The following is a 1,153,433-nucleotide window of genomic DNA, read 5'->3' as shown; positions in this document are numbered from 1 at the left end:
CCTGCAATGCTCTGGGCTCTTAATTTATTTAATTAATTTGTCAAATGCCCAATGGAAGTCCAAACAAACCACATCTACTGGCTCCCCTTCATCAAACCTCCCTATCATACCCTCAAAGAACTCTATCATATTTGCCAAGCAGGATTTTCCTTTTGTGAAACCTTATTGACTTGGTTCAATTACATACATGACGAACGACATATTCTTTTATCATTGACTCTAGCATTTTGCCAACAATAGATGTTAAATTAACCAGCTGATAGTGGCCCACCTTTCACCTTGCTCCGTCTGTTCAGAGATCCCACTATACCTGCAAGCATTTTTGAACCAGGCCATTTATTCCCTTATATCTGTGCTCATTGTCTGCCAAACTGTATCACATCATATTTCTCTGTATTAAACTGTGTCCTGCCCTTCTCTCTCCAATTCACCTGCTGAATTGTGCCGTCTGCCAATCTCTTACTATCCTCTGCACTGTTTACCCCATTTTGGAGCTTTGCTGTATTAAACTGTGCCTAACGCTTCTCTGCCCACTTCCTACATCCCTTTTGCAGTCTGTCACTATCCCCCCTCGCCGCTTATCACATTTACAAATTCATTAATTAAACTGCATCAGTTCTGACAAAGGGTTTCCAATCTGAAACATGAACTCTGTTTCTCTCTCCACAGATGCTGCCTGACCAGTGAGTATCTCCAGCGCCTTACAGCAGGGAAACAGGTCCTTCGGCCCAACTTGTCCATGCCGACCAAGGTGCCTTGCTGAGCTGGTCTCATTTGGCCCATATCCCTCTCAATCTTTCCTAGTCATGTACCCGTCCAACTGTTATTTAAAGGTTGTAATGGTACTCTCCTCTACCACTTCTTCTGGCAGCTTGTTCCATATACCCACTACCCTCTTTGTGGAAAATCTGCCCCTCTGGTCCCCTTTAAATCTTTCCCCTTTCATCTTAAACCTTTGCCCTCCACCACCCTGGGACTGTGGGCTCTGTGCTATGAAGTGCTGTCAAATGAAAGTTTGAGCCAGTTCACCCATGCCAGCATTTAGAAAACAAAATGACGGTGTTTATTGGTCATTTGTCAACAAGGAGCTGAAAGAATTCAATCAAAGCAATTAAATCATGCAGAATACAGCCACAGGTAGTGACAATGCAATGGCTGTGGGAACCGCATGGCAAAGACTGAAAGTAAGTCATTGCCAGCCATGACAACTGGCAATGACTTATTATTATACTCAGCTCTGGAGCATCTGGACGGTAAAGACACTTATGTTAGACTATTGCTTATTGACTACAGCTCTGCCTTCAATACAATAATCCCAAGCAAACTTGTCACCAAACTCCGAGACCTAGGCCTCAACACCTTCCTCTGCAACTGGATCATTGACTTTCTAACCAACAGACCACAATCAGTGAGGATAGGCAGCAATACCTCCGGCACGATTATTCGCAACACTGGTGCACCACAAGGCTGCGTACTCAGCCCTCTACTCTACTCCCTATACACTCATGACTGTATGGCCAGATTCTGCTCTAACTCCATCTACAAGTTTGCAGATGATACCACCGTTGTAGGCCGTATCTCAAAGAGCACTGAGTCAGAGTACAGGAGAGAGATAGAAAGCTTAGTGGAATGGTGTCACGATAACAACCTTGCCCTCAACGTCAACAACAGAGCTAGTCATTGACTTCAGGAAAGGGGGCGCTGTACATGCACCTGTCTACATCAATGGTGCTGAGGTCAAGAGGGTTGAGAGCTTCAAGTTCCTGGGAGTGAACATCACCAACAGCCTGTCCTGGTCATATCACGTAGATGCCTCGGCCAAGAAAGCTCACCAGTGCCTCTACTTCCTCAGGAGGCTAAAGAAATTCAGTTTGTCCTCTTTGACTCTCACCAACTTTTATCGATGCACCATAGAAAGCATCCTATCTGGATGCATCATGGCTTGGTACAGCAACTGCTCTGCCCAGGACTGCAAGAAACTGCAAAGAGTTGTGGACACAGCCCAGCGCATCATGGACACCAGTCTCCCCTCCATAGACTCTGTCTTTACCTCTCGCTGTCTTGGTGAAGCAGCCAGCATAATCAAAGACCCCACCCATCTGGGTCATTCTCTCTTCTCTCCTCTTCCATCAGGCAGAAGATACAGGAGCCTGAGGGCACATACCATCAGACTGAAGGACAGCTTCCACCCCACTGTGATAAGACTATTGAACGGTTCCCTTATACGATGAGATGGACTATGACCTCACGATCTACCTTGTTGTGACCTTGCACCTTATTGCACTGCACTTTCTCTGTAGCTGTGACACTTTATTCTGTACTGTTATTGTTTTTACCTATACTACCTCAATGCACTCTGTACTAACCCAATGTAACTGCACTGTGTAATGAATTGACCTGTACGATTGGTATGCAAGACAAGTTTTTCACTGCACCTCGGTACAAAACCATACCAGCAGAGAAGGCTGGCGAGCAAATTAATTCACGATCGCTGTCAGATAACTCAGTTCAATGCAGAAGAGGAGAAAAGAAATAGTGGATTGGAAGAATATACAAAGATCATTATCGTGTCCTCTGCAATGCAAATCTTTTACATCTTGTTGAATTCATTAGCTATGGATTTAGTAGAGAGATGGGTGAGGAATTCCTATTTTGCATGTCATAGTTGAGCCTGTATTTGGAGTTTTGAACAATTTCATGTTAATAATGTTAATTGGTCAAAATATGTCAGAATTAGCACAGATGGATTTTGCTAGGGCAAGTCAACACAATGGAGTTGGGATACGTATTAAAGCTGTGGCACCTTCCACCACTACAGCATCCACAAGGAGGTGCTAGCTACCTAAAAATGCCTGCTAACATGAAGATATTTTTTATACAGGAATCCATGGAAACAGTCAACCTCATCAAGACTTGTCCTTTGAATTCAAAAATATTTGCTTCTCTCTGAGAAGGTGGGTTGTGACCTCCCAGAACTATTCCTGCACAACAAGGTCAACCAGCTTTCTCAATGGCAAGCACTGACCCACTTGCATGAGTTAGGCAATGATGTAACAGCTTTTCTGTTTATTACGTTCTGATTGCTTCAGTGATATCCCTTGATTACCTCAATTAACAGACTTGGCAGATGGTTAGAATCCCTGAAATAGAGTCACCTGAAACCTGCCAGGAAAGTCTGTGACTTTCTTCCACTTCAGGGCAAAGTCGAAGCTATGATCAAGAAACTAAAGTAATGTTCCTGTCATCTTGATCAATTAGACTATGAATCATTTTCAGGTTTTATTGCCACACTTAAAATGCAGTTCCCAATTTATTAAAGTTGATATTGGGGAACATCTGCAAAGTCTCGCAGTAAAGGTGAGTGATTACTTACCTATCCCTGAGTCTAAAAACAAGTTGATAAGAAATCCATCAGCAAACATTGTTAGTGAAGTAACGCAAACGATAAAGAAGAAGATAGGCTAATGGAGCTATTGCACCACAATGCCTTAAAATTCATCTTCATACAATGTCACCTGACTAACTTCTGGCCATGTACTTGAGCTCTCTGGCAAGGCAGTAATGTACTTGTTGCCTTTTCCGATAACATACTTAGGGTAAAAGTGGATTGACTGCGCTTGTTGAAATCTAAGTACTAAGGCAGGCTGGATTTGTAAGCAGATTTAAGACTGAAACTAGTTGTGCCCCGACCAAATATCCTGGCTTTGAAGTCACTGAAAACAACACTCCCATCTCATTGGTTTAGTTATTCAATATACCATGGTTTGTCAGTATCTATCAGTATTTGCCATTGAGCAAGTTTTGTACAAGTGCTACTGGGGTGCATATAACTGTTCCCTTATTGTTGCATTAAGCAGTTGTCCACACTCCCACATAACAACCTCTAGGTATTAATCAGCAGCATGCTGTGTAAGATACCAGCATAGAAGGGCCACTGGAGATGTGTTGTGCACTAATGTCAAATTACATATAATATTCAGCAAAAATTCTGAAAGCCTAAATGGGTATATACATCCAAAAAGGTTCAAGGCCCATGGGCTCGACTTTATACAGAATTCTTCTGCTGGACAGTGAAAGGTTTATTAACTTAACTGTGTGAATGAAAGGCCTGCATGACCCCAGACATCCTACAGTTTTACAGCAATTAAGTATTATTTTTACGTATACTCGGATGTTGGAGATGTGGCAAGTGATTTGCATACAGTAAGGACCCATGGTAATGAGATAAATACCTGATCATTTGACAGTGAGGAGGGATGTGGGGGTGACAACTAATGTTGGAGAATTAAAGAAGGCAGCTACCTGCAGGGAGGCAGGTATCTCACACTCAGAGGGAGTGGCCCAGGTGAAAGTGAAGCCCTGTAATTAATGTTGCAGAAGGCCACAACCATCCTATTAGGATTTGCTTCAGATTCTCCTCGGCTTTGTAAGTGTTGAAGAATTTTGCACAAGTGATATCAATTAAACATTGAATGCAGCTTGACATCAGTGCACAACACAGCCCCAGTGGCCTGTCTGTGCCTCACACAGCAAAGTGCTGATGACAACTCTGGCCCAAAATCTTTCACTCCCACCTGAAATTGGCCCTCCAGGCATGATGTTTTGGTAGCCTGGGAGTACACACTGACACTCAGCACCACCTGTTCTTCCTTCTGATTTGTATGGGGCAATCATGGAATGGTTTATTTATAATGTATCCCGTGAGCATGGAGATTGTGATCTAGCAGAGGAGTTCACAGTGATAAAATGTATTGATCAGGGAGACAGAGAGGAACCATCTCCTACCATGGGGGTACTGAATTAGAGAGCATGAAGCTGGAGCAGGTCCACTCAGGATGATTTCACGAACTGCCTCTTCACAACAAAGGCCAGTAGAGATATACAAAAGCCTCCCTCTGGGTCAACAGAAAATTCCATATCGAAGGGGACAGATGCTTACTAAGGACCAAGAATTGCAGAACCAAGATGGATCAAACCAACTGAGCAACAGATCAGCACCACGTGTGTTTTCCTCCCCCCACCTCAGTTCTTGTATGGGCAGCTAGCCTGGCGGTGACATCAGCTCTCCCCATTGTTACCGGGGAGGTGATGTCGTGTGATCTCACGGTGAAAACCGTGGCAACCCAGAGGCGAGAGTCCATCACCAGTGATGAGGTGCAGATGATGAAAATCAGTCAAGGAGGAAAGTGCAGCTTTGTTTCAAACTCAGCCAACACTTGGTATAGCATGGGCAACACATTCTTTGCTGATATAAGTCAGTTCCCAATAAGTCAGGAACTGTAGGGCCCATCATCGCCAGCCTCCAGAATTCAATGCACAATCTGATCAATGTCTCCAAGGATCAAACTCAATTTGTTTATTACATTCTGATCTTGAATCAGTCAGAAGAGGAAAACTGTTACATCAGGAAGAGAGTTTAAATCAGCATAAGAATGAGAAAGAGGCCTGTTAATTTAAATCAGCGAGGGACTGAAAGAATGGTAGAGCCAGATGAGAGAATTAAGCAGCAGGAAAGTATGAGAGCAGGGAGAGAGTTTAACGCAGTAAAAGAGAAGGCCAAGAGGTTGGTGACCGGCTGGTGAGTGTTGCTGTTACTTTTCTTCTAAGAAGTGTGGAAAGAAAATTAATAACATTAAATATCATAAAACTCTGTAAAATTCAGTTTGGAACCCCTTCATCAGAACTGAGCCAGTTCCATGCAAGGGTCTTCAATCTGGATTGTTAACTCTGCTTCTCTTTCTACACTTGCTACCTGACCTGCTGAGTGTTTCCAGAATTTTGTGGTTTTCATTTCAAACTTCCAGCATCTGCAGTTTTCTTGATTTTCAAGAAAGCAAAGAAGCTGCATGTACTTGAATTTACATTGAAAGGTTTCCATCCAATGTCTATATGGTAAAAGCAGTGACAAAGTTGTCCACAACCTATTCCCATCATAAGGTATCTCTCATGAAGATCATTCCAGGGAGAATGATTCCTGCACGGATGACAAAGAAATCACACTGCAATCAAACGAACTCTGCCACAGTGCTGGGTGATTTTAGCAAGTACATTCTGCTCAATTTGGGCAACAGAGAGAAACGCTCACAGCTAAGAGCAATAGAAAAATCCTTCATCAGCGAGTAAATGCTGGCGACGATTTTTTTCTTCAATAATTTGTTGGAGAACCAGAATAATGCAACATGTGTCATGATAGTTAAAGCTCTGGGCTTGGTCACTTCCTTACTGTTGTAACATTACTAAGATTAATTCCTAATTTCCTGGTTCTCCAATACAAGTGGCAATCACCCATAGTCTGTGCAATACTGCAGCCATTGCTGAGAAATGGACTGTCAAAATCTGAGAAGGCAGATGATGAGGGTAATCTACTTCGAATTTGCATTAACAGCGAAATGTTAAAGTGGATTATGATAATGTGCTTGCTTCAGAGAATTGCATCAGATTCTTGGCAGTTTTTACATTCTGACACAAAATCATCCCAGCTCGCTTCTGGAAGGTCAGTGTTCATACACAAGACTGGGAGCACTAGGTGTCCTCAACATCATATCAGAGATGTTCCATCATATCCTGGGGTTTGGGTGGGGTGGATGGTGTAGCTTTTGTCTGCTTTGAATCCAGTGTTTCCAAATAACACCAGTGTCAAGAAGCCGAATGGGGAAGCAATAGATGCCATAGCCCATGAAGAATGCCTGAATTGAGGGAGAAACCAGCATCAGTTGAGTCAGTTATCTTCACAGACTTAGGAAACCTAATCACATGGGATAATCATGTCAATCAAGGTGACCCAAGTTCATTAAATGAAGCTATATTGGCTTCTCTGCCTTCTCCAGAGTATAGAGCATATACTCTGGCCATTCCTACTGAACTTCCTTACAATGACTCAATATAGCAATGCCCAAAAAATTCCTCTGTCGTTTTTAAATTGCAAAGAGGAAGTTGGTTATCTGAGGAATTTCCTTCAGTATTTCTTTCAGCACGCAGTCCTGCACCTTGGAAAGGCCCAGCCTGTAGCATTTGGTTGCGGACAGTTCCTTGCACTGGAATACCAGTGAGTTTCAAGAAGACTGCAGAGTATCTTTCACCAAGTTAATGAATTTCCAGCAGCAGTCGATGTTCACCTCAGTTGGCATACCTGGAAGCACATAAAAGACTGAGAACAGCCTGTTAATTGAAAGCTGCCTGTACAGCATTTTCAGCTGAATTCCTAAAGGCTCATGCTGAGCCATGGCATCACACCTGACAGCTCGGAGAAAGGAGAGAGACTTTATACTGAAAGTGTGGCTAATTTGCAAAGTCTCCTGCAAGAACTTTTCAGGGACTTCCAGGCCACATACGGGCAGGAGGTGGAGGACAGCATTACCAAGAAATTATGAGTGCAGGTGGGCAGTTGCTTCTGGCACCCATTCATCTGTGTAAATTGGCTGCTGTCACAGTGCTCCGACTCCTTGCCTTCCATTTGTCAGAAGGCCAGGGACTGTTTGTCCATTCTCTTAAAGACTGTTTGCATCCAGATCAGCAAACTAAGCAGGATGGGATTCTGACAGGTATCAGCCAAGAACTGTCAAGCACAGCAAGCTCATTCCTCCTTCAAGCATGCCTCGGGTTCACTCATTCTACCCTCCAAAGGGCTGGATGACCACCTGTACTGCCGGTCTTATCCTGACAGCTGTGGTTTAGGAAAGTGCCCAAGCTAGACGATCACCTCTCTGACATCCTAGAGCTTTACACAATCAAATGCAGGGAATCAGAGAAAGAAACTATACCACCAGTAGTGGAAGCCATCACTCTGCTCACCTCCCAGCAGTTACCATCCAGTGTACGTCGTCTCCTCAGGTTCTCTGCACTGTTGGACAATTGTACCAGTGTCACCTGAAGATCAGTAGGAAACAAAACTGAACAAATTGTTTTTATGATGAAACTACATTAAGGAATTAAGTGCTCTTCAAAAGGAGGAAATCTTAGACTGAGGCTGAAAGGAACCAATCAGTGACAGATGAAAGTTTTGATCCTCTGGCTATTACTCTGTAAGAGATTGTCTGGGAGCTAGAGTCTGCCCATGCATTCTGACTTACTCACGAACTCACCACTTCAACAGAGTTCCTCTAACCCTCTTAATTTGGCTTGTGACTGGATGCAGGGAGAATCTATCTTGGGCCCAACACATTGATGCAATCACGATGAAGGCACACCAGCAGCTCTACTTTAGGAGTTTGAGATTTGGTCACCAAAGACTCTTGCAAATTTCTACAAACGTACAGCAGAGAGCATTCTGACTGGTTGCATCACCGCCTGGTATGGAGACTCCAATGTGCAGGATCGAAAGAGGCTGCTGAGGGTTGTAGACTCAGCCAGTTCCATCATGAGCACAACCCTCCCCGCCACTGAGGACATCTTCAAAAGGCGGTCCCTCAAGAAGGCAGCATCATTAAGGACCTTCACCATTCGGGAGATGCCCTCTTCATGTTACTAACATCAGGGAGGAGGTACAGGAGCCTGAAGACCCACACTCAACATTTCAGGAACAGCTTCTTCCCTTCCGCCATCAGATTTCTGAACAGTCCATGAACACTACCTCATTATTCCTCTTTTGCACTATTCATTTATTTTTGTAACTTATACTAATTTTTATGTCTTTATGTCTTGCACTGTACTGCTGCCACAAAACAAATTTCACGACATATGTCAGTGATAATAAACCTGATTCTGAAACCAGAATGATGAAAGCAAAACTTCTGTACATTCTCAAGTGCAAATCCTCAAGGCCATGTTGAATTGAGCGAATAATGAAAAGATAGAGAGTACAGCTACTAAAACAGAGGCTAGGAGCAGATGTTGAACTCACAGGCCTACCATGATGGAAGTGTTGTGCTCACTGGCTTAGTCAGTGAGAGGCAGCTAAATGACACAATGGTGTACCCAGCACCTGCCCTTTCAGTCAGAGAAGTCACAGTGGTTACCTTCTTTTCAAATCTTTTAAGAAGTATACTTAACCTCTTTGTGGTACTTGCTGAGATACTGGTGAAAATGTTCCTCACCTCCCATTCCATTCAGCATTGATTGTCAATGAACTGAGTGCTAGGGGTCTAGGCAATATTCTAGCTGGAATATCCTGTCTCTGGACCTTTTGGCTGCAGCATCTGAAAAGTTACACAGCAAGACAGCTTTATGACTGAAGTGCTATCAACCCTCTAATGGTTTTTGGACCTGATGATAGCGGTGTTATTCAACCCTTCAGAACTAAAATGAATTTCTTTTGCTGAGGCACAATTTACTCAGGTTCATGCTGCAGCATTTACAAGATTTGGCATATTGATTAAATATGGCCACAAATATTTACAAGCTCCCTTTAGGAGATGTAGCTGAACCTTCTCGGCTCTTTGCTTCACCTGGACAAGCAGAGTGAGGAAATCCATACAGCCTGTCCTTTAGCCCCCCTTATAAAGTATCACTGAATGTTTGTTCTATAATTCAGAAGCATCTGTGAAAAGGCTGAGCGAAGTATAAGGAGGTTTTGCACATTTTATTCTTCTGGTTCATCGAAAATTTTCCCAGTAGTGTTAATTCATATACAACAAACTACTTGTCCTCCCAACACCTCAACGCCAAGGTCACAACAGTGTTTACCTTTACTTCATATTAAGTCCACTTAAGTTAAACATATTTATTGCACATTGAAAATGATTCAGGGCTATTGGCAGACATAATAAATGAGATCAAAGTAACAAATATATTTACAATGCTAAAGGATTCCTCTTTGTAACTATATGCACCTTGGGCAGGATTGACGAGTCTGTGAAGCTGAGGTGGAGCACAGCAATATATTTTTGTATTCCTCATATTGTAGCAGCCCAGACCCGCAGAACTCAAACTGCCATCAGAGGCTGCGGGCACATGCGCGGGAGCGCGATATAGACCAACCACGGGGCAGGCCTTCCGGCAGGGGCCTCACGTCACGTCCGCTGGAGAGGCTCTCGGGTCCTTGTGCGAGCGCACACGCTTTGTTTCAGTCAGTAAAGTGTGCTCCGGTCCAGCCTCCACGTCTCTGCGTTTTCTTCTCTGCCACACACCGCATACGGCTACATTTGGTGACCCCGACGCTCCCAGACGGCATCTGGCACCTGCGACATGAATCCCAACGACTCGCACAACGCAGTCTCGCTCAAGCTCCTGACTTTCTGGGCCGCTCAGCCCCACATTTGGTTCGAGTAGGCTGAGGCCCAGTTCAGTATCCGAGGCATTACAGCTGACGCCACACAGTACTACTACGTGGTCAGCGCGCTCGACCAGGTCATGGCAGTCCAGATCATCGACTTCCTGCACCATCCACCTACGGAGGACAGGTACACTAAGATCAAGGCACTCCTCCTCCGCACTTTCGGACTCTCCTGCCGCGAACAAGCCGCGCGGCTTCTGCGCATGAATGGCCTGGGCGACCGCAAGCCATCCGAGCTGATGGACGACATGCTGGCGCTCATGGATGGCCATAAGCCCTGCCTCCTATTCGAGCAGTTGTTCCTCAAGCAACTGCCAGAGGACATTCGCCTCCTCCTCGTGGGTGAAGATTTCAGCGACCCATGCAGCCTCGCGGCCAGGGCAGACATTTTGTGGCAGAGTAAGCAGCAGGGAGCGGCTTTCACAACCGCACAGCCTAAGGCCAAGATCCCACAACCGAAACCGCCGAGACCCACGGGGGACAAAGATGAGGGTTCAGACCAATGGTGCTTTTACCATCAGAGGTGGGGGTCAAACGCGCGCCGCTGCCGTCCACTGTGTGCCTTTCCGGGAAACGCCGGGGCCAGCCGTCACTAGTGGCTTCGACGGCTGGCCATCGCAACAGCCTCCTGTTCCTCTGGGACCGACACTCCGGGCGATGTTTCCTGGTGGACACCGGCGCCGAGATCAGCGTCCTCCCCCCCTCAAACATGGACACCCGTACAGTGGCCCCAGGCCCTGACCTCACCACCACGAATGGCACCACCATCCGGACATACGGCTCGCGTACCATCCTGCTGCGTTTCGGCCCCAGCTGTTTTACCTGGACCTTCACGGTAGTAGTGGTGTCGCGGCCATTACTAGGGGCAGATTTCCTACAGGCCAACCGTCTTCTGGTCGACCTGAAAGGCCGGCATTTGGTCCATGCCGAGACTTTCCAAACCTTCCAGCTCGGGGAAGCCCAGTTCCCAGCCCTCCACCTGGACTCCATCACACTCTCGGGTGATGAGTTCGCCAGGGTGCTGGTGGATTTCCCCTCCATCATCACCCCGCAGTTCTCCACTACCCGTCCCAAGCGTGGCGTGCAGCACCACATTCCCACATTCCCATGCAAGGACCACCACTGCACGCCCGGGCCCGTAGGCTTCCACCAAACAAGCTCTGCCTCGCCAAGGAGTTGTTCCGGAAAATGGAGGAGATGGGGATCATCCGCTGCTCGGACAGCCCTTGGGCATCGCCGCTGCACATGGTGCCCAAGTCCGCAGGAGGTTGGAGGCCCTGCGGGGACTACAGGAGACTCAACGACGCCGCAACCGCCGACAGATACCCGGTGCCTCACATCCAGAATTTCACAGCCAACCTTCACGGGGCGACCATCTTTTCAAAAATCGACCTGGTCCGGGGTTACCATCAGATCCCCGTGCACCCCGACGGTGTACCCAAGACAGCCCTCATCACCCCTTTCAGGCTATATGAATTCCTAAGGATGCCCTTCGGCCTCAAGAACGCCGCTCAGACTTTCCAGAGGCTAATGGACACGGTTGGGTGAGGCCTGGATTTCGTCTTCATCTACCTAGACGACATCCTGGTGGCCAGCAAGTCACGCAAAGGGCAAGTGGCACATTTGCGCCAGCTCTGCCGGCGCCTGAGTGACCACGGACTGGCAATCGACCCAGCGAAGTGCCAGTTCGGGCTGATGGAAATCGACTTCTTGGGCCACAGGGTCAACCAGCACGGAGCCGCCCCTCTGCCGGACAAGGTCCAGGCCATCTGCCAGCTTCCCAAACCCAGCACGGTCAAGGGCCTGCAAGAGATCGTGGGGATGGTGAATTTCTACCATCGGTTTGTGCTGGCGGTGGTGCACATCATGAGATCCTTGTTCAGTCTGATGGCCAGCAAGGCCAAGGAGGTGGAATGGGACGCGGAGTCCACGGAAGTCTTCGAGCAGACCAAAGAGGTGTTGGCGAAGGCGGCCCTCCTAGTACACCCGAGAGTCAATGTACCCACGGCACTCACAGTCGACGCGTCCGACATGGCAGTTGGCGGAGTCCTGGAGCAGCTCGTCGAGGGCCAGTGGCGACCGCTCGCCTTTTTCAGCCGACACCTGCGACCACCGGAGGTGAAGTACAGCACTTTCGACAGGGAGTTACTAGCGCTCTACCTAGCTATCTGGCACTTCCGGTATTTCCTCGAAGGAAGGGATTTCACCACGCATACGGACCACAAGCCCCTCACTTTCGCCCTTGCAAAGGTATCGGACCCATGGTCGGCTCGGCAGCAGAGGCACATCTCGTTCATCTCGGAGTTCACCACTGACATCCGCCACATCGCGGGGAAGAACAACGTGCTGTCTCGTCCCCACATCCGCTCAGTGACCACCTCAGCCCCAGGACTCGACTACACGGCGCTGGCGCAGGCACAACAAACGGACACCGGGATCCCGGCCTATCACACCGCCGTTTCGGGACTCCGGCTGGAGGACATCCCCGTTGGCCCAACAGCAGTTCGGCTCCTGTGCGACACGTCGACTGGCTGACCTCGGCCCGTGGTACCGGCAGCATGGAGGCGGTGGGGGTTCGACACGCTACACGGCCTGGCCCACCCATCCATCCGGGCGTCCATCAAGTTGGTATCAGACAAATTCGTTTGGCACGGTCTGCGCAAGCAGGTCGGACACTGGGCCAGGACCTTCATACACTGCCAGACCACCAAAGTCCAGCAGCATGTGAAGGCTCCCCTCCAGTAATTCCAACCGACGCTCGGCAGGCTTCAGCACATCCACGTGGATATCGTCGGCCCCCTGCCCGTCTCCCGGGGCACCAGGTATATCTTCACCATGGTTGATAGGTTCACCAGATGGCCAGAGGCCATGCCGCTAGCGGACACGTCCACTGAGTCCTGCGCCAGGATGCTCATCGCAAACTGGATCGCCAGGTTCGGACTTCCAGCGGACATCACCTCGACAGAGGGGCACATTTCACGTCAGGGTTGTGGACAGCACTGGCGCAGCTCCTGGGCACCCGGTTACACCACTGCCTACCACCCACAGGCCAACGGCTTGGTCGAGCGGTTCCACAGGCACCTCAAGTCAGTCCTGATGGCGCACCTCAGAGGGCCCAACAGGACAGATGAGCTTCCCTGGGTTCTACTGGGATCTGCAGAGCCCCCAAGGAGGACCTGGGCACCTCCTCAGCGGAGTTGGTTTATGGCACCCCCCTGAGGGTCCCGGGCGGGTTCGTGCCGGAGGCCCAAGGTCCAGCAGGGACGCCGGCGGAAGTGCTGACAAAGCTGCGGGACGAGGTGGGGAGCCTGGCACCGGTTCCAACCTCCAGACGTGGCACTACACCATCCTTTATCCCTAGGGATCTCCGGGACTGTGAGTACGTTTTCATTCGCAGGGGCATGCACAAGTCACCTCTGCAGAGGGCGTACAAAGGACCCTTCAAGGTGATCTGGCACAACGGATCTACGTGTGTCATGGAGGTGGGTGGACGCGAGGAGACCTTCACAGTAGACCACCTCAAACTGGCGCATTTGGACATCGGGCAGCCTGTGAAGGTGCCCTCACTGTGCCGGCAGAGCAGGCGACCCAAGAAGGACACACAGACGGGGTCCCATGCCCCAATGGGCGATTCTGGGGGGGGGGGGTGGTGTAGCAGCCCGGACCCGCAGAACTTGAACCACCATCGGCGGCCGCAGGCGCATGCACGGGAGCACAACGTAGACCAACTGCGTGGCGGGCCTTCCGGCAGGGACCGCACATCATGACTGCCGGAGAGGCTCACGGGTCCTTGTGTGAGAGCGCGCGCTTTGTTTCAGTCAGTAAAGTGTGCTCCGGTCCAGCCTCCATGTCTCTGTGTTTTCTTCTCTGCCATGCACCGTGTTCAGCTACAATACCTTCAATTTAATCTTCTTATGATCAGTTCCTTCTCCAAAATATTCCCAGATGTCTTGGATAAAATAATTCTGCTGTTTGAGTATTTATTGGGGTAGCACGATGGTGAACCAAGTAATACTGTTGCCTCACAGTTCCAATGACCCACATTCGACCCTGACCTCCAGTGTTGTCTGTGGAGTTTGGCACATTCACTGTGTTTGCATGGGTTTCCTCCTGGTGCTCTGGTTTCCTCTGACATCCCAAAAATGCGCTAGTTGGCAGGTTAATTGGCTGCTGTGAATTACCCTGAATGTAAATGGGTGGCAAGAGAATGGGGGGGAGGGGGTAGGTTTGTTAATTTGCATGTGAGAGAGAATAATTGCAGGTAAATAAGTGGGGGAATGGGTTTGCTCTGAGAGCTGGCATCGACTCTCACAAGGAAATATGAGGAATAGAAAAATATATTGCTGTGCTCCACCTCAGCTTCACAGACTCGTTAATCCTGCCCAAGGTGCATATAGTCACAAAGAGGAATTCTTTAGCATCATAAATATATTTGTTACTTTGATCTCATTTATTATGTCTACCAATAGCTCTGAATCATTTTCAATGTGCAGTAAAAAAGTTTAACTTAAGCAGATTTAATACGAAGTAAAGGTAAACGCTGTTGTGACCTTTGGATTTTTCAGTTGACAGACTCAATGCTACAAACATGATTGGGCAGGACCTCCTGAATTCACTTCCAATGTCTCTCATTTCCTTATTGTGGTCTGACTCCTTTAAGAGTTCAATGTGAAAGCATTGGGAACATCTAACCTGTGGGTCATAATAGAGAGTGTACTTGTTGGCGACTGCATGTCCTAATAGAAGAGAATAAGGCTTCTCACAAGCAATTGAAGTACTGCGAGTGAAACAGTAATGTCTGAGGTCTGTCAAACCAGTCAGACCTTTTTCAGTAATTTCCAACATCACCTTCCATCATTACCTTCTAAGACTAGACGTGCTTCAAGTTTCCTGTGGTTTGCATTGTAATACTCCCTCTTAAAGGCTTGCTCACTATTAGCTACATGTTATGGCAACTAGATAACCACCAAACTGGTTCACTTCATTCTTACTGTTGTGCAGCGGAGAAATTTATCAGTTTATGAATGGAAGTTCATGGAAGAATAAATTGCAGAGATTTCCTTTTACGAAGCAATCTTCCACGGGAAGCATAAGGATTAAACATGCGCAGGATTTAAACACAAACATCATAGGTCATGGCAAAGGACACTATGTCTGCCTGTATGGTCCCCCAGTGAAATAGTATGGGGCAGGTAAGTCAAATGAGGTACTGCATTAATGCTGAGCTGAATTCATGATTACTTCAGAAACTGAAAGTCAATGGCTTCTGGCAAAGAAGCAGGATGAAGTAATCCCTGGAAATATTTTGAGAAAACAGACAAAACAACAATGCTGTGTAAATTATGCAACATTGTCTTATGCAATACAAGTAGTTTGATGTCTCACTATTTGAAACAGATGTAAATGGACAGTTCTCTGAATCTTCAGCCCTTTGCCTCTTCCACCTATCACCTCTCAGCTTGTTACATCTTCTCCCCCTCCCCGACCCACCTACCATCCCCCTCTCACCTGGACTCACCTATCACCTGAACTGACCTATCCCCTGCCTGCAATGTGCTCTTCCCTCTCCCCCCACCTTCTTATTCTGGCTTCTGCCCTTTTCCCTTCCAGTCCTGATGAAGGGTCTCGGCCCAAAACGTCACCTGTTTATTTCTCTCCATGGATGCTGCCTGACCTGCTGAGTTCCTCCAGCACTTTTTGTGTATTGCTCCAGATTCCAGCATCTGCAGAATTTCTTGTGTCTCAGCAGTCACAATGTGATGCTTTTCATTGTGAATAAATGATATGCTTTCCCTTAATTTTGTGGAAAGTGGGGGATTTTGAGAAACCACAAAAATTATTAAGCCTAAATACAAAATACCTTGGCATTAAGTACTAACTGCATGACCAGTAAAGCTTAAAGAAAAATGTTCTTCGAAAGTCCATCCAACACAGAAAAAGTTACCATTACAACAGAGTTGTATATAATCATTATCTGCCGTTACATCATGGGGTGGAGTATGCAAAGGGCACTTGGAGTCTTGAAGAGACACATTCTGCTTATAATACAGCAGTTGTGTGCAGCTGACAAATCTTGAAATTGAAAGGTTGAATTATGATATGCATACAACACAGTCTTAGCTAGCTGGCTATTAGTGATGGTTTTAAAACTGCTGGTATGAATTGCGTGGTTGTTGCATGCTGTAGATACTTCCACATTTTCAACACAAATGCTTTGAAACAGAAACATGTACCAAAACATCAACTTATCCAATATTGCCACACACATTGCAGTTCCATGTGTGCAATGTTTGAGTGGTTGCAAGAAGAGGTATATTATAACAGCTGCATTATCTGACAAAAATATTGCAAAACTGATATGCCACACTATGATAAAGATGGCAGCAGTTGAAGAATTATTGCTGACAGTGGAGTAGTTGAAGTGTCCCAGAAAGGAATTGGACAATCAATCTATTTTCATGGTGACCATGTTATCACTGTTCTACTTTCTAAACACCTTAAAGTGACTGGAGATGTCCAATAAAGGGACAGAATTCAAGACTTTGTTGCAGAGTTAGATGGCTCCTGACAGCACAGAGACAGCAGTAAGTGTTGACAGCTTCAGCCTTGGACCCCAGACACAAACATCTGAACTTTCTGGATCTCGCCATAAATATAGCTGTGAGAAAGGGACTTAATGATCTGCATGAAAATCCACCAAACAACACTTCAGTTTAATGTTAAGATGGTCACCACCACAACGGCATTGAAAGATCAGAGCACAAAGAGAGTTGGCCACAAGCACACTTTTTGAAGAGGCTTTTTTGCTCTGGAAAGATCAACACAACTTTCTGAAGCCATGTTTCTCTTCTGATCAGGATCAACTTGTCTGGTGGAAAATAAACAAAATCTATTGCAAGGAAGTCAATCAACTAGCAAAATGTATCTGAAGTTGTGGGAACATAGTTTCAGCATAATTTCTCCCCTGTAGAACTTAAAATCAATAGATCTCACAGTTGACTATTACCAGATCATGTGGGTATACTTAATTTTTAAAGAACACATAAAATTTCTTCATCAAAAAAAAGAAAGAGAATTGAATTTGTGATTTTTCTTCCTTTTCTTTTAAATGAACGGAAAGTTGGTCAGTATCTGAAATATTTATTCTGTGCTTTGTCAAGGCTAAGTTAAGCAGTAAAGGAGTGAAACGTAATAGCAGGTGACTGGGTGCACAAATCCATCTGAGAATTTCCAGATGTTACATTTTAAATTATCAATTTTCTTTCTTATCAACCGTTCAATGCATTTATTTCTTATTATCCCACACTACAATGCATCACATGAAGGAAGAGATCCCAATTATATTCAAGCAATATGTGGGTATCTCACTTACTGTAGTTATTAAGCATGCTATCAATCATGTTTTTTTTTAAAGAGGTAGTGGCAGAGCAAAAGACAGTTACTGAAAATAACTAAACTGCTAGACTGTCAGAAGGACAACGTATCAGAACCAAATGAAAAACTCTTTCAACAAGTCTTCCCATCATTATCTTAGTGTTTCAATTATTACACAATCATTTTTAAGTATATCCTATGGTTTTCTTTGAGCAGCCTATCAGTGCAATTCATTATCATTGAAGTGAAGCATACAGTGGCATAAAAATTGTGATGCTTTGTACTTGGCTTGCAAGTTCCTGAAATCATGGGATTCATAAATATCTTTAGCCTCAGTGTAACGGATCAGGTTGATATTTGGTGAATGTCCCTTTAAGACATGGACAGTAGAGTAGTAGTGTGTGTGTGTGTGGTGTCATCACGACAGGAAGATGACAACATGCTGGCTGTTTTTGCTTAGCGTATCAAAGTGAGTCGAGGAGGGAGAGAGAGAGAGAGACACGTACTGCTGGTCTCCGTAACAATGGATGAAGAACAATAGCTGTGTCTGTCACATACAATCCATGTATGGATTTTTGGAGCAAACAAGTGGAGTCCACTTTGTCATTAACCTGTAGTGGGAAACAGGTGTTTCTGTGGGCGGCCACGTATCGAATGCCTTTGGGGTGGCAGATACTTTGGAACAAAGCAATGGAGATCATTGGAGATTGAGGTGTCGTATGGGTTCCATTGTGGAACATGTGGATTTTGTAATTTCTCTCTATTTCCTCTCTACATTTTGTCTTCAGTCAATGGTGGTTTTGCAAAAGCCTTTGCTCACGTTTCACCTGATGACTTGCTGAACTGAACTTTGAGAACTATTCCTGGACTTGGAGTTTGGGAATTTGCCACACACACTTTGAGTATTAGTTTTGGGGATTAGGTTTAATATCTAACATTTTTACTTTTATTAATAACTACTTGTAGTAATAAGTAAATAGTTTTTAACACTTGTACATGACTCGGTGTGTTTCTATTGTTGCTGGTACATAACATCGGGGACATAGGTGGAAACTTTAAATTTATATAGGCAGCTCCCATGTTACAGCTGTTTGAGTTATGTAAATTTGCCATTACAGAATTCACAAATCACTAACCAAAAATTTGAGATACAGAATAATAGTCACTTTCATGAAATTTATGTGAAGAAAAAGTAAACAAATAAACACAAAATTTACTTTTTTCAACTCATGTTTCTTGAAGTATGCACCAATGACATGATTTTACATAACAGAAAATCACAATATGAACCATTTTCTAGGAAGGCAACCCCCTGTAATGTGGGTGTCACCTGAAGATACTTTGAAAGTAGCAATCCAACCCCAACCACCATAAACTTCCATTGGTCTGAGGTTATGCATGTCCAAAAATATTTCAATCCTAATGTTAAAGTGATGCATTCTGATTTACATTTAACACTTTCATCTATCGAAATGATTTTCTTTTAAACTAAGATTAGAACAAAAATATGATTGTGCTCACTGAAATTCTAGTTTTCACCAATATTCAAAATGCCTCCAAAAATGTCTGAATAACCCATTATTTATCAGCCTAAATAAGCTTCGTGTCAGGCTAATGAATAGTGATGACAATCTTTTGAGAAAGTCCAGGTAACCCATTTTGATCGTCACCAAATACTCCATCACCAACATCTTGTTTGGTTGGGGGTGTAAGTTGGAGAAGTCACCACTAACCAACCACATCAGCATCACAGCAGGACTGAGGCTGGCTGCAAGTATTAGCTCACCTTCCACCTCCTCAAACATTCTGTAGCATCTATAAAGCTGCTTCTTCTTAGGCAGTCCTTTGAAGTCAAAGATGGCTTGCTTCAACTCAAGTTCTATGGGTTCTGAGATGGCTTAAGAGTCCTAAGTAGGATGCACAAAGTCTGCCACAGGTGAGGCAGATTTTGCTTAATGGATACGTTTGGGATGTTGTGTTCTCCTTCCGCTATTTACTTGTTCCCATCGTAGAGACTTGAGGTGCTTGATGCCTTCCCGAATACTCGTCCTTGGACCAGGGGTTTCCATTTGTCAGTGAAGATAGTACTTTCATTTTTAAGGACACTGAGAGATGTCCCAGAAGTAATTTTTCTGTCCTCCTGAAAATTTTGTGCTGTGATGTGCTTGGGGTACATCTTTGCCCCCCACCGCCCTTCCTTCATTTCAACTTCCTTGCCCCACTAAAACACACCACATTTGTTGATATGACAGGGGGTGGGATATAATGAAGGGATATAACGCCATTAAAATGTTGAGGCGGAAATTAGTCATGTCCCAACATGTATTGGGAAAAGGGGCTGAATGAATTTGGGGACTTGAGTATCTTTTTTACCCGAGGGTGGCGAGTACCTGGAATACACTGCAGAGTCAGTGACAACTTCTAAGAAGTGTCTAGATGAGCACTTGAATTGGCTAAGCATAGAAGGCAATGAACCAAATGCTGGAAGATGGGACAAATGCGGATGGGTGTCCACCGGTCGGGGTGGAACGTGGTGGGCCGAATGGCCTGTTTCCCTGCTGCATGACTCTATGATAAATCACAAATCAGTGATTTATCGTAGAGTCAGTGTAAATTTCCCCAACTATTGAACAAGCAGCTACACAAAAGCAACAAGTCCCTTACCTACCACAGTGCCTGATGCTCTAAGGTAACATAAAGGGAACGAATATCATTCGAGTGAGCGGAACATGGGCTGGGGGTTTTTAATCGGTTCTTTTTTGTGATTCTGTAACGTTTGCTCAACAGGAAAGACACCACAAGGCTGCTGATGGCCCGCAGGGCGGCGGGGCCGCTCTCCCGCGGAGGTCCCAGCGCGGCCGCACGCCGCTCTTCCGGGCAACGGGCCCCCTCCCTCCGGGCTGTTCTCGGCTCCCTCCCTCCCCTGCCCAAAATTCACTTCCGTCACATCATGGCGACACGGATCGTACAGGAGGCGGGCAGGCTGGATCTAAGAGCCAAGGACGGAGAGGTGAGGCGAGGGGAGCGCAGCGCGCTGGGGTTTGGAGGGAGGCGAGGGGTGGGGGTACGGGAGGACCGGGCTGCACATGGACCTTCCCTCGCAAGGCCGGGAAACGTGGGGTGGAGGGTAAAAGTCACAGCGGGGCAATAACACCGGCCGGAGAAGCCCGGCTTAAAGCCCCCCCCTCCTCCTCCTCCTCCTCCTCCTCCCCCCCCCCGCTCCCCCACCACCGCCCCCCCCCCCCTCCCGGGGCAAAGGGAACTTTGTTGCGGGGGGTGAAGGTTTTGTTTAGTTATACACATAAAAAAAATATAAGGGAAAAGGCGAGAAGCTAAGTGAGGCCCGACCTGTGAGGAAGGCGAAGGGCTTTAAATGGAGGAGAGGGGATGGGGGGGTGAGAGAGCAGGTGTCCAGCGGGGAAACATCGAGGATCGTCCGTCTGTTTACGGTGCAGTTCACTCACCCTTCTTACGCTCGATTACCGCCCTCCCCCTGCCGTGCTGCGCAGAAGGATGCAATGATCTCAGTAACTGGGGCCTAAAGGACCTCCTTCCCTACTCTGGTGGATGCAGCGAGGCCAGGGTTTGCCTCACCGCCGAACTCGCAAGGGCAACGCAGGTTGTTGGGTTAGCATTCTCCGTGCTGAAGGGGGAAGAGCGGGGTGGGATTGAGATGGAAAGGTGTTTTGTTGTTAGAGGACGTTCAAATGCAGCGTCGTCTCTTGCTGCTGACTGTTTCAGACGGCGCTTTCGCTAATCCCCGCGTGCAGCTGTACATGGAACGTTACCCGGATCCGGGACCGACACCGTCCTGTAGGGCGCCTGCCGCTGCAGTGCTAGTGCACGTGGGGACAGCACTGCAAGTCACGGGGGGGGGGGGGGGAGCCTGAAGTAGGCAAACAGCGACGTAGAACACGTTGGGGGGGGGGGGGGGGAGGAGGAGAAATAGATGCTTGTGTGGAAAATAACGCATGCGAATTAAAATCTGATAACAGTATAAATTGTGACTCCAGACTTGTGGAGGTGCGTGTGCAAGTCAGGGGTTTTTGGGTTGTGTTAGCGTTCTTGCTGGTTCATGTGCATGCCCTGTCGAATTAACCTTTTTACAGGTTTTCGATTTTTCTTCGATGCCGCTTTAATTCTTTGCTGAGTAGAGTTTGGGTGTTACAGGTAATAACGCACCAATTAAACTTGGCACATGGAGTTACAAATTAGTGACAGTTGCAGCAGGTGTAATGCACACGGGAGACGTGACTGCGATTCAAAAATGGATGGTGTGAGTCTGTTTTTTAGGCATAAGGTCTGTATATCCCGTGATAATACTGGCGCAATGATGCGAAGCTCGGACTCGTATATAGTATCTGATGATTTCCTACTTGTTTCAGATACACTTTTGCTGTTTTTTTTTGTATTTAAAACTAAAATATGATGCATTTGAGCTGCTGTAATTCCAGAAAGCTGCACACCTGAGTTGCTTGTGCAGAACAGGAGTGGGGTTGTAATGAAACATATTTAAGAGCCACAACAGGTGTTGAAGTCATGTGGAAAACATACCTAGAGTTGATGGTATCAATTGACATCAAAATAACAATAAGCTAAAAGTCTTATCTTGCAACCTGATTGTCATTATTTACCAGAAAATGGTCATTAATGGAGAGTAAAGGACTTCTTTTGTTTTGCAAAAGGTGTACAGTATGTAAGAATGTGGTTGGGTGCAGAAACATATTACAGAGGGAACATCCATTTACCTCTGAGTGTTGCCATGAAAGAATCCACAATGAGCACTGGATCTGAAGTTGCCTGTTAGATTAAATTTAGACAAGTGCTAGCAAGTTATGAAACTGAAGGGGGTGGGGGAAGCACTTACAGTTGGCTGATAGTTGCAGGTTTCTCATTGAAATTGGAAGCAAAACGTGCTGGAGACATCACAGGGTGTTTAAGTATCTGTGGAGAGAGCAGGTAAACTTAAGTTTTGGGTTGTAGCTTTTTTTGGAGCAAAGGTTTGCAATTTAGTTGTGGTTGCCTTTTGATTTCTATACATGTACATTTCCAGCATGGGTCAGTGGCTGGGGATTCTATGTGGAAGATTTCTTGTTGCGAAGTGAGTTAGGCCACCAATATCAGCCATGTTTTAAACGAACTGGGGATCCAATTTGAGGGACCAAATGGTGTACTCCTGTTCCTAACTATTTTTTTGTTAGAGTTTAGTTCTTTAAGGGTGAGTGGTATAAATGTATTGGGGATGATAAGATGCATGAGGGAGGAAGGTTATAGTTAGAGGCATGAACGTATTGGGCTGTCTCTTGTTTCTGACCTGTATGACCTTTGTTTAGATTGAGCACAGTCAAGGCTGCTGTACATGCCATAAAATCTACTGATGCTTTTGGCCATTCTTTATGTCCTGGTTTAAATAAGGCCAAAATTTAACAAAACATTTCAGAAGCATACCATATAAATCCATTTGTTTGTTTGCTAAGTTAATAATTGCTTGCTGTTTTTAGTAGGGTGGGTCAGTCTATGCTGCGTGAGCTCACCATCTACTTGGTCTTGGCAAGTTTCGTAACTGCTGAGACTTGCTCCTACATGGAAGGAGGAAGAGAAACAGAAAAATGAGGCAGTCATATGGCTAGAAACTCTGCCTTGAGTGTTAAGGTGTGTTGTGAAGTTATGGCAACAGAAGCAAGATTGACCGTGTCCTTTCAGTTGAGCCACGCTCTCTAATCGGAATTATTTCAGAATCCAAAGCTGTAGCTCTTGAACAGACGTCGGAAGATTTTGCGCCTCTTAATTACTGTTCCTCTGACTGGTGTGTTTTACTAAATAGAGGGAATTGCCTATCAAGGTAGACATATTTTTGCTTGAATATTACCTTTCTTGAGCATAGGTACTGATCTACCTATCAACGAGAGGTACAGTTTTAATTGTTAAACTATCTGCTATAGTAAATAGCTGGTTCATGACAGTTTGTTTAAATACTTTCTCTGTGCTTTGGTGTCGTTGGCAGGGGCAGGTTTTATGCCAATTAAGTGCATAAATTGAACTTGTGTTATGTTGCATTCTTGAGCCACTGGAATTTGTGGTTCATTACTCCCACAGTACATAGGGGGCTCAATATAACTGAATGGGTTGCAAAGCCTTTTAATAGTCGACCACATTGCTGATGGTTTTAAAAGAAATTGACTTGCAGCAATAGTCATTGAGATATTTTTGAAGAGGAGTTACTATTATAATGAAGCAGGTGCAGCTGATTTGCACACTGCAGACTGCCTCAGAGCACTGAGATCCTTTCAGTAATGATGAGTGAGGGATAACTATTTGGAGATAACTGCCCTGCTTTACTTGAAGGATGCCAGGGAACTACTTTTATGTCTACCTGAGAGAACAGGCAGGGCTTTGGTTTAACCTTGTATCAGAAAGATGAGCTGCATGTCTAACTGTACAATGTTCCCTCAGACCTGCAGTGAGGGTCAGCCTAGTATTTTGAGCTTAAATTTTTAAAGTGGAAATTGAACCCGCAACATTCTACTGAAAATCTGGCTATGTGTGGAGTTGTGTATTGGTCAGACTGGGTAAGGACAGCAGATTTCTATTTATAGAGGAATTTGTGAACCAAGGGTGTTTTTATAACAATCCATGGGCTTTGTGTTCTTCAGTACTGATGCCATCTTTTTATTCCAGATTTAGTTAAATTTAATAAATTCATATGAATGCATGGACTTTCAAATCATTAATCTTAATATCTAATCACATAATTAGATGGGATTAATAACATAAAATGTGGCTCTATGATGAGTGTAACGAGGTCATTTTGGATCACTTTCTTGTCCTGCTGTTCAGCCTGACCTCCTTGACTCCGTTTCCTTCTATGTCTGCACTTATGAAAGCTCTCTCCCAATTCGTTTACATTGGTGTTTTCAAAATATTATTTGTCTGGTCTCGGACCCTGTGTTTGGCACAACATTCTATGCAATGATTGGTCTGCATCTTGCCTCCAATCTTGATGTCCCAGTTAAAATCCAGTACTTTTTGTACCTACTTTACTTCCCTGGTACAGCTCTCATCTCTGCGCTCTCAATTCCAGAAATGGTGGGTAGCCTGTTTAGCTATTTATCACTTTTGGATCCTATAAAGCACTATCAGGTGCTGCTCTCATCTGCACAACACACCTGGATTGCCCTACAATGCAAGGAAGACTTCTGTTTCTTCACTGCAAAGGTCTTAAACCTCTCAATAGGGTGTTGGGAACTTGTTCACCAAGGCTAAAACCATCTGGTCACTGCCGCTTTCTCTTCCTTCACCGTGATCTCTCACTTTTCTGTTTTCTCCAGTCTCTCACGTTCTTGTGTACACGAGTCCCACACCCTGTTCCCTCAATCATATTTGCACTGTCCACCATTGTAAGCTAAGTAATACCACACCCTTGCTGCCACATCCTTTGGAATTTTACACTTATTATCTCAACATTTTTCAAGTTCTGATGAAAGTTCATCAATTTGAAATGTTGTCTCTCTTCACAGATGTTCTCTGACCAGTTGAATATATACAGCATTCTATTTTGTTTCAGATTTCCAGTAACTGATTTTGGATTTGGCTAATTAGTTCATGGTTTTTGCTCTTAAGTCTGCTGTGGGATACCTGCTCTCTATCTTCAACCTCCTTTTCTCCCTCATCCTTGAATGTGTTTTAGTCTCCCAAATTCATTTCATCATTCAGACAAGGAATTCTTGGTTTCTGTACTGCTGAGGTACTAAACAGCTCTGAGTAAAATCATGAGTAACGTTCTTTGTCATCGGCAATGAGGGAAATCTGCTTCCATTTGTCTTCCTAACCCTGTCTACTGCCTTTGACACATTTGACCAAAACATCTTCCTCCAATGCTTCACCTTGTTCCATTTCTTCCACCCACAGCCATGCAGGTATCCTCAATGGCTTCCATTACCATGCTCACACAGTTAATTGTGGCGTGCACAAAGCATCTGTCCCTAGTCACCTTCTGTTTTGCAGATGCGTGCTGTTTAAGGTATCTTTATTAGTCACATATACATCAGAACACACAGTGAAATGCATCTTTGGCGTAGAGTGTTCTGGGGGCAGCCCGCAAGTGTCACCATGAATCGGGTGAAATTATTACAGGAAACAGGGAGATGGCAGTCGAATTTAATAAGTACTTTGGATCTGTCTTCACCGGGGAAGACGTAAGAAATCTCCCAGAAGTAAGGATGGACAAAAGGCAGAGGGTGACAGAGGAACTGAAGTGGATTGACATTAGGAAAGAAATGGTAATGGGTAGACTAATGGGGCTGAAGACTGACAAATCCCCAGGTCCAGATGGTCTGCATCCCAGGGTACTAAAGGAGGTGGCTCTAGAAATTGTGGATGCATTGGTGATCATTTTCTGATGTTCCTTAGATTCGGGGACAGTTCCTGAGGATTGGAGAATGGCTAATGTTATCCCACTTTTTAAGAAAGAAAGGGAGGGAGAAAACGGGGAATTATCGTCCAGTTAGCCTAACATCTGTGGTGGGGAAGATGCTAGAGTCCATTATTAAGGATGAAATAGTGGCATATTTGGATAGTAATGATAGGATTGGGTCGAGTCAACATGGATTTACCAAGGGCAAATCATGCTTGACTAATCTACTGGAGTTTTTTGAGGACGTAACCAGGAAAATAGACAAGGGAGATTCAGTGGATGTTGTATACCTCGACTTTCAGAAGGCATTTGATAAAGTGCCGCACAGGAGATTGGTGGGTAAAATTAGGGCTTATGGAATTGGGGGGCGGGTATTGACATGGATAGAAAACTGGTTGGCAGATAGGAAACAAAGGGTAGGGGTGAATGGATGTTTCTCAGAGTGGCAGGCCGTGACTAGTGGGGTGCCACAGGGCTCGGTGCTGGGACCGCAGCTGTTAACGATCTATGTTGATGACTTAGATGAAGGCATTGTGAATAACATTAGCAAGTTTGCTGATGATACAAAGTTGGGTGGCAGTGCGACGTGTAGAGGAAGTTAGGAGTATTCAAGGTGATTTGGATAGGTTGAGTAAGTGGGCAGATACTTGGCAGATGAAGTTTAATGTGGATAAGTGTGAGGTTATCCACTTTGGGAGCAGGAACAGGAAGGCGGATTATTATCTGAATGGTGTGGAGTTAGGTAAGGGGGAAATACAAGGGGATCTAGGAGTCCTTGTTCATCAGTCACCGAAAGTGAATGAGCAAGTGCAGCAGACAGTGATGAAGGCTAATGGAATGTTGGCCTGTATTACAAGGGGAATTGAGTACAAAAGCAAAGAGATTCTTTTGCATTTGTACAGGGCCCTGGTGAGACCACTCCTGGAGTATTGTGTACAGTTTTGGTCTCCAGGGTTAAGGAAGGATACCCTGGCTATAGAGGGCGTGCAGTGTAGGTTTACGAGGTTAATTTCGGGGATGTCGGGACTGTCTTATGCTGAGAGGTTGGAGAGACTGGGATTGTACACGCTGGAATTGAGAAGATTGAGAGGGGATCTGATTGAAACATACAGGATTATTAAGGGATTGGACAAGATAGAGACAGGAAATATGTTCCAGATGTTGGGGAAGTCCAGGACCGGGGGCATGATTTAAGAATAAGGTCTAGGCCATTTAGGACAGAGGTGAGGAAAAACTTCTTCTTCCAGAGGGTTGTGAATTTGTGGAATGCACTGCCTCAGAGGGCAGTGGAGGCCAATTCTCTGGGCACTTTCAAGAAGGAGCTAGATAGGTTTCTTATAGATAGGGGAATCAAGGGATATGGGGACAAGGCAGGAACAGGATATTGATTGTTGAGGATCAGCCATGATCTCAAAATGGCGGTGCAGACTCGAAGGGTTGAATGGTCTACTTCTGCTCCTATTGTCTATTGTCATGTTTCTAGCAACAACATAGCAGGCCCACAACTTCCTAACCCATATGTCTTTGGAATGTGGGAGAAAACCGGAGCACCCAGAGGAAACCCACGCAGTCACGGGGAGAACGTACAAACTCCTTACAGACAGTGGACGGAATTGAACCGGATCATTTGGTCTGAAAGCACAGCAGCAGTTCTCACTTGCAGTAACAACACTGTGCTCTACTGCTGCCACTGCTGACTCCTCTGTAGTCTCTAAGTTGTTTGTCCCAGCTGGATGAACAGAAATTTCCTCCAACCAAAAGTCAGAAATTGGGTCATTAGAGTTTTAAGCAGGAACTAAAGATATTCTTCAACTTCCGATTTCATTATTTTCCGTGGCATCTACCTGAAGCTAAACCAGACTCTTTGCAACCTCTGTCATGCCTGATCATATATTTGTGCCGTCAGTCAGGCCATCTGTTTCCTTCACAGTGACATTGCTCTGCCTCTGTATTTGACTTGGTATGACTGTTGCTGGAAACTCTCAACCACACCTTTTGTAACCTTGTCTTCACTATTCTGACTAGCTTTCTTCATTCTGCCCTCCATAAACCTGAGACCATCCGAAGCTCTGTTGGAACCAATTCCTATTCACCCTTCACCCTTTTGCTTATTGATACTGTTGGCTTCCACGTAAGCAACAATTTAAAAATCCTCACCTTTACATTCAAATCCATCACTGCCTTGCTTGGGGGCTTCAAGCCTTAAGGTCAGGAATTCCTTCTACCTTTTTTTTCCTGTTAAGCTGCACGTTATAGCCAACTGGATGCACTTAAGTTTTTGGTCATCTGCCCTTATTTCTTCATTGGTGTCAAACTTTGATAGGGAGCTGTCAAATACATTAGGATGCCTTGTTATATTAATGATGCTATATTTAAGGTAGGTTGTGGTGTACGAAACAGCTTTTAGTATGACCTAGAGCTAGCATTAATACAAATGAATCATTCTAGTGTGTGAATCATACAATGGAAAAAGTAAGTAGGCATGTAATAGTGTTGATTGTGTCATTTGAAGCTCCAATTCTTGTAACTGAACAGCATTTATGAAAAATAACACATGGCCTGAAAGGACTTTCTTTACAATTATTTGATTCTATGAGAGTTTCAAAAGTTTTTGTTTGCCACATTTGTAGTTATGTATGCATATCGTTAAAACAAATGACTGGAATGGCGATTAATTTGCTCATTGCCTCCTAGAACTACAATAATACCTGAAGCTCTACTTTTGTTACAGAATCTTTTGACTTTCAATGATGTAAGTTTGAAAATGCTAATGGTAATTTGTTCTCTGAGCACGTTCTGTTTGAATTAGTGGAAGTTTAATAGTATTTGTAAGCAAATACTTATTTTACATGACTGGAATATGGATCAAATTATTTTTCCATGAGTTGCTGTGTAAATGATGATTTCAAATAACCTTTGTTGTCAACTTGATTGAGTTGATAGTACACTCTTGATTTAGAATTTTGTTGGTTTAAATCCCGCTCCAGGTCTTGAGTTCTTGAGCTTTGTTGATGTACCATTTTTGTACTGGAGGTGTACAGTGGACAGTTCCTTTGAATCATGTTTACGTTTTCCATTTGGTTATTTAAAGATGCCAGTAAGTGTACAGCAAGTCCAGTTAAAGCAATGAAGCTTGGCTTTATCCACACTGTTGTCTCTGGAGTTTTCTAAGGATCTATCCTTGGCCCTCTCTCCAATTCCTGACAATGCAGTGCATCTTGGCAAAACAATTAATGATGTCAGATTCCACATGTGTGCTGACAACATCCAGCTTTACCTCATTACCGTCTCTCTTCTGTTGTCAACCTTGTCTGTTGTCCAGTTCTGGATGAACCACTATTTCTTCCAATTAAACACTGGGTTTGACCAAAATCATGGTCTTCAAACTGCCCACCAGCAAACCCCCTTTTTGTTACTGTTCGCATTCTTTCCTTGGGTGCTATATCTGACTGAACCATTCTGTGCAATCTGTCTTATTGAACTTTGACTACAGCATGTTGGGAGTGGATGGAATATAAGCGTAGGGAAATCTTGCTACACGTGTGCAGAGCATTGACGAAACCTGGTGCACTGCAGTTTTGGTCTTAGGTTGGAATTTGCATGTGTTGGAAGCAGTTGAGCAAAGGTTCACCAGGTTGATTTCAAAGACACAGATTCTTAAGAGGAAGGGTTGTAAAGGTTTGACCTGTATTCTTTGGAGCTTAGAATAATGAGAGGTGATCTCATTGAAACCGACATGATTCTGAGCGGCTTGACGGTTGTTTACCCTCATGGGGAAATCTGGAACTGAGGACATTGTTTCAAAATAAGGTGTCACCCATTTAAGGGCAGGGGTTGAGCATGAATTTCTTCTGTGTGGCTTGTATCCTCTGACTTCCTGTTTCTTGCTTTTTCTTGTGTTCCTATTTTTGACTGAATTACTGAACACGTAACCTCTATGGCAAGAACTGACTAATTCCAGTGCTGTAAAACATCTCCACTGTTGCCTCAGCGCATCTGCTGCTCAAACTTTTATCCATGCTGTCTTCACTGTTGACTACGCCAAAGCTCTTCTGACAACCTCTGTACATTGTGTTCAGGCAGATTCTGAGCTGCTTGGCTCATAAACCTTGTCACAGCTCACTCGGGTGTTGCCTTGTTCTCACTGACCTGGCTTTGCTCCTGACGCTCAGCTTTCTTTTTAAGCTGTTCAACTTGTGTTCACATCATTCCATGGCCCTGTCCCTCCCCATTTCTCTAGCTCACTCCAGCCTACAACTCTTGAGAACAGAGTGTTCCTTTAACTTCAGCCCACTGCGGTTGCTGTGTTTGAGCTGTCAGTGCCCAAAGGTTTGGAATTCGCAGCTCTTTTCTATGCTAATTTTTTTTTTAACACTGAACCAAGTCCAAACCAGGCTCTTTTAGTCACTAGTCTTGATGTTCATTTTTTTTCCTGATTGCATTTGAGTGCCTTTAGATGTTATTATTTATTAAATGTTCTATAAAAGTGGAAGTTAATGTAGATTCCTGATGTATGGAATAATCTTTGGTCTGTGCTCTCTTATTGCCTAATCATAGACAAAATAGGGCTGTGAGCACCACACACAGTTCTCCAGATGTGCATCTGGCCAACAGCTTCTGAAACAACAATGCAGCTTCAGCTTTAACTTTATTTTTCCATCTGCTTATTTAATTTTGCTAGTTTTATCTACACCTTCTGTAGATTCAACCATGGGTATCTTTTCTATAAAATATGCTACACTTCCATCAAAATATACTTTGAGTAGCCAAAGATAGTTGGAAACCAGTTGGGAGTGGGTGACTAAAGAAACGGACTGAATAAGTTCAATTGTAGGTATTACTACCTTAATTTCTTTGTCTGTGTTCTGCCTTTAACATGTAGATTTGTACATTGCGTTTGGTTCAGTATTACTTCCTGTTTCCTGATCAGCAGCTCATCAAGTTGTGCGATAGTTTGCTGCCTTCTGTCACAAATGTCTCCCGGTTGTGATCTGCCTCAACCATCACCATCAATAAAGGGGTGTTGTACCCAGTATGTATACATTTTGCTTGAAAGTTCATTTTTAAGGAACTACCTCTAAATGGTCAATTTATAAATATTTTGTAAGCTGAAAGAACATTTATATAGCATTGTTTTAAGGTACACATTTAAATCACAGATCCCACAACATTCATACTGTACAATATGACTCAAAACTATGAGAAATTGGAGTAGGATTGGGCCATGTAGTCCCTTTTTTTTTGCCTGTTCTGTCGTGACTGATAGCTTGCCTCAGCACCAGTTTCCTACATTAACCCCATATCACTTAGTTCTAGATCTCTTTTTAGAAAAAAATCTATTGATTTCTGGGATCTACAAAAGTTCTTGTACTTGAACACTCTGTTTGTTCATTTAGAGGTCAACACCAAAATGTGTGCTGAGAATGTTACCAATTTGAATGGGATGTTGTACAGACTGGAGTGTACAGATTTCAATTGGTGTTGGCCTACCAGATCAGGATTTGGACACTGTAAGAAACACATCTAATCCAACAGAATGGTGAAAACATTTGTCACAGTACATGCTTTTTGGATTGTACTCTCAAACAGGAAGTTTCTTTTGCATATAAGTATCTAATGTACAGGGTTCAGTGAATGCCTCCCTAGTTGGTGGGGTAGTTACTGGTGTTGACCGGTGATTGTAATTCTGCTGCCTTGATTCTCTGCCTGCAGCTTTTTCCCTCTGCAATGAGCATGTTCAAATCTAAGAAAAATTGCAGTAATCTCTTTCTGATAAGCCTCTGTGCTCTCGATTCTGGGAGAAGAGCTCATCATTGATTATATACGCTGTTAGGTTAGAATGATTTTTTTTTAATGTGTATTGAAACAGGTGCTGGTTCCCCAAACAGCTTAGTTTATGCTCCTAAACACAGAAAAGTTATACTTGAAATTATTACATGGGGTTTGTTTAAATTTCTACCTCTGTAGTCTTTGACATTAAATGATTTTTAAGATTACCAGTTTGGGAGGGAAATGGGTTGATATTGCTGTGAACTTGAAGTTGAAACCTGTTGCTCCTCAGTTCTCACTGTCTAGACGTCTTACTTTAATTGCTTATTTCCAATTATAATCCTCAGCAAAGGGGTTTCCCGCGCAGTGGCCAAACATTTCACATGCAGAAATGAAAGCTACTTCATGGAGGTACTTGAAATGGTCCAGACTTAAATCCAATTGCTCAAGTAACAATGACATTGTTCAGTAACTTATGCTTGCTCTAGGGTTCCTTCTCTGAATCTTTCCATTTCTCTCTTGCTCTTACTTTGACCAAACTTTTAGTCATCTGTTCTAATGTCTCCTTTGGTCGCATGTCATTGTGACTTTCCTGCAGTGTCTTGAGATATTTCATCATATTAAAGGCAATGTGCATATGTGAGTTATTGAATGGGTAGGTAACAGAAATTCATTGAGTTCACACACAATGCATTGGTACTGTACTCATATCCATGGCACTTGTGTATGTTCTGTAGAAGTACAGAACAGTGAGACTAACAGAGCTTGCTATTGATAAAATGAAAGCTTATTAGCAATACACTAAGTCTGTGCACTTGAAGGTGAACATGGTAGTCAGAAATTTGATGTTTGAGGTGCCCTGCTCTTTCAGAAGCTGTATGATGATGGCATCCTCCGGAAACATCGAAATGTGTGTTGGCTTTTATTTTTGCATATTGCATACTTGTGAACTATGGCAGAACATGTTAGGGCTTGTTAATTCAAGCATGGTAAACTTCTACAAGCATGGACTCTAATTCATTTTGGGTTTAAGTATTGCTGGAGATTTTGCGATGGACACTCTGGTTTGAACGTAATTTTGCATTGAATTGACTATTTTAACTGGTTCAGGCCAGCAAGGATTCTTCAAGGGCAGCAGGCATGTCTGAGCCCCTTACAAGTTGTATGTCATCATGAGTTGGACTTGGAAATGTTTTGCCTTCCTTTCATCATTAGCACTACATCCTTGATTTCCCTTCACATGGCACTGTAAGATGGTAATGTGAGGTGCTGATGCCAATGCATCAGGTGGAGGTTTCTGACTCTCTTTGGTCGATAATTGATAAGTCATGACTATCGCATTGAATCAACATGACTTAAACTGCGTGCCACTCCTTTTATGCTTTGATTTGAATTCTGCTTCAGAAGACATCAAACAGCAGTACTGGAAGATGTCTTTCTTTTTCCTCTCATCTTGGAGATGTAAATGTTATGGGTGAGGGAAGACAAGACTTTTGAGAAGAGGGGAGAGCACAGCTCTGGAGCAACTTACTGCTGGGGAGCTGTTTATGTACTACCAGCAGATCTCTCAAACGCTGCTTTTGGTGAGGTAGAGGGGAGTGAGGTATTTGGAATGTTCAGGATTGGTTAGGTGGATAGATTTTTGTACGTAAAAGTGGCAAAAGATATGGAGTGGAGGTGCAGATCAACAATGATTTAATTTAGTGGTGGAGCAGGCTGAAGGACCCCTATGACCAGTGCTCCTTCCTTCAAGTCCTGTTAGAGATGGTTGTAACGCTGTGAAGTCGAGGGACTTTCTGTGCTCCTCGAGCTTGCCTAGGGGCCCTGATTTTGAGAGAGCTTGACTCCTCTTTTCATATTTTTCTTCACCAGAGTAAAGCAGTTCTACAGTTTTGTTGAGGTGAGCCTATGCCAAGGGGCGTTCTGATCATGTGTTCCAATTCCTGGGAATCTGTAAGTCTTGTTGAAGTTGATAACCATTGTTGTGTAACTTAGAAAACTATGACTACTTGGCACCAGCCCATTTAATAGGAATATTAACTGAACTGCACTTATGTAGGAATTACTCAAGTTTCAAAAGGTGCAAGAAATCCTCGAATCGAAAACTTATTTACTTAGTTACAGAGGCCATTTAGCCCACTGTAACCACACCAGATGTAACAACTATTCAGCCTAGCTCTCCCTGTAGACTTACAGCACTTTAAGTGTATATTTATAAGTTTAGTTTCTAAAATGTGATGGAGGTTTTCCCATGCTGTCTTTTTAGTCACAAATTCCCAATGTGATTCAGGTGAAAAACTTATGCTACAACCCCTCTCAAATCCTTCTGCCAATCACTGTAAATCCTTTAAGCTCTCTTTTAAGGGAAGTAAGTCCTCCTTCTCTTGGCTGGGCCTTTCATAATTTTATACAACTTAATTACATCACTTCTCACACTCCACTGTTCCAAGGAAAACAACCAGAGCCTGGCCAATCTTTCAGCATATCTAAAATTCTGGAGAACTGGCAAAATCATTTGATTATCCCTTCTGGATCCCCTCCTAGCACTTCTGCATGCTTGCTGGTAAAGTGGTGACCAGATCTATACACTGTTCTCTGGCCTAAGAACATTTTTTTTAACTAGTGTTGGCATTACATGATCTAAAGTAAATACTGTGCCCAATATCATTGCTGCTTGCTATCTTCTGGCACACAGTGAAGATTCACAGCTTCCAATAACATGTTCTTGTATCAAATGTTCATCTCATTCTTGAAAAGTTCTAAGTAAAGGAAGGATTTTACTCCACCTTTTACCACTTCCAAATGCCTGCCAGGTAATCCCAGTCCAGTAATTCATGTCAGATAGATCTCTGCAGTGAAATTTTGTTATGTACGTCGGATGTCAACAGCACATTAATACTAAGCACTCTGTCTTGGATTAGGACTGCAAGTAGTGCTTTAATTCTAAGTTTAAATTGTGAGACTCGTTCTCAGCTGGAGGTCATTTGTCCGAAGCATGTAGCAGGGGAGGCGCAGGGGAGACCCAGGTAGACAGGCCAGACTGCATCCACTGGATTGAATCCCAAATCTCAAGATTAGTATAGAAGGTAACTTGCTGAAAAAGACCACTCATCTTTGCCTATAGAGTTCTGATTGGTTCATGCCAAGCACTGATGGATGCCAGAGTGTGCACCCTTCAGGTCATTAAGGCTCAGTCACAAGGGTTAACCTTCAGTTTTCTTTTTGACAAGTTATACTATCCTACTTGCAGGCAGAGTTTGAGTGTCAATTGTCATTCCTTTATCATCACTGGCTCTAAGCCCTGGAACTCCCTAATAGTGGCATTTTGGGGGATCTTCATCACAAGGGCAGCAGTGATTCAAGGAGGTGGATCACCACTAGCCTCCCAAAAACAATTGGGGACGGTTCAAGTTTATTGTCATGGGCAAACGTACCCAGGGCATAAAAGTACCATGAAAATGAGCTTTTTGCTAATTTGCTTTATTCTGGCAACAGCACAGTACGTTATAAACATGACAACCATGTTACATAAACTTAAATTAACAAATTATTCATAACTTGCAGGACAGAATAAACAAAAAATAAACATAATGTAGCGACCCACCATCCAAGCAAACGAACCGGCTCGGCGGTTGGGTCGCGCGTCATCGAAGCGGCGAGGCCCAAGATGGCGGTGGGCCTTCGTCTTCCCCGAGCAACAGGGAGAACCCACGCGTGGGAAAGGTTTGATGACGTGGCGTATACGTCGTTGCCATTTTGAGTGGGTGGGAACAGGCTCTCTTAAAAGGCCCGCGCAAGGCAGGAAAATAAACCAGTTCTGTTCTGAAACTCTACGACTAGTGTCTTGTGTTCATTCTGCAGTAGCAACCGCTACAGTAACAATATTAGTGCAAGTTGAGGGAAATGTAGTCCGAGATAGAATTAGGGTTTCTCGGGTCAGTTCAGAAACCTGATGATAGTGGAGAAGAAGCTGTTGTTGAACCTTGTGATGTGGGGCTTCAGGCTCCTGGACCTCTGGCCTGATGGCAGCAATGAGAAGAGGGCATGGTTCGGATGGTGGAGGTCTTTAATGACGGATGTCACCTTCCTAAGACATCGCATCTTGTAGATGTCTCAATGGTGGGGAGGTGATGGGCAATAAATGTTGGCCTTGCCAATGACACCCAGATCACAAAGAAATGAATGAATTAAACAAGAAAAAGGCCTTGCCTGTCTCCATCCTGTCATTAATTCTTGGAATTTGTCTTATTAGTCATGAAGTTTCATGTCAATTAGATCTAAAATTACAGCCATGTTCAATATTCATCTTATAGAAGTGATATTCTGTGACAAAACTAGTTTTGGTAGTTCAGCTATCTTACTGACTGCAAAAATTAGTATCTGTTGGCTGTTTAAGCAGTTTAATGCTGTTACCTTGCTTTTCTTAAATCTAATCCAGTAAGATATTCAAATGAAAACTTTTGATCCATTTCAGGGTGATGATTCATGTTGCTTGCTTTGTATGAGTGAGTGATGTCTTATAGGTCACAGCAGTTAGCCTGCTTTAATAGTGAATACTGGACACCATTCAGAGCAAAAACAGTCTGCTTGATTGGCACCCCATTGATCACCCTAAACATTCATTCCATCCAGCACGCACATCATGGCTGCAGTGTGTACCATCTATAAAATGTAGCAGTGTTACTCATCCCAGCTACACCGACAGCACTTCCGCTAACGTGCCACCTCTACCAACAAGAGGGGCAAGGGCAGCAGATGCATGGAACACCAACCATCTGCAGGTTCCCTTCCAAGTTGGTCACTTTGGAAATTGTTCCTGGGTCCTTCATTGTTGCTGGGTCTAAATCCTGGATCCATGCCCAAAAGCATAGTGGGAGTACCTTCACTAGAAGGACTACAACGGTTCTCGAAGGCAGCTTAGCACTGCCTTCTTAAGGGCAACCTCGGATAGGTAATGAATGCTGATCTTTCCAGCAACACCTGGATCCTGAAAATGAATATTAAAATAAACTTTAGTGAGTCAGAGCATGTGCTTACCCTGAATCTTTGGGAGCTGCAAGTGAACTGTGAAAGAGCTACAGTACATCCAACTCTTGAGCTGGTCTATAAGTAAGAAAAACAGGGTATTGTCGAGGATGCTGTGAGGGTGAAAGCGTACAATATACTGTATGTGATCCAAAGCTCAACTCAGGGTTGCAAATGTTCTGGTTTGGTTTCAGTTTCACACAGATGCTACGGAGAAGGATGAGTTTGCTGGTGGTACTGGTAACCAAAAGGGGGACAGATTTGGGCTTTCAAGGACATCATAGAGGAGAGAGGCTCAGGGAGTGAATTCTCTGTTGTCTTGTGTTTATATTAACTGTTGGTATGCAGAAACTTGTGTTTCACTTAGCATTCATAATAAAATAAGACTGGAGTAAAGTGCTTAGAATATTTTCATACTGAGGTTATTGTTCACGTGTTGTTCTTTGTGCCAGATGTTGTTTTTGTCCCTTTACCCCCATGGTAAAGAACTGGCTTTGTTGTGCTGGGACTGCTAGCCCAAAAAAGTGTCCAAAACAGCTGGCAGCAACTTCAACACAAACCCATCCGTTCACCTAAATCACTGTTCATGGGAGCTAAAAGCAAGAAGTCCGCCAGGCCTTGGCATGTCTGGGAAATATACTCCAGTTTTTTTGTGCTGCACAAGCTGGCAAAATTAATGCAATGCAGTTCTCCATTCACTTGAGATTTCTGATTGGTTTGTTGCGATTGATGCTGCAGGCTGTGAGCACTTGATCGCTCCTGACTCTGAGCCAGCTGAGGGGGAGTGCATATAATGGGTCTGTGACTCCTTCATGCAATAATATCAGGAAGACTTCAAGGCATTTTAACAGGTGGATGATCAGCTAGTGCTTGAGAAAGAAGCTCCAAGCAACCCAGCCTGGCGCATTTATGAAGGCGGCATAATTTGCTTTTAATCTTGTCTTTTTAATTGAGGCATTAAGCATGCCTGCTCCTCATCTACATTACAATATAACATTTCAGTGTCACTGTCAATAATACCTGTGTTTCTACAGCATGGGTAAATGTTTCAGATTTTGTTGATGTTTCAGTGTATAAATCCAGATGGTGTTAGTGGTGGGTCAGTTAGAACTCTCATCTCTGGAACAGAAGGTTGTGGTTCCACTCCAGAGCCTTGACTACATAACCTAGTCCACCATTACAAAGCAGAACTAGCGGGGAGGGAGGGGACTGAATGACGCACCATTAAATTGAGGCTGTAACTCCACTGGTAATCCCATAGCACATTTTTGAAGAGGAAGAGAGTGCTGCTGGATATCTGAGCCAAAGTTTGTCAAAAATGGTTAACAGAATGTCTGACTTGTTATTTCTGGTGAAAATGCCACTGATAACTGCAAGTTCCATCTTTGCAGCCTTTGCCAAGGAGATGCCTTGTTTTTTTTAAACTAGGCTATCCCTGAAAGGTGGGTGTTGGAGAGCTTGCTAGCACCTAATCAGCTGGAGTGGAAAGATTAGGAAAGGGCCAGGCATATGGTTGTAAAGAATACTTTATAAAGGCTCAGAGTGCATGTTCCAGAAAATAGTGAGATGGTTGCACTGGGAGATCAGAGTAACAGCGTTGCAGCTCAATGTTATGCATTACCAGATCAAGCCTGGATGAGCAACTAGCCTGCAGGAAGTGTAGCTGGGAGCCACATGGAAAATAATGTTAGTTCGGTTTATTTATCGCTCAGTATGGAGGTTGCCTGTCCATTAATTCGTATGTAACAGCAGTCCTGGAATCAAGGGATTGTGGGGGAATCCCAGGTTTAAATTGTCAGATTGAGAAAATAAGCCCATGCTAATGGAAAAATTTCCACATAAATGAAGGAAAGGCAGAGGTCAAGGCTGGTGCTTTAAAGAATTCTAGAAATGGTGTGAGAGGAGACCATTACAGGAAACTTAGTGGAAACTGTGTGATGGGTGGGAGTGGAGCCAATTTTTTGAAGGGTGATGGACCCCAATAGGTTGAGTATGCAGTAATTTACATCTTTGGTGAGTTTGCCCGATGTGCTTTTCATACTGTGGCAGGGTAGAAATTGGACCAGGGTATTCGGAGAAGGAACTGTGGAAGAGGTGAGCAACCATCTTCTGTTGCTGCTTCAGTGACTTTCCATTCATCGTAAGGTCAGAAGTAGGATTGTTCTCTGATTACACTATGTTCAGTTCCATTTGCTGCAACTCAGAAAATGAAGCAGTCCATGACTACGCACAACAGGACCCAGGTATGAGGTAATAAGTGGTAAATAACATATGTGCCAAGCAGTAACCATCTCCAAAACCACCTACCCTCAGCATTCAATGATATCCTCCAGGGAGCTATTAGTGAATGGAAAATTTAAATGAACCAGCCACACACATGCCTTGGGCACAATTGCAAATCATTGGCTGGGTATCCTTTTGGTAAGCTATATACCTCCTGACATCTGGAGGCCTGTTCACCATCTATAAGGCACAAGTTGGGAGCAATATATAGCACAATATAGATTAACAATATTTGAAACTTGATACTATTCAGGATAAAGCAATCCACCCAATCAGCACCCCATCCATCAATCTAAACATTCATTCTCCACCAGCGAGGGCTGCGGTGCGTACCAGTTACAAAATATACCGTGTTTACTTGTCTAGGCCTCTTGGACAGCACCTCCCAAACCCATGACCTCTACCACCAAGAACAAAAACACAATGCTATCACTTCGAGATTCCACTCCAAGATGCACACCTTCCTGCTTTGGAGCTATATCACTGCTTCATCATCAATGAGTCCAAATCCTGACACTCCCTTCCCAGTCACACTCTGGGACTACCTTCAGAAGACTGCATTTCAAGCAGACATTCTGCTAAATTGAATTTAGGGATAGATAATAAATACTGACGTTGCCAACTCTTCCCACATTCCCCAGAAAAACTTGTCAAGATCAGGAGTGCACATTTTTCAGCTCTGGTAACCAGTTGCATTGCTGCTGCTTTTGAAGTTTCCAATTCTGTGATTATATTAAAAATGGTTCAAGGTGCACAACAATGGCTAGTTATTCTAATATAGTTTAGAAATATAATGTTGGGACCCAGCAGGCCTATGCAATTTAATATAAAGCATTTGCACTCTGTAAATACTTCATATTTTTTTAAAAATTGAGATCCTGTTTTACGTTCCCACATCTTAGAACACAGAACAGCACAGGAACAGGCCCTTCAGCCCACAATGTTGTGCCAAACCAATTACATTAGTAATAAAATGCCCAACTAAACTAATCCCTTCTGCCTATACAACGTCCATATCCTACCATTTGCCTGCACCACACCCCAGGCAGCGCATTCCAGGCACACACCACTCTCTGTATATTTAAAAAAAACTTGCCTTGCACATTTCCTGTGAACTTGCCCCCCTAGCGCCTTAAATGCCTGCCCTCTGGTATTAGATGCTTCAACTCTGGGGGGGGGGGGGAAAAGATCCTGGCTGTCTACTCTATCTATGCTTCATAATCTTATAAACCTTTATCAGATCTCCCCTCAGCCTCCCCCACTCCAGAGAGAACAACCCATTTGCTGCTATTTGATAAAACAAAATATTTAAAATCTCCTGTATGAATGTGGGTTGGGAATTTGTTCACACAAACTGCTTCAATTCCTTGCTCTGAGGATTTATAGTTTTTCTCCCCCCCAATATTTGTTACTGTGAGTTTCATTGCCATGGTGTGACATAGTACAAGATTATATGTTAACAATTAGTGATTTTTAATCTTTTGTCTGTTAAGAAATATACATAAGATGATATTCAATAATCAGATAATTCATAATCCATTAACTATTCTCATCTACTTGAGTTCATTTTAGTTTAGGCTCACTATGTGATGGGGGTCACTTTACATTTAATTTGCAGTGTTCCGTGTTGCTAAGAGTTGGGAAAAGTTTTACTTAAGGTTATTTGCTTACAAGGAAATACAAGATGCTAGTTAATAATAGATGTTCATTGTATCAAACTCCAAGACCTAGGGCTCAACACCTCCCTCTGTAACTGGATCCTTGACTTTCTAACCAACAGACCACAATCAGTGAGGATAGGCAGCAATACCTCCAGCGCGATTATTCTCAACACTGGTGCCCCACAAGGCTGCATCTTCAGCCCTCTACCCTACTTATACACTCATGACTGTATGGCCAGATGCTGCACTAAACTCCATCTACAAGTTCGCAGATGATACTACCGTTGTAGGCCGTATCTCAAACAGCAATGAGTCGGAGTACAGGAAGGAGATAGAGAGCTTAGTGACATGGTGTCATGACAACAACCTTTCCCTCAATGTCAACAAAACAAAAGAGCTGATCATTGACTTCAGGAAAGGTGCTACATCAATGGTGCTGAGGTTGAGAGGGTTGAGAGCTTCAAGTTCCTGGGAGTGAACATCGCCAATAGTCTATCCTGGCCAAATCACATAGATGCCACTGCCAAAAAAGCTCACCAGCACCTCTACTTCCTCAGAAATTTGGTTTGTCCCCTTTGACTCTCGCCAACTTTTATCAATACACCATAGAAAGCATCCTATCTGGATGTATCACAGCTTGGTACAGCAACTGCTCTGCCCAGGACCGCAAGAAACTGCAGAGTTGTGGACACAGCCCAGCGCATCGTGGACAAAGCCTCCCCTCCTTGGATTCTGTCTTTAATTCTCGTTGCCTTGGTGAAGAAGCCAGCATAATCAAAGACCCCACCCACCCGGGTCTTTATCTCTTCTCTCGTCTTCCATCGGGTAGAAGATACAGGAGCCTGAGGGCACATACCACCAGACTTGGGGACAGCTTCTACCCCACTGTGATAAGACTATTGAACGGTTCCCTTATATGATGAGATGGACTATGACCTCACGATCTACCTTGTTGTGACCTTGAACCTTATTGCACTGCACTTTCTCTGTAGCTGTGACACTTTACTCTGTACTGTTATTGTTTTTACCTATACTACATCAATGCACTCTGTACTGACTCAATGTAACTGCACTGTGTAATGAATTGACCCGTACGATCGGTTTGTAAGACAAGCTTTTCACTGTACCTCAGTACAAGTGACAATAATAAACCAATATCAATATCTTGTCTGCATGTTTTTATAATGGCCTCTGGGATCAGGCTGTCTCTAATTGTTGTTTCATTGCTCAAGGAAAGCCTTTTGTTAAATCTCCAAAATGCAGTCAAAAACTCTAATGTTTTCACTCTGCAACAAGGAATATTTTCTGTGCTGGGGCACAGCTGGTAGAGCTACTGCCTCTCAACTTCAGTGACTCGGATCAGTGCCTGATCTCGAGTGCTGGCTGCATGGAGTTTGTACGTTCTCCCTGTGACAATGTGGATTTTCTCAGGTGTTCTGGTTTCACTGTCACACAACTCAGCAACAGGCCCTTCGGCCCAGTGTGTCCATGCCGACCATCTATACAAGTCCCTTTTACCAGCACTTGTCCATAGTCTTCCATGGCCTGGCGATTCAAGTACTCGTTCAGTTACTTACTAAACTTCTGTGAGAGTACCTCCATTTACCACCACCTCCAACTGTGGGCTCCAGATTCCAGTCACCCTTGGGGTGAAAAACAATTTCTCAGATCCCCTCTAATCCACTTAGTCCTCACTTTAAAATCTATTCCTCTGGTTTTTGACACCTCTGTTATGAGAGAGAATTTCTCATTGTCCACCCTTTCTGTGCCCCTCAAGTTTGTACACCACTTCCTTCAATCTTGTACACTGCCACATTCCAGAGACGTTCATGTTGGTAGGTTGATGGGTGAATGTAACTCGGTTGTAGCATGTAGGTGGGTGGAAGTGGGTTCCTAATGGTCAGCATAGACTCGGTGGGCTGAGGGGCCTGATTCTGTGCTTTTTGACTATGTATCTCCCTGTCAGTCAAATGGTTGCCAAACTACTCTCAAAGCCAATGCCTACCCCTTTTTGGTTTCAATTCCTCCCTCTCCCCACTGCCACCCCTTCAAAGAAGCCAATTAGGTATGCCTAACCTACATGGCTTTTAAATAATCCATAGCCCACTAGATTTTAAAGTTGGCTCATTGGTTGGTCTGAAAGTAGGGAAACGACCCCTGAACACATACCTATAACTGACTGTAAGCCCTTATTTGTTTTAGAACCTGATGACTTGATGGACATTGTTGGACCAATTCCATGCTTTTCCTGGTAATAGAGTAGTTCACATAAGGGAACCAGAGCCAGAAACGTGCTGTTGGGTGTATCTCATTCCCAACAATACTCGCAGAAGATTATTTGCACTTGAAGTCTTGATTTAATTTACAAGTAACTTTGACTGAGAAAACTTTAAAAAGCACAGATTTGACCCAGGAATTAGAATCTGATTTGTTATCACTGACATATGATGTGAAATTTGTTGTTTTGTTGCAGCAGTACAGTGCAAGACACAAATCTATAAATTACAAAAAAGTGCAAAAAATAAGGAATAATGAGGTAATGTTCATGGACTGTTCAGAAATCTGGCAGAGGGGAAGAAGCTGTTCCTGAATCATTGAGTTTGGGTCTTCAGGATCCTGTACCACCATCTCTATGGTAGTAATGAGAAGAGGGCATGTCCCAGATGGTGAGGGTCCTTAATAGTAGATGCTGCCTTCTTGAGGCACCGCCTCTTGAAGATGCACTCAATGGTGGGGAGGGTTGTGTCCGTGATAGAATTGGCTGAATGTATTACCCTCTGCAGCCTCTTGCAATCCTCTGCATTGGAGGCTCCATACGAGGCTCTGATGTAACCAGTCAGGATGCTCTCCACTGTACATCTATACAAATTTATAAGAGCCTTTGGTGACGTACCTAATCTCCTCAAACTCCTAACGAATTAGAGCTGCTGGCATGTCTTCTTCATGATTGCAGTAATGTTTTGGGCCCAGGATAGATCCTCTGAGATGTTGACGCCCATGAACTTGAAGCTGCTCACCCTTTCCGCTGCTGATGCCTCAATGAGGACTGGTGTGTGTTCTCCTGACTTCCCCTTCCTGAAGTCCACAATCAGTTCCTTAGTGTTGCTGATGCTGAGCGTGAGGTTGTTGTTGCGAATTTATCTCACTCCTGTAAGCTTCCTCATCGCCATCTGAGATGGAATCACAAATAGACCTGTTCCGGTTAACTCTTCAAAAATGTCAGTTTCTTTTTGCCAAGGTAGGGGATTTAAAACTACAGGACCGAGATTTAAGGTGAGAGGGGAAAGATTTAAAGGGGATCTGATGGGTAGGTTTTTCATACGGTGGTGGGTATGTGGAACGAGCTGCCAGAGGAACTGGTTGAAGCAGGTACAGTTACTACATTTAGAAGACATTTGGACAGGTATATCGATAGGAAAGGCTTGGAGGGATATGGCCAAAAGCAGGCAAATGGGATTAGTATAGGTAGGCATCTTGGTTGGCATGGATGAGTTGAGCTGAAGGGTCTGTTTCTATGCTGTATAACTATGAATTTATATGCTGGAAAAGCATAATCTGGGTATGGCTTGGTCTAAGGGACACCATTTATTTGTGGGTAGCAGGTATTCTACCAGTTGGATGCTTCCATTCTGATGTGGTGATAGTGGTAGCAGCGGATGTGGGATGTTTAGATGTTCAGCCAGGTTTGTCACACCTTGGACACAATTGTTCAGTTGAACTAATGGCAAGCCACTGAAATGAATTAGAAGTTCATAAGCCAGAGCTATTAGGAAAGAGCAAGGAGAAAAGAATTCATTCAATAGCTTAATTTTTTAAAAAAAACAGCATAATAGACTAACCAGCTGTCATCTGTGCTCTATTATTTTATTCAGCTATGTAAGAATTGAAGTTGAAGTAGAAGTAGGCCATTCAGCTCAAACAATCAATGAGATAATTTACCTCCAGGCCACTTTGCTGCAGTAATCCCATTTCTCCGGAGTTACTTAATATCGAGCAACATTTAATGGCTTGACATTTTGTATCTCAGTTCAAGTATTAAGTTTAAAAGTAGTATTTCCCTTGTGGTGTTCCTGATATGTTTTGTCATCCATTCCTTTTTTATGCTTTTTCTCTGTATTGACTGCAAGTGGGTGTTGTTTATAGGGATTATTGGAAAGAATTCAATCTACTTTTTCATCATTTTCTTCCCCCCACCCTCCAGATTCACCCATACCCCTACATTCTAGGGGGCAACTTAGAGTTAACCTACCAACCTTAGCTTGTTAGGGATGTGAGAGGAAATAGAGCACCAGGAAGAAACTTACGACCACAGAATTTGCAAAGTCCACACAGATAAGGGAATTGAGGGCTATGGGGATCTAACACAGGAGGAGTTGAGGCCTGGGGGAGATCAGCCACAATCATATTTAGGAATCCTACGGCAAGCAGCTCTCCTCCTAACTCCCCAAAGTCTATCGACTATCTACAAGGCCTGAGTCAGGAGTGTGGTGGGATACTCTCCACTTGCCTGGACGAGTGCAGCTTCAACAGCACAAGAAGCTCGACACCATACAGGACATAACAGTTCACTTTAGGCACCCCATCCACAACCATTAATTCACTCCACCACTGACACACAGTAGCAACAGTTTGTACCATCTGTAGGATGTACTGCAGTGACTCAGCAAGACTCCTTAGACAGTACCTTCCAAGCCCACAACCTCTACCAGCTAAAAGGACAAGGGCAGCAAAACCACCACCTGGAAGTTGCCCTCCAAGCCACACACCATCCTGACCTGGAAACATATCACTGCTCCTTCACCGTCACTGGGTCAGAATCCTGGAACCCAGCATTGTGGGTATACTCGCATCTCGGGGACTGCAGCAGTTCAAGAAAGCAGTGCACTGCCATCTTCTCAAGGGCAACTAGGGATGGGTAATTAAATGCTGGCTTAGCCCGTGAAGCACCACATCCCTTGAACACAAAAAAAAATGAAAATAATATTGAATGCTGGGGCAAGCTTGAGGGACCCCTGTGGCTTACTCCTGATCCTATTTTCTTGTGCTTGTATACTTTTTTTTATATATAGGTTCCTGCTAATGCTCTTGCATACACATGGAAAATTGCTTATTTGTCATGATCTGAATGTTAGAAAGTCTGACGAAATACTGAATATCCTTAAGGCAAAGGAGAGTTTTTTTGATAAACAAGGGAGTGGAAAGATTACCAGGGACAGAGAGGATTTGAGGTTGCAGTCAGATCACCTACAATCTTGTAGAATGGAAGAGCAGTTTCTGCTCTAACTCCATCTACAAGTTTGCAGATGATACCACCGTTGTAGGCCATATCTCAAACAGCAATGAGTCAGAGTACGGGAAGAAGATAGAGAGCTTAGTGACATGGTGTCATGACAACAACCTTTCCCTCAATGTCAACAAAACAAAAGAGCTGGTCATTGACTTCAGGAAAGGGGGAGCTATACATGCACCTGTCTACATCAATGGTGCTGAGATTGAGAGGGTTGAGAGTTTCAAGTTCCTGGGAGTGAACATCACCAACAGCCTGTCCTGGTCAAATCACGTAGAAGCCACAGCCAAGAGAGCTCACCAGCCCCTCTACTTCCTCAGGAGGCTAAAGAAATTCGGTTTGTCCCCTTTGACACTCACCAACTTTTACAGATGCACCATTAAAAAGCATCCTATCTGGATGCATCACAGCTTGGTACAGCAACTGCTCTGCCCAGGACCGCAAGAAACTGCAGAGAGTTGTGGACATAGCCCAGTGCATTACGGACACCAGCCTCCCCTCCTTGGACTCTGTCTTTACCTCTCGCTGTCTTGGTGAAGCAGCCAGCGTAATCAAAGGCCCCACCCTCCTGGGATATTCTCTCTTCTCTTCTCTCCTCTTCCATCGGGTAGAAGATACAGGTGCCTGAGGGCACGTTCCAACAGACTTAAGGGACAGCTTCTACCCCACTGTGGTAAGACTATTGAACGGTTCCCTTATACGATGAGGTGGACTATGACCTCACGATCTACCTTGTTGTGACCTTGCACCTTATTGCACTGCACTTTCTCTGTAACTGTGACACTTTACTCTGTACTGTTATTGTTTTTACCTATACTACATCAATGCACTCTGTACTGACTCAATGTAACTGCACTGTGTAATGAATTGACCTGTACGATCGGTTTGTAAGACAAGCTTTTCACTGTACCTCAGTACAAGTGACAATAATAAACCAAAACCAATACCAATACCAGTTTCAAGGGGCTGAGTGGCCTAATTCGTAAATATGTTTGTCTTTCTCGATTCTTCACCAGAGTCTCAGAAGAATATGGAGGAGAAATAATCCTCCCTTCTGCACCCCACTTAAAAAAAACATCTGGTTCCTAATCATTTTATAATTTCAGCCTCCGTGTGCCTTGCTCATCTCCTTAATTTGACAAGTTAACTGTCACACTTTTCCCCTCCTTCCCCAAGATGATGCACAGTAATTCCCTGTTGTGAGGGGCTGGGAGGTCACCTGTGCTCAGGCATTTACCTGAGGCATTGCACAGTTGACAGATTTAACAAGTGGCCTGACTGACTCACACAAAATGACTCGTTTTGAAATTGAAACGATCAGCTTGAGCTGCGAGCTTGATTCATCCTGTGGGTGTATTATGGGTGTGAGCTTATGCCTTCACACTCTCTTACAAGACAGAATTAGCACATCAGTGTGTACATGTTAACTTCCCCACTGCTGTTAGTGTCAAATCAACAGCGGCTGCTCCCACCCCTGCCTTGGAGCTGTCCTTCATTGAATTAAAGCTGTGGATTTTAGCAGTAACGAGAAACAGGGTTTCTTTCTGCATTGCATACTGAGGTGAGCTCTAAACCAATTGTTTCTACCATATGCTGAATTCTTGCTAAGAAAGGAGTTACTACAAGACGAGGAGATCTCCAGCAGGACTAGCAGCAGAGGATTCGGTGAATTCTGCCGAGGCAAGCAGAGCTTTGGGTCAGTCTGTGACTCTTAACTATATGATTGTTGGAGGCCTTTGGCTAGTGCACCTTCTGGGCAAAAAAAAACACTTGCTTGGATTTTGCCAGGAATTCTTGTGTGTAAACTATTACTTTGGAAAGTGCAGTCAGAAGGATGCGAGTTTTGTCTTGATGTTAGTCCCCTCCAGACCTAATTACTCTGAAGAATTCCTGGCCACCCTCCTATGTTCTGCCCTCCAACAGCCTGAGGTAGCCCAAAATTCTGCTGCCTATTTTGGCCATCACCCTTGTGGTTGCTGACCTATATTGGCAATGTCTTTATCTAATCCTTGTCCTTAATTTCGAACTTTCCATGGCCTAGTATGTCCCTATTTCTGTAGCACCCTGCAGGTCCACAACCCTGTGCTCCCATTTGAGAGATCCTAATTTTAATCTCTCCCACTGTTGCCAGCCATAACTTTGGTTGCCAAGGCTTGGGCTATGGAATTCCCTCCCTAAACCTCTCCTTCCCTCTAGTTTTCCGTTCTCTAAGGTGCTGTTTAAAGCCCAACTCTTTGACGAAGCTTTGCTCATCCGGGCTGCTATCTTTTCTGTGGTTTGTTGTCAAATTTTGTTGGTAATCCTCATCCGAATCACCTTGGGACATTTTACATTGCTTAACAAAGGTTCTATATGAATGCAGGTTGTTGTTGAGCTGACATTTCAGTGATCCAGTGAGAGGCCATTTTGGACCAAATGTATGAAAGCCAGGTTCCATTTTCCAGTCCCATTGAAATAAATACATTGTCTGGAATCACCCAGCAGGTCAAGCAACATCAGTAGAGAAAGGAACAAAGTTCATGTTTTGGGTTAATGACCCTGGTCTGATGAAGGGTCATTGATTCGCAACATTAACTCTGTTTCTCCCTTCATAGATGCTGCCTGACCTGCTGAATATTCCCAGCACTTTGTTTTTTATTTCTGATTTCCATTATCTGCACGTCCTTACTAGTCCCTGTAGTTCTACTGGCCATTTCGATTTTCCTAGGCACAGTTTGAGGAAGAGTACTGAGTGTCCTTATGTTCTGATCAGCATTATGACGTGAGCCATGTGGAGTTTGATGCTTGATGTTGAGTTAGCGCCGTTGCTATTAAATGGAGCAGGCTATTCTGTTATCAGTATTTCCTATCTGTAGTCTTTGATTTAGTGGAATCGGCCTCGATATGGTTTGCCCTGTTTGGTGCCCATTAATGCACCTGCCATTTCAGTTTCATTCTTCTGTCTGCCAGGGACTTGCACTAATAGCCTGAAATCTGTTGACAATATGGTCAAGAATGAATCCAGGCTTTTCCAGGTATGCAGCTGTTTGACTATGGAAGGTTAACTGAGCTGGGTCTGCATCGAATTTGCTGGAAATCTGAGATTCAAGTGCAGTTTTAAAACTGAATAATTCTGGGAAAGTATTTTGATGTGACTTGCACTAAAGCAAAATTTTTGTCTGTGTTGTCATGCGGTTATGTTCTCTTGCCAAATATGTCAAGCAGTTTGGTGGTCATGATCCACTGTGATCACCATTGGACTGTTCATGAACTGGTGCCAGTGACCTTTTTGATGTGAGCGTTGATTTTTTTTTTCCAAATCCCATTACACTCACTCTACTATGTTTTACCCTTTAATTTGCATATCAGTTTCCCAGAATAAGCAAAATCACATGTTTTCTTTTCCCCCATTTTAAAATAGCACTTTGTTTACTGATTACCATTTTTAAAAGCAATACAAATCATAAATACGGCAAAGCTGCAGAATGTGCGCAAATTATTTGTTCCTGGAGATAAAGTGCATCAACCAGTCCTTACACCCAGAACCAGCTTTTTCATGTTTTTAACAGTTAAATCTGCTACATTTTAACATATTGGTTTATTATTGTCACTTGTACCAAGGTACAGTGAAAAACTTGTCTTGCATACTGATCATACAGGTCAATTCATTACACAGTGCAGTTACATTTGGTTAGTACAGAGTGCATTGATGTAGTACAGCTAAAAACAATGACACTACAGAGTAAAGGGTTGTGGGAGATTAGGGGATAGGATAAATTTAATGTATTCAAAGGGGGTGTGGGTGATTTTTTTTCAGCAGTAGGAACAGAGGAAAATTTTCTGGTTTAAGACTGCAAAGTTTGTAACTGAGGTAGCAGGTAAGAACTAAATGGCAAGAGGGTGGTTTGAGCCCAAGGACAAGGAAAATATCAAAGATTTTGCTGCCTTATCTTCAGCATTTTATTGGCAGTTATAGACTGTTCTGAAACCAAAGCAAAATCCTGCTTTCCCTTTAAAAATTTGCTGTAAAGATGAAAATAGGTCGTATTTGTCTGTGTGGTCTTTTTGCCAGCTCAGATTAGTCAACATACATTTTACATTCATTTGCTGCTTGATGTAAATAAAACCAATATTTTTGCTTAGTTTCTACAGGAATAAACAAGGTGTAATTTTTAACTGTGAATGTTGAGAAAGTGGAGAGTCGGGACAGGGGTGTGGGTGTTGTAAATTCAGTCAGGCTTCTATAACTTTTATAGCATAATGTCCCTCGCTAATGTCATATGAAATACTGTTCTTCATTGTCATCAGTTCGTGTAACTTTGGTGCTGAGAATAGGAATTGGAACCATCCAATGCACCATAGCTTTGCTTTACCTACAGTGTTGCCGATAGTTTTCTTCTTGCACCTAATTCATTCAAGATTTTTTTTTGAAATGTGCTATATTACTCTCTTAAATGACTAGGTCATTAGAAACTGAAATTCTAGTCTCCACAACCCTCTGGGATAGAGATTATTGAGAGCTATTTAAAGAGGAAGTGGATAAATGAAAGTTCAGGGAATTGAGGACTGTGTGGAACTGACATAGAAGAGGAGATGAAGTCTGGGGCAAACCAGCCATGATCATATTGAAAGGCAGGGCAGGTAAGGGATCCAAATTACCTACTCCAGCTTTCTTATGGTCTTAAGGCTCACTTGATGCAGCGCATGCACAAGCTGGAATTCTTCAGAAATGCCACCGCCACTTCCCCACCAGCATCAGAATTTGTTTTTTTTTTGCTTGCAGTTTGGAAGTGAAACCATGGAAACCCAGGAGATTTGCAGGCTGGAGGTGGCTTCCAGAAGTTTGTTGGTGAGTGGGTCCTGCACCGACTCTGAGCCCGTCCTGCAGCCAATGGACAGTACCACTGACCTAATTGGGAATGGGTGCACCTTGCATCAGGCCCATTACACTGGAAAGAATAGGCTGCTGTCAGCTGAGCACACCTGTGTCACGCTGGAAGCAAGAGGGGAGATACCTGGCAGCGAGGATATGCGAATGGACCCAGCTGGAGGAGAGCAAGATCTGGTTCTGGATAAAAACAAGGAAAAGGCGCTAGGTGAGTATTTTTGCAGCCTTATTTGATGCCAGTATTTTATCAAACCATACTTTTGTTTAAGTAACGATGTTCTTGGTGTTCGTGGTGCGATAAAGGCAAGTGAATTAAATCATGAATCTTATTTGGTTATGAGGGATAATGTATATTACAATGGTACAGAAAGACTTGCGTTAGAAGTCCAACAAGAAACGGGAAGCAAACAGCAGTGTCAATAATAGCTTGTCTTCCACGTAGAGGAATCCCCAAGATGTTTCCATAAATAGATGGAAGGAAACTTGATGCCAAATTAGAAACCAGAAGTGTTGTCAGGAGAGGGAAAAGCTGAGAGCTTCATCAGGCAGATTGGTCTTGAGGTTTTAAATTGAGAAAATGGCAAATGAATTAAGGGTTTGTTAGTTTTGGAGTCGCACTGAGGCAGGAGGAAGCTTTGCCATAAATGTGGTGAACTAAGGTGCCTGGGCTTGCAGAGAAGGCACAGAATAGCAAGAAAAGAACATTTTGGAGAGGATGTAGCATGGGGGAAGAGTTTGGGATGGGATGGAAGGATTTAATGATGAGAGTAGTCTTGAATCCAAAGCAGGGTGACTCAGAGGCTCAATGGTATGAGAGATATTGGCTCTGGATGATAAGAAAAACATGGCAGTTTAAATTGAAAGTTCATGGGGAGTGGGGATGAGCAAATGGGTGTAAGAAGAGAGGAAACTCAAAAACTAGAAGTTACGGCACTGAGCGTAAACTCGCAGATCAATAGGTCAAATATAGATACTGATCTGATGGTTGTTTGTGGAATATAAAGGCATGCAGAGGTGAATTATTTACAGGTCAAAGGGCAGGAGGAAATGGATGTCAAAGAACAGATGATCTGGGGCATAAGCAAGGTGGAAAATTACCTTGTACCGGAAGAAATTATTTTGTCTAGGAAGAAAGGAATAGTGATACATTTCTGGTTCGTCGTCATGGACAGGGGAGAGTGCTTGCGAGTCAGGCAGCTAAGGGGATCCCAGGAGTAGTACTGGAGTTGTCACTGGTGTTACCAACATTTGTGAGATTCTTGCTGCCTGTGTGAAAGAGGCCAAACTCTGCAGGCCAGATGAGCAAACTGACTATGGCATCAAGACTACAGATGGTCATTCTCATAGAGGATGTACAGGGGAGGTGTGTCATTGAAGAGGATTGTGATGTCGCTGGAGGCTGATCATAATAGGAGAAAGACACTTAGCTTCAATTGGAGCAAGGAGTTCTCTCCACCTAGTAAAAGGATTAAGCTCATCTTGCAGTGTCCTTGCAAACCGAATCATTCGGGTGGTAATGGAGATGATAGCATACAAGAAACTGATGTATATTACTTTACTCAGATAAAGGGTTAAGCCTTGTGAAAGAGGTTCATTACATCACAGCTGGGTATTTCTCAGTTCTAGTTCTGTGGATAACAATATGAGACATAAGAAAAGGTTGACTCATCTTGATGAGCCTAAGTACGAAGCATGTGAAAATGTGAAACACTGGAGTCATTGAACAATCCTAGAGGTAACTGATAATGAAAGAATAATAAATATATTATAAGAAAACTCTGCTTTTCTGCATAGGGGTGAGGGTGTGGGGGTAACAGGTGGTAGTGGAAGAGGTGACATTCTAAGTCACGATATAAGATGCTCATTGACAAGTTGAGCAGAAAATGCCATTTCCAGATAGACCCCCTGTATTGAAATCTTTAATTTTCCTTAATATATGGTTAGGGACATTCATTGATCACATCTTTGCTGATACCTTAAGCAATTAGTGAGCAGTTGGAATGAAGCCTGGGATAAGAAGATCCTTCTGAAAGTGTCACGGGGATCACAGGGGAAACTGTCAGCCAGTGGGTGATAGCTTTGGTACATGTGCAGCAAAAGGACAACAGGATATTGCCCAAGTTCTGATGAAAGGTCATTGAACTGTTTGTCTCCCAAGAGAATGCAGCTTAATCAGCTGAGTATTTCCAACACTATTTTTATATATAAAAAGATACCTGGCAGAAGGCACAGCTGGTAGAGCTGCTGCCTCACAGCTCCAGTGACCTGGGTTTGATCCTGACTTTGCATGCTGTCTTTGTGGAGTTTGTATGCTCTCCTTGTAACCATGGGTTTCCTCTGGGTTCTCCTCCCACATCGTGAAAGCGTGTGGTTTGTTAGGTTGATTTGCTGCTGTAAATTGTCCTTTGTCCATGTGTGAAAGGTAGAATCTGCGGGATGGGGGTTGCAGGGGTTGAATGGAATCTGGGGAGAATAAAATGTGTAAAGTAAGGGTGCCTGGTGGTCAACACAGACCTAGTGGTCCAAAGGACCCGTTTCAGTGCTGTATCTCTCCTTGACTCTGAGAATGGGGGCGGGGGGGTGGGGGGGGCTAGAGGAAGTGCTATCAAATCCAGAGGTGCTATTGTACCAATTAATGTCAATTGGTGGAAATAATATAGCTGTGGGCTGTTTAGATTCTTGCAAAGGTTTTCATACCATGTATCCAAATGTAAGGAAGAATAAAAATTTGTCTTGACTGAGACTTTTGGGAAAGAGGCAGAATGGAATCAGTTGGGTTGCTCATTCGAAGTGCCAACACAGTTGCAATGGGCTGAATGACCAGCTTCTAGGCTGTATGACCAGAGAAAGCAAAAACAAAAGCTGGTGTGTGGGGCTGCATCAGGGTTAGGAGTTCGTTGGCTGGTAGTGCTGAGCATTGTTACTATTCACAATGCATACAGGTGTCCTTGGGTGGTTGCTCAGGTTCGAGGATGGCGTGCTTCCACACCAGTTCTAATGATGCTGATGTAAGACCTGCAGACATACAATAGAGGTCCACAACTTGACCCTGGAAAATGTAGATCAACTTTCCAAATCCCGCGAGCTGCCCCTCAGTGAAGAGAGCCGTCTATGATGAAGTTCACCATCATCATATTGCGCCGGCACAGCCTTTGTCAGAACGAGGGGTATTTGAAGATCAAGACCTCAAACCTGGCATCAAATTCATTGTGTAGAGGCAGCATTAATTCCCACATTCTGTACACCTCTGAAAAATGGATGGCTTACAGCAGGCATCACAAAGCACTGGAGAAATACCACCAATGCTGTCTCTGTAAAATCCTCCAAATCCACTGGCAGGATAAATGAATCAGTGTTCATGTCCTCTCCCAGACAAATGTCCCCAGAATTGTGGCCTCAATTACACTCTTGGCAATGATGGGCAGGCCATATTTTTCACACGTCTGACGCCAGACTGCCAAAATAGAAACTTGGCCCGTGCATTTAGATTTGTTGGAGTATGGAAATGTGCAGTTCTAACTTTGTAACAGGCAAGACTAGAAATAAGGAACACAGCGAATTCGAAGGCTGAGATTTTCATTGTTGTTGCTCCTTTATATCCCATTATTCACAGTCTTGTGGTGTTCCTAAGTGGACAGACACAGAAGTAAGAGTTGTGGTAGACAAGCTGGAAAGTAATGAGCAGCACAAAGTGTCGTCGTGATATGAATCAACACTAGACAGGACAGAGGAGAATAACTCTCCTGCTCCTCTTCAGACTTCTCCCTCCACTTGAAAGAACAATTGAGACCTTGTTAAGCATCTCATGTGAAAGAGTGACGGACAGACCACTTGGTTCAGGGCCAATTCGCAATGGGCAGTAGGTGCTAGACTTGCACACGTGCCCATGTCCCAGGAATGAATTTTGTTTTAAAGAAAAATGGTCCAGTCTTCTGTGACTTCGTATTTTCAAATTTCGCATTTCCTCACTATCTAGGAAGCAAATTTGGCCCATAGAGTCTCTGCCAACTCTGAGAGATCCCATTCCTCTACTGATTTAGTTGTTTCCCCTGTAGCCTATTCTCCCACATTCCCACCAACTCCTTCCAGATTCTACCATTCACCATTGCACTAGCGGAGGAAAGGGGAGCACCCAGAGGAATCCTACGCAGTCCCAGAGAGAAGGTGCAAACTCCACACAGATAGCACTGGAGCTTCAGATTGAACCCAGGTCACTGGAGCTGTGGGGCAGTGGCTCTACTAGCTGCGTGATGGTGTCTCCCCGATGTGAAGGCTTTGCGGGTGGAGGTTCTACTCACATCAAAGACACTGAAAAGTGTAGTTTCCCTTTTAGTTTTAAAGCAAAAATATCCTCTAGCTGCACATGGAAAGTCTGTGTTCTCATTTCTTTTGGTCACAGGCCTTCAACGGAAAGTGTTTACAATTTTAACATCTTTATTCTGAAATATGGATTATAGGTGCCTCAAGTGGGATGGAATATTCACTGCAGTAGTACACTGAAGGGCACTGATGTAGGGATGTCCTATTCTGCAGGAAGCCAGTGCTGAACCTCACCTGGGCTCCTTGATGGTAGTGCCCAAAATGGTGTGTTCCAGAACTGATATGTACCACCTTGACTTGGGGCAGAATCATTGAGCGGTAAAGTGTAGCTATTTCTTCATATTTAGAACTTTAAATATTCAGGCAAGATTAACGTTGTGGAAGGTTTTTCAAAAAGTAATAGGACACATAGTTGAGGTCTTGATTAATTAACACTTGTATTTTAATTTAGTTGGTCTTGTGGGTAACTGTTAAGTCTTGGTTATGAATAACATCATACCTTCAGAATGCTGGTCACTGTGGCTTTATTGTCTAGAAATTGGTAGGGGGAGGGAAATGTGTCACTGGGTTCAGAAACTTGGAAATCAAAAAAAAGGAAACTGCAGATGCTGGAAATCTGAAATAAAAACAGAAAATGCTGCAAACACTCGTCAAGCAGCTTTGTGGAAGGAGAAACATGTAATGCTTTGGTCAAAAACCCTTTTTGAAAAATATTGATTTGTAAAGTTTTTATTTTGTAACTGGAGTTCGGATGCTGGGAGCTTGACTATCAGTGAGTTGGATTAGGTCATCGGAATTGGTCATTTCAATGGATTTGCATTCGTGTTCTTTGATTGACACTGCTCACTGCATGTTGTCAGTGTTTATTAATAAAACAGTGCCCAATTTTAGTTATTTTTAAAATAATGTGGCTTAATTTTGAGTTGGCATTTAATATTTACTCTCCACTTCAGCTTTGAATTTCAACATCCCTAATCTGGCAGCGGAGGTGGTCTGTGTTTTTGTTGCAGTTAAATGAATGACTTTAATCGCTCATTAAAGCTGCAGTGATTATGTGTAACATCGAGAGGCTGGTTCATTAACTGGTTCATTAAATGGAAATGTAGGTGTAAGTTTTATACCTAATAAAAATTGTCATTGATTCTCTTCTCTTGTGGCACTGCAGGGAAGGAGGTGATGCTGCTGATGCAAGCACTGAACACACTCAGCACTCCAGAGGAGAAACTAGCAGCTTTGTGCAAGAAATATGCAGACTTGGTATGTTGTATCACTGGGGCAAAATAGACTGACTTCTCTTCTAATGCTGCACTTTTCAGACTTTGGGGGCGGGGGGGAAGGGAAGAAAGAATAGGCTAGCTGCCTGATTTTTTTTCCCCATCAATATTTGTTAATGCCCATTTCTTGAATCCCTTTGTCTGGAACTTATCAAAACGTAGATGAATAGATCAGGTCGAGTCTTTGTTGTTACAAGTAAATACAGCTAGAGTGTTCCAAATCCAGCCATCTGGCATCAATGTAATGTCTTGCGGGGAGGCATCAATGTAAGGCTCAGTTTTACCCACCAAGAATCCTGTGGAAATTTCTCCCCAGTCCTAAAAGCAGTCAACTATAAGAGGACACAGTAGTGACCATACCCCAGCCAAGGAACGTCTCTCCACACTTCTTGCCTAAACTTTTGTGCAGAGTGATATTGGCTGCCTTGGGACCATCTGCCATTTTTTTTTGCAGTGAATTCACATCTAGGAGATGGCAACTACTTCAGGAAGTCTTTGACCTTCTGGGAAAAGAAACTTAAACGAGTTCTGTGCTTGTGTAACCCTTTGTTCTCTCTGACTCTAATGTAACTAATCCATGACAATCACTGTAATAGCTGTCCTCTGAACCCTTTTCAAGGGATCTGTATCTCTTGTAAAAGTTCCAAGGGTCTTGGAAAATGATTTTTTAATCCAATTTATTGAGCATGTGGCTCTCATCAAAAAGAAATTAGTTGGAGAGGTGGATAAAATGATAAGCCCAGTTTGGAAAACCTTGTGTCATCAGTTTCCTCTTCCTGGGAGAGCAAGGAAGACTTATGCCCCAGTTATCCAAGAAGCACTATTAACATGGGTCATTATAATTTGAGCACCAAAGCATTCAGGTCTTGTTCTGCCATTCACACATCAACAGTTTAAAGCGACTGGAGGAGCCTAGGGCTCTTAATGTTTTTCTCTTCTAACCCTGGAACAGTGAGCCCAGCTGTAGAACTTTGCCGTTACCCAGACTTGGTGAAGCCTGGGCAACCTGAAATCAACTGGTACCTCATCCAAGTGACCATTCTCTATCTGCGAAATAAAGGCAATGAGTCTCATAAAGCCATCTGACCCTACCACATTGCAGACAAACCCAATCTTGCCCTCGCTCCCTTCATTGGATACTCTCCAGTGGGATCTGTGACATCACCTCAAGATATAAAACTGACTTCCTACATTACCATCAGAGCTGAGCGCAGTTAATGCTGAACAACATGGTGATTTCATCTGGGGTGTTTTCATAGATCAACTGTTCACTTGAATCATTACTCAGAAGTCATTCCTTTGGATTGAACTAAAATCCCCTATGATCTGGCGTATGTCCAGCATTTAGGTAAACATTATTAAAAGTGACAATTTTTCCAGAGAACTGTTTGTTATATTCCAGTTTACTGAACTGTGCCAGGAGAGGTCACGTGGTTCTCTTTGAGATCCAAGGCTCATTGTATATATTGAATCAGCCCACACCTTGCTGGTTGATGCCAATTTGATGCAAAGAGTAACCCCACTTAGACTTGTTCTGGTCATGTAGGGCCCTGCTGAGACTGCAGCTGGAATATTGTGTTCCAGTTTGATTCCCCTACCCACGGGAAAGATGTACTTGTGACAGGAGTGAAACAAAAGTGTACCAGTTGATTCCTGGGAAGGTGAGCAGAGATTACGTAGACTGAGCTTATACTGTCTTGTTGAGAAGAGGCAATTTCATTGAAATACACAAACTTTTCAAGGGCCGGATGGGATAGATTCAGAGATGTTATTTTCCCCTGGCCGGGGTATCTAGAACTAGGGATCACAAATTCAGGGGTCAGCCTTTCAGAACAGACTAGAAGAATTCTTTTTCCCAGAGGGTAATGAATTTTTGGAATTCTGTACCCAAGAGTGACGTAAAGGCTCCATTGAAAGACTTGTAGATATCAAGGGATTATGGAGTTGGTGTAGGAATGTGGCACTGAGCTAAAAGATTAACCATGAACTTATTAAATGGCAGTCAGACATGAGAGGCTGAATAGCCTATGCCTGTCAGTCCTTAAGTTCTAACTAATCCAGTTTTTAGCATTACATGAAACATTTTTTTAGCTGTAAATGGCAAATGCAGTATAAAGTGTAGATGTGCTTTGGGTTCAGAATAGGCACAAGTAGGTTCAAGGTACGACCTTCGCTCACAAACAGACCAGACTGGTTGTGCGTTCCTCCTACTTCATTGCTCTCTTGCTCATTCCAAGTCCCTCCCTTTCTCAGCCTTCCTTGTTGCTAAATAGGGTACTTCCTCCAGGTGGTACATCATGTTGCGTGTGATCTGGCCTTGCTCAAAAAAAGCAAATAACACCACTGGATTGCCAGGTTCACCAAAAGATGTTTCCCTTGGCTGAGGAGTTTAGAACCAGGCTGGACACGGGTGTTTTGCCTGACTGAGGAGTGTAGAACCAGAGGTCACAGTCTCAGAGTAACTAGCAGGCTTTTAGGTGAGGAAAAATTTCTTCATACAGGTGGTAGTGAGTCTTTGGAATTCTCTACCCTGGAGGCCTATGGAGCATCAGTCATTTGCGTTCATTCAAAAGGGTTGATGGGTTTCTGGGAATCAAGGGATATGGGAATAGTGCAGGCAAATGGTGCTGAGGTAGTCTTTTTACTGGGTTCTTCTAATCAAATCACTCGGACTTCCAAGTAGGGAGATTATTATAGGTTCCATGTTTGTCATGAGAGTTGAGAAATCTTTATTGACTTTACCGTGTCCTTTATAATTGGTACAGTATCGAAACACTGGGCTTGTTTCCTTGATGTAGGTGTCACTTGGCACATGTAAGGTGATGACTCCAGTTTGCATAAGTAGAAATACCACTTAAGTTCATACACTTCCGTGTTGTGTTGCATGCATTTAGGATATTTGACTCAAATTGCTCTTCACACTGCCTGTGCAGTAATTAAAGCGAGTACTGCACGTCAGTGTTGATAGCTCTGTACCTGGATTTGGAATAGACAATTTCTCTATTATTGAGTGCTATTATTTTGTGCATGGTACAAAAGCCAGGTATCTGATTTATTGCTGTAGTAACATGAAAGCATATTGGTAGAAGGCATCAAAATTATTACTGTTCTATTTTACTTAGTTTACTAATTTCCTCAAATTGCTTCTTTCTAGTTGGAAGAGAACAGAAGTGTCCAGAAGCAAATAAAACTTCTTCAGAAGAAGCAGGCGCAGGTAGTGAAGGAGAAGGTTCACCTGCAGAGTGAACACAGCAAAGCCATTTTGGCTCGAAGTAAACTGGAGAGTCTTTGTCGCGAACTTCAGCGCCATAACAAAACGTTAAAGGTAAGGGAGCCTGGTGCTTGATGGTGTGTGGATAAAGTCCAGTAGAGCCAGACCATACTTTGTTCTTCAGTGCAACTCCAGAAGTTCATTGTGTGACTGGCTTTCTGATGCCTTACAGTTTTCAAGTTTCAAAGAGAACTGCTGTTATGGATTTGTGATAGAATTCACACAGTTCGTACCTTTAGATTAAATGCTTTTAAAGTTATGCAGTAAAACTAAAGATTGGAATTCAATCATAACTGCCAATGTGGCTAATGTCAATTTTTCCAAACTTCATTGGTATTTATAAAGGAGGTAATTTTCCTCCGTTTTTGTTTCTGCCCCCCCCCCCCCCCCTTTATTTCTCACACAGCTTTGGCCCCCAGACTGTTGCCGCTTTATGTTGGGCCTTGCATTGTAGCATCCAAGCAGAGAGATTTAACTGTTGTTAAAGGGTACATCTGTCATATTTTTCAAGATGGGAAAGGGAATCACTGGTTTCTCTCATTTGCCCAATTTCCACTGGTTAGGAAGTCTCGAGCAAAGCTGTACACTAACTCCCCACTACAAACAGCAACTTATGTTAGCTGAATTGGTCATTTTAAACCTCGGGTTCTTATAGGTGCGGGAGAATCAAAGGGAACTGAATGGGCATGTGTGAGAGGGAATAAGTCGCAGAGTTAGAGGGAAATATGAGGAGGGATAATGGGGCTAATGGGATTGCTCCCTTGGCAACTGGTGTGGACTCACTGGCTTCCTGTGTCATTATAAGGTAGATTTGTGATAACCAAAGACATGACGGAATATATGTAGGTGTATATATGGATTTGAATAATAGATCAGCCACGATCTCCCTTATTGGAAGTTGGCTTCAATGGGATGACTTGTTTTCACCTGTTCTGAAGTTCCTCCGTTGAACCAGAATTTGTGCCCCTTCAAGTTATTCCCCCTCGCACTTGCCCATCAACTTTATTTATAAAATAAACTAACGTAGAGGGCAACGTTGCTCTCTTATCAGGTATAAATGACACACAGATTTCGGCAGATCCACAGCTAAACATGAACTGATGTTGAGCTTTGAGACAGAAACCGCTTGTCTCTCTCTCTCTCATTCACTGCATCAAATAGTAAAAATTTGCTGTATTTGCACAGCACAGAAGTGAATTCTTGTTGTTTTTAATGTCTGTCTACCCTTCTTAAAAATATTAATCACTTGCAAAGAAAATATGTGTTGCATCTTTCCTCCAAGTTTTAATTATTGGAGATTCTAAAAATGTGATTTTTACTTTTACTTTCAGTTCTACTTTCTTTATTTCCCTATCTGTGCCTGTCTTAATGCTAAAGCTGAGAGGCAGCTTCATTCAAAATCTCTGCTCGAGTGTAACATTAAAGCACCATCGCAGACAATTTGAAACCAACCAGTTTAGTTATAATTAATATAATTTTTCTTGGATACCCGGTCCAACCATAAATATAACCAACTTAAAAATTCTGCTGGTACATTTGAAATGCCAAATAAATGCACCAGCAAGTGTCAACTTTTGGAAAGTAGCTTTCTGACTAATCCACTCACCCAGGCCTAAATAAAGCTCTGAGCTGGGCTAGCACAGCACAGCTTGGTCCAATCCAACTTGATCCAAGTGCAACACTTGCAGTCGGGTGGATCCCTTTGGGCTGGGGGAGCCAGGCTCCACTTCTTTCTTCCTTGCACTCTTGTACAGTTTTTCAGTCAGATGGATTAGGCAGACACATTGCCTGCATGTTTTGCTCGAGTCCTAAATGCCCTGTCTCCCTCTGTACGTCTGTCAACTCGCAGAAGTCATTCAGTTCATTCCTACTGCAAAATCTAGACCATTGTATTGGTGGCTAACTGCATAATGCGTACTTGACAATTCACTTTAAAACTTAAAGCCCTTCTTCCCATCTGATAAGTAGTTGCTCTGATCCATTTTTTCACTTTCGCCGCATGAATTCCCTCGTGCTAACCTCGGACGTGCTTATAACTTGTGCAGGAGGAGAACCTGCAGCGAGCTCGGGAGGAGGAAGAGCGGCGCAAGGAAGTGACAGCACATTTTCAGATGACCCTCAATGAGATTCAGGCCCAGATGGACCAGCATAACCTGCACAACACAAAGCTACGACAAGAGAACATTGAACTTGCCGAGCAACTGAAGAAGCTCATCGAACAGTACGAGCTGCGGGAAGAGGTGATTTGAGATTGTGATATGCTTGTAGTGGAGGTGCTAAAGTAACTCCTATAAAATAATATTCATTTTAACCTTTTGAACAGCACATATTGTTGTCAGACTAAGGTTATTGCATTTGATAACTGCTGGATTTTCTGATGCTAGCAAATAGTTCAGACTGGTTGCTTTTCAGATTGAAGACCTGTGACCAGTGGTGTGCCACAGGGATCAGTGTTGGGTCCACTGTTATCAGTCTTCTATATTAATGATTTGGATGACAACATTGTTAACTTGGTTAGTAAGTTTGTGGATGACACCAAAAGTGGTGGTGTAGTGGACAGTGAAGAAGGTAACCCAAGATTACAACAGGATCTAGATGAACTGGGGAAGTGGGCCAAGGAATGGCAGATGGAATTTAACTGGGACAAATGCAAAGTGTTGCATTTTGGTAAGTTAAACTAGGGCAAAACTTAACACAGTAAAGGGTAGGGCCCTGGAAAGTGTTGTAGAATAGAGAAACCTAGGGGTCCAAGTAAATAGTTCTCTGACACAGATAGACAGGGTGGTGAAGAAGGAGTTTGGCATATTTGCCTTCATCTGTCAGGCCACTGAGTACAGGAGTTGGGATGTCATGTTACAGCTGTACAAGGCGTTGGTGAGACCACACTTGGAGTATTGTGTGGAGTTCTAGTCGCCCAGCTATAGGAAGAATGTCGTTTAAGCTGGAAAGGGTGCAGAGAAGATTGACAAGGATGTGACCGAGACTGAAGGGTTTGAATTATAAGGAGAGACTGGGTAGGCTGGGGCTTTTTTTTCCCTGAAGCGTAAGAAACTGAGGGGTGACCTTATAGAGGTATATAAAATCATGAGGGGCATGGATAACATGAATGGTCAGTCTTTTTCCCAGGGTAAGGGAGTCTAAAATTAGAGCATAGTTTTAAGGTGAGAGGGGAAAGATTTAAAGGTGACCTAAGGGGCAACTTTTTCCACACAGATGGTAGTGGGTATGTGGAACGAGCTGCCAGACGAAGCTGTAGAGGTGGGTATAATTACAACATTTAAAAGACATTCAGGCAGGTACATGAATAGAAAAGGTTGAGGGATATGGTCCAAATGCAGGGAAATGGGACTAACTCGGGTAGGCAATTTGGTCAGCATAGACAGGTTAGGCTGAAGGGCCTGTTTCTGTGCTGTATGGCTCTATTACTAATCATTGTACTGTAACAAACTGTAAAAAAGGTAAGCCAGCATTATTATTCATCACCTTTTACACAACATCTAAAGTGAACCAGATGGAGCTAGCCCTGACTCTTGGGTTTCAGTATAGCGGTTTACACAAATGTTCCTCAACTTTTTCATAAGCTTGGCCGTTGACAAATTGGCATCTTGAAATAATACGACGAACATTAGAGCCATAAGACCTGAGGGCAATTTAACTCTGTCTAAATTTTGGTTGTTGCTCAATTGTTAATGAAGGTTTAACTGGTAAGCTGTCTGTGTGTGGCTGTCCACATAAAATAATTATTACAGGGAGTTAAATCTGTACACTGGTGTATGATGTAAAAAAAAAGCTGACATTTCTTTGCATTAAAATTACAGATGTAGTTCCAGACCGGCTTAATGCAAAGGCCTGTCTTTTAAATGAAGCTAATAGAAAATGCTGGGAAAACTCAACAGATCGGGCAGCATACATGGAAAGAAAAATAGAGTTAACGGTTCAGGTCAAAGATCCTTCTTCAGAACTGATATTGATGTTGCCTGACCTGCTAATTGTTTGCAGGATTCTGTTTTTATTCAGATTTCCAGCATCTGGAGTTTTTATTTTATTTTAAATGAGGTTATTTGTTTTGCGTGCATGTGTTCAGTACGTTGCGTGCAGCAGCAAAGGCATTTATAGCAGTTTCTAATGTCAGGTATGCTCTGAGTAACAGTCAGAAAATCTATTTTAATTGGATTATTTACTTTGTCTGAGCATTTGAGCCTAATTGCCCTTGCTGTTGCTGTTGGGGTGAAATCACATTCTGCCAGTGAGCAAAGGTGGTTTTTAAATGGATCAGTGCCTGTGATCACTTTTTTGTAGGAAGTACCAGCTTCTGTTACCTAGTGATTTGTGAAACCTTAGTTTACGTTCCGTTCTTTTGCCCCCACCCCCCACTCTACAGCACATTGACAAGGTGTTCAAGCACAAGGAGTTGCAACAGCAGCTGGTCGATGCCAAACTTCAGCGAACTACAGAGATTATGAAAGAGGTGGATGAGGAGCATCACAGGGAGAGGGAGTTTGTAAGTAAAGGCAGTTTGTTAACGTCATTTTCCATGTTTACTAACGCTGTACAGTTTTGTAAATGCAACATTTTCCCATCTGTAGGTTGTACATGTGAAGCTGTGGGATGTTTCCTCTTATCCTTGCCCTCCGCATCTCTGCTCCCAGCCAAACACTGATTATTAAGGGATGTTGGTGTCCTTTTAACTTTTTAATGCCCATTCACAAACACCACCAGTGTAAGTGGAGTGGTTTTAAAAATGATACTGTTTCTGCTGCATTGTGCTGCTTTACCATTTCCCTCTAACCTGTCTCAATTGTGTGATATTAATCATTTACAATCAGTATATCGAAGTCTACCTTTTCACCACTTGCAGCTGGTTGCAGACCATCTGGGCAGTGATCTGGGAGTCATTTGCCCATTTCATTTTTGGAAAGGGTGCCTGGCAGGAGGAAAATGAAGCTCAAAGGGAAGGAACTAAAATTATTTTCAAGTTTACAATGATTTGTAATACCCAAATACTTTATGCTGGATATTTTCGCTTTGAGAGTGTGACACAGACCTGAAGGCCTCAATTGGTTAGATTGAAATATCTTTACTCTTTATTGTTTAAGCTCTCAATAAATTTGAAGACCTAATTTCAGTTGCCTTGAATCCACATGCTAAAAATGTCATCAGGTATGCCTTATAAACTAAGGCTGCCTTCTTCTCAATTTTTTTTATTTTTCTGGAGGCATCCAGTATATAATGTTTCCAACAACACCTCAAGGCTGTGAATGCTGCCTGCCTGGTGTATCATATCACAAGAGCAGTATGAAGGGCCACTGCCCCCAGCACTTATTTCAATTGAATATGTAAATTGCACTGTTCTGAGAATTTCAACCACTTTTTTTTGCAAATGACATTGACATTGTTTGAATGGAAAGGAGGAGTGCCACCAAAGTATGAAGGTGATGTGTTGCAGTTTCAGAAATGACCTATTTTGTTTTTGACCTGTTTTGATAGCTGCTAAAAGAAGCCACTGAATTAAGGCACAAATGTGAATTCATGAAGCAACAAGAGGCGCAGCTGAAGCAACAGGTATGTACCTGCAGTTAGCTGTCTTCAATTGTTCTCCACCCTGCCAGCTCAATCAACAGTTTGACTTAAAATATACTGCTGGCTGAACTCAATGGGTCAGGCAGCATCTGTGGAGGCATAGGGATGGTCGACATTTTGAGTTGAGACCCTACATCAGGACTGGGAGTGTAGAGGGAAGATTGCCAGTATAAAGAGGTGAGAGGGAGGGGTGAGGCAGGAGCTGGCAGGTGATTGGTGGAGCCAGATGAGGGGGAAATGATGGGCACCTGGAGCTGGGTGGGGAGGGAAGCGGGAAAGGTAGAGAGAAAGAGGCTGGTAGGTGACGGGTGGAAAACAGATAAGGGAGGGAAGATGGACAGACGGAACCAGATGGGGGATGGGATAGGAAAAGTGATCCAAAGGAGCAGAAACCCAGATCGATGGATATGTGGGTGATGGGCAGATGGAATCAGGTGGGGGAAGAGTGATGTCTTGGTAACAGTTGGGGAGTGGGATGGAAAAGGTGAACAAAATGAGAAAGAATCTGGGTGTGGTATCCATCTGCCAATCAACCCTCCCTTATCTGGTTCCACCTATCACCTACCAGCCTCCGTCTGACCCGTCCACTTACTTCTATATCCAGGTTTTCTTCCTTCTACACTCTCAGTCTTGATGCAAGGTCTCAACAGAAAGCACTGATCTTCCCTACGCCTCCACACATGTTGATCGACCCACTGAGTTTCTCCAGTTATTTTTTTGCTCCGAATTCCACCATCTACAGTCTCTTGTGTCTCCAACTGTTTGACTTCCAGTGGTCAGGTTCTGTAGGATAGTTTCTGAAACTTGGTGATCCCACTCAGTCTATTTGAGAGCTATTGCTATATTTGAATAATTCTGTTGGAAATAGAGAATGCTGGAAATATTCAGCAGGTCTGGCAACATCTGTGGAGAGAGAAGCAGACTGTGATTCAGGTCAATGGCCCATCATCTGATGAAAGTTCATGAATTTGAAATGTTTGTTCTGTTTCTCTCTCCACAAACACAGGTGGTCTTGCTGAGTTATTACAACATGTTAATGTTTTTATTTTAGACACACACAAAATGGCATGACATTTGCTTGAGGAAGCATAACTGAGTAGATTATCGTGACTCAATCTTGGTTGTCATCAGCCTATTTATTTATTAATTATGTGGTGTTTGTTGTTTTAAAGCTTTCACTCTATATGGATAAATTTGAAGAATTTCAGACCACACTGGCAAAGAGCAATGAAGTCTTTACAACATTCAGGCAGGAAATGGAAAAAGTAAGTTCAAGGTTGCCAGTGTAAATCTCTGTGCCTTATTCAACTACATAATATTTTCAACAAATACTGAAAATAATTTAGAATTAGTGGTGTTTCTTCTTTCCATTGCTGCCTCATTTGCTGCTTAGTCTTTTTGAAATTTATGGGCTTGGATGTTTGAAATGTATTGTCTCATTGGAACAGTCCTAAATCAGTTGATTAAATATAAATGTGAAGTGTATCTAGTGAACAGCAACATATATTTGAACTTAGTACATCATGCTGTACACTTTTCCACGGTCTGTGTAGCAGGCTCCACTTATTGTAAAATTGAGGCAGGTGTCTCACAAATTGCCCTTTTGTTTTTTGCCACTGTGCAGCTTTAGCCATCCACCAGACTGAAGCACTGGAAACCTGATATGAAAAAGCATGCTCAGCTATCTGGTATTTGGTGCTTACCAGAATTACAATATATGAGGGTAAGCAAATATTGCTTGCCCTCCTCTCCACCCCTGCCCCAACCCCCCAAAAAAGTAGTGGCATTACTAGTCAGTGAAAATATCACAGCTGTGCGGAGACAGGACAGCCCGGAGGGCTTGTCTACAGAGGCCGTATGGGTGGAGCTGAGGAACAGGAAAGGTGTGGCCACACTAACAGGGTTGTATTATAGACTGCCCAATAGTCAGAGAGAATTGGAGGAACAAATCTTTAGTGAGATAGCAGACCGATGTAAGAAACAGAAAGTAGTCATAGTAGGGGATTTTAACTTGCCACATATTGACTGGGACTCACACACTGTGAAAGGGTTGGATGGCTTAGAATTTGTCAAATGTGTTCAGGAAAGTTTTCTAAATCAATATATAGTGGTACCAACGAGAGAGAATGCAATACTTGATCTCCTATTAGGGAACCAGACAGGGTAGGTGAGCATTTTGGGTCCAGTGACCATAATGTCATTAGTTTCAAGTTAATTATGGATAAGGATGGGTCTGGTCCTCGAGCTGAGGTTCTAAATTGGAGAGAGGCCAATTTTGTGGAAATGAGAAAGGATCTAGGAAGAGTGGATTGGGATAAGTTGTTTACTGGCAGGGATGTGTTCGGTAAGTGGAAGGCCTTCAAAGGCGAAATTTTGAGAGTGCAGAGTTTGCGTGTTCCTGCCAGGATTAAAGGCAAAGTTAACAAGCATAGGGAACCTTGGTTTTCAAGATATATTGGTGCTCTGGTTAAGAAAAAGAGAGAGGTGTATAGCAGGTATAGGCAACTAGGAACAAATGAGGTACTTGAAGAGTATAGAAAATGTAAGAAAATACTGAAAAAGGAAATCAGGAAGGCAAAAAGAAGACATGAGGTTGCTTTGGCAGATAATGTGAAGGTAAACCCAAAGGGTTTCTACAAGTATATGAAGAGTAAAAGGATAGTAAGGGACAAAATTGGTCCCCTAGAAGATCAGAGTGGTCGTCTATGTGTGAAGCCTCAGGAGATGGAGGAGATCTTAACAGTTTTTTTGCATCAGTATTTACTCAGGAAACAGGCATAGAGGATATGGAAGGAAGGGAAACAAGCAGTAGGGTCATGGAACATATAGAGATTAAAGAGGAGGAGGTGTTTGCTGCTTTACAGCGAATAAAGGTAGATAAATCCCCCGGGCCTGACAAGATATTTCCTCGGACCTTGAGAGAGACTAGTGTAGAAATTGCAGGGGCCCTGGCAGATATATTTTAAACGTCCTTAGCCACAGGTGCGGTGCCAGAGGACTGGAGGGTAGCTCATATTGTTCCGTTGTTTAAAAAAGGCTCTAAAAGTAAACCAGGTAATTACAGGCCGGTGAGCCTGACATCAGTAGTAGGTAAATTATTGGAAGGTGTTCTGAGAGATCGGATATACAAGTATTTGGACAGCCAAGGGCTGATTAAAGATAGTCAGCATGGCTTTGTGTGTGGTAGATCGTGTTTAACGAATCTTGTAGAGTTTTTTGAGGAGGTTACCAAGAAAGTAGATGAAGGAAAGGCTGTGGATGTTGTCTACATGGACTTTAGTAAGGCCTTTGACAAGGTCCCACATGGGAGGTTAGTTCAGAAGGTTCAGTCACTAGGTATCCATGGAAAGGTTGTAAACTGGATTCGAAATTGGCTGTGTGGGAGAAGACAGAGAGTGGTAGTGGATGATTGTTTCTCAGACTGGAGGCCTGTGACTAGTGGTGTGCCTCAGGGATCTGTGCTGGGGCTAGTGTTGTTTGTTGTCTATATCAATGATCTAGATGATAACGTGGTATATTGGATCAGCAAGTTTGCTGATGATACTAAGATTGGAGGTGTAGTGGACAGCGAGGAAGGCTTTCAAAGCTTGCAGAGGGATCTGAACTAACTGGAAAAATGGGCCAGAAAATGGCAGATGGAATTTAATGCAGACAAGTGTGAGGTGTTGCATTTTGGAAGGACAAATCAAGGTAGGACATACACAGTAAATGGTAGGGCACTGAGGAGTGCGGAGGAACGAAGGGATCTGGGAGTTCAGATACATAATTCCCTGAAAGTGGCGTCACAGGTAGACAAGGTTGTAAAAAATGCTTTTGGCATCCTGGCATTCATAAATCAAAGTATTGAGTATTGGGATGTTCTGGTGAGGTTGTATAAGTCATTGGTGAGGCCAAATTTGGAGTATTGTGTGCAGTTCTGGTCACCCAACTATAGGAAGGATATCAGTAAGATTGAAAGAGTGCAGAGGAGATTTACTAGAATGTTGCCAGGTCTTCGGGTGTTGAGTTACAGGGAAAGATTGAACACGTTAGGACTTTATTCCTTGGAGCGTAGAAGAATGAGGGGAGATTTGATAGAGGTTTACAAAATTATGAGGGGCGTAGAGAGAGTTAATGCGAGTAGGCTCTTTCCACCTAGATTAGGAGAGAGAAGTACGAGAGGACATGGCTTTAGGGTGAAAGGGGAAAGGTTTAAGGGGAACTTCTTCACTCAGAGAGTGGTGGGAGTGTGGAACGGGCTGCCATCTGATGTAGTAAATGCGGGCTCACTCTTAAGATTTAAGAATAAATTGGATAGATACATGGATGGGAGAGGTCTGGAGGGTGCAGGTAAGTGGGACTAGCGGAATAACGTCTCGGCACAGACTAGAAGGGTCGAATGGCCTGTTTTCTGTACTGTAGTGTTCTATGGAATAAATGGTGTCTGTGCCATCACTAAGAGAATGAATTTTCTTCTTGGGAAGTGAGCAAAGGTTGAATTCATTGTTATAGCAGGGTTTAAACTTTCATTCTTTGGTTTGCTTGTCCACTAATATCACTCTTGAACTACCTCACCCAATACAATTCTCATTTGATAATTGAAGGAGATAGATGGAATTCCTTTGCTATTAAGAGGTTTGGAATCTCAAAGTCAGACAGATTTACATTGGTCCACTTCGTTGCTGATCATTAAACTGAATGGTAGCTGGTGTTGGATCTCTTGGCTTCTAGATGCAGGTTCTCCCCAGGTTACAGCAGGGTTCTGTTCCCGTCAACAGTACGCAACCCGGACAGTTTGCAAGTCGGAAACGCAGCCGCGAACAGAGTTCCCAGGTGGCAGAACGTGCCCGTAGCCCAGCAGCAGCTGGGAAATCCATTCCAAACACTTGTTCGTATGTAAGGACTGTACAAAGTTGGGTGTTCATAATCTGGGGAGGATGGTCCTGTGTGGTAAACTAACATTGAGGTTACTTTGTTGCAATGGTATCTTCAGCCTAGCTCGTTGAACTTGTACGGTATCTCTGTGCAAACCAGAATTGTGGTCATCTGGATGAAGCACACTTGGAATATGCATGTCAAACATACGTCTGTGTCAGTGTGGGTTTCCAAGTAGCTTTGTTTGGAGACTCTCAAAAGGTAGTTGCGTATTTCGACGTGGGTCTCATCCAATTGATGATAAACTCAGTGAATCTGAGATTAAATTGGTTCCTCTTTATTTGGTCTTAATGGAAGACCTAATATATTTCTTGCCTTTGTACAAGATGTCATTTGTGGAGCTGGCTTTTCTTTTTCAACTTAAAAGTAGAACTGGGGCATCCTGTAATACTAATGATTAAAGACAACTTAATTGATCCTTTTCACAACAATCTCACAGAGACCTCTATCCCAATTTAAAGTTATATCCACCGGAAATTGAAGAGCAGAATTAGTGTGCCTTTGAGATTGCAAATGTATCACTTGATGCTGTGTAATTATGGCATTAAAGCATGTAGATTAGTCAAGGAACCTATTTGGTTGATTTGCCTGGTTTGTGGGAAGGAAGTAAATTGTGTTCCAAAAGGGGGAAAGAGAGTAAAAGCTTGCTTCAGGGGAAGGTTTAATTCATATTTGCAATTTGGGTAAAGATGGTCTATTGGGAATATGTTTTTATGCAAGGTCAAACTGAAAGGGCTTTTCTCTTTCCTCGCATAGATGACGAAGAAAATCAAGAAGCTGGAAAAAGAAACTACAGTCTGGCGCACTAAATGGGAGAACAATAACAAAGCACTCTTACAGATGGCAGAGGAGGTGTGTATAATCTCTTTGTCAGTTGTCATTTAGTTTTTAATGCACTGCATGTTTTGTACCTGCATTGTGCAAGCACCACTTTGTACAACACAACCCAGTTCCAGGCTCTAATGATTTATGAGGGATCTACAAAATTGTTTTTGTGCTCTGAGTTTGTAATTAGAGTGTACTGAAGTGTTGAAATTCAATGTATTTCTGAAATACTAAAATGGAGCAGTTGGGGGTTCCAATATGTTTGTATTTTCCCCTGGAAAAATAAAGGCACATCAATCATTTTTAATAGGATTTATTCTCTGGTTTATAATTCTTTTGCAAGCAACTGCTCTTGATGATTGAAAAGAGGATCCAGAAAAACTGCTTTAGTGCCTTGGGTGAAGGGGTGGTTTCATGCTAACATTCATCAATCAGTAATGAAAGTGCCTTCATCTGAAGCACATTGCATTGAAGAAAAGCTGCACATTGGGGGCTGGAAGTATTTTGGAACTACAACAGTATGTTGCCTTTAGTTCTTAGCCTCTGATCCAAATCTCAGGAAATTCAAAGGTGTGGAATTCTACTCTTTCAGTAATTTTCATATCTGTTTGAACTCCAGGATTCTTTTGTATGTGCATTTAGGGTGCCATTTGACTTCTCTTTATTTTTTTGTGACAAAATTAGCCTTTTGTGTAACTTCTGATTTTACAGTTGAAGCTATACCTTATTGTCTAATTCTATGCCAATGAAGCATACATTGTGCTGCAAGTGTATGGGGATAAATATTTTGAACCACAGTCATACCATGTATCTATATTGCCCATTTTATTATAAGGTCAATATTAATTATTTATTTCACCTCCCTCCATGCACCTTCGCTATGATGTGGAGTGGGGGAGAAACACGTTTTTGTCTGTCATAGAGTCATACAGCAAGGAAACAGGCCCTTCAGCTCAACTCGTTGCCCAGTGAACTGGACCCTTCTGCCTGCGTTTAACCCGTAGCCCTCTTAAACCTCTCCCATCCACGTACTTATCTAAATGGCTTTTAAATGTTGCTAATGTGCCCACCTCAACCACTGTTTCTGGCAGCTCATTCCAAATAAGCACCACCTTTGCGTGAAGAAGCTGCCCCTTGATGTCTCTTTTAAATCTCTTGCCTCTGATCTTACACCTATGACATCTTGTTTTTAGCACACCCTCTGTGTGTGTGTGTGTGTCTGTGTGTGCGTGTGTGTGGGGGGGGTGGTGGGTGGTGTTGAACTATGTGCTTTCACCCTGTCTATGCCCCTCATGATCTTATCTCCCTCTATCAGGTCACCCCTCAATCTCCTACATTCCAGGGAATAAAGTCTTGGTCTACACAACCTCTCCTTGTACTCAGGCCCTCAAGTCTGGGCAACATCCTGGTAAATCTTTGCTGCACTCTTTCTAATTTAATAACATCTTTCCTATATCAGGCTGACCAGAACTGAACACAATACTCCAAATGAGGACTTAGCAATGTCTTGCATAACTGCAGTATAACTTCCCAACTCCTATACTCAATGCCTTGACTGAAGGCCAGTGAGCCAAACGCTTTCTTCACGACCTTATCTACCTGTGACGCCATTTTCAGTGAACTATGCACCTGCACTCCTCGGTCCCTCTGTTCCATAACACTCCCCAGGGCCCTCTCATTCATTGTACAAGAAAGATTGTACTGGTTTGATCTCCCAAAGTGCAATACCTCGCATTTATCTGGATTGAAAGCCATTTGCCAATCCTCCACCCACATACCAAGCTGATCGAGATCCCTCTGTAATCTTTCATAGCCTTTTACACTATCTACACCACCATCTATTTTCGTATCATCCGCAAACTTACTAACCATACCTTTTACATTCACATCCAAATGTCAATATCAATTACAAACAACGAAGGTCCCAGCACCGACTCTTGTGGCACACCGCTAGACCTAGGCCTCCAGTCTGAGAAACAACCCTCGACCATCACCCTCTGCTTCCTACCACTGAGCCAATTATGAATCCAATCCGCTATCTCCCCCTGGATCCCATGCAATCTAACTTTCCAGACTAGTCTGCCATGAGGGACCTTGTCAAAGGCTTTGCTAAAGTCCATATAAACAACATCCACTGCCCTGCCTTCATCTACTCTCTTGGTTACCTCGAAGAACTCCAAGAGATTTGTCAGACACGACTTTACATGCACAAAGCTGTGCTGACTGTCCTGATTCAAACCCTGTCTCTAAATGTTGGTGGACCCTGTCTCTCAGAATCCCCTCCCACAATTTATCCACCACCGATGTCAGACTCGCTGGTCTGTAGTTTCCTGACTTGTTTTTGCTACTTAAACAATGGTACCACATTAGCCAATCTCCAGTCCTCCAGAACCTCGCCTGTGGCCACAAATAAAGCAAAAATCTTTGCAAGGGCCCCTGCAACTACTTCTTTGAGGGGTATTATTCCTTCAAGTTTCTCTTGTTCTTGTTGTATTCCCTCAGCCCATAATTAGCGTGCTCTTGCTTTGAATTTTTACCACTACTTGTTTGGAAGGGAAAGCACCTTTCGAAACAAGATGCTTCACAAGTGCTGAGACTTGTGCACCAACCTGATCTGTTTTTGGGTGGATTCAAGTCTGTCTTTAATGGTGGCTAAAAGAATACAAATGTTTTTATACTTTTTAGCAGGAACAGGTTTTCTAGTCATAATCACTTTATTACTTGTGGGACCTTGTAGCAGGCAAATTAGGATGCCACATTTATTCCATTCTAGCATTGGCATATTGAGACATCCATAGGTTGAGACAGATAATATGAAATTCAGGAACAACATGAAATGTGGCATCCAATTTGCCTGCTACAAGGTCCTGCAAATAATATGTGAAATTGATTAGAATATCTGTTCCTGCAATGATGATGGAGGAATAATTATAGGCCCAAGATACTGAGAGAACTTCCCTTTCAAATCTTTCTGATTCATGAGGAAGACCAGACCAGTCTTCAGCTTAACATCTCATCCAGTAGTTGATTCCTCCTACAGAGCAGCATATTTAAAATTAAGTATAAAATTAAAGTCAGGAATAACAGGATGGATATTTACCTGATTGGTTTTCTTTTAAAATTCTTGCAGAAAACCCTTCGAGACAAGGAATATAAAGGTCTACAAGTGAAACTGGAGCGGTTGGAAAAGCTGTGCAGAGCTTTGCAAACTGAGAGAAATGATTTGAATAAAAAAGTGCAGGTCCTTCAGTGTCAGCTTTCAGGAAGCGATGGGACCTTGAACCTGACAGAAGAGGTATACCAGGCTTGCAAAACACCAGATTCCTCAGAAATGGCTGAAGTGAACACAACCAGTCAGGAAGGAGAAGGAAACCCATCTCGTGTTCCGGCTGTTTTAGATCAAGAGTGTTCAACTGGAGATCTAGAAAACGCTGCAATAGCTTCAGGCATTGATTCCGTTGACTAAAGTTATCTGTTTTAAAAAGAAATTATGTGGAGTTATATATTTTTGTGTAATTATTGTTTGACTTGTTCTTGGTACTTATTGGCTTTGTGGTGAGAATTTCTTACACATTTTTCTACCATATCTGTATTTTCTTAGGGGATAAAAGGAATTTGTGGTTCTGGTAGCTGTATGGTGGGTCAAGTTAGTCTCCTTTATAAATTTTCATAATTGAGTACATTTGCTTCATTTTTTTAATATTGAATTTTTTGCATTGAAGTCCACCTCAAATACTCCAAATACTTCTGAGATGTGAACATTTCCATGTAATTTAAATAACAAGGTTTTTTTTATATATTTTTCTGCAGTGTTGAGTACAACCAGGTTTATTTGAGATGAGCTTCCACAGTTTGGATTGTTTCCTGATTTTCTGATGCTGTATCTTTCAACTCCAGACCTCCCATAAAACGCTGTTGCTTGATTGAAAGTTCTAAAGGACGTAGGAACACTTAATGCTTGAAAGAAGGAAGAATGGTGTCTAAATATGATATATCACTTCAAATGGGCAAAAGTTGATAGGAAACATTGAGAGTTTGAAATATTCTGCAGTGTTGCAGGTTTTCCATATCTTTAGTTTAATGAACCTCCTATAGAGTTGTACCACTTGTTGAATTAGGGTTGCTGCCCCTTAATTGTCCTCCTTAAGTACACCCTGAAACTGTAAGAAACTGGAGTACCATTTGTTCTATTCTGTTCCCCGTACTTGAGAGTAAAAAAAAGCTTCCAGAGATTTTGACCCTCAGTTATTAGTGCTGGGATTAAGCTATTTTTAGCACAGTTTTTGTTGGTTTGAGAGAAGGGACTGACCCTGACTTGCATTTTAATATTTTTTTTATTTGGTCCTTTCTGTAGTCTTTTTGGTCAAACCAGCTGTTTTATTTCAGTTTTTATTTTTAAGAATAAAGGGGAAAATGTTCCTCTAGACTTCTTTAATGTAGCCATGGCAGCTGCACTATCCTTTCACCTCAGGATTTGAACCTAGACCAAAGCTAAGTGGATGAAATCTTGTCTCAGGCTATGAGGGTGATTTTTGGCATTTTCCAACTGCTTTGATGTTGGACCTGTCTGGTGTACGGGAGTCAGCTGGAGCAGAATGGTGACTTTAGCCTCACAAGGGTACCAAAAGTAAATTGTTATCCCATTCCTAGTGCTGAATTTGGTATGAAATGTAGATTCCATGGCAGAGTTGTAGTCGTAATTGAATGGAAACTCTTTAGATTCAAACTCATGATTGTGGGCAAGTTGATAAGGTGGCTAACCTGGGACTCATTCTGGAAAGACAAATAACTATTTATTTACAAATTACTTCTGTCAGCTGATCTAAGTACTCAAACTACCTGACAATGTAATTTTCATTCAAGAAGTGAACAGTTATTCATTTATTGAACTGTTCTCCTTTTCTGAATTCTCTTCACTTGTCTTGCTATTCAGTGCTATCTCTCAGATTAGTACATGGTTCACTAGCACATAGCATGGGATGTGGATTTCAGCTCTTGCACTGTGAATGATCAAAATCATCTTATGGAATTGTTAAAGATCAACCATGGCTACTGGATTGCAACCAGTATTTCTGCTCAAGCAAGGTATGTGGATTTAATTTGGATGAGGCAAAAAATATTCAGGTACTCTTTTTGGAGTTGGACACATTTCTGTATATGATTTAGAAACTTTTTTTTAATCATTTGCCCCATGCTGTTCTGTGTTTACAGGTCTGAGCAGCTTGGCTTCGGTAGGGGCTTTTCGTTCCACACTTGAACTTTGCTTATGATGTGCAGTACCGTGGAATCTAAAAACACTTCTCTCTTTTCCTATCGACAAATCAAGTCACTCCAGTGGCTGTAGGTCTTTCCTGCCCATGAAATTGATATGAGCCTGTTTTGATCAGCCTATTATAAAGATAATGGAAATCATTGGAGATGTGTTGGAAATGATGGTTGCGAAGAATTTCTAATTACTTTAGAGAAGGAGGAAAGAGGACTTGGCAAAGAGCCAACACAAGTTTAAGTAGAAGTTGTGCTCAAAGTTTCTTGTGAAGTGCTGGTTGTCCAACGCTGTATTTGATTCAACACTTCAAGCGAGTGGATGATTGGTGTCCCTTTTCATATGGTGCTTCCTGGATGTCCTTTAAGTTTGATAGATCTCCCTTGGCTTTGGTGATAAATGAAATTTTCTCAGACTGTCCCCATGATTTTTGCAAGACTTGTTCTGTTTGGGAGGAAAATGTTGGATCTCGTGTGCTTAAATACCTAGAACCCAAAGATGTCATATTAGATATTTGTTTCCTCTACCTCCTTGAAGTGTGTCATCCTTGTCTGATGTAATTTGTGAGATATTCCACGATTCTCTTCAATTCTTTGGACACTTTCACTCTCTTTCCTTCACTCCCACACCACATCCTGAATGAAGTTATTCCATGATTCTCAGTTGCAAAATCTTTTTCAAATGGAGCTTTACTTTAACCTCACTATTTGAATTTAAGCTGCATTCATGAGTTTGGTTAGATCCAAATACCAGGGCTCAAAATTAATAGTAATCTTTAACATAGTACAGGCCCTTCAACCCGCCATGTTGTGCCGGCCTTCAAACCTCGCCTAAGACTATCTAATCCCTTCCTCTTATCGAATGCCTTTATGACCAACTTTTTAGATAGAGGTACAACCATTTGTCCTCGGTTGCTGAAACACAGCATGTGTTCCTTTGGTTGGCTCTGGCTGCAATTAATCTTGTGTACAGAAAAATGTTGTATTGTAGAGCAAACTGAGCAGTACCTGCAGCCTGCATTCATAATCAAGCACCTGCATTCATATTCAAGCACCAAATATTAAACAAAAGATCTGGAATATCTTTACATCAGGGACATAAAGGGATCTTACTCATTTAGGAGGTGGCTATGGTTATGGTTGGGGTTAGGATTAATGGAGGTGTGGCAGTGGGATGCAGGGGGTTGGAACCATTGCCAACCTTGATCCTGTGAATTCTTTACTGCACTTCATGCCATTTCCTGTATTCCAGTATCCCAACACATTGCCAGATAGGAAGATACCAGTTTATGGCCAGCAAAATACATCCATTTCAAAGTGTGAAAACCAGTGGTACTTGGATTTTCATTCGTAGTCACGTAATCTCAATTGGGTTAACTTTATTTGCAAGCCCACATTAAGTTTTATCTAGTTCATAAACAAGATCCCTTAAATGAGTAAAATTAACACCTAAATTTAACATCTGTTTTACAATTCATAAAGTGAGCTGTTTACATCTAGGATCATTTTTATATTGAGATTAATCAATCTAACATGTATTTTATTGTAGTACAAATTTGTGCAATCCATTCCCTCAGATGGGTAGTTTCACCTCATTTTCTGCTCTTTGCAATATATTTGCACTTGTCGAGCAAAGTTACTGCCTACTTTATTCAGATAAAGTTGTATATGTGTAAGGTAGCTACTCACAAAGTGAATAATGATGATCCAGTAGGTTGGTGAAGCAGCACTCCAGCCGTTCAGGCTCTGATCAAAAGAATATTGTGAGACCACATTGTGCTGCTCTGCCACTGAGCACTGACTGGATACTCATTGGTGAAACACACTTTTGCAAAATTGCCATTCATCTCAGATTCAAGGTTCAAGGAAGCAATGTAGCCTACTTTACATTTTATTTGGAACAAGTAAAATTCTGTTCCTGTGATTAACATTTCCCTTTTTATTTCAATCAAATTCAAGGTTTATTCCTTGTACAATGCGAGGCAATGCAATCCCCAGGGAGTTGGCATTAATTGACTGATGGAAGTAAATTAAGAAAATGTGATAAATCAAAATACACGTGATTTCCCTTAATATTACTTGAGTGATTCTAGAATGCTTTTGTTGCTTCAGAAGCTATACCCTAACTGATCTCAAGACTTTGTGTCCCTCCCTTTCTGTCTGTGAGCTAAAACTTTTGCTAGCACTTGAACTGCCTCCTTAAGATTATTTGAAGATGCTTGCTGCCATCTATATGCTTATTTACACAATCAGTGTTGGTGTAATGATGTACTAAATAATTTGATGTTTAGAAGGGTGCATTTAAAGTTGGGATTTGAAATATCTTGCTACAACTACCTATTATGTTTTGATATTCCACAAAATAACAATGCACAAAGTTGATCTTGAACATATCTTAAAGCATGGGTTTTATAAATTAATTTTGCCATGTCATATTAGATGCTTAGCAGGTTATATGTAGCTGTGACTTCACATGAGGAAGTGGGGAAAGGAGTCCAAAATTTGGTGTTTTTTTTAAATGCCTTCTAATCTTAGTGGTGATAGGGAGAATTAGTTATTCTAAATTACATCTGCACTTCCTTCCATCTGGTGGTGAGATGTAGTAAGTGGCTCAGTTTTCCTAATTGAGATTGGCATGACTTCCAGCAGTTGAGTGAATGTTGGTACATTACATTGAAAATGGCATAAATCTGTTCTCCTTCACCACCTAGTGGATTTTTAGGCAGTTTTACTCTGACTTAAACAGCAAAGCACTGGTTGCTACTGACCAAGTTGATCTCAGCCACTATTAGTCTGACTTGCCCCTGGGCTAAAAGATGAGGAGGGATTGGGATGAGAGATAGTCATAGGATCAGAATTTTTCACCTAAATGCAATTTTACAAAATATACTTGTGGATATTGAGTTAGATGAAAAAGTTCTCCTCTTCAAGGTCTTAAATTGCATATGAACAATGGTCATGTGGGCAAAGTATTAAAGGTTAGCTTATCTTCATACAACTATCCTAAAATGGTTCATCAAGCACAGATGGAGAAATTGGCAAAGATGTGTTGATCCACATACACACCTGCTTTGTAGAGTTTTTCTGTATATTTCAAATTATTAAGCAATATTGAGAGAATGGATTAAGTAAGATGGTTATGAACTTGTGCAATTCATCTTATATATATATATATAAAAAAATCACTGACTTGAGGTTATTTACTGCATCTTGCAGTGTGTGTGTGTGGGGGGGGGGGGGGGGGGAGGGGAGAAGGGGAAGAGCAGGAGAGAGAAAACACCAATATCTGTGTAGAAAAAAATTTAAAGCTTTACTCTGGGCCTTGCACTTAAACCAGCTGTCTAATTAGTCAAAACTACATCCCTTTCAAAACACCTATTTTTGATATTGGTGGTCTTACCTAATCATGTGAGGGGGAAAAAAATACAGCTCCTGACATGTATTTTGTAATTAAAAGATTCAAACTAGCTAAATTTCTACTTAATGTTTTGTTTGTTGGTGCAAAATATAAAAAGGGACATTTGGTACATAACACGTCTTCCTAATACTGCCTGATTGGAAATAAGTTCACTGTGTTGATCAATGTTTTGCTGAATCAAGGAAGTAATGTTAGTGCATTTAAACAGAAAATGCTGGAAGTACTCAGCAGGTCAGGCCACATCTCTGGGATAAGAAGCAGTTATTTCAGGTCAAAGACAGGTCTGTTCCTCTTCCTACAGGTACAGCCTGATGCTGAGCATTCTCCATTTTTATTTTAGATTTCCAGCATCTACAGGTTTTTTTATTTTCATGTATTTACATTAAGCTGGCATTGCTGTGATTGAAACCTCAGGTGATGAGAACAAAAAAAAAACTACCTCTGAAGATTGTAGCAGAGAATAACTGTGAAACAATGCGAGGCAGAAATAGTCGATGCTTAAATCAGTTTTTATTCAGGGTTTGGGGCAAGTATTTGAATGGGTGGACAGCATGCTCCTGCTTTCAGATTTTCACACATTTTGTAGAATTCCTGAAATGTGAATCTAAAATGCTATTTACTAAGGAGATGTAAAGAGCAAATCAACAAATACAAGTATGGATTAATAACTGCTATTGCTTTGTCATTTTCACTTCAAATGAGTTTTATTTTATGGCTTTCAGGTACTTTCATCCATATCTACATTACATGGATTCTTGCTAAATGTCATGCCACTGTAATACTTGAAATTGCATTCACCCACATTAATGACCTTTGAAAGCTGTGCTGTTCCTGGCCTCCAGTAAAATGAGTATTTTATTACAGGAGCCTTAAACATATCCACAATTACTACTACTAAGCACAGTTGAAGACTATGACTCCCTCTGCATATATAAAGTACTTCAGTAAAAAGAAAATGGATACAAAATATTACTAAAACTTCTGGCAAATATTGTTCAACATTCATTTAATTTGTAGGATTTAGGGACTATTCCTGAATGTCACCACCTTTTATTAAAATTCAGTTCAAAGTTTGAAGCAAGTAGCAGAGCCACAGAAATTTGAGTAGATAACCAAAATTTTGGTCAAGGCTATAGGTTTAAAAAGTGTCTTTTAAGGAGAAAGATAGAGCTGGAGAAGTTGAGGAAGGGAAATTCTTAGAGCATTGACAACCAAAAGGTAGAGCTATCATTTCTGAATTGAATTGCTCTATTAGATTAAGATCAAATTTGAAGGAGCACAGATAGCAGAGATTTGGAGATCAGAAAAGGTTGAGGCTAGAGTGGGAATTAACATGAAAACTGAATTTCAAAACTGAAACATTGCGTATCTGGGAGCCCACGAAGGTCAGCAAGCAAGTGTTCGACAACTGAATGGAACTTGGTGCAAGACAAGACAAAGCAGCTGAGGTTTAAAATAAGCTTGAACTATTTAATCAACAAGAAAATATAGACAGATAGTGTGCTTTAGACTTTACATTTCTGGGTGTGAATTAACAAGATCAACATTGGAAACAAATTTGCTTCCAACTTTACAAGGAACCACAGGATATTTTTCTTTTAAAATTGTGCTAGGAATGAGGGAAAAGTTGTCAAAATTCTTAAAGCATTATTAGGATGTTATTTATGCCACATTTCTACATTAGCTTATAATTAATTCAATTTCATTCACTACACCAGATACAGGGTTTTATTGACAGTTATTCATTATGAACTCAACTGACATATGCAAGCTACTTTAGTTAAAAATACAAATTATTAAAACTTCTTTTGCCAACTATTCAACATTCATCTAACATAGGATTTGGGGACATTAAAAAGTTCAGTCCATGCATTAAGTCATTTGTCTGGACTATACATATGGAAAATGTGTTTAAAATTCAAGACTGCTTAATGTAAACTTTTTGTATACTGAAAGTGCTCCTTTAAATTTTAATCCAGTAAAGCTGATTTATGCAGTAATATTCATCTTTTATTAACTCAATTAAACATAAGGTAGTGATGATCATCTCATTAATATTGCTTGCCTTGTTGCTTTAACTACTTTAATTGCTTAATGTAATTCAAGCTGTGACTAGAAAAACATTAATCAGGTAATATTAAATAAATTTTGGCATAGCCTCAGCACCAACTTTATTGGACAGTATTAGGCCAGTTCCTGTACTTTCAACTATGTAAACAAGAATCAACTACTAGTCGTTCCGACATTTCAGAGAACAGAGAACATGGAGAAAGTGACAAGATTGTGGTGAGATGGAAGTAATGGTTCTGGGGGGTGGCTTTGACTCAGAGGAGACAGGAGAGTTAAAAATTGTTTGTGAAAGAGTGACTTGATAACAAGTATTTCAGCACTATTGGCAAGAAAATGGAAATACAGATTGTTCAGAATCAAGATGGCAAATTAGCTATTAATTTTAAACCTTAATCTGCCACTGAACAGAATACCTTGAGTGCACAATACGAAAGGATTCAGTTGTCTTTTTCAAATTTTGCCAAGACATTGCTAGTGCCTATGAGTGGGTCAGAAGCTGAGCATTGAATAGGGGGAGGGTTAAGTATTCAGACCACCTGAAAATAAGCACAGGGTGAATAAAATGCTAGTTAGGAAAGAGATCATTTTGGTTGCAGGAGGGAGGAAAATGGTTTCTTTAAAAATTATTGCAACCAGAGTGAAAATGCAGGCAAGTGGATTTTAAATGGTTCTTCAATTGTTTTAATGTAAAACCTTAGTTGTGCAGGAGCCCTGGAATTGGGATAGGACATCAGTGCTGTCACTGCTTGTACCCCTGATGTAGTTCCATTCTTCATGGGTTTTGGGGGGGGGGGGGGGGGGGACGAAATGGGGAGAAGGAGACCTATACTAAATGACAGTGGGCACCTACAGGTACATTTAATACAGCATCTGGATGTGGCACAATTATTGCCAACCTACCCCAACCAAGATGAGTTAGAACAGGTTGTTCCTTCATTTAGGGTGGAATAATGGCTGGAGAATGTTGTACACGCCTGCCCTAAGACCTGCAGAATTTGATCTCAATTCCAGGGCTACCAGAATGAAAGAATTTCAAAAACATTCTCCTACACTTAATCAGATCTCTAACATGAACAACACATGGAAAAACAATTTAACTTAAGGATTTGTAACCTTCCCCTTTTAATCTAGAAAATTACCACCACACAAGTCTGTGTTACTCCATTTTGACCATAATACTAATTTGTAACTAAAACTTTTCCATTCCACATTTTTTCCTTCAAGTTCAAGTTGTGCTAGTTTTTTTTAAGTAACACTCACTACATATGAATGAATTGGTTACTTGCAGATTATTTGGAGATTGCTGGAAGTGACAGCAAGCCTGCTCAAGCTGTCTAAATTTTGAAAACCCAATAAAGGCTATAAAACCCAGCTTCACTGAACAGTTTTTTTCCCCCCTCAATGACCAAACCAGAACCCAGGTTTTTAGATGAAGTCAGAAACCTTCATTTTTGCCTTGTTTAAAAAAAACTGAAGCTGGCAATATTTACATAGTTCCATATTTGTTGCTTCAGTTGATCTCTGCTAGTTTACCAGAAAATCACAAGCATCAACAGAATGCTGCCAGATCATGCATCTGAAGATTGAGTCTGCATCAATTCTCACCTCATGGATACACTCCAACTGAAGTCACTGGATGTAATGAAATCCTCAAAGGTTATAAAATCCAGGTTTAATTCATTAAGTACTTAAATCTTGACGATTACTTGATACATTCACTTAAATGGCCAAAAATTATCACTGAAAACTGTATTTATGTTGGCAATTCAACCTGTGAAGGACAATGAAACATCACCGATTTCAAACAGGACACTTGTAGTGATTTGAAACCTGATGCTGAAATCCAGAATTGCAATGTTAGGGGAGAGCATGCCATCTACTCATTTGCACCAGCACTGAATGGCTTAATCAATGGTCCTGAAAGATCAGTCTGCTCCAAGTCGAACAGTAGGTGAATTTTGCCAGTCATTATACATCTAAAAATAAAAGTACAGGCTGTGGGTTCAACATCCACTCAAATTTGAGTGGAAATTTTTAACTTGATGTAATACTAAAGAGCTGCAGTATTGGAAGTGCCTTCTTTTAAGCTCATGCTAATCCAAAATGCCATCTGACCTCTCAGATGGCTGAAGATCCATAGGGAAGTTATCCCAGATGACCTGGTTAACATTTATTTCTCAATCTACACTCATAGTAGATTCTTGGTCATTATCCTATAACTGACCGTGGGGGCTTGCTATGAAATTTTCCACCTTACAAATAGCTGCTATATTAAGTACCTAGTATTTCATTGCCCGTAAGTAGTTAAGCTGCCTCTGCATCCATCCCTTCCCCACTAGACAAACATTCACACACTATGTTCCCAGTCGCTCTTGTCCTTTCAACCACATCTCCAGCTTGGCCATCTCTAATCTTAGAACATTTAACAGTACAGCACAGGAACAGGATCTTCAGCCCATGTCTGTGTTGACCATGATGCCAATTTTAAACTGCACATCTATATCCCTCTGTTCGCTGCCTGTTCATGTCTAAGTGCCTCTTGAACATTGCTATTGCATCTGCTTCCATCATTACCTCCGGCAGCACAGTGCAGGCACCTACCACCCTGTGGGGAAAAAAAACGACTTACAAATCTCCTTTCAATTTTACCACTATGCTCATTAGTACTTGCCAGTTCCACCCTGGGGGGAAAAAAGTCTCTACCCTATCTATGCCTCTCAATTGCATGCACTTCCATCATTGCCCCTCAGCCTCCAACACTCCAGAGAAAACAGTACAAGTTTGTTCAACCTTTCCTTATAGCCAATACTCTCTCATCCAAGCAATGTCCCAGTGAACCTCTTCTGCACTTTCTCCAAAGCCTCTACATCCTTCCTGCAATGTGGAGACCAGAACTATTATCTTGCAAGGCCCATTTCTCATTCCTTTGATCCCATTTCCAATTATGCTGTTGGTCATGCAGCTTCTTCTTTTGGGCTGATGTTAGCCAATAGCATTTTAAAGGAAACTATTTGCTGTTTCTCCCCCCCCTTATCCTCCCTTGCTTTTAAAGGTTCCCAATATCATCCACTTCCTCAAATTAAAATCCCACTGTCTTTGCATATTGCTACCCCTTCCAACCTCCCTTTCCTTCCAAAATCCTTTAATGACACTGTACATCAGAACATAACGAAATGGGACAGAAGTAGTCTATCTAGCCCTTTCAGCCTCCCCCATTCATCAAGAACACAACTATCCCCATAATCCCTCAATTCCCTTCATAGCCAGAAATCTATCAATCTGCTTTGAATGAACACACAACTGAGCCTCTTACAGCCTCTGAGATAGAGAATTCCAATAGTTCACCACCCTGACTGAAGACATTTCTTCCTCAGTGCTAAGTGATTTATCCTTATTCTCAAACTGTTCCCTGGTTCTCAACTCATCAAGAGGAAACATCCTCTTCACATCCACACTGTCAAGCCCTTTACGAATTTTATACATGTTGATGTGACCTCTCATTCTTCTAAACTATAGAATACAGTCCTAGTCTACCCAAATTTCTTACTAAACTAAACCCATCATCTCAGGCACCAGTGCATCTTTGTAGCATTCCCTTTATCTTTTTTTTGTTAGGAAAGGAGATCAAAACTGTATATAGTACTCTAAGAACAGTTTCACCAATGTCCTGTACAAATGCAGTAAAACTTTCTCCTGTAATCACACCCTGTGCAAAAGTGTTCAAACCCAGCTGGTGGCAACAGCCACTGGTTCTTGCCAAATTTCAGCAAACTAGAGATTATGAAAGAGATGGATAGGAAAGTGATCTGGGGTTGATTCTGACCTCTGGTGCCGCAAGTGTTAAATTCGTACATTCTGCCTGTGACTGCATGGGTTTCCTCCCACATTCCAAAGACAGGTAGTTCACTAGGTTAATCAGCTACTACAAATTAACACTTATGTAGGTGGGTAGGAGAATCATGGATGGAATTGACAGGCATGTGCAAGAGGTTACAGGAAAATAAGGTGGGGAATGGGATTGCTCCAATGGGTCAAATGGCTAATATTGTAAAGAAATATATTAAAAAAAACAAAAGGCAAGCATACCTTATACCCTCCTAATTGCCTATTGCACATACAGTGGCCTCCAGTAACTTGTGCACAAGCACACCTCTTTGAATATCAGCACTACCCCATCTCTCACCACTTAAATATTCTGCCTTTATGTTAACCAGTGGGTGAACTCATTCTTTCCACATTTTCCATCTGCCATGTTCTCGCCCATTCGCTTACTTGCTCATGTACCTCAAAGCCTCTTTGGAGCATGTGAAGTATCAAAATCCCACCTAGTTTAGCATAGTCAAGCAAGGAAATACTACATGTGCTCTCCTCAGTCAAACCTTAGCTATAGATTGTGAATAACTGCCTGTGACCTCCCAAGTATATGCTCATCTTTCCCCTCAATCCCATGTCCAAAACCCTTTTATCTTATCTTGTTTCTGGTCTGCCACAGTCTAAAGTGATCGCAATCAAGATCACAAATACCATTCTTAACAATCGCGATAATGTTAATGTGTCCCTCATTTATCTTGATCAAATGGCAACCTTTGATACATAATTCTACATTCTCCTTCAATGCCTCCAACTTCAATCAACTTGGAGCAACAATTCTGGCCAGAGAATCACTTGCAATGTTTTCTCTCCCACTTCTAGTTACTTCAAGTACACCAAGGATCTATTCTTAGACTCCTGTATCTCATCTAAAAGCTCACCCATCACAATATCACTACAAAATGCATCAGGTTCTACACACAAGCTAAGCATGCTTGGCTCTGCTTTTCTCTAGACCACTCCAGATTCATCACCCAGTACTCCAAGAACAGAAATTTCCTACGATATGGAGATGACCCCCTACACAACCAGAAATCCTTGGCTGCTGTTTGCAACAAAGCAATTGACAAGTTGAAGAACACTATTCAAATCTTCAGTACTGTTTGACACAACTGAATTTTAGTTCATAGTTCCTCAGATACCCATTTCATCTGTACAATATCTGTCCTGTCATTGCTTATTAGCTGCTGAAACCCTTATTCAAACCTTTGTTCCACCTGACAACATACCTCTCAACAGTCTTCTTCTACCCTCCTAACATCCACCATATAGAAAGCTGTGCTCATCCACATCTCTGCTACCATCTTAACTTGCTCCATCTCATTCATTTATCAGGTTTGTGCTTGCTGAGCAACATGGTCCTGCTCCAACAATAGTTCAGGTCAAAAGTTCCCCTTGCCCAACTCTTCCATCAAACCTCATTCCCTGCAACTTCTTTCATCACTATAAATCTCAATCTCTGTACTCCTTTGTGTACTTCTGATTTAAAAAAAAGATCTCTACTATAGCTCCAACACATAAATGGACTGTTTAATTTGAAAATGTCCTGCATCATTTGTACCAACCACCCTTTATTTTGCAATGAGATTTCACTCAAAAGATAAAGTAAATAATCTCTAATATGCTTTTCAATAAAATTCTGCCTCTTTAAAAAAAAATAGAGAAATTTTAGAAATCATTACAAAAAGTTTATTTTGTTTGTATAATCCCTGCTCTACAATGTGCATCAACTGCATTTTTAAAATTAAGGAAAATACAAGACAAGCAAATTTCTACAGAAATTCATAACTGCATACACTCTCACACACAAGAGCCTCAAACACTAAGAAACCTACACCACATACGTTAGTTCTTATCCCTCTGAGGACCGCAGTAGCAATTCTTCACCATTGGCTGAATTACACTGAAAAACATGTAAATATTATGTTCAATACAACATACACTGCAATTATTTAAAAATTGTGGACATGGATGTTGTGCTCCAGCAACAAATGCTGGAAAGTTAAATGGCAGTTTGAACCACCACTGTATGCACGTGTTGTGAGCCTGGAGAGGGTTGGACAAATGCAAGGCAAAGAATTCCAAGTGCTGCTACGTGCACTTAAGATAATTTTTTTTCCCTATACTCAGAGTTTAAGGATAAAATTTCCTTGTAGAGACTTCTTCAGTTTTAACACACTTTCATTGAAATCAAGTGACATACATACTCCAAAATCCATGTCCCTGCTGCCAATCACATTTCAGGGTCAAGCTGTATTATGGCAAAACATAAGTATACACAATTTGTGCTTTAGATTTCAAGCAGCTATCAATAAGCTTTTATACATGCTAAGAAATACAATCACGTACTACTGCATAAATCAGGCCTTGCATTCTCAAAACACTTCCAAAATTTCTGAACGACATTCACTGAAAATTACAGGAATTGCATGTCAGAATTTCCGTAAGTGCTTTATATATACAAAAGCCCCAGCACTTGACTGGAAAGGACCAGTTGGAAAACTGTTGTAGTAAGATTCAGTCGAATTTTTTTTTCCAGACCTCTTAAAAGTGGTTGGCAAAACGAGGCTTATGATCCTTGACTCTCTAGTTCAGAAGCTGGTGTATCAGGTTCTTCATCATTGTAAATATTCTCAGCCTAAAAAAAGGGGGGGGGGGAAGAAAATCACAATTAAATCTCGACACAAAACATTTGGAAATGTATGTAATTTAACCACAATACACAAGCTATATAGCTATGCTCCAAGTACATTATACATAAAATGTAAAATTTAGTTAATGTTTGAGCTTTATCTTTGTTACTTGGGCCACGGCTAATTCAGTAAGACCAACACTCACCATCTGCCAAACTTGCATAATATTATCTTCTGAAACTGAACAGATTACCCATGGTTCATTTGGATTCCAGGAGAAATCAGAAATCTTTGCAGTGTGGCCTCCATGAATAAACTACAAGGAAAAAGATTATTGAAACGGTTAAGGACCTTTAAATTGACACTCCACTTTAAGAGATTCTATCCTTTAGAAACAGATGCTAGGGATTCAGATGCACTTTAAGAGAACATATTGCAATTGCAATGTTTGATAAAGAATAAATTCTCCTAGTATTACAAACCTCATCTCTCTTTCAAGTAATGTTATGAAAAAAATTAATCAATCACCTCATTCATTACTCTGTGGAATTGCACTTTATTTAGTACAACCTCATTATAGATAAAAGATGAATGCCAAGAAAAGGGAACAAGAAATAGCAGCAGGCCATCTGGCACCTCACACCTACTCCATCATTCAATAAGATCACGATTGTTCTTTTACTTTAGCACCACTTTCCGAGATTAACTCCATTTCCCTTAAAATCCAGAAATGGAAATTCATTCAATTTATAATCCTTTAGTTGCAAAATACATTCTTTAATCTACATAATGATGGAAAGCAGGTTCAAAAACAGCATTTCAGACAATCAATAGAGAAAGATTCTCAGTTGTCAGTAACAAGGCAGCACAGACCTGGGATTCTTCGCATAATTAATCAGAACCATTATTTTGTGAGGAAGTTCAATAGAACACAAAATGGCCAATCAAAAATAGGCCACATCATTTAGAAGAGATTTGAATAAATATTTAAAAACATGGAGAGAGGAAGGGAAAATAGGGAAATAACTTCAGTTATGAATCAATCATGGTCATTAAAGAACTGCTAAAGGAAAACCAATATGCATTTGCTAAAGCCAAATCTCATTTGAGGAGTTGATTTGAGTTTCAGAGATAGAGGGAGAATGAGGCCAATGCAACTGACTGTGTGTATGGAGTCTCCACTGTTTGATACTTGTTAACAAAACTGGCAACAAATAGTACAATATACAAAAAGTGCTGGTGGAACTCAGGTCAGGCAGCATCTACGGAGGGAAATAAACAGTCAATGTTTCAACAGTTTATTTCCCTCCATAGATGCTGCCTGACCTGCTGAGTTCCTCCAGCATTTTTTGTGTATTGCTCCAGATTCCAGCACCTGCAGAACTTCTTATGTCTCAGCAAATAGTACAAGCATGGATACAAAACTGGCAAAGTATAGAAAACAGTTCTAGGGAATGTCTACGTAAATCAGACTGTAGACTGATACACAGTAGATTTCCTCAAAGTTTAATATCAGGACTGCTATTGTTTCTGATATACATTTATGGATAAGACTTGGACATGCAAAAGACACCAAGGAAGATAGTAAATGACTCCAAGGGTACATGTGCTGACTAATGTAAAGGGGGGCAAATACATGACATAAAATTCAATACAGAAAGTGGAGATGCTCCACTATGGCATAAATGAGAAACAATTCAAACTAAAATAGCACAGTATTAAAGGCCATATTCTTCACAGCAAGAAAGTCAAAAGATTTGAAAGGGTGCTTAAAATTATAAATGGACTTAGATTAAATGAAGGTAAAGTGTTTCCTAAAGCTGAAGAATCAATAACCAGAGAACATAAATTTAAACTGAATGACAGAAGTACCTGAAGTAATGACAAAAACTTAGAATTTGGAAATTTATCCTTTTATTTGTATATAGGACATGGGCATAGCCAGGAAGCCTAGCATTCATTAACCATCCCTAAATATAAGCAAGATAATCAATAACCTGAACTGCAATAGTGTGCAGAGTGCACCCCATGCTGATTTTAGAGGAGTTGTTCCAGGGCCGTGATGAATAAGGAATGGTGGAGTTGGCTCCAGGGGTCAAGTTGCCTACAATTCCTGCAACTAATTTAGTTGTTCAAAGGTTAGCTGTTGTTCTCTCCACAGATGCTGCTCAACCTGTTAAGTATTTCCAGCATTTTCTGTTTTTAAATCTCCCTTGTCAGACAATGGTTAATGCCTGGCACTTGCCACATCAGCTCAAGTCCAGATGTTGTCTAGGTCTTGCTGTATGTGGACATTAAGCCCTTCCTTCATTGTCTGAGAAATTGTGAATGAAATGCAACAGTAGGTAATCAAACATCTGCATAAGAAATGTTATTGATTAAAAAAATGTTGGATCTAGAACACTGATCCTGTATTGATGGAAACACAAGAGAGACTGCAGATGCTAGAAATCTAGAGCAACAAACAAAATGCTGGAGGATCTCAGCAGGTCAAACAGCATCAATGGAAGGAAATGAACTGTCAACGTTTTGGGCAGAGACCCTTCATCAGGACTGATGAAGGGTCTCGGCCTGAAATGTCAACTGTTCATTTACCTCTACAGATGCTGCTTAACCCCTGTACTGATGTCCTGGTGCTGAGATGAATGGCCTCCAATAACACCATTTATCCTAGATGTAATACAGGCATGTTAACATCATAATTCCTACTGACTTCAGCTTTATTTGGGTCCTTGATGTCACACACTGAAATATACAGTCCTGATGCTAAGGGCAGACACTCCCACCGAACCTTAGAAATTCAGCTCTATTGTCCATGTTTGGACTAGGGATTGAGAGGAGTTTAGAACTGAGTGATCCTTGCAGAAAAGCAAAATGGGCACCAATGAACAAATCAGTGGTCAACTGTCAAGGGTACCATCCATCATTTTGCCAACATTGAAAATAGAACAAGGACATAATGCACTGGATTTGATTTGTCCAACTTCTGTACACAGGACAATCCTAGGAAATCTCCAATGTTATTAGGTGGATACCAATGTTGTAGTCATAGTGGAACAGCTTGGATAGAGACGAATAGATCTGGAGCACCTGAAGTAATGACAACACAACTTAGAATTTGGTAATTTATCCTTTTATTCATATATAGGACATGGACATCACTGTCTTTTGCACTGTGCCAAGCTTAAGAATCATTGGAAATGGAGGAACTAATGAAGGCCCCTTTTGTTGGCTGTTTATCACTTACTACTAGACAAAACTGTGAAGCTATCTAATCTGCTACATGTGGCCAGGTGGAATTAAAGTAGTATGCAATTTTTTACTTTTGTGTATGCCAGCAAGACTTGTATTTTCACTTCACCAGGTTGATGGCTCATTTTCTACCACGCTATAGTACAATGGTGCTGAACACTGCAGGCTAGTACTTGCTGTGATGTCCCACCTGAGCTGGATGCTACAAATCTCAAGAATGCAATAATTAATGAAAAGGATGAAAGTTTAGAGAGAAAAGCAGACTGGCAAAATGGACACATTGCAGATAATTTTGACACACAAGTGTAAAAACGATTCACTGTAGTAAGGGAAAATGAGGAAAGGCAACATAAACTAAATGATACAATTCTAAAGTAAAAATTCCTAATTGTTATATCTAGTACACAGACCTACCAGTAGTTCTGGAGGTCCATCTTCTGCATCTTCTGCTGATTGCTCCTCGCCAATTTTGCTGCAAGAATAACATTCAGTGATAATTTTAATGAAAGTCCACAGAACAAGTCTGGGAATAATATCAGCAAAAGGACATAAAGCTGAAAAAGATACAAATGCATTAGCAGAACTGAAACATTACATGAAAATAGAGAGCTATGGGTAAGCCTAGTAATTTCTAGGGTAGGGACATGTTCAGCACAGCTTTGTGGGCCAAAGAGCCTGAATTGTGCTGTAATTGTTCTATGAAGGAAGGAAGGAAAAAGTGGACAACTTGAGACAGGAGATGACCCACATGGAGCACAAACATCTGCATATATCAAATAGGCCAAACAGCCCATTTCTGGACTGGGCACGAGAATAAAATACAAGCAAACCACATGCAACAATGCAGTACTTAAATGTCAAACAGAATCTTTGCACAACATTGGTAATAGTAAGTTTCTAAAGGACTAGGTCATGCTTCATTTCTGCAAACTTATTTTAATGCATAGTATCTGTGTCCAGCATCATTAGCAAAATACTCTTCTCTTTAGCCAAAAGCAGATGACCTCACACCTGTCCTCGTTTAACTCCTTTTGCCATAATTTTCCATTTGCTACAATCTAACTACAACGACCCACTTGACCACACAAATAACTACGCCACATTACTTTAGCATCAGCCGCAGTCTTGGATGAAGGAATAGTGAGGTTACCAAGTACTTACCAAGTTGGTTATATAGCAAGAAGCTGGGGTCCTAGTACATATTCGCCAGGTGGAAGGAACAGTTCAATTTCCATAAATATCCATATTCTATAACACCTAACAAACCCAAAAAGTTACCTCCAATTCCACATATTCTTATTTTTGGTAGTCTTTTATGCAGAAATTTGAATGTTTTTTTGGGAAGCCTATTTAAGTAACAGCCATTAACACTCGCACATTTGTAACAATGGTCTCCTCCACAAAATTCAACTTGACAGGGCTTTTTCTTCACAAATTTTCGAATAGATATCTGTTCAAATACTTAGTTGACATCGCTAATTAGAGATTCTGGTAATTTCTCATAATTATCCAGTTTCTAACATCTTTTTACCTTTACTTATATCTCCCTTTTCTATTGCTGAAAATGTTCCTTATCAATACTAGTACAAATCTCCCCCAGTTCATTAATACTACCTGATGCTAGAGGAATTTGCTGAAAGAAAAAAAAACGCAAATTGGAAAAGTATGAATTTCTTCTCACCTTAAATCCCAAACATTGAGGCGACGATCTGTACCACTAGAAGCAAGGATAGTTTCATTATGTGGAGACCACTGGACCTACAAAATAAATCAATTTCCGCATCACCCGTGGTCTTTGGTGAGTGGGATTGGGAGGATTGCGGGAAGAGGGCTCGCAAAGGTAGTAGTTATTTGTATTATGTATACTATGCCAATATGCTATTGAAAACCCAGAGGTATGCAAACACTTGAAGGGTTCAATTTGTTATTTTCACAAATTTCTGGCAAATTTATAACTATAAATGAAAACAAAACTGGACTAGTGTAAAAAAAAATAAAAAGTAACATCAACAGTGATAATTGTTATACTTCCTTTCCACTGTTCAGTTCTTGAACCAACTTGCACAGCCCTAATCACTACCTCAGTATAGCAGCACTCTGACCACTTTGCACTACAATGGACTTTGTCAGTAGCAGCAGCATCTACCATAATTCCACTCATGCTATACCGCTGCTCTCTCTTTAGAGTCTAACAGGGATCTCAGATTGGAAATCTGTTCAGTGAGCCTGCCCCAGGTTAAACTTGACAAAAGTAGTTTCTCTTTGAAATCAACAGAAAGAAACTGCTGTCCACAGTATAATAAATGGATCTTCAATGCAGGCCAGTGTGTCTAAATGTATATGTTTTGCATTAGTGATTTTCCCATTTTTAAAATTTTATGAGAGTTTTCTCCAGTGTTTCATGAACGTTCAATATTAGCACTAATTGCCAGTGAGCCTTGGATTGGACCTTAATGATTGTCAAAATCATTCTGTGAGTACAGGTCACCACTTGAGCTGGGAGACACCTGTATTGAATAGCAGCCTCCATGCAAGACACTGCCCAAGACTACAATAGTCTAAGGACAGACAACCAGTTATCTTGGGAGAGAGGAAACCTGACTCCATATGTTTACCTATATTACATCACTGACCAAGCTTCAAAAATAGTTACAGGTAAACATGTGAACAGCAGAGGCACATCACTCCCCCTCTTGAGCCTGCTCTGATTATTACCTCAAGTCCACATTCCCACCTATCCATAGTAGCTTTTCAGTCCTTTACATTTCAAGAATCTACCCAATTCTGTCTCAAAAATATTCAAAGACCTTTCTCCCCTAACCCTAGATCCTTTCACTGTGGAAACAATCTCTCCACATCAACTTTGTCAAGACCCTCAGGATCTTATTTGTTCAAGTAAACTCTCACTCTTCAAAGTTCCAATAAATACAAGCCAGCCTGTCCAACCTTTCCCCACAAGACAACCCGCCCATTCCAGATATCAGTCTGGTAAGTCTCTAAAATACTTCCTATGTATTAATATCTTTCCTTAAATAAGATCAAGTGCACACAATACTCCAGAAGTGGTCTCACCAATAGCCTATATAAATTGAAACATAACCTCCCTAAGAACTACTTTCCAAATTACTTGCTGTAATTACACACTAGCCTTGTGTGAAACATGCATTTGGACAGATTCCTCTGCATAGCAGAGCTCTGCAATCTCTCACCAGTCTGTCCCAAGGAGCTAGTTTCCTCTGTCCCAAGAAGTTGGTTACATAATAAAGATGTGAATTGGGGGGGGGGGGGGGGGGGGGGGGGGGGAGTGGAGGGGTGGAAGATCTCTCATAATTAAGACTTTGATGGAACCGCCTGGGAAATTAGCAAAAAGAACACAAAGGTCAATAATGATGGGCATGATACTGTAACACCATATATGAAAGCACACAGCCCAAAATCATGATTGAACAAAAAGGTATACAAACAGGTGTCATGAGCTTGTTTGATAGTGCAAACCCAGGACCAACATGCAAGAGAGAAGTCCCAGAGTTTGGAACTTAGTGAAAGTTGCTAATTCTGCCTGATCAACTCTTGGCCAGTGACAGGCAATATTGAGACAGGCAAGTGCTTGCTTGCCTGCTGTTATTTGAATAAATACCGTAGTCTACATCACTTGTTTGTTTTCCAGTATTATTTAGGTACCAAACTTTTGGCAACACCTCAAGCAAAATGAACTTGTGCAAAATACCCATCCACTCACTTCGTCTGACATCTCCCCATTGTCCATTATTAATTCTCCATATTCACAATCCAAAGGACCAATGCTTAGTCAATTCCTCCTCTTTTAAAAAAAATCTATAGAAACTTACTCCCCACTTTCAAATTTCCGGCCAGCATAATATTGCATACTTTGACTTTTCCTTCCTCGTTAATGTTTTCGTCATTCCTTTTATTTTTAAATAAATAATGTTCAGTCCTCTGACCTGAGAAACATCTTTGCACAAATGCTTTTTCTTTGCATTTAATACTTAACCTTTTTAGTTAACCATAGATGGTGGGTCTACTCCTTGGACTTTTTCTTTTACATTGGATATTGAATGCCAGGTAATGACTTTCTCAAATACGGCCATAGTTTCATTATTCCAAAATAAAACACAGCAACGTGCAACCTATCACCATACAAAGTAATCCACCAGCTACAAGGTGCATCAATGAGGTATGATAGTTGGGAAAGGGATGTTGCATTTCCAATTTTAGTGCATAATATAGTGTGCTCTGCTTACCACAAGGGCTATTAAAGATAATCTTTCACAGCTTTTATATTTTTGGTTTCTGTCGGGAACTAAGGCATTGCCCCTTGATCTAGCACCTCTACAGTGAGGGAAAGCCAAAATGTAGTGAACACTAAATTATAATTGGAAACAACATGATGGAAGCACACCAGAAGGGCAGCTGCTTGAAGAGAATCAATGTTTCAGACTGAAAGTATCACTAACCTAAAACATTAACAATATCACTCCATCAACATGGCCCCCATTGCTGAGTATTTTCAGCATTTGTAGTTCTTATTTCTCCATTTGAGGCTTCCAGATTTTGCTCATCTGCATGGACAATATAATGACATGTTCCCAGCAGAAGATCATGAAAAAAAAAAGACCATAAAGAGAGATTGTGGCATTTCAAAAGTACTACCTGTGATGTTATTATCCTACATGTATTGTAATGGAGTCACAGATATAATTATATAGGAATGGCTGAAAGGTTTGTTGTTAAAACTTAGAGACAGTATCAAATCTGCCCCACAACCTGCAGTTAAGACCTCCAAGCAACACTGCAAATGGTCAAAATTACAGTAGTCTTTCTTTCCACACTTCAAACTCCTTCAAGACTATTGTTGGGGACATCTGCCACGTCGGCATGTAGGTAGCTGAAAGGTTTCATCCTTTCAATGAAATATTAAGTAATGGACATTTCATTCAGAAGAAGATGGGTGTTAATGAGATCAATGCAACTGTAGCATCAGTCATGTTTCTCTTTGCGTGCAAGACTATTGATGGTACCCATATAGTCATTAGACAAATACAGGCAGAGATTATAAGGAATGTCATAAAGAAAGAAAGCACAGGCAGAGAAGTTTGAGGTCTGAATTTTAGTGTTAGCTTTCATAAATATTGGCAGTCATGCCTTTTGAGTAATTTAAAAATAGGAAAGCTCAAGTGCCAAGAAATGGAGAATGTTAAACTTCAGGAATACTTAAAAAAGTGTCAAAATACATCAGCAAAACTTTACACAGAATGAGGAAAGCCAAAGTCTAGAAATAACAAAGGTATGGATGAGGGTTTCAACACTTTAATGAGCAGGAAAAACCAAAGTGAATTCTACCAATACAAGCTTGGAAATGTGCTGCAAGTATCTCAGGACAGCACATGCACCGTATACACTTACACTTTACTAGCTTTGAGAATCCATGTGTATATTTAAAGAAAATGAAAAGATGCAAATGCAAAAATTTGTGTTGCCAAACTCGAGGCAGTTAATTTGCTGGTAATAAATTGCAGTAACCCATTTTTCAAGTCATACCTTATTATTATGGTTACTAAGATATTTCCAGCTGACAATATACCACACAGTTGAGGCATCAACACGTGCAAATAAATTTGAACGTTTCCCCAATTTGGAAGTGGTGGGGGAGGGGGCTTAATCTTTTAAGTGATAAGTAAATTAATGTGCAGACTTACTTTTGCTGTACAAAATTCCAATTGTTTAATATTTTAAAACATCCACTGATAAACAAACCCCACAATGTTTAGAGTGGAAGATAATGCTTTAAAAAATTTTCCCATTATTACTCCCATGGGATCCTTATATTTCCTGTGATTTTATAGATGAAAACGAGGACACCAAGATTAACTCAGCAAAACCTGTAAGGAAAACCTAAAGTAAACCTGTGTTTCATGTCTCCCAATTAGAACAAAGAACCATTCAATTAATTAAGTAGCTCCCAATTTCCAATTAATATCTAAAGCTGCTCACCTGGAAGATCTCATCCTTGTGTGACTCGAAGGAATGAAGCTTTAATTTAAGATTTCGAAGGTCCCATAATGCCACCGTCTAGATATAACAAAAGTTACAATCATACTTTGGAAAAATTGTGGTCACAACCGTCAGTGTTGCATTTGTTGAAAACAATCTGAATTTACAGAACCACTCAAGGAAACTTGCAGAAAGATGATATATAAATTATTTGGTAAAGTTGCTATAAAAACAAAAAAATTGACCTTGTCAGCAGAGCCAGTTGCCAGGATAAATTCACTGTATGGGTTGAAAGACAAGCAGTTGACTTCAGCTGTATGTGCATCCACAGAGTGGCTAGGCTTTGAAGTATTGTTTGACCTGGTATCCCAGCTGAAAAAAAAATAAACTAGTTTTAGCAAGAAATAAAATAAAAATTAACAATTTCTGTGGTGTGTTATAAAAACAACACAAGATAACTTTTCTTTATCATGCTGAGATTTTTGCAATATTATACACAGGCCCAGTTCATATCTTTGTAGGTAATGTGCTGACCAAGGCCACTTTTGTCCAATTGAGCATTTTCCAACTTTCATTTTATCCACTTTAGTTGAGATAATAACTGGATGTGACTGGATGCAAGGCCTTGGGCTCGAATCCCATTTGAGTTAGATGTACTCAAGCAAGTCATAAGATTCTGCAACTGACTTCTACGGCCGGCTAGGAAAGAAAATAAAGCATAAAGCATTCCTATTCCTATGTGATGATTTATGCTGAAAAGCCAACACTCAGTAAAAGGGTTAAGGCAGATTTGATATCCTCCATGATTTAGTCACCTGCTAGCACTCATACGAAGAACAGCTAGGCTAAGCACTAGCCAAAGCTACACTTTCTGAAAGGGACAAAGGCAGAGGTTAGAAAAACTCTGCGCAGCTGAAAATCTAGCAATCTAAACTAATCCCTGTGATAGAAGCCCACAAACTTCATGAAGCACTGATTATTGAAACAAAACTCTAAAAATGTTATGAGAACAAAAAAAAATGAACATGCAGACTAGTTGCTATAAAACTCTCTTTACTGCATGAGAACATGCACTGTATGGTATTGCAGAAGACCAGAATGATCACTGGCAAATGTTAATGTACTTGGGACAATGCTGTCCACAAAACACTTGCTACAAGTCTACAGCAGTGGTATTGATAACGTTGTCAATGGTGGTCCCCTCTCCCTCACCTGCAACCCTCAGCAGATGTGCTGCTCCATGCGTCTCTGGGCTGCCATCCACAGCCTGCCAGCTCTGAGATGTTGCCAGAGTCAGGATATATATTATAAAGAGAAAAAGATAGATATTGGGATTATAGCCCTTAATATTAGCAAATACCTCTGGTCTACAGGAAGTAACATTATACTTTCCCGTTGCTTCAATGGTTACAGTATTGACTCTAGTTAAAAATTAGCATTTATGTTATACTCACATCATGAGTTTCTGGTCATCAGCCACTGATCCAAACAAGGATTCATGTAATAAATGCCAGGACACATCTTCTACTACTGCAGTGTGACCTGTAAAGATTGTTTTAGCATCAACTATCTTTCCTTCTTTTGGACCTGCACTAATGTCCCAAAGACAGATAGTCTGTGGAAAAATAGACAGAATTTAAATTATTAAAAATATCAATTTGGAGAAAATGATTCCCAGTCTGAAAACTTAACCACTTTGTACATTTTAGTTGTTTTAAAAATATTAACATTTGTCCATATAATAGCCAAGTTTAAGATAGTAATGATCAAAGTTCTTCATTCTTTGATTTGACTGCAGTTTACAACCATGCATGCCTAAACCACCTCGTGCAATAAGTTTGCACTACCGTTACTCACACTCATTTGATCAGTCAAACACTGAAGCAACGTGTGCACCTACATGATCATCAGAAGCACTAAGAAGATGTCCACTTAGATTTGGGTTCCAGGAGAGGCCATACCCTTCTTTTTGGTGACCACGTAGCCGCAGATCAGGATTACACTCGCCACTTGGATCTAGCGCAAAACACATACCAAAGCAAAAGTCATCTTATTACAATATGCCACCATTTGAACTCATGCTTGGCTTTCTCTCTATGTATCATACACACGCCACCACAGAAACCAAGAGGATTATAGTAGTATGGTATTGGATTATAGTAGTAGGGCAGAAGAGAATCTAGCAAGGTTTATTTTCAATTTAAGACCGCCTCCATATCAAGCTGGGGGTCTTAAAAGGGTTTTTCCTTTTACAAAGATAATGATGTTTTGGAGTTCAGCTAGCCCTTTGATAACTATTAATGAAATTTTGCAATTGTGCCTTTTGACGACCAAAGAACAGGTTGCTTCTTAGCATGCCCACAGTATCCAATGGGAGCTTCAAGTTTCAAATCTAATCTTGTGAAAATGTTAACTTGAATAAGTAAATTTTTGGGCAGATTCCCAATGTTTACAAATTGCACCCTGGTCACCTGAAGAAAAAACATTCAACCCAGATTTAGAGCAACTTCTAAGCATTATAGGTGCAGAGTAGAAATGACTATGCTACAGAAGTACAATCTTACACCTGTCATTTTGTACTTGCACATTAATTTGAAAACAAATGTGGTAATTTGCAAACTTTTTTTTGGTTTAAAGGTGCTGCTTGTATCAATTTGGGGCAGTCAAAAAAGTGTGTATTTATCATAAAGTCCATTTACACAAGTTTCACTAGTTTGAGGATTGAACATCAGTAACTTCATTAACTTAAGGAATGGCTATAGCTGAGGAAGAGGCCATTCACCCTTGTCCACAGCAACTCTCTACTGGAACAACCTACTCATTCCAGCCTCCCTTTTCTCCAAATTTTTCCCCACCATATCTATTCCCTTTTGAAGGCCACATTGGAATGTCTCCAACACACCTTCAGATTCCAATCACACTATGTAAAAAAAGTTTTTCTTCATGTCACACTTAGTGATCTTCCCTTTTACTTTTAAATGTGGCCTCTTGTCCTTGATCACTCCACTTACAGGATAGCGATCTCACTATCCACTTAGACCAGACTGCTCGTTATTGTATATACTTCTACCAAGCCTCACTTCCAAAGGAAGTCCCAGCTTCTCTAACCTGGTGATGCACTTAAGTTCAGCCAACTTTTCTAATGCATCCGTGCTATTAAAGTTTAACCTATCTTGGGTCTAAACTATCTCCTCTTTCACTATTACTTGGGAAGCTTCCCTGCTGGAGGCAAATACAAAGGGCAAGCACTCTCTTAACACTGCCCTTGGCATCCATTTTTGTCCTTAATAAGCTCCTCCATGTACTGTCCTTTCATACATACACACATACATACACACCTATAGAATGAACGAAATGAACAATGTTTCTTACCTGGTTTGGATGGATGTTTGGTGTAATCAAAGACAAGGACATCAGAGGTTGGAGTTTTGGTGGCAATGATGCATGGATTTTGTGGCATATAACGTGCCCTATTGACTTCACCTTCATGGTTGATCTTAATTTCTATTTCTATTTTTCCACTTACAGACCCAAATCCACCAAATTCTAAAAAATAAAAATCATGACACATTACAACAGTTTCTTAAATGGCAAAGCTACATCAGCAAATTATATCAAGAAGCTACTTTCTATTAGAAAATTAATTGTTTGCAATTATTCAGTAAAAAGTTAAGGAATATTCTCAAATCACACTTGTTCTCAGTGTGAGTGGAGGGAAGGAAACAGGTTAAAATGCATTCCCATCAGACATAACTTTGGACTTACTGACATGACTCACCCAACTACAAAATTTTATAAAACACTGAGGGTACAAGTTACAAAAAGCAAAGCTTAGGGTCACTTGTAGTTACACTTCCACTAGCATCACAGTAAATTAGGTGTTGGTCCTTTACACCAGTGCTCAAATCCATAGGAGAATGTTTGCAGCAGTGCTTTATTTGCTTGAAATAAAACTGGACAATTTAAAAACAATTCGACTGCTAATAGGCAAACTCACTCAGTTGTTCATAATATTATGCTTTGTATAGTAAAATTACAAATATTCATTGATATCTTTATAAATATTGCAAGAAGAAGATGTAAACTGAACACATCCCCCTCTCTCCCTCATTGTGGCAAAGTACAGAGAGGCTTTATATGCATCTGGATCTGAAAGCATTTAACATGAAAATTAGTTAGTGAATGTATTCTACACCCCAATGAAAACCTTTAATCTAAGACATTCAGATCTGGGAAGAAAATTCAAAGTGTCAAATTACTTCAGTCTAAACTTCACCTTGATGCGGGAGGGGGGTGGTTGGGCTAATTTTCTATAATTTTGTGCATTAAACCAGGATATCCAGAAATGGCATTTTTTAGTGGTAGCAGCGATTTGAGTATAGTCTGAGAAATTCAGAGGAACAATTCTAGTTGATATAGACTAGAAAAATGAAAATGGCAGGGTAAAGAGATGAACACAGTGGACAAAATGACCTTGACTAAAATTGTTTGAGAATTATACTTTGAACAGTCAAAATGTCCATAGATTACACCCTTGATTTTTTAAAGGATATTGCTACAGATGTAAGAGACTTAGTCCTGAGATCAACATCTAGGAGTTTGACCTCGAAACACAAGGTGCTAAATACAGAATGAAACAAATACTATTACATCACAGGACATACCTCCCTTCTCACTATCATAGTGAGAAGCATCAAACTGAGCGTCATCATTGGGGATCTGGACACTTGCAATAACCAAATGGTTCTGTTCATCAGATGTATGTGTCCCTAACACCAAACGGTGAATACTATAATCTTTTCCTTCAGGCCTGCACAAAACAGATAATGTTCAGTAAAGACTTAAATTGGTTATCACTCAACATGAAATCTAGAAAATTACTTGGAGAAATATTTTAAAATTTCAATGCTTTAAAAGTAGACAGATTTCCAATTCGACCCAAATAATTTCTGCTACGACAACTTAGATCCCCATCACAAATCTTTGACTTTTACCTTTTAGAATGCTGATATTCTCCACAAACCACAATTTAGATTTACAATATTCTTGAGAACTTTTTAAAAAACTTTTGGTACTTAATTTTTTTTATGAGCAACACCATTTTACATAATTAAAAACTGTACAATTAAAACCTTTGACAAAATTTACCTGGTTACATCAGGTAGCCACTGTACGGTAAGACTTGGCCATTCTAATGCATGAGTCATAACCAAATCATACAAAAATGGAGTATTCTTCTTCCATATTTTATATTCTTCATTGATCACACGCTCCTCCACTGCGTCGTCATAAACTGAAAGAACAGCTTATCAATTCCAGTCCACCATTTTCTCATAAAAATCATCACATAAAAATACAAGGCCAGAATAAGTTTCAGATGGTTCATGTTAAATTTAACCAAAGTCAAATTTATGACTCAAAAAAAATTATAAATGCTAAATAAAAGACTTGCATAAGAAAGTTGCTTTTTATGGATTACATTTTGTAGTGTTCAATGCCTTTATGAACTTCATCTACAACTTTCGTATAGTTCCCTATTCTTCTTCAATTTTTTTTCCTTATTCCCTTTCAAAGTGAACATTACAGCATCATCATGGACCTCGACAGCAGCCAGCTTTACTACACCGTAGCCCTCTCTATCATTCCTGTCTCTAAACTGTCAAGCTTGCCTGACATTTAGTGGACAAGCAGAAATTTGCTCATCTAACATCAAGTACTGGATGAGCAAAAATTTCTTCTTACAAAACACTGGAAATAAAGAGGTCATTGCTTGTGTGCACTACCACAAGCTGTAACTTAGCCTTCTTTCGGGCAACTGAGACTAAACCAAACTGTTTTCAACTTTATGAAGCTGAGACAAATTACTGACCATATCCCCAAAGCACAAGACAACCTACTATCACCTGTGGCACCATTTGCTTCACCCAATGCCCCAGATCATCACTGCTATTGGCACCTCTGGTCCTAACCATTCCGATCCATTCTTGCAGTCTCCAACATTCTGAACTTGAAATCATGCAAAACAATACTGTCTATGTCCTAACAAGCGCAATTGACCCTTTTTTTGTATTTACTGATCCACACTATTTTAAACAACTCATTATCTTCAAATCTCTGTGGTCTTGTCTAGCCTTCTGAGCAATTTTCTCCAGATCTACCTCACTCCAAGATATTTGCATAACTGTAGTTCTAAGATTTTGAGCATCGCTGTTTTCAATTGTTTCAGTACTGATGTTTATCTTTGCCCTTTTTAATTCCCTCCCCAAGTCGACCTCTCTAATAAGCTCCTCGAATCCTAACCTTCAAGTTTTCTTCATTGTCTTTTCCCCCCTTTTGTGGCTTAGACTAATTTTATTTCCAGTAATGCTCCTGACAAAAATCTTGGGTCAGCGTACTACATTAAAGAGTATAAAACACAAGTGACTGTTAAATGCTTTCCTAATCAGGTTCATCTACAGAAGTTAGAATGCAGTTCAAATATTAGAATCAATACACTCAAAATCACATACTTCCAGTACCCTGTCAGGTTCACCTCTTACAATTCTCAGTTAACTGAAACTCTTCCCTTCATTTTTAAATATTCAGTGGCCCAGCTGCACACTCAAACATACAAAACACGATGTCACTCCAACACTGTACTGAGAGAATGGTCATTGTGAAAGATGCCATCATTGGATTAAGAATCTAAATGTGTCCCTACCCAGAGTCTGATACAAAAGATCCTATAGCATTAAGTGCTGGGGAATTTTCCTGACTGAAACAAAAACAGAAAATGCTGGAAATGCTCAGGTCAGGTAGAAGGAGAAACAGTTAACATCTCAGGCTCAAGATAATTTACGTCAGTGCCGTGTGGTGAAGCTTTGCGTAATATTTGGCATGTTTCCTTCATTACAAAAGACAATATTTCAAGTTTACTTGACCCGAGGTCAAAAAACCTTTACAAGCCCTCAATAAGTCATCCGGCTGCAAAAAAAAGACTTCAATCGCTTTTCACACACACAAAACTTGGCAATAATTAACCCAACAGCACTATTTCAGCCACCAAACAGAAATCTGATCAGCTCCCAATGCAACAGCTCAGCACACATGGGACCACCCAAGTCCCACCCACCGCAGTCCCAAAGTGAAAGGAGCCCCCGAAATACGATTCCGAAAGGCTCCCACACACGGAATGCAACTGGATCCATCAGCTACTTTAATTGAGCACGTAAAACGGGGTTAAAATGTGAAAATGCCACTTTTATTGCTCAGCGTTTGGTTGCAATTCGCTAGCACTGCACAACGCGAGGGGTGACCCACTCAGCACCTTTAGTTTGTGCTCTGCTGCTCCACATTGGCCTCCGGCCAGACTGCCCCAGTCCGGACCCTCAGCTCTATTCCCCTTTCTCCCTCCATTTCCCCTTCAAGCTTCGTGCTAAACGCAGCCGCGGCGTCACCTCTCGAACCACGGGCTCGGCGAGCTCTTCGGGCCACCGGGTTGCGCGGCCTCCCGCACCCGGGTACAGTTGCGCCGCTGGCCGCCCGCTGCGGCGCATTGGACCCCAGCCACCTCCTTCACCCGCGCAAACCACGCCCGGACGTGCTGGAGGCACCGGCTGCCCGAGTTAGGCCTTTCGCGCTCCACCCCCCACCTTCCGCCCCACTTTCTTCGGCCCGGGATTGAGCGCCGCGGGGCCCACCGGCCGCACGCGACGCCGCTCGGGCCCAGCCGCTCGCGGGGCACCCAGGGCGGCCGACGCACCGTTCAACACTCACCCTCTTTATCCGCCATTCTCACCATGCGGAACGGGGGCTGCTGCCGCTCGCCGTTTATTTCGAATTATTTTCAAAAAAATTCAAAGGAAACAATCGAGCCCGCTCGCGCGCAACCAAACCACCGGCCCCGCGCCACAATCTCTACCCTCCGCGCATGCGCGACCGACCGGTTTTTTTTTGGTTGGGGGGCTGTGGTGGCAAGCTGACGGGCCGCTCGCCCCGCCTATTTTGCGTCTGCGCGCGGGCCGGTGAGGGTTGCGACTGCGCCTTGCGGGGTGCGCGCATGCGCGAAGCCCCCCCCCAACCTTGCTCGGTTTTTATCGCCGTTGCTGCCCCCTTTTCCAACCGAGATGGCCGCTCATTTCTTCCCGCGTAAGTTATTCAGGTGTTCACCGACGGTAGTAGGGAGATCATCCCTCGCCCTTCTCTCCGTTGCTCGGGGCTGTGGAGCTACAGGTTGCAGCCCGGGCAGGGTTAGTAGCCTGGCCCAGACACTTCCACTTTCTGACCGGTGTCTTATCCCAGCCGTTTATCCCTCCAAATTGCTCTCCAACGCGACTAAGTACTGAATTAGTGTAATCTGTTTCGTCTCGAACTAGGTAGTTTGGTGCTTTGAGCAGGTTGTCCTGGAAAATTCCCTTCTAGAGTACGAAATGAAAGGGGAGTCTCTTCATCCTGTCAAACGCACTATACATGGTCACAATTGACCATCCTTCAGCAGCTGTGTGTCAAGGAAGCCGTAGGCCACTAGGTCACTGTTGGTTCCTGATCCGTCACTGCTTCACTTTGAAAGCATGCACAATGTCTGCAAATCCCTCCATTGCCTCTGTTTTCCCAGTAACCTTCTCCTGTAAAAGACATATCCGGGAGCCCCAAATTCTATTAATTCTGATTTCTTGTCTATCCCTCACTTAAATTCTTACACTGTTGCGGCAACATCATAAGCCATCCAATCCAAATAACATCCAATAAAGCCAGTCCAGATATTTTTGTCGTGTTCTTTTTCCAAGGATTGATCCCCAGTTGCAGTTTGTCTTTCTTTGCTTCAATGTCACATCTTGTCTAATTTTGCTCTTGTGGGAGCATTTTGTAATTTGAATCACTATAAATGTACTTTGAATATCAAAATTATTGTACTGCAGAGGGAGGCCATTCAGCCTGCAGGATAGTTGTAAGGGCAATCAAACAAGTCCGTCATCCTATCCTCATAGCCTTGCAAATTCTTTCCTTTCAAATACTTGTCCAGCTCCTTTTCAAATGCCGCAATTGAATCTACCTCCATTACAACCTATTGTTGTACATTCAAGACCCGTATCACTTGCAGTGTAAAAAAATTATTCTTGATGTCACTTTAGCATTTATATACAAAAGTACATTTATAAAGTGATTCTCATTTAGAAAATGCCCACAAATCAGCAAAATCAGACAGAATGTCATGCAGAAGCAAAGAAAGACAAACTGCAACTGGGGACCAATCCTTGGAAAAAGAATGAGGCAAAGAGATTTGGCATGGCTTTATTTCAAACTTGGATGGCTGATGACGTAGCTATAACAGTGTAAGAATTTAAGTGAGGGATGGACAAGGGATCATAATTAAAAGAGTTTAGGGATCCTGGATATGTCTACAGCTGGAGGTGCTTACCAGGAAGGATGAGGCAATGGAGGGATTTGTAGTCATGAATGTAAATATTAAAATAGAAGCAGTGATGGATCAGGAATGAATATGGGTCACTAAAAGCTTGGGTGATGGACCACTGATGATACATGTTAGGGTGTTGAAACAGAATTTTTGGATGAGTTTTCATTTATAGAAGATGAAAGATTGGAGTCTGCATGAGAAAAAAACTGGAATAATTAAGTCTGTTTTTGAGGTAATGAGTTCCAGTAACAATGGGCAGGGACGGGTAATCTTCTTAGACAGTCCCTTGGAATCAAAGATGACTAGATTCCACTCCAGTTTTGTGGATTCTGAGGTGGCTAATAATTTATTTATTAACTAATTAGTTGTTTATCATTTTGTATGTTGTAGTTCTTTAAGGAAGGTTTGAGCACATCCTTAATGTTATTTAGTTGGGGTCGATATAGGTAGTCAGTGCAAGTGAGAAGATGAAGAGGGAGAAGCTTGAACATTTACAACCAGTCAGGTTCAGGTATATCAGTTGCCCACCAAAGGAATGGAATCAAAAGCACGTGGTAGGAATTAAAGATAAAGGTTCACCCAGTATTGGGTGTTGGACAAGAATATAGAAGGAAGGAATAGATTGAAAGATGGTTGAAGTTGGGCTGAGTTTCAGTGATCTGAATGTGAACCCTGTTGTCACGCCTTTTGGTGCTGTCACCGAGGGACATTGTATAGAAAAGAAATAGTAAAGTACTTTTAAATTTAACCATTGTATTTAGTAGAAGCAGCTTCTGGATTTTAAGTGCATTTGTAGCTTTGTTGCAAATTTGGTAATGTGGTTGGGTTAATTCACAATCAGTGTATTACAACAGGAGTATTACTGGGTCAGAATTCACGGCCAGTGGCAAGACAGTTCTCGCAGTGGGAACTTGCAAGGGAAAACCAATCTGATCCCATGCAGTCGGGCACTGTGCAGCATTAGGGCCTTTCACACTGAAATTGTGACTGTGTCAGCAGGAAGGAGGTAGGCAGCTTCACCCACAAAAATGATGAAGAACTCTACCAGCTGGTTAAGCCAGATCTCCTGAGACAGCTGGAATTTTCAAACTGTAAATGTTTCAGACATTCTGCAATATGTAAATACAATCAAGATCTATTAAAGTTATTAGACTGGTTTACAATCCCTAATAAGTGTAAAGCATAAAGAATTAAACCTAAACCATTTAAGCATTTATGTAATCTAAAAAGTGCAAAGTAATTAATACCTCATTCCTCACAGCCATTGTTCCCCATTAAGATGAATGTGGTGGCAATTCATTGGCCAGGTCCCGCTTGGTGCAGGATCCTCATACAGATGCCCCATCATAGGTAGTGTGGAATCTGCAACTTCCATTCCCTTGCTGACCTCCATGGGGAATCTGGTATTTTAATGCATTCATCAAAATAGAGGTACACCACTGACAACAATGTAAGACTTCCACATTTGCATGTGCAGAAATCCTGAAGTTGTTTATGATTACTTGGGGAAATGTTGCCAGTGTTTCAAACTCCATTTCATGGAGTTAACATCAGTGAATTGCTGAGGGCAGTTACAGTATTTCAAGTGGTCATACTACCAATGCAGGAGGCTAGTATTACTAAAGCTGTTTGTGAATTTCTCACATCGTGCTGCATTGTCCAGATATTCTGCTTTAGGCACAATCTGGAAATTGTGTTTGAAATTACACTTCTTTTGAAGTTAAATTTCATGTTTCCATAAAGATTTGCAGATTGGTAAAATTTCCCATTCATCAGCATATTGGAGTGATCAATAAAATAACTGAGAACAAGTATCAGGCCTCCAATATCTCTGGAAGACTCTTAAATGCCACTGGTCAAAATGTTCCTTTGGAGCAGGCTAAGAAAAAGGCTAAGAGTCATCCAACTTGCCTGTTTTGAGTTGAGGGATAGTGATAATGAGTACTTTCAAATCTGTGCCATTGGCATATTAGTTTAGGACACACCATTGATTTGATTGATTTAAAGTAATTTTAATATAATGGGGACCTAATTTAATAAATTATTGTCTTAATTAAATAATCCATAAGTTTTAAGAGGAGTCAGTGATTTAAAATTGAGACACAAGAGACAGCAGATGCTGGAATCTGGAGCAAAAAGCAAATAGCTGGAGGAACTCAGTGGGTCAAGAGCAGCATCTGTCAGGAGAATGGAATTGTCAACTGATACAGGACCTCCACCCAAAACATGACAATTCTATTCCCCCCCCCCCACACAGATGTTGCTTGATCCGTTGAGTTCCTCCAACAATTTGTTGCTTGTTGATTTAAATTTGAGTTGTGTGTTGTTTGTTTTAACTACTTATGCTTTGAATAGTGAACAGTTATATTCAGTGTACCATTGCCAAGCAGTCCAAAAGTATTACGTCATTTTCCTTCCCCATTGATGACTGATAAAATTCTAAGCAAGCATGGTCACAGGAGCGCTAAAACTTTGTGGATGAGCTTCTTTGCTATGCCTGGTTGCTTTGTCCAATGTCCAGTTCTTTTGAAATGAAGGAGACATGGCAAGTGGGATGTAATAGAGGCACTGAGTGAGATCCACATTGATCCAGGACCAATGCAGACAAAACTTAGTTACCCAGTAAAGTCAGGAATAGTGAGAAATTCACTTGCATTCTTTCTGCTATACTCAGTCTGTAAGACAAAGCAATAAGATTGGTAATCTGCCAAAGAGGACTGAAGTCATATACTGTGGTATGTGCACAACAATACAGATGACCCCCATATTACTGGGGGGGAGGGGCGGTTGCATTCTTTGACAATGGTCCGTATCATGTCATGTGTCAAGAAATACAAGTTTTTTAAAAAAATTGTGTTTATTTATTTTTCACAAAAATTCCATGAGAGCAAATTTTATTACATATCTCAAACTCTTGGTAGTAATTTGTGCATTCTTTAAGAGCAAATTTCCGTAATCCAAACGGCTATAACACAGGGGTTGTCTGTAGCTCTGGAACTACTTGTTGTAGGATGAGGGACTGGCAGAACAACACATGCTTTTCAACAACACTCCTTCCTGAGCATGAATTAACACATATCCCCACCAGCAGGATATCCCGAGTAAAGATCAGCACTGATCTTGCAAAGCATACCATGCTTCTGTACCTCTTTAATTTCCACACATCTGACTCCAGCAGCACTGTGATAGTGAAAACTTTGGAGTGGGTTCAAAGGGAGACTGGCTGACAGGCAGATTGAGAGTGGTACATCACCAGAGCCCAGCACTCATCCACTGAAATGAAGAGGCATCTTGTCATGAAGCTACAGAGAAGGACAAGATGTCTCAGGGAAGCTTGCTGTAGGATAAAACTGAAGAGAATTTAACACTGCTCTGGAAGTATTTAAAAAATAATTTGCCCATGTATATTATGGATGCATACCTATACTGCTCTTTGCCTGATCCAGCACAAGACCCTGTCAATTCCTGGATTTATCTATAGTCATAGAGTTGTGTGAATGTTGTTTCCAAAGTAATGGCAATGATAATTATCAGTCAAGGCCTCAGTAAATCACAGAGCAGGCTGAGAACAGCCAATGAGGCATCAATGGTGCAGAACCAGCTCCTTCAATAACTCAGTCAGGGCCTGAAAGAAACTTTGCATGCAAACTCATTTGTTACACCATGAGTATGTGCTTCAAACCTCGGGAATCCTCTCTCCTCTTGTCTACCTTTTCCTCCTCCCCTCCGATGCCATTTTGAAGAGAAATGAATAATGAAAAAATGTACCTCGTTGCCTGTGTCAGATATAAATTTATTGGATACTTATTCCAAAATGTGGTCAACCTAGACCTTCAAGACTACAATGCTACAATCCAAATGATTTTATTGTTTCTCAAATACAAATGTATGTGCCATAATTTAGCTAAACTATGTGTTTCAGATCAACACCGAGTTGTAATGATTGATGAAATATAACTACAGATGCCTGGGTTTGAGATGAACAAAATTTGAAGACCTCCTCAATTGGGAACAGTGGGCGGAAAGTCGCTATCCTTGTTATTTCGTGCGGGTACACGTCCTCTTGTGAGCCAGGTTACACCTGGACATGGATTTTTAAACCAGCATGAATAGTTGTGGATTTTCTGCAATATAACTAGTGCTTAAAATTCCATAACCTTGGATTACTTCAGCTGATTCTGCCCATATTTCACTGATGCAACTGACAGAAACTCAGTGTAATTATTCTTACTGTCAATTACTTATTTTTCAGTTTGGTAAGACACATGCTGCCAGTTTAATATCACTCAACCTTGACTGTTTCAAATTGTTCCAAGTTGAATACCAAATGAGTCAATGTAGGCCTCGATGTTGAAAAAAGGCCAGCATTTATATAGTGGCTTTCACAACCTTAGAATATCGCAAAAGCACTTTACAACTAATGAAATTTATTTGAAGTGTTGTCACTGTTAGAGGAAATGCAGGAAACAATCTTTGAGCAGCAAGTGAAGGTGAATGAAAGATTAGGACCAGCCAAGACAAGAATAACTCTCCTGCTTTTCTTAAAGGTAGTGCCATATGTCCACCTGAAAGAGCAGACTGCACGTCAAGTTGACAGGTCATCCAAAAGATGGCACAACTAAATGTGTGCCACTCCCTCAGCACAGTGCAGAAGGGTCAGTCTAGGTTTGTGGTTCTATTTTGAGCATATAATCTTCTGATTCAGAGGCAAACATGCAATGTTAGCACAATGGAAAAATATATTCTGTTAACGGCTTTTGTTCCTTCATCTGTACAATTGAGTGAAGCTGGAGAATCTCCTCTCTTCACAATGTAGCACATAGCCTGAATGATATCAGTGGGTAAACTATCTGTGCCAAGCTTTTTCTAATAGTCAATGTAGATTTCCATTTGTGATTAACATATAATTGGACATTCCTTGTAACTGACCCTTTTAGTTACTCCTGACATTGCTTTTTTTTTTGCCATGGTGTCACTTTTGCCTGATTTCACTCTGAAATACAGCTCGGGACATTTTTCTGGAATAAAAACATTTATGTAAATGCTAATTGTCTTCACCTTTACATTTGAATACATACATTAATGTAGCACTGCTCTACTATTCTGCATGAGTAGAATGAAACAATAGGAAGTCATAATCAGTATATGTTTGAAAATAGAATTATTTAAAGCTATTTTCCCTTTTTTTGTTGATTTCATGCATACACACCAGATTTGAACTACCTACTGATGATGGGTAATCCCATCCCTTCTCAATGCAGTGGTATGCAGAAATCGTCCATTGTTACTGTTATTTTGGTCCCAAAGCAGCTGTTCAAATGGAGAATGGGTGTGCAAAATGCCCATATTCTGGTAGAATCCATTGGATCAATAAACTCTGCACCATGTTACTTATGAAATGTGAGATAAAGCGAAATTGAACATCTCTAATTATTGGATAAATGTACTGAGCTAGACAAACCAGAACGGCTTTTGATTCAATCCCTGTACTGTGCTGAATTCCTCAACTAAAAGCTGGGTATATTTGCATTCCAACTATTGACCTAAAGTGATTTTCGGTAGATAAGCCAGGGAAGAGAAATGTACTTACTCAATGTAACCCAGTAAACCAGGTGGAAATTGAATGTTGGATACATTTGATTGGTCCAAGCACGGTCACATACCTGCTAGCAGACTAAAGGATGCCCATGGAGGTAGACGTCAGTAGGAATCAGGTATGGAAAAACGAAGAAAACATGCACTGCAATTGCTGCGAAAGTGAAAGCTTCTGGACGATCACAGGAAGGGGAATGTGTGACTGTTATCAACTTCTAAGCCTGTGCAGGAAGCAAATATACATCCCCAATCTTGCGAACCAGAGTGGTGCAGTTGTCAGCCCAAGTTGTCAAGCAGAAAGAAGGCATTTTCACGTAGAGGAAAATATTGCTGAGGCAGTGGCTCATGTCAACCTTGACTGTTTCAAGAGAGAGGATGCGTTGGAGCTGTTATAAAATATTAGGACAGATAAGTCCCCGGGACCTGATGGAATATTCCCCAGGCTGCTCCGCGAGGTGAGGGAGGAGATTGCTGAGCCTTTGGCTAGGATCTTTCAGACCTCATTGTCCGCAGGAAGTGTAGAGGATTGTCGAAGATTGCAGAGGGACATTGATAGGATGCAGAGCTGGGCTGAGAAGTGGCAGATGAAGTTCAATCAGGAGAAGTGTGAGGTGGTACACTTTGGAAGGACAAACTCCAAGGCAGAGTACAAGGTGTTACGAACCAGCAACAAAAGAAACACACCGACTCATGTATAAGTGTTAAAAACTATTTTATTAATAACTACTTATGATACTAAGAAAAATAAAAGTAAAAATGTTAGAATGTTAGAAGTAAAAATGTTAGATCTTAAACATTAACCCCAAAAACTAAACATGAAGTGTGTGTGTGGCAAATTCCCAAACTCCAAGTCCAGGAATAGTTCTCAAAGTTCTGTTCAGCAAGCCATAAGGTGAAACGTGAGCAAAGGCTTCTTCAACGACCACCGTTGACTGAAGACAAAATGTAGAGAGAAAATAGAGAGTAATTATTGTTACGGACTCAGTGAAAGTCCCTTTAAGATAGAGAGTGTGTGTATGTGTGTGTGGGGCGTGCTTACGTCAATAGAAGATAAAGGACGTAATGACGTTGTTGAAGAGGTTAGAAGAAGAAGAGAGAGAGAGAAGGGAGAGAGACACCAGCCTGCTTGTTTTCTCTATCGATGGATGAGAAACAATAACTGTGTTTGCTACTGAAATCCATGTATGGAAGTTGGAAGTAATCCGGTGGAGTTCACTTTGTTGCTGACCTGTAGAAGGAAACAGGTATTTGTGTGTGGACGACCACGGTTCGGATGCTTTTCGGGGTGAGGAAGTCACTACCGAGTAAACACTGAAGTGTCGTTTGGGTTCCATCGTGGAACATTTGGATTTCGTATGTACTCTCTCTATGTTTTTCTACATCTACATCTTATCTTCAGACAACGGTGGTTGTTGAAGAAGCCCTTGCTCATGTTTCACCTTATGGCTTGCGGAACTGAACTTTAAGAACCATTCAGGAACTGGGAGTTTTGGACTTTGTCACACACACACACACGACGAGTTTAGTTTTGGGGTTAACGTTCGAGGTTTAACATTTTTGAATTCTAACATACTAACATTTTTATTTTTATTTTACGTATTATCATAAGTAGTGATTAATAAAATAGTTTTTAACACTGAATCATGCTCAGTGTGTTTCTTTTGTTGCTGGTTTGTGACATAGTACAGTACAGTAGTGGTCCCGGGTTGTTCCACGTAGATTCCCGAAATCCAAATGTTCCACTTTGGGACTCATACGACACCTCAGTGTCTACTCAGCAGTGACTACTCCACCGCTTTGTTCCGAAGCATCTGCCACCCCGAAAGGCACTTGAATTATGGCCGTCCACACAAATACCTGTTTCCCACTACGGGTTAACGACAAAGTGGACTCCACTGCTTTGTTCCGAAGTATCTGCCACCCCAAAAGGCATCCGAGATGTGGCCATCCACACAAATACCTGTTTCCTTCTACAGGTTAACGACAAAGTGGACTCCACTGGATTATTCCAAAAAATCCATATGTGGATTGTAGTGACAGACACTAGCAGGCTGGTGTCTCTCTCTTTTTCTCTCTTCTAACTGACTCCGACTGTCTGCTCCAAATACGTCATTACGTCCTTATCTTCTGTTGACATAAGCATGCCACACACACACACACACACCACTACTGTACTATGTCTTAAAGGGACATTCACCAGTAGTAACTTAATCTGTAACAAAAGTTAATGGCAGGAGTCTTGGTAGTGTGGAGGAGCAGAGGGATCTGAGGGTCCATATCCACAGATCCTTGAAAGTTGCCTCACAGGTGGATAGGGTAGTTAAGAAAGCTTATGGGGTGTTAGTTTTCATAAGTCGAGGGATCGAGTTTAAGAGCCGCGAGGTAATGATGCAGCTCTATAAAACTCTGGTTAGACCACACTTAGAGTACTGTGTCCAAGTCTGGTCGCCTCATTACAGGAAGGATGTGGAAGCATTGGAAAGGGTGCAGAGGATATTTACCAGGATGCTGCCTGGTTTAGAGAGTATGCATTATGAGGAGAGACTAAGGGAGCTAGGCCTTTACTCTTTGGAGAGAAGGAGGATGAGAGGAGACATGAGAGAGGTGTACAAAATATTAAGAGGAATAGATAAAGTAGACAGCCAGTGCCTCTTTCCCAGGGCACCAATGCTCAATACAAGAGGGCATGGCTTTAAAGTAATGTGTGGGAAGTTCAAGGGAGATATTAGAGGAAGGTTTTTTTACCCAGAGAGTGGTTGGGGCATGGAATGCGCATTCTGGGGCAGTGGTGGAGGCAGGTACATTGGTCAAATTCAAAAGATTACTAGATAAGCATTTGGAGGAATTTAAAATGGAGGGATATGTGGGAGGAAGGGTTTAGATAGTCTTAGGTGAGGTTTAAAGGTCGGCACAACATTGTGGGCCAAAAGTCCTGTATTGTGCTGTACTGTTCTATGTTCTGTGTAAAGACACCCACATTAGACTATTGTTTATTGACTATAGCTCCGCCTTCAAAACTATAATTCCAAGCAAACTCATCACCAAACTCCGAGACCTGGGACTCAACACCTCCCTCTGCAACTGGATCCTTGACTTTCTGACTAAAAGACCGCAATCAGTGAGGATAGGCAGCAACACCTCCAGCACGATTATTCTCAACACTGGTGCCCCACAAGGCTGCATCCTCTACTCCCTATACACTCATGACTGCATGGCCAGATTCTTCTCTAACTCCATCTACAAGTTTGCAGATGATACCACCGTAGTAGGCCGTATCTCAAATAATGATGAGTTGGAGTACAGGAAGGAGATAGAGAGCTTAGTGACATGGTGTCATGACAATGACCTTTCCCCCAATGTCAACAAAACAAAAGAGCTGGTCATTAACTTCAGGAAAGGGGGCGGGGTACATGCACCTGTCTACATCAATGGTGCTGAGGTCGAAAGGGTTGAGAGCTTCAAGTTCCTAGGAGTGAACATCACCAATAGCCTGTCCTGGTCCAATCACATAGAAGCCATGGCCAAGAAAGCTCACCAGAGCCTCTACTTCCTCAGGAGGCTAAAGAAATTTGGTATGTCCCCTGTGACACTCACCAACTTTTATTGATGCACCACAGAAAGCAACCTATCTGGATGTATCACAGCCTGGTATGGCAACTGCTCTGCCCAGGACCGCAAGAAACTGCAGAGAGTTGTGGACACAGCCCAGCGCATCATGGAAACCAGCCTTCCCTCCATGGACTCTGTCTATACCTCTCCCTGTTTTGGTGAAGCAGCCAGCGTAAACAAAGACCCGACCCACCCAGGTCATTCTCTCTTCTCTCCTCTCCCATCAGGCAGAAGATACAGGAGCCTGAGGGCACATACCACCAGGCTCAAGGGCAGCTTCTACCCCACTGTGATGACTATTGAACGGTTCCCTTATACGACGAGATGGACTCTTGACCTCACAATCTACCTTGATGTGACCTTGCACCTTACTGTCTCCCTGCACTGCACTTCCTCTGTAGCTGTGACACTTTACTGTTATTGGTTTTTTTCCTGTACTATCTCAATGCACTCTGTACTAACTCAATGTAACGGCACTGTGTAATGAATTGACCTGCACGATTGGTATGCAAGACAAGTTTTTCACCGTACCTCGATACAAGTGACAGTAATAAACCAATACCAATTTTCAGAGTCCAAAGAATACCATTTTCCGGTCCTTCCAGTTAAGGGTTGGAGAGGATTAAGTAAAATGAAAAATGTAGTTTTAAATAAAAAATAAGCAGTGCGCTTTGATTTACTGTCATCATGATTAGATGGATTTCATCTTTTGAAATATTTCACACCAGCTGTCTCAAATACGAAGCCGAGTTATTTAAAATCCTCAAAGATCGGCACGCAATTTGTTGAAGATTATATGTGTAATTCCGGACATGCACTTTCCTGAAATAGAAATGCCAAGGTGCTCAGAAAGAAATAACCCAACCGTGCAACTATGTATTGGAGCAGATGTTGGCTAAATTTCACAAAAGGAGTGAAGAGAATTACTTAACAAGTGTGTGATTGGAAGCTTTAGAGTGCTCCATCCCACGTGTCTGTCCTGAACTGCTGAACTTGTCTCCGACAGTGTGAGAAGTTCCTGCAGGAAAAAATCAATGAGAAATCACCAGGGCAATTTGTGCACCTCCTAGTGGCAGATTACTGTAACGTTGTCAGAGGGTCGTGAACAGTTCGCCTTAAATTCTGACTATTTCACCGGGCCAGTCTTTGAGCTGCATTTCCAAGTTAAGAAAGACACATAGAAAACTAATGTGCACGGCATTAATATAATGCGTTTGCTTTTTTAACGTATACAGTTAAAACGTTTTGTGTTACAGGTTACGTTAGAACTTTGTTACTGCTGTGAGCTTCCCTGGCACTTACCAGCTGTTTGGCAACTTCCAAGATTTCCTGAAGTTTGAGTTGAGTGGTTAGATATTTAACCAGTCGCAGTTTCTAGATTTGTGATCATCTAAATGCGTTGTGGCGCGAGGACATCTGAACTTAATTTTAGAATTACGACTTCTACTGCCGAGATTTTGCTGTCAGCTCTGGAATTCGTTCCTTTATGATGTTCCTTTATACATACCTCTTTGTTCCAGGTCTGCTTGTCAATTTCTGCCCGATCTGGATCACTTTTCGAGGTTCTGTGCGCGATATAGATCCGAGCTGTTCGTGTTCCTGCTAGGCGACAAAATATTCATAAATCCCAACATAGCAGATGCACACGAAACCACCAGTAAGTTTTCAAGGTAAATAGAATTCGAAAGTATGTGTAGTTGTCAAAGAGAATTAAGCTTTCAGGTACAATTTACGTAGCATTTGAAAACGTGAACGATGCATAGCTCATTTTAGAATAAAAAAGTTAGCTTGTTTCTTCTTACCCTGTTGTCCCGTTTAGAAAATGATACCAAAAAGTACCTTTCAGTACACATAGAAAGAGGCAGAAAAAAAACAATCGAAACAAGCAACATCTGGAAATTGATTTGAATACTTTAAAGGAGGGACTAAGAAACCCATAGCATATGAATGGGAACATCAATCATAAACATAAGCTCTAAGTCATCACTCCCGAAGTAAGTGCATTAAAGTAAAGCAAGAACCTAAAATGGTATAAATGAAATGTTATGGCAGATTCACTGGCGGACAGGCTTTAACGTAATTAAATCCAATGAAAGTGAATGTGATCGCACGTGACTGAAAAAGAAACACTGTTTCCCAACAGTTTATTTTAACTAGATGCTTAAAGGGTATCTTGTGCAATTTAATGTAGGTTAGGAAACTTCTCATTTACTCGCTCCTTACCATGATCAGTGATCGGCTCTGGAAGGTTCTTTTTCAACAGGAGTTGTTACTTGGATATCTGGCAAACACACTCATTGCAAATTGCGAACACTTTTTATTTGCTGCTAACCCGTGAAAGCGTACAACATTCAAGAAAAGGGGAGCACGCCTGTTGATTTTATTTATTTGGACATACACCAGAGGACGCCAGTGTCAACATTTAAAAACTGAAAGGGGGAAATAGTTTGCCTCACCTTAACGTTTCATGATTTGATTAACAAAGTGGTTTTTAAGTTACTAAATAACTTCTAAATCTTTTCCGAAAAAACAATAATTGCATTTTGCTTCCCGTTCTAAAAAAGTAAGTTCTTTAAAATTAGTCTATTAACCCTTACCCGCTTGAGAATTCAGATCCTGTAAATCCAGAGTCCAACTTTTTACATTAATTTTTCAACGTTATTTTATGTGGTCTGATAAAATATTTTTTGTTCACTAAATGTATGCATCGTACCACATAGAATAAAAGTGCTGGAAACACTCGGTAGGTCGGAATATACAGCGTTTCATGTTCGTTTTCTGTTACTTGAATTGGATACAACTACCTTCGACTAAGTGATAAATATTTTATTCTCACTTGAAGACCGCTTTGCTTTATGCTGGATCAAAGGAATCCACTTGCATTTCTGGATGTTCGACGAAGTGTTCGTTAATTACATCTGAAGCTAATTTCTGGAATTACCGGTTTGTGAATATAAACGCCCAACAAATATCCAACTACTCATCGCCAACGTCCTGCTATTTTCTACACTCTCTATATTATCTCTAGTGTTTCATTGCATTCCCCAAACTGTTTTTTTAAAATGCTGTTGGTGTTGTGGCTGGGAGGGCCGATAACAATCATTTAAAAGTGCAAAATTCAAATTTCAAGTTGGCATTTCCCTTGACGTTCTACAAGCCTGAATTGGCCCAGGTACACCACGTACCTCACCTGAATCATGCAAATGAAGAACTCCTCCGCAAATATAGTGCCCCATCGGGATTTTTTGTTTTGACGATGGAGGCCGATGAATGAAAATAATACAAAGGAATTCAAAGTACCCCTTCTGGGTGTAGCGAAGGGAACAGTTCCCCAAGCCCTTCCCTGTTTCACGTGCTTGGTGCAGCAGCTGTTAGCCGAGCCGCAGCAGAGTTACGGTGACGTCAGGTCGGCTGGTTAAAAAAAATGGCGGTGGCTGCCGGCGTGTGTAGTTGCGGGAGGAAATAGGATCATAAATATTGAAGTGGTACAGGGCAGGAGAGCGGTGCATGAGAGCAGCAGCAGGAGGGATAGGACAAGACAAATTAAGTGCCGGGCTGGTCAGGTAACTGCTTGCGTCTGTAGTGAAGAGAAGGTGTCCGGGAGCGAGGACAGCTGTAGAATGTCCCGGGAGTGCGCGCGTGCCCCGGGCATGGTTCTGAGTGACAGCGAGGAGAAGTGCTTCTCCGACCTCTTCTCGTTCGCTTTCCCAGATGCCGACGCCACGGGCAAAGTTGCCGCAGGAACCAAAGTTGCCGAGTTGTTCCGAGCGACCCAGCTCTCTCCGGAGGCTCTGCACCAGGTAAGTGGAGAAGTAGTGCCATTTATCTGAAACATGTCTATGATTGTGTGATGAGATGCTGCATGGAGAGCGGTTGCACTACTTAAACTTTTTCTCAGACTGTCTCTACATTTTCGAATGTATGTATCTTCATTGTTTTATTTTAATTTTCAAGTTGCTAGTGGTTGACTCGTTAAGGTTTGTTTTCTTCGGGGGCGGGGTAGAATAGTAAAATTTAAATACAGTATGTGTGAATGTATGTTTTGTCAATGGTGCGTTGTGGACAGCACTCCATTTCTCCCGAACTGATACGTTACAGTGGCGGCTGACTTCACTGATGCATCCATCGCTTGTTCAGTACAACAAAATGTTTGTTGTTCGTAACCTCTCAACTGCATTCTGGAGCTTTGGTGTATTTCGCAATTCCTGCATAATTTCGCGAACGATGTGGATTGGGCGTTAGTTTTTTTATATATAAGAAAACGGAGTGTACTTTTTTTTTCTCGTTCGCCAGATGCGATTTGATGACCATCTGTTGCTTGCTCTAATTCCCTTGAGATAGCAATGGTAGATTGCAGCCTTGAACCATTGCAGTCTTTGTGACTGTCAATGAGTAGTGATGGATAGTTTCATCCACTGACTCTGGATATACATTTTGAGAGGATAGTGTGCATCTCGGAAAGGAGGTTCTCAGTCCTGCACTTTGTGCATTGGAGGGCTGGGTACTTGAGCAGTGCATGGGATCTTCATCAAATGGACCATTTCTTCATGGATGATACCTGCTTTTTGAGTGTTGCAAATACGCCAATCCCAGCAGAGTGAGAGTATTGCAATATGTTCCTGTCTTGCACTATCTAGATAGTTGAAAGCTGATGGAGTGTGAGGAGGTCAGCCACTCAGCACAATCTGTCTTAGCATTATTGTGACTGGACTGGTTGTATCTGGCCACTGGAGAATCTGCGTTGCTGTATGTGGCACAGATGTGCCCATATCTGCTCCTGTGCTGTGATTCACATGACCTACCATCTTCCATTTCATCTGCAGAAGCAGGATGGATCAACTCTGTTAGTTGTGATGTACAGGTGTGATTGGGGGGGGGAGAGGGGAGGTGAAACATATCCAACATGTACCTCATCCTGTTGACCATGTTTATTTGTGGCTGCATCAAGTTTTGTGCGGAACTGAAATATGAAAACACCGAGTGTCATCAGTACTGATGTTTTACCTGTCCCTGGTGTTGCAAAGGATGGGCCTGGCCTCATTGCTGTGCAATGTTCCATTCAGTTGGACTCTGCTGCACCACCTGTTCTTAGCAAAGTTTCTGCGGGAGAGGGATATGGTGAATAATATGAGATGGTTTCTCCAGCAGACTGTCAAAGTCACTTGATAGAATTCCTTACTGCCAGAACTTGTAAAGAAGCACCAAGACCTTGCTTACCTGGTACTGAGAGGGGCCTTCCCCGTCAGATCGTTCCTGCACAACCAGAGTCTCACTCTTGACACGTGCTGCCCTTGAGGTGGCTGTGGTGCAGATGAGACAATCATCCACCTCCTTGGGGACTATACATTTGCCAAGAAGGTCTGGAAAGGATGCGATGGTCCTTTGTTTGCCCCAAGCATCTACATAACAGAAGACTCTGTGATCCAGATGCTGTTTCTAGGGACACTTATTGAGAAAAACATCAATTGCTGCTGGAAGATCATCGACTCTGTGAAAGACACACTTTGGTCTGCCCAAAACCTGTGGGTCTTCCAGTATAACGAGATGTCCATATGTGAATGCTGTCAACTGGCACATTCCAATGTGCAGGAGTATGTGCTGAAGAATGCACTGAAGCTCGTTGCAACCACCACAAATGCTCTGTGAGGAAGGATCACATTCTAGGGTCCTGCTACCTTTGTACTGTGTAAGTTTCTTAAATGCCTCATGGGTGCATTGTTTAAGGGGGAAACATGAGTGTCATTGACACATTGTAAGAAAATGTATTGAATTGATGATACAATGAACAGACAAAAAGACATGTACCATATGTATTTCCTGCATATTATTATGAATAATGTATTGGAGAATCTCCTACAAACCTAGTCACAAACATGGTGTGGATCCTGGGACTGCTGGGGTTTGTAATTTCATTAAATATCCATGGGTGTCAACTAGGCTATCAACCCAAGCAAGAGGTCCTCTTGCGTATAAGTGACAGCTTCGTTATCTGGGGACTTGCAGGTTGACCTGAATACTGTGCAATCATCAGTGAACAACCCACATTAGAAGAAAGGGATAACATGATAAAGCAGTCAAGGGTGCTGCTCTGGGGAACCACTGGAGTTGATAAGCCTGTAATTACTGCAAACATCTTAATTTTGCTGCTTGAGCATTTCTCCCTTTGTCTCTATTACTTACAGCTCTCAACCATCTCCACTTCTGCACCATTGATACAGATAGGCATGTTCTCCATTCCGCTTCCTGAAGTCAATGACCAGTGTTTTGTTTTGCTGACATTGAGGGAGGGGTTATCTTGACACCATGCCACTAGGTTTGTTCGCTCTTGCTCTCCTGTACTTCTTGTTTGAGATCCAACCCACTATGATGGTGTCATCTACAAATTGGTAGATGGAGTTAGAGCAGAATCTGGCCATGCAGTTGTGAGTGTATAGAGAGTAGAGTGGTGGGGCAGGACGGAGGACACAGCCTTGCGGGACACCAGTGTTGAGGATAATTGTGGCAGAGGTGTGGCTGCCTATCCTTGCTGATTGCTGTCTGTTGGTCAGGAAGTCAAGGATCCAGTTGCAGAGTGGTTCTGAGTCCTATGTCCAGAAGTCTGGAGATGTGTTTGTTTGGAATTATGATATTGAAGGCAGAGCTACTGTCAGTAAATAGGAGTTTTATGTAGGTGTCTTTGTTACCCAGATGTTCCAGAGATGAGTGTAGGGCCAAGGAGATGGCATCTACCATGGACCTGTTTCGGTAGTAAGTGAATTGCAGTGGGTCAAGGTTGTCTGGGAGGCTGGAGTTGACATGCGCCACGACTAGCTTTCGAAGTGCTTCATGATGGCAGATGTCAGAGCCACCGGGTGATAGTCATTAAGGCATATTACCCAACATTTCTTTGGCATTGGGATGATAGTGGTCTTTTTACAGTAGGTGGGAACGAATACTCTCGCCAGCTGATCCGTACAGGATCTGATGACTCCATCCAGGCCAGTCACTTTCCGTGGATTCACTCTCTGGAAGGCTGATCAGACATCGGTGACCATGGCTGGAGGTGCATCGGAGGCTGTCGGAGCAGGTGGTGTCATTTCACTGATCTTCTGTGGAAAACATGCATAGAATGCATTGAGCGTTGTTGTCAGCAATACTGCCTGACTTCATTTTGTACCCTGATTATGGCATGCAAGCCTTTCCGTAACTGACAGCTGGTCTGGGACTCTGGTCTGGTATTGTTTTTTGGCATACCTAATAGCTTTACAAAGGTCCTACCTAGATTTCCGTTTAGGTTAGGGTCACCCAATTTGAACACTTCTGACCTGAACTTCAGTAAGGAGTGAATCTCCCTTGATGGCGTCTGGTTGGGAAACATTTCAGAGTGACCTCTTTGGTACACAGTTCTCTATACACTGGCTGATGAAGTCTGTGATGATATTGGCAACTCATTTAGATCGGCCATTGAGTCCTTGAACATGGACCAGTCCACCAACTTGAAGCAGTCGCATAGAAGCTCGTCTGTTTCCTCAGGCCAGTACTGTACAACTTTCTGTACTGGATCCTCTCGTTTCAGTTTCTGTTTGTAAGCAGAGAGAAGGAGCACAACCTGATGTTCTGATTTTTCCAAAATCTGGATGGGGGAATGGAGCAGTACGCATCTTGGCTAGAGTTTGGTAGAGGCATGGCTAGTTCTGGATCGCAGGGCATCAACAGCCCATAGGTTATTTTTTGGACAAATCCTTTTTGAACCCAGTGAACTCTTCCATTTTCTGATAGTGGGTGGAGTGGATTGAATTAGCTTAGCACGAAATGCAGGAGAAATTTGCAAACTATCCTGGTGGAATTATATACTTCGAAGAAGGTGTGTAGTGCAACTCCATTTTTTAAAAAACTTCAAAATAAGATTTCCTACTGTTACTTCATAAGTAGGCATAAGTTTCCTTCTGGGATCTGTTGTTGTATTTTAACTAAATAATAAAAATAGAACTGCATATAATGTTACCCATTGTAAAGCTATTCACATTTCTGAATAAACATTGCACAATTGCAATGCACCGCTCCATGAGCATTGGCTCAGGACCACATGCTAACCAAGACTAATGTGCTAACCTGCTGACGACATCTGGTGAATCATGACATTTATTCCTGGAGTTTGGATTGTTTGTGACAGTGGAGCTTTAACTGTAACCCTAATGTTCAGTGTAAAATGGTGCTCAGTGTTTGTCCTAGTAGGCAGCAAGCCACCTACTTGATTTACAAACTGGATTACTTTTAGCCAAATAACACCCCCACCATCACAACTGGAGGATTTTCTATGATGCAATCTAAATGTTTTTTGTATATATTTTGTCGTGTTTAGCATAAAGATTAATGAGCATGAAAGCAATAAAGGCAGAGAAATAATGCTGCTGAACTAGAAAGACAACTCAAAATGAAACGTATTGTTGCAACATTCAGCAGGCTTGGCAACATCTGTGGAGAAAGGAAGGTAGGGTTAGCATTTCAGGTTCATGACCTTTCATGAGAACCAAGAGATGTTTGCAGACATGCAAGTGTTTATACAAAAGCAAAATTTTGAAATCAAAGGAAAATCAGAAACTTAAGTGTTTTTTTTAAATCATGCTTTCATACTTGGATTACAATTACATATTTACCAGAGAACTGTTTACAATAATGGTCACATTTCCAGCATTATTAATACATATTGTAAATAAATGCAACTTTGGTGAAAATAATATTGAAATTTCTGAAAGTAAATAAATTTCTGCTTGGCCAAACCCAGCTGCAAGTTCTGTATTCTATTTTTATTGTAAAGGTGTAAGGACAACTCCCGAGCTGCTACTGGTACCTACAGAGATGCTATTTAAAGAATTCATGATCTGACCCAATATCGTGTATCCACGATATTGTGATATCACGTGATATTCAAAGGACTCTCCGGTTCAGGATGTGCTGTTTAATTAGCATTACAATTGGCCATTATAGGATTCTCTAGATCTCTTACTAACCTTTGTCAACACTGAACCAAAATGTTGGTGACCTTTCATTGTAATGCCCTGTGTTACTATGAACAGAGCTCAGCTGCTGTCATCTTCATCACAAAGGCCATCTGTTTAATACTTGCAAAATATTGCCCATTGCCATTCCCGTCTCAGCCCAAATCATAATAAAATCCTTATCCCTGGATTTATTAATTCTGGGTGGTTATTCCAATTCTTTTATTTACCAGCCTCCCACGAGCCTTCAGTGGACTTGACTGAATTATAAACCCTGTTGCCATAACTTGCACCTCTCGTTTCCTATAATCTCCATGCTTGCCGATCTAATTTTGTTCTTGGCCCATCATTCCTTTTTAAGTTTCCATCCATTGGCTCAATCATCCATAAAGCTGCAGTCTTCCAGTCCTACAGTTTTTCGAGAAATCTGAGCACTGTTCCCTTGTCCATCCCCTGTTCTTTTGTCTCACCATCGATAGTTGAGACTGTAGCTGTCTAAACAAGCTCAGTAATTATCTCTCCATCTCTTAAAGCTTAGTTCTTTCACTAATTTTCAGCCACAGTCCTAATGTCTCTCAGATCTAATGTCAATCTGTTTACAGTTCTACTTAGTACTTCAAAACACAATCCTACTTTTAAAAGGTGTTGTTTAAAATTTTGTTGAAAAGGCCAGCCGTGGCTCATCTTTATAGTCAGAATGTCATGGATTCAAGAATCTCCCCTTGCAAAATCTAGGTTGATGCTCCAATAAAATGTTGTGCCAGCAGTGCTATGCTTTGGGTGTGTAATTAACCATGTTGGAATCTGCCCTCTCAAGTAGATATGAAATATCCTATGTCATCATGTTGAAGGGGACAGGAGTGGCACAGCTAGTAGAGCTGCTGCCTCACAGCTCCAGTGACATCAGTTCAATCCTGACCTCGGGTGCTGTTTGTCTGGAGTTTACACCTTCTCCCTGTGAAGCATAGGTTTCCTCCTGGTGCTCCGGTTTCCTCCCATGTTCCAAGGATGAGAGTTGGGAGGTTAATTGGTTACTGTAAATTATCCGTAGTATGTAGGTGAATAATAGAATCTGGAGGAGTTGATGGTAATGCGGAGGGAATAAAAAATGGTATTTATGTAAATGAGTGCTTGCTGGTCAAGTGGGCCAAGGGGTCTGTTTTCATGCTGTACAATTCTATGTCTCCATGAGGTCAGTGAGGCTCTCTCTAATGCCTTGGCCAACATTTATCCCTCAACTGCTGTCACTAAAACAGATTAACTATTTCTGAAAACTTGTGTACATAATCAGCTACTGCATTTTCTCCAGCAATGACTGTGATTTAAAAATTACCTTGTACTTCACAACAAAAGGCACTTTTTAAATATAACCCTGTCTTTAGTGGCAAGACATGAGTTAAACCATTGATTTCTTTGTTATTTGATTCCAGTCACCATTCCTGGACCTTTTTGTTCACAAGCCTGCCTTTTAACTTGTGCTTTCTTAATACTGCTAGATCCCACTATTAAATGGAAAATAACAGCAAGTTGATGGTATTAATATTGGGTATTTTTCTTTTGGAAGACAAGTTCTCCTATTATTAATTTATGTAAGTCATTACTTTTTTTCTACTAGTTATACAGCAGTTACCAATTTGATCATGAAGTAAAACATACTGGCATAAATGGCTTGTTTTTCTACTGTGTTGTCTACTATGAAAATCCTGAAATTGGAGATATTTTGAATGTGTTTATTCATTGTTCCTTAAATAATTCCTTATGTTTATTTTTATCTGGTGATAGAAAGTGATATTTTAAATTTGAAAAATATTTTGTACCTGCTTTCTACTTTATGCATGCTATAATTCATTTTGGAGTTGTGCAGCTGTCTTGTATGGTACTCATAGAGCATTTTCCTTGGGAAACAGAAAGCAAAATTAATGAGTTTTCTTTAAATGGAAGATCTAGGACTTCCTTCTCTACCACCTGTCTGAAAATCTTTTCACTTGTGCATTTAGAAAAGTGTTTGAGGAACTAAAATTCAAAAAACGTTATATTGGTTTATTATTGTCACTTGTACCGAGGTACAGTGGAAAAACTTGCCTTACAAACCGATCTTACAGGTCAATTCATTACACAGTGAAGTTACTAGTGGTATATTATAAGGAAAACTCTGCTTGTCTCTTTCTCAAGTCATGCTTCGAGTTGAAAATTGCTGGAACCTTCCAAATTCAGCACTGTCTGACCTAAAATCAGCAGGCTAGTTGCAATTTTTGGAGAACCTTCAATTTCAAATTGTACTGTTCAGACCATACCTTTTACATTCTTTTCTGCTGGAGGAATGCTTGCAAGATGGAATAGAACAAGTATAGGATTCAACTTACTAGAAGCATAATGAACTACTAAAGAAATTTTGGGAAATTTCTCATCTGCTCCCAAGTACATTCAAAATGAGTTCCAGGAGACTGGTCATGATGAATCACATTGCCTTACTTCTTTTTAACATTGCATTATCAGATACAACTGGAATCCCATCCATTTCCTTTTGTGAGTACTTGTTTCAAATCCAACTTCACTGCCCAATATATGGCTATTTGTTTTATAGGTCATTGATCCTCTGTGAAGGGGTAAATATATTCTGATATATTCAAGTCCCTGGTGCATTCCAATGGATATAGCTCATTCCTTCATTATTTTTAAACCCAAATTAAATTTCCTTGTTTTCCCAGAGAGTAAATACCCACATCTCTGGGCCTTCTGTGACAATTGAGGACATTTTTAAAGTGGAGGTTAATTAAGTGGGTTTCTCCTGTATCTTGGGCATGTAATACTCATCTAATAAGGTGACAAAATAAAAACTGAACAATGTTTTCTAAGCAAAGTTCTTTGTTTAAAAAGAAATGCTATAACATTTTCTGCTTATTGTTGGATCATTTCAGCAATATATTCAAATACCCTACAGTTATGGCGAATTCACACCTCCTCTGCAGTCACACTACTGACAAGCAGTGAAAGGTATACTTAGCTTTATTTAAACTCTTAATTGCAAAGGCAAACATACAGACACACAAACCCTGCACAGTATATGACCCATGATGACTTGAGCTGATCAGTCTCAGTTTCCCTTTGTTTTTCTGAGAGTGTATGCCTAAAGGTTCTCCTCAGACTCTGAGAACCTTCAGGCATACACTGGCCCTTTGACACTGGGGTTCCTCTGCAGTTCCAGAGCTCAGGAAGGAATTAAATCCTGTTTCCCAGACCCATTTCCACTCCTAATCCTTCTGTTTTTTTCTAATTAGATGGTATCACATTGATAGTCCAGTCCAGGTCAGACCTATTTTCTCTATCTTTGTCCTGTTGCCACTGGACTATTGGTATCGCCTTCATTTTCCACTACTTCCAATGTGTAGCACCCGAGTTATTGGTGCTGAGCTATTTGGGTGTAGAGGAATGTGGAATTGATTGCTCTTGGCAGTTCATACAAAGACCTAATTCCCCATGTGGGTCTGATGACTTAATCTAATCACTTGGGTATTTCCTTGTAATAATGTTTCCTTGCAATAATTGTCTCTTACTATCAGAGTAAAAACCAGTTCTTCTGCCTATCACTGAGCCTTGGGTGCCATTGGAGATGTCATAGAATGAATCCATTGTTTCTAATCTCATTAAGCCAAATCACCATATCCCAGTTAGGCCTCTGAACTTTCAGTCTTAATAAAGTGAGCTAATTTTCCAATTTATAGCTGCCACTTGGAGAAACAGAAAGAATGTTATGTTGGGACTTTGTCCTGTATCTCATGCTAGGGTAGTTCATCCTGTGATGAATCAATCTTGGAGGGTTATTCCTTCAATTAAGTTGTTATCAGCATTTTTTTGTTTATATTTTAAGATTCACAGACAACTTCACATACTATTAAACATCCTGCATGTGGCAACCTCCAAATGTTGGTTCAAACTGAAAGCACAATTCATTGTTCTGTAAAAGCTGTTTTAATCCTTTGACTACCTTCTTTTCTATTTCAAAAATAAACTTCATAAAAATGTAAGAAATACAAAAAAACAGTGCATGGTTTGCATTATATTCATGGTGTTATCAGGTCTATACATTTTTAGTGTTGGCACATTCTGTGTGTAAGGCACCATTGCCACTCGCATGGCCTCTTTGGCCAATACAAACTTCATGTGTTTGAGAGGCCTTTACACAGGGCTTAGCCCCTCAATGCCTAGTGTCAATAGGACCTTGGACTGCAGTACCCACATAGCCTTTGTATTGGCTGCCCTAGCTTTAGTATGTACCTTTAACGGTACTCCTGCAGCCTGAAATGTGCCAGGCAGCAGCATTCGCTTACAGACATCTCATTGTACTGGAAGGCCAACACGTTTTGGGCAGACCAAAGTGTATCTTTTACAGAGTTGGTGATCTTCCAGCAGTGCTTGATGTTTGTCTTAATATGTGTTCCTGGGAACAGTTGCTAGAACAGAGTCCTCTGTTATGGAGCTGCTTGGGATGAAACTCGACATTGATCCTTGCATCCTCTTCCAGACCTTCTTTGCAAATCCACAGTTCACAAAGAGGTGGGGGATCATCTCATCCTCATCACAGCCATCTTGAGGGCAGTGTGCACAGTGAGTGAAATGGTGACTGTGTAGGAAGTATCTGACAGGGAAGGTCCCTCTCAGTGCTAGCCAAGTGATGTCTTGGTGCTTATTGGTAAGTTCTGGTATTAAGGCATTCTGCCAAATGGTCCTGACAGTCTGCTCTGGAAACCATTTCAGAGGATCCATCGAGTCCTTCTCCAAAGAGCCTGCAGGACATTCCACTGACCACTGTCTGATGGTCCTTTGACTACTACACTATTTTTGCTACAGCTGCAGAGTGCTGGTCATGAAGATTTTAAACATTCAGGTAAAGTAACACCTGGGTCTGTTTTGTACTTGGCAGACCTGGCTGGGTGTCTTGCATTGTGATCGTGTGGTTTAGTGTGTACACTAAACAGCACAAAAATAGTGCTATATTTATCAAAGTCGAGTTTATTGTCAAATGCACAAGTACGTGTATACACAGGTGCAATGAAAAACTTATTTGCAGCAGCATCACAGGCCCATAGCATCATATAAGCAGTATTCACAAGAAAAACAGTCCATTTTAGTGCAAAGTGATCATAGTGTTGTTAAACTCTAGTGATTAGTTTTTTGCTGGTTGGTTCAAAAACCGAATGGTTGAAGGGAAGTAGCTGTTATTGAATCTGGTGGTGTGAGACTTGAGGCTTCTGTACTTCCTGCTAATGGTAGCTGTGAAAAGATGGTATGGCCCGGATGGTGGGGATCTTTGATAGATGTTGCCTTCTTGAGGTAATGCCTCCTGTAGATACTAACAATGGTGGGGAGGGATGTGCCTGTGATGTATTGGGCAGAGTCCACTACTCTCTGCAGCTGCTTACAGTCTGCACATTTGAATTACCGTACCAGACCATGATGCAACCAGTCAGGATACTTTCAACAGTACATTTTGTTAGTGTTCAACGTCAATCCAAACCACCTTAACCTCCTAAGAAAGTAAAGATGCTGGCCCTCTTTCCTTGTGATTGCATCTATGTGATGGGCCCAGGGCATGTCATCTGATATGTTAACGCTCAGGAATTTAAAGCTGACTCTCCACCACTGATTTCTCCCAATGTAGACTGGTACATGTTCGCCCTCCTTCCCCTTCCTGAAGTCAATAATCAGTTCTTTAGTTTTGCTGACATTGAACGAGAGGTTGTTTTTGTGGCACCACTCAACTAGGTGACCTATCTCGCTCTGGTAAGCTGACCCATCGCCACCTGTGATTCATCCAACAACAGTAATGTCATCAGTGAATTTGAAGATGGCATTGGAGCTGTGCTTAGCCACACAGTCATGTGTGTATCGAGAGTAGAACAGGGGGCTAGGCTTGCAGCCTTGAGGTGTACCCATGTTAATGGTCAGCAAGGAGATATTGTTACCAATCCTCAGAGGTTACTGATGAGGAAGGAGAGTATCCTGTTGCAGAGGGAGGTTGAGAGGCCCAGGTCTTGAAGCTTGATGATGAGTTTGCATGGGATAATTATGTTGAACACCAAGCTGTAGTTGATGAACAGTGGCCTAATGTATGAGTTCCTGTTGTCTAGATGGTCCAGAGCAGAGTGAAGAGCCAGAGAAATTGCATCTGCTGTTGTGGCGGTAGGCAAATTGGAGCAGATCCAAGTCACTTCTGAGGCAGGAGTTGAGTTGCACCACAACCAACCTCTCAAAGCACTTCATTATGGTTGAGGTAAGTGCTACCAGAAAGTACTCATTGAGGTAGGTCACCATGCTCTTCTTGGACACCAGTACAATAGATGCCTTTTTGAAGCAGGTGGGAACCTCGGACTGCAGAAACAAGAGGTTGGATATGTCCATAATACTCCAGCCAGTCGGTCCGCACAGATCTTTAGTACTTGTCCAGGTACGCCATCTGGACGATTCACCCTTTTGAAGGATGCCCAGATGTCAGCCTCAGACTGAAATTATAGGGTCATCTGAAGAGGTGGGAGCTCGTGAGGGTGTGTCATAGTCCTCTCTCACAAAATGTGCATAAAAGGCATTGAGCTCATCCTGGAATGATGGGCCATTGCTACTTATGCTTCACGCTCTCTCTCGCGCAGGAGGTTGAATTGTGCGAGCCCTGCCACAGCTGTCGAGCATCCATCTGAGAGTCCAGCTGAGTCCAAAATGGCCTCTTTGCACTCATGATGGTCTTCCAGAGGTCGTACCTGGACTTCTTGTATAACTCTCTGGTCACCAGTCCTAAATGCCACAGATCTAGCCCTCCAGCAGATTTTGAATCTCCTAGTTCATCCGAGGTTTCTGGTTGGGGAAGACTCGGGAGGTCTTTGTGTGTACATTCCACACATGTCCTTATGAAGTCGGTGATGACTGTGGCATATTCATTTGGGTCCGCTGACGAATTCTTGAACATGTTTCAGTCCACCTACTCGAAGCAATCCCAAATTCACTCCGCCACTTCTGCCATCCAGCTCTTCGTAGTCCTCTTCACCAGTGCCGCACTCTTCAGTCTGTGTCTGTACGCAGGCAGAATAAGCACAGCCTAGTGGTCGGATTTACCAAAGTGCAGGCAAGGGATGGAGCAGTAGGCATTCTTGTTAGTGGTACAGCAGTGGTAGAATGTGTTGAGTCCTTTAGTATTGCAGGTGATATGTTAAGAGTAGTTAGGCAGAGACTTCAAGCTAGACTGATTAAAGTCTCCCACCAAGATGTGACAGACATTGGGATATGCCGCTTCATTCTTGTTGATTACAGCAATTCGTTCCTCAAGTGTACCTTGATGTCTGCCTGAGGTGAGATTTATTCATGTCAAGTAACATTAATTTTTAAGCTAAAGCATATTCTGTGTTCCCTTCCTGCACAGTTTACTTCAGAGACCCCCAAGACATTTGTTCTTGTTTCTCATTTACATGCTTACCTTTGGCAACATCAGATTCAACGTGTCCAACTCTACCTCACTATTCTCTTGACTTACCTGTCTTTTTATTGACAGATTGGTCACCTGACATCCAATCTTGCAGAAGTTCCTCTGGTTCAATATCAGTGAGGCCAAAGCAATTATGTTCATCCCACCTCCCCCCCACCCCCATTACAAAACTGACTCTTTTCCTTCTATGATTGACACAGATTGTTGACAACCTTGGTGTCCATTTAAACTTCAAACTGGGCTTCCGATATTCCATCATTATATTACATATTCTCCATCTGCTCCTTGCCCACCTGTCCATGTAGAAACTGCAGACTCTTCTACGGATGGTGCATTAGATGCCCGACAAGGCAAGTTTGTGAAGTGGAGCCCCCATTCTGCTGTTTACACAAAGCGTCTGTGTATTCCTGATGTATAGACTTGACCTTCTTAATTCCTTCTCTACTTTGAGCAGTCACGAGCCACGGATTTCCAAGATTCATTGGGGAAGTTGCAATTTATCCCCCCCCCCCAAGGAGACTACTAGCGTATCTTTGAATCTTTTCCTCTGTCAACCTAATAATCTCTTTCTGTGACAGCACTTAGAATAGTGTGTCTATTTTGAAAGTCTGGTGTCAGGCATTTGAACAATATGGTTTACCCAAACAAGCCAACTGAGTGTAATTGGAGCCACACTGCTGGGAATGTTGGCCTGGGAGAGGGCACTGACATTGGTTCACTTATCCTTCCAGTGAATTTGGAGGATTTTCTGAAGACAGCATTGGTGGTATCTTTCCATGACGTTAAGGTGCTTAGTATAGTTAGTCCAGATCTTACAAGCATTAGGCAGGGACTTTTGCTGCCTGGTAGACCTTGAGCTTTGTGCCTGGTCTGAGGTCTTGATATTCAAACACTCCAAGGTTGTGCTGATGTATTAAAGGTGATGTTAAACTTCATCGATGTCTGCCTTTGTGGAGCAGTGTCTCTCAAAAGATGAGAATTGGCCCACATTTTTCCAGGGTCTTGCTCTGAACTGTTATTGTCAGAGTGCAGTGTTGTACAATTAGGTAGATTTGGTGGAGGAACTTTGCCTTACAAATGTTAAGTTTGAGCCCAGTGCTTTCATATGGTTCAGGCATTAAGTTGATGTTGGCTTAGAGTTTAAACTGCAAACCTATACAGTGCTTGCATTTGCATATGCTATCTCAATTCTCCATTGCCCATCAGCAATTGCATATCGTGGCTCACGTGCATATTTTGCACAGATTTCTTTACAGGGGAAACAACTTCCCTGAGCTCCAAAGTTTGGCAGGTAGTCTTTACATTGATGATCTGTAGGTCCAACCAACTGGGAAATTCTTTACTTTAGAACTTGTTATAGTTACTACTCAAGTTACAATTGCCAATTTACAAATTTACATTATATGGTCATTGACACTTTGCAGATTGAAGACACACACCCAAAGATGATTTTCCCCACTATAACAAATAGTGTGCCATCTTCGGTGCATAGGAATATGTTTTAAGAAAAATTCCAAAATATATTTTGTCCAGCCTCTTCATTTTGCAAAATTTTGGTTAACAATTTGTTTTCCAGAAATACATCTATTTTGTAAATTGAAAATTGTCTCTATTAAATTCTTTATACATTGTGAAATGAATCAACATTTTAACTATGCAAGTTTTTTTTTATTACAAGTATTAGTCAATTATCTCAAAGTAATTTAAGTACAAAAAATGAGCACTACGTTTCATGCAATGGGTTCTTGTAATCTTTTGTTAAGTTCACCCATCTTCTCTCTGGCTGTCCATTGAATTTAAAGCTCACAATATGCTTCCTCTTGAATCTTTGTGCAGTTAATACATTTGGATAGAAACAGGCTATGCAGTTCAACAAATCTAATCATCTGTTATTTTTATTTTGTATCATCTGCTTTTATTATTACATTCTGATGGAATATTTTTGTTCTGGCTGAAATAATTGCTTCTTCCCCTGCCCCCTACCCCCCATCACATTAAAAAAATATCTGTGAGTAAAGGTCACATTTGTGTAGAATTCCTGCATTGGTCAGGGGGAGTGTGTGTGTATGAAGTGCACCTGTACTTAAAGGAGGACCACTAATCCACTTTTGATCACTATGGTCTCTAGCTCTAGCAGTGAGGCTGACAGCAAGCTAGGAGACCAGGTCTCTGAACTGTTATTGTGGATGAGAAAGCAATGTCTCCTCCCTCGGTTCATTTCAGCTATGCTGCCCAAGACCAAGTCCATCCTCCAGATTGAGGAAAAATAACCTTAACCATAGAACCATACAGCACAAAACAGGCCCTTCGGCCCACCATGTTGTGCCATCCATCAAACCACCCTCACGCTATCTAACCCCTTCCTCCCGCATATCCCCCCATCCCACACTCCTCCATGTGCCTATCCAACAAACTCTTGAACCTGTCCAATGTATCTGCCTCCACCACCACCCCAGGCAGTGCATTTCCATGCACCAACCACTCTCCGGGTGAAAAACCTCCCCCTGACATCTCCCCTGATAAATGTTATTGTTGATAACACAGATTTTGAAATAGAACGCTGCTTTTAAAATGTGCAAATACTGTGATATGAGCTCTTCTGTCTGAACCATGCAGCAGTCTCAGACAACACTTGCACTACACTGTGATTGAATGTATAGTGCTATGAATTAGGCCAAATTTGCAAGCTACATTGAACTATAATTGCTAATGTAAGCCAACTGGGTTGTTACATAGGATATAGTGAGTCATCAAGTTTGCAAAGTGTTGAAAAGTAGGACAAGCTAAAGTTAATAAGATCCATTCTATAATAATGAGAGAGAGTGCTATCATTAATTTACTGAAGTAGTGAAGTAACACCATCTTTTGTAATTCTGCCCAAGTACCTCTGCAAGTAGGAATTTGGAGATCTTTTATGGAATGCATCAGTATCATCAACATCACATCACATATCTTATGTAAATTGCAAATAGCAGCTTTTTTGCAGCAGCTTCCCATGGTAATGTCTTTAACAACTGCTGGTGGCAAACTGTGATTGAAGATGCTGTAGTTGGGCATGTCAGGCTTTTTGCAACCTGATGCCTAATCACATCCATCAGTGATGGGAATGAGGTCAGTCAAAACTGGTCTCAACCTCTCCATTGTAGCTGTATGCATTACTTACAAGATGAAACAAGCCATGTCCATTATTTGGTTCTTGGTGTGTTGTATTATCAACATTCAATCCAGACATGCCACAAATAGAATATAAAATTTTGCTAGTAACTTTATTTGTTTTGGTATAGTTTCTGTCCCCAGCTCTCCTGGACTTGGACGAGAGTCTCCATGGATTGAAATCAATTTCAGGATACTTGCTGCAAGCACTTTTGGGGAACAAAATGAGGGGAAAAAATCATGTCATTAATTTTGTTTCTCCAATTTCTTTGAAAGCTTCCATTTTAAAAGTTATGAAACCATTAGTGATGGTTTTTCCTTTTTTTTTAAAAAAAAAAGAAACTGAGACAGTCAAGAATCAATCTAATGGGTAATGAGAAGACATTTTGCCTTCCAACGGTGTAGAATGGAGATTAAGCATGAGGGTGGGCATGTGAGCATTCAAAGGTGGAAGAAAAGGGAATCAAACAATTAAAGAAGAAGATTTGATAATGAATGGTCCAGGAATAACATAAACCTGAGTTGATGGCCTAAACCAAAAATTCAGAAGTAAAATAGCTCATATTAGCTATATTGTCCCCATGTAAGTTGGAGAACATTTCATAGAAACTCCTAACTTGAATTGTAATGTGGACCTTTTCATTTGTGGGATGAGAGTCTGAATATTATTAAATTAGTTTTCTGTGTTCTTCAGCCTGGATAGAAACAAATATGGGAGTAATAAGATTACTAGCAAGTTGGGTAAGTTTATGAAGCCCAATAAGAAGATTTCTTCTTGGCCAAATGGACTGAACTATAAATTCTTTTTACTGAAAGTGAATTTGTTCTGTGGTGGATTTCCCTGACCCCTTGAAATTATTGAAAAGATTCTAATAATGCAAATAGTCTTAACTTAGCCTGTTCTTCCTAAATTGGGCATATAGCAAAAATGCTTCAATACTTTTTTGCAATGTGTACATGATTTTAAAAAAATGTTTAAGAATGGTAAGTCTCTAGACCAACCCATCTGGTATCTCATCAGTAAATTTGATGCAGTTAATGGGCTTTCATTTTGTATAAATAAACAGCAACAAAACAGGTATAGTAAGAAAAAGAGAGGCACCAATTAAAATGCAAATAAAATCTACAGATTTAAAAACACAAAGACTTATTCACTGTTATGTTGGTGCTCAATGAGTGGCAAAGGTTGCCAATTCACAGTGGGTAAAGACGATATTTATTTTCCAAATATAGTTAACTTTTGACAGGGTTTCAGACCTGAATTGTTGGCTGTTTCTCTTTCTACACATACTGCCTAATCTGCTGAGTGTTTCCAGAGTGCTTTCTATTTTTATTTTGGATTTCCAGCATCTGTATTTTTTTTTGTTTTCAGAAGCATTTGGCTTATTGTTTCTGAACAATCTCTTGTAAAAGGTTTTTTTCATTCCAAGCTATTTCTATGCCTTGCCCCTTTGCAACTGCTTAAACTCTGACTTGTCATGAATAATACCTCCATTATTTAATTGGCACCGACTAACATTACAGATCAATTGTTCAAAATTTAGCGCAATTTTAAAGGGTGGCATGGTGCAAGTGTGGCACCCAAAAAACACAAAAGCTAAAAGGCAAATTTAACACTACCCACTAAGTGTTTTAAAGAAGTTTAATGTGTGGAGTGATCCAGTCTAAGCTGACTCTTCTGGACCCTGATTTCTCGTTGGCCTCTTATCCCAAAATATCCATATAGAAGTTGGGCTCATAACTGGAAATGAAGGCGATACACTCCATTCCATTTTGCTCTCTCAAGGGATTTCATCAGCATCTGCTCTTGTGCACTTTAAACTTCCTTGTTCTCATCTCCACTCCAATCTTGATATACTTCAGTATGCCATGTTATCCTGGGCATAGGTGGTTCAGCCTCTGTAGTTTGTTGCTCCAGCTACCTGTTTCCTTACCTCCCCAGAAAATGAGCACACCAAAATTATTGTGACCTTCCTATACCAGAGAGTCTCAGAGGACACAATACAGGAAATATGAAGTATATTTGTCCTGATATCTGTAATCTCTTCCTGCCATGTAACTCTCCAATATCCACCATCCTTCAATTCTGGCCACTGACCATTCCTGATTTTAATTGCTCCATTATTGAAGGACATGCTGTCAGTTGCCAGGGTTCTGAAGTTACTTGTCTGAACCTCTCCATCTCTTTATCTTTCCTCCTCTTAAAACACTCTTGCCTCATTTGTCCTAATAATTTGTGTAGCTTGTCCTTGTTTGAATATATTTCTTATGAAATGAGCCAGGAGCATTTTGCTATGCTGAAAACTCTTTGCAGTACAAATTGTATTTTCTTTCCTTGGTGCTTTTTTTTTAACGATTGGGTTGTTCATGTCTCTCTAGATTTTTGCTCAGCATTTTTGGAGGGAAAAATATCTCCCCACTGGCTTCAATCAAAGGAAAAAAGCACAAATGTGATGTTGATTGATTGCATGTTGTCAGTATTGATTTGTTTTAAATGGTTTGTTGAATTGATTTGGACCATGTTTCTTAAACCGCTGCCATTCCCTTTCCTTCCAACTGCCACCACTATCTGAGGGAATTCTTTACTTAATTTTCACCAGCTCACAAAATGCAGGCTTTGGATTTATGGTTAAATGAGTTATTGATAATTAGTCATAATTTCATTACACTTCATTTGTGCATTATGAAATATTTGTCCCAGTGGTTATTCTGCAATACAGTAGTTCCTCATAATAGCCCTTAAACAGGTACCATAAAAATGTCTAGTGAAAATTTATCTTTTGTGTATTGGGTTATTATTGTCACTTGTACTAAGGTACAGTGGGGAAAAAGTTGTCTTGCACACTGTTTGCAGCAGATCAATTCATTACAGTGTATTGAGGTATACAGGATAAAACAATAACAATACAGAGTAAAGTGTCAGCAGCTATAAGGAAGTGCATTGCAGGTAGACCACAAGGTGCAAGGTCAACCAAGGTAGATTGTGAGGTCAAGAGTCCATCTCATCGTATAAGGGAACCATTCGATAGTCTTATCACAGTGGAATAGAAATTGTCCTTGAGCCTGGTGGTATGTGCCCTCAGGCATCTGTATCTTCTACCTGATAGGAGAGGAGAGAGAATGACCTGGGTGGGTGAGGTCTTTGATTATGCTGGCTGCTTCACCAAGTCAGCGAGAGGTATAAACAGAGTCCATGCAGGGGAAGCTGGTTTTTGTGATGCGCTGGGCTGTGTCCACAACTCTCTGCAGTTTCTTGCAGTCCTGGGCAGAGCAGTTGCCGTACCAAGCTGTGATGCATCCAGATAGGATGCTTTCTGTGGTGCATTGATAAAAGTTGATGAGTGTCAAAGGGAATGCAAGATTTCTTTAGCCTCCTGAGGAAGTAGAGGGGCTGGTGAGCTTTCTTGGCTGTGGCATCCACGTGGTTGGACCAGGACAGGCTGTTGGTGATGTTCATTCCTAGGAACTTGAAGCTCTCAAACCTCTCGACCTCCACACCATTGATGTAGACAGGTGCATATACACTGGCCCCCTATCCTGAAGTCAATGACCAGTGCTTTGTTTTGCTGACATTGAGGGAAAGGTTGTTGTCATGACACCATGTCACTAAGCTCTCTATCTCCTTCCTGTACTCCGACTCATCATTATTTGAGATACGGCCTACAATGGTGCTATCATCTACAAACTTGTAGATGGAGTTAGAGCAGAATCTGGCCATGCAGTCGTGAGTATATAGGGAGTAAAGTAGAGGGCTAAGGACTCAGCCTTGTGGAGCACCAGTATTGAGAATAATCATGCTGGAGATGTTGCTGCTATCCCTCACTGCGGTCTGTTGGTCAGAATGTCAAGGATCCAGTTGCAGAGGGAGGTGTTGAGTCCACGGTCTTGGAGGTTGGTGATGAGTTTGCTTGGAATTATAATATTGAAGGCAGAGCTATAGTCAATAAACTATAGTCTAATGTACTGTCCACATGCTCCAGAGATGTGTAGGGCCAGGGAGATGGCATCTACTATAGGCCTGTTTCTGTGGTAGGCAAATTGCAGTGGACAATACAACAGGGTGAGGCTGAGAGAGTTTGGTGACGATTGATCTGGGTAATTGTCAGAGTTAATAAAGCTGGAAAACTTGTTCCGTGCTGGTGACATATAGACAGATGCTTTGTCAAATACATGTTCCAACTTAGATAGTTGATCTGCATTCAGGTGCTGCATAGTTTGAAGTGATAACCTATTCGGAAGGGCATTAAGATTTCCAGGAAATAATTGGGTAAATGGGATTGCTTTGAGAGCCACCACAGACTCAGTAGACTGAATGGTCTCCTTCAATGGTGTGAAAAATATTCAAATTCATAATTTTTAATTTCATTCCACATTAGTCTGTAAAGCTTTGCAACTGCAGTTGGCTTCCATGATTGCATTTTGGATTGATTGTAGAATATGTAGGTGTGGTTACAGCAGGTCTTTTATTCCATAGGCAAACACTAAAGTTCATACCTTTCCATTTATAGCACTAATTTTGTGTCTGTGGTGAATATGATGATCTGAATCCTTTACTGATCTAGAAGGCAATGAACTCTAGCATGGAATTCAGCCTTGCTACAGCCTAAGATTTGAATGTTTCTGGATTTCACAGAAAAGTGGAAAGGATTTTGTTTGGCACTTCCTCCCAACACTCTACAATATTGCTGAGTACTTTCAAGATTTCCCAGAAGTTACAGGTTAAATAAGTGTGGCAAAAGATTATTTTGATTTGTTCTCTGTGATTTTCCAATCACTTCTGCATTTTTTAAAAATATTCAATATTTATATTATTTAAATGTGTTCTGAGGCTTGTATGTATAATATGTGGCATCTATTTTGTTTAAATCAACTGTTATCTGTCTTGAATATTGTGGTCTTAATGCTTTTGCCTGTGTTCACTTATGGTGATAATTTATGTTGCAAGATTTCCTTGTGCTTTTTTTAAGAATATAACTTTCTTCCACTGGTTTTTAATTGGATGGAGTGACATCAGTTTAAACTCCATAATTCTTTGGAATAAGGACATTGGGTGGGTAGGTGAAATTATTTGCCTGATATTTGACGATGCATCCAAACTGCTTTTTTTTGCAGCAAAGAAACTGTTCTCTGCCGCATGAACATAAGTGAGCAGAACTAAGGTTAATTTGTTTGTGACGTGGCCTGCTACAGGAAAGGGTGCAGGAAAACAAATGAAACTTGTATCATTTGGACCACTTTTTGTCATTGTACAAGATAGCTCTTACCTTTTGATGCTAGTAATAGTAAATAGCAAATTGATGATGCATATTTAAAAATTATTTTGCCATTGGGAAATACTTGCATGCTTGTCTCAGTTGGCCTGGTTCATAATAGTCTAAGGGTTGGACGTGTTTTGTTAAACCTGTTTTCATTCACTCTCTTTTTTTTGTCTAAATGGTCACTTTTTTCCCCAGTTAATATTCACTGCAGGCAGGTTTTTTTTTGGTTCTACAAGGCTCATTTTCACAACTTCTTGCATTTAAGTCAGAGGCATATATGTCGCTAGTTTTAAAAAAAAAAATCGAGACCACAGTCTAATGTGACTCATCAGTATTTTGACATACGTGATCTCAGTACATCAAAAAAGAAATTACAAACAAAATTAAGTGCTTCAGTCATCAGATTAAAGCAAGCATTTTGCTTAGCTGAACCAATGTACCAATTTACTGCTGGCATTTAAAGGCATTCAATAACAAAAAAATGAATTTACTGTTTTGTGCAACTTCAAAAATTTAGTATACAATGCACCCATTTTAAACAACAATGAATTGTTTGGGGAATGTTAAAGTAGTAAGGAGGTTTCTTTCATCGGTTGTGTTACTTGCATTTTCACAAGAAATGACATCCTTGCACGTGACTTAAAATAAATTGATGCAGCCTCCCCAAAGGGGATAAATGAATCAGGCTGGATTTAGATGTCATCTTTTAACAAAGAATAGCATTCTAAGAGGCTAATAAACTATTTTTTAAATGGGGGGCATAATGGGACCACAATGCAGCTTCTCATGTGAGCAGAGGACTCCAACTTCACATAAGAATAAAGCAATGCTCTAACTTTGATCACTGTAAAATGCAACATAGGAAAGCTAGTCCACAATTGCTCATCTTCAAAATGGTTTCCTTCTATGTGGTAACTGACCCATGGACTTGGTCCCTTCATTTCTGTCTTGTATTAAGTTTCCAGAGCCACAGAGACTACATTTTTGCTGGCATGTCACATCCTGTCAAGAGCATGATGTTCAACTAAAGGATTCCTTAGCCTTTTATGATTTTTGTATAAGACATTTTACCAGTGCAATAACTTCATAGAATACCTTCTGGCAAGGAGATGAATTGTCCATTATCTGCTGAGTAGCTTGCTGCATCTGTTTTTGCATGAGCATCACCTTGGTGCTGTCAACTTGTTGATATGTGGTAGTCTCATTGTCATAGCTGTGCATCAGATCTCGATTAAAAGATTTTTTTTCTACATGTACAATTGTATAACAATCAAACCTCTAGAAAACCTTTTGGAGGCAATTGTGTGAGGTTCTTGATTTTGCTTTTGCAACCTCCAGTTATCATGGGTATATAACCAAGGCTGAAGGGAAACTGTGCTGGAGGTACGTACACTCGCTGCTGGTATCCGTGTTTATGGGTGAAATTTTGTGACATCAAAAGGAAAAGGCCAAATTATGGACAACTGGGCCTGAGCAGCAGAATAGTGCATTGTGCTCTACCTGTGAATTTTACTGTAAGATAACTTGATAGTCACTGGTACAAGATGTGTAGAATTTCAGAATTCAGCAAGAGAGAACTGAAACATTGATAATAAAATAGAAAACAAGAATAATCTAGTGAGAAACATTAGACTGTAAAAGCTTCTAGAAAAATGTAAAAAGGAAAATATTAAATTTAATGTGGGTCTCCTGTAGACTGAGGCAGGAAAGATATATTGAGGAATAAGGAAATGGAAGAGAAATAAGTATTATCTCTGTCTTCAAGAAAGAAGATAAATCCCCCAATCTGATGACCTAGGACTTTGAAGGAGGTGGCTGTGGAAATATTATTAACTGGATGTCATCTTCCAAAATTCCATTGTTTCTATAATGGTTCCCAAAGTTAGAAGATAGAAAATGCAACCCTACTATTTAACAAGAAAGAAGAAACAGGAATTATAATCCAGTTAGCCTGACATCAGTCACAGGCAAAAATACTGGAATCTGTTATTAAGGGAGTGGTTCAGGGCATTTAAATAATAGGAATGGGCAGAGTCAGCGTGGATATATATAAAAGGGAAATCCTGTTTGACAAATCTGTGAGGAATTTTCTTTTTACAGAATTGATAAGAGGGAACCAGTGAAAGTTATTTGAAGTTTTAGAAGGCCTTCAGTAAAGTGCCATACAAGAGGTTATTTAAACTAAAGTAGAGCAGATGGGATTGGGGGCAATATTTTGGCATTGACTGAAGATTAAGGAACTGGATGAAAATGGAATAGAAATGGAACAGGCCATTTTATAGTTGAGAGTGCCATACAGATCAGTCTTGGGGCCCCAGCTAGTCAAAATGTATGACTTGCATGAGGGGACCAAGTGCAATATATCCAGGTTTGTTGATGAAACAAAGCTGTATGGCAGTATAGGTTCAAGGAGGATTTGAAGGCTTTAGGAGGATAGAGACGTGCTAGATGAAATGGTAAATACAATGTTAAAACAAAAAGTGGGATCATCCATGGTAGAAAAAATAGAAATGCAGAGGATTGTTTTTAAATGGTGAAATATTGAAAGGTGTTGCTGGTAAGAGGAGCCTGGGGGATCTTGTATAAAAGTCAATGAAAGTTAACATGCAGCTGCAGCCAGCAATTAGGAAGGCAAATAGTAGATTAAAAGCAAAGGATTTGAGTACAAGAGTAAAGAGACTGAATTCATACCTGGAATTGTGTGTACAGATCAGTATTTCAATGTAAAGAAGAAAATATTTATTATAAAAGAAGAGCTATGTAGGTTCACCAGATTGATTTCTGGGATGGAGATTGAGATTAAGACTGAGACTAAGTACACTGGCCCTCTAAATTCTAGAGTTTCGGAAGATAAGGATTTTGTTGAAACAAAAGTCATACGAAGCTTGACAAGCCAGATATGGGATGATGTTTCTTCAGGCAAGGGTGTCTTGAACCAGAGGTTACGTTCTCAAAATAAGGTTGGCCATTCAGCACAGATGGGATGAAGTTTCTTCACTCGGGGTAGTAAATCTTTGGAATTCTCTACCCTGGAGACCTGTGGAATTTTATTCACTAAGTATATTCAAGATGGAGATTGATACATTTTTTTGATAATAAGGGAATTGGGGATATGAGTTAATGCAGTAAAAGGGCACTGATGTTAAAAGGTTAGCCAATATTGTACTAAATGCAGAGCAGACACAAGGGACCAAATGGCCTACTCCTTATATTTTGCGTGTTCTTACAGATAACAAGATTTCAGGAGAGATTACCAATATTATTTGTATTTTCTCATGCCCAGTTCTTCCAGTTTCTGGAATGTTTTCCAGAACTTTTACCATTCATTCTTTATTTCATTCACATTATTTAGACTTCAAGTTCTCCAGTAATTTTGTTTTACACTTTTTTTATTTCTTACCAGTCAGAATGTAACTTTTTAAGCTGGTAATGCAGTGTCACCCAGGAGCCAAACCTTACCCTAAATGCCATAATTAGCCCACAATTAACATCATTCTGGTTCCTATAATCTGTAGAACATACAAGACCATGTCAAGGAATTCAAGGATATTTACTATATATCTATAAGTTGTAAAAGAAAACTGCTAAAGACACTAGAAATCTGAAATAATAGTAAAAGCAAGAAACTCTCAACAAGCTGGGAAGAAGAAGGGAGAGAGAGAGAGACTGAATTAACAAAGCCTGTTGATAACCTTTCATGGATGATTATGGGGCTCTTGACAAAATCTTAAAAGAGAGGCCCTGTAATTGAATGTCGTTCTCAAATATTTCTTGTATTCAAAACAGGCAGTGTGTTTTGAAAGGCAATGGTGATTACCCAAGGAAAGATGATGGTTTGCAGTGGAAACTAGTCTTGTTGGGTCCTTGGCATTTTAAAGGAACTAGGGTTTAGGATCTAAGATCTTGATCGACATCTCTTCAGGATTAGGCCTTGTGGACGATGAGACTAGAAAGAGAACTCTAGAACTTCTCCGCTCATAAGGAAATCATTTGGCTCTTTGTTTCTTTGTAGCTGTTGGGGGAGGGGGGAGGAAGGAAATATTACTTTCAATTATCGTCTTTTCATTCACAATATTCGAGCAAGCAAATGAAAAGTATTCCTTCACACTCCTGACTTTGTAAATAATGGAAAGGATTTGAGGTGTCAGGAGGTGAGTCACTCACTGCAGGATACCCAGCTGCTGACCTCCTCTTGTAACAAGAGCACCTCGACCTAGTTGAATAAGTATATGGAGGTTATCTAATTCAGTGATCATAATGCTATAGAATATTAAGGAGAGGTGGTTTCATCTTGGAGAAATTCATTGCCTGACATTTCAATGACACCAGTGTTACATGCCACATAACTCCATGCCTGGGTCTTGCTGCTTGTAGACACAGATCTCTTCGTTATCTGAGGTGCTGGAAGTGAATTGCTGATTACACTGTGTTCAATGAACATCTCCATTTCTAGACTTTATGGAGGAAAGACCTTTGAGGCAGGCAGAAGATAATTGAACCGATGACACTTCCTTGACAGGCTCCTAGAACAGCTGAGGATGACCAGCCTGATATAGCCATGCCTGTTTTCTGTGTGTCCGGTGTGATTTTTCTTTTCCCCACAGAGCAATTCCCCTTGTTAACACGCAGTTCCTCCCAGTTCCATTAGGCTGTTTAATGCCACATTCAGTTAACTGCTAAATTGATGTCAGAGGCCAGCCTTGCTTATCAACCCACTAAAATTAGGTTCCATTGACCATAATTTGCATCACTGCTACAATGAGGTCTGGAGTAATGGGAGGCCAGTAAATTGCTTATTGGTGAGTAAATGGCACTTGATAACCTTGTCAAAGACTCCTTCATAGAGAGAACACAAAATATTGGAACATATGACTCACCAAATCTCCTACCTGATGGTAATGGCTATGATGTGCATCCTCAGCAAGATCTCATTGATCTTACTAAAGTTCTATGGAGTTGAGCAGTCTCTCTCTCTCTGACAAATCTCCACTGCCACTGGTCTGGGACATGCAGTAGATCATATGTACAGTCTTCTCACAGCACTGATGCCAATGTTAAAGTGTGCCCCTCAAAAATCTGCTACCTGACACCTGAATTTGCTTTGTTATTAAAGAATATGGGAATAGAAATCACCCTCGCTCTTGTGTTCTGTGATTGCATATTTAATGAACACAAAATTTTATAACTTCTGTTGAATCTTAATGCAGGAAATGCCTATTCTGCAGAATTAAAGCCAATAACTTATTTTGATTGCACCCTGATGCCTCAAGTGTAATCTGATGTTTTTTTTGATCAGGTTTGAATACAGTTTTGTTTCAGGAAAGTTTCCAATAGTAGCTCCTGTTTTGTGTCATCTTTCATGGGAGATGATGGGATGACTGTCTTTATCTTGAACCTGCAAATGCACATTTCTATACATATCTCCCAGATCTGCCAAACTAAAATCCCTAAGGGTATTACTGAACACTTAATCCTACAAACAAAACTAACACCATCTTAATAATAATGCTGGACATGGAACAAATACATCCCTTCAGGCAATAAAATCTTTTGATATCTTCAGCAATTGATATTGGGCTGTGAGGGGTACTTTGCATTATGTCTGTATGATGGGGAGTGCTGTTAGTATTTGGTGGTAGGGATAGAGAGACCTGTGGGCAAAAATAAGCACCCATCCTGTCATCACTTCATTAAAAGTTATCGGCATGTGAGCTACACATATCCCAGAGTAGTAATGCGGGCTGCAAGGGAAGTTTCAGCAGTCCCTTGAATAAGTAAGCAGACTTGTTGGTATCATTATTTTGTAAAATAAATAACAGGTTTACAAGCCAGACATGCTTCTGCAAGCTAGAGATCTCATTTATGTCTTATTCAGCCAGAAGACCTCCCAGCTCCAGGCTTCATTATCTACCTAATCATCACCCCGAGCGATCCGGCGGAACCCAACAGTGCTTCCTGAATATTTCCCCAGCAGCTTTCCGTATCTCCTTCTTAACAACTGCCCACATCTCCTGGCGATCATCCATTCACTTCACACCCTCTCTCTTTCTCCAATAGAGAAAACAGTTCTCCTTTTGCAAAGTATGTAGCTGCTGCATTAATGATCATGTCATTTGGAGACATGCATCATATTTTTGTTTTTTCCGCCGCTTGCCATTTTGGATTTTCTAAATTATCCTACCTAATTTTGTCCCCACATAAACAAATGGAAATTCAGATAATCTGCCTTTTTAAATAGCAATGTATCTCCCTTGTCTGATTCTCCTTGAGTTCACTGCATGAAGTGAAACAGCAAAGCAGCCTGTTACCAAAGTGAAGCTGTGTTTGAAGTGGCCATTCCTTTAAGTGGACAAGAGTTGAAGTCTTTGTCTATCTGCCCGCCTCCTTCCTTTTGGAGGAGTGGTGAATACATATTGAGGTCCTTGGACCCTAACAACTTTCTATCCGACATGGAATCCCCTCTTTGCCTTAAAGTGATTGGTTATAAAATAAGAAAGCAGTAGAAAACACCTGGTTTCATTCCCTTAATTTCTCAAGATGTAACATTTAAGTTTCCTATCATGTAAATTAATATACCAGGCTCTAGAGGAGAGTTCCTGACCTGCACCCATCTCCTCCTGCAATCAAGTCCCAGTGAGTTAAAGACCCCATTTCCTTCCATGGGTCTTTCTTCGACAATCAGCACTCAGGTGTACTGGAAGAAAGTCAGCAGCACTCAGACTGCTGCCAGTAGAGGTCATCCACCATTCACAGAGTCCAAGAGATTCCTCGCTCCCGACCAGCTTGATGAGGGCACGGCCAGAAGGTTACTGGCTCAGCGAGCAATTCTGGCCAGTGGTAACCACCTCCCGACCTGAAAAGAAGGGAAATGTGGGGAGGTCAAGGCAAGAACTGATCGACAACAAGTTGGATAATTGCGACCCAAAGCACAATAAAGTAGAAGGCAGGAGAGGTTAAATGATGAAAGAGTGGGAGGACGGAAAGATTTCTGTCCACTTCACTTCCCCTTAAAACTTGTTTCATCGCTAACTTTTCTGGCTTCTGATAAAAGATCATTGATGAGAAACATTAACTCCCTTCGTAGGGGGCGCCTGACATGCTGTTATATTTCTAGCTTTTTCTCTTATAATTATATCATCTTTTAAATTAGATTCAAGTGAACTTCAACAGTAACACAGGGTCGCTGCCCCCCAACCAGTCATGCTTGTCATTTGTCTCTGACAGGATCAAATAACTGTAGCTATATTTACATGACCTGTTCCCTTCCTCTTTCATGTATTCTATCCAATCTCGAATAGTATCTCAATTATTAATCCTGGAAATGAAATTCTACAGCTTTGTTTCTAGGGCAGTAGAAGTTGATGTGTGGTGTTGGAGGGCAAAGGGCAGGAGATGAGGTGTGCAGTTGAAGACTTTGTCCAGTAATAAAACATCATTGGAGGTTTGATAATGAAATTGTTTTGTTGCAATGTAAAGCTTGCAAATACATCTAGAGTGTAGGTGGCTGGCCTGGTGTGTCCAGAGAGCTCACTAATATCGAGTAAATCTGAGACCAACTCTGACTACATAAATACAAAGCTCACCAGACTGTCAGCCATTTTTCCACCAAGAACATTTAATTTTCATTATTTGTGATGCAAGGCATTTTTGTTTATTTTTCTGGATAGGCATTTTGTACATGCAAAATAATTATCCAAAAATGGATTCAGTATATTTTGCTGTTTAGCATAATTCAAGTGCATTAGAAATTTTCTTTGTGGTAAAAGACATTTTTAGCAATTCAGTGTGTAGAGCTTGCATTCTCCCATTCTTCAAACTCTGGAGAGTATAGTGCCAGTCTGCTCCATCTTCCCTAATGCAGCAAACCTGCTATCCCTGAAAACGGCCTCGTGAATCCCTTCTGGTCCCCTTCTCTGGCAAGTTCATCCTTTCTTGGATAAGGAGACAAAATTGTACACAATTCCTCTGTTAGTCTTGCCAAGGCCCGATACAATTGCTTTAAGACTTCTTTACTCCTATACTCAAATTCCCTCATAATAAAGTCTAGCATGTCACTTGACATCTTAATCACTTACTGCCTCTACTTGTTGGTATTTAGTGACTTATGTACAACTGCACCAAGGTCCCTTTAAATATAAACACTGCTCAATTTCTCGCCATTTAAGCAAATATTCCACTTTTCTATTGTGTGCACCAAAGTGGATAGCTCACATTTTTCACATACTTTGTGGACCACATTCTCACCCATTTACTAGGCTTATCCATATCTCTTTGAAGCCTCAAATATGGATACAAAACCAACCCTTTGAGAATGAGATGCCATCTTCATTTCCAATTTTAGTGAAGCATTCAGACTACTATGGAAATTTAGTGGCCAGTAAAAATTAAGTGTTATGTAGCCACATCCCCTTCATTTTCCCTAACTTGCACAGGGCTCCTTTCCTAGTTTGAAGCAAACTATCTTAACTCTTGAATGGCATGGGGATTCATCAAAACTGAAGTTGCCCATGCTGTTATCTAGTGAGAACAAGTGTGCTCGTAAGTCCTGTGTTGAAGTAAATAATAAAAAAAGGTACAACAGTGAACTTAGAAAATGAGGAAATCAATTTCATCTTTGTTAAGTTGGTGCTCCTTCATCTGGGATATCTAGTTTCCTCAAAGGTTTGTACCAGACACCCAGTGTGATGGAGCTGGCCGAAGAGCTGCCATATGCAGAAAGAGAGGCCAAATGAGTCGTCATGTTAGCTTTCTGATGGGCGGTGAGGATAGCTGATAAGGGGGGATAAAAAGAGCCTCTAGTTTGTGGAATCCAATACTTGATGCTGGTTGAGTTGGTGAAAAGACTATATTATGTCACTCTGAGTCCTAGGGATTAAAGGGAGGTAGATGTATTTATAATCGGGTCACGTTCTGAAAGTAGAAAAATAACTTGTGCACTGCTACCTCACAACAACAGCATGATATGACCAAGTAGTTTGTTTCAGAAAATGATGGCTGAGAACAAAAGATAGTGGGCAGGAACCAAGAGTAACTCCCTAGTTTCCTGAAATAGATCACTTTTGTTCAGCAGATAAATCTGAAAGACAGCAGCTCCGCTGGTGTGGGAGTTCTCAGTAAAGAATATGCAGGTTTACAAAATAGATATAATTAGTCTATGTGGTTGTGTGAAAGTCTGTAAGTTTAGAAAATTTGATATTTGGACCAACCGTTGATAAGTGCTGGAAAATGTGGTAAAGATCTAAATGTGTTTCAACTATTGTGGGGTGTAAGAGATGCAGTGTCAGGGAGTTGGTGGCAATAATTACCAGTCTGTTAGAGGAGATCCATAAAAGAACAAAGGTTTGTGGTGAGAATGAGGAGGATGAAAGTCTCTGAGAGCTGCATCTCATTATGCATTGCTGAGTACAATTCTAACAATGTTGTGATGGAAGTATTTGCAGAAACAAGCTGGGAAGCGAATACAGAAATTGTACTGATACTTAAAAAAAATCCTTCTGTCGCCTCTGCTGTTGCAACAATTAAAGTATGGTAGGGTATCCAGGCGTTGTAGTGAGGTCTGCAAAGTAGAAACTGTAGTTAAATCATGTAGTATATTATTCCTGGAGCATCCACAGTCATTTTTGCTTGACTGAGTAGGATGTTTTTTTCATGTGAATCAAACAATGTTTACCATTGAAATAAGTATATGGTAACTAATATCCTTTATAGCAGTGCAGGAAAGAATCCAATTTTAGGGGAATTTGCTACTGGAAAAATGGATGGGTTAGTTGGATGGTCCTGAACCAGTATGGGGACCAGGCATTTTTGTGGGCATCGCAGTATAGATGACATTTGGGTGCACAAAAATGGCTGGGAATGAAATGATCTGTATGGGAATGAAACATTCTACAACAGCTATTTGGATGGGTTAGGAAGTTACTTAGCTTGGGCTTCAGTTTACAATTATTTGGCATGGACGTGGTGGTCCAAAGGGTTTTTTTTCTGTGCTACGTGAGAGAAAAGTGTGGTCACCTGATTCCTAAACCTGCATTGGTAATGTCAGTCATTTTTACAGTTCCAGCTGTCTCCGGATATGAAGATACTCCCCGTAGCACTGGAGTAGTGAGCGTTGGAGGGCAGGTTTTGGCTAGAATACATTTGGGTATGAAAAACTTGCCCTTTTTCTATTTGCAATTGGTACCCATTTCAGGACCTGTTTAAGGTAATAATGAACTTTAGCATATAAAACACAAATTACAAAGAAGTGACGTTCTGCAGAATTCAAATCAGTGGCATTTTATTTTTAAGAAAAAAGTTTGAAATAAAGGACTTCAGTGGCCTGTAGAACCAGAGTGGACAGATTGCAATTTAACTTTTTTGGGGAATGGCAGTAAAGAAGAAATGCCTGTTGGTCAGATTTCCTCTGGGTTTCAGTGTTTCAGTTGTTAAGTGGATGACGGTCAGATGTTGGCATTTTCCTACTTCACCTGAAACACAGATTATCTGAGAAATCCAGTCCATAGCATGAACAAAGGCAGATGTTCTCTCATTCAAGAGGGGGGGCTATCCTCTTTTACAGAAAGATTCCCTTTTGAATACATTTTGTTTAATCAGAGGATCGACAACCTAACTCTGCCCAGTTTCATATGGACATTTCTCATGGAACTATTCTATGTAGTGTTTATACATACTCCATGGCACACTATCAGTATGTCCTATTTATTTTTGGGGGCAGTTTTAGAGGAGGCAAGATTGAGATGTAACCCATTGGCAATTTTTGTGTCATTGACCATTCATAAACTCTACAGGAGCTGATTGCAAGAGTCTATTCAAATGTGAACACTAATGTGAGCTGTTTTCAGAATGTATTAATCATCTGACTAAAATAGAATATGGAGTAAGAAAATGTTGAACTTAAAAGCGAGGAAACATTAAACTAAATTACTACTCCAGCTTTCTACTACATTTTAAAATCTTTAATCCTCAATTTTTTTCCTGTGATGCAGCTGTGTAAGATTAGTAATTAGTAAAAATCAAGATGTTATTTGCATAATTTGTAAAAATCTTTTGTGTGTGAAGTGCTCTTCCATGGCAGTAATTTTTAAAAAATATTCTTTGGTCCTCTCAGATCATGAACCTGTGTGGTGCAAAGAAATTGGGTTATTTTGGTCGTGGCCAGTTTACATTGCACTGAACTAATAGCTGCAGCCCAGTCTGGCCTTCCAGTACACCTAGAAAGTATTAACAGTGGTAAGTAACAGTGTTGCTTTTAATATTAGGTTGTACAGCTGTTGTAAACTTTGTATGTTACAAACTAATGGATATGTTGAAAAGAAATGAAAAGCCATGCTTTTGAAAATAACATTGTGTTAACATAAGACAGAACTGGGAAATAACAAGTCTTCGTGAGCCTCCATGGTAATGTTAATGCCTACTTACAGTTTTGAAAATTAAACATGTTGCTGAAAGATGTAGGTCACAAGCTGTTTGGAAAATGCCAGTAATTTTGAATTGAAGAAAATGCTCCTGTAAAAACAATTAATTGAGTGATTACTGTCCAGACCGTAATCCAAATTAATGTTCCTATTTCCAGAACTATTTAATTAAAATTTCCTTTAAACTCCATGCTTAAATATGTCTGTGAGGACATGTTTTTAAATATTTATTTCATCTCCTTTTGTAAGATCTTATTGCACAGTTCATTATCATTGGTAACGAGGAGTTGAGGGCTATCTGTTGCAGAGTCTCTGAAAATACTGTGGTAGAGGTGAGGTAAGAATATGGTTAGTTCTCACTATATCAGTTTCACTCAAGTACACTAATGAAATATTGCTGTAAATACTAGAAATTTGAAATAAAAGCATAAAATGCTGGATATACTCAATGAGTCAGGCAATGTCTGTCGAGGTATGAACTTTCATCAGAGCCGTTCTGAAAAAAGGTTATTGACATTTGAATTTTATCTTTGCTTCAGTATCTTGGGAAGCTTGTTTGACCATCTGATTTTTGTATCTTCTGTGGTACGCTGCCAGTATATCTTTTTGTCAAAAACCATGTTCAGGAGATGAGATCAGGATGTGACTGTTTAGATTTTTTTTTGTATCATTGACCATTGCAGCCATTGGCTGATGTGGTCCAAGTCTATGACATCTTGTAAACAATTGTTACAAGGTATGAAAAGAAGTTGGAACAAACCACATTGGGATTTTTCTGGAAGTACTTTTTTTCTTTTATCCCCACCCTCTATTTCTCTTTGGAAAATTGCCTTGTCTCTTTTTTTTAAACAGAGCTGAAATTATAAATTCTAAGGTTAATGGCAATAAAGTTGCTATCCACATGTGGTGATCACCTGGTCAAGCTAGGCTGTAATAAGACAGGAATGGGGCGCCTTTTCCTCAAGGTTATTTGGTTCCTGCTTTGCTAGTCACAGCACAAAGAGTTAAAAACCAAGTTTCATTGTAAATCTGATTGCAAGAGTTTGACATTGTGTTAACAATGGGACATGTACATGTAATAATTTGTTGGTGGAAGGCTTATCCATGTGTTTTTAAAAATAAAGTAATGACTATAGAATGACTCAATGTACATCAGTATATTGTATTATTCTACATAGTCATTCTAGTGTCACGTACCAGTAACAAAAGAAACACCGAGTCGTGTATAAGTGTTAAAACTATTTTATTAATAACTACTTATGATGATAAGAAAAACAAAAGTAAAAATGTTAGAATGTTCGAAGTAAACATGTTAGATCTTAAACATTAACCCTAAAACTAAACTTGAAGTGTGTGTGCATGGCAAATTCCCAAACTCCAAGTCCAGGAATAGTTCTCAAAGTTCAGTTCAGCAAGCTGCAAGGTGAAATGTGAGCAAAGGCTTCTGCAAAGCTACCGTTGACTGAAGAGGAAATGTAGAGAGTAATTATGAAATCCAAATGTTCCACAATAGAACTCGTACGACACCTCAATCACTGATGATCTCCATTCCTTTGTTCCGAAGTGCCTGCCACCCCGAAAACATTTGAGACGTGGCCGTCCACACAAATACCTGTTTCCTTCCACAGGTTAACGACAAAGTGGACTCCACTGGATTATTCCAAAAATCCATACGTGGATTGTAGTGACAGACACAGTTATTGTTTTTATCGATCGATACAGAAACCAGTAGGCAGGTCTCACGCGCTCACCTCCCTTATCTCCTGTTGTTGTAATCATGCCCCCCCCCCCCCCCACACACACACACACACACACACACACACACACACACACACACACACACACACACACACACACACACACACACACACACACACACACACACACACTCTCTCTCTACTGTGCTATGTCTTAAAGGGACATTCACCAATAGTAACCTAATTGGTAACAATAGTAAACCCATATAGTGCTTATCCTCTTGTCCAACACTTATCACCATAATCTTCTATCTCTTTCTTCCAAATGCTTATCTAGCCTCTCTTTAAATCCAGTTACATAATTCTCCTTGTTCATTTTCTGTTGTAAAGTCTTCTACCAAGCTTTGGATAAATGAATTTATTTTCAATTCTTTTTTGATTTTATGTTGTTAGCATTTATATCAAGAATGTCCAGTTTTGCTCTTTCAAACAGGAAGAAGCCCCTTTTGTCTTTTTCATCAAAAGCAAAATACTGCAGATGATAGAAATTTGAAATAAAAACTGAAATGCTGGAAAATGTGAGACATAAGAGACTGCAGATGCTAGAATCTGGACCAACAAACATGCTGGAGGAACTTAGGTCAGGCAACATCTGTAGAGGGAAATGAATAGTTGACATTTCAGATCAAGACCATTCAGATGAAAGGTCTTTTGTATGAATAGTAACTCCTGTACTCTCTCCACCAGATGCTGCCTGACCTGAGATTGTTTTGATTCACAAGTCTAGATATTGCTATGAATGGTGAATAGCAATGGTGTCATAATTGATCTCTGTGCAACCCTACTCTCCACTGTCTGCCATTCCTGAAAAGCTACCCTTACTCCCTGCTCTTTGCTTTGTGTGGCATCCAGCTAACTGTCCATTCTGCTTCTAGTCCTCTGACTCAACGTGCTCAGATCTTATCAATCTTCCAGGTAACAGATGTAATTTTATCTAGATAAAACACAACTGCACAATGAACCTTTTCTACCCTCCCTATTACCTGTTCAACCAATTCTGTGTGATTTGTCATGCAAGACTCTCTATTTTGAAATTAATGATAACTATTATTTTCTGGATGTCTTCCTATTTTCTCTCTTGGGATTCAGTTATTTTCCCACATTGCTGTTAGGTTGAATGGTCTGTAATTCCTTGGATATGTTTAATCTTCCTTCCATCTCATTAATGTGGTTTTAGTTAACTGCTAATTTTCAAACGCAACAGCTTTTTCCACCAAATTACTAAATAAGTGTGATAGTAATTCCACTTTCTCTTTTGGATTCTTTTAAAATGCACAGATACAGCACATTAAACATGGGTTTTAATTAATGGGCTTGTTTAGTTTATTAATATTGCCAATTTGTTTTTAATTGCAATTGTCATTTCTAACCTCTCCTTTGACACCACATCCAATTGATTGGTTTCCTCAGTAAATACTGATGTGAAGTAATTATTTAATATTTGCCATTTTGCTTTTACTTGTAATTTTTATTCCATTCATCCCGTAGTGGCTTTACAGTCATCTTGACTTTTTATGAATGCAGAATATTTTATAATTTTGTTTCTTCGAAGATGTAATTTCTTTGTTCCTCTTTTACCACCTTAATTGTTTGTTTGAACTTGCCAAATGTCACTTGCATCCCTGTAATACTCTCCCCTGATGTTCACATACTTGGATAACTAGTCCATTTATTTGGTAAGATGTTACAAAACATTAAGTAAAATAAGTGTTCATGAGGTTGGTTGAAGGATAGAAAATGGTAGGATCTATGATCATTTTCAGGTTGGCAAGCTATCACACAAGGGAAGTTTGTGCTCTCCCACTGGACTCTGAGCAGAATTCCAAGTGAGCAGATGCTGAGTGGCTGTGTCCTCTGTCTAGGACACAGGGATGCCCGAATTGTGGCTTGCCAGGTGCAGGAGGAAGTGAATTGGAGAGGGGACCACCAGAATGGTTGGTGAGAAGCTCGCTTCGTGGAAAGATGATGAGGTGAGGAAATCAAGCAGGAGATTTGGAGGGTATGGGTGTTGGGTTAGAAGGACAGATGATCTATGTATGCAGGGGTATCTGGGTGGGAAGATGCCTGGGGAAGGAGTTGAGTATTGTAGGTAATTGGGGAAGGTGGCTCAGGCTTGGAAGACACTTGTGGAGGGGGCTGGGTGGTCATCATCAGTGAGGGAAGAGAGCCCGATTAGGAAGGCTTTTATCAAAGATGGTGACCACCTAAGGCAACCACGGTGGGGCAGTGCCACATAACACCAAATAAGCCTCAGCTCTCCTATTAAGACCTGTTTCACCATTGTGCACTGTGTAGTTTTGCAAGTGATTCAGTGGGCAGATTTCTCATATGGCACCAAGAGGCCAGTATGTGGTTGCAATTTTGCTTACCTCGCGGTTAAATCCACCATTATGCGAACAGTTTCATAGGACCAGATGTCATCTTTGCTCTTCTTGACTATGTGCTCTGTGTTTAAACTCATTATTTCCCATTCCTTCCTCAACTTCCCTTGTTCTTTCCTTCTCGTTACATGATTCAGGTTTATTGTATGTCAGTCTCCAATTTACAATATGCTTTTCTAACAATTCTCTCGATTTGTAATGACGCCTTCCAAGGAGACTTAGGATTTTTAATTAAAAAAAAGTGTGCTGTCCATAAACAATGGCAATATTTCTGACAAGTCATAATTTCCAATAGACATTGACTAACTTACTCATGATAGCACCACCCCTGAACTAACCCAATCGAAATGAACTCTTCTTTAGAATTAGACATCAAACCAGAGCCTGACAAACAGATCTGTTTGAAGAACAATTGACACTTGGATAGCTATCAGTACATAACAACATAATCCTCACCTTGCTTTCACTGCATCACAAGATTTGAAAAAAATACTTTCATGCATTAACACTTTGGAGTTGAAAAGAAATAATAGGCATTCTGATCCTTACTGGTGTTTATTACCTATCAGTGTTTACACAGGTATTGAAGAAGCAAATGCTTTTGTTCCATAAGCACAGTGGTCTAAGCTTTTCTGGAGATTTTCTCCCAAAATGGGGGAAAAAGTTGCCATGGAAGCACCAACAAAAAATGTTTGCTTTTCAATTATCTCAATAATTACAGGATTGTATCATGACCTCGTGGGTGTAAGGTTTATAGTCACGTAGCTTAGAAGGGATGTTGCCACTGCATTATTATTGCCTCAAAGTAACACTTAATTATCTTTTTAAGGGATTCTATCTTGGTCTTCAATTTCCTCATGTTTTGCAAATGTCAATAATGTAAGAAGATTAGAAATAGGAGTAGGAATAGGCTATTTGGCCCATCGAGGCCTGCTTTGCTATTCAACAAGCTCATGGTTCATTTGCTACTGCAGCACTATTTTCCTGTTCCATTCCCGTATCCCTTGGTTCCTCTAATATCCAGCTATGTATTAATCCTCGGCTCTCCAGGGTTTCACAGTCCTTCAAAAGGACTGTAGTGGTTTAAGACATTTTCTTACTACCACCTTCTTGAGGGCATTTAAAATTTGAGCAATCAATGGATAGGAGTCCTTTCTAATTGTAGCCACATCTAAATAAAGATAATAGGTATCTATTATGGCAGAAACAATTATTTACTTGAAACCATTGGTCATCAGACTTTTATGTTTATAGACATAATGTTTGTGTGAGGGCATGGTTTTTTTGTGGGATTTATTATGAAAGAATTGGAGTAAAAGCAAACAGCATCTTTCCATGCTCTACATTTTAATGCAACTTTCAAAATAGATACAATACCAGTTACAGAACGTGTTGAAGGTTGTTTCATAATAGAATGGTTAAGGATAAAATGAAGAATGTTCATGGAAATGTGAGTGTGATCCAGGGAATACAACTGAAGTGAAAACAAAATATACTGAAAATTTCACTGCTCAATATGCTTGGGATACTATTAGCATAATAACCTACCATGACACATTGATGAAACTGCAAGCTGTATATTTACTTATTAGTTTCTCTCTGCATTGCTAAATTAACACTGTACTTTTGAAAACTCATCCAGCTGGATGTGCTCAGGTGCACAAAATTACACAAAGAAAATAATACTGAGGTACATTGCACACCACAAATCTTTCCTGAAATTCTGAATGTATCAGGCAGAAAGTGTGTATAAATACTTATCCAAGCTGAACTTATTAACTGCAATACATTTGGTCCTCCACTCCCAGTGCTTTTCATGAATTTAGAAAAAAGTCAGATAAATGGTTGATCTAATTCTCGCACATGTGCAGAGAGATTCAGCATAATTGGAATATTCAAGGATGGTGGGAGTTGTGTTAAATTATCCATGAATTAAGGATACCTGCAGTATCTGAGCATCTATAAAAAGGATTCACAAAAGATAAAGATACTTTATCATGGAACAAGTTTTATTTTTTTTAAATTGATCATCAATTATGAGAATTTATTTCTAAATGAAATTCTATAGACATGCTAAGTCATTATAAAGAATTTCTTTTTTTTTAAAAAAAGCTTTTTTTTTAACAATCTTCACGGAGCCTGACCATCCAGTCCCCACTACTGTTGAAATTATGGGGAGATGGTTGCCTTGAACTGTTGCAGTTCATGCAATTCAGGTACTCTAAAGGTGCTGTTGTTTGGGGGAGTACCGTGAGCTTTCCCACTTTGACGTAAAAGGAGGCCATTTTTGGCCCTTCAAGTCTGTGTTCACCTGCCAGAGCAATCCCATCAGTTGCATTTTCCCCCTCTTCTCTGTTCCCACTCTCCTCCTTCCACCCACTTGCACTGGAAGTAGTTTACAGTAGCCAATTAACTTTCAACCTGCACTCTTTTAATGTTGTAGGAAACCGGACTACTCAGTGGAAACCCACAGAATCTTGGGGAGACTCTGCAAACTCCCACAACCAGCACCCAAAGTCAGGATTGGAGCCTAGATCACTGAAGCTGTGAGGCAGCAGCACTAACCTTTGTGCCACCATACACCTCCTACCTGAATCCCTACCCCTCACTCCCATCTAACTAAATGAATAAGTCTCTAGGGTCCTGGAACTCGTGATTATTTCTGTTCCTTATTTCCACCAAAAAAATGTTGCAGAAACTTTATCCACTTTCCTTTCCACCTCCTCTAAGGTAACATGTGCAAGCAATATCTAACCTTTCTTCTGAGAAAGTGTTCTGTCATTTTTATGCATCCGATCATAGCAGGCTTCACTGTCATCAAAACTAGTTCCATAAACAGACCCACACCTGGTCTGAAACAGTTAGCTTGCATGTGGAGCCCTTTCATCATAATTATTTCTGCTTTCCGGATGAAGAGTGATGTCCATAATGGACCTTTCAGTGTGTGCAGAGCTGCTTACTAAATTAGTGCTGAAGTGAAGTAAATTGGAATATTGCTGATCATGACATTTTCAGTGGGATTATCCATCCCTCCATCCTCGCAACCAACAACATTCAGTGATCCCTGAGCTTTCCCAGCTCTGGCATCTTGCACACCCCAAATTTGGTGACTGTGTTTTCTGTTGCTTGTCCCTAAATTCTAGAATCCCCCAAATCTTTCTGTATTTCCTTCTTCCTTTACAAAGAGGTAGTTTTAAAAGTGATACTTTCCATTTTGGTAGGAAGGGTAGAAAAGCAGGATATTGGTTAGATGGAAAAAGAATAGGGAATTTTGCAGTATAGCAAGTAATTAAGAAGGCAAACAAAATGTTGGCCTTTATTGTAAGTGAATACAAATGAAGGGAAATTTTGCTACACCAGCTCAGAGCTTTGAGTTCACATCTGGAGTACTGTATCCAGTTTTGGTCTCCTCCATTAAGCAAAAATATCCTTGTAGTGGAGTGGTTCAAGGAAGGTTCACTGGGTTGATTGCCAGGATGAAGGGGTTGTCTTCAGAGACAAGGTTGAGAAATTTGGGCATATACCCATTGGAGGTATGTTTAAAAAAAACAATGCACAGAAACAAGATTTTATAGAGACTTGACATGGAAGAAGCTGTGTGGATTTTTCCCCTCTGAATCTAGAACTACAGGACATAGTTGCAGAATAAGGAGTCCCTCGTGTAAGACGAGGATGAGGGGAAATTTCTTCCCCAAAGGTTGTGAATCTTGGAATTCTGTATCTTAGAGAGCCATGGAGGCTGAATCACTGAATTTAATCTGTGATAGATTTTTAAGAAGTCAGCAGTTACAGGGATCAGGCAGGAGAGTGGAATTGAGTTTAAAATCCAATCACCCTTTATCTCATTGAGTGGTGCAGCAGGCTTGAGGGACTGTATGGCCTACTTGTCTCAGTTATTATAGAATATAGAACAGTACAGCACAGGAATAGGCCCTTCAGCACACAATATCTGTGCCAATCATGATGCCAAATTAAACTGATCTCTTCTGCCTGCACATGATCCACATCCCTCCATTTCCTGCAAATTCATGTGCCTATCTAAAAGCCTCTTGAATGCCATTAATGTATGTGCTTCCAATTCCACCCCTGGCAGTGCATTCCAGACACCTATCCCTCTTTGTGTTTTTATATTTTAAAAAAAGACTTGCACCACACATTCCCCTTTCCCGCTCTTTCTTTAAAGCTATGCCCTCTAGTATTCGACATTTCTACCCTGGGAAAAATATCCTGGCTGTCAACCCTATTGATGCTTCTCATAGTTTTCTCAACTTCTATAAAGTCTCCCCTCAGCCTCTGATGCTCCACAGAAAGCAATCCAAGTTTGTCCAACCTTTCCTAATAACTAATACGCTGAAATCCAGGCAGCATCCTAGTAAATCTCTTCTGCACCTTCTCCAAAGCCTTCACATACTTCCTGTAATGGGGCGACCAGAACTGCACACAATACTCCAAGTGCGACTTAACCAAAGTTTTATACAACTGCATTACAACTTCCTGACTCTTGTACTCGATGCCCCTAGTGACAAAGGCATGCGTGATATATGACTTCTTTACCACTCTATCTACTTGCATTGCTGCTTTCAGGAAGGTATGGTATTAGGGGTCCTGCCATTAATCATATACTTCCCTCTTTCATTTGACCTCCAAAACTGTAACACCTCACACTTGCCCAAATTAAATTCCATCTGCCATTTCTTTGCCTATAATTATGACTGATAAATATCCTGCTGTAGCCTCTGACGACCACCTTCATTGTCTGCAATTCCACCAATTTTTGTGTCGTCTGTAAACTTTTCTAACCAATCCACCTACATATGTATATCACAAACAACAGGTTGCTGGAGAGCATTACTGGTCACATCTCCAGCCAGAATAGCATCCTTCCACCATTACCCTCTATCTCTATGGGCAAGCCAATTCTGAATCCAAACTATCAAGTCACCGTGGATCCCATGCATTTTAATCTTCCTGATCAACCTACCATGAGGGACCTTGTCAAACACCTTCTTAAAGTCCATGTAGACAACATCCACTGCCCTACCCTCATCAATCACCATGGTCACCTCTTCAAAAAAAAACTCAGTCAAGTTGGTTAGACATGACCTACCCCACACACAGCCATGCTGACTGTCCCTAATTAGCCCATGTTGTTCCTATCCCTAAAAATCCTCTCCAATAGCTTCCCTGCCACTGTAAGACTCTGGCCTATAATTTCCTGGATTATCCACATTTCCCTTCTTAAACAAAGGACCAACACTGGTTACTCTCCAGTCCTCTGGGACCTTGCCTGTGGCTAGAGAGGATACAAATATTTTTGTCAAATACCCAGAAATCTCCTCTCTTGCCTCTCTCAATAACCTACGATAGATCCCATCAGGCCCTGGGGATTTATCCACAATAATGCTCTTCAAGAGACTCAATACCATGTCCTTGATCTCAAAGCCTTGATCTCAAAGTGCTCTAGCAGTTTGGAAATACCCTACACTGATCTTACTATCCACCGTGTTCTTCTCCTTAGTGAATACTGATGCAAAGTACTTGTTTACTACTTTGCCAAGATCCTCTGACTCCGGGCATAAATGATCTTCATCCTTAAGCAGTCCCACCCTTTCCCTAGACACCCTCTTCTTTTTAACATATGTTTTCTTTAATCATGATCTTAGTCATCTATCTGAATTTGTGTCTTGGAATTGCATTTTATTCCATAATACCCAGACAAGGAAATCCCCCAGCAGTTAGAGAGGAACTTGGCTGCATAGGGAGTAAATTCAATGGTGTTAGTCCATGTTGAAAGAAACTCTATGGGTAGGAACAGAGAGAAGGTCCAGCTGAAAGAATACCAGGAGTTCAGATTCTGCTTTTTAATTTGGAGCCTAAGGGTGGTAATCTCTGGATTGCTGCCTGAGCCATGTGTAATGGAAAAGAAGGTTCTTTTTCATGAGTCCACCTGAACCAGGAAGTGGAAAGGGTGAAAAGGGAGATTGCAAGTTCTTTAAATTAGTCAGAAAGTGGGGAGGGATCTACCAGGAAATATGAGCAGCCTAAATAATAAACAGAACTGGAAAAGAGAGCTTAGCCTCCAAATGTGCACATGCACAAGTATCATTTGCATATTGCAGCTCAATGACTGGGGCTAGAATGACCTTGATTCTGGATGAATGAATACATAAGGGAACAGATGAGGGTAAGGAAGGAAACATATAATGAGCGTATTAGTAGCAGTGAAGTCCACATTTACAGAGAATACTAAAGGATTTGAAGAGAAATTAAAAAAAATAATTATGAAGTCAAAGAGGAATGGAAGTGTCATGGAAGGTAAAACAAAATAGTACAGAATTTTATGCCAGATCAGCTTAAAAAGATAATGTTGGGATGGGTCTAGGGCCATTAAGAGGTAGAAAGGATAATACCATGAAAATATGGCAGAAATAATAAATCATTATTTTGCTTTGGGAAATTGAACGGGTGGACATTGGATGATGAGACGAGTAATGACATAGGCGTATTTAAAATAGAAAAAATGGAATATGTTAAATAAACTGATGAGACTTGGCAGATAAAACTCCCGTTCTGGTTGGATTGTCTTCCATGCATTTTAAAAGAATCTAGGGAAGAGACAGCAGAGGCATTACCACAAATTTAATAATTAGAAACAGATGTATTGCCAGAAGAATGGCGGTCAGCTAATGTAAGGCTGTATTTAAGGTGACAAGAACATGCCCAAGGAATTACAAACCAGTAGTTTAATATTGGTAGTAGGGGGAAAAAAAAGACTTTCTTCTAAAGGAGAGAATAGAGTGTATAGTGAATAGTCAGCATAATATTTCAAAAAGGAAGGTTTCACTGACCTTACTGAATTTTATTTTAAAAGAGGTAACAAAAATCGTAATACAGGATAAGTAATTTATATAGACTTCCCAAAGGCTTTTGAAAAGGTACCCAATAATAAAGGAATGAATAAGGTCAGAGAATGCAAAGTCAGGGGACATACAGCAAAATATTAGCTGGCTTTAGGACAGAATGCAAAAAGTGGAAGGGTATCAACTCACAGTGGAAGCAGATGGATGGTGGGATCAACCCTGGGACCACTGGTGTTTACAATTAACATTTGATGATTTGGACTTTGCAATCAAGAACACAGTTTCTAAATCTGCAAATGTTGTCAAATTGTTGGGGGGAAGAAGTGGTGTGGTTAGTCGGTGCTGAGGAGGATGCAATAAATTACAAGAGAGCAGTAATAAATTTGCAGCAGGGGCAACTAAAGTTTAACATGCAAATACAATGAAGTCGATTTTCGACAGTGGAAAATATGAGGAGATGAACAAAAAGATTTGCAAAGATAATCCCAGAAATATGCGGGTATACATTATAAGGATAAACAGATTGGGTCAATTTTTCTTTCAAAGAAAGAAGGCTGACAGGTGTTCTCGCAGAGGTCATTATAGTTTTTGGTAGAATGGATACAAAGGAAATTGTTTCTATCTGTGAGAAAGTGTATCTAGGGTGTAAATTAAGATGAGCATCAAGAAATCCAATAGGGAATTCAGAAACCACTTTATCCAAAGAGTAGTGAGAAGACAGAACTCATTCTCCCGAGGAGGAGTTGAAGCACATTTAATTGAAAGGGTTGCTGGATAAGCATATGAGAGAGAAGGGAATAGAGGGTTATGCAGATCAGTTTGGATGAAGAAAGATTTGAGGAGGCTTGAGTGAAGCATAAATGCTGACGTGGACTAGTTGAGTCAAATGGCCCGTTTCTAGCCAGTGTATTGTGTGTAGTCCCACACAAAGTCCACTAAGTACCAACCTGCCACATTAAGCCACCTTAAAATAATTGACCTCTTTGGGACTGCCATTTTTCTTTTCTCATGTACAACAATATTCAAATATGGCACCAAGTTGATACCTAATTTTTTTTTGAGTTTAGCTAAGTCTCTTAAACAAGCAATATCTCAAGGGAGTAGACATACAGGCAAATAACCAATAGTATTTCATTTTATCCTCCAGGTAAAGTTGTAACCATTTGTAGATCCTTTCAATCTTTTCTCTCTACAAATTATAAAGGAGATTCAAGATCTTGTAAGTCTCAGTAATGCAAACTGCCCTAAATGATTTATTAGCATCCAATAATAGATAAGGTGAAAATGACCCCCAGAAATGAGAGTTCCCAGAAAACACCAGGTTCCAAGGATATTGTTCTAGTCCCATGTCTCAATCCCTATAACTAACTCAGCCAACTTGTTTCACAATGTACTGACATGGTTTAGTCCATCTATAAATGCTGAAATAAAAACAAAATACTGGAAATAATCTGGTCAGGTAGCATCTGTGGAGAGAAACAGTTAATATTATAGATTTCTGATCAAAAGATGTCGACCTGAAGTATTAACTATGTTTCTCTCCCCACAGTTACTGCCTGACTTGCTAATTATTTCCAGCATTCTCTGTTCACATTTCAGATTTTCAAAGTCTGTTTTATTTTGCTTTTCCATTGTATTTAAATGTTACATTTTTAGTGGTCAACAGAGTTGTTCATTGTGACATGTTGACCCTAAAACAATCTAGGAATGAGTAATTTCATTTTGTTTTCTTGCTGCAATACAAATACATAAACCATATATAATTTTTTTTTAAAAAAGCAAAACCCTCAGTCAGAGTAATTGCATTTAATTCTGTGTCTGCATTTTGAGGACCATTACCCAACATACATATCAACTGCCTATGCTTGTTGAGATGGGAGGAAAGTGACAGTCTAATTTATGCCATTTCCCACGCTAACACTGGGTTGACTCTTCCTGCGATCCATTCAATGTCCATCCATTGCCCCCAATTTGCAACACAAGCCAAGATTATGAGCCTGTTATATCGGCAATGCTTGGTCTGAGCGAAAATTAAAAATATTTTGTGTTTTCTTTTTCAGACATTGCACTTCTGCCTTGTGTAACTAGAAATTCCTTGATTTTCTTCAGTCAGTTGGATTCAATTTAAAAGTCAATTTTTTTTTAAACTGGAGAAACATCCTTTCATACCCTTATTATAGCCTTGAGGATGAATTCCTGGAATGTATTCAAGATGAATTTTTAAGTCAGTACATTGAGCTTCTGACTTGGGAACAGGTTATTTTGGACCTAGTACTGTGAAATGAGAGAGAGAGTCAATTAACAATCTTGTTGTAAAGGAGCCACTATGAAGCATGACCACTGTATGACAGAATTTTTCGTTAAATTTGAGTTAAGTATTTTAACTTGAAACCAAGGCTTTTAAATTAAGCATAGGTTTGGTGGGGGCAGGTTGGATGTGGTAGATTGGGAAACTATGTAGAAGAATTTAACTGTGGATAGGCCAAGGTTAGCATTTAAAGATAATACATAATACAGAACAAATGTACGTTACTTTCAGGAAAGTCATGTACATTTCACATCAGGAAAAGTGGTCCAACCATTGGACTACAGGAGAATTTAAAGACAGTATAAAGGTAAAGACTTAAAATTGCCAGACGAAGTAGTATGCCCAAGGATTGGGAACACTTTAGAATTTAGCTAAGGATAACTAAAAATTGCTTTTTTAAAAAAAAGCAAGCAACTATTAAAAGACCACAAACTGCTATAGATATATATTTTTAAAAAAAGATAAAGACTAGTGAGTACAAATGTGGGCACCTTACAGATGGAAGAATTTATAATGAGGAATTGAACAGTAGTGACAACTGACAAAAAGAACCTCCCCAGAAATACTAGAAAACCAAGGGTGCAGTACAAATGAGGAAATACAAGGAATTGATGTAGGTTTAAAAAAATATGTTGGAGAAGTTGGAGCCTATAAAATCGCCAAGGACCAGATGATCTACATAGCAAAGTTTTGAAAGTCATCACTAGGGAGAGAATGGAGACTCTGATTATCACCTCTCAAAGTTCTGTAGATTCTGGAGTTGTTCTTGCAAATTGCAGAGTAGCCATTGTGACCCCAATATTTAAGTAAGGGGGCAGAGAGAATGGGGAACTATCAGCTTGTTAGTTTAACTATGGTAGAAGGGAAAATGCTGGATCAATAATAAAGAATGTAATATCATAGCTAATAATATAATAGAGCAGAGTCAACAAGGCTTTATTGAAAGGAGATCATATTTGACTAATCTATTGGAGTTCTTTGAGGATGTATCCAGTAGAGTAGGCGAGGGAGAACCAATGGCTGTGGTGTATTTGAATTTTTAGAAAACCTTTGAGAAGATCCCACACTAAAGGCTAGTGAATAAGTTCAGAGCACAATGAACTTGGGATAGTGTATTAATGTGGATTGAAATTTGGTTAACGGATAGAAACAAAGAATGGGAGTAAATGGGTCTCTCTCTGTCTGACAGACTGACTACTGGGTACCACAGGTCCTAGACCCCAGCTGCTCACAATCTATATCAATGTGGTTGAGGGGACCCAATGTAATTTTCTGTTTTTTTTTCTTTCTGTATCTGCAAAGCAAAAACAACACAGGCAGGATTAACCTGCAGCTCTTTCAATATCAGTAAGATACTTTAACAAGTGTAAAGTGTTCAGCGAGACTTCTGCAAGCGTGGTGTTTTGCTTTCTTGTGCTCTGCAATGAGAGCAAAACAGTGTCTAGTGCCACAGTTTATTTCACTTGTGGTGTGAAGGCATGATATTCAGGTTGTAATTGCACTTCAAATATAGCATCGGTGTGATGCTAAGATTCTTCCATACTGAATTAGAGTTAATGTACCCACAATCTGGCTCTTCAGCCCTATTGGTCTGTCCCATTGTTTATACTTCAACCACCTTCGTCAACCAACCTTTATCCCTCTTGCTTCCCATTAATTGGATGTATAGAGTTTACCCAAAACCAATTTCTGGGTAAAGAAGCTTTTCATGAGTTGCTTATTGGATTTATCAGTGACCCTTAAATTGCAAGTCCTAAATTTGGATTGATTTTTGCCTCTCCCTTCCCCCGTCCCTCCACCCCCCCCCCCCCCAACCAAGAGCAGACCAGGAAACATCATTAGATTTGATGTAAAGTGAAATTCTAGTACTCAGTAGCAAATATCTACTCAAAGGGAAAATACTGCAGATGCTGGAAAACTGAAATAAAATTTAAAAAATGATAGAAATGCACAGCAGATTACACAACATCCATGGAGAGAGCAACAAAATTAAGTTTGGCTCTGTGACTTTTCATAAGCCATTTTGATCCTCTCAGTTCTGATTAGTTAGCTTCAGTGTCAAATCTATTGGATATTCTGGATGCGCTTTAACGAACCTTGCCTTCATTTACATGGTGAGCATATTGTACTCCTTGCCTTGTCTAAATTTAATTTCTCAGTTGTCAGAAAACAGTGTGGATCTAACATGCACAGTTCTCTCCTGCACAGCACAGTTAGAGATCGATATAGGATCGAGGTCTGCAACACTTCCGGCTTTGCAATTTTTTCCCCTGGCTAAGCATCACTAACTACTGCCATCAGTGAATCTCTATTCACCAGCCTTCAGCATGAGAGCTTTCTGAAAATTCATATACACCACAGCCATTAGTTCTCCCACATCCACTCTACTGGATACATCATGGATACTGTTTCCAATAAAGCAAGTATGCCATAACATGCCTGGTATCTAATGAATTCTTGCTTTGGGATGAGTTTTTTTGACTTCTGAATGCACCAGAGAAAAACTAATTGATTAGACTATGATGTGCCCTAAACTACAACATGGGATTATCGAACTGGTAACTGAATAAAAGCTGGAAGAGTTGATCAGTCCAGGATTTCTGCATCTCCCCTGGACACTGAAAAGGACAGACTCCCTTCTCCTGCACAAATAAATATATTAAATTGAGTTTTTGAGCAAGGACCCTGTGTGGTTAAGACTCTAGCTTCACACAGTTATAGAAATATTGTGAACCTCCTGTTCAGAAGGCAAGCCTCAGTTTGGCTAATTTTTTTTGCTATCCAAAAGCATGAAAATCATACAGTAAAAATTGCCTGTATGTTGAAGAAGATTAAAGGCACACCTGAGTCTTCCTTTCCTGTGAACCACTTAAAGAACCAGCACAAAGTGAATACCTAGGTACTGAATAATGACTATAATAGTTATTCATTCCTGACTAATTATCAGGGGTTGCTTGCCTGTCCCCAACCTCTTAAATCCTTTAATTTACTCCCACTCCCACTCCCACCCCCCCCCCCCAAATTCCTAACTAATCCCAAAACTCAGCAGTCAACCAATTATAAAGCCCCATCATTAACCTTTGTCTTCAGAACTGTCTGCCAAGTGGACTTTCATCCATTTTCCCCTACCCCCATCATTTGATGCTCTTTGATCAGAGGCTAAAGGAGATTTAAAATGGTACTGATCAGTGTAAATGCCTCTTACTCTTGAGTGTATAAAAAATGGATACTGTCTTCTCCCTAGTTAAGCTGAGGACTGTCCTATTTGAACAGACTAACACTTCTTAGCAAATCAGTGCTAGAAGTGATTTGTAAATAAAGTGGCAGCCAGTCTTCTTTGGCAATGTATCAAAATATACAAACTATCTTTTAAATATATCTATTTGCATCACAAAGCAAACATGGCTCTACATGGAACAGGAGCCCCTGAAATGTAACCCCTTGATGTCACACATTAGCTCTCTTGTGCAACATGGAAATACAAGAACATTTAAAAAAAAAGTGGGAACAGCCATTTGGCCCTTCAAGTCTGCTCTGTTATTAGTCAAATCATAGATGAACTTCCCTGTCATCATCACTTTCCTGCACTATCTCCATGTCCCTTCATTCCCTTAATATCCAGAAATCTTATTGACGTCTGTTTTGAATCATCTCGATGACTGCGCTATGGATTACAGAACTGCAAAGATTCACCACTTCGTGTGAAGTAGTTTCTCCTCTTCTCAGTCCTAAATGCCCCTTATTTGTCATAACTGACTTATTTGTGTACCTATGTTGTGAAATGATCTGTATGGATGGCATGCGTCCATGTGACAATAATAAACCAATTCCTAATTATTCTGGGACTGGGATTTCTGAGACCAGAGTCCTCAGTCACAAGAAACATCTTCCCTGTATCCAGCCAATCAAGCCCTGTAAGAATTTTGTTATCTTTCAATTAGATCTCTCATTCTTTTAGACTCTAGCAAATACAGGCCTAGCTTGTTCAGTTACTCCTGAAATGGGAAGCCCACCATTTGTTGAATCAATCCCATGAATATTCACTATACTCTCCTGATAGCATGTACATCCTTTTTTAGGTTAGAACAAAACTGCACACAGTTCTTCATGTATAAATGGGTCTGGCCATAAACAGTATGACAGGAAGTATGATTTTTTTTTTGCTACTGTTCTAAATTTTTCTGGAGTGCTTCTTTCAAATACCACATCTTAAAGTGTTGAGTAGAATAGCTTATTGGTGAAGTCATCGACCTGGTCAGAAGCTGACTTTGTTGAAGCCTATGTTCTCATGAACATGTGGCTCTGAAAGGGAAAACCAATTCTATTTTATGGCCCACCTGTCTTTTAGTAATGGCCAAAGAGCAATCAATCACTATTAGCACAAGAACCCTTTGTGAAAATTATACCTATAAATGAACAGCCAAGAGCAATTATAGGAGGTTAAATTTAAATTATTTGAGAATATTTGACACATGCAGTAAACAGTTTTGTTATCTGTAGATGGCTCTTGCAATTTTTTTTTTGCAGCTCTTTATTTTTGGGTTGTGGCTAAAAAAAGGAAATAAATAGCTGTGCAGATGGTGCTATTCAAGACCTTGTGTTTAATGGACTAGATCATGCTGACTGAAAATTTGCTAGATCTTCAATTTGGCCTTGATTAATAGATTATCCAGAATAACTGCTTTGTCAGTAGGATGCTCAAAATATAATACAGCACACCTACAGTATAACAAATCAGTTACTTTGTGAATCGGCCACTTGCATTCTATCCAAAGGCATACAGAAGACGACCATCTCTTTTCTACCAGGATGAAGGCAGAGAGAGTCTTGTCCAGACTTAATTTGGTCCATTTTATCCATAACCCAACTAAGTTTTTTTTTATATATAATTATCTACAGTTAAGTGTAGTTCTCCACCTGATCAGTTTGTGTACATACAGGATATGATACAACCAGCAGAGGGGTGTGATTGATTGTTCCAAAGATAAAGCTTGATTACCAAGTTTTTGAGTGATGAAGTTGAATCAGTTGTGCATTTCCTCTTGATTGGAGAGATTTATTAGTTTTTCCACTATTGTGGCATTCTATTTATCAAGTTTATTTAAAATCTATATACAATTTAAAATAAAAATTTCTCATGTAGAGATATAATCTATATCCTGTCTGCAAAGGATGTTTTAGTGCATGTGTATAGAAAAATAGTTTCTTTCCTCATTCAATTTCCACAGGACTGAAGACTGTTCCAACCATAAATTTACATGAAATGATGTTTTTTGAGCTATTGACACTGGATAGAAATTAGATCAATTGTGGACTCCCTTTATAGTGAGAATATGGTTTCCATTGAGCTCACATCCATCATTTCCCCAAAATATTGCATTTAATGTAGTTGATTCATTGGTTAAATTTGAACAAGATTTTGTTAGGATAGATGGCTTGAAATAAATTAAAATTAAATGGCAAGTGTAATGGAAAAGTTTTAAGTTGTTTTGCAATCTGTATGTTCTATACACAAAGGATCTACAGACAAAAAATACATGGATGTGAATGTTGTGCCAAGATTCGTTTTCACTTGTGTCAGCTATCACAGCCTCAAGATATCGCAAAACATTTTATAACCAATTATACACTTGAAGCATAGTCATTGTTGTGATGTAGAAAATGCCGTTTGTATGCAGCAAGGCCCCACAAAGACCATTGCGATAAAGAACAGATCTTGACCTTAATCTTGTTGAATGAAGAGTTAAATACTGTTGTTTGAGAGAGAGTGCCATGAGAGAGGGTGGATGAAGCCAAGGTTGAAGCTCTTATGTCAATTCATATAACAGGGAGTGCTCCCTTAGTACTGCACAAAAGCACCAACCTACACTTGGCATTCAGGTCTCTAGAATGAGGCTTGAAATCACAACCCCCTTGTTCAAAACTACATCTTCCTGACTTGGGCAAGAAGGGTGTCACCTGATGCCATTGCCTCTGCAGCTGTATTGAACACCATTTTCCCTTTCCTGATTTTGAAAAAATGTACATGCAACTTTTATATGCCAAAATTGGGATCACTTAAATGGTAACAACACAAAAAGTCCTTGTGTGTCTGCTCTCTGCCTGAGAAATGCACCTCCTCCCCTATAATTCTGCAAACTAGCTGGTCCCATTCCCCAGCCCATCTCCCAAAAACCCTACCATGTAGTTAGTCCTATTCACTAGCCCTATAACCTTGCAATGTTTTTTTACCTTTTAAGAGCTGATAATACCTTTGATTCATTTAGTTTTCTGTGTGAAGGTCAGGTGTACAACTCTACAAGAAGCAGCAATTTTCCAAGACTTGAAAGCTCATGGTGATGAATCTTTGATGTGTCATTGTCTCTGGCAGCTGTTGGCATTGGGTGGTTCCTAAAAGCAGGGATTTTGTGATTGATGTACATCAGCTGGAGCCTGAACCAATGAATTGAATTGAATTAGGGTTTATTTTATAAAATTTAAAGATGTTCTTCCATTAGATTTTTCCTCCATGATTCTATCTTATTGAATATCTATTGTGTATTAGATTTCTGTAGAGGAATTTAATATTTACTCTTTTTCTCTTTAAAATATAACTCTTGCATTGCAACAAAATGTGTTTGGCAACCATGAGAGAAGAATCAGCCTTTTCAGTTCTTCAATGTCGCTAATGAATAAATGGCACCAGTCCAGTTGCAGTATTAATTCAAGCCAATGCACACTAAACTGAACCTCTTTCAACCCCTTTCCCATATTGCATGCCTTCCCTTTCCTGAATCGCACCCAAATTCCCTTCAACTGATCTCTATAGTACTCTGCTGAAGAGACTATTAAACAAAAGTGTCCTAATTGTGATCATTTATTCCACAGGGAGAGAGGCTTAAATGAGTCTACTCCTTAATGTTAATTTTAAATAGCTTGTGTTCATACAGAGATAACATCATTATAATATAGTTCTGAAAGGCAGGATTACAAAATGTGTTTATAACATTACTTTTACTACACCCACCAATCCCTTCCCCACTCTCTCTACATTCAAAGTTTGTTAGCTTGCATATCAAACTGGTGTCATGTTACTGATACCTGATTAATTTCCTCAGAGGTTAAATTGTATGCAGGCATTTTTTTCGTTGGAATTGTGTCAGATTGGAGCCAGATGTTATATGGTAGGTTTCCTTTAAAGTTCTCAGCCAGATCAAAGTTTACTTTGTGATGGTTATAGTAATACCACAGCTGCTGAAGAGCGGAAGTATTTTCTAAATGCAAAGCTAGCCAGAATGTGATAACGTCTCTATCAGCAATTTCATTGTCAACTAATGCTGCAGTCTTTGAGCCTATTCAATGTGGAATCCTTATGGTATCAAGAAAAAGTTGTAACACTCTGTCACCTTGCAGTTCCAACTGGCACTGTTAGATTCAATTGATCCATTTCTGGGTGCTCTAGCTGTAGAGTAACCAAATGGTGATTTCCACCATTGCACAGTGCAATACCACAACTAAATCCCAGCAATCACATGGGTAGAAGAAAGTCCTCACTGTTTATCTTTTGACAGAGTGTAGATGAAAGCAATGATGTATTTGTGGCTAAGGTTCAGACAATGCTGAAAGTCAAACTTTTTCAGCCCCCAACCAAACACCTTCCCCCATGACCTAAAGTGCATTTTACCATGACCAGATAACTGCAAAATGAAGAGTAGGATGAAGAAAGATGAGATATTATGCAGATGCACTTGACAAGGATCAACATTTGTGACTAAGGATTCCTGAAGTGTTTAAGAGTCCATGCTTTATGTCCGGTTGGTGGATCATATTGGTACTAGTGGCCTGGAGCGGAAAATTGCATGTTCTACTTCGCAGCATTTGCATCCAATCCCTGTTAATCTGGTGTGAATTTCTGGGAGGGTGTATCCAGTCAATCATGGTTACACCCACCTTCATTAGGTGACCCAAGTTTCAGTGAATATCTAAGTTTCTATCACCCAGCCGTATTGGTGGTTTAAATTTTGTTTTGCTTCCCAGCCAGAAGTCATGTCTGCTCATAAATGATGGAAGCTATGTTCTTTGCTTTCTGTTCCCTGCCTTGAAAACCCTGTCACTGGTTTATTTCCTGTGCTTATTGCAGGTCTTTGAAATGCAGGGGGCCATGAAACCTGCAATTTTATTTTTTAGCCACAGCTCCTCCTTGACCACACAGTTTAATGAATTAGTTTTTTAATTCAGCTTGCATATTTTTTGTTATTGACTAAGGCACTTAGTTGAGAAGAGTTCATGGGAGAGGTCATGAATTGCAGTTGCTCTGCCATTAAATTTCTAATGCCTGGATAGATGCTCTAAAAATTTGCATATGTTATTATTACTTCGATATTAAGTTTCTGAAACCCAGGTCAGCAACAGAAACACATGCTTGTGATTTCAAGCTATTGACCCTTTAGATTCTGTATCCAAGATTGCCAGGAACCCAGAGGCAAGGAACAGATGTCAACAACTTGATCAAACAAACTCCCCTTTTTCTGAGACAAGAGTTCCACTGTAAAAACTTTATAAATTACTGAGGTGTACTTTGAATTAACAGAGGAAACTTAATGCTGGAACTGAAATAGATAAGTGGGAAATCTTCAAGTACAGGGCTAGAAATTGTTCCATGACTTAAACTGGAGATGATTGGGGTGGGGTTGGGGGGCGGGGGGGGTGGTGGTGGTGGTTGTTGCTGGCAGTGAGGGCAATGCACATTTTGTGAATGAGCCCTTCGCCCTTCACAGTAATATATTGCACATGTGGCCCAAAGCATTGTGCCTTTTCTCTGCGAGCTGAAAATTGAATAAAGCTTCTTGCCTCATTGTATTGAAACTCGCAGTGGGTTGTGTTTGTTTACCTGATGAAATTTAATTAGAATTGGGTCAAACATTTTAAGATTGTATGATGGTACACCATATCCTTTGTGGTTCTGCTGCATTTGACAAATGTACAATTGTTCAGGTACTTTGTGTATCTTGTAGATTTAGTTTATGCAGGTTTTGAATTTGAACAAGCTTTTCAATATAAGGTGTGTTTCATATTTTAAGCTATCAATTTTGGCACCAGTGTATTAACCAAACATCACATATAGCTGAGAAATTTGGGCAGGTTATGGGTTGAATGAAGGCAATTGCAGCTGTAAAAGACTGAGTGGGGTTGGAGTGTGGTTGGCATGGTGGAAAAGAGGGTCAGAGCCACAATTGGAGGGATGTTGGGGATCCGATAAGGGTACTAAAGTTGTTGAGGAGTGGTAGTATGGGTATTGTGGTAGTGGATCATTATAAGGCTGAAATATAATCAGGCTAGGATCAGAGGCCCAAAAGGACAGGTAGGTTTGGGAGCAAAGGATAGCGAGTTGTAGTAAAGAGACTTACCTGTAGGAGGACCCATATTCTACTACAAGGACCTGGTTAGGCTGATCCCTTTTAAGTTGCCACCCACTGTATGATAGCCTGCTTTTGCATGAGTGGGCTGCAGTGTTTGTGATCCATGCAAAGGAATTTGAAGTGAGTGACAGCAAGGTGTACATTGCAAGTGATTTAATGACACAGAATGTGCCCAGAGGCTCCTGTGTGTGAGCAGCCCATGTGCACACAGGTTCCAAAACCCATCTACTGTCCTACTGGAACTATGCAGTAAATTTTTTTCTAATTTTCAAATTGTAGAAGCAAGACACAATTAACCACGTCAAATGGTTGACACCTTTGATCAATAGATGTGGCCTTTTTTAAACAAAGTAAATGTTTAAGTAATAGTATACTTTTGAAAATTAAGTACAAGCAAACATATCTCATTGTTTTGAATTCTGCTGAACAGACATTTACTTAGATGATGATTAACCATATAAAGATGATTCTGTGATGTATAGATGGTAGATTGGCCTATAATGTCTAGTCACCTCTCGTCTACCTGAAGTAAATGCCCTGGTAAGAACTACCTTGCAAAGCCACCCCCAGACTTTGGCCCCCATCGTGTGGCTAGGCCGGAAAGGTTTAAAAACAAACTGGCTTGATTTTACCAGGCAGCTTAGCCAGCTGTCAAAACTAGTTTTAAAAAAAACTGGTAATCAATAACTTAAAACTATATAAAAAAAAACTTTTAAAAAAAGATTAGAAGATTTACATTTAAAATTCAGGTAAACTTAATTAATTGAAGAAATATAAGTTAACTAATGCTGTGGTCTGTCCTAGTCATTCTTCTCCATTGAAATGAATGGTATTGCTGCTTTTGTATGAGGTCTAACTGATATAGATTCAGCAGCATTATTGCTGAAGATATTCAGGAAGTTTGAGCTCCAATGCTGGACTCCATTGGCAAGGCATCCTTGGTAAAACTCTTGTCAGGTCTTCAGACTTCAGTATTTGTTCAGCATTTGGTATTTGATACTAAAACATAACCCCAGTTAGCTTTTCCCTCTGAAGAAGCTGGGTGACATTTTGTGCGTACGTTTTATTTTCTCCCTATTTACAGTATTACCTGCATTTTTCAAACCAATTCCCTTTTCCTATTGGGTTTCTTAACTCCCTTACTTTGTTATTTAAACTTTGAATCTACAGTGCTTCCTAGTTTTCTATCCGCTGAAATTCTGATCAAATTAGTGATTTTCTGAATCCATGTCAACCCACATTAGCAATGTTAATCAATACTAATTTATGGAATACATCTTGGTCTATCATCCCCCAATATGACCAAACTCCACTGACATCTATTTATTGACATTTTCACCTTTTCAAATTTTATTTTCATACTTGCATATCCAAAACTTATTTTGATTTCCTTGACTATAATCTTTGTTGTGAAAGTTTGGTCACTTAAAAGTCTAAGTCCATCATATTGCATGACCTTGGATACTCTCATTAGAGAGGTGGATCAGCAGAATTTGCTACTTCTAAACCTGTGTACATTGCTATTTATAATGGTATTATTTTACAGATAAAAATCCAAGATAATCCAATCCATTGTCTAACACGGCATTCATCTGAAACTGTAGGACCTGTCTTGGTTGTAACTTTCCTACAAAGAGTACTTAAGTATTTGTGAATTAGCTTTGTGTAAAGAAAAAAAAATCTATTTCAAGGCATCTATAGCACTGAACAATAAATCTGTATTAGTAGCAAATATCTTCCTATTTGAAGAAAACTATTTTTAGTGAAAGCTCATTCTATATTGTGTCAGCTTTCACATTTTGGGGACTTTGGGCACAAAGCTATTTAGCAAGGATGTTAAAAATGGTTGGACTTCTTGCACCCTTTAATTGAAAAACAGGTTTTGTGATACTAAGTTTCAAACTGATTAACAATGATTGAATGTGTTTGAAGCTTCATGGACACACATTATGTCCTGATTAATGTAATTTGAATTTTTTCATAGTTTTAATTACATATTCAAATATCATTTGATATATTCATATGAAAATCACAATTTCAAAGCAATTGTCAAGTTAAAACTACAATACATGTGAGCAGTTCCCTCAAGTGCATATAAAATGTTCCATGACATTACATTCAAGAACTTGTCCCCGGTGGTCTGCCGAATATTTAACCCTGAATCAACATTACTACATTCCACTCCACCAGCCTCCATATTCAATGAATCATCCACTGTAATTACTGCCATCTTCAAAGAGCTTCGACCACCAAACATATCTTCCCCTACACTCTCCTTTCAGCATTCTGAGGGACCATTCTCTTGGCTGCTCCCTAGATCATTCTTCCATCTGTACCTACCACTCCTCTCCTCTCCTAATGGTACAGGAGCTACAACTCCCGGCCTTTTACCTCTTCCCTCCCCAACATGCAATGACCCAAGCAATCTCTCCAGGTGAAACAGTGATTCACTTGCACTTCCTTCAGTCTAGTGCTTTGCACTCAGTGCTCACAATGTGGTCTCCTCTACATTGGAGAAACCAAACACAGACTGAGTGACTGCCTTTATAGAACACCTCTGCTCAATCTACAAGAGTGACCCTGAACTTCTGGTTGCCCATCACTATAATTCCTCATCCCACTCCCACTGTGACCTCCCTGTCTTTGCCCTTCTACATTCTTTCAACAGAGCCCAATGTAAACTTGATCTCAGCATTAAGTTCTACGTTTTCTGATAAGCACCCTTTATTGTTTGTGTCAGAACTGGCCAGTTGGGGTATATTGTCATCCACATGTAACTTACTTCATCTCCACAGATGCTGCCTGATCTATTTCAGATTTCCAGCAATTGCTCTGTTCTGCATCTCTCAGTTCCAGCATTTTTTTTTTGTTTTCCTTCTCTGTGGCTGCCCTAATTCATCTCTTATCTAGACTATACATCAAGCATTGTGTCACCTGGATAACCTAGGTCTCCACCTTGTCATAGACATTCCCTTTTGTTCTCTTCCCACCCCCCAACCATACTCTACAACTTAGAACATGTCACTTTTCTCGTTTTGATGAAGGGTCGTTGACCTGAAATGTTAACTGTTTCTCTATTCATGGATGTTGCCTGATCTGCAGAGTACTTCCAAAGATACAGGAAGGTTTTTATTTCCGATCTCCAGCATCTACAGTTTATTGCTTTTCAATCATCACATTTTAGTGTTTGACCCGATAGTTTTGAAGTTCCTCTATTTCTGTTACACGATGAGTAGAGGGGATCTGTTTAAAGTGATAACAAACATCAGATGATGATTGGAATTTGCCATATCAGAAATTAGCACTTTGTATACAGGATGACCAAACTAATTATCTCCAAAGAAGATTCATTTGCTACAGATTTTAAAGAAAATGTAGTTAACGTAGATCATAATCTAATTGAATAGTAAATGCAGCTCCAGAGGCTGACAGACTAATTCCAATTCCACTCCAAACATTTGTATATCGATTGGAGTTTTAGTATTTGATTATTCCTCCCAAAAATGTTTATTCGTAACAAGGAATTACTTGCTTTTAGGTGCATTTTAGAGTCTCTCAGTGCATGCTATGAAACCACATTAAACTTGAGTTGGGTCAAGAAAATTCTCATTGTACACATCTGAGGACAAACCATCAAAAAGACAGTTTCCAGATGGAACCAAGAGTCTAATTATGGAAACAATGGAGAAAGTATACAAGATAGCATACTTTGATCATTGTTATTTATTTTGTGCATTGCAATTTTATTTTACTTTTCACAACCCAACATTTCTCTTCCTCCTATCACTCAGTGCTATGGTATTAGAATTCACTACTTACAATATTGTCATCCTCCCTGTCCTTCCACTAAAACAGCTTAATGTATCAAACAGTAGACATTGAAACACTGTGATCTGAGAATAGATTCAAATCCTGAATTTTTTTTTTGATTGGCCATGAGATTCCACACCCCGCTCCCCCAACTACTTCCATAATTAGAGAGGAGGAATGGTATTTATGGAATACCTAGGTGAGAGCATTTACTTTTTGATGCTTATTATATAAACAATCTTTCTATTGTAAATGAGTTGCTGGGGAGGAGAGCATTGATTTATTATTGTCACTTGTACCAAGGTACAGTGAAAAACTTGTCTTGCATACCGATCATACAGGTCAATTCATTACACAGTGCAGTTACATTGGGTTAGTACAGAGTGCATTGATGTAGTACAGGTAAAAACAATAACAGTACAGAGTAAAGTGTCACAGCTACAGAGAGAGTGCAGTGCAATAAGGTGCAAGGTCACAACAAGGTAGATCGTGAGGTTGGACTGATTAGGGACAGCCAGCATGGCTTTGTGAAGGAAAGATCTTGCCTCACAAGCCTGATAGAGTTCTTTGAGGAGGTGACCAGGAAGATTGATGAGGGCAGTGTGGTGGATCTGGTTTACATGGATTTTAGTAAGGCATTTGATAAGGTTCCTCATGGTAGGCTTCTTCAGAAGGTCAGAGGCCAAGGGATCCAAGGAAGCTTGGCTGTGTGGATTAGGAATTGGCTTGCATGTAGAAAGCAGAGGGTTGTGGTGGAAGGAGTGCCCTCGGATTGGAAGGCAGTGACTAGTGGTGTCCCGCAGGGATCGGTTCTGGGACCTCTACTTTTTGTGATATTTATAGATGACTTAGATGAGGGGGTGGAGGGCTGGGTTAGTAAGTTTGCGGACGACACTAAGATAGGCGGTGTTGTGGATAATGTGGAGGGCTGTCGGAGCTTACAGAGGGATATTGATAGGATGCAGAGCTGGGCTGAGAAGTGGCAGATGGAGTTCAATCCAGAGAAGTGTGAGGTGGTACACTTTGGAAGGACAAACTCCAGGGCAGAGTACAGGGTAAACGGCAAGGTACTTGGCAGTGTGGAGGAGCAGAGGGATCTGGGGGTTCATATTCACAGTTCGTTGAAAGTTGCCTCACAGGTGGAAAGAGCAGTTAAGAAGGCCAATGGGATGCTGGCTTTCATAAATCGCGGGACTGAGTTTAAGAGCCGCGAGGTTATGATGCGCTTTACAAAACTCTAGTTAGGCCACATTTAGAGTACTGTGTTCAGTTCTGGTCGCCTCATTATAGGAAGGATGTGGAGGCATTGGAGAGGGTGCAGAGGAGATTTACCAGGATGCTGCCTGGATTGGAGGGTATTGAATATGAGGAGAGGCTTAAGGTGCTAGGGCTTTATTCACTGGAAAGGAGGAGGATGAGAGGAGACATGATAGATGTATATAAAATATTGAGAGGAATAGATAGAGTAGACAGTCAGCGCCTCCTTCCCAGGGCACCAATGCTCAAGACGAGAGGTCATGGCTTTAAGGTTATGGGTGGGAGGTTCAGGGGAGATGTCAGAGGGAGGTTTTTCACCCAAAGAGTGGTTGGTGCATGGAATGCACTGCCTGGGGTGGTGGTGGAGGCAGATACATTGAACAGGTTCAAGAGCTTGTTGGATAGGCATATGGAGGAGTGTGGGATGGGGGGATATGCGGGAGGAAGGGGTTAGGTAGTGTGAGAGTGGTCTGATGGACGGCATGACACAGTGGGCCGAAGGGCCTGTTTTGTGCTGTATGGTTCTATGGTTCTATGGTGAGGTCATAGTCCACCTCATTGTATAAGGGAACCATTCAATAGTCTTATCACAGTGGGGTAGAAGCTGTCCTTAAGTCTGGTGGTACGTGCCCTCAGGCTCCTGTATCTTCTGCCTGATGGGAGAGGGGAGAAGAGAGGATGACCCAGGTGGATGGGGTCTTTGATTACGCTGGCTGCTTCACCAAGACAACGAGAAGTAAAGACAGAGTCCAAGGAGGGGAGGCTGGTGTCCGTGATGCACTGGGCTGTGTCCACAACTCTCTGCAGTTTCTTGCAGTCCTGGGCAGAGCAGTTGCCACACCAAGCTATGATGCATCCAGATAGGATGCTTTCTGTGGTGCACTGATAAAAGTTGGTGAGTGTCAAAGGGGACAAACCGAAATTCTTTAACCTCCTGAGGAAATAGAGGCGCTGGTGAGCTTTCTTGGCCGTAGCATCTACGTGATTTGACCAGGACAGGCTGTTGGTGATGTTCACTCCCAGGAACTTGAAGCTCTCAACCCTCTCGACCTCAGCACCATTGATGTAGACAGGTGCATGTACACCGCCCCCTTTCCTGAAGTCAATGACCAGCTCTTTTGTTGACATTGAGGGCAAGGTTGTTGTCATGACACCATTCCACTAAGCTCTCTATCTCCTTTTTGTACTCTGACTAATTGCTGTTTGAGATACGGCCTACAACGGTGGTATCATCTGCAAACTTGTAGATAGAGTTAGAGCAGAATTTGGCCACACAGTCATGAGTGTATAGGGAGTAGAGTAGAGGGCTGAGGACACAGCCTTGTGGGGCACTATTGTTGAGGATTATCGTGCTGGAGGTATTGCTGCCTATCCTCACTGATTATGGTCTGTTGGTTAGAATGCATGGCAGTGAGAGGAATAAACCAGCTGAAAATAACCTTGATAATAGAAGTTCAAATCAACTATCAACCTCAAACCTTGCTCATTGAATTTTAAATTCATCGGAATACTGGAAATGTTAAACTTGTGTATATTAGAAATACTGCTTCTTGCCAACTGAATTATTGTTTTTTTAAACCCATTCAGAATTGCCGCTTCCTCAGTTCTTCGCATTGAAGAGTGACAGCGAGACAAAATACAGCAGCCTTTCCCAAAGTGCAGAAGCTCTTGGGCAACTGACTCGTCCAGTCTCATTAATGAACTCCCCTAGAGGCACAGACAATGCAACAGCAAAAACAGTAAGTTCAGATGATCTCGGGGTGGATTAAGGCTGGTGTGGTGGGGAACAAACTTTTACTACACAAAGTGAAAAAAGATTGCCATTATTTACCAACAATGTTAATAGAGGCAGAAACAGAGAAATTTATTTCAGATTAGATTTCTCAGTTTGGTAGAAGTGAGACTTGAATGTACTGAGTGATCTTTTCTCTTCCATGGCTCATTTTGAACTAGGTAATGTAACAGGTAGTGAAACTGCTGAAGTTGTAAGACTGACCCTTACTCTAAGGACTGCAATGTATAAAATGGTCTGCTGCATACTTCCAGATTGAATGGACCAAGAAGTCAGCAAGGATATTTGATTAGCTGAAGACACAGCAAAACTGGATGGAAAAACAAAATTTGGCCTCATTTTTTGTAGAGATTGCTAATATGGTGTTCCTGAGGAGCAGTGTTTGAGTTGATGCCCACACATTGTTTTCCGAAATGAATGTTTCTTAGCATTTATGGAGTAGCACCCCCTGAGGATGTGGAGGAAGAGAAATTTGAAAAAAAATTCAAAAATAGAAGAAAAGGTCAAATGATCATAATTCTACATTAACTCATGGATATATTCACTCAGTTCATTCCACAGCTGCTCTGGAAGAGATATAACGTTTTACCACAGAGGGAGATTTGAGTCTCGCATGTTTCAGCATTACTCTGACTAGGTCCAATAACGGTCTCAAGGAATTTAACCACTGAAATGTAGAATGTACCATAGAATTTGGACGGTTCTTGGAATAGAGAAGTTGAGAGTTGATTCAGCTGCAATGCAGGTAGTGAAAATAGAGAGGAAAATGTCCCCATTTGCAGAGTACACAGATTTGAAGATCAGGGGTGATATGAGCAAATGTATCTTACTCAGCAATTATCTGGACTGCATTGTCCTAAAGTACGATGGATGCAGACTTAGTTGCGACTTTCACAAGCATTCATTTTGTAGAGTACTCAGCCCTAAGACTGCTCATCAGGAATGCCACACTAATACTTTCCACACAAACCGAAGCCAAACTTTATCTTTCCGTCTAGTTTTGTTGTGTCCTCATCTAGATGAATATCCTTGCTGACTTCTTGGGCCATTCTATCTGGAAGTATACAGCAGACCATTCTATAAACTACATACCTTAGATAAAGGTTCATTCATATACCTTCATCAGTTTCACTAGTCGAGTTAAGTTACCTAGTGCGAGAAAAGTCATGGAAGAGAAGAGATCACCTGGTATATTCAAGTCTCACCCTTACCAGATTACCTTCCAAATCAAGAAATCTCATTTGGATTATAATTCCTCTGTTTCTATCTCCATTAATGTACTTGGTAAATTGTGGCAATTATTTCTCTCAAGGGATTTGGATGAATATTTGGAGGGCATTGGGAAAAGAGGAGGGGAATGGCTCCAACTGGATTGATCTAGAAAGAGCCACACAGACTCAATTTGTGGACAGGTTGCCTCTAGTGCTGCAGTGATTAAATGGGCTTGTTATAGCACACAATCCATTATGATCATTCCCAGGTCTTTCTTTATAATTTTGAGAACAAATCAAATGTTTCCTCAACCGTCCCTACACTAATAAGAATAGTTCCAGCTTCTCCACTCTTTTCATGTAATTGCCACACATGCAATTACTGGAACCATTTGAGTAAATCTTCTCTACTACTTTTAAGGGCTTCACATCCTTCCTAAATGGTGCCTGAAATTGAACACGGTATTCCAATTGTGGAATCAATGCTGTAAAAAGGTCCTGTTGGAATTTATTTGCTTTTATACTCTACCTCTATTTAAAAGTTCAGGTTCTCGTATGCTTTTTTTTTAAATCACTTTTTCAATCTGTATTCTCACCTTCAAAGATTTCTGCATATGTTCTCCCAGTTCTCTCCACACCACTTAGAATTTTGCCCATTATATTATGTTGCCTAATGCATTTTTCCTTTGAAAACTGTATCCCTTTTCACTTCTCTGCATTATATTTAATCTGCCAAATATCCGCCTTTTCCACCAATCTGTCTGTATCCTCCTCATAACAGTATCCTCACTGTTTACCATGTTTCCAAGTTTTGTGTTCTCTGCAAGTTTGAAATTGTACTTTGTATACCAGAATCCAGATCATTAATATATATCGGGAGGATAGTGGTCCACATGCTGGCCTTTGGGGAAACACCACTGCATACTTTTCCTCTAGCCTTTTGCAGCTATCCTGTTTCCTATCGCTTACCTGTTATCGCATCCATGGCTGCCACTACCTGCTTTATTCCATAGACTTTAATTTTGTAGACCAGATGATCATGTTTTTCAAAGTCCAATTACATTGCCTCAACTGTGTTGCACCCAGCCACTATTACTTCATAAATAACTCAATTAAGTTTGTTAAACATATCCAGCAATTCTATGCTGGCTTTTCTTTTATTAATCTGCACTTGTCCAAGTGACTATTTTTGTCCCAGATTATCATTTCCAGCAGCTGTAGTTAGATTGACCTTTAGTTGCTGGTTTCTCCTTGCATCCTTTTTGAAAAAAACAATACAACATTTGTAGTCTAGTTCATTGATACTTATGCCTTCTAAGGAAGATCAGAAGATTATGGCTTGTAGCTCCTCTCAATTTCCACTTTTAACTACCCTCAATAATCTTGGATGCATCCCATCCTGACCCCATAACTTAACAGAAAATACTTAAAGAAATTATGTTCTTTTTATCCATTTTTAGCCAATCTAGTGTCTTTATCTACCTTCACTTTCACTGTGGCAGCATCGTGATCAGGATGACTGAAAAATATCTACTGAGTACTTGTATAGATTAAACCTGAAAATGCTGGAGATACAGTAAAACTCCAATTATCAAGCACCTGATTGTCCAGAAACCCTGATGGTCTGGCATCTGCCTTGCTCATTAGTTGGAAACATGAGTCAAGTCCAGAGTAAAAGTAGGATGTGCAGCCAGAGCTGAGGGCCTGGAGTGTGGCTGCACTGTGGCTCAAACTGTGGGTGAGGTGTGTAGCTGGAGCCACAATTGGAGTCCAGAATACCAGGGGTCAGGAACATTTTGTAGATTTGTAGTGTTGGATCTGGTTATTTTCGAATCCACAGGTTCTTTCAGGAGTCCAGGAAGGAGCTACATATTCACCTGATGGACGAACCAATAAGCTAGTAAGTGGGCATTCCTTGTGCAGCCACTTGAGGTGTATTAAACACTATATTTATTAAAAAAAACTAATTAAAACAGTCGAATTCAACAGCAGTCAAGAGTCAGGGTGTAGAGTGCTTATAATGTATATTTCCCACTCCCTTTAAACTCACTGGGTTCACTGGAAAATGTATTATACTACGAGGTAACATGTTTAAAAGTAAGTGAAATGAAAGTGTGTTTGGGTATTAACAGGAATAAAATGCAATAGTCCAGAAAATCAGCCAGTGTGGCACCACCAAAATCCCAAGGGAGGTGGATTATTGGAGTTTTACCATACTTAGCAGGCTAGCCAGCATCTGTGGAGGGAGAAACAGCATTAATGTTATGGATCAATAACCTGTCATCAGACCTAAAACATTAACTCTCTTTCTCTCTGCAAGTACTGCCTGTCCAGCTGAATTTCCCAGCTCCTTCTGTTGTTTCAGGTTTCCAGCATCTGCAGCTTTTTAGCTTTGAGATTACTTTTGTTATTTGGTAATCATGCTCTTTTTCTCTACATTTTAATCTTTGTTACCTCCTCCTGCACCTTTTCTAATTAGCTATAAATAGAGTACTCTTGGAATCCATTTTCTGTTAGCTTTGTTCACCCTCATACTCTTACTTTCTCCACCTCAGTGAGCCATACAGCATGGAAACAGGCCCTTTGGCCTACTGAATCCATGCCGATTATCAAGCACCCATTTCATACTCCCCACATTCCCATCAACACTCCCCCAGATTCTACCATTCACCTGCACACTGTGGGGGCAATCTACAATAATCCACCAATCCACGTGTCTTTTAGGACATAGGAGGGAACCCACACAGTCACAGGGAGAACATGCAAACTCTACACAGATAGCACTGGAATCAGGATTGAACCCAGGTCACTGGAGCTGCGAGGCAGCAGCTCAACAAACTGCACCAGTTTCTCTCCTTAACCTTTTACTAACTGGCAGAATCTCACTTGTATTATCACCTTGACATGACATAAACTACCTGACCACCTCTTTCAGATGGGTGTTGGTCTTGCAGCTCACCAGTCTTATTTTACTGTGCTTCAAGTCTTTATGCAAACACACTCTAAAGTTACCCAAAACCACCTTGTATTTTCTTGTAGTTTAAGCTCACCTAAGCTATACAATTTCTTGCTTTGGTGCTGTCTGTGTGTCTGAATCTTTTGTGCATCTTATTCTCCTTTCTGATTGACAAATTATCTAAAATTAAAATTGCAATGGGAGGACACTAATTTTTACCACTTTAGAATAAAGATAATAATAACCCATAATGTGTATATTTTTATAAAATGCATGTATTTAATACAACTTGTGCTTCATTACCAATGGATTTAATATAAAGAAGGCATTAGTATTAAATGTCAACAAAAACCAGATGGCTTGCTGTATGTTTAGTTTTATAGAATGTGAAACACTGTGGATAGAGAAATAGTTTATTTCATCACACACTCACTATGGTCTTGCTCATTGCTAGGCCATACTGCTGCTTTGCTGGAAGATTGTACATCCTTCTATACTGGAAAGCTTAGTAAATAAAAGAAAAACAAAATTCATGAAATGAAATCAGCGCAGAGAGCTTGTGAGAACCCAGAGATCCTGGGAAGCCACTGGCAGGCCCAAGGTCAAGCAGCTGCCAAATGAATTTGAACTAATAGCTTCACTCTTGAGCTACTTAGAAACATATGAGGACAGTTTTCTCAGTGATATCTTGGCTTGATGTACAGTTTTAAGGGGACTGATGTATCAAAAGAAGTAACAGTGAATCAGTTAAATAAAAATTAGGAGTGCTTTGAATTAAAAGAAGTCTCCCTTTAGACTTTCCTTCCCCTTCAGTTAAATGACTCATTTGTTGTCATTGGCAGACTTCTATTCATTTTTAAATTGGATGCTGATTGGTGATAGAATGAAACGGAAGAGCCCTGTACAGCTCATCTGGTGAATGCACTGCGTGATATGCGATTGAGCTACTTGCTACAGAAAGTTCCCAGGTTCAGCTCTTGTTTAGTAGTAAGTTGACTGCGCAACTGAAGTCCTAACGCAATTGTCGGCTTTAAGCTTTTTTTGGGTTAGAGTCATAATGATGTACAGCATGAGAACAGGTCCTTTGGCTCACTGTGCCGAAGCTGACCATCACCAGTAATCCCACTTGCCTGCATTAATTCCATGTCCCAGAATACCCTGCTCATTCAAGTACCTGTCCTGATGCCTGTTAGATGTTGTTACTGTTCCTACCTCCACCACCTCCTCTGGCAGCTCATTACAGTTATCAACTACTCTGTGTGAAAAATTTACCCCTCGTATCCCCTTTAAACCTCCTCCTCACCTTAACCTGATGCCATCTAGTTAGACACTGAGTCAGATTTATTATCACTGACTTAAATGATGTGAAAATTGTTATTTTGTGGCAGCAGTACAGTACAAAGGCATAAAATTACTATAAATTACAAAAATAAATAGTGCAAAACAAAAGGAAGTAATGTTTATGGAGTGTTCAGAAATCAGATGGCGGAGGGGAAGAAGCTATTTCTGAATCACTGAGTGTGGGTCTTCAGGCTCCTGTACCTCCTCCCTGATGATAGTAACAAGAAGAGGGCATGTCCCAGATGGCAAGGGTCCTTAGTGATGGATGCCGACTTCTTGTGGCACCACCTCTTGAAGATGTCCTCGATGGTGGGGAGGGTTGTGCCCATGATGGAGCTGGCTGAGTCTACAAACCCTCTGCAGTCTCTTGCAATCCTGTGCATTGCAGCCTCTGTACCAGGTGGTGATGTAACCAGTCAGAATGGTCTCCACCATACATCTCTAGAAATTTGTAAGAGTCTTTGATGATGTACCAAATCTCCTCAAACTCCTAATGAGCTAGAGCCACTGGCGTGCCTTCTTCATTATTGCATCAATGTGTTGGGCCCAGGATAAATCCTCTGAGATGTTGATGCCCAGGAACTTGAAGCTGCTCATCCTTTCCAATGCTGACCCTTCAATGAAGACTGGTGTGTGTTCACCCGACTTCCCCATTTTGAAGTCCACAATTAATTCCTTGATCTTGCTGACACTTAGTGCAAGGTTGTTGCTATGACACCACTCAACCAGCTGATCTGTCTCACTCCCGTATGCCACCTCATCGTCATCTGAGATTTTTCCAACAACAGTGGTGTCATTAGTGAATTCATAGATGATGTTTGAGCTGTGCTTTGCCACACAGTCATAGTGTAGAGAGAGTAGAGCAATGGGCTAAGCATGCATCCTTGAGGTGTGCCTGTGTTGATTGTCAGCGAGAAGGAGATGTTATTACCGATCCACACAGACTGTGGTCTACCAATAAGGAAGTTGAGGATCCAGTTGAAGAGGGGGGGTACAGAGGCCCAGGTTTTGAAGCTTGGTGATTAATACTGAGGGTTTGATGGCATTGAATGCCAGGCTGTAATCAATAAACAGCAGCCTGACATATATTTTGCGGTTGTCTAAGTGCTCCAAAGCAGAGCGGAGAACCAGTGAGATTGCATCTGCTGTAGACCTGTTGTGGTGGTGGGCAAATTGCAGTGGGTGCAGGTCCTTGTTCAGGCAGGAGTTAATTCTAGCCATGACCAACTTCTCAAAGCACTTCATCATAGTAAATGTGAGTCCAACTGGGTGATGGTCATTGAGGCAGCTCATCCTGCTCTTCTTGGGCACCGGTATGATTGCTGCCCTTTTGAAGCAGGTGGCAACCTCAGACTGCAGCATTGAGAGGTTGAAGATGTCCTTGAACACTCCAGCCAGTTGGTCGGCTGGTTATCAGTACCTGGCCAGGTACACTGTGGGAGCCTGACGCCTTGCGAGGATTCACCCTCTTGAAGGATGTTCTGATGTCGGCCTCTGAGACAGAGATCACGAGGTCACCAGAAGCTGTGGGGATTCGCACAGGTGAAGTGTTATTCTCCCTTTTGAAGCGTTCATAAAAGGCATTGAGCTCCTACCATGGGAAACGGGCACTGGCTATCTACCCTATCTAGGTCTTTCATAATTTTATATACTGTACCTTTACCATGTCACCTCTCAGCCTCTTTCACTCCAGGGAAAACAGACCCGGCCTATCCAATCTCTCCTGATCATTAAAGCTCTCCAATCCAAGCAACATCCTTGTGAATCTTTTCTGCACCTTCTCTGGCTTAATCACATCCTTGCTGTTGTGTGGTGACCAGAACTGCACATAATACTCCATTGCGGCTGAATCAACATTTTGAACAACTGTAACATGGCGTCCCAACTCTTAAAGTAAATGCCTCGGCCGATGAAGGAAAGCTTGCCATGTGCCTTCATCACCAAGAAACAAGCTGCTGGAGGAACTCAGAGGGTCAAGCAGCATGCGTGGAGGCAGAAGGATCATTGACATTTTTGGTTGAGACCCTGCCATAGGACTCCTTCAGGCCTTCCTCACCACCTTGTCTACCTCTGTTGCCATTTGTTTAGGCCCTGCCATACATTGTGTATGTCCTGTCCTGGTTTAACTTGCCAAAATGCATCGCCACACTTGTCCAAGTAAAATTCCATATGCCATTTCCCTGTCCACTTTCCCAGTTGACTTGGATCCTGTTGTAATCTTAGTCAACATTCTTCACTGTCCATTATACCACCAATTTTGGTGTCATCTGCAAACTTACCAATCATGACATCTACATTCTCATCCAAATCATTAATATATAACAAACAACACAGGATCCAGCACTGATCCCTGTGGTGCACCACTGCTCACAGGTCTCCAATTTGAAAAACAACCCTCCACCACCACCCTTTGTTTCCTACCACCAAGCCAATTCTGTATCCAATTTTCTAACTCACCCTGGATCCCATGTGTTCTAACATTCCAGATCAGCCTCCCATGTGGGACTTTGTCAAAGGCCTTGCTAAAGACCATGTAGACATTGTCTGCCACCATGCCCTCATCAGTCCTCTTGGTCACCTCTTCAAAGAAAACTAAATCAGATATGTGAAACATGATTTCCCATGCACAAAGCCATGCTGATGATCCCTGATAGTCCTTTCCAAATGCAAATAAATATTGTCCTTCAGAATCCCTTCCAATAACTTTCCCACCACTGATGTAAGGTTCACTGGCCTGTAGCTCCCTGGCTTATCCTTGCTGCCCTTCTTAAATAAAGGCACACCAGCTATCCTCCAGTCTCCCAGCACCTCACCTGTGAATAATAAAGATACAAAATTCTCTGCTGATGCCCCAGCAACCTTCCTTCCTGCTTCCCATTACGTCTTAGGATACACCTGGTCAGACCCCGGGGATTTAACCACCTTTATGCATTTCAAGTTAGGGAGGAGAAGACTTAGGATGAGGTTTGCACTTGATTTCCCATCAGTTTATTAGCAATTTTCTGTGAAGAATCAATCAACATCATTGTGTGTGTGTACACACACACACACACACACATACATATATATATATATATATATATATATATATATATATATATATATATATACAGACACACACACACACACACACACACACATATTCTGGATATATATCACCATTCACAGTACAAGATCTGTCAATGTATTTGTTGGCAGGATTTACATCAGCATGGCAACAGGCTTTCTTGCATGTAGATTCCATGAGCAATAAGCCCAAGAGATTTGTGCACAAGTTCTAACCCCATGGTGTCCAAAAGTGGGAAGGCTGTAAACTATGACCACTCCCCAGAATGGCTTTGCAGAAGCATCACGTCTCAGTGCACCCCTTAGCCAATTGTCCTGCATCTTAGAAAATGCCAGTCTGCAGCATTCAGTTGTGGAGAACTCCTTGCGCTAGAAGACCAGCAGGTTTTGGAAAGAGCAGACAACCAGGTTCTTCCCCACGATTGAGAGGAAGCACCCTTCCCACAATCACAGTTTCTACTTCATGGCTGAAATGTCCCACCCAGTCACCAAGGAGGAGGTACAGGTACTTATAATTGGTTGAGTATTAACAGGATGTGCCATCATCTGCCACATTTAATTGACTTGGAAAAGGCATTTCAAGAAGTGGTGGGCAAGGAAAGGCAAAGTAAAACGTAGATGCAGGTGACTTCAAAAATGTTTGTATGCTACTTATGGTGATAGACTTTCAGCCCTTCCTGGTGTGCCAACCCCTTGGTGGTGTTCATAACCTGCAGGTATCTTCCTCAAGTAATCAGTAGCCAATAACCTTGAACTTGTATGATGATGGAAAATGTCGCCATGTAGGTAAGTTCATTCCTGTATAGAGCTATGTTTTTGTATATAACCGCACACTTTTCAGCAGCATCTGAATAATCTTTATGCCCATTGTTCCAAATGGAATGAGACACCAGCACCAATTTCCGAAGTCAGCAGAGTGCACAGTACATGCCTCTTACCTAATTTATACCTCAAGTCTATTTTCCCTTTTGTCTCCGAGTATACTTGCAGTGGATGAGGAATGAAATAGATTGTAGATGTATGTTTTTTGACATGATCATTGAGACAGTTAGCCATGGTTTCCTCCACCTGTTGGCTGAAATATGAGCATGCGCTGCTGCTGGACTGAAATATCATTGTGTTCTGTTGAAACAGGAGCCTGTGACAGCAGCTGCTTTGCCCTTCACTTCTCCTCCTCCTTCACCTTCATACCAGAAAAATCAAGCAGTGAGCCGAGATGGGAGACAAAGAGTTGCCTTTGATCAGAATAATGCAGGTATGTTAAAACCACAGATTTGTTTTTGCATTTGAATTGATGAAATATTTCAGATTGATCAAATGGCAAAGTGAGTACATTTTTTTCCCTTTGGTCTAAAGCCCAGCTGTAAAATGAGTGCACCCAGAATAACACCCTAAACTCTTGAGGAAAGTTATTCACATATTTCTGTTGATTTGTATTGTTGGTGGCAAAAGATAATTAAATTCACCTCAGTCCCCAACCCAATTTCAATTATTCTAAATAATGAGAATTAAAATGAAATTACAACTGAATTTGTTTGCATCAGTCATTCGTTTTAAATCTCTCACTGATTGAATGTGTCTTTGAAGTATCAATCGTAAATCACTGGTACACAGTCCTGTGACTAAAGTTGATCAAAGGCAGAAGATGCATGCCATTATACTAAGCAAATCGTCCTGACCTGGATAAAGCACTGTGCAGGGACAACACAGAACTGCAGGGCCTGTGGACTCAGGTTGGGTAACTAGGAACATGCAGAACATGAGAAACATCTCCCAGTACCTGAGTTTTAATGTCGATTCCTCTGTGTGGAAATGACTCATGGCTTGCTAAATAAAGACCTCATTCAATGGAAGCAAGAAGCTGTTTCTTAGAAGGCAATAAAATGGAATGTAGTTAATGGCCAAATGATCTATTTTGCTCAAATGGAAGGATCCAATACCCCCTACTACTTTTCGATGGTTCTCTCAAACTATATCATGTTTAAACTTGGAAAAAATTAGGAGTGGTACTGTTGATCCTTCACTTAAATTTGAAGATATTTGGAGTCCATTTATTCAATACTTTCATATGATATAGATCCCTTTTCAATAACTTTTTAATTTAGAGGAACAGGGTTGACGACATAATATTGCTCTGTTTCTGTTGAGGAATTTCAGTCCAGTTTTTTTCTTTTTTTTAAATTTTCTTTTTAGTTTGGTTTGATATTATTTACAATTTTTTATTGATTTGGGGATTTTTTTCTTTTCCTTTATATGCACAATAAATCTTTTTCTTTCCTTTCTTTTATACTATATTCATCTACTAAGAGATCGTGAGATCTAAAGATTTTTTTTATATTCTTTATGATTATCTATGCCATGATTGTTCTCTTGATTTCTTTGTATTACATGTACAATCATCGATGTTATATCTTAATCTGTATTAATTTGGAAACTAATAAAAAGATTGAAAAAGGAATGTAGAACTTAATTCTTTCTAAGGAAACACAAATGCAATTGAGCACTGTATCTTCACATGGATAAGGTTACTTATGGTGTACAAAACGTAGTTCCCCATTACTGCTCAATATGTTGACCTTACTGACATTATGCATCCATGGAGTCCAGGTTATTTAATTTTAAAATATTTCTTAATGAAAATCCAACTACATTGTTAATCTTAGTGACAGGACGAATTTAAAATCTATTTCACCTAATAAATGTAGAAAACACTATAATTTGTGTATCAGAGTGAACAAGTATTTAGCACAAAACAGTTATCTGGGCAACACTCGCATTATATAAATTCCTTGCAAAGTCTGGTTTTATTTCTAATTTTCATTATTACTGTTTAATTAATTTGACAGGTGGTTTATATCAAACAACCATTTTGAATTCACTACAGGATTCCATTTCAAATGGAACTTGTGCTTCGACCTGTCACTCAGATCAGTGTGTATACAAAAGTGATATGGAATAAATTTCAGATGGACATAATACAATGTGAAACTAAATAGGGAGCACATCAGGGTTATTTTACGTGGGAGTAATGAAATAGAATTAGAATAGGTAGGTCCATTTAATGAAATAATATCACCCTAAGTGTAATGAGCTGAATTGCCATTACTTCCACTGAAAATTCCTTGAAGCTCTGCATGGGAGAGAAAAGTGACCAGAAAGTTTCCAATAATATTTGGTAACATTGTCAGTTAAAACACAATGAGCAATATGAAATGGAAAGAAAGATGTACAGTATCTGGGACTCATTTCCAGGTTCCTCCATTTTATTTTAACTGCCCCTTCTTGCCTCTGCTGACCATATATTTCCATCTTTTTCTATTTTATGTTTATGCTCTCCTATTCAATATTGTTTCCAGAATGATATAAACATTATAATGTTAAGAGAGTCACATTTGGATTCTTGGAGACACAGGTGACTGCAGATGCTGTAATCTAGAGTGAAAAACAAATTGCTGGAAGAACTCAGCAGGTCAGGTAGTATCTGTGCAGGCAATGGGATATTTTGGGTCTAGACCCTTCATGGTTTCAGCACAAATGTTAGCTTTTTTTTTGCACACTAAGGTCCAATGATTAATTGACCTATGCCATGAAATCTGTTGGCAATGAAAAATTAAAGAAACACTCATTGTGTATCAACAGTCTGAAATATTAATTACATTTCTGCTATGCCTCAGATCTCTCTGATGCATTATTAGACAAACTATTAACATTACGGATAATGTACAAATAGGCCCCTTGATTAACAATGTGAGAATTGAATGTAGAGTGCACAGATCTAAAGCAAAAAAAACTGCAGATACTGGAAAGCTAACATTAAAAAAAACAATGTTGGAAATATTGGACAATGCTGGGGTGCGTAGATGTTGGACTTTAGGAACATTGATGTTAAGTTCAACATACTGCTAAAATTATTGTGAAGCAACCACACTAGAATCTGCTGAATTTGTCACTATCACTGATTTAAAATTTATAGTCCTCTAATTGGTATAAAAATGAATTTCAATACTGTGATATTTACTCAGCTGGAAACCTTGTCAAAAGATTGTTACTTTCTGACCCTTGGTATACATTGGGCTGTAAAAGCTTTTCCTTTAAATCTTCTTTGTTTCAAGCATTAGGGCAAAATACTACAGTTTGCTGAATAAACTGGAACTCTGTAGAACCGCCACAACACAAGGAACATATTCCAATTGATCAGAATAGAGCAAGAAGCAGGTATACGTTGGCATTCAGCTTGAGTTTAAATTTGCTTATTCCTGGAGCCTTTGAAAATTTTGAGGGCAGTATATCCAAACTATTTTGACCTTCTGTGCTTCAGGATGAGAACTTGATTCAAATACAATTACCCACATTGTATAAATTAAGATTTACAACCCTTAGCCTTTATTCTACTCATTAGTAATTTGTGTGCAGAGCTGGAAAATTGTATTCTAGCTGTTAAGGATACTCCAGGTGATATAGATGCCTCTGTGAACTTTGAAATAGATTAGCTCAGTGGTAAATTCCTTGTATACCTTGACCAGAAGTATCAATTCCACCAAATATTGAAAGAAGCACAGATCCAATTAACTTCAGTCATACTGTAAAATCTGAAAATTGTAATGTGCCATATTGGTAATGCATTATTTATTGATTTAGCCCTTAATCTGTACATGCAGACAGAAGTTATGATTTAAGTTCTTTTTTTAAACATAAAAAACATGTATCAGTTAGATATGTCTTCACCTCTTCATGATTGACTGATTTGCTGCAAAGAATATCAGTATATTCTCATATTTGGCTGTCACCGGGACAGGAATAGATACTGAATATTCCTGGATTTCAGTGTTTTATAGGGGAGAAGAGGAGGAGGGGTGGTGTTACTGGTCAGGGATACTATTACAGCTGCAGAAAGGGTGGATAATGTAGCAGGATCCTCTCTAGAGTCAGTATGGGTGGAAGTTAGGAAGAAGAAAGGAGCAGTTACTCTACTGGGAGTTTTCTATAGGCCCCCTGGTTGCAGCAAGGATACTGAGGAGCAGATTGGGAGGCAGATTTTGGAAAGGTGAAAGAATAACAGGGTTGTTATCATGGGAGACTTCAACTTCCCAAATATTGATTGGCATCTGCTTAGTACCAAAGGTTTAGACAGGGCAGAGTTTGTTAAGTGTGTCCAGGACTGATTTCTGTCACAGAATGTTGACAGGCTGACTAGAGGGAATGCCATATTAGATCTAGTGTTAGGTAATGAACCGGGTCAGGTGACAGATCTATCAGTGGGTGAGCATTTGGGGGACAGTGACCACCACTCCATAACCTTTAGCATTGTCATGGACAAGGATAGGAGGAAAGAGGACAGGAAGATATTTAATTGGGGAAGGGCAAATTATGAGGCTGTAAGGCTAGAACTTGCGAGTGTAAATTGGGATGAAATTTTTGAAGGGAAACGTACTATGAAGATTGGTCGTTATTCAGGGATCTCTTGCAGGATGTTAGGGATGAATTTGTCCCAGTGAGGCAGAGGAGGAATGGCAGGGTGAAGGAACCATGGGTGACAAGAGAGGTGGAACATCTAGTTAGGAGGAAGAAGGCAGCATACATAAGGTGTAGGCAGCAAGGATCAGATAGGGCTCATTAGGAATATAGGTTGCAAGGAAGAAACTTAAGAAGGGGCTGAGGAGAGCAAGAAGGGGACACAAAAAGGCCTTGCTGAGTAGGGTTAAAGAAAATCCCAAGGCATTTTTCACTTATGTGAAGAGCAGAAGGATGACGAGAGTAAAGGTAGGACCGATTAGAGACAAAGATGGGAAGATGCGCCTGGAAGCTGTGGAAGTGGGTGAGGTCCTCAATGAACACTTCTCTTCAGTATTCAGGAAGGAGAGGGGCCTTGATGACGCTGAGGACAATGTTGGTAAGGTTAATGTTCTAGAGCATGTTGATATCAAGAGAGAGGATGTGTTGGAGCTGTTAGAAAATATTAGGACAGGTAAGTCCCCGGGCCCTGACCGGATATTCCCCAGGCTGCTCCGTGAAGCGAGGGAGGAGATTGCTGAACCGTTGGCTAGGATCTTTGAGTCCTCATTGTCCACAGGAATGGTACCAGAGGATTGGAGGGTGGCAAATGTCCCCTTATTCAAAAAAGGTAGTAGGGATAGTCCAGGGAATTATAGACCAGTGAGCCTTACGTCTGTGGTGAGCAAACTGTTGGAAAGGATTCTTACAGATAGGATCTATGGGCATTTAGAGAATCGTGGTCTGATCAGGGACAGCCAGCATGGCTTTGTGAAGGGCAGATCATGTCTCACATGATGTATGGGATGTTAGCATTTGTAAGTCATGGGATAGAGTTTAGGAGCTGCGAGGTAATGATGCAGCTCTACAAAACTCTGGTTAGACCACACTTACAGTACTGTATCCAGTTCTGGTCGCCTCATTACAGGAAGGATGTGGAAGCATTGGAAAGGGTGCAGAGGAGATCTACCAGGATGCTGCCTGGTTTGGAGAGTATGCATTATGAGGAGAGACTAAGGGAGCTAGGGCTTTACTCTTTGGAGAGAAGGAGGATGAGTGGAGATATGATAGAGGTGTACAAAATATTAAGAGGAATAGATAAAGTAGACAGCCAGCGCCTCTTTCCCAGGGCACCAATGCTTTAAATTAATGGGTGGGAAGTTGAAGGGAGATATCAGAGGAAGGTTTTTTACCCAGAGAGTGGTTGGGGCATGGACTGCGCTGCCTGGAGCAGTGGTGGAGGCAGGTTCATTGGTCAAATTCAAGAGATTGCTAGATAAGCATATGGAGGAATTTAAAATAGAGGGATATGGGGGAGATAGAGGTTGGATAGTCTTAGGTGAGGTTTAAAGGTCAGTACAACATTGTGGGCTGAAGGGTCTGTATTGTGCTGTACTGTTCTATGATTCTATGAAACCTGTACAAGCAGCATGTTAAGTTCACTAAATTGAAAATCCCCTCTGTCTTGTGAATAGGGCTTGCATTTTTGTTTTTAACTGATTAAAACTCCATGCCCGCAATAAATGACAATCATGCAGAATTTACAATTTTATTCAGTTCGCTTTAAGACTACTGCACTTGGTTTTCAAGTATCATATAGATTAAGGACCAATCCTGTTTGTGGGATGCGGTGGTCAATGCCATTCTGGTGGTTTAAAAGGCAGGAAGAGTGCAACTGTGGACAGAAATGGGGTGACAAACAACCCATGCTTGAGATTACATGAAGGAAAATTATGATTTTGTTGAAGTAATTAAGTAGAGCCAGATGGTCTAGATATTACCAATTTAGTTGTGCTTAGTAGAGATCAAAAGTTGATGCAGCTCTTGAATGAAGTTCTTTTTTACAACCAAAAGTACCCAACATTGCAGGACACGAAAGCTGAAGTACAGAACCAAACTGAACCAAAGCTAAAAGCTGAACAATTCAAGCACTAACTCTGAGTCAGGCAGGAAGGAAACTTAACCTCGAGCTGATCTGCAAAATATGTTTGCATATTGAAATGCAGCACCTGAACAATACAAAGCTTTCCATGTGCTTTAATATGCTATTTTTTCTCTGTCCCCAATCCTCATTCACAGGATTTATAGACTATGGAAAGTTGTCAATAGCTTCAACCATACAACAAGTTTTTATTAATTTACCACCTTCAATATGGTAAAATGTCCCAAGATGTTGGGGAGTTATCAAACAAAACTTGGTACCAGCATATTTAAGCTGTAACAGTATACAAGACAAGTTTTTCACTGTACCTCAGTACATGAACCAATTCCAAAACGAAACTGTTGGTTAAAGAGCTAGGTTTGAACTTAAGCTGTAAAGGAGGAATGACTGGTAGAGACAGAAGTTGGGGGAAGGAATTCTAGCACATAGAGCCTTGGCAACCAAAGGCCCTAATAAAACTGCAAGGCCAGGACTGGAGAAACACAAATATCTCAAAGGCCTGCCAGGCTGAAGGGGATTGTAGAGGTAGGGAAGCATGAGCACAAAAGGATTTGTAAATGAGGATGAGTGTTTCAAAATCATCCTGTTACGTGACCAGGAGCTAGTGTTAGTCATCAAGTGACTGGGACTCGGGTGAGTTCAGACATGGGCAGCAGAGGTTTGGATTACTCCTGAAATGCCGTTGTCTTCCATCTCAAGGCACAATCCATTTGTGTCATTGCGTTGTCAAAGTCCCATAAACTATACTAACACAAAGTGAGGCAAAGAACTCGTAACTGTGTTACATGATCTTGTACTTGGTCATACAGGCCCTTCTGTATTTACAGAATACTATCCTTTGCGATTTATACATGGGAAAATAGCCTGCTTGAGAACATTTATTCACTCTATACCCTGGCAACTTCCAAGAGGATTTGGCAAATGTAGGATCAATTTTATCACTTTACCTCTCCATGCTGATATTTAGCAACTATTTAACTGTGTTGGGAATTGAGTGCGCAGTGAATAAGGCAAGTCTGCTGAATCCTTTAGCAGTGAGATGTTGGAGCAATTTTAGTTCCTCGACTTCATTTCCTTAATGTGGGCCAGTTGCGCAATGGAACCTGGCAGGAAGCATAGAAGATTACAGCGCAGTACAGACCCTTCGGCCCACAATGTTGTGCTGACATTTTATTCTGCCCTAAGATCTATCTAACCCTTCCCTCCCACTTAGCCCTCTATTTTTCTATCATTCATGTGGCTTTCTAAGAATCTCTTAAATGTCCCTAATGTTTCTGCCTCCACTACCTCTGCCGGCCGTGTGTTCCACGCACCCATCACTCTGTGTAAAACAAAAACTTGCTTCTGACATCCCCCCACCCCCATATCTTCCTCCAGTCACCTTAAAATTATGTCCCCTTGTGTTAGCCATTTTCACCCTGGGAAAAAGTCTCTGACTGTCCACTCGATCTATGCCTCCTCTCATCTTGTACACCTCTATCAAGTCACCTCTCATCCTCCTCTCCAAAGAGAAAATCCCTAGCTCGCTCAACTTATCCTCATAAGACATGCTCTCTAATCCAGGCAACATTGTGGTAAATCTCCCCTGCACCCTCTCTAAAGCTTCCACATCCTTCCTATAATGAGGTGACCAGAAATGAACACAATACTCCAAGTGTGTTCTAACCAGAGTTTTATAGAGCTGCAACATTACTCATGGCTCTTGAACTCAATACCCTGACTAATGAAGGCCAACACACCATACGCTTTCTTAACAACCCTATCAACCTGCATGGCAACCTTGAGGGATCTATGGATGTGGACTCCAAGATCCCTCTGTTCCTCCGCACTGCTAAGAGTCCTGCCATTAACCTTGTACTCTGCCTGCAAATTTGATTTTCCAAAGTGTATCACTTTGGAGCAGCAGCTGATCAGTGGGTCAGCTAGGAAAGGAGGTTGGGTCACTGGTCAGAACTAATGGAAAAGTCTCTGGTGGGCTCCACTTTCAGGGGGAATTAGATTTTGGCAATTCTTCACAATCAGAAAAACTGCTTGGAACCCAGAAAAATTCCTTGTGAGGTCCAAAAGAGATTCCTGCTGCTGGCCCAACAAGGAATATCGAATAAAAATACAGCAAAATGCTGCTTTTGAGACTGTTCTGGTCCCAGCTCCCCTCTTCCCATTGACATTCTCTTGGAAGGGAATGGGACACTGACTTCCTTCCCAAATGGTAAAATTGTAGTCGGTGCCTGACATTGCTATCTGTCCCACATCTACATATTTAAGGAAGCATTATGACAAATTCAGGTTGGATTCTTTGCCTCAGAAGAGGTATCAGAATAGTCTGGTTGGCTATCCCAGCCTATTAACTGCCTGCCTGGTTTCTGTTGACCTTGATCTTTAAATTATTATCCCTCAGTAAATGAAAGCAAATTGTGCCATTGAACCATACAAAGCCTCTGTGGAAGACTCAAATTTGGAACACCCACTTGACAAAAATTCACTGCTTCTTTAACAATGTTAAAAACAAAATATGATCCAACCCATATTTGAGCTTATAAGAAACTCTTGGCAAGCATCCCACTTAAAAGGATAATTAAATCCATAAGAATTCTGGTGAAAAGTTTTTAGGAAGGAAACATGAGGAGCAGTGTCAGAATGAAAGCTAACATTGAGCATTTGCACTTCAGGGAACAAGATTTGGATTCCTGTTTTCTTATAGTTATCCATTTATAAACAGAAACTGATTTAGAAAATCCATTTGAATAAAGGATGGTAAAGATTTGTGAAAAGTCTTGGAACTGTGATGCTCTTAAGCAGACATCTGATAGAGAAAACATTGGTACAAAATGAAAGCAATGGTTCCCAGTGACTAAGTACAGGAAATGTATTCAAAAGGGATATGCACTTTAAAGAAAAAATTGACTTTTCTCAGTTCAATCTTTCTAATTTTGACATTGCTGTGCTACTAACAAGTAAAGCTTTGATAATCCAGACACTCGGGACTTTGGTGGAAATTCAGGACTGATGCATGTTATTCATATTAATCCCCCAATATACTTACAATTAGTTTTTAATGATATCACAGAGTATCATAATAAATTCTCCATTGAACGATGAATTTCAGGGGAACACAGGAACCAGAGATCCAGTGGGTCTGGGCAGATGGGAATTTGAGACCCGGTAAGTCTCAGCAGAATGTGGGATTGGTGGGGGTAGGAAGCATGAGAAACATCACCTAGTAAGCCAGATGCCAAACCATCTGGATTTCTGAATGGTTGAATGGCAGATTATCAGAGTTTTACTATTCACATTTTTGGCAGTTATGTTTTGTCTGTAGGAAATTGCCCAGGGGTTTTAACCATGGAGTCTGAGTATGTTTGTGAGGTGGAAAAACACCAGTCAGTCAAAAAAGATGAATTAGAATTACTTTTTGCATTTGTTAGAGGTCACATCTTAGAAATTAAATATATGTCAACCTACATAAGCCAACAGTTGGAAAGGGGTTTAAAGTGACTTAAGATCTGTTTAGTGAATTGTCAGTTGGTGCATCCACTTATTTACAGGCTATGTAGTCTTACAATATGAATAATTACTTCTGCTAAGGAAATAATGCCTGTGGGAAGCCAGCTAAAATAGTTGAGGATTTTCCAAATGTGCTGCTTCAGCTGTTCTGTGGCATACATTACCTTGTTATTACATAGGCTTCCAAAATGAATTCTTGCTTCAATTCTGTGAAGTTGGGAGCTCCTGCAAGGCACAATAATAAAGTGGTAGAAAGTTCTATATTAGTCATTTGAGTCAGGCTGAGACTTCTCAATAATTTGTGAAGGTAATGGACAATTTAATGATTCAGCCTGTTGCTCTTCTGCTCGGAAGGGGAAGTTATTCAGGGTTGATGACACATGCTAGAACAGTCTTGCATGTGGACTCTGAGAGATGGGGTCTGGTAGCCTTTGGAATTGTCCTTAATCACATAGCTCCCACCCCCAAACACCCATTAATGGAAGAATGACCATTGGGCTAAGTAATTGGAAAGTTCTGGCAGTACTTGTCATTGAATTCCCATTGAATCGATATCATGGAAAGAAAATGGTGAAAAATAGATGAAAGCTTGACCTTTGTTTCACGTATATGGTATTATTAAAATAATATAGTCAAAAATATTGGAGTTTTTCTCTGCTGTTAATTAACTGTAACTTCAATGTATTGTATATATGTAATGCAACTATCTACACCTGAGAGGTTGACGTTGATCTCCCAGTGCACCTCTAATGTACACAAAAGCAGAATAGCATCGAAACTGGAAATCTAAAATAAGAACAGAAAATGCTGAAAAGGCTTACTGGTTCCTGCAGCATCAGTGAAGAGAGAAACAGATTTGGTGCTTCAGGTCAATGACCTTTTGTCAATTAAATGGCCGTGATGAAATCTCAAGAGATTCTAATGAAAGGTTATCGACCTGCAGCGTTAACTCTTGCTTAGCTCTCCACAGATGCAGGCTACTCTCCAGAGTATTCCCAGCATTTCCTGTTTGCATTTCCTTTCTTGTGAGTAACTCATTAGAACAGTAAACTAAATGTATGTAAATGCAACTTGTAGCATGTCATACAGACAGTGTGGTTTGCACTGATCTTCTTCATAGTTGAAATAAGGATTCCAATTGATTTCAGTGCTCCTGGGTGCAGGAGGGCTGAAGCATTCTTTCCTTTCCACTGAGCCCTGTGTGTAGACGTGTTGAACAAGGCTGGGATTGAGCTGCATTGTGGTGCTTTATCATTAGGACCAGATAGTTAAGAAAACAATTTTGTGCATAAACCAAAAGAAGTATCAAGAAGAACAAAAAGAGTGTAACTGTTTAAATTTCTAGGGAGCAATGTCGGATTTGAAGGTGACATTGAAATTGGCCAGTTGGTGCATATTGATATTATGAAAATCAAAACAAAAACTGCAGATGCTGGAAATCTAAAACAAAAACAAAAATTGCTGGGAACACTCAGCAGGTCAGGTCGCAAGTGTGGGAAGAGAATCAGAGCCAACGTTTCAGGTCAGAGGCCCATCGTCAGAACTGAAAAGGAGAAAAAAGAAGTTTGTAAAAGAGCAGGGAGGTTGGAGGAGGGGGATGTCTCTGATAGGGTAAAACCAGTGTGACCATGGGTAAGCCGTAAATAAGGTTATCTGGTCAATGAGTGAATGGGAGCAGTTAAAGGGTGAGAACATAGACAAAAGAACTGGTGTTTACCCTGGTTAAATGAAATAGAGTTGACACCAAGGTAAGACAACTGGAGGGGGATAGCTTTTGGCCGGTGCATGTTTGATGCGTATGGAAACCTTTCTTCCTGTGTGGTTTCCAAACCAGGCTACTGAGAAACTACCACACAATTTTTCTTTCCCTGATGTGGTGGATGTGCTCTTGCAGTAAAGGGATTTTTTTCCTCTAACATGGAAGGAGGCCATTTCAGTCAATCAAGTCCATGCTGATTCACAGAACATAGGGAAACTATTAATTTTCCCTGTAACCTATTCTCCCCACATTCCTTTCAATTCCTCTCCAGATTCTAGCACTGGGGGAAATTTACAGAGGCCAATAACATAGCAACCCACATGTCTTTGGGATGTGAAAGGAAACCAGAGTATCTGGAGGAAACCCACACGATTACAGGGAGAATGTACAAACTGCACCAAAGGTTACGATTGAACTCTGATTATTGGAGCTACGAGGCACTGGCTCTATTAGCTGCATCACTGTGTCGACCCTGTGCTGCACACTTGTAAACATTCTTGAATTCTATGTGTGGTGCTGGTGATTTAGGATCTTCCCCAGGTTACAGCAGGGCTTCATTCCTGAAAACTGTTCACAACATGAACAGTTCACGTCCAAAATGTGGCAGCAAACCAAGTTCCCACAAGGCAGAAGGTGCCTGCAGAAGTGCGTTGTCCCATGGAAATACATCGTCTGAATCTATTTAAATCTAATTTTGCCATTCTTAATAATAAAACAGCCTTTAACAAATTTAGCCTGAGCTTTTATTGGGCTAATAACGATATTCTTTTAAAAGGTTTTTTACTGCAAATGAGGTTTTAAATGTTATTGATGATTTTAAGAAGAACACAGCTACTGCCCTGGATGGCATTTCTCTAAATAGGATTTGCAAAATGGACATCAATGTGTTAACTAGAACAATTCTTTTTCAGTTCAGTGTGGGAAATTTCCAGCTAGCATCAAGAAGGGTCACCTGCAGCCCTGCAACAGAATATCCATCCCGCCAGTCTTTCAAATGCTTGTTCGTGTGCACCAGCTGTACATAAGTCAGGTGTTTGTAAGCTGGGGAGGACTTGTATACAAATCAGTCACAGAGGAATGTTAGTGGACTTCTGCTGCTTATTCAGCTAAGACTACCATTAACCATTAGAACTTTGGCCTATACAGAAGAACCATGGTGCTTTATGAAAGGTTGAGCTCCAGTAATAAACCAGGCTGACCAGTTGATTGCCTGCATCGTCTCAGTTACCAGGTTACTGAACCTACCATGGAGGGTAGACTGTTCCAGACACATTACCAGCTGCATGTGTTGCCTTAACGCTTCTTTCCAATTCTTCTCCCAAAACGTTAGCCAACTATAGTTTGGATTTGAGCCCTTGCTGGGAGGAGGGTTGGAGTAGTACAACATGACATAAAATATTAATGTATTCTCTCCTTTCTCCTGACCTCATCATAGACTTGCAGTGATTGCAATATTCAGTAGCCACACTAACCTGGATTTCTGAGCAACTGGCCTTGTATCTGGCCTTCAGCAATTGGTTTCACATACTGTTTCATTTTGCTTTTTGATGGAAAACTGAAAATCTGTTGAATTCAGATTCTAGAGATTTGATAACATAATTTAGATTGATATTTTGTGCACTAAAGGTACATCTTTTTTGGGTGTTAAATCACCTTAGGTGGATATAATTAATCTCTGGCAGTATCTGAAGAGCAAGAGAGTTCTCCTACTGCCATAGCTAATGTTTATTGTTAAACCTACTGATGTCTGATCACTAGCTGTGTGTAGTATTCATGCTGTGCCCAAATTGGCTACTTTATCTTCTACAATTTGAGGATTACTGGGTCATTGTTTGAGTATGAAAGTATTCCATTGGCAATAAAGAGCTTTGGTTGTGCTGAGATTGTGAAAGATGCAAAGGTGTGGTTCCTTTCTTCCTAGACTTCCAAATGCAGTACCTGTACTGGGCTTATTTCAACCTCTTAGTATCAATCCAATAATAAAGTGGGATGCCAAGGTTAAGCTCTCTAGTGATAATGCAGTGCTGGCCAGACCCTTTGGTTCTTGCTGGCTTCACAACACTGTTCTGGATCTTGCAAGTGGGAGAGACTAATCTCTTCTGTTGCATTCTACAACGTATCAAACCACAAAGGGAAAATCTTTGTGCGGAAGTTCTGACGAGGAGCTACATTTCTCAATGAATAAGCAATGGAAACACTAAAGCATAGACTTGCATGCCATTGTCCAAATAAAGTTGCCACCCAGAAAAACACACCAGAAAAGAACAAATATCCCTTTTATCTGTTGGTCAGTACTCTTTTCAGCCATTCTAAATATAATTAGTACAACTAAAGGGCCCAGCACTCTACACCACTTGATTAGACCACTATTTAGTATTATCCGTGGAGTCCACCAGATCTCCCTGGTGAGTTTCCACCTTAATATTCCAAAGCAGGAGAAGTACCACAGTCTATTTAGACAGTGCCTGGAATGGGAACTTTAAATACAGTACATCCATTCTGATCTTTTAACATTTTCTCAAAGGTATTCAATGTTAGAGGTCATGCTTTCAAATTTTTGTCATTTTTTGGAGACAAATGGAGTCTACCATCTGCTGTTAAAGAAACTGTAGAGCTGGAATATACATTCTGGGTAGAATCCAACACTTGCTGGTACCTTCCAAGGTCTTTGAGATTTGTACGAAGCACTACATTAAAATCCTTTCAAAACTTGGTAAAGACAATGTAAAGTTTCTCTGAAGACATGCTCTGAAATTGGATTTCATCCATTTTTGGAACACCAAACCACGTCAACTTTATAAAACAGCAGAATTAACCAAAAAATTAGTTAAAATGGCATTGGGATGATTTGCACCCAGAATGAAGCACTAAAATGGGACTCGCAAGATTCCCATTGGGAGCTGAATGCAAAACTGTCAACTGCCACATCTTTGCCACACTAATCATTGGAAGAAGTTCAGACGTGGAACAAAGTCTCCTATTCGGCAGCCAGTTGGATGAAAGGCTGCTATGGGTGTAAAGGAGAAAAAGGGATGGGGTACTTCAGTGTGCGTGGGCATTCCGCCCCCCCCCCCCCCAGAGGATTGTGAGCCCTGGGAAGTGATCATCTCCATCCCATTTAAGGAGTGGGGTGGTCAATGCTGCAGTGTTTGCAGAGGGCAGCCCTGATGTGCAGACTGTGATGGAACAACCAGCGGTGAAGTTTCAGATATCCCCAGCATTGAAGACTGAGGCTGGCAGATGCAGTCTACAAGACATTAATGTCAAAGTGGAGACCCTTTAATTCACATCTCAGCATGATGCATGATGTGCCCTTAGCTTTTTTTGTGATGCACCCAATGGCTCCATATTTTGATGGTAAGGCAGGAAATGTACCTTTATTAGGTCCACAGCTGACACCAGAAAGATGTCAGATGCGCTAAGCTGAATTGCACACAAATGCCTGGCCCAATAAGCTCAATTTTACATGGAAATTGAGCTTAAATCACTTTTAATGAATCCAGTTTCTAGGTTATAGTTCCATAACCACATCCAAGTAATTATCATGAGCATGAAACCCAGCTATCTCTTTTTGCAATGTGTGTGTGCAGAGCATCAGCAATACAAAAGATAATCTCGAGATGCACCAATTCTGGAATACTGAGCAGATATTCACCACATACCAGCCTTACAAAGGTGACTCCAAAGTGAATCAGAGTTGTTGGCAAAATGGACTGTAAACCCATGCTAGAGTGATAGCTGAAGTGTCTGCCTCTTTTGCTAGACTTCATAATGTCTTACTTTTTCATGTCAAGATTCCCAACCAGTTGCCGATGATTCATAAACAATGAATCACACTTTGCATATCCTTTTGCGAAGAAGAATTGTGTGTGTTGTACCTCAGGTCCATTCCATAGACAGATGTACAAGATTAAACAGTAGTGGAATTCATGGTTCAGTCACGGTAAATTTATGGTAACTTGCTGCAGTTGCCCCATACGCCAACGTGTTTCAATTTAAATAATTCATCACTTTTTTTGTTGCAGTCACTCATGAAAGAAGCTCAACTGCAGATTCAGTCGTATATCCAGATGGACAATCCCAAGGGAACTATGAACCTAAGCCTTCAGTTCCATATTCACTTTATGCCCAGGTAAAAAAGCTTCTAACTCTATGAATTTTTTAAGAACATTCACCAGTTAAATCTGGGATTTGAGAAGCAAATGTAGGGAGAGGTTAGCAAAACAAAACTGTATAGATGTAAATGGTGAAGTGAACTTTGACCACTGAAGGAGAAAAGGCTGTTTTGTGAACTGCTTCTGCGTACTCAACATTGCCCTTGTCCTCATGGCCACCTTTGTGTGTGGCTGCATCAAGTTATATGTAGAACCAAAGTACCCGAACACCAAGTCTCACCTATGTTCTAAGGTTTAATCTGTCCCTGGTGTTGTGAAGGCTGAGCCTGGCCTCATTGCCCCACAATGTTCCATTCAGTTGGACTTTGCTGCACCACCTATCCTTTGTAGGAAAGTTTCTGCAGAAAATCACCTATGATCACAAGTCCATCAAGCAGTGGTCAGCACTTCAGTCCTGCAAGCCCTGTGGGAGAAAGACATGGTGGATCCTGTGGGATGATTTCCTGAGCAAACTGTCAAAGCCATTTGGCAGAATACCTCATTGTTGGAACCCATCCACAAGCACCAAGACTTGGCTTGGCTGGCAGTGAGCAGGACAGTCCCTGTCAAATCCTTCCTGCACAGTCAGACCATGATGCAATGAGAATGAGACAATTGTCCACTATTTGTGGACGTGCATTTTTAAAGAAGGTCTGGAAATGGATGCAAAGACCCTTGTTGAGGTTCCTCTTGAGTGGCTGCATTACAGAGGACTCTTCACGGGCTGTTCCTAGGGATGCATACCAGAACGAATATCAAGTGCTGCTGGAAGATCATCAACTCGGTGAAAGATGCACTTTGGTCTTACAGTACAACGAGATGTCCGAAAGGGAGTGCTGCCGCCTGGCACATTCCAGGTTGCAGGCATATGTGCTAAGGGACGCACTGAAACTTGGTGCAGATAACACAAAAGCTTTGTGGGAAAGGACTGCGATCCAAGATCCTGGTGCCACTGGGCTCCTGTGTTACAGCTCCCCATACACCTGATAAGTGTATTGTTCAAAGGGGCACAGGAGTGGCAATGGTGCCTTGTACATAGACTATATCGCGATCACTGTGAATGTATTAACTTGACAACACTATGCATGTGTAGACTGGACAACACTATGAATGTAAAGAAAGTCATGTACTTCTTTGTATTTCTTGTGTATATTTTTTATGAATAAATTTTATTTTTGAAATAATAAAAAGTACTTTGTGTTAAACTCGCCTGGAGGAGATGGGCTAGGTGAATCATTGATAGGGGTGAGGATGGTACTGTGGACTGAAAAGAGCAAACAAGTGAGAATATTTCTTAAATAAGAAGCCCTCCAGTTTTCCTGAGGTGATGCAGTTTAGCTCAACTTGACCACTAGTTTTGCAACCTGACAGTCTGATGTAATTTTCATTTTCAAAACTTTCATCATTTCTTCTGTCAATCTTGTTTTATGTTGTGAAAATTAACTTGGTTCTAGTGAGTGAGGTTTTTACAGTACATCATGGAGCTTTACTTTGAGCTTGTGTACTTGGCCACAGACATTGTCTCTGTGAACCCTGTACTTCACTGACTCCCCAGGACATCAGCAAGTGCACAGTGTGGGAATACAGGAGCTGATGAGTGCTTGAGGTACAGGAGCTGATGAGTGCTTGAGGTGAAGGATCTGGGAAAGCATTACCCAAGGTACACTTGAAATCACCTTATTTTTATGAAATGGAAGAGACCGCTGAGTCTTTCATAGCAATCTCATTCCCCCATTTATATCACTAACCTGTCCCCAGCAATTCATCCAACCCAACGGTAGTATTTTTTTACAGTAGCCAATTAATGGATGTGGGAGGAAACCAGAGTATCCAGGGGAATCCCACACAGACAGAATCAGAGATCAAGTTTGAACCTGAGTCCCTGGAGTTGAGGGATAGCTGCCCATGCCAATATACCATACCTTTGTCTTATCCAGGTGTGATGCTCATGGTCTTTGAGGGGGTGGCAGTATCTTGATGTAAACCCAAACCTTTGTATTGCTCTTCTGCCGCCACCAAAACAACAAAATCTATTTGCAGTGGAGAATTCAAAAATTGAACAGCACCCATGAGTTTTGACATTGAAACAGAAATCAGTTTTAATCGTTGATGCATTTGAGCTGCTTTCTGGGACTTCATCACACTTTATTTTAATGACCACTTTAAGGAGCAAAACAAATTGAATTGCCTGTCCTGGGCGCAGCTGCGGCTGTGAACTGCCAGCTGCCTTTCTCTTTGACTGCGGACTATTGTCAATGTGGGTTTCACAATAAGAATTAATCTGGAACACATTAGGCAAAACACTAAGTTAACAAATAGAATTGCAGCAAATGCTACAAAGAACGTGCAGAACCATAGACCTTTTCACTGCCACAACTAAACTACCCTGAAAGAGAAATAAACTGTGTGATACTGCCCACAGGGAGAAAAAATTAACTGTTTCAGAGCAAAGAGCAAAAAAATAACATGTAGATGGATTTTGACATCAGCCTCCTCCCCCTTCTCTCAACATGTACAGCAAATAGAAATGAACTTAATTTCCCATCATCTAAAAAAAGGACCATAATGTGAATGTGAAACATTGGTTAGCCTGAACAGATTCCTGCTCAGATATATTCCCTTACTCTAGCAGGGAACATGCCTGAAGAAAGCCTGTAATGTGGGTAACCAGATACTAGGAAATGAGATGTTGAAAAGAAAGCAGTTACTCAAAAATGTGCCAGTTGTCCCCTTTAGCAGATGAAATATCAAACAAATTATGTTTGTTGCATTTTCCAGTCTGCCATCCTGCTTCACAAGCAAAGCACAGTGAAGAGTTGCCCCCTTGTGCTGGTCTTTACTTCTGCGATAAGCTTTTCCATGTAGAATAATTTGTTCCATTAACAACCTTGAAGGAGCTAGGTCAGTGACAGTACAGTCAAGCTCTTAGATAGAATTGTCTGCCTAATGATATTCCCCACCCCACTATTAAATAAATGCAGTCTGGTAGCTTCCCAGGGGTGGGATCTTAATCTGGGTGCACACCTACTCCATAGCATTGATCATTATCAATCCAACATTTGCCACGTCATTCATTGTGTGCTCCCACCATAAAAATGTTTATTTTAGAATGGAAGCACCAATTAAACATACTAGTTAAAGCTACAATTTTTTGGGGGAATCTTGACCCAATTGTTAGTAAGAGGAGATATAAGATTTTATCATGTTGTGAATTTTAAATCATCAAGAGTTTCCACAGATTGGTGCACAAGCAAATTATATGTGCAAAGTCCTTTCTAATTAAAGGTGGATATCTTTAAATTCAGATCTGCTGCAAACTACAGCTCTATGTCTTTCTGCTCTTTACAGAAACAAACATCTGTCCAACTACCAGATCAAGAACCAAAGGAAGATCCTTCAGACTACACAGATGACCCCTGGAGGATAACTGAGGAACAACGAGAGTATTACTTCAATCAGTTTAAATCTCTGCAGCCTGATATGAAATCCCTTATTTCGGGTAATGAACTTTATTCATTAAAAGAAAGGGAGAAATGAAGGACTGTATTTATACAATGGCTTTCATTTTCCTTTATCCCTTTTAATGTAGGCATTAATACATGGCAAATCCCACAAACAGCATTGTAATGATGACTAGATTATCTGGTTTTGTGATGTTCTTTGAGGGATAGATGTTAGCCGGGACACTGGGGGAAAAAATTCCCTACTCTTCAAGATAGTGGCATGGGGTCTTTTTTTAATCCACCGTACAAGAAAGAGAGATGAGGCCTCAGTTTTAGATGCCCTCCACAAGTAGACCCCTCTAACAATGCAGCACTTCCTCAGCACTGCACTAGAGTGTCAAACTTGATTTTGATGTGCAGATCTGTGGGTCTTGAACCTGCAACTTTCTGAGAATTTTAATCACAATTGATACCAAGTGGCTGATGTATTCTAAAATGGCAAATTGTTCCAATATTTTTTTAAGCCGTCTTTGAAGCCAGTGGAAAAGAGAAATTGGTAGGGAGAATAACAAGTGCCTTGGTGCCCCCGCAGAGATTAACTAAATTCTTACTCCTGGATATCAGTAGCACTGTTTCTGGAAAACACCCTCCTCACAAACTGATGATTTCAATTAAAGGCTGACACCAGTCTTGAATCCAGGTCCACAGGAAGTAGTCAGAGTCTTCCCAAAGTGCAGAGATCTCCTGCCAGTTTCATACCCAAATGATCAGGCTCAAACCCAAATGACCAGGTCAAACCCGGATGGCAGCTTGAATTATGATTTTGGCTATTCTTATTTTTATGCAGCTTGATGAAGAAAGTGACAAGTTAGCACTCATTGAGAAATTCCATGTCCATTTTCAATTTAATGATAAGCTTGTTGCATGTCTGTGGAATGGAGGTGAATGTCTACAGGGTGCAAATCATACAGATTTTGTTTAATCTTTTCACTTGTGCACAATTAAAAGTCAGTATCACTGTTAAAATGAACAGCCATGTTGCAAATAATTTCCATTTGCTGAAAGCAACGTAACACATTCTGAGAGGGGAAAAAAAACTCCTTTGAGCAATAAAATCGGTTTCAGTGTGTACCTTTTTTAAAAGTAGGAAAGATATATAAAATTAAACAACTCCGGAAAAAGAATTGCTATGTTCAATTGGTGGCTTTTTAGATGTTCCCTTCTGACAACTTTCCAGTGGCAAACTCTTCCTCTGTCTTGTTCCTCCATGTTGGCTCATTTTTGGAATTTTTTTTTGTGTAACTAGCCCCTCATTTAATTTATTTGAATTTGTTCAGTACATGATGTCACGGATTTTGTTGTCGGTTGGGCATTCATTGACATTTTCTTAAATTTCTTATGGTATCCTCACTGACCTAACTATGCTTCAGCTATTGTTGTCCACCTTCCCGTACCGCTTCTGGATCCCTGCTCCATTGACACCAATGAAACCGAATTTCAGAACCAGAGTTCAATTGGTGTTTAGGAAATATAAGACGATTTTCTGCAGCAATAGATCCCTCCCTTAATGATCTCAAATCTCATTGCTATCAAAAGCTTTCGCACATTATTGCTCCAAAACCTTGGTGGCCTTGGCCCCAACAAACCCTAAATCCAAGATTCCAATAAAGATCTCAAACCCACATCCTGTCTGTCAGAGCTTTTAAACTCTCAAGACCTCCTCTTGGCTTGAACCCAATGTGCACGTGCTTTTTGTTTTTCTTGCTCGTGTGTTCCAGATTCCCCTAACCTGATGTGGTACATGGTGTCTCTCATTAACCACAGGGCACTCAAACTGATGAATGCAGGGAACTTAGAAAATGATGAGGGAACATTAAATACAGACTGGGTGCAAGACCTACACAACAGGAGTCAAAAGGCTTACAGAAGCAAAAGAATGATTGGGTGTGTATAGCAAAGAGAAAAGAATCAAAGATGAACAAAACTTAAAGAACAATTTCCATTTAATCCATAAGATACATTTTAAGTTGTTTTGGTTTCTTTCTAATCTGCAAGGCCAGAGCTGGTAGTATGTGATTCTGTGAGCTCAAGGAGAGTGCATGGTCCCTTGGGTTTGAATTAAGCAGCATACGATCTTCAGAGGCTTACAGATTTAAAGCTTTTTCTGCACTCATTTTCACAAAATTTTAGTCACTAATTAACCTAAGTCTTCTTACAGGGTCTGTCGCTAAGGATCTCTTCACCAAGTCAAAGCTTCCTATCCGAGAACTTTCTCACATATGGTAAGTCTAATTCCATTTGCCTTTTTTGTCCCTTGTCACTTGCAGTTTTCAACTGTATCCATCAGTACGTCAACCCCTGTTACTGTGATCTGTTTTCCAGATCTTTATGGATTTTACAACAGTGGACTGAATCTGGCAAATTTTAACATTGCTTGAAGCTGCAACTAATACTTTGGTAGTTTTTTGCACATGGGAGATGGGGACTCAGATTTTACTGGGAGACTGATGGTGAGATCGCAGCCATTGCCAGGGGATCTTTTGCACGTTGGTAATTTTGGTTGAGCAACGATTACCCCATCAGTTGTGAATCATCACAAATTGCACAACAGTTTACAGCACTCCACCACTTCTCTGGCAGAGGGTCGCTGTCCTGAAATGTTAACTCTGTTTCTCTTTCCACAGATGATGCCTGACCTGCTGAGTGTTTCTGGCATTTTCTGTTTGTGTTACTGATTTATATAATTTTAAATAGCTACAAATTTACTGGATATTGCATGGACGCTACAGACATGCTAATGATCACATGCTTGAAAACAGGAAAAATGTAAATTGGACAAAGTATTTGTTATGCGTGAATTGATCTGTCAAGTTATTCACTATACCTAGTGAATTGACCTGTCAAGTTATTTTGAAAATGCTCCTACTGTTATTTGTTCTGAAGATGTGTGCAAGTTATTTTGGTCTACTTTTACGATGTCGTTTGTGTGACTCAGGCCTGCTCTTGGTTGTCTCTGTATTCCCAGCCTCATTGTCTGCCATAGCTTTTAGATGTGTCTGACAGGCATGACAGAAACTGCTTGGTTTCCAGTCTGTTAATGCCTCCATAATGCATAGAAATTTTACCACTCTGCGATGGAGCTGGTTTGACTGCTCCAGGTATTCTTTTAAGCTATTTATTTCTTTCAAGCTTGCAGAACATTCCCTTCTCAAACTCCAACAGCTGTCATGATGCTGCCTGAATGACTGGTTATATTGTCCCATCAGTCTATTGCTCATCATTCTCAGTGCATAGAAGTGTCAGTGGCCAATACTTGTTTTCCTGCCAGTACTCATTCTGGAGTTGATGTTTACAATTTAGATATTTGGATCATCCCGGTTGCAATATCTACATAAAGGCCAATTAAGTATTTTTCATTTATTTTGTATATTTCTACTTGTCTATTAAATGTTTGGTGCTGCCCCTAATCTATTAAATAACTAAACAAGCTTGTAATAAAACATTATGACCTTACTTCACCTCGTTTGTTTTAGGCAGCCCCAGAAGTAGGTTTGTCAGCTACTTAAAAGCTACTTAAGTATCAAAGCAGTAAAAAATCAATTATGCCCAATAGCTAAACAACCCTATCACTTTTTTTTAAATAAGTGATTCCCTTCGTAAAGATATCCATGTTTTAAGCAACAATGAGCAGTTTTGTCAATGAAGGCTGCTCTCTCTGTGCTCCAGGTTTCCTTCGATTTTCAAATAACCCAAGGGGTGAAAAACTCAGTTACGTGTACTAGTAAAAAATAAACTTGTATTTGCACAACCCTATAGGATGCACACTTCTTTACAGAGATACAAGAATACAGTAACCTCCATTCACATGCATTAGGAGGCTGTTAAGATAAGATCTTTATTAGTCACATGTACATCGAAACACACAGTGAAATACATCTTTTGTGTAGTGATTTTGTGGGGCAGCCCGCAAGTGTCGCCACGCTTCTGGCGCCAACATAGCATGCCCATAACTTCCTAACCTGTACGTCTTTGGAATGTGGGAGGAAACCGGAGCACCCAGAGGAAACCCACACAGACACAGAGAGAACGTACAAACTCCTTACAGACAGTGGCCGGATTTGAACCCGGGTCACTGGCGCTGTAAAGCGTTATGCTTACCACTATGTTACCTCTCCTGTTTGATGATATTGAAACACAGATGTAGAAAATGAAGGAATAAGCCTGAATTTTAAAAGTTACATAAAAATTTCGATCAAAGAAAGAAAAAGCAGATAAATCGTAGACAGTTTGTGAGAAACACATTCAAAGTGTCAGAGAAAATTACTCAAATGATAAACAGTTCCTTCCTTGCATTCCTTCCTGTTAGTTAAACCTGGAATGTGTCATATAAATATTATATTTTAATTTCACATTCTGAATAGGTAGATTTTATTGTCTAGGAAGTAATTTCATGTCAGACCTGTTAGATCATGAGATAACAAATAATATGCAGCAACAAACAATCTGCTGGAGGAACTCAGCGGGTCAAGCATCATCTGCAGGAGGAAAGGAATTGTTGACATTTTGGGTCGAAGCCCTATATCTGGACTGAGAGTGGAGAGCCGAGATGGCCAGTATAAAGAGGGGAAGGGGACTGGTGAGACAGGAGTCCGAGGTGATTGGTGGACTGAGGAGGGGTGTAAGATGACAGTCAGGTCTGCTGTGGCTTCTGATGTGGTTAAGGGACCCTGCTCGCACATCTCCTCTGTTTCTTGTACTTCTGCTCTCACGCTGCCTCACTCCAGACAGAACACAGGTAGAGTTCCCCTAGTCCTCACCTTTCACCCTATGAGCCTCCACATCCAGCATATCATCCTTCATCATTTCCGTCAGCTGCAACAGGATCCCACCACTAGCCACATCTTCTCCTCCCTACCCCGTTCAGCCTTCCACAGGGACCACTCCTTCCATGACTCCCTGGTCCACTCATTCCCCCCCACCCATTTCTCCATGACCCCTAGCACTTTCCCCTGCAGTCACAGGAGGAGTAATGCTTGTTCTTGCACCTCCTCCATCACCACCATCCAGGGACCTAAACAGCCCTTCCAGGTGAGGCAAAGGTTCACATGCACCTCCGCCAACCTCGTCAACTGCATTCAATGCTCCCAGTGTGGCCTCCTCTACATCAGCAGGACCAAACACCATTTCACAGAGCACCAATGCTCGGTCCACAGTGGCCATCCCAAGCTCCCAGTTGCATGCCATTTCAATTCTCCTTCCCATTCCCACACTAGTCTGTCTGCCCTCAGCCTTCTCTACTGTCAGGGTGAGGCCCGATGCAAACAGGAGGAACATCACCTCATATTCTGCCTGGGTAGTCTACAACCCAATGGCATGAAGAGTTTTCCAATTTTAGGCAACCTTGCCCTGTTGTGGGTTATTTCTCCCTCCCTTACCACCCCACCTCCTTTCAATCCTCCTCCAGTCCTCTTATTTTTGTCCCCTTTCCCTCAAAGCCCCCCCCCCCCACCGGTACCCCATCACCTATCTTTCTTCTCCTCCTCTTCCTGGTTCTTGTTCCAACTGCCATTCACCTCTCCCCTAATGGTTCCCGTTCTAACCTCCTTATCAGAGTCCAGTACTGTCATAGATTTATCACAGCACAGGATAAGACTCTTCGGCCTATACGTATTCATGCCAACCAAGATGTATATTCAAGCTAATCCCAATTCCCAACACTTGGCCCATATCCCATCTAAACTCTTGCCATCCATACATCCACATATTTTTTAAATGTATCTCATGTACTTGTCTCAACCACTTCCTCTGGCAGCTGGATCCATGTATCTACAACCTGCTGTGTAAAAAAAAGTTGCCCCTCAGGTTCTCATTAAACCTTTCACCTCTAACCTTAAAACTACGTTCTCTAGTCTTCAATTCCCCAACCCTGGAAAAAAGACCGCTGACCCTATCTATGCCTCTCATGATTTTATATACCTCTATGACATCATCCCTCAGTCTCCTACGCTCCAAGGATTAAAGGCCCAGCCTGTCTAACCTCCCCCTATAACTAAGTCCTTAAAGTCCTGGTAATATCCTTGTAATTTTTTTTTTCACATCCCTCCTATTAACAGGGAGACCAAAACTGAATACAATACTCCAAGTATGGCCTCACCAATATCTTGTACAATTGCAACATAACCTCCCAGCTTCTATATTCAATGCGCTGACTGATGAAGGTCATCATGCAAAAAGCTGCCTTCACTTCCTTGTCTGTGTGTGACTCCACTATAAGGGAACTATGCATCTGTATTCCAAGATCCTTCTGTTCTACAACAGTACCCAGAGCCCTTCCGCTCAATGTAAAAGTCCTGCCTTGATTTGTCTTTCCAAAATGTAACTCTTCGCACTTATGTGAATTAAATTCCATTTGCCATTCCTCAGCCCCACCTACCCAGCCAATCAAGATCCCACTGCAATCCTTCATACTCCTCTTCACTGTCTATGACATCACCTATTTTAGTGTCATCTGCAAACTTACTAACTATTCCTCAGATATTCTCATCCAAATCATTAATATAGATGACCCATCAACCCCTGAGGCACACCATTAATCACAGACCTCTGCTCTGAAAAACATCCTTCCACCATCACTCTCTGTTTCCTATCATCCAGCCAACGTTGTATCCAGTTTGCTAACTCTCCCTAGGTTTCATGCAATCTAATCTTCCAGAGCAGCTGACCATGTGGAACCATATCTAAGGCCTTACTGAAATCCATATCTACTATGTTTATTGCCCTCCCCTCATCAACCTTTCTCATCACAAAAAACTCAATCAAATTCGTAAGACAAGATCTCCCATGCACAAAGCTATGCTGGCTACCCCTAATCAATCCCTGCCTTTCCAGATGTAAGTATATCTTATCCCTGAGGATGCTTTCCAGCAACTTAGGCTAACTGGTTTATAATTACCAGGTCTATCCTTAATACGCTTCTTAAATAAAAGCACAACATGTGTTATCCTCCAGTCTTCCAGCCTCACCAGAGGATAGTGATATTGCAAATATCTCACTGAGGGCTGCCGCAAGTTCTTCTTAGCTTCCCATAGTGTTCTTGGATATACCTGGAGATTGTTTACCCTCATACAACTTAACACATGCAACAGCTCTTCTACTGTAATATGAACTGCTTCCAAAACATCTCCATTAACTTTGCCAGGTTCCCAAGTCTTCACATCTTTCACCATGGTAAGAACAGAGGAGAAATAATCATTGAGAACTCTGCCCATCTCAGGTGGCTACACACATAGATTTCCATCTTAGCCTTCGAGAGTAACCCATTGTTTTCCTGCTTTATCTCCCTCCGGCAGCTGTCTCCAATCTTCACACTCCCCTTCTCTCCCCCCCCCCCCCCACCTTACTCCACCTGCCTCTCCATAAATTTTTTTCTCTCTTTATCTGCCTCCATCTCATTCACCTGCCATCGTCTCCCAATTCCACCCCCACTCACCTCCCCTACCTGGCACTACCTGCCTGTCATCTTACACCCTTCCTCAGTCCACCAATCACCTTGAACTCCTGTATCACCACTCTCTTTCCCCCTTTATGCTGGCCATCTCGCCTCTCCGCATTCAGTCCTGATGCAAAGTTTCAACCCAAAACGTCGACAATTCCTTTCCTCCCACAGGTGCTGCTCAACCTGCTGTGTTCCTCCAGCAGATTGTCTCGTGCTCCAGATTCTAGCACCTGGAGTTTCTTGTGTCTCCAGAAATAATTTGTATTTGTTTCCATTTTCATGTGTCAGCATTTCTTCATTAATGCTGTTTGAAAAATTTGGTTTAATGAAAGCCAGGACAGTTTTTGTTTTAATGTGTAAATATATAGTTTGAATAATTGTGGTGCAATTTCAAAGCAAGAACATGTCGATATTTCTCCTTTCGGAATTCACACCCATGTGGTTTTCTGCACAGAAGTTTTTTTTTTAACTTTTTTCCCCAGATACTTACATTTCTGATGGAGTAAAGCCTGTCCCCATCCCTTCTTGGGATGGCTACATGGAAGTGTGCAAGAGCAGTCAGGCTGACTGATCCCAGCCTCTTATTTATTTGTATCTAATTTTGTCCTGTGTGTCTTCTTAATATGTGACTGTGATTGAACACTTTGGAGCTAAACATATTATACTTTTCTCTGAATGTGGTATCTACAAAACAATAACATTGAATATTCTACAAGGACAATAGCAAAACTTAGGGGACATGATTCTGTTTGAAGCTTTTTTTTAGAAGAAAAAAAGATTGATGTTTTTCTGAATGTAATGTTGAGAATGTATAGAACACGTATGCAGTTGATGCAGACAAAGTCTTTATCCCTTAATGTTAACAGCCATTATGTCCACAGGGAGCTCTCTGACGTGGATTGTGATGGAGCTTTAACACTATATGAGTTCTATGCTGCCTTTCACCTCGTTGTAGCCAGGAAGAATGGTTATTCATTGCCGGCCACACTCCCAGAGACCCTGCTGCCTGAATATTTACAAAGGAATGAAGGTGAGAAGAATATGAAAGGTGATTCTAGAGGGGAACCACATTTTAAAAGTTTCGGGAGGAAGAAAACACTATTTGGGCACAAAAACTAGCTGGAGGAATCAGTGCTGCAGTGTTTGGCTCCCCTGCTGATGGCAGCAAAGGATGATGGAATTATCCCATCAAGCTTTAGTGCAGTGCAAATTAAACACACGTGCGTAGCACACTAATAGAATGAAGTTTGCGACAATTATCTGCAGGCAGGTTATCTAATCTCCAATAATTAAGGCATGAGTAGAGTCATAGCAACTTTTATTTTCTCACATTTATATTACTGGAGGGGTAAATACTAATTTATAATGAATATACTTCAAAAGCCAGATGTTCCATTCAGTGGTGAGGGGATACCGCTTGCCACTGATCTTGGAGATAGGCACTCATAAAGATTTAGCAGAAATTTTGGCATTATTATGTGCACCTCCCGGAGTGGATCTCTGCCAGCAGGGATGTTGTAGCAAGTTGGCTGAGTGGCCAATCGGATTGCAGGACTTTTCCTCAGGAAAACAAGAAATAAAAAGCCTTAACAACTTTTTTAACCTTTTACAACTAGCAAGACAACAAATTGGGATGTATGAAAAATACACGATTTTAAAAATAATAATGTTTTAACAATACCATGGAGGTATTTGACAAGATCCTGCATGGGAGACTTGTCCAGAAGATTAAGGCACATGGTATCCAAGGTAAGCAATTTAATTAGATCAAAAAATGGCTTTATGATGGGAGATGGAGAGTGGTGGTGGAAGGATGCTTTTCTGATTAGCAGTGTATAACCAGTGGTGTACCACAGGGATCAGTGCTGGGTCCTTTGATATTTGTGATATATATTAACTATTTGGATATTAATGTAGGAGGTATTGTTGTGGATAGCAAGGAAGGTTGTCCAAGGCTACAGAGAATGTAGATCAGTTGGAAAGGTGAGTGGAGCATTGGCAAATGGAATTTAATTCCAAAAAGTGCAAGGTGATGCACTTGGAAGTCAAATAGAGGTAGGACAAATAGAGGAAGAGGTAAGGCACTAAGGAATGTTGATGAACAGAGATACCTTGGAATCGAAGTCTGTAGTTCCCTGAAGGTGGCAGCACAGGTAGATTGGGTGCTGAAGAAGACATATGGCATACTTGTCTTCATAGGTCGGAGCATAGAATATAAAAGTTGGGACATTATGTTGCAACTTTACAAAACACTGGTTAGGGCACACTTGGAGTATTGTGTGCAATTCTGGGTGCCACTCTGTAGGAAGAATGTGATTATACTGGAGAGAGTGCAGAGAAGATTCACCAATATATGTCTGGATTGGAGGACTTTAGTTATGGGGAGAGATTGGATAGGCTGGGCTTCTTTTCTCTGGAGTGAAGGAAGCTGAGGGGTGACCTAAAAAGTATGTAAGGTTATGAGGCAAGATAGTAAAAATCTTTTTCCCATGGTAGGGGTATCAAAAACAAGAGGGCATAGGCTTAGGGTGAGAAGAAGGAGTTTTAAAGCTGATTTGAGCGGTATGTTTTTTTATACAGAAACTGGTTGATGTCTGGAACGAGCTTCCAGAGGAGGTGGTGGAATTGGATACAATCACAATGTGTAAGAGGTATTTAGAGATAGACTTGACCTAGAGGAATATGAACCTAATGCAGGCAAATTGGATTGGTGCAGATGGGCAAAAGGTCATGATGGATGTGGTGCGCCAAAGGGCCCATTTCTGTGTTGTACAACTCTATAACTTCATGAAGGAGACTTCAAAGATCTACAGTAACTTTTGGGAACAGAGAGGGGGTTCGACAATAATTCTGACTGTTGAAATACTCAATTGCTCCTCGTTCAACAACGTTAATCATTTTAATTTTTTTTATTTCAAATTGAGAAGGTGGAACTTTATCCAAATCTTTCTCCCGTAGTGACAAATTCTATATTTCTCACTGGTAAAGTGTTTATTTTGATTTAGTTACATTCTCTTGATGTTTCCCCTCTTATTCACACTCTAAATGAATGAGATTAGTGATCTATTTTGTCATTTCTGTGGCTCTCCCCAACCCTTACCCCCACTACCTCAACCTTCCCAGCCCTCCGATGTTTCTTCACCATCCTGCTACAATCAAAGATCTGATATTGCCAATATAGGGTTAGTTTTTTAATTGAGTGGAAAAGCCAATCTGTACATGTGGTACACTGGGGACAGTGGGGAAAGTGGTTAAGTTACTGGACTAGTAATCTGGAGGTCTGGACAAACAATCCAAGAACATGAGCTAAATAGGAATTTTAAAAATATATGTCCCAATTTTGGTGACCTGGATACCACTGGATTGTCATAAAAACCCATCTGTTTTCCCAATGTCCTTCAGGGAAGGAAATCTGCTGTCCTTGCCTGGTCCAGCCTGTATGTGACTTCAGACCCCTGTCTATGTGGCTGACTCTTAACTGTCCTCTGAAATGACCCAACAAGTCACACAATTAGGAGCAATTAGGGATGGGTAATAAATGCTGGCCTAGAGGACCACCTTCCATGAGCAAGTAAATAAAGTGGCAAAGCTTCAAACTTTCACTGCAAGTTTACAAAGTATCTAAGATAATAGTTGGCCAGTGTGTTGAAGGTAAGCTGCACAATGTTAGAACAATGAAAGATATTTCCACCTCGAAGTAAAAATGACACCAATCCTGCTTCTTTGACAAAATTACAGATTTTAGTCTTTTAATATTAGGAATGACTAGGTGACATTTAGAATCTGTTTATAAACTACCCAGAAAATCTAACTTCTGCCTCGAGTGTTCCAGACCTTTTTTACGCAAGCCTTTTATTATGTTTTACGTGGAACGAGGTGGACATGAATTAATTTGACTTCAGAGGTATCATGTTACTTTAGCATCAGTGAGCACTGAAAAAAACAGTTTGCAACATTGGGGAACCAACAGTACAACTGCAACTTTCACTGAGTTTTTAATATAGCATGGTTTTATAAATTTGCAGAACCGAATAACCCTCCTTGATTACATTAGACATTCTTGTCTGTTTGTTCGTGGTGTGCTTTCACTAACTTACAATGGTGGTGTTTCTATTTTAGTACCTCCAGCGTTGATGTACAAAGATATATGTTTGTGTTCCCATGGCAACTTGGCTATTGAATCTCAACCAGTACAACAGCAATGGGCCAACTGGAGCCACAGTGAGGTGAGACTAGAGAAGTGATTGACATGTCATTGCTACTGTTGGAAAATTAATGACTCTTATTTCATTTGTTAGGAACACAATTATAGTATAGTCAAGTAAGTGTTCCAAAACATCATAAGAAGCAGAAGAAAGGGTTCAGTTCTGTTTCAACATATCCATGGGGCATAAGTCTTAATTATAGTGAGGGACATCCAGCTAATAAAAGCCACTCCCTTATAACACTTGCAAAACGGAGATGATTGTTTACTCTGAAAAGAGCTATTGTTTTTGAGAAACATTTTTAAATTTTTTAATGCAGTTTTTGGATGATTTGAGTTTAAATGTATCTAACACTTCGGTTAAAATTTCCGAACAGTGCACGTTGCTCATTAAAACATTAGTCCAAAAGGCCACTGGTAGATTACAAAGGAGCTTATGTGTTTGAGTACCTTGCATCAGGTTTCTGGTGCATTGGCAGAGTTCATCCAGTTGGCCACTTGTCCAGGGTTAAAAATCAGGGCCCTAATCCCAGTAAATGCAAATGCAATGAACAATAAGGAAGGCTTTTATAAAATATCATTTAGTGATCCAGTTGGGAGGAGAAAAGTTGGCAGTTACCTTGCTGAGGAAGAACCATGCAGCAGAAGATTCTAAACCTATTTTAACAAAGCAACAGGACGGCTGCCTCCTGAACCTTCCATTTGAGGTTAAATTTGGCTGCAGTGTTGTTGACTGGAAGTCGACAGTGGCATCCATAACCGTTCTTCAGAGCTTTGATTCGACTTGAGACTTAAATCATCTGTAATGTAAGCAATTCTGGCCTTTATTTCCAGTAGTTAGCTTTTTAATCTTGAAGCTGCACATGGAGTAAATATACATTGCAGTATAGGTCTAGGGATTTTATTTACCTTTTAATATGAGATTATGGATAATTAAGAATGTAAGAGAAGCCAGGAGCAAGGATACTGGCACATTGTACATACTCATAATTCTCACTGTAGCATCTACCATGTATTGAATTCTGGAATCCACATTTTAAAGTGTAGTAGGATGGGTCACATCAATTTTTCCTTGAGATTAGATGCTCCTCTTTACTCATATCTTTCTTGTTATTGTAGAATGAGAATCTGTAATAAAACAGGTTTTGTGGTACTGTGGGAGTACCTTCTCAAGGATGAGCAATAACTGCTGGCCTTGCCAGCGACACCCAGCTCTTCAAAAATGAATAAAGTAACACAAGTGTGTCATTTTATTCTGAACAATAATGTAAATATGTAAAGAAATATATGCACTTAAATCTTGGGATGGTGAAAGGGCTTTAAAGCTGATTAGTTCTTTTTGATATGTATCCATCATTGCAGCATTGGAAATACAGTGCCTTATTTGTGTATGTTATGTCCCAGAAACAACAACGACCAAAAATCCTGGTAAATTGAGATGCTGAGACAAATTTTGAAAAGGGGAGATGCCCTTAGGATTTTGACCAATGTTTATACCCAAGATATAGCATGGTCAATATTTATTACTAGGATACCAGGGAGACCTCATCACGTCTTCAAATGACACATCTGATTTTTTTGTATTCACTTTAGAACGGCAGATGGGATATCATTCTCATCTAAAAGTCCAGCATATCCAGTAGTGCAGTGTCTCTTTCAGTACTGCACTGCAGTATCAGCCTAGATGACCTTCTCGGGCCTTTGGAGTGAGACAGATGCACAGTCACAGCCATACAGCACAGAAACAGGCTCTTCGGCCCACCGCATCTATGTCGACCTTTGTGCCCATCTATACTAATCCCATTTACCCATGTTATGACTATATCCTTCTATTCCTTCCCTATTCAGGTGTCTGTCGAAATGCCTCAGACATAGTGATTGTATCTTATTCCACCATCTCCTCTGGCAACGAGTTCCAAATATCAACCATTGTGCAAAAGAAATTTTCCCCTCAGATCCTCTTTAAGACTCCTTCCTCACCTTAAAACTATGCCCTCTTATTTTTGATACCACTACCATGGGAAAAAGATTATTGATTATCTACCCTATGTATGCCTTTCAGAATTTTATAAACCTCTATCAGGTCATGCCTCAGCTTCTTTTGCTCCATGGAAAACAAGCCCAACCTATCCAATCTCATGACTAAAGTCCTCAAATCCAGACAACATGCTGGTTAATCTCCTCTGCAGTCTCTCCAGCGCAATCATGCCAGTCCTATAGTGTGGCAACCGGAACAATGCACAGTTCTCCAACTGCTGTCTAACTGGTGGTTTGTTAAATTGCAGCATAACCTCCCAACTTTTGTATTCTAGGCCACAACTTATGAAGGCAATGTTGCCATGTGTCTTCTTCATCCCCTATCTATCTGTGTTGCCACTTTCAGGGAACTATGGACTTGAACCCCAAGGTCCCTCTGTTCATCAACATTCCTTAATGTCCTACCTATATTTGACCTCCCAAAATGCATCATCTCACATTTGTTGGGATTAAATTCCATCTGCCAATGCTCCACCCAACTTTCCATCTGATCTATATCCTGCTGTAGCCTTAGACAATCTTCCTTACTATCCGCAACACCATCATGTCATCTGCAGACTTACTAATCACATCTCCTATATGCACATCCAAGTCATTAATCTATTTTATAAACTTAATGTCCCAGCCCAGCAGTGATCCCTGTGGTATACCACTGGTCAAACTTCCAATCAGAAAAGCATCCTTCCACCACTACCCTCTGCCTCCTGTCACCAAGCTAATTTTGGATCCAATCAGCCAGCTTACCTTGGCCTCGACCCGAAACGTGGACTGTCCATTCCCCTCCACTGATGTTGCCTGTCCTGCTGAGTCCCTCCAGTATTTTGTTTTTGGCTCCAGATTCCAGCATCTGCAGTCTCTCATGTCTCCATCTTCGCCTTTGACCTCATGTGCCATCTTACCATGCAGGACCCATCAAATGCTTTACTAAAGTCCATATTAACAGTGTCTACCACCCTGCCTTCATCAATTTTCTTAGTAACCTTCTCAAAAAACTCAGTCAAATTAGTGAGGCAGGGCTTCCTCCGCAGAAAGCCATGCAGTTTATCCCTGATCAGCCCCTGCCTTTCCAAATGTACGTAAATACTATTCCTGAGAATTTTTTCCAATAATTTCCCTACCACTAACTTCAGGCTCACAGACCTGTAGTTACCTGGCTTATCCCTGCTGCCCTTCATAAATAAATAGACATTAGCTATCCTCCAGTCTTCTGCTACCAGTCAGCTGTGGCTAACGAAGATGTAAAAGTCTCATCTTCCCTTGCTTCCCATAGCATTCTGTCTCAAGCCGGAGTGCTGTCACTGAGCCACAGCTTTACAAAGTAGTTCTTGGTTGGAGAAAAAAAACAAATTCAAAACTATTTGTGGAAGCCGGGAAAATATGTCGGCCTACCATTGCTCCAGTTGTATATTCTGCCTTGGAGAAATTAGCTACTAAACAAAGGACCCTAGTATCTGATTTATGTGGCAATTGAGTCTGCTCACAAATAGCTTTCAGGTGTCTAATGGAAGAATCATTCATTCATGCTACTCATGAAACTTCTCCTTAGCTCAGAGTGTAGGGAGATCAGTTGCAGGCTTGCTAATATGCTTTTCCAGATAGAGAGCAGGTGAGAGAGTGATGGGAGCAAATAATTTTCACTGGCCTTGGTTTCAAACCTGACTTAAACATTGTAAGGAAATTAAGTACACAGATGACGGTGAATAAATCTTTTGATTCCGTTAAAAATCATTAGCGTGATTAATTTTCTATCATTTCCTAATATGTTAACATTATTTGGGGTTTTTGCAGTTGTAATGGTTTTATTGCTGGTATTTTACAGGCTAGAAATTCTCTTGCACTTTACAATGTTTTTGTAATATACATTTTGATGTCATTTGCACCAACATAGGTTTTAACTCAACAGTTGAGACCTGCATTGGTGTTATCTAAAGGGGGCCTGACCTAAACTGGTTTCCTGCCATGGGGAATGAGCTTTTCATCATCTTGTAGGCGTGTCTTTGTTCAAGTAATTTCTTTGTCTTCCCCCAACTCTCATTCCAGATTGATGAGTGAGTCAGATGCCAGGTAATCAGGATTTCTGAACAATCGGATGTTGGATTATCCAAGTTCTAAATGCAACAAGAGGAGTCAGAAGAGAGAGAGAAGTGGTGATGATGAAGGAGGAAGGGCAAGTTTACAGGACAGTCAATAATGCATGTGGGATCCTGGGCTTTATAGATCAGAGACATGGAGTAAAAGAATCAGAAAGTAAGTGTAAACTGATCATAAGTGCAGACCCAGCAGAAGTGTTGTGTCCAATTTTAGGTGTCGTTCTTCAAGAAGGATGTGAAGGGTTCAGCAGGGATAGGGAAGATATTTACCCGAATGGTTACAAGGATAAGGGATTGCAATTATATGAACAGACTGGAGAAATTGGAATTGATCTCCCTAAAGCAGAGGAGGTAAGGGGAGATTTTATTGAAGTGCTCAGAATCATGGGGTTACTTGGGTTGAAGTTTCCAGTGACTGAATGACCTATAACCAGAGAACACAGAATTAAGGTGATAAGAAGAATTTGAGCTGACGTGAGGAAGAGCTTTTTGCTTAGCAGCAAGTGGTTGAGTATTTCAGTCCACTGCCTGATAAGATGTTGGATTCAAATTCAATAGTAGCTTTTAGAAGGAATTGGATAAATACTTGAAGAAAAAAAAATAAATGGAGGAAGAGTTTGGGAACAGGACTTGGGAAAAAATCCTACCTACTCTGGAAGGCGGAAAGACTGTGGGGAGTCAGGGAGTGAGTCACTCTTCTAGAGTATGTAGCATCTAACCTGCTCATGTGGTATTTATGTCAAGCTTCCAGTCAAATGTTGGCAAAACAAAGTAGATTACTTGAATGCTTCTTAACAGTTGTGTACAGACATCAACACACTATCTCAAATAATGTTAGATAATCAACATTGTTTAAACTATGGTGCTTCAAGCATGTGCTGCGAATTATCTGGACAGGAACAAACTGAATGAGAGAATCATTAAATGGATAAAAGAATGATGAAGTTGATACATGGTTAGAAAAATGACGTGTGCATTCTTCAGATGTCACAAGCAGGTTTTTGCTATCTATGAAACCAAAGTAAGACAGGTTTATTAAGATATGCAGTAAAATGCCAGGGCCTGTGTATTCTGGCAAGTCTATTGTTATCCAGACTGAAGAAGTTTAGAGAGAAGCAAATTTATTTCAGGCTATTTACTTACCACACCGCGCAAAAAGGGGCTTGTGGGAATCAAACAATCGGGTTACTTGCTTGGTCAATAGTGACCATGCAGCAAAGAGACTACTTTATTGGAGGCTTTGCCTTATTACACATTGCCGATTTATTTCAACTACTTAAATGCTGCTTTTTACAGCTTTCCTCTGTCAGCTCAGCTCACCCGTTTGAAAGAGGGCACAGTGGTGTTCAGGTGGCTCAGGTTGGCTGAGTATTCAAGATGAACATTTAGATTTTTGATTGAATTGTTACTTTTTTTTCTTAGTTTACTTCTGCATTATTTGGTGTATCTATTTTTGTGGTTTGAGATTTTCTTTGCATTTCCAAGTCAATATGGTATTGGAAGGGTGAGTTTTATGCTGTCTTGATCTGAGATTTAGCCCTTCAATTTCCATTTGCTGAAAGAAAATGAAGAACACCAGGTAGGTTGTTGGCTCTCTACTGAGTCAGTGTGTTTGAGCAACAATTGCCTTTTGTGTGTTTTGCTTTTGAGGTCAGATTTCTTGAGAAACAAACCTAAGCTAGAAGTAACCACAGCCTCTGAAGGTTAGGACTGTATAGGCATTTCCTGCTGTGCACACTGTTCGTAAGGGTAGGAAAACTGGAAAGTGCCATTGAATATAAGACAGCAAATCAAAGCTTGGACTTCAAAGCTCCTGCTTGCTTTTCCGATGGTTTCTCAGTAAAGCATTGGTCATGGATGCAGAGGTTAACCTTTGCCATCTGAGAGCCCCTCTCCTTTCCCATAGTCTTGACTGGCTTTCCATTATGCAGCTATTATAGATTGTTGCTTAAATATGGTGGTATAGCTGCTGCTTGATAATGAACATCAACACAAGTGATATTTCTGGAGTTAGATGTCACCTGAGCATTGAGTATGTCATTTCTTTAAATAATGTTGATACTAAAAATAATAATGCTCACAAGGGAAGCCTGTCAGCCAGTGAAAGGTTTGCTTTTCTGCCTAGCTGATGCCTCAATTCCACAGGCAAAATGAAAATTGTTACCATTGCAAATCTAAAATCTTCTGCTTGCTTGATTATATGTGTGTACTGCATTTGTCCCTGTGGTACAGTAGATTGGAAGGGTCCGGTACCATGCAATTTTACTATTTTTAACTTTCTCTACTGTGGAAAAAATTGCCCCAGATACAGGAGCGGATGTTGATCATCTGCAGTAGATGGTAGAACTGTGACTGGCTGTGTTGTCAATTACAGGCAGGGATGATGAACCTCTTTGCCATTTAGGCACTTGAAGAAGACCCTAAACTGTTGTGGGTGAGAGTGAGGACAAAAGCTTTGAATGTCATTAAACCTATTTTTGGTGGCATTCTCAGCATGCTTGGAAGATGTGGGAAATGCAAAATGTTTTTACATGCATTTTGTTTTCTCTTGGAGCAGAATCTTTGATACACCCATTTAAAACAAAAATGCGCAGATATGGTTATTCCATGAGCAGCAACTCTGTTGTGGGATCATATTAAAATAATTATTCAAGGTCACTGAGGACCGTTTATGCAATTACTGTGCTAATAGAACAATCGGCTGTGTAATCAGGTGGGCAGTTCAGTTCTCCATATTAATAGAAGGCAATGTTTGTCTTTGCCGCAGTGCAGCAAAGGTTCAGTAGATTGATTCTTGGGATGAGGAAGTTGTCCAATGAGAAAAGGTAGGGTATAATGGGCTTGTATTCTCTGAAGTTTTGAAGAATAGGAACACAAAAATTCTGAGGGAACTTCACAAGGGAGAGGTGGACATTCTAAAACTAAGGAGCACTGTGTAAAGGTGAGGAGTCAACCATGTGAGATGGAGAGCAGGAACTACTTGTGAATCTTTTGGCTTCTATATCCCAGAGAACCACATCTGCCAAGTCACTAGGCTGAGAGTTTTGAACTCTAGAGGAATCAAAGGTGATGGGAAATCGGAGAGGAAAGTGGAATTGAAGGCAAAGATCAGATCAGCCTTGATCTTATAGAACTGTGGAGTGAACCCAGTGGGCCACGTGGTTGACTCTTGCTCCTGTTTCTTTTATTCAGGCAGCATTTCATTAATTTTGTAATCTGACCACAACTTTTAAATCTCAGAGACCTGCCTGCACTAAAAGCCTTAAAACCTTGAAGCTGGAGTGAAGGCAGTGGGCAAGAGTTATTGTGGAAGAATGTAGTTGTTTGGAGCCGCACCATTTTGCTTGTGGACTTCTTCAGGTTTGTTGTAAGTCTGTACTACAGTGTTAAATTCCTTGTATCATTGGACCCAAGGAGTTACATAGGAGCTGTTTGTGCTACCAGTTTTCAGCTTGCTGTACACAATCTATACTTCAATCATAAAGTTCAAACGAGGCAGCAGTGGCTGGGTCACCATGCATTTGTGGCATTTCATAAATCATTACAAAAGAAGTCTCAAGAATTCAATTAATTCTTTTATATTAGATTATCAGCTCTGACAACTCCAGGGTGATGTCTAAATGATCAGAAACGTGAATGGATACTGAAAGAGAGAAACGTTTGTTTCAAACCAATGGTCAATTGCAGGTAGATGAATGAGGCTTACTTTTGTTTCTCTGCATCCCCTATAAAACAGCTGATGTCTGCAGGCAAATGCTCCATCTTGGTTGGGTTCCTGTGGGTTTGGGTCCAGAGTGAGTACACATTCTGTTTGCTGCTCTCCTTGTTGGAAGAAGGTTTAGTAGCACAGCTGAATCACAAGATCACAAGTAGGCCATTCAACCCATCGAGTCTGCTCCGCCACTTCACCATGAGCTAACCTATTCTCCCAACTAGCCCCAATTCCCGGCCTTTTCCCCATATCCTTTGATACCCTGACTAAGTAGATACCTATCAATCTCTTCCTTAAACACCCCCAATGATCGGGCCTACACAGCTGTATGTGGCAAAGAATTCCATAAATCCATGACCCCCTGGCTAAAGAAATTTCTCCTCATCTCTATTTTAAATGGGTACCCTCTAATTGTAAAACTGTGCCCTCTTATCCTGGACTCACCCACAAGGGAAACAACTTAGCCACATCTACTCTGTCCAATCCTTTCAACATTCAAAATGTTTCTATGAGGTCCCCTCTCATTCTTCTGTACTCCAATGAATACAGTCCAAGAGCCGACAAACGCTCCTCATATGTAAGGCCTTGCATTCCGGGAATCATCATCAGAAATCTTCTCTGAACCCTCTCCAACATTAGTACATCCTTTCTAAGATAAGGGGCCCAAAACTGCACACAGTATTCCAAATGAGGTCTCACCAGTGCCCCGTAGAGCCTCATCAACATTTCCTTACTTTTATATGCTATTCCTCTTGAAATGAATGCCAACATAGCATTCGCTTTCCTTACTGCCGATCCAACCTGGTGGTTAACCTTTAGGGTATCCTGAACGAGGACCCCCAAGTCCCTTTGCATTTCCGAATTTTGAATTTTCTCTCCATCTAGATAATAATCTGCCCATTTATTTCTTCCAAAATGTACAACCGCACATTTCTCAACATTGTATCTCATGAGCCATTTCTTTGCCCACTCTCCTAAACTGTCCAAGTCTCTCTGCAACCTTTCTGTTTCTTCAACACTTCCTGCTCCTCCACCTATCTTGGTGTCATCTGCAAACTTAGCCACAAAACCATTTAATCCATAATCTAAATCATTGATATACAATGTAAAAAGAAGCGGCCCCAACACCAACCCCTGCGGAACACCACTAGTAACCGGTAACCAACCAGAACAGGATCCCTTCATTCCCACCCTTTGCTTTCTGCCTATCAGCCAATGCTCCACCTGTTCTAATATCTTTCCTGTAATTCCATGGGCTCTCATCTTATTAAGCAGCCTCTTATGCGGCACCTTGTTGAAGGCCTTTTGAAAATCTAAATACATAACATCCACAGCCTCTCCCTTGTCCATCCTACTTGAGATTTCCTTAAAAATATTCCAATAGGTTGGTCAGGCAGGATCTTCCTTTCATGAAACCGTGCTGGCTTGGACCTATCTTGTCATGCACCTCTAGGTATTCCATAACCTCATCCTTGAGGATCAACTCCAATAACTTTCCAACCACCAATGTCAGACTAATAGGCCTGTAATTTTCTTTTTGCTGCCTCCCTCCCTTCTTAAACAGCGGAACTACATTTGCGACCCTCCTGTCCTCTAGAACCATGCTAGAGTCTACTGATTCCTGGAAAATCATTTCCAATGCCTCCACAACCTCCAAAGCCACCTCCTTCAGAACCTGTGGGTGCACTTCATCCAGTCCGGGAGACTTATCTGTCCTTAGTCCATTTAGCTTCCCAAGCACCTTCTCTCTAGTAATCTTGACTGTACTCAATTCTATTCCCTGAGACCCCTGACTATCAGGTATATTGCTGATGTCTTCCACAGTGAAGACTGATGCAAAATACTCATTTAGTTCCTCTGCCATCTCTTTGTTATCCATTATAATTTCTCCAGCATCATTTTCAATCGGCCCATGTCTCTCTTTTCATATATTTAAAAAAACTCTTAGTATCCTTTTGTATGTTATTTGCCAACTTCCTTTCATAATTCATCTTTTCTTTCCTAATGACTTTCTTAGTTTCTTTCTGTAAGTTTTTAAAAGTTTCCCAGTCCTCTGTTTTCCCACTAATTTTTGCTTCCTTGTATGCCCTCCCTTTTGCTTTTATTTTAGCCTTAACCTCTCTCGTTAGCCACATTTGTACCATTTTTCCATTCATAATTTTCTTTTTTCTTGAAATAGATCTATCCTGCACTTTCCTCATTTCTTATAGAAATTTCATCCGTATCTGCTCTGCCGTCCCTCCATCTAGCTTAATTTTCCAATCAATTTGGGCCAGTTCCTCTCTCATGCCACTGTAATTTCCTTTGTTCCACTGAAATATTGACACACCTGATATCAGCTTCTCCTTTTCAAATTTCAAACTGAACTCAGTCATATTATGATCACTACTTCCTAATGGTTCCTTTACCTTTAGTTCCCTAATCACCTCAGGTACATTTACATTACACAGTACCCAATCCAAAACAGCCGATCCCCTGGTGGGCTCATCAACAAGTTGCTCCAAAAAGCCATCCCGTAGGCATTCTACAAACTCTCTCCTGAGATCCAGTACCTTCCTGACTTTCCCAATCCACTTTCATGTCATAATCCTCCATAATTATCTTGACATTGTCTTTCTGACACACTCTTTCTATTTCCAGCTGTAACTTGTTGTCCACATCACTGGCTGCTCTTTGGGGGCCTGTATATAATTGCTTTTAGGGTCCTTTTACCCTTGCCATTTCTTAGCTCAACGCATAAGGATTCTACCTCTTCTGATCCTATGTCCCTTCTCTATAGTGATTTAATATTGTTGCTTACCATCAGGGCCACGCCACCCCCTCTACCCACCTGTCTATCTTTCCTGTACACTGTGTACCCTTGGACATTCAGCTCTCAATCACATCCATCATTAAGCCATGACTCGGTGATGGCCACAACGTCATATCTTTTAATCTGTAGCTGTACAACAAGGTCATCCACTTTATTTCTAATGCTATGTGCATTTAAGTACAGTACATTTAGACCAGTATCTGTTACAGATTTCGCTGTATTTCTATTGCACAGCAAATGATCCTGTCTTTACACCTGCCTGCCCTTCTTGCCCTCTTTGCTGCACGCTATCTTGGACTTGTTTCTATTTTCCTCTTCCTCGACCCGAACATCCTGGTTTCCTTCCCCCTGCCAAATTAGTTTAAACCCTCCCTAACAGCTATATTAAACATTCCAGCCAGGATATTGGTCCCCTTTGAGTTCAGGTGTAACCCATCCTTTTTGAATAGGTCATACCTCCCCCAAAATAGATCCCAATGATCCAAGAATTTGAAGCCCTGCCCCCTGCACCAGTTACTCAGTCACGCATTCATCTGCCTGATCCTTCATTAGCATGTGGCACAGGCAGTAATCCTGAGATTACTACCCTGGAGGTCTTGCTTCTCAACTTTCTTCCTAACTCCCTGTAATCTTCCTTCAGGACCTCCTCTCTTTTTCTATCTATGTCATTGGTACCAACATGTACCAAGACTTCTGGCTGCTCGCCCTCTCCCCTCAGAGTACCCTGGACACAATCTGAAACATCCCGTACCCTGGCACTAGGGAGGCAACACACCATCCGGGTATCCTTATCAGGCTCGCAGAATCTCCTGTCTGTTCCCTTCACTATGGAATCCCCTATAACTACTACATTTCTCCTTGCTTTCTGGACCATGCCACTAGGCATGGTGCCAAAGTCCTGTTTGCTGTGGTCTTCCTCTCTCAGGGCATCCTCTCCAACAGTATCTAAAATGATATACTGATTTCTGAGGGGGACTGCCACAGAGGTACTCTCTATTATTTCTCTATAGCTTCTATCTATCACCTCCTCACTTTCCTTAATTAACCAAAGGTCATCAAGCTGCAGCTCCAGATCCCTAACATGGTCCCTAAGGAGACGCATCTTAATGCACCTGACGCAGATGTAGTCCTCAGGGAGGCTGGAAGTCTCCCAGGGTCACCACACCTGGCACTCCAAGCATAACACTAATCCTAGATGCATACGGCTTATGCTACTGTCTAATGTTACTAAATAAATAAACTAGTAACTTACCCCCTCACTATAAATCTCACCTCTTACCTGTTCTTGCCGAATCCTGTTGAGCCAAAGCCTTACCACTCTGACTCAGATCACTCCGACAACCGCTCCGCTAGACAATGCCTCTCTTATATAGTGAAGGTAGGTCGCTCCACCAATCAGCTCCTCAGGCCGCTCTCTCACTGCTCCTAGTTGAAGTCTCAAAGTTCCTGCTCTCGCTCTCACCAATCAGCAGGAAGGTAAGTTTCACTCATTCTCTCCACCAATTAGCTCCTCAGGCTGCTCACTCGCACTCCGATGCTCTCCGAACACTAGGCCGATTAAAATCCCATTATTTTCACTTTTTGCCTATTTCATTTAATTTTGGAAAAGCATTTGAAATTCTTAATTCTGATGTATTACTGCTGTTTTTTTCTTCCATTTAAGATCTTACTTGTTGTTGAGTTATAGCCAAATATTGTACTAAACACCTCCTAAGCAAATGAGGTTATGACGACATCACTCTCATGAGATACAAGTGCAATAAGCTGAGGTCGTGTTTTCAATTCATAATGCAGAATAAAATGACTTATTTTCTCCTAAATTATATTTTGCTTGGTTTCTCCAATGGCTTCGAGCCAAATACTGTATATGTATCGATCAAAAAAATCCCCCAGGTCAAAAGCAGAAACAAGATACTACAGATGCTGGAAAGCTGAAATAAAACAGTAAAGACTGTGAATATTCAAGTCAGACTACATCCATTGAGGGAGAAATAGAGTTAATGTTTTACGTTGATGACTTTTCATCAGAACTCATCAGTTCTTTCATCAGACTTGATAAAGCTCATCAAACTGAAACATTAACTGTTTCTCCTTTCACCAATGTTTCCTGACCTGCTGAGTATTTTCAGTTTCACTTTCAGGTTAGTGCTTGTGTAGACTCAGTTAGGTCAAGAGACCAGACTGTGTAGTTCTGGTCGCCCAGTTATAGGAAGAATGTCATTAAACTGGAAAGGGTGCAGAAAAGATTCACAAGGATGTTTCTGGGACTTGAAGGCTTGAGTTATAAGGAGAGGCTGGATGGATTGGTGCTTTTCTCCCTGAAGTGAGGAGATTTTTTAACAAGGGTAGGGGAGTCTAAAATTAGAGGGTGTTGATTTAAGGTGAGAGGGGAAGGATTTAAAGGGGACCTCAGGAGCAACTTTTTCACGCAGTGGGTGGTGGGTATATGGAATGAGCTGCCAGAGGAAGCTGTAGAGACTGGTGCAATTACAATGTTTAAAAGACATTGGACAGGTATATGGATTGAGAAGGTTTAGAGGGATATGGGCCAAATGAAGACATATGAAACTAGCTTGGACAGACATCTTGGCATGGACAAGATGGCCGAAGGGCCTGTTCCTTGCTTTATGACTCTATAACTCTAAACCACTCACTGATCGTAATTTATTTTGTTTTCCTCCACACAAAAAATACCTAAATTTTGCAGGATGGGGTACCTAGACAGGTGACATCAAAAGCTTTCCTGTACAACATATTAACAATATAAGACTTAGATCAATGATATTTTCAAAGATCTAGATTCAAAGATAACAATCTGTGAGCAAAGCTGGGAGTTTGATGTGCATATTCCATATGTAAAGAGAGTGAGCTTGACTGAATGACACCCCAACAGCTTATTGAACAACAGGCAAGGCCAAATGGCTTCCTCCTGTGCTGTAACTTGCTACGATTCAAACACTCTGTCACCTCCCTCTCCTACCAGTGCAATTCCAAGTCGATCATTATTCAAATTGCTTTTCTATTTACTTCAACTATTGTTTAGATATTCTTATTGGGAACAGTGTTTGCAGATGGATGCATATTTTCTTCATGTTGAGGTTTAAGCTTTGAAACATTACTGTAGCTTTTCCTTGTTCAAAGTTTGTGAACAAAAGTTGCATTGTTTCTGTGCTTTCTTTCTGGTCTAATCAAAAATCTGAAACCTATTAACTTCCAAGACAGCATAACAATCCATCACATATGTGGTAATTATACAAAGACTATGATGCTTGCCTGTCACTAAAAGTGTTTTCATTTCTCCCCTACTAAATGTCTCCAACTAACAGCCACACTCAGCAACCTGCTTGTACAAGATAAACATAAAAGTGAGCCGAAAAGTGAAACCGCCCGTTGTTTGCACTTTGACCCTTCCTCTTCAAATATCCTTTCCAAGCATTGGAAATTTGCAAAACGCTTCCCTCCAGCACTAAATTCTTTGAATCACCTCGCCACCAGCTTTGACCTGGCTGATTCAGGAAGTGAACTGCAAACTTCAAGGCACATGTAAAACATCCCTCAATGCCTTAGTGTAACCTATTGTCTGTAAGGTACCAAGTTAGATGCCTGCTCTATGCTGACATGGCTGACCTCTGATGGGATCAGGGCAAATGCACTCTAATTAGCCTTAGTTCCTCCAGTTAAGAAATGAGAAATTGGGTCAGGCTTCTCTTTCACCATGCAGCAGCCCCTGCCATAGGAGTAGTTGTGATAGTACATTGGGTGACACTTGGACCTGAGTTTAATGTTTTTATAGTTGAATAGCTTTATGTTGTTCTAGAAGGGGTTCAATGGAACATTACCACACAGTGACTTACCAAATTCTGGAGTAAAGTAGTTGCTTTTTATATTTAATCATTTCTTTCATTTGGGTTTGCAAATATTTGAAATAATTTTTTTTAAAAGGTTGGGGGAAGTGGTGGCAGAAGCCATTAATGTTGGCAGATATTATATCCTGAAAGCGCCAGAATTGGGGATTTAAATGGATAGGCTTCAGTTGGATTTTATGACCTTCTCAATCACAGCCTTGAAAGCAGTGCACTTTGCTACTATATATTCTTTCTATGAAGAAATTGCTGAGGGCACAGTCATCAACCTTGCATCAAAAGAATCAGACAGACAATATAATTCCATGTTGTCCATCCATTTCACTCCAATATTTTCAGAGCCTTCACCACTACCCATAGCATAACTGCAGCAGGAGGAGTAATGTTTCTTTACAATTTCAGAAGTGTTGTTTCACTGATAGCATAATGGGGTGCCCATATGATGCAAAAATCCAGACACAGATGAGATAGGCCATTTGCCTTAAGCCACCATTCTCCATAGTGATTTCAAGAATTTTACCTCCACAGCCATTCACATGTATCCCACCTACATGCTGTCAAGTGTTCTATTTTTATGCAAATCCCCCAGAGATTGTCTGTTCAAGTGAGAATGCTCTTCCCTACTAACTCACTGCCCTGATGAGGCCAAGTCTTGTGGATATTTCCTTGATAATCATCAAATAAGCATCAAATTACTCCTGGTTTCAAAACAGTTACCCCTACTCCTTTTTCCACATGTTGTCCTTTTGAGAGACCTATGGTTAAGAAAATCTACCTCCCAGTCATGCCGAATTTGTGGCCTGGTCTATTTGATGGCTGACACTTCATATCTTTAAGCCATTTGGTGCCTTGGTTTATTTTGGTAATTAGTCATTTAATCTAAATTTGTTATATTTATTAAATTATTTAATAAAATTTGATTTTTTGTTCAATTTCCTGTAATTAAACCTGTGAAGATCAGATGAACCGTTTCCTTTTTAAAAGTGCAGAGTCATTTCGTGTCACTCCCCTTGCTAGTATGTTGTTTGGTGCAGGAAGAAGATCCGGGAACAGATTGTTGGCCTTTACAATCTGCCTGTCCCCTGTTTTCTAATCAGCAGATGTACAGAGGTACACCATCACATACTGAAAAGCAGAAAGTCTTTCAGGCACCCTATTTCCAGTCTCATCCACTAGCACAAAAAACAAATTTGTGAAAAGGCACTTTGTGTGTAGTTCACCTTGCTTTTAGGATAATTATGTCTGAAATGCTTTGAGAGTTCTTACAGATACTGGCTAAATACATAATTCTTTAGTGAACACTATTGACCCTTTTCCCAGATTAAATTTCCCAAATTAAATTTCCCAGATTAAATTTACCAATTTATTACCAGCCACTTACCAGGTGGCTGCACTCCAGGACCGATGAGTGGTTAGCCGCTTACCTCGGAAGTGTGGTAAGAGGCCTGGGCTGGAGGTGAGGCTGAAACAGCACTAATACAAGACCCCTCTCCCCAGCATACTACTAGCTAACGTCCAGGCTATTGAGACAAAGTGGATTGACTAAGGGCAAGACTGACCTACCAAATAGAACTGAGGAACTGCTGTGTGCTATGTCTCACCGAAACGTGGCTTACACCTGCTTCACCTGACTGTGCCATTCAACCTGAGGGCTCCTCAATCCACCAAATGGACCGTACAGTGTCCTCAGGCAGTTAGAGGCGGAGGGGTCTGCTTCTTAATCAATAACTTGTGGTGCTCAGACGTGACAGTCCTGGTGAACTCCTGCTCACCCAGCCTGGAATATCTAACGGTGAAGTGTCAACCATTCTACCTGCCACGGGAGTTCACTTCAGCTATCCTGATGGCAGTCTACATCCCACCCCAGACGGACATGAAGCTTGCACTCAATCAACTATACTCTGTGGTCAACAACCTTGAGCCAGGATACCCTGAGGCCCTCTTCATTATTGCAGGTGACTTCAACCAGGCTAACCTCAAGACTGTGTTACCAGAGTACTACCAGCACATCCCCTGTCCCACCAGGGGTCCTAACACCCTTGACCATTGCTATACAACTATAAAAGATGCCTTCTGAGCCACTCCTCACCCTCATTTTGGTAAGTCAGACCACCAGGCTGTGCTGCTCCTCCCTGCATACAAACTGAAACGGGAGGATCCAGTACAGAGTCGTGCAGTGCTGGTCTGAGGAAATAGATGAGCTTCTATGCGACTGCTTTGAGTCAGTGAATTGGTCCATGTACAAAGACTCAACTGCTAGCCGAGATGAGTATGTCACCACCATCACAGACTTTATCAGCAAGTGTGTTGAGGACTGTGTACCAAAGAGGACAATACAGGTGTTCCCAAACTGGAAACCATGGATGAACCAGGAGATCCACTCCCTACTGAAGTCGAGGACTGCAGCATTCAAATCAGGTGACCCTGACCTTTACAAGAAGCCGAGATGTGACCTCAGGAAAGCTATCAGGAATGCCAAAAGACAATACCAGTTCAAAATAGAGGCCCAGACTAGCCATCAGTTGTGGCAGGGCTTATATGCTATAACGGGATACAAAACAAAGTCAGGCAACATAGTTAACAACAGCGCATCCCTTCCTGATGAGCTTAACACATTCTATGCGTATTTTGAACAGAAGGGAAGTGGGTTGTCACCACCCATCCTGACAGCCTCCAATGTAACTGAACCCGTGGTCACCATCGAGGACGTAAGTTCAGTCTTCCGGAGAGTGAACCCAAGGAAAGCATCTAGCCTGGATGGTGTCCCTGGTTGTGTGCTCAGATTTTGTGCTGATCAGCTGGCAGGGGTATTTTCAGACATATTTAACCTCTCCCTGCTTCAATCTGAGGTTCCCACCTGTTTTAAGAAGACCACTATCATCCCGGTACCTAAGAGAAGCAAGGTAATATGCCTTAATGACTACCGACCAGTGGTTTTGACATCCACCATCATGAAGTGCTTTGAGAGGTTGGTCATGGCACACATCAGCTCCAGCCTACCAGAAAATCTTGACCCACTGCAATTCGCCTACCGCCGAAACAGGTCTACAGTGGACGCCATCTCCCTGGCCCTACACTCATCTCTGGAGCATCTGGACAGTAAAGACACCTACGTTAGACTATTGTTTATTGACTACGACTCCGCCTTCAATACTATAATTCCAAGCAAACTCATCACCAAGCTCCAGGACCTGGGACTCAACACCTCCCTCTGCAATTGGATCCTTGACTTTCTGACCAACAGACTGCAATCAGTGAGGATAGGCAGCAATACCTCCAACATGATTATTCTCAACACCGGTGCCCCACAAGGCTGCGTCCTCAGCCCTCTATTCTACTCCCCATATACTCATGACTGCATGGCCAGGTTCTGCTCTAACTCCATCTACAAGTTTACAGGCCATATCTCAAATAACAATGAGTCAGAGTGCAGGAAGGAGATAGAGAGCTTAGTGACATGGTATCATTGACAACAACCTTTCCCTCAATGTCAACAAAACAAAAAAGCTGGTCATTGACTTGAGGAAAGGGGGTGGTGTATGTGCACCTGTCTATATCAATGGTGCTGAGGTCAATGGGGTTGAGAGCTTCAAGTTCCTGGGAGTGAATGTCACCAATAGCCTGTCCTGGTCCAACCATGTGGACGCCACGGCCAAGAAAGCTCACCAGCGCCTCTACTTCCTCAGGAGGCTGAAGAAATTTGGCATGTCCCCTTTGACGCTCACCAACTTTTATCAATGCACCATAGAAAGCATCCTATCTGGATGCATCACAGCTTGGTATGGCAACTGCTCTGCCTGGGACCGCAAGAAACTTCAGAGAGTTGTGGACACAGCCCAGCACATCATGGAAACCAGCCTGTCCTCCATGGACTCTGTCTATAGATCTCACTGCCTAGGTGACGCAGCCAGCATAATCAAAGACCCCACCCACCTGGGTCATCCTCTCTTCTCTCCTCTCCCATCAGGCAGAAGATGCAGGAGCCTGAGGGCAAGTACCACCAGGTTCAAGGACAGCTTCTATCCCACTGTGATAAGACAATTGAATGGTTCCCTTATAGGATCTACCTTGTCATAACAAGGTAGATTATGAGGTCAAGAGTCTGAGATGGACTTTTGACCTCACAATCTACCTTGTTATGACCTTGCACCTTATTGTCTACCTGCAATGCACTTTGCTGTAGCTGTGACACTTTACTCTGTATTCTGTTACTGTTTTTATCCTGTACTACCTCAATGCACTGTGTAATGAATTGATCTATACGAACGGTATGCGAGACAAGTTTTTTACTGTACCTCGGTACAAGTGACAATAATAAACCAATACCAATACCAAATGAGCACTGAAGGAGCTGGCTTGTTCTCTCCTCTGCTGTATATTCTGAACTACAACAAACATCAGAATAAACAAGTATTAATTTCTGTTTTTTCTTCTTTCACTTTCTTTTTCTGGATGTACTTCCAGACAACATATTTCCAGTTGGATTTGACTTTGTTGTTAGGAACTGTGCATCATTTTATTGGAATTGTGGCAAGAACATAATGAATGTAACAATTCTTTATTTCAAATAAAACAGGAAAATGTTGCAGCTGAACCAGTGCCTGATATGTTACCTGCCAGTACCCTTCAGCAACCAGAACTGCAGTTCTTCAAGGACAATTCAGGTATAAGCATTTGAAATTATGCTTTTGTGTAATAATGTTTATTTGGATTTTGCTTAATTTTATTGATCCACTACCTCACCATGAATCAATAACCTTGGTTTGACTTTCTTCCAGGGGCCCCTCTGGAGGAAACAATGCACATCGTAAAAGAGTTTAGAAGAATCTGAAACGTATAAGATCCCAAGTAGGAATGACAGGGTAGAATGTTGAGGTGTTTCCACTGATAGGAATGTCTTGAGCAAGGGAGCATAGTTGCAAGATAAGGGGGCTGGTAATTTAAAGATGAGTTGCATAGCAATTGCTTCTAGCAGAGGTTGGAAACCAATGGAATTCTCTATCCTGGAGGTTGTGGAAGTATTTTGCAAGATGGAGGAATTGAGGGCTCTGGGGAACTCTGTATAGAATAGGAGTTGAGGCTTGGGGCAGATCTAGCCTGGTTGGGTAGGGTTGAAGGGCCAAGTGGCCTACTTGTATCGACTTTTGTTCTTGCCTTTTAAAAAAAAGTGGTGGTTGTGAGGTGATTAGATCTTACAAAAGGAACAGGAGAATGAACACAAAGGGGTTGTGATTATGCATGAGAGTAGTTTTATTTGTGCTTGTATAATGTTTGTTGGATTAACAAGCCTAACACTAGACACTATTGTGAGTAGTTTGAACATCTTGGAGTGCATGCTTTTGGCACATACAGATCACTTCTGACCCATGTACCCCATTGGAAAAGCTACATATTGGGATGTCCCATGAAACTCAACTTTCAATACTAATGAGTGAGAGAGAGAGAGAGATTTGAAGATTAGTCAAGTCTTTCCTCCCTGCTGCCCACCCCCCCCCCCCCCCCAAACCACAGATGAAATTGAAATGTGCCAGTACTTACTTCCCATCATCTCCACTTACCCACATTTTTTATCAAGCACAATAGATTTGGGTAATTAACATTGGAGCAAGTGGTTTTGTGGCTTTTATTTTTCAGAATGAGACTTTGGAATGAAATAGCCTGCAACAAATTTTGCAGATCAGAAATAACTGAGCAGATGGTTATGATTTTCAGATGCTAAATTATAAGACATTTTGCGAGTTGTACGGACTGCGAGCACAGAACTGATATGAAATGATTGGTGGTTTTGTTAATTAGTTCTGAGCAAACAGATATAAAAACTAAAGTAAGTCTGAAGAGATTCAACAAACTTAATGAAGGGTCTCTCAACAATGTATAGCTCAATCTTCTATGTGTTATCAGTTCAAACCAACATCCACTGATCCACATTGACTAGAATAAAGATCCAGAGATTGATTGGGCTCAATTTCAGTTAATTCAGTTGAGTCTAAGCAGTTTTAATTTTTCGATGTGGGGAAGAGGTTATTTTGATGTATGTAAGTTTGTCTATGATGGTAGTTCAAATTGGGATGCTCTTCACCTTTGTACCATAGACATTATTTATGAGGACTAACTATTGGATGTATTTACACATTATGCTTCATTTTTCATATCACATAGAAGGCCAATCAGCCTATTAGGTGTATACTGGCTCTGAGGACATTTCTGTCCTTCCTATTCTTCCTTTTATATCCCTGTAATCTGTTATTTCTCACTTGCCCATCAACTCTGATTCTTCTTCCACCCACCTCCTCTAGCAGCAATTTACAGTGGCCAACTAACCTGCCAACCCACATATCTTTGTGGTTTGGGAGGAAACCAGAGCACCTAGCAGAAACCCATTCATGCTAACTCTACACAAAGAGCATCCGATGTCAGAACTGAACTTGGGTCACTGGAGCTGTGAAGCACAATTTGCTCTGCTTTGGTGGAACTTTATTTGATTTAACTCCAGTCTTTATCCAAAAATAACCGCAACCACAAATATGACCTGCATACAATTCTTTATGACTATGCTGAGGAGACAATTTCATCCCTCCCCAACACCCTAACCCTCGCCTTTTTCCCCCTTCATTCTTTTTCCAATTAAAGGACATCAAACTGAAGGTACCAATTTGACTAAGATTGACCACGAATGCCAAGATAAGATTCCTGGAATGTTGTTGAAGTCACTGAGTTTAGTAAGCAATTGGGAGAATCTCCTACTTTGATATTTCCCTACACTTTTCAGCCCATTTTCTCCTCTGTCCTTGCTGGGATACTTATCCACAGGTAGCATGTGCTTTTGAGAATCTCTTTTCACTGTGAGTCTGGCTGATGTGTGTCACCTGCTGTCTGTTCAAAGTGGATCTCAGTATTGGCCCTCTCACACAAGTGCCTGTATGTGACCATCACGAATGGTTTATTACCCTGATTTATTTCCCTATAGCAGACTTGGTTGAGGCGACCTTATCCACACAGGTCAAGCGTCAAGCCTGGAAACTCCATGATCTGTCTGATTTGATTATTGCAGTTTGCTGAGATATCCAAAGGAGACTTTGCTTGATTTCTAAAGTAAGGGAGGCCACTTTAATCTTGTGCTAAGTAAGACGATATAGAAGATGAAAATTTCTGTATGGTTATTCCTTATAACATTTCTTTCCAAAATGTGGAAACTAGTTTGACTTGTAGTTAATTATTTTATTACAGTAATTGTACGTTTCTATGAAGTTTCAAACATTGCTATAATTGTTAAGCATCTGCTCATCCAATTCACGTACCAGTAGTGTTATGATTGAGAGTCCTGTTTGTCATGGGAGAAGATAGATCAGACAAAGCTTTAAAAGAATTGCATTCTGGCATCTTTGTGTTAGACTAATTAAAGTTACTGTGTAAAATCATTTCCCACAGTTTCATTGATCTTCCTGTACAACACTAGGAGGCATCCTATCATAAGCAATTGGACTGACAAAAGGATTAAGAAAACCTACCTAAATCCGCATGAATCATAATTTTTATCAAATGGCTAGGGAACTTGTCATGCCGCATGAAGGCCACAAAGCAAAAATAGGAACTGCCTGTGGGCTATTAAATTATGGTAGGGCAGATAGAATGGGACAGACAAACTATAAAAACATTTATATTTATTTTACAGATTTAAGTCTAAGCAGAAATGCGACTTCCAAACAAATACCAGAAAAATGCCAAACTACTGAAGATGCATTCAGCTTATCTCAAGCAGGCAAGTACTTGAGAAAAGGATGAGACAGTTAATGAATTACTGAAAAAAATTGAAAACCAATCCCATGAATGTACCTCTTCCCCACATTCTCAATCTCTCCATCAAAGAGAATTTTCCCACATTAATACTGTAAACATGATGTTTAAATGCTTCATGTCCCATTGGTTAGGTGTTCCACTCTATTAACTTTACAGTTGGTGGAGGCAAGTTTAAATGAGGGTGTCTTCAGACATTCTGTGGAAGAGGGGAAGAGCAAACTTAGTTTTTGACACACATGACCTCAGACAAGTTGCAAGTATTAACATTTTTGAGATATCCCTGATCATATTTTTTTGCACTACATTTGTACTCACGTTTGGAATCCAGCATGATCCTTATGCCAGTGTGAAGGAACAATTGACGTAATCTGTGCTCATATGAGCAGTGGAAAAAAGCATAAGAGCCAACCAGCAAAGATTTAGAAGCACTAGATAGAACCTCGCTGCATTTGAAATTCTTGGCTCAGGTAATTCGTTAAATTATCTAATAGATAATTAAGTTTTGAGAAGAAATTTGGAAAAGCTTCCAATGTAAGCATAATGCTTGATACTTCTGTAGCACAACCTAGAAATAAACGCTTTTACACACAGTCTCTGCTTTTTCTATCTCATGTTTCTTTAGGGTGACTCTACACCACACCCTATAACTTACTTTTCCAAAACATAGAAAGTAGTTCAACTTGTAGTTAATTAATTTGTTTCAATAAATTGTATTTTTCTATGAAATTTCAAACTTAGCTGTAATTGTTAAGCACCCATTAATCCAATTCATGTACCAGTAGTGTTTTGATTGAGAGTCCTATTTGTCATGTGGGAAAATAGATCAGACAATATGTTAAAAGAATTACATTCTAACGTCTTTGTTTATATATGAAAAACTTATCAAAATCCTCACAGAATGACTAAAAGTTGCAGTTAAGTGATATTTTCACACTGCTTGACTAACTCAGTGGAGAGTAATAAATAATGTCTAACCTGTGCTAACCTATGTTTTACTCATCATGTTTAGTGCTGCTTTATTGCATTTTTCTGACCAAAGTCATCACACATGGCTACCTGTCAGATCCTGTAGTGATATTGTGAACAGTTACATTGATTTTTAACTATAACTTCTTGGAATTAAATAACATGCATAGAACTAAAGAAACGTGCTTACAGTATATTGAACTGAATGGCCTTGTTCCCCCACTGGAAAAGCCTTCAGTGAAATTGAAGGTAAACAACATATGGCCTCCTCTTGCATCTGATTCCTCAACAAGAGCATGGCAGATCAGATTCTTGCCCATTTTCTCATCCTATCCCACATTTTTTGGTTCCCTTGCTCTTCAAAAGTTAACCTACTCACCTAACTCTTAAATTGCTGACCCCCTTAACCTTTGTGTGTACATGTGTCCCCCAGCTCCACCTCCCACCCCCAGTTCCAGATTTTCCATCCTGAGGAAGCCACTTTTTGGATCTACCCTGTAAGAACTCCTCAGAATCAATTATGTCTTGATAAGTTCATTCATCTAAACTCCATTGAGTATAGGCCAATCCTACTCAACCTCTCTTCAGTGGTCAACCCTGTCATCCGAGAAATAAATCTAATGAACTTGTGCTGTACTGCATTTATATTATTTATGAGTGGAGACCAGTGCTGCATGTAGTACTCCAGTTCTGGTCTCAACCAAAGCCATGTACGATTTTACAGCAAGACATCCAGGCCTGGAAATTCCATCAAGTGGCACAATGATTTTACTGCATCCACAATGGAAATACGTCTGCTCCCCAAAACACTTCCTCCATAAACCCTTTTCCCTGCAGTGGCAGGAGATTGTGGCACAATGTCCTTTATGGAAGTGAGGCCTATGCTTGTGCATTGTAAAATAGCTCAGTTTTTGACTTTGTTTTATTTAATGTTTTGAGAATCCTGATTTGCCACATTCACTGGTTCTCTTATACCTTTCCAGCTCTTCCCATCCTAGAATAGTTTCATTGGATTTGTTGAAGCTTCTAAACATATAATTTTTCAAATGCACTGTTATTACATCCAAACCAGAATTTTGCCTTCAACTGATGTAGGGCCAACTGGACAAATGCTTCTTATATTGTCCGTCTATCCTTTCTTGAATGAAATTAATTATGTTTCAATCTTCAAGGATTGTTCCAAAATCTAGAAAATTATCACTGATGCATTCACTGTAGTAACAGCCACTTCTTTTGGAACAATGGGAATACCGGCTATTGAGGCCCCTTGTATACTGGTTTAAAATAAGCCATTATAGTCAAATTTTAAAAGAAAGTGTAATCTATTTCTCTGTCACATAAGAGAATTCAACAGGACCAGAGAAGTGAAGGCAACTAGTTAATGAGTGGAAGGTGGATTTTAATGTGGGTCAATGTACAGTAATTAAACCCCTGGAGCAAAAAGTATATGAAGGAGCCTCTTGCTGATTCACTAAGGCCAGTTTATAGCTGATTGTACCAACTATCAGGTTTCATTCATTATGTTGAGCTGGTTGAGCCCAGGCTGGGATGCCGATGCGTTGGCTATTTTTGGGTTTGGTGCATGGGCTACTGAGGAACAAAAATGAGGATCTTGCTGCTGATCATCATCCAGAGAAGCCCCAGCTGGAAATTAAATATCTCCCAAACATGTCTCAGTGGTGAAGCTGTCCTGGTCAATTAGGTCAGTGAAACTCATTGTGATCACATGCATGAGGAATGGCCACTTGGATGAAAGGAAAACGATCCAGTGCCTTTGGAAATTTCCACAGCCTGAATCAACTCTTATACAGAGGCAGGCAAAGCAAGATTCACATCAATACAGTGTCAGAGAGCAGCTGAAACTATTTAGGCCTCATCAAAAGCAAAATGATGTGGTACTAGAAATCTAAAATAAATTCAGAAAATGCTAAAAATACACAGCATGTCAGGCAGTACCAGTGGAGAGAGAAACTGAGCTAACGCTTTATATCAGTGACATTTTAGAACGGAAAGGTAAGATTAAATGAAGTATAAAATACAAAGAGATGGGGAGAGAACCTCGTTCAAGTTTATTGTCATAAGCATATGTGCACAGGCTATAAATGAAACACGTTCTACACAGGCTAGAAAGTGAGCATTTTGCAGCAGCAGCAGAGTATATTACAAGGACAAACGTAAGTTAACAAACTTAAATTAACATAGACTATTACATGTGCAAAATAAACATAACAACACTAGGACAAGATTGAGAGAAAATAAAAGTATTGTCTGAAGTAAAGTTGGGTTTTTCAGGTTGGTTCAAGAACCTGATGGCAGTGGGGAAGAAGCTGTTGTTGAACCTTGAGATGTGGATCTTAAGGTTCCTGTACCTCCTGTCTGATGGTGGCAACGGGAAGAGGGAATGGCCCGGATGGTGGGGGTCTCTGATGATGAATGATGCTTTCCTGAGACATCGCCTCTTATAAATGTCCTCGATGGTGGGGAGAGCTGTACCTGTGATGGAACAGCTTAAGTCCACCACGCTGTATAGCCTCTTTCATTCCTGTGTATTGGAACTTCCATTACCAGGCTGTGATGCAACCAGTCAGAATGCTTTTCAGTGTGTATTTGAAGTTTGTCTGAGTCTTCAATGACATGCTGAATCTCCTTAAACTCCTAAGAGAGTAGAAATGCTGACGTGCCTTCTTCATGGTTCCATCTATGTGCTGGGCCCAGGATAGGACCTCCAAGATGTTGACACACAGTAACTTGAAGCTGCTCACCTTTTCCACCGCAGACCCTTCAATGAGGACTGGTGTGTGTCTACCTGACTTCCCCTTCCAAAAGTCCGCAATCAGTTCCTTGGTCTTGCTGACATTGAGTGCAAGGTGGCTAAGACACCACTCAACCAGCTGACCTCTCTCACTCCTGTACGCCGCCTCATCATCATCCATGATTCTGCCAACAACAGTGGTGTCATCACCAAATTTGTAGATGATGTTGGAGCTCTGCTTAGCCACACTGTCATAGGTACAGAGAGAGTAGAGCAGGGGGGTAAGCACGCAGTCCTGAGGTGCTCCTGTGTTGATGGTCAGTGAGGAGGCGATAATGTTTCCAATCTGCACTGATTGTAGTCTCCCAATGAGGAAGTCGAGGATCCAATTGCAGAGAGAAGTACAGAGGCCCAGGTCTTGGAGCTTGACAATAAATTTTGAGGAGATGATGGTGTTGAACACCAAGCTGTAGTCAAAGATTGGCAGCCTGATTTATGTGGTCCAGTTGTCTAGGTCCAGAGCAGAGTGGAGAGCTAGCAACATAGTGTCTGCTATAGACCTATTGTGGCGACAGGTGAATTGAAGTGGGTCCAGGTTCTTACTGAGGCAGGTGTTGATTCGAGCCATAACCATCCTCTCGAAGCTTCATTACGGTGGATGTAAGCACTAGTTACTGAGTCGTTGAACCTGAAAGTCGGTCTAGACAAGGGTGGAAGGCAGGAGAGATTAAGTGACCAGAAAGGATGATAGTTCAAGCTGAAAGAAGGTGGTAATAGGATGTTAGGGAACATGAGGCCAGTCTGAAGGAGGGGTAAATGGGAGAAGCAGATTCATTATCTGAGGTTGCCAGGAAAAACACTGTAGATAAAGAAAATCTGAAATGGAGATGCTGAAATTATTGAACTCAGCATTGAGTTTGAAAGGTTAAACTGTGCCTGGTTGAAAGATAAGGTGCTATTCCTCAAACTTCAATTGAGCTTCATTTGAAACCACTGTATTTGGCCAAGCACTTGCCATCTGCTGCCTGTGTATGACTGATGGCCAACAGTTCCCTAAGGCGTGTCCGGCTGTCAATCAACTCAATGCAGCTCATTAGTTAGTTCACATTCCAAATATTGAGGCAGTTCTGGGGACCTTGATATTAAGAAGCACAACTTTGGCATGGAAAAGGCATAGGAAAGATTAACTAAATGATATTGGTAATGAGAGTTTCTAATTATGAAGGTAGAACTGGGACAAACTCCAAAGAACTGAATGGTCACCTTTGGTGCTGCGCTATTCTACGATTTGAAGAAAGGCACAAAAAATGAGGATTAAAAGGCTTAATTTGGCAGCAAAATGGAATTTTAAAAAAATAGAAGGGCATTAAAAGATTAAATCCTCCATTGCTAACAGATTTGCAGAGTAGACTTGGCCTGGCGGATGGCTTATTGCTGATTCTACAAAGGCTTTCAGTTTCCATTATTTTCAACTGATCTTGCTGTTTTAATATACTGAATATACAGATAGTAACTACTATGCTGTTTTCATGGAAATGATTGTTAAGAAGAATACAGAAAAGATTTTCAAAATCATAAATGGTTTTGACACATTGAATTGTAGAAGTTTGTTTCTATTCGTTAACTATCTAGAAAGTTAAGACAGCGAGTAGTCAAGAGCAAAAGGGGATTGAAAAAGTGCTTTCACACGTGGTTATTAAAATATTGAATTAGTTGAAAACATTTTAAAAGTTCATATACATTTAAAATTCTTGAAGATATACACACCTGGAAATGCACTTTCTTTATACTTTGATTGGGATATCCACCAGTTGTAAGGAAATAACTAGTTTGTATTGGTTTTGGTTTATTATTGTCACTTGTACCGAGGTACAGTGAAAAGCTTGTCTTACAAACCGATCGTACAGGTCAATTCATTACACAGTGCAGTTACATTGAGTTAGTACAAAGTGCATTGTTGTTGTACAGGTAAAAACAGTAACAGTAAATCAGACAACTCCTCCCATACTTGTCCATATGACTGACAATAGAGCTGCAGCAGGAGATCACAGTGCAATTAGCCCAATCAAAACTTCACATTTCTGGACATCTGTTGTTCTTTTAGAATTTTAGTTACATGAAATAGAAGTATAACTGCAAAATGGTTGGCTGCTGAACTTTGGCACAGAGTCTAGTGTTAATTAATTTATTGAGGTGATGATGCAATGTGTTTAATTACCAGCATTGAGAAATATTATCAACCAGGAATATAACTGCTTTTAAACTGTGATTCCAAATTACAGGAACTAATCCATAAAATTGTTGGTCGAGTTTATAACGCATCATTTTTTTTTCGGATTGTCATATCCACTACAGTTAGAAAATAATTTCTCTGTGTTCTAAGAAATCTGACAACTTCTTCAACCCTTCCATACTTGATGAAATAAAAACTAGCAGGGAATGACTAACGATGTTTGAAAAAAGTGGCACATTCACTCTGTGTATTTGCTGGACTTGAGTCATTTGCATGGATAGAGATAATTCCATGTAATTTAAATACATGGTGTGTGAAGTTGATGCTAAACCAAAGCTGCAAAGGAGAGCTTAAAATAGTGGACCAAGTGACACGAGGAGAAAAATTTAATTTCCTCTCTGGAATGCTTTGCAAGTAGATGGCTGGAGTCTTACATTAGTCCAGCTTGTTCATTATAGAAGTAACTTCTTATAAACAAATTATAGGTTTAGTAATAATGATCAGCTCTTTTTATTTTCAGTGCTGAATCTGAAAGCCTTAAAAACTGCGCCACACTGACAGTTTTGACATTCATTTTTCTCCCCAGATTCTCTGTCAACAAGCTTTGTGTTAAAAGTTTGCCTGCAGTGAGAAAGCAACTGGCAACAGGGCAACCACTAGTTAAAAGCATTGCCATGCCCATAGGGAAATCTAGAATTTCCTTGCCAGGCTTACACATATTTATAAAAGTGCTTGATTCTGAGCCTTGATTTTAATCTCTTAAAAGCATGTTTTGTTTTTGTTCATTACTTGCATAGAAGAGTGCTGTGTTTTAACGTGCAAACTTCTGTTTTATGAAGGTTGTCGAGAACTGGAATCCAGCCAGAAAAGGAAAACAAGACCCAGGTAATTTATGTGTCCTGAATAGATTTTTAAATATCTTGTTTATTAAAATAATAGCATTTTATATGCACTTCATTGTGTACTGCAGTACCCTTCCTATTAAGATTATCTATCTGATTTACTATTATCTCAAGTGCATTTACCAACATTGGCTGGGTTCCAATGGAAGCTGAATAAATGTAATAGCCTAGTTAAGTGAGTTCTGTAAATTGGTTAAAAGGCTTGCTGCGTAATGTAGTACCTGGAATGACACTTGTTTATCGGGCAAATGCCATACACAATGGGTCGCTGCTTCTTGCCCAACTACTAATTCTAGTTTTTTTTTTTGCTTTTCTTTCAAGCATATTATGAAACTGGCTGATGGTTTAGACATTTATGTTTTACTGCACACATTTTGCAAATTTTGACACTTGGTGTAGAAATCTGCCTTGGTCTGTCGTGAGAAATGAATGCTATCTCTTTGGCTGTCTGTTGAATGTCCCACTTGTTATTCAGTTCTATTGAATTTGGTGAAACAAAATATCACACAGGGAATATAACAAGTGGAAGCAGTTAAAGATGAATTCCTATCCCAGATTGTTTTATCCTAGCTGTTTAACAAATGGATTTGTACTCAGGAAGCTGACCAGCATTCTTGTACCGTTTGGTCTGATTAGCTTCACTTAGTGAAACGTATGGGTTACTTCGAGACTGATTGTGTCTTCTAAGATTAGAGCCCTTAATGTAAAAGGGACAGTTGCATTTCTAAATCAACTTTCACAACTTCAGGCCACTTCTTGCAGCCACTGATATACCTTTGAAGTCTAGTCACTGATATAATTTGGGAAATATGACAGTCCAATTATACAGCATAATCCTGCAAACAGCAGTAATGCAAGTGATTCCATTTTAGGTGCTGAGTGATAACTGTTGCAAGGTACATCTGTGTCTGTGCTCCACCCTTCAACCATGGGTCCTTATTAAAATGCACACCATTTCGCATTACAGATCATACTCAAGTACCTCTGCTGAAAATGCTATTAAGAAAGAAGTGCCTCCTACACCACCACCAAGGCTTCCAAAGACACATTCCAGAGCATCTTCTCTGGACCTTAATAAACTTTTTCAGCAAGGTAATCAAGGTGAGTGAACCCACAGTGTACAAAATGTGGGCTTTGCTATGAAAGTTATGGCACTTCTTTCCTTCACATAGTTGTCTTAAATGAATAGAATTGTCCTATCTGCCACACTGTGAGAGTTATTCTGCACTTTGCGTAAAACAGCAATATCTTTGCATGACTTTGCTTTTAACATGTCACAATGAATTTTTTGGAACCTAGTAATTAAATGTTTTTGTCCAACATTAATATTTCATGACAAAAACCTTTAAATGCTATATCCACAATAGCTACCAGATAAGACTTACGATACATCTATCCATTGTTATTCATCTTCCACATATAATTTATTTCAGTATAATTTAGATGCACCTTTAGCTTAGTTGATAACATTTGGTAAAATGGTCTGCTGTACGTGGACACACAAGTTCTTTTTGGCCTTACTGGTCAGATCTTGACTTGGGAATCTGTACTAGGTTGTATGGTGTAACTAAAGGAATCAAACCAATGCAAACAATTAAGGAATTTCAAGCAAGAAATTTACCTGGAGCAAATTGAATCTCCACAGTATTCTGCTTTAGAAGGTTGTCTCAACGACAAAATTGAACACTTTCTTGACCAAGTTAATGTTCACTGCAAATTTTCAGTAATTTGCAAACATTTAAGCTTTTCTTTTATGACACTAGGACACCAATAGATTTTTTTTTCAAAAGCGTCTGAATATATACTTACTCAATTTGGTTAGTACCTGACTATTGTGCTCACAGATGTTGAACTCGACATTCTAATTAAAGCATTTTATTTTTGTGAAATCCAGTTTCAGCTGAATAGATTATACCACATCACCACACTTAAAACCATCATGGATTATGATTTAATACAACTTTTTTTTAAATTATATTTTAAGACTGACCAATAGCACTGGTTTACAGCAGATGATACATTTGAAGAAGTGAAAATGAGTGTAAATATAAACTGGGGTGAAATCCTGATCACAATTTGATTGCATCCAAGTGGAAACTTTTGGCTTGGTCATCGTTCATGGAGTAATAGAGATATACAACATGGAAACAGGCCCTTTGGCATACTAAGTCCATGCTGACCATCAACGACCCATTTAAATTAATCTTACATGAATCCCATTCTTTGTAATTCTCGCCATGTTCTCATCAACTCCTCCCAGATTCTATCATTCACCTATATGTAACTGCTGATTCGCTGCATGTCCAAAAATCCATGGATCTATGTTTTAAATATATTGAGCACCTGTGCTTTCACAGCTGCCTTAAGCAGAGAATCCCAAAGATTCACAACCCTATAGGTGAAGGAATTTCTTCTTATCTCAAAATAAAGACCCCTTATTTTGAGACTGTGATCTACCCTCCCCCAGTTCCAAGACACGTTGGCCAGGGTAAATTACCACCCCACCCCCCCCAACACATCTGCCCATGGAAATCTTGTCAGAACTCCAGAAGGCATAGGCCCAGTCTGCTTAATCTCTCCTCATACAACAAACTCATTATCCCAAGAATCAATATTGTTCTGTAACCTAAGACTCAGTGTCAACTATACCACCAATTTTCACGTCATCTGCAAATTTATTAATCATACTTCCTACATTCATATCCAACAGTAAGGTTCCCAGCACTGAATCCCTGTGATATGCCACTGGTCAGAGGCTTCCAATCACAAAAGCAGCCCTCCTCTGTCTTCTAATGCCAAGCTAACAATTGATCCAGTTTTCCAAATTGCCATGGATCCCATGGGCTCTATTCTCTCAGACCAGCTTTCCATGTGGGATCTTGTCAAAGGCATTACTATAAGTCTGTGTACATTACATTGACCGTACTCCCCTTATCAATATATTTTGTTAAATTTTCAAAAACACAATCAAATTAATCAGACAGGATCTCCCACCAACCATAGAAGCTTTTACAAACTGTTCTTATTTTTCATGCGAGGTTACTCTCATATTCTGCTTCTCCTTTCTTTATCAATGCCTTGATCCTCCTATGCTGAATTTTGCAATTTCCTACTTCCTCAGGCTTGCTACTCATTTTGACAACATTAAGGTAGATTTAATACTACCTTTACTTTTCTTGATAGCCGAGAATGAACCATTGTTGGAGTTTAATGCCTTCATTGGATTGTTATTTGTTGCAAACCATGTACTTTAAATGTTAGCCATTGTTTATCATCATACCCTTTTAATATAGATTCACAATCCTCTGCAGCCATCTCATTTCTCATACTGCTGTAGTTTGCTTTGTTTAGATTTAAGATCCTGGTTTCAGATTAAACTAAATCAATTTCATTTTTCATATAAAATTCTGTCATATTATGATCACTCTTCTCTTAAGGCTCCTCAGCTACCAGGTTATTTTAAAATCTTTACTGGTTGCACAATACTAGATCTGAAATGGACTTTTCCTTTATTGGTTCATCAATATACTGTCCAGAAAACCAATCTTATGCAATATATGAATTTGTCTTCTACACTATTGCTGCTAATGTCATTAGGCTAGTCTGTATATAGATTAAAGTCCCCCATGCTCATTGAATCACTCTTCTTACATGAATCTCTCATTTCCTGAGTGTAGACTTTTCCCTACATTACTACTACTATTTGCTGGGTTATAGACAACTCACACCAAGGTTTCCTGCCCCTTGTTGTTGCTTAGCTTTATCCAAACTGATTCTACTTAATTTTCCAAGCTGCGATCCTTCCTCTCTACTACCTTTACCCCATCCTTATGATCAGGCAAGTAGTGAGCAATGCTCTGTAGAGAGGAAATGCGGAGAACTTTACCCACATCCCTAAATGAAGACTTGCAGAAGTTTGAGCAGCTTCATGAAGTTAGGAGTTGAATGCCTTGCAATAATGTTTGAAGCTTCCAACCCAGTCTTGCAGTCTCATTGTTTTATGGTCTGACTTTCCTTTTTTTTAATTCATTCAAGGGGTTTGGGTTTTGTAGGCTGAGCCAGCATTTAATTGCCTGTCCCAAATTACCCTTGAGAACATGGTGAGAGCTGCCTTCTTGAACCACTGCAGTACTTGAGGTGTACCCCACACTGCTGTTAGAGAGAGAGTTCCAGGATTATGACCCAGTGACGGTGAAGAAGTAGAAAACCCTGCTCAGTGATTATCTCCAAGATGTTTGTGTGAGTGATGGTGATGATGCTGAATATCAAGGGGAAATGATGAGAATTCCACATTACAGATGGTATGTGGAAGTCTCATCCTTTCCCCTTGATGTCAGTCAATGGAATGATGCAGGGTTTCAACCCTAAACGTCGACAGTTCCTCTCCCCCCACCCCCCGCCACCCCTCCCAACACATGCTGCTCAACCTGCTGAGTTCCTCGAACTGACTGTTTGTTGCTCCAGATTCCAGCATCTGCAGTCTCTTGTGTCTCCTTTATGACTTTGTTCCATTGTTGGTGGCTGGCATTTAAGTACCCAGATCCTAGACTCTGGACCTTCCTCTCCAGCTCTCCCTCCTTTAAGACTCTACTTAAAACATACATCCAGGAGTGAGCTTTGAGTCACCTGACTTAATATTTCCTTATGTGGCTCTGTTGACATTTGTCCAGTTGTGCTCCTGTGAAATGTTTTTGGTTGCTTGGTGGTGTTGTATAAATGCATTTTAATATACATTGATGGTAGGTGAAATGTGCATATAATTCTCCATGATATGGTTGATAAAGTAAGAGCAGAAAGTACATTGTTAATTCTTGGGGTTAGGTGTATCAGCATTACTTTTATGGAATTATCATATAACCCAATGGTTTTTACATGTTAGAAATTGCTTGCTTATGTATTGATTAGTTCAATATTTGCATTTTATGATTTTTTTTTAAATTTTAGTGGCAACATCTGCTTGGTTACAGCCACCTCCTGCTATCCCACCACGACCTCCGACTGCCAAGGTAAGGCCCAGTCTGCAGTGCAGCTTTGAGTATCATGTAATGGCCCGGAACTTCTACCTCAATACCAGAACTTATTGCATTTCTCAATGAAAGTCCCAGTGTTCAGCGCCGTTATGGGTCTAAGCTGATGGCGGCATCGTCCGTCCTGCCACCTGGGCTGCCAGCTGCCCTGTGTACACTGATGAACTCCTCCTTCAGTCCATCAGGACAGAACACGCCCTGGCACACTTCTCAGCTCTCAGCTTGGGTACCTTGTTTGCTGGGGCTGCACCCAGTCACACCTGACAAGCCTCATTAACGTGAATGGGAGATACCAGCTACCAAGGAATGATAAGTGAAAGGATTTTTTTAATTAGTTTCAATGTTTTTAATTGTTTGTGTTAGTGTATGGTTTTAGTATAAAGGTTGAATTAATATCTTAAATGTTTATCTATTTTAGTAGGTTCCAGGTGCTGCTGCTTGTTTGCTAATATCAAAAATGTTCATATTCATTGACAAAGCAGTTCCATGAGTGCAGCCAGTTGCCTGTGCTGATACAGCCTCTGTACTGCACACTGGCACGCAAATGTACAGGGTACTGGGCTCCCAATGGAAGTGGTACCTGGGGACACACTGGTTAGAGCATTGTAATACAATTGTATTTGTTTCATGATTGTTGCTTGGTACAATGGGAAATGTTACATGAGATGACCAATTATCAGTGAATGGGTGGAGAAAGAGGACTTCCCTCCCAGTCAGCAGCAGGTCTCTACTATTGCTGCTAAGGTGTCTGAGAGTCATGTAGCCAACTGTGATAGAATCATTGATCTTTTTTAACCCTCCCCCCACTTCTTTGAGCAGATACAAAGAATGTCTTAGCAATTCAGGAGCTTTGAAAGGGTATGTGATTGTTTAGAGCCGGTGTGTACTTTTTTTGGAGTTTTTCCTTACTTGTCATTTTTCCATGTTATTCACATCATTGGGTGAGCAGGTGTAAGAGTGGTTGTGAGGTATTTACCAATTCCATATTATATCTCGGTGACTTAAACTGCATCTCTCAACTGTTCTTCAATTTCCACTTCCTTACCATCTTCCTCCACTCCCTGCTGACATACTGATAGTGTTTGTTAGTGCTCTGGTTGGCTCTTCCCTTGACTGCTTGTTTTAGATCATCTATGCACCTGTGAACACGCATTCTTCCTTCGTATCACACATTTAGAATGCACAGCACAGTTCAGGCTCTGAAAAGCTCATGTTGAGATTCTAGTTGTGTCATTCATAGAAAGCATTTTGATACAAAAAGAGAACGGTAAAATGGGTCAGGGTCAATATCTCTCAGTAACAAAAAAACAAACTCTGGTCAGGCAGCATCTGTGGAAAGAGAAACAGAGATAATGTTTTAGGCCAAAGACACTTCATCAGCTGGGGAAGAGGAAGACTCTTGACCTGAAATATTAACTCAGTTTCTCTTTCCACAGATGCTGCTTGACCTGCTAAGTGTTTCCAGAATTTTCTGTTTTTATCTCAGATTTCCAGCATTTGCTCTACTTTGATTTTCAATTACTCTCAACAGCAATACTTTGTATGGGTCCTGTAATTAAGCTTGGTCACCCTCAGGAATGGAGGGTAGGGTCGGCCAAATCTCCTACCCCAGTCAGTGTCCAGCAACCCTGGTCAGATTTGTGTCTTTGTGGACATTGAGTATAGGTATGATTTTATACTTGGCCATGATGTGCAGCACAGTCAGATGGCTGGTCAACATTGTCTGTTCCTTTCCTTAACCATAAATGACCAGTTAGTTGGGGTAGCTAAAGGCAATATTACTGCCCACAGCAAAGGTTTTACTGTTTCCAAGAGAAGGAACAGTGAGGTATATTTTGACTCTGTCAGTTGTACTGCTAGAAGATTGTTGATTGCAATTAGAAAACTTGCTTTTTATCTTTTGTAGACTGCTCCCTTTCCTGCTAAGGCAGAGGTCAATAACCTGCCTGCCAAACCACAAGAGAAGATCCAGCAGCCGAATTTTGCAGATTTCAGCAAGTTCAGTGAGCAGGTAAACCAATTAAATTTGCTAAATTCCAATTACTTACAGAAATGCATATCCATCTTTGTCCAATGAAAGGGAGAGGAGAGTGAAAGACAGAAAAGTGGGGCATTAATGCAATGTTAGCCTGATACTCCAGAAAGTAGGCAAAGTAAAAATTGAAGTAATAATCTTTGCTCAATGATTTCAGAAGTGTCAAGTAGGGGCTAAAGCATTGAGCACATGATTTAGTCTGGTACCTTAGCATGGTGCTGAGGGAGTGCTGGGCAGCTAGAATAAAACATTAAATTAAGGTTCCATCTACTGTCTTTGGTGGACATTAAAGATTCCTTTGCACAACTTGGAGCAAAACAGGGTTTCCTTCTGTTGCCCTACTCAACAGTTATTCTGCAACCAACATTACCAGATCAGTTTATCTAGTTCCACAGTGACAGCACTACAAAAGTTCTTACTGCCATGATGCACTTTGGAACAGGCTGAGGATGGGAAAGACACTACATGAACTGAAAAACTACATTCATTCCTTTCCAGGTGGATGGGAAGGAGTTCAGATTGTCCTCGTAGCTCTTTGAAGGGAATCCAGGTGCATTGTAAATCAGTCTCAAATTTCAGTGACTTAAGACTAAATAATTTACTTATTTTACAGAAAATCCTTTAGAGTTAATTATGCAGTAATGACTGAATGGGGTTTTGGGAAGTACCAACATTCTCTCAATATCACAGGATTGATTGAAGTTATTCTCAATCAAACTGAATTAGGAAAAGTGCATCACAGCACCAATGCAAGAAATTTGCAAACAAAAAACCCAGAAAATGTTGCAAATGCTCAGGCATTCAGGGACACATGAAAGAAAAAAAGTCTTTCATTAAAGCACTGGATACAGCAAAGAATGAAGTGGAAGTGTGGACCAAGACAGGGCTGAGGCAGAATAAGTTGATGCTGCTGGGGGTAGAGGCCAAGAGCGTGCATGTGCTGACATGTGGCATTAAACATGGATCCCAGAACGCAATAGGAACTGTGTTTCAAGAAACACTGAATATCATTAAACGATCTGTAATCATGGCTGAATCTGAAATACAAATGGTGAAATTTCAATTTGAGTCCTCATGAAATAAGTAGGGGTCGAAAAATTTGTGAATGAAATGGCTATGGGACAAATTTTGGTAAATACCTCATCAAAGCAGTGCTGGGTACTTTCAGCAGTTTATTTTACCTTTCCAACGTCCACAGGACTTTGCTTCAATAAATTGGTAGGTGTCTCAGTAATTTTTATTCCTCTTTTCACTTCCCCATTGCATGACAGTTTTCATTGAGGGGCTTCTACCAGTATCACTGTTAAACCAGTCTTATGGAGGTGCATGTGATGTCTTAGGATGACTGTCCTAATCTACTCCATGTAGGTAGGTTGGATGACTATCTGGCACTTCTATGCATGAACCAGCTGTTCCCCAGGACACCAAAACTGCGGTGCATTATTTGGGAGAGTAATTACAATTCTTTTTTGCACTGTAAGTACATTAACATGTAATTTGTGCTGATTTCCAGCACTCCTGTGCTTGCTCTGCCTCTAACAATGCCTCATTTTTAAAGTTTTCACCTTGTTTTTAAATCCCTCCATGGCTTTGCCCCAACCTTTCCCTCTGACACCCCTATATTGCTCCACAATTTCTACACTCTGGCAATTCTAGCCTGTCGATCCATAGTTTTAATAGCTCCACCATTGACATCTGTTTCATCTACCTGTGTTCAACCTCTGGATTCTGTCCCTGAACATCTCTCTCTTCCTTTAAGTCTCTCCTTAAACCTACCTCTTTGGCCCAGCTTTTCATTATTGTTCTAAAAACCTTTTCATGACATATGTTTGATAACCATGTCTGTGAAGGTGTTGTAGACTATTTTGCTCCTTCGGAGAGAGATTTTTAATTTATGTTTTGATTTAAGGCAATCAAGATTTAGTATGGGAAAGTAGCATTGAGGTAAAAGATCAGCCATGTTCTTATTGAATGGTGGAGCAGGCAAGAGGGACCGAATCTCCTTCTGCAGCTTCAGTATCTTCAGTTGCTATGTTGGTGCTCTGAGCCAGTTCTGAATACAGCTCACTTTCTTTCTCATTCATTTTTTGGCAGCTGAGTGCTATAGCCAAGGCCAGCATTTCTTACCCATCCCTAATTACCATTGTGAAGGTGATGGTGAGCTGCTGTCTTAAACCATGCAGTCAGTTCTGTTGGGGTAGGGAGTTCCAGGATTTAGATCAAGTGACAATAAGGGAATGGCATTATATTTCCAAATCATGAAGGTGTGCAACTTGTAGGAGAATGTGCAGGTGGTGCTGGTGTCAGATTACCCTTAGTGCATAACTGCAGTCTATCTTCCAGATGGTACACACCACAGCCATGATGCACCATTGGTAGAGAGAATGATTGTTTAGGGTAGTGGATGGAGTACTTGGTGTTGAGCTTCTTGAGTGTCTTTTAGAGCTGCAATCATCCATGCAAGAAGAGTGTATTCCATTACATTCCTAACTTGTGTTGTGTAGATGGTGAAAGGCTTTGGGGTATCTGGAAATGAGTCATTTGCCACAGGATAGTTGGCCTTTGATCTACTCTTGCAACTGTAGTTTTTATGTGCTGGTCTTGACTTGGTTTCTGGTTATTAGTGACCTTCCAGGGTGTTGATAGTGAGAGAATCAGCAATGCTAATGCCATTAAATATTAAGAGTAGATGATTAGACTTCCTCTTGTTGGAGATAATTATTATCTGGCACTTTTGTGGCAGAAATGTTACTTGCCACTTATCAGCCCATGCCTGAATTTTAACTATATCTTGCTGCATGCTTCATTTTTGAGGAGTTACACATAGAATTGATATTGTGCAATCGTTGGTGAACATCCCCGCTTCTGACCATAATGTGGAAGGAAGCTCATTGTAACATTTGAAAATGTGAGGTCTGGGACACGGCTTCAAAGAACCCCTGCGGTGTAGTCCCGGGGCAGGGCTGATTAACTTCCAATAACCACAACCATCTTTCTATGCGGGAGGTATGACTCCAGCCATTGACGTGCTTTCCCATTGATGCCTATTGACTACACTTTTACCAAAGCTTCTTGATGCCATACTTGGTCAGCGGCTGTCTTGATGTCACCTCTGGAATTCAGCTCTTTGGTCAATTTCTTCTGGTACTGATCTGTATAGTAAGAAATTGTTTTGAGCTTCTGAAAGTGGAAGTGGAGTTGTTTGAAATGACAATGTTTCATTGGAGGATCACAAATGTTTTTGGCATGCTTATGTTTTGAGCAGAGTTAGAGAAGGCTTGTGGCTGACCAAACAAATGATTTATTGAATTTTTCATGACCAGAATTTATGCAACATTGAAATGAGGGCAAAGCAGCAGCAGAAAGATGACTCCTTCCAGCTCTCTCTATTCATTATTCAATTTGAATAATAAGTGGTTCTTCCTGCATAAATCCAACCAGGATGCTCTGGCTGGCTCTTCAACTACAAGGGCATCGTAAGCAGCCTGGTTCTTATTCCCATCCTGTTGCTTTGGGTGTATTTTTTTAAGCAGGACCTCCTGAGTAGCAATAAGGATTCTGCTTTCCATCTCCCTAGCAACACGGCAGTAAGGATAATTGAGTGCAGCCCTGACTCGAACCAAAACACAGAGGCTGAGTATTTCTGCTCTGTGCTTGACAGTTCATCGTTTTCCACTTGTTAACCCTTGTTTGTTTTAAAGGGAAGAAATTTGAGGCTGGTTCGGTTTGGCTTGGATCTGGAACCAGACTGCATGATTTGGCACTATAATGGACAGTACCAATCCCAGCCTTTGCTGAAAGGTTCATGAGATTAAATAAACTTCATGACACAAGGCAGCATTTTTGATAGAGTCATAGCATTGTACAACAGAGTAACACACTCTTCGGCCCACCATATCCATGCTGATCTCTTTGCCCATTTACACTAATCTCATATGCCCACATTAGGACCATATCCTTCTATGTTGTGCCTGCATAAATAATTGTATCTGATTCCACCACCTCTTCTGGCAGTGCATTCCAGATATCAACCATGCTCTGCATAAAATCAACTTACCTCTTAGATTCCCTTTAAAACTCCTTCATTTCACCTTAAATCTATGCCCTCTTGTTTTTGATTTGGGAAAAGATTTTGACTATCTGTGCTACTTAAGCTTCTCATAATCCTATATACTTCTATCAGGTCACCCCCTCAGCCTCTTTTGACCCAGGGAAAACAAACAGCATATCCAATCTCTCCCCATAACTAAAGTCCTTCATATCCAGGCAATGTTCTGGATGACATTGGACAGCCTTTTCACCGTTCCAGGAGAAACACAAGTTACATTGAGATGTTTCATTGCTTAACGTGGTGGTGACAAATGTGAACATTAACTTTGATGTTGCTCACAACCTGATTGTAGAAGCCTAGATGAAGGTACTATGTTATATCAAAACAGACATAAAGAGACTTGAAGTGAGAACTGATGTAATGAAGTAGTGTCGCTTTCTCTTTAAGAATGTATTTTATCAAAGGATGATCTGGTCTAATACTTTAATTCCTTAATCAACAGGGTAAACAATGTAGGGTTGTGTTTTTGCATTTAGAATTTGTTTAGTTTTAATTGCAGAAAAGTGAGATTTGTGCGCCACCTTCCTACTTTAACATTGTTCCTACATCTTAAAGCAAAAATTCACGAGTGTGTATGTGCATGGTGCTGCTGAAAGAATGAAAGTTTATGATGTTAACCTGAGAAGTGACAACATGAAGAATGTGCTTCTGATCAAACTTAAAGCAGTACCAAATGTGAAAGTTTTTTTTAATACCAAGTTTGTATCATTGGGTTCTGGTGTCATTTTGTAAATCACCATGAATTTGAATATTGTCCAAAAAGTAGTTTCTGTGCCAACTTAATTTAATCAGACTGTATTACAAGTATGGATATGGAGTGATGCAGCAGTTGTGTTGCCTAACCAGAAATCCAGAGGCCTGAATTGTAATGCAGAGATTAAAGTTCAAATCTGACTATAACAACTGCAACATTTTCTTCAGATTAATAATTTGGAATTTGGATAAACAGCAACAACTAGTCGTTGTAATGATGGTCATGTGAACCACCAGATCATTGTAAAAATGTATCTGGTTCACTAAAATCTTTCGGGAGGAAATCTGCCATCTTTCCCCGGTCTGGCCCATGTGAGTGCAGACCCGGCCCATGTGGTTAACTCCTGAACTGGCCGAGTAAGCCACTGGTTGCCACCACCACATTCTCAAGGTGCAGTTAGGGATGGGAATAAATGCTGCCCTTGCCGGTGATACCCAGGTCACAACAAATGAATACATGAATTAAATAAAAATTATTTTAAACAAATAACCACATCATTGTTACCTGCGGAAACGACATCAGAAAGAAAAGGATGTGGTCCAGGCTTAAAATTTAATGACATCAAGGACAGAGTTAAATAAGGTAATCAGTGTTACAAGCCTTGGCCCATCAATATCCTAATTTTGATTCAGAGACGGGAACATCTGGAATCATCTGATCTGAAGCTGATTCACTCATCAATTGAATTCCAAAACAACGACCTGGAAAATCCAGCCCTTTAGTCAGATGAGCAGCCATATCAGCTGACATGGGAGGAAGATGGGTGTCTTGCTTTGAAGATCAGAAATGGGTTTTGTGGTAATTCAGTGTACTTACAGGGCAGAATTACTGATGAGAGTAAATTTGCAAAAGTGATGTGTAATCTGAGGTTCTACCACCAGATGGTGCACTTAGAGCCAAGAAAATTCATAGACAAACTCAATTTTAAGTAGAATCCATGGAATTGTCAGTGCGCAGAAAGGGGTCATTCAGCCCATTGAGTCTGTGCCAACGACTGTTAGAGCTAACCCATTCCCCCAAACTTTTCCACATATCCCTGCAAATGATTCTCTCTCAAGTGCCTATGTTATGTCATCACTATGGCTTAAAATAAAGTTAGAGGTTTGAAGTGAAAACCAAAGTTATAAAATTGTCTCACTTTCTCCAAGACTGTGCTCTATCTAAGGACAATTTGGTCATTTTTTTGTACATCCCTGAAATCAACAGAGCAAACAGTGTGGAGGAATTGTTGCATTTGGATTGCTGTTGATTTTGATTATTTATTTACTCTTTATGTTAATGGACTGGAGGAGGGAGCAGAATGTAAGGTACCCAAATTTGCCAATGACACTAAAGTAGGTGGGAGGACGTGATGTGATGAATATACTTGGACTATGCAATAGGATATAGATAGGTTGAGTGAGTGGGTGAAAACTTGGCAAATGGAGCTTAATGTAGGAAAGTGTGAGATCATGCGCTTCGGTTGGAGTCATAAGACATACTAATATCTAAATGGAGATAACTTGCAAATGAGTGAAGTACAGAGGAAACTAGGTGTTCTAGTGCACGAATCACAAAAAGTTAGCAGGAAGGTGCACCAAGGAGTTAAGAAGGCAAATGAAATATTGGCCTTTATCATAAGGAGGTTGGAATTTAAAAATGGAGAAGTATTGTTACAATTGTACTGGGTGTTGATAAGGCACAGTTTTGATCCCCTTATTTAAGAAAAGATATACTAATGGAGGATTCAGTCCAGAAGCGATTCACTAGGCTAGTTCCTGGGGTAAGAGGGTTGTCCTGTCATGGGCAGTTATAGAGGTTGGAACTGTATTCTTTAGGGTTTAGAAATATATAAGATCTAAAGGGGCACGACAGTGTGGATGTTGTGGTGCATCCACCCGTGCAGAAGTCTCAAACAAGGAGACAAAATCACAGGATAAGGGGGTGGTCATTTAAAACTGAGCTGCAGAGGATAATGAATCTCTGGAACTCTCTACCTGGGAAGATGGTGGAGGCTAGATCATTGGAAGTATTTAAAGAGGAGGTAGATACATTTTTGAAAGATCAGGGATTGAGGATTACAGAAATCTGGCACAGAGATCAGTCATGATCATATGGAATGGCATGGAGGGCCTGATGAACCAACTGACCCTGCTCCTATTTTCTTGTGTTCTTGTGCAGGAAAGTACAATTTATGCATTACTTTCCTGCATTAACATTGTTCCTACATCCTAAAACAAAATCCAGGAATATGTATGTGCACAATGCTACCAAAGGAATGAGAATTCTTTTGTTTGTTCTTGAAAACCTTGATTGATTCAGTTTCCACTTAACTGCGAGGAAAAAAATCGTTTCCTTCACATTTGCCTTGTATCTTTTTTAAGTCCAAATTTTTTAATCTATGGACCTGGTACTTGAACCATCCACCAGTGGGAACGGTGCTCCTTTATCTGCCTTGTCTAAATTCATCTCAATGTTTTACATGTCTATCAAATCTCTTCTCAACCTTCTTTGCTGTAAGGAAAGCCACCCGACTTACCCAGTCTAATCCAGTAGCTGAAATCCCTAGGGACATGCTATTATTTAAGTTATTATTTACTAAAACATGATTGTTGTATTAACTACAGAGAGGAAGTTGAAGGAAAAGGAAATGTGTGATTCACCACTTCAAATCGAGAAGAGAATTACTTGGAAGTGAATAATTCATTTTTATTTTCTAATAAAGTACCAGCTGCCAGAGCACAAGACTCTGTTTGAAAGATGTGGATTTTGGCAGTTATGTGGTTTTTAATAGTCATTTCCTACAGAAATGAGTATGGTACTCTATGTAAAGGCTCATATGTTTTGCATCACTGGGAAAAATGAAGGTTGGCATTCATTCACTGAGCTCTTCATATCGCCTGTCTTCATCAGAGAGGCTCTTCCCTTTCTTGGGGGATGGAAGTCCTTAAACACTGTCACTTGCTGAAGTGGGTGAGCATTTGGAGGATAGTGACCACCGCTCCCTAACCTTTAGCATCGTCATGGACAAGGATAGGAGCAAAGAGGACAGGAAGATATTTAATTGGGGAAGGGCAAATTATGAGGCTATAAGGCTAGAACTTGCAAGTGTAAGTTGGGATGACATTTTTGAAGGGAAATGTACTATGGAGATGTGGTCATTGTTCAGGGATTTCTTGCAGGATGTTAGGGATAAATTTGTCCCGGTGAGGCAGAGAAAGAATGGCAGGGTGAAGGAACCATGGGTGACAAGAGAGGTGGAACATCTAGTTAGGAGGAAGAAGGCAGCATACATAAGGTGTAAGCAGCAGGGATCAGATAGGGCTCTTGAGGATTATAGGATAGCAAGGAAGGAACTTAAGAAGGGACTGAGGAGAGCAAGAAGAGGATGTGAAAAGGCCTTGGCGAGTAGGGTTAAGGAAAATCCCAAGGCATTTTTCACTTATGTGAAGTGCAGAAGGATGACAGGAGTAAAGGTAGGTCCGATTAGAGGCAAAGGTGGGAAGATGTGCCTGGAAGCTGTGGAAGTGGGTGAGGTCCTCAATGAATACTTCTCTTCAGTATTCACCAAGGAGAGGGGCCTTGATGACGCTGAGGACAGTGTTGGTACGGTTAATGTTCTAGAGCATGTAGATATCAAGAGAGAGGATGTGTTGGAGCTGTTAGAAAATATTAGGACAGATAAGTCCCTGGGGCCTGATGGAATATTCCCCAGGCTACTCCACAAGGTGAAGGAGGAGATTGCTGAACCTTTGACTAGGATCTTTGAGTCCTCATTGTCCATGGGAATGGTACCAGAGGATTGGAAGGTGGCAAATGTTGTCCCCTTATTCAAAAAAGGTAGTAGGGATAGTCCAGGGAATTACAGACCAGTGAGCCTTATGTCTGTGGTGGGCAAGCTGTTGGAAAGGATCCTTAGAGATAGGAGCTATGAGCATTTAGAGAATCATGGTCTGATCAGGGACAGCCAGCATGGCTTTGTGAAGGGCAGATCATGTCTCACAAGCCTGATAGTGTTTTTGAGGAGGTGACCAGACGGATTGATAAGGGCAGTGCAGTAGATGTGGTCTACATGGATTTCAGTAAGGCATTGAACAAGGTTCCACATGGTAGGCTTCTTCAGAAGGTCAGAGGGCATGGGATCCAGGGAAGCTTGGCTGTGTGGATTCAGAATTGGCTTGCCTGTGGAAAGCAGAGGGTTGTGGTGGAGGGAGTGCATTCAGATTGGAGGGCTGTGACTAGCGGTGTCCCACAAGGATCGGTTCTGGGACCTCTGCTATAAGTGATTTTTATTAATGACTTGGATGAGGCGGTAGAAGGGTGGGTTGGCAAGTTTGCAGACAACACAAAGGTTGGTGGTGTTGTGGATAGTGTGGAGGATTGTCAAAGATTGCAGAGGGACATTGATATGATGCAGAGCTGGGCTGAGAAGTGGCAGATGGAGTTTAATCTGGAGAAGTGTGAGCTGGTACACTTTGGAAGGACAAACTCCAAGGAAGAGTACATAGTTAATGGCAGGATTCTGAGTAGTGTGGAGGAGCAGAGGGATTTGGGGGTCCATATCCACAGATCCCTGAAAGTTGCCTCACAGGTGGATAGGGTAACTAAAATTTAAGAAAATTTTATTTACGGCATGGTAACAGGCCCTTCCGGCCCATGGAGTCCGCGCCACCCATTTTAAACCCAAATTAACCTACCCGTACGTCTTTGCAATGTGGGAGGAAACCGGAGCACCCGGAGGAAACCCACACAGACACGGGAGAACATACAAACTCCTTACAGACAGCGACGGGAATCAAACCCCAATCGCTGGCACTGTAATAGCGTCGCGCTAACTGCTACGCTACCGTGCCGCTAAGAAAGCTTATGGGATGTTAGCATTCATAAGTCGTGGGATCGAGTTTACAAGCCGCGAGGTAATGATGCAGCTCTACAAAACTCTGGTTAGACCACACTTAGCGTACTGTGTCCAGTTCTGGTCGCCTCATTATAGGAAGGATGTGGAAGCGTTGGAAAGGGTGCAGAGGAGATTTACCAGGATGCTGCCTGGTTTGGAGAGTATGCATTATGAGGAGAGACTAAGGGAGCTACGGCTTTACTCTTTGGAGAGAAGGAGCATGAGAAGAGACATGAAAGAGGTGTACAAAATATTAAGAGGAATAGATAGAGTGGACAGCTAGTGCCTCTTTCCCAGGGCACGAATGCTCAATACAAGAGGGCATGGCTTTAAAGTAATGGGTGGGAAGTTGATATCAGAGGGAGGTTTTTTACCCAGAGAGTGGTTGGGGCATGGAATGCACTGCCTGGGGTGATGGTGGAGGCAGGTACATTGGTCAAATTCAAGACATTGCTAGATAAGCATATGGAGGAATTTCAAAAAGAGGGATATGTGGGAGGAAGGTGTTAGATAGTCTTAGGCGAGGTTTAAATGTTGACACAACATTGTGGGCCGAAGGGCCTGTATTGTGCTTTACTGTTCTATGATTCTATTAGTTATAAAATAACAACAGTGGAGGCCAAGCTGTGGGTCATCTACCCATCCTCTCAGTCCATGATGTGCGAGACGTATGAAAAGAAAATAGCATCAAAATCAAGGGCTGAAATAGAGGTTCACCCAGTATTTTGAGGCCATGATAGAGGTTCTGTTAACGGAGAGAATGAGCCAACATAAAATTATTCCGTAGGGACCCCATCTTGGGGCAAGATATACTTGGATGTATTGGCATGGGACTGTGTCTATGAGGCTTGAAGCCACAGGGTGTGGATGCAACATACAAGAATTATGGGGCTGATATCTCAGTTGGTTACCAGTCTCATCGCTTGACTCAGATGTTTATTAGTTAAGTCCTTGTCCCGGTCCATAATTTAGGTTGATACTTCATTGAAATGTTGACAGAGCACTGGTCACCAAATGTCTCATCATCCAGATTAGATGTTAAACCCAAGTATAAGAGATTGCAGAGCAGCATTCAAAGAAAAGCAGAGGAGTGTTCCTGGTAGCCTGGCCCAACTCCTTCCTCCTAACCCAATCCACTCAGCATCACCAAAACAGATGAACCCAGTCTTTTTCATGCACTCGTATTTTTGTTTGGCAACTTTATTTCATTTTAGTCAATGAAATTTTTGATTCCCTGTATTCCTGAATAAATTTCAGTGAAGTGTATCTTCTGGGTCATGTGCTTTTGAACTATCACAAATGAGGCATGGTTTCTCATTGTCCCATGTAGTATGCTGTATATTTGCCTAGTAACAACCATTTTATTCGGTTGTATGGGACTGCTGTGGCTGGAAATGGTGCTATTTAAAGGACGGCATGGTAGCATAGTGGTTAGCACAATGCTTTACAGCGCCAGCAACCTGGGTTCAAATCCGGCCACTGTCTGTAAGGCATTTGTATGTTCTCTCTGTGTCTGTGTGGGTTTCCTCCGGGTGCTCCGGTTTCCTCCCACGTTCCAAAGACGTACAGGTTAGGAAGTTATGGGCATGCTATGTTGGCGCCGGAAGCATGGCAACACTTGCGGGCTGCCCCCCAAAAATCACTACGCAAGGGATGTATTTCACTGTGTGTTTCGATGTACATGTGACTAATAAAGATCTTATAAAAAATATGTAATTTATTTTCTTTCTTTCCCTGCAAACTTGAAATGTGGTTACCTGTTTCATGCAAGTCTTCTGAAATGATTTAGCGGCCTGATATTTTTCTTCTGTGTTGTTTGCTGACTCATCCTGAATGGATTGGCTTACTTTGATGACTCTCAGGTTCTTCTGTATGTGTATTGGTGAAGAAGTTGTCAACTAATCCTAAACTAGACCACAGGAACTGAAATAAATCACAGCTGGTTGATGTATAGATTATTTCATTAATGCATGGTTGATGTTGGGCTTTGAAGGACTGAGTGTCCAACACCTGCTCCTACTTTCTCTCTTTACAGGCAAGTAAAGGACCATTGACAGAATTATACACTCAGGTGAACAAATCAAGCAGTCTTGGAGAAGAAAATAGTTCTCCTGTTAAGGTTAGTTGGAATAGCTCCAGTTTTCTTTTACGTTTTATTTGCCAGCTTTATTTGATGTTGGTGAGGAAGTCTGCAATTTCCTTTGTTCCTGGTTAAGCTTCAATGGAGTATATTTCATGGGTCATTTGCCTGGTTCACCCAGTATTTTGAGGCCACGATAAAGAGGTTCTGTTAACTGACAGAATGAGTCAACGTAAAATTATTCTTTAGGGGACCCCATCTTGCGGCTAGATATACTTGAATGTATTAGCATAGGACTGTGTCTGGTTAATAATTTACAAACTTGAGGAAGACTGGATGTTCCATGGAGAATAGTATTTTGCTGTATTTTTATTTACTGCTTGGTATGGTTAATGTTTTGTAAGCCTATGGCACAATGATGGTAAATATAATGCAGTCATGACAGAGGCAGAAGTGGCTCCTCCTGACTGAGGACTTTTCCACTCCCGTCAACCAGTAAAACACATCCTGTGATCCAATGACCCACCTGCAGCTCAGTGGGAGGCTGCATACCACCAGCATTGAGCAGACAGCTGCAGCCACATCAAGGGAGAGCCAGTGGGGTAGGTGAGGAGAGAGGGGATGGGGTGTTGCAAGAGGGTACATCAGAAAGTGGTGGTGGGAATGGTCACATAAATCTATATGTACTAGTGAGGGAGTTGGTTGGTAACAAGGAGGGTTATGTGGGTGAGAGAACTGCAGTTTGAGTGTGCGTCCACATAATGTCCATGTAACAGGTGTCCAGTCATCTTGGACCTCCTTGCCATTGGAACAAGAGCTCACTCTGTCCATGCCACCCCTCATTAAGAGAAATCAAGCACACTCCTCAATTTGAAGTTCAAGATCAGGAATGTCAGGACCCACATGGACATCGCTCAATGCATAATGCACAGGTCTTCGCAATCTCCTCAGCAGCAGTCTTTGATTAAAATAATGGAATAGTTTTTTGAAGGTCTTTTGCTTGATGTTTTTTGTTATATTCACATAACTGAAGTCTTTTGTGTCTTGTATTATTCTAATATAACTCTTCTATGCCTACACTAGAACCTTGACATTCTTCCCAAAGCATTGGCACTAACTGAGGAACAAATGATATTTTATGAAGGTTTAACATAATGTCCTGATACTTGTACTTTAGTTAAACAACTTCATTAACATATCTCACTATCATCAAAGATTTGTTTTCATTCATCCTCAATTATCTGTATTCTTGATCACCCTTTAAAATTGTATCATTTAGTTTGTTGCCTCACCTTCACTGGCATTTTTCCTACCAAAATGCGTTGCATCAAACTTGTGTTAAAAGTTCATCTGCAGTGTGTCTGCCTATTTTGCCACTCTGCAACCTCCTAGACCATCACCATGTTTGTGAAATTTGCATCTTCTGAAAATCGTTATTTTGCATCTATTTACATAACATCAACTTCACAATTCTCAAGAACCCTCTCTATTCTTGCACCAAAGACCCCATAAATATAGTCAAATGTTATTTGGCTCTAACAGATCAATCCTACTATCATCTATTAGCCCACACTGTAAACAGTGTTAATTAACCTTTGTCCTTAGTGATTTTCTTAAAGTTTCTGCACCACTAATACTTGGGTACTGACCTGCTGTGTTGGGCTTGGATAGTCTAGTCAACTTGTCAAAGTGTTGTAACGTGAAAGGTCTTTATCAGATTCCCCCATCTATGGTCTAATATAAAGATGATAATGATATTTCTAAGATGTGGAAGCCACAGGACCTCGGGGAAAAAAGATGTTTTCTTGGGCGAGGAAAGATTACCAGCAGCTAATTTAGAATTATAGAGGCATAAAGCACAGAAACAGACACTTCAGTCCCTGAGTCCTTGCGACCATCAAACTCCCATTTACACCAATCCTACACAAACTCTTTTTATTCTCCATATCTTCCCAGCGTCCTCTGCTCCCCCGATTTTACCACTCACCCACACACCAGAGGCAGTTTACAGTGGCCAATTAACCTACCAATTTTCACATCTTTGGGATATTGGAGAAAGCCCACACAGACAGCACTGGAGGTCAGGATTAAACTCTGGTCAGTGGAGCTATGAGGCAACCCAGATTCAGTCCTGACCTCTGGTGCTGTCTGCACGGAGTGGGGATCGAATACCATTGCTGAATGAATCCAATGTATTCCAGAGTCTCTCATTTACATAAGTGATGTTTTTTTTATTTTTAAACATTAAATATTTATCTGGTAAGGAGCCTGCATTCTCATCCTGTCAAGAAAGATTCTATTTACCTATGGCTAAGGACGTAAGCTGGAAAAATTCAACGCAATCATCTTTGTTTAATTGACAGAGATAAATCAGCTTAAAGGTGATAGATTGCCAATACAGGCAAGTGACAAGTTTTCTACTGCTTGTGTTGCAGAAGTCTGCTTATCCTTTAGGGTTTTGACTGGAAGAATAATGTGGAGCCAAGTGGAGGGAATCCCAGATACAGTGACTGGTCTCCTCCTCCTGCTTCCACCAATCAGCCATACTTGATGGCAGCTATCAACTGCAAACTAACCATGTGTGGGTGGAACCCACAAGCTCGCCTCTTCTCACAGTGCAGGGCCTGAAAGAAATTGCTTCCTTCACATGACTCTTCCTTATTTTAGATATTTAACAATTTATCTGGTATTAGGTTATTGAAGACTACAAGGTTAAGGACTTACTGAAAAAGAATGGGAACCAAGAACTCTTCCCAAAGTTTGAGGCACAGATCACTATGTGTGAGTGTATCACCTTTATCCTCGGAATACATTATGGGCACAGTCTATGCCCATCAAGTAGTTATTTCAGCAGCTATTTCCCAACCATACCCACCAGCCACTCCCTCAACCCACCCCCCATGCAAGCAAAGGGAGCAACAGATCTTTATCCCAGAGCCACAGGTGTGATGTTAGGGTCAAGAATTTACAACTCAGCCTATCTGGATTAGTTGTGGTTAGCTGATTACCTCAGGAAGATAATGGATTTGTGTATAGGCTATGATAGTGTAAGCAGTACATGGGAGATCATCTGAAAGACTTTGCATATATGGAGTACATTTCATCAACCATGAGCACAGAAAGTATTTGATAACCACTGAAGTACTTCTGAATTGTAGTCACTACTCCAATGTAAGAAATACAGCTTCCACCTTGACCACAGGAAGATTCCACAAACAATCAATTCATAATGACAGGGTAGTTATTGCGTGATGTTGGTTGAGAGTTAAATATTGCTTGGGTCATTATGGGGAGCTCCTGTGGGTAGACTGGAGCTTAAGTTTAACATCTCTGAAGCTCCCCACCTCCTGAAAGTGCAGCGCTCCCTCGGTGCTGCTCTGTGGTGCCTGTGTAGAGAGGGACTTAAACCCACAACCTGCTGTCTCTGGGGCCTGAATGGATCCACTCTGCCACAGCTGAGGGCTAGTGGACCAAATGGACCTCTTCCCGCTCCATACTTCCTTCTGTTCTCCCACGCACGTCTTTTTAATGTGGGGTGGAGAGGCCTTCAAAGAGAATAAAATAACGGACAAAGATAGTGAGGGGAATATAAGCAACAAATGGCTTTATTCTTTTTCCTTCCAACAAAGGACGCGTCACATCGCCAGCCTCCATTGAAACCTCTTCGCAGAAAGCTTCGACTGAAAGACCAGGGGGAGAGCCAGGAGCAGTTACCCCAGCGGATCACAGCTTCCGGACCAAATGCCAGACCACACCAACAACTGCAAAAGTACTTTCTGTGCTTCCTTTAAGCTGCAGTATTTCAGAACTTTCCAGCAATGTTAGTTCCTAAGGCTTTATATGAGTTTCAGACAAAGTCTCCCAATTATTCCTTCAATATAGTTGTAGTTCAAGTAACCAGAAAACAACAGAATTCCTATGTATATCACAGATTAGTGGACAGTGTGTTGCCAAATCTCATGTACTATAAGGTCAAAGGTCGCCGAAACTAGTATTATGTGGCCCCAGACCAGCTGTGTCTGCATACTGTGCATTGATAAGAAATCTCTTTTCAAGCTCTGTTTTATTAGCATTGAAAGAAGTACGCAAAAAATGGACTCATTATTGACAAAATGGTACAGGATAAATCCACCATTCAGTGGCTGATGCTGGTCCTCACCTTTGCTTGACCTCAGATTAATATCAGCAGAGTCCACCAGCCGCTTTGTGTGTCAGATATTAATCCTTAGCTGCACAGTCATGGAAAAACATAACCCTGGATCAGCAAGAAAAGATCAGTTCCGACCAAACAGTCATTTAATGCACAGAGGCAGGGGTGAAATGAGTAACAATCCCACCTTTACTTCTATAAGTCTGGATCTGAGCTTCTAAAATCACAAACTTTAGAGTATTTTGGGTGGTTGTATCTGGCTATTTGTCCTTAAGTGAAGATTATTAAATGCTTAAAATTCATTCTGATATTTAAATTTTTCTTACAGAATATCATCCAAGCAGAAAAAAGCCATTCAGACAGCGATCCGTAAAAACAAGGAAGCCAATATGATCCTGGTCAGGTTGAACGGCGAGTTGCAGCAACAGTTCAAGGTAAGACACCCAGTCTGAGCTGTGAAGGAAAACCAGAATTTAATTTTTAAAGACACTGAAAAATTCATTTTCATTCTTTCACAGCACACTTTGTCCCATCATTTGTATGCCAATTATTTTTTTCTTGTAGCACAGGTTATTGTCGCAGAGCTCAGAAGTGGCAGGGGCAGTGCAAGTGAACGTTGATGTGCTGGGCTTTCATTCTGGGATACATGTTTAGTATGAGCTCCACTCACAACATAACAAGAGATCCATGCAGTCCCATGTTCCTTTTCCCCCATTCTGTAAGATCACAGCTGATCTTTTACTTCAATTTCATTCCTCCTAAGTTTTTTCCCCCCAAATCCCTTGATTACCATGGCGTTCAACTCTAGCAATCTTAGACTTGCATAAGTGAGCATCCACAAACCTTGGGATTAGAGAATTCCAAAGACCTACAATCCTCACCTCAAATCTAAATGCCTCTCTCCTGAACATAGAACACAGAAAAGTACAGCAAAGGAACAGGCTTTTTGGCCTACCATGTCTGCGCTGACCAGGATGCAAAATTCAATTAATCCCATCTGCCTGTACATGGTCCATATCCCTCTATTCTCTTCTTGTTCGTGTGTCTGTCTAAATGTCTCTTAAATGTTGCTATCGTATCTGTTTCTACCACCTCCCCTAGCATTGGGTTCCTAGCACTCTCTATGTGGGGAAAAAAAACTTGCCACACAAATCTCCTTTAAACTTTCCCCCTCTCACCTTAAACCTATGCCCTTTAGTACTTGACATTTGCACAATGGGGAAAAGACTCTGACTACCTACCCTATTCAATTTTATATACTGAGACTATGACCCCTAGTTCTAGACTCTTCAGCCGAGGGAAGCAGCCTCCTAGATCTACCCAGTCAGGTTCCCTGAGAATCTTTCTTGTTTCAATGAGATCACCTTCCCATTCTTTTTTGTCTTATTCTGTCTATTCTCTACTTTCAACATTTTTTTCTTACCCCAGGAAATAATCTGGTAAATCTACACTGCACACCTCCAGGGCAAGTATGTTAACTTCCTTGGAAAAAGACTCCGATACAGTAGACAATACTTCATGTGTGATTTCACCAAGGCCTTATGAAATTGCAACAAGACTAACTTACTCTTATACATAAATCCTCTTTTAATATAGGTGAACATAACATTTCCCTTCCTAATATCCCAATTGCTTGCTGTACCTTGCTAACTTTGTTAACTTTCTCTGATTGAAGCCACTGCCATTTTGATAGCATCTCCTCTTGTTTTAATATGAAAATGGCATCTTGCCATTTTCTTTATTATTGTCAGAGAGTAGGCTATCCCCTTTATCCCTTCAGAAAATTAAGTTTTAATTTATTTTTGCATCTTGAGCTCTTAAATTTTCTGCTGCTTTTGCTGAAACAATGGAGAGCTGGTCACTCCAGAAGATCAAAAGATACAACTGCCTGACCTCAACGAGGACACTTGCAGGGGTACTGCATCAGCCTTGGTTCAGAAAGAAGAAAATAAATCAATATTGCAACACTTAAGCAGACCATTGGGCCTGTTCCAATTACACTGAAACAAACCAGTATAAGTTTCTACACTTGATCACTGTAAAACCCATGCATGTGGATTCCACATGAGGGCAGGATTGGCCTCTCCTCCAGTACTTTCTGTGGCCGAATCACCCAATGGCTCTTGTCTAGGATGAAAAATAGCCGCTTGATGAGGTAATGCAGAGGCCTGATTCCTGTGGGATGCCACCTAGCAAAAAATAAACCCACACTCAGGAAAAAGAGAAGAATTAAAGAAAACACTAAAATCCACATTGATCACAAAATAAATGGAGATTTGTATATTAGTTTTTTTTAAATGAAAAAAATAACCAGGAGGAGTTAAGTTACAGTAATCTGATTTAACTTTGAGGAATGAAGTCCAGCACCAGCGGTTACGGTTCCCTCTGCCACTATGGTAACTCACAGCCAGTTTAGGAGATCTCTTGATTGTTCTATTAGGCAGAGTGGCAAAGCCTTACAGAGAAAGCTAGACTCCTTGTTCAGCCACTGGTCTCTGCTACCTAACGTGGGGTGGGAGCAAGGGTGCCCTAAGTTGCCTCTGTTCTGTTGGTAGTGAGGGGAAAGTGGCTTGCTTTACAATTTCTCCATTGCTGTTCAACATCCTCCGGTAGGGCTGAAACACTAGAACTTGCAATGACAACGTTATTAGCCTCATTGAAGCCTGGTTTCTTGGACAGCATACTAAAAGGAAAATTACTTGTACAGCTGGACCCCAGTAATCAATATTTCCATTAACCAGAAAAAATGCATTGAAAAGGGCAATTAATATAAAATGAATGATCAGCATTTTTGGAGTTAGCAATGGTTTGTTAACTTTTAATGAAGTGACCCAAATGGATGGAAACTGCTGTTATGCATTTGTGCTGATTATGACCTCTGAAAGGCACCCAGATCCACAACTATAGTATAGTCATCGTCCCTACCCTCCTATATGGATGCAAAACCTGGGTGATTTACTGCCAACACTTCAGGAAGTATAATGTACAATGAACTTAGAAGATCCCCAGACTAATGCCTGCATCCTTGCTGAAGTCAATGTAACCAGCAGTGAGGCAATGATCCTCCTGCACCAACTCCTCTAGTCTGAACATCATGTGTGATGCTAGATTCTTACCTCCCCAGATAAACTACTTATTCCCAGCTCAGCCATGATCTGAGATCCCATGGTAGTCAGGAAAAGATTACATGGACATGCTTAATGTGTACCTCAAAAAAACTAGTGTAGGCATCACAAGCTGGAAAAGCAAGCCATCAATGGGTCTCAAAGGTGTCAATCCTCTGTCAGACAATGGCCGTCTTTGAAGAGATGCTTCTGCCTTCAGAGTTGAAGAGGAGGAGAGCAAAATGACCCAGGTGGATCTCCTGTGTTCAAGTTTTGCAAATTCAGTAACATGTATCGCACTCGTTCAGCAGTGGTGAGTTGAATTTTCAGAATAGTGATAATGCTGAAATGATTTTTTTTACTAGATTGTCATCAGGTTTGTGGCTTTAGACATCCTTGATCACATAATTCAATATAAAGATCATCTGTAGTGAAATCAGTGCTCACTTTTCCAAGATGACATCTATACAATCATAGTTTCTGTGCAATCAGCACCCACGTTTCAGAAGAGGTGCAGTGATATTTGCCGCAAAAACTTCAGACTGAAGAATTAGAATCTGTGCTACTGTTTACAGCAGAGTCCATGGACCTACGCTGATGAGGTGGTTTACTAAGTGACCATTAGAGCAATGGTTCAACAAAAATTTTACGAGTGCATCGTGAAAAGGATTTTTATTTCCAGGCTGATCCAGGGACAACTTGCCACTGGAAAATCCATTTATAAAATATCATTTTTCTAACATTTTGGAGTGAAGTTTTTAGTTAATCGAGTTCAAAAGCATTCGTTGCAACAGAGGTATCAGGTATGACAACCTCCGACAAAAGAGAGAGTAATCATTCTGTGACATTACCATTCTTTAAGTCCTCCATCATGAATATCTTGAGTTCACCATTGCCTCACTTTCTGACTCTTGAAAACATTTCCACCATCTACAAGGCACAAGTCAGTAGAATAGCCTGCACTTGCATGGTTGTGTGCAGCTTCAACAATATTCAAGAATCTTGGAACCATCCAGGACAAAGCAGCCTATCTGATTGGCATCATGTTTATTGCACTGAAAGTTCACCATCTCCTCAACTGGTACGTCATGGCTGCATTGTGTACTACCTAGAAATTGCACAACAACTTGCCATTTCTACAACTGCCACTCCCAAACCTGTGACCTCTAGACTCTAAACAAACAAAAACACCAAACACCAGGAAATCCTGTAACTTTTAAGGTCCCCTCTAAGTTGCACCTTTCTAACTCTGAAGCAAGTTGCCAGTCCTTCATTGCTGGTTCAAAATCTGGGAATTTATTAACCAATGTCTCTGGGGTAGTCTCTTCATCACATGCGAGTTCAAAGAGATGCCATTGCACCACAACCTCAAGGGTAAATAAAGATGAACAATAAATGCTGGTCTTGCCAGTGACACTCACATCCCATAGGGGAATTAAAAGGACTCAATTAGAAACTACATTGCCTCCACTGGTGGGAGGTTGTAATTAGAGCATGGCAAAACTAGCTTGGTAATTACCATTTTCAGTGAGGACATAAGAATTTACATTGCCAAATATCATCAGCATTGTAGAAGCAAATGATGTTTAATTCGTAGGAAATATTATATATGTGCATACAAATTAGCAAGAGAAAGTACTCCATTAAGCTGGACCGGGATTAGAAACTTGGTTATTGTTAGCACTCGAATAACCATGGATGTTGTAAATCCAAAATAAAATCAGCTAATGCCAGCAACACTGAACAAAATAATATGCTTGCTCGTTAACTTTTCCCTTGCTTTACTTGGCCCATCTCTCCTCTTTCATTGATTCCATGGCTCTATATTGGGAATGAGGGGAGAATAAAATGGGTTAGGGTTGGATCAATGTAAAAATGGATGTTTGGTGGTTGGTTAGAACTTGGTAGGCCAACGAGAGAGTTTCCATGCTGTATACCTCTATGACTCCGACAGAGATGTGCTACTTTGTGACCTCATCAATATTTACTCGTAGGTCATAAAAATAGATTATTGCACATTATGATTGTGAACACTTCTATATACAACTTGACTCTTTGTCGTCCTCACATTACGATAATGATTACATTCCAAAAGCCCTCTCACTGTCTCTGGAGCACCTTGGAATATCCTGAGATCAGAAAAGGTAATATATCTTAAAGAAAGAACTGTAATGATATCAGCATTTGCCAGTTACAGTCTCATAGCAGCCTACTCCATTTTAGCATTTTGGTTTTTACTGAGCAATTTTTATCACTGGACTGTAAAAGGAGTGGTGATGTTGCAATATTATATGGTTTTCCATCTTGTGCTTCTCAGAGCAAGGACCATGACCTCCAAAAATGTTAATGTTCTCTACACCCTGTTGGTGACCAAATTTCTTTGAACACTGTTCTGAAATTCTATGCAGTCTCCAAAAAAAATTAATGGGGACATTTCCTTGTCCATTGTTTCAGTGTTATATAAAAGAAACATAATGATATAATATAATCATTCATTTCTTACAGGATGTTCGCAAAGAGCGGATTGCACTGGAGTCACAGTTGGAGCACCTTCGACCAGTCCCTCACACGTGACTTCACCTTCCAGCTAGTAACTCTAATGGGAGCTCAAATGTGAGGATAATGTACTGTACATATTGAAATTCTGATAGGAACAGGGCAAGTGAAAGCATAACAGGGCCAATATGACACAAAGACCTCTCAATGCTGTCATTTTTACAACAATGTGCTTGAACACAAAAATAGGAACATTTATACAATGCAAACACTAATATTTGAAGTTAAAGGTCCATTTGTTTAAAGCACAATCTGATCTGGCCATCTTGTGTGATAAGTAGTAATAGAGCAAATCTTTTCCATGGTTAATATTGGCCCCCTTTCAAAGCACAATATGTGTTTGGCTCCCTTTGCATGTATTGTAAACCCAAAGGCAATTTAAATGAGAAGGAAGACAAATATAATTATCTAAGATTTTGTTGAAGCATATTTTTCACATTTCCCGTACCTTGAGATGTTATTGATCACCTAAGATCTGGAAATACGATCCACATCTTCCTCTCTCCCAATCCCAACATCTGTTGCATTTTTTGACATTTTTGTCATTTTTCATATTTCAGTATTCATTAACTAAATGGAAAATTGTGCTGAAGATAGCATTTTTTCTACAGAAATGTTCAGTGAAGATAATATGAACCTAAGTGGGTATTCTTTTTTTCTAAATGTTCCATACGTTTTATATTTTTCCTAAATTTGGCTTTACCTTTTTGAGGTTGAACATTCAATGTTTGAGCAGCTGTATGCTAGAGCAATAATGTACGTCTTGTAGCTGTAGTTTAAAGTTCTGTCCTATTCACACCTGGACTCATGGCTATGTAGACAAAATAACAGAAGAATTTTATACAATGAGAGAGAGACTTTCTGGGAATGCAATGCTCAATTTAATCCCTGACATACTGGGGTTCAATGGTTCTTTTGATGGTCACGTTTGTATAGATATTTTCATATGTTTGCCTTGTGTTAATGTGCAATATTTGTATTCTGGTTATATTAATGTGGAGTGTTTATTTAAATAGAGATGTCAGAGGTTGTAGAACACCTTTCATTCTGAATAGCAGCTAGTGCTACTGCTTGATAAATGATTTTGGGGTTGGTGGTACAGTGTTAATCTGCAAATATTTCTGAATCTGCCATACACCTGCATGTATTCAGTAGGTGATGCTTCCAAATGGCACTGTGCATAGTCTTCTGCCTGTTTTGGATGGCATCTAGCTTGGGATTGCCAGGAATCCAACCTGAGCCAGGCTATCTGGAAACTCTAGACTTCACCTTTCCCGGGTGACCTCCTTCTTTCTACCCCTGATAACCTAAAACTCTGTTGCCTTTATTCTAACTTCCAGCAAGTCACATCCACCCATCATACTTTTTCCCACTGACCTACACTGACTTCTGTTTGAGTAAAGCCTCATTAAACTTCTCACCCTTGTTTTTAAATCGCACCAGTGTCCTTGGCTCCCCACTGTGTCTAATCTCCAACCTTGTAACCCTCCAACATATCTCTAGTTCTCAATTCTGACAGATTGATCACCCCAGTTTTTAATTGCTCCACTATTGGCAACAACGCCTTCAGTTGTCAAGGTCCTGCACTCAGAATTTCCCTCCCAAACTGCTGCCTCACTTTCATCCTTTAAGGCTCTACTAAAAACTTACCTCTTTGTCCAAGCTTTTGGTCATCCCGATGTTTCTTTATTTGGCTCTTTTTTGACATTGCTCCTTTGAAGCTCCTTTGCTTGAATTGCTCCTTTGTCACTTTTGCTATGTTAAAGGGGCTACATCAATACAAATTGTGTGAGGCAAATGATACTAAGTTAGATATCTTGCATTGGCCAAAATCAGAAATGGGCTGCCTCTTGCATCAAGTGCACAAAACACTAACTAACCTGCAGTATACTTTTATGCAAATTATTTCCTCAAAATGCATATATCAGGTATGTTTATTTAAATCTTGTGCTTGTGTACTGCAGAATAACATATTTGAAGAGAAATAGATGTTGAGGTTCAGTGCCTCACCTTTTGAACTCTCAGTAGTATTGTTCAAAACTATTGGGTGTTGCTCCCATAAGGAACACTGCTCGCCAGAATTCTACTACCCCATTAGAAATATGCTACAGCATTATTTCTCAGTAACTGAATGACCATACTCAGTTACCTCACCACATTTGACTGTGATCATGTATTAACACGGAGGATCTGAATGTTGACATCCAGCAAGCAACACAAAGGGACTCCTAATGGATAATTCATGACATCACCGGAACCCTTTATTGCTGCCCTGCAGTTACTGCCAGACATCCATTGTTCTCTGTTTTATTTGAACAGTCCTTCAAATCTGTCATGTAGTTATTATACATCTACTGTTTCATACACCCCAATCTAACAATCTGCATACTTTCTCATAACCTACTGAAGGAATAGACTTTCTGCTTTGTGCTGCTGTAATATTGTTTTATAATAAATGTACCGTAACATGTTGAGAAGTGCTTGGTGCATAGCAATTCTAGCACAAACTATCCATTTGCTAAATGGTCACACGCAAGTGTCTCTACCTCTCAGATACAATTTCAACCAAAAAGATCAGTTAACCTGTTGTGTTTTGTTCTCACTTGGATGTTCACTCGTACATTTTCAAGTTACTCCTGGCAATATGAGCAGTACTTCTTTCATTACTGTAGGGTTCACCCTGGTGTGAAACATGATGATTTGTTCTGACCCTTATCATCATGAATTTCACCACTGCTTTCTGTCCCTCTCCCGCTCAACTCCTCCCCAACACACACTTGTAGGGAAGTGACTATAATGGAGAAATTAACGTTTGCCATTTAAAAAACAATTCTGATAATCACTTCAGTTTAAGAAATGGGACCATTACCAAGCACTTGGCCCACTCACAATTCTGAGGGAACGTGTGTAAACACCATTACCAATTTTAAAACAAAGACAGAATTCTCACCCAACACAGCACTGCAACTGAGCTTAGTGAAAGTTTATTGTACTTGGCCTGGTCACAAAGCTTGTGTTTGGATACCCTCTGGCCACCAGTCACTTTGTTAAGGTACTTTAATTTCCTTGGTTTCCGGCTTTGAATATATCAGTGCCACAGGTTATGCTGTGTTTACCCACTGAGTCTTTGAGGGATGTGACATCATTACATTTACTGATGATGGATATCTTCATTTTGCACTGTTTCTTGCTGCTGACTTTGGCCAAATGCGATCTGCCTGTAATCAGTAAGGTCCTCTCCAGAAAATTTACAGCACACCCAATATCACACAGTGGGAATCCACAGCACAGAAATTGCTCCAACCCATCTTTAAACTCCCACAAGCTTCCTCTCACTCTGCTTCACCTAATCCTGCTGGATTCATTGCCCCCTCATGCTTACCAGGTGTCCCCTCAATTGCATCTGTGCTGTTTGTAGTAGTGAATTTAACTATTCTCTGGCAAAGGCCATTTTTTCCTAAATTCCTTCTGGATTTATCTCATATAAGGCCTCTAGTTTTGGATTCTATCCTGTGAAGCCCTTCGTAGTTCTAAAGTTATGTATCAGGTCACTATGTGAAATTCACATTGTTAATGGAATTGTTTCTACACAGATTGCACTTTTATCGGTTAATTAATTCAGCTGATTTTTTTTGTCCCCATAAACTGTGTGAAATATGAATGAATTTTCACCAGTGTGAAAAAACACATTCTATTATTGCCATAGTGTGTCATAGCATAGCAATCATTCACTTATCAGTGCTGGAGCCAATTAGATCTAATCCCACTGGTGTGTTCTCTTCCCATTGTTACTGAATCATCAGCTCAAATATTTACTCAGTTTTCCCTTCAAAAATGCAGTAATCTATGCCATAACCACTTCCCATTGCAAAATATTCTGAGTTCCATGTATCATTTTATAAAACAGATTGTTTGGAAAATAACTTGAACCAATCCCTTCTGTAAGTGAAGCATACTTTTACACGTCTCTGAAATTCTTCAAGAGCCTCTATGTAATGACTTCTATGGACAAACCCATTAGCCATTTCGTGCATAGTATTCTCCCACTGGAAAAGAATGAAGAGAATGAACAGATACTGAGCACTTCTATTGTGAAACATTTTTTGTGCATATCACAAGTGAATTCCACCTGAAATCAGATGGCTAAATGCAGTGAGCTCTTTGAGTGCACATAGTGAATACACAGATATTGTGTATCCATTCACCTAACCCTTTCCTCCTTTATACTTCCATTCACCTAACCCCTTCTATACCAATGTCCGTAGAAACCCCATTCACATCTGACTATCCAAGTTCTCCCATCAACCAATCCCCAACTGTTCCTCTATTAATGCATTCTTCCACTCATTCCTCCCCTTCCTAGTAGTCCTCTCTGCATTCCCCCTCCCCCCACAACCAATCAGCAGTTTATGAGGGTAAATTGGTTTATTGTTGTTACATGTACCGAGGTACAGTGAAAAACTTGTTTTGCATGTCTTCCATATGGATCATTTCATTACAACAGTGTATTGAGGTAGTTCAAAGTGAAAACAATAACAGAATGCAGAATAAAGTGTTACAGTTACAGAGAAATTGCAGTGCAAGTAGGCAATAAGGTGCAAGGCCCTAACAAGGCAGCTTGTGAGGTCAAGAGTCCATCTTACTGTACTAGGGAACTGTTCAATAGTCTTATAACAGCGGGATAGAAGCTGTCCTTGAGCCTGGTGGTACATGCTTTCGGGCTTTTATATCTTCTGCCCAATGGGAGGGGGGAGAAGAGAGGATGTCTGGGATAGGTGGGGTCTTTGATAGTGGCTGCTTTATCGAGGCAGCGAGGAATATAGCAGAGTACATGGAGGGGAGGCTAGTTTCTGTGATGTATTGAGCTACGTCCATAAATCTCTTCAGTTTCTTGCAGTCCTGGGCAGAGCAGTTGCCATACCAAGCCATGATGCATCCAGATGGGATGCTTACTATGGTGCATCGATTAAAAATTAGTGAGGGTCAAAGGGGACATGCCAAATTTCTGGCTTTCTCCACTAGTACAAGGCCTTCATTCTTGCAAAGTGTGTTAGGCCTATTCTGTCTCACGTGACATCTGGGGCCCCCTGCCTGATAAAATTTTGTTACCAGGGAGTCTGTCACAAAACTAGTGTTGGACCTCTGCACAGCCTTGCCTCAACACATCTGTTCGCGTGATGTGGAATTTCTAACCCACTCCATTTTCTTTCCCCGATGTATAAAGGCCTCCAACATCCTCCTAACTTCTAGTAACACTGAAGTGAAATGGCTTTACATCGAATCTGTAAGAATGTACCTCGAGCAACATTGTATTTCTCTCTCAATACTGACCTGGAGTAGTTGCCTTAATTCAGTATCTTGGAGCCTTTATTGGGGCTTAAACACACAATACAAACTGAAATCTCTATGAAATGTTGTTTATTGCCCAAACTAAACAGTAGGAACAAATCTAGTCTGCAGTTTTTTGATTTTCTCCATATGTAAACTTATGAGTGGATTCTACAGGTGTTCACATAGCAAAAGCATAATTTGGTTATAAGGAAATGGCCAGAGAATGATCATTCACACCAAATTAGCAACCCTCTACAGTTTCCTGCCAGTGTTGATGACAGAGGGATAGAACCATGAGCCACTCCATTTTATTATACAGAAAAAAAATTGTGATTAGTTGAAGTTGAAGAAATTCTTTAAGCCAGATCCCATAAATCTCATTGACCTTTTAAGTTGCCATCTGGTTTTAAAACCTAAATGATCCAAAATACTTAGGAGCCAGGGCGAATGGAGGGATAGCTGACTACTGAATGCCACCACAAGTCACCCACCCCCCAGTAGATGGATTCCATCGGCAAATCTTGGATTTGGGGTTATATTAATGGTAAGGATGGTAGCCCACGTTTGCAGAGATACAATGGCGATACATGCATTGACATTACAGCAGAAACTTGGGTGGTATTCTGCATACCCCAGGGGAGGGGCCACGGGCCATTATTAGGCCAAAAGCAATATTAAAAATGTACATTTTCCTCAAAGCAGAATGAGGTTCCAAAACTGGGCATACTTAATGATCTTAGTTCTACAAGTTATTTAAAGTATTCTGTGAAATTATTGTCTGCTGCCAGTAGGTACGAGGGAGGTGCTTGGAGCACAAACCTTTTATGCACCACACAATAGAATTTTTGTCCAAGCTGTCAGTGAATGCTGGATTTTTCATCTGGGTTCTCCACGCAGATGACGAAGGCACACATAATGATGTTGAGCTTGCATAAAATTCTATCGTGCATGTACAAATGATGAAAGGTTTGGAAATTTGGTGTATGTGCTTGGCTGAGGACCCAATGGAGCAAAGCTACCAGGATTATGACTGAATCCTAAATCAGAAGTCAGAACCCCGCCTAAACAAAATTAACAAGAGGGTCAACATCTGCTTGGCACCAGTTAAAAGGTATGACAGTGGTTCTCACTGGGGAGTTTGAGGCATTTATCTTCTTCAAGGTAGGTTTCTCCTTTGTTGTCATTGTTGGTTATCATCCACTCCCCCTTGACCCATACTGGTCCAAAGGCCTCCCCACATGTCTCCTTGCCAGCTGTCCCCATCAGCTGATCACTTCCCTGACCTCCCACAGTCATCTCCCTCCAATCACCCATTCTTCCTGCAATTCATTCCCACTGGTAATCTGTGTATCCTGCCCCCATTGACATCTAATCCACATCCCAATATGTTTCCTCTGATGTCCTCTCCACAGTGCCAGAAAATTGCAGACGAAAGGCCTTTCAGTGTATTTGCATGTATAAGGTATATTCTACCAATATGACAAATGAGATTTGTCTCTGTATCCAGATCGTTGATATAAGAAACAAAAGCAGACCAACATTCACCTTCCTTCATCCAGCATTGCATCTTATCTGGGAATGTCTCTTGCTTCTTTATCTGTTACTCAATATATTCACCCCAGATTAAGGAAGAAAACAGCAGACAGTCATCACGGTTCCAGAACCTGGACCTGATCGATGCGACCTTGTCCGTGGACAGAAGGTTACAACTCCTCCCTCTGCCTGTTTGGACTATCCCAGTGTCCTCCCCAGTGGAAACTTGCAGACAGATATTTCACCAGAAAATCTGGCCTGGCCATTCATCCTTGATTAATTTTACTACCACTACATGAGAGAAGAACCTGGCTTTGGAGTTTATCTGATAGTTTTCCAGACAGGATTTTATTACAGGTTTATGGAAGTGCAAGTATCTAGCAAAGGGGGTGGCCTTGCATTAAACACCTCGGACTTGCTACCATGAGGTCAGTAAAAACCAGTGTGTGGACATGCTAGGGCCAATGCAATAAATCTACTACGACCCAGATTATTGACACCAATAGCCAGCTAGTATGGAAGTAATTACCTAATGCAAGGAGCAGGTTGTGAACAGACCAATGATAGACTATGAATATAGAAAGCTTGACTATTTTTATCTCTTGGTGGTGTGGTCTTTAGGATCTTTCCATGTGCCATACTTCAAACTAGGAAAATAACCACCTCCCAACTTCCACTGAGCATTGTGGACCTGCATAGTACTGTTTCTCAGTGATCCAGTATGAATTATCCCCTCACCAGATTTTACTGCATATCACCTTCCGAAAAATGGCATAAATCAACTTGGAGAGAGGGCGGCACACTTGATTTGTTCCATGTGGAATTTCGCAGAGTTATTTACAAAGCTCTACCTGGTGGATTGATCAAGAAACTAAAAGCCCAAAGGAAAATAGGAAACAGGATTTAAAAAATGGCTCAGTCAGAGAAGGAGTAAAAGTTGATGAGAGTTTAAGAGATGGGACAACTGTGTTCACAGGGTTTCATGGAGCACAACATAATGTTCCTCACTTCTTAGTGTGAACATTTGTAGGGGCGATGATTCAGAATTTTGCTGAAGATACTAAAATTGGTAATGTGTTGATCATGAGGAAGAAAGTTGTTGGCTACAGGAAGATGCCAGGAGACAGGTTAGACATGTACAGGAACAGCAAACAAAATTCAGTTCGGAGAAATGTGAACTGATCCATTTGTGAGGGCAAACCCAGAAAATTTCTGTAAACAATTTTGCTATTTGTTCAAATAACCATTAGCTGTAATGGATACTTAAGTTCAAGAAGGAGTTTGATGTAGTATTAACGGTTAAAGAGATCTTAGGGATCAAGAACAGGATACTGAATTTAGATGATAAAGGACACAACCTTCCACTCCTGTGTTTCTATTGGACATCCCTTTCCCAATCAAATAGTTATTACAGGACTATAATGGGACATTCAGTGTGGAGGAATAGAATGATCTTGGAGTCTCAGTGTCTACTGATCCTTAAAGGTAGCAGGACAAGCAGATAAAGTGGCAAAAAGGATGCTTTGTGAGTCAAGGCAAGGAATCACAATAGCCACAGCTAGAGTACTGAGTGGTTATTGTGTAGTTTTGGTTATCACATTAGGTGAAGGATGAGATAGCATGAAAGAAGTTGCAGAGAATTACAAGGATGTTGTTGGGACTGGAGAATTATGCATGGAGACTGACAGAAGTGCTGAGGAAAAATGTTTTCATGCAAAGAGTAGTGGAGCACTGCTGGAAAGGGTGGTGGAGGCAGAAGTCCTCATCACATTTGGAAGGTGTCTGGATGAGCGTTTGAAGAGCTGTGACCTACCAGGCTATGCACAAAGAGCTGGGTAGTGGGATTAACCAAACAGCACCATCTTCGGCCAGTATGAATACAATGGCAAAATGGTCTTGTTCTGTCTCCAAATTTCTATCATTCTTTGAGCCCTTCAGCATAAATAATACTGCATGAGTTTTTTTTCCATATACATACAGTAAAGGCTCAGTTATTTGGCACCTTACTAACTGGCATTTCAGAGGGATGATGTTGGAATAACTAGGGGAATGGGTCCTCTTCATCTGTCTGTCCTGGCTTTGGCCAAAATGGACATTCACAAGTCCTGGCAGTGGGCCATCTGGGGTCCATTGAAGCCTACTACTGGGCCCTGTTTCAAGGTTACGTGCATGTGAGAAAGAGGGAGAGACATGTTGTTGGTTGGTTCACTGGAGGCCTTCCAAGACTGGTGGGCACTGCAGGGGCTGAAGTGGATCCTGGACAACATTTTATGCATTGCTATCGTTAATGTTGTAAATAAAGATATTTTAAAACAAAAAATAGAAACAAAAAACACAAAATTGGGGAATAGTGATCAAGGCCAAAAAAAAATAAGCTTGATATAGAGGAAACCTCACTCTATATTGTCCTATCACACACTGCCAGGGCAGGGACAGCACAGGTTAAAACAAAAATGGCACGTTTAGCCAGAATCTGTCAAATATGGAACTTGGGGGATAACCAAGCTTTTACCATACATTAAATCAAATTACCTATGATGTATACTGAACTATGCTCAGAGTTTTTAGGACATACTCTCAACATTAGGATTATTCTTTGTCGAACTGAGTGAACAATTTTGTTGTTTCTTCAAATAGCCATTAACTGTAACAGATACTTATATTGAAGATGTAGCATAAATGGTTAAAGATCTCAAGGGATCAAGAACAGGGTATTGAATTTTTGGATAATCGGCCATAATCATACTGAATGGCAAAGCAGCCTCGAAGGGCTGAATGGCCTATTCCTGCACCCACTTTCTATGTTTCTATTGGACAACCCCTTCCTAATAACAAAGAGATCTTATAGAATTAGAATAGGATACTTAGATTGTACAGAAAGAATTGCATGAGTTTGGCCATAATTGCTGACTCAAGTTTGAGGTAGTGTTATAAATTATAAAGGACTTTTAAAAATGGTTCTTGTCGAAGTTGGTTGTTAGGTGTGGATTTTTTCCAAGTTTTTTCCCTATGATGCTGCACGTCTGCCGATAGGAGGTCCTATAACTAAAGGGCCAGTGATCCAGTAGCACAAATTGTGTCTTTCAGTTTAGTTTATACAAGATTTGTGTTTTGTTTCTGTGTTAATGTGTCCTGCCCTTTGAGAGTTTATGCATGATTCATTGGTAATTTTATGGGCCATAGGGAATGCAGTGAACTGCCTTAGGACTTTCTAGACAACTCAGACCCACTCTCTGGGATACAATCTGTCAAAATGATGTACAGACTTCCTTTTATATTTAACCACAAGACCTGAATAATTCTAGCGCATATGAGCTTATGTTTGGGAGTTGGGATGAATTAAACAGCCCATTGCTTAGTGGAAACATAAGATGGGATACAGTAGGCACAAACATGGAGCAGACTTTTTGGGGCATTGTGAAATATGTAGAGTGTCATTGGGAGCAGTTTTGCCCCACTGTATCTGGTGGGAATGGGTCACAATTCCCAACAAAGCCTATTTTAATGTGCACCTACCACCTTAACTGACAGTTGTAACTGCTGTCTGATTAGACAGGGAATCTCATTGATTCCAAGGATTTTATGGGGACCGAAAAGTGTTGTCACCAGCATCACCCCTCCCAGTCCAAGTTAGTCTCTTGGAAGAAGAGGCTGGCCCCCCTAGCCTGAAGGATTCTCTGCTGCCAGCTCTTCCCCTGCCCACTAACAATACCTCAGCAAATCCCCACTTCCTGGGTGCCAGTGAGCATGTGTTTCCCCCCTCACCCCAGATGGCACCACGCTGACAACCAGAAGCTGCCTCTCTCTGCCTGTTTCGGGTGGGCAGTTGGCTAGCACGATCTTTGTCCCAGGGTCAAAATGTCTAGTACTGGAGGACATACATTTAAGGTGAGGGGGGGGGGGGAGTTCAAAGGAGATGTGCAGGGCAAGTTTTTTTTACACAGAGAGTGGTGGGTGCCTGAAATGCGCTGCCGGGGTGGTGGTGGAGACGGATACAATAAAGGCATTTAAGAGGCTCTTAGATAGGCATATGAATATGCAGAGAATGGAGGGATATGGAGATCGTGTAGGCAGAAGGGATTAGTTTAATTAGGCGTTATGAGCTTAATTAGTTTGGCACAACATCATGGGCCAAAGGGCATGTTCCTGTGCTGTGCTGTTCTATGTAAATAAGACCTGGAAATTAAAAGAAGCTGGGCCTCAAACTGACTTGCCCCATCCTCCTGCCTCTGAAAACCATCTCCTAGTTAAATCATTGAAAATCAAAGAAACTGTGGTGTTGGAAATCTGAAATACAAGCAGAAAATGCTGTCTTCCCTGTTGTGATGAAGAGTCACCAACCTGAAATGTTAATTCTGTTTCTCTCTACTCAGGTGCTGTCTGACCTGCTGAATATCTCCAACATTTTCTATTTTTATTTTAAATTTGACCCACCCCATTTGACTACCAGCACCATATCTGGCAACAAAGCTGTTGATCTTTTGATCCTATTCCTTCCTTTGACTACCATCTTGCTTCAGAAGTAAAAGGCTGTAGGTTCAACGTCTGTCCTCGTGGAGATGGGGACTTTCAGAAGAAACATTACACAGAGACTCTGACCCCTCTTACAGGTGAATGTGAAAAAGCCCATGGCATTGTTTAAAGGGCGAGTCCACTTCTTAGTCCTGGCCAATATTTACCCTCAACCAACGTAACTAAAAGAACATCACTTTGGTGTTCATGATTGCTTGATGTTTAAATTTAAAAATTTTAAATTTTATTTACAGCGTGGTAACAGGCCCTTCCGGCCCAACGAGTCCGTGCCGCCCATTTTAAACCCAAATTAACCTACCTGTACGTCTTTTGGAATGTGGGAGGAAACCGGAGCACCCAGAGGAAACCCACGCAGACACAGGAGAACGTACAAACTCCTTACAGACAGCGACGGGAATCGAACCCCGATCGCTGTCGCTGTAATAGCGTCGCGCTAACCGCTACGCTACCGTGCCACCTCAATGTTTCTTGTTTTACAGGATTGTAAATGGCCATGGGATATCCTGAAATTGTGATAGGTGCAAAGTAAACTTCCTTTTTTTTCTTTCTCCTCTATTTCATTCCCAAATCTGTCTGTATAGTTGTTACAATTCATTTCCATAGAGCAATCTAGCTGGGGTGATTTGTGGAGGCCCACTTCTCAATGGTGACCCATTGACCTTGGCTGAACAGTTGATTAGAAGGGAGCATCTGCTGAAAAGTGCTCACTGTGCTGTACATTTACAACCACACTCAACAGTTCACTGGATAGAACTTAGTAAGATGTAAACTGGTATTCCTTGCAAAACCTCAAAATAAGTTTCTAAAAATATCTATAAGAGGCTGGGCACTACTCTGTTGCCACATTCTTCAGAGTGAAGGAATAAAAGTCCCCTGCACTGTGAGGGTCCTTTACATGTTTTCTGATTAGTTCTTGTGGAACAAAAGGTGAGAGAGCACCCCAACAATTTACATTGAATTAGCAATAGTTTAGAAGGACACAGACATGGCTAAAGTGTGAAATTATTTAAAAAATGCTGTGATTAGATGTGCTTTGCTGAGCTGATGGCAAATTGTGTGATTGAGGCATAACTTCAGTGTTAAAAGCATAAGAAATCAAAGCAGGAGTAAGCCATTCGGCCCCTCATTCCTGACCCACAGTTCAGTCGGATCACGGTTGATCTTTTACATTGGTGCCACTTTCCTGCACTATCCTCATATTCTTTGATTCCCTTACTGTCTAAGAATCTATTGATCTACTTCTTGAATAAATTCAGAGACTGAGCCTCCACAGCTCTGCTGGATAGAGAATTTCAAAGATTCACGACTCTGTGGAAGAAGAAATTTCTTTTCCTCTCCCCAGAATGGCCAATCCTATATTTTGAAATATGTTGAAATGATGATGCACGTTCTAGGTGCCCCAGCCAGGGATAATACAAAATCCACAAATACCCTGTCAAACCCCTTAAGAATTTTGTGCATTTCAATGAAACTAATCTTGTTCTTCTAAACTCTGAAGAGTATAGGTTGTACTTGATCTAGGAGTCCCAGATGCCAGAGTCTTCTGCTCCCCAGACTTGATAAGCAGAAAGAAAATTGATGACAATAAAGAAGGGGGGGTGGGGGGAAAGAACATTTCATCCAATTTCTCTCCTGTAATTTATCACAAAAGCTGGAAGCGTTTTGAAGAATTCTTAATGTGTTGGGTTTAGGCAGGGACTGTTCACCAGGGGACCAAATGTGGAAGCCATCGCACCCAAAGCCCATCCGGCATTAACATGACATTCCCACATACATTTTCCAGCCTAAATCACTTGAGTGGGCACTGAGGTTGATTTTATCCGTTGCACCATCCCAGCTGTGGTAAACTGGCTTTATACAAACTAAGTCTCAACTTTCCCTATTGACTATTGGTGGAAGGAACATTTAGCAACAGAGTAACACTTGTACAGATTTGTCCAATATTAGCATTTGCCTTCATTGAAACTGGACCTAGCAGTGATCAAATTGGATGCACTACAAGATTATAATTGCGCACTAGTCAGTTTCTTTGTGGGGCTCATGCCTCCTTGAACAATCTATGCCCAACACCTGCAGTTTTAGAATTGACAAGAGTAATTCTGTTCTTCACACAGGAGGGCATTAGCTGATCTATTAAGGTGCAGTGTCACTCTTCCAGTAATGTCACAGCTGCTTCATTTCAATCCATCCTGCCAAGTGAACCAAACATAAGTGGAGGGTCAAGGTGTTGGGTTTAGTCTCATAATTGCCGCAGGTATGAATCATCCAGTTTTTGAACAGTGGGAGTTCTGTCTTCGGTCATGGTTACAATTATTTCATTCCATCTCTTATCTACAACCTGTTCTTCTTCTAAATGGTTGCCTGCTGTTTCCCCTCCCCCGTACAACTTCTTTGCGCTTGCATAGTCACCGTCATCTCTGCGCTGCAATGTCAGATCGGATTTGACACAGTACTGCACAGACTGACGGTAAATGCACAAACCTAATTCTGCGACTTGCAATTGTACCAGATTGAATTAACCTGTTCAGTGCTGGATCGAGGCAACTGCAGATTAAAATCAAGTTGCTTTCTGTCATGTTAAACTGCAATAAATGACAAATGCAGCAGGTTCAGAGAAATGTTGTCCTTTGAATCACTTGCTATAGCAGGTGTTTGTTTTTATGCCCTAACTTTCTTGCTGGGGTACAGATCCATAGGTTCCTAATCACCCATGTGGCCATTCTTCAAGTGTGAGGCTTGGCAGAGGATGCAGCCAAATCAACAGAAGGCCAATTCTGCCTCCATTCAGGGCGCACGTGCATCCTTTCTCTGGAGAATGAGCAGCACAGGGAACCTTGGCTGACATCCACGTCCCTACAGCAAAGGCACCACGGCAATCAGAGAGCTTTTCCATTTGTTCGAGAGCTATGAATGTCCCTGGTATGGCCAGCATTTATTGTCCATCCCTGATTGACCTTGAACTGACTGACTTGCTGGGTTATTGCAGGGGGCATTACTGAGCCAGGAGTCACACATGGGCCACTCCAGGTAAAGGTTTCCTTCCATGAAGAATATTCTAACTCCACATGTCATAGAGGTCATAAAGTCATAAACACAGAAACAAGACCTTCGGTCCACTGAGTCCACACCTACCATCAAGCATCCGTTTACACAATCCCCACTCGAGATACAAGAGACTGCAGATGCTGGAATCTAGAGCAACAAACAATTTACTGGAGGAACTCAGTGGGTTGAGCAGCATCTGTGGAAGGAAGGGAATTGTTAACATTTTGACTCTAAACCCTGTATCAGGACCAGAAACATCAACAATTCCTTCCCCCGCACCCTCGCCCCCCACCACTGATGCTGCTCAACCCCCTGAGTTCCTCCAACAAATTGTTTGTTACTCATTCCACTCTATTCCCCTCACATTTCTATCAACTCCCACACTAGGGGCAATTTACAGTGGCTAATTAACCTACCAACCCACTGGTGAGATGTAGGAGGAAACTAGAGAATCTCAGGAAAACCCACACGGTCACAGGGACAATGTGCAAACTCCACACAGACAGCACCAGAGATCAGGATTGAACCTGGATCACTGGAGCTGTGAGGCAGCAGCCCTACCAACTGCACCAATGTGCTGCCCATATCTGAGCCCATGCCCTGCCATTACTAACATGCAATTCATCCCTGGTTGCTGGTACCGAATGCACACTATTATTGTGTCACTGTATTGTATTTAACTTCCAACTTCAATGGAATGAATTTCAGAGGCAGACTAAATGGCACATTTAGCATTGCCAGCCAGGTTTGAATTTCAAAGCATATCTGTTCCATCCAGTTTGTAACTCTATCACTTATTTTGTGATGTAATTCTTCACCCCTTCCTCCACTGGTAGATTGATTCAGTTCTCCATCAAATTTAGGCCTGGAGTAAGTAGATCACTTACCAAAGAACAATGGGATTCAAAGCAGACAGTCTTGGAAACCAAGTAACCTTAAAGCTTTCAGTGGGGGTTTGGACACCAGTACAGTTTGGCCAATGGGGAAGCCAGCGTTTTATCACAATGAGCGACTGCACTGATCTCACTGGCATAAGCCCAGGCATCATTTTATTCCAATTGCCCCTTATTCCCTACCATGTTCTGCAAGAGCGCACTGCATGAAGGGTAATCTTTGAAATGTTGCAGAGGCTCAGCTTCTAAGGATAAAGGGATAGTTTCTAAGAACACTCCTAATGATTCTGGCACCAGCCTGTTTTGATATTTGAACTCTGTTAAATTGAAGTTGATGTCCTGAATACCAGACTTTGGTTTTTAAACATGTGATTGGATATTCTGTTTCTGCGTTAACTTATTTCTCTCAATAAAAGTGGTTTAAGTTAACTTTGTCGATCCCAATAGGTAATTGTGCCCTCTATTCCTACCGATGCCCAAACCATCGGCTGCAGTTCAGAATCGCACAGATGAGAGATGTTCCAGGTTCAATCTTCAGTTGGTCGGGGTTTAGCTGATGTTTTGGAGGGTGACAGCAGAGTGTTTCAAGTGACTTCCCAGACCAAAGGAAGGAAAAACTGTCACCTGAGGTTCCTGCTTCAGATCATTCCTTCTGTTGTCACCTGCGGGGGTGGGGGGTGCTGAATTATATAGCTCTGGAAAACAGGCATTGGGATTGTGATGGGAAACTCCACCCTAGTGCAGACACACACACACGCACGCTTACACTCGCACTATCACAGAAATACCTACGCTAAGCTCAGTAAAAGGCCAGTCCACACTGTGGCTGGCCTTAATGTAAATATGGGGCCCAGTTTCACAAGTGGCTGGCAGCATTCATTGCTGATTAAAGCCATGCCTGCACCTCTTAAAGGGAGGTGCTCTGAGGCTGCAGCTAGCAGTGAAACTGGCTCCATGGATCAGTGAGGCTGGCTGGAAGCTATAGCCGTTGCTAGCCTAGTTTTCTGAAGTGGCTGGTTTGGAGAGCAAGTGTCCTCTTCCTGCTGGGGCCAGGATCAGATGGCAGGGAGAGGGTGACAAATTGAGGTCAATCAGAGGACTTGAGTAACAAGGATGTGGGCACAGTGCTGCCAGGAATTTAAGGGCCACATATTGGGTCAAGGTCAGCAAGTGAACCAACGAATCCCATTTGCCACCAAGAGCACCACCAGCCTTATGCACAGCTCCAAAATACACCCCCATCACTCGCCTTCTACAACCTCAATCAAACTAACATTCAAATATCTGATCACGTGCTTGTGTACTTACTGCCAGGCCAACCCTTACCCCAACATCTCGGCTTCTAACATACTGCCAACAGGCCAACCAGTAGGTAGCGTATGCCAAACATCCACCGTCTTGCTTGAGAAGGATGTGCAGAATTGTCACTGACAGCACAAAATGGCAGGGTGGCGTGATGTGTATGGTTCCAATAGCTCACCAGTCAGGACAGGGAGTTACCAGAATGGCCAGCAGTGGCCCAGACGATAATACCTCCTTACATCTCACCATCCCTTCTGATTTATACACTGCATATGGTGTAAGCATGCACCCCTTCCATACCCAGATCTCCCCTCCCGACAAACATACCCTTGTGTTTCTTCCTCCCCAACAGACAAGGATTCCCTACTGTCCAAATAGCGTTGTTGAACAGCAAGAGTGCAACGAAGAAGGGAGCCAGCCTTGCATTTCCCACCATCGGCTCAGGCAGTGTCACCTCATATCAGAGGTGATCTTGGGTACAGAAGCTAGGCACAGTTGGGCTGCAGCCAGGGCCAGGAACAAGAGAAGTGATGCAGCTTTCACCTCCTTTCCCCCACCAAGAGGGTGAGTTCTGCTGCAGAACACTGAGGTTAGGACATTGATGGGCAGCATGCCAAGAAAAGCTTATGTGCATGCATAATGAAACAGTAAGGGCATGCATAAAACACTGGGGAAGACAGTTCTAACCTCGCATGTGGCTTTGTTCTGAGGCTGGCGCCCATCCTTTCCAGCAGTTGACTGGCTGCACATCAACGTCCGGAGAGCCATTGCACCTTGTCTGATAGCCAATGTCTCAGCTTCAATTGAAGCGCAGTTTCCAGATGGAAGAATCTCAGATAGCCGCCCATGCAAGTTTCCGAGTGCTGGGATTACAGCACAGGGTAAATGGGGCTTAGGGAGAGCAACGGCCTTTGTTTCAGCAGATGATCCAGATTTCTGAGGCTTTGCCCTGGCAGAGGGTCCCAGGAACACACAGGTTACCTACCCTGCCTCAGAATGGCACCCTTGTTCTGGATGGCACTGCCTGAGAAGGTGGTGGAGGCAAGTACACTCACAACACTGGAGAAGCATCTGGATGAGCACATGAATCACCAAGGTATAGTAGGATACAAACCAAGTGCTGCTAAATGGGAGTAGTATAGATAGGCATCTAATGGTTGGCATATACATGGTGGGCCAAAGGGACTGCTTCTGTGCTGTAAAGCTCTATGACTTTATGATAGCCTTTGTGCTCCAACCTCTGCCACACTCTTGCTGCTGCATGTCGACCAGCCAGGCCAAACTGCTACCACATGCAACACAAAGATGCACCTTGAAGCTGGGTCTCTCTTGCACTGATCTGCTTGAGTCGTACTCCAGAACCACCTGGAACTCTGGGCCAAGAGACCCCAGCTTCAGCTGCACCTTCTTGCTAAATGCTGAGCTCTCCACAGAGATTAACACATGGCAAAAGCTGGATCGTCGAGGCCCACTTTGGCAGTGCATTGGCTGCCATTGCAAACTTTGGGTTCCTGGCCATCTGAATGTAATAGAGCATGCAAGCCCACTAAAACATGCACATGTTCATCAAGCTGAATTTCCAGCCACATCAAATGTGTAGCCTTCAAACAATTGGCAGAGCTCAATTTCACACCCACAAATCATAACAAAAAGTGAGCAAGAGTCCTTGATGGTAAATTTATTGAAAAAACATGTACAGTATATTTGAGAGTGAGGAAGAAGGAATAATTGAACAGTTGCATTATATCTTGGTGTTAATAATGTTCTGGAGAACTTGGTGAAAAGCTAAAGCACAAGGTAGCGCCTTTCATTCCAAATCACTTCACAGCTGAACTTTTGAAATGTACTCACAGATGTAAAGGTCCAACTGGCTGCCAGATTTTTTAGGTATTGGTTGAGACGCCTGGAAGTTTTGGAAAGACAGCATCTCTGACTGTGCAACACTCCCTCAGAACTGCATTGAAGTGCCAACATTTTTCTTCAAGTCCTTGGTGTGAAGCTTGAACCCACAACCTTCTGGATCTGTGCCAGTGGTGCTCTGGGTACTAAGGCTGACATCCTAATATGCAGTTGATGCTTACCTCCCTGACTGGGCATGCTACAACGCTGCCTCCAGGAGAGAGATCACCATGGAAATATAAGCGAACTTCCAGATATTCACGTGTCTGACACCAAACCACTGATTTTATTGTTATAAGTAATGGCATCTTCATTTTATTCTTCTGTCTGTGAATTCCATTATTTAGGTAGCAAATAGTGGCAGAAGTCAGTGGAAGACTTGGCAATAGATGTTGATGAAGTTTCAGTACAAAACATTTCGTGCCAATGGGGGTGGTGGTTTTTACTGTTGTTTCATTTATTTAGTATGACCTCATCATTTGTAGGTTATTTAAAGGTCAAACAATTGAATCGCTGAAGTGTTTAGTACAAGATGTTTCAGGTGTTGTCAATCTGGAAGAGATTTTGTATTGATGGAACTAGCAAGAGAACTAAGCTCTGTAAATCTGCAGAAACTCTCATAAAACCAGTGGAATGCTACTTAAAATAGCATGTCTGGAATTTTTTCCTGATCATCGTGGATGAGAGCAAAACGTCCAAAATTGTTCTTTTAATGAACCCAAATAAGCTTTTAGCTGGAACACTGAAGAACGCTGTTGTTCAGACATTTTTGAACATTGCCAAGGTCACAGTGTCAACAATGACTCAGTTAGTAGCACTCTTGCTTTAGAAGTTTGTGAATACAAGTCCCACTGAAGAGACTGGAGCACAAATTTGCTCAGAGAGAACAGAACCTCCTGAGAGAGTGCTGTATTGTTGGGGGTATTATCTTTCAGATGAAGCATTAAACTGAAGTGCTACTGCTTGACTATGTGGGACAGCTCTCCAAAATTAGGTACAAATCACCAGGTACCAGTGAAGAGGACTTTACAGATCCCCTGGCATTACACCAAAAAAAAGGGCTGTAGGCTCTCCCTGGTCTTGGCCTATGTTCATCCCTCAACCAACATTTTTAAAATACCTCATCTGATCCCTTTACATTGCTCTTTATGGGAATTTGCTATGAACAAACTTACTGCCGCACGACCTAAAGTATCTACACTCCAGAAGCATTCCATTTACTGTAAAGTACTTTGGCATATCTGGGGGATTGAAGCAGCAAAAGGTTACTGAACTGTCCTTTCAACTCTGACACTTAGCTATGTGATTTACCACAGCCGACTATAAGTACCCCACATTAAATAGAGAGAAAAAAACTTGCTTTAGGTAATCTCCAGATATCCCAAACCTTGTAACATACAAACAGAAGCACAACATATTCACACTCTTCAGCTTGCCCTACTGTTCAATGAAATCATGCTGATTTGCATCTTAAAGCCATCTATCAACCTTGCTTTCTTGCTCCTAATGCCCTCACCTAATTCTGCATCTGTCTTCATGATGGAAGACACAGAAAACATTCTAGAAATAGTGGAGACCCATGGGTTTACTAAGAATGAAGGATTTAAAGCAATTAGTAAAACCAAAGTAATGGTATGGGAGGAATTAACAGGATTAAAAACTGGCAAGACCCTTGGACCTGATGTCCGGTGGGTGGCTACAGAGATAGTGGAAGCATAGCTTTTGATTTTCCAGAATTCCCTAGATTCCCATAGATAGAAAAGAAGTGAGGGAAATGGCAATAAAGCATTTAGAAAATCATAACGTGTCTGGGCAGAGTCAATGCGAGTTGATGAAAGTAAAATCATGTTTGAAAAACCTTTTGGAGTTTTTTGAGGAGTCTGTGGATATAAAATATTTGGACTTTCAAAGGACAGTCAATATCTTGGTTGGAAGGTTGTAATTGGTGATACTCTGGTAGATACTCTATGGATCAGTGCTTGGATTTCAACAATCCATATCACCCAGCCGAGTTCACCCTGTAAAGTCCTCTTCACTAGTACCTAATTTTGGAGAGATGTCCCACAGAGTAGTTAAGCAACTTAGATGAGAAGTCATCCTGGTGATCCCATATTAAACAGCAGAAGCAGCATGGCATAGATGGTAAGTTAACCCATATCCAACAGATCAGAACAGAGCTGTGTATTCCTGCTTCATCAGTCATGAGTGTGGTGGACAATTAACCCAATAGTGGCAGGAGAAGGCCCCAAGAACATACCCATCACCAAATCAGCCAGAGGGGTCAAATGGATGGTCCCCCTCAGTCTCCTCCTGATGGAATTACAATCATCACAAAAGCCAGTCTTCAGCCAATTGAAGTCTACATGACATCAAAAAAGGGCCAAAAGTACTATATACATGAAAGGACACAAACCCAGATACCATCTCATGTAGTGCTGAGGACATTATGCTCCTGAATTAGCTATGCCTCCAGACAGGTTGTTCAGTTGCAACACTGGAATCTTTCTGAGATTGTGGAAAATTGACCAGGTCTGTCCCATCTATATAAAACAGCACATATCCAGTACAACCAATTTATGTCTCATAAGTTATTCTGTATCAGCAGCAGAGTAAAGAATAGTGTCTTGGAGACAAGAACACAACAAAATAGGAGCAGGAGGAGGTCACCTAGCCCCTTAAAGCCTGCCTTGCCATTCAATACCACTCATGGCTGATCTGTCCCAGGCATCAACTCCTCCTCTATGCCAGATCCTCCAGTCCTCAATCCTCCAATCTCTCAAAAAATTATCTACCTCTACTTTAAATATTTCTAATGATCCAGCTTCCACAACTCTCTGGGACAGAGAACTCCAGAGATTCACTACCCTCCGAAAGAAGATAATTCTACATACCTTGGTTTTAAATGACTGGCTCCTTATCTTGAAACTATATCTCCTCATTCAAGGTTCTCCCACCAGTGAAAACATTTTGACATCTACCCTGTCACACCCCCTTAGGATCCTATATGTTTCAATAAGATCACCCCTCTTTCTTCTAAACTCCAAAATGGATAATGCTGTCAAAAACGACATGCGCTCTGCTCACAGATGCATAGTTTGAGTTCCACCAGGGCCACTTGTTTCCAGACCTCATTATGACATTGGTACAAATTTACAGACCAAGGAGCTAAATTCCATAAGGAAGGTGGAGATGACAGTCCTTGACATGGGGGCCAGCATTTGAGCGAGAGTAGTATCAGCCTCCAGTGAAGCTGAAGTACAGGATCAGCCATAATCCTACAGAGTAGTGAAGCAGGCTTGAAGGGACCAAAGATGTGCTCCTGCTCCTACTTGCCTCGTGCCTGAAAGGTAGTAAGTTTCTGAATTTTCTGCAATAATATGTACTAGAACCAGTAAGGGAGCAGGTCATTTTAGATGTAGTGTTGAATAATGAGCTAGATTTGGCTAACAGCCTGACAGTGCATATACATTTATCTAAAGCCAATCTTGATTGGGTGGCATGGTAGCGTGGCGGTTAGCGCGACGCTATTACAGCGCCAGCGATCGGGGTTCGATTCCCGTCGCTGTCTGTAAGGAGTTTGTACGTTCTCCCGTGTCTGCATGGGTTTCTTCCGGGTGCTCCGGTTTCCTCCCGCATTCCAAAGATGTACGGGTAGGTTAATTTGGGTTTAAGATGGGCGGCGCGAACTCATTGGGCCAGAAGGGCCTGTTACCACGCTATAAATAAAATTTTAAAAAATTTAAAATTTGATATCATTGAGTTCAATGCAGTGTTCAAAGGGAGAAACACAACAAGCTCCCAGCACTCTAGAGTTAGGTAAGGCTGCAACTTGAAGCTGCAAATTCAAGTTTCCCACAATGTAAGAAGGGGAAATTATGGAATTATAGATCAGTGAGCTTAACATCTGCTGTTGGAATTTTACTAGTCTTTAATTAAGGATAAAGGGACTGGACACCTGAAAATTTTCAGTGGGTCAAAGAGACCCACTGTGGATTTGCCATGAGTGGTTTTAATGAGCTTGACTGAATTATTTGAAAAGGTACCTGAAGTAGTGACAGGGGCATTTCCATGAATGTTATCAGTATGGATTTTCCAAAAGCATTTGATAAAGTTCCACACAAGTGATTGCTAGCTGACCTTAAGGCTAATATAAATGAAGGCATTTCATGGATCTGGTTAGGAAGCTGGCTGTTGTCAGGAGATGGAGAGTAAGCATAATAGGCAAATGGACACATTGGCAGGGTGTGGGATCCTGTAAGAATGCAGGTTGAGATCGCAACTATTCACCTTGTTTATAAACAGTTTGATGAAGGAATAGAAGACCATGTATCCAAGTAATACAAAGATAGGTGACATTGTAAGCAGTGTGGATGGAAACATTAAGTTACAAATATATATTATTGGATTGAACAAATGGGATAAATTGTGGGAAATGGATTTCAAAATTGGCAAATGTGAAGTCATCTCTTCAAACCTAAAATCAGTAGACCAGAACAACTCCTGTGACACAAGAGACTGCAGATGCCGGAAATTGGGAGCAACACACAGAATGCAGGAGGAACTCAGCAGGTCAGGCAGCATCTACGGAGGGAAATGGACAGTCGACATTTCGGGTCAAGACCCTTCTTCGTTACCCTGAATTGTGTAAAGCAAGAGGGTGGAGATCTAAAGAAGCTTGATGTGGGTTTGGAAGTTGGGGTAGTGGTTGGTGTTGGGGACTGGTGGTTCATTTACACAGATGACTAAAACGTCCTTAACAAGTACAGAAAATAATCAGACAAGGGTTAAGGGATTGCAGGCTTTTATATGCAGTGCTGCAAATGGACAATATTTAGACCACTCCAGAGTATTGTGAGCAGTTCTGGACATGTATCTGAGCTAGGGTATGTTATCTCAGACCAAATGTAGTGCAGTTTTACCAGAATGAGCCAAGGCTCTAATGTTGAATTAATTCCACTGGTTGGAGAGAATAGAACTAGGAGACAAAGAACAGAGCCTAACCTTTCAGGTGCAAACAACTATCAATATCATGTGAATTATTAATTTTATATCTGAGATTGATGGATTTTTGATAACCAAAGGTTCTGAGGGATATGAGGGTTGGGGTGGGGAAAGCAATTGAAAGATCTGAGGTTTGATTCAAAGTCCATGATAAGTTCACTGGTGCATTATCTGAAATTAACTTCAGTTATTATTTTAAGCTGTATTAATGTCACCAGATGCCAGAGTGAAAATAGCAACAGTCAGGATAGGGCCAATGATATTCAAATCCCATTCCTTGAGAAACGTGATTTTATTACTAACAGGGATCCAGAGATATTTTAACAGAAGATGGCATTTTGACACTGATTCCCTAAAGAACATGATACTGAAATATTTCTAAGAGAAAAAACAGATCAGGAGAGGAGGCTGAGAGAAACTAGTGAAAAATGAGCAAGAGAAGCAAAGGTGAAGGAGGACAAGGAGAGACGATTTTTATTAGTTCTCATGACTTTAGCAGCACTGACATGGCTGTATTTATTACCCCTCCCTGCTGCTCAGAAAAGGTGATGTTATGCTCCTTGAACAATTGTTTTTACAGAGGACATTGAATCAACTGCATTGTATGGGAGTGAAGTAACCTGTCAACCAGACCGAGCACATTCCCCTCCCTAAAGAGTATCACTGACAGTGTGGCAGTTTTGATCATCATTTTATTTTCTGGGATCCACTCGCAAATGATATGAGGGTAGAATTAAATTCATCAACCACCACCCCCCCCCCCCCCCCCCCCCCCCAAGTGAAGCGTGGGAATTGCAACTGATAGTGGCCTGCTCATCCCATTACAGACAACGTATCATGTGCATGCTGCCTGCTGTTTTATATGGTTGCTGGGTACAGCCAGCCCTACCCTTGCACATATCAGCCAGGGCCCTGATATCATGGATGGCTAGCATTACTTAAAGGCAGTCTGCTCCTCTTAAAGCAGAGATGCTTCATGGCTGCAAGAAATACTTCGAGTCTTTTGTGGAATGAATCTGCATTGTATTACCTGGCAGGGGAGAGACCGCGATCAGAAAGGCGGTTCTCCCAGGACGGTAATCACGGAGGTCGATTCATGGGTGAACTCGAACATTGACATAGAAGAAGTAAGGCAACGGTGACTCTTCATGATCAAGTGGCTGCCTGATGAGAGCTTAACCTGCTGAGCGAGGGGGTGGATCCTAATACTGATTGGGAAACCAATCTAACACCCTTTTCCAGCAAGTTACCTGCTTTAACCAATCAGCCCCATCAGGACGGCGGCAATGATGAGTGCCTCGGGAGGACAGGGGATCCAAAACACTGTCAGGGTGACAGTGAAGGATCTCAGTGAGGGGAACCCCTTCACCAGGGACCTCTTCATCAAGAAGGTCCTACTGGAGTGCTGCAAGTTCGAAGTGAAGGATATCTACTGCCTCCAGGACTTCCCAGGTAACAGGTACTTTAATGATACCTTCAAGTACCCAGCAGGATGGCAGAAGATGCCACAGGACTTTCGGGAGAAGGAGAATGAAGCTCCGCTGTCACTGCTAAAGGCTTGGCCACTCTTCACCCTCCCCACCCAGAAGGAGCACGTGATAACGGTGCACATGTTTAACCCACATGTGCCCGTTGTGGATGTCCTCACTTTCCTGGCTCATTGCGTTGAGGGCGCAGGAAGCTGTGTGGATGTCAAGGACCTGTTTGGGATCTGGACCAGCAACTGCCAGGTGAAGGTTGAGCTAAGGGTGGATGCTAATGGAGCCATCATCCACCTTCCCTCAGTGTTTGCTATCAGAGGGAACCAGGGGTACATGGTATATGCAGGACAACCCAGACTGTGCCGTAACTGCAACAAGTCTAGACATGTGGCAACCCAATGGAGTGCAGTCATCTGCAAGCAGGAAAGCCACCAGACCAAGGACTGCAGGGCAAGCAAATGTTGCAGCCTGTGTGGGGAGACAAGCCATCTCTACAAGGCCTGCCCAAAACGTGCCTGTACTTATGCTCGGGCAATAAGAGGGGGAGCTGGCACCGACAACCCCCAGAGGGATGCCAACACACCTCCTGCCAGTGCAGAGGCCCCAGCAGAGACTGAAACCAGGGCTGAGGAAAAGCCATCCACCTCGGCCTCCCAAACCACAGCCACCAGCCCACAGGCCCCTCCCCAAGAGGAAGAGTCAATAGAGGAGGGGAGGACAGAGGGACAAGAAGGGGAATGGCAGATGGTGAAAAGGAAAGAGTCCCAGAAGACACCACACAAGAGACAACAGGCTGCGAAGAGTTAAAGTAATGGGAAGAAAAGGGCAATGTAACAGACAGATGCCAGCAACCTCTCCTCGTCAGAGGATGAAGCAAATATGAGAAACCATCAACCCAGGCAGAGGAAGCACCAAAATGGAGGGGACAAGGAGGAGGGGAGGCCACAGACAAATATGGATAAGGAAGAAATTCAGCCTGCCAGCCCCTAACTCCGGGAGAGCAGGGGCAGCACATGGGCCACCAGCATACCCCAGCTCCTGGAGACCAGGAGTTGTACAGAGGCCAATGACCCCCAGCTGTCCCAGAAACCATTTGCCCCCAGTTCCAGGAGACCAGGAGCAGCATGGCAATCATTGCATCCCAGCTCTGAGAGATGGAGGGTACAGAACAGTCAGAGACAGAGGGCAGAACAGGAACAGAGACTAATCTCCCCACCCGCCCCCACACCCCCCCCCGTGACACCACCACATCAGCACACCCTAGGGAGGACCATTCCCAGTACCTGAGCCCAAAAGCAGTGAGTCAGTTCACCAAGGCTGTGGACATGAGGGCTCAGATTCATTGACAATGGACAGTATTTGTGATCGTCACCAATATACAGAGGATCTGCAAATCCTCTTATGCCGGCCGGTCTGTATGACAGTAAGACCACAGACAGCACAGCCTCCCAAAATTTTCTGTCCTCTGTCACAGAGGTGCTAGATGACTGCAAGCGGGAGAGCCTGGGTCAGTCATTTTCTTTGGAGGAGCTGACTGGCTCCATCCGTCCTCTTGGCATGAATAAAACTCCCGGAAACGACAGCTTACCGGCAAAGTTGTACTCGGCTCTATGGGACTGGATGGGTCTGGGCCTGCTGTAAGTGTATAACGCAATGCTTCTGGCTGGCAGAATGTCAGATTCCATGAGGAAGGGCATCATTACCCTCATCGACAAGCAGAAGGGAGAGAGGGAGGACATCAGGAATTGGAGACCCATTCACTGTTGAATGTGGACTGTAAGATCCTGTCCAAGGCCATCGCCAACAGGGTCAAGTCTTCTCTTGGACAGGTGATCCACCCAGACCAAACCTGTGCTGTACCTGGCAGGAAAATCTTGGACAGCCTTGGGCTGCTCAGGGATACCAATGCCATTGTGCAGGACAGAGGGGTGGATGCCTGCCTTGTCAGCTTGGACCAGGAGAAGATCTTTGACAGGATGTCACACACGTACATGTTGGAATGTGCTCTCCAAAATGGATTTTGGGGAGGGAATCAGGAATTGGATCCAGCTGCTGTACACAGATATCCGTAGTGCAGTCCAAATCAATGGGTGGGAGACAGATAGTTTCCCCATCAAGTCTGGGGTTAGTCAGGGTTGTCCACTCTCCCCTGTCTTGTTTGTGTGGTGCATTGAACCCTTTGCCAAATCCATCAGGAAGGACGAGGGCATAAGGGGGGTGACGTTGCCAGGCAGTGGAGGCACACAAGTCAAAACCTCCCTGTACATGGATGATGTTGCCATCTTCTGCTCTGGTCCACAGTCAGTTCACAGATTGATTAGCATCTGCAACCAGTTTGAGTTGGCATCGGGGGCCAAAGTCAACCACAGGAAGAGCGACGCCATGCTCTTCAGTAACTGGCCCAACTGATCCAATGTTGCCTTCACTGTCGGGTCTGACTACCTGAAGGTGCTGGGGATCTGGTTCAGAGGGGCTGAGGCATGTTACAAGAATTGGCTGGAGCGGATTCAGGAGGTAAAACTAAAATTGGGTTTGTGGAAAGGGTGTTCTCTGTCAATAACTGGAAAGAACCTGGTCATCAGGTGCGATGTGCACTCAGGGCTGCTGTACCTGGCGCAGGTGTGGCCTGTTCCTCGCTCCTCTGCCTCGGCAATCACCTGGGACATCTTCCAGTTTATCTGGGGTCCAAGATGGAGTGAGTCCGACAGGTCAAGATACACAACTCCCCTGAGAATAGGGGCAAAAGTGTACCTAATGTTGTCCTCATCCTGATGACCACCTTTGTGTGTGGCTGTATCAGTTGGTGCGTGGACCCAAAGTACGTGGGCACCAAGTGTCACTAAGTGCTGAGGTTCTACCTGCCCCTGGTGTTGTGGAAGATGGGTCTGGCCCCGTTACCGCGCAACATCCCAGTCAGCTGGACATTGCTGCACTACCTGTCCTTTGTGGAAGAGTTCTTCCAAGTAAACACCTTTGACCACAAGTCCATCAGGCAGTGTTCAGCGCGGTATGTACTGCAGACACTGCGGGACAGTGACACTATGGACTCTGTGGGTTTGTTCCCTAAGCAAATAGTCCAAACCATATGGCAGAATGCCTCATCGCCAGACCTGACCAACAAGCACCAAGACCTCGCTTGGCTGGTGGTGAGAGGTGCCCTCTCGGTCAGAGCTTTCCTCTACGGATGACACATCACCCCCAATGTACGCTGCCCTCAGGACGGCTGCGGTGTGGAACAGACAGTCACCCACCTCTTTGCAGACTGTGGATTTGCTAAGAGGGTGTGGAGACGGATGCAAGTGGTGTCCCGGCTCATCCCCAGCAGCTGCGTAACAGAGGACTCTCAGATCTATGGGCTGTTCCCAGGGACACACACGGAGACAGACATCAAGTGCTGCTGGAAGGTCATCAACTCAGTGAAAGACACCCTTTGGTCTACCCAAAACTTGTTGGTCTTCCAGCACAGCGAGATGTCTGTAAGGGAATGCTGCCGACTGGCATATTCCAGGCTGCAGGAGTACACGCTGAGGGATGCACTGAATCTCGGTGCAGCCAATACTAAGGCTCTGTAGGGAAGGACCACAGTCTAGGCCCCTTCCATTACTGCACATGGAGGGGCAGAGGTGGGTGGGGAAGCCCCTTGAACAATGAAAGGGGTATCACCTCAGGGAGCCACGTGAGTGGTAATGGTGCTATGTTTGTTTATGTGTGTTTTTTTCTCTTTAAAGTTTTACACAGCTGAATGTAACAAGCATGAATGTTAAGGCTTTTTGTTTTTTGCACCATTCCTTCCTTTGTGTACGTTTGGTATTGGTATTGGTTTATTATTGTCTCCGGGTTTTTTTATTATGAATGAAGTTTATTTTTGAAATTAAAAAATTATCTGGCAGGACAGCTGAAAATGCAAGAGACCCAAGTGTAGAAAATCTTTAAAACTGTATAATTGCATAAAGACCCAGAATAAATAATCCAGCAACTAAACTGCAAGTACTTCATAGTCCCTTTATACGGGTGTCTTAATGTTACATTTAGCTGTATGAAGCTAGGGCAGTAGCTGGCAGTTAGAATATGCCGATGAAGTCTTCAACATCTGATCTGCATCTTCATCTCACTGCTGTATAAGTTGCTGGGGGCTTGTATTCATCCACACATAAGCAGTACAGTTTACCAGGCTGGCATCCTGCATGTTTCTTACTTGAAGTGGACACCCTCATCTTGGACTCTATAGTTTGCCACATCCTGACAGAAGGGTGGGCATCACGTTGCCCGATTTAACACTGCAGATTTATTCAATTCAATTCTATGATTTCCCACAAATGGACTTGAACACATGGGTTTGGGAGGAAGGGAGGAAAAGAAAAGGGTAATTAAGAAAATTAAAAGTTTTTTTTATCTCGGCATTACTACTAGTATCCTTAGCTAGGAGACGTGACACACTGAGAGGATTCAATTAGGTCTATTCCAAGAAGGTTTAAGAACCACTGAACCCAATCTTTTATTATCAAAAACTACATTAGCCTGAAGTGTGCATTTAGCAAAGTGGAAGGGTCTGTTGAGAGAACAGTTAGTGAAACACTTGGGGTTCTGGGATTCAGTACTAGAGGCATGGAGTATAAAAGCAAGGAGTTTATGTTGAACTAGTATGAAACACTGGTTAGGCCCAAAAGGACTATTACACCCAACTTTAGTCACCTAATTTAGGAAGGATGTAATAGTGCTGGAGAAGATGCAGAAAAGGTTTATTAAAATAATTGCAGGGAAGAGGGATTTCAGATACCAGGTTAGAAGCTGGGTTCGTTTCCACTTCCAAAGGGGGTTGAGAAGAGATTTGATAGAAGTGTACAATGAATGGTTTAGACTGGGTGCAGAGGGAAGCCAAACACACTAGTGGATTGTTCAAGCAGCGGGGGCAACAGGCTTAAAATTTGAGTCAAAAGAATGAGGGTAATGAGAGGATTTTTTTCCAAGGCTAGAGAGTAGTTATGATCTAAAATCACTGCCAGTAGGGGTGGTTGGTGGTAACAGAATGGGACTTTCATTTAACAATTAGATGGACATTTGATAGAGAGTAATTTACAGGGCTATGGGGAAAGAGCAGAGGAATGGGAGGAATAGGATTGCTATCTAAGAACTAACATGATCGATGGGCTGAATGGCCTCCTAAACTGTCACAAATCTATGAAAAAAACAATCCCATGATACTGGGAGGGGCTTGTGAGTCATTCCCATTATTTTGTCAGTGGCTGTGGCCAAATCTTTAAAGTAAGTGATAGACATGGAAAAGATCCATGTCAACTCTTTACAGGGAACAAAGACTATGACTTTAACAACAGCATTTGGCAAGATTGCCATCTGAAGTAATACAAAGTTGTTTCTGAGACTGCATGGATACCACCCATGAGCACCATGTAAGTGTCTCCGATCACTGCACAGCAAGGTCCTAGCTTTAACCTCTGCATTAATCTCCTATCCTTTGATTCCCTTAATATCCAATAATCTATCAATCTATATCTTGAACATTACAGAGTGTCAGCCTCCACAGTCCTCCTGGGTTGAGAATTCTAAAGATTCACTACCCTTTGGGTGAACAGATTTCTTCTCATCTCAGTCCTAAATGGTCAATCATTTACTATGAGCCTGTGCCCCCTGGCTCTGGACACCACAGCCAAGGACACATCATCCCTGCATCTACCCTGTAAAGACCAATAAGAATTTTGATGTTTCAGTGAAGTCACCTCTCATTCTTCCAAGTACAAGAAAGAATGGGACCACTCTGCTCAATCTTTCCTCAATTCCCTCCATAACAGGAATCAGTCCTGTTGTCCAAATGCTCAGATAAATGCCTAGAATAATGCTCACGTGTAGTGTCAAAGGATAGCTACCAAGAATCACCCAGAGCTGGCATTTTGTGGTTAGAGGAGTCCTCGGGGGGAGGGGATTACCTTTCTGGCTGCTGACGGGGATTTGAGCATTCATTGTCACAATGTGTTGCTGTTGGTCTCAAATGAGGAGCATGTTGAATTATGCTGTTCTTTTGATGTAGATGGTGAGGTGAACGAGAGAGAATGTTCAGCCATTTGTGTGAACCTCAGAAATCATGTCATTCACTAAAATTTCCACTACCCATCTGTCAATGCTGGGCTGATTGCCTCTTTCCCTTCTTAGATACTACCTTGGGATTAAAGATGATTTACTTCTGCTCCCGTAACGAGGTTGCTAATGAGCCCAATGTGGGAACTGCAGACTTTGCCACAGATGGGACAGAAGCTGGCAGACGGGTGGGTAGTTTGTAATATGGTGCACTCCTTCTGCCACTTACACAGGGCTTCTCTGTGCTCCTGATGCACAGCCTGGAGATTATCAATACCATCTCAAATGCTCCTTCTCCACTTTATGCAGTCACAGGCCAGGAGTCAATGGGGGCATGGCATTTCTTAAAAAAGGCTTTGAGTACATCCTTGAATCTTTTCCTTTGTTCGGCTGGTAATTTCTTCCTATGACAGGGCTCAGAATAGAGTGTCTGCTTTAGGAGCCTGGTGTCAGGAGTGTAACTAAGGCCTTATGTAACTAAGGTTTAGTGGTCACTCTCTCCATGTAATATCAAAATTTCTCATTGTCGGTGTGCTCTTTATTGCCACTAACAGTGTAGAAAATGGTAAAGATGGGTGTTGCCATGGTGGCGTTCCACCATGGCATAGTGATATCTTGGTAACACTAAGTTCCTGTAAGCCTTACTCCTGGAACAATTGGAGGGAGATGGCACTCGGCCTGCATATTCTGGTGTGGGACAGTACTGTTGATGGATACCGTGTAGTTCCAGTGCTATCACTTATCTTCCCCTTGTCCCCAAAACATATATACTGGGGAACATCCAACAGAATATCCATTGGGCATTGTCCAAGTGTTGGTATGTGTGTAGCAGGGTGGTGGTGAAGGGAGGAGGACGCTGGGCAGGGAGGGGCGTCACACATTCCTCTCAGATAGAGCAGAGGGCTTTAGCTGCCTCTGGCTGATCAATGAATTCTTCATGCTACCATGCACTGAAACTGCAGGACACTGCTTGTAGGTTCTGGCCTATGTAGCCTCACCCTCACAATTAAAAGTTGGGAATGCTGTGAAAGATCAGAGAGTCTGCAGTCTCTTCCCTGATCTTGTCAAAACAGTCTCAGTGTCAGGAGCAAGGGCACTGGGGCTTGGTCTCCTTCAAATGGAAAAGAGTCCCAATCCTCAAATGTCAACATTGTCTACCTCGAAAAGAAGGCTGGAAAATGAGATTTACCACAAAATACACACATTAATGAATTCCATTCAGAGCATAGAACAGTACAGCACAGGAACAGGCCCTTCGGCCCACGATGTCTGTTCCAAACATAATGTCAAATTAAACTAAACCTACCCGCCTGCATATGATCCATATCCCTCCATTCCCTGCATGTTCATGTGCCTGTCTAAATGCCTCTTAAATGTTACTATCACGTCTGCTTCCACTGCCACCCCTGACACCTACTACTCTCCATGTAAAAACACTTACCCCACATATCTCCTTTAAACTTTCCCCCCTCACCTTAGTATAAATATATTTTTTTCTTATATTTATTCCTACATGTAAAAAGGATACAGCATTTAAAGTTCCTCCCATCCAATCATGTAGTAGTCATCGTACTTAATTTGGAACAATGAAAAGTCAAAGTTGAGTTTATTGTCATATGGACAGAAGCAATGAAAAACAGCATCATAGGCACATAGCATCATATAAGCAGCATTCACATGAAAAACATAAACTAAACATAAACTAAATTTTTACAAGAAAGGACACAATTAGGACAAAAATAACTCCATTTTAATGCAAAGTGATCAAAGTGGTCGTAGTGTTGCTAACTGTAGTGATTAGGGTTGTGCCAGTTGACTCAAGAACCAAATGGTTAAAGGAGAGTTAAATGTGCTTCATACTCTGCAGGACTGTCTTCTTTATTTGTTTTTCAGGACTCCCGTGTATTGTATTGTGGCCAGCATGTATTGCTCATCTCTAATGTCCCTTGAGAAGGTGGTGGTCAGTTATGTGCTGCAATCATATGGCAGTTATGAGGCAGCTGAGTCCCTTGCATAGCTCTTGAAGATTTAACCACATTGGTGTTATTCTGGAGTCATACAGAGGACAACAGCAAGATGGGGTTTTATGGCAATCCATTGAAATTGTTTTTTTAATTCCAGATACTTAGTTAACTAAATGTAAATGCCACTGTGGGATTTCAGCTCACATTTTTGGATTCTTATTCTAACCTTCTGGGTAGCTAGTCTGGTAATTTAACACTTATGCTTCCACCCCCTTATCAAGATGAACAAGTAACCAATTTCTAAATAAAACTAATTTATTTTATTCACGTGGAGGAACTTGATTCTAAAGAATCCACTCCTTGTAGAAACCGTGGAAAGTTATTCCCAGAAACCACAGAAATATCGGTAAGATTTGCTCACAGTAATCTAGCTTCAGTTGAAACTTCTGGCCGTGTATAATTAGTTTCACTCTTTCCCCTTTATACGTTGTAAACAGAAAATCTGTGCACCATTTTTTCTCTTGTTATTGCCCATTTTGTTGTCGGGGATTAGAATAGTTTCATTTTACAGCAGTTTAGTCCAATTGCATTGTTCGTGAAGCATGCAAACGAAAACTGAGACCGGCTCAGCCATTGCCTCCTGGTTGACATGAGTATGTCTTTATATTCCGGGCAACGTGTCCCAAATTCTGGAAATTGTCCGAGTGTGTGAAAGAACTACACAGTGCAGAACTCTCAACCCACGCCAGCTGTGGAACATGACGACTCTGCTTTTATTGTCTCGATCTTTGTGCTATGAGGTTGGTGCTGTTTTAGTGCACCAATTAAAACATATCTGAGCGAGAACTAATTGGATCGCAGCCGAGTTGAGACAATGTACCAGTCGCTCATTCTCTTCAATTAAATAACTGATTGGACTGCATTCGCCGTAGATCGCCCACCCTGCCTCCTTCTAATTGCCAGCTTGCATTCATTTTCCAGCCGCTTTCTGCGTTAATGTCCTGCTTGTTTTTATTGTTCTTGAATTGAAAAGAATTTACACATCCCGCACTCGCGGCAGTAGTAAACGCACGTTAATGTAGTTGTCAGATTTGTTTTTTTGGACGTGCAAAAGGAGGAAATCGGAGTTGATTATACTTTGGACAATACTCACTAGATCCCCACCAGCGAAATGAAGCCAATTTTCGGTTGATTGCAGCTCCTGATCTCATTCCAATATTTTGATCATAGTTCAACCAGGTAACTGCTTAATAAGTAACTGCAGCGAAGCTGTAATTTATCCCGAACCATCAATAATTACTACGAACAGTTGCAAATAACGTACAATGTTAACTTGGAAACTGCGGAGAGAAAGGAACAGGGAAACGGGAAATTCTTCTTCCTCAGCGCTCCCTCCCATCGAGGCTAAGTTGCTTCCACACCAGTTCTGTGGATCTGCCGTGGGTGCTGAGGTCAATGTGGGACTCACAGGTGGGGCAGGCTGTGCCGGACGGGGTGGGTGGGACGATGGGAGATGGTGCGCTCCTTCCACCCTGGACGCTGAACTTCCTTGCGCTCCTGACCAAGACATTGGAAGTTCTCAGCGCGCCCCACGTTACACCCCCTCCCCCGTTTCGAGTGGTTATCGGCCAGGATTTGCCCCCGGATGTTGGGGATTTTGTTTAAGAACACAAATGAACATCCTTGAATTGGTTCATCTTGTTCTCCTGGTATGAGAGAGTTCAATGCAGAGCGCCTGTTGTGGGACTCTCCGCAGGCGGGCGAATGATGTGCGCAGAAGAGCGGGTCAAGAACGTTGTTAATAGAGCCGTAGATTTCTACAGCACGGAAACAGGCCCTTCGGCCCAACTCGTCCATGCCGACCATGTTGCCCACCTAAGCCCGTCCCATTTGCCCACGTTTGGCCCACATCCCTCTGAACCTTTCATATCCACAGACTTGTCCGAATGCCTTTTAAGCATTGTACCCGCCTCTACCACTTCCTCTGGCAGCTCGTTCCATATACCCACCCTTCTGTGTGGAAAAAGTTGCCCCTCAGGTCCCCTTTCCCCTCTCACCTCAATTCTATGCCCTCCAGTTTTAGACTCCCCTACCCTGGGAAAAAAACTGTGACCATTCACTTTATCTATGCCCCTTCTGATTTTATAAACCACTTTCAGGTTACCTATCAGCTTCCGCTCCAGGGGAAAAAATTATGTTGGCCAGGGAGACGGTAATAGCGTTGGTTCTCAAAATCTTGCGGTTTGGGAGGTTAATTGACCAATGTAAATTGTCCCTATTGTGTAGGTGAGTGGTTGAATCTCGGGGGGGGGGGGGTGGAGTTGATGTGAATTTGGGCAGTTTTTTTTTTAATGGGATTAATGTAGCGTTAGTGTAAGTGGGTGGTTGATGGTAAGGAATGGTCGGTGGGGCAGTCTCCGTGCTGAGAAAGACTGGGGAACGAGAGGGGTGGATGGACTGGAGTGGGGGTGACAATGGGAGGGAGAAAAAGAGCAAGCGGGAGGGGAACATGGATGGAAGGGACAGAAAGGGTGTAGAGGAGAGTAGGAGCAGGGGAAGTAAGTGGCGAAGGGGGCAGGAGAGTCTATTTCATCTGCGCAGACTTCTACGACTGTTCGGACATGGTAAAGAATACTTCGTGAGCAAAGGTACTCGGACTGGAAAGCCAGAAGCCCCATTCCGAGAAAGCATGTAAGGTCTGATCAGAACAAGAGCTGTGGGAACGACCCCTTTCAACATCCCACATAAAGTGGTATGAAATACTGGATAATAAAGCATCGAAGCCAGGGCTCTCATAAATCACTCTTTGTTATGGTCTGACTTTTGGCTCTCACGAAAGTCAAAGGTTAGTAGGAATGAGCCCTTTTTAAACATGCTGTAAATATGATGAAAATCTATTGGCCAGCGGCCGCGTTTGCCCCGCACTGTGCGGCAACGTCGTTCCATTCATTCGTGCCTTAGTTTGCAACGGGATGGTCCACAGCAATCCTAACAACTACAAACAAATGTCCCAGGCTCACCAATAACAGGGGTATCTGAATGCTCGGCATATTCATATTTCGGCGTGTTTGAGGTTTGTTTATCAAAATCTCTTTGAGCATGTCGTCTGGTTACTGGATTCACAGGTGCTCCTAAACCCAGCACGCCCTCACTCAGGTGTTTTACAAATCACACGAAGCTCCCTGTGCCAATGAACCTGTAGTACGATAGACGCCAACATCTGCAAGGACAGGCGCCCACCGAAACATGTCCCCACCCCCCCCCTCACCCCCTTTCCTTGGGTCGAATTTCCTTATAGCTGAAACCACCTCTGGATTAATTGGCGGAGACCCTAATTCGGAGAATAAGGCCCCTCGGCCCATCGTGCTTGTTCCACACCGCCAGGGTCGGTTCCATTCTTTTTACTCGTTGGCACTTGAAGAGCCCCAGAAAGAGCAAAAGAAGGAAGTTTAACTCCGACAAACTGCAATGTTAGAGTTACTCAGCCAGTGAATATTTAACAAAAAATCTCCTGAAGTTACGTAATCCTGTAGTGCAGAATAATTCTACAATAGGTTTATTCGTTTTGTAAATCTATTTTTGTTCTGCAAACAGGGTAATTGTTGACTCTTTCACAATTGGTGCTGATTTCTCCAGCGATCCTGAACATCCTTTACCAATAGGTCTGCTTTTTAAGAAAGGTGATAAGCATTAGTCAAATGTTTCTTTAGTTAAATATCCTGTGGCAGGGGAGAAAATAAATCAAGTAAAAACACGTAAAACGGCCAAAGCTCCACAAACGTGTTTCGCTCTGTAAATATTCCCATTACTTACACTTATGGTTGTGTTTGGTTTTTCATTACAATGTGATGGAGCTCTGTCTCCAAGAAGGATGCTAGCAATTTACAGCAAAGCACTGCACATAAATCACCAGATAATGTAAAAAGAGTGAAGAATAATCGAAAAATATTGTGAGGCGTACACTCGATCTTCTGGCGAGGAGTGTTTTCTGCAACAACTATCGGGGCGCTTAACGGGAGTACTTTTTTATTCATTTTCAAGGTCGCTGGCAAAGCCAATATTTATGGCGCATCCCGAATTGCCCCCGCGTACTCTCGCTTGCTCGGTCACTTAAGCGTCAACTACATTGCTGTGGGGTTGAAGCTACGTATAAGGCCAGGGAAGGACGACAGATGCCCTTCTATGGAAGACGTTTAGTGCACCAGATTATTTTTGGACTGTCGTTATTGTTAATGACCAGTGTTTTTTCTTCGAATTGCCACAGTGGGATTTGAACTGGAGTCTGTGGATTATTGGTCTAGGCTTTTGGATTACTAGACTGGTAAATTAACCACTGCACCAGCATCCCAGACCAAGGATGGTAATAAACGACATTGGGGACTTCGGATTTCAGGAGTAAATGAATTGAAGCAGGATGGAAATAGATTGCCTTGTTGCTGAAAATCATCAACCGGAAACATTAATTCTATTAGTTTTTCCACAGATGTTGCTTGGCTCATTGAATGTTTCCAGCATTTTATTTCAGATTTCCAGCATCTGCTGTTTTTTTGCTTTTCAAGAATCTGCTGCCTATCAAGGCAAGTGATAAAGATGTGGCCAATGGGGCTCAGCTTTTAAAGAGCAACAAAAGAGGACATAGAAATAGAGAGTGGGGAAGGTTGTTGCTGAGAATTCCAGAGCTTAAGGCTCTGAAGCTATAGTCGTCCATAGTGGAGCAATGACATTTCCAAATAAGTGAAAGGTCAAAATCCATAAAGTGCAGGGATCTCAGAGGGTTGCAGGGCTGGGGAGATTAAAGCAATAAGAAGACACTAACCAAAGGAAGGATTCAAACATGATGTCGCCTGAAAACAGTTTGTGACTCTGTGAGAATGTCTCAAAATTTGGGGCAATGCCACAATGGGAGGCAATGTGGGTTGGCAAGCACAAAGATGAAGAGCAAATGACATTTAGTGCAGGTAGTATGGGTATCAGAGTTTTGGATGAGTTGCTCATTTACAAATGAAGCAAGGTAAGAGAGCAGATAAGTGAGTATGAGGAAAGGCAAGTCTAGAGGTAACAGAAGCAAGGTTCAGGGTTTCAGGAGTAAATGGGGTGAAAACAGATTGTCTAAATGATGAAGGGGGCTTGAGCTACCATATAGGCTGGTGTATTTATTCAGAGATAATTATCCCATTTAAATTGTTCTGGACCATTCCCTGTTGGGTATCCAACTGAACTGGCCAAAATGGCAGGCATTTTCTTTTTGGTAATAGCTGCAGGTTACTTCCCAAAATAAATCAGTTGGCTGTTGGTCATTCTACTACCCTGTCAGTTATTTAAAATAGACAAGTGGCTAGTCTTTCTTCTTCATGATGGCACTATCTGAATCCATAATGTTCCATATGATAGGCATTTCCTTTGCAGTAAGGTTATATTTTCTTATTGAATTGATCAAATATTCCTCCTATGTCTATTTAGTAATGCAAAGTGCCCAGTGTGATCTCCGACTTTATGATTTTTGAACGGGCCATCAACTAGAAACTGCAACTGGTCTCGCTGCCGCAGGCCAAGGGAGCAAAAGGCTTTCATCTCCAACTCAGAGTAAACAAGTCGCATGGTAGCACAGAAGGTGGGTCCATTCTTGTCCTTGAATGTCGGCTATGTGGAGTTTGCACGTGAGTGCATGAGTTTCTTCTGAGTGCCCTGGCTTCTTCCCATATTCCTATACATGACGGTAGGTTAACCGAATACTGTAAATCACCTCTTCCTTGTTGGTTAATGCCAAAAAAATCAAAGTGGAGTTGATGAGCAAGTGTGTGCGAGAAAATAAGTTGCAGGGATACAGGGAAATAGGGGAAGGGGGTGTGGGAAAGGATTGCGCCTCTGGGAGTCTGGACCTGAATGGCCTGTTGTTGTGATAAATTTTAATGTAGTGGTGAGGAAGGTGAGAATGATGCTATAAGGAAGTATTTCTGAACCAGAAATGGCATTTAAAACTCATTTCAAGTTCAAACACGAAAGAATATTTTATCAAGTTGAATTGAGATGGGGATTGGGAATAGAGCCCTTAAATCAGTTCTTGATGCAAATCAAACAGCTTGGGTTAATATCGGGCAGTATCGGTGATCATTGACGGTAATGTATGATATGGTTGGGTATCAATGGTGTCATGTGAAAGAATCCACTCTAATGAGTGAGTCACAAAATAGAGAAAATGAAATGGATGGTGAAGGGAACAAGGATAGAAGGTCACTAATAAAGTAGATAAGGAGGGTTTATGATTGTTATCCATATATTCAAGAGGCCAATCAATAAGGTGATTAGCAAGAATAATGCTGCTGGATGTGGAGATGGCCTTTTAGTTGGACTAGAAATTGGTTGGAAGATAGGAAACTGAAAGTGGGAATAAAATGCTGGCAATACGATGAGTAGGATATGATGTGGTGTTCCCTGGGGCCCTTTGGGACCTCAGCATTATTGGATAAAACAGAATCAGAGGTTGTTATATCTAAGTTTGCAGTAAGGGACAGTAAATAATGCAGGTGGCAAAGGGAAGTTTAAATGGGGCTTTGGAGAATGCACGCAGTAGAATGGATATAAGGGTTGATGACAGATTCATCAGATACCGGGACTAAAAAGGTACATTTTACGTAATAAATTAGGCGTGCATTTCCAGGAGTATGGTGGCAAAGTGATGAAGCGTTTTAAGTTGATTAAAGATTCAGTAAAGTATATATGAAGAAAAAGTTTCCTCTGGAGGCATTAGTGACAAGGGGAGATGATCTTAAAATTAGAGCGAGTCCATTTAGGAGGAAATAAACACATTCACACTAAAAAGTGGTAAGAATTTTAAAGTCCTCTGAAAGACTGTACATGCTACGAGCCGGACGGATGTTTCCATCGAGGAATAAGGAGCAAGACAAGTAAACGGGAGAGGAGTCACCGGTTAGGTGCGATCTGATTGTCCCAAGGACAGGTCAGGGAGGTTGGGGGGCTCGGTCCAGCTTCTAATGTTTGCTCACGGAAATGTGGAGCAACTTACTAAGAAAAAGATATCAGAACAGAAAGTATACTCAATGCTTTATCTTCAAATGCAGTTTGCATCTACGTTGTATCTGTCAGGAGTCGCAATGCTTTCTTTTTACAGCCAACCAAGTACTTCTGAGGCGCGATTACTATTGGAGCGCGCACAGCAAGATCCCACGAGCAGCAACGACCGCCACAGGCACCACAGCCGGCGCGTTCCTCCGCACCCCCTAAATTAAGGTTCACCGTCCTGGTTGTGTGCCCGCACTTGTTTCAAGTTCGACCTCCGAGGGTGGCCGGGGACGGACCGGGAGGTGGAGGTGTCGGAGTCGGGAGGGTGGGGACCGAGCGGGAGTCGCGCCGTTCCGGATCCACACGATCCGCTCCGCGTGTTCCTCGCAACATTTAAAACCTCTTCTTTAAAAAAAAAGGCACCAAAACGGCAACTGATGATCGCAAAGGCGGAGAGAGGTTGGTCTGCTCTGGGAGAAGTCGCCGCGGAGTGGCGGGGGTGCAGAATGGCGTTTCCCGCAAGGTTGCAGTGAGGAGCCGAGGGGGGTGGGGGCGGGGGGGAGGGGGGAAGAGGAGAAGGGAAACTTTGGGCCGGGTCTGCCATTTATTCTCCCGTAACTTGCAGCCGGGAGAGAGAGAGAGAGACATGCCTTTCCCCAAGCGCATCTGTGAGCCGCTGCTCCTGACTCGCCATGGCTCCGCCGAGCGGCCCGCAGCCTTTGAAGAGCTGCCCGCTGTCAGCAACCACACGCTGGCCCGGACCCTCGGGCAGCTCGCAGAACTGGCCAAGCACGCCTGCGGGCTCTTCCAGGAGATCGAGGACGAGGTGCTGCGAATCCACCGCCGCCTCGGTGCCGTCCAGCGGAAGATCAGCGACATCGGCGCGGCCGTGACCGCCCTGGACCCGAGGCAGGAAACAGTGCGTAAGTGGACCTCTCTGTGAGATGTTCCGAGTCAAGGAACCGGGAGATGTGTTGGCACCGAGCGCGCCTGTTTGACCTGTCTGTGTGACCCGCGGGGTATGTTTGCAAAGGTGTGACCCCCCCCCCCCACCCACTTCACCCCCTTCAAATGTGACTGAAGTCCGCTTGTCTTGTCATTTGGTTTGAGCCTCTGGTCATTGAGCGCCAATCCTCAGCTTGTTCACAGAGATTTGTAAGCCTATTTCCAATGTGTTTGATGTTGGACGTGGCTCTCCCCCTCACCCTTCACTTTGACATGGGTTTGGGGAAAGTTTTTATGTTGGAGTGTGCCGAGCAGGGGTTTGTCTGGTTTCGGGACAGTTTGCTTCAATCACGTGTTCTGCCTTTCAGTAAATACAATAATATTTTGGACTTTCCCTTCATCCACGCCTCTCCCCTCAGCAGGAGGAGCGGGTTCAGGTGTCCGTCCCTGTCCTCGGCTCACGTTTGATGAACTCCTCCAGACAGCCACAGACACTCGCCCGCCCAGGCTTTCCGCAGCCCGGCTCTGCCTTTGGAAGACTTTTCCCCTCCTCGGTTCCAGGCACTTTCACCTTCGCGCTCCTTTCCCGGTTCCCGCCGCCTCTGCAGGTTGTTTGCCCTTGCGCTGGCCTCCCGACCGGCCGATGCTGGTGCACTTTTTTTAACAGGTGCTCCGGAGCCGGTCCCTGACCCCGGGCCGGGGAGGTGGAGTGGAGGAGGGGGTGCGGGAGGAGCAAGGGCCGGGTCCGTGCCCGAGGGGGAGAGATTTAAAACCACGGCTTTTAGTGTTGGCTCACAGAGCACTGGGTTGTGTCAGACACAGCTTGAAGAAAATAACAGGCCGGGCTGGACAGGTCCGGAAACATCAGCCAAGCCTTGAAATGATTGTATCCACTCCGACCTGGTTACAAAACATCGCAAAACAAAACATGTAACTGAGATCTCATTTTACGCCGTTGTATCAAATCGGTTCTGAAGTAACAAACACACATCTCTGTTTATATTAAACAGCGCGCTTGGCGGTTCTGTGAAGTGAACCAGGCAGGGATTATATCAGCGCGGTGAAATGGTGCTGTTTGAATGTACATTTTAGGCTAAGATTCATCTTCGAGGAAAACACGCCGGCTGTAAAATACTCTGTAGACGGCTGGCCATGTGGATGAGTTGCAAACGCAGTACTAGACATTTTACTCTGAAATATCTATCCTTTGGTATTCGGTAGATTTGAGTGGCGGTTGTGTGCTGCTAAAGTTTGTGATGGTCTCACTCGTTGAACATTAACCCGCATGGTTCGTGAGTCGATGTTAGCAAAGGCTTTGTGCAGGCGGTATCTGAAGCCCAGGGATTTTGTTGAGGCTCAGTACGTGGTGACAGGATCGGGCACGCAGCGAGTGAGCGAGAGGGCTGTCAGATCAGATCAGCCCTCGCTACAGTGCGACAGAGCGGCGGTTTTTGATGGGTCCTTATTGAGCTGTTCGGTCCGAGTGGCATCACCAGCTCTCTCCCCTCTAGATCTCCACCCCAACTCCCAACCAAGTCCGTCCATCAGAGTCCTAATACATTACCGAGTGGGCTCTGCGCTCCCCCACTCACCGGAACGGGTGGCGCCTCCTTCAAAGGAAGCGAGAGCAGGTCCCGTCAGCTGGGGAACTGCAACCCACCTACTGCGTGGAATCGTTTCAGCTTGGCCACAGTTCAAATGGCTGCAAATTCTCATATTTTTCACTGCCCAGTCACCCGATCCCTGCTTCCCAACTGTGCCCTGACAGACTGGAACCAACCAGAGGTTAAAGCGACAGAATTTTTTTCTAAGCCAACCCACCTAGAAAGTTTAACCAGACTATTCGAATCCAGTCTGAACTTTCAAACCCACCCCCCACACAGCAGAGTCTCCTCGTTTGCTTCAATTCAGGAAGGTTGTTTAGATAGGATTGCAAGGACTGTGCTCAAATCGGTTGACCACACAACTCGCAATTCGTGTAAATCGATATCGAATTTAAATGGCCGTGACTTAGACTAATGCCGGGCATTTGATAATTGCCAGGTTTGTCCCTGGCATCCTCGCGTTTTCAAGACTGGTATCGTGTTGAGTCAATAAATTAATAAGACAGGATCGTGGATTAATGCAGCCTACAATGAGCTGTGGCCCAGTGTGACATCATATTTGAGAACTTTTTTTTATATAAATCTCATTGAAGTGAATAGAAATCTGGAATGAGAATTCAGAATAACATTGCAATCTGTGCATCTGTCGACGTGCTTCAGTTAATCTATCTAGAACAAAAATACAAAATCTTCTAACTAGTTCTACACCAGCAGAAGGGCCTCACGGTGACCGATGGCTGAAGGGATCCCATGTGGTCTGAAATTAATAATTTTTGGATGTTCCTCTAAAGTTTGACATGATTACAATCAGTCATCTTTTGAGGCAGCTGGAAACTTGGATTGCTCACTTAACATTATTCTACTCTGAATGTGACTTTATCCAGAAAACAGCTCAAATGCATATTCTTTTGTTTATTAAGTATCACTTGAGCGTATGGACTCTTGAGTTGTGAATTGACTGCTGTAACTTTGTTTTTCAAGAAAGAACAATTCATTAATAATGTCCAATTCAATAACGAGTCTAACTCATTTGTGTTGTCCCTAATCCTTGCTCCATGTGAACCAGGTGCAATACGATGATGGTCCTGGAATGATTTTCTAGAAGATGATGCCAGTCCCTGCCCCCAAGCAATCACAATAGTACCAGTAGGCAGAATAAAGTATTGAGGTCACTTCTACAACTCTGTAAAACTGCTTTGAAAGTATCAAGACCATATCATTATGAAGGTTGCTTTTTCAACAAGAAAGAATAGAGTGACTTTCCAAGATTATATTAGGGATTAGAATGGTGCTCTCCTTATAGAAAACAAAAAGGCCAAAGAAGTCTATTAATTGCTGTGAGTGAAAGTACTTACTAACTTAAAAGGTACCCAAAAAGTTTCAAATCCAACTTGGTGTATGTTGAAGTATCTGTTCTCAACTAGGGTACTAGTAGGGTGCTACAACTGTCAAGGACTTGCCTGTGATAGGGTGGAAAGTATGTCTAAGGTTCATCTTCTAAGGTGCTACAGAGGAACTACCAGTAAAAATTATGATCCTGGCCAGGGAAAGGCCTGGATATGGTGGTGATGCCTCCTCACTCCCGTTCCCAGATGTAAAGTGGTCTGGAGATTTGCACTGCTTCAGGTAGCCCATCCATGAGAACAGTTGCTCAAGAAGGAAGCCAATAGCTGTAGAAAGTCAGCCTGCTATAACCCAGGCTTTTCAGAATGAAAGGAATAAAGTAACCGTTAAAGAAAGAAGCTACATTTAGGGTGGTGCAGTGGCACAGGTAGTAGAGGTGCTGCCTCACAGCTCCAGTAACCTGGGTGCAATGCTGACCTTGGGTGCCCTCTGCATGGAGTTTACATGTTCTACCTGTGACCGCATGGGTTTCCCCCATATTTCCTCCCACATTTCATCCATCAGGGGTTGGTTGGTGAACAGGTCGCTATGAATTGGCCTAGATGTGTAGGGGTGTTTTAGAAACTGGGGAGAGATGATGTGGAGAGAATAGGTTACAGGGAAAATTAATGGAAGGAATGGAATTGCTCTGTGACCCAGCCTACACTCCATGGGCTGAAATGGCCTCCTTCTATGCTGTAAAGAAATATGATATGTAGTAAGAGATCCAAAATATGTTTGTGTTGTGTTGGTTACACACTACAAGCATGTTCAAGAGACTTAAATTATCACTGCCTGTATGACGTAATCACTTAACTACTGGGCCTGGGATTAAAGGTTGTCTTTTCTCAGTTACCTGAGTCTGCTAAATTCTATGACCACATGCCAGACACTTGGAATGTACAGATGCATGCATGCTGGAGGCATGAGGTCTATCCCGTGTATACACTTTGCATCTCAGAAATTGCTGCTGAATTATGCAGAGTAAGATTTTTGAGTTCAGAAGGAACTCAAACAGCTGCAGCGGGGAAGAAATGTTTAGACGTGAGTTCAAAGACTTTTGGATAGTTTTGAAATCCATCTATTTCCTCATAAAGTAGATCTTGTTTAAAGTGTAGAGTCAATAGTCATTGAAAGAATAAGTAGAAACACTATTTGGTTCTCAAGTTTCTGGAAGACCAGTGTCTCAAAAAATCGACTTCTAAATATACTTGGTTTATGGTTAACAGTGGATCAATAAACTATTAGAATGACTGGGCTAAAAAAATGCTGGCAGGTGTCTAAACCTTTTGCAGTAATGGTAACATCTGGAGATTTATATTTTGTAATTATAGCATCAGTTACTTTTAATGGCTGGTTTTGCCTGCGAGAGGCTGTCAAGTCAACTGGTCATAAATTATTAGCTAAATTAGAGTGCCATTGTTTTCATTGGGAACCAGACTATGGGTGTGTCCTGGGAATAGTAATGGGCTCTTGATAGTATTTTTCATAAATGCCTGTAATTCTTAGTATCGTGGAGATCGTGCACAATAAATAGAAAGAGGAAAGGGAACTTCCTTAATGATTATACTTTATGAATGGATTTAAGAATGTGATCTTTGAATGAATGAATCACAGCAAATTCAGATTAATCTTAGAATGTTAGTCCACTTCACAATGAGTAGATTCTTTTCCATTTTTTAATGAAAGAACAGTGAGAAATTGTGCCTCGCTCACTACTGTATTATCACTGTGTATAATCATTAATTCTTTCATTATGCTGTGCCATGTGAAGTCTGTGTAGTGCCGTAATAGGGGATCTAATGGTACATTTACAACTTTAGCTTCTGTTTTCAGGTGGTGCTGACAATACTCTTACACAAAGCAATGACTGCCTTCTGCGGGGGTGGTGCAAGGCCATGCTTTTCTGCAGAATGTAGAAACTTGCCCTGCTACTTTAAGATATGACAAATTCAGATTAACCTTGGAATGTCAGTATACTTCACAATGAATGGATCCTTTATCATTAAAAAAAAATGTTAGGGGAAAATAAATAATGCTTGGTTTAATTCACATTTCAATTCCTTACTCGGTTCAAAGGCATTTTGTTCAGACCATTCCCCTGCAAACAAGGAGCACTGCTTTCCTATTGCATTTATCACTATTCTAACAGCATCTTGCTTTGCTACAAGGGTCAACTCTTTGTTGCCAGGAGTGGATTACCTGGCAAAAACTGTCAGCGATTGGATACTCACAAATTGTATTATTCATTCACTTTTAAAGATATATCACAGTGATTTGCTTGTCAAGCATGAAAAATTAGTTGTATTTAGGATCTGGAGGCCTGGTCAGCAGGATCATTTTATGCACTGCGGGCTCGCACTGAAACAGCTGTCTCCCTCCCAAGAATAACCACATATACTAACTGCATACAGTGTGTACACTGTAGGATGTGTGTTCTGCACTACTGTGCACAGTTTGTAATAACTGCAGTAAACAATCAAGATATCTCAATACAGTGCAAATTATATCAAACACCATACATAGGTTTTCAAGTCTGCTAAAGGTAGACGATGTAAGAGTGTAGGCTTGAGATTCTCTTACACCTGAAAGCATTTTCTCATTTTAGCAATTAAAACATTCTAAAGTATTAACTCACCATGTTGACTTTCTAGGATATACAGGCAGCAGCAGAAAGGATGAGCTGTGTAGGGCATGGAGAGCCTTTTAATACCCACACTCCACACTGGAGACAGGAGATTGCCTGGGGTACAGTGTGCCCTTGGTGCCTACAAATTGTGATAGTATCCTTCTATTCACACTGTAGTTTGCTGGACAGCATGGAGCAGCAGCAATTATATTCAATGTTTCTCTTCTCTACCCTGTGCAGTTGTGCTTGTTGAGGCATTAAAGCAGTTCAAAGCGTGCACCGATGGGGTTAACCTCAAAATCATTTTTGTCTCCATGGCTCAGAGATAGTGGGGAAACATTAATCTTTGGTCACCAGTGCTAAATACATGCAAGAGTATTGTATGCTGCTTATACTTACCTCTGCATATCTTTTTCCCCAGCTGTGGCAACTGAGTACAACCAGTGGCTAATATTCCCGCACATGTTTAGAACTGGTGACAAAGGACAAACTTCTCCAGCACAGATTTTACCCCTAAGCTATTGGACAGTTACTGTGATACTGCAATAAGATCAGAAATTGGATTTCATGTTGATATGTCTGTTGTTCAGCTGATTGTGTAGGCAGGAAATAAAAGTCAAGTTGATCCCAGAGCTACCTAACACTGAACTCTTTTCATCACTGCTTGTTGTGCAGATGGGTTCAAATTAACTTTGCTTTAAAACAGATTCAGAGTCTTCCACCTGCCAAATGATTCCATTGCTCTAGGGACCAGATGTCACCCATTGCACAAGCCTTCATTTATTGTTGCTTTCATTTTAACATAAGCATCATAAAATGTGGCAAGTGTCTGATTTGTACATGTAAGTATATGTACGTTAAGCAACACTACGAAAAGGTAAAGTTTTAGAGTTAACCTAACAATCTGTCCTTGATATAATGACATAGATAGATGGGTTTTTTCCTACCACACAGCTGAAGAATAATCAAAGAACTCGGCTAAAGTCACATCCAGAAAATGAAAGAAGGGACGAGTAGAGACACATCTGAGCAAAAATGAGAAATGTGAACAAAGTCAAATCTGACTATGGAGAATGGATTGATAGCGTAGCGAGGGGCGGCATGGTAGCGTAGCGGTTAGCGCGACGCTATTACAGCGCCAGCGATCAGGGTTCGATTCCTGTCGCTGTCTGTAAGGAGTTTTTACGTTCTCCCTTGTCTGCGTGGGTTTCCTCCCACATTGCAAAGACGTACAGGTAGGTTTAATTTGGGTTTAAAACGGGCAGCGCGGACTCATTGGGCCGGAAGGGCCTGTTACCACGCTGTAAATAAAATTTTAAAAAAAGTCTGGCTTCCTGGACCTTGTGCATCAGTATCAATATGCATCATGAAGTTTACATAAAAACTAATGGACTAAATGGCACTGTGATACAAAGGGTTCACTGGATTAATTTTGGACATTTAGTCACTAAATGGTGCCTTTTAAAAACCTTTACTAGTACATCCATGTTCAAAGATGCCCAGCCATTAGCAAAGGTATGCTGTGGCTTCTGATGATAATAGGATCCATTCACTGTACAAAACCTACCAATTTCTCATCTGTATAGTAATAGTGTTCTGTATGAATTTGTATAGTATAAAGCTCTGTTTCTGTGCTATGCATGGAAACTTTGTTTGCATTGCAGCAATAAAGATTTCATCTGTTGATGGTTTGCAACTGGGACAACAGCAAGTAATATTGGTGTGTAAAAAAACTAGAGACTCATGGACACCATACCTGCTTTGAATCTATAATTAGCTGTTGATAGTCTCTCCCCCTTGGACATGAGTTAGATAGGTTCTGTAATAATGGCTAGTGTACGAGGTGCATTAAGTAAGTACTAAGACTCCACTTAAGCTCCATTTAGATATTCTGACTCCAAGAAATGTGATCTGCGATGGGCTGTAGTATAAATTTAGCTTAAGTGACAGTGAGGAATGCAGCATACGAGCCTTTGACCAAATTGGATATTGACCCTGAAACGCAGCAGAATTCATCTTGTTTAAGTGTGATCCTGCATGCAAGTAATGTGGACAAACATCTGAGAAGTCGTCAATCAGTCCTCCTGATGCCTTGGGATATTGCCAACCCCTACAGACTTAGGAAACCACGATGATGGTAAGGCTGTTCCATTTGGCCTCGGCATCCTTGAGTTAGAGAGAGGAAACATGCAGGTTTCCCAGTGCTGACCAACATTGAACAATCCCTGGTGGAAGTGTGGCTTTGATAAACACCAATGTGCAGCTGGAATCAAGATTCCTCTTCGATTCCCTGTGGTGCTAAAGTCTAGCACCACTTGTGGTCAAAACTACCACTGAATAATATCCAGTTAAGGGAGGTAGCTGCTGATGAGCAGAAGATCCTCCCCCATTCTACTGTCCATGTTCTTTTAGGAATTGGTCATCACACTCCGACCCTCATCCACTCTGCCATTGAAACAGCCACGTGAGCACTGAGTGGTAATCCAACCTGAAATTGTTTGATTTGAATTACCAGTTCTATCTATATTGCTAAATATATTGGCAGCTGTTAGAAACTAAATGCTTGCACTGCCTCAGGCCATGCAAATCTCTTGGTTAAGTACAGCCCCTGAAGTCACATCCCAGGTGCACTTAAAACCTTAAAGTGGCTTTAACAAGAGGATTACCTGTGTTCTAATACACTGTAGGGATTGGAGGAAATGGATATTGGTTGCTATTCAGAGAGAAGGGGTGATTAGCACACACTTTAATAACTAGCATCTGCATTTTGTTCTTTTCACTCCCTCTAAAACTTGTGGTATTTGGTCTTAGTAAAGACCAGGAGCAACAGTGAAAGCTCATGTTGGTAGTGCTGTATTCTATAGAATCCAGCTCAGCATCACCATTATGAGCTTTAGCTCTTGAAGGAATTAAAGCTGTCTGAGTCAATCATTTCAACCTGCATCAGTTACTGGATATTGTGGTTAACCCTACTTGCCTGTGCCATCAAAAGCATAATGCTAGGACGCAGTGAGCCAAAATAAATAGGACTCCTCATTGTTCACATTGACATGTTGATCCTGTCCATTGATGTGAAAAATCGCCAACAGTGGCATTTTTGCTTCCCATATGCCACTATCCTCTCTGGTCATTTTCATATTGCTATGTGTGGGAGCTGGTGATTCACACAATGGCTGTTGCATTTCCTACCCTACTACAGTGATTATATTTCAGCACATGTACCTCATTGGTTGTGGAGTACTTTGGAAGGCCCGTTGCTAGGTGATGCACAGAGTCAACTCCATGGTTCCATCTCCTTGCCATTAACCAACCAATTAGCCATATTCTAAGGCTGAATTCACTTGGCTCTTTCACCAGGGCTCTTATTGCAAAATACATCTCACTCAGTCCTTACGTGGCACAGCATTGTTTGGCAGCATTGGGTGGATGGCCAGCAACAATGGACAACCCTGAATGTTAAGTTATCCACAGCCACCAGCCCCATCCCAGAATGACATTGTTAAAGTGGTAATTAGAGAAACTTTTAAAGTTTTCAGTGACATTTTCACATGTGAGTATTTTATCATCTCTATATCTATTGGTAATGATGAAATGCCTGCTGAGGTCAAAGATTATAAGTACAAAAAGATGAGGCTTATTATACATTTATTGTGCAGTTATTTTGTCTTAATGTTTTACATACTATATAAATACAAGTTGCCGTTACATACAATGAAAAGGCATGAAGGAGAAATAATTAATGAAGATGCTAGGTTGGTGACTGGGGCAAATGATAACTTGCTTTAACAAGGTAATAACATTTAGTGACGGGACGTACCCAGCATTTTCTAGTTCAGGGAGCATTTGATCATACTTCTTGACATAGAGGGTTAGCCACATCTAATGATACATACCCACACTTTGTATGACTAGGGAAGAAGAGGTGCTGAGATACATTCCTGTTTTTGGCATGAGAATAATTAAATGTTTTTGTTGCACCCATTTCTTAAAAGGAGTTCTCCCTTGGTCAGCTGAAAGAGTTGACTCCTCACCTGGACACCATACCCAGTCGTGAAAATGAAATATTAATATTTAATATTAAGAAAATGAAATATAATGCTTAAGGTTGTCAAGAAACTGAAATGACTTTAAAGGATAAATGGAGGAAAATTGTTTTCCCTGGCGGGTGACTCATAATGAGGGGAGAATTAACCTTAATATTAGAGCAAGAATGATATCAGAAAGTACTTTTTCCACACAAAAGGATAAGAATATGAAACTATTTCCCATAAAGAACTGTAACGGCTACATCAGTTGAAAGTTTCAAAACGGTAGTAGATGGATAAACAGAGTTAAGATACAGTGCAGCCATGACCTTACTAAAAGATGGGACAAGTTGATGGAGGTGGATGTCCCATGTCCCAGAGTGCTGGTAGCTCCCTAGCATCTTGTCCAAATGGTCAAGTTTCAAGCATCAATTGATGTCCAGACACTGGTTCTTTGCAACAATAGTTGTTCATCAACAGGAGTGGGGAAAACTATTGAAATTCCATGTATTCCAATCCAAGAATACAGAAGCCTTTTTCTTATTAGGAATTCCCTTGGGATGGAGAATGACTTACTTCCACTCCTGCTTTTTGGGTTCTGAGGTGGCTGATTATAGCCAAAGTGGGAACTGCAGACTGTTGTTGGTTCTGCACCCATGGTGAACACAGTGATCAATGGTGGAAGGAATTCCAACAGTGATCTTCTCCTGGAAAAAGTGCAGCCTTTATGGTGTGGGTTAGTTCTAAACATGGCGGAGTTATTGCCCCTTATTTTTGAGTGTAGAGCCAGCACAGACAATATTACAATCACCTGGTCTTAGCTGTGTTTCATTGCTAGCAGTCCATAGACTGAATTCCGGAAGTTTGAGAACAAAATCCAGGCCTATGCTTCAGTGCAGGGATTATGGCCCTGCCTTTCTGATGAAATGTTGAGCGTTTCAACTGCCCTCTTAGTTAGATATAAAAGATTTTGTAGCATTAAAACGAGCCAAAGCAGGAGTGTTCTCTTTATGGCCTGACTGTGTGCAAAGCTGGTAAAACAGGTAATGTGGTCATGTAGTTCATTGCTTTGTGTGGTATTAGGATGCAGCTACCCGGCTGCACCGCAATGGGGCTTAATTAGCAGTAAAACATGTTAGGTGTCCTGAGATTGTTGAAAGCTCAATATAAATTTCCTTCTTATCAGAATTGATGATTTTCAAAGGGAAATTGTGACAGCTGCTAAGTTATTAACAAGCTGGTGTTGGTGAGTTGAAGGTACAAAGTGAGTCTGCTGTTCATTGGCCCTGAAAGATGCTTGCTCTCATGGCTGAAATGTAAGAGGGAGTATTACCTTTAAACGTCCCTCTTTCTATGAAAACAAAATCTTACCAAATCGTTATAGCCACACCAGTGTCTGTAATTCATGAGAAAAGCTGAATTTGAGCTTGCCACACACTCAAGAAATCAGAATGAAAGGCCATTTCTCCCCTGAGCAACTTATTTTGCAAGGTACTCACAGGACATGGATGCAGCCCGACTGATCTGAGAGCTCATAAAGGAATGGTGGGTTTAATATTACATCAAGCTGAGAAGAGCTACAGGAGAGGGAATGAGTGGGAGTCCTGACTGCACAACAAATAGAAATCAAACTCCTTAAAGAGAAATTCAGAGTAGGACATCTTCTGCCTTGCCAAATGCTGATTATGAGGAGTGGCTTTATCAGCAGGATCAGAATCAGAACCAATAAACTCAGTCCTTTCTGCTACAATATGTTACAGTTTAGGGATTAAAAGACTCTGACTTTTAATTAAGCCAGGTTTCAAAGCCCTGACATTTCCCTGTGTTTAATTGAATTGTAGCATTTCCTGAATCGTAAATGAGCCAAGTGTTATTTTAGCTGTATGATTTTTGATATCACAGTGAAAATAGGGTTTGCCATGCATGACAAATTATAAATCACTGATATGCTGGCTCAAAGTTACAGGTGCTTTACTTAATTTAAATCTCTGGTACAATTACAATGAAGTTGGTGTGGTGTGACTTGGAAGTGTTTTGTCATCTCATAGTTGACATGACACCTCCCATAGCTATGGAATCAGATAATAATGAATAATAATGGGGCTAATTGGAAAGCTTTTGCGAAGGGCCAGAATGAGGACAATGGAATGAGTGGCCTCCTTCTGTGCACTCATTCTCTAGTCTTGTAAAGACACGTGTAATGATGTACTTTGCTGGTTCAAGGCAGGACTAGATGTATGTGAAAGCATTGAACTCACCCCTGCCTTTGGCATTTACTATTGGCATTACAGTGGGAGGTTAGTCTCAACATTTTACTGATGTGTTCAAACATGTACATCATGAAGTTGGTCAAGTCAACAGTTAAAAAGTGAAAATTGCACCAGAAGTGGAACCAACATATAGGAAAGAAACCAATTTAATTCCAAATAAGTGTTTCAAGGATTTGATAAACATGGTGTTAGCTTATTACAAGCCATGATATAGTTTGGTAAATGCATTGATAGCCTAGAAAACTGACAGAACACGCTTGGATTTGGTTAATGCAATGTTAGCTTGGTTCACTCTGACAGGTCATGTCAGAGTGATAGCCTAGAATACCATGACATTTCAGAGGTTTGATAAATGCAGAGGTAGCTTTGATTATTGTGACTGGGCTTATAAGGGTTTGATAAATACGGGGTAGGATCTTGTCAGGGATTTGGTAAGCACAATATTAGCATAGAGCATTGTGAATGGCATTGTTAATGGTTTGATAAATGCAGCGATAACTAGAACACTTTGTTCTGGATACTTTGCATCCTTCCCTTTCCAAAAGAGCATATCGAAGCGAAGGCCAAATGTAGTGTCCTCCTTGTTACTCCAGCAGATGTCAGCTAACTCCACAAAACATGGAATGAACATTGGACAGTGTGGCCCACTTACCAATGGGCTCGATTGGTCCCTTATTTCAACAATGCACATCAGGAAAACACAATGTTATTTTAATATGTGTGTGTGAATATCATGAGGGAAAATTGGTCCCAGCAAGTGTAACTAAAGAGAGAAAGACTTGCATTTATACAGTGCCCTTCCCAACACTATCATTAATATTCAGCAAAATACTTCTCAAGTGTGGTCACTAATTTAATGTAGGAAACATTGCAGGCATGTTGCTCCCACAAATAGCAATGTGGTATTTGCCAAATAATCAGTTTTAGTGCTGTTGTATGAGAGATAAAAATAGGCCAATGGTGAAATGTCCCAGATCCTCTTCAAAATAGTGCCTAGAAATCATTTATGTTTCCAGTTTAATGCCTTATCTGAAAGTTGGCACCTCTGAATGTGCAGCATTTTCTTAGTTCCGCACCAGAGCGTCCAACTAGGTTTTTGTGCTTAAGTCTTTAGAGTGGGACTTAAACTTTGCAACTTTCTTGTTCAGATTATCTCCTCCAGCTGCTGTTATGATGGATTTTGTCCTGTAAACTGCCTCCTCTTCATTTTAGGAAGCTGAGTATGTGTTCCAGTAAATTTGTCTGTTTTGTTCCAGTACTCTGCCTTTTGCAAAAGGTCCTTAAAAGCATAGGCTTTTAAAATCTTTAGAAGTGGTTTTGCAAAATCAATGCAAATCTTACAGGAGAGTAGAGCAGAAAACACTCAAGTGGAGAGGGTTAATTATGTTCCATTCACAACAAGGAATCCAGCCACATTTTACAAAGCAAGGCTTTATTGGGTAATGCACATTCCTTTTCCTAAGTTTATGGCAGGTAGGAGCTGCACTGCTTTTAGATGTTGCCTGATTATAACATAAAATCAAAGGAATTCTTCTGTAATGTCTCTATGAAAGCCATCTGAAGACAGGCAGGACATGTCAAAGGGCAAATTGGACTATGTATATCTTTGGGTGTTTATCTATTGAGATGAAATAATCCCAACATAATCACTAAAAATCACAGGTACACTCCCAAAATTCCATTCCAGTGTGTTTTAAGAGAAAACATTTGTAAAATTCATCTTATTGTGGAAATAGTATTTGAATGAGGGCATGATTACGGCTGTAGGATGAGACACCTAATCATGCCGTTCAGAAACATCCCAAAGTATTTTACATACAACAAACAAATCTACAGTCTCTGTGATGCAAACAAACCTTGCAGCCACTTAGTACAGCACAAGGAGACCCCATCAACAGCAATGAGAGAGATGGCAGGTTAATATGTTTTATGTTAGGATGAATTATAAAGGGAATATTGGGCAGGAAGAAGAGAGAATACCTCACCCACAACTGGAATACTGCTTTGGGATCTTTATAGCTCTCCTCTTCCTTAGCTTATCGCTTCATCTTAAGAGTAATGTCTTTGACAACGTTGTACTCTCTCAATACTGTATTACAATGTCGGTGTAATTTAGTTGAACTTGTATGGAACTTAAGTCTAATAGTTTCAGGATTGAGGCATGGTTCAGGTATTGTGCAGTGCAGCCACTTGTGAAAACGTCAAATGGATTTGAGGGGAGATGAATTTTGAAGGCTGGCTTAGATTTTTCCCTCTGCTATTGCTGCAAGGTGAGATTTGATTAGTTGCAGTCAAGTGAAATCAGGCTGGTTTGGCAAACTCTCTAAATTTGACCTGGAATCTCCAGTAATTTAGGAAAATTATTGGAGCCCTAGAGACCTGTGTCTCTCTTGTCTACTCTTCTACAATATACAGAAACACCCCCAGGCAGTGAGTGGTGGCCAGTGCCTGCTGGTAACCGCAACAAACATATCTAAGTGATTAGTCTCTTACTTAAACAATTGTACTTAATGTTATATTTTAAAAAATAATTATAGTGTAAGTTCTGTGGCACAGTGATGCTGAGCTGCTGCTTCACAGCTGCAGCCATCTGGGTTCGATCCAGATCTTGGGTGCTGTCTGCTTGGAGTTTGCACATCCTCCCCGTGACCAGGTGTATTTTCTCCCACATCCCAAAGAGCTGCAGGTTAGTAGGTTAATTGGCCTCCCTAAATTCCCTCTTTTGTGTGTAGGTGAAGTCTGGGGGGGGTTCTTGGGAATATGGGGAGAATAAAATGGGATTGTTGGAGGATTAGTGTAAATGGGTGCTTGAGGTCAGCATGGCCTCGGTGGGCTGAAGGGTCTGTTTCTGTGTTGCATAACTCTATTAATACAAGAGTTAAATCTTGCGCAGTTAAGAATACAAATTAATGGAAATAAATGTGTGAAGGTGAGAACAACTGGCACCTTATGTTATTTAACATGTGAGAAGAGACACATTTCTCCCTTGGCTGTAAACATTCCAACATAAAACTGATTTATCATAGGAACTGCTGAGGTCATGTTTTGTGAAATGGCGTGAAGGCAGTCTTAGTTTCATTAAAAAATGGTGGTTACTCATTATGGGCTCTGTCAGGTCTTGCTCATAAGGTGTTGCTTGCAGTAGACAAAGCAGGGAATTCTCCAGATTTGGCCCTAGGTCATTAAAGATATCCTACAAAGGGAAGTCATTGATATTGTCGAGGAGGCTGGCCTGAGTTGCTTTAGGGTTAACCAAAGGCAAAAGTTCCCAAGTGTGTGTTTTGCCCACCATTTCCCGTTGCAAGAACTTTGTTCTGTCTGAGCTTGGTGCTCTCCTGCCCTCCATGAAGAAAATATAAACTTCATAGTCGGTATTCTCTTCCCTTGGCTTCCAAATACGAGAATGTGTGTATTTAATATACAGAGTCTACAGAGAGAAGCCATCTGGAAAACAAATGGCCTTAATTAAATAGACCAGTTTCCCCCTTTTGACAGATGTATCAGACATTTAAATTGGTGGATTCCAATTGAGGCATCTTTGCATTTGGGAAATATTTGGAATAGTATGCTTCATTTCAAAAGAAAATGGAGATATTTCTTCTTTTACTCCTCTGCATTTAAATCTTCCCTAAGTGGCTATTATCCATGCAGGAGGAGGCAGGCAGATAATCACATCAAAATCTAATCCTCCTTTCACCTAACATCTCTCTCCCCTGCTCTTAAGTCTAGGTATAGGGTTAGGTTTTTGGGAAAGGTATTTTAAAACTTCTAATATGATTGAAAGGAAAATGGTTAGTCTCCCCAGTGGCTAAGCTAGGGTTCCAAAGAGATATCTCTCATTAAATTCCCAGCCTGTTGGGAGTTAGTGGATCTCAGCCACTGAAGCTCAACTTTACTCAGTAACATTAGAGAAAATCATTCATGGTTTCTTCTGCTGGTCATTGCCCAAATATGTGGAGGTCTATCAACACATATGGATCCATACTTCAGATGTTGGTTCCTTTAGAAACTGAGTTAAGGTTTCAAAGAAGGGTTGTGATTCTCAATGATAAATATGAATCCAAGCTTGTTGCTCCTAATGGGGTAAAAAAAAAAGCTGTGTCTTAAGTGGAATGAAAAACCAACAGGTGAGGCCTCATTAAAAGAGAGAAGTATCAAAGGCAGAACAGAAAAGTGAAAGTTTTGTAGGGGATATAAGATAAGATATTTATTTATTAGTCACATGTACATCGAAACACACAATGAAATATGTCTTTTTCCATTTCTAAGAATATGCTGGGGGCAGCCTGCAAATATCGCCATGCTTCCGGCGCCAACATAGCATGTCCACAGCTCCTAACCTGTAGGTCTTTGGAATGTGGGAGGAAACCAGAGCACCTGGAGGAAACCCACGCAGACACGGGGAGAGCATACAAACTCCTTACAGGCAACAGCAGGAATTGAACCTGGGTCGCTGGCGCTGTAATAGCGTTATGCTAACCACTATGCTACCGTGCTGCCTCCTTGCAGTCCTTGAATTTCCATTTAACTGCATTGTTTATTTGTGCAATTAGATCACAGCCAGCATGAAATAATGCAAAACTTTAAACACAAATTACATTCAGTGGAAACCAAGCTTCTGTAATTTTTTTTTGTTCCAATCTAACACAATTTGTTCTAGAAGCTAATCCTGCCCCAAAGTTGTCCACATTGCAGATCAAGTTAATCACCATTGCATGTTCCCATTAACTGTTGGTGCTTGCTAGCCTCCAAGGAGACTCTAAAAGTCAATCTGTTTTTTAGCTGCAAGGATAAATAACAGGCACTAACGGTTTTGGATACAATTTTTATGAAAAACCTACAAAACTGATTAGTGCACAGATATAACTAACAAATGATTCCTTATAGTTTTAAAAGTGTTTTCAATTATTTAAAATTAGTCTAATTGCCTGTCATAGACTGGGCACACAAATTAAAGATGCTTTTTATGATATTCCCACTTACAGCACCAAGTTACAACTTAAGATCCAGAAAGGAATATTATGAAAGTTGTATCATTTATTTTGCAAAAAGTTACATTCTGAAACACTGCCCAACTCTCCTGGTGTATGAAGGTTTTACCTGTGCCAGTTTGCAAGTAAACTTGAATGGAAACTCTGTATAATAAACAATTAAGAGGTGCAATTTTAGTCATATTTACATCCAATTGTTTGTGCTCAAGGTTGAAACTCTACACAAGTAAACTAGAAATACAAAATAATTATTCTCATTTAATACTAATGGTCTTTCTTAGCAGAACTGATTTTTCTCATCATTGCCAAACATTGCCTCTTTAAAATCTTCAATGTCTATATGTCTTCCTAACTTATGCCTTGCAGAAGGTGGAGGGACTTTGAGGAGTTAGGAAGCAAGCCACTTGCTGCAGAATACCAGCCTCTGGTCCCACTCTGTGGACCACAACATTTAAACAGATGTTCCAGTTCAGCCTCTGGTCAGTGGTAACCACAAGATGTGAATGTTGGAGGAGCTAGTGATGGATGTTAGTGGTGAGAGATTTTGGTGATGGGATTGTTATTAAATACAAAAGGAAAGCAGTTGCATACTCTCTTGTAAAATGTATTACTGATGGTTATTGTTCTATCTGAGGATGTTTAGCTATTTTAAAGACTGTGACCTGGTGCCTGTATCACAAAGAGCAACAATTATGTGCACTGCACAATAGAACTTAATTGGAAAACCAATTGCTAAAAGCAATTCGATGCTAATTGCAGGTTTTGTGCAAGTTATTAAATTGCTACTAGATCTTCTGTGCGAATGGCATCATCCAATCACTAGGGATTGGCAGTGATATCTGATAATATTCAACATGTGTCTGGACGCCACTTGCACAAAATTCATTCAGTCACTCAGAGCCTGGGGATGGTACAGGCCACTCGGGCAGAAACAGGCCATGATCCCATGATTCAGCAAGACTTAAAGGAAACCTGTTTGACTAGGCTCAAGGCCATGGAGTCCAGCACTCAGAAAATGCTGGCCCATTACCGGGGTCTTCTTGCAGCACCACGCACCAGCCTAACTGCAATCCAGCCACCATCCAGCCCTCTCCTACAGTTCTCCAATTAGACTCTTTGTGGACCTGATCTCTCCCCTCCTTCCCCAACTGAAGCCTCTCAATCCTCAGACATCTCTGCACTATGAACCATGTTCCTGCAGCTCCTCACCCCTGACACACTATGTGCCATCCCTCCCCACTGCTGCCCCCCACCCCCCACTCCACCATGTTTTCAGCTGATCTTAAACCTGCCCAGTGGCACAGTGTGCAGAAGATAGGCCTTTGTGCAAATAAAGTATGACAGGCTAATTCTGTAGCACATAATGCCTTGGGTCTTGTGTCCAGTAGAATTTTTGGGCGTGAGGACACCAACACGCTTGTGCTTTGGGCAATTGGTTATTATCTTGTTGACACAGAACAACATCTGGGCCCATTTACATCCAAGCTGCTGATGTTATGCCTATTCCTTTTGAACCTTGTAAACTGCAAAGAAAACTGTGTGCAATTAAAGATCACAATTACTTGTTAGCACTCCATAATGAAATTATCAATGTCTTTTCCATCTGTTAGTGTTTATTATTTACAGTTGCTCTTGATATATTCTCATCATGAGTTACATTTTGAACAGATGATGGTGCACTAATATGTGAAAAACAGACCTGCAGAAGGGTTATTGAAGCATTCATTTAAAAAAAGAGTAGGTTGAATTGAAGTAAATTTCTTAATCATAGAAATGCCATTTATTGGTTTGATAAATGTACATGGTGCCTTGAATAGGCTTTGCCTGTAGAAATTAGCACGCAGATGTACAGTTTACGACTTTTATTAACTTTTACTATAAATTAAGTCTCCATTTGTAAAAGTTTCATGTGTAAGGCAGACCTTGATTGAACAAATGGTGTGTTTGATTGCAGCTCTGTTACATTTATGGTCTATAGCGTTTAATGATAAGGAACTCAAAAAAAAATACGAACTGCGATCTTTTAGATAATCAGAACCACAAAAAAGCAGGCTGTGCTGCAGGGGAACTGCAGCATCCTCTTGGATGACTGTGACACATTTATACTGCAAGTATAGTTTTTACCCTTCTTCATTTATAAATTTTCATTTTGTTGCACCTCAAATCTGGAAAGAGGCACAATTGTGGGTCAGCATTTTAACAACTGACAGTATAATTGCAATTTACTGGATTATACTTGTTCTCTATAGGTTTAGTGCCCTAGAACAGTTTGTTTGTTGGCCCCAGTTAAGGTAATTGACTGCTCTTAACTGAATGATAATGGAACTAGATAAGGCTCTTTGGTGATCTAGTGACCTGGAGCTTCAGTGAACAAACAATGGAGTACTGGAGATTTCCTCTGCTAATTGAGATTTTCATTTTATCCACACGAATTTAGCTGCACCACACAGGAAAGTAGCAGGTAAAGGATAAATCAATGGGTCAGTCTTGCAAACCACCTCATACTCTGTCATACAGCTCCGGTGGATTTGTCAGGGGTTGGTTTAGGAGCCTAGTGAGGGTGGAGGGGACTCTGCTATGGGGCTCAGTGAGGGACTTGGTACAGAAGGAACCAACAGAGATGGAAAAAAGTTGCAGAGAATTTTATTTTTCCCTCTCTTTTTAGTGTGCAATGCTGAGTTTCTGTTTTGTGCTCATGTCCAATCAGGTTTCCTGCAGCGATTCATAAAACTGGCCAAAAGGTCAGTTGTAATGGGATTCAGGGTGTTTTATACCCAGGAAAATTTGTCGTTCCTTTATTGTGTCAGCGTTGGAGTAAAATCCAGTGAGCTTTGCACACCTTTCAAAATAAAGATAATACCAGAAATATAACCATGAGCACAAAATTGTACAGGATTTATATATTTTGAAATGTCATGATTTCTAAGATATTATTGAACAGACAACTGTAACTTAGTGATGACAATAAATAAAAAGAGAATGGATTCAAGACACACTAAAAGTGTGATGAATTAGAGAATAATTAAGTGACTCAGTGTGAATTACATGCTGGGTTAGTTTATGTTAATTTTGTGCTGGGATGTTCAATGAAACTTTCCTTACTAAATTGCTTCAATCTTTGACAGGCCTCGGATAAAGGAACAGGGTCACATTGCTGAGGACAATGCCAAAACAATTTAGAATTTTAATCTGGAATGGATGAGAAAATATTGGAACAACACAGTGGATCCCTCAGTACTTAGAGATAGGAAGGACAAAAAATCTCTTGTAATTTGGTCTGGTTGTACTGGTAGGCTAATTTGTACTGGTGGATGTAGCCAAGATTTACTTTTTGTGTTTTAATCTGTAAACTAGAACATCTTTTCAAGAATTATAAAGAGTGCCAAAATCTAACAAAGTCAGCTGTATGGAGATCCATCAGGATAAGACCCATGGAGTGGTAAGAGTTAGTTTTTGTTCAATCTCCAGTGTCTGCTGATGTTACCCAGGGCAACTGGGTGAGGTGGAAAATGAGTCTGTGAGTGTAAGGAAGTGCTAGGAAATGGCTCAATGGTCAGTGAAATAATCATTGGGGAGAGGAGTGACAATTGTCATTGATGGACCATATTTCCTGAGGTGACAGTCTATCTATAGTTAGGTTTTTCTCATTGCTCCCCATATTCCAGGAAAGGCTGGGTACAAATCAAAGAGGATAATTGATGGTGATACCTTTTAGGAATGATAGAATTGAAAGCTGAAAACTTCAAGGGACAACGATAGGCCCCCATGTCTACCTCTCCATGAGCCCCTGGGACATCAAGAGGAAAACCTCAGGCAGCTGAGACTAATTAGCTCTTCGGTGTAGAAAAATTATCACTTCTATTATGTCATCAAAGTTAAGTAGCTGCATGTACTTTTTGGTTTAATTTCTTTAATTTGGAAATAATTAATGCAGAAATTACACCACACAGGACGAGTGCAAGCCTACCTCAGCATAATTGAGGAAATGCCTATCTGAAAAGTTGAGCTCTACTGGAAGCCAGCTCTTTGGCCAAGTTGTCTGTTGTAAATCTATTGAATGTCACTCCCTATATCATTCTGCTGTCCACATGGTCATGATCTCACCCTTAGGCCTGCCTTTGTTGAATTTTTTCAACTCCAGTTTTGTGACTGAGAAGTCATATTAATAAGCAGTCCTATAGTGCCTCTTCCCTGACCTAGCTCACTTGGATCATACTGGTTCCAAGTGATCATACAATGTTCAAAAGTCAAGTTCAGGGAGAAGAACCAAGACCTGCAGTTTCAGGTGACTGTATGTTTGAATACAGTTTGTCTGCCTCTCTGAATCATTTTTCATCAGTCAGCTCTCAACCATTCTTTCTCTAGTTGTGTGTAGTGCATTTTGTAACATGATTTGCTGCCAGCAGTAACAAGATTCTACCTGTTTGGCATATGGGAGAATTTTCCCAGTAACTGGAACACATCCCTGTTTTAAGCAGTCGTGGCTTCCGCAGATTAATTTAAGCTAATTTGCTAAGTGGGAAACCTACTGTATTATATGGAATATCAGCTTTATACCTAGTCCAATAATACATTCCACTAACTTACATGGAATGTAAAATTATGCTCTGTATAATGTGAGTATTGCACCTGATCTTTTCAGTTTTGAAACAGGTAGTTTAGGTTAAAATTACCTCCTAGTGCTATCACAATTGCAATGGATTTCTCCATAAAAGAGCACTGAACAACAGCCTTTTCATTACCACAGAGAAAATGTAATGTTTTCCCTGATTGTCTACACTAATTCCTTATTTACATATTTTCACTGTACCGCCTTTGATTCTTTAAGGTACATGTCGTTAATTTATGAAGCTTTCTTCTCGACAACATAGTGCACCACTCCCTTATTTACTTACTTTGACACAGAAGTAGGCCATAGTTGCCATGCCAGATCCCAGGAAAGCAATCACATTATTTCTATTCCTCCCTCTCCTCGTATCCCTGCAAATTATTCTCTCTCACATAACATCAACTCCCCTTCCATTCCTTTGCCATTTACCCCCAGTGCCAATTAACCCATCAGCACTTTGTTGGGATGCGAGAGGAAGCCAGAGCACCCGGGGGAAACCCATGCGGTCAAGGGAAGAACATGTAAACTGTACACAGACAGCACCCGAGGTCAGAATCAAACCCAGGTCTCTGGAGCTTTGAACAAGCAGCACTAATTGCTGCATCACCATTTCCATGCATTGGAATAGATTGCACTAAAGTGCTCATAATGCATATTACCCAGCCTTTTCGATTTACTTTGATTTGCAAGCTGTCTTCCAGGAACATATCCCTTTCATACGTCAAAGAATGGCTGTAATGTTACTTATATCCTTGTTCACTCAATCAATAAATTCATTGTAGTTTTTTGCATTGAGCTGCATTAGCCAGAAGATTCTGTTTGATTTCTAATATCTGTGTTGATTCCATCAATTCTGGACTGAGGCTGCTCACTGGGCCTCGGTATCATTGGATTAGGGAGTAATAAGTGCTCAGAAGATACTTCTGTTGCTATCCAGTAACCAGTGCTGAAACTCTATGCAGGGTGCTAGTGTGAGATGGGCGCCATTATGATGCAATTTGCATTGAGTGCCCAAGGCCACAGGTGAAGAGTGGACCCCTCGCTGGTGGGGGCAAGGGTTGTTTGTATCTGTGAGCAGCAACACCCACAAGCTTATTTGAAAGAGTGGAGAAGATTCATACTTGTTGCTCCTGCTATTTTTCTTTACAACTTTCCTCTTCTATTTCTGAAGACCAGCTTGTACCATTCCTGAGTTGCTGTTATTCACATGAGCTTTGATATTGCAGGGAGCAACAGGGCCAATCTTGTCTTCAACTAATAACTTCATACTTATAAAACGTAGAAACTGACTGTTCCACCAAACTGTATGTTCCCTACAAGCTGCCTTGCAAACCTCTTCATCGAAGCATTTTAACACATCTGTTCAGTCTGTTCTCCCTCACATCTTCATTAAATGTCCTTGAATAAAATACATCGTCAATTATATGCAATAGTAAATTTCGACATTCCAACTATTCTATTGGTAGAAGCTCTTTCTGAATTCCTTTTTAGATTTGTCAGTAACTGCACTGTCTTCTGGCCCCTGGTTTTAATCTCTGCACAAGCAGAAATGTCTTCTTTATGTTTAGCTGACGAAACCCTTTCATAAAGGCCCCATCAGGTCACACCTCCACTGTATCTTTGAGAGAGAAGTGCCCCAGCATGCTCAGTTTATCACAGTTCTGAGGATATAATCCTTTTAAGTATGCATTTTTTCCTGTGTCCTTTTATGGAGACCAAAACCATTAACAGTATTCCAGGTGTGATTCCTTACATTTAACATGACCTCACCTTTTAAATATAAGTCCAGAGATGAACAACATTGTTTTGTCTGCTATTTTTATCAGCTTATTAACTTACATTGCTTTTGATCTATGTATTTGTATCTCAGCTAACTCTGAGATGTCAAGACAAGTTGAAGAATCCTGGTCAGGATAAATCAACTAAGTATGTTACAATCATCCTGGTTCTTTTGAACTAACTCAGTGAATCATTGGCCGAGGATATGGAAATTGCCAGATATTTTGATGATTCGGGCTGAACAGTTTAGGAATGAAATGCCCAATGATGTACTTTGAAGAGACTGTATATTAATCATCGTCTGGACATTTACACATCAAATGTTAGTTTAATGTGGTATAATGAAAGTAGTTGCTTACGTGAGGTCCGTTTTCTCTGAAAGGACATCTTGGACCATGGATTTCACTATTGTTATAATTATTTGCAGTTATCTTTTATTCTAAGTCATTGAGATCCCTTTCTACACTCATGTTTCAGCTGGGAGTGCTCACTTATTAGTGTGCAGCAAAAAAGAGAAAAACAATCTTTATGTATAAATTGTCATATTTTCAAACAAGACTTGGTGAAACTGAGACAGTGAGAGTAGCTGGAATGCATGTAACTTCAGAGGCACAGATAATGGTATGAGATGAAGTTGTTTCAATCTCAGGTACAAAGCTTGTCAAGTGAGGCTTCTTCCCTAATGTTGACAGCACTTGACACATTTCTTACAAAGCTCTGTGAGAACAACCAGGCTTTGATGTAGGAGACTGAGAGAAACAATTCTGTTGGAAGCTATTAAAACTTAGTTGTACATGAATTACACACACTATGTAAAAGCGATGTTAATGAGAACCTGAAACTGTCTTCTGTGGAGGTCGTGCGGAAGAGATAACAGATTTTTTTTGCTTTAAAGGCATACCACTGCATGCTGCAAAATAGGAGCACATCTGCCCTTCATGTGTACAGCTGATGTTTCTAAGAGGACGAAGGAGCATCTTCTAATCTTCAGTTTGGCAGCTCAATGTGTTTTGTTCAAAAGCAGCCACTGTCCTACTTTTCAGAAGATCCACTTTTAGATTTTGACAGGATTTTAATGTTTAATTCCTTTTGATTTGTGACGCACACATACACAGAGAAAGACAGACACACACATACATACACACATACACACAGGGCACACACACACACACACACACACACACACACACGGAGGAAAAACACGCACAGAGAGAGGGAGATACACAAACACAAAGAAAACGATACAGATATAGACACAAAGACACACATACATATGCACATACACACACACAGGGAAAGACACAGTAAAACACATATGCACACTCTCAATCTCTGAGAGACAGATGCACAAGGAAAAAGACGCACATGCATACATACACACAGACACAGAGGGAGACACACACACACACGCACACACACACGCTTTATCAGCGAACAGAGTTAAAAAGACAAGTCCACAAATTCTTTTATTTTTCCCTAGTTTTACCTCCTATCTCTTTCCTCTTGCCTCCCTGTATGATCTTCACTGTGCCCTTGCTGCCCAGACCCAAGGCTGCTGCTGATTACAGTCAAGTTTACTGTCAGAGCAGACAATACCTTGCTTTCTTGCCTGGCTGGAATTTGAGTAACAGGAGAATTTAGGAATTGGCCTCAATAAGACACATGGCCAGTACTATGCTGTGCAAAAATACTTGAGTGTTAAGATTTGTTTTAGTGATTCATGAAATAGAATATGTTGGGGAAGAGAGGGAGGCACATATCTATATCATGAGGGCAGGATCTATACATTGTTGGTGTTCTGAGACAGGCGTGGGTGGTTGGGAATCTAATCTCAAATTAAAATTTTAAGAGGCAAGGGGGATGATTTTGGCCTTGTCTGGTTGAGCTTCAAATCCCAGGCACTTGTTAATTATCATTGGTAGTATGTGTGGTCTTTAAAGGAAAAGAAACCTTAACTATATGTTAGCCATTGAATGGTATGTGTACTGAGCTGAACACGATAATAAGATATTTATTTATTAGTCGCATGAAATTTTTTAAATTCTGCATCTGTTCATTGATCATTGTGGATGCTCCAGCAGAATGCTGGTGTTTTTGGGAAGGGAATGGAGAATCAAAGTGACAGACAATTGTAAGTTCGGGATCACTTTTGTGGATGTGTTCTGCAAAATGGTGAGCCGTTCTGCATTTGATTTCCCCAAATTAGAAGACATTGCATTGTGAACACCGAGTGCATTACATTAAAATGGAAGAGGTATAAGCAAGCTGCTGCTTCACGTGGAAGGAGTCCTTGGGTCTTTGGACTGTGGCAAAGGAAGAGGTAAAAGTGCAATGTTGCATCTCCCCTGGTTGCATGGTGGAGAAAGAAGAATGCACCGGTGCATTGTGGCCAGAACGGTTGCTTTGTAGCCAGCACAGTGGTGCAGCTAGTAGAGCAGCTGCCTTGCAGATCCAGTGACCTAAGTTCCATCCCAACCTCTGGTGCTGACTGTATGGAGTTTGCACATTCTTCTTTGAATGCACGAGTTTCCTACAAGTGTTCTGGTTTCCTCCAGTGTTCCAAAGAAGCATGGTTTGGTAGGTTAATTTACCACTGTAAATTATGTAAAGTAGATTGGTTTAGTGTAGATGAGTGATAGAATCTGGGAGAAGAATGTGAAGACCAGTGAGTGGAAGGCAAGGACAAGGAGAACCCTTATTTTTGTTCTGACAATAGTCAACATTGGCTTGCATTCCTAACCTCTGTCACTGACTCAATGGAGTAAATGCATGACATTTAAGGATAGGATGTGTTCTATCATCAAAGTGTCTCAGTGACATTCACTGTTTAGGCCACAAAATGGGGATAAGCGTATTTGGGGACAACAGTAATATCAGGTCACCAGTGGGTTTCATACCATCCTCTACTAACTAATTAGAGGCTTCAGGAGATGAGGAGTGAGAATGGAGGGAGAAGAGAGATGGATTGGGGGGTGGGGGGGAAGATTATTATTGTCACCTCCTGCCTCTTCGCCACCCCTCGCTCATTCTACTCATTGTATTGATGGTGTGAACGAATCAACCTTTGGGGAGTAAATCAGGAAATGTGAGGAAATTATAAATAAAAGGCTAGCTAAACTGTACCCGGTTATTGCCAAAGGTTTATGGATGTTCCACTGCAATAATGACTACCCTTCAAAAGTACTTTGGCTGTAAAGAACATTGCGAGATCTTGAGGAGAGGTATTGCAAGTCTTCTTTCTTGCATTAAGAGAGAGCTCATTTGCAGCTCCACCTCTTACCCAGCCAGATACTTCCTTCACCCTGCAACATACTTCGCACCTCATTTGTTTGATGTGAAAGACATGGAAGCAACCTGCCCTTGAGTCTCTTTAACCAAAGATCATCGGTGGTGTACGGGGGGAAGTGGCGGGTTCTGGGGCATACCTGGCTGGTATTTTCCAGAGGAGTGAGAGTCAATTGACTGTTTGATTGTCCAGATATCCCAACAGCGCATTATCCTGTCTTTAGCTGATATCTGCTCGTAGAACACAATGTAGAATAGTACAGCACAGGAACAGGTCCTGTGGCCCACAATGTCCGTGCTAACCATGATGCTAATTTAAACTGCACATCTGCCCGCATGTGGTCTATATCCCTCCATCACATGCCTGTTCACGTGCCTGTCTAAATGCCTCCTAAATATCGCTATCATATCTGCTTCCATCACATCCCTGGCAACGCATTCCAGGCACCTACTACTATGTATATATTAAAAAAAATATTGCCACATGAATCTCCTTTTAACTTTCTCCCCTCACCATAAAGCTATACCCCCTAGTATTTGACACTTCCTTCCCGGAAAAAGACTATCTATCCCTGTCTATGCCTCTCATAATTTTATACACTTCAATCAGGTCACCCCTCAGCCTTCAACCCTCCAGAGAAAACAATCCAAGTTTGTCTGACCTCTCCTTATAGCTAATATTCTCCAATCCAGGCAACATCCTGATGAACCTTTTCTGCGCCCTCTCCAAAACCTCCACATCCTTCCTGTAATGCGGCAACCTGAACTGCAAGCAAAGATTGATGGAAAAAGTTGCCTTTTAGTCTATTTATTCCTCCATGAGGTTAGGGTGGAAAGAATCTCTGACAGACTTACTGCCCCAGTTACGGACATTGGTTGTAACTTTTCTATGTTGCCTGAGATTGACTAACTTGGTGTGGTCCTGGGACACAACCTGTGACTCTCTATCAACTCAACTGATTGGCCTTTCTCAAATTAGCTCTGAGGATCTCATTTGTGGATGGGATTGAGTGAGGTAACTGACCAGACCAAGTTTTCAGTTCTATATCCCACACCTACTGGTGCCATGGGCCTCTGCTGTTGAGGATGTCTCATAAACTGAGTTTATAGTTTCATTCACATTTTTGTACAGAGTTAAAATGGCCACAGCTCCATTGCCCTTAACTCAGTGCGTAATGTTTTTCTACTGCTCTTCCTTACCTCAAAACTGATGATAACTTCTCGCCACAGTAGCACAACTAATAACCTACAGTCTTGCAGCTCCAGCAATCTAGTTCCAATCCTGACCTCCAGTGATATCTGTGTGGAGTTTGTATGTTCTCCTTATGATTATATTAGTTTCCTCCAGGTGCTCTGGTCTGATAGGTCAATTGGCAATGGTCAATTGTCCCTAATGTGTAGGTGAGAGGTAGAATCTGGAGCAAGCTGAGGGGAATATGGGGAGAATAAAATGGTATTATAAAATGGTAGAAATCGGAGGTGCAAAGGGGACTTAGGAGTCCTAGTTCAGGATTCCCTTAAGGTTAACTTGCAGCTTGAGTTGGCAGTAAAGAAGGCAAATACAATGTTAGCATTCATTTCTAGAGGACTAGAATATTAAAGCAAGGATGTACTGTTGAAGCTTCATAAGGCATTGATCAGACCGCATTTGTAATATTGTGAGCAGTTTTGGGCCCTGTAGCTAAGGAAAGATGCACTGGCCCTGGAGATGGTCCAAAGGAGGTTCACAAGAATGATCCCAGGAATGAAAGGCTTTACATATGAGGAGCTTTTGATGTCTCTGGGCCTGTACTTGATGGAGTTCAGAAGGACGAGGGGCAATTTCATTGAGACCTACCAAATACTGAAAGGCCTGGATAGAGTGTATGTGGAGAATATGTTTCCATTCGTGGGAGAATAAAGGGACATCCCTTTAGAACTGAAATGAGGAGGAATTGCTTCAGCCAGAGGATAGTAAATCTGTGGAATTTGTTGCCACAGAGGGCTATGGAGGCCAAGTCATTAGGTGTATTTATGACAGAGATTGAAAGGTTATTGATTGGTAAGGGGTTAAGTGGGAGAATCGGGTTGAGAAAAGAAAATCAGCCATGATTGAATGGTGGAGCAGACTTTATAGGCCGAGTGACCTAATTCTGCTCCTATAGCTTCTGGTCTATTAGTGTGATAATTGCTTGGTGGTGGTGGTGGACTCAGTGGACCAAAGAGCTTGTTACTATGTTGTACGATTCTATGAACTCTGTGAACTTTGCTGAATCTACAGAATGCTTTGGCATGTCGTGATTTCATGAGAGGTGCATTGCCATTTTATCGTACATCACCATCGTTGTATCAGACATCGCAGAGGGATGCCATTTGGTCCATCATACCTATACCAGCTCTTTGAAAGTGCTATCCACTTAGCGCTAATCCCTTGTCTTTCCCCATTGCTTTATCTTGTTTTCTTTTCAAATGCTTTTTTAAAATTCCTCTTTGAAATCACATTAGGAATCTGCTCCCAATGCCTGTTCAAGCTGCGCTCCTCAGATCATAACATGCTGGGTTCAAAACAACTCCTCATTCTTACCTCTGCCTCTTTTCCCAATTATCCTAAATTCAGCAATTATCTTAAATGGGCTTTCTTGCAAATATGTATCTGTTACAATATACACAGCAAAAGGACATGGATTGGCCGCACATCATGGAAACCACCTGATTTTTATTTCCATCTTTACACCCAGACGTGTCTACACCGCATTTCCTCAGACTGACCATGATCAAGACTTGGGAGATTCATTAGACGGTTAACAGTTTCAATAAACTCTGTTTATAGTGTATGGAATATTTTGAAGCAATTAATAATACTTGGAAAATTTTTCTATCTTTGTTGGATTAGACAAGTGCTGTGTTCATTTTAGTTTTTGTTATGTAGAAATATTTTGTTTGTATTATTCAAGCAGTTTAACATCTCCACACTTGGATTTTGGATCTGAGAAATGTTCAGAAAGCTTTGGCATACAAAAAAAGGATATCCAGTAATCAAGAATGGAATTCGCTGCAGGGTCTTTCAACATAGCTCATTTGTATGGACTTTGCCAACTAGGTGTCAACCAATGGTTAACAGTTGGAGGCAATGTGCTCATAGTGAGGTAAGCATTTCTTTTCAGTTTTCTCTGTTTTAGTCACCATTTGTTTGGACGGTGAAAAGGTGCAGTTTATAGTAAATGAAATCTGAGCTTCTGCTTTTGAAAAGGTGAGGGAATCTCAAGAAACTTGGTAATGCTTCTGAGATGACACAGAGCTTCAAGAGCCATTTCTTTTCACGGAATGGTTTGAAGTAGAACCTTCTGAAAGCAGGTGGCTGGTGGGCTGCCCCGCATAGGGGAGAAGTAATAAAACAGAATGATATTCCATGAAAGAAAAACAACACCAGGCAAATTTAGGATTCAAAGACATCTGGAGACAATTTTAATTTTTTTCTCTGCAAATGAAAATACTAGTGAAGTAACAGCATGGAGCATATTCTCTGAAAATGAAATCTACTGTAGAAAGCTCTTTCTTAAAAATGAAACAAAAGCTTTACAAGACCCTCTGGAAAACCCTGCGCGTCTATTGTGGTTTTCTAAGGTGCTATGCACTGTTATTTGAATTTATTACAGAAAAGTATAACAAAATGATGCTGCTTTACTGGTGATAAATATACATCAAAAATTCTAGGCGTTTTTCAGATAGAGAGATAGAAGGGGTGGGGGCAGTGGCAATGGAGGATGAGAGAAAGATGAAATGTTACACCTTTGATCTGTTGGTGGTCTTTGGAGTTGATCTAGGAATCAGGCCAGCTGCTCATAGCCAGCAGATGTTCATTGGCTCTTCAAATTCTTGTTTTAGTTTCCTCTCAATGATATCATTAGACAATGTTGTTTTCTTTTTCTGTGTGTTTTTTAAACCTCCTCCTGAATAAGCTGCTGAGAGTGCAGTGGTGACTTTGCTGGGGATATGCTGGATATTTAAAGCAGTGTTCTCTGCTTATAAATTTGGAGTTCACTGCAAATAATTAATTGGCTTCTATTGTGTGCCAGTGAAAGAGAAGCTGAATTGAGTTTTTTTCATGGGATATTTTGCATTGTTGGTCAACAGAGAAGGATGTATGAGCATGACTTTTCCCCTATTTCTGTCACTCCCTCTCACTCAGTGATGCCTCAGAAATCCAGCTCAGTGATGAAAGGTGGGACTTGAAGTCCACCTGATATTTGGCCTTTGCCCTCATTGGTGGTGAGTTGAGATCTGTGGATGGTAACGGGCAGATCACTGGGCAAGAGGACTGAAAATGCTAGACTGCTACAAAGGCAGTGGTGGCTCCCAGAGAAGTGGTGAGACTGTGGGGTGATGGCACAGTACCACTGCATCTGAAGATGATGATGACAGTAAAGAGCAGAATGGTGACTGCCTGTTGCCAGCCTTCTGTTAATACGAAGCAGGTTGAGCACTCCTGCTCTGTATTCAGTCAAACACCTTTTGTGGTTTTACCTTTTTGCTGCTCTCTTGATTGGTTGTATGAAATGCTGAGGAGCAGCTAGTAGAGCCGCTGCCTCATAGCACCAGCGACCCGAGTCCAGCACAGACCTCTGATGCTTTCTGTATGGAGTTTGCACATTCTTTCTGTGACCACGTGGAGTTTCCCCAGATACTCCAGTTTCATCCCACATCCCAAAAATCTGTGAATTGGTAGGTTAATTGGCCACTGTAAATTTCCTCTAGCATGTAAGTGATTGTAAGAATCTGGTGGGGGGGGGGGGCTGATGGGGATATTTCCATTTTTAACTTATTCAACTGCAGAAAGGATTCCCTTTTAAAAAAAAATTCAAAGTTACTCAACGTTGATGTATACCTCCTGGCAAAATCTCAATCTAAATTCACACCACAGATATTTCAGTTCCTTTTCTATGGAACACAAACCTTGCAAAAGACTGTGGATTCTGTGATAATTTAAATTTCCAAGAGTGAGACCAATAAAACTTTTTGTTGGTTGTCAAGTAATACAGACAGGTAAATGGAGTAGGGGCACAGAATATGCAGGATCTGACAGGATAGACTTGTGGGGCCAAATGGATAATTTTTTTACATACACAACTGCAAGAAATTAACATCAGTCAACATTGCAGAAATTGCACTCTTATTAAGGAAAAGCCACCAGAATAATTGAAACTAATACATTTTTACTTGGCTATAAATACAAAGTTGAGTAATACAATAATTAATTTTTTTCAAAATAAGTTTAAAAACAGCACTGCGCTGAAAATACCCAGCAAGGTCAAGTAACATTTGAGAGATGAAAATATATTTTCTGGTTAAAAGAAAGCTTAATCCTTATTTATTAACCCCTTATAAATGGCAGTGAAAATAGTTAATGGGAAGTACTAATGGGTGAACAAGATTTAAGCATTGCTGAAACTCTGCCAAGTTTCTTTGCTCTTTTATCAATAATGATATTTATTTTTCTCTTCTACTTAAAGTTTGCAAGGCAGAGAAATCAAAAACAAAAGTTCCATGTTTGGTAATCTGCATTTCTGCTTTACTTGCTGTGGTATATTCAGAGAGGTTATTCTTAAATAAATATGTAACTGTGGCAAGATGAAACGTACCACCCTCCACATTTTGAATTGGATCCTTACTATCAGCTTTTCTATACTCCACTCCTGGTTTTGTGACAGATCCAGAGAATATGAAGATTGAAACATAAAAGGCAATGAGTGGAGTGTGTGCATGCATTGCTCAAGAAAGTGTTTGATGAGAAGTGTGCACGATTTATGGGAGCTGCTGTCAGGTGTTAAGTTTGTCCTGTCTTCACTATGGCATCAGGGCATTTTTGAACTAAACAATCTGTTTATTCCCAGCAAAGATACTCCATACTTGGAAAAACTGATGAACTTTTGAGATATTCCTACTCCTTTTGAAGGCAATTTTTTATTGCTGCAGAAGTAAACATGTTTTCATTTCATTACACTTTTCTAAATGATGGCTATTTCCTTTGGCTGGGGAGTCAGTGATGAGAGAGTATTGGTTTAAAATTGTCAACAAGATAGTGAGGCAGGAGATTCGGAGACATATCTTGACAGAGACCCGTGTTAGAATATAGATTGCTTTGCCTCAGGGATGTAGTTGAGAAAGAGACCGCGGCAGCTTGCAAGAGAAGAGTGGTGAAGATCTGAAGCAGAGAGATACATCTAAAGCAAAGGCCATGAGGGAAGAGTGGGAATTGTTTAGGATTCCTCCAGTGAAGAGCTGGCAAAGACACCAAGGGCTGAATATCCTAAAATAGGCTCTGGTTGACCAAATTAGGCAAGGGTTGAATGGTCTTTTTATAGCCCTGTTCCTCTGTTTCGTTTTGTGGGAACGCAAACTCAAGCTTTAGTATGCACGGCCGCTGTGCATATTAAAGCTCAGGCCCACTTGTGCATAGACTCTTCCACCAACCCACCCCCAAGCTCGGGGCCCACTATGCATAGACTCATAGACCCCTGCTCACTGTGCTCACTGTGCATATTGCTGCAGCTCAGGACCCTCTGTGGGCAACCCTCAACCTAGGCTTGGCTTCATTTGGTGCACTGATATCAGGGGCACACATGGTCTGTGGCCTGAAAGATCTCATGATAAGGTCCCTGGAAAAGTTTCCAGGTACAGTTTAGGTAACCCACAAATTCTTCATTTATTGTTATGGAATCACTGAGGAGAAAGTATCTGTTTGTCTCTGTCTATCCATTCCTTTTGCTTTGACTCAGGATAACTTCACAGATGTTTGCCTTGATGGCACGTCTGAAGTTAGTAAATTGAAAATAGCTCCAATTCTGTCATCTCACCCCCTGCTTACAAAACTGTGCCCTGGGCCAGAGGCACAGTAGGTGGCTGACCCAGTGCTTTTAGTTCCAACCTGCAACAACAGGCTGAGAACTGAGATGTTCCCCACTGGCTACTGATAGGCACAAGGCTCTGTACAGGAAATGAGACCAGGTGCTGCCCCAGTCTGGGACAACCACACATGCAAAAAGCATTGGAAAGTTCCTTCACCTGAAGTGAGCATGTCCTATTTACAATTACCAGCTATGGTTTGGTTCAGCTTGCGTGCTGTCATTCAGCAAATTAGAAAAAAAAAGGACAGGAGCGCAGCTAGAAGAGCTGCTGCCTCATAGCACCAGAGACCCAGGTTCAATCCTGACCTCGGGGGCCGTCTGTGTGGAGCATAGCACGTTCTCCCTGCGACCACATGGGTTTCCCCCAGGTGCTCCGGTTTCCTCCAACGTCCCAAAGACAAGTGGGTTGGTAGGTTAACTAGCCACTGTAAATTGTCCCAACGGGTAAGTGAGTGGTAAATTGTGAGTGGGAGTTGATCAGAACATGGGGAGAATAAAAATGGGGTTAATATAGGATTAGTGTAAATGGGTGTTTGATGGTCGGCATGGACTCAGTGGGCTTGTTTCCATGCTGTCTCTCTCTGACTCTTTCAGTCTATGAGCATCTTGGTGCAGAGGTGTTGTATTGAGGTGTGGAACCTTGCATGCCAGCAATATCTACTCTACTGTCCGGGCCAAGCAGAACATTTGAGTTCCACACCAAGCGAGAGTTGAGCACCAACTAATGCCGGCTCCTGAATGGCAGTGGTCAGGCACATCACTTGCCCATTTGGTCGCCACCAATACTACATGATGCTGGTGTACACTAAGGAGAGAACATACGGACATACACTATAATTTAGGAAGAAGAGTAGGCCAGTCAGCCCCTCAAGTTTGCTCTGCCATTTAATTAGATCTTGGCAGATCTGATTGTAACCTCAACACCACATTCTTGTCTATCCACTTCTTTTTTTAGAAAAAGTATTCCAAGACTCTGCTTCCATCTCTCTTTGAATGTTCCAAAGGCACACAACTCAGAGAGAATATGTTTCACCTCATCTCTGTCTTGAGTGGACATGATTTTTAAACAGTGATCTCTTGTTCTAGATTCTCCCACGAAAGGAAACATCCCCTCCACATCCACCGCTTAGGATCTTGTATGTTTCAACCAAGTTGCTTCTCTTTCACTCCTCTGAACTCCAGTGGATACAAGGCTAGCCACTCCATCCTTCTCTGATTAGTCTGGGAAATCTCTAAACTGCTTCCAGCAGAGAAGAATATGAGACTGTACACTACAGTGAAAGGATTTCAGCTTAAGTGGGATAGCTTAAAGGCCTATCCCATCTCTTTGTAAAAGCAATCCAATTGTTCCTACTTCCATGCTCCTTCCCGTCGGTCTTCCCTTTCTGATTTGATAGCCAGTTCCATTCCATGTGCGGAGAACCTGCTACATAAGCTATTTCTGCATTTTGGAGTATGGTTGCATCATTATAAAGTGCAGTTTTGATGTTATGAAGCATTGTCAATTGGAGCCTTGCTTGTTGGGATTGTCATGGAACTACAGGTGCACTCTGAGATTGTCCATTATATAAAAGTGAAAGATAGCTGGCATCTCAGTTACACTTTCCAAGACCTTCCAAAGAGCATTAGGGCCAGTGACATACCCCAGATCTTGACACTGTTGCAGTGTTGGAGGTGAGGAGGTCAAGAACCTATAAACAACATTCTGACAATGACTAGATAGTAGATTTTTGGCAATGTTAGTTTCTGCCCTGACTTCAGGCTCAACAGATTTCCAAAAGCATTAACTCATTTGCGAGTGGTAGGAGTTAATCCTTTAGACCAGTGGAATGGAAATGTGAGACTTCCCATTGCCTGCCTCTTGGAGGCTGTTTCTGATTCGTTCACTGCATAGACCATTGACTTTGTGACTCTGCAATGTTTTGGGCCAGGGTTTGGCTGGTATCCTTCAAGTATGTCAAATTCTACAAACAGAAAACCTTCTAGGTTAAAAATAAAAATAATTAGGAAATTCATGAATTACTGCTTCATTCATAATGCATTAATTGGAGATGGTATTTCGGAATTCTCTGCAATGATCAAACCTTTATATAATGGTATGAATTGTAAGAGTGTACTACAGTTTATATAGGAGTGAATTGTAATGTTGAACTTATGGAATCAATGCTATATAAAGAATGTTGCACTGAACGTTGTGCTTGTATCAAATCCTCTGTGGCATGGAATGAATGGAGATAGTATGTTGGAATTTACTATCAATTATGCAAATAAAACAGTTAAAGGAATATTGTTGGGCTTTATCTCAAAGAGCTGTAATACAAAGGGAAGAATGTTATGTGAATTATATGAAGCATTAGTTAAACCCATCTGGAGTATTGCATTCAGTTCTGGTTGTTGCACTGTAGGAAGGATATATTGTTTCAGAAAAGGTGCACAGCACATTCACCAGAATGGCACCAGAGGTAAAAGATTAAATTACATGGACAAATTTTAGAGATCAGGTCAGAGCTCTCTTGAGCACAGATGATTATGGGAAAAATCTATTGGGGATTTAATCAGAGATTCCTGAAGTTTTTATATTGCATTCCCCTTCTAACTCCTTGCATCCTTGCCAGCTGCCAGCATACATTTACCTGGAGGGACAGTCTCAATGATCACAATCAGGAGCGGGCCTGACCAACACTGAGTGAGAGCACCCATCAGATTCAGGGTAGTGGGCAGAAGGAACCTGGTGAGCCAGAACATTCACCTTGGGGAGGCTGAGAAAGAGGCAGAAGAGGCTGCATAACATGGCAGCTGTAGACAGGCCACACCCTTCCTCCAACCCCAATAGGATGATCCTCTGGGGCTGCTGCTAAGCTCAAAGTGAGGGACACCTACGCATGTGCCTTGTATAGTGACTGCACGGCCAGCTGTAGAAATTCTCTTTTGGAGAGAGAAGAATCCTCTCCCGGAGCCCCACCACCTCCAGCCAGGGCACATGGACCTTCCAAGGCTCTGAGAGACCCTTGTCAGGCTCTAGCTCCTAGGACCAACAGTAAGGGCAAGGAACAGCAGCTGCCATCCAGGCTGAATGCCGGCTGGTCAACCCGCTGGTAAATACTCCCAGCTTCACGCTATGACAAAAATCAAATCTGCCTTTTCTTCCCCACCCCTGAATTAACCACTTGTATTTGAGCCTTGAAGGTGAACATCAGTTGTCCATCCAATGTAAGGTGGGGAGGAGGCCTCACAGGCGAACCTGGTTGTGTTGCTACCTGATATCCATCCACAAAGTTTGGGAAGAAAGTGGTGGCTACTATCATAGCTTCCCCTTCACCCACTCCATTTTAATAACTCAACTTTGAGGATGTTGAGACTACTTAATCATTGCTCTCAACTCATTCATTATAGACTGCAATCCAAACAGGAAACCTCCTCAGGCACATTTACATTGTGCACACCTGTTCTTGGATCATTGGAGAATGACATCGGTACATCCCTATCCCAATGGCAGAGCCAATACTTTGTGTTTTAGTGAGCCTGGCTTGGAGATGAGTTTTGCCTAGCTGTGTGATTTGACCCTCTCCTCTAACACAAGCTGCATCAGCATCTGATACAATATCTCCTTTGGTCTGTGCACTTCAGCTGCTCCCAGGATAGAATTACCGACCCATTGAGAAAGCCAGTCTGGGGTTCTGAATTCAGACCCCAGTTCTCTTTGGCCCAGGCCAATGTTCCACAAACTTCTGCACCAAATTCCCTCCATTGTGGCAATTGTCAATCAATGGTTTTACCTAGTTATTCCCCAGTGCTGAGGTGAAAGGAAGTGGGAGTGAAATACAAATTTTTGTTTTGAAGGCCCTGATTTCTATTGATAGATTTCTCTATAGATAAAGTTCAGGAGTTCAACCAAACTTTCTTTTAAAGTCCTCAATCACCTGCAACTCTTTAAATTGTTTTGTTTGATGTCCAACTTCTTGTTGATGAGAAAACAAAGAAGCATAATCTTCAAAAGCAGGTCTGGCTTTGTTCTGAACACCCAGGTTTTAATTAGGGTTCACTGTCAGCCCCTTTACTGTCATGGGCTAATTAGACTCATTAGCAGTTTGTTAGCCATAACAGCTTTCCAGGTGTTGGATCTCGCCCTGGTGAAGATAAGTCATTGATGGCAGCTGTGAGCTTCCTTTTGTAAGGAAACACTCCATTAGAGCATGTTTTGTTAACAGATTGGTGGTTCCTTCCTACAAGGACAGGCCTTTACAGGTCCAGTGAATACATCAAAGAGTCAAGTGATGCCTGTTCCTGATGCCTGTGGCAAAGAAAGAAGACGCAACATTTTCAGGGAATTGTAAATTACATTGGAGGAATCTCTGGAGAGCGGGATTATGGAATTTTTCTTAAAACGTGTGATTTTTATCTTTTGCAAGGTGATTATGTCTGGTGGTCAAGAAACATGGTTGTTATTTGATAGTAAAGGTGTTGCCATCATAGACATTTGGTTAGCAAGGTTCTGAGTTGGTCAATGCAATGCAGTTGATTTATTTTCTGCTGGTTTTCTCCCTTGTTTTTTCCGTCCTCTCACCAATTCCTTCTTCCCTCCCCCATCCTCCCCCCCCCCCCACATCACCCACTTTCCTTTCCCTCTCCCACCTTCTCCATCTGCCCATTACCCACATACAACCCCCACCGTCTCCATCTGCCCACCATCCCTTTGTTCCACTCTTCAGATTCCATAATCTAAACTCTGTCTCCACTTATCACCTCCCAGCCTTTGTCACTATCTCCACCCTTCCCTCCCCCACCTGCCAATCAACCCCTCCTTCCCTGGATCCAACTATTGCTTGCAAATGCAGAATGTTCCATCACACTTCTGACTTGTTCCTTGTTGATTGTGGAAGGGCTTTGGGGTATTGAGGTGAGTCACTTGCCCCAGGACACCAGCCTCTGACCTATTCTTTGCGGCGATAGTGTTTATGTGGTTGGCATAGCTCTGTTACTGGTCACTGTTAACTCCCAGTACATTGATGATGAGTGAATTGAAGACGGTAATAGCAAATTATGTTTTATTATTTAGTGAATATCTATTGAGGAATTGTAGCAAAGTTCAGTAATTTCCCACTGGAACTTGGTGGGGGGGGGCACGTGAGGAGGTGAAAGAGAGGCTTAGATATTTTTCACTCTAAGTTCAGGGTTTTTATCTTAATAGGACTGAAGTCTGCTTTCTCTGATGGCTAATGAGGGTCTTAATGTGAAATAGGAAGGGCAAAGGTAGCAAGCGTATGGAATCAACATCACCTCTAAGTCACACACCATCCTGACTTGGAAATGTATGAGTCTGCGGCTGGGTCAAGGTCCTAGAAAACTCCTGCTGACGGTACATGATAGGATGTACTCCACACAGACTGAAGCAGTACAAGAGGTTGTAAACCTCCATCGCAGGGTAACAGGCAGGGACTATAAATGCCAGTCTTGCTACCAGTGCCCATATCCCAAGAATGAATACTCCAAGATTTCACCAATGGACAGTCTTGCAATGAGAAGCCAGGGTAGGTTGACCTGGGGAATGGCATACAATTCCCTGGTATAGTAGAGTGCCTTGGGCAGTGACACAGTTGAACTGAAGCCCACTGTTGCAGCAAGATGCTTAAAGGGCTTGATGGAGTAGATGGGGTTGATGTTCCCCTTGGCTGGGGTGTCTAGAACCAGTGGTCAGTCCCAAAATAAGAGGTCTGCTGTTCAGGACTGAGATGAGGAGAAAGTTCTTCAACCAGAGGGTGGTGAATCTTTGGCATTCTCTACCCAAGAAGGCTGTAAAGGGTTACTCACCAAGTTTATTCAAAAATGAGATTGATGGGTTTTCTTTTGATATCAAGGGATAGAGGTTTAATGCAGGAAAGTAACTCTGAGGTAAAAGATTGGCCACAAATCTTATTGAGAGGCAGCGTAGGTACGAAGGACCAAATGGCTTGCCTCCGTTCCTGTTTCTTATGTTCGTATAGCACAAGGAGCTTTTCCTAGCTGTAAACTTCCTACACCTCACTTTGGATTGGTTAACTTGTTTATCAAACACTGGGTCCTCCATCCTCGCCTCTCCTTAAAGTGCATAAAATTTGCACAAAATGACTTAAAACTATCTGCAAAAATCCTCGGCCCACTGAATGGTTCAATCACCAATTTCCTGCAATTATCATTTTCCTTCCAATTCATCTATGTAATTATGGAATTATGGTTTAGCAATCCCAGAGTTATCTGGCTGAATTCAAAGCACTTGTTTGGCACTTATGCTTTTGAATGTGGCTGAATTCTCTCCTTTAGTTTTGCTATTGCAGTCTTTTGGGCTGAACAATCTGTCCACTGAACATCATTTTTGTAACTTTGGTTCCTGTGACATGATGCCATAGCAACAGGTGCATAAGTTATCTCCACAAATGCTTACTGACTGTTTGCAGTACTTCACTGTGCTATAACTTGCTGTCCCTGATCTGTGTTTCCACCTTGCAAGTCCTTGATATTGTCATTGGGTGTTGAAGTAGAAGATGTAATTTGTACTTCAAGAACTGTACTTCTGCATTCCAATATCTAGATCTGGATATTGTACTACGCAAGATTTCATGGCTCATGATGTTAAGTTCCTTTCAGCTAGGACGAACATGTGTCCCTGCACTTTTAAGTGATTGCAAACAGTGTAAGATAATGTCGTCTTGATCATGTTTAGAGCCATGTAAACTGTAGGCCAAACTTGTTATTGGACAAAACAGTTTGATTAAAACACGAACTTAAGGTAGTTCTACTTTGGCTGATTTGGATATTTGACAAAGACTCAACATACATATTCTAGTACTGTTTTGAGGCTGGCTGTGAAACCATTTGGGAAGAAATAACTCGCCAGTCACTGGGAGCAAATGTTAACAGTCTGAAAGAAGTCTATAATGTGGATGGATGTGCAGGGAAAAGATGTTTGGTTTATTTATTTCTTCTGGGCATGGGTGGAAATCATAACTGCTGATCTGAGAGTCCGTGCAAATAATAAATCACCTTGAATTATTAATTCTACAAATAAGGATCCACATACTACCTTCCCTGATGGATTAAGCACGGCAACTATATCACATGATGGTATAATAAGGCAGACTGGAATATACCAACCACTTTTGGGTAGGAAGGGGTTAAAGCAGCAGCACGATCTCCTAATTAAGAAAACCTGTAACAAACTGTTCTAACTTCTGATATTTAACTGACAGCCTCCAAGACTGTTACGCTATAGGTAATTCAGCAACAATTCATTTGGCCTAAATCAATTTGGTAGGATAATATTTATTGATTAACTGCCCTGTCATGTTGGTAATTACTGTTATATGATCCTTTTGATCTGCCCAGCAGCAGTTTATGAAATAATTTACTTCTTCGAGCCTTGTCTGTTCAGCAACCATTTTCAGATGAATATGTGGACAGGGAAGGTTAACTTTGATTGGAGGCAAATTAAAGTGGGTTGGGGGTGGGGATGGTGGAGGACGTGAGGAGTAGGGAAAATATTCGTCAGAGACTAAAAGGATCTGGAGTTTGATTCCAAAATATATTATAATTGCGAGCTGGTACAGGTACATTGGAACGTTGGAGCAGGAATTTGTCATGTGGCCTCTCAAGTCTACTGAACCATTTGGGAAGATCTGGCTTGGCGGATTCCCTCAACTCTGCATTCCCACCTTATTCCCATGTCTCCTACCATCCTGGTGTCTGCATTATACTTATCCAGAGCAATATCACGTTCGACCTCAGCCCACTCTGTTTGGCACAGTTCAAGATGGGAAATAAACGCTGGCCTTGTCAGCAATGCCTACATCTCAAAACGTGAATGAGTAAAAGAAAAGGCAGCTGCTGAGCCACACGATGACAGAGAACCTGGAACTGAGGCCTATCAGTAGCCAGCACTGGAAAGGCAAAAAGCATCAATTTGTCACTGACACCAAAATGTTAGACCTTTCCTGTCCTTGGAAGAGTTGGGCTTCTGATGAAGGTGAGAAAAATAATATTGTATTATCTCAGTACCTTTGCTGTTAAGGAAAAAAAATCAGTCTGAGTTCCCTTCATACATTGCCAACAAGTCTACAGATATTGAGTGTCATGAAATGCATTGCCATTTAGCCTCAGCAGATGTGTTATTAACCTTGGTCATTTGGTAGAAAGTAGAGACTGGTTGTAAAACTGCCCTGTATTGCACTCCTGCAGCTGGGATTCTCTACCAGTTCTTGCTGACTTCCCCACCCAGAACAGGTAGGAAGTGGAGTTGCCTCAATTCAGAAAACTGCATGGGAGTGAGTTTCCAGGTTGCCTCGTTGCCCCATTGCCCGCACATCCAAAACCAAGCTGGAGTTAAAGCAGAGCCACGATCTTCACTGAAAATTGGGGGACCAGGAGAGGTAATGCATATATGTTGGGAATAGCTTTCAGAGGAAATAGAGGAATGGGATTGCTCTGTGAGCTGGCATAGACTCAATGGGCCAAATGGCCTCCTATGCCATTAGAAAAATAAACATTAAAGAATGCTTCCTAACAAAGGTTTCTATGTATTTGTAATTCTGATCCTTTAAACAATGATTCCATCAGGATCGTGGTAGTGCATCATTTCCAGTTTAGAGATAAGGTAGAAGCCCCCAGAAAACTTCTTTGCCTTAATGATCCTACACTCTTAAAATTATTTTTCTTAGCACTGGAAATGCCATTCTGCATTGTCACATAAATGTATTATACTGTGTGTAAAATGTTTAAAAAATAAAGTCAAATTAGTATATTTGTGTATTAATAGGAGTAACATCCAATAATCTGGAAAATCTGCTTTTACCTGGCACTACTAAATTCCCAAGCGTGGTGGATTATTAGAGCATAAAACAGTTGGAGGAACTCAGTGGGTTAAGCAACATCTGCAGTGGTGGGGTGGGGAGTGGGAGGGGGAGGAGGTGAGGAATTGTCAAAGTTTTGGGTCAAGAACTGGCATCAATTAAGAGTGGAGTGGGAAGATAGCCAGTATAGAGAGGAAAGAGGGAGTGGTGAGACGGGCCAGTGGGTGAGGGATGACGGACAAATGGTGCAGGGAGGGGTGGATTGGGGGGGAGGGGGGGGAAGAAAGGGCAGAGAGAGTGAGGTGAGAGGAGAGGAGGGTGAAGGTGGAGACAACTGGATTATTGGATTTTTACTGTATTCCATTCTCAGTGTCATAGATACTGTTACAATGGCACCAGTTACCATTACTTTCTTACGCACTTTCTCTTCTCACCACTTTCCTGTTGACAAAGTGATTCCTAATTCAACTGATGCCATTGTGCTAAATTATCTTTTTAATGTAGCAGTCCAAGGCAATGCAAGTCAACAGGTTGTTGTAATTATGATGCACATTTGGGTGGCTCACAAAATAGCCACTTGATAGCCATGTGAAGGCTTTCCAAAAAGTGCAGAGACTGTATGGATGAGAAGCATAAAATGCAAGAAATACTCAGGTCAGGCAGCATCTGTGCAGAGAGAAACCAAATTAATGTTTCAGGTCAATGACCTTTTATCAGAAAAGCTAGCAATAAATCATGTTTTAAATTGCAGGGAAGTGGGTGTGGGAACTGGCCAGTTCTCAGACAAACCGGAAAGATCTGTCATCTAAAGTTGTCGAATTTGGTGTTTAAATCCTGAGGGCTACAACATGCCTAATCAAAAGATGAGAGCTTATGTTGGGCTTTGTTAAAACAGAGTAAGAGGCCAAAGATGGATATCAATGAGGGAATGGGATGGAGAATTATGCCAACGGGAACTCAGTCTGGCAGACTGAACACAAGCATTCTTCAAAGTGGTCCCCAATCTGTATTTGGTTTCTCCAGTGTATGGGAAAATCACATTGTGAACACCAAATGCAGTATACTAAATTGAAAGAATTACAAATGAATCAGTGCTTAACTTGGAAGGATATTTGCCTCCCTGAATGAAGGGAAGAGGTAAAAGGGTGAGAATTGCATTTTCCACTGCACAGGAAGATGCCATTCAAAAGGAAGTGGGTATTGATCAAGATAGAAGAGTGAACTGGATTGGGCCCTTTGTAAGGTGACAGGGAAGAGGTAGGGAAGTGTTTGTTATTGGCACCATGTTAAAGGTGGCAGAAGTTGTAGGTGATTAGTTTGATGCAGAGGCTGGTAGTAAGGAAGGTGAGGAGAAGGGGGGGGGGGGAAATCCTCATTCTTATGGTATATGAAAGAATTTGCAAAGGTTTAGCGTCAGTTGGTTTACTTTGAATTGACTGTATGCTTTTCATTGAAATGGCTGTTAAATATTAATGAGTAGAGAAGCAATAAAACTGCAATGGTGTATTACCTCAGTGTCTATTAAACTGAATTTACAGATAATTATGCTTCAAGCAATTTAAAGAGATTAACATGGTTTTAAAAAAATACTTCCTGGAATATTTATTTTGAGTAGTTTGGTCTAGATTACTACATTTATTCCCTTTTTATTCTGGGGCCCCTTTCTTAATCCCCTTTCCCTCTGCATCTCTTTTAAAGGCTGCCTCAAGACCCATCTTTATAACCAGGCTTTTAGTCACCCCTCCTAATCTTTCCCCTCTCAACATCTGTTTTCCTGGCTATTTGACATATGAAGGAGCTCTGGATCTTTTTGCATGTCAAAGGTAAGTTGTTGTTCCTACTGCTGCTTTGAGCACAGGGCTTCTCTCTCTACTTCCAGCATCTTTATGAATGTCACTACCACCTCCCAAAACCTGATTCAATTTGGCTTTGGAGTTTCATGCAGGGAGTGAGTTGCCAGTGCCCTGAATCCTTTGCGTAGTTGATCATTCAGTGGTAGTTGTAGTTATCTATTTACACAAGTAATTCCTATCAACAGCAACCAGACTCATTTTGACCTCGAAGCTAAAACTGACTGCTCCCCACCCCCAATAACCCACCCACTTTGCTACTTTTAATGAATGACTGATCTCTTGAATGATAGATTTTTTTTTTAACCCATTCATCAACAATGGTTTGAACCATTCCTTCAAGCCCAGCCGACTGACATTCTTTAGTGGGTGTCATGGAAGCCCCAGCTATAAAAGTTCCAAAGTAATTGTAAGAGGGCAGACTCTCATTGTGATCAAATGCGAGCCTTTCCATCACTTTAAATGCAACCAGTATTTTATGGTAAGAAGTGCTGGCCAAGCTTTCTATTCATTACAATGTTCAGTGGTTAAAAGTATCAACAATCGGAAAAATGCCATTTACCTTAATATTCTCTTTCTTTTATCAACACCCTTCATAACCCGGTATTTTTTCCTCCTGCTATCCAGGGGTCTATCCATGCTGTTGCCTAGTTACTTGGGCACTGTTTTGTCTGGAGAGCAATTCACTTGTTTGAGCTGAGAATTATATGGGTGCCTGTTGGGACTTTGTAGAAGAGCTTATTTCATCCACACAATCATCCATCAGAAATTCACTGAGCAACGGCTAGGGGCTCACTTTCCCTCTCCCTACTCAGTCCAGGACAGTTGAGCCCAGTTGTCATGGGTCCAGTGCCACCAAGGCCAAGATCAGCCTGTCAGCTCAGAAGGGAAAATGAACTAGGGTTGGTGGACAGGGACCTGGTTGTCACTGTGACTTGCTGCTAAGCTATCTGACAGTCATCCTTGGGAAAGTTTTCTTTTAAAGTCTCCAGGCGACTTTTGAAATCAAAATGTTTTGTATAAAAGTGGGCATTGACTAGCATGAGCAAATGGGAGTATATTTAATTAGCATATAGGGTTAAAGGGACATGATTGCTGATAAATCCAGTGTAAATGAGGTACTCCAGCTAAAGCAAAAAAATAGAATGCTGGAACTACTCATTAGGTTCGACAGCTTCTGTGGGGAGAGAAACAGTCAACCTTTTGGTTCAAGGGCTAATCATCAGAACTAGAAAAGTGACAATACAAGGTGCAGAAAGGGAGAGGCGGAGAGAATGGGGAATGTCTGTGATAAAGTGCACACTGAAGTTGTCAAGGTAACAATTACTTTAATAACCTGCAGTTGGAACAAAACGATACAGAGACAAACTGATAAAAGGTCCAGCCATATCTGTGAAATAGAAGGGGATTATCTGAAATTGTTAAGCTCAATATTAAGTTCTGAAGTTCCCAGTAGGAAGATGAGGTGCTGTTCTTTGTACACTTAGAAGGTATAGTTGGAGCAGTATAGAGAGTAGAGCTGGGAGTAAGATGGAGAATTAAAGTGACAGGTGACTGGAAGCTTAAGGTTGCCCTTGTGGAATGAACAGAGGTGTTCTGCAAAGCAGTTATATAAATTGATGTTTGTTTTAATGTTTAGGAAAATTGTAATCTTTTTTGAGTAATTATATATTATTGAGTTTACTTGTCATCATACATTAGTGCTAATCAGTATTTTCAACTGATGAGGACAACGGACATTGTGAGGGGACCACAAGGTGAGCATCAATTGCATAAGCTGAAATCATCCTGTGTGTTTGGTTTCTCTAGTGTAGCAGAGACTGAATATAATGCACTAGATGGGGAAATTCTATCTTCCCCCATCATAATGATCTGATAATCTGACACCCTGTTTTGTTAGTTGGGTTAAGATTTCTCTTCCTTCGTCATTCCCTCTTTCTGGCATTTCCACATTCTTATTCTGTTTTATATTGTTTCTATTAGGCCAATGATTATTTTACTATTAGATACATAATTTTCAGATCTGAACAAATTTCAGGCCAAATACTTATGTTCCTTCTTTGAGACCAAAAGAACAGCCCCTGACCTAGGCTGCTGTTAACATTTTGACCTTTGAAGTGGCAACTAGCCAAGCTTACTGAATGTGGTGATGTTGAGAATTCTCGTGAGCCAGAAAAGGTTTCTTTAAAATTTTCGGTCCTTCTGTTTGGTCAGGAGGGCATATTCCAGTTAATCAATATTTATTAACCTGCCACTGATGTTTGACATCCCTTCAGAACTCATTTCCATTTTTAGATTATGATTGAAAGGACTTTTGCTTTGATCCAGGAATCATCGTTATAAATATATTTTGTCAGCCCAAACTGGAGTATTTAGTTTAAAAAAAATAAACTAAGTTCATATCTATCATAACATTAGCTCTGTGATTGTAGGAGCCCCTGTGAGGGCAACATTATCCTAGCTACTACTTCTCTCTTCACTTCACTCTCGGTTCTTGCTCAATTGGACCAAGTTCAAACCAAAGGTCAGAAAAGAGGTCTCTGGGGAAAATATTAAAGACTGTTGACAGATGTCATATCAAGCATATTTTGATTATACATTAATTCTTGAGCTTGTTTAAATATAACTCTGCTCTTTACTGGAGTCATTTTGGACCTGGATCACCTTTGAATTTGGAAATGAAATATTGCAGGAAAAATGTCTGTTTTGATGTTTAGGAAGACTATTTTTTTAAATGTATATTTTATCTATTGTGTTTTCTTGATATCATATCTTAGTGCTAATCAGTGTTCTCAACTGATCAGAGGGACAGACAGTTAACATTATCTATTGGTTTCAATTTCCTTCATTGGTAGCACTGTAGCAATTTAAATCTTATGAGGTTTAAGAATCAAGTTCAGCCTTTACATTGTTACATGGAATGCTGAACTCTAGAAATGAGGAGAGCTTGGAAAACTGAAGATTAAGAGCTGACCTGACAGAGGCCTTCAGGTGAGGAAAGGTTTTAAAGTAGAAACAGCAGATAGAAACTATCGGAGTTGGTCGATTAACCAATGGTTATGGACATCAAATCATGGTTGAGAGGTGACGAGACAATGTCTTAGAGCTTTGCGATCAAATGTTTAACCTGTAAAGGTGGTGGAAACTGATTCCATAAGTTTCCTAGGGAGTTGAGGCTAAGCACTGCTGTTCTTTCTGCTAGGTCTCTTTCTGTGGTCTGTTTCTCTAATTCAATGATTTAATAGATTGTGAATTTGAGTCTCATTTTTGGGGGGGGGGGTGCGATAAGAGGATAATTCAGCAATAGCATGAAATGGGTCACAACAAACTGACATTTCCCCAAATTTTCTTTTTGTTGTAGTTGAAAGGAGAAATTTAAACAGATTATGAACTTGTTATTGCCCACTTAACACTGTTATATACCCTTCACCCAAGGGCTGAGCTCTGATTTCCCTCTGTTTAGAAGCAAAAGATGTTATCACGCTGTTGAAGAATAGCAATTTGTATTAATTCCCACACTTCCCTCAGTAGCAACTACATTTGTTGTTTGTGTTTCAGGGTGGCTGCTTCTGCATAATGAAACCAAAGTAATTTATTAGTTTGTTCCAATCTCTGTATCAGAACAAATAGTACTGGAAAGGGCCTGGAATTGAGTGAAGAACTCTCTGACCTTTACCCTTCTCTTAAAGGGATAGGAGCAGATGGTATGGGAAAGTATTTAATTGGGGGAGGGGGTATTATGATGCTATTAGGCAGGAACTTGGGAGTGTAAATTGGGAGCAGATGTACTCAGAGGGAAATGCACAATGGAAATGTGGAGGTTGTTTAGAGATTACTTGCAGGGGGTTCTGGATAGGTTTGTCCCATTGAGGCAGGGTAAGGATGGTAGAGTGAAGGAACCATGGTTGACAAGAGATGTGGAATATCTAGTGAAGAGGAGGAAAGAAGCTTATGGAAGGTTTAGAAAGCATGGCTTGGATGAGGAAGTGGAAGGGTGGGTTAGTAAGTTTGCAGATGACATGAAGGTCAGTGGTGTTGTGGATAGTGTAGAAGGTTGTCGAGGGTTACAAGAGGACATTGATAGGATGCAGAGCTGGGCTGAGAAGTGACAGATGGAGTTCAACCAGGAAAAGTGTGAAGTGATACACTTTGGAAGATCGAATTTGAAGGCAGAATACAAGGTTATTGGCAGGACTCTTGGCAGTGTGGAGGAACAGAGGGATCATGGGTCTAAGTCCATAGATCCCTCAAAGACACTGCACAAGTTGATAAGGTTGTTAAGAAGGCGTATGGTGTGCTGGCCTTCATTAGTCAGGGGATTGAGTTCAAGATCCATGAGGTAATGTTGCAGCTCTATAAAACCCTGGTTAGACCACACTTAGAATATTGTGTTCAGTTCTGGTTGCCTCACTATAGGAAGGATGTGGAAGCTTTAGAAAGGGTGCACTTCTACTTCCTCAGGAAGTTGAAGAAATTTGGTTTGTCTCCTTTGACTCTCTCCAACTTTTATTGATGCACCATAGAAAGCATCTTATCTGGATGTATCATGGCTTGGTACGGCAACTGCTCTGCCCAGGACCGCAAGAAACTGCAGAGATTTGTGGACACAGCCCAGCACATCACAGACACCAGCCTCCCCTCCTTGGACTCTCTTTACCTCTCGATGTCTTGGTGAAGCAGCCAGCATAATCAAAGACCCCACCCACCTGGGACACTCTCATCTCTCCTCTTCCATTGGGTAGAAGATTCAGGAGCCTGAGGGCACGTACCACCAGACTGAAGGACAGCTTCCACCCCACTGTGATAAAACTATTGAACCGTTCCCTTACACGATGAGATGGACTATGACCTCACAATCTACCTAGGTGTGACCTTGCACCTTATTGCACTGCACTTTCTCTGTCACTGACACTTTACTCTGTACTGTTATTGTTTTTACCTGTACTATATCAATGCACTCTGTACTAACCCAATGTAACTGCACTGTGTAATGAACTGACCTGTACGATCAGTATGCAAGACAAGTTTTTCACTGTACCTTGGTGCAAGTGACAATAATAAACCAATACCAGAAGGATATTTAACAGGATGTTACCTGGATTGGAGAGCATGCCTTGAAGATATGTTGAGCAAGCTAGGGCTTTTCTTTTTGGAGCAGAGGAGGATGAGACGTGACCCGATCGAGGTGTACAAGATAAGAGGCATTAAGTGGACAGCCAGAGACTTTTTCCCAGGGTGGAAATGACTACCACGAGGTGGCATAATTTTTAAGGTGATTGGAGGAAAGTACAGGGGGGATGTCAGAGAAGTTTTTTTTAGTGGTGGGTGCATGGAACATGCTGCCAAGAGGTGCTGGTAGAGGCAGATATGTTAGGGACATTTAAGGGACTCTTAAATAAGAACATGGATGATAGAAAAATGGAGGGGTATGTGGGAGGGAATGTTTAGGTTGATCTTAGAGTAGGCTAAAAGGTCAGCACAACATCATGGGCCGAAGGGCCTATAATGTTCTATAACACTAGTTACGAGTGACTGCTGTATGCGTTATGAAAGAGAGCAGGGTTGGGCAGGAAGTCGGGTGTTAATTGACTGCCCAGTCTCTCAGGCAAGCATAGAGGCTACAGTCTCCAAACCAAAGGTAAATTGGGATTTGGAGTCCATTATGTGTGGCCTTTACTTGGAGGAGAACCAGACCACAGGCACTAGAAACATTTTTTCCTGCTCAGTTTAAATAATAAAAATGGATAGCCCATTTAAACAAAAAAATGAACTATTGGCCAGAAAAAACAATTTCAAATCTTTATTTGTACCAAAGCCAGGTTTTCAACATTTGCTGTTCTCCAAACTACTGATGTCTGAAAAGCAGGCTTCCCCTCCCAATGTCAGTGTATTTTGTCATTACTTTGATTCCTGTAACCACATTAGCCACAACCTTGAACAGTCCTTCCAATGAAATCAGACCGATATATGGTGGTCTAGTGATGTGGGTGGACGATTACAGGTTTCAGGATAAAGTTCTAAAGTGGCAGTAAGAATGCAACAATTTGCATCTGAATCTATTTGATTAATGGGGGTGTTTTTTCACTCTCTCCCACTGCAGGAAGTTCTTTGTGATCTTATTGCATCACTCACAGGGAAAATAAAAATGGGCTGCTTTGTTGCCAAAACAGGTTTGGTTGATACTTGGTGCATGTCTCTCAGCCTTGCTCGAGTGGAGTGCCAGACTTTGACAAAACAAGGCGCACCACCATTTACTGCTTTGAAATGAACAACGGAAGATTCTTTTGATTTTTAAGCCATTGGCCAATTTTAAAATTGTGTATCTGCACTGCTCGTGCTAAGCACAACAATTTGGTGCTCACCTTTATGTCTGAACACCCTGGAAGCGTCTGGCTTTCATTTCAAAGTCTGTCACTTTATAAATGTTCTATTATAGCCACTTTAGGTTTAGTTATTAGAAATAAAGTAGAACAGAACTCCAGTTGTATGTTCAAGTCACTGACTTGAAATATTGGGTAGTTCTCTCTCCACAAATGTTGTCTGACCTGTTGATTAATTCTAGCTTTTTTTTTTCAGATTTCTGGGACCCAATGCTTGGCTTTTATGTTCCATTTCTAGAGTGCCTTCACATTCTTGGCTTGTTTTATGATTAAATGGATATGGCAGGAGGTGGTTTGAGTAGTGTTTAAGCACCACTGGCCCTATGGGCTGGACGTACAAATGATGCTGCACATCCTACGTTGAGTCATAGAGTGAGAATGGAAACTAAATGGCCAATGCTTATTCCTGTAGCAATTCATGGTAATTCCACAGTACTTCCTGATATTGGCAGCTTTGTCAGACTGCAGATGCTGGAATCTGGAACAACACACAAAAAGCTGGAGGAACTCAGCAGATCAGGCAGCATATCTATAACCCACCTCTACGTTTATTGTTTAAGGTTGAATTTTTAAGTTTCTATTGTCATCAATAACTTTTAATGCAGAACAGGAATATTTTTAAAGCTTCCATTTCTGGCCTCCATAGAGCTAATCCCAGCAGTACAAAAGGTTAATGCTATGTTTCCCTCTCCACAACTGTTATCTGACCTTTGTGCTTCCAGCATTTCCAGGGTTTTTTTCCCTCAGATTTACAACATCTGCAATATTTTGCTGCTTGCTTTACAGGGGAAAACAAAATGAAATATGTTGTTTCTGACCACTCTTACTAGGTAGCTTTAGCATCTAACAGAAAGAACTTGTATAGAGCTCAATTCTTCCCACTACAATGTGCAATAATCTTTTAAATTGGTGTGAAGCCTTTCTCCAACTCCTTCAATTTGACCTGCACTAGATGCAGAATGTATTGACTGGCTCCCGTTGAGCTATTCAGTAAAAATTCTTGCCCAGCTGAGCTTGAATGAATTTGAATTCATTTCTCAACATTTCTTCGGAAATCAGTTGTAAAACAGAACATGTTATTTTACTTTTTCTTTTGTAGTCAAAGGTATAATTAGGGGAAAAATTCAGCACTACTCGCTTATTAGGAGACTTTCTTTTAATTGGAAATTTTGAAGCAAAGCTGTAGATTTACAAAATACTTAGGAAAATGGGTTACAGTTTTGGTAAAAATGGAGGAATGTCTACATGTATTAGCTAACATTGTTTGCTGGTTTTATTTTAGGCACTGACAGAGCTGCCAAAATATTTTCTGGTTTACTGGGGAGCTGAATACCAAGAATATACATTCGTACAATACCTTGTATGAAGAAACCAAGGAACAGTTTCACTCCTAATTTGGTTTTGTTTATTAAACATTATAGTAGGAAGAGTTTTATGCTTTAGTAACTAGCAGAGTTCTCCTTAACTGTTAGACAACCTAAAACATGGGCAAATAACAAAGGTGGACAGGACATGAATTTTTCATCCCAGTTTCTGTCATTTATTTTTCTTTGTCTATGAAAGAGAGAACAATACCCTGCTTTTAAAAAATAATAGGCACTGTGGGATAATTCCTGACTAGTGACAACTGAAGTTGGATATTACCAGAAATTACTGATTCAAGATGTGGAGATTCCAAGACTTCTCCACTGAATTGGCACGTAGCCAACTGGGCCAGTGCATGTCAAATGTACCTCCCATCCCTCATCGTGTCACTAATTGTCACATCTTCATACCTGATTTTATGAACAGCTTCACTCTTTTTTTTGGTCTTTGACAGTGCTCTTTATTTTAATAAAGGTTCAGTGGAAGTTCATGAAAAGGAACTCCAGATCTTGGCTCTAATCTCAATCTTCTTCTGCTGTTGGGAAGAAGTCCATGGAGGCAAGGAAAGGCAACATGCCAATTAATTTTAAAAAATACTCTTATTCTGCTATAAAAAGTGATAGTACAGTAGAAACAAATTACGATTATTGCACCTTGTGCAACAAGTTTGCTCACTGTTCAAGTTGGTTTGTGAAAGTCTACAGAAGCTGTCAGTGTTTGGGAGCACTGTTTACTTGCCATATGTTGAGATTGAGAGGAGTGTAGGCCATTGGCCTTTCGCCATTCAATTAGATCATTGTCATGCCTTCAGTACTCTAGCTCAATCATGCTCCCTCCCTCACTGGCCTTGTTCAAAATGCACAGGCCTCTGTCCAGCTGACCAGTATTAAACAAAAACAAAATGCTGGACATGTCTGCAAGTCAAGCAGTATCTGTGGCGAGAGGAATAGAATTAATGATTGGGATTGATGGTCTTTCATCAAAACCAGTTTCCAATGAAAGGTCATTAATTATTGTTTCTCTCTCTCTCCATAGATGCTGCCTGACCTGCTGAATGTTTCCAGCATTTTCTGTTTTAATTTCAGATTTACAGCAGCTGCAAATTTTTTGCAATTAACCAATATTAAACCTTTGTCTGGGGTTAACCCATCCTGGAGAAGCTGAGTCCAAAGACAGCTAGCCGACTCTCAGGACTCTCTAGAACAGGCATTCTGCATAGTCACACTGCAATTTAGAGCTGCTTGTTCTATCTACAACACATCTTCACAGCAAAACCCAACCAAGTACTTATTTATCCATCCAATATTACACTGTTATGAAGTCATTAACATTGAGGTCAACAATTGTAGAGTAGATGTGTTCAATACATATTTAAAAAAAAACATGTCATTGGCAGAGTTAGAATCTGACAGCCACAATGGTGAATACATATTCTACTCGTCTCTTTAATCATTTGATAAACATCTACTTTCACCTTGCATGATGGTCATAGAAAGATACAGCATGGACATGGTTCCTTCAGCCCAACAAGTCTGCACCAACCATCAGCCACCAATTCATACGAATCATGCATCAATCCCTTTTTTATTCTCCCCACATTCTACCACCCACCTACACTCCAAGGACAATTTACAGTGGCCAATTAATTTACTAACCCACATATCTTTGGTATGTGGGAAGAAACTAGGGTATCCAGGGGAAACACAAGTGGTCACAGGAAGAACAAGCAAACTTTAGACATTCTGCACCCCAGGTCAGGATTGAACCCAGATATCTGGTATGGCGAAGCAGCAGTTCTACTAGCTATGCCTCTCTGTTGCCCACTATCTCCAAAGATTTGTTTCCAGTACCCAACACGAGAATATTGTGGCTACTGATCACTATTTATGTGAAGAAAATTCTTCCTGACTTAACGATCTGGTTCCCCTAGTGTCAAGGTTTAACTTCAAACTTGCATTAACCATTTTCTTTTCCGGCTTGTTTCTTCACGTAACTGGTAAGTCAGATTTACATAAATCACCAGTTCTTACAGTGAGACCATGCCTTGAAAATGGAAATGGGTTAGTTGCAGCCAGCTAAATGATGAATGGTGATTCTTGGCTCCTGCCTTGAAGCTTTGCTGCTGTCCTTGACTAGAATTCTCTGGGATGCCTGTAGTTCACCCTTAAGGCATTGGAGTTGAAAGTAAGAGTTTGATCTTTTCAGCCAGTTCTTATTATCAATTATGGATGTATCTCAGACCCCAGTATGTCTTTTTAAACTAACAGAGAGACATGAGTATGACTAGTCTGGCTTGCCTCCCTTGGTATTAGCATGGTACATGGTTAATTGGCTATAACAACTACTTCCCTTCAACTATTTAGTTCTTGAATCCACCTGCACAATTCTAAACACCACATCAGTACAGCAACACCAAGACCATTTTGCACTACAATGTACATTTTTTTTTTGGTACTAATTCTGTTCTTGTACAATTTGTTTTCCTTGTGAAGGTTGTGTTTGGGATGCTGCTGCAAGCAAGTTTTTCAGTGCACCTGTCCATGCATGTACTTGTGCATATGACAATAAACTCAACTTTGACTTAGGCCAGCAGTGTGCATACTCCCTCTGCCTGTTGAGTGCAACTGGAAGCAGACAGGGGAAGCAACTTTTAACTTCTGGAGACTGCAGGACACTCTGGAGGGGTGCCAGCCTTAACTATGCAATGCATAAGAGCAACATGGAGATGGAGTCTGCTTGGATTTTACAAGGCGGATTTTAAATTCTTAGTAAATGCCATCATGGGAATGATTTCCTTGATTGTAAGGAATAGCATGGATGAAAACATCAGTCTGCCACCTAGTCCTCTTGCAGAATCTAAATAGGTCTAATGGATGGTTACCCTTCAAAAACACAAAAACCCTGTGAGATTTGTGCTTTAATTATAAAGCTGAGCAAAATCTATTTGTATCACAATGATGTAAACATTAATCTCATCTATTGTTTGCACTGAATAGTCAGCTTCACTAAAAGAGCATTCATCTGTCAAATGTAACTGTGTGTGGTTTATTTAAAGATTTAATTTTTCTTCCAAAAATCATGATGTCATCTCCATTTTGCCAGCTTTGCACATTTCATTTTATTGTGATCTTCACTGCAGGTAATTCCCATAATCTTTTTATCCCCCCACACAGTAAACGCTTTGGCTATCTGGTACTTCAATAATCAACACACTTGCATAATCCAGCACTTGAGGGGACACTCAGACTGACATTTGGGCAGTGCTGATGGAGTGCCCAGGTTGACGCTAGGATAGGGCCCAGGAAGTGCCCAGGCCAACAGTGGGACAAAGGATGCCAGGTGAACCATTATTTGTTTAGCTGGTGCCTGTCAATTGCAGTAGATGCCAGATAACCCAAGCTGCTTTTGCGACAGTCACTCCTATTGTGTTAGGCAAGCAGCTGATGCACAGTTTGATTTCTTTTTCATTGTAAAATGTGGGTCCCAGAATTTTTTCCAGGCCTTCAGTTACACTGGTGACATGCAGTGGGCCAACATTTTTTGGGTACTTAAGACCCTGCTGTGATATTCTATTGTATTGGTTTATTATTGTCACTTGTACCGAGGTACAGTGAAAAACTTGTCTTACAAACCGATCGTACAGGTCAATTCATTACACAGTGCAGTTATATTGAGTTAGTACAGAGTCCATTGATGTAGTACAGGTTAAAAAAAACAATAACAGTACAGAGTAAAGTGTCACAGCTATAGAGAAAGTGCAGTGCAATAAGGTGCAAGGTCATAACAAGGTAGATCGTGAGGTCATAGTCCATCTCATTGTATAAGGGAACTGTTCAATAGCCTTATCACTGTGGGGTAGAAGCTGTCCTTAAGTCTGGTGGTATGTGCCCTCAGGCTCCTGTATCTTCTACCTGATGGAAGAGTAGAGAACAGAGAATGTCCCAGGTGGGTGGGGTCTTTGATTATGCTGGCTGCTACACCAAGACAACGAGAGGTAAAGACAGAGTCCAAGGAGGGAAGACTGGTGTCTGTAATGCACTGGGCTGTGTCCACAACTCTCTGCAGCTTCTTGCGGTCTTGGGCAGAGCAGTTGCCATACCAAGCCGTGATACATCCTGATAGGATGCTTTCTATGGTGCATCGGTAAAAGTTGGTGAGAGTCAAAGGGGACAAACCAAATTTCTTTAGCCACCTGAGGAAGTAGAGGTGCTGGTGAGCTTTCTTGGCCATGGCATCCAGGTGCAAAAGGCCCATGGCATTCTGCACAAAGGAATCAGCCTTGCATACCAAGGTCTTCCCCCTACTGGCACCACTGGTGAAGCTAGCAGGGGAAGTCATGAGAACAAGAAATAGCAGATGTCAGACCCTTTCAATTTGCTCTGATATTCATGAAGATCATGGCTAATCTTCTATGTCAGCGTCATTTTCCAGAAAGTCCCAATTTTCCTGATTTCTCCTAACGTGGAAATCTATTGATCTCAATAACCGACCTGCCACAGTAGATGACTCCAAAGATTCACTGCTGAGTGAAGAAATCTCTGCTCATTGTGTTCTCCGTTTAGGGCTGCAAAGAACAGTATAACACAGGAACAGGCCCTCTGGCCCATGATGTCTGCATCAACCATGACGCCAATCTAAACTAATCCCTTCTGCCTGACATGGTCTGTATCCTTCTATTCCCTGCTTGTTCATGTGTCTGTTTAAATGCTTCTTAAACATTGCTATCATATCTGCTTCTCCCCTGGCAGGACATTTCAGGCACCCACCACTCTTTTTGTATATATTTTTTTTAAAAAAGCTTGCCTCACAAATCTCCTTGAAACTTTCCCCCTCTCTCCTTAAACCTATGCACTCTGGTATTTGATCTTTCCACTCTGGGTGTGGGGAAAGACTCTTATCTACTGTTTCTATACCTTGCATAATTTTATACACTTCTATCAGGTTGCCCCTCAGCTTCCAACACTCCAGAGAAAGCAACCCAAGTTTGTCCAACTTGTCCTTGTAGCTAATACACTCCAATCCAGGCCAAGTCCTGGTAAACCTCTTCTGCACCACCTCCAAATCCTTCCTATAATGTGGTAATGGGAACTGCACATAATACTCCAAATGTGGCTTAACTAAGGTTGATTAACTGTAACGTGATTTCCTGACTTTTTTTTAATCCGTGCCCTGACCCATTGAAGGCAAGCATGCCATATGCCTTTTTTTCAACCACTCGATTAACATGTTGCCATTTTCAGGGAGCTATCTGTTTGAACTCCAAGATCCTTCTGTGCATCAATACTCCTAAGGGTCCTGCCATTTCCCGTATTCTTTCCTCTTGCATTTGACCTCTCAAAATGTAACACCTCACTTACCCAGATGAAATTCCATCTGTCATTTCTCTGCCTAAATTTCCAATTGATCTATATATTGTTGTATCATTTGACAACCTTCCTCACTATCCACAACTCCACCAGTTTTTGTGTTGTCTGCAAACTTGCTAATCAGCTCACGTACATTTTTATCCAGATCATTTGTATATATCACAAACAATACAGGCCAAGTCCACTCAGTCTCTCTCCTCAGACATTAAACTGACCATCCCAGAAACCAGACTGGTGAATCTCTGTTGAACTATCTATGGCAAATGTATCTCTTTTAGGTAAGGTGACAAACTGTGCACAATACTCCAGATCTAATTTGGTAAAACATTGATTATGGTGTGTGAGGTCATGCTTAAAGGAGGCCTTCGGTGAGGGCAATTTAAAAACTTCAGGGAAGGTTGTGACCAGAAGGGGGTTGGTTGGTACATCAGTGGGGTGATTGTCATTGGGTGCGATTTAGATTAGTGATGGAATAGTGTAGGGTTGATCAGGATTGATGTATTCCTAGACTCCACTGGTGAATGGGAATGGCCCAAAGAACTGCAGCAATTGGTGAATTTAAAAGGGGAACCATCCTGTAGATGGTTCTGTGCTCTCAACTCCATACCATCCAATGTTGACTAGCAGGTCCATTTAACCTGTGCTGAGGCAGGATATACATTTTGTTTCAGCCTCATTCTACATGAATGGTAGACTCTTCTCCAGCCTCACTTGCAAATAAACTTGGCAAACATGTCGCATGTAGTTGGTGCTGCTGTACCTGTCTGAGCACCTCTGTGTATGAGCTTGGAGTTTCCCCAAACCAATTTACCTGATTGGTCTTTGTGCAAAACAAAGGAACTTATCCAAAGAAATTGCACCACAAAAGAATTTCTTGTCCAGCATGTTTGCTTATTCTTATTTAAAATTCATGTTGTATTCTAAAAATTCAAACCTTTTCTTTCTTAATTTGGAGATTAGTATTCTTCATCTGCACAACTTAGTGTAAATAGAAATATGTTTCCTCTGGTTGGGGAGTAGATTTAAATTGCACCACAAATATAAAACAGAATGTTGTGGGAGATAGATTCCCTTTCCATTTTGTTTGCAAAAAATCCATTTAAAAGTCAGCTTGTGCTTTCGTTATGGTGCAGAGAGATCTTCTCTTGTATTCTTCCATAATTAAAGTTGTTTTTCTGCATGTTAAGTAAAAACACATGCAGACATAATCAGTGGGATGTGATTACTTTGGATTATGTCCTTCTTAATTAATTAGGTTTGTTCTTGTTGGAGCAGAGGAGGTCAAGGAGAGATTGAACATAGATATCCAGAATGATGGTGTTAAATAAAATAGAACTATTCCCTATGGCAGGAGGATCAGGAATGAAGGAGACCAACTGGTAAAATGGCAGTATTTATTGCCTATCCTTAGTTACCCTTCAGGCAGTGATGCTGAGCTGCCAACTTGAACTGCTGCAATCCTTCCAGGGAGAAGCTAGACTCGGTGAAAATGAAGGAACGGTGATTTATTTCCAAATCAGGATGGTGCGCAAGGTGTGTAACCTGAAAATGGTGATGGTGTTTCCATGTGCCTGATGTCCTTGGCCTTCAGAAGTAGTCATGGATTTGAGAGATGATATCAGAGTGGTTTGAGCAAGTAACTGCAGGGCATTTTGTAGATGAAGCAAAATAAACTTAATTTTTCAGGCCTTTTGTCAATTGCTCCTGGCCTGTCTACTGCTATCCAGCACTGCTTTTATTTCTGATTTCCTACATCTGTAGCATTAATTGTACTATTGGTTACTCTTGAGTTAAACCAGTGGCCATCCACAATTATTTTGCTCACATTGGTGGTGTTGGTCAAGGATGAAGGGATGGTCTTATCAGAAAAGCCTGAAGTGATTTTGTCAACAGTCCCTGGAGTTTCAAAGAATGAAAGGTGATCTTATTGAAATGTATACAGTTCTGACAGACCTTAACAGTGTATATTGTTTCCCCTCATGGGGGAATCTAGAGAAGATGAGGAATTTCTAGGTTTGTGAACCTTTGGAATTCTCTTTCCCAGAGAACTAAATCACTTAAATGTATTCAAAGCTGAAACAGACAAATTTTTGGACTGCAGGTTACGGGGACCAAGCAGGAAAGTGTAGAGGACAATGATGAGATAACTGAAGTTATTGATCAGAATTAGGTTTATTATCACTGACTTGTATGTCATGAAATTTGTTGTTTTGTGGTAGCAGTACAGTGCAAAGACACAAAATTACTATAAATTATTAAAATGGTGCAAAAAAAATAACGATAGTGTTCATGAACCATTCAGAAATCTGATGGTGGAGGGGAAGAAGCTGTTCTTAAATCACAGGCTCGTGTACCTCCTCCCAGATGCTAGTAACAAGAAGAGGGTATGTCCTGGATGGTGCTGCCTCTTGAAGATGTCCTCAGTGGTGGGGAGAGTTGTGCCCGTGATGGAGCTGGTTGAGTCTACAACTCTCTGCAGCCTCTTTTGATCCTCTGCATTGGAGCCTCCATACCAGGCAGTGATGCAACCAGTCAGAATGCTCTCCACTGTACATCTATACAAATTTGCAAGATTCTTTAGTGACATCTCAAATCTCCTCAAACTCCTAATGAAGTAGAATTGACTATTACTGGTCTAATTTCTAACCTTAAAAGTGATTTAAGTTGGTCCTGCTAAAGACTGTAATCTTTGCTGTAATCGTAGTTCGGTATTTAATGGATACTTTAGCAATATTTGCTTACATTGGGTGAATAATACTTTAACAGTCTTATTCACATCTCTGTAGGCCACTCCACACACAGTTAATCTTCTAATTGGTTGAATTTAGCCCCTCGCTTATTTATATTTGCTAGCTGAATTTTATTGTGAATTGGAATGGAATAGTGTATTGTGAAAAAGGGATGGAATACATCCAGAATCTTGAAAGCATGTCTGCCACTACAAAGTATCTGAGTCCTAAAGTTTTGATTCTCCATCAGAACCACCTGGCAGTGGCTCATTGGTAGAACTTGGTTGCACCTCAGTATTTCACCGTGCAAGCTGAGGTGGTAATTTGTGAAGGTTGAAGATTCTGGCAGCACAGTTAGGCCATTGTTTCATTTTTAAATAACAGAAATCCTTTCCTTTTAAATAGAGGGAGGAATTCGGCCTGGCTGGTTTAAGTATTCATATGGGAATGTATCATTCACTGTAATTCCTAGCTTTCTGATTCCCAATGTAAAAGTCAGAGAACATTCCTCCAAAGAGCTGAAATATTCTTTCATGCACTCTATTAGAGATTGGGGAAAATTAAAGAAAAACTAGTACATGCATATGAATGAAAATGTAGAGTTAACCAGCTAGAGGGAGTCGGAGAGCAGAAAGGGGCAAAAGAAGGAAAATCAAAGGAGTAGTTTTTTAAAAAAATGGATTTTTTGAAATAGTTGTGAAATTATAAGACTACAAATGCAAAATACTGCATATTCTGGAAACCTCTATATATAAACACTCAATGGGTCAGGTAGCATCCATGCAGAGAGAAACAGTTAACATTTTAGGATGATGATCTTTCTGCATAGTCCCAAATGGAGGAAAGATCATTGATCTGAAACATTAATTCTGTTTCTCCCTCCATAGATGTTGCCTGATCTGCTGAGCATTTCTGGCATTTTCCAAGGTTAAATTGTTGTTTGACTAATGGTCAAGCATCATCAGTTGGCAGTTAGTGAATAGTTGCTCTCTGATTGCCATGAGAAGGTACGGTGCCCTCTAAGGCATAGAGAGTAGGTGACCAGCGTCTGGAGTAAGGGAGTAAAGCAGTTAGACGAGGAGTTTGTGTGAAACCTACAGGAAGTATTCAGCCAGAGTTGACAACTCTACCTGTCAGTTATCTTGACGGTTTCCCTGAAACGTGAAGTGGTCTAGAGCCTTTCCTATTCTGGACCCAGGTGGACAAACCACTATCTGTCACTGAACCCATGCATTCTGGTCCAAATATCTCAGCCAGTTCCCAGATATCTTTTCTTTCCATCAATCCTTCAATCTCTGTATTTTAGCACAAAGGTATTGGGTTGACAGGTCCCTAAAGGAAGCAACATCTGAATTCTCACCCCCCCCTCCTCACCCCCAACCCCCACCTGCCCCAAAGTTGTGACAGGGTGGGTGAGTGAAGCTGAATGTTGTTTTGCCTTCTGTAGTGATTCTTCTGGTTCATTTCTCAATACCCAGCTCCTGATGCTTGATGGATGGCTCACAACAGCTCCTGTTAGAGCATGAGAGTAAATGATTTTGTCAGCAGGAAGCCACAGCCTCTTAGCCCACTTCCTCATTTCCGTATTAGCATTGCTTCAGCTGGGAGGTACGTTGGCACATGTTTTTCCAGCAGCACCTGAGGGCAAGTTAATTTTCCAATCTTGCTATTGGTGCATTGTTTTAGTGAAAGCCCTGGCTACGCTCGGCCTCCTGGTTGCTTTGTGTATGTGATTATTTCACATTTACTCAATTTTGTTTTTGCCAATAAAGCTGAGAAAATAAAATGCAAGGACTGGGAATGGATTGACTCTAAATAACAATAATTAATTTGCTAATCACTGTATTTTGCTCGCCTTTATATAACATTAATGTGATCTGTCTGAAATTTCCACTTCCTGTTTGAGTTTGCTCCAGTCACTGGCTGCTTGACTTTAAATAAAAGTGACTTAAAGTTGGGGAGGGCAATTGGATACTAGTACAGAGCAAGCATGAGCATATCCAAAACTCTTCCCTTTGTATCCTAATGAGCACTGCCTCCCATTCATCCTTCACTTTGTGCTCACTGACTAACACCGGCTCCCAGTCCAGTGAAGCACTGATCTAAAAAGTCTCGTTCTTGTTTTCAAATCCTTCCTTGAGATATAGTGTGTAAGTGACTGTGTGTGTTCATATATCTTTGCATGTACGTGTGTGTGTGCATATGTATTCACAGAGTCTTTAACATTTTCAGAAATCCCAAAGCATTACTTTAGCATCTTCAGGAGAAAAATTGGCACTGAGGCATGCAGGTAATATTATCTTGGTTAAGGTAGGCTTTAAAGGGGCAGTTTAAAGGTGGCAGAGAAGGAGAGAATGCCAAATCTTAAGGCCTATGGGATTGTTGCGCTGCCACCAGTGGTAAAGTGACTTGTCAGGGATGCTCAAGGGATCAAATTTGAAGTGGGTATCTCCAAACCCTGTGGGACAGGAGAGTGTTTACGGTTGTAAGGAGTGACGGGATTGCTTTGTTCTGCTAATCCAGCTGTACCAAGTATTGTGCTAATGGCCCCCCAATGATGCCACTACCAGGGTAAAACCTCAAACTTCCAGCACTGCTTCTATTTTACCTTCTAATTGATGTCAGCCCCTAATGCATGGATCTCCAGAAGCCAGCTGTTGCCCAGAAGTAAACCTGTCAGTTTTTACTAGCAGCTGGGAGATTGTGATCCATAACAAAGTTGCTACGTTAACTATGGTTGATCTCGGAGAGAGTCCATACATCAGCTTCCCTGACACAATGATTGGTCAGTGATCTGGTTGCTGGTTGGTTTTCCTCTCTCCAGCCCAGGTCAGTGGGGGCACAGTTTGTAATGGAGGTGAGCTGCAGTTTGCATGTGAGCCTCAAAGGCAAGTGTCACCCACCTGCCTATACACCTGTTGGTCTGTCTATAAAGGCATCTTGTGTAGTGGTTAAGGAAGAGAAAGAAAACTTTAAAAGAGAAAATGGGAATCTTAAGAAAAAGAGCCTACCATACATTCTACTCTTTGTCCCTACATTCATTTTCTAATCCTTAAACTATGAAATTCTGCTTCAAATCTCTCTGTCACCAACTTTTGAACTATTCCTTACCTTTTGGTCTGTAATAAGTTTCATCCCGGGTGAATATGTGCAGGGTGTACCGTGAGAGTGGTTGGCAAAACGTATGCAGTTTTTGGCTTCTACGTTTATAGACCTGGTGACTAATTTTGTCTGATTATGTATCTTCGGACATCTTTTTCACTATGTTAAACGTGTTATATAAATGCAAGTTGTTGTTAATGATTGAATCTTCAACAACTACACTGCTTTTTTAAAAAAAAGCAATGTTGATACTATATAAAGGCTCTTCAACAACCATGAGCATTAGGAGGCTTTAAGAGGTGCTGTTACTGTACAAAGAAGCAGGAAACACTGGCAGAGCTGACAGACTACTCCTTTTGTGAAAGACCTGTAGTACTCCACTTGGCTATGTAAATTATTCTCAGGATTGTTTAATCACATTCAATGGCACATTTGTACTGGCCTTCATTTTATGTTACACTCTCAAAGCTATTTGTCATGTGTGTTATATAACTGGATTACATCCTGGCCCCACTATCATTTTTTTTCTGACACATTAATTGAGCTGCTGTAAATGCTCTCGGCTGTTTTTTTACACTTCAGGTGAATTTTAATGTTCACTGTAACAATGACAGCAAATGTTCTGAATGAATGTCATTGTGATGTGATGCCTGGGCAAACTTCAGTATAATTCAGCAGCAAATAAAATTGCATATACCACACCAAACAGAAATTGCATTCTGCTGTGCACTGTACAAATTAGTGTGAATACAGAACGTCCAAGCTATGCTTCCCTGGTCTCAAGACAGCACTGCAGTTGTTTTGCTGTCTGTGACAGCTACGACTAGATTAATGAATTGTGACCATGTTTCATGCAAACGATTGATGGAGTCTTATAGCTTTGCTTGTGGTGAGTTGGAGTAAATGTTGATTTAGTTTGTGTGCTACACTATTGATTTGTAGCAACTGTAAAAGGGAAATTGTCACAAATTCTTCTGCAGATAAAAATTTGCATTAAAATTAGGGCCTTGTGCTGATTTCATCTGAATCCTGTACTTTCTGCCCAGAATTGTGGATAAAACACTTGTCATGAGACCAGCTATAATGCTGCTGTTATACTGGGAACTATTGTTTTACCACATGGACCATTTTGTGCACAATTTATCTTCAGAGCAAATGAGTGAAGGAGGAAATCACCACATGCCCCTATCAAAGGGATGGAAAACTATTGAAGGTGGGCACCCAGGATAGGGATCAATAAGCAAGAAGGACTTCGTGGATGATGCAAAACTTGGAAGTGAGGAGGATAGTAAAAGACTGCAAGATGTGGATAGGATGACTGAATGGGCAGACAAATGGGAGATGAAGTTTATTATAGGCCAAGAGGGAAGTGATGCACGTTTGCTGGAAGAATAAGAGGAGACAGTATAAACTAAATGGCACAGTTCCAAGGGGGCTTCAGGAACAGAGGGACCTGGGTGAATATGTGCAGGGTGTGTCATGAAACTGATTGGCAAAAGCAGGGAAGTTGTGTTAGACCTGTGGGGAAAACTGTGGTTGAGCATAACTTGCATCCACTTGTGTTCATCTAAGTTTAAGGAGGATGAGAGGGTCATGGAGCAATGTAGCACAGAAACAGACCCTTTGTGTTGACTGTCAAGAATCCATTTACATGAGTCCTGCCCCTATCCCATTTTATTCTCCCCCAGTAGGTGTTGCAGCATTACAGCAAGGCTGCTTTAACTGAATCTGTGTAACATATTTCCATATGACACAGAAGGACATGATTTTAGGTCCATCAGGTCTGTGCTGGCTCACACACAATCCCATTCCCTGTAACCTATCCTCTCTACATTCCCGATAGTTCCCCCCGCACCCTCCCCTACCCCAATTCTACCAGTCATCCACACACTAGGGTCAATATACAAAGTCCAATTAACCTACCAAACTGCTCGTCTTTGGGATGAGAGAGGAAACTGGCGCATCTGGTGGGGGGGTGGGGGAATCCTTGTGCAGTTTTATGGAGAATGTGCAAATTCCACACAGACAGCACCAAAGGGCAGGCTTGAGCCCATGTTGTTGGAGCTATGAAACAGTGCCACTGTGCTGCCCAGGAAGAATGAGGGGAAACTGGTACATGGGAAGACTGTTGGCTCCAAGTGACACGGCTGACTTGAACACTTATCACTTCTTCATTATGGCTGGATCAAAATCCTTGACCACCTACTTACTAGCTTTCTGGGAAAACTTTCCCCACAGACTGCAGCATTCAGGAAGGCAGCCCAGCACCAAGTTCACAGATGCAACTCTGGATGGTTGTAAATGTTAGTTTTTCTGAAAAAAAATGGTTAAAGAGGCATTGCATGCAACCATCTGCTATACCACCAACCTCCCCCCCCCCCCCCACCAATTTCATTCCACCCCTATGTCTTAGTGAGGAAGCATATTGCCAACTCCAGCACTGAGGGACAGATGTGGAGAGTCCCAAGTTTACCATCGGTTAGCTACTTTCATGGTTGTTGTGATGGTACAGTGTCTGTGATCAGGCTTAGTGTTGCAAGGCTAAGGGGTCAATGCAGGGTTCCAGCTAGCATGGATGAATAAATAACAAAAAGCAATAGTGCAAAAGCCAGTTTCAGATGAGGACCTGACTGAAGTGTGATACATCACAGAGCATCAGCCCACTGAGTCCACGCCAATCATCAACCAGCCATTGACACTAGTCCTACGCCAATCCCATTTTATCTTCCCCACATTCCCATCTACTCCCCCCCAATTCTACCACTCACCCACACACCAGGGGTAATTTACAGTAACTAATTAATCTACCAGCCCACACATTTTGAGATGTGGAAGGAAAATGGAGCACCCAGGGGAAATCCATGTGGTCACAGGGAGAATGCGAAGTTCCACACTGGCAGCACCAGAGGTTAGGATTGAACCAGGGTTGCTGGAGCAGTGAGGCAGCATCTTTACTAGTTGTGCCACTGTGCCGCCACACTGCATTCATGGTGCAATAACCATTGACGATATCCTGGTTGGTGCATGAAGAGCTAGTACTTGGGTAGATATTGGAGTTGTTGAAGCTTAATGTTGTATACCAATTTGAATTTTTCTCATTAGGACTGAGCGTAATATCTTGTCCTTCCCATCACCAATCCTTGCTTCTGGCTTTTTTTTCAGGATGAGACGACGATGGTGACTTTCTGACTGTTGCTGGGGGAGAGGGTGGGGGTTGGGACAAAGAAATTTTGGGTGGATGGATGCGATTGTCTGTCCATTCAGTAATGGTGTGAAATCATGGGTCTGATTTTTCCAAAAGACTTGGCCAATCAGGAGACTTCCTCCCAGCCCAGCAAGTGACTTTGAGTCAATAAGTTTTGAGTTGTATGATCAACAAAAATTAATTAGCATAGTACAACTATAACTTCCCTTCAATCATTCAGTTCTTGAACCAACCTGCACAACCCTAATCACTACCTCAGTATAGCAACACTATGACCAGTTTGCACTACAATGGACTTTTTTTAATCCTAATTGTGTTCTTTCTTGTATAATTTTGTAGAATTTATGTTGTTAATTTATTTTTCTTGTGAATGTTGTGTATCTGATGCGATGCTGCTGGCAGGTAAGTTTTTCATTGCATCTGTGTATACATGTACTTGTGCATATGACAATGAACTCGACTTTCAACTTTTAATAACTTGATGTAAGCTATTTTGGAATGTAACGAATTATAATTTTACAATTTCCTTATATGTCAATCCCTGTTAAGCGTTATAACAGTGACCTTATGCTTGTGAAATACCCAGGCTGTCTTCAAACAAGTTGGTGTTTGGGGGAAAATAAGAGGTGACTATTTTGAAAGACTTGACTGGGTGGGTGCTAAGAGGATGCTTCTTCTTGCTGGGGAATCGATAATTACACAGCATGGTTTCAAAACAATTGAAGATGGAGATGATTTTTTTTTTACTTGCAGTGACTTGCCAACCTTTGGAATTCTCTACCCCAGGGAGCTGTGGAAGCTGAGTCACTGAATTTATTCAAGCCTGAAAAGGATAGGTTTTTGCACAATGGAGAAGTTGAGGGTCATGGGAAATGAGCAGATAAATGGGGCTGAGGCCAAGATCAAGTCAGCCACCATCTTATTGAGCAAGTTAGAGGTTGAATTGTATGTTCTTGTTGTTCATAATCTTTCTTCCCTTCTCTTAACTGCACATCTGTAACTCTCACAGCCCCTTGTTCTCTTCAGTAGAAAGATTGCTGCATTTCTTAAACCAGGCAGAGTGCAGAAGAACAGCAAAGCATGATCAGGTTTGGGAAGGAGCTGTCTGTTTGAGACCATATCACTGTGATGGAAAAAGATTGGACTGTATTGTGCAAAGGACTTATTGGGAAGTGACTTGACTCATTTTCTCGTCAGAGTGAACGAAACCAGATGATTGTGAGCCGCCCAGGGTCACAAGGGCTTATTGGCCCATCTGCAAATGATTAGCTTCTTGCAAGCTGGCTGTACTGTGCATTTTCTTAATAGTCTGTCTTAATTGTCATGTTGTTTTGTTACTGATGCTGGTGAATGTTAAGCAATGACTTTGCTTGGGCTTTGCAAACTGCATTGTGCAATCTGTTTAAAGATGTTGTAAGGCTATAAGCACTAAGATGTTGAATGAGAAACTGTGGAATACTTTCAAGGCCTAAAGTTATTAAGGGGAGGGAAGCAAATTACAGTTTCTGGAAAATTCCAGGAAGCTTTCCACACCTTTCCAACTAGGATATTCATGACATTCCAAACACTTTTCAGGAAAGTTCCAGCTTCAGCCTCCAGATTGTTCTTTCATGCATTGCAGAAGGGGGGGAAAAGACTATATCCCCAATTAAGGAATACTCAGCGAGGCAAGGCTCCATCATGGAAATTCTGCCACTAGTATAGTATATCAAATTTCATACGAGATCAATGTTGCAAACAATCTTTATTGCAACCTGGAGGGGTGGAAGCTTTCTTAATTGGTACTTTTTTCAATATGGCAAAAAAAAACAAGATAATATTCCCTTCGCCCCAGACTTGCATATGGCAAACCATCTCTTAATGCTACCCCTTTTAAGTAAAGGGAGCCATGCTGCTGATATGGAAGCATATCATCGTGTATCCACCAACTAATTACTTGGGAGCATTCCACAGACGGAAGTGATTTAAGGACAGATGGAATCACCTGGGACAGCCCATCAGTTGGTCAGGTGTCCAGTGAAGTTTAAGGATCAAAGCTTCTCAATGTGGCTCTTGATGCCACAGCAGGTATTGCTGCTAATCGCATTAATTCTTGGAGGTGTTGCTTTCTGTAAAGCTCCATAATCCGAATTAGCACAAGCTGCTTGTGCATTGGAGTTTTTTACACTGCAAACAAAATCTTCTGAAAGTTACATTGACCTCTGGCTTCCTAGACTGTGGTTCACTGAAATTCAAGTTAGATTATTGCTAGAAAATGCAGTTGCTTAAAGCTGTTTATCTGAAGCTACAAGGCTGAGTTAAGTAAATTACTTGTTTCCATCCTCAACCCTATCCCCTACAGTAAAATGCCTTGCCCCAGTTGCTAGGTGGTCCATCTTGACCCCTCCATTCTTCCCATCCCCGATCTCTCAGTCCACCTGAGATTCCTGGCTTCCATATCAATGCCAGTCTCTGATCACAATAGGGATGGCCTCTCCTCACAAATGACATGGTGCCCTCATTTTGGTTCCCTCTTCCTCTAAGCCTTGGGCCATGGTTCGGCCCCATTTGCTACATTGGAATTTGTAGAATTTATTTTCTTTCCCCTACTCCTATCCTCCGCTCCTGCAGATTTTCACATCACAAACTAATCATGGATGTAGTACTTCAGGCTAGCTGAGCACTTAAAGTCTGCAGAGTCCACCTCTGATTTCCTATATCAGTCAAATTTCTAGAAGAATGCTGCTTGCATCAGACATTCTGCCAGAGAGTTCCTTTGGAAACCTAATGTGATGTGAGGCAGCGCAGTAGTGCAACTAGTAGAACTGGTTCCTCACAGCTCCAGGGAACCAGGCTCAATCCTGATCTCTGGGAAAGTCTGTGTAGAGTTTGCACATTCTCCCTGTGACTGTGTGGGTTTTCCTCTCATATCCCAAAGATAGGCCGTCTGGTTAGTTAATTGGCCACTGTAACTTGTCCCCAGTGTGTAGGTGAGTGAAAGAATCTAGGAGAGTTGATGGGAATATGGGGAGAATAAAATGGGAATTTGTGCAGCTTTGGTGTAAAGGGGTGTTTGATGGTCAGCACGGACTTGGTGGGCAGAATGGCCTGTTCCTGTGCTTCATGGCTTAAACTTTCTACTCTTGCCTTAACATAATGAAGTAAAGACCGGGGGAAGAAAGGTATTTTTGTTTTCAAATCTACCTCTGGTTTACATGGTACAAGCTAGAAATGTCTCTTTCTGATGCAGGGCAAGTGATGTGGCAAAACCTGTTTGTCATACAGCAGACCTGATATGCCACCACGTAACTGGTGTGATCCAGCCCATCCTGCAACACTGCACAGGGCAAATGTTTATCCATCTACATTTCCAGGCAAGTCGCTCAGAAACCTCAATTGAATCTTTTGTATACATTTTCCCTGTAGGTGTTGCAGGGGATGGCACACTTTCTTGGCTGTTCCGGGTTACAAGAAGGATTAGATGTTGGCTTTCTGGAACACAGTGTTATTATTTATTAGACAAGGTAGCAATTTGCATTCCGTATGGACTGCAAATCTGATCCATTGGGATCTAGTAAGTGATCCAGCTGGTGTACAGGGTGCCATCATCAGACATGCTTCAGTGAAATTTCACTGTGACTGCCACTGTGGTTTCATTTGGTCTTCCTGCAGCTGAGTAACTTGCATAAGTAGTTCAAAAACCTGGGCTTCTGCAATCCCAGTTGACTGCGGTGAGGTGTGTTCCTTCAACTGATGAGGCAAGTTTCTTTGTGGGACACGTTTTAAATGTTATAATGAGGCAAACGTGCAACAGCATTTTCAGACCCTGTGGAATGTTGAATAGGCCACAGGGCTGGGTTATTTGACTGGTGGCCCATGATGATCTGTAATGTGGGCAGGGTATGAAAGCTTAGATTTACAGAACACAACATTTAAATAGCTGGTGAACATTGAATTTGTATCTGCCGTTGTAAATATTTTCAACTCTTAAGTGTAAAGGATATGTCTGGGAATTTAAATTTGACCTCCTTTGAACAGGCATGTCAAACACATATGCTGTACACCATACATGTGTGACCTTAACATGCTTGCTGTTTATTGCAGGGTTCTGTGTCCCTGCCTGCCCACTCCCACTCCAGAATATGGCCTTGGTGTGAGATCAAGTCTTGCTTCAGACATGATTCAGGATGACATCAAGTACAGGACTGAGAGATTGTTGCGATGTCAGAGACGGTGCTTTTCAAAGGGACAAGATCCTGTCCATCTTCCTGACTGGGTAAAATGTCATGTGACAGTATTCTGAAGATGGGCCAGAGAGTTCTCCCTTGAGCCTTGGTGATGTTGGTTGAGGGATGAAAATTGATCAAGTCAGATTATCTGATCATTAATATGTTATCATTCATATTTCCTTACTTATGAATTAGCTATTCTGATTTCCTAAATTGCAACAATGAAACATTTTAAAAATGTATTTGACTGGCAATTTGGGATGTCCCAGTTATGAAAAGTGCTATCTAAATAAGTCTTTTTATTCTATACTTATAAATATTAAAAACCTTGTCTGTAGGCATGTCCCATTAGATTTTCCCAAATTTGCACTGTACTGTTGAGCCAATACTATATATAGTTTAATTTATCAAATAACCTCTCATTTTCCAATCGGTTTGTGTACTCCAATTTCCAGATCAGTTATGTTAGACTGGGAGGGAACTATTTAGCTCTTAAAGGTAGTTCTACCAATCAGTGAGATTATGGCTAATCTGCGGCCTAACTCCATATCCCTCCTTTTCTCATTTCTCTTGCTACCATTGGCTATCAAAATTCTCAGTCTCAGATTTAAAATTAGCAACTAACCTGAAGAGGTCCTATATTTTATAACCACTGCTGAAAGGCCTAACTATAATTTTTGCATTGTAACACCTAATCCTAGACTCCCCAACCAGCAAAAAATATTTTCTCTCTACTGACCCTTTCAGTTCCCCTTTTAATATTTTCAAAAGTTCATCCTAAGCACTCCCTATCTCTGAAGAAATTAGAAAATACTATCTTAGTTTTTGAATAATTTAATATTCCAGGTATAAATCTGGTAAATCTACACTACCTTCCTGCACAGATAACATATCCTTCCTAATGCATCCTTCTTAAGTTATCATGCCCAGGATTGCTTTCAGTATTCCAGGTCCAGTCTAACCATGGCTTTATAAAGCTGTAGTTTAACTTCTACTGGTCTTCCAGGTATGAAGGGCAGCATTCCATTAGCCTTTACAATCATGATTTTACTCTTACTTGTATGATTAACATTAAAATGTCATGTACATGAACTACCATATTTCTTTGGACCTCCACTATTCTAGATGTTCACCATATTAGAAACTATTCTTGCTTAAGCACAGCATAAGGGTTGCAGCAGTACATTACACTCTACCTCTGAGATTGGGTCCCACTGACTGCATTGAAACCAGATTTTAGAAGTAGATTGCAATGAGTTGCTATTAATGTACAACACTATTGGCTTGACTGATTAAGGGTCTCCTCCAGGCATCTGTTCTATCCTCTTTCGGTCCAAAGTGCACCAATTCACATTTCCCCACATTTAAACCCAGTTGCTGTCATTTTTCTCATTCACTTTGTCTCTTTTTATTTTTCCAATGGAATGCTTTCATCCATGCTGCTTTTCACTATTTAACCAGAAATGATATTGCAAAGTAATGGGAGCACGACTCAGAATGGGAACTGGATTCCCAAAGGCTGCTCAGTGCATCCCATGTTCTTTGTGGTAACATTTGTACTTCACTCCTTATGTGCTGTATTATACATAACAAGTTGTATAAAAAATTAGTGGTTGCACCCATCAGGATATCTGACTAGATTGGTTTAGATGAAGCAGAAGCAAGTGGTCTGAAAAATTAAATTAACTAAAATTGCCCCCTCTTCCTTTTAAAGGAAAGTTCCAGGGCTCTGTGAACTTTCCTGTTTGGTGTAATTGCCAACATGTTAATTTGTGTGCATGAATTTAAAATGTTTTGCACTTCCAGTCTGCCACTGAAGGTGGGGAGTAATGCATTATGCATTGAGGAAGTGCTGAGGATGAACAGTGAGACCAAACCCAGAATTCACAGGGTTACATACAGGGATCTTACAGACACAGTGTGCCAAGTATAGAAAAGCAAGACAGAATGAAGGGGTTCCACCCACTGGGTACTTCAGCAAAACTACCTTCTTGTCTGCAGCAACTAGAGTTTAGTCATTCAGTCACAGCCATCAAGCATGTAAAATTCAATGAACCAAAACGATTCATAGCATGAAAACAGAAAATGCTGGAAGGTCAGGCAGTATCACTGGAGGGAGAAGGAGTTGACGTTTTAGCCATTGACCTTTCATCATAATCTGAAACTTCAAATTTGTTTCCCTCTCTACACTTGCTTCCAGATCTGAGTAGTTCCTCCTCTTTTTGTTTTGTTTTCAAATGTGCGGTAATTTGTTTTAGTAAAAACATTTGAGTCTAGTTATAAGCCAACCCCATTTTCTTGCACTGTAGGCCATTAATCAATTAAACTGCAAGCTTGATATTAAATGTATAAGTGAATAGAATGTTTATGCACCCCACTGATAAAACAATCATGTCAGAGAATGCTATGTTTAAATAAAATAGTGTCTTTTTTTATTTTAAATGCACTGGCAATCTTCACCTTATTAAATTCCTGTTGATATCTATTCATAACTGCAGGTTAAAGTAAATGGAATTTGACAATCTGTGTGACAACATGGTGGTCTGGCCATATTCTGATGAATGCACCTTGCCTTGTTCCTTCTACCCCACTCATGACTCCAGGCAGCAGACAGATCTGCCCTATACTGACTTCCACCTACGGTTCTCCAGGAATTTAAGTCCAACTGACGGGCAATGTTGGTTGACAATGGTTTCTTCCTTGGTCATGACCACTTGGGTTACTGCATTAATGTTTTTATTTAGCTTTGGCATGAAGCTGGAAAGTTTTTGATAAAGCAAAACAATTTTTTTTCTAAAGCAATCCTTGTATTCCAGAAAATAAATGGTAAGGGGATTGCTGCTTCATGTTTTGAAGTGACAATGAGGCTCCTTAAAGGAATGTGCCTGGGAATCCAGGTGTGACACTAACCACAGCTTGGCAAGAGCTGACAGTGAATCAGTGACCTCATCCAAATCGGGTCATATGGGTTGGGAGTGGGATGTAGAAAGTTATTTTGATGCAGTAGGAGGCAACTTCAAGAGAACAGTGAAAATGTCATTCCATATCTAATTTGTGCTAGAGTGCTTGATACCAAGACAAGAAGAAAGAGTTGCTGGATCACTAGCACAGGGATCCATCATCTCAATGACTGCAGAATTCACACACTCCTGCCAAGTAAATAAACAACCACTGCTAGTTAGGATGAATCTCACATTGAGCCATCTTGATTAATGTGGACACAAAGTTTGTTTTGACTAGCCAAGTAGCAATTCAAGGCTTCCTTCAGCTCTTAAAAGCCCCTGTCCTTCTCTACACAGAACTTTGGGAGCTGTGTCAACAAGCTAAGCTTGTAACTGGCATAGATCATACTTATTTAAATAACCATTCTCTACAAAGGTAAAACTATTCCCCTCTAAAAGTTTGGTGAAAAAAGAGGTCTAAGAAGAGGGTGCCTAAGCTGTTGACACTTCCTGAATGTTTGACTGGGAAAACACTGCTCTTAAGTGTCTGGGAGACAACAGATGCATGTAAAAGATTTTCATTTGGGACATAAAATGTCCCAAATCATTTTGCAGCAATGAATTGTAGTCGCAGTTGTGATGTAGGAAACATGGAGGAAATTTGGATATTGCTGCTTTAGGAATCTTGCTGAGAGAACTAATAGGGCTTTGTTCAATGTTTCATTCAAATATTAGCACCTCCAACAATGCTGCACTCCTTCATTACTGCACAGCCACATCAGGCTGGACTTTGTGCTTGGGTCCCAGGAGTGAGACTTGAACATAATTTTTTGACCCTTGAGTTGAGAGGGCTACCAATTGAACCTTGGTTGTCACCTTTCCTCCCTGTGCAAGTTTCCACATTGCCTTACCTAAAGGAGCTTTCACCAGAGAAAGTGTTGAAGGATCAATGGGGTTGCATACATTGGACAACTGGGATTTGTTCTGTTGCATATAGAGACATCATTTGGTTCCCACTGAAGAGGGAACAATGTTTAGTTTTACAATCACTTTCTAGATAGATGTTGCTGTGTCCTCAACATGAGATAAATGTCTAAGGATATTCAGTTCTGATGTTAAATTCATTACATTTGAAATCTCCATGAGAACAACTCATTCTGCACGTAGAAAGGCTGCAACAATGTATCTCTATGCTTGGGACTACATATCTCACTTTGAGGAGAAATTGCTGCTTGCTACTATGCTACTTTTTCCAAAGTGAAATTTGCAGTAACAGTGAACGATTGTGGTCTGTTTAACTCCCTCCCACGAATGAACAAAAGCAGCATTAGTATTGAGAAAGGGATGTTGCTAGATTACATAATTGTTATTTTCTAATTGGGTATCTGTGATGGCTTCAACTCTGTATTTCAGCTCGTTAGCGATTTGAGGAGTTTCTGTATTTGATTGTCTTCAGTGTAGAATTCACAGCCAAAGTGTTACTTTGACTATAAAAATCTACAGTAAAATGATCCCATCGCCAATGATCCCGCTCAACTACTACTCAGTTCATAGAAATATGGTAGAAGAATAAAAAGTGCTGTTGTTAGGAATGCTTTCTATATTCTTTCATTTTCTGTCATGATTTACATTTTTTAAATCACCACATGGGCTTTTCTGTGACATTGCTACATAAGTATTGTGGGGTTTCTGTGGTGTAGTATTTGTAATGAACTGAGCCTTCATTATAGTATTTATTTATTTTAAAATCAGAATAAGATCTTTAGCAATGATCTGTAATTGTTTTCCAAACCAGAACCCTGGGGTCTACTTCAGCAGGTACAATGTAACAGATCCGACAATAAAGACTAGACCACTCAGAGATGTGGGGTGGGATGGGAAGCAACAGAAAAAAGCATTGACCTCTGACCCTTTGGTAGCTTACATCTACAAGGTCAGAACCATCTCTTAGCACATTAAAACTCTTCCTATAATCATTGACTAGTATTATCCCACATGCAAGCAATACTTTACGTCAAGATCAAAGTGTGTTTGTCACCCTTTTCTCCACAGTCCTCCTTCCTCCACATGTGTGCACACATATGCTAATAAATTCTCATCAGAAAAACAGCAAAATAAAACTTTATTTATGGGTGGTGCTTCTGGGACATAACCCCCGTGAAGTCAGCAAAATAGGGAAAATCTCACTCTGCGCTGAAACTCGGTGTCTACAAACGTGATTGTTTTGCTCTGTTTATTTCACCATGCAATTGAGAGTGGATTTTTCTCCAAGTGAAATAACACAACCATTTTACAGTTTTCTTGTGCTTCTCTGAAAACTTGAATGGGCTTACCCAGCTAAGTCGCACTTCTGTGTCTGACACAATTTCTATGTTTTCCATGAAGATTGTCATCACAGCGGGTTTCTCCTCCAAGTAATACATCCTTCTACCTTGGAACTGTATCGCTGTTCGTTTATCATCACCAGTTCTCATCTTCCAACCCAACAGCATGATGAAAGACCTCTAACAGAAGGGCTACAGTGGTTCATCAATTGATTCACCATCACCTTCTCAAAGATGGTGAACGATGGGCAAAAATGCTGGCCTTGCTATTGATGCCTGCAAACTGAAACAAGATAAAATAAAAATTCTGGTGACCTCAGTTGGGAAATATCGTTGTCGAGGAAGATTGGGACTTGCCCTGTCAAATTTCCAGAGAAACTCAAAACAAAGTGTAAATGGTGGTTGTGTTGCACTCAGCGAAACGTTCATAGTGAAACAGAGGAAAGCAATTAAATTTCAAACAGATTTTTTTAAAGTAGAATTTGAGAAATTTGATATGTTTCTTGCATTCTGAAATGCCTTTACTTCAGGGACAATTATGAACAAGCAACAAGTATCAACACTGCCATTGATGTCCACGTTCTGTAAATGGATGAATTAATTTGGAGATATGCACAGCTTTTTTCGGAGGCCAGTTTTACCATTATTGTCTAGGTAGCTCACATAACATTTGCCAATAACATTCATTGTTATCTAGAAACAATAGAGCATAGAGCATAGATCATTACAGCACTGTACAGGCCCTTAGACCCACGATGTTGTGCCGACATTTTATCGTGCTCTAAGATCTATCTAACCCTTCCCTCCCACATTGCCCTCCCTTTCTCTATCATTCATGTGCCTATCTAAGAGTCTCTTAAACGTCCCTAATGTATCTGCCTCCACCACCAGCAGGTCAGGCATCATCTGTGGAGAGAGAAACAGTTCACCCGTCCGAGTTGCTTTGTCAGAATTGCCAGAAACATTAACTGTTTCTCTCTCCACAGATGCTGCCTGACCTGCTGAGTGTTTCCAGCATTGTCTGTTATTTTTTTTCCAGGATTCCAGCATCTTAGTGTTTTTTTTTAAAGTTGCATCTGTATTTTTACACCCACCCCATGGTCTCGCCCCTCTCCCCACCTCTGTCATCACACTAGATCCCAAGCCCTCAATCTCTGCACTCCTCTGGTTCTGGACTCCAGAGTTAGTCCAATTTTCATTCCACTTCTTGGTGACCATGCTTCCAGCGGCCTGGACTCGAAGCTCTGGAATTCCCTCCCTAAACTTCACCACCCTAACCAGGCTCCTCAAAATATATTGCTTGGAGCAAGCATTTGGTCACCCGCCCTAACTCCAATGTTGCTTTGTCTGAGCAACCTTCTGAAGTCTTAATTCCATCTTGAAATATCAAGAAGCTTCACCAGGTGAAAAATAACTATTCCCCCACTGGTCCAAATGTTCAGTTGACTTTTGCTACAGGGCAGATGAGCAGGGTGCTTGAGGTAGAAGGATAGGCTTTCGTTGTCTCGCCCCCCCCCCCCCCCCCCCCCCCAGAGCAAAGGAGGCTGAGGGGTGACATTATAGAGGTGTATAAAACCAAAGATTAAGGTGAACGGTCAGTCTTTTTCCCAGGGTAGGGGAGTCTAAAACTGGAGAGTATAGGTTTAAGGTGAGAGGGGAAAGATTTAAAGGGGGCCCTGAGGGACAATGTTTCCACACAGCTGGTGGTGGGTATACGGAGCGAGCTGCCAGAGGATGTGGTAATAAGTCAGTACAATTACAACGTTTGAGAGGCATTTAGACAAATGCATGGATAGCAAACGTTATGGGCCAAAGGCAGGTAAATGGCACAAGCTTAGTTAGGCAACTTTGTCAGCACAGATGAGTTGGGCCAAAAGGCCTGTTTCCATGCAGTCAAACTCTATGACTCTATCCCCCACTGGTCTAAGTATTCAGTTGACTTTTGCCGCAGGGCAGATGAGCAGAGGTAACGGAGTGTGAGCAAGCCCATTAACACTGAGGCGTGCTGGGCTGGGAGAGATCGAGCAAGAGCTTTTTATTTTACACAGGCTCACACATTAGCACCACGGACCTTCATAACCATATTTGGCTATTTTGCCACCTTGTTCCAAAGAAAGGTTGGGGGATAGATTAATCATGTGGGAAATGGAAGAAATAAACGAGACAAGGATTTGATGCAAACACTTTTGGCAGGTCTGTGACCTGCAAACAATGCTTTGCACCAGGGATCCTCCAAAGTTATTGGCAAATCAGTGGATGGTGACTGTTTAAACAGAGATAGTTTCCTTAATATGTTCAACTGTTTGAAAATATTCTGTCAGTTGATTGGGCCTGAATGAAGTATTTAGGGAATAATATTTGTCTCTTACTCCTTTTTTTTAAGAAGAGTAACTGATCCCACCAACTTCTCCATATAATTCCTAATAATATTGCTTTTTAAAATAATCAGCCTTAGAACCTTTCACTGCTGTGAGATATAGTGACACTGAGTTTGTTTGTTTACCCACTGAGTTGTCATTTAGCCATATGGCTCTTGCTCGGATTGCAGTCTCCAGTCTAGAGGGAGCCTGAGGCGAGGACATGTAACTCCCCATCTAAGTGACCAAAAGCTCTAAAGCTAAACGAGCAAACAAGTCTTCCATTACTCGATCCTCGTAATTAAAAGGAAGGGCTTTATCCTATGCTTTTTGTGGAGTCTGCTTCAAACTCATTATTAGCTTAAAGTCCCTTTGCAGTTAATTAGGTGCTGTGATTTACTTATTTATATAAAATGCCGTTTTATTAGAAGTTAATTCCAGAAAGGTTACAAAATCCTTGATGGATGAGGAAAGTCAATTTGCACATGTTAATCTATCCACCCAGAACTGGAGTCCTCCATTTAGGTCCATGAAATGACTCCAAGGCTTTTGTCTTCATCATGCTGCTGGTATATTCATGTTCATTGTTCACCCCTCTCTGTGTAATATCAGTTATCATTTGCTGGTTTAAAACTCTGTTGCTTCACCCTGTGCTGATAATTAATTTAAAGTCATATTAACAGGGATAATCTTTTCTGTAACATTTGCACTATTCTTGTATAACCAAAATCTCATAAACAAAAAAAACTCAGCAAGTTAGGTAGCACCTGTGGTGAGAGAAACAGTTTCTGCAGAACTCCAATCTGCCTCCTTTCCTGACTGAAAAGCCAATGTCTCATAAGGCAGCCTTGTGGTTCTTCTCTGTACTGTTCATAGTACATGAGCTTTCCTCTGACCACGTCTGAGCATAATACTCAAGGTATGTCTTGACCAGAGCACAATAAAGTTTCAACATAACTTCCTCTTGCTAACATTGTTCAATATTTATCAGTTTTGTTGACTGCTATACGGCATGAATTGGGCAACAATCCTAATAAAAGTTCAATGCCTCTTTTAACCTCATTCATAGCTATTTTAACATAAAATGGCAAAAGTGCCAATTGGCAAGAATTCCAGGGAGTTCGTACTCCCTCAGTGCACAGTTGATCTGTATGAACAGTATACAAGACAAGATGCTAGCGAATAGGACATGGAGGAGACTGAAAACAAGGATCAGAGTCTTAAAACTGAGGGATTTCTCAACTGCGACCCATTGTAGCTCAGAAAGCAAAGATGCTGCATGAACAGGACTTGGTCTCAGATGGAACATTGGATGCTTTTGATGCGAGTTCATTGAGGGTTGAAGGATGGAGTTTGGCCAGCTTATTGAAGCAGTGGTGCCTAGATTATCCAAACATTTACATTGAGTCACATAAGAGATATTAAGATAGGTAACCAAAAGCTTGGTTAAAGAGGTATGTTTTAAGGAGGCAATTTAAAGACAAGAAGCAGAGCGATGGAATTGTTTTGAAAGGGAATTCCATAGCTTAGGGTTTTGGCAGTAAAAGCTATAGCCATCGATGGTGAAGCAGAAATGAGCAAGGGCATGTAGGGTTTATCCTGTGTAAAGCTGTGCACCATCTGTTTACCAGGTTATTGGGAATCCACAATTTCTTGCCAATAATTCATCCCTTCTGCAGGTGAACATTTGCTTGTGGTGGGTTTAACTTGTCTAAAATTAAAACCTTTTCACAAATGTGGGGGGATTTGATGCAAAAGGGCAGAGTTTAACAACTGTGCTCATAGGAATTGACTTGTTAGGTATACTTTAGCTACTTAGTGGCTATATTCAGGGAAGCATTAGTGGAACCCTAGGGAGCTGGTTATCTCTCGGGTCCACTCAACCCAGTGTCTGCACTATGGGATGCAAGCTTGCTTCACATTTGTACAAGAATAAAATTACGCATGATAATCCAATGAACTGGCACCCTCTAATTGTTTAAACTGTCTCCAAAGAGTAAAGTTGGAATGTTTGAAATGAACACATTAACCTACCTTCCTGTGTGACATAAAACATACTGTTTGAGAAGGGTGTGAATTCCCTTATTTTCAAATAGGACATGCTAATATTATTATGACATGATTCCCCCTTGAAGAGGCTTGCACACAGAAGTCACAGGATTTGGTCTCCTGTTGTGTTTATAATGAATGTCAGAACCTGCCTTATGGTGGGATGGGAATAGGTGGTGCAGTACATTCCAACCTAAGGAATATAAATGGATTAATTTTTTTTAGAAGTCTGAGGTACTCAATTTTGTGTCATGTTAGGACTTGAGGTTTTTTTTAACTTTATGAAATAATAACTTCTCACTTCCAAATTATAGAAAATTCTAATCAGGTCTTGTTATCTAAGGTGCTCCTCAAAGATCTTCTCTAAAACCTACCTCTTTGACTAAGCTGATATCATCTGTACTGACATCTCTATGTGGTTCAACATCAGTTTTTGTTTTGTACAAAGTGCTTTAAAGCACTTTGCTACCTTAAAGGTACTGAGTAAATGGAAATAGTTGTTGGTACACCATTCTTTTAATAAGAAGACTGTAGTGTTGAGATCACCCCAACACTGGTGTTTATGAAATGAAAAGACATGGTAAAAGTAAAGACTGCAGCACCCAGAGTCAAATTTTCCATGTGAGCAGCACACCATTGCCTCACGAGCTGCTACAACAATGGTTTAGCAAAGTCACAGAAACATGATCCAAAAATTCTGAATATCTTCCTGATTTCCTATGGTTCTGATGGCTGCCGGTTCTCATGACATTGTGGGATCTGAGTGTCACACTCTTGCCAGACAAGAAAATTTATGGATTAGCATTTTGTGTTTGGATTGTATAGCATTACACCTCTTGTGGGAGCACAGATTGGCAAAACGTTATTTTGTTTGTATAAGAAAAATAGGATTACACATAGGTGAGTCATCATAAATTGTGTATACCTGCTGCATTGGTTGCTGAATACTGTGCAGCCAAACTCTCGAGGCATGAAGGTCCCAGATTTGGACATCTCCACCCACACCCACTTCCCCAAATCTGTGATTAATAGATGAAATATTATTTCATCAATATTATTAATACAATCACTTTTCCAGTATTATAACATTCCAAAGCAGTTTACAACCTATGAGTGTTCTTCTTGAGTTGTTGTCATTGTAGGAGTCACAATGATCTCCCATGACATAATGAGCTGTTGAGCAAAGGGCAAGTGTAAGTCAGGACGTGAGAGAGCTCCCTAGCTCTTTCAAATAATGTCTCAGGATCTCCAGCATCCATTGTGAAGGGGCAGATGAAGCCTCGCTTTTTCAGTTCATCTGAAAAACAGTACATCAATCTGCCAGGGCTGTGCTGGCAAGCTGCATAGACTTTGTATTTCAGTGTCCAGAGTGGGGCTTGAACCCAGAACCTCCTGAGTCAGAAGTGAGAGCTCAAGCAACTGAGCCATGGCTGGTTAGTTGGGGTGAAAACAAGGGCACTACAATTAGCCTGTTGACACTTGACGTCTAGACTGAGGCATGAAGAATGGTTCTTTCGATGAGACGCCGGGTGCCTGAGATCAGTGCAGTCACATTCGAGCATGGGTCTGTGCCTCCAGGAGAAGAGAGAAGAAAATTAGGAAACAAAATACACAAAGCTTTAATAAATTAGCAAAAGGAAGACAGACAGCAATTCAATGTCTTGTAATGAAGACCTTGTTTCAAATCCTTTTATCTCTTGAAATAATACTTATGTGTCACCAATGTGGCTAAGCCTCCAGGCTTTAACTAATATGAGCCTCTAAGTGTCTGGAATGTACCTGTATGACATTATCGATCCTACAAATTTTACAGCTAGAATTATCCAGCTGAACTAGGCACAGGGTGGCAGGAAGTGCAAGAGTCAGCTCATCAGGCTGGGTTGATTATAGTTGTGGTTGAATGCTCCAATGTTTATCTGCCCACCCCCTGACAACCTCTCCTTTCCTCCCCGCAACCCCCCCCACCCCCAACCTCTACCACTTTACCATTTCTGATGACCTTCACATAACCCCCTGCAACAGCACAGTGACAAGCTTGGCAGCTTCCCCCACTGATGAGCTACATGGCCATCAGGGAAGATTCCCTTTGCAGAGGTGTCAGTCACTGAGCAAAGATGAACTCTGAATGTGTAACGTTTCCTATAAGTCTTGTTCCTTCTAAGGGGCATCAAAGTCCATTAATTATTAATGTTATTTTATATTGAAATATACTTGACAAAATAATGATCAGCAAGACATCTGGAAGAAAACCTGAGCACTCGGTGAAATACAATGCGTTTCTCTTTGTCCTTTGGTTTGATAGTTTGTTAGCCAGCAGGCTAGGATTCTTTTCACAGAGGCCTTTTGAAAAGTCAACAATAGGGAGACCAAGTATGGAACATTTGGAACACCAGTTCTCTGTCTCTTCTGCCCTCCTGCTGTAGAAGGAATGCTGAGTAATAACCAGCAAAAAGGAAAAAAAATTGTATTGATGTACAAGCCATCCCCAGGTAACAAATAGGTTCTGTTTTACAGACGTCCGTAAGTCGATTTTGTCCGTAAGTTGGAAAATACACAAAAATCACTCTATGGTAACTACCTCCATGGTATTGTAATGAATGGCTTCAAAAGCACACAAGACTGTTAAGAGAAATTACAAAAGTGGAGAAAGAGAAAAAACTAGTTCTGCCATTCATAGGAACAGAGAAGAGTACATACGTCGGACTTTGGAATTTAATAATGTTATGGGAGCTCGTTCGTATGTAGGGATGTCCATAAGTCAGGTGGTTGTAACCCAGAGATGGCCTCTAATGCCTTTCTGAAGTTCAAGATGAGCTAATGCACTTTACAACCAAGTACTTTTGGAATGTGTCAGACTTCTTTTGCAAGGTCGGCTTGTGAATGAGTGAGAGGGTGAAAATCAAAAAGCAAAGGAAGCCTCCAAGTGTGGGGCTTGTTTCCTGCTTTGTACCCCACATTGTCACCACGTTCAGAGTCCTAGCTCCCGCTCCTTGCAAGCAGTCAACGGCGACCAGACTTTGGCATTAAAAACAAGAGACCAAGGGCATCCTATTGTTGAAGTTAAATTGGGCAGCCAGTTCTGGCAACCGCTCATACACAGTTGGGTGCAGAAATCAGGAAGTTGGCCAAAGATGCCCAGCTCCTGCAAAGAATCTGCTACAGAGGTTTCTCATTGGAGAGACTCACTCATGGAATAATGGGATGGCATCAAACTGCTGGATGTACAGTCACTAAGCTCAGCAGAAACTGCTGAGTTCCATTGGAAGTGCTCTTTCAATGAGATCATAAGTGTTATTTATTGCCAAACAGCCCCTCTGGCACTGAACATTAATTTTAGCAAGGATGGAGAATTTCGGTGTTATTTTCCATGCACATCTTTTGATGCTGAGATCGGGTTTCTGGATCTGGCAATTCTAACAAAATCGTTAACGTGTTTTTAACTCCATCAAAGTGTCATACATGAGAATTTAGACCATTAATTGCTACTTAGTAAGAAATAAAGTATGCTCCTCATATCCTGTTTTTTCATATTGACCCTCCCTCATCTTTACTTGGCTGATTTGTTTTGTATATTGATCTTAGTGACATTTTCATAAGGGTCAACATTCCTGTTTGAGATTTCCCATATACAGAGCGTACAAGTAGGAGTGCACCTTCACCTATAATAAGATCTCTTGGAAAACTAGCAACAATCTCGGGCAACCATTTTTGCTCTTCTAAAGATGCATCTCTTTTGAGAGTAACTTTAGCCTTTTGTTTCAAAAAGAACAAATGTGATAATCAATTTTCAAGGACATAAAAGGGGAAAAGAACATAGATGTAACTAACTCATTTATCAAATGCTACAGTAATTTCTACTGAAAAAGAAACCAATTTTTAAAAATGATAAACTGGAAGAAAATGTTCATAAACCTGTTCATTATAAGTGGATATACAGCAGCACTGGATAAAACACAGCTGGAGAAGCTATGGTGGGTTGATTCATCTACCTGGATCCAGGAATGAGCACCCTTCGCAAGGAGAATTAAAGAGGAAATTGCAGCAGTGAATCAGGGCAGGGGGCCACAGTTTGATGACTTGTGGCTACTATCCCCGGAGTCTCCAGCAATCTCTGGGACATACTGTGAGCAAAGCCAAAAGAAACAGTCTAAAACAAATCTCCAGTGAGAATTTCAGCCGCACCTGGAATAGTATTTTAAATTGGCGGCTATGTACAAGGCAGGAGTTCCAAGGCACCATGTGCGGCTGAATAGATCTAACTTGGAAGTTTTTCCTCTGCTAGCTCTGTCACTGAAGCATAGGAATTAGCAGGATGTTGATCTCGGTACATTAGCTACATCTGGTGACAGGTCATTCTGATGAGAGATAGTCGATCAGAAGCATTAAATTTGTTTCTCTCTCCATAAGTGCTGCCTGACCTGTGGAGTTTTGTTTCCATATTTATAGCATCTGCAGCATTTTGCTTTCATACTATTGATTACTTCTAAGCCTGCAGCCATATCCTTGAGTGCACACACAAATATGCACACAAGTGTGCATGGGCACTCTACCACATCATGGATAGTGATTAGCAGAAAGCACCCTGGCAGACTTGCCTTAATTAGCTGGAATACAATAAAACGTGATGTGTACTGAGATAAGCCAACTAAACATTAGATCTGGGATTGAATTCATGACCTACTTTCCAAGCTCTGATGCCACTCTGTCCCAATCTGTTATCAATGCAGCTGGAGCTTTTGATTTCTTGATGGGTTTCTCTCTGACTGTGGCCATGCTGTGGTATTAATACAGGAATAGTTGATTCCACAGTTTGCATTGGCCTATAGTTCATCAGCTGGATGGTGAGCTACCTCCAACATTTGGATTTATATGAGAGGGATGATTGAGCCAGAACTTGGACAGATGGGGATGTGCGTGTCAATGGTGGGAGTGAACACCTAGGAACATACTTAAAGGAGGACTTGTCTCCAAGAAGATCAGTGGCAGATGAGGAGGTAAGGACTGTCTACTTCTGTTGGTGCCTGGGCAGGCCTCAAATCTCCTGCCTGCACCATTCTCAGGAATGAATGCACAAATGAAATTGTAACGCAGTGTCAGAACCTACAACACTCACCACTTAATGTGGCTTCTCACACGCACAGACTTCCGTGCATTTCACAAAATCCTGGATTGAATCCACTAAAGATACCATCAAGTTTTAGATAACATCAAATCCAGTATCACATAAAAATATTGTGCTGCATGAGAGAATATCAAGCACTGTCCATGCAATTGCAGTCTCTTTAATTTAGGTGATAAGATTATTAAAGGGGGCGAGTAGGTAGAAAGGTTGGGCGACTGGGTGGAAAGTTCGGAAGTGTGTTGTATAACCAGCACTAACTATCATTTCCCAACCAGTGAAAATTCTCAGAAGTCCTTAACGGGGGAGGGGGGGGGGGGTGGAATCTGGGTTTCAGTCTTCTAATCCATCACCACCCTTAAGCATTGCTCTGCTTTCTGACCACACGAGATCCTTCATAACCAACTTGGCCTGCCAGCACAGTTGTAAGAGTAGCCAGCTGTAGTGTCACAAGTGTTGGACAGCCAGCTTGTACCTGATACCCAAGACTGCAGACACTGGAAATCTGAAATTAAAAACAGAAAATGCTGGAACATACCCAGCAGGTCGGGCAGCATCTGTGGAAAGAGAAACAGTTAACGTTTCAGGTTGAAAACCCTTCAGAGCTGACAAAGATTCTCTGAAAGCATTAACCACTTCTTTCTACAGTCTGTATCTGATTTTGATAGTAATTTTTAACCAGGTGCTGTGCCCATGATTTCAAGCTTCACTATATATTGGCACTTGTGAGAGGTTATCCAAGGTTAGTCTGAAATGGAAAACCTCTGACCTTGTTGCAATGGTACTTTTTTTCCATCATATTCCTAGCAGAAGGAATGTGGTATGAATAAAGCAGAATGAACTCACTAAATCCAAATCAAAATTTGTCTGGAACACACAGCAGGAGTCTGGCTGTGAAGCAACAGGCTCACAAGGACCTGACAAGTTAACCTGATGTATGTCCTTATAGTGAGAGGTGTACTTGAACTTTCCTTTGCCTCGGGATCTATGCGTGTTGGGAGAAGGTTGGGCAGATCTTCAACTCGCCCTGGAGCAAAAAATGACCATTATCCATTGTACTAACAAGCTGATTTTTCACTTCCGATTAAATCAATGATACCGTTCCTTTAGGCAGATGTAATGTGTTTGCAGAAGGTCACCCATATGTCAGCCAGGGTGGTGAGTATTGGAACAAGGAGATCATAAAGTTTGAATCTATCCTCAGCGGACGTTAATGCCATCTGCAAGCTACTAATTCACTGGGTTAGTGAATGGATGGTTTTTGTTTTTTCCCCTCTATTTCAAGTAAGGGTAAAGCTGTGGCACCTTCATCACATTCCAGATAATTATTTTCTTCATTCTGGTGTCACTGGCAATGCCACCATTCATATCGCATCAGTGACTGCCATATCAGAGGGCATTTAAGAGTTAACTGTAAGGGATGGGTCTGGGATCACATCAGTCCAGCCTTTCTCCCCCTAAAGGGCATCAGTAAAGCAAGTTGTTTTTTATGACTTTCAGCAGTTTTTTTTGGACAGTCATCATTCCCAATACTAATTGTAATTGGTTTATTATTGTCACATGTACTTGAGATACAGTGAAATTTTTTTTGCATGCCATCCAGACAGATCGTTCCATACACAAGTACATCAAGGCAGTACAAAAGGGGGAAAAAACAGAATGTAGAATATAGTGTTACAGTTAGAGAGTGCAGTGCAGATAGACAAAAAGTGCATGGGCCATGACAAGGTAAATTGAGAAATGAAAAGTTCATCTTTATTGTACAAGAGGTCCATTCAAGAATCTCGTAGTTGAATATAAATTCCACAGCTACCATGGTGGGATTTGAACTTTCATCTCTGGATTAATATTCCGGGCCTCTGGAGTATTAGTCCAGTAATTTAACTGCTGCACCACCACCGTACACTAAATAGTAGTTCAAGACAGACCATGGAATGAGCCTTCCCAATCTGCGCCCCTCTATGGGTGTGTTCACCTAGGCTGCCATCAGGAACTCTTGGCTCAATTGATATTATATTGAGCTGGAGGGAGGCCAAGATGTAGAGACAAGAAGATCGTGGATTCAGTCCCACATCTGTGCTGAGTTAACCAATCTCAGCACACAGCTGGTCTGCACGTATTTGAGTCAGTGGAGCAATCAGCCAAGGAGCCCACAGCTGGTCACTTTGTGATGTGGTAGAGTGTATGTGCGCATGTGAATAGGCTTTAATGTAATCAATATATCCAGTTCAATAGCCTGTTAATCCCCAAGGTTTAAGCAATCATGAGGACTGCATTATTGAATGTTACTGTACCTGATGTAAGTGACTGTCAACCACAGGAGGACAAACTTTGTGGGGACTAGTGGGATGAGGGGTGTGGGAGGATATTTTTTTAAGAAACTATCCTTTCAATAAAATACAATTAGCACTCAACAGTATGGTGTTTGATCTGGTTGCTGCCCCACCAGCCTGCAGTGTTTTGATTCTTTAGTAACTCTGTGTAGGTGTTAGGAAAGGAGCAAAGCTGTTGTTGGCACAATAAAGCAAGACATGTGAAATGAATGTGAACGGAGCGATTCCCAGCTTTACTTCTGTAAACAGTCTTGGTTAAGGGTGTAGGGGATGGTATTACTCACTCTCTGTACACACCTCATTGACTGAGGCTACAGTAACTCGCAATCTGAATGGAATATCTGCCCGAAGCTTGTTGGTCTCCCAGCACTGTGAGATGTCTGTAGGGGAATGCTGCTGAATGGCATATTCCAGGCTGCAGGAGTACGTGCTGAGGGATGCACTGAAGCTGGGTGCAGCCCACGCAAGGGCTCAATGGGGAAGGACCAGAGTTTAGGGTTCTTCTGCCACTGGAGGGGGAATGGGGTCAGGCGAGGAAGCCCCTTAAATATTGTAAATATGGGATTGGGATAGCCCCCAGGGAGCCACACGAGTGGCATCAGTGCTGTGTTTTTTATATAAGAAGGTAACTCTCATGATTGATCCGTACATGAATGTAGAGGTTTGCACTGTTTTATTGTTGTATATAGTTTGTTTTTTATGATGAATAAAGTTTATTTTGGAATAAAAAAATCTGCACTAGGCTTACTTAAAGCCAGTGGGTGAGCTGGTTCAAAGCTGAATTTCATGGTCAGGGAGTTGATGGAGCAATCAGAGCATGCTCCCTTCAAGCTTGTAAGAAATGCTGGCAAAGGTGATAGGCTTGTACAACATGCTGTCTGTTAGTGAATGAAGGTAACAGACAAACCAGATATTAGTTGCTTACTGTGGGATTTGCATATTAGTTGAGTGTAGGGTCACCGATAGCTGTTGATGTGGAATTTGTATCACAGAGACAGGTTATTTGCGGCAATTGCAGCGCAAGCCTCCTACCCCTATAACCGTCACCTCAACCCTACTTCATCAAATCTATTCAGCTCATCTGATTCCTTTCTCCCTCATGTACAGGAGGAAGTCCCACACCACCAGGTTCAAGAACAGCTACTTCCCTTCAACCATTCGGTTCTTGAACGAACCGGTTGTTAAAAAAAATCACTACAGTTTAGCAGCACTATGATCACTTTGCACTATGATGGACTTTGTTTTTTCTAATTATGTTCTTTCTTGTAAAAAAAATTGTGTATAATTTGCTTAATTTACGTTTTTTTTGTGAATGCTGCTATGTGCTTGTGATGCTGCTGCTGCTAGTTTTTCATTGCACTTGTGCACATGACAATAAACTCGACTTTGACTTTACTCATCTAAATGTACCTGTCCCATTCACTTTATTCACATCAATCTCTGCAGAAAGAAGTGCCTCCTGAATTCATTAGTGGCTATTTTACATTTATGGTCACTGGTTTAAGACTCCCCCCACATCTTCGCTACATCTGTCCCTTCATGCCATGCTATAATCTTATAGGTCTCAATCAGATCACTTACCAGCCTTCTTTCTATGGGTAAAAAGAGTCAAAGTGCAGAGAGATGACAATCTCAATCTCACTATATTCTTTGGCTGAAGTGGACCTCAAAATCATTGTTACCTGATGTTGTTAACATATTTGTCCTTTAGTACAAACTACTAACCGGCATTGGCTAGTTTGATAGGTCCAGTGTCATAGTCCTTATTTTTAGGAAATAACAATGAAAGAGAACAATAATAGACAGCAACAAACAAAATGCTGGAGGAACTCAATGGGTCAGGCAGAATCTTTAGAAGGAAGTGGACAGACTACTTCTTGGGTCAAGGCCCTTCATCTGGACTGCATGAAGGATCTCAACCCAAAATATTGACTGTCCATTTTGCTCCATAGATGCTGCCTGACCCACTGAGTTCCTCCAGCATCTTGTGTGTTGCTCTGGATTCCACCATCTGCAGTCTCTTGTTTTTCCAATAAGCGACAGTATTTCTGTCAATATCTTTGTCCTGCAGTCTGAGTTTTCAGTACCATTGCCCATGGTGGGAGTATTACCCAGTCTTCAGTGCAATGCTGAGAGTACACTGCATTGTCTGAGATGCCATCTTTTTGATAAGACACTAAAATGAGGGACGTTTGACCCTCTGTTGAGACATAGAATATCCCTTAACACCATTTTAAAAACTAATGTAGGCAAGTATAAAAAGTGGCTGGCAACTGTTTATCACTAGGTCAAAACCAGAAGCAGGTTATCTGGTAATTATCACATTTCTCTTTGTGGTATTTTGCTCTGATCTATTTGGCCAACCATTTCTTACATGAAAATGGTGACTTCAGAAATACTGTCTGTACAGCACTTTGCAATGTCATGAGCTTGTGTATAGTGCTGCACAGGGATTAGCAGCAGGCGTAGGCCATCTTGCCCTTCAAACCTGCTCCATGGCTGATCTTCCACCTAAGGGCCATTTTCCAGCACTATCTCTTGATTCTCTTAACATCTCATTAACTATCAATCTCTGCATTGAATGAGTTCAAAGCCTCCACGTCCCTCCAGGGTGGAGAATTCCAAAGGTCCACTGTCCTTTGCTATTTCTCATCTGGGAGTCCTAAAGACCTTACCCTTATTCTGAGACTGTGAAACCTGGTTCTGGCCGCCTCAGTCAGGGAAAACATCCTCCCTATATTCATCTTGCCATGCTACTGCAAGAATTTTTAAAAATGCAGTGCCCTTCTTGGAGCTTAGAAGCTGGGCTGGGTAAGGAATGACAATCCATCTGGAGAGTTGTTTCTGAATAATCAGACATCAGACTCCACAGTGGAATGAAGTTTAATCCCAGATCTGTAAACTGGAGATTGGTATGGATAGTTGAAAGTACATGGAGAAATATCTGGAATTTCTGTCCTCCATTGACGACTGACTCCTGCACCCTGCGACCTGTTTGGTGTGTGTGTGCTGGGACAGCTTAATTATTTTCAGACTTTTGTCAGGTGAGGCATCGTGGATAAGCAACAGATTAGCTAAAGATGTGCAGAATAAACATGATTTATTAAAATTGTGACACGTTTCAAGAAGTGAATGGACCAACACTATTCCTAATGTTTAGCAATGAATGAAGAATGTTATTTTTCTGGATTAGCTGTACCAATAGGTCTGTCAAAGTGCCTTAAGAATACAAAATGTACATGCAACCCTTCATACCTTTTGAATTGTCAGAATGGCATATAGCACTGCTTACCAATGGATTCTTTTGGGGAGTTCCCATTAGTGTTTTATAAGTGATCATGGTTGTCAGTTTCTTGGAAGAGAACCACAAAAAGAGCATTTCTTTAGTGTTAGAAATTGGGTTGTAAACATTGACCGGGATATGGGTTAAAATCTGTCTGCTTCTGTTTTTTTTGGTAGCTAGCATCCTCGTGGTTGAGTTGAGAAGGTGTGGGGCTAAGTGTCTTTCCAGAACTTTGGGCACAAAAATACCCAGGCTGATGTTCCAGTGCAGTAGAGAGGGGGCATTACACTATCAGAGAAACTGTCTCTCAGATGTAACTCAGACTCCAACAATGAATATAAATGATACTGTTCTGAAGAAGAGCAGGAAGTTTATCTTCGCAGTTATGGCCAAAACGTGTTCATAATTCAATGTCACCATCATAATCTAGTCATAACATTACAAGTTATGGGATTTCTGTGCATAAATTGGCTATTCATGAAGCAATGACTCTACCTCTTGTCACAGCACAGTTAAAGCTCCAATTTTATGGGCTAAGATTTGAAGCAATTGACCCTGCTTGGCCAGGCCAAAGGCACGGCAAGATCTTCAGTTCAGTCTACACTTGGATAAAGTCCCTCCATTACTACTCTGTGGCTTTTGCACATCTCTGTAAATTCCCTCAAATTTGCTTCTTAATATCCTTCCCATTATTTGGAAGCTTAGAGAATAGTCCAGTAGTGTAATGGCACCTCTACTGACCTTTAACTCTGTTGTTAATCTTTATAGAATGCCCTCTCTCCAACACCAGGGCCAACATATTCCATTTGCCAGTTTCTAGTGTATCCCTATAAACATCAGATGTAGGAAATGAACCATTCTTCACACTTCCGTAATACAACCATAAATGTTAAGGACGAGTAATTTCATTCTGTGTCATTCAAATATTAAGTTTGACAAAGCAGTCTGGACCCAGCATCGATTGTTATTGCTCAGTTTCAGCAGATTTTTTCGAATAAATGTTAGAGGAAAGAAAATATTCATTGTAATCCCAGAAAGGGTTTCAGTGAGAAAGCTGGATCCAGGACCCTGTGGTTTTCACACCCTTGTGGCAAAATGCAAATTCCACAACAATTAAATCTCTCAATTGCTTATTAATCAATTACCACTTTTTCTGCTTTCTCTTCTTCTAGTGTCACATAATGTTGCCATTTTCTGTGGAATAAACTTTTAGTATCATCGTTCATCTTCAGTGAGGCAGACTTTGCAGGGGTTGAGTAAACTAGGTCACTGAACTAAGCTTCAATTTTGGATGAAATCAGAGAGGACAGGATTTGCATATTCCATTTCTATCGTGTTATTTATAGGAATGAAATAAGAGCCAGAAGGGAGATGTTGTATAAACAGGAGGAATTACTTTCATCTCACGGAGTTTACTGAGGATGAAGTTTCAATTTCTTTGGCAAACGGTAATTGTACAACTAATACACACGCACTGTGATTCATTTTAAAAAGAAATTTTTATAAAAGTACCTTATTCTCTGCCAAGATGGACAAAGGGAGTGCAGCTGGAGCTGAATCTGAATATTCATAACTTGTTGCAACCAGAATTATGGTCTCTAGGTTAAAACTTGTTTATAAGCTAAATCATGGTACAAGTTCAAACATGAATTTAGCACTGAGTCACAATTATTAGTTTGATTTGCCGTCCTATTTCACAGATCCATAAAAGCTTTACCTGTGGTCCACAGTTTATTGGCTTGACTACATACAAGTGGACATCCATCAGAGGACTGCCTCAGGGGGTTATATTGGGAAGACATGGCTCAGTATTGAATGTTCTTTTCCTGTCATCTACCTGGGGAGACAAGGCGATGTTATGAAGAGACGAGGCTATCTAGCATCTGAAAGAGGATTGAAGAGAATTTATTAAGGCTATGTCAAGGCCCTGGCATTCTTTTCTCTTCCTTTTAGGAAAATGTCTTGTCTCATTTTGGCAGCTTCCCACGTTGACACAATTGAAATCATGAGCAGTGATGCAAAGACCTCTGCTCACAACACATCAGTGTGAGCTGTGACAACCTGAAACATCACTTAGAGTAATCCCAGACATTCACAACCCATCAGTGTGAGATGTGACAAACCAAAATATTACCAGGAATAATCCCATCGACTCAGAACCCATCAGAATGAGCTGTGGCAAATTATCAAGAGTAATCCTGTGAAAGAAATGCGCCAGGGTTATGATCCTCCAATAAAACGAGTTCTGGTGATTAACCTTGGACGAGTTGACCTTGATAGTTAAAGTTCCATTCTCAACATTTTACATTAGACTAGGGACTGCACTTCAAAAAGCACCTCGTTGACTGTGAAACATTTTGAGATGTCCTGAGGTCATGGAAGGTGATTTGTAAGTGCAACAAGCCTTTCTTTTAATGCTTGAATCAATTTTCTTTCTTTTAAATGTGGGCCACATTGCACTTAGTGCCCAGTGATAGTTAACCACTGAGTATGGGACTGGAATCACATTTAGGATATATTGGATAAGGTTTCCCCTCCCCAGTATTTAAGTAAACCAGTCAGGTTTCTGCAATCGTGCAGTACTACTTATACAGATGCACTGAGTTCCATCTCACTGTGTGGTAGGTTTTAATCCCATAACTTCTGGGTCCTTATCTCTATCACAGAACCATCACTCTATTTTAGTGATGTTTGATTAGCTTGGTGTGAAACTGGTTATTGGAATTTCCAGCCTGCAATTAGATCAATGTCTTGCATGACTGCTGTAACAATTTTGTTTAACAATTTTGTTTTGACTTTTTCTTGTGTATGTTTAAAGCACGATAAGGGTGAGGGTTTGCCAGTTCCAGCAAATCTCCTCATCATTAAAAACTATTATGTTTGGTAAAATACACAAGCTCTGCAGTAAAGTTCCTTCTCTTCTTCCCCATGGAACAAAGTTGCTCAGCCCCAACCACAGGAAAGCATCAGTATGACCTTTCTGTCTCTCACTGTCACCGCTGTGGTCTCACTGTGCTGAAGGCCCCTGCAGTCTGAGTGGAGGCTTGTTTTCAGCCTTCATTCACATTGCTAAGCACCAGACTGTGGTAAATACTAATCAGAAAATCATCTCTGCTTCGTTGAAACCTGCATACAATTAATGCAGAATAGCAATGTAAGGAGACATTTTGACATTTTGCCATTTTGAGTGCTGACTGAATCGAGTGGTTTGTATTTTATCCTTGCAAAATAAAGATCCTGAAGTGCCTTTTCCACATTTCATATTTCCTTATGACATAGAATGAAGCCATTTTGGCCAATTAAGTCTATGCCAGCTCACAGAGCAATCTCATTTCCTCGACTGATTTTCCCTGCAACCTGTTAGTCCTAGAATCATAGAGTTATACAGCACAGAAACAGGCCCTTCAGCCCAACTTGTCCATGCTGACCAAGGTGCCTTCCTGAGCTAGTCCCATTTGCCTGCTCTCCCCACATTCACATCAGCAACCCCAGATTCTACCACTGACCTACACACCAGGGGCAATTTACAGAGGCCAATTCAATTGCCTACCTGCATGACGATCTGCAATTAAATAAATGATCATCTCTTTTAGCTGTTGGTTCATGGGTAACAGAAGGTTCATAATAACATTATGCAATACAAGCTCACTGATGTGGACTGGGACTTCAAGTCAGGATCACATTAGTGCAGCTGACCTTCACCTGGCTTCAAACGTGCACTGAATGATGTCAGGTATTGTCTGGCAGATGTTTCAGACTGGATCGGCATAAACTAGAGCTCAAAGCTCTGCTCAGAGCCTGTTGTGGCACAGTCTCAGGAAAGCTAGGAACATGGATACCATCTTCCCTTTCTAGAGGTTTGCTGGAGACTGTTCCACGCATTCCAAAGTGCTGAGTCTGCACTCAAACGAACAATGCACTTTTTGGAGAAAGTAACAGGTGAGAAAATAATGTAATGTTTGGCTTGATGCTCACGCAGGTGACTCGAGATGGTAGGTGACCCTATGGGAGAAGGAACAGAAATGCATAATAATTGTGAAGGCCCTCTCCCCTGTGGCTCCCTGCTCCCCCATGACAGCCAACTTTCTATTGGTGCCTGGCTGGCAAGAGAAATTTGCCTTTGACCAAGAGCGCACAAGAAAATAGGAGCAGGAGTAGGCCACTTGGTCCCTCCAGCCTGCCCCACTGTTCAATATGTTTACAGCTCTTCTACGCAGGCCTCAACTCTTCCTCTGCACCAAGTCGCCATGATCTTCATACATTAAATATTTCTGATGGTCTGGCATCCAAAACTCTCTGGGGTAGAGAATTCCAGAGATTCTCTACCCTCTAGGAGAAGAAATTTATATGTACTCAGTTTTAAATGACCAGACCCTTTTTGTGAAACTATATCCCCTTGTTCAAGACTCTACCACTAGTGAAAGCATCTCAGTATATATTCTGTCACACCCCCTTACGATCTCATATGTTTCAACAGGATCACTGCTCATTCTTCTAAAATCCAAAGAATACAGACCCAACATGTTTAGAGCTGACTGTCCTTTCTTGGTGCCGTGCAGCAAAGTGACAGATGTTGCACTGCAGTGATATTGTTCCTGTTAGAACATGCACAGGTTGCGATTCAGCTCATCGTTTGAAGCCTGAGACTACAACAGCCACAGTAGGAGGTTGCCAAGCTGTATTGTTGCTCTTCTGAGGTTGGAGCTAAGAAAATTTGTGAGGAAGAGGAGAAGGAACTCTTCTGTGTAGCTTGTGTGTTCTACTTGATCTAGAGTGCAGAGAGTAGTTGTCGAACCTAATACAGTGTCCTTATTGAGAAGAGCAAACACTCAAAAACATTTCTAAATAGATTTATATTTTTGACAATTTTGCAATCTTTTTTAAGGGACCTGACTTAGCAGGGAACACTGTTTTAGATCCAGCACATTGGGCTCAAGTTTCTTCAAATCTTTTCTTGCTAGTTCCAGGCTTCACTCTACACAAACTTCAGTTCATCCAGTAAGGTGTCATATTTATCCTTGGGATTTTTTTTATACAATCAGACACATTGCTTGATGAGTGAATATTCAATAACAAAATATTTTGCCTATATTAATGTAAATGCTTGGGAACTGGATGGAGCCCAACTCATTTTATATGAACTCCTCCTAAGAACAGAAAGCTTTATTCCAGCAGTCAGGGGTGAATTTGAACACATGTTCCGGACATCATGGTCCTCTGATGCCAGAGAAATGCTTTCCATCCATTGTGCATTCCTACTTTACCATTTCTTTGGAATTTTTGTCAAACTCTGCTCCTTGGTTGGCCAACTGAGTAGGGACCATCTCCGGGTAAGGAGTGGGTTCCATTTTTACAGATGTCCACAAGTCGATTTTGTTCTTAAGTCAGAAAATACACAAAAACCACTCGATATGGTAACCACACCTCCACAGTATTGTAATGAATGGCATCAAAAGACACACAAGACTGATCAAGAACAATTACTAAAAGCGGAGAGAGAGGAAGCAGGTTCTGCCGGGCATAGGAACAAATGTATGTATGTACATCAGACTTTTGAATTTAATAATATTGTGAGAATTCGTTCCTGTGTGGGGGTGTCCATAAGTCGGGCTTTCATAACCCAGGGATGGCCAGTATAAGTTTCCTTAAAAATTTCCTGCAGCCGCTATATTTTAAGTTCTTGCTTTTCATGGCCTTGTGCACTTTTGCTTTTTGTCTATTAGGAGGTTATTTTGGTGCAGCCGAGAATTACTGTACAGCACAGAAGCTGCCATTTGGTGCAATAATTCTGTGCCATAACACTGAGAAAGGCTTTTGTCTCCATCCCTTTCACAGATCCTCTGCATGCTTTTGGGGAACAGTCTGCCTTTCTAGGCAGTTGTTGAAAACTGACCGAGAAAGGAAATATGAAGCAGACAAGTATGGATAAGGATCTGGTGCTAACTACACTGAGGGTAGAAAGTACACTGACTAGAATTACGGGTACCATCTGTTATCAATGCAGCCATTGAATGCCACCGTTAACTTATAATTGTTGCCTACTGTTAAGATTTTCCGGAATCTACATAGCACAAACTAGAGTCTGTGGCCAGATGTGCATTTTATTAAGGGATCCTTCTGAAAGGAATGAGAGGTGTTTTTGCATCTTGGTGTTGCATTGATTCACGGTCACACGTTTCCATACCTGAATAGCGGCATTAAACTATTTCTGAATTTAGCCAGGGGCAGACACTCCATCAGAATGAGAAAGCTTCTACTCCTCTGCAGTCTGCAGAGGCTAGTGGTTTCAAAGCAATATTTTAAGCACACCTCAGGAGATCTCCGCAACCACTCAAGTCCCATGGGATTCCTGAGGGATACTTTGGACAATCTCGGATAAATCATTTTGTGAATGAGCAAAAGCTGATAAGAGTTGGCAACTGATAATGTTCTTATGTCAGTTCATCAGTGTAGTTGACCAAACAATGGGTGTAGCTGCCTCTGTGCAGTTGAACGTCCTTCCCACAATGTAGACATATAACACTGAGAAGGAAATGAACATATGTTTCAAACTGGAACCTACTTAGTGTCAATCAGCAGGTATGTACCTCAAATGGAACAGCATAATTTACAGTCGTCAGTTCACCTGAGTTACTCTCTCCAAGTTTGAACATAAAACCTTGACTGACATTCTAGTGCATTGCTGAGGGAGTGCTGGACTGTCAGAACTGCCATATTAGTAAAATGCTTTCTTACTAATTCAAGTGTAGGTTGTGCCAGCTGTGGCTCACTGGTGGCACTCTGACCTCAGAGTCAGAAGGTTATGGGTTCAGATACCCTTCAGAGACATTACACACACAAATTATGCTTTCCCTGTGTGATACTGAGAGTATGCTGCATTGCCAGGGTGCTGTTTTTCACACTAGATGTTAAGCCGAGCCTATCTCTGGTAGATATGAGATAGGCTCGGCTTAACATCTGAAGAATAACAGGGTAATTCTTCCCAGTACCCTGGCCAATATGTAATCCTCAACCAACATCATTCAAAGAGGTGAGCTGGTCATCACCACAGTGGGAACTGGCCCTACACAAATTAGCCGCTACTTTTTCTATGTCACCATACTTAGAAACTTATTTCACTGACTGTAAGGTGCTTTAAGACAAAATGAAATTCCCTCTATAAATATCATCTCTTTTGTTTAATGACATCCCCAAACAGGAGGTATGGCTCACCGGATTGACTAGTGGGATGGTGGGTCTGCCATATGAGGAGAGATTGTGTCGATTTGGTTTATGTAGAGTTTAGAAGAATGAGAGGGGATCCAATTGGAACTTATAAAATTCTGGCAGGTCTGGACAGACTGGATGTGGAAAGGATGTTTCCCTTGGCTATAGCGCTTGGAACAAGGGGACACAGTCTCAGTTTTCAGAACAAAAGTAGAAGTTTCTTCACTCAGAGAGTGTGGAACCCGTAAAATTTGTGGCCACAGCAAGAAGCAGAGGTCACGTCCCTCAATATATTCTAAGAAGTTGGTGAAACCACACTTGGAATATCATGCACACTTCTGGTCGCCCAACTATACAAAGGATGTCATTAAGCTGGAAAGGGTGTAGAAAAATTTCACCAGGATGTTGCCAGGACTGGGGGTGTTTGATTTATAAGGAGAGAGTGGATAGGCTGGGACTTTCTTCCTTGGATCATGGGAGGCTGAGGAGTGACCTTAGAGGTATATAAAATCATAAGAGGCATAGATAAGATGGGTTATCACAGTCTTTTTCCCCAGGGTAGGGGAGTCTAAAACTAGAGGGCAAAGATTTAAGGTGAGAGGGGAAAGATTTAAAAGGGAACTGAGGGGAAACTTTTTCACACATGGGGGTGAGTGTACGGAACAAGCTGCTAGAGGAAGCTGTAGAGGTGGGTACACTTACAATATTAAAAGACACTTAGGTACATGGATAGAAAAGGTTTGGAGGGTTATGGGCCACATACAGGCAAATGGGACTAGCTCAGACAGACATCTTGGTTGGCATTGATAAGTAGGGCTGAAGGGCCTGTTTTCTGTGCTGTATAACTCAATGACTCTAAGGAGATAAATAAATTTCTAGATGCAAAAGGCATCAAGGAGAACAAGAATATGGTATTGAGATCAATGAACAGCAATGATTATATGGAATGGTAAAGCAGGTTCAGAGGGTTGAATGGCATACTGACATTTGGGACCTTGCAGTCCCCAAGAACAATATCATTAGAGTGAGGCTTTCATCAGGTTAAGATTGAGTTACTTCAGTAGAACAGATTTCATCAGAATGCAATAAAGATATCCCATAGAGAGGGTTTACCCTTCTATGTTTGCAATACTGAGAAATTGTACAACCCTGGCCGTAATTGGCAGTGCAAACTGTGTGATTAAAAAAATGAGCGAGAGGCTCAAAACAAGCCATTTCTCTTCAGAGCATATTGGATTGTGGAGCTCCTCAAATCAGCAGTTCCCATTGGCACATCTTCAAGAATCGTGAACTGACCTTTGATAAAAGACTCTTGAAATAGGAGAAATAAACTGCTGTCTGAAGAGCCAACGTTTAAGTGAAAGCACACCAAAGGATATCTGAATCAGTTTTGCAGATCCTGTTTGTATACACTGGAGATGTACTTGAGGAAGCCAGACACCCACAATTGAGTAAATTTAGAACTGACATTACACAAGGAACCTACAACACTGAAGTGAAGTCCACTGTTAGCAATACTATAACACTATGACCACTTTGATTACTTTGCACTAAAATGGACTTTTATTTTGTTTTAGTTGTGTTCTTTCTTGTAAAAATTGCATATAATTCATTTAATTCATGTTTATCTTGTTAATGCTGTTTATATGATGCTGTATGCCTGTAATGCTGCTGCAGGTTTTTCATTGCACCTGTGCATACATGTACTTGTGCACATGACAATAAATTCGACTTTGTTCCGGAATAGTTTTCACATTCTGTTCCAGCCACCTTCCACTCTAATTACTGACTCCTCCCATGCCCCTAAAGACTTCTCTCTCACGTACACATCAAACTGCATTTTAAAGACACAAATACTATCTGCTTGATCCAATGCAGGCAGCAGAGTGCCACATTTGCCCTGCTCCCACAAGTGTAAAGAGCCCTCCTAATTTGATCTATTAATGACCGTCTTACATTTATAAGCCATCAGTGTGGACCCACCCACGAGTTGAAACTGATTTTCCACATCCTCCTTATCGCACACTTCCATAATGATGGTGAGAAAAGGTTGACAAGCTAAAGCACAACAAATATAGATAACCCATTGAGCGGCATTTGTTATCAGCCCGTATTAGTCTCTGAGGAATACACATTACTCCTGCTTTGAGCACTAAGTTGTTAATTGTCAGTGTTGGCAAAGAAAGAAAACACCAAGAATAAATGAAAGCCGAGAGCTGCCGATGCTCCAGCCTCTGCGAGCATTAGAACGATGGATGGTTTTTCCAGTGATGCGCATGGGTGAGATGTTTGTGCAGCCTCCTGCGTGTTTTCAGCATGTGTCATGCCTGCTGGTGATGAATTGCAGCCGGAGCAGGGTCACTGCTTCACTGAAAGCCTCCTCGAGTCCAGACGGCGGGGGTGAACCTGCAGACAGCCTTTCACTGAGTGTGAAGGCTGGAGGGCGGCTGGATAAAGTTAGTGAAATGCCCCTCTTTACATTTACTTTTGCTAAAGGAAATTGACCAAAGTTCAGATTTAAGTTTGTGCGCATGGCCACTCCTAAAGGGGCAGTCTTAACAATCAGGAGTGGATGTAGATCTTGAAACAATCATCAGCAAATCTGTTCTGGAGTAGTTACCATGTAGCCGTTCTACTGGGCTATTGGTGAAAATTGGAGTAAAATAATGTTTGCATTCAAGGGTAAAAAGATGGTGAAATACCATATTGACAAAAGTTTCGTTTATAAAATTTACCACTGTCCACCAAGTGACCATTGTAACACCACTGACTAGCACATCTGATGGGATTGGCTGAATGAGCATTTTGAAAAGCACACTCAATATTCTCAAAGCAAAATGAATGAAACTGCAAATTCTGCATGGTTGTCAGTTACTGCAGCATGGAGTCTTAGTCAAAAGCACCACTGATTTCTTCAAGTTGGTCTTCAAGTGTGTTTTTGGTTTTATTGGTAAAAATTGAAAAAGTCAGGCCCTACCTATTGCAGCCCATTGGATATCTTGTGAAAGGTGTTTTACAAAGAAAGTACCTGCACCCTATTTGCAATAAACTGTGTGTGGAACCATACATCTAGTGTATATCTAACACTTCATGCTAAACAAGTTAGAGGATAAGAAATTATATTTAAGTCAAACACAAAAGATGATTTTACTTATGGCTGTTAGAATAACGTATTATTTTTCTGCAGTGTAGATTATTTGGATGAATTGATTTTTTTAAACAAATCATTCAAATAGAATTGATATATTATACCAAGTTTCTTCTTTCAGTATCCCAGGGAATGAATGAGAGGCTCTGTGGGAGTTTGCCAGAGGACTTGTATTCCTCTGGGAGTTCACACCAGTGATAACCTTTCAGTGCCCTCTTTGTGTTCACGGTGTTAGATGTTATGGGCCTTTGGGGCAGGCACCTCGCTCTGAAGCCACAAGCTGTTGAACAGTGACAATAAGTTTATAAAGCTCCACCATTAAAGAAAGGAAATGGAAACCAGTGTTGGCAAAACAACTAACAGTAAATGAGGGCCTTTGGCTCTTCTCTTTGTTGTTATCTTTTGCCCACATTGAACTCTGGTTATCTTCCACTCAACAAATAGTAAATAGTGAACAAGAGATAATCCATCTCCTAAGCAAATGAGCCTTTATGATGACATCACTCTCATGAGATACGAGTGCAATAAGCTGTGATTGTGTTTTCAATTCATAATGCAGAATAAAATGACTTATTTTCTCCTGAATTATATTTCACTTGGTTTCCCTGATGGCTCCAGGCCAAATAAATGTATCGACCAAAAAATTCCCCAGGTCAAAAGCAGAAAGAAGGTACTACAGATTCTGGAAAGCTGAAATAAAACAGTAAAGACAGTGAATATTCAAGTCAGACTACATCCATAGAGGGAGAAATAGAGTTAATGTTTTACATTGATGACTATTCATCAGAACTCATCAGTTCTTTCATCAGACTTGATAAAGCTCATCAAACTGAAACATTTACTGTTTCTCCTTTCACAAATGCTTCCTGACCTGCTGATTATTTTTAGTTTCACTTTCAGGTTAGTGCTTGTGTAGGCTCAGTTAGGTCAAGAGACCAGACTTGGGAGTACTGTGTGTAGTTCTGGTTGCCCAGTTATAGGAAGAATGTCATTAAGCTGGAAAGGGTGCAGAAAAGATTCACAAGAATGTTTCTGGGACTTGAAGGTTTGAGTTATAGGGAGAGGCTGGATGGATTGGTGCTGTTCTCCCTGAAGTGAGGAGACTGAGGGTTGACCACAGTCTTTTTTCCAAGGGTAAGGGAGTCTAAAATTAGAGGGTGTAGATTGAAGGTGAGAGGGGAAGGATTTAAAGGGGACCTGATGAGCAACTTTTTCACACAGTGGGTGGTGGGGGTATGGAATGAGCTGCCAGAGGAAGCTGTAGAAACTGGGACAATTACAATATTTAAAAGACATTGGACAGGTACATGGATCGAGAAGATTTAGAGGGATATGGGCCAAATGAAGGCATATGGAACTAGCTTGGACAGACATCTTGGCATGGACAAGATGGGCCAAAGGGCCTGTTTTCTTGCTAGATAACTCTATGGCTCTAAGATTGGGAACTATTTCAGTGAACAACCCTTCTGCTCACTCTGCCTGCCCCCTCTAGCTCCTCCCCTCTGGTCTGAGTAGTGAGTGTCAGCAGGTTAGAAGACCTTCAGCACCATTGCAGTCATGCCTCATCTGGTTCCAACTCAGGATCCAAATTTACATGCTTCCCTGCAAGGGGTAACAGACAGTATAACTCAAAGACTTTGAAAAGGATCTTAAAGCTGGCAGAGGGGACACAGGACACTGCAAAAACATCAAATGTAACTCATGTGAAGCTCTCTTCAAGGATAAAAATCTGCTTAACACAAAGGACTTCTAAATTTGTACCAAGTAATAGACAAATGTTTCCAAGCTGTGAGCATTCTCTTTAAAGAGTCCAACATGTCACTGTAAATTGTTTTAAAAACAGATCATAAAACACAATAAATGATAATTGTAATGTGGAATTGTATTAAAAAATGTTTTGCGAATTACATTTAATCTCAGCTTTGCAAAGTTTCTAAAGTGTAAACTTTAAGGGACCTACCCCTTCCCGTCCAACCGTTCTCCAAAATTAAATAAAATTACAAACATGGAAGGAGTTTAGACAGATCAGCTCTCAGATGATTCTTTATGAACTGTCATGCCTTTAATTTGGAAATACAAGACAGAACAAACATGCTTTTGAAGATGCTATGTTGATTTATTTGGAACAACAACATCCACAGACCAAAATGTTACCTCCTCTGAAAACATGAACTGGATCAAGATACCTGACTGGACTGGAGTGTGCACTGTACTAGAGTAGCTTCAAAAGTTTTAAAGACCTAGACTGAACAGACATAGTTTTTCACCTGCCAGGTACATTCTGAGCCAGGTTCCTCAATAATGCAGAGATTAGTTTTGTGATCCACTACAACAAAGAATTTTGTGATAATCTGCACACATCTACAGTACCTGAACAGTGTTATGCATGAATTTACATTAAAGCATAGTCTGCAGAACCTCAACTAAGATAAGATATCTTTATTAGTCCCATGTACATTGAAATACACAGTGAAATGCATCATTTTGCGTAGAGCATTCTGGGGGGCAGCCCAAAGTGTCGCCACATCTCTGGCACCAACATAGCATGCTCACAACTTCCTAACCCGTATGTCTTTGGAACGTGGGAGGAAACCGGAGCACCCAGAGGAAACCTATGCAGACACGGGGAGAATGTACAAACTCCTTACAGACAGCGGCCGGAATTGAACCTGTGTCGCTGGTGCTGTAATAGCGTTACACTAACTGCTGCACTACTGTGCCTGCTCAGATGCAAATCCCTGGAATCCACCTTTGAATCAGGAAAATCAGAAAGAGCATCTCTTTGTTTAATGGTCCAGACCATTATGTACTTGATTTCATATTCTTCACGTGCACGCAGAAACTGAGAGAAAAATCCTATCCAAGTTAGTATTAGCTCCCATTTCAGATTTATTGTGGGGTGATTTCAGAACAACCACAAGTGAGAGAGGCAATGATAGCACCTCTTGCTATTTTCACAGATGCCTCTGAGCAATGTTAGAGGATTTGGGCAGCTGAGACCCTTATACAAACTCAGAAGTCGAAGTCCAACAATGACAGTTTCATCTTGGGGTACAGCAGGTACTCAATGCCTGCTGTCAGAATCACCTACAAAACTGGGTGGCACAAGGGTCCAAATCAAAAAGTAGACCAAGATGGAATGTACACGGTTTCCTTGTGGACCAGAAGCAGCAGGAACCAGCAGTGGTGTTCCTGCCCTTGACCACCATGCAATGACGCCAAACTTGCCTCCAAACATTCATGGTTGAATAGCATGCTGGTGTTCACAGGAGCAAAATAAGCATTCAGGTACTGGAAGGTGGCCAATGTGAGATGTGCCCAGAGCTCAACCCTTGCAGGACAGGAGGAAAAAAAGTATTTTCAGGAAAGCAGTCGCCTCAATTTAGTTAAGCCTCCCTCCATCACCCCATTTAGGGAGACAGACTGAATGCTAAATACACCCCCAACTGCAGTGAGGTGGAGGGGGGAAATGCAAAGAATACAACCTTCATTGATTTCTTCTGCATTCTCCCCAGAACCTTTCTAACAGAATAGTCTCATTAAGATATTAAAACTGCAAATGTGAAACTCAAGGGTTTAATCATTACTTCAATTTCTAAGTCTCCAATACCCAACTCCCCATCCAGTACTAGATGTTGGCTGAGCAATGTGACAAGTCAGATGCTCTGGGAGATTTGGAAATAGAATTGAGTGGTGACTGTGCACAGTTGCCTTTTATTTTCAGATGATGTCAACCAGGTACAGCAAGTAAAGGGGATATCTTGAGGCACTCTACAGGTCCCAGTGCAGGACCAAGAAGGGAAACTAGTACCAGTAATTCTCTGCCTTTGTATGTAGATAAGAGTGGGATTTGACAAGGGAAGTTCCATTAGACTGGGCAACAGGGGTAAGGTGTTGGAAGAAGATCTGACTGACAGTGTCAAAGGTTGCATTTAGGTCTAGGATGAGGAGGGTTAGTTTATCCAGTCACATCCATATAAGGATGTCAACTCATGGACTACAGCAAATGCAATCCCTTTCTTCAGTAGTCCCTCAGCGTCAAGGATGACTTGTTTCGATTCCAGGTCTGTGTGTACAAGGTGGCTGAAGCCTGTGTGGAACCTGCACCTTTTGCTGTAGTTTGGGTGGGAGGTGCTTAACAGAGTGGGTCAGGGGGTAGTTTGTGAGGCGGTGCGCTCTTTCGCCATAAATGCTGGGCTCTGGGCACTCGAGTTCCCAGTGCCATCCTGAATCCTCCACTTTGAGTGGTCATGAGACAGAAATTCCCAGAAATCGGTGGTGCAACCACTTTTACAAGGAGATTTTGAGAACATCCTTGAATCTTTTCCTCTGTCTGTTTCCTATTCTCTTACCTTGACAGAGTGTGGAATAGAGTCACACTATATGTGGAGATGATCATGATCCAGAACCTGTTTTGACAGGCTGTTCTACTGAGAAACCCAAGTACTGAGGTCAGCCCACCCCCTCAGTGATAACTGCCAGAGTACTTATCACATTGGGGAGGAATTCATGCTGGCTTTCACCAGTTCACTGGCCACGACTTCAGTGCGCAAGCTGAGGAAACCCTGAAAAGCCAATTATCCGGAGTTTCCATCACTCTTTTGCTGGGATTCTCACAGGGGGACAGTGCAAAAACCAGGACTGAGATTCATCACCTAATCCCAATCCCATAGCAACCTATATGGCTTGAATATAGATGTGAATGTAGGACATTTTTTTTATTTACAGCGTGGTAACAGGCCATTCCGGCCCAACGAGTCTGCGTTGCCCATTTTAAACCCAAATTAACCTACCCGTATGTCTTTGCATTTGAGTCATAAGTTTGCAGATGACATGAAAATCGGTGGACTTGTTGATAGTGAGGAAGGTAGTTTGAGGCCAGAGAATGATATTGATCAACTGATAAGTTGGGCAGGGCTTGATAAGTGTGAGATGATGTTTTTTTTGGGGGGGGTGTGTGTTGGGTCCAATACGGATAGGACATACACCATGAATTGTAGGGCTGCAGGGAATATTGAGGAACAGAGGGATCTTGGTGTACATGTCCAAATATCCCAGAAGGAGGTAGCACAGACAGATAAGGTAGTGAGGAAAGCATCACTGGCATACTTGATGCTTGCCTTCATTACTTGGGGCATAGAATACAAGTGTCGGGAGGTCTTGGTACAACTTCATAATACATTGGTTAGACTGCAGCTGGAATATTGTGTGCTGTTCTGGTCACCACACCCTTGGAAAATCATTGTAGCACTGGAAAAGATGCAGGGGAGATTCACCAGAATGTTGCCTGGGATGGAATGTTTCAGTTATGCGGAGAGGCTGGGTTTGTTTTCCTTGGTGCAGGGGAGGCTGAGAGATGGTGATAGAGGTGCACAAATAGAGTTATGTATTCAGTAGATAGTAGGAAACTTTTCCACATGGAAAAAGTGTCTAAGACCACACAGCATGAATTTATGATGAGGAATAAAAGGTTTAGAGGAGATCTAAGGAAGAATTTTTTTAACCTAGACGGTGGTTGCAATCAGGGATACACTGCCTGTAAAGGTGGTGGAGGCTGGTACTCTCACAACATTTAAGAAGCATCCGGATGAGCGCTTGAATTGCCAAGCATAACAGGTAATTGGGATCAGTATAGATAGGTACTTGATGATCAGCATAGTTGTGGTGGGCCAAAGGGTCAGTTTCTATGACTGATGGCTGGTCTAAAAGAGATTAGTGGTAAATGGAAATGGGTGAAACGTGTGCACATTTGAGTCACTTTTAATATTTTATGAAGAAAGGAAGATCTGCATTTCTTTAGTGCCTTTCACATTTGAAAGCACTTTAAAGCCAATGAAGTATTTCTGAGGTGTAGACACGGTGTAAAAAAAGGAATATACAATTTACCCACAGGTAAACGCCAACAAACAGCAATAAAATATTGGTAAGATTATCTGTTTTATTGATGTTTGTTGAGGGGCAAACATTGTCCAGGATATACATGACAGCTGAAAAATGAAAAACTGCAGATGCTGGAAATATGAAATAAAAACAGAGAATGCTGCAAAAGCATCTGTGGTGAGAGAAACAGAATTAACAATTCGGGTATCTTTCACATGGTGATTGACCTATGACATTAATTCTGTCTCTCTGTCTCTCCCCCTCTCTATCTCTCTCCCCCTCTCACTATCTCTCTCTCCACAGATGCTGCCTGACCCACTGAGTATTTTCAGAATTCTCTTCTTTTTTGTAGGAAATAACTACCCCTGTTCTTCTTCAAAATGTTGCCAAGGGAACTGAGAGAACCTCAGTTCAACATTTTGTTTGAAAGCCATCACTGCCATCGGTACTGCTCTCCCTCTGCACCCCAGTGGGTTGTCAGCCTAGACTTTTGACCTCAATCTCTGGAGGAGGGGGATTTGAAACTACAAAATTCTGACTGGAGGCAACAGCATGACCATCTGAGCCACAGCTAATACCTTAAAGTGGGAATGCATGAATAAACCAGGATGAATTTAACTGTTTAGTTAGTTACAGTATCAAGCAATTGTGGTCAAAAAAGCTATTTTCTCCTACCACAGTCTATTTATCTCATTGCCTTTTGACAGTATTTTCATCAAGAAAAAAAATAGAAGTAGGAGATCCTTCCGATCATTGCTACAGTTCTTAATTGTTGTACTAAATAATGAAGTAAATCTAGAATTAATTTTAAAAAACCAGTCAGAGTAATCACACAACAACCAGATCATTGTAAAAAAAGAAGTCTAGTACACTTATGTCCTTTGGGGAGGAAATCTGCCACCCTTACCCGATCTATATGTGACTCCAGACCCACCTATGTAGTTAACTCTCAATTGCCTCTTCAGTTCAGAGATAATTGAGGGTCGGCAACAAATGCCAGCATTGCCCATGACGTCCACATCTTGTGGACAAGTAAATAAAAAGAACACTGCCATCAGAATTACATTGACACATCATGGCTGATGAGTATTTAGTACATGGATCGCTAGCTGTTCATTAGTCTTGCTGGCTAGTCCAATGGTTCAGTAGTATGCTCGGGCCTCTCAATTTTGAAGTGTGTATTTCTTGAGCCCATTGCTAGCAATTTATATGATCACCATTTATTCATGCAGAACTGTACTATTGTTGATATTGATGCATTGAGTTGAGATCCTATCGTTCCTTACAAGTGAATAAACTACACAGTGCTGTTGGGCAAGAGATGGTGAATTTTTCCATTCTCCTGTCACCGTTTATCTATAAAACAGATCATCCACTTGTTTTTTCCTTTGCTATTTTTAAGACCTTGCTGTGTGTGCTGATAGGCTACCTGCACTGCATTGGTGCAAAAGTACAGTCTTCTTTTTGCTTTTTTGTTTTCTAACTCTTAGCAAGTCCTAGATTGCTAACTTACTCAAGGAATGTGGATTTGTGACTTATGAGGTTTTACGAAGTAGCTCCCAGACTGATATTATTACAATGTGCTGTCCAGCTTGAATAATGTCTTGGTTTGATCCCAGCCTGCTTTGAAGTAGTCAATCTCAGCTAACATGGAAGGGCAATCGAGCAGCCATTAGTACCATCAGCTGGGTGTGATGGATAAGGTGGAAGCATCGATAGCGGCTTATGCTCCTGTGGCAGTCTAGTTTAGTCACCTATAAAAAGCGTTCTGCAAGTGTGAGCGGAATGACAAAAGATGTCTTAATTAATAACATTTTAAATGGAATAGGTGAATGGAAGATGTGCAACATGATGGATACCCTCTAGATTATGAAGAACTACAGCAAGATAAATAGCAATAGACTGTTTCCACTGATTGAATCAATAGCAAACACCCTCATTATTTAAGATATTAATCACCTGAAGAAATAAAGCCAAGATTGTAGTACGTTTCTTTGCCAAGGGCTGATTTGAATGTGGAGGCCGATTCCATAAAATCTGTTAAAAGGGGCATAGTTGCTCAAATAAAGAGACACATGGAAACTGAAAAGGTACAGGGGGGTGGGATTAGACCAGGCGATGTATGAAGGAATGAATGTAAGGGACTTTATTTTGGTAGTATTAGAATATCAGGATAATTTAACTCCTTCCTTGAAAGGAATGCAGACAAGAGTTGAAAGGCCATTATGCTGCATTGATGTGCAAATAACTGTGAAGAAATAGCTAACATGCTGTCCTGAGCTGATATGTTCTGTCCCTTTTAAGGTTAAGTCTAACGGATTTTGCAAACATAATTTCTCCCCATCCTTATATAAACAGTATTAAGTTGTATTTCTTTAATGTAATAACTAAACAACCAAGCAAAGGGAATGTACTTCATAAATTATGTGGTCTGCCTGCAGCTATTTTCTGCTTTCAAGAAGGTGAGAGAGGGAGATCTCTTGGATTCAATCAATTGCTTTAAGACTTGGGTATTAAATTAGAAACACGTTTTGCAGTTTAATGCTCAGTTAATCCAGAAGATCTTAACAGTGAAACTGGATGTTTTTTAACATGCTTTATTGTGCCTATCTAAATAGATTTTTTAGGTTAATTAAATTAATTTGTCATCTGAATTGAAAAGCAGCATTTTTATTTCGTCACATTATCAGGGACTTGATATGCTATTTCCTGACACCTCTCCCATTCCCACCCTAACAGCCCACCTTCATGATCTGTCTTCCACTCTCCTCTCCTCTTGGTATTGAGGCAGGGCCATGTGTAATGTAGGGTTTCATGTAAGTTGGAAGCTTGCCTTATCAATGCCACAGAGTTAATTTTATCAGGTTGTCTTTAACCTTTAAGAGCCAGATGTTGTCCAGCACTTGCAGAGCCAACAAGGATCGCAGAGTGGGTGTTTCCAGCAGCAAAGGTTCTTGAAACCATTTGTGTCTTTAGTTGAGCCTTCCTGGGATGTACAATTCGGTACAATGGAATAGGAGTCATTGAGGCTGGGGGGCATGACAGAATGACATATTGTACATGCTTCAATTCAGTTCCCTTTTAAAGACCCTGTAACTCAGCTGCTCTGTTCATTACCACACAGAAAATGCTCCTTCATGATTTTCACACAAAATGTAAATCTCTATTACATTTGAATACTGTGTAATGAATAATGAAAGATGGCCACAGGACATGTCCGTAATGAGGAAACAGCTGATTTGTGATGGGGTTGCTGTGTATTCACAGCTGCTGCAGCACCAGGAGAATTACAGATTATTCTGTGATGGATTTTAGCTAATCCTTATCCCTCCCCCCCTCACCCCAATGAAATTTGTTAATTAAGATTTTGTGTTTAATACAATAGTGGACTCACAAAACATTTTACTTCACACAGCTGTTATACAGTGACCACTGAATGCTGAGAAACGCGCAATGATTAGTGAGAAAGTTGTTCAGGGGGTTTACTTTGGTTTCTGCTTCAGTTGTTTTCACTGAGCTATATTGGATCTAACAGGAAGGCTTGGGTACTGAATGGATAATGCCCATCCAGTCCAATGCCACGCTGGGACCCAGCAAATCTTACAGGTGCCTCCTGTGGAGATGGCCATCACCCTAGATAATAGCTGGCAGTCAGCAGCAGCTGGGACACTAACCAGGAAGCCAAGTGTGGACAAGCCAGAGCCTAAACAGAGCCAGAAAGGGACAGGGTGCCTCAACTGAACAAAGAAGGGTCAGTGGGGAGCAAGGTCCAGCTCCAAGCAGTGTGTGGGAAAGGATAATTAAGGAATAGAAACAGCAGACATCAGTAGCAAAAGAGACTTAAGGTTATAGGCTTCTTCCTAGCCACTGTGACCACATTTTTATAGTAGTCTTAATATGGTTAGAGTTGTGGGATCCTTAGATGTGCCTCTGCTTGTGCTTAAGACCATTAAGCAGGCCTTCCCAGGAGCTCGGTCATTACTGCATCACAGGAGGTCCTGGAGAATGTGGTATCTGAACTACAGAGCCATACGGTCACAGACCACAGTGTTTCCCAATAAGGAATAGGAGGACAAAAAGCTCAGCATGATAACAGTATGTAGAATTTCCTAATACTATCAAAGTACAGAAGTTGGAATCTGATAGACTATTATTGGAGGGAAATTTTCCCACAAGTTGAGCTTCAAAGGTGGACCATATTGCAGGGAAAGATAATGAGTCATTATTGAGCCAAATTCTATTTTTGTTTACTAGTGACGATTTTTTGACTACTGTTGGGGTTTATGGCTGTCAGATGCATTCTCCACTCCAGCTGGTAGTGGCCAGAATGTGGATGCTGATTTACTTGACCATTCCTTCACTCACTCTCCCCATCACCTCCCTGTCCCCAGCAAATACAGATAAACGGGCCACCTGTAGAGTCCCAAGCACCTCAGCTGATATCAGATCATTCCAGGAATAGATCCTGGAACCTCAGTGGTCCTGAGCAACCAACCAACCCCAAGAAGAAGCCAGGTTAACAGAATAGGGACCCAGGGTCAATCCAAAGGACTGCACTAAAGTCCACCCAATTCTTCTGTGCCGATGTACTCAGGTCAGAATCACACCACTCCTCGAAACTTCAGAGGTGAAATTTCCTCACTGACTCTAAAGGAAAAGGAAACCTATGCCACTCTTGGCAATTTTGCTCAACTGCTGGAGATGAGTTCTCCTTCAATCTGTCCATACTTCACCTCCTGTGAGACTACAAGACTTATCACAGTTCCTTAACATACTGAAAGAGAGGCTTGTATTTATGTGGAGCCTTTCACCTCAGTCTCAGGACACCCCAAAGCCTTTTATTAGCAGAGAAATGCTTTTGATACAAAGTTGCTGTTGAAATGTAAGAAGAGTTGCAGGCAATTTGCACACAGCAAGGTTCCAAAAAGAACAAATTGGGAATGGCTGGATAATCTGCTTTTGTAATGTTGAATGAGGGATTCCTATTGACAGCACACTGGCAACAACTGCCTTGAAATAATAATGCCACAGGATCTTTTACATCCTAATAGAGAGTGGGGAGGGTCTCAATTTTAAAGTTCTGTCCAAAAGACAGTGCAGCACCTGACTGGGGAGTTTCTAAGTGGGTGTGAACCCATTGGCCCCAAGGCAAAGGTGCTACCAAATGAGCTGACATGATTACCCACAGTAGACCAATAGAGCTGAACTTTGAGGTGAATCTTCAAGACTATGCTGGGGAATGATGGGGTGGGTGAAAATTTCTGATCTGTTTTCCATTTTTGAAGTTGTTTCATTGTGATTCCCCAAGGCCCTTGTCTGCTTTCTAACTGATGGAATTGTCTGGAACAAAAGCAGCTCCGGTGTTTTGTGCAGAGACCCTTTCATGCCTGTGTCATGTTGCTTCTACTTTTCAAAACAGGATGTGTGAGTTGCTGCCCAACAGAAAAACAGTTGTAATTTAAACATATTTTATAACATGTTCCACATAAACAATTCAGTTACAAAGGACAATATATACTTAATGCAGACTTCCAGTGTGGGAATAGGCATTGAAGTCATGCTCATTTCTGCTTTGAGGCCATTATCACTTCATAATAAATATTTGTTTGAGTGAATTTTATTTGTTCCAATTAAGTGATAGACTTTTTCCAAATGCAATATCCCCATTACCTTGTGGGAACCTCTACTCCAAATGGAGGAACATTCAGGAGGGCACTGAGCAACTTGGACAGAGCAGTGCTGCAAGTAGTAGAGCTGCTGCCTTACAGCTCCAGTGATTCAGGTTCAATCCTGACCTCGGGCGCTACCTGTGTGGAGTTTGCACATGCTCCCTGTGACCACATGTGTTTTCTCCAGGTGCTCTTGGTTTTATTCCAAATCTCAAAGACTTGTGTGTTGGAAGGTTAATTGGTCATTCTAAGTGGCCCCTAGTGTGTAGGTCAGTGGTAGAACATTGGCAGGGGAGGGTGGAGTGCAGTTGATGGGAGTGTGGGGAGAATAGGTCTCAGGGAAAATTAGTGGGTGAATGGGATTGCTTTATGAGCCAGCACAGGCTCAATGGACCCAAATGTCCATGGAAAGGAAACATGGATATAGTTCAAGTATGGCCCAAGACATTTTTTATCCTGACAGCTGATAGAAATATTTTACCTGATTTAAAAGTAACCAGCTTCCTCCTTTGCATTCTGTTAATGTGACCTGCCATTCTCTGACTTCTGCTGGTGTGCTCCAGGTGGCTGTTTTTGAGGAGTTACCCCAGGCTTGCCTGGCTGACGACCCCATCTCACCTACCCACCCTGAAGCCTGCAAGAGAGGGTCTGTGTTGCTTTCGGCTCCAACTTACAACAGCAGTAATGATATTCAGAATATAAAAGATCAATTAAAGAGACATTCCTTCACAGGGGAATTATCTATTCGCTGGGCTTGAATAGCACCAACTGTGAGAGACGTTCTTGATGATAATTCAGTGGATAGCTTCAACATATCCATTTTATACTGCAGAGTCTCATTCTGCTGCTGTTCTTGCAAAAGGCTAATAGCCTTTGTCTAAGAGTCATAGAACAATACAGCAGGGAAAGAGGCTCTTTGGCCCAACTTGTCCATCTAAGCTAGTCCCATTTGCCCATGTTTGGCCCATATCCCTCTAAACCTTTCCTATCCATGAACCTGTCCAACTATCTTTTAAATGTTGTTATCGTACCTGCTCAACCAATTTCTCTGGCAGCTCACTCTGTATACCCACCACCCTCTGTGTGCATTAGTTGCCCCTCAGGTTCCCTTTAAATCTTTCCCCTCTGTTAGTGTAGTGGTTAGCGTAATGCTATTACAGCGCCAGTGACCCAGGTTCAATTCTGGCCACTGTCTGTAAGGAGTTTGTATGTTCTCCCTGTGTCTGCATGGGTTTCCTCCGGGTGCTCCAGTTTCCTCCCACATTTCAAAGATGTACGGGTTAGGAAGTTGTGGGCATGTTATTTTGGCACCGGAAGCGTGGCGACACTTGCGGGCTGCCCCCAGAACACTCTACGCAAAAGATGCATTTCACTGTGTTTCGATGTACATGTACTAATAAAGGTACCTTATGATTCCCTTTCCCGGGAAAAAGACTGTGTGCTTTCACCCTATTATCCCCCTCATAATTTTATACACCTCTATAAGGTTACCCTTCAGTCTCCTATGCTCCAAGGAATAAAGTCCTAGCCTGCCCAACCTCTCCCTAGAACTCAGGCCCTTGAATCCTGGCAACATTGTTGTAAATCCTCTTTGTACTCTTTCCAGCTTAATGACGTCTTTAACAGGTTGACCAAAACTGTACACAATATGCAAGGTGCAGCCTCACCAACATCTTGTGCAACTGCAATGCTCAATGCCCTATACTCAGTGCCCTGACTGATGAAGGCCAGCGTGCCAGACCCATTCTTCACCACCCTGTCTACCAGTGACGCCACTCTCAGGGAACTCTGTACTGTTGAGTGCAATGCACTTCCTTCACCGTGTGGGAGATCATAGATGCTTCCAGTGTTCCAGACCTGTGCAGGAATGTCTCCAGTTGCAGCAGCTTGAGCTCCACATTTCAGAGCTGCAACAGTAACTGGAATTACTGTGATGCATCCGTGAGGCCAAGAGCTTCAGGATAGCATGATTAGAGAAGTGGTAGCAATGGGTGTATGGGTGACTGCCAGAGAGACTAGGAGCAGGCAGGTAGTGAAGGAGATGAAAAGACATCGATGTGTGTATGTTGCTGACTGATGCTGATATCCACATTGAGGTATTATTGTGTGCATCACAGGGAATGATGTGGTTGGGGTCTGTTTGCAGTTGCCAGTGCAGATCTTATACCTTTCCGGAGCAGGAGCCCAGACTGCATTGGCAGTGATAGACTTCTCTTTGGTCTCAGCTGGAGCTACGGTGGTCGGTTGGAAAGGACTCAGGTGGAGGGCAAGCAACAACTGGCCTCTGCCCCTCAGGGATAGATTGAAATGAGTCAAAGACTCTTATCACTAATTAGTGGCCCCTTCTGGAATGGGCCTGAGCCCAGGATAGAGCTAAGTGATGATACTACACAAAGGACAAGCACCTCACTGCCCAGTCTCGCACATGCATGTCCTAGAAGAGCTTTTAAAACATTTATTCATTTTTAGGGATGTGGATATCATTGTCAAGGGCAGTGCCTGTCCCCTACAGCCCTTGAGAGGTTGGTGGTGAGCTGCCTTCTTGAATCGCTGCCCAAGGACCTCCTCACAAAACCAGACCCAGTGTTCTGGAGAAAGCAGAGGAGGACAACAGAATGACCACTGCCGGGTGGGGAGGGCAGTGGGGGGGGGGGGGGTGGTGGTGGGGCAATGGGAGGGAGGAAACTAATGTGTTATACTCATCAATAACAGGAAGAAAGGAAAGTTGAACGCAGACCCCACCCAGTCACAGTGCTTCCTGCTTTAGCTTACACTGACCTTTCTAGTACACATCAGGGAAAATTCCTGAACAAGAGATATACTTGTTGAAGCACAGTAGGTTTATTCTTTACTGCCATTTATGCTGCCAGGGTCCAGACAATGTCTTCTCAATAATGAGGAATAAGAACTGGTAACTGACTTCAAAGGGCTCTTTTAGGTGAGGTAGCTTGCTTAGATATTCTGCAAGTCTGAAGACTGATTAGTTTTTTAAATTTATGAGCAATGTTTGGCAAAGAGCCATGATGCTATAACACCAGTGGCTGGCTGCAGATGTTATATAAGATTATAAAATTTTCCAGCTTTGTTAGCAAGTCGTGAGGTCATTCTTTTGCACCAAAAATCATTGGCTGCATCCTGTACCTGAATAATTAGAGAGAGAACTTGATCATTTGAGGCATAATTACAGGTAAATAGACTTCTCAAGTGGATATGTCCACTATCATTCAATAACCAAGAACATTAAGCACCAGCAATGTTCAAAAAATACTTTTACGGTCACTTTTTAACCATAAATATACAGAATACATGATGTAATACATGATATAAATTGATATCACAGCCTAACAGTGATGCTTTTAATTCAAACCTACTCCTCAGAAATACAATCAGCTACTCTGGATATAGTTCTGGTGTAACTGAGGGGAATAAGTATGGTGATCACATTTGGATTGCCCCTGTTTACACAGACAGAGTCACAGTGAGTTAAATAATCTCCTTCCATGCCATAAGTATCATGCCTGCTTGCATCTTGGTTGACGGAGATTCGACAAGGTTGTTCTGATAACATTAGCAGTTGTCTAGAAGTGTGGTGTCTACTTCCAGATACGTGAATTCAGCTTTGGAAGATGCTCATGTCTGATTTCGATCACTGGGTTTGCAAAAACGACAACAAAGAAATAGATACCGTAAGCCCAATTTTAACCAAATCCACCCAGGCATGAGCAGTGTTGGTTGGCATGCTGGATTCCCTTTTAACCTCTCACCCAGTTTTATGCTTTTATTGACTTCTGAGGCATAAAATGGTGTCGAGATAAACAAATGTCTGACCAACCTTAAAAAATTTGGATTGGGTTTGGGAGGGCTGGTGTTTGTTCAGCTAATACGGGAGTTTGCCAGTGTAAGGAAGGAGTGGGCTGGGCACCCCCATTAGCTAATGATTGAGTTGTAATTATGGCCTCAGGGCTGAAAGATGATCTGTTGCAAAGGGAGTAAGGGTATGATGTGGGGAGGTTAACATTCAAATACATATAATATGCAAATTGAGGTCCTGCAGTGACACCAATTATTCATTTGCTGATTTACCCATCAGAAATATAATCAGCCCCTCTGAATTCCCAATGTACCTGATGCAATGAGAGACAACAGGGCAGCATGATTATCTGTGAAGTAAATATTAACTGAAGTATAGGGTGATATCAAAGCAAAGGATGGCAGCACCACAAAAATTATCTGGCTACTTTTGTGTCATGTTGAACACTCATTCATTGGAATTCCAGTGAATACAGCCCATCTTTCTCAGTGCCTTACCCGAGCCTCGGGTGCTGCCTATGTGGAGTTTGCATGTTCTCCCTGTAACCCCGGGTACTCTGGTTTCCGGCCACCTCCCAAAGATGCACTTATAGGTTAATTGATCACTGTACATGATCTCTTAGTGTGTGTGGGTGGCAGGAGACCCTAGGGTGGGGGGGGGGGGGTGGGAGGCGAGTTAATGTGAGAGAGAAGAAATAAGTGGGAAATGGGAGAGTTAGGATTGCTCTGAGATCCAGCATAGACTTGATGGGCTGAATGAACTCCTTCTGTGTTGTGAGGAAATATAAAGAAATAGAAGCAAGAGTAGGCCTTTCATCCCCATGTCTGCTCCACTGTTCAATAAGATCACAGCGTCACTTTCCTGCAGTAATCCTGTGCCCCTTGAACAGTCACAGGAATCATTCTGGTGAATTTTTGTTGTGTTGCTGAAGGGTGGAATGTCCTCCCCCGGTATGAGAACATCTGCATGCCAGCATTCCAGGTGTGGAGTCACCAAAGCTTTAAAACATGATTTTCTTATTCTTTGACTCAAATGCCTTTGCAGTAAAGGGCAACTTACCATTTTGCCTGCTAATTGCTTGCTATTCCTGCATATTGACAAGATCTAGAGAGGGTAAGCATATAATAGATCTAGAGAGCATTTCAACTACCATTTACAAGTTCTTTAAGAGAGAGTTTATTGATTTTCCTTATCAAAATCAACAACTTTACCTTTCCCACATTATACTCTGCCTGCAACCTTCCTGCCCACTCACATAATCTCCCTGGATCCTTCATCCAACGCTTTGCAAAATGTTAATTTCCTATTGATTATTCGGCCCATAGTCACTGTGCTGGCTCCTTGACTTAATCTCACTCCTTCTGTTCTCCCCAAAGCTTATTAAGTGTCTTCTTTTCCTGTATTCATCCAGTTCACGTTTGCAAGTAACTGTTGAGTCTGCATCCAACAACAGCAACTTGCATTGAAATTGCATTCTCAGCATAATAAAATATCCACGTACTTTACAGCCACAAATATGAAACTAAATTTGACACCAACCCTTATAAGGAGATATGAGAACACGTGACCGGAAGCTTGATCAAAGAAGTAGGTTTTAAGAAGTGCTTAGAAGGAAGAGAGAGAGGTAGAGAGGATTATGGATGGAATTTTACCTCCTTTCAACCAGAGCATTCCAGATCAACCCTTCTCATTGCATTAAAAACATTTGACCTCATTTCCCCTCATTCTTTTGCCAAGTCTTGGTCTTTTGAGACTCTGCTGGCAATGTGTGGAGACAGCAATCAGCTTTGTTGTTATAGGTGACGATGGAATCCAGAATTAATCTGCTGTCTACAGTGGAGCTCCTGACTTTAAGTGTGCCTGGAGAGGTGTGCTGTGAGGTAGTTGTGGGTTGTGAGTGTGAGAAGAAAAGTTCCAGATATTGGCTGACGGCAAAATGGGATACAGCTATTTCTTGGTTGATGTAGGGGCTGCGCTCCTGGAAAGACATTTTGTTAAGGGAAATTTCATAAATTGAAAAGACTGGGCAAAGTGTCTTATGAATATTTCAGTGCATCATGTTCCAGAATGTGACACACTGTTCATTAGAACAGAATATTGCTTTGTAATTCAAAGGTACATATCCCAAAGAGTCAATGATATAGCATAATAGCAAAAAGTTGTAAACTGAACATTCACGTACTGAGGAATTAACTGATCTTCTCCATAGTTGTGTCTGGCATGATTTAGAGAATTGGGGACTGTATTTCACCTGCGATCTTGATCTCTTCCAGAATTTGGGCTCACCCCCTCTTCCTGACCTCTTTTGGAGAGACGTTTTCCAGATAATTTCCCCCCCTCAAGTTTGCCCAAGCATTTAAAATGTGCTCTTTTGCATCTCCCAAGGAGGCTGGACTGTAAGAGGTGCGTACACAGAGTGGCTCACACTGTACAGTACCACCGGTTTTGTGGCATGGGCTGGATGGGCCAGAGGCTATTTTCCAGTTTGTCACTGTTCACATGTTTATAGTCTAGTCCAAGTCGAGTTTATTGTCATATGCACAAGTACGTGTATGCACAGGTGCAATGGAAAACTTGCAGCAGCATCACAGGCACATGACATCAGATAAGCGGCATTCACAAGAAAATCATAAATTAAGCACAAATTATACACAATTTTTACAAGAAAGAACACAATTAGAACAAAAGAAAAACAAAGCCCATTGTAGTGCAAAGTGATCATAGTGTTGATATACTGAGGTAGTGATTAGCATTGTGCAGGTTGGTTCAAGAACTGAATGGTTGAAGGGAAGTAGCTGTTCTTGAACCTGGTGGTGTGGGACATCAGGCTTCTCTACTTCCTGCCCGATGGTAGCTGTGAGAAGATGGCATGGCCTGGATGGTGGGGATCTTTGATGATGGATATTGCCTTCTTGAGGCAGCATCTCATGTAGGTACTTCCAGTGGTGGAGAGGGATGTGCCCATGATGTATTGGGCAGAGTCCACTACTCGCTACAGCTTCTTACATTCCTGCACATTTGAATTGCCGTACCAGACGATGATGCAACCAGTCAGAATACTTCCAACAGTACACATTTGTACAAGTGGGAGGGCCAAATCCTCCCCTACATCTGAATTTGTTGCACAGTTGCATGGTCACATTGATAATACCAGAGGTACGTGATCTTGTCCACCATCCTGGCTAGAGATTGGTGCACTGGGAGAATGAGGCATCAGAATGATGCATTAAGGGAGTGAAAAATAGGGAAGGAGGAGTTGGGAGTGGTGGGTAATGTACGTGGAGAGTAGGAATGATAGATGACAGCATCTAACCTTCCTACTCTCCACATACATTACCTTCAAACACATGACCTCTACCAGTTAGAAGGCTATGGGAACACCACCACCTGGAAGTTGCCCTCCAAGCCACACACCATCCTGACTTGGAAATATATCTCTGTTCCTTCACTGACACTGGGTCCAAATCCTGGAACTCCCTCCCTAACACCATTGTGGGTACACCCACACCTCAAGGACTGCAGCGGTGCAAGGAGGTAGCTCAGCACCACCTTCTCAAGGGCAATTAGTAATGGGCAATTAAATGCTGCCTCAGCCTGTGAAGCCCACATCCCCTGGATGAATAAAATCAAATCTTGATAACTACAGTGAGGAAGGGAGATGGTGCACAGTGAGGAGGGAGCTTCAAAAGAACAAAACACTTGAAACTGTACCTTCTGTTCAAGTAACACTTTTTTATATTTCTATGATCACAGCGGGTGCCTCACTAGAAGTTGAACCATTAACTGTAAAACTCTGACTGTGTGCTGTGTTTTTTTTCAGAGTCAAGCATTTCTGAGTGTAACATCTGTGTTGAATGAGGCTTCAACTGTTTGCATTAGGGCGCAGTTTGAAACTTTTGCCAAAACACACATTGAAGAGGCGGGTTGTGGGAACTCTCTTTTATGCAGGATCCTGATAACTGGAATGTAACTGCTTGTGTTGGAGTCAGAATTGAGTGATGCTGCTTTGTACAAAATGCTGCCATTGTCACAATTGCCAACTCGTGTTTTAGGTCTCATTGTTTGTGGTTGGGCTCAATGATGAGGATATTGCAACTGACTACAGTGATTGTCAAACAGCAGGAGAAAAACCAGCCTGCAGTGATGCATCTGATTCTTGTCAGCCCCATTGTTGCAGAATGTGAATGTATTAGGTGTGAGTTGGGCTCCAACTCTTGTTCAATGTTTCCTGGAGATTGAATTCCAGGTTCCAATCACCACCCTCCTCCTTCCATGTTGGGCGCCAAGTACACCCATCTTCACAGTGCTTTGCCTTCACGTGCCATTTGGAAAGAAAATCTGATTGGCTTCTACCTGACTGTCATTCAACCAATCTTTTTATGGCATCATCAATGCTTATAAAACAAATAATTGCTCAAATATAATGTGAATGTCATACACAAGTATTCTTAATGCCTCTGCAGTGTACCTCCTGAATTGTCTGTGGCAGTGTCCTGGAATTCATGAGTTCTTGGAGATCAGCTATATTAGATCTAAATAAGATTGGAGGAGCAGAGTTCTCATCCTCCCATAAACAGCTGGCAAGGAACCGAGCAATGGAACTGTACAAGAGGATGAAAAAACAAGGCATTGGAGGAACTTAGCGGATCAGGCACCATCTGTGGAGGGAAATGGACAGTCAATGTTTTGGGTCAAGACCCTTCATCTGGACTGGAGTAGAAGAGGATAATGAGTGGGGTGGAGGGTGGGAGGGCAGAGGACAATAGTGAACTGAAGGAACTTGTTTTTAATTGTCACATGTCCGTGGGCTGCCCTTTATGAACAGAGGACAAAGGTAGCACCCAGCAGAATATTACAAAGACCAGATGGTCACAGGTTCAGTGTCCTGTGGACCAATGAAGTTGAAGTCCCAGTTTCAGTGTTCCAAGGGCACTCTTCTTTGAAGCCCGCCTCCACCCCATCCCAGATGAAATCTCATTGGCCTTCAGGCACAGAGTGCATTGCAGTGGCTAAGAGACTGAAGGACAGCCAGCAAAAGTCGTCAACTACAGAAGAGTAGGGGAGAAAACTGGAACAGGAACAACTCTGTATGAGTTGTAGCTGATGAAGGCTAATTGTAATCTGGTCACCAAATCTTCTTAGCTTTATTTTTGTTTAATTTCCTTTCCTCATCAAGTTTCTCCAGCCATCCTCTTTCCTGATGGCTTTGACCTTGCCTTGTCCCATTCCTTTTCATCCACTTGTAACCCGAGAATCTCCCATAATGGTTATGTTTCCTGTTCCTATATGTTTACCTCTGAAGACCTCCAAAGATACACACTTCATCCATTTGGTAACATTGGTCAACAACTCGTGTCTGGCTCCACAACCATGCAGGTCTCCCATCTGGACCACCACCACCTATCTTGGCCCCTCCATCACTGATGTTGCCTTGCTGCTTGAATCTGATAGCCTCAATATAAGGCAAGGGTGCCATGGCTCTCCTCAATTCTGTCCCACATGTGTGAACTTCCAGTAGGAATCATATCAAATAATCAGGAGCAAGGACTCTGGCTGATCTTTCTCACCGAACTTCCCTCCCTAACTTAGAGGATCTAAAGTTTACCCTATTGCTGGGAGGGATCAGGGATTAAAACTGTCCTGTTGTCCCTGACCCCTAAAATCATTGGATAAATATTGGCCATGCTTATACACCAGGAGCTGCAATTGAAGCACTTATTGCTGCTCATTGAGGGTGGTCACTGAGGGTGGTCTGTTTGCTATCAGTTTGTTGAAGCTCTCTAAGCACATACTAAATGTTATCTCCCATTGCTTGTATAGACCAGGTTCAGTGAATAAGTGGTTCGACTGTAAACTTTACAATCAACCGTTTGGAACCAATTGACCCCATTGCCAAGGCCAAAAGGTTTGACCTTTGAACTGACCTTTTGCACACGGAATGTGCATTTTGTGCAATAATGGTCTCAAACAGTGAGTTTATTAGACAACACTTGACTCCAGACCCTGTTTTGTCCCAAGATTTAATTCAGAACCTTGGTTGTTGCAAGTGGGGTAGGAATATAAATGGTTTCAATTCCTCTTTATCCTTTTTCAGATATCCTTCTTGTTGCCATGTGTGGTCTTCTCTGCCTTATAGGTGATAATAGGTTCAGTGAAAATTATTATATGCAGGTTGCTGCTTTTCGTGGGAGTACTCCACCTCTCCAGGATTTGGCCATATTTCTGAGCTGCTCTTCCGTGTGCTATTACTCACCCAAGAGCGTTTGTTAGCCAACCCAGAGAGCGATCCTACATCAACCACTTCTCCTAGAAGAAACCCATGCTCACCTTCAAAACCTTCTTCTTTGACCACTGCTCCACCATAATCTCTCTAAAAATCCTCCATCAAAACCTTTCTCTTTCTCTATTTGTATCACACAGTGCATCTTTTGTTTTACTGTGAAGTGTCTGGTCATAATGTGTGTAAGGAACATTATATGAAACATGCTGGTTGTTGCTCATTAATTATTGTGCCTGCTGAAGTGTAATTCTGCTCTTCACAGCTCCTGGCCGCTTTTTAGATGAACACATTTTAAAATTCCATGAAATACATTAGTATGTTTAACATTGATAACCGAATAAACAATGGCAAAGTTAGCAATCAATCATTTGACAACAATGCAGCTATTAGTGTTATCAATAAAGGCATAAAGTAATCAATTGCCAGTGGTTGCAAGCTGAGAGTGGTTAGGGAGATAAAATATTAGCTTAGTGAATTGGAGGTGCACTGTATTATGGTTATTATGGTGGCCTAAGATAGATTTGCAATTTTCCCCAAACTCTGGTAACTTCTGAAGATTTCTGCTGGATGATTGTGACACGTGTTATTAGAGTAATGTTAGCTCTCAGAAAAGGTGATAATGCTAGTTTCTTTTTTATTTTTGTTTCCAGGCTCAGAGCCGCATTGGTTAATTAGTGTTCACTGCCAGTTTGAGGTATAAGCTGGGGGGTGAAGCTGAGACTTTACTGCAGTGTATGTTGTAAGTAGTTTAGTGAGCAGCTAAGCTGTTATACAGCTCTGCAAGTTTTCTTTTGTATCAATTGCTTTTCTTTTTGGAAGATTGGGGAGTGGAAATTATTGCAAGAGTTTCCAGCTACATATGTGACAGTAAAATTAACTGTTGCCAGAGAGGAAACAATCAGCAGTGCGCCGATCTCCATGTAATATAACACACCCTACCACTTTGTTCCTTGGCTTTAGTATTGTCTTGAACAGGATTCTGAACCCAGCCACGTGGCTGGATCGCTCCTCACCATGAATAATAATTGGCCATAGCATTAAATCAAGAAGGTTTTTAAGTTGCTGAGCTATTTCCAAAGTTCAGCCCCAGCAAACACACATGTAATGGGCAGGTTGGCCATATAGCGCAGGGAAATTCTCTCTTTAGGACTCTCACTGAGGAAGCGTACACAGTCCATGTGAGTCTCTCAAGGGTATCATTGACTTGATTTGAGTTTGAGAAGGTTGAAGGAATGCAGAGCAGGGCCTGGACCAGGTTTCCACTCCATCCATAAATAAGCCCCTTTTAAGGTCTCTGAGTTTCACCTGTAAACTGTGCAAACTGTTTTTTATAGTGCAGGAAATGCCATACCAAAACTAAATAATGAAATAAAGCGAGATGCATATAGCAGAGCTGGTCAAAGCTATAGAATTTCACCAAAGATACACACAGATGGAACTCCCTTTCTCCACAGTCGGAGCAGAACCTTTGGGATTTTACTCCCTTCATATTCTTTAAATACTTGCTCCCTTTGTCTTAGAAAGTGCTGAGTTACAGCTCCAGTGGCACAGTCTGGACTTTGTTAAAGTAGGCGATCTTTGCGCTGTCACTGCAGTCCAGGTGCAGGTATTGGTGAGTCAGCTGCGTGTAAAACGAAGAGATGAATGCTATTGAATTCCTGATATGTGATACCATGTCAAGAGTACAGACACATAAATTCATCCTTTTATTTCATATGTCCAGGTAATGACTATTAAGGCATAGAGGACATTGCAGCTAATCTTATTCTCACAATGTTGCTGCAGGACACCTACACACAGACTATATATTCACAGATATGCACAGGCATATAGATATGTTTTTAGGCAAGCACATATGTAGCCACACCCAAAAGGATGAACACACACACACACACATATATATACAGAAAACCAAGCAAGCATGCAAAATCAGAAACACACACATACACACAGGTATAAGCATGCGTACATGCAATTATGGAGATTCATGCATGCTCACATGTGCATTCAGATATATAATGCATGCATGTACATATGCTGTCATAGTGATAGACAAGCACACACAGACGTGCACACAGAGAATCAGTCACTCAAACACAGACATACAGATAAGCATTCACATAATAACACTTTGATACACACGAGAAATCCTTGTATAGACACTTTTTTACTGACACACACACAAACATGCACAGAGCAAGCAAGCAAAATATACCAGTGAATGCTGGATATATCCAACATCTCAGAGAGCATCTGTTAACATTTTAGGTCAATGACCAGTTCTGTTGAAAAGTCATCAGCCTGAAACATTAACTCTGTTTCCCTCTCCACAGGTGCTGCCTGACTTGACGAATATTTCCAGCATTTTCTGTTTTTATTTCACGGTTCCTACAGTGGTCCTTGCAAACCACTGAGCAGCAGGAATCCGAGCCAGTTTTTGCTGGCCAGCCCAGCTGTGAGATCTATAGTTGACAACAGTTCCACAGCTCTTTCTTGGCCAAGGACAACTCATTCACCACTGTGAAAATGAGAAATGGACTAGTGATCTTCCAAATTTGTGAAAGAAGTATATAATTTTTCAGACCTATTTTAAAGCTTATATTGTAGACATTAACGAAATTTACTTCTCTCGTGATACAACTGCAGTTTATCGTGTTGTGCAATTCATTGTGTTTGTCAGCTTTGGGCTGCCATAGGGCTGGCGTACCAGCATTTAACCAGCAGGGGGTAGTCAGGAGTAAAAATAAGGATGGCTGCATGCAGTCAAACAGCACATGTCTCTGTCTCCCTTCTTGTACTATTATAATGAAGTTTATTCAAATAACAGTCCAAAATTAGCAACAGAAAATGCTGGAAACAATCAGCAGGTCAGGCAACAAAGGCGGAAAGAGAAATAGAGTTATTGTCTTCAATCTAAAATGTTAACTCAGTTTCTCTCCACTGATGCTGCTTGACCTGCAAAGTACTTCCAGCATTTTCTGTTTTTATTTCAGATTTCCAGCATCTGTTTTTTGATTTTTAGAATTTGAAAAGTTCATCGTATCTTTCATGAGAAAACTCAATCCTGCCGCTAGAGTTAATTCCCAAGAGCCTGACTCCTCATTGCCACCATAACAACATGCTTTTTTTTTGTTAGTGAACCTTGACAGTAAAAGAAAAATTCACCAATCCATGCTCTCAATGGGAAGTCAGATCTGAAGCTAGCATAGCTTGGAAACATGTCTGTCTAAATTTATACCTGAGGCCAATTCTGAGCTGATTCAGATTAGTTTATTGTCATCTACACCAGGGTGTAATGAAATTCATTGTTCGCATGAAGCTCACAGAGTTAACAGTATACTTGGTAATATTAAATACAACAATAAATACAACGATGAATGCAACACAGCAAGAATGGTGCAAAGATCGTATTGGTAATTGTAGTGGTAGGTTTTGTGGTAATCCTGCAATAGAGTGTGAGGGTTGAGTTGGTAGCAGATGCCACTCAATATTGGCAACCTTTGGCCTTTGCCACTAGCAGCAGGGAGAAAGCTGACAAACAGAATTTATACATCCCAGCTCTTCTCATCTTTTTCTCATTTGTGCCAGCCACCTCGCTCGCGTGCTCTGGAATTCTTATCCTAGAGTCATCAATCTCTCCACCTCCCTGTCTTGCTTCAAGATTCCCCATAAAACCTTTGGTCATCTCCTCCTACTCTTAGCTCCTTTGTTCAGTGACCATGTTTTCTTTTGGCTTCTTTGGAACTGATGGAGGATTTTCTTGATGTAGAGCGCCATGGAAATGCAGCTTGCTGCCATGGCAACTTATTGCGAAGGCTGTATTTACTTAACGTGACCAGACTCAAAACTGAATTAGTCACTTGTGGTTTTTCAGAGGATAACTTGTGGAATTGTCACTGCACCTCCAGCCAATGGGTGCAAAGTGGGGAGCACACACTGGCACACAGTGGGAAGGCTCCTAGTGTAATCCCTAGTCTTTCTGAGTTGAAATATCAGCTAAACAGGGGCATAGGTGGGTCTTCAAATGTGCCAGCTTTCTTGGGGGCACATACGCCCATCCTTATGTTATGGGACAAGTATAACCTCACCTCTAGTATTTTACTCGAATGATTAATTAGGAAGGGGGCTTGTGGCTCTGCTTGCCCCTCTCCCTCCATCCCCATTGCAGTCCTCTATTGGGACACTGTAATTGCTCTCAGTGTCTCTGCAATGCCCATTACAAACAAGTGCTCTGATTTCCCTTCTGTAACTCCCAGTAGGTATCTATTATCTAGATGTCTGGTTTGGAGGTCTGAATTTGTCTCTATCTCCTTCCAGGGTCATGCATGAATAGTGGTCACCTGGCTCAGCCACGGAATAGTGTTTATGAAGCCACAGCATCTCTTGACCACTGGAGAGGAGAAGATAAAATTGGAGGGTTTAAACAAAAATGTTAAATTCTGGACCCCAACTATTCTGTTAGTAATTGCTTAAAGACAACTCTCTCACATGTTAGGTTCGAAATCCATACGCCACATATTCAGTGAAAAGAATGATTTGCATTTATATAATTGTTCACGACTTGATAATTTATGTTCTGCATGTTGTCTGAATCTATGTGGAGGTGGTGCTGCTGCAAGCAAGTTTTTCATTGTACCTGTACCTCAGTGTTATTGTGCATATGACAATAAACTCGACTTGACATCCCAATCACCTCACAGGCAATTATATAGATTTTGAAATGTAGTCATTGTTAATACGTTGTGAACAGTGGTTGCCACAATCAGCAGTGTAATATTAACCTGTGTTTTGTTGATGTTGACTGAGAGATAAATATTGTACAGAAAGCACATTGGCGGTGACTTTCCTGGTCTCCTTCAAAATAGAATCTTTCTGAACCTCAGAGTGTAACAGGGTCTCCATTTAAATCTCATTGAAAAGAGAGTGTTTCTGCCAGTATATAGTTCCCTCGGTATTGTGATATGAACTCTCAACCTTCTTATGCAGGAAACCAACTAAACCACACCTGATGCTAGCAAATGTTTTCAGAATTTGTTACAAAAAATATTGTGCACTTGCACTTCACAGCAGTAATTTTATATCATTTCAAGAATAAGAAATCTCGTCTAGACAGTATGTTAAATATAGCCATTGTGCAAAAGATTTGCTTTTGTAATTGGTTTGAATTTCCTAAACTTTATTGTCTCTGAACACATCTGAGAGTCTAACTGCACAGAAGAAGCCCATTCACAGAAGATGCCAATTTCTTTGATAATCTGATGAGTCTCACGTTCAGCTGCTCATTTCCCAAAGCCCTGCCAAGTTTTTACTTTCAACAATCTATCCAATTCTCTTTTGAAGTCACTCTTTCACTGATCTTCCAGGTAATCTGTTCCAGATCTGAACAACTCACCTCTTAAAAGAACCTCTCACCATGTCCTCCCTCCACTGGTTCTGTTCCCCTCTCACAAAATTCACTACAAATCCCACCTCTGGTAGCTGTTTGTTGATGTAGAATAAGTCCTCGCCACAACCTGCAGTGTTGACAGGCATCACTGCAGAGAGGATTGGTGCAACCCTGTGCTTACAGCTTGGACAGATGACTGCAACAAGGGCTTCTTTATGCTGCCACAGGAAAGAAAATAATTTAAAGAATAATTGTGTCTGTGTGCACGCGTGTGTGTGAGAGAGAAAGAGATTATGTGTCTGTCTGTATTGCATAAGTCGGTGTATGTGTATGTCTTTGTGTATATGTATGTGTTTGTGCATTTATGTATGTGTGTGCATGGCTGCATGTGGGAAAGTGTGTGTCTATTTGTGTTTGCATGTGTCTGTGCGTGTACTATGAGTGTGCTTGTGTCTGTGTTTGTATGTGTGAGACCGTGTGTGTGTGTGTGTGTGTGTGTGTGTGTGTGTGTGTGTGTGTGTGTTTTGCCTATGTGTGAGTGTGAGATTATTGATGCGAAGATCTTATGACCCCCAGTATGCCATATATTTTCTGGCACAGTGCAGAGTAATATCCTTCACTGTCCACTGTGTGACTGTGACGATCAGTTTGATGTCCTCCATCTATTTGCTACAGTACACAACCTGTGCCTTATGAGGTCATGGTCATGTGGTTTGTCAGCATGAATGAGTTCGGTCATCGCACAAATCAGCCAGGTTTTATAATAGTGGCAGCAAGTTAACAACAGCAGAGAATGAATGGAGCAAGTGACCACAGCAATGCATTCGGGTTATTCCAATTGACCACATTTGTGTAGTTAATCTGCCTGGCCTCGCAGTCACCAGCAAGGACATGGGTTCATTGTAGGGTAGAACTATAGTTATTGTTTGAAGGAGGAAGACATTTAAAAAGAACTAAACAGACAGACTGGCAGCAAATAGCTGGAACGTGGTGCCCTTACTGCCACACTGTCACTATGAAATCATTAAAGTAAGCAGCTGAAGACCACAGTCTGTGAACAGTACACATTTCCACCTTTTCTTCTCAAAGGTGTGATGTAATTAGTGAAGCAGAGTCTAAAAAATGTTGATACTTATTTTCTACCATTGTAAAAATTCCCCAATGGAATTGTGTTTATTCTTTCCTTCATGGTTTTCTCTTTCTGCTTTCTGGCTTAAATGAATGATGTTCCACTGTAAAACTACTCCTTGGTACCCATTTCAAGAACCCGCTCTTGATACGTGAGCCTGGGCAGTGATTGCCAGCAGGCTATTTGACAGGGTGAACATCACACAAACTGGTAACTCCAGTTACCAGTAGTCAAATTATTTGAGCTTTGTGTTTATTAGCAAGTTAACCCTGGTTCTTTCTTGGGCCCTATCCTATCCTCACATGGTGCTCTTCTGCAGCTATCAACAGAGAGTAAGTGATCAGAGTTCCACGTTCAACCTCCTCCCTAGCTCCAGGCCCGTTGCTCTCTCAAGACAGAGCTGGGCTTGGGAGGGAAGCCACAATGTAGATGATTAGCTTGCCAGTACTTGTTGTCTGGGCTCACAGAGAGGGAGTCCAAACACGGGCAAAAGTTACAAAGGATGCCAGGCAGGCATCAGGCATTCAGCCCAGGGGCAAGAACAATCCAAGAGGTGGAGAATTAAAAATAATATGGGGAGTTACTAAAACTTGTTTAGGTTTTGTGAAGACCTGCCATGAAGGGGTGCTGTTTTGGGAAGTCTCCATTAACTCATTTTCCTTCCTTCTAAATGCACCTCTGTTCAGCATGTTGCCGAACCCCTGTGGTTGTTTCGCTCTGGTTTGGTGGTTAGAACCATTGATCACCTCTCTTCTTTCGTTTGAAATCTATCCCAGGGCTTCTTCCTACTTCAATACAAATGGAGTACTGAGACCAGTAAATGCCTCAAGGAGACCAGTTTAAATGACCCATGTGCAACTACTGGAGTTGTACCAGGGAACAGAGTCTTATTGCTCACAGTCAAATCAAGCAATGAAACCTCACACTAGGTAGTTAGGCATAGAAAATTCAATAGGTGCTTTCACTATGTAAGCCATTCTTCTTAACGTATCAGTTCTTAAAAGATCTAGCAAAAAAAGAACCGGTTTTGGGATACGTCCAAGTGAAACACATGGGATGACACATTTCTATGTCCAAAAATAACCTCCCTTTAAGATGAAGAATCTTCTTTGAAATATTTGACGTGAAACAATTTAAGTTGCAGTGAACCAAAACACACGCTCACTGGAAATGTTTGGGGGCACATCAGAGATTTAGAAGAGAAAACCCTGGTCCCTGAAGGTTTGCAGATACTCCCTCTGACTAATGAATAAAAGACCCATTAATTTAATGCCAGCCTCTGCTTTTCTTCCTGACGGTGTTTGCAGCCCTCCTGTGTACAGCAACAACAAAGGAGGGTAGATCATAATTTCCTAATAACTGGTTTGTTGCACAAGCAACTGCAAATTGATTTAGTTCAGAAGCAGATTGCAATGAGAAACACCTAAACTCAAGCCCTGCAGTTTCCTTGAGACCTACATGATAAGCTGTATCTCATTTCAATCGTACTGCAATATATGCCAGGTATGCAATATATACTAGGTATATGGCAACATGCAGCTAAAACGCCAATGCCCAAGAAAATCTGAGGCTGGTGATAAGAGCAGACCTTTTACTGCATCATGTAAAGCAAGTAGCTTTTTCAGTATTGTTTCAGCCACATTGGAAAGAGAATTCTAAACCTGCTGTAGAGAAGCTTTCTGGCTTCGTGACTTCGGGCTACCAATTGATAGCTTTCTCAGAAGGTTACGGGGCAAGTCCACTCCAGAACCTGGAGCTAATAATCCAAGCTGTGATGTTCCCCTGCAGGACTGTGGGAATGCTGCACTGTTGGAGATGCCATCCTTCAGATGAGATGTTACACCATCCTGTTTCTGAGGAAGAGCAATGATTTCTCACCAGTATCCTGGCTGATAGTTATGTCTCGGACAACGTCACTGGCCTGGAACTTAAATTGCATAACACAGCTTACTTGATTGCTATGGGATTTAAAATATGTTTTGAGGTGACTACTATTTCTGATCCCAACCGGAGGCTTCCAAGTTTGAGTCTCACTTGTACACCTAACATGAACCAGACTCTCATTGCCTGCGTCATTTCCTGTGTAATACTCCTTGTGGAGCACTTCTAGGGATATTATTCTTTGTTGTCCTGGGATTTTAATCCCTGAACCATTGTGTTCTCATTGTGCAGTGCTGCCCCACTGGGTTAAGTCCCATACTTAAGCTCTGTTCATTGCTCCAGCCATCTAATCCTTCCCCAGCACAGTAAGCTCATTGATCTCATCACCTGATCAGCTCAGGTTCTGACTATCTCCTTCTTGCCTCATCATCTGGGTGGTAACCATACAGCGCGCCAACACTGGCACACCTCAGTTACCAGGCTGGTCTGGTGGTAACCATACAGCGCGCCTACACTGGCGCACCTCAGTTACCAGGCTGGTCTGGGTGGTAACCATACAGCGCGCCAACACTGGCGCACCTCAGTTACCAGGCTGGTCTGGGTGGTAACTATACAGTGCGCCAACACTGGCGCACCTCAGTTACCAGGCTGGTCTGGGTGGTAACCATACAGCGCGCCAACACTGGCGCACCTCAGTTACCAGGCTGGTCTGGGTGTGCAACTTCTCATGGTACTTCACTGGTAGTAAAGCAATCAGGAAGTCCTGAAGCCACAAAAGGTGCTATTTAATTCTAAATTCTTTTCTTTTGTTCGTGGCAAGCATGCGCTTTCTGTCCTTCTTCTGCTGATGGCTTCTTTCAGGTTGCATTTAGATCTGTTCCCAGATTCCATCATTCCCAGTGGCCCCTCTGAAGGTAATGTACAAACCACACAATATCTGTGTAATGCAGCTGTGGTGAAGGAGTATACAGGCAGACAGTCACGCGGACCATCTCAGGGTCACGTTACTTGGTCAGAATGTGTGGAGAGAGGCAAGCACACATATCTGGTCACAACCAAAACCATCTGCCTATGTGATTTTGAAATCAGCCAATTGTAGGCCAGAACTAGTCCACATTGTAAACCCCAGAGAGTGGTGAATTTGGGCCAGCTTAATGTTCCTCTTTTTAGAACTGGAATTGGACATTTGTCAATGTGCATTAAATATGATATAAGGTAACCCCATTTAAAAATCAGCCAAGCAGTAACTTATTGTGGAAATTAAATCAAATAAAAACACAGTGCAGCCAACACAGCCAACTAATGACCAGGTGGGTCAAATTACTTAGCTTTAACAATGGATCAAAGCTCCAAGAACAAAATATACATATGGAGCTGAATGTTTTAATTGTAATGTCAATGGTAATCCATTCACTTTAAGTGAGTTACTGTCAGTATTATAACTAGAAAATTGTAGCCCATATTTCACCCTTCTGCAATATTCGCGAATGTGAATAATTTAAGAGATTTATTTATTCAAATGAAATGATCCGTTTTGAAAATAAACTTAACGGTGTGAAGGTGTGTGGCATGATTTGTTTTTACTTTCATTGCCAGTTTCTCTCCCTGCGTCTCTTTTGTTGACGTATACTTAGTTACATAAAGCTGGGAACCCACTAGCTCTTTACTCCAGTTGTGCATCATTTAGGAATGATTACTGATAGTGAGTGTCAGATGATTATTCAACCACAGGGAGGGAATAGGGTGGATCTCCCACTCGAGGTCCATCTTCTCCCCATCACTTTATGGGTAGGGACACTAACTGATCCTCCCCAGCCCAGCAGCTCTTTTTCTGAAATCGGGTAACCTTAGCAATAGACTATATCAATGATTTTTTTTAATAATAATCTGATAAAATGAAAAGTTAATTTGGATATTTCTGAAAAACAGTCTCAGTGCCACTAAATGTTGTGTATGTATTGCTCTTTAAAGAAAATTGCCAAGTAAGTAATTTAGTAGCAACAATATGTGGCACGCTTGTGTACGGTGATGATGCACCAAGATCTTGCTGCTAATTTGTACTTCAGGCCTCATCTGGGTCAAACTAACCAAGTGTGGCAGCCGGTCAGTCATCTTGGTACATCTGCCTGCTGTGAACCTTGAAATACTTCATCAGAACCAGTACAGAACCATTACGCTCATAGATCGTGGGAAGGCTGGGAATTAAAAAAAACTGGTAAGCTCTGCATGAGTGTGTTACTGTGCCTGCAGCAAACAATAGGATTAGCCTAAAACCAGGAAGAGCATTCTTTTCATAGCATTCACCTTTTAAGGCAGATTTGGTCATGGTTGACCCAGAATATGTGAGGTATTTCTGGCACCTTTGCTGAATTTGGGAGGGAGATCCAAATGCAAATGTTGGCCTTTGTGAGAACACCAATCTCCAATGTTACACCTGTTTTAGGTGGACATCCTGGGCACTTGGGATCTGGCATACTTTAGGTATGGAAGTTGGTCACCCAGACCTAATTTTTCAACTGAATTTCAACATTCAAATGGGATGACTGCAATCAATTCTCTCCCTCATCCTAAAAGGAAAGTTTTAAAATCCCTGGCCTTGTACTTCTCTTCCATTCCATTTGTTTTTGACACAGGTTTCACTGAAATTAATATATTACACAGGTAATGCAAAAAAAAAGCTCCATGGGAATTATATCCTATCAAAGCCAAACTAACTCTATGTGGTCATTATTTAAATATTCAGCAGAAATTGAGGCTGCTTTTCCTTGCTTTATTCCCACAAATGACTTTAGTTTGCCTTTGGCCAGTGAGATTCTTTGGCCCTGATTGTTTCCCTTCATTCCAAACGTTTCTTCATTTGGCATCTAAACAAACCCCAGGAGCAGATCTTTGGCATTTCTCACTTCAGCCAAGTTTTGAACTCCTTATCTAGCCTCAGGTCCAACTGGAACTCTTCTCTGGTCTACAGACTGGAAAACGGGATGAGATCAGGATTCTCATATAGCTCTGGCCATCCTCCACTAGAAAGGAGTTGGGTGGTGGGGTAGAGGGTGGTTGTGATGGCTGTGGAGGGTGTAGGATCATCAGCTTGCCATTCTTACTGTTATGAAGAAAGATTGTGGAGTTCCTTGGATATGCTTAGAACTGCAGCCTTCATGCATATAAAAGGCACCTGACAGATCTTGGGTCCTGGAACTTGCCAAGACTTATTACTTTACAGCACTAATCATACAGCTCCTGTTGGAGCTAGAGGTTTCAGTGCCCAAGTGGGTGCCTATGACTTCATTGGAAAGAGTATGTCCCACCCGCCCAATCACCTGATGTGTGAGCATACATTACCAATATGCCTGCACTGAATAGGCCAATTGGATGTTCCCACCCATGTTTGTAGCTGCCTGGAAGTTCTACTCTCAACTTGCGCTATGGGTAAAAGGCCAGCTCCTATTCAGAAAGTGGCAACACCTTATAGTATTTCAAGAGAATAGGATCGTTGGTTAGTCTCTCCTTCATTTTACAATATTTTTATAATCTTTTACTTTCCAGTTTTCTCCCCTACTTGGCCCTATGGCCCTCGGAGATTTCCGTGCTCCTTCAGTCCCGGCCTTCAGATCTGTCCCTGAATTTAATTGCCCCACAATTAGCATTTGTGACTTCAGCTGTTGAAGCCCTAGGCCCTAGAATTCTCTCCTTCCTCATTAAAGCTGCTCCTCCAAACCAAGCTTTTACTTAACAACTCTAGTATTGCCTCATATGCCTTTGTATCAAATTTTCTTTGTTATTGCCTCTGTGAAGTGTTTTTTCTGGAGGTCCTCTCTTCCTTTCTCCTCTTCTTCCCCTCCTCCCCCTTCCCTCCTCTCCAGCTCTGAAACCATTTGAAATAACTGTGCCACTAATTGCCATATTCTCGGTACACAATGTATAGTGAATCTGAATCCACAATCATATGTGTGGCTCAGTGCTAGGCAGTGCAGTGCAGTGCACGTATGCACTGAGGCTCCAAGATAGCCAAAATTGGTATTTCTATTATTTTACAAAGTTAGTAGCTGCGGGAACAGAGGAACAGGAATAAGTCATTCAATGGAATGAATGTCGATCATTCAGCTGAAGAAGAGCAGACCATTCACAGAACATAGAACAGTACAGCACAGGAACTGGCCCTTTGGCCCATGATGTCTGTGCTGAACACAATGCCAAATTAAATTAATCCCTTCTGCAAGCACACGATCCACATCCCTCCATATTCATGTGCCTATCTAAAAGCCGCTAGAACACCATTCAATGAAACAAGAGTTGGCCATTCAGTACCTTCTGCCAATCAGATCATGGCTGATTAGTATCCTACCTAATGCTCTTGATTTGATACCCTTACCCAACAGCAATCAGTCACCAAGTTTTAAAGTATTTTGAGCAACTTATTGAGGAGAAGGAATTCCAGATTTCCACTGACTTATCACTGAAGAACTACTTCCAGACATCACTCAGAGCGGCCAAGCTCTAATTTTAAATTCATCGCCTCCAGTTCTGGGCTCCTCTTGCAGAGAAAAGAGTTTTCTTTCTGTCTGCCCTATCAAATGCATTAATCATTTCAACCTCATTTAAATAACCCCTAAGTATATACCCAGGGGAATACAAATAGTCCTTCTTATTTAACCCTTTTTTGGAGCAGATATCAGCTAAATAAAAGCAAGTTTATATTATTAGTAATGAATAAATGAAATTGAGAATTCAAACCAGCTGTGCAACATGCAACAGCTTCAAGCCATTAGATTTAATTTGTGAACTGTAAGCTGCTGAAATCATATTTACTTAACTGAACATTGTGGCTTCTCTCTCCACTAAAGAGGAAGTTGTCCTTGGAACTAATTCCTGAGGAATTGTTATTTCAAGGTGACCTAATTTCTGGTTTACTGAGCAGATTATTGAGGGCCATATTACACAATTCCAAACATTTTAGTTTTGGGAAAACTCCAGTTTAACCCACTTGTCAGAAAATGGGGGTCCATGAAATAACCTCTGCAAAATTTAGGTCCTGTTAGGAATGTAAAGTCCAGTGTTGAGTGTAAAATAGGTTATTCTAATACAGGAAAATAAATTTTATTTCCCTTAGAATTTGAGCAGAAAATCTAGGCTGCCTCTTCAGCCTATGCTGAGGGTGTTCTGTGCTCCCAGGGATGCTGCCTTGCGGATGTGAGATTAATCAAGGTCTGCCTACCCTGAGTCAGATGATTCCACAACAGTATTTAAGGAAGAACAGGTTAATTCTTCCTGTGTCCTAGCCAACAAAATGGTTGATCTGATCATTATCATGTTGCTCTTTGTGGGCACTTGTTCTCTACAAAATGCCTGTCACATTGTCTGCATTATAACAACTTCATAACAACTATAACATTAACCATCATCTTCAGTGCATCCAAATAGACTCTGGTTAACTGAGGAAAAGATTGTTTGAAGACCAAGACCTCAAACCTGGCATAAAACTACTGTACACCCATAAACGTTGCCCTCCTATATGCTTCTAAGACCTGACCACCTAGAACACACTGGAGAGGTACTACCAATGCTGTCTCTGCAAAATCCTCCAAATCCACCAGCAGAATAAGCAAACCAATTTCAGTGTCCTCTCCCAGGTCAACACCCCCAGAATTGAGGCCTTAATCACAATGTGAACAATATCATTTGCATGCCCATTACTGGAATCCTGAAACAGAGACTCAGTTCCAAACTCTGTCATGGAAATAGATTACCAGGCACACAGTGTAAAAGATCCAAGGATGTGTTTCCCATCGCTGACCTATAACAGTTCAGAGTGGAAAAGGATCATTTGAGATGGCACCGAGAACTTTAGGTTCTTGGGTCAGGAACACGTAGAAGCTGGGCATAAATGGTGGAAAGAATGCACCACCTCACAAACTACCCACCCACCTGTCCAGTCCGGCACCTCCTGCCCCATCTTTGGAAGAGTCTGCGAATCCTATATTGTCCTCATCAGTTAACTTAAAACCCATAGAGTGGGAGTGGAAGTAAACCATCCTTGATCCTAAGGGATTGCCTCAGAAGGAGATGCACTCCATTAGTTATTAGACACTTGATTTGTCCTGAGATTATGAAAGCAATGTTGAATATAAACACCATTTATTTTGCTATGGTTTATTCCCTTGAGTTTTGACAGTGGGAGGGATGATTGTCTTCCTTGTCCACCTCAATCTCACCATGTTCTTCTCAGAGTGATTAACTATGCAGTTGGAGTAGACTAGGATTTTCCCTGTCCAGTGTGACAATACACCTCCTCCTGGTTCTCTGTTGGCCTGGTTTACATTTGGGCAAATACATCCAGCTAAGGCAAAAGCATGGAAACGAGAGCACACAAATGGTTGGGAAATCCATTGAAGCAAATGGTGAGCCATCAACCACATTGCAGTGAGTTGGATGCAGCTTGTTTTCTGCTAATTCCCATTGTGGCTCATGAATACAGTTATACTGTTATAAACATCACCTCTTCATCAATGTGCCCACTTCCATTGAAACAGGATACTTTATATTCAATATTCCCAAAATTTAAAACTTTATGACAATCCTTTCAACTAATGAGATGAAAAAAACTTACTATATTGAAAACCTAAAATGCTGGAAACACTCAGCAGGTCAGGCAGCATTTGTGGAGAGAGAAACAGAAGATGAAGGGTCCCAGACTTGAAAATGTCCTCTTTATACGGATGCTGCCTGATCCTTCGTGTTTCCAGCATTTCAGATTTTTATCATCTGCAGAAATTTGATTTTCATTTATTGAAATGAACTTACTGTTCAGGTGACCAATTGTATCCAGTATATTTCAGGCATTTTCCTTCTTTTTTTTCCAATTCCTACCCCTTCTCCTGCTGACACTAATACAAACTTAGTTTAACGGGGATTAGGTTCCTTTCCTAGGTCATCATTTTGTATCTGTGTATATCAGCAGCACTAGGTTAGCCATGTTGTCTTCTGATGTCAAATAACCCTAGCGGCAGTCTAGACTCACTAGAACAAGGTACAATGGTTGGGTGCTGACATCCACCAAATCCTACTGGGAGGTGCAGCTTTGGGAAGAGGAAGAGTAAACAAAACGAGGGATAATGATGTGAGAAGGGCTATGAAGGTGACACTGATCAGATATGTAAAGCAGTAGTCACAGGGGTGAAGCTTTCGGTGTTAGTCATTCTTGGTTTAAAACCCAAGATTAACTACTCTTCCTGGCAAGTAGAACCTCAACGTAAAAAAAAAGCAGATGCGCTGTGTAGATCACTTTGATATGTTCCTCCACTAGAATAGATAAACTATGTCCATGTAGTGTGATAAAGCCATCAAGGCTTGACAGCCCATTTCAGCAGTTCATCTAGCTGGAAAAAGCTCCATTGCACACAATAAATGATGCCCGAGTCCTGGTGTTATTTGCTTTGCTTGATAGGGGTGTGAGCAGATGAGCTATTAGTTGTTGACACAAGGTGGGCAGCTCTTTAGGATTTGTCTTGTTGAGCTGAAAGCCTTCAGATTAGATAATGTCACCATAAAAATAACCAGTTAAGATCAGAATTGCTCTGAGAATACGCAATAATTGATTAAGGTCAAACATAAACAGGCTATCTGTTTTTTTGTTGGCATGTTTGACTGCAAGATGTTTATTTGATTATATGCATTCCTTTTAGCACCTATCATTTCAGAGTTGTTAAACACTGCTGTCAATAGGAAAAGAATTCAAGCCTTTAAAGTCCCTCTGCAGGTAGTATGTTTCAGGCTGTGGGTACTCTATATTTAGTGTATTAAACAGTGACACACAATGCTCACTGTCTTAAGGAACCTTGATACTGGTGTAATGTTATCATTACACGTTTTCATTTTCTAAAACTTCTCCTAGCATAAATAAGGTGACTTTCTTTTCTATTCCTTCAGTGTGTCACTAAGTGAGTGCTGTACTAGTCAGAGGTTCCACCTCTCAGATGAGATATTATTTTATGTTTTCATACAACACAGAAGGAAGCCATTCAGCCCATTGAGTCTCTGCCAGCTCTCAGAGCAATCCCATTCTCAGACTTATTTCCACTTACATTCTCACATGCCCATTAACATTCCCTGATTCTTCCACCAGCCACATAAGGCAGGGGCAATTTACAGTAACCAATTAACCTAGCAACCAGAACATCTTAGGGATGCAAAACGAAACTATAGCATCCATAGGAAACCCACATGTTCACAGGAAGAATGTGCAAACTCCACAAATACAGTACCAGAGGTCAGCATCAAACTGGAGTCACTGGAGCTGTAAGGCAGCAGCTCTACCTGCTGCACCATTGTGGCACCTACGTTAAGCCATCTGTTCTTTCAGGGTAGACATAAAGATCCCATGAAACAATTACGAAGAAAAACAGGGGATTTAACCTGGTTATCCCTCATTCAACCAACAAAACATGGTATCTGGTTATTGTGTTGCTGTGCACAAAACTGATGACTTATCTTCCCATATTACAACTAACACCACTTCAAGGAGCTATCTAAACATGTCTTTTTTTCCCTTGAAACCATTATTTCACATTAGTTTATGGTTTACACAACACTTTCCCAAGTGGCTGTTGCATAAATCTAATCAGCTACTTATGAAAACAAAGTTAAGCTCTCTCCTTTCCTCACTTTTGTCCTGACAGAGTAACCAATCAAAACTGAAAGGGGGAAAATGGGCTGAGTTTGTTCTCCTTTACATCCAATTCATAATAGAGCAATAACAAAGATTCTCCTTACCCCTACAAACCCATGGATTTATACACACAGAGAAAGTTAGGAAGGGTAGTAAGGAAATTGGCGTTATGTTGTGGAAGCTGTCATAGCTGATACTCCAGAGAAGATTCTGGTGAATACAGTTTACTCCCTGTAGCCTGAGGAGCTTCAGTATTCATGGAATAGTCCACACTGGATAAAAACTCCTTCAGACTTCATTGAAGGCTACTTTAGAAGAGATTCCTGACTATTCTGTAAGAAAGCTTTCAGCAGACAGTGTCATTGCTCTGCTCATTGCAGCATGTGAAGTTGGTCATTCTTTCTTTCCATAAGACGGTACAACCACAAGGAGGAGGAATGAGGTATGCTATTCAGCCCCTTGAGCCTTCTCCACCATTCATTAGGACCATGGCTGATGTGACATTCCTCAATTTCCTGCCCTATCCCCATAAGCCTTGGATTCCCTTTCTGTTTGTTTATTACAGCCCTCTGTGGCAAGGAGTTCCAAAGACTCATAACCTTCTGAGAGAAGAAACCCTTTCCCATCTCAGTCTTATATGGGTGGCACTTAGTCTGAGAGGGATCATCCTTTCAGCATTTATCCTGGCTAGACACCTCATCAGAATCCAATATGTTTCAATAAGATTGCCCCTCATTCATCTAAACTTCAATGAGTAAGGTCCTGGCCTATATAATAATTCTTCTTAGGACAACCCTTCCATTCCCAGGATTAGATGCTGGAAATCTGAAATATAAACAGAAGATGCGGGAAACATTCAACAAGGTCAGGCAACATCTACAGAAATAGAAACAGGGTTAATATTTCAGGTCTGAGATCACCCCCTCTATATTCTGTCCTCCTCTGAATTCAAGGTGAGTTTACGCAATTTGTCCTCGCTTAATCTTCTAAAACTCAGTATAATTTTACTTAATTATAATCAGTATAATTAAGTATAATACCGGCCATTCACAGTACAACACAGGCACACTTAGAATTGGAAAGGCATACTCATATACAGTAAATGCACACACATTTTGTTTGTTTAAATCTCTATGATGTACACTGACCACATAGTTAATTTTTATCTGCTTCTCAATATACTTGTAACATGATCACATGGTCTGAATCCTATGGTCTGAATGTCATTACCCACAAAAGGTTTCAGTGAATGGCAGCCACCATTAAAATTACCACTACTCCCAGCACAAGAACAGGTCACAGTTGAATGATACAATCACCCTCAATTCTTTTAGCAATATTGCTATGTCAAGAAAAAGATCATTCAGGGAGATTTCAGGAGATTTGAAGGGGCTTAGACAAGGTATTTATGACGCAAATGAAAGACCCTCGGTTAGATTACTACTTTCTAATCAGTCCCAGCTTTCTCTAGGTTTTGAAGTATCATTTCTTTCATAACAGAATTATTCATTTCAACAATGGCAACACATACTGGAGAATAACTAAACCAAAACAGGCAGCATTGCACCACATTAATCGGCCAACTGACATTTAGCAAGAGAAAGCATCTTGGCAGTATACAGGACAGGGATGGGTCTGAATGTAAATCTATTCTCGTTATAAATCATTCAATAATTGAGAACAGCCCATTATTAATTAACTGAACTGCATGTCAACGAATGCTCCAAAGGTGACTGTATTATTGAGAGCAGAACTGAGTTAGACAAGAAAACGTTGCACAAGGTTTGAAGCCTATTTACTGAATTAATTGCATAAGGCAGGTGCAGGAATGCCAGCCTCATTGTTCCTGGGCTCAGCAGGGGAAAACCTGCCAGGGTTTCTATTCCTCTTCACCGTCCCTGATGAAAATTACATCTGCATAGATGTTCATGAGAATAGGGGGAAGTTTTGATGTGATCCCTTTCATCTTCAAATGCTCACTGCCTTATGCATAGAGAAAGGCCGCTGTTTGCTTAGTGCTTGAATCTCTATGCCCAAAGCCCAGCAAGTTGGCACATTTAGGTAAGACAAAGAAAGAACTTGAGAGGAAAGGTGAATTAATGAACAAGAGTTTTACTGAAGAATGCGCACTTAAAATGCCATATTAAACAAGACTGCCTGGAAAAATTACTGGGATCCATTTAAATAGCTAAGAAAATCTCCAGTGTGCGCACACAATGCCCAGAGGGATTTCCAAACATTATTGCTTTCTTGCAACAGATTTGTGAGGTTCACTTGAAAAGAAGCAGTGACTGGTAATGAGTTGAGTTTTCCTCTCTTGTATTTAAGTAGTGTTTCCTGTTACCTGTTAGCTCCGAGTTCTACATAAACTAGCAATCATGGAAATTATTTTCCATGCACTATGCTCAAATATATTTCACAAAATTTGTGAATAATCACAATGCACCATTTGAGGCATTCCATGGAATGAAAAATTGTTTTTGCCTTGCTGCTGTAAAGCTCTCTTTCAACAAAATGTGTGTAACAGTATCTTGTAATCTTTGGGGAAGATAAGCAAAGCCTTTAAGGCCTGGCTGCCTGTTTATCATGTAATTTCATCTAATATAGGATCAAGGATTAATCTAATGTGGAACTGAGTCAAATGAATCAAGGGACAGTCAGCTTTGACCAATGGGTACAGACATCTTGACTTTAAACTGTGAGATCCACATTCAAGTCAGAGCTTTGTTACACTGCCCACTAATTTTGGGTGTAATTTCAGGGAGTAAGTTTTTTGAATCAAATTTCAACTGCAGGCTGTTCCCAGGGTCACGCAATGAGACAAACATAATCTACAGCTAGAAGATCATCAGTTGGTGAAAGACACACTTCGGTCTGCCTGAAGGTGAATGCTGTCAACTGACCTGTTCCAAGGTGCAGGTATACGTGCTGAGGGATGCACTGAAGCTCAGTGCAGCCACCACAAAGGCTCTGTGAGGAAGGACCACAATCTGTGTAACAGCCTCTCAAACACTTGATGGGCGTGTTGTTTAAGGAGGAAACAAAAGTGGCATTGATGCATTGTAAGAGAATGAATTAGACTGATGGCACAATGAATGTGTAACAGTTGTATTTCCTGTATATTTTTGAAGTAAGGAAAACTTCATCTGCAAACTGATACTCTCACACTCTTAAGCATTTTCAGAGTTGAATGTGTTTCCTGGTGCTCCCATTAGGATAGATTCAGGAGGTTGGTGCCCTGATCAGCTGGGCAGGAGGTGGCATTAGAGCCCAACATAATGGTGGCATGGTGGAGAAAATCAGGAGCAGGAGACCAACTATTAACGTTGGGGGAAGGATCAGGATTGGGAAACAGGCTCATGGTGTTGAGGATGGAGGCAGGCCATAGGGTTGGGACCTGGATAATGGTCATCTTTGGAGGCAAGTCTGGGAATGAGAAATCAGCTGTTGGCATCGTGAGAGGGATTTGGAATAGGACGCTGCCAGTTTACATTGGGGGGTTGGGGGTGGGGAGGTGGGTGGTGAGGAGAGTGTGTTGGGAGCGGGAAGTCAGCTGTTGATGTGAATGGTAGTGGGAGGCATAATCAGGGCACCTTGGGGTGGGGGTGTGGGTAAATCACAGGATTGGTGGGACAGCAGACCAATGTGCCAGGGACCTGCTTGACTCTGGGTGGAGATGGGGCTGTCAAGGCAATTTGGAGGGCGGGGGGCAAGTCTATACATCCAGCAGGTGACAGTGCTGGTGAGTCCATGTTGTCCCACCAATGACAACTGCTCTCAGGACAACACAAGTCCCTCTGCAATGCTCCAAAAGTAGAGCTGCACATCGAATTACATTATCACACTTGTCCATGGCACTAGGGTGACCGACAGCAGGAAGTATCCAGTTGAATTCTGAAGTGATGTGAATTGACCTGAAAGTGGCCATTATTTTATTTCAATGTGGAAAAATATATCTTAACTTCCATAGCACTAAAGAGTTAGGTAACTAAATTTCTAGACAAATAAAAATCTCGTTGGCATTTTGTAGTGTGAAAAATTATGTTTTTTGTTAATTTTGGTTTAGAATTGCACTTGTTTCCTGGTCAGGTAAATAGACATATGCCAGGATAAAGCACCAACCATGGGAGGTTAATAAGTTGGGTTGACAACTGGATGTAGCCTGGAGGGACCAAGTGCTGAGACTGACTGCACATCTCTGAACTCTCATCCTCGCTTGGGGGTCTGAACTCTACTCCAAAATAGAGGCTGGACCTGCGCAAGCCCAACCTTAGAGCAACTATGTATGTGTAACCTCTGCACAGGCACTGGGTCAGCAGCTGCTAGTTCCACCCTCAAAGGGAGCACTTGTATCATATTCCAGTTTGACCTTTCGCACAATTTGGTCTAAAGTGTTTCCATTTGTGTAGACAACTTAAGGAGACTGAAATGTGTCAGAAACATTTTTTAATCTGTTTTAGAATATTCAGTTTTTAACTACTGTTAAACACTTGCTTGGAAAGTAATAATAAGGGAGAACAAAAAGGGAAGGATTCCAAAGCTGCAGTGAGAAGTCGACAAACATTCAGAGCCTTGACTTAAATGATGCAGTCTGAATTAAGCTTGAGCCTTGTCAATGTTACTATAAACCTTGTGTCATATACCCAATCAGTCATGATACCTAATGAAATACTGCCATACCAATTGATTTGTTCTGTGGTGTACGTTGGGTTTTCGGTGCTGTTGAATAACCTCCAGACCTAAGATTGATCCAGGTCATTTCCAGAATTACAGATCAGACTCCTGTCTGACATCACCCTCCCTTGTTGGTGCATATGGAAGGTCAGTTTTTGACACAAGCTGTGTGTTGAAGCCCTTGCTGACCAGCCTTGTAAATCCTGCAGCTACCACATGATATCGCTTTCAATCATCTATCCAATTATCTCCTTATGCGGTTCAGTATTAGTATTGGATTAATAACACTCCTGTGAAGTCACTTGGGATGTTTTACGACACTAAAGCCCCAATGTTATTTTAAGTTGTTGTTGTAACATTGAGGTCTTCAGATGGCATCAGGAATGACAAATAGAAGCTGCTGTCACATGAATCAGTCAGTCCAGATGTAATGTCGAGATTGCCTGTCACCAGGGAATAAAAATCCTTGTAAATAAGTTTGAATTGGGAAACAGAATTATGAAACTCAGCTGGAAAGCCAGTTCTGCTGTTGCAGCCGTGATGCACAGAGAGGGGCAAAGTAACAAATCAATGAACCTATTCAGCTGTTTATTTTCACAAAGTGGGCATGTAAATAACAAAAAGATTGGGTCTAGGTATGTGAGAGAACAGTTTACCAAATATGAGACTCTCACCAGTTACATCCTAACTTGAAAGGCAACTTACTTTCATTTAAAATATGTTAACTTCGCAGCTGTCTTTTGGGAAATAATTGTTATATGACCCAGTCTTTTCTTTTGGAACCATTTTTTTGATCTATTAAGAAAATGAACACGTGTGAGACCGGAGAATGACTTAACTATTAGACGAGGGGCCTTTTCCAGAGGAGAAAGATTTATTTTAAATAAACTTTTTTTTGAAGGTTTCCTTGCGGGGTGAAGGGTTAATAAGGCCCCTATGGAGGTATACAATAGCATGGTGTCACTGTAAAGCAAGTTTGTCAGCCTGATGCCTGGATTACCACTTTTCAATGAATGAAGTTGAGCCTGACAGAATTTGGATGTGTTGACGCACCTCCAATCTCTACAGACTGATTAGTCAGCCAGAAATGGTGCCAGGGAGCTTACTGCACCATTCACAAAAGACTGGCTCGGAAATGCCAGTCAATCATTTTTCCAAAATGCAGCTGAGCCACAAAATCTAAACCCCTGGAATAAAATGTGAAGACCTCAGTCGTTTAAACCAGAACCCAACTGGAAGGGAAGTGTAGATATGGATGAGGAATTTTCGCAGTTACACTTTAAAAGGAATACCCAGACCAGCTGCCTATTCCATGCACGTCTTCCAGTGGTTGCTAAATTAGATGACTGTACTAATAATAGATTACTCCATTAATAAAAATGATTTACCTCAAACTAAACAAGTGGTCAGTGGTTGGCGAGTCATTCACTTCTGCGGCCCTCTGCCGCTTCTCACTGGGCCTCAAATCACTGTGTAATTTGTAACTGGGGATTGCATGCATAATGGCTTCGAAAAGGACATTTTTATTGTGAAGGTCTAGTTCAGCTCTCATGGTGCAGCCAGGTTTAATCTCTCTTATTGCACAATCTTATTCATTGATTGCTATTTTGTAGGATGATCATTGGCTTCTCCCTAACGAAAGAGCATCAAATGAATTCTATTGCTTGAATTAACTGGGTTTGTTGGATAAATCTCACATTTTCATATGACATAAAAGGAGGCTATTTGGTCCTTCGAGTCTATACCAGCTCTCAACACATTTCCATCAATCTCATTCCTCCACTGATAGCCCTGTAACCTATCGCTTCTGTCATGGGTGGCACAGCGAGTAGAGCTACTGCCTCACAGCTCCAGCAACCCAAGCCTGATCCTGACCTCTGGTGTTGTTTGTGTGGCGTTTACACATTCTCCCTGTGATGGTGTGGGTTTCCTCCAGGTACTCTGGTTTCTTCCCACATTTCAAAGACGTTGATAGGTTAATTGGCCTAATTGTGAAAGATGCTATTTAAGTACAAGTTTTTCCTTCAAGTGTGCTTCATCATGGATTCTAAAACCTGAGCTTCTGGAAATTCGTATTGTTGTTCCGATGAGAGTCTTGCTAACAAAGCCAATATTTTTCTCTCATCTCCATTGCTCTTGAGAAGGTGGTGATGAGCTGCCTCCTCGGACCACAGCATATATTTCTGACAAAGCACTCTCAGAATGCTGCTCATCCACATTTAATTCTATTGAATTAATGCAGGTTATTGGCCTGTTGCATATTGAGATTTTTAATTTTTTATAAATGCACAGTTCTACTTAAGAGGTGTTCAAAGGCCTATGGAAGTTATCGTATCATTACACATCACATTATGCCACTGCACTGGCCCACCCACAAGCATTTTGATTTAATCATGTAATCATTGCAAGCTGCTTGGTTGGTGGGAAGTGTGAGCTCCATAAATTGTACAAACTCCTCTGGGCGAAATGGGATGAAGCCAGAAATATCCTGCATCACCCATTCCCCATGGCAACTAAATCACACAAACATTGTCTTCTCTAGGTGAAGCTATTTTAAGCGGAGCCAAGCTTGTGTGGTTTAGTATCCAAGTGATCAAAGCTTCTTCTTGTTTCAGACTTACAGGCTTCAAGCCAGAAGTTCATGTTCACTGTCAGCCCAATGCTGCACTATACTTCTGGTACCTTATCTGTTCACACTTGGGGAAAATTCACTGTAATCTGTATTGTTAAGAATGTCATCAGGCATTGGAGAGTGTCAGGTCTGATTCCATTTATTGGCCCAGATTTGATTGCTGCAGCCATTTGCTCTCTGAAGTCGGGTTAGCTAAAAGATTATACATTTGGCAAGGGAAGATAGAAATCAAATGCAAACTTGGCGGACTTGTTGAACTAATACCTGAGCCAGGCATATCCGCAAGGCACATATTCATTATACACTCACAGGATGTGGGTGTCACTGCCAAGGTCAGCATTTAATCCCCTTGCTCAGTGTCCATTGAAATGAATAGTTTGCTTAGCCACTTGTGAGGGCATTTGAAGGTCAATTACATTGCTGTAGGTTTGGAGTCACATATGGGATTTCCTTCTCTAAAAGTTGACAGCTCAGTAGTTTCATGGTCTTCATTACCGATTTAGATTACTGATAATTCCAAACTTTATTAAATCGAATTTAAGTGGCCGCAGTTGCTATGACCCTATGTCTGTGTGTTTTCAAAGCGGTCCTCTGGAATGCTAGAGTAGAAACTTAACCCCAATACTAATGAATAAGGACAATACTTACCATCAGCTGTGCTGGTAAATAGTGTGCTTGTGGTCAATTAAACACCACAACACTAAAGGTGGTTGGTGTTGCCTGATTCTTGGTTCAACAAACATGTATGTGAATTCTTTTGACTCTGGTGAGAGATAGTACTCTTCAAGAAAAGACTGCACTCTAAATAAAACAAAGGAGATTACAAAGGTATCAGTAATTTGTCTCAGAGACCCTGATGCCTAATCGTAGGCATTTGGAAAATGCCACACATAGCTAAGCAAGGGAAAAGAACACCAAATATAAGCCAAAGCATATTAAAAGAAAATCTCTTCACTTGAACATGGATAATAACAAATACCATACTTTACATCGCCATTACACCTAATTGTTGCTCCAAACTTTGACTGAAATTGGAGTGCATAGTGTTCACAATGTATTCTCCAGGCCAGACATTTATGCAATGCCCCCCTTAGTTGAATTGCCTGCCAACAATGGCTGTCAAAATTTATCAATGAGTAATGGAAACTTGTGTAAAGCTCTGACAACCACCAGTTGCCTGAGGAAATTATACTGTAGCAAACACCCAATGCCTTGAGGTGAAGTGAGAAGAAAATTGGTTAGAAAAAGAAACCGCCATTTAAATCACTGAGCGAGGTCAGGTTGTTTCACTAAACAATATACTTATCTGTGTGGGTGGATGAAAACTCCAGATAATGCCATTGATACTACTTATCTCATGCCTGGCTCATTTTATAGTACATTATGATTCAGCTTGACAGAAATCAATGTTAATTTTCTAATAATTTCAAAAGATAATATCAATATGTTTTGCAACACACACAAAATGCTGGAAGAACTCAGCAGGTCAAGCAGCATCTATGGAGGTAAAAACAGTCAACATTTTGGGTCAAGACCCTTCATCAGGCCTGGAAAGGAAGAGGGCAGAAGCCAGAATAAGGAGGTCGGGGGAGGGGGACAAGCACAAACTGGCAGGTGATGGGTGTCCAGGTGAGGGGGGAAGGTAGGTGGGTGGGGGAGGGGGGATGAAAGGGAGTGATGTAGAGGAGGCAAAGGGCTGAAGAAGGAGGAATCCGTTAGGAGACGACACTTCCCCCTCTCACCTGGACTCACCTATCACCTGTCAGGTTGTGCTCCTCCCCCTCCCCTGACCTTTTTATTCTGGCTTCCACCCTCTTCCTTCCCAGTCCTGATGAAGGATCGTGACCCGAAACGTCGACTGTTTATTTCCCTCCAAAGATGCTGCCTGACCTGCTGAGTTCCTCCAGCACTTTGTGTGCATTGCTCCAGATTCCAGCATCTGCAGAATCTCTTGTGTCATCGATATGTTTTGATCTATTTTGGTTTCTATCAATATGGATTATTAGGATTGTGCAAAATCATGGCTGGGGAAAGGGACAGACAATTGATCAATCACAGTGTAACATTAAAAATTTAATATAATGGCCTGCCAAATCCAAAAATATGTGTATATAAATAAAGCATACCTGCTTTGGCACATTGTGTTCATTTGGCAATACATTAGTAAGAAGAAAGATCAAAACATACAAAAACCTTCTCAGGCCTTTTGTTACTGGAGAGTATAACTTAATGAATTCTGATTATTAATAATGAAAATATTTGTTCTGTGAGGTGAAATCAACTTTTATTGACATTTACCAATAAACATGCCAAGGCAACTTATGATGTGCTGGAAGTGGATTAAAATACAATGACTTGCATGAGTGCTGGTGCCTATGGCACATTGTCTTCCTAAGGGATGGGGAGAAGAGGAAATAAAACAGTGGACTAGGGAAGATTTGGTTTTTTTTTCCAAACACAGGGTTTGCTCTCTGAAAGCACTCAGTTCAGGGAAGACTTGTATTTATGAAGCACACTTTATAGTGTTCCAAGGTGATTTGCAGCCAACGAAGTAAGATTTAAGTATAGAGACATTTGTACTATAGGAAAGACAACAGCCAGTTTGCACCCAGCACGATCCCTGTCAACAGCTATGTGAAAATGACCAGAAAACATATTTTTATGAAACTCACTGAGGGATAAAGTTATTTCACTAAATATATGGTGGGGGTTGCTGCCTGAAAGGATTGTAGAGGCAGAATTACCTACCAATTTTAAAAAGTAGCTCAGTGCTTGCAGAACCAGAAATTGCAGGGCTATGGACATAAAGAAGGGAAGGGGTTAACCTAAAGTTAAGTTTTGATCAGCATGGATATCTGTGGAATGAACTTGTTCTGTGCTATAATTTTCTATGATTTTATATATCAGCCAAGATGTGAGGGGAAAATTGTTCAGGTCTTCAATTCGTGTCATGAGACCTAGAAGGCTGGATGGGTCAGTGGTTTAAAAGATGACACTGCAGTACACCCTCAACCCTCTCAGAGTTGGGCAGCTCACCATTAAACATTGTTTCAACTGTCACGTGAACAATGGTCATATTAGCTGAGGTACCAGAGGTGCAGGAATGCTGCCCCGAGTCTGAGGGGTGAAGGGATAATCTTAGCTAGAATGCACCACCAAAATAAAATCAAAAAAGAAAACAAAAGAATTCCACTTGTACAGCACCATTTGTGCCCCTTTCAGAACATCCCAAAGTATTTTACACAAATGAAATATATTTGAAGTGTAGTTGCTGTAGTATTAACGCAGCATCCAATTGATACCACACAAACTTCCACGAGAAGAGATGTGTTAATGATCAGATAATCTCTTTTGGATCAATGGCTATGACACTACCAATCTTTAAAAGAATGCCACAGAAACTTTTATATTTACCTGAGAGTAGGCAAAGCCACAGTTTAACATCTCCTCTAAAAAATGGAAATTGCTTACAGCAGCTCTCCTTCTGCACTGCACTGGGGGAGTGTCAGTGGAGAAGGACTTGCACCTGGAACCTTCAGTGCTACTAACTACACCGCAGTTGATATCTGGAAACAATCTACCAGTTTAATTTTCAGAAATGGGGATTCAGATTTTGCCACCATGGTATTTGAAATGAAGGTGTGCAGCTTTCTGTAAGTTTCCAATAACTGGACTGTTCTTCTATAACTCAAAATTGTCCACATTGCCATCTTTTCAGCTCTCAATGAATGATAGGTGATAGTTTAACTCAGGACTTAAGTCTGAGCACTATTTCCATAGTTCCTTGATTCTTTTGTGAGATCAACATATTAGAGACTTTATGTAAAATCAGTAAATGCTGAAAACATTCAGCAGGTCAGGCAGCCTCTGTGGATTGAGAAACAAAGTTAATGTTTCTGGTCGAAGATTTTTATTTCAGATTTCCAGCATCTGTAGTTTTTTGATTTTTTTACAGCCCGTTCCCTCTGGGCAGAAGATAAAGCTGGTTAGTGACTTTTAATAATCTTTTATGTTGCATTATAGACCAGGTTGTCCTAATAAATTGGGATTTCATTCCTGAAGAAAAGAAGATATTTGGCTACACAGGAGACATAAGAGACTGCAGATGCTGGAATGTGGAGCAAAAAGCAATCTGCTGGAGAAATTCAGTGGGTCAGGCAGCATCTATGGAGGCAAAGTAATGGTTGACATTTTGGCATGATGTAACTGGCTGATTATTGTTGGTGGTTATCTATTATTGCAGTCCATCCGCCACAAAAATACTGGTGTACCTTGGATTTGTATACCATTTGTATTCTGAGGTGCACCTAGAACAGGGATACTGGTTGTTTAAGGAAGGAGGTTATGTGTTTTCGTTCCATTCAGGATACTTGAGTACAAAATCTATCTGATACTCCTGTGCTGTCCTGAGAAGTGACATTTCTTTGAACAGCATCAAAATGAGTGTTCCTTTCTTCCCTCTCGTAAAAGATCTAATGGTACTATTTTGAAAAAGAGCAAAGATTTTTCCCTTGTGTCTTAGCTGATATGTATCCCTCGATCAACAACTAAGAAGAGATTATTTAGCCGTAGTCTCATTGCAGATTGTGGCCGGTTATTATGTGTAAACTGGCTACCATGTTTACTACTTGACAGCGCTTCAAAATCTGTACTTAATTAGTTGAAAAGATTATTGGGACATCCTGAAGTCATATGTGGTACAATAGAAATGCATGTCTTTCCGGGATGTTGGTCTTGGCTCAGGCTATTTCTGTTCATCTCCAACACCCACTCATGTCAGCGGGCTACCACTGATTGTTCCCTTTCCTGCTCTGGAAGTGCTGAGTACCTGCTGTACAATCTGGTTACAGTTATAATTGATGCTACTTCTGGATACCAATCAAGAGGAATTTTGCAAACCGTTTCTCTTGAACTAGACTTCCACATTCTTAACAATGCATCCTTTCACTTTGCTGCTGCAGCACCCAGAATTCAACATCATTCAATCATCACTATTAGCAGTAAATGAGACCAGATAATATTGACGTATAGCGACTTAATATCTTAATTAGTCATTGTTCCAGGTCTCAGGAGATTTGTTCAGACCATATTGCAACCGATGTTAGAGTTTGGTTTTCATTAAGAAAAACGTGTCTAAAGAATCAGCCATTAAGAGGGATAACAGAATTATCCAGTCTTTCCCATGCCTTGTAGATGTTTTGAATGACTTCAGCTGATTAAAATCCAAGGAAGGCATTTGATCCATTGTGCCTGTTGTTTGACTTTTTGTTGCCACAGTAGTGATACAGCTGAACCAAACCTTTCAAATTTCTCATTTCAAGTGAAACTCCAAAGAAAAACTATAAAGGGCCAGTTGTTCCTTCAATCTTCACTAAGAAGAGAAAAAAATGACATTGAACTCTGTCAGTTTAATTTGAAACCTTTCATAAGACTCTGATGAATTTGGGCGAATGCAGAGATAGCATTGAAGTGCAGTGCATATGGTGGGTTACAATGGCATCGTGGGGTGGGAACAAGTCCTTAATTGTGCAGTACAGGGTGGTGGTAAGAAAGCAACAGAAGTTTCATGCAAGTCAATCCTTAACTTTACAAGTAACACAATTTAAATCTTCAGCAGCTCTCTCTTAACTGCTGGTAAAGTTATCGCTGAACTGAATGCTGGTACCAAGACGTTGTGCTGTTTTATCTGTTTACTTTATGTTTGCATTGGCTCTGGTCCAGCTCCTTCAGTTGGTTATAGGAATGACTTTTCAAGATGCTTTAACCTCTTGAATTCTAAGAAAAAAATATGACATAAAAAGAAACTGCTAAGATTGTTGATGATGAAACTTCTGCCACATTCTACTTTTCTCCTACCCTTCCTGAAGATGCTGGTTTTTGTTTCGCTCTAAATCCACAGGTAAATCTCTCTCCAAAATTGCCACTCTTTATGTGTGAACCAATGTGTGTAGTCCATTGAAGAGTATCTTGTGTGAGCCTTTCCCCACATCGGCTTGTTGTTCACACTTTCCATTAAATGTCACAGCTCCGTGATCCTTATTTTCCTCCCTCACAAATGGGTTTTGAGCCCAGAGTAAATCAGGAATCATAGAGTTCTCCCTAGTGTACAGGGTAACATTTTATTTTGGCTCATTTTCTAGTGACCAACCAAAACAGTTTGCAATGTTCTACCTGTGACTGCATAGGTTTCCTCCAAGTGCTCCGGTTTCCTCCCACATCCTACAGACGTATCTGTCGGTTGGTTAGTTGGTCACTGTAAATTGTCCCTCGTGTCTAGGCGAGTAGTAGAATCTGTGGGAGTTGGTGATTATGTGGGGAGAATAAAATGGGATTAACATAGGATTCAAGTAAGTGGCTAGTTGATGGTTGGCATGGACTTGGTGGGCCAAACAGCCCATTTCCCTGCTGTATCTCTCTTACTCTGTGACCATAACACTACATTGGGCACTGGATCTTGTTCTTTTATTTAAAAAAATGTTCTATTAGAGTCATAAAGTAATACAGCACAGATACAGGCCCTTTGGCCCAATGTGTCCATGCTGACCACAGTGCCCACCCAGCTACTCCCAATTTCCTGCATTCAGCCCATTTCCCTCTAAGCTCTGCCCCTCCACGTACCTATCCAAGTGCTTCTTAAATGCTACCGTTGTACCTGCCTCAACCACTTCCTCTGGTAGCTTGTTCCATATACTCACCACCATCTGTATGAAAAGTTGCCCCTCAGGTCCTTTTAAATCTTTCCCCCCTCACCCTAAATCTATGCCCCCTAGCTTTGGACTTCCCTACCCTGGGGAAAAGACTGTTACCATCCACCTTATCTATGCCTCTCATAATTTTAAACATTTCTATAAGGTCACCGCTCATTCTCCTACATTCCAAGAAATAAAGACCTAGCCTGGCCAACCTCTCCCTATAACTCAGGCCCTCTAGTCCTGACAACATTCTTGTAAATCTTTTCTGCACTCTTTCCAGTTTAACCACATCTTTGTCTAACAGGGTGCTAAAACTGTACACAGTACTCCAAGTGCAGCCTCACCAAGATAATGTCCTAACTCCTATACTCAATGCCCTGCCTGATGAAAGCCAGTATGCTAAACGTCTTTTTCACCACCCTGTCTACCTGTGATGCCGCTTTCAACGAACTATGTACTTGTACTCCTAGGACCCACTGTTCCATTATACTCCCTGGTGCCCTACCACTCCTGGTATAAGTCCTACACTGGTTGGACTTCCCAAAATGCATCGCCTCACACTTATCTGTATTGAAATCCACTTGCCACTCCTCGGCCCACTTCCCTAACTGATCAAGATCCCCCTGTAATCTATGATAACCTCTTCACTATCAACAACACCTTCTAGTTATGTCATCCGCAAACTTACTAATCAAGCCTTGTGCATTCACATCCAAATCATTTATATAGATAACGAATAACGAGGGTCCCAACACCAACCCTTGCAGCACACCTCTAGTCACCGGCCTCCATTTTGAGAAACAACCTTCAACCACCACCCTCTGCTTCCTACCTCCAAGCCAATTTTGAATCTACCTAACAAGCTCTCCCTGGATTCCATGGGACATAACCTTCCATATCAGCCTACCATGCGGGACCTTGTCAAAGGCCTTGCTAGTCCAAATAGACAACATCCACTGGCCTACCCTAATCTACCTTTTTTGTTACCTCTTCAAAAACTCTATAAGGTTGGTCAAGTATGACTTTCCATGCACAAAGCCATGCTGACTCCTTCTAAGCAGGCTCTGTCTATCCAAATGCTGGTTGATCCTGTCCCTCAGAATTCCTTCCAGTAACTTCCCCACTACTGATGTCAGGCTGACTAGCCTGTAGTTCCCTGGCTTGTCCTTTCTATCTTTCTTAAACAATGGAACAACATGAGCCACCTCCAGTCTTCGGGGGCTTCACCAGTGGCTAACAATGAAGCAAATATCTCCGCAAATGCCTCTGTAGTTTCTTCTCTGGCCTCCCACAAAGTCCAAGGATGCACTTGGTCAGGCCCTGGGGATTTATCCACCTTAATGTGCTGTAAGTCTGCAAATACTTCCTCCCTGGTAATATGAATTTCCTCCAAAACATCTCCACTAGTTTCCCTTATCTCTTGAGCAACCATGATTTTCTCCTTTGTAAACACTGAGGAGAAATATCCGTTAAAAATCCTACTCATCTCCTGCGGCTCCAGACACAGGCTGCCCTGCTGATCTCTAAGGGAACCTACTCTCTCCCTAGCCCTCCTTTTACTCTTCAAATAGCTATAGAACCTCTTGGGATTTTCCTTAACCTTACCTGCCAGATCCATCTCATATCCTCTCTTTGCCCTCCTGACTTCCCTCTTAAGAGTATTCTTAATCATTTTATAGTCATCAAGGGATTTACTCGCTCCCCGACCTCCTAAACCCAATGTATGTTTCCTTCTTTTTCTTGACCAGAGCCTCAATATCCCTTGTCAGCCAAGGTTCCCTAAACATGCCAGGTTTACCCTTCAGCCTAACAGGAATATGCTGTTCCTGAACTCTTGATATCACACTCTTAAAAGCCTCCCATTTGCTATTTACTCTTTTCCCTTCAAAAAGGCTCACCCAATCGAGCTCTGCTAGATCCTGCCTAATTCCCCTAAGATTAGTCCTGCTCCAGTTCAGGACCCTAACCTGTGGACCTGTCCTATCCTTTTCCATCACTATCTGAAAACTAATAGAGTTATTGTCACCTCAGCCAACGTGCTCCCTGACTGCCACTCCATAACTTGTCCTACCTCATTCCCTAAGAGGAGGTCCAGTATTGCACCCTCCCTAGTAGGGTCCTCTGTATATTGACTCAGGAAACTTTCCTGGACTCATTTCACAAATTCCACTGCGTCCAGACCCTTAATACTCTGGGTAGTCAAGTTAATACTGGGGAAATTAAAATCTCCCACTAATACAACCCTATTATTCTTACAACTATGAGTAATTTCTCTCCACACCTGCTCTTCAAGTTCCCACTGACCATTGGGGGGTCTATAATACAGCCCCACTAAAGTGACCCTCCCCTTCTTATTTCTAAGTTCTGCTCATATGGTCTCACTGGATGATCCCCCAAGATTGTCATCTCTAAGCACTGCTGTTATATCCTCCCTTATCAAAAAAGCAACACCCCCTCCTCGCTTACCTGTACCTCTGTCACACCTGTAGCATCTGTTTCCTGGAATATTAAGCTGCCAGTCTTGCCCTTCTCTCAGCCATGTTTCTGTTATGGCTATAACATCCCAGTCCTCAGAGCCAATCCATGCTCTGAGTTCATCCGCCTTGCCTGTTAAACCCGGTGCAATGAAATAAATGCAGTTTAACTGGGTATTCCTTTCCCTGCTTTTACTGTGCCCCTAGCTATCCTGATTATTAAACTTGCTCTCGCTGCCTACTGTTTTATCCCATGACTTGCTCCTGCTCAGAGTCCCACCCACCTGCCAATCTAGTTTAAACCCTCCTGTGTAGCATTAGCAAATTTCCATGCAAGGATATTGGTCCCAATTCTATATTATTCCCAATGATACATACAGGAAATACAATTGGTTCTTGTTTTTCTCTACATTCCTTGCCCCATCAAATTAATTCGTTCTCTTACAATGCATGAATGTCCCCACATATTTCCACTTTAAACAATATACCTATAAGTGTTTGAGAGGTTGTTCCACAAGGCCCAGCCTCTCACAGGCAGCTGGACTCTAGACTGTGGTCCTTCCTCACAGAGTCTTTGCGGTGGCTGAACCAGCATGTACTCCTGCACCTTGGAACATGCCAGATGGCAGCATTCACTAATGGACATCTCCTTACACTGGAAGATCAACAGGTTTCAGACAGACTGAAGTGTGTCTTTCACTGAGCTAATGACGTTGTGATAGCAGTTGATGTTTGACTCAGTATGTGTCCCTAGAAACAACCCATAGATCACAGAATCCTCAGTTATGCAGCTGTTCAGTGCAAACCTTAACAAGGACTATTGCATCCTTTCCCAGACCACCCAGGCAAATGCAGAAGAGATGTATGATCATTGCAGCCATGTTGGGGGCAGCATGCAGCAGGGGTGAGACTCTGGCTGTGCGGGAAGAATCTGATGGAGAGCAACTAAGTCTCATTGTAATAATTTGGAAGACATGCTGGCACTTGTCAAGCCTCAAGAGACAATGTGCCCAGTGTGAGGGTTTCAATCTGCCTTACTGTCAAAGGCTCTGAGCTGAGCAGCCGTAGGCTAGCTGTTGCCTTCAAGGGTCCTATTTGATCGGGAGGAGCTCTCGTGCTGAAGAGTCCTGAATCGTGCAAGCCAAGGTCTGGTCCATTGATCACTGATCAATTAATTGTCGGGGTCTTGAAACAGGTGGGGCCCAATGTATGCCTCTAGCTTGCAGCTGCACAGTGCCTGAATCTCTGCCATTGATCAGGCACTGCATGACATGCCAATAATTTTACCCCCATGATTGGTTTGTGCACAGAAAACTGGCTCAACAAGGTCAGATTTCAGTTTCATACTGGTTAAATTTTTTATTAAATAGCCCACAACTTCTTAGGTACCTAATAAGGAGAGCTAAGATTTGAAGAAAAATGTATGCATTGGCTAACAGCAGCTTATTTATCTGTCACCTTCTGCTCCATTGACCCCAATGATTCCTCTTTGTCAAGCTAGAAACAATCTTAAGGATTTTTTTTTATCAGAATGCCATTCAGAATACTCTGTAGATTTTTGTATTCAAAAAGCTTGTTCTAACTTGTAGTTCATGAGCCAGTCAAGATGTAATCAAACTATATTAAGAGCAAATTTTTATTCCTTTCACTGACCAATAAGCAGGTGATGGGGAATTGACATCCATTTTATACTTCCCTTGACTGTCTTTTCCATTGACTTTAATGGGAAAGGAAATGAGATGAGATGTAAGATGGGTGGTAAAATTGTCATTGCCTGTTTTTTTGTCCAAAGATACCACATTCAATAAATAGAATTTTTATCCTTGTATTTCTCAGTAGCGAAGCTTTGATGTGCATTTCCACCTGATATGTCTCTGATAACTCTTAAGATGTCTTCAGGAGGAAAATGGATTTGTTCTTGACTCTGCCAGAGGTCTTATCGCATGTTTCTATGTGGAGAACCTATGATCAATATAGTTTCCTGAACTGGTTTCAATCATTTGAAAAGGATGAGGGAAGATACTTCCAAAGTATTTTTTAGTCTCTAAAGTATTTTTGCCTTTTTGCCAGCTGCATATGTTTACACATGGGAGTGAGTGGTGGTGGAGATGGAAGAAGTATGAAGCCTGGAAGGTCTAGTCATCATGGAAAGGTGCAGGCTTATAGAATCATAGAATGGTTGCAGTACAGGAGGAGGCCATTTGGCTTGTCATAACCATGAAAGTTCTATACCAGAGCAACTCTCTAGTTTCCACCCACTAGGCCTGTCTTGTAGCCTTGTAAATTTTCCTCCACCATATATTTATCCAATTCCTTCTTGAAGACTAGAGTAGAGCCAGATTCCACCACATGTGCAGCTAGTACATTGCAGACGCAAACATATGCAGACTTTGATGAACTAACTATCCTTTTCCTGACTATCTGGATTTGCATCTTCATGGTTATAACAAAAAAAGTTTGCTTCATATATGTGTTTACTGTTAAAGAGAAAATAATGTTGGGGTAAATATTATAAACATATCTGTTGTCAAAGTCATACAGTAAAACAATGATAATTTGTAAGCAAACAGGCAGACACTTCTTAGCAGCTTTTTACAACTCTAAGATATTCCAATCTACTTTGCCAACTTGAATAAAGTACTTTAGAATTGTAATCACTGACAAATTTAACAAAGCAGAGCAGCCTATTACTACAGAGCAAGCTCCCACGACTGTTATGTGATAATGGCCAGAAAAGTATCCTTTAGCTGTTGGATAACAGATTGGCCAGCTAATGGGAAGACTGTCCATGGAGTCATTTCTTTAAAAACAGTGCAAAGGGATTTGTAAAGTAAAATGAGGGGGTAGATGAGAGTTCTATTTAATGTATTATCCAAAAGACAAAAGCTGGTATTGTGAATATGAGTTAATATAAACTAAAAGTATAGTTTGGGAAGCAAGGTGCTCCAGTGGTGGAAATGGAGATGATTAATGGCAGCACTAAAGGAGAGGGAGTAGTTTGAATTTGGAAGTCATGACCTACACGGACTACAGAATATTTAACCAGGGTTGGCAGCCATCTTGGAAAACCCCAACTTCTTGTGAACCACCTACTATTTTGTTTATGAAACATTTTTGGCTGTTTCCTGTAGAAAGAGGGAATTAACTAACCTGTCAAACAAAGTAATATTAAACACAAACTTTTATATAAACTTTCTCATTTGTGCGGCTGGCTCTTGCATTTCATACACTGTCCTGAAAATTCTATTGAATACACTTGCCCAATATCAATGACTGAGATCTATATACCACGTAACAAAGCAGTTTTGTCTGTGAGTCTGATAAACTTAAGAACCCACTAAGTTAAATATTCACAGCATTAAGTATTTATTGTCACAACGGTCTGCTATCTTTAATATTTATGGAGCTTTCATTATGCAGTGTATTTTCTAAAAAATCAATAGTATTTAAGGTTTCTTGCACTTATTCTATGCTGAATGCTATGATGTCACACAATCCTGTTTGGATATAAAATCTTTGCATGTGCAGAAAGTATTTGCCTATACTATTACTTTTCCTTGTCAAAAGCTGACTCCAAAAGCATTTCAAATGATTCTTTGTGGTCCTGCTGTGTTGTATATGCTCAAATAAACAGTAGGTCCTTTTTAATTTGCTGTCGACATCAGCATGCTTTGTACTGCTTTCATTCTGATTTCTGGATTTGGCCTTTTCTCCTCAACTTCAAATTTTGGTTAGCCATCAAGTGACCACCAATTGCAGTGAATTCTGGAAGGGGGTTGACAGTCCGTGAATCCACTTGATATGGTAGTGAGATAGAGAGCAACAACAACCTGCTTTACATAATGTTTTAATATCAAGGCACTTCACCAGGCAGAAAACGAGGTGACCAAAAGCACAGAGTAGTAAGTTTTGCAGCTATTTAAGTGGGATGGGGTTTAGAGCTCTGCCACTGAAAGTTAAATGGGGGAAGGGAGATGCATTGGGGGCCAGAGCCAATAGAGGACTCTCTCCATCAAATAGGGAAGAGAAAAGTTGCAATTGTAGTGAAGGTGAGGGAGTAGAGGGGATAGTAGATAAGGATGAAGATTTTAAATCAACAGACAGAGGGACAGGAAACAGTGGAGGATAAAGAAAATAGGAATGATCAGAGTTTACTGTAAACAAGGTTTTGAACAACAACATTAGCGGGAGTTAGATTCTATGCAGGAACAGTTTGTATGGACTCTTCAGAGCATCACAGACATCCTGAAATATGAAGTTGGAGAAAAGCCATGCTTATCCATGATTTGGTAAAAGTCCTGCCATTAGGCACAATGATAGTAGAGAAATTGAGGAGGAAGATGGTCAGGTGAAAAATTACCCCCAAAACTCTCTCCTCTTACATACCATGTATGATGAAAGACTGGATAATGATCACTGCAAGAACCTGGATTGCATTTTTTGTCTCTGTATCTGGGACATCCCTGGAGCTGTTTGATTTTGAACAGATGGACTGTAGATGAAACACTAAAAGCCTCAAAGCTGTATAGCGCAGACAGAGCTTTGGGGTATATATTAAACTTATTATGGCTGTTCTTGCACTTACGATGGAGTAAGTCTTGATGGAGGAAAATGACTGTACTTAAATCATTTGAAAGACATTTCTCAAGTCTGATCTTTGAAGATTCTTTCCTCTGCCAAGTTATAAAGCATGAGGTAGAAATTCACCTTTGATCGCTGGTGCTAAACAGGTGCTGAAGGAAACCCGCCCATCACCTCCCCTTCCGATATTCATATTTCTACTGACTTCAATAGAACTGAATATTGGGAGGGGACTGCAGCAGAAGGATGGTAATTAGATGAAATTTTAGTGGCAGTGACCACACATCATAGAATAGTCACAGCACGGAAATAGGCCACTGGCCCCATTGAGTCCATACTAGCTCAATGGAAGAACAATCCAGCTAGTTCCACTCCCCTGCCCCCTCCCCACAGTCCTGTGAATTTCTTTCCTTTCCTGTTGTATACTTATTAACTTCCTTTTGAATACTACAATTGAATCTGTCTCCACAACTACTCCTAGCTGTGCATTCCAGACCCTCACCAATTGCCATGCAAAATATTTTTCTCAGACCACTTTTGGTTCTTTTGTTAATCCCCTTCATTCCATATCCCCTTGTTCTTATTCCCTCCACCAATGGGAACAGTTTCTCTCTATTTACTCTATCTGTGCACCATCTTGAGATTCTCTATTCACTCTTTCTCTACCCTTCATGATTTTAGATAGTGCTATCTCCTTGCAACCTCCCCTTCCAAGCAGAAGAACCCTAGCTTCCCCAGTCTATCCACATAACTGAAGTACTTCAACCCTAGAATCATATTGTTAAATCTCTTTTGCACCCTCTTCAAATCCCTTACAATTTCTCTCAAGCGTGGTGTCCAAAATTGGATGTAAAACTCCAGCTGTGGCTGAACTAGTGTTTTATGAAGCATAAACATACTTCTGGAGGAACTCAGCAAGTCGGGCAGCATCTGTAAAGGGGAATGGACCGTCCATATGAAGGGCCTTGACCCAAAACATCGACTATCCATTTCCCTATACAGATGGTGCCTGACCTGCTGAGTTCCTCCAAGAGTTTGTTTTTTGTTCCAGATTCCAGTATCTGCACTCTCTTGTGTCCTTATGTTTTATGAAGTTTATCAAGATTTCCTTGCTCTTGTGCTCTATCCCTGTATAAATAAGATCCCACATGCTTTTTTTAATCTCTTTCTCAACCTGCTTTGTCACTTTCAATGAGCGATGCATGTATGTCCCCAGATTTCTATGTTCTTGCATCCCTTCTGGAATTTTTTGGTAGTTTGACAGATGCATACTTGTTTCTGTAAACTTTAATAAAGGAGTAATGCTATGCCATATGATATGTTTGGGTGGAAAAATCACCTTCTGCATATCGGGAGCCACATCTCAGCAAAGGCAGACATTGGTGATGAAATTCACCACTCCATCCAGTGCACCTTTGGCTGTCAGAGGAAAAGAATGTTTGACGATCAAAGCCTCAAACCCAGAACTAAGCTCATGGACAATTGGGCAATCCCTGCCCTTCATGAATCCAAGCTTTGGTGACATGGACTATCTGCAGCAGACACCTTAAGGCACTGGAGAGTACCAACAATGCCATCTCTGCAAAGTCCTCCAAAGTCCAAATGAGTCCTCACCAGGCCAACAAGCTGCTGCTCTGAGGCTCTAATTACTGTTAGTTTCAATGCGACAATCCCTCTATCACTAGACCCAGATAAAGCTTGTAAAGGCTATGAAAAACCCTTTTCTTTGTTGGTTTTCTGAGCAGATCCATTATTCCTGCTAGATGTAGCACCAGAAACCAAATGGTTGCTTGGCAATGATAATGAGGGTAACAAGAACAATAACTAACCATTGATAGAGCATCCTTAATGTCCCAAGGCATCTCACAGGGCTGTCATCAAACAAGTTTGACACTGAGCTTCATAAGGAGATAGAAGGACTAATGACCAAAAGCTTGATTAAAACAACAGGTTTTCAAGAAAATCTCAGAAAATGAGAGAGGAAGAGAACTGCAGAGTGGTTAGGGATGAAATATCATTGTTATAGGTCAGCAACTGAAGGAAGGGTGGCCGTCAGTGGTGGAAAGATGAAAATCAGGAATGCACAGAAGGTCAAAAGCTTCCCTGGTACTCATTCTGGTCTTTCACGAGCAACTCTGTTTCAAGCACCATCACACAGCACCCCACAGAAGTCTCTGTCTTTGTACCTTGCTGCAAATGCCCTTTTATTCTTTTACTGTTTGCTCCAGCTCAGGATTGGATTTATTAATTACAGCCGTGCCGTGTAAGAATGAAAAGCCCAGCTCTGAGTAGAGCTGGGCCTTCAAAATTAAATTCAGTCAAAAGTGTCTGAGAATGGCAAAGATGATATTGTTATTATTTTTTGCTCATGTGGCCTCATTACTCTGGACCTCAGTGAAGTTCTAGAGCTTATTCTTGAAGCTGGTGAGAAGATTGCAAAAGATTTTCATGTCTGGTGTCCTTTGGATGGCTCTAGTGCAATACTATGTTTACAGACAAGAATGTTAAAGTTTCAAAGGCAAATGTTGCCAATGACATGATCTCTTTCCCACCACTCAACTTGTAGACTGATCAAAAGCAGAAGGAGAGTGTAAATTACTGTGGGAATCTTTAGTTCGGGCCAATTGTTCTGCCCTGATCCAATCAAGATACAAGTCTTGCAGGACAAGATGAATTTTCTTCTATGTGTGAGGAAACAAAGTTCTTAAGCTGGGTGACTGCAAAGTCATCATTCTTTTCTTTCATGTAGATATGAATGAGTTCAGTTAAACTCAGTTTTATTGCCAAACATAAAAATGTTCTTCCCAATATTGTTTTTTGTTCAAGAAGTAAAAAATAAAAGGGACCCAAAAGCCAGGAAAGCAGAAAGTATGATTACATTTCAGAAACTAACACAGAAGTAAAGAAGTTATCATAAACTACAATCATTTATGCTGTTCACAGATATTGTTTTCTGCATCTCACTGCAAATTCATATTGAATTCCTATACTTTAATGAATGAGTAATGCTATGCCATATGATAAGTTTGGGTAGAAAAATCACCTTCTGCAGAACTTTGTTGTTGTATTTGCCTCATACTTGGTAATCGCTGGCTTGATGTGTGATCATTTGATTATTGGTCTCAAGGAATATCTCCATGTGGTAATTGTGTTTGTATAGAACCCTATTTAAATGTGGCCAGGAAAGATCAGTTGGCATTGCTGCATTGCTGGAGAACAAAGAATTTAGTCTTCATACAGTTATGACAAATTATCCGAATCCCCTCAGAAAATGTAAATTGTGCTGCCTAGGCTAAATTGGATATCAAAAGATAAATCTGCATCAATCACATTTGTGATACTAGCATGGTATATACAGAAGACAAATGCCTAGATGTCCTCTATGCATAGCTCTGAGCCTGATTTTTGATAAGAGATTAGAGAAAATTAGCATTTTTCTTCTTCAACTAGGATGATGGAAGGGAAAGATTTATTTTTAATTACAACACCAACTTATTGACAACACTGCATTAATCAATAGTTTAGAGCAAAGCACTGCAGCCTGTCGTACAGCAAACAAAATCAATTTACCTTGAAAACAATCTATTTAAAGAATGTAGTGGTTAGCGTGATGTTATTACAAAGCCAGCGATCGGTGTTCAATTCCTGTCACTGTCTGTAAGGAGTTTGTATGTTCTCCCCATGTCTGCATGGGTTTCTTCCCACATTCCAAAGACGTACGGTTTAAACATGGGTTGAAATGGGTGGTGTGGACTCGGCCAGAAGGGCCTGTTACCGTTCTGTATAAATAAAGTAAAATGAAGTAAATAAAATAAAGAAGTACAGCAACATCCCCCTCAAAGCTATCTGCAGACAACTGTTGTGGGTGAAAGATTTAAATTATGCATGTAAGGTCAACCTCAGTCAAATGCAGCAGTATGATCACTTGATTGATAGGGAAATCACCCAATCATCTTTATTTTTTCTAGAAAATGCCTGGTGATGGGAGGAACTCAGTAGATCTAACGATATTGATTTCAAATGATGAATAATGGCTAATTAACAACATATTATATTAGCTGCATGCAGGTTCCCACACAGGACATCTTTAGGGGAAGATATTCACCATGTCCCAATAAATGGAGCTGAAGATATTTATTCTTGTTTTCTCATTGCTCCCTTGGCTCATCTCCCTCCACTACACCAATCTGCTCCAGTTCTGACCTGCTCCTTAATAATCATTTCCTCTCTTCTAAATTTATTCATTACTATTTGTCACAAAGCCAGTATTCATTATGTGCTCCTAACTGCCCCAGGGCTTGGCAGGCCACTTCAAAGGTCAGCTAAGAGCCAACCACAGGGTTGGGTCTGGTGAGCTGCTAGATGGGATGAAGATGGTAGATTTCCTCACCACAGGATATTAGTGAATCCAACGGGATTGTTTGACAATCCTGTAGTTTCACGGTCACCATAACGGACTCTTTTCTTACAATTCCAGATTTTTATTAACTCATTTAAATTTGAATTCCCTAACTACTGTGGTGGAGTTTGAACTCACGCTTCTGGATCAATAGTCTAGGTCTCCGACTACTAGTCCAATAATTTGACCAATGTGTTCTACAATCAAAGGTGATCTTTCAGCCACTAATCTTTCTGGCCTCAGGAACCTCTTGCCTTAATCTATGCACTTTGTCACCTCACCTTGTGTTCAAAAGCCACTCAAAGTCTATGGTTCTCTTGCCTACTTTTCTATTTCCCTTTCTTTATTCTCCTACACTATGGCTATTATATTCTTTTTCCTGTGGTGTACTTTGGTATGTTATCCTCTAAATGAGAAGAAACGTAAGTTACTTTCTCATCAAAATGCTATTAGTGAAAGGAATGCAAAATGTGTCTTGCCTTGGAAGTGATCATCAATTCCTGACAACACAGGGTAAAAGTTTCAATGGTCTTGGATGCATTGGGCTGTTGTAACAATGATGGCAGTGTGAACTCTCCAATTGATGGTTTGATGTCAGAATTACACTTCTAATACTTTTGGAAAAGCTGCAGGGTGGAGTGTACCAACTCCCAACGTTGTAGTGCAGCATGGCCAGGGATTGTGATTCACTCAAGGTTCTCTGCTTGCCAGCCGCTGGATGTCAATATTGCCTCCATGAGGAGTTACTGCCGTAAGTGCTCACTGGCCCACTTACAATACCCCTGCAGGTATCCATGTTGAGTGAGTATCAGAGACATCGTGTTCATTTTCTCATGGTGCAGGAAGTCAAAGCACAGGCATGAGGATAAAATAGGCAACACCACAGTCAAAAGTAGTGAAGGCACATGAGAGGAGGTTTTAATTAATAACCACAGAACTTGATTCTGTTGGTATCAAATTGCCCAACACTATTATAATAATTTCATCCACTTTCACATTGGCTTGTAAAAGAGCAAAAGCAGACTTTAAAATAGTTGTAATTCAAAGGGATTACACCGGAGTAAAAATGCTACAGACTAAAAGAGAAGTGTGTGGATCTGAGCAGCAGTGAAATGCAAATGTGCTGTTTCACCTCAGCACATAAATGGCCAGCATGTGAATAGGCATGTTTAACATCTCATGCAGTGCTCACCCAGCTTTGCACTGAAGCTTGTGTCCTGCAGCAGAGGGACTTCAGGAGATGACAGAGATAAAAAAGTAGGCCCAAGTACCTTCAAGAAGAGGGGAAAGAGAAAGTGATGTTCCTGCATTATGGTCTACCGTAAACAGTAAGGACAGAATTTCCCTCTGTAAAGAATAATTTGCTATTTCCCGATTTCTACCTTTCCACACTTGCCTCTTTACACATTTGTAGGTTTTTGTGCATTTATCTGATATATCGATCTCCACTTGTCTGCCCCTATAGTTGCGCCAAATTTATCATTCCACTAGTAGAGCTGCTACCTCACAGCTCTAGTGACTGGATTCAATCCTGACCTCTGGTACTAGCTGTATGGAGTTTGCATGTTCTCTTTGTGAACGCATGGATTTCCTCCGGGTGCTCCAGTCCTCTCACATTGTGCAGGTTGGTAGGTTAACTGGCCACTGTAAAATCGCCTCTAACATGTAGGTGAGTGGTAGAATCCAAGTGGAGTTGATGGGAATGTGGGAAGAATCAAATGGGATGAGGGTAGAATGAATGTAAATAGGGTTTTGACGGTCAGCACGGCTTCAGTGGGTCAATAGCCTATTTCTCTGTTGGATGACTACATGACTCATGAGTGAGTTCAGGCTATGGTGGTGGCATCACAGCCAACCTCAATCTAACTCTGACCTAACATACACCTGGGATCTTAGGATAGTGATAAGAGGTTGTTATGTTTTTGCCCTGCCTATCAATTATGGTGCCTCAGCTATTGATGCTGACCATCTCAGTAGAGGTCAAGGATCAGACTCCAGACTTCTAGTCCACTTGTCTCGGCCATTCAATATGATCATGGCTGATCTATGCCGACCTCAACTCCTCTTCTGTGCCAGTTCCCCATAGTCCTCAATTCCTCTCCATGTGGTGTAGTTAGTTCTGCATTCTGCTATTGTGACAATGGTGTGTGTAATTTGGTATTTGTATTACTGCCAGATCATTTTGGCTTAAGAATAAAGTGCTGCAGTTTGTCTGTTTCTACTTTTAAATCACTCCAGCACTTCCTGTTGTTGAATACACCCCTAGCTCACTGGAATTTGAAGTGCTTTCAAAGTAGACTGCTCCTCAGTTGTTCCTACACAAAACACCCCATAGCACCATACCAATGTCCCTGAAACAGAATAGTTTAAAATGGTTTCAGGCCATTTTCTTTGATGGATTAAGCACATTATCAGTCATGTTCTATCTTTTTAATACAGGTAGAAATATATCTCTTGGATATTGTTGCTGCATGTAGAAAGGATGGTATAATCTTTGTGAACCTGACTGAAATGATTTGGAACAAACTATTCTTGGCAGTGCACATTCTCCTGAAGCATCATTGTGCTGGAATAGAATTAAAGTATAATGATATCCTCCTAGCATTGCACAATCTTGTACTGGTGCCAAGTAGTCAACTGAAAGCAGCTTCTGGATTGAGAAGCTAGGACATCAATATACACGCGTGAAACTGTTAACAGGCATGCACTTCAGATACCCATCTCTGGATTCTGTCCATGATGGTAACAGCTCAAACCATAATCTAAATGGGATGCCAAGTAACTCATAGGATTTCGGGCTAACTCTACACTATTTACATGAGAGAGAGATACTTCCAATCAGCCGCTTTAAACAAAATATAAGATGTATTTCCGACTGTGTTGGAATTAGTTATACCTATGCCCTCTGACTGATCTTAAAGTAATATCCTGGGATCTTCCTCTCTCTGGCATTTAGTAAACCTGGATGTGATTCTCCCAAACAACCTTGACACTTTACCACTGGGCATGAGCAGCTGCGGTCAATACTAGTAGCCTATTCCCTTCATACTTAGAGAAACACCATGAAGTATAGGAAAAAAAACCAATGGGCAAGCTGCAGCGTGATCACCATAAACCGTGAAAAACCACGTGTTTTTGTTGAATGCATTTACTTTGGATACAGTAAGCTGTGAAATTATGCCTTCCCTGTATTGCATAGGATCCTAAGTAATGCAGCACTGATAAATGACAAAGTTCAATTCCAGTCTGTGCCTGTCATTGTGCAATGGTAATGCTCAAATTCTTAGTAGTGCTGAGGAGTCGGATAACATTCCGAAATAGTTTGCCATATCTCAGCTGTGTTGAGAGTTGCAAATCCCAAGCAGTATCCTTTCGCAGGGAAAAGGAAGGAGTTATTTAGTAGATGTTGGCAGCAAATTCAGGACTTGGATTTTGGCCAAAGAAGCGGTTAGATGGCAGCATGAAGGGAAAACCATTTTTAAAACTGCTTCAATCACTATTCTTTGTTTTGTGTGAATTACTAATTTCAATATTAGAAATTGGCAAAGCATATCAAAATGCATGTGGCCAATACCAGATAATATTTTAAACTACTAGACAAACCTTTGAACATAGAAAGATTGCTTACATTCCTCATGTAGTTTAATGTGAGTAATATTTAAAAATAACAGTGAGAGCTCATTAAATTTGAGGTTGCTAAATCTGTTAACAAACAATGAGTTAATTTACAGACTGTGCAGTTACAGGTCTCTACCAAATTACAGTTTGCTGTACAGAAGTGATCTACAATTAAGTAGCTTCATTAGCTGGACAAAAGGTGTTATTTCCACCTGGGCTATCATTTATATCTGCAACACAAACTAGGAAGAAAAGACCAAATAAGAAGTTTCTGGGAATGCATTATAGCATAGCCTAAACTGATTTGCTGTGACTCTTGTAGAAGATTTAGTGTAGTTGTGTTACTATGGTACTCATCAGGGAAATCTCCCCAAAGATATGGGAAATAATTGTAGGAATGCTACTGCTTTTAAGTGCTGTTCCAATCTATGGTTGATTCCTGTTAACAGGAGTTGGTACTCAATCGAAAAGTTTAACTAACAGTCATTAATGGAGATATCATTCATACATGAATAGGATAAAGTATTTTCATTGGCAAGAGGGTTGGCAATCAGATAGAGCAGATTTAAGGTCATTGGCAACAGAGCCAAGGACAATGGGAAATTTCTCTTTATGCAGAGTGCTGTTATGATTTTGATTGTATATGGTTGGTAGTTTGTAAAAGGGAACTGGATATGAGCTTGAAGGGGATAAAAAAAACGGTAGTGCTTTGAGGGAAGAGCAGGAGTGTGCAACTAACTGGATTGTTTCTTTCTAATGCAAGCCTTATTCTGTGCTGAATAATTCCACAATTCTGACCACTGCAGAACTTGTTGGTGGATACAAGTTATTTTATCAGAATTGCTGTAGCCTTTATCAGGGTATTTTGCTTTCAATCCAGACTGCAAATTGTCCCACACAGTTTAGGTAATCCTCAATCAAGTCTCAGTCTCCCATGTTAACAGAAATAGTGGTGAAGCAGGTATAGAGGCTGTAGTCTACACAGTGCTGTCATTTTTTGGAGCATGTTGCAGGTTTTGGTAAGAAATCCAGCAGAGGATAAACTAAAATGATAGATCTTCAGGAAAAGTGGCAGAAGTGCAAAACAGTGCGAAATTTGGCGAGAATTTCAGTTTAGCAGTGCCAGTTTGGTCAGACATACCTTTCGTGGTTTGAAGCATATTGTCCTCAAATTATATAGCTTAACTTATTTGAATGGTGTGTCTATGTGCTTGTATTTTATGGTACCAGGTAATATCTTGGCCTGACAGAACTCAGAGTAGTGTTGTCTATTTTGGGAGTCTGGTGTCAGATATGCAAACAATGTGGTCTGCCCATCAGAGCTGGCAAAACATCATTAGAACCTTGATCTTCACCGAATTATGGCAATCCTGGACCATGGCCACTCAAAATATTGTAGGAACATCAAGGAAAGCACTGAGAACCTTGAACCTTTTTGTTAAGAGCATATTAAAGCCCAGAAGAAACAATGGAAGCAGCTCATCACTTCCTAACTAACATCCACCCCATAACCACTTCCTGTCCCACCTGTGGCAGAGTCTACAAACTCCAATGTTAGCCTCATTAGACCCACTAAACTGGAGGCAAGCCATCCTTGACCTCCAGGGACTGCTTAAGGGGATATGTAAAGATTACATTAATGTCAACGATTGATACTGTTTCTACATGGAAAACTACTGAAGCATGATTGAGTAGTCTCTGTCCTGTTTGCATTTTCAGTTCCTGGGAGAAAAGCAGCACATGTACAGTTTGTGTTAACTTTGCACTGAGTGAAAAATGCTTTTGTATTAAAAAGCATGTTGCTGAGAGTGGATGGTGGGCTGTGACATAAACTGAAAGGGAAGGATAAGAAGGGAGAAACTGGGTCACACAGTTTGTGAAAATTTGGTCACAAATCCATTATCCAATTTAATTAAACCCTTTACTTTTTTCTCCTACCTCTCCTTATGGCCTCTGCAAACTCATCAAACTGCTGACCACCTGACTTCACCTCTGAGACCCAAATTAAATTGTTATTAATTATTCTCCTCACCTGTAAATCTTCAATCATTATCTCTCAAAAAACTCATGCTTGACCCCTCTGCCCATCATTACCTTAATGGTTGTTGGAATCCTTCCAATCAAAGTGTTGCCCCTGCCATACTACTGATACAGCTATTTGTTATCATGATGACATCCTGTCGTTGTGACAAAGGTGATTTATCTTCCTTATCTCTCTTAACTACCTGTAACCCCTGTCTGAATTAAACCTATATCCAACTTCGAAATACCATTGTTTTCAAAAGCAATGCAAATATTGTTGTAATAAAAACACTATTGCAGAGAATCCTAGAATTTCAAGCTGTGTCTCATTAACTACCAGAATCTTCGAAGCAATTTGGGTTCCATCTACAATTATGATTCCTAACCTTTCTGAATGAAAGCCCTATTTGTTCACATTCAGTAAAATATACATGTCCAACCATAAACACCTAACAACATCAATATTCACTCCTTTTAAGGAGTTGGGGCTATCCCAGGGATTTCCAGGGGCCAATGGCAGCCCAACAGCCAGGAAAACTAGTTTTCTGAGTATATATTTATTTTGGCTTTTGTGAAGTTAAAGATTATATTATCTCAGTCTGTTAGAGGCTTATGGCCCCCTGTAATCTTTGACATCCTCCCTGCATCACCTCCTCCCCACCCGCCCCCATCCTGAGGGGATTGTGCACTCCAGGCTGGCAACCACTGACCAATATGTAGTCAGAGAGCTGACTATTTGGAGCATTATATGTCTAGAAGACTAGGATCTGTACTTTGATCAGATAAATGATTTAGTTTACTAATTCTGTATTCTGCTGAGACATTGGGAATTTTTCTCCCTGTGGGAATGTGTGCTTTATAATGCACTGAGAATTCAAAGAAATTCCATCCAGTCCTAATACTGGGCACATTTGTGCCTTGTCAAAATATAACGAGGAAGCCAACAATTCTCAGAGGCCAAATCCTGACAATATACTGGGATTCAGCCTGCTACTAAAAATCTGTTTCTGGGGTTGCAGGATCATTCTTGCAACCATTCTTGAGACAAATTTTGCAGCATCAATTCCAACATCTCCCATTCCATCTGCCAGCAATAATGTTGGAAACACCAGTAGAAAGTTAGAACTCAGATGAGGCTGGGGTATCAGAAAGCTGATGAATATACTCCTTATAACCTCTAACAGGAGGCCATCCTAAATATCTTTAAAACACCTATGACCTGCATTCCCACCAAGACATTCTTCAGAGTCCCAACACCAGGTATGTGTCAAGATCAACACCTGCTGAATAGGCAATAGAGACAAAAATTCCAATCGTCTGACAATCAACTCCTGAACATATGTTGTGGGTTCACCAACATAGCTGTGGATTGTTAGAATTGAGTTAACCAAGCCTCTTTTTTTCAGGGCATAGGAGGTGACAAAGAATTTTACCCATGCAACCTTCAGAGCCACATATAATGTTTAACATTTTCTGTTTTTGTCTGAGATTTAGCCACCAATAAATTTTACAAATATTTACAGTACATCTTAACCTCATTTCCCACTGATTCACCTTTAGAGTTAGTAAAATCAAGGCTCCTCTGATTAAGACCTATGACTGTGCCAAAATAGCTCCTGTACTGGCAAACCAGGGGCACAGATACCTGAGGTTTTTCATCAGCAGTAAGCATAGCTCATAGATCAAGTCAGTGCCGATTCTCATCTCTTTTTATATCTTAGTATCAAATTTTGCCTGGTAGGTCCCCTGTAAGAAGTTACACTACATTAAAGGCACTACATGTAAAAAAAGTTGTAATTTATTTAACACGCATTGGGGGTGGGTGAGAAGTACACTCCTCCTATTGACTGCATTCTGGCAGTGTAAAAGTTCTTTTCAACCACTTGAACGTCACCCTTCTGGTTTATGAGTTCTCTGAAAGTCACACTGTTTTAGAAAGTTAGACAAAACCATAACACCCTGAGCAGAACTTCTCCTTGCAACACTTTTCTCCCTGCTGAAATTCCTTCGCAGTTCACTTGCAAACAAAAGGAACTAATCCATGTATTGAAGTACTTGCTTGGGATTTCCTGTTCTTCCATTGCTGAACTTTTGGGAGATTTTCAGGGCATGTGAAAACTGGTTCAAAAAACTGGGTTTCTTTCAGTTTCATTGTTATGGATCAGTGGTTGGCAAAGTTTCATAAACAAAGGTGAGGAATGTGTTCCCTAAAACAATAGCTGCCTTCAACACCATTATGATGAAAGTCTTTAAAGCATCCTACAGCCATCTTTTGACATTCTTCCCTCCTCCTCCAACAACCCCACTCCTTGCCTTTTACCTTGAGGCTAGGGAGCAATCAAATTTATTCCCTTAGATTAGAATTTTGGAGCAGGGCCACATCTCTGTAGCAGACAGGATTTCTCCACTCTGAGTAGCTGGCTGATTGGCAGTTCTGTCGAATGAGATGCTGCTTTGGGGTTTTAAACCATGCTCAGTGTTGGTGGACCATTTATCTTTGGTGGATACTGGAACTGGGGCCAGAACCAAAATGGCTCACAGCAATCCTGATAGTTGTCATCCCTGTCCAATGACACTTGTTTTGTGTTCAGAATTGCAGGTGATGATTCTGGCACTACCCTGAAGGTGGCAGCACAGGTGGATACATAAGGAAAAGGAGCAGGAGTAGGCCATTTGGCCCATCAAGCCTACTCTGCCATTCAATAAGGTCATGGCTGATTTGTCCATGGACTCAGATCCACCGACTTGCCTTTTCTCCAAAACCCTTAATTCCCCTACTATGCAAAAATCTATCTAATTGTGTCGTAAATATATTTAATGAGGTAGCCTCCACTGCTTCCCTGGGCAGAGAATTCCACAGATTCACTACTTTCTGGACAGGCAGTTTCTTCTCATCTCTGTCCTAAATCTACTCCCCAGAATCTTGAGGCTATGTGCCCTAGTTCTAGCCGCACCCACCAGTGGAAACAACCTTCCTGCCTCTATCTTATCTATCCCTTTTGTAATTTTATATGTTTGTATAAGATCCCCCTTGTTCTTCTGAATTCCAGCGAGTATAGTCCCAGATGACTCAATCTCTCCTCATAGACTAACCCCCTCATCTCCGGAATCAACCTGGCGAACCTCCTCGGCGCTGCCTCCAAAGCCAGTATATCTTTCCTCAAGTAAGGAAACCAGAACTGAACGCAGTACTCCAGGTGCAGCCTCACCAGTACCCTGTACAGTTGCAGCATAACCTCCCTGCTCTTAAATTCAACGCCTCTCACAACGGAGGCCAGCATTCCATTTGTCTTCTTGATAACCTGTTGCACCTGCAAACCAACCTTTTGCGATTCATGCACAAGCACTCCCAAGTCCATCTGCACGACAGCATGCTGCAATCTTTCACCATTTAAATAATAATCTGATCTTCTATTTTTCCTTCCAAAGCAGATGACCTCACATTTACCAACATTGTACTCCATCTGGCAGACAGTCACTTAACCTATCTATGTCTCTCTGCAGACTCTCCTCATCTTCTGTACAATTTGCTTTTCCACTCAATTTAGTGTCATCAGCAAACTTAGATACGTTACACTCGGTCCCCTCTTCCAAATCGTTAATGGCTATCATGAACAGTTGCGGGCCCAGCACCAACCCCTGCGGCACTCTGCTCACCACTGATTGCCAACCAGAGAAACACCCATTTATCCCAACTCTCTGCCTTCTATTGGTTAACCAATCCTCTATCCATGCTAATACATTACCCCCAACTCCATGTATTCTTATCTTATGGATAAGTCTTTTATGTGGCACCTTATTGAATGCCTTCTGGAAATTCAAATATACAACATCCACTTGTTCCCCTCTATCCACTGCGCTCATTATATCTTCAAAGAATTTCAGTAAATTTGTCAAACAGGACCTGCCCTTCCTGAATCCTTTCTTTTTCAATCTTTTTATTAGTTTTCAAATTAATACAGATTAATATATAACATCAATGTTTGTACATGTAATACAAAGAGATCAGGAGAACAACCACAGCATAGATAATCATAAAGAACAATAAAATATAAAAAAATTTGTAGATCCAACGATCTCTTAGTAAATGAATATAATATAAAAGAAAGGAAAGAAAAAGATTTATTATATAAATAAAAAAAGAAAGAGCAAAAAAACCCAAATCAATAAGAAAAATTATGAACAATATATCAAACCAAACTAAGCTAAACAGAAAAATTTTAAAAAAACAAACAAAAAAAAACTGGACTAAAATTTCTCAGTAGAAACAGAGCAATATTATGTTGTCAACTCCGTTCCTCTAAGTTGGAAAGTTATTGAAAGGGGATCCATATCACGTGAAAATACTGAATAAATGGACTCCAAACGTCTTCAAATTTAAGCGAAGAATCAACAGTACCACTCCTAATTTTTTCCAAGTTTAAACATGATATAGCTTGAGAGAACCATTGAAAAGTAGTAGGGGGTATTAGATCCTTCCATTTAAGCAAAATGGATCATTTGGCCATTAGTGTAACAAAGGCAATCATACAGTTAGCAGAAGCAGATAAATGTCCAGACTCTATCCTTGGTAATCCAAAAATTGCAGTGATACGGTGAGGTTGTAAATCAATCTTCAATACATTTGAAATAATGTTAAAAATGTCCTTCCAATATTTTTCCAAAAGAGGACATGACCAAAACATATGTGTCAAAGAAGCCACATTTGATTTACATCTGTCACATATAGGAGCCCTTCCTGAATCCACGCTGTGTCTGCCTGATGGAACCACTTCTGTCCAGATGTCTTGTTATTTCTTCCTTAATGATAGCTTCAAGCATTTTCCTGACTACAGATGTTAAGCTAACTGGCCTATAGTTACCTGCCTTTTGCCCACATACTTTTTTAAAAGGTAGCAGGACATTTGCTGTCTTCCAATCTGCTGGGATTTGCCCAGAGTATTTTGGTAAATTATCGCAGGTGTGTCTACTATAACCTCCGCCATTTCTTTCAGTACTCTGAGATGCATCCCATCAGGACCAGCGGACTTGTCTACCTTTAGGCCCACTAGTTTGCTCATCACTACCTCTTTAGTGACAGTGATTGTATCGAGGTCCTCACCTCCCCTCGCATCCATAACATCTCTATTTGGCATGTTAGACATGTACTCCACCGTGAAGACCGACACAAAATAGTCATTCAAGGCTTCGGCCATTTCCACATTACCCAAGATTAATTCCCCCTTCTCATCTTCCAAGGGAGGTACATTCACTTTAGTCACCCTTTTCCACTTTATATAATTATAAAAACTTTTACTATCTGTTTTTATATTTTGAGCCAGTTTACTTTCATAATCTATCTTCATTTTCCTTTTTGCTTGCTTCGTCATTCTTTGTTGCTTTTTGAAGTTTTCCCAATCTTCCAGTTTCCCACCACTCTTAGCAACATTGTATGCATGATCTTTTAGCTTGATGCCTCCTCTTATTTCCTTAGTTATCCAAGGCTGCCCCCCCCCACCCTTACTGTCCTTGCTTTTGACTGGAATATACTTTTGTTGAGCACTGTGAAAAATCTCTTTGAAAGTCTTCTACTGTTCCTCAACTGTCCCACCATATAGCCTGTGTTCCCTGTCTACGCTAGCCAACTCCTCCCTCATCCCGTTGTCGTCTCCCTTGTTTAGGCATAATACACTGGTTTTAGATTGAACTATTGCACCATCCATTTGTATGAGATTCAGTCATACTTTGGTCAGTCTTTCCAAGAGGATCCCTAACTACAAGATAGTTAATTTTGCCTGTCTCATTGCACAGGACCAGATCTAAGATAGCATTTTTCCTCGTATGTTCACTAACATGCTATTCAAGAAAGCTATCATGGATGCATTCTATGAAGTCCTCAACCCTCTTGATTTACCCAATCTATGTGGAAATTAAAATCTCCCATGACAACTGCCATTCCATTCTTACATGCATCAAATATTTCTTGGTTATCATTCAGTGGCCTATAGATAACTCCCACCAGTGACTTTTTCCTTTTACTATTTCTAATCTCTACCCAGTTAGACTCAACATTCTGCTCCCTAGATCTTATATCATCTCTCACTATCACCCTGATCTCATTCTTAATTAAGAGCGCTACCCCACCTCCCTTACCATCCTGCCTATCCTTCCGTATTACCTGATACCCTTGGATATTTAATTCCCACTCATCTCCACCCTGCAACCACATTTCTGTAATGACCACTAAATCATACACCTTTTTACTGATTTGTGCCACAAGTTCACTGATCTTGTTTTGAATACTATGGGCATTCATATAAAGTGCCCTTACACTCATTGTCCTTTTAGACTCTAGTAACCTTTGTGTCTTTTGGGTTCAACTTTTCTATATTTCACTCTTACTTTTCTCTTTTCTAACTTTTGCTTTGGTCTCTGCTTTGCTTCCCCCTGTCTTTCTGCATGGATTCCCATCCCCCTGCCATATTAATTTAAACCCTCCCCAACAGCACCAGCAAACAATCCCCCTAGGACATTGATCCCAGTCCTGCCCAGGTGTAGACCATCCAGTTTGTACTGGTGCCACCTCCCCCAGAACCGGTTCCAATGCCTCAGGAATCTGAAACCCTCCCTCCTGCACCACTGCTCAAGCCACATGTTCATCCTAACTATGCTGCTATTCATACCCTGACTAGCACATGGCAAAGGTAGTAATCCTGAGAGTACCACCTTAGAGGTCCTACTTTTTAATCTGGCTCCTAGCTCCCTAAACTCAGCTTGTAGGACCTCATCCTGCTTTTTTCCTACATCGTTGGTACCTACATGCACCACGACAAGTGGGTGTTCACCCTCCCCTTCCAGAATGCCCTGCAGCCACTCTGAGACATCTCTGACCCTTGCACCCGGGAGGCAACACACCAACCCAGAGTCCCATTTGCAGCCACAGAAGCTCCTATCTATTAACCTTACCATGGAATCCCCTACCACTATAGCTCTGCCACTCTTTTTCCTGCCCTCCTGTGCAGCAGGGCCACTCATGGTGCCATGATCCTGGCTACTGTTGCCTTCCCCTGATGAGCTATCTCCCCCAACAGGATCCAAAGTGGTATATCTGTTTTGATACAGATATCAAACTTCTTCACTATACAGTGATGAAGAAGGCATACGGGATATTTACCTTCATTAGCCAGAGCATAGAACATAAGAGCAGAGGATGGTACAACTATACAAAACATTACTTAGGCCACAGCTGAAGCAGTGTGCACAGTTCTGGTCACTACACTGTAGGAAGGACATGATTACAGTGGAGAAGATGCCGAGAAGATTCATTAGGAATTTGCCTGGGATGGAATGTGTCAGCTATGCAGAGATTCTGGACATAGAAAACCATAGAAAACTACAGCACAGAAAACAGGCCATTCAGCCCTTCTAGTCTGTGCTGAAACATTATTCTGCTAGTCCCATTGACCTGCACCCAGTCCATAACCCTCCAAACCTCTCTCGTCCATGTATCCATCCAATTTACTCTTAAAAGTTAAGAGTGAGCCCGCATTTACCACATGCTAAGCTTGTTTTACTTGGAACAGAGAAGGTTGAGGAAGGACCTGATGTTTCATGAGGGGCATAGACAGGGTGAATAGTAAGAAACTTTTCCCCATAGCTGAGGTGTATAAAGCCAGAGATCATGAGTTTAAACTAAGGGGAAGGAGGTTTGGAGGGCATCTGAGCATGATTTTTTTTCACCCAGAGCGTTGTTAGAATCTGGAATGCACTCCCTGAAGGAGGGGTTGGAGGCAGAGACTCTCACAACATTTTAAAAGTATCCAGATGAGCCAAGGCATAGAAGGCTATGGAGCAAGTGCTGGAAAATGGGATTAGTATAGATAGGTAATCAGTGGTTGCTACGAGCATGGTGGGCCAATGGGTCTGTTTCTGTGCCGTAGGACTCTATAATTCTATGAACCCCTTACAATGGCTCCAGATTATTGGTGTAATGTTGCATTATGTGGTCATAAGCTGCAACATATGAGGGTATTTGTTTGCATCTAACAAATACAAAAGATGATCTTACCAAGAAGTATTTTTACATCAATAAATCACAAAAATCACAAAACAGAAGTCCACAAGCAGTTAATTCATGCAACTATGGGCTGCTAATAGTCTGTTTCATATTTTTGTGTTGCAATCAGAGTGAATAAAGCCGGGAAAGGGAAATAATTACAGTTTGTAGCTCTCATGGCTCAAATTACAGGAAGTGCTTGAATGCTGATAATGATGAGATAGACTAGGTTACCTAGCGATATGCTTGTAAAAGTCACTACTGATATCTGCCTTTCTCTTCAAGATCCAGGGAAAAATAATTTTTAGCCTCTTGTCTCAAGATTCAAGACGATTGAGACTGAGGGAAGTGGAATTGGATAATTAAACCTGTATGCAGCAAAATTAATCCAAAGTCTTGGCACCGCATGAAAGCCTGCAGTTTAAAGAGCCCACTTTTATTGTTTTTTCCGAGTGATTATTTCTCTCCTAAATGTGTTGACTTGTGTAGCTCCTCTAGGGCTGATGTCCAAATACTTTACCCATTCATTGTGTGTGTGTCTTAACTGAAAGAATACAAACTGCTTGCATTCATACAGCACCCACAAGATGTCCCAAGTCAAATCAAGTTGAATTTATTGCCATGTGCACAAGTATGGTGAGTTACAGGTACAATGAAAAACTTGCCTGCAGCAGCACCACAGGCACATAGGTACAGACGACACACAGGATATAAATTATACATAAACTATACAAGACAGTGAAGAGACAAAAAACATGCAAAAACAAGATATTATTGCAGAAAAGTGAGACACAATCATTATCATTTATTTCCATTTCTATATACATTTATATGCCTATCCATTTTATAGTCAGTGAAGGACAATATCTGAGAATAATAGAATCATGCAGTGTGGAAACAGGTTCTTTGGTTGACCATGTCCATGCCAACCATCAAGCACCCACTTACACTAATCTCATTTTATTTTCCCACATTCCCAAAAACTCCCCCAGATTTTACCATTCACCTACACATGAGGGGCATTTTACAGTGGCCAATTAAACTATAACATATAGTTGGGATGAGGGAAGAGACCATTTGGTCATCTTGAAGTATGGACACTGTTTTAATGTAGCATCATGACAGCCTGTTTGCATGTAGCAAAAAGGAAATTTTTCTACAGTTCAAAAAGCCTCAGAAAGAGTATCTCTGAAATCAGCCCTTTAATATTACGTCAATAATAATAAGTCAATCTTCTCCTTGAATTGCTACCATGGTTTGAATGCCCCTGTGACCAGAATTGGAAACATTTAAGGTGCAGTCTAATTGGAGCACTGCACCATTTAGGCATGACTTACATGGCTCTGCTGTTATAGTCCATCATCTTGCTTGCTTTGTTAATTGCAATGTAGCTCAGCAATAATTGGGCATGTTGAATGAAGAGTCTACCAAAACTTTTAAATCTCTACCAATTATCCTTTGCCATTTCAGCACATTTCATGGAGTACAGACTTATTTATTCTTTATCCAAGCCAAATTTTATATGTCATTTGCTGCTGCTCTTATTTTTTGTCTCTTGAACTTGCTGTTCCCAAGTTGCCTCATCAGATTCAACTCTCCTTTCACCTATGAATTTGATCAATTGGCAACTTTAATCAAGCTGAACTCCAAGTTAGTGAAGTAAATGAAGAATAATACGTGCTCCAACACCAACTGCTCCACTTTGCAATCACCATTTCCTCATCCAGCTGCTCCCTGCATTCTGTACTAATTTCATGTTCCCTCCCAGGTCCTGGGGCCATTGTTTTAACTTCTGAAACACAAGAGATTCTGTAGATGCTGGAAAACCAATTTGACTGTATCAAATGGTTTTTCTGAAACAATGATACAAAACAAAACACCAGTGTGCTGTGCCATGGCATAAAGGGAAGCAGGATTATCCCTATGTTTACCTTACAGGGTGTTAATTCCCTATTTAAAAGAAAAAGATTACGCAGGGTTCTCTTGCATGTTCGGTGACAGTGCATCATTGGCATTGCCTGACGGTTGAGACGTCTCCACGAACTGAAGAACAGCACCCTCTATAGCAATAGCAGAAGATAGGGTCATAAATTTTAACAATTCAGTGCCTGGAGAATAACCTTACAAAGTCCATTTCACTTCCTGGTTTGAGCTAGCTGACAACAGAGAGGGTTAGGGAGCTAGTATCCATTCTGAAAGATGGTGTGTCAAGAGACTAGTTGAAGACAGGATATTCATGTATTTTGCACCTTGCATTTGGACAACCAACTATCATTCATAATGAAGGCATGTGTTGGATGGATTAATGATGGCTCACCACAGCCAATTAGGGTCAGGTTACAGAATAGAGAAGAACAAGGTGGAAACTGGGATACAAGGAACATTTTCCATTCCTTGCCATAACAAAGCTCTCAGAATGAAACAAAATTTTATTTCTAATAATCCATGGATTACTTACTACTGATCCTTTATTATTTTGCTGAATCTCTCATCATATTGACCAAGAATTGTAATATTTTATTACTAAATGGAAAAGGAGGGTGGCAAACAGAAGTTTGATAAAAGGCATCAGTTCAGTTTTACATTTATCTGATCTCTTATTTATTGCTGTATTTTTAATTGACAATTTGAAAAGAGGCCTTTCTGATTTAACTAGGTGTCTGAAGTTTTTTGAATGATGTTTGATCCACTGGGTGTACTTGGTTTAGCACTAAATATTAGTCATGCATGGTTAACATGAAGATATCTGTAATCTAGTCTTTAAAGATGGTGTTTAACAGTTATTTGCTCATAGAATGGCATTGTTTATAGCTTTGTTTTGAGTGTTTAGATGCAGAACGAGCAGTGTTGGCTGTTGTCCTGCCCAATAGAGCAGGAGGGAGAAAATTTCGGCAGAAGCAAATAGTTATCCCTCTCATCTTATCTCTCTTATCCATTGTAGATATAGATTTGTGAGTGAGTGTAAGAGTCATATAGCATGGAGACAGGTACTCAACCCAATTGTCTGATCACTGAGCACCCCTCTGCAGCAATCCGATTTTTCCTCTCACATCTCCAACAGCGCATCCCCACCCGCCTCTGATTTTTCTGCCACCCATTTACACTAGGGGAAATATACAGTGGCTAGTTAACCTATCTGAACATCTTTGGCTTGTGGGAGGAAACTGGAGCACCTGGGGGAAACCCACACAGTCACAGGGAGAAGGTGCAAACTCCACACAGACAGCACCCTGGTCAGGATCCAACCCAGGCTGCTGGAGCAGTGAGGCAGCATTGTTAACTGATGAACCACTGTACCACCCTTGTCTGTTGTTAAAAGTGGGTGCTAGGGTTGGATATGGGAAAGCAATACACATCACCACTGAAACAATTTAGAAGAAGGTTATAAGACAGCTTGCCTAGAGATGGTGAAGTAATTGGTTTCTGAAAAATAAAGTGGCCTGGAATTCCCTTAAAGCAGTGAACAACCTGCAGTTGCCTATCTCCTACTTGTTATATCCCCTCTTACCTTGTGCAGGACACTGTGTCAACTCCTTCAGAAAAGCCAACTCTAACTTTCAGTGGCACATTGAGCAAAGTAGTTCCTTGACAGCAGGTAAAGTCAGCTACCCTGATAAAACTGGCTGTTAAACAGCTGGAACTTTTGTGAATGCCAAAGATATTACTAAAAGTATTACTAAAAACAATTAAGTACATTTAAGTTGAGGCAATTAAATCAAAAGATATAAATCACTTGCAACTCCCCTATTTCCCTGACATCTGTTATTTTCCACTGAAATGAAAAATTGGTGGGAAATTGCAAAAGCTCTGACTTCACCACATACCTAGGATGATGGTGGTGATAACATAGAACACTACAGCACAGTACAGGTCCTTCGGCCCACAATGTTGTGCCGACATTTTATCCTGCTGCCCCCTATGTAAGCCAACAAGTTGACTTACACTTGTTCTTGAGTGGCACAATAATAGGTGCAAAAGTGACAGTTCTACACAAAACTACTAACTTTTGAGTTGAAATTTTGAGCCAGTGTTTTTTTCTCTTTCCCTCTGCTTGTGGATAAATCTATATATTTAGTGAATAAATAATACCTCTGCTTTAATTTGGAATAATCATCATTTTGCCTTCACTCTTCATCTGTTGAGGGTTTGAATGAATGTTATAGACTCTATAAAATAATTAATTTGCATATTTCCCCTCTAACAAGTACCCGTGACTGTAACCAAAAGGAGCTGCTTAGGTAAAACTACTCAAATTTTGAATCTGCCAAAATTTTCTTCTAAAATTGAATTAATCATGCAAGCATTCCAGAATTTGTTCCTGGATGATTGTTAAGCTTTGAGGCAAAAAATACATTTCGGAAATATTCTGAGTTGTACTTTCCCAATTCCTCACTTTTCTTTTCCCTGTCCCGAGTCCTTCCTATTCACTTGTTTACCCCTTTCCTCTGCTTGACTCTCTGGCTGTACTTGCTAACTCAATATATGGGTTATTCAACAGAATGATTTGGATTACTTACATTGTTGTTAAAAACAGTTCACCTTCAGGAGTCCACCTGCAGTGATTTTCTATTGATCAGCAGTGGGCAACAGAATGTGCTGGCAGGCTTTGTGAATGGCTGATTCTACTGTAAATCAGAACTAAAATTGTAAGCTGTATGCAATTTACCTACAACTTACAACTAGGTGTCTTAATTAAGAAAATATTGTGTGAAATCCAAGAACCCCTGGATGAAAGTTCACAGAGGAAGAGGTATTTGTTTTATTGTATCCATTACTTCGCTGCAAAAGGATATTATTTGTTGTGACTGGGGTCTCCACTATGGTGATGGCCGAGAAGCTGGCGATGACCCGAAGAGATTTACACAGTGCATCTTGAATTATAAACTTACCCCTTTTTCTCCTCAGGCTCTTTTGATCTTCTTGCAGTGGGCATCACTAGGCCTTCCATTTTAAGCTGGCAGCTTGGAAGTGCATGAAACAATGGAACCTGCTAGCCATCCAAGTGGGACAGAACATTAACTTTAAACCAAAAGGAGTCCGATGTCTATTTCCTTGGATGTGTTGTCTTATCCAAGTATGTTCTTATGTTTTCAATGTAATCACAATACATGCTGGAAATAACACGTTGGCCTTGCTTCTGTTAGCATTATAGACTTATTTACTGATTATTTCTCTCCACTTGCAGTATCCAGCCGGGACTGTGGCTTTCGAAATGTTAAAGTTCAGCAAATATTTTCTTTTCAACTTTTAGTCCTATGATATTATCAAATGTCAATTAGAAGCAGCTGTCAAGGTTTACATTCTCAGAGCTCTTGCGTATCAGCATCTTGATAGAAGTTTGTCAGTGAAAGTGCCCATTATAGTAAAACTGTGCTGAGCACAATCTGCCGTAGGGTAGCCAACTTTGCTTGGACATATTCCTAGAGGTTCGTCACATAACCAAACAATCTTTTCTTTCCATCTCCAATATTTTTATAACTAATAAACAAAGAAAATTAGAAAAACACATGCTGAATTGCTCACAGCAGTTGCAATCTTTAATTCCCAGAGGAGTGTTTATAACTCTTATTGGTTATAATGGAAATGCAAGGGGTAGAAATGTGTCACTGGTCACATACACAAACACACAATGTAACAGCGTCCTGCTTCCAACATTGAATTGCATTTAAGTTGACCTCAGTTTCTTCGCTCAGGAGGACTGAGAATCACACCCTGATTTTTGGCTGTTCCTCCTTTATAATGGGAATACTTAGAGTGGCTTGCTGCAGTTCAACCACTTCATCGCTAGTTGCCGTTTGGTTTGTTGGCCTGGTGGAAATTGAGAATTCACCATGCAGGGAAGTCCAGCTATGTAAGGAGAAAAGGGCCTTGTGAAAGGCAAAGAGATATATTTTATGATGTAAAGCAAAGAAAGAAAAAATAATCTCATTCAATGACTATCTTGGCAGCTGCATTGCATGGAATCTGATATATAGAATCAGAATGGAGCAGAAAAGCCCATAGATCACTGTTGATCTATGATCTATAGTGTATAAAATATCCTGAACCTTCCTGATTGGTCTGTGGGAAAATATGGCTAATAAAAAACAGGATTTAGCTGTCAACTGCAGAGCTCAAGTTTTGAATTAGTCATAAAAAAACTTCATCACAACCACTGACCTTGATTACAGCATACAAGTACATAAGAAGTAAATGTGGCTAAGGACCTGGTGCAAGTGGGAGGGCTTCAGATTTATGGATCATTGGGCTCTTTTCCAGGGCAGGTGGGACCTGTACAAACAAGATGGTTTGCATCTGAACTGGAGGGGAACCAATATTCTCGCCGGGAGGTTTGCTTCTCGGGAGGGTTTAAAATAGAGTGGCAGGGAGATGGGAACCACAGCATTAAGGCAACAGGCGGTAGGGTTAAGGGCAAGAAAGATAGTATGACAAGCAAAACTGAAAGGAAGGACAGCAAGGGACAGGCTAATAAACACAGTGGGACTGATGGGCTGAAATGTGTTTATTTCATCGCTAGGATTATTATGGGTAAGGAGGATGAACTCAGAGCCTGGGTCAGTACATTGTTGCCATTACAGAGACCTGGTTGCACGAGAGACAGGACTGGCAGCTCAACGTTCCTGGGTTTCGTTGTTTTAGACATGGCAGAGAGGGGGATAAAAGAGGTGAAGGGGTTGCACTACTGATAAGGAAGAATGTTACAGCAGTACTCAGAGGGGACACACTGGGTGGAGCTCAGAAACAGGATAGGTGCAATTACACTGTTGGGATTATATTAGAGGCCCCCCAATAGCCACTGAGAGGTGGAGGAACAGATATGTAGACAGATTATGAAAAGGTGCAGAAACAACAAGGTTGCCAAAGTGGGAGACTTTAACTTTCCCAGCATTAATTGGAACATACTGGACCTAGTTTTGGGAAATGAGCTAGGCCACGTGGCAGACCTGATAGAGGGTGAACATTTTGGGAATAGTGACCACAAATTACTGAATGTTTTAAGACGGTTATGGATAAGGATAAAATTGGATCTTGTTGGAAGGTATTAAATTGAGGGAGGGCAAATTATGACAGGATAGAACAGGAGCAAAGGGGCATTGAATGGGAGCTGCTTCTTTCGGACAAGTCCATGTCTGACACGTGGAAGTTGTTTAAAGGCCAGCTGAGCAGAGCTCAGGATCGGCATGTTCCCATAAGGAGTAAGGACAAGGATGCAAAGGTAGGGGAAACTTGGATGACCTGAGAGGTCCTAAATGTAGTCAGGAAGAAAGAGGAAGCATACGTAAGGTTCAGGAAGCTAAAATCAGACTGGGCCCTTGTGGAATATAATGATAGCAGGAAAATGCTCAAGCTGGTGATTAGGAAGGCCAAAATGGCCATGAAATGTCCTTAGCGAACTGGGTCAAGGATAATCCCAAGGCACTTTATACTTATATTAAGAAAAAGAGGATAACTAAGGAGAGGGTAGGTCCACTCAAATATAGAGGAGGGAATTTGTGCTTGGAGTCAGAGCAAGTGGCTGAGCTACTAAACTGCATCGGTATTTACTGAGGAGAAGGAATTGGAGGATACTAAAAACAGAGTGGGGCATGCCAATGTGCTGGGACACTTTGAGATTAAGGAAGAGGTAGTGCTAGGTCTTCTGAAAAGCATTAAGGTGGATAAGTCCCCAGGGCCTGATGGCATATATCCCAGAATATTGAAAGAAGCAAGTGAGGAGATTGCTGGGGCTCTGACAAGGAGCTTTGCATCCTCACTAGCAACAGGCAAGGTCCCGAAGGACTGGAGCATAGCAAATGTTGTTTCTTTGTTCAAGAAAGGAAATAGGGATAATTCAGGTAATTATAGGCCAGAGAGCCTCACGTCAGTGGTATTGAAGCTACTGGAGAGGATACTGAGGGATGGGATTTATGCACATTTGGAAAGGCATGGCCTGCTTGGGGACAGGTAGCATGGCTTTGTGCAGGACAGGTCATGCCTTACAAACTTGAGTTTTTTGAGGAGGTAATAAGCGTGCTTATGAAGGTAAGGCAGTGAACATTATCTACATGAACTTTAGTAAGGCATTTGATAAGGTCCCTCATGGTAGTTTGATTCAGAAGTTAAAGATGCATGGGATCCAGGGTGAATTGCAAGTTTAGATTCAGAACTGGCTTGCCCATAGAAGAGAGAGCAGTGGTAGAAGGCTGTTATTCTGGCTGGAGGTCCATGAGCAGTGGTGTTCTGGCTGGAGGTCCATGACCAGTGGTGTTCTGGCTGGAGTCCATGACCAGTGGTGTTCCAGCTAGAGGTCCATGACCAGTGGTGTTCTGGCTGGAGGTCCAGGATCAGTGGTGTACCGGCTGGAGGTCCATGACCACTGATGTTCTGCAAGGATCAGTGCTGGGCCCTCTGTTCTTTGTGATATATATCAATGATTTGGATGAAAATGTAGATCAATGGATTAACAAGTTTGCAGATGACACCAAGATTGGTGGAGTTGTGGACAGTGCAAAGGACTATCAAAGAATATAGTGGGATATAGATCAGTTACAGATATGGGCAGAGAAGTGGCAGATGGAGTTTAAACATGGGCAAGTGTGAGGTGTTGCACTTTGGGAGGTCAAATGAAAGAAAATATACAATTAATGGTAGGCCTCTTAATAGCCTTGAGGTAACAGAGGGATCTTGGGGTCCAGGTCCATAGTTCACTGAAAGTGGCTATACAAGTGGATAAGGTGGTAAAGGTGGCATGCAGAATGCTTGACTTCATTGGTAGGGCTGTTGAGTGTAAGAGTTGAAGTCATGCTGCAGCTATATAAAACTTTAGTCAGACCACACTTGGAGTATTGTGTACAGTTCTGTTCGCCCTATTATAGGAAGGATGTGGAGTCTGCGGAAAGAGTGCAGAAACAGTTTACCAGGATGCTGCCTGGATTAGAGGATATGAGCTATAAGGAAAGGTTGGACAAACCTGGGTTGTTCTCCCCACGTCGGAGGCCAGAGCCAGAAGGGAGAGATGATAGAGGTTCTTAAAATTATGAGAGGCATAGATAGGGTAGGCAAGCAGAATCTTTTCCCCAGGGTAGAAATGTCAAACACCAGAGGACATGCTTTTAAGGTTAGAGGGGGAAAGTATAAAGAAGCAAGTTTTTTTTACGCAGAGCGGTAGGTGCCTGGAATGGTTACCAGGGATAGTAGTGGAAGCAGGCAGTTTGGTGGAGTTTAAGAGGCTTTTAGATCGACACATGAACATGAAGGGAATGGAGGTTTATAGATGATACACAGGAGGAGGACATTTAGTGCCAATTAGCATCAAGGTCGGCACAACATCGTGGGCTGAATAGCCTGTCCAGTGCTGTACTGTTGTATGTTCTATAGAAGCAAGAGTAGACCATTTGCCCCTCATTTTTGTTTCACCATTTGCTTATCCTTTGCCTCCTTCATCAACTCATCCAGTGACTTATGCCATACCTTCATAAATGTACGTATTTCCTTCATCCAACTCACCAGGAAAAATGTTACTAGAGATCCACTGGCTTCTATAATGAGCTGTGTTCTGCTGTTATTGTACTATCCACTTAGTAATGAGTGCATTTATTTGTTAGTTCTTTTTTCCCATTGAATTATTGATATATTGTCTATTGTTATTGATCAAATGCTCTACCTGACTTTTCCCAATCAATTTTCCTTTGAAATCCACAACAATCTTATACAAACAAAAATCTTTCCAAGTAAACCCATCACAGTAGTCCTTCACTGACCCTGCTATATAAAAATAATCTTTATTGATTGGCATATGAAAAATTCACACACAAAAAAAATCAAGCCCTAAGTGTTTCTCCTTGCATCTCACCAGCTATACCTACCAGCTCCTGACTGTATTACTCATAATATGACCAACTAATTTCCCAAAGTCAAATAACAACCACAAAGTATGCATTTGATCTAAAATTAAAGAAAAAAGACTTGCATTATCTACCACTTTTCATGTCCCTTTTGGGATTCCCAAGTGCTTTACTGCCAATTAATAAGATGTGATATATAACAATTGCTATAAATAGTACAGTAGTGTTGTGGTTCAGTTACTAGAAGCCAGAGTACTGGATCATTGATCCAGAGGCATGACTTTGAATCTTGCCATGGCAATTGGGGAATTGCATAAATCTGGAATTAAAGCTATTCTCAGTAACAGGAAACATGAAACCACCTGATGGGGTAGTGGAAGCAGGTACTCTCATATTTAAAAAGCAATAGAACGGCATTTGAATCACCAAAGTAGAGAAGGATGTGGACCAAGTGTGGGTAAATGGGATCAGTATAGATAGTTACTTCAGGATCTGTATGGACATGGTTGCAGAAAGATTGCTTCTGTGCTGTACAATTCTATAACTCTGCCAGATTATTTTTAAAAACCCATCTGGTTCACTGATGTCCTTGAGAGAATCAAACCTACCATTCATACCTGGTTCAGTCCAAGTATGACTCCAGACCCACTAGTGTGGTTGACTTTCAACTGGCTCCTCAGTTCAGGGATAATTAAGGGTAGGCAATAAAAATACTGGCAGTGCCAGTGATGTTCATAATCTAAAAAAAAGCAGGAAATATTGCAGATACTTTGCACACACGAAATTCCAACAAACAGCAATGTGTTAATTACCAGCTATTTTGTTGTGACATTTTTGGGAGATGTAAATTGGCTAAGTCACCAGGAATAGTTTTCCCACTCTTCTTGCTTTCTGGGTTCTAGCCAAAGAGCAGCTGGCCGTGGATTAAAAGATCAGCACACCCTCAGTATTTGACTTTCGTCCTGATGCAGGGTCTTGATCTGTAGTGTCAACCATCCTTCTGCCTCCACCAGATACCACTTGACCCACTGAGTTCCTCCAGCAGTTTGTTTCATACACCCTCAGTATTGCTCTAAAATGGCAGGCTAAATTTTTTGCGCATGTTTCGGGAGTAGTTCTTAAGCCATTATCTTTTTGACAGGGAGGCAAGATTACTACTGCCTGACCCATAGCTGACTGGAATACCCACAACTGTACCAATCAGAAAAGTTATTTTACATCCAATCTTCTTAATTGGCTGTTACAGGCTTAGGACATTGCAAAAGGGACATGGAAGGTGGTATACAAATGCAAATCCCAGCGCCACCACTTGGGTTATGTCTGCTATTTATTTATTTCAGCAGGAAACATTTTTAATCTTTCTATCACTGCTCCACCTGAAGGGGTTGAATCAGGAGTCTGTTTAATTTATCTTCAGTAAGATCTAATGTCCAGTATGACTTACAATATGATTTTAAAGAACTGGTTACCGCAGTAACATCAATGTGTTGAATTTAATCATGCTTATTTTTCTCAGAAAATTGCGGGTTAAACCTAGCAATTAACTCAAAAAAAATCTGCAGAAAGTTGAGGTAATATTTTGGAAATTTTCCAAGTGAACTTAAGTACTGTACTGGAGGAAGAACTGCTGATCAATGGATTGAAAGGGCTTTTGGCCACTAGTTTACTTCTGAGTAGAAGTTAAGCCTTCATTTTCCCATGCGGGTATGCCCAGGAGGCAGTACTGCTAAATATCTAGCATCCACCTAACCGGACTGTAGAGCACCAAAGCCTTTCGGTCATAATACAGATCTGATTGGGATGTAGAGAAGCAAGAAAGACAGTCCAAATTAATAACCCAACTGTCATTCACAACAGAGGAAATATAATTACATTCAATAAATGAAAAGGAAAATTACTGCTTCAGGACTGTGGTGCCTAGTTATTAATGCCACTGATATTAATATAACAACAGTCATTGTTAAGTTGTCAGGATATTGATACATGCCATTAACTCAAAAGAGTTGTTATTAGTTCAAGGAGCCCAGACTGGCAGATAGCCAACGTATGGACATTACAAAAACAGCATATGAGATATTACAGATCAGGACATGTTGTGTGATAGGGTTTATGGAACTAATGTGTATTTAATTGGAAGAGGAGTGATCAGGAGAAAACAGAATTTTAAGGTCACTGGCAAAAGAACTAGCAGGACACTTGGAGTGTGTTTTTTTATGTTCTTGAGTATTGGGTATACCCACAGTGCTCCCTAACTGCATTGTGGGTATACTGGCACCTCAAGAACTGCAGCAGTTCAAGAGGGCAGCTCAGCACCACCTTCTCAAGGGCAGCTAGGTATGGGCAATTAAATGCTGGCTCAGCTTGCAAAGCCCACATCCTTTAAATGAATATATAAAAAAAACAAGTTATTAAGATCTGACTGGTCCTGCGAAGGTGATGGAAGCAGATTCAGTTATAAATTCCTGAAGGTAACTGGATATACAGTTGAAGAGGAAATAATTGTGGGATTATGTTGAAAGATAAGAAGAGTGGGAATAATTGGAAAGCTCTTTCAAAGAGACAACACTGGCACAATGGGCTGAGCATCTCCTCCTGCCAGACTGATTCAATGGATATTGTGTTGTTCCATCCATCTTGTGGTTGAAATTGACAGCTGAAGGTAGCCTTCACTGTAATGTTAGACAGAAGTAGAGTTTGTATATATCCAAATATTATTTTCTTTTATTAGTTAAACATCATAAATATTGAAAATGGGCACTTTCGGTATTTTTATTAACATTATGTTGCATTTTCAGTTGCTGTTGAGCACTGGTTAACAACCAGACACCTGAGACCAAAGGCACATCAAATCATGAGAAATGCAGTCAAAGGGGGCCTTGTAGTACATCCCACCCTTACTGAATCTTGCTCACCAACTGGAGCTATTTATTCTAATCCAATTTCCCTGTTCTTTCTCTGTTCCCTTTCATATTGAAAATTATCGCAATGTTTACTTTGCAGTCTCTGCATCAGTGACCAAGTACAATAAAGCATTTCCTCCAATAACCTTTTTATTGTGAAAAAGAATTCCCTTCTCTTTTTGCTCTTCAGTAATCATCCTCATTTATGCCCCCATGCTACAGATTTGGACATACTTTGGAATCACGTTACTGTTCTTCTTACAACAGTTTGCAGAACTTTGAAAATCACAATTAAATCCACTTCAGCCCCCTCTGCTCATGTGAATTCTTCAAGCCTCTTTAAAACTGTAAATTCTGGTATAATTCTTGCAAGTTTTAGAGCAGCAGGGAAACGGGCCCTTCAGCCCATGCATGAATATGCAGAGAAAGAAGGGATATGAACCATGTGCAGGCAGAAGGGATTAGTGTAATTAGGCATCATTAGCTTAATTAGTTTGGCACAACATTGTGGGCTGAAGGACCTTTTCCTGCGCTGTGCTGTTCTATGAGTCCAGCCAACACCAACCACCCAATAACAATAATCCTACTTCAATCCAATTTTTGTGTTCTCCCTACATTCTCAGTAATTTCCCCCCCCCCCCCCCCAGATTCTACCAATCATATACACACTGGGGGCAATTTACAGTGGCCAATTAACCTATCAACCAGCACGTCTTTAGGTTGTTGGAGGAAACCGGAGTGCCTGGAGGAAATCCACATATCCGCATGGTCACAGGGAGATTGTGCAAACTCCACACAGACAGCACCCACGGTCAGATTGAACCAGGGTCTCTGGCACTGTGTGGCAGCAACTCTACTTGCTGCACCACTGTGCCACCCCACTAGCTGTGCCAACTGTACACTTGGTTGTATGCTTTCTATTGATGTGATGCTCTAAAGAGTTGCCTAGAATTAGATGCAATAGCCCAGCTGTAGTTTAACCAGTGTTACTGGGAACATAAGGAATAGAAGCAGGAGATGGTCATCTTGCCCTTTGGTCCTGCTCCACCATTCAATAAGATTGTGACTGATCTTTTATCTCAGTACCACTTTCCTGCTATGAACCCTAAACCCCTTGATTCCTTTAATTTCCCAAAATTACAAATGCTACTACCTTATTTTCATACGCAATGTCTTACGTATTTCACCTGTTTTATATCCTCCGTTAGCAGGAAACCCACCTTACAATCTAGGGGTTCAATTTTAACTTGGAGTGTGGAGATGAAAATGGTTGGGTGGGGTGGTGATGGAAGGGTTGGATGTGGTAGGTGGATACAAACTGCTCCTTCCTTGGAAATATGAGGCTTTGTATCCATGAGATTTGAAATCCTGGGTAGTGGGCTGGTAACAATGGGAGGTAGCTGTTGGGGAAGGGTCCCAGTGATAAGCATTGAGTCTAATGCTAGAGGACTCTTAAGTGGGGGGGGGGGGGTGAGGGGGGGAGGGGGAATACACTTTATGTGTGGGGCACAGAATCTCACATGTAAAGTCAAGAAGTATAAAAAGACCTTTCTGAGCCCATGTGATTGGAAAGACCACAAGTATTTCATCACTCAGAGCCTAATCTGCATATTTAAATAAGCTCCACACCTGTTAATTGTCATGAGAACATAAGAAATAGGGGCCATCCAGCCTTTGGGCCTGCTCTGCCATTCATTAAGATCATAGCTGATCTTCTCAATACCATTTTCCAGCACTGTCCAATATCCCTTGATTCCTTACTATCCAGAAATCTACCAAACTGAATGAACACAATGACAGAGTTTCCACAGCCCTCCTTGAAAATCTTGCTGCACATGCATGTTGATCTTCAGTGACCTATGTACAATCCCACATATGTCCCTTTGAACATAAACACTACCTAATCTCTCACAATTTAACAAATATTTTGCTTTACAAAAAGTTACGTGCATGAAAGCAGATGAGATTTTTCCACATCTACAATGTTCTTGCCCACACACTCAGCTTGTCCATGTCTGCTCAAAGCCTCAGCAACTCCTCCTTCCTACTCACATCTCACCCAGATTAGTATCATCCTCATCTACTCAGGCCATTGGTGATCCAGTGAAAGGTTAAAATCATCCCTAATATCTCTCTACCCATAAATGCTTTCTTTACTGGGATATTACAACCCTGAATCACAACCTGAGCTGCAGGGACACAAGAGAGACTGCAGATGCTGGAAATCTGGAGCAACACACACCAAATGCTGGAGGAACTCAGCAGGTCAGGCAGCATCTATGGAGGGAAATGAACGGCAGTCCTGATGAAGGGTCTGGGTCCGAAATGTTGACTGTTCATTTCCCTCCATAGACACTGCCTGACCTGCTGAGTTCCTCCAGCATTTCATGTGTGCTACTCCTGATGATGTAGTGTCATGAAAAACCAAGAAATAAACTATTGGAGGAACAGTAGGTCAAGCAGCATCTGTGGAGGCAATGGGATGGTTGACATTTCAGGATGAGACCCACCATATTGTGTCTCTATCACAATCTGGTACCTGCCAGTGCACTAAGTGGCAAAATGCCAATTCCAGGCAACTGGTGCCCTATTTACCCCCAAAGGGCACTTCTGTCTTCAGGAGAGGAGGAATACAGAAGAAATGAAGAGTGAGCAGTGAGCCAAGTGGGTGGTGTCACTTGGCTGTTGCCTCTTATGGAAAGACCATTCAGTATGCAACATTATTAAGAGTCTCAAGGTATCCAGCCATCGAACTGCTTTGGCAGAAAATATACTTATACTGTTTATGTAACCATGGTTACAGGTTTAAATGCATCTTGTGTGTTTCAAAACTTGTAGCCACTGTTCTTGTTAAACTGCAATAAGTTGTCCTCCCAGCTACAATGAGATTCTAATGTTGTAATTTACCTGATATATGAGTCAGCATAGCAGATATAAAAAGTGCAGAATAGAAATGATATTTTAAACTCGCTTGTCAGTGAAATGAACTATTAGGTGAAAAGAAGCATGACAAGTCATTCCTTTACATCTAATCCTTACCAACCTATCTTTCATTCACAACAAAGAGCTGTATTTTTCACTTCAGCTTTACATTTGCGGGAGCTTTATGCAAACAGTAAATTGCCTCTAAGCATGACAGCTATTTATCAAAATTATGTGCTTGTACTATGAGAAACCTTTCAATCAAAGAGATGGCTGGTGCAGACTAACATTGACACAGAGCTCAAAGCACATTTACTATGATGTTTTCATACTGAAGCAGATTTAGGCTGCCTTTTAAGCATTTCATTGTGTGTACGTGCACACCTGCGATTTTCTTTCTCTAAGTCTGATTGTACATCTCAGGGAAAAAAGCACACTTTAAGGATACTAAGCAAGAAAATATGCTTGGGCAGTCATTGACTCATTTAAGCTCTGAACTGCACATGCAAAAGTATATTAAGGCCTGACTAGATTTAATTGAGTTTCGTGCTATTTTGCTTAATTTACTAAACTATCGCCTGTCTTTAAATTGATTTATTTCTGAAGTCGCGCTCAATGGACATTCCATATGTCAACTGTCTCACTTGAAGATATTTGGCAATGACATTCAAAGGAGACAAAAAGGAAGTGTAATTTTAGCCTTTCTCTAATCTTTCACCTTGCTGTTTAACACCTCAAAGGATAACCCCGATCAAAGTTTAGGAACGAGGAACCACAGGCAGTTAACCCAATTCCGCAATGTATCTTGCACTAATGATCTAATGTACTGCAGCAATAATGTACTGCCGGCAATTAGCAAAGTTCATAACAATCTCAATAGCCAATTTTGCAAGCACAAGATATAATGATCCTGTGGTTCAAAATTCTTCAGCATCATTGTGCATTGCGATTTGATTGAAGAGCTGCTACTTCTGTCTGAACTAGAGTGAAAGAAAGTCATCCTCCATCCCAACGAGATGGCAAAGAAGAAGGAAGAAGAAGAATGTTATTTTACAAATGTGCTTTTATGTAAATAAACAGCTTTTAACTGGCAGCAATAGTTGGGAATGTTTAAACAGTGTAAAGTGTGATATTTACACTGGCTTGAATCCAAAAGGCAGAGGAGTTACTGAAACATTTAAATTTCACAACAGCAAAGCTGGGTGTGGGCTTTGGAACTTCATATTTAGTACAAAAGCTAGTTTATTTAAGTTTATGGTAAGTTTAAGAATGCAGAATTGCTTGATAGTAACAGCCACAACAGGTGTCCTTTACATTGCAACAGTCCCATTTTCTGTATGCCTGACGCCTGCTGATAATGGAGAAGGAAAGGATGGCTTGCCAGAGTGGCTCTGGAAGCAGATTGCTGGCAGTAGTCTGCATAAGTGGCTACTGCCTCACGCAAGCACATAGGGTTAGCAACAGGTTTCCTGTGATTGGCCTGATAAAAAGTGCCCAGTTAGCCACTATACTGATTATTAAACAATCCTTCATTAATGTTTCTGTGAAGTCTGCCCTGTGAAGAGGACAATACAGGTATTCCCAAAATGGAAACCATGAATGAACCAGGAGATCCACTCCCTACTGAAGTCAAGGACTGCTGCACACAAATCTGGTGATCCTGGCCTGTACAAGAAATTGAGATATGACCTTCAGAAAGCTATCAGGAATGCCAAGAGACAATACTGATTCAAAATAGAGTCCCAGACCAGACGTCAGTTATGTCAGGGCTTACATGCTATAATGGGCTACAAAACGAAGACGGGCTGCATAGTTAACAACAGTACATCCCTTCCTGATGAGCTTAACCCACCCTGATAGCCTCCAATGCAATTGAACCCATGTCACTGTCGAGGACGTAAGATCAGTCTTCTGGAGAGTGAACACGAGGAAAGCATCTGGCCCAGATGGTGTCCCTGGCTGAGTGCTCAGATCTTATGGTGATCAGCTGGCAGGAGTACTTGCAGACATATTCAACCTCTCCCTGCTTCAATCTCAGGTTCCCACCTGTTTTAAGAAGACCACTATCATCCCGGTACCAAAGAAAAGCAAGGTAACATGCCTTGATGACTACCAACAAGTGGCTCTGACATCCACCATCATGAAGTGCTTTGAGAAGCTAGTCATGGCACGCATCAACTCCAGCCTCCCAGATAACCTCAACCCACTGCAATTCACCTATCGCTGAAACAGGTCTGCAGCAGACACCATCTCCCTGGCCCTACACTCAGCTCTGGAGCATCTGGATAGTAAAGACACCTATGTTAGACTATTGTTTATTGACTATAGCTCTGCCTTCAATACTATAATTCCAAGCAAACTCGTCACCAAACTCTGAGATCGCGGACTCAACACCTCCCTCTGTAACTGGATCCTTGACTTTCTGACCAACAGATCACAATCAGTGAGGATAGGCAGCAACACCTCCAGCATGATTATTCTCAACACTGGCGCTCCACAAGGCTGCATCCTCAGCCCTCTACTCTACTCCCTATAAACTCATGACTGTATGGCTAGATTCTGCTCTGACCCCATCTACGTTTGCAGATGATACCACTGTAGCAGGCCATATCTCAAATAATGATCAGTCAGGGTACAGGAAGGAGATAGAGAGCTTAGTGACATGGTGTCATGACAACAACCTTTCCCTTGATGTCAACAAAAGAGCTGGTCATTGACTTCAGGAAAGGGGCCGGTGTACATGCACCTGTCTACATAAATGGTGCTGAGGTCGAAAGGGTTGAGAGCTTCAAGTTCCTAGGAGTGAACATCACCAATAGCCTGTCCTGGTCAAATCACGTAGACGCCATGGCCAAGAAAGCTCACCAGCTCCTCAGGAGGCTAAAGAAATTCGGTATGTCCCCTTTAACACTCACCAACTTTTATCAATGCACCGTAGAAAGCATCCTATCTGGATGCACCACAGCTTGGTATGGCAACTGCTCTGCCCAGGACCACAAGAAACTGCAGAGAGTTGTGGACACAGCCCAGCACTTCATGGAAACCAGCCTCCCCTCCATGGACTCTGTCTTTACCTCTCATTGCCTTGGTGAAGCAGCCAGTGTAATCAAAGACCCCACCCACCTGGGTCATTCTCTCTTCTCTCCTCTCCCATCAGGCAGAAGATACAGGAGCCTGAGGGCACATACCACCAGACTGAAAGACAGCTGCTATCCTACTGTGATAAGACTATTGAATGGTTCCCTTATATGATGAGATGGACTTTTGACCTCACGATCTACCTTGTTGTGACCTTGCACCTTATTGTCTACCTGCACTGCACTTCCACTGTAGCTATGGCACTTTACTCTGTACTGTTATTGATTTTACTGTACTACCTCAATGCACTCTGATGAACTTAACGCATTCTATGCACGTTTTGAACAAAAGGGAAGTGGATTGTCACCATCCACCCTGACAGCCACCAACGCAGCTAAACCTGTGATAACAGTGGAGGACGTAAGAACAGTCTTCCGGAGAGTGAACACGAGGAAAGTACCTGGCCCAGATAGTGTCCCGGGCCGCGTGCTCAGATCTTGTGCTAATCAGCTGGCAGAAGTATTTGCGGGCATATTCAACCTCTCCCTGCTTCAATCTCAGGTTCGCACCTGTTTTAAGAAGACCACTATCATCCTGGTACCGAAGAAAAGCAAGGTAACATGCCTTGATGACTACCAACAAGTGGCTCTGACATCCACCATCATGAAGTGCTTTGAGAAGCTAGTCATGGCACGCAGCAACTCCAGCCTCCCAGATAACCTCAACCCACTGCAATTCACCTATTGCTGAAACAGGTCTACAGCAGACACCATCTCCCTGGCCCTACGCTCAGCTCTGGAGCGTCTGGACAGTAAAGGCACCTACATTAGACTATTGTTTATTGACTACAGCTCTGCCTTCAATACAATAATTCCAAGCAAGCTTGTCACCAAACTCCGAGACCTAAGACTCAACACCTCCCTCTGTAACTGAATCCTTGACTTTCTAACAAAGAGACCACAATCAGTGAGGATAGGCAGCTATACCTCCGACATGATTATTCTCAGCACTGGTGCCCCACAAGGCTGCGTCCTCAGCCCTCTACTCTACTCCCTATACACTCATGACTGTGTGGCCAGATTCTGCTCTATCTCTATCTACAAGTTTGCAGATGATACCACCATTGTAGGCCATATCTCAAACAGCGATGAGTCGGAGTACAGGAAAGAGATAGAGAGCTTAGTGGAATGGTGTCATGACAACAACCTTTCCCTCAATGTCAACAGAACAAAAGAGCTGGTCATTGACTTCAGGAAAGGGGGCAGTGTACGTGCACCTGTCTACATCAATGGTGCTGAGATCAATAGGGTTGAGAGCTTCAAGTTCCTGGGAGTGAACATCACCAACAGCCTGTCCTGGTCAAATCACATAGATGCCACGGCCAAGAAAGCTTACCAGCGCCTCTACTTCCTCAGGAGGCTAAAGAAATTTGGTTTGTCCCCTTTGACTCTCACCAACTTTTACCGATGCACCACAGAAAGCATCCTATCTGGATGTATCATGGCTTGGTATGGCAACTGCTCTGCCCAGGACTGCAAGAAGCTGGAGAGAGTTGTGGACACAGCCCAGCGCATCACAGACACCAGCCTCCCCTCCTTGGACTCTGTCTTTACCTCTCATTTTCTTGGTGTAGCAGCCAGCATAATCAAAGACCCCACCCACCTGGGACATTCTTTTTTCTCTCCTCTTCCATTGGGTAGAAGATACAGGAGCCTGAGGGCACGTACCACCAGACCTAAGGACAGCTTCTACCCCACTGTGATAAGACTATTGAACAGTTCCCTTATACAATGAAATGGACTATGACCTCACAATCTATCTTGTTGTGACCTTGCACCTTATTGCACTGCACTTTCTCTGTAGCTGTGACACTTTACTCTGTACTGTTATTGTTTTTACCTGTACTACCTCAATGCACTCTGTACTAACTCAATTTAACTGCACTGTGTAATGAATTGACCTGTACGATCAGTTTGTAAGACAAGCTTTTCACTGTACCTCTGTACAAGTGACAATAATAACCCAATACCAATAATAAACCAAAACCAATACTAACTCAATGTAACTGCGCTGTGTAATGAATTGATCTGTACGATCGGTATGCAAGACACATTTTTCACTGTACCTCAGCACAAGTGACAATAATAAACTAATACCAATACCAATAATTGAAATATAGCCGCTCAAACCTGGTCCTCCTCATCCAATCAAAGATTGAAGTAAGTTGGTTCTTTCATCTGAGAAAGATGGGTCTAGAAATTCAGACCTATCATTCCCTTTCATCTGCCCCAAACATAAAGGAATTTCATAAGCTTATACAATGCCTTGTTCTATTTTTAGGAACCATGACAAAGTTCTGCTTATCTCCGTGATAGTTCTACTGCCACTCTTCACCTGTAATCACATACTGTGCTGCTTTTCTGAGGTATCAGAGAGCAGTAGAATTAACACCATTTAGTAGTAAATCACAGTAAACCTGCACCTTAACAAAAGGAGAATGGTGTAGGGTGGAACCAAAAAGGGTTGTCATGGTAGAAAAACAAAAACTTCTTTTGACACTGAATCTCCATTGTAACTGCATTGCCTTAAGTTGGAAGAAGAAGAATTATTTATTTTGGATTTACTAATTTGCCTGAAGGTTTAGCGAAACAGGGTTCTACTGAACCGTTGTAATATATAGTTAGAAAAAAAAATTAGTTGCTGGAAGATTACATTTCGTGAAATAACTGTATTTGTTATCTTGTTTTCTGTCAATGCAACCAAGCATTACATAATTAAATGCCAGACACTGAGCTGAACAATGACCATGAATTTTCTTTTGTGTTGAGAGCTTTGGAAAATGAAAAGCCCCTCTGTGTATTGGAATCGCAACCCAAGGCAATGGTGACAGGCTAGACATGCAGAGAATAGTTTCTCTTTGCACTGACAACTGACCCTGCAATTAGCAGCTACAGACAGGACAAAATTCACCTGGATCAGTGTGATTTCTTTCATTCCCTGCTACTTTCAGAGACACAGTCTTGAGTGCACTGAGGTTTAAAGAAGTCTCTTAGCGTTAACAATTTAACTGCATAGAAATGCCGCCACTTCTGCTCCTCTCTTTGGAGCTTGATGCGGGTTAGCAGGATGAATTGCTGCAGCTTTGTAAGCTCTGTGACTGGGGGTGGGTCTGTGCAGGACTTCAGTACTCCAGTAAAGGACACTCATAGTAAAGGAGAAAACCACAGTGCAAAATCCTAGTAGCCATCTTTGTCACAAGCATATGCAAATTTATTTGCTTATGTAAATAAGGTGCATTATGATAATATGTTAATCTCCAGACTCCATGACATCCCACGATATAAGCCTCAATGGTTTCTAAAGAAAGGACGTAGAGTTTCATCTGCGGCTACTGATGACTCTCCCCTCCCTAAAACACACTACTGCTCTACAGCCAGGTCAAGTAAAATTATTCTTATTTTTGGTGATGATCAATGTGATACTACTAAAAGATAAAAGCTGTATTACAGAGAATGAAAACTGCTTTTCCTGTTATTGAGAACCAAGAATTTCAGAGGTGTGCCACTCCAATCCAAAGGGATTAGCAGGTTACGTGTGCGCGTCAGTATTTCAGGACCGCATTCGATCATAGCGTCATTGCTGCAGCAGTACTGGAAGTAGGTCACAGCAACGTGGAAATCATCTGTAAACATTTGCTAGAAAGGCCCCACACTTCACAGGAACTACAGCTTCCATCTGCTTCATAATGTGAAAAATATGTGCAGGGCGTGTGACAAGATCAGGCCCCACTTTTGAATGATAGGTTCAGGTTCATTTACAACAAGATTGATCTTAAATGATCTTAATGTTGTTCAGCAATTATTTCATTACATTTTTAAAGAAGTCCTTCAGATTGTAGTCTTTAGAACTCCATGAAGCACTGTATGTATTACAGTTCAAGATGCACAAAACAAAGTCAGTATCTGAATGGAAATTCAGGAGAGATTAAATGGCAGCACTCTCAAGGGTACTTTACCCTTTATTGTGCCACAATAATGGTCCGGTTTGAAAGTTTCCATTTTCACTTGGTAGTATTTGTTGCCATGTAGCTTTTGTGCTCCAACTTGTTTTAATATTCAGAACATTTTACAGTGAAACAAGCATCCCTTCATTGACAAGTCAAAACTGCATTTTGTTAGTCTCTTCAAAATTCATCATGGGCATGTCTGTCATCCATGGGAAAAGCCAATTGATTCAGATAATCCTGATGGCCCAGTGAAAAGGTGGACACCTGGCATAGTATGGAGCTGTACAGATCAAGAAGATATATATAGGTGACCCTATCTTGGTCCAAAGCGAATTAGGTCATGTTACTTTAAATGGATCTGAGAGTTACTACAGTTGACATCAACTGCACTGTCCAATGAAGGTAAACCAGCCTAGAATGGAGATGGGGGTTGTTAGGGAATTTATCTTGGCAAGTTCTCACACGTTCAAAGAGAAAGCCCTGTAGTTTTTTAAAAATTGCATCCTCACGGGCAGTACAGAAGCCACTTGTACCAGGCATGTTGCAGCCCCTGCTACTTGCATTATCTCTACCATCTGCATTGAACTGGCCACAAAGCTGGAAGAGGAATATGTCATCTCCACAATGAATAAAAGAAGGAGATCACTACCATCACATACAAGGTGGGAAAAGTTACTGTGGTTAATGAAGGAGGGATTGATTCCATATTGAATAAGGAAGAGATGCCTCCATGGTGAATGGAAAAAGGGATGACTCCATGGTGAATGGAGGAAAGAGTACATGCACATTGAATGGAGAAGTGGCTTCTTCACTGGAAGTGGTGAGAGGGAATCTCTATAATGAATGGAAGAAACCATTTCTGTTAGGAAATGGAAGAAAGGGCATGGGTTGCCATGGCAAATGGGGGAGTTCCAGTCTTTCTAGAATCATGGAAATTTACAGCATTGAAGGAACCATTCAGCTTATTCTGTCTATAGTGGCTGAAAGAAAGCTACTTAGACAAATTCTGATCATCGTCTCTTCCTTCATAGCCTAGTTAGGTTATAACACATTCAGATACTTCTTAAGTGTGATGATGATTTCTAGCTCAACCACTCTTTCAGGCACTTTGAATGGAGGGCAGGGTACACCTCTTTGATCAATGAGAGGTCTCAGTGCTCTGCAAACCACTCAATGAGGTGACGCAAAAAGGCTGCGCCAAACTCTTTAACAAAATCACAGGGTATAAATTTTACTTACAATTGACAAGGAACAACCTAGGTTTAGGTACTCTTTTCCTTTCAATGAAAGCATGGTCTCCAGTATTAGAGGGGAAAGCTTCCTGTTGCATTGTTTGTAAGATCTGTCAAAGTTGCCTGTTTGTGTTAAGCATTTTAATTGCTTGCATTCATTGAATGGGAGGAAGGCTGAAGGTCCCAGCACAGTCATGTTGCTAAAACTCGGGAATTTACATGTGGATGATTCACTGGAAACTCTGCAGAAATTCTTCATTAAATATATATAACATTTCTCAAAAGGCATTTGACAATGGTAAGGTGCTCATGTTGGCCTGGTAATCCTGAGACTAAGGGTTATCACTACAGTTAACGGTCAGGGAATCTGATGAGAGGAGAATCCAGAAAATAGTGGTTCAAATCTGTGTGAAAATTTGGATTCATTTTAAACATACAGAAATATAAAAAATGTTAAAGAGATGTTAAAATGTTAAAGAGATGTTAAAATGTTAAAAATGCAAAACCGTCAGATTATTCTAAAATCCCAATTTGTTCACCACTGTCCTTAAGGAAAAGAAACTTGGTATCATTTTCTGGTTTAAACGATATGCGACTCCAGTCCCATATCAATATGCCAGACACCTAACTGCCCTTTATACTTGCCCAGCTAGTCACTGCTCTTTACATGATTTTGCTGGAAGGTCATGAGAAGACAACCAGTTGGATTGACAGTAAGTGCTAGCAATGCCAAGATCCCAGTATCTTTTTAATGTAACTCCTTGAGTCTGCTCTGCCATTCAATAAGGTCATGGCTGATCTGAATATAACCACAACTCCACATTTCCCTGTACCTGGATTAAGTTTCCACCCCTTTGCTTATCTATCTACTTTAAAAATGTTCAAAGGCTCTATTTCTATCACCCTTTTCACATGTACCAGGAGCATAGAGTCACAAATAATCCTCTTGGTGGAAAATAATTGCCTCATCTCAATTTTAATTGGGTGGCCCCTAGTTCTAATGTATCCATCCTCTCCAGCCTGCCAAGACACATCATGATCTTATATGTTTCAATCACTGTTCACCTTTCACTGTTCTCAACTCCAGCAGATACAAGCCTAGTCAGTTCAACCTTTTCTCATAAGATAACCCACTCGTTCTAGGTATCAATCTTAGAAACCTTCTCTGAACTGCTTCCAGATGTTAACATCGTTCTTTAAATAAGGAGTCCAATACTGTACACACTACTCTGGGATGTGTGGTCTCAGCAGAGCCCTACATAACTGAAGGATAAGCTCCCTATTTTTGTTTTCATTTCCCCTAGCATTAAATGATAACATTCTGTTAACTTACCTAATTACTTATGTACCTGCACGCTAGACTTCTGCAAATCATTCAACAGAACACTCAGATCCCTCTGTAACTCAGGTGTTAAGAGGTTTCCTGATTTTTATAGCTTATCCTTTTATTAACTATTTCAAGAGGAACCAGTGCCTCAGACAAAAAGCTAAAAATGATTTTCTGTTTTGTTATCGTCACATCTTTATGACGCAGTATTTCATTGTGTCAAAAGTGGACTTGGTAAGTACTTTCTCAAAAAGGCAACGTGATTTTAAGAAAAGCTTTTTTCAAAAGAGGAACTAACTTCATTTCACGGTACAAACTGAAAAGGGCCTTAAGAATTAGTCTTATTACATGGACTAACTCTCCCCAGCCACAGTTCAGGCAATGACTGAGAAAATACCTCCACAGGTACTACAGCATGAAGCAGGAACAAAGGCTGCTCTATCCATCATTCCAACTAATCATCATCCTAAGTACAAGCAGGACTTCCCACGACTATCCAGCCTATCACATTACCACTTGAAAATATTTAATAATTACAAGCAAGGACCATGTGGCACTGTGCAGTCATTCATACACTGTTAAGGAAGTATAATTAGGAGGTCTCACGTTTGTGTGCTGTAAATTTTAATTAAATTCTTTCAATATAGGTGCTGCAGCTGCATACATACACTTTACAATCCAAGGCAATTGTATTGCAAAGCATTCTAACATCTGCATAAGACAAAATGGATGGACCAATTCAGTCTATTGATTTCTGGTTCTGTTCTTAAACTTTTTGTAAAGAAGACTTGTGTTTATGTACTTTTCCGTTTAGAACCACAGGATGTACTGCAGCATGTAACAATCAATGAAGTAATTTCAGGTGTATCAGGAAAATACAGAGGACGAGCAAAAGTGGCAGGAGTGTAGAACCTCCAAGGCTGCCTCATCAAGCATTTTAGGGGAAACATAGTGGAGCTGCTGCCTTACAGTGCGGAATTTGCATGTTCTTTTTGTGACCATACGGGTTTCCCACATCTTTTCCAGTTTCCTCCCATATCCCAAAGGCTTGTGGGTTGATAGATTAATTGACCAAAGTAAATTGGTCTAGTGTGTAGGTGGGTGGTAGAATCTGGGGAAGTCGATGAAAATGTGGGGAGAATAAAACTGTGATTAACGTAGGATTAGCGTAAATGGATGGCTGATGGTGTAGATTCAATGAGCCGAAGAGCCTGGTTCTGTGCTGTATCTCTCTATGACTCCATGACACCCCCTGTGTTACCTATGGCAGAGTTAGTAGATGCTGCGTAGGGATAGGCCACCTCAGAACCCACAAAGATGTAATGGAAGCAAGTCATCCTTGACCTTGAAAGTCTTCCTGAGAAAGATACTTGAAATAAAAAGCTGCAGATGCTGGAAATCTGAAACAAATGGAAAAAATATTGGAATTGCTCAGCGGGTAAGTCATTCTCTGTGAAGAAGTAAACAGAATCAGTGTTTCTGATCAATGATGGTTGTTGACTTGAGAAGTTAACTCTGTTTCTCTGTCCACAGATGCTGTCAGACTTGCTGAGCAATTCTAATGTTTTTTTTTATTTTTGTAAGAGTGGTACTTCTCAGGTTATTCAGGAATTGCCAATTGGTGCACCAGAAAATCCACAACAGCAATGCGATAATATCATTTGTTTTAGAGATGTTGGTTGAAGAATAAATATTGACCAGGACACATGGACAATTTTCCCAGTTCTGTTTCAAAGTAGTTTATAGGATCCTTTATGTTCAGTTGAGAGAAGAGACTATGCCTTAAATTCTTGTTCGGAAAGCAACACCTCTTACTCTGCAGCACTCCATCTGTGCTACAGTGTCAGCCTCAGTTGTGTGTTCAAGAATCTGAAGTGGTTTCTAAACCTGCCACAACTGACCTCTTGTGTCCTCCAGTGTTCCTTTCTCATCTCTTGAAGGCACTGAAGCTAGCTGGGTAATTTTTCCGCCATCTGACTGTTAGACATAGTCTGTATCATGGCTGAGCCTTTTTTCTTTCCCATTCCAGATGCCCAAAAGTACATCCTTTCCCAGTTCAGTGAATAGAACCAAGGACAACTAATCAACTTTGCAACATTTAACAGCACCCCCAGTGAAGCCATTAACTCAATACTAAACAGGAATTGAATATCAAATCCTTTTTCTGTGTTCAGAACTGAGTTGCAGATTTATCAAAAATCCTTCCAGAGCATGAGGTTTTATATTTTGTTTTAAAAGCAATGTTAATACTCATAGATCATGTTTTAAATTGCATATATTTTCATCAAATTTCCTGTTGCCTTTTACAGTTGCTGCAATCTGTTTCCATAGTGACATAGCTTTGCACCAAAGCCTTGAGTCATAACCTAGGTTGACGTTCCAATGTAATAATGAAGGAGCACTGCACTGATGGAGGTGCCATCTTTCAGATGAGACACCACACGGAGGCCCCATTTGCACTCATGTGGATGTAAAAGATCCCAAGGAACCAAGTGAAGAAGAGTAAAGGAGTTCTCCCTGGTGTCCTGGACAATATTTATTCCTCAACCAAAATTATCAAATCAGATTGCTCATCATTTCACTGCCAGTTGTTGAACTTGCTGTGCAAACAATGGCTGCTATATTTCCCTGTAATAGTGATGCCATTCCAAAGTACTTTGCTGCCTGCAAAGCACTTTGGAATCTATTTTATAGATGTAACTTTTCTTTTTTGTGAGGACTAAAAATCGTGAACTTGTGTCTTCCTTACATCAATTTTCTTTCCTTGTTGGACCACCATGCAGGGCTAGGAATTCCACTAAAGGAGGGGAATTGGGAATGTTGAAATGGTTTGCTTGGAAGGGTCAGCTCCCAACTTGCCTTTCATTAACCATCAAAGTTCACACCAGTTATTACCTACTCAACCCCTGCTGCCACATCTCAACTTTATCTTGGGTGGAGCTAAATCAGCTGGAGGATGGCCCATGTATTCTATTGCTGTTAATTGTCCATCCTTCATACATGAGCCGCGAAGAACACGGATGCCTATTTTAACTATAGAAGACAGCAGAGCCTGCTTTGAATTTATTCTCTCTGGTGTGCACCAGTGCATGCTATCCAATAAGAATCTCTGGATAGAGCTGGGACCTTGTTTAGGAAGGAGAGATGCTGCTGTTCATTCGTTGTGACAGAGACCAGCCACTATAATGAACCTGAATAAAATGAGAATACACCATGAAGTTCTATATAAAGCATTCTAAAGAGATTTTAAATTTTACTCATCTCAAGTAGCAAAAGCAATTTAAAGGAATATGGTGCAGTGCCAAGTCATCAGCAGTAATTGATTCACCAATTCAAAAAGGTAATCAAAAGAGATGCAAATCACTGATGAATTGACATTGATCCAACTTGCACCAGGCATGCATTAAACTGGTTGTTCCAGAAGGTGGGATGGTTACAATCGGGTTCAAGAAGAAGGGTCACAAAATCATGCAATCTACACAGCTCCTACTGCTCAGAGCAGGAAGGTCTCTTGTCATGATGTGGTGGAGGTTATGAATGTGTTTGGCTGTGGGTCAATGAGTAGCACTCTTTCCTCCAAGTCAGAAGATTCTTGGATTGAGTCCTATTCTACAGACTTGAGTATAGGCTAAAGCTCCAGTACTGAGTCTTTGCTGCTGTGCAGGGTGTTGTTGTTTTGTGGATGAGATGCCAAATTGTGACTCACTCTCTCAGGTAAATGTAAAAGTTTCTTTGGTGTTTTTTCAAAGAATAGCAGCAGTTGTGATTGTAATCCCTGGTGTCATGACCAAAATTTATCCTTAAGCAACAAGTTATCTGGTTGTGAACACTGTTGTTTGTGGGAGCTTGCTATGTTCCAACTGACTGCCACAATGCCACACTGCTACAGTACAATGGGAAGTACACTTCAAAAGATTTCATTGGCTCTAAGGCACCTCTGGGTGTTCTGAAAGGGACGTGAAAGGTGCTGTGAAAGTCTTTTCTCTCATTGGCTTTTTTAGGACCACGATGTCATTTTAACAAAATATTTTATCTCAGCCCAACCCACCCCAGCCCTGTGGTGGGCATTCCACAGGCCCAGTATCTTGACTAATGTGAACATTGCTCATTAAATACTGCATTATAGCAAGAGCCTAGGTTCTTGTGCTCAGATCTATGGAGCAGACTTGAACCCGCAACTCAAAGTGAGAGTGCTACCAACTAAAATGCAGTTGACGTGTAGGGACTTTGGTTGCAAATTTGTTCTTTAAAACATATAAATTTAAGTTTAGAAATGTGTATGTCACTAGCTTATTTTATCTGTGAGAGATAAATTATTACTTGCAAAGGAAGCAAGCTAAACAAATTTCAAAAAGGTATTCTGGATGAGTGGGAGTATGCTCATCTTAATATGCATGGTAAGCAAAGGCCAATGATGAAATGGAACTAAAAAAAAATGGCCCTGTCATTTAAAGCACTCTGGCCCAAGTTCAAGATAATGGTCTCTATGCCAGATGATTTTTCAGTACTTAATTTAGAAAATGTCCTTTGAGCACAGGTATATGTTTAATAAAAATAAACTAATACTTAGACTTGGATGCTGTAAAATAAGTGAATAAAACAAAGTATGTCTAACTATTTACAGGTTGTTTTATGTTTTTTTTGAACAGAATAAAATAATTGAACAGGGTTCAAACCTGTACACCAGTTTTTATTTTTTTTTCAGGAATTTTTGTCTCTCTTGTCCTGACTTGTTTTCCTCAATAACACCATTTACCTCCTGCTGATCACTTTGTGTTTCCGAGACCTTTTCTTCAGCAGATGTATTCTCTTTTCTAGGCCTTGTAATACCTTCAGCAGATGTGCTGTCTTTAGGCCCAGGTTTAAATTTACTTTAGCGTGGTGGATGAGGACAGAACAAATCAGTTATTTCCACAAACTTTTTTGTATTAGTCTCCTGAGTCTTATTTTCTCTGATGTTCTCAGTTCTACCTTTTCAGCTTTTGGGCTAGTTAATGTCCATATTTATGACAGCATGTTCTGGGTTAGCCAGGTTAGGTTCATCTGGTTCTTTTCAGCAATAGACAATTAATCAGGCTATTCAGTGAAAATCATAGATGAAGTCTCATTGAAAGGCAAGGCCTCACATGAACTAGCAATACAGCAATGTCATAAATAGTACATACAAATCTAAGAGAATAAAACTAAATAAAAATAAAGAGTGGATAGAGTGTTTGTAAATTTGACACTGAGTACATTTGTTCTTTCATTTAAATTTTTCATGAAGACTGGCTCACCAACCTTTGAGGGTCTTGGCCCCGCTGGCATTAGCCAGAATTTCCAGATGGCCAGTCCAGGACTGGCAATGGCATTTATTTACTGATGACTTCCTGAAGTCCATCATTTAATAGTGCCTTTTACCAACGAATTCTAATGACGATCCCTTATATTTATTCAGTTAATGTAGTATAATCAAGTGCAATAGCTTCTAGATTGCTTTGAGATTGGATGTGGGTGACCTGGGGTGGGGTTAGTTAAAGTCAGGATGCCTTCCATCCCTGAAGCACCCCACCTTTGCAGGCCAAGAATTCGGTATGCCTCTATTTCTTCCAGTGGAGCAACTGATGCATGAGGAGCTCCTATTCTTCAGCAAAAGTGCCCACTCTTGATCATGGGAGACTGTGTTTCAAACAGACAGAGGAGGGCCACAGAGAAATTCAAAGAATATTGCTGCTATGTAAATGGATGTCTATCCTTGCAATTCATGTACTTCTGTTAAAGAGTTTGCTCTGCCTGAAAACAAGAGTGGGAATTTGCCTTTCAACAGTGCCTTTAGCATAAGGGCATTTCTCAAGGATTGTTGTACAAGTTCTTCGCATGCCCTCTCTCTGCCCTTAGCACCCTGGTGCCATGGACCATCAGAGGCCTCTAGTGGTGACATTGCTCCAATAGCAGCTTGATTGCTCCAATGCTTGATGTGCTGTTGGCATTTTATTGTCCATGAATCAAAATGCATACCTAAAGTGAGAAATTATAATCTAACTGTACAGGGTTCGTTCAGCTCAGCATTCTCTCAAAAATCTATGAAACATTGACCAAACTGTGCCAACTATCTATCATGGGTCAAATCTATTGTTTGTATTCAATGCCTAAATCTAACACATTGTTACCTGTCACTTTCACTATGCTGTGTCATAGGAAGACAAAAACCTCCAGTATTTCCATGGCTTTAATTGTGTTTGTTGAGCTCAGCTCAGAGCAAATCTTTGCACTGAGAGGGATGATTCAGAGTACAGGAGGGGAAAGCATATTCCACCGAGGGCTAACTAATGAGAACAATGATCAGTCAAAGAAACAGAAATTCCAATTTTGACCTGGGGAGAGCAGCTGTGTGCCCTGTCACCTTTTGCATCATGGATTCTGAGTACATTTTATCTTCATTTATTCACCAGAGTTGACATCACTGGCAAGGCCAACATTTATTATCCATCCCTAATTACCTTTGAACGTAACAGTTTGTGAGCCCAATTCAATGAAAAATAAATCAATCATCTTGCTTACACTTATAGGTATCAGAATTTCTTTCTCACTGAAGTTCAGTGAACCACATGCATTTTAAACCAATCTAGAAGATTCATGATCAACATTATTGAGCTTTTTTAATTTCAGATTGCTTCACTAACTGCATTTAAATTCCTTAGCTGCTCTGATAGTGGGATTAGAGTTCACATCATTATCCAGGCCTCTGGATTACTAGCCCTGCAGTAAAACCAATGTACTCAGTGAATGGTGATGTATAGGTCAGCCTCTTCCATCTTGCAATGGTGAAGCGATTAAAAGGCTAAGTATTAACTGGAACTATACTACCTGTACAAACCAGTTTACCTCACAGAAGCCTGTACCTCGCACACTCTTTCAAAAACCACATTGAGACAATGAAAATTAAAGCCAGTGCCTGAAACAACATCATTTGGAAGCTTGCACATTTAAATCAGAGGGCACACCTATTCATGGTTATAACCTCCATGCTCACTCTCTGTTACTCCAGTGCCAAATACATTTGCTGGTATGAAAACACTCTGCCCACTCAAAAATAAATTGACCCGGAGCTGAATGGTAGCTGCAGAATACCACAAACTGCCAAAGGCCAATGAACATCAATGGGTGTATGTACCCTTGCTGGAATAACACCACCAGATGTCGAGAGAATTGTGGCCAGACAAGAGAAAAGAAACCACAGAGGATGACGGACAGTCTACATGGCACACTGCTGCAAAAATTGCCTGAGGTTGCAAGGGGACTTCTTCATGACAACCCAGGAAGCCAGCACTACAGCTACAACCAACTGTGAAATGCTGTGGCTGGTCTGGCTTGCAAATCTTGATAGTGGGGACAGCATGAAGATTAGAGTAATAATGCAGCTTCCTGCAGGAGTAGAGGAGACTACCTGGAAGGCCCCGCACTAATCTCCATACCATGTCAGCTGGTCAAGAGCCAATGTGGTTCAATGTGTCTGTGCTACTATACCTGAGATATACAACTGCAGTGAGAGGCAGACCATGCAACCTTTTGGTTGGTCCACTACTTGAAGACAAGTCACATATGGTTTGGTATGCCAACATGAACCCATGAACAATAAAAGATATGATTTTGTTGCATGAACATGAGAAGATGATCACTCTTACCAGCCATACCTCTCAAGAACTTTATCTAGTACTGTCCTTGATGGGCCTACTGGATCATGATTGGCTAAGAATAGGTGCAGATTATGTTGAAGGCCTTAAAACTGGATATATTGGATTGAGACAAAATGTGAATGGTGATTAATTCTAGAAGGGACTTCCCATTGGGACTCAAGTTGAAATAAAATATTAAACCAATGCTTGGATTATTACTTGGGACAGTCCAGCAAACAATCTGAGTTTTGCTCCCCTTTTGGTTGGTTTACCAACTCAGGGTAGTCCTGAACTCATCAAGTGTTAAGACTAATCTCTGGAGAATCCCAAGGGAAAAGTCATGGGGACATTTAGAAAATAAATTGTGATTTTCTATTTAAATTTTCTTTCAGTTTTTTTTAATAGCTGTAGCAATGTTGGAAATGGTGTAAAACTATTTAACTAAATGGGCCAGTTGTTATGAGAGGTCCTGTGATAAAAGCTTAAGGAATATGCGAAGCCATTAAGAAATCTACTTGTGGGCTGTGCCTCTCTTACGCTGATATGATTGTGAACAAGCACCCTTGTTACTTTAATAGTTATGAATCATGGACCAAGTCAAGGTGAAGAAATCAGCAGAAAGTGTTTTCTGGGTGGAAGACTTTCAGGGATGGTATCTTTGATTTTGGGATTCACTTGAAGGTGATGTCCGATATTTATACATTAGGAATAGTTCAGAGTGATCCAGGTAATGGTTAGGATATGTATGGATGGAAAAACTAGGTGAAGAAGCCCTTGGAAAACAAAAGCTTTCTGTACGTCTCCAGCCTGTGAATCCAGTCAGCCTTTCACCTGTTTCTGCAAAGTCCTAATCCACTGATTATTGAGCAAAACTTTTTGAGCTTCCTTCTCCTTTGTGCAGACTGCTCATGAAAGACAATCTCCCCCCCCCCCCCCCCAAATCCATCATTAGAAAAAAGACAGGATCAAATATTTTTCCGAGTGATAATGAGGAACCATAGCTCTTTGTTGTTTTTTTTCCATCAAAAATGGAGACTGTAATCGGCTTTGAAATGAATGCTGAAAAGGTTTACAAAGACGTATTTTTTCATGTTTAGAACTCAGGCCAAAAGGTGGAAGGCAGGACTGAGAGTATTTATTGTTCTTCAGCAGACGGTGTCAGTTTCAAACCTTCCAACTAGAGAAAACACTCTACTCCACAATCTGATCCTGAAGAGTTGCTGAAGTTTGTTTGCATTAACACAAGCCCCCTTTGGGAAATATTTGGTCAATACTACATTTACCACTGTCTATTTAAAGAAGTACAAGGTAGTCCTTCTCAGTGTCCTGACCATTGTTTACCTCTTAACCAATATCACTAGAGTATCTAGTCAACATCACAATGTTGTTTACAAGAGCTTGTTGTCCACAGGTTGTCTGCCTCTTCCTGCACCACAACAGTGACAACACTTGACAGTGCTTGATTGGTTTCCTGAGAACATGAATTGCTATATAAATGTAAGAGTTTATTTTTGCACTCTGCTCATGTTTCTGAAAGGTCAACTAGGATAGAGCACTGAGATTCTGTGTGTGAAAGTGGTATTAGGTTTGCCTTCATGTTCGAACAGGTTGCCAACATTCAATGCCAAGATTCACACCTAGGGAGTGTGTTTCCAACTTCATATTCACATCAGGGAATGTCACCAGCCAAGGACAAATATTAGAAATACATTTTTGCCTGCAAAAAGCACATAAGAATGTAAGAAATAAGTGCAGCTATGAGCCATATAGCCTCTTGAGCCCACTCCATTATTCAATAAGATCATAGCTGATCTGACCTTGGTTTGAATTCCACTTTTCAGGCTGAACCTCATGACCCCAGATTCCCCTGTAGTCTAAAACATTGTCTCAGCCTTGAATATTATTTAATGACTCAGCATTCACGATGATCAGAGGAGAGAATTCCAAAGATTCACTACACTCTCTGAGATTAAAATCCTCTTCATCTCAGTCTTAAGTGGCTAACCTCTCATCCGAAGACACTGCCTTCCTGTTCTAGATTGCCCCAGTGGGTAAAAGAATCTCATTTCATTTATCCTGTCAAGCTCCCTCAAAATCTTATGTGTTTTGATGGTATTACCTCCAATTCTTCTAGGCTACAAAGAGCATAGGTCCCACCTGCTCTATCATTACTCACAGAACAACTCTAGGAAGCAATCTTGTGAAAAATGCTGGTTCTGATAAATGTTGATCACCATAAAGAGTTAACTCTTTTCTCCTTTCCACATATGCTGCCTGGCCTGACCAGCTGAGCAGTTTAAGCATTTTATGTTTTTATTTCAGATTTCTAGCATCAGTAGTATTTTGCTTTTATATCAATCTAGTAAGCCTTTGCAATGGTTCCTACACAATGCACTGAAATTTCATGATGCTACATCAATAGATGAGGATAGTAGGAAAAGAACGCCTGTTGTTATTGAATAAGATACCTGGAGAATACCAAGGCCAATGGAACTGTCCAACAGAATGAAATCACCAACATAATGAAAGGTAAATAGGTTACACAAACTGGAATCTTTCATTCACTTTTTGATAGTGCAAGGCTTGATTTTGATCTGTCTCTTCCAGGTATAATTAACAAAGTGGTAGTTTCAGCAGTGGTTACTTTACGTGCTATTGTACTGTTTAACATCAAAGTGCAATCAGAGGGAGCTATGGAAGAAGGCACTCATCAGCAATTTGAGAGCTTATTGACAACTCACTCTGAAATTCACACTCTGGGTTTGTGTTGCCCACAGTGTTACTGTTAAAATAAGTCTTCAATCACCAGCCAAGAAATTTCACCTGTATGACATAAATCACAAAATCTAAACAAGTATAGATCCAGAATAACAGAACCAAAGGTTTAAAATGTAGGGCAACTGGATTACATGAAAATCAGAATTGTCTGCATGCTGTGATGGAGAGAGCTAGTAGCATTTCAGTGGTATATCAGGTTTATGGAGGGAACGTTGTTAAGAGTCTAGTCATTATTACTGTTGACAGAAAGCTGGAAAAAGGCTGCAAGGAGGGCTCGGTCTGTTTAACCTTAATACTGCTGAATCAAAATGAATGCCTTGTATCCTGTGCAACACAAGTATAGTGAAGCATGGATTTAAGCAGTTATCGGCAATAATGTTAGAAGTATAATTCAAGGTCTTAACACAACCAGGTCTATCCTGTTGGAATTTTTGGTTCCGAAAAGGAAGTCTTCCCTGGTTCAGGTGAAGTAAAAAGTAGGTCAAGCCTGAAGAATTTACATCCTGCTTTTATATCAAGATATTAAATTTATAATCTTGTGACCTGAATATTTAATGTGCAGAGCTGCAGTAGAGAGCATTCCACAAAATCTCCCAACCCACTAGTTTCGTGGGTTTTATAAATATCCGTTGCCGCACACAGAGCACTAAAGGCTATTTTACGTTGGAAGAGCCTCAAAGAGAAAGCAATTGCTGCTCTTTATAGCTTCAAATGATAGTTTGAGTCCACTCAAAAGTTAATTTACATTAGGGTTCATTCCAAAGTCACATTCTTTAAATGTGCACCAAGGTACCTGAGGTCTTATTGTGAGTTACATACATCAAGTAACATTACAGTTCACAGTGAGATTCAAGGAAGAAAGTGAAATAGGTCATGGAGAGTGAATTATTGTAAGACCCTGAGATTCATCGGATATTACTCGGGTGGATTTCGCCGAGATTCTTAGTTTATTAACTGTAAAATGGCATTTCAAGAAACCTTCTACAATTAAGAAAAGAATTTGCATTCATGTAACACCTATCATATCCTCTTCAGAATATATTAACTGTTGTAACGTAGAAAGTACAGCAGCCAATTTGCAGATTGCAAGTTCCCTGAAATGGCAATGTGATAATGGTCAGGTTATCTATTTCAGAAACATTGATTGAGGGATATTGGCCAGGACACCAGATATAATTCTCAAGTTCTTTGCAATTGTCCCATGGAATCTTTTATTTGGATATGGAAAAGGAAACAGAGCCTTGACTTAACTTTCATCCATTGGGTTATACTTATAGGAGCCATGTTGAAGAACTACTTGGAAATTCTGTAGAGTGGTTTTCATTCTTTAAGTTGTTTCTTGTTGGTTATCTTGCTGGCTCATATTCTTTGCATAAGTATTCTAAATTCCAGTGTGATCCTTTGTCTCTCCAAGTTAGCCAACACCAAGAAAGAGCTAAAATCAAGAATGATAACATTTTACCTCAGCACCCACAGCCAGGTCAGGGAACTTCCAAGAGAATTTCTGGTCACAGTCTGGTCTCCTGCAGGAGCTACCTATTTTTGGAGATCATGTGCATCCACTGAGTTTGAACAACCCATCAACACTCACTGTCAACTTTTGTGAATGGAGAAATGTCACAGGTGAGGTACCAGGGGATAACAAAACAGCTTTAAATTCATCTTCTATGATGAACCTTAATTCTCCATCCATGACTGCCTCTGTGTGCCTTGTGGTGCTATTTCAGAGGACAACTAAGAGTGCCATTTCAAAGCTTGTAGTCACATATGGGCAGATTTCCTTCCGAAGTATAATGGTGAATCAGATAGGTTTTATAGCAATTGTTTACCTCATGGTCACTATTATTGATATTAGCATTTTAATTTCAGACTTGTTTAATTACTTTGGAGTTATACTTCTGGATAAATGGTGGGGTGCTAGCTACATAAATGGCTCTCACTAGCTCAAAAGTCCAGGCCTCCAGGTGCCAATCCTATAAACACTCTCTAAGGGGTTGTGGGTTCAAGTCCTTGTCTAGAGACAAGAGTGCACTAACTAGACTGACAGCATATGAAGTTCTTCCAAGTTTTTAACCAAGATTTATTCCTCAACCAGAATAACAAAAGCAGATTAACTCATTGTAGGTCCTAATTATATGCAAAATGATACCACAGAATTATTCCAAAAGAACACTGAATTGGGATCAATAGAAGCATTCAGTTTGAAATATACTTTGAAAATTGTAGTTCCAGTGGTCTTAAAACTTGTGTCTAATTCATGTCTTTGCATGCCTCGTCGCACATCCCCTTAAAACTGCCAAGGGAGGTCTACTGCTTGCAGATTCTAGAACAAAAAACAAAAGCAACTTAATTGATCAGTAGAGCTGACAAAGATATTTTCTGACATTTAAGTGGATTCTTTTTCTGATTGATCTTGTTCATCAAAATACTAAATTAATGATGAATAGCAGCACTTAGTTTTGCTTTAGTTCACATTAATTATTTGCATCAAAGGCATAAAAATGCCAGCAAGTCATTTTAGCCCTATGAGGTGAAAGAGTTAAAGATTTGGGTTGAAGGCCCTTTATTTTACTATACTCAATTTTTATCCTCTTTACATAACTTGAACTGATTATCCAGTCATTATCACTTTGCTGTCTTTGGAATCCGGCTGCATACAAATTGACTGCTATATTTCTCAATATTGCAATAGTGACTATACTTCAAAAGTATTTTATTGGCTATTAAGTGTTTTGGGTTGTCTTGCAGTCACAAAAAATGCTGCAGAAATCTTTCTTTTTTCATACCTTAATCAAATGTCATGCTGTTAAACAAGGAAACCAGTTCTGTAATGGCTTCAAGAAAGGCTGTTAATAAGCATGGATAGAGGCCAATGCATCTGTTGTTCTTGGGTGAGTCAAACAAGAAAGGTCTGAGGTAGACAGTTGCTCCAAACTTAACTTCCCAAGTACCTGGCTTCTGCCAAATGTCCAGAGTTAAAATCCAGTTTCTTTTTGATTGTGTTCTTGTGAAGCTGCATAAATGAAAGTTGTTGCACTTGCAGTTAAATTCTAAATGGCATTTTGAAGTATTTTATCAATCTTGAATGCAGTCCACATTGTCATTTCCTTGTTGTGGAAAATAAGTAAGAAGATGCAGTGCCTGGAAGTAAATATAATGTTCACCAGTAACATAATGATGTGATTGCTATATACAATGTCTGGGACTTGCTCAATTTCAAATCAACTCCCACAAAAATGAATATATAATTGAAGCTCTCCCAAAAGAACATTGGTAGCTCAACCACATGGTTAGATGATACTGTGTTTAGTTCCAAATCTGTCCTGAGTAGTTGAGCTCAGCAGAGACACTGACAGGGATAAGGCAATTGGATTCAACATTCCCATTGACCAGAAGGTTGGCTTGAAAACCTGACTTAAAGCAGAGTGCTATTTGAACATAGAACACTACAGCACAGTACGGGCTCTTCGGCCCACAATGTTGTGCCAACATTTTATCCTGCTCTAAGATCTATCTAACCCTTCCCTCCGACATAGCCGCCCACTTCTCTATCATTCATGTGTCTATCTAAGAGTGTCTTAAATGTCCCTAATGTATCTGCCCCCACAACCTCTGCCAGCAGTGCGTTCCACACACCCACCACTCTCTGTGTAAAAAACTTACCTCTGACATCCCCCTTATACCTTCCTCCAATCACCTTAAAATTATGCCCCCTCGTGTTAGCCATTTTCGCTCTGGGTAAAAGTCTCACTCGATCTATGCCTCTTATCATCTTGTAGGCCTCTATCAAGTAAGTCACCTCTCACCTTCCTTCTCTCCAAAGAGAAAAGCCCTAACTCACTCAACCTATCTTCATAAGACATTTGGAATGACAATTTTTTTTGCATCTTGCCCCAAAGCAAGTTAGCTGCTTCAATCAAAAAAAACTTTCAGACCAAATGCCACCACGTTTTACATGGTTAAACCTGGATGATTGTGTCCCTTTTCTCCTCCCCACAAGGTCTGAATTATAAAGGTTCTTCAGTCATGCATTAATAGATCAAAAAGGCCATGAATGTACAAAATTAATCATTCAAGCACGTATTGTAGATTGCTCTTTGGAATGTGACTTTACCAATGGCTTGTTTCCTGATAACCAGACCAGAGTATTTCACCTTGTCTTAACCATATCCCCAGAGGAGTGAAGAAAGTCATTGATGAGTTTGCCACAACCTGATCTATATCAACCAGTTTCAAGTGACTGGAGGGAAAGGCAGCTCAACTCCATCATGTGCTCCAAAGGGAAAAGCAGGAACTGCTTTCATTGCAATAGAGAAGGAAGCTGCAGTTTTCTGAAGCAGGACATATTGCTGCATCCCCAGTCAGTTTGAACTCCAGAGTTGACTGTGTGGTGTTCGCGCATTCCCCCTCTGGCCACGTGGGTTTCCTGCGGGTGCTCCAATTTCCTCCCACATTCCAGACACATGCAGGTTGGTAGGTTAACTGGCCACTATGAATTGTTTCTAGTGCGTAGGTGAGTGGTAGAATCTGAGGGGATAATAAGATGGGAATAATGTAAATGGATGCAACAGTCAGTGCAGACTTGGTGAGCTGAAGGGCAAGTTTCCATGCTGTCTGACACTATAAGCAGGAGGAACTCAATTCAAATCAGGTACAAAAAAAACTGAAAAATCACAAGATCTGGCCCATCACTGAGTTGAGAAGTCAATGAACAATGTTTATTTCTGGCTAAATGCAATTTGAGAAGATGTAGGCATCATGACATTGGTGTGGGCATTCATGAGAAGCTGGTAAACATGGGTGAACTGATCATCACTATTCCCACAAGTTTTCAGATGCTGTCCAATTTATCTCTACTGTCTCACAATTCCTTGTTTTCTACATTGTTAAATCAAAAGTAACAAGTTAGAGGAAATCTGTTGCATTACTTGAGTAACATTGTAGTTAAAATACATGATGGCTGGTTCCTCAAATGTATTGTATGTTATGAGATTGACAAGTGGATTGTTGTAATGTTGCATACTTTTATGCATGTTGCATGTAGTCCTTACCATGTCTAACACATTGAGAGATATTTAAAAAATGTGTTGCAGGTTGTACAGCATTTTGCATCTAAAAACAATGGAGTGCAAGCCATGTACCCTACCACTTTAGACAGCACAGATTTTTTTTCCACTGAATCATGTGCTACTCAGCTCCTGAGGCTATAACTACAATGGGCCAAATTTATAATAGTTTATGCCGAATTAGCTAAATAGCAAATTAATTCACCACACTTATAAGTACTGTGCAAGGTTCTGGCCTTCATAATACAAAAGTGATATAGAACTAGAAAAAGAACAAGAAAAAATTTAAGAATGTGATATCAGAAATGAAGGGTTATGCCTTGGAAACCCAACCCTGCCAGCATTGCATTGTACCCTCCTTCAAAAACCAAATACTAGAAGCAGATTTCAATGCAGTGCCCCTATTATATATTACACCATTTAATGTTCTGGGCATTTATCAGTAAGGACACAAAAGGCTGCAGTTCTTCTCTAGAAAAAAGACTGTAAGGTAATCTGAAAAAGTTCCACTCAATTTGGTAGATGTTTAATAGCATATAGAGAAGATAATTTCATCTTGAAGAAGTCAAAAACTTGATGTCATAAAAATTAGAGTGTCAGTAATAAATCCAAATATGAGTTCAGGAGAAATCCAAAGAGTGACTGGAATATGGAGTTTGCTCCCAGTTGGAGTCCTGTGGACAATGAATTTTATTTACATGAAGAGGCAGTAGAAGCTTGGATTGCTTTTTTCAGTGAAGAGTAGGGATGTATCCATAGTTATATTGGTGGAAAAGTCAAGACCCAGAGGACATAGATTTAAGGTGATTTACAAAAGATCTAAAGGTAACAGGAAGAAAAATTTTTCACACAGTGAGTGGTCATAATCTGGAATTTATTGTTTGAAAGAGCAGTGGAAAATGATTCAATTGACACATTCAAAAGAGAATTGAATACTTGAGGAAAAAAGAAAATTGCATGACTTGATGGAAAGAGCCAGGGAATGGGAGTGTGGATTGGTGGATTGTTCTGGCAAAGCCAGTAAAGTTTGTTGGGCCAAACGGCCTTCTGTATAATAACAATCCTCTTATTCTAATGTACGATTCTTGAGACAAATAACATAGATGCATTTAAGGGAAAGCTACATAAGCTAGAAAAGAGAAAGGAACAGAGGATATGTTGATGGAGTTAGATGATGAAGGAAGTTCATGTGGAGCTTACTGACATAGACCATTGTCCAATTACTGAGAACTAAATTCTGAGTAATTCTTGAGGTACGAAGAATGTCTTTCCTGGCAGGTCGTCCAGGGAAACTCCATGTCTCAGGGACACACTGCTGGGGTTTGATTTTGCCTGATGGCACATAAAATTACTTGATTCATGTATATGTGTGTAGCATTTTCTATCAAGAGTCAGGAGCAGGGCTGTGTTTTCATTCGTGAGTGCTGAATATGCATTGTCATTTTCCATCAGGGATCAGCTTGCAATGCAGGATAATTTGAAAACTCCAGAAATAATACTGGGACTTTAGTGGGAGTTGATATCCTCGTATATGAACTAGTCAAACCCTTCTTGTATTGGTCAATTTAATTTGGAATTATTCTTCTGACAGCATCTACATAGTGGAAAATTTTTATTATTCACCATGGGATGTGATTGTTACTGACTAGACTATGCCAGCTCTTACTGCCCATTCCAAATTGATCTTGAATTCAGAGGCTTGCTAGGCCATTTTAGAGTGCAGTTAAGAGCAATCCACATTGTGAGTTTGAAGTCACATTTAAGTCAGACCAGCAAAGGTTAACAGATTTCTTTGCCTAGAGGACATATGTGAACTAGATGAAATTTTATAACAATTTGGTAGTTGCATGCTCATCATTACCGATAATGTAATGTTGGGATTCAAATTCAGACCAATGGATCAGTGGTTCTGACAATGGATATCAATCCACCTTGGTGAAGAATGAAGACTCTTATACAAGGTATTTGTTTTGATGACATTAAATGAAGACATTCGGTTGTGCAAAATACAGAACAGCACCAGTATTTATTTTTCTCATTTATAAGAAAGCAATGCAGTCTTAGAGTTCTTGACCATAATGCTGCTGAGTTATGCATACTGTATATACTGACAGTTATTTTCCATCTCCTTTCAAGTTCTCTTGCAGTCAGACAAATGAAGAATGTGTGAAGACATTTTATGTCAGTTCTTGACCTACCTGTACTGCCCCATGACATATCATGGGGTCTGAACTTAACCTCAGTAGTGATATTTTGTGGAGGTAAAAAAGGGGCATCCCACCTCACTTTCCAGTAGGTTCCTATCTTCAACCCCCACACAGAAGGGGCAACTGATGAAAGTCCAGATGAAGGGTCTCGACCTGAAATTTCGACTATTTCCCTCCATAGATGCTGCCTGAACTGCTGAGTTCCTCCAGTGCTTTGTGTGTTGCAGCTGATGAAAGGCCCAAACGCGAGTACCTCCAGGGACCCTGGGGACAAGCCAAAGGCTCCACAGACAAGTGTCACAAATTTGTTTAAATGCCTCTCTATTCCTCCAACATCAATCTATTCGCTTCAGGGGTTCAGGTTTGATTTTTCTCAGCAGCAGTTGGAAGGTGTTGATCCAGTAGCCAGAGGCACAGTTTCAAATCTCCCCTCTGCTCACTTTTTCAGCTACATGGGAAAAGCAGATTGGCAGGCCTAGGAGAGAAGGAAGTCATGGGGGCAGCAGCCTCCTAAAAGGCACCTCAACCCAAGGTGTTTGAAATTGATCTAGGAATCAGACCAGCTGCTCATAGCCGACAGATGTTTATTGGATTTTCAAACTCTTGCTTTAGCTTCCCCTCAGTGATATGATTAGATGTTGTTTTCTTTTTTTTGGTTTTATTTTTAAACCTCCTTCTGAATAAGCTGCTAAGAATGCAGTGGTGACTTTGCTAGGGATGTGTTGGGTATTTAAAGCAGTGTTCTCTGGTTATATTTTTGGAGTTCACTGCAAATAATTCATTGGCTTCTATTGTGTGCCAGTAAAAGTAAAGCTGAGTTGAATTATTTCATAAGATATTTTGCATTGTTGGTCGACAGAAAGATGTATGAACATGACTTTTCCCCGGTTTTTGTCACTCCCTCTCGCTCAGTGATGCCTCAGAAATCCAGCATGGGGATGAAAGGTGGGACTTGAGATCCACCTGATATTTGGCTTTGGCCCTCATTGGTGTTGAATTACAACCTGTGGATGGTAACAGGCAGATCAGTAAGCAGGAGGACTGAATATGTTAGATTCTTTCAAAGCCAGTGTTGGCTCCCAGAGAAGTGGTGAGAAGGTAACTGTGGGGTGATGGCACAGTACCATTGCATCTGAAAACAATGACACCATCGTAGTGGGCCAGATCTCAAACAATGACGAGATGGAGTAGAGGAAGGAGATAGAGAGTCTAGTGGCATAGTGTCAAGACAACAACATTTCCCTCAAAGTCAGCAAAACAAAGGAGCTGGTCATCAACTTCAGGAAGTGGGGTGGAGTACACACCCGTCTCTATCAATTTTGCTGAGGTAGAGATGGTTGAGAGCTTCAAGTTCCTAGGTATAAATATCACCAAAAATTTGCCCTGGTCCAGCTATGTGGACACTATGCCCAGACGCCTCTACTTCCTCAGAAGACTAAGGAAATTCAGCATGTCCCCAATGATTCTTACCAATTTTTATAGATACACTACAGAAAGCATCTTAACCAGATACATCACAGCTTGATATGGCAACTGCTCTGCCCAAGACCGCAAGAAATTGCAGAGCGTTGTGAATACAGGCAGGTCCATTATGCAAACCAACCTCCACTCCATTGACTGCCTACACTTCATGCTGCCTCAGGAAAGCAGCTAAAATAATCAAGAACCCCTCCCACCCCAGTCATTCTGTCTTCTTCCCTCTCCAATCGGGCAGAAGACACAAAGTTCCTGAGAGCATGAACCAACAGACTTAAGGACAGCTTCTAACCTAGTTATTGAACAGACCTCTCATATGCTAAAAGATGAGCTCTTGATCTCCCAATCTACCTTGATGTGGCCTTTGTCTGCCTACACTGTCCTTTCTCTGTAACTGCAACAGTACATTCTGCATTGTTTTCTTTTTGCTACCTCGATGTAATCGCATATGGCATGATCTGCCTAGATTACATGCAAAACAAAAGCTTTTCACTGTATTTCAGTATATGTGACAATAATAAACCAATACCAAGGGCAGAATGGTGACAGCCTGTTGCCAGCCTTCTGTGAATATGAGGCAGGTTAAGCATTCCTGCTCTGTATTCAGTCAAACAACTTTTGTGGTTTTACTTTTGTGCTGCTCTCTTGGTTGTATGAGATGCTGAGGAGCAGCAAGTAGAGCCGCTGTCTTACAGCACCCGTGACCTGAGTCCAATACAGGGTTTTTGTGTGAAGTTTGCACATTTTCTCATGGCCACATGACCTTCCCTCAGATACTCCAGTTTCCTCCAACATCCCAAAAACACATAGATTGGTAGGTTAATTTGCCACTGTAACTTTCCCCGTGTGTGTGTAGGTAAGTGGTACAATCTTGTGGTGGTGGTAGTGGAGGAGGTGGGCAGGAGGTGTGATGGGAACGTAGGGAGAATAAAATGGGTTAGGGTAAGATTAGTATAAAGATGGGTGCTTGATGGTCAGCGTGGACACGGTGGGCTGTATCTTTTTATGTCTATGTCTCTAAGCTTTACGCCAGAAAGAGGCAGGTATAAACTATGCACCCAGGATCACTGCTGTATTAGTACCTCCCCCCACTGGAACCTGGAGATTGTCGTGTATGTTGCACTTGCATTGTTGACTTATAAACAAGAAAATTAGATAGTGATGCTCCATTCTCTTCTACCTTATACATTCAAACAAATGGATTTGTACATTTATTGTCACAAAAACAAAGACTATACAAGAGCCTTCTTTCTGCTCCAGGCTAAATGAATGTAATTTAGTCAAGGAACAGGAAAATTAGAGGGTGTGTAACAGGCAGCTACTGTGAAATATATTACCAAAGGTTACAAAAATGCACTCCCCATGAGTGATGGCCTGTCTGCTGGAAAAAAAAGTGAGTGTAGAACAAGAAGATTCCTTTTGATCAATCATGCCCACAACTTTTCCCAACTTTTCACAGTTGATCAAGAATTCCACCCCACTCACTTAATCTTAAGAGGCAATGTTCGATCTCAATGCCCATTTAGTAATCAAGCAAAACTCTGGAACAAATACTCTATCCCAAGCTGCCATTATTTACAGAAAATATTATATGCTTTCTTGTACGGATGCCACAACCCTGCAAGGTTATCCCCAAATGACCATATGAGGAAGGGAGTGTGGCCACCTCATTCAGAAGGCCATGAAGAAACTCATTACATGTGGCTAATGTTCAGTGTTCATCATTAGTCCTTGGCGCAAGGTTCTAAATAACCTCTATTTTATGAAAACCAAACTGGGTACAGAGGTAAATCATGTCCCAAAGGCAAATTGAAAAAGTAATAATTGTCCACATTGGAGGTGAGGGACATTCTGCAAGACTGCTTTATCCTTGGTGTTATATTCTTGAGATCATGAGGTAAGTGTGCTCTCCTGTGTTACCCTTTGACCACCCTCAGAATCAGGGCTTATAATGCTAAGCAACTGGGAGTCTCTGTCTGGAAAGATATGCTCAAAAATCAAAGAATGCACATTCATTCTGGTGCCAAAGGTGGTGCAGCCCCAGAATAAATAATCCAGAAATTCAAAAACAATATCAATGCATAACAGCTGAGTCAGGAAAGGCTGAACAATACCCCAGCTGAGTATTTCAAATAAATCTAGGCACACAGGATAATGACACCCTGATGCTTGGTCCTGGCACACACAGTCACATACTGAAGCCACTTGATTTGGTCTCAACTTGTTCAGCAAGCAGGGCAAGGTGGATGAGTTTTTACATGGACAAGGAGATGGTTCATAGTGCAACACCAATCAAAAACCTGTCATTGTGTAACAAATAGTTAAACTTGCGTTACTATAAAATTGCTGATCTTGAAAAGTGATTTGTAAATGCACATGGAGGAAAGATTCTTGTTCAATTTAGGCTAAAATGTATGGGGAGGGCAGAGAGAAGAGGGATAGATGTGTAAGTTGCAGGTGCCAATACTTTCCAAACTCATTTCTTGAGCCCTGCAGTTTTTCTGCGCCAGTGCCAGGAACCACAAAAGCTCCTGCCATGCTTAAGTTCTTGTTTTGTTCCTCAGCTTCCAATGTTGCGGCTTACTCTCACAATGAATGGCATGTCTGGTGCTGACTGAATGAGCTGTGTGATTTTCCTCACAGGGGCTTACCTTCCTATGCAGGGTGCGGATAAGGCAGGCTTGGTTTGTTGCACGTAGCAATGCCACCACCCCCCTCCTTCGCATCCCCCTCTCCACTGCCTCATTTGATGTTGCATGAAGCCCAGTGGCTGCAGCCACTGCATGGGAATGTGCTCTGCCGTTTGGCCGTGATGGGATTAAGAGGACAGCAAAAAGCAAGCAAAGTGGACTGAACCATCCCAGCAGCTGAGAGGGGGTGGCTCTGGATACAGTCGAGCTGCAAGCCATCTTTTACCCCACTGCTTCTTTCACTCTGACACCATCACACAATACCTCCACCCGCACAAAGGATGGATAGCTTTTCGACATCACCAGCGTGACTAAAGTGCAAGCTGTTGCTGAAGGAGGGAAGCTGATGTGGTGCTAAGGCGCCATTCTCCTTTACAGCAGCACATCCTGCTTTGGCCATGGGATGCTGTCTGCGGAGGAAGGCAGGTGCCCACAATGAGCTTCAAGCGCTTTGCTGGGCAGGGTGAGGAAACTTCGCCGAAGCTGCTTTTAACTCTGTAAGTGCTTAGTGCATGCTGATACTGTAGTGTGTAGAGCATCTTTGCATATTATTCAGTGCAGAGGTGAACTGTTTTGAGTTAATTTTGCTTAAAAATGCAGCTATCCCTCTGATAGAGACAGGTTAAAAAAGCTACATTTTAAAAATTATTTGGTTTCTGCATCAATGTGCAACTGGAATAGTAATAAGAGGAATGGTTTTTAGGACAGTTTTATCGTGCATTGTTCTTGAGATTTAAAGCCATTTGACTGTCTCCCCAGACAGCAGCTTTTGTGTGCATTGTCCCTCCTCACTTGTCATGTTAGATGCATATTTTAACATAAGACACATTTAGCAATCTCTTTTGTATATTATTTTACGTTCACATCATGTATTCAACTGCACTCACATCCAAAATTTGCATTTTTTCATGAAACCAGCAATTTATCTTTTTCGTGGTTGCAGTAATTTTCTTTAACCAGGATTATAAGGGATTATTTAGCTGTCTGTGAGGTAAAGAAAGGCAAACAATGAAAGCCTGAAAGAGGCAGTTCAATTTTGCACATTCAGCAAAATGGGCTGATGGTTCTGTACTGTTACAAAGAAGCTGTGCAAGTGAGCAGATTTTTGTTTTCAGGAGACCTCTGTTTTATATTTTAATAGGTTTTGCTTTCTTGCTAGTGTAAATCTGCACTACATCCCACAATTGGTCAAAAGCAATTTGCTTTCAACATGAAAAGAAATTTTCTTCAACCCAGCTGAGATAAACCACTGCAATAATGCAAAAGGGGATATTGGTACTGCTAAAATTGAATTAAGGATAATTATTTCTTTACCCCAGCCAACCTGATCCCTGACAATGCCATTGGTTCCACAGGTGCCAGTTATTCCAAATGACAGAAAGATCAAGGTCCATCTTGTTCACGTTCTACATATTGGCAGACACAAGATTCAAAGATATTAGACTAATCATGGCAATTTCTATCAATAAGTGTCCATTAAACTCAGAAATGATTCACTAGTGGAGAACCACAATTACAACATACAAGTATAACCTGTCTGTCCCAGACATGCTATACTTACCGTATTTCATTCTTTGCATACGAGCCTACACAATGATACTCAACAGGCTATTGCACCTTTGAGATTATTACAAGACCAACCATCTTCTCACCTGACCTGTTCTTATACTTACATGCATATTATTCTGATTTTATTTCTCCAATCCCTGGCCAAGAGTCAACTGTAACATCCCCAACATGATTAAAATGGCAACCTCAATGTCAAGAATGAAATGAATCGGACAGAATCTTCCATTCTGAATCATCCAATCCCACATTTCTTAATGATTTATTTCCAAACCCATAAGAATTTTCCTTATGAATTGCTAATGAGGTAGGATAGTGAGATATCGCGTTTACTTAAGAAATGCTACTAAAAATACTCAAAGGGTTTTCCCCCTATGATGGTTAACCACTTATACTGAGGTCTCTCATTTATTGATTTACAACTGCAGGATGCTTCTTGCAGAATCATGTCAAGTTTTTGAGCGTTGTTTAAGCTGCACTCATCCAAGCAAGTGAAGAGTATTCCATCATGTTACTGACATGCCTTGTAAATGGAGGAAAGGCTTTGGGATGTCAGGAGGCGAGTCCCTCATTGCAGGACATGCAGCCCTGATCTTGTAGCCACAGTATTTATGCAGTTGGTCCAGTTGAGTTTCTGGTCAATAGTGACCCCAAGATGTTAATGATGAAGGATAACAATGGTAATGCCATTAAGTATCAAGGGTAGGCGGTTAGATTTCTTATTCTCTTATTGGTAATGGTCATTGCCTGGCACTTCCCTTACCACTTATCAGTCCAAGCTTGCTTATTATCTGGATCTTGCTCAATGCAGGTGTGTACTACTTCATTTGCTGAACAGTTGGAAACAGAATTGAACATGTTGTAATCTTTTGACCTTATGATGGAAGAAAGAATGTGAAGATGGCTGGGCTTAAGACATTACTCCAAGGAATTCCTGCAGTAATATCCCGAATCTGGAATGACTGATCTCCAACAAACCCTATCACATTCCTCACAACTGCATCTTTTTATTCTATTTTATTGAGGCCATCTAGGAATTTGTTAGATCCAAGTCCCCCTGCCAGTGAGGACTTAGATTCAGAAAAGAGTGCTTTTGTGAGATAGTAGCACCTCCGGTCTCAGGCACATGCTTTGTTACAAAGAAAAATTATGAAATCATGCTATTATTTTCTCTATGGTGTTGCTCACCTGCATTGGCTAAGAATGGATTATTCTTACATTGGAAATGGCAGGGGCAATCTACTCTACTTTTCCTAATAAAGAGCAGCTCTTCCTTTTTTAGGAATGAAGTGTTTTAAATTAGTTTAGCAATGGGAATTCTGATTTACAATACCAACAACCATAGAACCTTAAGATACCACTCCTGTGCGCTTTGAAATTTTCTTCTGATAACATAGTACCATAATCTATTTCCACCACTGTACCTCCATTAATGCCTTATCAAATGTATTTCACCAAAATACTTTGGATCACCAACCCAAACATCCCCAATCCCACCCAGTTCAATGTCTACTTCCCAAATCCACTATGCACATTGGAATGTTTTGTTAAATTAACATGGGTGCTTTGAGTGCTGAGGTTGAGGTACTCAGGCTGATGGAGGGCAAGTTTCTGTTTTATTACCAATTTTGTTTTGACCATAGCCCTTTGTTGCAAGAAAACCTCGTTAGAAGCTGTATATAATGTCACTTCTGAATGTTGGGGATTTACCAAAAAGAATGTTGTATGTTCTTACAGAAATATGGACCCTTAAGTTGACTATCAAATCCTGGGAGAATGATACCCCAGTTGGTCTCCCAGTGCCTTTGGCTCTTTTGTTATTTGCAAGCCACAAGTCTTCAATGCCTTTTGTTGCAGGCAAGATAGATTGGTCAAGCATTTTGGCTTTAAAGAAATCCAACCATCCAGTTCACTTAAGTATGACCTGAGTAGTGGGAAAGCAAAGAGCTTCTCTAGCTTACTCATCTATACCCATTACAAGTCAAATCATTACAAAGTCAGGAGATAAGGAAAGCCAGGCCAAAGCAGTTCTAAGATTCTGGAGACGGACATCGTTGAAGACCCTAAAATATTTAAAGTTCTTCTTGAAATTAAGCTGTATATGAAAACAACTTAGAATCCAATGGGCATCTTGATTCATATGGCCTTTACAAAAATAGACCACACTTGACCTTGTTAAATATTGTCAAGGTAAGACCTTAAATTATATAATTATTAACAGAGAAGTTAGTGTTTACTCAGACTCGAAATAATGCATTCATTTATTGAAAGATACCACTTTCTTTCAGTAAAGCACTTTAAAAAAAGTCTCTGTGTGACTCAAGTCAATATGTATTAATATGAATAAAACCTTTTGAGAAATGCTAACTTGAATTTATCAGCGTTTTGCATTTCTAAACAGAAATTATGTTGATTTAAAATGACCCTTTGAATTACTTAGGATTTAGTACAGTACAGATTAATGGGGCATAGGATCAATGGCATTTCAGTTACCTTCCAACAATGGGTTGAAAGCATCAACACTCAAGTACCATATCATAAATTCAACAGATTTTGCCGTAGATGTCAACAGTTCACACATAAATGTATTGATAAGCAATTTTAATCCACCTATAAACAAATAAATAGGAAAAGCAATTCAATGTATTGTTCCAGTAAGAATGTTCTATACAAAGGAATATTTTCATACTATTGGAAAGAAGAAGATGGTGATTTTTTATATGTAGGATCATTTACTCATTGTGGTGGAAATGAAGTTAATAATGAATTATGACACTTGACTCTGTCCATTATACAGTTATGTCATAACTAGGTCTGCAGTTTGGCTGGCTACAGCACAATTTTATTTATCATACTGATTACACAGTTTTTATGTAATTTTCAAAGGAATAGAATTTTCTTTTTCAACAACAGAAACTATTAATGTCTAGGATATAGTTGGATATCTGCAAAAACAAGAAAGGGATGTAAGAAAGAGATGCTGAGTTTGATCTACAGTAGCCTTATGGAGAGTGAGGAATTACAAGGAAAGAAAAGCACTGCATTGTTTAGAAATTACAATTACAGAGGAATGACCTTGGAGGGGAGACTAATACAGCCTGAGCCTGCTTGAAATCATCAGTAACAGTGTCTTGTGAGATATAGTTACAGGTGGGGAGAAAAATCAGAGATGAGACAGCTTTTCAGCAGACTTGAAGGAAACAGAAATGCCAAGAGGGAAAGGCAAAACTTGCTAAGGGACTGATTAATATCCAGATTTACTGAAGTTACAAATCACTCAATGGAGAGGGACTGCTGCAGATACAAGAATAAGTTTTGACAGAACAAAGATTGAATGAAAATCAGCAAGAGGGTGAATTTTAGCTTGTTTCCTGTTGCAGGCATTTTAGTGTTGTTTTATTTACATGCAATTACTCAAGTGTCAACTGAGAATCAGTGAGTGTTAGACATAGATCTTGTCCTATTTCTGATATAGGTTTTTTTTGTAGTACTTCACTCTCACCATGGAGTTTCAACAGCACGAGCACTCTTCTAGGCATTCCCTCTGGACTGAGGCTGACTTCCTTCAGTTCTGAAGCTGAAGGTACCTGTCTGTGATTTCTTTTAACATAGAATGGCCATTGCACACCAGCAACTATAGGATACAGACAGAGCAACTCCTGATCCAATGGCATGGAGCTCCAAGTTTACTGGAAACAGGTTATACTGTACAGACATAGCTACCCTCTCCAATGATCAGCTTCTTGTTCTTGCCCACTATCATGTCAGCTTCAGGGGGCTCCCTGATTGTCAACTTACCTCAAAATGGTATTGGCAGCTATGCAGTCTGAAACCTAGGACTAGCCCAGATTTTTTCCCCCACTTCTCCTCCTCCTTCCCTCCCCAGAAAACCATGAGAGGATGTTAGCTGCCCACCTAATACAAGTAAATTGTCATCTCCCGGTGCTCTGCGGACAGATTGGTGGGTCCCAATGTGTGATTTCCCTGGCCAATGGAGATGGATTCATCCTCCAGGAGTGGGAACATCTCCCTCATCACTCAGCATATACATTGGTCCTAAACTCACAAGATCCGTCTCTTGAGCTTCCTTTAAAGTCTTTTGCCTTTGATCACTTGGAGTGGTTATCACTGAGCACAGTGTTCTTTTTAAAGAATATCCTGGGTCCTTTATGTACAAAACTAGGTTTAAGATTAGTAAAACAGTATTCGATTACCTGTGTAATCCAATACTATCTGATTAATCTTAAAACTAGATTAAGATTAATCTTAATCTTTTAAAACCTACCTGTGTAGGTAGCATTTTCTTGGATTAAATAATTGTTGAACTTTCTGTTTACATTGTTTTTGATCTTTCTGTTTAACACTTTCGCCACAGTTCTACTTCACCGTCAATCTGCCCCAGAGCTGTCCCAGTGCCCCAAAAGTGTGAAGTCCCCCCGAACCTGAACCACGTCTTCAGACAAGTAGTAATCTATCCATTTTCTGATGTCTATTCTCACTAGGAAAGTTTTACTGGGAACATTCCAGAGATTTGCTGAGGTGTCTGTAAACAGAGGACATAACTTTGTGGTAAGAGGTTTAAAGGAGGTTTGAGAAAGATTATTTTCACCCAGAGAGTGATTGAAATCTAGAACAAACTGAGAGAATGGTGGTGACAGATACTCTTATATACATCCAAGATATATTTAGATGAGTACATAAAACACCAAGGCATAGAAGGCTATGAGCCGGGTCCTGGTAAATGGAATTCATACAGTTTGGTGCTTGATGGCTAGCATAGTCAAGGTTGGCTGAAGACCATGTTTCTGTGCTTGCTAGATGACTCCCTGAACACTATATTACTACCTTTAAGGTCCAATTTTTGAAGTTCCTCCTAGCTCCTCAAACTCTTAACTTTAGGGAGCACAGGCTAGAGCTAGGGTTATAATATCATAAGGCCAGTTCTACAACCAATTTTTCCATCTGGTGGGAATCCATACAAGGGCTGATGTTTCAAATGTTACCCCTTTTCAAAGGGGAATTTGGTAAAACGGCTTCAGAACCCTGGAACCATGTACACTAATATGTACAATCCAAGAGCTACACAAATGTTATGTCAGATTTTGCAGGAGTGCAGCATCTTGCAACCTGCCCTATTAGTTAGATGTGTTCATTCACATTTAAGTTTAAAACATTGCTTGGAGCTAATAATGGTGCAGTGCGTACAAAAGAGCATCTGGGAACATTGAACGTTAGGACTAACAGTGTACCTCCTGAACTAATGAGATTAGAGGATTGTTCAATAAATAGAAAGAGTACTGGTGAAGAAAGTGAATTAGAGTAGTTTAATTCAATGTTAAATCAAGTATGAAAGAAAATTAAAGAGAACAAAAGAAAGAGAAGAAAAGGAAGAAGAGGCAGAAGGGAAAATTGAGAAAGAAGGTAAAATATCCTTTCAGCTGCCAGAGTTATGTTTCATCTGCAGATCAGAAGCGTGAAATCCCTGCTTTCAGACTGCCCTGAACGATCATTAACCAGGTAAGGGAAGATGGAAGAATGCCAATGATTAGACCACCAAGAAACTCATCAGCTCTCCAGTTTCCTTTTGCTTTTGGATTGGTCCCTGTTAGGACACTGGCAAACCCCAAAGGAAAAGGGCCAAACTAGCCAATAATAGAAAGAACTTACTACCATTTAATCAGTAGGTTGAAAAAAGAAGCATCACTAATATGCAATAACAGGTATTATGGAGATTTCTTCCCCCAGTTTGTTTCTTTCTTCATCTGAAGGTATTGATTTGTGCTGGGACACAGTCGCATAGGTCCAGTCCCTCATACACAAATACCAATCCAGACAGCAACTCAAAATTCATGTTGTTAACAATCATTTATTGAGTGGCATGAAGGAAGTTCAACTAATCCATTTGAAGCTCTGACCACAACATGCAAGATAGTTTAACGGCAATCAGAAAACACAACTTGTTTTGATAATCACAAGGGAGGAAGATTGATATGGACTTATTCTTCAGAATAACTAGATTCCAGCATTCTGCCAAATGTATTTATTGAATATGTGCCAGATTTTCTACTTGTTCCTCTCATAATCAGTTTGCTTAAGATCACAAATTGTACATAATGGACTTTGATTAATTTCAATAATCACCCCTACTCCCAAATCTTTCCTAAGATGATCAGTATGCCTCAGTGCTTGATCACTGGGCACTTAAAGAGATTGAAGTGTTCATGAGATTGAAGTGTACATGAAATATTTGTGAATTAATTCCCTTGAGGGAGCATTCTAGCATTTTCAAACATTTTAGAAATTGTCTTGAACTATTTACTTTTATCTAGAAACTGGATTCTATCTTTTTTGGCTGCTTCAAAGAACCATATTGGTGTAGAACAAAAACATTTTGGCTAAGAAGATCTCCCATGCTCGATAGGCACATCAGATGTTTGGTGTGTTGTAAATCCACAAATGCATAGTTCAAGCCACTACAAAATGCTTTTCTGCACAATGCTCAAGGTCATAGACCTTTGTGTGCAATCAAATTAGTCTAGCTTAAAGTCAAGGGTCATTCCTCCACCTTGTCCATCATTGTGGAGCAAACTGAAGAATAAAAACAGATCATGGATACAAGTTCTGTGGGGCATTGGAGGATAGGGAGTGAATCAATGTGTCATTCAAGTGAGGATCAGGAGCTTGAGGGTTGATTTTGGGCATTCTTGAGAGGGATGTGTTTTAGGGGTTTATTCAGCTGCTGGGGTGGAGGTCAGGGCTATGATCGGGCTGAAGGGAGGAAGGGAATCATAGCCAATGTAGGGAGGAGTCATGACCAAAGATGGTGCGTGGTGGGAAGCCCGTGAGAGAGTAATCTACTTCACAGCATTTGCATGAACCAAATTCCTAGCACCAGATTCCTCTGCCAGGATCAATTCAGGCAGGTTCCCCAGATGTTACACTGAAGCCAACATTGCATGTCTCGTGATGGCCTACTTCTGCATGAATATCTTGTGCACACATGTACCAATAAATATTAGAGAAGTAGTGCCTTAATATTGGATGCGACAGCATAAACTTGGGTGTCTGCATGGTAATGTGTCATATGCATAGAGTGATGGGAAGAAAAAAAATCACAGCATTTGTAAACCAAGCAGTAATTAACCAATCAAGCTTCGCAAATCAGATTGCCTATGAAATTCTATCACACAGCACAAGAGTTGAGCCATGTACATAATGTGATTTCATTCACGCAATCCACAGTGTTGAGCCTGGCTGTTAGAAATTGATTATAACTTACTTTCAGTGGCCTTATTTTCCGCTGGTCCCAACTACAAGGCCCGAAGCACATCTGAAATTAGTTTGCAGCCTTATTTAACTATTGCCAGATAATGAATTTCAAAGCGCTTGCCTTTTTTTAAGCAGCTCTCAGGTAAGTTTCAAGGAGGTGGCTAGGAGAAAGAATGGAAATGCGTTGATTATGGACCAGAAGCAGATCTCAGGTGTACTGAGCCAAGAGCAGCAGACATGTTCCTTACAACTTCACATCAAACTTTACAAAAAAGAAAATGTACTTACTTATTGTAGCTGTTGCTTGTCCAGAGAAATGCTCAAAGATTGCTAAGTGAAGCAAGACTGGGATTTGCTTTGATGAATGCCACCCATTTTAGCAGAGAGTATCTATAACAGGAGCTTTAACTTGCAACTATATTATATTTACATCTATAATATATCTGACATTGGACATGATTCATAAATCTTTACATAGAATTTACTATTTTATACATGGTGGCTTAAATGGTGATTTAATGAGGGAAAATCCAAAAGTTATTGAGTGGTAATGCAGGACTGAAAATATAGTCAACTGCCTATGCCTCACAACGATGCCAGATTTACATTCAATGAAACCAATAAAATGTTTTTTTTTCACCTAGACCTGTAAGTAAAATAGTCCTTAGACCCCAGTGTTATCTTGGGAGTATTATGTAGAGGGACTTCAGTTTCCTGGCTGTTTAGAAGCATAACGTGGAAGATTGGAGGGAGGAAGCAGAAAGAAAGTGGTCAAGTCTCTGCGACAATTTTAACTGCTCACCAGCCCAATTTCCATCACAAGTATAAATTCATAATTGCCTCTTTGGAGCTGCAGGTCCTGCCAAGCCACGGGTTTTGGTTGTGAGATGTTTTATTAATTAGAAAATCTGATTCTACGGGGTACCCGAGTAATCTCAGAGGCAGTTGTTCTACTTTTTCAAACTGGTGTTAAAATGCTGTCAAGAGTGAGTAAAAATGAGTAAATGTCAGTGAAGGAAAAATGAAAGTAGTATTAAACCTGATGGGAAATAAAAGTGTTCAACAGGATGTGTGGTATTAGATGAAATTCAGATCTGTCTGAAAGGTAAAATTGTCCATGTTCAAGCGGCCGTCGAATACCCTCCAGACTCCAAGAGAGCTACTTGGAAAGAAAAAAATGTTACTCCCATTGGGCATTTTATTGGAATGAGTGCAATGAAAACTGGATGACTCAGGTAGAGAAGCCAATGGGAAATATATCTGGGTTGCGCGAAGTTGCACCGATATTCTGCAGTGTAGGAGGACCGAGTCTTCGTGCGCTAGAATAGGCTTTGAATGCTCAAAAGCTTTCCTCCCACCCCACAGGAATGGCGCTGTCAGAGAGAAAGAGAACCCGGGGGGGGGGGGGGGGTGTGGAAGAAGATACACCGCAGGATGGGCTGTTGTTAACTTTAGGGACACCACCTGAACTTGCTGCGGCCCAGTGATGCAGCCCGCCGGCCCCAGGGCAGGTGGAACCAGCAAACATCCGCGGCGAGGAGGTACGACACCTGCCTTCGGCGGCAACCATGCAGCGCATCGCTCCCTCCGCGCCCAGCTGCAGCAACCGCCACGCACACGCGGACATTCGTGCACAGCAACGGCGAAGCACGTGCCTCACGTCATTAGGCGCCACCGCGCATGCCCAGCAGCCTCCGTCGTACGCACGGACTCCCCGAAACCTGCACCTTAAAGGTAAACAAGATCGGCCTTTGTCTTAAATTCGGTTGTCTTGATGTTCCCCAGAACATTGCACCTCATGGACGAATTTCCAGTCCATGCCTTTTTTTTAAATCCTGAAATGAAATCAGAAAATACTGAAAACTCTCGTTAAGCAGCAGCTGAGGAGGGAGAAACGGGATTTAATGGATCAGGTCGTTGACCTGACATTAGAAGGAGGAAAAGTCATAAAACAAGCGAGTTGGGTGGGATGGAAAGAACAAAGGGAATGTGTGATGGCGGTGCCAGCTGAGAGGAACTTGTTAATTGCAGCTGATCGTTTGTGGGTGAGTTAATTTATTAACAGTGTGAAGCAATTCTCCCCGTTAAGTAAAACTGTGTTTGTGCCTCTTTCTTATGTCATTCCTTAGTCAAGATGCCGGGGATTGCAGCCTTCTAAACTCTGGTAACCATGCCAACGAAGACTCCTCGATGCATAAGGGTGGAGCTATCTAGTGCTCTGTGATATAGCTCTTGTAACATTTTCCTACACTGTGGAAAAGCATCCTTCTTTCACCGTTGCTTCTGGGGACATGGCTAAAATGTGACCAATCTTCCAGTTTGATTAACATTTTAAGCTAATCTCTTCTCAGTACAAACCTTTTGAGGCATGTGTGAGTGATGGAGAAAATGAGCTGCAGTTACCCTGCAGAGTGACTGATATCACACATCTTGGAAAGGATGAACAACAATGAGCAGTCCACTTTGCTTTTTCAAGAATGAATTGAAAGCCCTCTTAAACTAACAAGATTCTGTTCCCTGTTGATGTGACCAAATATCTCAGCAGGGACATAATTTCAGGTGTTCTGTTACTTGTGTGAAACACTATCATTAGTCAGTTATGGTTGCCGTGGACTTGAATTACAAGTCATTTACTACTGTGAAAGAGCTTCATTAAATCACTGCCGCTATGTGAGAAATCCACAATAATTTTCAATGACAGGTCCAAACTATTTGCATTTGCAGCCACTTACATCATTCTATTGATTTTATGAGTCCCAGCCATAAAGCAACTATATCTCTTATTGTTTAATGGAGAAAAAGCCCTTTGTTAGCACATGGAGTCAAACGTGTCAGAATTATGATGCTTCAGCCATTCACCTGTAATGGGAATCTACCTCTATGTTTTACAATCTCTTATTGATTTATTCCACTAAATTTTTGTGTTTGTCTCTTTTGAAGACACTAACTCTTTTATTGGACTGTGGGTTCACAGACCAGTAACTCTGGTAACATTTTTTAAAAATTAGTAAGGGCTGGATTGAAATGCTCTCCCACTCTCTTCCTACCCAATGGAAGTGGCATGTTGGAAGACTTAAAGTTTGAAAACTAATTCCTGGTTCCAGTTCTCTCCATTCCCACTTTCTGTGCTTTAACTGACAGTGAAACAGGACATCCATGAGACTATCTATGAAAGCAGGCAAGAAAGTACTTGATATTCAAAAGGTGCAACCTGATGATGTCATTGGAACAGTGCAATAACATTGACCCCACACCCTCTCCAGCCTAGTAACTGAACCGTGATAAGAGCTGCTGATTTGCTATAAGAGGCCTGAGTAACTTTGAACAGTTGATTACAAAGATGTACCCTCGTTTGTGATGGATTTTGAGACAGTGCACACAGTCAATTGGATGGTGTTTTGTCACAAAACATTGTATTGGAATTGGTTTATTATTGTCACTTGTACCGAGGTACAGTGAAAAACTTGTCTTGCATACCGTCCACACAGATCAATTCATTGCACAGTGCATTGGAATGTGGGTGTAGCTAGGCACAATGTGAGAATAGCAATGGGTTTTTCCTTGATGTTTTCGGCCCTCGACACTCATTGACTGGGATCAGATATCTGCAATGAGTTATAAGAGTATAGCCAGCTCAGTTTAGCCTGTGTCATGGTATTAGTGGAGTAGGCCTTGTCAATCTGAGCTCTGTTTCATTTTTCTAAAGTTCTAAACAAGTTATTTTCCGTCTGTCTACCATTACATGTAATTAATTCCACAAATTAAATTTCTTGGCTCTATTCCAGCATCTGTCAGCAAAAGGCTTTTGCTTTGGGAGGCAGCCAGGCCTTAACATTTTAGGCTTCATCTGGGTAATTTTTCACCAAATAAACAGCTGCTTGAATGGAAGCCTCTTTCTCCTCCCCTGCAGGGACCAAAAAATTGGAGAAATACTTTTTAAAGATGAAGAAGCATTCCAGTTCACAGCTTTCACAAGTATTTTGTTTCTGGCATACTGATGTTGAGAAGACCAAAGTAGCATATTCCAGGCTCTGGCCCTTGAAATGCTATTGCAAAGACAGATTTATTTCTTAATATTTGAAAGCACGTTGAGATTAATTGCCTGTCTTCACAGAGCTCTTGATTGCTCCCATGGCATTTGTTCTTTGGAAGGCCTACCACAGCAGATTGAGCAAGAGAAGACAACCTCTATATTTAGTGAATCATTAGCAAACCAATTGTTTAGTCCAAGGCAAGGATGAATGAATAAAGCCAGTGTCACCCTCTCCACGTTCAACAGCATTCTTGCTCCTTGTGCTTGTTAATGCATTTTTATGTTGGTCATTCAAGAACAGAAGGAGCTCACTTGGACCAGAAGTGAAACTGGCATGTCAAGGTGGTTAGCAGATTCAAAATTTAATAGACTGACCTTCAACAGCATCCAGACTACTTCATTAGCATCCCTGGATATGTCCTGTACCATCGGTAGGCCTGTTCCTCCAAAGGTGGTGGCACAATGGTATACAGTCAAGAGGGAATACACCTGGAGTTATGGGGGAATTGCAGTTAAGTTATTGGACTGGTTTCCAGATGTCTAGACTGTTGACCCAGAAATATAAATTTGAATCTCACCATAGCTGCTAGTAAATTAAATTAAATTAATTAAATAAATCTGGAATGAAGGATGATTCTCAATAATGGTTTCCATGAAACTCTTTTAAAACTGATCTGATTCAGTGATGTTCTTCAGGGAAGGAAATCTGACATCCATTTAGTTTAACTTCTAAGTGACTCCAAGTCTCTGAAATTGGCCTAAAAAGCCACGACATTCTGATGGTAATGAGGAGTGGAGAATAAATGCCATCCTCCCCTTTGACATCTGCATCTGGTGAATGAAGGAAAAAAAATCCAGCCTCTTTCAAGACTTGTGACATCACATCAAACTCAAGGAAGGAAATCTGCTGATTGCCACCTGCTTCAACTGATGAATCAGTACTACTCCATTGGAAGGATTGCTTGGAAGAACTAAATAGGAAGTGCACAGTACTAGAATGACCACCAATTAAAAAGCCAAGTCCTGAAAGACACAGCTGACAGACCAAGACTCAAGTATGGTGATGAGAGAACAAACAATGAGGAAAACATGCTTGACTTTTGGCCTTGGCAGTCTATCTGTCACTGTTGTATTGTTCCATGATGTATTACTAGCTGTGACTTTCCACAATCTTTTGGAGGTTAATAATCCCATCTTCATACTGGGTACACCCTCCCTTGTTTTTTGTTGTCCTATCATCATGCTAAATTGGATAGATCAAGAATAAATATAGCAGCTTAAACTTGGGCATCCATGAGTCACTGTTGTTTTTCATCAGCAGAATTGCATTTCACCACTGTCTAAACTCATGGCCTTGCATGTTCTTCACATCCATGCAGTGGATCAACCCTGATTCAATGAGGATATGCTTGAATCAGCAGCAGGCATTCTTGAAAGCTGAAGTCCCAACACAGCACAACACGAGTGCTGCAACAGATTAGCTTAGATCAAAATTCTGTAGGCCTGTCACATCCAGTGATTAATGGTGGTGAGCAATTAAATAACTATTGGAGGAAAAGCTTACATGAACATTCCCACTCTTAATAATGGCAGAGCCCAAAATATGAATGTGAAAGCAATGTTGAAATGTTTGTCAGAAGTGTTAAGTGAATGATCCACCTTCGTTTCCTCTTGTTGTTCCCACTGTCATGGATACCAGTTTACTGACAAGAAAGGGTTTTATGCACTGCATACAGCAAAGTCAATACCCTGCAGCAATGTCCCAAATTAGTCACACCTCTAACTAAGCTGTTCCACTGTATCTTCTGTCTTATGCATTTCCCTGGGTTTGAGAATCGCTTGCTTCCACTCCATTTTATGGGTTCTGAAATGGCTGATGAGGCCAATGTGGGAACTGCATACTTCTCCCACAGATGGGGCAGGAGGCACCCTGACAGGGCAGATTGGCAGCTAGTATGTGTGGTTGTGTGCTTCTTCCACCACCTACGAAGGGCTTCTCTGTGCTCCCCATGCATGTATTTGAGGTTCTCAATGCCATCCCGAATGTTCCTTCTCTACTTTGAATGGCCATGAACAGAGATTTCAGGAGTCAGTGAGGATATTGCATTTCTTCAAGGAGGCTTTGAGTACATCCTTGAATTTTTTCCTCTGTCTGCCTGGTAATCATTTACCATGACAGAGCCCAGACTAGACAGTTTGCTTCTGCTACATCGACAACTTTGCCATCCACCCAACAATATGGAAAACTGCCCAGGTATGCCCACATAAGCAGAACAATTCCAACCCAGCTGGGTACCATCCCATCAGTCTACTCTCTAATACAAGCAGAGTGATGACAGATGTGACTGGCAGTGTAGCCAAGCAGCACTTACTCCACAACAACCCAATCACTCCTGCTCAGTTTGCTTTTGATGAGAACCTCTTGGCTTCAGCTGGAAAAACAAAAAATGGAGGAGGAGGAAGCCATATGGCCTCTCAAGCCTGCTCCACTGTTCAGAGCGATCATGGCTGATTGTATATCTCTAATCTACTTTGCTGCCCCAATCCCGTATTCTCTGATCTCAAAGCTTTCAAATAAACCTAACAATTGGAGTTCTAAATATACTGAACAGCTGAGGCATCAATAGCCCTCCAGGATGGAGAATTCCACAGATGTACAAGATCTATACAAAGAAATTTCTCAACTTTTATTCCTAAATTGCCATCTCTCTGTCTTATATGGCTAGGGAATGGCGGGAATGAGACTGAAAGCAACATGAAGTAGCCATAGAAAAACTGAAATGGCAAACCAGAGAAAACTCTCCACCTATTAGGCAGCATATCCACCATGTTAAATATTTACTGTGTCCACCACTGTTGTGTTGTAGTTCCAGAGTGTGCCATCTACAAAATGCACTGCAACAACTTACCAGTATTTCTTCAACTCCACCTCCTAAATGTATAAGCTGCAGCATCAAGAAGGACAGGGGCAGCAGTTTCAGTCACCCTCCAAATAACACATCATTCTGTCTTGAGAATATATTGCCATTTCTTCATCATGTCTGGGTCTAGATCCCAGAACTCCAACGATTCTAGGAGTACCTGCATTTGAAGGTACAAAAGCAAGAAAGTCATGATGAGTCTTTTTTTACATTCTGGTCTGGCCACGACTGGAGCATTGTCTCCTTTTCTGGAGTCCACACTTTGGGAAAGATTTAAATTTAATAAAATGATTCCTGTAATGACTGACTTTCGTTGTGTGGATAGACTGGGGAAGTTGTGGTTGTTCTTCTTAAAACAGAGGAATGTTTCAAGAAGATTTGATTGAGATTTTTAAAATGATGAAGGATAAAGCCAAATTAGATAGAGAGGAACTGTCAGAAGGGGATTTAGAAAGAATATGATTGGTGAAAGAACCAAGAGTAACATCAGAAAAATCATTTTCACACAGCAAGTGGTTAGGGTGTGGAGAGCATGAACTGTTGAAGTTGAAATGGCTGGATTGTCCTTGCATAGAACCAGTCGAGGCTTGAAGAATCAAATGGCATGCTTTTGAGCTGTAACCATGCTGTGATTCTGTGGCTGAAGGAATTCAAGAAGGCTTCTCACCACTGCCTCTTGATGACAATTAAAGATTGGCATTAAATGCTGGCCTTGCCAAAGATACACACATTCCAAGAACAATTGAAAAACACTGAACGCAATTATACCAGAGCACAATGGAAGTTCCAAACTGGTTCATTGCAGAAGCAGTTATAGCCTCAATTAAGCTTTCAAATGAAAGCTACAAAACCTCGACGCTTTGTGGAATGCATGCACATTGATACTGTATATATGTATTTTGCTGAGAAAGCAGGGAACTTGTTTCCAGTGTGATAGCTTGTTCAAGGAGACAAAAGGAGAAAAAGAGATTGAACTGTGTGATTGTAGATTTGTTCCCAGTATTCTGTGTCGTGTAACCTCTTTAATTTCATACCAGCCTCCATTTTGAAATTTAATTCTTTGACCACTAAAATTACAATTATTTGTTTCATTTTGGAACTTGTTACAGCATGAGATCATTTTCATGCAGAAGCCTATCTTTTGAAATCATTTTGCGTGCACTGCAGGTGGAAGGTAGTCCTGCAGTCCCAGCTGTACCCAGCTGATTTGAAGCATACCTGCACAGTCACAAAGCCACAAAAGAGAAGTGTCAATTTGGAAGAAAAGTGGTAGCTTATTGTGCTGAAACACCATCCAGGCTGTTTTAACAGTGGTTGGAGTGGGACACACGATATGTCAACTCAGTGGGGAAGGATGTTCTGCATGATTTTTGATTCTCAAGCTGTCTCTGCTGGCTAGTACCCAATGATGTACATAAACATCTTGTTTTGTTGAAATAGCTAGATAAGGATTATTGTTGTACTGTATATACTGAAAACTAAAACCAATTGCCTTTTGATTCACCTCAAATGCATGATGCTTGAGGATACTGGCTGATCCTGTGCAATTAATGAAGCCATGCAATTATTTCTTATAAATAGAAAATGCCATCATCTTTAAAAATCTTTATCATGAGATAAAAACCATTCCTTTCATTTAGGAAACAGTACATTCAGCTGAATTACTTAAGCAGGTGCAGACATATCCAAGGGCAGCAACGATGAGATTTCAGTGTAATATGTAGGTACAAGCCGTCCCCAGGTTATTAATAGGTTCCATTTTTACAGATGTCCATGAGTCGATTATGCCTATGAGTCAGAAAATACATCCGTACGTACACAAAATCACTCTGTGGTAAGCATATCTCCACAGTATTGAGGTAGATGTGACTGATTCTAGAGGTGTTGCTGAGGTGGAGGCAACTGGTTCTGATTTCCTTTCAAACTTTTTAAAAAAACATATCAAGGGAAGATTGAACTGTTGCTTTTTTCTCTTCTTCTAAAATTTCTTTGTTTCTGGAACTTTTGAAAAACATTAGGAAAGATAAGTCACCAGGCTGGACGGGATATATCCAAGGTTATTACGGGAAGTGAGGGAAGAGATTGCTGTGCCTTTGGTTATGATCTTTGTGTCCTCACTGGCCATAGGAGTAATGTCAGATGATTGGAGGGTGGCAAACGTTGTTCCTTTGTTTAAGAAAGGGAGGAGGGATAACCCTGGGAATTACAGACCAGTGAGTCTCACTTCAGTGGTGGACAAATTACTGGAGAAGATTCTTAGAGACTGGATGTATGGGCATTTGGAGAAGCACAGGCTGATTAGGGACAATCAGTATGGCTTTGTGAGGGGCAGGCCGTGCCTCATGAGCCTGATTGAATTCTTTGAGGATGTGACAAAGCACATTGATGAAGGTAGAGCAGTGGGTGTGGTGTACATGGATTTTAATAAGGCGTTTGATAAGGTTCCTCATGGAAGTCTCATTTAGAAAGTCAGGAGGCATGGGATCCAGGGAAACTTGGCTGTGTGGATTCAGAATTGGCTCGCCCATAGAATACAGAGGGTAGTAGTAAATGGAGCATATTCTGCCTGGAGGTCGGTAACCAGTGGTGTTCTGCAGGGATCTGTTCTGGGACCCCTGCTCTTTGTGATTTTTATAAATGACTTGGATGAGGATGTGGAAGGGTGGGTTAGTAAGTTCGCTGATGACACGAAGGTTGGTGGTGTTGTGGATTGTGTAGAAGGTTGCTGCAGATTACAGCAGGACATTGATAGGATGCAGACCTGGGGGCAGATGGAGTTCAACCTGGAAAAGTGTGAAGTCATACATTTTGGAAGATCAAATTTGAAGGCAGAATACAAGGTTAATGGCAGGACTCTTAGCAGTGTGGAGGAACAGAGGGATCTTGGGGTCCACATCCATAGATCCCTTACGGTTGCTGCTCAGGTTGATAGGGTTGTTAAGAAGGCGTATGTTGTGTTGGCCTTCATTAGTCAGGGTATTGAGTTCAAGAGCCGCGAGGTAATGTTGCAGCTCTGCAGAACTCTGGTTAGACCACACTTGGAGTATTGTGTTCAATTCTGGTCGCGTCGTTATAGGAAGGATGTGGAAGCTTTAGAGAGGGTGCAGAGGAGATTTACCAGGATGCTGCCTGGATTGGAGAGCATGTCTTATGAGCATAGGCTGAGTGAGCTGGGGCTTTTCTCTTTGGAGAGAAGGAGGATGAGAGATGACTTGACAGAAGTGTATAAGGTGACAAGAGGCATAGATCGAGTGGACAGTCAAAGACTTTTTCCCAGGGCGAAATGGCTAACACGAGGGGGCATAATTTAAGGTGATTGGAGGAAGGTATGGGGGGATGTCAGGGGTAAGTTTTTTACACAAAGAGTGCTGGGTGTGCGGAACGCACTGCCAGCAGAGGTTGTGGGGGCAGATACAATAGGGACATTTAAGAGGCTCTTAGATAGCCACATGAATGATAGAAAAATGGAGGGCTATGTGGGAGGGAAGGGTTAGATAGATCTTAGAGCAGGATAAAATGTCGGCACAACATTGTGGGCTGAGGGGCCTGCACTGTGCTGCAGTGTTCTACGAATAATCCAATTGACAGCCCTGCAAGCCTTGGTGTATCTTGCTAAGTTAGGGTCTTGGTCTTCTAGAATTGCCAAACATTATTAGAATTTCTTCAAAGCTGCTGCCAGTCCTTTTGCACTGAATCTCTTTTCAGGTTCTGGTGTTTCAACTTCACATTCTTTTTCTTCTTCGAACAGCTGCTTTTGCAGTTCCATAAGGTCTTCATTGCCTAGCTTTTCAGCATGAGATTTAAGTAAGTCAGTGACATCATATTCATTTGAAGTTGATTACCAAGGGCCACCACTTTCTCCTTCACATCTTCAATTGTCTCGGAAAAACCCCCAGAAATCATGAAGAATGTTAGGGCATTGTTTCTTCCGTTCACCATTCATATTTGTTTGCTTTACCTCAGCCCAAGCAATTACAATAGTCTGGGGCTGGTCTTTTAGCGTGCGCGCTCTGTCCTTTATGATGGTATCAATAATTGAACGACTGAAACCCAAAATGTTGCCACTTTTCAGTGGCATTTCTCCCTTTTCAGATCACTTAATTATATGCATTTTAACTTCCATTGTGATGGTTTTCCTTTTCTTAGATGCATTACCATCACATGCATATTTTTTACTTTTGGGAGGCATGGTAATGGCAAAATACTGTCAGAATTATCCAGTACAGTATAGTGCTTGTAATGAATCACAAATACTGCTATCCAATATGGTGCACTAAAGATGACTGGTGTCCGTGCGGAAGGCTTGAGTTGTGTTGCCGTTAAGCATAATCCTTGTGTGTGAAGGAAACTAGTTCTGTTGTTCGTAGGAACAAACGAATGTACATATGTCAGATTTTTTAATTTATGGGAGCTTGTTCATATATTGGAGTATCCATAAGTCAGGCATTAGTAACCCAGGAATGGCCTGTATATATGTTAGCTGTTTTAAAATCTGTTTGTTGCCCACACCTGTATTCTCGGATACCCCTAAAAGTATTTTAACTGTTAAAAGTTGGAGATTTGGTAAATGTTCTATGATGAACCAGTAACAGTAAAATAGCCATGATCCAAAGGACTGGGTTTAAGTAACTAAAAAAATCTGCCTCTTCCATCTTTGTGCTAGTTTGGATAAACAAATCTGCTAATTTATTGGCATTCACTGTTATCATTTGTTAATATGTTTAATATGTAATAGCATTCACTCATTTTCTTTCCATATCTAACCACTGGTGACTTAGCCAAGTTTGCTATTGAATTCACATTTCCCATTTCACCAATCTGGTGGTTATACTTATAAAAAGCCCCAAAACTTGTTGGATTACGTTAGAAACTTGAGGTCCTTGTAGTTGGCAGATTAAATTTCTTCTCTTTGAGATGGAGACTTTGGCCTTTACAAGGCATGTTAGAAATCCAGCACCTGAGAGAAAAGAATTTCATTTATTGTTTCAGCTGTCAGATGGAGCAGCTGCTGTCAGTGACTTACTTCTATATGAAGAGCCCCTGAGTGTTTTTCCAATGCTGGTTGAGGTTATGATAAGCAGTGTTTGCTTTAAAGGACTCTTTAAGGTCTGTCCAGTCCTTTGAGGATTGATTTTAAAATGATGAAAACATCATACGAGAATCTGGATCAAAGATCAGGGAGTCGAGAGCCAGTAACTAATTGAATAATTAATTAGCAGCAATATATTTCAGGCCTGTAAATACTATGGTGATACAGCAATTGTAGAATAGGAATGAGCATATTACCAGACTCAGATCAGCTTGTTTTGAATTTTTGTTGCAGGAACCAACCACTAATTTCAAAGTATGAATAATAAGTGGTGAAATGTTGGGCAAATTTAAAGAACCGTCATGGACTTCAAATGAACAGTTTAAGAACAAAAATGTAATAGATAGCATCATTTACTTCAATAGAAATTCATTTCCTATCCTTGTTAAAGATAAGTTTATCTCTATAAACAAGCTTTTTTTTACATGTTTCCAAAAAGCCAGCAGACTGAATTTATTTGCAGGCTCTGAATCACATCCATCACTGCACTGCTGTCCAGTGCCATCAATTGGTGACTTTTACACCTGAAGTTTTCCAACTGAAAATGGGAAAGTAAAAGTCAGAGTGGCACTCAACTTTCATTGGCAAGGAAAAGGAAACATTTGGTCTGCCTCTTGCACAACTCTATCAGAGTGCTAGTTAGATCTTCCATGTTTGGGGCTGAAAAAGTGAATAAAAATAACAGGGTCACTGAGTCACCATGACTATGATTGTAAAAGAATAAATTCACAATGACTTAAGTTCAACACAGAATGCTGAAGAGCCTTTCAACATAGTGCCTGGCTGTAATCTTGGTATTACAGATTGTTTACCCTTTATATAAACACCGTAATTTTAATTTCCAAAGATTTCAATAAAATTGTTCATTTGCAAGTTGAAAATATGCCTCCATGTAGTTGTCATGGTTCTTTTGTGCCTGAGTTTGAGAAGGTTTAGTTGAGCCAGCAGCCAGTGCAAATTGAAATTCAGCTGAAATCCTGTCTGTGTTTGGTTTTCTCTCCTCATCTCACCTAGAAGTTTTTACCTCTGACAATACAACTTTCAATGTAGCACAAAAGGTAAGTTGTAATGTTTCTACAATTAAGAGGTAATAATTTCTAGATGAGGTGTCAAACTGAAGCCCCTTTATCTGCTCGGGTTTGGTGAATTAAAGTGTGATGAAAAGATCATTAAAATGAGGTGGGATAGAAATAAAAGAAAGAGACAGGAAAAGGTGTAGATGGAGTGTAAAGGACGAGAGAGGGATAGGATAGGAAGAGGATAAAGTGGGAAGGGGCCCAATGGATGAGAAAAGCTGAAACAAGAAAAGTACCTCATGAACAATGGATCTCCTACTCAGCAATGGCAGGGACACTTAGATTCTCCAAATGATTAAATTGGCCTCATATTTTTAAATATATAATACATTAGCAAAGCATTATTATCTCATAAGCTTTTCCTATTAGCTTTATAGGTAAACAAGAGGGAGGCTATCTGAATCAAAACACAGAGTTGTATTTAATTTGCAGGACAAAAATATTCAGATTTTCTTGCTGATAAGGTTGATATTAAAATTTGGCACATCATGAGATTAATTTGCTGCTGCTCAGGAAATAGTTTTGTAAAGGAACCTAGAATCCTCAGATAAAGTTTCCTACCTTGTGAGCTGTAGACATCCTGTAGCAAGTGTTAAATATGATTTTTCTCCAAGTGGGGTCTTTAGAGTTGTATGATATATGCTAGATTTGTAGATTAATGAATTGCAATGCCATGCCAAAAGAAAGATTCTAAGCTGAACATTTTCAAACAAAAAGACATAGACTTAAAAATTGGAGCAGTTCTGCTTCAGACTGTCCATGCCACAATGGGCTTCTTGCCCAAGTGCACACAGCCTAACGGGCTTCCATTCCAAGTGGTGATTGAATTCTGCATGAGGAGATCTCAAACTGGGTAGATACTTGGATTACTGTTACTTTATTGAATTCGTAGCAACTACTTTACTTGCACACAGATTCACTAGTTTTTAGTCATAAAATTACACCTTTTCCTAAAAATCTTCAAAAATAAGTATTCTATTTTTTCTTGCAGCAGCAGTGGCTGTGAATGATTACAGCTGTAGTAAGTATTACAAGAGTTGAACTCTTTAAGCCTGTTTTATTTTATGACAATCCTAGTGGCACAAACAACCAGATAGCGGCTATTCCCCGCTGGGTCTTCAGGGATTGTTACAATGCTCCGTTTTGGCTCATAAATTTTGTCTTTGATGACCACAGAACTAGTATTTATTTCTAATAAATTACACATAGTGACATACCACTCCTTTACATCTGGTGAACGATGGAATTAAATTGTCAATTGGACTCAGAACAAAGAAATGAAAGTATGGTGTAAGTCCACCAAAACTTATTAAATCCAGAAGGTTAGAGCACAGTTTGCATCCTTGGAAGTATGCCGACCTTTTGAAAGATATATCATGGAATAATATTGTGTTTGTTTTCTGGTTAATGTTAACCCTGTAAGCACAATGAGATTACAGCTGATAGTTTATTTGTCATTTTCATCTGCTCTTCTCCTCAACAATTAATATTCAGAGCTGTTGGGTAAGAATCCACAGATGCTGAGATACAGATTTTGGGGTGCAGATGTGGGGATGCAGTTGCATAAGTGCTGTGGTATAGATGTTGTGGTACAGATATTCAGATACAGCAGCATATAAAATGGATTACAGTTGCATAGATACTGCAGATCAGATATTGAGGTATAGATACACAGATACGGAGTTCTGTATTACAGATATGGTGCTGATGTGAAGATACAGATCCACAGGTAGTGAAGTATGGTTGCAATATAGATAGAAACATAGAAAACCTACAGCACAATTCAGGCCTTTTGGCCCACAAAGCTGTGCCGAACATGTCCCTACCTTAGAAATTACTAGGCTTACCCATAGCCCTCTATTTTTCTCAGCTCCATGTACCTATCCAAAAGTCCCTATCGTATGCACCTCCACCACCTTTGCCGGCAGCCCATTCCACGCACTCATCACTCTCTGAGTAAAAAACTTACCCCTGACATCTCCTCTATACCTACTCCCCAGTACCTTAAACCTATGTCCTCTTGTGGCAACTATTTCAGCCCTGGGAAAAAGCCTCTGACTATCCACACGATCAGTGCCTCTCATCATCTTATACACCTCTATCAGGTACCCCCTCACCTCTGTCGCTCCAAGGAGAAAAGGCTGAGTTCCCTCAACCTGTTTTCATAAGGCATGCTCCCCAATCCAGGCAGCATCCTTGTAAATCTCCTCTACACCCTTTCTATGGCTTCCACATCCTTCCTGTAGTGAGGTGACCAGAACTGAGCACAGTACTCCAAGTGGGGTCTGACCAGGGTCCTATATAGCTGCAACATTACCTCTCGGCTCCTAAATTCAATTCAATGTGGTACAGACATACAAGTCTTGTGGTAAAGTTGCACACTTACTGGGGTACACAGGCTGAGTTGGACGATCAGCAACTAAACATCAGAGAGCAGGAAAAATTTGCTGGTCTGAGGAGGTTTCTAGTGTATCTTGCTGCCCTGGGGAGGAATATGTGTAATAACCCTGATGGTCTGAAAAGGTGTGTATTTTTAATTCCTGCTGATCAGAATGACAATGTCTGTCAGAAATTGGTCTGGGTAGAAGTATGTGTCAGATCCCAGCTAGTCAGAGGAGAAATATCTGTTTGCTGGTCAGATTATGTATTATATCCCAGCTTGTTTGAGTGCAAAAATGTGTCTCTTTCCAGTTTGTTTGCTGGAATGATGGGGAGTATGTCTCAGATCACTGCAGGTTTGCATGGTTGTACATATTACATTTCTGCTGGTCTGAATAGAAGTATGTGTCAGATCTCTGCTGGTCTGATTGGAAGTATATGGTAGATCTTTGCTTTTCTGGTGTCATGCAATTTTTTTTTTATTTTATAAACCCAAATCAAAGAGAGTGATTTTTTTCAGAACCCAGTGCTTTACCTTTCACTAAGGTAATTAGAAATGATCTGAGCTGCATTGAGAAGTTTGGTGATTTATGGGTTAATTTTATATCAAGTCCACTGTGGATTAGAAGCTTGCAGTGATGCACCGAGGTTAGTCACAGTTCTCCGAAACATGACCACACACACTTGAACATTTATTCATCTTTGTTGGTCTTGTGAGAACCACAACCACAGATACAGCTCTGGCCTGCTGGAATTTTTTTGTCAATCTTGAATCAAAACAGTTAGTTGAACTTTGTCCTGGTTATTAAATATTGCACTCTGCTAACAGCACAGAATCCTTCTGGCATTTGTCCCACAGAAACTGTTCAGCTGAAATGTTATTTAGAGAAGTTATTAAGTGATTGGATGCTTGGTTACAATGATGCGCATTTTATTTAAATAATGTGCAAGGATTTTTTTATTTCTTCCAATGTTTATCACAGATCCAGGCTACCTTTAATAAATAATTATAGCTATATATTATTAAATTAACTTAGTTAACTTTGGAACAGTTTGAAGTTTAGTGAAAGCCCACTGATGATAAAGTTTTCGGGAGTGCAGGTGAATCAGGTTTCCTAATCATCAAGCAACAAACAAGAAGCTGGAGGAGCTCAGTGGGTCAGCCAGCATCTATGGAGGGAAATACACAGTTAACGTTTTGGGTTGTGACCCTTCACCTGGACTGAAAGAAAGAAGCAAGATAGCCAGTATAAAGACGTGAGGGAAAGGGGTGGAACAAAAGCTGGCAAGAGATAAGTGGATCCGATAAGTGGTGGCGAGGAGTGATAAGCAGATGGAGGGGGGCGAGTGGAGATAGCGACAGAAGCTGGGAGGTGATAGGTAGGGGCAGTAAAGGGCTGCAGGTGATGGAATCTGATAGGGAAGGCAGGTGGCGTGAAATAAGGGAGCTGGGGTGGGCAGATGGGAACAGTAGGGGGAGGAGACCCAGTGGCAGGAGTGTGTAGGCAATGGGTAGATGGAGTTGGTGAAGGAGGGGAAAGAAACAGAGTGATGTAGGTCTGGGTTGGGTGTGGGAGGAACTGGGTAGATCAGAAAGAGAGAGGAAAGGGTTGGGGGGAGGTGATGGGGGGGCGGGGGAGGTGTTTACTTGAAATTCCCAATCATCAAGAACTCCAAGACTAACCCAGACACTGTTACCAGCAACTTCCGAACATTATAAATTGTGTTTTTTACAAAAGGCTTGGAATGGGTGGGAAAGATGTTTAGTAGTCAAGGATTGTTCAATCAGGTAATGAAAAGTGGTTTCACTTTCTATTTAGTGTGGGAAGGCAGAGTATCCTGAAAATGACATATTGGATAATCATAAATGGGATTGTGAGGGCAGGGTATTTGGAATGAGAGCTCATGTAATTGAACTCCTAGGGATAAGCCCAACTAGGGTTGATAACTTTTGGGTAAATGAAAAAAGGTGGTACATTACTGGGCCCTGCAGATCAGTAGGGCCCAGGTTATTTCCTTTTTTCCTTTTAAGTCCTACCTTGATTTGACTTCCAAAAATGCAACACCTCACACTTATCCAAATTAAACTTCATTTGCCATTCCTCAGACCACTTACTCAGTTGATCAAGATCCCGATGTAATTTTTGATAATCTTCTTCACTGTCCACTATACTACTTATTTAAGTTCATCTGCAGACTTACTAACTATGCCTTATATATTCTTATACAAATTGTTGATATAGATGACAAACATCAATGGACCCAGCACCGACCCCCGAGGCATACCACTAGTCACGGGCCTCCAGTACTAGAAACAACCTTTCACTATCACCCTCTGCTTCCATCAAGCTAATTGTGTATCCAATTAGCCAACTCTCCCTGGATTCCATGCAATCTAACCATCCACAGCAGCCTACCATATGGAACCTTATCAAAGACCTTACTGAAGTCCATAGAAACCACAGCTACCACCTTGCCCTCATTGACTTTCTTGGTCACGTCATCAAAAAAACTCAATCGAGGTGTGTTGATGTACTGAGGGACCTTGGGCTGCAGGTTCATAGCTTCCTGAAAATAGTGGAAAAGGCACTTGATGTGCTTACCTCCATAGGCTGAGGCATTGCATTTAAGAGTTGGAATGTTATTGCTGCTGGAGAAAACATTGGCCGGACCGCAGTATTGTGTACAGTTTTGGTTGACACACTACAGGAATGATGTGGTAGCAATAGAGAGAGTGTACAAAAGAGATTCACTGGGATGTTGTCTGAAGTGGAGGGCTGTGGCTAGAAGAAGAGATTGGATAGGCTGCTGCCTGTAAGGAGTTTGTACGTTCTCCCCGTGTCTGTGTAGGTTTTCTCCGGGTGCTCTGCTTTCCTCCCACATTCCAAAGACGTACAGGTTAGGAGCTGTGGGCATGCTATGTTGGCGCCGGAAGCGTGGCGACACTTGCGGGCTGCCCCCAGAACATTCTTAGCAACGCAAAAAGACGTATTTCACTGTGTGTTTCGATGTACATGTGACAAATAAATATCTTGTATCTTGTTTTTGCTACTAGTTTTACTGGTGGGTTTCTTCCTCGTACTGTTGAATTCTTTGCTTCCTCCTTGGAGATATGGACTGCTCATGAGGGGATGATCTCCCCAGAAGCTTGGCAATTTTCCCCAGTGGGCCATTGGTATATGAACCATGGAATGTGTCACACTTTGGTGCATGAGCCTTTAGGTGGGAGTGGCAGATGTGGGTGGCTGGGCTGTCACTGTAAGGCAGATGCAAAGTCACTGGACACCAACCAGCAGCAGAGGTATTTTCAGGTCTTAAAGATCTTAATTGCCACCTGATGCCAATTGTTATATACTCTTCTACCAACACAGCTGAGCTCAGCTAACTTGGCACAGGCCAAGATCAAGATCCAGACTGCATATCTTATCCTCTGAGCAGATGCTAAATGAGCTTGAGATTCTCTTGCATACTTCCAGGTAATGTTTATTTGACCTGAGTCTGATTTATTATTGCATCCATTTGTTGGAGTCATATGGGTGTGATAACGCAGGTGGTAAAGATTCTGGGTTCATGTTTCAGTTTACAAAATCCTGGTTGATTCTTCCAGTGCAGAAAGTTGCACTGTCAAAAGTTTTGTCTTTGTGATGAGATGGATGTAAAAGATCCCACAGCACTATTTTGTAAAAGAACAGTGTAATTGCCCTGGCAAATATTTTCCCTCAGCCAATACAGTAAAAACAATTCTCTAGTCATTTTTGCGTTGTTGTTTAAGGGACCTTGCATTGTGCAAATTGTATGCCTGGTTCCCAAATTACAACTGTGACTGCACTTCAAAAGGGTCTTCATGAACAAACAATTTGGGATATTCCTGAGATTGTGAAAGATGCAGCATAAATACAGGTTCTGTCTCTCTTTCAAGTCTCTCCATTGTCTGTAATACTGCAAACTCAATTTATCTTATGTCTGTGGTAAGGCAACTGCCATGTGTGCTGTTTGCCTCCTTATGATGTTAACCTAACCTACAGTTAATTAGTAATATGATATCTCTTGGCCTTTGTGTCTGCTGCTTACTGAAATTAACAATAAGCTGCCAAAACCGAAACCCCTGAGTTGAAGATAATTTATTAGCAGAAGAGAATATTGATCCCTTGGATACCAAATTTGTTGGACTGAGTCTAATTGTACAAAGGCTGCAGGGTCATTGTGGACCAGTTCTCAAAGAAAAGCCATCTGTATATATGGAAGGACAGATGATGGAAGCCAACAGCTGGTTTAAATTTAGGTACACGCAGGTGGACTTCAAAGAGAAGATTTTAAAGGGTGTATTGCTTTTAATGAATACCATAATGTTGGCTCTTCCTGCAGAAAAATAAAGTAATCCCTGTGTTTTTCAATCAATCCTCTTTGCCTATTCATATAATGTATCATAGCCACTGTGGCTTCTAGGGAAATTAATGCAGCACTTGTTAAGTTTCCCAACATTGCTTTTTCTTCTCCAAACAGTACTGCATGGTGATAGCTGCCAGTGTTTTAAGTGATGTGTAAGGCTGCAGTGCACTGCATTACAGAATATTAATTAGTCTTGTACATGGAAGCAGTTATCCTTTGAACATAGATTGTACCCTGCGCAGCCCTTAAAACACACCTGTTTCCTGTCATTGAACATCTGCAGAAGTGAATATTTTGGGTGCATGTTCCTTGGTGATGAATGATGAACATTCAGAAGTTGAATGCAATTAATGTTTGGCATCACGGTATATAAACCCAGAAATGTTATTGTCCACTGACTGCTTTTTGAGCTAAAGCAGGCATTCCAGGACCCATAATGGTATGTCCACAGTCATTCTACATCAGAAAGTGCACCATAATGGTTAGGATGTCTTGAAGTCATTCAAGCTACTGGTGAAACTGGCCTCAAGCCCAAGTTTTATGTAAATTAATTACCACATTAAAGTTGCTATATAAATATGTATTATTTTCATTGCTGCTTTTGTTCCTGTTAACTCTCACTGGTTTGACATAAATAAAACCCTAGACCAATATTTAACTTTAAGAATACCACATCAACAGTGGAAACATCTGTGTCCAAAGCAGCCAGTATTTGGCAGCAACCATATTCACTATCTAGTACTTACTAGTGCGATAGTATAATCCAGGGAGTGTAATAATGAGACCTCCTTGATTTGCAAAGGCAATATAGTGATCTCCACATGTTTACATGAATGTTGCTCCAAATATCTGAGCAGTAGACTAATTAGCACAATAGTTAGGTGAGGCTGGATATTAAAATCATAAAGCAGTGTTATAAGACATAGGAGCAGAATTAGGCCATTTGGCCCATCGAGTCTGCTTTGCCATTCGATCATGGCTGATTTATTTTTCCCCCTCAACCTCATTCTCCTGCCTTCTCCCCATAACTTTTGACGTCCTTACTAATCAAGAACCTATCAACCTCTACTTTAAATATACCCAATGACTTGGCTTCCACAGCCGTCTGTGGCAACGAATTCCACAGATTCACCACCCTCCAGCTAAAGAAATTGCTCCTCATCTCTGTTCTAAAGGAACATCCTTCTATTCTGAGGCTGTGCTCACTAGTCCTAGACTCTCCCAGTACTGGAAACTCTCCATGTCTACTCTATCCAGGCCTTTCAATATTCAGTAGGTTTCAATGAGATCCCCCCTCATCCTTCTAAACTCCAGCGAGTACAGGCCCAGAGCCATCAAACGCTTCTCATATGTTGACCCTTTCATTCCCAAGATCATTCTTGTAAACCTCCTCTGGACCCTCTCAACACCAGCACACCCTTCCTTAGATATGGGGCTCAAAACGGCTCACAATACTCCAAATGTGGTCTGACCAACGCCATATAAAGCCTCAGCATTACATCCTTGCTTTTATATTCTAGTCCTCTCGAAATGAATGCTAACATTGCATTTGCCTTCCCTACGACCAACTCAACCTGCAAGTTAACCTTTAGGGAATCCTGCACTGGGACTCTCAAGTCCCTTTGCACCTTTGATTTCTGAATTCTCTCCCCATTTAGAAAGTGGTCTACACCTTTATTCTTTCTACCAAAGTGCATGACCATACACTTCCATACACTGTATTCCATCTGCCACTTCTTTGCCCATTCTCCCGACCTGTCCAAGTCCTTCTGCAGAATCCATGCTTCCTCAACACTACCTGCCCCTCCACCTATCTTTGTATTATCCGCAAACTCGGCCACAAAGCCATCAATTCCGTCATCCAGATCATTAATATATAATGTGAAAAGTAGCAGACCCAACACCCACCTCTGCTGAACACCACTAGTCACCGGCAGTGAACCAGAAAAGGCCCCCTTTATTCCCACTCTTTGCCTGCTGCCAGTCAGCCAATCTTCTATCCACGCTTGTGCCTTTCCTGTAATACCATGGGCTCCTATCTTGTTTAGCAGTCTCATGTGCGGCATCTTGTTGAAGGGCTTCTAAAAGTCCAAGTAAATAATATCCACTGATTCTCCTTTGTCTATCCTGCCTGTTACTTCCTCAAAGAATTCCAACAGATTTGTCAAGCAAAATTTCCCCTTAAGGAAACCATGCTGACTTTGGCCTATTTTATCATGCATTTCCAAGTACCCCGAAACCTCATCCTTAATAATGGACTCTAACATCTTACCAACCACTGAAGTCAGGTTAACTGGCCTATAATTTCCTGTCTTTTGCCTCCCTCCCTTCTTAAAGAGTGAAGTGATATTTACGATTTTCCAGTCCTCCGGAACCATTCCTGAATCTAGTGATTCTTGAAATATCACAGCTAATGCCTCCACAATCTCTTCAGCTACCTCTTTCAGAACCCTGGGGTGTAGTTCATCCGGTCCAGGTGACCTATCTACCTTCTTACCTTTCAGCTTCCCAAGCACCTTCTCCTTAGTAATAACGACTACACTCACTTCTGCCCCCTGACTCGCTCAAATTACTGGCATGTCGCTGGTGTCCTCCACAGTGAAGACTAATGCAAAATATTTATTCAGTTCATCCGCCATTTTTTTGTGCCCCATTACTAGCTCTCCAGCATCATTTTCCAGCGGTCCGATGTCCACTCTTGCCTCTCTTTTACTCTTTATATATCTGAAAAAACTTTTAGTATCCTCTTCTATATTATTGGCTAGCTTACCTTCATATTTCATCTGTTCTCCCCTTATTGCTTTTTTAGTTGCCATCTGTTGGTTTTTAAAAACTTCCCAATCCTCTAGCTTCCCACTAATTTTTGCTATATTGTATGCCCTCTCTGTTGCTTTATGGTGTCTTTGACGTCCCTTGTAATTCACAGTTGCCTCATCCTCCCTTTAGAATGCTGCTGCTTCTTCGGGATGAACTGATCCTGCATCTTTCAAAGTACTCCCAGAAACTCCTGCCATTGCTGCTCTACCATCATCCTGCTAGGGTCCCCTTCCAATCAAGTTTGGCTAGCTCCTTTCTCATGCATCTGTAGTTACCTTTACTCAACTGTAATACCAATATATCTGATTTTAACTTCCCACTGATGCACCATAGAAAGCATCCTATCTGGATATATCACGGCTTGGTACAGCAACTGCTCTGCCCAGGATCGCAAGAAGCTGCAGAGAGTTGTGGACACAGCCCAGCGCATCACAGACACCAGCCTCCCCTCCTTGGACTCTGTCTTTACCTCTCGTTGTCTTGGTGTAGCAGCCAGCGTAATCAAAGACCCTACCCAGCCGGGACATTCTCTCTTCTCTCCTCTTCCGTCGGGTAGAAGATACAGGTGCCTGAGGGCACGTACCACCAGACTTAAGGACAGCTTCTACCCCACTGTGATAAGGCTATTGAACGGTTCCTTTAGACAATGAGATGGACTATGAACTCACTTCACTTGTTGTGACCTTGCACCTTATTGCAATGCACTTTCTCTGTAGCTGTGACACTTTACTCTGTACTGTTACTGCTTTTACCTGTACTAAATCAAAGCACTTTGTACTAACTCAATGTAACTGCACTGTGTAATGAATTGACCTGTACGATCGGTTTGTAAGACAAGATTTTCATTGTACCTCAGTACAAGTGACAATAATAAACCAATACCAATTCTATCATATTATGATCACTGCCTCCTAAGGATTCCTTTACCTTAAGCTCCCTAATCAAATCTGGTTCATTGCACAATTATTTCAAACTCAGTAAGTGCATGAACCAGGATTCCAGGTACAGACGATTCTGCACAACTTTGTTTTTTTCTCTTAAACAGGAAAAATATTAAACTTTGCCACACTGATTCAATTATATTGGACACAGCCTGAAATGTCTGGTGCTACTTTGCTCACACCTGTCATGAATCAAAAGTGTGTGTTTCAATTAAAATCAGAAAATGCTGGAAGTACTCAGCAAGTCAGGCAGCATCCTTAGAGTGAGAACAACACATACATTTCAGGTCAATGATCTTTCATCAGAAATTTTAACTCTGTTTTTCCCTCCACAGATGTTGTCAGTATGACCTGTTGAATATTTCCAGCATTCTCTGCTTATTTTTAAATCACAGATTATCAACATCCCCAGTGTTTCTCTTTTTTGAATGTTGGTATATGTGCCCCTATATAAATTTATGATTGGCATGCTATAAGATTGTGTTAAAAGGACCCCCTTTATGCAGTCCTTTTCACACAGGATTGCAGTTGAATGGTGCCTATGACCAGTGGTGTGCCACAGGGATCGATGCTGGCTCCACTTTTGTTTGTAATCTATATTAACTATTTGGCTGACAATGTTGTTAACATTATTAATAAGTTTGCAGATGATACCAAAATTGATGGTGTAATGGGCAGTGAAGAAGGTTATCTAAGATTGCAACAGGATCAAGATGAACTGGGGAAGGGGGCCAAAGAATGACAGATGGAATTGAATTTGGACAGGTGTGAGGTGTTGCAGGACTTGCACAATAAATATTAGGGCCCTGGAGAATGTTGTAGAACAGAGAGACCTAGATGTGCAAGTCCATAGTTCCCTGAAAGTGGCGACACAGGTAGACAGGATAGTGAAGAAGGCATCTGGCACACTTGTCTTCATCGGTCAGGGCACTGAGTACAGGAGTTGGGACGTCATGTTGCAACTGTACAAATTGTTGGTGAGATCACATTTGGGGTATTGTGTGCAGTTCTGGCCACCCAACTACAGGAAGATTGTTGTTCAGCTGGAAAGGGTGCAGCAAAAATTCACAAGGTGTTACTGGGACTGGAGGGTTTGAGTTATAAGAAGAGGTTGGATAGATTGGGACTATTTTCCCTGGAGTGTAGGAGGTTGAGGGGTGACCTTATAGGAGGATATAAATTCATGAGGGGAGTAGAAAAAATAGATGGTCACAGTCTTTTTCCCAGAGTTGGGGAGTCTAAAACTAGTGAATGTAGATTTAAGGTGAGAGGGGAAAGATTTAAAAGGGACCTGAAGGGAAACTTTTTCACACAGCGGATGGTGGGTATATGGAATGAGCTCTCAGAAGAAGCTTCAGAGGCAGGTATAATTACAATGTTTTAAAGACATTTAGACAGGTACGTGGCTAGAAAAGATTTAGAGGGCTATGGGCCCAATGCAGGCAAATGGGACCAGCTTGGCTAGACATCTTGGTCTGCATGGATGAGTTGCGCCAAAGGGCGTGTTTCTGTGTTGTCTATCTCTATGACTATGACATCGATCAAGGAAGATCTACACAGCTTGATCACACTAGTATTTGGTCTGTAGCACAGCATGTCATGGCTCTCCAAGTAAACAAGTACTTTTAAACATGATGAGAGTTTCTGCATCTACTGTGTTCTGGGCAAGAAAATATTTCCTCCATATACTGAATGACGATGATGGCTGAGTGAGATGCTCCCACTCCGCAGGATAAATCTACCTCCATTGGCTAGGAAATCTCACTGTCCTAACCACAGAGCACCAGGAGACCACAATCGAGAGCCTGAAATTGAGATACAACCTCCATAAAGCTGTCAGGGATGCCAAGAGAACAATATCTGTCCAAAATTGAGTCCCAGATCAGCTGTCAGTTGTGTCCTTAGATCCTGTACAGATCAGCTGGCGGGGGTATTTGCAGACATTTTTAACCTCTCCCTTCTTCAATCTGAGGTTCCTACCTGCTTTAAGAAGACCACTGTCATCTTGGTACCTAAGAAAAACAAGATAACATGCCTTAATGACTACCGCCTGGTGGCTCTGACATCCAACATCATGAAGTGCTTCGAGTGGCTGGTCATGGCACGCATTAACCCCAGTCTCCCAGACAGCCTCGACCCACTGCTATTCGCCGACTGCTGAAACAGGTCAATGGCAGATGCCGTCTCCCTGGTGCATCTCCCTACACTCATTTCTGGAGCATCTGAACAGTAAAGACACCTACATTAGACTATTGTCTATTGACTACAGCTTTGCCTTCAATTCTATAATTCCAAGCAAACTCATCTCCAAACTCCTGACTTGGGACTCAACACCTCTCTTTGCAACTGGATCCTTGACTTCCTGACCAACAGAATGCAATGAATAAGGATAGGTAGCAACAGTTCCGGCACGATTATTCTCAACACTGGTGCCCCATAAAGCTGCGCCCTCAGCCCCCTACTCTACTCCCTATACACTCACGACTGTGTGGCCAGATTCTGCTCTAACTCCATCTACAAGTTTGCAGATGAGTAGTGGGCTGTACGTCAAATAATGATGAGTCGGAGTACAGGAAGGAGGTGGAGAGCTTAGTGACATGGTGTCACAACAACAATCTTTCCCTCAATGTCAGTAAAACAAAAGAGCTGGTCATTGACTTCAGGAACAGGGGCAGTGCACATACTCCTGTTCACATCAACAGAGCTGAGGTTGAGAGGGTTGAGGGCTTCAGGTTCCTTGGATTGAACATCACCAATAGCCTGTTCTGGTCCAACCATGTAGACGCCCTGGCCAAGAAAGCTCACCAGTGCCTCTACTTCCTCAGGAGGCTAAAGAAACTTGGCACGTCCCCTTTGACATTCACCAATTTTTATCAATGTTCCATAGAAAGCTTCCTATCGCAATGCACCACAGCTTGGTATGGCAACTGCTCTGCCCATAACCACAAGAAACTGCAGAGAGTTTTGGACACAAGCTCAGGACATCACAGAAACCCGCCTCCCCTCCATGGACTCTGTCTACACTTCACGCTGCCTCAGTAAAGCAGCCAACATAATCAAAGACCCCACCCACTCTGGACGTTCTCTGTTCTCCCTCCTCCCATTGGGTAGAAGATACAAAAACCTGAAAGCGCGTACCACCAGACTCAAGGACAGCTTCTGTCCCGCTGTTTTAAGACTATTGAATGCTCCCCTGGTACAATAAGGTGGACTCTTGACCTCACAATCTACCTCGTTATGACCTTGCACCTTATTGTCTACCTGAACTGCATTTTCTCTGTAACTGTAACACTTTATTCTGCATTCTGTTAATGTACCTTGTATTACCTCGATGCATTGTTGTAATGCAATGATCTGTATGGATGGTGTGCACGACAAGTTTTTCACTGTACCTCGGTACATGTGACAATAATGAACCAATTTACCAATCTGCCAACAAAAATGGCAAGGGGCAGACACCTGGTTTCATAGGATAGCTCTTGGGATTCTGAGCTAGGTAGGCTGTAGGTTTTAGGCTGCACAGTTGTTGAGACAGTGGAGGGGATGAGGGCACTTGTCACTTTGGAAGTGGCTATGGGTGAGTAGCCTCATTCTTGAACAGAGTGAGCAGCTGGCAGTTAGAGAGTGCAGGGAAGAGCTGACAGGAATCCTGGGATTTCTAAGCTTTTTTACATGAGCGCATAAATCCTGCCATGTTTGGAGGTAATGTCTGAGAATGCTAGCGGTTCTGCCGTTTTACTTAGCAAAATCAAAGCCAAAATTGCTGGAGCGCATGATTGCAACATGTGGAGCTATGAGATCAATCTGTAGTTTACGACTATAATTTCCATGACTAAGTGGCTTCATCTTGGGACTTGTACAGTACTAATGTGGCTTCCATTGTCTACACTGAGCTTCCTTGTGCTCCTGACAAATGGACTCAAGGTTCAAAGCACCATCCACAATGCTCCTCCATTTCGAGCAATCGACCGCCAGGGATTCCCACAAGCCAACAGGTAATTAGTAATTGGTTTATTATTGTCAAATGTACTGAGATGCAGTGAAAAACTTTGTTTGCATGCCATCCAGACAGATCATTCCATACATAAGTACATCAAGGTAGTACAAAAGGAAAAACAATAACAGAACATAGAATATAGTGTTACAGTTTCTGAGAAAGTGCAGTGCAGGTGGTCAAATAAGGTGCAAGGGCCATGTTGAGATAGACTGAGAGATCAGGAGTTCTTCATCATGCAAGAAGTCTGTTCAAGAGTCTTATTATAGTGGAATAGTAGCTGTCCTTCAGCCTGGTGGTATGAGTTCTCAAGCTTTTGTATCTTCTGTCCCATGAAAGGGGGCAGAAGAGAGAATGACCGGGGTGAGAGGGATTTTTGATTATGTTGGCTGCTTTTCCAAGGCAGCAGAAAGTGTGGACAGAGTCAATAGAGGGGAGGCTGGTTTTCATGATAGACTAGGCTGTGATCCCTGTAAGGAAAGACACAGAATGGATGACGCATCTTAGGGATCTAATGAGATGACTCCCTGTTTGGATTTGGGTCCAACCTCTGATCTGGAGGCTTGAACACACATGCTATGGCTAAAATACCTGTGCAGTACTGAGGGAGTGTTGCTTGCTGGAGGTAGTGACTTTCAGGTGAAGTATTAAACTGAAGAACCACCTCCCGTCTCTGCAAAGTGTGAGGGATCTTACGTCACTAGTTCAAGTGAGTTCTCTCCAGACCAATGTTTAGCCCTCGATCAATACAGAGATATACTCATTTATTTAATTGCTGTTATGGGACAAATTAGATGTGTTTCTCTTATTGCAAATGTGGCTAAACTGTTTTGGGACATCCAGATGTCATGAAAGTTGATTTATAATCATTAATTCTAAAAATTTTCTGCTTCTGTCTGACATGACTCTTGTTTTAAATTTGCTGTGATGATCTTTTTGTCAGATATTTCAGCAGGAATGAATTTGTTACTCTCTGACCTGGTGAAAGCTGCAATTAATGCATATGTTAAACCTTGTTATTGCCTAATTTGGGGTTTGTCTAATTTAGAAAAATGAAGTTATTGCACCTGAGTGTTTTAAGATGGTCTGAGCTGATTTTTAAATTTTATTTTGCAAATGCCAGTAATTTAATACAGTATTAGTTAAAACATTACCTAAATGTGGAGTAACATGATCTTGTTTTACCATTGCTCTACCTTCCTCTGCCAAAGCTACTGTGTCCTCTGCTGAATAGTATTCCAGACAAGTATTGATCAGAAATATAAAAATCAAGTCTTGGTGTCTAGCTGATGGGATGGTATTTATCCCAGAGGCCTCCACAAGGTACATATCCACTGCTGTTGGCCACAAATACGTGGAATCACATGAGGTCCATCTTAATTGATGAAAAGGACAGCTTTTCAGGCAGAATAGTTGTTGATAATACAGTTGGTGAGGTAACCAGTACAACCATTCTCCTAGAGGGCAGCTCAGCCTTTCTCACACATGGAGGCTTTGCTCCGCTGTTACAAATCATGAGAGCTGCAACCCTTGTTGGCTATGCCATTAACTGAGTGACTCTAAACCCAAGCTCCTCCTGTGACCATTGCCGTGGATACACTGCTGGGTTTTATTGCTTTTAGCTACTGATCTATAACGTTGCAAACTGGAGCGGGTCAACCCACAGATGAAGTATGGATAAAATTCAACCTGGGCCAACACAAAATAGTGGTTGAAGATAGGTCACCCATTGACCTTAATGGATATTGGATAGGGTTGTATTACGAGCAACTGGACATTTCATCTCCCCATACTGGTGAACTTTATCCGTGGGAGCTCAATCTCCATGAAAACTGGATTGTGTCACAAATGTTCAACATCTTAGTAAATAGGAATGCTTGATCAGAAACAGAAACTGATGAATGTAATTACATAGTAATTATAGTACAGAATCAGTTTATCAATTCCACCTGTCTATTCCAGTGTTTATGTTCCACACATGCTTCTCCTAACCTTTTTGTCAAAACCTTCTATTCCTTGCATCAGCCACATTAACAACAACTATTCTGCCTGACTAAATTGTCCTTTTCCTCTTATGTATTTACCTAACTACCCCTTCAGTGCGTATTCTTATTCCCAGCATCAATGGAAAAATGTATTGATATCTCACCAGGATGAGGAGTAATGTGAGACTGAAGTTACTTTAATGCTCAGTGATAATGCGTTGTGTTGCTTCAACGTACTGACCTTGAAACTGCCCGATTTGATCTTTTCCTGGAGAGCTGAGAAAGTAATGAGGATTCCAGTTGTCTTCAATATCCCGTGCTACCTAAAAGCAAAAAAAGATGTTGAAAACCAGAAATATAGACAGAAAATGGTAGAAGCATTTAGCAGGTCGGCCAGCATCTTGTAGAGAAGTCTTAAAACTGTAGAAGCTGGAAGTCTGAAATGAAAACAGAAAATGTAGAGAAAAAAGGAAGACTCTGCATCACTCTCCACAGATGCTGCCTGCTTTGCTGAATATTTTCCACATTCTCCATTTTTATCCTGAGTTAACTGTTGCTGATCACTCTCCACTCAGTTTTGATATAGAATTGCCTGGGTGAGAGATGCAGATAGGGCAAGGTTCAAACATGTTGAACCCTTAGATGAGTATGTTTAGATGTTGAATTGGGAGAAGCATGATAAAACTGGAAACGCACTTGGAGTTCATAGGATCAAGGAACAAAAGAGCACAGAAGGAAGACCAAAGGCCCATTCTGTCTGCTGGCTATTTCAAATAGTTTTCCAGTTAATCCCAGTCTGCTTTACACATTTTTCCCTTTCATGTTTTTATCCAATTTTCTTATGAAAGTTATTGAAACTCCTTCTACTACTATTTCAAGCAGTTCATTCCAGATCGTGGAATAAAAAAAAATTTCTGTGTTTCTTTTGTCAATTACCTTAATTGTATCCCAGGACCACCGAGAGGAGAGAAACAATCACTTATCCCTGTGGCCCCTACCGCATGAGTAATATGTTCCTTATTCGGATAGTGATATGTTTTACTGCAGTGGCTGCCTTATTAGGGACATAATATTCTAGAAAAAGCCCTAATCATTGTTTTATACTCCTTTAGGTCATATTATTGGGAAAGCTTTAGCAATCAAAATATACCTTTCTGATGGAGGCTATAATTATGGTTTGATAAGGATCTGGCAACTCACTGAGAATTACATTTGGAAGTTTTATGGTTGCCAGGCTACAAATGAAACTTCATGTTATTTGTGGTGATGGTATTCTTTGAATACGAATGGAACTGAGCCAGCCAATGCCATCTTATCTGTACTCAGAGTGTGTTTGGTATTGCAAGCAATCTATTTCTGTTTTTTACCTTTATTCAGCTGGATTGATTGGATATCAGTTGGCAGATTTCTCTGTTAAATATAGAGTTAATGCAATTTCTAATAAGTGCAAGGCAATTAAATGTCAGTAATTGTAGCCCACGGACCATAACTAAAATAATGGCATGGTAGGCTTTTCATTTCAGAAGATGTCAGTGTCATGTAATTAATCACAATGGACAAAAAGAACTGCTTTTATCTGCAGGGTCACATAAGGTGGTGTTAAGGTATTTATTAGTGTGGAATAGCTGGCATTGTTAGATTTACTGATATGTCTGTTCCTGTTTTTCTCCGGACTCTGATTGTTGTATTATAGAATACAAATATACTTTGGTTATTTGCTACAGGGTGATTTCTATATTGAGTTGGGTTGCAAAGGATAAGTGGGGGTGAGGTTCTTCCTCAGTGGTCGGGAAGCACAAATTGTCCATTCATCCTGTTCATTGGAGAATGATGTCATTTGTGGTAGGTAGGGAATAGAAGGGAGTTCAACAAATATCAAAACTTTCAGTAAGGGGAAACAAGCAATAGTAAAAACGACTTGCTTTTAAATAGCATCTGTACCATGGTGAAATGTCCCTTGGGTGCATCACAGGGACATTTTCAAAGTAAATTCTACCTCAAGAATTTGGATATTCTTATCTACTAAGGAGGCAGGTTTTCAGAAGCACCTTAGGGAATGAATTTAAGAGCCATGGCATTCAAAAGCATAGCCACCAAGACAGGAGCATACTATGAATACTTGAGAAGCCAGAGTGATAAAGCACAAAAATTTGCTTTATGAGTTCCCACTGTTGTAGGAGATTGCATTGAAAATTTTATGCTTTTCATGTGATTTTGCTTGTAATGCACATTTTAGGCAAAATTATGCACAGATTGTCCAGGATTCTCTATTCCACCATATACGAATCACTCTCTGTGGTCTCAATGAAAAATGGCATGGTTCCCCATGCATTGTAACCTCCCTGTTCATTTTTACAGACAGATCAATTTCTATTCTTGAACATATTACAAATTTGCTTTTTGTATTGTATTCTGGAGCAATTGTTGCATATTCCCCCATTACTTGGGCTCAGTGCTCACCTCTTCTTTTGCCTTTACACAGTGGTTATGCTACCTAAAGAAAAGCAGAATATTACAACCACCAAGTTCCCTGTCTAGTCACACGCAATCCCAAATTGGATTTATATTGTTATTCATTTATTTTCATTGGGACAATGTTCCAAAATTTATTGTGGGAGTACTGTGCTGCTAAGGAAGCAGTCATTCAGCAATTAGGTCATCTCCTCATAGTGAACAATAAATATGGTCAGTTTTAAAAATTTCCATTATTACTGACAAACTGATAACCATCAGTAATTTTTGTGGGCACAAGACTGCTATCAGCAGTTGCAACTCACTTTTGGAAAGAAAATCTTTGCATTCTTTAAGATGATTGTGGACACTATCCTCCTTGGAGAAGCAAAAAGCTACAGGTGGTGGAAATCTGAAATATAAACAGAAAATGCTGGAATTACTCAGTAGATCAGTTAGCACCTGTGAAGAGAGAAGCAGTTAACATTTCAAATCATTAACCTTCCATCAGATCCAATTGAAGTACATCAGGCTTCTCCATTATTTGATTTTGCAGAATTGACATTACTTTGTTGAAGCCTTGCCTCCAAAGTGTTCTTCCAGCAACAGACTTTCTTCTCACCCCAGCATCACTTCTGGTGTCATTCCAGGGTGTATCGTTGGCCACTTTTATTCCTCTCATCTGAATGTGGCTTCATGGAGGAATCATCCAAAGATTTGAGAAGAGCTTCATGTGTATGCAGATGGAACTTGACTCTATCTCTCCACCACCTCTTGATTGCAATGTTGAGTCTGTGCTGTTAGACAGCTCATTTGACATCCAGTCTTGGATGAGGCACAATTCCTTTCAGCCGAAAATTGGTGGAACCAGAGCCACCATCTTTAATCCCCACCACAATCTAGTACTATACTCCTATGAACAGCTCCACCCCCATCCTTTGACTACCATTTCACATTGTATGAGCCTATTTTCAATCTCCATGACCTATTCAATCTGATCTGAGCTCCAGACTCAACATTCTTTGTATCTCAAGACTTCTCCTTCCATTACTTCTTATCACACTTCCCTATCATTCCCTTATCCTGTCTATTGAACCCCTCATTTGTGCATTTGTTGCTCAGACTTCTAATAATTTACTGCCTGGTTTCTCAAGATTTTGACCACTTATCCTAATAGCACAGATTTTGCTGTGAGCTTAATAGCTTTTGCTCTCGTTATTGATTAAGTTGCCAACCAACATGGCAAAGTGATATCCCTTGAACTGTGAATGGCCAGAAATTGATGGCAGCTTGCGCCACTGCACCATTACCCTCAAGAAAGTGGCAACTTGCACTCAACTATCCTTATGAATCACACAAATCAATGCATTTCTGAGTTAGGACAGCTTCTTCAAGCACAAGGATAGTTACTGAGGAAGTTTGTTTTCCTGTATTATCACGTAACCTCTCCTGCCAGAAAGGGAATAGTTGTTTCTGTGGAATTTTTACTTTGCAGGCTGTTAGGTTTTTAAAATTTAACTTTTTTCATTTTTTTGTGGATTGTTAACGTGAGCCTGATAAGAGAATCTCACATATCCATTATTATAGATCATTAAAATACTTCTTGATTTGTAAGGCACACTATGGCACTAGGTTCAAAATTTCCCTGCTGAATGATAGATTATCACTGAACCTACCCTCTGGGATTTCCATAGAATGTTCAGGAACTGAAGATTAATCTCCAGAATTCTGTTGGAATCAATCCAGGAAAAAATGTCCTAGTATGTTTGAAAAATCTTTTCTACTCACACGGTTATTTAACAATCTATACAAATGTTGACACTGGAAAAAGGATATTGTTTGATCAACAGGAGAATGTGGGCGAGGCACTTTTGAGGAAAAGGTCATGTGGTAAAACCTCCAGGAATATCCAGCCAGTGTTGCCAATCTGAAACAAGAGGGCTTAGACATTTTGTTTCCATTTAGTATATCATAGATTTTTGTATCTACAGCATTTTCTTTTAATTCCTCTTCTGAGTCTATTTGACTTGAAATGATGTGCCATTTGACAGTGAGCAATTAACTGTTGGATTGAATGAGTCACAGAATTAAGAGGAGTATGAAACATTGCATACCTATTTGGAGGACTTCCCTGTAACTGTTCACGTTCTAAAAGTTGTTTTACCCCAAATTAGTCTCCTGCTGCTCTTCATAATTCCATCCAGCTGTTACAGTGCTGACAATACCATCAGTACCTCCATGCTTGAATGGTGATCTGTGCATAATTTATTATCTTTTTTCAGGGGCACGTAAACCTTTTAATCCCTAATCAGTTTCAACCACTGTCAAAGAAGAGCTGCTTCAGATGAGTTGTTGCATTAAGTTGAAAGCTAAAGGTCACATGCTCTGTTGTCTTGTAAAGTGAAGAATTTGTGGATACAGAAGTATAACTAACCATTAACTTTACCTTTAAACATACTGTATTTCGTCAATGATGAAGATATCAATCTTTGTTTAAAACAAGATGTGGTAAATATTCATTTTGTTAATCATTTCACCAAAAACATTGGCTGTTGACACACTATCACATAGATATGAGAGATTGACTACAGAAGCTTGTGTGAAATGCTTTAATAGAAAACATTCTTGATGAGTGCTAGTGCAGGTTCAAAGCACCTTCCATCTCCCACCTCCTCTTTCCTTTGTTTAATTAACCCTTTTTCATCTCATACTGAGCCGAATGTAGAAAACATTAATCTCTCTACTCAACACATAGTTTGTGTATTTTCATTTGTCTTTCTGCCAAAGCCATATGTCATTATGTGTGGTGAAAATGAAACTGAGAGCAAGATCATTTCAATTGGGCTTGGCAGCAGTCTTAAGCCTGATCTTGTTCTTACCGTAGATGCGTACTATTATGAGGAGCACTGGACAGAGATGAGGAATTCTTGAATTATTCTGCTTGCTAACTCAGGAGCACAGAAAACAATTATTCTGCTGTTACCTTAAAAGATGGGATGTGCGATCTGCCCATGCTAATATGTTGCTCTGTGCTTTTCTGCTCTCTTGAAGGAATTTGAATTTGTATTGTATCTTTTACAACTGCTCACTGTTGTAATAGAAAGAATGGACCAACCAATTTGCAAACAACAGATAAATAAATGGCCAGGTATTGCAATTTTTTTTGGGTGTTATCTAAAGAATAAATGCTGGCCAGGACACCCTGGGGCAGTCTCCTGTTGTTCTTCAACAAGTACAATGGGATATTTTACACCTAACTGTGGGGGCAGGCAGGGCATTGTTTGAATAAGATGAATCTTACTGACGCAGTTTCACTATCCAGAATTACCATCTTTAGGTTCTGCTCACCTGTACTTATCCAAACCAGATTCAGAAAGTGTACCATGTTAACCCAAAGCATCCTAGACCCCAGTAGCCTGATCGTGGCAGCAAAAGGGTTCCTCCCTGCCTCCCAAAACAACCCTGAAAGCCTTTCCAACTGTAAAAACTGAGGGATTTTTAATTTTTTAAAATGTCTCTGACTTTCAATGACATTTAAAAATTGTCAAAAATAAATTAAAAAGAAAAGAAAAAGAATTATTACAAAATGTTAAATAAAGTTAGATAAAATATATAAAAAACGTGTAAATAATTAAAAACATTAAACTAAATGAGAAAAAAAAGGATTGATCTAGATCCATAAAGGTGATTTAACATAAAGTGTTGGGGAGTTGAGCAAAATGAAGCTCTGCTACTGGAGAGAGTGTGTTGATAGATATGATGTCCACTACCTAGTAGATGCAAGACCTAGGCATTTAATAAAATGTGCATGGAAATCCAGAATTTGCCTCCATTTCTTGAGGCCAGTACTATCCTAACTTCTATCTCAGCATTTCTGATAGTGCTGCACTCCCTGAGTATTGTTTTGAGATATCAACCTAAATTTCATACTCAAGTCCCTAACTCAGGGGCGCAAGTACTACAAACTGAGCCACAGATGACACCAACGTAGCCCTTGAGAAATATTTAGCAGCGTTTCAAATGCACAAGTAAGTGCTGTAATATCATGGTTCCCTTCAATCCCTTGCATGACTTCTGATCCTACACAAGGTTCTCGGTTTCAGACATCCCTTTCAGGCTTGGTTACTGACTAAACTTTACAGCACTGAACAGACAAAACAGTCATTTTGGGTTGACGTTTTGGATACTCAGCCCACTCCCACATCCCCTGTCCCTCACCCAACCAATCCTTCTTTATGGATGCATATGTGTTAGTGGGCCAATGGAACATGGAGCAACAATCTGCTGGAGGAGCTCAGCCGATTGAGCAGCATCTATCAGGGAAAAGAATTGTCGATATTTTGGGTTGAAACACTGTGTCAGATGCAGGGTTTTGACCTGAAACGTCAACAATTCCTTCCCTCCCCCCCCCCCCCACCCCACCACCAATTGCACGAAAATCAGCACACTATAATAAAAAATGTATATATATTTAATATTTACCAATTCTCCAATACCTATAATCCACAGATCCATGTAATCAAAGATGTTGTTTTACTTTATGAGCATGCCTTTGTAGTAAAAATAGTGAAATGTGTTGAAATGTTTTGAAGACCTATCAACGGATCAGGATTTGAGGACAGATGACTTCCTACTAATAACATGAAGTTGACTTTGAACATCTTTGTAACAACTTTCTGGGTAACTTGAGACCAACGCTACCAGGGAGCACCTGAGCACAAAATAGGAGGGGGAAGGTAGGTGGTAGGTGGCCTCATATTTTGTTTCTATCTGTGATCAAGTCTGCCAAAGGCTTGAACAGTGGTTTACAGAAAATGCTTCAAGCATTATTAGGAAGATTTAGGCTTTTTGGCTGTTAAGAGTATACAACAAAAGCACTCTGCAAACACATGGCAGGATCATGAGCATCTGAAAGTAGCAAAGATGACAAAAAACACTCATCATTAGAACTTATCTAAGAAATATATTTCCGGGAGTTTTATCTTTCCCATTAGAGTTCTTTTTTATTTTTTGCCCCATGATTCCTTCCCCATTACCATTGTCCTACCCCAAGTTTTATTTTATTACAAATAATAATGTTTACTCAAATACAGTTAAGAAGGCACTCAGCCCACTCCCACATCCCCTGCCCCTCCACCCAACCCATAGTTCACCCAAATAGTCCTCCTTTATGGATGCATATGTGTTAGTGGGCCAATGGAACATGGAGCAGCAAACAGTCTGCAAGAGGATCTCAGTGGGTTGAACAGCATCTGTGGGGAGAAAAGAATTGTCAATATTTTGGGTCGAAAAACTGCATCAGGTCCTGATGCAGGGTTTCGACCCAAAATGTAGACAATTCCTTCCACCACAGATGCTGCTCAACCCACTGAGTTCCTCCAGCAGATTGTTTGTTGCTCCAGCTACCAGCATCTGCAGTCTCTTGTGTCTCCAGTGGAACTTGGATGTCATTTTTCCACACCATATGGAGTAACACCAACCATATTACAGCTGAAATCAACTATGTTGAGCAAGGTTAAAGATGGAATTGATACCTATGCAGTCCACTCCATTATGAATCACATAATAATAATTAGGTACAGCATTCTGGAGTAATTAAACTCTCTTCAATCCAATGAAACTAATGACACGTGAACTACCACCATCTGAATTGAAATGATTTACCTTCCCTTTTGGATTGATTGGCACAGGAGCTTGCTGGGCAGTATACTGCATAGAATATACAGTGAGGAAACAGGCCTTGCACCAACTAGTCTGTGACAGTGTTCATGCTGTACATGAGCCCCCTCTCTCTTATTTCATCTCCCCCAGTCAGGATATGCTTTAATTCTGTCTTTCCTTTAAATGTATTCATTATTCACCATGTCTACTTGGAGTTCTATGCACTGGTAATAAAGTGTTTTCATGAATTCCATATTAACTCATATTTCCTTACTCCTTATTTGGTCTCTGATACAAGTGTGTCTGTGTTGCAAGCTCAGGCTTAGTTTGAGCACAAAGGTTGGTTCAATTCCAAATCCAGATAGCTAAACACAATATGTGGTAATACTTTGGTGTAGTACTTAGAGAGTGCTGCTTTATTGGAAGCACAAACTTCAGGAGGAGTTGTAAATTGAGAAGACCCCTTTATGCTCTCTCAGATGAAAGTAGGAGACTATTTGGCACTATTTTGAAAAAGACCAGGGTAGTTATCCCTCAGCAATGGTTATCTCTACAGGATATCTAATTGTTATCACACTTCTGTTTAGGAAACTTGCTTTGTGCACATTGGCTGTTACCTTGCTTCCACTTTGTTAAATCTTGCCTTGAAATCAAGGGAAGTTACTCTCTTCTACTCTGCAACATCTTTAAAAGCACCTTATTAGAGATATGGGGATGATTGGAGGCTGTGAAAGATGCCATATAAGTGCAAGATTTTCTTTCTTTTACTATGTTGAACCCTTTCTTAATTGTAGAGACCTTGTTTGGTTTTGATTAGGATTTAGTTGTGTAATTTCTGGAGAAAAGTGCCTCAGTCTTTTCAGTCCTTCCCCTACAGACATAAGCTCTTGGATGTTACAAATATCAGTCAGCAGTGAAGCTTGAATGCCCCTTAAAATTATTGGTATTGGTTTATTATTGTCACTTGTACTGAGGTACAGTGAAAAACTTGTCTTGTATACTGATCATACAGGTCAATTCATTACACAGTGCAGTTACATTGAGTTAGTACAGAGTGCATTGAGGTAGTACAGGTAAAAACAATAACAATACAGAGTAAAGTGTCACAGCTACAGAGAAAGTGCAGTGCAATAAGGTGCAAGGTCACAACAAGGTTAAGAGAATATTATTAGTAATAGTAAGTGACATAGAATTTAAGTTTAAAAGTGTAGAACGATTATAGTAAGGGTAATGAGTAGATCTGTAGCGAGCAGCTCTCAATGAGTCGCCACGCTATACGGTTGCTGCTTTACATCTACATTTATACAGGGCTGTTAGTAAGGCTGAACATTACAAAGAAGGGCAAAGAAAATAAGAGCTGTGTCCCAGAAAGAAGAACTTGGTTGGGGTACGCTTTAACTGGAAGCTGCTTGTGTACAGGGGTTGGCACATGGAGGATTCTTCCATTTTCCCTTAGGTTTAGCCAGCCTTGATTGCTGCCTAATTGGGGGCAAGATATACATAATAATAGCTCTATTATTCAGGGTAATTGCACATGCAGCAGATTGTTGTGTCTAAGTGTTGAGTAATTAAAGAGTGCATAAAACTGGAATTGATCAGCAATCTGCTGGAGCTAAACATTATATTAAAGGATTATTTCAATTTGTTTTGGGTGGCAAATTAATTGTCAATTTCTGAGTGAACGCTTATGCACGCACTCATTTACTAGCTAGATGATGTTTTGTCCTCCAAACTTTTCTAATGGAAGTTTATTATTTGGTCAGCATAACCAATTGTGTTTGATGTTAACTCTGTAAATGACAAATGAGAAATCTTTCCTTGCCATCAACTGTTCCAAAGCAATAATCTCATCAAGGGAACTTGCTCAGCAATTCACCAATTGAGATAATAAATGCTAATATTCATCAGCTACATTTAATCTTTGTATTTCCAGCTTCTTGTTCAATATTTCAGTTTTACTTTTTAACTTCATTATGCCAATGATTTGAAAGGCAGTACATTATTTAGAATGTGCTAGATTGGTAAATGTTGAGTTGGAAGCAGACTTAGTTAAGAGGGCAAATGGTACGTTAACCCTCATAGCAGGAGGATTTGAGTACAGAACTGACTTTACAAAAACAGAAAATGCTAGAAATACTCAGCAGCTCAGGCAGTGCCTGGAGAAAGAAACAGATTAACATTTAAGGTCTGAGACCCTTTGTCAGAACTGGGAAAGAGGGAAGTTGTTAGCTTTCAGAGCAGGGAACGAGAGGGAGGGATGAGTAGAACAAATGGAATGGGACAGTCAGGCAACTTGTTGGCATGGACAAGTTGGGCCGAAGTGCTTGTTTTCTGTGCTGTATAACTCTATAATTCTATCTCTGATAGGGTGAGCCAATGTGGCAGTTAGAATCAGATTTTACTGTCTTTCTTCCATTCAATGTGTTGCTAATAGCAAGGATGTGGGATATGCCCCAGCAGGCTAGATTATACTAACAAAAAGAAAAACTGAGCAAAAAATCACATAGATGAAAAGCAGAAATGGCCAATTCTAATGCAGACAGAAAGAAACAGTGAGTTACCTAAAGTTGGAGAATTCAATATTAAGTCCAGAAGGCTGCAGTGTGCCCAGACAGAAGACATGTTGTTCCTTAAGCTTTTATTGGGCCCCATTGTAACAGCGTAGAGGGCCACAGACAAGTCAGAATGGAAGTGGGTTGGAGAATTAGAGTGACAGACAACTGGAAGCTCAGGGTTACTCCTGTCAACTTAAACAAGTTGGTTCCATTAGAACATGACAGCCTGTCTTGACCAGCACTAAATAGACTATTGATTACTAATAAAATCTATTCAACACTCAGCATCATTCCTTATTTTACACTGATTGCAGTGGCTTAGAACTGAAAACCTACTGCTAAGATCTTGTCATTGAAAATAATATTTAATTTTTGTCATTTGAATGTAGAGAGACTGAACATGTGGTAATTATTTGGCCTTGCTTATCTGCCAATCTGGAGGAGGATAGGAGTTGTTGGATAACTGGGCCCACAAAGTATGGAGTTTGTATATAAAACAAGAATTGTTTGAGTGTAATAAAATGTACTACTTATTTGACTTATCACCAAACTAGACTTCAAATTTGAACCCATGCCCGTGCCAAGTTACCTTAAGTTAGTCCAAGCTCATTTGAAATAGAATGCCTACAGCCACCAAACCATTACATTTTCATTTCATTATGTCTGTGTTGTGTTAAAGTTCAAAGACCAGAAGTAAGGTTACAGGGAGGGAAGTTGTTCAATATTGTAAAAGGTGTGGTATATACCCATTACATGGCATTACATGACCATTGAAGTTTTGGACTCATTGCAATAAACATCAGTAATGCCTAAAGCTTTGGTTGCTACTGAATCATCATTGCAAGCTTTCCTTTATGTAAGTTCAGCTAGATTAGTGAAAGGAAGGGCTGGTGATCTGGAACATCAACAAGGCTGGTGGAGTTGGCATTTGAATATCAGATGCCCAATCTAAACAGTTGAACTGGGTTGAGTTTGACATCTTCTGGGGGAGGTGGAAATAGTGGGTTAGCCTTTGATCATTGCATTTGGGGAATTGAGGAGATTGAGAGGAGATCAGGGATCATCAGGGAGTTTGTGGGTTTGGGGAATTTGGTGGGTCAGGACCTGTAAAGATTGGTGATTGTTGTTTTGGCATTGGATGATTAGCGGATCAGGTCCAGGGGCAATTGAGGTCAGGGCCTAGGTTGATTATCTGGGGGCTGGTGGTTGTTGGTTAGAAGGTTTGTTGGTTGAAACTGAAGTGGGGCTGGGCTGAAGGGATAGATGGTAAGCAGTGGGACCTATCTTAGTGGATCACAGTCTGGAGTTGTGGTAATAAAAATGGTGGAATCTGGAATGAGGCATTCCCAGGACAATGTAGTCCAATTTTCCCATAGTACTCCTAAAAGGGAGTTGGATGATTATTGACATCACTGATGGAAGTCACGTCAGATGTTCAAGTGCAACTCTTGCTGGAGGTTGCTCACTCAAATTTCCAAAGTCCCATGAAATGATCTGATAATGGTCATTATTATGTTTCACTTACAGAACAGTGCACTTTCAATCATGTAGTATCACAAATCAAATTTCTAGGTTCTCCCTACTAGGCTCTCATTAAACTAGCAAACCAATTTTTTTTTAAATGCTCTTTTCCTGTTTAAATGTGTGCTGAGAGTTTCCTGTAGTTAATTTGTCCACCATTTACCTGTCAGATGCTTGGGTAGCAATACAATTGACAGAAGGTTTTGTTACTGCTGCAATGCTGGATCCTGTAAAACTAGATCTAAATCAAGAGCTGCATCAGGAATAGACTAGCCGGCTGTAAGGCAAACTAGTTGCAGATGAAGTTCTTTATTGCAACCTCTGTTATCGTAAGTCATCTCTTACAACACACTGGATTCCTTGAACCCTACTTTAGAGACAGCTGCAAAGAGACTGCTCACTGAAATGATGCATATATAAAATGTATTCAGCATGCATATATAAAATGTATTCATTATTAATCTTGACATGTCATGCAAACATCAAAATTTAATTTTCTAGTATCAGAATAATACTTCAATCAATTGCAGTGCTCTTTGGCATTTTCTGTCAGGAGGTATTATTGAGGGTAACTTTTCAAGTGGTATATATTGTGTGAAATCTGTATAATCCCTAATGACTAGAGATGTGGATTGGTATGCTAATTTTACCAGGTTCCATTCTGTTGCACAGAAAACTAATATACTCTTACATTGATGCTAACGGAGGTTTTCAGTTACCTGTTTTTGTTTATGCTGAATAATGTAATAAATAGTTGTACTTTAGGTTGTAGTGGTGAGATTATTATATGTTAAGGTAGCACTAGGTTTAGTTTCAGTTTAAGTTCAGTGCTTAATTAAAATTAGTTTCTTGTTTCCCAGTTTAGTTAGGTACTTAATTTACATTTTTGCTTTTTCAGTGAGTGACCTCACTGCTTTGACTTCAAGACCCCCGCACCAATAAAAATAAACTTTAAGAGATTGTTCTCTTCTGTACATTGGCATAGATTATCATTTCCTTCAGGATTGTACAAGGCCATAATGCCCTTTATAGTAATTTGTGCAAAATCCAGATATAAGAATTCCCTTCACCACAGCACTGTCTGTATTTTCAGAGTTTGAGATCAGCCTCTCCCCACTTTCCTGGTTTTCAGGAACCTGCAAGAACCCCAAACAGCAGCTCTTGTAAGTTCTGTAACATTTTAATTAAGAAAAGAATGACTTGTGATGATAGTTTGTATTTTATTTAAACAGATATATCATAATTACAAGGCAAATATTTTCAATTATTTGTGCAGTTGTGATAAAGAATCTAAGAAATGAATCATAGAACACATGACACAGATGGAGGTCATTTGGCTGAGCATGTCTGGGCTGGTTGAAAAATCCAGCCTTCCAGCTTTTCGTCCATAGGCCCACAGGTTATACATGAACATTTTAAATATAATGAGCGTTTCTGTCTCAATCATTCCTACAGGCAGAGAATTCCAGATGCCTTCCATCCTTGGGGTAAAAAAATGTTTCCTCATCTTCCTGCTCCATCATTCTGATCATGGCTGATCTTTTCTATTAATGGCACTTTCTTGTACTAACTCCATGTTACTTGATTCCCTTAATATCTGAAAAGCCATTTTCTTTCTTGAATATACCCAGCAACTAAGCCTCCATAGCCCTTTTTGGTAGAGAATTCCAAAAATACACAACCCCTAGGATATAATGCACTTGGTCCCCTTGTACAATATCTTGATATAGTTTGTGAACAACTGTGGCACTAGCACCGATCCATGTGGCACCCCACTAGTCATAGCCTCCAAATTTGGAAATGGCACGTTTATTCCTTCTCTCTGTTTTCTGTCTCAATCTATGATAGCGTATTGCTTGAATACCATGTGTTCTAATGTTGTTTAATAATCTCTCATATAGCATCTTATCAAAAGCCTTCACAAAGTCCAAATATCCCTTACCAACTGGTTCACCCTTATCTATTCTACTAGTTATAACCTCAGAAAACAGATTTATCAAGGATGATTTCCCCTTCATAAATCCACATTAACTCTGTCCTGTATGTTATTAGTTTACAAGTGTTCTGTTACTACCTCCCAAATATAGATTCCAGCATTTTCCCTATAACTGATGTCAGGCTAGCAGGTCTATAGTCCCCTGCTTTCTCTCACCATTCCTTTCTTAAATAATGGGTTATATTTGCTATCTTCCAGACTCAGTCTTTCTCTGGCCAGGGTTCCCTCTGTTAGGCTAGGATTCCCTCTGACAGATGACTTTTCCCTTTAAAAAAAAGACCAGGATTCCCTTTAAACAGGCCAGGATTCCCTCTGATAGGCCAGGATTCCCTCTGACAGGTGACAGTTCAGTTTACCGTGGCCTATCAGAGGGAATCCTGGTCTTTTTAAGGAGAATCCTGGTCTTTTTTTAAAGGGAACTGTCACCTGTCAGAGGGAATGCTGGCCTTTACAGAGGGAACCCTGCCTGTACTACTTTAGCCATTGCAATTTTTCTGGTGGAGGTGCTCACATAGTGCTCTAGGATAGGTAGTTCCAGGATTTAGACACAGCGATGATGAAGAATCGGCAATATATTTCCAAACCAGGATGCTGTGCGACTTGGAGGGAACCTGCAAATTGGGGAAAGAGGTTGGGGTTGGGAGGTGCGTCAGAGTAGTCTAGATGAATAACTAATGCATTTTATAGTTGATGTGCACTGCAGCTATTGTGCATTAGTGGTGGTTCATGGGGTGTCAATAAAACAGGCAGATTATTTTTGAATGGTATTGGAAGTCCTTGGGAATTTTGGTGCTGCACTTACCCAGGCAAATGGAGTGTATCTAACGTGTTACTGACATGTGCCTTGTAGATGGTAGAAAGACTTTGAGGTGTCAAGATCTGAGTCCCTCATCACAGGATATGTACCCTCAGACTTGCTCTTGTAGCCATGGTATGTTCTGATTGAATTTCTAGTTAATGCCAACCCCCAGGATATTGACATGGGATACTCTACGATGGTAATGCCATTGAATGTCAAGGGTATGTGGTTAGACTCTTTTGTTGGCGATGGTCATTGCCTGATACTTGTGAGCATGAATATTACTTCCCACTTATCAGCCCATGCCTGATTGTTGTCCAGGGCTTGCTGCATGTTGTGAATGGAATCAAACATTGTGCAATTATCAATGAACGTCCCCACTTCTAACCTTAGATGGCAAGAAAGTCATTGAAACAGTTGAAGGTGGTTGGGTTACCCTGAGGAAATCCTGCTCAACGTCTTGAAATGAGGATGATTGATCTCCAACAACCATAACCATCTTCCATTATGCAAGGTCAAGGGTAGACATTCCCAGCTTATCTCTAGAATATCACTCTTTGGTCCATTTTTGGACCAAGGTGTGATGAGGTCTAGAACCAAATGGTCCTGGTGAAACCTAAAGGGACATCAGTGAGTAGGTTTGCTAATGAGTCAGTGTTGTTTGATGGTACCTGTGTACAAATTGGCAGCTGAATTTTTCAACATCACAACACAGACTACACTTCAAAAGATAGCTCATTATTTGTAAAATGCTTTGAAGCATCCTAAAGTTATGAAAAATGTTAAATAAATGCAAATTTTTCTTTGTACTGGATTTTATTTGCATGCAAACATTGATTTGAGTCTGCTGATATTTTTCAGTCCATTGCCTAGTCAGAATGTATTACACTAGGAGCACACCGAGCTCTCTATTGCATACTTGGTCCTATTTGTCTCATTTGAAGAAAACCTCTGTGCAGTTAAGTAGACCAGAAGTATGCTCTTCTGGCATTTAGCTTTTAAGTTCAGCTGAGGTGTCTGCTCAAAAGTAGAAGATGACTACAGAGTGACTTGCAGTCTTGAATTGACATGAACATCCAATTCAAGACCTACTAAAGAGCAGTTAATGTTGTGAGGGATCTATTCTGCCCATTATAGTGTTTTCCATTTCTGAGCAAGGTCTTTCTTAAGATCACAAGCTCATTTACAAGCTGGTTCAGGTTGTTCTGAATGGGGATCATGATTTCATAGTCTGCAATATCCCCATGCCCACCTGTTTGAGAAAAGTTAATTCTTGGAGTCCTGGGCCAATATTATCCTTCAGCCAAGGGTCCTGTCATTTACCTTGTATTGGAGCTTGCTGTACACATGTCAGCTGTGGTGTTTCATTTATTACAACTATAACTACATTTTTAATGTAATTAATTGGTTATAAAGCACCTAGGAACATCCTGCAGTGTGAAATACACAATATCAATAACAGACTCTTCCTTCTTAGTTACTTGTGCAGATTCTGAAAGGATAGCACTTTGGATTATAATCAGGGTAACTCAAGGTGAAGTCTTTGTCTGTGATCAGGAAAACCCCACGAGCAATAGTGCATAGACGGTGAACTAATGGATCCCATCCAGGCTTTGATAGGGAATGGGGGGTTCAGCACAGTTCATGGCTCTGACTGCCATACTGCATTCTCTGCTGGAAGGAGGTTGTGACTGTCAGCAGAGGGCAGGAGCAGGCTTGGATAAGATGTCTTGCGAATTCAGTAGGGTGGCATGCTCATTTGAGTAGAGGTGCCACGGAAAGTACTGGAGGGTATCCAAAGTCCTGTGCATGGTAGATTGTTTCCCTCCTACCCCCTCAACATTGCATGCAAGCTTTTTGGCAAAGTCTGCTTGTGCATCACACAAAAAAAATCAGTGCATAATTATTAACGTGCTCCCATAGACAACCCCATCCTGTTCTAAATCTGGGACCTCTGCAGCAAACATTTTTGATCTCATTCTCTGGGGAGCAGGTCCCTGCATTATCCTTCCCCCTTACCCTGACTGCAAATCACTTGTATCATCATTTGCAAATCCATGCTCTTAAACTAACCTTTACAAATGTCACTGTATGAACTGGGACTGGTAATATTAAATTAAGTGGCTCTGTGTTTTCATCTTCACTAATTGATTTTTGCAACCACTTGGCCCACCTGCAATTCCTGAATGTCTGAAAGAAGAGAAGCACAGGGGTAATGTAGTGGTGCAGGAAGAGTGGGTAAACAATAGGTGCATGATTACATCATCTTCAGCTTTTAAATCAGAAGTGATTGTGAGGTGAGAGGGAAGAACATGGTAAGTGGGATTAGGAATGACAATCCCGTTTCCTTCCATGGCTTCAACCCTGTTGTTAGCCTGCAGGTTTGTCCTGGCCACAGTGATGATACTGATCATTTACTTGTCCATGGGGTTGGCCGAGGGGTCAGAATTGATGCAGTTGTGCTACTCCCCACCGGTTAGCTGTTGTCCCCTTTGGTTGTGTACAACCGTATCCTGCAAGAGAGGGAGATGTGTATTCCTAACCCTGATAGGCTCTGCTTGGGTGATATGATTACCATGGTTGAATTGCAACACCAAGTACAAACTTTGAGAAGTGGATATGCAGCTATCATCAGCAGTAAAGGTGCATTTGGTGAAGAATTTGAATGTTAAACACACTTTCTGATTGATAGGGATTATTGACAGTCTTGGCACTTCAGATTTGGATGTGTATTGAATTGAGAAGTGGCTGAGGTGCCTTTGGTAGGATATGGCATTTGATAATACATTCAAGACCTGCATTCCATCAAGGAGAATTGCGGCACTATATCCAAGTCCTCGGGCTTAGTTCTTAGCATTCACCTGTATCCTCTCACTGTCTGGAGAATCTCCTGAACCTTCCAGAAGCCAGACATCTTGCTTTCTCTCTTCCTTCATGGCCTCCAGTGCAGCACTGAAAAACCTGGTAGCCCACTCTCTACTATGTTATCCTTTTGGCGAGCAACAGTCTACTGTAACCTCTACCACCATATTCAGCTGAAATCCATTTCCCCCATTAAGATATTCAAGCTGCTTTAGCAGCTATGCCACCCTGACCTGGCGATAGCTAATTACAAACTTGAGTCCCCAACTAAGGCAACAAGGCAAGCAACAGTGCAGTTAGCAATGGCTGAGCACTGAAATCAAAGGTAATTACCATCCTTGCTTGGAAATATAACACCATTCCTTCATTATGCTGGGAATCAATTCTGGAACTCCCTACTCTACAGCATTAAGAACCACCTTCACCAGAAGTACTGCAATAATTGAGGAAGATGGCTCACCAATTCCTTCTCCAAGTTAATAAGAGAAAGGCAGTAAATGCTGACCTTGCAAGTGATACCCACAGCACAAAAAAAGGAATAAGTAAAATTATAACATGAATTTGAACCATTAGCTGCATCAGGTCAAACAAACACAGCTTAATCACACATCACAGTTGTTGCATCTGTATTCAGTTAGGCTCCCATCATCTTCTGATGAGGAGGATAAGAGAAAACATAGAAAAGAAGATTAAAAAACAAATATCATAGATGATGTTTCTAAGATTAACATTAAAGAATGTAAAACAGCTCATTGAGGTATCTTCTTTTGCTTATTTCCCCACTATTTTAGCTAGCTATGATCAGCTACTTTGCTATTGACATTGAACTGGATGCTATAATTTTAGCTTGACCTGTCTCTTCTGAATATTGAATGCAAATTGCTGTCCACTGCTGTTATCAAGTGAAAAATAATACAAGTAGAATCTAAGTAACCTGGATAAGAGCAATACAACTAAAGAAATAGAAAGCTACCCATTCAAGGTAATGGGGCTGTTACTGAGCCAGTTGTTCAGGGATATTAATTCCAAGTCTTCACTCCTAATAGTACAGGCATTAGAATTTTATAGTCATCTTTTTACACCTTGGTTAGTTAGAGGTATGCTGTATTGTTATAATCATAAAATATGCTGAAACTAATCTGGTAATGTTATACAAGGCATGCTTGTTTCCAGACTACAATCTCGAACAATGTGTCAGTTGATGTCATTCTTCAGAACATAGAGTGATGGTTACACAGGTCTAAAATTGTCCTTTGCCACATGTCAGGCTCCTGATTCTAGCTGCTGTTGTTCTTAGACACTGACATTGCTGTCAATAATAGGCTGCTTACAGATGCTTAGTTTGAGCAATACCATAATCACTCAATTCCAGATCACAGTAAGGCTGTGGTCAAACAGGGGCAAAGAAGTTGAAATGCAGGAGTGAAGTGAAAGTGACTGTCCTTGACATTGAGGCAGTATATGACCATATGTAGCATCAAGCATCAAGAAGCCTGGTGAAACTGTTAGATGCCAAGAAGTTGATTCCTAGAAGTTGATGGAAGAGTTCCTTAGGGCACTGTCCTCTCCTACCACCTTCAGTTGTTTCACTAATAATCTTTCCTTCATCATAAAGTCAGAGGAGGGGATACTTGCTGGTGATTCCAGTGTTTAGTTCCTTTTACAACTCCTCCAGAAGATGAAGCTATCTCTGCCCACATACAAGACTTGGACAATATTCAGACTTGGGCTGCTGAGTGGTACGACACAACTGCCAGGTAGTGACCCTCTCCAACAAGGCAGTCTAATTACCTTCCCATGACATAAAACCTTATTCCAGTCAGAAGATGCCCTGTGATCAACTGAACAGAGAGATAATCCATGTAAGTACTGGCCATAAAAAGTAGTTAAGAGCTGAGTATTTTGCAGTAAGTAAATCACCTGCAGACTGTTCAAAGCCTTTCCACGATCTACAAGGCAAAAATCTGTGGCCACTTAACTGGATAAGTGTAATTGTACAATACAAAGTAGCTTGACACCATCCAGGTGAAAGCACCCAGCTGGATTGGTAGCCCTAAACATATACTTCTTCTATCACCAGTACAATACGGCTATAGTGTCTACCTTCTGCAATTTGCACTGCAAATCCATCTTTGGCTTTTTCAGCAGGACTTCTCAAACTTGTGGCCTCCATCTCATAGAAAAATAAGAATATAAGAACATAAGAAATAGGAGCAGGAGTGGGCCATATGGCACGTTGAGCCTGCTCCGCCATTGAATAAGATTGTGGCTGATCTGGCTGTGGACTCAGCGCCACCTACCTGCCATTTCCCCATAATCCTTAATTCCCCTACTATGCAAAAATCTACCTGGGTCTTAAACATATTTAATGATGTAGCCTCTACTGCTTCCCTGGGCAGAGAATTCCACAGATTCACTACTCTGGGAAAAGCAGTTTCTCCTCATCTCCATCTTAAATCAACTCCCCCAAATCCTGAGTCTATGTCCCCTAGTTCCAGTCTCACCCACCAGTGAAAACAACTTTCCTGCATCTATCTTATCTGTCCCTTTCTTAATTTTATATGTTTCTATAAGATCCCCTCTCATTCTTCTGAATTCCAGTGAGTATAGTCCCAGGCGACTCAATCTCTCCTCATAGGTTAACCCCCTCATCTCCGGAATCTACCTGATGAACCTTCTTTGCACCACCTCCAAAGCCAGTGTATCTTTTTCTCGAGTAAGGACACCAGAACTGCACACAGTACTCCAGCTGTAGCCGCACCAGTACCCTGTACAGTTGCAGCATAACCTCCCTGCTCCTAAATTCAATCCCTCTCACAATGAAGGCCAACATTCCATTTCCCTTCTTGATAACTGGTTCCATCTGCAAACCGACCTTTAGCGATTCATGCACAAGCACTCCCAGGTCTCTCTGCACAACAGCATGCTGCAATCTTTCACCATTTAAATAATAATCTGATCTTCTATTTTTCCTTCCAAAGTGGATGACCTCACATTTACCAACATTGTACTCCAGCTGGCAGACCCTTGCCCACTCTCTTAACCTATCTATTTTCTCTGCGGACTCTCTGCATCCTCTGCACAATTTGCTTTTGGTATTGGTATTGGTTTATTATTGTCACTTGTACCGAGGTACAGTGAAAAACTTGTCTTGCATACTGATCGTACAGGTCAGTTCATTACACAGTGCAGTTACATTGCGTTAGTACAGAGTCCATTGATGTAGTACAGGTAAAAACAATAATAGTACTGAGTAAAGTGTCACAGCTACAGAGCAAGTGCAGTGCAATAAGGTGCAAGGTCACAACAAGGTAGATCGTGAGGTCATAGTCCATCTTATTGTATAAGGGAACCGTTCAATAGTCTTATCACAGTGGGGTAGAAGTTGTCCTTAAATCTGGTGGTACGTGCCCTCAGGCTCCTGTATCTTCTACCCAATGGAAGAGGAGAGAAGAGAGAATCTCCTGGGTGGGTGGGGTCTTTGATTATGCTGGCTGCTTCACCAAGACAATGAGAGATAAAGACAGAGTCCAAGGAGGGGAGGCTGGTGTCCGTGATGCACTGGGCTGTGTCCACAACTCTCTGCAGCTTCTTGCGGTCCTGGGCAGAGCAGTTCCTGTACCAAGCCTTGATATATCCAGATAGGATGCTTTCTGTGGTGCATTGGTAAAAGTTGGTGAGAGTTAAAGGGGACAAACCAAATTTCTTTAGCCTCCTGAGGAAGTAGAGGTGCTGGTGAGCTTTCTTGGCCGTGGCATCTACGTAATTTGACCAGGTTAGCCTGTTGGTGATGTTCACTCCCAGGAACTTGAAGCTCTCAACCCTCTCGACCTCAGCACCATTGATGTAGACAGGTGCATGTACACCACCCCCTTTCCTGAAGTCAATGACCAGCTCTTTTGTTTTGTTGACATTGAGGGAAAAGTTATTGTCGTGACATCATTCCATTAAGCTCTCTATCTCTTTCCTTTACTCCGACTCATCGCTGTTTGAAATACAGCCTATATGGTGGTATCATCTGCAAACTAGTAGATGGAGTTAGAGCAGAATCTGGCCACACAGTCATGTGTATAGGGAGTAGAGTAGAGGCCTTGTAGGGCACCAGTGTTGAGAATAATCGTGCCGGAGGTATTGCTGCCTATCCTCACTGATTGCAGTCTATTTGTTAGAAAGTCAAGGATCCAGTTACAAAGGGAGGTGTTGAGTCCACTCAATTTACTGTCATCAGCAAATTTAGATACACTACTCTCAGTCCCCTCTTCCAAATAGTGAATGTATATTGTGAACATTTGCGGGTCCAGCAACGATCCCTGCGGCACCCCGCTCACCACTGATTGCCAACCAGGGAAACGCCCATTTATCCCAACTCTCTGCCTTCGATTGGTTAACCAATCCTCTATCCATGCTGATACATTACCTTCACCTCCATAAAAGACCTAACCTTATGGATATGTCTTTTATGTGGCACCTTATCGAATGCCTTCTGGAAATCCAAGTGTACAACATCCACCTGTTTCCCTCTATCCTCTGTGCTCATTGTATCCTCAGAACTCTCCAGTAAGTTTGTCAAACAGGATCTGCCCTTCCTGAATCCATGCTGTGTCTGCCTGATGGAAGCATTTCTATCCAGATGTCTCGCTATTTCTTCCTTAATGATAGCTTCAAGCATTTTCCTGACTACAGACATTAAGCTAACTGGCCTACAGTTACCTGCCTTTTGCCTACATCCTTTTTTAAACAGTGGCATGACATTCAGTGTCTTCCAACCCGCTGGGACCTGCCCAGAGAATGTTGCTAAATTATCATAAACATCTCAACTATAACTTCCGCCATTTATTTCAGTACCCTGGGATACATTCCATCAGGACCAGGGGACTTGTCTACCTTTAGGCCCACTAGTTTGCTTGGCACTACCTCTTTAGTGATAGTGATTGTATCGAGATCTTCACCTCTCATTGCATCCTTAGCATCTCTTTTTGGCATGTTGGATGTGGCCTCCACCATGAAGACCGACACAAAATAGTCATTCAAAGCCTTGGCCATTTCTACATTACCCAATATTAATTATGCCTTCTCATCCCTCTTTATTAAATCCCACTTCCAAGGGACCTACGTTCACCTTAGCCACCCTTTTCTGCTTTATATAATTACAAAAACTTTTACTATCTGTTTTTATATTTTGTGCTAGTTTACTTTCATAATCTATCGCCCCTTTCCTTATTGCTTGCTTAGTGGTTCTTTATTGCTTTTTGAAGCTTTCTCAATCTTCCAGTTTCCCACTACTCTTGGAGACTTGGTATGCATGAGCTTTTAGTTTGATGCCTTCCTTTATTTCCTTAGTTATCCAAGGCTAGCCCTCTCCACCCATACTGTCCTTGCTTTTAACTGGAATATACTTTTGTTGAGCACTGTGAAAAATCTCTTTGAAAGTCTTCCATTGTTCCTCAACTGTCCCACCATATAGCCCGTATTCCCAGTCTACGCTAGCCAACTCCTCCCTCATCCCATTGTCGTCTCCCTTTTTAGGCATAATACATTGATTTTCAATCGAACTGTTGCACCCTCCATTTCAATGAGAAATTCAATCATACTGTGATCACTCTTTTCAAGAGGATCCCTAACTACAAGATCGTTAATTTTACCTGTCTCCTTGCACAGGACCAGATCTAAGATAGCATGTTGCTTTGTAGGTTCAGTAACATGCTGTTCAAGAAAGCTATCACTGATGCATTCTATGAAGTCCTCCTCAAGACTGCCTCAACCAACTTGATTCGCCCAGTCTATGTGCAAGCTAAAGTCCCCCATGACAATTGCTGTTCCATTCTTACATGCATCAGATTTATTGCCTGTGCCACTGTAATGTTACTATTTTGTGGCCTATGGACAACTCCTACCAGTGATTGTTTCCCTTTACTATTCCTAATCTCTACCCAGATGGATTCAACATGTTGCTCATTTGATCTTATATCGTCACTCACTATCACCCTGATGTCATCTTTAATTAAGAACACTACCCCACCTCCCTTCCCTTTCTGCCTATCCTTCTGTATTACGTTTCTGTAATGGCCACTAAATCATACCCCTTTGTACTGATCTGTGCCACAAGTTTACTGACATTGTTTCAAGTACTACGGGGATTCAGATGAAGTGCTCTACACTTAGGGGAGCAGATATACACTTATAGGGGAGCAGATATATGGTAGCGTCACCTCCTATAGATCCTCCTCTAATCCACAGACCATTCTGGGTTTGAAATCTGTCACCATTGCTGAGTCTGAATTTTGGAACATGTGAAATAGCAGGGCTAAGGCAGTAGCTTCACCAGAAGGACTGCAGAAGGTCAAGACAGCAGTTCATCACCACCTTCCCAAGGGCAGTTGTACATGGGCAATAAATATAGGCCTTGTCCACATCCACTTAAAGAAAACAGTTGATAGCTATACTCGCTTTTCCAAGGTCCATTTATATATAACAGTAAGATAATGATCCTGATACCAATCTCTAGAATTCAAAATTTCATTGTTATTTTCTGAGCTCTATTGTCACAACAATTATGTTATTAATTCCACTATTACAAAATGAAATCCATTGTTATATTATGAATTGCGCTGTTATATTATGAATGGCACTATGGTGCTCTGCATTTGATTAGAATATTCTGAATACAGTAGTCATTTCTCTATTATGAACATGGCTGCTGTACTCTGAATATCACTGCCATACTCTGAATACCATTGATATATTCTAAGCTTCATGACTATACAGAGAATACTGCTGCTCTATTCTGAATTCCACTGCTAAGGTCAGAAGTCAGAATAGATGACATACCATGTCCTATATGTTCCTTTACTGTTTAAAAACTATCTTCGTTTTCCTTCCACACTGTAGTTACTAACTTCAGCCTCACCCTGTCTGCCTGTGAAAGTAATAGAAGTCTAAGGATTATAGGGTAAAGTTTGGCATAATTAGCAATGCAAATGCAGTTAGGCCAAAAATTGCATCCAGTTTTGCAAAATGGTTTATGTTTTCACATTTCTGTTCAAACTTATTTTCATTATAAGCAAACAGAAAATCTCCCATGAACCAACGTAAGCAGATAGTGATTTAGAACAACATTTCTTTGCTTTAAGAAATCTTTATTCATATATCTAGGAATGGTAATTTGGTGAAGTTTTATTGAAACACCAGAAAGTTTGCTTATTGCAAAAAAATGAGCATTTGAACAGAATGTCTCATCCATTACATGTAAGAAACCTGATACTAAATAAAGATAACTTACAAACATTGTACAGAAACATTTGCTTGTCATATTAGTGTATAGGGAGCAATAAACCTAAAATAAATTATACTCAAAAACTTTAAAAATATCACAATCAGTATGCCTAAAACAAAAGCTTAATTTCTAGAGTTCCTGGCGGACCCACAAACAAGCATAATTGGCAGAAACACTCGATGCTAATCATGCCAGGGCATGTTAAACATGTTAATCATGTTTATGGCAGGGCTGGCTTTTAGGTTTGATTTAAATAAAATCATGCAAAAAATCATAGAAAGATAATTTGCATTTGAGGTAATTATTGCAAAAAACTCCACTCTCTTTTGAGACAACTTTGCTTTTTTAAAAAAAAACAAAATTCACCCAGAGTTTCGAGTGGCACCTTCAAGCTGATTTCCACTTTGAGATAATTTTCTAAACAGAGGAGAAACAAAATACAAGTATTCATCTTAGTCATTCTCTCGGGATCAAAAGTGACTAATCATCCACTCCAGGTTTATAGGTTCTGAGGTAGCTAGTGAGGCTAATGTAGGGCACAGATCAGGCAGGTGATGGCTAGCTTGGCAGACAGGTAGGTAATTTGAGAGGCGGTTCACTCCTTCTGAAACTTATGTAGGCTCTCAGTGTGCTCCTGACGCATGAATGCTCCTTCTCCAATTTGAATGATTATGGGCCAGAGATTCCAAGGAATCAGAGGGTATATTGCATGTGAACAACATGACCTGCCCAATATAGCCAACTGTAACTAGGGCCTCAATACTGGGAATGTTGCCCAGGGATAGGACATGTACTTATCTTTCCAGTGAATTTGGAAGACTTTATGGAGACATTGTTGATGCCTTAATATGCCTTCTGTGGCTAGTCCTGGACTGAGAAGCATAAAGGAAGACAGGGATCACTACTGCCCAGTAGACCATGGGTTTTGTGCCACGTCTGAGGACTTGAGCTTCAAAGAACCTTTTCCTCAATCAACCAAAGGCTGTATTGGCACATTGAATTTGGTGATGAATTTCATCATCAATGTCATCCTTCACTAAGAGGTGGCACCCAAGGTTTATGGTGGTCCATGTTTTCTGGAGCCTCAGCTTCAACTTTTATTGTCGGAGGCCAATGTAGTCCAACAGGGGTAGGTTGCTAGAGCCCCTTTGTCTCGTGGATATTGAGGGAAAAACCCATTCTCTTATATGCTTCAATTAAATCATCAACGATGGTTTGGATCTCAGCCTCTGAGCATGTGCAAATGTCTGCATTCTGTTGCTCGATTACTGAGGTTTGGGTAATCTTGATTTTGGAGTTACAACAAAAGAGATTGCAAAAACTGTTGGAGCAATGACACAACCTTGTTTAACACCAATCATCCACAGAATATATAACTAGATCTCAAATGGAAACTCCTGCTGTGGTTACAAAATAATCTAAGTAATTTACTAACATAAATGGATAGATAATTATTAGCAGGAAATTTATCCAATCTGTGCTTGTACCAATAGTCTGAAATTGATTAGCTTTCAATTACATGGTCATCACAGCTTTGAGTTTAAAAGAAAACAATGTGCTAGAAATTAGAAAATACTGAAGTACAGAGGCTTAGAAATTAAAACACATTGTGCTGATTTTTGCAGTGTGCTGTATGAAAATTGGCTATCTCCATTGTGGGATATGATTGTGATAATTTCCAGGTAGAATTCCATTTTCTAGAAATTTGGGCAGTTTTGCTTTGGTAAGCTCAATGAAATTACATCTGAGTGCTCCTTCCCCAGTGCTAAAGAAATGTTATGCCTTGCATGTTAGTGTCTGGAAAGAGGAATGCTTATAGGCTTAACATTTCAGATAGATATTTCCATCACAAATGTCAGAACAACTTAGTCCATTTTGCCATTCTAATGAAGGGCCCTCCCGGTAATGTTTGCCTATCAGGCCAGATTTTGCCATCAGGAGAAAAATCAGTTAACTGCTAAGTCCAAAAAAAAGCTGACAATGAGATCTAGCAATCTCTGTGATTCAAACCCATGCACTTCACCATGTTGGTTATTGTCAAGTATTAGTACAAAATGAAACGTTGGAAACCTTCAAGTGGGTTGAACAGCAAATCATATTGAAGATATCAAGCTGGGAAATAAAAAGCATGATTTTTAATTCAAATTTTAAATATTTTACAGAGCATAAAATAATGATTAGAACATACAACATAGAACTTCACAGCACCGGACAGGCCATTTGGCCCTCAATGTTGTGCTGATCTTGATTACTAAATGTCCTCCTCCTGTGTATCATCCATATCCCTCCATTCCCTTTACATTCATGTGTCTATCTAAAAGCCTCTTAAACTCCATCAAACTGCCTGCTTCCACCACTACCCCTGGTAACCCATTCCAGGTACCTACTACTCTCGGCATAAAAAAAACTTGCCCCTCACGTTGCCTTTAAACTGTACCCCCCCCCCCAAACTAACCTTAAAAGTATGTCCTCTGGTATTTGACATTTCCATCCTGTCACCCCTTAGCCTCCAACATTCTAGGGAGAACAACCCAAGTTTGTCCAACCTTTCCTTACAGCTCACACCCTCTAATCCAGGCAGCATCCTGGTAAACTTCTTCTGCACCCTTTCCACTGTTTCTACATCCTTCCTATAATAGGGTGATCAGAACTGCACACAATACTCCGTGTGGTCTGACTAAAGTTGTATAGAGCTGCAGCATGACTTCCTTACTTGTATACTCAACATCCCTACCGATGAAGACAAGCATACCATATGCCTCCTTTACCACCTTATCCACTTGTGTAGCCACTTTCAGTGAATTATGGACCTGGACCCCCAGATCCCTCTGTACCTCAGTGCTATTAAGGGGCCTACCATTAACTGTATACTTTCTCCTTTCAGTTGACCTCCCAAAGTGCAACACCTCGCACTTGCCCAGATTAAACTCCATCTGCCACTTTTCTGCCCATATCTGTAACTGATCTATATCCCACTGTATCCTTTGATAGTCCTTTCCACTGTCCACAACTCCACCAATCTTGGTGTCATTTGCAAACTTGCTAATCCATCCATCCACATTTTTATCCAAATCAATGATATATATCACAAACAACAGACGTCCCAGCACCGACCCTTGTGGAACACCACTGGTCACGGACCTCCAGCCAGAATAACAACCTTCCACCCCTACTTTCTGTCTTCTATGGGCAAGCCAGTTCAGAATCCAAACTTGCAATTCACCCTGGATCCCATGCATCTTTATATTCTGAAACAAGCTACCATGAGTGACTTTATCAAATGCCTTACTAAAGTCCATGTAGGTAATGTCCACAGCCTTAACCTCATCAAGCACCATTGTTACCTCCTCAAAAAACTCAAATCAAGTTTGTAAGTCATGACCTGCCCCACACAAAGCCATGCTAACTGTCGCACAAAGCCATGTTAACTGTCCCTAAGTAGGCCATGCCTTTCCAAAAATGCATAAATCCTATCCCTCAGTATCCTCTCCAATAGCTTCCACACCACTGACCTGAGACTCACTGGCCTATAATTACCTTGAATATTACTATTTCTCTTCTTGAACAAAGGAACAACATTTGCTACTCTCTAGTCCTCCGGGACCTCACCTGTTGCTAGTGTGGAAGCAAAGATCCTTCTCGGAGCCCCAGCAATCTCCTCACTTGCTTCTTTCAATATTCTGGGATATATGCCATCAGGCCCTGGGGATTTACCCATTTTAATGCTTTTCAGAAGACCCAGCACTACCTCTTCCTTAATCTCAAAGTGTCCCAGCACATTGGCATGCCCCACTCTGTTTTCAGTATCCTCCAATTCCTTCTCCTCAGTAAATACTGATGCAGTTTAGTAGCTCAGCCACTTACTCTGACTCCAAGCACAAATTCCCTCCTTTATCTTTGAGTGGACCTACCTGCTCCTTAGTTATCCTCTTTTTCTTAATATAAGTATATAATGCCTTGGGATTATCCTTGACCCAGTTCGCTAAGGACATTTCATGGCCATTTTGGCCTTCCTAATCACCAGCTTGAGCATTTTCCTGCTATCTTTATATTCCACAAGGGTCCAGTCTGATTTTAGCTTCCTGAACCTTACGTATGCTTCCTCTTTCTTCCTGACTACATTTAGGACCTCTCTGGTCATCCAAGCTTCCCCTACCTTAGCATCCTTATCCTGACTCCTTATGGGAACATGCCGATCCTGAGCTCTGCTCAGCTGGCCTTTAACCAACTCCCACATGTCAGACATGGACTTGTCCGACAGCAGCAGCTCCCACTCAATGTGCCTTAGCTCCTGTCTTATCCTGTCATAATTTGCCCTCCCCCAATTTAGTACCTTCCCACAAGATGCAATTTTATCCTTATCCATAACTATCTTAAAACATAATGAGTTGTGGTCACTACTCCCACAATGTTCACCCACTATCAGGTCTGTCACGTGGCCTGGCTCATTTCTCAAAACTAGGTCCAGTATGCTCTCTTCTCTCATAGAACTCTCCACATACTCTTTCAAGAACCCCTTGAAGAAATCCTACCCCATCTAAGCTTCTTGTATTAAGGAAGTTCCAGTTAATACTAGGGAAGTTAAAGTTCCCCACTATGACAACCCTCTTCTTTCTGCACCTTTCCATAATCTGTTTACATATCTGTTCCTCCACCTCACGGTGGCTATTGAGGGGCCTATAGTATAATCTCATCAACATAATTGCACCTGCCCTATTTCTGAGCACTACCAAAGTGCCTCTGTGGATGAGCCCTCCGATATGTCCTCTCTGAGTACTGATGGACATTCTCCCTTATCAGTAGTGCAACCCCTCCACCTCTTTTACCCCCCTCACTATCACATCTAAAACAACGAAACCCAGGAATGTTGAGCTGCCCGTCCTGTCACTTATGCAATCAGGTCTATAATGGCAACATCATATACTGATCCAGGCTCTAAGTTCATCCTCCTTACCCATAATAGTCCTAGCATTGAAATAAACACATTTCAGCCCATCAGTCCCACTGTGTTTATTAGCCTGTCCCTTGCTGTCCTTCCTTTCAATTTTACTTGTCATACCATCTTTCTTGCTCGCAACCCTACCACCTGTTGTTCTGTTGCTGTGGTTCCCATCCCCCCCCCCCCCCCCCCCCCCCCCCCCCCCCGCCACTCTAGTTTAAACCCTCCTGGGTAGCAAACCCCTGGCAAGAATATTGGTTCCCCTCTAGTTCAGATGCACACCGTCTTGTTTGTCAGGTCCTACCTGTCCTGGAAGAGAGCTCAATGATCCATACATCTGAAGCCCTCCTTCTTGCACTAGCTCCTTAGCCACATGTTGAACTGCACTATGTACCTATTTTTCACCTCACTAGCATGTGGCACAGGTTGCAGTCCTGAGATTACAACTCTGGAAGTCCTGTTTTTAACTTTCTGCCTAGCTCCCTAAAATCACTTTGCAGAACCTTATCCCTCCTCCTGCCTAGGTCATTGGTACCAATATGGACCACGACCTCTGGCTGCTCACCATCCCCTCTCAGAATGTCCTGTACCCGCTGCAAGACATCCTTGACCCTGGCACCAGGGAGACCACACACCATCCTGGAGACTTGATTGAGGCCACAGAAACACCTATCTGTGCCCCTTACTATCAAGTCCCCTATTACTATTGCTTTGCCTGACTTCACCCTTCCTTTCTTTGCCTCAGAGCCAGGCACATATGTCTGACATTAAGATAGAAGCTAAATTCTGATTAACGAACTTCATAAAAAAATACATCTTTTATTACCTTAACATCCATTACAATTTGAAATATCTAGCTGAAGAAATTACAATCCACATATACTGTATTAGCTTTTAGACCCAGATGTTGCAAAGCAGGAATTATGTTTTAGGTGCCATCCAGAGCTCATTCCCAACTTATGCTGTAAAATGTAACATTTTCAGAATATTTTATGGAATATGTTCTCATATATTCACTGATTTCTGAGAGTAACTTTGGAGAAGACCGCAGAACAATGTGCCCTATGGAGAAGTAGAGAACTACTGATAGCAGTTTCTGGATTTCTGTTTTTAACTGCTCATCTCCGTACTGCAGAAGATACTGTCAGTTTTGTTGTATAATTATAGTGATCATTAACAGCTTTGCCATTAATACAACTACAAAATCTGGGTCATCGTAATTCCAGATGTTTACAACCTTGGTTTTATCCTCACCACTTGGTGTTTTGATTGGACTTGATCAAGTGAAAAAGTAAATGTTCCGTGACTCTGTTTGCAGTCAATGGGACCATAGAAATCAGCATGCTCAATTATTGATTCACTGCAATTGAACATGCTTGTTTCTGCCTCTGAATGGGAATCTCCACCACTTGTCTTGTAACTTTATACCATTCTGTTTTACATTTTCAAATCTTCTCCTTTTATAGCTAATGTATTTTTAAAATGCTCCTCTACATTGGCAGTGCTCCAAGTGTGGCCTCCTCTCCATTGGTGCCTGCACCTCCCTTAATATCATCTACTGTATTCATTGCTCCAAGTGTGGCCTCCTCTACATTGGCAAGACCAAACACAGACTAGGTGACCATTTCGCAGAACACCTGTGCTCCGTCTGTAACAGCTATCTGCATCTTCCCATTGTCAGTCGCTTGAATTCCCCCTCCCACACTATCACTAATATGCCAGTCCTCGGCTTCCTCCACTGCTAGGAGAATTCCAAGTGCAAACTGGAGGAACAGCACCTCATTTTCTGTCTTGAAACCTTGCAGCCTAACGGAACGAACATTGAATCCTCCCACTTTAAGTAATCCCCACATCCACCCCCAACTATGCCTCTTCTTCCATTTCCTCTGTCTCTCTAGCCTATCTCTCTTTTTTTAACCCCCCTTTTTTCCTCTTTACCTTTGACCCATCCCCCAATGGATCTGCTCTCCCTTCCTCCCCCACACCTGCCTATCACTATCTCTTACCTGCATCCACCTATCATGACCTTGTGCCCACCCTGCCTCTCCTCTTTTGTCCACCTATCACTGCTTTGTTTTTCCCTTCTATACATTGAGCTTCCCCTTTTCCTATCTTCAATCCTGAAGAAGGGTTCTGACCCGAAACGTTGACCACCTGCTTTTCTCCACGGATGCTGCCTGGCCTGCTGAGTTCCTCCTGTATTATAGTGTTTTTCATCTAGATACCAACATCTGCAGTCCTTTGTTTCTCTCTTTTTAAAAAGGCTATCTTCCTGTGGTTTTCCACAATTTCCTGCATGTGCTAAAATTAATAACCAGTTTTATAGCAAAGTTATCCCTTGTTCTATCTGCAGAACTCTTTCAGTTGCTCTGAACATGTTATGCCTTTTCAGGTTAGCAGACAGACACTCCATGCTGTGAGGAGAGCAATGCAGAGTGTGTGTCGTTGTTTATAAAACTACTGATCAGGGCCATGAGAACAGACTATTATTGTCTGCTATTTGTTTTATTTAGCATTAAAATGTGCTACCAACTAAACCTCCTCATGTTCCCATACTACTTTCCAGTATGAGCAAAGGAGTTCATAGAATCTAATGGCACAAACCAGATGGAATCAAAGTTTCTGACTGTTTGAACGAGTCCCACTACCTTGCTCTTTCCCTGTAGTGTTTCACTTTGCAAATATATGTCAAATCCAGCTGTGAGGTTTATTTAAGTTATCTTTACTGCACTGGTGGAGGAGGAGTGGGTGGAGGGAGTCATTTTGGGGCTCAAAGTAATTGTGACAAAAGAAAAGTGCTGCAGATGAACCCCAGTGGGTCAGGGCATATCATGGAAAACTAGTTTTAAAGAACAAGTGATTGGATATCAGCCTAAAAATTCTTCTCTAGGAGGCAATAACATAAATTTCTGTCTGGAACCCTGGTGAATTCTGAATCACAGTCACACTACTTTGAGGAACTAATATAGGATACAGTTTAGCCCATTGGGAAGGTAAAATGAGAGGGACACTTGGCCAAGAACACTGCTGCACACCTTATAAAAGGTTTCTTGTATCATCCTTTCCTTAATTTAAGGATCTGGAACCTAATCCATTGTTTGGGAGCAGGTTTGTAGACCTAGGTAAATGTGTGGCTCTGGCTCCATATTAAATATATTTAAAGCCTCATGGATGCTGGATTCTCAGGACTAGCAGTAACAAAAAAAACGTTCAGCTTCATGAGATGACTACAGATACCAAAATTGTTCTTCTAGGAGCAGGGAAGGTTAATGAAGGATTTAATAGAGTTGCTCAAAATGATGAAAGTTTTTCATGGACTAAATCAGGATAAACTGAATCTGGTGTGGCAGAAGGATCAGGAACCAAAACATACTGATTTAAAATGAGCTGAAAAAGAACAAAAAGGGAAACAAGTAGAATTATTTTATGAAGCAGTTAAGAATACTTTGCCTGAAAGGATCCAAGTAGCCTGTTACTTTCAAAATACTAAAAGAGAAAATTGGGCAGTTGTGTAAGAGCAGGGAAGCAGGACTAATTGGGTTCTTGAAACAGAAACTGCAGGTACTATGTGCTGAATGAGTGTTGAGTTCTACTTGTAAAAGTTGGTAAATTGCCTGATATAGAGATGCACAAGTGAAGGATGATGGTGGAGAGACTGTTTGTCCCTTTAATGGGGACAGAGGGCATGTAGCATGAGAAGAGGTTGTAAAACCATTTAGTTTTACAGGTGCTACAGTATTAGAGCCCCCATCTGATGATGAAAAAATGAAAACAATACACTTTAAAGAGATCATCTCTGGACTGAATATTTATATTCTAACACCAGAAAAAAAGTTTCTTTATTGCATTAAAAGTCCACATGAGGCTTATATATGTCTGGGGTTATTTCATTGAAGAGTGCAATAAAGTTAAATCTAAGCCTGCATTCTTTCCACAGTGAAATTGTACTGAGGATGTTCAGCAGGAAATAAATGTTTTTAAGAATACCTCTCATATTTGTTATAATATTTTTGCTGTATTTGCACCATACAAATCTGCTGTCTGAAGGCAGGCCTTTCTCATGGTGATTAAGATCCATTAAAATATATTTTTTACAGTATTTAAAAGATTTCTTAAAGGATAAGACACCAGTTGTAGTTTTTGAAGAAAGCTTCCATTTAGATTTTTTTCTCAGCAAGATAGTCTATACTTGTTTCAGATACTGTTATATTGAAATCTGCGTTGCAGTGTAAACTGCATTAGGATTTGGCTATAGAAAATACATTCTGTTAGATGAAGTAATTATTTGCAGGGCCACTTACCCCACTGATCCATCAGTACATTGAGCTTCATGAGAGCTGCTGTGTCTTTCTTACAAAAGTAGCAGAAAAATGCACAAGTGCTGTTTTTAGTTTTGCTTCAATTGTCATCTGCAGAAATTAACATCTTAGCCAAAGCCATGTGTGTGCATAGACCACAATGGATCATTCATAAAACAGTTTCCTACCCTCTCCTGAATGTACTAGTGAGACTTAACTCTATTAATGCCAAATAACTATAGTACTGTAAAGTGACCATGTGCAATCCAGTGGTTGCAGACTATTCGGCTGTGGAAGCCATCACACAAACAGTCCAGTTTAGGGGTGCCTCAAAGTCCATGCACTTTCCTGAAGAGATCAGAGGAAAGAAACTTCTACCAAAGCCACCAAGGCTGCCAATAAACTAATAAACAAGAAGTGACTATTACCCTGGCCACCAAGATTCAGCAAACCCTGAGTCTACCACTGCACCCCCCCCCCCGCCCCCCCGGCTCTTCTATTAAATCATGCATCTGTTTTTTGTTACTTCAATCTGAAAGAGCAGGTAGGACCTCAGTTCAACATAGCACCAAGAGATAGCACAAGACATGCCCAGTTCTGCACTGAAGAGTCAACCTAGATTATTTACATCAATCTGCAGAGTGGGTTTGAACCTACAACCTACTGACTAGGAAGTGAAAACACTACTTATTGAATCACAGCTAACAGCAAGTCTTAATTTAAGTTAGCAAACAGAGCAGAGATCAAAGTTAGACTCAATCCCAAATTTTGATGTTTTACTAATTCAAGGTACTAAGGAAGCTCGTCAGCAGATTTACTGCTCTGAATTATAATGCTGTAATCTGCAAGGGTCTGTGTTTCACTTGTACAGACTGGATCAAAATGAAAGCACTTTGTGGGATTTGTTCTGACGTATTTATATTCCCACTGATAATAGGGGGCAGTTTAGTTGTTTCTTTGCTGCGATGCAAGGACATGGAGTGGCGATGGAATATGTGCAAATTGATGGATAAAGACTTATTTTGGGACAGGTATTGTAAGCTAGTGATTGAACACTTAATAGTCTTGGTAAATGAAAATTGCTCCCTTGATGCTAATAGGAGTTTGAATTACATTTCTCAAACTTTGTGAAAGCATATGATAAAGACATTATTATTGGGTTATAGCAAGGGGTCATAGTCTGTTCAAAAACTTAACTAGTTGGAAGATTTAATACATAGTTTTATTGCATAGAAATCTGTAATTAAAGGAATGATAATTAAGGAAGAAACATTCAGTCAAAATGATTTAATGTTTTGCATTTGTTATGCAATACATTTTGTTTCAGTCAATTTTCTCCCTTAATTTATTGTTCCAGCTGGCCTACCACCCCCATCCAAATATCGTAGGACCATCAAATGTTACAGCCCTGACAGAGTTTATTCAGCTCATCATGTCATGAGCTATGTTGTCCTGTGTCATCAGTGGACAACCATTCTTGGAAGAAGGATTAGATATATTGAAACCTATCTTGGTTTCCCAACCATCCCACCTCCCCAACCCACCATAGCCTAGTGATACTGAAACCATTGAGACATCCCTACTGGCTGAAGATCACGTTGTTAGGCTTAGGCTGGAAGTCGAACCTGAGAGGCATGTGGTCTCTATTTAGCGGGTAATATCATGGATGGTGACCATCCAGCCATGTCTTTACTTATTACTGTACCTGAAAGTGCCAGTGGTGAATTAGAGACAGCAGTAATCATCTAACTGTTTAAAATAGTCACAGTGGCACAGCTAGTACAGCTGCTACCTCACAGTTCCAAGGACCTGGGTTCAATCCTGACCTCCAATGATATTTGTATAGAGTTTGCACCATCTCCCTGTGACTGCATGGGTTTCCTGTGAGTGTTCCAGTTTCCTCCCATAACCTAACGATGTACAGATTGGGAGGAATGCCACTGTAATTTGCTCCTAGGTGACGTAGACTCTGGATGTGGGGGGGAGGGGGGTGTTGATGGGAATGTAGGGAGAAGAAGTAGAATAGTGTAGAATCTGTGTACATGGGCACTGTGTGGTTGGCGGCATGGACGGTGGGCTGAGGTACCTGTTACCATTGTCTATGATTTTATGAATTAATACCTGCAGGTGCAAAAGCTATAATTAGATTGTTAAGTAATTTTCTCATGCTTAATGCATTGTGTTAATGGTACAGGGTGATTGTTAACTTGGTGTTTCTGTATTTCAGCGGTGTCAAACCTGGACAGGGAGAGTAAACTAACAGTCCATTTCAGAGTTCCATGGCATCAGCAGAAAGATCTACTTCACCCATCAACCAGACCACCATGTATAGAGGAACTTCACCAATGTGCCATACAGAAACTACAGTCCCTACATAGAGGTAAATACTAACATGTGGAAGTACTTTGTGTTTAGGGACAGTGTAGAGTTAATTCAAAGTTGATTCATGTTAGGCTCCATTTTAAGGTTAGATGGCTGCTTGAAAATGAAGTGAAAATGAAAATGGAATGGTTTCTATGGCGTGACAGTCTATGGTTTTATATTAATGGTGGCCAATTAGAGTTTCTAATTAAAAGGAAAACAAGCAATGTGGTGAAATGTTCCATTTAATATTTATCATATCTCTGTAAACTTTTTAAGATTTGTACTAATTTGTACTAATAGTACATTGTATGTCAAAGTTGAATTATCACATGATCACCTAGACCCTGAAAAGTACCCTGGACCTAGAATCTGTGCTGAGAACAGCAATCAGTATTGATCCTCCTTCATTAGTGGATTGATTTGGGAGAGCCAAAAGGTGTTTAGCTTTGACAAAAGAGTACTGAGAATAAGGTCAACCTGGAGTAATGTGCTGAGAGTTGGTGAGTTTAAAACCGTGCGTGGAACAGTATTGTCTCAGGAAGGCACAGTGGTGTAGCTAGTTGTCTCATAGCTGCTGCCTCATATCTCCAGCGATCTGGGTCAATCCTGACCTCTGGTGCTGCCTATGTGGTGTTTGCATGTTCTCCCTGTGACTGCGAGGATTTTCCCCATGAGCTTCGGTTTCCTCCTACATCCCAATGAACCTGCGGGTTGGTAGGTTAATTGATCACTGTAAATTAAATTAATTAAATTGATTTATTATTGGCACATGTACTGAGGTACAGTGGAAAACTTTGTTTTGCATGCCATCCATACAGATTATTTCATTACATCAATACATTGAAATAGTACAAGGGAAAAGCAATAAGAGAATGCAGAATATAGTATTATAGTTACAGGGAAAGTGCAGTGCAGGCAAACCATAATGTGCAAGGCCATGATGAGGTAGATTGTGAAGTCAAGAGTCCATGTTCATTCATGTTAGGCTCCACTTTGAAGTTAGATGGCTACTTAAGAATGAAGTGCTGGGAAGGAATCAAGTGGGTGGGATTAGATAAGATGTCTCATTGCAGAGAAAAATGCAGAGAGGGGTCTGTAAATTGCCTCTGCAGGTGTAAATGGTAAAATCTGGGGGATTTGATGAGAATGTGGGGAGAATAGGTTACAGGGAAATTAGTAAGAAACGAGATTCCACCTCACCCCACTATCCCCAATCTCCCAAGTATTTCAATGGAACACATGTATGCATGTGTGTGTATTCGGACTCCCGGTGGTCCAGTTGCCTGCTGATGCTCCCTGCCCAAGCTGTTATTCCTGCATTCCTGCAGTGAATGGTTACATTGGTGCAGTTATTGTAGGAATCATGATCTGGCAAAGAGTCAACAACCACAAGAGAAATAATCAGTGAATTGTCTGTGGAACCGGAACCCAACAGGAGCCGGCACCCTCAGGAAAAGGAAGCAGGAACATTTTTTGCCGATTTTCTGACAGGGAGAAAATCACTCTTTTCTGTGCATTTTTTATAGCATTGAAGCCACTGGATACTGTGGTTGTACCAAAAATAGATTTGTCAGGCCAAAAAGGAAAAATCGGAGGTGACTTCAGTAGAAACTATTGCATTCATTATCAGGTTCTTGTCACCAAATCATTCACTAAATAGTAGCACAGAAATGCAAAAAGATCAATAGCTATTTTATACATAGTAGGATAAAACTGAAATCACTGAAGTTAAATAACTGCATCTTGCAAAGTGGAGACTCAGATATACATTCTGCACAGAAATCACTTCACACCAACAAACCAATGTATGAAATATAATTCACCTGCATCAAACCTGGTTAGAGTAAGATCACCTTGTTAGCAACCCTCAACCTATTGACAAACCTGGGAGACTGGATGTGACAGATGAAGACTGACAGTAGACTGTTGCCTTCATTTTGATTAGGGGGTCGTAACTTCCTTCCATTTTATGACGTGCCCATCATATGTCTCAAGGTTTGCTTCATTTATGTTAATTTATAATATAAATTATTTTGTTTTCCATTCTCTCCCATTTTTGACCCTTGTCTCTCAAAAGCAATGGCCTTTGCTGAATGTATGTGGACCTCAGCTAAAGACAGAACTTGATCATTTCCTTGCTGGCAGATCTGAAGCACTGAACTATTGTTTGTACCTTTACCAGGGATTAATCTCTGCAAGAAGGTCATGAGTTCAGAGACTTGAGTCTAAAATTTAGGCAGAGGTTCCAATACTGAGAGATGTCACTGTAAAAGCATGGATTGCCACTGAGTGCACCAGTTTCTTCCCACATCCCACAGATGTACTGGTAAGTTAATTGTATAGGTTGGTGACAGGAAAATCAGGTAGAACTTGATGGATATGTAAGTGCTAATAGGTTGCAGGGAGATAAATGGGGGGGGATGAGACTGATGAGTGTGCTCTGAGAGCCAGCATAAATGTGATGGGCCGAATTACCTTCTTCTTTGTCATAAGGAAAATGTGGGAAGATGAGGTCTGCATTGTTGGACATGCCATCCTTTGAATGACACTTTAAAATGATGGCCACATTTACCTTTTTGGTAGGAAGAAAAAGATCCCATGACACTATTCAAAGAACAGGAAGGAAGTTCTCCCAAGTGCCTTGCTAAGTATTTATTCTTAATCCAATCATTAAAATATGATTATCTGGTCATTATCACATTGACAATTGTGTGAGATGGCTGTGGACAGATTGGCTGCCCAATTCTCAGATCACTGTAAGGACCACACTTTCAAAGATATTGCATTAGTTGTAAAGTGTTTTGGGAATTCCTGAGGCCATTAAAGGCGCTACATAAATCACTTGTGTGAGATGTTGCACTTTGGGAGATCAAATGGAAAGGAACATTACAGTTAATGGCAGGGCCAATAGTACTGATGTACAGAGGGATCTTGGGGTCCAAGTCCATAGCTCCCTGAAAGTGGCTGCACAGGTTGATAGGGTGGTCAAGAAGCCGTGTGGCATGCTTGCCTTTATTAGTCAAGGCATTGAGTTCAAGAGCCAAGAAGTTATGTTGTGTTGAAGTTATATAACTCTGGTTAGGCCACATCTGGAGAATTGCATTCAGTTCTGGTCACTCAATATAGGAAGGATGTGGAGGCAATGGAGAGGGTACAGACGAGGTTTACCAGGATGCTGCCTGGATTAGGGGGCATGTGCCCTCTAATCCAGGAGAGGTTGGACAAACTTGGGCTGTTTTCTCTGGAGTGGCAGAGGCTGAGGGAAGACCTGATAGAAGTTTCTAAGATTATGAGAGACGTAGATAGGCAACTGGTATCTTTTTCCCATGGCCAAAATGAGGCCATGCATTTAAGGTGAGAGGGGGTAGGTTCAAAGGAGATGTGCAGGGCAAGTTTTTTTATACAGAGAGTGGTGGGTGCCTGGAATGCACTAGGGGTGGTAGTGGAGGCAATATGATAGAAGCATTTAAAGGGCTCTTAGATAGGCGTGTAAATGTGCAGAGAATGGAAGGATATGGACACTGTGTAGGCAGAAAGGATTAATTTAATTAAGCATTTAATTACGAGCTTAATTAGTTTGGCACAACATCATGGGCTGAAAGGCCTGTTCCTGTGCTATACTGTTCTATGTTCTATAAATGTTGGCCTTCCATGGCTACTATTAATAGCAAAGCCCAGATCTGATAATTATCTCAAAGCTGAGATAAATTAAGAATTGAATTTAAAACTTGGCTAGTCTGAGTGAGATGGTTCTAAACTGGGCAAAGCACTCACCCAATTCTGTGCTAAAAGCAGTTTGCAATTTCATATGGTTATGATATTTATACATTGGTTTGACATGCTTGGTAGCCCTTTCTGTGTTTAAGGTCTCCAGATCAGACACCTGAAGAATTAACATTAGAACTACCATTGACAGCTTCCAGATGTTGCAGGGTGAAAGAAAGAGTAAGAGAAACTTGAGAGTAGGAGCCTTAGTAGCTTTGGTGAGATCTTTAAATTTCTAGCCAGGTCCTGGTCTTGTTGCATTGGTTTGCTCTGACACCAGTGCCCAACATCTTGCTTGGCATATTTCTACCTCCTAAATGAAAGAACAGTTCTCACCTACTTTACTAGCACTTCCAAGGCTTCCTCAAAGAAACACAGGCTCTTCTTGCAGCACTTTTGCCTCCCATTTTGCCTACTGAATCCTTGTTTGCAGTCATGTAGGTAAAATGCAAGCTTCCATTCCCAGCCCTAAAGAGACATTGGCTGCACTTAATGCCATTGCTAATGCCTGCTATGCTGTAATGCCCTCAATTGGAGTGTACCTGATCTATAAGACAAGTAAGAACAAGGAAGAAAGATATTCAGATATTGAGCAAGATTTTATCAGTGACTTTTACTGACACTGGATCATGATAGAAAATATATGTTTGTGTTTACCCATATATGAGCAGCAATTTAATGTTTCGGTGGTATAAATCAGTTTCTTAGTCAATAAACCAGTTTTAGAACTGATTTCCAGTTATCAGGTTATCTTCCAGTGCCCAGTATTTAAGAGGTGTCGGACAATACATCATTTCCAAGGTCAATATAAATAATGCCTTGGTCAATACAAATAGCATATTATGTGGCAGTTTTCATCATTAATGCATTGCTAAAGGCAACCTTTGAACCAAGTACAGGAACAACTCCCATCGTAGCTAATATCAGGTTGAGTTTCTTGAGATGAGCTGTGAAGATCTAATTTGTAACATGACTTAAATATGAATTAAACCCTTTTGCCATACTGTATAACATAACTTCTTTGCAATATTAAGTGTTTCCCTTTTTAAGAACACTTTGTTGTATTTTTTTTGTTCATCCAGTTGCGGAATAGTGAAAGGGAAATGGAGCTTTACCTCGTTTGTGCAGCCACTGACAGTATAAAGCATTCCCACTGTGTGTTCTGATCTTCAGTAAAAACACATTCTCTCTCAATAAAATGGTTTTGCTTCAACTCCATAATGGGACATTTTTCATTTCTCACACCCACTGCCCTATGACCTCGTGAGGTCAGATTCCTAATTTGTTCCAACTAATATTAAGCTAAGGAGCAGTGTTTGTGCCTGTGAGTATTAAAGACTTTCATCCCTTGGGGGATATTGCACGTACTGATGTAAAACTGATGATAGTGGCTTAGCAATCCATTTTGCTTCATTCCTGACTTTTTTTTGAAGAAAATTGGAGACATATAAACCAGGCTTCCAATTCACTGGACACATTTTACATTATTGAACAAAGTCAAAGGCCCTTCCCAACAGTCTGAATTGGATTTGTAGCCAAGTTTTGGGCTGAAACCATTGAATCTCCCAGTCACCATTACTCATTTTTGTATGGGGTGCTCTGACAGAATGGCGTCTTCCATGGACAGCAGTTGGTTGTTATAAATCATGTTGTAATGGCGGTAGAGTTCACATCTCAGACTGGTATGCATTTCACATCATGCAAATTAATAAAAGCAAGGTCAAATAAAAGCAGGAACGCATCCCTATTACCAGTCAACATTGAATCTGGCCCCCAGGCCCTTTGATTTGGATGACACCACTTTATCACAAATAGCAACCATTGCAGGTATATCTGGTTGTGCTGGGATTTCCCATAGTAAAGCCAGAATTGTTCAGCTTTGGCAAAGTCTGGATATAGCTGCAAAACCGCCAAAAAGCTAGTTCCATCATAGTGAAGTTGATTCTGTAAAGTAGAAATGTCCTATAATTATTTTTGCAATTTGGGCATTTTCCTTAATACCCCATCACAGGCAATTTTTAGAAAAGAGTGAAGTGAGAATGAGGTAAATTTTTACAGAGAGACACCACCTCTTGACAGGGAAAGACAGAATAAGGAGAACAAAGGGGGGCAGCTAGCTTTAACTCCAATGATAACGTGTAATGTCAACCAGTTCTTTCATATTTCTGAAAATGTATTTATTTGAATATTTGTGCTGGTTATTGTATTCATGCTTGGGAAATGCTGCAGAGTAAAGATAATTTTCAAAATATGAGTGTGGATAACATGTCATCTCCAGTGTAGAATATCTTCTGTACATCTGTTGTTAAACCCAACTTCCAAGATCTCTTCGAAAATGTGTTATTGGATTCAGGGCCAGACTGTGAGTAGAGGCTGACCATCCTGTTGATGTATGTTCTCCTCATGTCTGCGTATGTGATACATCCAGATAGGATGCTTTCTATGGTGCATCGATAAGATCTTTATTAGTCAGATGTACATCGAAACACACAGTGAAATGCATCTTTTGCATAGAGTGTTCTGGGGGCAGCCCGCAAGGGTCGCCACACTTCTGGCGCCAACATAGCATGCCCACAACTTCCTAACCCATACATCTTTGGAATGTGGGAGGAAACCAGAGCACCTGGAGGAAACCCATGCAGACACGGGGAGAACGTACAAACTCCTTACAGACAGTGGCCGGAATTGAACCCGGGTCGCTGGTGCTGTAATAGTGTTGTGCTAACCACTGCACTACCATGCCTTCCAAAAGTTGGTGAGTGTCAAAGGGGACATACCGAATTTCTTTAGCCTCCTGAGGAAGTAGAGGCGCTGGTGAGCTTTCTTGGCCGTGGCATCTACGTGATTTGACCAGGACAGGCTATTGGTGATGTTCACTCCTAGGAACTTGAAGTTCAGTTTCCTCCCACATTCCTAAAACGTACAGGTTAGGAAGTTGTGAGCATGCTATGTTGGTGCCGGAAGGGTAGCGACACTTGCGGGCTGCCCCTGTTAACATAAAAAGAGCATTTCACTGTGTGTTTCGATGTACGTGTGACTAATAAACAAACAAACCATGGTTGTATTCAGCCCAATTTGAAAATAATCCAACTGAAGGCTTCATGTCAATGAAAATTGCAAAAACTGTGATGAAATAACTGATGATAATTTTAGCAAAAAGATTTCTTTTGAGATCTTCATTCACCAGCTAAATTTTCTACAGTGAAGATGACATCTACAAGTTTACAAGTTTGCAGATGATACCACCGTAGTAGGCCGTATCTCAAATAACGATGAGTCAGAGTACAGGAAGGAGATAGAGAGCTTAGTGGCATGGTGTCATGACAACAACCTTTCCCTCAATGTCAACGAAAGAGCTGGTCATTGACTTCAGGAAAGGGTGCGGTGTATGTGCACCTGTCTACATCAACGGTGCTGAGGTTGAGGGTTAAGAGCTTCAAGTTCCTGGGAGTGAACATCACCAACAGCCTGTCCTGGTCAAATCACGTAGATGCCACAGCCAAGAAAGCTCACCAGCGCCTCCACTTCCTCAGGAGGCTAAAGAAATTCGGTATGTCCCCTTTGACACCAACTTTTATCGATGCACCATAGAAAGCACCCTGTCTGGATGCATCACAGCTTGGTATGGCAATTCCTCTGCCCAGGACCACAAGAAACTGCAGAGAGTTGTGGACACAGCCCAGCGCATCATGAACACCAGCCTCCCCTCCTTGGACTCTGTCTTTACCTCTCACTGCCTTGGTGAAGCAGCCAGCATAATCAAAGACCCCACCCACCCGGGTCATTCTCTCTTCTCTCCTCTTCCATCAGGTGGAAGATACAGGAGCCTGAGGGCACATACCACCAGGCTTAAGGACAGCTTCTATCCCACTGTGATAAGACTATTGAACAGTTCCCTTATACAATGAGATGGACTCTGACCTCCCAATCTACCTTGCTGTGACCTTGCACCTTATTGTCTACCTGCACTGCACTTCCTCTGTAGCTGTGACACTTTACTCTGTGCTGTAACTGTTTTTACCTGTACTACCTCAATGCACTCTGTACTAACTCAGTGTAACTGCACTGTGTAATGAATTGACCTGTACGATTGGTATGCAAGACAAGTTTTTCACTGTACCTCAGTACAAGTGACAATAATAAACCAACACCAATACCAGAATGGTTCACACACACACACATTGAAAAATATTCACACCACTTAATCATACTGTTATTTTTTAAAGTTAAAAACATTTAAGAGAGGTTTTGAGAAAGTAGTAATACTAAGAAACAATAACAATTAAGCACCTTTAATTAATTAAGTCAATAGTGAAGTTAACTCAGATAGTTAAAATATATATATATATGTCCTGCCATTATTATATGAATAAAATCATTGAACATGCAGTAAGGTCTAACCTTGTGTAGGTTTACTGCTCAAATTTCCCAGTGTAACTGCTGATAAACTGCAGGAAATTGGCACTTCACATCTGGACTACGGAGGGAATCTCGCATCAGGGTACAGTTGGAATTATACCTCTCAGGTGATTTGGAACTTCCACATTCATGTAAATGGGCCCCAGATTATCTGTTTGGCCCTGTGGCAAAGAAGTTGTTGATCCCTGCTCTTCTTGGATCTTACATGGACATCTTTGTTGTTTACATTTTATTCCTTGGATCTTCCCTGGACCTACTTATGGGAAGAGGGAAGTGAAAGATAGCACACTACTTTGATGTTCTTTTGCTGATGAGTGGCCCTTTGTATCTTCGTGCATGTCCCTTTAAACTCACAAAGTATGATTATTTCAAGGTCAATTGAGGCTGATTGCTTCGAGCAGACTGCTGGATCATACAGAGTTTTTGTCCTTCTCTAAACTGTGGTCATCTCACTGAAGCCAGGTAGAAACTGTTTTTAATTGTTGGATAGCATGTGGCAGTGGTGGTGAGAAGAATCAGTGTGAAATAATTGGTTGGGAAACTCTGGAAGTGGCTGACGGAGTGCAATGGGCAGCTGTGATTGGCAAGTGCAGCAGAGCTGACCCAGCCAACTGATGGCTTCTGAGGGGAGAGTCGAGTAGGTTGGCATAGCTGTAGGGGGATGAATCCATTCAGGCAGAGAAGTCAATGGAAATGGCGATCAGAAATAGTGTGCAACAGTTCATTGCCATTTATTTTACACAAATGACTTGTCAAAACTCCATTAAACTTTAAATTCTAACATCCTGTTTCTCCCCAGAATTCTGCCCAATGCTTAGCTTTCAACCAAGGTATAAATGCACTTATTATCAGCTCTTTATCACTTTGATATTTGTGGTATTGCACAAATTGACTGCTACATTTCTAGCATCACAGCACAGACTGTATTTTCAAAACACCCCCACCCCTCCACACATCATTGGCTATGAAGAGCATCGGGACATCCTGAGGCCAGGAACAGCTGTATAAGTGGCCGAGAGCCTAATGCCTGACAGAAAGTTGGGTCAAAGGGCCACCTGGTGGTCAAACTGTGAAATTACACCATTGCATATTAATACTAGCAGGTTTTTAATTATAAATTCAAAAGTACAACCTTGTATAGGGAAAAAGCTGGCATAAGATAATGGAAATTTAGGTAGATAATGTAAAATTAAAAGGAGAAATGCTGTAAATACTTAGAAATCCATGTCTCAAACAGTTTCTGTGAAAAGAGAACAGAATTAACTTTTCATCAGAACAGAATATGTAATGTACACCTTTTCCTGGCTGATGCTCCATTAGAAGCCTCAGCACAAGTGGGCTACTGCTGGTACCAGCACTGATTTGAGTGGCTTTGGATAAGATCATTACACTAGTCCTCAGGTTATGTACATAGTTGCAAATCTATTTGTTAGAGTGCTCAGTAAGTTGTGAGATGCCACCTCTTCTACATGCTTTTTGTGTTTTCTGATTTAGAGCGAGTACATGAAGCATGCCCCTGGTGATGAAAACTCCCTGGTACCCAATTCTCAAATGTTCATTCTTTATGTGTGGTGGTGTGTTCACATAACTATGGAGAATCCACAGCCCTCAGGTTTCATTCTTCCTTCCCCCGCCTTCATCATCTACTTTCCTGAGGTGGTTCATGGGCAGTGATCACAGGAAAGAATTCTGTCTAATTTTTTTTTACCCCTTGCTCAGCTCAACATGCTCATTACTGAAGACAGATATTGACCCACTGTCAACCTGGCTGAGGTCAACTGTCTTCCTGTGTTTATGTTGTCCCAAAGGCAGAATTGCAAGTGCATAAAATTAAGGACTGGTTATTCTATAGATCTTGACTTTGTGTGATAATGTAAAATAGGATCTTCCAAGTTGCCAGCCTACTTTATATCTTTTCCAGTGCAGACAGTGCAACTTGGCAGTTGCACACAAGAAACAATTGTGTGCTGATGAAGAACTTTTCTCTTTTCATTCAGATGAATGTAAGGTGTTGCAATTTGATAAGACAAACTAGGACAGGACTTGCACAGTAAATGGCAGGATCCTGAGGAGTGCTGTTAAACAGAGAGACCTAGGGGTGCAGGCACATAGTTCCTTGAAAGTGACAACACAGGTAGACAGAGTGATGAAGAAGGTGTTTGGCACAGTTTCCTTCATCGGTCAGGATATTGAATACAAGAGTTGGGACATCATGTTACAGCTGAACAAGATATTACTAAAGGGGCATTTGGTGTACTACGTATAGCTCTGGTTGCCCTGCCATTAGAAGGATATAATTAAACTGGAAAAGGTGCAAAAAATATTTACGAGGTTGTTACCGGGACTGAAGGTTTTGAGTTATAAGGAGAGGCTGGATAGGCTAGAGCTTTTTTCCCTGGAGCGTAGGAGACTGAAGAGTGACCTTAAAGAGGTTTATAAAATCATGAGGGGCATAGATAAGGTGAATAGCCAGTCTTTTCCCCAGGGTAGGGGAGTCCAGAACTAGAGGGCATAGGTTTAAAGTGAGAGGGGAAAGATTTAAAAGGGACCTGAGGGGCAACATTTGCACGCAGAGGATGATGGGGTGATGAGTATGTGGAACAAGCTACCAGAGGAAGTAGTAGAGGCGGGTACAATTATGACGTTTAAAATGCATTTGGACAGATACATGGGTAGGAAAGATTTAGAGACATACCGGCCAAACGCAGGCAAATGGGACTAGCTCAGTTAGGTAAGTTGGTCAGAATGGATGGGTTGAGCCAAAGGGCCTGTTTTCCATGCTATATACCTCAATGACTCTTAAATTATGTTGTTTAAGATATTAGCCACTGAGCTACCCCTTGCCTTTCCCTGAATACAACTGTGAATCTTTTGCCTCCACCTAACGGGGCAGACAGAACTTCAGTTGCACTTCCGAGGCACTATCAGCCAAAATAGACTGTTCAGCCTGTGGAGTAGGACTTGAATCTGAAACCTCTGGACTCAGAGGCGAGACTGCAGCCAACCAAGCAAAAACTGCCAGCACTCAAGGTTAGCTTGGATGTTCTCAAGCGGAAAATTAACAATGACATGGACTAGTTGGGCCAAATGGCCTTTCTCCTGTTGTCACATCTTGTATTTGCAGTTCTGTGCTCACATAATAGTTAATGTTTGAAAACAGTGGAGTGTGTGCACATGTAATTACACTCACTTCTGTTGAAGAAACTCTGAACAGATCCAGTTCCCAAAGGAACATCAACTGTTAATTTCATTTTCAAAATATACTTTGTTTTTGTTAGTCAAGCAATCTGCATTCAAAAATAAAATAGAAAATACTGGAAATGCCTGCAGGTTTGGGAATGACAGTCGATAGAAGCAAAGTCAATGGTTCAGGTTAATGAGCATCTGTCAGCGGTATTTTGTTTCTGTTGTACAGCAGCTATTTAGCTTGTTTTTTTAAGGCTGGTGGGAGGCTTCTCAGCTTGGGATAGATATACACAAGAGGGCTCTCTTGCCACCTCGTGGGTACAAGGATCCCCTCCATCCTGGGGACAATGCATTGCAATCACCTCTTCTTGCCCTTTGTAGCTAATTTCCAATCTCAAAGAAACACTTACAGCAAAAGAAGTATAAAATAAATAACTACTCTTAATCAAAAAAGCATGAAATTTTCTTCAATTCCATGAGTCCACCCTTTTGCTGAAGTCGATGGATCGAATTTTTACCTGAGGAGCACATAAGTTTGGGCTCAGATGGAAGGGGTAAAAATGTGAGCATGTCAGAGAGCTGACTTCAAACTGTTGCCTTCTTTACTTAACTCTCAATAGTGGAGGTCTGCCTTTGCATGTGCTACTTCCTTAGTTGGAGTGATAATTCAACATATTTTTAAAATTAACATTACATCCATGGGTTTCCCACAATTCTTGAAATTTGCCAAGCAGTGAAAAATGAGAACACAACAATAATTGAGCAGGCTGATTAACTGTGGAAGTATTGCAGAAGTGCGCAGTTCTCACAGCTGCCAGTGGGAAATGGTCTATTCATGGTATTCTTTAATGAGACTTTACATTGTAGATATTGGGAGTTTTCGGAGTTTTGTCAGTTTGGATAACTCAGACAGGATCTCTGACTATCAACTGGGCTTCAGCCTGCTATTCAAAGGCATTGGTGAAATTAGACTCAGGGTACATCAGCAAGCACAGGATGCAGGGTGAGACAGGATGGTAATGGCAGCAGAGCTTTGAATGAGTTGAATTGAATAGAAAGTGGATATTAAAATGCTGGATAGGACAGTAAAAAGCAATTCAAGATTGAAGGTACGAAGGCATCGTTTCTGGAGTCAGAATGTGGAGGCTGGTGATGTTGAGGAAGTAGAGATATACAAAACCAGAAACTTAGCTCAGAGTCAAGACTAACAGGGTGAGGAGTTGTTGGTGAGGGTATTGATTTTTTTTATTCAAAATAAACTTTATTCATAATAAGAGACAAACTATATACAATTACAAAACAGTGCAAACCTTTACATTCTTGTACAGATCAGTCATTAGTGTTACCTTTTTATATATATAAAAAAAACAGCACTGATGCCACACGTGTGGCTCCCTGGAAGCTACCTGGTCCCGTATTTACAATATTTAGGGGCTTTCTCCCCTGTCCCTGCCCCTCCCTCTCCAGTGGCAGAAGAACCCTAAACTGTAGTCCTTCTCCACTGAGCCTTTACGTTGGCTGCGCCCAGCTTCAGTGCGTCCCTCAGCACGTACTCCTGCAGCCTGGAAAGTGCCAGCCGGCAGCATTCCCCTACGGACATCTCGCAGTGCTGGAAGACCAACAAGTTTCGGGCAGACCAAAGACCGTCTTTCACCAAGTTGATGACCTTCTTCCAGACCAATACCTTTGACCACAAGTCCATCAGGCAGTGGTCAGCACGGAACATCCTGCAGGCACTGCAGGAGAAGGACTCAATGGATACTGTGGGGTGGTTCCCTGAGCAGACTGTCCAGACCATCTGGCGGAATGTCTCATCGCCAGACTCACCAACAAGCACGAAGACCTCGCTTGGTTGGCGGTGAGAGGGGCCCTCCCAGTCAGATCCTTCCTGTATGGTTGGAACCTCACTCCCAGGAGGACTGCACTGGGGATGAGACGGTCGCCCACCTCTTTGCGGGCTATAGGTTTGTGAGGAGGGTGTGGCGAAAGATGCAAGGGTCCTTGTCACGGTTCATCCCCAGCAGCAGCGTAACAGAGGATTCTCTGATCTACGGGCTGTTCCCGGTGAGGGTATTGATTTGTCCAAAAACAATAGACAAAGCCTTTCCCATGTTTAACTGAGGCCTCTTAAGAATGGATATCTGACATACCTCTTTCACAACTCCCTCCTGGTGGTGCTGCCACATTCTTGTACTCTGATTATTAGCTCTCTCAGTTATTCTGGTATTGTCACTTTAGTATTTGTTTTGTTGCATTGCCTCAGACTGCACCAAAATCTTTGCACCATTCTGCTGTTTTTGCGTCTGTTGTGGTATTTATTGTTGTACTTATTATTACCATGCATACTGTTTACTCTGTAAGCTTCATGCAAACAAGGGATTTCCTTTCACCCTGGTGTATATGACAATAAACTAATCTACAGGCAGCTGAGAGATCAAAACATGTAGTAGAGTGGTAGTAGAAACAGAAAATGCTGGAGATACTCAGAAGGCCAGGCAGTATCAGTGGAGCGAGAAATGGAATTAATGTTTCAGGTTATTAACCTTTCATCATAACCTTTAACTCAGCTTCTCTTTGCCCATACTCTCCCTTCTCTGCAACTTAAAATATGCTTGTTTTCTAACTTTATCTCACTCAGATCACTGACCTGAAACATTAACTTTGTTTGTCCATCCACTGGTGCTGCCTGACCTGCTGAATATTTCCAGTATTATGTTATTTAATTTCCTGCATTTGCAAGGACTTGCTTCTCGATTAGTGAAGTAGTAGACTTGAAGCCCTGATGTCAACAAGGAGCCTAGTGTAGATTAGAAAGAAGAAGGGGGCCTGAGATTCTACTTGTGGCAATCCAGGATAGTCAACAGTGTGATGCAAGAAGAAAATCCATAGTTATGAGATAGATGAGTGAAACTGAAAAAGGGCGGTCTTACTGAGCTGGATATGGTGGTGAAGAAATCCAGGTGGGAATTCAGGGGTAACTTCTGTACTCAGAGAGTGGTGAGAACATGGAACTTGCTACCACAGCAGGTGGAAGAGAAAAATAGAGAGGGTCCATTTAAGGTCAGCTAGGTAAGGGCATGAGGGAAGGAAAATAAAGAGCTACACTTATAACTATTGAGGAAGGATGCCAATGGAGTATAACAAAGACATTGGTTAGAGGGGAGTTTTGAGATGAGACAGTAAAGAAAGGAATAGAAGAGGGGCTGGGATGTGTGGTTACTGGAAGATGAAAGCACTGGCAGAGGTCTGCAAGAAGGAGGTAAGCATGCAAGGAGAGGGTGCTATTAATATCAGCTGGCATAGGGGCAAGAAAAGGGAGTGGGGTCAGGCATGCTTCATGGAGAGAGGAGCTCAGGGAGGACATGATGGAGATGTGATGAAAGTGGAATGAAACTTAGTCAGGCTAGGGACAATCTGGAGGGAGGTTAAACTTGATAGTGAAGGAAGATTAAAGTTTAGGGGAAAGTACAGGAGGCAGTGGTGCGGAAGGAAGGTCCAGGAGAAAGGGGTTTAAGCATTGTGGAATAGTGCGCAGCCAGCCAGATCTAATGAACCAGCTATGTGTAATCTACACAAAGCCTGCACCCCTTGGACTTGAGAAGGCAAAGGCAGGAGACAAATCAAAGGCAACAACTAAGTGAGTATGAGTTATGGTTGTTCTGGGGCAAAGTCATCAGAAATAGAAGTGATTAAAGCAATGAGATTTGCTGGGGGTGTAAGGCCAAAGATTGGGCACTTTACAATTTCACCTGCAGCCTTCAGAAGAGCTGAACACTGTAAATCAGAGGGCTACCCATCAAATCATCTCTTTACACCTGAAGAAAGGTATCACAGAGTGTATTACCCCTGGAGCTACAAATTACAACTTTCTCAGACAGATATTTTAAAAGTCACAGATACTTTTCCTGTGAGTACTTTACCAGCCTCTTTGTAGTCTAAGGGTTAAATTTAATTTAGTCCTAATAAAGAGCATGGTAGAAATAATTACAGCGATGCCGACAGAAAATAAGTTTATTTTCCGAATTGTGGAATCGTTGTTTTCAGCCTAATGAATGAAAGCTAAAAATCAGACATCCCATTCTGTGGAATGAATGAATTGTCTGGCTAATATCAGAAACTACTACAGCTCCATTGTACTGCTGTGCTGGTACAACCCGTGATGGCTTCATTCTAAGCTGCGTCTGACTGAATCAATTCAGTATCATTTTGTCACTTTGAAGCCCTGTGCAAAGCAAATAGACTCTCTGGGCAGCAGTGTTGCCCAGTGTGCAGCTGGCAGCCTGCGGATTGGGTGCCTCAGCTCCATACTCTGCCATAGTGAAGTTTGTGCTGAGAAACCTGCTGTGAACTGATACTGCAAGGCTGCATTCTGCGGAGGGAAGCAGTCGGTGGCACAATGGGTCGCTATCGCAGACTGGGTGAAAGAGGTACACTTGGCATTCACACTTAGGCTGCAAAAAGCCTTTGTCTTTAATTCTGGTTTCACAGAATCGCGCGCGCGCGCGCGTGTGTGTGTGTGTGTGTGTGTGTGTGTGTGTGTGTGTGTGGTGTGGCGCGGCGCGCGTGCACGCACAGATGCATGTGTGTGTTTGCAGAAATGGGAACAGCTGTCTGTGAATTCAATCATATCATCACTGTGAACTCAGTCATCATATGCTTAAAGTGTGAATTGTTGCTAATGTGAATTGCAGTGAAAAACTTCACTCTGAGCAATTTAGCATTTTGAGAGGTATTGCTGCTTCTCCTTGGATCTCAAATATGTGCAAATCAGTGCTGTAAGTTCATCAGTGATCTGCTTGGCTAAGAGCAGAGAAAGCCTCTCTAGCTCCACACAATGGGGCTGCATTTAAATAAGGCAGTAGTGGGCATGATATTATCACTTTTGCCCTTCGTTGTTCATTTAGTTCAGGATTTTGTAGAATGGAAGTTTTTTCATGCCAACATATAAGTTTGGCAAATGAAAACTTAAACTCCATTTAAGTATTTATTTAGTCCGCTAGAAGTATTTATGCTCTTTGGAATTATGGTGGAGAGTTCAAACCAGTGAATTTAAATCACATTACAGTTTGCGAACCCTGTTTTGGCATCTGTTACTTGCTTCCTTAATGGTACAACTCATTTTTTGTTTTTATGATTGTTCATAACATATGTCAGAGTAACTGCTATTTTCAGGTGATTCCTGATGTTGTTTAATTAAAGCTTAAAGGCAATGAAAGCACATGAAGGACAATGATGAAACAGAAGTAGCATGTCTTTCAAAGCAAGCTCAGCCACAGCGTTTAAATCATTAACTTGTCTCAGCCTTTTCAATGAAATTGGCTCACATATTTTATAGTGCTTACACAATGCCAGTTGGTCTATTTATAATGAAGTGAAAGTTATAATTATGTACTGGAGACTTCCTCTTAAAGACATTGTTGTGAGAAGCCAAATGGACGGTGAGGCTTCTAAACAGTCACTGTAGTTACATGTTCTGTAATTTACTGATTGTCTGGTATTGTATCGTGTTTACATTATAACTTCCATGGATCACTTAATTTGTAAATAATTCCAAACAGTTACTTAACCAGTACAAGTGATCTTGTGCCGTGAACATCCAAATTGATGTAAGAAAGAACAGGAAAAGAAATAAAAAGCATCTTTCACGATCCTCAGATCATCACAAAACACCAGTGGATTACTTTATGAAGTGCAGTTACCGTTCCAGTAGGGGAATTATGCCAGCTAATTTGTGCACAGCTCTTGAATCCAAGATGTAGTGATCATCATATCTGTACTTCATTTGATAACCAACTGTAGTTGTCATCAACAGTTAGAAACATAATGTGCTCTCTGAACAAAGCAATGAATAAAAGATATAGACTTAAGCTCTGAAGAGACACAGTCTCTGTGTGGAAAACCATCCTCTAGTCATTCAAATGGAGGTAAGGCATTGAACGACACCGGGAACTGATGGAGCATTTTCAAGGTTTGAGCTGGCAGGTATACTTTGCATCACCAGCAATGTAAAAAATTAATTCAAAGAGCAGGTGGCAGAATTGACAGGGCATGTGTTTACTTTGTGTTCTGGTTTCTTGACAGAGCATCAGAGGCAACTCGGAGACAGAAGATTAATGAAACCCCCTTCAATGTTGCCTCCACCACTGCCATTGACACAACACAGCCACAGGCTCAGAGCACAGAGGAAGCAACGAATCTCAAAGGTAAGCTCACCCCTTCAGCCACACGTCGCTTCGTGAGTTTGGTTTCACACTGGGTTTGCATTGTGATCACACAGTACTTTGTATATTTAGAAGTTCACACAGGTGCATTAAAGGTTTCCCTAGGGTGAGCGTGCTTGATTGGCACCCATGGTGGCAGGGTGGGAAAGGGGTTGAATAGATGTGTGTGGAGAGACTTTGTGAGGTGAGATGCTGCTCTCTTTTGTTTTGCATGGTGTTGACAAATGCATAAATACAACTCCCATCCGTACCACCCCCCATTCGCCATTGAATATTTTGAACACATTTCACTGGGGTATACAGGTAACAGGAAATCATTGAAATATACATCAGTGTAAAGAAAAAAATACCCTTACCATATACTTTTGAAACTCAGGCAGAGTACAGATTTGCTGAAAATATATCATCTTTATTTTGGTTAATTACCTTGCCGATCAACATCAGGAATCATTAATTTATTAAAGTTGTCTATGGTGGTTTGATGTGATCTGATATGCTGACCAATTTGCACTTTTGAGCTGATACTTAGGAGCAAAATCATAATCTAGAAATAAAGAGGCACCTCACATTCAAGATGCATTCTTGTGGAATGAGACCATTAATGGAATCATGGCTAAATGGACCATTATAGCATTAGACATATAGAGATGCTTTACTAAAACATGAGCCTGCCATGAATCCAGCAACAAAGCACCCACAAGTCAGTTTGGAGAAGGTGCCCATTAGATTTGGTGTTGAGCAGTTTAGGAAAATTGGTGTGGCCACTGAGTGCTGAGAAATGCTTCCTGGCAGGCACTGCTAGGGATTGGCAGCAGCTGCAGAGCTCTCCCCAGCCTGGAGATTTCTCAGTGGTAACAAGCTCAATGTTTGTGCAGCCACACAGAGAGGTGGAGCCAGCAGCTTCCATCCCATCCATTAGATGGTGTGAGAGAGACCATAGGACCTGAGAGATACTTAAAAAAGCATTCAGATAGATTTAAGTAATTATTTCAGGCAAATTAAAACATACGTTTACCTAAAAACACTGTTAAGTACCAGAAATTAAATCAAATGTTAAGCTACAGCTAAAGTTAAGCCACAATGGTACAGCTGGTAGAGCAGCCTCACAGCACCAGAGACCTGGGTTTAATTCTGACCTGGTGCTGAATGTGTGGAGTTTGCACATTCTGCCTGTGATCACATGGATTTCCCTTGGGTACTCCGCATTTCTCCCACGTCCCAAAAGTGTGCAGTTTGATAGGTTAATTGGCCATTGTATCATGCCCCTTGTGTGTATGTGAGTGGTAGAATCTGATCTCCAGCTCTTCTGTGATTCTGTGTTTAAATGCACAGGCATGGAAGTGGGATACGAGCTGAAGAGTGAACAGCAGACAGCCAGTGGTTCTCCAGGGAACTGCTGGCTAAAGGTAAGGTCTGCCCATTACTACCACGTAGTACTTTCCTAGACACTGAAAGTAGAGGACAGGCATCTGTCCTGCAATATCTCTTTAAGTGTACTATCTGCTTGTCATCAGTGATCTGTGAACTAATAATGTCAGCCTTGTTGACAATTTTGCAACCAGGTCTCAATGAGCATGGTCTGCTTTCCACTGCTCTCCTGTTTCCATGGTAACATGCATTTACTGTGCACTAATATGTCTGCATCACAACAGCATTGTCAGCACCTCCAAAGCTGCTTTTATATTCCAAAGAATTTTCACATCTCCTTAATTGTCCCTGGATTTCCTTCATTTTCACCTTCACTGTTGAATGGTAAATGGGTCTTTCTAGTTCTGGAGAAAAGCATATGCAATATCAGGTACATCTTTTGCCTTGCCGGTTTTAGACTGAGCAGTTAAGGGAAATGACCACTGAGTGTTGGTTTGGGGCTTGTCATTTGTTCAACGGTGATGAAGTGAAGCTTGAAACCTTCTGACTCAGGTTTAGAGAACTGAGTCAGTTCTGACTCCAACTGAGGCAACCTGATAAAAATCATTTTCTTCTGATTTAAAATTCTTTATTATTGTTTTCAAATCTCTTCATGGCATCCCTTTTTAAACTTCCACAATTCCCAGTCTGTCTGTTTCCTTCGCTCCACCTTACTGAACTTCAGCCATATCTTCTTTGCATCCTTAAATCACTCTATAAACCTCTCCATCTTGCTATATCTTTTCAGTTGTACAGTGGAAAGGCAGGTTAAGTCAGTCAAGTGAAACAAGATAATGGGTAATACCTAAGTGGGTATTACCTAAGTGGGCATACCTTACCTTTAGCCAGCAGTTCAAGGGTCTGCTACTGTAAAGCTCTAAAGTACTCAAGGCCCATGGCACCTTGGGCTACAGAATAGGTGTTGCATACTTAGTTCGCTCAAAGGCTATTCCTTTGTGCATTCTGCCATCATAGAGTGTACAGATGAAATCATCTAAGTTGATGACCTGTGGCGTGGTGGAAGAGGAGAGTGAATGCAGTGGAGAGAGGCTAAGTGAAGTGGGAGCAGGATTAGATTATTTGTTGGTGGTTGGGTATTATAATTGGCTGCTGGATCTAATAAGGTTCTGGTTTGTAATCAGGAGTGGTCTAAGCTAGTAATTGTGAGAGGAGGGTGAGGGTTGGGGTAGAGATTGCAGTGAGGGGAACCAAGAGTTTGGATGAAAATTGGTGGAGGCAGAGGTGGAGTGATCGAGGGTCAGGCTAGCTTGGGATAGGGTAAGGGTTAGGATAAAGATTGGTGAATGGAGGCAAAGGTTGGGTAAGAAATTGTCTTGGGGGTTGAGAATCAGGCTAGCGATGGCATTGGGGCCCTTACAAGTATAGGGCTGGATAGTGTCAGGTGTATGTATTTTGCTTCAGGAAGACCTTGGGACCAACTCAGCCAGGAGCCCTTTAAATGACAATAGAGCAGGTCTTGCAAGCAAGTAACATGCTAGGTCCACTGCAAGCCATGTTCAAGCCATGTAAGTTACACAAGGAGGACCCTGAAGGAAAACATGAACTTTTTGAAACTCTTACAAGGTTCCCAATTTTCCTTTAAATTTGTTTTTTTTTATTGAGACTGAATAATGAATGTAGTGCACCTCAATGTAGCTCTGTACAAAGAATTTCTAGGCTTCTGGGCCTTCAGTTATTTCCCCTTTCTCGTTCATGCCTGAAACCCAGTGAAGTTTTTACAATAGTTGACTTGGTTAAATGTGCATTGAGTGTATAAGTTGTTGCGATTCCTAGACCAGGAACCATCTACACTTAAATCTTATCCACTAAAAATGTGGACTCCTGGAAGATTGGTAACAACACAGTTGTGTTCATCCTCCCACACTCAAGATTGAATAAGTTGATAACATCCTTGCTTGAAGAATGGCCATTGGGTTAAGTTATAACAAAATGCTGATGCTTCAGTCTCCACCTTGAGAACAGGATAGATCAGCAGTAACATAATACAAATTATAATCCAAAAAATAGATAAAAGTTTTTTTTATCCTTTTACCTTTTCGGGGGATTTGCACATTGGGAGCTAAGCATTGGCTTCCAAATGATTTTTGATGCTTGTGTTTTGTAATGTGCAGAGGCAACTCTGAGGCAGTGGTGAACAAAATTTCCCCTGGTGGGAGCCCCTGAATACACTGACACTGCTTGGGACCCTGTACGGATATTAACACCCTTTTAGTAGCCTGCAAACACAGACATCCTTCCAGTGAACCCGCCCCACCCCCACAACCCTGGCAAATATTGGAATATTGGCATCTTCAAGGGTGCTGGAAATTAGGAACAGAAAATATTGAAAATCCCAAGCAGTATTTGTGGAGGGAGAAGCCTCTTAGCAGAAATGGAGCTGAAAAGAGAGAGATGGGCCTTTCTAGTTATTGAGCTCAAAATTCTGGCGGCCATTGAAAGCAATGTGTGACCCTATTTCATTCCATAATACTCAAGATCTTCTTTGAGGGGGAAATTATATTTCTCCTGTATCCACATCCAGTGAATTGAGATAAGTATATTGTTCGCCTAGTCTCACCTCCACCCAGGAATTACATGCAACTGAATTCTGCCCAATGTCCAGCCCAGCTCATTTTAGGAAGGTCACCACTGAGACATCCAGTTGGCATCAGTTGCCCATCAATATTATGGAAATGAAGCTCTGAACTCGATTTGGAATGAGCCCTAGTCCTGTGGTACAAATCCGAGGCACTCCATCTACATCACTTTGGGATCAGGCACAAAACCAATTTCTTACCCTTTCTCCTCTCTCTGCAGTACTTTCCGGGCAGCATAATGCTCCTGGCTGCGCATTGCAGTTAATACAATCACAAAAGAGCCATTCTTTACAAGTTAGCATGGAGATCCTGTCAGCCAGTGAGAGATCAAATGCTTTTCTGTTGCAAGCTCATGCGCCGTCATTAGTACATTTTAAAAGTCCTATGTGATTCGCTGTCCAATTTCCATAAGAAAGTGATAAATTTTGGCCCAGACATAGCTTTCATTAGCATAGAGTGTATCCCCAAGCACTGCAATATCTTAATTGTGATGAAGGTTGCATAGTTCCCGACTTTGCTCGTTAGGTTCCAGTTTCTTAATTGTTAAGAAACTTATTGAAATTTGAAAAGCATGTAGAGGGTACTGCTACATTAGAAATGTACCAGTGTAGTTATTCCATTCATCACCAATAAATATATGATGATGGTCAGAGAAAATGCAGTCATGATCCAGTAGGTCTGGCTTCTTCACAACTTTGTAAATACTTCAATGGAACAACATAAACTGTACTGAATTTTTTTGGTTTTTTTGTTGTTGATACCCATCTATCCCAAACATAAATAATTGAGAATCAATTTTAAATCCTCAACTGCAGATTAAGTGCATATAGCTGTTAAAGTTGACTGGAACTTTTGCTTCTTGAGCAAATTCACATTGCAGGGATTAGTGAGGTGATTTGCATTCATTAGTATTTTAGCTCAGTGAGTTCGTGCACAGAATATAGCGGAGGTGGCATGCAATAGGGGAACTCAAAGCAGTGATTGCCAGCAAATAATTTAAGAACTTTTATCAGCTCTGTAAGGTTGTTAATGTGCAGACACTTTTTATTGTCCTGTGGGCACCACAAGACATTTTCTTGGCACAAAAGATGTCTGGCATATTTCTTGATTCTCCACACTAATTAATTAATTGATGTTTCTTAGAAAATTGGAATAGCTATTAAAGTACTCTAATGCACACGCATGAAGCAAAAAACTTATTAGTTACTCCTACATAAATATAATTGATTTTTATATGAACACTTGCAATTGTTACATTACGGGAATGTTCTGAAAGATTTTCTACTCAGACTCTTTGCTGGCTTTGGTATTGATATTGTTTCAAAATTCCCAGTAAATTGCGTCGATTGCTCTCTGGGATTTTCTTTGAATCCTGGCTTTCCCTTAGCAAGGCTTTGCTTGGTAATTTATTGTTTGAAAAATTGGTTTGGCATTTTGCCAGGCACCATAGCAATGTATCCTCATTGAAGTTCAGACATGACCTTGGTAGCCATGGTAGTGTGTGTTTGCCTTCCAGATATTTCCACATGATTTTGGTGTCTTAGTATCACAGAGTATCTGGTGCCATACTGATTCAAATATCAGTGAAATAAAGAATGAGGGTAAAACAAATCAGCATTAAAGTGCTAATTGTCTCTTCTGGGCAAATTGTACACTCATAAATGAACTATTATTTATCTTCTTCAAAAGGGCATCTTTTAAAGCTCTTACAATGTGGCCGTGCTGTTGCAAAACCTGCACCATAAATGTTGGTCACAACAAAACATCTAATTTTAATAAAGGAATAGAACTGTGTATCTGGCACCTAAAACATTTGATTTTTCAAGATACCAAAACAGTTGAAAATATATACATCACTGCTTATCAACTTGCAGAAACAAATTTTGTGAAAAGCAAGGTAACATGGGTTGCCAGCTTTGTGGAATATTTATATGCAGGAAGAATGTTATTTGTGAGTGGGTTGTAATCTATCTGAAAAGCTTATTTTTGGCAGAGTAAATGTTAAGAGGCAAGGATTGGAATATAAAGAGTCTTCAGTGGATTTGTTTGGTGACAACTTATTTTAGGTAATTGGATTTTGAGAAATTACAAAAATCTGTTTATGCCTTGATTTAATTTCGGCAGAGGAAAATCAAATAGTGATTTAAATAAATTTTGTTTCTATGGCTCCCTCATAAAATCAAGCTGATGTTGCATATTATCACATGACTGGGTCTGTACTTATTTGATTTTAGCTGCATTGTAGCTGCATTAGCATATCCTATTCTTTCTCCCCCATTTTAATCTACCTGTCAGATTGCTCCACAATAACAACAATGTCCTACAGGAAGTAACATTCTTGGCAGGATGAGAACAAAAATCTTGAAGCTGTTTTGTGACAGTTGCTTAGCATTATTAAGGGCATTTAGACTTAACTAAATGGCATTGGTTCAGTTGATGCCAACCAGGATGCTAAAGAATTATTTTATTCCTTTGCTGTTACTGTAGGAGAAAGCATAGTGATTTGATACCTAAAGCAACACTAATGAATCAAGCTGGAGTAACTTCTTGGAAATGTCTTTAAAAATGTTTCTGATGATGTGGAATGATCCTTGGTCAGCTTTTCTGCTCTTTTGATACTGGAGCTTTTTCTGGATAGAGAGCTGTTTATAAGAACATGGACCTTGTCTAATTTCATTGACGTGGTTGCAGGATGAACAATAAATAAGGCATTCAAAATGTGCTGCACTGCCATTTTGCTGAGGTTGAAACTACAAATTCAAAGATAATCAAGGCGAAGGACGCTGCAAAAGCCATCCAGGATCAATAGTTTTGCTCCTTTTTCATTGCTGACAAACTTGTGCAACAATGGGTCCTATTCTCTCAAATGCTTTAACCTGACCTCAAGAACATGTATCTTAGATGGACCGGCTTGTTTTAACTACATCAGGTGACCTCAAGAACCTTGTGGATTTCTTGCTGACCCACAGCTACTTGAGACCTTTGAGATTGTCACCACTAGGCCTCATTAATACATCTCCATTTGATCTCCAGCTCATAAGTGAGCAAAAGAGGGCAGGGAAAGGAATGTGCTTGGGAACCAGCTATAGTCTGTTGAAAATGGCTGACACTTGACTAAGTGTAGGGACATGAGCTCAGGGAAAGGAGAAGGGGTGGTTTGACACAGTGAAGGTAAAAATGTTCTATGTGGGATGGTTGGGGCACTCCAAATCCCACCATCGGCCTGTTACCATAATCTGCCTGCTTCGGGTGTAGATTTACGATGTTGTTGCTGGGGCTGTGTTATGGAGAGAGGTTGAGCAGGTTGGGACTTTATTTATTGGAGCATAGGAGAATGAGCGGTGATCTTATAGAGGTGTATAAAATCATGACGGCCATAGATAGGGTGAATGAGCACAGTCTTTTTCCCAGTGTTGGGAAAATCAAGAACTAGAGGACATAGGTTTAGGGTGAGAGGGGAGAGATTTAATGGGGACCTGAGGGGCAATGTTTTCACCCAGAGGATGGTCAGTATATGGAATGAGCTGCCAGAGGAAGTGGTTGAGGCAGGTACATTAACAACATTGAAAGGGCACTTGGACAGGTACTTAGAAAGGAAAGGTTTAGAGGGATATGGGCCAAAAGCGGGCAAATGGAACTAGCTTAGATGGGAATCTTGGTAGACATGGACCAGTTGGGCCAAAGGGCCTGTTTCCGTGCTGTATGACTCTCTGACTCATGAAGCCCATGACTATGAGATCTGGAAGATAAAAAGCAATACTTGCGTTTATATTAGAGATTTTTAGATCCCATTCAAGATGTCCCAATGTACTTTACAGCCAATGAAATATTGTGATCTTTCTTATGAAGTAAATGTGATATCCAATTTTGCACACAGCAAGTTTCCACAAAGAACAACTTGACAATAACCAGATAATCAATTTTACTAATGTTAATTGAGTGATAAATATTGGCCAAAAGACCAGGGAGAGCTCCCAGGCTCTTCCTCAAAATGGTGTCATGATATCTTACACATCCACCCAAGAGAACAAACAGGGTTTTGGTTTAAGATAAAGTTTTGTACAATTTAAAAAATGGGGCACAGGTTGAAACTTTGTGATCTGCCAACTCCCATGGTCTGCCATGTTTTCAATCTATAGTGCAGATCTGTCCTAATGAATTAATTCTAACTAAGATCTAAAATTAACTAAGGTCTGTACTAATCTGTGGCTAATTAACCTACCAGTGCAACTTTTGCAATCTCAGCTGACAGTGTTTCCAACTTACTGAAACTTTGGGTTACAGACAGTTCTCTGAACCCTTAAGTGACCCGGGGAGGATCTACATTCAAAAAGAACAGTTTCCAGCTCAGAGGAAGATGTTCGGAGGGCATTTTCTGTGGTCAGCAATTTCTGTGGTACAGCACCAGTCAGGTACCGAGGGTGCCGGACTAGAGAGCTTCAACCTGTATTTACTACTCCTTGGTACTTCTACCTGACATAGGCCAAGTATACAAGGATGAGGAAAATTTTCAGTTTGGTGAATGTATAGGTGGAAAACCCCTAGCCCAGTTGACAAATAAACTATTTTCCTTTCTCTGTTCAACCTAATACAAATCAATAATTTAACCAAGGGATGTCTCAAATCTATTGTTCAGCTCTATTTAACGCACATGGGTGAAGTTGTTAGTACTGTGTGATCTATAATGTACAACTTGTATAACTGAATCATAAAATAAAACCAATTTATTATTACAACATGTGCTCTGTAATAAAAACTGTTGGAGTCATAAGCATTTGAAACTGCTTCTACATCAATGTTGATATACCTATGTTTTATTTTATTGTATTTATGATTTACTACATTGCATCATTTCATTCAGATGTTCATTCCTATTTTGCTTTTCATACTTGTTAACATATTTGTCTCTCTTTTAGTTCAAATGTTTCACTGCCATATTTTGTGTTATTCATAGTTTCACAGCACTCGTTCATCCTCCCCCACCGAATGCTGCCAAATGACCCCATGGAGTAGAAAGGTACTGGACCACATCTCATGTGTTGCTTTGCTCTTTGCTAGTCCTTATTTGTGTAGCTTATGGTGCTGTAGCTAATCTTAATGCCTTTCCTTTCCAGCATCTTCTGAGTTATATTTTTAAGTCGGCTAATGCTTATGTTGATGTTGAAATCTATTATACATTCAGTTGCTGATATTAATCAGAAGTTGCGCCTAAATTTCAAAATATTTAAATTTTTCCAAAGCTTGCATAAAGAGATTGTGTTACTTACCAAACAAGAGAAGCTATTTAGCCCATCGGATCCATGCCAGTTCCCAATAGAGCAATCCTATCAGTCCCTTTTCCCCCTCCTTATTTCTGTTAGTGGCCCTACAACTTATTCTCTTTCACATTCCCATCAACTCCCTTTTAACTCTTACCTACACTAAGGGTAATTTACAGTAACACACAAGATGCTGGAGGAACTGAGCGGGTCATGCAGCATCTATGGAGGGAAATGGACAGTTGATGTTTTGGATCGAGACCCTTCATCTGGACTGTACAGTACCCAGTCAATCAATCAGCACATCTTTGGGATGTGGAAGGAAGCCAGGGCCCCCAGCGAAAACACACATGGTCATGGGGAGAACATGCAAACTCCATTCAGACAGCCCCTGAGGTCAGGATCAAACCCAAATCCCTAGAGCTGTGACACAACAGCAACTGCTGCACTACCATGCTCCACTCTTGTTGGGCTTGATATATAGTTCAGAACTTATGGATAAAAATGTAAACACATACATGCATCTGTATTAGCAAAATACTTGGTTTATATTTCTTGCATCGTGTAGTGTTCTTTGTAGCATACAGTGTGTAAGCTGTTGAGGAAATCAGATAGGTTTTGTGGGCAAACCTTACATTGAACGTAGAGCACTGAACATAAAGCCTGAACATAGAGCACTGTGGGAATAAATAACAAAAATTGCAAAGATAAGAAATTGGTCAAGGGCATGATGGCTTATTGTTAATGTCAGGAATATGCTTGTTAAAAAGCTTTTCCTCATTGTGGAAACAGTTCAACAAAAGAGGTGTTTCCACCTGCTTAATTCTAGTGGATAGTGTTGGAACTGAAAGTTTCAGGGATTCAGGGAACAGGAAAGTTTCAAGTTCCATGGATGCTGCCTGACCTGCTGAGTTCCTCCAGCACTTGTTGTGTATTGTTCCAGATTCCAGCATCTGCAGAATTTTTTGTGTCTCAGTTTCAGGGGCTTGTCTCACTTTAACTGATTACTTCGTTATCATTGACTGTCTCCCCATTCAATTTTACATTCTCCCTTGTGGCAACAGTGGAGGTCACAGCACCATAAACAAATGTTCTATCAGATCCTTGATGTCTAAGAGCATTATGCCACACACTGTAACCATATATCTACAGCCCACACACCATAACAGTACATGTGACCCTTGCATTAATGGAGGGTTGCATTCCTAGAAAACAGGCTATATCGCAATTTTTCGTAATGCAGAGCTGCATCATCTGCGCATGTGTCAAGAAAAAATACATTTCGTGTTATTTACTTTTTTCACATTAATTCTGTGAGAGCAATATTTATTCCATATCTTGGGTCTTTAGGTAGTAATTTGTGAATTCTGAAAGGGCGAATTTCCGTAACTCGAATGGCCATAACGAGACCAATTAAGATTTTTAGTTCCGGTCTCTCTCTGTTCTTTTCCATAATTATACTAAACCTGGCTGGCATAATCATCTGCAACAAAATGCTGCCCCCGATATTATCCGAACACCTTCATTTTCTAAAACTTTTAAGAACCGCCCCATTCTTGTTGGACTCTGCACGTACTGTATGAGCAGAGTTTTGCTCAATATATTTCAAGAATCCTATATCCTCTATGACTTCAGCACTAATTCACTTCCACTTAATGTTAGGCTAGCTGCAATTCACTCCTTACTGTCGGAAAGTTTGTATACCAATGAGAAATTTCATAAAATCCTTGAAAATCACAGCAAGGGTCATCAGCCCATTGTATCCAAGCAGGCCTAGAATGGACTTTAGGTTAATCCTAGTTCCCAGGTCTTGATCCAGAGCCTTGTAGGCTATGGTTCTTCAAGTGATCATCCAGGCGCTTTTGAAATGTGATGAGGGTATGTGCCTCCACTGCCCTTTCAGACAATAAGTTCCATACCCATACTATACATGAAATATTTTCTCAATTCCCCTCTCATCCTTAAACTTCAGTGCCGTGATTATGGCTTTATTTTCTGTTCAACTTAAAAGATCCCATTTGATGATCTTCCCATTTCTGTAATAACTTCCATATTCCAATCTGTGCTCTCAGTTCTTCTGCCTTTTTAGACTCCTTGTTTAAAATATAAACCAATAAGTTGATGATATTTCCTACACATGTGGTCCTTCAGGACACAATATTCATCCTGGAGTTCTTCCTTGCATAGGATGTATATATGACAGGACTAAGGAGCCTTTATTTATTAGATATCCTAAGAATTGTGAGGCAGGCAATCGATGATCATCCCCACATTAACTCTGTATAAGTAGATGATTGATCATCACACCCACATTAACCATACTGTGCAGGCAGACAATCAATGATCACACTCACATTGCCTAAGCATTGCGGACAGGCAGTTATTGATCTCATCCACCATTTTGTCAGATAATCAATATCTGTCAATTTGGCAACTGCCCAATGTGTGTGAGCAGTGGTGAAATATTCTGCTGGTTTATTCTCCTTTTCAGGGCCTACTGCAGAGAGATTAAGAGAAACAAAAAAGTTATGAATTGTTGGAATATGTCATGGGCTTTGAATGCTCATTCATTAGTTATATTCAGGGCTGAGTTTAATGGTTTATTTGAATCCAGAGGGAATCAAGGGTTATTGGGGATCAGGAAAGTAAAGCTGAAGTAGCAGATCAGGCCTGACCTTTCTGGATGGTGGGAGGTACTGTTTCCCTGCTACAAATATGGCTGATTCTTCTACAAACCCCTGGACCATATATGAAAAGGACTACAAAGGTGGAGTCACAAGGTTCAGTGTAGAAGTTAGCCACCTCCAATGTCTGGGCTACACTTAGGAATGCATGCAGGAATTTAAATTTGAAGGAAATTAGTGTGTACCCTTAATGTCATGCAACAAACCTATGGGCGTGCCTCCACAACTTCAGATCACTTTTAGATGATTATTGAGGAGGAAGTTTGTCTGCCTTTGCTTGCTGCTGCTTCTCACTAATTCCACCATCCTACAGCCCTGCAAACACCCCTGCTTACTCTGGTAATATCTAGCAATAGCAACAAGAATTGGGTGATAGTTAAAAGTAGTGCATTTTGTGTTGTACGATTTTGGGATTGAAAGATGAATATTCATAGTTGCCAAGAACTACTACAGAAAGCTAGTTCCTAGAAAGATAATGAGAGGAAACCTGAAATTCTGGCAGCACATCAGCCAGCAGTCAAAGCTAAATATAGGTAAAAGTTCTCCCCAGCTTACAAGCACCCAACTTATCTACAGCCCTTACATACAAGCAAGTGTTTGGCAGATCAGCAGAATGGATTTGCAGGCATCTTCTGCAATATGGAAGCTCAATTTGTAGCCGCATTTCCGACTTGCAAACTGTCCAGGTTATGAACAGTTCTCAGGAATGGAACCCTGCCATAAGCTGGGGAGGACCTGTATTAAGCAAGATGTTTCTGGAAGTAGCTGTCGACATCATGTTAACCAATTTTCTGTTTGCGATGCAAGACAAAACTTATTTTGTTGCCCATGCCTTCTTTTTAAGTTAATTGTTCATTGCCGGTAAACTTTCCTTACATTCGTGTGAGAAAATATGCTTAACAAAGTATACTACTGTGTAGTCTCCATGCACATTATGGACTGGCTTACCAAGTTCTTTTTCATGTATTACTCCAAAGCACTGCTATACAGGGAGCAGAAACTTTCCTGTATTTATATTCTAGACAGGAGTAACCCGTCTATTGGGTCATGCAGCAGACTTTGTTGAGATGCTTCTCTCAGCACTGGTTCTGAAAGTCATGTTGGCAAGTGACTCACCATGAGCTGAAAAACAGCACACAACCTCTGCACTCCACCAACTGGCCTCTTGCAGATCCATGATTTGGATCGATGAACCACTGGCAGCCATGCCTTCAGTTATCTAAGTCCCAGTATCTGGAATTCAATCTCTCTGCTTTCCCAACCTCTCTTTCTCCTTTACAAAATGTGTTTTTAAAATCTACCTTTCAACCAAACTTTTAGGTGCCTGCCCTAATATCTTCTGCTGTGCCTTGGTGTCCCATTTTCATTTGATTACACTTCTGTGAAGTGTCAGAGAATGCTCTCTATTGTTAAAAGTGCAATTTGCATTATAAAATGTATTTGCAGCATCTAGGGGAAGAAGATCACCTAATCCTGCATTGGGTTTCTTAGTTTTAAATAATGTATTTTGTAATGGCCAATGTGATATTAGAGGCTGAGTGATGACAGCTGTCACTGATAAAGTAAATGCAGTGATGCTAACCCTCTAAATTGCCTTCTAATGGCTGCCCCAAGTTTGCTTCCAGATTTGTCAAAATTATGTTTTGGATGGTGGACATAGAGCTGTAACTTTTCTGAGATATGTTGCAATTAAACTTGGCACTTGGAGGCAGTATGTATTGGTATTGGTTTATTTCTGTCATTTGTACCAAGATACAGTGAAAAGCTTTGTTTGTATGCCATCCAAGCAGATCACGCCATACATAAGTATCGAGGCAGTAAAAAGAAAACAGAATGTGGAATATACTGTTGCAGCTACAGAGAAAGTGCAGTGCAGGTGAGCAAATAAAGTGAAAGGACGCAACAAGGTAGATTGGGAGATCATCTTTAGCGTAAGAGAGGTAAACTCAAGAGTCTGATAAGGCATTCTCTCCAAATGCCACGTACGACACCAGTAACAATCTATTTAGCGAGTTGATCCTATTGCTTGAATATGGTGTGCCAATTCCAACACTGAAAGCAGATGAGTTCCCATTATCTCTTGTCATAAACGACTTGCTTACTAATTCATGCCCAAAACTGACAGGGGTTGGTGTCCCAGCATGTAGTGCTGCCACAACAATTACTTTTCTTTCTTAACCTTCATTCTATTGCCTTTCTTTCCTGGATTCTCATTTCTTTCACTTTGGTGGTGGGACTATTTGCACAAATATTGTAAGCAGCCGAGAAACATTAGGGGAAACAGGAGGAGGAGCAAGGGATGAGCCAATCAAGAAGCCGCTTTGACCCAGACTTCAATGTGAAGAATTCATCTGAATGTGATACCAATACCCAAAACCCAATTCCCCACCAAAAACTGTCTTATACTTCCCTCTGTTATTTACCATTTGTATCCACTTGGTTGTTACACAAAAATAAAAGCAACCTTAAAACAAACTTTCTTCATTAAAGTCCATACCCTGTTGCACAAAAATTCAGCCAGTCACCCTTCTGCATTTCCTTAGTGCCTGTCTTCTATAATGATCTTGCCTGACCTGATGGGGAAGCTCTGACTACAGTTTTTCCATTCTGCCTGATTAGAGGATTGGATTGGTAATGCTGTACTGTTGCTTAATAAGGAAGGAAGTAATTACAGGTCAATTAGCCTAATTTCAGGCTGTTCAGGTTCCTCTGAACCCTCTCCCATCACTGCAGTATCAATTAATTCCGTCAATGCTCCCCTCTACTGAAAGAGTATTGCTAGTATAATGGTATGTCTGTTTTAAGAGCTTCCTGCAAAGATTGTACCTAACCCCTTATATTGTGAAACTGCAAGAAATTGCAACACTTCAGTAAAATGTGCCACTCTGATATCAACAATATCAGTTTCAGCATCATATTGCACAAATCAACAACCTTCTTTTGTGATCCTCTCAGCTGAAATTCTTGTTCTTTGTGCTACTTTCACAATGTTTCTGCATTTGCAACAGTATTTCATGAATTAAAGATCATGAACTGGTTGTTGTGCCACTGCAGTCTTTATGGCCTTGAAGAAATCTTCCAAAATGTTTAAACTCACAGTGTCTCAAATGTTGATACGTCTTCAGTTGGATTTGGAGTGTATGTGGTAGATAATAATTCATTGAATATACAAACAAAAATTTTCAGATTTATGGAATTATTTTTATAGAAAGACAGAGATGTCATCAGAATGTTATTTGAAACATATAAGAAAGAAAGTGACAGGTAGGTGCTGAGGGAATTTTCACATACTGGAGGATCTAGGGACCTACAGGCTCACAATCGTTGCTATGATCACCTTGGAGTTAGTGGTCAGGTATTTGGGACTGAGATGAGCAGATATATCTGCAATCAGTGTTGTGAATCTTTAAATTCCCTATTCCAGTGACCTGTGGATACTTGAAAATTGAGTATATTTAGTACTGAGATCAGTTTGTTTTAAGGCACCAAGAGAATCAAGTGATATGGGAATCAGGCAAGAAAGTAGATTGATAGTTTTTGATCTTATGGAATGACTATGCAGGTTCACAAGATTATATAGCCTACTTCTGCTTCTATTTCTTAAGTTTTAATGTTCTCAAATTATTGAATAAACAGACCTTTCTTTTAAACTAAGATTTGATGACAATATTCAGGATGCACTTGTTAGCTGAGGTAAGTCATAATACCTTGAAAATAAGTCGCACAATGCAAAAAAATCAAAAATTTCTGCCAGAAACCTTTTAAAGTAACAAATTATTCTTTGGTAGATGCAGAGCCTGATACTCTAATTAATTGCTGGTAATGTAAAATACCTTCTGACTTTTGACTTCTGTTTTTGGTGGCAATGTGAAGTGGGCTCCCATTGCATTCAACAAACAATTCAGGAAATCAAACATGACAGTATACTAATTTCTAATCGGTTACGTAATCTTAAACTAGCTCTCTCTTCATGCACTGTTTTGTGATGTGTGTGAAGAAATTAACTGAATGGAAGCAGCAGTAATACCCAAGATATAAGGTCACAGAGGACCCATTGTAGGTACCTGTATTTAGCTTAATTTTTAACTGCATTGCATATTTTGCAAGCTTTGTAGAAAGATTAGTTTATCTTGACGAAACAGACCCTCTTTGTCTCACTGGAGAATGAAACATCTATGAAAGAAGATAAACTTGTTTGAAAACCCAGTCTGTAGCTAATTACTCCCCATGGCGTCCTTAATATGCACCGTCAAAGAGTTGTACCAAAGAAGAAAATAGGAGCCTTCATAAAAAAAACTGGTCACTATAGTGATGACACTGCATTAAGTATGCATGAATCTTGGGCAGCTCTTGCGCTAGTCACAAGGGCAAACTCCTGACTGAGGAGGGAATCTGGGTAAACAGTGCTTGCAGTCCATTGTAGAATTATCCCTAGTGCTGTGAACAAGGAATTTTCATCATTTCTCTTCATATTAAAGATAAATGCTGAAATGGCTGTGCACAAATGGAAATAAAAGATGTGGGGCTTGCTAAAGAGAAGCACGCAGCGAACAGTTGGTGAGTCAGGGTGTATCAGAGCAAAGATGGAACATGTGAACTTAGTGTTAGAAGGTCTACTTTGAGGGGCTGATGACATTCTGTTATCAACTGTTTAACAACTGTTAAACAAATTTGTCCAAATTTGGTTTTTCTCAATCAATCATTTCAAACTCCAGTGTCTTATAAATTTAGAGAATCTTTAATGTACAGCTTAATATCAGTAAATGTTTGCTTATGTGGTGCATTCCTTCTTAAATGTGTAATGGACTTGTTTTGCCTGTAGTTTTATCAAAATACTTAACACGTATTTGCAACAAAGAGTCAGTAATTTTCAAGATTCTGTTTAATCTTATTTCAAGTGCATGTAGGTTGATATTAATGCTAGCTTCATTCCAGATGTTGATGAACTGTTAACACCCTGACATTTTAGTGAGAATTGAAATGTGAAACTCTTCATAATGGAATTGACTTCCATTTAAGTCACCTGGAATCTTTGTGAAGATCTGTCTGGAATTTATGTGCTAGTTGTTTAAGGATGCTTTTCTCTGAATCTTGGGGTTTTGGATATCTTTATAGCCAATATCCCAATTAAAAAGTAGCACATTCGTTCCCATGTAAGATACTGAAGGAACTAAGAAAATAATTAAGAATTAAAATAACACCCATTTCATGTGTAAAAGTGTTTGTTCCAAGAGTGGAACAGAAAATATGTATTTTGAATGGTTATGTATCCAACTAACATGACCTATGCTAATAAGATTTATTTCTCCAAACATTTTAAATATTGAGTATTTATTTAGGCAATAATTATTTAACCATTTTGATATTTTTTGTTAATGAAGCATTGTGCAGAGACTAAGACTGAAGAGGTGTTATAATGCTGCAGCAAAGGTAGTGTCTAGCCAGCTGCCTGGAGAGATGAACCTCTATGGGCACTGCCATCATTAGCCTCAGAACATGTGGTCAGTGAACCTGAACCTGCCCTTCAGGTTCACTGACTGCACATATGTAGGCTGAGAGGGAGACCGTCACCATGGGCAAGATGCAGTTGGGAGAACCATCTTGCAGCCTTGCTGTCAGCTTGACTACATCCAGCCTGAACATGCAGTAGTTTCAAGTCTCAGACTCTGGCCCCACCATGGTTCCCAGGCACAGGCATGACTTCAATGGCCAACAGCAGCTGAATGTTGGCCAGTTGGTCAGCCTTATGGTAAATATCCACAGCCTCAACCTCTATTTAAAATTCAATTCCTCATTATGCAATTTCTCCCACATACCCACGGAAGTGCACACCACAGTTTGAGAACTTTTTTCCCAAACCAACTAAATAGAAATATAAGAAAATCTCTTCTTCGTAGGCAGCCCCTTGGTGTTCAGGATAACTTACATCTACCATACTTCTGTGGGTTCTGAGGTGACTGCTGAGGCTAATGTGAGATATCCAGCCTCAACTGACACCCAGCATGTGGCTTTCCCATTGGAGCTGGCTAACTGTAATTAAACCCTTGATGGGGGGATTTTGGGCTATGAGAGGGCACTGATGTTGGTTTGGTTATTCTGCCAGTTAATTCGGAGGATTTTTGCAGATAAAGTGTTGGTAGTACTTTGCCAATGCTTTGTGGTGATTGCTGTAGGTAGTCTGTGTCTCTGAAGCATACAAGAGGGCAGGAATCACTACTGCCTGGTAGACCATGAGCTTCATACTATGTTTTTTGTCCTGATATTTGAACATTATTTTCCTCAGATGGCCAAAGGCCATGCTGATGGACCAAAGGCTGTGATGAATTTCATCTTTGACATCTGCTTTTGTTGAAAATTGTCTCCTGAGATACGGAAGTGATCCACATTTTCTGGGATCTTGACATGGACTTTTATTGTTGAGTCTGATATTGTGCAACTGGGTCAGATTGGTAGAGGACCTTTGTCTTTCAGATGTTGAGGCACATTCTCTTGTACACCTCAGTGAACATGTCAACAGTGACTTGGAGCTCAGTACTGAATGTGTGTATATGTGATCATCATCTGTGTATGGCAACTTGATGACAGGGGTTTGAATGAGCCATATGACCTAGGTTGAACACTTTCCCATTCATCCTGTAGAAAACACCACATCTGGTTTGGCGAGAACAACCAGAAGATTCCAGGAAGTAATTAACCACAAACCACAATATGTTCTTGGATTGGATATTCCATCACACCTCAGTGGAAAAATAATGCTCTCCAGGCACCAAATGACCAACATTCAGCAGAAATCTTGGGATCTAAAGAACAGATGGTGGGTGGAAAGCATGCAGGAGTTTTAATAATTATCCAGTAACCATGACCTGTAGATTGGCCACCTTCAACCCAATACCCAAAGGTATACCCCGAGGAGAGCATATTTGAGGACAGAGAGGCGGTCAGTGACCTCTGGAAGGAGCACTTCAAAGAACTCTTCAACCAAGACTTTGTCTTTACAGCAAGTCTCCCAGACTCCAGCCCTGCAATCTAGCCAGGATGTCTCACTGCCACACAAGACTGACTGGAGATTTAAAGGGTTATATGTCAAATAACATTTAGAAGGCACAGTATCCCTGCTGGTCTAAAACTTGGCCTGAGAACTTCAGAAACAAATTCATAACATCATCTCCCACATCTGGAGATATGAGGTCATGTTAGGGGACCTCAGATATGTTGTAATTGTAGCTGTCTTCAAAAAAGGAGACAAATCTGTTTGTAATAACTGCAGCATGGTCTCCCCATTTTCTGCCATGGTCATCGCCAGAGTCCTCCTCAACTAGTTCTGCCCAGAACACGAAGAATAGCTCCCCAAATCACAGTATGGATTCCGCCCATTTAGAGGCAGGGTAGACATGATCTTAAGCTCCTAGAAAAATGCAGGGGGTTTCATCAACCACTGTATATAACATCTTTTTGACCTTTCAAAGGCCTTTGGTTCAGAGAGACTGTGGAGAATCCTTCAAAAATTGTCTGCATTCTACACCTGCTAAATAATGGGCTTATGAAAGCCATGATTCTAATCAATGGGCTCATCACAAGCCAAACAATCCAAGTGCAGACTGGGTTTGTGCAAGACTATCTCGTTGCTCCAACCTTTTTAGTTGTAAAGTAAAAGCACAAACATTAAGATAGAAGTGTAAGTTAGAGTGGATAATTTAAAGGTCAAATTATGTGGAGAAAGAGGAAGAAAGATGAGCTTAAGAAAGAAACAAACACATAAAAAAGTATTTTTAAAGAATCATTTTAAATGCTCTTATGTCCATCATAATAATTAAAATCAGAGGAATGAAACTGCACAGTTAATTTTCAGTACAAGAGATGACTGGCAGTAATCAGCACATAATGCTTTGCTTATGATGTTGAAATGACTTGACTACATTTGAGTTTACCTTGTTTCTGCAGGCACTGCATGCCATTTGAATGAGGGGCAAACCAGTGAGATGAAGCTGTCAGTGGAATGGTGCATCTCTGGCAGCAATCTATTGATTTCTCTGTTTAAATGTGCAGCTGTGCTCATTGAAGTACCTGTGATATTTGTGTATCTCATTGTCTTCACAGTGGATTTTGGACCAATCTGGTAGATTCTATTTAATTTGAAGATAGGTGGTCATGGTGAGTTGGATAGGCACTAATGTTTATTTACATCAGTGACTGGTGAATTTTGCCGAGGGAAGGCAGAAATTAGAATAGAATCGGCCCCACCTTTCATATTATGTCAATACGTCAATTTTAGTGAAGGTAAATGACATAAATTGACTATTGTATATAGGTAGAAAAGAAGAATTTGCACTAATGCAACACTTTTCATGACCTTAGGATGTCCCATAGGCCTTTATTACTAATGACATTTCTTTGAAGCTTTGTCCCTGTGGTAAGCTGGAAGTGAAACAAAAAAAAATCCAGGAATACTTTAAATAAAGAGAGATTTATTCCATTTCACCTCCAGTGTAGACCATTTCTAATACATCTAGATTTTTTTTTTGATTTTAAAAGTATTCTTTATGTCACATTGGTTTCCTTCCTACTGAGTTATAGACATTTTAAGAAATCAATTCATGAAAAATCTAAAGTAATTTAATAAGTTACATTCAGTACTTTACAATCAATATTTAATTTATTAAATGAACAAGGAAAACTTTTCAATGCAGACTTTATGTTTTAATGTCAAAACTGTACTTATCACAAAGCTTAATGATTGGTCCTGCTTTAATATTTTGATTTTTGACTAACTTAATGCAGAATTATTGAGTGTGTGTGTGTCTGTGTGTGTGTATGTAATGTAGAATTAGATTTTAATGCTTTGTGAAAACTTGAAGGAGCACTGTTTCATGAAAAAATAGTAAACCTTTTCTTTGACCCTCATGTTTCTTTACGACATAGAAGGCGGCCTTTTGGCTCATCGAGTTTATGCCAGCTGTCAGAGCAATCCCATCAATCTCATTCTCCCACTTAATTTCCCTGTCACCTATTCTCTCTCACATACCCATCAACTCTTTACAAGGATGTTGCCAGGACTAGGGGGCCTGAGTTATAGGGAGAGGTTGGCCAGACTAGGTCTTTATTCCTTGGAACATAGGAGAATGAGGAGCAACCTTATAGAAGTGTTTAAGATTACGAAAGGCATAGATAAGGTGGACCGTAACAGTCCTTTCCCCAGGGTAGGGGAATCTTTAATACATCTAGATTTTTAAAAATTTTATTTTAAAACTATTCTTTACAACACATAAAACTAGGGGGCATATGTTTTGGGTGAGAGAGAAAAAATTTAAAATGAACCTGAGGGGCAACTTTTTCATGCAGAGGGTGGCGAGTACATGGAATGAGCTGCTAGGGGAAGTGGTTGAGGCAGGTACAATAATATCATTAAAGAAGCACTTGGATAGGTACGTGGAGGGGAGGGGCCTGGAGGGATATGGGCCGAACACAGAAAATTGGGACTAACTAGGTGGAAAATTTTGTCGGCATGGACTCGTTGGGCTGAAGGGCCTGTATCCATGCTGTATTGCTCTATGACTCTAACTCCTTGATTCTCCTGACTCTCACCTATACTCAGGGTAATTTACAGTATTCAATTAACCTACCAACCAAGAGTTGCCAAAGTTAACTTCATGAAGAGGATGCTACTTAAATTAGTTGTTTCATGTATTATTCTTGCTGTTTTACAAGTATGCAATCCTTATCAAACTGTTATATTCTTTTACAGTCTATTCCACTAACAGATGGTGACAGTGACATGATCGCTTTAGGTCAGAGACCGAAAAATCCTATACCGAACATCCCTACAACACTAGACAGGCAAACAAATTGGAGCAAAGATCTACCTCTTCCTACTCCAGAGCAGAAGATGCGTCAGCAGGCCCAGGCTATATCTTCCTCTGTTATTCCCATCAATGTGACTGGTACAGTTCCAAGTCTTCATATTTCTTAACAAGAGCTATACTAGATTACAAGTTAAGCAAGTGAAAAATGATTTCAGTAGTATGGTAGAACTGTGTCAGAGATATGTAACTCTCCATTATCTTAGTAAGTCATTGTTGATTGTCACTGGTAGCACTGGATGGTTAGACGAGGTCCAGGTAGAACCTTGTCATGACCCTGACTGGTGTCCAAATTCACGCATACACATGTATACTTAGACACAGACATGATTGTCAGCAATCTATCTTGAGCAACAACTAAAAATAAAAACCCTGGCTTTTTCTTTTCAAAGCTGAAGAACAAACGCAGCTTTTTAGCAGGATTACATGTGACTTTATTCAATGAAAGCATACTCTTACAAGACAACATTTGCCTGATAGCTTAAAACCTAATTTCCAACATTAGAACATTTTATTTTGTGCTGTTTCTTCTGGAGTTTAAACTATTCATTGTTTTCCTTTTAAAACTCAAAATGATCTTCTAAAATTCCTTTGTATATTATTTCAGCAATGTTATTAATACGTTTAGAATAAATGGGTCAACATCTCTTTTAGTGTATGAGATTTTGTATTCAATATTATACAGTAATCACTTCCAGGATTATGTGTGGAAGATTACATAAATTTGAAGCATTGCTACTGTATAATCAAAAGCATTACCTTTTTAAACTTGATTAAAATTGAATCCTAATGATAGGAATCATACAATGAAAGCATTATTAAGATTAATGCCCATTTAAAAGTATTGGTTAAAATACCACCAATTTCTAAGTCATTAGATTTGAATTACATATTAGAATATTTTTAATATTTTTTTCAGAAGTAAGTTGGTACAACAAAGTATGAACTTCATACTGATTCTTTATTCTCTGTTATAAGGAAAAAATTATAATAGCTTTGTAAGTTTCCCACAGTAGCTGTTGTCATGATGTTCAATGCCTTTGTCTCGACTAATTGAGATATTCTGTGATCCTGGTTAAGAGGATGAAAAAGGCCCCAAATTGTAGCAATTTCCTGATTTCAATCCACTGACTTTAACAGCAAGTGATGCTTGGTTGAGGATTGGGAAGTGATAGGTTATGAAGCCCCTTATATCGTTTGCTGTTTAATGACGAGGATTATCTTTAAATAACCATCATTTGATGGAGGTACCAGAAAGCAAGCAGTGCATGTGGAGATTCTCCAACAAAGATTGAATAGCTTCAAAAAACAGAGAAAAGTGGCTGCCAAAAAAAGTTAGAAAGTACCCTTGTTCATACTTTGCTATCAATACATCAGTCTGCAATCATTGGGCCTGTGCAACAAATTGATGGTGTTTTATAGAAATTCAAGGTCAACATGTGCCACAGGATTTCCTGACTGCTATGGGTGGAGTATATCAGTACACAATTCCTTGTGGATGAATTAGAATGTTTGCTTCACATCAAGTTATACAAGATCTCTTGCTGGTTTTTAAGAACCAATCCATTTTACATTTAAATTTAAACCCAATGCACTTTGTTATAATTCATGAACAATCTAATTAGGTCATTGTCAATGTGATTACTTTATATGGCACCTATGTTTTAAATGATATCCCAGGCACAGGTGCCATGGAAATGCCTTTAACACCTATATAATGCTCTGTATAACAAGCAGGATGTCAGCTGCCATTTACAGTAAGCAATGGATAACAATGATGGTAGAATAATTTTTTCCAGGCCACAGTGATCCCCTAATTTCCAGAACTGCACTGAATACTCAGAAGAGTAACTTGTTGAATTAACTAACATTCTTAATTATCAGTAACCGGATGCAGAGGTGTTTATTGTTTTGTTGCATTGACCCTAAGTGCAATGAAAACATTAATTTGCTCTACCCTATTATCAGACATTCCAGATGACTTCCTCTAGCATGGTTGGGTTCTTTCCATTCAGGAGCTCCTGGAAACTGTTAATATTTTTTTCTGAAGCAGTAAACAGTCTTACTTCTTCCACAAGATTAGTAGTTCCCAGCCTTTTCACACCCAGTCAAAATGCACCCCCACCCCTTTTACTACACTTTGGAAACAGAGCATGTCTTCCCTTATCAATAAATTTTACCCTGAGTGTTAAATTGTTTTTTAACCAAACATTGAGAAGTTCCATCCTCTAATTCCGTCTCCTTTTCTGAAGGTGAGCACTTGCTCCGAGGTGCAGTCCACACACATCTCTCTCAAAATCTCATCTAGGTGACTATTCCCCTTGTGTAGACAATGAGTGCTTGTAGATAATTTCACCATTGGTATCCAATTGTCATTTTCATTTATAGGAACATTGTTTTGGGGTCAGATGTGGTACATTGTGACTGAGACATTCCTCTTCTTACCAATCATGTGTTTTCATGCTAGAATTAGGGACATATATGGACAGAGGATTGGAAGCAACCAGAAGCACTGCACAATGACCATTAAGCATGTTAAGGCTGCAGGTGTATGGTCTTCCAAATCACGGTTAATTTCTGCATATGACTAAATGATTTTATCCCTCTCTGATACATGGTTTCTGCAAATAATCCTAGTGCACGTTCCTACTAAGGAATTGACCGTGGTTTGAACAGCATAGTCTCTCCCAGATGTATTGACCAGCTCAGCCACTTTGGGGCTCTTTTTCAGTCAGTCATAAATAAGGAATCACCAGTACTTTGCACTTCTAGAAAACCTAGAGGCTATCTGCACATGCGTCCACATATGCATGTGAACTCCATAATGTAATATTTTAGAGATTGTATCACTGTATGAGTGAACTAAACTGAACATCAATCATCGCTGAAATTTTTGTTATGGTCTTTCAGTTTGTCCTTTTCTAATGCTCAACAGTTCAAATTAGAACAATATAATATCTGTCCATCCTGAAATAAATACTGTATTTCTCAGAATGTTCTACCCATTCCCCATGCCATTTGACACACTTTGGTAGGTGCCTTCCAAGGCAACAATTAACTTTCAATGTGGATTTTGATAAATGCCAATAATCTGATATATAAAATAACTTCATTCCCAACAGCCTTTTTCTCATTCATTTTTTTCAAATCTGATTGCTACTGAAATGACCAGCATTTATTACGCATCCCTAATTGCCCATGTAAAGGTGGTGAGTCACTGTGATGAACTGCTGCAGTCCTTCTGGTGAAGGTACTCCCACAGTGCAGTCAGGTAAGGAGTCCTAGAATTTAGGCCCAGCAACGATAAAGGGCCTTCAATATACTTCCAAGTCAAGTTGGGATGCACCTTGTATTGTAAAATGCAGGCGTTCCCATGCACTTTCTGCCCCTGTCCTTTTTGGTAGAAGAGGTCACAGGTTTGTTAGGTGCTATTGGAGCAGCCTAGGTGAGTAACTGCAGTGTATTTTGTAGATAGTTCACACTGCAGCCACAGTGTGACAATGGTGAATGGAATAAATGTTTAGGGTGGTAATTGTGATGCTTTGTTCAGGATCATGTCAAATTCCTTGCGTTGTTTGTGCTGTATTCATCCAGGCAAGATGAGAGTATTCCTGCATAGTCCTGACTGATTTGCTCCTTTTAGATTGTGCAAAGGTTAGTTGGTCAGGTGAATCACTCACAACAGAATACCCAGTGCCTGACTTGCTTTTATATCCATAATATCTATGTGGCTGGTCCAGCTGAGCTTCTGGTCAGTAGTGACCCCCATGATGTTGATGGTGGGCAATGTCATGAATAGGTGGTTAGATACTCTCTTGTTGGAGGTGGTCATTGTTTGGCAGTTTTCTTCTTTCCTTACAACATTAAAGGAAGCAATTTTGACCCATCGGGTCTGTGTCAGTTCACAGAGCAATCCCATTTTTTTCCCTGTAACCTACTCTCCCCACATTTTGTTATGCCATTTATTAGCCCGTGCCTGAACGTTGTCCAAGTCTTGCTTCACGTAGGCATGTACTGCTTTATTTTCCGAGGAGATGTGAATGGAATTAAACATCATGCAGTCATTAGCAAATGTCCCCACTTCTGACCTTATCATGGTAGGAAGGTCATGATGAAGTAGCTGAATGTGTTTGGGCTTAGAACACTGTCCTGATAATCAGCAGGAACATCCTGGGGCTGGGCTGATTAACCTCCAACAAGCATAACCATCTTCCACTGAACAAGAATAAAAAACAAAAAAGTGCTGGAAACACTCAGTAGGTCAGGAAGTAACTGTGAGAGAGACCCTTCATTAGATTTCCACTGCACAAGGTAAGTCTCCACCTACAGGAGGTTTTTCTCCTTGACTGGACTTCAGTTTTACCAAGACTCAATGCCATGCACCCAAAGCTGCCACAATGTTAATGGCAGTTGCTTTCACCTCAACTCTGGAATTAATCTCTTTGGTCCATGTTTAGACAAAGGGCTGTTTTGAGGTCTGGAGCTGAGTAGCCCTGGCAGTATGATGGTGCTGCTGCCTCACAGCTCCAGGAACCCAGCTTCAATCTGATTTCTGTGCTCCCTGTGAGGAGTTGGCACGTTCTCCCCATGATTGCAGGGTTTCTTCTTCCATTCCATTTTACAGTAATTATCTATTGTAAATTGCCCTTTATGTAGTTAAGTTGCCAAAGGAATCCAATGGGGATGTTGTTGGGCCTGTGGGAAGGAATAAGTTGCAAGACTATATGGGAAGATGATGAAGGGGATTTGGATAAGTGGCATTGCTCTGCTGGGAACCATTATTGACTTATTATGAGGCAAATGGTTTCCTTCTGTATCATAAGTATGCTACGAAGCCCAGACTGGACATCAACAAGCAGGTTATTGGCAAGTAAGTGCGACTTTAAAGTGCTGCTGATTACATCTTCTATTATTTGCTGATGATTGAGGGTAGACTGACTGAGTAGTATTTAGCTGGTTTGGATTTGTCCTGCTGTTTGTGAACAGGATATACCCAGGCAATTTTCCACATTGTCAGGTAGATGCCAGTTTACTGGAACAGCTTGGCTCGAAGTGAGGCTAGTTTTGAAGTGCAGGTCTTCAATACAACAGCTGGGAAATTGTCCGATCCCAAAGTCTTTGCTGAATCTGAAGCTCTCAGTCATTTCTTGAGTCAATCAATTTGTCTGAAAATTTGTTACAGTGATGGATGGAATCTCAGAAGGAAGCTGGGATGGATCATCCACTCGGAAGTTCTAACTAAATATTGTTCTTGATTTTGACATGCTGGCCCCTGTTATCATTAAAGATGGAGGTGTTCTTGGAAGCTGCTCCTCCCCTTTGCTGTTTAATTGTCCATTATCATTCATGACTAAATGCAGCAGGATTGCTGAGCTTTGATCAGATCTATTGCAAGTGAGATCTCTTAGATCTGGCTATTGTGTTCTGTTTTTGCCATTTAGCAGCTTCAGATGGGCAGCACGTTAGCGTAGCGGTTAGCATGACGCTATTACAGCACCAGTGATCGGGGTTCGATTCCCGTCACTGTCTGTAAGGAGTTTGTATGTTCTCCCATGTCTATGTGGGTTTCCTCCGGGTGCTCCGGTTTCCTCCCACATTGCAAAGACGTACGGGTAGGTTAATTCCGGTTTAAAATGGGCGGTGTGGACTCGTTGGGCCGGAAGGGCCTGTTACCATGCTGTAAAATAAAAAAAAGATTGACATCTCATTCTTTGGTACACCTGGACTTGCACCAGGCATGCTCCTCTATACCCTTCATTGAATAAGGGTTGATTCCTTGTCTTGATTTAATGATGGCCGAAGAAATATGCATGGTAATGAGATTATAGATTGTGGTGTACATTTCTGCTGCTTCTGCTGATGGTTCCCAGCCTCTCATGGATGCCCAGTTTTGAGCTGACAGATGTGTTTTATATCTATACAATAAGTAAGATTTGTCATGGCACACAGCACAATGGAAGGGTCCTCAGTGTGAAGGCAGAACATTGTCCCCATAAGGACTATGCGGTGGTCACTTCAACCAATATTGTCATGGACAGTTGCATCTGAGACAGGTAGATTTGTGAGTATGAGGTCAAGTAGGTTTATCCATCATTCAGTGCCTGCCACTGACCCAATCTGACAGCCAGGTCCTCCGGGAAGAAGCCTGCTCAGTCAGTGGTGATGCTACCAAACCACTCTTGTTGGTGGACTGATGTCCTCCACCCAGACCACATTCTGTGCCCTTGCTTCTTTCAGTGTGCCTTGAAAGCATTGTGTAGCATTGATCCATTGGTTGAGGAGGGTAGGAGAAGGTTTCTTGCCCATGTTTAACTTGAAATTATGGAGTCTGGAGTCAGGGTTGATGACTCCTATGGTTATATCTCCTGCCTGTGCAGCCCCTCTGGTGTGACAAATTGTAATGGGTTGTCTTTAAAGTATGATTCTGTGAGAATGACAATGTCAGATTACTGTCCAGCCTTAGACAGAGACAGAGAATCATACAGTATGGAAACAGCCACTTCAGGCCACTGAGTCCCTGCCAACCATCAAACAGAGGGGCAGCAGACTGATATGACTAGTAGAGCTGCTGCCTCACAGCACCAGAGATCTGGATTCAATCCTGACCTTGAGTTCTATCTCTGTGGAGTTTGTACATTCTCCCTGCGGCTGTGTGGGTTTCTTCTGGGTGCTCTGGTTGCCCAGGTTGCCCAAAGATGTGCAGGTTGGCAGGTTGATCGGCCACTGTAAATTACCTTTAGCATTCAGGTGAGTGATAGAATCTGGGACAGTTGGGGAGAAGATGGAGAAAATTTTTTAAAAATAGGATTAATGTAGGATTAGTGTAAATGGGTATTGGTATTGGTTTATTATTGTCACTGGTACCAAGGTACAGTGAAAAGCTTGTCTTACAAACCGATCGTACAGGTCAATTCATTACACAGTACAGTTACATTGAGTTAGTACAAAGTGCATTGATGTAGTACTGGTAAAAACAATAACAGTACAGAGTAAAGTGTCACAGCTGCAGAGAAAGTGCAGTGCAATAAGGTCCAAGGTCACAACAAGGTAGATCGTGAGGTCATAGTCCATCTCATTGTATAAGGGAACCGTTCAATAGTCTTATCACAGTGGGGTAGAAGCTGTCCTTAAGTCTGGTGGTACGTGCCCTCAAGCACCTGTATCTTCTACCTGATGGAAGAGGAAAGAAGAGAGAATGTCCTGGGTGGGTGGGGTCTTTGATTATGTTGGCTGCTACACCAAGACAACGAGAGGTAAAGACAGAGTCCAAGGAGGGGAGGCTGAACTAAGGAGGGTGGTTGATGGTCGATGAAGACTGGGTAGGCTAAAGGGTCTGTTTCCATGAAGTAACTCTCTGTGACTCTATGACACTCAGTTGCACTAAACCTACACTAGTTACATTTTATTCTCCTCACATTCCCAGCACTTTTGGGATGTGAGAGGAAACCAGAGCACCTGGAGAAACCCCACGCAGTTACAGGGAGATTGTGCAAACTTCACACAGACAGCACTAGAGGTCAGGAATAAAATTAGGTGACTGGAGCTATGAGGCAGTAGATTTATTCATTGCCACCCCTGTTTGTGAGGACTTTGCAAGGTTGACGGGGTGGGAACAATTTTGCTGTGTCCATACTCAGTGCCTAGGTTGACTCCAGGTGGTTTTATTCTTCCTCTGTTTCAATGTGGCAGTTAGAGCACAACTAAGTAGCTCACTGGGCATTTAGGAGTCAACTAGAATACTCGGTTTAGAGTCACATTTCAGCCAGACCACGTAAGGATGGCAGTTCTGCTCCACTGAGGGATATTTAGTGAACCTGATGGGTTTTTACAACGATCAAATGACTGGTTTGGGATTTGAACTCCCATCTCTGGATTGTTAATCTACACCTTTGAATTACTAGTCTGGTTCCTTAACTCCTATGCCAGCACCATACCCAACCTTTCACATTTTAACCATTGAACCAGTGTACTCTTTTCATTTAAACTATTTTTATGCCAAATGTTATCCATTTTTCACAAACCTTGTACAACTTGCCCAATTTGTCCCCTCTTCCACTGAAGATGTACAGGCCTTGGCAACTCAGATGATCACCTGAGTTTTTATCATCTAGGAATCTAGAACCCTCTAGGAATTTGTGGTGATGATAGGTTAGTAATATCACACAGAGGAATATGATTCAGCCTAAATTATATGTTTAAGTATGATTTATCCATTTTGGTACCAATGTGTTAAAGGAGTCTTTTAATGTACTGATAAGTATGGTTGCAATGGTGTGGAAGTATGTATAAATTCCTATTTGTTTTTCATTCACCATTACAGGAGTAGGTTTTGAGAGACAGATCATTGGCCGATACTCCTTTGCTCATCCTCAGTCAGCATTGCAGCGAAGACGGAAGTTAAAGAGGCGAAAAACTATCAGTGGACTTCCCAGACGTGTACAGCAAGAAATAGGTAAAACTTGAAAAACTCATTAACATGTTCTGATTAGAAACATTTCCTGCAACAAATACCTGAAATTTAAAAAAAAACTGCTACTGAACACTGTAAATCAGAGCAAATGTTCTGAGACAATAAAGGAGACTTGCATTTATACAGAGACTTTCATGACCATGTGATGTTCCAAAGCTCTTAAATTACTTGTCACGTTTATAACAATGGAAAAGCAGAAATTTAAAGTGTGCAAACTCAAACAAACAAATTCATGAAAATCACTTCATTTTTTAGTCCTGTAGTTGACAAGTAAATATTGAACAAGACCCTTGTTGTTTTTCCAATATAGTTCCAGCTGAAAGGACAGATAGAGCCTTGGTTGAACACCTCACCTGAAAGACAGCACATCTAGCACATTGGAGCATTCCCTAAGTACTCCAATGAAATGGCAGCCTAGATTTTGTGCTCAAATCTCTGAAGTTGAGATGTACAACTTTCTGGTTATAAAGGGAGATCACCATCACAGTGCCACATTGAAATCAGACCAATTTTATTACATGTTTGCAGAGCAGCCTTATTCTGAGCTGACCATGATTTTGCTTTATTCTTGTTATCCCAATTAGTTCATAGATTCATAGAGTTATACAGCATGGCGACAGATCTTTCGGCCCAACTCCTCCATGTCAGTCAAGATGCCTACCTATGCTAATCCCACTTGCCTGCTTTTGGCCCTTATCCCTCTAAAGCTTTCCAATCCATATACCTGTCCAAATGTCTTTCAAACATTTTAATTGTACCTGCCTCTACCACCTCCTCAAGCAGCTCGTTCCGTATATCCACTAGCTTCTCTGTGAAAAATTTGGTCCTCAGAGCCCCTTTAAAACTTTCCTCTCTCACCTTGAACCTATGTCTTCTAGTTGTAGGCCAGTGGAACTTCTTCCATCCCTGGCATCTCAGGAAATTTGTTCAGAATGAGCTGTGGAACAGAGCCCCTTTGTTTCAAGATTCTATTGCTGCCAGTCAAAAAGCCACCAGACTTGAGGAAATTCAGGGCCTTTACATACAATTTGCAACTTTATATTTATTTTATGGGACACCCTTTGATTCTACCTTTTATTAACTTGGTCAGCAGGTTCTGATGAATCCTCAGTGGCTAAAGAAAGGAATGTAATTGTTCATGTTAACCCAAATTTGGACTGTCATGGTGACAAAGTGAATTCTACCAGTGCCCGATCTGGGACCAAGGACTCAGAGTGCCAGACAGAGGATATCCTTATTGCAGCACCATCAGTAAGGCGGATCCGAGCCCAGCGGGGCAGTGGCATCACATCTTCCCTGTCACATTCAGATGGGAATATCACAACTCTGGCCGATGACTCAGGCTCAATGTTCCTTGCACCAATCGACAACCACGTCCGTTCCCGCAGCCTTTCTCAAGATGGTGTCAGAGTTTCACTGTTATCTCATGAATTAAGTCAGGACAATAGTGTTGAAAGCATCATTAGTGCTGCTGAAAAATACTTACCGACCCCAGAAAAGACAGAAGAGGAAGACAGCGAAGCCAGTTTGTTTAACCAGAGCCCACAGAAACATCATTCAATAGGTGTGACTGTTCAACCAGAACAAAACCCAGAACACGAAGACCAAGTGACAAAAATGTCCAACTTTGTGCCAGAGCCAGACATGGGAAACAGTGAGATCTCTTCAAATTCAGATACATTCGGGAGTCCAGTCAACAGTCTCTCCAGTGCAGGAGTTATCTTAAGCAGTCAGATGGATCAAAAGGAGGACCATCAATCCTCCAGTGGAAATTGGAGTGGAAGTAATTCAACATGCCCTTCACAGACATCAGAGACAATCCACACTGCGTCCTCACCACCACTGACAGGATCTTCACACTGTGATTCAGAACTATCCTTGAATACACCTGCCCACACTAACTATGATTCACCAGGTTTCCTTCTGGAGCAGTATACTTATCAAGGAGACAAAGTCAGAGGTCACAGGGCAAACTCCTTTACTTCCACAGGGACAGATGTTGTTGAAGATCTCAATGCAAGTAATGCAAGTGATGCAGAATGGAACTATTTACACCATTGCCATGATGCATCTTGCAGCCAAGATTTTAGCCCTAGGCATTCGAGGACCAATAGCTTAGGATGCCCAAGTTTTGCTAGTATGGGTACATGTGACAGCTTTCTTGAGAGACCATCCTCTTCCAGAACTGACTCGGGCTCACATTTCTCTGTGGATACTGAAGGGTATTATACATCCATGCACTTTGACTGTGGTTTAAGAACTACTAGAAACTACATTTTTAACTATGCATCCACAAGCTCTGATGGAATCCAGAGTATAGAAAATGCTTCTGAACTTGGTGAGCTCCCTCCATCGGATCCTTTAGAATTAAGAAAGCAGAGGTTTCGGGGCCAGAGCATTGCTCTCAAGAAACCAAAGGCAAAACCAGCCCCACCAAAACGCAGTTCATCTTTGAGGAAAAATGAAAGTTATACAAGTGAGAGCTATCAGAACGAACCAAAGACAAGCAATGGGCAGGATGGGACTGTATCTTACAGAGATGCACAGAAGTCATTGCAGCTTGACCTAAGTCTTGCATCTGACGGGTTCAAAGGTCCCATTCTACCTAACGAAAGGAATGTTCCTTGGGATAGTCGTAGCACATATGCAAATGATAATGAGTTATCAGACCCTCAGTTCACCCCATCTGAAATGCCATCATTTAAAGATGGAAGTGCCATGCAGTCAGATTATGCAGGCCTCTGGCTCTTGAATGACTTAAAATCTAATGATCCCTACAGATCATTATCAAACTCCAGTACTGCAACAGGTACAACCGTCATAGAGTGCACAAAGTCTCCAGAAGGTTCAGAATCACAAACATCCCAGTCTGAATCCCGTGCCACTACTCCATCCCTTCCCTCCATTGACAATGAATTCAAGCTGTCCTCTCCCGATAAATTGGCAGGTTTGGCATCACCATCGAGTGGATATTCAAGCCAGTCAGGAACACCAACCTCAACTTTGCCAACACCTCTCTTTCCTGGTCCCTTGTCTCCAAACAGTGGAAAAAGAAAGCCAAAAGTTCCAGAGAGGAGGTCTTCGCTACAACCGTCTTTTGCAAGGGATGCTAATGTTACAAAGAAAGACCTCGAATTACCAATTATACCTCCAACACATCTTGACCTAAGTGCTCTTCAGAATGTGTTTAAAAGCAAGCCTTCTGCTCACAGAAACCAACTGCATATCTCAAATCAAAGTAAAGACAGCGAGGCAGCTGAACGACCCAATAACAGTCCATCAGTTTCCCTTGCCATTACCCCATCAGTGCTACAGTCTGTACAGCTTCGTTCTGTTAGTAAAACCAAGCAACCCAGGCAAGAATGCCAAGAAGAACCTGGCATAACAGAAGAACTGCCTCATACAGATCCTGTCACACCACCATATAAAACTGAACCATATGGTTATAGTGCACATAAGTGCAATGAATTTTCCAATTCACCACCACAAAAATCATCTTCCTCAGAAGCAAACACTAACTTATTGGATATGGAAAGTACTAATGCGCTTCAAGAAAATAATCTGAATGAAGAAAGTTTGACCCCTTTACCCTTGCTCTCTTCAGTGGTAAAGTCTTTAAAAGCTAATGGGAGTCCACAGAACAAAGAGGTTGGAGATGACCAAACAATTGCAACAGCAAACTGTCAGGCAGTCTCCAATAGCTGCACAGATATCAGTGAAGCAAATTTGGTGAAGAAGAGCACCATACAAGAAATATATCAAGACTTGAATAATTCCAATAAAGAGTCTCAGAATGAGGTACTTGCACAAGAAATGGGGAACCCAGAGCGACCTGAAAAAGTGCCTTCATCAAGTCACACCATAACAGAAACCCTATCTGCTGCACTATCAAAACCCACAACTGTAGAGAAATTGGAAAGAAAACTTGACTTTGACCCAGTTAATGATGATGAAACTGCATCCCCAGACATAATTCAACCAGAATCAATAGGTGCACAGAAGCTCAGCAAAGACAGCATTGAAGAAAAGGCAAAGAGATTGCAAGATGGCAGTCCAGAAACTGTTCCTGATGCCACAAGAACTGCTGAAGCTCTGTGTGAGACTCCTAGTGATGGGCAGTACAAAGGTCATATAGGTAAAAGTTTTCTCATTTTAGTTCCACATCAAGTTGTAGAATGAAATTGTTAAGCTCAAAATTTAGCACTGTTACAGTAAAATAACATGTTGATGAGTGTGTTGATTCCACCAGCAAAGTATCCTTTTATTGCACAAAATCTGAAATGTTTTGACTGTTTTCAGAACATCTTATCGAACTCAACCACTCCAGTAAGAAAAGCAGATATACATTGTTAACCTGAAACATATAATTAATCCTTTTAAGTGCAAAAAAATAAGCAGATTGTGGATGATTTATGTTTATATGCAGACCTAAATGTAAGCTGGTGTACTCTAATTTTTTTAATCAGAGTTTGTCAACTGTGCTTCTTCAGAACTATTTAACCAATCTCTTTGTCCAATAATTTTCTTTATTCCCTTTGTTTCTGGCAATAAATAGACATGGTTGTTAAATTGTTTCATTTTATATATTTTAAGTATTGGACATGCTTTATAAACTTAATGCTCATATTTCTCATCACTGGCTTTGTAATAATTTACATTTGGTATCAAGCCTTTCTCGCTGGATCTGGAATTATAGGTATATTGCAATAAGTCAGCATAAAACTTCACTTTTTAACTACAACCAAGAATACATTCAAAATATAGGGTGAGATCTGATAAGAAGGCCAGATTTTCCTGGGGATACACTGGAACACCCATGTGCAGTGGATATTGGAAAATTGAGTGGGCGGGTGCATGCCAGGATAAAAACTGATTTTAATCAGGTTAAATTAATGGGAAGGAAATTTGGCAGTTTATGTCACAGGTATCTACTCTTATATGTCCATGTATATGTTTAATATGTCCACTGCAGTTGGTACATATCTGGCAAAATATTTCTTCATTTTCGTATTAGTTCATTTAAGTAGGATTCTCATCCGGTGTCTTTAAATGTGTTCTACATTATGGACTAAAAATAAGTTTTCTGTTTTCTTTGCAAAACAGCTATGCTGATTTCCTCTTGATCTCCGTCAGAAAACAAATCCTAATTATAAAGGAGAACATATTTTCAAGTGGAGTCTTTTAAGTAATAATGTGTAATGAGATCCTCCTGACTTGCTCAACCTGCCATTTTCTGTTTAACCATAAGCTTGCATTATAGTGTGACACAACAAATACACTGTTTAATTTTAAGAACATCAATCTTATTTAACAAAAATGAAAAACTTATTGTGATCTTTGTGATTTTTTGCATCATTTTTCCACGGAAATAATTTGAAAATAAGACATGCTCTTAATGGTCAGTCCTTAATGTGACATTTCTTTTCAGACAAGTTTTTAAGAAAGACTTAGTTATATGCTAAGTGGAAGTTAATTTTTCTAGAAACTAAATAATAATCATTTCATGTAATCAATGGGAATCTTATTCTCACATTAAATTTATAAAGGAAATCAAACTTTAAAAGCAAAAAGGTGGAAAAGTTTAAGGCAGGCTCAGGAAGTGATGGATGAACAATTGAAGACAACTGCATATCTGAAGTAAGATAGTTCACTGATGCATGTGATATTGTACATTTATGTAAATGCAGATTGAACTAAGTGAATGTAGTTAGGAATGTTGCTCTCTTTGCTTACAATTTGTGAAATGAAGCAGCTTGAAAAGATTTTAATAAACTTTTATAAAAGCCTGCTATTTAACCATACTAAATTATCATTGGTACACAATGAAATATTTATGCAATTATATGCAGATTACTAAAATAGATGTAATTTTTACAGTAAATTACTCTGCATTTCTTTTATGCAGATGTGGGACAGGGTGAGAGTTATTTGATTTCTCCCGAGTCGTCTCCTCAAACTAATGACGATAACGTATTCATATCGCCAAACAAACTCCGTACAACAGAAGACCTTTTTGCTGTGATTCACAGGTCAGAATCCTTAATAATTTTTTTTGCAAATATTGGTCGATAACTCGAAAATAAGCAGGAGATTATGTGGTTTCAAGGTAGTTGCTGTTGGTAACAAGGTATATACATGAGCTGAAAAGAATAGGAAACAAGGTTGTAGGAGACACAAGAGACTGCAGATGCTGGACTCTGGAGCAGAAAACAAACTGCTAGAGGAACTCAACAGGTCGAGCAGCACCTGTGGGGGGTAAGAAATTGTTGACATTTCGAGTCAAGACTCTGCATCAAGTTGTAGGAACAACACACAAAGGAGCTGGAGGAAATAAGCGGGTCGGGCAGCATCCATGGAGGGAAATGGACAGTCGAAGTTTCACGTTGAGACTGAAGGGTCTTTTTTGTGTTTCTTTATGCATATCTGATTAATGTCATTGGTGATGTGCGTCAAAGCTAATTCAATCTTCAGAAATTATATTTTCCTGTGGAATAGATCAGTGCTTGACTATGAAGCAATTGTTTTCATTAAATGTCTTCCATTGATGATTATTTTTGCTAATATTTCATATTATTCATGCCCCTTTCCCCAGTGTACTTTTACATGCTGCAGCATATTTTTATCTTATTGGTGAACAGAAGAGATAAACTGAGTAGAAAAAGACATGGCATGATAAAGAAAATTCATTTAAAGAGGAAGAGATTCATGTTGTGTTAGAACAAAAAGCTGGAGGAGATAGGTAACTGAAAAAAATAAATTGGATGAAAAGTGAAAGCAGATAAACAGTAGAGCAGGGTTGAACCATGTAATAGCTGTGTTGGTCATAGGAAAACTCATATGATGCAGAGATGGTAAGGCAAGGAAAGGCCATGAAAAACTAAATTGGACAGAGAAAAGGACTGGGGAAATAGATGGCCAATTTGTTGCAGGATATTTTAAATCAAACGTTGCTTAGAAAAGGGTCAGACTGGTGGAAAATGCAGTCAGCCAGAGGCAGAAACAAAGGAGCAGATAAATAAATAGAACTAGACATTGAGGAGGTCAATAGAGTGGGAAAATGAGAGGCGGGAATGGAAGGGATCAAGGAATTGACAGCAAGCAGCAGCTGTCATCTACCTAGTTAGGCGGAAATGTTTATGTGGGAAATTCCCATGCTGGTGTTTATGTATTCAGTTTCAGCAGTAAATTGTGACTTAACAATTGTGACAATTGAAAGGAAGGTTTGCTGACAGAAAGTCAATGCACACATAAAGTTCAATATTTTTAATATATAGATTTTGGATTTACAATTATCGAGGGGAAAACAGTGACAAGTAGTCCTGTCAATGCTTATGCATAAAAAAGTTGCAGTTAAAACACTACACGGGAATCAAATCAGCATTTATCTGGTTAAAGACAGTATTCCAGCAATAACTGGATTCTATACTCTCGATTCCCAAGGATTACTGAAGGTCATGAGGAAATCAAGGAAATCTGGTTAAAAAAAAATCTTGCAGAAGTTTTAAAGTATATAGTAAATGGGAATTAACACTTCTGATTTCTTTGGAAAGTTAGCTGGTCAGTGTGGTTCTCTGAATTTTTTATTTTGTTTACATGAAGGACAAATGCCTCAATGGGACTGGAAATTAAAGTATAAATGTACTACTGCATTTTGCTTTAGGAAAGTTAAACTGGCCTAGTAGCATGTCTATTTCAGATTCAATGGAAGGTCACATAGTTATGCTGGGAGAGCAAATAGTATAAACTTAATCTACTCCTTTGAGTTTAGAAGGTTGAAGGACAATCCATTTGAATTGTTAGAAATGAGATAGGGCAGATAGAAGGAAACTGTTTCTTTTAGTGGGGATTTCAAAAATAGAACATATCCTTAAAAATAGATCTGTATAACTATATTAGATCTAAGCAAGTCAAGAGAGAAATCAGAAAGCACTTTTTCCGTATAAATGGCCATGGAAATCTGGAATTTGATCCTCAGTATCTGGTGGAGCTAGATCATTTGGATCTTTCAAGACAGAACGTTGTAGTTTTTTGTTGTGTAATGATATCCAATAATATGGAGCAGAGGTGGTTAAATGGAGTTGAGGTGGAGATCAGTCACAAGCAGACCGAAGAGCTCACTGACATTGAGGGGTTGAATGATCCATTCCTCTGTTGCAAGTTGTTAATATCAGAAATCTATTATTTACTGACAGAATAATGATCTTATAAAACAGAAAAACGACAGAGAAATCCCTCTTTCATATTACCAAATATACATTACTAGATTCTATTGTAAAATGAAATTAATTTAGTTAAATGTAAAAGCAGCTGCTAAAAGACACATTTTCCATTTTGTCTCATCCTGAAACTGGAGACAGAAATCCAGCTATGCTTGAAATGCTAAAATTTCTGGCTTTGGGGCTTGCTCCCTTTTTCCAGAAAATGTGCAATGCATATACTTAAAAGGAAACCATGTGCCTTGAGGCTGGCCAAGTTTGCATCTGGATCCCACTCTGATTCATTCCTCAGGATCTTGAAATGCGAAAGGACTGGGGAAATAGATGGCCAATTTGTTGCAGGATATTTTAAATCAAATGTTGTTTAGAAAAGGGTCAGACTGGTGGAAAATGCAGTCAGCCAGATTTAAAATATCCTGCAACAAATTGGCCATCTATTTCCCCAGTCCTTTAGCATTTCAAGATCCTGAGGAATGAATCGGAGTGGGATCCAGGTGCAAACTTGGCCAGCCTCAAGGCACATGGTTTCCTTTTAAATAAGTATATGCATTGCTCAGGGCTTTAGGATGACTTTCAAAGGCAGGGTATTAAGATGGGTGATGACAATTGGTCCCTACTTTTTCATTTGAATAAAACTTCCTGATAGCACCTAGGTTTAAGTACTCCAGAAATCCCAGGGTGATACAAGAGAGGCAAGACCCTGTCTGTTTGTGCCTTATAACTGAGAACTCCTTGTCTACTAGGAAAAAGAGAATCTGGCCTAGTCTTGAGTTAACTGTCCAATAGTATTTGGGCTGTTTGGAAGTGCTCATAAACGTTCATTCTAGAATATTGCTGCATTTCTTGCTTATATTATTGTTCTTAATACTGAAAACAGTTGGAACATACGTATCTCTATCTCTATTTCAGGATTTTTTCACCTTCTCATTTAGGTCCCTCCCTCACTACATGAAAGCAAGAAAGGTTTGCATTTATATGCAGCTTTTCATGACCTCAAGATATCATATAGCATTCTCCACTAATCAACTGTAATCTTGATGCAATGTAGAAAACTCAATAATTGATTTCCTCACAGCAAGATCTCACAAATGATGATGGTCAACTAATCTTTTTTGATTATGGATAAGCATTGACCAGAACAGTGGGAAGAGCATTCCTTGCCTTTAGAACAATTTGGAATGATTTTTTATGTGCATTTGGGAGGGCATACAACGTTTCCCCCAGTAGTGCACAGATGTATCAGCTAATATTATGGACAAGTCTTTGGAGTGGGACTTACCCTCACAATCTTTTGACTCAGAGTTGAGAAGGGTATCACTGAGCCACAACTGATCCTTGCTGAGGTAATGGGTGAACTCCTCCCAACTTTGCAATTGATTACACGGATTAGGGGAAAATAGTACATGAATTTCAGCTTCCAATTGTAAATTAGTCACCTGCCCTTTATATCTATTCCTCAGTAATATTTCCAATCCACAGGGTTTTACCTGGGGTCTCCAAAAAAGATTAATTTCCTGGGGACCCCAGCAAGCAAACTGGGAGAAACATTATCGGGCATTAAAAAAATACCACTGCCATTAAGCAATTTTGACTCATCAGATATTTCCTTTATTCTACACATCCCTCTCTCACCTTCTCTCCTATTGAAAACTAACCTGCGTCTCTCTCCCAGTTCTGACAAAGGGTTGCAGACCCAAAGTGTTGACTGTTTCTTTCCTCAAATGTCACCTGACCTGGTGAGTTTTTCCAGCATTTTCTGTTTTTGTTTCAGATTTCCAGCATCTGCAGTTTTGATTTCATTTTCATTTTTTAAAAAATGTGTTTATTTTTATATTATTTGAACAATTTTATTAAGTTCTAAGAACATGGCATTTGGAAAAAGAGCTTTTGAGCTACAAAATAAAAGGTAGGACATCATGTGATCAATCTTGCACAAAATTTATGTAAACAGACTTGGTAATAACACATCCATTTTAGTCCAATTAAAACTCCTTTTCAGGAAATGTTATTTATTTTGATCTTCCTTCCAGATCAAAGAGGAAACTACTTGGGAGGAAAGATTCTGATGAAGGGCCGAATGTAAACAAACCAAGATCATCCCCTGGCAGCTCCCCTGGGACTCCTCCAGCTGTCCAGAAACAGCCTGGCCCTATTTATAGGAGTGTCCGCAAATCCAACACCTCACAGGAGGAGTTCAAACTACTGCTGCTCAAAAAAGGCAGCCGGTCAGATTCAAGCTATCGACTGTCAGCAACAGAAATATTGAAAAGTGCAAGCCCAATTTCTCCCAAGTCCCCTGGAGATGTTTTCCCAGACCAGGCTAAAGATTCCGAGAACATTTCCCCTTTCCCTTCTGGATGTGAAATGCAGTTCCCAATTTCACCGTACTCCCCAAGGCTTACTACAGAAGGGATCTCCTCCAGGAGCTTCTCCACCTCACTATCTTCCAGACCTAGCCGTTCTCGAGCTCCACCGGCAGCAGGCAGCAGTCGCTACAGCGCCCGCAGTCGCCTTCACAGTGCACCAATGCAAGTCATCTCTGAAGGAGAAGCTGAAAACTCAGATGGAAGTCTACATGATGATCGGAGCTCGCCCACATGATGATAAGATGCAGAATGACTAACTGGGGCAGCAACAGTGGTAAAACAAACATGAACATGCATGCGGTTCAGTTTAGCGATGTTTATACTGAGAGGTTTATCAAAAGCAAGGCAAGTTATAAACACTTAAGAAAAATATATAATGCTGCCCAAGGTATTAACAAAAAATAACTACTGAAATAATAGATCCCTTAATTGTTTCTCCAAAACTGCTAGTAATTTGATCAGTATAAACTTTGATTAAATAAGCTACTTTTTCAAATTTGGCTAGAGTAGATCATGAAGAGACATTTTGATTCATTAATGAAAGAAAATCAAAGGCTATGTTTTCTGAATTTGGGTAAATATTCAATTCAAAACTCTTAAGATGAATTCTGCAACATAGTATGCACTGTTGTTCCCTTTCATGTGTCATGAGGGAGTACCATTTTCCTGGTATGATAAAACAGGTACTTAAGGAAAGGACAGTTGTGAAAAATGGACATTGCAGTTCTTGGTATTCCAAATATGATTTTCTAAACACTACATGAAAGATTCTGTGATATGTGTAGCACAGAGTTAGAAACTAATGTAAATATCATTTTTAGACAGTTACAGAGAGTATTAATCCTTTGAGCCATGAACATTCTTCAACATGTGCACCATCAGTGTTTTCTGGGAACAAAGTGATACTATACCTTAGAGAGTAAGACAATGATAGATGAGGTAGCGCATGAGCAGATACATTTACTCAAATACATACCATGCACATATCATTTTATCCCCATATCATAATACAGTAGGTATTATGCTTCAGAATGACCCCTTTGAAATTGTAGCATCTTGTCATCCACAAATCACAATTAAGATATATTGTTGTGATAATTAGTTTAAAAAGTAGCTTCTACATTCTCATAAATCCAACCAAGAATTATATATATACATGAATGTGTAAGTATCATACAGATGCCTAGTTTTAAGAGCTTAATATTCTATATTTGCTCAAACAGTCTTCCATCATAGCCTAAACTTTAATTAACTTCTATTGTTTACTGAAGAAATAGGATTACACTCAAAGGATTAATATGGTACTACCTAAATCATAAACAATATTACTTTTTTTTGAACTTTACTAAAGATCATTATATTGTACAAATATAAAAAAGAAACCTAAGGAAATGGTTATTTTTGTGATTAAAGTTGAATTACCTGTGTATAGACACCAAGAATTGCATGCTTGCAAAAATGGCGTCATTTAAAACAATATATAAGCATTTTCAAAACCACAGTAATATGCGGGGTTTGGTTGGGGCAGATGGGGGTGATCAGAAGAAAAATAGTAAGCCTTTTTAACAAGGTTTTGACATTCTTTACAAGATACTCTACCACTATATTGAAAAAGCATAAGTTACAAGTGTTTAACGCACAGATGTCAGTAACGGGATTTACTGAAAAGGCAAAGAGACAGTTTTCTGTAGTTTTAAGTTCTTTAATAAAATGGGTTAGAAGAGCAGTAGGTACATGGGGGCAATTTTAACCTAAGCCATTTGTTCACCTGCTCCAGTGAGTTTCCCTCCTGTCGAGATAGCTTGTTATGATCCCCTTATAGGTTTTGGGAAGGAATTGGTGACAGCGTAAACTTAGAAGAATGGATAAGATAGAGGAGCCATTCATGTGTATTGAAAAATGTAATATTCAAAAAGTGCGAAGTGGATGAGTAACTGTGAGAGAAGAACGATATGTGAATGGGTAAGAAAATGGGGTATTTCTAAAGTGCAGATTGATCCAGAGATGTTCAGTAAAGACATTTTGCCAAGAGGACTGTAATCCCACTTTGACAATGAATGCTGAAGAATTGTAGAGCAGTGTAGATGCTGAAAATAGCTACACTGAAGACTGGGGAACAATCCCAGTGTAGAAGAGATAGTGGCAAAGCTATAAACATTAATTGTTCAAAATTGTAAGTATATGTGGCACCATAAGATGAGTTTCTTTGGTTATATGAACTATGTAAAATAGAACAAAGCACCATTGTTCTGTTTATGGAGTGATTGCTCATCAGCCTTGGTCAACTTAAGTTTGAAGGCAATGACTGTTAAAAGTCACAGCAATCGTATCTGGCCAGTTCAACAAAAGCAACAACCATGTGAAATATCAGGAAAAACTGCAAATGATGGAACTGGAAATGAGAACAGAAAGTGTTGAAAATGCATAACAAGACCAGTCGGCACTTGATAGTCAGTTAGTTAACAATTGAAAGGAGATTATCTGGTTAAAGAAACAGGGCTTCCCTTGGAATGTTAACCTTGTTTTTATCATGATGCTGATGAACCTGAAGTACATGGAAAACTTGGAGGGGAAAAAAATTCTGCCTGTTGATAAGGTTGCTTCTGTGATATCAGATATTTCATTCCTGTATGTCAAATTCTACATTATTTACAATAATCCCCATCTAACGAATGAGCACAATTTATTGTGTAATTTGAAAGCTTTGTATCACTGCAGGTGGCTGAGTTGGGCAACACATTCAGGATTTTAATTACTTGCAGTGTAAAGCTCTCAATAAAAAGCAGTGTTCTTCAGCAAAAGATTATATATCAACTCATGCACTGTTATAATAGCAACAGTCTTGTGCCATATCTTTCTTTTCCCTGGACAGGTGGCTACATGAAAAAATACAAAAATGAAGAAAAATCTTTCTGGACAATTTACTTGTTAAAATATATGAAGCATAGTTGCGAGAAGAACTGCTTAGTTTTTATTTAAAGCACTCATACTGAATGCTCTGACAGCACTGCCATCTTTGAACAAGGTGATCTAATTATGTTGTATGAATTACTTTTGTGAAACATCATTCCAATATGTGTGTTCTGTTGTTTGCACTGAAGTGTAAGACAGTGAGTGTTTGAAGTTCTGCAGCTGCTTTCTTATAGTATCTGATGATTCCTAATTTATATTGGCTTTCTTTCTGTTATTTTGGCATATATAAGACAATTACAAGGTTCTGCACAGTTTAAATAAAAATGTATACGGTCTCTTAAGGAATAATGCCTAGGGTTTTGCCAAAGGTTGAATGAATGCATCTTAACTGCATAGTTGGCAGAGTTAACAAAATATTGGTTTTGGTTTATTGTATAAAAATAAATATAAAAGAAGGTTACAGTGTAACTGTATTGGTACTAGAACCAGTCCAATCTGGAAGACAAGAATGGTTTATGGATTTGCAGCCATTTTATAATTTTTTTGTAATATTTGTAAATATGGACTTTTTAAAATGCCGAGATGCTTTTTTGTAAAATGTTTTCAAAGTTTACAATTAATTTCTAAGCCTTTGTATATTTTAGAGCTGTGCAACACTTTTAAGTCTTGTATTTATTTTTAGTAAAAATTGTGAATCTTTCCCTGTGAATTCTCCCCAAGTACAGTACATTTGGCCAGTCAAGTCTGGCTGCTTTGACAGTGTGCATAGAGCCTGACAATAAATGTGACTGCATTTGATCGGCAGAAAAATAACTATTTTTCCAAGTTGAACTCGTTATATTTATCTTTATGCATTCAGAAGAGGAGCAAAATATATTCTGTACTTCAGTTATACACACAATGCATGGTTACTTTGTGACCTTGAATAATGTCTTGAGAATGATTTGAAAAATTACATTTGGGTTTTGTTTCAAGCATCTGTGATAATGATCCTCAAGCAAAAATGCCACTGAAATGCTTTATTTAATAAGATCACAAGTCTGTACAAGATTAACTGGTTTCAGGTAGAGCAGCAATAAGTGTGCTACAACCAGCCTAAATCTACCTGGTCTCGAGGAGGTGATAAGAAGAAACCAGGCTCTCAATCTTAATTACTCTTGGTATCCAGGTCTGGAGCATGCACGTGCGTGGACATCAGATCAAGACAGGACTAGCAGTGACACTTGGTGTTATATTTACTGTCAGGAGCATAGTATGGCTGTTTGTTTAACTTATCTACTAAACATCCATACAGCTATACGCTTAACCTACCAAAACTTCCTGATAGGAGGAGGGATTTTGTTTTAAAAGTTAATATGTACTTTAACTGTTGCTTTGAAATAAGATATCTTTATTAGTTACATGTACATCAAAACACACAGTGAAATGCAGCTTTTGTGTAGAGTGTTCTGGGGGTAGCCTGCAAGTGTCGCCAGGCTTCCGGCGCCAACATAGCATGCCCACAACTTCCTAACCCGTACGTCTTTGGAATGTGGGAGGAAACTGGAGCACCTGGAGGAAACCCACGCAGACACGGGGAGAACGTACAAACTCCTTACAGACAGTGGCCGGAATTGAACCCGGGTCGCTGGCGCTGTAATAGCATTACGCTAACCGCTACACTACCGCGCCTGTTCATGATTGATTATGTTGTGAAAGCACAAAGCATATTATAACCAATTTATGGATTTGCATAGATGCAGGTACTCTTAACTACCAGAAACCAGCCAAGCTTTTTGAGGTGGTCAGTCAATTCCATGTAGGGAGTAGAAACTGAAAGCTTCTTGAGTTTTCTGGTACTCACTCAAAACTGCAGCAGCAGACATTCACCGGTAAGTCATTTCTGCTGGGTAAAATGAAATGGGATAGAGCACACTAAAGGAAGGTGAACAATATATTAAATAAAATTTGATGTACCCAGGACAAGAACAGGGAACATTTCAGTTCAGTGACTTCACCTGAACAATTTTTAAATACAAATGATAAACCACCAAGTTAATGTGTTTTCACACTAAGGGTTCCATTTTTGTGTATGGCACTACCACTCTGTTAAATGGGATGGGTGCAGGAACAGATCAAGCAACTTAATTTAAATTTCCAAAAAACACCAATAGGCTGTCTGGTGCAAAAGAAGCATATTCCACTATAATCTGAAAACTCATGACCTACCAAATGCCTCATTTTAATGTTATCATCAAACCAGAAAACAACCCTTTTTTAATGCAGAGTGTAGAAAAACTTGCTTGGAGCACCAACAGGTGCATCTTCAATTGAAGTTCCAACTTGGCACACAACTACATACATGCTAAACAGCAAATGCTGTGTGCTGTTTCAGAGCTAAGCAATTCCACAACCAGTGAATCAGATCAAAACTCTGCAGTTGCATCACATTCAATGGTGAAGGATGGTGGACAATTAAAAGGTTAGTGGGAGGAGCAGGACAGTGGCCATCCCTGCCCTCAATATTGGAAGACCTCAGCATGTGAGTTCCAATAACCAGACCAAAACATTTACAATTATCTCTAGCCAGGAGAGCCAAGTGGATAATCAAGCTCAGCCTGCTCTTGAAATCAACAGAATCTTGTCTCCAGAAAATTTGATTCACTCTGTGTGATATCAAAAATTGGCTGGAAATAGTGGATAGCCAAGGCTATGAATCTCACTGATATTGTGCCCTTAGTGGCAGTTCTCTAGCCAGGCAGTATCAACACTGGCATCTATTCGATAATTTGAAAAATCGCCGATGTTTATTCTGTCCACAATAAGCAGAACAAATCCAATCTGGCCAGTTATAAATACGTCAGTCCACCCTCCATCAGCAAGTGATGGAAAGTGCCATTGTCAGTGCTCTCAGACTGCACTTACCAATAATATGCTCTTAATATATTCCATACGTACTGCCAGAGCTAATACAGTCTTGGTGCAAACATTGGCCAAAGAGCTGAATACCGCATTTAAGAAAGATTCCCCTTGACACCAAGATAGCATTTGACCAAGTGTGGCAGCAGGGATCCCTGGTAGAATAGAAGCTCATGGGAATCAGGGGATAAACTCTCAAATGGCTGGAGTCAAACCATGCACAAGATGGTTGAGGTTCAAAGAGACACACTATCTCAACCCTAGGACATCGCTGCAAAAGTTCCTCAGGGTAGCTTTCAGATGTTTCATCAAAGACCTTTATCATAAGATCAGAAATGTGAATGTTCATGACGATTATTTAATATCCAATTCTATTTGCAACCTGTGAGATAACGGAGTAATCCATGTTCACATCCAACAAGACTTAGAGAACATTTAGCATAATCAAAGTTTGCACTATGCCAACCCCAGGCAGTGACTAAATCCAACAAGAGAAAGTCTAATCATCTCCAATTGACAATCATCTGTATTAATATCATTGAGTAACCCACCATCAATATCCAGGGGATTACCATTAACTGGAGAATTAACAGGTAGCCAGATAAATATTGTGACTACAGACATTGTGACTACAATCCACAAAGCCTTTCCAATACTTACAAGCTGCACGTGAGGATATTGATTGAGGAATCAATATTTGCCTCAGAATTCACCAGTATTAGTATGATCTTTCTTGAAACTAAAGAACAACACTGCATTTTGGAACCAGAACCAATGCATTCACATATCAACTATTTTTTAAATGCATCATTGCAAGCTGTTGTTTGTAATATCACCTGTCATCAACTTTCCAAAAATTGCAGCAGTTTGGCTCCTATTAATATAAATATTATTCAGGTAGGCACCTATAACTGCTGTAACACATTTAAAGACCATGTTGCAAATGTATCATAACTTACCTAATAAAAAAAGTGATTGCATCGTAACACAACTGGTTACAGGCACTGATTTACACCAGGCCTCCATTATGTAAAAGAGAGATGGTTAACCCATTACTGATGTGCCCAAAGTGTCAGGTAATATTCTTTTAAGTACCTTTCATATGTTCAGGACCATAGCCAAGCTAAAGTGATTCTGGGGCTGGCAACATGTACCACTTATATATTGTACTGCAGAATGAAAGCCAAATCTGATAAAATATAACACAGACTTTCTAGAGGATCAGATCTCCAGTGGAAATCATTTTGAAGCAGTACAAAACACAGAAGACATTGGTTTTCAATTTTATTGTAAGATTTTGCGGGTTCATCCATTTAAGAATTATTTAAAACTCCCATCCAGGACTTGCAATGCAATGCCTAGAAACCACATGGGCACTTTGACATGCAGCAGTAAACCTGAAGAACTGATGCTGTGCTTTAAGACATCTGTTGGAGAAATTACAAAGCTTGCTTTGGATTAGAGGCTTGAGGTTTGCACAATGCCTTAATGGAGAAAGGAGGATGATAACTTTCTCTCTTTCTATAGATGCCTGGAGGGAATTTTTTTGGAAGGAAGTATAGCAAAAGAGAATTGGCATCATTACTAAAAACTGAGAAAGCTTTTTGCATCACAAATGGCCTTTGGCTTGCATTTAGATGAGACTTAAGACTGAAGGCCTTGTGCCTCTCAGATGGATTTAAAAGGTCTCATGGAATCATTCAAAGAACAGGTGAATTCTCCTGTTCTGTCCAACACTTATCACATAACCAACAGATTATCTACTCATTTACTTTGTTGCTGTTTGTGGAACCTTGCTGGGTGCAAATTAGTCACTGCTATTTATCATAAATGTCTAGACCTAAAAAATTCCACAGACTTTTTGGTGCTTTCTGACAACCTATTAGAATAGCACAGTTTTTTTTTCTTGTTTCCTTCCACAAAGACCTACTGAAACATGCTGGAAAGAGAGAGGAAGAGAAAAATAGAAAGTGAACTGAGCTGTGTGTAGGAATAGCATTTAAAATACATTGTTCAAACCTAGGCTTTTTAAAGAGACTGAGGCTTTAAATGAAGACATTCATGAAGAAACTCAAAGACTACATTCAATGGTCTGGCACTGAAAACAGTAGACAATGGATTTTTAGTAGGTACTTTGAGCAATTTTAGCTGATTTGCCTTATTCCTTTTATTGAACGGACAATAACGATCGAGATAGGTCATTCAGTCATTGAACCCTGTTCTACCATTCAATGAGATCACTGCTAAACTGAGTGCTTGGCCCACACATTTACTTTGATTATTTCCCTCAATACCTGTATCAATTTCAGATTTAAAATTATTGATTAAGCTAACATTCACTGTTCTTAGACATTTCTTTCACCCCTTAAAGCCTTCTCTCCTGAAAGGCTGATTCCAACTTTAAGGTCATGTTTCTGTGAGTCAGACCCCCCACCACCCCCAGTGGAATGTGTTTCTATCTATCCTATCAATTCTCTTCTAAATCTCAACCTAATCACTTTATATATTCCAGGTGACCCAAGCCTAGTTTATCTAACCTATCCTTATAACCTAACCCTGATGAAAGAAGGTTTTTGTTTTGTTGTACTCATTTCAAAGAAGTGGCGCCAAGAACTGAACGCAGTACTCCATATGTGGAATTAGCAAGACCATGTACAGCTGTAGAAGGACTTACTTCCCTTTATATTTGAGGCCTTTAATGAAAGAGATTAAAAGCAGAATATGCTGGAAGATACACAGCAGTTTGGCAGCATATGTGGAGAGAAAAAGAGTTAATGTTTCAAATCAATTACTTTTCCTCAAATGAAGGTCAAATGCAGTATGAGTTCACCAGGGTTAGATAATGAGAGGATAAGTCAAGTAGAACTTCCTTCCCTGGAATATAACAGATGATTAGATTGAGGTTTTTAGGACTCTGAAAAGAATTTAAAAGAAAATTGACCTAAACAGATGCTACCTGACCTGCTGGGTATATCCAGCATTTTTTGATTTTACTCCTGTTCCAGCATTTGAAGTCTTTTGCTTTCAACTTTGGTTATAAGGATTACATTTCCACTAGCCTATTTCATTATTCCTATTTGTCCAGCAATATAGAAATCCTGTGAATAAAATCTCTTTATTGTCCATCTCTAACTGCCCCCAGACTGACAAGGCAGTTAAGAGTCAAAACACATTAGTGGTCTGGACATACAAGTAAGACGAAAGATTTCATTCTCCGAAGGATATCAGTGCACCAGGTGAGTTTTGTGCTTACCATTACTGAAGCTAGATTTTTTTTCCCCAATTCCAAATTTATTCATTTATTTGAATTTAAATTCCCCAGCTGCTATATGACATTTGAGATTATGCCTCTGGATCAAAGACCCAGAATACTGGCTGCAAATACAGTAACTTAATCAGTAATTACCACTGCACTTTCATACCCCATTTATTGTAACTGAGCATTGTATTTTTGTAATCTGTGTGGACATACCATTAAATGTCTTATGATTCTTTACAGCTTTCCATCATTTTATTTTTAAAAAACTCAGATCTCTTCATCCAAAATACACAATGCCACATTCAGAGTTATAGATTCATACAGCACAGAAACAGGACCTTCAGCCCATCCAATCTGCACCGAGCATCAATCACTCATTTACATTAATTCTACACCTGTTACATTTTATTTGCCCCACAAACCCATCAATAGCCCCCAGATTCTACCAGTCACCAACACAATTGGGGTAATTTATGATGCCAATCTGCACTGAAATCTATCCAGCACAAATTTACCTATTCACTTTTCTACTATTGTCTCTATAATTTTATGTCTCCATCCATACAAGTTACTTTTGCTTGTTTAGTCATTGAAGTTCAGTTGCTTTGCAAGTCCCCAGTAGTATCTAGCCACTGCCTAAGTTTCCAGCTCACTAGTTCCTTGAAACTAATTTACCACTTTACTTTCAGTCAATAAATTTCAATGTCAGAATGTAACAGATATATGCACCTTGGGCTCTGCTTCTGTCCCACCTCAGGCTTCATCTACAGTGGGTGACACTAAAACAGGCTGGGGCAGATCAGTTACCACCTATACATACTACTTGATTTTACACTGTAATACAAGTAGTCGAGAGATGGAGGATTAGGCGTGTGTACAGGAATTTAAACTTCCTGGCTTCTTGTGGGGGTGAGGGTGCATCCTTGCCATTATACATAGATTTTTTGGAATTATTGAGCGGGGAGCACTTGCTCCTGCATCCTTACCCACCAGCCTCATCTTGCACATGATGCTGGAGAGGAAAATCAGGCATTGATGTGTTATAACACATTTTGCAACTGCTTCTGAAGATTTGGACCCACTCATCCCATGGCTGACATGCCAAGTTTGCACTACATTTGTAGCCAAATCACTCAAAATTATTGTCATAAACCTGCAATTCACGACTAATCAAAAGCAGGAGTGGGTACAGCAATTTTTGAAAATCAAAACACTGCAGGCGCTGGAAATCTGAAATAAAAACAGAAAATATAGGAGACACTCAGCTAGTCAGGCAGCATCAATGAAGAGAGAGAGTTAATGGTTCAGGATGAATAGTCTCAGACCTGAAATATTATCGCCGTTCCTTTTTTCACAGATGCTACCTGTCCTGTTGCATATTTTCAACATCTGTTTTTTTTGGAAGAATTTTCGGTCAGGCAATTTTAGGTTAATCTTAAATCTTGCAGATTCAGCAGTCCCAGTCATTCTTGTATGTTTTTACGTTAAGTAAGACATACCTACTCCTTGCGTTGAATCATATGCCACCATTATTCTGGGTTGTAACACAGCTCATTGTGATCCGAACTAAGTCCAGAAAATTCACGTGCGGGTTTTTTTTTGCGTGTTAACACATTGTTGCATGGCTTCCTAAATTGTTAAAAACCTTAAGAGATCGTTAGCATCAGTTGAAAAACAATGTTTCCGGCTCCAACTCTGCTTCAGGAACAGAAGCATTACTAGTCAAATTCCTCGCTGCTGCCAGCATGGTACCAAGTTCCCTGACACGGATCTTCAAATGTGGTGAATCACAAGAATTCGAGGAGGAATGTATCCTCTAGTAAAGGTGGATACAGATTAAAGTTGTTAACAATACATTTTAAAAAAAGACAGTATAGGGGGAGAGAATTATAGTCTAGGTATGAGATCAATTTGCAAACTTTCTTTTGTTTTTACACACACTAGTGATTTAACTTAGGGCATATCGTACTGGTGAGCCTCTGCAACTGCATTAAATCAGAAATTGAACCGGGCACTTCAGGGCGTGACGCACGATAACAATCTGACATTTTCCCGGCATCAAATGTGCACCACCCATTTGCACGATTATTAGCACCTGTTGAATCTTAAAATGACCTGCATTTATCACGCACAAAAAAACGAGGAACAAACCCCACAACAGGTTGCCTCAGACGTAAATTAAAGGGTTCCGTGTGTGACATCAGTTTTTTCTCAAAGCATCTGCCAGCCAGATTCATTTTTCAATGTTTATTATATATGCACAAGCATCATCATATTCTCTCGATGACAACAGCACTTGGGTTATCCAGCTGTGTAAGATGCTGCGATCGCAGCCAGTGGTCAGCCTGTATCTGTCAGGATTCAATCTGAGCAAATGATCACACGAAGGGAAAGACATACTATAGAGTTCACCAGCCCTCCCCAAAAGACAAGTCCTGTCAGCCTTTTTTGCCGCTGGTCTGTACAGCGAGATCCTTTGAGGTCTGTTCACTTAACCGTGCCTCAGCACAGTAATTGGGATAACTTCATGCAAGAGCCACGCAGGTTAAGTTTCTAAACACATTGTGTATAGCGGTAACAATATTTTAACGGGATCCTCTTTTCAGTTTTGCGGGTCAACTAATTGGGTGTTAGCAGCAGCCAAAACAAAAAGGGGCGAACTCACTTCCGGACGTATCATGTATTTCTGCATGTCGTTCGGCAACGCCTATTTCATTCATTTTAAAAACCCGCAAACCAGAAAAACAGGCGCAAACGATGCGTTTCAGCAATGGGCGTGCCAGCAACCCTTGCCATGGGCGTAGCTATGAACAGAAGCATTTGCAAAGTTCACAAACGCCGTTGGGACAGACCAGGGCGTTGCTCCCCACCCCCAGCCCGTCAAACTGTGGCGGTGCGTTAACAGCTGCGCAGTGTTGCCTCCGCGTCGGCTCGCTGTCATTGGACGGAGTGTACAAAGGCTTTTTCCAGTTGAGTCTCTCTCTCTCTTCCGTTAAAGCGCCATTCGAGCGGCGCCTGGAAGAGGGTCGCGAAGAGCACGACGGCGAGAAAACCCCGCAGCCCGCCCGTCATGTCGGCCAGCAGCGGTAAGGCCCTTGCCACTGTATCCCACCCGTCCGCCTGACTGCGCGGCTCGCCATTGCCCGGTGCTCCCTCCGCATCCGATCGATGGACCTATCGGCTACAACGCGACAGGAGCCCAGAAACGGTTAAAGGGCGTTGCTGATCGACTCCCCCCCCCCCTCCCCCAACAAACGCTGGCTTCGGACCCGCCCTCGCCCCTTGCAATTCGCACGCCCGATTGGGCCGCTTCCCCACGTTGGTGGCGTCAGGATGATCCCGACTGGTCGGGGGGCACGTCCGTCATTCTGATGTCACGGGTCCGGCGGCAAACGGGATATTTTTTTCTCTCTCTGCGCCTGCGACGTGCGGCCGTCGATGTTGCCCGTTTCTTGGAAGACTTGTTAATGCGTTTAATGTCCACCACATACTGATGTGATGGGTGTGTAAATATATAGTTCGACACCCAGATTGTCGCCTGCAATGCATTCGGTGCCTTTACACCGCTCAGTAGATTTTCAGCTGCGTTGCGCGCTGTTGATGCGTTGCAAATCACTTTCCAACGATTGGGTAAAGCTGTTTGCGCAATCAGCATTTCATCGGTCTCAGCGTGAGGGTTGGTGCAATACCGTCAGCGGAAATGCTTGTTTTCCGTGTTTCTGCATTGAAGGCTCTACAATTTTTATTTTTTTAAATTAGGTTATTTCCCCCCACGTTCTATGGTATATATTTCTTAGTTATATGGATGATTTGTCATAATGTAGGTTCTTAATAATTGTGTGTTCTCCGTGGAATTTCGGGATGAATATTAAAACAGCGGCTGCACCGATTATCAGCACATCGACAACGTATATGACATAACATGACGTGCAATATAGGTGTCAGTACTTAGAATTAGCTCCATAGGGAAGCCTGATTGTTGATACCATACATATTGGGGCATCTTGGAGGTCGTGAAATCCGATATGTGAATTAAAGTTTTTTCTTTTATTTCTCTTCACTTATTTTCCTTTATTTGCCCCATTCTATAATGTTCTGCAACTCTCACTATCTCTAAACTCTAATTCCCCTGAATTTTGACCACTGTGTTCATGCCCTTCTCACTGCCTCATGGCAAATGATCTCCTTAAAGCTCATTTTGACCCATTTTCCTAACCCCCTCAAAATCTCCTTTGGCATGGTGTGGTTTCTTCTCTTTAACCCTTTTGAAGTATCTTTCAGATATTGGTGTGGTGAGGGAAGTTGTTGTCAGCTTATTTGTAAATCCTGGGAAAAACATGGCTCCAAGAGTGCCCAAGAGCCTTGCTGGCCTAAATGACAACTAATTATCTGGTATTGGTGACTGTATCAGGTCCTAGGGTATAACTAGTAATGACTAGTTAGCCAGAAGGACTACTCGACAACTATAGCATTTGTCTTCTGAATTCTTCGGGGCAGACTGTCCATTGGAACCATATCATGTGCAGTTGTTTTTGACATTCTTTAACAATGCTATAATGCAGGGGTACTTTTTTTGTGATGACACACCCTATTCAGAGTGGTTTTGCCCAGTTCTGGGATTTCCATTTTATAGAATCAGAAAATTTGCAATATAAGAAGAAGTTATTGGTTTTGTTATGTCCATTCTGGTCAAAAAAAGCTGTGCAAGTTAATCCCATGTTCTATAATTGTCAACTGCCACTGAGTTGGGTCAGAGCAGTGAACTTGATGATACAAGCAAGATCATGGAAATTTTTGCAGCATTGTTCCCAGGTATTTGGATTCACTCGCAGCATTGATCTCCAGTTCTGCTTGTCTTATGTTGTCCTGTCACCTCTGGTGTACAGGATCCTCTGCACCTCTTCCTCACCTACAGAGCTATTTGTGTCTAGCATCAGTAAATCTTTGGGCTAGCTCCATACCCAGCTGAATTGCTCTCCCAGCCACTGCACCAGAGTGATATGGAATGACTTCTGGCAGTGACGTAATTTATGGGTTTGGAAGCCCTACATTTAATTCATTCAAGATTGCAGTCCTTGGGTTCGTTATCCAAATTCTCATAGTTGCTCGCCACACAAATACAGCCAAACCTGTTTGCTTACATGGTGAAAATGAGTGCATTTGCATAAATCCAGCAACACCTGGATAAACCAGTACAATTCACTTCACTACCAGTGTAGAGTGGCTGCAGTGTATACACTACAAAATGCACTGTCATTACTCACCTCACTTGCTGCAAAAGCAGCTCCCACACTGCAACCTCTACCATCATGAAGAATAACAGAAGCAGACATACTGGAACACCACCAGCTCTAGGTTCCCTTCCAAGCCTGACCTGGAAATGTTTGCCATTCCTTCATCAACGTTGGGTCTAAATCTGGAACTTTCTACCCAATGATACCATGGGATTATTGTGGCCAGAAGGACTGCAACAGCTCATCTCAACTCCTGGGTATTCAGGATGGACAATAAACGCTGGCCTTGGCAGTGACACCTGCATCATAAAAAATGATTAAATAAAAATGGTACCCTCACAAAACTGGTTCTCTCAGCTGTTTAAGAGCAACTGAAATTCTAGTCAATTAAGTTCAGGAACAGTATTGGCCTTTAAATAGTTATTTTATACTGTTAGCATAGACTGCCATGTTTCATTATGTGATCGTTGTCAGTGCTTTATTGTCTAATCACCTGACCAGTAACATATTCGGGTGATCCCACGGTGCTCCAAAGGGGTTGAGAAGTATTTTGATAAGCCTATGCCTTTTCTCTTTCCACACTGTGCCACGTGCATTAAACAATTACAATCACAGGGCTTTATCTCAGAAACCTTTTAATTGCAGTGAAGACTGGCAGTGTGAAGTAAGATTTTAATGTATTACATTCAATAAAAAGTTTCCAGTGAGTTGCACTAAGCTGTAGCCTTTCCAGATTGTGTAACAACTGTAACAGTTGCATTTGAATGAGACTTTGATTCTCAGATGCTGCTAAATAAGCGCTTTCTCACACTATGAGAAGATTTGGCAACAGGAGGCATGCTCCTAACATAGGAGACTTGGGATGCTCTCAGTAATTTCATTTTATAAGTTGGACAGATTCTTTTTCTAAGTTTCTTCTACTGTTTTCTTAAGTTATAAGCAATGCTCCAAAAAAGAAATATTTTGTCAAATTAATCTGGGTTTTTTTTTGAAATGTTCTTTTTGATCCCTTTTAAGTTGATGCTTAAAAGTAGCAGTTGAACAACACAAGCATTTAACTTGGCAGAATGGCTTTCATGATCCCATGCAGTGTGGTAGATGCGTGCTCTTTTGGAACAACAAGGTTCCTTGGAGTTAAAAGGACATTGCTTTGAATTAGCTTCTGTTATTCCCCTCCACTTCTATTTCATGACGAACAGGAAAGGAGATAGGCTGTAGGTAAAACAAAGGGCAGAATAATGTTCTCTGCTTTACTTATAGCAAAATAAACATGAAACATGACTCATGACATTGAGCAAATGTCATCTTCACCTTATCAGTACATTGCTCTGTTGCTTAAGCATAATAATGAAATCCCTCACCAATGCCCAGAAGTCACTCCTAAAAATTCCAGCAAAAAGGGGAGAAAGTAATTGAGCTGACTTTAAAAGCCCAAGTTTCTTTTGCACAAACAGCAGTAACTTGATATAGTGAGTTCAACCAATTCTGGTCCTTCATTTCTGACACCTCATTCAAACTTAGCAAAGTTCCAGCTGAACCTTGAAATCTCTTCTGTGAACACTGACTAGGGCAATATCAAACTCAGGGTTATAAATTAAACTTTAGTTACATAGAATGTTGCACCATAGAAACTAGTGATTTGCCCTGACAAATTGGGGCCAGTGCATTTATTTCTCCTTGTGAGTCACTCTACTGGACATTTCACATGCACCTTTTATCCTTCTTCATTTTACATATATACTATCTTCCTCTTTTTTTTAAGCAACTTGTGCACTGGGCTTCAACATTAGAGTTTGACAGATAGTTACCATAATGAAATTTCTGACCAGGTTGAAAAAAGGGTAACACTAGACAGTAGTAATTTATAATTTGACAAAAGATAAGTCCTAGTGCCAAGGCAACCAGCAGCATTCTGATTATCAAGAGTTTAAAATTAGGAATAAAAATTTAAGGACTCTAGGCTGCTGTCTTGGAAAGGAAAGGATTTCAATTAATGGAGACAGAAGAGACTGCGGATGCTGGAATCTAGAACAAAAAAAAACTTGGAAAAATTCAGTGGATCTTTAAAAAGGTGGGGGGGGGGTGCAGGGAATTGAATGTTGTTAAGATGGTGGAGAGCACCTGGATGTAGGGGGGAAGGAACTGGACAAGGGCTGACAAGATGGAGTTGAGGTATGAGGGGATAAATTAAGTGGGGCAAGAAGTGAACAGATGAAGGCTCTTGACCTGAAATGACAATAAACTTGACTTTGAACATCGACTGTCCATTTCCTTCCACAGGTGCTGCCTGACCTGCTGAACTCATCCAGCAGCTTTTTGCTTTTTGAATTAATGCTTGTGAAAGGAGCAGGTAAATTTTGAGCAATTAACTGCTTAAAGGATTCATGTGTCAGAAGTTTAACATTTTGAGAATTGGAAATACCAAATCAAGGCAGGTCACAAGTTTCCAATCAGAATTGTGATAAAGTAGAATTGTGGAACATCTTGTGGCATAGCAGTAGAACGTATAATCGGGTTCATGAAAGAATTGGGTCTGCTTCTAGATCAATGGATATAATGTAAAGGGCAAGGCCCTTTCTTGAAAACAATGCATGATGGACTTTGTACTGTGTCAGTGGTCCACATAATTTAGTTTCAGCCTCACACAACAGTTAAACAGTTTTTTGCATCTGTAATGTATCTATAGCATGCAAAACATTATGCAGAACAAGCATTAATATCTGAAGTTTGCAGTCAGCAATGGCAGTCTCTGATGACCTTGCCCAGATTTTCTTTTCAAGCCTGCCACAAAACAAATTGCCATGAGTATTTCAAATCTGATCTCCCCCCTCTCAGGAACTTGCATTGCTTTGCTCAGAGTGGAGAGTGTATATAATGCAAGGACTGACAGTTGTGTGGAATTAGTTTGATGGACCACAAAACCTTTACTTGGCTCTCAACTGTGGTTGTGACAACAGCTAAACTATCAGCGTTTGCCATCAATCCTTGGTGACATTTAATGCATGTGTGGCATTTGCACATAAACATCAAAAAGTTAACAAATGAAAAACTGGAGAGTGGTATAAAATTAAATGAATTTTTTTTTCAAAAATAAAACTGGAACATGCTGGAGATACTCAGCAGGTCAGGCAGTAACTGTGGAGAGAGAGACTGAATTAATGGTTCAGGTTGATCTTTTATCAACCTGAAGTGTTTCTCTCTTCAAAGACGCTGTTTGACCTGAGTACACCCAGCAATTTCTGTTTTTATTTCACATTTCCAGCACTTATACAGTTTTTCATTTTTTTGGATTGCTGTTTTTTAAATTGGTTCCAGCAAGCATGTTGGTTTTTCATAAGACTTAACTATTTATTTAAATCTTTTCCAACAGCACGTCTGTACTGTTGTGTAAAGTTGTTGCCCCAAAGCATTGGACAGCAGGGCACCATAATTTGTTGTATGATTGCAAATCCTTTAAATTGGCAATCAAACATCTAATGCTTAAATAATCAACATTATAATTGAGTAGCTGAACACCAAGTGAATAAGTCACTTCTTTAATATAAATGCAAAAATTGCCAGTAGTAAACCAGGAAAAGACCACAATGTAAATCATAGCATTCCAATGAGTAACTCGTGCAGTTTTCAGATAACATTACCATCCTTCACTTAAGAATAGTGTGTGAACTTAAATTACTTTACCATCAAATATGTTTTTATTAAAGTAATTAAACATGTGTGAGAGAGAGAGAGAGAAGGGCTCTCATGGTCTTGCCCCAACTTCTGTGTTCAGAATGAGTTTTGAGGGATTTCTTTGCAAAGGTGACAGAGCAGTAATATCAAAATCTATCAAGAGAGAAATGTACTTCTTGTGTCTGGGAACGAACAGTGATTTGAGGAGAGCCTGGAATGAATGCAGAGGTAAAAGTCTTCATGGGAGGATGTGATGCTTACAGATCTACGGAGGCAAGGTAATGAGAGGTGGCAATGGTAGAGTAGGTATGGACATATGGTGAATTGGAAACCAGTGTTGAAATTTTGTCTTCACAGAACAGCAGTATATGTTGAGTATCAGTTCAGATTGTCTGGCTTCCAGTGTATGGAAATATATTTGACTTGCTGGAACTCTGTTGCATTGTAAGTTGACAGCACCCTGTCAAATAAGTAAAAGGGTGTAAGAAATGTGTGGCTTCTAGCACCATCTCGTGGTAACTTAACAATTGTAAGTACAAAGCAATTCCAGTTGTTGGCGAAAAGGAATCTATTCAAATCGCAGCCTTGTGCTCATTAAGCTGGAAAGGGTGTAGAAAAGGTCCACAAGGATGTTACTGGGACTGGAGGTCTCGAGTTGTAAGGAGAGGCTGGATAGGCTGGGACTTTTTTTCCTTGGAGCAAAGGAGGCTGAGGGGTGACCTTAGAGATGTGTATAAAATCATGAGGGGTGTAGATAAGGCGAATAGTCAGTCTTTTCCCTAGGGTAAGGGAGTCTAAAACTGGAGGGCATAGGTTTAAAGTGAGAGGGGAAAAATTTAGTAGGGACCTGAGGGACAACTTGTTCAGCCAGAGGGGGGTGGGTGTATGGAACAAGCTGCTTGAGGAAGCTGTAGAGGTGGCTACAATTATAACATTTAAAAGATATTTAGACAGATACACGGATAGAAAGGTTTAGAGGGATATTAGTGGGAAAATGGGACTACCTCCGATACAGAACTTGGTCAGCATGGACAAGTTGGGCCAAAGGGCCCATTTCCATACTCTGACTCTAGATAATCTTGTATCTCCACTGATCAAGAATGCACAGAACATGACAAAGAATATTTAAAGAAATAACAATAGCTATAGGAGAGAGCATAATGCAACAAGAACTGGCAAGAATGGATCAGTGTTGCCTCCTGCCTGATTCCCACAGAGGCCAGATGAAAAGATGTTTAAAAATAACCATAAAAAGGAGTGTACAAGGCAATGAAGAAACAAACAGCAAGGGAATGCTGAGGAATAAGAGAAGGAGAAAGATCGAATATGAGGACAAGGAGTAATTGTTGCTCTGTCTCCAGTATTTTTTTGTTCAATGCAATGACTGTCGTCCCAGGAAGCTGAAAGCATTCGAGCTGTAGGTTTCTACTGTTAGCACTCTGTCAACTGAATGAAGAAACTTAATCACTTGGATGATGACAGCCCCCTAATGTCTGCTTTACAAGCAAACAGCGTGCTACTGTCCCTGACAGTTCTAAATTCTGAAACTGGAAGACGCATAACACCCAAGATTTTTTTTAAAATTGGGAATGACAAAACTGGGCTTTAGTGAAGTGTGACAGGATTTGGTGTTTATAAAGGTCTCAGCATTTTCTTCATTTTAAATCCCTGCATTTCATTCCCCACCCCAACTCCCACCACCACATTTCCTAGTGATGTGGAAGACCTGTCAGCTTTCAAACAGAGAATTCTTGAGTACTCAAGGGGAGTATTTTTTTTCCTTCCATCCAAATGAGGAATTGAAGTAACTTTTGAACTAAGAGGCAACTGCTAGGAGAACACTGGAAATAACGATACATTACATGGAATTGCATATAAACAGACAATTCAGCATGTTTGGCCCATACCAGTGTTTTAATGCTGCGTCCTAGGCTTCTCCCACCACACTTCATCTAACTCCCATCTGTATATCCAGAAAATGCTGAAAATATTCGTCTCCTTTCCTGAAAAAAGATATACCTGCCATTAGAGGGAGTGTGATGAAGATTCACCAGATTGGTTTCTGGGGTGGCACATTCACAGCAAGAGGGGCAATTGAGTTTTTCTGGCATGTATTTTCTAGAGTTTAGAAGAATGAGAGGAGATTTAATTGCAATTTGAAATTCTAACAGGGCTCAACAGGCTGGATGCAGGGTGAATGTTTCCCCTGGCTGAGGAGTCCAGAACCAGGGGTCACGGTCTCAAAATAAGGGATCTCCTGGGGAGAGTGGAGGATGAATCTTTAAAAGTCTTTACCCAAGGGGGATGTGCAGACTTAGTTGTTGTGTTCGCTATCTGGATACTAAGGAAATCGAGGGATATGAGGTTGGTGCCTGAAAATGGAGCTGAGTTAGAAGATCTGCCATGATCTTGATGAATGGTGAAACAGGCTTGAAAGGCCAGAATGTGCTCTCCTACTAATTATGTTCTTGTATTATTAGGTTAGGCAGCACTGCTGGGAGGAAAACCAGAGTAAGTGTTTCAAGATAATGACCCTTGAGGATCATTGAAGCATTAACTCTTCTTTCTGTCTCCATGGACGTTACCTAATCTGCTGAGTAATTTAAGGTTTCCAGCACCTATGATATTTTACCTATACACATGTAAATCTGGATTTGTTTTAGATTGGATACACGTTAAATAGAAAATGGCTGTTTGGAGAATCCAGGTTGCAAGTCCGTACAATTCAATCTTCCACATAACTGATAAACAAAAGAAGCTTCACTTTAATTGGTCTATGATAGCAACTTCTGATCTATCAAAGGAATCTTCTGTTTATAATGGACGTAATCATTCTAAATTGGATGGGAGCGTGTTTGTACAAAACATCATTTTAAACTACACATTTCTTGTGTATGTTTATTTTAGATAGAGTGGTAACAATCTAACCATTTTTTAATTACTGTTGGGTTTTGCAAGCCAGTTATGTACAAACAAACCACAATGCAAAGTTCAAATTGGCAGGAAATGGCCACCTGATCCCCACGGAACTGCCAGCATTTCCTCGCATAAATGACAGGAGGTTGTGTGTGAGCACAGAAATCCACAACTTTCTGGCAGCTGTTTGCCAGCAGTTCTATAACCACATTCTGCCATTCGATCCATTGTGGAATTCTGTAGAATACTCATGGAGTCCAGCAATACTGTGTAAAGTTGTAACAATCTCCCAGCACTTTTGCTAGGCAATCTACTCTATTTCAATGGAGAAGAATAGTTGTGAGGGATTAAGATCAGTGTAAGTATACTTTTATGTTTTAGAATGGAATTTATTTGAATGTTTAATTGTTTTTATATTTTCTTGTAAATTTGTTATGGCTTGATTTATTTTTTAATTGTTTTGCAACATTCTTGAATATTCCTGAATAATAGAAACAGTAGTGCTTCAGCAGCTTGCTTCTGTTAAAAGTTGGTTAGCGGTTTTGTGTGTGGGGCTTCCTTTGGCCCTCTTCTCTAATTGGATTTGTGTGTGGAAAGCCCAGCTGCTTTGCAGAGCCAGGTTAGATCTAACTTCATCTAGCAAGCTTCAGAAATCTCGTTCGGAGATCAGCATCGAAAGATGAGGGCCAAAGTAATTTTCAGGCCCACTGTTTAAACTTTAGTAATAATGTGAACTCTTGCTTTTCATTTCTTGCAGAAGCATACCTTAGGGTTAAAGTAGAAGATGATGCGCAAGCTGTGATATTTCATGGAGCCGAAATGGTGGATGTTCAGAATGGTTCTTCATCCCCAACTACTGAAGATCAGTCACAAGCGAACAATCAGAAAAGATACCTTGCTGCTGTTGTTTATGGTAAATATAGATGTTGGTATAACAATCGGAGCCCCATATGTCCAATTCTTTGTCCTGCCATCCTTACCAGAAATAAAGAACCAGTTTTATGTTGACATTCTTCATTCTATTTATCTAGTTAACCAGGATCCTAACTCTTTCCATTACCTAACTGTCAGATTGTTCCAATCATTCTGTTGGAAATTTAAAACAATTCTTGTCTTCACATGTATAGGTTTCTTGCCATCCTCTTTGGTGTATTAGTTAATATTTGTGCATTCCTTGATTTTTTTTTCATGACTCCACCATTGGTTTCACCTGCTTGTGAACTTTGTTTTGGAATTCCCTCCCTAAGCTTATCTACATCTAGAACCCTTTGAAATTTAATGCAACCAGAAAATGCTGGAAATGCATACGATCCCCATGTTACGGGGGACTGTGTTCCTAGAAATCGGTTCATATTGTGATTTATCCCCCACCCCCCCGTTATGTGAACCCTTGTCATCTACAGAAGCATAAAGAAACGCAAGTTAAAGAAAAAAATTTGGTGTTCATGTATTTACTTTTTTTTTACATAAATTTAGCGAGAGTGAATTTTATTCCCTATCTTAAATTTTTGGGTAGTGATTTGTGAATTCTGAAAGGGTGAATTTCCTTTACTTGAATGGTTGTAACATGGGGGTCGCCTATACTCAATAGGTTAGACAGCATCTATGGAAAGAGAAGCTATTAACATTTCAGATTAGAGACTTCGTCAAAACTGGAAAAGAGAGTATACAATTTTGTTTTCAGAAGGTGGATGAAGAATGGGTAGAATAAAGGGAATATCTCTCATGTAATGAGACTATCACTTGATGTAGCCCAGATCAGATTATGCTGCTTTGTGTCATATGTTACCAATAGTAAGGCTGTGGGCCATGCCTAGCAGGCTTGACTATGGTCATAGAAAAAGAAAAACTGGGTTAAAATGATGACAAGCAGAAATCTCTAGTTCTGATACAGACAAAAAGAAAGAGCAAGTTGCCTGAAGTTGGAGAATTCAATATTGAACCTTTTAAGTTGGTTGCTAAAACCGAGTTGTTCCACTATCTTAATGTGACAGTGCTAAACTTTGTTTGATGTTGTTCCTGTGATAACCCTTTTGAGGTTGTGCTGTGTTTTGTCACATTGAAGACACTATGCAATTGTTAACTGTGACTGTTGCATACCAGAATGAGGGGATTCCTTCATTAATCTTTTAGCTGTAGAGAGTGGGCATTATTAAACTTCCCTCGTATTTGGAATCTATCTTGCTGCCCTTTGCTGCACTCAAATATATATATAGGCTCTTTTTGATGTTGGCATTCAAAACAGGATACAGTACTCCAACTGTGGTTTGGCTAATGCAATGCAAAGCTTTGGGTAACCTCTGGATTTGTATTTCTGGGTTTGCCATTTCCACGTTCTACCTGCCTTTATCAGTTACGTTGTTATTTAGAATTGTCTTGTACATAATTGACATTTGATATCACCTAGGTGCTATAGTTTTTTTTTAAAAGAAACACCTTTTTTGACTTTTTCACTTTCCCCATCCATTTTCTTTTAGTACAGCAATCAGGAGTAGAAGGTGCACCTGGTGACCCCAGCATGAATACCAATGAGTCAGCAGGAAACCTGTCGCAGGAATGTGTGCCAAATAGAGAAGAGGCATCATCTGATATCAGATCGTGCAAGGCTAGACGCACCAGTGGAGAATACAGCTATGTTTATAGGCCAAAAAGGAGGAAAATCACAGTCTGTAATGCAGTATGTGTTGTTACCTCATGAGGAGGGAAGTTTGGGGTGGTCAGGAAAAGTACAAGACTCTTAATTCAAATTACCAAATAATTCAAAAGGCGTTAATGATGACAAAGAGAAAAGTAGAAATTTAATGTCCATGCAGTGCGTTCATGTTTGGCTAAGGCTAACTGTTGACCAAAGCAATTTCAGGATGGGACTGTTGCTCAGGGAATGGAATTATTCAACTGAGGGCAACAAACAATCTGCTGGAGGAACTCAGCGGATCGAGCAACATCTGTGGGAGGAAAGGGATTGTCTAAGTTTTGGGTCAAAATCCTGCATCAGGATTGCTCAACCCGCTGAGTTCCTCCACCAATTTATTTGTTGCTTCAGATTCCAGCATCTGCAAACTGAGGGTGTCTGAACTGCTACCCAGCCTGTGTGATCACTCCATTCAGAGCATAGCATTGTATGTGCATATATGCCAGCACTTGACGTTTGTTCAAACAATGGGACTCTGATATCTATTTGTATTGCAAAGTTTGTTTTGGCATGCAGCTGGCTCCTGATGAGATGCTCCTTCTGTGTTCCATTATTGGCATATCATGCCACCATCAGGATGTTTTATGATGAAATAGATAGGCCTTATCTTTTTTCATTTAGCACTTCTTATCTTCCTATAGCGACCACAAGATGAAAAATTATTATAGCAGATAATTCTGAATGAATGTTTGATCCTGGATAAATGTGGATGGTGTTTTTTCCCTTCTCGCTTTGAAAGGAGTTATCTAGCTTTAGGGGTGTGTGTGTAGTGTGAGTGTGATGATGATGACAACCACAGGATTCATCCCTCTTTAGTTTTTCAGTTGTATTTTACTTGTGTCCCTTTTGCCTCGCTGCACTCCTCCAAAGAAATAGTGGCAGTGCTGTCTCTAGAGGAACTGGGACCCATCTGATGACAACACAGTGCTTTGATTACATTTTTAAATGTCAAGGGAGAAGCCACCTGCTTAGACCAGTTGTGTAACTTAAGAGTTGCTGGCCAAAATATGATTCCCAGCTGTCAAAATGTTCTTGCATTGCATTTAAATTGGTGCATATGTAACTTTCATTTTAGTGTAGGAGGAAGCAAGATTTTTCTTGATGATAATTGTACAGAAGAATAAAACGTTACCTTGCATGTCTATCTCTACTGCTAAATGTTTTGGAGACAGAAGAAAGACTGCAGATGCTGGAAATCTGAAGCAACACACAAAAGGTACTGGAGGAACTCGGCAGGTCCGGTAGCATCTATGGAGGAAAATGAACAGTTGACGTTTCAGGCCGAGACCCTTCATCAGAACTGGAAAGAAAGAGGGCAGAAGGCAGAATAGCTCCAGTCCTGATGAAGGGTCTCGGCCCGAGATGTTGACTGTTCATTTCCCTCCATAGCTGCTGCCTGACCTACTGAGTTCCTCCAGCATTTTTGTGTGTTGCTAAATATTTTGTATGTGTTTGTACATATTATCTGCAGCCTCAGATGAGAACAAGAGACACTGGAGATTATGGTGACTATGAAGAGAATGGTGATTTTGTTTATGACTACAGTGCTGACTATGAATGTGTGAGTAATCCTTATTTTATTGTCACTGGTTCTGTTACACATTCTCTTTTATCTTGCTTAGTACATGTTCACAACCAATGTATTTTAAGGAAATAGTCCTAGATTAAAACAACATTGAAAATATTCACATCAAGCCTAGATGGTCTTTAATCATAAAATCTAAAAAGTATTTTTGGAAGATTCAAGTATTTCATTTCCCTTAAAGCTTAATTTTCTATGCCACCTGTCTCCTTCATATCCTGTTCCCCTACCTATGTCAAATTACAGATTTGTCCTGCGGTGCATAGTCCTGGTAATGCATGTTCCACTACCACTTAAGTGCACCATTTCTTTGTATTGAGCTGTTATGATCGATGATGCAAGATATCTGAATTTCTTACTGCCTGTGTTGCTCTTGTAGCTGGAAATGCTTTAATTCCCAATCTGACTGATGCATTTTGGCAGACTTGAAAATTCAATTTGAGGGTTCTAGATTCTCAAATATTGCTTTTCTCGTTACATTTTTGCCATTCTTTGAAATGTGCCCAACATGGCAAATGGTTCATCTGCTTCCAAGGCTGTGTTAATTGAATCGACTGCCTAGGCAGACATACTGTAAGCGGCCACTGTAAATGTACATGTAAACTGAAGGTCTCCATGATTTAGTTAGGTCCCCTGTCATCTCCTTTATAACACACTTGGCATCCAATGTGGTGGAATAATGAGTAAATTATTCAGCTTCTTGGTACTCTGTTCCAATTGTTGGATCAAGGGAAAATGCTCATTAATATCTTGGGGAAAGGGAGAAAATTGAAAGCTGTATTTGTATGCTGCTTAAGGTAAAAGCTCTGTGTATTTATACAGGAAAGTGTAACTCAGAGCATTTCTATTTTATACAACTGCAATGAATCAATGCATCTTCTTTTCTACAGGCCAGTGATATGTCAGAAGGTTCTTATGTTACAGATCAGCAGAGGACTTTAGTGGAAGTTCTTAATTACTGCCAGGTAACTGCTACCTCAGTGATAATCTGAGATCCTTGTACAGTTCTTTGAAATATTTTTGCAAATTTAATATTCTATTCACAGTGCACAATGAAGAATGAATCTAGGACACTAAAAATCTGTTAAAGCACATGGAGCCTATATTTTCACACAGCATCTGTAGAAACCATTCCCTGCCTAGCCCTGTAGGAATTAATCCACAAAATGGTTTAGAATGTCTGATTTTAAAAACTACATATATAAACCAGATTGCCCTGTCCATTTTATTTTTGTGATGATAATGGCCTAGAATTTGTATTGTGTGGTGTAATATCAATAAAAAGGTTGAGTAAAATCAGAAACTTGCACTGAGTTGGCACATAAGGCCTGCCTTGGGTTAGTTACAAAGAGCTTATCTGAGTAGGTCCCAGCTGTGGAGTCAGGCACTAGGATCCCACTTCAAGTAGGTCCCCCTTGACCTAAATCCTTTCCCCTTGAGAGAACTTTCTGAAGAGTTATCCCTGGATAAATCACAATGTAACCTCGAAGATAACTTGGATCAAACCTTCACTCTTTATTCATGAGTGAAAATTTACCCAACTTCTCAATTCTCTCTCTATAACTCTTAATTCTGTTACGATGTAAACTATCTATGCCATGCTCTTCCATTATTTTTCAACAAAAAAAAGTCTTTTGTCCCTATTCTGACAGTCTTCCTTTTTCTGACAGGTAATGTATGCTGCCATCCAAAGACTGGATAAGAAATTTGATGTCCTACATCGCAGGGTCACGGAGATGCATCAGGGAAGAACAAAACCTATGTTTTTCAAGCCTGTGAGTATTTGTGTTATCAGCCACAGCAGTACAGCACGTTGTATTTACTATCACCAAAAACGTCAAATAATTTGTAGAAGCAAAAAAAGCTGCAGAAACTGGAAATATGAAACAAAAATAGAAAATGCTGGAGATATTCAGCAGGTCTGGTAGCAGCTGTGGAGAAAGAAACAGTAAACATTTTCAGTGGATGGTCCATTGCCAAATGATTCCTGAGTCAGCTGGTGTTCACAAATTGTGCATTAAATCCATTGTCTCTGAGTGTGTTATGTTAATCTGGACCCTTTTAATATTACTCACTCTCACTATTTCAACACTTTGAGTACTGCACTCTATGTGGTTGCCTGCCAGGGGCTCAGAAGGGTAGGGATGACACAACCCAGGCCATTGTTCATCCTCCTCTCGCCTACAACAGTTCCAGATCCTAGCGGTCTCCATCTCTTGATCCATCTGAGCCAGACAGCCTGTCTTACCAAGTGCTTTGGAAGAGCTGAACGAAGGGGTCCAGGCAACAGTGAGATCCCATAGAGCACATTACAGGAGATCAACTACAACTGTAAAATTTGGATACATTTGTGAAGTTCTAATGTTTTACTTGGAAGAAGGGATGAACTGTAGCAACAAAGCATTCTACTGCTTTGCCAACTCCAACCTGAATTTCCCTCCTGTTACATCCTTCACTGGCAACTGTGAATACTACCCTGTTTCCTTTCTATCCAACCCATTCTGCTTAGCTGAGCTACCAGATAAAACTGTGGTAGTTGCCTAAGGATTGCCATTAAGTGACAGGACAGGGCCTTTGAAAGGCCTCCTCTCCCTTTTACTCACCATCATTACCTAACAATTGAAGGCCCTCTCAGTGTCCAATGACTTCAGTCAGTCACAGGAGACCTGTGGATTCTCCAGGTGTCTGAGTCCTCCTCTGTTGCCGTGGCTGTTCATCTGCAGCAAGACCTCCAGTTGCTGTGAAACTCAGAATGGCAGCTGTCGGGAACGCTTGCCTGTGCCAAGGGGACAACCGAAGACACAATGTAGTAAGCAAAATGAAGCCCAAAACGTTAATGCAGTACTAGTTAAATGTGATTCTTTGGTCAACTCAAATGAAGTGGAAGAATCTTGCCGTCTTCTGTTCTTACAAAATGACAGAACTGCGATGTAAATATGAGGACTTGCTGAGTGCTTTGACAGGATCCATTGAGCCTTATCCTGAATTTGAGAGTACTGTGATTCTTGTAATGCAGATGAGGAAGTCGAGACAAGAAGGCCTGATGCAGGTTCTCAGCCCAAAATGTCAACCATCCCTTTGCCTCCACGGATGCTGCCTGACCTGCTGAGTTCTTCTGGCAGCTTGTTTTTTGCTTGAGACATGAAAGCCTTTGGATTTGGTGTAATGTCAGAGATAAGGATAGGTGAAGTTCTTCAGCGGCTGGTAGAGCTAACCTGGTGTGAGAGCATCAAACACTGGTTCTGCTTTCTCCCCAACATTCAATTCCATTTGAAGTCATTGGAATCAAATGGCAAGAAAACGACTGACATCTGATACCCTTGCACGTGATTAGAGTGGGCCACCAAAATCTGGTTTCTCCCCAGGCAGTTGGGTACTGTGGTTGGTCAAGACCTCAACTGAATGTAGATTTGAATTTGACTTGTGTATTAGAAGTCATTATCTTTCAAAGTTTAAGCTTGGTTTTGAGCAACATTTATATTTTTAATATAAATTTGCTTCTTTCCTTCAGGAGTTCAGAGTGTGCATTTTGAACTCCTGGCCTCAATAAAGTAGCCAGTGCACAGATCCGGAGGCCAGGCTCAGTGTAGATGACTAGAATACTGCATGTGCCAGGTGAACTCACAGGTGATGAAAGCAGATCAGTTTTAGTTAATTCTACTCACTGCTGTATTATAAACAATTCATTCTAGGACTGTGATGCAACATCTATTGTAAAACCACAAATAATTTTTAACACTACTGTCACGAACCAGCAACAAAAGAAACACACTGAGCATGATTTAGTGTTAAAAACTATTTTATTAATCACTACTTATGATAATACGTAAAATAAAAGTAAAAATGTTAGTATGTTAGAATTCAAAAATGTTAAACCTCGAACGTTAACCCCAAAGCTAAACTCTTCGTGTGTGACAAAGTCCAAAACTCCCAGTTCCTGAATGGTTCTTAAAGTTCAGTTCCGCAAGCCATAAGGTGAAACATGAGCAAGGGCTTCTTCAACAACCACCGTTGTCTGAAGATAAGATGTAGATGTAGAAAAACATAGAGAGAGTACATACGAAATCCAAATGTTCCACGATGGAACCCAAACGACACTCCAGTGTTTACTCGGTAGTGACTTCCTCACCCCGAAAAGCATCCGAACCGTGGTCGTCCACACACAAATACCTGTTTCCTTCTACAGGTCAGCAACAAAGTGAACTCCACCGGATTACTTCCAACTTCCATACATGGATTTCAGTAGCAAACACAGTTATTGTTTCTCATCCATCGATAGAGAAAACAAGCAGGCTGGTGTCTCTCTCCCTTCTCTCTCTCTCTCTCTCTCTCTCTCTCTCTCTTCTTCTTCTTCTTCAACAACGTCATTACGTCCTTTATCTTCTATTGACGTAAGCACGCCCCACACACACATACACACACACTCTCTATCTTAAAGGGACTTTCACTGAGTCCGTAACACCTCCCACCTAAAAAAAATTTTCCCAAGAAAATTTTAACCGCGTATACAGTTAGTAATGTTAATAATTATCATGCTACACAACTACAGACTATCAGATTAGTACAGATACATGTTTCCCATTTAACATCGAGAAAGACAATCAGCAATCACATTATCTTTGCCTTTAATGTGAGTTATCATGAGATCAAACTCTTGCAAAATTAAACTCCAGTTTAACAGCCTTCTGTTCTTGTTTTTGACTCGGCTCAGAAACACCAATGGGTTATGATCTGTATACACAGTCAATGGTTTCTGAGCGGTGCAAACATATACACTGAAATGTTGCAAGGCTAAAACAAGCGACAGTAATTCTTTCTCTATAGTGGAATAATTCTTTTGATGCTCATTAAATTTCTTTGAAAAGTAAGCTACAAGATGGTCAATATCATCAAGGTCACCCTTCTGCAACAACACAGCTCCTGCAGCTTCATCACTGGCATCTACTGCTAATGAAAATGGCTTTTCAAAGTCAGGTGTTTTGAGCACAGGATGGTAGCATAAAATGGCTTTCAGCTTCTCAAATGCTTCTTGACAAGAATCTGTCCAAACAAACTTTACTCCCTTCTTCAGAAGATTAGTTAGGGGAAGAGCAATATCAGCAAAATTTTTACAAAATTTTCGATAATATCCAACCATTCCCAAAAATCTTCTAACAGTCCTCGTACCTGTGGGAATAGGGAACTCAGATATTGCTTGAACTTTTGCCTGAACAGGAGCTTGCTTGCCTTGACCTACAACATAACCAAGATACGTCACAGTGGCATGGCCAAATTCACTTTTAGCCAAGTTAACTGTAAGGTTAGCCTCGGAAAGTCTTTCAAACAACCTTTCTAACGCAGAGATGTGATCCTCCCATGTATCATTCCCAGTCACTAAGTCGTCAATGTAGGCATCTGTATGTTTTAACCCATGAATCACTGAATTAATCATTCTTTGAAATGTTGCCGGAGCATTTTTCATTCCAAATGGCAAAACATTGTATTCATACAATCCAGAAGGGGTTACAAAGGCTGAAATCTCCCTTCCTCTATCTGTTAATGGAACACACCAGTACCCTTTTAATAAGTCAATCTTTGTGAGAAATTTTGCCTTTCCCACTCTATCTATGCAATCATCCACCCTAGGAATAGGGTAAGCATCTGACTTTGTTACAGCATTCACTTTCCTGTAATCTGTGTAAAATCTAACAGTTCCATCAGGTTTAGGTACAATAACACAGGGCGAACTCCAATTTGAAGTAGAATGTCTAATAATATCATTTTCCAACATGTATTTTATTTCCTGATCAACAAGTTTACTTTTTTCCACATTCATTCGATATGGGTGTTGTTTGATTGGTTTTGCATCCCCAACGTCACCATCATGGGTAATTATCGATGTTCTGTTTGGAACATCTGGGAACAGATTTTTAAATTTTAAAATTAATTCTCTCATCTGTTGTTTTTGTGAAACTTGTAAATGGTCCAACTTCGTTTCAAGGTTCTCCAGGATATTTTGGTTTTTTAGTTTCGATGGAACAATATTTGGTCTAAATTGGCCTTCCTCAACATCAACATCAGGCATTCTAGAAACAACCTTTACATCATCCACCAAGGCCACAACTGAATCCCTCTCATAATAAGGTTTTAGCATGTTTACATGACAGAGTTGTGTTTTCTTGCGTCTATCTGGTGTTTTGATTATATATGTTAGATCAGTCACTCGAGATTCAATAACATAGGGTCCAGAAAAACGAGATTGCAAGGGATTATTTTGGCTAGGGAAAAATACCAACACCTTTTGCCCCACTGCGAATGTCCTAGGCCGAGCACGTTTATCAAAATATGTCTTCATTCTTATCTGGCTGGTTTTCAAATTCTCTCTCGCTAGCTGGCAGACTCTCTCCAACCGAGTTTTAAATTTTTGGACATAGTCCAACAGACTCAAGTGCACTTCCTCATTAACCCATTGCTCTCTTAACAACTCCAAAGGTCCTCTCACCCTATGTCCAAATACAAGCTCAAACGGACTAAATCCTATTGACTCCTGGATTGATTCTCTAACGGCAAACAAAAGTAAATGGATACCTTCGTCCCAATCCTTGGTGTTTTCAAAGCAATAAGTCTTCAGCATATTTTTGAGAGTAGAATGAAATCTTTCCAGAGCTCCCTGAGATTCTGGGTGATATGCAGATGATACAATCTGCTTTGCTCCCAGCTCATAGACTATTTGTTGAAAAATTTTTGACATAAAATTACTACCTTGATCAGATTGGATTTCTTTTGGCAAACCAAACAAGGTAAAAAATTTTACAAGAGCCTTTGACACCGTCTTGGCCTTAATATTTCTAAGGGGTATTGCCTCTGGAAATCTAGAAGTGGCACACATGATGGTTAACAAATACTGATTTCTAGTCTTAGACTTTGGTAATGGACCAACACAGTCCACAATCACCTTCGAAAAGGGCTCCCCAAAAGCAGGAATTGGCTTCAAAGGAGCCACGGGGTTTTTGATTTGGTTTACCTACCATCTGACATGTGTGGCAGGTTCGACAAAACATCACCACATCTTTTCTCAAACCAGGCCAATAGAATTGTTTCAAGATCTTCCCTACAGTTTTATTCACACCAAAATGACCACCCAAAGGCATACTATGGGCCAGGTTTAAAATCTCATCCCTATAAACTTTTGGAACAACAACCTGATGAATAACTTCCCATTCCTCAGTAACAGGAACATGAGGAGGTCTCCATTTCCTCATTAACACTCCATTTTTGACATAGTATCCAGTTGGCACTTTTTCAATCTCCTCACATGAGAGAGCTTTTTCTTTCAATTCTGTCAACTCAGGGTCCTTTGTCTGTTCCACCATAAAATCCTTCCTCGACAAAGACAAATCTTTAAATTCAGGCTCACTATAAGGATGTTGATCCTCCAGTGAAGACAGAAAAGTCTCAGATAAGGCATCATAATTTTCTTCCTGTTTAGGACTGTCACAAGGAACTACATCAGACTGCATCGGACTGTCTGTCTTGGCTAATTCTCTAGCTCTAGCTCGAGTCACCGCACATGATGGGTAAACATCTGGATCATTCTCAGACTCATCAATCCTTGGTTTGGTTGTTAACCGTACCACAGGAACAATTTCTCCATCTGCAAGGTCATTTCCCAATAACAAAGAAACTCCTTCCACTGGCAAACTAGGTCTTATCCCTATCTCGACTGGTCCTTCTACGAACTTTGACTTTAAAATCACCCTGTGAAAAGGGACAGACATGGTCTCACCTGTAACGCCTCGTACTAGATTTACTTCACTAGTGTCACTTTCTTCACCAAAATTTAAAACACTGTCCAGCAAGAGAGATTGACTAGCCCCAGTATCTCTAAGAATTTTCACTGGCACCTGGGGTGACTCATCATTCAGTGAAACAAAACCTTCTGATACATAAGAACGGAATTCCTTTCTCACCTCCTCCAACTTTTCTGCTTTTACCTCTTGCAAGGACTGATCTTTAACAGCATCTCCTAAACCTTTTTGATTTTTAATTGCCTGAAAGCAAGCATTGGGCACAGCTTCCTTCTTTTTCTTCAAAAGGGCACAATTAGATATCACATGGCCAGGTTTCCTACAGTAATAACAAGTACGCTCAACAGGTTTCTCCAGCCCTGGCTTCTTTTCATCTTTTCCTTTTTGATTACCTCCCAATTTAATCTCCGGTTTACCTGGATTGTATTTGTAACTCTTTTGAAAGGTTTTAGGTTGTCCCCATTTGGATTTATGGGTTAAAGCATAATCATCTGCCAACCTAGCAGTTTCTTGTAAAGTTTCCACTGCCTTTTCATTTAAATATGTTGTTAATTCAGCTGGAACACATCTTTTAAAGTCTTCCACTAGTATCAATTCTGTCAATTTATCATAATCCCCATCTACATTTTTAGCCAGGCACCATCGTTCAAAACATATTCTCTTTCCATTGGCAAATTCCATATAAGTCTGATCTGCAGATTTCCTCAAATCTCTGAATTTTTGTCTATAAGCCTCAGGGACCAATTCATAGGCCTTCAAAATAGCTTGTTTTACCTTGGTATAATCAGCTGCATTCTCAGCAGACAAAGCAGAATAAGCTTTTTGAGCTTTACCTTTAATCACACTCTGTACCATAAGAGCCCATCCTTTCCTTGGCCAGTTTGAACTCACAGCAACCTTTTCAAAATGTTGGAAATACTGATCAACCTGATCTTCTTCAAAAGGAGGGACTAATCGAACCTCCCTGCTGGCTGAAAAACCATCATCAGAATCAGATTCCGAACTCCTACGCTTCATTTGTAACTCATGCTGCCTCTGTTTTTCCTTCTCCTCTGCCTCAAACTTTAACCGAATTAGTTCCCATTCCCATTCAGCCTCTAACTTCATCTGAGTTAGCTTTTGTTCGGCCTCTAATTTCTTTTGTTCGGCCTCTATCTTTAACTGGGTTTGCTCTCGTTCAGCATCTAATTTCCTTTGTTCTCGTTCAGCCTCTATCTTTAACTGGGTTTGTTCTCGTTCAGCCTCTATCTTTAACTGGGTTTGCTCTCGTTCAGCCTCTATCTTTGCCAGCTGCACCTGTGCCTCAGAAATTGCTATTTCACTGCCAGGAAACTGTTTTAACACTTCCTTCTCAAACACCTTCTTTTCCACATAATGGCCAGCTATCAGTCTCTGAATATCTGCCTTTCTCATAGACTGCTTTACTTCTGTAAGGTTTAGCCTTGTAGCAATCTTTATCAAATCATCCTTTTTCGCCACCTCCAATCCCTTTTGGGTTGGTGACTCCAAAAATGCCTTAATATCCATTGCTGCTGGTTTCCACACACACAAGCCAATTAAAAAGAATTTATCAGACCTCCCTCAAAAATCTTTGGATTGAATCCCGAACAAATCTTGTCAATCTGGGGAACGATCCCAGACGACAGTCGTTAATCTTTGGATTGGATCCCGGACGAACCCCCAATTTTGTCACGAACCAGCAACAAAAGAAACACACTGAGCATGATTTAGTGTTAAAAACTATTTTATTAATCACTACTTATGATAATACGTAAAATAAAAGTAAAAATGTTAGTATGTTAGAATTCAAAAATGTTAAACCTCGAACGTTAACCCCAAAACTAAACTCTTCGTGTGTGTGTGTGTGACAAAGTCCAAAACTCCCAGTTCCTGAATGGTTCTTAAAGTTCAGTTCCGCAAGCCATAAGGTGAAACATGAGCAAGGGCTTCTTCAACAACCACCGTTGTCTGAAGATAAGATGTAGATGTAGAAAAACATAGAGAGAGTACATACGAAATCCAAATGTTCCACGATGGAACCCAAACGACACTCCAGTGTTTACTCGGTAGTGACTTCCTCACCCCGAAAAGCATCCGAACCGTGGTCGTCCACACACAAATACCTGTTTCCTTCTACAGGTCAGCAACAAAGTGAACTCCACCGGATTACTTCCAACTTCCATACATGGATTTCAGTAGCAAACACAGTTATTGTTTCTCATCCATCGATAGAGAAAACGAGCAGGCTGGTGTCTCTCTCCCTTCTCTCTCTCTCTCTCTTCTTCTTCTTCTTCTTCTTCTTCTTCAACAACGTCATTACGTCCTTTATCTTCTATTGACGTAAGCACGCCCCACACACACATACACACACACTCTCTATCTTAAAAGGACTTTCACTGAGTCCGTACCACTACTGTTCAGTAAAGATTAAATGGGAGAGATGGGTATCTCCAGTATAAGGGTACAGTATACAATAAAACTCTGATAATTTGCTCTCTGACTATTCCAAAATCCTGGTGGTTCAGCATCTGGCTCACCGGATGCTGATTCCTGTGCTCACTTCAACGTACCGGGGCCTCAGTTCCCATGCTCCCTTGAAACCTACCAGGTTCACTGGAAAAATTTATATTATACTGTGTAAACACTTTTTTTGAAAAAGTGAGTTATAAGTGTGTTGGAGTAACAATGGAATAACATCCAATAGTCCAGAAAATTTGCAGTTCAGCACCACAAAAGTTGAGCATACCAGATTAACTTACTTGTACTTCATCTTTTACTTCCCCATCTCATCAATTCTAATTGTGATTTTGCAGAGACTTATGACAATGTCATATGAAAATACACATCAGATGCCACTCACCAAAATGAAAATACAAAAAACAACAGAAAAAGAAGTGAGGATCCGGATGCCTCCCCCTGACCAACAGCTTTGTTCTTCCCCACTCAGGATACGAGTAGAGAAAGAGCCATTGAATGTCTCTATTGCAAGCAAAGCTGCCCGGCTGTTGCCCAATCCACAGACCATGTACAGCTGCACCCGAGGAACAAGTCCACCTCTGCCCACTATTCACTCTGTCCAGTCTTTACAAGAACCATCGATGCAGGGTTCAGCCATGGCCATTGGGATTTCTGACTTTGTCCCTGCAAAAGCAATTGTTGAGCAAGACACAAGGGTACCAAAGCCATCGGGTGCCAATGACACAGTGATACCCACAGGTAGGCTGTATCAAGGTGAATGCAGTTTCAGAGAAGCAGAAGCATTTGTTAATGCAAATGCTACAAATGGAACTGAGCAGCAAAGCAACTTTCCTAAACGCTCGTCCTGTGTTCCTTCATCAAGTGCAGCCAATATGAGTTTTGGTGAGTTATTGTCATTTGCTAAGCAAATTTTCACAAATGCTCAATTAAATGTTGGTACATGAGGCACATTACACTCTCTTAAAACTAAAATTGTATGACTACAATTTTAAACTCTGTGGTTGAACACATGATAGATTTCAAAATATTTATTAAAATTTAATTTTTCAAATTTATATGAATACATAGTTGGTAAAAATTAACTCTGATAGATGGAACAGACTGTAAACAGGCCAATATCCAAGTCAGTTTAAATTATGTGATTTCCAGGAATGTTAAAATATTTTTGTAGGTGATTCTAGGTAGTGTTCCAACAGTGTCTTCTATGTGGGAGCTTCACGTTGGGATTGAAATCTTGACATGAACATTGGACACATTTGGCATTGTTGCAAATTACTGCATTTGGCTCAAACTATTTTACAAATGTCTGCATGTTATACAGTCTTGAAATATGATCAAGGTTATAGTAAAGTATATCCTTACTACTTGTGGCTTAAGGAACAACTTCAAGGATATTTTCAACATTGCTATTAACATCCAGCTTTGTAGATGGTAAACTTTTTTTTAACCAAATGACTTAATTTAAAAATGACTTGATTTTAAAGTCTTTATTTCATTATGATTGTGGACTTACAAAAAAAAATCCTTCTATTTGGTGTTTGACGAATCTCTGATTTAGCAGTATGCTAAATGTGGTTAAGAAGTTGCACAAAATGCTGGGTTGTTTCCTTTGGAAACATAATTGAGGTGTATAAAATTTGGAGACCCAGATAGGTCCTTTGAGTTTATTCCAATTTCCTTAACCATTCATACCAAAATATTTTAACGAGAGTGGAAAAAGCAAATATTCGTATGCAGAAATATTTCAAAAGTACAGTAGCGTAGCGGTTAGCATAACGCTGTTACAGCGCCAGTGACCTGGGTTCAATTCTGCCGCTGTCTGTAAGGAGTTTGTATGTTCTCCCCGTGACTGCATGTGTTTCCTCCAGGTGCTCTGGTTTCCTCCCACATTCCAAAAGACGTACGGGTTAGGAAGTTGTGGGCATGCTATGTTGGCGTTGGAAGCATGGTGACACTTGCAGGCTGCCCCCAGCACATTCTCAGGCTGTGTTTGGTTGTTAACGCAAAAAGATGCATTTCACTGTTTCTTGATGTACATATGACTAATAAGTAAATAAATATTAATGTTAAGCCCTGTTGGATAAGAAGCAAAGGATAAAATGGAACTTACTGCCACTTGTTGGATTCAGGCAGTGTTGTGAGTCACCCTAACACTTTTGGTGAAAGTTCCACGAGGAGAAAGAACTTCAAATAAAGATTCATGGATCTATGTTGTCAGAACTCCTTGTGTAATGCTGCACTGAAACTGGCATCATTGGTTTCGGCACAATTCTTGTTGAAGCATCAGGGACCTGAAATATTAACTGTTCCCCTTTCTACAGATGCTGCCTGACCTGCTCAGTGTTTCTAGCATTTTCTGTTTTTATTTCAACAGACCTAGCTTGCAAGAGCTATTTTCTTTATGCAAGGGGGCCACAGATCCTCTAGGCTTACAGGAAGATGCCAGGAGGCCCAAGTAAGGACGTGATTGTTGTCTCTGAATGCCTGCACTTCAAGAAAGCTTGTTGTGTCAATAGGAGGTTCCAGAGCTCAGATCTGTGGCCCCCCTTCCATAAAGAAAATGCCTGCTGCAGGCTGTGTTCTTTACCTGCCTGTCCTTCTGATCATAACATCCATTCATTCAGTAGCAATAGTTCCCTGCAACTGGTAGAGTGTTGCCTTTGTTGGCTGAAGCATAGAGTATTTTATCAGAGAGGTCATGGTAGATCTGTGCAAAATACTAGGTCTTAGTGGGAGAACGGCACTGGTCACCATATTACAGACAGGTGTGTTAGCACTTGACAGTATGCTAAGGAGATTTATAAGTATGTTTTGAAGGCTGAAAAGTTGTACTGTTGATCAGAGAATGTCTAGGCTGGGAATGTTTTCTTTGGAACAAAGTATGATTTAATAGAGATATTTTTTTTTAAATGAGGAACCTGGTCATGTTTGACAGGAAGAACTTATTTTTCTTGCCAAGAGAGGTCAATAAGCAATGATCATAAATTTAAGTCTTGCACCAAGAACTTAAAAGGGCAATGGAGAAAGAAATTCTCATTGCGTTCAATGCACCTGGAGGAACCTTGGACTGCAGACTTTGAGGTGGGATTAGTTTTTTTTTGTTTTGGCAGCTAATGGAGGTACAGATATGATAGTATAGAAATGCAGGGCATTTCCCAATCATATATAAACACACTGGGAAAAAACGAATTAATCAATCATGAAATTACCATAAGCACCAAATGCATGACTGCAATAATGTGCTTAGTACAGATTGATAGCGGCTCCTATAGAAAAGATCCAGTTGTTGGCACAGTTGGTGAAATCACACTTCATGGAAAATTATTCTTACCAACCCAACTGAAAGAACCCTTGAAGCAGATCAGCCTTTCCATTAAGGGAAGGGTATCCGATCTATTTTCTTGCCCACGCCTCTTAACCCATGATTCCCTTGTAGGACAAAAATATCTCTGTTTGATGAGTCATTACCCTCTGCTGTCCGAAGCAGAGAATGCCAAGTGTGTGAAGAGAGAAATTCCTGTTCCCAGTTTTAAGTGGTTGACTGATCAGTCTCCTCCTTCAGAGACTCTAGCCACTAGTTTCAGACTCCACTCACCAGGGGAAACATTCTCCATATCTATTCTCATGTCCCCACCAAATCTTCTCATTATTCTGCTCAATTTTTCTTCATCCCAATCTTTGCTGCATTGCCCTAAAGATGAGAAAACTTTCCCTTACATATTACACACAAATCAACTTGCAGCAGAAATATATGAACCTTTCACCATTTCCTTCCAGACTTCTCACCAAACTTGGGTTGCTGGGACAAAATTATTTCCTGCAAGTTGGCTGTAAGATTCTTGTAAGAAATGATTTGGACAATCCATGATCCTTGAGCACATAATTGCCTCTAAATTGTTGTTAATTATTAATCTTACTCATCCCTTGGTTATACTGTTGGAATGTCTCAGCAGTCCTGTGACGGTCCCAATGGAGCACCAAAATGTTCTGGTTGTTACTGGCAAAGCTATGTGGTTTTCATGTTTCCTTACAGCATTGAAGGAGGTGATTTCCCCACTAATTTTCCGTGAACTCCCCCAGATTCTACTACTCATCTACACACTAGGGGCAAATTTCTGCAGGCAATTAACCTCTTAACCAGTATGTCTTTGGGATGTAAGGAAACCAGAGTACCTGGAGGAAACCCATGTAGTCACAAGGATAACTTGCAAACTCCACACAGACTACACTGGAAGTCAGGAATGAACCCAGGTTGCTGGACTGTGAGGCAGCAGCTCCAGTAGTTGAGGCACTGTGCTCAACAGGTCAGGTCAGCTCTGAATCAACTCCTAGACTGGTTAGAAGTCAATAAAGGTAGAGGCAAACAGTGGCAGCTCGCTATTGGTGCAGGGCAGCAGAGCTAGAGGAACTGAAGACCAAATCCAACCACTGTCTGAAAGCTAAGAATAAAAGGGTTATAAAATTAGAGAGAAATAAAATAAATATTGTGGTTTTTAATGGTAAAGTAGGAAACAATGCTGTCCTTTATAACGTGCAACAAATGAGTTCCTTTCCCTGGCCTATCCGTATTGGTTGATTAAGTGAAGGCTTCTTTTAAAACAAAATGTAACATTTAACTCACCTACTACTGTTGAAATTACAGACTATCTAGGCAACCCAAGACGAAATATTAAGGTGCCTGCAGCCTTCTTGATAAAGGCGCGTCAAAAATCCAAACCAAAGTACGCAGCACGCTACCTCATTCGGATGATATTCCCAAGAGATGTACTGATGTGTAGTAATGTGCAAGGTGACAAAGCCCGAGGAATCAAACCATTAGACCCTAATCGGGTCACTGGTTTACGAGGTAAGAATTTCCGAGTGACAGATAATTAACTAATTTCTTGAGATGCTTTGAGTTTGTAGTTTCACATGTTTTTAGTTATAATAGGCCTTTGTATGTGAGGTGCAGATGTAGTTTGCCTGTTTTAGGGCTGAAGTGCTATTTGTGCAAGATCTGGAATCCATTCCTTAAAAAGTTGACCCGTTTGCTTGTGGCTTTGAACTGCAAGGTTTGAGTGCTTAGCATTTTAATGCTCTCTTCCTGATTACTGAGACTTCCAAAGAAAGTCCATGAATCAACTGGAGCTTTTTAATGCCTAGAAAAAGTAATTTGTGTATCGTCATTTCCAATGAAAAATTGTGTGCTGATGCTGGATCAGTGTAAATGTCTAAGTCAACAAGTTGAATGTTCCTGATTGATTGTAAGCAATTTTTAAACAACTATTATAAATAAATTATATTATTAAAAAAAATTGCATGCTTTTGATGCCAGGGATAAAAGTTTACAAGTTTTAAATTCGCTTTTTTTTTAAAATTGAATCTTCATTTTTTTTTTGCCTAGAATTCCTTTGTACACAATTCCCCACGTATGATTTGAGTGAGGAAGGCAAAGACTGGAAGATTTGTGTCACCAGTATAAACTCCATGATACGCAGCCTGCGTTGTGAAATCCAAAGAGGAGCAGTAAGTAGAGTCAATAGAGAGTAAAAACATCATTTTAGAGCATTATGGGCAAGTGCACATCAGCTTGAGCATAAGCTTAAGATATGTAGACAAAAGGTTTGAAAGCAAGTGCATTTAAAAAATGAGGGGGTAAGGAAGTTTCAGAATAGCTAAAATGGTTCCTGCAATGGGAAAGTGGATAAAGATGTAACTTTGATGTGGTATTAAACCATTCAGATTTAAGAATATTCCAGATTAAATTTTTTAATCTATGATTACAACCAGAGCAGCAATTTGAAGGCTAGTTAGTGATGATGTTCATTGACTAGAGAGGTTAAAATTATCCAGTATTCCTCCTCATGATTTCTGTCCAAGGCTGTAGCAGAGCTGCAGAGCCACTGCCTTGTAGCTCCAGAGAATCGTGTTCAATCCTGACCTCCGGTTCTGGCCATGTAGAGTTTGCACATTCTCCCTATGACCACGTGGGGTTCCTCTGGGTACTCCAGTTTCCCCCCCACATCCCAAAGGATGTAGGTTGGTAGGTTACATAGCTGCTGTAAATTGTTCCTGGTTTAATCTGGAGGGAGTTGATGAGAATGTGGAGAATATCATTTTTTAAAAAAAAGGACTAACTTAGGACGAGTGTAAATGGGTTGATGGTCGGCATGGACTCATTGGCCAAAGGGCCTGTTTCCGTGCTGTATTTCTCTATGACTCTATGACTTATTGCTAAATTTGTACAAATAAATGTTCAAGCAATACTTTCCAAAGGATAATCTGTCCAAGACTTTGTCAGCTCTGTGGGGTTGCTGGAAAACAGAATAACTAAGGGACTTGGATAACCTTCCACACTAGAAACAGAGGTTTGAGCAATACTAAATAAGTTAACACTCTGATTTTGTGAAGTTTTGAGCTACATTCCCTATCTCTTTATATGATTTTTGTTTTGGTTGGTGACTTTGAAGTTTTTAAGTAGTGACTAATGTTCAATATTTGGGTATTTGATGGAAGAATGTGAACCAATAGATACTACAAAACTGCCTGAATCAGAGTTTGGCTTTAGTAAATATTGCTCAATCCTCTGTGGAAAGGTTATTCCAAGGTTACTTTTTCACTTAACAGAGAAGAATTCATTACTTAATAATGTAATACCCATTGTTACGTAAGGTATAAGTCTTACTTATGAGGATTAGCATGAGTTTCAGTCTTGTTTCCTTAGTGGAGTATTGGAATAAATAGGTATTTTGTTTTCTGTTACAGGAAACAGTTTGGGATTACAATAAAATCAGCCATGATTTTATTAAATGGCAGAGCAGGCTAGAGGGGCCAAGTGGCTTTCTTCTAATTTTTATGTTTGAAACAGTTTCCCTCAGAAGTTTTTTAAAGTCTTGATTTTCTGGGTTCCTCCAATTTTACACTTTACATCATCACACGAGAAGGTGCCTCTTGCTTCATTGCACTCTTCTCATAATGCTTTATTATGGTGAATGCTAGTAGAAACTATTTCAGCCAATCCCACATTTGTCCATAAATCTTTCTCCTACATAGGAAATCATTATTTCTCCCTTTACCTAAACCTCAGTCTGCTTTATAATGCATCCCCAAACTAGGCTAAATAATAAACTCAACAATAGGCTAGATCATGCTTGATCTGACCTGACCTTCATACTGGACCTGCCCTCCACCTACACCAGACCTTTAGCTGCATTTATTTTTTGCAGTAGTGCATATCAAGCTGTTCTGGAGAGCTGACTGCTGTTGCCATGAGACAAAGCAGAGCAGTCCATGAGCAGTGGCCAGGCTTCATGCAGTAATCCTGAGGTCCTACTCCTTGCACTGCTGCTGTCAAAAGCCATTGAGCTATTTTAAATATCTATGATCAGTAACACTTCAACATTTAATTAAATCACCTTTTTTAAGTGATAGAAATTAATTAAAAACCATTAAGGAAAATATAAACCTGTACTTAGCTTTTCAGTACAGGTTAGTAACTTGATTTGGATTCAACCTTGCTTGAAAAAGTAAATGCAGATAAGTGTGGGGCCTTTATTATAAATATTACTTCATAGTTTTTTTTGGCACTTGAAGATGTTTAAGCAATTTTTTTATACTTTGGATTAAATCTGTTTGAAGTGTTTTTAAATGTCAGATTTCAGAGACATTTAAATGGTGGGTCAAATTGAACATGAATCCAGCCCTTTGTTTAGCTGATTATCAGAAGCATTTAGAAACAGAAATGGTTAAAAGGGTCTTTCACAGGGAGTTGTCAAAAAAAACCATTGAGGTATTCCAGATAAGGACCTGAACATCCATGAACTGAGGCCAAGTCCAGGTCTTCATGTCAATCAGCCACACAGTGCTGCAAAAGGCAAGTGAGGCTCTGGAGAAAAATGCAAGGGGTGAGTGCCAGTGATTGGCTAGCTGGATCAACTGGTCCATTCACTCAGTGAAGTCCAGAATATCCTAAATGAGCAATGTTGGCACTGAAGGATTTAAATTAGACCCATCTGCCCCCACTATCGTGCAGTCATGAATTCCACCAGAATTTGCTCAAGTGATAATTAGAAATCACTTAAGCAAAACACTGTGCCAATCTTGAGTGACACAACTGATGACCAAAGTAAAAAGCCATTGGGAATTGTCACTGCCTGGCCCAAACTATCAGGAAATAATGCATATTAATACTGTGTATCACCTGAAGAAAATTATTTACATTGGTTTTGTTAGGTACATATGATGAAACTAGTGAACTCTGTATCTTGCTGTTTGTGCAAGCAACAGACACAGCCCAGTAGGTTTTGACTTTCAGCTGGTTAAACATTCCTGATTGCCAGTTGGATTTTATTAAGATGTAAAGGGAAGCATTTTAAGAACAAAAATGATTACATTATCAGTGTCTGCTTATTGCATATTTTTTTCCAAAAATAGTGTATTCAAGTGATTGGTTATGACTTGAAGCCATTAACTGTATTCATGGTGCTTAGCCACATAATATAATATTTTCTGTTGTTTTCCACTCTGCAACACCAACTTCAGATACTTTGAACTGCACTCCTGAATAAATTTACAAGTCAACTAAAGAGGGCAATGATCGTTTCTTTGTAAAGCCTCAGCCTTACATCCTTGTTTTTATATTCCAGTCCTCCCAAAATGAATGCTAGCATTGCATTTTCCTTCCTTACTACCAACTCAACCTGCAAGTTAACTTTAGGGAATCCTGCACTGGGACTCCCAAGTCCTTTTGCATCTCCGATTTCTGAATTCTCTCCCCATTTAGGAAATGGTCTGTGCCTTTATTCCTTCTACCAAAGTGCATGACCATACACTTCCCTACGCTGTATTCCATCTGCCACTTTTCCTGTTCTCCCACCCTGTCCAAGTCCTCCTGCAGACTCTCTGCTTCCTCAACACAACCTGCCACTCCACCTATCTTTGTATCATCCACAAACTTGGCCACAAAACCATCAATTCTGTCATCCAGATCATTAACGTATAACATAAAAACACCGACCCCTGCAGAACACCACTGGTCACCGGCAGCCAACCAGAAAAGGCCCCCACTCTTTTGCCTTCTGCCAATCAGCCAATCTTCTATCTATGCCAGTACCTTTCCTGTAATATCATGGGCTCCTACCTTGTTTAGCAGCCGCATGTGCAGCACCTTGTCAAAGGCCTTCTGAAAATCCAAGTAAACAATATCCACTGACTGTCTATCCTGCCTGTTACTTCCTCAAAGAATTCCAACAGATTTCTCAGGCAAGATCTCCCCTTAAGGAAACCATGCTGACTTTGGCCTATTTTATCATGTGCTTCCAAGTACCCCAAAACTTCATTCTTAATTATGGACTCTAAAATTTTACCAACCACCGAGGGCAGGATAACTGGCCTTTAATTTCCTGTCTTTTTCCTTCCTCCCTTCTTAAAGAGTGGAGAGACATTTGCAATTTTCCAGTCATCTGGAACCATTCCTGACTCTAGTGATTCTCGAAAGATCACTACTAATGTTTCTTCCATTGGGGTGTAGTCCATCCAGTCCAGGTGACTTATCCACCTTCAGACCTTCCAGTTTCCCAAGCAACTTCTCCTTAGTAATAGCAACTACACTTCTGCCTTCTGACTCTCTTGAACTTCTGGCTTATTGAAGGTGTCTTCCATGGTGGAGACTGATGCAAAATACTTATTCAGTTTGTCTGCAATTTCTTTGTTCCCCATTACTCCTTCTCCAGCGTCATTTTCTAGCCGTCCAATGTTCACTCTTGCCTCTCTTTTACTCTTTGTATATCTGAAAAAACTTTTGGTATCCTCTTTTATTAGCTATCTTGCCTTCATATTTCATCTTTTCTCCACTTATTGCTTTTTTGGTTGCCTTCTGTTGGTTTTTAAAAGCTTCCTAATCCTCTAGATTCTGGCTAATTTTTGCAATATTTTTTCCTTTTATGCTGTCTTTGACTTCCCTTGTCAGCCACGGTTGCCTGATCCTCCTTTAGAATACTGCTGCTGCTTCTTTAGGGATGAAATGATCCTGTGTTTTCTGAATTACTCCCAGAAACTCCTGCCTATGCTGCTCTGCCATCATCCCTGCCAGGGTCCCCTTCCAATCAACTTTGGCCAGCTCCCCTCTCGTGCCTCTGTAGTTACCTTTACTCAACTGTAATACCGATACATCCAATTTTAGTTTCTCCATCTCAAACTGTAGGGTGAATTCTATCATATTATGATCACTGCCTCCTCAGGGTTCCTTTACCTTAAGCTCCCTAATCAAATCTGGTTCATTGCACAACACCAAATCCAGAATTGCCTTTTCCCTAGTGGGCTGAACCACAAGCTGTTCTAAAAAGCCATTTCATAGGCATTCTACAAATTCCTTCTCTTGGGATCCATTGCCAACCTGATTTTCCCAATCTACCTGCATATTGGTCCCCCACGACCACTGTAACATTGTCTTTCTTCCATGCCTTTTCTATCTCCTGCTGTAATTTGTACTATTCTTGTCTACTATTCAGAGGCCTGTACATAAATTCCCATCAGGCTCTTCTTACCCTTGCAGTTTCTTAACTCTACCCACAAGGATTCTACATCTTCTGATCCTATGTCACTTCTTGCCAAGGATTTGATTTCATTTTTTACCAACAGAGCCATCCCACCCCCTCTGCCCACCTGCCTGTCTTTTTGATAAGATGTGTATCCTTGGATGTTTAGCTCCCAGCTGTGATCTTCTCTCAGCCACAACTCTGTGATGCCCACGATGTCATACCTGCCAATTTTTAACTGCGCTATAAGCTCATCTACCTTGTTTCAAGTGGCTTCTTCAATGACCTTCCTTCATTTGCAAGGTTAGAAGTAGGGATGTTCATTGATTGCACAATGTTCAGCACCATTCACGACAACTCAGATAATGAAGTAGTCCATGTCAAAATTCAGCAAGACCTGGACAATATCCAGGCCTGGGCTGATAGGTCACAAGTAACACTTGTACCACACAAGTGCCAGCAATGATGATATCCAACAAGAGAAAATCCAGCTATCACCCCCTAGCATTCAATGGCATTGCCACTACTATCACTGAATCCCCCATTATCAATATTAATTAAGCCCATCGTGTCTCCATGGTGCTCCACATTGAAATGCTAGTGGTCTACCTGATGGAGTTGATTGACAAATCTAGATCTAAATCAGTGCAGAAATCTCCCAGTCCTGATGTAGGATCTCAAACCAAAATGTCTATAATTTCTACTCCCCGTCAGAGGTGCTGCTCGACCCACTGAGTTCCTTCAGCAGGTTGTTGTTGTTTTTGCCAGAAATTTCCCAGGTGGCCATAGAAGTGGGGGGGAGGGGCGCGGGGAGAAGAGATGAGGTGAAGGGATGTAATGAAAGGAATGACTCATTCTTCATGGTGCTTACTAAATTCTAAATAGAGTAACAGTCATACAATTTTCCTGTGTTCATTCCTTTCCAGATTGTATGGATTGTCTGTTGGCTCCCTGCTGTAGTTGATGTTTAATGAACCAACTTCTAGAATCTAAATTACAAAATGCCAAATTACCAGAATAATTGATTTGTGGCAGACAAGGTGTCCCCTAATAAAATCTTAGTATTCAAAATACTCAATGACTAAGAATTATCTGGGAAAATAATAGTGCACACAATCATTAATGTGTAATAAATCCAGCAATTTGTGACTGTAGATGTCCATTAACTGCAATTTGTTGCACATTACTGGATGATTTACATCACACTGCCATTAGCCTCTTGAAAATATGAGCTCACTGCAACCTTCTCATGAATTTCAAAATATCGCTGTGTTCATACATTTACGTAATGTGTAAAAAGTTTAGGATGAATTTAGCAACAAAAGGAATATGTTGGATTCCTTCAACACCACTCGAGCTCTCTTGCACAGACAGGAAACAATTAAAACTGGAGATTTATTTTCTGCAAGTAGTAAATTCTTCCTAAAGGATTATAAAGTCATCTCGATTTCTAGAATTGGATTATTATCAGTGTTTGTACTCCTTTGACCTCATTTGAAGTGAATATTGGAAGGAGTAAACAGTGGACAGATAACATTCCTTTTAGCATTAGCAACTAAAGATGACTTTGCACACTATAATTTTTTTTCTCTGTTCTTGAGTTTTCCCAACACTTCATGAAGGATATAGACCATTTCTCCCGAGTATCTTCTTGACTTTGCTCTGAAAGATTTTAAAATTGAAGTACCAAGGGGGCAAAAAAACCAAGACAAATGGCCCTGACATGATTTTCATTCCCCGTTATCCACTAACTTAAATACTTGTTAGATTTTTTTAAGTGGCGCCCATCATACAAGGTTCTTTGCAAAAGTAATTTCGTCAGAAAATCGATCAGGATGGACTTGAATGCCTTGGAGAAGTTACAGAACCTGTTTACAAGAAAGTTTTCGAGATGAAGGACTTGAGTTGCCTGGATGGACTTCAGAAGCTGGGTTGTTCTCATCACAGCTGAGACGATTGAGAGTGTCCAAAAATCCCTCCCCTAATATATGTGCTTCTGATACCTTGACTACCTACTGCAGGCATCTCAAAACACAGTTGAAGTACCACCAATGCTGTTCTTGCAAAGTGCTCCAAGTTCACTGGAAGAATAATTGAATCAAGATCACATCCTCTCCTAGACCAACATCCCCAGCAGTGAGGCCCTAGTTACTCTTAGTAAGCTACATTGGGCAGGCCATGTCATTGGCATTCCTGACACCAGGATCCTGAAACTTACATTACATTCCGATCTCTCATGGGCAGATTGGGGGAGGGTGTAGAAAGAGATTCAAGGATGTCTTCAAAGCTTCCATGAAATGTATGAGAAGGAGCATACAGGATGATATTGAGAACCTCGTGCCCATATGTTGGGAGCACACAAAAGTCCTGTGTAAGTGGTGGAAGGAGCAGCACACCTCGCAAAATGCTGGCCGCCTTGCCCCATCAGCTATTGCTTACAGTGAGTTGTTATGATTTGGAAAGGTGGTGGAAGCAGAGTCAATCAAGGCTTTCACAGAGGAATCATTTAAGTACTGGAAGGAAAATTCTTTGGAGGACAATGTAGAGAGACCAAAGTGGGACAACTCGATTTGCTCAAACAAAAATCCAGCAATGGCTCAATGGGCCAAATGCCACCATCCTTTGCTGTACCTATTCAATGATTTAAATGAGCAGCAAACAGTTGAGTCCTACATGTTTGCAAATTATTTTTAAAACATTCTTTGACAACAGTACTCTTATGTGCTCGATATATTGGTGACCAAAAAAAATCTTTTCCTCTAGTGTGGTGTGGTGTTGCTCATGCTCAATGACCATATACATCCAGGTAGTAAATTATACAAAACCAATTATACCATTTATACCAATTATACTAGTATAAATTACTAGTCTTGTTGTTGTGTACATCAACATAATAGAACTTTTCAGTGTAGAATTGTATATTGTGCTTATACACTTGGTAAAGTGATCTGGTTTTGAGTCCTTTTAAACCAATTGAGCACAAATCTGTTTTTAAAATGCTGGTCATTTGAGACTAAATGCTATGTTTAGATGCAATTTAAGCAGATGTTAATCCTGTTCACCACTATTTCTGGCCATAGAACATCACAAATGATAATGGTAAAGCTTTGGGATATGAAGGAGCACAAGTGTGTGTAAATCTGGATTCCGACGGTGAAGATGAGCTGACCCCTTCATTAAGACCTGAGGAGCCCAAAATTACTACTGAGCCACAGCAACAGGAATGGAAACAGCAAGACGTTACTACTGTACCTGAGAGTGATAAGCAGAGAGCTTTTGAACCAAAAGGTATGGAGAATGGCTTATCTTTTAATTTTAACCAGTAGTTTCATGAGCTATTTAAAAATATCCAAGAACTGCATTGTTGTAAATTGTTCATTCAAAACATTAGGGATTATTACTAATAATGTACATGATATCTGTGGGAGTTTTTAATTAAAAGGGAATCTTTTTGTCAAGACCTAATTTAAATGGTTACAAAAAATTATGACTAATTACAATGTTACGGACTCGGTGAATGTCCCTTTAAGATAGAGTAGTTGTGTGTGTGTGTGTGTGTGTGTGTGTGTATGTGTGTGGCGTGCTTACGTCAACAGAAGATAAAGGACGTAATGACATTGTTGAAGAAATCAGTTGAAGTCAGTCAGTGTGAGAGAGAGAGAGAGAGAAAGGACAGAGAGAGACACCAGCCTGCTAGTTTCTCTATCGATGGATGAGAAACAATAACTGTCTGTCACTGCAATCCACGTATGGAAATTGGAAGTAATCTAGTGGAGTTCACTTTGCTTCTGACCTGTAGAAGGAAACAGGTATTTGTGTGGACGACCACGAGTCGGATGCTTTTCGGGGTGAGGAAGTCACTACCGAGTAAACACTGAGGTGTCGTTTGGGTTCCATTGTGGAACATTTGGATTTCGTAATTAATCTCTATGTTCTCTCTACATCTACGTCTTATCTTCAGACAACGGTGGTTGTTGAAGAAGCCTTTGCTCATGTTTCGCATTATGGCTTGCTGAACTAAACTTTAAGAACCATTCCTGGACTTGGAGTTTGGGACTTTGCCACACACACACGAAGAGTTTAGTTTTTGGGGTTAATATTCAAGGTTTAACATTTTTACTTCTAACATACTAACATTTTTACTTTTATTTTTCTTATTATCATAAGTAGTGATTAATAAAATAGTTTTTAACACTGAATCATGACTCAGTGTGTTTCTTTTGTTTCTGGTTCGTAACAAAATCTTTTGTTCTGTTATAACATTTGAAAAAAATACACTCCTCCTTTATATCTGGATCCAATGAAGATACTGATTCACCTAAGAGCTACTCTGCTGGTACTTCAGCAGAGTGGAATTAACAACAGCAGTTGCTGCTGATTTAGTCTCCTGATTTCTCAGCTTGGGTTTTGCAATTGGTGCTGAAGTGACATTGCTTGTTGTTGAGCTTGAAAGATGCTTACAAAAATCCAGCAGGCTGTGTGCGTGGACTTTCTTGTTTCTGATGTTGGTTGCAGTGAGGGAGCAGTTCAAGAGGATTCCTGGAGTCCAGCAGCACCATTATCATTAAGGTGGTTATGCAAGGAATTGTTCTGAAGAATCTTCACATTTACTCATCCTATTGCCAAATTCCCCACTTTAAGGGGTCATTATAGACCAGGAACTTGAATGAACCAACCACAATACACTGTGGCTGCAAGAGCAGCTTCCCTGCAATGAATGATTCACTTTTTGTGACCCCAGTCTGCAAGTAAGGAGCATGATGGTGTACTCTCCACTTACCTGCATAACTGCAGTTCCAGCAACACTCAAGAAGCTTAACAGCATTCTGTTGATTGGCACCCCATCCAGTCCCACCAGCATAGTCACTTCTTGCAGCACCAGTGCACTACAGTTGCAGTATGAACATTCTACAAAATACACTTGCCAAGGCTACTTAATGGTACCTTCCAATCTTCCCCGGACAAAGCTGGGGACACATGAGAATGCCTTCAGCTGCAAATTCTCCTATGTTACACAACCATCGTGGCTTCTCTTTCCACAGATGCTGCTTGACCGGCTGAGTTTTTACAGCATTTCTGTTATTGGCTTGGTAAATTTATCACCGATCCTCCTCCATCACTGGGTTCTAGAACTCCCTACCCAATAGCAGTGTGAAAGTGACTGTCCAAGAAGGACTGCAGAGCTCCAAGAAGGCAACTCACCACCAACTTCTCAAGGCTAATTGGGGATGGATGATAATTGCTGGCCATTGCCAGTGATGTCCACATCCTGAATTGTCACTTGTACTTGAGTAATATTCTTGAGTTTGTGTGTGGAAAGTATTCAAATCATTGGAAGAACCTGGTTCAAACATGAATTTTTTTCAAAAAGGGTACAAAATTTCCACAGCTCTGCCTAATTGCACACATAGAATAAGGCAGTGAATCATCCAAATACTTTCCTCCAGCACAAAACTATCCTTTAGTACATTTATTTGAGAGTGGAATTCCTGCTGATGTATGTGAGGTTTTAGCTCTAAGCTAATTGATATAAAATGGAAAATACTGGAAATAACCCTATGTCCTGATGGTGGGTCTTACCCTAAAATGTCAACTATCCCTTTGCCTCCACAGATGCTGCTCAATCTGCTCAGTTCCTCCAGCAGTCTCCTGTATCATCATAATGGTCCATAATCAGGTCATCCCTCAGCTCCCTCGTTCCAGGGAAAACAAACTCTGCCTACCCAATCTTTCCCCAGAACTAAAGCCCTCCAGTTCAGGCAATGTCCTGGTGAATCCCCTTTGCACTCTGTTCTGTGCAACTGCATCCTTCCTAGAGTGTGGCAACCAGAACTCCACCCAATATTCAGAGTGCTGTCTAACCAGTATGTTGTTAAGTTTCAACATAACATCCCAACTTTAATATTCCATGTCCTGACCTATGAAGGCAAGCATGCCACATGCCTTCTTCGCCATCCTATCTACCTTTAGAACCCAGAGAACTGTAGTGGAAGCACCTTCAACCTTGGAGGACAGACTGAAGAATTTTATCATCTGCAAAATGTGCTGTGGTTGTTCACATGGGCTACTCTGACAGCACCTCCTAAACTCATAACCTCAACTATCAGGAAGGGCAATGATGCACCAGCACTTGGGATCCCCTGAAAATCACCCACCATTCTGACTTGAAAATGTATCTTTGTTCCTTCATCATCAAAGAGCCTAATTCCTGGAACTACCAACCCAATAGAATTGGGAGCACTTTCAGTAGAAGGACTGCAGTAATTCATGAAGGTGGGTCACCACCATCATCTCCATCATTAATAAATGTTGCCTGTGATGCCAATATCCCATAAAGTGAACCACAGAAAGATGCTCTCTCAGCCCCTCCAAAATTAGTGTATTGTTGTTGGGCCCTTCAAATTTAAATAACATGGTCATTTTCACCTGCTGATCTCATCCCTATGAACATCTGCAGATAACAGTGTACGTCAGAAGGTTCAATGCTACTAACACTCTGTATGACTAATTTCTAATCAATTATAATCAACAAATGAAGTATTGAACCAATTTGCTCATGGTGCTTGAACAAAACACAGCTTGAATTTATAATTGAGCATTTAAGAAATTAATGTACATTAGGCATGTATCTGCCATGTGTGATTAAATATATGCATGTACGTATGTGTGTTTTGTTTTAAATAAGAATTTTGACCATTTTTCCTCATTTAGAAACTCTTGGTAATCCAGCTCGGCAAGTCCAACTCCCATACTCTGCTGTGTATGTCGCTAAGCAAAGATCAAGACCAGAGCTTGCAGCCCGATGCCTAGTTCGACATCTGTTTCCTGAGGAGGTGCTGATCAGAAGCAACGTATATGGAAATTTAGATCGGGGCATAGCTCCTTTAGACTGCAACAAAATCAGTGCTATCCGAGGTACTTATAGTCAATATAATTTGAATTTTGTGTGGAGACTGTAAAAGAGGTGGCAGTATTAAAGGTGCTTAGTTGCTGACAAATCTACATCAAATACAAAAAATTAATAACATTCAAATATTCTGAGTGTATTTTCATTAAGCCTTTGTTTTTCTTTGCTTGTCCTATCAAAATGTGGTTGTTGTTGGGGTTAGCAGCTCTCTGGCTTTTGGTTAGGCTAGGCTAGGCTAGGTCTGTTTTCCTTGGAGCGAAGGTGGTAAGTGAGGATGTGCTTGAGGTATTGAAAATTATGTGTGATTATAGATTGGATTGACAGCAGGAAAATTTTCCCCTTAAGAGGTGAATAAAACTAGAAAATATAGATTTAGGGTAAGTGGTGAGGGGATCTTTTTCACACAGAGTGTGGTGAGTATCTGGAATGCACTGCTGGAGCGAGTGGTGGGGGCAGAGTTGTTGACCATATTTAAGAAGTATCTAGACGAGCACTTGAATTGCCCAGGCATGGAAGGCTTTGGGGCAAGTGCTGGGTGATGGGATTGATACAGATGAGTGCCCACTGCTTAGCGTGCACATGATAGGCTAAATGGCCTGTTTCCATGCTGTATGATCTAAGGCTGTGCCCATCTATAGTGTATGCCCTAGCTACGTTTGTTTCTTGGATCTGCATCCTGATTGACAGTAGTTTATACATCTGGCTACCCCTTGATATACAGTCGACACCAGACTTGGAACCAGCACTAGATGGGTAGAACTGCACATCCATGGAAGAATTCACTTAATCCAACATTACAATAATAAAATGTTAAATTGGGCAGCTTCTGTAGTGGGTAGGTATCTACTGCCAGTCTATCATCCAAAGTGGTGAACTTGTTTCTAGGGAGTAAATGAAGCAATACTCTTCCTGCTTCGTTCCATGATTTAAATGTGACTGTTGTTTTGATAATCTGTAATGTACTGCCCTCTCCATATAATGCTGTGGAATCTCTTTGCTGTGTCACATGAAAGGTAATATTTTTACCCCTTGCACTCTGTTTTTCTTAACTATTTGCTCACTTGGTTACAAGTGTCAAGACAATTTTTGTGCTGCCAATTTGTAAGTAGTTGGAAGATTGGGATGAGCCAGGAAAATAAGATTCTTAGCAGGATTATTTTATTTCCACTATCACTTCAAGTGCACACAATCTCTCCTTCAATTTATCTGTAAGAGCACTTAAGATAGTCCAGAGGTGGAGATTAATAAAAAGTTTTTAAAAGAAATTAAACTAATGAAAATATTTAAATTACTTTTGCACTTAGCAGTATGATGCATGAAGCTAAGAAAGCAATCTGTATTTTATTTTTACTCTCAAATCTGCCTTGTTCAATGAAAGAGAAAAATCATTAAGTAATATCAAATGTTAAGTTTATACCAATGAATATATAATAGAATGAAAGTATAGGTTATATCATTCACAACCTTAGAACATCCCAACATGCTTTCCAACCAATGAAGTTTACTTGGGTAGAGAGCTCAGCAGCCAGCTTACACAGAGCAGGGTCCTATAAACATTAGCAATGCTCATTAGGGGATAGTTCTCAGCCTGGACACTCATAATAACTCCTTTGTTCTTTTTTATATTGTGCCATGGGGACTTTACATCCACTTGAGAAGGCAGATGACTTAGTTTTAACATCTGTTCCAAGGGTCAGAGCCTCTGGCAGTACATTGTCAACCTGGATTTTGGGCTGTCATGTAGAACAGGAGTTTCTCACTCAGAAGCAAGTTTGCTATCACTGGGACATGGCTTACGCCTAGAAGATATAAACTGAAGATATCATGTGCGCTTTATCATTTACAAGACATTCATATTTGAATGCTGCCTTCATGAAAACACTCCAGGGCATTCCTTGTGACAGGACAAGTAAAGCATTGCATTCATGTAAAGGCAAAGGAAATTAGGCAGGTTCCAGGTCAATCTGTTCCACCAGTTTGTTGTCTAAATATGAATTAAATATTACCCCTCCCTGATTTGTTCTAGTGGCAAGTTATATAAGTCTATTTACGTGAAAGATTTATTTATATTTATACATTTGTCCTCTATTATGAAACATAAACTTTTTATATCTTGTGGAAATGCTTATCAGCTGAATTCCTGGTTTTGTAACTAAGCAACTGCCAATCTGGAAACCTATTTTACTGCCTACTTGAATAGGGAGCAGAATATGCATGCTTTAGTTTGATATCATTAGAATGAGGTTAGAGAGTGCTCTCCAGGGAACAAGTACTAGGACACAGTTTTTCCCCTAACTAGAAAGAGCAGCAGGACTGTAATAGTTTGACATTTGAAGGGCTAGTTACTGCAAATAAAATGCTGTAAATAATTGCTGAGCTGAAGTACATTATTTTAAAAATATCTTTTGCCCAGAAGCTTTCAGATAGATAGTCTCAGATAAGACATGGCATTGAGAACATTCTGTCCTGGCACAAAATGTCCCAGGTTTTTTTTAGTCTTAAGAAGTTCAGGGAGAAGTGCAGCAATCTATAGAAGGCCAAGATAAGACAGTACTGTAGAGGTGAATTACTTATCTGAAGTCACTTAAAAGATCCTAAGACAGATGTTGCACACCAATCCATGGAGATTTATTTTTGTGTTCTTTAAAAAAAATTTTTTTTTTATTTCCTGTTGAATTGTTGTCTAGCCATTGGGATAGTATAGCTGGTAATATAGGAAAGAGACGAGCAGCTAGCAGCACATGTCAAGATGGCGTGCCTGTGATTTTCATCCATGATTGCATGGTGTGGCCACTCATGCAGAGGTATCTGAGAATGCTTTAGGTGACCTGCCAGGTACCAGCTTATAGAGGTAGGTGCCCTTTAAGTTCTTACCTGGGTCTCAATTGGGCCCTTCCCATCGACCCCTCCGTCATGATTGTTGCTCAACTTCCCTAATGATTAACTGCCACACCAGCACTGTGACCAACCCTTCCAATCTCTCTTTTCCACTCGCCCTTCTCAACACGTCCCTGAGCCTCCCTCTTGTTGTCCACAGCCACTTCTCTTGTGTGACCAGGCTGCACTCTTGATGTCTTTATGTGCTTCACAATGGTGAGTCGCATTTTTTTTTAAAAAGCCTGCTTATTCTTGTAAGTCTGTTCAATGGCATACCAAAATATTTCAAAGAGCATTTTGCAGCAGTGGCCCTTGAACGAAATGCTCACTGACATGTTAATGGGCCTAACTAAACAGGTGCCATTTCATTTGTAGGCTCAGAGATCTCTTAAGGGGATCCAATGCTATAACCATAATTTTTGCATGTGTTGTGCTATTGTAGATTCAGAGCAGCTTTAAAGAGCATAATATTAACTTCCTCCCTGGCATTAATCACTGTTCATCTGAACACTAACTTCAAACCTTGACTGTTTCCCCTCTAATCCCATATGTAGAATAACACATTTGATGGATACAAATATGGAGATTGCAAAACCATTTGTAAAACAAGGAGCTGTTAATTTTTGCATGGTCCACACTTGTACTTGCACGAAATCTTCTGAAATGCAGGCTACTTAAAGGAAACTTTTCTCCTGTAAGAGACATTTCAATAACATAGAGCATGAAATACATTTGTTGTTTTGGAAGTTCTACTGTAACGAGTTCACGGGTGACTGTTGGTCCTGAGATCCCATTCCTTCAAGATATTTCTTTTTCTTCTTAGTAATTTCTTTGGGTCATCCATGGTAGACTGGTAATCATTTGCGACCCAGCTAAATTTTTTAAAATATCATAGTATTAGGCCAAAGCTATGGTCGCCTTATTCAATTTTATAGTTAGATACCAGCATGGGAACTTTGGGGGTAGGGGTGAATGTGTAATAAAGCCCAGTGTGTTTCTCAAAAAAATGTATTTTGCTTTCCATCGTCTATAATAAATGTGCATCTTACAAATACAGAAATAAAATTTGCATAATGTAGGGAAAAATGCATAGGTTATCTAAAATCTCATTTTAATTGCCTGTTTTAGTTGAACAAGTTTGAACATTTTTTTACTTGGGTTTTTTTCCAGTGAAACTTTGTAAAGCTATCTGTTCAAGGAAAGTCAGGAATTTCTTTGGATCTTTCACCATTTCATATTAGATGTTTGCACAGCTGATTTTTGTCCTGAAAGGGTCAGACTGTTCAGTGAAGGTTTTGTGCCTTGAGTAGTTTTGGTCTTAATGTTTGGACAATGTTATCTGTCAAGGTCATGTGATTCTGAGGAGATTAGTTCTATCATATTTCAGAAATTACTTTCTAGCCATAAATTCTGATTTTTCTAATCATGTTGCTTTATTACATCTAGCTTTGTATGTGATGCATGAAACCTTCCATTGGCTCCATTATACCTCTATAAATTTATTTTTCACTCTTTGAAGCTTGCTTCTTGTGAATCTGAACTTAATCTAGTAAATAAGATCCATTTCAGACAGTCAAGACCAAATTCAGGATACGTTATTCAAATTGCTTTTACATGTCAATGCACCTGAAGCTTTCATTAGAAGACATTTATGGCGTGATCATAATTCTGTCATGAATTAGATGCAAGTTTCGTTTTTGTTGGTGCCTTTTAGAGTGCTGATATACAGCAGTTTTTACATATTTTTAGGTAGGTGTTTGCTTCACGGTGGCAACACGGTAGCGTAGCGGTTAACGCGATGCTATTACAGTGCCAGCGATCGGGGTTCGATTCCCGTCGCTGTCTGTAAGGAGTTTGTATGTTCTCCCGTGTCTGTGTGGGTTTCCTCCGGGTGCTCCGGTTTCCTCCCACATTGCAAAGACATATGGGTAGGTTAATTTGGGTTTAAAATGGGCGGTGCGGTCTCGTTGGGCCGGAAGGGCCTGTTACCACGCTGTAAATAAAATTTAAATTAAAAAATTGATGGTAATACTTCTAAATAATTCTATCACTAAGCACCTCCTAAGTTCCAAAACTGGTAAGCATAAGTTGAGCTCAGGTTAATTCTGCCTTGATTGTGATCACTTTGCATAAAATAAAATGTCCTGTGGACTGCTTCTGAGATGCAGCAAATATTCTGCCCCTGCAAAGTACTGCTTTGCTGTCACCTTCTAAACAGTTCTCAAAAAAAAATCTTAATTTCAAACCAGATGTTTTGGATGCAGTTTTTAACTTGCCTATGGTTAAAAAAATCATACAGTACATACAGAACAAAGGTGGGAGAAAAGAGTGCTTATCTTTGATGCATCATGCACAAAGACAGTAGATTATCCATTCAAGATCTTTATTCACCATTGTTGCTCACTTGGATCTGGAGTACATCATCCTGATTATTTTATAAAGGTTTAAGGCCTGGAAATTCTTGTGCAATTGGAAGGAAGCAGCAGTAAATGATTGTTGCTTGGCAAACCAAGGATCTTTTCTTTACAGATCTTGCCTGCGTACTTCTAACGTGAGTGTGATGAATGTGTGCAAAAGCCTCTCCTCTGCAAACTGAGAGAAATGTATATATTTTCCATGGGATAAGGGAGATAGAAATTGCAGGGGTCAGGCCAGAAGTGAGGGGAAGAAGAGTGAAATTTGTGTGAGGAAGATTATGTAGATTGCAACTTGTTTGGGGGCACCAGTGGGAAAGCCACCATCGCCCACCTGAAGTGGGTTACCAGTACTAGGCTCTGCCTTCTGAGACCTACTCCTTTTTACTCCTCCTGATCCTTCCCCCTCACTACCATCCTTTTAACCACAGGCTATACATGCTTAAAAATCAGGCAAGTAGCACCTCGTCATGTGCTTTGCACTATTGACTACTACTACACATATGCAGATGTCTCTGTCCATTAGCCTCTCAGAAGCACTGAGGATCTGGTGAAAATGTTGCAAACTTTGTGGAGCTAGCAATAAGTCCCAGGTCATGCTTTCCAACAGAATTGTATTAAGAAGGGCATGTAAACTTTATGCTTTTGTGTAGGATTTCTAGGCCCTGATATTTTCTAGTGGAGAAGACTATTTTCCTTTTATAGATATTGGATATTGTCCCATCATATGGCCTTCCTCGTGCTCTTACTCTATTTTTTATTATTCATCCACTACCAGCAATATTCCTAGCAGGGGCATTCCAATATGCTGTCAATGTTGCATTAAAAAATTCACATAATTTGTTTTTGTTGATCTTGAATTCATGCTATCTCGTTACTGACTTGCTGATTTGTGAAAGTTCTTACTCCAAGATTACCTTTACTAAATGCAATTTTATCTAAAAAGAAGTCTGTTAGTCATTTCTCATCCCTGACACTGTTTCAGCAAATTTCTTCCATACCTGGCTTTGATATTTTGCCTAAAATAGAACACTGATTTCAAGTTATGAGTAGAAACAAGATTTTTCCTTTCCCACTTGGAACCAGGTAGAGGGGAATTCTGCTGTCCAGCAATACTGATGTCATCAGCTGGCTGAGCAGCCATGTAGATTTAAGAATTCTGAACCAGGTTTTAATGAAATAACTATCTGGGAGATTTGACTTCCGTTTAACATTTGATGACTTGATTTGTTTCTGCTCCATGATTTAGAAGAGAATTCTTGCAATAATGTTTGGATACCTGCCCTTCCAGTTAAATTAGTATTTTGTCTGGATCCTTGTCATTTCATGAGCTAAAAGATCAAAATTGGGAGACAATCATGACCAATACAATTGGCAATTTTGTAAAGATACCGTATCTCTAATGGTGGGGGGGTTGGGAGGGAAAGGAGATGAAGCTGTTTTCTAAGTGAGGGTTTATGAAAGAAAACAGTGGAAAAGGAATAATTAAATAGAGGAAGAAATGTTATGTTTTTGTTTAGGTGTTTAGTTTATGGTTAGTGCAATACCAGAGATCCCAATGATGTATTAAGCAGTTTTAGCATCGGAACAATTTATTCTAGCTTCAAAATATGAGTTGAATACAACTAAGACCAGTCAGGTTAGGTGTATTTTCCCATTGTCTGTACATTAAGGGAACTGAATCATGATTAGATGTAGCATGTATAACTATTAATTTTGCTACTGAGCATCAGTGTTTATAACTTGTTTCTGTTGTATTGACAGAATTTCTTGAAGAAGTTTATCCAGTGTTCGACTTGCGTGAGAATGGACGTGATTGGAAAGCTTGTGTGGCTGCTATAAATAGTTCCATTCGCAGCATAAGGCATGACCTCAGGAAGTCCCTGCCAGGCTATTACAAGAAACAGCATCCTCAGTACTTTGGTTTGTATTACAAGAAACAGCCAGGCAATCAGAGCAATAAAATTGGTACTCCTCACAGCATTGACCCCCAAGAAAAATTCAGTGGAGACACAAACATCCTCCGACCATCATCTTAAAAGGGATGGATACTGAAAATGAAAAATGAAGTATAAATTTGAGGGAAAATAAATAATCTATTGTTTGAAAGAATAAGGTCTTAGGAAGCATACATAATTATTTATGTTTATAAGAAGTCTGAGTTTGACTGAGCTCCCCAAGTATGTAAAGTTGTGCTTTAATACTATAGTTTTATTTTTGTGTGCTTGTCAATGTTTGCATTCATGCAGTAATCAAAAGTATGAATTGCAGAATGGCAATAAGGGGGGGGGGGGGGGATAATTATAGCAGAGCAAGTAGCAAAAACACTCACACAAACTGATGAATTGAAACAGAACATTTGAAGTAACCTTACTGTGAATTGCTGCTGAAATTTACTTACAGGGAGAAGACAGTATGTTCAAAGTTATTTTATGAAATTCACTCAGTGATGCTTGTATGAAGATTTTTGATCTTTGCTTTGAGTTGTATTTTTTTTCCTGTGTTCTTGATGCACCTCAACAAAAGTGTTCCTCGTTCTCCTCTCAAGGCAGAATACTTCATTGCTGTAAAGATGTTAACTAACCAAGCAAGAGCTATCATGGCTACGATTGATAATTTGGTCTATTTTGGAGCCCTGGGATTTGAACATTATTGAGGAAAAGAAAATGTGCAATCAGAAAATAATGTAAAGTGTTTGGATTGGGAAGGGAGAAGCAGGTGATGCAGCTGTTCAACATTTGTGGAGTTTTGAGTTGACTTCATCCCAAATTAATAAGAGAACATATTTTATGAAAACCCTGTGTAATATGAGTTTGGGACAGTCTTGACTCAGTCGTTTACAAGTATAATACTTTCCACATTGTTGTCACTAAATTCCTCATGTCACTTAGAGGCCATTGGGATTGCTGTTCTGGGAAACAAAAAAACTGCACATTTATGCAATAGAAAACAACATTGAGGTTTAAACCACGGATGACCCTTTTATTTGAGTTGTTTGAGTGGAAGGTAATCTTTCCACCTGGCTCGATTAATCCCCAACCTTGAGGTATTTGATAAAGACGCTGGATTTTTAAAGTATTCAGCAGCAAAGGTTGACGTATAAACAGTGTATGAATGAAGGATGGGCTTCAGAGCCAATAATGCTTTGCCTTTTTCAGAAGTATGATGTTTAAATTGTAAAACAAAAACTGAAGGGTCATTTAATGAATATCATTTTGTTAAACATATTTCCTGCTGGCACTCTTTATACGTGATTTAACTTAAGACTACAAATCGTATTCTTGTAGAGCTATAATAAAATTTTCTGTATCTAATTTTACTTTCAGTTTTCTATCTACAGTCTAGAAGAAGGCCCCCACCCCCCATATGTTGAAATTTTGTGGACCCATTAGGCACTTAATTGTCCAAGCAAACTCTGTTGTACAGATGTCCAGTCTAAGCAGCCAAGCTCTGATAATCAGCAACTTTCTCACTTGGCATTGATTTATTGAGTTGATCGTTTAGTTCAGTGCAGCATTCTGATTACAATAAGGGAGCAAGCACCACCAAAGGTTTACCTCCCTCACCCCTTCTGCAAACCAGGTTCATCCCCCATTTTCCAATGCCCAGTTCTCAGATTTTCTAGGCTCTCTCTCAATGGTTGCTCATGATGGACAGTTTGGCTTGCTACTGTATTTCACAGGGTGAGTAGTGGTTACAACCCAGAGCAGGTTGAAGGTAGATTCTAACAGCATCTGTTGTATTGAATCACCAAGAATTAATGGTGGTCATTCCAACGAGTAACTGGTATTTTTCAGGAAGCAACACAAAATGTCATTTGGTCATTTGTTTTTATTGCAATGAGCCATTTGTTTGTATCCAAATACCACAGCTAATTTTCAAATTTTTCAAGTATCTAGCTTGCCCTCTGCAAGAGAAGATTAAACTTTTGACTAGCCAACAGGAGGAAGACCATATTGTTGTAAAAATAAATACATTTCTTGGCTCCACACATTAGCTGTAAAGGTTTGGTTTTGATTACGAGTATCTGGGTTGAAAGGGATTGAAATGTTGCTGCTGTACCCCAGTTATGCACCCACTAGATACAGAGGAGATGTTGAACCTGGAATAGAATCTGTGCAAATCTTGAGTAGTTTGACTTTTTGGGATGTTAAAGATTTATGTTCCTGTTCACAAAACAAGACATCCAAGAAGTTACTATCCTGTCCATCTACTTCTTGTTTTGAAGACATAACTGCAAATAGATGAAATGGAACTAGTGAAAATATCTGGATATTTCAAAAGGAATTCAATAAGGTGACACATGAAGTTGCTTCACAAAATAAGAATTTATGGTTCAGATGTTAGGATGTACCTTATATGCGAGAGTGCCACTATCTCATGGGAAGGGTGCAGAGACTGATCCCTTTGCCACAGGATGCCCACAACTATATTATTTGCATTTTATTAGCAGCTTCATCATTGAAAACATTAAGGTGCTTTCCATAGTCAAAGAAATTGATCTTGAATAAAGACGTCAAAATGTGGTCTCCAAAATTTTGTCAAGAGAGAACACTAAGGGCAGTCTTGAGAGAGAGAATTGTAAGGTAGCAATTTAGTACACGGGTATGATTAAAGGCATGGGTGAAATGGTGGAGTTAAAAGGATTAAAGCTATAATTAAATGGTCATGATAGTGCAAGTTTTCTGTGAGGTTTCTGCTGTTTGTTGGAGAACCAGCAGAGGAAGAATCTCCAGTATTGATCAACTCCTGCTTCTTTTGTTGAGGGATTATAAATGGAAATAGATAGCTCTGCAGTCATCAGCAAACATTCCCATTCTTCACCTCCAACTGAAAGGTCACTGATGGGTGGACCTAAAACATTATCCTGAGGAACTCCTGCCATGAGGACCACCTTCCTTTGTGTAAGGCAGGACTTCAACCATGCAAGTATTTGATGCCTATTGAGCTTGGTTTTACTAGGACTCCTTAGTGGCATTTAACCAAGTATGCCACCTCACTACTGAGGTGATGGGTGGAATGGAGGGCATTTTTCTGATAGGGTGAAATGTGCCAATTAAACTCTTGTCTATGTAATGTGTTGCTAATGTAGTACATTCTGGCCTAGTGGGACATGCCCAGCAGGCTAGACTATACAATTGAAAGAAAAAGGGAAGAATGACCAGCCCTGAAACAAGTCCTGCAGGCTGTAATGTGCCCAGATGGATAGTGAAGTGTTTTCTCTTGAGGTTGTATTGAGCCTCATTGTAACAGTGCAGGAGACCACAGACAGAGGTTAGAGTGACAGTCGAATGAACAAGTTTTATTACTTTAAGGCTGTTACTACTCGCTGGGCTGCAGTATTTATAGAAAGTTCCAGAGGCAATTCGTGAAGAGCCTATGCTTCCCTTCTCACGTGTCAATGCGTCCACTCTGCAGTAGACTTTGTCAGAAAAACCCACTGATCAGACACATTTCACAACAAAATCTATATGAAGGAAAATCGCATGCCATCTAATTACCATTTTGCAAAAGAAAGTAATTGTCAGGGGTCCTTTGCAGGATGAATTTTAGGAATCTCCACATTTTCCAAAGGATGTGTGTCCATTTAGGGTCTGAGCCTTTATCTGCCCTCATGGGGTCAGAGGTCCCACCTCCTACCAAAATATTCCTTTTGGTGTTCTCCTCAATGCAGCCCTTTAAGGCCAGTAAATGAACGGTTAAAAAAAACTGCAGACGCTGGAAAGCTGAAACAAAATGCTGGAAACATTTGGCGGGTCAGGCAGCTTCTGTGGAAAGAGAAATAAAGTTAACATTTCAGGTCTGGTCAGTCCAAACAGTGGAACTACAGACGATTTTTTTTCCTTTTAAAAAAAACTCGACCATCATCAACACACCGGCGATCATTCCTTACCTCACTCCATTCCAAAGTTTATTTCTTCAGGGAAATGCATGAGCAAAAATGTTCAGGGATAAATCGACACGTTAACGCTTTTCTCCCCACCCTTTTGCACAAGTTTGGGGCTGAATAAGTGGTTTGTTCGAGCGGCCGGCTTCCCGGTGCGAGGGTTGGATGGCAGCACCGATCTGGCTGGCTACTCCTTCCGCCTCGGGTGTTTGCAGACAGCAGAGTCTCCTCGCGAGAAAGCCCATGATGCTGATGGATGCACTGATCATCTTCATCAGGCGTTCGTGGGCGATAGAGGGGGGGAGAACAGCGCCATCAGGCAAAGAGGGAAACGCTCGGCCGCCTTTGCTCACTGCCTGCTCGCCGGGTTTCCCCGTGCACCACGGATGGAGTGTGAGCGGTCCGCCTCAGCGCAGCCCGACGGTAAGTGGCTCTTATTCATGTTCGCTGCATTAAGCAGCCGACCTCTGCAGCCCGCGCCTTCTCGTAGTCCACGGGACCAGACCGTCGAAAATGGTGATGCTTTGGGCCGTTTGTCACTCAAGTGTCTGCCTCTCACCCCTTCTCCCAATGCACTGCAGCCACCGGACCCAAAGCCTTAAACGCTTTTCTTTTGCTTTCAAGCCGAGTGCAGCATTTATCCTTTTTTTAAATAAAAACGAAAATGTTTTAAATGTAACCTGACGGAAACAAAAAAAAGTCGAAAGCGAAATGTAGCCAGATCGTGGAATATATGTCTGTCTCTCTCCCTCCCCCTGTTGGGGAAAAGCTGTGTGCCTTTTCGTAAACGGTGGTGGATTTGGAAGAAACTTAATTGGGATGTTTTTTTTCCATTCTCTTGTATTCCTCTTTGCGGCGACTCGGACTCGTTGCTATGGCCTTCGGCTGGAGTCCCGGCTCCCCCTGCAGCTCCTGACTCCCAGCCGATTCTCCACGGCTACTTTCCCCAGCCTGATTCCTAACCCTGGTGGTCATATTTTATATCTTTGCATCTTGCCCAGAACTTCTCACCATTTCGACTGCCAAACTAAAGTTTTGATTTTTAAGTAATTGATAACTATTTTTGTAGAGATTCACAGGTATAGAATGTTGTGGAATAAAACACCCGATGTAGATTTTTTTTCTGTGTGTGATTTACAGAGGATAGATACATGATGCTGGGTTGGGCTTCCTTTCCTGATTATGTAGAGTTTTTAAAACGTACTCCGTCGGTAGAAGGCGATGAGACCATTTTGGAGCCTGTAAAGGGGGCCAGAGTAGCCAGTGTTCTAGTTTCAAAAGATAAATGTGATACCTATTGTGTTTAAATGCTGACACTGCATTTATCTTAAAAGAGTGAAAGAAAACCTATTTTCTTTGAAAACATTCCCTCAAATAGCAGAAATATTTCTCTTTTTTTTGGACAAAAATATCTAGTAGTGAATTTGCATGTTCAGATAAATGGCACTCAAAAAGTAATTCATTTTTCTTATGAATCTGCAAAGTGAGCTATTTAGATGTTCACGTAAGGGTCCTTGGATCATAGGGTGTTGTGGAGAGAGATGAAAAAAAAGGTGCAAATCTGAGTGTTGGGGGGGGGGGGCGTGGGAAGGGAGGGAATAAGTGCCTCCACCACTGACTGAAGGATCACCACTGTGGACTGTCCTCTGTCGGAACTGCCCAATGTGTCAGGATGTCCATGGAAGGCAGAAGTTGCTCCCAATTTATCTTCAGCACAAACAGACATTGTTATGACCTCCATTGCAGACTGCAGCTTAACTTTAAACTATTTCAGGGAATTCAAGATTGCCATCAATTCAGTTGTCTCTCCTATAATTACCTAGCGTATTTCTCCTCATACCTTTGCCTGAAGTCCATCTTCTGCTCCTTTGAACCTCTTCCCGCCAGAATGCTGATATCTCTATACCTGGACCCTATGTTAGCCGATATTGTTGCAAGATTCCTGTGACTTAGGTCCTATACCACTCTCCATCAAATCTACCATTATCATCATCACCTCAAAATCCCACTGTTCATCCAAACTATTGCTCAATTTCTAACAAGTCCTTGAAGCTGATGTCTCCTCTGAAATCCATGCCACTTTTACTCCATGTTAGAATCAGTCCCTCTATAACCATTGTTTAGCTACAAAGTCCAACTTTCATTCTCAACAATGAATCAGGTTATTTGCAATTCTGGTGCTCTACTTAGTCCTGAGCTGAGTTTCAGTCCCATATCTTTGTCATCAAGACTGCCCACCTCCACCTTTGTAACGTCACCCTTCTCTGCCTTGCCTCAGCTCAGCTGCTGTTGAAACTTGCTAGCATCCCTTTATCTTCTTCACACTAGTTTAATGCTCTCCTACCATCTATCATAATTTGTACCAAGTCGAGTTCATTGTCATATGCACAAGTACTTGTATGCACAGGTGTAATGAAAAATTAACTGGCAGCAGCATCACGGGCACATAGCATCAGATAAACAGCATTCACAAGAAAAATATAAATTATACACACATTTTACAAAAAAGGACATAATTAGAAAAAAAAACAAAATCTATTGTGCTGCAAAGTGATCAAAGTGGTCATAGTGTTGCTAGTGATCAGGGTTGTGCAAGTTGTTTCAAGAACCGAGTTGTCGAAGGGAAGTAGCTGTTCTTGAACCTGGTGGTGTGAGACTTCAGGCTTCTGTACCTCCTGCCCAATGGTAGCTGTGAGTGTTTGTTAGAGTGTTCGATGACAAGCCAAGCCTCCTTAACCTTTTAAGAAAGTAAGGACATTGGCATGCCTTCCTTGTGATTGCATCTATCTCCAGTATATTCAGTGCATTTGTCCGCTTTTCACTGAATAGCACTAGCTTTTACGGCACTTCACTTTTAACATTCTCGTCCTTGTTTCCAAAACCTTCAGTGATCTTGCAGTGCCCCCACCTAATCTCTGTATCCAGTAGAATCATAGCACACCACTTGGTGCTGCTGCTTGACAGTTCCAAAAATACTGATTTCAAGTGTTGACTCTGTAAAGTTTTCTTTGACTACATAGGCTACCTTGGTACTTGGATTTCCTTCAATGTCACAGATACGTGCTGTTAAGATAATCGGGCACTGTAAATCACCCCAAATGTGGCTGGGTGGTGGGAGAATCGGTGGGGGAAATTGATAGTCCTGAGAGAGAGAGAGAGTTTGGAGGGAATTGAGAGGAAGGAGGAGGAGAATGGAATTGTTTTGCTGAGAGCTGGCATAGACCCAATGAGCTGAATGGTCCCTGTCTATGTGATAATAATTGAGAAGTCAGTTGGCATATGTAGTTTCTCCCCCAGAAATTAATAACTACTTTTTATAATTTTTAAAAACATGCTGCATCACATGATTTAAATGTTTGAACTCAGTAACTTTTTTTTACCAATGCACATCCCTTTGTGCACTGCAGTTCGTTGCTCTATTCAGGATGTAATAGGTTTGGTTTCTGAGGTCTGTTGCAGAAACCAGTGAGTCTGGGTTTGGGTGGACAGACAGCAAGACCTGCAAACAATGGACAGAGAGGTCAGAGACCCTGAAAACAGCCAAGATGGAGTCCAGAGACTGGGAAAGAGAATGGGCTGGATGATCTGGCCCATTGCAGTAAACATCTGATGTTACAGAATCTGCAAAAATGTAATTTATCCTATCCATTGTAATATATCTACTGATCGGCATTACACTCATCTTCTAAGGTAGAATTACTCTTTTTCAATCAGCCCTGTGAAAAGTATCATAGCTTCTTTTTGATAAGCTGACTGTTTCATATCAGATTCTTGTTATCAGTCTTGTGTTGCAGCTATGAAATGCTGAACAATAATGAAATGAATAAACCAGCAAAAAAAAAGGTAATGTTTACCAACCTATTATATATGGCATAAAAATCTTCATTGCAGTATTTCCATGCCATAGATAATGGGTTAAATAAGTGGTCAGACTGTATTTTATTGAAGTTTCTGTACCATTAAATTTGTCCTGTAATCTTCATATTTTTATTTTTCTCACGTGCAATATGATTATCTTCAATATCATTTGTTTTCTTTCATGCCACCTCAACAGCAAATTGTACTTGTGTAGCACCTTTTACATAATAAACATCCCAAATGTCACACACTTTAAACAACTTGACAAAACAACACAAGGCTGCATAACCAAAAATATCAGATAATGGTGTAGTTTAGGGAGGAGTCATTGGAGAAGTAATGTGGGAGTGGAGGAAATTGCAGAGAGCACTTCGGCAACAGAAGGTATAGGATATGAAAGAGGCATCAGAGTGTTGTGGAGCTAAACGATGCTTACTTATTATTATGGGGAAGGAGCCTGTTGGGGCCATCAGTTCCATGCTGGCTCTTCGAAGAGCAACCCCATCAGTCCTATTTCCTTGTATCCTTGCAACACTCTTGCATGGCCATCGAACCCATTTTTTTAATTCTTTTGCTACTTGCTTACACTAATGGCCACTTTACAATGACCAATTATTCTACTAACACACTTTTGGGAAGTGGCAGGAAACTGGAGCACCTTGGGGAATCCCACATGATCACAAGGAGAAAGTGCAAACAGCGACTGCACCAGAGATCAGAATAAAGCTGGGTCCCTGGAGGTGTGAAGCAGTAGTCCTAACTACTGCTCCACTAGACTGACTTTTGCAAATTAACACAATTAAGGAAAATAAATGTTACTTTTCCAAAATGTTGTCTGTTTTGCCTTTTAAACTAGCTGCAATTTGTTTGAGGCTACAGTTCAGATAGAGTCTTAACAATGGGGGAGGCGGTAAAAGAGGACAACCCTAAAACAAAAGTGGCATTGCTAAGTACAGCTGCAGCTGTCACCATCTTGGTGTGGTCACTGAAAACTGTGCAGGCTCAATGGAGATACAGTGATTGGGAAGGTTCTCTTCACCAGGGAAACACTGAACCTGTGCTGAGTAGACCACAAGGAGACCTTTGCTACCAGTTCAATGTCACCACTTCTTCTGTAAAGGAACATTCCACCAAGATTACAGAAGTCATTGCATTCAGATGTTTTTTTTTCCAGCTAGTTTTAGTGAGCAGGCATGCACAGTCTTGTGAAATATTGTGAGTAATTCTGTTCCCTATGTTATGAAATGGATACAGAGGCTCTGGAGAATCTTTGCTGGATTGTGGGATTATAAGTCTCAACAGGTTGAGCAGATAGGGTCTCATTTCAAGGAAAGGGAAGTCTGAGGGTTGTCCTGTGGAAGGTTTTGAGATTAGAGAAGAGTTGTAATTGAGTTGATGTTTAGAGGATCTTTAAGCTTGGGGGCTAGCATGGAACTATGGACAGGAGCCATTAAATGTTAGGAATAAATCCAACAGAATAGTCAGGAGAAACCACTTTTACTCAAGGTGGTTAGAATGAGGAACTCATTACATTGTGAAAAGGTTGAGGGGAATGGTGTAGATGTACTTAAGCAAATGTAGATATGCATATGAGGGAGTAAACGATTGAAGGATACATCAATAATGGTTGGATGAAGAAGGGTGGAGGAGTTTTATGTGGATCATAAATACCATTAGAGATCTTTTAAGTCCAATGGGTTGCTTTTGTGCTTCAAATATATTTTAGCCTTGGAATTTGTAGAGCTAAATTAACATTTCTCACTGAATACCCATTTTGACCTTTCCATAATAAACAATGTAAATATTGGCTCAGAGTTTACGGTCATCATCAAAGATCGGCATGTGCTGTTGGCCTCGCCTACAAATATGCAGAGGGTAGGTATGAATTTCCCTCTCTCAAATGCAGGAATTTCTATTGGGTACCTTCTTTGGGAGAACCATGGCTTGTAGCAACAGTGATATCTCAAGTTAAACTTGATGAAGTTTTATGACAGGCAACAAATCGAGACATTTACACCTATGATTTTTTTCAAACAATATTTTATAGATAGTGAAATCCAGATTAGGATATTGACATCAGGCTTTGATTGATGATGAGTTCACATGATACAAGATGAAATATCATAAATATTATTAAAAATGTTGGCATTTTGAAATATTTTAAGCAAGTTGGAGTACACCATACACACCCACCTCTTATTTTGAGATTGTGCACCAGTAATTATGACTTTGTTTTCCATTTTAAATACTCACTTCACCTCATCCATCAAAGTGTAACTTCAGTATTTTTTTGCAGCAAGAGTAACATGTAAAAAGTTGATGTTTATTTCAAATTGTGATTCTGTGCTGTTAGCTATAATTGCAAGCATAGACCTGCACAATATGCATAAGTATGTTAATGTGTAACACGTAAATCGGAGAGTATCTGATTGATATTACATTAGTATTATTTGGCAATCCTTGGATGCTGTATTGTCCTGTTGAGAAGCAGTGTATCATGGACAACTTCCAGAAACCCCAGGAACAAACAAAATGCTAGAGGAACTCAGTGGGTCAGGCAGCATCATGGAGGGAAATAGACAGTCAACGTTTCAGGTCGAGACCCTTCATCCGGACAGATCAAGGGTTTTGACCAGAAACGTCGACTGTCCATTTTCCTCCACAGGTGCTGCCTGTTCTATTGAGATCCCCCAGCATTTTGTATGCTGCTCCATATCCCAGCATCTGCAGTCTCTTGTGCTTCCAGAATCCCCAGTTTAATGTAACTCTGCCAGCACTGATGTTTGCTGTCAGTTTTACAGGTAATGACAAAGAATGTTGACTGTTCTCTGTTATTAAAATGTCGAATTCTTCAAATTTGTGACTGATTTTGAAGAGAATCGAGGTGCAATAATGCAAAATGTATTGAAAGTTTTCAGTTTTATGCTGATATTTTAGGTTTTGTTTCTGTGTATGCCTGTGGCATGTTCTGAAAATCTTTATGGTGTTTCCCCCATTTGAAGGAGAAAAATGTGATAAGTAATTTTTAGGTATAATATGATACTAAAGATTCATTACTTGCACCTGTGATGAATCCTGATTGACCTCATATGTTGCCAACTCTCTGTTGGACTTCTTTTTCTGAGAATAGAACAGTGAACATCTATGAAACTTCAAAGTCCTTCTTTCCATGGTTGCTTGTAAGCATTCCCAGTGACTGACTCAGACTCTGTCTTGCAGTATGAACTCCCAAAATCTCAGGAATAATGGTGGGAGATGGTATGAATCCTGTGCAATATGCATCAGTACGTTGACATAAAGGATGTAAATCAGTTTAAATTTTGGATGTTACATTGCAATTACTTTGCATTCCTTACAATTGCCACAATCCCAGTATGGTTTGTCACCCATAGAATGAGTAGATTTATGTCAAACCAAACAAACACATTTCAATCTATGTTCTAATATTAGACCATAAGACAGAGGAGCAGAATTAGGCCATTCAGCCCACCGGATCTGCTCCACCATTTGATAATTGCTGATTTATTTTTCCCTCTCAATCCCATTCTCCTGCCTTCTCCCCATAACCTTTGACACCCTTACTAATCAAGAACCTATCAACCTCCGCTTTAAATATACCCAATGACTTGACCTCCACAGCCTTCTGTGGCAATGAATTCCACAGATTCAGCACCCTCTGGCTAAAGAAATTCCTCCTCATCTCAGTTTGAAAGGGATGTCCTTCCATTCTGAGGCTGTGCTCTCTGGTCCTAGACTCTCCCACTACTGCAAACATCCTCTCAATGTCCACTTTATCCAGGCCTTTCAATATTTGGTAGGTTTCACTGAGATCCCCCCTCATCCTTTAAACTCCAGCAAGTACAGACCCAGAGCCATCATTGCTCCTACGTTAAACCTTTCATCCCTGGGATCATTCTTGTAAACCTCCTCTGGACCCTCTCTAACTCTAGCACATCCTTCCTTAGATATGGGGCCCAAAACTGCACACAATATTCAAATGTGGTCTGACCAATGCCTTATAAAGCCTCAGCATTACATCCTTGCTTTTATATTCCAGTCGTCCCAAAATGAATGCTAACATTGCATTTGCCTTCCTTACTACCAACTCAACCTGCAAGTTAACTTTTAGAGAATCCTGCACTGGGACTCCCAAGTCATTTTGCATCTCCGATTTCTGAATTCTCTCCCCATTTAGGAAATGGTCTGTGCCTTTATTCCTTCTACCAAAGTGCATGACCATACACTTCCCTACGCTGTATTCCATCTGCCACTTCTTTGTCCATTTTCCCAACTTGTCCAAGTCCTTCTGCAGACTCCCTGTGTCCTCAACACTACCTGCCCCTTCACCTATCTTTGTATCATCCACAAACTTGGCCACAAAGCCTTCAATTCTGTCATCCAGATCATTAACATATAACTTGATAAGTAGCGAACCCAACACCGACACTGCAGAACACCACTAGTCACAAGCAGCCAACCAGAAAAGGCCCCCTTTATTCCACTCTTTGCCTTCTGCCAATCAGCCAATCTTCTATCCATGCTAGTACCTTTCCTGTAATACCATGGGCTTCTATCTTGTTTAGCAGCCTCGTGTGCGGCACCTTGTCAAAGGCCTTCTGAAAATCCAAGTAAACAATATCCACTGACTCTCCTTTGTCTATCCTGCTTGTTACTTCCTCAGAGAATTTCAACAGATTTGTCAGGCAAGACCTCCCTTAAGGAAACCATGTTGACTTTGGCCTATTTTATCATGTGCTTCCAAGTATCCTGAAAACTCATCGTTAATAATGAACTCTAAAATCTGACCAACCACTGAAGTCAGGCTAACCAGTCTATAATTTCCTGTCTTTTGCCTCCCTCTCTTCTTAAAGAGTGGAGTGACATTTGCGATTTCCAGTCCTCTGGAACCATTCCTGTTCCAGTGATTCTTGTAAGATCACTACTAACGCCTCCACAATCTCTTCAGCTAACTCTTTCAGACTCCTGGGGTGTAATCCATCCGGTCCAAGTGACTTATCTACCTTCTTACCTTTCAGCTTCCCAAGCGCCTTCTCCTTCGTAATAGCAAATGCACTCATTTCTGCCCCCTGACTCTCTCGAATTTCTGGCATGTTGCTGGTGTCTTTCACAGTGAAGACTGACGCAAAATACTTATTCAGTTTGTCTGCCATGTTTTTCTTACCCATTACTACCTCTCCAGTGTCATTTTCTAGCAGTCCAACGTCCACTCTGGTTTCTCTTTTACTCTTTATATATCTGGAAAAAACTTTTGCCATTCTCTTTTATTTTATTGGCCAGCTTACCTTCATATTTCACCTTTTCTTCCCTTATTGCATTTTTAGTTGCCCTCTGTTGGTTTTTAAAAGCTTCCCAATTCTCTAGCTTCCTGCTAATTTTTGAAATATTGTACGCCCTCTTTGCTTTTATGCTGTCTTTGACTTGTCATCCACAGTTGCCGCATCCTCTCTTTAGAATGCTGCTTCTTTGGGATGAAATGATCCTGCACCTTCTGAATTACTCCCAGAAACTCCTGCCATTGCTGCTCTACCATCATCCCTGCTAGGGTCCCCTTCTAATCAGCTTTGGCCAGCTCCTCTCTCATGCTTCTGTAGTTACCTTTACTCAATTGTAGTACCGATACATCCGATTTTAGCTTCTCCCTCTCAAACTGCAGGCTGAATTCTATCATATTATGATCACTGCCTCCTAAGGGTTCCTTTACCTTAAGCTCCCTAGTCAAATCTGGTTCATTGCACAATATTGGGTGTGAGCTTGAGTACTTTAGGAACTGAGACATTCACTTCATCACTGTGCAATATACTTTTATTCATTTCATGATGTTTACAATGTTAAGTCTTCCATGAATCACAAGAAAATAAAATATTGAACTTGAAACTTATATTTTTGTTTAAATGACTTATTTGATGTACCGGAAATTGATAAGTGATTACAGTGGCTTACTGATTGACCTCTAGAATTTATTATCTGGACTTCCTGTTAAACTATTTGGTAAGAGGTATTCAACGGTTGTCTTAAAGAGGAAGTATAGTTTCCATATTTCCTTAAGGTACAAAGGACACCATTTGGCCCATCACGTTTATGTTGGCTCAGAAAAGTCCCATTTTCTTCCACTTATTTTCCTGTACCCTATTCTCTCTCACATGTCCATCAACTTCACTCTGAATAGTCTACCATCCACCTGCTAGGGATAATTGACAGTAGCCAGTTAGCATATCAACCAGCATGTCTTTGAGATGTGGGAGGAAAGTGGAGCACCAGAGGCAACCCAGACGGTCACACGGAGGACGCTCAAACTCCACACAAACAGCTACCTGCTCTGTGTCTCTACTACACACATCCATCTTGGCTGCATTCAGTACCCATTACAATCAACAGTATTCTCAAACTCTCAAAAGTATATTCAAGGCTGAGAAAGATATTTGGAACCTCGGGTTACAGGAATTGGGCAGTGTCAAGCTAAGGCCAAATCAGCCATGATTTTATTGAATAGCAAAGCAGGCTTAAGGAACCATGTCTTACTCTTGCTCTTCTAACGTTCTAGGGTGATTTTATATGGCACATTTTTTTGGCATAGGAAAGCTTGAGACAAAAATTGATGAAAGTGATGCTAAGCTGCAGGAGAAGATGTTAGGCAGACGATGGAAAGGTTCATCAAAGAGGTATATTGTAAGGAGCATCTTGAAAGAAGAAATAGAGAGGTGAATAGAAATTCTAGTGCACGTGGATGGATGCACAAGTCTGGCATTGGAGTGGGGCATAAATGGCTTCAACAAATGATCACAGCTAGCACCCTGGCAATTTTCAGCTATGCCTGAGGCAGAATTTGAGGAGACCAGCAGATGATGATTGGGAGCCTTGTGTTCGGAATGGGAATTGGGGTGGTTCAAGGCCTATTAGTCATGGTGTAGAAAGTCTGAAAGGATTGTGTTGTATGTTCAGTTGGGGGTGTGGGTGGTGTGGATGAGGATGTATTCAAGGTGGAGGGTGGACTGGATTGACATTGGAATGTTGAAGGGGGTGGAATGCTCTAATGTTGGGTGTAAGATGACATCAGAAAGGCTGGGAGAATGGGGGATTAGAGGGTGGGGTCTGGGCTTCAGTAGAGAGGATGGGGCGTGAATGGGGGTAGGAAGTCAGTACTGCTTGGGAGAGCCTGAAGACTCTCAGTACGTTCTTGCCTATGGGGTATTTTAATTCAGTGCAATGCTGCAACAACGATCACTCCAGGAACAACTTAGTTTGCTGATGATGCTCCAGTGGTGTATCCAGTAGAGCTGCTGCCTCACAACCCCAGTGACCTGAATTCAATCTCGTCTTCCAGTGTGACCACATGGGTTTACTCTGGAGGCTCCAGTTTCCTTGCAAATCCCAAAGATATGTGGGTTACTAGTTTAATTGGCCATTGTATACTAGCCCAATTGTGTAGTTGGGTGCTAGAATATGGGGATAGTTGAGCGGAAACAGGTGAGAATAAAATAAGTATTAGCGTAGGCCAATGCAGATGGTTGCTATGGACTTGGTGAGTCAAAAGGCCTTTTTCATTGCTCTATGACTAAGTAATTTGTACAGGGTTAGGATGGGTTTCCACATCAATCCGTCCATGACTGATTTGTTGAGTTTCTGAAATGACAGCATAAGACACAGAGTTGGTCTTACTCCATTTCATTTTAGAAACAAATCAATTTTTCAAGGGTGTAACATTGTGAAAAAAATTTAGACATTTAACATTTAGGGAGGAATCTCCAGAAATGGATTAAAATAGTGTGGCCATCGGTAGTTAGACTAAGGGAATAGATAATCCACAATATGAATAGCTAGAAGTTTATAATAATAGCTGGAGAACTTTGCATGTAGTCATGAATTTTAAACTTTGGTTGTCTTGGAGACACTACAGGTTGGTAACCACATGAGTTAGGGATGCAGATTTAAGTATAAGCAGCGGAGTTTTGGGTGACAAAGTATATGGAAAGTGAAAAGTGGGAGGCTGGTGGAGACCTTTGGAACTGTTGACTAGGAAGTCTGCAACAAGAAAATTGCTAAATATCCTATACTCTTCCATAAATTTGATTTGAACATGTTTTTTTCTATTGTAATCAGTTCTGTCAGAAAAGCTTTCATTTTAAAAATTGTCTGATGTGTCTTGGTAATAAAAAGATTGTGTAAGGTGTAAGCTTCTTCATTTTCAAAACATTCCCAGCTCTACTACCCAGGATAGTGCCAGACAAAGTGGAACTCTGTTTAATTTTGAACTAACATAAGACGTCACCCAATCATTCTTTCTTCACGTGGATTTGGGGTGCAAATGTGAGATGTGTTGTACAGTACTGACTTGAAAGGCCACGAGTGGATTTCTCCATTCTACCTAATCTCATGCACCAGTTAAAGGAAACAATTGTATACAGAATACTAATGTGTCAGTTGCCTCACTTTGAATGGCAGGTTACCAGTCTCTAGTCATTCTTTCTTTCTGTTTCCCCAACCGAGAATATAGTTTAGGAATTATAATGGCATAACTGAGAAATTAACCCATTTTTAGCTGCTGTCACCCATTTCAAACTCTCACAGCACAAGGTGATTTCCTGTGACCTATTGTTCTAGTTACCTGCATCAAATTATTTGGAACTCTTAATTTTAAGTAGTGGAAACTGAGGCAGTTGTGAAGTTGGTTCGAAGTCCACATTTCTGATGTGGAGTTTTTGGCTCTTGGTTAAGAAATAAACATTTCACTAAAGTTGATGCAGTACGTAGCCAGGAACTGGAACACCTTCCTCCTTCCCCTCTACGATCGAAGGCATGATTGTCCTCCGTCATAAACAAATCTGCAACAAGAACAAACTTAGCTCCTGATGAACCAATAATAACTAAGAATTGATGAAAATATCTAACCCAGTGTGCTGTGAGGAACCAAGAGGCTTTAAAGCAAATTTTTAAAACCAACTGTGAGTTGAATGAAATGAACTCTCTTTTGCTTTTCTGAACCCCTGGACTTAACAATTCACGGAGTAGTATCGAGCTTGTTTCCACCAAATTTGTGTTTCTCCCCAAAGATATTGGAAATGCTAATGCTCAAATCATTGCTGGAATGAAACTCATTCACTTTCAAAAATACTGATAAACCTCGAACTTTTCATCCAAACACCCTTCTGTGATGATGCATGATCTTCCCTAGAAGACAATAATCTGATTCATTGAACATGGGATTGAGAAGGAGCTGCACCTCTTTTTACAGTACAACGATGACTGCGTAGGTGCTGTTTACAGCACTTGTACAGATCTTGAATGTTTCTTTACTTTTCCTGCTAATTTCCACCCTGCTGCCACTTTCACATGGGTTATATCTGACTCTTCCCTTCTTTGACTAATCTACTAACCTTGTTACTCACCTGCTGTCAAATCATCATCCATAATTTCTGCCACTTCAACAAGATTCCATCATCAGACAGATCTTCCCCTCCTCTTGGCTTTTGACATTCTGAAAGGACCATCCTCTTTGTGACTCCCTGGTTCATGCTTCCACCAACGCCTGCAAGCTGCAGTTCACTTCTTCCAAATTAATGTATTGCATTCAGAGCTCACAATGTGATCTGTACATTTGAGAAAGCAAATGCAGATTTGGTGACCACTTTGCAAAACTCCTCCTTTCATCGCAGTTCCACTCTGACCTCTGCACTGTTCTAGCACCTCATCTTTTGTCTAGGCATGTTGTAGCCCTCAATGAGTTCAGCAGTTTTGAATAACTAGCCTTTCTTGTTTGTGTCAGAATTGACTGGTTCAGATGTAAGATCATCTACCTGAAACATTAACTGAGTTTTTCTCTCTCCACAGATGCTGCCTGATTGCTGAGTATTTACAGCATTCAGATTTCACATCTTTTATTTCAGATTTTCAGCAGTTCTATATCTCACGATTGGAATATGTTGTTTTCTTTCTTTACTGTCCTCATTCATTGTCCTCTATTTATGCTCCTTCTGCTATGATTAACACACATTCCTGGGTGCATAATGGTTGATGCAGACTTGGTAGGACAGAGGGCCTGTTTCTGTGCTATGTCTCTCCCTGACTTTTCCCCCTCTTGTATGGCACTAAAAGCAGTTGGGCCATCTGGACAAAGTGACCTTCACCCTATCACAGGCATTCCCTTTGTTCTCTTCTTCCCTTCTCTACAACTTAATCCATACTGTCAATATTCTTTCATCAGAACTGGAAAACTTGATATGTTAGTTCTGTATCTTTCTCCATAGATGCTGCCTACCCTGTTGAGTATTCCCATCACATTCTGTTTATTTATGATGGTGCAAGCAAAGGAGGGATTGTGTGAAATCAGATTGTCACTGGTATAATTTTAATCTTATAAAATGAGGAGTGTTCAGGGCAATTTGCAAGGAAGCCGCGGACAGGATTGATTCCCCGAACACATGGGAATAGATTTCTCCAGGGTGAGTTATGTTCAGTATCAGCTAGAGTTTAAGAGAACTGTGCATGTAATTAATATTTGAAGGGCAACTTTCAGACAAAGATGATCGCCAGTACAAATGAAAACGAGCTGCTTCAATTGGTTGTTGGAGTGAGTCATGTTCAGAGTCAGAAATGCATGAGTTGTTGTTACAGTGGCAATGTAAGGTCATTGGTATACAGAGGTCATATTAATGCAGATATTTTGGCATGTTATCATATAATGTTCCCTAGTTTGTGTTATTTGTAGCATTCGTTCAGCCTTACTAATTTTTCCAGAGTTCTGAGTTCTGCTGCTTCTGTGAACTTTGACTAATTTTACTCCACCCAAACTGGTTCAGTCTGAACTCGGAGAATAGGGTGTAAGATACCCTTCCTACACCCTTCACAAGGGTTAACAGTTGTAGCTTTAGTCATCTTACATAATTGTATGAGCATGTAGTATGCAGGCAACTTGTGTGGAAACATACAAGCTGTTTGTTGGTCCCTTCCTTCATTTAATGGTTTGTGAAAGGCACAGGCAGTTGTCAGTATGCTGACAATCTGACACAACTTACTTGAAGTGAAGTGCTATTATAATGTCATATTTTTAGGATGACACTTTTAGAGAAAGTTATATGAGTGGAGATATTTCTTGTCATAAGCATATTTTCTCTAGACAAGCCCAAAAAATGATGTGGATTATTGATACAGGCCATCCCCGAGTTAAGAACACCCAACTTATGGATACCCATACATGTGAACAAGCTCTCATGATATTGTTAAATTCAAAAGTCTGACGTACATATTTACATTTGTTCATGGCAGAACTAGTTCTCTCTGTCTGTCTGTCTCTCTCTCTCCCCCCACTTTCAGTAATTGTCCTTATCAGTCTAATGTGTTTTTCATTCATCCATTACAATACCGTGGAAGTATGGTTACCGTATCAAGTGATTTTTGTGTATTTTCAAACTTGTGGACAAAATTGACTTAAGAACGTCTGTAAAAGCCATTGGTTACCTGGGGATGACCAGTACTGGAAGAACAGAGGTCTTGATGGCTCTGCAAGGGGATTGCATTATTGGCCCTATTATAGTACTGAGTTTGCAGCCTGACCAGGGTGGGTTTGTATGCAGACAAGTCCATATTCGAGCTGGAATTCAATTGTCTTAATTTGGGGCCTTTCATTTATTTTCATTTGAGTAAGCTTGACAAATTCTTAATCCAGGAATGGAAATTAAACACTATCTAGGACTGAAGTATTTCCTTTTGCAGGAGGTAGTAAATGGTGCCCATCTGCCACTTAGATTAGTTTCAGGGTTGCATTACCGATGGGAGGAAAATTTGCTTTGATGTGAGGAATGTACATGCTATTGAATGGGTGAAAATAAGGAAATATATTCTGATACTTAAATATCTAGATTATTGGTATTGGCTTATTATTGTCACTTGTACAAAGGTACAGTGAAAAACTTGTCTCGCATATCAGTTGTACAGATCAATTCATTACACAGTGCATTGAGGTAGTACATGGTAAAAACAATAACAGAATACAGAGTAAAGTGTCACAGCTACAGAGGAAGTGCATTGCAGGTAGACAATAAGGTGCAAGGTCAAAACAAGGTAGATTGTCAGGTCAAGAGTCCATCTCATCGTACAAGGGAACGATTAAATAGTCTTACAACAGTGGGATAGAAGCTGTCCTTGAGCCTGGTGGTACGTGCCCTCAGGCTCCTGTATCTTCTGCTTGATGGGAGAGGGGAGAAGAGAGAATGACCCGGGTGGGTGGGGTCTTTGATTATGCTGGCTGCTTCACCAAGGCAATGAGAGGTATAGACAGAGTCCATGGAGGGGAGGCTGGTTTCTGTGATGCATGGGCTGTGTCCACAACTCTCTGCTGTTTCTTGTGGGCCTGGGCAGAGCAGTTGCCATACCAAGCTGTGATGCATCCAGGTAGGATTAGGTTCAATGACTGTAAATACATTTGGAAACAGTAGGTTTGTGAATCATTAAAAAATTATGCACAGGCAAGGAGTATTGGGCTGTTTTTTAACTCCTCATGCATGCAGTTAACACTACAGTATTTGCAACTCATTGTGGTTTCTGTTTTTTTTTGGAGTCAATTTCATTGCCGTGTTTCAGAATACTGGTTGTGCATCAGGTCAGAACAATTGTAAAAATAAAGAAACCAAGAGTTTCGAAGTGTAAAATGTGTTTGAATTACTGTGTTATGGAACATTCTGCTTTACCACAGTCATCAATCAAAGACAGCCAAGTCTGATAGAATTCCACACAAATGGATCATTGCCTTTTTAAAGAACAAACCCATTTATAAAACAGTACAATCCATCTTCAAATGGCCGTGAAATGATGAAAGTGTTTTCCAAGCAGGAATAACAAAGGGAATGATGCCAAAGTTATATGAAAATCTCTTGAGAATATCTAGTTGGCTGATCTTTGCATCTTAGCTTTTTAATTTTTCTGCTCACGGACCTTAGAGCCATGCCACTGAATTTTCTGCAATTATTCTGGTTAAAAATTGAGTGTAAAATTTTGTTTTCCTTAAGTGTTATCCTCTGAGTCTTGCATTGTATATTCAATATTCTGAAAGCATCATAACAGTCACATAACAGAAAAGCATTGGAAGAATGTTTTGGAGCATTCACAGTGGAGCCTGGCTACCCAGTCTGAGCCTGACCAGACACAACTATTCTCAAAAATTTGGCTAAGTGATTTTGATGTAGTATCAAAGTCATGAAAAAGCTTGCTAAATTGGACATAGTAACTTTAGAGAAACATTATTGTGGTCTACACCCCTATAAACAGTATAAAGACCCTGCTCAGTGCCACTTACCAGATGGGCTAACTTATAGCCTCTCGATCAAATTGAGTAACTAAAATAAGCCACGTACATAACATGAGCAAAATATGATGGAGAAATGAAGCCTGTGTTGGAGTACATTGTGACAGGATATGCCTAGTCCAATTTCCTGATGGATAGGACTTCAACATGAAATGAATACAAACACTTCATAACAAGAACAAAGCTTTTTTTAATACCAAAGTCACCTTTGGTTCTCTTCTAAGCCACCCTCATTCTAGGTCCTCTGGCTCTTGACCCTTCATCAATGCGAACTGTTTCTTTTTGTAAATACACTTCATGATTTTAAATGCCCCTATCCAAACTCTGAACCTCCTTCATTATGTTTCCCCAGTCTATTCACATAACTAAATTCCCTCATGTCGGGAATCATTCTATTAAATCTCTTCTGCACCCTCTGTAAGATCTTTATCTCTCTACTAAAATTTGATGTCCAGAACTGAACACAATATACCAGTTATAGCCAAACCAGTGTTTTATGAAAATTCATCATGACTTCCTTGCTCTTGTATTTCATGCCTCTGTTTATGTAGTCCAGTCTGCTGTATGTTTACTTAACCTGACCTGTATTTACAATTTGTGGACACACAGCCTCAGATCTGTCTGTTTCTATATCACTGTTAGAATAAACTCTACCCAGCCCAAGGACATTCAGACCGAGTGTGTGTCAAATTTAGTCTGCAATGGATTCTGGCTCAGCCCACTGAAAGGAAGTGCTTCTGAAGGGAAGGCTCCAGTATTCCATCACACGAAGCCTGAGGCATTGTGCGTGGTAGAATTTTCTTTTCCTTCACGATCACCTGCCTTAGATTCATATAGTTATACAGTATGGAAACAGGCCCTTCAGCCCAACTCATCCATGCCGACCAAGATGTCTATCTATGTGAATCCCACTTGCCTGTGTTTGGCCCATATCTTTCTAAATCTTTCCTATGTATGTATCTGTCCAAATATCTTAAACATTGTAATTGTACTGCTTCTACCACTTCCTCTGGGAGATCATTCCATATATTCACCATCCTCTGTGTGAAAAATTTGCCCCTCAGATTCCCTTAAATCTTTTCCCCTCGTCTTAAACCTATACCTTCTAGCTTTAGACTTCCCTATCCTGGGGGGAGCAAAGACGATGTCTATCTACCCTATCTATGCCCCTCATAATTTTATAAACCTTAAAAGGTCACCCCTCAGCCTCCGTCATGCTAGGGAAAACAGTCCCAGTTTATCTAATCTCTCCTTGTAACTCAAGACCTCCATTCCAGGCAACATTCCTGTGAATCTCATCTGTAACCTCTCTAGCTTAATCACATCCTTCCTACAGCATAGCGACCAGAACTGCACACAATATTCCAAGTGTGGCCTAACCAACGATTTGTACAACCGTAATATGACTTCCCAACTCCTATACTCAATGCCTTAGCTGATGAAGGTAAGCATACCATACGCTTCTTCACCACTCTGTCTACCTCTGTCGCCATTTTATATTTGCACCCAAGGTCATAGAGTCATAGAGTAATACAACATAGATGCAGGCCCTTCGGCCCAACGAGTCCATGCCGACCACGGTGCCCACCCAACTAGTCCCAATTTTATGTGCTTGGCCCATATCCCTCTAAGCCATGCCTCTCCATGTATCTATTCAAGTGCTTCTTAAATGATACTACTGTACCTGCCTCAACCACTTCCTCTGACAGCTTGTTCCATATACTCACCAGCCTCTGTGTGGAAAAAATTGCCCCTTGGATCCCTTTTAAATCTTTCCCCTCTCATCCTAAATCTATGCCCCCTAGTTTTGGATTCCCTTACCCTGGGGAAAAGACTGTTACCATCCACTTTATCTATGCTTCTCAGAATTTTAAACATTTCTGTAAGGTCACCCCTCATTCTCCTACATTCCAAGGAATAAAGACCTAGCCTGGCCAACCTCTCCCTATAACTTAGGCCCTCTAGTCCTGGCAACATCCTCATAAATTGTTTCTACACTCTTTCCAGTTTAACCACATCTTTCCTATAACAGGGTGACCAAAACTGTACATGATACTCCAAGTGCGGCTTCACTAACAAATTGTACAACTGCAACATAATGTCCCAACTCCTATACTCAGTGCCCTGGCTGATGAAGGCCAGTGTGCTAAGCATCTTTTTCACCACACTGTCTACCCGTAATGCTGCTTACAAAGAAATATGTACTTGTACTCCTAGGTCCCACTGTTCTATTACACTCCCTAGTGCACTACCATTCATAGTATAAGTCCTATGCTCGTTGGACTTTCCAAGATGCATCAACTCACACTTATTTGTATTGAAATCCATTTGCCACTCCTCAGCTTACTTCCTTAACTGATCAATATCCCTCAGTAATCTACAATAACCTTCTTCACTATCAACAACACCTCCTAATTTTGTGTCATTTGCAAACTTGCTGATCAAGCCTTATGCATTCGCATCCAAATCGTTTATATAAATAACAAATAAGGGTCCCAGCACTGAACCCTGCGGCACATCACTTGTCACCAGTCTCCATTCCAAGAAGCAACGTTCAACCACCACCCTCTGTTTCCTACCTCCGAGCCAATTTTGAATCCACCTAACTAGCTCTCCCTGGAGTATATGGGATCTAACCTTCCAGACCAGCCTATCATGCAGGGCCTTGTTGAAGGCCTTTCTAGAGTCCAAAGAGACAACATCTACTGCCTTACCCTCATCTGCCTTTTTGGTTACCTCTTCAAAAAAAGCTCGAGAAGGTTCATCAAGCATGACTTTCCACGTGCTAAGTCATGCTGACTTCTCTTAATCAGATTCTGTCTATCCAAATGCTGATAGATCCTGTCCATCAGAATTCCCTCCAGTAACTTCCCCATTACTGATGTCAGGCTGACCAGCCTGTAGTTCCCTGGCTTGTCCTTGCTACCCTTCTTAAACAATGGAACAACATTAGCCACCTTCCAGTCTTTGGGAACTTCACTAGTGGGTAACAATAAAGCAAGTATCTCCACAAGGGCCTCTGCAATTTCTTCTCTAGCCTCGAATAAGGTCGAAGGATGCACTTGGTCAGGGCCTGGGGATTTATTCACCTTAATGCACTGTACGGCTGCAAATACCTCCTCCCTGGTAATATAAATATCCTCCAAAACATCTCCGCTTGTTTCCCCATCTCTTGAGCAACCATGATTTTCTCCTTAGTAAACGCCGAGGAGAAATGTTCGTTAAAAATCCCACCCATCTCCTGCGGCTCGAGACATACCTGGCCCTGCTGATCTCTAAGGAGACCTACTTTCTCCCTAGCCACCCTTTTAATATATCTATTAACCTTCTTGGGATTTTCCTTAACCTTACCTGCCAGATCCATCTCATACCCTCTCTTTGCTCTCCTGATTTCCCTCTTAAGAGTATTCTTAATCTTTTTATAGTCATCAAGGAAAGCGCTCATCCCTGACCTCCTAAGTATGCTTTCTCCTTTTTCTTGACCAGAGCCTCAATATCTCTTGTCAACCAAGGTTCCCTAAATTTGCCAGGTTTCCCCTTCACCCTAACAGGAACATACTGTCCTGGACTCTTGATATCACACTCTTAAAAGCTGCCCACTTGCTATTCATTCCTTTCCCTTCAAACAGGCTCACCCACTTGACCTCTGCTGGATCCTGCCTAATTCCCCCAAAATTAGCCGTGCTCCAGTTTAAGACCCTACCCTATGGACCTGTCGTATCCTTTTCCATCACTATCTTAAAACTAATAGAATTTTGGTCACTAGAGCCAAAGTGCTCCCTGGCTGTGACTTCAATTACTTGCCCTGCCTCGTTCCCTAAGAGCGGTCCAGTATTGCATCCTCCCAAGTAGGGGCCTATTGGCAGGTCTATAATACAGCCATACTAGAGTGACCCTCCCCTTGCTTCTAAGTTCTACCCATACGGCCTCACTGGACAAATCCCCAAGGATATCATCTCTAAGTACTCCCTTTTCCCTTTTAAAAAAGGCAACACCCCCTCCTCACTTGCCTGTAGCATATGTATCCTGGAATATTAAGCTGCCAGTCCTGCCCTTCTCTCAGCCATGTCTCTGTTGTGGCTATAACATCCCAATCTACCCTCTGAGTTCATCCGCCTTATCTGTTAAACCTCGTGCATTGAAATAAATGCAATTTAACTGAGTATTCCTTTCCCTGCCTTTACCATGCCCTGACTATCCTGATTACTAAACTTGCTCTTGCTGGCTACTGCTTTATCCCATGACTTGCTCCTGCTCAGAATCCCACCCTCCAGTCAATCTAGTTTAAACCCTTTTGTGTTGCACTAGCAGTAGGTCTTGGTATTCTATAACAGTTCCCAAGGCCCTCCCATTCACTGTGTATGTTCTGGCCTAGTTTAACTCCCCAAAATGCAAGACTTCAATGAGTTAAATTCCATTAGCCATTCTCTTGCCCACTTTCCTAGTTGATCTAGATTCTGTTGTAACTTTAGACAACCTTCACTGTCCACTATACCACCAATTTTGGTGTCGTCTGCAAACTTACTAATCTGTATCCTACATTATCTTCCAAATCATTGATATATATGATAAACAGTAAAGGACCCAGCCCTGATCCCTGCAGCGTACTACCAGTTACAGGTGTCCGATCTGAAAAGTAGCCCTCCACTAGGAATTCTTTTCACCTGGAACTGCAAATCTGCTATACCCATTTCTTTTGGAAGATTAAAGATTCAAGCCTATAGACCTATATTGGCCACCATGAGGCATAGGTCTTTTATTTAAAAAAAGAGGCCAAATAATTCCTTTTTCCAGGCCTACTTTTCAAAAGGAACTGAGTTTCTTTGCTTTATCTTGGGAGCATTAACAATTCATTATCTGTCGGTCCTCTTTTAACTTGTATTTTTAAGAATTACTATGAGTTGAATTCTTTTCTGATAATATTAGTCATTCAGCACTGTACCTACATGGATACCGTTATCGGAAAATTGAATAGAGTATTACACTATAATGGCAAGAGTAGAAGAAAAAGAAGTTGATCAAAAGATCGCTGTAACTACCACCTGCCAATTTATTTCCAGATGCACAATATGCTAAATATTGGAAGGTTGTTTTCAAATTCCACCCAGAAGAAGGAAACTGCAGAAATGTTTTGGTATGAAATTTTCATAGAATCATAGAACAGTACAGCACAATACAGGCCCTTCGGCCCACCATGTTGTGCCGACCTTTAAACCTCGCCTAAGACTATCTGACCCCTTCCTCCCACATATCCCTCTATTTTAAATTCCTCCATATGCTTATCTAGCAATCTCTTGAATTTGACCAATGTACCTGCCTCCACCACCACCCCAGGCAGCGCATTCCATGCCCCAACCACTCTCTGGGTAAAAAACTTTCCTCTGATATCTCCCTTGAACTTCCCACCCATTACTTTAAAGCCATACCCTCTTGTATTGAGCATTGGTGCCCTGGGAAAGAGGTGCTGGCTGTCTACTCTATCTACTCCTCTTAATATTTTGTACACCTCTAGCATGTCTCCCCTCATCATCCTCCTCTCCAAAGAGGAAAGCTCTAACTCCCTTAGTCTCTCCTCATAATGCATACTCTCCAGGCAGCATCCTGGTAAATCTCCTCTGCACCCTTTCCAACGCTTCCACATCCTTCCTATAATGAGGCAACCAGAACTGGACACAGTACTCTAAGTGTGGTCTAACCAGAGTTTTGTAGAGCTGCGTCATTACCTCGCGGCTCTTAAACTTGATCCCATCTAAATGCCCTTAGATCCTATCTCTAAGAGTCCTTACCCACAGCTTGCCCACCACAGACATAAGGCTCACTAGTCTATAATTCCCTGGACTATCCGTACTACCTTTTTTGAATAAGGGGACAACATTTGCCATCCTCCAGTTCTCCGGTACCATTCCCGTGGACAACGAGGACTCAAAGATCCTAGCCAACGGTTCAGCAATCTCCTCCCTCGCCTTGCGGAGCAGCCTGGGGAATATTCCGTCAGGCCCTGGGGACTTATCTGTCCTAATATTTTCTAACTGCTCCAACACATCCTCTCTCTTGATATCAACATGCTCTAGAACATTAACCTCACCAACACTGTCCTCAGCGTCATCAAGGCCCCTCTCCTCGGTGAATACTGAAGGGAAGTATTCATTGAGGACCTCACCCACTTCCACAGCTTCCAGGCACATCTTCCCACCTTTGTCTCTAATTGGTCCTGCCTTTACTCTCGTCATCCTTCTGCTCTTCACATAAGTGAAAAATGCCTTGGGATTTTCCTTAACCCTACATGCCAAGGCCTTTTCATGTCCCCTTCTTGCTCTTCTCAGCCCCTTCTTAAGTTCCTTCCTTGCTACCCTATATTCCTCATGAGCCCTATCTGATCCTTGCTGCCCACACCTTATGTATGCTGCCTTCTTCCTCCTAACTAGATGTTCCACCTCTCTTGTCACCCATGGTTCCTTCACCCTGCCATTCCTTCTCTGCCTCACCGGGACAAATTTATCCCTAACATCCTGCAAGAAATCCCTGAACAGTGACCACATCTCCAAAGTACATTTCCCTTCATAAATGTTATCCCAATTTACACTTGCAAGTTCTAGCCTTATAGCCTCATAATTTGCCCTTCCCCAATTAAATATCTTCCTGTCCTCTTTGCTCCTATCCTTGTCCATGACAATGCTAAAAGTTTTAGCTAGGTGTTGCCCTGTTTGTGCTTTGGTTTAATTCTTGAATGACTAAGATGGATTGCAGTGCACAGAATGATTATCAATAGTTTGTACAAATCACCAATCAAGTGTTGTATTCTTTAGAAAATGAATTAGTTATCAGGACTTGACACTACGGAATGGTAAAACTTGTCTTACTAACCAGAAAGGTAAAACTTTAATTTAAAAATAAAGTAGTGTTTTAATAAGCAAATTACTACACCTTGCATAATAAACTGGGACTTTTGGAGTAACAATTCTATCAGAGAGGATTGTCTTTGGCACTGCCTACCGTCACTGTAATTCGCACTCATGTGAAAATAGAGAAAAAAACTGCAGATGCTGGAAACACTCAGCAGGTCAGACAGCACCTATGGAAAGAGGAACAGAATTAATGTTTCATATTGGAGATCTTTTGTCTTTTGTTCTGCTGAGGGGTCTTTGACCTGAAACATTAACTCTATTTCACTTTCCATAGATGCTGTCTGACCTGCTGAACGTTTCCAGCATTTGCTGTTTTTGTTTCATGCTCTTGTTTTCACTTCCCATTGCTACAGTGCATTGACTTTGTCTCCACCCTATTCAACCTGATGAGACCTGCCTTGCTTGTGGTTAGTGTTGTCTAAATATAAACTGCACTCGTACACTCATCTCGGTATTTTTTTCTCATGGACATTCCCCCATTTCTCATTTTCTTTTTCCCTTTCTTTTCTTTGGAGCAGACTCGATGGGCCGAATGGCCTACTTCTGCTCCCTTGTCTTGTGATCTTGTGGTATAACCATATATCTTCATAAACACAGATCCAGATCACCTGCCCCATTGTTAGATTGTTGGCAGTATCTAAGTGAGGCATCAAAATATTATTTATGTTGCTAATCCAGACACATTTTGCGGTTGAGTTCCATATATTGTAAGTTCTGCCAAAGCATGATGTGTTTTTGCGCAGTGTACAGTGCCCACAGAGTCAACAAAGTGTGGTCTTTGGTCAGGTAAGTGCAACAGTGCAGCTTCATGTTTAAAGAAATAAAATAGGCATGGCAGGGCAGGTAATGTGCTGCAATTATGGTTTGTGGCAGCTGATGGGACACTGTTGCAACCACATTTAACGGTCAGTTCTACAGCTCAAGAAACCTTAGTTTAAGAGTTGTTGAGCTGGGGCCTAAGATTAGGACACTACAATGCATCAAGTTACTTGGATACATTATCCAAGAGGCAGTCACCCCCTCTATATTAAATAGTGCAGAACTGCTCAGTCAAGAGGAACCAGAGAATGCAACTACGAGTGAGGTCCAGTGGTATCATAATTTTAGGTAAATGGAGATTTTTTTGAAGATGCTGTTGCATTTCACTTTTAACAAGCAAAGCTCAATACATTGCTAAGCCTGATTTACATACATTTCAATGCCAAGTACATTGTTGAACTTGCTGTTTGATTAACAAACTAAACATTTCTTTAAAAAAAACAGAACCTGAAATAACTGTTTCTAAATTTTGCCTTTCAGTGAAAACAGAAGAGGAAATAGAAGCACTGATTTTTGATGGTGCAGAGGTTGTTGACATTCACAACATGCAAGTTCCTCAGCGAGTACTTTCAGTTAATAGTGTCCCCTCAACCTTACATGAGAGTGATGAACAGAGGAGATGTCTGGCAACCCTAGTATACCGTAAGTGACCTTGGAAACTGTTGCTTGTTGTAATGAAAGTTGAATTCCAGTCACACATTATAAGATACAAGAAACATAACATGGCAATGTTGTCATTGCAAATTTTTGTAACTTGGATATCAAATTACTCTCTCTCGCCAGTCTTAAATTAATTAAAATAAGCATGGTTGACAATAATTTCTAACTTTCTGTTTCTGACCTAGTCCTTTTTAACAAATTTTATCTTGTGAGTGACAAAATTGCATAATTGTTTCTTAATTCTCTTGTTTTTAGTTTCTTAATTACGGATTCTACATTTGCATCAATATTTGACTACTGTGATGTGCATGGGTTCACTTGCCCCCACCCCCGCCCCCCTCCCTCCTCCCCCCAAACCTCACTGTGGCTCTCAGTATCTTTTGGGAACCAGAGAAGTTGCAGGCTAGTAAGGCAATTCACAACACTGTGCTTTCTTCTCACTTCACCTTAGATTAATTGCAGCAGAAGTGGTCTGTCAACTGAGACTGGAAGGAAAAGGGTGTGACTACCAGTGAAGGAGGTATGGGGATCCAAAAAGTAGCACTGAAGGATATCCGGCCCTTGCACTTGTCTAATGGGTGTGCAATCCTTGCAATCTGTGCATGGGGGGAGTGAAAAGCAATATTGTTGTAATGGGGGACAGTATAGGTAGGGGGATTGATACTGCTCTCTATAGGTGAGAACATGTCCTGAAGGCTATGCTGCCTGCTTGGTGTCAGGGTTAAGGACATCACATAAGATCAGTTAGGTCATCAAGTCAAATGCATGGCTCAAATATTAGTGTGAGAGAAATGGGTTTTAACATGGGGTACTGGCATTAGCTCTGGGAATAGGAGAGCTATTCATTTGGAATAAACTTCACATGAATTGGGTTGGAGTCTCCAGAGGAAGTGAATAACTAGAGCTGCAGGTAAGGTTTTAAATTCAATATTGGGGGGGTAGGGTCAGGTGAATGGAAATTTAAAGAGAAAAGACCGAGAAATAAGGTAGGGATTGAATGGGTTATGGGTAATGAAAATAAGGATCTATCGGGAAGGGACAGAGCATGAGAATATTCCTCTAATTAGTCAGAGTAGGGAAAAATGGTAAAAGAACAAAACTGAAAGCTGTCTATTGAATGAACATGGCATAAGGAACAAGCAGATAGATGAATTAACAGCACAAAGAAATCAGTGTAATGGCTATTACAAAGATGTGGTTGCAAAATGATCAATGTTGGGAATTAAATATTCCTGGATACTTAGAGGGAGGCACAGTTGAAGAAGTGGAATATAGCCCTGATAATAAAGAAAGGGATGAAGACAGTAAAAAGAGAGGATCATATCTAGAACAATCAAGAGGTTTGGGTGGATTAAGAAACAGTAAAGAACATCATAAGCAGTGGTCTAAAGGCCATCAAACCATATTGGTAATATGGGCATTACATAAATAAGGAAATTAAAGGTGCATGTAATAAGGGTAGTATAGTAATCATGGGGGACTTTGGATTTTATATACATAGATTGAACAAACCAAATAAGCAATAGTAATGTTGAGGAAGATGCATTAATAGAGTGTATAACAGATGGTTTTCTAGATCTCTATGTTGAGGTACCAGAGAAAATGGGCTTTTATTAATCTGGTTGTTAAGGAGCCTTTAGGGAAGGATGCTCATGTATGACAAAATTTTATATAGAAATTGATTTTGTTCAATCTGAAACTAGAGTCTTAAATCTAAGCCAAACTATAAAGTTATAAGTCCCCAGTTCTGATGAAGGATCTTTGACCTGAAATGTAACTAGGTTTCTCTTCCCACAGATGCAGCCTGACCTGCTGAGTATTTCCAGTATTTTCTATTTTTAGTGCAAGGCTACCTTAAAAGTTATAATGATAAACAAGCAATGGCTATTGTTTGCAGTAATAACACATAATCTACACAAATGTATATCCACTTTAAGCCATGAAATCCCAACATGAAAAATGGTCCACACTGGCTAAGAAGAGAAGTTAAGATAGTATTAGTCTAAAAGGAGAGGCTTTTAAAGTTGTCATACAGAGCAGTAAGCTTGTGGATTGGGAAAATTTCAGAGTTCAGTGAAGGAAAACTAAGACATTGATAAGGAAAGAGAAAGTAGAATACAAGAGTAATCTAGTGAGAAACACCAAAATAGATTAAACAAGAACTTTCTATAGATATGTAAAAAGGAAATAATTAGGATAAGCTAATGTGGGTTCCTTATAGGCTAAGACAAGAGAAATTATATTGGGTAATAAGGAAATGTCAGAGAAACTAACTACTTTGTGTCAGTCTTTAAGCAAGTGGACAGAAAACATCTGGAAATCATGGAGACAACAGGTCTGGTATGAATGAGGAGATGAAAATAAATCATAGTTTCTCTCACTTTCTTTTTAAAAAAATAAAATAAATGGGACTGAAAGTTGTTAAATCCTCAGGACCCGATAACCTGAACCTTTAGATTTTGAAAGAAGTGGCTATGGAAGTAATGGATGCATGTTGTTATCTTCCAAAGTTCCGTAAGTTCTTGAATTTTTAGTGAAGTTAGCAAATTGACTGTATTGTTTAAGAAAGGATGAGGAGGGAAAACGGAGAACTACAGACCAGACTTAGAGAGCACACTAGCGCCTCCACTTTCTCAGAAGGCTAAGGAAATTCGGCATGTCCCCAATGACCCACACCCATTTTTATAGATGCACCATAGAAGCATCCTATCCAGATGTATTGCAGCTTGGTATGGCAACTGCCTTGTCCAAGACTGCAAGAAATTGCAGAAAGTTGTGAACACAGCCCAGTCTATCACCTAAAACCAGCCCTTCCTCCATTGACTGCTGCCTCAGGAAAGCAGCCAACATAATTAAAGACCCCTCCCACCCCAGCCATTCTCTCTTCTCCCCCCTTCCATCGAGCAGAATATATAAAAGCTTGAGAACATGTACCACCAGGCTCAAGGACAGCTTCTATCCCACTATTGTAAGACTCTTAAATGGACCTCCTGTACGATAAAAAACTCCTGATCTCTTAGTCTTCCTCGCCATGGTCCTTGCACCTTATTTGACTACCTGCACTGCACTTTCTGTGTAACTGTAACTCTATATTCTGCATTCTGTTATTGCTTTCCTTTTGTACTCCCTCGATGTACTTATGTATGGAATGATCTGTCTGGAAAGCATGTAAACAAAGCTTTTCACTGTATCTTGGTACATGTGACAATAATAAACCAAATACCAATAGCCTGACATTATAGTAGATGCTAAAAATTATTAAGAAAATGGTAGCGGACACCTGGAAAATAATGATGAGGCAGAGTTAACATGGATTTATGAAATAAAAATTCTGTTTGACAAAGCTGCTGACCTTTTTTGAGGTTGTAACTAACAATTTAGGGAAAACCAGTGGCTTTGGTCTATTTGGACTTCTAGGAGACCACAAGAGGTTATTGGAGCACTTGTGATTGTTGGTAATATATTAGAATGGATTGAGGTTTGGTTAGTAGACAGAAAACAGAGAATACAAATAAATGATTGATTTACATGTAAGAAGGCTGTGACTCATGGAGTGCCACAGGGATCATTGCTGGGGTTCCGATGAAGGAACTGAGTGTACTGTATCCAGGTTGGCTGTGAGACAAAGTTGGTAGCGGTGTGGGTTGTGAGGAGGATGCAAAGAAGCTTTGTGGGGATATAGACAGGCTAAGGGAAGGAATGAAGATGTGGCAGGCAGCATAAAAGTAATGTGAGATTGCCTGCTTTGGTAGAAAAAAAGGGTATTTTCCAAATGGTGAGGAATTACAAGAGGTTGGTGTTCAGAAGAACCTAGGTACCCTTGTATACCAATTACTGAACATTACCATACAGTTACACCAAACAGTTAGAAAGGGAAACTGTATGTTGGCCTTCAGTGCAAGAGAATTTGAGGAGTAAAGATTAATTAGAAATTATACAGGACCCTGATGAGACTGCACCTGGATTATGGTGTTCAGTACTGGTCTCCCTACTTGAGGAAGGATATACTTGCAGTAGAGAGTACAACCAGATTGATTTTGGGGATGGTTGGGGTCTGTCCTATGAGGAGAGGTGAAGCAGGCAGGCCCTATACCTTCTTAAGTTTAAAAGAATGAAAGATAATCTCATTGAAACAAAGTTCTTGATAGGTAGATATTTTGTTTGCCTTGACTCTGGTGTCCAGAACTAGGGATCACAATCTCAAAATAAGGGGTGGCCATTCAGGACAGAAGTGAGAAGAAATTTCTTCAACCTACAGTAGGAATCTTTGGAATTCTAACCAAGATGGCTGTGAAGGCTTAGTCACTGAGTACCTCCAGGGCATTGATTATAGATTTTGAGTATTAAGTAAATCAAAGGGAAGCAAGTTAGCAGGAGCTGGAACCACAGGCAAGCAAGGCAGGGAATGTCCAGTTTTCCCTCTTTTGCATCTATTATAAAACGAGTTAACAAGGAATACATGGGCAAGTAAAGAAAACTTAGATTCTCAGTGACTGGCACATGAATACATTTAATGCCAAGGTTAAAATAGGAAACATTTTGGCCATCAACACAGGAAAAAAAATACTCTAGGATACTTTGAGAGATGCAAGAATAAACTGAGACAAAGGAGATTGGTGATTTCTTTTAAAAAAGTTTTATTTTTCAGTAGTTTTACAGACAAGATTGAGGTGAAGGGACAGATGGGTTAGGAAGAATTTTAGAATATGGGATCAGACACACAAATGCACAGCCAAGGACAGGGCAAAAGGAGAGATTGGAGACCACAAACAATAATTCAGCACTGCCAAATCATGCATGATTTTTTGTTCATTAAGGAAGGGCAAAGAAAAATGTGTGTATGTGACAGACATGCAGGTATATCTATGACACATTCTAAGAGGGAGGCCTTTTATATGAGTAATTTGTACACATTTCACAATAGTGCAAGAGAACAATGGGTATTTAATATAAATTTTATAAATGCAGCAAAGCACGTATTGGGACCCCAACTTCACAACTCTTCAAAACCTGCATTTTTGAAGAAATGACAGCAAAATACAATTGTGAATCATAATTTTTCACAGGTTGCTAGTTTGGGAACAGTGCTTTTTGAATCAAGTGATTCGAGATTAGAGGGTGGGAGAAGGGTGACAATTACCATTTCTGTTCCAGGCATTGTTCCTGACTTTGGATACTCTTCTCTGCAGCATTTACACATTCTCACTGTCACACCCTGGGTTTCCACCGGGTGCTCCAATTTCCACCCACGTTGCAAAAGTGTACTTAAAGGTTAATTGGCTGCTGTAAATTTCCCCTTATTGTATGTAAGTGGCAAAAGAATTTTAAAAGATGGAAAGCTGGAAGGCAGGTGACAGAGAATAAGTTGCAGGGCTCCAGGAGAACAAATTGAGTGGGAAATGGACTGGTGAGATTGCACTTCTGGGAGCTGGCATAGCCATGATGGGCCAGATGACCTCATTCTACATCATAATAAGTATGTATTAAATTATGATTTAAGATCAGTTATGAGGAAATTACTGAAATAGATCAACCAATGACAGAACACTTGGAAAAGCAGCAGCTGATCAGAAATCTTTGTGCAGTAGTAAGGGGCCATATCTGACTAATCTAGTTTTTTTTTACTTTGAGGAGTTTGCTAAGTGGGGGAGAGAAGTATCCATGGGTGTTAAATGGTATTTGAGTTTCACACGAGATTTTTGTAAAATTGCACAAGGGTTTGAGGTATTCTTGTAAAATCTTTTGTGAATTAGGAGACGTGCCTATAAATTGGACTTTAGGTATTTTTGGTATGCTCATTGGGTCCTCTGCCTAGTGTTAGCCTGAGGACAAAAAAACAAAGGGGAGGAAGTAATGATGCCATTGCTCAGAGTTTTGGTTATTTGAAGTACTTATTCACTTTTGAGCACCAAGCTTTGGGAAAGAAGTTGTTACACTGCAGACCCACTAAGGCAGTTGGGCTTAGATGAACTTATGAGGCCTAAACACAAATAAATATTATGTGGCTTTGGGATTTTTTTTCCCCATATCAGAAGGGGTAAATACCTTGGGCTGTGTGAATGTATGAGTGATATTCTTCAGGTACTGGTGTTCAGGCAGCTGAGATTTATTTTTAGATTTAGCATGAGATTTATATTTCCTACAAAGAAAATACAGGAGTTTAGAACAGTGAGATGGGGCTTGTTTGAAACTTGAGTGGATGTGGAGGGGTTGTTGCTTCTTGTGGGATAAGCTAGAACCAGGGGCCACAATATATTAAAAAAATAAGGCATTTAAGGTGGATGAAGAGAAATGTTTCTTCTCAGGGTTGTGAGTATTTGGAACTCTCTTTAAAGGGCAAAGTCTTTGTATCTCTGAATTAAAATTTTCATGGTATCTTCACAAGCAGGGCAGTGAAAAAAATACAATTTGAGGTTACAGTCAGATCAGTTATGATCTTATTAAATGGCTGGACAGGCATGAGGAGCCAAGTAGACTCTTCCAGCTCTGAATTCATATGTTTGTATGAATATCCATACTATTAGTATCAATCCTTGCATTTGCAAAGTGTAGCTTTTATGAAGAGGCTCTAAAACATCTGTAGTTATTTCCTTTATTGAGACCTCGACTCTACTGTTGCATTTAATGACTAAAATGGTTCTAGATTGGAATGGAACAGTTTTATAATTTACATTGATTAGCAGCTACTACTGGGTCTCTACATCTCTGGAAATGTATGCTTTTTCATTTTGGCTTTGTACATTTTGTTTTGCATTTAAGAAAATTCCTCTGATTATTTGCAGTAGGTGACTGTTTAGTGCTGTTTATTTCAGTTCTGCAGAATTGTAAATGGACTTTCCTCAGAATGAAATACAATGACAACCTTTTCTGGGGGTCTTGGGTGCTGCCAGAACAACCACGTTGTGTAGTTTTGTAATGGATCGGGACCCACAATGGGAAGTTCCATTAGTTGACGTCCCCACTGCAGCCATTCCCAGGATTGACCTTGATCCCAACCTCCATCCAGCTGAATCTCCACTCATGTTTTGGATCTCTGATCATTAGCTCTCCCTCCACAGACTCAGCCTTAGTCCCAGTCAACAGATCTTCTATTGCAAGTGATGAGGCCTCAGCACAACTGTGGTCTGGAATAGTAGGTCAACACCTGAAATAAATGTTGTTGCACCATGCATTGACTATATATGGTGCATTACATTTTCTGGGCAATAATTCAACAAGGGCAGCCTTGCTTCTGATTTTGAGGGGTGGGCATGCATGTGGGGAGCCTTGCTTACTTCCTAGAGGGTTGTAACAGCTTAAACCTGGGATCCCTTTCCCTCTTGGCCAGTATGTCATTGCAGTGAAAATCTGAGAGAGAGTGGAGAATACCACTGATTTAATATCTCTCTATAATTTCTCAGCCCATAATCTGACCCATCCCATTGTGATTCACAGGATTTCAGTTCAAGTAGGGATTTTTATGCCATTACTACTTCATTTGGCTATCAGTGCAGTAAACTCATGTGCTTACTTTTCAACCCTGTGACATGTATCCCTTGACTCTGTTATAACAACCAATTTATTTCCTTATCATGAGCAGTCACTGTCCTTTGAGAAACTGCAGTTGGCCCAGAATCAGAGTTACCAAGGAATGCTAATTGTTTGCATTATTTGGACATGCTGTACTGCATTTCACTGCAGATAACATTGTTTGTATAATGGTTAGAAGAGATGCACACTCATCAGTTATATGGCACTATAGCACCTAGACTTTGGTCTCGAGAAATGCAACTGTCAGCTACACCGTTCCAGTATTATGGGATGAATCCCAGCACAGCAGTTTTCTGTTTATAATGAATTACAAGCCTGAAAATATTCTGTTGGTTGAGGTTTACCTAAAGCTGCCTGCCACAGAAAATTTCATATTGTGTAATTGTGCTTAATCAAATGAAGAGAGGCTCGATTATATGAAAGGAGAATGCCGGTATTTAAGAAGTGAAGGATCTACTTTTAATTAAATTTGAAAATAATCTTTTAGGAGGAAATGCAGAAATTCATAAATCAATGATTGTATTGTTGCATTCAGTAGTTCTCAACTCCTGGTAATTTTCCTCTTTACCCCACACTACAACCTTAGCCAATTTGATTTCCTTATTACCCAGGCTCAGAACATTGTCAAGATCACACAAGTTGAATCCATTAGATAAACACTGGTATATGTGACGCTCAAGAATGAGAATTTTCCCTTTCTTGAAGAGTAAATACCATGGTCACACTTCATTGTGGCAGAAAATTTTGTCAATTCCCCAAAATCCATTAGTAAAAATCTCGTGCAATAAAATCATAATCTTGCTTTCTTCAGTGACTGTAAATAGGATCTTGGACAATACTGGTTTCAACCTGTAGATGTCAGCAGGGCACATTTTTAGTAAAAGTGATTATGAAGAGGGAGTGTAGGATTTAAGGGTGGGAAGATATTGACAGCGTAAATATTGCTGTTGTTCTTTCCTCATTGTAAGAGAAATTGTCCAGGAGAGGTGCCATGATCACCCCACCACTGCATCCATGAAATGGTGGATAGCCCAGCAGTTGTAAGCTACCTGTGCTTTGTGGAACACGCTTAATCTTGGAATCATTAGTCAAAAGGCATTCAGTTCTCCTCTTACAATTATATGAAAAGGGAAGATAATATTTTTGACAAAAGAATGGTAACGGGATTGGATAACCATTTGAGGTCTCATGGAAATGAGCACTGAAAGTGGGGGTCAGCAGCTGTGGAGCTAATTTCCGGAATAACCAAAGGCAATGTTTATGGCATGGTGAAGGAGAGCAAGTTATCAGTGGAGAAACGTGCTCGTGGTATTATTGGGGATATTTATTTTCCCCAGTGGTACTTAATACAGGAAGCAGTTGTTGAGAAATTGCTGAAACTGGGTCAAAAAGGAAGAGACTTCACCAGGGGAGGCATTAAAAGGATGATAAGAGTATATACAGTAGAAGAGGTGAAAAGGATGGTAAAGGACAGTATATCACCTAAAGCTATTTTATGCAGCCAGTTAGGCATGGGGATGTGGATACGGGCCAGTGTCTAAGTAACAGGAAACAGAGTAGTAGTGGGATGGAGGGAAGAGTACCCCAGAGGTCGGTATTGGGACCACAGCTTTTCTTAACGTCTATTAATGACTTGGAATGGGTGTATAGGACACATTTACAAAATTTCTAGATGATGCAAAACTTGGAGGAACTGTGAGGTGGACAGTAATAGACTTTCGGGAGATATAAACAGCTTGTGGAATGTGCAGATAGATGGCAAGTGAAATTTAATGCTGAAAAAGGTGAAGTGTTAAATACTTATAGCAATAAAGAGTAGAAGCAATTTAAAGTAGAAGGCACAGTTCCAAAAGGGGTGCAAAAACAGAGGTCAGGGTGCACATGAGCATAGTTCATTGAAGATGACAAGACAGGTTGAGAAAGTATTTAAAAAAAGCTTGCAGGTTCCTGGAATTTATATTTGGAGGCATAGACTACAAGGCCAAACAAATTGTGGTGAACCTCTATAAATAACATTGGGCCATTAACTCGAGCCTTGTTTCCAGTTCTGAGTGCTGCATATTAGGAATAATGTAAAGGCTTTAGAATGAATACAGAAGAGATTTAGTAAAATGATTTCAGTGATGAAAGATGAGGTAAATGGATAGACTGCAGAAGCTGTGATTGTTATTCTTGGAACTGTAGAGGTCGCAAAAAAATCTGATAGAAGTATGTAAAATCATGAAAAGTATCAACAGTGTTTGGAGAGAAATTAATCCAAGGGTCAAGAACTGGGGGGGGGGGGGGTTGTCATAGAATAAAGGTAATTGCCAAAAGAACCAAAATTGCCAAAAATAACGAGGAAAATCATTTAAGTGGCAAGTGGTTAGAGTCAGGAATTCCCTGCCAGGGTTAGTAGTGGAGGGAGGTTCAGTTGTAGGGTTCAAAAGGGAACTGGGTGAGCATCTGAAAGTATTTGAAGGACTTGTGGGGAGAGAATGTGCAGGATTCAGAGTAGCTGGATTGCTCTTACATTGAACCAGAATGAACTTGATGGGCCGAATGGCATCCTTCCATGCTGTAACAATTCTATATATGCTGGAATGTATATCTGACAGCATGACCTCTGTGTCTGAGGAGTGGGAGGTGTTGGACAGTGGCAAGAATCAATCATCCTTGTTGTTTAAAAGTTGTGATGAATCGCAGAATGTCACTGCTATGGTTAGAGTGTGGATAGGAGAGACTTGTTTGCCAGAAAGTGGGTATTTTGCAGAAGGAATGCAATGGCCTGGGCGTTGTAGGAGAATCGTGAGCTATCCTGATGACTGCAGTAGAGTATTAGTGCTGATGGCTGTTTTGTTTCCCTTCAAATTAACTGTACTGAGAACAGCGTCAGCTGGTAGCTGTCAAGCCTACTTTGGGACCACTTCATTAAAACAAGTTCCACGGAAGGGGATTTAAACAAATCTTTTTCTAAGTGGCAAGGAAACACTTGAACCATTGTACCTTCTACATCTTTACATCTTAATTACTGTCAGTTTAGAATGCTTATCTCCTTGGTTGCTTTATCCAATGAGGGGGCAATAAACAGTGCACATGTTTATTAAAGGTTATGATCTAAGATTCAATATTTTTGAAAGGAATTTCTGTGCTTATAATTTCTTACAAATACATCTCTATTCCCCCTTATTGTATTTATTGAGAATAAATTTCTTGTGTCAATCTACCAGCATGTGTTTTAATAGTTTACTACTATGAGATACTTTGCAAATGAATGAAATCAAGGGGTGTATTTTTAATAAGAATGGGAGAATTTTATTTTATAACAAAGATTCTTATTGCAGTGAAAAATACCAGAAACAATAACCCTGGGGAATGCAGCGCTACAGGAGTTGATCTATCTGATGTGGAACCTGAAAGCACTGGTTACCAGGAGCAACCCCTAACTGAGAATAGGCGTGCTGGGATCATTACTCATCAACCATGTGGGCTCCGATCAGGGAAAAGGAAAACATTTGCTCCCTCTAATGCCCAGATGGGCAAACCGGCCAACTACAATGAAGTAAGATTAAAGAAGAAAAGAGTGCACAGTATGGTAAGCCATCAAGCAGAACTATATGAGCTAACATGAATATATTTTCATTTGTGCTAATCTTTATATAACCTACTTTTATGCCTGGTTTGGAAGTCACTCCCTGCATCTTTTAATGCATTAGACACTGTGAATGCCAATTGACTTGCTGAAGCGTGACTAATGTTGTACAGCACGTGATTTCCTCGTGGGTGGCATGTTTGATTTTATCACTCAATTCAACGGCTTTCATTAAAGATTAGCATGACAGATTGTGACCTTTTGAGCTCATTCCACAGAGTTTCTTGGATGTCACAAGATGTTGATGTTATCAAATCCAGGTAATTTTGTTATATTATGCAGGAGTGAAGTACGCAGTACAAATCAATGTTACGCAAATGACGTGCAACTCAATACACCTTTTTGGTAGAAGTGAGCATTGTTGACAAAGAATGAGAACAGGACTGGAAGTGGAGGAAGTGACTTTGTTTTTCTGAGCTAAGTTTGAGATGGGAGCATTGGTAGAATGAGTGTTGGCAGTAAGTGGAGCCAATCTAATATCTTAACATTTTAGGAAGGATGTGGAGGCTATGGAGAGGGTTCAGAAGAGGTTTACCTGGATCCTGCCTGGATTAGAGGGCATGTACTGTAAGGAGGTTGGACAAAGTAGGCTTGTTTTCTCTGGAGCAGCAGAGGCTGAGAGGAGAGCTGATGGAAGTTTATAAAATTATGAGAAGTGTAGATAGTGAGTAGCCGGTATCTTTTTCCCAGGGTCAAAATAGGGCATGCATTTAAAGTGAGAGGGAGAAAGTTCAAAGGAGGCAGGGCAAGCATGTTTACACAGAGTGGTGGGTGTGTGGAATGCACTGCCAGGGGTGGTAGTGGAGGCAGATATGATTGAAGCATTTAAAAGGCTCCTAGATAGGCACATGTATATGCAGAGAATGGGGGGATATGGACCACATGCAGACAGAAGGGATTAGGTGTCACTAGGTTAATTAGTTTGGCACAACATTGTGGGGCAAAGGGCCTGTTCCTGTGCTATAAATTTCTATGTTAACATACATGTGTTGATGGTCTAAAGTATCCAATTATTTCATCCTGGTGCTCTAACAGTGAAAGGATCTGACTTGGGAGATGCCCTCCTTTCCCAGTCCTTGTAGGTGACATGCAGATAAATCTCACCTCAGCTGCCTTATGAATGTTGAGTTAACTATTGTTCTGGTGTACTTCCAACATTACTGGAGCAGAAATTCCATTATAGAGAGCACTAATATATCATTTATTTCATTTGGTGTAACTTAACTATTTTATAGTTACGTTCCACATTTTGAAGTTGCTTTCTCTCCTTATTTTGCATTTTTCCCATACTTTGCACCTACTCCCCTGCAGAATCTTTATCAGTTTCACTGAAAGGTTCACAAACTTGTTCTGGGATTTTGGCCTCAGATTTTCCCTCTGCATCTGTGGCAAAGTGATTGGCCTCCATTCCTAATACCTTCATTAGGATGGTGAAATTCCTTGCATGCCAACTATAAGTGACCATAGGGTATTTCAAGGGCAGTGCCTGTATAGGCAAATAGGCTTCATTGGAACCTTTACTTCAGAAACACAGTACAATATGCAATAACCACTCTATCGTCATGAGGGTAGTAGTATAAGTGACCAAAAATTAATTTCTAATCTTTATAAACATTTGTGATGGTCGTAGTAGGAGTGCTATGGTCAGTGGAAAGCAGGATTAACAGCCTTCAAGACTGCATCTGCAGTCTAATTAATAAAAATCAAAAATTTGCAGATGCTGGAAATTTGAAATAAAATCAGAAAATGCTAGAAACCCTGATCATCAGAACTGTTGATAAAGTTCTAATGAAGCTGCTTTGACCTAAAATGTTAAGAAGGAAATAACTGACACACCTGCCTCACGAGACAAGGCAAAGGAGATGGAAGTTCTATATCCCAGCAGGACAACCACATCAAGTGCAGATTAACTACCTGCACTAGATCCTTAGCAAAAATTAATGACCAACATCTATGGCTTTGCCATTTGAATTGCCATATTTTAAAGCAATTTGTGTCTTCCTTTTCATAGTCGTAGAGTTGTACAGCATGGAAAAAGGCCCTTCAGCCCATACTTGTCCATGCCGACCAAGATGTATATTCAAGTTAATCCCACTTCCCAGCACTTGTCCCATATATCTTCTAAACTCTTCTCATCCATGTACTGTCCACGTACTTCTTAAATGTATCTAATGTACCTGCCTCAATCACTTCCTCTTGCAGCTGGTTCCATACATCTACCACCTGCTGTGTTGTTAAAAAAAAATGAGTTGCCTCTCAGGTTCTTATTAAACCTTTCACCTCTAACCTTAAAACTATGTCCTCTAGTTTTTGATTCCCCAACCCTGGAAAAAGGACCACTCACCCTATCTATGCCTCTCATGACTTTATATACCCCTCTACGACATCACCCCTGAGTACCCTACGCTCCAAGGATTAAAGGCCCAGCCTGTCTGACTTCTCCCTATAACTCATTTCCTCAAGTCCTTGCAACATCCTTGTTTTTGGATGTGATTTTTCTTCGGAAATCTCGATTATAGTTTTTCCCCTTTGGGAATCCAAGGAATCCATTTCACTCTCCAAGGAACCTCAGAAGTTGGCTGGGTATCTGGTTCAGTGCTTGCAGTGGTAGATGACAGTTTTCAGACGTTCGTGAAGAACTTAATTTCTACTGAACTTTACTTGAAGTTCTGGCTGATTTTTAAAATCAGATGCCACTGAAGTAGCTGGTTTTTGACTTGGATTAGTCCTTTGTGGATCTGTTGGATAGATTTCTGACTTTTGTCAGTGTTTATACTCTTTTGGCTCTAGTGGAGGTGGTATTTGTTACTAGAAACTTTTATTCCCAACACTAACTGGCCACAAAGTATGTTAAACTGCAATAAGAGGAAGGTAAAGTGTACCTCAGCCAGAGACCCACACAAATAACCTTGAAGATAATAACCAAGATGATTCAATTATTACTTAATAAACTGTTTAGTTGATAGCATTTCTTTATTGTGTGCTCGTAATTTTAATATTTTGGCTTACCTGGAAGCTGACTTTGGTTTTCTTGCAACTCAGAATTCAGTGGCATGTCTGTTTACTGGAGCAAGCAATCAGGGATTAAAGAGATATCCAGCAACTCATGAGTTTACATAGTTGGGCCATGAGAAAATGAGTTAAAAGTTTTTCAAAAATGTATCTAATTAGAACTAAGTTGTGTTAGTGTTTTCTTGCACTGTACAAAGGGAATGGCTCTGCAACACTGCCATAAGTGCAATTGGTGTGCACACTGAACTTTCTTCATGAAACACTTTGGGGTGATGTTGTTCTTAATCCTTTCGATGTGTGGCTTGTCATCAGCCAACCTACTGTGATATTTGGAGATCTGCCTTGTGGGTCTTCTATCAAGTTGAATTGGCCATCACATGTGTTTCTGTGTATGTATATTCCACTCCACAGAGGAGCAACATGGTGCTGATTGAAAAATGGGTAGAATGAATTTATGGGTGCCACACCTGCCTAAATTGTCAGTATTTCAGTGTTAATATACTTAAGAAAAATGTGCCAAACCCTTTTTTCTCATTTCCTTCCTACTCTCCCAAAGCCTGTGACTCATTGGGCCAATCCGCTCAATATAATGGACACAGGGCAATGATAAAGTACTTTCCTAAAGTACACCTTTTCCTTAAAGTGCAGCAGCGCTGGGTTCATCCTATTCTCCAGGTTGCTTAGCAACAGGAAATTCCATCCATCTCCCCCCATTCCTCTAAGGTTGGGAGTGGATGAGGAGGTGTTTAGGATGCAGAGAGATGCTGTCCCTCTTTTCATCCTAAAGGCAGGTTTTAAGAAAGTTTCTGGAGATGACAACAATAGAGAGAAGGAGGAATTTGGGGGACTTTAGAAAATGTCTGTCAGTGGTGAGGGGACTTGTATTTGGAGCATTCCTAAAAGTGTGTTTTGTCCCTTGGTAGTTATTTGTTCAGGCACCTATATGTATCTGTATGAAAGTCTTTATGTGTTGCCTTTGTACTTGTGGTGCTTTTTGGAATTACTTCTTTTTAAGTCAGTATAAGTCTTGCATCCCCATGTTTTTCTCACTGTCTTCTGCATCATGTCACATAGGACCTGATGTAATGAAATTGTGCCCTGGTATAGTAACTGCTGTTTATTCTAAGCCTTAAGTAGGACTGCTTCCTCTGAGTAATGTAACAGGAGAGCAATGTGAATTAGATGGTGCTAAACCTGTCATAATTATTAATTGCTAAAAATTAGGTGGAAAATGGGCAGAGTGCAGATTTGTCATTTTTGTAACATAAGTGTAATGTTGCATTACATAATTATTGGGCACAGTTTGTGAAAATAGACATTTTATAACATACTAAAACTGTTGCTGGCATACCAAATCTCAGTACATCACTGAATCTCAACAATTTACTAACTTGAGCTAAAATGTGCCAGTACTGCACATCCATTACAAGCTGCTGGGGGTTACTCTTGACTGCTGTTCAAAGTTTTAAATACAATATGGCAACATTTTTCAGTGTTGCATTTAACTAAGTTTGTGAAAATGTAAATTGGTGATACAAGCCTTGTTGAAGTAACAGTTTTCCACAGTTGGCCTAAAATCTTAAGCAACCATTAGTGGCAGGCTGAACTTACTCCCTCCCCTTTTGCCTTATCTTAGCTGCAGAAGGGAGAATTAGAACCAATTGTTTCAGTCCTTGAAATCAGTAACTGTTCCCCAAAATCCTTCAATGTGCCCATACAGTAATGGGACCTTGATACAGTGATTGGAAGATCAACGTGCAATGCTATGAAACTGATCCAGTCTCACCCTTTACTCAGTCTAGATCTTGGGCGCGTGAGACTAAGTAGAAAGCATCCTCCACCTCCAGTGATGGAGAAGAAAATCTGGTCAGAGAGTCTCCACTAGGTCACAGCTATGCTTGTTATTGGTATCACAATATATACACCATGATGGACAATTCTCCACTCCATCTCTGATTTGTGATCTTCGGTTTAAGCATCCCAAAATGACTGCTGTACCAGGAAAAATTTTAAATGGCAAAACTGAAAGGATCAGTATTACTGAGTCTCTTGAATAAAATGCAGTGGCAGCTTGTGTTGTGGCATGTAACTTAGCCCGTTTTTTATTACATAAAATGGAGCTGGTTACCAATTTGTTAATGTATCAAAATTCTGTGTTTAGCAGTACAGTTTGAGCAACTTTACAAAAATAATCAGCATGCATTACTGACTGTGTAATAGTTGTTACTTGACAGGTTGTGCAGTTAACAATTAGGCTTCCAGAATCATTGCTTCAACCTTCAGAAGTTTCAATGCCAAATAACACAACTCCCAGACACCTAATTCAGCCCTTGTGGTATTCTGATATGGTACTCCTGTTTCTGTTTATCCAGGTAAGACCACCTGCATTAAGGAGACTGTCAGATGATGAAGATTATGAGTTCTATGATGAGGAATCTGATGCAATGCCAGATAATGTAAGCAGAAAGCAGTACAATATTTCTTATTGCTAAGCTTTTCAGTCACCTCTCCCAAACCTTCTTCCATGCCTCAACATCTGTTCTTAGAATAACCTTATTTGTTATTTTCTACTTAAATTATTAAATGCCTTGGGACGTTTTCTGCATTAGAGATGCTGTGATATAGAAATGTAATCTATTGCTACCATATGGGATAGAGTAGCTCAAAATCCCCTTCTCAAGAGAAACTGGTGACTGGTGACGGGTAATAAATGTTGACCTTGTGAGTGGATCCCACCTCTCATTGAAAGAATAAATAATTCTTTTAAAATTAATGAACAGATGAAAGTCAAATTTCATAGAAATATATGCTGGTCCTCATCTATTTTTTTTCTAGTGCTACACAAACTACTAATCTTTTAATATGGTGGGCAGGAAGCAAATGGCTAGTAAATGACAGTAATGCACAGCCCACGACATTGGCCCTGGCAAAACATAAGACATAAGGGTGTGCACCTGAAATTGATGTTGGCTTGTTTGCTTAATGCAAAATATGGTTTACTTTGTCCGGTAATAATGTAACTTGGGCAATATCAGCTGCGCTCGAGTACGGCCTCACAGGTGGCCCCTGAAGGGTCTGCTGTGGACTGCCATCATTGAACCCCAGCCCACAACTTGATCATCATTGCCACTTTCCTGAACCCTGATAGCACAATGCTCCCTCCAGGTCTTCATGCTCCATTCTGTTCTTGCTCTGTACCCCACTGCTTGGTCTTTCCTAACTTCCACCCTTCCAATCACCCATGTCTTCCAATGCATTTTAAAAACATGTGTGAGTTCCTCTTGGCATAGGACTGGAACTTCCTTAAAAGATGCACATGGTAACATACAAGGACAAATCCTTCCCCTTCGAATGGGAAGCTGTACTCCCAAGAGAGAGCTCAGGTAAATTTGAGAACTAGCACTTGATTGTTATATCCCTTTTACACATACTCCTTTTGCAGATCATTCTCCTTAGAAGGGGAGGGAGTTGCTTTAATTGTTGGGAGCTGTAATTTCTGGTGTGGGAGTTTTATTTTTATAACGTGTTGTTTCATCAGTTTAAACGTATACCAAAAAAAATTGAGATAAGCAAAATATTAATATATTTGCTCTTTAATTAATCAGGTTAGTGACTTATCGGATAGCTCTGAAAACGTAGGTCAGCAAACCTCACTGATGGAAGTTATCAACTATTGTCAGGTAAGATGAAGGCCCTTTAAATACCCTCTCAACTTTGGTAACTGTCCTGAGCTGGATGTTTTAAGTGACTTTAAAAATTGATGGTTTGCTTCCCTGTACGTTCTGTGCATGATGGAAATTTGACCAAATGCATACTTAAAGCAGCTGCCTTCTGTGATGTCTGCTTCCTGCATCATTACTCTTCAACCTATGGAATTTCCACCACAGCACAAACGGGGCAGAGTGCTGGTGGGACAAGTCAAATCCAGAGTCAATGCTGAGGGACTAGGGTTTATGTGCTCGCCTTATGCTCTCTTTGTAAAATATGTTTTCTTCAGTTTAACTGTGTGTGTGCGTGAACTTGCTAAAATTTGTTCTTGGCTGTTTCAGTTAATTTATATCCCTTGAGTTACTTAATAAACATATCTCTCTTGGAATTAGATGTTCCATTTTCAGAACAGTTGCACTTTCAATGACAAGACATTTGTTTAGCTAAAGTGCAGTTTACACCACAAAACAAAAGCTTGGATAATACACTGGTTGAACATTGACTTCTGGTTTGCCCATTACACCACTGTAATTTATACTTGTGTTGGAATCTTGGGATGCTAATAATGAAGGAGAACTGTGGCCTGCCAAGAAACCAGCTGCACACATCGTTAAGGAGCAATGCAATGTTTGTAGAATCAGAAGTTGCAATTGGGTTATTTGTACAGACTTATTAATCTTTTGCGATGTTTACTGAGAATTGTTTTCCCCTTCTGTATCTCATCTCTGCTGATATATAATCTTCCAATTATTTCCAGTTCCTGAAGGAATGGTTTAGATTCCCTTGCAGCCTTTCTGCTTCCGTGGGACTATTTCCATCCTGTCTGCCTGGTGGTAATACGGCAAAATGTCCTTGCACCTGGCATTCATTCAAATCTGTGGACAAAGGCGATCCTTTAGCCAAATTACTGCCCATTTGGTAAAGTTGGGAAAAATAGTGAGCGGTCCTACCTCTCACAGTAGCTTGCTTAATTTTTGGCTTTGTTATTGGCATACTTTGTCCAATCATCCATGTATTCCTCAGTTATTTTGGGTATGAATCACACATTCTCCTCTCCCTTCTTTGTCTCATTATTTTGTTTGAGATTGGCCCACTCTCTCCTTTTCCTCTCACCTCTCACAGAGACCAGAGCTAATCTTCAGGCTGAAGCTTGCTAGTAATTACAGAAGTGATTAATCTGAATTTGGGTACGATTGGGGACAGGGTTACCTCGTGGAATATTGGATGAGAAGAAGTTTGCCATTTTTCTCACATCTTCTAAGTTCTTGAAGTGGGGCTTAGAGCCACAACGTTGAGAGGCAAAAGTTGAGGGCAAGTTTGTGACTTTAAGTTCCTATGCAAGCTGACTCAATTGGAGAAATGGTCCCCCTCTCTCTCTGTGAGGGATTCATCCTTGGCAGCATAGGATCAGAAATTTGGGCATGCACTATTTGTATTTTGCTAATCATTTATCTTTAATCACAAAATCATGAATGGGACATAGGTGAACTTTGGAATTGCACTGAACTTCCCACAAGCAGTATGTATCTGCATCAAATAACCCTCATAGCCAGTAGAATAAAACTCAACCAGGTAGTGAACATTAGCAGGATCATCAGGTTGGTTAATAGTTTGTCTGCCACTGACCAGTTCTGTACTTGTTTTACTACGTGAACCAAGTAATTATTTAGTGCAGACAATATAATTTGTATACCGGACATAGAGCTTACTGATCCCATATACAGAAAATCAATATTAGAAACATTTAATAATACAGCTCAGCAAGAAGTTATTCACTTAGTTCTGCTCCTCTCCCATTTTGCAAAATTTCCTTTTACACTGCTTTGCAAATTATTATTTAACTTGCTTCCATCATCCTTTCATGGAGTCTTTTTCAAAAGATTAGCAATGGATTTGGCAGAAGAGTAGGGACATTCAGACAACTTGTAATGGAATTGGTCTTTTTTTCTCTCTGAGCTCAGGCAAGCTCTTTCAGAAATGTGGTTCTCCCTAGCTGATAATAGTAGTAATGCATCATTCTCAGGATAGTTAAAAGAAGTCTCTTGTAAATAAATCCCAACAATTTTCTTTAAATGTAACTGGATGACCTTACGGCTCCTATGGGATAATGAGGAGTTCATAGGTAGGAACTACAGGGAGGCAGTCACTCCGAAGCTGCAGGAGGCAGTTAGCTGGGTGACTCTAAGGAGAAGGAAGGAGAATAGGCAGTTAGGTCAGGGTACCTCTGTGGCCATTTCCCTCAATAACAGGTATACCTCTTTGGATACTGTTGGGAGGGATGACCTACCAGGGGAAAGCCGCAGTGGCCAGGTCTCTGGCACTGAGCCTGGTCGGGTGGTGCAGAACTGAAGGGGGGAGAAGAGGAGAGCAGTAGTGATAGGGGATTCCATAGTAAGGGGGGCAGGCAGGAGATTCTGTGGACATGGAAGAGACTCCCAGATGGTATGTTGCCTCCCGGGTGCCAGGGTCAGGGACGTCTCTGATCGGGTCCACAACATTCTGAAAGGGGAGGGTGAACATCCAGAGGTTGTGGTACATATTGGTACCAATGATATAGGTAGGAAAAGAGATGAAGTCCTGAAAAGTGAATATAGGGAGCTAGGTGGGAAGCTGAAAAGCAGGACCTCAAGGATAGTAATCTCTGGATTGTCGCCTGTGCTATGCGCTAGTGAGGGTAAGAATAGGTTGATTGGCAGGTGAATGTGTGGCTGAGGAGTTGGTGCAGGGGGCAGGGTTTCAGATTTGTTGATCATTGGGATCTCTTCGGGCAAGGTACGACCTGGACAAAAGGGACGGGTTACGCCTGAACTGGAGGGGGACCAATATCCTTGCAGGCAGGTTTGCTAGAACTGTTGGGGAGGGTTTAACCTAGTTTGGCAGGGGGATGGGAACCAGAGGTTGGTTCATTTAGTCTACAAGTAGACGCAGTGTGCAGAAAGACTTTGAGGAAGGGTAGGCAGTTGAAAGGGCAACATTGCAGTTAGTTGGATGGGCTGAAGTTTGTATACTTTAATGTGAGAAGTATCAGGAACAATGGTGATGAACTTAGAGCGTGGGCAAGTACATGGAACTATGACGTGATGGCCATTACAGAGACTTGGCTGTCACAAGGGCAGGAATGGCTGCTGGATACTCCAGGGTTTAGATATTTCAAAAGGGACAGGGACAGAGGTAAAAGAGGTGGGGGAGTGGCTTTGCTGATCAGGGACTGTGTTACAGCTGTAGAAAGGGAGGACATCCTGGAGGGATTGTCCACTGAGTCAGTGTGGGTGGAAGTCAGAAACAGGAAGGGAGCGATCACTCTATTGGGAGTATTCTACAGACCCCCCCCCCCCCCCCAATAGCAGCAGAGACACTGAAGAGCAGATCGGGAGGCAGATTTTAGAGAGGTGCAAATATAACAGGGTTGTTGTCATGGGTGATTTCAACTTCCTTAATATTGATTGGCACCTCCTAGTGTAAAGGGGATAGATGGGACGGAGTTTGTTAGGAGTGTCCAGGAAGGATTCCTGACACAGTACGTGGACAGGCCGACTAGAGGAGAGGCTGACTAGAGGAGAGGCCATTCTGGACCTGGTACTAGGCAATGAGCCTGATCAGGTTTCAGATCTCTCGGTGGGAGAGCAGTTTGGAGACAGTGACCATAACTCCTTGACCTTTACCATAGCTTTAGAGAGAGATAGGAGCAAACAATATGGGAAAGTATTTAATTGGGGGAGGGGAATTATGATACTATTAGGCGGGAACTTGGGAATGTAAATTGGGAACAGATGTTCTTGGGGAAGTGCATAGCAGAAATGTGGAGGTTGTTTAGGGAGTACTTGCGTGGGCTTCAAGATAGGTTTGTCCCATTGAGGCAGGGTAAGGATGGTAGAGTGAAGGAACCGTGGTTGACAAGAGACGTAGAATATCTTGTCAAGAGGAAGAAAGAAGCTTACCTAAGGTTCAGAAAGCATGGTTCAGACAGGGCTCTGGAGAGTTACAAGGTAGCCAGGAGGGAGCTTAAGAATGGACTTAGGAGAACTAGAAGGGGGCATGAGAAGGCCTTGGCGAGTAGGATTAAGGAAAACCTCAAGGCGTTCTACACATATGTGAAGAATAGGGGGATGATTAGAGGGTAGGACTAATCAGGGATAAAAGAGGAAATGTGCCTGGAGTTGGAAGAGGTAGGGGAGGTCCTTAATGAACACTTTGCTTCAGTATTCACCAGTGAGAGAGACCTTGACGTTTATGAGAATGGCATACAACAGGCTGATACACTAGGGCATGTCGACATGAGGAAAGAGGATGTGCTGGAACTTCTGAAAAACATTAGTATAGATAAGTCACTGGGGCCGGACGGATATAGCCAAGGTTATTGCGGGAAGCGAGGGAAGAGATTGCTGTGCCTTTGGCGATGACCTTTGTGTCATCACTGGCGACAGTAGTGCCAGATGATTGGAGAGTGGCAAATGTTGTTACTTTGTTTAAGAAAGGGAGTAGGGATAACCCAGGGAATTACAGACCAGTGAGTCTTATTTCAGTGGTGGGCAAATTACTGGAAAAGAGTCTTAGGGACAGGATTTATGGGCATTTGAAGAAGCATTGGCTGATTAGGGATAGTCAGCATGGCTTTGTGAGGGGCAGGTTGTGCCTCACGAGCCTGATTGAATTCTTTGAGGATGTGACAAAGCACATTGATGAAGGTAGAGCAGTGGATGTGGTGTACATGGATTTTAGTAAGGCGTTTGATAAAGTTCCTCATGGAAGGCTCATTCAGAAAGTCAGGAGGCATGGGATCCTGGGAAACCTGGCTGTAATAGATTCAGAATTGGCTCACCCATAGAAGACAGAGGGTGGTTGTAGATGGAGCGTATTCCGCCTGGAGGTCGGTGACTAGTGGTGTTCCGCAGGGATCTGTTCTGGTGCCCCTGCTCTTTGTGATTTTTATAAATGACTTGGATGAGGATGTGGAAGGGTGGGTTAGTAAGTTTGCTGATAACACGAAGGTTGGTGGTGTTGTGGATAGTGTAGAAGGTTGCTGTAGATTACAACAGGATATTGATAGAATACAGACCTGGGCTGAGAAATGGCAGGTGGAGTTCAACCTGGAAAAGTATGAAATGATACACTTTGGAAGATTGAATTTGAAGGCAGAATACAATATTAATGGCAGGACTCTGAACAGGGTGGAGGAACAGAGGGAACTTGGGGTCCACGTCCATAGATCCATCAAGGTTGCCATGCAGATCGATAGGGTTGTTATGAAAGCATATGGTGTGTTGGCCTTCATTAGTCGGGGTATTGAGTTCAAGAGCCACAAGGTAATGTTGCAGCTCTATAGAACTCTGGTTAGACCACACTTGGAATATTATGTTCAGTTGTGGTTGCCTCATTATAGGAAGGATGTGGACACTTTAGAGAGGGTGCTGAGGAGATTTACCAGGATGCTGCCTGGATTGAAGAGCATGTCTTATGAGGATGGGTTGAGTGAGCTAGGGCTTTTCTCTTTGGAGAGAAGGAGGATGAGAGGTGACTTGATAGAGGTGTACAAGATGATAAGAGGCATCGATTGAGTGAACAGTCAGAGACTTTTTCCCAGGGCGAAAATGGCTAAGACAAGGAGGCATAATTTTAAGGTGATTGGAGGAAGGTATAAGGAGGATGTCAGAGGTCTGTTTTTTTACACAGAGAGTGGTGGGTGCGTGGAATGCACTGCTGGCAGAGGTTGTCGGGGGTAAATACATTAGAGACATTTAAGATGCTCTTAGATAGACACATGAATGATAGAAAAATGGAGGGTTATGTGGAAGGGAAAGCTTATATAGATAATAGAGCAGGATAAAATGTCGGCACAACATTGTGGGCCAAAGGGCCTGTACTGTGCTGTTATGTTCTATGTTCTAAATTGTAACCACAGTGATAATAGATGCAGAGAATAGTTAAAATAAAAATGTTAAAGTCACTGATAAAGTAGTGAAGAGTGAAATGTCAGAGAATTATGTGTTTGCAACAGCAATCTAGTTTTTCCAGGAAAATATCTTAAATTGTTTATATTCAGCTAATATTTTGTTGATTCCTTGGCAAATCCTGCAATACTGGTGACTCCATACTCCTAACATCCATTCTGGAAATGATGCCAGAAAACTTAACTTATTCCCACAACCTCTTTAAACTTGCAGACATCACTGGAAAATTTATTATATAACTGGGTAACATTTTTTTGATAAAATAGTGAATTAAAATTGTGTTGGAGTATTAACGGACATGACGGTCCTGGTGAGCTCCTGCTCACCCAGACTGGAATATCTAACGGTGAAGTGTGGACCATTCTATCTGCCAAGAGGGTTCACTTCAGCTATCCTGATGGCAGTCGACATCCCACCACAGAATGATATGAAGCCTGCAATCAATGAGCTATACGCCATGGTCAACAACCTTGAGACAGGATGCCCTGAGGCCCTCTTCATCATCACAGGTGACTTCAATCAGGCCAACCTCAAGAGTGTGTTACCAAAATACTATCAGCACATCTGCTCCACCAGGGGCGACAACACCCTTGACCACTGCTATACAACCATCAAAGATGCCTTCCGAGCCACCCCTCGTCCTCACTTTGGGAAATCAGACCACCAGGCTGTGCTCCTTCTCCCTGCATACAAGCAGAAACTGGAATGGGAGGATCCGGTACAGAAAGTCATGCAGTGCTGGTCTGAGGAAGCAGATGAACTTCTATGTGACTACTTCGAGACAGTGGACTGGTCCATGTTCAATGACTCCGCTGCCAGCCTTGATGAGTATGCCACCACCATCACAGACTTTATCAGCAAGTGTGTGGAGGACTGTGTACCAAAGAGGACAATACGGGTGTTCCCAAACAGGAAACCATGGATGAACCGGGAAATCCACTCCCTACTGAAGGCAAGGACTGCTGCACACAAATCTGGTGATCCTGATCTGTACAAGAAATCGAGGTATGACCTTCAGAAAGCTATCAGGGATGCCAAGAGGCAATACCGACTCAAAATAGAGTCCCTGACCAGCCATCAGTTATGGCAGGGCTAACATGTCATAACAGGCTACAAGATGAAGACTGGCTGCATACTTAACAACAGCACATCCCTTCCTGATGAGCTTAATGTATTCTATACGCATTTTGAACAAAAGGGAAGTGGATTGTCACCATCCACCCTGACAGCCTCCAATGCAGCTGAACCTGGGATCACAGTTGAGGATGTAAGATCAGTCTTCGGGAGAGTGAACACGAGAAAAGCACCTGGCCCAGATGGTGTCCCTGGCCGTGTGCTCAGATCTTGTGCTGATCAGCTGGCAGACGTATTTGCAGACATATTTAACCTCTCCCTGCTTCAATCTCAGGTTCACACCGTTTTAAGAAGACCACTGTCATGCCGGTACTGAAGAAAAGCAAGGTAATATGCCTCAATGACTAACGACCAGTGGCTCTGACATCCACCATCATGAAGTGCTTTGAGAGGTTGGTCATGGCACGCATCAACTCTCCAGCCTCCCAGACAATCTTGACCCACTGCAATTGGCCTATAGCTGAAACAGGTCTACAGCGGATGCCGTCTCCCTGGCCCTACACTCAGGTCTGGAGCATCTGGACAGTAAAGACACCTACATTAGACTATTGTTTATTGACTACAGCTCTGCCTTCAATATAATAATCCCAAGCAAGCTTGTCACCAAACTCCGAGACCTGGGAATCAACACCTCCCTATGTAACTGGATCCTTGACTTTCTAACAAACAGACCGCAATCATTGAGGATAGGCAGCAATACCTCCGGCACGATTATTCTCAACACTGGTGCCTCACAAGGCTGCATCCTCAGCCCTCCACTCTACTCCCTATACACTCATGACTGTGTGGCCAGATTCTGCTCTAACTCCATTTGCAGATGATACCACCATTGTAGGCCTTATCTCAAACAGCGATGAGTCAGAGTACAGGAAGGAGATAGAGAGCTTAGTGGAATGGTGTCATGACAACAACCTTTCCCTCAATGTCAACAAAACAAAAGAGCTGGTCACTGACTTCAGGAAAGGGGACAGTGTACGTGCACTTGTCTACATCAATGGTCCTGAGGTTGAGAGGGTTGAGAGCTTCAAGTTCCTGGGAGTGAACATCACCAACAGCCTGTCCTGGTCAAATCACGTAGATGCCACAGCCAAGAAAGCTCACCAGCGCTTCTACTTCCTCAGGAGGCTAAAGAAATTTGGTTTGTCCCCTTTGACTCTCACCAACTTCTACCGATGCACCATAGAAAGCATCCTATCTGGATGTATCATGACTTGGTACAGCAACTGCTTTGCCCAAGACCGCAAGAAACTGCAGAGAGTTGTGGACACAGCCCAGCGCATCACAGACACCAGCCTCCGCTCCTTGGACTTTGTCTTTACCTCTCGTTGGCTTGGTGAAGCAGCCAGTATAATCAAAGACCCCACCCACCTGGGACATTCTCTCTTCTCTTCCATCAGGTAGAAGATACAGGAGCCTGAGGGCACGTACCACCAGACTTAAGGACAGCTTCTACCCCACTGTGATAAGACTATTGAACAGTTCCCTTATACAATGAGATGGACTATGACCTCACGATCTACCGTGTTGTGACCTTGCACCTTAGTGCACTGCACTTTCTCTGTAGTTGTAACACTTTGTACTGTTATTGTTTTTACCTGTACTACATCAATGGACTCTGTACTAACTCAATGTAACTGCACTGTGTAATGAATTGACCTGTACAATCGGTATGCAAGACAAGTTTTTCACTGTACCTCGGTACAAGTGACAATAATAAACCAATACCAATAATAATTGGAAGAACATGCAAATATCTGGAAAATCTGCCAGTGCAGTACCACCAAAATCTTGAGTGTGCAGGGTTAAGAGTTTTATAAAATTTATTTAACATCCTATTCTAACTTGATCATCAAATAAGTGGAGTGTGCAAGTGAATAACTAATTCACTACCACCCATTTTCTGCCCCCCATTGTCATGTTATCATAACTATTATTAAGGATGATCCTAAAATTTATAATTGTTCATAATTTCATTTCTCATCTCTTCTCACAGACAACTGAAAACTTGGAAAATCCAATTCTAAATGGGAGCTGAGGCCAGCATACAAACATATAATTTTGGTTCATTTGCATTGACTTTGCTTTATTCTTACATGGGGTCCTTGGTGGGCAGATGGTATCATCCTGCATTTTAAAAAACTAGATTTGGAAAGAACCAGTCTTGACATTTTGCAACCAAACAGCAAAGTGTGGAATCAGAACTGAGAAGCAACCAAATCAAAATTTCTTTCTTCTTCAAAACCACCCTTTGCTGTAATAATGACTGTTGACTTACAACTATTTCTTTTACTCGTGAAGGTTATATATTCTGCCATCCGAAGACTGGACAGAAAAGTGGAAGTGATTCAGAGAAAAGTATCTGATCTGCGTCAAGGAAAAACAAGATACTTTGCTAAGCAAGTGAGTATACCTTGTATGAAAGGTATCAGGGTCCAGATGCAAGTTTTGAAAACTGGAAGCATGTTTACTTGGTGTTTATCCCCATGAACTGGTGTTGATGTGTTTGCTGATAATATGACCAGACCACCTCACAATTTCTTGTTTTCTCGGTTCTCCCTCAGATAACTTGTAATTGACTTTTCCCACCACCTGCCGCCCCAGAGTGGCGTCGTCTTTGCTAGTACGGTCGTGCTTGCCAGTGTATGAATGAAATGTACAAAGTGCTTGGCTGAAGATTGTCGCTGGAAACTTAGGTCTCCTATTGGGAGTATTGCATTGTCTGCCTATCTGAAGGAATGTTTGAGCTGCCCTCTTTATCTCACTGCCTGACAAACAACAGCAATTCTGCCTGCCCCATCTTGCAAGCCTATGACGTATTCACCACCTTTTAAGCATCTCATCTTTATCATTCTTTAAAATCCTTATTTCTCACCACCAACATAATTTTATACCAATGTCATCGATGATTTCCTCTACTAGTCTAAGCACCGAGCAATTCTCATCATCATCGATGTCAACTTCCATTTCAACTTTCCTTCTCTCCTCTGGTTCCTGTCCTTTCTTCTGCATGTAACCTCCACCCCATCTGTATACATGGCTATCTCCTTGATTCAGCCATTTCTTATGGTTCTCAAATCCCATCATGTCAGTCACAAGTATGACCATCTCTAATCATTTCCCTGCATCTTTCCATCTTTCTTCAGTTGCATCCCCTTTCACGTAATGAGTACTTTATCTTCTTTAGTAAATAATGGTATAAAAGCTGTCAATGTATCAATATCAACAAAGCTGGCAGAATTAATCGATGGGGTGAAAAATGATGGCAGAGTGTACCGAAAGGGCTGTCTGTGCTTAGAGTGGATATTGTCTGGTCCAGATAGCTTGAGTACTACATTGTTAAGAGAAGTGGAGGTGGAGGTGGGGATAGCAAAAGGGCTGATTTTTCTTAGATATGAAGGTGATACTAGAGAAATGGAAGGTGGAAAGTGTGATGTTCTTTTAAATAAAAAGTGTAAGTTCTTAATTGCAGTTTAGCCTCAATAGTGGATAAGGTTTTAGAAACAACAATCAGGGAACATAAATCAACATGCAATTGGAGGGGTTTAAATTAATTAGGGAGAACCAGCATAATTTGTTAAAGACAGATCATATTTGACTGACCTAATTGAATTTTTTGATGAAGTAACAGATAAAGGGGATTATGGAAATGAAATTGATGTTGCTTATAACTGAGGCTCCTGGAATAGAAGGATTGGTGCCAGCTTGGATAAAAACAAAAAGCTCGATGGCAAAAACAACATGACATTGGAAAATGGATGGCTTTTAAACTGGGGGATGAAGAGGATAGTGCTCCACAAGCATCACTGCTAGGACCACTACTCTTTGAAAGAGCCCTCATCTCCATTCTGTAAATCCTTTCTTGTCTATCTTGTCATAGCTGGATAATTACCCACACTAGCTTCTTACTCCATTCCCATGCTGTCATCTCCTGAGTCCTTCAAGCATCTGTCCTTTCTCATCCACAAGCTGCCCCTCAGCAGTATCAACATAGTGTCAGTTTCCATAGATGCTCAGAGGACACCAGAATGTTTTGTACTGTCTATCTTGTGAAACTGTAGCATCCTTGTATTGACATACTGCCTCACTTTGAAAGGAAGCAAATCAAGATGAAGAGTTATCTAGGTGAACTTTCTGAGATTATATTTCTTCACAATCTATTTCTATAATGTTGCATTTGTCCTTTGTGTCAGTTCCATTCATGCCCAACTCTTGGCTTTCACTGAAGGGCAGTTTTTGCTTTAAAGAGGACAGTTTTTTGGAGGACATCCTGTGCAACACCTCAGGCAGTGTTTTATTTATGTAAAGGTTGTGCCGATTTGTCTACGTATAGCAACTTCCACTTGTTCACCTTGCAAATACCCTGCTCCTCAATTGGGTAAAATTTAAATGATCTGACCTCTAATTATTGCTGACATAATAGCTGATTAAGATGTAATTTACTGATTCAGTATTTTGGTCAAGGTGTCCAGAGTTAGCACAAATCTGAAATACAAAATACACACTCACCACAATTTTACAACTCATATGATTGCTAACAAAATGCACTTGTAGTGTGTTATTATGACTCAAAAAGAACTGATGCAGCTTCGTCCTGGATTTAATTAGGCCCCTAGGATACACAAAGTTATAGTATTTACTGAACAAAATTAATTCTTGGACTGAAAGGAGTATATTTTATGCAGTTAAGATGATCTCCTCTGTTTTAGGTGCATAGAAACAGGCCATGAAACCCAACAGGAATATGTTGATTTTATGCTCCAATCTGGTCATCACAGCAATCTTGACTGTACTTCCTCCCACCCTGCCTCCTGTAAGGGCTCCATTGCATTCTCTCAGTTGATCTTCCTCCTTTGTATTTGCTCCAATGACAAGAACTTTCCCCACAGATGCCTCTGAAAACCTTTCTTTCTTCCTGAACCGTGAACAGAGCCCTTAACCACTTCTCATTTATTTCCATACCTCTGTGCTCGCTCTGTCCAGAAGAGAGGGGGCAAGAGCAGAGTTGTCCTGGTCCTCACCAGTCTTCACATTCAACAGATCATTCATCACAATTTCCACCAGCTCCAGTAGGATTCCACCATCAGGCATCTGTTCCCCTTCCCTCTCCCCTTTTAGCAGTTTAAAGCAATCATTCCCTTCACAACTCCATGATCCAATCTTCCATCCTCACTTCTTCCCTTGCAACTATCTGGGGACCCAGACAGTCCTTCCAGCAGAAGCATCAATTCCCTTGCACTTCTTCCAGTCTAGTGTGGTGCTTTTGGTGTTCACAATGTGATCTCCTCAGAAAAAAACAAATACAGAGCACCTACATTCAGTCCAGAGGAGCAATCCCGTCACCTTCATTCTCCATCCCACTCTTGCTCTGAACTATCTTCTGTGGCCTCCTGCACTATTTAAACACATGACCCAATGTGAGCTTGAGGAACACAACAATATCTTCCATCGCTATTACAGCACCAGCGATCGGGGTTTGATTCCTGTCGCTGTCTGTAAGGAGTTTGTACATTCTCCCGTGTCTGCGTGGGTTTCCTCTGGGTGCTCCGGTTTCCTCCCACATTCCAAAGACGTATGGGTAGGTTAATTTGGGTTTAAAATGGGCGACGCGGACTCGTTGGGCTGGAATGTTTACCACTCTGTAAAATAAAATTCTTTTTAAAAATCTGATTGCAGCCTTCTGAACTCGGTACACATGGAAGCCATCCATGCATAATTTAGGCTCAGTTTATCTCTCTCCATTAGTACAGCCTGACCTGCTGGGCATGTCCCACAGCCCCGCAATTGGCAATACATAACACAGACAAAGAAGCATAATCACCCTCTAACTACTCCATTTATCCATAGTTTCCCTGCCTCACCCTATCTTAAATATTTCCTATATTGTCCATTACTCCCACCACCTTCTCTGCAAATTAAAATTACATTTTTTTTTAATCTTTCCCAGTTCTAACAAAGGGTCTCTGGCCTCTTTCCACCAATGCTGCTTGACCTGCTTAGTTTGACTGAAACCCAATTTTATCCCACTTTATTGTCCTGACCTTCTGTTTCTTTCTGCAAAATGTGCGTATCTGGCTTTTCCTAAATGCATCAATGTTTTGGATATTCTACATTCTAACCAGCATCCGAGTGAATATTCTTCCAAATTCCTCATTGGATTTATTGGTATTTATTTGATTTGCATAATATTTATGTCTCCTGTTTTTGCACTCCCCACAAGCGGAAACATTTTTTCTGTGTACTTTGTCAAATCTCTTCATGACTTTATAAACATCCATAAGGTTACCCCTTAGCTTCCCATTTTCTAGGGGAAGGAGTCCCAGCATGTTCAACCTTTCCTGTTATAGCTAAGATGGCATATGATTATTAATTCAATGCATTTACTTTTACTGTAGAGGCAAGTTTTAGCATCTCTTTCCAACGGTTATAACCAGACCTTGAAGAGGAAAATGGTACTGAAATCCTGTGGGAATATACGAAAGAAGAGAATTGCCTGCTCCACCCCCTCTTATCAGAGTGAGCCAAATTACTCTAATGATCCTATAATAATTCAGGACGAAGAAGATGTTGCTGATATGATAGTTAGTGAGAAGCCAAGTGAATCAGCAACCTTTCATTCCACGGAACAGATCCTGGAAAATGTGATGCCACCAACCAATTCAGCTGTGCCTGGTCAAGTGCTACAGCGCCTGGCCCTAAACCCAGACCTTCAGCAACCGAGCCAGAGGCCACAATCCATACCAGCAACATATAAAATGAACAAACTACTGAACAGCCACAGTCAGCGACCAGTGCTTCAGCAGCTAGAAATAAAGAAAACTTTTCAAACCATAGAAAATGCTCACCAAAACTTTGATTCATCAGCTGATCATTGTAATAATGCGGAGCCTTTGAGGAAGGATCCAATGCTGCAAGATTCATCTTTTGATCTTTCAAAGAACAGCTTTGGTAAGTCAGAACTGCTTTTATGTAGTGAGTCACTTCTTTTTCAGATTTTTGTTTAATACACAGGAATTTAAGAGATTTTAACATGGCACCGTTCAATCACGTTGTTATGAGCAAATTTGGAATTTCTGTTAACTGTATGCACAAGAACTCCATTGCATCTTCTAGTCCTTTGTCTGTTTCCTTGATATATGTGTTAGCCCTTCTGTAAATAACTTAAGTTGAACAACATTATTTTTGGTCTAATAGTGCAAGACCATAACCATGCTATGCCAGAAGAAATAAGCTTATGTTTCTTTTAAGCTTTCAGTTTTCAGCAATGAAGACCTATAGTTTGTCAGTGCCCTTGATTATTTCTCTTTGGGATGGTTTGGAGTGTTATGAACTTCCCCTGTTAAGTAGCTTGAGTCAGTGTTGGATCTGTTTCACATGCATGCTCCTTGTTTGTATTCATTGCTCATTGCAGCAGGATTAACTGACTGATCATCAGGAGGTACTTACGAACTCTAAAAGCATCAGAGGACCCAGCCACTAGTGCATCTGCAATTAAAGTCATAGTCATACAGCACAGAAACAGGCCCTTCAGCCCACCAACTCCATGCTTACTATCAAACACCCATAATGCTGGTTCCTTTTTTAATTCTCCCTATATTTTCCTCAACTCCCTCCAGATTTTACCCTTCATGCACATATTAGGGGCAATTTAGAATGACCTATTAACCTACCAACTGGCACGTCTTTGGGATGTGGCAAGAAACTGGAGCACACAAAGAAAACACACAGGGTCACAGTGAGAATGTGCAAACTCCACACAGACAGCACCAGAGGTCAGGATTGAACCCAAATCAGTGGAGCTGTGAGGCAGCAGCTCTAATAGCTGCGACATTGTGCCATCTGTTTTTTTTTGTTTCATTTTAATGTTGAATTATTACTTTTCAAATTCATGATCCAAAAAAACCAAAAAGAATTGAGATGGAAGTTAAGGATAGATTAAAATGGTAAGGGTAAATTAATAAAGAAATCAATGTGTAGAAAAAAGTAATACTGCATTCACGCACCTTCCATATTAAAAGAATATTAAGTGGTTACCCATGTCCTGCAATGATTACATCTGATTTTTATTGGTTGTGTTTAGGCTGATAATTGAGAGGTAATTGAGAGACCTCTCTGAGATATAGGGTTACACTCGCCACCTTTCAATCTATAGGAACTGTTCCAGAATCTATGAAGTTTTAGAAGATAGCCACTTTTTTTACATCATGGGATTCAAGTCGTCATTGTTAGATCTGGAGATATGTTGTCCAGAAGGTTCTTCAGAAGTCAAGGATGAGGTGAAAATCTTATGGTTGCAGCCATTTTATTAGGAGTTCATTATAGTACAGATCAGACAGGGTCAGCCAGTACCAGCCAGTAACATAACAACGAGAAGTAACAAAGGAACTTAAGCACGTGCTTCCCTTTTATACTGCAAACTGGTCTGGACTGGTTTAGATAAGAAACCTGTTTAGCAGGTACTGACCAAATCACACTTCAGCTTTGCAGACAAACTACACAAGGATAGAACCAAAATATACTACAAGCTAATAAAAGTTTACAGACAAACAGGTGATTATATAAATCCGGTAGTGTAGTGGTTAGCATAATGCTTTACAGCGCCAGCGACTGGGGTTCAAATCCGGCCACTGTCTGTAAGGAGTTTGTATGTTCTCCCCGTGTCTGTGTGGGTTTCCTCTGGGTGCTCCGGTTTCCTCCCACATTCCAAAGACGTACAGGTTAGGAAGTTATGGGCATGCTATGTTGGCGCCAGAAGCGTGACGACACTTGTGGGCTGCCCCCCAAATCACTACGCAAAAGATGTATTTCACTGTGTTTCGATGTACATGTGACTAATGAAGAGATCTTATCTTAAAACTTGGTGTACTTGGAATTCGAACATACAAGGGATGCTCACTTCCAATACTGTTGTTAGAGAAAATTGTATATTATCATATGACCTATGTTTTCCCAGCTGAGAAAGCCTGAGGTAACACTGGTATTTAAAGCCTATTCGCAAAATGTATAGAAAGCTAGTTACAGTGACAACTTCTGCAAAATATGGTGCTCACCATCTTGCACCAAACTAATGTTCCAAATGCACAGCGCCTGGTGCTGAAAGGGAAGTGAAAGTACATTTCATTGCCGACCAAGATTCCCATCTAAGCTAGTCCCATTTGTCCGTGTTTGGCCCATATCCCTCTAAACCTTTTCCATCCATGTTCCTGTCCAAGTACCTTTTAAACTCTCCAAAGCTACTTTAACCTCCCAAACCCTCAACCTCTGCCACCTCATACAAGGGCAGCAGGTACATGGGAAGAGCACCACCTGCAGGTTTTCCTCTAAATCGCGCACATATTTATCCAATGACATCTATCCAAGATATTTATCTTGGATAGATGTCATTGTTCCTTCATCATTGCTGGGCCTAATTCCTACCCAATGCACTGTGGAAGTATCTTCACTAGAAGGGCTACAGTAGTTCAAGAAAGCGGCTCACCACCACCTTGTTAAAGGCATTTGGGGTGGCTAATTAGCACTGGTCTTGCCAGTTACACCCACGTGTAACAAATGAATGGAAAACAAAATGGGTAGATTTGTAAGCAAGCTATCTCCATATAGTCTGAGGTGAAAGTCAGTTTTGGAGAACTGAATGGCCTCCAGTGAATACGCACCTAATAATCTACTTTCTGACTTTTCACCTTCACAAAAAGGGAAATTAGGCAGGTTATCATAAGAGTCACACAGCTCAGAAATGGGCCCTTCAGCCCAACTCGCCCATGCGACCAAGGTGTCCATCTAAGCCAGTCCCATTTCCCAGCGTATGGCCCATATCCCTCTAATCCTTTCCTGTCCAGGTACTTACCCAAATGTCTTTTAAATGTTGTTAATGTACCAGCCTCAACCACTTTCTCTGGCAGCTCATTCCATATATGGACCACCCTTTGTGTGAGGAAGTTGCCCCTCGGGTCCCTTTTAAATCTTTTCCCTCTCACCTTAAACCTATGCATCTAGTTTTTGATTCCCTTTCCCGGGAAAAAGACTGTATGCATTCATCCTCATGATTTCATTGACCTCTATAAGGTCAACCCTCAGTCTCCTATGCTCCAAGCAATAGTCCTAGCCTGCCCAACCTCTCCTTGTAACCATGTCCTGGATCTGAAGCATGCCGCAGGAGTGGGTGGGATGGGAGAAGCTGGGGTCCAGAGTATCAAGGAACCTACTTGTCTTCGCTCTTGATGGATCAGGCTTTGTCCTTGGCTGTCTCGGCTGGAGGGCAACAGTTGTATAACAGGCATCTAATTTACTCTCAGGATACGAGGTTATTGTTCAAGATCTCAGGTGTGCTGCACAGGAATGTTGGTCTGGATTGTGAATTCAGAATGAGAGTTGAGGCTACACCCCATATTTTCCTCAGTGAGTGGATGCTTGTAAGTCAGTGCAAGGAAATACTTTGGTGGGGGGTGGGGGTGGATGCATGGAAGAGAGATGAACGGAATCTTTTAAAAGTCATTAAGTCCAGAAGTCACAATTGAATAGGATAGCCTCAGTGAAGGCCACTTTAAGATCAGTTTTAATTAGTATGTAATTGTAGGGAAAAAATGCTGATTACAAACAGATGATTCTACATCCTCCTAATGAAATTAAAATTGGTATCAGTGTTTCAGATCAGGATGTACATTAAGACAGTAATGCAGAAATATTTTGACTTCAGATAATAGGATTTCACTTAAGGAAATAAAACAACTGGTTAAAAAGAACAACTTGTATAACTTCACCAACATTCCTTAAAGTTATGAACTGGGATGAGTTGTTGAATCTAGGGTATTTCAGGGTCCAGATGACCGTGATAAGCAACGTAAACTTGGGTTGTGTTTCATGATATCACTGGAATCTGCACACCAATTGTAGAAATAAAAAAAAGCTTCAGGATAATTTCATAATGCAACCAGTTATTGAACAACTTCAGTTCTGTGGAATGTGTACAGGACATGCTAGAATTAATGGCTGTGAGAGAGTACATTAACTACCCGATGTCTTGATTGTAGATAAACCAGTTGCCGTGGCACAATGTCAAGCATATCAAGCATGCCCTGGGTTCACTTCTAGGTTTGAATCTCACTAGGAGTGGCTGCTACACTTTGAGTCCTTGCCTATGATAGGAATCCTGCCCAGAAATCCTGCCTGCTGAGAAATATGGAGGTTGTGAATAACCTGATGACATACTCTAACTAAATTTTACTTGGTTGTCATGTTTCGTGGGTCCCTGGTATGTTAGTGGAGGATCCAGGATTACATCATTTTCACTGCAGATCCATTCACAACAAACAGCATAAGTAAGATATCAATGCATAGATTTCCTGGAAAGCATCCTATTTAGATTCATTTGTCTCAAAAGTTTGAATTGAACTTGTAAGTCACGGTGACCGTGATTTAGTTTGTTCATGAGAGAAGTTGATTCTACACATTGTGTCATTCCTAAAGTTCATTTTCTCTATTTTTCTTAAGGATTTCTGGGGAATCCCAAGCGCAGTGTTAAAATACCTGGTGCATTTATATTGAAGGCCAGTCAGAAGACCCAGCCAAAGTTAGCAGCACGTTATTTGGCCAGGAATTTGTTCACCGATGAGGTTCTCATATCAAGTAGTGTTCTGGGAAACAAGCAGTATGGGCTGAAATCACTGGATCCAAACAAACTTGCAGCTGTGAGAGGTGAGCTAAACTAATCTTTTGCACTTAGAATTGGATATCGCCTCAGCTTAGTTCTTTGAGAAGATTAGCTGATTTTAAAGTTTTAATTTCAGGCAAACTGTCCTGTAGGAACCATTTATTCAGAAGTGTTATTCTAAAGCAATGCTTGGATGGTCTCTTCAAGCATTACTAGTGCTTGTGGGTGGCATGGTGGTGCAGCTGGTAGAGCTGCTGTCTCATACTCCAGCAACCTAGGCTCAATCCTGACCACCAGTGCTGTCCATGAGGAGTTTGCATGTTCACCCTATGACCGCGTGGATTTTCTCAGCTCCAGCTTCTTCCTACATCCCAAAATGTGCAGGTTGGTTAATTGATCATTGTGAATTGCCCTTAGTGCGTACAGGACTGGTAGGATCTGGGGGTGGAGTGGAATGTGGGGTGAATAAAAAGGGTTAGTGTAAAAGTGGGTCCTTGATGGTCAGCATGGACTCAGTGGGCAAAGGGACTGTTTCTGTGCTGTGTTTCTCAGTGGCTGCCCATTTAATATGGGCATTCTTCAAGCAAAGGAGGTTGGCTGTCACTGAGCTTCTCTGACTTGGTTACAGGGAGATGAGGGAGGCCGTATTGAGTGTAGCTATTTATGGGTTAAAGTGATGTCTTTGGAAGCTACAGGGAGTAACTCCTCTTCCCTTGGCTGTCTAAGCACAGCACTCTTTCAGTCTTTGTGTTTGGTGCTCTTCACAGAGAGGTCTTGTTAAAACGAGAATGTCATGTTACATATCAGCCTGGGGATGACCCTAAGATCTGGGGGCACTGGGCACGGTATCATGATTGAACAATGCAGGAGTGGAGTCTAAGTCCAATTGTGATTTGAGGAGGAATCTGGGAGAATGGGAAGGGAAATCGTAGAATACTAAAGAGAGGTTTTAGGAACATGTGATAAGGTCTGGTGATCACTAGGATAGGAAATTTGGGAAAACATGCTGAGCGAAGTCCTGGGGACTGTGAATTCTCAGGCTATTGGAGATTACAATGGATTATAGGGTTCTCCACACACAGTATCAGCGATGTCTGAAGAATTCACTAAGTGTGATGAAAATGTTGAATGATGATGCCTGATTTGGGCATGAGGGAAGGAAGTAATTCTGAAAATAAGAAATATCAATTGGGCAATAGGTTCTGGAGTAGGTGGGAGATGATCTAACAGCCTACAAGGCAATGTGACCCAAGTCACCATTGTCTTTTAAACCATCTGCCCTTGAGTCTGCACTATATGCAGTATAGGTCCTCTCCAGTTTACGAATGCCTGACTTATGGACAGCATGTACATACAAACCAGTGTTTGGGAGACCAGCAGGATGGATTTCGTGGCTGCTTTGGGGCTGCAGGCATCTTCTGACATGTGGGAATATCTAAATAGTTGAGTTAAACATCCTAGTTTAACTCCACAATGTTCCTAGTTGGCCAATGTTTTTACTTAAATATAATGCCAGGCAGCCACATTTCTGACTTGCGAACTCCCCGGGTTATGACAGGAACAGAACCCTGTTGTAACCCGGGGAGGACCTGTCAATGCTTAATATCAGCTTCCTCACCAGATCACCTAGCCACCACCATAAGCAGGCACTGCCTTCATCATCAGCTGGTTTCTGCTTTCATGTCCCTGTCATAAAGTAGTTAAATGGGAATCTTCAGTTGCTTAATATTAATGGATGAGGGTTTTGAATTAGGGTGCACAATTTCTTAATGGAAGTTGAAGCCTCCCAAGTGCATTGTATGAGTTGTTTCTCTGTTTAAAGTCCTCTAATAAACACAAGCCAAAAGAAGTCATAAAAATTACACAGAAGTTCATAAATCAGATAGTTGCCATGTTCTTATATCTAAAGATACTTTTGAATATCTTAAAATGTTTCAAAGAGAGGTCTGTTAATTGAAATTTTCAATAACAAGCAGGCAATTGACCAAAACAAACAGCTTCTTAAAAATTAATCTCATTTTTCTTAAAGAACCTTGCTTTATTTCAAGTTAAATAAACTTGATTTCACAAATCTTTTATTTAATCAAGAATAATTGGGGGGGATAAAAAAACACAAACTCTCGATTATCATAGAATAAGTATTTGCAAGCTCTTATCCATCAGCTTCATCTGAAATACAGTTTGCGCAGTGAAAATTTCCAACTGCACTTAAGGGTTTGAAAGTTCACTTCAGTTGATGTGGGATTGAAATACCCAATTGATGCCCAAGCTTTTGAGCCAGAATGAAGGTTTTGATTGAAGTTTAATTAAAGTATTAGAAAACTGGAGGTGATTAATTAGTTAACTTTAATCAAGTTATTGTGAAATATGCAATTACTATTTTGTTTAAGTATATTCAGTTATTGAGGAGGGGAAGGTCACAGCTTTGTTTTTCAAAAAAATGTCTGTGTTAGGACTTGCTGCCTAAACAAAATTGGTTTACAATTTGTCTATTGTTTCTGTGGAACAAAGGAGTAGTCGTTCCCTTCCTAATCAATAAATCGTAACATTGTGATTTAAAATGACTGTGGTGCCCAACCCCCTCCTCCAGTGATGTACCCTGCCAGCATGTACAATGGCTGAAGGTCATTGCAGAGACAGCGTTGGCGGTAGTTGAGGACAGCTGACATCAGTGTACCCGTGACTGTATTCAGGAGAAGGGGGAAAAAAATCAAAGGGAAAATGAGATTCACTGCTGGATTAAAGGCAGACATGTGCTAATTTTAGGCAGACATTACCAGTTTTAATTTAAATTGGTTTACATGTGCCCAAAAATAACACACAGAGGGAAAACAGAGTTATCAATATTAATTAGAAAATCTACTGTTACTTTCTTCATATCAGCTCTGGATACTCAGTTCAGGTTTAGAAGCTTTGCTTCAGCAGCTTCTCAGAAAATCATGACTTAATCTTATGCTTCGAGAACAATTAAAAAAAAATTTTTCCTTTCCATATTACAAATTTGTCAGGTTGCATTTTCCTCCGAGCTACTGCAGTCTGGCTGTATGCATTACTGAAGTGAATTAGTATTATTCTACAACTGCATCTTCTTCTTAGGCAGTCCACTGGGATCATGGACGACTTGCTTCCACTCCAGTTTTGTGGGTTCTGTGGGGCTTAATGAGGCCAATGTGGGACCTGCAGATCCTTCCATAGATGGGGCAAATGTTGGCGGAGTAGTTTGTGAGGCAGTGTACTCTTTCCGCTACTCATGTAGGGCTTCCGTATGCTCCTAATGCAGGTCCTCTGTTCTCATCCAGATTGCTCCTTCCCATTTTGAATGGTTAGGGATCAGAGGTTCTAGGGAGTCAGTAGGAATTTTGCACCTTCTTCAAGGAGGTTTTGCACATATCCTTGTATCTTTTTCTCTTTCCACCTGATAATCTCCTCTCATGACAAAGCTCAGAATAGTGTGTGTTTCTGGAGTCTGGAGTTGCACATGCAAACAATGAGGCCAACTCTACACTGGCAACTGACTAGGGCCTAGATGCTGGGGTTGTTGCCTTAGGAGAGGACATTAGAACATAGGACATTACAGCACAGTACAGGCCCTTCGGCCCACGATGTTGTGCCGACATTTCATCCTGCTCTAATATCTATCTAACCCTTCCCTCCCACAGAGCCCTCCATTTCTCTATCATTCATATAGCTACCTAAGAGTCTCTTAAATGTCCCTAATATATCTGCCCCCACAACCTCTGCCGGCAGTGTGTTCCACGCACCCACCACTCTCTGTGTGGAAAACTTACCTCCGACATCCCCCTTATACCTGCCTCCAATCACCTTAAAATTATGTCCCCTTGTGTTAGTCATTGTCGCACTGGGAAAAAGTCTCTGACTGTCCACTCAATCTATGTCTCTTATCTTGTACACCTCTATCAAGTCACCTCTCATCCTCCTCCTCTCCAAAGAGAAAAGCCCCAGCTCACTCAACCTATTCTCATAAGGCATGCTCTCCAATCCAGGCAGCATCCTGGTAAATCTCCTCTGCACCCTCTCTAAAGCTTCCACAACCTTCCTATAATGAGGCAACCACAACTGAACACAATACTCCAAATGTGATCTAACCAGAGTTCTATAGAGCTGCAACATTACTTTGTGGCTCTTGAACTCAATACCCTGAATAATGAAGACCAGCACACCATATGCCTTCTTAACAACCATATCAACTTGGGCTGCAACCTTGAGAGATCTATGGACTTGGACCCCAAGATCCCTCTGTTCCTCCACACTGCTAAGAGTCTTGCCATTAATCTTGTATTCTGCCTTCAAATTCAATCTCCTGAAGTGTATCACTTCACACTTTAAGTGCGCAGTAAGTGCACAGGCGCGTGACGTCAGTCGGTAGCGCGTGCGCACAGTTTAAAAAGAGCAGGGAAGCCTTTGGTGTTTCGATCAGGAGCAAGAGGCCAGCGCACTGAAACAGCCAAGGAGTTCCAAGGAGATAAGTGTTTTTTCCTCTTTCTTCTAACGGTTTCGGAGATAGCGAGGAGTAAGTGCGCAGGCGCGCAACGTCAGTCGGTAGCACGCGCACAGTTTAAAAAGAAGACTGCCATATCCAGTGGGCAGCATTAGAGCGGGCAGTGGAGTGAGAGGGAGCAGAGTGAATTGGGCTTTGGCTCAAGGGGCTTCGGCTTAAAGGGGTGAGGCAGGTGAGTAGCTGGTAAGTAAAGGTAAGGTTTACCTGTTATCTGTTAGAAATTTTTAAGTAGGGAAAAACTAGGTAGGGGGAAAGGAAATTAGTTCAGATGGAGGACATGGTGGTGTGCTGCAGCTGCTTGATGTGGGAGCTTGTGGACTCGTGGACCTTGCTGTGGTCCATGATGGCCACATCTGCAGTAAGTGCTTGAGGCTGGAGGAACTTCGGCTCAAAATTGATGAGCTGGAGTTGCAGCTTCAAACACTGCGGAGCATGAGGGAAGGAGAGAGTTATGTAGATACTGTGCATCGGGAGACAGTCACCCCCCTTAGAGCAGGTACTTCTGGGGTCCAGGAAATAGATAGAAGGGTGACTGTCAGGGGAGGGAAAAGGAAAAAGAAAACGAACAGGCAGATAGCGCAGAGGACCCCGGAGGCTGTTGCCCTCAATAACAGGTTTTCCGCTTTGGAAGCTGTTGGGGGGGATGACCTGCAGGGGTCTAGCAGCAGTAGCCAGGTCTCTGGCACTGGGACCGGTCCTGCTGCTCAGAAGGGAAGGGAGGAGAAGAGGAAAGCAGTAGTGATAGGGGACTCGATAGTCAGGGAAACAGATAGGACGTTCTGTGGCAGTGAGCATGAATCCCAGATGGTATGTTGCCTCCCAGGTGCCAGGGTCCGGGATGTCTCTGATTGGGTCCACAGGATTCTTGAGCGGGAGGGAGAACAGCCAGAAGTCGTGGTTCATGTTGGTACCAACAACATAAATAGGAAGAGGGATGAGGTCCTGAAAAGTGAGTTTAGGGAGCTAGGCTGAAGGCTGAAGAACAGGACCTCAAGGGTAACAATCTCGGGATTGCTGCCAGTGCCTTGTGGTAGTGAAGGTAGGAATAGGAGGAGATGGCAAATAAATGCGTGGCTGAGAAGTTGGTGCAGGAGGGAGGGTTTTAGATTTTTGGATCATTGGGATCTCTTCAGGGGAAGGTGGGACCTATACAGAGAGGACGGGTTACACCCGAACCTGAAGAGGGGGCCAATATCCTTGCAGCCAGGTTTGCTAGGGTGGTTTGGGAGGGTTTAAACTAGTTTGCAAGGGGGATGGGAACTGGAGGAGTAGGTCAGAGGAAGAAGGGGATGGGGAAAAGTCAGATCTAACAGGTAGAGAGGCTTTGAGGAAGGAGAAGCAGAGTATAGGCTATAAAAGTAGTAAGGCGGATGGGCTAAAGTGCATTTACTTACATGCAAGAAGTATCAGGAATAAGGGGGATGAACTGAGAGCTTGGATAAGTACATGGGACTACGATATTGTGGCTATCACAGAGACATGGCTGACATCAGGGCAGGAATGGATATTGAATATTCCTGGTTTTCAGTGTTTTAAAAGGGATAGGGAGGGGGGAGAAGAGGAGGAAGGGTGGTGATACTGGTTAAGGGACACTACTACAGCGGCAGAAAGGGTGGATAATGTAGAAGGATCCTCTCTAGACTCATTATGGGTGGAAGTTAGGAACAAGAAAGGAGCAGTTACTCTACTGGGAGTATTCTATAGGCCCCCTGGTAGCAGTAGGGATACTGAGGAGCAGATTGGGAGGCAGATTTTGGAAAGATGCGAAAATAACAGGGTTATTATAGTGGGAGACTTCAACTTCTCAAATATTAATTGGCACCTGCTTAATCCCAAAGGTTTAGACAGGGCGGAGTTTGTTAAGTGTGTACAGGACGGATTCCTCTCACAGTATGTTGACAGGCCAACTAGAGGGAATGCCATATTAGATATAGTATTAGGTAATGAACCAGGTCAGGTGACATCTATCGGTAGGTGAGCATTTGGGGGACAGCGACCACTGCTCCGTAACCTTTAGAATTGTCATGGACAGGGATAGGAGCAAAGAGGACGGGAAGATATTTAATTGGGGAAAGGCGAATTATGGGGCTCTAAGGCGAGAACGTGAGAGTTTAAATTGAGGTGACATTTTTGAAGGGAAATGTACTATAGAGATGTGGTCGATGTTCAGGGATCTCTTGCAAGATGTTAGGGATAAATTTGTCCCGGTGAGGCAGAGAAGGAATGGCAGGGTGAAGGAACCATGGGTGACATGGGAGGTGGAACAACTAGTTAGGAAGAAGAAGGCAGCATACATAAGGTGTAAGCAGCAAGGATCAGACAAGGCTCGTGAGGAATATAGGGTAGCAAGGAGGGAACTTAAGAAGGGGCTGAAGAGAGCGAGAAGGGGATATGAAAAGGCTTTGGCGAGTAGGGTTAAGGAGAATCCCACGGCTTTTTACTCGTACGTGAAGAGCAGAAGGATGGCTAGAGTAAAGGTAGGTCCAATTAAAGACACAGGTGGGAAGATGTGCCTGGAAGCTGTGGAAGTAGGTGAGGTTCTCAATGAATACTTCTCTTCAGTATTCACCAAGGAGAGGGGTCTTGATGACGCTGAGGACAGTGTTGGTAAGGGTAATGTTCTAGAGTATGTAGATATCAAGAGAGAGGATGTGTTGGAGCTGTTAGAAAATATTAGGACAGATAAGTCCCCAGGGCCTGACGGAATACTCCCCAGGCTGCTTCGTGAGGCAAGGGAGGAGATTGCTGAACTGTTGGCTAGGATCTTTGAGTCCTCGTTGTCCACGGGGATGGTACTGGAGGATTGTAGAGTGGCGAATGTTGTCCCCTTATTCAGGAAAGGTAGTAGGGATAGTCCAAGGAATTACAGACCAGTGAGCCTTACGTCTGTGGTGCGCAAGCTGTTGGAAAGGATTCTTAGAGATAGGATCTATGAGCATTTAGAGAATCATGGACTGATTAGGGACAGCCAGCATGGATTTGTGAAGGGAAGATCTTGCCTCACTAGCCTGATAGGGTTCTTTGAGGAGGTGACCAGGAAGATTGATGAGGGTAGTGCAGTGGATGTGGTCTACATGGATTTTAGTAAGGCGTTTGACAAGGTTCCGCATGGTAGGCTTCCTCAGAAGGTCAGAGGCCAAGGGATCCAGGGGGGCTTGGTCGTGTGGATTCAGAATTGGCTTGCCTGTAGAAAGCAGAGGGTTGTGGTGGAGGGAGTGCATTCAGATTGGAGGGCTGTGACTAGTGGTGTCCCACAGGGATCGGTTCTGGGACCTCTACTTTTTGTGATATTTATTAATGACTTAGATGAGGGGGTGGAAGGGTAGGTTAGCTAGTTTGCAAATGACACAAAGATCGGTGGTGTTGTGGATAGTGTGGAGGGCTGTGGAAGCTTACAGAGGGATATTGATAGGATGCAGAGCTGGGCTGACAAGTGGCAGATGGAGTTTAATCTGGAGAAGTGTGAGGTGGTACACTTCGGGAGGACAAACTCCAAGGTGGAGTACAAGGTAAATGGCAGGATTCTGGGCAGTGTAGAGGAGCAGAGGGATCTGGGGGTTCATATCCACAGATCACTGAAAGCTGCCACACAGGTGGATAGGGTAGTTAAGAAAGCTTATGGGATGTTAGCTTTCATAAATCGTGGGATCGAGTTTAAGAGCCGTGAAGTAACGATGCAACTTTACAAAACTCTGGTTAGAGTACTGTGTCCAGTTCTGGTCGCCTCATTATAGGAAGGATATGGAGGTGTTAGAAAGGGTGCAGAGGAGATTTACCAGGATGCTGCCTGGATTAGCGAGTATGGATTATGAGGAGAGACTAAAGGAGCTTGGGCTTTACTCATTGGAGAGAAGGAGGATGAGGGAAGACATGATAGAAGTATACAAAATATTAAGAGGAATAGATAGAGTGGACAGCCAGCGCCTCTTTCCCAGGGCACCAGTGCTCAATACAAGAGGGTATGGCTTTAAGGTAATGGGTGGGAAATTGAAGGGAGACGTCAGAGGGAGGTTTATCACCCAGAGAGTGGTTGGTGCATGGAATGCGCTGCCGGGGATGGTGGTGGAGGCTGATACGTTGGGCAAGTTCAAGAGATTGTTAGATAAGCATATGGAGGAACTTAAGATAGAGGGATATGTGGGAGGAAGGGGTTAGATAGTCTGAGGAGTGGTTTGAAGGTCGGCACAACGTGGTGGGCCGAAGGTCCTGTATTGTGCTGTATTGTTCTATGGTTCTATGGAACTCCATCTGCCACTTCTCAGCCCAGGTCTGCATTATATCAATATCCCGTTGTAATCTACAGCAACCTTCTGCACTATCCACTACACCACCAACCTTTGTATCATCAGCAAACTTACAAACCCACCCTTCCACATCCTCATCCAAGTCATTTATAAAAATCACAAAGAGCAGGGGTCCCAGAACAGATCCCTGCGGAACACCACTTGTCACCGACCTCCAGGCAGAATACGCTCCATCTACCACCACCCTCTGTCTTCTATGGGTGAGCCAATTCTGAATCCACACAGCCAAGTTTCCCTGGATCCCATGTCTCCTGTCTTTCTGAATGAGCCTTCCAGGAGGAACTTTATCAAATTCCTCACTAAAATCCATGCACACCACATCCATTGTTCTACCTTCATCAATGTGCTTTGTCACATCCGCAAAGAATTCAGTCAGAATTGTGAGGCATGACCTGCCCATCACAAAGCCATGCTGACTGTCCCTAATCAGCTTGTGCTTCTCCAAATGCCCATAAATCCTGTCTCTAAGAATCTTCTTCAGTAAATTTGCCCACCACTGAAGTAAGACTCACTGGTCTATAATTCCCAGGGTTATCCCTACTTCCTTTCTTAAACAAAAGAACATTTGCCACCCACCAATCATCTGGCACTACTCCTGTGGCCAGTGAGGACGCAAAGATCATTGCCAAAGGCACAGCAATCTCTTTCCTCGCTTCCCGTAATAACCTGGGATATATCCCATCCGGCCCCGGTGACTTATCTATCCTAATGTTTTTCAGAAGTTCCAGCACATCATCTTTCCTCACGTCGACATGCCCTAGCGCATCAGCCCGTCGTATGCCATCCTCACAAACGTCAAGGTCTCTCTCACTGGTGAATACTGAAGCAAAGTGTTCATTAAGGACCTCCCCTACCTCTTCCAACTCTAGGCACGTTTCCTCTTTTATCCCTGATCGGTCCTACCCTCACTCTAGTCATCCTCTTATTCTTCATTGATTCACTTATCATTCAAGTGCGTGGAGGATTTTGCAGAGACGGAATTGGTGATATTTTTTCAGTACCTTGACAGGACTACTGTAAGTAATCCAGGTATCAGACCATGTAGGAGGGCAGGAGTCACTGGTGGCTATCAGACAATGTTTTGTGCCGGCTGTGGGCTCTTGATTTTCAAACCTCCCATTTTTCAATCGACCATAGGCCATACTGGCACATTGAAGGCGGTAGTGAAATTCATCATCCGTATCTGCCTTCACCAACAGGTGGCTCCTGAGATGGAAGTAGATGTATATTAAAGTGCGGCACGGTAGCGTAGCGGTTAGCATGACACTATTACAGCACCAGCGATCGGTGTTCGATTCCCGTCGCTGTCTGTAAGGAGTTTGTACGTTCTCCCGTGTCTGCGTGGGTTTCCTCCGGGTGCTCCGGTTTCCTCCCACATTGCAAAGACGTATGGGTAGGTTAATTGGGTTTAAAATGGGCGGCGCGGACTCATTGGGCCGGAAGGGCCTGTTACCACACTGTAAATAAAATTTTTAAAAGAAGTGCCATCAGTTTATGCAAGTTTACCCCTATTCCTTACAAGATACTGATGTACAATGCTGCATTCAGGATCTCACGAACAAACTGGCAAAACTTTTTCAAGTGAACAATGGTCGTGTTCCACAATCTGACTTTCTAGTGGGAAGGTGGGTGAATACATCTGAGCTGGTGAGTTTCCAATCAGGAGGCAGAGCAGGGCTGAGGAAGCATTTCTGATTGGCTAATTGAGAGGCACATCAACAAATAAAAAGAAGGCAAGGTATAGTGGTGTGGCCTTCTTAGAGCTGCTCTTTTTGGGAGCGGCTGTGTGTAAGGAAGTGCTATGTTTGAGGGTTAAATGCTCAGGCTTTGGCTCAAGAGGCTTCGGCGAGAAGGCAGAGCAGAGGTAAGGTCTTTCTATCCTTAATTTTTAGGCTTGGTATAGATGGGATGGCAGTCAGGGCAGTAGTATGCTCCCCTTGCAGGATGTGGAAGATCAGGGAAACTTCCAGTGTTCCTGGTGACTACACCTGTAGGAAGTGTGCCCAGCTGCAGCTCCTGACTGACCGCGCCAAGGAACTGGAGCTGGAGATGGACACACTCAGGATCATCCAGGATGCTGAGAGCATCATAGATAGGAGTTTTAGTGAGGTGGTTACACACAAGGTGCAGGCTGCAGGTAGTTGGGTGACCACCAGGAAAGGTAAAGGGCGTAGGCAGACAGTGCAGGTGTCCCCTGTGGCCATTCCCCTCAGTAACAGGTATACCTCTTTGGATACTGTTGGGGAGTGGGGGGGTGGGTGACCTTTCAGAGGGTAGCAGCGACAGCCCGGTCAATGACACAGTGACACAGGAGACTTGATAGTCAGGGACACAGGTAGGTGTTTCTGTAACCCTGGCTGGTGGTGTTATCTCCCTCGTGCTCAAGGATGTCTCTGAGAGGGTACAGGATATTCTGAGAGGGGAGGGTGAGCAGCCAGAGGTCGTGGTCCATATTGGTACCAATGACATAGACAGGAAGGGAGATGAGATCCTGCAAAGTGATTTTTGGGGAGCTAGGTAGTAAGTTTAAAAAGAAGGACTTCTAGGGTTATAATCTCAGGATTACTACCCATGTCCTGTGCTAGTGAGACAGAAAATAGCAAAATAGTACAGTTTAATCTGTGGCTGAGGAGCTGGTGCAGAAGGGAGGGCTTCAGATACATAGACGATTGGATGTATGGGTCCTCTTCCAGGGCAGGTGGGACCTGTACAAGAGGGATGGGTTACACCTGAACTGGAGGGGAATCAATGTCCTCACAGGGAAGTTCGCTACTGGTACTTGCGAGGGTTTAAACTAGAGCGGCAGGGGGATAGGAATCAGAGCAGCAGGGCAGCAAGTGAAGTGGTTGAGAGGAAGAGGAAAAGATGCGTAGATAAAGATGTAAAAGCAGCAGTGTTGTTATAGTGGGTGACTTTAACTTCCCCAATATTGACTGGGACTTCCTTAGTGCAAGAAACTTAGATAGAGCACAATTTCTTTAGTGCATGCAAGAGGGTTTCTTGAAATAGTACATGGATAGTCCAACTAGAGAAGGAACCATATTGAACCTTGTTTTGGGAAATGAGCCTGGCTAAGTGACTAGAATTTCAGTAGGACAGCATTTTGACAAAAGTGATCACAATTCCTTTAAGTTTTAACATAGTTATGAATAAGGATATGTCTGGACCTTGTGGAATTGTACTAAATTGGTGGAGGGCAAATTATGACATTATTAGGCAGGAGCTAGGGGGAGTGAATTAATAGCAGCTGTTATTGGGCAAATCCACATCTGACATGTGGGAGTGGTTTAAAAAAACAGCTCTTCAGAGCTCAGGACCGGCATGTTCTAGTAAGGAGAAAAGACAAAGATGGCAAGGTAAAGGAACCTTGGATGACAAAAGAGGTGTAAATTAAGTGAGAAAGAAAAAGGAAGCATATGTGAGTTTTAGGAAGCTAAAATTAGACAGGGCCCCCTCAAAGAATATAAAGATAGCAGGAAAGAGCTCCAGCAGGGGATTAGAAAGGCCATAATAGGCCATGAAATGTCCTTGGCAAATTGGATTAAACAGAATCCCAAGGCATTTTATACTTGCATTAAAAACAAGAGGATAACTATGGAGCAGGTAGGAGCTCTCAAAGATAAAGGATGGAATTTATGCTTGGAATCAGAGGATATGGGTGAGGTACTTAACAAGTACTTTGTGTCAGTATTAACCAAGGAGAGGAACATGGAGGATAGTGAGACCAGCGTTGGGCATGCTAATGTGCTAGGACATTCTGAGATCAAGGTGGTGGTGGTGTGGGGTCTGATGGGATATATCCCAGGTTATTGAAGAAGGCAAGAGAGAAGATTGCTGGGGTCTTTATGAAAATCTTTGTATCCTCACTAGCAACGGGTAAGGTTCTGGGGGACTGGAGGGTAGCCAGTGTTGTTCCTTCAAGAAAGGAAATGGGGATAATCCAGGAAATTATAGGCCAGTGAGCCTCTCATCAGTGGTAGGGAAGCTATTGGAGAGGATTCTTAGGGATAGGATTTATGAGCATTTGGAAAGCCATGGCCTGATTAGGGACAGTCAGCATGGCTTTGTGCAGGGGAGGTCATGTCTTACAAACTTGATTTGAGTTTTTTGAGGAGATGACCAAGGTGATTGATGAGGGCGGATGTTGTCTACATGGACTTTAGTAAGGCATTTGACAAGGTCCCGCATGGTAGGCTGATCCAGAAGATAAAGATGCATGGGCTCCATGCTGACTTGATAGTTTGGATTCAGAATGTTCGTAGAAGATGGAGGGTAGTGGTGGATGGAGGTTATTCTGGCTGGAGGGCCATGATTAGTGGTGTTCCACAGGGTGACTTGGATGAAAACGTGGATAGGTTGGTCAGTAAGTTCGCAGATGACACAAAGATTGGTGGTTCTATGGATAGTGTAGAAGGATACAATGGAATATAGATCAGCTGCAGGTATGGTCAGAGAAATGGCAGATGGTATTTAATCGGAGCAAGTGTGAGGTGTTGCACTTCGGGAGGTCAAATGTAAGGGGAATGTATACAGTTAGTGGCAGAACCCTTAACAGCATTGAAGTACAGAGGGATCTTGGGATCCAAGTCCATAGCTCACTGAAAGTGACCACACAAGTAGATACCATGGTGAAGAAGGCATACAGCATGCTTGCCTTCATTGGTCAGGGCACTGAGTACAAGAGCAAGGAAGTCATGTTGCAACTATATAAAACTCTGGTTAGGCCACACTTGGAGTATTGTGTGCAATTCTGGTTGCCCCATTACAAGAAAGATGTGAAGGCTTAGGAAAGAGTACAGAAGTTTAACCAGGATGCTGCCTGGATTAGAGAGTATGAGATAGAGAGGTTGGACAAACCTGGATTGTTTCCTCTAGAGTGTCAGAGGCCGAGGGAAGACCTAATAGGAGTTTATAAAATTACGAGAGGCATAGACAGGGTAGACAATCAGAATCTTTTTTCCCAAGACAGTAATATCAAATACTGGAGGACATATATTTAAGGTGAGGGTAGAATGTTTAAAGGAGATTTGGCGACCAAGTTTTTCTTTTTAAACAGAGAATGGTAGGTGCCTGGAACAGGCTGCCAGGGGTAGTGATGGAAGCTGATACGATAGTGGCATCTAAGAGGCTTTTAGATAGACACGTGAATATGGAGGGAGTGGCGGGATCTGGCTCATATGCAGGCAGAGAGATTTAGTTTAATTTGGCATCGTGTTTGGCGCAGATGTCATGCGCCAAAGGACCTGTTCCTGTGCTGTACTGTTCTATAATTTGTGCTTATACGCCTTCATGGCAGTAAAACTACAATGGATGGTCAAAACAAATATTAATGGATTAAAATTAATCCACAAAATTTTCACTCTGGTGGAATAATTGACAAATGACATAGATCAGTTAAAGATAAACTAGATACATACATGGAAAAGAAAAGAATCCAGATGTAGTGAGAAGGTGGGAGGAGACTTGTGCTTTATAAATACCAGCATAGATCATGTAGATTAAATAGCGTATATTTGTGCTGTAAAATTCCACTTGATGGTAACATAGACTGATAACCAAGCAGACTACAGGACAAAATGCTTTCAAGCTTTACACTCATTAAAATAGTTTTTAATGGCTTTTAAGAGCTTTTAACACTGGGTAATCACATTGACTGTTTTCAATAAATTGTTTAGCAGTTATTTTTAAACTTAAGCCATTAAATTAATTAATCACTAAACTTCACAATTGGTAGTAAATAAGATTATTAAAAATCATGAAGGGGATAGATAGGGAAGATTGTGAGAATCCTTTTCTTTGACCGGGGTGTCTGAAACAAGAGGGCATAGACATAAAGTAAGAGGTCAGAGGTCTAGAGGGGATATGAGGAGTCTTCTCTCCCCACACAGAGTGGTCGGGATCTGGAATGCCCTGTCCGAGCAGATGGTGGAAAACAGGTACCCTCACAACATCTAAGGAGCATTTAGACAAGCACTTGAATCATTAAGGCATAAAGACCACAGACCAATGTGGGTAAATGGGACTAATGTAGATAATTACGATAGTCACCAGGGTGGGTCAAAATGCGTATTTCTGTGCTGTATAACTCTAAGAGATATGAGTCAATTTAAAAGGTGACTCTGGTGTATTTTAGATTGAGCATGGTAAAGTTTAGAAACTATTCCAGAGCCACATTAGGAGGAATTCTTGTGCTTTGACTTCTGTTTTCTCACTCTGAATCTGCTTGTTAACCCAGAATGGATACTTGGGACGCTTTTGTTATTTGCAGAGTTCTTAAGCAAACAGTTCCCTCACCATGATCTCACTGAAGTTGGTAAAGACTGGAAGATCTGCATTTCTGCAATCAACAATATGATCAGCACTACAAGGAGAAGAGTTGTAAGTTCTTATCTCAAGTGTTAATATTGAACAAATTCTGTGAAGGAGTAACATCAAGTTGCTATCCTGCCCTTTCCACTGCAATTCAGAAAATTGTATCAATATTTATGAGTAGAAATTACCTGTTTATACTTCAACAAAATCAGAGTTTATTGTATAACAAATGACGTACTAACGTATTGTGCTAAGCCACAGAAACTTGGAAATTTCTAGGTTCAATTCTAGGGCATGTTGATTTTATAAATGCATTTCATTTTCAGTGCCTTTCTCTGTATTTCATATTGAAATCAAGTCCCATTGAGGAAGTTCTCTAACCCGCTATGCACTTGAATCTGCCACACTATAAGAATGTAGGAGTTGAACTAAATTTGACTCTATTCTGCCTTCATTTGGATCATGGCTGATCACTTTCTGATCTTCAGCTTCTGGCTCTAGTTTCTCAACCCTTAATGTTCATGCCTTACAAGATACTTATCAATCTCAGTCTTAAAACCTTCAGTTGATCCCAACCTCAGCAGGATTTCTGCAGAAAGGGGTCCAAATCTCCTCTTTGTGTAGAAGCATTTTCTGGCATCACCCCCGAATAGTCTCGCTCTAATTTTCGGATACATCCCACTTGATTTCCACTTCCCCCACTTGTCTATTTACTCTATCAACTCTGTGAGAACCTCTTTTATGTTTGGAGTAGAATGACTGGCTTCAGTGCTGATGGCTTCGTGAACAACAGCTGTAAGACTGTTGTTGTCTAACATCACACTGAGTAATTTTATACATTGGATTATTTCTTCTGTTTGGATGGTCTGTCCTATCTAATTTTAATAACACTAGTCCTGCAAAACCAGCAGTTTTGATTATCATAAGGAGATGTTATACATGATTAATAACAGAATTTCATGACCTCTGGCACCAGTGCTTTAGGGCTGCTTGATGGCATATTTGATAAATGCAAACTTCAGTATTTAAGTGATTGAGCTATACCACTGGCCACAAAAATACCGAGTTTATGCAGAGTCAACATATCGGTTGGGGCAACAACAAAGGAATTGTATTTAACAGTAACCTCCTTACCATTGGCATTGAAAGGGGTTCTGCCCTGATCTCTGAGTTGGGAAGTGCAGCTGGGCAGATATCAGGCAACAATGTGATTATGCTTGGCTGTTGTGATTTCATAGTTGAGCAGCCAGGTACTCAACACACATTGTCTGGCTTAACTCTAAGGAATTAGTCCTTTGGTTTGGAAATCTAAGGCATCACTGTAATTCTGCAACAAGATGACTGACTGCCTTTAGGGAGAATTTTGGGAGGAAAAAGCTTGCCTGGATAACGTCAAGTTTAGCTGAGTTATGGCATCAAATGAGAAAGACTATTGTTAGCTGGGTAGGATACATTTCAGAACAACAGCAAAAAGATTATATACTTGGAGTATTAAATAACTAAGTGAAACACTGAAAGTTTGTTACCTGCAGGATTATACTCTTCCAGAGCCCAAAACCTAACAGCAGCTAATTGTATAACTAGGAAACACAACAAGATCATACAAATTGATGTTGGTAATTCTGGTAGAAAAATGCCTTTGTTTATAACTTGTTTTAAGGATATGGGTGATGCTGAATAGTTCAGATTTCCTACTCGTCTCTAGTTGCCCTACATACATTTATAGAGGTCATGTGCAGAATGCCTCTTATTATACATTGTGAGGAAATGCAAAAAAAAAGTGAAATTTATCAAATGCTAGTAACATGCACATAGATAGCATTTCATATGAAGTCTACACTGAAGCTAGTTGTTCTAATAACAGCATGTAGAGGAAGTGGATTATTAAGGAGTTATATTTCCTCTGTCTTCCTGGTGGAGTATATAGCCATTAAGAGTGTGTTTTGGCAGTTTAGGTCTATTTGTTTTTCTGGTCATTACTTTAAATATCATAGCATGTCATTGTTCATGCCTGGTAAACAAAAAATAGAAATTTAATTTCCCATTGGTCAGTATTGAAGATAGTTTTAAACAGTATGATACCTTGCGTTTCAGCTGTCCAGTGTGAGTTGCCAGTACATAAGGCTCTCTCCTGCACCCTCCACTCATTGCCAGCACCTGTCTTGAAAATTAACATCATTTTACTGGCAAGTAGAACTCTGCCAAGAAATATTGTTTACAATGTAAATGTGAATGATTCAGTTTCAGTAGATTGGGCATTACATTGCACTGGAACTAAGACATGATAGCTTCCTGATCAGTAATTTCAGGATTACTACCTGTGCCACGTGCTAATGGAAGTAAGAATAGAAAGATCTGGTAGATGAATGCGTGGCTGAGTGACTGGTGCAGGGCGCAGGGCTTCAAATTTCTGGATCATTGGGACCTTTTTTGGGAGAGGCATGACCTGTTCACAAAGGATGGGTTACACCTGAACTCCAAGGGGTCCAGTATCCTGGTGGGAATATTTAATTTAGCTGTTGGAGAGAGTTTAAACTAATCTGGCAAGGGGATGGAAACCAGGATGTTAGGATACAGGATGTTAGGATAGAGGAAGAGGTATATACGAACAAGTCCAAGATAGAGTGCAGTAATGATGCTAAGAAGGACAGGCAGGTGAAAAGTCAGGATAATTTGCTGAACAATAGAAGTACAACAAAATCGGTAGCAGATACTGGCCTAAATGTACTATATTTAAATGCACGTAGCATTAGGAATAAAGTGGATGACCTAGTGGCACAACTACAGATTAAAAAATATGACATTGTGGCAATCACCGAGTCATGGCTTTATGACGGATGTGATTGGGAACTGAATGTTCAGGGGGTACACAGTGTATAGGAAGGATAGGCGCGTAGGCAGAGGGGGTGGTGTGGCCCTGATGGTTAGTAATGATATAAAATCAATAGAAAGGAAGGACATTGGGTCAGAAGAAGTGGAATCCTTATGGGTGGAGCTAAGAAATAGCAAGGGTAAAAGGACAATAATAGCAGTTATAAATAGGCCCCCTAACAGCAGCCAGGATGTGGACTATAAGCTACAGTTAGAAATAGAAAAAGCATATCAGAGAGATGTTAAGATAATTATGGGGGATTTTAACATGAAGGTGGATTGGGAAATCCAGCAAGGCAGTGGATCTCAGGAGAGCTAGTTTGTGGAATGTCTACGGGATGGCTTTTTGGAGCAACTTGTTGATGAGCCCACTAGGGGATCGGGTGTTTTGAATTGGGTGCTGTGTGACGAACTAGAGGTGATTAGGGAACTAAAGGTAAAAGAACCATTAGGAACTACCGATCACAATATGATTGAGTTCAGTTTCAAATTTGAGAAGGAGAATCTGATAGCAGGTGTATCGATATTTCAGTGGAACAAAGGAAATTACAGTGGCATGAGAGAGGAACTGGCCCAAATTGATTGGAAGAGTAAGCTAGTTGGAGGGATGGCAGAGCAGAAATGGATAGAATTTCTACAAGAAATAAGGAAAATGCAGGATAGATATATTCCAAGAAAAAAGGTTTTGAATGGAAAAAAGGCACAAATGTGGATAACGAGAGAAGTTAAGGCTAAAATAAGAGGAAAAGGGAGGGCATACAAGGAAGCAAAAATTAGTGGGAAAACAGAAGACTGGGACACTTTTAAAAACCTGCAGAAAGAAACTAAGAAGGTCATTAGGAAAGAAAAAGATGAATTATGAAAGGAAGCTGGCAGATAACATTCAAAAGGATACTAAGAGTTTTTTTAAATATATGAAGAGTAAAAGAGAGACACAGGTTGATATAGGACCAATCGAAAATGGTGCGGGAGAGATTATAAATGGGATGATAAAGAGATGGCAGAGGAACTAAATGAATATTTTGCATCGGTCTTCACTGTGGAGGACATCAGCAATATACTAGATAGTCTGGGGTTTCAAGGGATGGAACTGAGTTCAGTTAAGATCACTAGAGAGAAGGTGCTAGGGAAGCTAAATGGACCAAAGACAGATAAGTCTCCTGGACCGGATGAGGTACATCCCCGGGTTTTGAAGGAGGTGGCTTTAGAGATTGCGGAGGCATTGGTGATAATTTTCCAGGAATCGATAGACTCTGGCATGGTTCCAGAGGACTGGAGGGTTGCAAATGTAGTTCCGCTGTATAAGAAAGGTGGGAGGCAGCATAAAGGAAATTACAGACCTATTAGTCTGACTCAGTGGTGGGAAAGATATTGGAATCTATCCTCAAGGATGAGGTTATGGAATACCTAGAGGTGCAAGGCAAGATAGGTCCAAGCCAGCATGGTTTTGTGAAGGGAAGATCCTGCCTGACCAGCCTATTGGAGTTCTTTGAGGAAATCTCAGGTAGGGTGGATAAGGGAGAGGCTGTGGATGTTGTGTATTTAGACTTTCAAAAGGCCTTCGACAAGGTGCTGCACAAGAGGCTGATCAATAAGATGAGAACTCATGGAATTACAGGTAGGATAGTAGAATGGGTGGAGCATTGGCTGGTGGGCAGAAAGCAAAGGATGGGAATAAAAGGATCCTGTTCTGGTTGGCTACCAGTTACTAGTGGTGTTCCGCAGGGGTCTGTGTTGGGGCCGCTCCTTTTTACTTTGTACATTAATGATTTGGATGATGGAGTAAATGGTTTTGTGGCTAAGTTTGCAGACAACACCAAGAGAGGTGGAGGAGTCTTAGATAGTTTAGGAGAATGGGCAAAGAAATGGCAGATGAAGTTCAATGTTGAGAAATGTGCTGTGGTACACTTTGGAAAAAGAAATAAACGGGCAGATTATTATCTAGAAGGAGAGAAAATTCAAAGTACATAAGTACAAAGGGACTTGGGGGTACTCGTGCAGGATACCCTGAAGGTTAACCACCAGGTTGGATTGGCGGTAAGGAAAGCGAATGCTATGTTGGCATTCATTTCGAGAGGTATAGTGTATAAAAGTAGGGAAGTATTGATGAGGCTCTACGGGGCACTGGTGAGGCCTCATTTGGAATACTGTGTGCAGTTTTGGGCCCCATATCTTAGGAAGGATGTGCTGATGTTGGAGACGGTTCAGAGCAGATTTACGAGGATGATTCCCAGAATGAAAGGGCTTACTTATGATGAGCGTTTGTCAGCTCTTGGACTGTACTCACTGGAGTACAGAAGAATGAGAGGGGACCTCATCGAAACATTTAGAATGTTGAAAGGACTGGACAGAGTAGATGTGGCCAAGCTGTTTCCTCTGGTGGGTGAGTCCAGGACCAGAGGGTACAATCTTAGAATTAGAGGGTACCCATTTAAAACAGAGATGAGGAGAAATTTCTTTAGCCAGAGGGTAGTGAATTTATGGAACTCTTTGCCACGTACAGCAGTGGAGGCCCGATCATTGGAGGCATTTAAGGGGGAGATAGATAGGTATCTAATTAGTCAAGGTATCAAGGGATATGGGGGTAAGGCCAGAAATTGGGGCTAGATAGAAATAGTATTAGTTTAGCTCATGGAGCAGACTCGATGGGCCAAATGGCCTACTTCTGCTCCTTTGTCTTGTGATCTTGTGATCACTGCTGTCGAGGTAATATAAAACCTACTGTGATAAAGGAACATACAATTTTGGTACGTGGCAGTCTGTTGTATCTGTTAGAGGAAATGCTTCTGCTTGCACAATTGCACATATTTTGCTCCTATTTTTCCGGCAAAATCGAATATCTGCTTTTCAATCAATATTTGAGGTTGCTTCATTCATAAAGCTGAAGGTTTTAATCAGTTCTGAATATTAAATAGGAAGATGGTGTTATGCTAAGAGCTAAAATGACCTGGGCAATGTACTTGAGATGTACACAACAGTTTAATTTGAAAGGTACATTATCAAAATTATGGAATAGAACTGTCTTTATAAGTTTACTTGTGTGTTTTTGAAAATCTCTTTTCCCTGTTTGCAATTAAATCTTTTCAGTTTTCCTGATAACAACAGCCAAAGGTGACTGAAACCTTTCCAATCAACCAAAGAATGCACAGGTACCTCAACTCTGACAAAGAATGAGTGCCTTAACTTTGATGCAGTTGATTGACTCTTTCCAATGCTGGCTATCCTTGTGTGATAATGTCCTCTCTTCAGTGCTTACAGTGCAGCCATAAACACATCATTTCAATCAATATTTCTACTTTGGCTACATTGGACTAAGGACAAGAATCCCTCGTGCAATACCATCATTTTCTGTTTTCAGATTTCAGGCATTCACAACCGTTTGTCATTTTTTAAAAATATATACACTGATAAAATACTGTACAGCTCAGCAGGAATCAAGCTAATCTTTTATGAGCTAGTCTTACAATTTTCCTTTTATAGTCTCCAGGCTGTTCTGCTTGGGTGTAATAATTTTAAATGCAGAATGCATATAGAACTGGATTATGGGCGTAGGGGAGAATGAAATTGGTATTAGTCAATTATGCTTTACAACCATAGTGCTTGGTAACCTTTTACTTGAGGGCCACAGTCCTACGCATGTTCCTAATCAATGGTTACTCTGAACAAAGCAACAAGACTCAGTTCAGAGAGGATACAGGACTATATCTTCAGTTTATGACCAAAGCAGTTGATAATAGGCACTACTTGAAGGAGAGAATCTAAAAACTATTTATCCTATTAAATAGGACCTTTTATGCACTACATAGAAGCTAGAATGACTGTACCTCTTAATTTTCCATTGCCTTATTGCTTAAAAAGTCAATAAAAAGCACATCTTTGATAAGTGGCTTGGCATCCCAGGTCTAAGCAGCCCATAAAGGGAGATCAGCTACACATGAAATGACGAATCTGCAACCATCCAATTTGATAGGGAAGTATGTTCCCTTGTCTATTTTAAAATTACATTATAATATCTGGCACCATGGTGTGCTTTTATTCTGTCATTCAATGACTTTTGAGATAATAATTACTATTTTTTTCCACTCATTATGTTGAATTTTGTTATCAGGAAACAGGCTCAAACCAGGGAAGAGAATACCTATCTGATGAAAAAGCATCAACTTCGACCGTCTCTCCATCTACCTCTGATTCTGCTGCAAACAGTCAGCTCTGGTGGCTTTACCAGAACCCAACACCATTATCTCCTACTACAAATCAAAAACCTTATGAGAAATTAGGTAGGACTAATTTTGAAGGCTTTGCATTTTTACAAAAAATAGCCTGGTGATTTGATAGTTTAATCTCTTGGCTCAATCAAAAAAGTACAAGTTAAATTTCAGATCTTGTTGTAACTCAATTTCTTGTCTCACTTTGAAACCACTTTGCCTATTCTCATTTGAGCTGCTGTGTGTGATGAAATAAGGCATTCTTCATCTGAGTATTGCCCTGCTGTTCAAGTAGTCTTGCACCTCTTTCTCATAGGCTTTTTTACAATGTTGCATTAGCTTGATGGACATTTTAGGTCAAGGTTGACTTCCTGCTCAACTGGAAGGGAACATTTGTGGTTATCAGTATCAAGTGGGGGGGGGGGGGGGGGGGGGGGGGGGGGAGGGGGGGTGAACGTAATCAAATCAGAAGACAAATAAGGCATAATTTTAATTAGTAAATGAACAAATTAGCTCCCAGTGCTATTTAATTATTGTCAATAATCTATATAATTCATACTTAAACCACACACTAACCAAACTGCCCTTTGGATGTTTGTACCAAATAGCAAACATATACAGCTGCCCTTGGGTGTTTGTAATAGACTGCAGATCTCTACACAGAGAAGTTAATAGATTATAGGTGTATTTCAAATGGGTCATTTAATGCTGTCCATGAACTTCAGGTACCTGGGTCATCAGCCCCTGGCAACTGAGCTTCTGTTTGAATTTTCCCTTTAATCTGTCGCGCTCATCATAACCAAGTTATCGTGCACTCTTTGATGCAGTGTGGCTTAAGAAGTTGCAGATGGCTGTATTTTTGGCAGTATTGCCACTTCAATATCTTGACTGACGCTAGAAGGAATCGAGACATTTCGGCAAGTTATTTAATGGAATAGAACCTATGAACAGGCTGGCTGATGGAATTTAGAGATAAGCTGTGTAAAATAGTAAATATGAATTGCACAGAAAAGCTTGATAGGCTGTGGCTGTAACATGAGAGAATTTTGATGCCAGTCAAAAATACTGAACTTCTGCCTGGTAAAAATTGAGGGTGGAAATCACAGGATTGTGTATTTATTTATTGATCACTTGGTTTTCTGGCCAAGACCCAGCACCATTGAGTGACCAGTCTGAAAGTATCATTTCCAATTCCAGTTAATGTTAGAGGAAAGTAAATCACCCATTTACATCATTTAACCATATGACAGATATACTGGTATTTTTTCCATGGAACCTGTTCTGGGATTTTAAACTGTATTGAAATGTGGCGATCCACTCCAATTTATTGCTTTTTACTTTGATCATATTACAGTAGAAAAGTTCAGGAACAGTTCATTTGGCTGTTCAGTTTGATCTGTGATGCCTACACTAGGGCCTGTCCAAAGCTGGGCCTGCTCATAGTCGAAACTTATCAGTCTCAGTTTTGACATTTTTCTTTGACCTATCTTAAATAGGTTTTGGGAGAGAATTTTCTCCAGATTTCAACAGCATTTTGTAGAAGGAGTATTTCCTGATATGATCCTTGAATGGACCAGCTCTAATTTTATGATTATTCCACCTGTTCTGGGATTCCTCACTAGAAGAAATAGCTTCTCACTGAATCAGGTTTATTATCACTGTTGTATGTTGTGAAATTTGTTGTTTTGCAGCAGCAGTACAGTGCATGACATAAAAATTACTGTTACAGAAATAAATAGTGCAAAAGAGGAATAATGTGATAGTGTTCATGGACTGTTCAGAAATCTGATGGTGGAGGGGAAGAAACTGCTCCTGAAATGCGGAGTGTGGGTCTTCAGGCTTGTGTACCTCCTCCCCGAAGGTAGTAACGTGAAGAGAACATGTCCTGGGTTGTGAGGGTCCTTAATGATGGATGCTGCCTTCTTGAGGCACTGCCTTTTGAAGATGTTCTCAATGGTGGGGAGGGTTGTTCCCATGGTGGAGCTGTCCGAGTCTGCAATCCTCTGCAGCCTCTTTCGATCCTACATATTGGAGCCGCCATACTAGGCAGTGACGCAACCAGTCAGAATGCTCTCTACCATACATCTGTAGAAATTTGCAAGAGTCTTTGGTGACATACCAAATCTCCTCAAACTCCTAATGAAGTAGAACTGCTGGCGTGCCTTTTTCATGATTGCATCAATGTGTTGGGCCCAAGATAGATCCTCTGAGATGTTGACACCCAGGAACTTGAAGCTGTTCACCTTTTCCCACGCTGACCCCTCAATGAAGACTGGTGAGTGTTTTCCCTACTTCCCCTTCCTGAAGTCCCCAATCAATTCCTTTCATCACTCTAAATATCATGCTGCTTTGTCTTCAATTCTGAAGACTGAAACCTTGCTTATTGCTTCTGTCAGTAAATGCTGAATGACTATCCCCAGTATTTTTACCTTTGTGCATATAAACTGACTTGTAATGCTGCCAAAAATCAACTACTATGGTAGAAGTATTAGTATGGTCATGACTTCTGCTGCACTGAACTGGTAATTCTGGCAGGGAAGCTTCAATTCTCCTTTCCTAATCATTAATTTAAGGAAAAGGAATGAGCAATATTTGCATTGTGGATTGGGGGAGGGGATGTAACCTTGTCCCTGCCCTGTTGCGTCCTTGATCTCTGCTAAATGTCTATGGGGAGTCATCAGCATTGGCAGAAAGTGATGGCAAGTTGGATTGAGGGTCAATTATTACAGATGTGTAAAAGCTGATTGTTCACTAAACTGAGCAAAGAATTAAAGGGAGAAAGTGAGAGAGAGAATGCATTGTAAGGTAAACCTTTTCAAAAATACCATAAATGCTAGGAAAATACCATTCAACTGCCTACTCTAACGTCTACCCAGGAATGACTTCAAGGCCATTATCTCACTGAGCAATTTAATGTTCTTTGTCATAGGCAGGCATCTGAATTCTGCTCTAATATCTGAATTTAACTAAATTTAAAACATACAGGATACAGAAACTCTGGTTTTATATAATTGCTTTTTCATTGGAAGATTACTCCTACCAGATTGTATTTCTGCCTAAAAATTAAAACAATTAAATTATTTTAATATAGTTAAATCTATTTTAAGTGGCTACAATAATACGAAGTGTAGAATATGGTCATAGGTCACTGCTAAAATATACAGAAGGGCACGCTCTTATCTGAAAATAAGGTGAAAAAAATTAGCAAATCCATTTTTATATAAAGAAAGAAATTAATGTTTGTAGCACTTTGCTCTTTGGGTGGAGACAGCAGCAGAAACCTCAATTAGTTGCTGATCTGGAGCAGGATCTAATCTCTTCTCCAAACATTAACCAAGTTTGGCTGTTATTAATTAGTACGATTCATTTATTCAGTTTTCTTCTCCATCCCTGCCAGAGATTCCCAGTTAAATGTTGTTCCACAGGCACTATCTACCTTGGAGTGCCCTACCAAACTGACAATCATTGATGCATCTGGATGCATTGTAACTAGCTTATTTATTTTGAATATTCTCTCAGCACTGCCAATGCTTTTTTTTAAAATGGTTGTTATGTTTTTTAGAAAAATATGGGGAAAAGCTACATTGAAAGACCCATAGGAGTTCTGTGCAAATACATTAAACAGGGCATTGCCAGATGAAATTCAACTCATCTGAATTTGCATATCATCAACAGGGGTCACTTTTAGCAATTGGAAGCAAAATTCTGCACCAGAATGTTTAGCCTCCTCTGAACACAGGTTAGTTGACTTGGCTTAAATTTAGATCTGTATATTTCAGCATTGCACTATGAAATGTGTTTATCCATTGAACCAAGAGCAGCCTGTTCTTTAGTTGAAAAAAGCTCATCCAAAATAGTCGGGCAATGTAATCAGAGGAAATATCTATGTTGAGGCTTCAAACACAGCAGCCTTTTGTAAAAATAGGCTAGTGTATCACAGTGGTAACAATTTCACTTATCTTTATTTTCCTTGCTTAGGGTTTTCTTTCGAGCTCAATGGAATTCAATCTTTGAAGCACTGCTGTGAAATGTACCTTTTGCAAGCAGCATCAGACAGCAATCTGTTCACCCTCCTCCAATTTTCCCAAGGGCTTCAGACCAGATAACATGGAAAATAAGAAAGCAGCAGAACAGCCAACCGTTAAATTCCATAAAATGATGCAGAAAGAGAGTAAATTGTTACAAATCTAAATGAGCAAATGAAGAGTTGATTGGCTATCAAGGCTGTATCCAAGGTGGGTAGTTCAGTTAGCAGCAAACCACCATTGGTTCAAAATTATTATTTTCCACTTCAGTTCTGAACCTGAAGCTATGGAAAGAATGACAGTGAAAAATGACATGGTTACCATTAGCCATTAACTCTGTTGCTATGCCATTCTTCACTGTTGTCCGAAACACCCGTGTGACAGAAACCAATCAGATTAGAAAAAGAGGAAAGGCATTACATTGATGCTGCTGACAGCTAATATTTGGTGCTTTCTTTTAAAACAAATATGCTGTTGATTGGTTAACTTGCCAAACTGTATGTTTGACCTATTCGATCTCAATAGGTAATTGCAGTCAGTCTGGTTCCACTCCAGCTCAATTAATAAATTCACGACCCAGGATACTTATTCAAACATGTATACACACAAATTAGTATTTGGAGTAGGCCACTCAGTCCTTCAAGACTGCTCAGCCAATCAATTGGATCATGGCTGATCCCACTGTAACCTCAACTTTGCCTTCCAGTCTACCCACAGAAATCTTTCACCCCCTTGCTTATCAAGAACTTATTTGCCTCTGCCTTAAAAATATTCCAAGTGTCTACATCCACCATCCTTTGAGAAAGAGAATCCCCATAGCACTGAGCCTTACAGATTTGAAGATGGCAGATTCCATTTTTAATCTGAATTTTTAACTGCTATCAGGTGGAGTAGCTTTGGGACTCTATTAGCCTCTGAACATACGAAATAAAGTCCTCCTGACAGCAGCTGTTTCCTATCTTCACACTCCCCTCCCCCTGCCTTGCTCCATCTGTTTTCTTTCCCCCTTTGTCTGCCTCCATCTATCATTCACCTGCCACCCTCACTCACTGCCCCTACCTGGCACTACCTGCCTGTCATCTTACACCCCTCCTCAATCCACCAATCACCTCGGAATCCCACCACTCCCCTTCTCCTCTTTATACCGGCCATCTCACCTCTCCACTCTCAGTTGTGATGCAGGGTCTTAACCCGAAATGTCGACAGTTCCTTTCCTCCCACAGATGCTGCTTGACCTGCTAAGTTCTTCCAGCAGATTATTTGTTGCCCTAGATAAAGTCCTGTTTTTTCCATTAACACTTGACTGCAGATTGACATTTATACACTCAGGAGTTGACTTAACTATAGTGGTATCCACAATGAAATCATACATTAAACTTTTCTGTTCAGACAGAAGGAACAGCATGTAGGTACAATAAAGTCGCAGAGTCATGCAGCGCAGAAACAGGCCCTTCGGCCCCTCCAGGTCCATGCAGTTCCTCAAGTACCAATTATACTAAACCCACTTTATTCTCCCATCATTCCCATCAACTCGTCCTAGATTCTACCACTCACCTACTCACAAGAGTCAATTTACACAGCTAATTAACTTGCCAAACCGGAGCATGCAGGGGAAACCCAAACAGGGAGATCATGCAAATTCCACACAGACAGCTCAAAAGATCGGATTGAAGCTGGGTCACTGGAGCTGTGAGGCAGCAATCCTCCTAGCTGTGCCTATGAAGGGAGGACAAGGAAAAACAGAGCACAGGGGAGAGACTTGGAGGTGAAGTAAACAGAACTGAATAGCAACAGTATGTTTAAGAGTACAGCCAGAACATTGAAACTTGGAATGCATTCTGTCTAATATAAAGACAACAAAAAAAATCAGCTAGGGAGTGACAAATAATAAACTGCTAATGACTTTTTTTTGGTGGTGGGGGGGGGGGGAAATGAGCTACTGTAATTATCCCCAGCCCTAAGGATTTTACTATATGTCATTTATACAGTTTAGGCTGATCTAGGACTACTGTCAGCAGTAAAAAACACACACAAATTTATTTTGTATGTTAACAGAAGCTTTTAAAAATACAACATGAAATACACATTATAAACATAATTTTTAAAAAAGCTATTTTGGTGCACTGGCATCCATTAACCACTTTTTTCTGAGTAAAACTGTCAATAAATTCCTGACAGAGGGAAGCAGGGTTGGGAGATGGTCATTAAACTCTTGAGCTGATGTAAGCAATTAATTTTATAACAAATCACTTTCATTGACCATTGCTAATCACTCTCACCATCTGTGGCACAATTTTATTTCCCTACCAAAGTGCAACATATTATTTTTAATGTTGTCATTACTTGTGAAATAGCCTGGTAGCTAATCCTCAGGCAGAAGGAAGTGCAAAAGCTCTGTGAATCTAGCAAGTACCTAGTAAAAAGTAATAATAAAGGCTGCAGATGCTGGAAATCTGAAATAAAAAACAGAAAATGCTGGTAAAACTCACGAGGTCAGGCAGCATCTGTGGAAAGAGAAATAGTGTTAAAGTTTCAGGTCCAACACCCTTTGTTGGAACCAGAAAAGGGAAAAAGAAAGTTAGTTTTCAGTTGCAAAGAAAGTGAGAGAAGGATGGGGATCAAAAAGATTATTTTTGATGGGGCAAGACCAAATGGGTTAACGTGGCAATTAAAAGCAGATTACAGCTCTTTGTCTGTGTTACTAATAACAGCGCTGTGGTACAGCCCTGCTCTTAACACACAACCCAGGTAAAGAAGCATGTGTACAAGCAACATGTTACACCTGATCTGCAGTGTTAACAGTAAAATGGCAATGTTCAGGCCATCAGAGAGCAGCAAACTCTAGCTTGAGATGCAAGGTAAAAGATCCATAAAGGTCTCAAACATATGTCCACAATGAATATATCAAAAGAGCCATGCTAATGATGTCAACTTTATTAACAAATTTAACACACTGCACAGTTGTCATTTATGGCACATGTTTAAAAAGGTACATTTTAATCTCAACTGTTTCTCATTTCAGAATGTAAATATATTTGTACTTCACAATGATTTGTGTTGGCATGTAATTTAAAAATCCGCTCTGTAGCACATAGTCCTTTCACAAATTGGGTTTGAGTTTTTATTTTGTTCAGTTCAGGGTTTTTTTAAGTTTTCATTAGCATTTGGCAAAATTGGGTAGTATCAGTCATATAAAGAAACTTCATAAAAGTGGCACATCAGTTTTCAGACTCCATGAAATGCAATTCATTCAGAACTAGTTGTAATAACAATGACAGGCTAGTTCAGGCTTTAGCTCAATTACTTGCTCATAGTCTTTCATGTACTTACAAACTCTAGTTGCTTGACACCCCACTTCCACCCATACTTTAACTCTTGGCCTCTTACACCAGTCACGCTACTTCACCAGTATATCCCACAGACAAACAAGAGAATCATGTAGTCACTATGATCATTTTTTAAAAATGTAAAATGTTCTGAAAGTCAAATGAAAAAAAAATATTGGATGAGTGATATTTATGGCCAACACAGACGTTCATTGATGGAAAAAAAGGTTCCAGGTCAGTCTTCAGAAGTGCTATTTCAATTATCAGATAAAGTGACAAATGTTCAAGTCCTACATAATGTGTAAACAAATGTGGAATGCCAGAGATAACTGATAACACCAGGTGGACTGCTCAAATCTGCTGTAATCAGAAGGAATGTATGAACAACCCTAGGCATTGCTGTGCCTCAGCAAGGGCTCAGTTACTGAACTGCACTGTACTCTGCAAGGGCACCTGCAGATGATACATAGAGGACACTGCTAATACCAATCAAAGTCCCCTTTGATCCATTCCATGGGGGACAACAGGAATGCAAGCCTATTTGTAGTTGACAGATGCACTGAGCAGGTGACTAATGAATTGCGTAGCAAGACAAGCATTTCAATCATTTTCCCATTGAAAAGCAATCACAGCAAGGGCAGGACTTGCAGTTTCATTATATTACCAGATTCACAATGTACACTGTTGGCACCAAATGGCCACCCAGAACAATGCCATGGTTTATGCCAACAGTAAAAAGCTTTCTCTCTGTCAGTGTACAACTGGAATATAACCAGCAACATCGAGTCATACAGATCGGTATCCAGGTCCCAAGAAGGAGAGACACTATTTTTGTTTCAAGACAATCACCCATGCCAAACTTGTTCGAAGACAAAGGCAGACTTCAGGAGTGGCTGTTTCAATTCAAAGCATAGCCATTTCAGCTATAACTAATGATAATCTTGCATAAGCTCCAGTCAGAAGCAGTGCTTAGAAAGGGTGAACTCCAAAACCTGATAGAGCCATCTTTCACATTTTGAAGTCTGGCATCACATATTTGTATAAATTAAGATTATCTCACACTATTGTCCTGCTAGGTAGTTCTGCTGTACAAAGAGAGTTGTAATGGTGGTAGAGGTGAAGGTTCACTTATCATCAAGACTTTGGCAGAACAAACAATGGTGCATTAGTTGTTGCCATGGAAACAATTCTGCAGCCAGGAAGACTACTACAGCACATATTAAGCTAAATGCAGACTGTGCTATTCTTCTGCACATAATCAATGGCTCAAAAAAATTGTCTTCTGTTCTATCTGAATTACTATCAATGCTACTGTATTCTGTAACATCACAAACTCTCCAGCTAAAGGTCAAGTAAAATGGTGAGACAGCCTGAAAGATGACTGTCTCACATGTATTCCATTGCCTTTTAAGTCTCTCCATCAACGTGATGGCTAGCCTAGCCAAGGGAAAAACTGAAAGAAAGCATTGATGTCGTTGAAGCTCTATTTCATAGTTCTATGCATCCAGGTCTTCAGTATGACATAGACAGATAGGAACAGGCCTCCACAACTGCAATCTCAGAACTCACAGAAGCCGCTCCAATTGTACAAAGATTCCTTGTCAGTGGATTTTTTTTAACCACACAATTTCCTGGATGTTCACGTGCCAAATTTGTAAACTCACACTGCAGAGTAATTTTCCCCTAGAACATTGGTAGTAGATTCCTTTACACCCAGCCTTGGAGATTTGCCTTGTACAGATTCCCATAGATCATGCATGGTACCAAAAGTAATTGGACCTGAGGAACAAAACAATTTAGACCTATAGATGGTAGGTTCCTGTTCTTTTATTGTCTGTTTCAATTGCTCCTCCTCACTTATTCAGTGGGACTCAAGCCTACCATCTAAATCTTTGGAGTTAGGCATGTGCTAGATGGAATGATGCAGGATGATATGAGACAATGGCTTAATATTGTAGTAATTGGATGCCTGCAGGTCTGTAGAAACAAAAAAAAGGAACACAAAGACTGCAATAGGCAAGGTATTTCATCAAATAATATTCTACAACCATTATGCAGCAGGTGCTGAAGTTTTATCGGTACGGCAAAGAATTCACAGCACAGTTACATTAATAAGCAAAGTTTTGAATGTGTACTGGTGTACAGCAGATGGGTAGCCAGAAAAGCATGAATGAGGATTTCCATGTATTCTTACATAAAAAAAACTCTTCAATCACATAGACTGGAAGCATTGAGAAAACAGAAACCTTAAAATGGAAAAGTGAAGTGCACAATTTTTCTTTTTAATTTCTTATGAACAGCAACATGGGAGATCGAAGAGACTCCTTAGAATGGAAGAAGTATAGAGATTCCCAAAATATATATTCATTTTTTTATGGAAACTAATCTTGTTTTCATAACCATTATTACAGACTGTAAAGGGGTAAAATCAGTTTTGGATTCCTCTAGCTGAATCAACAGCAAAAGATTTATTAAGGAACTTGAATCCACAACATGGCCATTCTACATTTATGAAATATCTTTATAGAAATGTTTTAATTGTTTTTTTTTAGATCTATGCAATGTGTTTTGATAAACATGATAACTTGCAAACTGAATTGCAGGATTTATCTACCCTGTGCTTTAATCCCCAGAAGGAATAAGTGCCAAGTTTTTGTGCATATTATTAATCACAATATACATTCTGTAAATTCAAACTATGCTACAACTATTTCATCACCCCACTCCATTTGTCCATATTGAGAATAATGAGAAGTTTTTTGCTGGTCAGGAGTGAAGGAAGTGCCTGTCTGAGTTTGCCATTCACAACATGTTATAGTACAATGTCACTGGACCTGTTATAACACTAGCAGGAGTGCCTGTGGTCTATGGAAAGCCTCTGTCGTTACCTCTTGAGATCGTCACAAGCCTTCAGCCTTTGCCATGCTTACGAGGTATGATCATTTTCACCAGGACAACACTCACAACCATTTCATCAGCTCAGCTGGGAGAGTGCACATGTTCAGAGGAAGTGAAAAAGATTTAACACAAGATACTATTCATCTTTGCCTTTGTACAAACACTTCATTTAACTTTACATATAAAATCTACATAAATCTCTTCCAGTCTACAAAGCTCTGTTACTGCAGACTGAGCTGATTTAAATGCATGCTATACATGAGAAGATACTGAACAGAAACCAGACAAGAAGACCAAGGAAAGGGTTATTGCTCTTGCAGATGCATCCAAGGCTGATTTGGGAGTAAATGTTTTGTGAAAACTAAAATGGAAGTAAAATGACAAGAGGATGAATTTGCAGAGCAATATTCCTTTTCTGGTTTTTCTGGCCAATTCTGGTTAACCAAATTTACAAAAGATAATCGATATAAAGTAAAAATAAGTAAAAGCCTGCAGATTTGTGGATGGTAATACTTGGTTCCTGCTTATTTCCAGTTCTATACTAACAATCTAGTTCTCAAACAATTTTGAGAACACAGCAAACACAAATTTTCCATGTTAAGTTTATTGACATGTCCATGAAGTAGCTATTGCCAATGCTCCCTTTTTTAAAAAAAAGAACAAGTCTGAGATCAAGTTAAATGTTAGTTCACCGTGAACTTGGGAGTGAATGTGGGTGATTATCTGGATGATTTTCAACATTAGGAGTAACTTGCTCAAAGCATTAGTATGAATGAAACATGTTGTTCGGCCACTTGTTCTATTGGTGATTAAAAGGACCACTGAGATATTGCCACTAAATAATGGAAATTCCATATTTGCTGTGTTCTGGGATTGTTACAATGTTTTAAGGATCACCTTTCAGCAGTTTTGCCTGAAAAACTTCAAACTTTGCAGATCCTGAGCAAACTTCAGATCCTGAGCAGAAGCTTTTAATGAGAGATTTATCAACAATGGGCAAGCAGTTTTACGTTGATGTAAAATCTTGAATATAAAGTAGTCCACGCAGTCTAAAGGAGAAAACACCGAGTCAAAGAAATGATTGAGGGGGTGTTCAAATCTGGGGATAAGAGGTGAATTTTAAGAAGGGTCTTAAGAGAAGTAAAAGACATAAGAAGACAGAAAGAATTCTAGAGAGTAGGTCCTAGTCATGATAGGAAGGCCACCAAAGTGCTGAGGATGGGGAATGGTGCAAGCACTGTCTGTGGCCATTATTAGAGGGATGGATAAGGTAAGATTTTATTTATTAGTCACATGTACATTGAAACACACAGTGGAATGCATCTTTTTGCGTTACTGAAAATGTGCTGGAGGCAACCCCCAAGTGTCGCCACTCTTCCGGTGCAAACATAGCATGCCTACAGCTCCTAACCTATATGTTTTTGGAATGTGGGAGGAAACCGGAGCACCCAGAGGAAACCCACACAGACATGGGGAGAACGTACAAACTCCTTACAGACAGTGGCGGGAATCGAACCCAGGTCGCTGGCGCTATAATAGTGTTAAGCTAACCGCTACAGGGCTGGGACTATTTTCAGAACAGCTATGTTCGCTTTTGATATTCTGACAACTTAGCTTTTTGGTGTGCAGTCTTTGTAAATGAATTTACCTAGAATTTGAGGTATGATTCTTAAGTCGAAGTTTCTTTTCAAAGGACATTGCCTCTATTTTAGTGCATTTTCATCATTTTTACAGGATTACTTATTCCCCTAGTGAGCTCTATACTCCAGCCCCAACAGTTGATGGCTGTGTTTATTATCATTGTTGATTTTAGTGTGGTTTGTGCTCTTCCTGCACACGATGACAAAATATTTAGTAGTTTCAATTTTTATTACATTGTCAGCAAGTTTTGTTGAGTTTTCAGCTCGTAAATTTGTTCTGTAAAATTTCTGCCAGTTCCTTGTTTAAAAGTTGTATGAAGTACAGAAAGGCCTTTGCTCTGACTGATGGTTATGATCAGAGTTTTTCACTTCACTGCAGCCAACGGTCAAAAAAAACAGACTTCAAGGGCTCAAGAAATTCACTAGACCGAGGATAAGTGCAGAAGGAGCCAATGTATCAAGGCCAAAACTCATCTAAAGTCACTTCACCTGTTGTCTTCTCATAAGGGAATATTTGCTGAATGAGAATCAGACAATATGCTGTGATATGTGAATCTTTATGATTTCCAGATTTCCCAGAGTAGGTCTGCATACATTGTGCAAATGAAGATCAATCCAGCAGTGCACACTTAACAGTAAGTGCTTCGGACGAGGAGTTGTGAGGGGGAGATTCGTCATGCAGTTCCATTTGAGATCACCTTGTCTTCCAAGGCATCAATCTAAGGAGTCTTGATGAGACAGGAGTTCATGCAATTGATTTTGATGCCAACTTCTGTCTGGCCATCTGTGCATGAGGATGAAAAGTCTCAGTTTGAGTTGTTTATGATTGGGGTACTAATGTTTCTTGCTGCCCAGCTGAGCCTTTGATCCTGTTTTGATTCATTTCCTTGTGTTGAAGTCAGCTTTGTGTTTCAGTGAGTTGTCTTACCTAAACTACTTACCAGCTAGGACCACTACTAATTTCTTGTTATGACCACTTGTTTCAGGACTTTTGTGCACAGTCTTGCATTGAGACAGATTGTTCTGATTTGACTTGTTTACTCTCTCATCATTTTAAGTTTATAGGTACATTACTAAAATTGTTCTCATTTTCCTGTTGATATTGGTTTTGCCAGCCCACACCCAATTCATACCTGGTCTACAACCCCCAATAGGGGTAATCTGCTTTAATTAACATGTTTTTCACTGCACCACTCACTTTATTTCTCCATTGCTTTGCAAGAATTTGCATCTGGTTGTAATGTGGCTAAACTAAGTCCAGCTGCTAACTTGGAAAAGCACATCTGTTATTTGGATGCCTCCTGTTCAGGAACACCATATCAAGCAATAATGGAATTTAGATGCTTAGTTGGATTAGATAGTTGTATGTGACATCTTTATGATTTCCATATTTTTCTTAGTAAGTCTGTTGCTACATTCCAGTGTGGTTTCTCTGGTATCACGGAAGATATCTAAGGCACTTTGTAGTAAAATTTACAGCTAATATCACAGTTGATGTCAACCAAGGTTCAGTGCTGCCAGCCCCAGCACTCTTGCCTCCAGTTTCAAGTTCAGCTCCAGAACCCGAGCTATAGTGCAGTACTGAATGAGTGCTACATTGTCAGTGGTGCTGCTTTTTCCAGTTGAATTGTCAAAACAAGGTCCCATCTATGCTGTCAGGTGAATGCGAAAGATTCCACAGCACTATCTTGAACAAGAGCATAGGTTTATACCTCATGTCCTGTCTAATATTTTACCTGCTTATCACGAAGGAGGCCATTTGGCTCATCAGGTCCATGCCAGCTCCCAGCAGAGCAATCCCATCAGTGCTATCCCTGCCTCATTTATTTCCCAATAGCCCTCCCATTTATTCTCTCTGATGTGCCCTTTGATTCTGCTTGCCACCTAGTTACAGTGGCTAGTTAACCTCTCAGCACGTCTTTGGGATGTGGGAGCAAACTGGAGCAGCCAGTGGAAACCCACATAGACAACACCCGAGGTCAGAAATGATCCTGGGTCCCAGGAGCAATAATGCAGTAGCACTAACTGCTGTGTCACTTTGCCAGCCAAGCATATTATTGACTTAAGATATTATCACAGAATTGACTGCCACAGTTTCTACATTAGAACAGCAATTATATTTAAAAATACCTTCTAAAGAATTTTGTGACATTTCATTGTTAATTTTATATTAAAAGTTTGCATGCATTTTAATTATTGATCTGATCATCTTTTATTTGGCTTGCTTTGGCTGTGTGCCTAACCTGAGAAAAGGAAAAGTCTAAAAAGTGTGGTGCAGAATTTCATGAGCACATTTATATGTAAGCCAGACAGGATCCTTTGTGGTTAGTTATATTTCTTTTCATCTTGTTCAAATTCAATATACTAGCAACTTAAAATAGACATTTGTGGTCATGTAGTATTTCTTAAAAAATAAAGTTTATTTAGAGTAGAAAGGAAGAGAATTCAGCACAGTTGAATTTAAATGTAGAGCGTCAGGAGCAGTGATCCCTCAAAGTAAGGTTGACTTCTGCCACTGAGTGGGAACCTGATCCTGAAATCACACACCCACCCACAAAAGGTGCAGGCATTCCTCTTGAGTCCACTGCCTGCTGCCATTGGACATTTCCCTTTCCTTCCTGCTCGCTCCCACTTCAGCTTTGAGAGGAGAATTGTCTCCTTCAAGCTGGCCACTACTTGATGGAGATTGTAGGGCCATTAAGATCAATTGACAGCTTGGTCCATCCAGCTAGTGATAACATTATCTCTGCTTCCTTGTAATGTTTCTTCTGACCACTGCAGTACCTCTGACCAAGGGTGAGCTTGGGGTGGAGGCCCTTTTTGTGGATGTAAGAATCTGGCATTACACACTATGTCCAGACCAGAGGAGTTGCTGCATGAGGGTCATTGCTTCATTTCTGTTTACATTGACTTCAGTAAGGGTACTGATATGATGTGAGGGATCTTCTGGAGGCATCATTATTTGGTACCTCTCCAAACTCTTGAGCTATTGTCGAACACCACCCAGGTCTCTTATCCTTAGATGATGTCTGTATTATGGGTCTGGATCTCAGCGTCTCTTATTTGGTCACAATCGTGTAATTGTGTCATAACAGTCTCACAAAGGAAGCACTTATGCACAGGATCCTGTGCTGAATCTCACAATCACTGTTAGCACATTGATAGGTGTGGCTACTGAGATAACATGTACTCCACTATTGCCATGGTCTTTCTCTCTATGGTGGTTGTGGTGGATCAAGTGTAAGGTACACAACAGGCTGATGGAGCATGTTAGTCTTCTCACTGTTATACTGGAAATTGGCCATGGTATGATTGTGCAGTAAGATCCAGTGTGGACCAAATCCTCTGGCAATGAAGGCAAACTACCATTTGCTTCCCTAATTACTTGCTGCACTTACTGTTAAGCGACTGGTGTACTTGCATAACTGAGTCCCTTCGAACATCATCACTACCCAATCTCCCACCATTTAAAATATACTCTGCTTTTCTCCATGTGCAGCAGAGTGGATGACAACACAGTTTTCTACATCGTATTCCACCTGCCATGTTCTCTCCTACTCACTTACTCACCCACTTCATATCCCCTTGAAGCTTCTTTATATCCTCCTCTGTACTCACAATCGTACCTAGTTTAATATCATAAGCAACTTGTAAATATGATATTTTGTTCCCTTAGCTAAATATTTGATAGACAATGTGAACAGCTGGAACCCAAGTACCGATCCCTGCAGTACCCCACTAGTCTCTTCACCTGAGAAGGATTTGTTTGTTCCCACACTTTCCATTCAATAACCAGTTCTCAAAGTCATCATAGTTTCCCCACTGAAAATCCTCCACATTTCATAACCAACTTTTCTTTATGAAAGGAAATACTCTTCGTCTGTGGCTATATTGCACAACCATCTTAATAAAACTTCTCTTGCACAGATCCTCTAATGATATTTGCTCTGCTGAATAAAAATAATACAGATTAATAACACCCATAAAAGGACTGGCAAGCAAAAATGTTATTCTTGCACAAGGACGATACAATAGAATTTTGCTTTGTAAGAACCCAGTAACTGGGAGTGATCATCATTCCATTCAAGGACTTCACAGCAGTGTATCTGTTTTAAGTTGTACACCGCATCTGTGTTTATCACCACTATGAAATAAAACATTCTGGAAGTATTTCAAAGGTTTCAGGATTAAAAAAATTAACAACAGCCTAAAATGGCATTGATGCTTGCAGCTGATCAGATTAATAAAGTATGTGGTAATAGGTCACTTAAGAAAAAGCTCCAAGTTGATAATTTATATGTTTATAGTCCAGAAGTGCTCTGATTAAACAAGTCAGCTGATACACGAAGGTTGTTTTATCACAGCTGTACTATACACACCCTTGAAAGAACTCCATGGACCCATTTCCCACATAATATTTTCTCCTTTCCTTTTAAGAAGGTTATGATTCAAAGAAGCCCTCTGTTAATTGACCTGATGGTCATTCTGTACATACAGGTCCAAACACACAGTACTGGTAGCGGAACTTAAACAATGACTTGCCTGACATTATTCATGTTTCCATAACAACATCTGAACTGATCTGCTGCTGATACCTTCATCCATGCCTTTCCAACACCTGGCTGGACACCCTCATCCTATGTCCTGTAAACTTGATGTTATCCTAAACAGTGTCCCAATTTGCACCAGTCCACTTATCACTGCTGTGCTAGCTAACACCTGTGACCCTGGCCTCTTGTTTATCCCTGAACTTAAATGCTCCACCTTCAACAATCTTGCTTCCTTAGCCTTAAACCCTAACAATCGCTCAAAATATCTCCCTGGCTGTTTTCCCAACTTTACACCTGTAAAACATTCCTTAAAAGCTTCTAAGACCCTAAGCTCTCATGTTCATTCAGTATATCCCCTTGACTAACTTCCCCATTTCCTTCTATAAGATATTCCTTAAAAATCTACCTCTTTGATAAGCCCTTTGGTCATCTACCGCCAAATTACCTCATGTGGCTCAACCACAAATGTAATTTAATGCCCGTATTTAGCTGCCTTGGGATGTTTTACTAGACAAATGGAAATTATTGTTATGTACATTTTTTGGAAGTGGTGTTCAGGAAAATTCATCTGGGAAAACTTTTTCCCTTCCACGTTTTGAGAACGAAAGGCAATCGTATTAGCCCCATTGCTTTTGGATCACCTTCAGCGCACGGAAGCAGGCAGACCAGCCACAGGAATTTGCCTGTGTTGCAGGCTTCAAGGTGCAGGATTCATAGATCTACTTGATAGCCTTCTGTCAGGAGTGGTTGGCTGTAGTCCTCAATGGTCCTTGTGGTTAACTTGCACAAAAGAAAAGCCTCCTGTGAGTGTCCTGTTCCCTTTAAGCCCCTAGGATCACTCTCCCACCTCCTCGTCCCCTTCCCATCATTGCAATATTCATTCATTGGCAATCTTGTCCCATACTTTTCAGAGTGTAACTTGTGTTTGTATCAATACACACAAAATGCTGGAGGAACTCAGCAGGTCGTGTGTTTCTTTAAGAAATGGCTTCAGAGATCTCACAAACTAAACTAAATGCCACTAGCTACAGGAACTTGCAACACATCAATAAGAACAATGCGGTGAAATTAACAATGTCAATATGACCATGGACACGCTTGGGGAAACCTGACATCACTGTTCTGTGAACCTCACAAATGATGTTCCTTGCTCTTAATTCCGAGTTTCATCCAGCAAAGTTACATGTTTCCACTGCAGGATTTTTTTCTGCAATGTCACAATGCTGTGAGACACAGCACTGTTCCTAAGGTAGAACTGATGAGAATCTACTTTGTTTTTAATCAAACTAGCTACACTTGACCTGCAAGCACTTCCTGCTGATACTCAATGCATGTAATCTGATCTTTTCCCACCAGTGACATTGTTTGCCTTGAAATCTCAAGAGTTGTAGGAAAACTGACAAAGATTGTCAACAAGGGTCTCAGAGAGATGCTGCAGTGCAGGTCAACAGATGTCTGGCATCAGCAAGAGCAAAATAGAAAAAGTGGTGAGAAAATAAGTTGTATCTGAAAATATTCAGATGTCACTGAACAAGTGCTTGAAATACAATTGAATTGCTGGTGCATTAGATAAAGCAAACTACAAAGAAATATTGAGCACTCAAAGTTTAATCTGTTGCCAGTGATAGATGTGTATTTGGTGACCACATGGAACATTCATGCTGTTTTTGACCTCTGGTGAATAATTAATGGTAACACTTTTCCTTCATTTCAGTGTTGAAAGCACAACTATAATATTTATGATATTAAAAGCACACCAAAGTAATATTAATTTATCTAATAAATAGACAATCTCCTTAACCAACTTCTGGTTCTTTTTTGATATAAGAATGCTTAGACTATTCTTTAGTTTACATCCCTGCAAGAAGAAATGTTATTATTGGACTTCTTGATAGTTATTTCACATTTTCATAATTAATCTGCTTGCTTTTGCCTATAAAAGTATAAATGAGGAAGCTTTGTCAGAAGAATATGGACTTATGGCACCTGGAGGTAACATTGATACAGTCCCATGAGGGAGAAATTGAAAGGATATATTGATAGGGGTGATGTAGTAGGTTGGACATAAGCTCATGTGGATCATAAGTACCAGCAGACATTAGTCCTAAAAGCATGTTTCTGTGTTGTAATCATTGTGTATGTAATTGCTGTACTAATGCCATGATATATAAACACAAAGCCATCTTCCATGGGCATATTGGTCTCAGTATGGACTACAGAAAAACACACTGCCCTCTTTACAAATTTGAAGGTAACATTCCAGAAATACACTCCCCTCCGGAAATGCATTAGACTGGTAAGCTAATCTTAAACTGATTTTATAATTGTTGCTCTCAATCATCTATTCCAACAAAGATTATAGATAGATTATTTCAGATTTATCATTAAAATAAATGGAATATCCAGTCATACAAGGATGACCAAAGTAAATAATTATTGAGATCAATGATAAACATCACTTCATTTTGTGCTCCAACTAAAATAGCACAAAGTGAGACAGAAGCCAAGTGTAAGAAATCCAAAGGCGATATAAATTCTGGTGGGACCCCACAATGCTGGGACTTGGCTTCAAGTCAGCTAGGAAATTAACTGCTAGGGAGGGCAAAATCTCCTCCCACCTAAAATATAGTTCATGACATTGAACAAAGCTGGATTGAGTAGAAGTATTTACATATTATGGAATTAGTCTTCACTGCCTTCCTATCTCTTGGTAACTAAGACATTGGAATACATATCACGTGCATCAGGGAGAGATACAAGTGGTGCCAAGCAAGGTCTCGGGAGTGGCAGACCATGGGCATACTTAACTTACCCCGACCTACAAAGGCTGGCATCCCATTCCTTCAGTCTTTAAAGTATTTTACTTGTAAGCAAATATGGTATGGATATTGGTACCAAATGGTTTCATTGAGATCACTGGTGGTTAACATATTGTCTTTATTTCCATTGTGTCTTTATTGGTTGAGGGATTTGATCTGAATAGCCTTATAGGAGTTGTACTTTTAAGTACAGTGAACTGTTAATTAAGCAGGAAAAGCAGGGTGACCTCATTCTCACTCAAGGACTGCATCCTCCAAATCAGTCAGATGCTGTAACAGGGACACTGGAAAGTAACATTACTTCCACAAACAATCTGCCAGAGGAACTCAGCAGGTTGAGTGGTATCTGTGGGAGGAAAGGAATTCCTTTCCTCCCACAGATGCCACTCGACCTGCTGCGAATTCCTTTCCTCCCACAGATGCTGCTCGACCCGCTGAGTTCCTCCAGCAGATCGTTTGTTGCTCCAGATTCCAGCAGCTGCAGTTTCATTTTAACATTACTTCTGCTCCTGCCCTATATTCCAGTGAACAGTCATTAAGATGCAGCATGCTGCAAAGTACCAGAAGTCAAACCACTGAAGCATAACACCAGAGAAATTTCAGTGAAACTGGAAGTGGATTTACTTGGATAGTGGGCAATCAACTGACTAATCGTTGCTTTCTGCACCACACAAGCAGTTTGGCCAAGAGATTACTTCAGTAATTGTATTGTCTACAAAAACTCAGAACAATATGAAGCTAAAAACAAAAAGTGCCACTTCTCATTTTGTGGGACAATAATGATGCTTCCTGGAAAATGTTATTTGTGTTTCTGTGAAACTAACCTTCCAATTTAGCTTGCTTTCCGTATTTCCTCGTTTTTAAAAAATTGTAAGCAATGATCAGGTGCATCTGAATTATTCCAAGCTAACAAGCTTTTACTTGAAATATGTAGTTTAATCAACAAGTATGTAAAATAATTTGTAACAGAGCGGTGAGCCCAGATTTTACCATGCAATAGGAAGTTTTGAATTATCAGTATAAAACGCTGTAGAGGGTGAGTCAATTCTTTTCCTGTTATTGTGTATAGGAAGAATTACTGGGGAATTTTTCCACAGGTTGGAAATTTGCCCTTCATGTTCACAATTTGATTGATGACATGTAATCTACCTTTTCATACCAGAGTGCCTCGGAAGATCTGACCGGAAAGTGGAGTTGCCAGCCTCTGTGATCCATCTTGCCAAGCAGAGGACACGACCTGAATTGGCAGCCCGTTTCCTCATCAGACACCTCTTCCCAGACAGCGTGCTTCTCAGGAGTAATGTGTATGGAGCAATTCGGAAAGGAAAAGCTCCGCTTGACTGTAATAAGATAAATGCTGTGCGAGGTGAGCTACAGCTGACTGAATTTGATGTCTTGTTCTCAATGCAGCTTTTTCTCAATTTTAAAATGGGCATAATTTGAAATGCTATGTATAAAATGAATATAGTCGAATTCATAAGTTCATTTTCATTATAGTTTAATTGAATTATATGAAATAAACCAGATAATTTTGAAAAGGTCTTCAAGGTCAGTTGCAATAATTACAATGCCAAATCTAGTCCTCAACTCCACAAACCTTGTGCAATGTTTAATGTAGTGGAGATCTGCTGATAAAGCAAATCCCTTTGCACTGTATGGCGTTGTCTCTCGAGTGTTGTTGCAGTCATACCTATTTCAGCAAGTGGAAACTATCCCATCACATTTTGGAAATGTGCTTTTCAATAATTATAGGAATCAGAAAGTCAAGAAGTGGAATCCTTGCTAGAGAATATCCAGTTTTTGACCTTTTATAGTTATGGTATTTGTGTGCCTGGTCCAGATGATCCTCCAGTCAACAGTACCCAGAGGATGTTAATGGGGGAGATTCAGGTGATGATAATTCCACTGAAAGTTAAAACAGCAAGGTGGCTAGGCTCTGCGTTGGAAATTATTGCCACTTAGTCCTTGTACATTACCAGGTATATATTAACCCAAGCCTCAATATTGTCCTGGTCTTGCTGTAATTGGGTTTAGGCTGGTTCATTGTCTGAGGTTTGCTAAGCACAGTGAGCAATGATCAGTGAACTACTTCCGACATTGTGATAGAGGAAGAAAACAGGAGATTAATGGAGGATTAGTGTAAATGGATGGTCAGCGCAGACTCCGTGAGCCAAAGGGCCTTTTTCCATGCTGTATCTCTCTATGACTCATTTGAAAGACCATTTGGTAAATAGCTGTGTTCTAGAGCATTGCCCTGGGGGTGGGGGGTTTACAGGAACCTCAGCAGTCTTCCTTTGTACCAGGCATTGATTATGAGGAGGTACTGATTCTTTTAGCACATAGTGCAAACCCAGTCCTAGATCTGCATCCTGCAGGACTTACAGATCTGTCAGTAGTTGCGTTACCCCACCCAGAGTACATTCACCACCCGTGTTACCCTCAGTACTACTAATGTCCTGTCTGATACATAGGAGAACAGCTAGAACAACTAAGAGAAAGTGTGATTGACAATCTATAGGAGGTTTTTGTGCCCATGTTTGACCTGAAAACATAATTTTGGGGAGTCTAAAAAACATTCCCATCCACAACAGTCCCCAGATGTTGGGGAGGTGACTTGTCAGGATAGACACAGCTAGACTTTGTCCTCCTGGTATTCTTGTACAATGTCTAGGTCATATTCCTGTGATTTATAGACTTTGCACATTTCCTTCCCTAAAACATATTAGTGAAACAACTAGACTTATAAAATAACCGAGTTGCCCTCATCAGTTCTGTAAAAAGTGACTCTAGCTCAACCATGCCCATTCTGACAAGCAGTCACACAAAAAGTATTAACCTATTGTTTTCCTCCAGGTATTAATCAACCCACTCTCCATTGCCAGGAGTTGTAGTTTTACTCCAGAATTCCAACATATGTTTTTCCTTCTATTCTACTCAAAGCCTTCTCCAGATGTTCTGGCATTTTGCATAGGCTTACCATGATTTCCGCAATCTTCTCCATAAACACCTTTCTCAGAGGATTTATGTGTTTCTTTAATCATTTTAAGATGCTTGAAAGAAGTAAAACCTTAAAAATTCTGAAAGTCATTTATCATGTAAAAATGTAATTTTGACTGTTTTCTATTTATCCACAGAATTTCTAGCCGATTGCTTTGCAGGTTTTGACCTGGCTGAGGATGGCAAAGACTGGAAAGTATGTGTTGATGCAATTAATGGTGTCATTCGATGTCTCAGATATGAACTAAAGAAGACACCGCAAGGAAGATCATTCCTTAAACATTATTCATCACCTGACCCAGGCCAAGCTGAGATGGAATGACATGAAGCAAATGAATGCACGTTGTAATTACGTGGTCATAGACGCAATTCCAAGTATTAATTGTATGCTGTTCTGAGGTATAAGGAAAATATGGAAGAATCTAATGGAAGGAACATTAAAGTGGACATTCCATTATTATCCAAGAGGTGGTTTCATTTACTGTTTGTCAGTTAGTGTTAGGCTTAGAATGTTACAAAATCATTACTCGGGTCTCAATAATGAGAATTTACAATGATAATGCAAGAGCTAAATTTTCATACCATGTTCACTTTATCTGCAGAGAAAACATCTAAAAAACAGGCCTTTTTAACAATGGAGACCAATACAAACAAAATACTGTATTACACAGTTGCATGCATCCCTGAACATAGAAAATAGTCTGCAGTTGGAGAGAGCCCAGTACCCATACTTTGTGAAAGGTTGATCACCTGTACCGTTGCTGAAATAAATATCAAAATATCATCACAGTGATTATAATTATGAGGTTATAAGAACAGCAGCAGTATCATTTCATGAATTCCATGGTTATTGATCTCCAAAATATGCACAGGACAACTTCAACCCCCTCTGCAGAAATCAGACAAATGGTCATTGAAAATCATGCTGGAAACCTGTAAGGTTCCCAGTGTTGTGGTTTTTAAGCTGATTTGCCATACAGGCTACAACACGCTGGCAAGTCAATCTTAACACATGCCTGTTGTGTCCCAATTACATCACTGATAGTTGACTGAAATCTTCACCCAGGCTGAAGCAGGGAAGTTGTCTTTAATTTCTTTGCCAGACTGAATGAAATCAGAAAAGTTTCTTCCATTGAAAAGACTCAGGAAGAAAAGACTTATTTTATCATGGAAAGCTTGGTCTTCCCTGGTACAGGAACTCTACATCTACTCTTCCCAAGCACAACAGCCATGTGAGATAGCCCCACACACCTATGTCAATGTCAGCAGGATTTCTGAATTTACAGCTGTTTTCCAGATCTCTGCCAACCACCTGCTCAGTACCCAGCCAGGGTTAAAAACAGAAACCCCAGGCAGTGATTAGCTAAATTCACTGGCAGAACAATTACCAGCAATAAGGATGAATATGTTTTAAGTTTGTGATCATCAGTCTTCTATGCCTGAGACAGCAGAGAAAATGAGAGTGGCATTATATTTAAGGGTGAGTGCATGCTCAACAGTTAGTGGATACTTCTGTCAAAGGCTTTGCTGTGCCAAGACTGCATTAGTCCAAAGATAATGAGCCAGTCCATTACAGCTTACTGTAGTTATGGTCTTAGCTCAGTGGTAGTGCACTCACCTCCAACTTGGAAGGCTGTAGATTCTAGTCTGACTGCAGGGACACCGAGGCACACAATATCGGAGTGGTGCACAGACAGAGTGTTGCATTGCATTGGTGCAGTCTTTCAGATGAGAAATTAAGTCAAGGTCCCACCTGCCCTCAAGATCTTGAAGAACAATATTAATCCCTCAGCAAAGGTTTTAACTGGTTTCGTTGCTTTATTATGGTAATATGTGGAACATTGTTGTGTGCAGATTTTTTGCAGCATTTTCTGCATTGTAACAGTGGCTACACATCAGGGTTGTTTGTCAAGTGCCTTTGGGCACCTTGAACAGAATACATACAATCATGGAAGGAAAGAACACAAGATGATATTTAGGCCATTTTGTCCATACTAGGCCTTATCCAATTAATTCCACTCCCTTGTTCTTTTCCTGTAGCCCTGAAATATTTCCGTTAAGTATATATCTAACTCTCTTTTGAAAGTTACCACTGAACCTGTTTCCACCAGAGTAATACATCCCAAATCACAACAGCTACAAATGAAAATCTTTTTCCATTCTTTTAAGAGTATCTGGCCTTTGGTTTTTTTTCCTGCATTTCTGTGTTTAGACTTTGTAGTTCCAGTTAATAGTCTCCTTCAAAGATCTATTTTGTGGAACTTTTTTTTAAACCTAATCTACATTTTTTAAAATTAAAGTTAATTTTGCCTATTTACATGTGTATTCGTTTTTATTCATGAACATTTATATATGACACTGGCTTAACTCTGGCATGTTTGCTGTTTTGTGGCAGCTCCCATATTTTTAATTTCAGACTTAATGACTCAGCTACTTAGTCCTCTCATTTGGATGTGACCCAGCTCCCATGCAGTTATTTTTTTATAGATAAATGAGTCTGAAAAGAAAACCTTGTATGCATTGTACAGAAGCCACAGATGGTCAAGGACAGGATTAGTGAGATACAAGGTCAATGGTTATTTATGGGCATGTATGTGCACTGAAACTGTAGCCAAAACATAACCTTGTTAGATTTTATATTACACATAGATTGTGATGGGCTCTTTCATAGTTAAATCTTATTTGCCATGTCCAAGTACAATATCAAGAATTTTGGTTTATTGGGAGGTAACTAATCTTCACTCAAAGTGTCAGCCAGACATTGAATTACAAACAGACAAAGAAAGCATAGCTGGATAAACATTTACAGAGTAACCGTTACAGGGTAGCTTTTAACTATGGGCTTCTGAAGAAAAAAAGCCATTTTTGATGAAATATGTGTTGCAGCAAGTTTAGCAAATGAGTTGTCTCAGAAACGTGATGTAACAAAAGAAAAATCAATGGAAGACTGGTTGAAAAATAACTTCAGAAACAAAATGAACAAAGAGCCACTGAATGTAAACCCAAGCCCGGACGCTGACCAGAGAGTTTACAGGCAACCCCGCATTATGGCCATTTGGGTTATGGAAATTCACCCTTGCAGAATTCACAAATCACAACCCAAAAATGGAACTTTTCATTATATTAACTGGCATAGTAAACTCCATACATCAGGGAAAGACAAGTTCATTCAGCAATGTTTGTTAATTTTAGAGTTTACTTATTTTACCCCATGCTTCTCAATTTTTAGGTGTGTAGATTTCTGATGTAACCTACCAGATAAACTCATTAATTTTTTTCCATTATGTAAAAGTTAACATGAAATGCAAAAATTGATTCAGAATGTACTCTGTGATTAAATATGTTAATATCACCCATTTAAAACTGATATGAAAACACTGTAGGAAGCTTCAGATCTAATGATGAGTAGTACAGAAGACATTAGCTATTCCAGGGAACTTTGCAGCATGGATGTTGCATCAGGTCTGTCAATACTGGGTAGTTGGACTAAGGGACAACAGCTAAAAACCATTCAAAATGCAGAAGACTTCAGATGCTGGAAATGTGAAATTAAAACAGAAAATGCTGAAAGTACTCAGCTGGTCAGACAGCATCTGTACAGAAAGAAACTTCAACATTTCAGATCTTCAGAACAGATGAAGACCATTGGCAGGATACTTGAGTTCATAGAAGACAAATGTGCAGGACACATGAGTACAATTAATGGAAGGATGTGACAGGAGTCCTGAGTGTTGGAAGCAATGAGATTGGGCAGTGAAGAGTGGTTTGGGGGCAGAGGTATCTCTGGGTATCATTTGTTACATCAACCACATATTAATGCAGTGGATGGAAATTATATAGCAGAGTCCATCCTCATTGGAACATGACTGTTGAATATACAGATAACAATTTTGTATGGTTGTAAAGACCACACCTTTACAAACAAATTCTGAACAAGTGAGCTCCACATTATCTTTAATTCTGACACAAAGCTTTACGCAATCTTAAATCACATTAACCTGACAATTCCTGCTCAAGTACCTTAACCCACTAAATCATCTGGCGTCACATTGTGCACAAATAAGATGACTGAATCCATAGAAAGAACCCAAGAGCATGAAAGGAAGTCATGTTGGCCTGTTGTACCCATGCTGGCTCTTTGAAAGAAGTGTGCAATTAGTCTCACACCCCTGCTCTTTTATGCAAAATTTTCCTCTTCAAATAAATACTCAATTCTTTTTTTAAATTATTAAATCTGCTTCCACTACAATTACAGGAAATATTACAGATCTGAACAACTTACTGGTAAAACTGTGTCCTCTGGTTATTGATCCTCCCACCAGTGGAAATAGTTTATTTACGCTTATTAACTCTCATCAACATACTTCGTAACTCTGAATGCTTTTGTTAAATATCTCTACCTTCTCTGCTTTAAGACAAAACATGCAGCATATTGCAACCCTAAAATAAGAGATGCCACCTTCTATGCATTACTCTTTGAGAAACTTGGTAGAACATCTGTTCATTCATGGGTTTCAGTACAATTGTATTCAAATCCATTTCAAGGTCATTAAAGCTGAGGCTATAAAGGCAAAAACCCAAAATTACAGGGTATTTGATGCCAGCTCTTGCACCTTTACTCCATTATGGATATAGATTTTATATTTCCCATGGAACAATTGTTCATAGGGTTCATTAGCCCTCTCTCAAATCAGGTCAAATCTAAACTAACCCAACCAGTACTTACCTATATGAGGGCACTTCAAGAAATATCCATTTCTATTCATTTTATTGGGACTTTTTTTAAAAAACATTCACTTTCTTCTTGCCTTCCAAAGACTAAATTTCTGTGCAGAAACTTGGGCCCCTACTCCCCAATTTAAAAAAAATTGCATACCGAGGGCAGCTTTCCTCCAGCTGTAGACACCAATGTCCTGACTTCAACCCTCTGAAGCTCTGCAAGTCATGCACCATTTGTTGTAAATGATTTGAAATTATAATGTAAGATGTATACTGTCACAGACAAGCACAACCAGTACATGATTTGTTCCATCCATAGTCCCATTACTTTGGGACTATTATCAGATTATTGTGTTAAGACTGTTATATTGTGTTGTTTAAATAGGCAGTAAAACTAATTACAAGAACAGGACATTCAGCCCCACCACACAATTAAACTTCTTCATGTATACCCCAACTCCACAGCCTTTCACACCATGTATAATAAAAAAAATCCATCAATGCCAATCCTGAAAGCTCCAATTGAAGAAGCATTCACAGTATTGTAGGATAAATGTAATACATCTCAACAGTTTTAATAAGGATGGCATTAAAATCAGTTCTGCGTAATGGCAACAATATGCAGAGCATGGGATGTGCCACCAGAACTAGCTACAGTTTTAGAATAGAGCCATTTACAGGGTGCTTAAAAACTGCAGATCTTTGCTTCTGTAATGCTATTTTAAATGCTTGATATATTTCATTAAATAAGTGCTTAGTATTCTAAAATGCGACTTTACCAGGGCAGTATGTTTGTGAAATGAGCATACAATTTACTCCATGCCTGTCTGAAAACATGCCAAATGTTGCTTTGAAATGTCAATGCTAATAATGCATTCAATCTTTAGAAAGTTTTGAACAATATTACATGAGAGATCAAGGTTTTCTTTTAAAGATACTATATCCCTTTCTGCAAGGTTCCATTTGGGAGCCATCCAAAAAAACCATATGATGAATGTTATAAAAAGGCTTTTTGTATATTGCCTTCATTTTCAGGGTGTCGTTAACAATGTGTTTTTTATATCAGAGATTGGTTTAGTGGAGAATGAAAGGTTACCACAGAAGGTCATCTAAGTAACACATAAAATGAAAAGCTAAGCTTTTAACAGCACAGAATGTTTTTCTAATTTGTTTCAGCCAGAGATTATGGTTAGAAACTCAAGTTTTAACCTCCAACTTTCTTACATATTCTTAGGAACTGAAATTACAATTATTTTAAAAGCAATGCTTTGATTTGGAGTACAGCTTTTACAAGTAACTACTGCTTGTTTCATGGCAGCTATGTGGTCTATCCAAAGTGATGCCTCTATAAAACTGAATACCATTTCATTCATCCATTTAGAATTTTAACCATTTTTCCATTTACTCACAGCAAAGTGACTGCTTTAAAATCCCACAGCACTAGTCATTAAATTAAAACCCAGGAGTATAAAATCGTTAAATGTTAACACAGCTGCAACTATCTGGTACCTTTCTTCATGGTGTGTGAAGGAAAACCCCCAAGTAAAAGGGAAACCCAACAAAGAGGGAATGTTTCAAACTCCACTGTAGCAGGAGTATTCACAAAGAGTGGGGATACTCTGCACCAGTTGGTTGATTATAAAAGAGCATCCAGGCTGCACTACACAAACTAGTCTTACCAGTGGGCAAGTGGTCTCAATCTTGCAATTTTAGCTGTTGCATAAAGTGAGTGATATCAGATGGGATAGTGCAGTCAGTGGCAAAGAAACTGCAGTGACTTTTTACATTTATATTAATGCCATGTTTCTCAGAGACACTGTTATGGTGTAGTTTCTGTAAGAGCAGCCAACATAAACAGTAACTTCCTTACTTCTACATTTGACAATAGGCACTGTAAGTTACTATCCAATTTATAAGTTAATAATGATGAGCATGGCTAGCCTCAAAATCTAGCCTATTAGAAATTTCTTAATAGTTTTGTAGAGTATACAACCATAGGACTTACTATCTATGGCACTTTATATGTGTACATAATATTGATCCAGATGTTGCACAAATCTACCACCTGCTCATTTTACAAGTGGTGGTTCATTCAAATATTTGATCTTTGCTAATTTGATATAAGTGACTGTACCTACATATTAGGAACTACTTGTTCAATAAACCCACACAGTCACAGACAGAAGCTGCAAATTCCAAACAAACAATGCCAGAGATCAGGATTCAATCTGTGTCACTTGAGCTCTGAGGCAGCAGCTCTGCTATCTACACCACTGTGACACCCCATTCATTTCAACACTACTCAACCATTTCATGAGTGTCCTAGATTCCATTCCACAGAAAACTCTGGTCCAGTCTGACCACCCTCCCTGTTCAACAGGCCATTTGTCAAGTGTTAAACATCAAGGCCTCAGGAGCAGACAGTACCTCTGCTTAAGTTCAAAAACTTGCTGGACAGGAACTTAAGAAATAAATTTACAGCCTTAGTTCCCAGGTCTGGGAAGAAGAAGACATGCCCATAGATCTCATGGGAACTCTAACTGTGACCATCTTCAAAACAAAAGAGACAAATCCAGTTTTAGTAACTACAGAGGGGTCTCCTGCTGTCTGCCATTGGGAAAGTTATTATAAGGGTCCTCCTCAATCACCTTCTCCAATGACCATAGTCTTGCTCCATGAATCACAGTGTGGATTCATCTATCTGGAGGCATAATGCACATGACCTTCACCATACATCAGCTCCAAGACAAATGCATGGAGCAGCATCAACCATAATACATGGCCTTTTATAACCTCACAAAAGCCACCTACTGTCAAGAGGGACTGTGGAGTATCCCTCTGAAATTTGGGTGCCCTCTGAAATTTGTCACTATACTCCATCTGCTTCATGATGGCATGCATGGGGTGATCTTTACTAATATATCAATATTCTATCTCAGTGCAGGCTGGTGTCAAGTAAGATTGAAAGGAGTTTTGTGGTGATGATACAATCTTTCTTGCCATAATGCTGTACCTTACATCCAGCAAGCACGAAAGTATCAAACACATGCTGCCTGTACTCTAGAGCCAAGAACAATCCAATCTCAGTCATTGAGCTGCAGAACACAAACAATACTTGGTTTATGCTCACGTTTGGCGGCCAAGCTCCTTATCATCAACAGAGAAACAAGAGATTGCAGATGCTGTAATCTGGAGGAACTCAGTGGGTTGAGCAGCACCTGTGGGAGGAAAGAAATTGTCAATGTTTCGGGTCAAAACCCTACATCCATATCATCAACAACTCCCTTGCTGAAAACATATGAGAGAATTGTCCTCACACAAAACAAAGATTCACTACCAACCTGTCTCCACTGTACAACAGTGCACCCAACGATAACAGTTCAGACTGAGACACCGGGAAAAATATGGAACATACCCCCTTATCTAGAAGCCACTTCACAGTAAAGGTTGACATCATTAACAAATTCCACCACTGCCTTCAATGCCCCAGCAGACCCAGTTATCGGAGATCAATTCCTCAGACCCAGCACAAAGCCCATGCCTTGCAGGTAGCAATGATCCCTGCTCACCTGTATGCTTTTGAGGCATGGTCTATTCCCTGTATTCAGGTCAAAGTCCTTGAGAGTTACCTCCACAAAATCCTCATCCACCAATAAGATAAGCGAACCAAAGTCACTGTGCTTCAACTAGCCAACATCTTCAGGATCAATGCTCTAATTACACACAATTGGCTCTGAAGGACAGGCCAAATGGTTTGTCTGCCCAGCACCACACTTCCAAACGAGCACTTCAAGCTCCATCACGATAAAGATTGTCAAACAAACAGAGGAAATAATTCAATGAACTTTTCAAAGCATTCTTGAAAGAGTACAACTTGCCCACACTGTGAAAATCCCTGGCTCACAACCACTCAAATTGGACAGCAGTTTCAAATCCCTTTGTGGGGAGCACACAACGGCTCAGTATAAATGAAGAACAGAGTGCACCACCTTACAAACCACGCACCCGCCCCAGTCTCTGGATGTCACCATGCCTTCATCAGTCACCTCAGAACCCAGAGAACTGAATCTAGAGGACTGGAGCAGTAACAATTCATCCTCAATCCCTAGGGAAAAAAATGAAAAAGAGGAAGAGGAGGAGGAAAAATGAAAAAAATATCTTCAGGTGTAATGCCTTGTACAGGGTTTTAGCCAGCCGTTACCAGACTGCAGTGCACAGTTCTAGTCTTGTCCCATGATAGAGAAAACAGAGGTCCTTGAAAATGATTCAAAGAAGGACCACAATGAATACCTAGTTTGAGATACATTTGTTATTAGTACAGGCTGGAAATCTGTGAATTTTTAAACTGTGAATTCTAGGGGAAAACTGCTTCCACGTGGTGGAATCTAAAGCTGTTTCATAAAGGTAAAATAGGCACAAAGAAAACAATAAGAAATTCAGAAAAAATCTTTACTGCAAGAGTATTGAGAATACTGAACTCACAACTACAAGGACTCAATTAGATGAATAGCACGGTTGTATTTAAGAGAAACTTCGACAATGTGTGGGAGAATGGAATAAAATCCATGCTTCTCCTGTTACATTTTCATCAAATACAAATTGATCGATTTAATTTGATTTATTTTACTATTAAACACAGATAAGTTTCTCATGTTTATGATCAGTATATTTCTGTTAAACTTATTGAGACTTGCTTTCACTGTACTGGCTGAGTATCAAGTACAGTTTTGTCCTTCTGATCACTAGAAAATGGATTAAAACAATTTCATTTTTAACTAAAAGTGAAGGGCAGATAGTCTCCCCAGTGAATTTTTAATGTTCCCCAAGGCATCTTTCTCAATTGTCACAATAGATAAAATGTGCAGTCAGTGCAAAGAGAATAAAAAACTGGATAACTGCCAAGCAATTTGCAAAAACTTCCTTGAACTCCTGTATGTACCAGGGATTAAAGTCCAGTGTTTCATTAATTTTATGGTAAGTTTAGCATGCTTGGGAGGAATAGGCATCTACAGATCTTTGGTTCCTAATAACTTGTATCAGTGGGTGTTTTCCTTACCTCAGGACTTGGTCTGTTTCAGGATTGAGGCTGATGAGAATGAAGAGTCAGCATTGATGAATCTTGAAACAGCCTGGATGATAGAGAGATACTTTGATGGGTCTTGTCTTTGTCTGTTTAGTAACTGTTCTGCACAAGCCAACTGCAATAAAACCACTATGGTCAAAAGTTAGCAGATTCTGAGAAAAAAAAACAGATAAATCAACAGTAGTGTTGGGCATAAAGGTCTTCTCATTTGACACAATAGTTAAAATGCACTGTCAGTACAAATAAGGGGAAAAACACGATTGCCAACATTTGCAACAGAAGAAGGAAGTCGTACAATTACTTATGACAATTTCTTAACACATTCCAGGGATTTTTACAGATGGATTGGCTATGTATCTATTGGAAAAAAATCAATAAAATTAACAGAAATTTTAATTTGCTTGAAATAACTTTTGTTCAAGTTCAATTAGTAGAAATACATTTACATTTTCTGCTTTAAATACTTGGCAATAATTTTTTCCTAATTTTACATCATTTTGGCATTTTCTCTAAATTTGCAAATATATTTCTAGAAAAATTAAACAAACATTTAAAAATAATTCCATGGATAAAGCATTTATACAATGTGATCTACAGAAGAAATTGAATACTGCAAGTGGAAAGCAAAAAAAACTGAATAGACAGCAGTTTTATAGTACCTGAAAAAAAAATTAAGGGTGATACTCTAAAACATGATGGTTATATCAGATAAAAATTGTTAGCAATTGAGTCTAGTTTTCAGACGCTGAGTGGTCTATTATATCCTTAGTATTTTCTGATGGGATTCCACCGGTTTTTTCCAAAGCAGTTCCTGATTGCTTAATAAGCTGCACAAATGTTACAGAGTAACAATAACAGCACTGTCATGTAAATAACATTTTCTATACTCAAATGGTCAGAAATTATTTTTCAGCTAAATGTATTCTACAGTCCACACACAAATCATTGTGTAAAGACTTTTAAGTTGTACAAGTTTACCATTGCAGAAATGTGATCATCGATGCCATCATCTGTACATCAGTATGTTTTTAAATTGTTTAAATATATTAAGAGCTACTCACCCACACTTTCTTCTATTACCCTGATACATTAGTTCCTTCCCCTGATGTATTATATTCCTCTCTCCAAGAAGAATTTATTTCAGGTGAGGCTTAACCATCGACTTGTACAGAATCTTCTGCATTTAAGATCGCAATCTAAATTCTACAGTGAGATTAGCAGTCTTAAGGGCCTATTCTTTCTTGTTTATTTATGATGATCCATATTTTGCACTGGATTTCTTTCTGTATTGCATTGAGAAGGGTACAATTTAAGGCTTTCTTCCATTCTTTATTGTTATGTAGTAACTCACATCTGCTCCTTATTCCACTTGTTCTTGTACCTGTTTACATCATTCTGCATGTTTGCAATTTGTTCCACCTTCAATTCGGTATTAGTTGGTTTCAGCTTCAATTGAGTGTTAATTGGTTTGCAATTTTTAATGACTAAATCAAAGTAAAGGAAAAATAATGTAGTCTCAACTAGAATGCATCCAAGAATGATGTTTTTCATAATGTTTTGTTGTTTTCCTTTCTCCAGCTCTTTAACAAAACTACTACTTTCTTTTTTATGTTACTGGATCCTGATTTTTTTCAAACAATTAATTATACAATCCTAACTGAACTGACTTATATGTAAACCATACACAATGTATACCTACTTTGTTTATAGCTATTCTCTTAAAAAGTTATCTTGACAGGTTCTCCACAAATCCATGCTGATCATTCCTAATAATACTTCAAATATTTATTTGCAATATCCTTAATTATGGTCTCTGGCAATTGAGAGATAATGCAAATGTTACCTGCTTTGTTTTCTTTCCCCTTTGAACACTTAAAACATTATTGTCCTTTAACAGAGTTATTGACAAATAACTGTCTTTAAAAAGTCCTAATTAGCCCATCTGGTAATCCTTCACAAGCTTCTTTCAACATCATAGGATGCATACAACCAGCCCTCGACAGTTGTAGCATTTTTACCTTCTTCAGCATTCTTATATCACTAGTGTTAATAGTTAACCATTACATTTCTAGCATTTTATTCCAAATATCTTCCCTAAACGCCTTTGCACAAACTTGAACCAAACCCTAGTACCTGTTTTGTTGGTATCTATTCCACAATGTTTCTGTTGTTACTATACATTTAGTTGTATTTCCCTTTGAAGTTCCTGAAATGTCTTTTTTCAACAACACGAGGACGAAATTTTATGTGCATGGAATTCCGAGAGATGAGAACATGAACAGAATGCTTTGCATCAAGTTCATAAGAATTTCAGCGGCACCAAGGTGAAAAATAGTTTGACATTTGTCCAAAAGCAGTGATTGCAACCTTATGTAATAGCTAAACCAGGTCATGGTCTATTTATGATTTTATATTTTTATAATAATTTACATTTTGTAAAGAAATCCAAGATTTTATTTTCTAAATAACTTTCACTCACACACACAAATATATTTCGACACAGGCTGTATTGTGCCACACATAAACTGGGTGTGTAATTGGAATTTGCTGGACTAAAATTCCCTATGCACCTTTAAATGGCCCTTCCCTGGCGTCCAGTCTCCGCGTGTGTGCGCGCGTGTTCGGGATTTAGCAGTGTAGGAGGCGCCAAACCCACAAACCATTCATTTAATCTCACGATAAAGGTTCTGTGAGGACAACGGGGTGCCCGGCGGCTCTCCGGTGGGCAAGACCAGACGCTGCGTGATTGACAGCAATCTCTGGGGAGGCAACGAGGGCCCGTGAGTGCAAGTCAAATGGCGCCTAATTAAACGAGAGCAAACTCCGCCACCCACTCTCCTGCCCCCGAAGCCGCTTATTTATATTAATAACTTGTATTTCCGCTTTATCAATTAATGGAACCACAGATAGCTAGGATCTGCCTTTACATTTTGCAAACTGCTTTATTTTATAATAATCAATTCTATTTGCACATCAGGAGGAAAAACTCCAGCTAACGCTTTCCCAGCCGTTATTTTTATATAATAAAATCTCGCTGTCTTCAGAGCGAAAAAAAAATCCGAAAAATGCAAACAAGCGATTGCTCCAATTGAGGTTGAACTGGTTGTATTGACATCAGACACCCGTTTGCTGCTTTCCTTTGGTCTGAGAGTGAGGGGTGGGAGCTTTCCCTTCACACAGACACCTTGCACTGACGGTGCCAGTATCGGTGGGGAACGGTTCGCTTGCTGCACATTTTAGCTCACACACGTTTTCCGCGCGCAGGCTGTCGCCACATAAGCCGCAAAAAATCTGCCCTCGTGGGAGCCTTAGCGCTTAACGCCGACAATTATGTCTCACTGTCAGCAGCTTGGTTTCTTCAAACTTCATAAATGCTTAATCTGAGAATCCCTTCGTTCCTGTTGTATTTGAGTTAGAACTGTCATCGAAGTCGAACCACAAGTCTGATGTTAGGTAGCTCGTTTAAGTCCACTGGGGATATCCAATCTTCTTAAAAAAACGTTTCGCATTATTTATCGTACACGGTGTTTATCTTTGTATTAAAACTAAAGTAATTATCACCAACCGAGGGGTAGCTCCCTGATATGCTAAAAAAAATGATTTTACAAGCATTTTGATGCAATAATAAAATCGTGAAATGGAGCAAGGCTGTTTTTTTACACTGCGTGTGATAAACTAAAACCAATATTTAAAAACAGTTGGTATAAAATCAATTCACCACTCTTTCGGGTGAATTTTATTTATGACAATTAAGTATTTAGTCCCAGAAAAGAAACAATTTACTAATTTACCATAAAGTTGGTGGCTTTTAAAACGTGCAGATTCCAAAATATTATCATTGTAAACGATTAACACAACTTCGCAAACAAGTGCAGCAAACAATCTATCTTATAAGAGTTATATTCTAAAAGCTACCAATTGAAACAATTTGTTTGGCCTTATTGATTGAAATTTGTTTTAGAGATGATATTTCATTAAAAACCTCTATTTACTTTTGCCAACCATTCTGTTTGTCAAATCTTATTCCATACTAAATGTCATTATACTCACGTCCGTGAGTCAACCAAAATGTACTTGAATTCGCCTAATTAAACCCCATTAACAACTGCTTATTACCAGTAAGGTCGCCAGAACCCACTCGACTGGTCCCTCACCATCTGCCTTCCCTACGGGCAGTGTTTTATGTGACTTTAAAAATTGCTACAAGCACAACCTCAAAATATTGGGATCTTTCCATTTTCTGAAAAAATGGTTTCTTTTATTGCCCCCACCTTGCATAGATCTTTTTTGTGAATGCATGTAGAATTGATAACATAATCAATTACAAAGCAGGGTTGAAAAATGCTACCAACCAATTTATTCTGACAGATATATTTTTGGCTATTAGAATTTTCTAGCTAAATGGAAGAAGTTTTGTTTTTGGTTTTACATTACCTTTTTGCAGTATTTTTTTAAGAACCTAAAATGGCAACATTCAATTTTGCTGCACATTCAGTTCCCTATTGACAGTTCTTTCAGTTTAAGAATATTCTGAATATGTAGAAGCATAAGAAAAATGCTTGGGAAAATTTGCCTTTAGGCTTATGGAACAATTTCAATCTAACCTGTACCAGGTTGCCTGGCTTGATAAATTTGTCCAATTGGAAAACAATTCTTGTTCTATTTTATAAAAATTCATTTTGCTTGAAGGATTTGGCAAAAAAAATTAAAAATACACCACTACTTTAAGAAAGCATTTTTGGTCATTCCAGAACAATGTGAAATCGTACAATGGTTCTTTCATAATGATTAAAGTGCCTATGGTGCCATTATCAGTTTCAAGAGTTAATGAAAGCAAACTAACTTTTATTTGAAAACCATTGTGTATAGCCTTCTCAAAGCTGTTTGTTATAAATTTGTTTCAGTTCATTATCTACCAACAAGAACATATTGTTAGAGACAAAGTAACAAAAAACAAGTTTTATAAAGCTATAATCCAATCAAAGGATTCAGATATCATAAAGCACTAACCTGAAACTGAAGCATATTGCAACTATTATCTGGGTCCCGATCTCAGATTACAGTGTTGAATATGAGCTGTGATAACTACTAAGTTTAAGAACACACATTATTTAATTTCTGTGGGTGTGGGCATTGTTCAATTTTAAACTAGGCAAATCACAACCTGAAGCTTACCAAAATATAATTAGAGTCAATTACCGGAAAATTCTATTTATGCTTACTTACTTAGAATAGCTGGACTAGGAAGCCAACAACTCCATTGAAGGATTCATCAGACAAAAAATTGAAATTGAGAATTTTATGAATGTCACTTAGGGTAAGAGGAAAAGACATGGGATGGATCAAATGCCAGTATTTCTTATTATGCTGAATGAAGCTGTCAATATTACCATGGATCAACTTCTTACTAGGAATGGAGTTATGCTGGCCATCTCTCCAGGAAATAGTAACTGAAAACACAGGAAAAATATGTGCCATGTGTACATAATGCAGGGCTAAGGATTGAACAGCTGCTGATATTTGATCTGAAGAAAAGGATTTGAGAGGAAAGCTTTTTACACAGACAGTGTTTGATAATTGGAACTCACTGCCAGAGGAGGTAGTGGAGTCACTACGTTTAAGAGACATTTAGATAGGCAGTTAAATGGGCAAGGCATTGAAGGATATTGACTAAATGCAGGCAAACAGATTTAGTGTAGATGGACGGAAAGGTCAGTACTGAGTGTGGTGGGCCAAAGGGCCTGTCTCTGTGCTGTACAACTCTGTGACTTTATGATGTACAATAACACTTGGTAGATACACAAAAAAATTAGATGATTAAATCTTTATGTCAAAGAACTTGCACTCAGTATATCCAACTGATTTGGTTTGTTTTTCCTCATTAACCAATGTCATTATACATATTATTTATATAATACACACATGCTCTTGTTTTTGATGAAGGGATCACAATAAATAAGTTTGTACTTTGCATGGCAGTTTCAGTGCTGGATTATGATCATATTGCAATATGTCAGACTTAGAACAATATACTAGCAAATTGTAAGAAAATATTTTTGTTTGCTTTTAACTGTAATGGAGAGACAAGGGGAACATAATAAAAGACACAAAACTGTCATTATCCATATATTTGTGGATCATAGTGTGTTCAGTTGGAAAAATATCTACTGCTAATAAAGCATTAGTATTTCACATGGTTTTTTTACAGTGAAAACATTTAATAAATGTAGTAACACAGCACCTTCCCAAAAATTATTGGAGTATATTACACAGCTTCCATTCTGAGTGGTGAATGGCAATTTTACCACTTAAATAATGAAGTATCTATTTGTAATTTATATTATAAACTTTAAAGAAAGAGCTTTCATTTATTTACTACCATTAACATAATAAAACACCTCAAGGTACTTGCAAAGCATTACCATACAAAATGTGGCACTGAGCATAAATACATATTAATGCAGATGAACAAAAGCTAGATCAACGAAGCAGTTTTTACAAGGCAGCTAGAAGGAGGGGAGAGATGGTGTTAAAGGGGGTTAAGGTACATAATTTGAAACTTAAAGCTTGGGAAGCTGAAAACAGTGGTAAGGTGATGGAAATTGTGGTTGCAAAGGAGTCTAAGATTGGAAGAGCATGGAGATCTTGGAGAATTGTGTTGCTGGAGGAAGTTGCAGAGATGGCAGGAGGTCCAGCAATGGATGGATTTTAAAGCAAGGATGAGAACTTTAAATTTTGGGCATTGGTTGCCTTGGAGACTGTGAGGGCCAGTGAAAGGTGAATGGTACCACGAAGGTTAGTTTATCCGCTGCACAGTTTTCAGATAACATTGACTGAAGGGTAGAAGTTGGGAGGATGTGAATAGTTTTCTCCAGAGATTACAAAGACTGCAAAGTTGAGGCAAGGGTACAGACGGGCTCTTTTGCAGAGCAGGAATTAGGCAACCTTGGTGATGGAAAGATATTTGTGGTTGGAAACTTAGAGTCAAATAAGATATCAAGATCAAAAATTCTCTGGTTTAAGCAGAGGCATTGGCCAAGGATAGAGATGCTGAATGAAATTCTGTAGCCAGGGGTCAAACAACATTGCTTTGATATCTCCAATATTTAACTGTAAGAAATTTCTGCTTATCCAGTATTGTCTTCACAACAAGAAATATAACAAATCAGGAAATGTGGGGGGATGGAGAGAGATGGTAGACTACACATGTATTTTGCTACATAAATGTGTAGTCCAACGTGTTTTTGAATTTATCACTGAGGGACAGCACATTGATGAGAAATATGAGGGCCAAGGACAGACGCTTGCAGGACAGAACAAAGAGAACAGGAAAAGAAGACATTGGAAGAGATTTTCTAGCTATCACTAAACAGATAGACAAGAGCAATCCACTGAGCTGGATTAATTTGCAGGATCTTGGTATTGAAGGTAAGATCAATATTTATTGCTCATCCTTAATTACCCTTGAGGTGGTGGTGCTGAGATGCCTTCTTGAATCTCTGCAGTCCTTCTGGTGAAGGTTCTTCACCAATGCCCAATATAATTGCAGCAAGATACCTTTACTCTTGTATTCAATTCTTCTACCAATGAAGGCCAACATACTGTTGAAAGGTCCTGATGAAGGGTCTCAACCCGAAATGTCAACTGTTTATTTCCCTCCATAGATGCTGCCTGACCTGCTGAATTCCTCCAACATTTTGTGCGTTGCTCCAGATCCCAGCATCTGCAGAATCTCTTGCGTCTCCAACATACCGTTTGCCTTCTTAACTGCCTGCTGTACTTTTACATTGTATTTCAATTAGTTATGTACAAGGACATCCAGGTTCCTTTGAACATCAACATTTCCCAGTCTCCCACCATTTAAGATACTCATTAAACCCCAGTTTACTTTTGTTGAAATGAATCATCTGACACTTTTCAACATTCTGCTCCATCTGCCATTCATTCACTCATTCAGTCGACTGCATCCTCTTTACATCCTCATCATTATTCACATTCCCACTTACTTTTATGTCATCAGCAAACTTGAAAACACTACGTTTGGTTTCCTCAGAAAAAAATGTCCATATATATATATATATATATATATATATATATATATATATATATATATAGTGAACAGTTATTGTCCAACAAAGTTGAATTCCCAAAACAAAAAAAAGCAGGGTTAAATAATTTGTTGGAGATAAAAAGAGGGATACATTGGATTAAAAGAAACAATTTAGATATAAACAAAAGATCTAATATAATCAGAAAAATATATTTTACTTTTTGTTATTTTGGTTGAATTAATGCTCTCAGTATAAAAATAACTACTAGCTTTATTTAAGCGGGTATTCACGAGTTTAAATAACATTGTTGTTAAGTTTAGAAAACTGTTGAAAGCAATGCTTTTGAAAAATACCTCAAACTGCAAACTATCTAACCACAAATCATTCGTCTTTATTGTTTTAATTTATCAGGCGCCTCCATTTCCCTGTTGCATGTTAAAGATCAAGAGTCCAGCACTACGTCTATCCGAGTCATCTCTTGCTATTAGAAGTGAAACGTGCAAATTGTTAACAGCAACTGGCCTGCAGTGGAAGCGGCAGGTAAAGGCATGACGTAGTTATTTAAAAATATTAATGGCCCCAAACGTTATGAGACTTTACGGAAGAAATGTGTGAACTGGAGACTGATAGGAATTTGCACCGATCCTCTCTGCACCCAGTCCTGTAGGGTCTACGCAGGGCAGTGTACTTCTAGTAAAACCACGATTGGTAACGTGATTCCGACGTGTGAGGGCTGTGCCCAGCATGGAGGGAGTTCCAGTGCAGTCCAGCATGGGCGGGGATGAGATGTGATGCGGCGGGGCGGGGCGTGCGCAGCTTGTCGCTACGCCTCGGTTAGCGATGCGGCTCCAGGTCGGAGAACGGCCGCGGATCACAAGGCATTTGTACCTTGACAGCCCGAACACCGCCTACCCCTAAAACCGGAGGTTAAAAGAGAGCCGCTCTTATCACCCACCGTGCCGAGCAAGAGAAGGACATGTGACCAGAGGAAACTCATACACAAGCGAAGCCTCCGCTGTGTATGCATATTGGACACTTCGCTGTCTCCTTGAACGCCAGCAATGAATGACAACAACAAGGTGAGTGTGGAAATAACACCCAACATCCTCCAAGGGAACCCTTTATGAAACATTAAAAATGAGTCCGTGTCATCAAATATTCAGCAGCACTCTGACACTGATACATTGTCACCAGTCCCAAAGGCCAGGCTGCGGCCGGGGAATGGAAGCTCGGGGCTGTCTTGATCCTTATGTTTGTGTGAGAATGTATTTATTTTTTTAAAAAATCATATCTTGCATTTCGAGCTCTCACGGTCGAAATTCTCCCGCTCCCCTAACCCTCTCGGTTTATTCCGCCGCAGTTGTTCCTGAGGTTGGAAAAAATGCGGTTTTTATTCTTTTGTTGAACTGCGTTGGGTAAATAGACTCGCAGTCCTGTGAAAATCAAGGTCTCCCTCTCTGCTGCTTGCGTAAACCTACGCATTGATTTTACGAAACTCGTAAATGCGGCCACATTAATTATGTCCTATCCATTTTTGTTTTTCTCTATAAAAAAAATTAAAGGCAGTAATCAGATTTATGCCGTCATCCCATCAGAACATCGGCAGATGCAGAAAGTGCGCCTGTTTGGTTATCAGTCCGCCTTTTATTTTTTTAAATTTGCTGAAATAATAAAAGCAATTTATTGAACGCTGTCAACGATTGCTTCCCACCATCACACCTTTATGCAAATGTGGAGGATTACGCATCAAAACCCCTCCCTCACACACACGAGGATGTGCGGTGCCGTTTCTTACCGCTGACGGCATCCAGAATTGGTCTGTGTGTTGAGGTGAGGAGTAGGGCCCGCCGCTGGAGGTCTCTCTGGCTGACAGCCCCATCAGAGGCTGTAGCTGGCCGCACCGTGGCTCTTCTGCTGGTGTCTGGACCCGGCCAGCTGGAGAGGTGCGCCTGTCAGAGTTTACACTGCAACATGACAACCTGCCGTTGGTTGTCGGCGCCCCATTGATGGACGCCTGTTCCGAACGTCACCACCAACGTGCTGTTCATAAGATAAATCGGCCGTCGATATTTGGATTGGTTGTCCTTCGTTTAAACCGCCATAGTTTCGGGTGCGTGTGAGATCGGAGGAAAATTATGCGTATGTTTATTTTTTTTACTAACGCAGTATCAGGGATAATAATAGAAAACTAAAGTTGGTGAGTGTTAATTTCTGTGGTGAAGGAACTGTCGATCTGAGGGAAATGTTTGGGGCCACCTGGTGTTTGAAACCTCCGCGCGAAATGTCCCGCGTCGCTGCTCGCATTGAGCGAGCTTCCTCGGGTGTTTATTCATATTTTGTGTGAGATGCACGCATTTGCAGCAGTTATTGCATTTATTAATTCATTCCCGATTGAGCACTGATGAAGGGTCTCGACCCGAAACGTCGACTCTTTATTTCCCTCCATAGATGCTGCCTGACCTGTTGAGTTCCTCCAGCATTTTGTGTGTTTTGCTGATTATTTTAAGTGAAGTTTTGGTTGAGGGGGGCGAGGACACTAGCTTTAACTGTGCGGTTATTGGGGGAAAAATAAGAAATGGGAGTAGGATTTGACTCTATGGTCTCTGAAGCCTCCTCCAATATTAACTCAGACTTTGCCTTCATCTCTACTTTCCCACCTGGTCCCTCTAATCTCGATTTCTTCGAAAATCTGAAATTTATCGTGGATTTATTAATCAAAGACAAGGCTGATCTTTGAACTGTGAGAAGAATGGATCACAAAACCGAGCCTTCGGGCAATGTAGAGGACATATTGTAAGAACCCTATAGAACATGTTACACTTCTTGTTTCATTATTCAACAGGCATATGTGCTCTGCCTTCACAGAGCACCTTGTCAAATGTTAATCTGATAAATTTTTCTGAACTCTGCCCAGGTCATCCAATCTGGTGTTTCATTGACCTCGGACTCACCCACGTGGTTGACCCTGAACTACCTTCAAAGTTCAGGGGAAATTAGGAATGGGCAATAAATGCTGTAACTAGCAATATCGAGTCACATGAGCACATCTTTAAAGTTCATGTTTATTCATTATATAAATTAGCTGAATTGTACAAGTTCAATGGAATGAAGGTAAATGGCTGGCCCAGTTTGCAAAAAAAAACTTACACAGCTAATGAATTATTGGTGGCTTTCTTCAACTTTAAGAGAATGGAATTTGGTGGTTTGGGCAGACCTTGTTGACTTTGTTTTATCAACTCCCCAAATAGGAGGAATGTCTACAAAGATCTTAGAAGAGGTGCTGAAATGATGAAGAAATACGAGTAAAGAGGTTACAGGAGGAAGGCACAATAGTGATAGTCCTCTGTTTTAGCTGTCATTCCTTTGAAGCTTGGAAAAGCTATCAGCACCAGGTCCTTGAGCTGGCATAAATTTTTTTTAAAAAGGCAAATGGAGTTAATCTTCAGCATGGACTAAGTAAAGCTGTATTCTTTTCAACAGCAATTGCTGACCAATGTGCAAGGAAATGTGGGCTTGTGAACTAAGAATTCCCAACTGGGGTTCTTTAAATTTCTGGGTTGCCCACAGAAGTAGCTCCCAGGTGAACAGATTGTGTACACTTATCAGGTGCCAGGGAATCCTGAAGGAATTGTGCAGTCGTGTGGAATATCCAGTATATTTAGATGCACACTAAGGGAATAAATGCAGCTGTGTCTTTGTTTTCAGACAACATGGGTTGATCCATTACTTTGTAATTTATAACTAGAACACAGAGCAGAGGACAACATAGATGGAAAGGTTGTTGAACCCAGAATCTACACTGACAACTGTTAGAGGTATCTGAATAGAGTGATTGTATATGCAGTGTATTTCAGAAGTCCATTATTCCAATGATTCATTTCTTGATGGTCTCCTATCTCTGAAAACTATCTTGTTTTTCTTCAAAATATTCCACAGAAAATTCTGATTCTGGAAGTGTAAACTAGAAAATGCTGAAAATACTCAGCAGGTCAGGCGGCATCTCAGTTTGATGACCTTTTGAGTGTCAAGTATTTACAGAATTTGCTGCTTTTGCTTTATTAAAATATATGCAAAGTTATGGTGATTTGATGGTAGACAGTAGCAGGTGATATAGAAAATCGTAATGCAAACAGGCAGAATCAGCATATGAAATGGAAAACTGTGCTGGACAAATTTATTGGAGCTTCGAGGATGCAATAGGCAGGAAGGATAAAGGTGATCCAGTACATGTGGATTTGACCAAAACTAAACATTTTTCACTAAAGTATCACAAAAGGTTACTGCACAAGTTATGAGCTTCTCGAGTTGGGGGTAATATGTTTGCAATGCATGGAGCATTGGTTAACTCACAGAAAACAAGTGGGTTAAATGAGTCATTGTCAAGTTGGCACACTGTAAATATTGAGGTGCCATTGGGATCAGTGCTGGGCCTCAATTATTTACTATCTATGCAAGGGATCAATGTATTGTAGCCTAATTCTCATTATACAAAGATGTGTGGGAAAGCTAATTATGAAGAGGACACAAAGTCTGCAAAAAGTATGGATAAGATCAGGGAGTGGGAGAAAGTATGGCCTTGGAAGTTTAAAGAGGAGAAATGTGTTGTTCTCCACATTGATAGGAAGAATAGAGAAACAGAATATTGTTTGCTAGGGGAGAGATTATGGAATGCTGCTGTACAGGGGGATCTAGGTGTCCTTGTTGGCACAAGGTAAGCATACAGATACAGCAAGAATTTGGGAAGGTAAATGGAATGTTGGCCTTTAATGCAAAGTGGGTGGAACATATAAAAGCAGGGAAATTTTGTTGCAGCTGTACAGAGTGTCAGTGCGACCATGCCTGAGGTACAGTGTAAAGTTTTGGTATTTGTCTCAGAAAGCTGTGGTGGTTGAGTCATTGAATGAGATAGATGTTTGCACCACAGGGGAATCGAGGATTATGGAGAATAGACAGGAAGGTGCATCAGCCAAGTTATTGAATGGGGCAGGTTCAATGGACCATATGGCCTACTCTTATTTTTCTTTCTTATGATTTTTAAAAACAATTATCAATCACTGTTACTAGCAGCAAAGAGCATTAGAATTTGAATTAGAGATCTAAGTTTTGGTGTGTGTGCAGATATAAATGTTCTTGCTCATTGTGTTTATCTACTGTTAACTAATTTATGCAAATTATATGCAATACTTGAATTACACAGATGTGACATTCAAATAGTTTAATTGTTTTGAATAACTTTATAAAATACTCTAAATAATTGAATTAAAGCCACACTTGGGACAACACAGGAAACTAGGTTAATCCATAACCTAAACAGAAGCTGTGTACTCAGCAGAGTGTGAGATACCTGTCAGGATTGTTTCCTGAAGATGTAGTAATTGGTTTGTATGAAGTTTTTTTCACCTAATGGAATCAGCATCATGATAATAGATAATAGGCTGAGGTTGGTGTTTTGTGATGGGAGCAATATTGGAACTTGAACAGGCATTCTTAGAATAGAAATTTTAATTACATCTGGACTGCCACAGAATAAATTACTTGCAGAACATTGGGGACAATTTTATTATAGCTTTAAGTGAAAGCTGAAGTACCATTTGGATATAGATATGCCTCATTTTCTATTGTAACAAACCATCTGCTGGAGGAACTTAGCCGGTTGAGCAGCATCTAGGAGAGGAAAGGAAAGGAAATATCAATGTTTCAGGTGGAAACCCTGCATGAGGACTGAGACTAAAGAGGTGAGGTGGTCAATATGAAGAAGGAAGGGGAGTGGTGAAACAGGAGCCTGAAGTTATTGGTGGACTGAGGAGGGGTTTAAGATGACGGGCAGGTGGTGCCAGGTATGGGAGGGGAGTGGGGATGAAATTGGGAGGCAGTTTGGTCTCCTGTTTCACCACTCCCCTTCCTTCTTCATATTGACCACCTCACCTCTTTAGTCTCAGTCCTCATACAGGGTTTCCACCTGAAACATTGATATTTCCTTTCCTCTCCTACATGCTGCTCGACTGGCTAAACAGGAGACCAAACTGCCTCCTAACTTCATCCCCACTCCACTCCCCCTCTTTACACTGGCCACCTTGCCTCTCCCCTCTTGGTTCTGCTGCAGGGTTTCGACCCAAACCGATGACAACTCCTTTCCTCCCACTGATGCTGCTCGACCCGCTGAGTTTCTCCCGGCAGACTGTATGTTGCTCCAGATGCCAGCATCTGCAGTCTCTTGTGTCTTCACTTTCTGTTGTATTATTTTTGAATTATGACTATTTTTGTTGCAATAACAATATTAGTGGATTACAAAGTAAGTTCTTAAAAAAAAATCGGATGTTTTGATCAGAGTGTCTTCGCTCATCCTTTTATATTTCTTTTCCCAAATGGAGCATGTTGGAATAATGGTCATTGTACCAGAAAGTAAACCATAGCTTGTCAAATGTAATGTGTGTTGTTAAGCCTATCAGTCATGCAGGACTGTATTGAACAGTTTTCTGTGGTCAAGGAAGTGGAGTGATTTGCTGATTACAGCCTAACCTTTAGTCCTGATTTTCCTTTTAGTATACTGAACTACAGCAGGCTGGCTGACTGCAATTTGAAGAGGATCGCCTCATTTGAATAATTAACATGAGCTCCCAGTTGTTATATCTAGATGAGTGACTGGTTGTTACAGCAAATGTCTTTTATGCTCATGGTGGGTTTGAAACATTTTACAGGTTTGTTTCTGGAATTGGGTGAAGGGTGGAAAACCTGGGTTTGACTTGGTTGGGTGGGGGGGGGGGGGGTGGAGGTGGGGATTGAGTCTGGGTTTGAGTGAGGCAATGCATTGAAGGGGGAAATGCAGGTCTGGTTGCAGATTAAAGGGGTAAGTGCAAATTTGGTTAAGAATGTGTGTGAAGTGCAGTTTTGCAGGGGATTAGCAGTACAGAAGGGGTTAGCAAAACTCTTTATCAAAGGAAACCCTATATGAAGCACAATGGAGAATCTCTGGTTATATGACAATGATGTAACCCTCACTCCATCTCAGTTTAACTATAGAAGGGAAGTTTGCAATGGGAGGTGAGGGTGGGTGATGCCTTGGCCTAAAATTAAACTTTCTGGGTCCCTTGCTGCTATGGAACACCCATGCATGAATGTAAATTTTCATTACCAGGAGATGCTGGCTCCACCACAATAAGTTGGTTATTGAATGAAATGGGCATGAGAAAATTTTCCCTGTTTAGCATTCCAGATAACCTCTCCAGGGACAACCCTGTTCATTGTGTTGCAAGACTCCTTTCTTGGAAAAGGAATAAGCCCTTTTCAATATTTTTTTGAAAAAAAGCAAAAGGTAGTACATTGAACACCTGAATGTGTTACATTAAAGCCATTGAAGACTAAAGCCTCTGTTAAAATGTGCAGCTTTTAAGGGTAGGTTATTCAGACAGTTAAAGATCTATTTTATATGGGCTATTATATCTCTAAGAAAAGAGGTTCCTACCACATTTATAGACAATAGGAGCAGAAGTAGACCATTCGGCCCTTCAAGTCTGCACCGCCATTTTGAGATCATGGCTGATCCTCAACAATCAATATCCTGTTCCTGCCTTGTCCCCATATCCCTTGATTCCCCTATCTATAAGAACCCTATCTAGCTCCTTCTTGAAAGTGCCCAGAGAATTGGCCTCCACTGCCCTCTGAGGCAGTGCATTCCACAAATTCACAACCCTCTGGGAGAAGAAGTTTTTCCTCACCTCTGTCCTAAATGGCCTAGCCCTTATTCTTAAATCATGCCCCCTGGTCCTGGACTTCCCCAACATCTGGAACATATTTCCTGTCTCTATCTTGTCCAATCCCTTAATAATCCTGTATGTTTCAATCAGATCCCCTCTCAATCTTCTCAATTCCAGCGTGTACAATCCCAGTCTCTCCAACCTCTCAGCATAAGACAGTCCCGACATCCCTGGAATTAACCTCGTAAACCTACGCTGCACGCCCTTTATAGCCAGGATATCCTTCCTTAACCATGGAGACCAAAACTATACACAATCCTCCAGGAGTGGTCTCACCAGGGCCCTGTACAAATGCAAAAGAATCTCTTTACTTTTGTACTCAATTCCCCTTGTAATACACGCCAACATTCCATTAGCCTTCATCACTGCCTGCTGCACTTGCTCATTCACTTTCAGTGACTGATGAACAAGGACTCCTAGATCCCTTTGTACTTCCCCCTTACCTAACTCCACACCATTCAGATAATAATCCGCCTTCCTGTTCCTGCTCCCAAAGTGGATAACCTCACACTTCATCTGCCAAGTATCTGGCCACTTACCCAACCTATCCAAATCACCTTGAATTCTCCTAACTTCCTCTACACATGTCGCACTGCCACCCAACTTTGTATCATCAGCAAACTTGTTAATGTTATTCACAATTATTAACATTCAATTTGACCAGATAATGAATGCTACATTATTTCAACTACATTTGTTATTTAATCTTTGAAAGTTGTAGCGCAAACCACACAAAATTGGCCCGGTGTATAAGCAGTGATGTGATATTTAAATGCAGATCTTGTGTTAGTTTAGAATACTTCAGTTTATTTTTTTATCATTTTTGGTCTAAGTGTTTTGACAACAGACATTTTGTTCTACTGCAGCATTAAAGATAACAGCTATGCAGCCAAACAATAGCAAGTTGCTGGCTAATTTCATTTGGAATTACAGGCCATGGTAAAATTAATTTTAAAACTCTGTGCTTCTGCTATTGAATGATAAAGGCCTGCATTAATTGATAAACGTTAAAGTCCCACATTTAAATTGATATTTGTGGTGAGACTTGTAATGACCTGAGGTATGTGGAATTTGTACCTCCTGATAAATATTTTGAGAAATTTACATAAACAGATTTTTCAAGAAATGTAGAAAAGGAGCTGTAATTATCATTAGCTGTGTGGGATCTTGAACATGCTGTACTCACAATATCTCTAATCTTCAAGAATTATTGTGATGCCATAGAATATAAAGGCTATGCTCTTGCTCTACCATGTGTTTAAGATAACTATTTTGAATGCCAAAAACTATTTGTATTTTTATAGGATTTGAATTGGGCTTATTTCCAACCAATAAAACCCATGGAAAAATAAGAAAACAATAATAGCTCTCGGTGTCCATTTATTCTATCCAATGGCTGGTTGCTGATGCATAACCATATACTGATTAGAGGTGACCTTGTGAGGTAATTCTGTGACTTATAGCTTTAGTATTTTTTATTTCATTGGAAAATTAATGTTGTATTTTGGCTATTCCATGCTTGAGTTTTGTTAGCTTTATAAATCTGTCACTATGTGAAGTTGGGATAGTTGTAATGTAGCATTTGTTATGGATTATATTCTCAGGTTTGACAGTTTCTAAGTTCTGTGGCAAATAAAGGTTGTGTAACATATTACTTTTATTACCAAGATCAACTCGTTCTTGGGGTTGGCATCTGTTAAGTGTGACACTGTGACAGCTGAATTCAGTCAATCAGAAAGTGAGAGCCTCAAAGTAAACTACTTTTCATCTGAGACACTTTGTCAGATAATACCCTCATTTTAATTTAAAAAAACACCAAAAGATGTCAAAGCACACAAAAATAAGTGGTGTGAATAACTAATTCCACACACCTGTCCTTCCCCCATCTCATCTGTTTGCTAAGTTGCTGCTTTAGGAGTTGTGCAGGTTTTGTTAAATACTAATTAGCCTGATTAGTTAGCCACAAGTAATTTTCAAAATGTTAGTGGCTGTTATTTTTTGACTGTTATTGACATATTCAACACAAAAAAATTATTGAAATGAAGAATATATTTAAGCTTGCTTTAAAGTTGCCAGATGGAGCTGCATCCATTTTCCTTTAGTTAGTTCACCTATAAGCCTATTTGAATTGCTGAAGAAAAAGATTATTAATCCATTTATGCACATTTTTCTCCCATGCATTAATGATTGGTATTGGTTTATTACTGTCACTTGTACCGAGGTACAGTGGAAAAACTTGTCTTGCATACCGTTCATACAGATCAATTCATTACACAGTGCAGATACATGGAGTTAGTGCAGAGTGCATTGATGTAGTACAATTACAATAATAAAAACAATTACAGAGTAAAGTGTCACACCTACAGGGAAGTGTATTGCAGGTAGACGATAAGCTGCAAGGTCACAACAAAGTGGATTGTGAGGTCAAGTGTCCATCTCAATGTATAAGGGAACTGTTCAATAGTCTTATCACAGTGGGATAGAAGCTGTCCTTGAGTCTGATGGTATGTGCCCTTGGGCTCCTGTATCTTCTGCCTGATAGGAGAGAAGAGAGAATGACCTGGGTGGGTGGGGTCTTTGATTAGGCTGGCTGCTTCACCAAGGCAATGAGAGGTAAAGACCGAGTCCATGGAGGGGAGGCTGGTTTTCATGACTTGCTGGGCTTTGTCCACAACTCTGCAGTTTCTTGCGGTCCTAGGCAGAGCAGTTGCCATACCAAGCCATGATGCATCCAGATAGGATGCTTTCTGTGGTGCATCAATAAAAGTTGGTGAGTGCTTTAGGGGACAAACCAAACTCCTTTAGCCTCCTGAGGAAGTAGAGGTGCTGGTGAGCTTTCTTGACTGTGGCATCTACATGGTTGGACCAGGACAGGCTATTGGTGATGTTCACTGCCTGGAACTTGAAGCTCTCAACCCTCTCAACCTCAGCACAGTTGATGTAGACAGGTGCATGTACATCGCCCCCTTTCCTGAAGTCAATAACCAGCTTTTTTGTTTTGCTGACATTGAGGGAAAGGTTGTTGTCATGACACCATTCCTCTAAGCTCTCTATCTCCTTCCTGTACTCCGACTCAATGTTATTTGAGATACGGCCTATTATGGTGGTATCATCTGCAAACTTATAGATGGAGTTAGAGCAGAAACTTGCCATGCAGTCATGAGTCTAAAGGGAGTAGAGGGCTGATGACGCAGCCTTGTGGGGCACCAGTGTTGAAAGTAATCGTGCTGGAGGTATTGCTGCCTATCCTTACTGATTGCGGTCTGTTGGTCAGAAAGTCAAGGATCCAGTTACAGAGGGAGGTGTTGAGTCCTAGGTGTCAGAGTTTGGTGATGAGTTTGCTTGGAATTATAGTATTGATGATGGAGCTATAGTCAATAAACAAAAGTCTAACGTCCAGACGCTTCAGAGCTAAGTGTAGGGCCAGGGAGATGGCACCTGCCGTAGACCTGTTACGGCAGTAGGCGAATTGCAGTGGGTAGGGGTTGTCTGGGAGGCTGGAGATGATGCGTACCATGACCAGCCTCTCAAAGCACTTCATGATGGTGGATGTCAGAGCCACTGGTCAGTAGTCATTAAGGCATGTTACCTTGCTTATCTTTGGTGCCAGGATGATAGTCTTAAAACAGGTGGGAACCTGAGATTGAAGCAGGGAGAGGTTAAATATGTCTGCAAATACTCCCGTCAGCTAATCAGCACAAGATCTGAGTACTCGGCTAGGGACACCATCTGGGCCAGATGCTTTCCTCGGGTTCACTCTCTTTGGAAGACTGATCTTGTGTCCTCGACGGTGACCACAGGTTCAGTTGCATTGGAGGCTATAAGGGTGGGTGGTGACAATCCACTTCCCTTCTGTTCAAAACATGCATAGAATATGTTAAGCTCATCAGGAAGGGATGCGCTATTGTTAACTATGCAGCCCGACTTTGTCTTGTAGCCCGTTTACAGCATGAGAGCCCTGCCATAACTGACGACTGGTCTGGGACTCTATTTTGAACCAGTATTGTCTCGTGGCATTCCTGATAGCTTTCCTGAGGTCATATCTCGTACAGATCAGGATCACCAGATTTGTGTGCAGCAGTCCTCTCCTTCAGTAGGGAGTGGATCTCCTGGTTCATCCATGGTTTCTGGTTTGGGAACACCCGTATTGTCCTCTTTGGTACACAGTCCTCAACACACTTGCTGATAAGGTCTGTGATGGTGGTGACGTACTGGCAGCTGAGTCTTTGAACATGGACCAGTCCACTGACTCAAAGCAGTTGTGTAGAAGCTCATCTGTATCCTCAGACCAGCACTGCATGACTCTCTCTACTGGATCCTCCTGTTTCAGTTTCTGTTTGGGTGTAGGGAGGAGGAGCACAGCCTGGTGGTCTGATTTACCAAAGTGAGGATGAGGTGTGAGTTGGAAGGCATCGTTGATGGCTGTATAGCAATGGTCAAGGGTTTTAGAACCCCTGGTAGGACAGGAGATGTGCTGGTAGTACTTTGGTAACACGCTCTTGAGGTTGGCCTGGTTGAAGCCACCTGCAATGAAGAAGAGGGCCTCGGTATCCTGTCTCAAGGTTGTTGATCACTGAGTATAGCTCATTGAGTGTGGGCTTCATGTCGTTCTGGGGTGGGATGTAGACTTCCATCAGGATACCTGAAGTGAACTCCCGTGGCAGGTAGAATGGTCGACACTTCACCATTGGATATGACTCTGGAGACTTCAAAGTATGCTGTAAAAGCAGAGAGCATGTCCTCCTGAGTAACACCCTTCTAAAGTTGCAGATAAACTTGTTGAAAAGTAATACTTGCTTCCTATTAATTGGTGTAATTTGCAAAGTTCAGTAGAGAGGGAAGCCATAGATCCTGATGGGAGTGCTGGTGATCTTCCAAAATGCTGTACCAAACATTTGAGCCCATTGCACTCGAGGCCTGTAAGATCTGCAATTTTCATAACATCTCTGTTTAAATAGGACACTACTCCTGGAGTGATCTAAAGAACTTTCATCAACCTAAAGGGTTAGCTCCATGTTCCTCTGTTCAGCTGCTGCCTGAACTGCTTGTGTGTTTTGGTTTTATTGAAAATATTTATTTTAATTATATGAAACCAACACAGCAATTCCTTGATTTATGAAAAGTCGCTTTCCGGGAAAACATTTTATAAAGCAATTTTGTAAATCAAGAAGTCTATTCCTGTTAGTTTAATGCTTAAATTAATAATTACATTTTGAATGAAGTTTTAAAAATATTAAATTATGCCTCTTTTCCTGGGGCTACTCACCAAGTGGTAAGGTTGGCTTTTGATGTTGAGGTGACATTGTGGGGGGGGGGGGGGGGAGCGAAATGTGGGAAGCTGGGTAGCGTTGGTGAGAGGCAGAAGGGTTACTGGTGTTTGGATGATGGTGTACCTAGGCTTGATGGAGTTTGTGATGTTGGTGACAAGGATTTTTGTAACATCTGGGCTTCTGGATGGCTGATGAACAAGGCTTAAAGAGTCATCAGTAGAAGTCTGGACAATCCTTGTTTTCATTTGATGTATTTCTAGAGACAAAAGACATCAATGGGGGTGGGGAAGCAAGAGAATATGGGGTTGAGATGGAAGATCCACTATGTATTTAGTGACAGAACAAGCTCAAATGGTCTACTCCTGCTCCATTGGTATATTTTTCTATGATGATGCTCCATGTACCAAAGCATCATAACAAATCTTGCATCACAGAGCCACCTTTAAAACTGCTCTCCACACCAGGGTCACTATCACTTGTTTGATGTGAGGAGAAATACTTCAGTAGGCTTTTTGTAGGGAGTTGTTTTGGTGGTGATACTGTGTTGACGGCTTGTTCTTCTTCTTCTTGTAACCTCTTAATCAAGCTCTAACAGATCCTTGTATGTAAGCTCTTCAACATGAAACTTCGATAACTCTTCCATATCATACTGCTCTACTTCAGCAAACCCACCCACATTTGTCAGCTTGGCAAGTTTTTTTTTCCTGAGATTTTCAAGTATGTAAACCTGCAGGATTCATGAGCAAACACTGGTCATAATTTCACCCAAAAACCATTCATTGTTGCACAGGTTACATCATCTCAGGAGGCACTGATGTAGTCCTTGGCTATCTTGATATTGTGCATCTAATTTTCCAGAATGGTTGTTTTGTGAATCCAGTTTGGTTCCAAAATGGCAAGCCTCATTATTCATTAACAGTAGTTCAGTCTTTAATATAATGGAAGCACCCTTATCATGGGTTACAATAGTAAAGTGGGGGCAAAAACACTACATGGTTGTCAGCCTCATCTTTGATGGTAACTGGATATCCAAAGGTATTGTCAACAAAGAGCACAGCTCATTTCTCACATGATGTTGTTCAATGTAGCAGGAGAGAAAGGATGTGATATAATCTTGGAAGAACAGCACCGTTATCTGGCTTTTTCTTATTAGATTGCCACACCACTGGAAGATTGGCCTTTTGAATATTCCTTTAGAGCACTCAGGTTCTCTGAGTAGAACACTAAAAGGGGCTTAAGCTCAGAGGCACTCTCAGCATTGCCCCTGAGCAGAAGAGTAAAGTATCTTTGGCTGTTTAAAGCCTGGAAGTGTTTTCTCAGCTCTCGAAATGAATGAATGTGAGGGCATCCTCTGCCAAAAGGCCCCATCTCATTTACTGTATATTAAACACTTGTTTGGGACAGTGGCCACCTTCCTTAATGATTCGCTTCTCTTTTGGGAAATTTGCTGCCTGCTTGCCACAAGCAGAGTATTATGCAATTTGCATGCATCTTGAAGCATTCAAAGCAGCAATGACTAGACTTGGAACATATTGGCACTTTCAGAAGATGAATCATCCTCGTATTCATTCAAGTCCTGGCATAATGACTTCACTTTATTACTATTATCATCAAACTCAGGAACACACTTTTGGCTGTGATCTTCAAACTACGCACTTGGCCCTTTTTCCATTCTTTTCATTGTAACATCTCTGCCCTTTGTCAGGTGTAGTGCATAGAGTAGCATTTTGGACACCTTAATTTTAAGGCTTGTTTGCACTGTTGGGACTGCAAGATCTAATGAATGGCAAATGTTCATCTTTCTATACTTTTGTTAATTGTATTCAACTTGTTATAAATAGCTATAGCTTGCTATGATTTCTTAGCAGAAATACATGCTTTACAACTCCTCCTAGGGTGTTTTGAAGCTAATATAAAGGATGTATAAAATAAATTGTGATGTTATGAAAACAAGTTTGACGCTATAAACACAATGACTTGGGAAATTCTGCAAAGTGTATTGTGGGTGGAGAGTGGTGCACCATTTGTTTATGGTGAAAAATATCTTTCTAAATGGAATAGACATACCTCCCAAGTGGTGGTATAGTGCAAAATTTTAAATCCTACATTTGCAAATTTGAGAAATTGCTCTTTTGTGTGCAAGTTATGAGATTGAAGTGTTACCAGGGGATTAAATGTTGCACAGGTGAACTCGGTTTAGCTCATGTTACTTTGAGTGGCTCCTTATCAACTTTGCTGGGAAAATGCATAAGAAATTTTTGGTTTGTGCAGTCAACTCTTTCCTAAAGTTTGACCTAAATCAGTGAAATGAGTCATGTTCTCTCATTTTCATGTGACAAGCTAAAAACAAAATCAGTCATTTGTACTTGAAAGCAATACCTTGCTGTTTTGAGATTAAGAACAACTATTACATGTGAAATTACAAATGATTGTTGGTAAATCCTATTCGTTTATGGGACACTTGTGCAAAAACATATTACCAAGGGATTCTTTGTACATAAACCTACCTAGAAGTAACCACAACGGAACTATCTGCTTGTCCCAACCACAGAGTTAAACCTGCCATGTGAACATTAGTCCCCATCCCATGTTTCTCTTGTTACCATATCCCTTCACTTGTCTTCTTTCCCAGCCACCAATTTAACCTATTATAATTTATCTCCTCATCGTCCATTTATTTTGTACTTCCAAATGTGTTGCCTCTTTATTGTTGGGAAGTGAGGGTCAGCCTACTGTACAGATTTATATTGATAATTGCATTTAATTAATCTCTTGTGTAAGCAAAGTAAAACTGCACAATTTACACACTATGAAAATCAGAGCTGGACTGAACTTGTGGCATTTCAGAATCTCAGACTGAAATGTGTATTTTTGCACAAAGTAAAATACAGTAGATGTTGAAGATACTTGGGTCAGGTGACATTTGGACAGAGAAACTGGCTAAAGTTTCAGACCTCTGATCTATCATGTATTTACAGTTTTGTAAACAATTAAACCACATAGCCACGCTCTCATAAGATATTTCAAGTTAGTGTATCACAGAAACCTGGCAGAAGTTTATCAAAGTAATTGTGACTGTTGCAAGCCAGAAAAACATGCAAGGGCATTTTCTCAGCTTGGGTTGACTTCAGATATGCAACCAAGAACATAATTCTGAAGTGCCTACAACAGTCACTGTACTTGTGCAAACTTTATTGCCTACAAATTTGAGTTGCAGTGGGACAACGACTGTGTTTTTGTTGTCCCATCAAACTTCAGTTATGACTGAGGCCCAGTATTGGTCAGGTACTTGCTGGCACTTTGGGAACTGTCTTCCATTGGGAAGGCAGGGATTTGGCCTGGTGTGTGAGGTGAGAGGGTTGCAATGTTGGAGGAGGGATGGGATTGCCTTGGTGCCTGTGGTGGGAAGTGTGGTGTGAGATCCAGTCACCATGTTGCAGATGGGTGGAGTTACAGAAGTTGAGAGGAATCGGCCCAGCACATGATGGGGAGGGTGCAAGTTTGGAAGCTAACATTGTCTGGCGAGGAGATTGGGAGCAGAGCTGGCATACGGTATTGAAGTGGGATGGGCAGTTAAATAGCAGCAGAGGGATTACAGGAATGGGATGATACTTTTGAGTTCAGGGAGTGAGCTGAAATCCAGGGGAAGTAGAAAAGGGCTTGTGTATATCGGCTCCCAGGTCAGCACTGCAGGATTAAGACCACGGGAGGGCCCAATGCTGTGGCATCTCAAGGGTGGGGGGGGGGGGTCACTTTGTAAATTGGGAGCAATACCATGATTTGACTGGAAATGTAGGTAAAGTTAATTTTCAAATGCGTAGCACTGAAAAATTCATCATTGTGCGATCTAACTTCTGGCCACGTGGTATTGGTTTATTATTGTCACTTGTACCAAGGTAGAGTGAAAACCTTGTCTTACAAGCCGATCGTACAGGTCAATTCATTACACAGTGCAGTTACATTGAGTTAGTACAGAGTGCATTAATGTAGTACAGGTAAGAACAATAACAGTACAGAGTAAAGTGTCACAGCTACAGAGAGAGTGCAGTGCAATAAGGTGCGAGGTCACAACAAGATAGATCGTGAGGTCATAGTCCATCTCATTTGTATAAGGGAACCATTCAATAGTCTTATCACAGTGGGGTAGAAGCTGTCCTTAGGTCTGGTGGTACGTGCTCTCAGGCTCCTGTATCTTTTTCCCGATGGAAGAGGAGAGAAGAAAGAATGTCCCAGGTGGGTGGCGTCTTTGATTATGCTGGCTGCTTCACCAAGACAACGAGAGGTAAAGACAGAGTCCAAGGAGGGGAGGCTGGTGTCCATGATGCACTGGGCTATGTCCACAACTCTCTGCAGTTTCTTGTGGTCCTGGGCAGAGCAGTTGACGTACCAAGCTGTGATACATCCAGATAGGATGCTTCCTATGGTGCATTGGTAAAAGTTGGTGAGAGTCAAAGGAGACAAACCAAATTTCTTCAGCCTCCTGAGGAAGTAGAGGCACTGGTGAGCTTTCTTGGCCACGGCATCTACGTGATTTGACCAAGACGGGCTGTTGGTGATGTTCACTCCCAGGAACTTGAAGCTCTCAATCCTCTCGACCTCAGCACCATTGATGTAGACAGGTGCACGTACACTGCCCCTTTTCCTGAAGTCAGTGACCAGCTCTTTTGTTGACATTGAGGGAAAGGTTGTTGTCATGACACCATTCCACTAAGCTGTCTATCTCCTTCCTGTACTCTGACTCAACACTGTTTGAGATATGGCCTACAACGGTGGTATCATCTGCAAACTTGTAGATGGAGTTAGAGCAGAATCTGGCCAGACAGTCATGAGTGTATGAGGAGTAGAGTAGAGGGCTAAGGACACAGCCTTGTGGGGCACCAGTGTCGAGAATAATTGTGGATTTACTGAGCTTCTGTTCCATCATGTGTTCATTATATATCTAGTCTAATTTGTTAGCCAAGTAGGCAGAGCTAGGAGTCTGCTCTCGAATATTGCCAATGGTCCCCTTGTATCTAACCGCGAAGAGATGCCAAAGGTTCCAGAAGCTGCTGAGCTGTGTCTTTTCTGCACTCCTGCCAGGAGAGGTTGCATCTTCTGAGCAGCACAAACAAGATGAGCAGTTAAATGGAGCGGCAACCAGCCAGTGCCCATTCTCACTCTGCAGTGTCATAGGCTACTGTCTTAGCCCCTTTGTCTTCGATCTTCAAAGGATGGATGCGCACTGTTGTATCCTGGTGTCAGCTGGAACTTGGATCCTGATTTCAAATGCAAAGATAGAAAGGTGATGTGAAGGACAAATGATTGTATTAATTCCACTCATTCAAATCTCGTTCAATAACAGCTGAGAATGACTGTAGTCTGCCAAGAATAGTGACAAAAAAGCAATAAAATCCATCTTGGCAACAAATGTTGGCCACTATGCCTTCATATGTAAAAGATGGCAATTACATAACACAACTGAAGTATTGATTGATATAATGAAATGTTTGCCTGCCAGGCACCTTCCCTTCTGCCAGCAGTATAATGTAATTCTGATCCTGTAGAGGAACACAACGTAATTGTAATGATCTCGGTTGCAATTTGAAATGTGACCTGTTGGAATATAACACGAGAATTTACAGGCAAACTGGTGTGAAGGATGCCCATAAAACATTTTGGGTTTTCTTTTAAAACAAAAAGTCAGTTGAATTTCTGGAGGTTCAATGGAGTAAATTGCAATTCTGTCTTTTGATTGTCTTATCACTTAAAATCCAGGCAATCATTGATGTATACAGAATGAATGAAACTTTGAATTGTTTCTTTGAATTGCAGTATAAATCATAAGTCCCACAGTGTCTGCTTGTGGATTGAAATTCACTTCATTGATCTTGCTCTGCAGGATTTTCTTTTCCCCTCTCGTATGACATATCTGTATTTTTAACTGCAACAATCAGTTCTGTGGTCTACATTTTTTTCAAATGTGGATTTCAACCAATGGGATTTCTTTTAAACTCCAAATTGTGCTTAAGCTTTATATCTATAAATATACAACTCATTTCACTATTCATTATTATTAAAACATACAGAACTTCATACCAAAATCTAATTGACTTTATGAAGGGTAATATCTGTGAATGATGGTAACTTCTAAAAAAATAAAGATAAAAATGGAAGCTATGAATTAGAGGCTGAAAGGACTGGATGCTGGAATCTGGAGCAACAAACAATCTGCTGGAGGAAGGAGGAGCTCAGTGGGTCGAGCAACATCTTTGGTGGTTGGAAGGGGGGGGAGGAATTGTTGATGTTTCGGGTTGAAACCCTGCTTCAGGACTGTAAATTTAAACTCTGGGAAGTTGTCACATTAGATTCTTCACACCAACTGAGATGTATAGTATGCAAGGGGAAACGGATGAATTTACCAATGTGGATAATTAAATTCGGTAATGTTTTATGCCCCCCACAGCTCCTTTTTATGACAACCAAGTTAGCAGCTCAACCATCCTAAGGGGTTACAGTGAGATTAACTGCTAAATGGGCACAATTTCAGATAAATTTTATTTTTATAGGACTAGAGGTAGGAAATTTTATGGTTTTTGTCAGTATTCCAGCAATGACTTTAAGGCTATGCTATGTTAACAATAACAGCTTCCAGTAAGGCCTAGCTTGTTTTTGGTTTTTGAATGCATGTGTGATGTTTTTCAATCTCACAAAATGGTGCTTGTTTTGAATAAATTTGTATACACTCTAAGCTACTTAGTGTCTATATAAACTGTCATAGACGTTTATGTTCACACTGCTGCATTTTGCTTCTAAGTGGTAAATTATAATGTTAAATTTTGACAGTTAACATGTGCAGTGTAAAATAGTTCTCAATTTTTGTTACAGTATTTTAAATTAAAGAAGGGGACATGACTGCGGGGTGAGTGCTGTAACTGGGATTTCTTCCACTACAGTCAGTGATGATTCATGATGTAGGTGAAGTGTTAAATCTGCTTGTTTTCATTATTTGATTTTTTTCCTGCAACTGTCCATTTTAATATGAAGTGGAGTTCAACATTTTTCAACTTTCTATACCAAGTCTAAATACAGAAAGTAGAAGTAACTAAATTGTGTAATTAAAGCCCAGAAATTACTAAGGGGTGAATCTTCTGTATGGTAATGTAAAATGAAGTTGTCTTGTAACTGCTAGACAAATATAACTGACAGCTTCTGAATTGTGTTGTCTAATATTTGAGCATAGTGACTGTATGAAACAGAAAAGATGCTGATTTTACCCACTTTAAGCATTTTTAATAAAAAAAATCAGTATTGTTATCTTCTGCTTGATATTGCATCTCCCTCTCCATTGGTACAACCACACTGCTTTAATGAGGCATGCAGGCTTTAAGCATTTGCCTACAAGGTAAAGCAGTTCTGTCTGACTTTGAACACCTCCCACTGTATACCATTTTGATTTTCTTACAGCAACTTGTTTCTATATGGGCAAATACTTCTTGATGATTAAACACATTATTCTAAGTCATTGAATGTGGAAACATAAATTGCAGCAATTGCACCGCAGAGAACCATTAGTCCCTGCTTGTACAAGTTGAAATCTTCAGTTATTCAAATCCCATTTTCCTGCTCTTTTGGTTCTTGCCTTTTTTTTTAAATACTCAACAAGCCTTTTAAATGTTGCAGTTTGTCTGTCAGTAGCAAATCTGTGATTTTAAACCATTCCCAGATACAAGTTCATCTTTGGTCATCTGCATTAAATGCCTTCAAAGGTGTTGACTGCCTTTTGTATTCAATTCCTCACATTTGATTCTATTCTGGATCTGTGTTCAAGTCATACTCCAGAGACTCTAACATAAAAATCTTGGTTGAAAATCCAACACTACTGAGTGATACTGCATGGTTGGTGATGTCATTCTTTAGACACGACAATAATCCAAGGCTTTGTCTGCTCTCTTGGGTGAATGTGAAAGGTTACTGGCATTATTCCACCTAAGAACAGGGGAGAAATCCTCCATGTTCTGACCATATTTTTCTCGATCAATATTTTAAAATCTAGATTTTCTGGTCATTATCACATAGCTGTCTCTGGGAACTTGCTGCAAATTGGTTCTCATGTGGCCAATGACAAAACAGACAGACAGTGCTTCAGTATCTGTAAAGTGCCTTGGAACATTCAGTACAGGATGTGAAACACACCATATGTGAAAGACAAATATTTGACTATCAAAGAAGGGAATGAGATTTGCAATATGTTGGGTTACTAATTGGGTAGACTCCAAATCTTGGAAGATAGTAATTAGCCTGTTTAAAGATCATACAGTAACAAGTCGGAATTTAAAACCAGCTCAAGCAAGCCATCAAAACGATGCATTTAAGTAGAAAATTCCATTTTGTTAAATGGAACATAGATTGAAAAGTTAAACCAGTGACAAAATTTGGGTTAGGTTGGACATCTCCAGTAAAATGAGGTCGCCAAATTTAAATAACTTCCAGAATGAATTTATTCAGTACATTACCTTTTTTAAAAAAAATGAACTTGCCTCTCGTGTCGCCTTGGCTTTCCTAATAGCAGGAAAGTGCTCAAGCAAGCTATCTTTATCTTCCACAAGGGCTCAGTCTGATTTTAGCTTCCTGAACCTTGCGTATGCTTTGTTTTACTTCCTGACTAACTTTAGGACCTCCCAGGTCATCCAAGGTTCCCTTACCTTAGCATCCTTGTTCTTACCAGAACATGTCAATCCTGAACTCTGATCAGCTGCTCTCAATCAACACCCCTTAGCTCCTGTATTATCCTGTTGCAATTTGCACCCCCACCCCCAATTTAGTACCTTCCTGCAAGATCCAATTTTATCCTAGCCCATAAATATCTTAAAACACAGTGAGTTGTGGTCACGATTCCCAAAATGTTCACCCACTATCAGGTCTGTCACCTGGCCTGGCTCATTTCCCAAAACCAGGTCCAGTATGTTCTCTCCTCTAGTTGGACTCTCCACATAGTGTTTCAAGAGCCCTTCTTGGTTGCACTGAAGAAATCCTGTCCCATCTAAGCCGCTTGTAATAAGGAAGCTCCAGTCAATACTGGAGAAGTTAAAGTCCCTGGGGACTTTAAAGACAACCCTCATGTTTTTTGCACCTTTTCATAATCTGTCTAGATATCTGTTCCTCCACCTCTCGGTGACTATTGGGGGGGGGCCTATAGTGTAATCCCATCCGAGTAATTGTTTCTGGGCTCCACCCAAATTGCCTCTGTAGATGAGGCCTCCAGTGTGTCCTCTGAGTACTACTGTGACATTCTCCCTTATCAGTAGTGCAACTTCCCTCGTCTTCTTTTTACCCCCTTCTCTATCATGTCTAAAACAATGAAACCTATGAACACTAAGCTGCCGGTCCTGTCCTTCACGCAACCAGGACTCCGTAATGGCAACAACAACATAATTCCATGTACTATGTTCATCCTCCTTACCCATAATACTCCTAGCATTGAAATAAACACATTTCAGCCCATCAGTCCCACTGTGTTTATTAGCCTGTCCCTTGCTGTCCTTCCTTTCAGTCTTGCTTGTCATGCCATCTTTCTTGCCCTCAACCCTAACATCTGTTGCCCTGCTGCTGTGGTTCCCATCCCCCCACCACTCTGGTCTAAACCCTCCCAAGTAACACTAGCAAACCTGTCAGCAAGGATATTGATACCCCACCAGTTCAGATGCAAACAGTCTTGTTTGTACAGGTCCCACCTGCTCTGGAAGAAAGCCCAATGATCCACAAATCTGAAGTCCTCCTTCCTGCACCAGCCCCTTCGCCACGTATTGAACTGCGCTATGTATCTATTTCTCACCTCACTAGCATGTGGCACGGGTAGTAATCTTGAGATTGCAACCCTGGAAGTCCTGCTTTTTAACTTTCTACCTAGCTCCCTAAAGTCCCTTTTGCAGGACACCTCATCCCTACTCCTGCCTGAGTCATTGGTACATATGGACCACAACCTCTGGCTGCTTGCCTTCCCCTCCACCCCCCAGGAGGTTAAAGTACCCTCCAATTAGCCAATAAATGAGACTTGCCTTTTTTTTTTTAACAAGTTCCCACTCTCACTCTCAGCTCCCTGGGTTACCAGGGGTAGTAAGTGGAAGCAGGCAGTTTGGTGGTGTTCATGAGGCTTTAAGATAAACACACAAATATGAAGGGAATGGAGGGATATAGATGATACACAGGAGGAAGATGTTTAGTATAAATTGGCATCAAGATTGGCACAACATCATGGGCTGAATGTCCTGTCTAGTGCTGTACTGTTCCATTAAGGGAATTTAGGCATTTCAGTAGTGCTTTACATATCTTCAGGATATCTCTAAGTATCTTACAGGGAAAGAAGTTGTTTTGAATTGTATTTGCTGGTGTAATATACCTTGTTAAATCCTGTACAGCTTTTCCATTTCCAACAAATCCATCTAGCAGCTCCATCCTTAATATTGTCAGTATTCAGTTTATTTTCTTTCACTTTAAGATAAGATCTCTTTATTAGTCACATGTACATCAAAACACACAGTGAAATGCATCTTTTACGTAGAGTGTTCTGGGGGCAGCCCACAAGTGTCGCCACACTTCCAGCGCCAACATAGCATGTCCACAAGTTCCTAACCTGTACGTCTTTGGAATGTGTGAGGAAACTGGAGCGCCCGGTGGAAACCCACGCAGACACAGGGAGAACTTATAAACTCCTTACAGACAGCGGCGGGAATTGAACCTGGGCTGCTGGCGCTGTAATAGGGTTGCGCTAACCGCTACACTACCATGCCTAAATAAAACGTGATAAGGTAGTATTTTAAAATGTTTCTACATATTATCTAATTTTAATGTAACATGATCTGAAACTGAATAAGTTCATGTGTTGTGAGTGTTCATATATTCATTCCAATTTAAGATAATAGGATTAGAACAAAATTATTACTTGTATGATAAATATTATTAAAAGGATCCTACAACTTAACCTTTTCGATCTGAACTTTAATTCACCCGTGCATTAGTTTATACTACAATATAATTAATAATAAAGTATTTCATCGGCTACAGATGGGTATCAAATGAAGCTTGTGCAAGATGTCTGCGGGTGTATTAAATTGTTTACAGTTACTATTTAGAAACTATATTTGAATATGCAGTCAAATGCATTTGACTGCAATTTGACCAAAATAAATTCCTGCTCTTTTGTTATCATTACAGGCTCATGCTGTGTTGGACTTGAGGTGTTCTGCATGCAATCTATTAACCTGATAATTATGAATTTAATTGCATACAGAACACCCCATGTTTGTGTCCTATTGCACAAATTATGACTGAATATACTGTATTTGGTTTAAGGAAACTTGAAGTTGTTGGTGTGCTTCTGCCAACAAATGAAATATGTTCATTGATCATTATGTTCTTTACAGATGCTTAATAAAATGTTGTTGCTCCATATGATGCTTATAAAAATTTTAATGACTCCAGTAACAAAAGTAATACAGTACAAATGCATGCGGTTTTGGGAAGTGTCAGAAATTAAAGGATCTGGGCTGTACGTGCACAATTTCAGAACCTTATTAAATATTGGGATATGGGCATTGTTTGACAGGTAACATTTCACTGTCCATCCCTAATTACCCTGATGTCATTAAGAATCTATGGTATGAGACAGCAATCAAATGCAAAGCAGACTTGGTCCAGGTGCTTGGTTCCCTTTCCTGAGGGACATTTTATTAAACGGTTGGGCTTTATAAGTTGGAAGGTTTCATCGTCATTTTTTTTTAAGTTCCAAGTTGCCAGATGTATAGAATTCAATTTCATGGGCTGCCATTGTTGGATATTCAACCTCCTAGTTTGATAGTCCTTCACTACACCCATAACAACTAATGCACCTCTTGAATGACCAACATTTTCAGTACTGGTATCACTAGTTTTTCTTAGAAATAGAAATGATATTCTGCAATATTGAACAGACCTTTTTAATAAGTTCTCTGACAAATAATTGTGTTAAGATGTGGTCATTGCTTTGCATTGGTGGAGCAAGTGATACAGATGCTCATCAGTCTGGCCTCATGGACAATTTAAAGTGGAACTTGTGCAGTGTGTAGACCAGCTAGCCAATCCACATGTTGCAATGGGATAAATCAGAGTGGAGTAGATACCCTAGCAAATATTTCTCCCTCAATCAACATCGCAAAGGCACATTATCCAGTTGCTCGGGAGCTTGCTGTGCATATTGCTTGTCTCTTTCTACAGTGACGACTATTTCATTGGCTTTAAACACTTCAGGATGACCTAAAGTTTTAGTGGTCATTTCAGGACAGGAAGCAATAAACTGTTCTCTTGAAATTTTAAATCAAAGAATTGTAGCATAAAAATGAGAACTTGTGTCATCAAAATGCTAATTATTTGAGTTCACTTGGGAGATGTGGTGTATGTTTTTGACTAACCCTGGAGTGGTATTTACTAACATGGCACTGGTCTTGCAAGGTTGAGTAGCTCTGGATGAATGTGGACCTATGAGGATGCTCTTAATGGGTTTTGCATGCACATTAGAAATGTATAGGGTGTTCTTGATGCAATAGGCTGAATTCAGCTGGATTTTACTTGCTTACCTGTGGTCCTTGTCTGCCTGCAGATATGTGGACCAGATGCATATGAACAAGTTGACTCTCTGCATGGGGAGGCTTCTGGTAATGTGTAGTAAGGTCTCGGCAGTGAGAAGGCCTTGGGATGGATGCTGCTGAGCCCCAGATCCCAGAACATCCAGACAGGTTTGATGGAAATTGGAGCATGGGGTAGAGCTTCACCTCCTGTTGAAGCCAGGAAGCTTTGTAATGGGTTATTAAAAGTATCTGATATTGAGATTGGTTTAAAATCTATTAAGAATCCTTTTAAGTAACTTCTGGAGTTCATAACTTTGGAATACTTAACAGCATTAAAATATAAATTCCTCCATTGGACTGGCAGAGACTTTGAGAGGCTGGTTCCCCAGACTAAGGCGAGGAATCCCAGCATGATCAATCCTTGCCATTGGATCAGATTGATCGATGTGCTCGCAGATTCCAGAGCTGAGATGAGTTTGCACAAGTCCATGAATTACTTGGCTGGGAGAATTTGATCACCACAGCTTCACTTTGGAACGCAGGCTTTGACCGGAGCTACTTGGCCCAATCAATAATGCATGTTTTGTATTGGTTGGCAGAGGATTAAGATCTAGGACTCTGGCGGGATGCTTTTGTATTACCAAATGTCTTAAATTGCTTTAGGATTAAGACTTTAATAATCATGACTGGTAGACATTGAATTTTAAATGAAAAATTTACATTCAATTATTGTAAACAGTAATGGAGTCACTAAACTATTGAAACAACATAGATAACAGGAAGAGGAATAAGCCATTTGGTCCTTCAAGCCTGTTCTGCCATCCAATGGCTGATTCTGTCTCAATACCATATTTCTGCTCTCTTACTCATGTCCTTTGCCTTTGTGTCTAAAAATCAGTTTATCTCTGCCTTAAGTGTATTCAATGACTTGGCCTCAACTGCCTTCTGTGGTTTACTGTGTTCTGGGTGGGCGGGGGAAGAAAAATCTCCTTTCAGTCCTAATGTCTTGCCCTTCAGTTTAGATTCCCCAGCCAGGGGAAATGTCCTTTTCACACTCAATCTATCCAGCCCTCTCAGAATGTTATGTTTCAGCTCCCCATGAATACAGACCAAGTCAACCCAATCTCTCATTGTACAACATTCCTTCCATCTCAGGAATCTGTCTGATGAAATTTTACTGCACTTCCCCAATGCAAGTATATTCCTCCTCCTATAAGGAAACTGCGCAATACTCCAGGTGTGGACTTGCCATGGCTCTGCATAATTGTGGTAAGACATTCTTGCCCCTCTAGTCAAAACCTCTTGCTTTGAAGATTGACATATCATTTTGTCTTAACTACTGCATCTTTAAGTTTGCTTTCAGTGACTGATGTACGAGGTGACCCACATCCCTTTTTGTAGCTCAATATTTCTTGGTCTTCCGTCATTTAAATAGTAAGAAAGGCAGAGTACTAAAGTGGATAACCACATTCATTCACATTTTATTCCATCTGCCACTTATTTTCAGCAGCTCAATCAACTTTTCTAAATTTCCTTGAAGCCTCCTTTGCATCTTCCTCACAGTTCAGTCCCACCAGTTTTCATGTCACTGGCAAACTTAGAAATGTAACATTGGGTTCCCTCACCAATATTGATACTGGTTTCAAGCACTGATCCCTGCAGTTGCCCTCAAGAACTATCCACCACCAAGAAAAAGACCCATTTATTCCTAGATAAAAGGACGGCGAAAACAGTTTCGCTAGTAACTTTCAAAGGGCATTAGATGAGCAGTTGATAGAGAGAGAATTTCTGAAGGAAGGGCAGGAGATTGGATCTGATCGCTCTTTGAAAGAGGCAGTACAAGCATGACTTCACCAGAAACCATAAAATATTACATACTAATTTGAATCAGCACCAGGTTTATTATGGCAGCAGTACAGTGCAAGACATTAAAAATTATAAGTTACAAAAATAAATAGTTCAAAAGAGGAATATTGAGGTAGTGTTCATGGACCGTTCAGAAATCTGATGGCGGAGGGGAAGAAGCTGGTTCCTAGAATGTTGAGTGTGGGTTTTCAGGCTCCTGTACCACCTTCCTGATGGTAGTAACACGAAGAAGGCACATCCTGGGTGGTGAGGGTCCTTAATGATGGATGCTGCCGCCGTGAGGCACCGTCTCTTGAAGATGTCCTTGATGGGGCGGTCCTGTTCATTGGAGCCTCCATACTAGAATCCGTATAATCAGTTTTATTAACACTGATGTATGTTGTGAAATTTGTTGTTTTGCAGCAGCAGTACAGTGCTAGACAAAAACATAAAAATTACTATCAGTTACAAAAAATAGTGCGAAAGAGGAATAATAAGGTAGTGTTCGTGCACCATTCAGAAATCTGATGGCAAAAAGGAAGAAGCTGTAATGCTCTCCACCGTACATCTATAGAAATCTGCAAGAGTCTTTGGTGACGTACCAAATCCCCATAAACTCCTAATGAAGTAGAGATGCTGGTGTGCTGCCTTCATAATTGCATCAATGTGTTGGACCCAAGATAGATCCTCTGAGATGTTGACACCTAGAAACTTGAAGCTGATCACGCTTTTGTTACTCCCACGAGTTAAAATTTGAGCTAAGGATTTTGGAATTGGAAGAAATGTTGATGTTTGCACATGCTTGACCAGATGTAATATATTTTCAAAGATTTAAAAATTACATTTTTAATTAGTGTTGATAGCTATTTTTTAATGCTTGGGAGAGCAATTAATACTGTTCACAGAACTGTTATTAGCATATACATTTTAACTTTATATGTGAACAGCTAATATTTAAGTATCAAATTATGCCAGTGAAGTTAGATAAGGGACTGAGTGGCACAAGGGGATCCCTGCAGTTGCGTACCTATACAAATAGATCATGTTGTTCCACTGACTGAAAAATGCATCAAGATGGTCTTGTAATCGTCCAGTCCTTAATCATTGTATATACAATGCAGAACTGTGATTGGCAATAATTTATCATTCAAGTTCAGATGATGGATGTATTTTTTTATATAAAAACAGGCAGTATTTGTACATGTGAATAGAATGCATCTAGGATTGGGATACATTAAAGGTGGTTCACTCTGCTGATCATCAGGACCTTCCTAATATGAGAAAGAGAGCACCTGAAACTGCTGTTATCCTCCTAGCAGTCTGAAGCCAGTAGCCAGGTGAATACAATGTTTAGAGAACTTTCATTAAAAATGAAATATTATTTGAAATAGTGTAATAAATTATTTTGCAACTCTGGACAACAGAATCACATTGGGATTATTTGTGCAAGAAAATTGTCAAGCACAACAGGAAACATGCAGGAAGTAAAATTCCATGTTCTATTTTGAATGTGTGTTAAAAGCTGGTTTTGGTACAGAGCTATAGAATACAAGTTAAATGCATTCAGCAGAGGATCCTGTTTCAAAGTGAATGCAAGTTAATGTATAATGATTTGAGACACTGGCTGCCATTGCAATTTCTTCCTATTAATTAGGAATTATGACTTAATATTGCACCCTTTTAAAAGCACTAATTTTTAAAATCTACTTTTAAAACTGCAAATTCAAAGCAAAAGTAAGCTTTGGAAAGCAATATTATTTTTTTAAAAGTAAAGTTTACTGTAGCTTTGAATTTTGTCAGGATTTTTTTACATTAAGCTTGAATTGACCAGATTATTAAAGGTGAGATGTAAATTATTAGATTAATGTGAGTTTTGCCTTTTTAATAAAAGATTATGGCAAGTTTTAGAATCTCGCCGTTAGGTAGTGTTCTTTATGCTGTAATTCTGCACTGGATCTCACAGTACTAGTGTAGAGTTACAGTATAAAGAACACTACCTACCAGTGAAATTCTAAAACTTGCGAGATCCGGACAAAGAATGGGATGGACAACCACAGGAGCCACAAGAAGCAGCAGGTTGTTAGTGATCTAGTTGTCACTGTACGCAAGAGAAGGGATCATGACACAGGTGTGTGCCAGAGCAGTAGTTTCCTCAGCATATCAGAACCTTTGTGTTTGAGGAGGCACAAGCTGGTCCTAGAGAGGGGCATCCATGTATCTGAGACAAGCCTTGGTGTGACTGCTCTCAACTTGTTTTCTATTTCTTTGTGCAGGTTACGCCTTTAAATTGTATACTTGTCATTGGCTTTAGGGGGTGGAGCTGAAATAGAGTTGTCATTGTGCCTGATCTGTCTAACGTGATAAGTTAATGGAGCAGCTGAGTGGAAGCCACTCCAGTTAAATCAATGCTGAGAATTTTTGAATCCTCCTCCTCCTCCTGCTTCCTTTGACCCTGTAAACTCCTAGCATGCAAAGCAGTTAAATAAGCTAGTCTGTTACAACTGCACAATCTGGTTAACTGTTTTTTAGTTTCAAAGATCAAATTGAAGGGAATAGAGATATGGAAACACGGGGTTAAGGCTACTCATTGTGGACTCCAGAAAAGAGCCACAGCTTAATAGCACTCACTGAAAACAAAATGAAAAGATTACAAGCTGGAATTTGAGACTTGATGGATTAAGTGATTTGGGTAATGTAATGGCAGATTTGATTCTGATGCAAGAATTTGGACCAAAAAATAGAAAGATAAATATGTTTTTTCTTATTGCACTGTTTAGGGACTTTTGAAGCAGTTACCTATTCCAATGGTGTTCAGAGATTTGTAAACATGAGTAAATCGTTCTATATAATTCAGTGTAATTTTAGCCTAGTGACTGCTTGAATCCAGTTCTTCAGTGCTTTAAAGAGACTATTTGATGGCAAAGATTAGGAAGGACAAAAGTAAAAATTGACTGTGACTGGTTCTCGTCTTACTTTTTTGAAAAGTTGTCCAGCAAAGAAATGCGTCAATCCTAGATTTAAACTTTATTACTTCAGGTGGGATATGTTTTTCTTTTGCAGGAGTCCCACAGTTAATTTCCTAACTCCATCCTGACTGGCATAGCTGGGAGTTCAATTTGTAACCCCTTGTCACAGATATCCCTATCAGTGATAAATTGATAAAAGAGATGAACATTTATTCACAACCATAAAAATCTCAGTCAAATATTCCTTTTATATTGCAGGCTACACAAAATACTTCCTCACTTTTTTTTCTCTCTGGTTCATCAGTTATAAAGGATGACACCCTGTTATCCTCTATTTGGATCCCCCAAATCCCTTTGGACTTCCTACTGTTCTTTGTTTTCACAATCTGGTTTCTTTTTTGTGGTCCAGATACTTTCTCATTCCTCAGCATTGAAATTAACATTTCACTATGTCACCCACTCAGCTTGTGTATCAATGTCCATCGATTTATCCCAGTCAGTTATGATAAAGACACTGGAGACACAAGAGACCACAGATGCGGGAACAAAAAACAAATTGCGGGAGGAACTCTGGTCAGACAGCGTCTGTGGAGGGAAATGGAACTTGACATTTTGGGTTGAGACCCTTGAGTAGCATTAGTGTTTTGACATCAAAGATGTATTCAAAGGCGAGTGCAATTTGCTGCTACTGTACAATGTGTTTAGCACTTAACAATTGGGGATGAATTTCTAGGCACAGATTTTGGTAATGTTGTGCTACCATCGTTCTTACTTACTGTGCCATCATCATCTTGTCATTGACAAATGTGAATAATGTGTTCTTCAAGTTCATAAGTAACATGATGAATATTTGAGCCCCAGACTTCTGACACAATCACTTCCTTCCAATTTATGCCCATTATTCATACTTATATCTACCACTTGACCTATTTGGTAACATTTGCCTTTTAATTGCACAGGTTTTAATTTTAGTTCATGGTCTCCTTTTGCATAACCTTATTAAAGCCCATAAAAAGATGTTCTACAGATTCTTTCATCTACTTTAGTTTCTTAACCAAAAATTTCAGTAAGGTTTTTTGGACACATCCAAATTGGTTCTTGTCATTCCACTCAAATTTCTCTAATTCCTTAACTATAGATAACAAAACATGTCAACTATCTTATCTTACCAAAACTTGTCAATGATATATTCATAATTTTCTGCTTTTTATTTTCTTTTGTCTTGCCTTCTGAATGAAGTGGAGTTTCATTTTTATTGTTCAAATCCAATGGTCAGTCACTGAACTGAGAACTTTGAAAGATTGTGACTAAAGCATTTACTTATTTAAAACCCCCAAGATGGAACCATCTGGTCCTGGGAGTTAGATATATTACCATTACTTTTTCTAATATACTTTTTTTGCTTGAGTTAACCGTGCTATTTTGTGGTCCTTGATCCCTTTTAATGGCTGACATTAAATAATTCTTTAAGTTTGCCATGTCTTTACTTTCAATGGTAATATTACCCTTGTCTTTTCTTAGTGACATCACCACTCCTGTTCTTGTACAATTGTGAAAACTTTTGTTAATCTTTGTCATTGAAGTTTCTTCACTTATTTCCAACTTTGTTTATTATATTGTTCCTTCATCCTTGAACTTTTGTATAGTATTTTCATTGAAATTTTTAACATTGCTGTTTTTGGTAAGTAGAGCTTTTATTACATATATGGTTCAACATGATTTTTTTTGGTATATGCTAGAAGTTTATTAAGGTACGATATTTATTAAACCCTTCTGTGGTGCATTTACAGTTTTACATGATGATCAAGCATTTCGGTGTGATCAGCCCCTACTTCATTCTCTTAAAATGAGCCCTATCAAATCCTAGAAATGGAATAACTTAAATTTATATCATGCCTTTCCTGGTCTTGGAACATTGCAATGTATTTTGCAGCTATTTAAATTACTTTGTAATACAGAAAGCATAGCAGGCAGTTTGCGAAAGCAGTGTGCAACAGCAGTGGTAGACTGGACCAACTTGTGCAGCCTCTGGCAGCAGTTCTAAAGAAAACTGCCAGCACTTGGCTGCCCCCCAAGCATGTCCCGCAGGATTGCTGTTAGCACAAGGTAAGCTGGGCCTAGATACCAGTGTGCCTGCCACTCTGGTCCATTGCTGCACCCCACTTTGCCTCTCCCATCCCACAGCCCAAAAGGATCAGAGTCTCCTTCATTTCAAAGATTTTCAGGCTTGAAGACAAATATTTTTTTTACTTCGTGTTTTTAATTATTTCTTGATCTCTTAATCATTTTAAATGATTTTTTTGTGATTAAAACTTGTAGTAGTTTTAATTAAATATCTTTTGATAAACAGACATCTGAAAAACCGTTTAAGAAAACCCTCACAGGCTCTGACAGGAGACGAAGCTCTGCCCTCCCCCAGCTTTGCTTCTGTCAAAGGCAGTCCAGGCATTCTGCAGATGGGGCTTCAGCAGAACACTGGCTGAAGCCTTCTTGTTGCTGAGGCCCTACTACGTCTCAATATTTATCTCTCAAATAACATTGCTAAAAACAGCACGATTCAACTCTGTTTTTAGTGATGTAAGTTGAGAGATAAATATTGGAGAGGATGCCAGAAGAACTCCACTGGTCCTTGAAATAGTTTTGCATGTTCCTTTTGCATTCACCTAAGGGATCGAAGGTTGCAGATTGAAATGCAGCAGCATTAAGAGTGCAGCATTTATTCAATGTTGTACTGACGTGTCAAAATAATTGGCCAAAATGTGCCATCGCATAACATCTTGGGGGGGATCTGTGGTAGTTAGACTTGCCCCTGTATTCTTCCACTTAAAGAAGATAGCACACAAAATTGCTGAAAGTATGAGCTGATAAGAGTATAGCATGGGAACAGGCCACCTGATATTTGAGTAAAAGGAGAAAGCAATAGTGTTTCACTTCTTCAAAATTTAGTAATTGCAAAATCAAGAGGGGGGAGAAAAATGTATTTAGGGGCAAAAAATCAATTTCAACTGGTACAGAAATAATGAAAGAAAGAGACTGGATTATGAAAGAAAGAAAAGACAAAGGAGAAGTAAGAAACAAAAATTGATGTTAAAATTTATCCCAAAGTATTCAAACCCCCAAGGAAAGAGATCTCATATTTAATTGTTAATTTTCAATGACAGGGAGATCATTAAAATGGGTATTGTTAAAAGGATTCTTATAACTAAACCAGTCTAGCATGTTTAATGGGGAAAATACAAAATATTCCCACGAAGTGTCCCAGAAACGATGAAATGATGAGCTATATTTCCAAATCTGTCTTTTATTAATATATATCAAAATAGAGCAGTGGTCTCAATACCTTAAGTCTGTAAAACAGTCATTAACTACTACTTTGTTTTCTGTGTCTTGGCCAACTTTGTATTAACACAGCCAATGTTCCTTAAATTTCATGGGCTTTAGTATTTTCTGTTGGAACAGATACTAGAAGTTACTTGACCTGCAGAATCAGCAATGGAACCTCAAAATGGTAACTCCAGGCTTAATCCTGGTGCAAACAATGAATATGTTTAGATGCTTTCGTGCAAATGATTCCAGCTGTCATTAACTGGTTGCTGCTTCGTAACATGCAAGTAGAATGGTATTTCAAACGTGATTGGAATGAACTGCAAAGTAACCATATCTATTTCTGTAATTTAAAAAAAACTATTCTTAGATGGTTGTTAATAAATATTTCTAACCAATGTTTAAAATGTTTTTTTGGGATATGTTTAAAGTTTTGTAACAGGAGGGAGGTAAGAATAGTTACTTTCATTCCCTAAATCTAGAAGCAGTGCTGAATTAGAGGCAGGACAAGTAGTGGAAATAACAATTCCCTATTTGCCTTAAAAACCCTGCAGCACTTTGCCCATCTCTACTGGATCACCTCTTTTGTTCTTGTAGAAAAAGAAGATCCATTTTCCTTTGTCTAAAGCCTCTTGTTAAGCCTCCACTGTATTCTCTCCATGGTCCTAACTTCCACATTGAAATACTCCAAGCACTGGCTGAGACACAGTGGCAGGATTTTCCATTTATATGAAGCCCTGGAAACCTTTTTGCACTAAAGAGTTTTATGTACCACCCTTGATCCCAGCCAATTTCCTGAGATCAGGGCCATCTGCATTTATAGGCAGGCTGTCTCGTCACCACCTGGGAATAATTTGGAGATGGGCAACAGTAAGACTGATTTGTTGCGTTTGGTGACTGAGACAGTCCTGATTGTCATATTATGGATCTCAAAATTACAAAACCAAAGGGTATGGGGGGAGAGTGGGGAAATTGGAGAGTGGGGTGATTGGCCAATTCCGCTCCTCTTATGTTTTTGCATAAAACTGTGCAACGCATTGCTCACCTCCTTTGCTCTCTGAAAATGGCGAGGTTTCCTCATCAAACAGTATTGCACGACTGCAATTGACAAGAAATATATTCTTGGATGTAATTGCTGTGATTTGTTTGTAATTTAAATTTTAAACAAACACAAGATATTTGAGTGAATGTAATTTTTGTTCATAGGCAGTCCCTTGGGGTGAAGGATGATGGTAGTGAATTTCATCCATAATGTCTGCCTCCATCAAGAGGTGGGTCCTGAGTTATGGAAAGTAGTCAATGTTTTCCGGAGTCTTGCTATGAACCTTTAATGTTGGAGAGCTTTGTGGTGCAGCAGAAGCATGTTGGTGGAGGACCTTTTTGTCTTGCAGATATTGAATGTATCCTCTTGTGTTTCAATGAATGACCCTCTGAAGTCTTAGAGCTTGGCTTCTGAGGATGTGTGAACACAAACTTCATTTACATACTGCCGCTCAAGTTCTCATGTTCAGGTGTGCTTCGTTCTGAAGTGTAGTCGTTATAGATTAAGTTTCCCATTAGTTCTGATGATTACTCCACTTCCTTGTAAAGTTTATTAGATTTGAGATGCAACATTGTGGCAAGAAAGATTGAGAAAAGTATTGGGGTAATGTTGCAACCTTGTTTGACACCAGTTTTCACTATGATTGATGGGTATTATGGCTTGCAAGCCATTGTGGAGCAAATGTAAGATGGAAACAAATTTCTAATGGGCATCTAAATTTTGAAGAGGATATTCCACAGTTTCTCTTCGTTGATGGAGTCAAAGGCTTTTGTGAAGTCAAAGAAGTCTGTGTTTCGTGACTGATCTTCTCCCTCCATTCTCTTGTAGTTTATCATTTGGTGAAGATCATGTCCACTGTGCCTCTTGATGGATGGAATCCACACTGATTCAGGGAACTTGGTCACTGGGAGGAGGTGGTTAAGGATGACCCCATAGTGACTTGCCCTCTGTAGTTATCACAGTCAGATCTTCCATGAAGATGATTATAATTGGGGTATCTCTGAGGTCCCCTAGTTTATCCTCCTCTTCCCAGATGGGGGCTGAGATTGTGGACTTGTGACTAAAGCTCTTCACCACCGAGCTTTGGGACTTTAGCAGAGCTGCATTCTGCTCTGAAGGCCTTGTTATTTTTGAGTTGAAATATGGCCATCACTACTTTCTGAGTTGGGAGTGGCAGCAAGACTGGACTGAATAAGCTCCTGTAGGATGAGTCGAGGATGCTCACTTTAGGACAGTTGCAGTTGAGAAGGTGTTCAAAGTCTTCTTACCAGTGGATGTTGATTGCCTCCATAATCCAAATAATGCCTCATGTGGCAATAACAAATTGGTTGCTGTTCCCAAATTATTTTCTAATTGAGTTCCATCTGGGAGCCAGAGTTACTCCAAGAAGTGGGGTAGGGCATGGATGGATGGAGGGGAATCATGATTAATAATCTAACTGCAGCATTGATACAACTCCTTGTCATTTATTCTGAATATCCTCTCAAGTCATGTGCCAATAAAATGAAGGCACACTGTTTATGGGTTTTCTTCTCTTTTGAACTGTTATCACAATCAAAACTGGTTGAAGCACCCAAGTTGTAATGTGTATAAGTGTGTTGGCAATATTTCTCAGTTGCTATTTTTAGTAATGTTGTAATAGCCCAGAACTATTCTTATTATCTTCTTATTATCTGTGCTTTACCCATAGCAAAATACTGGCTTCATTCAAATTAATGATGCTCCGTGCATGAGAATTCCACTAAACGTGAATAATTTCTACCAATGTGAAATGACTGGCACTTGTACCCATATATAGTAGTGTTAAAATCCTGGTTGGTCATATTTATATATAGGAGCATGACATCATTGATGATCCCTATTGCTTACTTTAACATTAGCCTCCATGCATTAATCCACATGTAGTGAATTGTGGACACCATGTTGGCCTCTCATATTACTGCTTACCAGACATTCAGTGGACTCTGTTTAGACTAGATTTTCCCTTATGACTCGTAGATGGCACTTGCCTGTTTCTTTTTTCATGTGATCCATAATAATGTGAAGGATCTATAACTAGCAAACTGGGTCTTTCTACATATGTTCATCAAAGCTCTTGCACATCTGAATCAAGGGAGGGGTTATTATACCTTCTTGGCTTCCATGTGCCTTCTGTCATATTGCCAAATTTATTTTGATCTAGATCTTAATTGTGTGCTGGTGTAATATGTTCAACTCAAAGAATACATTATTCTTAAATCTGTGTGCTAGTGTTAGCTTACTTTAACAATACTGGGAAAGAAACACAGTTTTAACATGCATTCCACATTTTTAAAAGCATGTTGAAGATCTATATCTCAAACTGCCTCAAAGAACACAGTAATCATTTGGAATGGAATTCCTTCTTATTAAACTGAGCCACTACATTAAAATCTGTTTTAACATATTCAATACATTGAGGAAAAGCTCCTGGCATTGTTAAGCAATTAGGATAAAGACATTTCGTGGGAATTGAGAATGCAATCCTTTCAAAACTAAAAGGCATGAGAGAAGCTAGTGGATGACAATGCATTGCTTTAGGCCCAACAGAGGCAGGCTAGTATTTCTTCAGGAGTGGCACTGGCACATGAAAATGATTGGGTTTCCATCAGTGTCGCAACTAGTGTTGACTTTTGTATGCCGTGTGATTTGGAATTATGACTGAGGTTCTTTAATAATATAACTACTGCAAATTAGCAATTCAGAGTGTCTGTAGCACAGTCCAAATCAATGGGTGGGAAACAGGCAGCTTCCCCATCAAGTCTGGAGTCAAGCAGGGCTGGCCTCTCTCCCCTGTCTTGTTCGTGTGCTGTATAGAACCCTTTGCCAAGTCCATCAGGAAGGACGAGAGCATCAGAGGGGTGACGTTGCCAGGCAGTGAGGTCACCCAGGTGAAAACCTCCCTGTACATGGACGATGTCGCCGTCTTCTGCTTGGACCCGAGGTCAGTTCGCAGATTGATCAGCATCTGTGACCAGTTTGAGTTGGCATCAGGGACCAGAGTCAATCGCGTGAAGAGCGAGGCCATGCTCTTCAGCAACTGGCCTGACCGATCCATCGTCCCCTTCACCATCAGGCCTGACTATCTGAAGGTGCTGGGGATCTGGTTCGGAGGGGCTGGGCGTGCAACAAAAATTGGCGGGAGTGGATTAGGAAGGTGAAGCGGAGACTGGGACTGTGAGAACGGCGCTCCCTGTCTATAACTGGGAAGAACTTGGTCATCAGGTGTGAGGCGCTCTCAGGGCTGCTGTACTTGGCGCAGGTGTGGCCTGTTCCTCGCTCCTCTGGCTTGGGAATCACCCGCGCCGTCTTCCAGTTCATCTGGGGATCCAAGATGGAGCGGGTCCGACGGGCCACCATGCACAAGTCCCTGGATAATGGGGGTAAAGGCGTCCCCAATGTCGCCCTCCTCCTGATGACCACCTTTGTCTGTGGCTGCATCAGGCTGTGCGTGGAACCCAAGTATGTGGGCACCAAGTGTCACTACGTACCAGGGTTCTACCTGTCCCTGCTGTTGTGAAGGATAAGCCTGGCCTCATGGCCACACGGCGTCCCAGTCAGCTGGACGCTGCCGCGCTACCTGTCCTTTGTGGAAATGTCCTTCCAGACCAATACCTTTGACCACAAGTCCATCAGGCAATGGTAGTATGGAACATCCTGCAGGCACTGCAGGAGAAGGACTCAATGGATACTGTGGGGTGGTTCCCTGAGCAGACTGTCCAGACCATCTGGTAGAATGTCTCATCGCCAGAACTCACCAACAAGCACCAAGACCTCGCTTGGCTGGCGGTGAGATGGGCCCTCCCAGTTAGATCCTTGTATGGTTGGAACCTCACTCCCAGCACGCGCTGCCCCCAGGAGGACTGCGCGGGGGACGAGACAGTCACCCACCTCTTTGCGGGCTGTAGGTTTGCGAGGAGGGTGTGGCAAAAGGTGCAAGGGTCCTTGTCACGGTTCATCCCCAGCAGCAGCGTAACAGAGGATTCTCTGATCTATGGGCTGTTCTCGGGGACACACACAGAGATGGACATCAACTGCTGCTGGAAGGTCATCAACTCGGTGAAAGACACTCTTTGGTCTGCCCGAAACTTGTTGGTCTTCCAGCACTGCAAGATGTCCGTAGGGGAATGCTGCCGGCTGGCACATTCCAGGCTGCAGGAGTACGTGCTGAGGGATGCACTGAAGCTGGGCACAGCCAGCGCAAAGGCTCGGTGGGGAAGGACTACAGTTTAGGGTTCTTCGGCCACTGGAGAGGGAGGGGCGGGGACAAGCGAGAAATCCCCTAAAACTTGTAAATACAGGACCGGGTAGCTTCCAGGGAGCCACACGTGTGGCATCGGTGCTGTTTTCTATATAAAAAGGTAACACTAATGAATAATCTGTACAAGAATGTAAAGGTTTGCACTGTTTTGTAATTGTATATGGTTTGTCTTTTATTATGAATAAAGTTTATTTTGTATATAAAAAAAAATTCAGAGCAAACAACACCACTTGTCACTTTCTAGTTTGTGTTTTACATTAATTGTGAGACTGGAGCCTGCAAGGACTGAGTACTATCTGGGAGCAATCTGCACCTGTCCACCAAAACTAAAAACTTCACTATTTAATTTGGTTTAAATGCTGAAGATGTGGATGAAGGAGCTATTTAATGGCAGAAGCAAACTTAAAGGGGCAGATCAGAGCCCTGTATAAGTCTCAAGGATTTTGAAATAAGTATGTATTGACCTGGATTGCAGAGCCCCACCAGCACCACCATGTTCACCTCTTGTGGGATGCCTGTTGTCGTTTTTGTTTTGTCTTTTGTAGGCTCCCAACTCCTTTGGCTGTTTCGTAATCAGATCAGCCCTTGGGTGATGAATAAGTTGCAGGTAGCAGAAACTAATTCCTTGCCTGCAGTCTGCCCTGAAGAATGCCTGACCTCTGGTGATGTCAAAGGCTTTTTCTGTGGTTTCTAAATATCTCTGTCAAGAGACAGTTGAAAAATGTTTCAATTAAAATTTGTTACTTAAATATAAATTCATTTTAAGCCCACAGGCAACTTGTGTCAATTGTAACATTAATATTTAAAGTTTTGTTTTGGGGGGAAAAGAAGACTTGCCCTCACTAAGCTTTCCAGTGCAGGTTGGTGACCCACATAAGGCAGAGCTAGATCCACTAGTGGGGACTGGCATGAAGTTAAGTCCCTGGATGTGGTGCATCTGGCCCCTTACTGCATTATGGAATGTCTTTGGACTTGTATGTTGGATTTGGGAGATCAGGTGCATTGATCATTACATTCTCATTGCAACAAGCTGGCCATTCTGACCAGGACTTTCTACTGGATAGTTTCTAAAGTTTTTAATTATGCCAACTAACGCAGTATCAGTGGTCTTCACTTTAATTTGCTATATACAGCATGTCTGGCACTCGAACAACAATCTGAATGTCTGCATTATCTACGGGTGGTGGCTGGTAAGTGGGCATTGTTGTGCCATGCATTAGGAGGAAGGGCAACAAATGTGGGTATTAGCTGAGAGCTGTCAGATTGGAAGCTAGTCACTTGCAAGTGTTCGGGTACATGTGTGAATCTCAGATGCTTGCAGTGCATTATTTTTGCTTGTGGGTGTAATGTAACTGAATTATAAATCTTCATTAAAACTAAATGTATCAGATAAAGCTTTTGTGCCACAAAAATAAAATTTCAATGCAGAGGATAAGTTCTCTGCTTGTTTGAAGGCAATTATATTTTGGAAAATATAAAATAATAATAATGAATATTTACTGATCCTTCACAAATCTCCAGGGTCAAAGTAAATTTTTCCACATTAAAAAAACAGCATTTGATTTGGAAGTCCTTTCTGATACTGCCTTATCTGTAGTAATGATTTTAAAGATTTGTGTATGCTGTTTTGCCTAGTTTCAACACCGCAGTATAACATTTTATCTCATGATTATCTTTGCAGAAGTATATTGGGATTCCATTGGTGCTTGCAACCACAATTGGATAACTGGAGGTTAAACTGTAGGAACTTTACACTGGTTTTAATGAAAATGTGAAGGAGTTGGAATAATTTTCTCCCACAAATGCTATAGAATCATATAACACAGAGGCTATTTGCTCCCGTGTAAGTGTGTTAGCTCTGAAAGACCAATGGAGTTACATGTTATTGTATTGTGTTTAGAGCACAGAAAAAGGCAGTTTTGTCCATTGGGCTCTGTTAGTTTTGTTTTTCCTGCTCTTTCTCCAGAAATCTCCAAAGCTGATGTATCCGATCATTTGACTGCTGTTATCAAATCTGCATGCATCACTTTTCAGGCAGAGTGCTTCAGATTGCTACAGCTTCCTGTATTAAAAATAAATGTTCATCTGATGCCAGGTTATTTTGTCAATTATCTTGAATTTGTGCACTGTGATAATCCTCCTATCATATAAACAGATTACTGACACAAAATTAAACATAGTTTGCTTTATTCAGATTTACTAAATTAAGAAGACATGAGGCATGAGCTGGCTATGGTAGAATGGGAAATTACATGAAAAGCAATGGATACTATCTAAAGAATTAACCTGTAGCTTGTGTGTGTGTGCCCAGCAGTAGTTATCAAGAGAAGTGATGGACAGAATTAGAACAAACAAAGTGTATAAAGTTGCCAAAATTAAAGTCAGTTTATTGTTGGATGCACAAATACATGTATGCACAGGTACAATGAAAAACTTGCAGCGGGAAAATATCAGAAGGACCAAGGTATTGATGAGGAAATGGAAAGTCAACTACAAGAAAACACAAAAATTCTCCATAGGAGATGCTACAGATGTGTAAAAATGAACAGATCAAGCCAAAGTTAATATGGGTCCCTTTTGGAATTATGGTGGGGAATAAAGAAGGCAGAAAAATGAAACAAATATTTTGTTTTCACGGAGGAAGATGCAGAAACCCTTTGGGAAATAGAGCTGCAAGTCCAAGTGAGTGAGGGGTCAAAGTATTGGAGAAATTAAAAGGACAAAGGTGATAAATCACTAGGATGTGATGACCTACTTCCTTGAGTTTTGAATTAGGTGGCTTTGGAGATGTAAAATATCAACCAGTGCATCTACCAAAATAATGTAGATTCCAGTACCGTTGAAGGTGGCAAAACTGGGGAACTGTAGACTAGTTAGCCTGACATCAGTAGTAGGAAAATGGCTGGTATCTATTAAGAAAGTGGTAACTGGGCACTTAGGAAAATAACAAGATTGGGCACTGTCGATGTGGATTAGGGTAACGTGCTGGTGTGGAGTGAGAACTGTCTCAGGCTCTTCTGTATTTTATGGCTCCAGGGACCTGGGATCATTTCTGGACTTTCAGAGCCACAGGAGTGCACCCCATATGGGCTCTGCATATTTTGGTTAGAGCCTGAAAGATATCAGGGTTAACTCCTTGCAAATATTTTTTTTAAATGTGTCTAAATTTTGGCACAATACTCCATCAGGGGCTTAACAATCTGCCTTACATTATAGTACTGTATGCCTCTTATTTATTAAGCAAAGTGTTCCATGTGTTTGATAAGATCCTATCAATTGATGTTTGTTGTTTTTATTCTGTGAAAAGAGAACAGGATGATTTTTCTTTGTCCACCAAAAATACAAAAAGAAATTAATTCTATGAAAGGCACTTTAAATCAGTTTTACAAATTGCTTCTGAGTTGATTCTTTTAAAAGTCGTTTTTAGTTCCTGGGAGCTCATTTACAGGAGGATTCTCTGATGAAAGTGCATTGTGTTGATAGTCTTTATTACTGACAAAAACATAGTTTGGTTCACAGTCTGAACTCCTTTCATAAAGGTATTTATTACTGGTACATTCAGTACATGTGTAAAATTTTGTTTTTTTTATTTTGCTGTTGCAGTCAAAAATTAAGATTTGGAAGCTCTGTTTTATAAGAATCAAAGCACTTTATCACTGTTACATTGTTTTTGTTGTCTAGAAGAAATTTTGCTGTACCAAATATCTGAAATATTCACAATAAGTGTAGTTTTGAGATTCAAACATATTACCAGATATCAGCAGAGACTGTTACACTTTGGAGATTATTATCAAGATCAAAGCAAGACCAATTAAGTAGATTTTCTTAAACTCAGTCATTCATTAGAAGAACTGCATTGTCCTTATATAATAATAGAATTTTTACTTTGTCATGGACCAGAATCTATTAATGTTATGAGTCCTGACGCAGGGTTTCAACATGAAACAACATCAACAATTCCATTCCTCCCACAGATGCTGCTCAACCTGTTGAGTTCCTCCAGCAAATTTTGTTACTCTAGATTCCAGCATCTGTAGTCTCTTGTCTCTATTAACATCATTTGTTGACTAAAACATTCATTTTGGGACTAGGGATTAGTCCTCTATTGTATTAACTGAACATGTGGTGCAGTAACTTTGTATGCACTGGAGTCACTTCTGAATTGCAGTTCCACTGGAATTTAAGGTGTTAACATCACTATATTGGGTCTTGACAGTAGTAATAGAGGGTATGTTGATACCCGTAATAGTTCAAAGTCTATTTAGGCAGAAGGGTGTCACTTATGAGGATACAAGTTAGTTTGTCATTGCTGAATCTACAATCACTTGGGTTGTTAGAATAGTAGTGACACTACTATTTTGGAAAAATATCAAAAGGGTACTTATATCAAGGAATAGACATAGAAAATGCTTTCAAACGTTTAAATGATCACAAAATCAACTTTTTGTCTTTTTGCATTTAACAGCACATTGGCTTTGGACTTTGTCCTCCATAGCACCAGTGCAGCTCTCATGACAGGTGGGAGTTGTGCATTGATGTAGTTTTCATTAGACACTAGAAAGGAAGAAAAAAAGTTAAATGATATTTAAGCTTTGATTTCTTTTTAGTGACCAGTTTTTCATGTACATGTTAATACAAACGTTACTCCTAAAATGTTTTATTTTCCAAAATGTATGTTTCCACAGTGAATTGGAAATGAATCTGACTTTTGGTGGGGTTGGGGCACAGAGAGGGAGGACAAAGCAGTGCCTTAATGTCCATTACACTGAGATGAAAGTGAACAGTTTTTGTCCTCAAGACTTGTAGAATGGGGAGGGAGGCTGGGAGCAGAGTGGTAGAAATCCTCCATTTGCCCCTGTGGGTGGGGAGGACAAATACAAAGTTCTTAGTAACATTAAGGCTAAAGTTTAGATGACTTGTGTCCAATTGAAGATTGAGGCCACTGGAGATTACAATAAATGTCAGAAATCATGAATTTTTTCCAGTCATCTTGTACTAAGTTCCACAAATGCACTAATAAACAGTTGACACTCAGGATAACTTAACTTATTATGATGCAGGAGGAGATTCCACACTAGCTCCTAGCAGAAGAGTTTCATCTGTTTCATTTGTCCTTGTTTTATTTAACCCTGCAATTTATTCTCTCCATTATCTATACTCCTTTTTGAGTTTTTGTCACTAAGCTACACCTGGGGCAATTTGCAGTAGCCAGTTAACCTACCAGTACATGTTTGGGATGTGGGAGAAAACAGGAGGATCCACATGGTCATGGGAAGAATGTGCAAACACCACACAGACAGCATTTGATGTTCGGATTGAACCCAGATCACTGGAGCTGTGAGATGAATTATTTTTGTTTTCCTTTAAATTAATAATTTCAACACTACAGCAAAAATTCATTGCTACAAAAGCTTAATTTCAGGAAAGACTTCCTGATTTATTTGCAACAGATTGCCACCTTTATTCATTTTTCATTGACACAGCAATCATCATTGTGTAGATTTCCTGAACTCTGGTGTCTACCAAAAGGCTTTGTGCACAGGAATAGGTTTCTCCAAAAGGGGCTCTGGAGCATGTTGCTACAGATTCCATTGATTATAATTTTCCCTTTTGAAATGGTTTCCTTTTCCTCCAGATATAGTCTGCTGCTGGAGATTTCTAAAATGTCATTTTCATCTTTGAACTAAGATGAAATCTCCGTACCTGATCAAACTGGGGCTGTCTGTCACCTGACCTGAGATTTTTCTTTCCATTAAACTGTCTTGCATAGGTTCAGTAAGACTGTAATGATCCCCTTCAAGTTGTAGCAACCTTTAAACCTACGAGAGCAGCTCGTATTTCCTGCCACCCAGTCAGAGGCATTCTGATGCATGGAGATCATACAGAAGTCTTAAATTAACCTGGCCCAGGAGGTGCTGTGAATTTGGTGCCCATTCTGCCAGACACCCACCCTTCAATCCTGCTTCCAGTCAAAACCGCACCTGATCAGAAAGTCTGATGAATAAATAATAAAAACAGAAAATACCAGAAACGCTCAGCATGTCAGGCAGCATCTGAGAAAGGAGAAAAGTTAATCTTTTATGTCAAAGACCCCAAATCAGAACCACCAGCTTTCACATTTTATTTTAGATTTCCATTGTCTGCAGTTTTGATTATTATTTTCATGATTAAAATAAAATTGTAAATTATAGGTAGAATTAGAGTTATTTGTGAAATTACAGTTAAGTTCATATCAAAAATCTTAAAAGAACATCATTGTTTTGGAATTGGAATATTTTTCAGAACTTAAAGGATCTGCTGTAACTGTTTAGCTTTGATTATATTTGCCTGAGAATATTCCTATTATTGTTTTTACTGACTCTTGATTTTTTTTTGTTTTGTTTTAAATGCCTTGTTGCCATGCCCCTGGTTCTCCTATCCTCCTTTTAGTTGCTATCCTATTCCTACCCCCTGGCTAATGTTCACCTTCAGGTTTGTGATTAGCTTCGGACATTAGCTGTTTGAAAATATATCAACTTAAAATGCATGCCATGACTGGTTCGTAACCCACATCCCTGAGAGGTAAATCATAAACTCTTAAAGCCATTAACCTATTTTAAAAAAGAAGTGTTTAATCTTGCCTCTTAACTATTGCCAAGTGCCATTAAATCCAGATTGCACATGTGCCAACTGTTAATCAATAAAACTGCAATATAACAATAAATTAAGTAATAAACTTTTACAGAGTAGTAATTTTCCTCAATTGTGTTCTATGGTAATGATTAGTCATTGTAACTGAGTTTCAGAAGCAGAATACAGTGTACAGCTACTACCATATGTTGTGTGTTTAGTGCACAATTTATGCTGTTTTAAGAACCATAGAAAATAGGAGTAGGAGTGGCCCATTCCACCCCTGGAGTTTGCTCCTCCATTCAATAAGACAATGGCTAATCTTCTACCTCAACACCATTTTCCTGCCCTATCTCCCTATCCCTTGATTCCTCTAATATCCAGATATTGAACAAAATCAGTGACTGAGGCTCTGCAGTCCTCTGGGGCAGATAATTCCAAGGATGCAATTTTCCATTTTCAAATGGAAATTAGGTTGACATTTTGAGTCAAACTCTTCATCAGCACATGAGCCAGTGATGACCTCTTTCTTCCTTTTTCAGATAGTGATCAATTTCTAGCATTCATGATTTTACTTTCAGCAAAACAAATTTTAAATAAGATACTTTACAACATTTGGTCACTGCTAATTTTGTCCCAATCTCATGTACATTTTAAACAGCTACTAGATTAATCACAAAATTAAGATTTGATTCTCTTGATTCGTTTACTTACAATTAAAATGGAATTATTTATGGTGCATAGAGCTTGTTAACTGTTAGTTTGTGGTCTGTTCTCAAAAGAATTTGAAAATCAATTCCTCTCTCTTGAGCTGTTCATGGATAATTTTCAACATTGACATTGCAGATGTTTTTCCATTTTTATTCCACATATTCAAGCAATGTACTTTTCAGTAATTGACATTTCTACTCATTTTTTGTAATCCTATATTGTTAGTGAACATACAAAATGCATGTGCCTGAAGCTGAATTTTGCAGATCGTTCCCTAAGCCATGGGAATGAAATGCAATTCATCTATAGTGAATAATTCTTCATCACTTACCACACAATATACTTAAATCCAAATAGGTGGGTGGTTTACTGCTAGCTACTGTAACATCTGCTTCTATAGACAAGATCATAATGAAGAATCTTTCATTCAAATGTACATGTTGTCCTTTGATAATATGCACTTTATTTTTCCATTTGTTCATTCCAATAGACATGCTCAACAATAAAGTGACCAAAGCCACCCTGGACAAGTCACAAAGATTTTAGGATATTTTGCTTAGCACCACTCCAGGCTATTGATTTGACCTGTTTGCTCCTTAGCTGCTTGTCAATGTTGATGCAGTAGCTAATGAGTGGGTGTATGCGCCAAAATGACTCTGGCTGAAATGTAGAGTTAACAGCTGATGAAGGCATTTATTTTTCAGGTTGTGGATGCCACTGGCAAGGACAGCATTTTTCCCACCCCTAACTGTCCTTTATTAGGTGGTTGTGAGCTGCTGCCTTGAACCACTGCAGTCCTTGCAGTGAAGGAACTCCTATGGTGCTGTTGGGTGGGGAGTTCCAGGATTTAGACCCAGCAATGAAGAAGGAACAATGATATATTCCAAAGTCAGGATGGTGTGTAACCTGTGGGGTAATCTTCAGGTGGCAGTCTTCACATGCACCTTCTAGGTGATACAAGTGATTGTTTATTGGAATAGATTTAGGTGAGTAAATGCAGTGCCTTTTATAGATGCTACACACTACAGCCACAGTGTGCTGGTGGTGGCGGGAATAAATGTTTACAGTGGCAATTGGGATGCTATTCAAGCTGGCTGCTTTTCCTGGATGGTGTTGGAGCTGTATTCATCCAGGCAAGCGTGCCTGACTTGTGCCTTGTAGTTGGTGGAAAGGGGTGGCACAGCAAGTAGTGTCACTGTCTCATAGATTGCCCCAAGCTTCAATCCTGACCTCCTGGTGCCATTTCCAAGGAGTTTGAATGTTCTCCCTATGCTCATGTGGGATTCTCTTGGGTGCTGCTGTTATCTCGTACGTACCAAAATTGTGTTCTTTGGTAGGTTAATTGGTTACTCTACATTGCCTCTAGTGAAGATAAGAGAATGAAGGTGTAGAATAGGTTATAGGGTAATAGGTTGACATTCGGGATCATTGGGGATACTCTAAAAGCAAACAGGCTTGATGGGCTGAATAGCCTCCATCTACGTTGTGAGAAACTATGATTAAATATGAGGAAAAACTTTGAGATGGTGAGTCATTCACCACAGGAGATCCAGCCTCTGACCTGCTCTTGTAGCCATAGTACTTATGTGGCTGCTCAGGGCTGACCTCCCAGGATGGTGATGGGGAACTTGCTCATAATGCCATTGAATATCAATGAAAGGTTTTTGGACTCTTATTGGAGGTAGCCATTGCCTGGTACTCTTGTGGCACAGATGCTTTTGCCACTTAAACACAGCAAGAGTAAAATAATATTCAGGGATAGGTTGATGAGAGGCATAGATAGGGTAGATAGCCAGTGTCTGCTTCCCATGGTAGCAGTGGCTAAAACTGGAGGGCATAGGTTTGAGGTGATAGCCAGTGTCTGCTTCCCATGGTAGCAGTGGCTAAAACTGGAGGGCATAGGTTTGAGGTGAAAGGAAGGTTTAATAGGGACCTGAGAGAAATTTTTCACACAGTGTAGTTGGTATCTGGAATGAGGCGCCAGAGAAGGTGGTGGAGACAGGAACAGTAACAACTTTCAAGAGGCATCTGGATAGGTACTTGAATGAGGAAGGTATAGAGGGATATGGAATCAAAGCAGTTAAGTTTTATTAGTACAGATGGGCACGATGATTTGCAATAGACGCAGTGGGCTGAAGGGCTTATTTCTACACTGTACAATGCTAACTCATTTGAGGCATGGACTGCTTAATTTGCTGAGGAATTGCAAATGAACTTGAACATTGCACAATCATCTGTTCACATTCCCATGTATGACCTTGTTATGGTAGGAAGGTCATTGCTGAAGCAGCTGAAGATGGTTGGGCTGAGGACACTACCCTGAGGAACTCCTGTGTTGGGGATGATTTACTTCCAACAACTACAACGGTTTTCCTTTGACTTCATTGTCCTGTAGTGTTGCAGACCTTTATTTGTGTTAGTTTGATTGTTTATTGTCAACATAAAAGTATACTATGAATTTTACTTGTGTATTTGTCCATTTTCCAAAAACATTATTTTGTATCTTTAATTCTCAAATAAGCTCTGAGGTAACAGTTACAAATACCAGAATATATCCTTTATGAAGTTGCTGTCTAGATGCCTCTTAAATGTTGTTATTCCTGCCTCCACCACCTTCTCCGGGAGCTCATTCCAGATACCATCTACTCTGTGTGAAGTCAGGAAAAAATCAAAAACTTGCCTTTGGTCACACTGGAAGGTTTGGAGTTCAGATGCTCCAATGAAGTACAAAATACCAAATACTTTAGGCAACAAATTTTGAAAAGATCCAAAAATATAAAAATGTTTGGTAAATTCTTTGGCATGATGTTTGAAATGGCTAATTGAAGGTGAAATTACCATGAGAAATCTGCTCATGAATTATGCTTTTCTCTCCATCTACCCTGTGAGTGAAAATGGAAATGAGACAGTAGACTTCAGAGACAAAGACGTTCTATTAATGGTGACAGCCTTGGTTTGGTGGTAGCCCTCTCTTGTCTCTGATTCAGAGGCCAGTGAATTCAGGCCCCATTCAAATCTGGTTGGCATTTCATTGTGGTAACTGAAGGAGTGCAGCACTGTTGCAGATGTTATCTTTTGGTTGAGATATTGAACCATTTTGGGTGAATATAAAAGATCCCATGCACTACTTGAATAAGAGAAGGGAAGTTGTCCCTTTTGCACTGGCCAGATATTTGTTTACTTGATGATTTGTGCTGGCTTTCTGCGTGTAGCTGCCATATTTTCTCAGTTATGTGGACACTGTCAAAAGTATCTCTTTGGTTGTCAAGTGATTTTGCAGTTTCCTGAGGTAATGCAAAGTATTCAAGAAATGTGCATTAATCTTTTGCTGTTCCTCCCTGAATATTATCCACATTGTCCTCTCAATCAAGAGGACATACCTTGGCCATCCTTAAACTCCAATCCATGCTGCAAACCTGTACTGTTAGAATTGTTACAACGTCTGTCCATTTGCCCACTATATTAACACAATGGCAAATTTATGTATTGATTTCAGTGTGTTAACGCTCTGTGTAAATAGTGTGTTAATCACTTTGCAAACAAGAAAAAAGGCATTAGAATGTTCAAAAAGTAATGTCTCATATAATTTTTGCAGGTTGCATTGGATGTCACCACAGCCTCCCTGATATTCCTGCTGAGGCCGTGGGGGTGGTGGGGAGAGAGATTGATGCTCTAAATGCACAAAGCCTGGACTCTGCTGCTTTCATTGAAAGCTGGGATTCTGTTTGATTTTCTGCCTGCTGTCCAGCAAATACATTACTTCAAATGCTGAAAGGTTAAACTTGCTGGTTACCTGAACTTGTTTGGATATGTTGTGTCTTGGTTTCATTAATTCTGCCTTTTGAGTTGCTTGAGATAGCTGAGAAACAACTTTAGCAGGTTTGCCTTGCTATCAGCTATTGGCTACAGCTGGCCATTTATTACCTAGCACAATTGTGGAAAGGTTCCAGTTCAGGTTGTCTCACTTCACTGATAGATGGGGGAAAAAAAACATTACTCCTCCAGTACCCGAGGTACAGACTCTGTTAAAATTATTGTAGTCCTAATTCTATTATTTTAATTTGTTTCAAGTTTCTTTTTAATAGTTGCCAAACACATCAATTGAAAAATGAGAGACTTGTGTTTTCAAGAGATATTAAAACATATATTGGCTTGGAGGCGAACTTGTTAACTATATTGAGCTCTGCTGATAATGATCTGATACTTGGGCACATAGGGCAATGTGACATAGGTCTCTTAACTGTTTCAAGTTGCAGCAGAACGAATGGTGCAGAAAGGGAAAGTATAGGACAGTAAAGGGGTATAATAGCCAATATACTTGAGTTTTTTTACGTGGAGGGTGGAAATCTGTACTCCAAAAATCACAAAATGAAAATGAATGGTTACGCCCACAAAATCTTAATGCCTTCGGTAGGTGGCACTTATTTTAATGGAAAATTTTTATAATGCATGTTATGTTTTAATTTGTGTTTTTAGTTTAAGACAAAATTCTGTGACCTTTAATTAGTACATTCAATGAACAGACTTCTTTATTCTGACTGAGTTTATCCATTAGAATGAATGTGACAATATTTATCAATATCATCGATACTAATTTAAAGATTTTAAAAAATGTATAAATTGAGCAAAGAGCGTCAAGAAACAAGTATAAACTGCCTTTAAAACCTGTATTTTTTTTTCGGTCCTCCCTATGATTCTATATGTTCTCATGAGACTACATACCTGTTGATGCAAACTACCAACGTTATTTCCACAAACTTTACTTCAATATACATCTTTTTGTGGTTGTACTTTCTTTCACAATTTGCCCTTGTTGCAATGTCAACAGAAACAAGAAGAAGATGCTGGAAACACCTAACAGATCAGGCAGCATGTGCGGAAAGGGAAACTGAGTTAACATTTCGGGTCAAAGATGCTTTCATCGGTACTGGGAAAATGCGTACAAGTTAGTGGGGGCTGGATAACACAAAAAGAAATCTTTGGGGCAAGGCCAGGGTTGCTTAGACAAGTCTAGTAGTTACAGAGCTATCTGCATAAAGAGATTCAGTGACGACAATTTAAAAAGAGAAAACAAAGGGGTGTTTTAATGCTGTGAAACATAGGTCACAGTTGTTGATGAACATGAAACCAAAAGAATACTGGAACTTCCCAGCACATTGGGTGATGCCTGTGGAGAGAGAAAAACCTGGTTAATATTACAGGTGGATATTAGAGTTGATCTGGCCAGTTCTGATACAAACAGAAAAACAAGTTAACTGAAATTACTGAATTCAATATTGAATCCTGAAGGCTGCAACACACCAAGACAGAGGTGCTGTTTCTCAAGCTTGCATTGGATTTCATCAGAACAGTGCAGGAGACCATGAATGATTGATTAATGGGAATGGGATGAGAATTAAAGTGACTGGCATGTGGAAGAGCCGAGCTGCCTATGCAGAAATGGGTGGTGCTCTGCCACATGGTCACCCAATCCACATCTGAGTAGGGCTGAAGCAAGGATTCTTCCACCCATCCTACAAAGAGATTCGTAGCTTGAGCTCATGCGAGTTCCCATCACTACACCTTATGATCTGCAGACTGAGCAGAAATGAAGAAGTTATTCAATGTAAGAATGAGTTCAGTTCAGTGAATGAGTGTGTTGGTCAAAGGGAACTGGTTGGGCTTCCAAGTAAGCAGAGGGCCCTCAAACCATCCTGGTATGGGATGGAGGTGTAGAGGGCTTGTTTGTCTGTGGAGAACGCAAACCATTTGGGACCAGGAAACTGGAATCTGTCAACGTGGCAAAGGTGACCACATGTATTTCAGGTGTAAGTGTGAAGGGAAGAAAGGATGGACTCAAGTTTGGGGAAAAAAAAATTTGGTGAGACGAGTGGGCTGAAACCATGGAGATTCCTGCTTGTGGATCTCTGGGAAGGAGGTAGACATGGGCTATGCGAGGTTGGAGTATGACAAGGTTAGGGGCTTTGAAGGGAAGATATCTTGAGGAAATGAGTTCGGTGCCCGGTTGAGAGATTTGAGATATTGGTGGAGAACTGTGAGTAGATGATTTGTCCTATCTTTTGGGTAAGTTAGTGCACTGAACCAGTGGACCAAGATAGGAAGGAATTTTTAAAAAAAAGTCATTGACTAATACAGCATGGAAACAGCCCAACAAGTCCATGCCGACTACGTTGTCCACAAAGCTAGTCCCAATTTCCTGCGTTTGGCCCATATCCCTCCAGGCCCCTCCCCTCTATGTACCTATCCAAGTGCTTCTTAAGTGCTTCTTAAATGCTACTACTGTACCTGCCTCAACCACTTCCTCTGGCAGTTCATTCCATATACTCACCAACCTCTGTATGGAAAAAGTTGCCCCTCGGGTCCCTTTTTTTTTAAAAATCTTTTCCCTCCCTCTAAATCTATGCCCCTAGTTTTGGACTCCCTTACCCTGGGGAAAAGACTGTTACCGTCCACCTTTATCTATGCCCCTCAACTTTAAACCATAAGGTCACCCCTCATTCTCCTACGTTCTGAGCAATAAAGACCTAGCCTGGCCAGGCCCTCCTAGACCTGGCAACATTCTTGTAAATTTTTTCTGCACTTTTTCCAGTTTAACCACATCTTTCCTATAACAGGGTGACAAACTGTACACAGCACTCCAAGTATGGCCTCACCAACAACTTGTACAACTGCAACATAATGTCCCAATTCCCTATACTCAATGCCCTGACTGATGAAGGCCAGCGAGCAAAATGCCTTTTTCACCAGTCTACCTGTGACGCTGCTTTCAATGAACCATGTACTTGTACTCCTAGTTCCCTCTGTTCCATTACGTTGCCTAGTGCCCTACCATTAACAGTACAAGTCCTACATTGGTTTGACATTCCAAAATGCACCACCTAACATTTTTCTGTATTGAAATCCATTTGCCACTCCTCGGCCCACTTCCCTAACTGATCAAGATTCTCCTGTAATCTACAATAACCTTCACTATCAACAACAACACCTGAATTTCATGTCATCTGCAAACTTACTAATCAAGCCTTGTGCATTCACATCCAAATCATTTATATAAATAACGAATAATGAGGGTCTCAATACCAACCCCTGCAGCATACCACTAGTCACTAGTCACCAGTCACCATTCTGGGAAGCAACCTTCAATCACCACCCTCTGCTTCCTACCTCCGGCCAATTTTGAACCCACCTAACTAGCTCTCCCTGGATTCCATGGGACCTAACCTTCAAGACCAGCCTGCTATGTGGAACCCAGTCGAAGGCCTTGCTAAAGTCCAAATGGACAACATCCACTGCCCTACCCTCATCTACACTTTTGGTTACCTCTTCAAAGAATTCCAGAAGATTTGTCAAACATGACTTCCCATGCACAAAGCCATGCTGACTCCTCCTAAGCAGACTGACTATCCAAATGCTGGTAGGTGCTGTCCCTCAGAATTCCCTCCAGTAACTTCACTGATGTCAGGCTGACTGGTCTGTAGTTCCCTGGCTTGTCCTCGCTACCCTTTTTAAACCACAGAATAATGTTAGCCACCTTCCAGTCTTCTGGGAATTCTCCAGTGGCTAACTATGAAACAAACATCTCCACAAGGGCCTCTGCAATTTCTTTCCCAGCTTCCCACTAAGTCTGAAGATGTACTCTGTCAGGCCCTGGGGACTTATCCACCTTAATGCACTATATGGCTGCAAATAACTCCTCCCTCGTAAGATGAATGTTCTCCACAACATTTCCACTTGTTTCCCTTATCTCAAACAACTGTTATTTTCTCCTCAGTAAACACCAAGGAGAAATATTTGTTAAAAATCCCACCCATCTCCTGCGGCTCCAGACATAGGTGGCCCTGCTGATCTCTAAAAGGATCTAGTCTCTCCCTAGCCACCCTTTTAATATATCTATAGAACCTCTTGGGATTTTCCTTAACTGTTACCTGCCAGATCCATCTTGTACACTCTGTCCTCCTGATTTTCCTCGTGTGTTCTTCTTATAGTTATTCAGGGATTCACTCATCCCTGCCCTCCTAAACCTAATGTATGCTTTTTTTTGTCTTGACCAGAGCCTGAATATCTCTTGTCAGCCAGGGTTCCCTAAACTTGCCAGGGTTCCCTAAACTTGCCAGGTTTACCCCTTCGTCCTTACAGAACATTCTGCTCCTGGACTCTCGATATCACACTCTTAAAAGCCTCCCACTTGCCGTTTGTTCCCTTCCTTTCAAACAGGCTCACCCAAGTGACCTCTGCTAGATCCTGCCTAATTCCCTCAAAATTAGCCCTGCTCCAGTTTAAGACCCTAACCTGTGGACCTGCCCTATCCTTTTCCATCACTATCTTAAAACTAATAGAATTATGGTCACTAGAGGCAAAGTGCTCCCTGACTGCCACCTCAGTTACTTGCCCTGCCTTGTTCCCCAAGAGAAGGTCCAGTTTTGCACCCTACTGAGTATGTCCCTCTGTATATTGACTCAAAAATTTCCTGGACACATGTCACAAACTCCACCCTGTCCAGGCCCTTAACACTCTGTGGGCCAGTCAGTACTGGGGAAATTGAAACCTCCCACTAATACAACCCTGTTATTCTTACAGCTATGAGCAATTTCCCTGCACACCTGCCCCTCAAGTTCCTTCTAACTATTGGTGGGTGGGGGGGGCAGGAGGTCCATAATACAGCCTCCCCCAGAGTGACACTCTCCTTGTTCATAAGTTCTACCCATATGGCCTCACTGGATGATCCTCCAAGAATATCATCTCTAAGCACTGCTGTTACGTCCTTCCTTATCAAAAAGGCAACACCCCCTCCTCGCTTACTTGTACCTCTGTCAAACCTGTAACATCTGTATCCTGGAACATTGAGCTTCTAGTCCTGCCCTTCTCTCAGCCATGTCTCTGTTATGACTATAACATTCCCAGTCTTCCAAACTAATCCATGCTGAGTTCATCTGCCTTACCTGTTGATTCTCGTGCATTGAAATAAATGCAGAATGAGTATTCCTTTCCCTGCCTTTACTGTGCCCCTGGCTGTCCTGATTACTAAACTTGCTCTGATGAAAAACACTCTGGTGCTGGAGGAACTCAGCAGGCCTGACAGTATCCGTGGAGAAAAGCAGGCGGTGAACGTTTCAGGCCAGGACCCTTCTTCAGGACTGAAGATAGGAAAAGGGGAAGCCCAATATATAGGAGGGAAAAGCAGAGCAGTGATAGGTGGACAGCAGAGGGGAGGCGGGGTGGGCACAGGGTGGTGATAGGTAGATGCAGGTAAGAGATAGTGATAGGTAGGTGCGCGGGAGAGTAGATCCACCGGGGGATGGGTCAAAGGTAAGGAGAGAAAGGGAAAAAAGGGGGTAGAAAAAAAGAGAGGGGCAAGGAAAGGGAAGAGGAGAAGAAGCATGGTGGGGGGGCGGGTTTGTGGGGTAGGTCAGGTGGGGATTACTTAAAGTGAGAGGCATGAACATTGAATTCTCCCACTTTAAGTAATCCCCAACCCCCCTACCATGCTTCCCTTTCCTTGCTCCTCTTTTTTTTGTTCTACCCCCTTTTTTTCCTTTCTCTCCTCATCTTTTGACCCATCCCCCTGGTGGATCTGCTCTCCCCCCTCCTCCCCCACACCAGCCTATCACTATCTCTTGCCTGTATCTACCTATCACCACCTTGTGCCCACCCCACCTCCCCTCTGCTGTCCACCTATCGCTGCTCTGCTTTCCCCTCCTATATATTGGGCTTCCCCTCTTCCTATCTTCAGTCCTGAAGAAGGGTCCTGATCTGAAACATTGACCGCCTGCTTTTCGCCACAGATGCTGCCTGGCTGGCTGAGTTCCTCCAGCATCATAGTGTTTTTCATCTAGATTCCAGCATCTGCAGTCCCTTGTTTCTCTACTAAACTTGCTCTTGCAGGCTACTGCTTTATTCCATGACTTGCTTCTGCTCAGAGCGCACCCCCCCCCCCCCCCCGCCAATCTAGTTTAAATTCTCCTGGGTAGCGCTAGCAAACTTCCCTGCAAGGATATTGGTCCCTCTCTGGTTAAAGTGCAACCTGTCCCTCTTATACAGGTCACCTCTACCCCAGAAGAGATCCCAATGGTCCAAGAACCTGAATCCCTGCCCCCTGCACCAGCTCCTCAGCTACGAATTCATCTGGCCCATCCTTCTATTTCTGACCTTGCTGGCACACTGCACCGGGAGTAATCAGGAGATCACTACCCTCTGTCCTGCTTCTTAACTTCTTACCTAACTCCCCATTCTCATTCTGCAGGATATCATCCCTTGTTTTACCTATGTCATTTGTACTATCATGTACAACGGCCCCTGACTGTTCGCCCTCTCCCTCGAGAATGTCCTGCACCCACTCAGAGACTACCTTGGCGCTGGCACCAAGGAGGCAACACATCACCCTGGCATCTCTTCTGTGGCCATAGAATCTCCTGTCTGTCCACCTAACTATTGAGTCTTGATCATTATCACCCTATCTGACTGCACCCTTTCCCTCTGTGCCAGTCACAGTTCCAGAGACCTGACTGCTGCTAGCTCCTGAAAGATCATCCCCTCAACAGTATCCAAAGAGGTATACCTGTTAGTGAGGGGAATGGCCACAGGAATCCTGCACTGCCTGCCTACTCCCCTTGCTTTTCCTGGTGGTCACCCATCTATCTGAAACCTGTACCTTGGGTATGACCACCTCAGTAAAGGTCTCGTCTGTGATATCCTCAGACTCCTGGATGATCCTGAGTACATCCAACTCCAGCTTCAGTTCGTAGACCTGGTCTGTCAGGAGCTGCAGCTGGAATCACTTCCCACAGATGTAATCAGGGAGACCATGAGGTTCCCTGACTCCCCACATCTTGCGGGAGCAGCATTCCACTGCCCTAACTACCATCCTGCCTGCACCGAGTCCAGTGCTAAGGATGAATAAGAAATTTTAAAAAAACCTTACCTGTTCCTCGCTGTAGCCTCTCTAGCCAAAGCCTCAAGTCTCCACTTTTACACTGGCCCACTCTCACAATGGCCGCTGCACTTAACCTCACCTTCATTTTATTGGTTAAAGTGCCCTCCTATTAGCCAGTCAATGAGACTTGACTTTTCCAAGTTCCTGATCTCATTCTCAGCTCCTGATTCCTGCTAAAAGTGAAACTAACTAGATTGATAAAATGCTTGTTTAAAATAACTTGCAGCATTCTAACGTGGCTTGAGTACATTATCTTCGGTTATTGAGAATTTAGTATTAGATTTTTACAACTTCTTTTATCCCAGCATTGTGGGTGAAGAAACCTAAAAGGCCCTGGTCACTAATAGATTTTTCCATTTCACTTGCAGGCCTGTGATTGGTGTAAGCACATTCACCACACCAAAGACAATGTGGACCCCAGTGACAGTGAGAGCAAGATTCAGTTCTGTAGCATGAAATGCTTAAACCAGTACAAGATGGATCGATTTTACAAAGAGGCTCAGTCTAACCTGCCGATGGATGTTACAGACTCTCCATCCCCTACAATAACAAACAATAAACTGGAGAATGGAGTGACTCAGCTCATCACAGCAGAAGCTTGGAATATCAATCCTACAGGTATCATGAAAAAAGCACTTTCCCCTTTAGTTGCAGTTCCAGCTTCTTCTATAATGACACCGCAAACTGACCCACCAAGTGGGGTATCACTTAAACTGGCTGCTACTGTGCTGCAACCAATTTGTTTAGGAGATAATCCTATGGTCCTACCTATCCACTTGCAGGTGGCTGGTAGTTCAACACCACAGGTATCTCCTAGTAGTAATGCACCATGGGTAATGACTAATCAAGGTGCGGTGCCACTGTCTGTGTTACTGGAGCAGCATTTGATTCAGCATTTAAATTCTCCATTACTGTTGGCTTCACCTACCCCAAGTCCTGTGAACTCTGTCCAGAACCACATTCAAGGCGCTGCTGGTTCTTGCATTCAGTCCCAACCACTGGGCCAGAAATCTTCAAATCAAATGCCAGAGTATGACTTGCCACCACCCCTTCAGATCCCTGGTTTTCCTACAGTTCTGCAGGACTTTTTTCCTTCACACACCATGCCATCAGTACCAAATGTTCAATTGGGCCCTGAGAATATGTCCACAGGTTTCTCCTCACTTCCTCAACAGAACCTTGGTGGTCTGCTTTCTCCATTAGTTCCTCCTGCCACTCTTCTTGTTCCATATCCAGTGATAGTTCCTCTTCCAGTCCCAATACCAATTCCCATCCCTATTCCTATTCCCATGGCCAAGGATTCGGACCCTAACAAATCAACAGACATGCAGAGAAAAACTACTTTCAGTAGCAGCACCACAAACAGAGGAACCCAGACGTCAACTGAAAAAGAACAAAAAATCTTGGAGTGCATCCAACACCGGGGAGTACAAGATTATCAACACACCAATTGTAAGTTCAATACTGAAGCAGAGGCTCTTGATCTTTCAATGAAAAGAACATCTGTAGTAAAGAAAAATGAGTTTTTTTATCAACAGATTGAACAGGATGGTGTCTTGGATTTATCAATTACAACCCCCAAGAAATTGAAAGAAAGTCAGAACATATCAGGTAATACATCTTCTAATCTGTCAGCTAATTTGTTGAATGAACCTCTGTCTCATTCTAGTGAATCCTGGTCCAATGCAGCGCCACTGATAAGTGCACAAAAAGTGGAAGGAGTGTTACACGCCACGTCTAATAGCTGCGAGTTTTCTAGCCAGCATAAGTGGGTAGTGGATCAAAACTACAATAGAATTAGGGATGACTCACGAACTGGCAATAATACCGACACCTTGAGCGGCACTGATACTGCAAAAGTCATTGTGTCTGTAAAGGACGCTGGCCCAGCTATTCTCTGTGGTAAAATAAAAACTGTTGTCGGAGTATCTACAAAAAACTTTTCTTACAAGACAGATTTATCGCAGGAGTCTGTTTTACAGTGTTATGATGTCAAATCTCAACTTGAGCTCAGAGACGGCAAAAAAAGCAGTAAAAATAGAGGCATAAAATTAAAGAAAATGAGCTCGCAAGATTTCCATGTCCTCCCAATAAAAAAACAACGATTAGCTGCCTTTTTTGCAAGGAAGTAACATTTGCTATTTTACAGTACTTCAGGAAGTAAATCCAGTAAAAAGGAAACCCATAGAACAAACTGGAATATGGATTAGGTCGGAGTATCTGTCTTGAAATTAATTCCTGTGGTAATGAAGTTTTATGGAATATTTATTAAATAAGCTTTTGTTTGAATCTTGCTGACAGCTTGTATTGAAACTAAATCAGAATAATTTTCAGTATCCCTCCTCCTCACACTGGAGCTTGAGTAAAACAGCCAGTAGTTATAAATGCAATTATAATTTCAAGGTGTATTGTTTCATATCCTGAAATATTTCCTGTTGAACCCCTGACTCTACAGGTGCTAAATCTCTCTTCTGCCTTGGTTTAAGTGCTTATACAAAAGTAGATTCACTTCATCATTAACCTACAATGTTCAAGCCAAATGCCATGTGATTGGGAACACCGCAGATCAGCCCACATTAAAAATTAATGAACAGTTGTTTCTTCGATCTTTCAGTGGTTAATTTTGTTTGAGTAGTATTTGTAGAAATTTATTTAAAACACAATTCATGGGACAACTGCCTTGTCTGAACCCATTCAGTGTATTGTAAGTGCTGTACTTAATTTTATTACACAATGTCACATGTACCTAATTTAACATGGTATAATTTACAAGAATGATAAATACTTTGCTTTCCACCTGGTCACTTACTATTGTTGGGATTGGTTTAAACAGTTGAAAGGAATTGATACTAAGTTATTTGCACATTGTTATTGCTACAGTCTAACTACAGAAGTCTCCCAATTGTGCTTTAACAGCTCAAACACCCAATAAATTGGTATCTTGTATATTGTTCTGAAATTCTGACTCTGCAGTAGTCTGAAGTAAACTTGGAAGAAAACAAGTTTATGACAAATCTGAAACTGCCACAAAAGTAAAATTGGCCAGAAGGCAACAGAACTGTGCCAGTGTAAATGTATGTTTGTCTCCACAACTTTGTGTGCCTCACTAAATGAGATAACGTCTGCCCAATGCTGACCTTCCATCTCCTATGATTACTATTCCAACATAGTGATTTCGATCATTTTCCAAAAATGCATCGGGGAGCTTCAAGCTGATTCTGTCATCAGTCACTGGGTTTAGTTTTCTTTGAAGGTCTCTTGAGGATTCCACCACTCATACTAAAGTACACTCTCATTCTACCTAAGCCAATCGTTTGTTTCATGTAACACACACACTCACACTCACAAGCAAGCAATATAGTGTTGGAAACTTTCTGCATCTCATGTGAAAGTATGTACTTTAATGAGCACCATGTAAAGATTAACTAAGATTGAATGAAAGTCACGTTCACATTAACACAAACCCAGACATAGTGGTTTCTGCAGTACTCATATGAGGGTATTTATTTGGGCATATGTTTAATAATTCTATTAAATGAGCATTTTGTACATTAGTGCAAGTGGTCACTTGTCTCTGTCATCATTCCAAATATGGGGCACACTGGTCACTAAAGCTCACTGTAGAAAGCTGATATTATTTCCTGTGTGTGAACGAGAATGTATTTATTTTGTACAGGTCTTTCAAGACGGCTCAGATCATCAGTAACAAATTCAATCTGAATTAGGATTAAGGTTAAAGTTTTAAAGTTACTGCAACATCATCGGTATTCTCTATTCAGGCAATATAACAAGGCTACAAAAAATGCAACTCCTTACTTGGTTAGGAGAGTGAAGTTTATTGAATTTATTTGGTGGAAATAATTTAGTGTGATGAGTATATTAAGTTTGCTGTTTATTCAGAATATTTTAAAACCTTTTGACTATAGTACTTTGAAAATTGGCATATAACAAGACTTGCAATTAAACCTTCTTTCAAGAATCCTGAATTTGAATTGCTTATAGTGCTAAAGAGATTACTAAACTGTATTCATCAAAACTAGGTGATTTTTCTTTGAAAAATATGATCGTGTAATGTTCGAAAATTCAATAAAACAAAAATGTAAGGGTAAAAAATAAAAACTTTTATTGTTTGTCATGTTGCCAAAATACCAAAATTTAATTTGCTTCAAAAACTAAGGACTTTTAAGCTTCTTAATTTTGTATTGTTTGAAATGACAGGCTGGACCACTGACTTTACCATTTTCTTTGATTTCAAATTGTGCAGTAGTTTTGGAAATATGTACATAAAAGTTTTGGACAAAAATGGTAATATGCATCCAACAAGATATGAGATATTACTTTCAATTGATAACCACACACAGTCCATCAAAAGTAATTCTTTTTACACTCTTGTGGCAAGAATCGACCATGGCTTGAAAAATGCATACACTTCACTTAATTTTGAAATCATTATGATGACATTAAAGAGATGTTTAACTACTTTATATGTATATCTTTAAACTGAAATATACAAATATTGGAGCCTAGTTTTGTGGTTTCAGTTGCTCGTTAGGTGGGATCATTCCAGTTTGATTTCTCCATGACTATGAATGGGATGTGATCATCCTATAATAAAAATACCCTTTTTAAGGCTTATTAATTGTGCAAACTAATCCTTCAATAGAAACCATTTGCAAGAGCAATTTTACAGAAATAAAAGCAATGCATCAAATTCTTCATGCTTTCTAGTTCTGTATTTGCTGCATTTAACCAGTTATTTAATCCTACCCATGTAAAAGATTGTACACAAATAATCTGCCATTTATCTTGCAAATAAAAGCACACTGTTATCAACCATAATTCTCCATGGGTATTCCTGGATATACAATTAAATAACTTCTACTTTGTATGACCCTGATGAAAATCTGCCTTCTCCATTGAATTTTGGTCTTTTAATGTGACCTCTGCTTTGGGCAATACTCTTTATATTCTCCACCTCATCCTACAGCCTCCATTTTCTGCTTTTCTATTGTTTAAGCTAATGGTCAACTTAAGGTGGTTCCAAACTTTTCTTCTATCCATCCACTCACTCCCTATGTGTGCTGGCTCCATGTTCTTCAATGGACAGGCTGCTCATTCTTACTACTGCATTCAATCTCCTGTGCTCTCTACCTCCATTTTGCTATTACCACATTTGCAGTGACTCTGTGGATTTGCCTTTTCCCCTTTTCTGGGTGATCTGGACTTCACTGTTCTTTAGTTCCTGGGTTTCATTCCTGTCTTGCCTGCTAGATCACAGGTTCCAACATAAGTGTCTGCAAGGCACCTTCCAGTTAGATTCCTGGATCACTGTAAACTGTCCATTCTTCCTCAGTTGTTTGTTTTTCCCCTAAGTAACCTCAAGAGGCAGCTGAGACTCTGCTCCAAGTCTTGGGTTCCTTTCTTTTCTATTTGCATGCACATTTTGGTTGCTACTCAACACCTAGATTATATCTGTCTTTCCTTTTCATCACAAGATCTTCTCTCCTTGTATCTTTCTGTCATGATACTTTGTGTTTCTCCTTTCTTGCGTACTTTCCTTCCCACTACCACCTCCACTCTGCATTTTGTCACGCCCTGCCTTCGTCTCCTGCTTGCATTTCAGACATAAAACTGGCTTTGATAAATCTACAGCAACTCTGTGCCTCTTCCTTCATTTCCCAAGGATTCCAGCAAGGCATGTATGCTGCTGTCTCACAAGCAAAAACTTTAACTGCTCCATTTTCTTCTCATTATTTTCCTGTTCAGCATACTTGCAGGTAGCTAACTTTCCCCTGGCCCCATCTCCATACTACTCCCCAACCACCCCCTTCCTGTTCTTCATCCACCCTCTGGGCCCATAAATTTCACTGACAATCACCCTCCCCTCCACACACGATGTGTCAGAATGACAATTCATATGACCACTTAGTGGGATGGAAAATTTCAAGTGCATTCATGTTTTGTTCCAGCAATTCCAGGTTGGCAAGCTTTTGTTAGCTGTAAATATTCTTTCTAAAAAGAGCTTGAGCATCTTGGATTTAGTTGAAACTGGTCATGGATCCAAAAACAGCCTGTTATTTGGCAGTAAGTTGACAATATTATTCAAGGACTGGCTCTTGTGAGAATTGTAAAAATGTCACATTGGTGCAAATGTAATGATTTTATGACTGGAGATAACTGCACCTAAGCATGTGGTACCTGATTTGGGAGTAATATGGAAATGGTACATTGTTATGGATGGTGCAGTGGTTTACAGAGACTATGCTTCTTAAAGTTTGTTTAGAATATATTATAACTTATGAAAGTGCCAGGTCTATGTTGCACTTGAAGAAAATGATTTTTGATAGATTATATGAAATGTGGCTAAGCAAGTGTTGTGTTTAAGGTCCATATAGGGACCAGGTAACTTTTGTGCTGTGTTGATTTTGGTTGCCATTCTGGCTTTGCCTTATTCTTTCCCCAGTGATAATAGTATAAAATATGCACAATGAGCTGTTTAAATCTGCCTTAAATAACAGAATGAGTGATAGTAAGATAAATTTGCTTACCAAAATGGAATAATGGTGTTTAAAAAATGTTATTTATGGCAAATTTTTTAAATGTAATTTGTATTTTATTGTTAAACATTGAGAGAAATCTATATATTCTAAATTAATCTTGACAATATTAGTTTTTTTCCCCACAAGATGGCCAAATGAATTAGCATACAGTTTGTTATTTAGCATCATTGTAAGTGTGGTTGTGTTCTTTACTTTAATAAATTATTATATATAGTTGTCAAACAGCAGTCCTATTATTGACCAAAACAGAGGATTAAATTATTACAATATGCTATCATTTTCTAGGTATGATAAATGGGCATGGAAATCTTTACATGTTTCCTGCCACACCACACACTTTATCTTTGCTATTTTATCTGCCAGTCAACAATACTTAATTATGTGAGAGAATAGCAAAATCTCTAAATCAGTATAACTCGCTATACTGTAAGTCCACACAGAACTATTCCATGATTGTGTTGAGGTACATCGTGCTATGTTGGTTCCCACAGGCAACACCTCACTATTTCCACCCAAACTAAACAAAAGGACAAGAACTGTAAAATTCAATACCACTTTTCTTCTGCTAATTTCTGGATTTGAGCTGTATTTTTGTGGGCTTTTTTGTATGCCTGTGGTTAATTCCCAGATGCTAACCTGGATGATATGAAACTGAAGTCTCCCAGTGTGGAAAACAATTAAACGAAAGTTTGTGCCATGGCACATAGTCATTTTGCTTTGTTCAAACATTGATCATGTGGATGAAAGAGTAAAAGATTTAGAATGTCATTTGAATAGCATCGGCCAAATTACTATGAAATTATGTGTAAGCCTAATCTTGTCTTGCACAACTTTATCAGAATACCAGGTACATTAGTTTTGCAGGTTAAGAATATTGGAGTCACACATTCCATTGTGGCATTATTAACCACTAAGTTTCAGCCACTACGGAGTAGCATTTAATCTTACTTTTTGTTCCCACACATAAACAGATTTTTAGAAGTTTAAATCTTGCATTGGTTATTGCAGATAAATTTAAAATAGTCTGAAACATTAAACTACTTGGATCATAAACTGTTCCAAATTTTTCCTTTTAACACTATTGTTACAACCAATGTTGAGATTGTTTTTACAAGCCTGCAGCACAGTATTGGTAATACTGCAAACAAAATCCCCTAATGTTTTAACCATATTACACACCCCTTCAAATTTAAAGTTTTAATTCTCCTGGTACATTCCACGTATGTATTGTCCATTTGTTGCCTTGTTTAAATGCTACAGCTGATTTATTTTTTTCAAGCTACAATTTATGGGTTGAATGACTATCCAAAACTGTATTTGTCAAGCAACTGACTTTGTATGAAGGTGCAAATCTTATGGCTGTCAGGTGATTTTCCTCGTGTTTCTTTAAGTGGATGGGGTTAATTATTCCTTGGTCTTTATTTCAATGGTATTAGGCAATGGTACCAAATCAATAATTACTTGGAGATCATTGTTCCTACCATAGTATTTTAAAATTAAATCCATCATCAATGTCACAGTTGTGAAATATTTGTGTAATGCTGACAAAGTTGGGGGGGGGGGGGGGCAAGACACAAGTGTTGTGTTCTTTACATTGTCCTTTACATATACTGTCCTTTACATATGCTATAGCAGAATGAATGACAGTATTTTCAAACCAACAGATGTTCTTTTTGAGCCATCTGTGAAGTAGCCTTGCAGGCATTGAATCAACGCAAAGGAAATTTCATGAATGATCCATGTGCCAGGCCTGGTCCATGGATGATATAGACTATGAATGACAGATAAATAGCATTTATTTTAATAATACATAAAGCTCGCAGTATAAATCATTTCAAGATTTGTTGGACTGAACCATTTTGTCACTAATTCCCTTTTTTTATGTCAATTCTTGATTGTTGAAAAACCTAGCATTAAGACTTGAGCTAATTTAAGAAAAATATTGAGATGTGTGCAGTATATTCATTTCATTGAAGATGTTACTTTTCATAGTGTACCAGGTAGAATGCAACATTTTCTAGAAAGTTTTTTGCACTATGTAGTACTATATATTTCTGTATTTTCTTAAATCTATTAGCTGTAATTTTAATGATTTAGTACATGCATACAGCTCACTATTGACGTCTTGTGTACATGTTTATAACTAACTGATTTTAACAGATTAATCCTATCGTTGAATTTTACTTCATTTAAAAATTCAGATTAAAAAGAACAGATCAATTTGCAATTCAGAAATCGAGTATTTTTTAAAGCCTGTGTTTATTACATCAGGAGGGTACTGTAATATCCAATTTCACATCAAATTGTACTAACAACACAGCATGAAAATCTGATTAGTTTGATTTTATTTGTATCTAAAACAATTATGCCAGTTAACATGTATAGAAATGTCATCTTTACATTTGAACCAATTTAAGTAGTCTTTTCATTTACTTAATATGGAACAGTACATTTTATGCCTATGTTGAATTTATTGCAAGAACACTATTTTCTAATGGATGTTTTAATAATGCTGTGCAGTACTTTATTGATGCATTACAAAATTGTTTGAGGTGTTTTTATGGAAATAACAAATGAATTTATGCTCCAAATACAGTGGGGAATAGTTTTCGCAGAAGATGGTAAAAACTGTTATAATGTGAATTTCATTCAAAAGTTACTAAAAAAAACCATAGAACCATACAGCACAAAACAGGCCCTTCGGCCCACCATGTTGTGCCGTCCATCAAACCACCCTCACACTATCTAACCCTTTCCTCCCACGTATCCCTCTATCTCACATTCGTCCATATGCCTATCCAACAAGCTCTTGAACCTGTTCAATGTATCTGCCTTCACCACCACCTCAGGCAGTGCATTCCATGCACCAACCACTCTCTGGGTGAAAAACCTCCCCCTGACATCTCCCCTGAACCTCCCACCCATAACCTTAAAGCCATGCCCTCTTGAGCATTGGTGCCCTGGGAAGGAGGTGCTGACTGTCTACTCTATCTATTCCTCTCAATATTTTATATACCTCTATCATGTCTCCTCTCATCCTCCTCCTTTCCAGTGAATAAAGCCCTAGCACCTTAAGCCTCTCCTCATATTCCATACACTCTAATCCAGGCAGCATCCTGGTAAATCTCCTCTGCACCCTCTCCAATGCCTCCACATCCTTCCTATAATGAGGCGACCAGAACTGAACACAGTACTCTAAGTGTGGTCTAACTAGAGTTTTGTAAAGCTGCATCATCACTTCGCGGCTCTTAAACTCAATCCCACGACTTATGAAAGCTAACATCCCATAGGCCTTCTTAACTGCTCTATCCACCTGTGAGGCAACTTTCAGTGAACTGTGAATATGAACCCCCAGATCCCTCTGCTCCTCTACACTGCCAAGTACCTTGCCATTTACCTTGTACTCTGCCCTGGAGTTTGTCCTTCCTAAGTGTACCACCTCACACTTCTCCAGATTGAACTCCATCTGCCACTTGTCAGCCCAGCTCTGCATCCTATCGATATCCCTCTGTAAGCTCCGACAGCCCTCCACACTATCCACAACACCACCGATCTTTGTGTCGTCCGCAAACTTACTAACCCAGCCTTCCACCCCTTCATCTAAGTCATTAATAAATATCACAAAAAGTACAGGTCCCAGAACCGATCCCTGCAGGACACCACTAGTCACTGCCCTCCAATCCGAGGGCACTCCCTCCACCACAACCCTCTGCTTTCTACAGGCAAGCCAATTCCTAATCCACACAGCCAAGCTTCCCTGGATCCCTTGGCCTCTGACCTTCTGAAGAAGCCTACCATGAGGAACCTTATCAAACGCCTTACTAAAATCCATACAGACCACGTCCACTGCACTACCCTCATCAATCTTCCTCATCACCTCCTCAAAGAACTCTATCAGGCTTGCGAGGCAAGATCTTCCCTTCACAAAGCCATGCTGGCTGTCCCTAATCAGTCCATGATTCTCTAGGTGTTCATAGATCCTTTCCTTTCGAATCCTTTCTAACAGCTTACCCACCACAGAGGTGAGACTCACCAGTCTGTAATTTCCTGGACTATCCCTACCACCTTTTTTGAACAAGGGGACAACATTCGCCACCCTCCAATCCTCCGGCACCATCCCCGTGGACAACGAGGACTCAAAGATCCTTACCAGCGGTTCAACAATCTCCTCCCTTGCCTCTCGAAGCAGCCTGGGGAATATCCTGTCAGGCCCCGGAGATTTATCTGTCTTGATATTATTTAACAACTTTAACACATCCTCTCTCTTGATATCTACAACCTCGAGAACATTACCCTTACCAGCACTCCCTTCCGCGTCATCAAGATCCCTCTCCTTGGTGAATACCGAAGAGAAGTATTCATTGAGAACTTCTCCCACCTTTGTCTTTAATCGGACCTACCTTTACCCTAGCCATCCTCCTACCCTTCACGTACGTGAAAAAGGCCTTGGGATTTTCCTTAACCCTACTAGCCAATGCCTTTTCATGTCCCCTTCTAGCTCTCCTCAGCCCTTTCTTAAGTTCCTTCCTCGCTACTCTATATTCCTCACGGGCCCTGTCTGAACCTTACTGCTTATACCTTCTTCTCCCTAACTAGTTGTTTCACCTCTCTCTTCACCCACGGTTCCTTCACCTTGCCATTCCTTCTCTGCCTCACCAGGACATATTTATCCCTAACATCCTGCATAAGATCCCTGAACATCGACCACATCTCCATAGTACATTTCCCTTCAAAAAGGACATCCCAATTTACACTCCCAAGTTCTCTCCTTATAGCCTCATAGTTCGCCCTTCCCCAATTAAATATCTTCTTGTTCTCTCTGCACCTGTCCCTGTCCATGACAATTTTAAAGGTTATGGAGCAATGGTCACTGTCCCCCAAATGCTCACCCACCAATAGATCCTTCACCTGTCCCGGTTCATTTCCTAAAACTAGATCTAGCATGGCATTCCCTCTAGTCGGCCTGTCAACATACTGCATCAGGAATCCCTCCTGGACACATTTAACAAATTCCATCCCATCTAAACCTTTGGCACAAAGCAGGTTCCAGTCTATATTTGGGAAGTTGAAGTCTCCCATTATAACAACCCTGTTATTTTTGCTTCTCTCTGAACACTGCCTGTCAATCTGCTCCTCTACATCTCTACTGCTACTGGCAGGGGGGCCTATAAGAATACTCCTAGTAGAGTAACTGCTCCTTTCTTGTTCCTTACTTCCACCCATACGGACTCTAGAGATGATCCTTCTACAACATCCATCCTTTCCGCAGCTGTAACAGTGTCCCTGACCAGTATCGCCACCCCTCCTCCTCTTCTCCCCCCTTCCGTATCCCTCTTAAATCACCAAAAACCAGGAATATTCAATATCCACTCCTGCCCTGACGTCAGCCATGTCTCAGTAATAGCCACAATATCATAGTCCCCCATACTTATCCAAGCCCTCAGTTCATCTCCCTTATTCCTGACGCTTCTTGCATTTAAGTAAACATACTTCAGTCCATCTACCTTACTACTTTTATAGCCTGTATTCTGCTTCTCCTTCCCCAAAGCCTCTCTACCTGTTTGATCTAACTTTTTCCCCATCCCCTTCTTCCTCTGACCTACTCCTCCGGTTCCCTTCCCCCTCACAAACTAGTTTAAACCCTCCCAAACCACCCTAGCAAACCTAGCCGCAAGGATATTGGCCCCCTTCTGGTTCGGGTGTAACCCGTCCTCTCTGTACAGGTCCCACCTTCCCGAGAAGAGATCCCAATGATCCAGAAATCTAAAACCCTCACTCCTGCACCAACTTCTCAGCCACGCATTTATCTGCATTCACTATCGCGTGGCACCGGCAGCAATCCCGAGATTGCTACCCTTGAGGTCCTGTTCCTCAGTCTTCTGCCTAGCTCCCTGAACTCGCTCTTCAGGACCTCATCCCCCTTCCTACCATCCCCCTTACTGTATAGGAAGCATTTTAAAATATGCCAATGGTTACTTGTTACTGTACCCTTCTAATTCTGGTCTCTTATGCAGCCTAGATTTTTTAAACTGTCCAATATTAGTGGTGTGATTGCAGCTGCCTAGACATGAAGCTCGAGATTCAATAACTTCACCTTCCTACCCCCCTCACATCCTCTGGTCTTTAAATCAGACCTGATCAAAATTTTTAGTCACAAGACCTCATATCCTGACATTCACTCCTGTAAAATGTCTTTCAGCACTTACTTTGTCTTAGAGACACAATATTAAAGTTGTAATCGCTGTCCTTTAAAGATTTTCAATTAAACCTATGGTGAATTGACACTCTCCATAATATTCTTACTAATAAATACTTTCTCTCTCTACCCTCTGAATTAATGTAATTTGCAAGAGCAGATCCCAACAATTGTAAGAAATAACTTAAAAAGTATTTCATTCACTGTGAAGCATTTTAAATGGCTTGAGGAATTAAAGTAAAACACAAAGTACTAGAGTCACCACCCCCACTAGATCAATACAAAAGTTAATGTTTTGGCTTGACAGCTTTGGACCTTAAATCACTCCTAGATTCCCTTAGATTGTGGGTGCTAATAAGATCTAGGCCAGAGCGAATGAGAATGGATTTATCAAAAATTATTTCTTGGGTTGGGAATCTACCCAATCATAGAAGCTGTTGCCTTTATCAGATCTTCCATGTTTCCCTATTGCCTCAATGCTACTTAATTATGTGGCCTCAAAGCCCATCGCTGCTTTTGTCCAATTACTACCACCCTTTTTCCTGCAGCTTTTTGTTCTTTAAATCTTACTGCACAGATCTCACTTTCCTTGCTAAGTATGTCTCTGTCAAATACTTTGGAAGTACACTCACTTAAAATGATAGGAAATGGAGCAGGAAAATCTCGGCATAGTACAGTGATGTAATTACCCAGATTATTGGTTTTGTCTGGCAGATTTTATTGAGAAGAGCCAGAGTTGAGATACTGAATAGAGCAAGTTAAAATCCAGATACAACATGGAGTGATGGAAGCAGATTCAGTGGAAATATTCAAAAGGGAATGGGATACAAGTAATTGGAATCAAGACTTGAAACAAAAAATCTGCTGAATGGACTTCCATGCAAGATGATGTGCTTCTATGGAGAAGGAAATTATTCCAAAACCACTATATTCATAAAGCATACACAGGTCTAACAGTTTGAACCTTGGTTATGCAGTGTGATCCAATTGTATTTTTAAGTCTGCTAACAGTGGAATCTCAATAAGTGGCTGAATAGATACTGAGATAAAACGTCACTTCGTTATTTGTGAAGCAAGCCAAGCAAAATATCCATTCATTTGCAATATTCCTACTTCTGAGAGTATCAAAAAGCACTTCCTGATCAAAGCTGCTTAAACATTCTAGTTCAAATTCCTGATGCTCCGTTTAAGCAACCTTTTTTCATTGTCAAATTTGTCTGTGGGGTGGGGGGGAAAACTGGTGGGTGGGGGAAATTTCCCCTCTATCATCTGTAATGAAGTTTTTAAAAAATATAAAAATGAGAGTGACTATTCATTGTTGTTTATGCTCATGACTGTAAGGAATCACAGTAATTGATATTGTTTGTAACATTTGGAATTTGCTTTTATGGGGGAGGGTAAAGTGAGGCATTGTAGATTTCTTTTTCCAAACAATACAGATTTTTATGCACAACATGTATCCAAATTGTATTTAAGGTGCAAAGCTAAGCAGAATTGTTTGATGAAAAGGTAAGGACATAACATTTAGTTTGTTTATTATGTATTGACAAAATTATCAAAAAATTCCTTCCCTCCTTAGAGGAAATGTTTAATACCAGAAAGTATTTAGAACTTTATAATAACTGCTAGACTTCAAAATACAAAAGTTTGTTTAATAAACAGCTTTGACCCTTTTTAAGTGTCAACTAGAGCCATAACTATAGTTAGGTGCTATGCTGCGTTCCCAGTTTTGAATCATTCCTCCAAAACCATAATCTACGTTGACTCTCCTATATGCTCCAATGCTAGTCTTTTACTGCAAGACATGCTATTTCTTATACAAGCTGTTAAATCAAGTATCATTCCGATGTATGTAAAGTTCCCACTTCATTGCCTGGGGTAAGTTCCCTGATGATGTTTATCTTCAGTCAACATAGATTGTGGTTATCACTTTTAATGTAGTACTTCACATTTCTGAGTATTCAATTTCAAATGTCACCTAGCCACTCAGTCCACCAGCCTGCCTCTATCACCTTGGATAACTATTCTCCTCACAGTTCATGACACTTCCATGTTTTGTCAACTACAGGTTTGGAAATTATGTGCCCAAGTTCAATCCATTAATATATTTTAATTGATCCTAGTACTGACTCCTGGGGAACTTCACTACATACTTTCCTCCCCCACTTTTTTATTATTTAGTTAATTTTCTGTCTTTGCTGCAATAGCTTCTTTTTTCTAATGGCCTTTAAACTTGATGGTGAGCCCATATGTAGCACCTTATCAAATGACTTTTGCAACATGAGGAGGAGGAGGAGGTTATTTGGTCCTTCTGACCTGCTCCACTGTTCAACAAGATTATGGCTGATCATCTTTATCAGAGCCATTTTCCTGCACTAATCCCATTAATCACAGAAATAGAGAAAGTACAAGTCAGAGATTCTGCCCTTCAGGCCTATTCTGCCATTCAATATAGTCGTGGCTTATCATCCAGATTGAAAGCACCCTGTTGCTGCTTTCTTTCTTGCTCTCTTTAGCCATTAGAACTTAATGTAACTCCATCTTAAATAGATTTAATGAGAGAGAGAATTTCACAGGTTCACCACTTTTTGGGTGAAGAAATGTCTCATTTGCGACCTAAATGGCTTTCCCTGTTTCCTTGGGCTAAGACCCCCTCGGTCAGGACATCTGCACAATCAGGAAATCCTTCCTACATTTAATCTGTCTGATCTCATCAGGATTTTAAGTTTTAATGAAGTCTCCTCGCATTCGTCTAAAACTCTAGCAAAAAAAGCCCAGGCATTTCAGGAACCAGTGTGGTGAACTTTCATTCCATAGCAAGAATATGCCTCCTCAAGGAGGCCAAAACAAAACTCTCTAGGAGTGGTCTTACCAAAGCCCTGTACATTTGTAGTAAGCCATTCCTGCTCACATCTATCCACGTTATACTGCATCTCCATATATTTGCCACTCACTTATCCCCTCCGAATCATACTGGAGCCTCTCTACATCCACCTCACATTCCCACCCAGCTTTGTGTGGTTCATAAATTTGGAGATACTGTAATTAGATAAGGGAATTAAATACATCATGAATAGCTAGTGTCCAAGTATTGGACACTGCATTACCCCACTCATCACACCCTGCCAGTAGGGAAAGGACAGATTTATTCCTAACCTTAGTTTGTCTGCCAACCAGTGTATCACTACATTTCCCCTAATCCCATCTGCTTTAATTTTGAAAACTAATGTTGAAACCGAAAGTTTAAATACATCACATCTAAGGGTTTTCCATCATTCACTCTACTAGTTACATTAAAAACAAAAACTCCAGTAAATTTGTTGAGCATTATTTCCCTTTCAAAAATCTATGTTGACTTGTTGGCCTTAAATCCCAGCAATTTTATTAACACCATTTCCTTAAGTTTCTCCTTCTCACTAGACCTGAGATTCCTTAACATTTCTGGCAGGATACTTGTGTCCTCCTTTGTGAAGACGGAATGAAACTTCTTCAATTGCTCTGTATTTCTTTGTTCCCCATTTGTAGCAGTTAGCATAACACTATTACAGCACCGACGACCCAGGTTCAATTCCACTGCTGTCTGGAAGGAGTTTGTACGCTCTCCCCATGTCTGCGTGGGTTTCCTCCGGCTGCTCCGGTTTCATCCCACATTCCAAAGACTTACAGGTTAGGAGCTGTGGGCATGCTATGTCGGCACCTGAAGAGTGGCGACACTTGCGGGCTGCCCCCAGCATATTCTTGGTAACGCCAGAAGATGCATTTCACTGTGTATTTCAATGTACATGTGACTAACAAAAATAACTTTAAAATATCTATTTTTAAATTACCCAGTAACTGTGAGGGTCCTATGTACATTTTCACAAATCTTTTTCTTTTCACTTATATAGATAAGCTTTAACAGTCAGTTATTCTTTCCTGCAAACTTATACTCATGCTCTATTTTCCCAACTCTTAATTAACCATTTGGTCCTTCTTTGCTGAATTCTAAACTGTTTGCATTCCTCAGATTTGTTGCATTTTCTGGCCAATTTGTATCTCTTTTCCTTGGATCTAATAATGTCTCAAATTTCCCTTGTTAATCACTGTTGAGCCACCCTCATTTTTGTACCAGACAGGAATAATTCATTCACATGCTCCTTAAATGTTTGTCATTGCCAATCCAAAATCATCCCCTTAAATTTCCAAATCTATCTTTGCCAACTCTTGCTCACACCACTCAGGGCCCTGATCTCTCAATCAGTTACATCACTCTCCAGCTTAATGAAAAATGTTATCTTATGGTCACTGCTTCCCCAAGAAGCCTTGCATAACAAGATCGGTTTCTCATTACACTCAGGGAATTCATCTTCCACAATAATTTTCCTAATCTGTGTGTAATTACTCACCCATTATTAAAGTTGTACTCTTATTGCATATGCCTCTAATTTCCTGTTTAATGTCATCCCCAACATCACTAGTACTGTTTGGGGATCTGTATATAACTCCCACTAACTTTTTCTGCCCCTTGGTATCTCTTATCCATAATGATTTCACATTGTATGTGCTAATACCCATCCTTGCTATTGCATTAAACTTTTTAACCAAAGTTGCCAGCCCACCTCCTTTTCCTTTTTTCCTGTCCTTTCTAAATACCAAGTACCTCTGTATTCAGTTTCCATCATTAGTCTCCCTGCAGGCATGTCTCTGTAATCTCAGTTACATGTTTATGCAATTAATTCTTCCACAAAAGTTCATCTTTTTACATTACTTCACACTATGTCTGTTTTGCATTATGTCCTTTTCTCTACCTTCCCCTTTTTGTCTTTTGTCTCTATCCTTGTTTCCCCTTCTTGTGTCCATGTGTTTAATGTGTTTATCCTGCTATTTTAGTTCAAACCCTCCTGAAAAGCATTATCAAACAATCCCCTTGAACATCCATTAACATTCAAAAATTTATCCAACTTTTAAATGAACTCGTGAACTGAACCCCACAGCTCTTGAAGGTAGAGAATTCCAAAGATTTACTGCCATTTGAAGTGAAGACATTTCTCCTTACCTCAGTCTGCAATGGCTTACCCCTTATTCAGAATGTGTGATTTGCAGGTTCTGAACTCCTCAGCTAGTGGAAACCATTCTACCTGCATCTATCCTGTTGAAAACTGTAAGTTTTGTACATTTTAATAAGATCACCTCTCATTCTTTTAGAGATTGCAGGCCTAGTCTATTCAATCTCTCTTTGTACAGCAAATCTGCAATTCCAGGAACTAGCTGGTGAATCTGCACTGGACTCCTGTATGGCAAGTACATTCATTTTTAGGTAAGACAACCACAATTGTCCACAATACTTCAAGTATGGTCTCACCAATGCCGTATAAAATTCTAGGAAGATATCTTTTACTCCTTGACTCAAATTCTCTTATAATAAGATCAACATATTAGTTGTGTGAAGTCTATACACACCAACCACATCATCAATCCCCTCTTACTTCATAATAAAACTCTATCATCAATTTGTTTACACAAAATTGGACTGACAAATCGATGCTTGTTTTCATTATCAATCCACATTTGTCCAAGTGACTGCTAATTTTGTGCCTGATTATTGTTACTAGAACTTGCCACTGAGTTTAAACAGATTGATCTGTAATTTTTGGGTTTATGAAACAAATAACATAGACAAAATTTCAGTTCTCAGGCACTATCTATAGAGTTTCAAAAGATATTTGGAAGACATCTACAATTTCCTCCTTTTACTTTGCCACCTCATGCATCTACTTCAAGTGCAGCTAGCCTTTCTAGTACCTCCCTTTTATCAATTTTCGGCCCAATCCAGATTCTCAATTACATCTTCCATTGCTGAGACAGCAAAAGCATCATCTTGAAGAATGAAGTACTTGCATAGGACCTCAGCATGCTCAATATGAGCAAGATATCTTTCGTTGTTTGATTGGTCCTACTACTACTCCTACAACCATCTTCCCATTCAAACACTGATAAAATATTGTTGGGTTCTCTTTTATGCTTACTCCCAGTTTCTTCTCTTGCCCTCCCAATTCCTTTTTTTTTTGCTTCACTTTCTGTAATCAGCATGGTCGTTGAATGTTAACAACCTGGCATGTTGTATGAATTTTTTTTTGCCCTATTTGGTCATTTAATGAATTTTGGTTTTAATTATCCACAATATTCCAAGTATGGTCTCACCAAGGCCCTATAAAATTGTAGGAAGCTATCTTTACTTGGTAGAACTAGAGCAATCTGCCAATACATAGAGCAGCTGCTGCCTGCCCTCAGCGATGACCCACACACACTGCACTGGCCAGGATATCAGGCCTGCATCATGCATGTGTTGAGCTGCTGTGTTGTTTGCCCAATACCAGCCCTCACAGCTTGGCTGCCCACACCAAGCAGTGCTGTAATAGCACCAATGGAAGGCAGGGTTTTGCCCCAAATTCCTGGTGCAGCAGCACACAACTGAGTGGATGTCTTTTTTAAAGTACAAGTTTACTTACCCATCAATATTCAGCAATGCTAAAATGAAGATCCCTGAGGGTGAAAATTCATAAAGTCAAGAACACAATTAAGAAAATAAGTGGGAATTTCAGCTATGTAGGTTGAAACATTGGGTACAAAAATAAAGTTGTGCCAAATCCTTACAAACCCCAGGTTAGATCTCAACTGAAATAGTATGGTTCCCTTAATTGTGTATATTAAGAACAATGTCAAGGTCCCTGGATTGGGTACAGAGGTGACCAGGATGGAGTTTGATTATGTGGAGAGATCAGAGATAATGATGTTCTTCCCCTCAGAGCATGGGAGCTGAAGGGAGATTGAACAGAGGTCTTAAATAATGGAGTGTTTTGATCAATGAAGTAGGGAAAGTAATTATTTTCTCTGGAAATTGGGTTAGTAACATGGTTTGATATTTGCCAAAAAAAAAGGAAAAAGTAATTTTAAAAATTTTTCATACATGTTTAAGATATAGAAGATACTACCTGAAATGATGTTGAGGGTGGGAAAAGTTGGGGTTACTGTTCTAAACGTTGCAGTCTCTTCATGTCAGTATAATTGGGATGGGCTGAATGGATCCCATGCTTTAAGATTCTGCAATATGAATAAAATTTAAAATAAAGGAGGAAAATACAAATAGTTAACTTTTCTTCTGGATCACGTCAAGGACTTTGAGGTTATTCCGGTGGGTTGTGTAGCCCGTTGTGGGGGGAAAAAAAGTGCCTGACTTGATCCTTTTGTTTGGTCAGTGAGCCAGTTTTGACTGTACTATTCAAAAGAATGTTTCGATTAACCTCGTTGCCTGTGGAAGAACACTTCTGATCAGACAGTGTAACTGGGACATTTGGAAAATAACGAATTTGGCAGAGCCAACATAAATTTATGCAAGGGAAGTCATGTTTGATAAATCTGTGAGAGGTTTCTTGAAGGAGAATAGATTTGGAAAAATCAGTGGATGTAGTGTACACCAAGTCCTCATTATTTGAGAGGGTTGGGGCCACAGACTTACCATTGATAACATGAGGTCAGGGTCGAACCTGGATCTGTGGCACAGTGGTGCAGCTTGTTGAGCCACTGCCTCACAGTGCCAGAGACCCAGATTCAGTCCTAACCTTGGATGCTACCCACATGGAGTTCTCCCTCTGACTGTGCGGGTTTCGTTTGGGTGTTGTGGTTTCCTCACACAGATGATCACCTATGAAGTCACCTATGGTTAATCAAGTACACCATCGTACTCAAATGAAGCCACTAACAACTATAAACTCATAGAAATAAAATTTCTGAACCAACATGTCCCTAAATGGCAGCACCACTGTTTTGGGAAAAGGTTTGGAGAATCTTAACACTGATGCAGCAGTGGAGGAGACTATTTGCCCATTCTACTTGTGTCAACTTTTTGATGACCCTATCCAATTAATCCCACTTCTTTGCTCTTTCCCAGTAGCCCTGCAATTTTTTTTCTGTTTAATTATTCATGCAAATATCTTTTGGACATTTCCATTGTTCCTGGTTCTACCTACTTTTAGGCACAGACAACTCCCTGCATAAAATGCATTTCTTTAAGTTGCCTTTTCTTTTAGTTTAAGAAATCTGCATGCTCTGCTTACTGACTATTCTGCCACAGGAAGTTTATCTTTATTTATTCAAAACCATCACTGAAGTACCAACAGAAAATAATGCAAATACTCAGCAGTTCAGGTATCATCTGTGAAGAAAGAGAAAGTTAATTTTTTAGCTCAGTGATCCTCCATCGGAGTTCAACAGCTACTGATTCCCCACTGTGCTCCACAGATGTCTAGATATGGCCTTTAGGACTGTCACATTAAACATGGCACTGATACCAACCTTAGTAGATATGCTACCAGAAATAGTGAAACACAAAATAGAAAACTGATCAAAATCATTTATTTCTTGCCAAGATGCTGTATTATGTACAGTGCTTTAACTATTGCTTATTAGAACTGCAATAGAGAAATGTTCAGTTAAAACCAAAAACTGAACTGTTCATAAACAATGACAAAGACTATATTTAAATTATAACATGACTACACTTACACAAGTTACACAAGTTTATATAACTACAAAATGTTTATTATGCATAAAGCATTTTTTCCATAAGTATGTCATTACCTATGCAAAAAATATTTTGCTTTTATGTTACTAAAAGGGAATTACCTTGTATAAAAAGGCAACCAGCAACAAAATAAACTATTTTCACAGACTACATACTTGTGTAAAATAGTTATTTCTTCCAATTAATTTACTCATTATGAAATACATTCAAAGTGTTACTGGCTAAGAAATTTTACATTCTTGTCCCTGATTTAATTTAACTTCACAGGCACAGATAGTAAAATAGATTACTATCAATATTTTAGATCTCACAGTGTATAAAAAACATGGCTAGTTGACTAACCCATATAGTCAACAAATTATATAAAAATTGAGGGTAAGAACATCCTAGAAATGTATTAAGGTCTAAATGTAACCTTCCAAAACATTGTGCTGGTCTAGTTTTCAATTACTGCATAACAGTGTAAACCACTGTCTGACCCCTTCAAGGGTGACAGTATTAGCCTGGTTGATCATATGATAAAAATCATATGGTACAAGACTGATTGCTCCACTGGAGCATAGGAAGAGCTAGGTAAGAATAGTCACAGGATTTGCTACCAAGGCAAGAACACCTGATCATTCAAAAATCCTTCTAGTAATCTAGAAGCTTTGCATAAACATTTTAGTACAGTAAAATCCTGATGTAGATATCCTTTGGATTTTAGCTATTTTGGTAACAGGAAACTAACTGTAGCTAGGGATTATCGGAAACTTGAAAATATTGTAACACCACTGCATTTTAAATCCAGGAAGATACAAATGAAAGGTATGTAAACAGTATTTAACTGCAGACTGAACTGTGACAAAAGAATTAACAAATTTACATAAAAAGTATAAATGCATAATATTTAGCATTTCGGCACCCTTGTTTGAAATACCAAAGCAACAATGAAACTTGCACAAATATTTTTTGACAATGACTAAAACAAGGGCCATTTCAAATACTACATTGCAGGATGAAACTGTACATTTTTCTCGGTTTAGAAGTCTCATTTAACAGCAAAGCAGCCACTCCTCCAAGAGAAATCTGAAAATTATTTCACACAATAGAGGATTTCGGTGGCTTTCGGGATCAAAATTTCCATCAGGCTGATGAAAAAGAAATGTTATCTTCTGTTAGTATTTCCCATGCTTCAATCTTTCAATATGATAACAAAGCTTCAAAGCTGGGCCCAACTTCAGCCCCATGTATTTCATTATCATGTCACTTCGCAGTAAGAGTAGTGCCTTCCCATCAATTTCCTGCAATACCATAACACATGTTAAAACATGTTAAGACAACAAATCCTGCCACAGGTGCAATGCTTACAAAGAGTGGAGTTAAAGAAAAGTACTTCTGATAGCTCTGAAAAATACTTGCATGTTTTCTGAAGAGATCTGCATGTGGTGCCAACGCCAGGGGATCTGCATCCTTAACAAACTTCATGACTTCCTCAATAGACCAAGTTGAGGGATCTTTGCTATTTGTTCTTGGAGACTCTCGTTCTGACGTATGAAGGTCGGGTCCAGTAGTAGAACTTGCAGCTACATCAAAAAGTGTAAAATGAAAACAAGCCAAACATTGAAAAGCTCTATGTAAAGTTGATAATTCTGTAATCATTCCTGTAAAATCTGCAAAATTGCTTTCAACTTCATTTATTGATGTGCTCAGTACAAATGTAATTACCTTTTACTGATTTTTGGGTAACCACAGCACTTGAAATGTTGTAAATTTACTGTTCAATTCACTTTAGTAAAATGTTATTTCAGGAATATCCAGTTTGTGAATTGTAAAATTTGAAAGTACAAGCAAAAAGAAATTTCCTGAGAGTCCACAAATGAACTGAGAATGGAAGCCAAAAAATAATTTGATTTGTTATCTCTCACATAACTGCCATGCATAGGTTTTAAATTTGTTACAATTCAAACTTCTTGCTTTGCTCCCAGCTGCAAAGCCTGTGAAAGTCAGTACTGTCCCATTGACTCCATGAGTTCACTGGAGCAACTGTTGCAGTCTGGAAGATGCTCATGATTTTAAAACATTAATTACTGGTTTTGTATGAAGTAATTTCATACATTACCAGTATTTACTGTTATAAAATGTTGTGTTTTCCCAGTTGTAGCAGCCAGAGCAGCAGAGGGGAAGAGTCAGCAGCTTTTAACAACTTTTAAAAGTTGTTTTTATTGGCTAAGTGTGTGGTAACTCAGTTAATAAAAGGAAGGTGAGGTCAAGTGGAGTGGCAATTGTGAAAGTGGGCCTGGGTAGGAGTGGGGAGCTAAGGCTTTGGCTCAAGAGGCTACAGTGAGGAGGAACTAAGAACCAAGCAAGGATTTTATTTTCCTGTTAATCTGTGACCTTTGACTCTGTGTGGACAAAATGGCAGTCAGGGCAGTGGAATGCTCCTCCTGCAAGATGTGGGTAGTCAGGGAACCTCATGGTCTCCCTGATGACTGCATCGGTGGGAATTGCACCCAGCTGTAGCTCCTGATAGACTGGGTCAAGGAACTGGAGGTGCAGTTGGATGTACTCAGGATCATCCAGTATGCTGAGGACATCACAGATGAGCTTCGGTGTCATCTATGGTGCAGGCTACAGATAGATGGGTGACCACCAGAAGAAGTAAAGGGAGGAGGCAGACAATGCAGGATTCCCCTGTGGCCATTCCCCTCAAGAGCAGGTATATGCAGGTATACCTCTCCGGATACTGTTATGTGGGGTTGGGGGGGGGGGGGGGGCGGTGGTGGTGGAATGACCTTTTGGGGGCCAGCAGCGGTAGCTGAGTGCTGGGTCAGTAGCACTGTGCCTGGCTCTGAGGCAAAAAAGGGAAGTGAGAAGTCAGGCAGAGTGGTTGTGATAGGGGACTCAATAGTAAGGGGCGCAGACAGGCATTTCTGTGGCCACAATTAAGACTCTAGGATGGCGTGTTGACTCCCAGGTGCCAGGGTCAAGGACGTCTTTCAATGGGTACAGGACATTCTCAAAGGGAAGGGTGAGCAGCTAAGAGGTTGTAGTCCATATAGGGACCAATGACATGGGCAGGCGCAGGGATGAGGTCCTGCAAAGGACTTTAGGGAGCTAGGTAGAAAGTTAAAAAGCAGGACTTCCAGGGTTGTGATCTCAGGATTACTACCTGTGCCTCATGCTAGTGAGGTGAGAAATAGATACATAGTGCAGTTCAATACATGGCTAAGGAGCTAGTGCAGGAGGGAGGGCTTCAGATTTATGGATCATTTGGCTCTCTTCCAGGGCAGGTGGGACCTGCACAAACAAAACTGTTTGCATCTGAACTGGAGGGGAACCAATATCCTTGCTGGGAGGTTTGCTACTTGGGAGGGTTTAAAATAGAGTGGCAGGGAGATGGGAACCACAGCATTAGGGCAACAGGTGGTAGGGTTGAGGGCAAGAAAGATGGTATGACAAGTGAGACTGAAAGGAAGGACAGCAAGGGACAGGCTAATAAACACAGTGGGACTGATGGGCTGAAATGTGTTTATTTCAATGCTAGGAGTATTATGGGTAAGGAGGATGAACTTAGTACATGGAATTACAATGTTGTTGTCATTACAGAGACCTGCTTGCGTGAGGGACAGGACTGGCAGCTCAATGTCCCTGGATTTTGTTGCTTTAGACAGGATGGGGGGTAAAAGAGGTTGCACTACTGATAAGGGAGAATGTCACAGCAGTACTCAGAGGAGATACTGGAGGGCTTATCCACAGAGGCAAATTGGGTGGTGCTCAGAAATAAATTGCAATTACGCTGATGGGATTATACTATAGGCCACCCAATAGCCACCGAGAGGTGGAGGAACAAATATGTAGACAGATTATGAAAAGGTGCAGAAACAACAGGGTTATCATAGTGGGGGACTTTAACTTCTCCAGTATTGATTGGAACTTCCTTAATACAAGACGCTTAGATGGGGCAGGATTTCTTCAGTGCATCCAAGAGAGGTTCTTGAAACACTATGTGGAGAGTCCAACTAGAGGGGAGAACATACTGGACCTGGTTTTGGGAAATGAGCCAGGCCAGGTGACAGACCTGATAGTGAGTGAACATTTTGGGAATGGTGACCACAATTTTAAAACAGTGAAATGAGTAAGGATATAATTGAATCTGTGGGAAGGTACTAAATTGGGGGAGGGCAAATTATGACAGGATAAGACAGGAGCCAAGGGGTGTTGATTGGGAGCAGCTGCAGTCGGACAAGTCCATGTCTGACATGTGGGAAATGTTTAAAGACCAGCTGATCAGAGTTCAGGATTGGCATGTCCCACTAAGGACAAGGATGATAAAGTAAGGGAACCTTGGATGGCCCGAGAGGTCCTAAATTTAGTCAGGAAGAAAAAGGAAGCATACGTAAGGTTCAGGAAGCTAAAATCAGACTGGGCCCTTGTGGAATATAAAGATAGCAGGAAAGTGCTCAAGCAGGCGATTAGGAAGGTCAAAAGGGGCCAGGAAATGTCCTTAGCGAGCAGGGTCAAGGATAATCCCAAGGCATTTTATACTTGTATTAAGAAAAAGAGGATAACTCAGGAGAGGGTAGGGCCACTCAAGGATAAAAGAGGGACTTTGTGCTCGGAATCACAGCAAGTGGCTGAAGTACTATATGAATACTTTGTGTTGGTATTTAGTGAGGAGAAGGATTTGGAGGATAGTGAAAATGAAAACAGAGTGAGGCATGCAAATATGCTGGGACGTTTTGAGAATGAGTACGTAGTGCTGGGTCTTCTGAAAAGCATTAAGGTAGATAAGTCCCCAGGGCCTGATGGCATATATACCAGAATATTGAAAGAAGCAAGTGAGGACTTTGTTCAAGAAGGGAAATGGGGATAATCTAAGTAATTATAGGCCAGTGAACCTCATGTCAGTGGTTTGTGAATAATTCTGCTAGTCCCATTTAGTCTCTCAAAACCAAACCTTGTTTCTTTACCAATCTTTCACCTTGCACTATTATTCATTTCGCCATTTAATCTCTACATTCTACCCTATCACAGATCTTCCTTTTGGTTCTCTCTTCCCCTTCCTTCTCTCTGTAACTTAAGAACGTGCTTATTTCTAATTTTTTTCCCTAATTCTCAAAAGGTCAATCTAAAGCATTAATTGATTCTCTCTCCCAAAGACATGCAGGTTAGTAGGTTAGTTGGCCACTGTAAATTGCCCACAGGATGTAGGTGAATGGTAGAATATGGGGACAGTTGATAGGAATGTATTGAGAACAAAATGTAGGATCAGTGAAAGTGCGTGCTTTAAGATTGGCAAGGACTGGGTGGGCCAAAGGGACTGTGTCCATGCTGTGTGATTCTATGGCTCCATGTCTTGAATCAAAGATAAAAGGAAATGAATTAAGTACTTAAAGATGCACACGATACCATATAAAACCAGAACACAGTCTTCAAAAAAGAAACCACTTATGTAGTTAATCAACAATGGCAGGAGAGATAATGGACAACATCATACTAAAGTTTTAAACATACACAGAACTGCAAAGACAGTAGACTGAGAGGGTTCAATAGAAAAGTATTGAGAAAGAAAAAGTATAAGCATAAACTGATAGGAAATATCAGTAGTAATTAAAAATGTTTAAAGGCATATAAGTGCATGATAAAGCAAACAGATAGAAGCGGGCAAGACTGGTATTGGCAAGTTTGTTAAACAAATAACCCCTTTTACGGTAGAGAAAGTAACAATATTCTACTGCTATAATCATTTTCAATGTGTGGAAGGTAGCAAGATCTACTGGTGCAAAGGAAACCAGAAGTATAGTCACAGCAAAGAACTTTGTGAAATTATTGCATGTAAAACAAAACAGAAATGGAGATGACAATGGTTCGTAAGAGAGACAACTTTACTGTTGGTACTTTCTACCCCATAGTTCAAAAAGAAATTGTAGATGCACAATCTATAATTTTCCAAATTCCTCAGAGTCAGGAAATATGCTCTAGGAATAGAAGCATGTAAAGGGTAAGGGATCACAAGTGTGATGAATAGGGAAAAGACCACATGGATTCCAGAAGATATTTGATCTGGTATGGCATTGAATTAAGGGAAATGGAGCTCAATGTGGTTATCAATATAGGAAAGAAAGACTGATTTTCTTGATGGAGATATACTGGGAACAGTCAAAGAGGAAAGAAATAAGTATCCATGTACAGAAAGCTTTAAAACTAATGTACAGGAATAAAGGTGTTCAAAAAAAACTGAATGTTGTATTTTAACTACCTTAAGATAGAAACTAAGTGCAAGGAAGTTAAACTTCAGTTATGCAGAGTTTAATCAGACCAAAACTGCAGTACTGCATATAATTTAGACACTGAACCCAAGTGAATGCATCATTCTTGTATTGATAGAATGCAGATTCACCAGAATACCAGAGTTCCAAGGCCTAAAGCTGGAGAACAGGAGTTGCCGATTTGAATTCACAGACTGAAGGATTTTTAAAATAATAAAAAGGTCTGTAAATGTAGATGGAGAGAAACTATTTTCTCTGGCACCGTTATTTTCCACCAATCTCAAAATTAGAGTGGGCCTATCATGAGAGTGGTACTTGGAAGCAGCTTTTCACACAAATAGTAGTGGAAATCTGGAAAACTTCCAAAGAAACTGCTGTTTCTGGGGCAATTGAAATTTTCAATAAAGACAGATTAATGAGAGATATCGAGGACCATAGATCAAAAAGAACAGAGGCACATGAGTCACAATCTAATTCAGGTGCTTAGGAGAGTGGGTCTGAGAGATGGAATGACCTACTTTCTTCCTTTTGCACAGATAAGCACAAAATTATGGGCAATGTGTGTCTGGTCAGTGCTGTCAAAGGAGTCAGTATTATGTACCATCACATAGTGTTCGACAGCCAAATTATTTATTCTGTACGACTCATATAGCATAGCCTTTCTCAGCAACTCAAACAAAATGTCTCTCTGGTTTCTGGTTTCTCACCCAACTAATTAATCAAATGGAGTAGTTGGGGGGAGGGTGGGGGAAGAATGCAACTAAAAAGGGATTCACTTACATTGAAGAAGTATTCTCTATAATTAAAGTAACCAGTTTAGGTTTCCTTTCCAATTAGATCATAACTTAAATGGTCTTTTATTGCACCTCTGGAATTAAAACACACAGATTTGGAAATTTGTGATTAGCAGTGTGTTTCCTTGGCTCCAGACAGGCTCCAAGTTTCCATTTACAGTTATGACTTGGGCCCTGGTTCATTATAAATGGTTGGATTGTATATTCTGCTTTCCTTTGAATTAAATCTTGTTTAGTTTAAGACATATAATACAAAAGTTAGGTTTTATTTAAATAATTTTAGATTACTTGCTTAAAATTAACTAATGTTAATTAGATTAATTAAATTAACTAATATTAATCTTAATATCAAATTAATTTTCTTCATCTGCTGTATTAAGTTTTCTCCCTGAACAAAATTACTGATCCACTTAACTCTCTGCAGTTAATGGTTACGCTCTCAACTGCCTAGGCATGATTCTATAGAAATTTTTCCTTAAATCTCTTTGCTTTTTAAAATCTACCTTTCTGTCAAGCTTTAGAACACCTGTCCTAATGTATCCTTATGCAGCTCAGTGCAAATTTTGGTTGATAACACAAAAGCAATTGAAAAGCAAAAATTGACCATGTTGATAATCTGAAATTTGAACAGAAAATACTAGATATATTCAGCACTTCAGTTAGTATCTGAAGAGGGAGACATGGAATTAATGTTTCAATCGATTTGTTTCTCTCTCCACAAATGCTGCCTGATCTGATGTTTCCAGCATTTTGTGTTCTTATTCTATATAAATGCAAGTAGTTCTGTGTAATATTCATCCCTCTATTAATACATCTAAATTTATTCAGATTCTAAGATTACTGGCAGGCAATCCACTGAACTGAGGAGTACTAATTCTTTTTAAATGCTTCTACACTGCGCCAATGACTGCAAGAACTAGAACAGTTTGAGTGTAGGTAAACAATTACTTTAAATTACAATCTGGAAGTATGCACTCATCTCTTCATATGTTCATTTCATTCCTGTAACTATGTGATCCTTACATCATGAAGAATATGCTCGATCAATAGATGACAAAAACACTGTGACAAAAAAACATGTTGTAGTAACTAATTCCTTACCTTCTATTCTTCTTTGCATTCTGGCTCTATTGACATCGTAGTAACCATTATTTGTTGCTGAGTTTGAAACCATCCTTCGTAAAGTAGATGCAGAGTTTGAGGTAGAACAGGATGGTACAACTGAATTTCTGAAACCAAGTTTATTTCCTGAGTTACGATATTCACTTGAATTTCGTTGTGAGGGGCTGGGTGGTTTAGCAGAATTCAGAGCAGAATCCAAGGACTCTGAATATTTGTGTTCCTTTGGTGTAACATTATCTTCTGCAGGCAATATCTCTGCTGAAGGTCAAAATGAAAAGGTGAGAACCTGCTGTCTGTTAAAATAACTACATTTAACCCTACCCTGACTTGTGCTTTAAAACTATGCCCTTTTAAATGACCATTTTTCATAAGCAGCACATGTAACCGTGTATATTTGTGTACGTAATAATCAGTCTTTACCGATTTTCTTCAAACAAAATTTGCCTTTTATTTTCCCATATTGACTCATACATAGAATAATAGTTGCATATTACAAATAATTTTCTCATGTTTTAAGCAATGCATTTATAAGCAAGTATTAATTTTTCAATTGCAGAAACATCATTTATCTGTCAACTTCATCCATTGCCTCTCTTTTGAAGGCAATGAGTTAATTCTGAGATTTAGTCCAACTGAGAACAAGTTAGCAGAAATTATCTGGAGCATGGGTTATTCTATAATGAGTCAAGTTAAACAAAGCCTAGTATATCATTTTTAAAAAGAAAATTGCATAGAGATTTGTATGACTCAGCAACCCACAATAAATAACAAAAACATATTTCACCTTCAATACTTACAGCAATTAATGCCTTGTATCTTCTGTTTGGAATCTGGATTCTAAATGGAATCCATGTTTACAGGCCACCTAATAACTTAAGTTTTCATTTAAGCTTTTAAATATAAATTAATCAATTACAGGTTACGCAAAAATAACTAATTACTACATATATTCTACCTTAACCTTGTAAACTGTTATATTTCTAATTCAATCAGCGTCAACAACTGATTTTCATTTTGCCAAACCAAGCAGGACTAAAATTAAACAGCAAGCAGAAATATGCATACTTTGAGTCACAAATTATAACTGCTTGATTTCCTCTCCATTAATGGGCTTAATGTGAATTCCTGCACCTTTCATCTCAGGGAAACCAATATTGGAAGGACATGAGTTAAGTTGATTCCTTTGCAACTCAGACACAGTAAATCAAGAGATAAACTGAATTAATGTTAACTTCAGCTTCCTCCTCTCTGTTTATAAATTATTACATATTCATGATGAGAAAACAAATGAATCACATGCGATGCTACCAATTGGAGAAAATGGATGCAATATGAGAAGAATTCTAACTCAAGTTATGCTCTTGTGGGTACCTCTTTAGGATTCCACAAGGGCAACTCTCATTATGATACTGAGCAAAAACGGCACAAAACGTGGGAAGAATATTCATCAGGGTAAATATTATTTTGTATTCAAGTTGAACTTTAAATATAATTCACATTTGGTATTCAATAAACTGTACAGTACCTTCTGAAGGATGAGATTCTGCTCTAGGAAGTTTTGGGGAGAGAGGAGCAGTGTATGGTGGAGATTCCTGCGGAAATCGTTTTAATCCCCTGCTTAGTGTAGCTGGATCTGATAGCTCTTCTTTGGCTAAGGGGAAGAGTTGCAGTATTGTCATGAATACATTAGAGCAGTCATACCATTATCTTCAACAGAATAGTAAATCTCAGTCTGATTAAGTGTGGAATTTAGAATATCATTTTGATGAGTAACCTATTTTTGCTTCAGAGCTACCTTGGTTATTTAGCACTATCTACCCAGAAGGAGAAAAAAAAACAAGAATTAATCCAGTTCCTATTTAAAAGCTTTAACTGAGCATGTATCCGCTTTTCTAAATTGCAGTTCACTCCATAAACTGACAATTGAGAAGTTCAGTCTTTTTAACTCTAGTTCCAATTTAAGAGCCTTACTCCATAGTAATATTAATTGGCAGGAGAGGCATAATGGAAGGTGTGGCATGATTGATGATCGTTATTGAATCTCCACACTGCACCTCTGGTTAGTTTAACTAACCAAATTGAGCTTGGATTAGAATTTCAAAAAAGTATCCTTGTGCAAAAATAATATTTCCCCCTAGAGGGCTCTCTTTTGTAATCAATATCAATTGAACAATGGATGGGTGGGGACAGGAGATGGTTTAAAAATGGTACTAATTCTATGTTTTTTCCGCATCAAAACATATTTCCACATTATGTTAAAAATCAGAAGTTAATACATTCAATCATTTTCAAATGAACAAATTTAACTTCTATGTAAATACTTTGTAACACAGTGATATGAAACTGAGAAGCACAGGATAAGTTTAAATTCACATTGCTTTTTAAATACAATGACTGTGACTTAATATTTTCTGTATATACACACTATTTCATTGATACAATTACATCAACCCATTACAAAACTTCCCATGTCTCAGCAGTTCATTGATTTTCCATACACTAATGCAGTTTCTACAGACCCAATGCTGCAGTTTAAAATTAATTTACAAAACTGACAGCAGCTTTGAGATTTCCTTGTGCATCTGAATATTGGGGAAAAAAAAGTGCAAGTGATATCACTGTCAAGTGATAGTTGAGTCTGCAGGCTGTGCTTTAATGCTAAACTCATAAGCTGAGCTATCTTGCTACTATGTATGGAGCAAGGGGTGCTTCCTTCAAAGGAAGTGTTGGTTAATTTCAAAACTTTTCCATGAATTATGATGCTTCAAATCTTCCTTAAAATCGCTTGTTAAATCCAGAATTTTTAATATGTTTAAGGTCATTTGAGCTTTTTTGCAGATCTCAAACACATTCATGGATCAATTTAAATATTACAATGTGTAGTCGTTATGCCCATGTTCAGCAGCACACCTCAGCCCCAGAGTCGACGACCAGTGGCAGTTTGTGTGTCTTACAATGCTGATCTTGGCTCTTCGATGCTGTAATAGTTCAATAAGCACAATGGATCAAAGTTCTGAAATTAATACATGTAACCTAATTCAGGAACAGCTTCTTCCCCTCTACCATCAGATTTCTGAATAGTCCATGCACACTACCTCATTATTACTTTTTTTTCTTGTACTATTTATTTTTGTAATTTATAGATTTTTGTCTTTGCACTGTATTGCTGCCGCAAAACAACAAATTTCACGTCATGTATCAGTGATAATAAGTCTGATTCTGATACATCTGAAGTGGTGTAACAGTTTCCAGTTCTTTAAGGATATGAGGTTCTGCAGGTTTGATGGGTCTGGCTTGCTGAATTCTTCTCATGTGCCTTGTGCATCGGTGGTGCTGTATTAGTTTAAGCAAACTTGAGGCTGAGGTCCTATAAATTTAGTTGCATTTTATGGGTCTGGAGACGTTTATTGTTTTGAGGTGTTTTAAGGGCTCATTGTACCGAATGTTTTATTGATCCGAGATGCTGCATTAGCTTGTGTAGACTTGTGCATTTCAAGTGCTCTTTTAGTTTGATATCCTTATGGTTTGAATTGCTGTGAATATTTCAGTTGTTCTGTGCACTTAAGGTACTCTGTTATTTTGATGTACCTTCAATGTAAGTAGTGCATGCATAATCTAATACTGTACAATACCTTGTTGTACAGTATTAGATTATGCATGCACTACTGTATGACTTGTGTTTCTGAAATGTTGCATTTTTGGGGTGCTTTAAGATTCTGAGGTGCTATATTAATTTAATTTATCAGAAGCATAAAGCATATTGCATTACTTTAAATCATGGGCCCGTAGTGTTCTATTAATTTGAGGTAGTTCATAGTCCTGCACTGTTGTTGCAGTATGAGGGACACAATGGGTCTGAAGAGCTGTATTACTTCAAGCTGCTTTATGGATGAGGTTTAAAATACTTTTGACTCTGATGTCATGTATTTACTAAGGTTGCAAGATGCAGTATGGATCTGTGGCAGTGTCACAGTTTGAAGGGCTTTTTTGGTACTTGGGTTCTTAAATTGTTAAAGCACCTCTAACAGTCTGAGGTTACATAATTGAGATGCTTTATGGGTCCATGGTGCTGCATTAATTTCTGCTTTTAGAGGTTATGTATTTTTAATAGTTTCAAATGCTTTAAGGATCTGAGGTTCCATAATGATTTCATAGGTTTATGGATGAGATGTGATATAGATGGATTTGAGGTTTTATGCATCTGTTGTGCTCTAATAGCTTGAGGTAGTTTATAGGTCTGTGATGCTCCATTCACTTGCTGTCCCTTGCAGGCGTATTGACTTGAACTGCACTCTGGTCTATCGTTCTATAAATTTAGTGTCGTTTTATAGTTCCGATGAGATGTGTGGCTTTAAGAGTCTGATCCACTGAATAAGAGGTGATTGATGAATGTGAAATGATGTAGTTTGAGGTGCTGAAATGATACGAATGCTGCATTAGTTTGAGATGTTTTGTGTGTTTGAGGTGTTGTAGTACTTTGACATGCCTTGAGAGATTGATGAAGGACAAGGAGCTCCAGAGCAAGCAAGAGAGCAATGAAAGGTAGGTTTGTGACTGAGATTGTCACAACAATAGTGATTTATATATCTGTACAAGGAAATTAGCATATGTAAAACCTCCATGACCATCAGTAAACGTGCACTGAATTATAAATCAACATCTGTGATTCAGTCCTACTATTTAATTACTGAAATCAGTGTTGAAATACAGAATCAGGTTTATGGTCACTGACATATGTTGTGTAATTTGTTGTTTTGCGGCAACAGTACAGTGCAAGACAAAGACAAAATTACTGTAAGTTACAAAAATAAATAAATAGTGCAAAGAGGAATAATGAGGTAGTGTTCATGGACCATTCAAAAATCTGATGGCAGACGGGAAGAAGATGTCCCTGTAACATTGAGTGTGGGTCTTCAGGCTCCTGTACCTCCTCCCTGATGGTAGTAATGTGAAGAGGGCATGTCCTGGGTGGTTAAGGTCCTTAATGATGGATGCTGCCTTCTTGAGGTACTGCCTCTGGAAGATGTCCTCGATGGCGGGGTGGGTTGTGCCCGTGATGTAGCTGGCTAAGTCTACAAACCCTCTGCAGCCTCTTTCGAGCCTGTACATTGGAACCTCCATACCAGGCAGTGATGCAACCAGTCAGAATGCTCTCCACCGTATATCTGTAGAAATTTGCAAGAGTCTTTAGTGACATACCGAACCTCCTCAAATTCCTAATGATATAGAGCCACTGGCGTGCCTTCTTCATGATTGCATCAATGTGTTGGACAAGATAGATCCTCTGAGATGTTGATGCCCAGGAACTTGAAGCTGCTCACCACTTCCACAGCTGACCCCTCAATGAGGACTCGTGTGTGTTCTCCTGACTTCCCCTTCCTGAAGTCCACAATCAATTCCTTGGTCTTGCTAATGTTGAGCGCAAGGTTGTTGTTGCAACACCACTCAACCAGCCGATCCATCTCACTCCTGTACGCCTCCTCGTTGCCATCTGAGATTCTGCCAACAACAGTGGTGTCATCAGCAAATTTATAGATGGTGCTTGAGCTGTGTCTAGCCACACGGTCATGAGTATAGAGAGAGTAGAGAAGTGGGCATCCTTGAGGTGCGCCTGTGTTGATTGTCAGCGAGGAGGAGATATTATTACTGATCCACACTGACTGTGGTCTCCCAATAAGGAAGTCGAGGATCCAGTTGCAGAGGGAGATACAGAGGCCCAGGTTTTGAAGCTTGTTGAATAGTACTGAACTTGGGAGCTGTTTTTGACACAAATTGGAAAAATATGGCTCTTCTTGGATTGCCAACTCTCAAATCTAGCATATCAGACTTTTTCCTAATTTACTGCAGAGCTAAATTTAGGCTGCCTCATGCGATGCTCCTCTTGGCTGCAGGATAAAACAACAAGTTCAGCCACATCACAGTGAAACCTCCTTGTGCTTGTGGAATGAGTGAATGCATATGTGTATTTTTCATTAAGATCAGCACCATTAAAAATATAATTTCCCTCTGCCTTTAAGCCCCTGGATGTGACATCATTTATGTTCTGAATCTTTGGCTATTTACCAATCATCCATATTGATCTTATTAATCCAATTACTGATATGTGAACATGGATCTTGTGCTAAATGATGGTAGAAAAATGCAGTCCCTTGAAGAGCCATACTCAGTTCTCAAAATATATTCTATTTTTACTATTTCAATAATCTTCCTTCGGGGTAAATGATTCTACTGAACCACATATGTATAATCTTTACGCTAACCAGGAAGACTTGTTGCCAGAAAAAAACTGGTAATTTAATGTGTTGCGTTTGTATCATTTTCAATTTGCAATTGCTTCCTTTCAGCAGGGAAATCTACAATTATATTTTGCTGATTCATCTTTAGGGGTTATTAGAAGCAATATATGGATAAATTTTAGCATTTGGTATTCATGGCATAAAATGTCTCACAATAGAAAAAGGCAGATGTCAAAACACTTGAAGTTATTGGAGAATAAATTTAAACTTTGGAGGGGTAGGAAAGAAATCAAGCTACACTATTGCTGCAAAAAGATTTTAATCAGACTCTGTGCTTTGCTGTTTCACTTGATCCCAGGATGCTGTTTTGAGAACCTTAATTAAAAGCAAATAATTCCAGATTTTACAAGTTAAAGATGGAGGAAGATGTTCATTTTCTTTGAAAACAGTAATCCAAAGCCAACACAAAATTAACAAGCAGGAAAGGAGGACAGATGAGACATCTTCACCCAGAGGCCTATTTAAATCAACTTCTTGTACACCAGCCATTTAGGTCCACTGAAAGTGTTGGAAATTGACATAGACGACTGGAAGTTCAGGATCATGCTTCAGAAATTAATGTGGGTCTTCTCTGTACTCAGTCACCAATGTTGTCCTGATTTAAAAATTATAATCTTCTAAGCTATTTCCACATTTTTGGATCATTACCACTTTTTCAGACAGCAGAGGCTAATAATGATTCGACAGTATTCCAAATGCTACTCTTCCAGACCCATTCCTACTGTCTTTAGTTGCTTAAGTGGCATTCCCTTTTTCTCCTTACACCATCATCCCTTTGGTTGAATGATTCCAGTCTTCCATTCTATTGCCCTTATACTCTTTTCTCCACCTCTCATTTTTCTTATATACATTACATTTGTAGCATTTTCTATTTTGAAATAGTAATCACTTCTCTCCAAAGATGTTACCTGATCTATTTAATATTTCATTTTCATAGGAACAGGAACATATTGCCTTATTTCAAAAAGTCACTCAGATTGACAGCAAGAACAATATTCCAAAATATTCATATAAAGGATATGAGAGAATTGGATATACTTAAATACTAAATCTTTCAGCCAAGTTAAGTGAGATTCAAACAATATTTGTTGAAAATGGGACTTAGTGACAATATTTCCTTCAGTAATTCCGGTAGCCACCAATGCATCCCCTCATCTTTTTCCACAATAACTGCAGCATTACTGTCTATTAATGCAGCAGATTTTGTGTTTGGTCATATTTCGTGCTGCTTGATTTCACTACTAATGGGTTGTTAACTCTGAGGGGAATGGCACAATACAGAGTGAGAATATAAACTAAAAGAGAAATCGTGAACCTAAATTCCCTCAGAATGGTAGTGTCACCAGGCCACTCTTGGTGATGGCCATTGAAGCCCACATGCAGAGTATATTGTGTCCTTGCAACTTTCAGTGTTGCAGGTGTTGCTCAACATGAAGGGACACTGATTCATTAAGAAGGATGGAAGGTGGAATCAATAGCTTTCTTTGCCCATGGTTGACCCAATGCCAAGAGACTTCATGGGGTCTAGAGTCAATATTAAGGACCCTTCTGCTTGTATACCACCATACTGCCAATTCTGATGTCCTACTGGTAGGATTGTCCTTCAGGGATTGTGATGGGGGTACCTGGCACTTTATATGTATGTTATGTTTCTGTGACTATAACTATGTCAGATAGTTACTGGTTAAGTCTATGGTTCACGTTCCCAATTTTGACATCAGTCCTCACATGTGCTCCAGTTTCCTCCCACATTCCAAAGTCATACAGGTTAGGAGCTGTGGGATTTCTATGTTAGCGCCGGAAGAATGGTGACACTTTCAGGCTACCCCCAGCACATTCTCAGTAACGCAAGAAGACCCAATTCCTCTAAATTTTTCCTATCTAAGTACCTGTCTAAATGACTTTTAAACATTGCAATTGTACACACCTTTACGGTTTCCTCTGGCAGCTCGTTCCGTTTACCAACAAACCCTATGTGTGGAAAAAGTTGCCCCTCCAGGTCCCTTTTAAATCTTTTCTCTCTCACCTTAAACCAATGCACTCTAGTTTTAGACTCACCTATCCTAGGAAAAAGACTGACCATTCACCTTATCTATGCCCCTCATGATTTTATATACCTTGATAAAGTCACCCTTCAGCCTCCTAAGCTCCAGGGAAAAAGGTCCCAGTCTATCCAGCTTTACTTATAACTAAAGCCTGTAAACATCCTCGTGAATCTTTTCTGCACCCTTTCCAGTTTAATGACATCTTTGCTATACCCAAGTGACCAGAACTGCACACAATATTCCAAGTGTGGTTTCACCAACGACTTGTACAGATGCAACATGACATCCTAACTCCTGTAGTCAATGCCCTGATCGATGAAGGCGGCATTTTGGCATGCTTGCCTTATCCACCCTGTCTACCTGTGTCTCCAGTTTCAAGGAACTCTATATCTGTACCCCTAGATCTCTCTGTTCTACAACACTCTCCAGTCCTGCCCTAGCTTAACTTACCAAAATGCAACACCTCACACCAGTCAGAGTTCACTTCCATCTGACAATCCTTGGCCCAGACTCCCAGTTAATTTAGGTCCTGCTGTAATCTTAGATAGCCCTCTTCACTGTCTACTATACCACCAATTTTGATGTCATCTGCAAACTTACTAAACATGCCAACTACATTCTCATCCAAATTATTAATATAGATGACAAACAACAAGGGATCTAGCATCAAACCCTACGGCACACCACTGGTCACAGGCCTCCAATCTGAAAAACCACCGTCTACTACCACCCTCTGCCTCCTTCCGCCAAGCCAATTTTGCATCCAATTGGCTTGTTCAGCCTGGATCCCATGTGATCTAATCTTCTGGACTCACCTACCATCCAGGACCTTGTCAAAGGCCTTGCTAAAGAATGATTCCAGTACCAGAAACATAGTGTGTTCTGGTAATCCTCTAACATTGGCAATCCACTTATGATCAAACTAAACAGGATTAGGTACATTTCCAGTTGCATCTGGTTACAGTATCTTCACCAGATGTTCCCCTTGGAATGCTTTTTTTTACAGCAAACTTCAAGTAGAGTAGTTTTTCACACGAGTTTGCAAGACCCTTTCTTCTATGCTAATCACAGGGGCTTGTGGAAGCTGACAAACTAGAGGAATTTATTTTTTCCAGTATGCCATTGCTAGACTAAGGAAACATGAAATTTTCAACCAATTGAACTCTGACCTCCAACACTAATTCATACAATCTGATCTGCATTTATCCAGCCGAATTAAAGCTGCAACTTCATACTATCAATATGTGGCTGGGCAAGGAAAAGCAAAACCTTTGCAGGAACAGTGTACAATCCTTGATTTGTCAGATGCGCAGCATCTGTTCTTGCTAAATCTTTTGTGGCAGTATAAAACCATAGTATTTTAGAAATATTATTACACTATTAACACAATAATATATTAGTACAGTACAGCATTTTTAAGCTGTTCACAACAGTCAGAAATTGACCCAAAGTTTGTTGACAAGTATAGTCTATAATCAAAATGAGTGCTCATGGTCAACTTTCAATGATTACACAGGAGCCACTTATGACCAAACTAGGCAGCACTTTTTCCAGAAAATCAGCACCATTAGGACTGGCAAGATTTCTTAAAAAAAAAATTCATCAAGTTCATCTCCAAATTTTTATCTTGGGTTCCAAATTGCATATTAGTTTTAACAGTTTAATACTGAAATTACATTCTTGTCAATACCATTTCCCAAAACCATATACTATTGTGACGAGAGAGATGAGAAGAGGAAACAGATGAAGATAGTTATTGAAGTATTGCCTTGTCTTCCTAGATCACTGAGCTCATGAAGCAAAAATTAAGATCCAATTGTCCTTATTTCCAACTATTGTTGAAGATGAAATGAAATTTAGCTCCTAAAGATGGTCAGTTCATGACTATTAGTAAATTTGATTCAATTTCCTGATCCAGATTTCACTCTATATTTAATATTTTACTTCCCTAAAACCCCAATTAAGGAAAGTGCCAGATGTATTATTTTGCAAATTTGTAATATTAAAATCTACAACTTTGATTTAAAATCACAACGGTGTACTTACTTTTAGAACAAAAATTGAAATTGAATGCTCTTTACCTGATTTTACTCTCTCATATTCTGTAGGACTATGTGCATTTCCTATATACGGGCTGAAAGGTTGGCTGCTAAAGAGGTTCTCACACTGCAGACTGTAACAGAGTTTTTCCAGAAATCGTAATACAAATGAGACACTATTTACAGATGGAAGTTTCACTGTGTGCTTCTCTCCATCAAATGAGGCTACAAAGACAAAAAGAAAATAAAAATAAAGTGTGCCTTAAGCGTTCCATACAAAATATTATAGTATATACCAATAAGGAAATGAGGTCTTAAAAATAAAATAAATGCAGAATCTTATTAAATTATTTCAGTCTATTTCAGTGAATGGCCCTTGCAGTCCAAGATTTTGTGCATTTTTAAGATCTACTTGCTTATGCAAGTTTCTAAATGATATGGAACAGCTACCAAAGACATCCTGCAATAAGATGGAATTAAAAATGGGTCAATATTTGACAAATTTGGGAAAAAAAAGGTAGAGCAGAACTCCAATAGATAATATTGAACAGAATATGTACCAAGTTAAAAATTAGGAGAGAAGAACTGCTGAAGTGCTTTTTACCCCATATTAAGTTGAGCTTCAGAAACATTTGACCTTCACCATAAAACATTCTTGCACAAAAAGTATCCCCGCAAAGAGTATATTTTCAAAATATTAATTTGTTTGGTGCTTTTTAACATCCCAAAACATCTATATGCTGCTAGCCATAAAATGATAACTTCGACCTGAATAGAAGAGTCAATAATGATAAGCAGTAACACCATTTCATTTTGTAACCATAAAATAGCTTAAGATAGCAAACTCAATTGCTAAACATTTAAAAAAATATTTAGATTGAATTCTTGTGGTTTGGGATAAATGTGAACCTGTCCACTTGTAGGCCTTACATTAGAGATTCCTTGAAATATCCTTCATAACCACATCTATAAAGCACTCATATAAAACGATGAACAAAACATGTTCAAAATTTCTTTTTATCAGCTCCTCAATCTTTCTTAAAAAGCATTGTGGATTTTCTGCCAAACTACTTTTACCTTCACAGAGCAATTGACATTTTAACAAAAACTTTTATATATTCTTTCAACTTCTTCACGACTAATCACATTCCATGACAATTTTTACTGATCTAAGCTAAACATGAAAATCTGCTAAATCTGTAGGATATGAATGTAAAGGATTTCCAGTACATAGGAAATAATGACTTTCTCAAATCAAAGGGAGTGGTCATTCAGCCCTTTGAGTCTGTGCCAGATCTCAGAGCAATCCCATCCCTCCACTTATTTCCCTGTTTCCTATTCTCTCTCATATGCCCATCAACTCCATCCCAATTCTCCTGCCACCCACCTACATTAGGGGTAATTTACAGTTGCTAATTCAACAACCAGTACCTTTTTGGGATGTGATAGGAAACCGAAACACCCTGGGGAAACCCATGTGATTACAGGGAGAATGTGCAAACTCCAGATAGACAGCACTGGAGGTCAGGAACTATGAGGCAGTCACACTTCCTGATGTGCCATTTCAGGGAAAAAAACGATACAGACTTCAGATGATTTAAGATAAAAGTTAATTATAGCATTGTGCAAAACCTCTGCTCGGCGTCATGCCTATAGAGCTACAGAATCAGGAAATTGAAGTTGACAATGCAAAAATAATTTTACAATTTATTTAAAACAGATGTGTGCGAATCTGTAATCTAATGGCAATACATTAACGAGCATTTAAATGACACTGTCAGAAACTCTTTTGGCTTTCATTTGCTCAAAGCATATTCCCTTTTGTGTTGGAACCCAAAGCGAACATGCACCTCCTCATTCATTACTGCCAAACTGTCAAAGTAGGAGGCTACAAATTAAAATTTTATCTTACATATTCAAGCATTTAATTGAACTAGAATGCAAGTCTCAGTGATGCAAAAGGATTAATTGACAAAGCCTTTAATTCCATATTGAGCTTTGATTTGGTAAAATGCACACAAAAGTGAAGGGTTTGGTTGACAGTTTTTTACGAATGGGTAGTTGTTTCCAGTGGGCGTAATGCTTGCCCCCTTGCTTTTTGTAATAAAATAAACAATGACTTGAACCTAAATGTAGTGGACATCTTTGAGAAATTTACAAATTACACAAAAATTGGTGGTGTGGTCAAGAGTGGAGTAAAAAGCGGGGTTGACTCCAATAGGGTAGACATTAGACTGGTCATAGTGAGTAGAACAGTGACACATGGAAGTTAACCTTTAGGAATGTTTTTTTTTGGGATAAACAAGGCAAGGGAATACACAACTAATGCTAGGATTCTGAGAGGTGCATGTCCACAGACTGTGAGGTTAGTTGACAAATTTAAGTAGGCAAAATGATTACTCTTCTTTGTTAGTTAAGACGTAATACAAGAGCAAGGAGATACTATTAATGTATAAAATATTGGTCAGGCAGAATGGAGCTCAGCACCACAGTAGAGGGGTACATAAGAGAATTACATGCACACCTACAGGCATGGAGAGTTTTAGCCATGACAAAAGATTGGGTGCACTGTGTTGTTTTCCTGGAACTGAGGATGCTGCGGGAATATTTACGCATTTATAATTATAATGGATCTTGATGTGTAGATAATTTAGTAGAGAAGTGAGTAACCATAAGTATAAATTTAAAGTAACTGGCAGAAGAATTAAAAGTCAATTATTCTTTTCCAAAGGATAGTGGGTTGAAAACGTAGTCGAGGCTGAAACACTGATCACATATAATGTGTTTGGATCAGCTGGCAAAATGGGATTACACTGGATCCTACTTCTTCAGCTGGCACAGGCAAGTAGGCTGAATAACCTGTATAATTAATTTCTGATTCTATAATAACAATTTATTGAAAACATCCATCTTTTTTTTACAACATTTCAAAGCCTATCCAAGGCATCACCTTCATCAATTCAATGAGTTAAAAGAATAAGCAGTAAAAATGTATAGAAAAAACAGTAAGCACATAAAATACAGAATTTAAATCTGGTCTTTCTTCTGAATTCTTTTGATTTAATCACAGTTAAAGGATTGTTCCTGACTGCTGTAGAGAATGAGTACCTTAGGCCAAACCTGTTTGGCTAATTTTGCCAGATGGACTTTTGATTTTTTTTTAGCAGTTTATACGCCTATCATGTCTCTATGTCTATAATGGGTCATTAACATTTGGCATTCCTTGCCCAGCTACCTACATTGAAAAAACCCACCACCTTTTAACTTCAGATACCTACAAATGCTTCCATTTTGGGAATGCTAAAAAAGTCACAAGGTATGGTACAAGGGATTGTTATTTTCAGTTAAAGTAAGCTTGCAATAGCCTACCTATATTTTGACTACAGTTCAAAAGTACCACATTGGGTGTAGTGTGTTCTAAGCTTGTTAAAGGGCAATCTAAACCATGAAAATGTGAGACAGAAATCCATCTGGGTAAACTGTCTGAATTTTTTCCAAATATACCAGAATCTTTGTGTTCCTTGATAAAATCACTTAAAAAATTAAACATTTATAACCTCTCTTTACCAGCATCTTTAAATTATTGCAATGAAAGGACAAAGGTAGCTGTATTCTCTCTCACCAGTTATTGTCTCTCCTCCGTGATGTCCAGACTTCAGAAATGAGAAGACTGTTTTAGCCTGGTAAGCACAATCAACACAGCCCTGTACAGCCTGTTGAAGCACTGCTGGCACAGGGCCAGGCCCAAAGTGATCTGGAAGCTGCTGAACTTTTTTTCTATTCAGATGTGGTCCACAGTTTCCATGTTTGTTAACGTACACACAAACTGTAATAAAACAGCTGCTATTAAATATAAAGACTTAAAACTTAAATGAGTTCTTAACAACTAAATAATTTGTGATTGTTTCCATTATATGTAACGATGCCCTGGGTAAACATTACTCTCAAAGATGAGGAAGAACAATAGATTAGTGCACTTCTCTGCTCTTTTATATAACAAGGAACCCTTAGAAGAGTGACCTGATTTAGAATTAAGCACAGAATTATGAAATGATTATCGTTCAAAGACTGGAAGTCAGCCAGGTATTAAACTTGCAATACTCCAATATTTGTAAGTCACTCAGTCCAAACATTTCTTTTAAAGTAAATAGAACACCAAATCTAACAAAAAAATCTATAACTTAGTTTTTCCTTCTTGGGGTTTGAATTGAGCAACTTACTAGATTTCAGTTATTAAAATGATCAAGTCACATCTTCATTGTGCATCACGCAACTTTATGGAATTCACTTAATTGGAATTATGTAACTTTTATGAATTTAAAGAGTAAAGTGCATTTTTAATATATGAGGAATCAGAACATTATAATGTGGCCTGTCTTGCTACACAATCAGCAATTGATAAGACCCTTTAGTCCCCTCTTTTATTTGATTATTTATTAGAAATGCACAGAGATGTTTACCTGTAGACAAAACTGATGGAGTTGTTTTGGGAATACTGACAGCATCTTGAGGTCCTTGGGCACTGCTAACGTCAGTTTCAGGGGTTGTTGTGGTGGGCGGAGGAGGATGTGAGCTCTGTACGGTTCGGGTCTTTCTCTGAAGTACAAAAATAAAAGTAATCTTACAACTTTCCTCAATGCATGTAAAGGAATGCAAAAGGAATATACTTTTGTTTATATCTGAATAATGTGAACTTAAAACAAAATAATTGCACATTTCATCTTGGAATATTGTCTTTGAGAGTGCTTTTGTTCCTGCTACATGGACCACTCATTTGCATTTCTCAACAGTCTGCTTTATTAAACTCTGTATAAACTCAAGGTCATCCAAAACTCCACTGTCCACACCCTCACACCAAGCTTAGTTCACCATAATATCAGAATCAGGTTTATTATCACTGATACATTTCATGGAATTTGTCATTTTGCGGCAGCAGTAGATGGTAAGAAATAAAAATTACTATAAGTCACAGAAATAAATAAATAAACAATGCAAAAGAGGAATAATGAGGTAGTGTTTATGGGTTCATGGACCATTCAGAAATCTGATGGTGGAATGGAAGAAGCTGTTCCTGAAATGTTGAGTGTGGGTCTTCAGGCTCCTGTACCTCCTCCCTGATGGTAGTAACATTAAGAGGGCATGTCCCGAATGGTGAAGATCCTTAATGATGGATGCCGCCTTCCTGAGGCACCATCGCTTGAGTAGGTCCTGAACAGCGGGGAGGGTTGTGCCTGTGATGGAGCTGGCTGAGTCTACAACCCTCTGCAGCCTCTTTCAATCCTGTACATTGAAGCTTCCATACCAGGCAGTGATGCAACCAGTCAGAATGCTCTCCACCGTATATATGTAGAAATTTGCAAGAGTCTTTGGTGACATACCAAATCTCCTCAAACTCCTAATGAAGTAGAGCTGCAGGTGTGCCTTCCTTGTGATTGGATCAATGTGATGGGACCAAGATAGGTCCTCTGAGATGTTGACATCCGGGAACTTGAAGCTGCTTACCCTTTCCACCGCTGACCCTTCAATGAGGACTGGTGTGTGTTCTTCCAACTTCCCCTTCCTGAAGTCCATAATCAATTCCTTGGTCTTGCTAATGTTGAGTGTGAGGTTGTTGTTGCAACATCACTCAACCAGCCGATCTATCTCACTCCTGTACGCCTCATCACCATCTGAGATTCTGCCAATAATAGTGGTGCCATAGGCGAATTTATAGATGGCGTTTGAGCTGCCTAGCCACATGGTCATGAGTGTAGAGAGTAGAGCAGTGGGCTAAGGATGCAACCTTGAGGTGCGCCTGTGTTGATTGTCAGCGAGGAGATGTTATTGCCGATCCATGCTGACTGCAGTCAAGGATCCATTTGCAGACGGAGCTACAGAGGCCCAGGTTTTGAAGCTAGTTGATTAGTACCGAGGGGATGATGGTGTTGAATGCCAAGCTGTAATCGTTAAGCAGCAGCCTGACGTATATTTTGCTGTTGTCTAGGTCCTCCAAAGCCAAGTGGAGAGCCTCAGCTAATACTGTGTTTGATGAGCTGCAATACCTCAATTTTCAAATTCTCTTCTGTTTTCAAATGCATCTGCAGTTTCCTGCTTCTCCTCATTTTTGTAATATCTTGCTGCCCAATAATTTTCCAAGATAACTACATTTTTCTAATTCTGGCATCTTTCTCATCTTTAAATATAATGACCTCCTTCATCAGCTAAATAAATGAATGGTCCAGCCTAAATTAGTTTATTATTGTCACATGTACTGAGGTACAGTGAAAAACCTTGTTTTACATGCTATCCATACAGATTACTTCATTACAACAGTGCATTGAGGTAGTACAAGGGAAAACAATAAAAGAATGCAAAATAAAGTCTTACAGCTACAGAGAAACTGCAGTGCAGACAGACAACAAGGTGCAAGGCCATAATGAGGGAGATTGTGAGATCAAGAGTCCATCTTATCGTACCTAGGGAACCGTTCAGTAGTCTTATAACAGTGGGATAAAAGCTGTCCTTGAGCCTGGTGGTATGTGTTTTCAGGCTTTTGTATCTTCTGCCCGAGGGGAGGGGAGGGGAGGGGAGGGGAGGGGAGGGGAGGGGAGGGGAGGGGAGGGGAGGGGGGAGGGGAGGGGAGGGGAGGGGAGGGGAGGGGGGAGGGGAGGGGAGGGGAGGGGAGGGGGAGGGGAGAGGAGAGGAGAGGAGAGGAGAGGAGAGGAGAGGAGAGAAATGTCTTGGGTGGGTGGGGTCTTTGATTATGTTGGCTGGTTTACTGTGGCAGCAATGTAGACAGAGTGCATGGAGGGAAGGCTGGTTTCTGTGCTGTGCTGAGCTGTGTCCACAACTCTCTGCAGTTTCTTGTGGTCTCAGGCAGACCAGTTGCCATACCAAGCCATGATGCATCCACATAGGATGCTTTCTATGGTGCACTGATAAAAATTGGTGAGGGTCAAAGGGGACATACCAAATTTCTTTAGCCTCCTGAGGAAGTAGCAGTACTGGTGCGCTTTCATTGGCCATAGCATCTACGTGGTTGGACCAGGACAAGCTACTGGTGATGTTCACTCCTAGGAACTTCTTTCAACCCTCTCAACCTCAGCACTGTTGATGTAAACAGGAGCATGTACACTGCCCCACCGTTCCTGAAGTCAATGTCCAGCTCTTTTGTTTTGCTGACATTGAGGGAAAGGTTGTTGTTATGACACCATGCCACTACTCTCTCTGCCTCCTTCCTGTACTCCAACTCATTGTTATTTGAGAGTCAGCCCACTACGGTGGTGTCATCTGCAAACTTGTAGATCGAGTTAAAGCAGAATCTGGCCATGCAGTCGTGAGTGTATAGGGAATAAAGCAGGGGGCTGAGGAAAGAGCTATGTGGGGCACCAGTGTTGAGGATAATCATGGTGGAGGTATTGCTGCCTATCCTTGCTGATTGTGGTCTGTTGGTCAGAAAGTCAAGGATCCAGTTGCAAATGGAGGTGCCGAGTTGCAGGTCTAGGAGTTTGGAGATGAGTTTGCTTGGAATTATAGTATCGAAGGTGGAGGTGTAGTCAATAAACAAATGCCTTTACTGTCCAGATGCTCCAGAGATGAGTGTAGGCCCACGGAGATGGTGTGCACCATGGACCTGTTTCAGCAGTAGGTGAATTGCATTGGGTTGAGGTTGTCTGGGAGGCTGGAGTTGATGTGTGCCATGACCAGTCAAGAAGGAGCAAAGGCACTCCCACATTATTCATTTCTGTTTGATAACATTCCTGTTAAGTGCTTTGGGATGTTTTGCTGTTATATTGATCATTATTGAAGGAAGTATGCAGATTAATCACATGGGTATCAGTCAAAACTAAAGCAATGCTCTTCCAACCAGTTCCTTTCTGAACAATTCTGCCATACAACTGGGACTGAGAGCAAATTATCTGCTTGCTCTCTTACCAACAGAATGGTATATGAAGAATGGAATTTTATTAAATAAATTTGAAGAGCAAAATGATTAGACCTGTAATGTTTATTTAAAACTGAATTGATTGAGTAATAAAGGAAATAATGGCAGCTTTTGTAAGTAATTTCAATATAACTGGCCAGATATTGAGACTTGAATAACAGAGGATAGTAATGCTCATTATTATGGTACAAGTCAGACAGTGGCATCCAGTTTGATTTTTAAATATATCAGTTTACAGGATTGTGAATGTCACTAGTATGGTCACTGTTTACTGTCCCTCCCAAAGTGGCCTTGAGAAGATGGTAGTAAACTTAGTTAAACCACTGTGATCTTTCTGGTTGAGCAAACCCACAGATAAATGCAGAAATTAGGATGTTATCATCAGAGATACTCTGCACCTCCACTAACTTTGCTACATTAGGGTATCATTGGCAGACAGCATGAAAATATGAAAAGTCTTGACTTCATTGCTCTTACCAAACAATTACTCACCGAATGATATATACACACACACATATACAGGCAAATGAATTTATAATGGTGTGATCAATTTTAATTACTGGCAAACCTTGTCTCTGGTACTGAAGAAATTAATTGTACAAATATGAAATATCATTCCTTCCAATCCATTTAGCAAAATAAGTTTTATAAAATCCAAATAAATTATTCACAATCCTGTACAGCCATGTACCAAATAACTATGAATGCACAAAAGAACTTTCTGTCTCTTACAACATACTTTGGATTTTGTGTATTACATTTATAAATATTTGAGGAATATAAGTAGAGGTGTTTGGACAAACCTTCAGTCCAGGCTTTGCTCCTCTTTTAGCTGGTTTGATTGGATCAGCACTGGAAACAGATTTAGGTGAATTAATTTGTAATGGTATGGCCTTTTTTGAAGCTGACTGCCCAGGTCGTTTTCCTCTTATGCTTTTACGGCCTTTCTGTTGTGGCACTTCATCAGGGTTCTGTGGTGACTGCATAGTCCTTTTAGTCAATCTGGAAGGAGTTGATGGAGTTGCAGGAATACTCTTTGGAATAGAAACTGTGAATAAGCAGAACACTTAAAATGCAGAATACCTTAACTTGTCAAAAACACTTGTCCATAAGAAACAAATCAGTCCATATTTTTCCTTCACAATCTTGCAAGATCATTCATTTCATCCTTTTTTTGAATGCTATTGTCAGCCTGACCTCACCTCCTAGTCAGAAGTCATGGGTTCAAACTTCATCCAGAGATACAAGTATAATCTAGACTGACATTTTAATGTTGCACAGCTGGATATAAAAGATCTTAAGAACAGGGGATTTCTGGTATTTTGGAAAAAGTTTATACCTCAACCACAGCAATGCAACAGAGTATCAGAAATAGTCATTAAAATTCAATAAAACATTTCTCATTGTTGCTTGTAGAATCTTGTGCATGAGCATAATGCCCTCTATCTATACTGTGGCTGTTTTTTTAAAAATTAGTTAATTGGTTGCTCAGCATATTCAGACATCCCAAAGTCAGAAAAGGGAAGTTATTTCATAATTAGGAAATAAAATGGGACCTGAAGGACCTTTCAACTGCCATTTTCGTTAAGTAAGGTAACTGCAGGCAATCTATGCAAACCTAATTCAATATTTGTTTTAGAGTTCATACCACAGCCTCACACAGGGATGCCAATTTTAATCTTATTTGATTGATCTAATTGAATTCTCAGTTCAATCATTCCTAATGAATAATATTACATGAACAAAAATTAACTTACATCAAATTCCATTTACTTATTTTATACAAAAGCAAATTCCTTTTTGGTACTAACAGCTCAATTTAAACTGATGTTAAATTGTTAAAAGCCAACCTATCCTTGTTCACTATTGAATAAGACAATTTCCATTCATAATTTTATTTCATAACTTTATTTCAGAAGAAATCATCTTCTAGGGTCTGATAACCTCATTCACTGATGGTCACTTCACTCATTATCAAGACTACAGCCTTTATGATCTTTCATGCCCACATCATTGATGTGGCATGATGATACTGCTGACAAAGGCAGTAAATGCTGGCAAGAGTCAGGTGGTCAAATTTGCTCAGAGGGGATTAAGTTAATCTGAAATATTAACCATATCTTCTTCCCTGTGCAAAGCTGCCTAGCCCAAGTGTTTTCAGCAATTTATCTCTAATATTATAATCAAAGAACTTTACAACCATTAGGAGGGCATTTTGAAATGACCCAGAAAGACCTGCCCAACTATGATCACCTCTGCTGTTCCCAATGACTCTGCAATAGTTTCCCATTGAAGCATATAGCCACTTTCCTCTTGAAAATTACTTGTAGAATTTACTCCTTCTGCACTTTCAGGCAGAACATGCTAAAACATAACTCACTGTGCAAGATCATTGTTAATCATCTCCCTTCTTCTCATAGAACAATACAGCACAATACAGGCCCTTCCACCCACCATGTTGTGCCACCCTTCAAACCACACCTAAGACTATCTAACCCCATCCTCCCACATATCCCTCTATCTTAAATTCCTCCATATGCTTATCTAACAATCTCTTGAACTTGTCCAATGTATCAGCCTCCACCACCACCCCAGGCAGCGCATTCCATGTACCAACCACTCTCTGGGTAAAAAACCTCCCTCTGACGTCTCCCTTGAACTTCCCACCCATTACCTTAGATCCACGTCCTCCTGTTTTGAGCACTGAGGCCCTGGGAAAGAGGCACTGGCTGTCCAGTCTATCTATTCCTCTCAATATTTTGTATACCTCTATCATGTCTCCCCTCATCCTCCTTCTCTCCAATGAGTAAAGCCCTAGCTCCTTTAGTCCCTCCTCATAATCCATACTCTCTAATCCAGGCAGCATCCTGGTAAATCTCCTCTGCACCCTTTCCAACGCCTCCACATCCCTCCTATAATGAGGCAAACAGAACTGGACACAGTACTCTAAGTGTGGCCTAACCAGAGTTTTGTAAAGCTGCGTCATCACTTCGCAGCTCTTAAACTCAATCCCCTGATTTATGAAAGCTAACATCCCATAAGCTTTCTTAACTACCCTATCTACCTGTGAGGTGACTTTCGGCGATCTGTGGATATGAACCCCCAGATCCCTCTGCTCCTCCACACTGCCCAGAATCCTGCCATTTACCTTGTACTCCGCCTTGGAGTTTGTCCTTCCAAAGTGTACTACCTCACACTTCTCTGGATTGAACTCCATCTGCCACTTGTCAGCCCAGCTCTGCATCCTATCAATATCCCTCTGCAAGCCTCGACAGCCCTCTACACTATCCACAACACCACCAAACTTTGTGTCATCTGCAAACTTGCTAACCCAGCCTTCCACCCCCTCATCTAAGTCGTTAATAAATATCACAAAAAGTAGAGGTCCCAGAACTGATCCCTGTGGGACACCACTAGTCACAGCCCTCCAATCCGAATGCACTCCCTCCACCACAACCCTCTGCTTTCTACTGCACTACCCTCATCAATCTTCCTGGTCACTTCCTCAAAGAACCCTATCAGGCTTGTGAGGCAAGATCTTCCCTTCACAAAGCCATGCTGGCTGTCCCTAATCAGTCCATGATTCTCTAAATGCTCGTAGATCCTATCTCATAGAATCCTTTCTAACAGCTTACCCACCACAGACGCAAGGCTCACCGGCGTGTAATTCCCTTGACTATCCGTACTACCTTTTTCGAATAAGGGGACAACGTTCGCCACCCTCCAATCCTCCGGTACCATCCCCGTGGACAATGAGGACTCAAAGATCCTAACCAACGGTTCAGCGGTCTCCTCCCTCGCCTCACGAAGCAGCCTGGGGAATGTTCCGTCAGGACCCGGGGAGTTATCTGTCCTAATATTTTCTAACAAGTCCAACACATCCTCTCTCTTAATATCTACATACTCTAGAACATGACCCTCACCAACACTGTCCTCAGCATCATCAAGACCCCTCTCCTTGGTGAATACTGAAGAGAAGTATTCATTGAGAACCTCACCCACTTCCACAGCTTCCAGGCACATCCTCCCACCTTTGTCTTTAATTGGACCTACCTTTACCCTAGCCATCCTTCTGCTCTTTACGTACGAGAAAAAAGCCTTGGGATTCTATTTAACCCTACTCGCCAAAGCCTTTTCATGTCCCCTTCTCGCTTTCCTCAGCCCTTTCTTAAGTTCTTTCCTTGCTACTCTATATTCCTCACGTGCCCTGTCCAATCCTTGCTGCTTACACCTTAAGTATGCTCCCTTCTTCTTCCCAACTAGTTGTTCCACCTCTCTCGTCACCCACGGTTCCTTCACCCTACCATTCCTCCTCTGCCTCACTGGGACAAATTTATTCCTAACACCCTGTGAAAGATCCCTGAACATCGACCACATCTCCATAGTACATTTCCCTTCAAAAATGTCATCCCAATTTACACTCCCAAGTTCTCGCCTTATAGTCTCATAATTCGCCTTTCCCCAATGCCCGTCCTCTTTGCTCCTATCCTTGTCTATGACAATTCTAAAGGTTATGGAGCAATGGTCACTGTCCCCCAAATGCTCACCCACTGATAGATCTGTCACCTGTCCCGGTTCATTACCTAAAACTAGATCTAGTATAGCATTCCCTCTAGTCGGCCTGTCAACATACTATGTCAGTAATCCGTTCTGGCCACACTTAAAAAACTGCACCCCGTCTAAACCCTTGGCACTAAGTAGGTGCCAATCAATATTTGGAAAGTTGAAGTCTCCCATTACAATAACCCTGTTATTTTCGCATCTTTCCAAAAACTGCCTCCCAATCTGCTCCTCAGTATCCCTACTGCTACCGGGGGGCCTATAGAATACTCCCAGGAGGGTAACTGCCCCTTTCTTCTTCCTAACTTCCACCCATATTGACTATAGAGAGGATCCTTCTACATTATCTACCCGTTTTGCAGCTGTAACAGTGTCCCTGACCAGTACCGCCACCCCTCCTCCTCTTCTCCCCCCCCCCCTCCATGCCTCTTAAAACACTGAAAACCAGGAATATTCAATATCCATTCCTGCCCTGATGTTGGCCATGTCTCTGTAATAGCCACAATATCATAGTCCCATGTACTTATCCAAGCTCTCAGTTCATCTCCCTTATTCCTGATGCTTCTCGCATTTAAGTAAATGCACTTTAGCCCATCTACCTTACTACTTTTATAGCCTGTATTCTGCTTCTCCTTCCTCAAAGCCTCGCTACCTGTCAGATCTGACTTTTCCCCATCCCCTTCTTCCTCTGACCTACTCCTCCGGTTCCCTTCCCCCTCGCAATCTAGTTTAAACCCTCCTGAACCACCCTAGCAAACCTGGCCGCAAGGATATTGGCCCCCCTCAGGTTTGGGTGTATTTGTTAACATATTTGTTAAATCACAATACAAAATTGCTTTTAAAGATACTATGGAGTTTGCCTTTTTCCATGTCTTATATGTGTGAAACCAAAAATTTCAGCCAGTGGTACTTTGCTTTTTGAGCTATCCTCTTCTTCAATGATTTGTAATAAAGCTGGACTTCCTCAGGTGTATGCAATTTTGTGATCAAGTTAGGGTTCAACTCCACAATATTTATTAGGTAACAGCTACCAACCTAAGCAATGGGACAAAAATCCTTAAAGGTATGGAATGCATAAACAAACAATAAACTTGAAGAATGCAGAGTACAATGGTGGAGTACTTCATTATATGATTGGCTATCCTTTCATCTTTGGAAGAGCCACTCTCCCATAAATTTTCCGTAAAATAGCTTTGTAGATGGTATAGCAATCCAATATCATCCTTATGAAGCAGAGATTACAATGACAGGACTCCTTTTACATGCCTTTGTAGGAATTGCAAGTTCAGGCTTAAAAATGCCATAACACTTACGTTATGTTCATTTTTTCAACCTTCAAGAGCTGACTTCTCGCATTTAAATTGCATACAGTTAAAATTCACAAGGAACTCTCAAATCAATATGATTTGCTGAAGTTCAATTGCAGCAGCAATGACAAGCCCTATCCTGAATCACATAATATGGGTTGATACTTCAGTGCATTACTGAGATAATGGAGTATACTGGAAATACGGTAATACAAGAGGAGAAAAAAATCTGGTTTAACAGAGTCCAAAGTAACAAAAACTAAAGCTATATGAAAAAGGAATATATATTATTTTTCCTACAATAGGAATTGTGTCAACGTTTCACATATAAATCTAACTTTGAACACCAAGTTCAGTAAGCCAGGTCCACAAATAAGCCAAGTACAATTTTATGAAATAAATGCTGGAGAGAATTCTTAGTAAGAATACTTATCAAGATCAATCTACTGACTCTAGGTCTTCAGGCAACGATAAATTTGAGGTGGATGGAATTTTGTGAAGGGTATCAAGGGAAGACAATCATGTGGAATTAGATCATAGATCAAACATGTTCTCATTCAGTGGTGGAACAGGTTCAAAAAGCTAAATGGCCTACGCCTTCAAAGTAATATATTTTATTGTTTGTATCAATCCAATTTATGAACCCATCTCTAACAAGACTGAGCCACCAGTAAAGCTTTGAAATTTCAGGATTTTAAAGCTAACTATTAATTACGTGTCAAACCCAAGAAATGTGCATTACAATGAATCCCTTTGAAATTTCATCAGTAGTCCCTATACGCAAAAGGTGAATGTTGATTATTTAAATGGCATGCTACACAAGTGCAAAAACATGGGAAAAAAATTGAGGTTCTGACCTTCCAGAAACTGGAATCAAACAGTTCATTCAGCATGAAATACTTTGAAGGAGTTTGTAAATTTTCTCCCTAGTCTAGATGTAATTACCTTGCACTTGAGAATCAGCTTTTCAATATCCATTTATACACTATACCCTGAAACTGATATACAGACATTGGACAAACTATGCTATACTGTCCATCCTGGTGTCCATTGCTATATATTAATAAAATATAGATGGTGAATCTCACTTAAAATATCCTTAAAACTTATAAACTTGGAATTTTTTTTTTACAAGATATTCCCAGCATTTAACAAATGCAATAAAATACACCAGGAACACACTGCAGAATGGAAGAATCACCAAGGTGAGGAGTTTCATCAAAAACATTCTTTTGTAGCGGCCCGTACTTACAGAACTCGAACCATCATCGGCGGCTGCGGGCGGATGCGCGATAGCACGTCACGAGCTAACTGTGGGGTGGGCCTTCCAGCAGGATCCTGATGTCACGTCCACCGGCGAGGCTCTCTGGTATCTTTATGCATGCTCGCGTTTTGCTTCACACAGTGAAGTGTTCTCCGATTCAGCCACAGCATCTCCGAGTTTTCCTTTTGGGAACGCGTCATGTTCGGCTACATTTGGTGACCCCAACGCTTCCAGACAGGATCTGGAACCCACGACATGAATTCCAACGACTCGCACAACGCAGTCTCGCTCAAGCTCCCGACTTTCTGGGCTGCTCAGCCCCACGTCTGGTTTGAGCAGGCTGAGGCCCAGTTCAGCATCAGAGGCATTACAGCCAACGCCACACGGTATCACTACGTGGTCAGCACACTCGACCAAGACACAGCAGGCCAGATCATCGACTTCCTGCACCAACCACCAACGGAGGACAGGTACGCTAGCATCAAGGCGCTCCTAATCCGTACTTTCGGACTCTCTCGCCGCGAGCGACCCGCGCAGACTTGAACCCAGAGCGGACATACTGTAGCAGAGTAAGCAGCGGGGAGTGGCTTCCCATCTACCTAACCACGACCGCGCAGCCCAAGGCCAAAACCCCACAACCGAAGCCACCGAGACCTGCAGGGGACAAGGATGAAGGTTCGGACCGATGGTGCTTTTACCATCAGAGATGGGGGTCAAACGCACACCGCTGCCACCCACCATGTGCCTTCCCAGGAAACGCTAGGGCCAGCCGTCGCTAGTGGCTTCGATGGCTGGCCATCGAGACAGCCTCCTATTCCTCTGGGACCGACGCTCCGGGCGACGTTTCCTGGTGGACACCGGGGCCGAAATCAGCATTCTTCGCCCCTCCAACATGGACACCCGTGACGCGGCCCCAGGCCCTGACCTCACCACCGCAAATGGCACCACCATCTGAACATACGGCACGCGCACCACCCCACTGCGTTTCAGACCCAGCTCCTTCATCTGGACCTTCACAGTAGCAGCGATATCGTGGCCGTTACTAGGGGCAGATTTCCTACGGGCCAACAGCCTCCCGGTCGACCTGAAGAGCTGGCGTTTGGTCCACGCCAAGACCTTCCAGCTCGGAGAAGCCCACTTCCCGGCCCTCCACCTGGACTCAGTCACACTTTCGGGCGATGAGTTCGCCAGGGTGCTGGAGGATTTCCCCTCCATCATCACCCCGCAGTTCTCCACTACCGCTCCCAAGCACAGCATGCAACACCATGTTCCCACACAGGGACCACCGCTGCATGCCCGAGCCCGTAAGCTCCCACCCGACAAGCTCCACCTCGCCAAGAAGGAGTTTCGGAAGATGGAGGAGATGGGGATCATCCGTCGCTTGGACAGCCCGTGGGCATCTCCGCTACACATGGTACCCAAGTCCGCAGGAGAGTGGAGACCCTGCGGGGACTACAGGAGACTCAATGAAGCCACAACTGCCGACCAGTACCCGGTGCCTCACATCCAAGATTTCACGGCAAACCTGCACGGAGCAGCCATCTTTTCGAAAATCAACCTGGTCCGGGGGTATATCAGATCCCTGTACACCCCAACGATGTGCCCAAGACAACCCTCATCACCCCCTTCGGGTTGTTCGAATTCCTAAGGATGCCTTTCAGCCTCAAGAACGCCGCCCAGACTTTCCAGAGGCTTATGGACTCCGTAGGGCGAGGCCTGGATTTCGTCTTCATCTACCTAGTTTATATCCTGGTGGCCAGCAAGTCACGCCAAGAGCACGTGGCACATTTGCGCCAACTCTGCCGGCACCTGAGTGACCACGGACTGGCAATCAACCCAGCAAAGTGCCAATTCGGGCTGACGGAAATCGACTTCTTGGGCCACAGGGTCAGCCAGCATGGTGCCGCCCCACTACCGGACAAAGTCCAGGCCATCCTCCAGTTCCCCAGACCCAGCACAGTCAAGGGCCTGCAAGAATTTGTGGGGATGGTAAATTTCTATCATGGGTTCGTGCCGGCGGCGGCGCGCACCATGAGGCCTTTGTTCGGTTTGATGGCCGGCAAAGCCAAAGAGGTGGCACGGGACGCAGAGTCCACGGAGGCTTTTGAGCGGACTAAAGAAGTGTTGGCGAAAGCGACCCTCCTGGTACACCCGAGAATCGACATGCCCATGGCGCTCATAGTCGACGCTTCCGACACAGCGGTCGGCGGAGTCCTGGAGCAGCTCGTCGAGGGCCAGTGGCGACCGCTCGCCTTTTTCAGCTGGCACCTGCGACCACCGGAGGTTAAGTACAGCGCTTTCGATGGAGTTGCTAGTGCTCCACCTGGCTATTCTGCACTTCCGGTATTTCCTCGAAGGAAGGAATTTCACCATATATACAGACCACAAGCCCCTCACCTTCGCCCTTGCAAAAGTATCGGACCCATGGTCGGCTCGGCAGCAGGGGCACCTCTCCTTTATTTTGGAGTTTACCACGGATGCCCACCACATCGCAGGGAAGAACAACGTGGTCACCGACACGCTGTCCCACCCCCACATCCACTCAGTGACCACCTCATCCCCAGGGGTCGACTACACAGCGCTGGCACAGGTGCAACAGGCGGACACAAAGATCCCGGCCTACCGCACCGCCGTTTCGGGACTCCAGTTGGAGGACGTTCCCTTTGGCCCAACTGCGGTTCGGCTCCTGTGCAACACATCTACCAGCAGACCCTGTGGTACCAGCAGCATGGAGGCGACGAGTTTTCGACACGCTACATGGCCTGGCCCACCCATCCATCTATCAAATTGGTAGCGGACAAATTCGTTTGGCACAGTTTGCGCTAGCAGGTTGGACACTGGGCCAGGACCTGCATACACTGCCAGACCGCCAAAGTCCAGCGGCACATGAAGGCCCCCCTCCAGCAGTTCCAGCCGACGCTCGGGAGGTTTCAGCACATCGACGTGGACATCGTCGGCCCCCTGCCCATCTCCCAGGGTGCCAGTATATCTTTACCATGGTCGACAGGTTCACCAGACGGCCGGAGGCCGTGCTACTAACAGACACGTCCACCGAATCCTGCGCCAGGACGCTCATCACAAACTGGATCGCCAGGTTCGGACTCCCAGTGGACATCACCTCTAACAGGGGCACAGTTCACGTCAGGCCTGTGGATAGCACTGGCGTAGCTCTTGGGCACCCGGTTACATCACACCATGGCGTACCATCCCCAGTCTAACGGTTTGGTAGAGTGGTTCCACAGGCATCTCAAATCAGCCCTGATGACGCGCCTCAGGGGGCCCAATTGGACAGACGAGCTCCCCTGGGTTTTACTGGGCATCCGCACAGCCCCCGAGGAGGACCTAGGCACCTCCTCAGCGGAGTTAGTCTACAGCACTCCCCTGACGGTCCCAGGTGAGTTCGTGCCAGAGGTCCAAGGTCCAGCAGGGACAACAGAAGTGCTGACGAGGCTACAGGATAAGGTAGGGACCTTGGCACCGGTTCCCATCTCCAGACATGGCACTACACTGTCTTTTATCCCTAAGGACCTCCGGGACTGTGAGTACGTTTTCATCCGCAGGGGCATGCACGTCACTGCTGCAGAGGCTGTACAAGGGACCCTTCAGGGTGCTCTGACACAATGGATCTACGTGTGTCGTGGAGGTAGGTGGCCGCGAAGAGACCTTTACGGTGGCCCACCTCAAACCGGCGCATTTGGACATTGAACAGCCGGTGAAGGTACCCTCACCATGCCGATGGGGCAGGCCACCCAAGAGGGACACACAAACTGGGGGTCCCACACCCCCGATGGACACTTCTTGGTGGGGGGGGGGGGGGGGGGTGCGGTGTAGCGGCCTGTACTTATGGGACTAGAACCGCCATCGGCGGACGCACTGCAGTGCGTTGTGAGCTAACCGCAGGGCGGGCCTTCCAGTGGGATCCTGACATCACGTCCGCCGGAGAGGCTCTCGGGTATCTTTGTGTGTGTGTGCGCGTTTTGCTTCACACAGTGAAGTGTGCTCCGATTCAGCCACAACGTCTCTGAGTCTTTCAGGAACGCGTCGCATTCGGCTACACTTTATTATATCTGCCTGCACAAAGTGCAATGGCAAAAGTGGTTTTAAGCATCCTCTACCATGCAGTTTCACCTCATCACCTGTGCATGACAGATGAAACGGAATGCATTCTTTCTATCAATATGGCATAATGAAATATACTATTCTTAATAAACAAGAGTAAGGTGGAATTGGTACAAATGAACTATGAGAACAAAGAGATTAATTGGTAGCACTAAGTCTAGCTTTTGAATTCATCTGTCTGCTTGGGAGATGGTGAAAGTGGGAGAAGAAAGGGTGGAAAGAAGGAATTATTAGTTTTAGTTCAGTTTTATTGGAAAACGGGTTTATGTCAGACCTATTACTGACGAGAGTGAAAAAATATAATGCAAGGTTCTGCTAAACTTCAAGAAAACTCAACTGTTATTCATTGTTACTTGAATAATTAGGAAGAAAAATGAGAAAGGCTTGCAAAATGAAACTGATGCAATCCACATGGTCCTTAGACCTGTTGTAAGTTTCCAATTGAGCTAGATGCCTACCACTGGGACTTTTGATTGAATAATCTCTAAGGAGAAAACCTTAATTTACGAATGCAGAGGACAAGATGAGCAATTAGAACCATAGAAAAACAACAGCACAGAAAACAGGCCATTCTGCCCTTCTAGTCTGTGCCGAAACATTATTCGGCTAGGCCCATTTACCTGCCCCCAACCGATACCCCTCCACACCTCTCTCATCCATGTATCTATCCAATTTACTCTTAAAAGTTAAGGGTGAGCCCACATTTACCACATCAGATGGCAGCCCATTCCACACTCCCACCACTCTTTGAGTGAAGAAGTTCCCTCTGATGTTCCCCCTAAACCTTTCCCCTTTCACCTAATTGGCAATTGTTTATTTGGGTTGCACAGCCACCTAGCAGGTAGGGCTGTTGCCTCACACCTCCAGAGATTTGGGTTCAATTCAGACCTTGGATGCTGTTGACAAGTTGTTGTGTGGAGCTCACATGCTCTCCCTGTGACCACATGGGCTTCTCCCAGATGTGTCAGTTTTCTTCCATATCATAAAGAAACAACTAGCTACAGTAAACTACCCCTAATAAGGGTGGGTGGTAGGAGGAAGTGATGGGTCAGTGAGGAAGAATAGGCTACAGGGAAATAAGGGGGCAGTGGGACTGATGGGTGTGCTCTGAGAGCCAGCATTGACACACTGCGCCAAATTGTCTCCTGTGCTAAAAGGAAGGATATTTGCATGCACCAGTCTGCATTAAGCATTTGGTCTTTTATGAGTGAAAGACAATGAAAATGGTAAGGAATCCCAGTATTCATATGGATTTACATAGCAAAGCAGCTTTCCATAAATATTTTATAAACATTCAATATAAAATAATTGAAATGTGTTCATAATTTTACATCATACACAAAAGAACAGTTTTTCTTGAAGAGACCCCAAAAGCTACATTGCTAAAATGCAGGGGAAAAAAAAGATCTTTTACATTTCATGACTTTTCATACTCAATTAAAGTTAAGAAAATTTTGCATTTCAAGCCAAATAAGCTATGGGAATAATTGCAAAATTACTATAAAACCTGGAGCCTTTACCTTACTTGAGACCAACTCAATGGCATGCAAAGTTGGACATGAACTGCTATTAGACAACTTTCAGGTTCCACCTTTATTTTGATGTTAGACTTTACATTAATAAGCCTTACAGCTTATCCAGGCAGAATTTCCCTATTTTTAAAAGAGATATGGAAGATTGTTCCAAAATCCAGTATGTGAATTTGTTCCTCCTCACGTTTTAAGCAGAAGAATCCACACAATGAATCAAGACATAAGGCAGTTAATTTTGAGTATGCTGAAATGGTAACATCATAAAGCAAGAAAGAATCTTTAAATCTTTTGGAGATGTATTCCAGTTTTGACCTGAACCCTCTGCTTATCAAGGAGATAAAAAGTGTCAAAGAAAATGTGACATCTTTGTCAACATAGCATTCTTAGTCTAGCACTCAATTATCTAGTTTATGCGTTGTTATCCACAAGATGATTTAAGCTCTGACTCTCTAATAAAGGCTACCGGGTTATCAGACAGATACATATACTCTTGGTAATCTTCCACACAAAAAACGTTTTTTGCAAGATTTATTGGACAGTGGAAGAGCTGAAAATGACAGGTTATCTGGAGTGATTTAGGCAGATACAACTGCACAAAACAGTTCATTATTCACCTTTGCAACTACAACAAGTAGTATTCCTATTATTGAATCTGTCTGCAGGTCAGGTTGGAGCAGCTGACTGAACTCTAAAATTCTCTGCTGTGAAGTAGAGATATTGAAACCAGGTCAGTAGAGATGCCTGGAGAGATCTTTCATGCTTCCTAAATTAAGGTCCTGGAGTATCAGATATTTAGGAAATCTCTTGGGTGTAATTGCAACCATTTTTCTTCCACCAGAAGCAGCATTGCAAGACTTCTGGCAACCCATTCTTTTCCTGCAACTATCTTAGATTACAACAATCTGTCTTGAGGCACAAATCCCACTGGGGATTCCAACTATGAAATATTGCACTGGTGCCAAGAAACCTCACTGGTCACAAACCATCCTCCTCAGAACTTGCAATAAAGTAAATTAATTACTTCTTTACTGAAATAAACCCATGATTTACTCAATTTCCTCAAAGATCATTTTTATATAAAGTATTTTGAGTCAGGTTTATTTCTTAGTGCTAAGATATTTAAAAACTTGAATGTATGCACAGATATAACTGTCCCAATTGTTATGAAAATCATTCTTAAATAATAGCTTATAAATGACAAAAGAGAAACTAATTGGAATATTTGGATGCATACATTCAAACATGGCTGCTACAGTACAGGACTTGTAAATTGATTGTCCTGGATTAATAATCTGGAGATATGAAACCCATCTGTTTCACCAATACCTTTCAAAAGCAGGAAATATGCTGAATTTATCTGGCGTTACCTATAAGCAATTCCAAGCCCACGTGGTTGACTTAACAGCCTTCTGAATTATTCTAGCAATACACAAATACAGTAAAACTCCAATAATCCGCTATCCAATTGTTAGAAATCCCAATAGTTAAAAACATCTGGCTCACCATGGTCCTCTCCCCATAGTCACTTTAAACTCACTGGGGCCTGTTCCCACACTCACTTTAAACATGCCAGGCCCCATTCCCTGTTAGTACAAATATCAAAATTTATGACTGCCATCTGTCCAGTTATATACAGTAAAACTCTGATAATCCAGTACCCTTGGTTGTGCCAGATTTAGTAGACCCACCATCTCACCTGGTTCACAGGAACATTTATTATTCGCTTTTAATATATATAAAAAAATAGCTCATTAAAAGTGTGTTGATGTACAAGTAGGCATAATATGCAACAGTCTGAAAGATCTTCCAGTCTAGCACTACCAAGGGTGATGGATTATCAGAGCTTTACTGTATATAACTGGACAGATGTCAGACATCAATCTTGGTATTTGTACAAACAGAGGCATGCCCAGCTAAACCTGTAGGGTCCTCTATGTTCAGAGACCTATAAGAATAAAAGAGCTGATTCAAACACTATTTAAACTTGATAAAGGTCATCACAATCATAGCTTTTAGCCATTATCCCACCAGGCAATTCCATTGTGAAGTGTTCGGCCCCACCGGGATGACACAGAAGTCATGGAATGAAGTCAGGTGCAGCGGTCTTGTAAGTCCTCAAACTGTATTCCAGTTTTATGCCATGACAGATTTGTGGCCAGCTAGACTCCTCCCACAATTCCACCACATCTAAAATATCATAAGACCAGATCTCTCTCACTCTACCACTGTCAGGAAATCAAGTGAGATTCAATTTGGCGTAGAAGACCAGAAGGAACACCAATCAGGCATAAAAATGAAATTCTACTCAGTGTAGCCTCAAAGCAGGATAAGATGCATGCTAAACAGTAATAGGAGCATACTGAGTGAAGGAACAACACAGGATTATATTAAACTCTGCATATCCAGTAATCAGTGATAAAGATCAACCAAAATAATAACAGGAGAGTTTATGAACATCCACATGCCTAAAGAAAGGTCCAGCAAACGAGTGCCATACAAGATGAACACCTAGAGCATGGGATCAGGCCATCGGCCTATCACATCCAAGCTGATCCATCCATATTAATTCCATCTTCCAGCACCTGGTCCATAGCCCTCCATGCTTGGGCAATTCAAGTGCTCATCTAGATACCTCTTAAAAGCTGTCAGCAACTCTGCTTGAACCAGTGTGTGCCAGGAACTCACCATCCTCTAGGTGAAAAAGCTCCCCCTCAATAGATCCCCTCTAAATCTCTTAGTCCTTACCCTATATCTATGCCCTCCAGTTTTATCTACCTCTGATATTAGGGAAAAGTTTCTTGCAGTCTACCGTATCTATACCCTCGATTATATATACCTCAATCATGATCCTCTTAGCTTCCTCTGTTCCAGGGAAAACAGACCTAGCCTCTCCAGTCTCTTCTCAAAAATGAAACACACTACCCCAGACAACATCCAAGTGAATCTTTGCTGCACCCTCTCCAGCACTAACTGATTTTCTGATAGTGCGGTGATGACATTGCACGCAGTACTGAAGCTGAGGTCTGACCAATGTTTTATAAAGTTGAAGCGTAATCTTCCAGCCCTCGTATTCAATGCCCTAACTAATGTTGACTTTGACTTTAAAGAATGCAAGTATCCCATACACACTTTTAACCATATTTTCTACCTGCACTACCTCCTTCAAGGCTCTTTGGACTTGTACACCAAGATCCCTCTGTTCCTCAACACTCCCAAAGACCCATGGTGTATGTTCTAGACTCATTGGTATGCCCAAAATGCATCACATCACATTTGGTCAGGCAGTATCCATGGAAAGAAAGGGACAGTCAATGCTTTGGGTCGAGAACCTTCATCTGAACTGAAGGGCCAGATGAAGGGTCTTGACTTGAAACATCGACTGTCCATTTCCTTCCACAGATGCTGCCTTACCCACTTAGTTCCTCCAGCTTTTTGGTTGTTGCTCCAGATTCCAGCATCTGCAGTTTCTCATGTTTCCTGCTATCAGCACATCATATTTATCTGGATTACACTGCATTTGCCATTCCTCAACCCATTTCACCAAGACATTGATATTACCCTGCAGCCCAAAACTACCCTCCACACTATCAATACCACCCTGTGAACTTACTGATCATGCCTTCTACATCCACATTTGAATCATTTATAGAGTCACAGAGTCACTCAACACAGAGACAAACCCTTCAGCTTATATCGACCATGCGACCCAAGTTGTCTACTTGAGCTAGTTCTATTTCCCTGCATTTGGCCCATATCCCTCTAAACCTTTGCTTTCCATGTACCTGTCCAAATGTCTTTTAAACATTGTAATTGTACCCTCCTCCACATCTGGCAGCTCGTTCCATATACGCACCAACCTGTGTGTGAAAAAGTCACCCCTCAGATTCCTTTTAAATCTTTCTCCTCTCACCTTAAACCTATGTTTGAGATTTCCCCACCCTTGAAAAAAGACCATTCACTTTATCTATGCCCCTCATGATTTTATAACCTCTATAAGTTCACCCCTCAGCCTACTACGCTCCAGGGAGAGAAGTCCTAGTCTATCCAGCCTCTCCTTATAGCTCAAGCACTCCAGTCCTGGTAACACCCCTGTGAACCTTTCTGCACCCTTTCCAGCTTAATGATTTGCTTCCTATACCCAGCAATCAGGACAGCATAAAGTATTCCAAGTGTGATCTCACCAATGTCTTGTACAGCTGTAACATGACATCCCAACTCTTATACTCAATGCCCTGACCGATGAAGGCAAGCGTGCCAAACGCCTTCTTCACCACCCTATCTTCCTGTGTCTCCACTTTCAGGGAAGTATGTAGCTGTAACCCTAGGTCCTTCTGTTCTACAACACCTTCCAGTGCCCTACATTTACTGTGCAAGCCCTGTCCTGATTTAACTTACCAAAGTGCAACATTTTGCACTTGTCCGAGTTAAATTCCATTTGCCATTCTTTGGCCCACTTCCCAAATTGGTCTAGATCCCCTTGCAAACTTAGACAGCCTGCCCTCCATTGACTCTATAAGCACTTCCCGCTGCCTCAGGAAAGCAGCCAACATAATCAAAAGTCCCTTCCCACCCCAGTCATTCTCTCTTCACCCCCCCACTTCCATCGGGCAGAAGATATGAAAACATGCAACACCAGGTTCAAGGGCGGCTTCTATTCCGCTGTTATAAGAATCTTGAACAGACCTATTGTATCATAAAGACGAACTCTTGATTTCACAATCTACCTCGTCATGGCCTTTGCACCTTATTGTCTACCTGCACTACACTTTCTCTGTAACTGTAAGTGTAATACTATATTCTACATTCCATTATTGCTTTTCCCTTTCTAATTCCTCGATATACTTGCGTTTTGAAATGATCTGAATAGATGCCATGCAAAACAAAGTTTTCACTGTATCTCAGTATATCTGACAATAACAATCAATTACCAATTAGCCTCTTCACTGTCCACTGCACCACCAAATTTGGTGTTGACCACAAAATTAATAACCATGTTAACAATATTGTCATCTAAATTGTTAATATAGATGACAAACAACATTGGACCCAGCACCAATCCCTGTGGCAACCACTAGTCACAATCCTCCAATCTGAAAAAGAACCTTCCTCCACCACCCTCTGCTTCCTTCCACCAAGCCAATTTGGAATCCAATTGGCTAGCTCACCCTGGATTCCATGTGATCTAACTTTCCAGATCAGCTTACCATGCAGGACCTTGTCAAAAGCCTTGCTAAAATCCATGTAGACCATGTCTACTGCCCTGCCCCTCAGAATTTTTTTCAAAAACTTTCCTACTATTGATGTTAGGCTCACAGGTCTCTAATTACCAGGCTTTTCTCTGCTGCCTTTCTTGAAAAGAGGGACCACATTTGTCGTCCTCCAGCCATCTGGTACCTCACTTGTGGTCACCAAATCTCAGCTAAAGCAACAGCAATCTCTTCCCTTGCCTTCCTAAGGCATTGAGTACCTCTCCTTTATTTATGAAGACTTGCATGAGAATTTCACCTTCCCCTTTGTGGAATCTTGCCACGATAAAGTCTGTTTCCTTTGTGCATAGTGATGAAAAGTATTCATTTAGGATCTCATCTACGCCCTCTGGTTCCATGCTCAGATTGCCCCTGTTGTCCCTAACGAATCCTACCTTTCCTCTGGTTATTCTTTTGCCCTTGATATACTTACAAATCACATTTGGATTTAACTTAATCCTGTCCATCCATGGTATTTTGTAACCTCCTCTTTGCCTTCCTAATTTCCTTTTTAAGTGCCTCCCTACACTTCTCATACTCTTGACAGACCTCCCCCATATTTAGTTCTCTACAGTCATCTGCTTCCTTTTCCCTCTTTATCCAACCCTCAATATCCAGGGTTGCCTGTGTATGTTACCCTTAGCTTTCACCCTTACAGGGACACATTGGTTCTGAACTCTCGCTATTTATCCTTTGAATGCTTTCCACTTTGCAGATGTAGACTTACCTGCAAGTAGATGCTCCTGGTCTACCTCTGCCAGGTCTTGATCTTATTTTAATGAAATTAGCCTTCCTCCAATTTCAGACCATAATTCTTTGTCCCTCCTTATCTTTTCCATAACCACTTTGAAATATAGTTATGATCACTTTCTCCAAAATGGTCCCCCACTGACAATCCCTCCATTTGACCAACTACACTCCCCAGATTAGGTCCAGTAATGCTTCTACCCTGAGCAACAAACAATCTGGTGGAGGAACTCAACAGATCGAGCAGCATCTGTGGGAGGAAAGGAATTGTCAATGTTTTGGGTTGAAACACTGTATCAAGACTTTGATCAGGAAGAAGCATGTGTCTCCACGCTTCTTCCCTCATTGGTCCATTTACATACTGTGTCAATAAGCTCTCCAGGACTTGCATCAAAAATTCCAACTGCTCTGAGTTTTTTTTTACAGTAAGTCCCAGTGAATATTCAGGAAATTGAAATATCTTAGAACTATGACCTATTTTCATTACATCTTTCTACCACTTGTCTATACATCTGTTCCCCTATCTCTTGTTCATGTTAGGAAGTCTGTAATACAGCCCCAACGAAGTGACAACACTCTTTGTTCCTAACCTCTATGATGAGGCTCTAAGGTATCCTCCCTCAATGCTTTCCTTGATTACAGTGCACTGCCATCTCCCTTTACGACCCCCCCCCCACCTCAAAATTCTGTACCCTGGGATACTGAGTTGCCATTCCTGCCCAAAAATATCATAGTCCCAAGTATTAATTAAAGCTTTGAACTCATCCACCTTACTAGTTAGATGAAATTTAGCTCTGTATTCCCCTCATGTGCTTTTAACCCCCTGTTCTGCTTACTGGACTGACTTTTTCTCTTCTAAGTCAATGTACTTCCCCATCTGAACATCTACTCTGAACCCCATGCTCCTGCCAACTTAGTTTAAATCTTCCCCAACAGCACTAGCCTACCTCCCTGCAAGGATGTTGGTCCTGTTCCGGTTTCTGTGCAACCTGTTTCACTTGTACTGGCCCCATGTTCCCCAAGGATCCAGGACTCTGAAGCCTATCAATTGCACCATCCTTTCAGCCACACATTCACCTAACTTATCCTTCTGTACCTATACACACTAGCTCATGGCACAGAAAGCAATCCAGAGATTACAACCTTTGAGGTCCTACTCTTTAAAAAGGATACCTAGTTCCATAAACTCATGTTGAGGGACCTCACGCCTACTCCTACTATGTCATTGGAACCAACATTTACCACGTCCATTAGTTGTTAACCCTTCCCTTTCAGAATGTCCTGCAGTGGCTCTGAGACATCCTTGACCATAACATCAAAGAGAGAATATTCCATCTTGGAGTATCGTTTGCAGCCACAGAAATGCCTGTTTTCCCTCCTTATCATAAAAACCTCTAACACTATCACTCTCCCAGTCTTATTCCTCCTCCTCGATACAGCAAAACCTTCCACGATGCCACAAACTGGGATATATTCCTGGGAGGCCATTCTTTCTCTCCCCCCAACAATATCCACATGGTATACCTGTTTGAGAGGGGAACGTCCACAGGGAACTCCTGCGCTACCTGCCTGCTCTTCGTGCCCTTCCTTGTGGAGTGGTCATTCATCTCCTCACTTTCTGTACCTGTGGTGTAAACAACTTGCTACTGCCATCTACCACATATTCCACATCCTGGATACTCCATAGGAAGTCCAATCACAGCTCTATCTGCTTTATGAGGTCTGCCAGGGGTTGCAGTTGGACACACTTCTCTTGGTATAACTTCAGGTGCAGGTTCCCACCATAAGTAAAGCCATTTTGAACTAGTTCCATGAATTATCAAGACGTATGAATGAAGCAGCTGTAGTACCAAAAAGCAATGCTAGAGTCAGGATGTTCCAGTCCGGCTACAAAATTGGCATCTACCCAACAATGTGGAAAATTACTAAATATAATTTTGGCTCAACAAAATAGGCCAAATCTAAACCATCCAATTACCTCTCAAACAATCAAAATTGTCGAAAATGTCATTAACTATGCTATTAGATAGCACACTTGGCAATAACTTGCCCAGTGTTGCTGAGTTTGGTTCTGCTAAGACCAGCTAGTTCCAAACGTTATTATAGCTGTGGTTAAAATATGGACAAAAGTGCTAAGCAGCAGAGATCAGGTGAATGCGACTGCACCTCAATTTCAATACATATTTGGATTTTACCAAAGAACCATAGCAAAGTTCAAGTCAATGGAAATCAAGGGAAAAAGTACAGTAAATGGAATCATTGTATTACAAAGGAACACGGCTATGACTGTCAGCGGCATATCCTCTCAGCTGCCGGTTCTCTCTGCACTAATTCCTTTGGACACTGCTTTGGTAAAACCATCTTTAAAAGCTTCAGCAATAACCTCCCCACTAATTCAAGTTTAGAAATAGTGATGCATCACTTGCTGGATAAGTGTTTTGTTTTTTTTTTGCAACTCAGATAATGAAACTGTTCATGCCTGCATGTAGCATGAATTGGGCAATATTTAGGCTTCAGCTGATGAGTGGCAAGTAACATTCACACAATGTATCAGGCAATGATTTTCAACAAGAGAACATCAAACTACTTCCCAACAATAATAGCATTACCATCACTGATATCCCACCATTCTATTGTTCACAGTGGAGCAGAAATTTAACTAGACCAGGCACTTAAACAGTGTAACTACAAGGATATCTTTGTGAAAGAATATTCTGTGGCAGGTAAACTATCTCCCAATGTGTCCAAAGCCTTTCCATCATTTTCCATGCACAAGTTGGCAGTGTGTTATGCTACTCTATACTGACCTGGAAGAGCATACTTTTGAAATATTCAAGAAGCTGAACACTATCTGGACACAGCAGATTATCTGTCACCTATCTGCATTACTGGCACATCATGGCTGCAGTGTGTACCGTCTAACAAATGCTCTACAGTGACCTACCAAGGATTCTGTGACAGTATCTCTCTTACAGGTCACATTTACTACTAGAAAGAAAGCTTTTACCAAAGAACCCTAGCAAAGTTTAAGTCGATGGAAATCAAGGGTAAAAAGGACACCAGCTGGAATCACTGTAGCACAAAGGAAAACGGCTGTGATTGTCACGGCAAGGAAGGAATACAATATTTATCATCCTTGGTACCTGCGTTACATGCACCTTCACGGTTCAAAATGGCAGCACATTGCCCCTGCCTCAAATCTCATTTGTGTTGGGCAATAGATGGTTGCTTGCCAGCAGTCTCTTACTGCATGAATGAATTAACAAAGTCTCTCAGTAGCTACCAAGAGGGATGTGAGATTATTCATGGAAGTACTGTGAACAGGCAGATTGTAGCAACCATACTTTTCCCAATGGAGTTTATGGTCTGACCCGAACAGCTTCATAAATCAGATGCATTGCCTCTAAATAATTATGCATGGATAACTTAAGAATAGTAAGGGGAAAAAAAGTGGCAAAATATATTAATTTGTTGAATTTTTAAGCAATGCCACAGCACCAATTTTTTTTTTAGAAACCACAAGTAGGATCTTGGTAAGCAGTAGCAAAAATTCAATTTGTAAAATTTCTTATGTTGTTTCCTTTAATGGTATGTTGTTTTTTTTTCTGTCCTTTCTGTCTGAAATGACAAAAACAATTATTTCACAATTGACATGAGGCAGCTGGTCACCATAAAGAGTATTAAATGATGTATGAAACATTATTTCACAAATCAATATTCCAAACACACCATTACTGCTCCAATCAAACATTTACTTAAGAACACAGCAGCAAAAAGAAAACTGTTTTGCAATCCACACTAAAGAATAATTCACCCTTCCCCCAATCAGTAACATTTTTTTTATTAAATAATAATTTTAACAATGAAAATCAAAACATTTGTTAACATGTTACAATCTTAGACCCAATTAAACATTAGCAAAATAGATGTGGTCTTGTCTCAAAACAATTTAGAAAAATCTACTGAGAAACAATTGAATCTTACAAATCTTTCAATAAGCTAAATTCTTTAACAATAAGTTACAGGCTTGGAAGTGTTTGATACTAAGGTTATACTACAACTAATAAATCATTATGCCTTTATAATTATGAATACCACAATACTCAATGTTTCACCAATTGCATTAGAATATATATCAATTTTTGATCGCCATTCCTAGCTCTAAATCTATTAGCACATCAATTTATTGCACATTTGGATTCGAGCAGTCTTATCAAACAAAAGCTACCCAGGCAAACAATAACAAAGACAACGGAGCTTTTCAATTTAACAGAATCAAAATAAACAAAAAATATTTTCATGCTTCAGTAATGTTTACCGTGATTTGATTTTAGATTTATCTTTTTCTGAGACCAACTCCTATCAGCTTAAGCACCCTGCATTTCCCTTCTAAATTTCCTCTGTCGACTGCACTTTTTTGCCCACCAACCCATCAACAAAGCCCATGCTGACTGAAGCTTGATTGCCAAATAGCACGTTGACGATATTTGCATTAGTTTGGGGATCTGGGGGGATGCGGGGGAAGGGTAGAAAAGTATTGCATTTTAAACTAATGTGTATACTGAGTGCAGGCTGAAGTGACAGTGCTCATCAGTCACCTGCTCCCGCTATCTTCACCCCTGCTTTTGCACAAGTCTAAAAGGTTAAAATGGGTCACAGATCCACAAAAGGCAGAAACTCAAATTGGTCATTTGCATTTGTAGACAAAGGTAGCCATTCTAAATCATGCAATAAAACCAGAAACACTTGCATCAAATTCTCATGCATTGGTAGTTTAACACTCAATAATACAAGTTTTGTCAATTACAGAAATATCTGATTATGGTACCAAATAGGGAAACAGGCAACATTCATTTCACAATGACCTCTGTCATATTGAACACACTATTTTCGTAGCAACTTAAAATTTAAAACCCAAATATGCAATAGCTAATCTCCATACAAATGCTGTATGGTCAAATAATGGGGAAAAGTTCATCAATTATTTTCATCTTCTGTTTTTTTAGTCATGATCACATTTTACTAGGCCCCATGAATATTAAACAAAATTATCTTTTTAACTTAATTATCTAAAACAAACTTGCATGGCCACAACAAGAGGAAGCTCTAAATCAGGACATTATTGCACAGGAGTAGTTTACAGATTAGACTCTAAATCTTCACATTAAAGGAAGATTAGATGTGAAGTTATAGGGCTGGAAATTTGCATGCAACTATCTACCTAGGTAATTTACAGCATGCAAAAATTCACATTCATACATTAATTTGAATATTTCATCTACACAAGGCTAAACTTAAGCACAGAGCCACTTCCAAGTATCTTAGCAAAACTTAAAATTTTAAACTGAAATTGAACTATTATTCATCTGCTATATTTAACAAAAGATCAGCTGCTACCTTTAAAAATATTAACTTGAATTCAAATGGTAAATTCTAAGATTTATCAGTCAATACCACAGCTAAATAAATGTTTTAACAATCTCAAGTAAACAAAGAAAGAATTATTATCTACAACACTGAGTGTTTACATTTTGTTGAGTCGATCTGACCAACAGGAAGGGTAAAAAAAATACATAAAAGCTGTTTAGTTAGAAGGACAAATCAATAGTTCAGACCTTTTCAGAAAATGTCATTCTGCTGCCTGCCAGTAAAGGTTTAATTGCTCACTGCAGGCATTCCACACTCTGCCTCCATGTTGTTACCAGATTCCCTTGAAAACAAAGAGCCTCTGTCTTATTGGCTGAGATTTGAATGATGTGTCTTCCCTCCCTTTCACATTCAAAGTGTTTGTGTGCAACTATAATGACTCCTGAGTACCATTTCAAAATGCAGTTCAATTAAACATGATCTGATCCTCACCAGTTCTGCCAAAACAAAATGACAACTAATCAGAACCAACCATGTGTCAAAATGTTATGAACTAAATCTTTCAATTTATTCATAATTTTTTGCAACATTTGTGTATTTCCAAAACCAACCTTTTGTTTTACAAGTTATTAACAATTTTTTTTGATCGTCAAAATTAATTTCTGGAATGAAGCAAATGTTATTCCTCAAGTTTTTTTAAATGCTAGATTTTAAAAAAGGAAAATGCAACACAATGTAAACATTCTGACAATCTGGCTTTATTGAAGACTCACTTAGTGGGCACTGTGTTATATGGGAAGAGTCTTACGGCATTTTCCAATCTAACCTATAGAGCAAATGAAATGACAGAAAACTGGCAGCAATTCAGTTAGCTAATACAACAAATACATGAATGGTAATACATTCAGCATCCGACAAGCTACAATGTGGCTCCCAAACCAAAAAGGATTCCCACCTAACACAAAACTGCTCCCCGTCTCGCCCCCTCATTTTTCCTTTCTCTCTCCTCCTGATCCAACTGACTCCCATCACCCTATGTCTTTCCCCTCCCCCACCCTCTCCCCATCACTCACACACTCTTCCCACTGGTTCCCCTCCTCACCTCCCTCCCTTTATTCCATGCTCCACCATCCTCCTCTATCAGATTCCATCACCTTCAGCCCTTTGTCACTTCCACCTATCACCCTCCAGCTTCTGACATCATTCCCACTCTCCCCCCCTCATCTGCCTATCACCCCCCTCACCTGGATCCACCTGACATCTCTTGCTCCACCCCTTCCCTCCACCTTTTTATACTAGCTATCTCTCCTCTTTCTTTGCAGTCCAGATGAAGGGGCTCAACCCAAAACGTTGACTGTCCACTTCCCTCCATAGATGCTGCCTCCAGCGCTTTGTTGCTCCAGATTCCAGCATCTGCAGTTTCATGTCTAACGTAAAACCTTGATTCTCTATCCAACAAACAAATAATTGTACCTTTCTAATTTACTTCCACCTTTTTCCCCCTTTCACATGTTAAAAACACTCAGCAAATATTAGAATAACTCTACATACAATGCGGAAGACTCAAATAGGTCAATTATCCACTGTAAAAATGATTTTTGAAGCAATGTAACATGCAGTTTCCATTACACTGGGCTATTTTTCAGTACATTTTCTTCTAAAATTCATCAAACCAATGCAAAATAAGGAATATCAACTGCAGATTACACTCCGCACAAATATAACTTCATGCCACCTTAAAAAAGAATTGCTTGAAGTTTGCTCTGCTCACAAGATCAGCCACAGCCCAAGATCAAATTAATCACCAACATGACTTCCTACTCGTTACATCCATTTTAAGAGACTCTTTGAAGCTCACAATTAAAAAGATTTTAAATGAATATGTAACTACAGGTAAATGGCTCTGTTCAGTTTTTAAATATCTTTTTAAGTTACTTAAAACTGGCGACCAAAAACCTAACCAACAATGTTTTTTGTGATAAACCCAGTGTTACCTGTATTAATAAAACCTGTTAATATTCAAGCAAAACACTCACCCAGTTACCATTTCTAAACATATCATGGATATTTTTAATGCAAAGTCTACTTTCAAAGATGTTGATCAAAAGAACTTGCTTAGAGAAGATTTTACATTCAATGTAACACAAATGAGTTTGAACAGAAATGTATAGTAAAGAACACTCCTTAAAACAAGTTGTACCCAGATCATCAGTTACACCAACCAACCATCTTAGCCTCTGCACTCAACAATGCATGAAAAATACCTTTTAACTTTGGGCAGATAGACTACTTTTAGTTGAAGCACATTGACCTGTATTCCACAACTGCCCTGTCAAAAAATCTATCAACATTCACCATTGTGAAACTATGAATCAGACAAACTTCAGAATTTGAATTCAAGGGAAATCAGCTAAAGTGATGTAAAGCCCTGCGAATTGATATCAGTATAAAATAACCTGAAAATGTTATTCTTTGTTTCAAATTTTTATCAAAGACTGACACCATCCAAACTTGGAAATCAATTTCCACTTCTGTATCATCAATGGGGAAAAATCTTACAATTTTTTATTTATCAGAACTGACTACAATGTTCAATGCTCATCATCAGCTCCTCAAGGCAAACTAAGAGTAACCAGTAAATACAGGGTTGGTTATTGGCTCCCATAGCCAGAAAAAACAACACATTTTCAAGAAGTTAATCTACAGCTAAATGTCAATAAAGTGAAAATTTCAGCTATGTAATAACTGACAATAGTTAAAAGTTTAAATTAAATTTAAAAATAACTTACATTTCTATAGCAAACCATGACTTCAGGACATCCTATTGAATCATAAGCATTAAGATTACAGGCAATTCTCTTGGCATCATAACAAGAATTAAGGATGATCTTGTGAAATATTGGTTAAAGTATAGAAATTGGCCAGGTGACCAAATGATCATTCATTACAATAATATAAATCTTAGTTAAATATACCAAAATTCATGTTCACCACAAAATTTCAGATTAAACAAAATTCATTTCAAAAACTTACCCCTATTTCCAGGTGGCTGGAGACCATCTCCTGTCATACCACACCACCCCACTGGAAAAATATCACGAGAGTCATATTTGCACCAGTAGTCGAATGCACCTCTCCAACCATCAAATGTTATAAAAATGTCATCTCCTTTCACTTCACTAATAGTTGCCGGACAAATCAGATGAGGGTTTTTCCGATCCACAGCTTCCAGTTTCATCCCAACTTTGAAATGATTATGCTGTGGACTAGGAGGTTCCTCCAAGAAAAGAAAAATATGATTTATTTTAAAGTGTATGCATTCATTTAAAACTTATAAGCAGTATTACAATTTTAATTTAAAATGAACTCGTAATACAGGCTTGGGCAATAACATTAAGTGTTTTTGAATGCATAATTAAATATTTTTCCAATCGAGTATATCTGCAGACTGAAATATTGTTTTGTTTTTGAAAGGAACATGAAAGACAATAGGAAAGCACTTAGGTTTAAGAGCAGGTTCACTAATTGAGCAATTTTCGTCCAAGTTTCACAATTATAACATTCCATATCTGTCCATGGCAATATTATCCCACAAATACATAAAGCACACCCAGCTCTCTCTCACCACTGCCTCTTTCAAACCCTTTTCTCTCTCTAAAATATCAGCCAATTCATTTTAATTGCAGTACCAGATAAGCAGAAATTTCCTGCAACTAACGGAAAGACCAATACTATCATCTCTGATATCCACTACAACTTCATCTACAGTGGCATGCAAAAGTTTAGGCACCCCTGGTCAAAATTTCTGTTACTGTGAATAGCTAAGCAAGTAATAGATGACTTGATTTCCAAAAGGCATAAAGTTAAAGATGACACATTTCTTTAACATTTTAAGCAAGATTACTTTTTTATTTCCATCTTTTACAGTTTCAAAATAACAAAAAAGGAATAGGGCCCAAAGCAAAAGTTTGGGCACCCTGCATGGTCAGTTCTTAGTAACACCCCCTTTGGCAAGCATCATAGCTTGTAAACTCTTTCTGTAGCTAGCTAAGAGTCTTTCAATTCTTGTTTGAGGGATTTTCGCCCATTCTTCCTTGCAAAAGGCTTCTAGTTCTGTGAGATTCCTGGGTGGTCTTGCATGCACTGCTCTTTTGAGGTCTATGCACAGATTTTCGATGATGTTTAGGTCGGGGGACTGTGAGGGCCATGGCAAAACCTTCAGCTTGTGCCTCTTGAGGTAGTCCATTGTGGATTTTGAGGTGTGTTTAGGATTGTTATCCTGTTGTAGAAGCCATTCTCTTTTCATCTTCAGCTTTTTTTTTTACAGATGGTGTGGTGTTTGCTTCCAGAACTTGCTGGTATTTAATTGAATTCATTCTTCCCTCTACCAGTGAAATGTTCCCCGTGCCACTGGCTGCAACACAAGCCCAAAGCATGATCGATCCACCCCTGTGCTTAACAGTTGGAGAGGTGTTCTTTTCATGAAATTCTGCACCCTTTTTTCTCCAAACTTTCCTGCGTCCTCACCACAAAATTCAGCGTCAGAAGTTTGCAAAGGAACATCTAAACAAGCCTGATGCATTTTGGAAACAAGTCCTGTGGACTGATGAAGTTAAAGTAGAACTTTCTGGCCGCAATGAACAAAGGTATGTTTGGAGAAAAAAGGGTGCAGAATTTCATGAAAAGAACACCTCTCCAACTGTTAAGCACGGGGGTGGATCGATCATGCTTTGGGCTTGTGTTGCAGCCAGTGGCAAGGGGAACATTTCACTGCTAGAGGGAAGAATGAATTCCAGCAAATTCTGGAAGCAAACAACTCACCGTCTGTAAAAAAAAAGCTGAAGATGAAAAGAGGATGGCTTCTACAACAGGATAACGATCCTAAACACACCTCAAAACCCACAATGGATTACCTCAAGAGGTACAAGCTGAAGGTTTTGCCATGGCCCTCACAGTCCAATGACCTAAACATCATCGAAAATCTGTGGATAGACCTCAAATGAGCAGTGCATGCAAGACGGCCCAAGAATCTCACAGAACTAGAAGCCTTTTGAAAGGAAGAATGAGCAGATATCCCCCAAACAAGAATTGAAAGACTCTTAGCTGGCTACAGAAAGCATTTACAAGCTGCGATACTTGCCAAAGGGGGTGTTACTAAGTACTGACCATGCAGGGTGCCCAAACTTTTGCTTCGGGCCCTTTTCCCTTTCTGTTATTTTGAAACTGTAAAAGATGGAAATAAAAAAGTAATCTTGATTAAAATATTAAAGAAATGTGTCATCTTTACCTTTATGCCTTTTGGAAATCAGGTCACCTTTTACTCGCTTAGCTATTCACAGTAACAGAAATTTTGACCAGGGGTGCCCAAACTTTTGTGTGCCACTGTATATTTCCAGTAATTGTCTAAATGAACTAATTATTCACAATTTTATCATATCTAACTGGAGTTGAACTCAGTTTACATATACATCATATCACCAAGGCCAACTACCTCCAATTCTGTAGTAATATTCAAATTCAACCCTATCTCAGCTTATCAGTTGTTGAAATCCTCATCCATGCCCAAGGTACTGCAAGACAACAATTCCAATGCAGATATGCCAGTCTCCCGTGTATCATCCTGCTGAAACCAGTGTAACATGGGATAGGTTATAAGTATCCTTGTTGCTTGTAATCTATCCCACATTAAATCCTGCTCACCTGTACTTGCCATGTTAAGCAATGTTCCAGTATTAAAATTTTTACTTTTGTTTTCAAATCCTTCCATAGCTTCCCTTCTCCCAAACTCAGCCATCTCCTCTAGCCCCACAATTCTCAGACATCTCCTAATTCTGGCCTGTTATGATTTAGAAATGTCATTATTCCACCATTGGCACCTATGCCATTTAGTTGCTGAAAGACTAAGCTCTGGACAAGCTTCCCTGAACTTCTTCACTTTTCAATGTCCTTTTTCCTTTTAGGCCCTTCTTAAAACCTGGCACTTTGCCCTCTGCAGCTTGATCTGGCTAAGTACCTTGGTATAATTTACTTTAAAAGGAAGATATAATAATGAGATCTTCAATTCATTTTCATAGCTAGAAATCAAAAATAATGGCTAAGGACCACACCAATTTACCCACTTAATGGCTAGATTAATTTGGAAAAGGGAAAGAGTATTGGAAAGAGCACTGGAAGGAGCAGTTTAAATTATAACCTAGGATAGAAAGTTTCTTTTAAATCTTGCACTGTAGCTTAAAATTATCCTGGATTGGCAGCATAGTCAATTAGCAGTACAGCAGGGACTGAATTTAGGAGACAAAAATCATAGCTGCCATTTAAAAAAACTCTACTGAAAGAGTATAGCCAAGTAACAGCTGGCATTAACAGCTAATATTAAGTGACATTTTACCACTCCCTCCCCAACTCACGACTTCAGTTTCTGGATTCAGCTGCTGAGTTGATCATTTGTGCTAGAGATTTGGATGGTTTTCCCAGTTATCGTGCTTCCAGGGTCACTTAGTCAGTCATCAAACATTATTTTCTGAATTTAAAGGATTTGTGTCGTAAAGCATTAATATTCTCAGTGAAAATATCTAACAATGTACAAAATGAATTCCACAAACTGAAAATAAGAGTGCTCCCAGCATCCTACGTTGAATGAAAATTTTGCTTTACTTAAGGAAGTGCTCTCTTCCAAGGTATAAATATCATTCTGCTTACTGTTAAATTGGATGAAGTTGTTTATGATCCTGTGTTTACAGTGTAAGTTTATTCACAAGTGAAAATACAAGCAAAGTATATCATTCCTACAAAACATCTTGTAAATGTTTGAATACATCTTCTCATTAATACAGATGGTGGTATTATTTCCTACAGATCAATAATTGCATTTAAATAATGCTTCATTATATTCTGAATTGTTTCAGAAAGAATGCATTCCTTTTCAAGTGCTGTCACTGTTACCTAGGTAAATGTGGGAAGTCTCTGGAGATGCCACAAATGGATTATGACCAGATCCATTATTCTGGTGATGCTAGTTGAGGGACGAATTTTTGCCAGGCCACCAGGGGGACCTCCTTGCAAAGAAATTTCATGTCCATATCAATATGCCAAATTTAAAGTTCCTTCTAAGAAAGTATTTAGAAAAATGCAATGCTGTCTTAATACTGCACTGAAAAGTCAAACCAGATTTGTGCGCACAAGTTAAAAAGTTTCAATACGATTTAAAGGACTTTCTCAATTGTCTTTTCAATATCCTGCAGTTTGTTATAAACCTTTTACAGTAATATTAGTTTATATTTTGAGAGAAGACATCACAAGGAGTTTCAAATCTAACATTACTCTACGACAAACATCCTTGTATTATTCACAAGGACTGGTGACACCCTCACATGGGAAAGCAATGTCTTAAGACCAGCGTTGCCTAACAATAAAATATTAAATTCAATGATTATTTAAGGGTTGGGAGGGTAGTGTTGGTGAAATGCACATCAATAAAAATTCAACAGAGAACAAGGCACTGGATAAAATGGCAACAGCTTTTTGTGCATTCTTTGAAAAGAACATTTCTTACCTTTTTAAATATAGATGCTGGGGCCATTTCAGCTCCATTTAGTGTTCTCAGCAGAAACATTGGCCAGGAGGAAGCATTCATTCTGAATCCTGTCCACTCATGCAAAACAAACATGAGTTAGGCTTCAAACAGTACTGAAAACCGAAGATGCCATATGGAAAAGAAAAACCAATTCCAAGTTACACAATATGCTCATTATAGCAACTGGGATTTTCCACCTCAAGTGGCTGAATAGTACCTTATTAAAAAAAAAAGGCCTTTTTATTTTAAAGTGCTGTTTTTATGTAATTTCTGGTCTCATTGAATGCTGGTAGGTAAATCCTTATGTTTACCACTTTGCAGGCAACAAAATTATGTAACATATTAAGCTACGTTATATCACAAATGAACTAAGTTAAGGTCCAATACCAGTTATCACCACCTTTTGTGAAGACAACTCTCAGCTTTTCACATTGGACACACAATGAACTAGAACTATAGATCTTAAAAAAGCAAAGCTCAAAACAGTTCAAAAACTTTATGGCAAAAGGCTTTTATGTCACAAGTGGATATATGCACTTGTCTGACTTTTATCAGCCTTGAGACAAAGTCAATCCTTATTTCAAAAACAAATTAATATAAACATTGAAAATGTTAAAAATACACAACTATTAGGAAGACAAATGGTACATTGCCCTTTATTGCAAGAGGATTTGAGTATAAAAGTAGATGTCTTGCTCCAATGATGCAATAGGTAGATAGCATCTGGAATATTGTTCACGGAAGGAGATAGCTGTGATAGAGTGAGAGCAGCAAAGGTTCCCGAGATCGATTCCTAGGGGGACAGATTAAGCAGATTGTACCTAGATTCTCCAGTTCAGTAAAATGAGAGGCGATTTCCTTGAAATGTACAAAATTCTTAGCAGGCTTGGCAGGGTAGATATGGAAATATCTAGCATGCTTGAGGTGTCTAGAATAAGGGATCTCAGTCTCAAAAAAAGGCATCTGCCATTCAGGACAGGGATGAAATTTCTACACCCAGAGGGTAGTAAAGCTTTGGAATTTATGACCCCAAGGTGGCTATGGAAGCTAAACTGATGAGTGTATTCAAGATAATTTTTTTAAGCTATTAAGGAAAATGGGGTTAGTGTAGGAAAGTAGAAGAGGTATAAGATCCATGATCTAACTGAATGGTGCAGCAGGAACAAAGGGCTGAATGGCTTATTCCTGCTTTTATTACTTATGGTTTAGGTTTAGTTTTAGGTTCTAGAGAGTGAAAAGGCAGGTTATGGTTTTTGGTTTAACTTCTGATAAAGACAAGCCCAAAATATAAATCTGCTTTTACTCTTTATGTATGCTGACTGATATATCAATTCCCGACATTTTCTTGCATCTTGAAAGCTCTTTAAATAACTTGCTCTCAAGCTAAAATGGCAAATAGAAATAAAGGATCAAGAGGAAAATAGTTTTCATGGTAAAAATTCCAGGTTCCTGGTCCTGTTACAATTTACATGAAACAAAAAATTTGAAACTTTCTAACCTGAAACAGATGGATCCCTGTTTTCAGGGTTCTAAAAAAACATTATAAAGCTCGTCTGTTGGCCTTCTCCTTTCAATTTTCCCACACATTATTCTCATAGAAAAGCAGTTAGCCTTTATTCACAGCCACTCCTAATGAGATTGTAAACCATAGAGAAATGAACATCAGAAACAGAAAATAAAAGCTAGCCGATCCATGATACTCCATACAAAACAAAGTTACTCTGGATCCCCCAATCTCCAGTAGAACGATTCATGGATCCCATATTTAAGAATAATTAAGGTTCTGTTACAGTTTATCTATAAATTAAAGAACAGCACAAATATCTCAAATCTTTTAACTTCCCTTTTCAATAGCCCGACTTAAAAACCTCTATGAAGATTATTCCACAGAGATTTAACAGTTAGTAGCAGGTGGATTGGTGTCTCAGGTAGCAAAAAATAGAGTGAAGAGAAAGGAAAGGGAAAGAGAATCAGAAGTTTTTTCATGACTAACTAACTCAATATCAATTAGTGAGCTTGTGCCTCATAGATTAGGCTCATGCTACCAGAGGGTCTACATATTACCCTGATTCTGACTTTTGCCAACATTTTACAATATCCATCCACATCAAAACTGACCTGTCAACACTGACGCAATTGATTCAAGTCCAAGCTAATAAACGTCACCAATAATGCAATTATTGTGCTTCAAAGAATAAAATAACTTAAATTGAAGAGGTGCCAATCAAGCCGACATGTAAATGGGTCATATATCAAGCTTATATTTGGTTTCTGGGGCTTCATTTCTTCCTCAAGTGAATCACTTTGGAATACAAAGTCATAATTAAAGTGCATCAAATCAAAGTCAGCCATAATTTCTACTAATTTTAAATAATTCACTTAGGGGTAAATATCAAGCTGGTTTAAACAAAAAAAGTATCTCATTACAGTTATCCACTAATTTAGCTCCGTTCTAAAATAGTTCCATATTTGTGAAGTATGACCTAGCATTTTCAGAAGCGCCTACAGCAATTTGGATTTGACAGCTTTTGAAGTGATATGTTTAACAGAGGCATTTTTGTTTTAAACAGATCAACATGTGCTTGTATTGGTAATGTACTTAATGATTACCTGACAGAAGAGGTGGTGTTATCTTACCCTCCATAAGCAGTTTCTCTATTGACCCCTTTATAATTTGAAGATGTATTCATTCAGGTGCACTATACTTGTGCAGGAACTTTAAGGATTAGCAACGTAATAGAAAAGAAAATGAAAGAATAAAAGATAGGACGCTCTTCTCAGTGAGGCAGGATGGAATCTGGTACAAATAAAACAAGGGTGAAAATTTTGCAAACTGGACGGTGAATTAGCAACAGGAAAGCTTTCAGTTATTAAATAGACTGAGCAAAAATAAAGGTAAGGGGATAAGGAATAAAACAAATTATGGGAGTTTTGTGGCCAATGGTAAAACTAAGGCTCACACTATTAAATAAAATACAAGAAATTCAAAGTATTAAAAGGCAAGTGAAAAGAAAGGCCAAAAATAAACTGAAGAGCAAAAAGGAGAAAAGAATATCCATTTCCATTTTTTGCAATAATAATGGAAGTAAAATATTGTTGACTAGAAGATTAAATGCAATTGTTTATAGATAACCATAGAAAAGGAATTGGTTCTAAAAAAAAATGTAAAACTCAAGCTGGATAATTGAACTGCACCTCAGAATACTGAAGGTTGTGAACAGTATTAGTAATTTTTCAAGCACTTCTTATCGAAGCAAAGTACAGGTAAGAGATAGTCGAGTTCAAAAAGAATAAACCAGTTATGAAATACCAGTTTCACCCATTTGTGTTAATTGAATCAGATCATTCCCAGATGATCCCAGGATTCGACTGGACTACTTTTTTATCCTCGCTTATTCAAGCTCATTGGCTTCCTGATGAACTTGCAACCAATGGGGTCAGCTACATTTGATATAATTCGTATTTTGCAGGGAACTAGGCCAATGTTATCCAAGGGCAGGTACACAAAAATAATAGTAAAACTAGAGAAGCAGAGCTTCCAACAAACTGGTTGTCACTTAGACTCGAGAAAAGTAACCCTACTACCTACTGCATCAAAACTGTCTTGATTCATTTCTGAAAAGAAGATGATGCAAGCCTCTAAGATTGGCCGGGATCAGGGGCATGATTTGCTCTTTTTCCATCTTCCAAGACCAGAAATGTGTCTCACATTTAAGTAAGAGGAAGAAAGCCTCAGCCACTATTTGCAGGTACACTACTTGAATGGACACAGACTACTGCAATATGACACTTGATCACTCATTCAATAACAAATGCAGTGCCTCTGCAACACAAAGTTATGGATGAACCAGAACCACCAACTGTTTATGAAGAAAGCCAACAGAATAATCTGCAAATACTCAGAAGGTTAGGCAACAAATATGAAGATGAGGCCCATTGACATCTTAAACCTTGTACTGCTAATCCTTTTATCATTTAATCTCTTTTTTTCTACCTTGCCACAGACTGTTCCTTTTTATCTCCCCTCTCACTGCACATGCTCAGGGTTTCATGCAGTTGTATAACTTTTTGCAGTTCTGACCAAAAAATTATGACCTAAAATGTTAACTGTTTTTCTCTCCTCAACAGCGCTCTGACTTAGAGTATTTATATTCACTTCATTCAAAGTTTGTGTGGAGTGCTAAGTATATTGATAAAAGATGCTTTCATTCCAGGCTTTGCTCCAAGAGAAAGCAATTTTATGATGAATAAATTCCAGAATGAAATTTGAATGCATTGTCATTTAACTTGCAAGACATTTATAACTCTTTAGAGATGTCTGGATCCAGCTATTGTTAAGATTCCATTTCCAAATATCATATAATGTTGAATGAAATTCACTCTACACAAATCCTAATGTCTAAAACTCCATTCTTCACATCTTGCTCTTGCTAAACTGTGCTTACCCATTAAAGCATATGCATTCAACTCTACTAATTCTCTTCCCTTCTACTTTTATTTTAAACTGTCTGTCCTACTTGAAGCACTTTGGAAGTAGAAGCGGAGGTATTATACAAAATATTCCTGCTGAACACTAAAAAAAACATTAAAAACACTATTTTAACATTAGTAATGAGAAATGCAAGCAGCTGAAGGTTGTCCTGAAATCCATGCTCACTGTGGAATGTAGGTCATGTTGACAATCTCTTTCTTTTCTATGGTTTATGGTTTAATCTCAACCCCAGAAACTTTAATTTGCATGTTATATACAGAAGCACATCACTGTTCAATAATCTTGCAAGGGTGATGACAATACCCATGATTATAAATATAGCATTGATGAAACACATCCTGGCACAGTAGTTCATACTTGTCACTGGTAAATCATGAATCAATGAGATTATCTTTAAATAACTTCACAGTGAAATGGTTATACACATAATGTTTCAGAATTTTTGATTGGCTTAAGAGGAATACCAGCTAACTTTATAAAAGGTGCTTTTCATTAGGTTAAATTTAGCTAACAAGGTATTAAGTCATAAAACCCATACAATATTTGGAAATACAACCCAAAGGCTAGATCCAGATGTTTTTGAACACAATTACATGCCTTGCATGTCAAGTTTATTAATAAATTCCAGAATGGAATTTGGATATAATCTTAAAATTGCCTCATCACTGAGTAAGCCATGGGGGGACTTTCTGGAACTTGTATAGATCCAATTCTAAAAAGGGACATTTGAGCAATGTTCTATATATTTTGAAAAGGTAAATGTATTTTGTACATCAGGTTGTGCTGAAGGGAGAAAATTATGTCCTTTTCCTTTTAGTTTACGTTTTCTACAGAATTAATTCAAAGTCAGTGAGAGCATTAACAGGACATGTTTTTTTCCCTCAATGTCCTGCTACTTTAAACAAAAAAAACCTGTTAATTTGATCTATTTTATCCACTTAATCTCCAAACCATAATAAGAGGATGGGTAAGCCCAACTCCACCTTGGCTTACTATTCAATAAAATAGTGGACGACCTTCTGTATCGAATCTACTTTCATAACTTTTCCGTGTCACTCAGATCTCTCACAGCCCAAAATTAATGAGCTTTTGTATATTCAATGATGAACCATCCTCAGATCCTCCTCAGCTCTCTGCAAGAATTGTAATCCTTTTAGTGAAGGCATTTCTCCTTAGTACAATCACAAAAATTTGACAGCATTCTTTGGGAAGGGCCCACTATGAAAATGTTGGAGGATTTTCTTTTAGAAAAATGTTACAGAAAGATTTTGTGGGACAAACGATACAAACACAACTTTTAGAATCATAACTTCATTCTCCCCAACCATAATTATCAATCAAGAACAAATAATCAGATTTTTACATCTGTTTTTCTATAAATTAGTTCAGCATAATTAATTAACATTTTATCACTTTAGTAGCAAATTTGTTATGCAGGAAGTGAATAGCATTTACATTTATATAGAGATGGTATGTACACCATCAATTCAAACAAAGATGTTCTTACCGAGTGGAGGCTGCAGCATTCCGCTGTTCTTCTCACATGTCCCAATAGGTTGTATGTCAGATGAGTCAACTAGTCGCCAAAAGTCATTCTTGTTGTCACTCCCATCAAGACGTAATCGTAGCCTTGCTCCCGTTATTCCAACCACAGTAGCTATACAAATTGAGGTAACATTTCTTGGATCCTGAGCCTCAAGCTTCATGTTAATTTTGAACTCATTGCTGGGTGGAATTCTCGGCTGAAGTGAAGATACAATGAAAATACAGGTTTTCGGTGAAAATCCTTGTCTATATTTTCATAAAAAGACGATGTATATTTTAAACACAGTTCTATCTGGAAATACAGTCAAAGCAACTAACCACTTCAGGATGCCTGAATCAGAATGCAAGGCCTTGAGATGCTCTCTCTCCGCCCCCCCCCCCCCCCCCACCAAGACTATATGATCCCTTATGCCTATTCTGATGTTCCCTGAGAATACTGCATTGAGTCTAAATGCTAACCTCTTCGATCCTGAAGGGGAAGTAATTCAGGCAGTACTTTGTACAAATGGGCAATATTAATGTTTCAGATGTCATCTTGAAGCAAGGCAAATGGTAAAAGCTGCCAAGTCCCTCAAAGCCAAACCAAAGTAATGTTAGGCACTTTTTCCAAGTTTGTTATACAATAATCTCAAAAATGTTTTCAATTTTCTCTTGAAATAGAGATATATGATGTAGATGACAAGTACACATTCGGTGTGAGAAGAAAACATATCTGACATCTTGAGTTACTTCTCAAAGACAGGCAACACTGCTAATCATAACTACAGATGAAAACATTTAAACCTTTGAAGTTAAAGAATATGTTAATGTTAATTATCACTTATATATTAATATCTATACCTATCTGTATTGGGATTAAATGAACAGGTCTGCAAAGGAGCCAGTATGTGTTGACAATTACTGTGAAAAGTTAACAGCAAGTACTTTAACTGTGACAACAGTGAATGCTGAATAATAATGAACTAAATAAATACACCTCTATGAATAGGAAAAATAATGTCATTTATCACCAATGCAACTTGGACAAACAAGCCGGGGGCAGGTGGGGGGGGGGGCCTCTGTGAACAAAGGAACTTCTGCAACTGAAACCATGAACTTTATATTGTGTCAGAACATTAATAACACGTGAATGAAGATGGAGGAAAGTTAGCTTACTTAGCTAACTCAATTCAGCAGTTTGATCTTGTCATTAAACGAATCATGGTCCCTGCGTCACAAACCTAATTGACAATGATAATGTGCAATATTATGCAATTTTGAATTCAGCTTCTGTAGTTACATACCTGTCTAAAACAATGTGGGGGAGCTGGAACTTCTCCACTTTCTTTTAAGTAATCATCCCAGTTAAAATGTTCTGTAAACAACAAGAACAATTTTGTATAATGGAGTGTTATACAAGTTCTGTTCTTGATGGGTGTTTTTGCCATTGTAACCAAAATGTATTTAGGACAAAAATAGTAGATTAAGGAAAATTTTATTATGACATTTGTACTAAGTAGCTTGAAGTTTTAGAATTTCATGAGTGATAAAAGAATTTTGTGACTATGAATGTGCTTTTGTTGGAACAATACAAAAGTTGCTAATAAATTAACAATAGTTACTTCATTTTCTGCACAAGAATATCTTATAAAGTTGTATTTACTGAGCAAGAAGTGGAAAAAATATTCATGGTATCACATTTTAATTATTTTCACAGTTCCAAATTAATTATTCTCTGCATCCATTCAATATGCCTTGTTCAGAAGTTCAATCAAATGAAGCTGAACATGTCATCAAAGTTGTAATAAATTTAAATATATAAGACCATAAGAAAACCCACTCAAGAATAGTAATCACATTAAGTCATATGTATAAGCAATGAGAGGTACTTATAAATTCTGCAGAGCAGCAATAATATGCAGTGATAGTCATGGATTGGGCCTCCTAATTTTATGTTGAGTGACTTTCTCTATTTCCTAAAAATCTGTATTCTTCAGCTAAATAAGAATGTCAAGGATTAATTACACCCCAACCATCACACAATTATGGAGAAAGATAGAAAATAGCCAAGAACAATCATCAAAGAAAATAAAATGAGCATCTGTACAGCTATTCAGAGAACTCTATGACCTTTACTGCAGAGGAAAGTGCACATCAGACTGCTGGAAAATTTCAAATAATACTCTTAATTAGTTCTATGGTGGGTTGGAGTTTAGACTTTTGACAGTTAACCTGGTCTAGGGCAGATCTTTGCTCTAACAGCTTCAAAAATGCTAAGATTCAAAATGGAGAAATTGTAAAAAGGGCATCATAAGCAGCCAGAAAGCTGAGAACATTGAACTGATAAACTTTCCATGATACTTGCAAATAGTGGCCTGGATGTCATTACAGTTTGGTTCTCCAGCTTTGAGTCAATTTCCCCAATGGGATTTGAAGTTAATATTTTATTGCACACTTTAACGCCAGGAAACAATGTGAACATCTACCATTTCTGTCACGTGGACATTGGTACTTTCGAAATGAATACAAAAGTCTACAAAGAGCATTCTGTTTTAACAATTAAAAAAAAAATTCTGTAATCTTTAATTTGGAACCCTTTCATGATGGCTCAATATCTAATATTTATGACAGGTTACTAGGAATGAGTAAGGTGCCACTAGATAAAATTAAAAACGCTTAGGAACAAGATTTGCAGATGTCAATTTCTGAGGAAACTTGGAATGAAATTTTCAAATTGGTTAATACTTCCTCATTACGTGCCCATCATTCTCTCCTTCAATTTAAAGTGGTCCATAGAGCTCACTTGTCTGAAGATAAACTATCCCGTTTTTATTCCGATACATCTCCTTACTGTGACAAATGCAATAATGGAGTGGCTTCTCTAATTCACATGTTCTGGGCGTGTCAGAGTCTTAAAAATATTGGACAGGTCTTTCAAACTTTTTCTGTACTTTTCAAAATAAATTTTAAACTTAATCCTTTGACTACATTATTTGGGATCGTTGGAGAAAAAGATATAACTTTGAAGGCTTCTGATTTACACATTCTGGCTTTTATTTCTCTTATAGCCAGGAGAGCTGTATTACTTAAATAGAAGGAAGTTAGTCCACCTACTCATGCTCAATGGTTACGGGAATGTTATGTCACACCTGAATCTAGAGAAGATTAGTTGTGCAGTTTTTGAATCTTAGACTTCCAAACCTTGTGGGGACTTTTTTGAATTATTTTCAAAATCTCTGATTTGGTGACTAAAATACAGATATTGGCTGACATTGTTACGTTTTAAGGGTTTTTCCTTGTTTTTTTCCATCAAACAACTTTGGTTTTTGGTAGTGGGAGTAGATTTTTTTTATAATAAAATATTTCAATTTTTTTCCTTTATTAACTATTACATGTGATTATTAATTTAGAGTATTGTGATCTGAAGTATGATTTAACACAACATATTTAGTATTTTTACTTTCTTTCTTGATGCATGTACTCTATTTTTTTTCATGGATTTAATAAAAATATTGTAAAAGAAGAAAAAAATTCCAATGCACATTTTTTGACAAAATCTGCAAAAATCTGGGTCCAGGATTGGTTGACATGAGCAAGGCTTGAAGTGACCTATGCATTGACCACCTGTGAATTTCAAACATTATTCTAGTAAACTGTATCTCATCTTCCTCCTTCTCTCCCACCTATTTCCCACATCCACTGGACCCACTCTATCAATATGCCAATACTTAAACTTAGGCAATGACATTATTATAAACTAGTTAGCCTGACATTACTGGCATAAATGCAAGAATCCATCATTGGATATAATCACTGAACACTTGGAAAATTATACAATGCTGACCTTATGATATCATAACACAAACACATTAGATTTATGAAAAAGAAATGTTTGACAAATCAGTTACTTTTTCTTTTGAGGTTGCAACTCAGACAGTTGTTAAAGGAAGAAGCCAGTGAGTGAGGTGTATTTGCACTTTTAAAAAAACATTCAATGATACCACACAAGTGGTTACTACACAAAATTATGGTTCAGTAATGAAATATAATAGAGCTTTGATACATGTACAGGAAACAGACAAAAGGAACAGGTTGGCAGGCTGTAACTAGAAGTACTCGATGCGTGGGTCCAGATAATCTACAGCAATTACGTAAAAGTGGGGAACCAAGTATAATTGCCCACATTTTGCTCTAAATGGTTAAGTTCTGGTGCCACTAACTTCAAAGTAAGCTGCCCATTAAGATCCTGTAATATCAGTAGCATGGATTTCTTCCTTCTGATCATAAATTTTATTTTGGCATCAGTAATGCCATCAAGCATGTTGAGAAACAACTAAGTGGTCTTTGTCTATATTCCCTTGAGTTTAGAAGAACGAAAGGTAATCTCAGTGAAACATTATACTTTCAAGGATATCACAGGGTAGACCATGGGAGATGTCATCTCCACACACTCTGGGAGGTCTGGAACTAGAGATCAAGTCTCAGGGTGAGATAAAAGATTTCTTCACTCAAAAAGTTTGTGAATATTTCACTTGTGACTTGACTAAAATCCTGTAAATTTACCCCAATAAATCCTCAATAGAAGCAAGATTGAAACCAAAACAGGAATTCAAAGCTTTGATAATCATGGCAGGCAGCAAAATTCAGGCAGAAAATCAGCCTGAGTGATAGTGAAGCATATTTAACCTTCAACCAGCATGACCAAAATGTCATTATCTAGTAATTATCAGACTGCTTAGTGAGAGCTGGCTGTGTACAAATCAACTGCCAGATTTCAAACATTACATTCATGCCAATACTGAGCTGTATTGGCTGTAAATGTCCTGTAAGACAATATATGATATTCAAGAACCATTCCAAATGAAAATCTAATAAATAGAGAAAAAGTTCTAATTTGGAAAGGAAGATTTTGCATTTATGCAATGACTTTAACAAATTAAATGGATCCCTGGGTCTTACCAGGAGAAATTTCTGACAACATTTAGATTGGTAGACTGGTTTTATTGTTGATACATCTACCAAGGTATAGCGAAAAACTTTGTTTTACAGCTTTGGAAGAAAATATAAAGGAACGAAAGGTATATTTTAAGGTATGCTAAGCTGAGGCAATCAATTAGTGATCAAAACAGAAACATCTTGCCAAAGGAAATTGGAAGGAGTCCACCTACATTATTCAAGTACACACAAACCAGTTGACTCTATACCAGGCCTAGATGTTTTCTAGCTAGCCCTATTGCCTTCAGTTCCAATGAAATGATGCCTTAGATATACTGCACCACTGCCCATTTCTACACAGAAGTCAGATTCCAGGAATTATAAAATCTCATTTAATTACCCCCAAATTTTTACTTAGCTTTTCTATGGATCCAAAAGCCTTCCTCTAAATGGGGTTAAATAATCCCATAATATTCATTAAATGCTTTAATATCTGAGGAGGGATTAAAACATTCATTCTAATGACATGCCTCAGTATGTTTCATTTTAATTTACTTGTTTTAATATCTAAAGATGGCATCATGTGGCTATCTTAGAAAATGAGCATATTAATCTGTTTTGAAGTTAACTTCTATAATGTAGGCTAAGCACCTGTAGAAACAGACACTGAAACAGTCAAAGCCATTCTTAATCCAATTTACATAACTATAGAAAAACTAGAGAAACAAGGGACTGCAGATGTTGGAATCTAGACGAAAAACACTATGATGCTGGAGGAACTCAGCAGGCCAGGCAGCGTCCATGGAGTAAATCAGGCAGTCAACGTTTCAGGTCAGGACCCTTCCTCAGAACTGAAGATAGGAAGAGGGGAAGCCCAATATATAGGAGGGAAAAGCAGAGCAGTCATAGGTGGACAAAAGAGGGGAGGCGGGGTGGGTACAAAGTGGTGATAAGTAGATGCAGTAAGAGATAGTGATAGGCAGGTGCAGGGGAAGTGGGGAGAGCAGATCCACCAGGGGATGGGTCAAAGGTAAGGAGAAATAAAAAGGGGGGTAGAAAAGAGAGAGAGAGGCTAGGAAAGGGAAAAAAAGGAAGCATGGTTTGGGGGGGGGGAACCATTTCGCAGAACACCTGCACTCTGTCCATAACCACGAGCTGCATCTCCCCATTGCCAGTCACTTCAACTCCTCCTCCCACACTATCATAGATATGACAGTCCTTGGCCTCCTCCACTGCCAGGAGAATTCCAAGCGCAAACTGGAGGAACAGCACCTCATTTTCTGTCTTGGAACCTTGCAGCCTAACAGCATGAACACTGAATTCTCCCACTTTAAGTAACACCCACACTTCCTAAGCCACAAAGCTCAAATCATCTGAAGACTTGTTCTATTGTTTTCGATCTTTCATTCAGATTAGTAAGATTGTGCAAGGCAATGCTAAGGGTTAGCTATGTGATTAAACCAAGTTGCTACAGGTTAAGATTTTTAAGAAAAGTTTATTTTATGCAGTGTTTTACATTTTATCAAGACGTTGAAACATTAGCACGTTTTTATTGAGTAGGTGAATTACCCACATTAGGTAGGGAGAATTATACTGTTCCATTTTATGCATTCGAGTGAGCAAACTGGGTACAGCTAAACAAATCAAAATACTTTACCTTTTCATTGTATTTGAATAACTACATGACACAATTCATCCCAAACTAGAAAACTACTATGAGTTAAGTAATGATAGTGACAACAATTTCAACTAAAAAGACAATTTCCAATACAATCAAAATACCTAAGCCGATCTATGGACACCAATATAACATGCAATTGTGGCAGTTATAGAGAAAAAATATAGACCCTTGACAACATTAGTATTTTCCCATACATTTTACAACCAACCCAGTACTTTTGGAGATATTGCCATTACTATAACATCAGAAAAGTTGCGGCCAATTGGAACAAACTTCTGATCTGATACAGATTAGCAATCCCAAATTAAATCTAATGTTTGACACTTTAGAAAAATGGAAAAGATCTACGAGAAAATGCAAAATGAAATTTCTGCAATGGTGCTTGAAATGAGGGATTTCCTGGAGGGAACAGAGAAACTGGGATTATTCATACAGGGATACAACATTATAAAGAGATTTCATTAAGGTGGTTCAAAATTATGAAGGCTTTAGATCAAGTTTAAAAAAAAGCAGAAACCAGTTTCATTGGCCAGAGGGTTGGTCATCAGGGAGCACCAATTTAAAAATTGCCAAAGATTCAGAGAGAGATTAAGGTGAGACAATTTCTCCTTAATCAGTCATGATCTGGAATGAATTGAAAGAATGGCAGCGATAGATTCAAATTTCATTTTCAAAAGGAAACTTTCAGAGGACAAGAGGTAAGAACAAAAGAATAGAACATCTTTTAAAGGCCAAACATGAAGGGCAGAAAAACCTTGTGTGATATTAATCTTGCATAATTTCATGCACTTGTATATTGTACAAGTGTCAGCTCTCATTCACTGATAGCAGCTGTGAGTAGTGTGGTTCAGAGCTCAAATCTAACTCAAGATCCAAGCACTTTGGTGTATAGTGGCTCCACAGTTAGAAAACATGTTAAATCAGGTCCTCGTCTGCCCTCCTAAGTGGATATATAAAAAAGATTACATGGCAACACCCTAAAAGTGCAGAGGAGCTTTCCCAAGATCCTGGCCAATCAATCAAAGAACACCCAAAAGAGATGATCCTGTAATTTACTTAGTTAATGCTTGTGGAACTTGGTGCAAACCAATTGCCTGTATTCCTAAATGACAACAGTGACTATATTTCATAAGTACCTCACTGGCTGTAAAGCAGTTTGTAATGTCTTGAGGCTGTAAAAGACTTTACATAAATGTAACTTACCAAAGGCTCATCAGTTGCTAGATTGTCAGAGGGTCTTTGTATTTAGTTTCCGGCTCAGGCCAGAATTTCAGTTGTCAGCACAACTACTGCCTATTCCATAACTAAATATAATTATTTAACAGCAGAAAGTACTATCTAATATAAACACACAATCATAGATATATACAGCCCATTGTGTTTGAGTTAACAAGAAAAACCTCAGTGGTAGCTTCCAGTCCCTCAATATTTGGCTTTCTCAATAATGGCATTAAGATGCTTTAAAAAGTACTTTTAAATACAAGTTTTTTGGTCACTATTATCCTGCCATGCAGAGTTCCAGAACCTAACCCACCTGTGTGCAAAAGTATCCTCTACTCTCTCGCATTTCAAGAAGTCATCAAGGGCAAAGCACTCTGGTAGTTGGAGTCATACCTCACACAAAGGAATATGGTTCAATTTGTTGAAGATCAATCATCCCAGCCCTAAGACATGAGAAGTTCCTCAGGGTAGTGTCCTAGGTCTAATCATCTTCAATTGCTTCATCAATTACCTGTGCTCATCAAAGGTCAGAAATAGAGATGTTTGCTGATCATCGCACAATGTTCATTCAATTCCATTAACAACATCTCACCAAATGAAGCACTGCAGCAAGATCTAAACAACATACAGGCATGTGGCACGTAACATTTGCGCCAAGTACCACTCAGTAACTTTCCCCAACAAGAGAGACTCTAATCAAATACCCTCAACATTCAAGGGGATTATAGTTCATGAATCCTCCACCATTAACATTCTGGGGATCCCCATAAACTCAATTGAACCAGCCACATAAATACTGTGGCTATAAGAGCAGGTGAGAGACTGGATATCCTGACTCACCTTCTGACATGCCAAAGGTTTCCGCTATCTACAAATTTCCTGACAGTAGCGTGAAAGAATACTCTGTTTGCTTGAATGAATACACCTCCGACAATATTCAAGAAGCTATTCACAGTCCAAGACAAAACAGCTTGCTTGATTAGTACCTCATCTACTACCTGAAGAGCACATTCCCTCCACCACCAAATCACTGTGGCTGCAATGTGTACCAAATACAACATACACTGCAGTTACTCCCCAAGAATACTTTTACTTCACCTCCAAAACCACAGTGATCAAGAATAGAAGCAGGCACATGGGAACATTACCCTCCAAAGTTCACTCTGCCCTGATTTGGAAATACCTCACTATTTCCTTCACCATTGCTGGGTCAAACTCCTGGTACTCTCTTCACAAGGCCTTGTGACAATACCTTGACCAGAGGGACTGCAGTGTTTCAAGAAGGTACCTCTCCAGTGCCTTGTCAAGGGCAACGAGGAATAAACAACAAATGCTGGTCTTGCCAGTGATGCTCACATTCTGCGCTCCCCCCCCAAAAAAAATTTTTTTTTCCACATCCTGAGTTATCAGCTGAGAGGAAATAGGTCCTTTCTAACCAGGTACTTCAATTTTATACAGATTAATTAAATATCCCTTCAGCCTCATTTAATCATTTCCAGCCTATCCATTCTTATCCTCTCTAGTGTGACATTCAAGATTTTCAATAAAAAATTGTATATTATGAAATAATTACAACTAAAAGGTTTTAAATATTAAATTAAGCACTAAATACATAAAAAAGGACTTAAAGCTATTCAAAACATTTGGCTTAACTCATCACAAAAAAAATAAATATCCCAAAAAATTGGCCATCTCCTTCAGAGCAATTCCTCTTTACTGGATTTTTGGAGTCACTGAGCCTGTGCAACATTTTAAAGAGGCAGACATTCTGTAGGCTGGCAAATATAGGCAGCTGGCATTCTACTACTAGACCCCCATTACGAATTCAATGCAATAGTATAATCAAAATGACATCACCAAAGACTTGGAGAAAATTCAAGGCTTTAGTGTTCGTATGAGAGGTCCTCTGAAGTGTTTCAGATTGCCATTTAGCTCTCCCTGTTAAAATTGTGCACTTTTGTACAGTACAAACTCAGAACCCGCAAAATGCATCCATCGGCTTCCTTTAATTCCAACACTTGTGCACAGCAACCATCACACAAATTCCACTGGTATGCATTTTCATTGGGCCAGAACAAAAATAATAATGAAAGTATCCCATTGGAGGGCACTAGAGTTCTTTTAACTGACAAAACTTTCCTGCAGAAAAATCATAATTTATCCAAGTCTCAAATGCACCAGTTACATATTTGGGAAAGTTAGTGCAGAAACCAACTTCATCTCAAAATTTTTAGCCCAAAATAATTTTAAATGCTTTCTAAAAATTAAACCAACCACATTCAAAGTTTAAAATTTAATTTTAAACATAGTTTAATAAAAATTGCGTAATATAGAGAAGAATGTCCAGTGATCAAGTGATTTATAGAGACAAAAATAAATACCGAATCTATGGCTTGGTTAAAAGCTGTAAGTACATAAGGGATTCTTCTTTATTTCTTTGTATTCAGTTCAGCTTTTTGAAGCAAACTTGTTTGTGGATGGAAATGTAACCATAATACGCCCTTGGATAATTGTGCATTTTTGCAAAATGAAGCGAGTTGGTGAGCATTACAATTTGTACCAACGAAGGAGAAAATTAGCTAACAAAAAATTCCATTCTTCTCATCCTATTACAATAATCATATAGTGAAACAAAGACAAATTATATCTTCAAAAAGCAGTTACATGTCATCTCTGCTTGACAGCTGTAGATTTTTTAACCTGATCAATTAGCATCGCTTAAGCACTGATATAAATACTCAAATCCCCTAAGATTACCTGCTAACTTCATAGCTCATGAAATACATCTCCTTATATATAACTGGGAATGTTTCTGTGATTTTCTTCCCCGTCAAAACATGCTTTCAAAGTTCAAAGATTATTGCATCAGCTAAGAGTTGAATTAGCAGAGGGATCCCACAGGAATTAGTGCTGGGCCTTAACTATTTATAATCTATAGTCTTGACTTGGGTGGAGGAATCAAGGGCATTGTAACCAGATTTAATGAAGATACAAAGATAGTTAGGAAAACAAATTGTGAGGAGGATTCAAAGAATCTACAAGAATACAGATAGGTTAAACAAGCGGAGAAAAATTTGGCTGATCAAGTTTAATTAACAAGGAAATATGAGGTTACTGTATTGGTAGGAAGAATTGAAAAAGAGAACAGTGTTTAAATGAATAAAGAGTATAGAGGGATCTGGGTGTCCTCACATATTTAACATAGACAGTTAGCATTATTAGGAAGAGAAATAGAAAAATAGCTTTTCTTGCCAAGGCAGTGGCATATAAAAGTCTTGTTTCAACTTCCAGGACATCGGCAATGCAAAAACCTATAATATTGAATACAATTTCTGTCTCCTTAGTGAAGAAAGTATATTCCTGCATCACAGGCAGTTCAGAGAAAATGCATCAGGTTGAATCCTGGGACAAAGAGGTTGTCTAATGAGAAAAGATTGAACAGGTTGGGAACAGTGCTCACCTGTAGTTGATAAGAATGAGTGATCGTATTGAAACATGAGGGGGCTTGATAAAGAATGTTTCTCCATGACACCTACAGCATCATACATGAAAGTTACTAGTATACATGTGTTGATGTTTACTAATATCTAATCCTAGAAGAATGCATTTTAGAGAAAGCACTTCTAAATCATATCCTGTCCACCATAGTCACTGACAAAAATAAGCACCAGCAGGACACCATAAACAAGACTTGATCTGAGCCTTCAGAAGAATCGAGAAGCCAACTTTTTGGCAAATGAGAACAAAAGCATTATATTTTAAAATCAAACAAGGTAACTAAAGCTAGTAAAGAGCGTACTGGCACAAAGATATCATGGATTTAACCCATATTTCACTCAGAAATTTATTTCTTGCTGCTAGAATTTCAGAAGAGTCACACATACTGTGACAAAGAATCAAGAGAACCTTGGCAGACATACAGAATACATAGAAACACAACCATTTTTCATCCTTTATCACCTATTTTTAATGTACTATAAAGTGAACAATTTCGCTGTCAAAAGCAAGCCTGAAAGACAGAAACAATGAAGTCTCAAATTAGGCTATATACATGACATTAGTGAATACATAATGCATACAAGTTTTGCATTTAATATTAAAGCAGTTGCAAAAGACAATAAATATGCATCCTTAACATTTTATTTACTAAGTGAACTCAATCTTCATCAAAATAATTTGGACGATGAAGCACTACAGTGAATTTGTGTTCAACTCTCAGATGTTGCAACAACCTTTTTCTGTTTCTGAAGACAGTTCTTACAAAAGAACATAAGCCAAATCCATTGGCTCGAAAAAAAATTTCCATATTTCAAAGCATGGGTTTAAAAATCCTAACTCTCTATACACTACTAAACAGTCACTCATTTAGAAGAGTTAATTTTGCAGTGTTACAATCCTTCATATAAACATAATATCACTATTCAAAATTGCCACATGAAGTAAATTAAAAATTGATTGATAAATAACTAGTGATCCATTGCCAATTCAAAGGTCTCAAGGAAAAAAAAACACACTAAAAACCAAGCATTATTTGGGTGTTTTACATAAATTCTACACAAGCTTCTTTGTTTAGCTTTCCTTTTCTCACCAATGAAAAGCAATTTCAAAAATCCTCCTTATTCAAAATAATTATTGATGAAAACCCTCCTCATAAGATGTGTAATTTTAGCAACTTTACAGTAAGATTTGACAGTAAGGTCACATGTCTTCTTCACACCAAGAGGAGCAAAGAAAACTAAAACTCAACCACACAAGCCCAGTGTAACTGTGCAGCTCTGTCCAAACTACACAAAAATCAAAAACCCCAAATGGTGAACATCAGACCAAAAATCAAAACTGCAAATTCTGAAAAACCAAACAAAAACTGAAAGTTCTGGAACAACACAACAAATCACGAATCAACTTTGCAGTGAGCAAAGTATTTCACATACAGACCTAACATGAGACTAGGACAAGTACCAATTAGCATTTTTAAAAATTGGAAATAAAGAAATGGGAAGAAAAACAAATGCATACATGTACATACTTGCACAGGGTGAAATTAGAAGGGCCTGTGAGCTCTTAAAACAGAAAATAATTAAAAAGGCTGGTGTGATAGTAACACATGACAATATAAAGCATAAAAAAGCTTTAATACTTCTTTCAGAACCCCTGAATATCCCGTAGTGATTTACAGCCAAATGAAGTACTTTTCATGTGTGGTCACTGTTATGACGTAGGAAAAGCAACAGCCAATTTGTGCAAAAAAAAGCTCCTAAAAACAGCAATGCAATAATGACCAATAAAACAAGTAGAAATGGCCAAAGAGAAAGCTAGCAATGCAGAACAGGCTCAGGAAAAGCAAAGCAAAATAGCATGCCAGAGAGACACAAAGGTGCAGACGGCCCCACCAGTTCAGTGTTCTGACAGAGGACCCCCACCTCAAACACCAACTCACCTCCCCGAAATGCCAGCATCTCCTGCCATAGAGAAAGTGTGATTTTAAGTTTAGTCAGAAATTAGTGGTCAGTATTAATTCCAGAGGTTAAACAAATCTAAAGTTTGGAAACAGTAATAACTTACACGCAAAGCTCTGTTTAATATTTTTGAGTAATTTATATTTTCCCAAACTGATTTTCAACCGATTTACAATCACAGCAAATACCCTTAAGTAAAAGATAGAAAGTAACTAATTGCTCTATGAGCTACTGATATCATTAAATCAGTCATCAAATACAAACTCATTCACCATATCCTCTGAAGATACAAAAGTATGCTTACTTAATTTTCAATTACTTTAACTGGAATATAATGACAGCTTTTGTACTGTAAAGTTGAGACAATCTGACAAATGCATTCTTTCCAATAGTACTGGTCAAGTCAAAGGCATCTAGTGTTGTGAAGTGCCACCAAGTTTATCACAAACTCAATCTCTTCCAGAAATTCTGTAAATACTTAGACATTCATTTGAAGTAAACACTCAAACAACATATTTAATAAAGAATTCAGAAATTTTATTTCGACAAATTTTATTTGTTTGCATGCATAATACAGAATAATAACACTTGAAAAAAGTTACAACATTGAATATACAATAGTATTTTTAAGACAAGCCACAAAAAATGAAGAACACTAATGCAAAAGGGAAAAAAGCTTTTTAATCAAATTATGTATTTTAACATAATAACACAATCTTAAGCAGTGCAAAAGAATAAATCAGATATTCTCAGGACAAGATTTCATACTCTGCTTTCCTTAATATAAGCACTTACCATTGCTCTTAAGAGAATTGTTTGGCAGATGGGTCTTCCCAGATTTTTCTTTACGGCCTTCCTTTGAATCTAAAAAAAGTACAAATATGCTGCTTTAAATACATAATATTTACAGAAGAATAAGCCCTTTATTTGATGAATAAATTAAGTACAAATGATTTGTTTACCCCTTTTGAAAGATGGTCTGACCAGAAACTGGGAGCAGAATCCAAAATTAATTCCTCATTCCACTTTGTGAACTAATGATTTTGCCATGAGTAAAAAATAAGCTGCTGGCAGAAGTCAATGGGTCAAACAGCACCTGTGGAGGCAAATGGATGGTCAACATTTTGACCAGTCGTGATTCAGGGTCTCGACCCAAAACAGACCACCCCTTTGCGTTTACAGATGCTGCTTGACTTACTGAGTTCCTCCAGCTGCTTGTTTTTTGCTCCAGATTCGAGCATCTGTAGATTCTTGAGTCTCCAATGATTTTGTCACAATGGGCTACCTACAAGAAGTCTTTATCTAGCTTTTAGTAGGTCACAACTACATGGTCAAAGGAGGAACTATGTATATAAAATAAAGCATTTTACTAAATCAGATATAATACCAATGTTTATTTTCAAGTCTCACTTTCAGAAACCAAGATTCCAAATTGTCTTTACAAAGGGATTGCCTCTGGCTATACAAAACAAATTTGATTCAACAAGCTTGTCAAACAAAATACTTAAATAACCTATTACATTATGCAGAAGCAAACCTGTATAGCACTAGTCAAGCCTTAGAATAACACATCCAACTCTGGGCACAACACTTGCCATGAAAAGTCCTTGGCAAATAGGATTAAAGAGAATCCCAAGGCATTCTATACATACAACAAGAGCAAGAGGATAACTATGGAGAGGGTAGGACCACTCAAAGAGGGAATATGTGCTTGGAGGCAGAGGATGTGGGTGAGGTCCTAAATGAGTACTTTGTGTCGGTATTTACCAAGGAGAAGGACGTAGAGGATAGCAAGATCGGTGTGGAGCATGCTAATATGCTAGGACAATTCAAGATAAAGAAAGAGGTCGTGTTGGGTCTTAAAGAACATTAATGTGGATAAGTCCCCAGGGCCTGATGGGATATACTCCAGGTTATTGAGAGAGGCAAGAGATGAGATTGCTGGGGCCTTGACCAAGATCTTCGTGTCCTCTCTAGCCACAGGCTAGAGGTCTGGGGAATAGCTAATGTTGTTCCGTTATTCAAGAAGGGAAATAGGGATAATCCTGGAAACTATAGACCAATGAGTCTCATGTCAATGGTAGAGAAGTTTTTGGAGAAGATTCTTAGGGATAGGATTTATGAGCATTTGGAAAACTATGCCCTAATTAGGGACAGTCAGCATGACTTTGTGTGGGGCAAGTCACGTCTTACTAACTTGATTGAACTTTTCAAGGTGGTGACGAAAGTGACTGAGGAAGGTAGAGCTGTGGATATTGTCTACATGGATTTTAGTAAGGCATTTGACAAGATTCCTCACGGTAGTTTCATCCAGAAGATTAAGATGCATGGGATCCACGGTGACTTGGCCGTTTGGATTCAGAAATAGAATACAAAGGGTAGTGGTCGATAGGACTTATTCTGGCTGGATGTCCACAGGGATCCATACTGGGACCTCTGCTGTTTGTGATATATATGTAAATAACCTGGATGAAAATATGAATGGGTGGGTTAGTAAGTTCACAGATGATACAAAGATCGGTTGCATTGTGGATAGTGTAGAAGATTGTCAAAGGATACAGCAGGATATAGATCAGTTGCAGGTATGGGCGGAGAAATGGCAGATGGAGTTTAATCCAGCCAAATAAGAGGTGTTGCATTTTGGGAGATCAAATGTAAAGGGACAGGACATTGTTAACAGCAAGATCCTTAAAAGTGTTGATGTACAGAGGGATATTGGGTTATATAGTCACTGCACAGGTTGATAGGGCGGTAAAGGCGGCATACAGCATGCTTGACCTTATTAGTCAAGGCATTGAGTTCAAGAGTCAGGTGGCTATGTTGCTAAAACACTGGTTAGGCCGCACCTGGAATATTGCATTCAATTCTGATCACTCCATTTATAGGAAGGATGTGGAGGCTTCGAAGAGGGTGTAGAAGAGGTTTACTAGGATGCTGCCTGGATTAGAGGGTTTGTGCTACAAGGAGAGGTGGGACAAACTTGAGTTGTTTTCTCCGGAGTGGCAGAGGCTGAGGGGAAACCTGACAGAAATTTCTAAGATTATGAGAGGCATAAATAGACTAGACAGCCAATACCTCCCCCCAACCACCACCCCCCCCAGAGTTGAAATGTGTAATACTAGAGGGTATACATTTAAGGTGAGGGGGTGAGTTTAAAGGAGGCATGCGGGGCAAATTTTTTTTTTTAAACACCAAGTGGTGGGTGCCTGGAATGCACAGCCAGGGGTGGTAGCAAAGGCAAATACAATAGAGGTGTTTAAAGGGCTCTTAGCTAGGCATACGAATGTGCAGAGAATAGAGGGATATGGACAATGTGTAGGCAGAGGAGATTAGTTTAGTTAGGCATTTAATTACTAGTTTAATTAGTTTGGCACAACATCGTGGGCTGAAGGGTCTGCTCCTGTGCTCTACTGTTCTAACACTTCTGGAATTATGTCAATGTCCTTGAGAAGATGTGAGGAGGTTAAATAGAATGGCACCAAGAATATTGTGTTTCAGTTACATGGAAAAACTAAAGACACTGGGCTTTTCTTCTGAGAGCAGAGAAAACGAAAAGGCAGATTTTACTGAGCCGATCAAAATTTTAAGGGTTTTCATTCAGTAAATTATGAAAAAAAATGTTATCAATTGATATGAAGTTGGTAACTGTAGGACACAGATTTAACATAATTGGTAACAAAGGCAAAGAAAATGCAGATAAACGTGTTTAGTTTTGGCTTGGAATCCACAATCTATAGAAAAAGAATTTGCAGGGGCATTGAGAAAGAACGGAATAAACTGGATAATTGTAAGAACCAACATAGCACGGTCTTAATGTAGGTTGTAGATTTCTGTGACAGAAAGGGGTTCAAAGATTAAACTGAAGTAAAATAATTTAAGAACACTTACCTTATCCAGGCCCAGAACCCCCACTGAAGTGAATAGTATTTCTGACCCTATGTCAAGTATGACTGGCACAAGATTAGAGAGGCAGACCCACTCTAACTCAGTGATGGACGTCACTCTAAGTAGTGGAATTGAAGCTGGCCCACACAAGTCTGGAACGTATTTGCATGGGAACATGTAATCATAAAGAGCTTTTATGACATAAGTGGAGACTACTTGTCTCATTGAGACTCTGCAGGCTTCTAGTTGAGCAATCAGTCCCATTTATCCACTCTTTCCAGAATGGCCTGCAATTTTTTTCTCCCTCCAGTGTCAAGCCAATTCCTTTTACCAGTTAGGCACAGAGCACCTGGAAGAAAAATCGTAGACCATGCAACTCCATTCTACTCTGTTTCTTCAACAGTACTTCATGATTCTAAAAGCACCATATGGTTTCAGTTATAGAAACACAGACTACACCACCTATTTATTATTCCCAAAAGACTTAAAAAGGAAATGGGACATCATTCTGAAGGTATTAAATTCCTTGCACTGTTGACATTACAAAGTCTTAAATTTATACAACTTCATTATTCAAAATACTTGTAAGAATTTTTAAGTAATCAACTAAAATTCCTTCTATCACTTCACAATATATAACTCTCAATATTACCTAAACAAAATTTAAGATTTGGAAAAAGAAAATTTGATACAATTGCATAACTGGTGTTTTGCAGTGTTCAAGTACAGATATCACTGTACTACAACATAATTGACATTCATGTTCCTTTTCATACACTTTGCTCTGGATACACACGAACTTAAATAGTTAAAATTTTGCAAAGCTCGTGACATCTAGTATCCACAGGGAAGCACCCTTTAAATGATTATTTCATAGTTACGTCCCATCAGGTTTATAACTATAAAATTTGTTGGTAATATATAAAAATAAATGAAATTATGTTCAGGACAAGGCAGACGACAAATTTCTTTTGCAAGTTATTCATCAACTTTTACCAAATACAATTATTTTTGTGGTATTGTTGATGACGATTCACATTTTCACTTCTTTCCTACTGCAAAGTGAACATATCTTTTTGACTCTGAAGGAATACTTGCAATCAAACTGAAAGCTGATTTAATGAGAGTGAAGAATATCATTGCTAAGAAAGCGCAGCTGCATATTGTTCAAAGTACCAAGATGGGTAACTAACTATGAACTGGCATGCTGCTTCTGATGCAACTCGTAGCACCATAAAAATTAAAGTTATTGCTTAGAGATCAACAATGCTATTCTTCATCAACCTAAAACAAACCTAAATTCCAAGCTCAGTGTCTTCTATCTGTTCAATTTAGAACAGCACCAGTCTCACTAATTGCATAAATTCAGATTACATCAGAATACCCTGCACCTCACACTCTTAGTAGAATCACAATGTGATGAGAAGTCAGTACTTGTGATAACATATGGAAGCATGCAAATTCAAAATGGGGGAGTGGTGAGTGGAAACCTTTGCACTAGCCTCTGTTACTCTAGTACTAAGTACCCTACCCCATGTAAGAACACAATTCACAAACAAAAATAAAATTAACATTGTGTTGGACAGCTGCAAAATAATCATCGGCTGCCTCAAGTGAACAAATGTCATCTTTCATGGAACAGCACCATTGACCCTCAGATGTGACAAGGGATGAAAAAAAGTAGCAAACAGGGGATGCCAGACACCCTCTAAATGGTCATGTTGCTGCAAAAAAAATATGAAATCACTCACCACAGCACAAATAACCAGCATACCCCAACAACCACCCAAGAGCTGTGACAGGGACAACCAGCAAATCTTAACAGTGAAATCATTGTGAACACTGGGGCAACTAAAATGTTTCTTCTGGAGGCAGAGGAAAAAGGTACCACGTGGTAGGCCCGAAGCCCAAGTTGACCATGGTAAAATGGGCTACTGAGAACTGCAACTTCAGTCAGAGACAAACTATTAGACATCTTTTCATCTACCCACTGCTCAGACAGAGTCATGTATGGTACAGAATTTTGCTAGCAATAGAAAAATTGATGATTTTGGATTAATGGACACACTATGAGAAGGAAAAATAAGGAAAAAGAAGCAGTGAAGATGAAGGAATCAAGAATAAATGTATTTCTTGCACTTTTAGTTCACTGGACAAAATTGTTAATTTTGCTTTTTTCACAAATCTGTTTCTTACGTCTAGTTTAATACTGACTTTTTGGACAGCTTCCCATTTGTGATAGTTGTGCACATATACCTTTTGTAACAAATCTCATTTTTGAAAATACTCATATTAAGTGATTCATTTTCCCAGAACCAAAACATATACTAGTTAATTCCCTCTACCATTTGTTTTTTTTTCCCATTTTAAGAACTGAAACTGCGAATCTTCAATGTGCTTTAACTTTATAGGTTAGGTAGCATATCCAGTATATGGTTTGAGCTGGTCAGACTTACCTTTTGTTGCTGAAATCCTCCCCATAATAATTGTTTCTGTGTAAAATGTTCCAAACAACACAAAAGCTTCCTTCTTTTAAAAGAATGATTTCCTGCAAAGAATTATAAAACATTATCCAGATTACAAGACGGTGTAATTAGTTATAAAAATAGAAACAGCTGGAAATAGTTAGCAGGTCAGGCAGCATCTGTGACAAAAGAGACCGTACAATATGTTGTCTGTATAGAAAACATGAAGTTTTTCCAATGAACCCAGTACATTGCACCCTACTCTTTTTTTGACATTGTACTCTTTGAAGTTTTACCATTTTCCAGGAAATCAGGCAATCTTAAGACAGTTAACTTTCTTGCTTATATCTTGGATTAAGATAACCATCTCATTTTGTACATATAAACCATTCCAACATACAGACTAATATAAGAATGTTACTAGACAAAGTCATTGAAACATTGAATTCTTCCACTTTAAGTAATCCCCACCCCCCTTCACCACACCTCCCCCACCACCATGCGTCTTCTCTTATTCCCTCTCCTAGCCTCTCTCTTTTCTCTTCCCTTTTTTTCCCCTTTCTCTCCTCACTTTTGACCCATCCCCCAGTGAATCTGCTCTCCCCTCCTCCCCCCCACCTGCCTATCATCATCTTTTACCTGCACCTATCACCACCATGTGCCCACCCCACCTCTTTCGTCCACCTATCACTGCTCTGCTTTTCCCTCCTATATATTGGGCTTCCCTTTTCCTATCTTCAGTCCTGAAGAAGAGTCCTAACCCAAAATGTTGACCGCCTACTTTTCTCCACGGATGCTGCCTGGCCTGCTGAGTTCCTCCAGCATCATAGTGTTTTTCATAAGAATGTTACTCCTTACTTTCTATTGAAACTAACTCGTGAAAGGATGCAGAGTGTCATTGTGCATCTGTGAATAACTGATAAAGAATAACCGCATGAGTGACAGCACTATAGATCTACTTGGGAACGATAGTAAAAACTGACCCAACCATGTCAACTGCAACCAAGAGCATGTATGATTTATTTCATATGCAACAATCATCATAAAAATAATAATCTCAAACTATTCATTAATCTTTTTGAAGATCAAATATTGATCAAGAACAGAGAACATCTGCAGCAATACTGATATAAAGTGACATGACACAAAAAGTTTTACTGAAATATGCACATAACCCAAACCTGACACAATCAGGTCTCATCAGACTTTGGTCCTGTTGGTAAGCTCTTCATAGCTCTCTAACTGACACACAACACATGCAGAGACAATCGGCACCATTTTAGTGGAGAAAAAAAAATGGCATTATGCAGCTACTGGCAATTTCTTTACAAATTAATTTTTTGGGATCTGGGTGTTGTCATAAACACCATCATTTGTTACTCATTGCTAATTTGTTGCTAATCCCTAATTGCTCTTGAACTGCTGCAGTTCTTCTGGTGAAGGTGCTCCCACAGAGCTGCAGGGTAAAGAGCACCAGGATTAACATCTGCCAACAGTGAAGGAATGGAGATATATTTCCAAGACAGGATGACGTGCAACTTCAGGGAAACCCATACATAGTGACATCTCCCTGCACGTGCTGCCCTTGTTCTTCTTGATAGGAATGCCATACATGTTAGAATATCCTCGGAGAAATAGTCTCACTGTATTTTGTAGATGGTACATTTTGCGGAAATGCTGTGTTGGAGGCAGAGGGAGTTAATTTTTAGGATGTTGGATGGGTAACCAATCAAGCAGGCTGCTTTATTCTGATTGGAATGAAGCTTCCTGGGAAATTGTTGGAGCTGCACTTAACCAGGCAGAGGAAAGTATTTCAACATACTCCTTACTTTGCCTTGTAGAAGATAGAAGGACTTTTGGCATGAAAGAAGATGAATCATTTGCCACAGAATATTCACCCTCTGACCTGCTCTTGTGGCCAGTGTATTTACGTGGCTGGTTAAGTTGAGCTTGTGTCAATAGTGATGATGGGGGACTCTGTAATGGTAATGCCATTGAATATGAAAGACAGGTAGTTGGAAGAACAGCACTTCATATTCCACCTGGGTAGTCTACAACCTGACGGCATGAACATTAACTTCTCCCATTTCAGGTAACTTGCTTCCCCTTTATCCCTTTTCTCTCTTCTCTGGATCTACCCAGTTCCTCTTATATCTACCCCATCAATCACTGCTTCTTTCCCCTCCTCCACCCACTCCATTTGCCCATCAACCACACACTCTTGCCACTGGGTTCCCTCCCCCTATGGTTTTCAACTGCCCACCCTACCTCCCTTATTTGGTTTCATGCTCCACATTCCTTTCCTATCAGATTTCATCATTTGCAGCCCTTTGTTGCTTCCACCCCCCAGCCTCTATGTCAATATTTTGACTCTTCCCTCCTTCATCTCACCCCTTCTCCTCTGGATCCACCTATCGCTTGCCAGCTGTTGCTTCACCCTTTCCCTCACCTCTTTATACTGGCTATCTCCCCTCTATCATTCAGTCTAGATGAAGGGTCTCGACCTGAAACGATGACTGTCCATCCCCCCTCCCCCACAGATTCTGCCTGACCCACTGAGTTCCTCCAGCAGTTTCTTTTCTGCTGCAGTTAGACTCCCTTGTTGGAGATGATTATTGCCCAGCACTTTACCAGCCCAAGCCTGAATGTTGTCTAGGTGCATGCAGTTGTGGACTGCTTTTTTTTTGTTGAGGTGGTGCAAAAGGAATCAAACAAGGAAAATGATTTGGCAAATAAAGATCATTTTAAAAACTATTTTTCAGGATCTCTCTGATGAAAGTTTTCGTACAAAACAGTTAACTTTTTTTTAAGCACAAGAGATTCAAGTCCAGGAAACATGGAGTAGAAATTACAAGCCAACTTATTAAAAATAATTTCAAATATTGGTAATCAGGTCATTTCTAGTCACAGCAAATGTCTACATTTTAATTATGAGCATTCCACTGTTCAGTGCTCACTGTTCTACATCTAAAAGAATGGGTTGGCTTCAATTTGCAAATGGATGATATTTAGCTCATAACTATGCCATGTTAGAAGATACAAAAGACAAACTACAGATGAAGCATAGTACTCAAAGAACTGCAAATACAAGTATGCTTAAAACAAACTTAAGTTGGTTGTTTTTGTTTTAAAACCTTTATCACGTGGTCAGCCATAGAACAGTGCCATGACAATAATTTATAAAGAAATCAAACGAAGCATTCTCTTCTTTAACCCAAGCTCAGGTAACAGCCTAATTATTAATACACTTGCTATTAAACTCAAAAGCTTTTGGTAGGTTCCAGTTTTAAACTGGACTAGGTGCAATTATTTTCAATTATTTCGGAGTCCATCTTAATAATTTAAAAGAAACTAGAGATACTAGAAGTGATACTAACTTATATAGCTGCACTACAGAATCAACTAATGACACTGACGAAAGATCACTCATGAACTATCAAGAGGGACATTTATAAGTTTTAATTTTACACTATGATTTTTAAATATAAGCTTCAATCTAAGGATTCAAAATTTATGACTGAAAATTGAATTTGTGAATTGACAATGCAAACCTTTAAAGCCACAAAAAGAATTTTATTTTTTTTATTGTTACGTATGTGCAAAAGGAAATTAAGTTTTGATTTTAGTATTAAAATTAAAACAGTATTGAAATTTTATGCATTGTAAGCTAACACACAAATATACTAGAATTCTTCTATACAATAATACTAATGTGCTGTGTTTTTCTAAATCATTTTCCCCCAATACAGTCAGTAAAATACATCTAAGACTACATACTCAGTGTGATCATTCTCATCAACCACCTGCTATCAAGAATACACAAAGTGCTGGAGGAACTCAGCAGGTCTGGCAACAGTTATGGAAAGTCAATGTTTCAGATCAAGACCCTTCATTTGGACTCAAGGAATGCTATCAAGAACAACTGTACAGAGTTAGACAATTAGCAATTATCCAGTTAAAAGAAGATCTAGAAAAAGAACCTTCAAGTGACTGAACAGGTACCGGAGTTTCTCAGCAATTCATGCTGTCTTCTTGAGGTGTGAAGGAAAATACTTAAGAATTTCCAGGAATTCTTTTTGTTTTCCATAAACCAACATCTTTATAATGATAGTCAGCACTACATGGCTTATGTGAAAACTTGTTCTGCACCAGTCTTGATTGCTGTTTTGTTTGACCTCTGTGGTAATGTGAAATTTCAAGTATTAATTTGGGGTCACATTGTAAAATAATTTGGAAAGCTCTGTCTTCATCTCTAAAATCATGCTCATAGTTACAAAATTCCTCTTAGTTATGGAACAATGACTAAGTATGTCATGTTTAAATCTTTATCCCCAAGCATTCTCCTTTGTTTATGTCACATTGTAATTTGACATCCACTTGACAATGTGGAAGATTGCCCAGCTAGATCATATTCAAAAAGGAAATTCCAATCTGCCTAATTATCACCAAATCAGTCTATTCTCAATCATTAGCCAAGTGACTGAAGCTGCCATTGACAATCAATTGGTACTTGCTCTCCAAAAATCTAATCACTGATGCCCATCTTGGGTTTTGCCAGAATCTCACACCTCCATACTTCATTGCAGCTTTAATCAAAACATGGACCAAAAAGTTGAATTGCAGAGATGAGGTTACAGTCACGACCCCTGACAAGGCAGCATTTGACTGAATGTGGCATCAAGGTGTCCTGGGAAATGAGCATCAAAGGAAAAAAAACTCCAAATGTCATCTCAAAGGAAGATGCTTCTGGCTGTTGGAGATCAATTATCTGTGCTCAAGGGTATAACTGAAGGAGGTTTACAGAGCAGTGTCCAAGACCAAACCACCTTCAACTGCTTTATCAATGATCTTCCTTTCATCCTTATGTGAGAAGTGGAACCGTTTGCTGACGATTGCACAATGTTCAATTCTGATAGCAATTCCTCAACAAATAAATTAACCCATGTCTGTAGACAGGCAGGGGCTGTAGGTGCCAAGAAACAAGTGCCATGCCATGATCATATCCAGCACAACAGTCAACCCACCTATTTGACAGTCAATGGTATTACCATCAGCAACCATCAATATCCTGTGGGGCCATCATTCACCAGATACTTAACTGGAACAGCCAAATAAATAGTATGGCTTACACCAGCAGGTCAAAGGGTGGGTGCCCTGCGGTGAGCAGGCACGGTAGTGTAGCAGTTAGCATAACGCTATTACAGCGCCAGTAACCTGGGTTCAATTCTGGCCGCTGTCTATAAGGAGTTTGTACATTCTCCGTGTCTGTGTGGGTTTCCTCTGGGTGCTCTGGTTTCCTCCCACATTCCAAAGAAGTTGTGGACATGCAGCGTTGGCACCGAAGGCATGGCGACACTTGCGGGCTGCCCCCAGAACACTTTATGCAAAAGATGCATTTCACTGTGTATTTCGATGTACATATGACTAATAAAGACATCTTATCTTAGTGAATGGTTAGTCACAAATTAGGATCATGATGCAATACTCTCCATTTGCCTGGATAAGTGCCATTCCATCAATTCTCAGAAAGCTTGATCCATCCAGGACAAAGCAGTCCAATTGATTAACACCCCATCAACATTCATTCTTTTCACTGTCAATGTAGTGGTTGCTCTGTGCACCACCTACAAAGTAGACCAAAGTCTACTCCGCAAAAAACTCCCAAACCACAACCTCTACCAGCAAGAACAAAGGTAACATATGCACGGGAACGTCACTATCTGTAGGTCCTCCCCTACCACCCCACCCACTGAAGCTGTGCACTATCTTGATCTGAAAATATACTACCAGCCCCTTCATCCTCACTAGATCCAAATCCGAGAGCTCCGTGCCTAACTGCACTGTAGGGCTATCTCCACCAGAAAGACTGTAGCAATTCAAGAAGGTAGCTAGCTTCTCAAGGGCAATTAGAGGTGGACAATAAATGATGGCTTTACCAGCAAAGCCCAGATCTCAAAAATGAGTAAAATTGCAATCAAAGTCTTAACTAAAATTTGTTTTACCTAGACCATCACCATTCCAATCTAGGAAACTTAATTTGTATTGCAATGTATTGCAATACTTCTTACTGGTATTAAAAGTTTAAAAAAAACATGAGCTGCAAGAGCAACAATGGCATCACTGTGAAGTGTAAAAAATCAAACCTAAATATCTGTAAAGCAACCTGTAACCAGAGAGCCTAATTCAGAGATAGAGGGAGGAATGAAGGAGAGGGAAAACAAACAAGAAAATCTCCCCAGTTTGCTCTTGTGCACTCCTCAAGGCATCCAATCACAAGCTTCCCACCAAGTGTGCATGCTGGGTTAAAAATAATGCAAGCCCACTGTTCCCATTCAAATAAATACAAGAAAGAGGAGGAGATGGATTGGGGAGGTGGGGGAAGGGGATAGCAGGAAAGCAGGGCAAGAGGAAGACAGGAAGGTGGAGAAGGAAAGAAGAAAGAGGATGAAAAGGAATACAGCAAATGTGGAAGGAAAAAGGAAGATTGATTGATTGCCAGTCATACAATGCTTTAATCTCCCTTTTTGTCTCCTAACCACTGTGCTCCTTCCCAGTGATTGCAGAGCACCAAATCAGAGCCAAGTACCATTGCCTGCAGTCACAGGCTCTCCTATGCCAATCAGGTGGCACCAACATGGAGCCGAACATCAGTACTTGTAGAACTGAACATCAGCAATTGGCCTACCCCTTCTTCTAACTCCTGGTTCTAGACTCCTCAGCCAGGTGAAAGCATCCTTCCTGTACTCCCCCCCACCCCCACTTGAGCCTGAGAGGAATGTTATATCAATGCAACCTCCTAGAGATCTCAACTTGTAGGGCAAATCTACCACCCCTGGAACCAGTCTAGTGAATTTTCACAGCAACTCCTCAATGACAAATATATACTTTTTAGGAAAGGAGACCAAAAATGCGCATGATACTCCATGTACTGCCTCACCAAGGCCCTACATACTTTCACTAAGACCTTTTCATTCCTATGCTCAAGTCCTCTTGTAATAGAGGCCAACATATAGTTGGCCTTGATTGCTTGCTGCACTTGCATATTGGCTTTCACTCTTGTGTACAAGGATACCCAGGCCCTTTTGAACATCAACATTTCACAATCTCTCACCTTTAAAAAAAATGCTCTACCTTTTGGTTTTATGCACAGGTGGATAATTTCTCATTTTTAATATCATATTGCACTCTGATAGTATTGCCCACTCACTTGGCTTGCCTATATTCCTTTGAAATCTGTTTATATTCTCCTCCCTACTCACAATCCCACATACTTTTGCACCATCAGCAAACTTGCAAGTATAGCACTTGGTGCCTCAGCCAAATCATTAGGACAGATTGTGAATGGCTGTGGCCTAACACCAATCTCAAAACCTAATGGAAATGATGGAAGGAGTACACCGTCTCACAACCTAGTTGCCTGCCTTTCTGCTCATGCACCTTCAGTCCAATCTGTGGTATTCCACTAGTCAATACCTGCCAGTCCAAGGGAGATTGGTCGCTTTCAGCCTGAAAACCAATTCTCAATCTATGCCAATACAGGCCGTCCCCAGGTTACAAATGCCTGACTTATGGACACCCATAGATACAAACAAGCTCCCATAATTTTATTAAATTCAAAAGTCCAACGTACATAGAAAAGTTCGTTCCTACAAATGGCAGAACTAGTTTCCCCTCTCCCTTTAGTCCTTGTTCTTTCTTATCAGTCTTATATGTTTCGATGCCATTCATTACAATACTGTGGGCGTATGGTCACCAGATCAAGTGATTTTTGTATATTTTCTGACCTATGGACAAAATTGACTCGAGATCATTTATAAAAACAGAACCCATCCATTACCTGTGATGGCCTGCATATTACCCCAACTCAGTATGCTCTAACCTCCTGGATCACCGTCCTATGTGGGACCTTCTCGATTGCTTTCTGAAAATCCAAACACAGCATATCTACTGGTTCCCTCTCATCTTTTCTCAAAATCCAGTAGATTAATTGAGTGTGATTTTCTTTTCAATTGTCCATCCATTAAACTTGCTGTTCCAAATTTGATGGATGTTTCAGGTTAAAATCCATTAAATGACTATTGCACTGTTAGAATTGCAACCTTTTGGATAAAATATTAAATGATGCCGTATCTATCCTCAGACTGATATAAAAATTCTTCATTACCATTTCAAGAAAAGCAGTGGAATTGTTCTTGGTTAATATTTATGCATAATCAGTCTCAGTGAAGCAAATTAACTGGCTACCGCATTCTTCTTGGGGTTAAGGATGACTTAAAACAATTCCAAGATCAGGCAGAAGGTGCCTGACGAGACAGGTGGTCAGGTAGCTTGTGAGATGGTGTACACCTTTCATCCATTCCATTTGGTTTTTGTGTCCTTCCCATGCATTGACTTGAGGCATTCAGTGCCAGACTCAATGCTTATTCTCCATTTTGAATAGTCATGGGCCTCGGATTCCTCGGAGTCAATAGGGATATTGCACACTTTCAAGAGGGTTGTGAGAACATACTTAAATATTTTCTTTTTTCTGCCCAGTAATCTCTCTCACGCCACAGTTCTGAATCAAATGTACATTTCAGAAGCCAGGTGGTGGGAATGCAAATGAAGGAATCTGCCCAATGGAGCCCATAGTATAATTAGAGCCTTAATGCAGAGGCTATTGGTCTGGTAGATGTTCCTGATGTTGCTTGTTTATGCTCCCAATAGATTTGGAAAACCCTGCAGAAGTGATTCCTACATTTGGGAGCCATCTTTCAACAAAGGCAGATGTCAATAACGAAATTCACCATTGGCTGTAGCGCACCAGCATCAATCTTTGGTTGACTGACAAAAAGAATGTTTGAAGATCATAAACTGGCACAAAATTCACGGCCTACCAGGTAGCAGTGATCCCTGTCTTCCCATACACATCCCAAGACATTGTTTACTTTCACGATTGTTTGAGAGATCTTGGTGCAACTTAACTGCAACAGCGACAACACCACTACATTGTACTTTATTGATTGTGAAATGCTTTGGGATGTCACAAAAAGTGAAAAGGGTATTTTAATGCATTTTATTTGCAACATAACCGAAGAAGAAAAGCATACAGGGAAAAGAGGTGATTGAATGAGCTCAAGCTAAAGAAAACTGGAGTTCAGGCTCCAGAAGATAATAGACTAGGAATGAGGTCATGATGTGTACGAGCTTTAGGAGAGAAGTGTTTGGGGATCAAGCGCCAATTTAGGTCAGTGAGCATAGAGACTTCAGTGAAGAAGAGATTTAAAAAAATATGTATTAATTTCACAGAACTTGGGCAATGACCAGCAAAGTCACCATTTATTGCTCTTGTAAGCCACCTTCATGAACCACTGCAGCAATTTCTGGTGAACATATCACACAGTATTGTTGAGTAGGGAATTTCAGGATTTAGGCTCAGTGATGAAGGAATCTTTCCAAGAAAGTGGAACCTGCAGATTGTGATGTTACCACACCTGCTACCCTTGTCCTACTTGATGATAGTAGTCACAACTTTGACAGGTGCTATCTGAGTGGTTTAGATAAGTAACAGCAGTGAATTTTGTAGATGGTAAACAGTGTGCCTGTAGTGGAGGGAGTGAATGTTAATGGCAGTGGCTGAATTGTCTTCCAAGCAAATCGATGTGTACTAAATGGTATGGAGCTTCTAAATATTGTTGGAACTGTACTCATCTAAGCAAATGGAGAGTATTTCATCACATTACTGACTTGTACCTTTAGATGGTGGAAGGGGTACATGTTGTCAGTTGGGACATGATATTCAGCCTCTGACCTGCTCTTTGCCACAACAGCTTTGTAGCTGGTCCAGTTCAGTTTTTGGAGAACGTCAGTCCTACGATGTTCATGAAGGGGAAATCCACAACGGAGTAAATCAATAGGTGGGTAGGTGGTTTGATTGCTTCTTGGTGGAGATGATCATTGCTTGGTAATGTGTAGCTCAAGTGTAACTTGCCACTTATCAGGCCACACCCAAATGCTGTCTAGATCTTACTGCATGCTTTATGTGCTGATGAGTTCCATAATATTCGATTCCATTCACAATCAGGAAACATCCTCACTTATGATCTTATTATGCAATAAAGGTCATTGAAGCAGCAACTGAAGATGGTTAGGTTTAGGACACCTAATTTGAACTCTTACAGCCATCTTCTGAACTGAAAAGACTGACCTCCAACAAGCACAATCACCTTCCTTTGTGCTTGGCCTGACTCTGACCAGAGGATATTTCCTATATGCTACATGGCTTCAAATTTATCAGAGCTTCTTGATGTTCCATTCAATCAAATGTTGCCTTGATGTCAAAGGCAGTCACTCTCATCCCATATTTGGATGGGAGCTCTCTAATCCATGTTTGGATCAAGACTCCCGAGTTCTGGAGCTAAGTGATCGTAGCAAAACCCAAACTGAGCATCAGTGAGCAAATCATTGGCAACTTCATGCCTCCTGACATCACTCTCTATGACAACCTCACGTGACTCTGCTGATAGAAAGTTGGCCGATTAGGCATAATTAGCTGGACTGGATTTGTACTGCCTTTTGGGCACAAGACACATTGCAAATATAGCAGCGTATAGATCAGAACTTAACTAGAGGAAGTTAGCCTTGAACTACAAATCTTCAAAGTTATAGTTGGGATGCAGTACAGTTAGGACAGTCACTGCCTCAGTGCCAGAGATCCAGGTTCAATCTTGTGTCAGTTTGCATGATCTCTCTGTGACATATGGGTTTCTTCTCAGTGCTCCAGATTTCTCCCATATCTCAAAAGAGGAAGGTTGGCAAGTTAATTGGCCACCATAAATTGCATGTAGGTGTAGAATTCATAGGGAACTGATGGTAATGCTGGGAGAATAAAATTGGGATTAGTGCAAGATTGGTTTAAGTGGATGCTTGATGGTTGGCATAGACGCAGTAGGCCAAGGACCCAGTCCAACAGCATGGAAATATCATCTGATGCCATAGCCTTTGCTGAATTCAATGCCTTAATACCCTGTGCCATGAATCAAATTGACAGAAGACTCCACTATCAATAAAAATGGTGATGTTTTGGAACTTCATCCTCTTCTTTGGTATTACAGCACTGCATATATTTGGATATTGAGAGCTATTATGGTAAATCTGGATTTATGGAAAGTGGAAAACAGATCTGAAAGAAACAAAAGCATGAAACACAATGAAGAGATACTTCCAGGTAGTACTGAAGGAATGCTGAATTCAGAAGTGCTTTTTGGCAAGAGTTTTCCCAAATGAAGACCATCTTAAAGTGGATGTAAAATCTTTAACAGTACGTAAAACAGAATGTTTTCATATGCCTTGGTACATATTTCACTCTATTCAGGACATCCAAAACAGATGTATGGTCACTTGTTTGTGTAATCTCTTCCTTCAATTAAAATCTGAAAGCCCAATGCTTCAAATCAAGCTTTTCTTTTTAAATTGTCCTCTGCAACTAAATGTTCATTTTTACACCCAGTGTTGTGTTTTCAATGGTGCCTCTGAAGCATCTTGCGGTCCCTTAAGATGTTAATTTACAATACCTACCTATACCATTAGAAGTTGAAATTTTCACCATATTGCACTTTCAGGAAATAGAACAAACCTGTATTTTACAAACAAAGTGCTGGAAGCATTCAGCAGATCACGATAAGAGAAATAAAGTCATTAGATCGAATATTATTCATTGGGAGTCTTTGCCTTCGGCCTGAAACATCAACCGTTTCTTTTTCTACAGATGCTGCCTGAGCTACTGTTTCTCAAACATTTTCTGATTTTAATTTCAGAATTCCAGTATCTGCAGTATTTTCATGTATTTTACAAATATTCTTCAATCACTTCAATATGGTGCAGTACTTATCTATTGTTGTAAATATTTTCAGTAGATGAAATCAATTACAAACACAGAACTATTATGCAATTGGAACTATTTTATTTAACCAGCTCAGAATTGCTATTACTGTATGGAAAAGGAACATCACCTTCAGCTCAAGAAGTCAGTCAAGAAAAATTCTAATAGACTTTTAATAAAGGAGACCATAATACAAATAAGTGTGTGTGCATATTTTAAATAGACCCAGGGGATCTTACAAAAACAATGTGTTTTTGATTATTTCATATTTTTAGCACCTGCTATAATTTGCTTAAGGTATAATTCAGCTCAGATGAGAAGATTCCTCTCTGTTAACCAAAGTAAAACTCAGTTAAAATGGAGCAAGTCAGAGAGATACACACTATCCTGTAAATAAACTTCAGAAGTGGTGCTGTATTCAATATTTCTCTAATGATATGAGGCAAACTGGAAACATCTTGCGCCATTGGATGCAATTCTTTTCTCAGGGTTCTTGTGGAATACTTAACCATCAAGATAAACCTTTTCTCACATTTGCCTCAAGACTGTTGTTGAGCACAAAACAAATAATATACCCTTGTATCAAATGTAACAGAAGTTGGCCCCAGTGAACTATTTAATTTGGCCAATCTTAAACAAAGCCTGGCACCTCCAAGTAATCATGCATGAAACCACAAGTGATATTCATTTATAGCAACATCAATACTGATCTAAAGCAGAGGTTTTCCAATGATTCCAAACAACTAAGTTTCATTTAACAAATTTGGGTCAGCCATATTTTAGCTTCTTCATAACATGGCAGCTTTTACTAGAGATTTTTTTTTCCCTGAACAAATTAATTACTGGTCTATTACACAATGTGTTTTATTTATTACTAACTGTATTCAAAACAATAACAAATTGCTACTTTTGAAAAGTAAAATTTCCTTACATGAGGTGTGGGCACTTTGGCAGGCAAAAAAAAACTACAAGTCCAAGAATCTGGCATGCTCAGCTCCCTGTGGACAATATTCTTTTTTTCCCTATGTTATATTGCACAGTAAATTTCCCAGTAAACCATCTAAGTTGAACTGGAGTGCGGGAAGCAGGGCCCCAGCAAGTGGAGGGAACATGGCAAACATCACCTTGTGAACCAGATGCCAAACAATCAGGATTTCCAAATAGTTGGACAGCAGATTATTGGTGCTTTACTGTATGAGAAATTTTCAAATCACATGTTGATATTCCAATCACTAGTTAGCAAATCAAGAGACAATGTCCTTAAGAGATCCCAAATGTGTTAAGGAAATGTGTGCTGAGAAAATTCGTATTACATCGTCCATTCTAAGTTATCTAATGAAATATAACAAACAGACCACTTCTCAAGGGTACCCATTATAAAGGCTCTAAAAATTTTGTGTTGACCTTGAATTTACAGGGGTCAAGTTCAAATCACAATTTGAGAGGTGTCAGAAATTGGAAGTTGTGATGGAGGTATGCAAAAATTTATGCTTATTCATGTTTGAGGATCACTGCAGTCTCTTTCACAATAAATCTTGCAGCAAACTTTAAAATTCACACCCAACAAGCCTTGAAGAGCTCATTGAAAGTATACAGTGTCTCAAGCATGTAATCTTGTTGCAGGGGTACTTTGACCCAACTTCAGAGTTAAGAACTTTCAAACAAATTGGCCCTAATTCAGGAATTTCCAAATAATTCATGACTTCTGAAGAGGTTGCCAACCGAAGGCCAGATTTAGCCTCTCATTACCTGGGACATCTGAATGCTCCCCCTTTACCATAGGGACTGTTGGATGGGAACTGCATGGAGTGTTATGAAACATAATGAAGTATTCGGGCTAAAGACCATAAGCCAAGAAATTGCATTTTTAGGAAAATCTTCAAAGGTTATAGCCATGTAAGGATTTGAAATAAAGGACAACTTTTAAAACTTGGGCATTGCTTTACCAGGTCAAAGACATCAGCAAGCACAGGAGATGTGGTCCAACCCAAGATGCAGAAGAGTAAAGTTTCAGATGACATCAAATTTTGGGAAGATTTAGTATAGAGGAGACTGGCCAGGGATGTTTTGCAATTGTCAAGTATAGGAGATAACTGAGGCATGAATGAAGGTTTTAGTTGATGAAATGAAGCAGGAATAGAGTCATGCAATGCAGCTAAGTCCAGGTGATTTCAGCAATGACATAGAACTTTGATTAAAAATGGCACTTAATTTGTGAATGCTTTTCACTTTCAGACATAACTCAGGGAGAAGGATTGGAAGAAGCACCAGAGGAAGGACTTTGAGATTCAATTTACAATAGCAGTTGGAGAAAATTTCTGTTTGTACTGTGCTGTGTGTTGGATGGTGTGACAACTTAGAAACAGCGGTGGGATCAGGACAGATGATGGTGAGCTAGACCTGAATATCAGTGTACATACTCTACCTTCAGACAATGTTGACAAGCAGCAGCATAAAGGCCATCAACAACAAATGGCAAGGCTAGTGCCCACAGGTGGAATACAAAAATGCCACTGAAGGTAACTCCTTAGCTGCACCTGGAAAGATAAGATTGGAAGCAGGCAATTGCAGTATGTTCAACAGTTGGGAATGGACAACAGTTGAGAAATATGTGACTACTACTGGTCAACCATATCAGAGGCTGCAGACAGGTCAGAAACACTGCTAAGGTATAGATTACCTTTGTCACATTGTTCCAAATCCTGTAGGCCCAGGCCCACCTGCCATACTCTGCCCATGCCCGTACTTAACTGCTCCAAATGCCAAGAGCCTATCTCGCTAGGCCAAAGTGTCCATGACTAGTAATGTGCATAAGCAGTGAAAGTGTCTTCCGTGACCTGCATGAGAAAGCTCCATCCTTAAAACTTTTAAAACCATTAAAGTCCCAACTTTATCAGCTGTCAGAAATGAGGGTCATTGAATATTTTTAAGAAGTCTCACATCAGACACATTCAAAACCTAGTGAACGAATGAGATAGATCTTCTGCTGTCTGCATTTTCTGGTCCTCTGCACTATGAACAACTGTTTTTCTTCCAGGATAGTCCTGGCACAATCTTCCACTAGAAAGCCAGCTCCCAGTGTATCAGTTCTCTTGGTACAAGCAATCAGGTGTACTGACAAGAAAAATATTGACAATGGTGAGCTCTGTGCCCAGGCTTATTACCTGTTACACCTGCAAGTTAAATTCAATGCCTGATCATGTCTTTGACATTCAAGTATTCAGAAATCACTTAGAACCTAAAAGTTAAAAAGATTAATAGTTAAGCAAATCAGACACACACACACACACACACACAAACGTGCTTAAAAAAACAATGAAAGCATTTAAACAAACTTCACTGAAGCAAACAAGTATATTACTTATCTCCCATCCAGCAGATCTCTCATATTTGATTGAACTTGGTGTAGATTCAGCAGGTGGATTTCTCAGCCTGAGAGCTGGGAAATTTGCAGGTTTATGTTACCATATATGACTTCATGAGAAACCCAACTACACAGATCAAAGACCCTATGGCCGATATTCTACTAAGGACAGATCTTCACTATGGTACTCACTGAGAAATTGCCCATTTACAGCCATATCCCCCAGCTGATCCAATGCAGATTTCTGTGGAAGATTTACTCCAATAAAATGAGATGAAAAGTAAATTTTAGTTAAAATACATCTAATTAACACATAATTAGAAACATTAAACTGAATTGAAATTAAAAGCACAATTTTCCTTCTTCCATGAAAATCCAAAAACCCTGAAGATGCTAGAAATCTGAAAAAAAAACAACAAAATGCTGGAAGAACTCAGCAAATTAGGCAGCATCTATGGAAAGAGAAACAGTCAATGTTTTGGGTCTGTGACTCTTCATCAGAACTGGGAAAGACAGATGCATGTAGGTTTTCAATGGGAGGGAAAATAAGAGAAGGATTTGTGGAACAAAGTGAATATCTGTGATTGGATGAATCAAAATGGCTGAATGGCGATAGTTATCAAAACATTAAGTTGCTTGGCCTATGCACCGATCCTCCCCAGGTCCCGAGAACCTCTCATAACCTGAACAGTTCGTAAGTTGGAAATACAGCGGTGATTAGAGTTCCCATATGGCAGAAGATGCCTGCAGAGATGGGTTATCCTCTAGGAACATATAGTCTGGAGAAGTACTTTTAATCTCATTTTGCCATTCTTAATAACAAAGTCAATAGTAACAAATTTAGCCTGAGCCTATATTGGTCTAATAATTTCTTTTAAAAAAAGGTTTTACTATAAATAGAACATTACTGCTGGCCTGGATGGCGTCTCTCTCAATAGGATCCACAAATTGGACATCACCACGTTAACTAGAATGTATTCTTCTCGGGTTCAATTTGGCAAAATTCCAGCTAGTCTCAAGAACAATTGCCTGCAACCAGCAAATCCATCCCGCTGGTCTCCCAAATGCTCATTCATATGTAGGGGTTGACGTAAGTTGGGTGTTTATCTGCTGAGGAGGAACTCTAATGAAAAGATGGTGGGATTTACCCAGCAGGTTAGACTTACGTAGGATTAGTCAGAGGAATGTAGCACAGAAACAGGCCCTTCTGCCCAACTCATCCATTCCTAATCATGTCATCTGCATTCTCATCCAAATCATTAATATAAATGACAAACAGTGAACCCAGCACTGATCCCCACAGCATACCACTGGTCACAGGCCTCTAGTCTGAAAAACAACCCTCCACCATAACAGTCTATCTCCTACCATCAAGCCAATTTTGTATCCAATTGGCTAGCTCACTCTGGATCCCATGTGATCTAACTTTCCAGACAAGTCTACCATGTGGTTCCTTGTCAAAGGCCTTGCTGAAGTCCATGTAGACAATGTTTACTGCTCTTCCCTCGTCTTCTTGATCAGCTCTTCAAAAAATGCAACTCAAATTCAAACAAAAAGCAAAATGGAAAATGCTGGAAAAACTAAGTCAGGCAGCTACTGTGGAAAGAGAAACCGTTAATGTTTCAGATGAGGGACCTTCCCACAAGCCTTAATTCCCATTCAACTCAATGATGGTTCAGATCCTGCATGTCTGATCTAGCACGGGATGTGAAAGGTGATTTCCTGGCATGAATGCTCAGGAATCTGAGCAAGTTGGAACTCTACTGTTGTACATCAGCAGTCATTCAACAAATCTGAGCCTTCCACATAGTGACAAGTATGTGAAGCCCTAGACTTACTGCCACTTTACTAGCTATATACCAGTAGTTCAATTTGGAAACATGGGCATTTGCCAGGAAAATCTAACTGAAATTTACATTGTCATTAATGAATTTCACAAGCCATTTCTGTAAAGTGGTATAAAAAACGTGATTTGACAGATTCAAACAAAGAGTTCCACAAAAGACATGCATAAATTTTGGGGGGATTCAAATGTGTTCAAGGACTTTCAAGATGAAAGTGAGTTTGGAAATGGAACGATTGTGTAACAAATGCAATACATTGTCAATTCCATAACTAGAACTATAGCAATTCTCTTGGTGGCACTATATGGAGTAGGTCGCATCTTGGCACTGCTCCACTGCCTTTTTAATTTTTTTCCACCACCCTTTTACTACCTACGTTAAAGTATTAATAATACTTTTATATGCTTGGACTTTGATCTTTAACTGCTGGAAATGACTACCAGAGGCCAAAAAGCAGCAGCTGAAAGCAAGGGGTCTGGTGAATCTCAACTCACTTTGGAAGCTATATCCAAACTCCTGGATGAAAAATTCGATCAAAGATTTTCCACTTTGGATGTGTTGTTAAGGGAGACTGAAGGCAGATTAACAGCACTTAAACAGGAAAATGTAAAGCAACAGAAACTAATTTCTGAACTGGATGAAGTTGGCAGACAGAGGGATCGTAGATTGGACTTGGAAAAGAAATTAACTTCGACCACTCAAGCACTTGAACAGTACAGACAGAAGATTAGTGACTTAGAAAGTCGAAGTTGGAGAAAAAACCTGCTGATGATTGGTCTCGGTGAAAACATTGAAACTGGTAATCCTATTGAACTCTTTTCCAAATTTTTGATGGATGTGTTTGGCTCTTAAGTTTTTTCTGCCCGCCCTATACTCGACTGTGCTCATTGAGCTTTAAGACCCAAACCTCCCGAAGAGCAAAAACCACAACCAGTAATATTGCGATTCCACTACGTGAATACTAAAGAGCATTTAATTCAAATTGCTCGTCGTAAAGGATTTATCCAATACAAAGATCTTAAGTTTCATCTGGTTGAAGATTACAGTCCAGAAATTACGAGAGAGAAGTTGCTTTTTAAACCGATCATATCCCAGCTCTATCAAAGGAAATTTCAACCTGCACTGCTATTTCCAGCTCGCTTAAGGGTTGTTCTCCCTGACAAATCACCTAAATGGTTTAGATCCGTGGACGAAGCTGAGAAGTTTCTTGACAATCAACTTTCGACTTGAGATGGCCAATAAATGTACTATTCTTTTATTTTTTTATATCTATTTGGTCTACAAGTCAATAACTAGTTCATGGATCTGAACATTTTAAGTCTGGAGGTTTTTTGCCCTTTGTTAACACTATCGTGTCTGGCTCTGGAATATGGATATTTATCATGCTTCTATATTATAATTCTTTTTTTCCTTTTATTATTTTACTTTATTATTTTTAATTGTTTATTTTTGAAATAATTAAGAATCTGATTTGGTGACTTTTTTTTCTTTGAAATATTAGTAAGACTATTTTTCAAACTGTCACCTTTCAGAATTTCTAACTGTGTAGAATTTTCCAGTAAGTTGTTTTTTCTCTATATGTTTATATGCCTGGAACGTTTTTGGCACTTTTATCTCAATGTTTTGACTAATGGTGGTGTTTTGCATTCCTTTTAATTTGGAGATTTGCCATCAAGAGAGATGGGGTTAAGGGAATTTGTAGTTAGCTTTCTGGCTGCCTATTGGCCAATTTTCGGGCTTTTGTGGGTGGGGGGGTGGGGGTATTCTTAGTTTAGTTTTTTCTTTCTGAGCTGATCTAAAACTACAAACATGTCTGAATTGTCGTAACATCCGGCTCCCCTTTGAACTTTTTTCCCTCTTCCTGATCAATGAGTCTCCTGTGCAGCAAGGTTAACCCTTTAAATACCATATGTTTTATTCAAGTAAAATGGATAATATTATTAACTTTGTTTCATGGAATACGAATGGCTTAAATCATCCGATTAAACAGAAGAAGATTTTTAAAGTTTCCCCTAGATTGAACGCTCAGATTATTTTTGCTCAGGAGACTCATATTAGGAAGGAGAATAATCAGTGTTTAAGGTTTTGGAAAGGTCAACAATTCCACTCTAATTCACAAGCTAAGGTGAAAGGAGTTTCTATTTTTATAGACTTCTCGATTTCATTTGTTCATTACAAAACAATTTCAGACCTGAACGGTAGATTTTTTATTAATTACTGGTTTACTTCATAACAAAAAAGTTGTTATGGTTAATGTTTTATGCACCTAATACCGACTATCCTGAGTTCGTTAAACATTTATTTGCATCTCTTCCTAATTTAAACGAATGTACGTTGACTATGGGTGGAGATTTCAACTGTTGTTTGAACCCTTCAATGGACAGGTCTGCGTCTAATCAGGTACTTCCAAACAAATCCGCTATCTTTATCAATTCCTTTTTAGTTGATTCCGGAGTTTTAGACCCCAACGATAGAGTTTTCATTCTTTTCTCATGTTTATCACAGTTACTCTAGAATTGATTATTTCTTTATCGACTCTCGATTAGCTCCATCTGTTATTGACTACAAGTATGATGCAATTGCCGTTTCCGATCATGCGCCCTTGAAACTATCAAGTTAGCTGACGTAATTTCTGGTGCCAGGCAATGGCAGTTCAATTCTTCTCTGCTTCAGGATTTAAACTTTGTTAATTTTATTAAAGAACAGATTGCCCTTTTCTTTTCAACTAACTCTATGGAAGAAATTTCCAGTGGGATATTATGGGATACCTTTAAAGCTTATATCCATGGTCAAATTATTTCATACTCTGCTGGACTGAAATAAACTAATAATGAAATACGTATATTGGTTGATTAAAGAAATTGATAAAAAATACTCTATTGCTCCTAATTTTAAGCTTTATAAAAAGAGAATTGACTTCAATTGCAACACAGTTTGTTATTAACATCCCCAATTGAAAATCAATTACTCAAAACTAAGAGTCAGTTTTATATACATGGTGATAAATCTGGTAAATTATTGGCCAACCAACTAAAAGCTGCTTTGGCTAAACGTCAGATTATTAAAGTTCGTAAATGAGATGGAAATTTGACGGTTGACCATGATCAAATTAATAAACCTTTTCAAGAATTTTATACTTCTTTATATCAATAAGAATTTCCTGAGGATTCCACCTTAATGCACGAATTTTTAAGGAAATTGAATATTCCAAAATTACCACTTAACAAACGTTTAACATTAGATGCACCTATTTTGGAGGAAGAAATAAAGAAAGCAATCTCTTCGATGAATTCTGGTAAAGCACCTGGTCTCCATGGGTATACAGTAGAACTTTTAAAATCTTTTTCTGATCTTCTTTTTCCTTGGTTATGTAAAATTTTTAAAGATGTCTTATCTGTAGGTAAACTACCACAATCCTTTTATGAAGCATCTATTTCTTTAATTTCTAAAAAAATGATAAAGATCCTACTGAATGTGAATCATACCGACCTATTTCCTTATTGAATGTGGACTCCAAAGTTTTTTCCAAAATATTGGCTACTAGACTGGAAAGCGTACTTCAACAAATTATTTCTGACGACTAGACAGGATTTATTAAAAATCAGTATTTGCATTTTAATATTCAGAGGCTAATGAATATTGCATATACCCCTTCATCTAAAATTCCAGAATGTGTTATTTCGCTTGATGCTGAAAAGGCGTTTGATAGAGTCGAATAGGAATATTTATCTAACATGCTTGAGAAATTTAAGTTTAGCCCAAATTTTATATCCGCGATTAAATTGATATATCATACACCTTTTGGCTTCTGTATTTACTAATAATCAGAGATCCCCCTTTTTCAGGCTTTTTTGAGGTACTAAACAGGGCTGCCCTTTAAGTCCTTTACTATTTGATATTGCCTTGGAACCCTTCGCAATTGCTCTTCGTGACTCTTCCAACATATCTGGCATTATTCGTGGAGATGGGACGCATAAGGTATCATTATATGCAGATGTCCTGTTACTTTATATCTCTAACCCTGGGAAATCCATCCCTGCAGTATTATCACTGCTCGCTCAGTTTAGTGGTTTTTCTGGCTATAAATTAAATCTTAAGAGTGAGCTTTTCCCATTAAATATGCAAGTTCCAATCTACAGGCAATCACCATTCAGATTAGTGGCTGATTATTTTACTTACTTGGGTGTTAAAATTAACAAGAAGCATAAGGACTTAATTAAAGTTAACTTTTTACCCTTAATTGATCATGTTAAACAATTGCTTACTAAATGGTCCCCATTGTCCCTATCACTGATTGGTCGAATCAATGCGGTTAGGATGACTATTTTACCTAAACTTTTGTATCTATTTCAGGCAGTTCCAATCTTTATTCCTAAATCCTTTTTTGATATTATTGATTCTAAAATTCTTTCATGTATATGGCAGAATAAAAACCCAAGGTTAAGTGAGAAATATTTACAGAAATTAAAAAAGGATGGCGGTATGGCTTTGCCTAACTTTAGATTTTACTATTGGGCAATTAATATTCAATATTTCATTTTTTTGGACACAAGATTTAGATGTAATTCAACGTCCACGATGGGTGAATCTCGAGCGTGAGTCAGTGCAAGGGTTTTCGTTGGCTTCTATTTTAGGGAACTCACTCCCCTTTGCACTTACTAAATTGAATAAACAAATGATTAATCCAATAACTAAGCACACAATACGAATATGGTTTCAATTTCGTAAATTTTTTGGATTGAATAAATTTATCTTAAGTCCTATTCAATTTTTTCTTTCAACCATCTAGAATTGATTTAGCTTTTTCTTTATGGAAAACGAAGGGAATAACATGTTTTCGTGATCAATTCGTTGATAACTGTTTCTTGTCTTTTAAACAGTTGTCTAATACAATTTGCCTAGATCACATTTTTTTTAGACATTTACAGATTAGAAACTTTTTAAATGTTACTTTACCTACTTTTCCGATACCACATCAAATTGAAATTACAGAAAAAATTTTAGGTTTTAACCCTTATCAGAAGGGCTTGATAGCAATAATTTATGATCTGATTATGAAAATACATCTAGGGATATCTGATAAAATTAAGCATGAATGGGAAAGAGAACTTCAAGGTATTGGGTGGGAAGTTCAACGGTGATGTCAGAGGGAGGTTCTTCACCCAGAGAGTGGTTGGTGCCTGGGGTGGTGGTGGAGGCTGATATATTGGACAAGTTCAAGAGATTGTTCGATAAGCATATGGAGGAATTTAAGTTAGAGGGATATGTGGGAGGAAGGGGTTAGATAGTCTTAGGTGTGGTTTGAAGAGCAGCACAACATGGTGGGCCAAAGGGCCTGTATTGTGCCGTATTGTTCTATGGTTCAGATATTTTTACCTATAGAGACATGGAAGAAAATTCTCCAATTAGTTAATACCTCTTCAATGTGTGCTAGACACTCTTTGATACAGTTTAAGGCGGTTCATAGGACCCATATGTCTAAGGATAAGTTAGCTTGTTTTTATAACCATATAAATCCTATCTGTGACAAATGTAGTTCTGAGGTGGCTTCCCTGACACATGTTTTGGTCCTGCCCTCTTTTGGAAAAATATTGGAAAGACATTTTTAATATTATTTCAGTGATATTGAGTATTGATTTACAACCTCATCCTATTACTGCAATTTTTGGGTTACCAATGATGGATTCTGGCCATTTATCTGCTTCAGCTTGTCGTATGATTGCATTTGTTACATTAATAGCCAGGAGATCCATTCTATTTAAATGAAAAGATCCTAAACTTCCTACTACATTCCAATGGTTTTCTCAAACTATGTTTAAACTTAGAAAAAATTAGGAGTGGTACTATTGATCCTTCGTTTAAATTTGAAGAAACTTGGAGCCCATTTATTCAGCATTTTCATATGATGTAAGTTGACCTTTTCTGAATCCTTTTCGATAACTTTCTATTCAAATATAGAGGAGCGGAGTTAATGACATAATAATGCTTTTAACCGAAGAAATACGACAGCCCAGCTTTTGCTTAGTTCTTGGTTAGTTTTTGTTTATTATTACTTTTTTTTTGTTTTGTTACTGTTTTAAATTTTGTTTTTTTTCCCCCCCATATAATCAAATTTCTTTTTAAACCTTTCTCATGTTTAATTATCAAGAGATTGGGAGGTTCAGGTTATATATCTTACTCTTTGTGTCTGTATATGTTAACTGTTATTATTGTAATCCTGATCTCTTTGTATCATGTGTATAATTACTATTATGTTCATTAATTTGAAATTTAATAAAAAGATTGAAAAAGGAAAAAAAAACTATAGCAACTTTCCTCAAAACAATGAATCATAGCAAACAATGTTTCAAAAACCAGATTCTGTGGATTTCACAAAACAAAGGAAATTTACCAGTTCAAGAAAATCTGCAGTTTGATGAATATTTTGAGTATCATCTCGTGTGGCTTATTGGACAGCCTCTGATACATTTGCTGCAAATGGAAGCAGTGGGCTGAAGTGGTGCAAAATTTGCTGACCTTTACTCTCTCTAGCTCTCAGACAAGCTTTATCTTGCCTATTGCAATACCCTCCTAAATTGTTAACCTTTGGAGACCCCAATAATCACTGTGCATCTCCTTGTTGTCTGCATCAAGGTTCACCATATTCATATCTCACTTACTGTTTTAGGTATCCCACAATTTACAATCATTCAAGATATAAATTTATCTTGTAATACCAATGACTGTTTAGAATAGCTGTCCTCTAGTTACAAAACCTTGCTTGCCATAAAAAAGACCATCTCAACCATAATTCAATTTTGACTTTGTTAATGTCATTATGCTTTATTACTGAGATTCAGATTTTATTCTGTGTATCCTTCAAGATGGTTTCAAAGCGTACCAGTGGTTCTGAGGTTTACAAGCTCCAAAAAAAAGTACTAAGCTGGATGCAATTAATAGAAGTGAAAAAGGTGGGCATCTGGTGGATGTCAGCTCTTATTTAAATCTTGCAACAATTTGTAACAATGTTGACAAAAATGCTTGTGTTATCCAGGAAGGACATCATGCACTACAAAGGGCAAAGATATTGTAATGGAAAGAATGGGAAGTTGGTTCAGCTTGTGGTTGAAAGATCAGAATGGCATATGCCTGAATTGATAATGATCCACGTAAAAGCCAAGATCATTATGTTAAAAAATTTGGAAGAATGTAAGGAGGGTGACTGAGCCTCAAAGTGCCAGCATATTGTAATTATGATTGCATCTGTGCGCTGGGCTCAGGACAGGTCATCTGATATGTTCACAACCAGGAATTTAAAGCTGCTGACCCTCTCCACCGCTGATCCCCTAATATAGACTTGTGCATGTTTGCCCTCTTTCCCCTTCCTGGTCAGTTCTTTAGTCTTACTGACACTGAATGAGAGGTTACTGTTACAGCACCACTCAACCAAGTATGTCATCTCACTCCTGTACGCTGACACATCACCACTTACAATTCGTCCAACAACAGTGGTGTTGTTGGTGAATTTGCATATGGCATTGGAACTGTGCTTAGCCACACACTCGTGTGTATACGGAGTAGAGCAGGGGGCTAAGCACGCAGCCTTGAGATGCACTTGTGTTGCTAGTCAAGGAGATGTTGTTATCAATCCTCACTGATTGAGATCTGCCGATGAGGAAATCGAGAACCTAGTTATAGAGGGAGGTACAGAGACCCAGGTCTTGAAGCTTGATGATAAGTTTGCATGAGATAATTGTGTTGAATGCCAAGCTGTGGTCAATGAACAGTAGCCTGACATACGTGTTCCTGTTGTCCAGATGGTCCAGAGCAAAGTGAAGAGCCAGAGGAATCACATCTGCTGTTGACCTGTTGTGATGGTAGGCAAATTGAAGTGGATCCAGGACATCTGAGGCAGGAGTTGATTCATGCCAAAACCAACCTCTCAAAGCACTTCATCAAGGCAGGTCACAGTGCACCTCTTAGGCACTGGTACAATTGATGTCTCTTTGAAGCAGGTGGGAACCTCAGATTATGAGAGGTTGAATATGTCTGCAATACTCAAGCCAGTTGGCCCGCATAGATCTTTAGTACTTGGCCAAGTATACGGTTTAGACCAGACACCTTTCATGGGTTCAACCTCTTGAAGGATGCCCAGACATCAGCCTCAGAGACTGAGATTGCAGGGTCATCCGGCAATGTGGGGGCTTGTGTGGATGTGTCATAGTGCACCCCATAAAAGTGTGTATAAAAAGGCATTGAACTCATCCTGGAATGATGGGTTGTTGCCACTTATGCTAATCGATCTCACCTTGTAAGTAGTAATATTGTGCAGGCTCTGCCACAGCTGCCAAGCATCTGTCTGTGATTCCAGGTTAGTCTGAAATTGTCACTTTGCACTTGCAATTCTGGAAATCATACCTGGACTTCTTATATGACTCTGGGTTGCCAGCCCTAAATGCTACTGATCTAACCCTCAGCAGATTGCCAATCTCCTGGTTCATCCAGGGCTTCTGGTTGGGGAAGACCCAGAATGTTTTTGTGGGTATACACTCGTCCATGCATGTCCTTATGAGGTTGGTGTCGATTGTGGCATACTCGTTTAGGTCTGCTGAGGAATCCTTGAACATGGCCCAGTCCACTGACTTGAAGCAATCCCGAATTTGTTCCTCTGCCTCTCCCGTCCAGCTCTTCATAGTCCTCTTCATAAGTGCCACACTCTTCAGTCTGTACAGCAGCAGAAGCAGCACAGCCAGGTGTTCAGATTTACCAAAATGCAGGTGAGGGATGGACCAACATGACAAGGGTCAGAAATTTATGCAGAGCATAGCACTGAATGACAGAAATTGCTGTGGTTTGCTGCAAGGAGCTTTATGACATGAGAAAGGAAGATAGCAGCCTAGATTTCCACCAACACTTTCTTTGTACATCAGCCATTCAGAAACAATCACACAAAAAAAATCCCTGCCATCAACACTGCAAACTTCTTCAAGCCTATATTCAATGCAACTACCACCATCTAAACATTGACAACTCTGCTTCTAACATCCCCAACCACTACCACCACTTACAAAATTACAAATATACAAATTAGAAGTTGGAGTATACAAACTCAGCACAGAGCCTCCTCTGACATTCAATAAGTTCATATGTGATCTGACTGCAACCACAACTCTGCACCCGTCTCTAAGCAGAAACCTTTCACTCGCTTGTTTTTCAAGTAGCTACCCATCTCAGCCTCACTAATAGTACTTAAAGGACTCTGCTTCCACTGCACTTTGGGGAGTTCCAAATAAATTCGCTTCGTATTTTGTCACGATTGATGGTGAGCTCATTCACACCATCCAGTTTATTCCAGCTCTCAGAGTAATCTCATTTCCCCAATTTATTTCCATCTGACCTATTCTCCCTCAAATGCCTATCAACTCCCCCCTTATTCTCCTGCCACCCACTTACACCATGGGCAATTGACTGTAGCCAATTAACCTACCAAGCAGCATATGTTTATAATGTAGGAGGAAATCTAAGCACTTGGAGGAAACACAGGAGATTACAGGGGAATCATGCAGACTCTACAAAGAACAGAACCTGGAGGGTTCCTGGAGCTATAAAGCAGCAGCAGTTCCAAAAATGCTACTGTGCACCCATCTCAGTCTTAAAATGGTAAGCCCTCAGTTTGAGACAGTGACCCCCTCCCACAAGAGGATGCTCCACTCTGTCAAAACCCCTCAGACTTACTGTTGCACTTGGTGCATAATATGTTTTTATTATCTTAATTTAAGATACAATTCTTAATAACATTTTATATCAGATACATTTGTTGAAGTAATTTTGAGTAATTTTAGTTTTTTTTGACAGATCTTAAGCTCTGAATTGCAAGAGAAATTTCTTCATTCAGAGGGTGGTAAACCTTGGAAACTGTGGAGGCCAAATTATTGTGCTCATTCAAAAACAGATCTATAGGTTTCTGGACATTAAGGAACTCAAAGATTATGGGAAAGTGTTTGAAAACAGCACTGAGGTAGAAAGTCAGTCATGACTCAAGGAATGACAGAGCAGGTTGAAAAGGCCTGGTGGTCTATCCCTGCTATTCATGTTCTTAATGATGAACTTGGGTGGAATGGCATCACGACTTTAAGCTCTACCCATAGCAAGTCGATGGTTTTACTAAGCTCCACCCTGATATCATTACCTTGCTCTTTCCTGATAAGACTCCCTATGATGCCAATATTTGTCCTGAGTCGAATACGAGAGAGTCCAATCCACCAATTACAATCATCTCTTCCTTTGTTTTCAATGGACCTCATTTCATTGCTGTTGAGCCCATTTCCTTCTTGGTACCATTATACATATGCCTAGCATTCTGTGTCAGAGGATAATGGGACAAAAGAACTGTATCCCTTGTCATTGCTAAATCCAAAATGCAAAAGACTGCTGCAAACAAGACTGGTCCACTGCCTAGATGATTTTGGACTTTACTCCAAGCTGCTCTTAATGCATTCAGATTCTTTTTATTAATGTCTCCTTTGAAGTTGATGAGGGCAGATTGCTTGGCTTCAAAAACAAGTATCATTACAATGAATATTTATCCATAACGAGCAACAGTTTTTGCTCTTCTTCTGCATGACTTAAAAGCTTGGTATTTTATATGGTGCCAGCCAGAATTATACTTGAATTCAATTTTGCATTTAGCGTGGGAATAGTGAAAAGCACTCATCAACAGAATCCAAGAATGGTAGATTCTTAGACAGTTTAGTTGACATTGACATGGGGACAGCTTTTCTCCTTTGAACAGAAAAGCTTCAGGGATACATCCTGTTTTAAATACACAACATGTGATCTGTCAATGACAGCACTGTGAAGGCTGTGTGTTAAGGATACTGTTAGAAGAGATGTCTACTTGTGTCCAGATGCAGCTGTCACTTATGTCCGACCGTCAATATCTCTTGGACACCCATTGCTTAGTTTGTTCAAAAAAAGTATGTTACTCATTGGTCATGACAACAGTATAGCTAAAGTCTCTGTCTACTTCCATTTACACTTCCCTTGCTGTGACATCCAAAGTGGGCCTGCCTCTTGCCTCACCTTCACTTTTCTACTTAAGTCTCACAGTTGGTTGAAGTACTCTGTCTTTGAGGTTTCATTGATGGCAGTGTCAAGCCCATCAATGAAATAATATTTTGTCCATGAAACAATATTGGGAGCATGGACAATCAGGAGAGGCAGATAAAAAAAACATTGAGTCATTTATTGGGGGTTCTATCATCAAGAAAATCCCTCACTGAAGTTTACACATTACTCACACATTTCACAAGATCACAAGACAAGGGAGCAGAAGCAGGCCATTCGGCCCATCGAGTCTGCTCCAAGGAAAAGGGAAAAAAAGATATGAGAAATGGGGAATGGGGGGGAAAGAGAAAAAAAACCTATTCTAATCCCAATTTCCGGCCTTATTCCCATATCCCTTGATACCCTGACTATTTAGATATCTATCTATCTCCTCCTTGAACGCCCCCACTGCTGTACGTGGCAAGGAGTTCCACAGATTCACCACCCTCTGGCTAAAGAAATTTCTCCTCATCTCTGTTTTGAAACTGTTCCCTCTAATTCTAAGATTGTGCCCTCTGGTCCTGGACTCACCCACCAAGGGAAACAGCCTAGCCACATCTACTCTGTCCTTTCCTATCAACATTTTAAATGTCTCTATGAGGTCCCCTCTCATTCTTCTGTACTCCAGTGAGTACAGTCCAAGAGCCAACAAATGCTCATCATACGTAAGCCCTTTCATTCCTGGAATCATCCTCATAAATCTCCTCTGAACCCTCTCCAACGTCAGCACATCCTTCCTAAGATGTGGGGCCCAAAACTGCGCACAGTATTCCAAATGAGGCCTCACTAGTGCCCCATAGAGCCTCATCAACACTTCCTTACTTTTATACACTATACCTCTTGAAATGAATGCCAACATAGCATTCGCTTTCTTTACCACCGATCCGACCTGGTGGTTAACCTTTAAGGTATCCTGCACGAGTACCCCCAAGTCCCTTTGTACTTCCGTACTTTGAATTTTCTCTCCTTCAAGATAATAATCTGCCCGCTTATTTCTGCTTCCAAAGTGTACAACTGCACATTTCCCTACATTGAATCTCATCTGCCATTTCCTTGCCCATTCTCCTAAACTGTCTAGGTCCCCCCCCCCCCCCCCCCCCCCCCCCCCCCCCCCCCCCCCCCCCCCCCCCCCCCCCACCCCACTCCTCTGCAACCTTCCTATCTCCTCAATACTCCCTACTCCTCCACCTATCTTGGTGTCATCCGCAAACTTAGCCACAAAACCATTTATTCCATCATCCAAATCGTTAACGTACAAGGTAAAAAGGAGCGGCCCCAACACCAACCCCTGCGGCACACCACTAGTAACCGGTAGCCAACCAGAACTAGATCCTTTTATTTCCACTCTTTGCTTCCTGCCAACCAGCCAATGCTCCACCCATTCTGTTATCCTACCTGTAATTCCATGACCTCTCATCTTATTAATCAGTCTCTTATGAGGCACCTTATCAAAGGCCTTTTGAAAGTCTAAATACACAACATCTACCGCTTCTCCCTTATCCACCCTACCTGAGATTTCTTCAAAAAACTCCAATAGGTTGGTCAGGCAGGATCTTCCCTTCACAAAACCATGTTGGCTAGGACCTATCTTGCCTTGCGCCTCTAGGTATTCCGTAACCCCATCCTTGAGGATAGATTCCAATAACTTTCCCACCACTTGACGTCAGACTAATAGGTCTGTAATTTCCTTTATGCTGCCTCCCTCCTTTCTTATACAGCAGAACTACATTTGCGACCCTCCAGTCCTCCGGAACCATGCCGGAATCTAACGATTCCTGGAAAATTATCACCAATGCCTCCGCTATCTCTAAAGCCACCTCCTTCAGAACCCGGGGATGCACCTCATCCGGTCCGGGAGACTTATCAGTCTTTAACCCATTTAGTTTTCCTAGCACCTTCTCCCTAGTAATCTTAATTGAACTCAGTTCCATTTCGTGAGACTCCTAACTGGCACATTGCTGATGTCCTCCATGGTGAAGACCAATGCAAAATATTCATTCAATTCCTCTGCCATCTCTCTATCGTCCATTATAATATCTCCTGCACCGTTATCAATTGGTCCTATATCAACCCGTGTCTCTCTTTTACTCCTTATGTATTTAAAAAAAACTCTTAGTATCCTTTCGAATGTTATCCGCCAACTTCCTTTCATAATTCATCTTTTCTTTCCTAATGACCTTCCTAGTTTCTCCCTGCAGGTTTTTAAAAGCTTCCCAGTCTTCTGTTTTTCCACTAATTTTTGCTTCTTTGTACACTGCCCCTTTTGCTTTTATTTTAGCCTTCACCTCTCTCATTATCCACATTTGTGCCTTTTTTCCATTCAAAACCTTCTTTTTTCTTGGAATATATCTATCCTGCATTTTCCCTATTTCCTGTAGAAATTCCTTCCATTTCTCCTCCGCCGTCCCTCCAGCTAGCTTACTCTTCCAATCAATTTGGGCCAACTCTTCTCTCATACCATTGTAATTTCCTTTGTTCCACGGAAATATCGATACACCAGTTATCAGTTTCTTCTTCTCAAACTTGAAACTGAACTCAATCATATTGTGATCACTGGTTCCCAGTGGTTCCTTTACCTTTAGTTCCCTAATCACCTCTGGTTCATTACACAGCACCCAATCCAACACAGCCGATCCCCTGGTGGGCTCATCAACAAGTTGCTCCAGAAAAACGTCCCTTAGACATTCCACAAACTCACTCTCCTGAGTTCTACCGCCTTGCTGGATTTCCCAGTCCACCTTCATGTTAAAATCCCCCAAATTATCTTCACATTGTCACTCTGGCATGCTTTTTCTATCTCAAACTGCAACTTATCATCCACTTCCTGACTGCTATTAGGGGGCCTATATATGACTGCTACTATTGTCCTTTTACCCTTGCTATTTCTTAGCTCCACCCATAAGGATTCCACCTCCTCTGACCCAATGTCCTTCCTTTCTATTGATTTTATATCGCTACTAACCATCATGGCCACACCTCCCCCTCTGCCTACCCGCCTATCCTTCCTATACACTGCGTACCCCTGGACATTCAGTTCCCAATCACATCCATCATGAAGCCACGACTCGGTGATTGCCACAATGTTGTATTTATTAACCTATAGTTGTGCCACTAGGTCATCTACTTTATTCCTAATGCTACGTGCATTTAAATATAGTACGTTTAGTCTGGTATCTGCTATTGATTTTGTTGTACTTCTATTGTTCAGCAGATTATCCTGACTTTTCACCTGTCTATCCTTCTTACCATCTTCACTACATACTATTTCCTCTGAACTCTTCCCCTACCAGATGAAAATATTAAATTACTTTCAATAATCCACTCTCAGCAAGTATTATATCTTGTAAGGAGGCTATGTCAATATTCAGCCCAATTTTCATGTCAATTACAACAGTCTTGCAGGTTCAGTCAACCACTGACGGGTCATGTGTCAGACCTCTGCATGTGATTCTAACATTCTAGCTTGCCAAAGAGTAGGCATCTTCTTCATATTTGCCTAGTTTGATCCACTTGTTGAATAAAAACTCAATTCTAAGCAGCAATTCTAGCAAGTGGACCATACTGGATCAGCACCTCCCAAGTCAGGAGCTGTCTGTCTTTAAGTGGAATGCAATGGTTCCTCCTAATGCCAGAGTCAGCCTATCAGATCAAGCCTGGACAGAACTTTTGGAGACCCTGGCTGACCAAATACCAGGTGTCCCCTCAACCTCCCTGATCAGGGAAAAAGTAATGCACATTAATAAACCAATTATACAATCAGCAATGCCACAAAATATCACTTACTTTTCATGCCACTACAAGTTCAAAACATTAGGTTTATGATCAAGCTTTATCCACAATAAATGCCTCACCATAACTGTTTTGCCCTGATATGTTGCATAAAAATATATTCATTAATGCTCGATAGAGCAATGAAAATGCCAATAATTACTCCAATGAATAGCCCATTTTGTTCATCCCAGAGGGTAGGAAAAAAAAACTCATTACAATCACCTACAAAATACAAGTATTATCTGGATGGTCAGTCTTATGATTACATCCTTATTCTTTATGTAATTAGGACAAAAATATGAATACAATAAATTTAACTTTTCCATCCACATAATAATGACAATTTACAGAATGCTTTAGCACCACCCATCTGTGCATCACTCGTCAGACATTCCTTTAAAGAACAGAAACATCACATGCTGAACATGTTGAAACATTTGTCGTAATGACATGTAACAAGTACCCAACATCAAAATAAAACAATGTGCCCAATTGTTATTTGAGAAAAATATATTTCTCCTTGAAACAAGTTTTCCAAAGACAATTGAAAAGGGACTATAGACATTGATTTGGGAAATACACGAACATGAATAAAGCTCTGGTAAAGGACATAAAACTGGAGGATTAAATGTCATTTTGAAGTTGCAAGACCGTTGCTAGCTGGGCCGCAACTCTTCACAACTCCTATCAATGACCTAGATGAAGAGAGAACGTGTAATGCATCAAAGTTCACTGATGATATAGGGTACATTGGGAAAATAAACTGAGGAGAATGCAAAAGAACTGCTATGGGATATTAGCAGATTCAATGAACGGCCAAGAAAGTAACATAGGGGAATGTTATCTGGGGAAAATTATGTATTCATTTGAATAGAAAGAATACAAAACAATACTCTTTAAAAATGCTGGAGGAACTCAGCAGATCAGGCAGCATCTATGGAGGGAAATACAGTTGACGTTTCGGGTTGAGACCCTTCATCAGGACTGGAAAGGATGAGAGCAGAAGCCAGAATAAAAATGTAGGGGGAGGGGGAGAAGCACAACTGGCAGGTGATAGGTGAATCCAGGTGAGGGGGGCGGGGTAAGGGGGATGAAAGGAAATGATGTAAGAAGCTGAGAGGTGATAGGTGGAAAAGGCAAGGGGCTGAAGAAGACAGTAGACCATGGAATAAAGAAACGAGGTGGGGAATAGGAGGGAGGTAGTGGGCAGGTCATGAGGGCAGGGGAGGGGAAAGAGAAGGGTTGGGGGGGGGGCCCAGGAATGAAGGAAAACAAAGGGGGGGGGGGGAAGAAAACAGAGGGGAGGAGTTACTGGAAGTTAGAAAAATTGATGTTATCAGATTGGAGTCCACCAAGGCAGAATATGAGATGTTGCTCCTCCAATTTGCATCTGGCCTCAATGTGGCAATACAGGAGGCCATGGATAGACACGTCGGTATGAGAATGGGAAGTGGAATTAAAGTGGCTGGTCACCGGGAGATTCTAAATCTCCTAAATTACAATGCAGGAATAAGTAATTAGGAAGGCAAATAGTACATTGCCCCTAATTGCAAGAGGGATTGAGTACAAGAGCAAGAAAACCTTGTTTGCAAATGAGATTTTTCTGAACTCACACCTGGGATAGTGTGTGCAGGTTTGGTCTCCAGATATTAGTCTTATAGGCAGAACAACAAAGTTTTAACAAACCTAATACTTGGATGAAGGACTGTGTCAATATATTGAGCAGGATGTAGTTTAGCTCTCTCATGTTTCTGAAGAAAGGAGAGGATCTCACTGGATGGCATAACAGTGCAGCAATTAGTGCTCCTGTCTCAGTTTGAGGGGCCTGGGTTTAATCCAGACTTAAATGTAGCCAGTGTGGAATGCGCACATTCTTCTCATTGTAGCATAGGATTCTGTTTTGTGCTCATTTCTTCACACATCCAAAAGATGTGCTGATAGGTTAAGTGGTTACCGTAAACTACTCCTTAGTGCAGGTCAATGGCTAAAAGAACCAATAAGGATGTAGATGGGGATGTGAGTGGAAATAAATTGCAGGGGGAAGGGGAATAGCTCTGATGAAATAGCTCCACTGGAAGGGGGCTTGGACCCAAATATTTACTTATTACAGCACTGGAGACTAATCAAATTTAATAGCACCTTTCCCTTAGTTAGAGTGTCGAGCACAACTCAAGGAGCCTTTCAACCAATTAGTTATGTTCTTACCTACTAATCCATCTCAATTTCTCATTACTGTTTTGTTACCTCCCAAATCTGTGATGACCTTTCCCATAATCTGATGTTTGAATACCCACAATTTATCTTCCAATTTATCTGGATAATTTATCTTCCAATTTATCTTCCACAATTTATCTGGAAACAGTCCTGATTGAAGTCACAAAAGGCATTCTGCTATTGTACTCTAGTAAACGATCATCCCTTATCTTTCTCAAACTACCTTCATCCTTTTCCAGTGACATCCCTTCATTCCCCAGCTGAATTAAAGCTGCTCCTCCATTTTCATTGGTCAAGCCATTACTAAACAATCAACTACATTGGCCTCTTTTCCTTCTTCTGCACCATTATCTCTCAAGTACTAGAAGTTTCTATTCTTGCCACTATTTCTCATTTACATGTGATCCTTCAGCCATATCATTAAAAACCACTGCAACTATCTATTTCCACCTCGACAGCATCACAAACCAGAGTCTTGGGCCACGTGCTGTTCAAATCTCATCCATATTCTCACTAAACTCTCTGGTTAGCCCTCCCTCTTCCACCCAAATAAGTTCAAATGCATCCAAAACCAATGCTCATACAGCAGTTGCTCATACATTTGTTGTGCATGAGCTTACCAACCTAAACTGGTTGCAGCTCAAACAATATTTGAATAGGCTCATCATTGCTTGAATCCCTCTATGGTTTTACCTACCCCCACATACTTTTTCAACCTCCAAGCCTTCCAAATTGCTGCATTCCTCAAATTCTTGTTCCTTGCACATGTTTGATTTTTAATTGCACCTTCTTGAGTGGGAAGCTTTGTGTTGTCTCTGTGCAAAGTTTGAATTTTCTGCCTAAACCATTAAGATGCTAGAGTCCTTCATCAAATCTTTAGTTATGGGTTCTTATACTTAACTCTCTAGCTGTGCGTCAGATTTTTATTATTTTTTATGATAACTCCTTAGAATGGTTCAATATTTTGAAGGAAAGTACTAAATAATAAGATTCCTATTAAACAATATTTGATTAATTTTGAATTAAAAAATATGCATGCTTTCCTGCATATCAGCTGTACATTAATATAGCAAAAAATATGAATGAATTAAAAGTGGGCAATGCTTTTGACCTCTTCATCTGATAAAGGACAGGCAGCTGCTCACAAACTATAACTGCCTTATGATTTCCCAAGAATTGTCCATGAACACAATAATAACAAACATCTTTTTTTTGGAAGATATTTGGAGCAAAACAAAAAAAATTCATCTGGCAAGTTAACTTATTTGGCATTCATCCTAGACTTAGAAGACTTTTACACAACCCAGTCTCAACTAGAAACATTATATTAACTTTCCGAGGAGAACTGAACAAGTTGCCCTTATATCTGCATCTTTCCCGAGGGTGTCGAGACATGGATCAATTCCACTTATAAAAGATGCACAATGAATTTTAACAAGGTATTACTCCTGGCAAAAGCCATGTCACTTGAAAATATGAATATATTCACTAGAGTAAAACGCACTGCAAAGTAAAAGTTCGTTCAATTTGGGGCCATACACACCTGTTTTGGAGAATTATAGATTGAAATTTTAAAAAATATATCATTTTAGCAAACGAATAAATTTGAATATAATACCACCACGCCTATAAATCCGCTGCCATGGCAGCAAAAAAAGCTGCGAAAAAACATCAAAGGGCCACGTTTTTGTCCGCAGCCTAAAGATGTACACATTCGCGAATCGCACACCTGTAACTCAAGAGGTAGAAAAAGAGTTGCAGAACTTTCAGGCTTTTGTCACCATTGCGACCAAGCTACCCACAGTGCGTGTATAAAAAGACAGGAACATTTTGGGAAGAGAAGCAAAAACTGAAAGAGAGGCGGCAGGTGCGGAAGGGAGCGATGTTTCTGGAGGGAAATAAATCCAGGAAAGCAAACCAACTGCGGTGGCACAAGGGAGCAACTGGCAACTTGGATCAGTAAATAAGTAAGTAGTCCCCACGCCGAAGCCCACCCAGGGCAGCCCCTCGGTTCGCATCCTGCAGCCGCTGCCGCAGTGCTGCTGAGTGCAACCCGTGCCCGGGGGCTCCTGCGAGATCCGGTCGAACGAGCCGACAGGTGAGCCGAGGGCGCGAGGTTGCGCGTTGTCCCCGCGAGGAGGGGCGCGAGTCTGAGGCTCGGGCTGGGGCTGCGCTGCTCCCGCTCCCGGCCAGGGCGCGAGCCACGGCGGTTGGGAGCTCGCGATGTGAAGTCGGGACATGAGGCTCCTCGCGCGCAGCCCGTCGCCAAACTGGCCGTTCCGACCGGCTTCACCTGACCCCCTCGCCCGCCCACAGAACCAACGGCCAGCCGAACTGATACCCAAATCGAGATCACTCACCCGCAGTGTAAAGCGCTGAGAGCTGCTCAGCTCCACAGTCGCACCTTCTACTGAGCCGCCATGTTCCGCTGCGTAACCGCGACGTCAGGGTCATCGCACACACGCACTTGCTCACGCAGCTGGGCGGCTCGCGGTGGCAGGGCACGTGCCGCGGAGACAGCGCGCTCCCGAACCGCCAATTCACCTTGGGCGCTGAGGGGCGCTGAATTCCCTGAGATAGGTTTGCATTCCTTTAACCGCAATAATTTTTATTACACACGGTTAGAATATTACTGTGGATGTTGTAATCCTCAGGAAGTGCATAGCGAATAAATACGTTATGTCCAGTCAATTAGCAAACAAAATCTCTCGTTTGAATCATTTTTTTTATTCAGGTCTGGGACCCTTCGTTAAAATTTATTTTTACTGCGTTGTCTCTGAATAGATTAAGTCTTCTGTTTTCAGATCCAGAAGCTGCGTCTTTCTGCTCTGCTCTTACAAATATCTGAAGTTGTGCAAGTTACCCTTCTACCAGTAATCTGTTTTCTGGGTTTAACTTGGTTTCGTATTACACTATTAAACATCATCACAACGACTGTAAATTGGCAGACACCCTTCATGAAAGGCTAAATTTTGTTGTCAATGGACTTAAGTTTTAAAAATGCACTCCAAATTGTGTTTGATTTTAAACCTCTGCATTAACACATTAAGAACTTTAAAAATCCATTCTGAACAACAGCTTTTCCTTCTGACAAACATTTTGTTAATTCTGAAGGGTATAGCTTTAAAATACTTTAATGTTTGCTTATGAATGCTATAATAATTCCAATAATTGTATACAGGCAATGACTTGAATGTAATAAAACACATCAGCCATTTTACACAAGTGTTTGCAAATAAAAATTGTCTCTAAATCACATAAAGAGATGTTAATTTAGATAACAAAAAGCTTGGTCAAAATTGTGGATTTCAATGAGTGCCTTAAAAGAGGAAATAGGTTGGTGAAGCAGAAAGGTGTAGGGAGAGAAAGCTAGAAATTAGGACTTTGATAACTAAAGGCAAGGCTACCACTTATTTAAGAGTTAAAATGGTTGATCAAGATTCCAGAATAGGTGACACATGGATGCCCTGGAAGACAAGCACTAAGGCAAAGGGAGATGGAAGGCCAAGGAAGGACTCGGAAATAAGGATGAGAATTTCAACAGGCACCTCAGGCACTGCAAATGTATCACTAATACCACTGCAATATCCTAGAAATTCACTGGAAGGATAAATAAAACAGCATGCTTATGTCTCCTAGGCTAACATCACTAACATTTAGTTACACTCAGTCCACTATATTGGGCAGGACACATAATTCACATGCTCCACCCTGGAACAGATACTGTGTTCTGTGTTCTGTTAGAGGAGGAGATTACCAGGCAGACAGAGAAAAAGATTCAAGGATGTGCACAAAGCCGCCTTGAAGAAATGCAACATCCTCAGAGCATTCAGGATGAGTCCACGCATTGTGACTACGAAGAAGCCTTGCATAAGCAGTAGAAGAAACACTCCACTGGATAAACTATCCATCCTCCTGCCCCATCTGTGGACAAGCCTGCAGCTTTCATATTGGCCTCCTCAGCTGCCTCAGAACCCACACAACAAGAATGGAAGTAAGAAGACAAAGGAGACTGCAGATGTTTGCCTCAACTTCTCTGTCCATTCCATGTTCACTCTGAAGAAAAATCTTTTGATTTCAGACCTTTTTAAAACTCATTGACAACTGAGGTGCAATAGAAATTTTTCTCAGAGTAGTGAATCTCTGGAATTCTCTGCTCCTGAGGGGGTGGTGGCCAGATCATTAGTGACCTTTGACATTAGAGATTAACCTTGTGTCTTTTCTCTGCACTGATGACACTTGCCTGTTACTTTTGTAATTCAGCAACCAGAAATGGATGTAAGTTGACCACAGTATATTGCAATTCCACAAAATTTCTACTAACTTAATCTTTTAAATCTGAATATAGTTTTGATTTTGTTGATTGGTGCTTTGCACTTGTAGATCAGGTGAGCATCAAGTCTACCATGACTCATTAATATTCATCTTTGTACTTGATTATTTCCTGGAGTACTCTGTCCACTTAGGGTTTATTCCTTTGTAATGTATTTTATACTTATCTCCACTAACTTTCATCTGATGTTGGTCTAACCATATATATATTTTATCTAATTTGGAATTATGGCCCAATTTAAATTGCGATATTGCAGATTCTGCAATATTAGGCCAATCCCACAATAGGCTGGATGGTGCAACCCACACCTTGTAGAGTTTCTAGCCTCCCTTACAAAGACTGCAGAGTCTCTGGCTTCCACTCAGCCACTCTTGGAGGTCTCTAGCCTCCCTCTTAGCAGCTCCTAGGATTGTACTCCATCTCAGCCACTTCCAGTAAACTTTATTCACAGGAGAGACCATGCGCCAAACCAGTTATTTCCCTCGATTGATGCAGTGAATTGCAGTGCATGAAGCGATGTGTATTGAGGGAATAATAATGAGATTTAATCAAGTAGAGCATACCACAGATATAATTTGAATGAATGAATAATTTCATTAGGATTTTGGACTGAACAGTTTGCATCCATTTTGTGAGTTGCAACACATTAGCTCCCTGCTTATTTACAGTAGTTATTGTACATTGCAGTTACGGTGCACAAAGTGTTGTGAAACAGCAAAAAATGCTACATATGTCAGTGCATTGGAATGCACAAGGCAATATCCCAAAGAAAAACTAGCTGATGGAGGAATATTTGTTATACCTCTGCAATGTGCAGTTAAACCATACTTGTAAGTGTTGTGTTGATGTTTGTTTAAGTTAATCACCATTTATATTGTCAGACTTGAGTTGACAGCAATTGTATATCGATGTTTCATTGCAGCACTGTGAAGTCTGATGCCCAAAGTGTGGCACAATTGAACTTGCCAAAGATTTCTCAAGTGCAAACATAACTTCTGGAGAATCTGGGTAATACAGTGTTAAAGAAATACATTCATAAATTGGTTCTTAACATAGGTGCTCTTTCTTCCACAAGGAGAGTTTGTCAGGATTGTTTACCCATGGTGCTTGAAGTAGACAGAGAGGGTCTGACAGACCAAATGAAAAACATTGATTCTGAATACATTGTGTTTGACAAGTCAACAGATGACAAAGATAACCATGTACTGAATATTGTTTCTGTCCCTCAGATGTGTGGCTTGGAAAAGCTGCAGACAGTGCCATTCTTGGGAGCTGTGAATTATTCAAAACATTGCTACATACTGCCATTAAATGCCTGATAAGTTTTGAAATGGAATTTGACAAGGTATGTGGAATAGTGACAGACCCTGCCACATAGTGAAATCCACTGTACAATGCAGTTCCAAATAGTCTGACTAATAATTTGGTGCAGATAACATACAGTGCACAAACACCAAGTCTGACTGGCAGTCAGTGGTGGATTCATTTCTCTGAAGTTAACAAATTCAAAAATATTTGTTAACTTCAGCTCACAAATTGAATTTCAAAGCTTTCCACGCAGAGAAACAACAGATTGATCCTGGTAACATGGCTCTATGTCCATAACTATTATTGACAAGATATGAATGATACAAGATATTCATGGTTTATAGTAGTTCCTATTATGCTGTGCATGTCAATAGCTACCCACAGAGGCAGCAGGGGCCAGGGCCCGAGACCCTAGACCCGACCTGACGTGAGGCCCGGCCTGTGGGGATGCCTGACACCAGGGCCCCTCCAGATTCAGAAGCCTAATCTTACGCAGCACCTGGGGCCACGTCCCGACGCCGAGGCTGCCCTAGACGCCCCCACTTGCCTGCTGGGGTAGCCCACTCCTTTTCAGGGCCTTCAGACCTGTCTGGGAACAACAGCTGACCTCACAGGCCAGCTGAATCCACTCCAGGTCTTCCAGGTCTGTTCTTAAGCGGTCACTTACCTTTCCATCCAGGTGGCTCCACACCAGGACTGACCAGAACATAGCTACTTACCTCAGAAGTGTGGTAAGAGGGCTGGGATGCAGGTGAGACAGAAAACAGCATGGGTTCAAGATCCCACCTGCCCCCACCACCCAGCATACTACTAGCTAACATCCTGGCCATTGAGAACAAAATTGATGAACTAAGGGCAAGACTGACCTACCAAAGAGAACTGAGGGACTTCTGTATGCTATGTCTCACTGAAACATGGCTTACACCTGCTTCACCTGACTGTGCCATACAACCTGAGGGCTTCTAATTCACCGAATGGACTGTACAGCATCCTCTGGCAAAGTTAGAGGCGGAGGGGTCTGCTTCTTAATCAATAACTTGTGGCGCTCAGGCGTGATGGTCCTGGCGTGTTCCTGCTCACCCAGCTAGGAATATCTAATGGTGAAGTGTCACCCATACTACCTGCCACGGGAGTTCACTTCAGCTATCCTGACGGCTGTTTACATCCCACCCGAGACGGACGTGAAGCCTGAACTCAGTGAATTTTTATCTGTGGTCAACAGCCTTGAAACAGGATACCCTGAGGCTCTCTTCATCATTGCCGGTGACTTCAACCGGGCCAACTTCAAGAGTGTGCTACCAAAATACCAGCACATCTCCTGTCCACCAGGGGCCCAAACACCTTCGACCATTGTTAAACAACCATCAAAGATGCCTGCTGAGCCGCCCCCTGTCCTTAGTTGGGTAAATCAGACCACCAGGCTGTACTCCTTCTCCCTCTATACAAACAGAAGCTGAAACAGGAGAATCCAGTACAGTGCTGGTCTGAAGAAATAGATGAGCTTCTACATGACTGCTTTGAGTCGATAGACTGGTCAATGTTCAAAGAATCAGCTGCCAGCCTAGATGAGTATGTCACCGCAATCACGGACTTTATCAGCAAGTGTGTTGAGGACTGTGTACCAAAGAATACGATCTGGGTGTTCCCAAACCAGAAACCATGGATAAACTGGGAGATCCCCTCCCGACTGAAGTCTAGGACTTCAGCATCAAATCAGGTGACCCTGACCTTTACAAGAAATCGAGATACGACCTCGATGCTAACGGATAATATCAGTCCAAAATGGAGTCCCAGACCAGCTGTCACTTGTGGCAGGGTTTACATGCTATATCGGGCTACAAAACGAAGTCAGACAGCATCGCCGCCAACAGTGTATCCCCTCCTGGTGAGCTTAACACATTCTTTGCACGTTTTGAACAGAAGAGAATGGAATGTCACCACCCACCCCAACAGCCTCCAATGCACCTGGACCCATAGTCACTATTGAGGACATAAGATCAGTCTTCCAGAGAGTGAACCCGCAGAACATAGAGTCATAGAGAACTACAGCACAGAAACAGGCCCTTCAGCCCATCTAGTCCATGCCAGCCTGGTTTTCTGCATAGTCCCATCTGCCTGCACCCTGACCATAGCCCTCCATACTTTTCTCATTCATGTACCTATCCAAACTTCTCAGAAATATTACAATTGAACCTGCATCCACCACTTATGCTGGCAGCTCATTCCACACTTGCACCCTTTAGCTGTTTCACCTTTCACCCCAAACCTATCACCTCCAGTTCTAGTCTCACCCAACCTGAGGGGAAGAAGCCTGCATGCATTCACCCTCATAACCCTCATAATTTTTTATACTTCTGTAAGATCTCCTCTCATTCTCCTGTGCTCCAGGGAATAAAGTCCTAACCTATTCAACCTATCCCTGTAACTCAGGTCCTCAAGTCCCGGCTACATCCATGTAAATTTTCTCTGCGCTCTTTCAAGCTTATTGATATCTTTCTTGTAGGTAGGTGACCAGAACTGCACACAATACTCTTAAATTTGGCCTCACCAACGTCTTACACAACTTCAGTGTAACATCCCAACTCCTGCACTCAATGCCCTGATTTATGAAGGCCAAAGTGCCAAAAACTCTCTTTACAACCCTATCTACCTGTGATGCCACTTTCAAGGAATTATGGATCTGTATTCCCAGGTCCCTTTGTTCTATCGCACACCTCAGTGCCCTACCATTCACTGTGTAAGTCTTGCCTTGGTTTATCCTCCCAAACTGCATCACCTCACATGTGTCTGCATTAAATTCCATCTGGCATTTTTCAGCCCATTTTCCCAGCTGGTCCAGATTACTTTGCAGGATTTGATAGCCTTCCTCGCCGTCTACTACGCTCCCAATCTTGGTGTCATCTGCAAATTTGCTGATCCAGTTTACCACATTATTATCTAGATCATTAATATAGATAATAAACAACAATGGACCCAGCACCGATCCCTGCAGCACACCACTAGTCACAGGCCTCCAATCAGAGAGACAACCATCTACTACCACTCTCTGGCTTCTCCTGCTAAGCCAACATTGAATCCAATTGACTACTTTCTGGACTTAACCTTCTGGAGCAGCCTCCCATGCAGGACTTTGTCAAAGGCCTTGCTAAAGTCCATGTAGAGAACATCCACCACCTTCCCTTCATCAACCTTCCTGGTAACCTCCTTGAAAAATTCTATTAGATTGGTTAGACATGACCTGCCACACACAAAGCCATGTTGACTATCCCTAATCAGGCCCTGTCTATCCAAATAATTATATATCCTGTCCCTCAGAATACCTTCCTATAATTTACCCACAACTGACGTTAGGCTCACCGGCCTATAATTTCCTGGCTTATTCTTAGAGCCTTTCTTGAACAACATTAGCTATCCTCCAGTCCTCCGGCACCTCACCCGTGGAGAAGGAGTTTTAAATATCTCTGCTAGGGCCCTGCAATTTCTGCACTACCCTCCCACAAAGTCTGAGGGGACACCTCGTCAGGCCCTGGGGATTTAACCACCCTAATTCGCCTCAAGACAGCCGGCACCACCTCTTCTGTAATCCGGATACAGTCCATGACCTCGCTACTCTTTTTCCTCAGTTCAATAGACTCTGTGTCTGTCTCCTGAGTAAGTAAACACAGATGTAAAAAATCCATTTAAAATCTCCCCCATCTCTTTCGGCTCCACACATAGATGAGCACGCTGATCTTCAAGAGGACCAATTTTGTCCCTTGTTATCCTTTTGTTCTTAATATAGCTGTAGAAACCCTTTGGATTCTCTTTCACCTTGACTGCCTGAACAACCTCATGTCCTCTTTTAGCCCTCCTGATTTCTCTCTTAAGTGTTCGCTTGCATTTCTTGTACTCCTCAGGTGCTTCATTTGATCCTAACTGCCTATACCTGATATGCACCCCCTTTTTCTTTACCAGGGCCTCAATATCCCTTGATAACCAAGGTTCCCTAAACCTGTTAGCCTTGCCTTCTATCCTAACAGGAACATACAGGTTCTGTACTCTCAGTATTTTACTCTTGAAGTCTTCCCACTTGCCAAGCATCTCTTTGCCAGAAAACAGCCTATCCCAATCCACGCCTGCCAGATCCCTTCTGATGCTATCAAAGTTGGCCTTCCTCCAGTTTAGAATCCTAACCCTAGGACCAGTCCTATCCTTTTCCATAATTATCTTGAAACTAATGAAATTATGATCACTAGATCCAAAGTGTTCCCCTACATTCACTTCTGTCACCTGCCCTGTCTCATTCCCTAAGAGGAGATCCAGTATCGCATTCTCTCTATTTGGGACCTCTGCATATTGATTAAAGAAACTTTCCTGAACACATTTGACAAACTCGATCCCATCCAGTCCTTTTGCATTATGGAAGTCCTAGTCATTATGTGGAAAGTTAAAATCACCTACTATCACATTTATATTTCCTGTGACTGTCTGCTATCTCTCTACAAATTTGCTCCTCTAAATCCTGCTGACTATTGGGAGGTCTATAATATAGTCCCATTAATGTGGTCGTCCTATTTTTATTCCTCGGTTACACCCAAATTGTCTTAGTCGAGCCTTCCAGTATGTCCTCTCTGAGCAATGCCATGACATTTTCCCTGCTCAGTAATGCCACCCCTCCCCCTTTAATACCTCCCCCTCTATCATGTCTAAAACAATGGAACCCTGGAACTTTGAGCTGCCAATACTGCCCCTCCTGCAACCAAGTCTCACTAATGGCTACAACATCATAATTCCACGTACGGATCCACGCTCTAAGTTCATCTGCCTTACCTACAATATTTCTTGCATTGAAATAGATGCAACTCAGAACATTAGTCCCACCACGCTCAACCTTTCAGTTTCCATCTTTGCTTGTAGTCTTAACATCTACTTTTCCAACAGCCTCTCCACTTGCTGTGCTGCCACTCTGGTTCCCACCCCCCTGCAACTCTAGCTTAAACCCCCTCCCCCCCACCCCCTGAGCAGCACTAGCAAACCTCCCTGCAAGGATATTGGTCCCCCTCCAGTTCAAGTGCAAACCGTCCTGTTTGTACAGATCCCACCTGCCCTGGAAGAGAGCCCAATGATCTAAAAATCTGAAGCCCTCCCTCCTACACCATCTGCTTAACCACGTGTTAAACTGCACTATCTTCCTATTTCTTGCCTCACTAGCACGTGGCACGGGTAGCAATCCTAAGATCACCACCCTGGAGGTCCTGTCTTTTAACTTAGCACCTAACTCCCTGAATTCACTGTGTAGGACCTCATCTGGCCTGGATGGTGTCCCTGGCTGTATTTCAGATCCTGTGCAGATCAGCTAGCAAGGGTATTTGTAACCTCTCCCTGCTTCAATCTGAGGTTCCACCTGCTTTAAGAAGACCACTAGCATCCCAGTATCCAAGAAAAACAAGGTAATGTGCCTTAATGACTACCCCGCTGGCTCTGACATCCATCGTCATGAAGTGCTTTGAGAGGTTGCTCATGGCACGCCTTAACTCCAGCCTCCCAGGAATCATCACCCTGGCCCTACACTCATCTCTGAAGCATCTGACAGTAAAGACACCCACGTTAGGCTACTGTTTATTGACTGCAGCTCTGCCTTCAATACTATAATTCCAAGCAAACTCATCACCAAACTCTGAGTCCTGGGACTCAACACCTCCCTCTGCAACTGGTTTCCTGACTTCCTGACCAACAAACCGCAATCAATAAGTATAGGCAGTAGCACCTCTGGCATGATTATTCTCAACACTGATGCCCTACAAGGCTGTGTCCTCAGCCCCCTACTCTACTCCTTATACACTCATGACTGCGTGGCCAGCTTCTGCTCTGATGCCATCTACAAGTTTGCACATAATACCACCATTGTGGGCTGGATCTCAAATAACGATGAGTTGAAGTACAAGAAGGAGATAGGGAGCTTAGTGACGTGGTGTCATGACAGCAACCTTTCCCTCAATGTCAGCAAAACAAAAGAGCTGGTCATTGACTTCAGGAAGGGGGCAGTGCACATGCTCCTGCCTACATCAACAGTGCTGTGGTCAAGAGGTTTGAGAGCTTCAAGTTCCTAGGAGTGAACATTACCAATAGCCTGTACTGGTCCAACCACGTAGGCACCACGGCTAAGAAAGCTCACGGCACCTTTACTTCCTCAGGAGGCTAAAGAAATTTGGCATGTCTCCTTTGACACTCACCAACTTCTATCGATGCACTATAGAAAGTATCCTATCTGGATGCATCACGGTTTGGTATGGCAACTGTTCTGCCTGTGATGGCAAGAAGCTGCAGAGAGTTGTGGACACAGCTCAGCACATCACAGAAACCAGTCTCCCCTCCGTGGACTCTGTCTATACTCGCTATCTCGGTAAAGCAGCCAGCATAATCAAAGACCCCACCCACCCCAGAAATTCTCTCTTCTCCCGTCTCCCATCGGGCAGAAGATACAAAAGCCTGAAAGCACATACCACCAGGCTCAAGGACAGCTTCTATCCCCCTGTTATAAGATTATTGAATGGTTCCTTCATACAATAAAATGGACTCTTGACCTCACAATCTACCTTGTTATGACCTTGCACCTTATTGTCTACCTGCACTGCACTTTCTCTGCAGCTGTTAAACTTTATTCTGCATTCTGTATTTTACCTTGTACTACTTCGATGCACTGTGTAATGAATTGATCTGTATGAATAGTATGGAAGACATGTTTTTCACTGTACCACAGTACAAGTGACAATAATATTCCAATTCTATTGATAATGAATTGGAGATCTTATTTGATACTCAAGTAATGGACACGTAAATGTCACTAGTAAATTACATAAATCTGACACTTGACATATAGTTCATTGCCGGAATGTCAAAGCATTGATGAAATCTTTCCAGTCTTTTGAGATGTGTTCTGTTCCATTCATCAGTCATATAAAACGTCACTGGATTTGACATTTGAAGCGCAAGACAGTATACACTGTGCACAGTGGAGATGTAGACTGGAATGCAATCTTTCAAGTGGTCAGAAAAACGCTAGACTACACAACCATGGGGAGAGAATTGCAAGGGCAACTCAATGAAAGCCAAAGCTGTATCCAACTTGATAAGTGAAGAGAATCCCATAAACTTCAGAGGTAGGCCTTGTGTATAGTGGAGAGATTTTGTGGAGTCAGGACATGACCATGCACTCTGAAGAGAACTCTTGATTTCAGACCTTTGTGGAGTCGGGACATAACAAATCTGCCATCAGTTCTAGTTGCCAAAGGTGCTTGCAGTTGAGTTTTTGGTCAGTAGTTAACCTTAAGATTTTGATGCCAAAGTAAATGATAACCCCAAGATGCTAACTTCCTGGTGCTTGTGTGAACCATAGAACCATAGAACAATACAGCACAATACAGGCCCTTCAGCCCACCATGTTGTGCCAACCTTCAAACTACGCCTAAGACTATCTAACCCCTTTCTCCCACATATCCCCCTATTTTAAATTCCTCCATATGCTTATCTAGCAATCTTTGAACTTGACCAATGTATCAGCCTCCACCACCACCCCAGGCAGCGCATTCAATGCCCCAACCACTCTCTGGGTGAAAAACCTCCCTCTGACATCTCCCTTGAACTTCCCTCCCATTACCTTAAAGCCTCGCCCTCTTATATTGAGCATTGGTGCCCTGGGAAAGAAGCGCTGTCTGTCTACTCTATCAATTCCTCTTAATATTTTGTATACCTCTATCATGTCTCCTCTCAGGCTTCAATTTTATTTGTTACTTTTCAGCCATATCTGAACAGTAATCCATCCCTGGTGTATGCAGAGTGGTTAATTGTTTGAAAGTCTAAATTATCTGAACACTGTGCAATCTTCAGCATATTGTCCTACTTTTATCCTTGTGATGGAAGAAAAGTCTTTGATGAGGCAATTGAAAATAGTTGGGCATCAAATGCTGCCTTGATAAGTGCTTGCGAAGATAAACTCGGAATGAAATGATTTAGCCCACGAGCAATTTTAACAGCCTTTGTTTGTTACTTCTGTGACTCCAACCACTGGAGAGCTTCTCTTGTATTCCAAGTGGTAAGTCTTACAGTCTGGAAACACTCATCAGGTCAGGCAGTGTCTATGGAAAGAGAAACAGAGTTAACGTTTCAGATCAAAGACTTGATCAGCTGCCTGAGCAGCTGAATGTTCCCAGCATTTTCTGCTTTTATTTCAGATTTCCAGCATCAGCAGTTTTGACCTTAATTTACTATTGAATTCACTGTCTCTTCAAGGAATGCAACATTGAAGTTCAATTGTGGTCTCTGACAGGATTTCTGTCTAGCTCTTTATCCTTGTTCACTTTCATTGGTTTCTGTTTCACTTCGTCTTCAGAAGGGTGCTGACTAAAGCTCTCTTCCATTTCTTTCCCCACACAACCCTGGCCTTACCCTTTCAAAGATTTTCCTTTTGTCCTATCCATTGCAACCTCTCTGCAACTTAAAAGTAACATGTTTTCTCTCTTCCCAGTTCTAGCAAAGGATCTTCCACCTGAAACATCAATGCTGTTTCTCTTTTCCCAAATGCTTCCGGATTTGCTGAGCATTTGCTCAGATTTCCTGGATATGCAGTTGTTTTTAATTTTCCTTTAATTTACTATGGATCCTGGCTGGCACATTTGACCCATGTATTATTGGTGTCAAGATGATCATTATTATCTCATCACTTATAATTATTAGATCATGTGTTTACCTTAGAGTCTTGAAAATGTCCAAACTGAGCAACAGTGAGTTATTGGTGAGTAACATTCGCTTGATAACATTGCTGACAATTCCGTCCAATGAATTGATGATTATTGGACGTAAACTGATGGTGCGGTGTGTGTTCTGTTTTTGTAGAGTGAAAATACATGGAGAATTTTCCACAATGTTGAGTAGGTGGCAATGTGGCAGGTGCATCAGAACAACCTGACTGGTTCTTCAGGATTGTAGCTAGGATCTTGCTGGGCATAGTAGCTTTTGGCCTGTCCACTCAGCCGATTCTTCATGTCATGAAGAGTGAATTAAAATGGCTGAAGACAGGCGTTTGTGAAGATGGAGACCTCATTAAGGACTCACAATGGTTACCAACTCAGTACTTCTGCCTGTAGATGTGCACTACTTAAGCTAATTCTTCTCACTCGTGCAGGGTTTAACAATTCTTGAGAATGGAGATGTTCACAATGATAGGCATACAGGACTAATGGTTGGAGACTTAGTTTAAACAAAGGAAGATGCTTGCAATTGTTGAATGTCAATCATCCAAGCTGAGGGCAACAGTGCTGGTGTTCCTCAGGGCAGAGTCATTCCACCATAAAGTCAGAATTGTATCAAATGTTTACTGTTGATTGCATAATGTCCAATTTCATTTGCAATTTCTCTGCAGATAGCGCAGTCCATGCCTGCAAGCAGCAAGACCCGGACAATATTCAGGCAATGGCAGATAAGAGGCAATTAACATTTGTGTCACAAAAGACAAAGCCATCACTAATGAGATACTCTAACCACCTACCCTGGACATTCAATGGTGTTATTATTGATGAGTCCCCAACGATCAACATCCTGAGGATCACTATGAACTGAAAACTCAATTGGACCATCAACGGAAAAATTGTGCCTTCAGGGTCCAAGACTGAGTATACTGTAGCGAGTAACTTGCCTCCTGACACCCCAAAGCCATTCTGCCATCTACATGGCATGCCCAGAGTGTGATGGAACACTGCACATTCGACTGGATGAATGCAGCTTCAACAATGTTCAAGAAGCTTAAAAGCACTCAGGACAAAGTAGCCCATTTGATTGGCAACCCATCCACAATCCTAAGCAATGGCACTGGGCAGAGTTATGGTGAATTTATGAAATGTACATTTTTTAGGTTGTAAGTGATAGAATGGAAAAGGAGGAAGCCACTGAATTTGGTATATTTGGGCTTTGATAAAATGACATACAAGAAGTTATTAAACTAAATTGGAGCATGTGGATTGGGAGTAATATGGAATAAGGATTGATTAACGGACAAAACAAGATAGGAATAAACCGGCCATTTTCAGATTGGGGCTGTGAATAGTTGGGTTGGTGCTGGGATCAGAATGAAGGCCTGTGCTGTTCACAAGATATAGATATTAATGATTTGGTTGAGAGGGCCAGATGTAATGTGTCCAAGTTTCCTGATACAAAGCTGGATGGCAGCATCAGGTGTGAAGATGGTATAGACAGGCTAAATGACAGACAGGATCAGGATGTAACCCGGGTTGCTGAAGGTGTGATGCTGCAGCTCTACCTGCTGTGTTAACTGTGCTGCCTGGGTGTCTTTGTACATGAATTACTGAAAGTTAATGTGCAGATACAGCAAATAATTAAGAAGACAAACAGTACATTGGCCCTTATTGACAGAGAATTTAAGCACATGATGAAAAGGTCTTACTGCAATTATAGAGACACAAGAGACTGCAGATGCTGGAAATCTAGAGCAACACACAAAATGCTGGAGGAACTCGGCAGGAAGACTCCAGTCCTGTTGAAGGGTCTCGACCTGAAAAGTTAACTGTCCATTTCCCTCCATGGATGCTGCCTGACCCACTGAGTTCCTCCTTCATTTTGTGTGTTCCTTATTGCAATTATATATGGCCAATGCAAGACAGCACCTAGAATACAATGTAAAGGTCTGGTTCAAGAAGGCAGTTCAACATCACCTTCTCAAGGGCAATTAGGGATGGACAATAAATTCTGGTCATGCCAGTGGTGCCCAGTTATCAAAAAGTGAATATGTTAAATAAAGCTTTCTCCTTCCATGTTTGATTCATTTTCTTCCACTATTTCCAGCTAAGTGTGGCAGGCATATAGATCTCTGATTTTACCCACTTTTGTAGAATCACTTAGCTCTTAACTTAGCTCTTAACTTAGCTCTTAAAGAGAGTTGGGAGTTGGAGTGAGATTTGAAGCAGGACACTTGAAAAGAGGTGAGTCTCTGCACCTGAGCTGGTGAGTTTCACCTTGCAAGAGTCTAAACGAGGCACATTTGCAAATAGTTACCTGTTGATTGGCTTATCAACAGCAGCAAATAAAAGTAAGGCAAGTATAAGTGGAGCAGCCATTTTGGGAGTGGCCATTGTGTGAGTGGGGAGCTGAGGCTCTTGTTCAAGAGGCTTCTGTGAGAAGAGGCAAAGGGAAGTCTCCGGTAAGTTTCTTTCTTTAATTTGGTGTTCCCTGTAGTGCAGAGTAGTGAGAATGGCTCTGGGGTCAGTGGTATGTTCAGCTTGTGAGATGTGGGAGTTCTGGGAGACATCCAGTCTCCCTGATAACTACATCTGCACAAGGTGCATCCAGCTGCAGCTCCTTACAAACTGTGGTGGGAACTGGAGCTATAGCTGGATGACCTTCAGTTCCTATGGGATACCAAGGAGTACATAGACAAGACCTATAGGGAGGCAGTCACTCCAATGCTGCAGGAGGCAGGTAGCTGGGTGACTGTCAGGAGAAGGATGGAGAATAAGCAGATAGTGTCAAGTACCCCTGTGGCTGTTCCCTTCAATAACAGGTAGACTGCTTTGGATACTTTTGGGGGGGACGGCCTACCAGAGGAAAGCTGCAGAGACCAGATCTCTGGCACTGAGCCTGGTCGTGTGGTGCAGAAGGGAAGGGGGTAGAAGAGGAGAGCGGTAGTGATGGGGATTCCATAATAAGGGGGGCAGACAGGAGATCCTGTGGACGTGAAAGAGACTTCCAGATGTTATGTTGTATCCCTGGTGCCAGGGTCAGTGATGTCTCAGATCGGGTCCACAGCATTTTGAAGAGGGAGGATGAACAGCCAAAGATCGTGGTACATATTGATACCAGTGACATAGGTAGGAAAAGAGATGAGGTCCTGAAGAGGGAATATAGGGAGTTAGGTGGGAAGCTGAAAAGCAGGACCTCGAGGGTAGTAATCTCAGGATTGCTGCCTGTGTCACGTGCCATTGAGGGTAAGAAAAAGATGATGTGGCAGATGAATGTGTGGCTGAGAAATTGGTGCAGGTGGCAGGGTTTCAGATTTATTGATCATTGGGATCTCTTCTGGGGAAGGTATGACCTGAACAAAAGGGATGGATTACACCTGAACTGGAGGGGGACCAATATTCTTGCGGGCAGGTTTGCTAGAACTGTTGGGGAGGATTTAAACTAGTTTGGTGGGGGATGGAAACCAGAGTGATAGGTCAGAGGTTGGTTCATTTACTGTATGAGTAGATGCAGGGTGTAGAAAGACTGAGGAAGGATAGGCAGTTGAAAGGGCAAAATTGCAGTCAGTTGGATGGGCTGAAGTGTGTCTACTTTAATGCGAGAAGTATCAGGAACAAGGCTGATGAACTTAGATCGTGGTTAAGTATATGGAACTATGACGTGGTGGCCATTACAGAGACTTGGCGGCCATTACAGAGACTTAGCTGTTGCAAGGGCAGGAATGGCTGCTGGATAGTCCAGGGCTTAGATGTTTCAAAACAGGTAAGAGGTTGGGGAGTGGCTTTGCTGATCAGGGACAGTGTCACAGCTGTAGAAAGGGAGGATGTCCTGGAGGAATTGTCCACTGAGTCAGTGTGGGTGGAAGTCAGAAACAGAAAGGGAGTGATCACTCTATTGCGAGTATTCTACAGACCCCCAAATAGCAGTAGAGATGCTGAGGAGCAGAGTGGGAGGCAGATTTTGGAGAGGTGCAGAAATAACAGGGTTGTTGTCATGGGTGATTTCAACTTCCCTAGTATTGATTGGCATCTCCTATTGTAAAGGGGATAGATGGGATGGAGTTTGTTCAGTGTGTACAGGAAGGATTCCTGACACAGTATATGGACAGGCTGACTGGAGGAGAGGCCATACTGGACCTACTACTAGGCAATAAGCCTGATCAGGTTTCAGATCTCTCGGTGGGAGAGCATTTTGGAGATAGTGACCATAACTCCTTGACCTTTACCATAGCCTTGGAGAGGGATAGGAGCAGACAATATGGGAAAGTATTTAACTGGGGGAGGGGGAATTAGGATGCTATTAGGCGGGAACTTGGGAGTGTAAATTGGGAACAGATGTTCCTGGGGAAGTTCACAGCAGAAATGTGGAGGTTGTTTAAGGAATACTTGCATAGGGCTCTGGAAAGATTTGTCCCATTGAGGCAGGGTAAGGATGGTAGAGTGAAGGAACCCTGGTTGACACTATATGTAGAATATCTTGTCGAGGGGGGAAAAAAAGCTTATCAAACGTTTAGAAAGCATGGATCAGACAGGGCTCTGGAGAGTTACAAGGTATCCAGGAGAGAGCTTAAGAATGGACTTAGGAGAGCTAGAAGAGGGCATGAGAAGGCCTTTGAGAGTAGGATCAAGGAAAACCCCAAGACATTCTACATGTATGTGAAGAATAAGAGTGAGGGTAGGACTGACCAGGGATAAAAGAGGAAATGTGCATGGAATCGAAAGAGGTAGGGGAGGTCCTTAATGAATACTTTGCTTCAGTATTCACCAGAGAGAGAGAGAGACCTTAACATTTGTGAGGATGGCGTACGACAGACTGACATGCTAGGGCATGTCGATGTGAGGAAAGAGGATGTGCTGGAACTATTGAAAAACATTAGGATAAATAAGTCACTGGGGCCGGATGGGATATATCCAAGGTTATTACAGGAAGCAAGGGAAGAGATTGCTGCACCTTTGGCAATGATCTTTGCGTCCTCATTGACCACAGGAGTAGTGCCTGATGATTGGAGGGTGGCAAATGTTGTTCCTTTGTTTAAGAAAGGGAGTAGGGATAACCCTGGGAATTACAGACCAGTGAGTCTTACTTCAGTGGTGGGCAAATTACTGGAGAAGATTCTTAGAGACAGGATTTATGGGCATTTGGAGAAGCATAGGTTGATTAGGGACAGTCAACATGGCTTTGTGAGGAGCAGATCGTGCCTCTTGAGCCTGATTGAATTCTTTGAGGATGTGACAAAGCACATTGATGAAGGTAGAGCAGTGGATGTGGTGTACATGGATTTTAGTAAGGCATTTGATAAGGTTCCTCATGGAAGGCTCATTCAGAAAGTCAGGAGGTATGGGATCTAGGGAAACTTGGCTGTGTGGATTCAGAATTGGCTCGCCCCTAGAAGACAGGGTGGTGGTAGATGGAGCGTATTCTGCCTGGAGGTCGGTGACCAGTAGTGTTCCACAGGGATGTGTTCTGGGACTCCTGCTCTTTTTTTTATATATAAATGACTTGGATGAGGATGTGGAAGGGTGGGTTAGTAAGTTTGCTGACAATACAAAGGTTGGTGGTGGTGTGGATAGTGTAGAAGGTTGCTGAAGATGACAACAGGACTTTGATAGAATGCAGAGCTTGGCTGAGAAGTGGCAGATGGAGTTCAACCCAGACAAGTGTGAAGTGATACACTTGGGGAGATCGAATTCGAAGGCAGAGTAAAAGGTTAATGGCAGGACTCTTAGCAGTGTGGAGGAACGGGGATCTTGGGGTCAACATCCATAGATCCCTCAACGTTGCCACGCAGGTCGATAGGGTTGTTAAAAGGCGTATGGAGTGTTGGCCTTTATTAGTCAGGGTATTGAGTTCAAGAGCCGTGAGGTGATGTTGCAGCTCTATAGAACTCTGGTCAGACCACACTTGGAGTATTATGTTCAGTTCTGGTTGCCTCGTAGAAAAGATGTGGAAGCTTTAGAGAGGGTGCAGAGGAGATTTACCAGGATGTTGCCTGGACTGGATAGCATGTCTTATGAGGATAGGTTGATTGAGCTAGGGCTTTTCTCTTTGGAGAGGAGGAGGATAAGAGGTGGCTTGATAGAGGTGTACAAGATGACAAGAGGCATAGATCGAGTGGATAGTCAGAGACTTTTCCCAGTGTGACAATGGCTAACACGAGAGGATGTAATTTTAAGGTGATTGGAGGAAGGTATAAGGCAGATGTCAGGGGTAAGTTTTTTTTTAGCGTGGTAGGTGCGTGGAATGCACTGCCTGTAGAGGTTGTGGGGGCAGATACATTAGGGACATTTAAGAGGCTCTTAGATACATGAATGATAGAAAATCAGGGGGCTATGTGGGAGGGAAGGGTTAGATAGATCTTAGAGCAGGATAAAATGTCAGCACAACATTGTGGGCAGAAGGGCCTGTACTGTGCTGTAGTGTTCTATGTTAACATGATGCTTTCACCGTTTGATGTGCACATATTTGTTCCTGGGTCTGTAACTATTCTGTAACACCTGTTCTGTAGCTTCACCAGACTAACACCTCATTTTCAGTTATGCCCTGTGCTGCTCCTGGTATGCGGTTTGACATTGTTGGGCACATGGTTCAGTGGTAAGGGTAGAATGAGAATTGTACAAGTGTGTGATGAAACAGATTATGGTAGCTTGCAATTTTGCTGCAATCACTATCCCTAAGTACTTTATGGATACAAACATTTTGAGTTGCTGATAGCTTGTGTCATCGTGCTCAATTTGGAATCGGCCAAGATCACTTGGCTCCATACATCATTACAACCATGATGCAAACATGGATGACAACTGAATTCTAGACACAAGATGAAAGTGACTACTGTGAACACAAAGGCAGCATTTGACTGAGTGACATCAAGGAACCTCAATATGGTAAAAATGATTGTGGGAATGACATTGTAACCAAAAATTTCCAAACAAGTTTTTTTATATATACTGTATGCATGACATAATTGCAGTGATAGCATGTGTATTAATCTTTCCTCAAGTGTAAAGAATGGTCTTATTAAATGAAAATAAAATGCTTAAATTACAAAACAGAAAAGCTGCTGACAAACAAGATGGAGGAGTGCGGTGAGAACGTTGCGTTCTTTAAGGAGGGGAAATAATTTCTGAATGGTTCATGAACCCATGAACAATATTTTTTTGCACTTTATTTTGTAATTTATTGTAATAGTATGTCTTTGCACTTCACTGCTACTGCAAACAACACATTTTATGACAAGTCAGTGATAAATCTGATTTTGATATATTAATATGCAAAATCTGATTTCTTGTACTGAAAATGCAATGGCAGTCTCAAGGCAAAGTACATCTACAATTCAAATGTTTATTTCCTTGAATCTTTATGAGGAGCTTCCTCACTTTGTCTATCATGTTCAGATTTAAAAAAATAGCTGGAATTATTCTTTTCAGCTCAAAACCTTAGTTCAGTCATCAAAGGCAATATTGAGGTATTGATCCTGTGTCTGGTTGATTGTGAATTGAAAGGCTACTAGGAGTGATCCCTCAGCAGCAGGGGATCCTGTTTTATAGCTCAAAGCAATTTGGAATTGGGGGTGGGGGAGTGTAAATTCTTAGAGGAAATGTGTTGAAGGAATTGCTGACAATTCCTCAGATTATAGGCATTGTTCTTTTATAACTTTGAAGGAATGGACAGCAGCATTCCTCAAAACTAGTTGGGGGGAGTTAATGTAAATTCACTACCACTGGATATATGTGTGTGTGTGTGTGTGTGTGTATATATATATATATATATATACATATGTAAATTAAAAAAATCAGTCCAATTAATCAGAATGCATGGTGGTCAGACAGGATTCTGGTTTGCAGCTGCCTGTTTATTCATTAAATATCATTTATCAGAAGTGGTATGTTACACAAAAAGAGCAAAAACTTTAATAAATTGGCAAAGTTAACATTTCAAAATAAACTTCAGTTTCCTTTTAAATAACCAATAGCAAAAAATTATTGGGTATAACAGTTAAGCTGTAATATGCCTGACTGAAAGGCATGCTGTTCCACAAACTTGTGTTGAGTACGGTGCTGCTGGGCGATCATCAAGCTGAAATGTAAAAGCTATTTTCTCTTGTATGGATGCTTCCTGCAAGTTTCCAATGTTTACAGTTTTATCTCTGGTGGAGAAACTTTACCAGATACAAAGGTTCTGTAATTTCAATAATAGTTGTTATATTCCTAATTGCATCTTCTCTAGCCCCCTCTTTTGATTATTTGTCTCTTTGGCATCACTTTTTTGCCTTGCACATTCATACCTTTTAAAACTTTCACCTGTTCTTTCTTCCCTTCTCTGCTTTCCCTCCATCTTACAGCTTGTTTTATCCCCAATGTTTTTCCAGTTCTGATGAAAAATGGTTGAATTAAGGGTTAACTGCCTTCTAGAACCAGGTACTTACATTCTATTCCAGGTTCAGTCTTGCCATGGCGATATATAATTGCAGTAAGACTTTTTCATCTTGTGCTCAAATTCTCTATCAATGAAGGCCAATATAGTATTTAGTTTTCCTAATTGCTTGTTGCATCTGCAAATTAACTTTTTGTGATTCATGTACAAGGACACCTGGATGGCATAGTTACATAGCAGGTAGAATTTGTGGAAGTAAATGGTCCAGGAAACTGCAGGCAAATGAGAAGTGTAGATTGGCCCACCCTGTCCATGCCAATCTTTTTGCCTAAAGGCCCTCTCTGTGACTCCATGAATGCTTATTCCAATTCTCTTTTTGATAGATACTGCCTGACTTGCTGGGTATTTCTGGTGTTTCAGATTTAAGGCATCCACAGTATTTTGCATCCTACAAAGTATTTCTTGAAAATATAATGTAGGAAGCATTACAGTTAATCAGCAAACAGCAAGCAACCAAATAATGACTGGCTAATTTGTTTCACTGGCATTGATATATGATGTTGACCAAAAAAATTATCTGGATAAATGAATCTTGTAGCTTAAAACTACATCTGTTTTCACATGGATCTTACTTTAAGAAGTTATCAAAGCGATGGCCTAAACTCTCTGGCTGGCAGGTTGAACATCTGTTTTGGAGTTGCTCAGTGGGTTGAGCAGCATCTGTGGGGGCAAAGGGAAGGTCGATGTTTTGGGTCAAGACTCCATATCAGGACTGAAGGTGTAGAGGGAAGATAGCCAACATATAGAAGTAAGAGGGAGGAGTGAGACAAAAACTGGTGGGTATAGGTGGAACCAGATGGAAGGGGGGGATGATGGGCAGATGGAGCCAAGTTGGGGAGGGTGAGGGGAGAATGTAGAGACAGGAGCTAATGGATGATGGGTAGAAACAAAAGAAAAGGTAGATGGACCCAGGTGGGGGAGGAACGAAAAACGTGAACAGAGACTGTGGATGGTCTGGTGGGAGTGGGAAAGGTACACAGGGAGTATGCTGAAATTGGAAAATTTAATGTTCATACCACTGGGCTGTAGGCTATCCTCACCATGCCAGTGGAGAAGGTCAAGGAGAGAGAGTTTGGTGTGGGAACAAAGGTTGAAATGACATGCAACCTGAAGCTCAAGATGACCATTGTGGACAGAGCATAGGTCCTCTACAAAATTGTTGCCTAGTCTATGGTTGGTCTCGCTCATTGTTCACATTTTACATCCCTGCGACCTCCCCTCCTACCCACCCCCCCCCCCCCCCCCCCCAAAATCATGTTACCTGGACTCAAAAACCCACTCCCAACTGGTTTCATCTGCCCATCATACATACCCATCTACTGGGTTCTTTCTCCCTTGGATCACGTTTCCTACCAGCCTCTGCCTCAGCACATCCCTTTTGCTCCACAGATGCTGCCTGACCCACTGAATTCTTCCAGCAGTTTATTTTTTGCTCCAGATTTCAGCATCTGCAGTCTCTTGTGTCTCTGTTTTGGAACTGTCCCTGCTCCAGCCAAACATTCTGCCTCAAGATCAGTTAAATCCTGGTGATTCTTACATTAGTCTTGCTGAGCCAGGTTTTGCTACATGTCTGGGTATTTACAGCCTCTGAATTGCCATTCATGTGAGCCACAGTTTCCAAACATTTTCAGCAGGCTAATGGAAGGTAACAGCAAAAGTGACCCCTTAAATCCTGGCTACTCCAGAATGACTAAAGATATGGGACTAAGGAATGCCACATGTCTACTGTTCAAAGAATGCAGATGGCAGAAAGCATAGTTTGGGTCACATGACTCAAATATCAATATTTCTTTTGTATGCTCAGATATCTGTTATGACTGACCTTGAGAGACTGAGAAAGTGCAAAGAAACCCAGATGAAGTGAACTATTATTGAGCAATTTCCCAGCACAGTCTCTCCCCAAAGCCACCCAAAACAAAACCCATCAGGATGAAATCAGAATATCTCAGCAGTGTTAGCAATTATTGTAATGTGATCTTAGTTATATCTGTGCTTCAGTGCCAAACTTTCACAGTAAATAGACTATAGAAGGCTGAATTCCCAGCTGTGGTCCAGATCTGCTGACTGTATAGTTGTGTTTTTACATTGCATTAGATCTCATTGGGCCACACTGGTACAGTTCCAGAGATCCTGGATTCAGTCCTGACCCCTGGTGCTGTCTGTGGTGATTGCATGTTCTCCTTGTGACCAGTGCTCTCCACATCCCAAAGATGTGCAGGTTGCTAGATTAATTAGCTACTATGAATTCAATGGTGTGGGTGAGTGGTAGAATCTAGGACAGTGGATGGGAATGTGAGGAGAACAAAACAGGAAGCATGAAAATGGGTGTTTGGTTGTTGTGAAAGACCTGTTTCCATAGTATATGATTCTATGACTGGAGAGTTAAATGCTTGTTTGTGAGTTAGGTCTCTTGGTACCATTGAACCATTTCACCACACAAGGAAGGGGAAAGATTGAGGAGAAAACTTTAAAATTTCAAGAGCAGTTCAAAAATGGTTCTTTGTATTCTGTTTAAGAATACATAAAGGTTATCAAATTTAGAGGTGCCAATTATTGCACATGCATTGGGCATCTGTATAATTGCCAAGTTTAATACTGAAATGCCATCCACAGATTCACTTCCCCTCTTTGCAAACTGAGCAGCTTCACAGGTATTATTTTCTAATGGGCCAGATTGCACTTAAGTTCAGCTGGCAGATCTGTCGGGAACCAGTGGTTATCCTCTGATCACTCTTCAGCTCATCTGTAATTTCCATCCTGTGAGTCAAATATGGAAGTTGGAGAGAGCTGGAGATCAGATACCAGTCCGTCTGAACACCTGCTTTGCTGTTGGGGTCAGCAATGAATTTAGCAGCAGACCACAGAAATACTGAGCAAAGGGCTGGATAAACTTTACATTCAGCCCCTCAATTTTGCAGCAGAGATTTGAATGGGTCTCCAATCCTCTTGTAAAAGACAAGTACAGGTTGGTGGTTTACTTTGTTAATTTAATATTTTTATGTCTATCAGAGACTTTTCAAAATAGTTCAAAGGCTTTTGACAGCAGCTTAGAATTGGTCGTTTATTTAAATTTGTCTTAAAGAAGCACGTGCCTCCTTGAAATTATGCAGTGGAACTTTTTTTAAGTCCAAGTGGAAGGATCCATTGATTTCAGGTTATTGTCTCATCCAAAGTATCTCTGACAGCATCGCAGTACTGGAGAGTCAGCTTAGAATTTTGTGTTCATATTTCTGGAGTGGGATTTTAACCAGCAATTTCTGACTAGAGAACTAAACTGCTATCAACTAAACCACAGCTGACCCTTGAAAGAGGAAACCAGATGATTACATGGAAGGAAAAATAGGTTATATTGAAACAATTAGCTGAAATATGTGGGAGGAGCATTGTGTCAAGCTCAAACACCAGCACCAAATGCTCTGTTTCTGCACTGCACTTTCAAGTACTCTTATCTAACAATTCTCCAGGGTCCATATTGTCCTTGGTGTCTGAGAATTAAAGAACAATCTTTTGGACACTGGAGCAACCCAGGAAGAAACAAAATAGGGGTATCAACAGAAATAAACTGTTACTTAATAATATCAGAGAATGAGGGTGAGCTTGTTTAATCAAGTTGATTCTTTTTTAGAACTGAGATTGTTCCTTGAAGACTTTACAGACAAGTGGTGGAAACACCAGTACTCTGTGAATATGTGTCATTCACAATATTCAGCCCAGCATTTGTGTGCAGTACATGCCAGTGAATGCAAAATAAGAGTTGTGTAGATCAAGGGCAGAATCGTGTCATCTGTTGTGCAGTCTTCAGTTGGGGTGAACCTAGCTGAAATTGAATCACATTTTTCTGCAATTTGACCATTGCGGGGCACTTACAGAGAACCATTTACTGTAGCTGTCCTATTCAAGAACCTACCCAATCACTTTATGCTTATCTCTGTAGTCTGCTGCACTACACTTTGGAGTGCTGTGGCATTCTGAAGGCTATTAAAATCTGTATTTGCAACTTTGAATAAAGTCAACTGCCATTTCTCCACTTTTTCCCCCTCTGCTGCTATTAGTTCTGTGGTGATCCACTGGGTGTGTTGCATAAGTTGGGCCTATTTGATAGGTGTTGGTCTATTGGCAGACATGTCATAGGCGCCTATAGCAGGAGAGGTAAAAGAATTTCTGCCTGTAAACACTCCCCCACTGCGCTCCCCCCCCCCACAGAACCACAGTCTCACCTTCAGACCTTTGAGAAAGAATGTGCCTGGAGGTAATGGTTTTCTCAGTCAGTCAAGCCAGAGGTCTGAGCCAGAGTTCCAGCTATGCAGCTATTCTTGTACAACTTTGCCTCAGACTCTTAAGCTCCAGATCTTTTCAAATGTCAGTGGCTGGCCTATGCCCCAAATCCCAGTTTGCTGCATACTTCATGATCAAGAGGTTCACCAATACTCTCAAGGAACTTGGTCTCTGCACTACCATATAGTTACTTATCCAGGCTTCTTTGACATCACCTTCCAAAACCATGACCTCTACCATCGAGAATTACAAGAGCAGTATATGTGTGGGAACACCACCATCATATGGTTTCCCTCCCAAGTCACACCCTTTTCGAGAAGTCTGTACCAAATGGCACTATGAGAGTAATTTAACCAAGTAAGCTGCAGCAATTCAAAAAGGTGGCTTGTTGCGACCTTCTCAAAGACAATAAGGGATGAGGAATGAAATGCAATTTAAAAAAATTAGAAGGCAGTTCCAATACTAGAAAATTTGTGGAATGAAGTAATTAAAACCATAATTGCTAATAATCAGATAGTAGCAGATAAAATCTATATTAAAATGAAACATCAGTAAATTTGATGCCATTGAGCTGGAAAGAGTGAAGAAAAGATTTACAAGGGTATTGTCAGGACTCAAAGGACTGAGTTATAGAGAGGTTGAGCAGGCTAGGATCTTATTCATTAGAGTGTAGGAGAATGAGGGGTACAGATAGGGTGAATGCATAGTCTTTTTCCCAGGGTTGGGGAATCGAGAACGAGAGGGGAGAGATTTACTAGAAACCTGGGGGGGGGGGGGGGGTCGCAACCTTTTCACCCAGATGGTGGTCCATATACAGAATAAGAGGTCAGAGGATGTGGTTGAGACAGGTACATTAACAACATTTAAAAGACGCTTGGATAAGTCTATGGATAGAAAAGGTTTTCGAGGGATATGGGCCAAATGCGGGCAAATGGGACTAGCTTAGATGGGCATCTTGGTTGGCATAGACTGGTTGGGCTGAAGGGCCTGTTTCTGTGCTGTGTGACTCTAAATGTGCCATTCATGAATTTTATCCCTCTTCCCATTCTGATAATAGGCTCATTTTTTCCTCAGGAAAGAATGAATTCTTTGAGTCATCAGTGTTTGTTGAGTAACTCTACTAATGCTTATGACTCATCAAACCAAAAGGTTGAGAATCTCAACAAAGTAAAACTGCAATTTTAAAAATAAAATGTTTTGTATCTTTGAACAACTCCCAACCTTAGTTGTACAAATGTTGCTAAGCATAATGCTTTAACCAGCCAACAAGATATGACATTTTGATGAGAAGAAAACTAAACATCATTCTCATATTTAATGGTGTTCTTTAATCTCTTCATAAATCCTGTGCTACTGGCAGGAGGAGAGACTCTCAAAAGGTTGTGATACAGCATATAAAAGTGGGAAGGAGTACTCCTGGGATTCCTCAATTTTGACTCCACACTTAGATCAAATTACATCAGCTGAAGCATGGACAAGGAAACCTCCTGCTGTCTTTCCACAGCTGATGAATCAATGTTCCTCCACATTGAACAAAATTAGGAAAAGACACTGAAAATAGCAAGGGCCACCAATGATTGTGCAGATCAAGTCCTGAGGGATATACCTATTGGACAAGTAGTGAGTGAACCCAATACAAGGAATAAACCTACTTACCTGATTCTCATCTGTCTTTTTCTGCCTCTGCCCACAGCAGTGTTGGTGAAAGTGACCACTATGAAGTCCTGCCTTCGTGGTAAAGATACCCTCTGTTACTGCAATCATACTAAATGAATTAGATTTAGAAGAGAGACTGTTCAAAACTAGGCAACCACAAGGCACCATAGACTGTCAATAACAGCAGAATTGTATACCACCACATTTTGCAACCCCACAGCTAGCATATCCCTCACTCTAGAATTACACTGAAGCCAAGGATCAACCCTGATGTAATGAAGAATATTGAAGGGATGCCAAGAGCATCACCAGGCTATCACAAAAACCAGTTTCTCATCCATGGACTCTGTCTATACTTCCCACTGCCTTGGGAAAGCAGCTAACATAATCAAAGACTCCTCCCACCCTGTCGTTCTCTCTTCTCCTCCCATCCCAATGCCCACCACTACTTCTATCAGACAGAAGATACAAAAGCTTTAAAACATGTACCACCAGGCTCAAGAACAGTTTCTATACCACCGTTATAAGACTCTTGAACCAATGTCTTGTACGAGAAAGATGAACTCTTGATCTTGCAATCTACCTCATTGTGGCCTTTGCATCTTCTTTGTCTGCTGCACTGCACTTTCTCTGTAACTAACACTATCTTCTGCATTCTGTGTTTTCCTTTTGTGCTGCCTCAATGTACTTATGTTTGGAATCATCTGTCTGGGTGGCATGCAAAACAAAGCTTTTCACTATCTTGATACATATGACAATAATAAATCAATTTCCAATTACCAGCCTGAAAGTGAGGTGCCATGCTGGTGGAGTTGCAACATAATGGTCCATGCATGATAAGTGGTGAAACCAGCATGCAATAGGTACAGCCAGGCAACCTTGCAACCAACAGTTGAGATCAAAACTCTGCAGATCTACTAAATTTTGTCATCTTTGTCATCCTCATGATCCCAGGGTCCAGCATGTGTGTTTTTATACCAGGCTTCTGTGTCAAGTGGATCATTGATCTTGATTTCCTGCTGAGATCCCCACCATCACAGAAGCCAGTCCTTAGCCAATTACATTCATTCCATGTGAAATCGAGCTGAGAACGCTGGATACAACCAAGGCTTTGGGACCAGACAACATCCCAGTGATAGGACTGAAGATCTGTCCTCCAGAACTAGTTGTCCACAAGGCAAGCTGTTACAACGATGGCATCTACCCAACAATATGGAAGATAACCTTGATTTAATCCTGTTCACAAAAAGCAGGACAAATCCAGTCTGGCTAAATACTGTCCAGTCAACCTAATATCAGTCATAGCACTTATTCTGTAATAAGCTGCTCAACAATGCCCGGTGTTGGTTTTGTCAGGACTACACACTCCAGGCTTTATGATAGCATTGGTCCAAACAGGGACCAAGGAGCTGAATTTTGGAGCTGAATTTTAGATCTGAAGTCAAAGAGGCATACATTTGGCCCACCTTGCCTGTGTTGGCCATCAAGTACCAATCTATGCTAATCACATTTTCCATAGCTTTCTATGTCATGGCCTTTCAAGGGCTCATCTAAATACTTCCTAAGTGTTGTGAGAGTACTGTATCCATCACCCCCTCAGACAGTGTGTTCCCCATTTCAACTACCTCCTGGGTAAATAAAAATCTTCCTCAAGTGCCCTCTAAGTCTTCTACCCTTTACCTCAAACCAATAGCCCCTGGTTATTGACACTTCTGTTATGGGGAAAAGTTTCTCACTATCTACCCTATCTGTACCCCTCCTAATTTTGAGTACCTCGATCAGGACCATCCTCAGCCTTCCACTCTCCAGAGAAAACAAATTCACCCAATTTAGTCTTCCTCATAGCAGAAATGCTTCATCCCAGGCAATATCCTGATGTATCTCTGCTGCACTGCCTTGTGCAATTCCATCATTCCTGTAGTGTGATGACCAGAACTGCACAAAGTATTCCAGCTTTGGCCCAATCAATATTTAAATGGTTGTACCATAGTCTCCCTTCTTTTATAGTCTGTGCCCTGCCTAATAAAGGCAACTATTCTATGTGCCTTCTTGACCTCCTTATCTACCTATGCTGCTACTTTCAGGGATCCTTAGACATGTACACTAAGGTCCCTATCTTCCTCAGTACTTTCTGGAGGTCTGACCATTTATTGTGCATATCCCAACCTTATTAGTCCTTTTCATGATTAAATTCCAACTGCCATTGCTCTGCTCATCTTACCAACTCGTCAATATCATTCTGTGGCTGAAGACTACCCTCCTCACTAACAGCAACACCAACCAAATGTTATATCATCTGCAATCTTACTATTCATATCTCCTACATATACATTTAGATTGTTTATGTATAAAAGAAGCAGCAAGATTTCCCTGTCATACACTACTGGTCACAGACTTATAATTGCAAAAAAAACCTTGACCATCTTTCTCTGCCTCCTGTCCCCAACACAATTTTGGATTCCATAGCGGTCTTACCTTTTGGACCAGTAGGACTTCATCAAAGGCCTTACTGAAGTCCATGTAGACAATATCAACTGCACTACTTTCATCTATGTACATAATTACCTTTTCAAAAAAATTTCATCAAATTAGTCAGACAGGATCTTCACTTAACAAAGCCCTGCTGACCATTCTTGGTCAATCCCTACCTTTCCAAGTGTCAATTAATCATATTCCTCAGGAATTTTCTGATAATTTCCCAGCAACTGACATTAAACTCACCAGCCTGTAATTACCTGGCTTATCCCTTCTGCCATTCTTGATTAAAGGTACTATATTTGTTGTTCTCAAGTCATCTGGTACCTCCACTGTGGCCAGAAAAGTTTTGAAAAAATGTAAGAGCCCATCTGTATCCTCTTCCTTCCATAGAGGTCTGGGATACATCTCATCAGGTTCTGGGACATCTACGTTTAGTCTGCTAAGACATCTAGTACCTTCTCCTTTTCAATGGTAATTTGCCCTTGAATTACACTGTTCCCCTTCATGAGTTCTCATACTGCCATGGAGACAAAAGAGACTGCTGATGCTGGTCTGGAGCAAAAAAATCTGCTGGAGGAATGCAGTGGGTCGTGCAACATCTGTGGGGGGTAAGAATTGCTGATGGTTCTGGTTGAAACCCTGCATCAGGACAGAGTGGAGAGGGAATATAGCCAGTATAAAGAGGTGAGGGGGAGTGGTGAGACGGGCTGGTGTGTGATTCATGGACCAAGGAGGGGTGATGGATAACAGGCAGATCAAGCCAGGTAGGCAGGGGGGAGGGGTGGAGCTGGGAGACAAAGGCTGGTGGGTAGTAGATGGAGCTTGGTATGAGGAGGAAAAGATGAATGTGGAGATGGCTAGGTAAGTAATAAGCAGGAACACAAAGGCTACCAGTGCTGGAATCTGATAAGTAAGAAAGGTGATAATGGGAACCAGTAGGGGAGAGGTGAAAGGCAGGTGGGGAACCAGTGGGCGAAATGTGTGGCTAGTAGGTGGATGGGGAGGTGGGGGTTGGGAAAAGAGTCAAAAATGGGAGGACCAGAGGAAGATTGGAAAGGGAGAGGGTGGGCATACCAAAAGTGAGAGTAACCTGAAATTGGAAAATTCAAAGTTCATACCATTGGGTTGTAGACCACCCAGGTGGTGGTATTCCTCTAGCTTGCATTGGGGCTCACCCTGGCAGTGGAGAATGCTGAGGATGGACATACCAACCTGTAGGTGCTATTTTGTGCCCTTTACATTTTCTGTACTTCTGGGTGGCCTCTCCTGTTTTCACTTCTCTAAACCTGCCACAAGCTACCATTTTCTCTTCATCCAAGTCTCAATTTCCCTTGACACGTAGGGTTTCATAGATGTTGGCCTTACCTTTCATCTTTATGGGAACATGTTGGCCTGAACTCTCTCAATTTCAATTTTGAATGACTGCCACTGGTTGCATGCAAATAATTATTCCCGGTCCAATTTTGCCAGGTCCTGTCTATTCATTTTGATTTGGGTTTCCCCTAGTCTACGATATTAATTTCTGGTCCTTCTCCATAACAATCTTAATATGAGAATGACAGCCCTTGACATCAAGGTAGCATTTAGCTTAGTCTAACATCAAGGGTCCCTAATAAAGGTTAGGTATGTGGACAGCAAAGAGAAAACACTCCAGCAGCTGGAATCATACATAGGAAGGTGGAGGTAAATCATCCCAGCCCCAGTGTAGGAGTTCCAAAGGACAATATCCAAGGCCTAATTGTCTTCAACTGCATCATTAATGATCTTTCTTCCATCTTCAGGTCAGAAGTAGAAATATTCACTGATAATGGCACAAGATTCAGTCTATTCACAGCTCTCAGGAAGTGAAGCAAACTATACTTGCATGCAGTTGTATGAATGTTACTGGTATATTCATACTGTTACACTTGTATGAATATTATTGGCCATGTATCAGTCCATGCCTACGGTAATGTGTAGGCATGGACTGATGCATGGCCAGTAACATTCATACCACAGAAGCATGACTCAATGATCATCTCTAGCAAAAGAGAATGTAACATCTGTATTGCCTTTGAATGAGCCAAACAGAGACAGGATCTGTAGACGTAACAGGTCTTTATTCAGTACAGGTGGACACACAGTAGGAGACCTGTTTGAAAATTTATGTCAAGAATCTGATGGAAAAATCTCACGAAACTCCAAGTACATTGAGCGTTTGTACTCTTTGAGAAAAAAGACAACAGGTAATTGAATACAATTTCTATAGTTACAATTGCTCTACTCTCTCTACACTCATAACTGTGTGGCCAAGCACAGCTCAACTGCCATCTATAAATTCGCTAATGACACTGCTGTCAGTAGAATCTCATGGCGATGAGGAAGCATACAGGAGTGAGATAGATCAGCTGGTTGAGTGGTGTTGCAACAACAGCCTCGCACTCAACACCAGCAAGACCAAGGAATTGATTGTGGGCTTCAGGAAAGGGAAGTTGGGAGAATACACACCAGTCCTCAGTGAGGGGTAAACGGTGGAAAGGGTGAGCAGCTTCAAGTTCTTGGGCATCAACGTTTCAGAGGATCTATTCTGGACCCAACATACTGATGCAATCACGAAGAAGGTGTGCCAGTGGTTCTACTTCATTAGGAGTTTGAGGAAATTTGGTAGGTCACCAAAGACTTACAAATTTGTATAGATGTACAGTGGAGAGCATTCTGATTGGTTGCATCACAGCCTGGTATGGAGGCTCCAAAGCACAAGATCACAGGAGGCTGCAGAAGCTTGTAGACTCAGTCAGCTCCATCATGGGCACAACTCTTCCCACCATTGAGGACATCTTCAAGAGACAGTGCCTCAATCACCAAGGACTTTCACTATCCAGGACATGCCCTCTTCTTGTTACTACCATTAGGGAAGAGGTACAGGAGCCTGAAGACCCACACTCAGCAGTTTAGGAACAGCTTTCTCCCCTCTGCCATCAGATTTCTGAATGGTCCATGAACACCACCTCATTATTTCTTTTTTTGGCACTATTTATTTATTTTGTAATTTATAATAATTTTATGTCTTTGCACTGTACTGCTGCCACAAAACAACAAATTTCATGACATATAAGTCAGTGATAATAAACCTGATTCTGGTTTACTTCAATATTTTGGGTGTAGACAAATGGTTCCATGGAATTATATGTTTACAATGGGAGTACATCTTAACTGACAACACCATCTCTGAATATTCAAATACCTTTGGAGACACAAGAGACTGCAGATGCTGGAATCTGGAGCAACACACAAGATGCTGGAGGAACTCGGTGGAACCCAGCATCTATGGAGGGAAATGGACAGTCAGTGTTTTGGGTCGAGACCCTTCATCTGCACTCAAATACCTTTGTTGGGATAAAATAGTTCACATCAATATTCCAAAAGCTTCTGAGGCCTTTTATTGCCATGTTGTGAAGGCTGACTCTCTGGGTACATAAATGCCCCAGTTATTGGTTGACAGACCATGCTTGATGTGCTAAGTGGCAAAGTAGCCTGTATGGAACCTTTGTTGATCTCTGTCACAATGGTGCAAAATATCTTGGCTCACGATATCTAATGTAGGCCAATAAACAGCCCAGAATGCAATTGAGTTACTTGCCTAAGCTATTCCAGTAGCACCTCACAACCCTCTAACCTGGAATACCAAGTAGACCAAGGGCACCTGCTGCAAGAGTACATCCCCTCGCCCCACCATCACCAAGTTATACACCATCCCAACTTAAACGCAGTTGCTGTTCTTTCATCACTGCTGCCTTGAAATCCTGAAAAGCATAGTGAGAGTACCTTCACCAGAAGAACTGTAGTGATTGAAGAAGGTAGTTCATGACCACTCTCTGAAGGGAAGTTAGGGATGGGAAATAAATGCTAGCCTTACCAGCAATGGTCACTTCCCAAAAGAAAGAATGCTGTAAAAAAAAACTGCTGCACTATGAACAGAAGGTGTAAGTTAAGACTTGGTTCTTTCCATTTTAATATCTACATGTAAGCTTAAGTATCACAAAAATTTAATTGGCTGAATTGTGCAGTTCTCTGGCTGAGAGCAATAGTAAATCTCGTTTCCAAATAGGAAACATGTCAGTGACTTGTAAGATTATCTGGAACTAATTGAGAAGAATCACGCATCCCCTTGATGATGGTCTTATCTCAATCGATAAACCAGTTTGCTGATAAATCATTGATAGACTGCCTGACTCAAGTATCTGATTACCAAGTCTGCTACTGAGAATTAGTTCACTCCAACCTCCTGTAGTCATTGTGTTTGTCTGGAGTTTGTTCAACCCCCTCTTTGCAGGTGGTGAATAGACATTACCAAGAGTTAATTTAGGTTCCAGCCAGACAGTGGGTAACAGGAATTCTTTTAGACCATTACTGTGTATGACACAACACAATTATCTTAATATGTGGTTCCTATTCCTTCCACCAAAACAAACACAACATTTCTGGGTCATTTTGATTTGTGGGATTTAGTAGTATCTCTTCAACTTCCTCAAGGAAGGCAATGAAATGTGCTAATATAAGAAAGGATTTACATATGTGTCCTTCAAATAACCTTTTCTAACAGGTGTCATTCCATTGCTGAGTTTTGTAATCAATCTGTCTGGGTGCAGTCTATGGCACTTACACCCTAGAGTCTTTTCCTGCTTTTTATGTCTATTGGCAATGTAATGCATGTGATCCACCTCCTACAAAGCACTCTGGTAGCTTCAGCAAACTGCAATATATTGGACCATTAAGTGCCTCTTTTACGCTTGTAAAGTGTGATCAAATTTCTAAGCATCAATGTCTGCACACCTGCTGGAAGCAGCAAATGGCCACTTAACTGAGGTATTTGAGAGTTGCTTGTTCTTGAAGAACGTACCTTTGTGACACTCAACATCTTCAAGATGGTAGAAACTAAATAAAATGACCAAAACTTAAATCTTAAGAGTCTTATTACTCATAATATTAAAATCCTACTGTTAAATTACTTGTCATGTGCTGTTGGCGGAAGGGAAATAGAAATTATCAAATGAGAGCCTTTGATACAGATGGCAGGTTTATGGCTGGGGGCAGAGAAGAATTGGATTGACTACAAAGGAGTACTTGCAAGAGAAAAACTAGAAAAGAGACAATGAAAGGCAAGAGACAGAGATAAACAGGCTGATGTTGTCTGCAAACTGTTGAATGTTCTGTTTTCAGCCCCAGGCTTTTTGGTGAATGGAATTTTCCAGGTCTGGTCTGAACTATAATGTATACACATGTCAAAGGCTCAGTAAACACATCCTTAAAGAACAATTCCCAACTTTAGTTTACATTTAGTTAGGCAACTGATTCATGGGAATGATACGAATTTAACTGTTAAACTGCAAGAATCTCTCGTAAAATTACTTAAATCATGATTAAATTAAAAATTTTTTGTCCTTTGTTTATAAAGATGCACCAGATAGTTATTTCAAAATATGAAAACATGATTTGCAATTGTTGTAAGTACTGATTACCATTTCACTTGAATTTAATGGTAAATTTAACAGTTTGATCTCCCAACATGCCCTTCTTAAACAATTATTCCATGAACTTGTGTATTAATTTTAGTGCTTAATTATTATTTAATTTGTTGCATTAATATCTGGCTACATGTGTTGGGTATACATTTGAAAAATAGAATATGATTATTTTTAAATGATTTTGAAGACTGGTGAGAATAAATCAGTAATGCTTAGCATATGAAGGAAATGCTGAAGCATTTGTAGTATCTTGCAGTCAAATAAAATGTTGATCAATTTTGTGTACTAAGTGGGTATTACATTATCTTTCAACAAGTAGCTTGGGGGCATTTGGTACATATGCAACCAAAGACAATTCCTTTTTGTTCATTTCCCATGGCATACCTCATTCACAAGTTTCTGTAACTAATCCAACAAGCTTTTGTTAATGCTTTTCTGCCTGGCTTTTCCCTTGCTCTTTTTTTCAATGTGTTTGTTTCTCTTTCCCCCTTTTGTCATTTCAGAAGCATTCATTATAGCTCTTCCTTATATATTGTATTCTATTCTCTGTTTTGTTTTTCTAATTTCCCAAAGAGAAATGAAGCCAGGCTCAGGATCCCAATCTCTTCATTGCCAGGGAAATTATACTTAACCTATTGTATGCAGAAGAAGAGAGTGTAAAGTGAAAAAAAATGTGGAAAGTATGGCAGGGATGGGTGGTTCATACCCTAAGGAGGCTGGCTATAACTGGGCTGGCTGGGGTCAGGGAGGCCAGTGATTGGAGAATAATGGAAGTGACACTTTGATCCTCATTACCTACATAATTAATAACACAATAATGGTCACTTGGTTAACAAGGACATAAGAACATTTGAAATAGAAGCAGTTTTGCCATTCAGCCCTGATTCCTGCTCCGCCATTCAATAAGATCAGGGCTGGCATTTTATCTCAGTCCCACTTTCTTGAGCTAACCCTAAATCCTTTGATTCCCTCCTCTGCATGCAATAGAGAATAACAAAGATAAATTACCCTCTGGGTGAAGAAATTTCCCACCTCAGTCCTGAATGGCCAACAATTTATTTTGATGCTGTTGCCCATGTTTCTTGATATCTCTGCCAGGGGAAACATCATCCTTGCAAACACCCTGTCAAGACCCCTCAGAACTTCTATATGTTTTAATGAGATTTCCTCTCATTCTTCTAAATGCAAGTGAGTACAGGCTCAGTTTGCTAATCAAAAAATAAATAAAAATTGTATGTTCTGTAAATCTGAAACAAAACAAAAAATGCAAGAAATGCTCAGCAGATCAGGCAGCAAGTGTGAAGAGAAAAACTGAATTAGCATTTCAGTTTGAACTTTTTCCTCCCACAAATGCTGCCTAATCTGTTTAGTATTTCCAGTATTTTCTGTTTATATCCTGTTCTACTTAATCTCTCCTCATAGGATAACCACCTCCCCTCCCCACACCCCAATCCCGGGAACCAATCCGGTAAACTGACATTGCACTCACTCGATTGCCAATATATCCTTCTTAGGGCAGGGAGAACCAGAGCTGTGCACAAAGTTCCATATTCAACTTCAGCAGGGTGCTATATAATTGCAAGACCAATCAGGTGTGGGCAGAAATGGACGCAAACTCCCTCTGGTAGTATTTGTATATGTAAAAATGCACATATGAATAGAGATTTGTTAAATACCAATATTAATGTACTTTCATTTATAAATTCTGCCTCTGGTCTGGGGCCTACCTTTGGGCATCTGGAGAGATCCTTGGATTCAGGGAGAAGCCCATTTAAAATGGAAGTCTAGATTTCCTGGTGTGATTAGGAGACAGACTTCTTGTTTCTGGAGTAAGCTTAACAGAATGCAAGCTTCAACAAGCATAAGGCAGCAGTCTTAGCCAACGCAGTGCCCAGTTTGTAGCTTCCCTTCATTTTTTTTCCGGTCAGTCCTGTTTCAACTTTCCTTTTTCTTGCAAATTAGTTTTCCTTCCTCTCCAAGGACATAGCTTGCCGAGGCCGAGTCATTGATCGAGTGGCAGTTCAAATTCAGTGCGCCATTCAAATTCAGGCTGCAGCCCCCATAGTAATGATGACTTTGCCCTCAAAATGAAGTATTGGATATCCAGAAATGTGTTTCTGATTAGAGTAATTCCACTCTATTGCTTTTTCATTTGGCAAATTAGCTGCTTTTAAGGCTATATATTTTCTATGAAACCTTTTCTCCAGTTTTGCTAATCATATTCCATGATTGTCTAAATCAGCATATATTGCAACCACAATGGTAAAATATGTTCATAAATCCCAGAAGTATATTTATTCTAACTCTGGGCAGGAGCCATGCAAGAAGTGACTGGGGAATTAATGTATCCAAATGAATATAGCACACGGTAATAGGGTGGCACGGTAGTGTAGCGGTTAGCACGACGCTATTACAGCGCCAGTGATCGGGGTTCGATTCCCATCGCTATCTGTAAGGAGTTTGTACGTTCTCCCATGTCTGCGTGGGTTTTCTCTGGGTGCTCCGCTTTCCTCCCACATTGCAAAGACGTACGGGTAGGTTAATTTGGGTTTAAAATGGGCGGCGCAGACTTGTTGGGCCAGAAGGGCCTGTTACCATGCTGTAAATAAAAAAAAATTGATGTTGGAAAACAATTATGTGAAAAGTAAGATCTTGCAAAAAATTATTTGCTCTTCACTTCAAACAAGGCATAATATTAGTTTTCATACATACAGAATCTCCAGTATCTGCATTTGGTCCTCATGCTGGTGAAGAATTTTTGCATTTGCTCTAAATCTGGCAGTGAATATTTGTTATGTAAATTCATAGAACATAGAGCAGTACAGCACTGCACAGGCCATTCAGCCCACAATGTTGTGCTAATCTTTATGCCAATTTATACTAAATGTCCTCCTCCTGTGTATCATCCATATTCATGCATCTATCTAAAAGCCTCTTAAACTCCATCAAACTGCCTGCTTCCACTACTACCCCAATAACCTATTCCAGGCACCTACCAATCTCTGCGTAAAAAAAAAAACTTGTCCCTCACATTACCTTTAAACTTCCCCCCTCTAACCTTAAAAGCATGTCCTCTGGTGTTTGACATTTCTACCCTGGGGAAAAGATTTTGACTGTCTACCCTATTTATACCTCTCATAATTTAAAAAATCTCTATCAGGTCACCCTCAGTCCGATGCTGTAGGGAGAACAATCCAAGTTTGTTCAACCTTTCCTTATAGCTCGTACCCTCTAATCTAGGAAGCATCCTGATAAACCTCTTCTGCATCCTCTCCACAGTTTCCACATTCTTCCTATAATGGGGCAACCAGAACTGCACACAATACTCCAAGTGCGGTCTGACTAAAGTTTCATATAGTTGCAGCATGACTTCCTTACTGTTATATTCAACACCCCTACTGATGAAGGCAAGCATTTCATACGCCTTCTTTACCACCTCATCCACGCGTGGCCACTTTAAGTGAAGTATGGACCTGGACCCCAAGATCTCTCTGTACCTTAATACTTTTAAGGGGCCTACCATTAACTGTATACTTTCTCCTTTCATTTGACCTCCCAAAGTGCAACACTTCACACTTGCCCAGTAAGATTCAAGATTTGCTTTATTGTCATTTCTCTGAGTATTTACATACACAAAAAAACAAAATACTGTTTCTCACCAGCTCATATCAGTGCAACAAAAAGAACAGTGATAAATATCTAAAATAGTCTATAAAAACATCTCTAAAACAAAATTAAAAACATATCAACACCACATATTCATATCTGTTAAAGTGCATTTATGTATTAATAAGTGCTTATTCGGCTCGAGATGAAGTTCAACGTATCGGGTAACTAACTATCAAACTGTTCCTGTATTGATGTGAGTGTGTACGTGTGTGTGGAGGGAGAGCTTGTCGGTGGAAGTGGAAGGGGACACTGTCCATTTATGATCCTGACTGCTTGTGGGAAAAAGCTGTTCAACATGCTACTAGATCTAGAGCAGATGCTCCTATACCTCTTCCCCAACGGCAGGAGGGAAAACAGGTCATGAGAAGGGTGATGAAAGTCCTTAATGATGGCCGTAGCTCTGTGAACACAGCATTGCTGATAGATCTCCATCAAAAAGGGGAGAGGGGCACCAATGATCCTGCTAGCTGTCTTCACCATCCTATTGAGCTGCTGTTGTTCGTAGGCCTTGCAGCTACCAGACCAGGTGAGGCAGTAGGTCAGGATGCTCTCAATGGTGCCTGTGTAAAAAAGTGATGAGGTATGGAATAGGGAGGCCTGCCTTTCTGAGTCTCTGGAGGGGGTAAAGCCACTGCTGGGCTTTTTTAACGATGGCTGCAGTGCTAATAGTGGGGGGGGGGGGGGGGGTCAGATCATCGGCTAAGTGAACCCCCAGGAACTTAATGTTGCTGACCCTCTCCACAGCAGCACCATCAATAGTCAGCGGTGTATGATCATGCTTGCCAGCCCTCCTAAAATCAATCACCATCTCCTTTGTTTTGTCCACATTGAGGGCAAGATTGTGGAATCTACACCACGCTGTTAGCTGCTCCACCTCCATCCTATATGCAGACTCATCATTGTCACTGATGAGATCCACCACTGTTGTGTCATCAGCAAACTTAATGATGTAGTTGGTGCTGAATCTAGCAATGCAGTCGTATGTGAGCAGGCTAAACAATAAAGGGCTCAGGACGTAGCCTTGAGGTGAACCTGTACTCACTGAGATGGTTCCTGATGTATGACTGCCAACTCTAACTATCTGCTACTGCTGCGTCAGGAAATTGAGGACCCAATTGCAAATGCCAGTATCCACCTCTAACAGCCTCAGCTTTTCCATCAGCTGTTGTGGAATGATCGTGTTAAATGCTGAGCTGAAGTCGATGAAGAGGATCCTGGCGTATGTATTCTTCCCCTCCAGATGTGACAGTGTGAGGTGGAACAAAGTGGAGATTGCATCCTCTGTGGTATTGGTATTGGTTTATTATTGTCACTTGTACCGAGGTACAGTGAAAAACTTGTCTTGCATACTGATCGTACAGGTCAATTCATTACACAGTGCAGTTACATTGAGTTAGTACAGAGTCCATTGATGCAGTACAGGTAAAAACAATAACAGTACAGTACACAGTAAAGCGTCACAGTTACAGAGAAAGTGCAGTGCAATAAGGTTCAAGGTCACAACAAGGTAGATCGTGAGGTCATAGTCCATCTCATTGTATAAGGGAACCGTTCAATAGTCTTATCACAGTGGGGTAGAAGCTGTCCTTAAGTCTGGTGGTACGTGCCCTCAGGCTCCTGTATCTTCTACCTGATGGAAGAGGAGAGAAGAGAGAATGTCCCGGGTGGGTGGGGTCTTTGATTATGCTGGCTGCTTCACCAAGACAACGAGAGGTAAAGACAGAGTCCAAGGAGGGGAGGCTGGTGTCCGTGATGCACTGGGCCATGTCCACAACTCTCTGCAGTTTCTTGCAGTCCTGGGCAGAGCAGTTGCCGTACCAAGCCGTGATACATCCAGGTAGGATGCTTTCTATGGTGCATCGGTAAAAGTTGGTGAGAGTCAATGGGGACAAACCGAATTTCTTTAGCCTCCTGAGGAAGTAGAGGCACTAGTGAGCTTTCTTGGCCATGGCATCTACGTGATTTGACCAGGACAGGCTGTTGGTGATGTTCACTTCCAGGAACTTGAAGCTCTCAACCCTCTCAACCTCAGCACCATTGATGTAGACAGGTGCATGTACACCGCCCCTTTTCCTGAAGTCAATGACCAGCTCTTTTGTTTTGTTGACATTGAGGGAAAGGTTGTTGTCATGATATCATTCCACTAAGTTCTCTATCTCCTTCCTGTACTCCGACTCGTCACTGTTTGAGATACGGTCTACAACGGTGGTATCATCTGCAAACTTGTAGATGGAGTTAGAGCAGAATCTGGCCACACAGTCATGAGTGTATAAGGAGTAGAGTAGAGGGCTGAGGACACAGCCTTGTGGGGCACCAGTGTTGAGAATAATTGTGCCAGAGGTATTGCTGCCTACCCTCACTGATTGCTGTCTGTCGGTTAGAAAGTCAAGGATCCATTTACAGAGGGAGGCGTCAAGTCCTAGATCTCGGAGTTTGGTGACAAGCTTGCTTGGGATTATTGTATTGAAGGCAGAGCTGTAGTCAATAAACAATAGTCTAATGTAGGTGTCTACTGTCCAGATGCTCCAGAGCTGAGTGTAGGGCCAGGGAGATGGCATCTGCTGTAGACTTGTTTCGGAGATAGGTGAATTGCAGTGGGTCAAGATTGTCTGGGAGGCTGGAGTTGATGCGTGCCATGACCAATCTCTCAAAGCACTTGTGATGGTGGATGTCAGTACCACTGGTTGGTAGTCATTCAGGCATATTACCTTGCTTTTCTTTGGTACCGTGATGATAATAGTCTTCTTAAAACAGGTGGGAACCTGAGATTGAAGCAGGGAGAGGTTGAATATGTCCGCAAATACTTCTGCCAGCTGATCAGCACAAGATCTGAGCACACGGCCAGGGACACCATCTGGGCCAGGTGCTTTCCTCGTGTTCACTCTCCAGAAGACTGATCTTACGTCCTTAATGGTGATCACACGTTCAGCTGCATTGGAAGCTGTCAGGGTGGATGGTGACAATCCACTTCCCTTCTGTTCAAAACGCACATAGAATGCATTAAGTTCATCAGGAAGGGATGCGCTGTTGTTAACTATGCAGCCCGTCTTTGTCTTGTAGCCTGTTATGGCATGTAAGCCCTGCCATAACTGACGGCTGGTCAGGGACTCTATTTTGAGTCGGTATTGCCCCTTGACATCCCTGATAGCTTCCGAAGGTCATACCTCGATTTCTTGTACAGATCAGGATCACCAGATTTGTGTGCAGCAGTCCTCGCCTTCAGTAGGGAGTGGACCTCCCGGTTCATCCATGGTTTCCTGTTTTGGATTAAACTCCATCTGCCACTTCTCTGCCCATATCTGTAACTAATCTATATCCCACTGTATTCTTTGATAGTCCTTTACACTGTCCACAACTCCACCAATTTTGATGTCATCTGCCAACTTGCTAATCCACCCATCCACATTTTCATCCAAATCATTGATAAATATCACAAACAACAGAGGTTCCAGCACCAGTCCTTGTGGAACACCACTAGTCAATGCCCACCAGCCAGAATAACAGCCTTCCAACACTACCCTGTATCTTCCATGGGCAAGCCAGTTCCGAATCCAAACTTGCAGTTAACCCTGGATCCCATGCATCTTCTGAATCAACATACCATAAGAGACCTTATCAAATGCCTTACTAAAGTCCATGAAGACATTATCCACTGCCTTACCCTCATCAAGCTCCTTTGTCACGTCCTCAAAAAATTCAATCGAGTTTGTAAGGCATGACCTGCCCTGCACAAAGCCGTGCTGACTGTCCGTAAGCAGGTCATGCCTTTCCAAATACGCATAAATCCTATCCTTCAGTATCCTCTCCAATAGCTTCCCTACCACTAACATGAGGCTCACTGGCCTATAATTACCTGGATTATCCCTATTTCCCTTCTTGAACAAAAGCACGTTTGCCTCTGGGACCTCACCTGTTGCTAATGAAGACACAAAGATTTTTGTCAAAGGCCCAGCAATCTCCTCACTTGCTTCTTGCAATATTCTGGGATATATGCCATCAGGCCCTGGGCACTTATCCACCTTAATGCTTTTCAGAAGACCCAGCACTACCTCCTCCTTAATCTCAAAATGTCCCAGCACATTAGCATGCCCCACTCTTCTTTCATTATCCTCTAAATCCTTCTTGGGAAATACAGATGCAGAGTACTCATTTACTACTTGAGCCACTTGCTCTGACTCCAAGCACAAATTCTCTCCTTTATCTTTGAGTGGACCTACCCTCTCCTTAGTTATTCTCTTTTTCTTAATACAAGTATATAATGACTTAGGATTTTCCTTGATCCTGCTCACCAAGGACATTTCATGGCCCCTTTTGGCCTTCCTAATTGCCTACTGAGCACTTTCCTGCTATCTTTATATTGTACAAGGGCCCTGTCTGATTTTATTTTAGCATCTTGTATTCAGGAAATTCCAGACAATATTTAGGAAGTTAAAGTCCCCCACTATGACAACCCTATTGTTTCTGCATTTATCCATAGTCTGTCTACATATCTGTTCCTCCACCTCTCGTTGGCTACTGGGGGTGCCTCTGGTATAATTCTAGCAGCGTAATTGAACCTTTCTTATTTCTGAGCTCCACCCACATTGCATCTGTGGATGAGCCCTCCAGTATGTCATCTGAGTACTGCTGTGACATTCTCCCTTATAAGTAGTGCAACCCCTCCACCTCTTTTATCCCCCTCTCTGTCATGTCTAAAACAATGAAACCCATGAATGTTGTGTTGCCAGTCCTGTCCCTCACGCAATCAGCTTTCTGTAATGGCAAAAACGTTGTAATTCCATGTACTGATCCAGGCTCTAAGTTCATCTTCCTTACCCATAATAGTCCTAGCGTTGAAAAACACATTTCAGCCCATCAGTCCCACCATGTTTATTAGCCTGCTCCTTGTTGTCCTTCCTTTCAGCCTTTCTTATCATACCATCTTTCTTGCCCCCAACCCTACCACCTGTTGCCCCAATGCTGTGGTTCCCATCCCCCTGCCACAGAGAGTGTGGGTTACCTGAAACTGGAAAATCCAGCATTCATACCATTGGGGCATTTGACATCACCCTGCTATGGAGAAGGCTGAGGACTGACAAGTCGGTGTGGGAATGGGAAGTGAAGTTGAAATTGCATGCAAACAGGAGGTTGGGATGGCCATTGTAGACTGAGCGTGGGTATTCTGCAAAACGGTTGCCTAGTCTATGCTTGGTCTTGCTGATATAAAGGAGGCCACATATTTTTCTTGCCCTTAACTGTTTGCGTTGGTATCTCTTTAGAATATTACAGCAAACTTGGAATTATCTTAATTATGACTTTTTTAAAAGTAGAACTTGGGTGACTTCAGGAAAAGTTAGAAAAAATATTATTCCAGTGACCAACATAGCTGGCCTGAACATCTAATATATTTATCTTGCCGGCAAAATTGGGCCTTTGGCAAGAAGCCAAGAAATTCTATTTGTAATTGATTTCTAAAATTCTTTCCCAGTTACATCATTTACTTGAGATTAGGGGTAGTACATCACTGCATTAGTGGTTCTGCAAGCAGTCACAATTAAACCACATCAGTGAGATGTCCTACAACAGTTTTCCCAGCTGCTTTCATTGCTGAAAATTAACTTGTTTTTGACTCACATTTGTTTGTGTTGGACAAGAGCAGTGAAATGCATGTGAAAAATGAAACTGAAAGAGAAAACTCAAGTAGAAAGTGAAAGTACAGGAGGAGGCTAAAGATTAATAGCTATCAGTGCACTCAAATTCCCTTAGTGTTTTGTTATAATTTCCAAAATACATTCCATTTGTCTGCATGAGTCATTTGAACTTGGAAGAATTTAGCCCTTGTTCTTCCATAACAGGTTCACCATGAAACATAAACATATTAGACAGCCTAGGTGCTTATACATAATGGAATTAATGTTCTAATGTTTAGTGCACTGGAGTGACAAGGTTAACCTTGTCCGTGCAAAAGTGTCTCTTGTTTGCAAGAAAAAAAAGAGGTCATAGGGCAGCAACTTTGGGCTTTTCTTAATAGGTCATTCAGTATATCAAGGCTCTTCTGCCATTTAATTAGATGAATTAAAAATATCTCTAAATTGCATTTATTTTCCTTAGCTCTGAACCCCAGAGTCCCCTAATGTAATAAAAATCTTTAAAAATGTTTTTAATGTTTTCAATTCAATTTCTCTCTCTGCACTCAGGAGTTTTTTCTGGGAAAAATTAGTGATTTTCATTCTGCATTTTGTGAGAAGTACTTTCTCATAATCTAATTTTAAGATTACCCCCCCCCCCCCCCCCCCCAAGTTCTTTATCGTGTACCAAAAGAAATCATCTTCCTTTTAGGCAGTACTTCAGAGATCAAAATTACTTAGTTCAACCCTATTTCTGTAGGTTCAAAGGTGGCTGAAGAGTTTGATGCAGGATCTGCAGACTCTGGGACACTTGGTCAGTTGTTTGGGATGTTGTGCACTCCTTATCTTCGCGCATGGCCTCCATTTGCTCTTGTCATAGCTACTTGAAGTGTTTAGTGTTTTTCTGGATACTCTATGTTGACCAATCACAGGACAAGGATTCATGTGAATTGGTGAGGATGCTGCATTTTTTGCAAGGAGGCTTCCTCTAAGTGTTTTCTCTGAACTCCATGAAAACTTCTGACAGAGTTTGCATTAGATCTATTTTGGGAGTTTAGTGCCTGGCATACAATATTATCCACCTATTGGTTATGGTTAAGTGTGATCAGAGCCTTAATGCTGGGAATGTTGTTTTGGAGAAGAAGATGATATTAGTTTATTTATCTTGCTAGTGGATTTGGAGGGTATTATGGAAACATAACTGGAAGTACTTCTCCAGTGCTCTGAGATTCCTGCTGCAAGTTGCCAGTATCGCTGAACCATATAGAATGATGGCACTCAGAGCTGCTTGGTTTGAGGTCTTGATCTACAAACAATTTTTTATGCAGGCAGCTGAATGCCAAACTGGTGAACCAGACGTGGTGGTGAATTTAGTCATTCATGTCTCCCTTCATTGAGAGTTGACTCTTCAAGCATGGAAAGTGAGCCGCATTTTTCAGGGCTTTGACATAGGCCTGCTTCGTTGGGAAGCAGCACTGTGCAACAGTAACAAATAGTAAAGGATTTTTTTTCTTCCAGATATTTAGCACAAGGTATTGTACATTTCATTCAATGATGACTTTGATATTGTTTACACTGGGATTGGATTTGTGGTGGACCCCTTGTTTAAGATTACAGTTTGCATGTAACTATGTAGATGACATAAAATCGTAACAAATTTGAGAGAAGAGCCGAACTTGAGAAGGAACTTTCATAATTGTTGACAAAGTGGAAAACTTTTGTGAGGTTGAAAAAAGCTATGTAGTGCTTGGTATTGCTCCCCCCATTTTTCTTGGGGTTATCACACAGTGAATATCCTATCTTTTGTACCAGTCAATGGATGGAATCTACATTATAATTGTGGGAGAAGCTCTTCAGCCATTGGGAAGATAGGTTTAAGAAGATCCTTGCAGTGACTTGCCCTACACCAGATAGAAGGGGAACCTTTGTAATTAGAGCAATCGGTCATCCTTGTTGAAGATGGTCACAATTACTGGTATTCCTGGTTTGCTCTTCTCTTCCCAGCTAAGGGAGACAAGATCAAAGAAGAGAGATAAATACTACATTGACTTTTACTTATTGAGATCAAAAATACAACTTAAAAATGGATCTGTGAGCTATTAACAGACATAGGTATCTGGAAGTTTCAATAGCAATGATTAATTGAGATGAAAAGCAAAAAAAAAAACTGATGCTAGAAATCTAAAATTAAACAGAAAATGTTGGAAATACTCAGGCATGTCAAGCAGCTTCTGTGGAAAGAGAAACCCAGTTAACATTTCAGGTACAATGTTTCCCTTTCTTCAATTTATGGAGGGATTTATTAAACAAAATATAAAGCAAAGATTATAAAGGAAAGCTAATAATATCATTGTAATTCATTGCTGATTTTTCCATTTTGATACTTCAGTACAAGGAATTCAATTATAGTTGTATCTGAGATGATAGTTGATAAGTTAACAGCTAACCTAACTTGAAAGATTAATGGTGACACAAAAAGGGCAAAATAAAACCCACCCAGATATCCCTGCAGTCCTAACAAACATCTAGGGGCTGGAATCTAAAATGGGAGGTATCTCAGAGTTTCACAAGTCACATGTCTCACAAGTAATATCCACACACAATCAAGCAGTATCACAGAATGGTACTTCACAACAGATGTCTCAAACTCTAATTCCTGTGTATGTATGGACCCAGTGTCAGGATAGAGCCATCAGAAGTGGAGGCAGAATTTAACACTCGTGCAAATTTGTTGGAAGTCCTCAGCATTGACTCCACCTGGTTCCATCAGCCTTTTTTTTCTTTGTCTGCCTACACCCATCATCCACCTGCCTCTGTCTCCCAACTCCACTCTCCCCCTCCCCCACCTGGTTCCATCTGCCAGTCATCCTTCACCCCTTCTCGGTCCACCAATCATGGTGCCTGTCTCACCACTCCCCCTCTCCTCTTTATACAGGCTATCTTCCCTCTCCACACTCAGTCCTGATGCAGGGTCTCCAGAAACATCAAGAAGTCAGTGACTAGAGACATCGCTTACCTGGCACGGGAGAGTCGGTGATCAGTGAGGCCAATCTCCCAGGATAGTTATCACAGAGGCCAATCTCCATGGGCTGATTCATGGCTGATCTCCGTGGACATGCATATTGAAGAAGAAAGACACCGGTGACTCTTCGCAATCAGTTGGCTGCCTGATGACACAGCTTAACCTGCTGACATAGAGGTGGATCCTGATGCTAATTGGGAAACCAATCTAACACCTCTTTCCAGTAACTGACCTGCTATAACCAATCAGCTCCATCAGGATGGCTGCAGCGACAAGCACCTCAGGAGGAGGACAAAGGATTAGCAACACTATCAAGGTGATAGTGAAAGATCTCATCAAGGGGAACCCCTTCACCCAGGACCTCTTCATCAGGAAGGTCCTGCTGGATTGCTGCAAGTCCAAGATGAAGGACATCTACTGTCTCCAGGACTTCCCAGGTAATGGGTTGATGTTACCTTCAAGCACCCATGGGATGGCAGAAAATGCTACAGGACTTTCGGGAGAAGAGGAATGAAACTCCGCTGTCACTGCTGAAGGTGCAGCCACTCTTCACCTTACCCACCCAGAAGGAGCATGTGATAACGGTGCACATGTTTAAACCCACATATGCCCGTTGTGGGTGTCCTCCCTTTCCTGGCTCGTTAAGCCAAGGGTGCAGGAAGCTGTGTGGATGTCAAGGACTTGTTTGAAGTCTGGAGCAGCAACTGCCAGGTGAATGATGAAGGGAGCCATCATCCACCCACCCTCGGCGTTCGCCATTGGAAGAAACCATGAGTACATGGTATATGCAGGACAACCCAGGATGTGTCAAATCTGGACACGTGGCGGCCCAATGGAGTGCAGTCATCTGCAAGAACTGCAAGCAGAAAGGCCACCAGGCCAAGGACTGCAGGGAAAGCAAATGTTGCAATCTGTGCGAGGAGGCAGGCTATCTTTACAAGGCCTGACCAAAATCTGCCTCTACCTATGCACAGGTGATAAGAGGGGGAGTTGGCACCAACAACAACTCCCTGAGGAATGCTGACACACCCCCTACTGTTGCCGAGGATGCAGCAAAGACAGAAACCCGGAAGAGTGAGGAAAGCCCGACCACCCTGAGCTCCCAAACCCCAGTCACAAGCCCCCAGCCCCCTCCCCAAGAGGTGAAGGAAGAGGGGATGGCAGAGGGACAAGAAGGGGAATGGCAGGTGTTGAAGAGGAAGAAGGCTCAGAAGACACCACCCAAGAGCCACTGAGAATAAGAGTACTGGGAAGAAAAGAGTCGTGCAACAAATAGATGCCAGCAACCACTCCTCATCAGAGGATGAAGCAAATACGGGAAACCGACAGCATAGGTCATGGAAGCATCAAATGGAGGGGACAAAGAGGAAGAAGAGAGTCTACAGACAAACATGAGCAAGGGAAGAAGTGAGCCCATCACCTTCCCCTGCCCCCCCCCCCCCCCCCACCCACCCCCAGCTCCAGAAGACCGGGAGCAGCACAGTAGCCATCAGCCTCCAGCACTGGGAGACCAGGAGCAGCGTAGCGTCTGACATACTCCAGCTCTGGGAGACTGGGAGCAGCACAGGCCATTGCCCCCCAACTCCTAGAAATGGAGGGTACAGAACAGTCAGGGGCCGGAACAGGAACACAAACTGATCTCCACCCACGCGCGCCCCCCCCCCCCCCCCCCCCCCCCCCCCCCCCCCCCGTGACACCACCAGCATGGCCACAAAGGACCCCAGTCACTGCAGGAGACCATTCCCTATACCTGAACCTGAAAACGGCTGCAGTTCACCAAAGCTGTGGGCATGAGGTTCAGGCTAATTGACAATGGACTGTGTATTTGTGAACCATGAACTCCAGAATAACCATGGAATTTAAACTGGCATCACTAAACATGCGCAGTGTGAAGAGTACTGCGCGATGTGTTAACAGAGTCAAAGTCAAGTTTATTGCCATACACACAAGTACATGAATGCACAGGTGCAATGAAAATCTTACTTGCAGCAGCATCAGAGGTACATAAGCATCATATAAGGAGCATTTACAAGAAAAACATAAGTTAAGCACCATTTTTACAAGAAAACACAATTAAAACGAAACCACAAAGTTCAATCTAGTGCAAAGTGATCAAAGTGGTCATAGTGTTGCTAACCTGTAGTGCAGTAAATGCCTTGTAATACCTTGCCAAGGTCAAGGCAGATGTGACTTTTCTACATGTGTGTGGGCTGCCACACCTCCGCAACTATCGGAGGTGATCGTGGTGGTGGTCCCATGGATCGTCTATATGGTCAGGGGGCAATGATTGTCGCGCTTCTGGCCTGGGTATTCTGCTGTGAGGAGGCAACTTCGTATTCACTGAAGTCAAAGAGGTGGTTGGTGAGCATCTCCTCATGGCAGATGTAATGTACTGTAACACTCTGCTCTGGCTGATTAACATGTATGCCTTGCCCATGCCAAGCAAGTGGCTAGCTGTCCTCCAGCAGCTCCAACTAGCCGATCATTCTGGCCAGTCACTTCAACTACATCATCAATGCAGCTGGACAATCCGGTAGTGCCGACAGCAGACTGGACAGCAGCTCCAGACTCCTGAGGGAACTGGTAAAAGATGCAAAGTTGTGTGACATCCTTAGCATCCCTGCAGGTGGAGCACAGCTGCAACACACTTGGTCAAGACCAGACGGCTCAGTATGGTCCCAGATAGACTTCCTCTTCATGTCAAAGGCAGTCACGCTGGTGTTCTTCTCCAACTACTACCTCCTTCGGGCTTCCTGTCACCTACAGGAGCACCAAGAAGGCAGGCAGGGGACATGGAAGTTCAACGTCAGGTTACTGACCCTAGAGAATATTGAGGAACTAAAGAGGAATTACACTGGTTGGAGAACTGTGCAGCCCCCCCCTTAACTCTCCAATTCACTGGTGAGAAGCAACCAAAGAGAACATCAAGAGGTTTTCCATCCTCAAAGGTGTTCAGAAAGCAAGATAGAGTCAGAGGGAATTGTGCCAACTCCAGATAGATCTGCAGCAACTTCTCCTTCTGCAGTCAAGAAGATTGGATGTGAGAGAGGAACTTTGAGAGGTGAAGAGCCAATAGACTATGCTCTTTGCCTCGGAATCCTCCAAGATCATCATCAGATCCACTTATTGGAGCAGGATGAGATGTACACATGCTTCTTCTTCCAATAGGTTCATAGGGTGAGCTCTGTGATCCACAGCCAAGGAAGAAGAAGGCTCAGTAACATCCTCACAGACAGACATATTGAGGATCTGTAGATCCTTCTATACCGGTCTGTATGACAGGAAGGCCACAGACAGCATCGTCTCCAGAACTTCCTGTTCTCTACCACAGAGATCTTAAACGACAGCAAGCAGGAGAGAGTGGATTGGTCACTGACCCTGGAGGAGCTGACTGGCTCCATCCGTTCCTTTGGCTAGAATGCAACTCCCAGAAATGACAGACTACCAGCTGAGTTGTACTTGGCTCTGTGGGATTGGATGGTCCTGGATATGCTGGAAATGTACTATGCTTCTGGCTGGCAGCATGTCAGAATCCACGAGGAAGGGCATCATCAACCTCATCAATGAACAGAAGGGGGAGAGGAAGGACATCAGGAATTGGAGACCCATCTCACTGTTGAATGTAGATTACAAGATCCTCTCTAAGGCTATTACCAATTGGGGAAGTCTGCTCTGGGACAGGTGATCCACCTAGATCAAACCTGTGCTGTACCTGGCAGGAAATCTTTGACAGCCTTGCACTGCTCAGGGATGCCATCGCCTACGTGCAGGACAGAGGGGTGGATGCGTGCCTGGTCAGCTGGGACCAGGAGAAGGCCTGATATCTCACATGTACGTGATCACCATGCTCTCCAAAATGGGTTTTAGGGAAGGAATCAGGAAATGGATCCAACTGCTCTACTACAGATATCTGTAGTGCAGTTCAAATCAATGGGTGGGAAACAAAGCTTCCCCATCAAGTCTGGAGTCAGGCAGCATTGTCCACTCTCCTGTCTTGTTTGTGTGTTACATAGAACCATTTGCCGAATCCATCAGCAAGGACGAGAGCACGAGGGGTGACGTTGCCAGGCAGTGGAGGCACCCAGGTCAAAACCTCTCTGTTGATAGACAATGTCACCATCTTCTGCTCCGATCCACAGGCAGTTCAGCACAGATTGATCAACATCTGCAACCAGTTTGAGTTGGCATCAGGGGCCAGAGTTGACCGCTGTAAGAGTGAGGCCATGCTCTTCAGCAACTGGCCCGACTGATCCAACGTCCCCTTCACCTCAGGTCTGACTACCGAAAGATACTGGGGCTCTGGTTCGGAGGGGCCAAGGTGTGTAACCAGAATTGATTGTACGTAGAACATAGAACAGTACAGCACAGTACGGGCCCTTCAGCCCACGATATTGTGCAAACCTATATAAACCTTATCCCCATTCAATCTATCCCCCTCTCTAACTCACCTCCCATAACCCTCTATTTTTCTTTCATCCATGTGCCTACTTAATAGTCTCTTTAATGACCCTGTTCTATCGGCCCCTACCACCACCCCCGGCAATGTATTCCAAGCACCCACCACTCTGTGTAAAAAAAAAAAACCTATCTCTGACATCTCCCATGAACTTTCCTCCACAGACCTTAAGTGGGTGATCTCTAGTATTGGCCATTGCCACCCTGGGGAAAAGATGCTGGCTGTCCACTCTGTCTGTGCCTCTCATAATCTTATATACTTCTATCAAGTCTCCTCTCATCCTCCTTCGCTCCAAAGAGAAAAACCTGAACTCGCTCAATCTCTCCCCATAAGACATGCTCTCCAACCCAGGTGGCATCCTTGTAAATCTCCTCTGCACCCTCTCCAAAGCTTCCACATCCTTCTTATAATGTGGTGACTAGAACTAAACAATATATTCCAGGTGTAGTCTAACCAGAGTCTTATAGAGCTGCAACAATACCTCTCAGCTCTTGAACTCAATCCCCGGCTAATGAAGGCCAGTACATCATACGCCTTCTTAACTGCCCTATCCACTTGTAAGGCAACTTTGAGGGATCTATGTACTTGGACCTTAAGATCTCTCTGTTCCTCCATACTGCTAAGAATCCTGCCATTAACCATGTACTCTGCCTTCAAGTTCATTCTTCCAAAGTATTTCACTTCACATTTCTCCAGATTAAACTCCATCTGCCACTTCTCTGCCCAGCTCTGCATCCTGTCTAAATCCCATTGCAACCCATGACAACCTTCTTCACTATCTACTGCACCACCAACCTTCGTGTCATCTACAAAGTTACCAACCCATCCCTCCACTTGGTCATTCAAATCATTTAAAAAAAATCACAAAGAGCAGGGGTCCCAGAACAGATCCCTGCGGAACACCACTAGTCACCGACCTCCAAGTCGAATACTCCCCTTCTACAACCACCCTTTGCCTTCTGTGGGCAAGCCAATTTCGAATCCACACAGCCAATTTTCCATGGATCCCATACCTCATGACTTTCTGAATGAGCCTACCATGGGGAGCCTTGCTAAAATCCATACATACCACATCCACCGCACTACCTTCTTCAATTTGTCTTGTCACTTCCTCAAAAAACTCTATTAAGCTCGTGAGGCACGACCTGCCCTTCATAAAGCCACGTTGACTATCCCTAATCAGACTATGCTTCTCCAAATGCTCATAAATCCTATCCCTAAGAATCTGCTGTAGCAGATAGGAAATACCAGACAAAAATTGGGACTGTGGAAGCAGCAGTCCCTCTCAATATCTGGGAAGAAGTTGATCATCAGGTGCAATGTGCTTTTGAGGCTGTTGTACTTGGCGCAGATGTGTCCCATCCCCCACTCTTCCACCTTGGAAATCACCCAGGCCGTCTTCAGGTTCATCTGGGGATCCAAGATAGAATGAGTTGATGGGTCATGATGCGCAAGTCCTCAGAGAATGGATGCAAAACTGTACCCAACATTGCCTTAAATCCAGATGACCACCTTTGTGTGTGCTCTATCATGCTGTGCATAGAACCCAAATACAGGGGCACCAAGTATCACTATGTGCTGAGGTTCTAGCTTTCTCTGGTGTTGTGGAAAATAGGTCTGGCCCCATTGCCGCGAACATCCCAGTCAGCTGAACATTGCCACACCACCTGTCCTTTGTGGAAAAGTTCTTCCAAGCAAACATCTTTGACCACAAGTCCATTAGGCAATGGTCAGCATGGAACATCCTGCAGATACTGCGGCAGAGGGACTCTATGGATCCTGTAGGGTGGTTCCCTGAGCAAACTGTCCAAGTCATCTGGCAGAATGCCTCATGGTCGGAACTCACCAACAAACACCAATATCTTGCTTGGCTGGCAGTGAGAGAGTCCCTCCTGGTCAAATCCTTCCTGTACAGTTGAAATATCATCCCCAATGCACCCTGCCCTTGGGACGGCTGTGTAGGGAGGAGATGGTCACCCACCTCTTTGCAGACTGTGGATTTGCTAAGAGGGTGTGGAGAAGGATGCAAGGGTACTTGTCTCGGTTCAACCCAAGCAGTTGCATAACGGAGGACTCTGATCTATGGGCTGTTCCCAGGGACACACACCAAGACAGACCTCAAGTGCTACTGGAAGATCATCAACTTGGTGAAAGATGTTCTTCGGTTTGCCCGAAACTTGTTGGTCTTCCAGCACAGCAAGATGTCTGTAAAGGAATGCTGCCGACTGGCACATTCCAGGCTGCAGGAGTACATGCTTAGGGATGCACTGAGGTTTAGTGCAGCCAATGCAGAGGCTCTGTGGGCAAGGACCACAGTATAGCCTCCTTCGGCTACCAGACATGGAGGCGCTGAGTTGGGTGGGGAAGCCCCTCAAACAGTGAAAGTATGTATCATACCAGGGAGACACATGAGTAGCAATGGTACTATGGTTTAAAATAAGTGTTAACACTACTGAATGTATTGACCAAATGACACTAAGAATGTAAAAAGTTTTGCACCATGTTTTTCGTTTTGTATATATATTTTATAAATAAAGTTTATTTTTGAAATACAAAAATGTCTAGTGGGGAAACCCCTCAAACAACAAGAGGGTCTGTAACCCAGGAGTCCACATGAGTAGCAAAGGTGCTGTGTTAAAAGAAATGTTAATACTACTGAATGTATTGACCAAGTGACACTAAGAATGTAAAGAATTGTGCAGTTTTTTTGTACATATTTTTGTTATGAATAAAGCTTAATTTTTGAATTTAAAAAAAATCCTTTGCTCCCACAGATAGTGTTTGACCTGCTGAGTTCCTCCAGCAGATTGTTGAAATATTAATGTCCAGATTAATGGTTAACACTGTTTCAGAGTTTGTACAACCATTTTCTGATGAATGGTATGGCTGAGTCAAATTCATTCCTGTTCTGGGACAGATAATGTGCTTCAAGAATACTAAGTCAAGAAGTCATTTTGACAGTAGGGGGCTATTTATTCCATCTGAATCCTCAGTTCCAGCTGGCTACCTTTAACTGAACCACAGTATTTAAAAATGAGCATATCTGTCACCTTCTCTAATCTGAAGTACTTGTACAACTAGGTGGCACACCTGTATCAGGCACTAATTGGGTTATTTGGCAACAGTTTAATTTCTTCCCTCGAATCTGGATCCAGAAGGTAGCGTGTACAATTGAGTAAAATTCTCTGCAGCTACTCATTAAAGATCACAATAACTGACAATTCCACTGCATATGTACTAGGCACTTTCCATAAATACATTATCCTAGCCTAACAACTGGCCAATCTGATTGATATATTAAAAAAAATCCCACCTCCTTCTCCGTTAAGTACCTCGAACAAAGATTGGAGACTGCAGCTGCCTTTAAGTCAGTGAAGCCTGAAAATGTCGAGACTGGCTGTCTCCAGTTTACAGCCCACCTTGCCTATCCATCAATCCAATTTGCCATCCTTTTGTGTTTTATACAAATATAAATTGTGTCTCACAGGGAGCCATTGCAAGGGTCCTAGTCTCTTCATAATGCCTTAAAACACTGTCCCAGAAATGCATCATTTGTATACAATCCTTCTTAGTAATGTAGCTTAAAAACCTGTATTTGACCAGCTTTGCATTATAACTATTTCCTAGCTTGTAGCAAAAACTCCACATTGTGTAAACCATCTTACGTTCATTTTTGAGAGCACATTTCAAACTGTTTAAGGGTCTTTTCCCCTCTGAATTTGAAAAAAAAACATGAACAATTTATGGGTTTTCATTTGGATGTCAATGCTCTTCATGAATTTAGATATCTGAAAGAGTTCTTTTTGCCCGCCAATCCAAAACTAATCCTAGAATTCTCAAATCATAGCTGATTGATCTTTGATCAAAGGTCACTTTTTCTATGCGCCTTTGATCCAAGAATGTGATGAGACATGCAAACCTGTATGCAGTGTTTGAAATGGAAAATCTGTAAAAGCATTAGCACTGTTATAGTAGCTTTAATTAAGTGCATAATGATATGAGGCACAGAGAGCAGATTTGTTTAGATCACAGACTTCTCACTGCATGGACTTATATGAAGTAGCCATTAGTCTCCCCTTCTTCATTACAGTACTTCATTATAAAGAATTTTCAATTATAATTGTGTCTGAGATGATAGTTGATAAATTAACAGTTTACCTAACCTGAAAGATTACTGTCCAGATTAATGTTTAAGTGTTGATGGTTAAGACTGTTTCAGAGTTTGTACAACGATCTTTCTTTGTCTAAGTCTTTGTTACCATTAAACTGCATATTTATCTTTTTTCTCTAATGTTTCTAAACATTAGGCTGAATGCCTTTCTGATATTTTAGATAATTAGTTTGCAAATCTTTCCCAATATCTCTAGGCTAAATCGTGATTTATTTAACTACTCTGAGTTTCTGCAAAATGTGTGCTTGTTTATAAATTTAATCACTGGACAATCTACAACTGCTAGGTATTTCCTGAATTTATGCTGATGAGTGCCACACCCAATGATGGAATGTGAGGATGAAGTCAAGTACGTTTAACATTTCTATTTGTTCTCTCATCACCCGTTTTGTGGCTACGAGTTTCAAGACTCATGAGATCAGAGACTGGTGCTGCTATCGAGCCACTCTTCACGGGGTCTGGAGTCAGTGTTGAGGACTTCCAACACAACTCCCCCACAAATTCAGCCTCCACTACTGTTAATTGACTCTAAGTCCATATATACACAGGAATTACAGAGTTTGAATCTGTTGTAAGGTACGATTCTGTGAGACTGATTAATTGTGCCTGAATGCTGCTTGACTAATCTGTAAGACAACTCTTCCATTTTAGATTCCAAACTCTAGATGTTTGTGTTAGGACTGCAGGGTCATCTGGGTGGGTTTTATTTTGCCCTGTTTGCATCTGATACCTAGTGCTGAGAAACCTGTTTGGTTTAGACAGTATCTGGATGGCACAAGCACTGTAATCTGCAACAGAGTTGGCTACAATTTGACAATGGAAAGGAAGTGCTCTAAACTTTGCACAAAGCTGTGTCAAGTTGGCACTGGATTCCCCCATTCTCCTTGAAATAAAAAATTGGCTTTCAAACAAGCTTCCCAATGCACAGGCATTTTATTTGCATATCCAGCAGCCTTCATCTGTAGGCTGACCTAACTGAGTCCTCTGGGGCAGAATTCGCTCAATCTCACCATTCAGTTGATACCCAGATTATCCATTGCCCTGGTTGGAAACCAGTACATCAGATCCCACTTCAATTGTATCCTTATTTTATCTGCAAACACAGCTGGTGATTTCAGAGCTTGAAATTGAGTATGTTGTATTTTCATCATGCATGAGTTTTTAATTCTGTACTGCCTGGCCAGGTTGCATTTCTTGGGTATCTGCTATGAAAAATTTCAAGAGTAATACTGTGGCATGGGGAGAGTGGAAACTTCAGAGCTGCATGCTCACCTTTTCAGTCTACAAGCTATATCCTCCAGAGCTCATGTAGTGCTAATGCTACTGTACCATTCTTGATGGGCACTGAATTGCCCCACCTGGGGTACTCTGTGTGCCCTTGGTACCCAGCATGTTTCTTCCTAGTGACGTAATGTAATAGTTGTGTTACTGGACAAGCAGCCGGAGATTTGAACCATTGGTCCAGGAACATGAGTTTAAATTACATCTTGGAAATTGTAATTCAAGTAGCTAAATAAGTAAACATGTGATTTCAAAAAAAAGACAAATCCCAGTGAAAATACCTGTAAAACTATTGGATTGTCATAAAAATCCATTTGTTTCAGTAATGTCCTTCTGGCAAGGAAATCTGGTGGACTTACCCAGTTCCACCATAGGTAATTCCAGATCCAATGTGGTTGACTCTTAATGTCTCCTCAGTTCAGAAATCAATGTACTTATCCCTTCAATTAATAGATTTCTATGGCCATACCAATTTCTATGGTATTCTATTTTATTTCTACTACCAATATCAGTTGAGCTTCAACTTGAGAGCACCTGCTCCGGTCACAATGAACCTTCTGTCAGAGCAGAATGCTAGCTTTCGTCCACCTTTAACCTTTGCCTACCATTCACAGCTGGACACTGCAATTATTATAATTAACAAACAGCATAAAGATGGAATTTCAGCTGCATTCCACTGAGAGAACATGGGTCAGTTATGCATCCTGATCTCTGTGGCCATAGAAGTGTTTCCATACCAATGCTTGATGTGATGCTTTGAGACTTTATGGGATGCAGAATCAATATTAAGAACTCCCAAAGCCTCTATCTCTTAACTGTTTCATTCATCACACTTGTGATGAATCTATACTATCAATGGAAAAGGAGTGGCAATGTAGGTTTGGGATATAAACCAAATGGAATGATTACACCATGTTTAATATTTTTTGCTCCACTTCTGGCCTTAACTGCACCACTGCGACTTATTAATGGCCAACACCAACAACTTCATGAGGTTTATAACATGCCTTCCCGGGATCTTGCTGCTGCATCTAGTTGTGTGCTACTATACTCTGCAAGAGAGAGGGCAGTGTATCAGTAAATGTTCAATAAATTTGGATAATGTCCTGGCTTAATTGAATAGCTGGGAGGTCTATGCAAGCTGTGCCACTTGTGAAACTTGCAACATTGAACAGTGTGTGAGGATACAGTGAAGCTTGAAATGTTTGGTATCATTACTGATTGACAGAATCAGAATCAAGTTTATTACCACTGACATATGTAGTGAAATTTGTTGTTTTGCGGGAGCAATGCAAAGGAGGAATAATGAGGTAGAGTTCATGGGTTCATGGACCATTCAGAATCTGATGGTGGAGTGCAAGAAGCTGTTCCTGAAATGTTGATTGTGGGTCTTTAAGCTCCTGTACCTCCTCCCTGATGGTAGTAATAAGAAGAGGGCATTTCCCAGATGGTAAGGGCCCTTAATGATGGATGCCGCCTTCTTGAGGCACCGCCTCTTGAAGATGTCCTTGATGGTGGGAGGGTTGTGCCCGTGTTCAAACTGACTGAGTCCACAACTCTTTTTGTAAATTTTTTGTAGGTGAGCAATGGGGATGCAATGCATTGAGGAGTGCCTGCAGCTTGCAATGCAGTTGCCAAGATATGGCATGTGAAGACGATTTTACTGACTTTCTGAGCTTTAAGGCCATAGAGTATCTTGCAGTACTGGATGTACTCTTGAATCTTGATTCTTGCCCCTGACCTCAAGAGCTATCAATTCCCACTGACTTTAAACATCATCTGGACCGTCTTATGATCCTCTGCAGAAAGAGGGTCACTCTCCACCTTTTCTCCCAAGACTTCCTGTGCTGCATCCCAAGGCTATAGATCCTACTTAAATTTTTTGTCGTACCACTTCTCACAGTTGAGCTTCAACTTGAAAGCACCTGCTCCAATCACAATGAACCTTCTGTCAGAGCAGAATGCTAGCTTTAGTCCAGCTTTAACCTTTGCTTACCATTCACAGCTGAACACTGCAATTATTATAATTAACAAACAGCATAAAGATGGAATTTCAGCTCCAATCCACTGAGAGAGCATGGGTCAGTTATGCATCCTGATCTCTGTGCCCATTTTTTGAAGGTTATTGAATTTAATTCCTCAATATGTAAAGAAATACACAGTAAAAATGTATGCTTTAATCTATAATTTTTCTTCAAGCATCCTTACCTTAAACTATCTATACCTTGTGTTTGCTTACTGAACAAGACCTGTATTGTTACTCTATTTAGTTTGTGATTTGATCTTCAGAAAGGTTTCATTCAAAAAAAAGTACACAGAATATTACTGCTTTTCTATCTTCCACCGAGAGCAGGTTGTCAAGATGAGTTTATTGTCATATGCACAACTATGGTGAGGTATAGCTAGACTGAAAAACTTGCTTGCAGCAGTATCATAGACACATAGGTACAGACAACACACAGAATATAACTTATACATAAATTATCCAAGACAGTGAAGAGAGAGAGAGAGAAATAAAGACTGTGCAAAGAAAGCTCTTAATGCAAAACAAGACTCATAGTAGTTCAAGATCTGGTCCGTAGTGTTTCATTGCTGAGGTAGGGTTAGGGTTGTGCAGGTTGGTTCAAGAACCAAATCGTTGGAGGAATGTAGCTGTTACTGAACCCTGTGGTGTGGGACGTAAGGCTGCTGTACCTCCTGCCTGACGGTAGCAGCGAAAAGAGGGCATGATCCGGATGGTGGGGATGCTTGATGATAGTTGCCACCTTCTTGAGGCAGCGCCTCCTGTAGATGCTGTCAGTGGTGGGGAGGGCTGTGCCTGTTATGGATCAGGCTGCGTCTATTACTCTCTGCAGCCTCTTGCTTTCCTGTGTGTTGGAATTGCTGTACCAGGCCATGATGCAACCAGTCAGGATACTTTCACCAGTGCATCTGTAGAAGTTTGTTAGAGTATTTGGTGACATGCCAAACCTCCTTTAGCTTCTAAGAAAGTAGAGGCTCTGGCGTGCCTTCTTCGTGATTGCATCTGTGTGCTGGGCCCAGGATAGCTCATCTGAGATGTTAACACAGAGGAATTTGAAGTTGTTTACTCTCTCCACCTCTGACCCATCAATGAGAACTGGCACGTGGTCTCCCAACTTCCTCTTTCTGAAGTCAACGATTAGCTTCTTGTTTTTGTTGACGTTAAGCATGAGGTTGTTATTGCAGCATCACTCAACCAGATGTTCTATCTCACTCGGGTATGCTGTCCGAATGATTGGCCATTCTAATGTTTTGTGCTGACTATTTGAATTTGCAGCCATTGCCAAGTTGTGCTACTCCAAGTCCAAAGCAGACGCTCAGATCATAGACAGTAAGAATAAACCATTGAAGCAGCAACTGCAAGAGGAGAAGCTGACACACGGAGCTGAGCTGTGAGTGAGCCTGCTCTGAAGATTTCACAGAGTTACTGGTTGATTATTGTCTTGGTTCAGTCAGTGCTGTAGAACTCAGAGGACAATCAGTTACTTGCTTCAACAAGCTGCTCAGCCTGGAGATAATCTTTTGAAGGAAAACTGCACATTCTTGTGGTTTCCCAGCCTAGATTATGTTTCTGAAATACTATATAATGGCTAATCAGCAATATGATGTTTCAGCTTTTAAAGTGGTGATTAAAGTAAGGTCACCACGTGACAACCAGATGTCAGCACGAGAGAACTCGAGTAGAAATTGCAGCTGTGCGTAAAATAACCTTTTCCTCATTTCTGCAACATGTTGCTGAAATTCTATTGATTTCTCTTACACCAATAATTAGAGGGCTTTCAATAAGTTTCAATATGTGTTTTATTCAAGTTCTATTTCATTACATCGGATCTTCTTTGTGAAAGACTGGATATGGGGATGATGGCATCTTAATATAAAACAACTTCAGCCTGTTAGCTTCTGGAAATAATATTTTAATATCTAAAAGATCAGTTTGCTTGCGTCAGGACACAGTGAAAAGAAACAGATTTTTTAAACATCCCAGAATCTAATTGTGCACTTTCCAAAAACTGAAAAATGTGCCTAATGAGAAAAAGGAAAATCATGCTTTGATGTGGCAGCTATACACATTTCTGTCATACAAAAATCATAGAAAAATATGAGGTAGAAGTTGACGATTAGGCCCATTGTGAGCATGCCAGCAACAAAACATTGGTTCAGCTGCAACTAGAATACTGGAATGCAGTTGTGGGCGCGACATTTCAGGAATGATATGAAGGTCTTGAGGAAGTTGCAGAAGAGATTTACCTACATGATTCCAGGGATGATGGACTTTAGGTTTGCGGATAGATTAGAGAAGATGGGTTTGTTAGAACAGAGGAGGTTATAAGAGGATCTGATAAAAGTATTTAAAATCATAATGTTTGGAAAGAATAGATAAAGAGAAACTGCTCCCAATGGAAGTCTGGTTAAGAAGTGGGAGACATAGAATGAAGGCGATGGACAAAATATCCAAAACTGATAATAAGGAAAAAATTATTTACATAAAGAGTAGTTAAGGTCAGGAATGGACCACCAGGGTAGTAGTGGAGGTAGATTCAATTGTAGCATTCAAAGGGATTTGGATAAGTATCTGAAAGAGAAAAAAAAATGCAGGACTATGGGGAGAGGATGTGGGAGTAGGACTAGCTGGATTGCTGGTATGGATTTGACAGGATAAATGGTCTCCATTCATGCCCTACCCATTCAGTGACTTTGCAGTTCAGGCTAACCCATGTTCTAGTTCTCAGTCCGTACAGGTTATGAACTATAAAGTATAGCCACCATTGTGGAGTAGAAAATGTGGTAGACAATTTATGCACAGCAAGATCACAGAAATAAAGTTGAAAATAACCAATCAATTTTTAGTGATATTGCTTGATTGGTAAATAATCTCCAGGAATCTAGGGAGATCTCTCATTCTTTTCTTTGAAATAGTGCCATGAGATTTTTTTTCACTCTCCACCTATGAGAGCAGAGGGGACTTAATGTCTTATGCAAAACCCAGAAGTCTGCACTGGATTTGGTTAGAAATAAGTTCATGAAGTATGTGCCTTCCCTGCTCTACCCCAGATAAATATACATATTTCCATGATGTTCTCAGTCCAGTGGTGCCATAAGAATCAGAAACCTGCCTCTAAGCATAACTTGCGTCAGGTGGCAGATTGGCATCTCTTAAGTAGTAGTTTAATGCTTATGCCAGAGGTAGATGACAATTTACATGTCTGCATTAGTCATAGGTGAGGCTCGAGAGACAAAATAAGCAGCACAGCAATTTCCAATAATATACCAATTTTAATGTGGCATGAACATCCAAATGCACCAGAGAAGTGTTTTAAAACAATAAACTGTACAATCAGCCACATGTGAGAAAAAGTTTGGTGAAAATAATTGATCTTAAGAAATATCTTAAAAGTGGAAAGAAAGGTAGAAAGAAATTTAGGAATGGAATTTCAGAGTTTATGGATTTGGCAGTTTAAGACATAGTCTTCTATAGTACAGAGATTACATTCAGGAATGAATAAGACTCCAGAACTAGAGGAGTGTGAATATCTAATTAGATTATGGGCTGGAGAAGATTACAGAGATTGTGAGGTGTTATTATAAAATACTATCAGGTTTGTCCTGGCACGTGAAGAAATTTTTCAAGATGCATATTATACTCAATTATGAACACGTACTGCTATGGCTCATATTACACTTTTACATTATCAATGTTCATTGAATTATCTAATGTTTCATTACTTGGTATCCAAGTGTTACATTGCTCTCCTCAGACCAAACATACACTTGTTGTAGTTAGAATGTCTACCACTGTGGACTGCCATATAAGGAAGTTATCGTTAACCTTTGTTCCACCTTCTTACATGGAAAACAGGCAAACTTTGATCAATGAAGAATCAGGAAATGCATGAAGTTTCAGGTCAGGAAGTGTGCCTGAGCAAATTCTATATTACTGTTGTTTATTTAGGTCATAGATTTACTTCCTGGAATCAAAGCATGCTGTGTCCTTGGTGGAGGTTCAATTATTGGCACCTGTAGCTCTTTTAAAGAGCAATCTAATCCATCTGACATGCCAGCTTTTCTTATATTTCTCCAATGTTTTATCCTTAATGTATTTTCCAATTTCCTTTTGGAGAATAATATTGAATATATATAATCCTATATACTGTGTGTGTGTGTGTGTGTGTGTGTGTGTGTGTGTGTGTATATATATCTATATCTATCTATCTATAATCCTAACATTGAGAGTTGGCCAAAGTATTTTACAATGTTGAAGTAGCATTTCTGAACACACTAACACAGTTTGTGAAAGTTGCATAAAAAGCAAGAACTTCAATTCACAGGACAATAATAGAAAATGCTGGAAAAACTCGCTTCAGTCCAGGCCAGCTTCACTGACTTGTTTTCTCTTTTTCCCAGTTCTGATGAAGGGTCTTTGACCTGAAATGTTAACAGTTTCTCTTTCCACAGATGCTGCCTTACCTTCTGGGTTTTCCCAGCATTTTCTGTTGTAGCTGCAGATTTTCAGCATCTGCAGTTTTTTTTAATTTTCATATAAGGTAAATAGCATACTGAAATTGACATTATTTGTTCACCATTGTGTTGTCTATTGATGTGTTGCAAGTTCTCACAGTTGTCAGCATGGAGCCTAGCATGGTTTCAGATGAAATGGCATCAGTAAAACCTGCTTGTTGGGGAGTTTTACACTGGACAAAAGTACAAGAGAGAATGAAAATCTGACTGATAATTAAGGAGACACATTTTCTAAGGGCTCGCAAATACCCAAGCATATAGAAAATTTTTCCATTCAAACACAAAATGATTTTCAACAGTAAAATATACTGTTTTTCAGAAATGTGTAAACTAATTTGTAGCCCTTTACCTAGCTTTATATACTTGTGCAGAGAGAGAAAGTTTTTCTATTGAGCTTCAAAACTCTAAGGTAGTAATATAACCATTTACTCCCTCTCGTGTTCTTTGTTTCGGATGAATCATCTTCTTTGGATGTCCCTCAGGATCAGGAATGACTTGCCTCCACTCAGATTCTGGGGGTTTACAAGTGACTGTTGAAGGTAATGTGGGAACCACAGACTTTTCCACAGATGGGGCAGGAAGTGACTGACATTATAAGTAGTTTATGAGGTAGTTCACTCTTTTCGCAGTTTACATCAGGCTTCTGTGTAGTCCTGATGCATGGACATGACGTTCTCAAAATCATCCCGAATGCTCCTTCTCACTTTGAATGGTCTTGGATTTATTGAGGCAGATGAATAGCAGATGGACTGCCACCTTCTATCATAAAGATATCTCGATTGTACTAGCTACTTGTTTCAGAAAGAGATATTTACATATTTTTGAAAAGAAAGTCTACTAATTCACTTAAATATATGCATATCTTTTATCCATTTTTCATAGATGTAACTGGATCTGTTTAGGATGGAGATGGGGACGACAGGACCCATCTAGTAATGTATGATAATAACATTATCTTTCTGCTTGGTAGTTTCACTGTTAAAATTCCTGACCATCTTGATTATTGTGCTAGAATAATTATGGATGATGGTTGCAGAAACATTTTGAAGTTCCTGATTGGATACAAACATGTGGAATAGCCCAAAGATTTTTTCTGTGATTTGAATTGAAACAAGTTGCTTGCTGCTAGTTTTCATGGAGTTCATAGCTGGCAACATTAAAGAGCTTTGCAGCAACCAGGCTGTCAGATTTCTTTTGAATGTTGCAGGGGTGTGAGCAACCGAGGAAAGATTCATCAACTCCTAAGCTTCATTAACATAATTGGAGCAGCTCTGTATTTGTTTTTGTGAGAACTTTGTTGTGGTTTCCTTTTAATTAAAGGTCCATATAGTGAGAAAAAGCACAAACCAATTTATGAGGAAGCACAAAATTGGTTCAGCAATCAATCATCCACATTATGCTGATTAAAAAGCAATTCTACCCCACCACCATCTCCTTCAATCCTGCTGCACTCTTCAATATGTTGCACTATTTGTCTGAAGTCCAGTCCTCAGTGAGCAGAGATTTCCTCCAGCATTTAGGAATTAGTTGATAGAAAATGTGAGTCTGTTGAGGAACACTGCTACAGAATTATATTTTCTAGCAACTGAGTCCTGGGCACTGTCTGAGGCTGAACCAGACCAGTCACGTATTGCGGTAGACAAAATCTGTTGATTTTTCAGCATTACACTATCTTACCTATAAGGCAAGACCTAGCAGGCAAGACAGAACTAATTTGTTTTGCGTGATACCAAAGTGAATGAATGAAAGAGTCTTATTGATTGAGATCAGAAGCAAAATAGCTAAGGAAGTCATGTCATAATTATGCTTAATAAAGCTATTCCCAGTCGTCTTTTTCCTGATTTGCAGCCAGGTGCAAGGCTGGGTGAAGTAGTTGCTTAGAAGGTGATCTCATTCCATACAGTGGCCACCTGTGGTTTGATTGCAGGTTGACCTTCAGCCCTGAAAAAAGTAACTTACTGATCGGTAATTTTCTGATTGCTGCTCAACAGGCAGGGTAGGAGGTAGATTAGCAATTTTAAAGACACTTCCCTTCAAGTTATTGGATGGGATTTTAGCTGCACTAAGGAGTTTGTATCAATCTTGTGAAGTGGCTGAGTAATTATCTGGGTGATCCTTTGGAAGTTGTGTTTTAATGGATTGAACTCACAAATGTGCACTGCAGTACCTGTATGTAATTCATGGGATTGCTTTGAAATGTATAAATTGATGGATTGTGTTCACAGTCTGGTGCTGTTAGAGCTATATATAATCTATGTGGCTCCTCCAACAGATACTGTATATATTGATAGATTGTACTCACAAGTATACAACGCCATACCTTTAACTCAATCATGCTGAAGCTTCCTTGCATCCATATAGTGAAACTTTGAATCAAACTTTTCTTGTAACTAGACATTCAGGAAATATTAAGTGCGGAGTCATCCAGGGTTGTTCTGAGTTCTTTTTTATTTAGCATTTTGGCAGCAACATCACATTTCCATAATGCAATTCTTCTTTTAAACATAAAATAATACTTACAAACATTGAAGTTTGAGGATTTGGCTTGAAGGGGTAATTTTACTCTGCATTCTGGGAGCTGCAGATATCTGTAAAAATACCTTAACTGTTTCACATTTACAATTCAGAGCAAGTACAAGTATTACTGGATGAGTTTCCAATTATTCATGGTTTATTAAAAAGAATAAGGGATTTTTTATTTTCTTAATTAATGTACATTAACAAGTGTATTTAAGTTGAAAATTGTGGTATGCAATATCGATAATGAACCATAATTGTTGCTCTAAGCCTGTCAGTCCTTTAAGATTTGTGTCATATCACTAATGGGTTTCTGGGCTGGAATTGTGACCAGAAAGTTCTAGAGGAAGTCTTTGAAAAGTTAATGAAAAAACTGCACACAGCCTTTCTCATGTTCATCAGTCTGTACACTTTGCAATGGACGTAGAAAGTAAGAAGTCATTGAGCACACATACTTTACAATGACGACAGAATCACTGCATAGTACAATCAGTCTCATCTTATGAAGTAATAAAAAAGCTGCAAAACCATTTCAGACTAACATTATCAGAGATAGTGGAGTGTTATAAGCTTGAAACCCATTAAGGAGATTCAGGAGCATTGATTAGCAATTACATAGTTGTTCTGAAAAATCTGTTGTGGCATTGCAACTTCAGAATCTTCTTGGATCATGCACTAAGAGATAAGTTTGTATGTGGATTAACTGTGAGCATGTCCAATGTAAGATACTAAACACGCCAGATCAGTGTTCATACTGACACACAAAATAGCTACCTCTTTGGCAATGGCATCCAAACTGTGCAGGGATTTCACCGAAAAACAGAATAAGAGCAATGACAGGAGCTCTGAAAATTACTCTGAGTTATGTGGCCATCAGTGGTACAAAAATCAGACAGGATAGCTCAATGGCGCAGCAGATAATGTTGCTATCTCACAGGTTCAGTACAGACCTCCAGTGCTGCCTGTGTGGAATTTGCAAATTCTTCCTGTGACTGTGTGGGGTTCTTCTGGATTCTGGATTGCGGTTTCCTCCCACATCCCAAAGACGTGCTGGGAGGTTAATTGGCTATTGTAAATTATCCCTAATGTAGGTAGATGGCAGTAAAATCAGGATGAGAGAGAATAGGCTGCAGGGAAAGAAATGGAGGAATGGGAATGATGGAATAGATCTGTAAGCCAGCAGAGAGTCAGTGGCTGAATGACCTCTCTGTTGTGAGGAAAGCATGAAATAAAATCAGAACATGGCAGTAGGAATCATGCAACAGAAATATTTCATTTCAGAGTAGGAAGATGCTTTCATTGTGGAAAGAAAGCCAAGGTGGTCAAGCAGTGACCTAAAGTAAGGGAAACAATTGCAGAAGAAAACCACAGAATGATGGTTGACATAACATTGGGGAAGAGCAATGCAAGGAGCACATTTCAAGTATTTGTATATGCTACTACAGGTGATTAAAAATTATTTTAAAATTAATTAAGACATTGTCATGAGTCAACAGCTGTGTCATATTCATGCAAAGGGATACAAATGACCAGAGGTTTAGTAAGCTGTCATCAGCAAGGAGCACATTAAATTTGAGAACGCTATGGAAAATATAGCCCTCCATACTGGGCAAAAAGCAACCGTATTAGAGTGACTGATTATGTGAACAAACCAAATTTCCTGTGGAAAGAGATTCACTGGGAGAGTTGAAGACAAATTAGGATGACATACTTAGCATGAGTATATCACATCCAAGTTTAAATGAGCTTCTGGGACAATATGAACATATGTTTTAGGTGTCATACATGGGTATTAATGGGCATCAAGCTCGTATAAGTATATAACCAAATGCTAAAACTACACCCATACCAAATACACTTAAAGTTCAGGTAGAAGAAAAGCTAAATAAACTGGAGTATTAGTGAAAATGGTACAAAGGGATTGGTGCAGATAATTAACACCCATAAACACTTGTACTCAGATAGCATGCTACCATATGGGCTAAAATCATGACCAAATATGGCAACACTAGATAAGATGCTTTAGGGCATCCAGCCCTGCTTATGCAATCAGGATGACATCTTAATTGCAACCGGCACAGAGGAAAACCTTCACATATTTGAGGAAGTGTTTGGGGAATTTCACAAACGTAAGGTCAAACATTAAAATAAAAGCTATTACGCCTTGGTGCAGAAGGAAATGATTCATTTAGGTCTGTAAGTAGGTGAAAATGGCCTGCAGCTGTTAAAGAGAAAGTTCAGGCCATTATCAAAGCTAGAAAACCCTAAAACATTACCGAGCCCCTGTCATTGCTGGGAATGTTCCAGTACTGCACCAGATTTTTGCCCAACCTAAGATAATATTGACTCAATCTCATCAACTACTGAAGATGAACCATAGCTTTTGGGGAAAGATTTGCAAAAGCTGTGTGACCTCAACAAGAAAGCCTTTTCTGGTGCATTAAAACAGCAACAGTGTGGTAAAACCTGCTTGTGATATTTCTAATCACAGAGTTGGTACAATGCTAAGCCACATCATGAAGAGTAGTCATGAGACGCCTCTTACTTATATGTCATGCACACTGACCAAATGTGAAAAACACAATGTTCAGGAAAAGAAGGAGGCATTGGTGATAATATTTGGAATTACAAGATTTCACCAGTTCTGGGTGGGAAGACCATTTCCATTAGTTTCTGACCACAAACCTTTGTTGGCCAGTCTGGGATTGAAGAATGCTATTCCTGTGATTGTGGCATTAGGTATGCAGAGGTGGACCATCCTCTGGCTCAGTATGAATACCATATTGAGCACAGAGATCTAATCAAAATACCGCAGCAGATGCCATGGCTGGCACAGTGGTGCAGCAGTTAGTACTTCAGTTTGATTTCCTCCCATATGTTAGAGAAGTGCTGGTAGGTCATTTGCCACTCTATCTTATTCTTTGGTGTAGCTAAGTGGCAAAAATACTAAAGGGCCGATATGACAGTGAATGTTGAATGGATACAGGGAAATAAAAGGGGGAATGGGACTGATGGGATCACTCTGTTGAGAGCCAGCATGGACTCAATGGGCTGAATGACCTCTTTCTGTGTTGTAGTAAGTAGGACTACCTTATGAAGAAGCCACAATGAACAAAGAAAACAAAATATACCATAGGCACTTTGCAGGCTATTTCCCTGTTACACCAGTGAAAAAATACCTTATTTTAAGTTGGGTGTATGAACACATATTAAGTGATTAGACTGATTTAAGTCCATGTCTGAATAAAGACATAAAGCTTTTCAAAGCAAATGCTTTTAATTCTATATCAATCAATAATGCACAAAATTGAGTGACAAGATAATGTTACCTTAGGTACCACAAAAGAAGGTTGTGGAAAAAATGCAGGACACTTGTGTATAGGGAATATAAAAGCAATAGCTGGAGAATTTATCTATTGGATTGGCATTAGACAAAAATATAGAAGACCTAGTTACAACATATATATTACATCAGGACTGCAGAACACAATATCCTAAAGATGTGGAAGTGGCCAAAAAGATCATTCCAAAGAGAGTGGAGAACTTTTTAGTATTCATTGACAACTATTCAAAGTGGATAAAAGTGAAGGTTATGGGTTACAGAATGCCTGATAGTGAGAGGAACCAACTATGTCACTGTTACGAACCAGCAACAAAAGAAACACTCCGAGTCATGTGATAAGTGTTAAAAACTACTTTATTAATAACTACTTATGATAATAAGAAAAGTAAAAGTAAAAATGTTAGAAGTAAAAAATGTTAAATCTTAAACATTAACCCCAGAAACTAAACTCGTGTGTGTGGCAAACTCCCAAACTCCAAGTCCAGGATTAGTTCTCAAAGTTCAGTTAAGCAAACTGTAAGGGGAAACGTGAGCAAAGGCTTCTTCAACAACCACCGTTGACTGAAGCCAAAACGTAGATGTAGAGAGAAAATAGAGAGTAATTACGAAATCCAAATGTTCCACTTTGGAACCCAAACAACACCTCAGTGTTTACTCAGCAGTGACCACTCCACCGCATCTTCCTCACCCCGAAAGGCATCCGAGATGTGGCCGTCCACACAAATACCTGTTTCCTTCTACAGGTCAACAACAAAGTGAACTTCACTGCTTTGTTCCAAAGTATCTGCCACCCTGAAAGGCATCCAAATCATGGCCGTCCACACAAATACCTGTTTCTCTCTACAGGTTAATGACTAAGTGGACTCCACCGGATTACTCCAAAAATCCATACGTGGATTGTAGTGACGGGCACAGTTATTGTTTCTCATCCATCGATAGAGACTAGCAGGCTGTTGTCTCTCTCTCTCTTCTCTCTCCTCTGACTGATTCCGACTGACTGCTTCATAAACGTCATTATGTCCTTTATCTTCTGTTGTCGTAACCACGCCTACACACACACACATACCACTATGCTCTATCTTAAAGGGACATTCACCAATAGTAACCCAGTCCGTAACACACGTGATCTTTCAGAAGAAATCATAATGGACTATTGTTTAAGTTTGAAACAGGTTATGAAGAGCAGTGGAATATAGCTCCATTTCACTTACCATCCAGCTTCAAATGGAGAAGTGGAAAGGTCAATTGGACAATAAAAGATGCATTGAAGAAACAAATAAAGATAAGTTGATCAAAGATCACCATGAAAGATCAACTTGCAGCACTTCTTCTGAGCTATAGGAATATGTCACACTCCACAATAGAGTACACTCTACAGAAGATTCAGGAAGCGATTGAGTTTTGTTCTGCTCAATTTGGAATGAAAAGTAGAGGAAAGAAAGCTCAAACAGAATACGCATCACAGCTTTAGTGGTAAGAAGAGATTCTGTCTGCATGATAAAATTTGTGCACCGAAACCTCCCGGCAGATCAGAGATGAGAAGGTGGGATATTAGAGGTATATGGCTCTAAACATTACACTGTTGAAGATTGGTAGAAGTTAAACGTTCACACAACACCTTGTGCCTAGTACACAATATATGCAAGAATAATGAAGAAGACTGAGATCAAAAATGTTCCTGAAATAAATCCCACAATTGTTAAAGAAGAACCAACATGCAGTGCTTCTGATAAGAATCAAAATGAGACAACATCATTGAATCAAGAGATGGATGAAATTCCCGTTATATCTGATGAATCTATGAATTCAACAAAAGTAACACTAGACCCAATGGAAAAATCACAGAGTAGAAAAACTACTGACAGAAATTGGTGAATATGCTAAATCAGTTTATTTGTTAAAAAGAAGAAAGCAGTGTAGTCTATTGGTTTTGAATAATAATTGTTGCTTTTAGTCCCTCACCTATTTCAGTATTGTATTGTGACTAACTCTCTCAAAACTGCAACTATGTCTATAAAATAAACTGCACACACTTTATTTGGGCACCTTGTGTCTCGTGTCAGTCTGTAAAATCTGCAGTGGACATCATTGGAGGTTAATAACCGACTGAGCACACATACTTTACTAAAAGTATGAAGACCTAAGGATGAAGAGTGGCCCAAATTCAAGTGCCCAAATTCTGAAGTCATGAATACATCCATCCAGAACGGGTACCTCTACTGCTATTTCATTGATCCAGTTTAGAACTATGAGATAAACAATCAACGATAACATTTCACAAAAATTTACATTTAAAAAATGTCCCAAACACACTTGGGAACTCACCAGATCTGACCCCAAATTCCTAGCAATTTACAAAAATTACTTAGCTTTGGGGACTTCCAAATTAACTTTACACCCAGGGTTCCCTTGCCTTCTCTCAGTTCTCTTAAGCTTTTCTTTTCTCACAGTCAGAAAGTTCCTGAGGGATTTAGGGATACCATGCTTGTATAATGTTCTCAAACTGGCAATGACTCAGCTATTACTCATAGATAATGCTGAACATGCAGAAACCAGGAGAGAGGAGATCTTCTGCATGCAAGTCTGAATATCCTCGTTATCTCTGATGATCAGTGTGTGAGGAAGCTCAAGGTATCAATTCAGGAGGCAGCATATACTTGCGAAGATTGGTGAAAAATTAAGAAACTTCACATAAACCACTTGCTCCACTTTGCATGTAGCTAACTGACCACTCTTCCACATCTTTTCCTCAGAATCCTTCTCAGTCCTATAAGATATATATGCAGGATCTTAGACTTGGCTGCACAGAACTTTATTAGGCAGTTGGCTGATGTCTTGCTACAAGAGCAGGTCAGAGGCTGCTTTCATGTGGTGTGACTTACCTTTGACTCATAACTCATCCACAAGGCACATGTCAGGAGCAGGGTGAAATAATCTCCACCTACCCGGATGAGTGCAACTCCACCAGTGCTTCATCCATCATTCTAAACCCTCTTTTCTGACAAACCATGGCTGCAGTGGGGACCAAATGCAAAATGTACTCCAACAGCACCTCCCAAACCTGAGACTTCGACCAACAAGAAAGACAAGAGAAAAAAGCACAGGGGAACATTGCTACCTGCATGTTCCACTCCAAGCCATGCGCCATCCTGATTTGAAAATATATTGCTGTTCCTTCATTATCACAAGGTCTAAATACTGGACCTCCTTCCCCAACAGCACTGTAGGGGTACGTTCACCAGAGGACTACAGTGGTTCATGCAGGTGTCTTACCACCACCTTCTCAAGGGCACTTCGGGATGGGCTTGTCAGTGATGTCCAGGTACTGAAAAATAAATAAGTAAATAAGACTTCATCAACCAGAAGGCCTTCCACTTTAACAAAGTGCAGTGATCTGTAACTGCATAAAAATCTTTCTGGAGGCATGTGCCATATTCCTGAACAGTTGCTTGGATGATTCCATCCATCTGCAGTCCATATTCCTCCATCTCTTCACTCTCCTAAGCAGACTTACTGGCTGGCTCATCAGTGAGAAGGATACCCCTTTTTGAAAGTGTATAATAAATCCGAGAGAAACCCAAGCAAAGAAGTACAAGGGTCGTGTAATTAAAGACATAACCTGTCACAAGCAATCTGACCGAGTGAGCCTTTAACATTCATTCGATATGCTTCAGTCAGCTTCACAGATCTGAAGGCACCCTTCACCTTACACCAGTAAGGATATCCAGAAAAGAGGCAGACTGATGGGCTCTGCACAAAATTACACAGCAGCTTGTAGTGGAGGAGGATTAGCAGAGCCTCTTCGAATAAAGAGGAGGAAGAAACTTTTAAGAAAAAAAAGTAAATAATGCAAGGATGCCTGGGATATTCTTAAAACTGTTGAGGCTCACATGCCCCAGCAATCCATGCATCTGATACCTTGGTGCCAAACTCTTTTCTCTCTATGTTCATATAAACTAGTCCTGCAAACAGTTATGCACATCTTGCTCAAACTCCAATGCTTAGCATTAATCCACACAGGTTAAAAGGCTACTTACAAATCACTAATCAAAAAAGGTTTAGAATGTCATATCACCAAATAATTTTTACGTGTCACCAAAGAAACTTCATGCTTTAACATTTTCAAAATCAAGTTTATTGTCATATACACATGTACATGTATGCACAGGTGTAATGAAAAACTTACTTGCAGCGGTATCACAGGCACATAGCATTGTACGAGCAGCATTCGCAAGAAAACCATAAATTAAACATAAATTATACACAATTTTTACAAGGAAGAACACAATTCAAACAAAAAAAGACAAAGTCCATTTAGTGCAAAGTGATCAAAGTGGTCATAGTGTTGCTAAACTGTAGTGATTAGGGTTATGCCGGTTAGTTCAAGAACCAAATGGTTGAAGGGAAGTAGCTGTTCTTGAAGCTGGTGGTATGGGACTTAAGGCTTCTGTACCTCCTGCCTGATGGTAGCTGTGAAAAGATGGCATGTCCCAGATGGTGGGGGTCTTTGATGATAGATGTTGCCTTCTTGAGGTAGCACCTCCTGTAGATACAACTGATGGTTGAGAGGGATGTGCCCCCTGATGTATTGGGCTGAGTCCACTACTCTCTGCAGCTTCTCATGTTCCTGTGCATTTGAATTGCCGTAGCAGACCATTTTTTTTTGTTTTTTTTTAATAATAAACATTTATTCACTAAAAGCACTACAAAAGACAACCAGTGTCAATACACCACATCTATTACAGAAAAGAGAAACTACGCAACGACATACTACGGTAGAGAATGCAAACTAATACTAACGAAACACACACGCGACGCTACACCCGTTAACGCGACACGCAACACTTCAAATAAGAATCGCGTTCGTGCCGTAGCAGACCATGAAGCACTCAGTCAGGATACTTTCAACAGTACATCTGTAGAAGTTTGTTAGGGTGTTTGGTGACAAAACCGAACCTCCTCAACTTCCTTAGAATGTAAAGATGATGGGGCATCATCCTTGTGACTGCATCTGTGTGCTGGGCCCACGACAGGTCGTTCAATATGTTACCACCCAGGAATTTAAAGCAGCTGACTCTCTCCACCGCCGATCCCCCCAGTGTAGGCTGGCACATGTTCGCCCTCCTTCCCCTTCCTGAAATCAACAATCAGCTCTTTAGTTTTACAGATATTGAGCGAGAGGTTGTTGTTGCAGCACCACTCAACCAGGTGTCCTATCTCACTCCAGTAAGCGGACTCATCACCACCTGTGATTCATCCAACAACAGTGGTGTCATCGGCGAATTTGTATATGGTATTGGAGCTGTGCTTAGCCACACAGTCGTGTGTGTATAGAGAATAGAGGAGGGGGCTAAGCACACAGCCTTGAAGTGCACCTGTGTTGATGTCAGCGAGGACGAGATGTTGTTACCAATCCTCACTGATTGAGGTCTGCTGATGAGAAAGTTGAGTATCCGGTTGCAGAGGGAGATACAGAGGCCCAGGTCTTGAAACTTGATGAGTTTGCTTGGGATGATTGTGTTGAATGCCGAGCTGTAGTCAATGAACAGCAACCTGACATATAAATTCCTGTTGTCCAGATGGTCTAGAGCAGAGTGAAGAGCCAGAGAAATTGCATTGCTGTTGACCTGTTGTGGCGATAGGCAAATTGAAGCGGATCCAGGTCATCTCTAAGGCAGGAGTTGATTTGCACCTAAACCAACCCCTCGAAGCACTTCATTACAGTTGGTGATAATAGCCATTGGGGCAGGTCACCACACTCTTCTTGGGCACCCATTTAATAATAGATGCCTTTTTGAAGCAGGTGGGAACCTCAGACTGCAGAAGCAAGAGGTTGAATATATCCATAAGTGCTCCAGTCAGTTGGTCCTCACAGGTCTTTAGTATTCAGCCATGTGTGCCATCTGGACCAGGTAGTTTTCGTGGATTCACCCTTTTGAAGGATGCCCGGACGTCAGCTTCAGAGACTGAGATTACACAGTCATCCAGAAATGTGGAGGCTCATGTGGATATATCTTAGTTCTCCCTATCAAAGCGTGCATAAAAGACATTCTCATCCAGGGATGATGGGTCGTTGCCACTTACGCTAACTGATCTCGCCTTGTAGGAAGTAATATTGTGCAAGCCCTGCCACAGCTGTCAAGAATCTATCTATGATTCCAGTTTCATCCAAAATTGCCTCTCTGCCCTCTCAATGACCTTCCAGAGGTCATATCTGGACTTCTTATATGACTCTGGATTGCCAACCCTAAACACAGCAGATCTAGCCCTCAGTAGATTACGAATCTCCTGGTTCATCTAGGGCTTCTGGTTGGGGAAGACTCGGAATGTTTTTATGCAGACACACTCATCCACGCGTGTCCTTATGAAGTCAGTGACCACTGTGGCATGTTCATTTAGGTCTGCTGACAAATCCTTGAACATGGTCCAGTCTACTGACTCAAAGCAATTCCAAATTTGCTCCTCCGCCTCTGCTGTCCAGCCCTTTGTAGTCCTCTTCACCAGTGCTGTGCTCACCAGTCCCTATCCGTACACAGGCAGGAGAAGCAGTCAGGTGGTCAGATTTACCAAAGTGCAGGCAAGGGATGGAGATATAGGCATTCTTGATGGTGGTATAGCAGTGGTTGAGTGCATTGAGTGATGTGTTGATAGTAGTTAGGCAGAGACTTCTTCAAGCTAGCCTGATTAGAGTCTCCCGCCACGATGTGACAGGCATTGGGGTATGCTGCTTTGTTCTTGTTGATTACGGCACTTAGTTCCTCAAGTGCTAGCTTGATGTCTGCCTGAGGTGAGATGTAGACCGCAGTCAGGATGATGGTGGCGAGTTCCCACTGTAGGTAGAATGGTTGGCACTTCACTGCCAGATATTCCAGGTCTGGGGAGTAGGAATTGGGCAGGACAGCCACATCTGTGCACCACAACGAGTTTATCATAAAGCAGACACCACCACCTTTTCCCTTAACTGACACTTTGCTGGTCCAAGTGGTGGACTGAAAACCCCTCAGGCTGGAGCGCTGTCAGGAGAGTTGGGAGTGAGCCATGTCTCTGTGAAACAGAGTACACAGTGGTCCCTCATGTCCTTCTGATAAAGCAATCTTGCTCTGAGGTCCTCAATCTCGCTCTGAGGTCCTCAATCTCGTTTCCTAATGACTGTACATTACCCAGGAGGATGCTAGGGAGGGGGGACCTTAAGACCCTGCCCTTTAGTCTTACCTGAAGTCCTCCCCAGTGGCTTTGTTTTCTGAGAAAATGGAGGCCTTCCTGGTTTTTACGGTTGCTGTGCTTGCCTTCTGGGTGTTCTTTTACATTTTGTAAAATGCCTATTTGCATACTCTTATGCAATGTTAAATCTGGACTCTTCCAATGTGATGTGACCTGTGTAGCTTCAACTTGGGGAGAGGACAGCTACACCGATCTCTGCTGTGATGCTGAGTTGTTCTTATTTACTGTCCTCTCCCCTCAACTTGGAATCAGTGAGTAACTCATTCAGAGCAGGAATCAGCTTCACACTCTTGAAAACATTGAGCCTATAGGAGAGTAAAGTAGTATATTTAAGGTTGTCATTCATATGATCATTTTCACTTACTACCGACTCCAAGTCTACATTAGTGAGTATAGTAAGTAAATCACTTTATCAGAACTGGGAAAGAGAAAACCCAGTTTGAGGATGAATTCACTCACCAAGCAGTATTTGGCACTCACTTCCCACCATCCTATGTACAATGGCCACACAAGGTGGCTGGGGGGCAACTTCTGGTTCAGTGTTTCTCCTTGGTGCTTTGTGACTTTTCATGTGGATACAGAACATTATTAATGATGACTGAGGGAGAGCAATGCAATATGCAAAAGTGAGGTTGAATGCCATTGGTGGCTAAACCAATAGGAATATGATGAAGCACTCAGACAGAGAAGGATTGTGTACTGCCAGAACACAATTTGTTGTTCAGAGTAGATTTAAGAGAGCAAGTTGAGAGTTTTGGTGTAATATGCACATCAGGATGTAGATGAACATGCATGCTCGCCTTCTCTTATGTAAGAGGCACTATGCTTCTTTGAATTTGCTTATAATGTGCTTGTAACTATCCCCATTAATCCATTTGGACTCACCCTATCAGAGATATTTCCTTTGTTCTACCTACCTCTCCCCCAACTTTTCTGCTACTGAAAACTTACTATAAGTTATATTAACATAATGAACCTTGTTACCATCTTACATCAGGAACAATGCATTGTTGTTCTCCTCGGATGGTCCCCTGAACTGTGCAGTATGACAATCATCCTTAAACTAACCTGCAACTAAACACCCATTCTTCCATCAACCTGAAACTCAGGCATCTTACCACAGAATTCGTTTCATACTTTCACTTCAGATTTCCTTTCACTTTGTTTATGTCCAGGACTTCTTGCACCCCTCCCTTGCAAACCACTTGACAAATATTTAAAAGTTACATGGAATCATAAAAATATGTTTGTTCCAGTATGTAGCTACTCATTTTTAATTGTAAGCATTCCTTTAATTTGGACCTGCTGGACAGATTTACTGCTTCCCTTATTAGGTTCACTTCCTGACCAAGGTGAAAGGTGCACAGGCAGCTGCGGGTAATTATTTAAAAGGGCTTGCAGCAGAAGTTGGCCAGTCAATACATTGCTTTGCTTAGTTCTACCATGTGTTGCAAAAACTGCAATTGCATCATTGAAAAGTTTTGTTTAATGAAGTTTTCTCTAAGTGTGGCCTTGCCAATGACTTGTATAGATTTAGTATCATTACTTTGTTTTGCATGGTGCTCCCTTAATTTAAAATATGGTACCCAACAAGTATTTTCTGAATTTTATTCACTTGTCCTAACATATTAAACAGCTTAAGTAAGAATGCAGTGTGTTATTTTGTTGTATTTGTATCTTTTTATAGAGACATACTCCCGACATTGAGAGACTTGATTGTGGAGCTTCAAAACTTACCATGTCTTGAACCTGCACATCAGTCCACCTCACTTGGGACGGGATGCACAATGTGCACCCAGACTCCTGCACCATTATTTCAAACTCCAGACCCAGAGCTGAGCTAGCTGACACAAATATCTGGTCCCTGCTGCTCAATCACCTTCCAAGTCTACAGATTGTGCTTAAACTAACACAAAGTGTTTGTTTTTCACTCCAGCATTTGGCTACTGAGATACTCATGCCATGGATGTCTCAGTGGTGACCCCACTGGTCACTGTTAGCAATCTTCCTAGCTGAGGCATGGCAGGACCTACAGCAGTGCCAGAGCTGCTATATCACTGCGCCATGAAGGATGTTATTTGCTCTAAATGAACTCTAGTTTCTTCAGAGCTCATGTGTTCAGTCACTTATAACGGAAAAAACTAAATTACACAAACACAGAAAAACATTTTTTAAATAAATTCATACACCTTTTGCTGCTTCACTACCTTTCAGGCTTTGTTGCAGTTTCTCCTCTGTAGCTATTGTTTGGTTGCTGGAAGACTGCTTCCTTTCACTTTGAACCTGCACAGATATCCTTGGTGACACTCAAGAAGCTCTTGCCCTAAATGGTTTGGCTTCAGACTGCTGGCTCTGGCCAATTGAAGGAATGGGCATGGCATCCTTCTAAATTGTAAGGAAATATGGATGTCTGGTTCTGGGGCACAGGTGAGCAGGCTACTTGAGATACCATGGGACAAGGTGAACAGGTATCTTTGCCAGGAGTTATGAATGTCTTGAACCCACACATCAGTCCATCACTGTTGGGACCACCCAGACTGTTGCACCATTGTTTCAAACTCCAGACCCTGAGCTGAGCCAGCAGACACAGGTATCTGGTCCCTGCTGTCTTCATTTTTTCCCTTGGTTGGGTCAGATGCACTGACTAAGACAGTGCTCACCTGAAGAGGAGTGTGAGTGGCTGTGGGAGTTAGGGGTTCGCTTCTCTGCTCCTGTAGGAGAGTGATCTGCTCACACATGTCAATTTTATACTCATGCAGGAGAGCAATCATTACAGTAGCTCTGTGTTCATGGAAAAATAGCTGCTCACATAAAGAGCATGGCTTTGCTTTTCTCAAACCATGAGCTGCTCATGGAAAGCAACTCTATGTCCATTAAGACCCGCAATCTGCTCATGAGTGGCAAGTTTCTGCTCAACGAGGACATCAAACTGCTGCCTGGTGGCATGTCATTCTTCCTTCAGGGACCAGGGACCAGGCCTCTTGATGGAACATTGTGAGAGTGCAGAGAAGCAGCAGAATTTCCTGTATCTTCCATCCGTGCGTTCACTGAAGCCTTCACCTGAACCAGATAGGCACCATAATAGGATTGTTACTGATACCTAAGATAGAACATAGAACACTACAGCACAGTACAGGCCCTTCAGCCCACAATGTTGTGCCGACATTTTATCCTGCTCTAAGATCTATCTAACCCTTCCCTCCCACATGGCCCCCTATTTTTCTATCATTAATGTGTCTATCTAAGAGTCTCTTAAATGTCCCTAATGTATCTGCCCCCACAACCTCTACAGGCAGTGCATTCCACGCACCCACCACTCTCTGTGTAAAAAACTTACCCCTGACATCCCCCTTATACCTTCCTCCAATCACTTTAAAATTATGTCCCCTCATGTTAGCCATTATCGCACTGGGAAAAAGTCTCTGACTGTCCACTCGATCTATGCCTCTTATCATCTTGTACACCTCTATCAAATCACCTCTCATCCTCTTTCTCTCCAAAGAGAAAAGCCCTAGCTCAATCAACCTATCCTCATAAGACATGCTCTCCAATCCAGGCAACATCCTGGTAAATCTTCTCTGCACCCTCTCTAAAGCTTCCACATCCTTTCTATAATGAGGCAACCAGAACTGAACACAATACTCCAAGTGTGGTCTGAGCAGAGTTCTATAGAGCTGCAACATCACCTCACAGCTCTTGAACTCAATACCCTGACTAATGAAGCCTAACACTCCATATGCCTTCTTAACAACCCTATCGACCTGCGTGGCAACGTTGAGGGATCTATGGACATGGACCCCAAGATCCCTCTGTTCCTCCACATTGCTAAGTGTCCTGCCATTAACCTTTTATTCTGCCTTCGAATTTGATCTCCCCAAGTGTATCACTTCACACTGATCTGGGTTGAACTCCATCTGCCACTTCTCAGCCAAGCTCTGCATTCTATCAATGTCCTGTTGTCATCTACAGCAACCTTCTACACTATCCACAACACCACCAACCTTTGTATTGTCAGCAAACTTACTAACCCACCCTTCCACATCCTCATCCAAGTCATTTATATAAAAAAAATCACAAAGAGTAGGGGTCCCAGAACACATCCCTGTGGAACACCACTAGTCACTGACCTCCAGGCAGAATACGCTCCATCTACCACCACCCTCTGTCATCTATGGGCAAGCCAATTCTGAATCCACACAGCTAAGTTTCTCTGGATCCCGTGCCTCCTGACTTTCTGAATGAGCCTTCCATGAGGAACCTTATCAAGCGCCTTACTAAAATCCATGTACACCACATCCACTGCTCTACCTTCATCAATGTGCTTTGTCGCATCCTCAAAGAATTCAATCAGGCTCGAGAGGCACGACCTGCTCCTCACAAAGCCATGTTGACTGTCCCTAATCAGCCTATGCTTCTCCAAATGCCCATAAATCCTGTCTCTAAGAATCTTCTCCAGTAATTTGCCCACCACTGAAGTAAGACTCACTGGTCTGTAAATTCCCAGGTTTATCCCTACTCCCTTTCTTAAACAAAGGAACCACATTTGCCACCCTCCAATCATCAGGCACTACTCCTATGGCCAGTGAGGACGCAAAGATCGTCACCAAAGGCGCAGCAATCTCTTCCCTCGCTTCTCGTAATAACCTTGGATATATCCCATCCGGCCCCAGTGACTTATCTATCCTAATGTTTTTCAATAGTTCCAGCACTTCAACATGCCCTAGCATATTAGTCTGTCGTACGCCATCCTCACAAACATCAGGGTCTCTCTCTCTGGTGAATACTGAAGCAAAGTATTTATTAAGGACCTCCCCTACCTCTTCCGACTCCAGGCACGTTTCCTCTTTTATCCCTGATTGGTCCTACCCTCACTCTAGTCATCCTCTTATTCTCCACCTCCGTGTAGAACGCCTTGGGGTTTTCCTTGATCCTACTCGCCAAGGACTTCTCATGCCCCCTTCTAGCTCTCCTAAGCCTACTCTTATGCTCCCTCCTGGCTACTTTGTAACTCTCCAGAGCCCTGTGTGATCCATGCTTTCTAAACCTCAGGTAAGCTTCTTTCTTCCTCTTGACAAGATATTCTACATGTCAACCAGGGTTCCTTCACTCTACCATTCTTACCCTTCCTTAATGGGACAAATCTATCCAGAGCCTCATGCAAGTGTTCCTTAAACAACCTCCACATTTCCGCTGTGGACTTCCCCAAGAACTTCTGTTCCCAATTTATGCTCCCAAGTTCCTGCCTAATAGTATCATAATTCCCCCTCCCCTAGTTAAATACTTTCCCAATTTGTCTGCTCCTATCCCTCCCAAAGGCTATGGTATAGGTCAAGGAGTTATGGTCACTATCTCCAAAATGCTCTCCCACCGAGAGATCTGAAACCTGTTCAGGCTTATTGCCTAGTACCAGGCCCAGTATGGCCTCTCCTCCAGTCGGCCTGTCCATATACTGTGTCAGGAATCCTTCCTGTACACATCTAACAAACTCCGTCCCACCAATCCCATTTACACTAAAGAGGTGCCAATCAATATTAGGGAAGTTGAAATCACCCATGACAACAACCCTGTTATTTTTGCACCTCTCCAAATCTGCCTCCCGATCTGGTCCTCAGCATCTCTGCTGCTGTTGGGGGGTCTGCAGAATACTCCCAATAGAGTGATCTCTCCCTTTCTGTTTCTGACTTCCACCCACACTGACTCAGTGGACGATTCCTCCAGGACATCCTCCCTTTCTACGGCTGTGACACAGTCCCTGATCAGTAAAGCCACTCCCCAACCTCTTTTACCTCCGTCCCTGTCCCTTTTGAAACATCTAAACCCCGGAATATCCAGCAGCCATTCCTGCCCTTGTAACAGCCAAGTCTCTGTAATGGCCACCACGTCATAGTTCCATGTACTTAACCACGCTCTAAGTTCGTCAGTCCTGTTCCTGTTACTTCTCGCATTAAAGTAGACACACTTCAGCCCATCCAACTAACTGCAATTTTGCCCTTTCAACTGTCTATCCTTCCTCACAGTCTTTCTACACTCTGCATCTACTTGTACACTAAATGAACCTGGCTCTGACCTATCACTCTGGTTCCCATCCCCCTGCTAAAGTAGTTTAAGCCCTCTCCAACAGTTCTAGCAAACCTGCCCGCAAGAATATCGGTCCCCCTCCAGTTCAGGTGTAACCCGTCCCTTTTGTACAGGTCATACCTTCCCCAGAAGAGATCCCAATTATCAACAAATCTGAAACCCTGCACCAATTTCTCAGCCACGCATTCATCTGCCTGATGGAAGTGCATATGTACTCCAGGGTGGAAGTCATGGTCTCTTGGCTCTGCAAATACTCCTGCAAGAGCTTGGAGATGGACTCCTGCATGTTCCTTGGTATCTCCTGCATTTGAAAACTGTGTTCTGATTGTCCATATATTTCATGTGAAATAAATATTTTTGATATTATTGTGTTTCTTTTTATTAGAATGTTTTTCAGTTTGCCTTCTGAAAAGATGGAAAAATGCATAAATAGTAACAGGGTAGTCACTATATTATACTGAACCTCTGATCTAATAAAGCTGTTTTTCAGCATGTACCAGACTTGACAAGTGCCAATTAATTAAGTGTGTTGGTTAACCCAGTATTGGCCCAGGCATTTCCTTGGGGTTGTCCTGATGTCAGCCCAAGCATTCCTACTGCATTGTCCCTTCATCAGCCCGTCTGCTCCCTCTGATGTACAAATTATTGGAGTGTGCTAGTTAGTAAAGTGATGGATAACCAATCTTTGATTGTACGAAATAATTTTGGAATTAGATACTAGGCAGCAAAGACAGACTCTGATCATGGGGGGTATGTGATCTACATACAGGAGAGACTCTTTAAATTGATGCCAACAAAGCACCTGTTATTGTTACATAAAATTTGCAATGGTGAACTCTTGATCTTTTAATCTACCTCATCATGGCCCTTGCACTTTATTTGTATACCTGCACTGCAGTTTCTCTGTAACTGTAATACTATATTTTGCATTCTGTGTTTTCCTTTTGTACCACCTCAATGTACTTACGTGTGGAATGATCTGTCTGGATGGCATGCAAACAAAAAGCTTGTTACTATATCTCAGTGCATGTGACAATAATACACCAATTACCAAAAAAGAAGTGCTGGTGAGAGGATTGGAATAGGAAAACATTTAATAGAGTAAAACTTTTGATCAAGATACTAAAATTTCTTGATACTGTCATTCTTGTCAACTATTCCAGCCAATAAATGGCAGGTGTCTGCCAAATACTTTGGAAATGTACTTGAATTGTCATGTTCTTATAATAAAGCCAAAAACTGTACCACACTACCAATTTGCTCACTTTATTGTAACAAGTTGTTTGATGTAACTGTGAGGGAGTTGTCAGACATGGGACATCTTTTGGAGGTTATGGAACAAGGACGGCAGCAGTTAATGCAAGCATGAATCAGTCTTCAAAAAATCTGTTGAAATGTGAAATACAAGCAGTTATCAGTTTTGAAATTAAAAGGACAGCTATGTAAACAAACATATTTTCTGCAGAGCACAGGCTACTGGCCCACAGCAGGAGGCTTACTGCTCAAGAGATATGGTTTGCAAACTGACATGACCATGGGATGTTCTTGTATGCATCAGCCAAACATAAGACAATGGGGCTATGTTAATTGGCCTACATCAAACCAGTCACTAGCTAAGTTATTTTGTCACTTAGCACATAAAACATGGTCATTGGCATATTTTCTCTATCAATAATTGGGATATTTGTGTACTCAGAGTGACAGCCCTCACAAGACTAATTTTGGGCATCTGGGTTCTCTGTGTTCAGAAGCTTTTAAACCATCCATATGAATTACCTTGTTCAAGCAAAGGTGTTTGAATGTTCAGGGTGCCTTGCTCTGGTTTCCTCCCATATTCCAAAGATATACGGGTTAGGAAGTTGTGGGCATGCTATGTTGGCGCCAGAAGCGTGGCGACACTTGTGGGCTTCCCCCAGAACACTCTATGCAAAAGATGTATTTCACTCTGTTTCGATGTACGTGTGACTAATAAAGAAATCTAAATCTAAATCCCACTAAATATGTACTTCAATGGAACCATTTGTCAGACACAAAATATTGAAGTAAACAATGCCATTATAGTTATTGAAATTGTATTGAATCACCTGCTGTTATCTTTGTTCTTAAGAGTATAAAAGCTTGATGTCCTTTGAGTTTGGAGAGATTCTACTGATAGTGTCTCCAAGAGAATGTCTGCTTGTCCTTTTGGTGAAAGACCTTCCAACATCTACCAGTTTCTCCAGTGACTTAGTCACAGCCACAACAGTAACAACATGAGTAGCAATACAAAACTCATAAAAAATCTGTTTTGAGATGCTGGTGAATAATCTGAATAGGTCACATTTTAAAGATCTGAAATAAAGTATGTTAATTAAAAAAAATCT

General features: G+C 40.8%; 8 protein-coding genes across 36 annotated transcripts; 6 read left to right on the top strand and 2 right to left on the bottom strand.

The window, feature by feature from the left end:
• Positions 1 to 18,068: 18,068 nt before the first annotated feature.
• LOC127570061 (gamma-taxilin-like) lies at positions 18,069 to 80,423 on the top strand. Of its 3 annotated transcripts, XR_007956292.1 has the most exons (11): positions 18,069 to 20,594; positions 50,785 to 51,097; positions 56,375 to 56,466; positions 59,638 to 59,808; positions 61,800 to 61,994; positions 64,136 to 64,255; positions 65,242 to 65,316; positions 66,507 to 66,599; positions 71,005 to 71,100; positions 74,204 to 76,158; positions 76,285 to 80,423. XR_007956292.1 is itself a non-coding variant. In XM_052015300.1 (10 exons), exons 1-10 carry the CDS (start codon positions 20,394 to 20,396, stop codon positions 74,537 to 74,539), a joined length of 1,692 nt encoding a protein of 563 aa, XP_051871260.1. In that variant the 5' UTR covers positions 18,069 to 20,393; the 3' UTR covers positions 74,540 to 80,423. The 3 variants fall into 3 exon arrangements, 2 of the variants coding, with proteins under 2 accessions (XP_051871260.1, XP_051871261.1); XM_052015300.1 differs by having other exon boundaries at positions 74,204 to 80,423; XM_052015301.1 differs by lacking the exon at positions 18,069 to 20,594 and adding an exon at positions 50,584 to 50,642 and having other exon boundaries at positions 74,204 to 80,423.
• A 2,193-nt stretch (positions 80,424 to 82,616) lies between these two features.
• Positions 82,617 to 105,509, bottom strand: LOC127570062 (histone-binding protein RBBP7). 2 transcript variants are annotated; one of them, XM_052015302.1, is made up of 13 exons: positions 105,346 to 105,509; positions 102,739 to 102,883; positions 102,255 to 102,400; positions 100,963 to 101,136; positions 99,491 to 99,606; positions 99,045 to 99,205; positions 97,836 to 97,962; positions 97,591 to 97,668; positions 93,260 to 93,336; positions 91,993 to 92,050; positions 88,532 to 88,642; positions 88,235 to 88,331; positions 82,617 to 87,596 (listed from the first exon to the last, which is right to left on the bottom strand). In XM_052015302.1, exons 1-12 carry the CDS (start codon positions 105,368 to 105,370, stop codon positions 88,263 to 88,265), a joined length of 1,287 nt encoding a protein of 428 aa, XP_051871262.1. In that variant the 5' UTR covers positions 105,371 to 105,509; the 3' UTR covers positions 82,617 to 87,596; positions 88,235 to 88,262. The 2 variants fall into 2 exon arrangements, with proteins under 2 accessions (XP_051871262.1, XP_051871263.1); XM_052015303.1 differs by having other exon boundaries at positions 82,617 to 88,331; positions 105,346 to 105,493.
• Positions 105,510 to 119,631: 14,122 nt separating this feature from the next.
• Positions 119,632 to 283,011, top strand: reps2 (RALBP1 associated Eps domain containing 2). Its single transcript, XM_052014187.1, is given in 21 exon segments — positions 119,632 to 119,988; positions 152,156 to 152,214; positions 152,216 to 152,277; positions 181,821 to 181,972; positions 185,077 to 185,136; positions 191,734 to 191,854; positions 207,320 to 207,426; positions 210,797 to 210,947; positions 213,110 to 213,173; positions 219,268 to 219,416; positions 222,506 to 222,612; positions 241,681 to 241,768; positions 244,777 to 244,863; positions 251,692 to 251,737; positions 252,722 to 252,855; positions 256,699 to 256,760; positions 258,688 to 258,792; positions 270,593 to 270,676; positions 274,267 to 274,406; positions 275,116 to 275,221; positions 280,397 to 283,011. Coding segments are annotated over 21 exon segments (2,133 nt in total). The 5' UTR covers positions 119,632 to 119,808; the 3' UTR covers positions 280,466 to 283,011.
• Positions 283,012 to 320,699: 37,688 nt separating this feature from the next.
• nhsb (Nance-Horan syndrome b (congenital cataracts and dental anomalies)) lies at positions 320,700 to 685,050 on the top strand. Of its 10 annotated transcripts, XM_052014515.1 has the most exons (11): positions 320,700 to 321,462; positions 622,756 to 622,908; positions 640,344 to 640,465; positions 649,442 to 649,504; positions 662,172 to 662,367; positions 670,607 to 670,738; positions 671,847 to 674,891; positions 676,662 to 676,785; positions 680,645 to 680,708; positions 680,828 to 680,878; positions 681,003 to 681,026. In XM_052014515.1, the coding sequence occupies exons 1-10, from the start codon at positions 321,186 to 321,188 to the stop codon at positions 680,831 to 680,833; spliced, it is 4,182 nt and encodes a 1,393-aa protein (XP_051870475.1). In that variant the 5' UTR covers positions 320,700 to 321,185; the 3' UTR covers positions 680,834 to 680,878; positions 681,003 to 681,026. The 10 variants fall into 10 exon arrangements, with proteins under 10 accessions (XP_051870475.1, XP_051870470.1, XP_051870469.1 ...); XM_052014510.1 differs by lacking the exon at positions 680,645 to 680,708 and having other exon boundaries at positions 671,850 to 674,891; positions 681,003 to 685,050; XM_052014509.1 differs by lacking the exon at positions 680,645 to 680,708 and having other exon boundaries at positions 681,003 to 685,050.
• Positions 685,051 to 689,724: 4,674 nt separating this feature from the next.
• LOC127569273 (BEN domain-containing protein 2-like) lies at positions 689,725 to 742,795 on the top strand. Of its 6 annotated transcripts, XR_007956171.1 has the most exons (14): positions 689,725 to 693,494; positions 702,988 to 703,143; positions 704,708 to 704,907; positions 706,394 to 706,483; positions 707,395 to 707,469; positions 708,175 to 708,279; positions 717,105 to 717,651; positions 721,412 to 721,615; positions 722,153 to 722,274; positions 730,364 to 730,571; positions 733,995 to 734,198; positions 736,878 to 737,041; positions 737,228 to 737,283; positions 741,246 to 741,312. XR_007956171.1 is itself a non-coding variant. In XM_052013756.1 (13 exons), the coding sequence occupies exons 1-12, from the start codon at positions 693,479 to 693,481 to the stop codon at positions 737,242 to 737,244; spliced, it is 1,944 nt and encodes a 647-aa protein (XP_051869716.1). In that variant the 5' UTR covers positions 689,725 to 693,478; the 3' UTR covers positions 737,245 to 737,283; positions 741,246 to 741,388. The 6 variants fall into 6 exon arrangements, 5 of the variants coding, with proteins under 5 accessions (XP_051869716.1, XP_051869713.1, XP_051869715.1 ...); XM_052013756.1 differs by lacking the exon at positions 736,878 to 737,041 and having other exon boundaries at positions 741,246 to 741,388; XM_052013753.1 differs by lacking the exons at positions 736,878 to 737,041; positions 737,228 to 737,283 and having other exon boundaries at positions 741,246 to 742,795.
• Positions 742,796 to 745,594: 2,799 nt separating this feature from the next.
• LOC127569274 (uncharacterized) lies at positions 745,595 to 852,463 on the top strand. Of its 2 annotated transcripts, XM_052013759.1 has the most exons (12): positions 745,595 to 745,791; positions 770,746 to 770,907; positions 781,779 to 782,029; positions 787,471 to 787,554; positions 788,704 to 788,778; positions 798,187 to 798,288; positions 802,281 to 802,833; positions 807,373 to 807,576; positions 822,624 to 822,733; positions 829,647 to 829,815; positions 850,164 to 850,367; positions 852,136 to 852,463. In XM_052013759.1, the coding sequence occupies exons 1-12, from the start codon at positions 745,755 to 745,757 to the stop codon at positions 852,318 to 852,320; spliced, it is 2,136 nt and encodes a 711-aa protein (XP_051869719.1). In that variant the 5' UTR covers positions 745,595 to 745,754; the 3' UTR covers positions 852,321 to 852,463. The 2 variants fall into 2 exon arrangements, with proteins under 2 accessions (XP_051869719.1, XP_051869720.1); XM_052013760.1 differs by lacking the exon at positions 807,373 to 807,576 and having other exon boundaries at positions 745,684 to 745,791.
• Positions 852,464 to 870,721: 18,258 nt separating this feature from the next.
• si:ch211-161f7.2 (retinoic acid-induced protein 2) lies at positions 870,722 to 929,755 on the top strand. Of its 5 annotated transcripts, none has more exons than XM_052015093.1 (2): positions 870,722 to 870,930; positions 927,528 to 929,755. In XM_052015093.1, exons 1-2 carry the CDS (start codon positions 870,913 to 870,915, stop codon positions 929,289 to 929,291), a joined length of 1,782 nt encoding a protein of 593 aa, XP_051871053.1. In that variant the 5' UTR covers positions 870,722 to 870,912; the 3' UTR covers positions 929,292 to 929,755. The 5 variants fall into 5 exon arrangements, with proteins under 5 accessions (XP_051871053.1, XP_051871055.1, XP_051871054.1 ...); XM_052015095.1 differs by lacking the exon at positions 870,722 to 870,930 and adding an exon at positions 871,806 to 871,961; XM_052015094.1 differs by lacking the exon at positions 870,722 to 870,930 and adding an exon at positions 871,857 to 871,990.
• Positions 929,756 to 948,289: 18,534 nt separating this feature from the next.
• scml2 (Scm polycomb group protein like 2) lies at positions 948,290 to 1,068,901 on the bottom strand. Of its 7 annotated transcripts, none has more exons than XM_052014738.1 (15): positions 1,068,819 to 1,068,901; positions 1,032,312 to 1,032,403; positions 1,026,766 to 1,026,834; positions 1,013,982 to 1,014,052; positions 1,012,661 to 1,012,895; positions 1,006,641 to 1,006,729; positions 1,002,122 to 1,002,365; positions 975,750 to 975,994; positions 971,483 to 971,618; positions 970,645 to 970,848; positions 967,065 to 967,247; positions 958,168 to 958,293; positions 956,622 to 956,900; positions 949,877 to 950,040; positions 948,290 to 949,758 (listed from the first exon to the last, which is right to left on the bottom strand). In XM_052014738.1, the coding sequence occupies exons 2-15, from the start codon at positions 1,032,334 to 1,032,336 to the stop codon at positions 949,633 to 949,635; spliced, it is 2,196 nt and encodes a 731-aa protein (XP_051870698.1). In that variant the 5' UTR covers positions 1,032,337 to 1,032,403; positions 1,068,819 to 1,068,901; the 3' UTR covers positions 948,290 to 949,632. The 7 variants fall into 7 exon arrangements, with proteins under 7 accessions (XP_051870698.1, XP_051870699.1, XP_051870700.1 ...); XM_052014739.1 differs by lacking the exon at positions 1,068,819 to 1,068,901 and adding an exon at positions 1,047,345 to 1,047,360; XM_052014740.1 differs by lacking the exon at positions 1,068,819 to 1,068,901 and adding an exon at positions 1,025,952 to 1,025,973 and having other exon boundaries at positions 1,032,312 to 1,032,368.
• Between the last annotated feature and the right edge of the window lie 84,532 nt (positions 1,068,902 to 1,153,433).

This window comes from Pristis pectinata, chromosome 4, assembly GCF_009764475.1.
Source record: "Pristis pectinata isolate sPriPec2 chromosome 4, sPriPec2.1.pri, whole genome shotgun sequence".
In the NCBI taxonomy this organism is placed as follows: domain Eukaryota; kingdom Metazoa; phylum Chordata; class Chondrichthyes; order Rhinopristiformes; family Pristidae; genus Pristis; species Pristis pectinata.
Note: the sequence above shows the minus strand (reverse complement) of the source record. Positions and strands in the feature narration are given on the sequence as shown.

Bases quoted from the DNA above. Each gene is read 5' to 3' on its own strand.
- LOC127570061 (XM_052015300.1), top strand. From the start codon at position 20,394: ATGGCCCGCAGGGCGGCGGGGCCGCTCTCCCGCGGAGGTCCCAGCGCG. The intron at 61,995-64,135 runs GTGATTTGAGAT...CCCACTCTACAG, and splicing joins AGTACGAGCTGCGGGAAGAG to CACATTGACAAGGTGTTCAA. The intron at 71,101-74,203 runs GTGTGTATAATC...AAATTCTTGCAG, and splicing joins TCTTACAGATGGCAGAGGAG to AAAACCCTTCGAGACAAGGA.
- LOC127570062 (XM_052015302.1), bottom strand. From the start codon at position 105,370: ATGGTGAGAATGGCGGATAAAGAGG. The intron at 101,137-102,254 runs GTATGTCCTGTG...TTTATTTTTTAG, and splicing joins CTATGATAGTGAGAAGGGAG to AATTTGGTGGATTTGGGTCT. The intron at 99,206-99,490 runs GTAGGTGCACAC...ATTTTTCCACAG, and splicing joins TTAGTGCTTCTGATGATCAT to ACTATCTGTCTTTGGGACAT.
- nhsb (XM_052014509.1), top strand. From the start codon at position 321,186: ATGCCTTTCCCCAAGCGCATCTGTGAGCCGCTGCTCCTGACTCGCCAT. The intron at 622,909-640,343 runs GTAAATACTAAC...GTTTCTTGACAG, and splicing joins ACTACAGTCCCTACATAGAG to AGCATCAGAGGCAACTCGGA. The intron at 674,892-676,661 runs GTAAAAGTTTTC...TCTTTTATGCAG, and splicing joins GCAGTACAAAGGTCATATAG to ATGTGGGACAGGGTGAGAGT.
- LOC127569273 (XM_052013753.1), top strand. The intron at 704,908-706,393 runs GTATGTGTTGTT...TATTATCTGCAG, and splicing joins AAATCACAGTCTGTAATGCA to CCTCAGATGAGAACAAGAGA. The intron at 708,280-717,104 runs GTGAGTATTTGT...GTGATTTTGCAG, and splicing joins AACCTATGTTTTTCAAGCCT to AGACTTATGACAATGTCATA.
- LOC127569274 (XM_052013759.1), top strand. From the start codon at position 745,755: ATGGAGTGTGAGCGGTCCGCCTCAGCGCAGCCCGACG. The intron at 745,792-770,745 runs GTAAGTGGCTCT...TTTGCCTTTCAG, and splicing joins CGCCTCAGCGCAGCCCGACG to TGAAAACAGAAGAGGAAATA. The intron at 807,577-822,623 runs GTGAGCTAAACT...TGTTATTTGCAG, and splicing joins CAAACTTGCAGCTGTGAGAG to AGTTCTTAAGCAAACAGTTC.
- scml2 (XM_052014735.1), bottom strand. From the start codon at position 1,030,119: ATGGGACTGATTGCTCAACTAGAAGCCTGCAGAGTCTCAATGAGACAA. The intron at 1,026,835-1,029,858 runs GTAAGTGTTCTT...TACTTTTTTTAG, and splicing joins GGGTTCTGGGCCTGGATAAG to ATTCAAAGGAAGGCCGTAAA. The intron at 956,901-958,167 runs GTACTGTACAGT...TTTGACCTTCAG, and splicing joins AGAATCTCATCCTTCAGAAG to CAGAGATATTGCCTGCAGAA.